General features: G+C 44.8%; 1 protein-coding gene across 3 annotated transcripts; it reads right to left on the bottom strand.

Moving 5' to 3' along the window:
• Nucleotides 1-339,580: 339,580 nt before the first annotated feature.
• On the bottom strand, nt 339,581-1,127,670 carry LOC146860192 (sulfotransferase 1 family member D1-like). Of its 3 annotated transcripts, XM_085644031.1 has the most exons (9): nt 1,126,393-1,126,508; nt 1,107,003-1,107,174; nt 898,788-898,944; nt 794,719-794,847; nt 660,142-660,239; nt 515,372-515,498; nt 464,736-464,830; nt 463,426-463,606; nt 339,581-340,743 (listed from the first exon to the last, which is right to left on the bottom strand). In XM_085644031.1, exons 2-9 carry the CDS (start codon nt 1,107,036-1,107,038, stop codon nt 340,631-340,633), a joined length of 936 nt encoding a protein of 311 aa, XP_085500157.1. In that variant the 5' UTR covers nt 1,107,039-1,107,174; nt 1,126,393-1,126,508; the 3' UTR covers nt 339,581-340,630. The 3 variants fall into 3 exon arrangements, with proteins under 3 accessions (XP_085500157.1, XP_085500159.1, XP_085500158.1); XM_085644033.1 differs by lacking the exons at nt 1,107,003-1,107,174; nt 1,126,393-1,126,508 and adding an exon at nt 1,127,566-1,127,670; XM_085644032.1 differs by lacking the exon at nt 1,107,003-1,107,174 and having other exon boundaries at nt 1,126,393-1,126,517.
• Between the last annotated feature and the right edge of the window lie 25,763 nt (nt 1,127,671-1,153,433).

The raw sequence follows: 1,153,433 nt of genomic DNA, 5'->3' as shown, positions 1-1,153,433 counted from the left end.
GGGTTCCTTTTTTCACATAATCAACATAAGGATCTTTCCGATTTGGGAACCTGCATAATATGGATATGGATTTTGTGTAAATTGATTACATTTGAGTGGGTGAAAAGTATGAGGCCTGTTTGAAACAATATTAGGAGAATCTTATTTTCAATGTCTCTATTGCCATCAGGCAAAACATACACTTCCTGCTCCTGAGGCTTCTTCCCTGCCTTTCTTGTTTCTCCTCACTACTCATTTGCACATTTAAAAACATGTCTTAATGTGAAATTATGCAAAGCCTTTGTGAATAGTTTTCCATATAAAATATGTTGACAGTGGCTAGGGTGAGGTGCCTCCCGCAGTCCCGGCCCATGTAACCAGACATGTTCCTTTTTTCCTCAGCTACCTTCTTACACCATTCTGTGTGTGATCAAGTATAATTGTAAGAGGATTGATAAATGGGCCTTTCTGTAATTTTTAAAAGGTAATTGTTTTTGGTTCTTCGCAATGATATTTGCGTTTGAGCAATTTTAAAGGTTAACCCCTTCCCTGCTCATGACGGAACCGTTCCGTCATGAGCCACGGTTGTCGTGTGCTCATGACGGAACGGTTCCGTCATGACAATCCTGCCGGCGGCCGCTCCGCCTGCGCGGCGCTGTTTCCCCGCCTGTGCGGGGCGACAACGCAAATGGGCGGAGTCATGACGGAACCGTTCCGTCATGAGCACAGCTCAACTGTGGCTCATGACGGAGCGGCTCCGTCATGAGCACAGGCCCGCCGCGCTGCCCCCCTGCCCCCCCCAGCGCTGCAGCGGAATGTCCGCAGCAGCGAAGGGGTTAATGTATTTTTTTCAGTTTCATTGTTGTGCTGATATCATGTTTTTATCTTGATTGATATATTTTGTTTGACTTCATTGTTGCTGCTTTAATGATGGTGAGTGTATGGTATGTTTTGAGCATTTATTGTACAATCCTGCAAGGTTTATTTTGTGGCGGAGGTGGAGGGGGCATAAGCCAGGGTATGGACGTTATATGTTTTCTTTGCCATCCTTTCCTTTTGACTTTCTAGGCCATGTGCTTTACTACCATTTTGTTATAGAGATGTGTGCCTCGTAGGTGGCTGTTTTGTCTTTGTTTTGTCTTTGTTCTCCAGGTCTTCTCCTCCCTTGCCATGTGATCAACCACCACATTGTGAACCGGTGTGTGTGTGTGTATCAATATTATTCATTATTCATTTGAAGACATTTGTTAGGAGCATTGATTATTATGGCCCTTTAGGAGCCTGTGTTATTTTTGTTCATGTTTCTTTTTCTTCTATATATCCTGATATATTTATATCTGCTTGTGATTGATAGTAATAGACTGTAGTGTACTGTTGTTGTTGCTGTCTTCTTTAAATTAATACATTTTTGCCAGCCTCCCCTTGTTCCCACAGGCTTCCCAGGTATTTCTTTCTCATTTTCCAATTGTTATATTTTTTTGCACATGTTCTGGCTCATGGATTAGGCTGTCTGGGCCATTAATATTAATAATATTTTAAATTAATGTAATACATTTTTCCTAGCCTTGCCCAAGCTGCCAAAGGGGTCCCATGTCCCTGGAAGGACACCAGGTTCTATTAGGTAGCTTTTTCTGAAGTAGACGTCGAGCTATGTCTAACACAACTGTTAGTTTAAAGGTGGCTATATCATTGTTTTGTTGAATATGATTGATGACGTGCATTGAAGAGCTCAGAATGGCCAAGTATGACTGTCATCCCTCTTATTTGTTATTGCCTGAAGATGGATCAGACTGAGAAGGAGAGAAATCTATGAATTAGTAGACACCAGTGTCCAATAAATGTTGTGCTAAGTGTCACTGCTCATGCTGCAGACCAACAAAAAGTATAGAAGGTTGCGTCTAAGAGGCTCCTGTCAAGAAAGAAACCAGTGAGGAGAGAAAGTCTGTTGTCACCACTGACATCAAGCCCTCTTCTTTTGTTCAGACAAGGTGCACAACACACCATACCTGATGCACCCTCTTTATGGCAGAAAGATGTTAGAAGGAGGATTACACCTGGATCATTATTGGTACCAAAACAAAAACAGATGCCTCTCAGGGCTGCACTGACTGCAGTCATGACCAAGAGCAGCAAGCGTGAAATTGAATATTCCAGCAAACCGTAAACCTTCTTCAGATGTGACATAAAGTGGACCCCTTAGTCCTGCCATCGAAGACAATGATAATGGGATGTGCCAGAAAGCCTTATTGGTGTTCTGGAAGATTAACTATTGATTGTGTATGTCAAGAGAGGCACAGAGAAGTTGCAGATCACTTCTATTCATTTTTTTCCTTTAGCACTACCAGTATACCTACTGCAGTTGCAGCCAATCCCAATGTAAACTCAATGAAGAGCAAATTAGATGAAAAGCCCTTTAATAGTAGAGGAAGAATTCAATCAGAGAATAGATCTCACCAGAGCGATGTGGAAGGCTCAATGGAGAAAGTATGTGAGGCCTAGACCAATTAACAGTTTAAAAAGTCAAACATTAAAACTTACTAAGAGGACTGAGCAGGTGACCCTATGTTAAGCAGTGTCTTGGTACAAAGGAATTCCTGTTTCTAAAAAACAAGAATACCTCTTAGAGGACTGAAAGTGGCTGGGATGTCAATTACATGTAATTAACAATTTGCTAGCCTTATTTGGATAATTACATGAGATTGACACCCCAGCCACATTCAGTCCTAATTTGCTCTTTATTGGATTATCTTTTCAATTTTTTTCACAAAATATCACTCTTTTTTATCACAGGTCTATTGCTTATTTTCCATTTATCATTCATTGATATACAACTCTCTGGATTATTTCTTCCACAGAGGGGTTCTCAGTCCACATATGAATAATTCAAGATAGTCCTACAAATGTCTTCACACCAAAGACCGACACGTCGACAACTATGCCCATTTTCTATGGGATTCTTTTCATTTCAGGAATTGTTCTTTATGTAATTGACAACAATTTCTTTATTTTTGAAATATAAGAAATGGGTGATAACAGAAGTGTCAATTCGATAAGAAACATAGGAAGACATTGTTAAATCTCGGCCGCCTTGTATGTTACGTGAATTGGATAAATGTACCCTTTGACTTGATACAGTTTTTTTCACATAAATTTGTATTTGAATAAGAGAACACCCGTCTTGTCTTGTTCTGTAAGGTTTTTGTGATTGATTAGTGCTATTACAATAAGAAATTGTTTTTTGAAAGATATTTAAAACAAAATAGGCCACTACTTAGGGCTTATCAAAATTCATCCCTGAAAATATCAAATACATTTAGTAAATGAATTCCTTGTAGGTTCCTTTATCTGATATACGATTGGATTCCAACAGGTGGCGTGGCATGAGCATGAGCATGGAACTAAGTATTATGCCTGGAGACCGGATTGCCTTGTGCGGAGCCCCAAAAGCAAAGCTTCTAGTTGGTGGTGAGCAAATTCATGGGTGCGGAACCTTGCGTGGGCCGCTTCGTTGATTGTGGCATATCTCTCTCATGTGATATGCTGAATGCATGCTCATGGCATGCAGAGTTGAGCACGTACCGATAGTAGTGCCTAATTCTACCTTGTGTGGCACTGCTGAACGTGCACTTGTGTGTGTGACCGGAATTGTCTGCGGCAACCTGCATCAATGCGCACCAGATGTTGTGCCTCATTTCCAGGAAGGTTCGGAATTTGCAACTCTTCTTTGTGTGTGGCCAGAATTGTCAGATGCTGCTCGGAACAACATGCCCCAGACATTGTGCCTCATTTCCAGGAAGGTACTGAGTTTGCGACTCTTAATTGTCTGTGGTCAGAACTGTCTGGTGCTCCTAATATCAACGCACACCAATGTTGTGCCTTACTTCAATGGGAGGTGCAGAGAAGTGCATATGTGCTCCAGGGTGCCCGGATTGCCTGGGTGCTACTTTGAATGATGTGTGTTTGACGAGGTGCCTTCTTCGGTTAGGCTCTCCTGCTTTATTCCCCAGTCATCAATTGTTCCTTTTGTGCCCTCAGTGCGGCAGACCAACTCCCCTCTCCTCACCCAGCCTGACGACTTTGGGGCCGATTCCGATTCCGACTGCAAAACGAACCGACCGACACGGACCCGGACCGAATACCGACCGACACGGACCAGCGCCGTACAACCCGTGCAATACGATGCAACGCGAGTGAATTACAACCGACACGTACGGAATACAAGCCGTACGACCGACCCGGAGGGAAAATATTGATCCGGCCGGAAAACCGACGCGATTTTCACCGACCGACACGAACCCGGAATCAACCCAACCGACCCGTACCCGCGATGTACGATTAGCGCAGTATGATACAATGCGTGTAAAACCAGACCGACTCGCACGGAGACCAAGCCGCACGACCGACACGCACAGACAACCCGGCACACAAGCAATAGAGACCGCCGCGAAAAACGCCTACCAAACACAGAAGACAGGCAGCGTGAACGAGGCGGAGAAGCCCACACAAGACAACAGCAGTGTCCGTTTCCGTCACATGGACGTCTCCTACATGCCTACAAAACACAAAGGAAAAAACACCAAAATAGACCAAACAAGCAATGACTAAGCCAATAAATACCCAACACAAATTAATTGGACAAAGACACACCCAAAACTACAACTATATAAAGGACTACAATCACTACCATCATCCCTTGCAAACAGGAGACACAGACAGCAGCAAACATCAGTACATAGCAACCAAAGACACACTCACAACTCACCCATCACACAACTCACACAACATCAGCACCTCATACAAAAGCACACACACATACACACAGCAAAACCAACACCAAACCAACATCACTTGCACCCTCACACACACATCCCTCACCACCACCACCCATCACCATACCTCCAAAGAAGAATCCAAAGTTCACAGATAGTGAGTTAGAAGTGCTGGTAGATGAGATCATCAGATTAGAGCCACATTTGTTTGGTACATTGGTTCAAAGGACCTCCATCTCACAGAAAACCAATATGTGGGCAAGGATTGTGGACAAGGTGAACGCACAAGCACCAACGTTGCGCACAAAGGACGATATCCAGAACAGGTGGTATGACTTGCACTCTAAACTGTGACCTTCACTGCGCTTTTCGCAGGCCGTTAGCCGTCAGTCCGGGACACTGCAGCACCGCCATCTTGGGGGTAGTGTAGAGGACTCTGGAGAGGCGCCACTTCCGTGTGTGCTCTAGTTGGAGACACAGGAGGCGGGGCCCCTACTTAAGACGAGGGGAACAAGCAGTTCGTTCCTTGACATCGTCTCATCAACCTCGCAGTGGATAGCACGGATTGCCTGCGCAAATTGAGTGTGGGTGCTTTTTTAAGTCAGAGCAGCGCGCGGAATTGGCAGCGCGTTTTTAAACAGAGCGCGCGTTTCTTCGTCTAATTACATTGTCTATTTTAGCATTTACTTGCGTTAACGATCGTCAGAGTAGCACTTACTTGCACTCTAAACTGTGACCTTCACTGCGCTTTTCGCAGGCCGTTAGCCGTCAGTCCGGGAAACTGCAGCACCGCCATCTTGGGGGTAGTGTAGAGGACTCTGGAGAGGCGCCACTTCCGTGTGTGCTCTAGTTGGAGACACAGGAGGCGGGGCCCCTACTTAAAGCTGCTATGACAACGCGCAGCGGTGACGCGCAGCGGAAGCGCCGTCTCAGTGCCGGAGTCACGCCAGAGTCCAGCCCGTCTGTGCCCGTCCGGGCCCAGACGGGCATAGGGCAGGTTACTATGGCGAAACCTAAGGATGCGATTCGTTCTTACGATCGCACAGAACTTATGGCTCTTCGGCATGCATTGCCTAACAGCGAGGACCTTCTTTCGCGACGCTCTTCCCCCCCTTTCATTAGTGAGGTAAGGAGAAATCCTTTGGCCCCTACAGGTAAAAATGACCTGGCGATAGGTCTTTTGAATTGCAGATCCCTCCCGCGTCATGCGACAGAAGTCAATCTGCTTATCCAAGACTCTGCTGCTAACGGAAACGTGGTTGACCCCTAGTTCCAATGCAGACATCGTGGAGGCCCTTCCGCCAGGCTACCTGATTTGTCATGTAGATAGACCAGAAGGGCGAGGAGGTGGCCTCGCCATTATTTACAGGAGTCTGTTTGTTTGCAGGGCACAGAATGGCCAACTCTCGGACTGTGAGAGCTGCCATTTTTCCCTCAGGATATCCCCGACTGTGTCCATATCGGGCCTGCTGATCTACCACCCCCCAGGTGTCGTGGGCAATTTCGTGAGTTCCCTAGTTGAATCAGTTACGACTCTGGCCACATCAACGGCTAATTTTATGGTGCTGGGCGACCTGAATCTCCACTTCAACGAGCCCACTGACCAAACAGCTCTGGATCTCCAGAGCGTTTTAAAAGAGTGTGACCTGAACCTAATTAATTCTGGGCCCACTCACGAAAAAGGACACTTACTCGATCCGATGTTCTCGAACATCCCTCGCCTTACGGCAAAGCCCGCCCTCTCTCTCACTTGGTCAGACCATTTCTTGGTCCCAGCCTGCTGGCTAATTGATCCACTACCGGTACGTACCAAACAGGCCTTCTTGGTGGACCGAGCCTTGTCCAGACTGTCGGTGGAGAAATGGACCTCGAAATTGGAAGATCCGATCCCTCCTTGCGCGTCGGACCCAGTCACGGCCGACTCCAACATTAACAACTGGCTATCCGCCTCCCTTGATACTCTGATTCCGAAAAAGAGAGTCCAAAAGAGGGAGAAACGGGTTGGCTCGGCTCCGTGGTATTCGGTAGAACTACGCACCCTCAGGAAAGGATGCAAAAGGATGGAGAGGCTATGGAGGAAGAACTGGGACGATCATAGGAGAGAAGAATATCGTGCTGCAATGAGGGGCTACAAGTCAGCTGTACGACGTGCGAAAGCCCTTTTCTTTGAAGATCGGATTAAATCCGCCTCTAGCTCCTCCAAGGAAAGTTTTAGAGTGCTCAGAGAACTGCTCAAAGTTCCGGAGCCGGTTGCCATGCATGATAAACAAAAGAGCACGGAACTAGCGGAGTTCTTTCACACGAAAATCGAGAAGATTCTAATCTCTCTTCCCCAGCCCAGGTTATCGCCGGACCACGGCAAACGAACTGGGGGAACTCAGGATAGAGATAGCGCTCCCGGCCTGGACATCTTCGGCCCAGTGTTAGTGAGCGACGTCACCAAAACTCTATCGCTGATTAAAAGTGGCTCCCCCATGGACCCGGTCCCTATGAAGCTCCTTAAACAGGTAACAGCGGCCATTGCAGCCCCCGTGACTGATCTAATGAACGCCTCTTTCACCCAGGGCCTGGTCCCACCCACTTGGAAAATGGCAGTTGTTAGGGCTCTATTAAAAAAATCCAATTTGGATCATACGGTCCTTTCGAATTTTAGACCCATTTCATTGCTGCCGGGCCTTGGCAAAGTCGCTGAGCGACTGGCCAACAAGCAGCTGTCTGCCTTTTTGGAGCTGAATGGTCTTCTCCGGCCATCTCAAACTGGATTTCGCCCGGGTCAGGGCACCGACACAGCTCTAGTGGCGGTCGTGGATGAGGCCAGACGGATCCTAGACTCAGGAGGATCAGTGGCAGTGATCCTCCTGGACCTCAGCGCAGCATTTGACACCGTGAGCCATCAGTTGCTGATACAGCGGCTGGCTGAGGTCGGGGTGTCTGGGATGGCTCTGCAGTGGCTGAGTTCTTTCCTATCGGATCGAACGTACCAGGTCTGGGATGGATTGGAGAGATCTAAATCAATCCCCCTCCAGTGTGGAGTGCCACAGGGCTCCTCGTTGAGCCCTACATTGTTCAATGTTTATATGGCCCCGCTGGAGGATGTAGTCTCCCCCTATAACATCAAAATCGTCAGTTATGCTGACGATACGCAGCTAGTCGTTTCTCTGTCCCATCTGGCCGACAACCCGGACATTTTGAAGTCCTGTCTGGTGGATGTCCACACTTGGATGGGAGAGTCCTCCCTCAAGCTAAACGGCTCAAAGACGGAACTACTGCTGCTGGGGAGTAAAGCTACCCTCCTTCCCCCACTCAGCTGGCCTGGTTGTATGGGTGAACCTCCTGCCCCCAAGGAAGCAATTAAGAGCCTTGGAGTCTGGTTAGAACCGGACCTGTCACTCCGTACCCACGCCAAGAAAACAGCAGGAGTGTGCTATGCCTTACTTAGGTCGGCTCGGAAAATCTTCCCTCTTCTTCCGTTAACATCAAGGAAGTTGCTGATTCAGGGTCTTATAACATCTAGACTTGACTATAGCAATGCTATTTTCTTGGGCGCCCCTGAATCTACCTTCAAGATCCTGCAACAGGTCCAAAACGCGGCGGCAAGGCTGCTCATGGACATCCCGAGGATGCAATCTGCGAAGCCGGCACTAAAGGCACTGCATTGGCTCCCTGTGCGGGAGAGAGTGACTTTTAAGGCACTTTGTACGGCTCATAAAATCCTCTTAGGGAAAGGCCCCCTCATCCTAAAGAATCTTGTTACGGCATACAAAGCAAGCAGAACGCTGCGCTCAGAGAGGCAACACCTCTTACTTGTCCCTAGAGTAAAAAAGGCCCGCACTGGTGGAAGAAGATTCTCCTTTAATACAGCAAAGCTTTGGAACTCGCTCCCGCTTAAACTATGCGCTGAGACCTGTACACTGCGCTTCCGCAAAGGTCTTAAAACCTTTTTATTTCCCGGATAACGTGTCATTGCTGTTCTCCATCTTGGATTGGATGTTTGTCCGGAAGCGCCGGGATGCCCAAGGGTAGCTGCGCGCTATATAAGATTTTAAATAATAATAATGACGTGCGCAGGAGGGTCAAGAAACTCATCGAGAAAGATCACGCCTTGAGTCAGCGCACCGGCGGTGGCCCTCCTGCCAAACCAGTCTACTTCAGGACCTGGGAGGGGAAGGTGCAGGACATCCTACCACCAGAGAGCGTCCATGGCCTAACAGACATCCCAGAGACTGGTGAGTACACAAACAACAAACCCAAGATTGTGTGGCAAGGGGACAGTGAAACCATGCACCCCAAGCAAACCTACACTAACCAATAGATAATCAACCCAAGATGTGTATGCCAGTCACACAAACACAATACCTGCCATCTCATAGTGACTGGGGACTGTGTCATGACATGCACCAACCTACAAACAAATAGAGCAAGCCACTGGCACTAAGCCCAATACATCCAGCAAGACAGTTTGCCACCACAAACACACCACCTCACAGTGCAGCTGACTGTCAGGAAGGAATAGTGGGGATGCAGGTGAAGTGAGTGTAGCCAAAAGCATGATGGGGCCTGTAGTCACAGATAATGCTCCCCTCCTGATTGGCCCATCAAGACCTCTCTAAAACATGCCCACATCACAGGGAGTGGAAAATGACTGACAAGATGGCTGACACTGGCTCCTGCTGTGGGGAGCAGAAGGCCCTGCTAGGGCATGTGCGCAAACAGAAGCAGGAAACCACTGACTGACATCCTGAAAGACAACTTGCACGCCCTACAATGGAAGCACGTGTCATGATGGGAAGGAGCGGTACAAAAGGGGGTGGTGATGGACGAAGCATCAGAACCAATCAAACACTCACACCCAGTCAACAGATCTGGGTTTGATCCATCACCGTTCATTAGCCCACTCTGCCACCCCAGTTCAGACATGGCCATATGCAAATCAGTCTGACCCTGTTCCTTATGGGAACAGTCCAGCCCGAACTGCCAAGCCATGCCTTCCCTGGACCGGAAACAAGCTTCCTAGGACCGGTTTCTGGCATTTCAGCCGTCTTCAGCCAGGCTTGCATGAATCCAGTGGCAAAGTGAGCAAGGGACTCACGTCTGAGCATACCCTGCCAACTTATGGCGAACAAAGTGGTACAAAAGGGGGTGGTGATGGACGGAGCATTAGAACCAATCAAACACTCAAACCCAGTCAACAGATCTGGGTTTTATCCATTGATGGATGGAGCATTAGAAGACTTGCCACTGGATTCAAGCAAGCCTGGCTGAAGACGGCTGTTTCCGGTCCAGGGAAGGCATGGCTTGGCAGTTTGGGCTGGACTGTTCCCATGAGGCAAAGGGTCAGACTGATTTGCATATGGCCATGTCTGAACTGGGGTGGCAAAGTGGGCTAAAGAACGGTGATGGATAAAACCCAGATCTGTTGACTGGATGTGAGTGTTTGATTGGTTCTAATGCTCCGTCCATCACCACCCCCTTTTGTACCATGATGGGAAGGAGGACTGACAGCCCTGGCCATACTAATCAGCATGGGGAGACCCCCCCCCAACACAAACTCCACACAACTCACCGGGTACAATGCTTTGACACACACCTCATTGAAATATCAGCAAAAGATCCCCCGTACTGGGTGCTGCTGTGTGAAGCACAGGGGCTCACTTGGGACTTGTAGCCAAACAAACAAGAGGATTTCACTGTCAGCCATCTTGCCATTGCTGTCACACACCCTCACAGGGAAGCAGAGTCAAGAGGGAGGAAGCATGGGCATGCTGGGAAGGGGGTGTAGTCAAGAGTATGATGGGACTCACAGTCACTGACAACCTTCACCCACCCACATGGCCCAGCAAGATCAACCTGAACCATACTCGCCTCACAGGGAGTGGGAAGGGACTGACAAGATGTCTGACACTGGGCTCTGTTGTGGGGATCACAAGACCTTGCTGGGAAATTGCCAACAACAATATCAAACTCTGTCCGTGACAAGCTGGGAAAAAGCAGTGTACAGGCAGGCATCTGTTTGAAAAGTAGAAAATGTCATGTTTGCGAAACAATGTTGCATGTAGAAACATAAATCACATTGTGTGTCTCTTCCAAACACAGGTCGTGCTGGGCACCCAGTGACAAATGACGAGGATACCCAGTCCCAGACTCTGTTGGACACTGAGCTCTCTGGTCTGACTCTCTCACTGTCCTCTTCGGATGACGACGACCAACCTGGCTCCTCCGGTGAGAGCCATCATGCAGCACCAGCAGCACCAGACACAGGACCCCCGGAAGCTACAGCCAACACCACCAGCAACACCACCCAAGGGGTCCCAGGGTCACCTGTGCGTACCGCCGCTGGTCCTGCCCGTGTGGAGAGGGGTGCTGGGAGGGGTGGGAGGCACAGGGCACGCCTTGCAGAGGGGTCTGGACTGCATGATGACCCCCAACTGGCACGCATCAGAGGCAAAGTGGCATGCCCTTACTGCGGTGCATCGGGAAATACTAAAAGGCCTCCGCCTTATCAACACCAACCTGTCCCCACCCCCCTATGTGCCCACATCTGTCGCAACACCATCTGCCAGCACCACAGGGAGGGAGGAGGACTCTGGTGGAGAGTCCCCTGCAACGCAGAGGCCTGCACATGAGTATCCCCCCCCCCAGAAGAATAGGGGTTGTCCGAAGAAGGACATGTGAGAGGCAGATGTCCCAACACATCCCCCAGGGCCTCTAAACCTGTTCTGGACAATGTTCTTTTGCGCAACCCGTTCACCTTGTCCAGTCGCGCACAGCTCGCCCACATGACATGGAGGGTTCATGGTTGGCCAATGTAGGCGATGACTCTGGACTTTACTCTGGACATTTCATCTACCAGCACTTCCAACTCCAATGTGAACTTTGGATTCCCAAACCACTGTACAGCACCCACCATCCTGTGCACCTCACTCACACATGTTTGTAAATAAACTCACCAGTACACCATACTTGACTCCGTTGTGATTCAAACTTGTCATGTTCAGGGCGAAGTCGATCTGCTACACAACACAGTGCATGCCAAATACTGCAACAATGTGACCAACGTAAGGTCAGTCATGGGGATGTGACACATGTGAGGGAGACACACCCCTATGGCAACACAAAACATACTCACCATGGCCGTGTTACTCATCACACACAATGATGTTGACCTGAAACACATTGGCATGCACAGACACAACACCAAGCACAGTCAGTAGTAAAAAGTCCACAGGTGAGGTAAGCAGATGTCACTCAGATGTGGGAAGACAGACAAGGCACATAACAAAGCGTAGCACAGGTTCATTACACATCAGCAACACGTTTATTCCACAATAGTTGCACGGTAATTCTATGTAACAGTGGACACACGCTCACAATGTGTTGGAGAATGGAAGTCCAGGGATGTGTGGTACATCAGTTGATGAGAATTGTCAACTTTAACACTGGTGTTGGCTTCTGGGTGTTGGGGGTCAGTGTTGACCACACAACAGGCAAAGGACCCTGGGAAGGACAGACAAGATACAGTCAAAAGCACAGACGAACAGGAGAGAAATGCAATACACATGCACAAAACATGTTGCAAAACACCTACACAAACACTAGTTAACAGTACTACCCTATTGTGGAGTACACACCTGCTGAATGGGCACATCACAGCCCTCATCCAGTCAAGTGGCACACAGACACACTCAGACAGCAACAGAGCTTTCTTATATTTCAAAAATAGATTCCTGGCTACCTCCATACATTCACATAACAACCCTGGAAACTCACTTTCAGGTGAAGAATTTGTTGATGAGCTGGGAGCGGACGTCACCATCATCTTCATCATCACTGGCATCTTGGCCCAGGACGGGAGCTTCCACAGGTGCCAGACGTTGGTCATCGTCATCCTCATCCTGGAGGAGAGGCACCTCCTTCCGCACCGCCATGTTGTGTAGCATGCAGCAGACCAGTATTATTTTGCACACCTTTGCAGGCTCATATGGGAGGGCCCCTCCGGTCTTGTCCAGGCAGCGAAAGCGGCTTTTCAGGAGGCCGAATGTCTGCTCAATCACCCTCCTGCTCCGACCATGTGCCTCATTGTAGCGCAGATCGGCTGGTGTTACAGGGTTACTGAGGGGTGTCAGCAACCACGGCATGTTGGGGTATCCAGAGTCACTTACACACACAAAAATGAACAAGTAGATGAGTTTTGTAGGAGTGCGGAATACAACACTGACAAACACACACAATGAGAAACAGTCAGTACAACGACAAGCCAGGCACGCTGAGCTGGCATCTGTGACATCAGCCTTGCAATGTGACTTCTCCTCATAATGTAGGCATCGTGCGCAGAACCAGAGAACAGTGCACACACATGTGTGATCAACATGTCAGCAAGACAGACCACCAGAGCATTGATCGAACGGTAGTGCTTCCTGTTATGGTAGGCCTGCTCATGTGCCTGTGGTGGTATCAGGGCAACATGTGTCCCGTCAATGGATCCAATGACGTTCGGCATCCTCCCCAGTGTATAAAAGGCATCCTTAATTTCAGGGAGTTCATATTGGCTCGGGAACTTGACATACAGGTCGAGGAATTGCAACATCCCCTCCAAGACATCGCGTAGCACCCAACTAAACATCGTTTATGGCATCCCACCAGCAGTAGCCAAAGTGTACTGGAAGGTACCAGTAGGAAAGAAGTGAAGGGTGCCATCACCTTCACCTCTGGGGTCAGTGCTGTAGGGTATGTCCGGCCAGGTAGCAGATGTGGTGCCAACTGCTCCACAAACTCCTCAATCAGTGGCCTGGTGAAGCGGTACCGTCCGATGCTGTCGCGTTCCTGCATGGTTGCAAGGTCTGGGAACGGGTGATGCACAGCTGGTGCCCTGCAGTACAGAGATGCACAAAGGAAGATTGTCAGTACATCCCCCCATGTGGCCATGACCACGATCACTCTCCCATGCTAGTTCATGACATTCCACAATGTACTGAGGTGTGTGCTGTTGGACATCGACACAAATGGCACCTACAAGACCACCACCTCACATCTCAATTCCACATGTCCACATGAGTCCCATGTAGTGCAATGGGCTAATCATCTGGCTGTGTCACCCAACCTATGTGCTGCTGCAACGTTAAAAAAACCCACCCCAGTGACTAATGAGGACTCATGTCTCCCAGGCATCACAGATCTTTGCCATGCAGAAACCCAGGCTCCCTGTATTGCCACATCAACACAGCACTGGACATGGCGTAGCACATACACACCACAAGGCAAGCGTAAGTCCCACAGGTATTGGCCACTGTTGTCCATGCCGGCCCTACATGTACATCTCTTAGACACACACCCCATTAAGGTTGATGCATATACCACATGGATGTGGAATACCACATGGATGTGGAGACTGTCACCCATTGGTAACATGTGATCAGACACATCTGAGACACAACATGCAAACAGACTGTGGGTGCACATCAGTATTGGGGCTACAGGTCTCACGGTGACGTACATGCCATCACCCCCAGGACTCAGAGTGTATGTGACATGCCCCAAACATATCCAACCTGACACTGTGGCCTTCACTCATACCAATTACTGGCCAATTGCACATCACAGTGCTAATGTGCACAACACACAAAGGACTCTCCCCCATGTACAAGATAACAGCCTGGGAGTGGCTGTACAAAGTAACAGACAAAAAAACTGCTGTGGCCCCCTCAAACACCCAGGGAATGCAGCCTCACATGCCATGGGACACTGTGTGGCCAATGCTATAGTGTGGCAGGTGTGTGCAGGTGTCCATGGCCAGTATATGTGTGTTGTATCCGTCTAATAGTCACACTAATGCGGTCCAACGCGGGTGTCAATGCGTATGCATCACACGGGTCATGTCTGAGCCGTGCGCACGCCTTGTCATTGAATGCAATGAGGTCCGACGCGGGTGACAATGCGTACACATTGCACGGGTCATGTCCGAGCCGTGCGTACACCTTTTCATTGAATGCAATGAGGTCCGACGCGGGTGACAAATCGTACGCATTGCACGGGTCATGTTCGAGCCGTGTGTACGCCTTGTCATTGAATGCAATGAGGTCCGACGCGGGTGACAATGCGTACGCATTGCACGGGTCATGTTCGAGCCGTGTGTACGCCTTGTCATTGAATGCAATGAGGTCCGACGTGGGTGACAATGCATACGCCTTGCACGGGTCATGTCCGAGCCGTACGTACGCCTTGTCATTGAATGCAATGAGGTCCGACGCGGGTAACAATGCGTACGCATTGCATGGGTCATGTCCGAGCCGTGCGTACGCCTTGGCCATTGAATCGTATGGAGACGGGTGCATGTGTACATTCAAAATACACGTTTTAAAATCAGTTGAAAGAGCCGGGTGCACCCATTGGCTCGGGACTGTCATGGAGACGGATGCGGATTCAAAACTTGCACGAGTTGTGCACTGGAAAATCAGTTGGATGCCTACAACAGTGTTGCAATTTCAAGTGTTCCATGAAGGTGAAGATTTGAGCGATGCGGAATGCGTGTACGCGTCGTATGCCAGATTCATAGAATGCAACCGTGTTGGACCTATCACTTTGGACACATGGTACAGAGTCTGCCTCTGCAGCACAGATATAAGACTGGCTGGACCCCAGGGAGCTCAATTGCCTGCACTACATGCTACTGGACCACATCCCTGCTACCACTGCTGCTGGGATGGGATGCATCCTCTGGCTCCTGCTATGGCACGTACACTGGAGAGGGCCCCAGCCTTCACTGAGGAGGAGAATCAAGCTCTATTGGACGCCAGGGGAGCAGGTGAGTGTGCTGTCCACTGCCTTCCTAATTAAGCATGTTGTCTGACTAGCAGTACTAGCAGTGTGTACAGCATTGGCAAGCATTATCACTGACTACTTTCATCCCCCAAAGTGTGTAGGGACATGTACTGAATATTTTTCTTGCTGCTAAAGTGCATTTTTGCCAGCTTAAACTATCCATGCATTGTTAACATGTCAGACATGCATGTGAGTTTTCCTTCCCCAGGGTTGCACTACCTGTGTAATTATTTTCCCTTTGTGATGATGACATGTATATCTAATTGTGTGCTGCACAAATCTAGGGCATGTGTGTTAATGTACTTTTCAGTTTGTCCTCCTCACAAGTTGATGCCCACCAGAAGCAGGAGATCTGGCTGACCATCGCCCAGACTGTTCGTTCTGTGGGGGTCTACAAGCACCGCATCCGCAACTGCCAGAAAAGGTGACAGGACCTTCGGGGCTGGACCCGGAGGATAGCTAGAGTCCAGCTGAAGCTGTCACCTCCACGCAGGAGGGGCAAACACTGTGCCCTGACTCCCCACATGCTCCGGATACTGGCGGTGGTCTTTCCTGACCTGTATAGGCAGCTGAAGGCCAGACAGCAGCAGAAAGGGGGTAAGTCCATGCCTGATCTGTGTACTATGTCTGACATGCAAATAGCAGTCTTTTGTCTGGGTCACACTTCCACATTACGTAGGTCTTGTAGTCCCCAAATCAGGTCCCTCATCTGTGTGTTGCACCCTCCTCATCTTTTCCACAGGTGTGGCCTCTACAGTCTTTTGATTGTGTCACTAGGGCACTGTGTCCCTTCAGTCAGCTATGTATCAGGGACCAGTCAGCATCAGTTCCCGTGACTCTGTTGTGTGTGTCATGGGTGGGTCAATTGTTTACACCATGCCTGAGATCTGACATGTGAACTGTGTGTGCCCATGAGATGTGTGCCAATTGCTGGTCTGAATCGCAACATGTTTCTGGGGTATTCAATACAAAACCATGCAGCAGGGTACTCACATTTTTGGGCATCAGGAGTAGGTATGGTAAGTATGCCACAATTGCTTAGCCACCTGACTACTGTCCGGGGCAAAACACTGTTTCACTGAGTCCTGCCCAGTCCTGCCCCCTCAAGGGCATTCAGAAACAGTCTGTAATCCTACTCCTGTGTGTGAAATTGCAGGTTGTGCTTCGTGACATATGCCCTCAGGTGTGTGCCTCTGTGTCATTAGGGTGTGGCTTGTTGCTACGTACAACTGGGGTGTCCATGATTCCGAGGGTCAGCATGACATCTGCAATGTGACTGTGGGAGACAAGACCTGTGTGACATATAGGTGTGTGAGCATCTGACAGCGCACAATGGTGTATGCAACTCTGTCCCTCATGCAGCTGGGTTATTTGCATGGCAGACTGTGATGTGTTAATGTACATGGATTCGTGTTTGCTGAGACTCATATGTCTGATTTTCATGATTTGGGGTCTTCTGGGTCCTGGATATGTTGTTTGCATGGGATGGGCAAGTGTGCCGGTCATCTGCAGAGTCAGATTTGCCCCTGAGCTAGGATTGTGAGTCAGTGCATATTGTTGTTGTCTGGATGCCCTGCCCCTGTGACAGGAGACAGTCTTGATTGACTTACAGGACATCCCAGTGCCATGGCATTGAACTTGCTATGAGTGAGCCTGCGTTCTGTTCAAGTGTGAACCATGAACCCCATTGTGGCCTTGCCCATCAGGACATGAGTACATCATAGTGTGTATTGCTGGCATCATCCCAAGCATGTGAAATGAGTCTCTGCCCATCCCTTCATCCGGACACCTGTGCTGAGTCAGTCGCAAGAGATGTGCTGTGGGTCTAGTCATATACTCCTACATGTTCACTTGCATGTACAACTAATGTGTGGGTGGTGCATGTTGGCACATTGGGGTATTAGCATCCAACATGCAACAGACATATGTGTGCAAGTCAAGGAGGGATATGTGTGCCATGGTTGATGTTGGAAATTACAATTGTCTTATTCTAAACAGTGTTGGCACTTTGGGCTGTGTTCAGCTGAAGATGCCAGGGCTTGCCCTGTGATGTGATGTACTCACTGTGGTGTGTGCAGTCGGTGCAGGTGACTGATGCTGTTCTGTTACTTCCTATTCCTATCCAGATACATCCACCGCCTCAGGAGGGGACAGCTCCACGGAACAGGAGGAGCCACAGAGCCTTACAGGGACAGAAGGAGAGGAGTTAGGTGGACCCAGTGGCACGGAGGGTGATTTCAGCCACACAGAGGAGTCGTCAGCACCATCCCCCCCAGCTGAAGGCCACATCAGCTCTGAGGATGACTCCCCTGTGGAGGCGGGTGTCAGCAGCCACCAAACGGCAGCTAGTGAGGCTGTCTCCGCCGCTGCCACCACCACCACCACCACCCTCTCCCATCGGCTCCCATCCCAGAGGTTCCTGTGGGCTCCCGTGTTCGTGAGCATGTCTTCTTTGTGCCAGGCACCGCACCCCCTGCCCCTGTGTCCCCTGCTGCCCTGAGTGAGGAGTCTGTGGACTTACTTAGACAGATGCATGTGGGGCAGACATGGATGCACACACAGGTCTGTTGACACAAGTGGTGTCATTCATGAAGGGCATTTCCTCGGGCATGTCTGCCCTACAGAGGACCAACCAGTCCGTGGCCTCCTCCCTGACGGCAGTAGTGTCCCTCCTCCCACAGTCCCACATGCCTCCTACCCCTGCAGCACCCACAATTCCTAGCACACTACCTGTCCAAAGCACAGAAACACCCAAACCAAGGGCTAGACGTGCACACACGCAAGTGCAGGGGACTGATTCAACACTCACAGGGGCTGGTTTGCTGACACACACACAGTCATTCACAACCACTCCACAGTCCTCCAAGACCTCTCCCTCCCAGCCCCCTTCCCTTGCCTCACCTGCAACCCCATCCCCCCAGAAGCTCTTCCTCTGTGACCTTGGCCTCTTCCCCACCTACCCAGCAGATCCTGATTACAAGGGGAAGAGGAAGTACCCACACACAGAAAGGAGTGCCCCTCACACCCGGACACCCTCCCCCAGGCGCACACAGACCGAGACGCCCACCCGCAAGTCCCCCCGGCACAAGAAGAGCAAGACCCCCCCATCAGCACGCAGCTCCAAGGCAAAGTCTCCGTCCTCCATCCCCCAGGCTACCACTCCAGAGGTTCCCCCGCCACTCCCTGTCCCGGGTTCCCCCACACACAGATACACCATCCCCAAAATGCTAAGGCCATCCCCCCCTAGCACTTGCTCCTCCACACCTGGTCAGACAGTTGGTGCCACTGATGTGGGGACCGTGTCACCACCCTCTGCCCTGCAGAGCTCACCTGTCTCCCATTCCGCTTCCATGGATGTAGGCACTGCTTTGGAGTCCACGCCCACCCCGTCTGACTTCGGCACTGCAGTGGTGAGCCAATCCACTCCATCTGACCTGCCCACTGGAGTTGTGCCGGCACCCACCCCATCTGACTTGTGCCCCACAGTTGTGACAGCACCCATCACTTCAGTCATCTCCACTGCAGTTGCAAGTGTCTCGCCTGCATCCCCCACCTCTTCACTGCCTCCTTCTGCTGCGCCCTGATCCTGATCCTGTTCCTGTGGTGCCTGGCCTGCCCCCAGTGCAGGCAAGCAAGGTGTGACAGTTGTCACTCTAGTTCACTCCTTGGCAATTTGATATGGACTGGCCATTGGCCTTTTGGTTGCACAGACGTTTCGAATTTCATATACTGAATTTGTGATTCTAGTTCACTCCTTGCCCTTTGGACATAAACTGGCCATTGGACTTTTGTTGGAACAGACGTTTCACTTTTCATATGCTGAATAAAGCTTTTTACTTTGTCCCTGTGAACTTGATTTAGCTGTACATCATGTTGAGGTTGTTTTAGATGCCCTTGCACCTGTAATGCTTGGTTTACAATGTTGCATACTGATGTGTTGATGTGAGGTACTCCCTGTGGTCCATGAGATATGTATCCTATTCTGGTGGGTATCCATGTCATCCTTTGCAGCTACCTGGGTGTGCCTGGATCAACCATTTGTGTACATCTCTCTGTGAGCATTTGATTGCCATAGTCACATCTGTGGCTTGCACCCCTGCACATATGATGTGCTTCCCATTGTCCAAATTTTCACTTCCACATACTTCGTGCTCATCACTACTGGCCCAACAGGTGTGGGCAACATTGTAATAGGAGAAACTGGGTCCTCTGTGCAACTTGCTAGACATATGTTTGGGGTATGTGCAGCTGCCTTAGGGGTGACTCCCGTACCCAGGCTGTTGTGACCAGAGCCTTCATTGTGCGGTAACTGATGGCTGACTGACCAAGTGTTCTGCAGACATGAGTGGGACTTGCGGTGAATATGTTTGGCACAGCTGGGCTCCCACAGGAGTTGTGTCCCCTCAAGTTAGTGTGTTGTCCAGTGACATGGCCTGGGCCCATGGTGTGTGTTGTATGTGCATGTGTGTGTGCCCACATCCCTGTTCATACACAGACAGTGTTCCCTTGATATGTTCCTGTTGTTGATGCTTGCTGAGTGGTACTGGGTTCATCCCACTACTTTTCCAATGGGCTACCAGATGTGTGGGTGCATGACTCACTACTGTTAATTGGTGTATCATCATTGTGATTTGTCAGTCCTGAGTGTTGATGATGTTGTCAGACACAGATGGGACACAGTGAGGGTTCCTCAAGGCACTTGTTTGTTCGCAATATCATGTAGTTGTCCCTAGGTAGTAGTTTTCAGTGATTGGGACATTTGTATGTGTGTGTGATTGCACCCACTTGTCGGGTTCCTTCACGGCAGCGATGCTGGCAGGTGTCAGCATGGGTGCCTTGTGTTCCTCCTTGGCCTCTGCATAGTTCTGGGACAGTGGCAGGGATTGTGAAGGTCACATGCGCTTTGAGGTCATGGCCATGTACCGCATACTGTGCAGTGTGTCTGTCATTCCCCAGGGTTGTAAACAGTCCTTGTGTGATGTGTTTGTGCACCTTAGTTCCTGCCAACATTCCTGTGTTTCTCATGTGGGCATGTGCAATGTCACCTGTCCATGTGGGCTTCACAGATACACATTTTTGCAGTTCAGGTGTGTGGTGTTGATGGTGGACTGGTATGAATGTTTGCATGGATGGTCCCCTAGCTCCTGTTTGTCCATAGATGAGGAGCCATGCTGAGTGATTTGTGTTTGTGTATGTGTGATGTACATTTGTGGCACAGGACACATGTCTGGGTTTCCCAGTTTGTACGACATCTGCCTTTGTCATCACAGTGGAGGTGTCATGCATGCTTGTGTCACACCAATGTCTTGTCCCTGGGGATTGTGATGTTGTGTGTCAGTCTCTTGCTGTGTTAGTTGGTGTTCATTGCAGCTAGTGTCACATGTGTCTGTTGTGCTCCCTTTCATCTCCCAATGCCTGATTGCCCACTGAGGGTGTCCCAATGATGGTTTACTTTTGTATGGCACTGTGTCCACATCTGTGTGACTGTGGTTCAGCCCCTCTCATGAGTTGTGTAGTTGCCTGTGGATACTATGACACACACACACACATGTTGTGTCCGATGTGCAGTGTGAGTTTGCCTGTTTGTGTTTGTGCATCTGCACCAGTGCATTGGTATTGCTGTTGTGGGCCGTTGTCTGGATGCTGTTTGTGTGATTTTGCATGCTGTCCCTGTGAGTCATTTCACATCATTGTGCACATTCATCCTGGTTGTTGGGTGCCATTACTGGCATGGAATGTGAGTTAGTGAGCTGACACCTACAGTCTACACATGTTGTTTTGGTTGGTGTGTCTATTTTCGAGATGTGTGCATGCTTGGTGATGGTCACTTCTGCTGTTGTGTCATTATATGCTGTGTGCATTGTCATTGCCCATGTGTGGTGCTTGTCTGCACATGGCCGAGAGTGTTATGTTTTCACAGCACTGTTTGCCTTAACACATCTCTGTGTGTATGGGACAAAACCACTATTTTCCCCCAGAAGTGCTTGATGTTTTGGGAGCAGGGATCATACAGGCTGTTTGTTATTTGCAGCTTTGACCATGATGACACTTACCTTTTGGTCACTGTCTTGAGGGGGGTTTGGTCCCCATCACCACAATGCTCCACATCTGCTGCATTTTGTGAGCTCCCACTTGACTTCTGTTCTACACAGTGAGGGGGTGTTCTTTTTACATTGCCACAGTGCTATGGTGATGCTTGCCTTGTGTATGTCACACTCATGTGTTGGTCACAGATTTGCTGTTACTTACATTGTATGCTCGTAGCCATATTCACTGTTGTGGGAATTTGTCACAGACTACACACTGTTGTCATGATGTCGTGGGGGATGTATTTTACGGACATACCTGATGTTTGCGTATGCTGGATGTGTTGCGCATCACCCCATCCTATGGCTGGGGTGGCAGGGGTGATGGGAAACATAAGCCCTGTGAGTGGGGGCGGCAGGGGTGATGGGCAACAGGCCCCCTATGGGTGTGGGTGGCAGGCGTGATGGGCAACATAAGCCCTGTGAGTGGGGGTGGCAGGGGTGATGGGCAACAGGTCCCCTGTGAGGGGGGTGGCAGGGGTGATGGGCAACATGAGCCCTGTCAGTGGGGGTGGCAGGGGTGATGGACAACAGGTCCCCTGTGAGTGGGGGTGGCAGGGGTGATGGGCAACAGGTCCCCTGTGAGTAGGGGTGGCAGGGGTGATGGGCAACATGAGCCCTGTTAGTGGGGGTGGCAGGGGTGATGGACAACAGGTCCCCTGTGAGTGGGGGTGGCAGGGGTAATGGGCAACAGGCACCCTATGGGTGTGGGTGGCAGGGGTGATGGGCAACATAAGCCCTGTGAGTATGGGTGATGGGCAACATAAGCCCTGTGAGTGGGGTGGCAGGGGTGATGGGAAACATAAGCCCTGTGAGTGGGGGTGGCAGGGGTGATGGGCAACAGGTCCCCTGTGAGTGGGGGTGGCAGGGGTGATGGGCAAAAGGTCCCCTGTGAGTGGGGGTGGCAGGGGTGATGGGCAACAGGCCCCCAGTGAGTGGGGGTGGCAGGGGTGATGGGCAACATGAGCCCTGTGAGTGGGGGTGGCAGGGGTTATGGGCAACATAAGCCCTGTGAGTGGGGGTGGCAGGGGTGATGGGCAACATAAGCCCTGTGAGTGGGAGTGGCAGGGGTGATGGGCAACATGAGCCCTGTGAGTGGGGGTGGCATGGGTTATGGGCAACATGAGCCCTGTGAGTGGGGGTGGCAGGGGTGATGGGCAACATAAGCCCTGTGAGTGGGAGTGGCAGGGGTAATGGGAAGCATAAGCCCTGTGAGTGGGGTGGCAGGGGTGATGGGAAACATAAGCCCTGTGAGTGGGGGTGGCAGGTGTGATGGGAAACATAAGCCCTGTGAGTGGGGGTGGCAGGGGTGATAGGAAATATAAGCCCTGTGAGTGGGGGTGGCAGGGGTGATGGGCAATAGGTCCCCTGTGAGTGGGGGTGGCAGGGGTGATGGGCAACAGGTCCCCTGTGAGTGGGGTGGCAGGGGTGATGGGCAACAGGTCCCCTGTGAGTGGGGATGGCAGGGGTGATGGGCAACATGAGCCCTGTGAGTGGGGGTGGCAGGGGTGATGGGCAACATAGCCCTGTGAGTTGGGGTGGCATGGGTGATGGGAAACATAAGCCCTGTGAGTGGGTGGCAGGGGTGATGGGAAACATAAGCCCTGTGAGTGGGGTGGCAGGGATGATGGGAAACATAAGCCCTGTGAGTGGGGGTGGCAGGGGTGATGGGCAACAGGTCCCCTGTGAGTGGGGTGGCAGGGGTGATGGGCAACAAGCCCCTATGGTTGTGGGTGACAGGGGTGAGGGGCAACATAAGCCCTGTCAGTGGGGGTGGCAGGGGTGATGGGCAACAGGCCCCCTATGGGTGAGGGTGTTAGTGGTGCTGGCCATGCAACCCCTATGGTGGGCTGTTGTTAGTGGCCAGGATATGTATCCCCTGTGTGTGTGTGCCATTTTGTGGGTACGTGTCGTTTGTTTATGTGGTAGGTGTCTGACTTACCTTCTGCGCCGTCGGCGTCGGTTCCTGATCCGGTCATAGATGTAGAGTACTGGTATGACCTGCGGAATGGGATTCATGATGTGTTTGTGTCGTACACGCTGCTTGTTGCTCCGTCTTGTACCCGCTGCAAGCTGTTCCGTCTCGTAGCCGTGTATTGATTTGTGGCGCGATTCATAGCTGATATAATTGTTTTCTGGATGCTGTGACGTGCCGTACGTGACGACCAGTCCGGAGCATAGGAAGCACGCATCGTACCTGTGATGCCGGAAACTGCTATGGATACTGCTTCCGGGCGACACGGTTCCTCTTTGGGAGTTACGGCTCAGACGGAGAATGGGTCTTGATTCACAGCCTACGTGTCGGTCGTGTTTTTGGCAGTTATGCGCATCGTACTTCCTATACAGGACAGACCGGCTCCGGGTACGTGTCCGTCGCAGGGTAAGGCTACGGACAGCTGTCCGACCGGCCATCGGAATCGGCCCCTTTGTTTTGCCAGGTAGCATTGCCAGGACCAGGCCGGTGTGGTGAGAGTAATTGCCTGGGCTAAGGAACACTCCAGAAAGCAATTGGAAGTGGGTCAAGAGACTGTATGACTCCCCATATGATTTGCAGATTTGGGCTGGTGCCAGAAGGCACAGTCTGGAATCCTTTGTTTCGACAACTATCGCCTTCAACCCATTTCTGCTCTGCATACCGTGGATAAACTTCTATAGTAGTGGCCAAACCCCTATTTGTTGACTGCTCCCTATTTAAGCCCTGCTACCTAACCCAACCTTCTTCTTTGGGATCCTGACTAAGAGTGACTTTGGCCTCTATCAGCATATTATCGGTGGTAGGTTTTCTTTATCTTCAGCCCGTGCGTGTAAGGTAGTCAAAGTTAGCTGAATGGGAGGGCTTGGACCACGGGGTCTGCATGTGTAGAATCAACTGGCCTGCCGGATATCAGTTGCATCACATTACTGTGCTGTGTGCATGTTTATGCCAGTGCGCTCTATGTGGACCTGTCTGATGTCAATGGCACCACATATCAGTGCTGAGTAAGTGTTTGGAAGTGACTGCCTGTTATTAATTACACCCTGCACAACAGTGTAGCTTTACACCTTGATTCGCTGCCACAAAATACTACATTTTGCATTGGTTTTTACTGGTGTGCATATTACTGATGCCATATTAACATGTTTGGGCCTAGTACTGATAGTGATATTTTCGAGTGTGATTTCTGCTCAGAAAACACGGTGTGTTAGTTAATGTGTTTGTTGAATACAAACTTTATTTATATATACCACATATGAAGTAGCCCAGGCAGTTAACTCTGCGGTAAAAAATCTCCGCGAACATGCAGAAATTCCGCGAACACGCGGAATTGCTTGTTCGCTATGATTTTTTCCTGTTCACAGTTGGTGTTTGCGTGCTCAGGGAGAAATATCTCGCGAACACGCATTTTGAGAACGCGAACAAGAAAAAATTTCGCGAAGTCGCGGAAAGCAGAATTTTGGGCAATTTCGCGTTCTCCGCGGAACGCGAAATTACAGAAATTCCGCAAATTCCGCGAGCGGAACGGAATTTACCGCCCAGGCCTAGAATTAAGGCACTCTGCGGAGGAACACATGGTCCGTTGTTTCTGCTATTGGGATGCGAATAGGGATTTTTTTTCCGTTTGTGCCTTCGTCTTTAGTTTTGGCACTCACCCATGATAGTGAAGAGTCTCAGGCCACTTGTGAGCATGCACAAGACTTTTCACACCGCTAGCTAACTCCCGTGAGACTTTGTGCTCACTCGGTATGCCTCTGGCCGCGACGGAGCCAATCTAGTGCCTATCGTAAACAGTGAGGTCAAGCAGCTTTTCTGCTTAAGAAGCAGCTGCGAGGATTTTGGAGTGGATTTTCTTCTCAAAGTGGCCATTCGATTTTTTTGTGCAAGAAGTCTTTTTTAAAGTTTTTTTTTAGACAGGAAGGAATTGCCCCAGAGACTCGAACTTACTGTTCCTGTCCAGAAGGCTCCTCCCAGTGCTATGTCCCTCTCATGGTCACTTTTCGTTGGGATTTGGAGCTGGGAGGATCACTCTGCTTGTCTGCTGCATCCATACCATTGGATTTAAGGACATTGTATTTGAGATTTCACAAGTAGGTTGAAAAAGGGTGGTGTTTATTTAATTGGGGGCATGCACCTGGATTTATTTGTACTTTTATTTGATTTTTAAAATGTAGTGTGGTGGGTGGCTTGCAGTTTTAGTAGGGGCCTAGTTATTTTTCACATGTAGGCTATCTTCTTTTGTAAAGGTAAAATTTTGCACAGTTCTGTACATTTTCTTCTCCATTTTATTTAATAAGTTTGCAATATTGATTGATTTAATTCACAATTTGGCCTAGTCTGCCAAGGGCCTTCCAGCCATAGGCCCAGTATTAGTCATGGGTTCATGAAACTACTGTTTCTGTGGTGTCTGATGAATTGAAACATCATTTAGACAATGGTTGGCAGTGGATTAAATTACAAAATGTGTTTTTGGGGCATTTCAAGTTTGTTTCTGTAGACAGTATATAGGTGGGGTAATTATATTTGATGACTTTGGAGGATGTAGGTTGTTGTAAGATTCCTTAGTCCAGTTAATTTTCTTTTTTGGTATTGCTGAATTAATGTTCTTTTTTCTGTGTTACCAATCTATGGCTCCTTTGGCTGGCCACTGTGTGAGTGTGCATGCCACAGGCCACAATTTGTCTTTGTCTTCCATGTCATGTGGCCTGGGGCCTTTTTGTATAGTTAGTGCCCATAGGCCTGCATGTCTTCTTGGTTCCCCATGCCTTCTTGCTCGCTGTTGTGACCATATGGATGGCCGCCATTTTTTTGTAGGCAGCCAGGGTGCCTTTACTACAGCCCTGCATGTGTTCTTTGAATGTGGTCATTCCTCCTTGCTTGTTGTTGTGATCATGTGGCTGGTGACCATTTTATGTAGGCAACAATGTGTTCTTTGTTTGTGGCACAGCCTCCTAGCTTGCTGTTTGACCATGTGGTCAGTGTGCTTTTGCCACAGGCCTGCATGTTGTCTTTGTCCCCCATGCCTTCTTGCTTGTTGTTGTGAACCTATGACCAATGTTGCTGTCAGCCATTTGGGGTTGGCACTGCAGCCAGTGTGCTTTTGCCACAGGCCTTGCAGTCTTCTCTTTTTGTTCCAAGTGCTTAGCCATTAAGTGCATACAGCCAGTGTGGCCCTTTGCCATAGGCTTGCATGGTTGGTTGAGATAGCAGTATACTAAATTAGATGGTAAACAGATTTTCCCGAGCAACCAACAAATATATGAATAAGGGTGTGTCCAAGTCTTATTGTTTTCAGGTCGATTTATTTCTCCAATCCACAACTATCAACAGTCTTCAATAGCCAGCCATCAACAGTCTTCAATAGCCATAGCCAACACATATTTGGTCAGATTGATTTATAAGCACCACTAACTTAATTTGGGCTATAAATTAAATATATACCGTAAGTCCATGTTTGAATAAAATCTTATTGCATTATTCCTAAAGGTGGGCCGACAACTCCGTACAACCCACAGAATGTGCAGAGATTTTCCCCTTACGCCTTCCACGATGTAGGCGGAGAAACATGGAAATCTCCACACACGCGGGCGGAACGGAGATGGCCTCCCGCCAGCAGTATTAAAACTTTACAAAACATTCTAATAACAATTTAAATCACCTTACCTTATTGGCGGCGTCCTTGGGCTTCCTTCCGTCTCCATTGCGACTTCTTCTGGAAAACTTTACATGCACGAGCACCCCCGCATGAGCGGTTTCCCAGAAGAAGACGCGATGGAGACGGAGGGAAGCTCAAGGACGCCGCCAATAAGGTAAGGTGATTTAAATTGTTATTATAATGTTTTGTAAAGCGTAGCTATGCAGAGAGTGTGGAGATTGGTTCCATCTCAGTGCCTCTCCACTTAGACACCCTACGCGTCTTACACACACCGGGTGCATAGGTGTCTTTTGGTGTCAGGTCGCGTGGTCGATTACAATGTAAGCTGGTGAAGAACTGCTGCTGCCGTGTAGAGGACAAGTGTCTGAAGAGATCCAAGTCTGGATCTAGGATGGAAGGAACCTGATAGCAGAGGGGACAAAGTCTGGGTCACTTGCCAGTGACCGAGGGCAGGATGGACCAATGCCCAGAGATGTCGAGTGCTTCAGGTTAGTTGACGGGTGACTTGACTCTTCAGCCACGGGGTCCAGGAGGCTTCGACGAAGTCCACGAGCTGGATTCGAGCTGTCCCGTGACGTATGTCGAGTGCTGCAGTGTCGGCTACCAGAATGGACCCAACAAGCCTTGGCAACAACAAGTCTCGTGGAAAGAGAAGAAGGACGTCGGTGCAGACCAGCAAGGTCTGAGGGACTAACCCAGTGAAGGTAAGTCGGGGCATGTCTGGAGCAACCAGGAAAGCCCAAGCAGAAGAGGAGTTGCCTTTGTGGATACCCACTAGCCAACGGGCTAGCGATCGCAAAGGATCCTGGAGCGGTTGCACTGGAACCTGGCCCAAGGGTCACTCGTGGAGTGGAGGCCAGAGATCTTTGGTGCAGTCAGTGCACAAGGCTGGCGCTACTCGGAGCCCAAAGCAGAACTTCTGGAATACACAAGAAGCCAATGTACCAGCAATAGTACGCAGTGTCCAGGGGTCACGGTTCCTCGTCACCCATGATTGCCACGGGCCTCAGCTTTGCTGTGGACTCAGAGTAGCCTGGGGGAAGTCAGGAAATCCACCTCTGGGAATGCAGAGACCTCAGCGTCCAACGGGAGCTTCGGAATTGCAGACTGGACAGTTGCTTCTTTGATGCCTGCCAAGCAGGGGAGTCATTCTTCAGTCTTCTAGTCAGGATAGTGACAAGGTAGCTGCGTGAGCGCTCTGCGCGCATTTGCTCTCACCTTCGTGATTTTTAACAATTTTTGTGTTTAATCTGTTTGTATACCTGCTTTTAGACAGCGCCCTTCACTTGCACCATAATTGGCCCCGCACTGCCGTTTTGGCGGATTTGGCTCTGGGGTGGGTGACCTGTCCGTTTTGGCCGCCATTTTGGAGTGGGGTGTGTGGATAGAGGTGTCTCTACCCTCCAGCGCTTCAGTGCGCAGGAGCAGCCTGGGAACACCTACTTAAGGCGAGTCCCTCCTGAAACCGCCCCTGACAAGGTAGCTGCGTGAGCGCTCTGCGCGCATTTGCTCTCACCTTCGTGATTTTTAACAATTTTTGTGTTTAATTTGTTTGTATACCTGCTCTTAGACAGCGCCCTTCACTTGCACCATAATTGGCCCCGCACTGCCGCTTTGGCGGATTTGGCTCTGGGGTGGGTGACCTGTCCATTTTGGCCGCCATTTTGGAGTGGGGTGTGTGGATAGAGGTGTCTCTACCCTCCAGCACTTCAGTGCGCAGGAGCAGCCTGGGAACACCTACTTAAAGCTCCTCCCCTAGCGCAGCGGGATCGCGCAGCGGGATCGCGCAGCGGGCGTGTCCTCGCGTGGCCGGAGTCGTGCCAGAGTCCTGCCCGTCTGCGCCCGTCCGCGCTAAGGACGCGCTGGACGTCGCGGCACTCTGTGTAAGGACTATCATACCATCCTGGGTCCACCATGCTGACGTACTCGCGGGATTGCCTGTTTGCCATCGGTCAGGTAAGCCGCTGTTGCACCCTTCCACCGGTACACCCATTGCGTGGCCCATATCATTGCCCTTGTAATGGGTGGGCTCTCGACTCTCCGCATCCTCTCCCAAGGTTTATTTCCTCGGAGACCCGCCGTACTACAGACACTCCTACTACTCTGAAGATCCTGAATTTAAACGTCAGGTCTGTGCTGAAACACTATCAGCATATCTATGACCTCATTGAGGAGGAAGCTCCAGACGTATTTTCCATGACGGAAACATGGCTACAGGACGCTGATACCGCTATTACCAATCTAGCCTGCCCACCCGGCTATTCTATGTACACCTTGAATAGGCTGTCTAGGGGTGGAGGTATCGCGTTAGTGGTAAAATCTATCTACCCTTGCGTCTGGGGTGCCCTAAACATCTCCGGGTGTGAAAGTGTCATGTTCAAGGTCTCTGTCAGCCCTGAGTTTACCCTGTCCGGGATGGTCGTCTATCGCCCACCCGGCAGTGATGTGGCGTTTAGAAATGCTTTCCCTGACACTGTTGGCCCTTTGGTTGCCGACTATAACAACTTTTCTATCATGGGTGACCTAAACCTACATTTCGATACCCTCTCTGCGTTCCATCTCTTCTGACTTGGAGGCCTTTCAACTTCCCCAGATGGTTTCCCAGCCTACCCATCTGGGGGGGCATATTTTGGATCCCCTGTTTACCAATCTGTTGGGGATTCAAATTGCCTCTGTCTCCCCGGTGGAATGGACAGACCACTTTTTGGTGTCCATCCTCTGCCCGGTCTCGGCCACTCCTTCCATCTCTACGGCTAGACGGGTTCAGAAGAGGGCTTGGAAAAAGCTTCGGCTAGAGGACTTTCATCGTCTTCTATTAGAGGAGCCGCTGGGCCCTTTGACGGATGTGGAAAGGGGGTATGACCTCTTCTGCTCATGGATAACTAGGGCCTTGGACTCTCTGATACCCATCGTTTCAACTAAAATCAATCCCAGAGAGTCGAGTCCCTGGTACGATGGCACTCTCCGGGCCCTAAAGGGTGCCTGTAGACGAGCAGAGAGGGCTTGGAGGAAAACCTATGGGGCTGATCTAAAAGCTGCATACGCCAAGTCCGTTAAGCTCTACCATCGAGCTATCTGCCGAGCCCGTGCGGCTTTTTATGCCACCGTATTCCGGAACAGTCCGAATCCGTCAAAAGCTATCTTTAAGGCCGTAAAAGATCTCACAGCGAAGCGGACTACCTCTACGACCGTGAGCTCCCTTTCCCATTGTGAATCCCTTGCATCTTACTTCTTGGGGAAGGTCCAAGCTATATATAGGACATTCCCTAGCATAGGGTTCACTGAGGAAAGTATAAATGGGGTCCACCATCAGACTACACTGCTTGTTTTCCCCCCCCTCACCTTGGATGGTTTTGACAAACTTGCGTTGCAAGTCAAATCTGGGTCGCCATCCGATCCAGTAAGGCCTGCTCTCTTCCGAGACCAAGCTTTTATGGGGCGTACAGCCGTATGCTCCCTTGTCAACCTCTCCTTGGAAACGGGAACTGTTCCATCTAAGTGGAAACAAGCTGTGGTGTCCCCGATCATTAAAAAGCCCACCCTGGACCCTTCCAAGCCTGAAAGCTATCGCCCCATCTCGTTGTTACCCTGGCCTGCCAAGATCACGGAGGCCCACGTCAACCTGGCCCTGTCTGAACATCTGACTCGGACCAATGCCCTTGACCCCACACAAAACGGATTCCGTGCTGGGCACAGTACGGAAACTGCGCTACTTGTGATGGTGGAACATCTCCGGGCAAGGTTGGATGCTGGTCAAACGGCGGCGCTTATTTTGTTAGATCTTAGCGCCGCCTTTGATACGGTAGACCACAGCATCCTCCTGCGTCGGCTCGAGGAAACTGGCATTGGCGGTCAGGTGTTGCAATGGTTCCGCTCCTTTTTAGATGACCGCTCCTTCTGTGTTGCCATCCCTCCCTTCAAGTCCAACTACCAACCACTGGCCATGGGGGTTCCGCAAGGGTCCTCGCTGAGTCCCACGTTGTTCAATCTTTACGTGAGACCGCTGGCTGATGTCGCTAGACAGTGGGGCCTTACTTTGGTCTCATATGCTGACGACACTCAGCTGGCGGTTACTCTCAGTGGGGATGCGGAGATTGAGGCCCCCAGGTTTCAGTCCGGACTGAAGGCGGTGGCTAGCTGGCTGACAGGCAATTGCCTTCAGCTTAACGCCACTAAAACAGAGGTGATGGTCGTCGGGAAGGGAGTGGAGCTGTGGGGTGACCACTGGTGGCCCTCAGAGTTGGGACCTACTCCGATCCCGGTATCGGAAGTGAAAAATCTGGGGGTATGGCTGGATGCGGGCCTCTCCTTTGTAGGCCATACTAAAAGAACCGCGGCCTGTTGTTTCGGTCTCCTGAGGGGCTTGAGACCTGTTCTCAAGTTCTTTGACGCCCCGACCAGGCAGCTGGTGATCCAGGCTACTATCATCTCTCGCCTGGATTACGCCAGCTCTCTCCTGGCCGGGGCTAACCAGGCTGAACTAACCCGTTTACAACGGGTTCAGAATGCTGCGGCGAGGGCGATTGTTGGCTTGCCCAGATTCTGCTCAGTGACAGGTGTTCTTCGCTCCCTACACTGGCTTCCGGTCAGGAAGCGCATCCTCTTCAAGGTTTTGTGCCTTGCTTTTAAAATCTTGAGAGGTACAGGCCCGGAAATCCTGTCGAGTTGTCTGTCTTTGTATGTCCCTGCCCGTAGCCTTCGCTCTCAGGGTCTGGCCCTTGCGGTGGTTCCCAGATTCAGGCTTAGCCGCATGGGAGGCCGCTCGTTTAGGGTAATGGCTGCGTCAGCATGGAACTCCTTGCCTGTTGAAATCCGCTTGCTGGAGGACCTTCTGACCTTTCGGAGGGCTATAAAAACCTTCTTGTTTTAGCTGTTTCTTAGTTTCTGTTTTTAGCCTGTGGTTGTGTTACGTGCTACCTTGTCTCTGCGCCAGGACGCTCCTTGGCTGGAGTATCTGTGCGCACAATAAATAGTCGTAACATAACATAACATAACATAGAACATCGAAGGTCCAGGATATGTGTTGCAGAGTTTCTTCCAGGGTAATCTAAAGTCGCAAGGACTGGGATCCCATACTTATACAAAGTTTGGGGGTTGGACATACACTAGGGACCCACCTATGGGTGGGTTTGGAAAGAGGGGTGGTTACACCCATTTCCTTTGTCCAGTTTCACGCCAGAGCAGGGGCAGGTAGCCCCTGCAACCGTTTTGAACTGGACGATACACAGGGACACCAAGTGTGCCCCCAGTGCAGGACTTCAAAGCACCAGAGAGTGCTCCCGCCCAGCCCCAATACACAACCGCCTGTCTGGGGTGGTGGTCACAACTCCCTGGGACAGGAAACCTATTGTCCAGGCCTCCCCTGCCGGAGTTTCGGTCAGCAGCAGGAGGCCAGATCGTGTCTGTGGCAGAGGCATCCATTTTGTGATGCCAGGGCTCTAGAAGTCCTACCGGGTTAGACCAGTGGGAACATGTCTCTTCCTCTAGAAGGGGGGAATGCTACCCCTGCTGCCAGAACTGGAAGGGGGTAGTATTCCAAAGCATTTGACACCAAACACAACATGTTTCCGTGCAGCCATCCCAAAGTTAGCATTTACTGCGAGGTTATAATGCACTTAAGAGTATATGGTCAGACTGCACCACAAACAGTATCAGAGGAGGTACTCCGAACACTGCAGAGGGGCTCTGCTCATACAGGGGAACCCTCTCACATAAAAACCAAGCACTCTCCCTTCAGGATTGTTAAGGTCTGCCATAGAAGTGACTTATAGGTTTTATATGTGTGTGCACTGGTAGTGATATAGGTAGCCTATACCACTGTAAGGGGTGCAAGCACACTCTTACCCAGGCTGCAGTAGCAGACCAGTGGTGCCATTTTGGAGTGCTTCCCAGGGGTGGCATAATACATGCTTCAGCCCCTGGTAGGCCTCTGAGGTACCTATGCCCTATGTACATAGTATACCATATACTAGGGGCGTATAAGGTACTCCAGAATCCAATTAGATATGTACCTAATGTACATGCAACCATTTTAGAGAGGAAGCAGATAGACTGGGGCCCTGAATATCAGGATCCCAGTCCAACTAAGTCATAAACCAACAAAACACCAGGCAAAAGTGGGGGCAACTATATAGTCAGATACTGCCTTCCTACTACCACCCTCCCCCGACCCCTATTCAATGGCAGCCAGCATGCGGCTGTGCTTCTAGCGCACCAAAGGCAAGCCCGCCTGCGCTCGTATGTGAACCAACTGCAACCAGCACCAGGGAACCTGGTCCCCTTACCCTCCTCTGCGATGACTCCAGCACCCTCCACGCTCTCAACCCCGGCACAGCAGCAACTGAAAGCTCTCGATGCCAAGCAACACCCAAGGCCCGATCTCCTACCAAAACTGCCACTGCACCTTCATCCACCAGCAGATCCCAGCAGCAGCCCCCAGCCTACCAGATGCCATTACACACAAACCACTGAAATGCATTCTCCTCTGGGGTAGCTCGGATAATATCTATATTTCCAGAGGGACGAGACAGGGGTGTTCCTGTTCACCAAAATTGTTTGTCCTATATATAGATCCTCTGATAGAAAGACAGCTGGGGTGTCAAGATATCAAGCCTATCACCACCAATGGCTTTGAGACTAAATTGCTAGCCTATGCAGATGATATAGCTATTTTAACCAGTGACCCGATTAGCGCTATCAGAGCAGCAACCTTGATTGCCAGGGAATTTGGGCAGAAATCAGGATATCTGCTGAATGAAAGTAATACTCTTATAGTTTGCACAAATAACATCAATATGAGTGATCCTAGGTGTACGGAGAGCGCCGTCTATCTTGGGGTGCGAATTAGTCCAGCAGTCAATACAATAGCAAAGATCAATTTTGACCATGTAGTGAAGACAATCTCCGCAGATCTTAAAAGGATTGATGGTATGCATTTATCTATTATTGGGAGGGGAAATGTTCTAAAAATGACCATGCTCCCTAAATTTTTTTATCTGTTTCGGTCTATCCCCCTCATGATTGATGAGTATATTATGAAAACACTTGAGGGCACATTTGCAAACTTCATCTGGCAGTACGGGAAAGTTAGGCCCTCCCTGAAGTATCTGACACTTCCTCAGGCAAGGGGAGGGTTGGCGCTTCCGAATATTAGATTTTATCAATGGGCATGCCTTCTGTGCCAGATGGCGGTACTACTTGTCCCGGTCAGTAGGGAAGCTGATGATGAAGCATGCTACGACACCCTCCCGTCGATCTTCGAGCTTATGGTGGGTAGAGAGGCCAGAGGGTTGCTGCTGAGTAAAATAGATGGGTGTTATTATAAGAAGGTGCGGTTTAAGGTCATGCTTAGTGCATGGGAAGTATGGAAGAAAGTACAAAAAGCTATGCTAATTCCAAAAATATACTATTATACACCACTATGGAGATCACATGCTTTACCACATGTATTCTATGACATGATGGGTAGGTTATGGGAACAACTCGGTTTAAAAATGATCGGTGACATATATGAAGGAGATCAGATACTCCTATTCGGCGCTGTAGAACAGAAGTATGGGATTCCAGTTGGTCAGGGTTTTAAATATGTTCAAATTCAGAAATATTTAGCGGGTCGTAGGCCATTGGTATCTCCCGGGGGTAAAATCTATCTAATAGAGCAAATTGCAGGGAGTGGCAGAAGGATCAAGAATATCAATGGTACCCTGTTACAAAGCACACAGGACGATTTGGAGAAAACCAAATCTATGTGGGCATTAAAATTGAATGATCCAGATGCTGATGTGTATAAGGCGCTGCAACTAGCGGATACAATTTTTCGCTCTACCAACCTAAAGGCACAACATTATAAGACCTTATTTAACGTCTATTTTACTCCCCCCAAACTATTTAAGTGGGGTAAAAGAGAGGATGATATGTGCCCAAGGTGCAGGGAAGGACCAGCTATCCTGATCCACATGCTCCATGACTGCGAGAAGGTTACGATCAATTAAAAAAGAGATGGTAAGGTTTTGGGAGGGGCTGCTAGGGTATAAGATCAACCTATTCCCTACCCTAATGATACTGGGTCACGAAAATAGTTTGGGCTTAGAAAACAAGGAAGAATACTTCTTATTTTTGTGCGTAGCTGTCCTCAGGCTACCCCCAGCATCGGGGTGGAAGGATGCTGAACCTCCCACCTTCCAAATGTGGTTAGGCCGCCTCTTAGGGGTTCATACCAGGAGTCTACACTATACTTAAGATGAGGAAGGGAGGCGAGGAAGATGGGGCTGATAATATGGGCTCCCTTAGCGAGGTGGAGAGATAGTGTTTACCGTCCAGCCACCAGCAGGAGAGAGGGAGTGGGGTAGATGTTTAGCTGGAATTGATACAGTATCCGAATTATGAGACGTATTGGTGTCTACAATCTAAGGCAGCAACCGTGATTTGACAACTCGCTGTATATATCTTCCCCATGTAAAGTATTCCATTCTTTTTAGTATTATGCCTTTTTAAATGGATTTTAAGGTCGTATGAATTGCCACATTTGTCAAGTGACACCAAGAGGCGATATATATATATTTATGAATTGTAATGTATTATTGTATATTGGTTCTTGGGTTTATAAAATAAGAAAAATAAGAAAATAAAAAAAGGAATTACCTGCTCTGAGGACACCAGACAAACCTAACAGTAGTCAAATTGACTTCTGGGTTTTGGAGAGCATTATCCCTTGTTAATTTCTCAATTTCTCATGGATACCTTTTTAATTTAGCAAATTTCATTAGTCCCCCAGGTTATTATCAGTATGATGAGACTCTCATATCCTGTGTGGGGTCAAAACACCGTCAACACCAACTGAAGACAGACCTCTCAACTAACCATGCCCTGGGAACAGTCCATGATGTGGCAAGCTTTTTTCAATACTATTGGCTGTCTTATGTAAATACCAATATACCTTTTATGTTCGTGCATTTGTCACTTCTCTTTCTTTGTTTGGTTATGATTTTTGTCACTTGGGGTCTTATAAGAAGCTCTCTTGCCACTCACCCGATTGTTCTATTCTGGTTTGTTTGAGCATTCTTATGTATATCTCAAAATAAATTACATTCAGGCGAATTTAAATGTGAAATAAAGTATAAAAAAAAAAGAAATGCATCCTCCTCATTGTGTGCTCCCTACAATGGCATGCCATCGAAATTTGGAACCTCCTCAAACCCTATATGCCCGATGTCGCCTTCCTAACAGAGACCTGGACCATCGCCAACTCCACACCTGATCTCGCCACCACCATTCCAAATAGATACAAGATCCTGAGAAAAGACCATCCCACCTGCCCAGGAGGAGACCTCGCCATCGTCCACAGAAGCTCCATTCGCATGACAACCACCAACCCAGATAATGCCACGACCCCCATGGAACATATTTACTTCCAGATCCAGACCAACCCCAAACGACTGACCCCGCTCTCCTTTCACCGATATCATCGCCAACCTCATCTCATCTCATGCCTTCCCCTCGTCAGACTACATTCTACTCTGAGACCTAAACTTCCACCTGGACAACCATGACGACCCCAACACCACAGCCCTCTTAGAAAACTTTACCAACATAGGACTGAAGCAACTTGTCACCGCCCCCACGCACACAGCAGGATACACACTTGACCCTGTTTTCACAGGAAGAAACAGCATCTCCTCCAGCCACACCACAGAACTGCACTGGACAGCCAGACCACCACTGCATCCACTTCTCCTTTAGAAAACCCACTGTACAAAAACACGCACACCGCCTCCCCCGCAGTAGCTGGAACAAAGTTACCAAAGAACATCTCACCTTCGCCCTCACCAACACTCCACCCCAGCAACGGCAGGTGCCAACACTGCGGCAAGCAACCCCACTGCAGGATCACCAACTGTGTTGACACACTCGCACCCCCTTCAGAAAGCTACAGGACAACACAACAAGAAAGGAAGCTGGTTCACCAGGGCACTCCAAACATCCTAGAGCTCCTGCCGCAGACCTGAAAAGACAATGAGAAACAGCAAAACCCCTGAGACACCCACCACCTACAGAACAGCCACCACAGCACCCCGACTCATCAAATCCAAAAAGAAGAACTTCCTCCAAGACAGAATTCTCTTTAATGCCCACAGCTCCAAGGAACTCTTCTCCATCATATAGGAATTTGCCAAACCCGGCAGTGAAACAACAGATGCCCCACCCTCCCAAGACCTCTGCAACAGACTCAGCTCCTTCTTTCACCTCAAGATTAAGAAGCTTTACAACAAATTTGACAACCAAGACCTCTGCACTGCCCCAGGCCCCACCCCCAACGACAACATCTAACACTTAGACCCTGCTCACGACAGAAGACACCTTAGAGAACATGAAAAGCATCCACTCCAGAACACCCTCAGACCCCTGCCCACCCCACATCTTCCACAGGGCCACCACAGCCATTGCAGCAGAGCTACATCAGTCGATCAACTGCTCCCTTGAGACCACCTCATTCTCCATTGACTGGGACCTATCATCAGCCTTCCATACTCTCTCCCACCACACAATAGCCACGAGACTCCACAGTGCAGGCACCTGAGGAAAGGCCGTTGACTGGATACACTAATTCCTCACAGGCAGAACACAGAGAGTCAGACTCCCGTCCTACCTCTCAGAACCAACAGAGACCAAATGCACAGTACCAAGGAACCCAATATTACCAGATACAACTTCCAAGAAGGGATGAAAGCCATCGCAACCTGGATGAAGAACAGCTGCCTGAAACTGAACTCAGAGAAAACAGAAGTCCTCATCCATGGCTTCACCTCTTCAGCCTGCCCTCAAAACCCACCCACCCCAACAGACCATGCACTTAACCTCAGCATCATACTGGACTCATCATTCACTATGGACCACCAGATCCTCAGTCTGCTTCAACACCCTCCGCATACTCTGAGAAACATTCAAATGGATCCCCTCCAAATCCAGAAAAATGGTCACTCATGCCCTCATCACCAGCAGACTGGGCTACAGCAAATACCTCTATTCCAGACCAAAAACTCCTACTCAAGCTCCAGACCATACAGAACGCCACAGCCAGACTTATCCACAATATCCCCCGGCACAACCACATCACCCAACACCTCCTGAATCTCCACTGACTCCCCGTCAAAAGAAGAATACTGCTCACACATGCATACAAGGCTCTCCACAACATCGGACCAGAATATCTCAACAAGCGTCTCTCTTTCCACTCCCCCAAGAGAAACCGCTGATCAGCCGGCCTCTCCCTGGCCACCGTCCCACACGTCTACAGGACCAGAGTTAATAAAAGGTCCTACTCCTACCTCACAGCCACGACCTGGAACAAATTCCCCTCCACCTCTAGCAAAGCCCTATACTGCTCCAGGTCACGAAAGACCTCAAGACCTGTCTCTTCATATAACCCCAAACAAACTGCACCCCCGCGCCTTGAAAGCCTAACGGGTGAGAAGTGCACTTTACAAACCCCTGATTGATTGATTGATGGATTGAATGAGTTCAGACCCAGCCATATGCAAATCAGTATTGACCCTGTTCCTCCTGGGAACAGTCCAGCCTGAACTGCCAAGCCAGGTCTTCCCTGGACCGGAATCAACCATCCTGGGACCGGTTTGAGGGTAACAACCCTTATTAGCCAGGCAGTTGGAAGGCTATGCCCAGACTTGGGTCCCTTGCTCACTTTGCCACTAGATTCAAGCTAGCCTGGCTGATGAGGGGTGTTATACTGAAACCGGTCCAGGGAAGGCCTGGCTTGGCAGTTTGGGCTAGACTATTCACATGAGGAACAGCGTCAAGACAGATTTACATATGACTGGATCAGACTAGGGTGGCGAAGTGAGCTAAATAACGATGATGGATTAAATCCAGATCTGTGACTTGGGTTGAGCATCTGAAAAGTTTCAGCACTTTGTCCATAGCTCCTTGTGCTACCAGTAAAAAAGTACTTCTTTCCAGTATGGGACATTTGTACGGGTAGCAAAGAGAGGGAAAACACATTACAGTATGCAGCATTTGCCACACAAATGTTCGTTGAGGTAAGCCAGGTACAAATTATGGTACTGGAGGCCAAACGACCCATATGAAAAAAGACCACACAATCGAGTGGGAGGTGCTCATTAAACAACTTGCTGAATGTGTTTGTGGTGGTGAGGAGAGCTGGGAACATGAGCAACAAGTACAAGTTGAATCATGGTGGAAATTTATAATGAGTAAGACCAGGGTGACATCTTCCCACAAAGTAGCCCTTTCCCCAGCAGTGTGCCAGCAGATTCAACCACCTCTGTGACTTCACATTAGCACAAGATTTGAAGTGAGATGGAGACACCATGGCATACAGTGGCTGCCTCACCACGATGCACATTGAGTTTACCACCACCAACTACTTCTTTAAAGACACTAGTGTCAATGACCCCAGAAAAGAAGAAAATCCAAGCTACTATTACGGGCATGTTTAGGTAGGATGCACCCTATGAGCGGAACCACCCAACCACAATTTTGTACAATGAGAAGCTGACAAAAATGTTAGTGCTGGACCTCATTCCTTTTTTGTGGAAGGAGTGGGGCTTTTTGAATTTGTGGCAGCCATTAACCCAAAATGGAAGGTACAGAGTCTGACCTATTTTGCTAGAGTTGCTGTTCCAGCACTGCATCACAATGTGCTGCAGTTGGTTGGACAAGCTTTGCAGCAAAGTGTTGTTCTGACCATCTACCTGACGACAGACATGTGGACCAGTGGTCAGGTGACTGATTACATAAGTATTACTGCACACTCGATCTCTTTTACGGGGGTCAAGCAAAATATATCTGCAGGTCTTGGCCCTAAAGAAAGTTTTTAGACTGTTCAGTGGCATGCAACAGTGGCCATGTTCACCATGGAGAAATCAAATACAGCTGTAAACATCTTGGAGGAATTTAACAGCAAGGTATGTGAGTGGTTCTGACTCAGAGGTCACAGATTTGGATCTGTTGTCATGCACAATGGCAGCAACATAGTCAAGGCCATGTCAGATGGAGGCTCTTTCAGGGTCTTGTGGTTGGTCTATTGCATCAACCTGGTGGTGCAAGACTTCCTCAAAAAGAAGACATAGTCAGCAACATACTGACCACCTGCAGAAGAATCTGCACTCATTTCAGCCATTCATTTAAAGCCCAGAAGCAGTTGTGGATAATTCAGCGTAATAACAGAGCACCAGTTATAGCCCTGATACAAGAGGTGCCAACACATTGGAACTCAACCTTTTACATGTTGCATCCTCTGAGCAGTACAAACAGATCAATGACTATGTCATTCAAAGAGGAGGGAATGCAGTCAGAAAGCCATGATAATGGATGCTACTCCCATTTGAGATTTTCAGTTAGCAAGGAGGACAGTATGATGGGCCAAGCTCTCCCATTGTTGCATCTCCAGCAGTACCAGGTAAAGAAGATGTCTAAAAGGCTGGACCCCGCATGTGTGAATAAAAACAAAGAAGACCATACCTTGGTAGAGACCTTAATCCTTTGCTTGGCTTGTAATACATGGGTGCACCATGGCATCAGAGCATGCAAAGAGTACAACTGTGCCACACTATTTGATCCACTGTACAAAATAAATTCTGCCCATTTTCATTCCTTTTTTGAAAGGTGTGTTTCAAAATGGTATATTGTGGAGCAGGGTGGAGACTTTGAAGAAGAATGGCTGGAACCTCGAGTCCTACCTGCAGCTCTAGGCGGCCTCCTTCAACTTCCAGAAAGAGCAGTCTTGTCTCACAGCAGCTAACAACACCATCAGACAGAACACCAGCAAGAACTGCAATAGAGGGACTGGACCCAACCTCTGCATTGTTGTTGGCTTCAATAGGCAGGGCTCAAGTCTAGTGCAAAGTTATAGCAAAACAGGTTGAGCAAGTAACAGCACTAATCACCATCCACAGTATGTTCCAGGAGTATCTGGATGATCCAAAATAGGTCTATGTGGAATAAAAACCGTAATGTATTGGTATGGGAAAATGCTGGCAATAAAGTATCTGGTTTGTCCTGTCAACAGTGTATTTGCAGAATGTGTGTTCAGTGCAGCTGGTGTGGTTGTTACAATTAGAAGTACCTCAAAACATGGAGAGATTGACTATGATCAAAATGAACCAACATTTTATACCACACAATTACACTGTTCCTGAAACACCAGCACAGTAGGAGGAGGAGAGTGATTGGTCCAAAATTGAGTCAAATGTGTTGGTTGACTAACTTCTGGGTAAACCACCTGAGTTTGAGGATGAACTCTATTTCCCAGACTAAGTATGCCATAGCCTATATAGAACTTTTTAATTATTTCTAATTGAACTTAGTTCCATCTTTGCAACAAAAACAGCTAGTGGAACTTTACTATTTTTGTGTTAGATTTATGGAGACCCACATTTTAGTCACATATATTTTGGATTGCCATTGGACAAGTGTGCAATGAAGAAGCGTTCACAATTGATTCATGATATTGGGCACAATGCCTGCCCCCTCACTTGCCTATTGCCTATCCCTTTTTGCATCACTTAGCACTAGACGGTCTGCTCCAGAAGATTGTTTATTATCTACAAGTCTGCCTGGCTTACCAAATTCCAATGTGTTGCATGTATCATAGATGAAACCTAATACCTAAACTACCTGTGCTTGGATTGGAAAAGGTAACTTCAACCATTACAATGGTGAGTGACTGATTGTGTGTGTGATGAAGATTGATTATTCATGTGGTCGCAGACCGGGAGGGAGGGTGTTGAACTGTGATGTAGACACTTGCCTGACATGATTGTTTTGCAATATTTGGGGCCTGTGTGGTGGGTGATAACTGTTTCCCTAGAGGTAATTGGCCTACACAAACTCAGCGAAAATTATTTAACCTGTATGGTCCTCTCCTATGATCCTTCTGGTTTTTTTATCATATAGGATGGCTGCCCCAGACAGTCATTTGATTTATAAGACTGGCAATTTCCAATCTGTTGCTTGCATTAAAGGGGAGATAGTGTACCTACCTCCATGTTTGTATTGGAACAGGTAACCATTACACAAATAAAGGATCAGAATATCAAGTAATTGTGTGTGATGATTGATTTGGAGGCTGCCAGTGAAGGAGGCTGAGTTGAACTTTAATATAGGAAATTTGTTGAGATGACTCTTAAATATAGTTTCTGTTTTACAACCCACTGGACTTCATTTAGTCTCCTGCACAAATGAAAAGCACAATCTGAGCTCAACAACACTCCTGCTTACCTAACAGACCAGTCCAAACAGGCACCAAAAAGTGGACATTTCCGAGGAGAATGCAGATGTACCACCTAATTTTGCAATACAGTATAATTATTCTTTTAACAATTATATTAGGAGATTTGGGTGGGCGGGTTCAATTCTCAACCTAGAAGACAGAACATTTAGATATCTGATAACTTGGGGGCAGAAGGACTATTTGGAATGCATTTATCTGTACACTGTCATACTCATTCCTTGTTTCCTACCGCAACAGATTGATGGCAAATGATGTGCTACTGTTCATTGCCCAGATGAATGTTGTCCTTAAGTAGTGTTTGTCTTTGTCAAACCTTTCCTAAAATTACTCTTCCGATCAATTCATCAAACACCTAAACCTCTTCCATCAGGCTATGTGATTTATTGGGGTGTGGCTTCATTTGCACCATAAATGTATCACACAATTAGTGGGGCGGATGTGGTGAAAACAACACCAACTTACTGCAGGATCTTCTAAGCAATAGCCCACAATGTCCCCATTTACCCACCCGTGCATGAAAAGTGATCCATATTTTAGATATAGAATGAAGAAAACATCAGTTGTCAGCATCATCATTCAGGCCTTGTGTTGCGTAACCATAAACACCTAACCTAACCTTGTTCATGCCAGACTTTTATTCAATTTTTTGTAGCTCGAGGATTTTGCAAATAATATTACTAGCTCCCCATTAGCCAAAACTTACTAGTATTGCTATTTTTTGTATATTAGCACTCTCATGCTCTCTTGTTGTGTCATCATGTGGTACTCAGGTGTCATTTCTTTGCTTTGCGATGAAGAATCAATCATTCAAATTGATCCTACAGTTGCAGATTACCTGGGTTGAACTGGAAGTGTGACCTCTCTTGTGAAGTTGTGATGCCTTCCCTCTTATTGTTTCATCTATAGTCAGGTAGGAAAAACTAGTATGGATGTAACTGAACTAGTTAACTTAGTAAGATCATAACTCTCTAGTTCGCTGTAGACAATATACTATAGGTCATCATGGCAGCATACCTCCTAATGCTCAAGATAGTTAGAGAAGTATAACTCTATAACTAAGCGCTACTCTCTCTTTTACAAGCACACAAACAGGCAGCAGTGCAAAGTAAAAGAAAAACAAACTACTTAAGGCATAAATTTAGATTAAATAAAATAGTTTCCCTCTTTATTTTTATACAAAGAAACCCACCCTCTCCACCCACACGACATGCCCACCCTTCTCCCCAAACAGTTCTGACCCAAGCCCCAAAGGCCCAAAACTCAAAATGTCCAAGGGAAGTCACTCCAGTCCCAACTCTCTTCCCAAGCTTTCCACTCGGCCCCAATAAACAAGTGCCTCCCACCTAAACCAAAAATTTAAAAAGAGCAAGAAGAGGGCATTATGGATGTAAGTCCGGAGCTGGTCCAGGCTCTGCTCCATTGTGGTAAAGCCGGCCCTTGTTGTCAGCATGGGAGGGTTTCGTAGCAGTTGGCTGATGGTGGCGCCAGGGATGGGATGGCCAGACCGGCTGCACTGGAGCCCGGCTGAGGGGCATTCGTTTCCTCCTCCTCTTCTTCCTTTTCCAGGACCATCAGCTGCCGGTACTATTGCTGGATATGCTTCAGCCTCTGCCTCTGCAAACAGGCTGCTGTCTCAATGTATTGGTATGGGAAGATGCTGGCAATAAAGTATCTGTTTATTGGGTGGTCCGGCAGCTGTATTGAGAAAAACAAAAAAGAAAAATTGTAAATAACGCTTTGTGCAAACAATTGTTTTAAATTACTGGGTGACACAATAGCAGTATATTGCTGGTCCACTAAGGCCATTGGAATTTGATGTGATTATGATTAGGAGAGTCACAAGGCCACTTTAATGTTTTATCCACACATACCTTGCATTAAAAAGCACTGACTGTATGGGAGAAAAGTATTAAAAAGCAGAATACCACCGGATTAAAAACCGTGATCGGATTATTTGTTTTCTTCTAAAGGATTTTAACGTAACTATAAACAGACACTTTGAGATAAAAAATAAATCACCTCTCATTAATGAGTATGGCATTATGCACTATATTGAGTACAAGTTGTGTGTTGTACCAAAATAATGAAGCCATGCGCATTGATAGCCAGCGCGTTGGCTAATTTGCCACTGTCTGCAGCTGGGGCAGCTGTAGTTGACAATTATCTATTGTTAATTCCAAATGCATTTCTTTTTCTTCCCGGACTCCAAAGAGGCAGTTGGGTAATAAATAAGGTACTTCATCACGCACCTCATGTATTAAATGCAGATATTAATATTATCTTGTCTGTTGTAAGTATAAATTGGGGAAAATGTATCTGATGGACTGCACTACAATGAAAGGAACTGGCGATATAGATTGTATTCCACACATTCGTCACCGTGTATCCCATACACTAACGTTGGTATCAAATTGTGTATTTACTCCCACCATACTCAGTGACCTCACCGACCAACACATATTATTTCCAACAAATTAATTTGTGGATTAGTAAGCAAGGAACGGAAAGTGGACTTACTCTACTGCAGGGTAGGGGAGAGTCATTAGACAGTTAGGGTAGAGCTTTTTTGATATGGAATAGAGGGGCCACTACACTGATCATCGTTCCGTCATCTTTGGCTTATTCAGTCACTGTACAAGCTTAAAATAAATCAGTTATGGGAAACCATGACATATATTCTTGAATCACTTCACTTCACGTAGTTATAAAATGAAATGTGGCACATGCCATGAATGTTTTTCCTATTTGGTAGGCTGGGATGAAAGAGCTTAGGAAAAATTAAAGGAGTGAAGTACTAAGAAGTGACTGGGTGGGTGAAGTTAAACTACACACCTTGTGTGTTTGGTTTGCCGTGCTTTGAAAACATTGTAAATGCTGCATTATCTGAAGCAGAAGTACATTGCACAGTCAACACTGCAGTCATGAATTGACTCATACAGCACTTCGGTCATAGGTGGCAAATATGCCATTAGCGGGGAGAGGGGATGATGAATGATGGATGGCATGCATCTGGCTCACTTAACACATATAGTGAATCAAGGGAGTAGAGCAAAGAATATAAAATACCTCCTACTTAGGTCCAGAGCTTTGAATGATAGCCCTACATAAACAAAGTAGGCAAAGTAGGTGAACAACATGCTTCTCATGAGAAGAGCTGCCTTGCTTATTCATTCACACAATCCAGTTATTCACCCATCCTTTCATTCTAATTCACTCATAGCCACAATGATTAAGCTTTATTTTATGTCATCCAGTCTTTCACCAAACTTTTCAATCCATTATCCACCTACTCAATAGCCACCCTTTCTCTAAACCATCCTTTCCCCATCCATCCCTTTACCCAGCCATGCCCCCCTTTACCCACCCACCTTTTCACTCACATACCATTTACTTTCTTTTAACCTTCTATTCTTTTATGCTTCCTCGAAGCCGTTAACGCTCATTATGTGAGCTTCTGATGAGTTGCAGATGGAAGAGGCCTTAATAATTCAACCACCACTGCAGCTGGTAAAGCTGGAGAAGTTCACTTCATGGTAATGTGCGGATGACGATTCCCTGGTGTTAGCTAGTGAGTATAGTAATTCCTGGAAAAAATACTTTATTTGATTTAAGAAAGAATGTAATCATAAACGCAGAACATACACATCACACATATACCAAAAAAAAAAAAAAAAAAGATGATAAAAATGGCCAAGAATTATATGAAAGTTCAAATTTATAATACTAGTGTACTTGAGCCTGTCATCTAAATCCTCATAATAGATAACACCAACATTCCAATTCCCAAAGATTCTACCCTGAGACATCCATAACAATCATAAAACCCAACATTAGGGAAGTAGTAATAATAAATATTAGGACTTACAGGGCGCAGCAGAGATTTCTACAGTGACGTTGGTGGTTTGCACCTGCTGACCAGCTTCTCCCGGACCATCAACAACATCCCTCTTCTTGCCCATGGGTGATAATGTAAGAAATTAAGGGGCATATGTACAAGGAGTTAATGCCGCCTTAGCGTCACTTTTCTGACAGTTTTGCAGCGGGATTTTTATCGCCGTATGTACAGGCTGTCGCTAACTTCTGTTAGCGGCAGTTTTCTGGAAAAAACGTCCATTCTAAAGATCACCCCTTCTGTTAGCGATAATGACATGCAAGGGAGGCGTTCCCGTGCAAAAACAGCAGCTAACCCCACTTCGCTATATTTACAAGGGGATTCCTGAAGTTTGGAGGACCCAAAAAACTGCCTCTAACTACAGTTAGAGGCAGTTTCTTAAGACCAGGTAATAACTGGTCTTAAAAATGGAGGGCCTCTTTTAAGAAGGTTGTGGTGCTGGACAGTGCTGCAAGCAATGTTGCTCCTCTGCTCTGCAACAAAACTACAGGGAAAGGAATGTGCACCTTCAATAAGATAGTGCACATTCCTGGGCCTCAATCATGAAAAGTATTGCAGCTCTGCGACAAGACAGCGTTGCAACACTTTTCACTACACACTTCTTGCGACACCACGGTGTGCTGTATTCACTGGACAGTGCTCCATGACGCAAGTAATGACAGATACGTCTGGAATCCAGACGTATCTGTCGGCGCCAAAGTCACGCATTGCTGCAGTCATGTCACAAGCATGAAGCAACTCCAGCAATGCATGGGGCCAGCCTATCCCTGTGGCACTGCACCACCCTTACGCCTGCCATTAGGCAGTTGTAAGGTACTGATGCAGTGCCGTCCTACAATTATCGCAGTGATTATCGCAGTGAAATCTGAGGGTTTTCACTGTGCCACGCCGACGAGGCCTTGTCGTGTGGGAACGCACACCCTGCGTACATCATACCTAATGCAGGTATGATGTGGCACAGGGCTTCACAATATCACGCATATGTCTACATGCATCACTTTGCAAATACTGCACAATGTGGTGCTAGTTTTGCCTGGTACGCGTTTGGCGGAGTGGTGGTGCTGAGGGAGTTGACGAGACGTTCTTCGGTGGCCTTGATCCAGCTGTGAGGGGGGCGATGATGGCAGTGGTGTATGGTGCCATGGATGTATACAATGAGGGTCTGTCCAGGAGAGTACGGTGGTGTGGCTGTAGTTGAAGTTCCCACTGGCGAAGGAGATGTGCTCACCCATGTGTCCTGCTATTTGGCTTGCTTTGGTGACTAGCTGCTTGAGTCTGATGTTGGAGAGCTTCCACTGGAGGGGGTGGTGTTCTGGTCACTGGGGTTGTCCAGGTTGAACTTGAGTGAGTTCACTGTGTAGGATGTCGTTGGTGGATGGGAGAGTCTGGGGTGCAATGAGGTCTACAATGGTATCGGAAAATGGGGGTCCATGGCCTGGGGGGCCTGTAGATGAGGGTGCCGCAGAGGATGGGGCTTGGGTTGGTCCGGACCTGGAAGTTGAGGTGTTCCAAGGTCACTGTTGGGTCATTAGAGTGCATGGTCAGTTGGAGTGTGCTTCTGTAGGTGATGGCAATGCCGCCTCCTGGACAGTCGGCGTGGTCCTTGTGGGTGATTTAGTAGCTGTCAGTGATGGCGATCTCAATGTCCGGTCCAGAGCAGAGGTTGGTCCTGGCAGGTGATGTGGCATCCAGGGTTGATAGCGAGGAGGGTGCTGGCGTCGTAGCGGTGGAGTGTCCGAGAGGAAGGGTCCTTGGTTCAGAGCGTGGTCCAGGGGCAGACGGACACAGGCGGGTTTGCCTATGGCTTGCCTTTAGCACAGGAGTCGTCCATTACAACGCAAGCATTACATCGTAATGCCTTTACAATGCAACTCCAACAAAGCAGGTGCCTTTACATCTCATTCCATTACAACGCATTGTGAGGTCAGTAATGGCGTATTTGTTAAGTTTTAGGCTGGGTATGGGTTTCGGGTGTCAGAGATTGAATTTGGGGTGTATTATGTGGCAAAATGTGAAATTTGGTGTGTTTTTTGGGGTCAATTATGAAAATTGGGGTGTGCATTTGGGTCAAATATTAAAATTGTGGTGTGCATTTGGGTCAAATATGATTTTTAGGGTGTGGTTTGGGGGCTCAAAGATGAATTTTAGGGTTCAGGGTGTGCTTTGGGGTGCAAGGGTTAGTTTTAGGGTTGCACTGACTGAAGTGGGTACAGTAATTTTTACAAACCCCCGCTAACCAACACCTTACCTGCTGTTGCTATATGCCTAGTATTAGTATGCATTGTAATGGAATGGGATGTAATGTTATGTGTTGTAACTTCATATATCCTTTGGCACACCAGTGGTACGCCTGCTGCGCATGGGCGCACAGCGGCTGCCATTGAGAAGTGATGTGGGGGGACTGGACAGCTGGGAGGTGAAAAACGCTTGAAAGGACACTGGACGGGGCGGGATGCGGGGGTGTCTGTGTGAGCGGATGTTGTGAATATTTAAATGACAGAAATCTTACCTCGAGTTCCCGTGTCTTCATTGCTCCTGCTCTCCTGAGTCTGCTTCCAGGAACAGGAAGTAGGCAGCCAGGCTCCCTCCCCTAAGCCAATCACAACGCTGCAATGCAGCATTGGGATTGGTCATTGGCTCCAGGACAAGGGGCCAGCCAGGGGCTGGAGGGGTAGGCATGTTCTCCATGCAGGCTGTAATGAAGCCTGCATTGCAAACAGGACAGTGCATATGACTGCTTTGGACGGCCTGAGCGGGCTGACCAAACAGTCATTGCGCACTTGAGTGGGCATACCACTTCACCCCTGCCCTGCTCCGTGAGTGGAGCAGTCCTACCCACCCTCCCATCCGCAAAGGAAACATAGCATGATTACATCAGGTAGTTATCATCATGTCATGATTTTTCCTCTTCATGCACTGCTTGAAAGCAGTGGGATGACGCTCTTCCTCCATAGCGGATGAGCAGCCTCTGGGAGTGCGTCATCTACAGGGGCTAACCCTGGGCGACTCGGCCTCTGGGCCACCTCCGCTATGCGTCTCACCTTCTCCTTACATGGACATTGACAACATGGCGCAATCGCTGCACTCTCTCTAAGTCTGTGACTCAGCCAGCAGGAGCCTTAGCCAGGTGGGATTGCACACGCCTGAGTCCAGCAGTCACCGCCAAGTCTGCTGGTGAACCTCCCGATGCAGCAGAGCCCCTCAGGCATAAATTTGCAGCCCTCCCACCACACAAGTTTGGTACAGCTCAGGGGCCTCACCCTCCACAGCATACGGCCAGAGCAACATCATCCATTCTGTGATGCAGAGAGGCGCAGCCCACCGTTGATAATCCACTCCATGCACCCCGGTGTAGTGGTGGATCGTAGTATGTGATTCAGACCTCCCTACATTGGTGTGCAGGAGCGCCTCTACCATTGACAGTTCCAAGGGGCTCAAGGCAGTTTTCTCACACAGGTCAGCAACATGTCTCCATGCAACCTGCCAGACTTCACCACCAGCTACAGGCGATTGCCGCGCCTCAATGTCTGCCGCCACGGCTAATCGACGCCATAGCATCTCTGCATCACACTCCAGGCTCCAGACCCAGGCCAGCCAGGCATCCAAGCTCCAGACGCAGGTCCAGCGAAGCATTCAGGTACTCATCCTGGTAATCCTGGATGTTGGGTGTCTTGAGGGGGTAGTTGATCTGTGCTGCACTTGGCCCTGGCTGCTCCATTCTGCATGTCATTGTTTCATTTGCCTATTTTCGTATTGGAGTTCGGCTGATAGGCTATATTTTCCAATAGAGGCAAAAAAAACTCATGTTTGGCTGAATAACGTGCGTTCTTTTGCCACTAATGGGCCTTTCGTTGGTTTTCACACGTTAACGCTGGAATTCGTATTGCCATCATGCTAATGTTAGCGGCTGTTTTTGCTGCCCATCCCTAAAGCTATTGCCATGTAGCGACATCTTGTACAGACGTCACTAACATGGCAATAGTTTTCAGATGTAGGCAGCAGTAAGAAAACTGCTGCTGACTAGCTTAGCGGTAGTTCTCACCAGTCCTTGTACATATGGCCCTAAGAAGGAAAAAAAATAGATCAGAGATTCAGTTAATAATCTCACCATTTTTTTTTATGACAAGCAAATGCAGTCACATTGTACTTCTCAAAAACAGATCGCCTATAATACTACTAATTTGGACTCAAGGCTTTCGATTATCATTGAGTTGCCCATACCAATCCTGAAATCCCTATTCCAAATTTCATTAACAAAAACTACATTTGGAACTAATGCATTGCAGTGAATGATTTTTGATTCTATTCCCATTTCTCAACCCCCTTGATGGACAAACTAACCCTCCCTTTTTTGCAATCTATAGATGCACAGTACATATAGCTGTGAAATAAATATCTTGGTACTGTACAAGTTACATAAATAAAGTCACAGAGAGAATGCACTACTCACTAATTCACTATTGTGACAGGAGAACAATCTGCAATGGCTTCTTAATTAACCACTGGGCGGTATGCCAAATCTGTCTGACATGCTGCACGCCCGTCCCCAGCACTGACAATGCTCCCACAGGGGGTATCGGCCACCGGTAGCTTCCAACATTGAGGGGAGGTGGTGCAGCACAAAAAAAGCCTCCTCCTCCTCATCAAAGATCGCCTAGTGCTGCACACCATGGTGGTGGTACTGCCCGCTACGTAGCCTCCCTGCCTCTGCCATGGTGCTGGGTGAGTTCAGAAAATAAAAGGTAAAGGAAAGAAGTAAGATGAAAAAGTAAGTGGGAATAAACCAAAAGTCACAAAATACACAAAGAAAATTCCCAAAAATGTAAAATACATAAACACAAAGACACACACCAATATAGAAAAGACAATGAGGAGTATAAGGTTTAAAGGGGGAGGTTTACAGAGATTAAGATTTAGGTACGCCACCATAACAGAGAGCAGAAAAACAAGATGGCCGTGCCCATGCAGAGTGTGTGGTGCCATCCGTGTGAGATTTAGAATTTGAGATCGCACTTGAGAACCACGTGGTGCTATTCTCATGCCCTTTGGAACGCGAGGACGCACTCCACATTCCCATCCCAATGCGAACAGGCATGCCAGAAGTCCACGTATCGCAGCAGTGTTTTTTTGCAACTTCGTGGAGTTCTGTGTAACGCAAATCTACAATCTCTGCCCAGGCCTAGTTTGAAGTTTCTTTTGTGGTGCTCAGTGTTATTTTGGGAGACTGCTGTGCCAATTCTTCACACATTGCTACTGTTATAAGCTTGACTGCTCAGTGCCAAGCTACCCAAGGGTGAGTGCAGGTTATACATTGAGTGTAATCACCCGCACCTGATGGGAGTGGTAGGTTCTGCCTGGCTAGCGACTCGCCTTAAACAACCAAAACATGCCATTTCCAAAACATCAAGGCCTGGATGTACACAAATTTGCGTTTGTGACTCACTATTAGGAAAGGCCGTGCTAAGGGCGTCCCTTCCTAATAGTGACTCTAACACCAATGTACTACTATTATGCGACCGCACTTGCAGTTTACCACCTATTTCAAGTAGGTGGTAAACCATTCGCAAACGGGACCCCTTCCCCTTTGTGAATGGGTGTAACAATATTTTTTAAGAGCAGGCAGTGGTCCAAGGGAGCACTGCCTGCCCTTAAAAGGTAAACCTTTAAGGTAAATGGGCTGCATTAAAAAAAAACTACTTTATTGAAAAAACAGTCGCAGACATGGTAGTCTGTTGACACCAGCAGTCCACCATCCCTGTGAGTGCTAGCCATTCCCAATGAGGTCGCAAATTGCGTTTGCCTTGTGAATATTGATGAGGCATGCAATATGTGACCCCATTGGGAATCGCAAACAGTGTCTGAGAAACTGTTGTACATTCAGTTTAGCGAGTCGCAAATTGCGAGTCACAATTCTGCTCAATTTGCGAATCGTTAATCTGAAAGGTCGTATATCTGGCCCAATAACCCCAAAAATTATAAAGCTCCAGAAGACATGATGAATCCCTCAGATGAAGTCTCTGAGTATGAAGATGAACTTTACCTTTTGGAATAAAAAGTAATACGCTAGTAACATAAAACAATTTTTGGCTGTAAAAAAAAAAAGTTTTATTTTTATATTTGGTGTACTAATGTAAATAAACTTAAATGAATCAGTGTCCAATGCACAGACATAAAACCAAGGAGGGCATGGCCATTTTGGTCTGGTGATTGAGTGGTGAAAGGTATTGATGAAAGAAAATGAATTCAACCTTACTGTTTCTGTTAATGTTAACTGAATTTATAAAAGCGCACGAATTCCCGGAGGTGTCTTGGTGCTAGGCTAAACCATAGGCTTTGCAATGAGCAACAGATAGTATGCGTGCAATGTATACCTCCATTTCCTAAAGGAACAAGGTGCATTCCCTGCCTAACCTTTCATTCCCATGTTGTCTGTCAGTGATTACTGCACTATTTATGTATGTCTCTTCCATGGGAAAAGACACCAATAATACACTTGGAAGAAGTAATCTCCACCAATTAATACCAAATGATGATTTATGCAATGGATAGAAAGGGCTTAAGTAAACTTGGTATTTAATGTTTGGGTGATCTTTCTTGATGAACACATCCATGTGTTTCAAATAGTGTTACTTGATTGTAACTGGACTCTAGTATATTCGTTCATCGGATGCTTCTAAATTCATCTTAACTCAAAACAAAATCTACCTTTACTAGAAAAAAGTAAATGTCCTTTTCTTCTCAAGACTGGTTTGTCTCTGAAATAATTAGAATCTACAATTCCTCCCAACAACATCCAGAAGAAGAACTCATTCATACCCACTCTATGGGGAAAAGTCTCAAAGAGGCCTACCACGATGGCCTGGAAAGAAGTGATTTATTTAGAATAATGCAGAGTAGCTGCTTGAGTGGCAAATCCAAAGCGATTATAATGTTGAGGACACGATGGGCATAGCTAAACGTTTATATTATTTTGATGATCAATCAATCAGTATACATGCAGCTAATTGTCTAGTTGTCTGGTTGTCTGGGTTCAGTTAGCAGTATGACTGCTGCTGCTTTGCACTTTAACTCCTCACACAACATGTTACTCTATAGGCCTTCTATCCTGCATGGAACCACCATGAAGCTTGTGCTCTGCAGTTCAGTCCAGATAAATACAGTTGCACCAATTGTATACAATTTAATTTATTTGTGTTATAAATATTCTTTAACTGTTTGTGACATCCCTATTTTGAATTCTTTCCTAGGTAACTGTTACTTAGGGGGTCATTATGATGGCGGAAGGACCGCCACCCATGGGCCGGTGGTGTCAGCCCTTCAGCCATCACATAGCAATTTACCCACCGCCAAATTAGGATGGCGTTGGGTACCGCAGCAGACGCAAAGTCCGTCTGCCGCTTCACCGCCAAAGGCAATCGCACCGATTGTCTGGCGGACAGAGCAGGGCCACTAATATGGTGGCAGTGCATAGCAGGCACCGCCAACCAAATTAGGATGTGGGTTAAAAAAGGTTTGGGGGTTTGTTGCGGGCCCCCCTTGTTTGGGGGGTGCCGCTGAACTAGCGGGTACCCATGGAACCCCCCTGCATTTCCATGCACCAAGTGGCAGGCACTGCGTTGTGCCTGCCACGTAGTGCAGGGAAATACATTGCAATCACTTTTAACATTGCGGACGGTGCTGCAGCCAGCAGCACCACCCACAATGTTAAAAGCCCTAGATGCGCCCACCAGTATAGCGGGCGCATCCTAATCACAGTGGTGGGACTGCCGCATGTCTGGCGGGCGGTCCCAAACACCGCTAGGATGACCGGTTGACCTAGTCCGCCCGCCATCGTAATCAGCCCCTAAGATAGGAGTCTGTGGGTTGCTAAAGATTATTTGAATAGATTAACATAATTGTCATCTTCCTTCCATGACAGGTATGTTGTGCTCTTGGAGTTTCTCCTCTACCTATACATTGATTGAACCTCTCACCATCTTCCCCCATTTGTGAGATCTATAGTGCTGTAATCTATTTCCACCATCAACACATCTCATACCTGATGAGTTGGTGTGATAAAGCAAATGTAACCCAAACATCCCCTTCAACCTGGCCATGGGATAGCATGGCTTATAAATTAACAAGTTCATGGGGTGACCATTTCAACAGACACCAACATGATTGGAAATATGACTGGTGGTCGCCAGTAGGTAGTTATAGTTAGGACCTTGTTTCTATTCAAAAAGCGTTTTTTCTTTTTCCAATATCTTTGTTGCTGTTTGACGAATCGTCACAAACTTTTCAAAACTAATGGTTCACTCAGGTCAGCTCCTGTCTTGAAATTTTCGGGGTGATTTGTCAAGTGGGGCCGAGAAAAAAGGGGGGTCCTAAAATGCGTTTTTCCATGTTAATTTCCAGTGGAAATTTAGACACAGCTACAGCCCAAACTGCTGAACGGAATTACACCAAATTTTGCAAAAATGTACCTCTTGGTTCAGAAAGCAAATTTTTTTTTAAATGGTTTACATCCATCCAGTAGTTCCTGAGAAATTAAAAAAATTAAAATATTGATATCTGAGGTTTGTGAACCGTCCCGAGTACGAGCTTCATTTTGATTGGCTGTCAACACTCCAAACCAGGAAGTGTTGGCAGCTATCTTGTGAATCGGTAAAACCGAGTCAGAAGAAAAAAGGTTAGAAAACAAGAAAAGAAAAGGGGGCATGATGAAACACCCTGACCCCTTAGGCCTGTTTAGCACCCCCAGGGTAAAAATAAAGCATTTTTTGAAATATTTTTGGTTGAATTCGGGGGCAATGTTTTATTAGAGTGCGGGGGCTGTGGGCCCCCACAGCCCCGGGGACTGCCACCTCCCCGGGGCTTTATTTATTTTGTGCAGGAGGCACTTGCCCCCCCGCAGCCCCAGGCACCCGCACCTCCTCAGGGCTTGAAAAAAATGCGCTGGAGGCTCCTGCCCCCATGCTGCCATAGGGACTGCCAACCCAGGGCATTTCTCATTAATAGCAGGTGGGCGTTGCAGGCCCCCCCAAACCCTGGCGGCTGCCACCTCCCCGGGCCTTAAATTTAAATTATAAAGTGCGGGGGGACTCCTGCAAACATTGCAGTTTGCCATGCAGGGCAGGAGCATAGCTCCCTCCCTGCCATAGCAAATACTGCTTTGCTTCATGGAAGCAAGAGTAGGAAACCTGCTCTTGCTTCCATGAAGTAAAGCAGATTGCTTTTGGACAAGGGTAGCTGCATGTCAGTAGCTCACCTTGTCCAAAAGCAATGCCGGCTCCTGCCGGAGGCGGGGTGCCAGCTGAGATCGCAGGTGCATTGGGGCCCCCCCGTGGTCCCCAACGTGAGACCAGGCCCCAGGGGATGGGCTCCCCAGGGCCAAAATGGCGCAGGAGGGGGGCCATTTTAAAAGGATAAAAGGAATGGCCCTGCCCCGGAGGATGGGATCCCCTGGACAAAGTCAGCCTGGAGAGGGGGAGCCACATGGCACCCCTCCCCTTTAAAAAAAAGAGAGGTCTAGCTCCGGGGGATGGGCCGTAGTTGGCCTTTTCATTAAAAAATAAATGGCTCAGGCCCCGGGAAATGGTGTCCCCGGGGCCAAAAAGGGTTAAGGAAAGGGGGGCCACACAGCCCCCTTCCTAAAATTAAAAAGAAAGAAACTGGCAAGTTCCTGGAGGCCCAGCCCCCTCCCTGAACCATTCTAAAAACGCAGCTCCTGGCACATTCTGGGTTGGGGTATTACGTCCCCTTCCATCCTAAGAGTCCTTAGGGGCCAACTAGACCACCAGGTACCTCCAGTAAGCTCCACACAGTGGGATTGCTGAGCGGTGGTCCGAGGTCACGCCCCTTTTTGCACCACTCTGCAAACACACCTCTTGGCTCACTGTTGGTGGGGTGATGAAGTTCCCTTGAGTCCTGAGGAGTTCAGGACTAAAGTGGGCTTCATCCCCCAAGCAGCAGTGCACCAGGAGGCATGTTTGCAGAGTGGTGTAAAAAGGGGGTGTGGCCTCTGACCACTCTCAGCAATCCAGTTGTGTGGGGCTTACTGGAGGTAACAGGAGAGCTAGTTGGCCCCCAGTGACCCTCGGGAGGCAAGGGGACAACATCCTCCAACCAAGAGCATGCCAGGAGGTACGTTTGCAGAGTGCTGCAGAAAGGGGGCGTAGCCTGTGTCCACCTCTCAGCAATCCCCCTATCTGGGGCTTACTGGAGGTATCAGGCAGGCTAGTTGTCCCCTAAGGACTTCCCTGCAGCAAAGGGGACATAACTCTCCAATCCAAGAGTGTGCCAGGAGCACGTTTGCAGACTGGTTGGCAAAGGGGGCGTGACGTGCTTTGAGACCTTACCAAATTGAGCAACAACAACATGAATTTAAAATTTACCATGCAGCATAGCCAATATATCATAGAATTCTTTGACCTCAGGCTCACAGTACAGGAAGGGAAATTATCAACAGACCTATACCCCAAATCCACCGCTGGGAACTCTACACTCCACACGGCCAGTTGCCATCCCCCAAATTTCAGATGGAGTATCCCCTATGGGGAACTCCTCAGAGCTAAAGGTAACTGTAGCTCCGAAACCACATACAAGAGAACAAAAGGAAAAATGATAAACAGATTCAAAGAAAGGGGTTACTTCACCAAGATGTAACGTAAGGGAGTTAAAAAGGCTGATGGCATTAAAAGGGAGATGGTCCTATTTCAACCACCTAAACCCAAAAAAGGAGGTGATAGCAACGCTACTCCTATTAGGTTAATACCCACCTATAACACACAAGCAGTGGGTCTTAAAAAGATTCTGTGGAAAAGTTGGAACATACTCACCCAAGATCCCCCCCTAGGAAGCAAATTAAGTCATGTACCTGCGGTGATCTATAGAAAAAGCCTATCGCTCAAAGACTTTTTATGTAGCAGCCACCTTAATCCACACAAAAAACTATCTGGCTTGAAAGGTGAAGGGGTTTCCACAAATGCAAGAAATGTAAGGCGTGTAGCCATTGTGAGAATGTCAAGGAAACCAGACTAAAAAGAACTGGTAAAGTGTGGAAAATCCCAAGACCTATTAACTGTGGAACAGATTTCGTGGTTTACATAATCACCTGTCCTTACAACAAGTAGAATATCAGATCTACAACCTTTCCAGTAAAGAAACGCATCCTGGAGCACTGGAGAGCTATAACGAACGGAAATGTTTTGTTTTTCTGTATGGGAAGCTCATGATCTGTTTTCTTATTGTTTTTTATGTTGAAATAATGTCACAAATTGAGCATCATTGCTGGAGTATGATTTAGAACGCAAAACAAGGACATGGCTAAGAACTTGAGTAACCATTGACGCAAGAGGAGGGTGGATGGAACAAGTATATCTAAGCCTATGTACTAGTTTATGATAACGGATGTCACTAGCACTGATACTAACATTGCCTTTATCTGTTTTAACAGAATTTCAGGGGACAAGGAGCCTGACTGTAGGATAGACACAACTTACTACAAGACGCAGAAACAAGTTCTCATTATGATATACCACCTTCCCCTTCTTTTTATGAAGTCCATCACACACACTGGGTTATATTTATTTATTTAGTTACCAAACCAGGATGCTATAGTCTTATTTTGTATGACTGATTATAGATACCGTACCTTGATCAATCATTGCGAATTAATGAGGTACTATACCTCCACTGTGATACTACCATATGTGACTACAATGCAGACCGGGGTCCAGGTAATTTTGGGTACTTCACCCATCATCCACGCACTAGAACCACATCAGCCCCTCCAAAGGGGATATTTCAAATAACTGTGCACTGTTTGGTGTGAACCATGTCCTGGGGTCTTTCTTACCTGCCTTAGTTGACAATAATGATACTCTAGAAGGAGACCACCATGGCATCACAATGTAATGTTCAGGCTGAATATTCTGAAAACTCTGAATCAGTAATTTAACATCAGAATGCGGGTAGATCGTTACATGTAAATCACACCCATAATGATGAACATGAATGTATTGGTAGCACAATAATATTTTGATTATATGAAGCTCTATGGCAATGAAAGATGAATTGTTGTGTATTATCTCCCCAAAAGGGCAATTTTTATTTTTATTTTGTATTCTCTATTTGTACGAAGTCCCATACAGTCTTTTCACTATTTCAATGTTGCACACGCTGCGTCATGCATGATGCAATGGTTATATGTACTCCTGAACTTTGAATCTGGTCATGTGACCAAGACCCCGTGAGAAGTCAAAACGTGCCATTAAACCACAAAACCTTGTGAAAACTACTCTGGAGTGGCTGGTTTTTCTCACCGTCATCCATGTGGGGTGCAACTTTTGTGATATATATATATATTTATATATATATGTATGTATGTATGTATGTATGTATGTATACATATATATATTCACTGAAAAAACCATAGGTTTCAGGGTTGTTATAGTTAGCTGGACTTTTCACTTGTACAAAACCATAGAAATTCCCCCGTTATAGTTAGTTCAGCTAACTATAACTCGCGCGCCCGCAATGCACTGCTGATGATGTCACATATTACATCACTCATGACATGGTCAGTGACATCACTCATGACATCACTGATGACATCTCAAATGACATCACTGATGACATCACTGATGACATCATCCAGTGAATGTGTGTTTTTCTGAAAATTAAATAAGTTTTATATATGTATATCGCAAGGTCGATGGAAGAATAAATGGGTATATAAGTGTCTAAATGGATGATTTGTTTTTGAAAAATTGATTGTGTAACTGACTGATTAAGTGTATCATAGTGAATACATGGCTTAGTGAGTAATGTTTAAATATGTAAATATCTGTATCAGTCTCTCACTTTGTGTATAAGTGGCTGCATGGGTTGGTGAGTAGCTACATGGGTGTCTATATAGGTTATTAGTTGGTTTTTTGAGTATCAGTCTGAGTGTCTGCATGTTTCGGTGGGGGGTATTACGTAGTGCATAGGTGCATGAATGAGTGACTCACTGTTTGTATGTGTTGAAGACAGCATGTGTGCAGGACTGTATGGGTGGATGAGTGTGTGTATGGGTGTGTTAGTGAGTGAATGACTGTCTCAATAGTGTCTTTATGAGTAACTACATATTTTTTAAACTAGTATATGTGACTATTGGTGTATATAAGTGAGTATATGTGAGAGTGAGAGATTGAAAGAGTTCCTGTATGAATAAGTATGTGTTTCTATAAGTGATTGTTTAAAAGACTAAGTATGTGTAAGTTACCGTAGAAGTAAGTGTGGTGGTGTGTGTATAACTGTATATGCAAGTAAATGTATGTTTGATTCTTTATTAGCAGGAGTGACTATGTATGTGAGTAACTCTATGGATGAGTGGCATTGTGTAACAGGATGTATAGGTGTATGAGTACATATGATGAGTGAGTACATGTATGAGTGACTGTATAGGACTGTTGGTGAATGAGTGGATGTGTATGTGGATCTTAGAATTACTGAAGAGGTTGTTGTAACTGGGATTGGTATGTCCATTGTTTTGAAAATTTTAGTCTCTATTTTTGAATATGTGTATCAAAGGTTATATTAGGGTGAGAGGCGGTCTGCCACTCTATCACAAGGATGATGTCATCAGTGATGTCATTTGAGATGTCATCAGTGATGTCATGAGTGATGTCACTGACCATGTCATGAGTGATGTAATATGTGACATCATCAGCAGTGCATTGCGGGCGCACGAGTTATAGTTAGCTGAACTAACTATAACGGGGGAATTTCAATGGTTTTGTACAAGTGAAAAGTCCAGCTAACTATAACACCCCTGAAACCTATGGTTTTTTCAGTGAATTTCTGAGGTTTTTTAAATGCTAATTCCTAACTATAACGTGCCTGAAACCTATGGTTTTTTCTGTGAATTTCAAAGGTTTTTTAAATGCTAATTTCTAACTATGCCTACAGAGATAGGACATGTGAAGAAAGAAGAAAAAATGCACAGAAAGAAAAAAAAGAAGTGCAGAAAGAAGCAACAGAAGTCCTCAAAGACGAAGAAAAGTGCAGGAAGAAGGATAACGTGCAGAAAGAACAAAAAGAAGAGCAGAAAGAAGCCTTGTTGCAAAATCATCCTGTACCCTAAACTGTTTCAGACGGATACTGGTGGTAACTGAGTCTGACTAACCAGTCCTAGAGCCAGTGCTATGTTAAAAGACACTTAGAATACAGTGAAAACACCTACATACACTAGGGAACATTATGCGTTGGGGTCCCCCTGTGATTAGAATGACCTCCTCTGTAAGCCCCTAGTATATAATAGGGCAGGGAGATTAAAACTACCTCTTAAAACAGGCCACAGGGCGTTTTTGCACACGTTAACTCAGGCCCCGTCCCCTCCCTTCACCACTGTGTAAACACGCCCTGTGTCCATTTTTAGTTGGGAGATTAAGTTCATTTGAATCCTGAGGGTCCCTAGGGTCCAACTAGCCCACTAGGTACCTCCAGTAAGTACCACAGAGCTGCGTTGCAAAGAGGTGTAAAAAGTGGCACGGCCTGGACCACCTCTCTGCAATGCAGCTCAGTGGCGCTTACTGGAAGCACTTGGTGGGCTAGTTAGCCCCCAGGGGCCCTCAGTATTGAAGGGAAATTATATCCCCAATTTAAAATGTGCCATAGTGCGTGTTTGCACACATCACCTCAGGCCCCGTCCCCTCCCTTCACCACTGTGTAAACGCACCCTGTGGCTGTTCTAAGTTGAGAGATTAAGTCCCCTTGAATCCTAAGGGTCCCTAGGGTCAAACTAGACCACTAGGTACCTCCAGTAAGCACCACAGAGCTGCGTTGCAGAGAGGTGTAAAAAGGGGCTTGGCCTCCGAACACCTGTCTGCAGCGCAGCTCCCTGGCGCATACTGGAGATGCCTGTTGGGCTAGTTGGCCCTCAGGGACCCTCAGTATTGAAGAGGAATTAATTCCCCAACTTACAATTCACCAGGGGGCACGTTTGCAGAGTGCTGCAAGGAGGGGGCGTGGCCTCCGGCACGATGCCAGTCTTTAATTTATTTTAATTTTTTAAGAAGGGGGGCTGTGTGGTTCCCCTTCTTATTCTAATTTATTGGCCCTGATGACCCGATCCCCCAGGGCCTGTCTCTTAATTATATTTTTTTGACCCCAATCCCCAGGGCCGGCCACTGTTTTTTATTATTTTAAAAATATATATATTTATAGACAAACCTAGGACATGCTGGACAAACCGTACGTACCTATCACCATGACGATTTGCGTGATATTCATTAAAAGGCGACTATGCATACAATGAATCCACCTGGAATGTATTTACACCACAAGTGAAGCTCTGACATGTCTGATGCCCTACCTTTCCTAATCCCGGTAGACACCCTTGTCGTTTATTTATAAAAACATGGGTAGCTATTGACGGGCACATTTAATACACATGCACACCAAGCCATTCAAAGGGGATTCAACAAAAATTCGACCAATACTATGCAAGAAACCCCCCTCACGGTTAATAAAACACACATCCACTGCCGGATGTGTAATACTTTTTATTTTACTCTCTGGAAAGGGGACGAACATCACTTGAGAGTCACAGGGCGCTCCTGGCAGAGCCCAATGCTGTGTTACACCCACCATTGCCTGCTGAGTGCCACACACCTCTGTGTTGTATTCCACTAGCTAGTGCATATGCTATGACACTCTCTAGCCCATGTGCACTGTAACATCACCCCGTGAATATGTCATGCCACACTTGTCTTTGCACGGGTTATATTGCCCCATCTAACGTGCCTTCCTCGATGCCTATGTTATAACGCACAGTGCTATGCCATACATATTACAATCTGGGATCCATATCTTTGTCACAATGCATATGCAACGTTACACTTCCCAGCACATATTTTATATTACAACTTTAGAGACTAGTTAGGTTACACAACACTGCCCTGTGCATATTACACTCCAAGGCTCATATCGCATAGCACGCGCTAGTGCCTGTGCTATCTCGCGCTCTCCAATGAATCTGTAATTGGGCACAATGTATTGCATATTATATTTCACGCCCGGTTCATCTCATATCACACTTTTTGGTGCATAGTTTATACCATACACTATATCTAGTTTTCATTTTCAATCGTGCTCTCAGGACTATGTTCTATATAACACTGTGTTCACCTACCCTTTTCACGGGCATTACATTTTGCGATAGGGGGTGGAGGGTCAGGGGGTGTTTCTGCCAAGTGAGCCCGGAGTCACAGTCACAAACGTCCTCTTCTTCCTGAATAAAAGTGAGATTATGCTGCATACTTGTTCATATTTTAAGTAGTTCGCACAGACACACGTTTTAAAAACAATAAAGTTCCTAATACCCGCCTTCTCTGAACAGTTAGCTTGCTGCCCCATCCCCCTCCTCCCTATCCTCTGTTGTGTGAATCCATGGACTAGCCTCCTCCCTCCTGCCATGCATGGTCTGATGTGCTGCCACTGCCCTCAATTTAGTATGATGTACCAGTCCACTCCTCCTGCCCTCCAATGCCCAATTCTATGCCCCATCATTGACCTCCTGCTTAAACTCTGTGCTTAGCTTGCTGCCCCTATTCTCCTTCCCCCTGCCCTCCCATGTCTTTGTGCATGCCCCTGCTCCATCCTTTTTGCCCACCATGTTCCATGGACCTGCCACTCCTGTCTACTCTGAGTGTTGTGTTGAGCTGCCACTCCCCTCCCACCTGCCTAGCATTGTCAGATGACTGTAACCTGTCCCTGCCACCTCCACCCTGCCTGTCCACATGCCATGCCCCTATCCTCTTCCTCCTGTCCTACATGGTCCATTGTACTGCCACACCCTTCTGCCCTCCCTGGTCTGTTGTGCTGCAACGGCTCCTCCTGCCTGCGCCGTGCGGTCTGTTGCGAGGCCCCTTCCCTTGAACTTTCTTGTCTGTGCACAGGTCCTGACCCTCCCTTCTATCCTCCATCGTCCTTTGTGCATGCCCCTGCACCCTCCTTCTTGCCCATCATAGCCATTGTGGTGCCACTAACCCTCCCACTTGCCATGCATGGTCTTCTGTGCTGCCATGGCCCCTCCCACCTTCCCTGTGTGGTCAGTTAGCTGCCCCTGACCCCCTCCCACCTTCCCTCCATGGTCTGTGTGTATGCCATCACAGTCTCACTGTTGCTCTTCATGGTGTGTCTTGCTTCTAGTGCCCATCCTGCCTGACCTCCATGGCTATCTTGCTGCTCCTGCCCTGCCTCCTTGCCCCCAGCCCTCTGTTTACATTTGCAGACCCCTACTCCCTCCCTCCTGGCTTGTCTGTTCCATTGTAATGCCCCTGATCCGTCCCTCCTGCCCTTTATGGTCTGTTATGCTGCAGCTTTCTCTCCTGTCTGTCCATTATGGTCAGCTAGCTACCATTGCCTCTTGCCCCTCTGTTCTCTGTTGTCCATGGGCATGGTCCTGTCCCCTCCCTCTTGCTTTCTATGGATTGTTGTGCTGCACTCCCGTCCCGCATGCCCTATGTGGTGTTTTGTGCTGCTGCAAACCCTGATGCCTGCCCTGCAGGGTCAGTTTGGTGCACCTCTCCATTTCCCTCCTGTCCTCTGTTATCCAAGTCCATGTCCCTACCCCATTTCCTTCCATGATCCAATGTACCATACTTGCGAACATTTTGAACTTGGTAAGAGGGAGATTTCTGAAAAAAAACTGGGGTATAGATTTTCCCCTTTGAGTTACATTGAAAAAGAGGAGATTGTAGACAGGAGACAGATCAAATAAAGACCATTTGAGCTTAAAAACATTGGAGGTTTCCTGGCTGAAACGGGTCTGTTGGCATGTATGGTTGTATGACCACTGCCTCTTCCTTCTGCCCACAATGGTCTATTATATTGCCACAGCCTCTCTTGCCAGTCCTGTATTGTTGGTTTGTTGCCCCTGCCCCCCTTTCCACTGCCCTCCATAGTCTGTTGTGCTGCCACGGCCCTTCCTGCCTGCTCAGTGTGGTTAAATTGTTGCCTTTGCACCCTCCTACCTGCCTTCAATTTTCAGAGTCCGTGCCCCTGGCCTCTGCCTCTCAACAGTATCCTAATGAACAACTAGATTGCTAACATTCTATATTTATTACAAAAGTGTGGAACGCCTGACATCATCTTGATGTAATCAAAACTGTAATACCTAGAGCATTTCCTTTAGAAATTACATATATGAGAGGGTCTTATTGGCATCATAATTATGGTTAGTGCTCTAAAAGACTAAAATAAGGACATATATTCTGAGTTTTCAAATTGCGGCAAAGCACTTTTAAATTATTTGTTATCTTTATGTGTTTTTATCCAGTTGACCGCTTGATTAAATGTTGCACTTAGGGGAGAGGATGTGGTGTTACTTCCAGAACTGCAGACTTTGCAACTAGGGAACCAGGTTGGAGTTTCTGCTTCAGCTCGACATTCTGTGATTCTGGTCAAATCACTTAGTCTCCCCATGTCTACAACCAAAATGAATTTGTTCTTGTGTGATGTAACCAATGCTCATGTAAAGCACCCCAATACCTGACAAGTCTGCACTATATAACACTGCAAAAACACAAAATATTAAGTGTTTTGCACACTTCTGTCATTGGGCTATATTTGGGCTATATCTGGGTGATTTTGGGCTACATTTGGGCTCTTTTGTCTCCGGTGGCCATCTTGGGAGATTTATTTGTTATGAAGTTTCCTAATTTCCTCATGTACTGCAGTCTCCTCAGTAGGAAATGCTTTCAGTTTTTTACTTTGATTCCATTATGAAGGTATTCAGATATGTCACACATTTGCTATAAATTCTGAATGTTAGCACTCTAGTTGCTCATTAGATCACTGTAGTAAAACTACTGTTCACCATGGAAGTCTGCTCCTGGTATTAAAAGTGCATGTATCAGTCTGCATGTCAAAATTTTTAAATGAAATAGAAGAGGATTTGAGAAGTCACTCAAAATGTGCCCTCATTTTCTTTCTTCCGCATTAATCATAATTTCTATGGCAAAATGAACCCCCTCATTGTGTTCCTTTTTAAATAAATGTTTTAAGTGTTACCAGTTTATTCCAATCAAGATGGCTTCAGGTGTGCCATACTTTTGTCATAATGAAGACAGTAAGCGCTCTAGTTGTTTTTAAGAACACTCTGGGACATTCTGTCATTGGGCTATACTTGGGCTACATCTGGGTGATTTTGGGCTACATTTGGGCTCTTTTGTCTCCGGTGGCCATCTTGGGAGATTTATTTGTTATGAAGTTTCCTAATTTCCTCATGTACTGCAGTCTCCTCAGTAGGAAATGCTTTCAGTTTTTTACTTTGATTCCATCATGAAGGTATTCAGATATGTCACACATTTGCCATAAATTCAGAATGTTAGCACTCTTTTTGCTCATTAGATCACTTTAGTAAAGCTATTGCTCACCAGGGAAAACTGCTGCTGGCATTGAAAGTGCATGTTTCAGTCTGCATGTCAGAATTTTTTAATGAAATAGAAGAGGATTTGAGAAGTCACTCAAAATGTGCTCTAATTTTTCTTTCTGCAGCACTAATCATACTTTTTATGGAAAAATGAACCCCCTCATTTTGTTCCTTTTTAAATTAAATGTTTTAAGAGTTACCACTTAAATCCAAGCAAGATGGCTTCAGGTGTGCCATACGTTTATCATAAGTAGGACTGTTAGCGCTCTTGTTGTTCTTTGGAACACTCTGGGAAGCTGCAGTAGAACACAAAGGAATCAACTGACAGTCTCTGCCCTTGTTGGATGTACATGTTTTACTGAGAATGTCAGACTTCATTCTCACATGACTGAGAAAGATAATGTGAATTTACAAAAAATAAGCTCTCAGTTTAGCTTATAGATCACCTTCCAAACCTCTGTGGGAAAAGCATGAGAAAATATTTTTATCTCAATCATGATATCCCAGCAGAAGGCTTTTTCACATGGTGAAATCACCTTAGAACATACCACAATTCCTAAAATGAGTATGGTACCATCAACAAATGATTTATAATGTAACTAAAGTCTTAAAACCTTCTATTAACTGCAATGCTTTTTAATGAGGTGCTATCATGTATATTGGTCCCAAGATGGCTGCCAACACTTCTTGGATGAAGTGCTGACAGCCAATCAGATCTCAGGATGAGATGTGTGGTTAGGCTCCGCCCACATATATATATGATTTTACTTTTGATTTTCTCAGGAACTACTGAATAGATTGACACCAGACCTGCAAAAGGCACTTCCCTGACCTGAGGACTACCTCTCTGCCAAATTTCAAGTAATTCTGTTCAGCCGTTCGGGCTGTACCTTGGACTAAAGGTCCCTATGGAAAATTGCATGGGGAAAACGCATTTTGGGACCCCCCTTTTTCTCGGCCCCCACTTGACGAATCACCCCGAGACTTTCAGGGTAGTAGCGGAGCGGAGCACCCCACCTATTTTGAAAATTTTGCGAGGATTCGTCAACCGACGCCGAAGTTATTCCAAATAGAATGTTGCGGATTTCCTATGGAAACACGGTCCTAACTATAACTATCTACTGGCGACCGCCAGTAGATAATATATATCTATTACCTACTGGCGGTCGCCAGTAAATATTATTGATGCACACGCTTGAAACATATGTACAAAGTAGGAAAAAAATATCCAATAGAGACTTCAGTTCTTCTTATTTATTCACAAAGGATTCTTCCACTCCCAACGCGTTTCTTCGTTTGAAGGGTTTACCCCATATGACTTCCTCAGGGCTGGAAGCAACATAAATATCAATTGTAGTGGATTATAATAGTAGTGGGCAACAGACAGATACAAATTGTGTACTAGTGCAGAGGAATCACAGGTGCATACAGGTGCTCCATATGTATACAGAATGTGAAAATTATAGATTCATCGGCATATAAGATAATCTATGACCAAAATAAACACATTGTGAAAAATAAAACCACAATTGAGTTTTTGTGACAACATAATTTGTAACCAATAATTCATTCACTCACCACCCTAATGAGTTACATGCTTTGTGCAGCTAATAAATGAAAACATAAATAAATCTGTACCTCTGTTTCTGAAGTATTTGAAACCTGTAGTGGTACAAATTGTACTAAATTATTAAATTAATAACTGCGTCACACATGAGGCAAGGTAAAACCAAAACGCTAATGAAATAGCTAAAGCACAAATGACAATACCTTCCAAAATCTTGTATAACTGTAGAAAATATCCTCCAATATCAGAATCGTACGGAATATTTATGAATCCGCCAAAGTGTATATGGCCCGAAAACACAAACCACCTAAAAAACATTAAATATCAAGATTTCGTCACTTGACTGGTCAAGAACGCAAATTTAGGCAGCATGAAAAATCGCATCCCAAACGCTTACCCTATTAACGGCTATGCCGCGTCGAATATCAAATCACTAGCAAACGAGTACGTTTCAACAAATCGTCACCGGTGTACGTAGAACCTACAAACAAAAAAATCTTGTGGTTATTAAAGTCCCTACAGTACTCCGGACCCAAAACCAATTTATAACTATGGACAACAACCTTGACCCGACTCACCTCAAAACGCTCTGGAAACCCGAGTGCAGGTAACGAGTGCTTCCGTCAAGCAACTACTTCCGTATAAATAAAAGGAGTAAAAACAAAAGAAGTGACTAGCTCCAAGCCCATGATCATGAGTGCCATGTTTAAATTTCATTATCATACATATATCTTTTTGAATTTAACTAAAATACTGACAATACATGCCACGCAACCATTGTATAAATCACAATCAGTAATTTAAAAATATATCCAGGCCCCAAATATAAATTAAGGATTACATTACTACAAAACCGATTGACTTCGGGCAGAAGTAAAAAACCCGAATTACGATAACAAATACTCCAGCCAAGACGCTGCTCCCGTAAAGATACGGAAGTAAAATAAAGAAAGTAGCTGATTCTACAACTATAATTATAAGCGCAATCCTAACAAGGCAATGTGACATATATGACTTCCTCGAAAATACCACAAGTGTAACGCTCTAAGCCAATATCAAAAACCGATGTAACATAAATAACTATCAAGGAAGCCTGAAACGTGACATTCTAAACCAAACTTAAATATGTCCGTAAAGAGTCAGATCATTTTTGCTGCAATGTAACAGTACAAATAAATAATGAAGTGTCATAAGCATAATAGTATATCGTAATTACGGTAGATTCAGTTAGATAAAATGCTACACCTCAATGGACAACATAGACACTACACTAAACCAGATCCATTAACCCCTTCGCTGCCAGGCCTTTCCCCCTCCTGTGCCACGCCCTTTTTTGGCTATTTGGGGTAGTACGCGCTGAGGCCCCTGTAACTTTTTGACCACATAAGGTATCCACGCCTAATTTGCGTCCTTTTCTTCCAACATCATGGGGATTCTGAGGGTACTCAGGGTTTGTGGATTCCCCTGGAGGGGTCACAGAAATGAGCCAAAATACCGCAAAATTTAGTTTTTGGGGGGGAAAATAGGAAAAATGGGCTGCAAATGAAAGCAAAACGTAGTGCGCCTCAACAGGCAAGGGTCCTAAACGTAGTGCGCCTCACTACGTTTTGGGCCCTTGCCTGTCGCGGGTACTTGGGCCTACCACACGAGTGAGGCACCGTTTTTATCGGGAGACCCGCGGGAACGCTGGGTGGTAGGAAATTTGTGTCAGCCCGGTGATGCCACAACTTTCCCACACAAAAATGTGTGAAAAAGGTGATTTTTTTCAGCTAAATTTGAGGTTTGCAGGGCATTCTGGGTAAGGAAACGTTGGGGTATCCATGCAGGCCATACCTCCCTGGAATCCCCCGGGTATCTAGATTTCAGAAATGTGTGGGTTTGGTAGGTTTCCCTTGGTGGCCGCCAAGCCCGGGGCCAAAAACTCATAGGACCCCCTTTGCAAAACCAGGTTGTTTTGTGATAGGTAATTTTGATGTCTCCTCAATAGGTTTTGGGCCCTTGCCTGACGCGGGCACTAGGCCTACCCACGCAAGTGAGGTACCATTTTTCTCTGAAGACTTTGGGGAACGCATGGTGGGTGGAATTTTGTGGACCCACGCAGATTTTAGAACTTTCCACCACAGAAATGTGAGGAAAATGTGTTATTTTGGACACATTTTTAGGTTTGCAATGGATTCTGGGTAACAGAACCTGGTGAGAGCCAGTGAAGTCACCCCATCCAGGATTCCCCACGGTGTCTAGTTTTAAAGAATGTAAAAGTTTGCTAGGTTTGCCTACGTGCCAACTGCGCTAGGGCCCAAAATCCACAGGTATGCACATTGTTAAAAAAAATTCGGAGCCCAGTGGGCTTTCTGCCGCCCTGGGGGGAATCGGGAAAGGGGGTTTCATCCTGATATGCCCCTAAAGGGGCAGAAAGACTGTGGCTATTTTTTGTGGGGGTGGGGGCATTGGTATGACCATTTTGGGCAGCCCCCACCCCCATGCATAAAAAAAGCCTGCGTACTCGCTGGCGCCTAGTGGGCTTTCTGCCCCCCCAGGGGGCAGATCAGGGGCCACTGCCACCATCTGCCCTCCGGGGGGGGGGGGGCAGAAAGACTGGAATTTCTCTGGGGGTGGGGTGGGGTATTGTCATGCCCATTTTGGGGAGCCCCTACCCCTACACTAATAAAACAAAAAAAAAACATGGTTTCTAGTGGGCATTCTGCGCCCCAGGGCATTGGCGTGCCCGTTTCTGGCAGCCCACACCCTAAAAACAAGTGCGCTAAAAAAAATCCCTGGTGTATAGTGGGCTTTCTGCCCCCGAAGGGGCAGATTAGGGGCCAATGCACCATCTGCCCCCCGGGGGGCAGAAAGACTGTGATAATTGGGGGTGGGGTGGGGGCATGGGCCTGCCCGTTTTGGGCAGCCCCCACCCCTATGGTTTTTTTTTTTACAATTCCCTGGTGTCTAGTGGTCTTTTTGCCACCCCGGGGGCGCAGATTGGGGGCCAATGCCCCATCTGCCCCCCAGGGTGGGCAGAAAGGATGTAATGGTGGTGGGTGGGGGCATTAGCGTGCCCGTTTCGGGCAGCCCCCACCCTAAAACAAATCCCTGGTGTATAGTGGGCTTTCTGCCCCCGTTGGGTCAGATTAGGGGCCAACGCCCCATCTGCCCCCCGGGGGGCAGAAAGACTGTGATTATTGGGGGATGGGGGCATGGGCCTGCCCGTTTTGGGCAGCCCCCACCCCTATTGTTGTTTTTTATAAAATTCCCTGGTGTCTAGTGGGCTTTTTGCCCCCCCCGGGGGGGCAGATTGGGGGCTGCTGCCCCCATCTGCCCCCCAGGGGGGGCAAAAAGACAAAATAATGCCCAAATTAATTGGGGGGAGCAAAGGCACTTGCCCAAGGGGCCGCTCCCCCCTCCCTGGTGTCTAGTGGGGGGATCCCTGCTTGGGGATCGTCCTCCTGTGGCGATCCCCAAGCAGGGATCCACTGGGGAGGGGTACCATTGGAAAGGGGAGATTCTCCCCTTTCCAACAATACCTCTCCCGTATTTCTACGTGCTCATGGGGCTGAGATAGCCCCCTGAGCACGTAGAAAGTGAAACTGAAATGAGCCTCTTGGCTCATTTCAGTCTTAATTATGACCGGGAGCTGCAATACTTTTTAGGAGATTAGTATCTGTGGATATTTGTAGTAGAATTTTCATCAGGTTTGGTAGCCTGGTTTATAATACATGATGGTTTTACTTGTTCATTGGTATGCTAATGATTATTGAGTCTATGGGGGTACTATCTGTTTTTGAATTCCTCCATTACGACAGATTATTTTTCCTTACAGTAATACACCTTCGATTGTGTTAGACGGCCTGGGCATTTCTATATTCAACTCTGTCACACACAGTTGTATGGTTCTGTGATTTTTTGTGTGGTAAGTACTTCTATCATCCTGTCAATATTTAATGGATCTGGTTTAGTGTAGTTTCTATGTTGTCCATTGAGGTGTAGCGTTTTATCTAACTGAATCTACCGTAATTACGATATACTATTATGCTTATGACACTTCATTATTTATTTGTACTGTTACATTGCAGCAAAAATGATCTGACTCTTTACGGACATATTCAAGTTTGGTTTAGAATGTCACGTTTCAGGCTTCCTTGATAGTTATTTGTGTTACATCGTTTTAAATATTGGCTTAGAGCGTTACACTTGTGGTATTTTCGAGGAAGTCATACATGTCACATTGCCTTGTTATGATTGCGCTTATAATTATAGTTGTAGAATCAGCTACTTTTTTTATTTTACTTCTGTATCTTTACGGGAGAAGCGTCTTGGCTGGAGTATTTGTTATCGTCATTCGGGTTTTTTACTTCTGCCCGAAGTCAATCGGTTTTGTAGTAATGTAATCCTTAATTTATATTTGGAGCCTGGATATATTTTTAAATTACTGATTGTGATTTATACAATGGTTGCGTGGCATGTATTGTCAGTATTTTAGTTAAATTCAAATAGATATATGTATGATAATGAAATTTAAACATGGCGCTCATGATCATGGGCTTGGAGCTAGTCACTTCTTTTGTTTTTACTCCTTTTATTTATACGGAAGTAGTTGCTTGACGGAAGCACTCGTTACCTGCACTCGGGTTTCCAGAGCGTTTTGAGGTGAGTCGGGTCAAGGTTGTTGTCCATAGTTATAAATTGGTTTTGGGTCCGGAGTACTGTAGGGACTTTAATAACCACAATATTTTTTTGTTTGTAGGTTCTACGTACACCGGTGACGATTTGTTGAAACGTACTCGTTTGCTAGTGATTTGATATTCGACGCAGCATAGCCGTTAATAGGGTAAGCGTTTGGGATGCGATTTTTCATGCTGCCTAAATTTGCGTGAAATCTTGATATTTAATGTTTTTTAGGTGGTTTGTGTTTTCGGGCCATATACACTTTGGCCAATTCATAAAGATTGCGTACGATCCTGATATTGGAGGATATTTTCTACAGTTATACAAGATTTTGGAAGGTATTGTTATTTGTACTTTAGATATTTCATTAGCGTTTTGGTTTTACCTTGCCTCATAATTTAGTACAATTTGTACCACTACAGGTTTCAAATACTTCAGAAACAGACGTTCAGATTTATTTATGTTTTCTTTTATTAGCTGCACAAAGCATGTAACTCACTAGGGTGGTGAGTGAATGAATTATTGGTTACAAATTATGTTGTCACAAAAACTCAATTGTGGTTTTATTTTTCACAATGTGTTTATTTTGGTCATAGATTATCTTGTATGCCGATGGATCTATAATTTTCACATTCTGTATACATATGGAGCACCTGTATGCACCTGTGATTCCTCTACACTAGTACACAATGTTGGGGCATGTATCTGTTTGTTGCCCACTACTATTATAATCCTCTACAATTGATATTTATATTGCTCCCAGCCCTGAGGAAGTCGTATGGTGTAAACCCTTCAAACGACGAAATGCGTTGGGAGTGGAAGAATCCTTTGTGAATAAATAAGAAGAACTGAAGTCTCTATTGGATAATTTTTTCCTACTTTGTACATATGTTTCAAGCGTGTGCATCAATAATATTTACTGTTTATATCAATCCAAGATTGAGTTTGTAGGGATTTTGGGTGGTGTTCCCTATATTGATAGCACCGCTGTGGATTTTTCATTTTTTATTTCTCTGACAATTTCTCTAATAATTTATGTGTAATCTTGTTTGTAGCGCCATATAGCCTTTCACACCCATCAAATTACTGGCGGTCACCAGTAGGTACTTATAGTTAGAGCCTAGTTTCCATAGGAAAAGCATTTTTTGATTTGCTAATAACATTGGCGTTGTTTGACGAATCTTTGCGAAATTCTCCCCATAAAAAGTTTATCTAGGTCAGCTCCTATCCTGAAAGTTTTGGGGTGATTTGTCAAGCGGGGGCTGAGAAAAAAGGGGGGTCCCGAAACACATTTTCCCAATGTTAATTTCCATAGGAAATTTTGAGACGGGCTACAGCCCAAACTACTGAACGGAATTTCCCCAAATTTGGCAAAAAGGTAGAGCTTGGTTCAGAAAACAAACTTTTTTTCAAATGGTGTAAATCCGTTCATTAGTTGCTGAGAAATTAAAAAAATAAGAGTAAAAAAATCAATTTCCTATAGGAAACTTTGGGCAAGGCTACAGCCGATACTACTGAACGGCATTACCCCAAATTTGGCAAAAAGGTAGTGCTTGGATCAGAAAGCGACCTTTTTTTAAAATGGTGTATATCTATTCAGTAGTTGCTGAGAAATTCTAAAAAATAAAAGTTTCGATATCTATGGTGGAGTCGCGACCACTCTTGACCACAAGCTTTATTCTAATTGGCTGTCAACACTCCAAACCAGGAAGTGTTGGCAGCCATCTTGTGACTCAGTAGAACCGAGTCACAAGAAAACAGAAAAACAAAGGTGAAAAAAAAGGGTGCAGGGTAGAAACACCCTGACCCCCTAGGCCTGCTCAGGGGGTCCCACAAGGACCCCCAGGGCCAAAAAAACAATTCTTTTTTTTAAAAATCGGTCAAATATGCACTGGGGTCGCGAATCCACCCAAGAAAATAAAAAGAAACGAAGCATGGGCTCCCGCACTTCGTTGTATTTAAGCCCCCAGATGGACCAGGTCCTGGGGGCACTGAAAAAAATGTGAGGGGGCCCTAATCCCCCCACACTGCCCTGGGCACCGCCACATCCCAGGGGCAAGATTTATGAGTTGCGGGGGGCACGCAGCCCCCCCACAACCCCAGGGACCGCCACCTCCCCGGGACACTGTATATTTAAATTTGGGGGTCAGTTACAGGCCCCCAAGCCCCAGGGACCACCACCTCCCCGGGGCTTTGCACTTCTAGGGAGGGGGGCAGCGCGGTCCCCCTCGTGGAGCCCATTGTGGCCTTGGGGACCACCACCCCCCAGGGCCGACTCTTGCAGTGTCCCGGGGTGCCCACCCCCGGGACACAAAGAGTTTGCAATGGCAGGGTGGGAGCCTGTCATAGCAAACACTGTTTTGGATTTTGTAAGCAAGAGCAGGTTTCCTGCTCTGCCTTACAAAATCCAAACCACATTGCTTTTCCACAAGGGGAGCTACATGTCAGAGCTCCCCATGTGGAAAAGCAATGCAACCCCTCCAAGGTCCCCAACGGAAAGGCCAGGCCTCAGGGGATGGGGTGTCTGGGGCCATGAGTGCTCTGCCTCCCTCAATTAGAAAAAAAAAAGAGGCACAGCCCCGGAGGATTGGGTCCCCGGGGCTAATACAGGCCTCAGGAGGGGGGCCACGCAGCCCCCTCCTACATAAAAAAAAAAGTATGGCCATGCTCGGGAGGATGGGGTCCCCGGGGCCAAAATAGGCCTCACTAGGAGGGCCACGCGGCCCCCTTCCTTTTTACATTTTTTTTTTTTTAAAGGGGTCAGGCCCTGGGCGATGAGGTCCCCAGGGGCCAAAAAAAGGAAAGAGAAGTGGGGCACACAGGCCCCCTTCTTAAAAAAAATTGTAAAATTCCAGCATTGTGGCTAGGCCCCTCCCCCTCCCTGCAGCACTCAGCAAACGCGCCCCCTGGCACGTTGTAAGTTGGGGTATTAATTCCCGTTGAATACTGAGGGCCCCTGGGGGAAAACTAGCCCACCAGGTAACTCCAGTATGCGCCAGGGAGCTGTGTTGCAGAGAGGTGTTCAGAGGCCACGCCCCTTTTTACACCTCTCTGCAATGCAGCTCTGTGGCGCTTACTGGAGGTACCTGGTGGGCTAGTTGGCCCTCAGGGACCCTCAGTACTCAAGGGGAATTAATCCCCCAATTTACAACGCACCAGGGGGCGTGTTTGCACAGTGATGCAGGGAGGGAGCGGGGCCTAACATAGCAAGTGTGCAAACGCACCCCCTAGCACATTGTAAATTGGGGGATTAAGTCCCCTTGAATCCTGGAGGTCCCTGGGGACCAACTAGCCCACCAGGTATGTCCAGTAAGCGCCACAAAGTTGCATTGCAGAGGGATGTATAAAAAGGGGCGTGGCCTCTGACCACCTCTGTGGCTCTGTGGCGGTTACTGGAGGTACCTGGTGGGCTAGTTGGCCCCCAGGGACCCTCAGGATTCAAGGGGAATAATCCCCCAAATTAAAACCCGCCAGGGGGACACGTTTGCACAGTGGTGAAGGGAGGGGGCGGGGCCTGATGTGACATGTGTGAACTTATGCACTCTCCTTGCAGCACTCTAATCATCCAGTCACTACCCATGCACTCATGCAATGACCCATTCACTAACTCATGCACTGCTACAATACCCTAAGCAGTACCCATGCAGTCCAGCCATCGCCCTGTCACTACCCATGCACTCCTCCAATCTCCCAGTGAGCACCATGTACTTATCCAATCACTCCGCCAAAACCCAGGCACTTATAAATTCACCATGCACTGTCCTTGATGTACTCTAATCATCCAATCAGTACCCATGTACTTATGCAATGACCCAGGCACTAACACATGCACTGTTACAATCTTCTGAGCAATATCCATGCAGTCCAGCCATCGCCCTGTCAGTACCCATGCACTCTTTCAATCACCCAGCCAGCACCATGTACTTATCCAATCACTCCACCAAAACCTGAGCACTTATAAATTCACCATGCACTCTCTTTGCAGTACTCTAGTCTTCCAGTCAGTACCCATGTACTCATGGAATGACTCAGGCACTAACACATGCACTGCTACAATCCCCTGTGCACTACCCATGCAGACCTCTAACCTAGTACACAGTACGGATTCACTCCTCCAATTACCCAGGTTGTATCCATGCACTCTAGAAATCCCTCTGTCACTACCAATGCACTCTACAAATCACCCATCCAGCTTCATGTACTTATCCAATCACTCCGCCAAAACCCAAGCAGTTATAAAATCACCATGCACTGTCCTTTCAGCACTCTAATCATCTAGTCACTACCCATGTACTCATGTAATGACCCAGGTACTAACTCATGGCAAATACAGAGGAGGTCATGCTAATTACAGGGGTACCCCAACGCATAGTGTTTCCTAGTGTATGTAGGTATTTTCACTGTGTTCTAAGTGTCTTTTAGCATAGCACTGGCTCCGGTCCTAGTTAGTCCGAGTCAATTACCACCAGTACCCGTCACTAAAAAGTTGAGGACACAGGAGAACTTTCTGCTCCTCTGTTGGTTCTTTCTGCACATCTCTTGCTTCTTCCTGCACTTATCTTAGTCTTTCTGGACTTCTGTTGCCTCTTTCTGCATTTGTCTTGCTTCTTTCTGCACTTTTCTTCCTCTTTCTTCACATGTCCTAACTTTATAGGAAAAGTTAGAAATTAGCATTTAAAAAACCATTGAAATTCACTGAAAAAAACATAGGTTTCAGGCACGTTACAGTTAGAAATTAGCATTTAAAAAAACATTGATATTCACTGAAAAAAAAAACATAGGTTCCAGGCACGTTATGTTAGAAATTAGCATTTAAAAAACCTTAGAAATTCACTGAAAAAAACATAGGTTCCAGGCACGTTATAGTTAGAAATTAGCATTTAAAAAACCTTTGAAATTCACTGAAAAAAACATAGGTTTCAGGGACGTTATACTTAGTTGGACATTTCACTTGTACAAAACCATAGAAATTCCCCCTTTATAGTTAGTTCAGCTAACTTTAACTCGCGCCCCCACAATGCACTGCTGATGACGTCACATATTACATCATTCATGACATGGTCAGTCACATCACTGATGACATCACTGATGACATCTCAAATGACATCACTGATGACATCATCCAGTGACTGTGTGTTTCTGTAAAGTTTAAATATGTTTTATATATATGCCAAGGTGTATTGAAGAATGAGTGGGTGTATAAGTGTCTGGATGAAGGATTTAGTAGATGCGTGACTGACTGTATAAGTGAGTGATTAAATGTGTCTTACTGAATGCATGGGTTAGTAACTAAACTGTCTGAATGTGTGTGTCAGTATGTCTGTTGTTCTGTAAGCTGCTGCATGTGTTGGTCAGTAGCTATATGAGTGCTTTTATGGGTTATTGATTGGTTGCCTGAGTGTTTGTATGGGAGACTGAGTGTGTGTGGGTGGGAGGTGTGTGACTCTGTGCATAGATGTCTGAGTGGTTCATTCACCACTATATACAATATATATATGGATAGATAGATAGATAGATAGATAGATAGATAGATAGATAGATAGATAGATAGATAGATAGATAGATAGATAGATAGATAGATAGATAGATAGATAGATAGATAGATAGATAGATAGATAGATAGATAGATAGATAGATAGATAGATAGATAGATAGATAGATAGATAGATAGATAGATAGATAGATAGATAGATAGATAGATAGATAGATAGATAACCAACACTTTGATTTGTGGGTTACAGGCTAACCAGACAACACTAAATACAACTCACCACTCTACCATGCACTTTGTACTGACAAATAATATCATTTGAGAAGTTATAAGTGTTGTTGTGAAACTTATGATTTCACATGATATAAGTGATATAGTATGCAATGTGGTAAACAGTGCATGAAAAAGGCATGAGTTTTAGTTAATGCAGTGTGGCAAGTGAGGTGACAAGACTGTGTTTGGAGGTGTGTTACTTTTAGCAATTTGAAGGAGGTGCGTGAATTATAAATTTAGGTTATAATTATAACTTTACAATGTTCACTGTTTGTGTGTTGTAAGTTGGGTTTGTCTAGAAAGATTACATAAGATATTTCTAACTATAAATTATCCTTAACCTTTCTTTTTTGAGGTTAATGGTTTTTATTTTTAAATACATTTTAAATAAAAATGTGCTTCAATCAGTGTACAGTGTCATTGATTGAAGTGTCATAAAATGTAGTGTAGTACAGTTCAGTGAAAGAGAGTGTCATAGAATATAGTATTGTAGAGTGGAACAGAGTGGAGTTGAGTAGAGTTGAGTGATGTAGCATATAGCGAAGTCAAGTGTTATACAGTGGAGTAGCGTGGTGTGGCGTATCGTGGAGTAGAGTAACTTAGATTGGAGTGGTGTATTGTACCGAGTAGTGGCGTGTTGAACAGTAAAGCTGAGTGTTGTATGATCGAGTGTCGTCGACTTCAGAGTCATAATATGGAATGTGGTAGAGTGGAGTGGCATAGAGTAGAACAGAATGTTGTAGAGTATAGTGGCATAAAATGGAGTTCCGTAGAGTATTCTGTAGTTCAGTGTTGTTGAGTGTAGTGTCGTGCAGTATACTGGAGAAGCATATCGTGCAGTGTAATATACAGGGGAGCATCAATATTTTTATGAACACACTGCATGGTAAAATGGCATGTTAAAATAATTGTTATCTGGTTAGCAAGCTGAAAAGATTGTGTAATGGGGTCCTCTATTCATAAGAATTTGAAAGTGGTAAATCAGTTGTAAATGAAAGTTATAACTATAGAATTTGTAAAGTTTGTTTAGTTTGATCTTGGTTTGTATAGGGATAAATACATTTTCCTAACTATAACTAAGCTTTAACCTCTTTTTTTAATGGAATTTCGAAGATTTTAAACATTTTTATAACATTGAATTTCAAATCATAGAATCCAGTGTTACAAGTGAAGAGTTGTTATGTGGAGTGTCATAAAGAAAAGTGGGAGAGAGTCTTGCAAAGTCCATTGTTGTAGACTGGAGTATTGTAGATTGGAATCGAGTAGAGTAGAGAAGAATGTAGTAGCATATCATATAGTGTGATTAATTGCTATATTGTGTATTAGCATGGTGTCTAATATAGGGGAGTCAAGTATCGTAGACTGGAGCAGTGACTTTTACAGTGAAAGGATCTGTCAAACAGTAGAGAAAGGGTGTTGTAAACTGTCATAGAGTGGAATAAAGTGTTTTAGAGTGGTAACCATGTTTGATGTATAGAATAATACAAAGCACATCAGTAAGGGTCAATCATTTTATTTGGAATAAAGAACTCTTATGTATAAATTATATATTCTTGTCATTAAATTATGCATTAATTCTGGTAGGATATATCCATGGTTACAACAAAAATATAGCTTAGTATCACTCTATTGTGAAGAGCCAATTTAACAACTTTCAGGGAACACATGTTGTGCTACAGACTACAGAAAAAATCAAGCGAGCATTCACTTGAAAAACTGGGTGCACAATCAATGTGAGTTCTGAAAAGTCGAATCCAATTTCAACATGATAAATCACATATGTCCAAAATAGTTATAAATAATGCTTCAACCAAAGATTAACTTTTAATACAACAAAAGTCCTGTGCACACATTTTAAAATAGATGTAAGTGAGTATCTTTTTCAAGGAACATAATATAACAGCAGAAATGGACAAGGTAGACACAAGTTTTTCGGTTTCTTCCAAGTTGAAATATATTTGAACCTTCTTTTTCAGAAGGAGAACATCAAAGAAAAAACCAGCCGACACGTGTTTGGTCAAGCGGGCAATGTACCCGTGACCCTTCAGGGCTGAAAATGAATCAAGAGTATAATATTCGTGAGGCCGGTGATACTTCCAACCCGACCAGATCGGGTTCTATGTTCTATGTTAAAGGCAGGGCCAGTAGTGGCTTGCTGTTTCTGGGACACCACGGAATGACGGGCGGGTTCAGAAAGATAAGTGGTAATAGGTGCAAATAGTGCAAAAGATAGTGAATGACTGAATAAACAAATGAACAAAACATTTGTAAAACATATGACATGACATATGTGGTTTAAATATAGATCAATATACAGAGCTGATACAATTTCCCCATACAATGTATGAGCTAAACAAACAATCTGATATGTTCATGGAAAATAATGTAGTTCATGACAATACTGCGCCAGATGTATATATCATAACAATAATGCACTGGGTATGTGTGTGCTCCAGCGTGTGCTGCGGCAAAAGGAATATGCTTAAAGAGAATATGTCTTCCTAATGAGTGCTCTACCTGCCTGTTGTGACAAAGAAAAGAACGATGATAAGAATGATAATAAGAAGTGCTGATTTGTTAAGTGTGATGATATGAATGTCTGGTGCATGTAACTCTTCAAAGCCGGCTAGTTTACAAAAACCAGCTCAAGTCCAATTTGTCATTAAGACAATGCGGCATCATTGTGTTAAGCTTCCTGATCCAAAACACTTCTCTTTGGAAAGGTTTTTTGCTAAGGTTAATGCCTTCTTTAAGTGTGAGTTTTTCCACAATTAAGACAGAACTTTGGAGAAGTTATTCCCTTTTTCCAACCAATGAACTACTGAATTGGAATTTGTGTTTTTGTTTCTGATCATGCATTTGTGTTCTCTGATACTTATTTTAATTTTTTGCTCAGTATTTCAACATAAAGGTAAACACACGGACATTTGATACAATAAATAACATTGGCTGTGTTACAATCTGAAGAATGATTTAAAACAATTTTAACTCCAGTTCTTGGGTGTGTAATAAAATTCTGTTGTATGACATTATTGCAATGTACGCAATTCCTGCATCTTTTCATCCTACTATGTTTCGTGGTATCGGACACACTTTTTTTGGCTAAAAGTTCTTTGAGATTTTGGCTTCTTGTGTAACCAAACAGTGGTGGTTGATTGAATGATACACCAAAGTCAGGTTCCTGTGTTAGTAGTTCCCATCTTTTTACAATAATTTTTTTAATGCTTTTGGATTTAGTGGAAAACTTGGAGACAAACACTATACGATAGGTAGGAATTTTTCGTTTAGTTGTGAGAAGAGTACTGCGATCAATTCCTTGTATCCGATCCTCTGCACATTGAATGATGGCTGGCGGGTAACGACGTTGTGAAAATCTAGTCTGGATCCTAGTAAGTTTTTTCTTGAATTTATGTTTGGTGGATGATATTCTTTTAGATCAAATCATATGAGAATAGGATAAACTTTGAATGAGTTTCGGCGAATGAAAGCTTTGAAACAATAAAGGTGCCAATTCCGATCCGGTAAAAACCGGGTACGAACCGTCGGACGGAGCCTTTTCTCCGTCCGACTCGTACCCGGTGCGAAATCCATCCGAAAATGCAAGTACGATTCATACGGAAACACCATTTCCGTACGATTCGAACAAAACACCGACCGAACAGAAACTAAACACAATTCCGATCCTGAAAGGAGCCGACGTGACGTCGGTACGCATCCAGCCTACGTTTCACGAACCAGGAAGTACGATTCGAACCGACGTCATCCCGCACGGAAAATATTTACCGGCTGCCAAAAACTGCCGGGAATTCAGGACGACACACGCAAGGAGCAGCTGGACGCGACGAACAGACATGGACCCGAACCTACGTGCCATCCCTGCCCTCCTAGCAGTCCACCTGGCGTACAGGAACCGACGCAGACGCCGCAGAAGGTCAGCACAACAACCAGGGGCAAAGGGGGGGGCAGGGGCAGGACACACAACACCAACACATGGTACCAAATCACACATGGCCTGGACATACCTGACCATCAGGGCCTGGTCACTTCCAGGGGGTGGGGGCGAGGCCAGCAACGCAAGCGTCCGCCACAACGGAAGTGGATGGTCACGCGAACCGGTACGTACCCTACCCAGGCCGCAAGAGCGTGGGTACGGAACGTACCACGCGTCCCCCTACGTCACTCCAACAATAGCGGTACGGCCCGTACCCACGTCAGAAAGGCCTTGGTACAGCTCGTACCAGCATTGCTGGGGTCATGTAGGGGTACGCGTGGTACGACCCGTAGCCACGCCCCCAAGGCCTGTGTACGGTGCGGACCCCACGGCCCCGCAACAATGGTGGGACGCACCGTACCCACCCACCAAAGGCATGGGTACGGCCCGTACCCAGGCACGCAGAGCATGGGCAGGGGTATGTACGGACCGTACCCCCACCCGTGGAAGTACGGCCCGTACCCCCACCCGTGCATGTACGCCCCGAACCCCCACTCGTGTATGTACGCCCCGAACCCCCACCCGTGTATGTACGCCCCGAACCGCCACCCGTGTATGTACGCACCCAAGCGCCACCCGTGTATGTACGCCCCGAACCCCCACCCCACCCTGGTATGTACGCCCCGAACCCCCAGCCGTGTATGTACGCACCAAACCCCCACCCGTGTATGTACGCACCAAACCACCACACCAGCCGTGTATGTACGCACCAAACCCCCACCCCAGCCGTGTATGTACGCACCAAACCCCCACCCGTGTATGTACGCACCAAACCACCACACCAGCCGTGTATGTACACACCAAACCCCCACCCCAGCCGTGTATGTACGCACCGAACCACCACCCGTGTATGTACGCACCGAACCCCCACCCCAGCAGAGTATGTACGCCCCGAACCCCCACCCGTGTATGTACGGACCGAACCCCCACCCCAGCCGTGTATGTACGCACCAAACCACCACCCGTGTATGTACGCCCCCGAACCCCCCCCAGCCGTGTATGTACGCACCGAACCACCAGCCGTGTATGTACGCACCAAACCCCCACCCCAGCCGTGTATGTACGCACCAAACCACCACCCGTGTATGTACGCACCTAACACCCACCCCAGCAGAGTATGTACGCCCCGAACCCCCACCCGTGTATGTACGGACCGAACCCCCACCCCAGCAGAGTATGTACTCCCCGAACCCCCACCCGTGTATGTACGGACCGAACCCCCACCCGTGTATGTACGCACCCAACCCCCACCCCAGCCGTGTATGTACGCACCGAACCACCAGCCGTGTATGTACGCACCAAACCCCCACCCGTGTATGTACGCACCTAACACCCACCCCAGCCGTGTATGTACGCACCGAACCACCACCCGTGTATGTACGCACCGAACCCCCACCCCAGCAGAGTATGTACGCCCCGAACCCCCACCCGTGTATGTACGGACCGAACCCCCACCCCAGCCGTGTATGTACGCACCAAACCACCACCCGTGTATGTACACCCCCGAACCCCCCCCAGCCGTGTATGTACGCACCGAACCACCAGCCGTGTATGTACGCACCAAACCCCCACCCCAGCCGTGTATGTACGCACCAAACCACCACCCGTGTATGTACGCACCTAACACCCACCCCAGCAGAGTATGTACGCCCCGAACCCCCACCCGTGTATGTACGGACCGAACCCCCACCCCAGCAGAGTATGTACGCCCCGAACCCCCACCCGTGTATGTACGGACCGAACCCCCACCCGTGCATGTACGCACCGAACCTGCTATAAGAATGGGGTGTGCAAAACACCCCCAGCAGTGCCCAGACACAGGAGGGGTGGGTGCAGGGTCCTCCCAGCAGTGCCCAGACACAGGAGGGGTGTGTGCCTATCACTCCCAGCAGTGCCCAGACACAGGAGGGGTGTGTACCTATCACTCCCAGCAGTGCCCAGACATCGGACAATATACCCCATCAACAAGTTCAGTGACCTACAAGGGTGATACCCCAGATGCAGGCGGAGCCATCGCTGAGCCAGCATGGCTATATTGAAAGGCAACCCTCACACATCCAGGAAATGTAGACACAGCACAGCACAGCATTTGGGAGACACCCTGCAGGAAAAATGGCCTGGGCCACAGAGGATGGAACACACCTTGGGACAATGTCACCATACATTGAGAGCAAACATGACCAAATACCATTTGCAGAGACCTTTGTGATGGCACGCAGATGGCAGGGTACACCCCATGAGCAGCACACTCCAACATTTCACAGACCCCTAACACATTATCACCACCCCAACGCAGGGAGCACCAGCACCAACAGCAAGTCCAGGAAAGCATCAGTGTGCAAAACAAAAAGAAAAGGCTTTATTCAGCAGGAAAATATATCAGAGAAAATGTCCACTATGTACAAGGGCCATGGGCCAGCCCAGCAGCAATGTCCGGGGGGGGGGTACACATCGGGACGTGTGTCCCCTAGCTTGCCTGCACAGTTCACAAGTCCATTTCATCCACAGAAGAGGGGGCATCAGGGGGGAGGGTGGAAACAGGCACCGCAGGGACAGGAGGGGAAAGGGTAGGTGTTGTGGGTGCAGGGAGGGATGAATCTGCCACAGGGGGGGTGCCAGCGCCAAAGGTGGAGGACAGAATGGCGCTGCACACGTCGGCAAGTTCCCCCAGCGACTCCCCCGTACCCAAACCAACCACAGGCCCCAAGGAGGGGGGGGGGCAAAGGGATGGGTCGCAGCGCCACTGGGGGAGGGTGTGGACAGGGTGGGGGACTCAACTCCCCTGGCCGGGTCCCGCCTCCACCGCTTGCGGGGTGGTGTCATCCTGGGGCTGGGGGGCACACTCGCAGTGGATGATGCTGTCACTGACTGTTGGCCAGGAGAGCTAAGGGGAGTGGATTTGGAGGGAGTGGGTTGTGTGGAATGCGGACTCCCACTGTGGCTGCGTGTTCTACGTTTCCCCCCCGACCCAGTGGGTGTGCCTTCCTCACCCTGTGTGTGCGTGACAGGAGGTGTGCGCTTCGACTTCCCTGGTGGTGTGGTGCCTGTGTCTGTTGGGGTGCGTGCACGCTGACGTCTGGATGTGCGTGGGACAGGCACGGGAGTGGGAATTGTGGATGGGGCAGGGGTAGGGGGTGTTACGCAGCGCTGCAGGAGATCCAGTGCTGCAGTCAGTGTGGAGTCTATGGACCTCAGCAACTGCCGTTGGTCAGACTGCGCAGCCGACATGCCCTCCATGTATGCCTCCATCTGGGTCAGCACCTGGGTGTGGGCATGGAGGACATTTAGCATCGCAGTCTGACCAACCTGCAACTGCCTCAGGATGTCCACAGACTCCGCACTCACCGCAGCAGTGGTGACAGGGGCAGGGGGTGCGGTGCCTGGCAGGAAGGAGACATGTGGGGACCGAGCACGGAGGGAAGGGCCACGAGCATGTGGGAGGCCGGTGATGGAACCTGAGGTGGCGGGGGGATGTGGAGGGCTGCCATCAGCTGGGGGGGCAGACTCCGCCACCTCTGGGAGCTCAGCCTCGGACCCGTCTGCGTCATAGTCTGTGTTGGCAGTCAACAGGTCCTCCGCCTCACTCCCTTCGGCCTCCGTGCCACTCCATGTGCCAGACAGGACAGCACTGCTGGTACTGGTGCTCAATCTCTCCTCCCGGTCCGTGCTAGTGTCTCCTTCCGTGTCCCCCGGCGATGCTGTGGGCAAGGTGAAGAGACAGGAGAAAATCAGACACCTGTACACTTATGTCACATGAGTCAAATATACATAGGTCACATTGCATAGCCTGAAAAGCAACAGGAGTAACACCTACAAAACAATGTACACATGTAGGCCATGGAACACACAGTTTTTCTACCCACCATGCCACTGAGACACAATGGAGATCATGACACAACAGCAAATCACTGCACCTGAAATTTTAGAGAGGAGTCAGCCTCTGGGGACAAATGTGCACAGCACCTGCACCACACTGCGTCGTCAAAAAGGGATGAGCATGAATCATATCCATTTACTCTTGCCGCATGCTGCAAAGGCAATACATGAAACCAGGCCACACATGACAGGGTCACTGCACCTTGAGCGTATGTCCAGTCAAACATCACACACAGGCTAAACCCAGCAAGGAGGATGAAGCTTCTGACATGTAGGCCTTGTACGCACAAACCACCCACACCTGAGACAATCTCATTGAGACGGAGGAAGTATGTACACCTCTTACTCTGGGATGGAAACACATGGCCTCCACTAATTCATGACTGTACACACACAGCCCCTGGTGGCCATGTCCACACATCATTGACAGGCAAACATCATCAGATTGTCTCAACAACACACACAGGTAATGCCCACTGTGAGTATGCACAAGCAAAATGGGTCCCCCTGTACAGTGGACACATGTAGCAACCTGTAGGTCCTAACAGTTGAGCCCAGGGTACAATGCCACCCTACGCAACCCATGGCAAAGACACAGTGAATGGCCATATTGTTGGATGACGCACATGATACCTAGGAAGAGGTGCCCCAGGGCACAGTAGTGCCCACACTCCTCCATGGTCCAGGATGGACATGACTGCAAATTAAGCAACCGTCCCTGCACTTAGCAGGCCTCCCACTCAGGCACATCATGTCAGAGGGCACACAATTGGACATGCATGCTGGAAGGCTGTACATTTTGGAGACACACCCCTATGTCGTGATTCACAATCAGTGCCAAGTGACATGGACACCACAATGACTGAAATTGGCCATGGCACACGCAAGGTCCCCATACCTGTGGCACATCACCCCCACACATGATGCTGATAGCATAGGGCACCTGCATGAACTGCCTGCCTAAATAACCGTGTGCAAGAGTGGCGACAGACCAGGGAACACATTGCAAGGAGGGGAAGGGAGGGAGTGAGAACAGCACTGTGCTACTTTGTGGAGAAGTTGACGCACTGCACAATCAAACCCTGGCAGTGTATCCATGCAACTGCACACTTACATTGGCTGGGGACACACAACTGACACACATGTACCTACCCCCTTCCTGCTGCTGCCTCTCCTGTAGGCGCCTGTCCATATCGGGGAAGACCACCGCCAGCACACGCTTCTGGATGTGGGTCAGACGACGGCGCCCACGGTTCTTACGGCTCTCAGGTGAGTCCCCCAGCAGGAGCCGTGCAATCCTCCTCGTCCAGCACCGGATGTCCTGCCAGCGTTTCCTCACCTGAGACAGGCTCCGCCTCCGACCCTCTGTACCCCTCACGGCACTGACGGCTTCCCTCCAGATCTCCCCCTTGGCAATGGCGCCTACCTGTGAGGATGCAAAAGAGAGAATACATTAATCCACATGAGCAAAGACACAGAGACACACATATAGAACAATCCTCATTATGAACAGGCCATGGTATGCATGCAACTAATTGCACCTTTGTCATAGGGACATTATCCACTGTGGAAGGCCAAATGCACTACGTGCCAGTGGAAGCACACGGGTGGCATGAGGGGTACCACACACTCACTGACCAGGGATCACACTGTGCCTCACAGGCTACACCAGGATTATGTACAGCACCTCACAGCAGTCACCTGCCCCAGCACACTGATGCTACCTCAGCAGAGTACACAGACACACACAAGTACAGGACAATCACATGGCATTGCCAACTGCGGGTACACACCTCACTCTGCCCATGTGCCAGTAGACGGGGGTGTCACAGGTGTGGGGCTGGCTCAGCACGGCATGCACTCAGCACTGCTCCCTGCTCACATCCGATGGCCAGGCCATATCCATCCCTCATGCTGCTTGTGTGCAACACTCCCCATATGCACTCACCCACATGACAGGGGACTAACACACACACCAATGTGCAGGGGACGAACACGGCCTTTGGACACTCACAGCACAGGTACACTGAACAAACACACATCCATGGGTACTGACACCTGTCACACTGGGGGGAACACAGGATCACATCAGGACTGTGGAAACAACATCCCCAGGAGGAGTATGCAGGCAGAATGTGGCATGCACCTTGCATTCATTGTCACAGTAGGCACTATGCAAGTGAGGAGTGCACACAGGAAACACAGCATGCTCTGCATGGGTGACATGAGGCCTTCCACACCCTGGGACCCACTCCAAACAACAGTGCATGTCTGTCACACATGGACACAATGCCAGAAGTCACTGTCACACAAAAGGGGCACAGTCTAAGCTAGTGGAGTCTGCACTCACCTGAACCCCTGGTCGACCATACAGGCTCTGGAACTGTGGGAGGATCACATCTATCAGGGCAAGGTTCTCCTCCTGGGTGAATGGCTGTGACCTCTCCACAGTCCTGGACATGGTGCCAGAGGAATCACTATCAGCAGCAGTGGTCATGGATGAATGGATGTGCAGGCAAGTGCTCTCTCATGGGACCTGGCTGCCTTATATATGCCTGGCTGGCCTGTTCATGTATAGGAGTACAGATTGATTGGTCAGTCACATTAGCATCCTACGTTTCATCCAATCCCTTCAAACCTACCCCAGTGTGTGGCTTTGCATGGTTTCAGTTTTGATAATGATGTCAAGTCAACATCCACATTGCAACAATGTAGATTCTTTCAAACTGACTTCTGCTGTGCACCTGGTGCTCAAATTCAAAAATTTAACTCAGTCTCCATGGCAACCATCAGGCATTTAGGCCCTTATACTTGTCCCTCATGTGTCCCCTATGTGTTTTCATACATTTACACACAGGTACGGTGCGTTCCACGCCCTAGGGCACCCCACAAGCAGTGATACCGACCGTACATGCGCTTGTACGGTCCGGATCACAATATGGGCGCTGGCGTATGCGTACGCCACAGTAGTACGGACTGTACACGCGCTTGTGCGGTCCGGATCACAATATGGACGCTGGCGTATGCGTACGCCACAGTAGTACGGACTGTACACGCGCTTGTGCGGTCCGGATCACAATATGGGCGCTGGCGTATGCGTACGCCACAGTAGTACGGACCGTACAAGCGCGTGTACAGTCCGTACTACTGTGGCGTACGCATACGCCAGCGCCCTTATTGTGATCCGGACCGCACAAGCGCGTGTACAGTCCGTACTACTGTGGCGTACGCATACGCCAGCGCCCATATTGTGATCCGGACCGCACAAGCGCGTGTACAGTCCGTACTACTGTGGCGTACGCATACGCCAGCGCCCATATTGTGATCCGGACCGCACAAGCGCGTGTACAGTCCGTACTACTGTGGCGTACGCATACGCCAGCGCCCATATTGTGATCCGGACCGTACAAGCGCGTGTACAGTCCGTACTACTGTGGCGTACGCATACGCCAGCGCCCATATTGTGATCCGGACCGCACAAGCGCGTGTACAGTCCGTACTACTGTGGCGTACGCATACGCCAGCGGCAATATTGGCCCAGGGACCCTATACACGCGCTCCGAGCGTATGTACGGTGCGTATAACAACTGTCAGTGGTGACAGGCGGCACACAGACAGGAATGGAGCGGACAGGTATTGCCAAGGGTGGACACAAATGCATTGTCTGTGCAATACCACCTGTGTGTGACACAGGTGTGTCAGGATGTGATGTGGCACTTTACCCCTGAGGTGTGGGCAAAGCACATGTACGATGAGCTGTGTACACATGTCGTGTGTGATGGTGCGCATTGTACCACACATCCCCTGCACTCCTTTGACATGTGTGCATGTCGTACACACTAGTGGAGCCATGAGTCACTTGCATGTCCCAGTCACGGACACCCGCACCTGTCCCCTGATGCCAGGTACACGGAATATTACATATGACACGTGTATGGCTGCGTTGCATGCTGCAACCATGTCATGTGTGTGGCATGTCTTTCCATGATTTTGCTGTAGGTGTGTGGTTCAATGCGTCAGCAGTTGCTGCTGCCAACATGTGTCTGTGTGTCGATGGGCATGGCACACTGTTCCGCACACCAGCCCACATATGTGATTTGCCATGAGGTGTGTATGTATCCAACTACACGGAGTATCAACACAAGTACATATCCACATGCTCCCTATGTATGTTCTGTCTCGACATGTACTCCTCAAAGGCAATGTGTGTGGCCTGTCCTATTCCTATGACATGTGACCAGTGCATATCGCATCCAACTACCTGTCTGTACCATACGCATACTACTTCTGCACATGTGTGGATGTCTGTGAATCCTGTGATGCGTGTGCATGTTCACTTACACTGGCCCACAGCTAGTCTCATGCCATGTCATCGTGATCTTGCCCCCCTCCGTTAGTGGCTGTCCCTTGGTAGGAGTGTAACCTGACTGGCGTACGTGTCCAGGAACTGTGGCACAGACCTGACTCACAACGTGGCATATGTGTATTGGCTGTGTAACATGTGCTCAGTGCATTGACGATGTTGTTGTACAGTGCTCACTCTTAGGTGTTCCTTCCATTTCACTGCAGGGCTCCGCCTCTCCCTCGACGTATGCCAGACATTGCTGCCCTGCATGAACGGGACTGTATACGCCGCTACAGATTCAGCCAACGGTTGATTGATGAGTTGACTGGCCGGCTGGAAGCACAACTCCTCCCGCGCCACAGGTATCCAAGTGCACTGACACCCAAGTTGAAGGTGATGGCAGCCCTACATTTCCTTGCCACGGGTACGTTCCAACATACCATTGCTGATGTCGGGGGCATGTCCCAGACGATGTTCAGCCGTGTTCTGCATGATTTCTTAGAGGCCATGTTGGTTCACCTGGATGAGTACATTAAATTCCCAAATCGTGAGCAGTTGACAGATGTCAAGCGTGAGTTCTATGCCCTGGGAGGGATGCCCCATGTCATTGGGTCCATAGATGGGACACATGTTGCGTTGGTACCACCACAGGCACAGGAGGTGGTGTATAGGAATCGCAAACATTATCACTCCATTAATGCCCTTGTGGTGTGTCTGTCCAACATGGTGATTTCACATGTCTGTGTTCGCTTTCCAGGATCAGCACACGATGCCTTCATCATGAGGCGTAGCAGGGTGCCAGAAATGATGCTGCAGCTGCGGAACGAGCGAGCATGTATTGTTGGTGGGTAGACTCTGGCAGTTCAGTGTTTGGCGTCATCTTCCAATCTCACTGCCTGTGCTGACACACTTCTGTCCATGATGTTTCCTTGTAGGGGACGCTGGCTATCCCAACATGCCATGGCTGATGACGCCTGTCCGCAACCCCAGCACGGCTGCCGAGCACCGCTACAACAACGCACATGGGCGGACCAGGAGAGTCATTGAGATGACGTTTGGACTTCTGAAGAGCCGATTCCGGTGCCTCCACAAGACCGGCGGAGCACTCCCATATGCCCCGGTGAAGGTGTGCAAGATCATCATCGTCTGCTGCATGCTGCACAACATGGCAGTGGAGGAAGCTGTTCCACTCATACTGGATCAAGATGACCAGGACCATCCACCCGTGGAGGATGAAGGGCTTGGTGACGGGGCAAGTGATGTGGAGGAGGAGGAGGCTGTGGAGGACATGCGGAGTCGGCTCATACGCAACTTCTTTGCTTAGTGGTGAGTTCCAGTGTCTGAGTGTGCACGCATTGGGCCGTGTGTGGCATGTGTTGCAATGTGTGTGTCCATCTGCATGTCTGCCAAGTGAGTCAGTGGTGTGTATTGAAGTGTCACTCAAGTGATGGCGCAATGGAAGGATGTTGTCTGAGGGTCATCATTGTCACCTGTCATGTTAACAACATGATACGTGTTAAGTACATGCTTGCGGATGTGCTCCTTTGTGCTGAATCCTTGTGTGTCTCTCTTCCACAGGTCCATGTGCATGCTGTCTGCTGGTGGCATTGTTGTGCTCCTGCTACTCCTCATGAACACAGCGACATGTGCTGATTCAGCGTCACATGCACGGGCAAGTGTTGAAATCTCCTCAGGGTAAGGGATGCCTCACGTCGTTTTGGGTGTGTGAATTGTTTGTAGTCTGTGTGCACTTCTCCGGTTCATGTGTGTTCCATTTGCATACATGGTGATCCTACATGGGGAACATGACATGGGGCAGGCTTCACCTGGAGCCATGCTCAGACTTGGTGACTGTCATGTGGCAGGGGATTGGGGATTGTGATGAGGCCATCATTGTGTGTAACACTGGCCTCGGAAACATACAGGTTGCACCGGGTTGACATGGTGTGTGATTGCCCCATCAGGGCCTCAATGGTGTATAGCGGCCTCTCCGTGGCAGCAGGGGGTGTTTAGCTGTTATCCGTCACTTGTGTGCCAGGTCAATGGGATGCCAGCATCTGTGTTGCAATGGGGGGTGCCAGTGTTGCTCCCACATGTACATCCACATGACCTGTGTATGTGTTGACAGAGTATCATTGTCATTCCAACACACATGACTAATAAATTTGTCCCTCTGTCTCCAAGGTGCCTCTTCCCTGTCAATGGTGCCCTGTTGCCACTGTGCGTGCCGCAGGTCTGGCATAGTTTTCATAGGTGGTGCATATGTGTCTATGTGTAGAGTGACAAGATGCTAGGGGTTTGTCAGGGAGTGGGAACTGTATTATGCACAAGATGCACAGTTCCATCCACCTCAAGGCAAGAGAGACCATCCCCCAGGGCAACTACAACATCCGTGTCGAATCCTACCCTGCAGTCTACGGACATGTGCCTCACGACTCCCAAGGTACTTGTCCATATCCGGAGTGCATCTGCACAGCTCTGCTACTGCGTCGGGCAACCAGGCCACATCAACGTCCTAACGGGATGGGGGGAATGTTTCACAGCCAGCTGCAGGATGACCTTCTAGATCCACGCCCACACTCATGATGCAGCCCACAACCCCAACACAACCATGTGGCACAGTGATCCTAAACTGCATTCTGGCATCTCCATGCATCCAACCTTGGCCTAGCCACCATTCTCAACATCCGCCTGACGCAAGCATGCTGCACATTGTAGGGACACATGTCTAGACATACCTGGGAGCGGCAAGCCAGGTCACTCAACATGATCCCTGACCTCTGCGCATGACTGTTGCTCCCCTGAATGTGTCTGTAGCCACAGTTGTGCGGGAACCACTCAGCTGGTTGGGCCCAGCACAGGTGAGTTTGGTACTCCATGTCTGTATCAGATGAGACATTGGGACCCATGTGTGTCCTGGGCAAGACTGCGACCCCACGGTTTGGATGGTTGGAGTTAATTCTGAGATCAGGCATGCTTTGACTGTACGACACACACATGTATTGTAATAATGTAGAATCACGGCATCATCTTGTAAGTGTGATTAATTTATTTGTGGTGGGGTACGGGTTTGTGGGGATGACAAGAGGTGCACAGCGGGAGTGTAGAATCCAAAGTTCACTGGGGGAGTTGGTATCCTTGTCGTAGCAAAATGTCAGAGTCCATGCCACAGTCTTCGTCAACATAGGTCAGACAGTGACCAGCAAGTCCATGTGGCAGAGAATGTCATGTGCTGCTATTGGGCCAGAAGGCCAGGTGCCAGGCCAGGTGACCTGGGAGATGGTGATGTTCTGCTGACTCTCACAGTCTTTTTCGTGGACGACCCACCTTCCTGCGGGGACCCTCGGAAGCAGTCCGTGACGATGTCTGTGACGCTCCGTCGGATGAATCCTCCTCCTCCTGATCCCTCCCTGTGTCTGGTAATGGCCTTCGCCTGGTGCCACAGGGAGGGTTGCCCATGTTGTCGGCAATCCGACGGAGTACACCGGTCATTTGGGTTTGCACCGCCACGAGCTCAGCCTGTCTATCCTCCATCCTTCCTTGGTGTTGCAGTTGACAGGCATGTTGCTGGGACTGCAGGGTCTTCATCTCCTGGAGGGTCCCCTTGATGTCATTGAGGGTGGACGCAATCTGGTCCATGCCCCTGGTGTCATGCCGGTATGTATCCAGGATGTTGCTGACCTGGGACACTACCGGGTCCTGAGCTGCCTGGTCAGGTTCGCGCCTCCGCCGTCCTCCACTCCCGCCACCCCTGCCCACGTGCACCTGGCCTGCCGTTGTGGGTGCATCGGGTCTCCGGGACCCCTGAGGGATGGCATCTGCGTTGCCGCCTGCCTCCTCCTGGGTGCCCGGAGGACCGTGTCCCTCCTGGGCAGACTGGCTGGGTGGTCGTGTGCGGGCAGGGCTCCTGGACGTCTCCTGGGATGTGGCAGGAATGGGGGTGGTGGTTGGCACAGTTGTACCTGACGCAGGTGCTGCAGGTGGTTGGACACCAGAGGGGCCAGGTTGGTCTGGGTCATCCACGGAGTGGTGAGAGTCATCGCTGGCGGTGGGGTCATCATCCCGCGGAGCCTGGTCCTGTGTGACTTCCCCCCCAGTGTTGGGGGGTGTTCGTCGACGTTGACCTGTGTGTGAGAGAGACAATGTTAACAGTGTCACATGTGGCATCCATGTTGCATGCATTTCTGATTTGGCACTCTTCCTCTGGGTAGTTGGATCTGTCCTGCATTCCTCTCACAGTGCACTTGTGCATGGCTATGTCCCTTGGCCACAGCTGTCAGGGCTTTACGCATGTGTGAGACACAATCTTAGTTGATGCATCTATTTGGGTACACAGTCAGCAGTGTGGTGTGCGGGCGTAGCGAGCCATGCAGAGGCGCCTTACGTGTTGCACTGTACGTGGCCAAATGGTGTTTTGGCAAGGCAATTTGATGTTGCAGGTAGGGGACTGAAGCATTTGTGACAGGGTTCTTACCGACACGGTGGGTGGGTATACTGGGTGTGTGGTTAGGTCTGTGCCTGCAGCACGGATGGACTCGTGCACAGATTGACACATGGACCGGTCTTCATCTACGGAAGGGGGGGTTGAGGCACTGCCAGACCTGGTCTGCATGCACACAGTCCACCGGCTGACGAGTGGACATGGCCACACCACCCAAGGGTGATTTAGTCTCCCTGTGTCTCCCTTCCTCCCTCCCTCTGTCACCCTCCTCCCTCCCTCTGTCGGTCTCCCTCTGTCACCCTACTCCCTCCCTCTGTCTGTCTCCCTGTGTCCCCCCTCTGTCTCCTTCCCTCTCATTCCCCCTCTCCCTCCCTCTCTTTGTCACTCTCTGTCACCTCAGGCCAGCTTCCTGGGCACACACAGTTAGCCGGTCTTTGAATGGCCATTGGCTTGTTCATGTGAGTTAGTCCCTGTTCTCCGGGCACCCATTGGGCAGTGTGTCTGAGTGTAGGCTGCTGCTGTGGCGGTGTGTGCTGAGACTCTATCAGAGCGATGCATCTTCATTGTCTGCTGTTATGTGCAAATTGTGCCTTCAGACCCATGGCATCCTGCATGGCAGCCATCATTTGCAGGCAAGACAGTACTGTGTGGGTACACACAGTTTGTATGGCTGTGCCCTGGGCCATATGGGCTGAGGGCATTGTTGTGTGCTTGTGAGTTGCTCAATGTTAGTTTTGCTGCCCCCACTCCCAGCATCGACCACATCCTGTGTTGTGTTGGTGTTTTGTGTGGCCTGTGACTTGGCATGGCCCTGATTGATGCATGGGGCATGGAGGCGCCAGTGGCATGTGTGTGTTTGTGGAGTGTTGTTGTGTCCGGTGGTGGCTTGGGGGGGGTGGCATGCATGATTGATTGTGTATGGCATCCCCCCCATGTGAGGTGAGTTGTTTGTGTACTCACCAGGGTCTGGGAGTCCTGGCAGTCCGTGTAGTCCCTCCACCGCCAGCGTGGACATCACCTTCTCCTCCCAGGGATGGTATTGTACCGGTCTGGGGGGCGGCCCTCCTCCAGTGATGTTCCCCTGGTTGTGATTGTCAGTCATCTTCCTCTTGACCGTCCTCCGCAGATCGTACCACCTGGATTGGCACTCGTGCCTGGTCCTTCTGGTTGTCCCAACAGCATTCACAGAATCGACGATCCTCTGCCACATGGCGGTTTTTTCGGATATGCTGGTCTGTCTGACCAATGTCCCAAAGAGCTGTGGCTCGACTCTGAGGATTTCGTCGACAAGGATCTCCAGCTCCTCCTTTGTGAACTTTGGATTCTTGGTGGTGGACATGGCGTGGGGTGTGGTTGTGGGGGTGTGGGTGTGGATGGCTGTGGGTGTGTGGGTGTGGTAGTGGAGGTGTGTGTGTGAATGTGATGAGGGGGTGTTTGTGTAGGTGGTTGTGTGAAGGTATGCAAGTGTGAGGTTCAAGTATGGTGGTGTGGGTCGTCTGTGGGCTCTGGCAGCAGTGGGTCTGTTGCAAAGGCTCATGGTTTGTGTGTGTGGTCCATTTTTATTGGTCCATTTGTGGGTGTGGCTGTGTTTGAAATTTGTGTGGGTGTGTTATGAGGAGTGATTGAGTTTTGGGCCTCTGTTTGGCAGTTTGGCAGTTGCAGGTGAGTGTATGTGATGTTTGTGGGGTTGTTGGGCCTGTTTGGTGGTGTGGGGAAACTCTACTTGACTCTCCTTGTGTAAATATGGTTTGTCCGGGTTCAGTACGTGTTTTTTTGGCGTCAGTACGGTCCGTACATGCAATGGTGGGGGTGCGGTCCGTACATTCCCTGGTGGGGTGGTGGTTCGGTGCGTACATACACGGCTGGGGTGGGTGTTTGGTGCGTACATACACGGGTGGTGGTTCGGTGCGTACATACACGGCTGGGGGGGGTTCGGGGGCGTACATACACGGGTGGTGGTTCGGTGCGTACATACACGGCTGGGGGGGGGTTCGGGGGCGTACATACACGGGTGGGTGTTTGGTGCGTACATACACGGCTGGTAGTTCGGTGCGTACATACACGGCTGGGGGGGGGTTCGGGGGCGTACATACACGGCTGGTGGTTCGGTGCGTACATACACGGCTGGGGTGGGGGTTTGGTGCGTACATACACGGCTGGTGGTTCGGTGCGTACATACACGGCTGGGGGGGGTTCGGGGGCGTACATACACGGCTGGTGGTTCGGTGCGTACATACACGGCTGGGGGGGGGGGTTCGGGGGCGTACATACACGGGTGGGTGTTTGGTGCGTACATACACGGCTGGTGGTTCGGTGCGTACATACACGGCTGGGGTGGGGGTTTGGTGCGTACATACACGGCTGTTGGTTCGGTGCGTACATACACGGCTGGGGGGGTTCGGGGGCGTACATACACGGCTGGTGGTTAGGTGCGTACATACACGGCTGGGGGGGGTTCGGGGGCGTACATACACGGCTGGTGGTTAGGTGCGTACATACACGGCTGGGGTGGGGGTTTGGTGCGTACATACACGGCTGGGGTGGGGGTTTGGTGCGTACATACACGGCTGGGGTGGGTGTTTGGTGCGTACATACACGGGTGGTGGTTCGGTGCGTACATACACGGCTGGGGGGGGGTTCGGGGGCGTACATACACGGGTGGGTGTTTGGTGCGTACATACACGGCTGGTGGTTCGGTGCGTACATACACGGCTGGGGGGGGTTCGGGGGCGTACATACACGGGTGGGTGTTTGGTGCGTACATACACGGCTGGTGGTTCGGTGCGTACATACACGGCTGGGGGGGGTTCGGGGGCGTACATACACGGGTGGTGGTTCGGTGCGTACATACACGGCTGGGGGGGGTTCGGGGGCGTACATACACGGCTGGTGGTTCGGTGCGTACATACACGGCTGGGGGGGGTTCGGGGGCGTACATACACGGGTGGGGGTTTGGTGCGTACATACACGGCTGGTGGTTCGGTGCGTACATACACGGCTGGGGGGGGTTCGGGGGCGTACATACACGGCTGGTGGTTCGGTGCGTACATACACGGCTGGGGGGGGGTTCGGGGGCGTACATACACGGGTGGGTGTTTGGTGCGTACATACACGGCTGGTGGTTCGGTGCGTACATACACGGCTGGGGTGGGGGTTTGGTGCGTACATACACGGCTGTTGGTTCGGTGCGTACATACACGGCTGGGGGGGGTTCGGGGGCGTACATACACGGCTGGTGGTTAGGTGCGTACATACACGGCTGGGGGGGGGTTCGGGGGCGTACATACACGGCTGGTGGTTAGGTGCGTACATACACGGCTGGGGTGGGGGTTTGGTGCGTACATACACGGCTGGGGTGGGGGTTTGGTGCGTACATACACGGCTGGGGTGGGTGTTTGGTGCGTACATACACGGGTGGTGGTTCGGTGCGTACATACACGGCTGGGGGGGGGTTCGGGGGCGTACATACACGGGTGGGTGTTTGGTGCGTACATACACGGCTGGTGGTTCGGTGCGTACATACACGGCTGGGGGGGGTTCGGGGGCGTACATACACGGGTGGGTGTTTGGTGCGTACATACACGGCTGGTGGTTCGGTGCGTACATACACGGCTGGGGGGGGTTCGGGGGCGTACATACACGGGTGGTGGTTCGGTGCGTACATACACGGCTGGGGGGGGTTCGGGGGCGTACATACACGGCTGGTGGTTCGGTGCGTACATACACGGCTGGGGGGGGTTCGGGGGCGTACATACACGGGTGGGTGTTTGGTGCGTACATACACGGCTGGTGGTTCGGTGCGTACATACACGGCTGGGGGGGGGTTCGGGGGCGTACATACACGGCTGGTGGTTCGGTGCGTACATACACGGCTGGGGGGGGGTTTGGTGCGTACATACACGGCTGGTGGTTCGGTGCGTACATACACGGCTGGGGGGGGTTCGGGGGCGTACATACACGGCTGGTGGTTCGGTGCGTACATACACGGCTGGGGGGGGGTTCGGGGGCGTACATACACGGGTGGGTGTTTGGTGCGTACATACACGGGTGGGGGTTCGGGGCGTACATACTCTGCTGGGGTGGGGGTTCGGTCCGTACATACACGGGTGGGGGTTCGGGGCGTACATACGCGGGCGGGGGGTGGTGGGGTGTTCGGCGCGTATGCGGGCACATGTCTCCATGGTTGCTATGGGAGTTCGGTTCGGACGGTGTTTTTTGCGTACGGTTGTGAAATGGGGAGGACGGGAGGGATCGTACTTGCGCAGTCGGACTTTATTTTTCCGCACGGTGGGTTTCTCGCCCGGGGACGTGTCGGTGACTTTTCCCGACCCGAGGACGTGTGGGGAAATCTTCCCAATGCGATTCGTATGGACTTTTTTCCGTTCGAATCGTACTTGGCAGTTTGTACGCTACTTTGACGATTCGGACGGAAAAAAATCCGGATACGAGTCGGACGGGGAATTTTTTTACCGGATCGGAATTGGCACCAAAGTGTTATTGCGTTCAGTGGGTTTGATGAATACGCTGGTATGAATTGTGCGATCAGAATTTTCCAACAGGACATCCAAGAAGGGTAAACTCGTTGAACTGATGTTAGATGTAAATTAAATTCTGTTATTACGGGTGCTTAAAATGTCAATCTGTTCTTAGAGGTATTCTTCAGTGCTAGACCAGATCAAAGAGATGTCATCAGTGTAACGACAAATGTAATCAAGTGTTTACTCCAATTAGGGTTTTCAAAAATGTGTTTTTCTTCAAATGCAGCCATAAAGATATTGGCGTAAGTAGGTGCCCCCCCGAAACCCATGAATGTACCACTTATTTCGAGAAAAATATCTTCTTGATAATGGAAATAACTGTGCTGAAGACAAAATTGTAACAATTCCATAAGAACAACTTTGTGGGCAAGTATTTCAGGTTGATTCAGTAACACCCATTCAATGGCTTCAAGACCTTCCTGCAAGGGAATAGAGGTGTACAATGAAGTAACATCGATGAAACACAACAAAAATTCAGCGGTGTTGGATAAGTCTAGATGGTGCAAGCGAGATAGAAAATCGGTGGTATCTCGTATGTACGATTTCCATGTACGTACTATTGGTTGAAGAAATTGATCAATGTAAACGCCCAATGGTTCAAATAGCAAGCCACATCGGTCTGAAGGGTGGATCAGTGGGATGTTTGTGGATCTTGGGCAGTATGTATATATGTGGCCGTTTGGGTGTGGGTGAATCAGAAAGCTTTTTGTTTTTCCAGAGATCCAGTCCATGTCTTGTGCTCTGTCTAGAATGGTCTTCAGAACGCAAAGTATTTCTATAGTGGGATCCTGGTACAGTTTAAGATAGGTGTTTTCATCCGCTAGATGTTCCTGAACTTTTCTATGATAGTACGACGAGTCCATCATCACTAAGGCTCCACCTTTATCTGCTGGCTGAATGTCAATGCCTCATTGTTGGCTAAATCTTTCAAAATGTTTTCTTCTTTTTTGGATAAATATTTACCTTTATGTTGATGGTATTCCAGTTTGTTGAGGTCCTGTTTTACAGAGGATTCAGTTTGATACAGGTGGTACAAAGGTACTCTTGGACTTAAATTCTAGGAACTCGTGGTTTTCTTTAGTAATAGGATGCGTCAACACATTATCAAAAAAATGTCGTAGACGTAATGTTCGCATAAAGCGATATAGTGCAACGTCTGTCTCATGAAAAGAGGTCTTGTAGGTAGGTACAAAAGTTGTTCCTTTGTTTAAAATTTGTGTTTGTTGGATACTGAGCATTTGAGAAGAGATGTTTATGATTATTGTCTTACTGATACTATGCGGTGGACTTCCCATCTCCAGAAGATGTTGTTGAGTCATAAAAGGGTGATAGGGGCTCTTCTTAAAGAACAACGATTATCCACCTCAAAACCTATCTCTCCTGTGTTGGACATCTATACAGCCTGAGGGGTTAGTGCGGCCCTGTATGGTGCTGAGCTATGGGGTTTGCAGAACACTGACCTGCTAGCATGTTCAGAGAGTAAGTTTCTGAAAAGACTTGTTGTCCCTCCCCTATAGTACCCCGTCCTTACCTCTATTCATGGATATGGGCTGCCGCTCTATTAGTGATCAGGCCAGGCTTCGCCCCTTGCTCCTCTGGGCTCGCCTATGGAGAGTCCCTGAATTAGTGAGTTATACAGATGGTCTGAGGGAGATTTTATCGCTGCCCGGCTGGTCAAAAATTGGGTGGTTAAGGGATGTCAAATTTTTGCTGGGGGAATTGGGTCTCTGGGAGTCATGGTATTCCAGGTCTGCCCCTCCCAAATCCGCCTTGAAGAAGATTTTTTGGAATTGGGTAGTGGGTAGGAACAACTCTAACCCAAATTTATGTAGATCTTCCAGTGAATTCTTCTCGGTTAAGGATGTGTCGTTTCGGGAACCCTATCTCGACATAATTTCAAAATCCAGAGACAGGGCCTTGTATATCAAATTTAGATTTGGTGTACTACCAGTGGGAGAATTGACTGCCCGCTGGAAAATCCCGGCTCAAACTAGTCCCTTGTGTGTTTTCTGTTCGCAGAGGACTGAGTCGGTTGCCCATCTATTGTTTGAGTGCCCTGCCTACAAAGCGCCTAGATCTAGGTGGTTAAAACCATTATGTAAGGAGTTGGGTACTAGGCACTATAGGGTAGCCTTGAGAATATTGAAATCAGATACACGGCCCCTAATTGTGTGTGGCATGGCAAAGTTTTTAAGTTGGGCCTGGGTGATCAGATCAAGAAGGCTCAAATTAATTGTTTAATTGTAGGATTTTAAATGTGTGTGTTCAAGGTAACTTATTAATGTCATTCGTTTATGGTATATTTTATCGACTGTATTGTTTTGTTATGGCTTCGTTTTTTTGTTTGTCTTTTCACCATATTGTCTGTATTGCTTTTTAACCCCTTCGCCGCGGCACGAATTCTGCCGCGGCACTGGGGGGGGGGGGTTTGGGGGCAGTGCGGCGCCGCCGTGCTCGTGACGGAACCACTCCGTCATGAGTCACGGGCGAGCTGTGCTCATGACGGAGTGGTTCCATCACGACCCTGCCCACTGCGCTAATCGCCCACACAGGCAGGGAATTAGCGCCGCGTGGGCGGAGCGGCCGCCAACGGCCACAGCATGACGGAACCACTCCGTCATGAGCACACGGCGCCCGTGGCTCATGACGGAGTGGTTCCGTCATGAGCAAGGAACGGGTTAAGATAAGATTTTATCGAAATAAAGCCTATTGACTGACTGATTATTGTTTCTGACTCCGCAGATTTTGTCGTGATTTCTCTTTAGTTCTTTCTTTTTCCCTGATTTCCCTGCTGTTACTTCTGGTGGATGCGGGAGTTGTTGGCCCTTGGACAAAAAACATTCTGTGGAATCTGTTGCATGAATTAAAAATGACCTCACTACTAGTTTTGCTGGTGCTTGCTGGTTCACTTCTAGCTCCATTGACATTTAGAGGCAGTCCGGTTGACTGTATCTCTTGGTCTGATACCACGCTTTCCTCAGATGAAGCTTTGGGATTTTTGTAGGTTCTGCGCTGTGCGCACATCTCTGCCCATGTATAAACTACATTTAGGCGATAATCAATGCTATCCCTTTTAAATTTGTAGAGTTTGCGCTCTTGAAGATCTTTACCATAATTTTCTAATTTGAAGTTGATTTGTTCTAATGTATTTGCCCAATCTTCTGAATCAATACGTCTCGATAAGTCCTGTTTAATATTATAAAATTCTTCTCCGAGTTCCTTAATCGTTTTAGAAAGTTCTTCAACTATCAGTAAGATCAAATCAAGGGAACATTTGTTCAACACTGTAAACCAGCGATCCATGAAAGATTTATTGAACTGAAAGCGAAACAGCATTGGTTTAATAGGTAAACGGAGTCCTCGAGGTATTCTTTTGTGTTTGTGATACTGGATGAGTGTTGATGCGTGCAGTCTTTGATTTAACTCTCTCCGACAAATGAATTCAAGATGTTTCAACTGTTGAGTGATTATCCCTTTTTGAGTGTCAAACGTTTTGGTAGCTGTAATTAAAGCATATATTTCAGTGGCTTCTTCTGCTGTGTATGCCTTGGTTTCTGCACGATTTTCAGTGGTGTTGGCAATGCTTTCAAACATAGATAAGTGGGTGCAACCGCCAGGAGGCAGTTAAAGTGACTTAAACAGAAATTGTGTGTATGCGGTGCACACCTATGGTTATATAGTTTGAAACAATGTGACTATAATGAAAAATGTTTGACTGATTCTGGAAATTGCCAGTCCCACATATAACTAGATACAGAAAAAATCAAGCGAGCATTCACTTGAAAAACTGCATGCACAATCAATGTGAGTTCTGAAAAGTCTAATCCAAATACAACATGATAAATCATGTATGTCCAAAATAGTTATAAATAATGCTTCAACCAAAGATTCACTTTTGTTCAATGTTTTTTCTTATTGTATGATGCCAATAAATCAATAGAACAAAGGAACACAAAAGTGCATCAAATTGGATACCTTAAGTTGCTTATTTCCTTTTAACTGTACACAGGTCCATTCATAGCAGGTACATTGTTCAAAATTATAAGATTACAATGCTTGTAATTCACAAACACTTCTAGATAGCCCGAGTTCTAAATAGCCCAATGCATTTCGGGACCTACAGTCCCTTCCTCAGGGGCCACTGCAATACAAAAACCAAAAAACATATGCAAATGAGGGTAACATGCATAAATTACATTATCAAAATATTCATTGATTCACTTGCATATCATTATCCCAAAAACGTGGGACAACGAAAAAGGATTACAATCACAATGTTGTATAACATGTAATGAATAGGTATTATGGATAGAAGAGTTGCTGTCACCAAATTAGAAACAAAGTAACACCAGGTAAAGATTCTTCAGACGTCTTTCACGTATAGTTTTGTTTTCGCCACTCAGTAGGAGTACTGACTGATTGGTGTTTCCACTTTTTAATTTTCTAGGTTTTTGTTGAGTTGTTCATTTTTACAGGTAAATTTAGTTCCCACTCTCTTTTTGGATTTTACTGTTTATTTTTTAGGCAACAGTGTGGAGGATTTCTATGCCATTCTTTGTCTCTCGGGTTTCTTCATTCCAGCTCACGTGTCTCTGTTCACTTCGAAGGTAGTTCACTCAGTATGTTAGCAGGTGTTTCTTTTCTTCTGTTTCTAATGTTCACGCGCCATTACCATTTTAGTAAGTACAGATCACGACTCACCAATTCTCACTTTGTTTCTAATTTGGTGACGGTAACTCTTCTATCCATAATACCTATTCATGACATGTTATACAACATTGTGATTGTAATCCTTTTTGGTTGTCCCACGTTTTTGGGATAATGATATGCAAGTGAATCAATGAATATTTTGATAATGTCATTTATGCATGTTACACTCATTTGCATATGTTTTTTGTTTTTTGTATTGCAGTGGCACCTGAGGAAGGGACTCTAGTTATTGAAATGCATTGGGCTATTTAGAACTCGGGCTATCTAGAAGTGTTTGTTAATTACAAGCATTGTAATCTTATAAGTTTGAACAATGTACTGTTGTGTGCAGATTTAGATTCCGTCTATAGGTTTCCCGATTTATGCCCTTATATAGGTACAATTCACATTGCCCTTATTTGGACATAAAAATCCGGCCCTTATTTGGACATAGTAATCCGGCCCTTATTTAGACATTGTCTGTACAAACCAAATACAGGCATGGCCACCTATATCTGTCCATCCACGTCACAACGAATTCTTGGAAAACCAGACCCTTAAGCCTTTAGGAATTTTCCTCAGCTTGAATATTGATTTCTCCAAGAACTCATTAAGTATGCATGAACATCTATTCCTTAGGGGTTCATTCATGATGTTCCTCTGCCTGACTTTTACGTCAATACTGGCATTCCTAGACACCTTCAAGGTATAAATATACCAGCACTTGCCCTGGCAAATTGCGGTTCCCGGAGGATTCGATCCAACCCAGACTACGCGGTTCACCACGGCAAGTTCGGAAGGAGATCAAGTTCCAGCCTGATGTACTGACCTGAAGCTGCCATCCTCCTCGCAGAGAATCCAGCTCCAGTGCTCTCTGACTTCCCTTGCAGGGGGTTTGACTATTGGGTCCAGAAAAGAGATTCCAACCTCTCTCATTCTAAGGTATGACTAGAACTTAGAGAAACATTTGGCAACTCTTGGCTAAACTAAAATAAAGCTAGCTATACTTTAGGCATAGCACCTACTTCAAACCTCGTACTGCACTTAGGTTAGGTACACTGGGGTAGAACAATTTAGAAGCATCAGATGAGTATCACATTTTAGCTTATGTTATTTATGTATGTATTTTGATTAATATATGTCATGGCTACAAACCATGCTATTTCAGTGTTATTTTATCTTACTGCTAACCTCGTACATATTGTACTTCACAGTCTGTCTTACGATTGTAGCGATTCATATCTCTTGCATGAGAAATAAGACTGTTCAATAAATCCTTTTATTGAAACGCCCCTCTCTCTATTTCTGTGCAACTCTCTAGAAACTAAGCATGCACGATTGACTGAGTGAAACTGTTATCTATTGTTTCCACGATTCTGAGACTGTTCCGATTTTAAAAGGAAACAAATATGTCATGTTTATGCGGTTGTCAGAGACTAATCCCTTCTTGTATATTCGAGAAGTTTCTAGTGACCTCTGAGTTGGCTGGCACACACAAGTAATTAAGTTTAATATACTCTATAGACACATACTGACCTTAGTCCTATGTCACATTTATAGTGTATGTTATTCCAATGTGCAGAGCCTATCAGGGATACAGGAACTACACTACAGTACCTGCTATGAATGGACCTGTGTACAGTTAAAATGAAATAAGCAACTTGATGTATCCAATTTGATGCACTTTTGTGTTCCTTTGTTCTATTGATTTATTGGCATCATACAATAACAAAAAACAATGAACAAAAGTTAATCTTTGATTGAAGCATTATTTATAACTATTTTGGACATATATGATTTATCATGTTGAAATTGGATTAGACTTTTCAGAACTCACATTGATTGTGCACGCAGTTTTTCAAGTGAATGCTTGCTTGATTTTTTCTGTATCTAGTTATATCTGGGACAGGCAGCTCGCAAATATTGCGTAGCACATTGAAACTCAATTTCCATAATCAGACAAACATTTTTCATTATAGTCACATCGTTCAAACTATCTAACCATGGGTGTTCACCGCATACACACAATTTCTGTTTAAGTGCTGCAGACTACGCCACTTCTTCAGGGCTGAAATGAAATAATAAAGTATTTTCATTTTAGAATTGAATTCATTTGAGTTACACTAAATAGTTAACATAAATGTACCTGTACATCATTTATTCATGTTAATTTGAAAAATATTTCTTGAACAAAATAAAATATATTATAGTCACTCTACACAAAATATAAATCACAATTTTCTTGGCCGAGCGTTGAAATTTATTGAAAAGATCCAATAAAAATAAGCATTGGAATGGCAGAAACACAATAGACATGATTCTGTCATAGAAATCACTGAATACAATCTATTGTTGGTTTCACTCACCTAGCTACATATGTCTGTTGTGTATCACTTGAAAAGGTTTCTTAATAAACATCAATTAATAAGTTGTGTGTGGATAGGTTGGTTGTATGTATAGTTCAAAGTGGTGTCCCAGGTACACTTAACTAATAAAACACAAAAGGTTCTATTTCAATACTAATTGTTTTTTTTTTATTTAAAGAGTTTTATTTAGTGCTGGCAAGAGCTGGGAATAACAGAACACTTTTTCATACATTGTCATGGAAGTGTTAACAAACATAGAGTATAAAATGAAAGCTTGTTGAGAGTCAAATCAAATCATTTCCTAGAGATAAACAATACAGATGATAGACAATGTGAGGAAGAGACTCTTGTTGAGGGATAGGTGTTCGAGCTTTAAGTATTTAGGTGTCAATTGATGAGAAGATCTTTTAATTGTCTTTTGAAGGTTATGAAGGAGGGGTTTGTTCGAATATGTACTGGAGGGAGTTCCAGAGCATTTCCTGAGAAAGAGACTGCAAGGGCTTAGATCTCTTGGCTGGCCTACGTTTGTGAGTTTGGATAGAAGGTAGGCTGGTTTACCGGTGTGGAGGACTTTGTTGATGAGAAAGGCAATTTTGAAATAGCAATGGGCTTCGATCGGGAGCCAAGGAGCGGGAGATGTGTTTGTGTCTTTTCACTCTAGTAATCATCCTTGCTGCTGCATTTAGAGTGGCTTTTAAGGGAGCCAAATGTGATTTTGCAGTGCCAGTGAGGGTGGCATTTGCTTAGTCCAGTCTTGAGAGAACCATCACTTGGGAGCTACCTTTAGATCATTCAGAGGGATGAAAGGCTTTATTTTGTGTAGGAGTTTTAGATTGTAGAATGGATCCATGCTGAGACTCATGTCCAGGGTTATGCCCAGCAATTTGACATTTACAAGCGTCAATTGTGTTTAGCCATTTTTGGACTTGGATTGTTTGACTATTGTTGGGTAGGAGAAGGATTTCTGTCTTGTCTTGGTTGAGTATGAGGTTATTGTGGGATAGCCAGTTTTGGACTTCTGTGAGAGTGGAATTTAATCATCGTAAGTCTTCTCTGGAGGATATTTCTATGTAGTGCTGAGTGCTGTCTGCATAGAAGTGGTATGGGATGTTAGCTTGTTTGAGTATTGTATTGTAAGTGCATTGATATAGTGCCTACTACCCCTGCTAAGGCGTCAAAGTGCTTTTTCGGCAAGTAGCATGCTATTCCTGAACCCATAAAGGATTAGCAGTGAATTATTATAGTGAAACATGAAATTAATTTGAGCGGTGGATATGTTAGTCTGGTATTTGGATTGAGAAGGTTGGTGGAGGGATAGAAGAGGGAAAAGGTTTGCATTTATATTGCGCTTGCTACCTCTGATGAGATGTTGAAGCTCTTTTAGGCATATAGCAAGCTACTCTGGAACCAAAAAAGAATTAGTGATGAATTAGTCTTGGGGAATCTGAAATGAATTTGAGTGGTGGACATGTTAGTCTGTTATTTGAATTGAAAAGGATAGTGGAGGGATAGAATAGGGAACGGTCTAGAAAGTTTTATTTTTTACGTCTAAACACACCTTTACCACTTTAAAAAAAATCTACAGATAATAAACGCTGCATTAAAATCTGGGCTTTGCCCCCAACAGTGTTATACCCCTGGGCCAGCCTTCTTTCCATCTCGATATCAGAACCACCCCCAAATCAGTAAGCTAATGGGCATTTTGGAAACTGTGAAACCAGGGGGAATGGTTATTAATGCAGGTCTCCAAATGGGACTAAGTTGTGTATTCTTAGACATTCATTTTCTGTCTTTGGTTATCTTACAATATTAGACGAATTTGGCTTAGAGTTTGTAGAAGTGTGTGGTAACAAAACTTGATTGGAACCCAACACATACTCTTTGGATATTATGTCTTTGAAGACTGAGCCCAGTCTTTTGGTTCACTTATCCAAATGTAGTGAGAAAGTAAAGATCCTGGAAACAAGGAATAATTGTAGTTTTGGTTCTTCAGCTTCACCAAACTGATCTTGTGCTAATAGGAAGCTAACTGTATAAACGTTTTTATGGTTGCAAACAGTCTAAACAGCTTTGTATGCCCACAGAAATGTTTTTTGCTATTTACTAAACCCATTTTAGGAATCAGTAATATTTTAACAGCTTATAAAATGGGTTTAGACTGCATATCGATTCAGTACCTTGAAGGGTATATTGGGAGTGCCCCTTTCAAAAGCCCAATTCATGAGTTCAGTCCTGTTTACTTTAAGGAAAATGGGCCAATAAAAAGAATTTAAAAAAATCTTAATTTGAAAAGCTAGAAGAGACATGGTGGTCTGTTGACTCTTGCAAATCATTATGATTGTAATTGCGTCCAATCAAATCGAGTCGCTATTTGTGACTTACCACATGAATATTAATTGTGATTCATTCAGAATTGGAATTTGTACATAGTTTGGGTCCACACAGGTAGGAAAAACACGGTCACAAATTGAGACTACTTTATGCATGTAATAGTACACCAGACTCTTAGTTATCCCAATACCTCTTTGCCCCTTTATCTTTTGATAGGAAGTTTGAGACCGGCTTCCTAACACATTTGAGTAGAAAGGACAAGCATAGTTTTAAAATAAGGAATGTTTAGAATGTTATATTTTATGGCTGAAACTGATTGCAGGTGATGACTATCTAGTACACCACGTTCCCAGAATAATGAATCACCATGTGTAGGAAAGGGTAATTTCTGCATGGTTGGCCCCTAACTTATTGCCAGCTACCTTATGCAATTTGACTGAGTGTGGCCTGGGTCCCTGCCAATCAGGTTCCCAGGGCATGTGTTCTTTCCCTAACCTCTATCATTGTTTTCACAATTGGCACAACTCTGGCCTACCTGCAGGTCTCTTATAAGGAATACCTATGGTAAGAGGGTATGGTAGCCAGAGAAAGGCCTCTGAGGGCTACAGCATGTAGTATGTCACCCTCAGAGATCTCTTACCACAAACAGGCAGCATTGTCATTGTAACCTGCGTATTGTGGTGCATCTAAAAGTGAAGAGTCGACATAGCACACATCCCTGTGTGCCATGCCTACCCAGCACTGCACTAGAGGCCTAGGTAAGTCATTCTTAAGGCAGGTTGCCCTATATCTCATGTGAGGACCTATCTCCAAGAGCAGACAGGTCCCTATAATATCTAAGGCAATTCTTAGATGTTATAAGTGCCCAGTAAAGCCACCCTGATTATATGTTCTGGAACTGGTCATTGTGAGTTTCCTAGCACCATAATGGCTTTACTGAATCCTGGGATGTTTGTTATTAAACATCTCAGAATAATAAACCTGCACTGATTCCACTGCCAGATTTATTTATTAATCCATTCACTCAGGGATCCCTTCTAGAGGGGACCCCTGAAACAAACCAACCACTGGTGGGTTCCTGACTGGTGAACACACAAGTTTCTGAATCCCTGAGGTGGGACCCTTTGCTCTCTGGGCCCAGAAACAAAGCCTCTCTTGGGCAGAGGTGTTCTCACCTCCCCAGGTCAGGTAGAGCCATCTGTGGCAGGGGATCTTCAAAGACTTTGCTGCCTTTACAACCTGACCCCCCTCCCGCCTCTCCTGCTATCAACTACTACATACAATACTTTTGGCATAGATTTATGGCTAATAAATGCAATGTTAGGAAAACCAAAAGAAAATATGAATGGGGCATTCACTTTGGATAAACATTAATGCACCAGCACCACCCCAAAACCATTTTAGTCTTCACATCCGAGTTCCTGTGAGGGAAAACTAAGGGATCCGGTTCATAGGGAATGAAACTCAGTGCCAAATATTTAAATTGTGGCAAAAAAAAAAATAATAATTCAAGCACACATCCTTGACCATTATTCAAAAGTCTACTGTCCCCAGCTATGATATTTGCAAAGTTCTACCACCTCTTTTCTTTACAGCTGTAGAAAGATGAAGTGGTACTCAACAGGTTAAGATTTGCAGGGTTTTGCAATAAGACATTGTCAACATTATATGCACCGAATCAAGAGTTAAGTGTTCTCTCATCTTATTTTAATGTCACTTTTTCCATTAACAGATAGTGAGTGTTGGAATACACTGGCAGTAGAATGTAAAACAAGCATTGGCAAAGCCAAAAGGTCTTGCTTATGCGAGAGGCAGTGCAATTTTTTTTGCTTTGGTCTACAGTAGTGTAGGTATAAGCAAGGGTGGTTTAAATGTGGTAGATTGGAATTGAGTGGGATGTCACACGGTCACAGAGAACAGAACGTGCATTTTGCATGCAAGGGCATAAGCTGAAAGGTGAATCTCTCTCATTGTCGGCCTGAGTTCCTTTTGGTGCCCCTTGAAAGGCCCAATTTAGCCAATTTCTGCATGTGAACTACGTGGGACTAGGGACACTCTCAGTTGAGGGTAAGCCTCCGCCTGAACATCCTTTGCATACAGTCCGAGGCCCTCTCCTGCAGTCTGCTCAATAGAAGTAGCAGTGACTGTTGCCAGCTATAGGGTGCCCTCATGTTCTCCACTAATGTACGAGTAATGTTTACAGTCCCAGTTTTTCCGTTGCATGCCAGTACTTGTGGTACAGATTTTACCTCGCTTTAAAAAATTTCAGAAATTCACAAAAAACAAGGGTAAAATTCACATTTCAAATAGGTCTTCTAATAAAAAATATTAAAATGGTAATTTCAAAGGAGTGTACAACGAGATATGTTTAATTATCTGATTCCCTCCGACTAACCAGTCGAATTTTATCTGAACTGCCGGATAGCACTTGAGCCCGCCAAGGTGTTTTCTACTGACTATGGTGTGGATAGGTCACCAATGATGAAACATGCCACAAGTGGGTGAGGTTACTTATCCACACCTTGTGGATACCTGCAGATGACTAAGGACCCTATAAGTGCTTATGAGAACTCAAGCACCATTTCATGGGATATATTTTGGGGGGAAGGCTGTGATTGTGTGATATCCTCTTACTCTCTCTAGGTGGTTATGTTTTAAAAAACAAAATTAAAAAAAACTAGAAATTGACTGAAAAACAACATTGGTTAAAGTGCTGTTTTAAATGAGCAGTGGAATGAGGCAAACTAACTTCACATATTACATCATTCATGGCTGAATGAGCCATAAACTAACCTCAGATATTGCATCATTTGTGGCATGTTAAATTATATCATTTATGACATCTCTCATAACTTGGACTCTATGCCTAGTCTCTGGCAAGGCCCTGTTCCAACCCTTGGCAAGCATCAAACCTCCATTGCACACCTTCCTTAATTACACGTATCACAAGTTTGACAGATGCCTATGGACAGGGTCCGCACCAACCCCTCCACAGCTGTCTATCCCATCACTATGCACAGACTTTGGACTATACACAGTGGAGGGTGCCTGGAAGACCTAGTGACACCGCAGATTCTGCATTCAATGTACAATAGGAGTTGAGCGGTAGGCTCGCAATATAGCCAGACTCTGCATCAAAACCCCCAACAGCCTACTCACTCAGACTTCAGCCCTTCACATCAATAGTTGACCTAAGGGTCTATTCTTCAACAATGTTCAGCGGCCATCTTTCCGCAAGTAAGACATCTAACCTACCCCTACCAAATCCAAACTTTGGGTAGCTAAAAGTAACAGGTTAATGGCATGCTTCAAAAGACCTTGACTTTTGAAATAGTAAATTTTTTTTGCATCCTTTAAAAAGCTTACAGCCAAGCTTACAAGAGCAAAAATTTCAATTTAGGTTGCTGTATTACTCCTCATTTATAACGCCTACAGTACACTGTCCAACTCATCGGTTTATCTCATGCATAATATCAACAAAGTAATTTAAATATAACCAGATGTCCTCAATGATATAATTTAACATGTCAATGGTGATATATAAGAGGTCATAAGCAGCGCATGATGAGTGCACAACTTTGTTCACTGAACTGTAACTGGCGTATATCAGTGTTTTTTCGGTTTTTGAACATTAGTTCAAGTCTCATTCCAACACAACTAACTACAATGTAATTTTAATATTTTTTAAAGTGAACATGCACACACACACACACACACACACACACAGACACACACACACACTCACACACACAGTACCTATCTGCCAGAAACTTTTGGGGAGGGTGGTGACCTACTAACTTATTGAACACAATCTCCTTAGGTCAAAACTCAGTTCTGGTCAACCACTGATCGCTGTGACATAAGGAGCAGGTAATCCCCAGAGAAATGCATTTTATGTTTAAACAGTACCAGCAATTTCAAAGTTGAAAAAACACATTAAAATCCCGAAACAAATTTAGGCAAAGAGAACAATTTAATTAGCAAAAAGACATCTGGATCTATCAGAACAGGTTAGGTAGAAACCAGAGCGGATTCTTTGAAGCTGTAATGCAAAAAGTTCCAGTTTGTGGTTATCTGGACCCTCTGCACAATTTCAAGCCAACTGCAGTGGAGGTGAGATACACCTCAGTCATTCCAGCCAAAAGAATTTAACTTTGGTCTTAGTCTTTAACTGCTGGGAAAGCTTCTCCTGGTCAGTCCTGCAGCTCCTAGAGTCTCAAGGCAGTTTTCGGAGCACTAAGTTCCTAACTAGCCAGGTCTATTGTAGGGTCCAGCCGTCTGTGGGCAGCTGGGCCCTCCTGGATTGAGGAGTTCTTCTGCTCTTTGTGTCTATGAAGCAGCAAGGATAGGGCCAACCATTTTACCTGTAGCACAGGTGGCAATAGGAGGTAGGAGACTTCTTTCTTCCAGCTTGACCTACTTCAGGTGAAGTTTTCCCAGGCCCAAGAATGCTTGGAGGATGAGGTGGTCGAGATGCCAGATGTATCCTATGCACGAGCAGAGATTGGGAGAAATGTTATCCCGCATCCTGTTTTCTTGCAGTCACTTCCAGACTCTTTTGACCTTACTAAAGAATAACCCTGGAGCTCCACTTTCAATGTGTAGAAACGTTTGCAATCAGGCAGGTCCTGATTCCGCTCCTTGGCCACTTTCTTATATAGATATGCTTTCCTTTCACAATAAGGTGTAAACTGGTCCTCTCATCTACTATGACCAGAACTAGGCTGTCTAGAAGGGTCTTAAAAATATATCTGAGTTGCCCTCTCTGGCATTTCAAAGTCAAAAGATGTAGTTCTAAAGGTGCCCTTTCTTCTGCCAACTGTTCCTGTCCACTACGATATAGCTAATGCCTGCCATGTGGTATGAATTTTACACCCATCTGCTCTTCCTGGGCTCAAAGTCAGACTATTGTCCTCAGAGGCAGATTTGTTAAGTCTTCCAACTGAGGATGTATATTCCAGCACTGGAGATGTGATGAGTGACAGAACTGGTCAGTTCTTGCTCAGACAGCCTAAAATGCATTTGTATAGTTATTTGTCTGCTCAACTTTTAAATTATAGTCTGATTTAACAGTGCAAATTTCGAAGCTTTTATGTAGCATTTTCCGAGTCAGAGTTGGGCAATTATTTTAATGCTTTGTAGGCCTGTTCAGGAAAGGTCTAGCAAAATCTACACAGTGAAATAGCTTTTGGATTTTACTTCACTGAGAGCACTAACCTCAAAATGTAGTGTCTCCCAATGTATGCATTGGAACCGTACTCTGGGTTCTTACAAGGCACGCTTTAGGGAAGTGACTTATGAATATATAAAATAGTCTTTTATGACATGGCACAGATACTTTTCTCAGCCATGTGTGACTGTGGTGCATTCAGACCAGAACCTAGACAAAGCATAGTTGTACTCTTAGCATTGATACTTTTATCATGTGTTGGTGCTGTAAATACACACTGAAACATGGACATTTAACTTCCACATGTATTTTCTGTGCCATCCACAATGGTCTTACAGAACAGTTACAAAGACTGATTTGGTTAAGCTAATTTTACTGCTCTCATTTTAGGGCTCGAGCACACACATACTGTGGCAAGAATCATCTCCCTTTTTTTGGGATGTTCTACGCACCATTCATTAAACAAAATTAGCAATTATCCGTACAACAAACCTACAAATGTTCATTAAAATCTAAACTGCACTTCATTTAATCTATTCCACTCTAAACTCAACATCAGCTATAGACAAGCCCACAGAAAATACATCTGCAACAATTAAAGACACTTGTAACGAACAGATACAGGAGTTTATTAGCCTACTCCAAATGTGTTTATATTATTTACATATCATACAAAAAACTGACAAGCCTTCACAGTTACAGGGAAGCACCTATCTGGAACACCAACAGTGGAAATAAACTTAGCATTTACCTGTATTAATGGTTTTGTAACTTAAAAAAACTTCTAGATTGTGCACAAAGTTGCCATCTACAAGTTGGGTTCGAAAGTGTTATGGTACAAACCATGTTCTACTCTTAGTGGGTATCGGCATTGGAAGAGCCCAACTAGGATGATGACTGTAAGTCCAATGTCCAAATTATGTAACCACCATTTTAGATTTCCTTTTTTGTTCTTCCGCTACCCTCAATAGGGAGGCACAAGGGTCATATGAACCTAAAAGATCTTCAAGCTGCAAAACCATTAGTACAGTTTCTTATGCAGCATAAAGTGACTTCTAGATTTCCATTCTGTGCACAGATTGTGCAGCAGTGTTTCCTCCCCTGAGGAGGGAGGATAGTTTGAAGGGGTGGAAGATACATACACAATGGTGTCTTGTGAAAGTGTGCTCTGAAGACCATGTAGCTGCATTGCAGATATGTTGAAATAGATACACTGCCCATAAAGGAAAGTGAAGCTTCCTGCTATCTTGTGGAGTGAGCTTTGGGTGTTATTTAAATGTATTGATATCTCCTGCAGCCATTATTCAATTGACTGTAAGGTACATGTTCCAATTACAACTTTGGTTATTGCTGTTCCTAGCGCGTGTGGTATATGTGACACAAAGACTTCTGTGGGCTTCTGATATGAATTTGTTGCATCAGTGCCCTCCTCATGTCAAACGTTTCTTTCTGCCTAATTATTTGGATGGAGACCAACATTTTATTGATGTTCAATTCCATTAATTCATTACAGCTTGACACACTAGCAAATTAAAAAAACAGAATAAAAAAATATTGCAGCAAAACAAATGGGGGTAGGCATTTTAGTGTATCAGTCTCCCCTAGAAGCTAAGAGGTTGCTACACTGTGTAGTCATATCTCAATGTGTTCCATATGCTGCCTCCTAATATCCTTTTCAACAAATCTGCCTCCCAAATATATCAAAACTATATTTTAATTAAAGAGGAAAAGGTAACTAATTAATAGTTCTATCTTTTTTAGGTCAACAGCCCCGTCCACTGTCAACCATTCACAGACAATTTCTCTGTTTTTAATGTGAATTATTTTAATGTGAATTTTTTATTTGTTGTTTGAAATAATGAAGTGAATACAAAAAATGATACCAATTGGTTAAGAAAATAACTGTTTTGAAATATACTGGTGACTATACGAATTGGCACTTTATAAAACAGCACTTGTAGGATTTCAAGACAAATTGGTTTTTGTTTGTGTTTTTATAAGGGTTTTAAATAAATAATTGGAAATTGAGTACATTATTGATCATTGAGTAATTATTGTTACACATCGCAGCAACTTGTAATTTCATCTAAAAGGTTTCTTCATTTCTGTCTTTAGTGACAATATTAGTAGGTTTTGGCCTGTGATACCACAAGTACTTATACAACCTGATCCAAACCGTGGGTGGTTCTTTGTAAACCATTCACAGTAAGTCATTGTGATCTACCAGCCTCATGCCACCTAATCATTATCATTATTAAAGTTATCATGTGTCTCCAGGATCAAAAATACTCTCTGCAAAGAAAAGGTTCATTGTAGTCCATTGTTCCATTATGTCAAAACAGAGTCCATCAACCATGTCCACTTTTCACACTTACACAGCAAACAATGGTGCCCCATTATCCTCACACCATCCTGATCATTATCATTATTCAGTCATCATGCATCCCCAAGGATCAAAGTGCTACACACAGAGAAAGTGAAGCATGTACCATTATTCCAGCAAGCCAAGCCAGTATTCATCACATGTCCCCACAGCAGAAAGTTCTAAATGCAAAAAGTGCATCTTGCTCCATTGGATTTTATGGACCAAGTCTATATCATCACCACATCCCTTTCGGCATTCCATAACTATACCCCTTTATTGGTCCATCATAACTGATCCACAGGGCAGGAAGTTGATCCAGGCTGATAAGAGAAAGTGCCTCATGCATTATTAAATATGCAGGTATGCTCTTATTCCTTTCAAAATAAGTCATGATCCTTATGGATTGCTGGTTGCTTCTTTCGATAACTTTAGAAACCATCCAAATACCCATTTTGATTCACCTTTTAAGCATTTTAAATGGTTGCCAAGCAAATCCGCACAATTAGGTTCCGAAATATTGGTCGAAGTGATAGGCGCCTCAAGGGTTTTAGTGCTTTGCATTAAGCCTGGGCGGAGTTCGCATATCTGTACTAAGCGGAATTCCGCAAAGTTGTAGACAAACTCTACGAGCTATGCGGAGTTCTGCGAGTACGCGAAGTTGCTTGTTCTGCCTGTTCGAGCTGCGTTTTTGACGTTTGGGAACGCGTTTTGCGTGTTCAGAAACGCCTATTGCGTGCTCGGGGGGGAAATATCGCACAAACTTCATCACGCGGTCGCCCAGGGGCGCGGCCATCTTGTTTTTCATGTTTGCTATGATTCTGGGACTGTTATTCTATCCTCCCTATAACTTTTCAATCCGTTGTTTCTTAAAAAAAAATTCTTATCTTTTTTATCCCTCTCTATTCCCTCTCTGTTCCTGAGTGTATATTTTGTGTTTTATTCTACTTTCTGTGTGTTTTTCAGTGCGTTTTTAACTGTTTTTCTATTACTCGCCCGGAATGGGAGGAGGCTGGGCATTGTTTTCCGAGGTGGAGGTGGCCGCACTGTTTTCTTTTGTCCAGCACCACCTTGCCTTAACCCTGGCAGCAGGTAGCGTCACCGGCGGTGGGCGAGGGTGCACCGGCAGTGATTTGCTGCTCTGGGGTCCGACCAACCCATAACCAAATGATGCACCAGTGGTCAGACATTCTGGACCAGTACCTGCTGGACCTGCTAGGTGTTGAAGCCCCGGGCTTGGTGAGTAGCTAATTATATTACTATTGTGTTCTTCTGTTCTGTGTTAATGCCAATATTATATTTTTCCTAAATAGCAAGAATGCTGCTTCTGCTTACATGTGCAGGTAACTTATGTTTAAAAATCTTATATTATGTGATTGTTATTCTTCCAGGCAGGTGCTTGGCGCTACTTTTGGTACTTGTTTGCAACTTTGTGCTCGCTTGGGCTAGTTATGTAAGAGAGGTTAGAGAATTTAAGTTAGGTAATGCAGATAGGAAAGACTTCAGTTCTTTCCTTTGTCCTGTCAGGCTGTCCTGTTACTAAGATAGTGGTAGTAGTTTGTTAGTTAGTTAGTTATTATAATTTGGTAATTTAGCAGCCTGTGTGATGCGTCCTCTCACATGACTTCTATCCTAGTAGAAACTTTTGTAGTTCAGAAAGTGAGTAAATAGCAACCAACCAATTTGGTGTATGCAATATGCATGCGTCCATCTAGGCATTTAATAAGAATAAATGCAGACTTAGTGAATTGGCCCATCAAAGGGGGTTGGAGTTGAGACTGAGAGATGATTGCGAATGAGATCGGAATTTAGAGGCAAATATAATTATTTTGCAAATCATTCTAAAGTCTTTGGAATAGGCAGGCTAGGTAGGTTTAAGATTCAGGAATCAGAATGGAACTGTGTAATAATATTGATACGATGGTCCGCGACTGCGTTACTAGTCTACTACTAGGCGATCGGATTTAGGATAGGTCAATGTTATTGCAATTGCAGTTTCCTTTCTAAAAACCTTTTTAGAGCGATTATTTAATATTTATTTATTTAACAAAAATCGTTTTTTGTCTCTTTAATCATGTCTTACATGATCAGCACCCAGGGGCAAGAAGAAGAAGACTGGTTTTGCTAAGGCGGGAGCGGAAGCCGGAGGGGCATACCAGGGGCAGGCAGCAGCCTCAGACGCAGATGGCTCTGCTGGGCCGAGTAAGTCCTCCTGCTGTTATATTCATATATATTTCCCTATCTTTTACTGCTATATTATTTCAATTTCCTAATTTAAATTTTTCCCTTATCCTCTCAAACAATCTGTTTTTAAATTCTTGTTTTTGCTTCAATACCTACTAACATTATTTCTAGTGTCTGTTTTATTTTTACATCAAATCAAACTGCCTCTGACTCTGCATCAGTCTGTCTGTAGCTTGCTTTCTTCTGGTTTTCCACTCAGATTTCCCTCTCCCCTTATAGATTTTGTGGATTGCCTAGTGGTGGTACTGTAAGACTCAGATAACCCATTGGTCCTACCACTGTAATTATAGACCCATTTCTTTACTGCCGGGTCCAGCCAAGATGCTGGAAAAGGCTGTCCAGCGACAACTGGCTAAATTTACGGAGATCAATAACATTTTACCTGACATGCAATCTGGCTTTCAAGCAGGCTTTAGCACAGAGACGGCCCTTGTACAGGTGGCCGAATCAGTGAGGTCAGCAGTAGATTCTGGGGCATCAGCCATGCTGGTGCTCCTGGATCTATCTGCCGCGTTTGATACGGTTGATCACGATATTTTGGTTGAACGCCTTCATGACTTCGGCATTAGGGGAACCGCCCTTGAGTCGGTGAGGTCATATCTACACAAGCGGACTCAAAGGGTGGCTGTACAACCTTATCAGTCGGAGCAGTACGCTTGTGGTGTGGCTTGCCTCAAGGATCAGCGTTAAGCCCACTGTTGTTCAACATCTACTTGGCCCCCCTGTTTTCACTCATTGCCAAGTGGGGGGTCATGGCAATATCTTATGCCGATGACACCCAGCTGGTGTTCCCTTTTAAAGATCAGTCGGCTGAGTCCTTCGAAAGCTTTAAGAGCTGTCTCACAGATGTTGCAGTTTGGATGAACAATCATAAATTAAAATTAAACGCTGAAAAAACAGAGGTGATGTTTTTTGGGATCAACAAGCCTCCTGACCCGGACCTATGGTGGCCGCAGGTAATGGGGACACCACCCACCCCAACAGTCGTGGTTAAAAATCTAGGAGTACAATGGGAGGCTGACCTGTCTTTCTCCTCTCAAATCCAGCAAGTAAGAACCTCCTGCATTGGAAAATTAAGGTACATGAGAAAAATTTTACATCTGCTAAGAGATATCTGCCGATGTACCGTAGTTCATGCAATTATGAAGTCCAAGTTGGACTATGCGAATGGCCTTTATCTGGGCCTACCTGCCTACATGGTTAAGAGACTGCAATTGGTTCAAAACGCGGCAGCCCGATTGCCCATGCGACAACATATCTCCCCGCACATTAAGGAACTTCACTGGCTTCTAGTAGCCAATAGAATTAAATATAAGGCCCTAACCTTAGTTTTTCAATCGTTCCATGGTCTCTGTCCCAGATATTTGAAACAACGATTATCTGTCTACAAACAATCTCTCCTATTGCGGTCCAACAATCAGAATCGGCTGGCCACCCCACGAATCAGGAAGGAACGTTGGGGGGGCAGATCTATTGTGGCAAGAGTGGCTAAACTCTGGAATTCCTTGCCGCCTACCTTGCGGCAAATTTATTCAGAATGCCTATTCAGGAAGGCAGTTAGGACATGGCTTTTTAACTTGGATGAATCCGGTGAGATGAATGATATCTGACCTTTTTAAATGTGCTGTCACTTGTCGTTATAGCGCCGGGACACCTACTTGGGGAGGTAGCTGTTTTGCGCTTTGTAAATGGCTGTATTAATATTAGTACTAGTTAGGACTCCTTACTACTACTAGTACTAGTAGCGCTAATCTGCTGTGAAGATTGCATGCCCAAGTAAGGTATTCTACGCAGGTTTGTTGAGATGAGAAGGCTTTCTATTACTGTCTCATGCTCAATCAGTATATGATGGTCACTCACGTTGGACACCCCAAAGGAGTGTATTTTACTTTTTCTAATCCAGGCCTAGTACTTTTTTTATTAGCAGCAGTTGATGGCGAACACTGAACAACTGATCACCGTGCACCATGGCTGGAAGGTAGTATGTCACTGACCATGTCATGAATGATGTAATATCTGACATCAGCAGCAGTGCATGGCGGGTGCGCAAGTTATAGTTAGTTCAACTAGCTATAACGGGGGAATTTCTATGGTTTTGTACGAGTGAAATGTCCAACTAACTATAACGTCCCTGAAACCCATGTTTTTTTCAGTCAATTTCTAAGGTTATTTAAATGCTAATTTCTAACTATAATGGGCCTGAAACCTATAGTTTTTTCAGTGAATTTCAAAGGTTTTTTAATGCTAATTCCTAACTATAATGTCTCTGAAACCTATGGTTTTTTCAGTCAATTTCAAAAGTTTTTTAAATGCAAATTTCTAAGTATAATGATCTTTCTACGTATTTTTTTTACTACATTTCTTGAGTTTTTTAATGATTAATTTCTAAATTTAATATTTATTAAACAATATTATATACTTTTCTGAAAATTGCAATAAAAAAAATGAAACTATTATTCTATAATTATTTACTTTTATTTTTTATTTTAATATAATTATGTAATGTCCTTTGTCTTTTAAAATATAGTTTTATTTTTAAAAACATTTTTGGAGTCACACACCCAACGCGCACCAAACTCGGCGGGTGCGCGTATTTTAGCCGCCATATTGGAAAAGTCTTGAAGGATCCGCGTACAGTCTGCGACGGGTGCGTGGCTTCGTGTTACGTCATATACGTATAACATCACGTGATGTGCGCGATAGGTATGCGATAGGTGCGCGACTCCTGCTCCTGCGTATTCGCGTAATGTGCGCATTACGGTATGCGACGTCTGCATGGTGGCGGGACCCACTTGACGTCATATACGTGCTGGGACACGCTGGGTGCACGACTCCCGTAAAACTTTTTATATTGTAAAACTATATGTATGTAACTTTAATGTACATATCAGGGCAAGAGATTATCTAAATTATTCATAAAATTAATATATTTCTACTTGTAATAAACTTATATTATTCTTATTTATATTTTCTTGGAGTTGCGTCGGGTGCGTTCTCCATGTGCGCTGGGTCCGCGACTCCCATGTGACCTTAAAAAAAGAGATTTGATTAGTTCCTAATATTTCCCACTGTAACAGTTGAATGACCCCACCTATTTTAATCATTCTTGTTGGAGCAGCTTAAGAAAAACATCTCTTCTCCTGCCAGTTGCAATGGCATCTCAGCAGCAGGAAGTTCACCTTTCTTCAGATGAAGAAGTGTTGGAGGAGGCACCACCAAAGAAGAGACCGGAGTCAGTTGTATGGAAGTTTTTTACTTTTCCTGCTGGAGAGAAAAAAGTAAACGCAAGAAAAGTGACGTGCAAGCTGTGTGACAGGGTGCTGTCAAGAGGCAGCGATAAGAAATATTCATGCGGCACAGCTAGCATGTACAAGCATCTGCGCACGATGCATCCCCGCAATCTTGCTCGGGAAGAACTAAGATGAGCAGCAGAAAATCCTGCACCAGGTGTTGCAAGCACCTCAGGAGTTTCGTCATCTATGACTCCTTTCAACAATAGGCCTGAATTCGCCTTCCTGGTGCAGCACTACATTAAGTGCAAGAAGGTCATCTGTTATGGAGAGCAGTCGTGGATGCTGTTTGTGCTGCCCAGAGAAACCACCATTGTTAAAAAAATTATTGTTTTTTTGTTGGTGGAATGATAATTAATTCCAAAAGTTGACTGTTTACTTTGTTCCTTTTTATGTTCAGTTTTTAAAAAAACACCAAAAAACCTCAAAATTTTTTTAAAAACCCAAAAAATATATAAAAGAAAAAAGAAGAAAAAAATAGTTCTTCTCAGAACTACCATATCTGGTTACAAAAAGAAAAATAATTGCATGGTAATGGTTGAAAGTTTGCTTGAGTATATCTGTAGAGCATGATTGACTGAAAGAATGCATTAGTAGTGAATGGTGATTATATGAATGCATCACTAGTGCCTGCATGATTGCACAAGAGTATTTATAACGTATGAGGAGGATATTAGATTGGAGGTGCTTAGGGGACTGCATACATGGTTCACATTTGATTGTAGCACTTCCTGTCTTAGTGTTTGAGTGATTGTACAAATACATGGATTGTGACTGGATACTTACAGTGCTGCAAGTTGAGAGCATGGTGAGTTTATAAGTGTTTGTGTTTTGGTGCAGTAATTAGATAAGGACAGGATGATTGAAGGAATGGACGGAGAGTGACAGTGCAATTATTGTACTGCATGGCTAGTACTTGGGTAATTGCAGAAGTAAATCAGTATTTTGGAGCTGGTTAGGCGACAGCATAGATTGTGGACCTTTGAATGTAGTACTGCATGTTTTAATGCTTGAGTCACCATTCAAGTACATAGATAGTGAGTGGATACTTAGAGTGCTGCACGTTCAGAGCAGGTTGAGTCTGTAAGAGCTAAGGTATTGGTGGTGTAATAGGATAAGTAGATAGTGCTGGATTGGTGTTAGGAGAAGTACATGGGACAGACAAGAGGATTCCTAGACTGCATGAGCACTAACTGGGTACTTACAAAAGTGTATCAATAGTATGTACCTGGTTAGAGGTCTATATGCATTGTGCACAGAATATTGTAGGTGTACTTGTATAAGTGGCTAGGTCATTCTATAAGTACTTGACTAGTAATTGTAATGCTTACAGTGCTGCAAAGAGCGGAGTGATAGGATAAGTAGATAATTGTGGGCAAGCGATTGGAAAAGTGCATGGGACTGACAGAAGGATTCCTAGGCTGCATGGGTACTACCTGGGTACTTACAGGAGTGAACCAATAGTAGGTAGCTGGTTAGAGGTCTGTCTGCATTGTGCACAGAATATTGTAGGTGTATTTGTGTTAGTGGCTAGGCCATTCTATAAGTACATGACTAGTAATTCGAATGATTACAGTGCTGCAAACAGAGTGCATGGTAAATTTATAAGTGCTTAGGTATTGGAGAAGTGATAACATAAGTAGATAATGCTGGAGGGGTGATTGCAGAAGTGCACGGGACAGACAAGAGGATTCCTAGATTTCACGGGTACTAACTGGGTATTTAGAAGAGTGTATCAATAGTATGTAGCTGGTTAGAGATCTGTATGCATAGTTCACAGAATATTGTACATGTACTTGTGTTAGTGGCTAGGCCATTCTATAAGTACATGACAAGTAACTAGAATGATTACAGTGCTGCAAACAGAGTGCCTGGTGAAATAATACATTCTTAGAAATTGGTGGAGTGATAGGATAAGTAGATAGTGGTGGATAAGTGATTGGAGAAGTGCATGGTACTGACAGGAGGATTCCTAGGCTGCATGGGTACTACCTGGGTATTTACAGGAGTGTACTAATAGTATGTAGCTGGTTAGAGCTCTGTATGCATACTGCACAGAATATAGTAGGCGTACTTGATAGTGGCTAGGGGCTAGGCCATCCTATAAGAACATGACTAGTAACTGCAATAATTACAGTGCTGCAAACAGAGTACGTGTTGAATTTATAAGTCCTTTGGTATTGGCAGAGGGATTGGATAAGTAGATAGTGCTGGATGGGTGATTGGAGAAGTGCATGGGACTGACAGGAGAATTCCTAGGTTGCATGGGTACTAACAGGGTATTTACAGGAGTGTACCAATAGTATGTTTCTGGTTAGAGATCTGTATGCATACTGCACAGATTATTGTCGGTGTACTTGTGTTAGTGGCTAGGCCATTGCATAAGTACATGACTAGTATAATGATTACAGTGCTGCAAACAGAGTACCTGGTGAAATTATAAATGCTTAGAAATTGGTGGCGTGATAGGATAAGTAGATAGTGGTGGATAAGTGATTGGAGAAGTGCATGATACTGACAGGAGGATTCCTAGGCTGCATGGGTACTATCTGGGTACTAGGCCTGGGCCAAAATTCCGTTCGGTTCGTGGAAATTGCGATAATTTGGCATTTTCGCGTTCCGCGGAAAGCGCGAAAATGTCAAAATTTCCGCATTCCGCAGCTTAGCGATAATTTGTTTCTTGCTCACGCTGTAATATAATACATTCTCGCATGCGCGCGATCGCCTTACCTGAATCCCCGCGTTCGCCAACAAGTTTTCCCGATCCGGTCGCGTTCTCCACGAGATGTTGGATTGTTGGTAGCCATTTGCGCTGTCTTGCGACAGTTCGTGCCCGCAGTAACGTCATGCGCCGCGCGATCACGTCTTTCTTTCTTCTCGCGATCATGCACCGCGAGACAAGTGAAAATAAGAAGGCCGCGCCCGCGAGCAACCGCATGGGTAAGTTGGCGAGCCGCGACCACGCAGAAAATACCGCGAACGGGCGATAAAAACTTCCGCATCTTCGCGATATTTCCGCGTGTTTGCGGAGATCTTTAACATTTTCGCGATAATTTGCAAAAGTGAATTTCGCAAATTCCGCCCACCCCTAGTATTTACAGGAGTGTACCAATGGTATGTAGCAGGTTAGAGGTCTGCATGCATTGTGCACAGAATATTGTAGATGTATTTGTGTTAGTGGCTAGGCAATCCTATAAGTACATGATCAGTAGTTGGAATGCTTATAGTGCTGCAAAGTGCAGGGTGAGTTTAGAAGTGCTTGTGTTTTGTCACAGTGATTAGATAAGAACATGGTTCTGTCAGGATGATTGCAGGAGTGGACAGGAGTGATAGTGTGATTGGGGCACTGCTTAGCTACTACCTGGGTTTTTGCAGGAATTAATCAGTGGTCTGCAGGGAGTTAGGTGACTGCATAGATTGTGCACATTTGACTGTAGCACTGCGTGTCTTAATGCCTAAGTCATTGTACAAGTGCATGAATAGTGACTGGATACTTAGGGGCAGATTTATAACTTCTGGCGCATCTCTGCTAATCAGCAGGGATGCGCCAGAACAGTTGCGGGACGCCAAACCACCCGTGCGCCACCACTGATGCGACGCATTTACAATGCGGCGCACCGTGGCACACGGTTGGCCAGATGCGTGTCGCATCCCCTGGCAGAATGGCGGCGCATTGCTGGAGTCGCGTCGCAAGTGCGACGCAGCTCCAGCAAGGCTCAGGGTGCCCCTATGCCTAACATGCTGCATCAATCCTTACGCCTGCTTCAAGCAGGCGCAGGGTTTTGACGCAGCATGTCCGTAAAAGACACTGAGTGAAATCTTGTAGATTTCACTCAGCCACTTTTCCGAGGCGTTCCTGCGCCGGAACGCCCCCCCCGTGCCGGAACGCCCACATGTGGCGCAGGGTTTTACAACGTGACGCATCTCCCAGATGCGTCACGTTGTAAATACCCCGCAGCATGGCGCTGGATTTGCGCCGCCGCTGCTTCACATAAGTGACGCAACGGCGGCGCACATGTGGTGCACGGGGCTTGTAAATCTGCCCCTCAGAGTGCTAGTAGTTGACAGCAGGGTGAGTTTATAAATGCTTGTGTTTTGGTCGGGCGATTTGACAATGACATGGCCCTAGCATAATAATTAGACTATTGCAAAGAGACTACCTGACAGAGGTATTGAATTAGTACATGCTACTAATAGATGACCAAAAACTGCATTATGAGTAACAGAGTGATCGGTGGACTGTATGGTTAGTACCTGAGGTATTTAAGACATGAATGAGCACTGAGTATGTGGTTAAAGGTGTGCATGGATAGTGCACAGGTGAATGTAGTAGTGGATAGATAGTGGTTGGATTACTTAATCTTACCTTTGGAGTAGTAGATATATTAGTAGATACATTTTTTTTTCAGTTGTTTTTTATATTTTACATTTTAAAAACTTTCGAACTTTAGAATTAGGGTCTGTAAAAGAGAAGAAAAATACAGTTATAATATATAAGGTTATAATTTTAAGAACACAACATAAGTTTATCATTATATAAATTATTTAGTTTGCCTTTTTTGCTGTTGTCAGAATATATTGAATTTCACTATAGATAGTGATTTCAATGTTACTCATCACATAACAGCGGGCAAAAAAAGCAATCAATAAGATTGTTTAAAAAAAAACAAATCTGTGCCAAAAATATTTTCAACATAGTCAAGTATCTCTGTACATTGCGTAAAAAAAATATCCTCAATAATATTGGATATAATACAAGGTTCAAATATATAAAATGCTGCGTTGCAAGAGAATTTTGTCACTATAATATAAAAGAACAGAAACAATAATTCAATTAGCTATTCACCTTAACTTGCATATACTCTAAATTATGTTCTTTAAAACATTTTGGGGCCGATTCCCATCCTGTATTTTTTTTTCCCGTACGACTCGTATCCGTATTTTTTTCCGTACGAATTGTACAAGTCACGTCCGACCCGTGAAGTACGATTCGTATGGGAAAAAGTACATACGGATCGGCCCAATCCGTACGAATTGTAGCGAGAAAAGTTTTACGAGACGGACCCGGACACTTTTCCGTATGAATCGTAAAAACACAGTCCAAGCGTACAAGTACAATCCGGACCGGCTTACCGATTTACGATTTGTACGGAAAACGTCCGTCCCGTACATGGGGAATGACTTGTACAAATGCAATGTCTGTGTATGCACCGTACAGTAGCAATGTCAGTGTATGCACCGTACCTAGCGATGGCGGTGTACGCACCATACATAGCGATGGTGGTGTACGCACCATACATAGCGATGGTGGTGTACGCACCGTACATAGCAATGTCGGTGTACGCACCGTACATAAGCGATGTCGCTGTACGCACCGTATATAGCGATGGCGGTGTACGCACCATACATAGCGATGTCGGTGTAAGCACCGTACATAAGCGATGTCGGTGTACGCACCGTACATAGCGATGGCAGTGTACGCACCGTACATCAGCGATGGCGGTGTACGCACCGTACATAGCACTGGCGGCGTACGCCCCGTACATGCACAACGCATGGGGCCGTGTGTCTGTACGACACGTACCCCTGTACCGTACTGAACCACGGACACTGGAAAACAGCACAAGGAGGGTCTATTCAACTCGCACAACACCACAAAACACGTCTACATTGCACAAAAAATCGAAAGGACTCACATGGACACATCCAAACAGGCAAACAGAGGGGCAAACTCACAACCACCTCTTATGACACACCCACCAAAAATTCAAACTGAGCCACACCCACAAATGGACCAATAAAAAGGGCCCACACACACAAACCATGAGCCTTTGCAATAGACTCACTGCAGCTACAGAGCACACAGCAACAACTGCACCCATGCACCTTACCATATAAACCTTCACACAACCTCCTTCACACATACCCCCTCTACACATTCACACCCACACATTCAGACCCACACACCCACAACCATCCACACCACCACCCCACACCATGCCCACAGACAAGAATCCAAAGTTCACAAGGGAGGAGCTGGAGATCCTTGTCAAAGAAGTCATCATAGTCGAGCCACAGCTGTTTGGAACATTGGTCAGACAGACCAGCATAGCTGAAAAATCACACCTGTGGCAGAGGATTGTCGATAGGGTGAATGCTGTTGCACCCATCAGAAGGACCATGAATGAATGCCAAGCCAGGTTGTACGATCTGCCGAGGGCGGTCAAGTGCAAAATGAATGAGGACTACGCCCAGAGCAACATCACTGGAGGTGGTGCGCCCCGCAGACCAGTACATTACCATCCCTGGGAGGAGAAGGTGATGGCCATGCTTCCGCCGGTGGGAGTACATGGACTCCAAGGAGTTGCAGAGCCTGGTGAGTACACAAACAACTTACGTAACATGGGGGTAATGCCATCCACACCCCAACTACACCAAATGCACCCAACTACCCCCAAGCCATCACGGCCAGAACCACACTCAAAAACGACGCTAATGCCAATAACATGTGTATGCCCCATTGAGAAAGCAAGGCCATGCTACGTCCCATTCTACATGAAGCACCATCCAAAGAATGGATGTCTGGTATGCTGGGAGGGTGGGTGGCACAAAACACATTGTTGAACTCCAAATTAGACACAATTGCCCTCATCCCATATGGCCCAGCCACATACCCATGCACCATGCGCAATGCACAGGGATTGGGAAAGTACTGACAAGATAGCTCACACTCGGCCTGGGTGTAGGCAGTACAAGGCCCTCTTGTGACCAGTGCAAACACAAACACCAAGACAACAAGGTCAGATATCTAGGACAGGAACTCACACTCACTGTCATGGCAGCATGCTCCATGGGGGACAGCTACATCACCTGGGACCCCCACTGCCAAATCACACTACACCTACCAGCAGGCCCTGTCCCACACACCCCTTAACCAAGCAGACACCACCAGGACAGGTAATGGATTTGCCCACTGTCACAATGGACATGCAACACAACAAGACCAATACATAGCCGAAGAAGCATCCAAGACACAAATCGACATGTCAAAGACTCAGAAGAACATATCAATCTGTCCCCCGCAACATACCCATCCACAAGTGAACATTGAGGAGAATGCTAGGCACATACAATTACCTGGAGGAACAGTGCCAACTTCAATGTGTATGAAACATGCATGTTGCATGAAACAGCATTAACATTGTCTGTCTCTCACACACAGGGCAACGTGATGAATATCCCCCCAACAATGGGTGGAAGAATCACAGTCACAGGCTCGGGAGGAACCTGATCCCACTGGCAGCGACGCCTCTCAACACTCCGCGGATGACCCCGACCGACCTGGACCCTCTGGTGTCCAAGCCCCTGCAGAACCTGGTTCAGGACCATCTGTGCCAACCACCACCCCCATCCCTGCCACATCCCAGGAGACACCGAGGAGCCCTGCCCGCAGTGAACAACTGAGCCAGTGTGACCCGGTGCGGCGGGCACCCAGGAGGAGGCAGACAACACCGACACTGCCATCCCTCAGGGGTCCCGTAGACCCGATGTGCCCACAACGGCAGGCCAGGCTCGTGTGGGCAGGGGTGGTGGGAGTGGAGGACGGCGGAGGCGAGAACCTGACCAGCCAGCTGAAGGGACCGGTATGTCACACATCCACAACATCATGGAGGCATACCGGCGTGACACCAGGGAGTTCAGCCAAGTAGTGCTGACCCTCACAGAGATCAAGAACCAGCAGGCCGAGCAACACGCCAGTCAACAAGAACACCAAGGACGGATGGAGGCAAGACTGGCTGAGCTCCTGGTGGTGCAAAGGGACATAAGCCATTCACTCCATCGGATCGCCGACAACATGGGCAACCCTCCCTGTGCCACCAGGCGAAGACTACCACCAGCCACAGGGAGGGAGGAGATGGCCTCAAGATGCTGAGGGGGGGCTTGCAATACTGCTCAGACAGACCAATTTGGAAGAGTATCATGAAGGTGTAGAGGTCATGGGTCATGTTGATGTGCCCGGGGAGGGAGTCCCAGGTCTGTTTTGTGAGGTGGGAGAACTATCTCCTGCATGCAGTTTTTATGTGGATGTGATGAATGGTGGCCAGGCAAGGTGGGCTGCATGGAGTTGGGCCAACGTGGTGTTGGATGACAGACATCCAAGGTCAGTGTTGGGTCTGGGGTTCTGGACTGCCTCCTGAGTGTGGTTGAGGAGTCTGAAGGTGAGCCTGCAGCACACATTGAGCCATTGTACCTATCTCAGGTGGACGGTGATGGGGCTGGGGTGGGGGATGTTGCAGATGAGGTGTGCGGATGCACCCAGGATGTGGACAACTTCTCCTGCAGTTGTGCTGTTGTTCTCCGTAGAGGCCGGTGCTGTAGTTAAGCCGGTTGGTGTCGTGGACCAGGGGGACGGTCTGTCTTGCCTTGGAGTGTATTCTTCTGTAGGTCATTTGCAGCATGTGGGGGGTGTTGTAGCATGACGTACAGATGGTGGTGAGTTGCATGCTAATTGTCAGCGATGTGTCCATGATGAACACCAGCTTGCATGCGTGGCCACTGGGTGCTGGTGTGGTGCACAGACCAGTGGGACACAAGGAGTTGAGCCAGCTGTAAGGGGACAATCCTCAAGTGCTGACTACTGTCCTGTCCAAGTCCATCCTCAGGTGGCTGATGTTCAGCCATTCCTCAACGAATCTCATGCCTTCTTGAAGTTTTGATCTGACAATGGCTGGGTTTTTGGTGAGTTGGAGGAGCATCTGGGTGTCAATGGCATACGAGATGATGATGAGGTCGTGTGCGCATGTGATGGTGGAGAGGGGGGTCATGGAGACATTGAAGATCGTAATGCTGAGAGAAGAGCCCTGTGGCATGGGCCAGATGACCCCAGTGTACTACATGTTTCAGGGTGGAGGCAAACTCCCTGGGCCTTGCTGGTGAGTGACTTTCTGATTTAACTCTGGGCCCTCCTCTGGATACCAGTGTAGGAGATGTGTGAGCTGACAGTGTGATAGCACATGGTGTAGAATGCCATTGAGAGGTCAAGGGTGGTGGCCTCACCATTGTTGAGCATGGCAAAGTTGTCGTTGGTGGTGGCAATGCAGTGGTGTGATTACTGTGGAAGATGGTCTGGTGCCGGTTGCCTGGAGAAGGTTGCATGGAGGAAAATTGTCATTTGCTTGTTGAGTGTCTTCCTGATGACATTTCCTGGGTAGGGAAGCAGGGTGATGTACCAGGAGATCCTGCGGTACTGCCGTCCGTTGTCTAAGAAGGGCCTGGGTCTCTGCATGCCTCCTGCACCCATGGAATGTGGCAAACTCAAAGAAGACATTCAGGACGCGCTGGACGTGAGCTTCAAGGATGTGGAATGATGTGGTTTAGATGTTGTGTGGGAAGGGGCCTGATGGAGAGCCAGAGTGTATGTTGCAATGAGCCAGGTTGTGTCATTGCTGCTGATGGGAGTCCATAACCTGATGGGGTTTGTCCTGCGGATAATAGTGCTGTCTGCGTCTGTGTGCCAAGGCTGTTGTGTATGCCCATGAGCTTGCAGTGGTACAAAGTTGCAAGGGATGTGATCTGCCATGGAAAGCTGAGGTGTCTTAGATGGAGATCTGCTGTCAGCCCACTCACAATGCTGATGAGCTCCTTGATGTCGTGTGTTTGGGTGTCTCAGCACTATCTGAAGGATCTCCACTTGTCCTTGCTGATGATATGGTGATGGCTGTGTGTGGTGTTTTCCAGGGCTGTAAGGCAAATGATGGCTCTTTGTGTTGCAAGGTTTGCGCAAGAGTCCGGCTAAGTCTGTAGGAGTCCTGTAGGTCTGCCTTGTCCCAGGTGCCTGAACTATTGTTGTGCTTCACAGGAAAGTCAGTCAATGTGGCAAGATTGTTGGATCAGTTGCTGATCCAATGCGTGAGGTTGCAGGATGTGGTGGTGGTGTTGTTTTGAGTGTCCCACACAGCTTGTCTGTGGTGAATTACATCAAGCATCTTTGGGGGATCGGTAGCGGGGTGTGGGGCAGTGTGTTGCTCGTTGGAGACATGGAGTCAAATGTTGATGGACCAATGATGGATGGTGGTGTTGTTCCCCTCCAGCAAGAAGTTTCTGGCACACAGCCACATGTAGCCCGTGGAGGTTAGGGCGTGCGTGCAGATGTACGTGTTGATGGCTTAGCGGAATAGTGGATGTAGTCCTGCAGATCTGTAGAGGAGTGTTACACTGAGGGTTGCCATGGAATTGCTGCAAACCCGGATTTGTGACTCTGAGGGTGTACTTGTGAATAAATAGCAATTCATCCCCCGGGACTGGTGTTGCCGTGCCTGCGGGTGGTCTTGTATCCGTGTGAGATGGCAATGAAGACGCCATGTGCTGAGGATGCTTTTGTCCAGGTTACTGTCATGAAGGGGATGTGTGGGGCTGTCGTGTTGAGGAGGTAACTGAGTCCAATGGCGTGCTGGTGGACGGAGCGAGTGTGGAGTAGGAGGCACATTACCTGGTTGTTCTGACAGGGTCTTGTAGGCTGGGCAGCGCTGTGTAGGCAGTTCGAGTAGCACACTCAGCATGCAAAGGTGTCGTGTGTGTGCTTAGGGGGAATAACTCGATTTTCCCGGCTCCATTTTCATTGAGAATCGCAGAGTGATCTTCATTATCATAAGAGACAGGACGATTGCCTGTATTCCTTCACCACATCGAACTTTTTACCATTCAGAAGACAGGAGTCGATTCCCTTCACTGGGAAACCCACTATGGAAGAATTCTTGCAGTACACCATTGTTACTGCACGCACACCCGCCCTCTGAATCACCACGGGCCCTAGTAGGCTGTCCCCATTTTCCTTGTCCTGATGAAGACCCGCATTGACTAAGACAGTAATGCCCTCCTGGGTTGAAACGTCGACATATCCCCTGGACCAGCTGAAAGACTCTGTATAAAGACTCATTTATTCAGTCTACAGAACTATTCAAACAGCCGTTGTATTCTGGCCTTTTATCCAGGAAATGTCAATATCACGAAAGTCACTTTGTATATATTACGCACCTCACTACAGCACTGAGCACCACTCTTCACTTTGTCACAAATTACAGTTTACCTTTTATAGTGACAGCCATACAAATTGAATGTGGGGATTTATAAATGACGTAATTTATAAAACTTTTCAAATACCCCCTCTTTTGGTCTCTATGTGTGTTGCTTATGAGAATTTGTCCTTTACGAGAATTAACCTATGATTGATTCAATGTTTTAAGAAATAGTACACACCCGACAGAACCATTGTTTGTTTTGTATATGATCGCCCAGGTTCTGAGGGATACTGGGTTACCCCATTGTTACTATAATTAGGGGTTGCCTGATAGCAGGAGGATGATTGTCACGATGACATTGCTTGGAGAGTGGCTGCAGCATGAGCCTGTTGTGTGACGTGGGTCATGCAAAGACTAGAGGGTCGTGCACTGTGCATGTTGCAGGCGCATACCTACCTGCCTTTGGCACGGCGCTGGGGCTACAGTGGCACAGAAAAGCTGCTGCCTGCATTTCGAATGGGTGGAGGGAGAAGGGCCGTGCATTTCGGAGGCGTGGGGGTTGCAGAATCAGGGCACTCGGTGGGGCGGTGCCGCAGGTGAGGCAGCAGCAGGCGGAAATTAGACAAAAAGTAGCACACACAGACAAGGTCTGAAAGGCACAGTGCAACAGGGGTATGTAAAGGTATGTAAAGGAAGGAGTGTCAGGTCACTCATGGGCCACTACGCGAAAATGTATGAACAATCACCATAAATTACAGCCACTGGATCAGGCAACAAAATGTGGAGCTGCGCAAAGGAGACACACCATCAGCAGGCGTTGACTAACCCTGGGCGTAGTTCGCGAAGTGCACTTCGCAAAGCTACGCAAAGTGCACTTCGCACTACACGAGCTACGCGTAGCACTTCGCGAACTGCGTAGTACCTTGTTCGCACTGTGCCAGTTGTCGTTTTCAATGATTGCACAGTGCGGAAAAGCAACCGGCACTGTGCAATCAATGAAAATGGCATCTTGCACAGTGCGAGCTGTAGTTTTCTGCTGCTCGAGTAGATTTTTACTCGAGCGGCAGCTTTCTCAACGCAAACTGGTAGTTTCTTATCGCGAGCGGTCGCGAGCATACGCGACCACTCGCAATGAGAAACCTGACCTCCTTGCGTTGGGAATCTCGCCGGGAGGTTTATTTTCCATTCTCTCGATCGCCAACTTGATGTTGCTGATCGCAAACAAGGAAAAAGTCTCGCCGGGATGTCATTTTGCTTGCTCGCGGTCGCCAACTTGACGTTGAGGACCGCGAGCAAGTAAAAAATGACCGCAGCACTACGCAACACTACGCTATGCGTGTTCGCACTGTGCTACGTGCAATTCACGTAGTGCGAAGTAGCGCGAACTTCGCAAACTACGCGAGCGTAGCGTAGTGCTTTGCCCAGGCTTAGCATTGACGTCCCGTTGTGGGCAGCAAGCTGCACAAATACATACCCACCAAGGTACTTCATGTACAATAGAGATCATTTGCCATAAAGCACTGCATGCATGTTGCCAAAGTACACATACACACAGATGCTCAATCTTTGACAATTATGCCATAGATGACGCATGCAAACTGTCAAGAGAGCTGCAGTGACAGAGATTAGGTACTTTGGATTGTGCTGAACACCTTTATTCCACATACACACACAAAGGGATATGCATCCATATTCACAGACTCACAGGTCAGTTGACAGAACATGTGGGACATACGCTGGACACCCCCTTCACAACACGGATGATGTCAGTCCCAATGAACTGGCACACAAGTTAAGCCAAACACATCCTGCTGCACACGGAGAGGCTGCAATTCCCCATGGAGCCTGTTGTTGTGATGTCCCCCACTATGTCCACCCGTAGCATCTGCCATGTTTTAGAGGCAAGGTTTACACACATTGATGCCTTCATCAGACACCACACTCCACTACAGATGACTGTCAAGAAGGGTGACTATCACGTCATGAGAGTGATGCTACATGTTATATGCTCCATGGTGAGAAGACATGTATGCATGGTACCACAACATGCACAGAAGCAGTCCCCACACATTCCAAACCCGTACCACCACAAAAAATCCTTGCTGCCGACCTTACCAAGACTGACCTTTCCACATGTCCGTGCATGGAACGCTGATTCAGCACACGTTGCAATCCTCATGAGGAATAGCAGGAGGACAACGATGACACGAGCAGACAACAGGCGCTAAATACCTGGAAATGACAGACACACAAGAAGTCACCTAAAACAATTCTCACCGCACACATGGACATTTACCAAACATGAACAATGTTTGACACATGCAAATTTCAAAGAATGTCTCTCTGCAAAACTGTGTGGCATGACATCATCACCTTAGTACACGTACGTGTACGCACTAGTAGTACATGTACGGGTACATGTACTACTAGTGCGTACATGTACGTGTACTAAGGTAGCACACGTACGGGTACGCACTAGTAGTACACATACCCGTACGTGTACTACCTTAGTACACGTACCTGTACGCAGTAGTAGTACACGTACGGGTACGTGTACTACTAGTGCATAAACGTACGTGTACTAAGGTAGTACACGTACAGGTATGCACTGTATTACTAGTGCATGCACCGTATGTGTACTACTAGTGCGTACAGGTACGTGTACTACCTTAGTACACGTACGTGTACGCACTAGTAGTACAAGTACCCGTACGTGTATTACTAGTGCGTACCTGTACGTGTACTACCTTAGTACACGTACCTGTACGCACTAGTAGTACACGTATGGGTACGTGTACTACTAGCACGTACACATACGTGTACGCACTAGTAGTACACGTACCTGTCAAACGCACTGTACAACTGGTGCCGTAGGGGTAAGTGTGAAACGCACTGTACACCCGCTATTATTGCGTGTGTACACTTCGTTTCACCATTGTACTTGTGCCGTAAGGGTATGTGTGAAATGCACCATACACCTGCTATCATTGCGTGTGTACGCTTTGTTTCACCACTGTACTTGTGCCGTAGGGGTACGTGTGAAATGCACCGTGCACCCACTATCATCACATGAGTACGCTTCGTTTCACCATTGTACTTGTGCTGTAGGGGTACGTGTGAAATGCGCCCTACAACCACTATCATCGCGTGTGTACGCTTCGTTTCACCCTTGTACTTGTGCCATAGGGGTACGTGTGACACGCACCGTACACCCGCTATTATCGCGAGTGTACGCTTCGTTTCACCATTATACTTGTGCCATAGGGGTACGTGTGAAACGCACCCTACCTGTGTGTGGATTTAAAAATTACATAGGGGACACATAAGGGACAAGTATTAGGCCCTAAATGCATGCTGGTTGTCATGGAGTTTTCAGTTGGAAAGTGTCGATCATGAGTCCTGGAATAGTCAGTTGGTCACAAAATAGAATGTTGCAAAGTGGTTCTTGACTTGACATGATGCTCAAAATTTGAACGATGCGAATGCTGTCATTGGTGTATGTTTAAAGTCATTGGTGTATGTTTAAAGGGATTGGAGTAAACGTAGGATGCTAATGAGTCTGACCAATCACTATGTACTCCTCTAAATGAATGCCCCTCAGCAAGAGAGATATAAGGCAGCCAGAACTCATGAGAGGGCACTTGCCTGCACAACTTTTCAGTCGACAACATTGCTGCTGTCTCTTCTTCCTCTGGACCATGTCGCGTACTGTGGAGAGGGCTCAGCCATTCACCCAGGAGGATAATCAGGCCTTGCTGGACGCCCTCCTCCCACAGTACCCCAGCCTGTATGGGAGACCAGGGGAACAGGTGAGTGCTGAGTCCACTACCTTTGCCTAGGCACCTGTTGTGTGACTGTCAATATTGTGTCCAGGTGGGACAGACATGCTATGTTGTTTAGAGTGGGTCCCAGGGTGGGGGACATGCTGATGTCTCTCATGCAGAGCCTGATGTAGTTCCTGTGTGCACTCCTCACTTGCATTGTGCTTACTCTGACTTTCACTGCATAGTGCATGACACATTCAGCCAGTGAAATCCTTGGTGTTTTTTTTTCCTATTGTCCTGAGGTGATTCAGTGCTCCCCCCGGTGTGACAGGTGACTGTACCCACAGATGTGTATGAGTTGAGTGGACCTGTTGTGAGAGTGTCCAAATGATGTGTATGACCTTATGGACATTGATGTGTGTGAATCTTCCTTTATATGTGGGTGAGTGTCTATGTGAAGTGTTGCACCACAGCTGCATGGAGGTGGCAACATATCTACCCATCTGATGTGACAAGTAAGCCGTGCTATGTGTCTGACTTGCATAGCTAGCATGACACCTGTGACACCCCACTGGCAAGTGGCACATGTGCAGAGTGAGCGTTGTATCTGCTGTTGTCTATGACAGGCGAGTGATCTGTGCTTGGGTGTGTCTGTCTAGTATGCTGAGGGTGCGTCAGTGGAGTGGGACATGTGATTGCTTGGCACGTGCTGGCCATCAGCCTGCTGTTGCATGTGCTGCACAGTGTGTGGCATGATCAGTGAGTGTGTCGCAACCCTCATGCCAACCAGTTGACTTTCAATGCCATGTAGTGCATTGGGGCTTGCACACAGGCCAATTTCTTATTGTGTATGATGTAATTCCTGTCTGCATCCTATGCCCTGTTCAACATTTCTAAGAGGTTCAAATGTGTGTCTCGGGGACATGGAGCAGGTATATTGATGGTGTGTCACTTTGTCATCCTGACAAGTAACCGCCTACGAGAAGGGGGGGATTTGGAACCACATCGTCAGGGCCGTGAGATCTGAGGGGGAGCGTCGTCGCCAGCTGCCACAGATCCGCAAGAGGTGGCAGGACATCCGGTGCTGGACCTGGCGGATCACCCGGTTCCAGCTGGGGCTCGACAGTCCTCGCCCCCACGGCGGACGCCGATGGCTGACCCCCCAAATGAGACGTGTCCTGGCGGTGGTCTTCCCAGACCTCGATAGGCAGTTACAGTAGAGACTGTAGCAAGGAGGGGGTAGGTACATGGCTGTTTGTCATGTTATGTGTAGCAAGCTTTTGTAAGTGCTCTGTAGCCTGGATACACTCCCAGAGTTGATATGTCCAGTGAATTTTCTGTTCCCCAATGTCACCTGTTGCTCTTTTTCATCCCTTCCCCGCATTGACATGTGTCCCCTGGTCTGTGTGTAATCACATTTGCACATGGTCATCTAGGGTACCAGTAAATCTAAGTGCACATTGCTTTCTGAATCATGTGGGAGGGTGGTCTGTGACTCGTGTTGGTGCCTTGCCTGTGCCATGACCTGTTCACTATGTTGGGGGTCCATAGTTGTTGTCACTGATGCTGATTCTCCACATAGGAGTGTGAGGTTTCAACTGGACACCCTTGCAGCATGCATGACCAATGTTGTCAACTCTGACATGATGGGCATGAGTGTGAGATATGCATAGTGCCATGACGGTTGAACATGGTACAGTCAGCTCATTCCAGGACCACGGAGCAGTGTGCCCACTACAGTCCCCTGAGACACCCTGGCCTCCTAATCATGTGTGTCATCCAACACTGTGCACTTTCTCTGTGTGTTCTGCATAGGTCTGCCTCTGTGGCATTGTTCCCTGGCCTAGCTTGTATTTTGCTAATATGTGCTACGTGTGTCCACTGGACAGGGATACACCATTTTGCTTGTGCATACTCACACTGGGCAGTGCCTGTGTGGCTATTCACAACAATGTGTTGATGGTTGTTTGTCACAAATATGTGTTTGCAGCCCCACAAGGTGATGTTGTGTAAACGAAGCTATTTTTCAAGCACAGTTGTTGTAACCCTGAATAAGAGGTGTCAGTTCTTGATCTGTATCAATCACATTGACTCAGGTATTGAGGGGGGGGTGCGGGAGAGGCATACATGTGCAACCCTGATATTTCATTGCCAGGTCTAACTTGTGTGTGAGAATTGCCTGTACTAAAATACACTGTGCAGTGCCCCTGTGATGGTGGCCAGATGTTCGTGCTTTGCAGCCTGTGTCATTTTTTTACCAACATGAATCCTGATCATACATTTTTTGCACCTGTGTGTAGTTCTGATGCAACGCATTTTGGACTTTGTGTGCTGACATCTGTGTGTACATTCTGGCTTGGCATGAGGGTGTCCCCACACTACCAGCCAATTGCAGGCCCATTAGCTTATGCATTGTCCTGGGTGTGGACATGTGAGCCACTCCAGATGACAGGCAGTAGGTCATATGTGTAGCCAACTGAGTAATCAGGTGACGGATGGCCTGGTGACACCTGACATAATTAAAGTTGTTACTCTTACAAAATTGTACCTTGGCACTCACAGCACTTGTCAACAGTTGTTCATGTTTTAAATGTGGAAATTGGATGATTTGTGTTAAGTACACTGATGTGCCTGCATGAAAAAAGTCTACCAAGGAAGCGCACACCAAACAACATTTCAACTTTCATGGAACACATTGGCACCTATTCAAAGAAGCCACTGTTCAAATTAAATGGTGTTGCAGATTCTCCATATACATGTTCCCACAGTGGTCTTGATTTTGTGAGACTCCTTTGTTGTTGGTGATACAAACTAACGAGTCTCAAGACATCAATACCTCCGTGGGCCCATGTATATGTACTTTCTGCAACACCATTTATTTCTAACAGTGGCTTCTCAGAAAAGGTGCCAGCTTCTTCAATGACAGTGTACATGTACTTTTGTGTGCACTGCCTTGTGCGACATATTACATGCAGCCACATGAGTGTTCTTTTCACGGAATGGCCAATTGGCACATTCAAAACATGTAGATTGTGTAAAGTATTGTGAGTCCAAAGGTACCAACATTTGTTCGTTTTGTGTTCCAAAGGACTTACAGGTTTCTGAGTATGGTGACACCTTGAATATTGAGGTGTGTTAGTTTACCTTGAGTGCATCACTACTGTTTCTTTCAGGCTAAACAAGAGGTGTCATGACTTCATTGTATTGCTGTGCTCACCGGTTCACAGACACTAGCTTCTCAGTGTATTTCTCATGCAAGTTGTGGCCTTTTGTGTATGTATTTTCCTGGTGTCAAAGTGGCATGGTGGGTCTAACAACTGGGCAGTACAGGGCTTACATATGTGCAGAGTAAGCTAGCTGTTACTCATGATGCATTGCCTGATATGCACTGTGACCAATTGTTCTTGTGCTCATGTGTCAGATGTATACAGGTGACTGATGCATTTTGGTTTCTTCTCCTTGTCCACAGCATCATCATCCGCAAGCGAGGGAGACACCTGCATGGACCTTGAGGAGGGACCCAGCGACAGTGCCGCCAGTGCTGTGGAGTCAGCAGGAGCCAGTGGCACCGAGGGCGAGGACCTGTCTGGAGGCGAGAGCATCTACGACGCCGACGGGTCCGAGGCTGAACTCCCTGAGGAGGCGGAGGATGCCCCAACAACTGGCAACATCCCACCATCTGTACTCACTTCCTCCATTGACATCTCCGCCCTCCCAGTTGCTCCCATTCCTTCTGTCCTTGCAGGGTCCCACCGTGTCTCCTTCGGACCAGGCACCGCACCCCCTGCCCCTGTCACCCCTGCTGCCCTCAGTGAAGAGTTTGTGGACACACTGCGCCAGTTGCAGGTTGGTCAGGCATCAGTACTGCATGTCCTCCATGGACACACTAAACTGCTCACACAGTTGGTGTTGTTCGTGGAGGGCATGTCACCAATGATGTCTGAGCAACGCAGGATTCTACGGTCCATGGACTCTTCACTGACGGAAGCAGTTTCTCTCCTGCGGCGCCCAGTCCCTCCCTACCCCGGACCCATTCACACTGCCCTCTCCCATGCCTGCCCAACGCACACACAGACAGTCATGGGCACGCACCCCAACAGACACATCCGGCACACCCCCAAGTAAGGCACAGCGCACACCTCCTGGCACGCACACTCAAGGGGATGTAGGCACACCCACAGGGTCTGGGGGCAAATGACAGACACGCAGCCACAGTCAGAGTCTGCAGTCCTCACAACCCAGTCCCTCCAAAACCACTCCACTCAGCTTCCCTGCCAAACTGTCACCCAAAGAGCTCTACATGGGTGGGCTGGCCCTCACCCCCACTGTGACACCACCCCGCAGGCGGGCGAGGAAGTCCCCGGGCACAGGGAGTTGAGTCCACCCCCATGTCCACCCCCTCCTCCAAGAGCGCTGCACCCCATCCCTCGGCCACCCCCCTCCGTTGGCCCTGGGGTCTCTTCAGGTGCAGGGATTACTCTGGACGCCCTGGCAGCAATGTGCAGCGCCGAGTTCACCTCCACCTTTGGCACTGCCCCACCCCCTGGAGACGTCCAGCCCTGCACCCACCACACCTACCCAACCCCCTCCTGTCCCTGTGGTGCCTGGTCCTGCCACAGATGAGGCCCCCCCGGTCGACAAACCTTAAGGTTACTTTGTGCAGGCAAGGTAGGGGTGGACACAGTCCCCTGCGTCCACCCATGGACTATAACAAAGGACTGGCCATTGGCCTTTGTAGATAGTGTCTTCTTAATTTATTATTTTTGTGTGCTGAATAAAGCCTTTTCTTTTACTTTCAACACTATTGCATTTCAGGTACTTGATGTTGGTGATGAGGCTCCTGGAGTTGTTGTTCTGGTAATGTGTTAGGGTTCTGAGAAATGTTTTTGTATGATGGTCAAGAGGTGGACCATGGTATCTGTGTGCCATCACCATGTCTCTGCAAAGAATCATTGGTAGCGTGTGTTCCCTTTCTTTGGATACATTGTCCCAAGGAGTGTTCCTTCCACTGTGGCACCTGACATCTTCCCTACAAACAGTTGCACAATTGTTGTGCTGACCTGTGTCAACATTTCCTTTGTTGGTGACGGATCCCTTCAACAAAGGCCATGACTGCTCACCGATGTCTCCTGCTGAATCGTCTGTGCCATCCTTGCTAGTCACTGTACTTGTGTGTTGGGTATGTAGGAATGCCTTCAGGGACAAATTGGCCCTTTTCAGCACTATGCATGTGTGTAATCACTGCCTACCACACAAATGGTACTTGTTATGCAGGGTATTTGGGCACCTGACTCACAATTGTGGGCATTGTATCTGGTGGAATTGAACCCTATTCCTTCCATGAGAGACAACATCTTGGAGGCTGGACCAGCACCTGGACATTCCTATCAGTCCTGGGATGTGCGTGACAGTGTGTGTTCCCTTTGGCTATCTTAGTTTTGTATGCAGTTACATGACTATACAGTCTGTTGGCAGGAAATCTGGGTGTGTATTGTGCTGCATCCGCCATGGGTGGGTATGCATGTGTTATATGTCCTCACACCCACATGTGGTGTGTCATGCAGTGTGAAAGACATCCATCCTCCTGGGAGTGGGACACTGCTGGGAGTCCTCTGCACACACCCCTCATATGTCTGGATGCTGCTGGTAGTGATATGCACCCACCCCTCATATGTCTGGCCACTGCTGGTAGTGATATGCACCCACCCCTCTTAGGTCTGGACGCTGCTGGGAATCATATACGCCCACCTCTTATAGGTCTGGATGCTGCTGGTAGTGATATGCACCCACCCCTCATGGGTCTGGACGCTGCTGGTAGTGATATGCACACACCCCTCATATGTCTGTCCACTGCTGGTAGTGATATGCACCAACCCCTCATAGGTCTGGATGCTGCTGGGTGTCATATGCACCCACCCCTCATATGTCTGGACGCTGCTGGGAGTCCTCTGCACCGACCCCTCATATGTCTGGAGGCTGCTGGTAGTGATATGCACCCACCCCGCATATGTCTGGATGCTGCTGGTAGTGATATGCACCCACCCCTCATAGGTCTGGGCGCTGCTGGGAGTCCTCTGCACCCACCCCTCATATGTCTGGACGCTGCTGGTAGTGATATGCACCCACCCCTCATATGTCTGGATGCTGCTGATAGTGATATGCACCCACCCCGCATATGTCTGTCCACTGCTGGGAGTCCTCTGCACCCACCCCTCATATGTCTGCACACTGCTGGTAGTGATATGCACCCACCTTGCATATGTCTGTCCACTGCTGGGAGTCCTCTGCACCCACCCCTCATATGTCTGGACACTGCTGGTAGTGATATGCACCCACCCCGCAAATGTCTGTCCACTGCTGGGAGTCCTCTGCACCCACCCCTCATATGTCTGGACACTGCTGGTAGTGATATGCACCCACCCCTCATATGTCTGTCCACTGCTGGGAGTCCTCTGCACCCACCCCTCATATGTCTGGACACCGCTGGTAGTGATATGCACCCACCCCTCATAGGTCTGGACGCTGCTGGTAGTGATATGTACCCACCCCTCATAGGTCTGGAAGCTGCTGGTAGTGATATGCACCCACCCCTCATATGTCTGGACACTGCTGGTAGTGATGTGCACCCACCGAGCATATGTCTGTCCACTGCTGGGAGTCCTCTGCACCCACCCCTCATATGTCTGGACACTGCTTGTAGTGATATGCACCCACCCCTCATATGTCTGTCCACTGCTGGGAGTCCTCTGCACCCACCACTCATATGTCTGGACACTGCTGGTAGTGATATGCACACACCCCTCATATGTCTGTCCACTGCTGGTAGTGATATGCACCCACCCCTCATAGGTCTGGATGCTGCTGGGAGTCCTCTGCACCCACCCCTCATATGTCTGGAAGCTGCTGGGAGTCCTCTGCACCCACCCCTCATATGTCTGGGCGCTGCTGGTAGTGATATGCACCCACCCCGCATATGTCTGGACGCTGCTGGTAGTGATATGTACCCACCCCTCATAGGTCTGGACGCTGCTGGGAGTCCTCTGCACCCACCCCTCATATGTCTGGACGCTGCTGGTAGTGATATGCACCCACCCCTCATATTTCTGGACGCTGCTGATAGTGATATGCACCCACCCCACATATGTCTGTCCACTGGTGGGAGTCCTCTGCACCCACCTCTCATATGTCTGGACACTGCTGGTAGTGATATGCACCCACCCCTCATGTCTGTCCACTGCTGGGAGTCCTCTGCACCCACCCCTCATATGTCTGGACACTGCTGGTAGTGATATGCACCCACCTCGCAATTGTCTGTCCACTGCTAGGAGTCCTCTGCACCCACCCCTCATATGTCTGGACACTGCTGGTAGTGATATGCACCCACCCCTTATACGTCTGTCCACTGCTGGGAGTCCTCTGCACCCACCCCTCATATATCTGGACACTGCTGGTAGTGATATGCACCCACCCCTCATATGTCTGTCCACTGCTGGTAGTGATATTCACCCATCCCTCATAGGTCTGGACGCTGCTGGGAGTCATAGGCACCCACCCCTAATATGTCTGGGCGCTGCTGGTAGTGATATGCACCCACCCCTCATATGTCTGGACGCTGCTGATAGTGATATGCACCCACCCCTCATATGTCTGTCCACTGCTGGTAGTGATATTCACCCACCCTTCATAGGTCTGGATGCTGCTGGGAGTCATATGCACCCACCCCTCATATGTCTGGACGCTGCTGGTAGTGATATGCACCCACCCCTCATATGTCTGGATGCTGCTGATAGTGATATGCACCCACCCCCATATGTCTGTCCACTGCTGGGAGCCCTCTGCACCCACCCCTCATATTTTTGGACACTGCTGGTAGTGATATGCACCCACCCCTCATATGTCTGTCCACTGCTGGGAGTCCTCTGCACCCACCCCTCATATGTCTGGACACTGCTGGTAGTGATATGCACACACCCCTCAAATGTCTGTCCACTGCTGGTAGTGTTATGCACCCACCCGCATATGTCTGGATGCTGCTGGTAGTGATATGCACCCACCCCTCATATGTCTGGACGCTGCTGGGAGTCATATGCACCCACCCCTCATATGTCTGGACACTGCTGGTAGTGATATGCACCCACCTGCATATGTCTGGACGCTGCTGGGAGTCCTCTGCACCCACCCCTCATATGTCTGGACACTGCTGGTAGTGATATGCACCCACCCCTCATACGTTTGTCCACTGCTGGGAGTCCTCTGCACCCACCCCTCATATATCTGGACACTGCTGGTAGTGATATGCACCCACCCCTCATATGTCTGTCCACTGCTGGAAGTGATATTCACCCACCCCTCATAGGTCTGGACGCTGCTGGGAGTCATAGGCACCCACCCCTCATATGTCGAGGCGCTGCTGGTAGTGATATGCACCCACCCCTCATATGTCTGGACGCTGCTGATAGTGATATGCACCCACACCTCATATGTCTGGACGCTGCTGGTAGTGATCTGCACCCACCCCGCATATGTCTGGATGCTGCTGGTAGTGATATGCACCCACCCCTCATAGGTCTGGACGCTGCTGGGAGTCATATGCACCCACCCCTCATATGTCTGGACACTGCTGGTAGTGATATGCACCCACCTGCATATGTCTGGACGCTACTGGGAGTCCTCTTCACCCACCCCTCATATGTCTGGACGCTGCTGGTAGTGATATGCACCCACCCCTCATATGTCTGGACGCTGCTGGTAGTCATATGCACCCACCAACGCACACCCTTGGGGCTGTACACTGCTGGCCTGGACCTACACACACACCAATATGAAGGTAACAAGCTGGGCCAGTCCTCTAGGCCTACATTCCTGGCGTGTGTACGCATCCTATCCCAAATTTACTGCTTCCGTAATGGGGTACGTGTGGTACGCACCGTACCAATGCATTCATGCGTGGGTACGGTCCGTACCTGAGTTGTCATGGTGCCATAGGGGTACGTGTGGTACGCACCGTACCCACGCATTGATGCGTGGGTACGGGCCATACCTGAGTTGTAATGGTGCCGTAGGGGTACGTGTGGTACGCACCGTACCTAGGGTACGGTCCGTACCTGAGTTGTCATGGTGCTGTAAGGGTACGTGTGGTATGCACTGTATCCACGCATTCATGTGTGGGTACTGTCCGTACCTAAGTTGTAATGGTGCCGTAAGGGTACGTGTGGTACGCACCGTACCCAGGGTACGGTCCGTACCTGAGTTGTCATGGTGCCGTAGGGGTACGTGTGGTACGCACCGTACCCACGCATTCATGCGTGGGTACGGTCCATACCTGAGTTGTCATAGTGCCGTAGGGGTCTGTGTGGTACGCACCGTACCCACGCATTCATGCATGGGTATGGTCCGCACCTGAGTTGTAATGGTGCCGTAGGGGTATGTGTGGTACACACCGTACCAGGGTACGGTCCGTACCTGAGTTGTCATGGTGCCGTAGGGGTACATGTGGTACGCACCGTATCCACGCATTCATGCTGGTCCGGAAACTGCTGCCTGAATACATCCGGACGTCGCGTACAAGCTGTTCTGGATCAGAATCGTAGGTATTTTTTCCACGTACGGTCTTTTGTACGATTCGTACGGAAATAGGCTTTCTGTACGAATCGTACTTCCTAGTTTGTAGGGACCGTTTACCGGGTGCGAGTCGTACGGGGAAAACGCTCCGTTCGATGATTCGTAGGACCTTTTTACACCCACCCCTCATATGTCTGGACACTGCTGGTAGTGATATGCACCCACCCCTCATAGGTCTGGACGCTGCTGGTAGTGATATGTACCCACCCCTCATAGGTCTGGAAGCTGCTGGTAGTGATATGCACCCACCGAGCATATGTCTGTCCACTGCTGGGGGTCCTCTGCACCCACCCCTCATATGTCTGGACACTGCTGGTAGTGATATGCACCCACCCTCATATGTCTGTCCACTGCTGGGAGTCCTCTGCACCCACCACTCATATGTCTGGACACTGCTGGTAGTGATATGCACACACCCCTCATATGTCTGTCCACTGCTGGTAGTGATATGCACCCACCCCTCATAGGTCTGGATGCTGCTGGGAGTCCTCTGCACCCACCCCTCATATGTCTGGAAGCTGCTGGGAGTCCTCTGCACCCACCCCTCATATGTCTGGGCGCTGCTGGTAGTGATATGCACCCACCCCGCATATGTCTGGACGCTGCTGGTAGTGATATGTACCCACCCCTCATAGGTCTGGACGCTGCTGGGAGTCCTCTGCACCCACCCCTCATATGTCTGGACGCTGCTGGTAGTGATATGCATCCACCCCTGATATTTCTGGACGCTGCTGATAGTGATATGCACCCACCCCACATATGTCTGTCCACTGGTGGGAGTCCTCTGTACCCACCCCTCATATGTCTGGACACTGCTGGTAGTGATATGCACCCACCCCTCATATGTCTGTCCACTGCTGGGAGTCCTCTGCACCCACCCCTCATATGTCTGGACACTGCTGGTAGTGATATGCACCCACCCGCAATTGTCTGTCCACTGCTGGGAGTCCTCTGCACCCACCCCTCATATGTCTGGACACTGCTGGTAGTGATATGCACCCACCCCTCATACGTCTGTCCACTGCTGGGAGTCATATGCACCCACCCACACAACCCCTTGGGGCTGTACACTGCTGGCCTGAACCTGCACACACACCAATATGAACGTAACATGCTGGGCCAGTCCTCTAGTCCCACATTCCTGGCGTGTGTACGCAACCTATCCCAAATTTACTGCTGCCGTAATGGGGTACGTGAGGTACGCACCGTACCCATGCATTCATGCATAGGTACGGTCCGTACCTGAGTTGTCATGGTGCTGTAGGGGTACGTGTGGTATGCACCGTACTCACGCATTCATGCGTGGGTACGGTCCGTACCTGAGCTGTCATGGTGCCGTAGGGGTATGTGTGGTACGCACCATACCCACGCATTCATGCGTGGGTATGGTCCGTACCTAAGTTGTAATGATGCCGTAGGGGTACTTGTGGTATGCACCGTACCCAGGGTACGGTCCGTACCTGAGTTGTCATTGTGCCATAGGGGTACATGTAGTATGCACTGTACCCACGCATTCGTGCTTGGGTACGGTCCGTACCTGAGTTGCAATGGTGCCGTAGGGGTACGTGTGGTACGCACCGTACCCAGGATACGGTCCATACCTGAGTTGTCATGGTGCCATAGGGGTACGTGTGGAACGCACCGTACCCACGCATTCATGCGGGGGTACGTTCTGTACCTGAGTTGGCATGGTGCCGTAGGGGTATGTGTGGTACGCACCGTACCCACGCATTCATGCGTGGGTACGGTCTGTACCTGAGTTGGCATGGTGCCGTAGGGGTACGTGTGGTACGCACTGTACCCACGCATTCATGTGGTAGTACGGTCCGTACCTGAGTTGTAATGGTGCAGTAGGGGTACGTGTGGTACGCACCGTACCCTGGGTACGGTCCGTACCTGAGTTGTCATGGTGCCGTAGGGGTACGTGTGGTACGCACCGTACCCAGGATACTGTCCGTACCTGAGTTGTCATGGTGCCATAGGGGTACGTGTGGTACGCACCGTACCCACGCATTCATGCGGGGGTATATTCTGTACCTGAGTTGGCATGGTGCCGTAGGGGTATGTGTGGTATGCACCGTACCCACGCATTCATGCGTGGGTACGGTCCGTACCTGAGTTGGCATGGTGCCGTAGGGGTACGTGTGGTACGCACTGTACCCACGCATTCATGTGGTAGTACGGTCCGTACCTGAGTTGTAATGGTGTGGTAGGGGTACGTGTGGTACGCACCGTACTCAGGGTACGGTCCGTACCTGAGTTGTCATGGTGCTGTAGGGGTACGTGTGGTAGGCACCGTACCCACGCATTCATGCGTGGGTACGGTCCGTACCTGAGTTGTCATGGTGCCGTAGGGGTACGTGTGGTACACACCATACCCACGCATTCATGTGTGGGTACGGTCCGTGCCACTGTTGTAATGGTGCCGTAGGGGTATGTGTGGTACGCACCGTACACGTCCACTTCCGTTGTTGCGGTATGCAGGGGTTGCTGGACACATCCCCCAAAGTGACCAGACCCTGGTGGTAATGTATGGCCTCCATATAATAGGTTTGGGTTTGGTTATGGGGTATGTTTCGTGCTCCTCACCCCCACCCTGGCCCCTGGGTGTTGTTCTCACCTTCTGCGGCGTGTGTGTTGGGTGCGATGCACCAGGTCGTAGGCCAAGAGGACTGGGATGACACGTACAATGGGGTTCATGGTGTGTACGTCGCGTACCGGGGCTCCGTTGCGTAGCGGTTCGTGTCGAACTCTGCTTTTCCGGCTGTGTTTGACTCCCGTAGAAAAAGAGCCATACGGAGTGATGTAGGGATGAATCGTACTTGCTGGGCCAGAAACCGCTGCCTGAATACGTCCGGATGTCGCGTACAAGCTGTTCCGGATCAAAATCGTAGGTATTTTTTCCACGTACGGTCTTTTGTACGATTCGTACAGAATTAGGCTTTCTGTACGAATCGTACTTCCTAGGTTGTAGGGACAGTTTACCGGGTGCGAGTCGTATGGGGAAAATGCTCCGTACGACAATTCGTAGGGCCTTTTTACAGGATCAGAATCAGCCCCTTGGTGGCAGAATAGTCCTGAAACCTGCTTAATTCACATCAATATCTTTCCTCTAGGACAAATGATAATCCTGAAATCCTTTATACCGAAATTGTCAAAAGTAATCTCATTAATACATATTAACATATTCCTAATAGGCCGAATTATGTTCTTAGAGCTTTGGCTTTAAAAATATTAGGTATGAATTAGGTAATTCGTTAGGCAAACAATATCTAAAAACCAAATGAGCATCATTACAATATGTCCATCCTTTACTGCATTTTAAATAGAAAGTGTAATGTCCAGATGTTGTAGAAGGTCCATCGTGGAAAATAATTGCTACTGCTCCAAAAGTTCTTCCTGATATTGATAGTTGACTTGCTACAAAAAATGATTTTCTTCCATCTACTCTACAACGTTGTATCATTAAAATGATATATTGTCCAAATCTCTGTATAAATAATGTTGATAACATTTCTGATTTGCATTGGCTACACTCCATGTTTTGATTAGCTGATTTAACTAATTTGTTGAAAGACACTGGTTTACAATCTGGTATTGTCAAATATATGAATCTTTCAGTGTCTATGTTAGTGGTAGAAGTAAATGTACAATTTTCACATTCATGCTCCCATCTATAATGAAGTCCAAACAGAGATTCAATTTCTATTCCTTCATCTTCCAATACTGCATTCTATGTACATTGTGAAGAACCAGAACATATATCCAGAAGATTTCGAATATCAGAAACACTTTGCATTTTACTTTTATCAGTTGTCAATTTTTCAAAAATAGAATGCAGCAAGGAACAAGCCATTTTTCTCGATTCTCCATAATATGCTGGTGGAGATTTTCTAGAAAAAATACAACATTCACCACTACATTAGCATAGCAGTTGATACCTGAACTATTTTCTAACTGATATCCTACAATCCCTTCAATAGTGTCCTTTTAGTTTTTGTTTTGAATCTCAACATTATCTTGAACTTTTTTCTTCTTTTCATCTTCACTACAGATAATCTCATATCTTCGTTTTTGACCTACTACACTCTTTTCATATACAGGATATTCACCTAAATTGGGAGCATACAGTCTTCTTAACCGATTATACTCTATTACACAATTTGCATCTGCACTAATCTTTCCCTCATCAAAATCAATCAAATGCAATCCAGATAAAGTTCTGACTCGGGACAAAGCACCATATGCTATACCCTCTTTAAATACAGTACTTCCAATGTTTACCAAAGCACTGTCTACACTTAAACCTTGAGATTTATGAATAGTCCCCGAATATGCCAATGAAGAGGAAACTGTTTTCTACGAACATGCAAATCTTTAGCAAGTAAAAAATGAAAAGAACGGCAAGCAATTTGTTTTACTTCATCAATCTGATCAAATTTGATTTTCAAAAATTAAATTTCAACTTTTTTTTTATAAGAAACGAAATCAACAATTTTTCCCTTTGCTCCATTTACTCAACCTTTTTCCACATCCAAATTACACCGTAAAATAACCCGACAGTTTACACATAAATATGAATTATTTTCTAAACCAGCAGTATTAGATATAGATTTTTGCAAAGAATCCAATTTTGTTCTTAATTTTTCCATCATATAATAGTAATTCTCAAGCTCTATCTTATCAATGGCTTCCATTGGTATTATTTGTTCATTTTCAAGCTTTAAAAGTTCTTCATTGAATGTAGAACACTCTCGCAGTATTGGCATTAGGCAGATTATAGATTTATTTTCTGCAATTTTTTTGTATATTTTTTCAGGAACTATATTTTCATTTGGAAAAAAGTGTGTAAGTAGCCGACTTTGCAAAGCTTGTTTGTTTGCCATGTTCTGTCAATACTCCAATTCTTACATCTTGAAGAATGGTTCCTTAATCTTCATCACTTGCCTGTTGCATATTTTTTATAAGTTCTTTGTATTCAAAATATGACCAAATGTTAACGTTTCCAACACTTCCCAAAGACTTTCTGGTGTCTTCATGCACACGTGTTTTAAATACTGGTTGCCTTTTCACAGGAGTAAGTTGTAGCAGATCACCAAAAACTATCATATGTCCTCCAAATAAGACATCGTATTCTGTTTTTAAATTTTTCTGCATTCTTAAATGTACAAAGGCGAGCATTAAGTTTGAGACCATGCTCACCTCATCAATAATCAGAAGTTTCATTTTCTTTAGCACTCTTGAAACTTCATAACAAGCTTCTCCAGATAGCTTGTGCTATTCCAATTTATTTTCATGCTCCACAGGTAGCATTAGTAAACAATGTAATGTAATTCCTTTAATGTTGTGTGCTGCAAACCCTGTTAGAGCAGTTACAACACAAGACAAATGTGAGCCAGTTGTTTTCTGTAGGTAACTGGTCAAAACTTTAATTATGAAACTTTTTCCTGTACCAGCTTGACAACTGACATACATTCGGATAGGTTGAAATGATGTGAATGTGCATTCTTTTTTTTCATGAAGAAAACCATGGTTGATCTGTTCTTTCACTTTCTGATATATTTCTTTCTGTTCAATATTCAGTTGTTCTTCCAAGTTTCCTAAATCCATAATGTCTTCTTGAGCTTGATGCATTGCTGTTTCCACTTCAGTCATAGCAATTGCTGCTTCATTTTCAAGAATTGGTTGTCCTAGTGGATCTTGACTCAGTGAAGCAGAACTTTGACTGTCTTAAGAACTGTCTCTAGCAATCTCAGCTGCAATAGTAGCTTCTTGATCAATTTCTTCATTCAATATTTTGAGATAATTTGCAAAAACTGTGCATTCAATGCTATCTTTACATGCATTGAAAGAATCTTCATAGCACAGAAAATCTCCAAGTAATTCCAGTTCCGTACGCTAAGGCTTGAAGAGTTGCAAAAGTGCAAAATAGTAAAAATCTCTTTTATCAGGAGGATCACAACTCAGTTTCCTGTGATTAATCAGATTTCCTTTACTATGTTTCACCAAACATCCTTCTGAACCAATCACTGCATATTTTTCTTCATTTATGTTCTCTGTAGTATTTCTCATAAAACTGTAATATTGCAGCACTTCATAGAGGCATATGTTCTCAAGATGAGGACTACTATTTGGATAGTATGTATCCAACATGTTTGTTTTAACAATTTCTCTGCTTTCTGGTTCATTTAATGCTAAATTTTAGATTTCTTGTATAGATTTAAGTACTCGATTTTGAATTGCAGCAAGACCTAGACTAACCCAAATAATTCCTCTTGACTTTGAATATGAACTTGCAGAGGACAACCGATCTGAGCAATCATACGCTCCAATCTCTCGATGGGACATCATCTTCAAACAAAAGCTGTACAATTTCTTATTAAGACTCTTTTTTGGGGAAATATCTTCCCACATTTTTTTCAACTTCTGCTGACATGAAACTGTTTACTCTTCCTTTGGATATTACTGGACGTGGAAATCCAAAACGACATTTGGTATAAAACTTTTCCTTCAACTTGTCTTTCCATCGACAGTATTTGCCACATCGATGAGTTTGAAACCGTAACACTTGTTGCCTTAAGGTGTTTTCTTCCCATGTTTTTGGTATAATACATGTAACATACACTTCAATAAAAGATAAAACAGTATCATCCAAATCAGTTCCCAATTTGGGTGCATCCTTGATCCATAAAAGCATATGTATATGAGGAGCACCTCTAGCTTCATACTCCTTTCTCCAAAAGAAATCAATTACTTCTCCAAGAGGAGGATTCTTTTTATTGCAGATAAAAGACATCATAGCTTCAAACCTATGATTGAAATATCTGCATACATTTACAGCATCCAAAGAACACAATTTTCCAGGAGTCTTGAATTCAATGTTTTTAACATTTGAATTTGCTTCCTGATAAATCATCCCATGCGTATTCAGCGCAGCTTAGAGTAACAAACCACGTAGGAGTTCCGAAGTTCCTTAGCATGCATTTAAGTTCTCCATGACGACGATACCAATACTCATTAGTACCACGCTGACATGCCATCAAATTAATCAGTTGAGATTCTAAAAGATCATCTCTCTGATGTACTTTATCCATAAATTCCTTTGCAGAAACATTTTGAAGATGTACTCCTGTTTTTAATATGTGGTTGACTACATATGAAAGTCCAGACAAGTCACTCTCAAACAAAATATGAAATATATATGGGATACATTGTCGAAATCTTGGATCGTCAGCATACAATCTCGTTGTCCAATATTCTGATGCAGGAATCTGTACTGATCATTAGTCATATCGTCCATCTTTTCCAGTTGGGAACAGGTGGGGAAAACAACGAGCTCCCAAACTTTTTTCCATACACTCATGGGAGTCCCCTTTGCTTTCTTCATTTGGAATAATTCAATAGTATTCCCCATCACTTCTTTCGAATGTAAAGTATGTACACTATAATGTTTATAAATTTCTTCAGTTTTGGACATTTCCACTTTCTCAATTTGACCCCTTGACATTTCACTATCATCTCCAAAAAGTATTTCTTCTTCCTCCACATGCACATTTTTGTAGTAATCATTGTTTTTTATAAGATACAATGTTGCCTTCTGCACTTTCCTGACATACACTAATTCCTGCAAGATTTTCTTACTCTTAGTAGGAACACCATTAACTAGAATAATTAGTGGTTCACTTTCTTCTTTATCTACACGAATATTTTCTATATTTTTCTTTGAATCTGGAGGTAAATATTAGGCCTGGGCGGTAAATTCCGTTCCGCTCGCGTAATTTGCGTAATTTGCGTAATTTTGCGTTCCGCGGAGAACGCGAAAATGCTCAAAAGTCTGCTTTCCGCGATTTCGCGAAATTTTTGCTTGTTCGCGTTCTGAAAATGCGTGTTCGCGAGATATTTCTCCCCGAGCACGCAAACAGCAATTGTGAACAGGAAAAAAGCATCGCGAACAAGCAATTCCGCGTGTTCGCGAAATTTCTGCGTGTTCGCGGAGATTTTTTACCGTTTCGCGGAGATTTGCGTAATGCAATCCCGCAAATTCCGCCCACCCCTAGTAAATATACAACTCTTCCTTTTAATCCTCTCTGTAAATCTGTGGGAGGCAATTTACCTGTTTTAGGCTCGATACGAACAATAGCCTGAAACGGGTGCACAGATTGAATCAGAATATACTCATACGTCTTTAAATCTATCAGTTCTGGAGGAATAGCTACCAACTCTAGATTATTATGGACAGCTCTAACTTGCATTTTATTATCATCTAATTTGTTATAACAATATTTACAAATACATTGATCAGTACCCAAATCAAAGCAATCCTCTACAAACAAATAATTTGCAAATTCCTTCCACTTATATTTATTTTCTCTTTCACTTTTTAAATACAGATCAACCTTCCTAGTCTGATTTTTATAGTGAGTTCGTCGACAACAAATACAAGTACAATTTGGCCTTTCACACGAGATTGTACACATTTGACTGTAGCAGTGCGTGTCTTAATGCCCGAGTCATTGTACAAGTGCATGGATAGTGACTGGATAGTTAGAGTGCTGGTAGTTGACAGCAGGGTGAGTTTATAAGTGCTTGTGTTTTGGCAGAGTGATTAGATAAGGACATGATTCTGTCCGGATAAATGCAGGAGTGGACAGAGAGTGACAGTGTGATTGGGGCACTGCATGAGTACTACTTGGGTTATTGCAGGAGTGAAACAGTAGTCTGCAGGGGGTTAGGGGACTGGATAGATTCTGCACATTTGACTGTAGCACTGCGTGTCTTAATGCCTGAGTCATTGTACAAGTGCATGGATAGGGATAGTTAGAGTGCTGGTAGTTGACAGCAGGGTGAGTTTATTAGTGCTTGTGTTTTGGCAGAGTGATTAGATAAGGACATGATTCTGTTAGGATGACTGCAGGAGTGGGCAGAGAGTGACAGTGTGATTGGGGCACTGCACGAGTACTACTTGGGTTATTGCAGGAGTGAATCAATAGTCTGCAGGGGGTTAGGGGACTGGATAGATTGTGCACATTTGACTGTAGCACAGCCTGTCTTAGTGCCTGAGTCATTGTACAAGTGCATGGATAGGGACTGTGTGAGATATTGGCCTGATATATGCTGTCCACGAGTTATATTGGGCACCTTGTATCAGTCCAAACAACCCCTTATGGTTATAGGTTAAAGATAACCTTTATTGAAAGCTATCCTAGTGGTAGCTATGGAGAGCAGCCTTCAGGCTAAGTCTTGAAGGAATGTAAAGCAGCTCGTTTTACCAGTCTATAATCTCTTGGATGACCAAATGAAAGGCAAACCACACCAGGTATATATTCAAAATATATGTATTTAAGATAATACACACCTCTCTAGTCTCTTTATGAGGCTGGAGTTCGAAGAACTTAAGTTACAAGTCAGTATTCAACAGTAAAAGCACAAATACACGTCTGAGCCCTAGGGGCGTACCAAACCATATACTAATAAAGTGGTATAAGAACCACGAATGAACTAGACACAAGACCTGGAGCCTTTAGAAGTGCTTGGGCCCCAAGGAACAACCCAAGGTAGTGACATAGGGGACCCACGGCGGACACCTGCAGTGTTAGAACACAGGCGTGAATCGCTGTGAACTTCTATGGGGAAAGTCACGGTTGGAAAATTACAAGTTAAGGACACTTATAGGACTTAGAGGTGTCTAGGGCCAAAACCCACGGGAGCACCGGAGTACTTGTGTTACCTCACCAAGGGAAGCCGGATGCATAGGTGTCTTTTGGTGTCGGGTTGCGCCGTAGTTTTCAATGGAAGCTGGCAAAGACGTGCTGCTGCCATGAAGAGGAGAAGTGTCCGAAGAGATCCAAGCCTGGATCGAAGATGGAAGGAACCTGAAAGCAGAGAGGACAGAGTCTGGGTCACTTACCAGTGACAAGGGGCACGATAGCCCAATGCCCACAGATGTCGGGTGCTTCAGATGAGTTGACGGTGTCTTGACTCTTCAACCACGAGGTCCAGAAGGCGTCGATGAAGACCAGGAGCTGGATTTGATCTGTCCCACAAAGTCTGTCGAGTGCTGCGGTGTCGGCGACCAGAATGGACCCAACAAGCCTTTGTAACGGCAAGTCAAGTGGAAATAGTAGAAAGACGTCGGTGCAGTCCAGCAAGGTCTGGGGGACTCACCCAGCAAGGGTAAGTCAGGGCACATCTGGAGCAACCAGGAAAGCCCAAGCAGAAAAGGAGTTACCTTCGTGGGGACCCACTAGCCAACAGGCTAGCGATCGTGAAGGAGCCTCAAGCAGTCGCACTGGAAACTAGCCCTCGGGTCACTCGTGGAGTGGAGGCCATAGATCTTCGGTGAAGTCGGTGCTCACGGCTGGGGCTACTCAAAGCCCAAAGCAAAACTACCAGGAAGATGATGTACTGGTAAAAGTTCACGGTGTCTAGGGGTCACGGTTCCACATCACCCATGATAGCCACGGGCTTCAGCTTTGCTGTGGACTCAGGGTATCCTCATGGAAGTCTGGAAATCCACCTCTGGTGATGCAAAGACTTCAGCATCCGGCAGGAGCTTTAGAGTTGCAGACCGGACAGTTGCTTCTTTGGTGCCTGCCAAGAAGGGGAGTCACTCCTTGACCCCAAGGGAGATTTCTTCAGTCTTGTAGTCAAAATAGAAAGGCGAAGGTCCAGGATATATGTTGCAGAGTTTCATCCAGGGTAATCTAAAGTCTCAAGGACTGAGTTCCTATACTTATACTAAGATTGGGGTTGGACATACTCTGGGGGCCCACCCATAGGAGGGTTTGGAAAGAGGGGTGGTTACACCCATTTCCTTTGTCCAGTTTCGCACCAGAGCAGGGGCAGGTGGCCCCTGCAACCGGTTTGAACTGGATTACGCACAGGGACACCAAGTGTGCCCCCAGTGCAGAACTTCAAAGCACCAGAGAAAGCTCCTGCCCAGCCCCAATACACATCTGCCTGTCTGGGGAGGTGGTTACACCTCCCTGTGGCAGGAAACCTATTGTCCAGGCCTCCCCTGCCGGAGTTTCGGTCAGCAGCGGGAGGCCAGACCCGTGTCTGTGGCAGTGGCATCCATTTTGTGATGCCAGGGCTTTAGAAAGTCTTTACCGGTTAGACCAGTGTGTACATTTCTCTCCCTCTAGAAGGGTTGAATGCTACCCCCACCACCAGAACTGGCAGGGGGGTAGTATTCCAAAGTGTTTGACACCAAACACGACATGTTTCTGTGCAGCCAGTCCAAAGTTAGTATTTACCGCGAGGTTATAATGCACTTAAGAGTATATGGTCAGGCTGCACCACAAACAGCATCAGAGGAGGTACTCCGAACGCTGCAGAGGGGCTCTGCTCATGCAACAGCACCCTCTCACATAAAAATCAAGCACTCTGCCTTCAGGATTGTTAAGGCCTGCCATAGGAGTGACTTATAGGTTTTATATGTGTGTGCAATAGTAGTGATATAGGTAGCCTACACCACAGCAAGGGGTTCATGCAACACCTTACCCAGGCTGCAGTAGCAGACCTGTGGTGCCATTTTGGAGTGCTTCCCAGGGGTGGCATAATACATACTTCAGCCCCTGGTAGGCCTCTGAGGTACCTATGCACTAGGTACATAGTATACCATATACTAGGGGCTTTTAAGGCACTCCAGAATCCAATTAGAAACGTACCTAATGTACATGGAAACCATTTTAGAGAGGAAGCAGCTAGGCTGGGGTCCTGAGTAGCAGGGCCACAGCCAGACTAAGGTTGAAAAACAGTGAAACACCAGCAAATGTGGGGGTACCCATGTGAAGCATATCCTACTTTCCTACACAACCCCCCCCCCCAAATGCAGGGACATTAAACTAACCTTGACTAGTTGAGTCTTCATGTTCTAAGTGGAAATATCTGGAGAGTCCATCTGCATTGGCATGGTTACTCCCAGGTCTATGTTCCACTGTAAAGTCCATCCCCTATAGGTAAATGGACCACCTATGCAGTTTGGGGTTTTCACCCTTCATTTGTTTTAGCCATAAGAGGGGCTTATGGTCTGTCTGAACAAGGAAGTAAGTACCAAACAAGTATGGCCTAAACTTCTTCAGAGCAAAGGCCTCCCTCTCAATGGCTGACCAACGTTTCTCTCTAAGGGTCAGCCTCCTGCTTATGAAAGCTACTGGCTGATCCTGACCTTCATCATTCAATTGTGACAGTACAGCCCCTACCCCCAATTCAGATGCATGTTTGGACAATGAACTTCTAGGAGTAATCAGGACTCTGTAGAATGGGAGCAGTGCACATGGCCTGCTTCAGGTCATCAAATGCCTTTTGACAGCTAGTTGTCCACTGAACCTTTTTGGGCATTTTCTTAGAAGTCAAGTCATTCAGGGGTGTCACTATTGATCAATACGCCTTGACAAATCTCCTATAGAACCCAGTCAGGCCTAAGAAGGCTCTCACCTGAGTCTGGGTGGTTGGAGCAACCCAGTCCATGATGGTCTGGATTTTACTCTGCAGAGGTTGAACCTGGCCTCCACCTACAAGGTGGCCCAGGTACACAACCTGACTCTGCCCTATCTGGCACTTGGTGGCCTTGATAGTGAGGCCTGCCTTTTGCAGGGCCTCCAAAACATTCCTTAGGTGGACCAGGTGATCCTCCCAGATGGAGCTATAGACAGCAATATCATCTAGATGAGCTGCACTGTAGGCTTCCAGACCTGTGAGAACTGTATTCACCAATCTTTGGAAAGTGGCAGGTGCGTTCTTCAAACCAAAGGGCATCTCCACTAATTTGTAATGCCCACTTGGGGTCGAAAATGCTGTCTTTGGCTATGCATCATCAGCTAGTCTGATCTGACAGTAGCCAGCTGTCAAGTCAAATGTGCTAAAGTACTTGGCTGAAGCCAAAGTATCTATAAGCTCATCTGCCCTTGGAATTGGATGGGCATCAGTCCTAATGACTGCATTGAGACCCCTGTAGTCCACACAAAACTAACCCTGGGCGTAGTTCGCGAAGTAGCACTTCGCGAAGCTACGCAAAGTGCAGTTCGCACTACGCGAGCTACTCGTAGCACTTTGCGAACTGCGTTGTACCTTGTTCGCACTGTGCCAGATGTCGTTTTCAATGATTGCACAGTGCGGACAAGCAACCGGCACTGTGCAATCATTGAAAATGGCATCTTGCACAGTGCGAGCTGTAGTTTTCTGCTGCTCGAGTAGATTTTTACTCGAGCAGCAGCTTTCTCAGCGCGAACTGGTAGTTTCTCATCGCGAGCGGTCGTGAGCATACGCGACCACTCGCAATGAGAAACCTGACCTCCTCGCGTTGGGAATCTCGCCGGGAGGTTTATTTTCCATGCTCGCGATCGCCAACTTGATGTTGCTGATCGCGAACAAGGAAAAAGTCTCGCCGGGATGTCATTCTGCTTGCTCGCGGTCGTGAACTTGACGTTGAGGACCGCGAGCAAGCAAAAAATGACCGCAGCACTACGCAACACTATGCTACGCGTGTTCGCACTGTGCTACGTGCAGTTCGCGTAGTGCGAAGTAGCGCGAACTTCGCAAACTACACGAGCGTAGCGTAGTGCTTTGCCCAGGCTTAGACAAAACCTCATCCCTCTTTTCCCACCACTGGTGTGAGGTTTTGGCACAAGGACCACTGGACTAGCCCAAGGGCTATCTGAGGGTTCAATAACTCCCAAATCCAACATTATCCAAATCCATCTTATTTTTAATAGGCAGACTGTCCCCAGTGTCCACTTCATGAGTGCACCAGGGAGTCTGACTTGGAGTCAGAGAAAACATGTTTCTGAACTGATTGAGCACCTGTCTGCAATCAGTTTGCTGCTGGGCAGTGAGGCTGCCTGCCAAGGCCACGCCATCAACTGACCCATCATCAGGATTCTGTGAGAGGAGGTCAGGGAGTGGGTCACTCTCTTCCTCCTGTCCCTCATCAGTAGCCATGAGCAAGTCCATGTCAGCCCTGTCTACATATGGCTATAGTCTGCTGACATGGAGAACCCTGTGGGGACTCCTGGGAGTTCCTAGGTCTACAAAGTAAGTAACCTCTCCCTTCTGTTCAACATTAGTGTGGGGGCCACTCCACTTGTCTTGGAGAGCTGCTGGGGCCACAGGCTCCAACACCCACACTTTCTGTCCTGGCTGGTAAACAGTCAGTACAGCCTTTTGGTCATGTCGGGATTTTGTAGTTCCTGGCTAGCCTCAAGGTTTTTAGTTGACTTTTTCATGTACTGAGCCATCCTGGAGCGGAGACCAGGTACGTAGTCCACTATGCCTTGCTTTGGGGGCTTAAGAGGTAACTCTCATCCTTCCTTCACCAAACACAATGGACCCCTGACAGGGTGACCAAGCAAAAGTTAAAAGGGGCGGAAGCCAAACCCCTTTTGTGACACCTCCCTGTATGCAAACAAAAGGAAGGGCAAGAGAATGTCCCATATTTGCCTGAGCTTTTCTGGGAGCCCTTTAATCATGCCCTTTAAGGTTTTTTTGAGCCTTTCAACCAAAACATTGCATTGTGGGTGCTAGGGTGTGGTGAACGCGTGATCGCGGCTCGCAAACTTACCCATGCGGTTGCTCACGGGCGCGGCCATCTTGTATTCACTTGTCCTGCCCTCTCGCGATGCTTACTTCCTGTTCCGGGTCGCGAAATGCATGTTCGCGCCCGTTCGCGGTACATATTTCCTGTTGGCGACCGCTTTTACGTGATCGCGTTGCTTTTTGCTTGATCGGGAAGAAAATATCACGCGAACTTGCGCACGTGGTCATCTTGTTTTTCACTCTATTGCATGGTTCTGGGGCCTGATTTTGAATCCTCCCTACATCTTTTCAATCCTTTGTTTAAAGCCACTTTTGTTTTATCTTTCTTATTTATTATTTGTCTAACTATTTTCCTGCCTCTATATTTTTGGTTTTTGTCTACTTTTTTTGTTTTTTAGCTACTTTTTCTCTCTTTCTATTGCCTGCTATTTATTTCCTTTTCTTCTTTAATTTTATTACCTTTTCTTTCCCGCCCCGTCCCAGAACCATGTCTAAGGGTAGGGCTGGTCGTCGTCGCAGCCAGAGCCACGACCGCCTTCCTTGCGGAAGGCGGTGCCCACAAGGGGAGCAGGCACGGGCCTTATTTGGGGAGGTGGAGTTGGCTGCACACATTTTCTTTGTGCAGCGCCACCTCCCCTCAACCCTGGTAGCAGGTGGCAGACCTGGGTCCGGGTACGGCCTCCGGGAGCGTCAGCAGCGGTGGGGGAAGGTGCGCCGGGCAGTGTCGCGCTTCTCCGGGGTCCGGCGCACCCAGGCGCAGCTGACGCACCGGTGGTCCGACATCCTGGACCGTGAGCAGGACATGCTGGACCTGCTAGGAGTGGAGGTCCCGGGGCTTGGTGAGTAACTATTTAATTATTACTACTTTGTGTCTATTCTTCTGCTCTGTGTTATATATTGCGAATATCTTTTTTTTCTTCCAACCAGCTAGAATGTTGCTGCTTACATTCCAGGTTAATTACGTTTAAAAGTCTTCTGTGATTATGACACAGGTGCTCTTCTGCGCTACTACTAATCTTACTTGTTTGCAACTTTGCATTTGCGCTCTCTTAGCGTGATTCTGTATGAGTTTATTTTAGAGAAATTAAGTTACGTAAGTCCACTCCTTACTTTGTCCTGTCACTAAGAGATAGGGGTGGATTGATACTTAGGTTTAGGTACTTTGTATGAGTTTCTAATTTGTTAGTGGTATGCGTGATGCCCCCTCAGTTACGTGCGTGCTGCTAGTATGGCAGTCTTTATTAGAACCTTTTCTAGTTTGTTCAATGAGTGGTGGTAATTGGCTTAGCACTAGCAGACCATCAGCATCAATCAATCAACCCAAAATTTGGTGTATACATCAAATGTAGTCATGTGTCCTCCATTTGACCATATGCATTGTCGAGGAATAAAAGAAGTGGAAATGCATACTTAATGTACAATTGGCATGCCTGGAATAGGTGGGCTAGGTCGGGTGGTACGTCGTACTTAGGCTTAGTTTTAACTTAGTATTCTGGAATCAGAATGGAAGACTGGATTACTGTTGATAAATAGGGGTGGGTGGAATTTGCGAAATCCACTTTCGCAAATTATCGTGAAAATGTTAAAAATTATCGCAAACACGCGGAAATATCGCAAAGATGCGGAAGTTTTTTTTCCCGCATGTTCGGGAGATTTTCTGCATGGTTGCGGCTCGCCAACTTACCCATTTGGTTGCTCGCGGGCGCGGCCATCTTGTTTTCAGTTGTCTCGCGGTGCATGATCGCGAGGAGAAAGACGTGATCGCGCGATGCATGATGTCACTGCGGGCGCGAACTGTCGCAATTGGCTAAAAACAATACAACATCTCATGGAGAACGCGACCGGATCAAGAAAACTTGTCGGCGAACGCAGGGATTCAGGTAAGGCGATCGCGCGCGCGCGAGAATGTATTATTTTACAGCACGAGCAAGAAACAAATTATCGCCAAGCTGCGGAATGCGGAAATTTTGTCATTTTCGCGCTTTCCGCGGAATGCGAAAATGTCAAATTATCGCAATTTCCGCGAACAGAACGAAATTTTAGCCCAGGCCTATTGGTAAATAGTAACTTAAGTAGTCGATCCGCGAATCCCCGATACTACTTGTTGACCAGCTGAGATCGGTCAATTTAGTTATTGCAATTGTTGTTTACATAAGTGTTTTTTGACCGTTCTTTAAAAATATTGTATTTGTTTGACACCATCCATCAATGTTTGTCTCTTTCTTATATCTTTCCTGTTCATCAGCACCCAGGGGCAGACAGACAGGGAGTGGGCAGTCGGCGGGACAACAGTTCGAACACCACCACCAGGAGGACACCAATGAGGGCTCCTCTGCTGGCCCCAGTAAGTCTTCTTGTTTTTAATAGTATTTCTTATTCCATAACTTTTACTGCACCATATTTTTCACCAACTATTGTTTCAGTTTCCCAATGCTATTTTTTACCAACAATTATCCTTCGATCTGTACGGTTTCAAAAATCTTGTTATCCCTGCCTCTGCTATGATGACTCTCAGTACTACTACTACTACCAGTCTGTCTGTACTGTAGTAGCTAAGCTTGCCCAGTTGGTCAGTGCCACTCTTTATGTGAAAGGTTGTAATAAAACTCAGATTCACCAGTAGCTCTAGCCATTGAGTCCAGTCCTTTGGGTCATCCTCTTGTACTACTTCTAGTCTTATTGATCTTGAGTCTTTGTTAAACTTGAGGCTTTGACAATTCACAGCAACAAATGCCCAACCAGATTTATTACTATTTTGATATGATAGCCTATAGGACATACTACTACAGTTGTAGGGATCTTGCACATACAGACCTTTGCACAAGAAAATAGGATGTTGGTGATGGTAGGTTGGACCTTCCTCACACACCTCAATCAGAAATTCAGAACCCACCCCAATCCCTTCTCGACTATAGTACTGTCTTGTCATGACTATTAGGTCTCCGAACCCTCCCCCCAAGATACCCAACAAGTAGACAACCCATAACATAACACACCCAACCTCTCAGTCGTTGAAGCAATGCACATGCACACACTTACTTTAATTTGCTCACACGTGTAAGTTAGTCCACACCAAATACCACCAAGTCTATGTAAGTTCAACATGTTTTTTTTTAATTGAGAAGCTCTGTACATTGTTCTATTATAAAATGAAGCACCAACCGTAACATTAAAACAATAAACATTGTTACACTTACTTACAGTTGGGCATTAAATCATAACTGAACAGTGGTGGAAGGCAGCACCACCATCCCCTATGAATTTAGTTTATATAAATTTATAAATGAAGATCTGAGTGAAGGGACCCCTCACCTTAGAAGAACCTAGTACTGGTAGTTGTTGCATCATTCATAAGCTCTGCAAAGCTCTGGTTCGTAGAAGGGAATCTTCCGTCTGTAATGCGAAAAATTAAATGGTGCGCGTTAGTATATTGCAACTTGCAAGCATTTCTCAGCCGTGCCAAAAAGTGTAGCATTTATGGATAAGCAATATGGACTAACAGTACACCAGTACTTCATAAAAAAGTGGCTTGTTAATGTTTTTGTTGACCGCTTGTACGCAGCGCGTAGACAGTAGCAGTGTGAGGCAGGTCATGTGGGCTCAAAGGTGTCTTATACAAAAAGATGCAAGGTAACGTCACATGTGCAAAAATAAAAGACACAAAGGTAAAATGGTTGCATGGCTCGGGCTAACTAAGCAAAGGCTAGAATGACCATATATAACTATTAAGGTCTACTCTTTTACTACCTGATTTGTAATAGTGATGTATGTTATTATACTATTAACTCATATTTCAACCTTGCTACTGATCAATAGGGGGAGGTGTATATGACGCCTTATAAATGTGTAATGTTTTCTAGGCGCACTACCGATCACCATTGCCGGGGCCTGCTAAGGCGACACGGAGGGAGAGGATGCGGCAGTTGCTGCAGATACCAACGATGGAGCAGTAGGGGGAGTGGCAGCACCAGTGGCGGGCAGTGGTAAGTTAGATTCATAGTCCTTAACTATTGTTGAACTTGACAGTACACTCACTGCAAAGGTGTACTGTATGTATACTGTACTGTTGAGACTTAGGGCCCCATTAGGATGGCGGGTGTATTGCCCCCGCCGGGCCGGCGGTATTCACTGCCGACACCGCAGGGGCAAACCTCCTGCCATCCCTGTAGAAAAGAGTCAGACCCCCCACATGTTGACCAGGCGGAAAAGGGTTCAATATGGTGGTGGTGTCTCTCTGAACACACCGCCAGCCATATCATCTGCATTTTGGAATGTCTTTGCGTGGCGGCATTGCCGTCCGCCACGTAAAGGCATGCAGACATTGCAGAATATGCTTGGGGCCCCCATGGAGGGTACCTATGCTATCGTACCCCCCCTGCCTTTCAAAGCAAACCATGACAGGCTCCGTCATGTTGTGCTTGGAAAAGCAGCACAACATGTATTTTTAGCATTGCTTTCGATACCGCCAACCAGAATGTAAAAAAAACAGGATGCGCCCGCAACTGTGCCGGGCGCATCCTCCTAATTAATTGTCCCCACTGGACCCCCACCCTTTTTAGCGTGAGGATGGCAGGCGGACAAAGTCCGCCCACCATCTGATGTCCTAAGTAAGTATGAGTTGTTGTGAATGTTTGAAGAGTGAACTAGAAGACTAGAATCCCTTTAATTGGCATAGGAGTGGGAGTATTGAGTAACCAATGGCCTCATCTATCTGATTTCAACTCCGCTTTGAAAGTGTTATGGAGAAGAGCACCTGGTGCACTGTTCAACTAAAAAGTGAAAGACGGGTGGAAGGAAGAAGGACGGGCGAGATTTAAAATGTTATGTACTACTGTGCTTTATATTATAGTGCTACTCTACCATGCCGCTATGTGTATAAATAATTAACTTGTCTCACTGTTTTTCTAAGAGTATATTTTACAATTGTCTTGTTTTTTTCTTTTTGATACACAGCTACTCCTAAACTCAATCGAAAGGAGTTGGCCGCCAAGGCACGGCACCGGAAGCTGGAGGCAATCCAGCGTGAATACCGGCGGCTGTTGGTCTTGGCAGAGGAGGAGGAGGAGACTGCAGCAGCACTTGAAGCCTCCTCCAGTGCCCCGGGCCCCAGCCGCCGCCCTCCAGTGGTACGGCGCCACCGTCTGGCGGCTGCCCGCCGCCACCGCAGTGCCATCTCTGGTGCCCCCCCCCACTGTGGCTGCAACTGCCGCGCCCTCAGACGCCACGTCGCCCGTTTAAAGGGGCAGATGCGTGTCCTCCTTCAGTCCCGCCCCACACCTTAGTCCCTGTCTTCAAGTTCTGCCCCTTTTTTAATTCTTGTTTGGGTGGGTGGGAACTGGTTTGGGCATTCGGTTTTTGGACTACTATTTTCTTTCCTATGGACATTGGTTGGGGTTAGGGAGGGGGGCGGGTCAGCTTTTGTGGGTTTTTAGTTTATTTTTGTTAGGGTAAATTAAATATATTTTTCTATGGTACATGCAATGTTGTTAATGTTTTGTAGGTGGGGTTACTGTTTTACATCACACTGTATCCTTGCAGGTACAGGGCCGCCCATAGCCTGTGTTTGATTTAAATAATTGGCTGACTGTGTAAGACACAAACAGATAGATGCGACACACCTCACTGATTGACTTGTCCTACTAGTGCTTTCAGTCTGTCCTCTAGTCTATGCATTCTTTATCTGGACTGGTGTGTGAAATTGAATTCATTGAAAACATGTCCATGATTAATTCTGCCTCCCCCAAACTTCTCTCTTTCCTGTGCTTGATGTTTATGTTTAACTTCGGCACAGCAATGGCTGCATGGTGAAGATGGTTTCCTTTTTCTAACATGCCATGATTGGGGTGGTGGTGGTAGTATAGTAGTAGTAGTAGGCACTGGCAGGGCGGCAGCATTTGCAAAAAAAGAAAAGGAGACAGTCAATCGCCTTTGAGAGACTGTTAGAGGAGTAGTAGAATGAAGTACAGTACAGAACTTACCGAGCAACAATAATATGCTAAAATATTTTACAAAACATAATGGTGGTTGGGATAGCTTACTAGACAGAGTTACAAACTATAGTTGTGTCGACTCGAGTCACTTGACTAGGCCTACAGCCTAACAGTTAGTTCTGTGTATGAGGAATGACAACAAACAAATCCAATCAACGCCGGCAATTAATGCTGAGGTATATGTTCCTTTGTTAAATAAAATAACCTCTAAAATATCCTACTCATGGGTGGGCAAGCAGAAGAAGATCATCGCTCTCCCTTGAAATTGAAGTACTGTTGCTTTCGCCACATCTGCCCCAGCAAGTGTGTGATTAAGTATTGGTGTACATTTAATTTAGTCACACCGACAATAAGTCACGCAGCCCGGGGGAAGAGGATTAGGGTTTGTTGAATGGATGGGAATGGGGTTTTGGGTAAGGTTTGACATTGAAAAACAGTATGCATGGACAAACAAACAACAATCTTTGAAGACTAACATATCCATATGTTAAGGGAGAAAAAGGAAATGCATGCATGATGATGAGAGACCCGGATTACATACACTTCTTGTTCTGTTGCTCCGGCCTTAATACTTTTACAGATAGCAAATAGAAATTTTAAATATTGGTAGGGAAGAATCGTAAACAGAGAGCAAACCTAATGATGATAATAACAACAACAAGAACACACTGTTGCAAAGATTGTATACAAAAAAATTATTCAAATTATTTAAAGGAGATAAAAGTTGATACTGTTACTGTGTTATCCTGGTAAAAAATGTGGAATGGATTTGCATCTCGGCATTCCTCTTGGTCCTCTCGTCCATCAATCTTGGGTGTGTCGCCACTCGCCACTGCCCGACTGGAAAAAAAATGTCGATTTATTGGTAAGGTAAGTGTGCAGTGTAATGTTTTCCAAAGTATAGGGCAAGGCCGGCCTGTAATTGTAGATGGAAAACCAAAGGGGATATTGAGAAACAAAGTTGAAACAAATGCACAAGTTATGGTGTAGTAACACTTTCTGAGGTGGCATGTGTACATCATCCCTACTCTAGTCTGTTTCTAACATTGACCTTCAACAATAACAGGAGAGAGCAGGCCCACAGTGACAGGCCTGACGGCACGTTGCTTAGCAGTAGCACATCCTACGTTAGATTTTAGAGTGTTTTTTTTAATTTTTTTTAAAGAGTTGGACAAAGGCAATGCACATTATCCATTCCAAACATAGCATTTTACAGTTTAAGTTAGTAAATCAATGCACCGCAGTCATGCCACCGCTACCCTCTATTCCACTTCTACACAGACATTTGGGTCTGCTGTGGTTGTTGTTGACGTGTTTACCTTTAGGCTTTTAAGTTTTTATTTTATGCCACTCATGAAACGTCCTCCTGACTACGTCATCATCTCCGATACTTTTACTGACTGACTGTGAAGATCGGCCTGCAGTAGAAGTAAAATTTTTATTACACAACAAGAGTAGAAATATTATTGACTTGAGTCAGTCTTTAGTGTGTACGGAAAAATAGATCACTAGTACACTTTGACTTCACTTTGTGCACAACAAACAAACAACGAAAACACAAACACCAATCGCTCAGTCAGGTGTCCAATGCATGCCATTAATTGTCATTACCTGTTCCTTCTCATCTTAAGTTAACGGGCCGTCTATTTTGCCATCATCATCATGGACATGGACGGTGCTGTTGTCTCAATCATACTCATTGCGCAGATTGAGTGAGTCCCCTTCCTGTATTTAATTAAAAGCAATGTATCACCAAGCTGCAGGAGAAGTACACATTTCTTATTTGCAAGAAGGGGAAAATTGAATTCACCTTGAGTTAAGTTTAGTATGTTCTGTAGAAAGATGATTAGTGCACAATTACATAACTTCATGCACAACAGACACAACAAAATCATTCAGTCTGCGACTCTGCATCCAATGCATGGCATCAATCATTACCTGTTCCATCTTATTTTCAGTTAATAATGGGCAGTCTCTCTCGGCTCTGAAAGGAGGATAACTATAGTAGTCATCTGATTCATGCTCCACTTCTTTTGGCAGGACTTGGAAAGTTTGAATTTGTTCTTCTAGTATTTACCATCATCCAATCATCATTCATGAGGGCAATGGATTTGGGCGGGATATTCAGTATGATGGAGCGGAGGAGCTGGATTCGGAGGACTGTACTGTCAAATTACAGACACCTGAAACATGTATATGAAATAAGAAGAGTAGAAGACGGTGGTAATGGATTTGTTGTGATTCACAAGTTTGTAACCGGAACGACAGACAATTTGTGTGTCTGTCGTTCCCCAAAGGGGGAAAACAGGGAGGAAGACAGTAAGTGCAAGCCTAATTGTCAGGGAAGTATAGCTCGTCCTCAAACTCTGCGGGTTCAGCCATTAGTAGGTAATCATCATGTGACACACTACTTCCGTTACCTGAGCCGCTGTCCTCATCTTCCTCCCTTGCTTCATGTATTGTGTAATTCGGTGGTATGAAGTGCTGATTCATTTTGATCATTGTTAACCTCTCCACGTTTTTGGGCGAGAGACTGGTCCTTCTCAATGTTACAATGGAACCAGCAGCACTGAAAACACGTTCGGAAGAGACACTTGCGACAGGGCAAGCCAGATAGCTTATCGCCAGCCTGCTGAGCAGTGGCTATTCAGACCTTTTCCTATACCAATACTGCAATGGGTTTTGATCAATGTACACCTCTGTTGGGTCGTCCAGATAGGCCTGGACCATCCGCTCAATGTTCAGGGGTGCTGCTGGTAAGCTTTCGTGCTCTTTTCTCTGTGCATCAGCACTGTGCTTATTAATGCCTAACTGTACATACCAATCGTCTAACGATTGTACTGGGCCTAATGATCCAGTTATTGTTGCTGTTGTCGATAGTGATGGTGAGTGTTGTGATCCAAACGCACTGCCCTCAGCCGACGAAGTTGCACTTGATCCTGCATGCCCTGCTGCAGTACTTCTTGTGGGTTGATCTTGCGGGCTTTTAATTAGCAGCCGTTCATTTTCCAACTTACTGGCTGCTTCAGCTATACAAGTTTTGTAGCGAGCAACATCAATCTCGGAAAAAGCAAAGAATGTCTTCAGTCCAAATTTTGCACGTGGATCCAGAATTGTGGCACAAATGTAATGTTCTTGTGACAACATTTTATTTTGTATCCTTACATTTTCAGCTAAGCGATGGGCTAAGCTCTCCACCAAGTGATAGGCTTCCCTTTTGTCCTCTACACCTTTGTATGATTCAGATACATTCTTCAGCTGATGCTCTAGCATTTGCAATAATGGGATAGCTTGGCCCATTGTACAGTCCTCCTTGCTGACTTCATGTGTGAAGACCTCAAAAGGACAAATCATCTCAGTCAGGCTCCATTGCTTCATCTCAAGGTTCATGCCTTTAACAGTAGCATCCCCTCTTCTTTTCCAGACATATTCATGGAGTGACCTGTACTGCTCATACAGACGATCAAGCATGTAATACGTTGAGTTCCAACGTGTTGCCACCTCCTGGATGAGTGCCTTGACTGGCATCCTATGTTCACATTGGATGATCCTCAGCTGCTTCCGAGCTTTAAAAGAATGGCTGAAATGAGTGCATATTCTTCGGCAGATGGCCAGTAAATTGCTGAATATGGGTTCTTTTTTCAGAAAGTCTTGAACTATAATGTTTATGCAGTGCGCCAAACACGGAGCCCTGGAATAGGAACCAAGTTCCATGGCCTTAAGTACATTACTGCCATTGTCTGTGGCAACAAAACCAAAACTAAGCCCTCTTGGCCGCAGCCATTCCAAAACCTTGCTGCGAACCTCGTTTAAAATGTTTTCAGCCGTATGAGATTTCTCCATGGCGCAGATGGCTACAGTTGCATGTTTCCGAGTACCTTTAAAAATCACAGCTGTGTCAACAGCACCTCATGCAGATAGCTGATCTCTAACCCCCACAAAAGAGACCCAGTGTGCAGTGATGCACATGTAATCTGTGGCTTGGCAACTGGTCCACAAGTCTGTTGTCAGGTGGATATTGTGAACAGCACTCTGCTGCAAAGCTTGTCCAACCAATTCCAGCACATCATGATGTAGTGCCGGAACAGCAATTCTTGCGGAATAGGACCGGCTGGGAACCTTTCATTTAGGGCAGATGGCTGACACAAATTCAAGGAAACCCACCCCTTCCACAAATGAAAAAGGAAGAAGGTCCAGCGCTAACATTTTAGCCAGCTTCGCATTGTACAACCTTGCCGTTGGGTGGTTGTGTTGGAACTGCCCCTCCAACCTAAACATGCTCTCAATGGTAGGCTGGATTACTTTCCTTTGTGGTGCTGTTTTCATTAACCCACTTAGGCTCAACGACACAGTTTGTCTCATTGCGGTACTCGGTCGCCTTGGTGTCTCAGCCTGACTCTGAGTACGGCTCTTCCTGCGGTGCCACTCAGATGTTACTGAGGAGGATGTGGGCGGTAACTCTGCACTACTGGGGACAGGGCTAGAAATGCCTGCCTCTTCTTCACCTTCCACCGCAATAATATCGCTCCCTGATTCTTCCTGACCAACTTCAATGGGTTGAGTTTTTCTACTTTCTTTTAACTGAAGTAGGTGATTCTCACACACGATAATGTGGTGTATTCTGAGATGACTTGCTTGGCCCCCGGTACCATAGTTTGTACCAAGCTTACCCCGCCGAACACCTTGCAGACAAATTGAGCAGATAGCAACGTTCTCCTCCTTGGTGCTAACAGAAAAGAAGTCCCAAACTGGGGAGGAGAACTTTCTCGCACTGCTGGATGTGCCACTTTCAAAACCAGATGAACTGGAGGGTGTGCTTGAAATGTGACCCTGTGCACCTAGACTGTGACTTTTACTACCACTACCTACTGAGATGGTTGAGCTGGATGTAGGTCCCTGCCGGGCCTTGGAAAATATGGCAGCTGGAGGTAGTGGTGGTGTAACCTGTGTTGGAGTTATCCGAGCTACATCCCGCTCAGTAGCAGCCTTTCTGGATAGGGTGAGAATGTTGGTCTCCAATCCCTTTGGGGCGGAAGTAATGTGCGTGATGACTGGCTCGTCTTCATCAACATCAGCATCACCCTCCTCTTCTACATCTACCTCCATAACTCTAAGTTTTTCTGGGACCTTCCTTTTCAGAAGCATTGTCTTGTGGCGTATATCACTCTCAGACTGAGCTGGTGGGTGCCAAGTGGCATCACGATCATCAGAAGCGGGGCTTGAAGAAGAAGATGATGGACTAAGCCTCCTTTTCCTTGCTGGTGGTCTGGAAGACAATAGATCTTCTGAAACAGTGGTTTGACTTTGCTCCACTTTGTCTGCAGGAAGCTTGATTTCCTGAAATGCCCCTACGTTAGGAGCAACAACTACTATGGTGGGCTGTTGCACCTGCTGCTGTTCTTGTTGCGGCTGCTGCTGTTCTTGTTGCGGCCGCTGCTGTTCTTGTTGCGGCCGCTGCGCCTGCTGCTGTTCTTGTTGCGGCCACTGCTGTTCTTGTTGCGGCCGCTGCTGTTCTTGTTGGGGCCGCTGCTGTTCTTGTTGTGGCTGCTTCTGTTCTTGTTGCGGCTGCTGCTGTTCTTGTTGCGGCTGCTGTTCTTGTTGCGGCTGCTGCTGTTCTGCTGCACACTTATCTGCTGAGTTTGCGCCTGTGTTGATTGTGTACTATTTTGCGATAATGACATTTCTTCAACATCGCTGCTCGTTAGTAGACTGGCTACCTCTGCGACACTAAAGCCCTTGGGCCTAGGTTGGTGGGGTTGAACCGCTGGTGCTGAGGTGCTGGTCCCAGCTTCGTTCCCGGACAACGCTTCTGCAGGCGTAACTTTTTTGGTGCCTAAAAAAAACATTGTCCGGCACACCACCAGTCGTCGTTAATGGCACTTCCTTTTTCTGTTCCTTCTTCTCACCGGCAACTTTCTTGGTACTGGACCTGGTACCTTTCTTTGGAGCCATCTTCTTCAGATGTCAGGCAGGATGCAGATGCACAACAAGTTCTGGTCACACGTGGACATGATGCGCAGCAGGACTTCTGTCTGACTGGCAGTACAACGGGTAGCCGGGTGATGCTGATGGCACCTCCTCCTCTGGCATTTTGTGCACCTAAAAGCAAATAAGCCAGGAGAAAAACATCAGTGAAAAGTTGCATTTGTTGTTGTGGTTCAGTTACTTACTACTGTACTAGTGCAAACAAAAGATATAGTCTAGCCATTTATGACTTGTTTTGAACAAGGGCTATGTTATAATACTGTGTACAGTCAGTCACACACTACACTCTCAGGAAGGATAGGAAAGTTAATAAGAACCACCAAAATTAAAATGTAATGGAAGTGGGGTGGACCCTATTTGCCATTAAATTATTTGAGCATCTCAGCATCCATGGAGCTGCTGCTGGCAAAGGGGGTGGATGGATGGAAGCAGTAAGCCAATAGGAAAATCATGCAGGCCTATATGGCAAAAGCAGGACACTAGTAACTCCCAACACAAAAAAAGGCCAACAGCCACATGGACACTCACAAATCACAAACAAGCAGGGGCCCTGGCAAACACCAGGAGCTGACAAAAGGCCTATAAAAGCCAGGTAAAGGATGCATGCTAAAGCACAGTGCTCTGCCTTTTTAATGCAACAAAATGCAAATACGAACATTCACAGGCCCCAAAAAGGTCTGCAGGGTGCATGCATTGCACACCAACACACACCAGACACACACAACAAAAGCATGTCTTTAAGACAACCAACATCAGAAAGCCCACCCCAAAAAAACACACTTCCCCAACTCAATCCAATGACATCCATGCCCTAAATGATGTCTAAATTCAACAGACCAAAGAGAAAACACTTGATTAATAAAGCGGTGGCTACCTGCTCTGATCCTACTGGATGAAAGCAGGCCTGTTGGCAGACAAGGCCAGGCAAGTTTGCAGGCCTAGGCTTCAAAATGCCCACCAGCCACATGGCCAGGCCCAACAACATCAGAAAGCCCATCCCAAAAAAAACACTTCCCTAACTCAATCCAATGCCATCCATGCCCTAAATGATGTCTAAATTCAATAGACCACACAGAAAACACTTCATTAATAAAGCTGTGGCTACCTGCTCTGATCCTACTGGATGAAAGCAGGCCTGTTGGCAGACAAGGCCAGGCAAGCTTGCAAGCCTAGGCTTCAAAATGGCCACCAGCCACATGGCCAGGCCCAACAACATCAGAAAGCCCACCCCAAAAAAACGCACTTCCCCAACTCAATCCAATGCCATCCATGCCCTAAATGATGTCTAAATTCAATAGACCACACAGAAAACACTTGATTAATAAAGCTGTGGCTACCTGCTCTGATCCTACTGGATGAAAGCAGGCCTGTTGGCATACAAGGCCAGGCGAACTTGCAGGCCTAGGCTTCAAAATGGCCACCAGCCGCATGGCCAGGCCCAACAACATCAGAAAGCCCACCCCAAAAAAAAACACTTCCCCAACTCAATCCAATGCCATCCATGCCCTAAATGATGTCTAAATTCAACAGACCACACAGAAAACACTTGATTAATAAAGCGGTGGCTACCTGCTCTGATCCTACTGGATGAAAGCAGGCCTGTTGGCAGACAAGGCCAGGCAAGCTTGCAGGCCTAGGCTTCAAAATGGCCACCAGCCACATGGCCAGGCCCAACAACATCAGAAAGCCCACCCCAAAAAAACACATTTCCCAACGAATTCCAATGCCATCCAGGCCCTAAATGATGCTTGAAAATGAAATACATTAAAAAAAACACCAAAGGAACAGTTGCTTAATCATGCACACACCCATGAGGCCATGACTAGCTCGGGCATACTACTGACTACTACTACCCACAACAGTTTTTAAAAAAAGGAATGATGATAGTTACCAAAAATACATTGTAGTTACAACAACTGCAATGCCCACAATCAAACACAACAACCAATTACTTGTAAAATATCCAAATAAAAAATCCTCAAATCCAATTGCAATGATGCAGCAGACTAAAAGAGTGATCTTTCCAGCTCAAAATCCAAAGGCAGAATGAGCAGGAGATGGACAAAGCACTGGGAGGAGCCTGCTGGACAGGAGCAGGAAGTTGGAGATTCTGTGGCACTTCCTCCCTCTCCCCACCTTTTTAAAAAAGGACTCCTTGCACAAAAAAAGACAGCCAAATGTCAATCTGAGGAGCTGTTTTCATCCAAAATCATCATTTGCAGAAGGTTTCATGCTGCTAGAGCTGAAATTCTTCTCCAAATAGAAAATTTTACATGTTCGAGTTCTCGAGCTTCACATTACTTCCGCTGGATATCGATGGGGTGTCCAAAATGACTAGATCGCGTTCTCTCGCTCCCTGTCGCGTTGGATATGACATGTTCGGGGTCTCTTTCTCCTTTTCGCATTCGATTAGACGTGCCCGCGTCCTCACGCTCTCGCTCGCGGTGGAGAATGACTTGTTCGAGATCGCAATCTTCTCATACTCTCGCGGTGCATGATCGCGAGAAGAAAGACGTGATCGTGTGACAAATGACGTGATCGCGCGACAAATGACATTAATGCGGGCGCGAACAGGTTGCAAGACAGCGCAAAATGGTTACCAACAACCCAACATCTCGTGGAGAACGCGACAGGGTCGGGAAAACTTGTCGGCGAACGCGTGGATTCAGGTAAGGCGATCGCGCGCATGCGAGAATGTATTTTTATACAGCGCGAGCAAGAAACAAATTACGGCTAAGTTGTGGATTGCGGAAATTTTAACATTTTCGCGCTTTCCGCAGAACGTGAAAATGCCAAATTATCGCAATTTCCGCGAGCGGAATGGAATTTTGGCCCAGGCCTACCAACATGTCAATCCCCACCACAGTTAGGGGTATCAGGGGGCCTTTGTAGTGCCACCTGATTTGCCACTGGCTTGGAAGGTTACACAGGAGCGACAAAACTCCTTTGTGTCTTCAGAATTGTGGGGCCACTGAAAGTGAGGGACCAGTCTGTCCCAAGTCTTGTTCTGGCCCAGATGACCTGCTAAAGGGATTTCATGGGATAGGGTCAATAGGAAGCCCCTGAACTTCAGAGGTATAAACAACCTCCTGGTGGCACCAGGCTTGGGGTCTCTACACTCTGAATACAGGAGTCCTTCATCCCAATACACCTTATGGGGACCACTAGCATTCCCTTAGCCTCAGCAGCAGCTTGCTGTCTGAGGGGTTTAAGGGAGGGGCAGCTCTGTTGCTCCTGGCTCAGATCTGCCTTGGAAGGCCCCCCTGTCCCCAGGAACTCGACTTGATCAGGCTCAAGCTCCTCTGGGACAGTTCCTTCTTCAGGACTGTGGTCATCTCCCTCAAGAGACTGATCCTCCGTCTGAGTCAGGGGGAAGGCTCTGCCGTAACCCTTCTGCTCCTCCTCTTGGATGGCACTTGGTCCATTGTTCCAGAATCCAAGGCCTGTTCAGTTTTAGACATTTTGACCTGTGACTTGGTCACAGCAAACACATCTGCAGGGATGCCCAGCATTTCTGCATGAGTCCCAAGCTCTACTTCTGCCCAAGCTGAAGTCTCTAGATCATTGCCAAGCAAGCATTCGACTGGTAGGTCTGCACTCAACACAACCTTCTTAAGGCCAGTTATCCCTCCCTAGGAGAAGATAGCAACTGCCAGAGAATGGTCTGTTCTGACGTTTCTAGCATTGGTCACTTGGTACATTTCACCAAGTATAATCTTCCCAGCGTGCACAAGATCTTGTCCCTGAATGCCAAAGCCTGTACTCCATTGATCAAAGGTTGTTGCCTGTACTTGCCCAAGTTACTGGACTCACAGAGGGGTCATATCCATGCTCCCATCACAGACAAGAACAGCCTGAGTGATTTCTCTGACTAGGCCAGAGCTCAACTCAGTACCCAGGGTCAACCCTACTAAACCCTTGGCTCGTGTACTCCCACCACCAATTGTAACTGCACTAGGGAGAGCAGGTGCCTTAGGGGCATTGGTGGGGGCTGGAGTATTCTATTTGGACTTGGTGCAATCACTGGTACAGTGTGTCTTTTGCTTACAGACTTTGCACCATGGTTTCTTTTGGCCCTTCCCTTTGTTAGACTGTGAATCCCCACCTGAAGAAGATTTGTGGGGCCCTTGTGAAGACTTCTGGTCTTTACCCTTCTCCCCACCCTTGTCAGAGTTCTCGGAATCTTGCTTCTTAGGGTCACCACCTTGGTTCTGTACCTTCTACCTCACCCTGGTTCTGACCCATTTGTCTGCCTTCTTTCCCAATTCTTGGGGAGAGGTCAGATCAAAGTCTACCAGGTATTGGTGCAACAGCTGATTGGGGGACCCTCTATACTTTACCGGCCCTCTCCAAGGCAGTTTTCCATTTGTGGATGTCATCCCCACTCTGGTAGGGAGGGACAATCTTACTTAGGTTTCTATGGTCATAAGACCTCTCCCTATCTCTAGGGAAGTTGCTGCCGCCAAGGGACTCTATCCCTCCTTTTTTCTAGCTTTGTAGAGCTCTAGGGCTTCCTTATCTAGGGCCATCTGCTGCTGTCTGAGGTGAAGCTGAGCTTGCTCATACTTCAGCAGTCTCTCTCTCTCCTCTCCTGGGAGGTTTCCCTCTCTCTGTGAGAAGAAATAGAGGTCCCTACAGATGAGGTAGACTGGAAAGACTCCCTTGAGAGAGATCTATCCCTTCTAACCCAACTTTCAACTCTTCCTTGAGGGACAAAGAGAGGAGCATTGTACTCTTCCTCATCATCCTCATCCAGTGGAGCTGGGTTTCCCAGATCCTGATCATTGTAATCAGTCTGGTCAGCAGCAGAGGTTGGGCCAGGGGGATTCCACCCCTAGGTCCACCCTCAACTGCAGCCCCACCCACTCTGCCTACCCCTTGAGGCCCACTAGGCCCTGAGAGACCATCCAGCCTGAGTATCTCCAAGAGATGCTGGGTGGTTGGGTTGTTGCCTGTCTTCAACTTCCTAATAGAACATAAGGCCCTAAGTTGAGCAAAGGTGATATCCTCATACTTATAGGGGAGAAGCTCACTGGCTTCTGGCAGGGACCCACTGGTTCCTGGCTGATTATACATTACTAGTGTGGTGTGGTGTATTGCACTACCTACACTAGTGTGGCCTACTAAACTCTCTTGAGTTGTAAAAAGGTGTGCTAAGCCCTAAACACACAATCTAACTTCAGTAGAACTTACTGTATACTAAGCTTGATATTATATGTAAATAAGGTACCTTTAGTGGTTTTCAGTTGATCAATTCAATTGAGATTATCTGGTAAAGCAATAGCAAGCTGGAATCCCACACACTGCACACCAATGTGAGATGTTGGCCTGATATATGCAGTCCACTAGTTATAGTGGGCACCTTGTATCAGTCCCAAACAACCCCTTATAATGATAGGTTAAAGACAACCTTTATTGAAAGCTATCCTAGTAGTAGCTATGGAGAGCAGACTTCAGGCTAAGTCTTGAAGGAATGCAAAGCAGCTTGTTTTACCAGTCTATAATCTCTAGAATGACGAAATGAAAGGACAACCACACCAGGTATATATTCAAAATATATGTATTTAACATAAAACACACCCCTCTAGTCTCTTTATGAGGCTGGAGTTCGAAGTACTTAAGTTACAAGTCAGTATTCAACAGTAAAAGCACAAATACATGTTTGAGCCCTAGAGGCATACAAAACCATATACCAATAAAGTGGTATAAGAACCACGACTGAACTAGACACAAGGCCTAGAGCCTTTAGAAGTGCTTGGGCCCCAAGGAACCACCCAAGGTAGTGACGCAGGGGACCCACGGGGCGCGAATTGCCGTTATCTTATATGGGGAAAGTCGCGGTTGGAAAATTACAAGTTAAGGACACTTAGAGGATGACTGGAAGTAAACCCTTTTAGACTTAGAGGTAACTAGGGCCAACACCCACGGGAGCACCGGAGTACTCGTGCTACCTCACCCAGGGATGCCAGGTGTGTAGGTATCTTTTGGTGTCGGGTCGCGGCGTCGTTTTCAATGGAAGCTGGCAAAGGAGTGCTGCTGCCGAGAAGAGGAGAAGTGTCCGAAGAGATCCAAGCCTGGATCAAAGATGGAAGGAACCTGAAAGCAGAGGGGACAGAGTCTGGGTCACTTACCAGTGACCAGGGGCACGATAGTCCAATGCCCACAAATGTCGGGTGTTTCATGTGAGTTGACAGGTGTCTTGACTCTTCAGCCACAAGGTCCAGGAGGCGTCGACGACAACCAGGAGCTGGATTCGTGCTGTCCCACAAAGTCTGTCGAGTACTGTGGTGTCAGCAACCAGAATTGACACAGCAAGCCTTGGCAATGGCAAGTTAAGTGGAAATAGAAGAAAGACATTGGTGCAGACCAGCAAGGTCTGGAGGACTCACCCAGTGAGGGTAAATCAGGGCACATATGGAGCAACCAGGAAAGCCCAAGCAGAAAAGGAGTCGCCTTTGTGGGGACCCACTAGCCAACGGGATAACGATCGCGAAGGAGCCTCAAGCAGTCGCTCTGGAAACTGGCCCACGGAGACCAGAGATCGTTGGTGCAGTCGGTCGTCAAGGCTGGGGCTACTCAAAGCCCAAAGCACAACTTCGAGGAAGACCAGGAAGATGATGTACCGGCAAAAGTTCATGGTGTCAAGGGGTCACAGTTCTACGTCACCCACGATTGCCACGGGCCTCAGCTTTGCTGTGGACTTAGGGTAACCTCGGGGAAGTCTGGAAATCCACGTCTGGTGATGCAGAGACTTCACCGTCCAGCAGGAGCTTCAGTGTTGCAGACCGGACAGTTGCTTCTTTGGTGCCTGCCAAGCAGGGATGTCACTCCTTGACCCCAAGGGAGATTTCTTCAGTGTTCTAGTCAAAATAGAAAGTCGAAGGTCCAGTATATATGTTGCAGAGTTTCGTCCAGGGAAATCTAAAGTCTCAAGGACTGGGTTCCTATACTTATACTAAGATAGGGGGATGGACATACTCTGGGGACCCACTGGGAGGGTTTGGAAAGAGGGGTGGTTACACCCATTTTCTTTGTCCAGTTTCATGCCAGAGCAGGGGCAGGTAGCCCCTGCAACTGGTTTGAACTGGACTATGCACAGGGACACCAAGTGTCTGGGGAGGTGGTTTCACCTCCCTGTGACAGGAAACCTATTGTCCAGGCCTCCCATGCCGGAGTTTCGGTCAGCAGCAGGAGGCCAGACCCGTGTCTGTGGCAGTGGCATCCATTTTGTGATGCCAGGGATTTAGAAAGTCTTTACCAGTTAGACCAGTGTGTACATGTCTCTCCCTCTAGAAGGGTGGAATGCTACCCCTGCCATCAGAACTGGTGGGGGGGTAGTTTTCCAAAGTGTTTGACACCAAACACGACATATTTCTGTGCAGCCAGTCCAAAGTTAGCATTTACAGCGCGGTTATAAAGCACTTAAGAGTACATGGTCAGGCTTCACCACAAACAGCATCAGAGGAGGTACTCCAAATGCTGCAGAGGGGCTCTGCTCATGCCGGGGTGCCCTCTCACATAAAAACCAAGCACTCTGCCTTCAGGATTGTTAAGGCCTGCCATAGGAGTGACTTATAGGTTTTATATGTGTGTGCAATGGTAGTGATATAGGTAGCCTATACCACAGCAAGGGGTGTATGCACCACCTTAACCAGGCTGCAGTAGCAGACCTGTGGTGTCATTTTGGCATGCTTCCCAGGGGTGGCATAATACATGCTGCAGCCCCTGGTAGGCCTCTGAGGTACCTATGCCCTGGGTACATAGTATACCATATACTAGGGACTTATAAGGCACTCCAGAATCCAATTAGAGATGTACCTAACATACATGGAAACCATTTTAGAGAGGAAACAGCTAGACTGGCATCCTGATTGGCAGGGCTACAGCCAGACTAAGGTTGAAAAAGAGTGAAACACCAACAAAATGTGGGGGTACCCATGTGAAGCAGATCCTACTCTCCTACAGACTGGATAGTTAGAGTGCTGGTAGTTGACAGCAGGGTGAGTTTATAAGCGCTTGTGTTTCAGCACAGTGATCAGATAAGGACATGGTTATGTTAGGATAATTGCAGGAGTGGACAGAGAGTGACACTGTGATTGCGGCACTGCATGAGTGAATCAGTACTCTGCAGTCAGGTTAGGGAACCACATAGATTGTGCACATTTGACAGTAGCAGTGCGTGGCTTACTCCCTGAGTCATTGTACAAGTGCAAGGATAGTTACTGGATAGTTAGAGTGCTGGTAGTTGACAGCAGGGTGAGTTAATAAGTGCTTGTGTTTTGGAAGAGTGATTAGATAAGGACATAGTTCTGTCAGGATGATTGCAAGAGTGGACAGAGAGTGACAGTGTGATTGGGGCTCTGCATGAGTACTACCTAGATTATTAAAAGAGTGAATCAGTAATCTGCAGGGGGTTAGGGGACTAGATAGATTGTGCACATTTGACTGTAGCATAGCGTATCCTAATGCCTGAGTCATTGTACGAGTGCATGGATAGGGACTGGATAGTTAGAGTGCTGGTAGTTCACAGCAGGGTGAGTTTATAAGTGTTTGTGTTTTGGCAGAGTGATTAGATAAGGACATGATTCTGTCAGGATGAATGCAGGAGTGGACAGAGAGTGACAGTATGATTGGGGCACTGCATGAGCACTACTTGGGTTATTGCAGGAGTGAATCAGTAGTCTGCAGGGGGTTAGGGGACTGGATAGATTCTGCACATTTGACTGTAGCACTGCGCGTCTTAGTGCCTGAGTCATTGTACAAGTGCATGGATAGGGACTAAATAGTTAGGGCCCGATTCACAGAATTAACTTAAGACAAAATCCTAAACTTACTACTTTTGGTATTCACAGAATGCACTTACTACTTTTGGTATTCACAGAATGCACTTACTACTTTTGGTATTCACAGAATGGATTTACGACTACTAACTTTACGTCCGCACTCGGGCCGGAAATTCCGGCCCGGAGGCAGAGCTTCCGGCCCGGAGGCGGGGCTTCCGGGCCGGAGGTGGGGATTCCGGCCAGTGGCGGAGATTTAGCCATGGCCAAAATCTCCACCTCTGGACCGGAAGCTCCGCCTCCGGGCCGGAATTTCCGGCCCGAGTGCGGACGTAAAGTTAGTAGTCGTAAATCCATTCTGTGAATAGCAAAAGTAGTAAGTTTATTCTGTGAATCGCAAAAGTAGTAAGTTCATTCTGTGAATACCAAAATGGTACTAAGTTTAGGATTTTGTCTTAAGTTTGTTCTGTGAATCGGGCCCTTAGAGTGCTGGTAGTAGACACAGGGTGAGTTTATAAGTGATTGTGTTTCAGCACAGTGATTAGATAAAGACATGGTTCTGTTAGGATAATTGCAGGAGTGGACAGAGAGTGACGGTGTGATTGGGGCTCTGCATCAGTACTAACTAGATTATTACAAGAGTGAATCAGCAATCTGCACGGGGTTAGGGTACTAGATAGATTGTGCACATTTGACTGTATCACTGCATGTCTTAATGCCTGAGTCATTGTACAAGTGCATGGATAGGGACTGGATAGTTAGAATGCTGGTAGTTGACACAGGGTGAGTTTATAAGTGATTGATAAGGACATGGTTCTGTTAGGATAATTGCAGGAGTAGACAGAGAGTGACAGTGTGATTGGGGCACTGCATGAATGAATCAGTACTCTGCAGGGGGTTAGGGAACTACATAGATTGTACACATTTAACTGTAGCAGTGCATGTCTTAATGCCTGAGTCACTGTACAAGTGCATGGATAGTGACTGGATAGTTAGAGTGCTGGCAGTTGATAGCAGGGTAAGTTTATAAGTGCTTATGTTTCATCACAGTCATCAGATAAGGACATTGTTTCTGTTATGATAATTGCAGGAGTGGACAGAGAGTGACAGTGTAATTGGGGCACGGCATGAGTGAATCAGTACTCTGCAGGGGGTTAGGGAACCACATAAATTGTGCACATTTGACTGTAGCAGTGCGTGTCTTAATGCCTGAGTCATTGTACCGGTGCATGGATAGTGACTGGATAGTTAGAGTGCTGGTAGTTGACAGCAGGGTGAGTTTATAAGTGCTTGTGTTTCGGCACAGTGATTAGATAAGGACATGGGGCCCGATTCACAGAACAAACTTAAGACAAAATCCTAAACTTACTTCTTTTGGTATTCACAGAAGTTAGGATTTTGTCTTAAGTTTATCTAAAGACGAACTTCAGACAGACCTAAGACAGACCTAAGACAGACTTAAGACATACTTAAGTTAGGATTTTGTCTTAAGTTTGTCTTACGACAAACCTAAGACAGACTTAAGACAGACTTAAGACAGTCTTAAGTTTGTCTTAAGTCTGTCTTAAGTCTTTCTTAAGTTTGTCTTAAGACAAACTTAAGACAAAATCCTAACTTCTGTGAATACCAAAAGTAGTAATTTTAGGATTTTGTTTTAAGTTAGCTCTGTGAATCGGCCCTGTAGTCAGGATGATTGCATGAGTGGACAGAGAGTAACAGTGTGATTGCTAGACTGCATGGCTAATACCTGGATTTTTGCAGGAATGAATCAGTACTCTGCTGGGAGTTAGGGGACTTCATACATTGTGCACATTTGACTGAAGCACTGCGTGTCTTAATGCCTAACTACGAGATTGGACAACATAGAAGCAGTAAAACACTTCTCATGTACTTTTAAAATCACATATTCACTACCTTTGCAGTCCTCTAATCTGTTAGGCACCTCCCATTAATTCAGTAAATATACATACAACTATATAAATACAATCTAAACAAATACATAAGTCATAACATACTTTCTACTTAAGTATATAACTACTACATGCCAGAAAGAATAACATGTACTGGTTTTCTTTTGAGCTACACATTGCACATTAAATCAATCTAAAAAAAATGCAACATCATCAAACTGTACCTCTCAACAGACTTAATAAAGAAGAGTAATAAACAACATCTTTTTTTATGAGGATTTGTAAAACTGCACAAACTGCACAAACTAATAACAGAATCGTAATTATTAACACCTTTTATGATCATCTTGGAAACAGCACAGTTATACCTCATTTTATCAAACTATCTATAATAATGTAATACTATTAAACTATACCTTTTTACAGAGTCAACAGATTTATTTCAAAGGCGAGTTATATATTTTTTAGGTTTATTTAAAATAGAATTGACATTTTTATGAAACGGTGTTGTTTGAAATAAATTATTAAATGTACAGATGTATATAGGGATCATTTATATTGTATTTGAAGTTTGATTAACAAATAGTATGTACAGTAATGTATATATATTTGAAAGTGTGTTGAACGGTGTAGTTAAATGATGCCTATTATGTATTATTAATTGGTTAAATATGCATTAAGAATGTGTATTTTGTAAAATGTTTATGTAAGGTGTACAGAAACAGACAGGAAAGGTGCAGAAAGAGGGAAGAGGGGTGCAAAAAGAGGCAAGAAAAGTGCCGTAAGAGAGAAGAGGTGTGCAGAAAAGGCAAGTGAACTGCAGAAAGAAGCAAGTGAGGTGCATAAAGAAGCAACAGAGGTGCAGGAAGATGCAAGAGAAGTGAAGAATGAAGCAAGAGAAGTGCAGAAGAAGCAAGTGAGGTGCAGAAAGAAGCAAGAACAGTGTAGAATGAATCAACAGAGGTGCAAAAAGAGGCAAGAGGGTTACAGAATGAGGTAGGAGGAATGCAGAAAGAAGCAACAGAGGCACAGAAAGAGGCAAGAGTGGTACAGAATGAGGGAAGAGAGGTGTAGAAAGAGGTAAGAAAGTTTCACAAAGAAAGAAGAGGGGTGCAGAAAGAAACCAGAGGGGTGCTGAAAGAAGCATGCTAGGTGCAGAAAGAGGCATGGGAGGTACAGAAACAGTCAAATGAAGTGTAGAAAGAAGCAACATGGGTGAAGAAAGCGACAAGACGGTAGCAGAAAGAGGGAAGAGGAGTGCAGAAAAAAGCAACAGAGATGCAGAAAAGGGGAAAAGGGTGGAGAAAGTGGCAAGAGGGGTAAAGAAAGAAGCAAGAGAGGTGCAGAAAGAAACAAAAGAAGTGCAGAAAGAAGCAACAGAGGTACAGAAAGAGGGAAGAGGGGTACAGAAAGAGGCACCAGGGTTGCAGAAAGAAGGGACAGAGGTGCAGAAAGAAGCAAGAGATGTGGAGAAAGAAGCAACAGAGGTGCAGAAAGAAGAATGAGGGGTGGAAAAAGAGGCAAGAGAAGTGCAGAAAGAAGCAACATAGATGCAGAAAGAGGGAAGAGGGGTGGCGAAAGAGGCAAGAGGGAGAAAGAAAAAAACAAGAGAGCTGCAGGAAGAAGGAATATAGGTGCAGAAAGAGGCAGCAGGGGTGCAGAGAGAGGGAACAGATGTGCAGAAAGAGGCAAGAGGGTGCAAAAAGAGGGAAAAGTACAGAAAGAGGCACAAGGGGTACAGAAAGAAACAAGAGAGGTGAGAAAGAAGCAACAGATGTGCAGAAAGAGGGAAGAGGGATGGACAAAGAGGCAAGAGGGTTGCAGAAAGAAGCAAGAGAGGTGCAGAAAGTAACAAAAGAAGTACAGAAAGAAGGAACAGAAGTGCAGAAAGAGGCAAGAGGAGTGCAGAAAGAGAAGAGGGGTGCAGAATGAGGTACATGGGGTACAAAAAGAAGCAAGAGAGGTACAGAAAGACACAAGCTAAGTGCAGAAAGAAGCAACAGAGATGCAGAAAGAGGGAAAGGGGTGGAGAAAGAGGCAAGCGAAGTGAAGAAAAGCAACAGACATGCAGAAAGGGGGAAGAGGGGTGCAGATAGAGGCAAGAGGGTGATGGAGCAAGTAAAGCAAAATTTTGTATTCCTCCTCTATTTTGCATGAAAATACTAATTACTTAATCGATTCATATTATAATTTAAATTAACTGGGTGATGTGTTATACTAAGCAACATTTTGCATTTTTTTTGGCAAACACAAATTACACGCGGGACTCATTGCTATTTGCATGACAGAATAACTCTAATAACTAATTGTGGTACGCTTATTAACAGTAGTACGTGTGGTGATAGAATATTGCTTGATTTATGTTGCTTTGGTGACGTTTGCGTTCCCGTTTGGACTGAATGGTGAGTTTTATTGCTTTAAATGTTGCTATAAGCTAGGAAAATACTGATACATAAAGGGATTAGTGAGGGTTTAACATTTGAATCTTAATTTCTGTGTATTAATTATTCTTTTTTGTTTGTTTTGCTTCAGTTGGCATTTGGGCCTACCAAACCATGGGGCATATCAACAAGGGCTGGCGATGCAATTATCGCCGCTTTACCGTCCGTTTTTGGGCAAAAAGCGGCGATAATTATATCGCATTATTTACAAGGACACGCTATCGCGTGTTTCCTTGAATCAGCTCCTGTTTAGTTCATGCCTTGCTTTGCATCTCTAATGAGATGCAAAGTAGGCGTTCCCTGCAAAAACTAAGGGAAAATTATCTCTAACTGCCCTACTCCGTATTTACAATACGGCCCAGGACACCCATAGCGATGTAAAATACAGCGTTAACCGCTGCTATCGCCGGTATTTTAAGTCTGCTATTTTTCATGACTACCCTATCTATGACATGGGAGGTGGATTCAGTGGCTGAATCCACATCTCCCTATCATCAATGTTTCTTCTATCGCTGTGGGAATATCACTGGTTTAACAGCGATATTCCCACATAACGCCGCTTTTGATGTAAAATGTATCGCCCTGGAGTAACGCATTGTTAATAACGTGTTATCCAGGCGATAAATTACAGCAATAGGCGGCGATAAATATAAAAGCGCTAAACGCGCTTTGCGATATTTTTCGCCGTCTGTTGCTGATATGCCCCCTAGACATTCAAAATGGAGTTCAGAAGTGGCCACCGTCTCGTGAGCGCGATGTCTACTGCGCAGAATCGGATGGCTCCGTATATCTCCAGGTACCCTCAAGTCAGAGCACAGTGTTCCTGGTCAAGGATAGGAACATGGAGGACTGCCAAACTTCACTTAGTAAAAATCAATGCGAGAAACAATGAACTTCCACAACCAGGAAAACAACAATGTTGCATGGTTATGTCATGAACCGAGGAAGTGACCGAGCACTTCTTCGGAAACCAAAGTCTCTGGGAAAGTTGGATCCTGTTAAAATTTTCCTCAAATCGACCAATCAGACTTTAGTATTGGCAAAGAAATGTTTCATGTGATCCAGAATTTTATTATAAAAAGGGTAGTAGAATAGGGAAGAGTTTTTCGCACACCCCTACCGACCCCACAGGCGATGACAGATGAGCTAGATGCTTGCACGATTCCTAGTCCTTTGGAGATCTTTGGGACTGTGACGTGCTGAGCAAAGAACTTTTCCGGACTTTGAGTCTTGGCCTGTTTATTTTGGGACAATTGAGCAGAGAAATAGGTTTATTGAATTAGAAAAGACTCCCATAGGAAGAATAGGTAACTATAACATGTCATGCGATTTGTGCTGTTTGATTAAATTTCAAATTTGATTGACCAAAATGCTAATTATAAAATTGCAAATAAGATTTGAATAAATAAAAATTGATTAACAGAAATTATGAGTTTTTGATTCTTCCATTAGGAGGTTAGAGGATTCTGAAGCTTGAATGTGTTTTAGCTGGTTCTAAATCACCATCAACCAGTCCAACTAATTGGTCCGTCGACCAAGTGGTGGAGTGCCTTGATTTTAAGGTTAGGATCCTATAGGTGGTGATACAAATATGTATATTCTGTAATATAATTTTTCTTCCCTACAGGTAATAAGGTACGCCCCCGCATGTCCAGCGGATTCCTCATCTTCCTGTGTACAGATACGAGTGAGACATATGAGTGTTGGTGTTATGGACCCCACCAATGAATGCGTGTGTGAATGAGTAAGTGTGGTGAAGGATCTGTGACACAGAGAGGATATATAAATTTGACCCTTTTCTCGCGCTGGTAGCAGATTGATGGTTTTATTGCATTGGTTTGGTGATTGTTGCTTATGGATTTTGATTTCTGATTATTGATTATTGATTGCGGATGTTTGATTGATCATTGATTTATGTGTTAACATTCTATGTTGAGTCGCATCGCGTTCAATGTTGTTTTGAAGACTTCTGGAATGTAGGAAGTCGGATGCCCTGTAGGTATACGGGGAAAACGTGTGGCAAGTGAAGTCACATGGTGTATTGTCTGTTGCCCTGTAGGTACACGGGGAAAACGTGTGACGATTGGAGTCGCATGACGCATTGTCTGGGTTCGAATTGATAACATCGTCGTGTGTTATCGTTAGGGACATTTCCGTGTGAAAGTGGTATATGGGTGGCGAAGGCCACCTGTGAAATTTTGTTCTTAAATAACAGGAGTCAATTGTGAGCTCTGATTACACTTATCACTAGAAAGGTAATAGGTGTTCCCTAAGCTTGTAAGCAGGGTAAAGTAGAGTGAAGTACTACTTTATCAACAAATGAAATAATGCAGTGGAAGGGCAGAGGTAAGCGCTGCTCTCGAGAAATACAGGATTCTGTGCGAATGGACTAAATTTTCCGTATGAATGTGTGTAATTGAAATAACATTTGGCTTAATTGTGAAACTCTGGTCTTAATTCTCAGGAGCAGTGTAGTCTCCAACAGGTGTTTTATCTCCAGAAAAACGGTTAGATAATGCTTGTTAGAAGGGTAAGGTAGCGGGAAGTGCTACTTTATCGGCGAATGAAATAATTCCGTGGTAGGGCAGAGGTAAGCGCTGTTCTCGAGAAATACGGAATTCTTGTGAGAAAGGTCAGAACTATCTCTTTTGTTAGCGAAGCGTACAATGGTGGTGTTTTTATGTCGTTACTAATAGATGTTGAGTAAGAGAGAGCGTAAGAGAAATTTTGTCAGCAAATTTTGTAAAGGAGGGGTCAGCAGAAGCAGGAGTAGCAAGACAAGCTGACGTCAGAAAGACCACGCTGGGATTGTCCAGCCATTAAGAGACATAGACGGTCTGGATTGGTGCGTTAGTGAACACCGCGCTAAGAGTGGAGAATTACAGGGTGACGTAGACGCTCCGGATTGGTGCGTTAGTGTGAGTCGCGCTGGGATTGGAGATCTGCAAAGGTGACATAGACGCTCCAGATTTGAGCGTTAGTGTGAGTCATGCTACGATTGGATAAGACAACAGAATAGTCGTAGAAGAAATTTAGCGATACTGAGAAGAGAAAATGATGTATTACGATCCACCAGAAAAGGAGAAAAAGTCCTGGTTTGGAAAGATTAAGAACTTATTCAAAAAAGATAAACCGATTGTGACTAGAGAGGGACAGTTGCTTCCTCCACCGAAATCGCCCGCATCCTTCATGGTTGCGAAATATGGGTATCATACATGTATTTGGCTAGATATTTAGGCAAAGTATACAAAAGAAGATGGAGTTTTAGCGTTTCCAGAACATGGTTCCATTAATTTAGCGGTATTAAGGAATTTAAGAGAAAGAATGATGCGATTAGAACCGAGACCTAGACCTACTCAGTTTGAAGCATTGACAGAATGGGAAGATGAGATGTATGAAAGAGAACAACAGCGGAGTGGCGGAAGGTATGAATGCATGTTTGGTAGACCGTGTGGACAGGAGAATCATGATGACAGAATGAGGAGATGGCAAAGTGCAAATATGGCTGATGGGGTGTTCCCTATGAGAAATGCTGAAGAGACTAGTAATAGAAAATGTACAGAGAAGAAAAACAATACAGGGTCAGAAGGTTACAAGTATGGTGTGCATGAGTCGGAGAATGATGTACTTGAGGACATGTTTTATAAAAATCCTCCCCCGTATCAACCAAATTCCACATTGTTGACACCAAGTGCCCCAGTAAAAGAGACACCACAAAATATAAAATTTGAGTCAATGCCACCTGAGGTAGGGAGAAATAATCCCTTTAGAGAATCAGAAAATACACAAACTGGCAAAATGACAAATGAAAACTCAGCTGAATTAGCCACAACTATTTAAGAGTTAACTGAAAAGATTAAGGAATTGACTACAAATATGGAAGCTGTAACTGTTCCTGTAACAAAAGGACCAGTGATGCCTATTTTCGATAAGCAAAAGGATAGTGAACATTGTCTAACAATCCCTTACAACAGTAATAAACAAACCGAAATTGAAAAAAGAGATTCAAGAGAAAATCCATGGGGACAAGTGGTAGGAACTTCTGGATTAAGCACTCCTAAAAATTTGACAGTGAATCAGAGCCTAGCGAATAAAGCAATAATGACAACAGAATCAGTACCAGGGACACCAAAGAGTTTAGAACAAACAAGAAATTAACCAAATCCTGTAGGTCCTTCGTCTGAGGAACTAAGTGAATGGTTAAGGAGCTTACTGCAAAAAAGATGCTGAACCTCGATCCTTTAAATGTGGCAAAATTAAAAATAGTTTTGGAAGAATTAATAGTAGTAACTATTCGCACAGAAAAATTGAAAGCAAATCAGGATGAAGAGCTAATGTTTCTATTTAAAAATATAACATGGAGAGTCAGAAATTTACATGAAAAAATGGAAGAAGTAGCGAGTGAAATGGGTATCGATTTTGAAAAAATAAAGTCATTAACGAAACCATGCAGAGTAGATTTTGCTGAAAAAGATATCGAGAACCTTAATACTGCAGGAAGAATAACTCAAATTAAAGAGTTAATTGTTTTACTGAGAAAATGGGGCGATGTAGATAAATGGAAAAGTAGATGGTTTCGAAAAAGGGACGATGCAACAGACAAAACGTTCGCAGATTTCCCAGTAAGAGAAAAAGAAAAGGTGGTAACTGAGTGTCCCATTAGGGAGATTCCAGGAGGAGGTTATGTGCATGTCCCCTGGACCAGACAAGACATTTTATCATTTAGAAATGACTTTCCTTGCTTGCGCGAGAAGCCAGTTGAATGGTACAGGCAGGTAGACAGGTTTATCAAATTATCAAAAGTACTATGGATTGATTTGAATAGTTTATTCGACATAATTGTGCCAGCAGATCTATGGGCAGAACGTAAAATTACAATAGGTTGGCCTACTCAAGAATACCATAGGGATCCAAAAACAGGTGCTCCTGATCCAGAAGTAATGAGAAAATACGAACAGGTAGTTACCTTCCTGAAAAATAAAGTACCTCCAAAAGAAACTGATTGGGTAAAGATTGATAGAACGTACAAAGAAATAACAAAATCTGTACATGCCTATTATGAAAGATTGTTATTGGCTTTTAAACAATACAGTGGTGATGAGAATATTAGTGAGAAAGATTTGAGTCATTTTGTATATCGCTTTGTGTATGGGTTGCGCCCTGAAGTAAGTGAAATGATTAAACAGCATACAGTGGATTGGCAAAATAAAAAGATAGATGGAGTATTGAGACATGCAAAATATTTTAGCGATGAGATTGAAGCCAAGCAACGTAAGTTAAAAGAAAAAGCCATGTGGGCTCAAGTAAAAGTGGCAAAGACAGGAAGCCCAACTGATTGAGCAGGCAAATGGCATGAGCATGAAACAAAGACCCAATATTGGGAAAGGAAAAGGACAGATTAGTATAGAAGAAGCCAAAAAGAAGTGGCCATGTCATAACTGCGGAAAGGTAGAGCATTGGAAATGCAAGTGTAAATTTCCCCCAAGTGCTAATGGTGATAATGCATCATTGAATCCACAGATGCAGAATGAGGTGAGTTGTTAACCACAGCGACAGCAGCAGGTTGTTACCCAACAGTGTCAGGTGCCAAAACCGCCTTTTCCACAGAGTGTAAATCCTCAGAGATACAGTAATGAGACAGGATTCTACAAGGAAGAACAGGTAACGAAGCTGCCGCGCGCTAGTGCTGTTTCGCAGTATTGGCTACAACGCGATGAGAGTGAGTCAGAAGATAGCTATTGACGGTGCCGAGGAGAGGAAGAAGAGTGCGCACTTGGCACAACTCTGGAAGTAGACAAGACAGGCCCTTTTGTGGATGGAAAGATAAATGACCAAAGCATTACTTTCCTAGTAGATACTGGTGCTACTCGTTCAACTGTTAGATCAGCTGATGTTAAAAATCTTCCTCTCTCGGATGAGAAAAATCCAAGTAGTTGGAGTAGCCAACAGACAAATAAAAATGTATCTTACTGAAACAGTTATGGTCAAAATAGGGAAATTTTCCGAAATGCACCGTTTTGTTGTGTGCGATACCAGCCCTGTAAACTTGTTAGGAAGGGACTTGCTGTGCAAGATGAACTGCAAAATTTTCTGCACTCCTGATGGCATAGCCTTTGAGACTCCTGATGAGGATGTACTGTACAAAATGACTACAGCTAATATGGAACCTGAAATTACTGAGGCATTTGCTGTATTTGACCCCGAAGAATTGCCTCAGGGATTGAAGAAAACAGTGAAAACGGAGGTATGGAATTTCACGGGAGAAGATGTGGGATTAATGAAAAATGTATACCCCGTAAAAATTTCTGTAAAGGAAGGAGTAAGTTACCAAAATATTCCACAGTACAAATTGACAGCCGAGATAATTGCAGGAGTTACTCCTATAATAGACAGAATGATTGAACAAGGTATTTTGAGAGAAATAATGAGCAGTACATGTAATTCGCCAATTATGGGTCTGACAAAGCCTAATGGAACTTTCAGGATAGTACAGGCGCGGACTTTGTTGAATCCACTCGTTTTAGCTGTCATCACCACCGAGAAGCTGCCAATAACTGCGTGGGGAGAGCGACTGGCGCGGACAACACGGGAGGTTGCCACTAACTGGGACTGCGAGGACCAGGGTGCATTGGGCTGTAATTAGTGAACGCACCTGATCCTCTTCCCGGACACACCTCCCACTGCCTCCCTCACCATAAAACGCCTCACGGCCCCCGCTTCGCGGGGGCCGCTCGCAGGCGCGGACTTTGTTGAATCCACTCGTTTTAGCTGTCATCACCACCGAGAAGCTGCCGATAACTGCGTGGGGAGAGCGACTGGCGCGGACAACACGGGAGGCTGCCACTAACTGGGACTGCGAGGACCAGGGTGCATTGGGCTGTAATTAGTGAACGCACCTGATCCTCTTCCCGGACACACCTCCCACTGCCTCCCTCGCCATAAAATGCCTCGCGGCCCCCGCTTCGCGGGCGCCGCTCGCAGGCGCGGACTTTGTTGAATCCACTCGTTTTAGCTGTCATCACCACCGAGAAGCTGCCGATAACTGCGTGGGGAGAGCGACTGGCGCGGACAACACGGGAGGCTGCCACTAACTGGGACTGCGAGGACCAGGGTGCATTGGGCTGTAATTAGTGAACGCACCTGATCCTCTTCCCGGACACACCTCCTCCCGCTATTACACTGACTCCATCCCACGCGTGAGCGGGACGCGTGCGGGGCGTAGTCCGGGGCGAAGCCCGGGCAAAGGGCGGGCTCGTCTGAGCTCATCAGAGATCGGCAGAGGACGAGACGGGCACTGCTCTTGGCTGTTGTGGTACGTGGGTACATATTTGTCCTCTGCTGCCTGTGACTGCTTGTGCTGTATTTGCTCCATTGCTCTATTGGCCCCACACGTTTATTGTCCCTCTCTCCTGACACTGTGCCTGGCGTGTTGGGTATGGCAACTGGAGGTGTAGGAAAGGGGAGGAAGTCCCTTACTGGGTCTAGTGTTGTTGGTACGCTTGATAACTTCATTACGAGAGCCTCCTCGGTTTTACAAAGAGAAATCGAGCTAACCGAAAAAAGACTTTCTCTTGATCAAGTGTTTACTAAAAGGTCGTCCTTGGGAAAGATATCAACAGTGTTGTCACCAACCAACACCCGCACTCTCAGTGATTTGGCTAATACTCAGGGAAGACCATCGACAACTTCAGCCCTGATTCATAACAACAATAGCTCCACCGAGTGCGATGAGTCTGCTGACCAGGTTCTATCTTCCCCTCTGAACACTGTGGGGTTCACTAGATCTGGCCAACCAATTCGTTCAGTAGATACTAACACTACCACAAAAAAAAATAGTGTGAGACGAAAGCGGAGTGCCATAGTTCTGTCTAACAAAAGATCGCTATATGCCAAGCGGTCGAAACTTGGAGTAACGCACTGTGCAGTCAACACTGAATCGGTTAATTTGGTATCTAAAAGCACGGAGTGCAACCTATCCATGGAAGTTGGAGGAGACTTTTGGTCAAAACTTGAGCAGTTATTTACTGTCACATGTCTTCCACTGCATAATAGACTTGCTGAAATAGAAAAAAGACTCTCAGATTTCAAACTGCGGTTTGTTGATGCCCAGAGGAAAATTGAGGAGGGGATCCAAATCAACATCAACCCCTCCCCTACTGTAATAAGCTCTGTTGAACCAACTGTACCTGCAACAAAATCCCCTGTCGAGAGATCTGGAGTTGTAATAGACACTAATATGCAGTGTGATAGCTTTGGTACCACCATTCATTCAACCTCTGACAGCCTTGGGCTACCAACTGTTACTGCAAATGCTGAGAGTAGGGGTAATACTGCTACCACTAACACACCTCTTGAAGTAAGCACTAAAAATCCCCCACCCGAAACACTCACCTGTCCAAATTATGACACCCAAATGAAACCCAAGTTGACTAGGTTGGACCTTCCCCCCGCATCAGTCCCGTTTGTGGTGGTACTTACAGGTGTTCCTACTCTGGATAAGGGTACAAAGGAGGATTTTAGCATGCTCAAGAACAAGTGTATTCATTGGCTGAACTGTTATAAACCCCTTCCAACTGGGTGTAAGAGTGAAATTCTCTTTGCAAGACGGCTGGACTGGGTGGGCCACAGAACAAAAGATATACAGGGTGATTGCGTTGTAATCAATTTTAGGAACACCAGAACAGTTGGTTACATTTGTAACACGCAGTCACGTACCCTAGGAAATGTTGAAACATCTATTAAAGCCCTCCCGCTAACCTATTTCTACCCTGGTCCACTTACAATAGGCTGTGAAGCCCCTAGGAGACAAGTGGTGATGGGACCGGGCTGGGAACAGGTGGGCTCTACCTCTCGCTGGCCAAAGGAAACACAAGTTGACATGCAATTCTGCCCACCAGCTCTTGAATCCCTTTTTCATTTCAATAACTATAGTGTGTTAGATCAGGTGGACTGACGTCTGGCTCCTAGTGTTTCTCCTATTTTGACTGGGCCCCAGAAAGAGCCAAATAATATCAAGCTAGATAGGGGGATTAACTGCGTTTTGCCTGAGCCCCCTCTTCTTGCCCATACATTCACTCCCAAGGTAGTTTGTCACACGGAAGGTTCCGCCGTATACTTGGAAGACCCTCCCGCATTGCCTTTGTTGGGGGGGCCAGCACAGGAAAACGGAAGGGCATACGAGGGTAACGTTTGCAGCTCCCCTACATCCTTTCCTGTCAGACAGGAGCCTAAGGCTGACGTCAATCTCATTTCTTGGAATGTAGCAGGCCTGAAGAGTAAACAGACTGATGAAGACTGGGGCAGCTTTATAGATACATTTGATATCTGCATGCTACAAGAGACTTGGGCCTTGGAAAATTATCAACGAGTTGGGTTTGCCTCCTTTGGTATATGTGCTTCCTCTAGTGGCAGGGGGAGGCCTTCTGGAGGTCTTAGCACCTGGGTTGCAATACACCTTGGTGTCATGGCCAGGCAACTTCAAACGGGATCTGATGACATTTTATGTGTTTTATTAGAATTACCTGGGAACAAACACCTAGTTCTTTTAAATGTTTATTCAAGACCCTCTCCAGGAGGTGGTGAATCTAAGGTTATCTCAGCTCTGAATGATTTTATTTTGTCTTTAAACCCAGGATACTCTGTTATAGTAGGAGGCGATTTTAATTGTCAATATGAACCACTTAGCCTTCTTGCACAAAATGACCCTGTGGCGGAAGATTCATATTTGAACATTCCTGAAGCCATTATCACTCCGGTTAGAGCCTGGACCCCACTAGTGCTGCAAATTTATTCTTTTTCCCTTTGCCTATCGTTGAGGGCTTGCAATGGCAGATTTAAATCTGACCAGCCTGGACATACTACCTTCAACAGAGTTGGGCATCAGTCGATTTTGGATTATATCCTGATTGACACAAAATCCTGGGACAAAGTCTTAGACTTTAGGGTGATCGCCCGTGGCGATAGTGACCACAATGCTTTCACTCTAAAACTCAAACCTGATCAGTGGGGACTTGCAACCTATGATAATGGGATGCTCTCTCCCAAGCAACCTCTTATTCTCCATAATAATAAGCATAGAGTTAGATGGCCAAGTATTTTTACGTGTCCTGTGAAATTGGCAGAAATGTACAGTTTGGCAGTTCCATGTCTCTCTGAAATGGCTGAAGTTGTGTTAAATAACTCCTCTATTGAAACCTTATCTAGCCCTGTTACCATCTATACCAAGTTAGCCACGAGACTCTTAGATGTTTTCTCTAGATTGGTGGCCCCTAAGGCCCAGGTGGCGAACAAACATCCTTGGTATACTTCCGAGTGTAGGAAGTTAAAATCTGAGTTGATTTTGGCTATAAAAGCTAAAGACAAAACTACAACAAAATTAGCACGGGAACAATATAAAAAACAGATTGTCAGGGCAAAGAAATCATGGGAAGATGATAAGTGGGAGGAGTTGAGACTATCACTACAGCATAAGGATTTTAGGACTTTTTGGGCCATTGTTAGCAATGGCAAGAAAGATCCCGATATCATCATTGGCTCTAATATAGCTCCTGCAGTATGGGAAGGGCACTTTGGGGGCCTATATTCTATAGCAAATTCTGATCCATCCTCTTTAAGTGATTTCTTTTCTAACCCAACTCTTTGTGCTGAATCTATTCCACAAATCACGATCCTGGAGGTCGAAAATGCCATTTCTACGCATATTCCCAATAAAGCGCCGGGTTTGGACAAAATCCTAGGTGACCTTTTTAGGTCCGAACCCGCGATATGGGCGCCCTACCTATGTGTTCTTTTTAATTCCATTCTCTGTGGGGCAGTACCACCATTAACATGGCGAGGGGCGGAGATAGTGCCTATCCACAAAAAAGGTTGTCCCTTACAGCCCTCGAATTATCGCCCGATAAGCTTAATTGATACGACCCAAAAATTATTCGGGCGCATAATTCTGAATAGATTACAGGCTTGGGAAGAAGAAAACAACATCCTAAGCACTTTGCAGGCTGGTTTTAGGAAGGGCACCTCAACTCTGGACCAGATCTTTCATCTCCAGGTCTTATTCTGGAAGTCTGTGAATGTAGAGGGTGGCAGCCTCTACCTCATATTTGTTGATTTAAGATCTGCATTCGATCTGGTCCCTAGAGAAAAGCTTTGGGCTGTGCTTCAGTCGCTAAATGTTCCCTTATATCTTCTAGAGGTCCTGAAAAATCTACATACGTCCAACTTTGCCCAGGTTAGGTGCGGAAAGTACGGGGAACTTTCCGAACGCTTTCCAGTTAGACGTGGAGTACGACAAGGATGTGTGCTAGCGCCCACCTTGTTTTGCCTTTACATCAATGGGCTCATAAACCATCTACTAGCTCTAAAAGACACTGATGTTCCCAGGCTTGCCTCGGGCAAGGTACCAGCGTTAATGTTTGCTGACGACACCTTGTTGTTGTCACGCACTCCTATGGGAATTCAGCGTATTTTAGACGGCTTTGTAGATTTTTGCAGTGACCGGGGTCTTGAGATTAATCTTGCAAAAACAAACTTCATGATCCTTAATCCTCCTAAACGTACTCGCCCCAACCCTGTTCTAAACGCTATTCCTTTGGAACGGGTGAAAACGTTTACTTATTTAGGGATCATACTGCAAGAAGACCTGGGCTGGGGAGGCCAGGTCATTAATTCCACGCTTAGGTTGACTCAAACCACAGGGGGCATGGCCAGACTATTTAAAGGTTCAGCTTTCAAACCAGCTCTACCAGTAGTTGAAATTTTTAAAACACAGGCCAGACCGGCTGCGATTTATGGACCCGAACTATGGGGCCATTCCAAAATAGGTAGTCTATCGAGGGTAGAAAATTCCTTTATAAGGAAATTGTTAAGTTTACCCCCTAGTACACCGTTAGTCCCCATTAGATTTGATTTGGGACTGCTTCCAATTGAAGAAGTGGTGGTGGCCCGACCTGTGCAATACTGGAAGAGACTTTGGTCCAATCCGGACCTGGAAGTCTACAGAGATGATTTTTTGGAGCTCTGGCCAGTAATTAAACACATGAATGTCCCTTGGTTAATTTATGTCAGGGATATTTGCCGCAAGATTGGTCGTCAGGAACTCTGGGAAACTCCAGGAATTTCTTACCCAGTTGTTTCTAAAACCAATCTTGCCGAGGAAATCAGGCATTTTAATCTGCTTCGTTTGCACATGAATCCAAATGTAGGTAGGCTGACGGAGCAGTTTCTTTTGGTCAAACCGAATTATGTAAGGGAGTCTTTTCTGGATGTGATTTTCCCCCCTGCTGCTAGGAAGTTATATGTCCAGTTTAGAATAGGTACCCTACCACTAAGATCATTTACTTCTAAATGGGACATTAACAAAAGTATTCTATGCCCTGCATGTGGCTACAAACAGGAGGATGAAAAACATGTTTTTTTTTTCTGCCCAACATATCGTGCGCACAGAAATCGCTGGGTAAAATTAATTTGTAAGAATCTTGGTTTCCGTGATTTAAAATACGACACCTATCCTGCAATTGTATTTGCTGTCTCACGTTTCTTAAATGCTGTATGGTTACAGCGGAGGAAATTTGCTACCAATTGTTAATTTTCTGGTTATTTTAATTCAATTGATTTTTGTATTCTGCTTTGGTGGCTGAAATGTGTTGTGCCTTGTACATAATATTGTTATGTATTGTCGCTTTTATGGCCTTTGCGGTCAAGACCTGAGAAAAGTTAATAAAATTGTGGTATCATGTTGTCCCATTGTACCAAATCCTTCTGTGATTCTATATCAAATTCCTCATGATGCAGAATGGTACACAGTGATTGACTTGTGTCATGCTTTCTTTTCCATTCCATTGCACCCTGATAGCCAACACATTTTTGCATTTTGGTTTGGCGAACAAACTTTGGCATGGTGCCGAATCCCACAGGGATATAGAGAAAGTCCATCAACATTTAATCAGATTTTGAAGAAATCCCTAGAAGATTTAGAAATGCCCGAAAGTTTGGTACTAGTCCAGTATATCGATGACCTATTGGTGGCATCGAGGACTCGAGAAGCTTGTGTAGTGGATACGGTTGCATTGCTGAATCATTTACCAGATGGAGGACTTAAAGTATCCCCATCAAAATTACAATTCTGTCAAAAGGAAGTACAGTATTTAGGCCATAAAATTGAAAAAGGGCTAAGAAAAGTGACTGCAGATAGAATCAGGATAATCAAAGGAATGAGAGCCCCAGTGACTCAGAGAGGGGGAACTACCTTTACAACGCAACTTTTACAACGCTATGCTATTACAACGCATTTTTTACAACGCAAAAACTTTTACAACGCATGCTTTTACAACGCGTGCCATTATATGGTAAGTACTTTTACAACGCATATACCTTTACAACGCATTATTTGAAAATGCCTTTACAACGCATGCATTTATAATGCATGCATTTACAACGCAAGATGTTATATGGTAAGTACTTTTACAACGCATATACTATTACAACGCATTTTTTTTTCTTGGTTTTTCCTTTAAAATAAATATTTATCTAGTTTAAATATTTTTAATAAAGCAATTGAAATTTTAAAAAAGTGAGTAGTTTATCAAAATATTAATACTTGAGTATTTTGTCTAGTAGAAATGTTTGGTAGGATAGCAGTTAAATTAATACTTGAGTATTTTAATATTTATATAATATTTTGTCTAGTAGGAATGTTTTTGTTGGATAGTTAAATTACTATTAGAGTTTTTAAATATTTAAACTTGATACTTAATAATTACTAAATTTAATACTAGAGTATTTCTCTAAATTGAATGAGTTTCTTTAACTTTAATTTTAAATATATTACAGTGATTAGTGAGTATTTTTTAAAATAAATAAATCATTTAGAAGTATTCTAAATTTAAAGAGTATTTAATATTTTATTTTAAAAAAATATGAGTGAGTAACTAAATTTTAATACTAGAGTATTTTATAAAATATTACAAGAGTGTTTAAAAAAAATTTAAGTCATCACATATGAAAATACTACAGTATTTATAAGTTCAAAAAAAAGTGAACTTTATTTTAAAAGAAATGGAAGAGTATTTTTGGTTTAATTATTATAAAAATAAGATAAAATATTTTTTTTTTAATCAAAAAAAAAACTTTAAATATTAAAAGAGTAATAATTTAATCAATTTAAAAATAATAATAGTTTGAAAATTGAAAAAAAATTAATTACTTACTTTTTAAAAAAAAATCCCATGCTTTTCCATTGAAGTCTATGAGCGAATTTGTCCTTTATTTATTTTGGCAGCCTCAGAATATACAATCCGCGGAACAAGAAAAGAAGGTTCAGAAAGTGAAGAAAGAGAAAGTTTTGAAGGGAAAAGAAAATAGAGTCGAGGTAAGGAACATATTTAGTAAATTTACATTTATTTAATTACAATTTTGGAGTTTAAATAACTATTTTAAAAATAATGACAGCAAACAATTTTTGTTTTAACATTTTTAATTTATTGAAAAATCATGAAAAAAATAAACATATTTTTCTTAAATTTTGCAATGTAAGTAACATTTTTATAACAAAATATAAATATTTTATTTACATATATAAACATTTATTTACAGATTATTTAAAGAAAGTAGTCCGCTATAAATTGAGATGCACGCGATGACGTAAGGACGTGAGCGTCGACGTAATACGCCATTTTGCAGAGCATCGGAGGAGGAAGCAGCAGGAAGCTGATCTGCGTCCAGGTAGGAAATATTTTCAGTTGAAATTATAGATTAAACCTTTAAAAGGGATACATATATAGTCAGGAATGAATAAGGGGAGGTTGCGTGAAAACTAATTGATGTCTTAAATGTTGTTAAACATGTCCACATTAATGTCATTAATGCATGCCTATGTCGGGTCGCAAAAAGTTATTTATTTAGTTATAAAAAGTATGTAACTCTTTAAAAATTAAAAGTTACTGTTCAGACAGTTGATTTGTTTATTTACGAAGTAAAAAACGTACTGTCGATCTTCATTTCAAAGTTCAAAAAATGTGCGTACTTTCAAATTTTGAAAATTCAAGATTGTCATACAAATGAGGATTTAGCTGCAAAGTGCATTTCGGAATATGGTTTGATTTGTGTATTCTACATCTGTTTGAGATTTGGTGATTGGTTTTGACGGTAATTAAATAGAAATTTTTCGGAAATTTTATTAATGGAGTTCCGATTTTGAAAAAAATTTCAAATACTATGGGATAGTACATTTGTAAACATTGGTATTTTTTGGTGGAAATGAAGATTTGTTTTAAAAAAAAAATAACCCGACTTGTTTGTTTGAAAATTTTTTGGGAAAATATCTTGATATGCCAAATGAATTTTTAAAATTAGTAAAATGTAAAGCAAAGCAGGAAAGTAAGTAAATTCATTGTTTTAAAAAGAAAGAATGTTAGAAAGATTTTCCAGGTAGTCTATAGCCACACACAACGAAAATTGTTGTAGAATTGCCAATAGTCTCTCAGACATTTCCCTTGTTTTGACTGTTACTCGTGGGTTTAGACTACCTGCGAGTGTTTGTGCTATTCTCATTTCTTGGAAACTTTGCTCCTTCTTCAAAGTTTCCAAAAATGAGTAGAAGTTAGGATGTGGTTTACCAATTGTATGGTTGAAGGAGTTATGCCATCCCTCAATGGCATTGTTTGTTTTGGCTTCTCCCTCTAAACAGCTCGTGTAGCAGTTCCACCACTCCACATGGAATCGTGGCTTCCTCCTGCGACCCGATCTGCTTAGGTGTCCAATCCATGTGTCTTCAAAATAATTTAGAATGGGTGCCAATTTTTCTTCGTTACTCGTATAATAAACAGATTCTATAATTGCAGTGTAGTACTCGTCCACACTATCGGGAGGAACAAAACAAAGTGCAGTTAATTTTTTTAGTTCAAATTGTAGTTTGCTATCCCGAGAATATTCTGCAACTAGGGATGTTTTCTGTAATTTACGCCAAAATGCCTGCGAAAAATGGAAAAAACATCCCTGAATTTGGGTATCCGTGTACGTTTTATTGATCACATTGATCATGCTCAATTCGAAATCAATAATTATTTTTCGAGGACTTGCAGATGTTTTACTTTTAATCACTGTTAAAAGTTCAGTGTATGTTGCAGAAGTCTTATCAGGTAGCAAACTATACACTAAGGGAATTACACTATTGTTAATTTTAGCATGTATAGTGTAAATTTGAGTGAAAGGATGGGGTGTACTTTTAAACGTCCCATCCATCATCCAAATTTCACTACTTTCTAACTTAGCAAGGTTACGTGGGGTACTAAAAATTAGAATACGTTTCTGAGGGTTTTCGTTGTCATGCAGAAGGAAAGGTTCATCAGAAAAAGAAATAGAAAGATCATGAGGAATTCTAATGTCAGAGAAAGTATGTGGTGTAGACAATTGAATGTTACTTGCCTGCTTTTGTCTCTGAATAATTCTTCTCAAATTGGGTATTATAGGCATGTTACTAGCAACATGACTGGGGACATGCTGTGCAACCTCTCTTAAAATTGATCCTGTAGAATCATTGGAGGTGCTTGCAATAGCTTTCATCTCATTTATTGTCTCTCTGATTTCTACATCCATTGCAGAGGCAGAGTGGTTATGTTCTGTGGTTTTCACAACCAAATTATCAACAGTAACCGCTCTGCCACTGCAATGGGTAGTGTAGTATTGCACGCACCTCCAATGATTTCTAGTTAAACTTATTCTTTCCTTACTATATATGTATCCACCATGGTTTAACAAATTTTTGCCATTCCTAGATTTAATGAAGTTGGCAGCTCCCAGGCTAGACATTATCTGAAAAAAGGAGAAAAGACAAAAAAATTAGCCTTACAAAATTTAAAGATTTTCTTAACACATAACATTTACACCATCCATTAATTTCCCTACTGCTGCACCTTCCTAGAGTTAGAATAGTAAATTGTTACCCCAACACTATCCAACAATTTCCATACTGCTGCACCTTCCAGGAGTTAGAATAGTAAATTGTTACCCCTAGACTATCCAACACATTCCCTACTGATGCACCTTCCTGGAGTTACAATAGTAAATTCATACCCCTACACTATCCAACTCATTCCCTACTGATGCATCTAAATGGAGTTAGAATAGTAAATTGATACCCCTACACTATCCAACACTTTCCCTACTGATGCACCTTCCTGGAGTTAGAATAGTAAATTGCACCCCTTCACCATCCAACACTTTCCCTACTGCTGCACCTTCCTGGTGTTAGAATAGTAAATTGTTACCCCTACATTATCCAACACTTTCCCTACTGATGCACCTTCCTGGAGTTAGAATAGTAAATTGTTACCCCAACACTATCCAACACATTCCCTACTGATGCACCTTCCTGGAGTTAGAATAGTAAATTGTTACCCCAACACTATCCAACACATTCCCTACTGCTGCACCTTCCTGGAGTTAGAATAGTAAATTGTTACCCCAACACTATCCAACACATTCCCTACTGCTGCACCTTCCTGGAGTTACAATAGTAAATTGCACCCCTTCACCATACAACACTTTCCCTACTGATGCACCTTCCTGGAGTTAGAATAGTAAATTGTTACCCCTACATTATCCAACACTTTCCCTACTGATGCACCTTCCTAGAGTTAGAATAGTTATTTGTTACCCCAACACTATCCAACACTTTCCCTACTGATGCACCTTCCTTGAGTTAGAATAGTAAATTGATACCCCTACACTATCCAACACTTTCCCTACTGATGCACCTTCCTGGAGTTAGAATAGTAAATTGCACCCCTTCACCATCCAACACTTTCCCTACTGATGCACCTTCCTGGAGTTAGAATAGTAAATTGTTACCCCAACACTATCCAACACATTCCCTACTGCTGCACCTTCCTGGAGTTACAATAGTAAATTGCACCCCTTCACCATACAACACTTTCCCTACTGATGCACCTTCCTGGAGTTAGAATAGTAAATTGTTACCCCTACATTATCCAACACTTTCCCTACTGATGCACCTTCCTGGAGTTAGAATAGTAAATTGTTACCCCAACACTATCCAACACATTCCCTACTGCTGCACCTTCCTGGAGTTAGAATAGTAAATTGCACCCCTTCACCATCCAACACTTTCCCTACTGATGCACCTTCCTGGAGTTAGAATAGTAAATTGCACCCCTTCACCATCCAACACTTTCCCTACTGCTGCACCTTCCTGGTGTTAGAATAGTAAATTGTGACCCCTACATTATCCAACACTTTCACTACTGCTGCACCTTCCTGGAGTTAGAATAGTAAATTGTTACCCCTACATTATCCAACACTTTCCCTACTGATGCACCTTCCTGGAGTTAGAATAGTAAATTGTTACCCCTACATTATCCAACACTTTCCCTACTGATGCACCTTCCAGGAGTTAGAATAGTAAATTGTTACCCCAACACTATCCAACACATTCCCTACTGCTGCACCTTCCTGGAGTTACAATAGTAAATTGCACCCCTTCACCATACAACACTTTCCCTACTGATGCACCTTCCTGGAGTTAGAATAGTAAATTGTTACCCCTACATTATCCAACACTTTCCCTACTGATGCACCTTCCTGGAGTTAGAATAGTTATTTGTTACCCCAACACTATCCAACACTTTCCCTACTGATGCACCTTCCTTGAGTTAGAATAGTAAATTGTTACCCATACAGGATGGTACATTTTTAAAACTGCTGCACCTTAGAATGTTGGTTAAAAATACCTTTTTCTTTCAAATTTGCTTTTCTTGTTGACTCTTGTTCAGTGGGATTGGTGTGTAGGCTGCAGTAGACACTTAAGAGTTGATTTGTTGTCGAATGGAAAAATAAGTGTCTGGAAAAGTGATAAAAGAAAAAAATGAGAAAACAGAACGATGTTGAGAAATGCGTTTTTAGAAATTTTTCTTCAAAAATTGCACATTTGATATAAGTTGCAGCACATAACACTTTCCGTAATGCTACACCATCCTTTAGTCATGAAAAAAAATTCTGTAATGTGGAAATGTAACCATAATTGTATTGGTTTTTTTGGGAAAACTTTAGCAATGTGATAGTTAGTCTAATATATTGAAGGTTAAGAAACCATGCTGTAAATAAATACCTTGTTTTGTAGCACTTGCTTTTATGGATGAGGTGGCTGAAGATGACTTAGTTTGTTGGCTCAAGATTTTATTTGCGATTCAAAATTGTTATCTTTTGAAAAAAAAGAGGATAAAAAAAAAATTAAAGGTGGATTGTAATGTTAAATCTGAGTATCTTTAAAATATTACTGACATACAATATAACTATTACTACATGAGACTGTCCTAGTCAATGCACCTTACTGTAGTTGAAATAGAGATATGTTCCCCTACTCTACACAACAATATCACTAATGTTGCACCTTCCTAGAGAAGAAATTGTATATTGTTTCTCTAAACTATCCATTACTTTTCTAATTTGGTACGTTAGAGGAAGAATAATTACAAAAGGAAGAATTAATAATGTATAGTAATACAAATACGGAAAAGGTAACATACCTTTTCCAGTTGTTTTTTGTTTTCGTGCCTTTAAGCTAATGCTTGCAGGTGGTTAAAGTTTTTTTGGGGAAGAGATGTTCACTTTAGGAAAAAAAAAAAAAAAAATTATTGTTCCTTTGCCAACGTTGGTTAGAAAAAAAATACAATATATAATCCATTTGAGATATGAAAAAGGAGTATGAGTAACAATTGGTGAAAGTAAACATACTACACATTTGAAGCATTTTTCAAAAAAAAAAAAAAAGGTAATTTCGATTTTATTACTAAAATACTAAAATGCTGAACATTCATGGACTTAGAATAAAAATAGTTGCCCTAGTAAAATGAAACGCTTTTTCAGATGTGGTACCTAACTGAAGTCTTATTAGTAATTGTTACTCCAGCATCATGGTAATTTTTCGTTTATTATGTGGTGAGATTGAGTTTTAAAAAAAAACACCTCTGCCATACATCATTGTAGGTAATTTTTACAAATACATTTTACAAGTAAAATCATTACACATAAATAACATTTACCTTATCAATTGTGTTTGTCAGTCGTTAAAGTGGTGGGGATGCCCAAATAGGTTCAGCTATTGTGGAATCTCAAAATCTTCCGAGTTTCTGCTTTTGGAAAATAAAATACTTGTTTTAAGTTTCTGTTTAATTTTAGTGATAATACATTGCAAACAGTACATTAGTAAAGTTATTATTATTTATTTAAATTTAATTTTTTTTCCGGTTATGAAAATATATTTTCCTCAAAACCAACGTTTAAAAATATAATAATGACTTACTAGTAGTTGTTCTGTTGTTATGCTTTCACGAGTAAATTCCGTGCTCTCTCTGAGGAGGTCACAGTGCAGGTGACAGAGGGTCAGCTTATCACGTCTGGTCTCTCTGCTAGTTGATAATCAACTGAGTGCAAAATGGTGTCTTCCTTGTATTTATAAGTTTTACTCTGTGTCACTATTAATTTTTTTAAAAACTGCGTTCGTTGTGTTTTTTTAAATGCTTTGTTTTACTGTGGAAAATGATAATTTAAAAATGCTTTTTAAAAAATATTGTTTGGATTCATTTGCTCCGTTTTGGCATCCATTTTGAAACATGTCTTTTGGTATTGTTTAGATAGAAACTGTGGTAGGACAAGTTTTACAAGTGAGATCGTTAAAATGGCGCCTATGTGTATGTGTGTTTTACTCTGTTTACTTATTTTCCGATTTTTTCATGATAAAAATTGTGTTAATACTGTTCTTTTAACTATCGTTCTTTTTTATAATCTTTGAAATGTGTGAAAACGGAATTTAATTGGGGATTTTGAGTATTAATTTTAATACTCGAGTATTAATTTTAATACTCGAGTATTAATTTGGTTAAGCATTTCAGTTGATTTACGCTCAGTTGTTCTCCACATTTTAATACACTTCCCCACCCTAAAACCCCTAATTTCCCTGCATCCCGTGCCAGATTTTATTGTACTTTTAATTTAAAAAAAAAAAAAATCGCGTTGTAATGGTATGCGTTGTAATATATTTCGTTGTAACAGCACTTTTCAGTATTTAAATAGGTTTTGCGTTGTAAGAGAATTCGTTGTAAAGTAATGCGTTGTAGTAGTACTAGCGTTGTAAAAAATGCGTTGTAAAGGTATGCGTTGTAATAGCGTGCGTTGTAACGTCATACATCCCTCAGAGAGAGGTGAGAATGTTTCTTGGAATGGTTGGATATTGCCGTCAGTGGATTAGTGATTGCAAAACCTCTGGTATGCTTGACAAAAAGTGATGTAAAAGACCCCGTTGAATTAAACAAAGAGGAGTTGAAGGCTTTTAAACAATTGGGAGATGGTTTGTGTGAAGCCCCAGCTCTTGGCATGCCTGACTATGAGAAATAATTTGACTCTATTGCAGCGAAAGAAATGGATATGCACTTACTGTACTAGTACAGAACCATGGAAAACCGAGAAGACCAATTGCATATTTTTCAGCTATGCTAGATCCTGTAGCTGTGGCATTGCCTGGTTGTTTGAAAGCTGTAGCAGCTACTTGTAAGAGTCTGGAACAGAGTGAAGGAATTGTATTGGGATATCCTGTGAGAGTGTTTGTGCCTCATGATGTGGCAATACTTTTAACTAGGAGCCGCACTCAGTTTATGACACATAGTCGTTTAACTAAATATGAGAAAGTCATATTAGGTGCACCAAATGTGACCCATGTGAGGTGTCTGCATGTGAACCCTTCAACACTGTTACCTAATGCTGAGAATGTGGAAGTCAGGGATGATGTGGATCATGACTGTTTGGAAGTACTTGATTTTTGTACCAAGCGACGCCCTGATATAAAAGATATACCTTTAACAGAATGTGACTATGTGATGTTTGTGGACGGGTCATGCATGAGAACGGACAAGGGAATTTTGGGTGCAGCATACGCAGTGTGTACTGGAGCAGCTGTACTGGAAGCATCCTGTCTCAAAGGAGTGAAATCGGCCCAGGTTGCTGAACTATTTGCATTGACAAGAGCATGCAAGTTGGGAAAGAATCTGAGAGTGAGTGTGATTACCGATAGTCAGTATGGCTTTGGTGTGGTGCATGACTTTGGGCAAATTTGGTCCCAAAGAGGATTTTTGACATAAAGTGGAACTCCTATAAGGAATGCTGAAGTGGTTGGAAAGTTGCTTGAGGTGATACAGCTGCCTAAGCAATTGGCAGTAGTAAAATGTGCTGCACACTCCAAGTCTGTTGATTATATATCAGCAGGGAACGAGTTTGCTAATGACATGGCACAATATTGTGCACGAAAATATAATTCGGGTAATAGAGGCAGGGAAAAGGAAATTAATTCATGTCCCTTACTTTTTACTAACACTGTAAACACATGGGAAGAAGTGAGGCAGTTACAAGAAGAAGCAGGAGATGAGGAAAGGAAACAGTTGATAAAAGCACCACGAGAGACAGATCATGTGTGGGTTCATCGGGATGGAAGACCAGTCATGCCTGATAGCATGGTTTCTACCATGGCACGGATGTAACATGGACAAGCACATGTAGGAAGAGACTTTTAAGCAGACATGGTATAATGCCAAGTTTAGACTTGTAGCTGAAAGCCTATGTCAGAGATGCCTTATATGTCAGCAATACAATCCTGGAAGAAAAACAGTGGTAAGTCTAGGAACAATCGGACGAGAAGGAGGACCTTTCACAAGACTGCCGATTGACTTCATTGAAATGCCCCCCTGCAATAGGTTGAGGTATGTTCTAGGTGTATTTTGTTTGTTTTCTCGATGGGTGGAAGCATACCCAACTAGAAGAAGTGATGGAATTACAGTAGCAAAGCAACTATTGAGAGAGTTCATTCCCAGATTTGGTTTTCCAGTCACGTTCGAATCAGATAGAGGAAAACATTTTCATAATAAAATCATGAAACTGATTTGTGAAGCATTGAATGTACAACAGAAACTGCATTGTGCTTATTGCCCAGAGGCTTCTGGTGTGGTGGAACAAGTAAATGGCACCATTAAAAAGAGATTGGGAAAAATGTGTTTAGCCACAGGTTTGAAATGGCATGATGGCTTGCCTCTAGTAATCATGACTATTAGATCTATCCCTGATAGGAATACTGGATTGAGTCCCCATGAAATAGTAATGGGGAGGGCAATGAGACATGTTCTCATTCCTGTCAACAAACTATTGCCTATATCTGATGACTTGGTGTTGGATTATTGCAAGGGATTGGCTGATTCCATTCATTCTGTGTTTCATCAGGTTGGATCGGATGCAACCACTCTTGAAAATAAGCCAGCTCATGATCTAAGCCCAGTTGACTGGGTGAGAATAAAAGTGCATAGAAGAAGAAATTATCTGGTCCCAAGGTGGGGTAAATCACATCAGGTGATCCTGACCACGACGACAGCTGTGAAATGTGCAGGAGTGAAAAATTGGATTCATGCTAGCCATACCTTGCGAATTCCAAATCCAGTGGATAACAGTGAAGAAGAATACTTTGAAGAATAAGATACCAGTTCTGATTCAGAAGAAACAAGAACAAGACCAACTCCTGAAAGGGGGGAGTTAGAATCAAGTCCAGTTGTAGCACCAGAGAATCTACGGTTAGGAAGGAGATTGTACATTTCTGACACTAGCTCAGAGACAGATACTGAACCAGTACAAGTACATGAAAGAATAAACGAAAACAGTGAAGAGACCATCAAAGCAATTCTTGATAAAGAAGCTCTGCATGAAAAAACAAGAGAAATTCCACCTGAAATCGCAGAGGTAGATGGTGAGGTACCAGATACAGAGAGAGAGGGAAAGATTGTTGCGGAAGACCTCCGAGGAGGTGTAGGGAAACCATACAGCCAGGTAGAAGAAGGGACAGTTAGTCAGCAGGAACATTGTGTGGGAGAAACACGAAGAGGGACAGAAGTAGATAAGAAAAAGGAAGTAGTGGAAAGAAAGGCTACTGAAATTAAAAGTCAAGGTGGAACGGAATCTGAGGACAGTGACGACGCAGTACAGGAAGGGCGAGTTCTGAGAAAAAGAGCATGGAGAACTGAGAGAAGTGAAAAAGGAAATAAGTTGGAAAGGCCAGCAAAGGAACGAGTTTTCCAAACAAGATAAAGAGATTGAGATACCGATTGACAAGGGTAAAGTCATCCAGAGCTCAAAAAGTGAATGAGGTGTCTAGCCAAGAGAAATCAAAAGACGTTGAACAGACACCGTCAGAGGAAAGACAACGGACTAGGAAACCTAACCAGAAGTATAAGTCACCAGAATGGTCATATGTGGCACTTCCTGAAGTACAAGAGGAAGCAGACAGCCAAGGGGCTCTAGGGGTGACTATACCAGAAGTGGTTGAGGAAGACGAAGAATCGGAAATCCTGAGAGTTATCTTGTCCGACATCGGAGAAGAGACGGATGTTCAGGAAATTCTGAATCAAGATTGTGAGAGCAAAGTGAAAGACGAACAAATGCCAAATTGAGGAAACAAAAGTGTTCCAGAAGAGAATTTTGAAAATACTAAACAAGAGACATATCCAAAAAGAACCAAGTAGTCGCTTAGAGCCTTGGGTTTAGACAAAACTAGTTGTGTGTAGATGAGGCTAAGTCAAAAGACACTGTTCATTTTCTGAAATGGCAAACACAGAAAGTAGAAAATCTACGTGTGTGTTCCTTCGAAGATGGTGCAAGGTGTGTTGCTGTTGTACAGGATTACTAATGCTTCTGTCAAGTGCGTTAGCTTTAATAGTATCATTTAAAGTAACATTTGAGACAATAGAAGGTCATACTGAAAATAAAACTGGTGTAGAGAAGATTCATGATATTAATCCAACTAGAGGAATTGATAGAACTTATTTACACAAAGATAGGTCCATTACTGATTTTTCTAACAATGTTTTTTTCAAAATTATTGTATGAATATGTCAAAACAATGGATGTAAGAGACTGCTATGTCTGCATGCAGTTGCCTGCATCAGTGTCTGAGGGAGTGACCTACCACCACCTTCCAGTAACATATGGAATAACATGTAGCGTATTAGCAAGTTTGTTTTATAAAACAGGGAAACTAGAATATTATTTTTCTGATGTAGATAACATTTTTTCACAAGTACCCGTAGTTCCTGAACTAAATAGAGAAAAACCTGGTAAAGTTTTAGGTGAATTTTTCCTAGAAACTAGAGAATTAACTTTATTTTTAGTATTTAGAAATAATCTCACTTGTAGTTAGAAGAAGGAAGAAAATACTTTTCTAGATATGGTAGAAGAAAGGAGAATCAAAATGAAAAAGAAGATACCTGAGAGAAAAGAAGAAAAGACAGTCTGGGATGTTGAAAGAGAAAAACATTTGAAAGGAGAAACTATTCCAGCTATGGCTTTAGATTGGCCTCAGAATGGGAAATTGTGTATTAGAAGAAATCAAATTGTGTATGATAATTACTTCATAGGTGCGAGTGACTGTAACGATACTTATAGAATCATGGGTGGATGGGGATTTAAGGGAGGAAATGATCCGTTATTCCCTGGATTATATTTTATCTGCGGGAACAAAGCATATTATTGTTTACCTGACCATTGGTATGGCACATGTTACCTAGGCCTGGTTTTCCCAAAGATATTCCATGTAGGAAGGGGAAAAGATGGTGCACATGAGATAGGTAGACAACTAACACGTAGAAGGAGAGAAACTTGGGCAGAAATTGTAGGGGATATTTTGGAGCACTGATACCAGCCGTTGCAATATCTCTGAATGCACACAAAATTAGAAAATTGTCTACAGTAGTGGATCGCTTATCAACAAACACTGCTGTAGGATTTTTATTGGTAAATACAGAGATGGTTGCCATGCGAGCCATGGTGATGCAAAATCGACTTGCCCTTGATATTATTTGGGCCAAAGAGGGTGGAGTCTGTGGAATGCTGAAGGTTCAACATTTTTGTACTTATATTCCTGACAAAAGTCAAGATTTGAAGACATATACAAAGAATATAACTGATTTGCACGAGGAGATTGTTCCACTGGAGGTTGAAAGTGTTTGGGAGAAGATTGGAAAAGGGTTTTCTACTATTAGGAACTTTTTACTAAAATTAGGTAGTACATTTATTGGTAAGATTTTAATTCCAGTAACATGTGTGATATTTTTAGTATTAATTCTGAGACTAGGATGTTTATGTAGTAAAAGAAGAAAATTACAAAATAATATAAAAAGACAAGCTGCTAAGAAAAGAGAGAAAGAAAGAAAGGAAAGAGAAATGTAAGATATAGAATTAGAAGAATGGAAAGAGAATGTGCATAAAAAGACAAGAGACGATGAAACAGGGGAAACCATCATGTGACCTAACAAAACTTAAGAGAACTAAATTCATTTCTATTACAAATTTCATCAAAATTTAAGGGGATTTGTGGTTGATATTAAAAATCACCAAATGGGGTATTGATGGAGCAGGTAAAGCAAAATGTTGTATACTTCCTCTAGTTTGCATGAAAATGCTAATTACTGAATCGATTTATATGATAATTTGAATTAACTGGGTGATGTGTTATACTAACCAACATTTTGCTTTTTTTTGGTAAACACAAATTACACGCGGGACTCATTGCTATTTGTATGGCTGAATAACTCAAATAACTAATTGTGGTACGCTTATTAACAGTAGTACATGTGGTGATAGAATATTGCATGATTTATGTTGCTTTGGTGACGTTTGCATTCCCGTTTGGACCGAATGGTGAGTTTTATTGCTTTAAATGTTGCTATAAGCTAGGACAATACCGATACATAAAGGGATTAGTGAGGGTTTAACATTTGAATCTTCATTTCTTTGTATTAATTATTCTTTTGTGTTTGTTTTGCTTAAGTTGGCATTTGGGTCTACCAAACCATGACATTCAAAATGGAGTTCAGAAGTGGCCACCGTCTCGTGAGCGTGATGTCTACTGCGCAGAATTGGATGGCTCCGTAGATCTCCAGGCACCCTCAAGTCAGAGCACAGTGTTCCTGGTCAAGGATAGGAACATGGAGGACTGCCAAACTTCACTTAGTAAAAATCAATGCGAGAAACAATGAACTTCCACAACCAGGAAAACAACAATGTTGCATGGTTATGTCATGAACCGAGGAAGAGACCCAGCACTTCTTCGGGAACCAAAGTTTCTGGGAAAGTTGGACGATGTTAAAATTGTCCTCAAATCGACCGATCAGACTTTAGCATTGCCATAGAAATGTTTCGTGTTATCTAGAATTTTATTATAAAAAGGGTAGTAGAATAGGGAGGAGTTTTTCGCACACCCCTACCGACCCCACAGGCAATGACAGATGAGCTGGGTGCTTGCACGATTCCTGGTCCTTTGGAGATCTTTGGGACTGTGATGTGCTGAGCAAAGAACTTTTCCAGACTTGGAGTCTTGGCCTGTTTATTTTGGGACAATTGAGTAGAGAAATCGGTTCATGCAGAGCCAATTGAATTAGAAAAGACCCCGATAGAAAGAATAGGTAAATATAAAATGTCATGCGATTTGTGCTGTTTGACTAAATTTTGAATTTGATTGACCGAAATGCTAATTATAAAATTGCAAATAAGATTTAGATAAATAATAATTGATTAACAGAAATTATGAGTTTGTGATTCTTCCATTAGGAGGTTAGAGGATTCTGAAGCTTGAATGTGTTTTAGCTGGTTCTAAATCACCATCAACCAGTCCAACTAATTGGTCCGTCGACCAAGTGGTGGAGTGCCTTGATGTTAAGGTTAGGATCCTATAGGTGGTGATGCAAATATGTATATTCTGTAATGCTAATTACTGAATCGATTTATATGATAATTTGAATTAACTGGGTGATGTGTTATACTAACCAACATTTTGCTTTTTTTTGGTAAACACAAATTACACGCGGGACTCATTGCTATTTGTATTCTGTAATATAATTTTTCTTCCCTATAGGTAATAAAGTACTCCCCCGCTTGTCCAGCGCATCATTCCTCCTGTGTGCAGACCTGTGTAAGAAATGTATGAGTGTTGGTATTATGGGCCCCACCTATGAATGCGTGTGTGAATGAGTTAGCGTGATGACAGGTCTGTGACGCAGGGAGGATCTGTAAATTTCACCCCCCCTGTTTTGCACTGGATCAAGGGGTACAGAGAGTAGAAGAGATGTGCAGAAAGAGGCAACAGAAGTGTAGAAAGAGACAAGAGAGGTGCAGAGAGAAGCAAGTGTCTTGCACACCCTTAGTACCAATTTGACACCCACATTTAGCAATAAGTAACAGGTGACCATTCTAGGTTGACCAACGACCTTCCACCACGCTGTAACAATTGTCACTGCATTTTTGGTAACGTTTGATCCATTTGAGCTAGAAACAAGGTTATTTTTGTTCAAATCTGCAGATTAGGCAGCAGATGATGACTTATGTGGCTAATGCTGAAAGGGTATAATTGTGCAAACGTTGGTGCAGCCAAACAATCGCATAATTCCAGTGGCCCTGCTCATACCTCTGTCTAGGTCCAGAAATGCTCCTCAGTGATTCCTTCTTTTGTTTGTCTCATGGAGTTCATAGTTTAGCTTCTATGGAAACGAGGAAGAATAAACCTGAGGTTACCACTCCATAACACAGACTACCATACCACATAATTACTCTCTATAACACATAATCCCAATCTACATAATTCCTATGAAATAAATACCACTTACTTTCACTGCGCAATTTACCACATAATTCCACTACACATAACTTACATCCACTCCACTCTGAAAAACATTATGAAAAAACACTTACATTTATATTGCCAATACCTCTAGCTCGCGCAAATGCAAAACCTATTACATTGCAAAAACTTTGTTACCAATTATTCGCATTTGCAGGATGGTGGACAAAGGGTGCTGGGCCTCCGACCAGCGCTCAGGAATTCCACAACGTAGGATTTACAGGAGGTACCAGGAGGGCTTCTCGACCTCCAAAGTCCCTCAGGACTAAATTGAACTTTGTCCCCCCATCCCGTTGTCTGCCAGGAGGCGCATTTGCAGAGTGGTGGAGAAAGGAGGGCATGTCCTCCGAAGAGGTCTTGGCAATCCCACTGTGTGGGACTTTCTGAAGGGAACAAGATGAGTAGTTGGCCCCCAAGGGCATTCTTGGGGGCCAACTGCTCCTCCCTTTACCTCCAGTAAGTCCCACACAGCAGGATTGCTAAATTGTCATAGCAGGTCACGCCCTCTTTCCACACCACTCTGAAAACACACTTCCTGGCTCGTTCCTGGGTGGGGATTAAAGTCCCCTTCGCTGCTGCAGTTCCTTATGGGCCAACTAGCCTACCTGATTCCTCCAGTATGTCCCAGATAGTTTAGTCCTCTTGAATACTGAGGGTCCCCTTTTTACACCACTCTGCAAACACGCTTCGTGGAGCACTGCTGTTTGGGGGATGAAGTCCACTTTGGTCCTGAGGTCCTCAGGACACAAGAGGACCTCATCACCCCACCAGCATTGTGCTACAAGGCGCGTTTGCAGAGTGGTGTAAAAAGGGGTGTGGCCTCAGACCACCTCTCAGCAATCCAGCTGTGTGGCACGTACTGGAGGTACATGGTGGGCTAATTGGCCCCCTGGGACCCTCAATATTCAAGGGGACTTAATTCCTCAACTTAGAACACGCCAGGAGGGGCGTTTGTAGTGTGGTGGAGAAAGGAGGCGTGGCCTGTGGCCAGCTTTCAGCAATCCCACTATCTGGGCAATACTGGAGGTATCAGGAAGGCTATTTGGCCCCTAAGGACCCGCAGCAGCGAAGGGGACTATAATCCCCACCAGGGGGCTTGTTTGAAGAGTGGTGTAGGGAAGGGACAGGGCCTCTGCCAAGATACCGGCTTTTTTTTTTTTAGAAGGGGTTTGTGTGGCCTCCCTTCTTTCAATGTTTTTTGGGTCTTGGGGACCCGATCCCCTAGGGCCTGCCCCATAAAAATAAACAGGAAGGGGGCCCCCCTGATGCAAATTTCAGCCCCGTGGACCCCATCCTCTGAGTCATGGCCAGCTTTCCTATTTTTTATAAAATAATTTTGGAGGGGGGCTGTGTGGCCCTCCTCCTAAGGCCACTACTGGTCCCGGGGACCCCATCCCCGGGGACCTTACCAGCGTGCATTTTTTTTTCAGGAGGGGGCCACATGGCCCCCTACTATGGCCTATTATGGCCCCGGGGACCCCATCCCCCGGGGCCTGGCCAGCCTGCATTTTTTTCTGGAGGGGGCCATGTGGCCCCCCCTTTTGAGGCTGATTATGGCCCCAGGGACCCTATCCCTGGGGCCTGGCCAGCCTGCATTTTTTTTCAGGAGGGGGCTGTGTGGCCCCCCCTCCAAAGGCCAATTATGGCCCCGGGGACCCCATCCCCGGGACAGGCCTTCCTATTGTTTAAAATATATATATATTTTCCTGGAAGGGTGGGCACATGGCTCCCCTCCCCTGGGCCACTATTGGCCCCAGGGAGCCCACCCCCCTGGGCCTGGTCTCTTTTTTAAATATTTGTAATAACGGGATGGAGGCCGCATGGCACCTCTCCTGGCCCTGGCCACTTCTGGCCCCGGAGACCCCATCTGCTGGGGCTGGCCATAAAGTTGGGGACTGCGGGGGAGCCCCAATTGCCCCACGGTCCCAGCAAGCTCACGGCATCCTGCGGGAGCCGGCATTGCTTTTGGACAAGGGGAGCTGTTAACTTGCAGCTCCCCTTGCCCAAAAGCAATCTGCTTTGCTTCGTTGAAGCGAGTGCAGGTTTCCCCCTCCCAGCGTATGCAAAGTCCCGGGGAGGTGGTGGTCCCCGGGGGTCTGCAACGGATCCCCCTATATAAACAATTAGTTCCCAGGGGAGGTGGTGGTCCCCGGGGTGTGTGGGGGGGCTCGAGACCCCCTACATTTTTATTTTTTGAATCAGAGCCCCGGGAAGGTGGCGGTCCTCGGGTCTGCAGGGGGCTGCGTGCCCCCCACAAATCATGAATAAAGCCCCGGGGAGGTGGCGGTCCCTGCGTCTGCGGGGGCCCCCACAGGCCCCCACTAGATAATTGGGCATTGCCCCAGGACCTAGCCCACCCGGGGGCTGATGTAGAACGAAGCGCGGTAGCCCGCGCTACGTTTAAAAAAAAAATTCTCGTCGGATTCGCTCACCCAGCGTGAATTAAGCCAATTTTTTTCACAAGATGGCTGCTAACACATTCTGGTTTGGAGTGTTGGCTGCCAATCAGAATAAAACTCGTGCCCGGTAAGAGTATTTTTCTTTTTTTAATTTCTCTGGAACTACTGAAAGGATTTACACCATTTAAAAAAAAGAGTGCTTTCTGAACCAAGAGCCCGTTCAGCAGTTCGGGCTGTAGCCTGTTCCAAAATTCCTATGGAAATTAACATGGAAAAAACGTGTTTTGGGATCTCCATTTTTTCTCAGCCCCCACTTGAAGAATCACCCCAAACTTTCAAAACAGGAGCTGACCGTAGCGGGTCATTATTTCAAAAAATGTCACAAAGATTCGTCAACCGGGGCCAAAGATATTGGCAAATCAAAAACGCCTTTCCTATGGATAATAGGTCCTAACTATAACTACCTACTGGCGACCACCAGTATTTAAAATATATATATATACTTAGAGCAAAAGAAGATCCTTGCCCTGCCTTGAGTTACTGTTGATTTCACCACATCTGCCCCAGCAAGTGTTTGATCAGTTATTTGTGTACATTTTATTTAGTCACACCTAAATATAAATCACACAGCCCGGAGGAAGAGGGTTCAGGTATGGTGAATGGTTGGGAAGGGGTATTAGAGGAAAAGGTTTGACAACGACAAACACTACTCATGAATAACACACAATCTTGGCAGACTACCATCATAAATCTGTTAATGGAGAAAAAGGAACTGCATGTATGATGATGACTTGATGAGTAGTACTAGACTAGTAGTACAGGGCAGCAGTATATTATTAATTATTATTATTATTAAGCAATTGCCTTGCCTGTCTTCCCCCAGAAAGACCAAAGTTACATATATTTTATGTTCTGTTGTACCAGGCTTCCTTTTAAAGCTAGCAAAGAAAATTACAAAATGTCTGTAGGAGTAAAATATAAGCAAACATAATGAACAAGAACAAACACAGTGGTAATGATTAAAGAGAAAAAATGAATCAAATGAAATGATGATACTGTAACTATGTAATGGACAAATTGGGAGTTGCATCTCAGCATTCCTCTTGGTCCTTCCTTCCATGCACGCTCCGTCCGTCAATCTTGGGTGCCTGCCTGGTGGATGTGGTAAGGTAAGGGAGTTCTTTTTCCCAGTATAGCACAGGGTAAAGGCCGGCCTGTAAGTGTAGATTGAAAAACAACAACAATTGCAATGCAATCGGTCTTGCATTAGTAAAAGTTAGAGTTATTGCATTGAATATGGCAATATGGCAATATTGTTCCTTTTACAATAGCTTCAGAGGCCCCTATAACTGTCACTGAAGCATGTTTTACACTACAACTGTGAAAAAACAGAACATGTGACTTAGCAAGACTGTCAACAATTTAGAAGCCTGCTTTTATTTTTACCACATTCAAAACAGACTGCTTATTGTGTTGTTGATGAAGGAAACAGAATACATTTGTCACTAACACATGGCATTGTGATTGGGTACACATATGAAAGGGGGGATGAAAATTTAACTTTGGAGATGTTGTCAGCCGGGCTGGCTGCTTTGAAGCAGGTTTGTTAACGGTGCCCCCTTGCCTTGCATGCCGCCTGCTCTGAATGCCCCAGGGTTGAGTTGTAATGCAGTTAGGCACTGGCGCCGCTGTGAGCTTGGCTTCCTGCCCCATTTTTGTAGTGATGCACCTTTAAGTATGGAGCTGAAGTGATGGCAGAGACATGGCATGCCATAAAAGTGCGCTGCCGGCGTTAGTGTAGGAGTGTGTACAGCTTGGTCCGCTATTCACTGTGCTTAAGCCAGAAGCATAACTTGACAGGCTTTAGGCGGTGGCACTGAGTTAATTGCATTTTAAGAACTTAGATTGGAGCTTGGCGTCCATGAAGTGTGTGTTGTGGAGATGTAGAAGTGAAAGTGCGAAGTCTATGAACCGTGTATTGTGCTGAGCCACGAAAAAACTGCATGGTGCAGTGAGGGGAAGGGCTACTTTGACACGCCCCTACAAGTCCCAACCATAACATATTGGCTGTGGGGCGGAAGAGATTTGTGAAATCGGAAGACGAAAATGAACCGAAAGTATGGTTAAAATGTTACACTTTATTTAAATGGCTAATAAGCGTTTTGTTTTTTAAAAGGTTACAAGGCTAACAAAGATTGTCTGCTGTGACAAGTGAGCAGTGCTAAAGGAGATAGTTTCAAGGGAACTGGTTGAGGATGGAGGAGAGACTGGGACAGGAGAGGAAGTCCCAATAACAATGAACAGCGGGAGGGGGTATTTGGATAACGGCGGAAGAAACAGCTTTTGAATGAGCGCATTCAGAAAGGCAATAAATCGGTTTGCCAGTATGAAATAAAGAATTGTAAATACATGGTAATAGGTTGTGGAGGAAAGCAGCGGCGTTTATAAACAATTAGAGGTGATCTTAAAGTGAAAGCAGTGTTGTTTATAAATAAAGACGCGAGGTTATGGCAAGTGTGTCGCTTACCTCAGCCGTGCCATATATTTCAGTTTAAAGCAGCGCCGTAGAGAGCAAGACAGGGAAATATAACAGAAAGGGGGTCAGGCTGCCTGACGGAGGAAAGGTGTTTAGTGCACATGTGTAAGATAGCCATCAGCTGCGTTTGAGACAAATAGTGCAAATTCACCCAGCAAATCCCACGACAAATGAGCATTTGCAATGCAATAAGACTTGTTTTTACGCGAGACCTATTGCATTGGAAACGGGAGTGTGGGTGTGCAAAAAGGCACAAACGGGAGTAGGAGGGGGTGGGGGTGAGAAGTCACCAACTGTAGGAGTGGCGGGGGGACACAGGGAAGAAAGTAGTGTTGGAGTAAAGGGGCCAATAGCCAGGGAAGGATACAAATGACAACATGGCCGTCAGGAGGAGGGACTAATAAGCCTAAAGCCAATCAGAAGGAAGCATTTAGGATGTAAGCCAATCAAAAAGATGGGTGGAGAGAGGGCAGAGCTTTTACGAAACTTCCACGCTATAGTGTATACTGCATGCCTCGCAAAACGAGCAGCTCATCATGGGCCGCAACGCTCGACGAGACCGAAAAAGGATATTGAAAAATCAAGGAGAAAAGTAATGTTACACTTCATAAATTAAGGAGGAATGCAATAAGAAATCTTTCAGAGGCATCATGGCAAAATCATGTCTACTCTGTTTCCAGCATTAACCTACAACAATAACAGGAGCAGGCCCTCCCACCCAACCTCCACTTAGCTTAGATTTTGAGCCAGACAGCACTGAACACACATACATAGCAACTTAGTATTTTCCAAATTAAGCAACTAAATCAATGCACCACTGTCAGTCATACCACTACACTCTCCTCCACCACTACACAGACATATTGGTCTGGTGTTGTTGTTGTTGTTTACCTTTTAGGCCACTTCCTGAAACAAACCAAGTTATTCCATCAATCATCTCCGATCCTACTGACTGACTGCGAGCATGGCATGGTCATCATGGTGTCCAACTCTGTAGTGTACTGAGTAAGTCCAGAATCAAAAATGCAATGGATCGGCCTGCAGTAGTACAATTTTGTTATTGAACAACAAGAAGGGAAACATTGACTTGAGTCACTTTTTTGTGTGTAGATTAAATACTTGTAGAAATCATGCACAGCATCACAAATAACAACCACTCAGAGTCAGCGTGCAATGCATGCCATCATTTACCTTTTCTTACGGGACAGTCCCTCTAGGCTCATAAAGGAGGACAGCTATAGTCAGGTTCTTTGGAGGGACTCGACGAGGCAGGCACACATTTCACATTTCTTGTACTATTTTCCATCCAATGTCTGGCTTGAGGGAAATGGATTTAGGCGAGTCAGGACTGGGGCAGCACTCGGAGGAGTGCACTTACTTCTTCACTGACTGCACACAGGTGCAACTCCAATCCGGCAATAAAAGCGTAAGGCGGTGGTGATGGATTTGTTGTGATTCGAACCAGAAAGACAGTGATACCACAAATAATAAAAGCATATTATAAATATTCCTAAGCTGTATCTTTTTGGGGGGCTTTTTTGGGGCAGCAAAGCATGAAAGAAAGTAACAAGTTGAAAGCCTAGTTGTCAGAGAAGTAGAGCTTGTCCTCAAACTCTGGTGGTTTACCCAGAAGTAGGTCATATAACCCACTACATCCATGACCTGAGTCACCGTCATCATCTTCCTGCTGTCCTATTTCAGGTATGGTGTAATCCAGTGGTATAAAGTTCTGATTCATTTTGATCATGGTTAATCTCTCCACGTATTGGGATGAGAGGCTGGTCCTTCTCACTGTCAGAACAGCATCAGCAGCACTGAAAACACTCTCAGAAGAGACACTTGTGACAGGGTAAGCCAGATAGTTTATCACCAGCCTGCTGAGCATTTTCCCATACCAATACTGCAATGCGTTTTGATCAATGTAGATCTCTGTTGGGTCATCCAGATAGGCCTGGACCATCTGCTCAATACTCATGGGTACTCCACTTTGCTTGGCCTCTTTTGCCCGTGCATCAGGGATTTAACAAGCCCTTTCTGTAGAAACCATTCCTGTGCCGATTTTGGAGCTAATGCTCCTGTTCTTGTTGGTGTTGATGTTGTTCTTGGTATTGTTGGTGGTTTTGGCTGCTGTGAGCCTACCGCACTGCCCTCAGGCTCTGAAGTTGAACTTGAAGCCAGCTGCTCTGCAGTACTTATGGTACCTGGAGTAGCCGTTCTTTTTCTAAGCGACTGGCTTCCACAGCTTTCTAAGTTTTGTAGTTGGCAACATCACCTACTGCACAAATAATGAAAGTGTGCAGTAATGGTTTGTACCGTGGATCCAGAATTGTGGCACAAATGTAATGGTTGGATGACACAATGCCCCTTTGCAACCTTGTATTTTCAGATAAGGGAAGGGTTAAGCTCTCCACCAACTCATCTGCTTCTTTTTTTCTCCACTCCTGCGTACATTGCAGACACCCCCTTCAGCTGGTCCTGTAGCATGGGCAACAATGGGATAGCTTGGCCCATAGGACAGTCCTCCTTGCCGACTTAACGCGTGAAGAGCTCAAAAGGATGTAGCATCTCTGTCAGGCATTTAACTAGGCCCCATTGGTACATCTCAAGAATCATGCCTTTCATAGTAGCATCCCCTCTTTGCTTGACATATTCATTGCTTGGTCTGTACTGCTCAAAAAGACGTTAAAGCATGTAATAAGTTGAGTTCCAATGTGTTGGCATCTTCTGGATGAGTGCTTTATCTGGCAATCTATTATCACGTTGAATGATCCTCAGTTGCTTCAGGGCTTTAAAAGCGTAACAGAAATGTGTGCAGATTCTACTGCAGGTGGTCAGTAAGTTGCTGACTCAGTCTTTTTTTTCAGAAAGTCTTGAACAATGATGTTAATGCAGTGCGCTAAACAAGGGACCCTTGGCCACCATCGGCCATGGCCTTAACTATATTACTGCCATTGTCCATGACAACAAAACCAATGGTAAGTCTTCTTGGTCGCAGCCATTCAAAGAACTTCCTGTCAAAGTCTTCCAAAATGTTTGCAGCAGTATGAGATTTCTCCATGGCGAACATGGCTACAGTTGCATGTTTCCGACTGGCATTACAAATCTCAGCAGTGTCAACAACACCTGCTGCAGATATCGTTTCTCTAACCCCCACAAAAGAGATCCAGTGTGCAGTGATGCACATCTAATCAGTTGCTTGGTAACTGTCCCACATGTCTGTTGTCAGGTGGATTATGTGAACAGCCCTCTGCTGCAAAGCTTGTCCAAGCAATTCCAGCATGTCGTGATGTAGTGCTGGAACAGCAACTCTGGTGAAAAAGAACGAGCTGGGAACCTTCCATTTTTGGCAGATGGCTGTCACAAATTCAAGAAAATCCACCTCTCACACAAAAGAAAAAGGGGGGAGGTCCAAGGCTAACATTTTAGCCAGATTCGCATTGTACAAACATGCTGTTGGGTGGTTGTGTAAGTACTGCCACTCCGACCTAATCATGCTAAAAATGGTAGCCTGGGTTTTTTTCTTTCTGGTGCCACTGATGCAGGTTACTTCTTGACGCCAGATGTTGTTAGTCTCACAGCACGTTTTTATGTTGCGGTACTCTCTTGCCTGGGACCCCTCGGTGTCTCAGCCTGACTCTTGTGCCATTGCGATGTTGCTGATGAGGATGTGGGCGGTACCACTGCACTGCTGGGGACAGGGATACTTTGTGTACCAGTGAAAATGTGTTCCTCTTGTTCACCTTCCACCATGATCAAATCTTCTACTTCTTCATCCCCACCAACAAAAATGGATGCAGTTTTTTGGCCACTAAGGTGTGCCTCCCACTGAATCAAGTGGTATTTTTTCAGATCGGTTGTTTGGCCTCCGGTACAATAGTTTGTACCAGGCTTCACCCGACTAAGACCTTGTCCACAAATGGAGCATATAGCAATGTTCACCTCCTTCCTGCTAACCGGAAAAAAGTCCCAAAAAGTCCCTCCTCTTCTACATCTACCTCCATAACTCTAAGGCTTTCTGGAATCCTCCTTTTCCCTAGTCTTGTCTTGTGGGTATGGTGTGTCTCCAACCCAGACGAAGGCGGGTTCTAAGAGGTGTCTAGATCATCTGAAAGTGGGCTTGGAGAAGAAGTTGATGGACTAACCCTTCTTTTCCTTGCTGGGGATCCGAAAGACAATGGATATTCTGAAAGAGTGGCTTGCTCTTCTTCTTCCTCTGAGGTAAGCTCGATCTCCTGAACTTCCCCTACTTTGGGAGAAACAACTATTATTGGGGGTAGTTGTGGCTGTTTTTGGACACTTATCTGAGTTCCCTGCATTGATTGGGTCCTACTTTGCAATAACGATAAGTCAATGTTAACATCACTGCTCGTTGGAGTTGGACTCGTGATTAAACTGGCTGCCTCTGCAACAGACATGGGTTTGGCCTAGGTTTGTGGGGTGGGTCCACTGATACGGGGGTGCTGCTCCCAGCTTGCTCTATGGACACCGCTTCTGAAGGCACAATTTATGGTTTCCCCAAAAAGGTCTTGGCAGACATAAATGGCAGTGCCTTCTTTTCAATGCCAACTATCTTGGTATTGGGCCTGGTACCTTTCTTTGGGGCCATCTTGAAGATGTCAGCAGCACTCACTGGCACAAGTTGAAGAGATGTCTGTGGTCACACGTCACATCACGTCATGTGCAGCACAAATTCTGTCTGGCAGCTCAATGGGTGATGACGTCTCCTTCTCTTTTGTGCACCTAAAATCAAAGAAGCAAGGAGAACATCAGCGAAAAACATGGTATTCATTTCGTGGTTCAATTACTACTAGTACAAACAAAAAAATATAATTTATAACTTAGTTTTTGGTCACACTTGTTAGTGTTATTAATATTATTACATATATTACCTCCGTTATTAAATAAACATAACAATAAAGTGTAGACATTTGTGAGACTTTGACAAAAACATGGGCTTTTATGGTTGGTGTACTAGTGTACAGTACACTCAGGAAGGTTAGGAAAGAAGAAGAACAAAAAAAATACAAATGTAATGGACCCGGTTTGGCATTGTGCATCATGTGGGATTCAGCATTCAGGGAGCTGCAGCTGACAATGGATAGAAGCAATAAGCCAAGAGGAACAAAGGAAAGACATGCAGACCCAATGCAGAAGCAGAATAGCTGCCTTCACAACATAGCCGCCAGCCACATAGCCAGGCCGCAACAACAAGAAATAGAAGACAGACAAGGCAGGCCTATGGCAAAAGCACACTGGCTGCATACGCAAAATGGCCGCCAGCCATATGGCCAGTCACTCCTATATGGACACAGACTTTACAAAATGACCCGCAGCCACACGAGGAGGCTCAGCCAAGGCAAATGCTGGCTGTTGGACTTGGCCCTTTTTGCAGGGTCATCCCTAAACTTTTTGCCGTCCTCCTGTATTTTTTCTGACCTGCTGTTGGCTGTTTTATGACTCTGGGCACTTTACCACTGCTGATCAGTGCTAAAGTGCATATGCTCTCCCTATTGTAAATTGATGTATGAATTGGTGACTCCATAATTGACTGATTTGGTTTACTTGTCAGACCCTAGTACAGTGCACTGAGTGTGCTCAGGGCGTGTAAATCCAAATGCTGCTAGTGGACTTGCAGCACTGGTTGTGCCACCCACAGAAATAGCCCTGTAAAATGTGTCTAAGGTCTGCCATTGCAGAGTCTGCATGCAGTCTGGTACTGTCATGCTGACTGGGAAAGTGCACCCACTTGCCAGTCCCTAAACCTATGGGGTACCCTGACTAGAGGCAAGGGTCCCTATTTGTCACAAGTACCTACCTCTGCCAACTAGAGACCCCCAAATCTAACATTGGTGGCAGCGGTGGGATTCTGGACTTGCATTTGTGACTTATGTACAGTGATTGATGAACACTACTTAGTGAGTGCAGACCATAACGCAACCACATGCTTTTTGGTAGGTTTCTTTTTGGGATTTTCTATTTTTGCCAAGAACTGCCAAGTAACCACCATGAGTAAAGCAGCATCCATAGCATCTGTTGATTTGTATTGGGAGGACAGAGAGAGATGTAGGATGCATGAAATGGAGCTGGCCAAGCTCAAGTGGAATGGAGAACTGGAGTTGGAGAATAGGAAACTGGCCCTAGAAGAAAAGAAAATGCAAATGGAGCATGATTTGATAATGAGGAAGTTTGATATGGAGCTCGAGAGGCTTGAGGCCATGAGTGTCTCAGCCCAGCAACAAGAAATGGGTGTAGCTCAGAGAGTGAGCTTTGCTGAGTTGGAGGTGGAATCCAGCTCAGATGGTGGCAGCAATATTCAGTTATTTAGTGCTGGGAGAGTAGTACACACACCCAGAGACATGGCACCTGACTTGATGGAGGGGGTTAACATACACCAGGAGGTTCAAGGACATGAGGTAGCTCCAGTAGTGCGCAGTGTCCCTGAGGGGAATAGGGTAACTGGCTCAGGGGTTCATGGTCCTAGTGGTGGGAGGGACACTCTACTGACTCTAGATGAGAGGTGCAGGGAGAGGGGTTTCCCCAAAGTTGAAGTCCTGGTATGTGAGTGTGAAGACCACCCAGAAGAGTGTGGGTTGTGTGACAGAGACAGTCAGATACTGTCTTGCCACTCTCAGGAGAGTGGTGTGGAGTATGTGTGTGAGGCACTGGATGGCGAGGTGAAGGATAGTTTGGTTAACCCTTGTAGGGAGCTGTGTGATCCAATTGTGGGAGAGCATATTTTAAGTCCCTGTTTTCCAGAGCTATGCCAACACCTGTTGGAGAGTGAGTTCTCTGATCCCAGGGAGCTCACATTGGAGGCAGACCTTTTGGTGGATTCCAGAGGGTCTGGAGAGGTATTGGGGAGTGACCCTGTGGGGAGTGGCTCAGGTATCTTCCAACCCAGAGTGGTGGAAGTGGTGCAGAGTAGCCCAGCTAGGTCCCATTGTAGTGGGAGGGGTGTAGGGGCTCACGTCCTGTCTCAGTGGAGAAGGAGTGAGTGTGGGCCTGCGTGTCCCCAGGTGCCCAAAACCCAGTCTCAGAGCCTGGATGGTTCTTTAAGGGAACACCAGGCGGGGAGCCTAGGCTGTCCTGATGGGCCGCCCGTTGAGGGGGATCTCCTAGTGTCTGGTGAGCAGGGAGTGTCTGTAATCAGACCTCCATCAGTTCTGTTGTCTGGCAGTGCCGCTCCAGTTGGGAGGGTACAGAGGTCCAGACTGAGGGGTGAGAGGGGGAAACACAACACAGGAGTTATGTGTTACCCTCAGGGTGGGCATGCGTGCTCCCAAGGATGTCCTGGAGCACCAGGCAAGTGTTCAACTGCATGGGTTGGTCCCTGGGTTGGAGAGCCAGGTTCAGCTGTTGTCTGACCTGGAGGGAGGGACAACTGTAAACAGTATCCTGACCGGTTTGTCTTCTGGGGTTACCACTCCTGATGGGAGGATGCAGTACTCTGGAAGGGGGTGCAGAGGGAGGGAGTCCTTGCCTCTGACCCCGGTGCAGCCTGAGGGTTTAGACCCTATGTTGGAGAGCCAGGTTCAGGTGTTGTCTGACCTGGAGGGAGGGACATCTGTAATCAGTGTCCCTACCAGTCGGTCTTCTTGGTGTACCACTCCAGGTGGGAGGGTACAGCCATCTGGAAGGGGGTGTAGAGGGAGGGAGTCCTCGCCTCTGACCCCGGTTCAACTAGAGGGTTTAGACACTAGGTTGGAGGGCCAGGTTCAGGATGTCCCCTCTGACCTGGAATCCCAGTTGCAAGATAGAACCCCTGAGCTGGTGGGCGAATTGTGCAGGACACCTGCTACAGGCACCCTGATAATTATGGAAGGGGGTACCGCTCCAGGTGGGAGGGTACAGAGCCCCAAGGAGGAGGGCCGGGTGTGGGAGAGGCCACCCCAGTCTCTGGTCCAGCCGCCGGGTACAGGCCTGGGGCTGGTGGGACAGTGTCAGGAGGTCACACCTTACCTGACAGGAGGGAGAGTGGACAAAGGGTGCCAAGCATCTGGGGCTACTGCCCCCTGCTCTCGGATGCCACAGAGGTTTGGGAGCCCTGAGAGGCATAAGGCCTGGGTCTCATCCCTGCCTACTGTCAGTGACCATTGGGGCATTTTGCTGTTTGTCTGTTGGGACACACCTGTGAGCAAGTTAAGGTTAGGTGCTGCACAGGTGGTGTCCACATGTGAGGAGAAGGGTTCCCCATGGATTAGCTTGGTGGGCCCTGAGAGTATGGACATAGGGATTCCAATAGGTTCAGATTGGCGTAGAACTGGAGTCTGCCCCTGCAGTTGCGGGCCAGGTCCTTGTTCTATCGCCCAAAGCAGGGAAGTCCATCAAGGCAGTGATTGGTCTGCCCTGCGTTTTGGCTGGAAGGGGGTTGTGTTGGACTTGGCCCTTTTTGCAGGGTCATCCCTAAACTTTTTGCCTTCCTCCTGTATTTTTTCTGACCTGTTGTTAGCTGTTTTATGACTCTGGGCACTTTACCACTGCTGATCAGTGCTAAAGTGCATATGCTCTCCCTATTGTAAATTGATGTATGAATTGGTGACTCCATAATTGACTGATTTGGTTTACATGTCAGACCCTAGTACAGTGCACTGAGTGTGCCCAGGGCATGTAAATCCAAATGCTGCTAGTGGACTTGCAGCACTGGTTATGCCACCCACAGAAACAGCCCTGTAAAATGTGTCTAAGGTCTGGCATTGCAGAGCCTGCGTGCAGTCTGGTACTGTCATGCTGACTGGGCAAGTGTACCCACTTGCCAGTCCCTAAACCTTCCCTTTTCTTCATATCAGACACCCCTATGGTAGGCCCAAGGGCAGGGTGCATTGTACGTATAAGGTAGGACATGCCCTGGTGTGTGTGGCATGTCCTAATAGTGATTTACAGCCATTTTCGTTTTTCACTATCACAAGGCTATCTGTTCTCCATAGGCCACAATGGGCTGTTAGATTATTCCATGTTTATAATCTTAACTGACTCAGGGAACATGGTAGAAATGCGAGTTTAGTATGCCTGAACTCAGAATGATAAAATACATCTTTTAGTGAAGGTGGTTTTAACATTCTGTGTTTGAAAATACCACTTTTAGAAAGTAGGTATTTTCTTGCCTAACCTTTTCAAACCTGCCTCTGCTAGACTGTGTACTCCTTTGTCTGGAGTTTGAGTGACAGGGCTGGGGAATTCCAGGAGACAGGGTGAGGTGTCCCAGTGGTGAATAGAGAGATCTGCATCCAGATGGGTGAGAGCAGTTGCACCTGGGACTTGAATAGGGCTGTGCCTGCCTTCCACAATGCTGGCTCCACCTCCTGGGGAGCAGCTGATGTCTCTGCCCTGCACAGTGAATGAAGAGAAGGAACCCTGTCAACAAAGTGCTCCAGGGCTGTACTTGCCTTCCACAATGCTGGCTCCACCTCCTGTGGGGCGCCTGATGTTTCTGCCCTGCACTGTGAAAGGAAAGGAGAAGTCTGGTTAACAGAGTGCTCAGGAATTGGTTTGGACTGGGCAAAGGTCCCTCTCCCCTCAGAGAACAAAGGATTTTGGGGTATAAGTAGTGGGACCCTGATCCCAAGAATTTAGATCACTTTTGGAACAAGAAGAAACCTTTACTGAGGAGCGGAACCTGAAGAAACTGAGGAGAGACTATCCCTAAGCTGAAGTGCTGCTTGGGGGATTGGCCTGCAGTGGTTTGCCTGACTGCCAAAGGAAGGAGAAGAGACTTTGTGTGCTTATTTCAACTTGTAAGGATCCCTAAGGGCTTGGAACAGAGATTGCCTCCTGCTGAAGTCGCAGGGACAACAGACTTCAACCCCCAGCTCCCCAGAGTTCTTTGGAAGTGCCTGCTGCTGTTTTGGGCCTTCTGAGGGACTGCGTGTCGCAAGGAGCTGGAAGCGCGACTCAACAAAGCCGAAGCGTGGCGCCGTCGCTGCTGCTGCCGTCGACTTCTGAACAAGGGTGTTGCCACTGGAGTTGTCGCACTGCACCGCATCGAGAGAAGCGTCTTGCAATGAAGAAGAAGCGTGTCATCGTCGCTGCTGCCTGACGTTGCACTTCTGAAGAAGGGTGTCGCCGCTGAAGTTGTCACACTGCACCGCATCGAGAGAAGAGTCTCGCATTAGGAAGAAGCATGTCGCCATCGCTGTTGCTGCCGTCACACTTCTGAACAAGGGTGTCGCCGCTGGACCTGTCGCATTGCACCGCATTGAGGAATGCGCCTCGCATCCCAAGAAAAGCGTGCCGCCGTCGGAGCTGCTGCCGTCGCATTTCTGAACAAGGATGTCGCCGCTGTAGTTGTCGCATTGTGCAGAAGCTTCACGCAAACTGGGAGAAGAGTGTTGCAGCTGAAGCTGTTGCCATCGCACTTCTGAACAAGGGTGTCGCCGCTGCAGTCCACGCATCGAACCAAGAACTTCTCGCATCCCCAGAGAAGCGTGCCACCTCTGGAAGATCTTCACGTCTTTATTTCTTTGCACCAGAACTTTGCCGCATTTCCATCGCTGCAACATTGCTTGTCGTGGAAGCGCAACGCATCGTAAGGTACATTGACGCAAAGTGTCGCATTTTAAGAACTGAACTGAACTAAGCTAAAAACTACCATGCTAAAGTAATAGTATTGTGTATTTTTACCGTTTATGGTCTTGTGGTAAATCTATATAAAGTATACTTATTTTTTATATAAAACCTGTGTGGTGTCCATTTGTAGTGTTGTCACTGGATTACTGACTGCTCGTGCCAAGCTACCAAGGGGGTGAGCAGGGGTTATTGTAGGAGTGTACCCCCTTACCCTGACTAGAGGCAAGGCTCCCTATTTGTCACAAGTACCTATCTGTGCCAACTAGAGACCCCCAAATCTAACACTGGCCCACTATTGCAAACACACTCACACACTGGCCAGACTAAGGAGGCATGCTAAACAACACAGCTTTAATACAACATTGCCAAAAACATAAATCCACAGGGCTAAAAAAGGTTTGCATGCAAGTTACACAACAACCACACACATCCAACAAAGGCATTTATGTAAGACACATGAAAAAAGTGAAATGCAAAAAAAAACCATTTTGCATTTCTAGCCAATGCCATTCATGTCCTAAATGATGTTTAAATTCAACAGACACCACATAAACAGTTGTTTCATGCACCCATGAGTAGCTCTGGGTCTACTGGCTTAAAGGCCTATTGACAGACTACTGGACTAGGGAATTAAATAAATATTGCAAATTGATTTCAAAAGGTGGAGAAAATGTAGTGAACTGTGCAACATGTTTCCTTTATAAAATAAGAAAAATATCTTACAAAGAAACAACTAGGCCCCTACTGAAGCTACAGGCCACCCACCACAATACATTTAAAAAAACAATGAAAAGTACACAAAGTTAGGTGCAATGCCCAATCAAACAAACAACACACATTTTCCAAGTTACTTGTGAAACCTCAAATCCATTGATATATGATGCAGCAGACAAAAAGAGGGAACCTTCCAGATCCAAATCCAAATGAAAAGTGAACAGGAGATGGACAAAGCACTGGGAGGAGCCTGCTGGACAGGAACAGGAAGTTGGAGACTCTGGGGCACTTCCTTCCTCTTAAAAAATGAAAAAGGTTTCCTTGCACAAAAGTACAGCCAGATTTCATTCTGAAGAGTTTTTTAAAATCATTTTTTAAAGTGTAGCACTTACTTGTGGCTGGTCTAGGTCTCTTTTTAATGAAGTTAAGTGTTATTTCACCTAACCAGAGAAGACCAAACGCTGCCATCTCAGAAGCCAGACTGCAAAGGGAAAGGTGTTTCATCTGAATCTAGGAGAACTGAAACTGGCATTGTAAGAGTACTTGTGTATTCAGATCTCCGTGTAAAGACACTGTGCTATCTGCATGATGAAGGAGAGCCATGGGTGACACAGCCACTAGAATCAGTCATGTGGGATGTCTTGAACTTCTCCAAGACTATAGAAAACAACACTACTGGAGGAAATGTTTCTTGATGCAAAGGACTAGCAATTGGTATTTTCTGCTTTTGTGAATAGGTCTATCTGTGGTGTATGAGTGTTAGAATATGTTTTTTTTCCAGATCTTGTTACAGTTGCCTGCTTAGCTCAGCTGCGCAAATCTTTACTGCTCCTGGGAGATGTTCTGCTATCAACTTTATTTCTTGCATTTGTGTACTTGCAGATTGACTGTTACTTTGTAGAGTGAGTAAAAGATCCCTTCCCCCCTCCACGACCCCTGTTCAAGTAACACATAGCAGTTATGTTGTCTGTTATAATTTTCAGCTTTTTCCCTTGAACTTGGCTCTAGACTGCTTTCAGTGCTAGGTAAATGTAACTGGTGTGTTTGAGTGGCTTCTGGACACACCATGTCGTTCTTCGCTTCAGTTGTCCCATGTGTACTCCCCCAGCCTACATTGACATGTCTGTTGAGATGACATGGGATAGAAGAGTAGGGAAAGTCCTTACCTTCAGCATATTGCCCTGGCTCCATTTCAACTCCTTCCTGACCTTGCTTGTAACATCAACTAAATCCTCCCATTTTCCGAATGATGGACAGTACTGGCTTTTAAACCATTTCTTAAAAGGTTTCCTGTGTTATCTTGTGTTTGGAATCAAGGTAATACAAGATGCCATCATACCCAATAGTTTTATCACTGTATTCACTGCCATAGATTAATACATCTGGTAGGGGCAAACTTGTTCTTACAATGCTTGCACTATTGAAAGTAGAGTATATCTATGCCTTCGGTTTATAGAGTTCTGCCCCCAAAAATGTTTCTCACCTTTGGTGTAGGGCAAGATTTTTTTTCCAGTTTCCGGAGAAACCAGGAGGTGAAGTAAACTCACCACATGGATATCTGCTTTGCATGCGTTGAAATCGCTTGCCTTTACCAGCCATCCAAATAAGGATACAAATGAGCTGGTCTTTTTGAGTAAGCTGCAAACGCTATGTTGAACAATCTCAGTACAGACAATGCTGAAAATCAACAATTTGAAGTGTTAGTTTAGCCTCATCATCACATACTTGAGGTATCTTCTCTGTGAAGCATATATCAGGATGTGGAAGTTGGTGTTCTTTAAATCTATGGTCCCCAGATAGTCACTCTACTAATAATACTGTGAGTTCTTAAAGATCTTGCATCGGGAACCTTTGGGTTTTGACAAACTTGTTAACAAACTGAAGGTCCAGCACTAACTACAAAGTTCACTGTTTCGGGATCAGAAAATAAACTGAGTAAACCCCAATGTTTGTCTCCTTTATGGGCAATCTCTTTGTTGCCTATTTTTTGTAGTAATGCTTGGACCTGCAACTGGAGTTCTTGTTACTGATCCTTTTTGCATCTGTTGTTTTGGTGATATTGTAAGTTTTTTTGTTCAGGAATTCTGTACAATACCCATATCTAACAATGAATAACACCTATTTGTCTGATCTAATGGAATCTGAAGTGCTTAGAAAGTCCTTTTATTGTATGATGGTGAGGGGTTCTATGTAGATACTGAAGAGTGTAGGTGAGACGACTGAGACTGGGAAACAACCCAGGATATGGTAAAAGTATCAGAGATGAAGTTGTTTATCTGTATTGTTGGAAAGGGTTATTTAGGTATGAGGTGAACCATGTCAAAACCACGCCATCTGCTCCGATTCTTTTCTGGAGGGAATCTAAAAGCAGCTTGTGATTGGCCGTGTCAAAGGCTGCTGATAGGTCAAGGAGTAGGAGATGGCAGCATTTATTTGTATCCAGAGTTTTGTGTAAGTCATCTACTATTTTTAGGAAGGCTGTTTCCATGCTACAGCCTTTCCTAACATCTGATTGGAGTGGGTCAAGAATATTGGTAATGTCAATCTGTTGGTTGAGTTGGGAGAAAACGCATTTCTGAAAATTTTAACCAGGAAAGGGAGGTTGGCCTGAAGTTGTTGAGGTCATCTGTGTCAGCACCTGTTTTTGTTTAGTAATGGGGTGACTACTCTAAGTTTGAGGCAATTGAATTTAACACTTAGGGCCATATGTAGGTAGGCTAACATTTACCACTTCATAAATACCGAATTTTACCGATTCGGTATTTATGAAGTGGTAAATGATATGTAGGTAATGAGTCGGTAATTATTACCGATTCGGTAAAATTCGGTAATTACCGACTCGGTATTTACCAAATCGGTAATGAGGCATACCTTCCCATTGATGGGAAGGTATGCCTCATTACCGATTCGGTAAATACCGATTCGGTAATGGGGGGAACACATGCAAGGGTGACAGGGTGTCACAATGACACCCTGTTGCACCCCTGAAACGGCCATGTGTGCACATGTGGCACACATACATGCCCTAAGGGCATGTATGTCTGCCACATTGCACACTTGTAGGCGCTTTGTAATGCATTTCCACATCCATTCTTCATTTACCACCAACTATTAGTTGGTGGTAAATACCGACTCTAAACATCACCCACACACTCCCCCTACATCTCATTTCTGTATTCGGAATTTACCGAATCGGTAAAATTACCGATTCGGTAATTTTACCGATTCGGTAAATTCTGAATACAGAAATTGTCCCCCTACATACCAAAAGCCTAAATACCGGTCGGTAACGGTATAATTACCGAAAATCGGCCGTTACCGACCGGTATTTGGCTACCTACATGAGGCCCTTAGGGAGCTATTTATTATCATGGTCCATTGCATAGAGGTGTTAGGGCTTGGTTGAGACTCTTCACTAGATAGCCAGGAGAGGGTCTGCTAGGTGAGAGGTGGGCTGGGCTTCTGAAATCATCACTCAGTTGTCCTTCTCCATAAGCGAGTTGAATTTCTTCCAGCTCCAGGGAGTTGTGAGGGCTTCTGTGATTTTAAAGTAATCTAAAGTCTCATGTAAAAAGGCTACCCCTTGTGAGGAGTAGTAAAGTTAGGACTCCTAACTTTACTACTCCTAAACTGAGAAAAATCCTAACTTTAAGACTTTCGGTATTCACAGAAGGCATTTAGGAGTCTTAAAGTTAGGACTCCTAACTTCTGTGAATACCGAAATGAGTAAGTGCCTTCTGTGAATACCAAAATGAGTAAGTGCCTTCTGTGAATACCAATGTGGTTTTTGTTTCTGCACTCCTCTCTGAGCTGGTGAACATGAGTTATGGACAGCTTTGTTCTCCAGAGTCTTTCGGCAGCTCTAAGTTGTCTTCTTTCAGTGTTCAGGTCTGTGTTGCACCAATAACTTGAGGTGGTGTTTTGGATTTTTTCTATCTTCCCACGAGCTAACTGGTCAAGGATGGCTGAGGTAGTTGTGTGATTGTGTGCACTCTAGTTGCTCATCAGAACACTGTAGTAAACTGCTGATCACCAGGGACTTAACTGGCAGTCTGCTGCTGGTGTAGAAAGTGTGTAAGACTGTTTGTGCTCTAGTTGTTCTTTAGAACACTCTGTGAGACTCAGAGAACACACATGAATCAACTGAAAGGCTGCTCCTGTAGGAAGTCAATGTTTTACTGAGAATGTAAGACTTTATTCTCATATGGTTGAGAAGCATAGTGTGAATTTATAGACCATGTGCTCTCATTTCAGTTTCTGGAGCAGCTTCTATAATGTCTATAGGAAAATCATGAGAACACAGTTTTCTCTCAAACATGAATAATGTACTCCCAGCAAAATGCTTCTTCACAAGGTAAAATCACCTTAGATCTCACCACAATTCCCAAAATTGCTATGGTATTATTGTGTCCCCAGGGCCCAAGGCTACGGGGCCGGGACATGCGGCTGGCCCTTGTGGTGTAGTGAGGTGTGTAAAGCAGGACGCATACACAAGGTTGGTCTCAAGTGCTGGACTGCCATAGCAGAGCCCTACACATTGATTATTGTCATGGTCAAATGATGGTGGGTGCAACCAAAGAGGAGTGGAGAAGCAGGGTCGTCAGCAGGAATAACCCTGCGTGTCTGACCCCATTACATTCCTCCATTATTATAACAAGAATAAACCATAAAACAAACATGTCTAACCATCTACATGGTGATATTTCCCATTAGCAAAATTGTTTAGCCCGGTCCCAACCAGGCGATTGCCCTATAGGCGGGAAATGTACTTTATTATACTGGAAACTAAACAGGCACAGATAGTGAGTCAAAAGCAATAGGAGGTTCTCATCTCTGCTCACACTTGCCACTTTTTGATCAGTCAATCAATCAATCAGGAGCTTGCATAGCATGGTTCAGTCCCTCATGAAGTAATGGAACTGTTGAGACGGTGTTGTGTTTTGCTGGTTGTGGTGCCTCGGGAGAGCTTGCACGGGTGGGAAATGACGTCCATCACCTTTCTTCCAAAACAGAGAGTGCTCAGTGCTACCTTGGTGGCCATGTGAGGCGTTAGCTGGTAGTCTTTCAGAAAACTGTAGACGGCTTCCTCAATACACTGCTACTTGGCTTGTGCAATGCGGATAGTCTTTGTGTTGGTTTGCATGAACGATTTGACCTTCCCATTGAGTCCAATGGGGGAATCAGGCGGCGTTTGGTCCATCTGGACTTGAAGTAGCTAATCAGCTCCTGGTCATTAAATGGATTGCTATTGTCATTGCGCAGCTCTTGAATCAGACCGTGGGTTGCCATTAGTTTTTCTAGTCCTGGGATGGTTTCCTCAGCTGAGGTGGTTTGGAATATTTCTACCTCAGTGTAGCGAGTAGCCATCAATGATAATGAGGAAATGATTGCCGTCTGGCAAGCTGGCAAAATCTACACTGATGCATTGCTTGAGGTGGTAGGGAGACGGTTCAGTCATGATGGGCGGAAGAAGGTCACCTCCACCGGTGACTTGCCAGAGTCTGCACCGTTGGACGGTCCTTTCAACTTTCTTGCTGAGGTTGGGGGACAACGCCTTACTTCTTAGTCTGCTACTAGTCTTGATGACCCCTTGGTGTGATCCATGGGTGAAGTCTACCATCCATTGGGTCAGTTTGGTGAGCACCCCTAGTTGAGGTCCGTGAAGCAGACATCCATAAGCTCAGAATGTGACCTCCTCCTTCACATAGCATAGTGATATGAGTGTGTTCTGGGCTTCTGCCATTCTTAGGGTCGAAGTTGCTATAACCCTGTCCTACCACTCTCACCGGGTGGCTGTTATAGCTTGTTGGAGGGAGTCATCAGCTTGTGTAGCTATGATCATTCTGCACCTCTGTTACTTCTCTCAACACTTCTTTTGCTTCTTTCTACACCTCTCTTGCTTGTTTATGCACCCCTATTGCCTCTTTCTGCACCCTTCTTCCCTCTTTCTGCACTTCCCTAACCTCTTTCTGCACCCCTGTACCCTATTTATGCACCTCTCTTGCCTGTTTCTGCAAGCTTCTTGGCTCTTTCTACAGTTTTCTTGTATGCTTCTTTTTCTTGTATGACACTTCTTTGGGAAGTTTTTGCCAAGATTCATCAAACTACGCCAAAGATAGGCAAATCAAAAATGATTTTTCTATAGAAATATGGTTTTGACTACGAATACCCACTGGCAACCACCAGTAAGTAAAAAAATATATATATATATATAAATATACATATTTATATACAATCTCAGATCCAAGGATGTTCATAAGATCTTAGCTGATAATTGGAATTTTTTTAAATCTGATACCATCATAGGTGGCAGCATAAGTGATAGACCAATGATTACATACAGAAGAGGCAGAAGCCTTAAATACATTCTGGTCAAAGGTGACATTACAGAAATCCACAATAGAAACTTACTAATCTTAAAGGTTTCTATCCCTGTGGACACTGCAGGGCATGTAAATCCAGTCATATGGTTAAGGAATTTGAGGTATTGGGGTAAAAAAAGAATAAGATCATAACACAGTTCCTAACATGCAATACCAACTATGTCATCTATGTTCTTGAATGTCCGTGCAGACTCAGATATGTAGAGAGCACAACCTGTATGGTCAAGAAGCGCATCCAAGAACATTTAAGAGCTATCATGAATGTAGACTTGCATTATCCCATCGCACAACACTTTCAGGAGAAACATCAATCACATAACTCAGTCCTAAGATGTTTTGCCATTGAGCAGGTTAATCTAGGTAAGAGAGGAGGCAATAGGGAATTAGCCCTTAGAAAAAAAGAATGCAAATCGATAATTGATTTGGAAACAAGATTCCCGGGGGGACACAACCTCGATGAGGAATTAGCAACGCATTTACATGATGATTGAATTGTCTTTTCTCCAGTATTATGTTCTATTTGATTGTGTATACTTATCTGCAATTATCAACAGTAATGTAATGTTAACTACTGTTTGAGTTGTATATTGATTTTAATTATTTCCTTTCCTATTGTCTAGGAGGAAAGGAAGGGACCCATCACTTTTCAAGACACTTCACGGGTTCCCTACCCTTTTCTTCACCAGGATTGCCAGCTGCACTTTCAATAAGATCAGAATTATTATTTTAAAACACGGAATCACTAGACTTATAATTTTTTGTAGTAAAGCCTTATTGTCACTTTTTTAAGGAGAAAAACTTGCAAATATTCACTGCCACTTGGCATTTATAGAAATTCCCTAACAATGTAGTACTGTGGCACGAGATACTAACGGGCACTAGTCCGCATGGATATTTCAATTCACTGAACTCTTGCCATTAGTCTACAAGTTTTGAAGAGAAACGCAACATTTGTTTATATTTACCTGTATAAGAATACGCTAACTATATTGCGTTCATACAAGGTTGTTGAACATGTAATAGTATTGTGTTTCAGTGCAATCGGGGCACTTGTCTACGAGGCATTGGATTGACATTGTTCATTTAAGATGGATGCACTAGAAAGCTGTATGTTTAAATTCTCACCGTAACATGTGGTCATTATTTTAATAATATAAAGGACCAATTAGGCAGATTGATGTAGCTATTGGCGGTTTAGATGTATTGAAACTACTAAACTGTATATCTCTGTACCTCCTTTAAAATGACCGCCATTGTAAACACATATTGTAGAGGATTGCCAAACAGAAGTCTATGTTTATTATTTATATATGCACGTTCTTGCAAAGCTAAAATATCGTGTGAGCAAGACAATTTTGGTGTCAAAACGCATAGCGGTTTTTAAGGAATTAAAGACATATAGTTTAAACGAGCTGACTTCTGAGAGTGCGTTATCTTTCGATGTTTGGACATTAAAACGGAACCGGCTTTGGGTTTTGCCAGTGAACGCACCACCTGACTAAGGGACTGATCCCGTAAGGACCCGACTTTGTTTGTTTTTATATATATATATATATATTCCCACAAATGACACACAGTCTTGCCGAACTCTTTCTTTGACGGGTGCTTCCTACGTGCAAGTGGCGTGCACGTTTAAATGAACCAACAAAACGGTCCCCACCTCCAGGAAGGGTTGACAATATGGACATTGAGGAGCCAAAAAACAAAAATCATGCACAGCATAACAGTGCTATCAGCCAGGTATGATCCCTTTTCCCATTATTAAATGGAAGGTTATGCCAAACTAAGAACATTGTGAATAACTTACTACGAGAGTATATTTATATATAAGAGATGTACACTCAAAGATGGCGGCCAAAACAATTAGGAAGGACTATGGAGAGAGTGTAGTCCTTCCTTGCTGAACGCTATGCAGGAGGAGCCTAATGAGGTTTTTAAAGACACTAGAATATCTGTATCCACTTTGTTCTCCGAAAGCATTTGAGAAAGTCGATAGACGAAACGCGTCATGCTGGGTGAAATAAAGGATTGTGTAACCCGTGAGTGCTCCGTGTGTGTTCCTGGAGGTGGGGACCGTTTTGTTGGTTCATTTAAACGTGCACGCCACTTGCACGTAGGAAGCACCCGTCAAAGAAAGAGTTCGGCAAGACTGTGTGGCATTTGTGGGAACCTAAATTTTCTCTTGCCTGAACCGCCGCAGTCAAGCGTATCAAGTACCTGCCAGCAGAAAGCTGGTTCATGACAACATGGAGAAGCGGAGATTACTATAATTGGCGCTTTCAGGCACAAGATTACCGTCATGGCAGAAAAGCGGCTGACGAAGGGTTGACAATATGGACATTGAGGCGCCAAAAAACAAAAATCATGCACAGCATAACAGTGCTATCAGCGAGGTATGATCCCTTTTCCCATTATTAAATGGAAGGTTATGCCAAACTAAGAACATTGTGAATAACTTACTACGAGAGTATATTTATATATAAGAGATGTACACTCAAAGATGGCGGCCAAAACAATTAGGAAGGACTATGGAGAGAGTGTAGTCCTTCCTTGCTGAACGCTATGCAGGAGGAGCCTAATGAGGTTTTTAAAGACACTAGAATACCTGTATCCACTTTGTTCTCCGAAAGCATTTGAGAAAGTCGATAGACGAAACGCGTCATGCTGGGTGAAATAAAGGATTGTGTAACCCGTGAGTGCTCCGTGTGTGTTCCTGGAGGTGGGGACCGTTTTGTTGGTTCATTTAAACGTGCACGCCACTTGCACGTAGGAAGCACCCGTCAAAGAAAGAGTTCGGCAAGACTGTGTGGCATTTGTGGGAACCTAAATTTTCTCTTGCCTGAACCGCCGCAGTCGAGCGTATCAAGTACCTGCCAGCAGAAAGCTGGTTCATGACAACATGGAGAAGCGGAGATTACTATAATTGGCGCTTTCAGGCACAAGATTACCGTCATGGCAGAAAAGCGGCTGACGAAGGGTTGACAATATGGACATTGAGGCGCCAAAAAACAAAAATCATGCACAGCATAACAGTGCTATCAGCGAGGTATGATCCCTTTTCCCATTATTAAATGGAAGGTTATGCCAAACTAAGAACATTGTGAATAACTTACTACGAGAGTATATTTATATATAAGAGATGTACACTCAAAGATGGCGGCCAAAACAATTAGGAAGGACTATGGAGAGAGTGTAGTCCTTCCTTGCTGAACGCTATGCAGGAGGAGCCGAATGAGGTTTTTAAAGACACTAGAATACCTGTATCCACTTTGTTCTCCGAAAGCATTTGAGAAAGTCGATAGACGAAACGCGGCATGCTGGGTGAAATAAAGGATTGTGTAACCCGTGAGTGCTCCGTGTGTGTTCCTGGAGGTGGGGACCGTTTTGTTGGTTCATTTTAAACGTGCACGCCACTTGCACGTAGGAAGCACCCGTCAAAGAAAGAGTTCGGCAAGACTGTGTGGCATTTGTGGGAACCTAAATTTTCTCTTGCCTGAACCGCCGCAGTCAAGCGTATCAAGTACCTGCCAGCAGAAAGCTGGTTCATGACAACATGGAGAAGCGGAGATTACTATAATTGGCGCTTTCAGGCACAAGATTACCGTCATGGCAGAAAAGCGGCTGACGAAGGGTTGACAATATGGACATTGAGGCGCCAAAAAACAAAAATCATGCACAGCATAACAGTGCTATCAGCGAGGTATGATCCCTTTTCCCATTATTAAATGGAAGGTTATGCCAAACTAAGAACATTGTGAATAACTTACTACGAGAGTATATTTATATATAAGAGATGTACACTCAAAGATGGCGGCCAAAACAATTAGGAAGGACTATGGAGAGAGTGTAGTCCTTCCTTGCTGAACGCTATGCAGGAGGAGCCGAATGAGGTTTTTAAAGACACTAGAATACCTGTATCCACTTTGTTCTCCGAAAGCATTTGAGAAAGTCGATAGACGAAACGCGGCATGCTGGGTGAAATAAAGGATTGTGTAACCCGTGAGTGCTCCGTGTGTGTTCCTGGAGGTGGGGACCGTTTTGTTGGTTCATTTTAAACGTGCACGCCACTTGCACGTAGGAAGCACCCGTCAAAGAAAGAGTTCGGCAAGACTGTGTGGCATTTGTGGGAACCTAAATTTTCTCTTGCCTGAACCGCCGCAGTCAAGCGTATCAAGTACCTGCCAGCAGAAAGCTGGTTCATGACAACATGGAGAAGCGGAGATTACTATAATTGGCGCTTTCAGGCACAAGATTACCGTCATGGCAGAAAAGCGGCTGACGAAGGGTTGACAATATGGACATTGAGGCGCCAAAAAACAAAAATCATGCACAGCATAACAGTGCTATCAGCGAGGTATGATCCCTTTTCCCATTATTAAATGGAAGGTTATGCCAAACTAAGAACATTGTGAATAACTTACTACAAGAGTATATTTATATATAAGAGATGTACACTCAAAGATGGCGGCCAAAACAATTAGGAAGGACTATGGAGAGAGTGTAGTCCTTCCTTGCTGAACGCTATGCAGGAGGAGCCTAATGAGGTTTTTAAAGACACTAGAATACCTGTATCCACTTTGTTCTCCGAAAGCATTTGAGAAAGTCGATAGACGAAACGCGTCATGCTGGGTGGAATAAAGGATTGTGTAACCCGTGAGTGCTCCGTGTGTGTTCCTGGAGGTGGGGACCGTTTTGTTGGTTCATTTAAACGTGCACGCCACTTGCACGTAGGAAGCACCCGTCAAAGAAAGAGTTCGGCAAGACTGTGTGGCATTTGTGGGAACCTAAATTTTCTCTTGCCTGAACCGCCGCAGTCGAGCGTATCAAGTACCTGCCAGCAGAAAGCTGGTTCATGACAACATGGAGAAGCGGAGATTACTATAATTGGCGCTTTCAGGCACAAGATTACCGTCATGGCAGAAAAGCGGCTGACGAAGGGTTGACAATATGGACATTGAGGCGCCAAAAAACAAAAATCATGCACACCATAACAGTGCTATCAGCGAGGTATGATCCCTTTTCCCATTATTAAATGGAAGGTTATGCCAAACTAAGAACATTGTGAATAACTTACTACGAGAGTATATTTATATATAAGAGATGTACACTCAAAGATGGCGGCCAAAACAATTAGGAAGGACTATGGAGAGAGTGTAGTCCTTCCTTGCTGAACGCTATGCAGGAGGAGCCTAATGAGGTTTTTAAAGACACTAGAATACCTGTATCCACTTTGTTCTCCGAAAGCATTTGAGAAAGTCGATAGACGAAACGCGTCATGCTGGGTGAAATAAAGGATTGTGTAACCCGTGAGTGCTCCGTGTGTGTTCCTGGAGGTGGGGACCGTTTTGTTGGTTCATATATATATATATATATATATATATATATTATATACTGGCGGTCGCCAGTAGATAGTTATAGTTAGGACCGTGTTTCCATAGGAAATCCGCAACATTCTATTTGGAATAACTTTGGCGCCGGTTGACGAATCCTCACAAAATTTTCAAAATAGGTGGGGCGCTCCGCTCCGCTCCTACCCTGAAAGTCTCGGGGGGATTCGTCAAGCGGGGGCTGAGAAAAAGGGGGGTCCCAAAACACATTTTCCCCATGCAATTTTCCATAGGGACCTTTAGTCCAAGGTACAGCCCGAACGGCTGAACAGAATTACTTGAAATTTGGCGAAGAGGTAGTCCTCAGGTCAGGCATGTGCCTTTTGCATATATGGTGTCAATCTGTTCAGTAGTTTTTGAGAAAATCAAAAGTAAAATCACATACATATCTGGGCGGAGCCTAACCACACATCTCATCGTGAGATCTGATTGGCTGTCAGAAGAAGTGTTGGCAGCCATCTTGGAACCAATATACATGATAGCACCTCATTAAAAAGCATTGCAGTTAATAGAAGGTTTTAAGATTTTAGTTACATTATAAATCATTTGTTGATGGTACCATACTCATTTTAGGAATTGTGGTGTGTTCTAAGGTGATTTTACCATGTGAAAAAGCCTTCTACTGTGATATCACGAACCATGTTTGAGAGAAAACTATTTTCTCATACTTTTCCCACAGAGGTTTGGAAGGTGATCGATAAGCTAAACTGAGAGCATATTTTCTGTAAATTCACATTATCTTTCTCAGTCATGTAAGAATGAAGTCTGACATTCTCAGTAAAACATGTACATCCAACAAGGGCAGAGACTGTCAGTTGATTCCTTTGTGTTCTACTGCAGCTTCCCAGAGTGCTCTAAAGAACAACTACAGCGCTAACAGTCTTACTTATGACAAAAGTATGGCACACCTGAAGCCATCTTGATTGGAATAAAGTAGTAACACTTAAAACATTTAATTTACAAAGGAACAAAATGAGGGGGTTCATTTTGCCATATAAATTATGATTAGTGCTGCAGAAAGAAAAACTAGGGCACATTTTGACTTCTGAAATCCTCTTTAAATTTCTTAAAAACATTCTGACATGCAGACTGAAACATGCACTTTGAATACCAGCAGCAGACTTGCCTGGTGAGCAGTAGCTTTACTACAGTGATCTGATGAGCAACTAGAGTGCTAACATTCAGAATTTATGGAAAATGTGTGACACATCTGAATGCCTTCTTAATGGAATCAAAGTAAAAAACTGAAAGTATTTCCTACTGAGGAGACTGCAGTAAATGAGGAAATTAGGAAACTTCATAACAAATAAATCTCCCAAGATGGCCACCAGAGACAAAAGCCCAAATGTAGCCCAAATATCACCCAGATGTAGCCCAAGTATAGCACAATGACAGAATGTCCCTGAGTTGTCTTAAGAACAACTAGAGCGCTTACTGTCTTACTTACAGTATGGCACACCTGAAACCATCTTGATTGGAATAAACTGGTAACACTTAAAACATTTAATTTAAAAAGGAACACAATGAGGTGGTTAATTTTGCCATAGAAATTATGATTAGTACTGAAGAAAGAAAAATTAGGGCACATTTTGAGTGACTTCTCAAATCCGCTTCTATTTCATTAAAAAATTCTGATATGCAGACTGAAACATGCACTTCTAATACTAGCAGCAGACTTCCGTGGTGAGCAGTAGCTTTACTACAGTGATCTAATCAGCAACTAGAGTGCTAACATTCAGAATTTATGGCAAATGTGTGACATATCTGAATACCTTCTTGATGGAAGAGCCCAAATATAGCCCAAATATCACCCAGATGTAGCCCAAATGTAGCCCAATGACAGAAGTGTGCAAAACACTTATTTTTTGTGTATTTGCAGTTTTATATAGTGCAGACTTGTCAGGTATTGGAGTGCTTTACATCAACATTGGTTACATCACACAAGATCAAATTCATTTTGGTTGTAGACATGGGGAGATTAAGTGATTTGACCAGAATCACAGAATGTTGAGCTGAATCATAAACTCCAACCGGGTTCCCCAGTTGCAAAGTCCGCAGCTCTGGAAGTAACACCACACCCTCTCCCCTTGGATGCAACATTTAATCAAGTGGTCAACTGGATAAAACAACTAAGATTACAAATAATTTAAAAGTTCTTTGTCGCTATTTGAAAACTCAGAAAATATGTCCTCATTTTAGTTTTTTAGAGCACTAACCATAATTTTGATGCAAATAAGACCCTCTCATATATGTAATTTCTAAAGGAAATGCTCTAGGCATTACAGTTTTGATTACATCAAGATGACACAAGGCATTCCACACTTTTGTAATAAATATAGAATGTTAGCAATCTAGTTGTTCATTGGGATACTGTTGAGAGGCAGAGGCCAGGGGCACGGACTCTGAAAATTGAAGGCAGGTAGGAGAGTGCAGAGGCAACAATTTGACCACACTAGGCAGGCAGGAAGGGCAGGGGCAGCAGACTATGGATGGCAGTGGAAAGGGGGGCAGGGGCAACAAACCAACAATACAGGACTGGCAAGAGAGGCTGTGGCAATATAATAGACCATTGTAGGCAGAAGGAAGAGGCAGTGGTCATACAACCATACATGCCAACAGACCCGTTTCAGCCAGGAAACGTCCAATGTTTTTAAGCTCAAATGGGCTTTACTTGATCTGTTTCCTGTCTACAATCTTCTCTTTGTCGCTATTTGAAAACTCAGAAAATATGTCCTCATAAGTAATCGATTCGTTCTCCCGTATCGATTACTTATTTATCATATATGTAATTTCTAAAGGAAATGCTCTAGGTATTACAGTGTTGATTACATCAAAATGACGTCAGGCGTTCCACACTTTTGTAATAAATATAGAATGTTAGCAATCTAGTTGTTCATTGGGATACTGTTGAGAGGCAGAGGCCAGGGGCACGGACTCTGAAAATTGAAGGCAGGTAGGAGAGTGCAGAGGCAACAATTTGACCACACTGGGCAGGCAGGAAAAGCAGTGGCAGCACAACAGACTATGGAGAGCAGTGGAAAGGGGGGCAGGGGTAACAAACCAACAATACAGGACTGGCAAGAGAGGCTGTGGCAATATAATATACCATTGTGGGAAGAAGGAAGAGGCAGTGGTAGTACAACCATACATGCCAACAGCCAGGAAACGTCCAATGTTTTTAAGCTCAAATAGACTTTATTTGATCTGTCTCCTGTCTACAATCTCCTCTTTATTCAATGTAACTCAAAGGGGAAAATCAATACCCCAGTTTTATTTCAAAATCTCCCTCTTACCAAGTTCAAAATGTTCGCAAGTATGGTACATTGGATCATGGTAGGCAGGAGGAATTGGGGTAGGGACATGGACTCAGATAACAGAGGACAGGAGGGTCATTGAGAGGTGCACCAAACTGACCCTACAGGGCAGGCATCAGGGTTTGCAGCAGCACAATACACCACACAGGGCATGCGGGACGGGAGTGCAGCACAACAATCCATAGAAAGCAATAGGGAGGGGACAGGACCATGCACATGGACAACAGACAACAGAGGGGAAAGAGGCAATGGTAGCTAGCTGACCATAATGGACAGACAGGAGAGAAAGCTGCAGCATAACAGACCATAAAGGGCAGGTGGGACGGATCAGGGGCATTAAAATGGAACCGACAAGCCAGGAGGGAGGGAATAGGGGTCTGCACATGGAAGCAAAGGGCTGGGGGCAAGGGGGCAGGGCAGGAGCAGCAAGATGACCATGGAGGTCAGGCAGGATGGGCACTAGAATCAAGACACACCATGGAGAGCAACAGTGAGTCTATGATGGCATACACACAGACCATGGAGGGAAGGTGGGAGGGGGTCAGGAGCAGCTAGCTGAACACACAGGGAAGGTGGGAGGGGCCATGGCAGCACAGAAGACCATGCATGGCAAGCGGGAGGGTTAGTGGCAGCACAATGGCTATGATGGGCAAGAAGGAGGGTGCAGGGGCATGCACAAAAGATCATGGAGGATAGAAGGGAGGGTCAGGACCTGGGCACAGACAAGAGAGTTCAGGGGAAGGGGCCTCACAACAGACCGCGCGGGGCAGGCAGGAGGAGCAGTTGCAGCACAACAGACCAGGGAGGGCCGAAGGATGTGGCAGTAAAATGGACCATGGAGGACAGGAGGAAGGGGATAGGGGCATGGCATGTGGACAGGCAGGGTGGAGGTGGCAGGGACAGGTTACAGTCATCTGACAATGCTAGGCAGGTGGTAGGGGAGTGGCAGCTCAACAGAACACTCAGAGTAGATAGGAGTGGCAGGACCATGGAACATGGTGGTCAAAAAGGATGGAGCAGGGGCATGCACAAAGACATCGGAGGGCAGGGGGAAGGAGAATAGGGGCAGCAAGCAAAGCACAGAGGCTAAGCAGGAGGTCAATGATGGGCCATAGAATTGGGCAATGGAGTGCAGGATGAGTGGACTGGTACATCATGCTAAATGCAGGGCAGTGGCAGCACATCAGACCATGCATGGTAGGAGGGAGGAGGCTAGTCCATGGATTCAGACAACAGAGGATAGAGAGGAGGTGGATCGGGCAGCAAGCTAACTGTTCATAGAAGGTGGGTATTAGGAACTTTATTGTTTTTAAAATGTGTGTCTGTGCGAACTACTTAAAATATGAACAAGTATGCAGCATAATATCACTTTTATTCAGGAAGAAGAGGACGTTTGGGACTGTGACTCCGGGTTAACTTGGCAGAAACATCCCCTGACCCTCCACCCCCCATCGCAAAATGTAATGCCCGTGAAAAGGGTAGGTGGACGCAGTGTTATATAGAACATAGTCCTGAGAGCACGATTGAAAATGAAAACTAGATATAGTATATGGTATAAACTATGCACCAAAAAGTGTGATATAAGATGAACCGGGGCGTGAAATATAATATGCAATACATTGTGCGCAATGACAGATTCATTAGAGAGCGCGAGATAGCACAGGCACTAGCGCTTGCTATGTGATATGCGCCTTGGAGTGTAATATGCACAGGGCAGTGTTGTGTAACCTAAGTAGTCTCTAAAGTTGTAATATAAAATATGTGCTGGGTAGTGTAACATTGCATATGCACTGTGACAAAGATATGGATCCCAGATTGTAATATGTATGGCATAGCGCTGTGCTTTATAACATAGGCATCGAGGAAGGCACGTTAGATGGGGTAATATAACCCGTGCGAAGGCAAGTGTGGCATGACATATTCACGGGGTGGTGTTACAGTGCACATGGGCTAGAGAGTGTCATAGCATACGCACTAGCTGGTGGAATACAACACAGAGGTGTGTGGCACTCGGCGGGCACTGGTGGGTGTAACACAGCATTGGGCTCAGCCAGGAACACGCTGTGACTCTCAAGTGAGGTTTGTCTCCTTTCCAGAGAGTAAAATAAAAAGAATTACTCATCCGGCGGTGGATGTGTGTTTTATTAACCGTGAGGGGGGTTCTTGCATAGATTGGTCGAATTTTTGTCGAATCCCCTTTGAATGGCTTGGTGTGCATGTGTATTAAATGTGCCCATCAATAGCTACCCATGTTTGTATAAATAAACGACAAGGGTGTCTACTTGGAGAGTACCCACCAGCGGGGGCGCCGGGATTAGGCACGGTAGGGTGTCAGACATGTCAGAGCTTCACTAGCGGTGTGAATACATTCTACGTGAATTCATTGTATGCATAGTCGCCTTTTAATGAATATCACGCAAATCGTCATGGTGATAGGTACATACGGTTTGTCCAGCATGTCCTAGGTGTTTCTATAAATATATATATATTTTTAAAAATAAAAAACAAAGGCCGGCCCCGGGGGATGGGGTCCCCGGGGCCATAAGTGGCCTGAGGAGGGGGCAACACAGCCCCCCTCCTAAAGAATAAAAAAATAAACAAAAAGGCCATGACCTGGGGGTTGGGGTCCCCGGGGCCGATTAAGGCCTTGGGAGGGCCAAATTAATTTTTTTTTTCAACAAATAAATTTAGGGTGCAGGCCCTGGGGGCTGGGGTCCCCAGGGCTAATAAATTAGAAAAAGAAAGGGGGCCACACAGCCCTCCTTCTTAAAAAAAAAAAAAAAAAAAGACCGGCATCGCGCCGGAGGCCACGCCCCCTCCTTGCAGCACTCTGCAAACGCGCCCCCCGGCCAGTTGTAAGTTGAGGAATTAATTCCCCTTCAATACTGAGTGTCCCGGAGGGCCACCTAGCCCAACAGGTATCTCCAGTGTGCGCCAGGGAGCTGCGTTGCAGACAGGTGTTCTGAGGCCATGCCCCTTTTTACACCTCCATGCAACGCAGCTCTGTGGCGCTTACTGGAGGTACCTAGTGGGCTAGTTTGACCCTAGGGACCCTTAGGATTCAAGGGGACTTAATCTCTCAACTCAGAACGCCCACAGGCCCTGTGGCGCGTTTTTAAGTTGGGGAAATAATTCCCTTTCAATCCTGAGGGACCCTGGGGTCCAACTAGCCCACCAGGTGCTTCCAGTAAGTACCACTGCTCTGCGTTGCAGAGAGGTGGTGCAGGCCGTGCCACTTTTTACACCTCTCTGCAACGCAGCTCTGTGGCGCTTACTGGAGGCACCTGGTGGTCTAGTTGGACCCTAGGGACCCTCAGGATTCAAGGGGACTTAATCTCCCAACTTAAAACGGCTACAGGGCGTGTTTACACAGTGGGGAAGGGAGGGGACGGGACATGAGGTGACGTGTTCAAACACGCCCTGTGGTGCGTTTTAAGAGGTGGTTTTAATCCCCTGCCCTATTATATACAGGGGGCTTACAGAGGAGGTCATGCTAATCACAGGGGGACCCCAACACATAGTGTGCCCTAGTGTATGTAGGTGTTTTCACTGTATTCTAAGTGTCTTTTAACATAGCACTGGCTCTAGGACTGGTTAGTCAGACTCAGTTACCACCAGTATCTGTCTGAAAAAGTTGAGGCTACAGGATGATTTTGCAACAAGGCTTGTTTCTGCTCTCCTGTTTGTTCTTTCTGCACGTTATACTTCTTCCTGCACTTTTCTTCGTCTTTGAGGACTTCTGTTGCTTCTTTCTGCAATTCTTTTTTTTCTTTCTGTGCGTTTTTCCTTCTTTCTTCACATGTCCTATCTCTGTAGGCATAGCTAGAAATTAGCATTTAAAAAACCTTTGAAATTCACTGAAAAAAAACATAGGTTTCAGGCACGTTATAGCTAGGAATTAGCATTTAAAAAACCTTAGAAATTCACTGAAAAAAACATAGGTTTCAGGGGCGTTATAGTTAGCTGGACTTTTCACTCGCACAGAACCATAGAAATTCCCCCGTTATAGTTAGTTCAGCTAACTATAACTTGCGCGCCCGCAATGCACTGCTGATGACGTCACATATTACATCACTCATGACATGGTCAGTGACATCACTCATGACATCACTGATGACATCATCCTTGCGATAGAGTGGCAGACCTCCTCTCCCCCTCATATAACCTTTGATACACACATTCAAAAATAGAAATTAAAATTTTCAAAACAATGGACATACCAATACCAGTTACAACAACCTAGTCAGTAATTGTAAGATCCACATCCACTCATTCACCAACAGTCCTATACAGTCACTCATACATGTAAATGTAAATGTGCAGATATTTATAAAGCACAAATCACCAACCGGTCTCTAAGCGCTTGCTTAGGGAACCCGTCCTGGTATTCCCCTGTGAGATAACCCAGCAGGGTATCCACAAGGTGAAAGCCAGGCATCCCGCCGCGAGGGGCCATTGTGGAGATTAAGCAAGCTATTGCCCAGAGTCGCAGAGTGTGAACCCATGAATCGAGTATGCACTGGAGCGAGAATTATCGAGTCCATGGACAATTTATGGACTCAAGACCCAGCCGAGCTGGGAATTGAACCCTGGTCCTGGGCTGACCTCTGCTTCCAGGTCTGCCTACTCTAACCAGTGAGCCACACTTCTCCACATGATGTACTCACTCATCATATGTACTCATACACCTAAACATCCTGTTACACAACGCCACTCATCCATAAAGTTACTCACACACATAGTCACTCATGCTAATAAAGAATCAAACATCTGTTTACCTGCATATACAGTTATACACACACCACCACACTTACTTCTACAGAAATCTACACATACTTAGTCTTTTTAACAATCACTTATAGAAACACATACTTATTCGTACAGGAACTCTTTCAATCTCTCACTCTCACATATACTCACTTATATACACCAATAGTCACATATACTAGTTTAAAACATATGTAGTTACTCATAGAGACACTATTGAGACAGTAATTCACTCACTAACACACCCATGCACACACTCATCCACCCATACAGTCCTGCACACATGCTGTCTTCAACACATACAAACAGTGAGTCACTCATTCATGCACCTATGCACTACATAATACCCCCCACCGAACCATACAGACATCAGACACTTATACTGATACTCAAAAAACCAACTAATAACCTATATAGACACTCATGTAGCTGCTCACCAACCCATGCAGCCACTTATACACAAAGTGAGAGACTGATACAGATATTTACATATTTAAACATTACTCACTAAGCCATGTATTCACTAAGATACACTTAATCAGTCAGTTATACAATCAATTTTTCAAAAACAAATCATCCATTTAGACACTTATATACCCATTTATTCTTCCATCGACCTTGAGATATACATATATTAAACATATGTAATTTTCAGAAAAACACACATTCACTGGATGATGTCATCAGTGATGTCATCAGTGATGTCATTTGAGATGTCATCAGTGATGTCATGAGTGATGTCACTGACCATGTCATGAGTGATGTAACATGTGACGTCATCAGCAGTGCATTGCGGGCGCACGAGTTATAGTTAGCTGAACTAACTATAACGGGGGAATTTCTATGGTTTTGTACGAGTGAAAAGTCCAGCTAACTATAACGCCCCTGAAACCTATGGTTTTTTCAGTGAATATATATATATATATATATATATATATATATATATATATATGTGCACAGGATGGATCCCTTTGTGACGCCGGCGCTCAGTTTTTCGCGCGGTGCAAAATCCATACGACAGGATCCAGTCGTTTAATATTTCAAAGTGGGTTTCTAGTCCTTTGGCTTTTGGACTAGAAAAGGATTGCACTCACTCGTAGTAATTTAATGGAAAGGTCTTTATTTAATGGAAAGGTCTTTATTCTTGCCAAAAACCCAACGCGTTTCACCTCTTCACGGAGGCTTGATCACGGGATATCCGTGATCAAGCCTCCGTGAAGAGGTGAAACGCGTTGGGTTTTTGGCAAGAATAAAGACCTTTCCATTAAATTACTACGAGTGAGTGCAATCCTTTTCTAGTCCAAAAGCCAAAGGACTAGAAACCCACTTTGAAATATATATATATATATATATATATATATATATATATATATATATATATATATATATTACACACGCACCTTTCCGAAAGTCACGAAAAGAAATCCAGGACACCCAAGGCTGCTGTTCACCAAGTTTTTAATCCAGGCAAGTGATAGCCTTCACCAACGCGTTTCGCAATAAGCTTGTTCACGGTGTGATTACAATACAAACTCGTTCTCTTTACATATACAATTTCAGTGGCATCGAGATGGGACTGATCACCAATATGCTACGAGAATGTGGGCTCCATTTTGTAATGGTTTTAAACGAATCAATTTTACCCACTCGGGCGCTAGCCTTTGTTGTGTTATTTACACGGAATGGTATGATGAAAAATTAAGGTATAAATACTCCACTGTGACAGAATTCAATGTATGAAAGGTTAACAAAATGCCACATAATACATCGTAATACTTGAATTAAATAAACAAGACACCAGTTTAGTAAACCTGATTTTGAAAAACGCTAGGCATAATCCACCTGAGTTTCGACAATTAAGCCCAAGTGGGCAGTATCATGTTTTACATACATTCATTGAGTTGGAGATATACCCATTATGAAATAATCCAGAATTTTGGCCCTGTGGGCAACACACATTAAATCATATGTCGATATTTAAGAAGAAATACTGTGCAAAATTTCATGCCATTCCTTGACGTACAGTCAACTCCCAATTTGATGTTATTTCCAAGAATACTGGAATGTAGAGAACGAGAAAAAGGAAGGGAGACTTTAAGGATTATCAATCTGGCAGAACTCTGACCTTTCATAAAAAATATGATCATTTATTCCAAGAGAGTGGCACTACAAAACGTGGCACAATTTCCCAAGCACCATCCACGGGTGGAACAACAGAGGAAAGTGATGTTTCAGACAGTAATGTCTCCGATTTATCGGCGGAAACCTTAGGCCAACCGATACCAACCAGTAATGTGGGCCAAAGTAACTTCCTATAACAGTTCCAGATGATAACACGAGCAAAGCAAAATCAGCCACATGGAAATCAGGATTTTCGGCGTGGTCGAGGACGAGGATCACGAGGGAAAATGAGAGGACGCGGAGGAATCGCAGGAACAAAGAAGCCAGAACAAGGCGAAGAAAAAGGAGAAGCAAGCAAATCAGTGGCCTGGTCAACCCGTGCCAAGAGGGGAGCAAAATGACGGTCGTAAATCTATCAGAACGTAAGTTATCTCCCCTTGACATCAAATTGCTTTCTCTGGGCCTTTCCTTTTGTCCTTCAAGACATTTTGACTATGTGCAAACTCGTATTGACGTTTTCTGCTTCCTGAGAAAACTTAAGCTAAAAAAGTGGTTTTCCACCAAATCACCTTTAATCCCTGGGAGCAGTGACACAAGGGGTTCTCAGGAACTTTGTATTTCTGATGTGGATGTATTACATACTTTAACAGAGCTGAGAGACAATGTAATGCATCAAGATGATGTTGGTATTGATCTGGATAGACTGCAAGTACCATTACACTCACGGGAGTCAAGTAAATTTAAGCCTAAATCTACTTTCACACCGTATATACATTGTGATGCTATTGATGTTTTTGAAAGAAATGTAACACAAGATCTCAAAAAATTGAGATATGAGATGGTGGGCAGAGCACGCAAAAATCTAAGTGTTTACCACTTTAAAGCCATACAAGAATTGAAAGATGATCAATCTATCGTTATTAGATGCTCTGACAAGGGTGGTAACGTTGTAGTTTGGAGCAAAAAGGATTACCTGAGTGAAGGATTATGCCAACTTAATGACCCATTATGTTACAGTTTAAGCAGCTACTCAGAGGTTTTGCAATCTTACTCGAACTACAATGAAATGCTGGTTAATTGGAAAGACCAAGGGTTACTAGAATGGGATGAATTTCAAGCGCTATATTGCAAACATCCTAAATTGCCCATTTTGTATTTGCTCCCTAAGCTGCACAAAAACAGTAAGAAACCTCCCGGGAGACCTATTGTCTCTTCGATGGGCTCACAACTAGAAACAACTTCGAAATTTATTGATCACTATCTAAGACCTTTTGTTATGGCACTACCTGCCTACATTAAGGATACCACTCATTTTTTAACATTAATTGATGGGGTGGTTTGGGAAGAAGATATGTTACTGGTTACACTAGATGTAACCAGTCTCTATACCAGTATTCCCCATGACCTGGGGCTCCAGGCTTTGAGACACTTCCTAAGAGCTAGACACATCTCATTATTAATGCATACACAAATGGTGATTGAAATGACGCAACATTGTCTGACAAACAACTTTTTCCTCTTCAATGATGCGATTTACAGACAAATTCAAGGGACTGCGATGGGCACCTGCTTTGCCCCCAGCTATGCGAATCTTTTCATGGGCTGGTGGGAGGAGCAGGTGTCCCAGGAGTGGGACTCAAAAGGAGACAATATTATAACATGGGCCAGGTTTATCGATGACATTTTCCTAATTTGGAAAGGCGATATACCATCCGCCAATCGTTTTATTGAGACACTCAATGACAATGAACTGAATCTCAAATTCACATCTCTGATGAGCAAAACTCATATTGTTTTTCTGGATGTGGAAATTGAGGTTAAAGATTCAACTCTTGTCACTAAATTACATCGTAAAGCCACTGCTGGCAATAGTCTCCTGTATGCCCAGAGTGCTCACCCTTCTAGTCTAATTCAAAGCATCCCATATGGAGAACTAATACAGGCAAAAAGCAATTGTAGCACAGAGGTTGAGTATGAAAGAGAGAAGTTGGTCATGTACAATCGTTTCCGTGAACGTGGGTACAGTCATAAAGTGATTAAACAAGCTGAAAATAAGGCCGATTTATTGATGAGAACTGAACTGTTGAGACCCAAACCGTTAGGAGAAGAACAGAATGAGTTTGTCAGATTTATTACCACCTTCTCCAACAGCGCCTTTAAAATCAGGAAACTGTTTAATCACAACTGGCACATTTTATTAAGTGATGCAGCCTTGAAAAAATGTCTCAATGTTACCCCGCAGATAACATTTCGTAGAAATAAATCTCTACGAGATGAATTATGCAAAAATGTTATCTCCTCTACCAATGTGGTTAGCAGTGTGAACTCCACTGGCTTTACAACATGCAAACATTGTAAGGCTTGCGCAAATAGCAGAGATTGTAAATCCCTAATTCTGCCAAACATCAATAGAGAGTATCAAATCAGAGGTAGCTTCTCTTGTGAAACGGACTATTGTGTCTATTGCCTGCGCTGCCCTTGTGGCAAAATGTACATTGGTAGTTCCATACATCGCGCTAAGAAAAGAATTCTGGAACACCTACGTGCCATAAAGAAAAATGACGTGCAATATCCAGTAGCACGTCATTTCTTTAAAGAACACAACCAGAATGCCAAATTGTTGTCCTTTGCAGTATTTTATACTATCCCTAGAGCTGTTAGAGGAGGTGACAGGCAGCGTGAATTAAGAAGGATGGAATCGAGATTCATAATTGACTTTGAGACACTTATACCTACAGGATTAAATTCGAGTGAAGAGCTGTCTGTGCACTTGTGAAGTAACGAATATTTTGACATTTTCTACATAGAGCTTGCTTTCGTTTTTATAAATTGTTTTATATGTAGATTTATGAGAGATTTTAACTGAAATAGGGATATATTGTCATTACGCTAATGAGTTGAACAAATTCAGTAATATGTCCCTCTTTATTCTCTCTCTCACTTTTTTTACAGTTGTTTCCCTTCACTTCCCTTCCTTTTTCTCGTTCTCTACATTCCAGTATTCTTGGAAATAACATCAAATTGGGAGTTGACTGTACGTCAAGGAATGGCATGAAATTTTGCACAGTATTTCTTCTTAAATATCGACATATGATTTAATGTGTGTTGCCCACAGGGCCAAAATTCTGGATTATTTCATAATGGGTATATCTCCAACTCAATGAATGTATGTAAAACATGATACTGCCCACTTGGGCTTAATTGTCGAAACTCAGGTGGATTATGCCTAGCGTTTTTCAAAATCAGGTTTACTAAACTGGTGTCTTGTTTATTTAATTCAAGTATTACGATGTATTATGTGGCATTTTGTTAACCTTTCATACATTGAATTCTGTCACAGTGGAGTATTTATACCTTAATTTTTCATCATACCATTCCGTGTAAATAACACAACAAAGGCTAGCGCCCGAGTGGGTAAAATTGATTCGTTTAAAACCATTACAAAATGGAGCCCACATTCTCGTAGCATATTGGTGATCAGTCCCATCTCGATGCCACTGAAATTGTATATGTAAAGAGAACGAGTTTGTATTGTAATCACACCGTGAACAAGCTTATTGCGAAACGCGTTGGTGAAGGCTATCACTTGCCTGGATTAAAAACTTGGTGAACAGCAGCCTTGGGTGTCCTGGATTTCTTTTCGTGACTTTCGGAAAGGTGCGTGTGTAATGTTTAGGGCCACCGGAGCCCATCCAGGACCGCCGTAATCTGAAGCCCCGCACTTCCGGGATTCGTGTTTGTATATATATATATATATATATATTACCTACTGGCGGTCGCCAGTAGGTAGTTATAGTTAGGACCCCTTTTCCATAGGAAAACCTCAACATTCTATTTTGAATAACTTTGGCGCCGGTCGACGAATCCTCGCGAATTTTTTAAAATAGGTGGGGAGCTACGCTCCGCTCCTACCTTGAAAGTCTCGGGGGGATTCGTCAAGCGGGGGCTGAGATAAAAGGGGGGTCCCAAAACGCGTTTTTCCCATGCATTTTTCCATAGGACCTTTAGACACAGCTCCAGCCCGAACGGCTGAACAGAATTACTTGAAATTTGGCAGAGAGGTAGTCCTCAGGTCAAGGAAGTGCCTTTTGTAGGTTTGGTGTAAATCTGTTCAGTAGATTCTGAGTAAATAGCATTTAAATCAATATATTTATCTGTGGCAGCTTACGGTGCGCTTACCGTACGCGCACGGCGGCGTGCGCGAGCGCGATTCTGATTGGCTCTTAGATCTTAGTAAACATTCGGATCGGCCGAAACCAGGAAGCGACGTCCGCCATTTTGTCTCTCGCACTGAGAGATATTTCAAAATATGAAGCCCAAAAACATGAAAAGGGGCTGTTTTGACAACTTCCACCCACACAGCCATGTTCATGGAGTCCCCAAAGATCCCCCAAGTACAAAAACGGGATTTTTATTATTTCGATAATTTCGCCGATTACGCTTACCGTACGCGTACGGTAAAAAAAATGAAATAAAAAAGACACTATCCACACTCACCCCACCCCCTGTGCTTTTGGTGGCCGCATGCCACCAAATGTACAGGGCTTATTAGAGGTGATAAAAAACTAAATATTTCCAACATTGAATTATAAATTAGAAATAAAAAAAACACTATCCACACTGACCCCACCCCCTGTGCTTTTGGTGGCCGAAGGCCACCAAATGTACAGGGCTTATGAAAGATGATAAAAACCGTGCACGGAACGAACTGCGTTAAGTGGGCGCGCACGCCTCGAATGGCGTAAAGTAACTTAGCATTTAAAAAAACGTACAAATTCACTGAAAAAACCATAGGTTTCACACACGTTATAGTTAGGAATTAGCATTTAAAAAACCTTGCAAATTCACTGAAAAAACCATAGGTTTCACACATGTTATAGTTAGCGGAAATTTTACTGATAAAAAACCAGTGAAATTGCCCCGTTATAGTTAGTGCTGGCAACTATAACTCACGCGACCGCAATCTTCTGCTGATGACATATGTGTCTTTATGAAAAAAAAATATTTGTAATATATGTATAGCTAAAAATGTATGGAAGATGACATGGGCAAATAAGTGTCTAAATACAGTATTAGCATCAGCAGAGGATTGCGGTCGCGTGAGTTATAGTTGCCAGCACTAACTATAACGGGGCAATTTCACTGGTTTTTTATCAGTAAAATTTCCGCTAACTATAACATGTGTGAAACCTATGGTTTTTTCAGTGAATTTGCAAGGTTTTTTAAATGCTAATTCCTAACTATAACGTGTGTGAAACCTATGGTTTTTTCAGTGAATATATATATATATATATAGGCTTTCCTGTTTTCAGTTAATATTTTTGGTAAATTCTGGTGGGGTTTTTTTCAATACCTTAAAAAACAGTGATTATCATTGGTTACACATTTTTGTGCCATTAAAACAACAGAAACAGTGTTTTTCCGGTGTTTATGGAATTTTAATTTACTTTTAATTATTGCTTGCTTTCTGCACTGATAGTGCATGTGTATAGGTAGCGTGTGCACAGGGTATATGAGGACCAAATACATTTTTACTGCACCAGAATGGACTACTAAGTCAATAGCATTCTTCATTAACTCTGAAGATTGTAAGGATGCTTTCAGCATACCATCTAGAAAGTGACAAGGATCTCTTACAGAGAAGCACTTCAGCTCAGGTATCGATTTTGACAGGCCATCATACAACTTGCTCATATATGTAGCTGAATTACTTCAAATACAAACAATATCACTCCAATCTTTATTGAATTTTGTAGGAACCTTTTTCAGCAGAATTCCAAGTGACACTGTGTTCCATGTTTACCAAACGCCTGGTTTCATGTTTTTACAACTATCTCAGATGCTTGGTGACAACGGGACATATTATCAAGGGGCGACAATAATATTATCGCCGCTTTAGAGCCCGTTTTTGGGCGCAAAGCGGCGGTAATATTATCGCATTATCACCAAGGGCACGCTAGCGTGTGATTCCTTGACGTATCGCCCCTTTTTCACATGCCTCGCATCGATAATGAAATGCAAAAGAGGCGTGGCTATGAAAAGCAACATGGGATAATATCAAAAAGGCAGCTTCGCGATATCATCAAGGAGGGTTAGCGATAAATAAAATCACGTTAAGTATGCCTTAACGCAGGAATTTAACATCTGTTAAATTCCTGACTAAGGCATACCTAACATGGGGGGTGGATTGTGTGGCTAAGACCACAGGCCCTATCATATAGGATATCGCCGTTTTCCACCATGGAAAACAGCGATATCTCAACTATCTCTGGAATTTGTATCGCCTCGGCGATGCGCGTTGTTGATAACGCGCTAACCGGGCGATAAATTCCAGAGATAACCGGCGATAAATATGCAAGTGCTAAGCGTGCTTTGCGATATTTGTCGCCGGCCCTTGATAATATGCCCCAACATTCTTTCACATATACCTGTCTACATCTTGCATAAATGAAATTGGGGTGTTTGGCAATTCACTTACAATCAATACTGACTCACTGCACTAGAAAAGGGGTCAGATGTATCAAAGGATTTCACCTATTCCCTGTCTGTGGGTAAATGTGATGCTACATATTAGGAAAGATTCTAATGAAACCAGGCATTTTAACTATCAGTGAAGTCAAATGTGTATATATATATATATTCACTGAAAAAACCATAGGTTTCACACATGTTATAGTTAGCTGGACATTTTACTGGAAAAAAAACAATGAAATTCCCCCGTTATAGTTACTGCAGGCAACTATAACTCACGCGACCGCAATCCTCTGCTGATGCTAATACTGTATTTAGACACTTATTTGCCCATGTCTTCTTCCATTAAATTTTAGCTTTACATATATTACAAATATTTTCTTTTCATAAAGACACATATGTCATCAGCAGTAGATTGCGGTCGCGTGAGTTATAGTTGCCTGCAGTAACTATAACGGGGGAATTTCATTGGTTTTTTATCAGTAAAATGTCCAGCTAACTATAACATGTGTGAAACCTATGGTTTTTTCAGTGAATTTGCAAGGTTTTTTAAATGCTAAGTTACTTTACGCCATTTGTGGCGTGCGCGCCCAGTTAACGCAGTTCGTTCCGTGCGCGCACGGTGAGCACGCGGTGCGCTTTGCGCACCGCGCGCCCACTTTTACGCAGTTAGTGCCGTGCACGCACAGTGGTCACGCGGTGCGCTGCACGCACCGCGTGCCCACGTTAAGCGGGATGGGCCATGTACGCACGATGCGCTTCGCGCACCGTGCGCACATGGGGGACATATTTTGCGCATCTTTGTGAAATGTATTCTTCGGCAACCATTTGCACACGGGGTGGGGAGAATGTGGATAGTTTTTTTTTTTAAATAATTTTTTACCGTGCGCGTACGGTAAGCGTAATCGGCGATTTTCCGAAAAAAAAATTTTTTTTTTTTTAGGGCTTGGGGGTGGTTTGGGGACCCCTGTATCAATGCTGGGTGGTTAGGATCTCATGAAACTGCCTCTTTACATATATTTGGGGTACGTTTTTGCTGCCCAACTCAGGAAGCGAGAGAGAAAATGGCGGCCGCCGCTTCCTGGTTTCGACCGATTCGAATGTTTACTAAGATCGAAGGGCCAATCAGAATCGCGCTCGCGCACACCACCGTACGCGCACGGTAAGCGCACGGTAAGCGCACCGTAAGCTGCCACAGATATATATATTGATTTAAAGGCTATTTTCTCAGAATCTACTGAACAGATTTACACCAAACCTACAAAAGGCACTTCCTTGACCTGGGGACTACCTCTCTGCCAAATTTCATTAAATTCTGTTCAGCCGTTCGGGCTGTAGCCCTGTCTAAAGGTCCTATGGAAAAATGCATGGGAAAAACGTGTTTTGGGACCCCCCTTTTATCTCAGCCCCCGCTTGACGAATCCCCCCGAGACTTTCAGGGTAGGAGCGGAGCGTAGCGCCCCACCTATTTTGAAAAATTCGCGAGGATTCGTCGACCGGCGCCAAAGTTATTCAAAATAGAATGTTGCGGATTTCCTATGGAAACGTGGTCCTAACTATAACTACCTACTGGCGACCGCCAGTAGGCAATATATATATATATATATATATATATATATATATTCACAGAAAAAACCATAGGTTTCAGGGGTGTTATAGTTAGCTGCCCATTTCACTCGTACAAAACCATAGAAATTCCTCCGTTATAGTTAGTTCTGCTAACTATAACTCACATCCCGCAATGCACTGCTGATGATGTCACATATTGTATCATTCATGACATGGTCAGTGACATCACTGAAGACATCTCAAATGACATCTCTGATGACATCACTGATGACATCATCCATTGAATGTGGTTTAGTTTGAAATCTAAATATTATATATATACCAATCTGTATTGAAGATTGAGTGGATATATAACTGTCTGGATGGAGGATTTAGTAGCTGTCTGACTGTCTTTTTAAGTGAGTAATTAAAAGTGTCTCACTTAATACATGGATTAGTAACTAAACTATGTGAATGTGTGCAGCACTGTCTCTGTTGTTGTATAACTTGCTGCCTCAGTTGGTCACTAACTACATGAGTGTGTATATTAGTTATTGATTAGTTGGGTGAGTATTTGTATGGGGCACTGAGTTTGTGTGTGGTTGGATGGGGTGTGTGTAACTCTATGCATAGATGCGTGAATGGTTGATTGACTAGGTGTATGGGTTTAAGAGTGCATGTGGAAACAGTTGTTTGGGTGACTGAGTGTATTTATTTGTGTGTTGGTGAGCGAATATATGTTTTAGTTGTACATCTTCAACAAAGTAAAAAAATAAAAGGCATTGTATGTGGGAGTTGGTGTATATAAATAAGTTTGTGTAAGAGTGATTGTGAGAGTAAATATATGAATGAGTGTATAATTGTAATTGTGCTTTTTTAACATATTAACGATGAGTTCCTATGTGTTTGAATAAATGAGGGGTCATTGGATAATTGTGTAAGTGAGTAAATTTGGGTGCGATACATTTTTTTCATTAGTGAGTAGGATGACTGCATAACCGACTAAGATGACTGCTGATGTGTCAATGTCTATATATGTGTATAAGTGCATTTGATAGTGTTCTATTAATTAATGATTGCATGTATAGATGATTCTGTTGTTGAATGGGTAGTTGTGTGTGTAGACTTAGGAATCAGTGAGTGGGTATGTAGTAACTGGTACTGGTGTGTCAATGGTTTCAAATATGGTACTCTGTATTTTACAGTGAGTGATGAAAGGTTATACTAGTGTATGATGTGGTGTATCGGATTGTCAAGTGGATGATGTCATCAGTGATGTCATTTGAGATGTCATCAGTGATGTCATCAGTGATGTCACTGACCATGTCATGAATGATGCAATATGTGACATCATCAGCAGTGCGGGCGCATGAGTTATAGTTAGCAGAACTAACTACAACGGAGGAATTTCTATGGTTTTGTACGAGTGAAATGGGCAGCTAACAATAACACCCCTGAAACCTATGGTTTTTTCTGTGAATTTCTAAGGTTTTTTAAATGCTAATTTCTAACTATAATGTCTCTGAAACCTATGTTTTTTTTCAGTGAATTTCAAAGGTTTTTTAAATGCTAACTTTTAAGTGTGATAGTAGTTATATCTATTTTTTGTACGGATTTTCTACAGTTTTTTATTTATAAATATTTTATTCATTAAATAACATTATATATTTTTCTGAAAATTGCAAAAAAAACATGTTTTAATTAAAACTGAAATATTGATTAATTTTCGTGTTTTCATTTTTTATTTTAATATATTTATATCATTTTCTTTAAAAATAAAAATCCAATTTTTTTCGCAGTCGCGCACTCAAAGTGTACACATCACGGTGGGTGCGTGCATTCTAGCCGCAATTTTAGAAAAGTCATGAAGGATCCGTGTATGGAGTGCGACGGCTGCATGTTTTTCAGTTACTTCATATACATTTAATATCACGTGATATGCGCGATTGGTATGTGACCAGTCTGCGACTCCAGCTCCCGCGCATTCTCGACACATGCGCATTACAGTACGAGATGTTTGCACGCTTGCGGGTCCCGTGTGACATCATGTACGTGCTGGGGCGCGCTGGGTGTGCGACTCCCTCAAAAAAAATGGATGTTCCAAAATGATATGTATGTGTCTTTAATATACATATTAAGGCAAGAGATTATGTAAGATATTTATCAAAATAATATATTTGTACTTATAAGAAACTTATATTATTTTTAAATATATTTTTGCGAAGTCGGGTGCGTGCGTCGTGAGTGCAGAAAACCAGGTCAGCAGAGCTGCTGTAAAGCCAGAGAACCAGGTCAGCAGAGCTGCTCTAGAGCCTAAGAACTAGGTCAGCAGAGCTGCTCTAGAGTCTGAGAACCAGGTCAGCAGAGCTGCTGCAGAGCCAGAGAAACCAGGTCAGCAGAGCTGCTTTAGAGGGAGAGAACCAGGTCAGCAGAGCTGCTTTAGAGCCAGAGAACCAGGCCAGCAGAGCTGCTTTAGAGCCAGAGAACCAGGTTAGCAGAGCTGCTTTAGAGCCAGAGAACCAGGTCAGCAGAGCTACTCTAGAGCCAGAGAACCAAATCAGCAGAGCTGCTTTAGAGCCATAGAACCAGGTCAGCAGAGCTGCTTTAGAGCCAGACAACCAGGTCAGTTGAGCTGGTCTAGAGCCTAAGAACCAGGTCAACAGAGCTGCTCTAGAGCCAGAGAACCAGGTCAGCAGAGCTGCTGCAGAGCCAGAGAAACCAGGTCAGTAGAGCTGCTTTAGAGGGAGAGAACCATGTCAGCAGAGCTTCTATAGAGCCAGTGAACCATGTCAGCAGAACTGCTTCAGAGCCATAGAACTGGGTCAACTGAGCTGCTTTAGAGCCAGAGAACCAAGTCTGCAGAGCTGTTGTAGACCCAGAGAACTAGATCAGCAGAGCTGCTGTGTAGCATAAGAACTAGGTCAGCAGAGCTGCTCCAGAGCCAGAGAACCAGGTCAGCAGACCTGCTGTAGAGTCAGAGAAACCAGGTCAGCAGAACTGCTTTAGAGAGAGAGAACCAGGTCAGCAGAGATGCTTTAGAGCCAGAGAACCAGTTCAGCAGAGCTGCTCTAGCTGACACTGACTGACTGACATTGACTGATTGACACTGACTGACACTGATTGACACTGACTGACACTGACTGACTGACACTGATTGACTGACACTGACTGACTGACACTGATTGACTGACACTGACTGACACTGATTGACTGACACTGACAGACTGACTGACACTGACTGACTGACATTGACTGACATTGACTGACACCGACTGACTACTCTCTACTACTCTACTACTGACTCTCTACTACTCTACTACTCTCTCTCTACTACTCACTCTCTACTACTCACTCTCTACTACTCTCTACTACTCACTCTCTACTACTCTACTACTCTCTACTACTCACTCTCCACTACTCACTCTCAACTACTCACTTTCTACTACTCTACTACTCACTCTCTACTACTCATTCGCTACTACTCTCTTCTGCTCACTCTCTACTACTCACTCTCTGCTACTCACTCTCTACTACTCACGCTCTACTACTCTCTACTACTCACTCTCTACTACTCTCTACTATTCACCCTCTACTACTCACTCTCTACTACTTACTCTCTACTACTCTACTACTAACTCTCTACTACTCACTCGCTACTACTCTCTACTACTCACTCTCTACTACTCACTCTCTACTACTCACGCTCTACTACTCTCTACTACTCACTCTCTACTACTCACTCTACTACTTTCTACTACTCTCTACCACTCACTCTCTACTACTCACTCTCTACTACTCACTCTACTAATTCCTACTACTCTATCACTCACTCTCTACTACTGTACTACTCACTCTCTACTACTCTCTACTACTCACTCGCTACTACTCTCTACTACTCACTCTCTACTACACTCTCTACTACTCTCTCTCTACTACTCACTCTCTACTATTCACTCTCTACTACTCACTCTCTACTACTCTCTATTACTCACTCTACTACTCTCTGCTGCTCTCTAGCACTCACTCTCTACTACTCTACTACTCTCTCTCTACTACTCACTCTCTACTAGTCTCTCTCTACTACTCTCTACTACTCACTCTCTACTACTCACTCTACTACTTTCTACTACTCACTCTCTACTACTTTCTCTCTACTACTCACTCTCTACTATTCACTCTCTACTACTCACTCTCTTCTACTCGCTCTCTACTACTCACTCTCCACTACTCACTCTCTACTACTCGCTCTCTACTACTCTCTACTACTCTCTACTACTCACTCTCTACTACTCTCTACTAATCTCTCTGCTACTCACTCTCTACTACTCTACTACTTACTCTCTACTACTCTCTCTCTACTACTCACTCTCTACTACTCACTCTACTACTCTATACTACTCACTCTGTACTACTCTCTACTACTCACTCTGTACTACTCACTCTCTACTACTCACTCTCTACTACTCTCTACTGCTCACTCTCCAATACTGATTCTCTACTACTCGCTCTCAACTGCTCTCTACTACTCACTCTACTACTCACTCTCTACTACTCTACTACTCTCTCTACTTCTCACTCTCTACCACTCTCTCTACTACTCATTCTCTACTACTCACTCTCTACTACACACTCTCTACTACTTGCTCTCTGCTACTCACTCTCTACTACTCTCTAGTACTCACTCTAATACTCACTCTCTACTACTCACTCTCTACTACTCCACTACTCTCTACTACTCACTCTCTACTACTCACGCTCTACTACTCTACTACTCTCTACTACGCTCTCTCTACTACTCACTCTCTACTACTCACTCTCTACTACTCTCTCTACCACTCTCTACTACTCACTCTCTACTACTCTCTAATACTCACTCTCTACTACTCTCTCTCTACTACTCTCTACTACTCACTCTGCTACTCACTCTCTACTACTCTCTACCTCTCACTCTCTACTACTCACTCTCTACTACTCTCTACTACTCACTCTCTACTCCTCTCTACTACTTTCTACTACTCACTCTACTACTCACTCTCTACTACTCTCAACTACTCACTCTCTAATACTCACTCTTTACTACTCACTCTCTACTACTCACTCTACTCCTGTCTACTACTCACTCTCTACTCTCTATTACTCGCTCTCTACTCTCTACCTCTCTACCTCTCTCTCTACTACTCTCTACCTCTCTACCTCTACCTCTTTACCTCTACACCTCTACCTATACACCTCTACCTCTCTACCTCTCTGTACATGCACACATATGTACATATATATATGCATATATATATATGCATATGCATTTATATATATATGTGTATATATATATACATATCCGACAAAGCAAGGTTACCCTTTAGAGGACGTCCTCCCAGAATGTTGAACTTCAACCATTGAGGACCACAGCCAAATCAGGTTTGAAACTTTAATCAGGTACATGGGCTCTACGCGTTTCAAACTGGTCGTTCTTGATCACGAGCCCAGGACAAATGTGGCTTTAATAGAAACACTTGCTGATTCAATCAATGTAGTCCCGCCCCAGTGGGCATGTCTTTACCTCCGATAGGAGTGCCGCTTAGCTTCTTGCCGCTTGGCATTCTGGTCACAGCAGTTTCCACCAAGCACAACAATGTCCTGCAATAAAATTATAATAAATCCAAGTGGAGTGATTCAAAGTTCAAAGAAACTGATAGCGCTGCAATACATTGTGTCCCAAAGTTGAGCTCTCTGTTCCAACGCTGCGCCTCTGTTTGAAGCACCGCAGATCCACTATTCAGTGGCGGGCCGTCCTCGCGACCGGGTATGGCCGCTAACATCCGACAAAGCAAGGTTACCCTTTAGAGGACGTCCTCCCAGAAAGTTGAACTTCAACCATTGAGGACCACTGCCAAATCAGGTTTGAAACTTTAATCAGGTACATGGGCTCTACGCGTTTCAAACTGGTCGTTCTTGATCACGAGCCCAGGACAAATGTGGCTTTAATAGAAACACTTGCTGATTCAATCAATGTAGTCCCGCCCCAGTGGGCATGTCTTTACCTCCGATAGGAGTGCCGCTTAGCTTCTTGCCGCTTGGCATTCTGGTCACAGCAGTTTCCACCAAGCACAACAATGTCCTGCAATAAAATTATAATAAATCCAAGTGGAGTGATTCAAAGTTCAAAGAAACTGATAGCGCTGCAATACATTGTCTCCCAAAGTTGAGCTCTCTGTTCCAACGCTGCGCCTCTGTTTGAAGCACCGCAGATCCACTATTCAGTGGCGGGCCGTCCTCGCGACCGGGTATGGCCGCTAATATCCGACAAAGCAAGGTTACCCTTTAGAGGACGTCCTCCCAGAAAGTTGAACTTCAACCATTGAGGACCACAGCCAAATCAGGTTTGAAACTTTAATCAGGTACATGGGCTCTACGCGTTTCAAACTGGTCGTTCTTGATCACGAGCCCAGGACAAATGTGGCTTTAATAGAAACACTTGCTGATTCAATCAATGTAGTCCCGCCCCAGTGGGCATGTCTTTACCTCCGATAGGAGTGCCGCTTAGCTTCTTGCCGCTTGGCATTCTGGTCACAGCAGTTTCCACCAAGCACAACAATATCCTGCAATAAAATTATAATAAATCCAAGTGGAGTGATTCAAAGTTCAAAGAAACTGATAGCGCTGCAATACATTGTCTCCCAAAGTTGAGCTCTCTGTTCCAACGCTGCGCCTCTGTTTGAAGCACCGCAGATCCACTATTCAGTGGCGGGCCGTCCTCGCGACCGGGTATGGCCGCTAACATCCGACAAAGCAAGGTTACCCTTTAGAGGACGTCCTCCCAGAAAGTTGAACTTCAACCATTGAGGACCACAGCCAAATCAGGTTTGAAACTTTAATCAGGTACATGGGCTCTACGCGTTTCAAACTGGTCGTTCTTGATCACGAGCCCAGGACAAATGTGGCTTTAATAGAAACACTTGCTGATTCAATCAATGTAGTCCCGCCCCAGTGGGCATGTCTTTACCTCCGATAGGAGTGCCGCTTAGCTTCTTGCCGCTTGGCATTCTGGTCACAGCAGTTTCCACCAAGCACAACAATGTCCTGCAATAAAATTATAATAAATCCAAGTGGAGTGATTCAAAGTTCAAAGAAACTGATAGCGCTGCAATACATTGTCTCCCAAAGTTGAGCTCTCTGTTCCAACGCTGCGCCTCTGTTTGAAGCACCGCAGATCCACTATTCAGTGGCGGGCCGTCCTCGCGACCGGGTATGGCCGCTAACATCCGACAAAGCAAGGTTACCCTTTAGAGGACGTCCTCCCAGAAAGTTGAACTTCAACCATTGAGGACCACAGCCAAATCAGGTTTGAAACTTTAATCAGGTACATGGGCTCTACGCGTTTCAAACTGGTCGTTCTTGATCACGAGCCCAGGACAAATGTGGCTTTAATAGAAACACTTGCTGATTCAATCAATGTAGTCCCGCCCCAGTGGGCATGTCTTTACCTCCGATAGGAGTGCCGCTTAGCTTCTTGCCGCTTGGCATTCTGGTCACAGCAGTTTCCACCAAGCACAACAATGTCCTGCAATAAAATTATAATAAATCCAAGTGGAGTGATTTTTTGCTTTTAGGTGCACAAAAGACAGAGGTGTGTCATCATCATCCACTGTTGTGGTGCCAGACATTGAGCCTCATGCAGAGGAAGAAGAGGAAGCCACTCCTTTAGAAGTTGCATTGGCTTTTAAATCCCCAGCAAGGAAAAGGAGGGTTAGTACATCAAGTTCTTCACCAAGCCCCCCTTCTGATGATCTAGATGTCACTTGGAAGCCACAAACTGAGTCTGAGAGGGAAACACATCACAAGAGCAGGCATGGGAAAAGGAAGGTTCCAGAAAGCCTTACACTTATGGATGTTGATGTAGAAGAGCAGGTTGATGATGATGATGATGATGAGCCAGTCATCACAAACATCACTCCCGGGCCTGAGGAGATGGAGAGCAACATTTTTACATTATCCAAAATGGATGCGAGGGATGTAGCACGCATACCTCCAACACAGGTAACACCAACACAACCTCCAGCTTCCATATTTACATTAGCAAAGGGCCGGCAGTGTCCTACATCCAGCACAACAAGCACCACCTCAGCAGAAGTAGGTAGTGGTCCTGCACAGAGTCAAATTCAACACACACCCTCCAGTTCATCCGGCATTGGAAGTGGGAGTGGCACCTCCAGCAGGAGACAAAAGTTAAGCTCCCCAGTGTGGGACTTCTTTACGGTTAGCCCAAAGGAGGAGAACATTGCTGTATGCTCCGTTTGTCATTCCTGTGTTAGCCGTGGAAAGCTTGGTACAAACTATGGTACCGGAGGCCAAATGACCCATCTGAAAAAACACCACGCAATCCAGTGGGAGGAGCACCTTAGGCTCACCAAAACTGGAACCATTGCTGTGGGGCATAAACGAGTAGAAAGTCCGCTCACGGTGGAACAGGAAGAAGAGGGAGACATTCTCTGTGCTAGTGGTACACAAAGTAGCCCTGTCCCCAGCACTGCAGTGGTAACGCCCACATCCTCAGCCACATCTCATTGGCACAAGAGTAAGAGCCAGCCTGAGACACCAAGGAGTACTGCTGGCCCAAAAAGTGCGACGTCGACCACAGGAAGGAATACCATGCAGCCTACCATTCTTAGCATGTTTAGTAGGCCGGAGGGGCAGTACGAACGCAATCACCCAATAGCACGTTTGTACAATGCTAAGCTGGCAAAAATGTTAGCACTGGACCTTCTCCCTTTTTCTTTTGTTGAAGGGGTGGGTTTTCTTGAGTTTGTGACCACCATCTGCCCAAAATGGAAAGTTCCCAGCCGCTACTATTTTGCAAGAGTTGCTGTTCCAGCACTACATCACGACGTGCTGGAATTGCTTGGAAAAGCCTTAAAAAAGAGTGCTGTTCAGAGTATACACCTGACAACAGACATGTGGACCAGTTGCCAAGCCACTGATTACATGTGCATCACTGCACACTGGGTCTCTTTTGCGGGTGTTAAAGATAAGATATCTGACGGCGTTGTTGACACCGCTGAGATTTTTAAAGACACTCGCAAACATGCAACTGTAGCCATGTTTGCATAGGAGAAATCTCATACTGCTGCTAACATTTTGGATGAGTTTAACAGCAAGGTGTTTCAGTGGCTGCGACCAAGAGGTCTTACCATTGGTTTTGTTGCCACGGACAATGGCAGTAATGTAGTTCGGGCCATGAAAGATGGTGGCTATTTCAGGGTGCCATGTTTGGCACACTGCATTAACATTGTTGTGCAAGACTTTCTGAAAAATGAAAGCAAAGTCAGCAGCTTACTGACCACCTGCAGAAGAATATGCACACATTTCAACCATTCTTTTAAAGCCCGGAAGGAGCTGAGGGTGATTCAACGTGAGCATAAAATGCCAGTCAAAGCACTCATCCAAGAGGTGCCAACACGTTGGAACTCAACGTATTACATGCTTGAGCGTCTGTTTGAGCAGTACATACCACTTAATGCTTATGTCATGAAAAGGTCAGGGGATCCTACAGTGAAAGGCATGAGAGTTGAGATGGCCCAATGGGACCTTGTCAAAAGCCTGACAGAGATGCTACTTCCTTTTGAGGTCTTCACCCGTGAAGTGAGCCGGGAGGACTGTACTATGGGCCAAGCTATCCCATTGTTGTACATGCTAGAGCAAGAGCTGAAGGAGGTGGCAGAAATGTACGCAGGTGTGGATGACAAAGTAGACGCACATTCTTTGGCAGACACTTTATCCGCTCGCTTATCTCACACTACAAGGATTCAAAATAACATTCTGTCAGATCCACATTACATTACTGCCTCAATTTTGGATACACGTTACAAATTATTGCTGCGCAGTAATGAAGTAATTCCTTTTTCAGAAGTGAATGTTGCCCAGTACAAAACTTTGATAGCTGAGGAAGCCACTGAGTTTGAAAACGAAAGGATCTTCAGTAAAGGCCCGCCCCTCCAGGGCAGAAAAAGTACTGCAGGGCACCCAGAACGAAGTTCTACTTCAGAAGCCAAGAGCAGTGCGTTTGCCTCCCATCAGTCAACACTGCCAGCAGCAATAACATCAGCAGCACCAACAGGATCATCAGGCACATTTACAAAAACGGCAGGTGATTGGTTTCTACGGAAAGGGTATTGCACATCAATGACTGATGCAAAGGCAAAAGAGGCCCAGGAAATCGGAGCACCCCTGAACATTGAGCGGATGGTTCAGGCCTATCTAGATGACACAACAGAGGTCTACATGGAGCAAAGCCCATTGGTGTATTGGTATGGGAAAAGAAGCCAATGGCCAGTGCTCAGCAGGCTGGCGATAAAGTATGTGGCTTGCCCTGTTGCAAGTGTCTCTTCAGAGCGTGTTTTCAGTGCTGCTGGTGCCATTGTTACTGTCAAAAGGACCAGTCTCTCGCCCAAAAGTGTTGAGAGGTTAACCATGATCAAAATGAATCAACACTTTATACCACCGGAGTACAAAATACGTGAATCACAGGAGGAAGAGGAGAGTGACTTTGATGACATAAGTAGTGGATTGTTAGACGTACTGCTGTCCGAACCACCAGAGTTTGAGGACGAGCTCCTCTTCCCTGACAACTAGGCTTTCAAATTGTTCTCCCTTCCTTTATTTGTGTGTGACTGTGTGTATCTGTTTTTCTGGTTCAAAATCTACATTCACAACAAAGCCATCAACAGTCTCCTCTTTTTATTTCCCTATTGGAGTTGCACGTCTGTGCATAACTGTCCACTCCACTCCTCAGGGTCCTGCTCCATGTGCCTTACTCTCCCTAAGTACATTTCAAGCAAGTCAGACATTGGATGGAGATGGAGAATAGTACAATACAGGTTGCCTCTAACAGTCCCTCCATAAGAAGTGAAACGTGACTCCACCTATATTCCATTTTGTTTCCAATCCGAAAGAAACTCATCACTGACTGGCAGAAGGCTAGGCAGGCATCAGATCAGACAGCCAAAGAGAACACCAAGACAGGTAATGAGTGATTATTGTGAATGATGGTGGCATGCATTGCATTGGATGCTGGCTGACTACGAAGAATTGTGCATGCCATGAAGTAGAACTAGTTTATCGACAAAGTAAAAGTGACTCAGGTGTGGTGACAGTTAATGTTTCCTTGTTGTTTAATAATGACCACATTGTACTCCTACCACTGCAGGTGCCGGCAAATATCCGTTGCAATTTGGTAATATGGAATATATTATAAACTTAATCAGTCACTACAGACTGAGTTGGTGTTGGAGAATACGTACCACACGCTCACCATCATTGAGGATGCTGAGCATACTATCTTTGCACACAGTCAGTTGGATTGGAGAAAATTTATGGAATAACTGCGTTTCATGGGCTGACATAAAAGGTAAAAAGTTTGAACAAGAACCACAGCAGACCTAGGCTAGATGTCCGTGTAGTGGTGTGGACTGGAGTAGAGTGTAGTGGTATGACGGACAGTGGCGCATTGATTTAGTCACTTCATTGGGAAAATTCTAGGTTGCTGCAGTGCATTTGACATTTCTCTGGCTCGGTCAAAATGTAAGTAAGGGGTAGGGTGCCTGGCCTGTGCCGCGGTTCTCCTGTTCTGTGGCTGTGCTGGCTCCTGAATCCTGTCCCGTTGTTGTTGTACCTTAATGCTGTAGAGTAGACACACTATGTAGCCTATCCAAGCTGCCTCAGTCTGAAAGTGTTCTCTCCAGAGTGTTGTCTTGCACTCCACTGTAATTGAGTTTATTGTTGTAAAGGCTGTAATTTTTCAATACCCCGTTTGTTTTTCCATCTACACTTATAGGCCGGCCTTTACCCTGTGCTACAGTGGGAGAAACGACTCACACGTACCTTACCAATCCGCATCAGGCAGGCAGTGATACCCAAGATTGATGTGCGGAGTGTCCATGGAAGGGAGGACCAAGAAGAATGACGAGAATGATGCAACTCCTCATTTGGACCAGGATAATACAGTAACTTTAGTATCATCATTCGTCTTTACATTTATTTGCTTGCTTTTTTCTCTTTAATCATTACGACTGTGTGTTGTGGTTTGTTTGTTAATTGATCCAACTTTTTTTTAGTTTCCTTAGCTAGCTTGAAAAATAAAAGTAAGCCCGGTACAGCATGTAATTGGGTTCGGTCTGAGCTCTGAGGGCGTCAGACAGGCAAGGCAAATTTCAATTTCGTCCCTGACTGTACTGTCTCATTGGGTCATAGTAGTTATAGTACAACTCATTATCATTAACCATCAAGTTATCCTCCTCAGCATGCATGCATTTGCTTTCTCTCACTTCATACTTTGATTTCTTTGATAATGGATCATGGTCGTCTTACAAGATTGTGTTTTACTTTTGTTGTGTCCATGCATATTGTCTGTTTTTCTTTCTCAAACCTTTCCCAAAACCCCACTTCCCATCCAATCATCAATCCCTAACCCTCTTCCCCCGGGCTGTGTGATTTATATTGAGGTGTGATGTGATGACTATGTACACCAATTGATCACACGCTTGCTGGGGCAGATGTGGTGGAAGCAACACTAATTGAATTTCAACTAAGGCAGGGCAAGGATCTTCTTCTGCTTGACCACCCATGCTGTAGTTTACTTTGTGTTCTGTTCCACTCCTCCTCCCAGAGTCTCAGTCAAGTGACTTTCTCTTTCTTTTTTCAAACGCTATTGCCAGTGTCTACTACTACCACCACTATAATGGCATCTACTCCGTCAATTTGGGAAACCAACCATGCAGCCATCAGTGTGCCGAACTTCATCATCAATCACAGGTAAGATAAGTTTGGTGGGAGGTATGGACTAGGAGGAGAGACTGACAGTACTATTATGACAATTAAAAATAACTCAGTGAGGGGTACTGCATCTATCGGTTTGTGTGTTACAAAATCGGCAGATCTTTTAAATCAAACACTGGCTGTGGGCATGCAGCAGCACGGAAACAAAGTAAACAACCATGTAACTTACATTGAATTCGGAAAACTGTAACCCACCACAAAAAACATTAACATCGTATAAATAAATAGTAAGTATATTTTTAATGTCCCCTAACAAAAATAAACTATCCCGCTCTGACCTAACCCACCCCCCTCCCTAACCCCAACGAAACGAAACGAAAGTCCAAAGTCCCAATGTCCGTAGAAATCCCCAACGCCCACAAACCCACCCACCAACAAAAGGAATTAAAAAAGGGGCAAACGACAAGGTCCTCTATTGTCGGCGGGCCTTAAGATGTTTGTCCACCAGGATCTTTACCCGCTCCTCCATGTTCTCCTCCCAGCGGGCCATCCGGCGGAGCAGCTGGCGGCGAAATGCCCTAAAGTTGCTTCCAGGGTTGGGGGCAGCAGTGCTGGAAATAGAGGCGCGGCGGCGGGCGAATGCCGGACCACGGCGCCGTGAAAGTGGAGGCCGGGCCTGACTGGGGCCCGGGGCATTGGAGGAGGCTGCAGCTGCAGCCGCCTCCTCCTCCTCCTCCTCCTGAGCCACCAGCCGGCGATAATGCTCGCAGATGGCCTCCAGTTTCCGGCGCCGGGCCCTAGCGGCCAACTCCTTCCTTGATGGTTTAGTGGAAGGAGTATCATCTATATCAAGAAAGAAAAAGAACATGGTGGAGCCAATACTCTTAGCAAAACAGGAACACTAAAATCATTCAACACATAGTGTCACAGTATCACTAGCAAGCACAGTTCATAACATTTGGGATTTGGTGCTGGGGTAAGTATCTCTAATCCTACTTCCTTGGACTCTAACATTTGTGACCGTTTCAGACATTATTTATAAATATAATCGTACTATGTATGTACTCCGGTACACCAGTCGTGCTGTTCTTAGCTGTAGTTTAACCTAATTACATAACCTTGTTGTAGGCGGCATGCCAGGTCCATCAGCTAAGCTTGCACCCAAGAGAAACAGATATGAGCCACATGATGCAGACTCACGTTAGTTTTATTTACTACTACTGTCTGCAGGTGGGGAAGCTCATCTTTTTGTCTGACGCCTTACGGCCGTTGGTACTGGTCATACTCTGTCACATAAGGGCAAATGGCATGCACAATTTCACTTACACCCTGCCATGGGTACTACAAAAAGGCTGATTATTTATTTATCGGATCCAACGATCATTGCTTATATTCATATTATAGATGCTGCTAGTGCTAATACGATATACGACATCAGGTCGGTAGCGGTCGGTGGTGGGAGTGCTGCCGGTCGGTGACGTGGGAAGGTGCAGGGTGGGGATAGTAAACGATGGATTAAGGACATTCACAGGTAATTAAAGAATACATAAAAAAAAAACATTGCTGCACACAATAGCACACACTGCATCGCATTCGGCGGTGCAGTGCGCACCTTGAAAATAGTTTTATTTATTTTTATGTTGATTACCTGTATTTGGCCGTAACAGTAATACAGTTTACTCGCCAGTGCCACCCACCCGTCCCCTCCCCATGTCACCGCCCGCCAACAATCCCACCACCAACCGCTACTGCAGAGGGTACTTTGCTTTCATTGATTGTGTAACCAATATACATAAACATTAAACAACAGATAGGCCACCCTTTGCAGGCTGGCTGCCGCAATCGAAAATACATTAATAATAATAGGTAGGGAGTGGTCCCCAGAGTGGGAGGAAGGGGTTTCCGCTTGATAATATATGACGTGCTTGCAAACTACTGCAAGTGTACTGTATGCTCATAATACTACCTTGATTCCTCTAGGCTTTGCTACTGTCGCGCAGTTTCTGTAACATCTTCTTCAAAGTAAGAATCTCCAGTGACACTTTCCACCTATACTGTCTCTTGGTGATAGTACATCCAGGCATACATCCATTAAAGTAAACGCCTATCCTTTTGTATATATCTCTTAACAAACCTTAGTTGGTTTCACCAACAAACACCCATGCTTCTGCTCCTTCCTTCCTTGCCTTGGCTTTGAGTTTGAACCAAAAACACCGCTGATTCTTGCTATCTATTACTATCCACCCATACTGTGTTGCCCACCCAGGCAGGCATTCATTCACCTTCCACCCATCCTTCAACAACCCATGCATCTGATCTTATTACTATCAGACTCCTATACATGCTTCCAACAACATATCCTTCTCTGCCGGTCAGTCATATTGTTTATCTCGCCCGTCCTTCCACCATTAGTGCTTTCCCTCTATGTTCAACACATCCATGAAGGTCATCTGATCTGAGTTTGTCTTCTCCATAAAACATTCACAGCTGATTTTGGAGTCAAATAGAAGAGGCCATTGGTTACTCTACTCACGCTGGTAATGCTACGTAAAGGGTGTCTTCTTCAACCGTTGTATAAAGTCGCACAGTACAGTGAAATAGTGAACACAGTTCCATCTAGCTGTAATGTCAAGAAGTAATGAATATAACTTACCGCCGCCGGCCACTGCTGCTGGATCCCCCCTGGGCCCTGTGTCTCCTGCAGGTGCCGCCAGTTCGCCTGCCCCCTCCGGAATGGCCGCATCGCTGGCCCCGACGGCACTGGTGGATGGTAGTGTGCCTAGAAAAAAGCATCACAAATTTTTTAGATGCCTGTAAACCTCCCCCTATTTTAAGTGTTCACTTGGAACATTGAAAAAAAAGTTAATGCGATGCAACATACATCAGCACTAGACAGTAAGTACAGTCAGTAGACAGACACTAGTAGGATATGGTTCCACTTCCTAGGGTCATCTAGTCCTACTCTACTCTTTTGAAAGTTAGCCTGAGCCATGAATAACCCTTTTAGATTCATCATGTCGACTACTACTCTTTTGGTGCATATTATACCTGCCAGCTTATTGACATGTGCAGTAGATGCCTTTAAGGCCGCTTGACTGTTGCGTACAAGTGAAGAGGTCGAAAAAAAAACAACATATTCACTTTGTTTAGTTTATATTGCTTAGCCATCACACATGCATGTTACACTTTTTGGCATGACTGCAAAATGCTAGCATCATTCACCAGTATACTATCTAACGGCTAACTCGCAGCGTTTTTCTCATATATCATAGGCGGAAGATTCCCTACTACAAACCAGAGATTTACAGAGCATATTGGATGCAAGATGATGTAACCAGTATTTCTACGTTCTACGGTGAGGGATCTTCCAGAATTATAAAGATCTTGGCTCTTGTTCTTGTTGTCAATCATGCACTTGTAAATGTTTACTGTTTTAATGTTAAGCTTTTTGCTGGCTTATTGACTATGGCTGTCGTAAATTAAATTTCATATTAACGATGTACAGAGTTTGATACTTGTTTCAAATAAACCTTTTGAACTTACACATAGACTCTGTGGTATTTGGTGTGGTGGAGTGGACTTACACAAGTGTGTGAGCAAAATGGTGTTTGTTATTATGTTCTGGGTTGTCTCTGTCTCAGTCATCATCAACATTGTGTATCGTCTTCGTGGGGGGGTCGGGAGTGGGACCCTAATGTGAGACACTATAGCTAGTCTATTAGGGGATCCTGGGTTCTTCGGACTGAGGTGTGATCAGTAAGATCCAACCTCCCATCAGCACCATCCTATTTTGTTGTGCATAGTTCTGTATGTGGCTCTGCAGAATCCTAGACAATAGTAGTATCATGTACTATCCGATCAAAAATACTAGTCAAATATCTGGTTGGGCATTTTGTTTGTGGTAATTGTCAAAGCCTCAACATTGAGAAGACTTGAAGAGGACAACCCAAAGGACAGGACCCAGTGGCTAGAGCAATTGGTCAATCAGAGTTTTATTGTTGCAAAGAAAACCTTCTATTAAAGAGTGGGCAACTGTGCAAGCTTCGCTACACACAGAGTAATAATAGTAATAGTAGTAGTAGTATTAGTAGCACAGAGAGTCATAGCAGAGGGAGTTAGAAGCAACTTCGAGGCAGGGATAAACAGAATTAGTAAACAGATAGTCAAGGTCAAAGAAGTAAGCTTTTGTAAAAAAGAGATTCAGAAAGTGGAACCATAATTTAGAGTTTGGGAAAAAAAAGATGCAGTAACATAACATTTAGGGAAATATAAATGTCAATCTAACCAATGGAGGACTTACTGGGGCCAGCTGCAGGAGCCTCAGTAGAGGAGAGGTCCTGGGGTTCCCCCGCCGACTCCGACCCCGTCTTCTTGCCCCTGGGTGGTGCTGATGATCATGTAAAATATAATAAAGAAAGAGACCAACATTAAGGAGTGCTGTGAGAAAAATAATAAACCATTTGGAAAAACAATAAGTCAAAGAACATTTTAGGAAACAACAAGTGCAATAAAATAGACCTATCTAATCAGATGGATCGACTACTGGCTGCTTCCTAGTGCATTTACGGATCGTCTACTTATTTATGAACACTCCAGTGTTCCTTGATCATTCTGATTCCAAATACTAACAAAGCCTAGTAAGTACCACCTGACCTACACCACCTATTCCAGACGGGCCAATTGTTCACTAAGTCTGCACTTCAATTTTTTTCAGCCATCAAATGCATAGATGAGATGGAGGACACATGCATAGTTGCATACATTAGTGCATACAGACAACAAATTGTGGGTTGGTTGCATAATGCTGATCTAGTTCTGCTACTGACTGACCATGCTAAGCCTACCACTCACTAAACAAAGTACAAAAGGTTCGACGGAGGACTGGGGTAAGCAGCACTCAGTGACAGAGGATGCGTCACGCAGACCGCATAAAACAATTAGTAACTACTACTAACAAACTAAACCTAGTATCCAATATCCATCCACCACTATTTCACAGTAGGACAATGGAAGGACTAGAGTCTCTCTAGCAAATCGCATTACCTAACTTCAGTTCTGTAAAGTAAACTCTTACATAATCAGCATCAGCACAAGCTAGCGCAAACTACGTTGCAAACAAGTAAGAGTACCACCGTGCACCTGGGTCCTTAAATCAAAGAACATTTTGCTTTTTGGAACGTAATTTACCAGCAACGCTTGGCACGCAGCAGTAATCTTGTTGTTCATCTAATTTAATATACACAATCAGTTACTCACCAAGCCCGATGACCTCGACACCTAGCAGGTCCAACAGGTCCTGCTCCCGGTCCAGGATGTCGGACCACCGGTGAGCTAGCTGGTTGTGGGTGCGCCGGATCCCAGTGCACCGGAACACGGCCCGGCGCACCTTCGCCCACCGACGGTGCCGCTCCTGGGTAGCGTACCCGGAGCCGGGCCTGCCGCCTGCTGCCAAGGTCAAGGGGAGGAGGCGCTGGATGAAGAAAACAAGAGCCGCCACCTCCTCCTCCCCAAACAGTTGCCGGGCCTGCACCCCTGCAGGACGCATTCTGCCGCAAGGCAGGCGGCGCTTCTCTGCGCCTGCAGGTCCCTTGCCCTTGGGACTTGGTGTGCCCTTGGCCATGGTTCTGGGGTGGGTGGGAGGCGGAAAAGAAAAGTCCGAAGGGGAAAAAAAGTTAGGGGGAAGAAGATAGAAAGAACTTTATAAAAGTAACAAAAACACAGTAAAAGTAGAAATAAAATGCAAAATATAAACTGAGGCAAACAGAGAGATAGATAATAACTAAAAAAAGTCAGGAAAAAGGCTTTAAAGACAAAGGATTGCTATGATAAAGGGAGGATACAAAAGTAGGCCCAGAAGCATGGCATAGAGTGAAAAACAAGATGGCCACGCCCATTCGCGACCGCGTGGGTAAGTTCGCACGATATTTCTCGCGAACATGTACTATTTATCGCGAACACAGAACAGGAAATAAGGCATCGCGAGCGGGCGGGACTATAGAAAAACAAGATGGCCGCGCCCATTGGCGACCGCATGGGTAAGATCGCGAGATATATCCCCCGAGCATGCAAACAGTTCCCCGAACATGCTTACCGCGCTCGCTAACAAGAAAAAGCCATTGCGAACAGGTTGCCACAAGCAACTACGCAAGCTCGCGAAGCTTCGCGAAGGTCGTGTAGTGCAATGACATCTTCGCGAAGCTTCGCGAAGCGCGACTACGCGAACTACGCCCAGGGTTACTAATTTCCTCATTAACTGCAGTCTCCTCAGTAGGCATACTGTCAGTTTTTTTACTTTGATTCAATGAAGAAGGCATTCAGATGTGTCACACATTTGCCATAAATTCAGAATGTTAGCACTCTAGTTGCTCATTAGATCACTGTAGTAAAGCTACTGCTCACCAGGGAAGTCTGCTGCTGGTATTGAAAGTGCATGTTTCAGACTGCATGTCAGAATTCTTTAATGAAATAGAAGAGGATTTGAGAAGTCACTCAAAATGTGCCCTAATTTTTCTTTCTGCAGCACTAATCATACATTCTATGGCAAAATGAACCCTCTCATTTTGTTCCTTTTTACATTAAATGTTTTAAATGTTACCACTTTATTCCAATCAAGATGGCTTCAGGTGTGCCATACCTTTGTCATAAGTAAGACTGTTAGCTCTCTAGCTGTTCTTTGGAACACTCTGGGAAGCTGCAGTAGAACACAAAGGAATCAACTGACAGTCTCTGCCCTTGTTGGATGTACATGTTTTACTGAGAATGTCAGACTTCATTCTCACATGACTGAGAAAGATAATGTGAATTTACAGAAAATATGCTCTCAGTTTAGCTTATAGATCACCTTCCAAACCTTTGTGGGAAAAGCATGTGAAAATAGTTTTCTCTCAAAGATGATTCATGATATCCCAGCAGAAGGCTTTTTCACATGGTAAAATCACCTTAGAACATACCACAATTCCTAAAATGAGTATGGTACCATCAACAAATGATTTATAATGTGACTAAAGTCTTAAAACCTTCTATTAACTGCAATGCTTTTTAATGAGGTGCTTTCATGTATATTGGTCCCAAAATGGCTGCCAACACTTCTTGGATGAAGTGCTGACAGCCAATCAGATCTCACAATGAGATGTGTGGTTGGGCTCCACCCAGATATGTATATAATTTTACTTTTGATTTTCTCAGGAACTACTGAACGGATTTACACCATATATGCAAAAGGCACATGCCTGACCTGAGGACTACCTCTTTGCCAAATTTCAAGTATTTCTGTTCAGCCGTTCGGGCTGTACCTTCGACTAAAGGTCCTATAGGAAAATGCATGGGGAAAACGCGTTTTGGGCCCCCCCTTTTTTCTCAGCCCCCGCTTGACGAATCACCCCGAGAATTTCAGGGTAGGAGCTGAGCAGAGCGCCCCATTAGTTTTGAAAATTTTACGAACATAAGTCAACCGGCGCCAAAGTTATTCAAAATAGAATTTTCAGATTTCCTATGGGAACTCGGTCCTAACTATAACTATCTACTATCTATCTAGCGACCGCCAGTAGATTATATATATATAATCTACTGGCGGTCGCTAGATAGATAGTAGATAGTTATAGTTAGGACCGAGTTCCCATAGGAAATCTGAAAATTCTATTTTGAATAACTTTGGCGCCGGTTGACTTATGTTCGTAAAATTTTATATATATATATATATCACTGAAAAAACCACATGTTTCAGGTATGTTGTAGTTATGCTGACATTTCACTCGTACAAATCCAGAAAAATTCTGCAGTTATAGTTAGTTCAGCTAACTATAACTCGTGCCCCTGCAATGCACTGCTGATGACGTCACATATTACATCACTCATGACATGGTCAGTGACATCACTGATGACATAATGGGTGCAAAAAGAGGCAAGAGCAGTGCAGAAAGAACCAACAGATGTGCAGAAGGAGATAAGAGGGGTGCAGAAAGAGGCAAGAGGGGTGTAGAAATGTGCAAGAGAGATGCAGAAAGAGGCACGAGGGGTGCAGAAAAAAGTGAAGAGAGTTGCAGAAAGAGGCAAAAGAGGTGCAGAAAGAGGCAATAGAGGTGCACAAAGAGGGGAGAAGGGTGCAGCCAAAATATGTGCTGAAAGAGACAAGAGAAGAGAGGAAAGAGGCAACAGTGGTGTAGAAGGAGACAAGAGAGCTGCAAAAAGAGGCAAGAAAGTTGCCGAAAGAGGGAAGAAGTGTGTGGAAAGAGGCAAGAGGGATGCAGAAAGAAGCAAGAGAGGTGCAGAAAAAAACTAGAGAAGTATAGAAACAAGCAACAGAGGTGAAGAAAGAGGCAAGAGGGGTACAGAAAGAGGCAAGAGCAGTGCAGAAAGAACCAACAGAGAGAAGAAGATAGTTTTAGGGGTGAAGAAAGAGTCAAGAGGAGTGCAGAAACGTGCTAGAACAGGACAGTAATTTGCAAGAGAGGTGCAGGAAGTAGCAAGAGCAGTGCAGAAAGAAGTAGCAGTGGTGCAGAAACAGACAAGAGGGGTGGAGAAAGAGGTACGAGAAGTCCAGAAGTCCAAAAAGAATCAACAGAGGTCCAGAAGGAGACAAGAGAACTGCAGAAAGAGGCAAGAAGGTTGCAGAAAGAGACCAGAGGGATGCAAAAAAAAGGAACAGGGTGCAGAAAGAGGCAAGAAAGGTGCAGAAAGGGGAAAGAAGGATGCAGAAAGAGGCAAGAGGGATGCATAAAGAAACAAAAAAGTTGCAGAAAGAAGCAAGAGAGGTTCTAAGAGGCAAGAGGGGTGCAGAAAAAGGTAAGAGAAGTGCAGAAAGAAACAACAGAGGTGCAGAAGGAGGCAAGAGAACTGCAGAAAGAGGCAAGAGTGCAGAGAAAAGAAAGAGAGGTGCAGAAAGAAGCAAGAGAAGTGCAGAAAGAACCAACAGAGGTACAGAAACAGACAAGAGGGGTGCAGAAAGAGGCAAGAGAAGGGCAGAAAGAAGCAACAGAGGTGCAGAAGGAGACAAGAGAACTTCAGAGAACTTCAGAAAGTTGTAGCCATGTTACAATCATTCATTAAAGATATCAGTGACTTTTTAAGGAAACTAAAAGAAATAGAATGGGATCAAGACTATCTCTTTATAGTGCTGGACATAACATCTCTCTAAACAAGTATTCACTTTAACCCCTTCTGTGCGTCAGACGGCTGAGGGCTGCCCGACGCACCAGTGCTCATGTGCATGGGACGGCCCCCGGCTATCCCACATGGCACAGGGAATCCCTCTGGTGCGGGCACCAGAGGGATTCACTTTACCCCTCAACAGCCTCGGTAGCTGGGCAAGAGCTTCCCCAGCTCCCAAGGCTGCCTGCATGATTTCCCTGAAATGACGATCAGCGCGTTTGTTGCGCTGACGTAATTTCAGTGAAACCGAAACTGAATGTTTCGCTTTCTACGTGCTCAGGGGTCTATCTCAGCCCCCTGAGCACATAGAAAGTCAGGAGAGGTATCGTGAGAAAGGGGAGAATCTCTCCTTTCTAATGGTCCCCTTCCTAGTGGGTCCCTGCTTGGGGATTGCCCCAGGAGGGCGATCCCCAAGCTGGGATCCACCCACTAGGCACCAGGGAGGGGGTGCAGCCCTTTGGGCAAGGGCCTTTGTTCCCCCCATTTTTGTAGGGCCATATTCAGTTTTTCTGCCCCCCGGGTGGGAAAAGGCTCACTATATACCAGGGATTTCTTTCTACGGTGCAATAGGGGTGGAGGCATTGACATGCCCATATTGACACACTAGATACCAGGGATTTTGTATTGTTGATCATAATTAGGGGTTGGGGCTGCCCAATATGGGCATGCCAATGCCCCCACCCCCATGCCGCAACATGACAGTCTTTGCGCACCCCTGGGGGAGAGATGGGGGCAGTAACCCCCAATCTGCTCCCCCGGGGGGGGGCAGAAAGCCCACTAGAAACAAAGGATTTTGTTTTAACTGCAAATTAGGGGTGGGGGCTGCCCGATATGGGCATGCTAATGCCCCCATCACAACATTAAAGTCTTTCTGCCGCCCCTGGGGAGCATACAGGGGCAGTAGTCTCCAATCTGCCCCCCTGGGGGGCACACAGCCCACAAGACACCAGGGTGTTCCCCCCAATGAATTTAGGGGTGTTAGTTGCCCAAGATGGGCATGCCAATACACATACCCCTCCCCCCAAAATTCCGGTCATTCTGCCCCCCCCGGGGGGACAGAAATCCCCCTAGATGTCAGATTCATTTTTTATAGGCCCAGGGTGGGGCCTGCCCAGAATGGGCATTCAAATGCCCCCACACTACCCCCCAAAGAAAACAAAAGACTTTCTGCCCCCTCAGGAGGCAGATGGGGGCAATAGGCCCAATCTGGCCCCCTGTGGGGGCAGAAATCTCACTAAGCTCCTCGGATTTTTTTGAATAAGGAGGGGTGGGGGCTGCGCAGAATGTGTATTTCAATGCCCCCACCCCCCACAACAAATGCTACAGTCTCTCTGCCCACCTGGGAGGCAGGTGGGGAAATAGCACCTCATCTGCACCCCCCGGGGGAAGCAGAAAGCCCACTAGCCACCAGGGATTTTTCCCCCAAAATTGGGGGTGGGGCTGCCAAGAATAGGCATTCCAATGCCCCCACCCACCCCAAAAAACACGCCACAGAATTTTTCCACCTCCCAGTAGGCTGATGGGGGCAGTAGCCCACTATGCAACAGCGATTATGCTGGCTTTTTTATACACAGGGGTGGGGGCTGACCAGAATGGGCATCCCAATGCCTCTGAACCCCCAAAAGAATAGCCGCAGTCTTTCTGCCCCCCTTGGGGGCATATCGGGGCAATAGCCCCCAATTTCCCCCCTCCTCAGGGCGGCGGAAAGCCCACTAGGCACTGACTTTTTTCCGGAATGTGCCTACCTGTGGATTTTGGGTCCTAGCGCAGCCGGCAGCTAGGGAAACATAGAACACCTATATATTTTTGAAAACTAGACACTGAGGGGAATCAAGAATAGGGGGACTTGTGTGGCTCTCACTGGGTTCTATTACCCAGAATCACTTGAAACCTCAAACTTAGTTAACAAAAACACATTTGCCTCACATTTCTGCGATAGAAGGTTTTGGGATCTACATGGATCCACAAAATTCCACCCACTACGCAGTCCCCAAAGTCTTCTGAGTGCAATGGTACCTCACTTGTGTGGGTAGGCCTTGTGCCCGCAACAGGAAACTGCCCAAAACTCAACGTGGACACACCACATTTTCACAGTGAAAACTGACCTTTTTTCGCAAAGTGCCTAGGTTCAGATTTTGAACCCTAGCTCTGCAGGCACCTAGGGAAACCTAGAAAACCTATACATTTTTGAAAACTAGACACAAAGGAGAATACAGGATGGGGTAAATTGTCTGGCTCTCACCAGGTTATGTTACCCAGAATCCCTTGCAAACCTCAAATTTTGTCCAAAATAACAATTTTTCCTCGCATTTCTGTGGTGGAAAGTTCTGAAATCTGAGTGGATTCACAAAACTCCACCCACCCCTCATTTCCCAAAGTCTTCAGAGAAAAATGGTACCTCACTTGTGTGGGTAGGCCTAGTGCCCGTGTCAGGAAACGGACTAAAAAGCAAAGAGGGCACACCACTATTTTCACAGAGAAAACGGACCCCTTTTTTGCAAAGTGCCTTGCTCTAGATTTTGAACCCGAGCTCTACAGGCACCTAAGGAAACCTAGCAAACCTATACATTTTTGAAAACTAGACACAAAGGAGAATACAGGATGGGGTAACTTGTCTGGCTCACACCAGGTCCTGTTACCCAGAATCTCTTGCAAACCTCAAACTTTTTTTTTTTAAACACATTTTCCTCATATTTCTGTGGTGGAAATTTCTGGAATCTGTGTGGATCCACAAAATTCCACACACCCAGCATTCCTCAAAGTGTTCAGAGAAAAATGATACCTCACTTGTGTGGATAGGCCTAGTGCCAGCGACAGAAAAATGGCCCAAAACGCAATGTGGACAAGACACATTTTCACAGTGAAAATGAACCCTTTTTGTGCAAATTGCCTTACTCTAGATTTTGAACCCTAGCTCTGCAGGCACCTAGGGAAACTTAGCAAACCTATACATTTTTTAAAATTAGACACACAGGGGAATACAGGATGGGGTAACTTGTTTGGCTCTCACCAGGTTCTATTTTCCAGAATCCCTTGCAAACCTTTTTAAAAAAAACACATTTTCCTCACATTTCTGTGGTGGAACGTTCTGGAATTTGTGTGGATCCACAAAATTCCACACACCCAGCATTCCCCAAAGTCTTCTGAGAAAAATGGTACCTCACTTGTGTGGGAAGGCCTAGTGCCCGTGACAGGAAACGGCCCAAAACGTAACGTGGACACACCACATTTTCACAGTGAAAACTGACCCTTTTTATGCAAAGTGCCTCGCTGTAGATTTTGAACCCTAGCACTGCCAGAACCTAGGTAAACCTAGCAAACCTAGACATTTTTTAAAACTAGATACCCAGGGAAATCCAGGATGGGGTGACTTGTCTGGCTGTCACCAGGTTCTGTTAGCCAGAATCCCTTGCAAACCTCAAAATTTGTTAAAATAAACACATTTTCTTCACATTTCTGTGGTGGAAAGTTCTGAAATCTGTGTGGATCCACAAAATTCTACCCAACCCACATTCCCCAAAGTCTTCTTAGAAAAATGGTACCTTACTTGTGTTGGTGGGTCAAGAACGCGACATGCAAGGCCCCAATACCTATTGAGGCTACATCAAAATTACCTATCACAAAACAACCTGGTTTTGCAAGGGGCTTCCCAGGAGTTTTTGGCCCCAGGCTCGGCGGTCACCTAGGGAAACCTACCAAACCCACACATTCCAGAAAACTAGACACCAGGGGGAGTCCAGCAAGGTAAGGGGAGCATGGGTCCCCCAAAATTGCCCTACCCAGAATCCACTGCAAACCTCAAATTTTGCTGAAAAAATATTTTTTTCTCAAATTTCTGAGTGGAAAAGTTCTGGAATCTGCGGGATCCACAAATTTCCTACCACCCAGTGTTACCCCAGGGCTCCTGATAAAAATGGTACATCACTCGTGTGGGTGGGTCAAGTAGCCGTGACAGGCAAAGGTCCAAAATCTATTAAGGCGACATAAAATGACATATCACAAAACAACCCGGTTTTGCAAGGGGGGTCCCATGAGTTTTTGACCCCGGCGGCAATCTAGAGAAACCTAACAAACCCACACATTTCTGACAACTAGATACCCGGATGAGTCCAGCAAGGTATGGCTTGTGTAGGTCCCCCAACATTTATGCCGGGTCTGGTGGCTCAGTGGACTAATGCGTCTGCTGCAGGGGCCTGTGTTCGACCTCATGGTCACAGGTTCAAATCCCGGCGGGTCCACTCAGCCTTTCATCCATCTGAGGTCAATAAAATGAGTACCATTGAGTTGGGTAACAATAAACATCTGTTATTCAGCGCCAAGATACCCGTAGTGGTGAACGTGCGCTTTACAAATACAAGTGTTATGTTATTTGCCTACCCAGAATCCCCTGCAAACCTCAAATTTGTTGGAAAAATCAATTTTTTCTCACATTTCTGTGTGGGAAAGTTGTAGGATCACCGGGCTGACGCAAATTTCCTACCACCCAGCGTTTCCCCAGGTCTCCTGATAAAAATGGCACCTCAATTGTGTGAGTAGGCATAGTGGCTGCAACAGGAAATAGCCTAAATCATTCTGTGGAAACTTTACAATTACCTATATTAAAACTACCTGGTTTTCGGGGAGAGAACCTTGTTTTTTGGCCCTGGGCTTGCCACCATCTAGGGAAACCTACCAAAGCCACACATTTCTAAAAACTAGACACACTGGGGAGTCCAAAGAGGTATTGCTTGCGTTGATCCACCAAAGTTTCCGTACCCAGAATCCCCTGCAAATCTCAAATTGAGCTATACAAACACATTTTTCACATATTTTTGTATGGAATCACCATGCCGGCACAAATGTCCTACCCTACAGCATTTTCCTTAGTGTCCTGAGTAAAATGATACCTCGCTTGTGGTGTGCCCATGTTGTGTTTTGAGCCATTTCCTGTCGCGGGTACTAGGCCTACCCACACAAGTGAGGAACCATGTTTCTTGGAAGATTTTGGGGAATGCGGGGTGGGTGGGTTTTTTGTGGATCGATGCAGATTCCAGAGCTTTCCACCACAGAAATATGAGGAAAATGTGTTTTTTTTTACAAATTTTGAGGTTTGCGGGGGATTCTGGGTAATAGAACCTGGTGCGAGCCAGACAAGTCACTCCATCCTGGATTCCTCAGGGTGCCTAGTTTAAAAAAATATATAGGTTTACTAGGTTTCCCTAGGTGCCAGCAGAGCTAGGGTTCAAAATCTACAGCCTAGCACTTTGTAAAAAAAGGGTCAGTTTTCACAGTGAAAGTGTGGTGTGCCTACGTTGCGGTTTGGGCCGTTTCCTGTCATGGGCACTACACCTACCCACACAAGTGAGGTACCATTTTTATTAGGAGACTTAGGGTTACACAAAATTGTAGAGCAACTGTCATTACCTATTGTCTTTTAATGCATTTCTGCCTTCCAAATGTAAGACAATGTGTAAAAAAGAAGTCACTTTGAAAAATGACCTGTAATTCACATGCTGGTATGGGTACCTACAATTTTGGAGATGTGCAAACAGCTACTGTTTATAAACTCTAAGGGGCATATTAACAAGGAACAGTGAAAATTAACGCTAAGGGCGCTTAGCGTTAATTTTTTTAAAGCCCGCTATTGCTGGATAATATCGCCTGGTTATCGCGTTATTAACTACGCTAACCGCCTAGGCGATAAAAAATCCAGCGATAGTGGCATTTTGGGAGGTTATCGCTGGTAATGCAGCGATAAAACTACAAGGATAGGGATATCCTTATTGATAGCCCATGGTGGACTTAGCCATGTAATCCACCTCCCATTGGATTACATGGCTAAATCTGAAAATTAGCAGACGTAAAAAAGCAGCGTTAATCGTGGTTAGCGCTGCTTTTTTGTCTCTAACAGGGTTAGCGTGAAGCTTGATAATAGGAGAAATGTCACTTATCGACATTTCTCCTATTATTTTGCTCTGGAACGCCCACTTTGCATCTCATTAGAGATGCAAAGGGAAGCGTAGTGTAAAAGGGTGCTAACATGCGATTTTGCATGTTAGCACCCTGTTGTTGATAGGGCGATATTTTTATCTCTGCTTCTTTGGCTTTTAAAGCCAAAAAAGCGGAGATAAAGCCCTTGTTAATATGCCCCTATATTTTGTTCCCATTTCAGAAATACATAGGTGACTTCCATACCGATTTTTCCCTGTTTATATTTTCCCAAATTAATTGCTATATACCCGGTACACAATAAAAAAAACATTGCAAAACGCTGCTCAGTTATTGGCTCTCGGTTGCTCGTTTTCTTGGTAAACCTACAAGTCCTATATATCCCCACAATCAGAAGGTTGCAGCGATGTAATGGTATATTGATTTCAAATACCTGTCATACTTAGTAGAAGTTACAGGTGAAACGTTGGCACAAATGCAAGGTTTTTTAAACTCATTTTCAAGTTTTTTCTATTTTCAACTGTTAGTTTCCATACAAAAACCTTGAAGGATCTGCACAAATGACCCCTTGCTGAATTCAAAATTAACGTTTTGTTTTTAGAAATGTATAGCTTTTTAGGATCCATCATTTCTTTCATACCCATTTTTACCATTAACTGGAAGGAGATAAAAAGCACAAAAAATAGCAAAAATAGACTATCTTCCAGAAAAAGGCCAAAACTGTGTAAAAAATGTTGGTTTTCTGACAAAAGTGTGCTTGTCTCTGAAAGCTAAGACAAAGGTGATTTTAGCACCACAACCACTTTGTCAATACCATTTGCAGGGGAAAAACCAGACGCTTTCATCTGTAGCCCTTTTTCCCATTTTTCCCCCAAAAAAACAAAATTTAGCTGTATTTTGGCTAATTCCTTGGTCCCCTCGAGGGTAATCAACAAACCTTGGGTACCTTTAAAATTCCCATGGTGTTGGAAGAAAAGGACGCACATTTGGCGTGGATACCTTATGTGGTCAAAAGGTTACAGGGGCCTAAGTGCAAACTACCCCAAACAGCTAAAAAAAGGCTTAGCACGGGGGGAGGCCTAGCAGCGAAGGGGTTAAAGATGGGATTGCAGCGGTCAAGTAATATCTTGATCAAAGATTAATTCTTTTGTAGGAACACAACAGTTTGATCACTGATATGATTGAACTGTGTTTAAAGAACAGCTATTTCCTTTTTAAAAAGGATGTGTACCAGCAATTGAGCGGTGTGGCTATAGGGGCATGTTTCTCCACCAGCTATGCATGTCTTCATATAGGCTGGTGGGAGGAGCATATCCTCAAGGTACAGCATAAAATCACTTGGGATACCCATGTTAAACATTGGTTGGGATACATCGAGTATGTATGTTTAATGTGGAAGGGCACTAAAGAGGAAGCACAAGTATTTGCATCCTCTATTAATAACAATGATTTGAATTTTCACGGCTCAAATCTGTGACCAAAGCATTGAATTATTGGATGTGCATGGTTACTTAAACAATGGTGAGAGTCACACTAAACGTAATCGGAAAATCACAGTAGGGAATTTGGTTCTCCACACTAGCAGTGCACATGCGAGGCACCTGATATGTAGCATTCCCTACGGGGAATTTTCAAGAATACGTCGTATCTACAGCTCTGATACAGATCTCGAGCAATTTCAACAGGAAGCAGTTCAACGCTTTGTCACCTGTGGGTACAAATATACTGAATTATAGAATGCCCTTACCAAGGCAAAATCACATACTAGAGAGGTTTGTCTAATACCTAAAGCAGATAGTATCAAACCCACCACATCCCTCCACAGTCTAGCTGAGGAAAATACACTGTAAATTAGAATGATCACGTCATTTAGTAGGCAAGTGAAACAAATAAGACATATCATCAACTCCTACTGGCCAATTGCCCTTACTGAGATCACATTCAATCAAATTCTCCCAGAGCAACCGTCAATTACATTCAGACAAGCACTTTCAATGGGGGACACACTAGTAAAGAGGAGCCCGGAATTTATTCCAGCACAAACATGGTTATCCAACAAGACAGGGTTTTTTAAATGTAACTCGTGTTGAGCCTGTAAATTTGGAGTAAACACCACTGAATACAGAACAGCGTTCAGCCCGAAACCCGTCTAGATTAAGGGAATTACACGTGCCGCACAGATCATGCAGTTTACATTTTAGAATGTACATGTGGGCTCAAATACGTAAGTAGTACTAAACTTCAAGTATTCTGTAGAATTTTACAACATCTGAGAGCAGTGGTCAATTCAGATCCCAATTACCCTGTGGCCCAATATTTTAAATTAGTACACCACAACAATCTGAATGCGCTCAAATATTTTGTTATCGGGGCAGTCCCAACAGCAAGATGAGGGGGAAATACAGAAAAACGTCTACAATAGTTGGAGTGGCAGTTTATTCTTGAATTGGACACCAAAATGCCACAGGGTTTAAACACCAGTGAGGACCTACAAAATGTCCTCTAATGCCTACCTTATAAACCTCATGGTTTACACTGATGATCTATTAACTGCCACACCACCCCATGTTTATTTGTGCCACTTAAAGACCGGTATGAAGTAGTCCCAGTCCTCTCTTCATTGGGATGCGGGAGTAGGAAGATTTGTTATTGTCCAAGAAATACTACTAATGTTTTCTGAATGATCAATGTTCATGGAACTGTGAAATAAGACAAACTATGCTTGGCGTTTTTAAAAAGTTTAAATGCATTGACACTTCATTATTACCATTCAGGTTTAATTGTGATCTTTTGGCCAGCTTTACGGTTAGACATGTTGTGTCATTGCGGTGGACAACATTATAGCACTTTTCAATTACAGCATTTTAGGGTTAATGAAAATACTCAAAGCACCAGCACTTTACAGAAATATTCAATTATATTTCGATAATACAGATTGTTTAATGTATAAAGTACATGCTACCAACAGGGGTTCTTCTGTTGGCAATATTTATAGCACTTGTACTTTAAAACTTAAATGAACTATATCGATTACACAATTTATTTAGTGTTTTGTATAGATGCTAGTATCTCGGATTTTGCCGTTGTTAACATCTAAGCACTAGCACTTTACAGCAAGATTGATATATATACATCAACAATACAAATGATTTTAAATATCATGTTCACGGTAGTAGGTCAAGTTCGTTTTGATGACGTAATAGGTCTTATTATATATTTGCAATTTGAATTTTATTCATCAAAATAAAGAGATCTACTGTTTTATGTAAATAAAATACATACATATTAATGTTAAATATATGAATTTGCGATCAGAAGCATGCACTAACAGTCTGTTGTCTAAATCTATGCAAATTGCTCTATTGTTTCGAGCACTAGTGGTGGTTGTTCACTATTTAAATGTCAGAATTTTGGGCGGCGTGTTATCTGATTAAGACCATGCCCCTGCGGTCGAAATGTGTCATGGCAGGCACGGGCCTGGAATAGACTGTATGCCGAAAAATTTAAATAAAGCACTTTTGAATTTGCATCAAATACGTCTGATGGTCCATACCTGGAAAGTTTCATTGGGAGAGCGGTAGGCCAGGATTGTGTTTGTTTATATATATAGAGAGATATATAGGTATATCTCTCTCTATATCTATATACAGAGAGAGAGCGATATATAGATATATCTATATATAGATTCACTGAATAAACCACAGGTTTAATAGTTAGTTGGACATTTCACTCGTACAAAACCATAGAAATTCCCGGTTATAGTTAGTTCAGCTAACTATAACTCGCGCCCCCGCAATTCACTGCTGATGACGTCACATATTACATCATTCATGACAAGGTCAGTGACATCACTGATGACATCACTGATGACATCTCAAATGACATCACTGATGACTGTGTGTTTCTATAAAGTTTAAATATGTATTACATATATGCCAAGGTGTATTGAAGAATGAGTGGGTGTGTAAGTGTCTAGATGGAGGATTTAGTAGGTGCGTCACTGACTGTTAAAGTAAGTTATTACATGTGTCTTATTGAATGCATGGGTTAGTGACTAAACTGTATGAATGTCTGTATCAGTATGTCTGCTGTTGTATAAGCTGCTCCATGGGTTGGTTAGCAGCTACATGAGTGTCTATATGGGTTATTGATTGGTTGCCAGAGTATTTGTATGGGTGCCTGAGTGTGTGTGCGGGTGTGTGGGAGGTGTGTGACTCTGTACATACATGTTTGAGTGATTGAGTCACTGGCTGTATGGGTCCAATAGTGCGTGTAGAAACAGCTGTATGGGTGGGTCAGTGTGTGTATGGGTGTGTTACTAAGTGAATGGATATCTCAGTGGTACATGTCCACATAACTACATATGTAAAAGGCAGTGTATGTGAGAGTTGGAGTATATAAATGACTATATGTAAGAGTCAATGATTGTGAGAGTGGCTTACTTGTATCAGTGATTGTATAAGAGAGTAATTATTTGTTTGTTTCTGTTTGAATAAGTGATCTGTTGTGTGTATAACTCTATAGTTCAGTAAATGGAAGTGTGATTGATTTTTTGCATGACTGACTAGGTGTGTGAGTAACTCCATGAAAGATTGGCGCTGTGTGAGTGTCTGTTTAGGTGTATGAGTGCATATGATAGTGTTGCATTGATGAGTGACTGTATGTATGAGTGATTGTATGGGTGAATGAGTGGATGTGTGTGTAGACCTAGGAATCAGTGAGTGCATATGTAGTAACTGGTATTGGTGTGTCAATGGTTTCGAAAATGGTAGTCTGTATTTTACAGTGGGTGTATCAAAGGTTATATTAGAGTGTGAGGAGGTGCATCAGATTTTCACGTGGATGATATCATCAGTGATGTCATTTGATATGTCACCAGTGATGTCATCAGTGATGTCACTGACCATGTCATGAATGATGTAATATGTGACGTCATCAGCAGTGCATTGCGGGGGCGTGAGTTATAGTTAGCTGAACTTACTATAACGGGGGAAATTCTATGGTTTTGTACGAGTGAAATGTCCAACTAACTATAACGTCTCTAAAACCTATGGTTTTTTCAGTGAATTTCTAAGGTTTTTTAAATGCTAATTTCAAACTATAACGTGCTTGAAATCTATGGTTTTGTTCAGTGAATTTCAATGGTTTTTAATTGCTAATTTGTACCTATAACGTGCCTGAAACCTATGATTGTTTCAGTGAATTTCAATGGTTTTTTAAATGCTAGTTTCTAACTATGCCTACAAAGTTAGGACATGTGAAGAAAGAGGAAGAAAAGCGCAGAAAAAAGCAAGACAAATGCAGAAAGAGACAAAAAAAGTCCAGAAAGACGAAGAAAACTGCAGGAAGAAGCACGAGATGTGCAGAAAGAACCAACAGAGAAGCAGAAAGTCCTCCTGTGTCCCCAACTTTTTAGTGACGGGTACTGGTGGTAACTGACTCTGATTAACCAGGACCGGAGCCAGTGCTATGCTAGAAGACACTTGCAATACAGTAAAAACACCTACATACACTAGGGAACACTATGTTTTGGGGTACCCCTGTAATTAGCATGACCTCCTCTGCATTTGCCATGAGTCAGTGCCTGGGTCATTGCATGAGTACATGGGTAGTGACTGGATGATTAGAGTGCTGCAAGGACAGTGCATGGTGATTTCATAACTGCTTTGGTTTTGGCGGAGTGATTGGAAATGTACATGATGCTGGATGGCTGATTTGAGGAGTGCATGGGTAGTGACAGAGCGATTCCTGGAGTGCATGGGTACAACCTGGATAATTGGAGGAGTGAATCACTACTATGTAGGTGGTTAGAGGTCTGCATGGGTAGTGCACGGGGGATTGTAGCAGTGCATGTGTTAGTGCCTGGGTCATTCCATGAGTGCATAGGTACTGACTGGAAGATTAGAGTACTGCAAGGACAGAGCATGGTGAGTTTATAAGTGCCTGGGTTTTGGCGGAGTGATTAGATAAGTACATGGTGCTCGATGGGTGATTGGAGGAGTGCATGGGTACTAACAGGGCGATGGCTGGACTGCATGGGTAGTGCGCAGAGGATTGTAGAAGTGCATGTGTTAGTACCTGGGTCATTGCATAAGTACATGGGTAATGATTGGATGATTAGAGTACTGCAAGGACAGAGCATGGTGAATTTATAAGTGCCTGGGTTTTGGCGGAGTGATTAGATAAGTACATGGTGCTCGCTGGGTGATCGGAGGAGTGCATGGGTAGAGACAGGGTGATGTCTGGACTACATGGGTACTGCTCAGGGTATTGTCGCAGTGCATGAGTTAGTGCATGAGTCGTTGCATGAGTGCATGGGTAGTGACTGGATGATTAGAGTGCTGGAAGGAAAGGGCATGGTGAATTTATAAGTGTTTGGGTTTTGGCGGAGTGATTGCATAAGTACACACATGTCATATCAGGCCCCGCCCCCTCCCTGCAATACTGTGGAAACGCACCCCCTTGTGTGTTGTAAATTGGAAGATTAAGTCCCCTTGAGTCCTGAGGGTCCCTGGGGGCCAACTAGCCCACCAGCTACCTCCAGTAAGCACCACAGAGCTGTGTTGCAGAGCAGTGTAAAAAGGGGCGTGACCTCTCAACACCTCTCTGCAGCAGCTGCCTGGCACATACAGGAGGTACCTGGTAGGCTAGTTTGCCCCCAGGGACCCTCAGGATTGAAGGGGACTTAATGCCCCAATTTACAATGTTCCAGGGGCTGGGTTTGCACACTTGCTATGTCAGGGCCCGCCCCCTCCCTTCACCACTGTGCAAACGCGTCCCCTGGCGCGCTTTAAGTTGGGGGATTAATTCCCCTTGAGTCCTGATGGTTCCTGTGGGCCAACCAGCCCACCAGGTACATCCAGTAAGCGCCACAGAGCTGCGTTGCAGAGAAGTGTAAAAAGGGGTGTGGCCTCTGAACACCTCTCTGCAATGCAGCTCCCTGGCGCACACTGGAGGTACCTGGTGGGCTAGTTGGCCCCCAGGGACCCTCAAGATTCAAGAGGACTTAATCCCCCAACTTAAAATGCGCCACAGGGCGCGTTTGCACACGTGTCACATCAGGCCACGCCCCCTCCCTGCACCACTGTGCAAATGCACCCCCTGGTGCGTTGTAAATTGGGGGATTAAGTCCCCTTGAGTCCTGAGGGTCCCTGGGAGCCAACTAGCCCACCAGGTACCTCCAGTAAGCGCCAGGGAGCTGCGTTGCAGAGAGGTGTTGAGAGGCCATGCCCCTTTTTACACCTCTCTGCAATGCAGCTCTGTGGTGCTTACTGGAGGTAACTGGTGGGCAAATGCTACTTTTAGAAAGTTGGCATTTTCATTCCTATTCATTCGGTGCCTGCAGCCTATATCTTGAGTCACATGACCAGTTGGTAGCTAGTTTTTGGGTTTTCCTTCAGAGAGTCACACAAAAGGTGTACTGTGTGTTGGCAAGATGTGCCACCTTGACAGGATGGGAGGGGTAGAGCTGTGCACAGCCCACTTACAGTACTTCAAAGACACTGCTTCAGCCTTCATACAAAGAATTTAACTCTAGACTTTTCTTCCCCCATACATTTTGGGACCGGGGCAGGGAGGAATGAAATTCCAGCACCCTCTGTGGGAGAAAACTCTATATGTTTCTTCCACTTCAAGGCTGGCTCCAGATATCACATTAGGACCCTCAGACTCACTCTTTAGTTCACTTCTGAATAACCCAGGGCATAGTTTGCGAAGTAGCGCTACGCGTAGCTACGTGAAGTGCACTTCGCGAGCTTCACATAGCTTTGCAAACTGCGTAGTGCACTGTGCAAGATGCTGTTTGCACTGATTGCACAGTGCCGGATGCTTGTCCACACTGTGCAATCAGTGCAAACTGCATTTTGCACAGTGCAAGCCGTCATTTTCTGCCGCTCGAGTAGATTTCTACTCGAGCGGCAGCTTTCTCAACGCGGACTGGTAGTTTCTCATCGCGAGCGGTCGCGAGCATACGGGACAACTCGCAATGAGAAACCTGACCTCCCCGCGTTGAGAAGCTCGCCGGGAGGTTTATTTTCCATGCTCGCGATCGGCAACTTGATGTCTCTGAAGATATCATGTTTAATGATTTTGATTGCATTTCTATATTTTTCAAATTCAGTGTTTCAATTTCATTAATTATCTTTTTTTTTAAAATACATTATTATCACAATTTTTTAAACTTATTTTTTCAATTCATTCTTTTAAAAATTAAAAAATATTATTTGAAAATGGGTTTTTCAAACATATTTTTTTATATTTTTCAAAATATTTTTTTTACTTTATGTTCAAAACTGTATTTTATAAAAAAAATTCAATGTTTGTGGATCCGCGCACCCTTGGCACAGCGTTCTCGATCTCTACGCGATAGCATCCGTGCATGGTATGCGTCCGGTACGTGGTTAGTGCGCGATTCCAATGCGACCGGTACGCGACTCCCAGCCTATACGTGACATGTTCGATGTACGTAACGCGACGTTTACGCGCTTCTGCGATGCGTTATCTGCGTCTATGACGCGGTGGGTGCTAAGTATTTAACATTTAAAAAAACATATGTATGTATTTCATGTGAATATTAATTGAAGACAAACTCTAAACTAGTCTTAAAACTATTATATTTTTACATCTAATCCTATAATCTTTTTTTATTCAATTTCGCGGATGTGCGCTGGGTGCGTGCTGCGTACGCGCAGGGTGCGCGGATCCCATGTGACCTGCAAAAAAAGAGATTTGATTGGTTCATTACACTTCCTCCTCTAACTATTGAAAGACCCCACCCATTTCAATCATTCTTCTTTGACCTTCTTTGGAGCACCATCTCTTTGGAGAGAAGAAGATTTTTTAGACTAAGTTTACACTTAGCTCTAACTTTTTTCAACCAAAAATGGCTTCAGGGCAGCAGGCATCACCTGCATCACATCATACTTCTGAGGATGGATTTTTGCCGGAGGCACCACCCAAAGAACATTTTTCTTCAGTGGTGTGATTTTTTTTTACTTTTCCCGAGGGGCAGAATAAGACCAATGCCACCTTGGTCACGTGCAAGATTTGCAAAATAGTCCTGTCGCGAGGGGATCCTAACAAGAAATACTCTTGCGGCACGGCAAGTATGATGAAGCACATGAGGACCCTTCATCCAAACAATCTTGCACGAGAAGAGTGCCAACGGATGAGAAACACTCCTGCTCCTGCGCCATCCACCTCATTGCAGCTGAGCACATCAAGAGTGCATCCATCAGCCCAAACCCTGGACATCCGTCCTCAATTTCAATTTTCAAAATTGCTCTGCACTAAGTGCAATGCGACTTTGTGCTACGGTGAGCAGTCGATCGATCTGATCTGCCGCCACCAAGAAAGTCACACTTGCTAGTTTTTACATTTTTTTTTATTGTTCCCTGAAGTTCATTGTTTGGTTTCTCCTGTTTTTGTTTTTTTTTCAGAAAAAACAATTTTTTTAAAAAATTGTTCAGAAAACCCCCAAAAAATTATAAAAGAAGAAAGAAGAAAAAAAAAAGTTCTTGTAAGAACTAACTTTCCTGGTTTAAAAAAAGAGCTTCATTTCTTTGTTAGTGTTAGTTTATATGAATGTATGTGTAGTACGTAATTGACTGAATGAATGCATTAGTAGCGTATGGTGAATGTATAAGTGCAGAAGTATGAGGAAGTGCTGCAGCATCACACAGTAACCTCTTTAACTGCAGTGTGCTGTAGTACTTCCGAAGCACAGGGATGCAACATATGTACATAAATATGTTGCAAATCTATGCTTCTGTCTGCACGGCTGCTTAAACTGCAGCTATGTGGTGACACAGGCACCCTTGCACCGTAGTGCAAGGATATCTGTGTCATGTGCTGTTTGTTTTTCTGCAGGAAGACACACCTTCCTGCACAAAAACAATGAGAAAATGCATTTTTCTCCTTAAATGTATGCTGAACATTTGAGCATGCATTGAAGATATAAAAATGTGGAGAAATGAAAACAATTCTCCTTGTTGTGCTTTCCTACACCAATTTTAGAATGGTGCACCATTCACACACATATCGAGATTTATGATTTCTGATAAATCTAGACATGTGTCTTGTTCTATGAGTATTCAGTGCAATCATGCACAACAACACTTATAGAACACCCTATCAACGCAAAGTGGGCTGCATGATGAGGTTGTATTTACATGGAGTATAAAAAGTGCACAGAGTGCCTTTTCCTCTCTTTGTAAATATGAAACAGTATCTTACACAATAACTATGTTACAAAAAGTGACATATTTCCATTTTTAAAATTCCTTGCGAATGATAAAAGTAAGCACAGAGTTTTGTCTGCAAAGATGTTCAAAGAAGAATGATTGAAATAATTGCGGTCCTTCACTAGCTAAAATAGGAAATAATATGAACCCCTCAAATCTCTTTTTTTGCAGGTCACATGATATCTGATTATGGTCATATTTCAAATCTACATAGGTATAAACAGAGTGTTTTGGGAAATATGTTTCCAGTTTGTAGCTTCTTGCAGACCTTCTAATTCTGCATATTGAGACTTAGTTAAACTTACCTTCACAGTAATAGGAATAAAAAATGGTACACATTTTTTTCACATTTTCATTCAAATCTAAATTCTTAAAAATAACTTATTTTAAAATTTGGATCTGTGAAAGAAAAGAAAAAAAAATATAACATGTAATAATACATTTTTTACAACACAACATAATTTCCGCAAAGTAATTTGTTTGCCTTTTTTGCTGTTCTCAGAATATATTGAATTTCACTAGAAATAGTGATTTCAATCGTACTCATCACTTAACAGCAGGCAAAAAAAAACCAATCAGAAAGATTGTTTAAAAAAAACCAACATACTATTGTCAGTATAATACCAGAAAATACAAATCATACATATATGAAATGCTTAAAGATTACAAAATTTTATAACCTTAACTTATAAAAACTGTAAATGTTGCCGCATTAAAATAATCACCGAATAAATGACCACCAAAAAGACCATAATTCAAAAATATACCTTTCCTTGAGGCCAAATGGTATTTTTGCACTTCTTCTTTATGTAAATTGTCCAATGGTAGTCCTATTAAATTATAATAATAAATTCCTTAGAGAGTGAATTATCTTCCTAAAACTTTGGCTTTACAAATATTAGGTATGAATTTGGTAATTCACTAGGCAAACGTTGTTTGAAAACCAACTGGGCATCATTACAAAGTGTCCAGCCTTTGTCACATTTTAGATAGGCAGTGTAATGTCCAGATGTGGTGGAAGGACCATCATGGGAAATTATAGCAATTGCTACAAAAGTCCTTCCTTATATTGATAGTTGTGCTGCTACAAATTGCTTTATTAAAGTATCCAATTTTATTCCATCAGCTGTACAACGTTGCATCATTAAAATTATGTATTTTCCATATTTTGTTAAGACTAATGTGGATAACATTTCTGATTTACATTGGCTACACTCCATGTTTTGATTTGCACCTTTAACTAATTTATTGAAAGACACTGATTTACAGTCTGGTAATGTTAAATACAGAAATTTCTCAGTGTCTACATTGGTGCTACATGTATACATGCAATTTTCACAATCATGTTCCCATTTTTATGAAAGGCCAAAAATATTTCTATTTCTACACCTTCATTTTCAAAAATGGTAAGCATATACATTAAACATTACTGAGCATCTTGTTGGATATTTTGTGCAAATTGTGTAGAACCAGAACACAAATCCAAAAGATTACGAACATCTGAAACAGATTGTATTTTACTTCTATCTGTTGTCAATTTTTCATAAACAGAATGCAACAGAGAACAAAATCTTTTTTGTCGATTCTCCATGATTTGTACTTGCAAACCTTCAAGATAAAAAACCACATTGACCACTACATTAGCATAGCAGTTGACACCAGAACTATTTTCAAACTGATAACCAACAATCTCTCTAACAGTGTCCAATTTCTTTTTACCTGCAATCACGACATTATCTTGTTCTTTTCTTTTCTTGATACCTTCAGAACAGATATTCTCTAACCTTCTTTTTCGACCAACCATACGCTTTTCATATACAGGATATTGACCTAAATTTGGAGCATACACCCTTCTTAACCTATTATACTCTTTTACACAGTTTGCATCTGCAGTAACCTTTGTCTAATCAAAATCAATCAAAAACAAACCAGATAATGTTCTGACTCGCGACAAAGCAACATATGCCATACCCTCTTTAAATACGGTAGATCCAATGTTCACCAATGCACTGTCTACACTTAATCCTTGCGATTTATGAATAGTCACTGCATGTGCCAGAGAAAATGGAAATTGTTTCCTACAGACATATAAATCTTTAACAAGCAAAAAACGAACTGAACAACGACCAATTTCTATAACTTCATCAATCTGATCAAATTTAATTTTTAAAAATATAAATTCCTTCTTTTTTGTGATAATTCACAAAATCCACCACTTTGCCCATTGCACCATTAACCAAACCTTTCTCAACATCCAAATTACGCCTTAAAATTACCCGACAGTTTACACACGCATACAGTGTCTTTTCCAAACCAGCAGTTTTAGATATTTTTTTTTCTAAACAATCCAGTTTTGATCTCAACTTACCCGTCAAAATAATAGTGATGTAGTATTTTATCGATGGCTTCCATTTTTACAATTTCTTCATTTTCCAATTTTTATAATTCTTCGTTGAATATTGAACACTCATGCAGTGTTGGCATTAAGCAAATCACTGACTTATTTTTAGCAATTTCCACGTACACTTCTGTAGGAACTGCATTTTCATTTGGAAAGACATTGCAAAGTAATCGACTCTCCAAAGCTTCTTTCCCTTGTTTTGAAATAATTCCAATTCTTATATCTTGAAGAATACTTCCATATTCAGCATCATTTGCCTGTCGCATATTTGGTGTCAGTTCTTTGTATTCAAAATTACTCCAAATGTTCGCATTAGCAACACTGCCAAAAGACTTTCTGGTATCTTCATGGGCAAGTGTTTTAAATACCGGTTGTCCTTTTACCGATGTCAGTTGCAGTAGATCTCCAAAAACTATGACGTGTTTTCCTCCAAATAACACGTTATACTCTGTTTTAAGAATTTGCTGCATTCTTAAATGCACAAAGGCAAGCATCAAGTTTGAAACCATGCTCACCTCATCAATAATGAGAAGTTTAATTTTCTTCATGACTCTTGAAACTTCACAACAAGCTTCTCCAGATAGCTTGTGGTATTCCAATTTGTTCTCATGCGCTACTGGCAGCATTAGTAAACGATGTAAAGTAATTCCTTTAACCCCTTCCCCGCTCATGACGGAACCGCTCCGTCATGAGCCACGGTTGCCGTGTGCTCATGACGGAACGGTTCCGTCATGACACGCCCGTTGGCGGCCGCTCCGCCTACGCGGCGCTGTTTCCCCGCCTGTGCGGGGGGACAACGCAAATGGGCGGAGTCATGACGGAACCGTTCCGTCATGAGCACAGGTCAACCGTGGCTCATGACGGAGCGGCTCCGTCATGAGCACAGGCCCGCCGCGCTGCCCCCCTGCCCCCCCCAGCGCTGCAGCGGAATGTCCGCAGCAGCGAAGGGGTTAATGTTATGTGCTGCCAACCCATTTGGAGCAGTGACAACACAAGACAAATGCGACTCAGTTGTTTTTTGCAGATAACTTGTAATTACTTTAATTAAGAAACTCTTTCCTGTTCCAGCTTGACCACTCACATACATTCGGATAGGTTGAAATGATGTACATGAGCACACTCTCTTTTCATGAAGTAATCCATGATCAATCTGCTCTTTCACTTATTTGTTTCTGTTCAACATTTAGTTACTCTTCCAAGTTTCCTAACTGTATTGCATCTTCTTGTGCTTGATACATTGCTGTTTCCACCTCATTCATTGCAATCGCTGCTTCATTTTCAACAATTGGTTGTCCTACTGGATCTTGACTCAGTGCAGCAGAACTTTGACTGTCTTGAGAACTGTCTCTAGCAATCTCAGCTGCAATTATAGCTTCTTGATCAATTTCATCATTCAACATTTTGACATAATTTGCGAAAGCACTGCATTGTATGCTATCTTTACAAGCATTAAATGAATCTTCATAGCTGGGAAAATCTCCAAGTAATTCCAGTTCAGAACGCCATGGTTTAAACATTTGCAAAAGGGCTAAATAGGAAAATTCCCTTTTGTCACCAGTGTCGCAACTCAGTTTTCTGTGATTAATTAAATTTCCTTTCCTTTGTTTCACCAGACATCCTTCAAGTTCAGACCCAATCACTCCATATGTTCCATCGTTGATGTTCTCTGTAATATTCCGTTTAAAAGTGTAGTTTTGCAGCACTTCATAGAGACACATGTTCTCAAGATGATGACTTCTATTTGGATAGTATGTGTCCAACATATTGGTTTTCAAAATATCTGTACTTTCAGGATCATTTTCTGCTAAATATTCAATTTATTGAACAGATTTCAGTACCCGATTTCGCATTCCTGCAAGAGCTAGACTCACCCAAATGATTCTTCTACTTTTGGAATATAGACTTGCAGATGATAACCGATCTGAACATTCATATGCTCCAATTTCACGATGCGATAACATCTTCAAACTGAAACTGTATAATTTCTTACTTAGAGTCTTCTCGTGAGAAATCTCTTCCCACATTTCTTTCAATTCAGTCTTTTCTGATTTAGTAATGTAAGACGTTACATATCGAGCAATAGCAATGGAATTGTCCGCAACATACTGAATATCCATGTTAGCGTTCCACATGGATAAAATAACTGGATTGTAGTCATTTATGTATTTTGATTCTTCACTTCTTCTTAAGTTGTAGGTGTTTTTCTGAGACTTTCTTGTGATGGTATGTCGTACAGCTGACATAAAACTGTTCACTCTTCCTTTGGATAATACAGGACGTGGAAATCCAAAACGACACGACATTTGGTATCGAACTTATCCTTTGACTTGTACTTTCGTCGAGAGTATTTTCCACACCTGTGGCTTTAAAATCGTAAGGCTTGTTGTTTTAAGTTTTTCTCTTCTCTGCTATTTGGAAGAGCACATGTAGCATAATATTCAATGAAAGACAAAACAGTTTCATCTGAATCTGTTCCACATTTGGGGGCGTCCTTGACCCATAACAACATATGTATGTGAGGAGAACCTCTTGCTTGATACTCCTTTCTCTAAAAGAAATCCACTACTTCTCCAATAGGAGGATTCTTTTTATTGCAGATGAAAGACATCATAGCTTCAAATCTATGATTCAAATATCTGCATACATTGACAGGATCCAAAGAGCACAATTCTCCAGGTGTCTTGTATTCAATATTTTTTATATTGGAATTTGCCTCTCGAAGAAATTCAAGTAAATCATCCCAAGCATACTCAGCACAGCTTAGTGTAACGAACCATGTAGGAGTTCCCAAGTTCCGTAGCATACATTTCAGTTCTCCATGTCGACGGTACCAATATTCATTAGACCCACACTGACATGCCATCAGATTAATCAACTGAGATTCTAAATGATCATCTCTCTGATGCACTTTATCCATACAATCCTTTGCAGTTACATTTTGAAGATGCATTCCAGTTTTTAAAATGTGATTTACTGCATATGAAAGTCCAGACAAGTCACTTTCAAACAGAAGATGAAACATATAAGGGATATATTGTCGAAATCTTGGATCTTCTGCATATAATCTTGTTGTCCGATATTCAGATGCAGGAATCTGCACAGGACGTTCATCATATCGTCCACCTTTTCCTGTTGGAAACAACTGCGGGAAACAACGAGCTTCCAAGCTCTCTTCCCATACACTCATGGGACTTCCTGTTGCTTTTTTCATTTGAAACAACTCAATCGTATTCCCCATCACCTCTTTGGAATGAAGTGGATGTACACTGTAATGTTCATAGATCTCTTCACATCTGGACATGTCCACTTTTTCAATTTGTCTACTTAATGTTTCACTATCTTCTTCTAAATCTATTTCTTCTTCTCCAACAAACACATTTCTATAGTACTCATTATTTTTTAATAGATACAATGATGCCTTTTGCACTTTTCTAACATCCACTAACTCTTGCCAGATTTTCTTATTCTTAGTAGGAACACCATTAACTAGAATGACTAGTGGCTCATTTTCTGCATGATCTACACCAATAGTTTCAATATTTTTCCTTAAATCTAATGGTAAATACACAACTCTTCCTTTCAATCCTCTGTGCAACTCTGATGGAGGTAATTTACTTGCTTTGGGCTCCATACGAACAATAGCCTGAAACGGGTGAACACATTGTATCAAAATAGACTCATACGTATTTAAATCTATCAGCTCTGGAGGAATAGCAACCAACTCTAGATTATTATGAACAGCTCTAGCAGGCATTTTATTCTCATCTACTTTGTTATAACAATATTTGCAAATACGCTGCTCACATCCCAAATCAAAACAATCCTCTACAAACAAATAAGTTGCAAATTCCATCCACTTATCATTATCTTCTATTTCACTTTTTAAATACAGATTGACACCCCTAGTCTGATTTTTATAGTGACTGCGCTGACAACAAATACAAGAAACATTTGGTCTTTCACCTGAAATTACCTTAAACTTTGTGATTTCATCCTCAAATTTTTCTGTAATTACAAGTTCTACATCGTCTTCAACATTTTGTTCTACTAATGTGTCAGTTTCTTCACTCTCTTGCTGTGGCCCAAAGTAACAAAACTCAATATCCTCACAGACCTGCTTCACATCTGAAACTGACCCACGTAAAAGAGCACTGTTCAACTCACATAACTTTAGTGCTGGACTTTTTGCATAATACAACCTTCTCACTAACTCCCGCATTTGAGTATGATGTACTGCCAGCATTCTGAAATGGTGAAAAACACTTTCACAAACTTTCCTAGAAAGACAAGCCAGAGAATGACCTTGCAAACCAGTATGTTTTCTCACTCTGCAAGGGTCTAGTCCTTGCAACAGCTTAATCTTTTGTTTTACACTTTTTTTAGTATAGGCTCGTAAAAAACTACATAATTTTTCAATAGATTCCTGTCGTACACTACAAACACTACTGCAATCCCAAGTGTACACAGGGTTTTTAGCACGTCTCCCTAAAACTTCATCAGCTATCACTTCTTCTGCATTTCTTTCTCCATGGGACAACCATCACTAACCTCATAACCTCTATCACTGGTGTCAACTGCATACAATAATTTTTGACTCAGTGAATAACTCTCTTCATTAAAAAAAGGCTCTGAACTAGAACTGTGTTTCCATTCTCCCCAAAAAACATCACAACATTTTTTTTTTTTATTAATAACTCTTTTGCTCCTACTTTTGGCCTTCATTACATATATTGGTTTATCTAGTGATCAAATTCCGTTTAACACTATAATAAACAGTTTCCTTTTTACTTAAAAAGCCTTTTCCACAATGCTTTCAATATGCTTCTTCTTTTTATAAAATAAAGCTCTCTTTTTATATTTCTGAACATCTTTCAGCAATTTATGCACTACTCTCTTGTAAAATATTTTTTGCGTAATTCCTTATACTGATTTTGTCTTCTTTTACAGTACTTTATCTCCTTTGACTGAACATTTGCTTTTTTACTTTTCCTCTTATTTTGAATTTTTTTCTTACTTGAAAAATTCTCTGAAGTTGCAGCATTATCTACATTCTATTTGCTCCTACAAACATTTTTAATAAATTGCTTTGTGATCTTACCAGAAGATTTTTTCCTTTTAGCCACATTATCTTGTTCATTCAATACTTGTGGTTGATGTTTCTTCAAATAATCCTCCTGTCTCTGTTCTTTTTTTTTTCTTTTTTTTTCTAGCATAATTTCTCTATTTTAACGTTGGAAAACAGTATCTGCAAAAAAGAATCACAAATAAATGTATATTAATAACTTTCAAATTTACAGTATTCCATTACTGTACAAACACATTTTATATAAAAACTGACTAAGAAACTATAGCCCTGAACCACAACTGTGACGATGGTTAAAACACTACATACATAGTGCATACTACTTTGAAGCAGTTCATGCCCTAAAGCCTACCTCACTAAAAGACTACATGCTAACTGACTGAATGATTACAGTACTAAAAGGAGACAGACTGGGTGAGTAACAGGGTGTTTGCTAGAAGTGTATGAATACTAACTGGGGAATTGAAGGTGTGAAAGACAACTGTGTAGCTGATTAGAGGACTGAATGCATAGTGGATAGGCATTTAAAGCAGTCCGTGTGCTAAGGCCTGGCTCACTGCATGAGTACTTGGGTACTGACTGAATGATTAGACTACAGCAAGGAGAGTGCCTGGGTGAATTTATAAGTGGTAGGCTTTTGGCGCAGGGAATGGATTAGTACTTGGTACTGAATAGGTCACTAGAAGAGTGCAAAGGGAGTGACAGGATGTTCGCTGGACTATATGGAGACTGACTAGGGAATTGAAAGTGTGAAAGACAAGTGTCTAGGTGGTTAGAGGACTGCATGCATATTGCATAGGGGTTTGAAGCAGTCCATGTGCTAAGGCCTGGCTCAGTGCATGAATACTTAGGCAGTGACTGAATCATTAGAGTACTGGAAAGAGAGTGTCTTGGTGAATTTATAAGTGTTTGGGTTTTGGCACAGTGAATGGATTAGTACATGGTGCGGAATGGGTCACTAGAGGACTGCAAAGGGATTGACAGGGTGTTTCCTGAAAGTGTATGGATACTGACTAGGGAATTGAAGGTGTGAAACCAACTGTGTAGGTGGTTAGAGAACTACATGCATACTGCATAGACATTTGAAGCAGTCTATTTGGTAATGAATGGTTCACAACATAAGTACTTAGAAACTGACTAAATCATCAGACTACTTCTAGGACAGTGCCTGGGTAAAACTTGTAAATTTTCAGTTCTGGTGCAGTGAAGACAATACTACATGGTACTGCACTTTAGTGTCAAAGCATGACTCATTTTATCAATGCATAAGCAAACACTGGCTTCTAATGCTACTAAAACTTGACAACATGTCAGGTTTTAAAACACTTATCTGCCACCAAATACACAATGTTACCAAATGCTTCTCTCACAGTGGTTCCCAAATGCACACAGACTCACAGTGTGATTCTAGACAACAACCACTATCCCTAGGAGTTTACCAAAACTCATTCACTACAGTGGAAGTGGTAAGGGAATTGCACACAATCTACATATCTCACGACTACACTTTAGTGTCAATACCTGACTCATTTCATGAAAGCATAAGCCATAACTGTCTTCTAATGCTACTAAAACTTGACAACATGACATGTTTTAAAACAGTTATCTGTCAGCAAATACACAATGTTAAGAAACACTTCTCTCACAGTGGTTCCCAAATGCACACAGACTCACAGTGTGATTCTAGACAAGCACCACTATCTCTAGGAGTTTACCAAAACTCATTCACTACAGTGGAAGTGGTAAGGGAACTGCACACAATCTACATATTTCATGACTGCACTTTACTGTCAATGCCTGACTCATTTAATGAAATAATAAGCCATAACTGTCTTCTAATGCTACTAAAACTTGACAACATCACATGTTTAAAAACAGTTATCTGTCAGCAAATACACGATGTTACCAAACACTTCTCTCACAGTGCTTACCAAATGCACACAGACTCACAGTGTGATTCTAGCCAAGCACCACTATCCCTAGGAGTTTACCAAAACTCATTCACTATTGTGGAAGTGGTAAGGGAACTGCACACAATCTACATATTTCACGACTGCACTTTAGTGTCAATGCCTGACTCGTTTATTCAACGCATAAGCAATGACTGGCTTCTAATGCTACTAAAACTTGACAACATGACAGGTTTTAAAATAGTTATCTGTCAGCAAATACACGATGTTACAAAATGCTTCTCTCACAGTGGTTCCCAAATGCACACAGACTCACAGTGTGATTCTACACAAACACCACTATCCCTAGGAGTTTACCAAAACTCATTTACTACAGTGGAAGTGGTAAGGGAACTGCACACAATCTACATATTTCACGACTACACTTTAGTGTCAATACCTGACTCATTTAATGAAAGCATAAGCCATAACTGTCTTCTAATGCTACTAAAACTTGACAACATGACATGTTTTAAAACAGTTATCTGTCAGCAAATACACGATGTTACCAAACACTTCTCTCACAGTGGTTCCCAAATGCACACAGACTCACAGTGTGATTCTAGACAAGCACCACTATCCCTAGGAGTTTACCAAAACTCATTCACTACAGTGGAAGTGGTAAGGGAACTGCACACATCTACATATTTCACGACTGCACTTTACTGTCAATGCCTGACTCATTTAATCAACGCATAAGCAAAGACTGGCTTCTAATGCTACTAAAACTTGACAACATGACAGGTTTTAAAACAGTTATCTGTCAGCAAATACACGATGTTACCAAACGCTTCTCTCACAGTGGTTCCCAAATGCACACAGACTCACAGTGTGATTCTAGACAAGCACCACTATCCCTAGGAGTTTAACAAAACTCATTCACTACAGTGGAAGTGGTAAGGGAACTGCACACAATCTACATATTTCACGATTGCACTTTAGTGTCAATGCCTGACTCATTCAATCAACGCATAAGCAATGACTGGCTTCTAATGCTACTAAAACTTGACAACATGACAGGTTTTAAAATAGTTATCTGTCAGCAAATACACGATGTTACCAAATGCTTCTCTCACAGTGTTTCCCAAATGCACACAGACTCACAGTGTGATTCTACACAAACAACACTATCCCTAGGAGTTTACCAAAACGCATTCACTACAGTGGAACTGGTAAGGGAACTGCACACAATGTACATATTTCCAGACTGCACTTTTCTGTCAAAGCCTGACTCATTTAATCAACGCATAAGCAAAGACTGGTTTCTAATACTACTGAAACTTGACAACATGACATGTTTTAAAACAGTTATCTGTCAGCAAATACACGATGTTACCAAACACTTCTCTCACATTGGTTCCCAAATGCACACAGACTCACAGTGTGATTATAGACAACAACCACTATCCCTAGGAGTTTACCAAAACGTATTTACTACTATGGAATTGGTAAGGGAACTGCACACAATGTGCATATTTCAAAAGTGCACTTTTGTGTCAAAGCCTAACTCATTTAATCAACGCATAAGCAAAGACTGGCTTCTAATGCTACTAAAACTTGACAACATGACACGTTTTAAAAGAGTTATCTGTCAGCAAATACAAGATGTTACTAAATGCTTCTCTCACAGTGGTTACCAAATGCACACAGGCTCTCTGTGTGATTCTACTAGACAAACAACAGTATCCCTTGCACTATACCAAAACACATTTCTTCATCTACAAGGAGTTCTACATTTTAGTGCTGAAACATAACTCATTTCACAAATTCATAAACAATGACTGGTTTCTAATTCTACCAAAATATAAAAACTGCATAGTTATCTGTCTACAAACACATGAAAAAAAAAATCCTTATCACAAAATGGTTTCTACATGCACACACACTGTCAATAAGATTGTAGAGAAAAAAAGTACTCCCTACACTTTAGCAGAAGAAATACATTAGTCTGATTAAAATTAAAATAGTCTACATACATCCCCTCACAACTAAATAACTCACCTTTCAAGATGTTTTGTAGATTAAGAAGTATATCAGTCACACACCAGATATCAGTCACACACCAGATTTTCTTATACAGAATCTCTGCACTGTGCACCTGTCAGCAGAACCAAAGAATGGCAAAGTTTCCCTCTCATTTTCCACACATATACATGTAAATATCAAATCACATTCCTTCCCACATAAATTCAAAAGCAAACACACATTTCTATTGGTTAAACATTTCAACCCTTTCCAAATGACATAAACTTCAACCCTTCCCCCAATCTGCGTTCTGCCCGTTAACATAGAAACAGGTCATGGAACACTGTACTGAGCACATAGGTCACAAGTTCAGCACACACAATGTTGCTAATCAAGACAGCAAGTGTGCTTGACTTCTCAACATATCAGCTTATCATATATAATGTTCCTTACAATCAGTTTTTGTTAACCAATAAGAATCATGCGTTTAAAAAACAGAAATATGAACCCTACCTTTCAGTGTAGAAGGTTGTCAAACAACCAATGATTTCTTGTCTTTTTTCAAAATTGCATCTTAGCCACCATTTTAGAAACATCTTACTTTCCAAACTGCCATTTCATTTACAGAGACCATCTGAGTGAATCCAGACCTCCTTACAAGATGCTTAGAGTGTGGATTGTGGGACACAGCTACATTTTCTGGAGCCAAAAGTATGCAGAAAACAAAGGCATTCACAAAGACCACAGAGAGGGTTAAAGTGGCACCAATTGATGCCATTGGTGAAATCCTTCATGCAAATCCAACACCCTGACCTCATAATAGTGCACTGTGGTGGCAATGACCTAGGCACTTTGACTTGGGTAGGTCTGGAAATGCTTATGAAGGACACCTTTGAGGAACTGATTTCACATTTCCCTAAAACTGCCTTTATGTATTCTAACATATGTCAAAGGCAGAAATGGAACTGGTCTGATCATTTTTGTCCACAGATTGAGAAAGCTAGGAAACATGTGAATAAATCTGTTTCTGCTTTTCTCCGAGACTACAGAATGGGGTCCATTTACAATAACAATCTGCGCTTTCATATGCAAGAGATGTATAGGAGAGATGGAGTACACTTTACTGATGAAGGAAACAGAGTCTTCTTCAACAACTTTAGACTCTGTATAGGTACTTATTTATAAGTACCAAAAACTCTCAATGAACACAACGGCTCTTTTTAGAGCCACTCAAGAACAAAACACTTAAGCTTGATCTTTATCTCCCAACAATTTCATTTTTTTTCCCTTGGATCCGCGAACCCACCGCGAGAGAATCCGTGCATCCAACGCGATAGGATTTTGCCGTTTTTTTTTTTTAAAAAAGGGGGCCCCAAGGGGGTCCTTCTGGGACCCCCTAACCACCTCTAGAGGGTCAGAGTATTTCCACTCTGCCCCCTTTATATGTTTTACACACTTTTTCCCCTTGCTTCTTCAGCCTCGCTTCTACCGAGGCAGAAAATGGCCGCCAACAGTTCCTGGTTTCGAATGTGAGAGACACTTGACAGCCAATTAGCATTCAGTGCGCGATCGGGAGGGTGCGCGCTCGGTTCAGGGAGGGTGCTCGTACGGTGCGTGTACGGTCCGCGGATCCTCAGCGGCCATAGATATTTATATACTTTTAACTCTAATTTTCTCAGGAACTACTGAACGGATTCACACCATTTATGCAAAAGGCACGAGTCTGAACTGAGGAATACCTCTTTGCCAAATTTGGTGTCATTCCGCTCAGCGGTTCGGGCTGTATAGGAAATTGCATGGGGAAAACGCGTTTTGGGACCCCCCTTTTTTCTCGGCCCCCGCTTGACGAATCACTACAAAACTTTCAGGGTAGGAGCGGAGCGGAGCTGGCCAAAAGTTTGGAAAATTTCACGAGGATTCGTCAACCGGCGCCAGACTTATTGGGAATAGAATATTGCGGATTTCCTATGGAAAATAGGTCCTAACTATAACTACCTACTGGTGACTGCCAGTAGGTAATATATATATGTATATGTATGTGTATATATGTGTATATATATTTATGTATATGGCATAGTGGAATAATAATTAACTTTGATTTGGCTTGCTTCAGTGTGTTTCCTTGCGGCAGCATCGAACACCGGTGGTGTTGGAAATACAGCACTCTGCCGCGCACTGTGTTTAAATGACAAAAAGGTTCTCCAGAAAATGTCAGAAAGAAACCTCCAGCACTCCGATGCAGTTTAAATTATTTATTAGAAATGCGGCAGTAGTTCTAACACCAACGCGGTTCTGTGTGAGCCCACACCTTGGTCACTACACAAACCATGAAACCAACAGCTTTTTTTTTATATGCTTTATATTACTTGTTACATTTTAATCACAGGTAAACATAAATGTAGGACTTCCACCTTAACTGCGGTAACAGTGGCCATTTTGGAGTGGTTACATTCATTATTTTTTTCTACAATGTGTCATACATTACTATATCACAATCTAATATTTATGCCTGTACAATTAAATTAATTTGCCATATGCAGTTAAATATTATCTACTGCCATGGTCTAGCAGTCTAACACAATATTTTGCTTATCGTGTAACAGGAGATTGTATTCACGGTCTCCTCCTTACTAGTACGTTTGTGTTGCGTATAACTGCACATTAACAGATATTTATGTTTACCTGTGATTGTTATGTAACAAGTAACGTAAAGCATATTAATAAAGCTGTTGATTTCATGGTCAGTGTCATGACAGCAGTGCTACAGCTGCATTTCCATAAATAATTTCAACAGCACCGGAGTGCTTGAGGGTTCTTTCAGATGTTTTATGGGGAACCGTTTTGATGGCATGGCATGGCATGGCACTGAAAGGTCAGTCAATTTCCGAATTCCAGCTCAGCTGATTCCTCCCCTTCATGTGAGGGATACTCTACACAGAGACAGGCAGCTTGCTGACACTAACCCACAGGAAATGGGGAGTTAGACCACCCAATAGTGATTTGGCAGAGCCACACACAACAGACATTGTTAGGCTTGAATGTGCTGGGTAAGAGTACATTATGGACCTTATGTATGAACACATGCTCGCAGAGACACAGAATGGGCAAAACCCTTTGATATATCTGGCCCATTACAGCACTGGTACTCAAGCAATGTTCTCTGTAATAAGCACAATGGTTGAACTATTCAACTTTTTCACCATTCTCATAATGCTAATCATATTATTGTGTTTCCTTCTATTGATTACATCAGCACACGTATTTTACTCAAGAATCACAACGCTTCAATAAATAATTAAATGCATTACTGTGTATTTCTAGTGTATCTCTTTGGATATGCACTACTAACTAAGCAAAAGGGTTCTAGATCTGTTACCATGATTTCTTTGGGTAGTCAGGGTTGTCATGATCTGAGGTTGCACATTCATTTGTTACCCTGTAAGGTTAGGAGTACAGATGGTACACTGTGAGCTAGCCAGACTATAGGCCAACATGTCCTGAGGAATGCTCAGAATCAGTCACACACTAGTCCAACGATTATGTTGTCGAACAAATGCAGTTTTACTTGAGAAAGTATAAGCCATATAACGATTCCACTAACCATTGTTTTTTATCTTCTTTCTTAAGCACCTAAGGGCAAGAGGGCATCTGGGGCCAGGCCGGCTGCCACCAACACCACAGCTAGTGTGACTTGTTCAATCACCACAAGCGCTGTGGCCAATAGTTCTGATACCCCCCTGTAAGTAATTAATACTCCCCTCAACTAAATTATTAACTTGTGTATACTTACTATTTCTTCATGTCGGATGTTGTTTGTTATCCCTGCTTTACCCTGTCTTTATTCTATATTTTCTGTTTCTACAGCTGACTTTCTCCTGTCTGTACCTTTTATCTGCTCCCTTTTTCATAAGCTTCCCCTTGCCCCACATCTTGTTGTGTAGTTCTAAGAGTGGAAAAGATTGTGGGTAATGTAAAGAGGATCGCACAGAGAGGCCTTAGTAATACTCTAGTCACGAAACATGTTGATGGTTGTTTTCTTGATTAAACTGTCAAAAAGTACAGGGGCAGAGACAGAGTGATCATCATATTCAGGAGGACCCCGATGTTGTCTTATAATAGGAGTTTCTGTGACAGTGCAGCATGGCAGGAATGTCCACAACCAATACCACATGTCTTTTGCCTTCAAATCTTCCCCTTATCTATTTGTAGCCTTACCTTATGCCCTTCCTTATTCCTGACTCCTCCTAATCCCGACTCCTGACGATCCATCAATTAGGGGAAAACATTCTTGTTTGACTCAATGGCTACCCGTTTTTTAAAATGTTGTCAAGCAGTAAGTAACACAAATTTCCCAAATGGATTACTGTCAGAAGAAGATACTTATAGAAAGCTAACCTAACTGTAGTGAGGTATTGCTTTTGTACATTGTCCAAAACAAATACTTAGGTGGCTATCTGGTATCTAAAATGGGTGCATTATGTTTTTCACCAGGCGCACAGACCACCCGCAGTACTGTCTTAGTAGGCACGTCGGTGGAGGTGCAGGTTGCTCAGGAAGAGGGAGAAGTACCTGTGGTGGTAAGAACAAGTGGTAAGTCACATTGCTTTCTTATTGACAATACTGTATTGGTTCGGTGAGGCAGAGATCACGCTCATCACCTGGAGTACAATCTGCAATGCAAGCCACAGACCTAAGACACGGTGTGTTTCCCAGTGCCTGCTCCATCGCCGACTAGTCCTTTACTTCATCATTCTGGCTTTTTGTACCAGTCTACTTAAAGAAGTAAATTCTATCTCGACATGTGATGTCTGAGACACATTTCTCTGCCAAAGTGAAATTTTATTTCATGTTTTCCATTACGGATTGATGGTTCCAATATTTTTCCTCCCATCCATCAATGTAACGAAGAAGCAAAGCAGTTGTCCAGGATCAGTGTAACACCGAACCATTCCATAGCTAAACCTCCCTCTAGCCCTATCCTTATAACTTACCTCCCTTTGAGATAATGTTCCCCACTCCCAAATGTTGGTATTATTATTTCTTGAGAATAATCTTTGCTAGAGGCCTGGGTGTAATGTGAGACCTAGGGCCTTATTTAGAGTTTTGCAGATGGGGTACTCAGTATCAAATAAAATAATGCACTCACTGCACTAGTCATCATATTCTTCAATGCAATGTCTACCGTAATACAGTGAATGGGATATCTATTTTCCACCACGTGTGTCCCATTTGTCAGACCTTATCAGCCTAAGCCTACAACTTAAGATTGGACTTAGGATAGTGGAATGGAGGAGGGAATTGGAGAAGAGGAGCAGGGTCATTGGATTTATAAGTTCATAACAAGTTGCAGCTGGCCTGCCCCAAAAACATGCTGGAGAGTAAGCAGACACCCCAGATGGCTCTGTTAATTTTGCATAATCTTATATTAATTGTGCTGAATATGAAATATACACATTTCTGTCTCTCTCTCTATATATATATATATAAATATATATATATATTCACTGAAAAAACCATAGGTTTCAGGGGCGTTATAGTTAGCTGGACTTTTCACTCGTACAAAACCATTGAAATTCCCCCGTTATAGTTAGTTCAGCTAACTATAACTTGCGCGCCCGCAATGCACTCCTGATGACGTCACATATTACATCACTCATGACATGGTCAGTGACATCACTCATGACATCACTGATGACATCTCAAATGACATCACTGATGACATCACTGATGACATCATCCAGTGGATGTGTGTTTTTCTGAAAATTACATATGTTTTATATATGTATATCTCAAGGTCGATGAAAGAATAAATGGATATATAAGTGTCTAAATGGATGATTTGTTTTTGAAAAATTGATTGTATAACTGACTGATTAAGTGTATCTTAGTGAATACATGGCTTAGTGAGTAATGTTTAAATATGTAAATATCTATATCAGTCTCTCACTTTGTGTATAAGTGGCTGCATGGGTTGGTGAGTAGCTACATGAGTGTCTATATAGGTTATTAGTTGGTGTTTTGAGTATCAGTATGAGTGTCTGAGTGTCTGTATGGTTCGGTGAGGGGTATTACGTAGTGCATAGGTGCATGAATGAGTGACTCACTGTTTGTATGTGTTGATGAAAGCATGTGTGCAGGACTGTATGGGTGGATGAATGTGTGCATGGGTGTGTTAGTGAGTAAATGACTGTCTCAATAGTGTCTTTATGAGTAACTACATATGTTTTAAACTAGTATATGTGACTATTGGTGTATATAAGTGAGTATATGTGAGAGTGAGAGATTGGAAGAGTTCCTGTATGAATAGGTATGTGTTTCTATAAGTGTTTGTTTAAAAGACTAAGGGGCATATTATCAAGCCAGGCGATAAAATTATCGCCGCTTTAGCGGCAGAAAACTGACGCTAAAACAGCGATAATGGGCTTGATAATATGCTCTATGGAATTCCAATTGAAGCCCATGTTAGATGTCCTACCTGGGCTTCAATTGGAATTCCATAGAGCATATTATCAAGCCCATTATCGCCGTTTTAGCGGAAGTTTTCTGCCGCTAAAGCGGCGATAATTTTATCTCCTGGCTTGATAATATGCCCCTCTGTATGTGTAAGTTTCTGTAGAAGTAAGTGTGGTGGTGTGTGTATAACTGTATATGCAAGTAAATGGATGTTCGACTCTTTATTAGCATGAGTGACTATGTGTGTGAGTAACTCTATGGATGAGTGGCATTGTGTAACAGGATGTATAGGTGTATGAGTACATATGATGAGTGAGTACATGTATGAGTGACTGTATAGGACTGTTGGTGAATGAGTGGATGTGTATGTGGATCTTAGAATTACTGAATAGGTTGTTGTAACTGGTATTGGTATGTCCAATGTGTGTATCAAAGTTTATATTAGGGGGAGAGGAGGTCTGCCACACTATCACAAGGATGATGTCATCAGTGATGTCATTTGAGATGTCATCAGTGATGTCATGAGTGATGTCACTGACCATGTCATGAGTGATGTAATATGTGACGTCATCAGCAGTGCATTGCGGGCGCGCGAGTTATAGTTAGGTGAACTAACTATAACGGGGGAATTTCAATGGTTTTGTACGAGTGAAAAGTCCACCTAACTATAACGCCCCTGAAACCTATGGTTTTTTCAGTGAATTTCTAAGGTTTTTTAAATGCTAATTCCTAACTATAACGTGCCTGAAACCTATGGCTTTTTCAGTGAATTGTAAAGGTTTTTTAAATGCTAATTTCTAACCATGCCTACAGAGATAGGACATGTGAAGAATGAAGAAAAAACGCACAGAAAGAAAAAAAAGAAATGCAGAAAGAAGCAACAGCAGTCCTCAAAGACGAAGAAAAGTGCAGGAAGAAGGATAACGTGCAGAAAGAACAAACAGAAGAGCAGAAAGAAGCCTTGTTGCAAAATCATCCTGTACCCTCAACTTTTTCAGACGGATACTGGTGGTAACTGAGTCTGACTAACCAGTCCTAGAGCCAGTGCTATGTTAAAAGACAATCAGAATACAGTGAAAACACCTACATACACTAGGGAACACTATGCATTGGAGTCCCCTTGTGATTAGCATGATCACCTCTGTAAGCCCCTAGTATATAATAGGGCATCGGATTAAAACTACCTTTTAAAACGCACCACAGGGCGTGTTTGCACACGTCACCTCAGGCCCCGTCCCCTCCCTTCCCCACTGTGTAAACACGCCTTTTGGCCATTTTAAGTTGGGAGATTATGTCCCCTTGAATCCTGAGGGTTCCTAGGGTCCAACTGGACCACTAGGTACCTCCAGTAAGCGCCACAGAGCTGCGAAGCAGAGAAAAGTAAAAAGGGGCATGGCCTGGAACACCTCTCTGCAACGCAGTGCAGTGGCGCTTACTGGAAGCACCTGGTGAGCTAGTTGGCCCCCAGGGTCCCTCAGGATTGAAGGGAAATTATTTCCCCAACTTGAAACGCGCCACAGGGCGTGTTTGCACACGTTAACTCAGGCCCCGTCCCCTCCCTTCACCACTGTGTAAACAAGCCCTGTGGCCAATTTTAGTTGGGAGATTAAGTTCATTTGAATCCTGAGGGTCCCTAGGGTGCAACTAGCCCACTAGGTACCTCCAGTAAGCGCCACAGAGCTGCGTTGCAGAGAGGTGTAAAAAGTGGCACGGCCTGGACCACCTCTCTGCAGCGCAGCTCAGTGGCGCTTACTGGAAGCACCTGGTGGGCTAGTTAGCCCCCAGGGGCCCTCAGGATTGAAGGGGAATTATTTCCCCAATTTAAAGCTCGCCATAGGGCGTGTTTGCACACGTCACCTCAGGCCCCTCCCCTCCCTTCCCCACTGTGCAAACACGCCCTGTGGCCGTTTTTTAAGTTGGGAGATTAAGTCCCCTTGAATCCTGAGGGTCCCTAGGGTCAAACTAGCCCACTAGGTACCTCCAGTAAGTGCCACAGAGCTGCGTTGCATAGAGGTGTAAATAGGGGCGTGGCCTCACAACACCTGTCTACAACGCAGCTCCCTGGCGCATACTGGAGATACCTGTTGGGCTAGATGGCCCTCAGGGACCCTCAGTATTGAAGGGGAATTAATTCCCCAACTTACAACTGGCCAGGGGGCGCGTTTGCAGAGTGCTGCAAGGAGTGGGCATGGCCTCCGGAGCGATGCCGGTCTTTTATTTATTTTATTTCTTTAAGACGGAGGCTGTGTGGCCCCCCTTCTTTTTCTAATTTATTGGCCCTGGGGACACCATCCCCCAGGGCCTGCACCCTAATTTTTTTTGTTGAAAAAAAAATAATTTGGCCCTCCCAAGGCCCTAATCGTCCTCGGGGACCCCAACCCCCGGGTCATGGCCTTTTTTTTTTTTATTCTTTAGGAGGGGGGCTGCGTTGCTCCCCTCCTCAGGCCACTTATGGCCCCGGGGACCCCATCCCCCGGGGCCGGCCTTTGTTTTTTATTAATTTAAAAATATATATATTTATAGAAACACCTAGGACATGCTGGACAAACCGTATGTACCTATCACCATGACGATTTGCGTGATATTCATTAAAAGGCGACTATGCATACAATGAATCCACGTGGAATGTATTTACACCGCTAGTGAAGCTCTGACGTGTCTGACGCCCTACCGTGCATAATCCCGGCTCCCCCGCCGGTGAGTACTCTCCAAGTAGACACCCTTGTCGTTTATTTATACAAACATGGGTAGCTATTGACGGGCACATTTAATACACACGCACACCAAGCCATTCAAAGGGGATTCAACAAAAATTCTACCAAATTATGCAAGAAACCCCCCTCACGGTTAATAAAACACACATCCACCGCCGGATGTGTAATACTTTTTATTTTACTATCTGGAAAGGAGACGAACCTCACTTGAGTCACAGCGTGCTCCTGGCTGAGCCCAATGCTGTGTTACACCCACCAGTGCCCGCCGAGTGCCACACACCTCTGTGTTGTATTCCACCAGCTAGTTTGTATGCTATGACACTCTCTAGCCCATGTGCACTGTAACACCACCCTGTGAATATGTCATGCCACACTTGCCTTTGCACGGGTTATATTGCCCCATCTAACGTGCCTTCCTCGATGCCTATGTTATAACGCACAGCGCTATGTCATGCATATTACAATCTGGGATCCATCTCTTTGTCACAGTGCATATGCAACGTTACACTCCCCGGTACATATTTTATATTACAACTTTATAGACTAGTTAGGTTACACAACACTGCCCTGTGCATATTACACTCCAAGGCACATATCGCATAGCACACGCTAGTGCCTGTGCTATCTCGCGCTCTCCAATGAATCTTTAATTGCGCACAATGTATTGCATATTATATTTCACGCCCGGTTCATCTTATATCACACTTTTTGGTGCAAAGTTTATACCATATACTATATCTAGTTTTCATTTTCAATCGTGCTCTCAGGACTATGTTCTATATAACACTGCGTCCACCTACCCTTTTCACGGGCATTACATTTTGCGATGGGGTGGAAGGTCAGGGGTTGTTTCTGCCAAGTGAGCCCGGAGTCACAGTCACAAACGTCCTCTTCTTCCTGAATAAAAGTGAGATTATGCTGCATACTTGTTCTTATTTTAAGTAGTTTGCACAGACACACATTTTAAAAACAATAAAGTTCCTAATACCCACCTTCTCTGAAAAGTTAGCTTGCTGCCCCATCCACCTCCTCCCTATCCTCTGTTGTATGAATCCATGGACTAGCCTCCTCCCTCCTGCCATGCATGGTCTGATGTGCTGCCACTGCCCTCCATTTAGCATGATGTACCAGTCCACTCCTCCTTCCCTCCATTGCCCAATTCTATGGCCCAAAATTGACCTCCTGCTTAGCCTCTGTGCTTAGCTTGCTGCCCCTATTCTCCTTCCCCCTGCCCTCCGATGTCTTTGTGCATGCCCCTGCTCCATCCGTTTTGCCCACCATGTTCCATGGACCTGCCACTCCTATCTACTCTGAGTGTTCTGTTGAGCTGCCACTCCCCTCCCACCTGCCTAGCATTGTCAGATGGCTGTAACCTGTCCCTGCCACCTCCACCCTGCCTGTCCATATGCCATGCCCCTATCCCCTTCCTCCTGTCCTCCATGGTCTTTTTTACTGCCACACCCTTGACCATTGTGCATGCCCCTGCACCTTCCTTCTTGCCCATCATAGCCATTGTGCTGCCACTAACCCTCCCGCTTTCCATGCATGGTCTTCTGTGCTGCCATGGCCCCTCTCACCTTCCCTGTGTGGTCAGCTAGCTGCCCCTGACCCCCTCCCACCTTCCCTCCATGGTCTGTGTGTATGCTATCATAGTCTCACTGCTGCTCTCCTTGGTGTGTCTTGTTTCTAGTGCCCATCCTGCCTGACCTCCATGGTCATCTTGCTGCTCCTGCCCTGCCCCCTTGCCCCCAGCCCTCTGTTTCCATGTGCAGACCCCTATTCCCTCCCTCCTGGCTTGTCTGTTCCATTGTAATGCCCCTGAACTGTCCCTCCTGCCCTTTATGGTCTGTTATGCTGCAGCTTTCTCTCCTGTCTGTCCTTTATGGTCAGCTAGCTACCATTGCCTCTTTCCCCTCTGCTCTCTGTTGTCCATGTGCATGGTCCTGTCCCCTCCCTATTGCTTTCTATGGATTGTTGTGCTGTATTCCCGTCCCGCATGCCCTGTGTGGTGTATTGTGCTGCTGCAAACCCTGATGCCTGCCCTGTAGGGTCAGTTTGGCGCACCTCTCCATGTCCCTCCTGTCCTCTGTTATCCGAGTCCATGTCCCTACCCCAATTCCTCCTGCCTACCATGATCCAATGTACCATACTTGTGAACAGTTTGAACTTGGTAAGAGGGAGATTTTGAAAAAAAACTGGGGTATTGAGTTTCCCCTTTGAGTTACATTGAATAAAGAGGAGATTGTAGACAGGAGACAGATCAAATAAAGTCCATTTGAGCTTAAAAACATTGGACGTTTCCTGGCTGTTGGCATGTATGGTTGTACTACCACTGCCTCTTCCTTCTTCCCACAATGGTCTATTATATTGCCACAGCCTCTCTTGCCAGTCCTGTATTGTTGGTTTGTTGCCCCTGCCCCCCTTTCCACTGCTCTCCATAGTCTGTTGTGCTGCCACTGCTTTTCCTGCCTGCCCAGTGTGGTCAAATTGTTGCCTCTGTACTCTCCTACCTGCCTTCAATTTTCAGAGTCCGTGCCCCTGGCCTCTGCCTCTCAACAGTATCCCAATGAACAACTAGATTGCTAACATTCTATATTTATTACAAAAGTTTGGAACGCCTGACGTCATTTTGATGTAATCAAAACTGTAATACCTAGAGCATTTCCTTTAGAAATTACATATATGATAAATAAGTAATCGATACGGGAGAACGAATCGATTACTTATGAGGACATATTTTCTGAGTTTTCAAAAAGCGACAAAGAACCTTTAAATTATTTGTAATCTTTATGTTTTTTTATTCAGCTGACCACTTGATTAAATGTTGCACCTAGGGGAAAGGATGTGGTGTTACTTCCAGAGCTGCAGACTTTGCAACTGGGGAACCAGGTTGGAGAATCTGCTTCAGCTCAACATGCTGTGATTCTGGTTAAATCACTTAATCTCCCCATGTCTACAACCAAAATGAATTTGATCTTGTGTGATGTAACCAATGCTCATGTAAAGCACTCCAATACCTGACAAGTCTGCACTATATAAAACAGCAAATACACAAAAAATAAGTGTTTTGCACACTTCTGTCATTGGGCTACATGTGGGCTACATCTGGGTGATATTTGTGCTGCATTTGGGCTCTTTTGTCTCTGGTGGCCATCTTGGGAGATTTATTTGTTATGAAGTTTCCTAATTTCCTCATTTACTGCAGTCTCCTCAGTAGGAAATGCTTTCAGTTTTTTACTTTGATTCTATCAAGAAGGTATTCAGATATGTCACATATTTGCCATAAATTCTGAATGTTAGCACTCTAGTTGCTCATTAGATCACTGTAGTAAAGCTACTGCTCACCACGGAAGTCTGCTGCTGGTATTAAAAGTGCATGTTTCAGTCTGCATATCAGAATTTTTTAATGAAATAGAAGAGGATTTGAGAAGTCACTCAAAATGTGCCCTAATTTTTCTTTCTTCAGCACTAATCATAATTTCTATGGCAAAATGAACCCCCTCATTGTGTTCCTTTTTAAATTAAATGTTTTAAGTGTTACCAGTTTATTCCAATCAAGATGGCTTCAGGTGTGCCATACGTTTGTCATAAGTAAGACAGTAAGTGCTCTAGTTGTTCTTAAGATCACTCTGGGACATTCTGTCATTGGGCTATACTTGGGCTACATCTGGGTGATATTTGGGCTACATTTGGGCTCTTTTGTCTCTGGTGGCCATCTTGGGAGATTTATTTGTTAAGAAGTTAACTAATTTCCTCATTTACTGCAGTCTCCTCAGTTGGAAATACTTTCAGTTTTTTACTTTGGTTCCATCAAGAAGGCATTCAGATGTGTCACACATTTGCCATACATTCTGAATGTTAGCACTCTAGTTGCTTATTAGATCACTGTAGTAAAGCTACTGCTCACCAGGGAAGTCTGCTGCTGGTATTCAAAGTGCATGTTTCAGTCTGCAAGTCAGAATGTTTTTATGAAATAGAAGAGGATTTGAAAAGTCAAAATGTGCCATCATAATTTCTATGGCAAAATGAACCCCCTCAATTTGTTCCTTTGTAAATTAAATGTTTTAAGTGTTACCACTTTATTTCAATCAAGATGGCTTCAGGTGTGCCATACTTTTGTCAATTTCAATTTCAATTTCAATAATCTTTATTCGGATAAAAAAAATATCCATAAAAGATACACATCATAAAACAACCATACAATCCATTAAAAGAATTCAAATCAATTATGCACGTACTGTGTAAAATCAGTAATATTAAAACCTCTTTGTACAAACAGGTTAAAAAACGGGACAATCAATTGCAGTAAACCTTTATATGCGACTATCATACATTGAAAAATATAGAATGTATCTGTAAGCAGCCAATAAATCCTACACAATTATCCACTGCCTACTTCAATGGGCCTCTCCTCTGGTCGTTCTTAATTTCACTGCCAATCGCAGAAAGTGCACAGTGCTAAATAAAACAAAAGGGTCGGTGGACATTTTAAGGAACAGAAGGGCCACTTTGGCCTGTCTGATTTTAGCTCGTCTTAAGACAGTTTTTAGGAACCGGGACCTTGGAAGTGCATAAAAGGGACACAGTAGGACGAAATGTAGGGTGTCTTGCGGAGATCGTAGATCGCAGCCGCAGCACCCTTTTATCCTAACATCGCTTACAAAACCAGCAGGGACTGACAGGATGTAGTGCAAGAGGTTAAACCTAAATCTAGTCATCAGGAATCTGTCCTGTCTATTATATATATTAGACAGGTAGAATTCCATCCCTAGAGAGGTTTTTGTGAGCTGATAATCACTAACACTACGTTTCCGCCCTTCTCTGTCCTCTCTGGCCCTGACTGTGTATCGTAGATAATCTGCCTTTATAAGGCCCAGATCCTTTTTAGCCAATGTGGATGGATTATTAAAAAAATTTACGTGGCCCAATATATCTAGTACATCCCTTACGTATTTAAACCAGGGTATTTGCAAGCCCTTATCCCCCCTCATGCAATCCTCCAAAATTTGACTGGTTAGCAGTGCCTCGGGATTTGTCCAGATTTTGACCCAACAGATTATCGGGTTGAGCTGTACCCTGTCACTGAGGTGGGGAATGCCCAGTTCCTCGTGGACAATATATGAGGGGATACATTGGGGCACTTGCAGGAGTCTCCATAAAAACTTGTTTTCTTCCACTTGGATTTTTTGGCCGTCTGTAAAGCCCCACACCTCACTCCCATACAGTGTCTTTGCGCAGCAAACTGACCTATATAGCTTTACTATTTCATTAGGCGACCAACGGCCAAGTCTGCTTGCATAGTTCGTGATTGACCCTACAGCTCTCGGGTATTTTCTGCATTTGTGCTTTACAAGGGGTTTAAAGGTGAGATCCTTATCAAACATGATTCCCAAATAATTAAAAGTTTTTACCTTCTTAAGTTTATGGGTGCCTATAGAGAAGGTACAGTTCTTTAGAGGCATTTTGCCTACTTCCATGACGTAAGACTTTGAAAGGTTGGGAACTAAGTCTAAATCTGCCATGAAGCGTACGAATCCGCTGATGAGGATCTGCAGGCTCCTTCCTGTGCGCGCCAGGAGTACCGCGTCATCTGCATAAAGGAGGACTGGTATACTTCTCCTCCCAATGCAGGGACAATCGGCCTCCAGATCTCCAAGTGCCTTGTCAAGCCCATTGATATAGAGCGTAAACAGGAAAGGGGCAAGGATGCACCCTTGTCTCACCCCTCCACTGCACCCAAAGTCCTCTGTGACTTCCCCCCTCTCGCTAAATCTGACCCGTGCCGTGGTATTTAGATGAAGTGTTCGTAAGATGTGGATCAGGCCCGGATCAATGCCCAAAGCATCCAGGATCTCACACAACTTTCTTCTGTTTACGCAGTCGAATGCTGCTGAGAGATCCATAAATGCCAAGTAAACAGTGCCTTCCCTGGCCACAGTATACTTCGCTACCAGATGGTACAGGTTAAGGCATTGGTCAGTAGTGGAACGCCCGTTTCTAAACCCGTACTGTACGTCCGTGATAGTGTTATACTCATCGGCTCAGATCAATAGACGATTTAAAACGACTCTCCCCAGAATTTTCGCCGTAATGTCTATGAGGGAGATTGGGCGATAACACTGTGGGTCGTTTCTATTGCCCTTTTTAAATATTGGCACAATGGTAGCCGTGGACCAGGATCTGGGCATACCTGCTTCAATGGCTGTATTACTATTAAGCACCCTGGTCAGTATCGGGGCCCAGAGATCTACCTGTCTTTTAAAGAGGTCAGGGGGTATCCCATCTGGCCCTGGAGCCAATAATGAAATAGAAGAGGATTTGAGAAGTCACTCAAAATGTGCCCTAATTTTTCTTTCTACAGTCAAAAGTAGGACTGTTAGCACTCTAGTTGTTCTTCAGAACACTCTGGGAAGCTGCAGTAGATCACAAAGGAATCAACTGACAGTCTCTGCCCTTGTTGGATGTACATGTTTTACTGAGAATGTCAGACTTCATTCTCACATGACTGAGAAAGATAATGTGAATTTACAGAAAATATGCTCTCAGTTTAGCTTATAGATCACCTTCCAAACCTCTGTGGGAAAAGCATGAGAAAATAGTTTTCTCTCAAACATGATTCATGATATCACAGCAGAAGGCTTTTTCACACGGTAAAATCACCTTAGAACACTCTACAATTCCTAAAATGAGTACGTTACCATCAACAAATGATGTATAATGTAACTAAAGTCTTAAAACCTTCTATTAACTGCAATGCTTTTTAATGAGGTGCTATCATGTATATTGGTCCCAAGATGGCTGCCAACACTTCTTGGATGAAGTACTGACAGCCAATCAGATCTCACGATGAGATGTGCGGTTAGGCTACGCCCAGATATATCTATCTTTTTAACTCTAATTTTCTCAGGAACTACTGAATGGATTTACACCATTTTTGCAAAAGGCACGAATCTGAACTGAGGACTACCTCTTTGCCAAATTTGGTGTCATTCCGTTGAGCAGTTCGGGCTGTAGCTACGTCAACAGGTCCTATGGGAAAATGCATGGGGAAAATGCGTTTTGGGACCCCCCTTTTTTCTCGGCCCCTGCTTGACGAATCACTGTGAAATTTTCAGGACAGGAGCGGACGGGAGCTGGCCAAAAGTTTGGAAAATTTCACAAAGATTCGTCAATCGGCGCCAACGTTATTCCAAATAGAATGTTGCGGATTTCCTATGGAAAATAGGTCCTAACTATAACTACCTACTGGTGACTGCCAGTAGGTAATATATATAAATATATATATCACAGGAACCGATAAGAAATTTGAAGAAGGCAATGACGCTGCCTCAGCTCCAAAGACCACACGGACACGGACCTCCAGTTAAGTGCTATTTATTTTGCTGGCAGTGTCGTCTTGACGTTTCGGCTCCCAAGAGCCTTGCTCACATGACAACGTGAAATTTCAAAATGATCCAATAAATAGTGAAGGTAGACAGTTCAGAGTTCAGGCTGAGGTCATGTGACTATGAAGATCATAGAACTAAACAACATACTGCAATACAACCTCAGCACTGACTGTGCAAACTAAGCAAATAATAATTTCAGTGCATAACTAAGCAATTTTCATGGCAATGGTGTTTTTGGTAGTGCAAAATCATTCAATAAATATACCGAACATTAAATATATATAAATAAATATATAAATAAATATATCAGTTTAAAATCCACATCTACATTTTTATCAATAAAATATTGTAAAAAAAACCTTTCAATGTCTAAATTGCCATGGCATTAATGGAATGGACATGCTCAGGGGACTTGATAACAGACCACCATGATTCAAGATAATATAATATTCTCCCTATACTGTAAATCTGATGAGTTATGCCCAATCTGCCATAGCAAATTCACATTTGTGTGTACTCATACTGGCGGCTTGAATGCCCTTGGCTACAATATGCCAGATAGTAAGGGATAACATAGAAATCTCTTAAAACCATTTTAAAAGCAGGACTGTATAAAAACTGAAATAATTGCAAAAACAATAATGCACAACTTGATGACTAAACTCACTCATTGCTAACAGTCATCAATAAACATCTGTTTGTTCTGTCTCACCAAACCCTTGTGAAGGGAGGTTACTGTCACTACAGATATGTGCCCAAAAAAAAGGAATATTATTCCCTTCAGATCTAATTGTAGATTAAGGAATAGTGCAAGAGGTGAGTGAGGAATAAAAAAGTGTAAATGATAAAATTACCGTGTCTAAAAACATATACATTATTACTAGTGAAAACTATAAAAGATATTATTGTAAAATACCTTAAAAAACCCAATGTATAAAGTGACGTATAATAGTTAACTGGGTTTCATCACTGGAAACTGGATGTTGAGTTCGATTATTGATACCCTACTCATACTGTAAACTCAAAAGAATTCGTTTGACTAAAGAAGAATCCCGTCACTTGGGTTAGAGCTCAGCTATGGTAAACAAGTGTAGAGGTCCTCCGTAACATTGAGACCTTTCGGGGTTTTCGTATCGAGTTGCAAAATGTAACGAGTCTCAAGTTTTCGGAGTTTGGCTTCTCTGTTGCCTCCCCGTCTGCTAGCATTGACAGCGTCAATAACAAAGAATTTGAGGAGGCGAATGTCACTGTGGTGTATGTCTCTAAAATGTCTGGCGACAGGGTAGTTATTATCCTGATTGGATATGGCCCTTAAATGTTGTAATATCCGTTTGTGGACGGCCAATTTAGTGCTGCCGACATATCTTAGAGAGCAGGGGCATTCAAGTATGCAAACAGCATACTCTGTTTTGCATGTCAGCAATTTTGTAATCTGATGATCTATATTGCTGAACCCATCCTGGTATGTCTTTGTATTGACCCCATGTGTGCAGGATTTGCAAATTTTACATTTGTAGAAGCCAGTGTTAGTTTGAAGCCAAGTAGATTTTTCAATTACTTCTGGGTTAGTGTTCACTAAATGGTCCCTCATTGACATAGCTTTGCTAAACGTTAAAGAAATTTGTGCAGGTAATGAAGGCCCTATTATGGGATCATTTAAAACAATAGGCTAATTGCGGTTAATGATTCTAAAAATGTCCTTGTGCTGTTTGCTGTAGCCTGTGATGATTTAAAAATTTGTTCTTCACACCTTGGGAAATATCAGAGACGGTTGGACCTTGAGTTACCTGTTCACTAGAGGCCATATACGTGTATGTACTTAGTAGTTCCTGCCTCGTATGCTTCATAGATTTAGATATGGCATTATCAACGCTATGTCGAGAGTAGCCCCTTTGAATAAATCTCAACTTACTAGCTACCTGTGCACTTTCTAGATCCACTGAGTTACTACAAACTCTTCTGATTCGGAGCATTTCTCCATATGGGATACTGGCTATTAAGTGTGCTGGATGAGCACTGCCCGAATGTAAAACAGTATTCCCAGCTGTTTTCTTACAGAACAACCTAGTTTCAACCAGATTATTCTTAATGTAGACTTCAGGATCTAAGAATGTAACCGATGTTTGGCTCATACTGGCAGTAAAGGCTAGATTAAGGTCATTAACATTAATATTAGAAATGAATTCATTCGCTTGTTCTTCACTACCCTTCCAAATGATGAACAAATCGTCAATGAAACGATACCAAGTAACCACATATGTATATATATATATAGATCCCAAAGGATACAATGAGTCACAAAGAAATTAAATATCCAAGAAAGAAGTGACTCAAACAGATAGATTCACCAAGAACAAAAATATATTTCCACTACAACATTTCAGCTTTCGCCTTCCTCAGGTAGTACAAGATGGTTTGCTCTGTGGCTGCACAGATGACACAGCTGAATTTTCAAAAAGCATCATGAGTGAAGATTCCATTTGGAATGTGGAATCAATGCAGTCCTGAGAGCTCTTGAGATATATAGTAATCAGGTTGTGTTGTCAGTAATGTTCAGTCCATCTGGATGCAGTGATTTTAAACGGTACATCCAGAAGTTTTCCCTGGAGTCCAGTAGTTCTTCCTTTGAAACATGTTCCACGGGGAAAATCTTAAAATCTGATAGTGAATGATTCACAAGGTTAAAATGATTGGCTACAGGCTGGTCAATTTTCTTATTAATTATTGCCGATTTGTGGTTCCTGAATCGTGTACGGATGTCATTCACTGTTTGGCCTACATATTGTTTTTTACAGCTTTGCCGTTGGCACTGAATCACATAAATAATGCATGTTGAGCGACATCTAAGATGCTGCCTTATTGCATAGGTCCTTATAGTAACAGAACTAGTTACAGATGATGTTTGCAAAAGATATTCACATGTGATGCACCTTTTAGAATCAAAGCAATGAACCCCTGTATTTGTTACAGCTTGCTTGAGTTCAGCTCTCACAATAAGAGATCGCAAATTTGGAGCTCTGCGGTAAGCGATGACTCGCGGTTTTGGAAAAACCTTTTGCAATTTTTCACAAGTGGACAGTAAGGGAAATGTTTTTTGCATTCTATTTCTGTAGTTGGGAGCTGATGGATGATAGTCAACTACAAATGGAGTTCTGTCACTTTTGTTTCTGTCGTTGGTGTTCCAAATAAGTGCTTCTCTGGGTAATTGCAAAGACTTGTCAATTTGTTGCTGTATGATATGCAGAGGATAGCCTTGTCTTTTAAATAATGTAGAAAGCTCCTGTAGATGGTCTTTACAGGTTTCCTCATTGCTGCAGATGCGTCTTATTCTGATTGCTTGGCTGTAGATCACGGGTACTCATAGTACGGCCCGCGGGCCGCCAGCAGCCCGGCAAGCCTTCCTTGGCAGCCCGCGGACCTTGCAGACATCCATTTAAATAGTGTTAGCAAACACTGCCGGCTGCAGCAGCCCGGACTCTGAGACTCTGCTCTGTGGGGGCCGGGGGATTCCAGTGATTGTCAAAGTGGAGATGCAGGGGCCTAAGAGGTGAAATACAACAAAGCTTTATTAACATGTAAATGGTCTTTTAAAGAACTGTGAAGTACTCGGTGCGGCTGTTTGTGCATGCTGGGAAGCTGTCTCAGTGCGGCTGTGTGTGCACGCTGGGAAGCTGTCTCAGCCCGGGCTGAGGGCTGACACACACACAGGGTGAGATGACAGAGGGTGACGGGAAAGGGAGGGATACAGAGGCTGACAGAGGGTGACAGAGAGAGAGAGACAGAAAGGCGCAGTCTGGGGGAGACAGAGGGAGGAAGACAGAGGGAGGGAGGCAGAAGGAGGGATAGGAAGGGAGAGACAGGGAGACAGAGGGAGGGAGACGGAGGGAGAGGGAGACAGAGGGAGAGAGTCAGAGGGAGAGAGTCAGAGGGAGAGAGACAGAGGGGGAGGGAGGGAGAGAGACAGGGAGAGAGACGGGGAGAGATAGAGGGAGACCGAGAGAGAGATGGAGGGAGGGAGACGGAGGGAGGGAGACGGAGGGAGGGAGACGGAGGGAGGGAGAGGGAGGGAGATAGAGAGGAAGGGAGGGAGATGGAGGGAGGGAGATGGAGAGGGAGGGAGGGAGACGGAGGGAGGGAGGGAGATAGAGAGGGAGGGAGGGAGACGAAGGGAGGGAGACGGAGAGAGGAAGGGAGGGAGATGGAGGGAGACGGAGGGAGATGGAGGGAGAGGGACAGAGGGAGAGGGAGGGAGACAGAGAGGGAGACGGAGGGTGACAGAGGGAGGGAGACAGAGGGAGAGGGAGGGAGAGAGACAGGGAGAGAGACAGGGAGAGATAGAGGAAGGGAGATGGAGAGAGAGACGGCGGGAGGGAGATGGAGGGAGGGAGGGAGACAGAGGGAGAGACAGAGGGAGAGGGAGGGTGAGACAGGGAGAGGGACAGGGAGAGATAGAGGAAGGGAGACAGAGAGAGAGAGACGGAGGGAGAGGAAGGGAGGGAGACAGAGGTAGGAAGGGGGAGGGAGGGAGACAGAGGGAGGGAGAGGGAGGGAGACAGAGGGAGACAGAGGGAGACAGAGGGAGACAGAGGGAGTGAGGGAGGGAGACAGAGGGAGGGAAGGAGGGAGGGAGGGGGAGGGAGGGGGAGGGAGGGAGGGAGAGGGAGGGAGACGGGCGGAGGGAGGGAGACAGACAGAGGGAGGGAGGGAGACGGACAGAGGGAGGGAGGGAGACGGACGGAGGGAGGGAGACGGAGGGAGGGAGACAGAGGGAGGGAGACAGAGGGAGGAGGGTGACAGATGGAGGGAGACAGAGGGAGGAGGGCGACAGAGGGGGAGTCAGAGAGGGAGGAGGGCGGCAGAGGGGGAGACAGAGAGGGAGGAGGGCGAAAGAGGAGGAGACAGAGAGGGAGGAGGGAGACAGAGGGGGAGACAGAGAGGGAGGAGAGAGACAGGGGGAGAGAGACAAGGGGAGAGAGACAGGGGGAGAGAGACGGGGAGAGAGACAGGGGGAGGAAGGGGGAGGGAGGGGGAGAGAGGGAAAGGGAGGGAGAGGGATGGATGGTGAGAGAGGGAGACAGGGAGAGAGAGAGAGGGAGGGGGAGGGAGGGTGAGAGAGGGAGACAGGGGGAGAGAGAGGGAGGGAAGGGGAGGGAGGGTGAGAGAGGGTGAGAGAGGGAGAGAGAGAGAGGGGGAGGGAGGGTGAAAGAGAGTGAGAGAGGGAGAGAGAGAGAGGGGTAGGGAGGGAGAGGGGGAGGGAGGAAGAGGGGGAGAGAGAGATGTGTGTATGCTGGGTCTGGTGGCTCAGTGGACGAAGGCATCTGCTGCAGGCACCTGTGTTCAACCTTACGGTCACAATTGTTGTTTTCTTTAGCCCTGCCCCTCCCCCTCTGACCCCGCCCCCACTGGTGCGGCCCTCTGCCACAAACCACACTGTAAATGTGGCCCCTGAGAGAAAGTTTGTGAGTACCCATGCTGTAGATGATGCTCAGTTTAGTGTGGTGTGGGTGACATGAAGTCCAGTTTAGATACAAATGAGCATCTGTAGGCTTGTGGTACAGATGAGTTGTAATTTTGTGTTCATGAATGGTGAGTAGCACATACAGAAAAGGGAGATGAGGCTTCTGCTTAGTATTGCTGCTGGTAAATGTGATGGTAGGATGGATATTGTTAATATAAGCTGTAAATTGTTCCAAAGTTCTACTTCCTGCATTCCATATTATAAATATGTGATCAATGTATCGTAGCCATACCAGTGGTTTGATGCTAGAAGTAGCAAGTATACAGTTCTCTAGTATGCCAATGAAGATATTTGCATAGGATGGAGCCATCCGAGTGCCCATGGAAGTCCCTTGTATCTGCAGATACTGTTTACCATTGAATGTAAAATTGTTGGATTTAAGGATAACTTTTGCAAAGTTGGTAAGCACATGTGTTGATGGCTTTTTCAGTTATTTTATTAAGAGCTTCAGATAATGCCATAAGCCCATCCTCATGTGGTATATTGGTGTATAATGATGTAACATCAAATGTAGCCAGAAGAGTATCATCATCAAATGTGTAGGTTTGGTTTAATTTTTCAATAATCTGAAGGAAGTGACTGGTATCTTTAACAAATGATGGAAGTTCCTGTACAATGGGCTGGAGGTGCAGCTCGACAAATAAAGATAGTCTCTCAGTGGCTGTGTCATTGCCAGAGAGGATGGGAAGGCCAGGATTGTTCATTTTGTGAATTCTGGGAAGCATACAAAATCTCCCAGGTCTTGGTTTGGAATGAACAAGTATATCTGCTGTTGTTTCATAAATGAGGTTTAACCCCTTCAGTGCCACGGCCTTTCCCCCTCCTGTGCCGGGCGTTGCACTAGTGGGTGGGGTTCATGACGAGATAGTCTCGTCATGGGCACAGCGCAACCGTGCTCCATGACGAGACTATCTCGTCATGGGCACTGAAGAGGTTAAGCTCCTGTATCTTACAACCATGTTCTTAATTTCTTTGTTCAAGTCTTCTGTGGGATCAGTTTCTAATGGTTTGTAAGTGTTGGATCGAAACGCTGTTGACACCATAAAACACCTTATGCATTACTTGAAATACTATTATTGACCATGTAAAGGTGTTCCTTGCGATTTGTTTTCTGTATTAAGAATTTTTTCTAGAACAAAATGTGAGTGTTTCCTGAGCTCCTTAAATGTTTCCTAACTGTTTGCTTCTGTTTTTGTAGTAGGATGCGGCTTGTGTCCCACCTTCTGTATTTTTGTTTGTACACAATTGTTAAAAAAATTGGTAAACATTAAATATCAGACCTCTGTCCGGCTGGACAAGTTTATTCAATATAGAACTGAATGGGTCTTTATTCATTTATGCGCATATATCCCTGTTTCCCTAGGGACCACTGTAGCTTTAAATAATTGAATCCCAAGGTCCCTGGCTGACTTAACTTGGGCTCCCTTGTTGTCTCAAAATATGTTGTGCGCAATCGCATGGTTGCAAGGGCTCTAAACTAAATTCCCCTTTTTCTGAAGTGGGTCAATTCCCTACCTCCGTCTACCTTATTCTTCCCCCTTGTTACCCTTCCTCTACACAACGTACTCTGAATTGCTATGTCTGAAAACGCACCTCTATTTTCAGATGATTACATTAAAAAATCTTAGAAGACCCGTCGCTCTTTACCAGTTCAGATGAGGCCATGGAGAATGTCCACACTCAATCCCCACTAACTTTATAATCCAACTTCTAGAGCTGTGTCTGACTAGGAACTTCTTCCTATTTGAAGACCAGTTTTACCAACAAGTAAAGGGTACTTCCATGGGGGCCGTTTTTGCCCCCAACTTGGCCATACTGTACATGGACGCACTTGAGACCAACTATATTTTATCCCCCACCAACCTTTTTCACACCGGCATTAAAAAATGGAAGAGGTACATAGACGACATTTTCATTGTCTGGCAGGATACTGACACCACCTTACAGTCATTCCTCCACTGGCTTAATAAGAATTGTGGCGGTCTGAGATTTACACTGACCCACGACAAAATATTTATCCCATTTCTCGACCTCAATTTTATGCACAAAGATGGGGCACTTATCACCAGTCTATTCCGTAAACCAACTGAGCGGAATACTTTACTTCATTATGACAGTCACCACCGCCGGGTACTCCGTGACTCGCTACCATATTCTCAGTTCCTGCGTATCAGGAGGAACTGTTCCATGAAGGAGAACTACTTCCATGAGGCGAAGATTCTGTGTAGCAAGCTGACCAGCAGAGGATACCCTTGCAGGCTTGTGCGTAATGCTATGAAAAGAGCATGGTATTGTCCCCGCGAGGTCTTACTGGAAGCAAAAACCAATTCATGTTCAAATCGCCTGGTATGCGTCACTACCTTTTCACCTATTCCTAACATTGTACGTAAAACCATTCTAAAGAACTGGTCCATTCTAAATGCAGGCACTCTTAACCTTGAACGCCCTATGTTTGCGTTCAAGAAGAAAAAAAGCATCAAAGACCACCTTGTTCGTGCGGCTTTACCCAGCAAAAAACCACCAAGTACCTTGAACGATCACTGGGGGTTACCACCGCTTACGGGCCATGCCAAATGTGGAAATTGCATTGTATGTGGTCTCACGACTGAATGCAAAGAATTCTGTTTTGAAAAGATAAAAATTGAACTTAAATCATTCACAAACTGTAATACATATAATGTGTGTATGCAATTTTGTGCCCTTGTAACAGGATATACATCGGACAAACCACCCAAAAAATACGCATCCGAATATGTCAACACCGGAGCAGAATAAGATGTAAGACACCCAATGCCCCCCTGGTGGAACATTTCTCAGAGACTGCACATTCCAAGGATGATATTCGTTGGACTCTCATAAGTGTGTTCAAACTCCCGCCAAGAGGGGGTGGCATCTCCAAGTTGCTAAATAAGGAAGAACTGAAATGGATTTTGAAAACCAACAGTCTGCACGCAGGGCTAAATCGCCAAGAGGACTGGACAAATCCCATCTAGATCTCCTCAATCAACTGTAGATTAAGAATAATTGTTCAATTGTCATGATTACCATTTGTCACTCTCTAATTTGAAACTCACTGCTGCTTCTATGGCTCTCTTAATTCTATACTAAGGTCTGTCACTGCTCTCTCCCTTCATTTTCACGCAATATGGCCGCTAACCATACCCCGTGGAATTCACCTCACTCAGGCCACTCCACTTCAACATGGCCCCCGTAATCACCCCCGTCCCTCTTCACTTTCACTTATTCAAGGCCGATCATATGACCTTCCCGGCCAATCGCTGGTCACTCCCTCGCATTTAGCCAGAGCCGGAGCACTGCTCCTCCTCCCGCATCGATGGAAGCTGACCCACGGCACAGCTCCTTGGAAATCATTGAACTAGGTAAGAGTGCCGCAATTCAAATGGGCGCTCCTGACCCCCAACTCCCCTGCCCTCCTTGACCCTCTTTAATTCATTTTAGGCTATTACACCGCAAGAGCACACATCTGTGCCTCTCATCTCGCCCCCCTATCCGTGCCTCAAGCACCGAAAGGATTGCACCCAACGAAGTGAGTTAATTACGTAACATTGCTCACACCCCGGACCAATCGCTACTTGTTTTACACCTCTTACTTCTTCCCCAGACGGTTCTATGAGCACATGGCTGTGGCTCCGAAAGTGCCTCCATTCCCCGCCTCTGCCGCCGGTAAGCCCTCTTCCCCTTCATAGGTATTCACTGGTCACTTTAAAAAGGCTCTCCGCGTACAACTGGTTCACTTTCACCCCTTAGGAGTACCACGTGGTTTAACCTGACTTGTTCTCCTGGAACTTGATCCTATAACTGGATGTTAACAAGTAAGAGCCCTTCTTTAATGCCACTGCCCACCCTCTATCATGCCGTTCGCCTGTTTCCCAAGTATGTCCACGGTTTGCCACCATGTATTCCTGGTTATCTCTTAAGCAATTGCCTACCATTTTTAAACCATTTGCCTTCTCTTGTCACTGCGCCGGTTCACCACCATATATCCCTTGGTATCTTTCAGGCTTTTGCCTACCGTTTTAAGTCCTTATCTTCCCATGTCACTGCGCCGTTATGAGCCTTGATACAGCATGGTATTAAAACCTCACTGGACCACAATGTACCGATATGGACATTTACCTGAATGTTGTTTTCAGAAATACTGACAGTTGAATATTTTTCTCTTGTTGTATTCATCTTTTGTGACCTCCATGTCATTGCGGCGAAAATGCCCGCACTATTATGCCACTATGACTTTACTCCACACGTGCCAACCGAAGAACATGTTGTCTGCATGGTGCAGCTTATGTTTGCTCTTACTAACATTTCATTGTTCTTGTGTACACACACCTCTAATTCCTTGTTTTTGAATTTTCTCTCCACTTTCTTTCCCCAAATTGTAATTTATTACAGTTATCTAAGGCAATAATATTCAGGCATGCTTAATTAATTGTCCTGATGATGATCCAGGCATTGTTCACCTGGGTCGAAACGCCGTCGACACCATAAAACATCTTATACATTACTTGAAATACTGTTATTGACCATGTAAAGGTGTTCCTTGCGATGTGTTTTTTGTATTAAGATTTTTTTCAATAACAAACCGTGAGCGTTGCCTGAGCTCTTTAAATGTTCCCTAACTGTTTGTCTCTGTTTTTGTAGGAGGCAGGTTTGTGTCCCACCTTCTGTATTTTTGTTGGTACACAATTTTAAAAAAAATTGGTAAATATTAAATATCAGACCTCTGTCCAGCTGGACAAGGTTAATCAATATAGAACTGATTGGGTCTATATTCATTTATGCGCATATATCCCTGTTTCCCTAAGGACTACTGTAGCTTTAAATAATACGATACATTGATGACATATTTATAATATGGAATGCAGGAAGTAGAAAATTGGAACCATTTACAGCTTATATCAACAATATCCATCCTACCATCAAATTTACCAGCAGCAATACTAAACAGAAGCCTCATCTCCCTTTTCTGGATGTGCTACTCACCATTCATGAACACAAAATTATAACTGATCTGTACCACAAGCCTACAGATGCTCATTTGTATCTAAATTGGACTTCATGTCACCCACACCACACTAAACTGAGCATCATCTACAGCCAAGCACTCAGAATAAGATGCATCTGCAGCAATGAGGAAACCTGTAAAGACCATCTACAGGAGCTTGCTACATTATTTAAAAGGCGAGGCAATCCTCTGCATATCATACAGCAACAAATCGACAAGTCTTTGCAATTACCCAGAGAAGAACTTATTTGGAATACCAATGGCAGAAACAAAAGTGACAGAACTCCATTTGTAGTTGACTATCATCCATCAGCTCCCAACTACAGAAATAGAATGCAAAAAACATTTCCCTTACTGTCCACTTGTGAAAAATTGCAAAAGGTTTTTCCAAAACCGCCAGTCATTGCTTACCGCAGAGCTCCAAATTTACGATCTCTTATTGTGAGAGCTGAACTCAAGCAAGCTGTAACAAATGTGGGGGTTCAGTGCTGTGACTCTAAAAGGTGCATCACATGTGAATATCTTTTACAAACATCATCTGTAACTAGTTCTGTTACTAGAAGGACCTATGCAATAAGGCAGCATCTTACATGTCGCTCAACATGCCTTATTTATGTGATTCAGTGCCAACGACAAAGCTGTAAAAAACAATATGTAGGCCAAACAGTGAATTACCTCTGTGCACGATTCAGGAACCACAAATCGGCAATAATTAATAAGAAAATTGACAAGCCTGTAGCCAATCATTTTAACCTTGTGTATCATTCCCTATCAGATTTGAAGGCTTTCCCCGTGGAACATGTTTCAAAGGAAGAACTACTGGACTCCAGGGATGTACCGTTTAAAATCACTGCATCCAGATGGACTGAACATTACTGACAACAAAACCTGATTACTGCATATCTCAAGAGCTCTCAGGACTGCATTGATTTCACATTCCAAATGTAATCTTCACTCATGATGCTTTTGAAAATTCAGCTGTGTCATCTCTGCAGCCACAGAGCAAACCATCTTGTACTACCTGAGGAAGGCGGAAGCTGAAACATTGTAGTGGAAATATATTTTTGTTCTTGGTGAATCTATCTTTTTTAGTCACTTCTTTCTTGGAGATATATATCTCATAGAAACGCACTCCACAGTGTTCAGGAGAAATCCTTTTATTGGTAAAATGCCTCCAGACGCTGTCGATCTTCCCAGCTATAACGTCGATGTAACCTGACGCGTTTCGAAGTCTAAATGCTTCCTCCTCAGAGGCTCGATGAACAGTCATGCATTGATTGGCACACCTCCTTTATATAAATACCACGCCCTCAGATGGGCAAAGAATTCTGGGTCTTGTAGTGTGCATAAACTTCAAAACCTGTATGGGCGCATTATTATTAACACTGGCAGTTCAAATTCAAAAGCCCTCCATGGGCCTCAGCGCCCAGAAGCATTATAAATCCACGAACAGTGTTTCGCTATTGAGGCCAGGTAAATACCGAGCCCGACGGCCCCCAACCGTCACGGGGTGGTGCGTCTCTCGCTGCAAGGGCTGCCACGTTTTAACATCAAGCTCAATGAGTAAGTTCACCTACTCATTTTGGTGTTCACAGAAGGCACTTACTCATCAATGAGTAAGTGCCTTCTGTGAACACCAAAATGAGTAAGTACCTTCTGTGAACACCAAAATGAGTAAGTACCTTCTGTGAATACCAAAATGAGTAAATGGTAGCACATTTAGGATTTTGTCTTAAGTTAGTTCTGTGAATCGGGCCCATTATCTTTGATGTGATTTTAGATTCTTTAAAACTTAATGAATGCCCATGGCGATTTATTGTTTTATTTGTTATTAATGGTGAATTATGTACCTATTTTATGTGCTTTTATGACCAGTAAATTTGTTGAATAAAGATTATTAAGTGGCTTGCAAAGGCTACTACCAATATCTAGAGTTATTTTGGAAGCCAATATCTAGATTTTGGATGACAACATGTGCGATGGATGATTGATGTATGCAATAACTGCTAAGATTAAAGAAGAATCCGGTGTTATTGAACTGAACATAATGATAATCAGTATTTATCTTGCATTATGGCATAATTTTGTACATACGTACTTGCAATTTGAACCTCTTTATTTGTTCCCACTCAGTCCCAGTAACCATTTTCCTACATTGTTTAACAAGCACAAATTTAATGCAGAATATTTAAACAAAGAAGATTTTTTTGCAGTAATATTAGTGTTCCTGATGAGTACCCAATGAAATATGTCTTAATATCGCCTATCAGTACATGCATAAAAAATTAGATTGTTGCAGTCATTCTGTGGAATCACAGAACAATGCTTGGGATCATAGAACCATAGTAGGCAGGGACAGAGTCATCCTACCACCTGAGTACCCATGAGCCAGGGACCGACTAGCTATAGTGTCTCACTTGCCCTCCTACACACTCAGAGAGGGAACAAGTGATTAAACATGCCAGAACACAGCACGCCCGACCTTTTCAGGAATAGCGGTTGCAGGAAACACCCTTTCGCTCTCACACTCGTACTAGTCCACAATAAGATCTGCCAGAGACATGAGCAAAGTTTAAAATGTTTATTTTAACTATTGTGCTCTAGTATGCAGTATACATGCCACAAAAAGTAAGACAATTCCTAATACAAATACGGTCAGTATAGCAAGTAGTCCGTAAATCATAAACAGAGCTTTCATTATATTCAACAGTGTAGCTTAACCTCACTCCCCATTCTACACAAGGAAAATGATTATACATTAGAAGATCTCTGGGTGTTAGCATACACAGATGAAAGGTCTACATCTCAGGTGCTATCATGATCATTTTCCATGGAAAGGTCCCTCTCCAAGTGTGTGTTACCTATCTTTGCATACATATGTTACAAAAGTATGTGTTCCCAAACAATAGTTGCATTTGCAAGCTTTATCTTAGTGCTATGCCTGAGCAGAACAGATTAACAAAGGGCATTGTTATTCGACCTTGTCTACATGTTCAGATTAAATGCCAGGAAAGAACAGAACGCAAAAACAACAGTGTGTTCTGTGTGAAAGTACAGTGTGGCACAAAGCAAAATGGGTTTGAGAGTAATGGTTGCAAAGCAAAGGACTGTCTGCAACATGCTCATGCTAACATAGGAAAAACGACAATGGACCTGTATGGGACTTATGACAAGATTATGTGTCGATACAAGTGCAAAATCACAGTTAAGGGTCTGTAATAGCAGAAGCTTTCCTACAGTTTTCTGTCAACACACTTCAATTATTTGATGTTCAATCCTTTGATCTATAATGGCTAAAAAATAACATAATTCACTTCTCATGCTCATTGCAACTTTGATATATCAGTTGAAACTGCTGGTGTAAAAGTGGCATATACAGAAGGAATGTGAGATTGTAGAGGTGACATGTGCCAAATAGCAATTAGTTTGATACTAGAAGACTCATTCTCCATACTTGTTTGAACATTCTCCAGAGAATATTTCTTTTGAATTGCATCATCCTTTATCAGATTTTAACAAGTGATATCAAGACAAGTATGCACCAACAGCCATGACCCACACAGGTACAAAGCAAAGCAACAGTTATGGATTTCGATTTCTATGTGGCTAACTGCTCCTCAGATCTCCATACGGAAAGACAGCGAGCTCCCTTCCATTTTCTTTGCATAATCTTCGTCAAATTTCTCATTCTGGGCCACAGTGAAGTGATTCTTCCAGTCACCAGCAATCCCTGTAAAGACAGACATAAAGATTATGTTAGTTCCTTTTAACCGTTCTGTCACATATATTTTAGAGCAGACCACGAGTAAGGGTGAACAGGGCTTTTATTTCGAGTTATCATTGCTTTTTTGATGTGCCAATGACCAGTACCTCCTTGAAGCATGTGATTAAATTAACCACCAATGTAGGTGAACCAATGTTGGCTCAAAGAGAACGACAATAGCATGAATATGGCACCTATATGTCTGCTTGGTTTTCCTGCTTCATGTATAGGTGTGTAATATTGCTGTCACAAAATGTCTGTTCCAGTTCTTGAATCTCTATGTCCTGCTGCTGTACTCCATCCTGTCAGGGGTGATTGATCTGACATCTGATACAAGACCCTGACAAGCCTTCCACTCCATAGGCTAAGGGCCCAACATTGGCTGAATGCCTGGAGTTTGTGTAATTGGAAACTGTTGAATAAAGCCACCCTTTGGTAACACTTTGGAATACGTAATGCCCCTTTATTGTGTACCTATGCGGGCGGCAGTGCCTGAACTGTTAGCTTCTTACTACAGGGGAGGTATGTTTGAGTAGACTGCTGGGCCAGGAATCTTCAAGGGAGAGTTCAACACAGTGAACAACCAGCGCATTGCTGCAGAGTAAGTCAATAAATAAAATTCCAGCAAAGGAACACTTGTAACAGAAAAATGTAAACAATTTATTATATCGGATTAGACAGAACACACACACACGCACACACACATATTTATATTTGCTTAACATGTTAGACAATCCAGAAATGTAATTCCCTGCAAATCACCCACAAATGCCACCTGCAGATGGCACTCTAGTCTACGCCTTTTGGTGAACTTGGTTTTGGTGTAGCACTTAGAAGACACCTGTTTAAGTTAGTGTACTGAAAGATTATATGTACTAAAAAGATGGAACAGTGGTGATTTGTGCTCTACACAGGATTTTGTAGAATGATGGGTCTGTCTGAAGAACAGTTTTTAACAATTGGTCTCATTTTCTGCTCAACAGTGAGGCAGGAGCCGAGGCAAACTCAGTGGTGGAACAGCAAGCCGCTTATATTAAGACATTATCTGAGAAAAAAAGGCTGGGTTCATATAAATTTGGCCTCAAGCCCAGTAGCACTAAAAGTATTACTAAATGAACAAGTTACTTACCGTTGGTAATGCTCTTTCTGGTAGATACCCTTTCGATCTGAAGATCCCTGACCACTCGAATATTTTCTTGGAATCCGAGGCCAGAGCGTTACCAAAAGTAACTAACTTGTCATTCCAATAGAGAATTCTAGCTGCAGATTCCTCACCTTTTGAATAGATACCTAAGCATTACCTATGTGGAAGTGAGTCTGTGGATCAAATCAAACCAGAAAATCCTGTAACATTGAGTAGTCAAAATGCCCCAGACCATCTAGACGGTCCAGACATTGGTGCTTTGTGAACGTATGGAGGGAAGCCCAAGGAGCCGCCCAGGACAGGCTCTCTGAATGCCAACACAACGGTAGCAGCTTTTTCCCTGGAAGAATGAGTGCGCTGTCTTTCTGGGGCTTGTATTTTAGCCTATGTGTAGCAGATCTTATTGCAGAGCATGTTTCTGCAGGAGATGGTTCTCTTCTGCACAACCTTTCCTTTTTTGCACTCCAGAGAACCCCACAAAGAGCTCATCATCCACCAAGTAAAATTGATGTAAAAGACCAGTGCTCTCTTGGGGTCGTAGCAATGGAGACTTTCCTCCTCTTTAAAATGGTCAGGTGGAGCAAAGAACACCGGCACATTGATGTTCTGACTAAAGTGGAATGGCTTCATAACTTAAGGCAATAAAGATGCTCATGCCTGCAAAACCAGCTTGTCTGGGAAGAAGGTAGTGTACAGTGGGTGGACACATAGCGCTTGAAACTCACTCACGGACACACCGATGTTATGGTGATTAGGAGCATGGTTTTTAGGGTGAGAAGCCACAAGGACCACTTTGAGGTCCCACTGTGGCATGACAGAGGGAGAGTGAGGAAACCAATGTTGTAAACCTTTCAAAAAAAGCAAATAACAACTGGAAAACTAAACAATGAGGACTGACCCAGCAACCACAAAAAATCTGAGAGTGGAAAGGTATCATTTAACTATGCCCAGACCAAAGCCTTGATGCAGGAGGGATAAAACAAATAACATAAACAATCTATACCTTGTCTGGAATGGGTCTATCTTCCCAGTATAGCAACAAACCACAAATTAGTCCCAATCAACAAGAAGCACATACAGGGTCCGATTCACAGAACTAACTTAAGACAAAATCCTAAACTTACTACTTTTGGTATTTACAGAAGTTAGGATTTTGTCTTAACCCCTTCAGTGCCCATGACGAGATGGTCTCGTCATGGGCCGCGGTTGCGCTGTGCCCATGACGAGACCATCTCGTCATGAACCCCGCCCGCTAATAGAAAGCCCGGCACAGGGCGGGGAAAGGGCGGGGCACGCAAAAGGTTAAGTTAGTTAAGACAAACTTAAGACAGACTCAAGACAGACTTAAGACAGACTTAAGAAAGACTTAAGACATATTTAAGACAAACTTAAGACAAAATACTAACTTAAGTCTGTCTTAAGGCTGTCTTAAGTTTGTCTTAAGTCTGTCTTAAGTCTGTCTTAAGTTTGTCTTAAGTCTGTCTTAAGTCTGTCTTAAGTCTGTCTTAAGTTTGTCTTAAGACAAACTTAAGACAAAATCCTAACTTCTGTGAATACCAAAAGTAGTAAGTTTAGGATTTTGTCTTAAGTTAGTTCTGTGAATCGGGCCCACAGTTTTTGTTGAGTGTGATCTGGATGCCTAAATGACATCAACCATCTCTGGAGGAAGGTGGGAGAGGTTCTGCTATCACGACTCAACTTCCTCGCATGAAGGTGGAGATTGCGAACATCCAGGTACAGAATCCTGCCCTTTTGCTGAGACATCGGGTCCATCTGAAGGGGCAGCCTGAGTAGAGGACAAATGCTCAAGACCAGGCGTTCTGTATGCCATCCTCTTCATGCCCAATCAAGAGCCACGAGTATGACTTGGGCTCAGTCGGTCTGATCTTCTTGAGAACTTGGGGCAGGAATATCAGTGAAGAGTAATGGAGATAACATGCATTTCCTAGTAAGATACGGTTTGGAAACTTGAGCATGCAGAAAGCTGACATTGTGCATTCTCTGTGGTGGCAAAGAGATCAAGCCAAAGTTCTCTCCATTTGCAGAAGAGACCTTGCGCTACCTCCTGGTCTACCTGCCACTCATGATCTGATAGGACCCAACACCTGAGCTTATTTGGCTTGTCATTCAATGATCCTTTCCGGTGGTTCACCACAATAAAACATTTATGGTGGTCAAGTCATTTCTGGAGGTGCAGGGTCTGTTACCTCAACCCTCCCTGCTTGCCACATGGCGGTGTTGTTGTCAGTGGGCACTTGTACCAGCCTTCGCTTCATTGATGGAAGGAAGGCTCTCATTGTCAAGAGGATGCCCTCAGCTCCAGAAGATTGATATGAAGCCGGAAAACAGAGGCCTCTGATCTCCACCTCTTCTAACCAAGATGCAATATATCAGTCACCACCATCAGCTCTGGGTGGAAAAGGGAGAGGGGTCAGCCACTCACCCAATTGTTGTCAAGTAACTAGTACTGCAGATATTTTGTGGTCTACTCTGAAATCTGAATACGGTTAGAGAGGTTCCCCTAGATGTTGGGCCCACTGAGACTTCAGATGCCACTGCAGATCCCGCAAATGACACCTGGCATGCTTAACCAGCAAGATGCAAGAAATCATCTGTCCCAGCAGCCTCAGAGTCGACCTCACTAAAATACAGGACTGAGGCTGAAAGACCGGGTTCATAGCTCAAATGCCCTGGACTCTCTTCCTTAGAGGGATAGGCACAAAACAAAACAGTGTCCGGATTTGCTCAGATGAAATGAAGCATCTGAGAAGCAGTCCGATGTAGCTTTTTCACATTGAAAGCGAATTTCAAGGATGACATGCCCGCCTTCAACAGTCAGTCATCAAGGTAGAGGAGGACTGGCACCCCTGACCCACAATGATGTAGTGCCACCTCTATGTCAAATGAAAAAGATCCCCTTGGGTTTCTTTATGAAGCATACGTCGAATCACTCAACTTCACTCAATAGAACTAAATGTCTGCACCAAACAGAGTCCGAAAATACAATATAAAGAAAATATAAAATATATCCTTTATTTATGTCATAAAATCATTAAAAACATATTATCCACATAACAATTGGGAGAACCTAAAGATCCTAAGGGAAGTAAATGGACAACGATATATTGTATATCAAAGGCACTGAAGATACATGAACCTAGATGGTAATGTTCATAGATGGATATGCAGTGAGCATTTAGTTTTCTTCTTCTGTTCAAGTCCAAAGATGTTACCAATGCCTTCGTGAGCCCAAGACTCCTTTGTTATAACAAATCGTTGTATGAATTCTTCCTACTGGTCTATAAAAAGAAAATTTCGGTGGTATTTTATAATTCCCCACCTTCTTCAGTATAGCAAAATACTTATAGTAAATCTCCCAAAAAAGCTGTATCTAAAAACAATATAAAAAAAATAAATAAAGAAAAATAAAAAATAAAAAGATAAACATATAAAATATTTGTACATAAACAGCATTACAAGTCATAATTTCAACTTCATATATGTTTTCCTATTGCATGTCATAATCTCAATTATTAGTGTCGAGCTAACCATTTCTCAAAGATAAAAAACCTAAAATCAATACTTCCAAATATTGTACTCTCGGTCTCAAAATTAATGCTGCACATTTTAGTTCATAGCCAACTTGCTCTCATTCATACCCACACATTTGTCATACATATATTGTTTTCCATTCCCATGAAGGCTACCCACCTGTATTAGGGTAGATCGGAGGCTCAGATATCTCTTGTCACGATATGGTCAGAGTGTCAGCGGTAGGATATACCCAACCCACTAACCTGAGCCGGCCAGCAGGAACGAGGAGAGCGTTGCCTATCCCTTCCTTCTTTCTCAAGCTCATGCCCACTGCGACCAGAAGGCCTACGCAATGTACGGGACCAGGCGGGGGAAAACAAGGGGGAAAAAAGGAAACATAAAGTGGTAGAGGTCGAGGTAGTCGTCTATGGCTGGTCACGACTGGCTCAAAAAGGGGTTCCCAGGTAGTGCCCTATGGACGAGAAAATAGTCATGCGTTAAAGGGGAGGCCCTAAGCTGACCATCTGCATGCCCGAGCCCTCTGACCCGGTACTCACAGTTGTTCCAGCCTGGAATCAGGCAGCAATGGCGACTTCTCCCTCTCCCAAGGCGAGAAGTCGGGATATTAGGTTCTGGCTGGGCTTGTGCTCTCTTCAATCTCAGCACACTGTGAAGAGTCGAAAACTCATCAGGATGGGTGCTGCCTTGTGGCAAATAAATGCTGGAGAGGTGAGAGGACAAGGGAGGGTTACTAATTGGCCCCCTACAATCTTGCCTCTCGCCTCGTGGGAACGTGACTGCGTTTTGCAGTGAGTGCGGATTCCCCCAGCGCTTCACGCTGTTCCTTCACAGCGAGTGTGTGCACTGTTCAGGGGAGGACCGGTGCTGGTTCAAAAAGCGCCCGCCCACCTCTCACGGCGATGCGCCCAGTTGTCGAGAAGCCTCAAGGCTTCTCCGTAGCGCTCGACCGTTGTTACGTCACAGCGGGAGCGTGTGCAAGGGAAGGGACACTGCCCTTCGGTTCCGCGTCTCTGTGCGGTGTTCGTAGGGGAATTCCTGTCGGAAATGAGAAGTCCAGCGAACGTCCCGTCGGCTCCTCCTGTGTTCCGGACGCGGGGAAGAATCAAGCTGAGAACGAATGACCGTTCGGTGAAGTACTCCGTCGAACAGGAGTAAGTAGCAAAGTCGGCTTCTGCGGGAAGAGCTTTCTCGTCCGAGCTCACACAAGGGAAAAATTGTCAAGCGCCTCCTAGTGGGGGAGGCGGCCTTTTATACTTCCTGGATGGACGCGAGTTCGTCCTGCGTGCCCCAGGGTTTTCTGGGTGATGTAGTTTTTGGGCCAGTGTCGGGTGATCGCGACAGAACCCCCTCTCGAGGACTGCCGTCTCGGCGGTCGACCCGGCTTCCCAGGATGTGTAGTATGGAAGGCTTCCAATAGGTCAGGGCAGTGGAGATTGTGTGCAGGTTCCCAGGTTCTGTCTTCCACCCCAAAGCCCTTCCAATCCACTAAATATTGGACCCTCCCTCTTACGATATGGGAATCCAGGAGTTCCTGTACTTCGTACTCCTCCTGGCCGTCTATGTCTACTGGGTGCGGTCTCACTGGGAGCCTCATGTCTACTGGGCAGGGTTGTAGCAATGATACATGGAATACAGGATGTATACGCCAGGCCACGGGTAGGGAAAGTTTCATAGCTACCGGATTCACTATTCTTTCGATACTGTATGGTCCGATGTATCTGGGCTTAAGCTTATCTACCCCCTTCAACTGGAGGTTACGCGTCGATAACCATACCTTGTCCCCAACTTTGTACTGAGGTTCCTCCTCCCTCCTTCTGTCTGCGCACCGTTTGTGAGCGGCCTGGGCAGAAGCCAAATTTAGTTTGGCCTCAATCATCACCGCATGCAGGTGAGCGTGATGTTCTTGAATGCTTGGAAGTTTGAATTGCGCGGGCCAGTCAAAAGGGAGCATGTTGGGATGATAGCCGTAGAGGCAAAAGAAAGGCGAACACCCCAATGTGAAATGGTCCACGTTGTTATAGGCGAATTCCGCCATCCAGAGTAAAGGGTACCAATGCATGGGATTTTGCAACGTGACGCATCGCAAATATTGCTCAAGGGTCTGATTTAAGCGTTCCGTTTTTCTGTCGGTTTGCGGATGGAAGCTCGTGGATGTTCGTGTATCAATGGAGAGGGTCTCGCAGAGTGCCTTCCAGAAACTGGATGTGAATTGTGACCCCCTATCTGTGATCAGGATACTCGGGATAACATGCGCCTTTACGATGTGTTGGAGAAACACGAGAGCCAGTTCAGCGGAGGAAGGGAGTTTCTTCAGCGGAATGAAGTGCCCCATCTTTGTCAAGTGATCCACCAGTACCAGTACTACGGTATATCCTTCACATGGGGGCATTTCGACGATGAAGTCCATCGAGATGGTATGCCATGGTCGTGGGGGAATAGGGATTGGTCGTAACAACCCCACGGGTCTTGTATGAAGCGCCTTGCCTTGAGCGCATACTGAACAGGTTTTCACGTAGTCATGGGTGTCTTTTCTCAAGGTAGGCCACCAGAAGGATCGTTCGAGGCCCGAGATTGTTTTGTAGATGCCTACATGACCTCCCAGAGGGGAATCGTGTGTCCAGGTGAGTACCTGTTGTTGGAGAAGAGGGTCTGGCACATATAAGGCGTGGGAGTGATACAAAAAATCATCCTTTTCATGTCGTCGATCGGGTTGTTCGTGAATCCAGGTTTGTGCATCCACTTCCGCCACTGCTACTTTCAGGTCTTCGAGGAAGTCTCGTGGGGCGATCGGGGCGATTACCATTACAGACACCTGCTTGTCAGAGATGATCAACGGAGGTACCCCTTCTTCCGTCCTTGCGTAGCTTTCTGCCTCTTCGGTTCTTGATAACGCATCGGCCTTCCCATGTTGTGGTCCAGGGCGGTATTTGATAACGAAATCATAATCGGAAAAAAAGAGAGACCATCGCAACTGTCTGTGCGTCAGGGCCTTTGCTGTCTTCAGGAAGAGTAAATTCCGGTGGTCAGTGTAAATCTCGACCGTGTGGCGTGCGCCCAGGAGGTAATGTCTCCATTCCTCACAGGCCTTTTAGATCGCCAGCAACTCCTTGTCAGTGACAGTATAGTTGGTTTCACAAGGGGAGAGTTTCTTAGAGTAATATGCTACGGGATGGAGTTGCCCAGTTTCCGGATGTCTTTGTGATAGGACTCCTCCTATGGCATACTGTGAAGCGTCGGTCTCGACTACAAACGGAAGTTGAGTATCCAGATGTCGTAGAATCGGAGCTTGTGTGAATTTGTCCTTCAGGGCCTGGAAGGCTTGGTTGGCTTCCGTTCCCCACAGAAAGGGGGTGTTTTTCCGTAAGAGACCAGATATGGGTTTGATAATTCTTGAGCAGTCTCTGATGAATCGCCGATAGTAATTAGCGAACCCCAAGAATCTCTGTACCGCTTTTACAGTACGGGGGCCTTCCAGTCTGTAATAGCATTAACCTTGCCTTGATCCATCTGAAAACAATGAGCGTTTATGATGTACCCCAGAAAGGCAACCTCTTCCACGTGAAATAAACATTTCTCGATTTTTGCGAATAAGGAATGTTGCTGTAGCCTGTCCAGCACCGCTTTAACATGCATCTCATGGTCCTCTGGTGTGGTGGAATAGACCAGGATATCGTCTATGTACACCACACAGAACGTTTCCAGGAACCCTCTCAGTACTTCATCCATGAAGAATTGAAAGGCCGCTGGGGCGTTACAAAGCCCAAACGGCATCACCAGATATTCATAGAGGCCAAATTTTGTTCTAAAGGCTGTCTTCCACTCATCCCCGCTTTTCACACGTACCAAGTGATAGGCTCCCCTTAAGTCCAATTTAGTGAACCATTGTGCGCCCTTAAGTTGGTCTAGCAGCCCAGGAATCAACGGTAGGGGGTACCTATTCTTGATCGTAATTCGATTGAGCGCCCTGAAGTCGATACATGGCCGAAGTTCATCGCAATCCTTCTTCGGTATAAAAAAAAGCGGGGACGAAGCGGGGGATGAGGAGTGCCTGATGAAGCCCGAGGCCAGGTTCTCGGTAAGATACTGTTGGAGGTACTTCGTTTCGGGTTCTGTGAGAGCGTACACTCTACTACAAGGAATGGTGGCTCCTGGAATGAGGTCAATTTGACAGTCGTAGGAGCGATGCGGGGGGAGTCGACTAGCTTTTTGCTTGTCAAATACTGAAAGGTATTCTTGGTAAACTTCAGGTACGGTGATGGTACAGCAGAATCCTGTCTCTGCACACCCGGACGCCAGAAGGCTCGCTTGTGAGTTGTCTGTCTCTCCTAGACGAATAACTTGGTCCGTGCAATGTTCCACACAATATTCGGATTGCAAGGAGACGGATCGTGCCGCCCACTGAATAACAGGATAATGTAAGGTGAGCCAGGGCATGCCCAATATGAGCTGAAAATGAGGCGCATCAATCAGATCAAAGCTGAGGTATTCGTAGTGGTTACTACCGACTTTCATGAGAAGAGACCGTGTCTGATAGAGGACGGGTCCAGAGGACAGTGCAGTACCGTCTACCGCCTTGACTTCTTCCGGGTGCGGCTTCTTCTCTTGTGGAACTCAGATGGTTTTGGCATATTGAATGTCCATGTAATTCCCTGTCGCACCGGAATCCAACATGGCCGGCACGTCCAGGGGGGTATCAGAGTATATCCATAGGGTAACTCCTACGTTGAGATGCGCTACCGCAGGTTGGATAGTGTTAGCGACTGCAGGGGAGATCACGGCCTGTTTCCCACCCGGTCTAGGGATCTCTTCCAGACTCGGGCTTCCTAGTTTTCCGACATCTCCTCTTGCTGCACTGAGGAAACCTGCATTCTCACGTTACCCGTTTTCTCTGAGAGGCGGGTCCTGGAACGGCACTCTCTTATGAAGTGCCCACTCTTTCCACAGTAGAGACATAGTTTCATGTTCCAACGTCTTTCTCGTTCTTCGGAAGTCAAGGGTCCTTTTATACCCCTGATCTGCATAGGCTTGGAAGTATCCTGGGTTTTAGGGGGTTCAACCTGGGTTACCTTAGAACGAACGTACGGGAAATGGCCTTCCCCTCTGGATCGATCACCTTTCCGTTCCAACAGTCGATGTTCCAATTGGACCGTGAGCGCGATGAATTCCTCGCACGTAGGAGGGAGTTGGACCACTTGAGAGAGAACGTCTTTTAACTCCGCTCTCAATCCCTGATAAAAAAGGGAGGTGCGTTTTTCCTGTGGCCAGTCTGTCTCCACCACCAGGCGGTTGAACGAGGTGATGTATGTAAGGAGATCTTGTGCTCCCTGCTTCAGAGACATCAATTCCCGATCCAGCATCAACATATGTGATTTCCGATCGAATAGCTTCCTCATTTCTGCGCAAAAATCCAAAAACTGATGTAGCACTGGGTCATTTCTTTCCATTAGGGGTATGGTCCAACTGGATGCATTTCCTCCCATGTAGGACATCATGAACGCTGTTTTAGCCGCTTCATCCTGGAAAACAGCAGGCTTACAGAGGAAGTGCAACCGGCATTGGTTTAGGAAAGTCTCGAATTTCTTCGGTTTTCCGTATAACCTTTCGGGGGGTGCCAGAGGTATACTAGTGTTCTGTAGCACATGTACCGTAGGGACAGAATCAGTGACAGGAGCTGCGCTCCAAAGGGAAAATACTCCATTGCCTTTTAACTGGCCTGATGGTTGCGCAATACCAGGAGGGGGAAGCGTCCATTCTTTAATGTACGGTCCCCTAGCTTCAGGTCTCCCTTGGCGGGATAATCCTGCTACTTCTCGGCGAAGGGTACCTAGCTCGTTGTTGAGGTCTCTGATTTCTGCGCGGGAGGACTGTACCTCTATTTGAATTGCCGTTAGGCTCTCCACAAGGGAGGTGAGGACAACGTTTGTATCCATCGTTCAGGCTGGGATACAATCTTGGGCTTGACAATCTGTCACGATATGTTCAGAGTGTCAGCGGTAGGATATACCCAACCCACTAACCTGAGCCGGCTAGCAGGAACGAGGAGAGCGTTGCCTATCCCTTCCTTTCCTCTCCAGCTCACGCCCACTGCGACCAGAAGGCCTACGCAATGTACGGGACCAGGCGGGGGAAAACAAGGGGAAAAAAAGGAAACATAAAGTGGTAGAGGTCGAGGTAGTCGTCTAGGGCTGGTCACGACTGGCTCAAAAAGGGGTTCCCAGGTAGTGCCCTATAGACGAGAAAATAGTCAAGCGTTAAAGGGGAGGCCCTAAGCTGACCATCCGCATGCCCTAGCCCTCTGACTCGGTACTCACACTTGTTCCAGCCTGGAATCAGGCAGCAATGGCGACTTCTCCCTCTCCCAAGGCGAGAAGTCAGGTTCTTAGGTTCTGGTTGGGCTTGTGCGCTCTTCAATCTCAGCACACTGTGAAGAGTCGAAAACCCATCAGGACGGGTGCTGCCTTGTGGCTAATAAATGCTGGAGAGGTGAGAGGACAAGTGGGGGTTACTTATGGCCCCCTACAATCCAGCATCTTGCCTCTCGCCTCGTGGGAACGTGACTGCGTTTTGCAGTGAGTGCGGATTCCCCCCAGCGCTTCACGCTGTTCCTTCACAGCGAGTGTGTGCACTGTTCAGGGGAGGACCGGTGCTGGTTCAAAAAGCGCCCACCCGCCTCTCACGGTGGTGCGCCCAGTTGTCAAGAAGCCTCAGGGCTTCTCCGTAGCGCTCGACTGTTGTTACGTCACAGCGGGAGCGTGTGCAAGGGAAGGGACACTGCCCTTCGGTTCCGTGTATCCGCGCGGTGTTCGTTGGGGAATTCCTGTCAGAAATGAGAAGTCCGGCGAACGTCCCGTCGGCTCCTCCGTGTGTTCCGGACGCGGGGAAGAATCAAGCTGAGAATGAATGACGGTCCGGTGAAGTACTCCGTCGAACAGGAGTAAGTAGCAAAGTCGGCTTCTGCGGGAAGAGCTTTCTCGTCCGAGCTCACACAAGGGAAAAATTGTCAAGTGCCTCCTAGTGGGGGAGGCGGCCTTTTATACTTCCTGGATGGACGCAAGTTCGTCCTGCGCGCCCCAGGGTTTTTTGGGTGATGTAGTTTTTGGGCCAGTGTCGGGTGATCGCGACATCTCTCCTTACCAGTAAACGCTTCTGAACACAGAATATACCTTGCAAATTTTTCTCTGTGTGGGGGGACACAGTCTCCTCCCTAGAAGAATATATACATATATATTCTATAATTATTCTATATAAAAGAGGTATAATAATAAAAGTTTTATATGTCTCCCCCCTCCATCTTTGTACCTTTCATAGGGTCTTCGAGGGTGTCAATGACATATGAATCAACCGATTAAGGATAATTAATGCGGGGCCCAGCCTCATCCGCTAAACTGCAAAGTAGACAATCAATAGTTAGCCCTTATTAAATCTAACATCGCGTATGGTAATTTAATAGCAAAGGGAATACCTTATATAAATATCTAACAATTAATACCTGATATTAAAATCCAAACTTATATGCCCACAGAAGCTATGGTCATCAATTGGAAACTAGTATGTCCACAATAATACGTCATAGATTGTTTTTAATGTTCTTCATGCGAATTGCCTGTTGGAAAAATCATAATCACTCAATTAGTTTAAATAGGGAAGGACTTGGTATGTTGGCCTAATAGCGGTCATGAGACTTATTCTCTAAAAACATAAACATAAATAGATACCACCGTTTTCATCGTTCGGACATCTGAATCCCGATATTGTTAAAGGTCTGGACCAGATCTCAATCCCCTTATGCAAAAATATCTTATAAGAGACGAAGGGCCAAACCTTAGCATTCTCATATATCAGCATGAGTGTATTCAGACGTTACAAACTGCCTAGCCAGATACAATAAACTAAGATCTAAATATGGGCAAACTATAACTCAATTCATATTGTTTAAGCTGAGACAACTCAACGTCCCTATCGCGAGCCTAGTGAACACATGCATCCATATAAACAGAAACTTACCGGTACTGAAAAGTCTCACGGCCTGCTTCTATTCTCCGTGCGGGGCTCCGGTGAAACTGACCGTGTTCTGCTGCCATTTATAGAGAGCTCGTTGCTTCCGCTAACAAGCGAGTTCATCAAGATTGAAAGAGGACTAGTCCACTTCGACTAATCCGCCATCTTTGAATGGGTTATGTTGTTCTAATATACTATGACCAATAGGTCATATAAAGAGAAAACGGACTCGTCGCCTGAAGCGAATCCGCCATTTTGGAGCAGTTTGATCTGTTTGACGCGTATTGATAAATATACTTGCCAGTATCGTAAACGCCAATCTAGCATATGCGTTTCTGATAATTAGTGTAATTTTTTTATATGTATAGAAACCCCAGCTATACCCAAGTGGTTATATGTAGGAAGAGTATGGAATTCTGTATTAATATATGTATTTGTATGGTATGGTCACCTCTCAATTCTAAATGAGTGACACATATTTTCTGAATCGCAATTTTAGATATATGGTCTAACATCACATGATCTGTTTTGCCCATCATATTGAAAACCGCTATGAGTCGATATGGTCAATTATTCATCTCAATCAAACCAATTTGCGGTTTTTCTGATTCCCATATTTTACATAAAGGATTACAGTATCATATAATCTTGGGAATCGTATTAAGAAAAAAAAATTTAATACAAAAACTAAATTTCGAAAGTTACACAAGGAGCGAGGCATGTCATTACTGTGTTATCTTAAAAGTTTTTCCCATTCTTCACGGGAGTTCAAACCCTGTCTAATAGTATTAAAGATACAAATGTACCATTGTTCTCTTGCCTTTCTCTTCCATATTGCCTCCTCTTTTATTCATAGTAACTTTTTCTAAAATAAACCAACCAAAATCGTTTTCTTTATGTCCGTGTTCTAAAAAATGAACAACTAGAGGAGAATTGATCTTTTTTGCTTTTATTGATGATCTATGCTCCAGGAGGCGAATTCGCAATTCCCGACCTGTCTCTCCAATATATGCTTGTCCGCATGGACATTTAAGCAAATATATGATATTTCTACTGCGGCAGTTGTTAAGGGTATGAGCCACAATAGTTCTACCATTATGTTGTATCTCTTTTGCCACAATACATTGTGCACATAATGAACAGTTGCCACATTTTATGTTGCCAGTTAGTTTTACATCATCAATGGTCCTCTGTTTTTGATGTATTTCCTCTCTGTATGTATGAACCAATTGATTCTGGAGATTGGTGTTTCGTTTGTAAGCAAAAATAGATCTCTCTAATGTCACAGTCTCATCATTATTTAATATGCTCCAATGTCTATTAATTACATTTTTTATCTTGTTGCTGATCTCATAAAATTGGCTCACAAAGACTACTTTAGTCATTTTTTCTTTATTTTTAGGGCTCTCAAACATGGCCTCTCTGTTATAAAAACGGGCTCTTTTAAATGGGTGGGATATAAGTTTTCTGGGATAGCCTCTATCCCCTAATTTCTTTTTTAGGACTTGTGAGTGTTTGTAGAAATCGTCTAATTCAGTACAGTTTCTCCTCAGCAGGAGGAACTGGCTGAATGGAATATTGTCCTTCTGGGATCTGGGGTGGAAACTGGAATAATGAAGTAAAGTGTTTTTATCCATAGGTTTAGTGTACAATTCTACTTCCAGTTTACCATCCCTTACTCCAATAGTGATGTCTAGATAGTTAACACTCACCCTACTATAATGTAGTGCCACCTCTACCATCACTTTTATGAACACTCATTGGTGAGACGAAAAGGAAGCACCGCAGGCTGAAAATGCTCCTGCCCCAACACAAACTGCAGGTAGCACTGATGGGTCTGCATGATGGGTGTATGCAAATAAGCATCCTGCAGGTCTAAAACCCCCATCCTGTCTCCAGGGTAGAGGGCAGACCAATCCTGGCCAGTGTGAGCATTTTTCATTTCTCATTCCAGGCGAAGGTGTTGAGAATGCACAAATCTAAAGGCGATCGAAGGCATCTGTCCTTTTTAGGCACCGGAAAGTAGCAGGAATAACAATCTACTTCAGATACTGGCATGATCTCAATAGGCTATTTGGGAAAAGGGCTTAACCTTCCCGCCACAAAACTGAGAGATGGTCCTCCATCAGTCACTGGGGGGACTGAATGGCTTGGGCTAACATCTTCAGGGACCCCTGGAAGTACTTTAGCCTCCAAAACCCAAAAGGTATTAGAATTGCACCACAGCAGGTCAATGGTACTTACTGATCAAAGTGATAGGCTGGTGGACAGGAAGGCTTATTTCCTGAATGTCTCCTCCTGTTTTGGCTCCTGATTGGGGCAGGTGTAATAGGGAACATGTTAGGGTTAAGCCTACCTGTAGACATGTGGACCAACAAAAATGCAGAAGAGGAGAGTAGATATAGTAATTCAGGGTTGTCCAAGAAGGGGCAGTGGCAATTTGACAGTAGGCCAGTTCCAGGACTAGGTTTAGCCCATGCCCTCAATAAACTATCTGTAAGGGCCTCATTAAAGTCAAGGGAGGCTAAGTAGATATCTGCTCTGGCTGATGGACTTCAGTAAGAACTATGGTCCCGAAATCCCGGGTAGGGAGCTGGAGGTCTACATCTTTTGCTGCCTTACACATTACCATGGTGTACAAAGCACTCTCCTCAGTGGTTGGACCAGGAGGAGCAGAAATTCAGGGAAGGTATTAAGGCCACTGGCCTCCTGCAGGTCAAGATAAAAATTCTCCTTGTGACAGAGTTGGCCAATCTCATCACCCGCATCATAATCACTGTCTGACTCCTTGTCTGATAGGAAATCCAGGGTGCGCGTTCTCCTTGCTGGAGGAAGATCTAGGCAGCAGGGACTCTAAGTTGGCCGAGCGTGGCATCAGTCGTGTACACCCGGCGCCAAGTCAGTATCAGAGACGACAATTGGGGCCCAGATGGAGTCCCTATTGATGTTTATAAAGCTGTGCCTGACATGTGGGGCCCTCTGTTAGCCAATGTATTTAATGCTGCTATAGGCGCTGGGGTCCCACCTACATGGGAGGAATCTATTATTATACCTATTTATAAAAAAGGTGACAGAGGGGATGTAAAGAACTATCGCCCTATTTCCCTATTAGATTCCTCAGTTAAAATAATGAGTAGGGTTCTATTGTTAAGGCTGGAACAATGGGCCGAAGATAAAGGGATTCTGGCCAGTACGCAGTATGGCTTCAGGAAGGGGCGTGGAACCGTGGACCAGTGTTTAAATTTAAACCTTCGTATAGGGAAGTACACGCAGGCCAAAACGGGGTCCCTCTATCTATGTTTTGCGGATCTGAGTAGTGCCTTTGATATGGTAGATCACTCAATTCTTTGGACCAAACTGTTAGAAATGGGCGCGCCAGAAGGTATAGTGGTTTTTCTCGCCCAATTATATTCTAATCTCCGCACTTGTATTCGATATGGTCCCTCAGGGGAGTGCACAACACAGTTTAGGATTCGCCGGGGAATTAGACAAGGATGTGTTCTTGCCCCACTTCTTTTTACGCTTTTTATCAATGAAGTAGATGCTGTTTTAAAGGGAGTGACTGCAGATGCCCCTAAGACTGATGACCTTGACGTACCGGTACTGTTATATGCTGACGATGCCGTGTTATTGGCAAGGACTCCACTAGGGCTCCAACGTTTGATGGATAGTTTTTCTATCTTCATTGGAAATAGAAAACTACTCATCAACAAAACTAAAACTTTTATTATGACCTGTGGGGCAGGGGCTAGAAGATCCCAATCTTATTTTTTAGAAGGGGTCAAGGTCCAACAAGTAGATAAATTCTGCTATCTGGGAATTACTTATGCTAAGGATTGCAGATGGACCCATGAAATCACCAATGTACGGACAAAGATGGTGAAAAGTGCCCATGGTGTTTTCAAGTTTGCCGCAAAACCAGGGGAAAGGCGCATCTGGGATATGTTACAAATGTATAAAGCTCGTAGCTTGTCTACTGTCCTCTATGGTGCTGGGGTTTGGGGATATTCCCCGACCAGTATTTTACATCTAGAGGAAAATCTTTTCCTCAAAAGGTTGTTATGCCTGCCCAAATCCGCCCCTAATGAATTAATCCATAGAGAGTTAGGGATCTATCATTTATCTGATTTGATTTCCTTAAATTATATAAACAATGGGGTGACCCTGTGTCCCTCAGAACCTGGGTATGAATGATATGGAAAACAATGGTTCTGTCGGGTATAACCAAACAATTGCTTTGTTTTCAGTTATGAATGAATCAAAAAGAAAGTGGAAAAAAAAATCTTTTTAAGAATAATTACATTCAAAGGACCACATGAAGCAAACAACAAAAATACGGCACAAATCACAAAGACCTTCGATTGGCAGGGTGGTAAAATGTTCTTTTATATATAAATTACTTCATTTATATAAACACCCATAACAGTCTTCTTGCAAATTATGGCTGCCAAAGTTATAAACATTACGGTGAATTGGTGAATAAGTGACAAAGTGATCAAAGTGACAGGATTGATGTGCAATATATACAAAGTGAATACAAAAGTTTCTATGTACAAGATAAAAGTCGGCCAGTATTTGAAAGAGTACAATGACGCCGTTTCCCGGGGATTTCTGATTCTATGGGAAAGCGAGTCTCGGACTGGTCCTAGGTACTGTCGACGTTTCGACCCTGTATGTGCGATCTTATATCGTCACCTGGGTCTTCATCAGGACTTAAATATTAGCAGTGGCAACCTATAAAGGCAAGTAAAGCACGTGTCAACAACTATTTATAAAAAAGTCACACGTATATGGTCCCGAAAAGGCCAAACGAGGCCCTGACTCACCTAGCCAAAAGGTCTAGGAAGACCCAATGTTCAAATTGTGTAGATCCGGTATATTCATCCAGCGGAGTATCTAGAAATTAATTGAAAAGGACGGTAAATGGATGACATCATCAACCCATCACCATTGATTGAAGAGCTCGTCTCCCAAATATGGGATGTGAACTGACAGCGTGGGCGCATTAAGTCTCAGCATGATAATTAAATACAGTAGTATTCTAACGGTAAAACTAGTCAGGCGATGGAACAGACATGACTATGGAGCTCTTAGGTGCGAGTCATTCTGGATATAAAACGTTGTGACGGTGAGATTGACAGCTTGTTAAGAATCAATTGCGACCAGGGACCCCACGTGAAATTCGTCCGGAGAAAGGGTGGCGCAACACGCTCGTATGCAAGATCTAATGTGACAGGCTTGAGTATTCTAATAGCGTAGAGAAAGGTCGGTATGCTCAACTGAGAACTCACTTATGAGCGAGAATGATTGACGGTGCGTAAACCGATGATTCGGTTGGGAGCAGGAGCAGTTGGAAGACTCTGACTGCGTCTACAAGGGAAGCCACACGGGCAAACTTAATTAAAACTGCCACGGGGCAAGAGAGGGGAGGAAAATTATTCCGTCGCGTTAATCAGAAGACTTACTTTGGAGGAGAGTCACAGACTTCTATCTCCAGGGCGGTGCTAGTTCCCGCGTCTCTGTCCACCTTTCGTTGCTGTTGGAAACCAGCGAGAGGCAGATCAGCCGGTATATACGGACAACCCAGTCCCTCCCTGTTGTGACGTAGAACGTATAGAAACGCTTGCGCGGTTGCTCAGCAACTAGTGAGGCGTACTGGTAAATTGAGCGAGCCCGCTAATGGGGAGCTCTTTGCTGACGTCAAATATGTTTACTGGCTATTGACATTCAGCAATAAAATAACGGCCGTCAGAGAGGAAAACAATTCCCAATTACGTTCCCGTGCAATTGGTGCATCCCATTTATATCAAACAAAATGTGGACACAAACCAAAATGAAGCCTTGTCACATTATAAAACATGCCAAAAATAACTGGTCCCGTGTAGAGATGTGTTGCATTACTCGTGGGATATTATTGAACATTATACACAATTCTTTTCTTTGCAAATAAAATTGGAACATTAAAACAATGGGTTACATGAAATGTAATGTTTGAAAAGCAGTACACAGGGCCCTGTATACAGCAAACTTCTAAAAACATCCATATCAAACCAAATCCTTAAGTTATATCAAACCAGAAAAGACACAATAATTTATCAAGAGATAATATCACATCTCAGCAGAGTCCTGTGGATGTACAATCAGGTTACAAAGGACATGGTGAATTCTTGTACAGGGAGCAAATGGAAATTATACATTGTGTAAAGCAATTTAAGCAATAGACAAGCTATGAACAGAATTGGGTCACAATGGCATCATGAATTTAGAACCTGAATAAATCAAAGTGGTAACCAGTAGTAACTTATGGATAAGATGTGAAAAATCAACATGACACGCGGAAAGTGAGCCTTTCAATGAAGTTTAAACAACATGACATATAAGATCGTAGATTTGAACTGAATTAGGCTAAAACTCAAATGCACCACATAGCCTGCTTTAAGGTAACGAAAATTCAATGCCCAAAAACCTTGGAGTGGTTAGAGAGAAAAAAGAACTGTTACAACCCATGATTCCAGTTGACCCATCTGTCTAAAGATTTCCTCTAAATCATTCAAAACTACTGTACTGTATCAAGGGATTGTATCCATCTGCATTCTTTTCTTTTTAGATAGAGTGTGAAAAAAGAACTGTTACAACCCTTGGTTACAGTTGACCCATCTGTCTAGAGGTTTCCTCAAACTCATTCAAACCCTGTTGTACTGTATCAAGGGAATGTATCCATCTACATTCCTTTCTTTTTAGATTGAATGTGATTGAACCGCCTCTTGGAGCCAGAGTGACCTTTTCCAGCACACACCATTTGATATCCTCAGGCTGGTGGTTATGTGTGAGATAATGGTCGACCATGGGGGCCCCTTGTGTCTTACATCTGATGCGGCTCATATGTTGGAGCACCCTCACTTTTACCTTTTGTGTGGTTTGGCCTACATACAAAAAACCACAAGGACAAATTATTGCGTAGATTACGTTGCAACTGTTACAATTTGTGAAACCGTATAATTTGTAGGTTCTGTTGTGATAGGTGAATGAGGGACCTTCCAATGTCAAAGGACAGGCTTTACATTGGCCACATTTGAAATGGCCCATGAGGGGAGGCAAACCCAGGTAATCTCTGAGTCCGGGGGTTTTAGGTGGTTCCAGATATGCCTTGACAACATTGTCTTTCACATTTCTACCTCGTTTGAAGGCAAATAGAGGTTCCCCAGTGGTAGGAAGCTCACTCGAAACCAGGTTCCAATATTTTTTCATGATCTTCTTCATGGCATTACTTTTACTATTGAATGTGGTGACACATACAATACTCTCATTTTTGGTTGTTCTCTCCTTTACTTGCAGTAGTTGGTCTCTCGGGCAATACCAAGCGCGTTTACGTGCACGTTTCAATAAGCCGATGGGATAACCTCTTTCCTTGAGGCGAGTGGTAAGAATGTCAGTTTCTTTAAAGAAATCGGTTCGTCGTGTACAATTTCTTCTTAGTCTCAGGTATTGGCCGTACGGAAGATTGTCCCAAAGGCTGCGCGGATGGTGGGAATCGTATTTAAGGAGTGTATTCCTTTCTGTAGGTTTGCGATATAGATTGCAAATTAACCGTCCATCATCTACTTCAAATGTGAGATCAAGAAAATCGATAGATTTGTTACTCTGTGCCTTGGTAAATTGAATATCAATTGATCTCGTGTTCAACCAGTTGTAGAATTGTTCAAGTTCATCAACAGTACCCGTCCAGATCATTATGACGTCATCTATGTACCGTTTCCAGGCCGTAATCTGATTGATGAATGGATTTAAATGGCTGTAGAGATGTTCCTCTTCATATGAATCCATAAAGATATTCGCCAGGCTTGGCGCATAGGTAGCGCCCATCGCGACGCCTTTACATTGGTAATAGAACTGCTTCCTGAATACAAAGTAATTATGTTTCATTGCAATTTCTAGAAGGCCTTCTACAGCCATTTAAATCCATTCATCAATCAGATTACGGCCTGGAAACGGTACATAGATGACGTCATAATGATCTGGACGGGTACTGTTGATGAACTTGAACAATTCTACAACTGGTTGAACACGAGATCAATTGATATTCAATTTACCAAGGCACAGAGTAAAAATCTATCGATTTTCTTGATCTCATATTTGAAGTAGATGATGGACGGTTAATTTGCAATCTATATCGCAAACCTACAGAAAGGAATACACTCCTTAAATACGATTCCCACCATCCGCGCAGCCTTTGGGACAATCTTCCGTACGGCCAATACCTGAGACTAAGAAGAAATTGTACACGACGAACCGATTTCTTTAAAGAAACTGACATTCTTACCACTCGCCTCAAGGAAAGAGGTTATCCCATCGGCATATTGAAACGTGCACGTAAACGCGCTTGGTATTGCCCGAGAGACCAACTACTGCAAGTAAAGGAGAGAACAACCAAAAATGAGAGTATTGTATGTGTCACCACATTCAATAGTAAAAGTAATGCCATGAAGAAGATCATGAAAAAATATTGGAACCTGGTTTCGAGTGAGCTTCCTACCACTGGGGAACCTCTATTTGCCTTCAAACGAGGTAGAAATGTGAAAGACAATGTTGTCAAGGCATATCTGGAACCACCTAAAACCCCCGGACTCAGAGATTACCTGGGTTTGCCTCCCCTCATGGGCCATTTCAAATGTGGCCAATGTAAAGCCTGTCCTTTGACATTGGAAGGTCCCTCATTCACCTATCACAACAGAACCTACAAATTATACGGTTTCACAAATTGTAACAGTTGCAAAGTAATCTACGCAATAATTTGTCCTTGTGGTTTTTTGTATGTAGGCCAAACCACACAAAAGGTAAAAGTGAGGGTGCTCCAACATATGAGCCGCATCAGATGTAAGACACAAGGGGCCCCCATGGTCGACCATTATCTCACACATAACCACCAGCCTGAGGATATCAAATGGTGTGTGCTGGAAAAGGTCACTCTGGCTCCAAGAGGCGGTTCAATCACATTCAATCTAAAAAGAAAGGAATGTAGATGGATACATTCCCTTGATACAGTACAACAGGGTTTGAATGAGTTTGAGGAAACCTCTAGACAGATGGGTCAACTGTAACCAAGGGTTGTAACAGTTCTTTTTTCACACTCTATCTAAAAAGAAAAGAATGCAGATGGATACAATCCCTTGATACAGTACAGTAGTTTTGAATGATTTAGAGGAAATATTTAGACAGATGGGTCAACTGGAATCATGGGTTGTAACAGTTCTTTTTTCTCTCTAACCACTCCAAGGTTTTTGGGCATTGAACTTTCGTTACCTTAAAGCAGGCTATGTGGTGCATTTGAGTTTTAGCCTAATTCAGTTCAAATCTACGATCTTAAATGTCATGTTGTTTAAACTTCATTGAAAGGCTCACTTTCCGCGTGTCATGTTGATTTTTCACATCTTATCCATAAGTTACTACTGGTTACCACTTTGATTTATTCAGGTTCTAAATTCATGATGCCATTGTGACCCAATTCTGTTCATAGCTTGTCTATTGCTTAAATTGCTTTACACAATGTATAATTTCCATTTGCTCCCTGTACAAGAATTCACCATGTCCTTTGTAACCTGATTGTACATCCACAGGACTCTGCTGAGATGTGATATTATCTCTTGATAAATTATTGTGTCTTTTCTGGTTTGATATAACTTAAGGATTTGGTTTGATATGGATGTTTTTAGAAGTTTGCTGTATACAGGGCCCTGTGTACTGCTTTTCAAACATTACATTTCATGTAACCCATTGTTTTAATGTTCCAATTTTATTTGCAAAGAAAAGAATTGTGTACAATGTTCAATATGTCCCACGAGTAATGCAACACATCTCTACACGGGACCAGTTATTTTTGGCATGTTTTATAATGTGACAAGGCTTCATTTTGGTTTGTGTCCACATTTTGTTTGATATAAATGGGATGCACCAATTGCACGGGAACGTAATTGGGAATTGTTTTCCTCTCTGACGGCCGTTATTTTATTGCTGAATGTCAATAGCCAGTAAACATATTTGACGTCAGCAAAGAGCTCCCCATTAGCGGGCTCGCTCAATTTACCAGTACGCCTCACTAGTTGCTGAGCAACCGCGCAAGCGTTTCTATACGTTCTACGTCACAACAGGGAGGGACTGGGTTGTCCGTATATACCGGCTGATCTGCCTCTCGCTGGTTTCCAACAGCAACGAAAGGTGGACAGAGACGCGGGAACTAGCACCTCCCTGGAGATAGAAGTCTGTGACTCTCCTCCAAAGTAAGTCTTCTGATTAACGCGACGGAATAATTTTCCTCCCCGCTCTTGCCCCGTGGCAGTTTTAATTAAGTTTGCCCGTGTGGCTTCCCTTGTAGACGCAGTCAGAGTCTTCCAACTGCTCCTGCTCCCAACCGAATCATCGGTTTACGCACCGTCAATCATTCTCGCTCATAAGTGAGTTCTCAGGTGAGCATACCGACCTTTCTCTACGCTATTAGAATACCCAAGCCTGCCACATTAGATCTTGCATACGAGCGTGTTGCGCCACCCTTTCTCCGGACGAATTTCACGTGGGGTCCCTGGTCGCAATTGATTCTTAACAAGCTGTCAATCTCACCGTCACAACGTTTTATATCCAGAATGACTCGCACCTAAGAGCTCCATAGTCATGTCTGTTCCATCGCCTGACTAGTTTTACCGTTAGAATACTACTGTATTTAATTATCATGCTGAGACTTAATGCGCCCACGCTGTCAGTTCACATCCCATATTTGGGAGACGAGCTCTTCAATCAATGGTGATGGGTTGATGATGTCATCCATTTACCATCATTTTCAATTAATTTCTAGATACTCCTCTGGATGAATATACCGGATCTACACAATTTGAACATTGGGTCTTCCTAGACCTTTTGGCTAGGTGAGTCATGGCCTCGTTTGGCCTATTCGGGACCATATACGTGTGACTTTTTTATAAATAGTTGTTGACACGTGCTTTACTTGCCTTTATAGGTTGCCACTGCTAATATTTAAGTCCTGATGAAGACCCAGGTGACGATATAAGATCGCACATACAGGGTCGAAACCTCGAAAGTACCTAGGACCAGTCCGAGACTCGCTTTCCCATAGAATCAGAAATCCCCGGGAAACGGCGTCATTGTACTCTTTCAAATACTGGCCGACTTTTATCTTGTACATAGAAACTTTTGTATTCACTTTGTATATATTGCACATCAATCCTGTCACTTTGATCACTTTGTCACTTATTCACCAATTCACCGTAATGTTTATAACTTTGGCAGCCATAATTTGCAAGAAGACTGTTATGGGTGTTTATATAAATGAAGTAATTTATATATAAAAGAACATTTTACCACCCTGCCAATCGAAGGTCTTTGTGATTTGTGCCGTATTTTTGTTGTTTGCTTCATGTGGTCCTTTGAATGTAATTATTCTTAAAAAATTATTTTTTTTCCACTTTCTTTTTGATTCATTCATAACTGAAAACAAAGCAATTGTTTGGTTATACCCGACAGAAGCATTGTTTTCCATTGATTTCCTTAAAGCCATTGATGTTGTGGCGATCTGTTTGGTTGAAGGACGAGACCCCCTTAAATAGGGCAGTAATAACGGATTGTCTTTCACTTGATAAGTATCTCAACATTCCTTGGCTAATATATGTTGTCTCTAGTTTTAGAGATATCTATGGATTAAGGATTGTCTTGCTGCCTCAGCTCTCTCTAAAGCTGAGATGAAGAATATCTTTATGACATACTGGGGGGAGAGACGGAAGGTGAGGGCTGATCTTTTAATTACCAGCACTTTTTATAATAAACATGTGGAGGGAGACGGGTTTCAATCATATCTCAGTAATGTTACCAGAGCTTCCCACCGGTTTGTGTTGACAAGACTAAGACTTGGTATCGTGCACAACTTGGTAGCCTTCCCCTCTCTTAATTCACACCCAGTCGGACCCTGTCCCTGTGATGGCATTTCTGCACAAAGCACTTTGCATCTACTTTTAATATGTAAATTGTACCATTACTTGCGAATTTACCTTTTAAAACCAATTTTTGTGAAATATGGTGTACGTACTGTGCACGATTCCATGAAATTGCTTTTTAATATGCGTGAAGTAGATATCTGCTTTTTTACTGCTACCTACCTTTTTAAATGTATCCAAACAAGGAAAAGTTTGACGTTTTAATTATTTATATGACTGACCTGTACCTTTGTATTCTGTATGATGTTTTGTGTTTATAAACTGTTTTTGCTTTTATGGTCATTGATGCAATGTACCGAATAAAGCTTTATGAATTGAATTGAATTGACAGTAGGCCAGTTCCAGGGCTAGGTTTAGCCCATGCCCTCAATAAACTATCTGTAAGGGCCTCATTAAAGTCAAAGGAGGCGAAGTAGATATCTGCTCTGGCTGATGGACTTCAGTAAGAACTATGGTCCCGAAATCCCGGGTAGGGAGCTGGAGGTCTACATCTTTTGCTGCCTTACACATTACCATGGTGTACAAAGCACTCTTCTCAGTGGTTGGACCAGGAGGAGCAGAAATTCAGGGAAGGTATTAAGGCCACTGGCCTCCTGCAGGTCAAGATAAAAATTCTCCTTGTGACAGAGTTGGCCAATCTCATCACCCGCATCATAATCACTGTCTGACTCCTTGCCTGATAGGAAATGCAGGGTGCGCGTTCACCTTGCTGGAGGAAGATCTAGACAGCGGGGACTCTAAGTTGGCCGAGCGTGGCATCAGTCGTGTACACCCGGCACCAAGTCAGTATCAGAGACGGCAATTGGGGCCTCACCCTCCATCATTAATAGTGTCTGCATCAATGTTGAAGAAGCAGGAAATGGTATGTACAATGGCGAGGGAGGCAGAATCGAGAGTGGAGCCCAAGATGGCCCCATGGGAGGTTCAAAGTGTTCAACTGGCACCCAGGGCAAAGTTGACAGTGGTCAAAATCCAGGTTTAGAATCTTTCAGGTTTGTAGGGGCTCACAGGCATGCCAAAGGGAGTAGCCAAGGATTGAAAGAGTAAGACCATTGCTTAACAGAACTCCTTGATCTGCTTAAGAAACTCGGTCTGTGCTAGAACAAGTTGCAAAATAGACTCTGAAGTTGAACAGCTAACTTTGAGAGCGAGATTGAGATGTATAGCGCCATCCTTGCACCTTCTCAGAGGAGTGTGAGTGGTGGGAATGGGTCAAGTCGCGCTTAGATTCCTTATGTTTTTCTTTGGCTTACCATTAAATTTTAATTGAACTTAGAACGACCTATGGACCCACTCCTGCAACTTCTGGATCTTGACAGGACTGAACTAGCAATTTGGAACAGTCTTATCGTGGCCTCTTCCAGTGCTTGGTTGTTAGACCGGGCATCCTTAACGTGGAGTCTCACAAAACATTTTGCCTTCAGACCTCCAGATTTTGCTGATTTCATTGCTGCTGGCCTTTGGACTCTGGCACTTTACCACTGCAACCCAATGTTAGAGTGCTTGTGCTCTCTACTTTAAAACTTGGTGACATTAGCTAATAACCAATTGGCATATTTAGTTTACTTAAAAGTTTATAGTAAAGTGTATTACATGTACCAAGGGCCTGTAACTTAAATGCTACTACCTTTTGCCAGTCCCGAATTGTCTTTTTTTAATAAATATGAGTCACCCCTAAGGTAGGCCCAAGACAGTACGAAGGGTAGGGTGCAGTGTGTTTAAAAAGCTGGACATGTACTTTTAAGTTTTACATGTCCTGGTAGTGAAAAAAGCTTCAATTTATTTTTTATCGCGGCAAGATTTATGTCTCCCATAGGATAACATTGAACTTGCCGTTTTATGAGTGTAATTTCAAAATGGGAAGAGACAGGTGGTTCATGATTGGTTTCTATGGAATGCTAATTTTAAATCATAACTTATGATGATGATTTTAAATTACAATTCTGAAAATGCCACTTTTAGAAAGTTGGCATTTTCTTGCCTTAGCCCTTTGGTGTAGCCCATCTCTAATCACATGACTGGGTGTAGTTGGCAGTTGAGCTTTGTGTATTCCTCATAGACAGCTACATACAATGGAATCTGAGGTGTAACTTAATGGGCCATCACTGGCAGGATGGGAGGGAGGAGATGGGCCCAACCTTACTGATACCTGAATAGACTGTGTCTTATCTCCACACCAAGGGCTGCATACCCCCTGTAGTTTGTCTTGTGCTAGGGCAGAGATGGCAGGGCATCTGTGCACTTCAAGGGCATTCCTCAAGAGGTTTCTCCCCACTTCATAGGCACAACTGTGTATAAAAGAGGACCTCAGACACCACCACTTCAGTACATTGCTGTGTCTGTGAGTATTCTGCCAGGGAGCAGGCCTGCTGTACTTCTACAAGGAGTGCCACTCTGCTGGAATATGGATCTAAAGGCACTGCTCCATTGTTGTGTTTACCTGCTGCCAGTTGCCCCCTTGCCTGGCTGAAAATGGTTAGACCTGCATAACTTGAACCCACCATCCAAAGTTACTCCAAGGGCTAGTTAGCTAACCGTCTGATCTCAAGGCTAAGGGACATAACAGGCTTCCAGCAACCATGCATCTACATCTGGACTCTTCCAACTGTGAATCTACCCTACCAACTAGTGCCAACACAATTGGAAGTGGGCTTAAGGTACTTTGTTAGCCTCTGTGTATCCAGCAGAACAACACATCACCTCTGCTGTGCAGTGCAATCCCGAGCAGAACCAACACATCTCCCATGCAGCGTGACTCCTCGCAAAGACTCACATTGCTGCTGCAGGCCGCATCACCTGTGGAACCACCACTGTACAATGCATCCTCGGCGCAGGCCCTTCCATCTCTTGTCACAGGCAGCACCGACAACAACGCCTGACTCCGAATTGCAGCCTTGCAGGTTTTTGGAACTAACGCATTGTCCTGACTATGCGCCGCATGGCTGATGCCTGACTTCACATCGCAAGTACAACCAACAGGATATTTGACATCAACGCAGCAGAACTCACACCGCAGCTTCACCGCATCTTGGAATTGAAGCATTGCATCGGCTGCATGACACATTTTCGATGCGGATCCCTGCAACATTTTACAACCAGACTTTAGGCACTCTGTTCAGCGTGCCAAACTGGGTAGCTGTAACTGACCCGTGTTCCAATGCGGTAGGCCTGAATTTGAGACTTTGTCCCAGTCTGACTTGATGAGATATCCACAGTTTCTTTATTTTATTTATTTATTTAATGAGTTTTATATAGCGCTGGCTAGACCCGTAGGTATCAGAGCGCTTTACATTTGGTTACACAATGTTACAGAAAATGTTGACAATTACACATTACATCAAAAATAAGCAACAACAATGAAAGAGGAAAGAAATGTGAGAGAAGTAGGGAGGAGGGGGAAGGGGGAAGTGTGAAGGGGGAGGATGAGGGAGAAGACGAAGGGAAGTCTGCCCAAAGACCGACTGGCTAGATGATGTCCAAGGAGGGAATCCATAGCCTGTCTCCCCTTTAGCTAAACAAGGTAGCTCCATCGGGCATCAGTCAAATAGCTAGGTCTCAACTGAAGAGGGAAAGTTCACATAAGAAAGTCCAGTGGATAAACAGGGTGGGAACTATGAGCAAGGACGGGTGAGGGTAGGGGTCAATAGCTAGAAAGAAGAGAAGAGTAGTGCGGTAGGGGGTAGGGTGAAGGGGGAGGATAGAGATAAGGTCAGGAGACACGCAGGAGAGTTTGCCCAAGGACCGGCTGGGTAGGTGATGGCCAAGGAGGGAATCCATAGCCCATCATCCCTTTAGCTCGTGAGGTAGTTCCACCGGCATCAGTCAAAATGGCTGGGTCTCAGTTGTCGATGGAGAGTTCACAGAGTCAATGACTGAGGCGACCATCTTGAGGTGAGGCGGGGGGGTGAGTCATTGATGAACGAATTCAGAGGATCCCCACAATTTTCTATAATCCGGATGAAAGGGGGTGCAAACTAAGCAGAGGATCGGCATGATGAACAGAGCCAGGGTCCGCATGTTATCGCTTTATGTTTTTTTGCGCTATTTTCTCTACAAAACTTTCCCACTTGTTGTTTTGCTTATGTTTTATTTATTAAATTAAGCTCTATTTTATAACTTAATGTAGGATCTTTGTTTGTGGTGTTTTCACTCTTTTACTGTTTGAAGTGTTGCACAAATACTTTACACATTGCCTCTAAGTTAAGCCCGACTGCTCTGTGCCAAGCTACCATGCGGTTGAACACAGGTTAACTTTTGGTTTGCTTGTTCCTTACCCTGAATAGGTTTGTTGTTTCTGCTTGACCAGGGCTCACACCCCAGTCAATTAGTAACCCAATTTCAAACATTGGTGAAGTAGAGTTTTGCCTTGCACTTGTGCATGGCCTTCGGGTTCATCAACGCACAGTCACTGATGGCTTTAGAGTTGTAGCTCGACCCAAGGCACTCCAGGCAAATCTGATGAGGATCTGTCACAGACATTTGTTTGTGATAGTACTTATGGGCTTAACACTTCTAATTATTTGGAGGTGACATGTCCCTTGAAAACTGTAAAACAATTTTTGATCAAGGAAAGGGTCTCAAAGAGATGAGATATAGCTCCTGATCCAAGTCTATTGGTGCAGGAAGGAAATCAACTGACATAAATGTATGGGTGTGGTACCTATATAGGCTCCGCACATAATTTCCAGAGTGGAATGGCGTTATAGTAGGACCACAATGACGATTTTTACTGATGTGCAGAGGTACTGCTGAAATGTTTGTGTAGCTAGTTTGACACCTGGCAAATATTCAAAAGATGAGGAATCTGCAGCTAGAAGTCTCTATCAAAACTCACAGTTCAGCTGACCACAAGTGGAACAATCATACAATGCCTCTACTAACTTGGAAGTTCAGACTGAATCTTAGAATTTAATGGGGGAATGTTCAAAACCAGGGACTTTTTCATATCACTTACCACCTCTGACTAATTAGCCACTGAATCTCACTATCTGAGTAGAACATGGATAAATAAACTTAGAGTTTCTCTGAGTAGTATCTGAAGGAAAGATACATTTTTCCTTATATATCAGGTACTAAAAATTCAGTCTGGATGCGGGTACAAACAACTCATAGCCTTCACATTTCAGTGGTATGTAAGGATTGCCACCACACTGCCTGTCCTTTGTTAAGTGACAATACTTAGCCAGTACCTGAAGGAAAAGTAAAGCTACAACTAATGGAAGTTGTGGTCACTTCAGAGAGTAGCTTCTACCCCATGGACTGTCCCGTGAAGTCACCTACACCACCTGACTATAGGATCTAGTATCTCCCCATAACATATTAAAACCTACTTGTGTCTCAACTATTAATCAAGCTATCTTTCAGCCAGTGTCTAAATTGGGGGTTACATTATGCCTACTCCTAAGATTGCACTGAAGGTCCTAGGAGGGAACCCAGAACCTCCAAGTATCAGGGGGGTCACACAGACTAAAAGAAGCCAGGGTCTACAAGCACTGAGTTTCCCAGAACTCCACATTTGTGCACACGCCAGCATATTCTCAGCAGGCTACAGATAAACAGCCATGGCTCCCAGGAAGGTTGAAGTGCCATGCTGTTATTGCGCAGCCACCGGCAAAGTACTGGAAGCTTTGTGTACAGCCTGGTATTGACTGTTATTTGGGCCTGGTAGGGAGATGTAGCCCTCTTCCTATCAATTGGCAGCCTCCCATATATTCAACAGAGATCAAGATCTATAACCTATACCCAGTATTGTAACCTACGGGTCATGTGTGAAGGGAGATTTATGTGGACATACATGAAAAAAGCAATCAAAACCAATATAGCACTTCAGTATATGGATTGTACAGAGCAAGACATTGGGCACCAAGACTACGGCATATGCTTACGAGGCTATGAGTCCAGAATTGCAATAAACAAGAGTATGTTGGAAGCACACACGTTTTTGAAGGTCAGTAAGAACAAAGAAGTATTCACATTACATTGGTACCAATATAATGAAAATGAGCAGCAAGAGTACATGTAGGGATCATAAGAGTGTCAAGCATAAGAATGGTAAGGTCAAAATAACATAGAAACATTTATGTAAAAATATATACATTAATTCTGGGGTTCTCATTAATACAGTTGTATGCCTTCAGGCATACAATCTCAACAATTATTGGCTCATACAATACTACACCTCTTTTAAGAGAATTTCTTCTCCAACGAATATTTTGAGGTACAAAAATGTAAAAAAAATAATGGCATGACCATTGTGTTTTTACATAAATTAAAGCATCTGCTTGTAATTGCAATATGTCTGATTGTACCAAGCTTCTGAGTAATTTCATAACATTGTAAAAGAGAAAGCCTCAGGCCAAGGCATGTCGAATATCATGGCGCTCCAAGTAAATGTGCTGCAGTCTGATAATTTGGAGTTACAGGTATTTCATCTTTTTTTAAAAGAGCCCTCGTCATGGGTTCCAAACAAAGCTTTCCAGTGATGGCCACTTATTCCACTATAAAGCCCCTCTTTACCTCATCTTGTGGTGAACCTCATCCATTTCCCTCTCTTCATATTTCCTTATCTAAAGTTCTCTCTGTCTTTCTATTTTACTCTAAAACCTTACCTAGCTCTGTACCACTCTCTCTAAGTATCTTTTCCACTTTTCATCTGCCTACATAACTTATCTCTCTTTACATTACATCTCACCCTACCTCGCCTACCTCTTGCTACTTCAGCTTGATATTCACCTCCCATCTTCCTCTGCCTTACTTTTCTCACCTTACCACTCTTTTTAACTCTCTAGTTTTGTCTCTTCTCCTACCCCTTTCCATTTCTCTTGCTCAAAAGGACTGGAGGTTAATGTCTACTTTGAGAAGTGTACACATAGAAAGAGGAGCGGTAGGACAAAGTAGGTAGTTTTCCCTCTTCTCCTGCCCCTTCCCATTTCTCTTGCTCAACAGGACTGGAGGTCACCGTCTACTTTGAGAAGTGTACACATAGAAAGAGGAGAGGTACGACAGAGTAGGGGGACAAAACCATGGGCCTGATTTAGACTTCAGAAGATGGGTTCTTCTACAACAACGGTGATGGATATCCCGCCTGCTGAAATATAAATCCTATAGGATACTATGGGATTTATATTTTGGCGGACAGGATATCCTTCACCATTGTGATGGAGTAATCCATCCACCATCACCTAAATCAGGCCCTAAGTTGTAAATTTTAATTTTCGCTTGATGAAATGTCATTTGTGAAGGGAGATTTATTTGAGATTAAGAACATTCAGCAATTATTGTTACAATACCAGGAGCGGGACCATGCTGGCAACCTAGATGGCTGCTCAGAGCTGATCACTAGTGATACACCTTCCTCACACCAGTTGCAGGGTCCCTGCCATGGCGGCATCATTTAGCTACTGAGGTGGGGGTGCCTGGTAACTGGGCAAGCCATGTGGGGGGCCAGCTAAATTGCTGGGCTGAGGGAGGGTGAGAGTAGTGAGTGCAGCCTGGAAGAGTGGTAGCATCAAAGGCCTGGCCATGAGAGGGGCTGCCGGTTAGCGCAGGCTGCCCTCCTGCCCCTTCCACAATCACAGGTGCAGCCACTCCACCACCTCTGAGTGGTGCTTGACTGGATCAAGCTGCCACAATCGGGAATGCAGTGAGGCAGTCACTAAGGCACCCAACAAGATTAGGGTCTGCGAGTGTGTCGTCTGATCCAGCTGGATCCTTCCTGCCTTCTTCATGATGAGCCAAGACCAGCTGGTGTGCTTCTGGCATTGGCTCGCCCCCCCTTCCCACAGCACAAAGTATTGCAAGATGCACTGGTGCAGGGTACTTGGTATGGGCCCCAGTTTTACCACTAGCACATCTAACAAGAGAAAGGAGCTAAAGACCTCAAATGTAGGGAAGGGGGTGCTGTTGCAGTGTAAGATATTGCACACAGACCCGCTTGCACCACATATCCTTTCCTACACCGTGTCCAATACAGTAGTAGACCAATTTTGTGGCCTGACAGGACCTTACGCCATAGCATCTTTGGAAATTTGTGTGGGATGTAAACAAACAAGAATCACAACCACACATTAGTTTAGTTGGCATGTCTGAGGCCGTCTTGAGTTTTGAAGTATGATGTTATATACCCATCAATCAATTTTGCGAATAGGCACCTACCAGGTGTGAGCTCACCCATGTTTCATGTCACTTGTTCCTATATGTTGCCAGAAACCTCTCCATTGGAATTATTAAATTGCCTTATTAAGTCATTGAATAAACTGACCAAAATGTATTTTGTCCTTTATCTGTGCTCTCTGTAGGGGCACTCTCTCACCCCTATTCACCATTGTCAACGCCTCTCTCACTCAAAGTGTCTTTCCAGATAGGACAGATCCTCCCACTCCTTAAGAAACCTACACTGTACCATGCAGGCCTCGCCAACTACCAGCCTATCACTCAACTACCATTCATCAGCAAGATCATCGGAAAGCAGTTAATGTTCAACTCCATGATCATATTCATGCTAGCCACCTCCTGTCAGACTACCAGTCCGTTTTAGATTATGTTGTAGCATGGTGTATGCTACCATACACGTCATAGACGATACACTCGGTTGAAGATGTCCCCTGCGTCCTAATATTGCTAGAACTATTTAGTTCCAATGGTCGTTCTCTGAGCAGTAAGTCACTTGATTATTCTCATTTAAGCTTGCGTTTCTTCTGAATTTAAGTTCACTTTCTTAGTTTAGGCTTGAGATTAAATATGTGCATATGTTATTAGTGTTGGTCTAATTTAGGCTATGATACAAAAAAATAATAAACCTGACATTGGAAGTTTGTAGCACAAATCAGTAAGATGTTATTAACTGCTATATTCTAAGAGAACATTGTAGAAGCAATTATAGTAATTTTACTGATGACAAGTATTAATGATCACAAAGACGCTGCAGTCTTGGGAGCCATGACCTTTACACGCTCTGCATCACACATTGCCCATATTGACTGAAAGCAGGTGAGCTCAGGGGGATGGGCCTGCACCTCTTCACGACCCACAGACATGTTGGCCAAAGAACATCTGCCACATACTGACTCCAAGCGATAAGCTAGATACAATACTGAACGCCATAGCGAGGTCTCTTGTGTCACTGGAATCCAAAATAGACAAAGTAGTTGCTGATCTCATACTCCTGCATGCTGATAACAGGAAGTTAGTGAACTGGGGGAAAGCCATGGAATACACCCTCTCTGAACTTCAGCCGTTAATAGACTCAACTGCCAAACAACAGTCCACAAAGAATGCCAGAATTAGCTTCTTGGATGATAGGATTGAAGATGCTGAGGGCCACTTGAGGCGGAACAAAATCTGCTTGATCTAGCTACTGGAGGGTGCAGAGGGACAAGATGTGGCTTCATTTGTAGAACAATAGATCAAGGACTTACTGCCTGACACCTCACTATCCCCCTTCTTCATGATCAAGCGAGCGCACTGAAACCCTTCCCGGGGATGGTGCCGGGAATGGAGGCCCACCCATTCATTTTCAAGTTATTGCACTACAGAGATAGTATGCAATACTACGCGAGACAAGGAAAATAAAAGACATCAAGATAAAAAACACATGAGTAATGTTCTTCCTGGGTTACATGTTGCGACTACGCCAAGGAGGATCCATTCTGCAAGTGAAGCAAAAGCTCTGCCACCTGAATATCCAGTACTTGCTGTTGTTCCCAGCAAAGTTCCGCATGGTAGCGGATTGGAAGACGAGATTTTTTGACTCGCCACAGGACACATGGGACTGGCTAGAAACAACTGGTTGTTTCTCCGGACCCCGTCCCTCTGGAGATACCAACACATGGAACAATGCTTTGATGGGCCTAACAGGTGCTGTAACAAGGCGTCATCACAGGGACTGTCAGCAGCACTAGACGTAGAACAAATCATAAGTGAGCGCCGGGAAGAAGTGAACAAAGCGGAATGCATTGCGGCTGAATCGAATGAATCGGAGTTGTCGGGGAGGTATGCGGCACAGGCCCTCTCATCAGAGGATGACCACTGGTCAGTGGGAAAACCTCACTAACACTACCAGGCATTACCCCACAGACCTTAGGTGCTATGGCATGAGGCACACCCTGTATGTCGGGTCTTGCGACCCTCAGCAGTGATCCTGACATTCTAATAGCTGCCATGGTAAATGTGTTGCATAATTAGGAAGCCCGAGACGAGTAACATGTACACATGCAGACATTGCATACATCAGTCATTAGCCAACAATTACATTGTATATACAAGCTTACTTAACACAAAAGTAAAAACTATGGGATGTCCCCCATGGCTGACTCTTCAAGGCTTCAACCTCCCCCGATACTTCCCTTTCCTCATTCAGGGATTTGTTTAGTTTAGCGGAATTACTGCTTGAGTTTGGACAGCTTCAACCATTGATGGAGTTCTCCCTTTTGGTATTCCCAAGTTGCCAGGTTGGCTGCTATGTTATGTACCAAGTTGTATGGGCCTAAATGGAGGATACGAATCTTATCAACCAATGTCGTTTAAACTCACAGACGTGCGCCCAGACCCTGTGTCACGCAATACTCCCCATGACGCAGTGACATGACAGCACAAAAGATTCTGGAATTTTAGGGGGCTGCGGACACCCTCCGGATGATATGCAGCGTACTCTTATCTTAAGAGACACCATGTTCGCATTGCCCTGCTACACTAGACACATTTAATACACTCTGTAACAGCCAGACTACAGAGCAAGTGATGGGGCAAGGTATATGCTATGAACTTATCATCATACGATGAGGCATACTGATTTGGATCTGTCCTAACACTCCCTCCCGGTCAGAAGAATTAGTGACTGGTAAGGAAGGTCAGATACGTGTTCACAAAGGGCAGGTTAGATGGATAACATATTCTGTTTGGAAATATTTATGCTCCAAATACAGAACAGATCTCTTTCCTGGACTCGCTCTCTCCAGTACTAGCTGGCGTGGCTGATAGGGGGCAACTTCAATAGCGTCTTGAACACAGAGCTAGATAGATCTTCCCTCCGCTCAACAGTGAAGCATCCTCCAATGCAGCAATCCTGAGAAATTGGGCACACTGCTGCGAACTGGAAGATGTGTGGAGACACTGCAACCCCAGATCACAGATATACTCATTTTACTCCATGCCACACACACTATATATCCGCTTAGACAGATTTCTGTGCACTCCCTCCCTGCTTCCCTCCGTAGAGGGCACAGACTACTTAGGACTCACCTGTTCCATCATAACCCACACTATGTCACCCTAACATGGTGAAAACAGGGCCCCACTGGCCGTTATAGCCAACAATGCCGGGGGGTGCCAACTTTTGAGGCTGCCTTGGCATAACCATAGGTTAATTTTTTTGAGAGGAACTCAGGCATGGCTACATCAACACTAGTGGAAGTGGGATGCACTAAAAGCCATGATACGAGGGAAATGCTTGGGAATGGGAGGCAGCATACGGTGACAAGTGGAGTCAGATCAATTAGAAATGGAATGTGCTCTGCTACAGCTTGAAAGCCATACAACGATGTCACCCACACACACCCTGTCACTGTCACAAATGCAAAAGAAACACTTAGCGCTTACGGAACGCCTTAGATGCAACTAGACAGCGGATTCAGCAAAAAACATATGTTCATGCTGCCTGTTTAGGGTCCCTCATCGCTTGGCTGATTAAGCGAGACAGACCAGCGAGCCCTATTACAGACATCATGTCCCCTAGCGGCGAAACAACATAGACACAGCATTTAAATACACCACGAATCGACCCTGCACTTCACATCGCTATACCAACCCACACTGGTGACAATAGAACCTGACATACATCACTTTCTCGATAGTCTAGTAATCCCCCGTCTAACACAAGAACAACGCCTGGAATTAGATGCACCTATTACGTTAGAAGTACAGGAAGCAATATGCACATTGGCCTCTGGTAGAGTACCTGGCCCTTATGGCTTCCCGCCTGATTTCTACAAAGCGTATGCTGACTTGCTAGCCCCATAGCTACTCTGGGTCTACAAGGAGGCATTACAAAACACGTGCCTCCCAATTTCACTTACCAAAGCAACATTGACCACCCTCCCAAAACCAGACAGGGACCTCACGCAGTTGGGCTTGTACCGCCCCCTAGGTTGCGGGCATAGTCCGTGGGGGTGGGAGTGTTTCCGAGGTCAGGGGCCACCAAGTGTCATCCCATGTGGTGGGGGTGGATCTAAGGACGAGGACTTCAGTATTTCCGAGTTGAGAGTCAGGCAGCTGCTGCTCATCCAGGATGCGACATCCTTCATTCCTTCCTGGAAACTGTGCCTGGTGATGTTGGTTTCCTTGGTGAGGGAGAGGATAAGCTGGGTATTGTCGGCAGAGGATACTATGCTGAGTTCATGTTTTGTGACAATGGTTGGGAGAGGGGCCATGTAGATATTAAAGAGCGTGGGGCTGAGGGAGGATCCTTGGGATAATCTGCATCTGATCTCTGTGAGTTTGGAGAGGAAGAGCAGGAGTCTTATTCTTTGAATTCTGCCAGAGAGGAAGGAGCAGATGCAGTCTAAGGCAGTTCCCTGTATGCTGGCGTAATGGAGTTTGGTGCCTAGTGTGCGGTGGGAGATGGTGTTGAAAGCTGCTGAGAGGTCTACTAGTACGAGGGCTGCAGTGTGACCTTGATTGAGGAGTGCGATAATGTCATCCGTGGTGGCTAGAGGGGGGTCTTGGTGCTGTGGTTGCTGCGGAATCCGGATTGGGATGAGTTGAGGATGTTATTGGATTCTATGAAGTGGGTTAGCTAGGTATTGACGTTTGTTTTGGTGATTTTGGCAGCAAAGGGGAGGATAGAGATGGGCCTGTAGTTCTTGAGGTCTGTCGGGTCTGCAGAGGGCTTCTTGAGGAGGAGTGTGACTTCAGCGTGTTACCTGTCATCGGGGAACATGCTTGTTTCGAGGGTCCAGTTGACTGTCTGTCGGAGTTCAGAGCAATGGTGGAGGCGGCTCTGTGGAAGGTGTGCAGCAAGCAGGGGTCAGTGGGAGCTCTGGAGTGGATGCACTTCATAGTCTTTGCAGTGTCTTGTGCAGTGACAGAGGTCCAGATGGGGAGGGTCAGCTGGGTGACTTAGCTGGTGGATGGTGTTGGGTCAGTGCCTTGGTCTTGGTCATCAAAGTTGTCATAGAGGGTCCTGATCCTGTAGTGGAAGAAGGAGATGAGTTTGTTGCAGAGGTCCTGGGAGGGCTGGACGTCAGAGGCTTCACTGTGGGGTCTGGTGAATACTTGCGTAATGTTGAATATTTCCTCAGACTTGTGGGAGTTGGAGAGGATTCTGTCCTGAATTAAGTTTCACTTCTTAGATCTGATGAGTTGGTGGGGTTCCATCGTAGTGGCCCTGTAGGTGGTGCGTGGTTTTGGGGTTTTGCTACTCCTCTTTGCTTTTTCCAGTCATTGGCACAAGCACATAGATTCTTGTAGGTCCGTGGTGAACCAGGTGTCTTTTATGTTGTGTTGTCTGTCGGAGTTCTGGAGGGGGCGAGCGTGTTTGCACAGTCGTTGATCCAATTGTGAAAGTCCTTGGCTTCGGAGATGGTGTAGGTCATAGTGGGGAGAGGAGTGTGGATGAAGGCGGAGGTGAGGTGTTCTTTGGTGATCTTGTTACAGTTTCTGTGTGGGAGGCGTGGCATTGGCTTGTGTGTGGTGAGTTTTGAGAAGGAGAAATGGACGCAGTGGTGGTCTGTCCAGAAACATTGTGTGGTTTTACTGAAGCAAATGTTATTTCCTCTGGTGGAGATGGGTTCGAGGGTGTGTTCCGGCATGTGAGTGGGGGTGGTGATGAGTTGCTTCGGTCCGATGTTGGAGAGGTTCTCTAGAAGGGCAGTAGAGTTGGGCTCACTGAGGCAGTCAAGGTGAAAATTCAGGTCTCCAAGCAGTGTGTAGTCTGTGGAGGGAAGGGCGTGGGGTGCGATGTAGTATGCAATGGTGTTTGTGAGCAGGGTCCATGTGGTCTGTAGGTGAGAGTTCCGTGGAGAGTCATTCTGGAGTTGGGCTGGTTTTGGAAATGAATGTGTTCCATGGGGGGCATGGCATCGTTCGACATGAAGGTATTCAGTAGGAAGGAGCTTTTGTGGACAATGGTGAGGCCTCCTACACGGGGGTTGGGGCGGTCTTACCTCAGGATGTTGTACCCATTGGGGATGGCGGTTGCGATGTCGGGAGCGGAACTGGCAATTCGAATGTACGACACTGACCAGGACCTATTGGACGGGAACATCACCAGAGCAGTCACAGCACTGAAGTCGCAGATAGCGTTCTGGAAAACCCTTAACATTTCAGTAGCAGGGAGGGTTGCCTTATTAAAATGATAGTGCTCCCGCACCTGCTGTATCATTTCACTAATCTGACACTTTATTTGCCACCACCCTTTTTCAATACATTTGAGTGTACACTTCGCAACCTTATCTGGAGTGGAACGCGCTGCAGAGTTGCACTCACAAAACTTTACCTGCCTTTGCCCCAAGGGAGCCTAGCTGTTCCAAACATGGAACCATACTACTGGGCATTTCAACTACAGTGGGTAGCTAAGTGGTTGTCGGAACTATACCTGTCGGACATGGCAGGATGCGGTCCTCCATATGCTCTAGACGAGATACTACACATTTTCCAACCGTGTTCCAGACAACACGGGCCCCTCCCTCTGTTGATACTGGTGGCTTACAGATGCTTCTGGCACAGCTTGTTCCTCACAAGACAGACCAAGCTGTACGCACCTGCCATTCCAATATAAGGCATGCCAAGGGGGACTGGCAGAGCCGGGTGCATGAGTTGGCAACATGGCACGCAGCATGAATCCACACAATAGGGCATTTATATAGTAATGGAGCGCTTCTAACATACAAGTTACTGGTACAGGATGAGGGAGTGCCACCAGTACTTTTCCTTATTCACACCTCTTGTGTAGGCATGCTGCGCCGCCACTGGGTAAACTTTGCAGTCATCGCAGAAAGGGAACTAAATGGCTGGATTCAAGGTAACCAGGTGAGTACTTATGAGGGGCTGTACATCCTGACTCATTCTGTACAAGAGAAATTATGCCAGTATCTGGTGGACCGTAAGCTGTCTGGTCCCAGGGAACTGGGGAGACAGCTGATGAGTGGATAAGAACTAGGGTTTACAATCAACACCTGGGGTGATCAGATGAAAGGAGGACAGATTCCCCCCCAAGGGAAAGCCCAGGGAAAACATATTAAAAATTCAAAGAGTCTTCACAAGACCCACAAAAGCTTGCACAAGGAAAGGGGATGAGCCACTCCATCTTCAAGTGGAGGGGATTTCATGGAAAGTCTTTTGACCTTACAAAGGCAGAAAAGCTGTTTGATCCCATAGAGGTGGAGAGGTGTTATGGTATGTTATGTTAGTTCGTTTTTATATAGCGCTAAATCACCGGCAGGTCTCTACGCGCTTTTAGAGAGGGAGAGGCCAGGGCTAGTTGGCGGTCCCATAAATAGCAGCAGAGGGAGGGGATACTTAAACGATATTCAAGGCTTCCTTAAAGAGGACAGTCTTGAGTTGCTTCCTGAATGGGAGGAGTGCAGGTTCCATGCGAAGGTGATCCGGCAGCTGATTCCAAAGCTGTTTGAGTAGGACAGAGAAGGCTCTGCCCCCTTTGGATACAGTGTTGCAATGTGGGATATACAGGCGGCAGGCCTGTGATGATTGCAGTGTTCGGCCTGGAACATAGTTCTTGAGGGGGTCTTTGATTTAGGTAGTGGCATTTCCATAAATTGCATTATGGGCAATACAGAGGCCCTTAAACGTCGCTCTCTGTTTAATGGGAAGCCAGTGTAGCTTACATAGAAGAGGGGTGGCGTGAGCACTTCTGGGGAGCCTAAATCTAACCCTGGCTGCGTCGTTCAGCACCACTTGTAGCTTATGAATGAGGCTCAGGGGGAGGCCGATGTAAAGGGAATTCCCGTACTCCAGTCAGGAGACAATTGTGGCTGACACAATCATCTGAAGTGATGTCGTTGAGAGGATAGGGACAAGTTTCTGCAGCTGTCTCATGAGCCCTATACAGGTTCCAACCACTGTGGTGACTTGGTTGGCCATGGACAGTTGGGAGTCTATTTTAATGCCCAGACTTTTCAAGACTGGTGCTGGTATGGGAGTGTTGCCCAGGTCTTAGGCCAGAAGAGATCGTTACAGGGGTTGTTTTGTGTTGGGATCACAAGGATTTCAGTTTTGTCTGGGTTGTTTTTTTAGTGAATTGGTTGTCATTCAATTCACTATAAATCTAAGGATGTTTTGAGTCAACTCCTGGGTGTGGGTGGAGTAGTCGATCCTAAGGATGAGTTGAGTGTCATCCACGTAATTGAAGATATGGCAGGCCATGCGGGCTAGGGCTGCCACCAGGGGCTGTAAGTGCATGGGGAACTCCGCAAGTGAGAAAACCCCTGTCTGATACCTGCTTCCCCAGCTGCGTCCTCTGTGACCGACCTGACAGGAATGATTCTAGCCATTTGTGTGCTCCTCCACATATGCTCAAGTTCGTGATGGGGTCAGTAGTTGTTTATGACTGATCGTGTCGAATGCCGCTGGTAGATCTAATAAAATCAGGGCACTCTGTATTTTGTTGTCAGTAATTTAAATACGGAAAGACTAAGGCCCACATGCATCAAAGCAAAAACCGGTCGCAAACGGGCAGATTCTCAGAATCTGCCCCTTTGCGACTGGTAGTTTTGCATTTGGGATGCATCATCCCAAATGCAAAAATCGCAATTTAAGTAATCTCTAGATTGCTATTACTTAAATTGCGATTGCATTTAAGGAATCTCAAATTGAGATTCCTTAAATGCAATGCATTAAAGTAAAAATATTAGCGATTTCGGGGAGAAAATTACCATGAAGTTGAACTTCATGGTAATTTGCAAAAACTTTGAAAAATGCACTAAAGTGCATTTTTCAAAGTTCCATTTTACACACACACATGTCCTTGGGGCATGTGTGTGTGCAAGATGTACACATATGCAAATTTAAGGGGTGCAACAGGGTGTCCTTTTGACACCCTGGCACCCTTGAAATTGATGAAACACCCTTGAAATTGATGAAATTGAGAAACTCTTCCCATTCATTCCTATGGGCCTCTAGGCCCATAGGAATAAATGGGGAAGTACTCCTTAATTGTGACTCGCAATTTGCGAGTCGCAATTAAGGAATGTTTATAAATCGCTATTTTGTAAGCGATTTCTACATGCATAGCCTTTTGCTATTCCTTATTAGCAAATTCTTATTTTTCGCTAATAAGGAATCGCAAATGGCATTGTTGATGCATGTGCCAGTAAGTGGAGATACAATACCGGCTGCATTGCATTATGGACATTGTGGTATTTAAATAGTGATAATAGATGAGTCCACACTAGGTCCTTTCCCAAAGTTGATGAATTGTGTCTTTAAAAGCTGATTTGCATATGATTAAGACCGGTATCGATGCTGAAACGCGTTATACTAAATGGATCCACGAATCCAATTTCGCAAGAATACAGTGGGGTGGGAATGGCGAGTTTACTTCGGACTTTCCCGTGGAAAGGGGTGTCCGACAAGGCTGCTCCATGGCTCCCTTACTCTTCTCATTATTTATTAATGGGATTGTTAGGCGAATGTTGGAAGCAAGCGTAGACGCACCCTCGTTAGCGGACGCCAGGGTTCCGATCCTGATGTTCGCTGACGATACTCTTATCTTGTCAAAAACCCCTGCAGGGCTGCAACGTGCATTAAATATTTTTGATACCTTTTGCACAGAGCACGGGCTTGAGGTAAACGTGGGGAAAACAAAATTAATGGCCTTTACCCCAAACCGTAGAATCTATCCCAAGGTAACCCTAAATAATTGTAAGTTAGACACCGTTAAGGAGTTTACATATTTGGGGGTACAGATAGCAGAGAGCGCTGGCTGGTCGCATCATTTGGAAAAAGTGGTCATAAAACATCAACAAGTTTCAGGTGCTTTGAGGGGTGAACACCGCAAATCAAAAACAAAGCCGATTAAACCCGCACTTATAGTGTACGATGCCAAGGTCTTAGGTGCCAGTTTATATGGTGCGGAGTTATGGGCCTGGGACAATCTTGCGGCCTTACAGATATCTGAGAACAAGTTCCTCAGAGGGATAACAGGACTTCCTCAGAGCACCCCCCTAATACCATTGTTCCTGGAGTTGGGTAAACGCCCAATTACTGATAGAGCGCGATTGCGCCCTGTTCTCTACTGGAGGCGTCTTTGGACAACTCCAGAGATTAGACAATATGCAGAGGGTTTTCTCTGGATAATTAAGGAAGACATTTTTCACAAGATAACTTGGCTTAAAAATCTAAGGGCAATGCTAATTGATCTGGGGTTTTCCAATCTTTGGAATAACCCAGCGGGTGAAGAGTTCCCAAGCAAAGAAGACCTCAAATTACGTTATTGGGATTGGGTGGGTGGCAATTTGCTGAACGACGTTAGGTCCGACTCTATGGCTGGTCGTTTTTGGAGACAAAAATTTTTCCTATCCTAGAAAACTATTGGGATACTATCACGGTACCAATGGATAGGAAGCTAGTCTTCCAGCTAAGATCCGGATCTATTCCCTTAAAAAAACTAACGTCACGTTGGCATAAGTCGACCAACAGGTTATGTCCAGCCTGTGGTAATGCAGAGGAGAGTGTAGGTCACTTTCTATTCGTATGCAAAGCCTACTCATTACCCAGGAGACTATGGCTCACCCCTGTATGTAAAAACCTGGGGACACGTGATAGCACAGTGGCTTTAAGAATTGTGTGTACAACAACCCATGAATCGATAGTCATTGGGGTAGCCAAATACTTGGGTTGGGCCTGGGCCATCAGGCAACGTTTAATGGGGGGGACCAGTTAATCAGGTTTTTCTTTTATTTTTTTGGCTAAAAATGTAAAATTACTTGTCAAATGTAAACATTTCTATGCTAATACTGTATGAGCTGCACAGAACGCCTATATGAATTTATATTTGTAAATATCTTGTTTTTTAACCTCTAATGTTTTTATGCTGTGCTATATGAATTTATATTTGTAAATATCTTGTTTTTTAATCTCTAAATGTTTTTATGCTGTGCTTTTATGAGAAATATCTCGAATAAAGCTTGTACAACCTCTAAATGGATCTGTTGCCAAATAAAGCAATTTGAATCAAGGCCGGATGGAGGGCCTGTTTGCACACTGATTCGTGTGTTTGTCTTTAGGATATGTAACACAGTGATGGCCACTTACAGGCCCCAGCTTGAGAGGCTGGGCATCCTATTTGCATCATATTTCTGGTGGGGTTTGGGCAAAAAGGATGCCCACCGGTGGAACTTGAATGCTGCATGGAATAATTAGAGGAAGGGACACAGATACGGAGGCCTACCCGTTATTTTATGAGATGTTTAAAGACCACCAGAGTTTTTAGGGATATTAAAACATACCGGTTGTGTATATTAACATTTGCGCAATGTATCCAGGAAAGAAAATGTGAAGTACTTGAATTATGGAACAGCAGTGTACTGCTTTGGACTACACAAATATTATTGTATAATTAGCCCTATATGAAATTGATTTCTCCGAGGCTGCAAGATTATGTTTATTTAAATGCAGCCTGAAGATGCAAACACATTTTTGAAAACTTTTGAAACACGGAAAGACTAAGTGGAGATACATTACCAGCTGCATTGCATTATGGACAATGTGGTTTTGAACAGTGATACTAGATGAGTCCACGTTAAGTCCTTTTCCACTGTTGATGAATGGTGTCTTTAAAAGATGAGCAAAACCAAAGGGGATGATGGACAGAGTATTGAACATTGCAAGCACTCACCCCCAGCCAACTAATCTGGGTTTAATTCATCATCATTCTTTAGCTCACTCCGCCACCCCAGTTCAGACATGGCCATATGCAAATCAGTCTGACCCTGTGCCTCATGGGAACAGTCCAATCCGAACTGCCAAGCCATGTCTTCCCTGGACCGGAAACAAGCATCCTGGGACCGGTTTCGGGCTCACAGCCCTCGTCAGCCAGGCTATCTTGAATCCAGTGGCAAAGTGAGCAAGGGACCCACGTCTGGGCATACCCTGCCAACTTAGGGCGAACAAAGCAAAACCAAAGGGGATGAACAATCCTTCCCCACTGTTGATGAATGGTGTCTTTAAAAGCTTAACAACCAACTGTTCCTGATTTGCATATGATTAAGACCTGTATCGAGGTTGAAACGCATTATGATAAATGGACCTGTTGCCAAAGAAAGCAATTTGAATCAAGACACACTGGAGGATAAGTGTGTTTGTCTTTTGCGTGTATAGTATTTCAGAAACATGTAGGTCTAACTTGCTCTGTGGCCAGTTCACTCCTTATTAAAGCTTGCAGATTTCTCTCATGTTCAGGATTGTAAGCGGTAATAAATCTGTACGGCTGACTTTATGTGTGCTTTTTCTTTTTGATCAACTGAGGCGAATTGAAAGGGGAACTCTCGCTCCTTTGCGTACTCTCTATAATGCAGTGCAAAGTGTGCCACCTGAATATCCTCTCTGTTTGAAGCGTTCCCTGATTTGTGTCTCCACTGCATCACAATGCTCCATAGTAGTACATATGCGTCTAGGTCTATAGAATTTCCCAAGGGAATGCCCTTGATTAAGGGGATGGGGTGAAAACTCTCTGCATGAAAGATTGTATTCAAGCTGTGGGTTTTCTGTATGTTATGTTATGTTATGTTACATAAATTTGTAGCGCGCACAGATACTCATGAGTGTCCCGGTGCGATGCCTAGGGTAATATGGAAAATGAATTTCAAGCAAAAAAATGTTTTTTCAGTTTCCTCTTAAAAGCCATTCGGTCCTGAATAATTAGCAGGGCAAGAGGAAGGGCATTCCAAGCAACAGCAGCCTTCAAAGCAAAAGAGCTGCCCCCTAACCTCTGATTCTTAAAACGAGGAACCTGAGCAAAGGGTGGGGACATGGATCGCAGGGATCGCAGAGGAACATAAAAGGAGAAACCTCTCTGCAAATAAAGAAGACCGCAGCCATGAAGAGCACGATGGGCCAGAACCAATGCTTTAAATTTAACCCTAATCACCACGGGGAGCCAATGGAGTAATCGCAACCGATGGTGAACACTGTTCCTAGCCGAAATGCCCAATAAGTGTCTGGCCGCCGTATTCTGAACCACCTGTACCTTCTTCAACAGGTAGCCCGGAATACCAACATAAAGGGCATTGGCATAATCCAGCCACAACAGAATCAGAGCACAAGTGACCGTTTCCCTCGCGGCCTGAGGTAAAAGAGGAAAAAAAAATCTAAGGGTTTTAAGAAGGCCGAAGCAACAACCAGCCAACTTCTTAATGTGTGTCGAAAAAGAGAGGCTCTCATCAAACCATACCCCCAGATTTTTAACAGGCTTCCCTGTGGAGGTGGGCAAGGGAAACTCAGGAGGCCAAAGCTGCTGTCGGTAGTAAGAAGGGAATTTACCAATTAGAAGGATCTCGGACTTCTCTTCATTGCACTTAAGCTGCGCATCCACCAACCATTTAAAAATAGAAGATAGACAATATTGAACCAATAGACCAGAGTATGCATTTTTGTCCCAGGTAAAGAGCAGCTGGGTGTCGTCAGCATAGGCCATCACCTTGGCCCCCAACTCCTCATCCAGATATATCAGTGGAGTGACATAGATATTAAAAAGAAGGGGGCTAAGGGAAGATCCCTGGGGGACTTCAGTTGTCATTGACTGAGGAGAGGAGGAGGATGGTGGCAGCCAAATCTCCTCGACCCGCCCCTCCAAGAAGGACCTGAGCCAACCCCAAACGGCACTCGATACACCAATCCCGGCCAATCGTGCTAGGAGAAGTGAGTGCGGGACCGTGTCGAACGCTGACGAAAGGTCCAGCAAAATTAATGGAGCTCTCCTGCCGGCGTCCAAACACTCACGGATGGCCTCCGACACCTCAACCAGGAGTGATTCTGAGCTGTGAGACACTCCGAAACTCTGATTGGGCAGGATGCAGGAGCGCCTCCCTTTCCACAAATTAAGTAAGCTGTTTGTTAACCACCTTCTTACATACCTTAGCCAAAGCAGGTAGGAGGGAGATAGGCCGGTAATTTCCTGGGCTATGGGGGTTTAATGACGGCTTTTTTAGAAGTGGCAAGATTTTAGCCTGCTTTCAAACCTATGGTACAACCGCTTTCCGAAGAGACATGTTAATAATGGTATTCACTTCTGTGTTCGTGATCTCTGCCACTACTGCCAGTAACCTGACAGGAAAGGGGTCCGAGGGCGAACCATACTTTAAACCCTTGAGAATTTTAAGGGATTCCAGTGGATTGACTGGCCTAAATACAGACAATGAATGGGCAGGATAAGCAGATTGAAACACCGAAAATGCGCCAATGCTGGAGTCACAGTATATGTTGGTTTCCAATTTATCTCCATTCACCTGAATAAGTACATCCATCGGGTCATCGCACCCGGTAAGCTACTGGAATGATCCGGGCCTACCATAATCCCTTGCCCACACCCAGCATCGACACTTGCTGCACTCCTTAAGCACTCAGTCCATATAAACTACATACAGTTGACTCACAAGGGGGGAGGGAGGATAAGAACACAGTTTAAGTAGTGAACTAAAAATGTGATCATAAGCTTGCACAACCAGAAATATTAATGCCTTATATGAAAAGTTATGCTTTGACATGGCTGGATTACAAATCACAATGTATATGCAACAAAATCGATGCAATCTTTTTTTTTAGAAGAACCTAAGCAAAATTGCTTTATTGTGTGATCAATTGTCCTTCCCAGCAAGCACCTGCTCATCCCACCAGCTCATATGCAAATTAGCATAGCTGGGGCAAAGCAGGTACCCATAGCTGTGCTTCTTAACTGCTGGAAGAGTTCATTTTTAAGTAAGAAAATATTTGAATTCAAGCACTATTGCATAATTTCCAGTAGCATGTTATTAGTGCTGCATGTTTTTTAGGTCTCATCCTTAGTTAGTGTTGTGTTGCTTTTAAGCCATCATGATGTCTAATGCTTGTGTATAATGTGACTATATCAAGGCTCATTAGGATCATATTATTTTCCCACCAAATATCAAAGATACTTTGTAAAAATCAATTTGTATCCCTGATATATGTTGGAAGTGTCGTTACAGTAAGATTTAGGAAATAGTCAATATATTTTGACACATTCTCAAAGAGACTGTTTTGTGCAGCCATATTTGGTCATACCAAGGGTATAGTAGAGTTGTTATTTGCTTTCAGTATCATATAGAACACCGGCATTTTTGGATGGTCTTGCTTTAAGAAAGTAAATTCATTCAAGCTTAACAGTCATAGGTTCCTCCATGTATTCAATTTGTCAGTATATTCTTCTTTAACTGACTGGTACTCTTCCATATTTATACGTTTATAACAGTCTGAGTCACTAAGTTGTTGATGGGCCTCCATTAGCTACATCTCCCTATCTCATAAGACAACCCCTTTGTCCGATGGTTTCACTATAATGTCAGCTATGTTCCTTATTTTTTGACAGTTTTAAAGAATGATTGCTCTATTATAGCTTGGATATGTTTTCTTTTCTTACATGTTGCATTGATGTTGTGCAAGTCCCCTATCATATTCTCAGAAAATTTGTCAACATTATCTTTAAGGGTTTGTGGAATAAATCTCAAACTTGGTTGAAATGGTGTTGCTACTTCCACTTGAGTATCAATCCTCCTTAATTCATTCTTCTTTCAAGATTTTACAGAATCTTGAGTTCTATTTCCTATGCCTTTGGCCTCCAACGTTGCGAGGTTTTCCAATAAGTTTTTATCTGAAACTTGCAGATTAGTTATAGTACCTACTTCCGATGTTTTCTCAATCCCTGTGTTCCCCATAAGTTCTCTGGTCCATGGAACTTTGTGAGCTTCAACTTTCTTGTGAATTTATAGAGATTTATTCTACTTTATGGGTAATCAAAGTGGTTTTTTGATGGTAGGATAGTCCAAGTTCTAAAATATCTGTATCCTCTTAGGTGAGAGGGGTCCTAGCTAGATTCTCAATCGCTTGGTGTAATCCTCTTACATTCGTTACTTTCAATTCAATCTTGTCTTTCTTTTAGATGTTTCTCCTTGCTGTTCTTTTTTACCCCTGGTGGTCGCCAGTAGGAAGTTATAGTTAGGTCCTTGTTTCCATTTAAAAAGTGTTTTTTCTTCTGCCAATATCTTTGGCATCTTTTGATGAATCTTTGCAAAAATTTTTAAATGAATGGCCTACCCACTTCAGCTGGTGTGTTGAAAAGTTTGGGGTGATTAATCAAGTGGTTGCTGAGAAAAAGGGAGGGTTATTAAACGCATTTTCTCCTTGTTAATTCCCATAGGAAACTTTAGACATGGGTACAGCCCGTACTTCTGAACGGAATTACACTAAATCTGGCAAAAAGGTAGCTCTTGGTTTAGAAAACACTCTTTTTGTTAAATGGTGTAAATTTGCTCCTGCCACCCCCACAAACCTCGAGGACCGCCACCTCCCCGGTGCTATTTTCATTAAAATGCCAGAGGCCACGTGTACCCCACTGCCCCTGCGACTTCCACCTCCCCATGGCTACATATTAAATAGACTGCATGGAGGGGCTATAGTCCTCTCACACAGCCCCGGGGACTGTTACCTCCCCAGGGCTACATTACAACTAGGGGTGGGCGGAATTTGTAAAATTGACTTTCGCAAAATTTCGCGAAACGGCCAAAAATCTCTGCGAACACGCAAAATTTCACGTGCTCATGGAGGTTTTGGGCTGATTAATGCGTTACTGAATTTGAGATTCAAATCGGGCACCTGCTTTATTTATATCTGTAAGTGCTTCCTGTTGTGGTTTAATTTTTGTGACAGGAGCATCGTGCCAGAATGAATACTGCCCTGCATATTTACCGAAGAAGATGCCACCATTTTGTGCAATACCTCTACTCAACTGGAGTACTTTCTACTGGCTAATCAGTAAGTGCTACCTTGTTGAGTAAATGTATAGTGCTTTTCCTAAACTACAGCTGCGTAAAGGGCCAGAAGAGTTGTCTAGCGACCATGTGTGTCTGTAACGTTGCCACCGCGCCGACGAGCGCCGGTATCCCTCGAGTGAGCTGTCCATCATAGTGGGGGAAAGGGCGGGAAGACGTTGTACACCGCTGGTGTGTGGCCCGGTGCCAAACGGGTGGGGCTTCCATGCAGTTCACATCCCTCTTGTTTATAAAGGGCCAGAGACAAATCAGATCAGCAGATTAGGAGACAGAACCTCCTGGTGTCAGGAACTACACGGGGATTGCGCTCGAGAAACTCATGGATGCACAGAGCTCCATCAAGGATTACAGCAAATTGTTGACGGTAGATATGGGAAGACAGCACACCTGCCTAGCCTCGACCGTGCTCTCGATTGTTTTGTGCTGATTAATGCATTACTGATTTTGAGCTTCTTCAACTCGGGCACCTGCTTTATTTATATCTGTAAGTGCTTCCTGTTGCGGTTTAGTGACAGGAGCATCGTGCCAGAATGAATCCTACCCTGCATATTTACCCAAGAAGATGCCACCGTTTTGTGCAATACCTCTACTCAACTGGAGTACTTTCTACTGGATAATCAGTAAGTGCTACCTCATTGTGTAAATGTATAGTGCTTTTCCTACACTACAGCTGCGTTAAGGGCCAGAAGAGTTGTCTACAGTGACCATGTGTGTCTGTAACGTTGCCACCGCGCCGACGGGCACCGGGGTCCCTCGAGTAAGCTGTCCATCAAAGTGGGGGAAAGGGCGGGAAGACGTTGCACACTACTGGTGTGTGGGCTGGAGCCAAACAGGCTAGGCTTCCATGCAGTTCACATGAATCTTGTTTATAATGGGCCAGAGACCGATCCGAGCAGCAGATGAGGAGACAGAACCTCCTGGTGTCAGGAACTACACGGGGACTGCGCTCGAGAAACTCATAGGTGCACAGAGCTCCATCAAGGATTACAGCAAATTGGTGACGGTAGATATGGGGAGAAAGCACACCTGCCTAGCCTCGACCGTGCTGTGTTCTGATTAATGCATTACTGAATTTGAGCTTCAACTCGGACACCTACTTTATTTATATCTGTAAGTGCTTCCTGTTGAGGTTTAGTGTCAGGAGCATCGTGCCAGAATGAATCCTGCCCTGCATATTTCCGTTCCGACATTTTCGCGCGTAACGCGAAAATGCGGAAATTTCACAAGGTCTGCGAGCGGAATGGAATTTGTCGCCCACCCTTAATTACAACATGTGTAGGGGGACTCCTGCCCCCACACAGCCCAGGGGACCGCCACATACCCGGGGCACAAATCAAGTAGTGGAGGGGGTCTGTTGAGGACCCCAGGGGACCACCATCTTCCAGGCTACAGAGAAGATGGGAGGGGGGCCACGCAACCCCCCTCCAGGAGCCCTCCATGGCCTGGGGGACTGCCACACCCCCAGGGTCATCTCCAGCAATGTCCCGGGGTGCCCACCCCAGGGACATTGCAGTTGGCTATGGCATAGCAGGTGCACTGCTCCCACCATGCCATAGTAAACTCTTCTTGACTTCATGAAGCAAAGCAGAATTTCTTTTGGGCAGAGGGAGCTGCATATTTTTTTTAAAAAAGAATAGAAATGGCCATGCCCCGGGGAATGAGGTCACTGGGGCCAAAATTGGCCTCAGGAGGGGGTTCCCTCTCCTTTTTTGCAAAAAAGAATGGGTCAGGCCCTGGGGAATGGGGTCCCCAGGGCCCAAAAAGGATCAAGGGAAGAGAGGCCAAAAAGCTCCCCCTTCCTAAAATAGAAGAAAAAACACCTCCTCTCTGCACTACTCTGCAAACGCATCTCCTGGCGCACTCTGGGTTGGGGGATGAAGTCACCTCGCTGCTGAGGGTCCCTAGGGACCAACTAGCCCACCTTTCACATCCTGTAAGCCCAAACAGAGTGGTTGCTGAGAGGTAGTCGGAGGCTAGGCCCTTTTTTCACCACTCTGCAAATGCCATCTCAGCGCACTGCTGGTGGGGTGATGAGGTCCCTTAGCATTTTGAGGGCCTCAGGACTAAAGTGGACTTCATCCCCAAAGTAGCAGTGCACCAGGGGTGGTGGAGTCGTGGAGAAAGGGGGCGTGGCCACAGACCATCTCTAAGCAATCAAGCTGTATGGGCTTACTAGAGATACCAGGAGGGCTAGTTGGCCCACAGGGACTCTCCAGAGGCTAGGGGATTTCATCACCCAACCAAGAGTTCATTAGGAGGCACATTTGAAGAGTGGTGGAGAAAAGGGGGCATGGCCTGCGACCACCTCTCAGCAATCTCACTATGTGATGCTTACTGAAGGTAACAGGAGGGGAAGATGGCTCACAAGGATGTCCTTGGGGCCAACTGCCTCTCTTGTTATCTCCAGTTCACCCGACACAGTGGGTTTGCTAGGTCTTCGGAGTCCATGCCACCCTTTCTCCACCACTCTGTAAACGTGGCTTCTGATGCACTACTGGTTGGGGGATGAATTCTACTTTACTCAAGAGGGACCATGGGGGCCAAGAGGCCCTCCTGGTACCACATGTAAGTCCTAAGCAGCGTAATTCCTGAGAGCTGGTTGGAGGCCCAGCCCTTTTTCTCTATCACTCTGCAAACGTGACTGCTAGTTACAAAACCTTAAAAATTCACTGAAAAAAACACAGGTTTCTGGTACATTATAGTTAGAAATTAGCCTTTAAAAAACCTTAGAAATTCACTGACAAAACCACAGGTTTCAGGGATGTTATAGTTAGAAATTAGCATAAAAAATGTTTAGAAATTCACTGAAAAAAAACACAGATCACAGTAACATTATAGTTAGACTGACATTTCACTCATACAAACCCTGTGAAATTCGGCTGTTATAATTAGCTAATTAAACTATAACTTGTGACCCCGCAATACTGTGACCCCACAATACACTGCTGATGACATCACATATTACATCACTCATTGCATGGTCAATTACCCCACTGATTACATTACTGATGACATCTCAAATTACATAAATGATGATATCATCCAGTGAATGTTTCTAAAAAGTTTAAGAATTGTGTATATATATATATATATATTACCTACTGGCGATAGCCAGTAGGTAGTTATAGTTAGGACCACGTTTCCATAGGAAAACCTCAACATTCTATTTTGAATAACTTTGGCGCCGGTCGACGAATCCTCGCGAATTTCTCAAAATAGGTGGGGCGCTACGCTCCGCTCCTACCCTGAAAGTCTCGGGGGGATTCGTCAAGCGGGGGCTGAGATAAAAGGGGGGTCCCAAAACGCGTTTTTCCCATGCATTTTTCCATAGGACCTTTAGAACGAGCTACAGCCCGAATGGCTGAACAGAATTACTCAAAATTTGGCAGAGAGGTAGTCCCTAGGTCAAGGAAGTGCCTTTTGTAGGTTTGGTGTAAATCTGTTCAGTAGATTCTGAGAAAATAGCCTTTAAATCAATATATATATCTGAGCCAGCTTACGGTACGCTTACCGTACGCTTACGGTAAGCGTACGGTGGCGTGCGCGAGCGCGATTCTGATTGGCTCTTAGATCTTAGTAAACATTCGAATCGGCCGAAACCAGGAAGCGGCGGCCGCCATTTTGTCTCTCGCACTGAGAGAGATTTTTAAAATCGGAAGCCAAAAAACATGTAAAGGGGCTGTTTTGACAACTCCCTCCCACATAGTCATGTTGAGGGAGTCCCCAAACATCCCCCAAGTGCAAAAACGGTTTTATTTTTTTTTCGGCAATTTCGCGGGGTACGCTTACCGTACGCTTACGGTAAGCGTACGGTAAAAAAATAAAAATAAAAAAAACACTATCCACACTTACCCCACCCCCTGTGCTTTTGGTGGCCGAAGGCCACCAAATGTGCTGGGCTTATTACAATGGAAAAAAACACTATCCACACTTACCCCACCCCCTGTGCTTTTGGTGGCCGTAGGCCACCAAATGTACAGGGCTTATTATAAGGGAAAAAAACTTAGCATTTAAAAAACCGTACTAATTCACTGAAAAAACCATAGGTTTCACACACGTTATAGTTAGGAATTAGCATTTAAAAAACCTTGCAAATTCACTGAAAAAACCATAGGTTTCACACATGTTATAGTTAGTGGAAATTTTACTGATAAAAAACCAATGAAATTGCCCCGTTATAGTTAGCGCAGGCAACTATAACTCACGCGACCGCAATCCTCTGCTGATGACATATGTGTCTTTATGAAAAAAAAATATTTGTAATATATGTATAGCTAAAAATGTATGGAAGAAGGCATGGGCAAATAAGTGTCTAAATACAGTATTAGCATCAGCAGAGGATTGCGGTCGCGTGAGTTATAGTTGCCTGCGCTAACTATAACGGGGCAATTTCATTGGTTTTTTATCAGTAAAATTTCCACTAACTATAACATGTGTGAAACCTATGGTTTTTTCAGTGAATATATATATATATATATAGTATATGTATATATATATATATATATTCAAAAACAGATTCGCGGGTCTCTATGCCACTGATGGCAGCGGGCTGGATCGAGGGCGCGAATCCTCAAAAATCACAGAAAGTTTCTAGTCGATGATAACAAAGAAAGAAGTTCCAGCCCATATCCATATACGCAAAAAGATTTATTCTGGCATGTAGCAAGTCAAACGCCCGACGCGTTTCGGTGCAGCCGCACCTTGATCACGGCTAATGCGTCGGGCGTTTGACTTGCTACATGCCAGAATAAATCTTTTTGCGTATATGGATTTGGGCTCGAACTTCTTTATTTGTTATCATCGATGAGAAACTTTCTGTGATATATATATATATACATATATATATATATATCTATATATATATATTCACTTAAAAAACCATAGGTTTCACACATGTTAAAGTTAGGTGGATATTTCACTCGTAAAAAACCAATGAAATTCCCCCGTTATAGTTAGTTCAGATAACTATAACTCGCGCGCCCGCAATCCTGCTCATGACGTCACATATTACATCACTCATGACATGGACAGTGGCATCACTCATGACATCACTGATGACATCATCCTTGTGATAGAGTGGCGGTCGCGCGAGATATAGTTATCTGAACTAACTATAACGGGGGAATTTCATTGGTTTTTTACGAGTGAAATATCCACCTAACTATAACATGTGTGAAACCTATGGTTTTTTAAGTGAATTTGCAAGGTTTTTTAAATGCTAATTCCTAATTATAACGTGTGTGAAACCTATGTTTTTTTCAGTGAATTTGTACGTTTTTTTACATGCTAAGTTATGTATGTATTATTATTTTTTTATATATTTATTTTACAATAAACTACGTATTAACATTTTTTTTTTTTTTTGGTTTTTCACCCCCGCGATTTTTTTAAAAATAATTATTTTTTCTGCCTTCGGGGTCCTTCAGGGACCCCCTGACAAAGGCTAGGGGGTCAGGAACTCTCTACCCTGCCCCCTTTTCACGTTCGCCACCTTCCTTTTTCACTCTCGCACTGAAAACAAACAAAATGGCAGCCGACACTTCCTGATTTCGACCGATTCGAACGTTGACTAACATGTAACCACCAATCAGAATTACGCTCACGCACATTAGGGTGCTCGCACGGTGCGCGCACGGTGCGCACACGGTGCGCGGCTATAGATATGTATGTGCTTTTAACTGCAATTTTCTCAGGAACTACTGAACAGATTGACTCCATATATGCAAAAGGCACTTCCCTGACCTGAGGACTACCTCTCTGCCAAATTTCAAGTAATTCTGTTCAGCCGTTCGGGTTGTACCTTCGACTAAAGGTCCTATGGGAAAATGCATGGGGAAAACGTGTTTTGGGCTCCCCCTTTTTTCTCGGCCCCCGCTTGACAAATCCCCCCGAGACTTTCAGGGTAAGAGCTGAGCGGAGCGCCCCATTAGTTTTGAAAATTTCGTGAAGATTCGTCAACCGGCGCCAAAGTTATTCAAAATAGAATTTTCAGATTTCCTATGGAAACACGGTCCTAACTATAACTATCTACTGGCGACCGCCAGTAGATAATATATATATATATACACATACACACACAGCAAAGTATGTTGAAAAATGAATGGGTGTAGGAGTGTCTGTAATGATGATTCAGTGGATATGTGACTAACTGTGTAAGTGAGTGATTATACGTGTCTCAGTGAATGTATGGGTGAATGACTCATCTGTATGAATGTCTGTATCAGGATCTGCATCAGTGGCTGCATGGGTTGGTGAGTAGCTACATGAGTGTCTATATGGGTTAATGATTGGTTTTCAGAGCCCCTGTATGGGTGTCTGAGTGGGTGAGTGAGGGGGTGAGTGACTCCCTGCATGGATGTGTGAATCACTGGGTGTATGGGTTCATGAGTGCATGTGGAAGGGACTGTATGGGTGACTGCATATGGCTATGTCAGTGAGTGAATAGATCTCTCTGTGGTATATGGGTGAGTAACCACATATGTGTGAGGTAGTATATGTGAGTGTTGGAGTATATAAGTGGCTGTATGTGTGAGTGAGTGATTGTAAGAGTGGCTATATGAGTGAGTGTGTGCTTGTGTCAGTGACTCTATAGGAGTGTTAGTATGTGTTAGTATATGTATGAAGAAGTGAGGTAGTGTGTGTATAACTGTATAGGTGAGTAAGTGGTTGTGTGATTGACTGTTTGAGTGAGGGACTAGGTGTGTGAGTAGCTCAATGGGTGACCGAGCATGTGTGAGTGTCTATCTATCTATCTATCTATCTATCTATCTATCTATCTATCTATCTATCTATCTATCTATCTATCTATCTATCTATCTATCTATCTATCTATCTATCTATCTATCTATCTATCTATCTATCTATCTATCTATCTATCTATCTATCTATCTATTTCCATGAAGCCTCTGAACACAGCCCTGTTTTAATCACTGCTTCACCAGGACCAACAGAAGGACGGCACACAGAAATCCTTTTGACGAGGCGAATTATTAAGCTTCAAAAGCTACCATGAGTCATGGAGCAAGTAACCAGCAAGGTGCATATTCATCCATATACAGACCTACACGTTTCGGCCATAGCCTTCTACTGGGTCATAGAAAATAGTGCAGTGTGTCAATTTAAAGGGATATCAGTACCCTTCCTACCACCAATTAAAAACATCCATAATGTTAGAGGGTATACAATCAATTTTTTCACATTGTTATCAAAATAAAGCGTATTTTTGCAGAGAGTTGTTACAGACAAGAACGGTGAATCAAGCCTAATCCTTCTGACCTACACAGACTCTAAGAGACAAAATTCACTGAGTTCATAAGTTTCAAGGTTTTAAGAGAGATGATTTTAGCGCTTGGTCTTGTTTGGCAGTTATTGTTACAACTGGCTATACTGCTCATAATATTTAAATCACAGGTTTTGGATGACAAATTTGGACAATATATTTTCTATTTTCAAAGAGGAGAGGACCGAAGTTGGTCACAACATACCAATTCTATTGTTACTCAAACAATTTCATTAAGATCTCATATGGATGTTGTAATATACATACATATGAATACAAAGTGCAAAGTGTTTTTCATAACATATATTACCCCATAAAATACTAAGATCAAAGAAATTGTAAAGTGCAAGTGCAGACTGCAATGTATTATCCCAGTAAAATACCAAAGATCAAAAAAAGCAACATGCGAAAGCAGGTATTCCAGTACTAGTTTCCAGATCAAATTAAATGTTGGATATAAAGTGACAAATGCTTAATCTATCCTAATTGTAAATTAGAAGGTGCCAAGATCCACTCCTCTGCCCACTCCTCCAATACAACAATATCTGAATAGTATTTACTACACGAAAGTCACAAATGGAACTATATAGAAAAAGAATAAATGGAAAAGTTCTGTAAAATACCAAAATTGGAAAAGTGCTAAGTGCTGCCATTGTATAACCTCCCATATTGCACAAATGTTCAAGCAATGTAAATTCCATTATTGCACACAAGTGTATAAATATAAAGTGCATCCTGTTATTTCCTGTAAAGTACAAAAAACAGCAAATCCGTTATTGCACAACAGTGTATAAAGATAAAGTGCAACGTGTTATTTTCTGTAAAGTACAGAAGTCAACAAATTGTGACTCTGTTCCTAAGTCCTCTCCTCAATTGCAAATGTGAGGTTGAAGTGCCATATGAAATTATTATCCCATACCTGAAACAGTGGCTCATGCTCATAAAGAAAAAAATCTTTTGATAACATTAAATTAATTAAAATCCATGTTCAAAATGACATAATATTATAGATCAAGCAAGCACTTTAAGGCAATTCAAACGTCCTACTCTAGTAACCTGTTGAGAGTCCTATCATGAATAATAAAAAACAATCATTGAAAAATCCTACAGAAATGTATACAGTTGGCCATAAGCATTCAGGGCCCATTGATTTTCCGTTGCCAATATAATTATCCATCTTGATTCCGCCTCAGGGCCAATTCTCTATCTCCTCCCCTGATTTTAATCAGGATATGTTCAATACCAGAGTAGAAAAGGTTGTTTTCCAAGTTGCCGTCATACTCTTTCCAAATGTGTTTGGCCATCACATATGTGAAATCCTTGTTGACGATGGCCCTCAGATGTTGGAGAACACATAATTTTAATTTATTCGCAGTACTGCCCACAGATTGTTTGCCGCAGCCACATTCTAGAAGATAAACTACATGGGTGGTCTTGCAGGTTATCCTTTCCTTGATAGATTTCTTAATACCTTGGATAGTTGTTACATCTACCCTGTTGCAGGCATAGTTTCATGCTTTACATTTGGGGCATTTCACAAAACCCTTGTGTATTAACCAATTGATTTTTTTTGTGAGTTTTTGTTGGTGAAATAATTCTGGGTTAGCAAATTCCCCAAGGAGGCTACCTTTCTGTATGTGATGTTTACATGTTCTGAAATATGACGTTTGAGTTTCAAGATCTTTCTTTAAAACATTCCAATGATTGGTAATCACTTGTTTAACAGTTTTATTTGAACTATTAAAATCGGCGATGAAGCTGGTTGTTTCTGTGTTTGATTCAGTCGGTGTCACTATATTTTGGGCAACAACAGTTTGTCTCTCCTTTGTTTAGTGGCTCTCTTAAGTGCATATTCCAGAACAGTTATAGGATATCCTCTTCTTCGAAATCTGTTATACATCACATCAATCTGTCTCTCATATTCATTCTCCTCTGAGCAATTCCTACATGCTCACAGGAATTTTCCGTATGGAATGCTCCATTTCAGAGCTTTTGGGTGTGTAATATTAGATGATAAAATGCTGTTGCATGCTGTGGTTTTGCAGAATAGGGTGGTACACATTCTTTCCTCTTCAATATAGATCCGTATATCAAGATAGTCAATCGAGCTCTATATGTATGGGTAAATCGTAGATTTAGGGAGTTGTTATTCATTGATGTTAAGAAATCATTTAGATCACTTTCCTCGCCTTCCCATATAAGGAAGAGATCATCGATATAACGGACCTACAACACCACCCTCTCCAAGCTCATGCTGTTATTCTCTGACCACAGACATTCTGTCTTCCAAAAGCCCATTGTTAAATTTGCATACATAGGAGCGAATGAGGTGCCCACGGCAGTTCCTTGTTTTTGCCTATAAAATTTGCCATGAAAGATAAAAATATTGTTTTGTTAGGCAAAAGGACATCATCTCTTGGAACATTTTCGTATGACTGAGTAGGCTCTAGAACTGTGATCTCATGAAATGTTCACATGCCATCAGTCCATCCTCATGGACAATTGCGGTATAGAGAGAGACCACATCCACTGTAGCCAAGATGCATCCAGGTTTCCAAGTGGTGTCATTAATACGTTTCAGAAAATCCATGGAGTCTCGTATGTTGGAGGGTAGATCAGCTACATATGGAAATAGGAAGATATCCACAAATCTGGAGGTGTTCTCCAAAAGGGAACCACATGGGCTAATGATGTGGGCGACCTGGAGGGTTCTCTAGGCTTTTGTGCACTTTGGGCAGCATATAAAGAGTCTGTATGATGGGATGTTTCACCTTCAGATATTGCAATTCATCCTCATCGATTAGACCATCATTCTATACTTGTAATTTGGTATGAAAAGTTGACATGATCTGGTTGACGGGGTTATTTTTTAATCTATCATAGTTGGTAGAGTCCCCCAGCTGTCTCCTGATTTCCTATTTATATTTGATACGGTCCATCACAACAATGTTCCTGCATGTTGGAATGTCTGTAGTTCCTGTTTTTATTTATTTATTGATATATATATATATATATATATATATATATATATATATATATATATATATATATATATATATATATATATGTATATATACATATACATATATATATATATATATGTATATATATATATACTATATATATATATATATATATATATATATATATATATATATATATATATATATATATATATATATATATTATCTACTGGCGGTCGCGAGTAGATAGTTATAGTTAGGACCGTGTTTCCATAGGAAATCTGAAAATTCTATTTTGAATAACTTTAGCAACGGTTGACGAATCCTCGCGAAATTTTCAAAACTAATGGGGCGCTCCGCTCAGCTCCTACCCTGAAAGTCTCGGGGTGATTCGTCAAGCGGGGGCCGAGAAAAAAGGGGGGTCCCAAAACACGTTTTCCCCATGCATTTTCCCATAGGACCTTTAGTCGAAGGTACAGCCCGAACGGCTGAACAGAATTACTTGAAATTTGGCAGAGAGGTAGTCCTCAGGTCAGGGAAGTGCCTTTTGCATATATGGAGTCAATCTGTTCAGTAGATCTTGAGAAAATTGAATTTAAAAGCAAATACATATCTATAGCCGCGCACCGTTCGCGCACCGTGCGCGCACCCTAACGTGCGCGAGCGTACTTCTGATTGGTGGTTACATGTCAGTCAACGTTCGAATTGGTCGAAATCAGGAAGTGTCGGCCGCCATTTTGTTTGTTGTGGGTGCGAGAGTGAAAAAGAGAGGTGGCGAACGTGAAAAGGGGGTAGGGTAGAGAGTTCTAGGGTAGAGAGTTCCTGACCCCCTAGCCTTTGTCAGGGGGTCCCTAAAGGACCCCGAAGGGTGAAAAAACATTTTTATTTTTTTTATCGCGGGGTGCGCGCACGGTGAAAAACCATAAAAAACCTTAGGTTTCAGGCACGTTATAGTTAGGAATTAGCATTTAAAAAACCTTGCAAATTCACTTAAAAAACCAAAGGTTTCACACATGTTATAGTTAGGTGGACATTTCACTCGTAAAAAACCAATGAAATTCCACCGTTATAGTTAGTTCAGGTAACTATAACTCGCGCGACCGCCACTCTATCACAAGGATGATGTCATCAGTGATGTCATGAGTGATGCCACTGACCATGTCATGAGTGATGAAATATGTGACGTCATGAGCACTGGATTGCGGGCGCGCGAGTTATAGTTATCTGAACTAACTATAGCGGTGGAATTTCATTGGTTTTTTACGAGTGAAATGTCCACCTAACTATAACATGTGTGAGTCCTATGGTATTTTAAGTGAATATATATATATATATATATATATATATATATATATATATATATATTCCCAAACAGTTTGCGGTATACTGGCGTGCTGCCAGATCGCTGGTGGTGCTCAAAGGGTAGCGCACCGCTAGCGCTAGAAATTTAGAAAAAAATCTCCAAAACCTTTTATGATAAAGGAGCCGGCACTCGTTGTCATGGGGTTTTCCCTGTTTATTGGGTCAGTCACATCGGACACAGGAACAAGCACAAGAGGGATATATATATATATCCAACAAAAGGCTCCCAAGTGCATGCATGCACAAGCAGGGACACGGACTCAAAATATAACTGGTGCCAGATTCAAATATATTTCAGTGAATATGAACGGTGCTGTCTCTGACGCGTTTCAGACAAAAGACGGTGTCCTTGATCACATGACAGCCAAACATCAGAAACAAGAATTTAAAGGAAAAGTGGCGCTTACAGTGACGCAGTCGGCACTAATAGGCATAGAAAAAATACTGTGCATTCCTGCATTTGCTAACAGAGCAAACTAATTGATCTACATTGCATAAAACATACCCAATTACTTTTTACTATATGCACATATATAGGTTCATACAGCCATCGGCTTCTTTTTCTGCCATCCTTGATTCAACTGGCTATAAACACATATATATACATATTGGGCTATTTTTTCACGTTGTTATCGTTCTATCGTACATGGTTATATTTGTAAAGTGCGTAATGCGAATTTTAAACTCCTATATCACATACATACTGCAATTATAACGATAGGTAAAAATGGATATATTTAAAAAAAACTTTTCATATAAATATGTGCAAAATACAGTATGGCAGAAAAGTTCATTAAATGTGCAAATATGCTGATTGTATAGACAATGTTTTCAAATATGCTGATTCGTAAACATGTATCTTGATACAAATTTCTATAATTGCTCAAACATTTCATATAAATATGTGCAAAATGCAGTATGCTTAAATAGTTTTTCAGATGTGCAAATATGCTGATTGTGCAAATAATGTTTCTACAATGTGCAAATACACTGATTGGGCTACATGTATCATGATACAAATTTCTGTAGTTGTTCTGTGACAAAAAGTGCTAGTGCCGGTCTGAGCCCTGAAACGTATAAAGTGCATAATCGTGCACAATTCTATATTTGTGTAAATTGTGCAAAATAAATGGTTAAAAAGTAGAGATCATATGGCGGAAGTTCATGGTTATATCTTGTAATATACGCACTTACAAACTCCTAGTGGACCAACTATCATATATATGTCTTACAGGTATAAATACCATAAAAATTTTCTCTTACGTTTACATTAGAGCAGATGCAAGCTTTGTATGTCCACAAAGGAGATAGTGACAAAGGAGCCACCTTATACTGTTCTGTCTCCTGGCAATATGTTATTGTTTTATATGATATAAGATGTTAATATCCTGTCGTAATATATATAGTCCTAGTTAGTATGGGGGTATTAATAAATCGCAGCCTCTTATTTTAGTATCGTAAATGGGGTCTCGCAGATGTTGTTCATAAGTGACACATTTCTCACAAAACTTTGTGTAGATCTTCTCCAATGTTCAGACCCATAGGGGTCTTTGTGTCCAGCCCAACAATATATCTTGATTCGAGCAGGCGCAACTTTTTCTCCCCGTTTCCTCCCCGTTTATTTTGTGCCACTGCATCAATAACAAAATATTTTAAGCAATTCAAGTTGTTATTATGAATCGCTTTAAAATGTCTGGCAACCGGGTAGGGTGGGTCGGAGTTTACTATCGCATGTGCATGTTGTAAAATACGAACATACACTTGCAACTTAGTGCTGCCCACGTAGCATAAGTTACAGCTACACTTTAACACATAAACTGGGTAGTCGGTTCTACAAGTGAAGAGTTCTCTGAGTGTTATAGGTCTATCTGAAAAAGGTGTCAAGTAGGTGGTAGTATTAATGCCAAACATACAGGCCCGGCAGATACTGCATTTAAAAAATCCCTTTCTAGGAGGCAACCAATTGTCCACTTGTTGGTTTCTGGACTATTTCTGACTAGGTCATTGCGCATCGCGTTGGCTCTTCTAAACGTAACTGTAGGAGTTTTTGGGAGGACCTTTTTGAGTGTTGGGTCAGTGAGGACAATGGGCCATTACTTTTTATTGATGGCTTTTACGCATTTTGCCTGTTTGCTATATCTTGTGATCAGTCTCAATTCTGTTCTATCCTTGCAAGGGATTTCACTTGGATCTGTTATTACTGTATCCAATTTTCTATTTGGATCAAGTAAAGCTAGTTGATCTGAGGTTCCGTGAGAATCGTAATGACACTTTTTTGGTCTGTTTGAATATGGACGAGTTTGGTATCTACGAACCGCAAATGACGAGTTTAGTGGGTGTACGCGTTTTCGCTATGCTACTATGTACGGTTAGTCTCATTCCTGGGTACGTCCATCTGAACCCTCGGGTTCCATTTTAGATGCGACATCCATTTTGTCTCTTGCCCTCAAGTAGCCAGTGAACGGACATTGTCCGCTTTGTGACCCTGGGATTCCCAAGCTTTCGCGGAGGACACGTGTTCCTTTGAAGGTGTCTTTATGATGAGGGGGATGACACTGCAAAGGCAGATGGCTCCGCTCGAGGCTCATCTTGCCGTGCTAGTCTATTGTTTCAGTCATGCATGCATTAGGCACGAGTCCTTTGATCCTGCAATCAAGTTTCCGATATTGCTCTCTACACTCTTTTCCAATCTGTTGTGCATCCTTGTTTTTCCTTTGCATCTGTTTCTGTCCCTTCTCCTAATTCGTTTACAGTCGGAATGGAATGTGCTTAATGTGGGGATAATGTGCTTTTACAGTTGGGAACCGGCAATGCTGCTGTAATTATGTTCCGGGCTTCTGAAACATGAATGCGACCCTTTTGAAGTTTACTGTGGGAACTGAGTTGTAACCTTTTGTTCGCCATGTTGTGCAATGACGAAAATGTGTATAAAAGGAGCGATCCACTTTAGCAATTTGAAGCAGTCTCTCAGAACCTACACGTTGTGTACTTCTTGCGATTTCTGTATCCCTGCAGTAAATAAACGCTGATCTTTGACGCCGCAGGAAGTGTCCCGTGTCTCTGTGTTTTGTACGCCGGAACAGGTAACCCACGAAGGTTTCAGGTGTTGTCCCCTGGCACCGCTGGGCCTTAGAATAGCCCAGTCCTTCAGTTGGCGCCCAACGTTGGGCGACATCAGCGGTACCGGTCCAAAGCCCGACGATCGTGAGGAACTTCGTGTGAAATCTCCGAGGGAAGGCGCACCCCGCTTCATCGATCCAGTTGTCGAAAAGTGGTCCGAAGACTTTTCCCGCGAAGATTCCTGCCTCCTGACGTCTGCGACGGACTGATGCCCTGACTGTCGACCTGTTTTGGCGCCTGGCGTAGTCCTTTGTACGGCGAGACGATAGACGGGCCTTCCTGGTGACGCCATTGCTCTTTCAGTTAAGTATTTGTGGGTTGCTAACCCTGGTTGTTTGCATGGTTCCATTGCATTTGTGGTTCTTAGTTGTTGGTTCTTAGTTGTTGGTTCTTAGTTGTTGGGTTTTATTTGAAAATTGCAATTGCCAAAAACCGAGGGTCTTTGATTTTTTTGCGAGGACATCATAATTCGATAGCCCTTGAAGTTTGTAAACTCGGTTAGTGTGCACGATGCCTGGCCGTAGTACTTTGTTTGGTTTCCTTAAATGTTGTAGTACGGACTCCTGACTGGAGGATTCATGTCCGATACCTCCAGTTGGAACTCCAATTTATGAGCTCTATAGTCGCCACGGAGTAGGTCCTATCGTATATAATGAATATTGGATTTGTTACACTAGAAATGATGGTGTTCTTAGTTGGCCACCACATGGTAGTTTTGAAACTGCAATATTAGATAATCTTGAAGCTAAATTGTTGAAAAAGAAGGCTAGGCCGGCCATGTTTGATTCCTTTCGGTTATGGCGTAAAGAGGCCAAGCAGAAAGAAATCAAACAGATTAAGAAAAATAAGAGAGAAGGTGTTATTACGGTGATGCAAAATGCAGAACAGTATCAGCGAGACAAAGACGAGAAGGAGCAGGAAGTTTGTGCTAGACTTCATCATATGGCGGTGGATAAATGTTATCCGGTTTTACCGTCTAGTCCTGATAAGACGGGAGAAGAAGCGGTAGAAGATCCCATATTGTCTTATCTATTGAAATCACCACCTCCCTATGCACCAGATACTGTGGGTCCTGTGATTCCTCCTGTTCCTCAACCTGTTGTTCTGGCGGCTGCTGGTCAGCCTGTCGTTCCTCCTGTTCTTCCGAATCCCCTTGTGCCGCAAATTGTTCATCCTCCTTTACCCACTCTTTTTCCTACTGCTCCTTTGCCAGCATCTCATCAGCCCAATCTTACTACTACTCCTGTTATCCCGACTACTGCTACTGTTTCTACGTTTACTCCTAATGTTGTTGCTCCTGTGCTTCCTTCTTCTTCCCCTTCTGTTCGTAGTCGCATATTTAATGCTGTCGCTAATCTCTATTCTACACTGTTCGGACCGATACTCGGGTCCGATCTTTCTGATGTCGCTCAGAGGCGCAGTCAAATTCCTGATGGTAGAGAACGTGAGTCATTAGTGAAAATGGCGCGTAAATGGATCAGGCATCCTGCAAAGTACACTTCGCGTATCATTTTCGAGACATTTTCTCAGTTTAATGAGCCCACACAAAGATTTGTGTTTGAGGAAATGTGTAAATCTTTGAGAGAAGAGTGGGATAATGAGGAGGTAGACAATGTACCGCCCGAGATCACTGAGCTTCAGAATCAATTTTCGACTGGTATGATTGTGGGTGGTAATGTCCGACGTGCTTTAGAGCGTCTGTTATCTTTTCGATCTACAGTACAACCTCGAGCATTGTTTAAGGACGAAACTGAGGAGTGGACGGCACAACCTGGTCAGTATCCTATGCGGGAAGTTCCCCCAGTATGGATGCCAGGTGATCCTGCTGCTAATCCTATTGTTCTACCACACTTTCAGAGAGTTTGGATACACCTCCCGTGGAAGCGATCGTAAGTTTTGCAGGTAAAGCAAACTTTGCCCGACCCCCGCAAAAATCCGGCAGGTTATTATAAGGAGTTATCCCAATTAGTGGATGCTACTGTTATGAACCTTGCCGATATCGACATGTTGTTTGGTAACGTAGTACCTCAACCGATTTGGGCGAAAATCCGTCAAGAGAATCACGCAGCTGAGTTAGGTGGTGATTGGGCTGCTCTTGCGGCGGCTGACGGACGGCAAGTTGGTGGGGCTAAGCCTGAACAGCTCATTGAGAATCTACCCCAGAGGATAATTACACTTATGAAGACACTTATGCCAGCAATAAGAGTTAATTGGGACAAACTGTCTGCGTGCAAACAAAAGAAGGGCGAGAGTGTCTCCGATTTCTTTACGAGATTTGAGGAGGCATTTATCGATCATAGTGGTCAGGATATGAGCTCTGAGGGAGGTCAGCGATTGTTTGTTGATAAATTTGTATCTAATTTGTTGCCTGAACTGAGCAACAAATTGAAGAATTCTGAAAGTTCGTGGGCCGTTTCTACCACTGCTCAGATATTAGCCACGGCCCAATACTACGAAAATAGAGAGAAAGAAGAAAGCGAACGCGCAGATAAGAAAACGAAGGATCTTAAAACTAAGGTCTTATTGCAGCAAGCGTATCCTCCGCGCTCGAATCAAAATGACTCGCAACAGCCAAATCGATTACAATCACAGTTTTCTAGATCACAGTCGCGTACTGACTCCTCTACACCTCGATCTATGTTGGGGTATAATCAATGTGCATATTGTAGGGGTGAGGCCATCTGAAGTTTAATTGTCCAGTTTTGCGTGACCGAAACAATGGTGTTTCGGCTCGAGGAGGTCGTAGTGGTCCTCAACAAGCGTCACGTGGTAGAGGTCGCGGTGTTACTCAGAATCAGAATGAGCGTTTTGCCACTTCATCAGACTCGCAAAATTGCTTTGATCGGCGTGATTCATCGTCTGGTAGATCTGCGCAGTATCATGTGGACGACTATTGTGTCGAGCATGATGTTGATACTGACGGTAATTACTAGGACAGCCATAGACAAAGAGAGGGAGTAGTATCAGTTCCGGTTGATCAGAGAGGGCCTTATGTCGTAGTTGCCACATTGGGCGTAGTTGAGCCTTTTCTGTTGGACACTGGTGCAGCGAAAAGTTCCATCATGCATTCGAAACTCCCTGGCGCGCCTTTGTCTGGCTTAACGAATGTTTCCGTTGGATTCTCTGGCGCCCCAGTTAGCAATCCTGTTTCTAGCCCTCTGCCCCTTACAATTGGGTCTCGTGAGTTAGAAGCTCCTTTGATTTTGACCACTGGTTGTGGTGAGAATCTTTTGGGCCTGGATTTGTTGAAGCGGTTATATGCGACTTTGTACTGTTCTCCTGCGGGAGTGGAGCTTACGTTGGGTCGGAAAGTGATCTCTCCTATGTATTTGTTGACTGATAAGCTCCCACCGGAATCGAGTTCTCTTCCTGAGTCTTTATGGGCGACAGGTCCCAATGACGTGGGCCTGCTGGATATACCACCTTATGTTGTTCAATTGAAATCCAACGTGCGACTGCCACGCATTCCCCAGTATCGTATCTCTCTCGATGGAGAACGAGCACTATTAGCGATCATTTATGATTTGATCGATAAAGATGTCATCGAAGAAACTCGGGGTAACATATGTAATAGTCCTGTGTTACCTATTTTGAAGCGAACTGATCCATCCAAGCCTCCTGTGTATCGTTTTGTTATTGATTTAAGAGAGGTAAATAAAATTGTTATTCCACAGTTTCCCGTGGTGCCTGACATTACAGCTTTGCTGACTCTGATTCCAGCTTCTGCATCATGGTTCTCGGTAATTGATCTGAAGAATGCTTTCTTTAGCATTCCGATTGCTGAGGAAAGCAGAGATCTATTCGGTTTCTCATTAGGTGGTCGCAGCTTCAGGTTCAAACGCGCACCTCAGGGCTACTGTGAGAGTCCATCGATCTACAGCCAAGCTCTTAAGAGTCAACTTGATGCGTTTGTGTTACCGGCTGGTGCGGCCTTGATTCAGTACGTTGATGATCTGTTGGTAGCTGCTGACACTGAACAGATTTGCAAAACTGCTACAGTATCATTGTTACAGCATCTATGTGACTTACATCACAAAGTGTCACCTTCTAAATTGCAATATTGTTGTCAAGAAGTAACCTATCTAGGTCACTTATTGTCAAAGGCGGGAAGAAGGTTGACCCCAGAAAGAATTGCAGCGATCGCTCGAATGACTGTGCCAACAACTCAGAGAGATGTGCGTGCCTTTCTAGGTATCACGTCATACTGCAAACAGTGGATTCCGAACTTTTCACTGTTAGCGAAGCCATTGATAGCTCTCACGTGCAAGGATGTTTCCACTCCTTTGCCATGGACGGAAGAATGTCAGAAAAGTTTTTCTGAACTGCGTGATGCGTTGTGTTCGGCTCCTGTGTTAGGTACTCCTGGTTACAGTAAGCCATTTACAATATACGTTCACGAGAGAGAAGGTTGTGCGTTGAGTGTTTTGACACAACAATTTGGTGGTAAGCAGCGTCCATGTGCGTATTTTTCCTCGACCTTAGACCCGGTAGCTAGAGCGTTGCCAAGTTGCTTGAGGGCGACAGCGGCAGCTGCGGTGTCTATTCGACAATCCGCAGGTCTGGTCATGGATAATATGCTCATAGTGATGGTTCCGCATGCAGTTGACACTCTCCTGAATCGGACAAAAACTCAACATCTGACGAGTGCAAGGTTGTCCGGGTATGAGTTGACACTTTTGGCAAGTCATATACAGATCAAGCGTTGTAATGTGCTAAATCCGGCGACATTGTTGCCGACTAATATGGAATCAGATGATGTACCACCACATTATTGTTATTTACGAACTGAGGAAGAAACAAAGGGTTGTGTGGACCTGAAAAACACTCCATTGACAGACCCCGATGGCACTTTGTATGTTGATGGTTCATGTTTTAAGTTGCCGAATGGCGATGTGACGACTGCGTATGCTGTAGTGACATTGAGCACGGTTGTGGAAACTGCGAGATTGAGTCAGAATTCAGCGCAAGCGGCAGAGTTGATTGCGTTGACAAGAGCGTGTGTTTTGTCTAAGGGAAAGCGAGTGAATGTGTTTACCGATAGTCAGTATGCGTTTGGTGTTGCACATAGTTTTGGTCGATTGTGGAGAGAAAGAGGATTTATGACATCGCATGGTACGAAGAGCCAACACGGACAGCTCGTGAACGATCTTTTGGATGCACTTACATTGCCTAAACAGGTGGCGATCATTAAATGTAGTGCGCATCGAAAGGTTACGGATGATGTTGGTCGTGGTAATGCATTTGCGGACGAGATTGCTAAGGAAACGGCCAAGAATCTTGCAACCCGAATGTATGTTACGAGTTCAGTGAGATGGCCGACGGAGACTGGTATGTGTGAAGACACTATTGAGAGCGTGAAAGCAATTCAAAATGAGGCCACTGAAACTGAAAAGACCAAGTGGAAAGAAAGCACGGGAAGGTTGGACATGCATGGATGTTGGGTTGACTTGTCGGAATGTCGGAGGTGGATGTTACCGGATGCATATGTGCTAGCCTTTGTGACTATGGCTCACGGTTTGTCACATATTAGCGCGAAAGGTATATGTAAGTTTTTGTCCCCTGTATGGAAGAATGATGGTATTGCTAAATGTGCTGAGAGGGTGGTTAAGAATTGTATGGTGTGTTTGATGCATAATCCTGGCAAGGGCACCCCCACTCCACCCGGTCATTTTGCTCCTCCTGCCTGTCCCTTTGAGGTTATCCAACTGGACTTCATCCATATGGAGAGATGCAATAATCTAAAGTACGTTTTAGTTGTGGTTTGTGCGTTCTCCAGATGGGTCGAGGCCTATCCTCTTAAGGATAATACTGCCCTGTCCACAGCGAAAGTCCTACTGAAGGAATACTTTCCTCGGTATGGAATGCCACGGATTGTGTGGTCAGATAACGGAAGTGAGTTTGTGGGAAGCGTGATGCAGAGTGTGTGTAAGGGCCTTGGAATTCGACAGAAATTCCATAGCGCCAATCATCCCCAGGCAGCGGGTTTGGTTGAAGGGTACAATGGTACTCTGAAGCTGAAACTTGCGAAGATACAAGCTACGACTGGTTTGTCATGGCCTGATGCCTTGCCTCTGGCTCTCTTATCGACCAGGGTGACTGTGCACTGTCGAGTAGGGCTCAGCCCATATGAGATTGTGTTCGGCCGCCCTGCAACCATTTGGGGAGTCCCGAGGCCTAAGGCCTTTGATAGTCTTGAGTATCCAATGTTAATTGATTATCTTCATGATCTGACTGCTAAACTGAGGTTAATTCATCAACAGGTCTTTGAAGCTTTACCGGCACAGACAGAGGGTCCTGGACATCGGCACCAACCGGGTGACTGGGTTGTTACCCGTAATTTTGGCAGAAAACGCAACTTGGAGCCGAGATTTGTGGGTCCCTTCCAAGTATTGTTGGCTACAAGGACTGCAGTTCAGTTGGAAGGCAGAAAGAACTGGGTGCACGCCACCCATACCAAAAAGGTTCCGATCCCTTCACCAGCAGACAATTGGGTGAGAACTGGTATTGCAGCAACGGAAACCGAGACCCCTCTATGCTTTGTGCCGTTTAGTGATGCTCAACCTGTAGGAGACAATTCATTGCAGCCAGACACATCTGTTGAGTCGTCAGTTTTGGAGAACTCAAGGTCTGAATTGTCATCTGATCGACTGAACACTGTTTCACCAGCTGAACAATTATTTGAAGAGCAGACACGACCTGGAAGAAGTCGATATTTTCTTCGTTCACACGACAAAGACTAATAAAAATTTTCATATATTTTCCTTTACTGTTGCCACGAACATTACGAACAATTGCATCCTTTATTGATTTTCGAGTTCCTTTCATGGGTGTTTTTCACAGCTAAGAGGTTTTTTTATTAAGGTGGGTGTTTGTTTAAGAAAACCTATCATCCGGGTTAACCGTAGGGCCGTGCGGGTACTTCCTTCTGTTTAGCAGGTTCCTGACACTAGGTCAGTTACTTTTTGTCGATTCCTGGGAACTCCTGGGAATTGATAATCGCTACTCAGAACGAAGTGCGTCAAGGACGTCACGGACGGTTTTTAGAGGATGGCATTCTCTAAGCTGTTGGAAGTAGAAAGGATGTCGGCGCAAAGATCAAAATTGCATAAGATTGTACGAACAAAATGTTTTTTGTTTCAGGTATTCCTGCTGTTTCTGACTGTTTCTATGCTATTGGTGGGTGGAGTGTATTTTGGAATACAGTCGTTATTGCCTTCCATTTCACCTACTTTTTCTCCTAAACTAAGTTCTATTAGCACTGTTTCTCCACATTCCTTTCATCCCCTGCCCCAACATGAACAGGTTAGACGTGCAGAATTCATGAATAACTCTTTCGTTCAACTCCTACATCAGCATCAGTTGGTGATGAATACTACCAACTGTTGGGTGTGTGGGTTAATGCCACATACCATGGACAGGGGTATTCCGTATTTGGTTCTTCGTTATAGTTCCCAAGGGTCAGCTCGAGCATTCCAAACTATGTTCCGTAGTGCACTAGATTCTTACCCCAGTCGAGAGCCGCGCTCTGCAAGCTTCGGTCCTGGTCCGTACCACAAGCCTTTGGCGATAGCGATTGCTGATTTAGATAGAGATATTTTTGATGCATCGCTTATTCCAGATGAAGAGGTGCAAGCATATAAGGATCTGAGTGAGGCTGAGTATAGTATGTCAGTGGGTGATAGACAGCTTAAGAGCTCGTCTCCAATATGGATCGTACCCCACCTCGGTAATTTCTGCTTGAAAGGTCTTGGTCGAAATCCGAGAGCTCAACTTGGGAAGAGTGCTTGTACCGATACGTATGTTCTACCGATGCTCTCTTCCCCTGTTTTCTTGACTGCCAAGGGTACCTATTTCGTATGTTATGAACGTGCATATACATGGTTGCCCCGTGACTTTTCGGGTACCTGTTATATTGCGAATCTTTTGCCACCGACTTTTACGGTTGCCTCAGACTATCACAAAACTAGAGTTGCGAGAGGCGTTATTAGCGAAGAGGATACTGCCGGTCAAGAAGCAGGAGATTTCTTTAAGGGTTTCTTGCCGTTTTGGGGACCTATGGTTAATAGTAGGAGCCTAAGACAGTTGACCCGTGTGGTAGAATCAACTGCTAACATAACTGCGAGTGCTCTTGGTAATTTACCAGCAGAACTTCAGGCGGATAGACTCATGACGTTGCAGAACCGTATGGTTCTAGATGTTGTTCTTGCAGATAGAGGTGGTGTGTGCAAAGTGATCTATTCGAGCTGTTGCATTTTCATTCCTGACAACGCTCCAACTGTTTACCAAGCCATCTCGAAGTTACATAAGATCTCCGAGTCCATACACGTGGACGAAGGTGGTTGGACACTTCTAGGATGGTTTTGGGGCCTGATATCAACTTGGGGTTGGAAGATTCTGATGATCGTAGGGGTTGTTGTAACGTTTCTGTTCACGTGTTGTCTTTGTGTGCAGTGTGGTCCTGCCTTATGTGGTCTTTGTGCTACAACGTGTATAAGACGGCCATCTGTTACCAAGGAGACATTGATGGATAGAATGATGTTCCAGCAACAACTGAACGATTTGATGAATATCGAAATCGATTCTGATCTCGACTAGTGCTTGCCTACATGAGGGCAAAAGGAGCGTCTGAGGTTCCCTGAGAATCGTAATGACACTTTTTTGGTCTGTTTGAATATGGACGAGTTTGGTATCTACGAACCGCAAATGACGAGTTTTGTGGGTGTACGCGTTTTCGCTACGCTACTATGTACGGTTCGTCTTATTCCTGGGTATGTCCATCTGAACCCTCGGGTTCCATTTTAGATGCGGCATCCATTTTGTCTCTTGCCCTCAAGTAGCCAGCGAACGGACACTGTCCGCTTTGTGACCCTGGGATTCCCAAGCTTTCGCGGAGGACACGTGTTCCTTTGAAGGTGTCTTTATGATGAGGGGGATGACACTGCAAAGGCAGATGGCTCCGCTCGAGGCTCATCTTGCCGTGCTAGTCTATTGTTTCAGTCATGCATGCATTAGGCACGAGTCCTTTGATCCTGCAATCAAGTTTCCGATATTGCTCTCTACACTCTTTTCCAATCTGTTGTGCCTCCTTGTTTTTCCTTTGCATCTGTTTCTGTCCCTTCTCCTAATTCGTTTACAGTCGGAATGGAATGTGCTTAATGTGGGGATAATGTGCTTTTACAGTTGGGAACCGGCAATGCTGCTGTAATTATGTTCCGGGCTTCTGAAACATGAATGCGACCCTTTTGAAGTTTACTGTGGGAACTGAGTTGTAACCTTTTGTTCGCCATGTTGTGCAATGACGAAAATGTGTATAAAAGGAGCGATCCACTTTAGCAATTTGAAGCAGTCTCTCAGAACCTACACGTTGTGTACTTCTTGCGATTTCTGTATCCCTGCAGTAAATAAACGCTGATCTTTGACGCCGCAGGAAGTGTCCCGTGTCTCTGTGTTTTGTACGCCGGAACAGGTAACCCACGAAGGTTTCAGGTGTTGTCCCCTGGCACCGCTGGGCCTTAGAATAGTCCAGTCCTTCAGATCTTTGACATTTGCCTTCCTCATGGCCACATCTAAATTCTTGCCATAAGTCTTTTTTTGGCCTCCATTTGATGTGTTCTGGCTTTTGGTGTACTTCATGCCCTATGTATGAGAAGGAACTCACAATACAGAATGCTTGATATCGTGTGCTGCGGGTGAAAGCTACCTGCATGCAACACCATGTTGCCCGAAGTGGGCTTCCTATTTAGGAAAGTTTCCACCCTACAATGTACTACTTGGGCCATGATGTCAAGAAATTTGGCACTTGTCGCATTTATGTTAGCAGTGAACTGTAGATTGAGACTGTTATCATTGATTAGCTCCACAAACCTAGTGGCCTGCTCCTCTGTCCCACGCCATACCACAAAAATATCATCAATATACCACCAGTAATTTACTACATACATAGACCACAGTGAGGCATATTGTGACTTGAGGATATGCTCCTCCCACCAGCCTACATGAAGACATGCGTAGCTGGGGTAGAAGCATGCCCCCATAGCCACTCCTCTCAATTGTTGAAATACTACATTATCAAACATAAACACATTATTGTATAGACACCAATGTTTCATTTTGATTAACATTTGACTATGGCAGTACATTTCAATTGGTCTCTTGCCCAAAAAGTGTTCAACAGATTTTAATCCATCTGTGTGGGCAATGCTTGTATATAAAGCAGTAATATCCAAAGAGAAATATGTACTCATAAGATTACTCCAAGTTACTAAGTTGGAACAAGAAATTGGTGGTATCCTTGATGTATGTAGGTAAGTTTGTCACAAATTCTTGGAGGTGAACGTCTATATATTTGGATGTATTCCCAAAGGCAGTTCATCTTTGTGCAACATTGGTATAAAATATATGTTTGGTAAGACCGGAATGTCTTTGTTTAAAAACATAAATTAATCCCTTGAGATAAGGCCTTCCTTCATCCAGCTGCTCAGTTCGTCGTTATAGTTCTTTTGTATCACCCTCACTTGTGCCATATTTATTCTGCTGTAGCATGCTCCATTACTAAGGTGTTGATATGCTTCCTTTACGTAGTCTTTCTTATCCCATAGCACACTACATAACCCCCTTTGTCTGACTTGTTAATGACAATGGTAGTGTTCTTTTTCAATTTGTTCATTAATTCTGCATATTTTTTCATTTGTTGTCTGGGTGAAATATGTTGTGCCATGGTTCTACGTTGCAATTTTTTCAGCTCTTCTGTGATGTGATCATGATAAATATCGATCGCATCTCGTGGCATAGTGGGGACAAGAGATGAAACTGGTTTAAATGGGCTATGTATATATATATAAATATATATATATATATATTATTTTGAATAACTTTGGCGCCGGTTGAAGAATCCTCGCGAAATTTTCAAAACAAGTGGGGCGCTCCGTTCAGCTCCTACCCTGAAAGTCTCGGGGTGATTCGTCAAGCAGGGGCCGAGAAAAAGGGGGGGGCCCAAAACGCGTTTTCCCTATGCATTTTTCCATAGGACCTTTAGTCGAAGGTACAGCCCGAACGGCTGAACAGAATTACGTGAAATTTGGCAAAGAGGTAGTCCTCAGGTCAGGCATGTGCCTTTTGCATATATGGTGTAAATCTGTTCAATAGTTCCTGTGAAAATCAAAAGTAAAATCATATACATATCTGGGCGGAGACTAACCACACATCTCATTGTGAGATCTGATTGGCTGTCAGCAATTCATCCAAGAAGTGTTGGCAGCCATCTTGGGACCAATATACATGATAACAACTCATTAAAAATCATTGCAGTTAATAGAAGGTTTTAAGACTTTTGTTACATTATAAATCATTTGTTGATGGTACCATACTCATTTTAGGAATTGTGGTATGTTCTAAGGTGATTTTACCATGTGAAAAAGCCTTCTGCTGGGAAATCATGAATCATGTTTGAGAGAAAACTATTTTCACATGCTTTTCCCACAGAGGTTTGGAAGGTGATCTATAAGCTAAACTGAGAGCATATTTTCTGTAAATTCACATTATCTTTCTCCTTCATGTGAGAATGAAGTCTGACATTCTCAGTAAAACATGTACATGATCATCCAACAAGGGCAGAGACTGTCAGTTGATTCCTTTGTGTTCTACTACAGCTTCCCAGAGTGTTCCAAAGAACAACTAGAGCGCTAACAGTCTTACTTATGACAAAGGTATGGCACACCCGAAGCCATCTTGATTGGAATAAAGTGGTAACATTTAAAACATTTAATTTAAAAAGGAACAAAATGAGAGGGTTCATTTTGCCATAGAATGTATGATTAGTGCTGCAGAAAGAAAAATTAGGGCACATTTTGAGTGAATTCTCAAATCTTCTTCTATTTCATTAAAGAATTCTGACATGCAGACTGAAACATGCACTTTCAATACCAGCAGCAGACTTCCCTGGTGAGCAGTAGCTTTACTACAGTGATCTAATGAGCGACTAGAGTGCTAACATTCTGAATTTATGGCAAATGTGTGACACATCTGAATGCCTTCTTCATTGAATCAAAGTAAAAAACTGACAGTATGCCTACTGAGGAGACTGCAGTAAATGAGGAAATTAGGAATCTTCATAACAAGGTTCCCAAGATGGACACCAGAGACAAAAGAGCCCAAATGTAGCACAAATATCACCGAGATGTAGCCCAAGTATAGCCCAATGACAGAAATCCCAGAGTGTTTTAAAGAACAACTAGAGCGCTAACAGTCTTACTTATGACAAAGGTACGGCACACCTGAAGCCATCTTGATTGGAATAAAGTGGTAACATTTAAAACATTTAATTTGCAAAGGAACAAAATGAGGGGGTTCATTTTGCCATAGAAATTATGATTAGTGCTGCAGAAAGAAAACTTAGGGCACATTTTGACCTCTCAAATCCTCTTCTATTTCATTATAAAGTTCTGACATGCAGACTGAAACATGCACTTTGAATACCAGCAGCAGACTTCCATGGTGAGCAGTAGCTTTGCTACAGTGATCTAATGAGGAACTAGAGTGCTACCATTCAGAATTTATGGCAAATGTGTCACATCTGAATGCCTTCTTGATGGAACCAAAGTAAACAAGCATTGAACATGCAATATGTCTCGCCCTCGTTTAAGTTAAAGCAATTCTGTTTATAATTAGGTGGCTTTTTAGCTTTGCTTTTATTAGTGTTTTTCAAAATTTCATATACATACCATGCATATGTATGCATATATGTATATGTATATGTTTGCATGAATTTATATTTATATAGATATGCAGATTATATGTTTATATATGTATATATACACATACATATATAAATGCATATGCATATATATGCATATATATATGTGCATATGTGTGCATGTACAGAGAGGTAGAGAGGTAGACGTGTATAGGTAGAGGTGTAGAGGTAGAGAGGTAGAGGTAGAGAGGTAGAGAGTAGTAGAGAGAGCGGTAGAGAGGTAGAGAGTAGAGAGCGAGTAATAGAGAGTAGAGAGTGAGTAGTAGAGAGTAGTAGAGAAAGTATCAGAGAGTGAGTAGTAGAGAGTAGTAGAGTGAGTAGTAGAGAGTGAGTAGTAGAGAGTGAGTATTAGAGAGTGAGTAGTAGAGAGTAGTAGAGAGTGAGTAGTAGAGTGAGTAGTACAAAGTAGTAGAGAGTAGTAGAGAGTAGTAGAGAGTGAGTAGTAGAGAGTGAGTAGTAGAGAGTAGTAGAGAGTGAGTAGCAGAGTGAGTAGTAGAGAGTAGTAGAGAGAGAGTAGTAGAGAGTGAGTAGTAGAGAGTAGTAGAAAGTGAGTAGTAGAGAGTGGTAGAGAGAGTAGTAGAGAGTGGGTAGTAAAGAGTAGTAGAGAGTGAGTAGTAGAGAGTAGTAGAGAGTGAGTAGTAGAGAGTGAGTAGTAGAGAGAGAGTAGTAGAGAGTAGTAGAGTAGTAGAGCGTGAGTAGTAGAGAGTGAGTAGTAGAGAGTAGTGGAGTAGTAGAGAGTGAGTAGTAGAGAGTAGTAGAGAGTGGGTATTAGAGTGAGTACTAGAGAGTAGTAGAGAGCGAGTAGCAGAGAGTGAGTAGTAGAGAGATTAGTAGAGAGTGAGAAGTAGAGAGAGTAGTAGAACAGTAGAGAGTGAGAAGTAGAGAGAGTAGTAGAGTAGTAGAGAGTGAGTAGTAGAGTGAGTAGTAGAGAGTAGTTGAGAGTGAGTAGTAGAGAATCAGTAGTGGAGAGTGAGCAGTAGAGAGTAGTAGAGAGTGAGTAGTAGGGAGTGAGTAGTACAGAGTGAGTATTAGAGAGTAGTACAGAGTGAGTAGTATAGAGTATTAGAGAGTGAGTAGTAGAGTGTGAGTAGTAGAGAGAGAATAGTAGAGAGTGAGTAGTAGAGTAGTAGAGAGTGAGTGGTAGAGAGTAGGAGAGAGTAGTAGAGTGAGTAGTAGAGAATAGTAGAGAGTGAGTAGTAGAGCGAGTAGTAGAGAGTAGTAGAGAGTGAGTAGTAGAGAGTGAGTAGCAGAGAGAGTAGTAGAGAGTAGTAGAGAGTGATTAGTAGAGAGTGAGTAGTAGAGAGTAGTAGAAAGTGAGTAGTAGAGAGTGAGTAGTGGAGAGTGAGTAGTAGAGAGCGAGTAGTAGAAAGTGAGTAGTAGAGAGTGAATAGTAGAGAGTGAGTAGTAGAGAGAGAGTAGTAGAGAGTGAGTAGTAGAGAGAGAGTAGTAGAGAGTGAGTAGTAGAGAGAGAGTAGTAGAGTAGTAGAGAGTGAGTGCTAGAGAGCAGCAGAGAGTAGTAGAGTGAGTAGTAGAGAGTAGTAGTAGAGAGTAGTAGAGAGAGAGAGTAGTAGAGAGTGTAGTAGAGAGTGAGTAGTAGAGAGTAGTAGCGAGTGAGTAGTAGAGAGTGGTAGAGAGTGAGTAGTAGAGTAGTAGAGAGTGAGTGGTAGAGAGTTGTAGAAAGTAGTAGAGTGAGTAGTAGAGAGTGAGTAGTAGAGAGTGAATAGTAGAGAGTAGTGCAGAGTGAGTAGTATAGAGTAGTAGAGAGTGAGTAGTAGAGAGAGAGTAGTAGAGAGTGAGTAGTAGAGTAGTAGAGAGTGAGTGGTAGAGAGTAGGAGAGAGTAGTAGAGTGAGTAGTAGAGAATAGTAGAGTGAGTAGTAGAGTGAGTAGTAGAGAGTAGTAGAGTAGTAGAGAGTGAGTAGTAGAGAGTGAGTAGCAGAGAGAGTAGTAGAGAGTGAGTAGCAGAGAGAGTAGTAGAGAGTAGTAGAGAGTGAGTAGTAGAGAGTGAGTAGTAGAGAGTAGTAGAGAGCGAGTAGTAGAGAGTGAGTAGTGGAGAGTGAGTAGTAGAGAGCGAGTAGTAGAGAGTGAGTAGTAGAGAGTGAATAGTAGAGAGTAGGTAGTAGAGAGTGAGTAGTAGAGAGAGAGTAGTAGAGTAGTAGAGAAAGAGTAGTAGAGTAGTAGAGAGTGAGTGCTAGAGAGCAGCAGAGAGTAGTAGAGTGAGTAGTAGAGAGTAGTAGCAGAGAGTAGTAGAGAGAGAGAGTAGTAGAGAGTGTAGTAGAGAGTGAGTATTAGAGAGTAGTAGCGAGTGAGTAGTAGAGAGTGGTAGAGAGTGAGTAGTAGAGTAGTAGAGAGTGAGTGGTAGAGAGTTGTAGAAAGTAGTAGAGTGAGTAGTAGAGAGTGAGTAGTAGGGAGTGAATAGTAGAGAGTAGTAGAGAGTGAGTAGTAGAGAGTAGTAGAGCATGAGTAGTAGAGAGTGAGTAGTAGAGAGTAGTGGCGAGTGAGTAGTAGAGAATGAGTAGTGGAGTAGTAGAGAGTGAGTAGCAGAGAGTGAGTAGTTGAGAGTGAGTAGTAGAGAGTGAGTAGTAGAGAGTAGTAGAGTAGTAAAGAGTAGTAGAGAGTGAGTAGTAGAGAGTGAGTAGTAGAGAGAGAGTAGTAGAGAGTAGTAGAGTGTCAGTAGTAGAGTAGTAGAGAGTAGTCAGTCAGTGTCAGTGTCAGTCAATGTCAGTCAATGTCAGTCAGTCAGTGTCAGTCAGTCTGTCAGTGTCAGTCAATCAGTGTCAGTCAGTGTCAGTCAATCAGTGTCAGTCAGTCAGTGTCAGTCAATCAGGGTCAGTCAGTCAGTGTCAGTCAATCAGTGTCAGTCAGTGTCAGTCAGTCAGTGTCAGCTAGAGCAGCTCTGCTGACCTGGTTCTCTGGCTCTAAAACAGCTCTGCTGACCTGGTTCTCTCTCTCTAAAGCAGCTCTGCTGACCTGGTTTCTCTGGCTCTGCAGCAGGTCTGCTGACCTGGTTCTCTGGCTCTAGAGCAGCTCTGCTGACCTAGTTCTTATGCTACACAGCAGCTCTGCTGATCTAGTTCTCTGGCTCTACAACAGCTCTGCAGAACTGGTTCTCTGGCTCTAAAGCAGCTCCGTTGACCCAGTTCTATGGCTCTGAAGCAGTTCTGCTGACATGGTTCTCTGGCTCTATAGAAGCTCTGCTGACCTGCTTCTCTCCCTCTAAAGCAGCTCTACTGACCTGGTTTCTCTGGCTCTGCAGCAGCTCTGCTGACCTGGTTCTCTGGCTCTAAAGCAGCTCTGTGGACCTGGTTCTTAGGCTCTAGAGCAGCTCTACTGACCTGGTTCTCTGGCTCTAAAGCAGCTCTGCTGACCTGGTTCTATGGCTCTAAAGCAGCTCTGCTGATTTGGTTCTCTGGCTCTAGAGTAGCTCTGCTGACCTGGTTCTCTGGCTCTAAAGCAGCTCTGCTAACCTGGTTCTCTGACTCTAAGGCAGCTCTGCTGACCTGGTTCTCTGGCTCTAAAGCAGCTCTGCTGACCTGGTTCTCTCCCTCTAAAGCAGCTCTGCTGACCTGGTTTCTCTGGCTCTACAGCAGCACTGCTGACCTGGTTCTCTGGCTCTAGAGCAGCTCTGCTGACCTAGTTCTTAGGCTCTAGAGCAGCTCTGCTGACCTGGTCCTCTGGCTCTACAGCAGCTCTGCTGACCTGGTTTTCTGCACTCACGGCGCACGCACCCGACTTCGAGAAAATATATTTAAAAATAATATAAGTTTCTTATAAGTACAAATATATTATTTTGATGAATATCTTACATAATCTATTGCCTTAATATGTATATTAAAGACACATACATATCATTTTGGAACATAGATTTTTTTTGCGGGAGTCGCGCACCCAGCGCGCCCCAGCACGTATATGATGTCACGCGGGACCCGCAAGCGCGCAAACATCTTGTACCGTAATGCGCATGTGTCGCGAATGCGTGGGAGCAGGAGTCGCAGACTGGTCACATACCAATCGCGCATATCACGTGATATTAAATGTATATGATGTAACTGAAAAACACGCAGCCGTCGCACACCATACGTGGATCCTTCATGACTTTTCTAAAATGGCGGCTAGAATGCACGCACCCACCGTGATGTGTACACTTTGAGTGCGCGACTGCGAAAATTATTATTTTTTTTTTAAAGAAAATGATATAAATATATTAAAATAAAAAATGAAAACAAGAAAATTAATCAATATTTCAGTTTTAATTAAAAAATGTTTTTTTGCAATTTTCAGAAAAATATATGTTATTTAATGAATACAATATTTATAAATAAACAGTTAAAAAACTGTAGAAATTCAGTACAAAAAAATAGATATAACTACTATCACACTTAAAAGTTAGCATTTAAAAAACCTTTGAAATTCACTGAAAAAAAACATAGGTTTCAGAGACGTTATAGTTAGAAATTAGCATTTAAAAAACCTTAGAAATTCACAGAAAAAACCATAGGTTTCAGGGGTGTTATAGTTAGCTGCCCATTTCACTCGTACAAAACCATAGAAATTCCTCCGTTATAGTTAGTTCTGCTAACTATAACTCACGCGCCCGCAATGCACTGATGATGATGTCACATATTGCATCATTCATGACATGGTCAGTGACATCACTGATGACATCACTGATCTGCAAACGCGACTACTAGTTAAAGGAACATTTGCAATGCAATAGGAGCTATTGGCGTTGTAAATGTAAAAGTTTTTCACTAAAGTTTTTTGGAGTGGAGTAGATGTACGTTGTGTGTAGTGGAATTATGTGGTATGTTGTGTAGTGAAATTATGTGGATAGAAAATATATGGTATTTAGTTATAGGAATTCTGTAGAGTGGGATTATGTGTTATGGAGGGTAACTATGTGGAATGTTGGTCTGTGTTAGGGATAGGTAACCTCAGGTTTAGTCTTCCTTGTTTCCATAGAAGCTAACCTATAAATTCAATGAGTCACAAAAAAAGAAGGAACCACTGAGGAGCACTGCTGGACCTAGTCAGAGGTATGAGCAAAACCACTGGATTTATGTGACCTGATTTTCGCATACTTTTTAATTTTCCGCATTTGCAGCATAATCCATCATCTGCAGCATAATCTAGATTTGAACACAAAAATTTGTTTCTAGCTCAAACGGCTCAAATCTTACAAAAAATGCAGCGACAAGGGTTACAGCGCGGTGTAAAGCCCTTTGCAATGCTGGAATGGTCAACTGTTACTTATTGCTAAATGCGGGTGTTGAATTGGTAAAAATGGTGCGCAAACCACTCTTACTTCTTTATGTGCCTCTCTTGCTTCTTTCTGCATTTCTCTTGCTTCTTTCTGCATCTTTCTTCCTCTTTCTGCACATCTCTTCCGTTTTCTGCACCTCCCGTCTTTCTGTACCTCTCTGGTTTCTTTTTGCACCTCTCTTGCTTCTTTCTGCAACTCTCTTGCTTCTTTCTGCACTTCACTTGCCTCGTTCTGCACTTCTCTTGCCTCGTTCTGCACCCTCTTTCCTCTTTCTGCACCTCTCTCGACTCTTTCTGTGCCTCTCTTGCCTCTTTCAGCACCTTTCTTGCTTATTTCTGCATCCATCTTGACTCTTTCTGCACCGCTGTTGCCTCTTTCTATTTTTTCTTGCCTGTTTCTGAACTTCTCTTGCCTATTTCTGCAGATTCTTTCTGCACTTCTCATGCGTCTTTCCGTACTTCTGTTGCTTCTTTCTGCACCTTTCTTGCTTTTTTTCTGTACCTCTCTTGTTTCTTTCTTCTGCACCTCTCTTGCCTCTTTCTGCACCTCTGTTGCTTCTTTCTGTACTTCTCTTTCCTCTTTCTGTGCCCTCTTCTCTCTTTCTGCACATATCTTGACTCTTTGTGCACCTCTCTTGCCTCTTTCTGCACTTCTCTTGCCTGTTTCTGCACCTCGCTTGCTTCTTTCTGCATTTCCCTTACTTCTTTCTGCACCTTTCTTGCTTATTTCTGCACCCCTCTTGTCTCTTTCTGCACCTCTGTTACCTCTTTCAGCACTTCTCTTGCTTCTTTCTGAACCTCTCTTACTTCGTTTTGCACCTTTCTTCCTCTTTCTGCACTTCTCTTGCCTATTTCTGCACCTCGCTTGCTTCTTTTTGCATTTCCCTTACTTCTTTCTGCACCTTTCTGTGAGTAGTTGGCCTGGTATATGCTGTCCACTAGTGATAGTGGGCACCCTGTACCAGCCCAAAGAACCCCTTATTGATTATAGGTTAAAGACAACCTTTATTGAAAGCTGTCATAGTGGTAGCTATGGAGAGCAGCCTACAGGCTAAGTCTTGAAGGAATGTAAAGCAGCTTGTTTTACCAGTCTATCATCTCTTGAGTGCCTAAATGAAAGACAATCACACCAGGTATATATATAAAATATATGCATTTATTTCAAAACACACCCTCCTAGACTCTTTATGAGGCTAGAGGTCATAACACATAAGTTACACTTCAAATAGGACAGTAATAAGTACAAATACACATCAAGGCCTAGAGCCTGTAGAATCGCTGGGACCCAAAGGGACCACCCAAGGTAGTGGCACAGGGGACCAACGGGGGCCGTGTGCATTGTGTGAACACAGCTGCGAGCTCCCGTTAGCTTCTATGGGGAAAGTCGTGGTTAGATTTTTAAAGATTAGGGACACTTAGAATTGAGTCAGGGCCAAACCCTTTGGGACTTAGGAAGATCTAGGGTTAACACCCACGGGAGCACCGGAGTACTCATGTTACCTCACCCAGGGAAGCCGGGTGCATAGGTGTCAAATGGTGTTGTGTGGCGCCGTCAATTTCAATGTGAGCTGGCGAAGAAGGGCTGCTGCCAGGAAGATACGAAGTGTCCGAAGAGATCCAAGCCTGGATCGAAGATGAGAAGAACCTGAAAGCAGAGGGGACAGAGTCTGGGTAATTAGCCAGTGACCAGGAAGGCGATAAGCAGATGCCCACCGATGTTGGGTGATTTCAGGTGAAAAAGGTGAAGCTTGACTCTTCAGCCACGAGGACCAGGAGGTGTCAAGGATGAACAGGCCGTACAAAAGGGGGTGGTGATGGACGGAGCATCAGAACCAATCAAACACTCACACCCAGTCAACAGATCTGGGTTTGATCCATCACCGTTCTTTAGCCCACTCTGCCACCCCAGTTCAGACATGGCCATATGCAAATCAGTCTGACCCTGTGCCTCATGGGAACAGTCCAGCCCGAACTGCCAAGCCATGCCTTCCCTGGACCGGAAACAAGCTTCCTAGGACCGGTTTCTGGCATTTCAGCCGTCTTCAGCCAGACTTGCTTGAATCCAGTGGCAAAGTGAGCAAGGGACTCACGTCTGAGCATACCCTGCCAACTTATGGCGAACAAAGCGGTACAAAAGGGGGTGGTGATGGACGGAGCATCAGAACCAATCAAACACTCACACCCAGTCAACAGATCTGGGTTTGATCCATCACCGTTCTTTAGCCCACTCTGCCACCCCAGTTCAGACATGGCCATATGCAAATCAGTCTGACCCTGTGCCTCATGGGAACAGTCCAGCCCGAACTGCCAAGCCATGCCTTCCCTGGACCGGAAACAAGCTTCCTAGGACCGGTTTCTGGCATTTCAGCCGTCTTCAGCCAGACTTGCTTGAATCCAGTGGCAAAGTGAGCAAGGGACTCACGTCTGAGCATACCCTGCCAACTTATGGCGAACAAAGCGGTACAAAAGGGGGTGGTGATGGACGGAGCATCAGAACCAATCAAACACTCACACCCAGTCAACAGATCTGGGTTTGATCCATCACCGTTCTTTAGCCCACTCTGCCACCCCAGTTCAGACATGGCCATATGCAAATCAGTCTGACCCTGTGCCTCATGGGAACAGTCCAGCCCGAACTGCCAAGCCATGCCTTCCCTGGACCGGAAACAAGCTTCCTAGGACCGGTTTCTGGCATTTCAGCCGTCTTCAGCCAGACTTGCTTGAATCCAGGATGAACAGGAGCAGGATTTCAGCTGTATCACAAAGGATGACGAGTGCTTCAGTGATAGTGCCTGGATTGGACACAACAAGCCTTGGCAACAGCAACCCATGCAGAAACGAGAAAGATGATTCGGTGCAGACCAGCAAGGTCTGGGGACTCACCACTTGGTAGGGAGTCAGGGCATGTCTGGAGCAACCAGGAAAGCCCAAGGAAATTCAAAGCTACCCCCTCAGGGACCCACCAGTCGATGGACCAGGGATCATGAAGGGACCTCAAGACGAAACACAAAATGGCGGCCCACGGGTCACTCATGGTGACTAGGCAAACAATCTTCGGTGGATTCTGTGTTCGAAGAGGGGGCTACAAGTCAGCTCAAGCATGACTTCAGGAGATGTTGAGAAGTCAATGCACTTGCAAAAGTGCACAGTGACCAGGAGATCCGGTTCCACGCTACTCACGAGGGCTGCGTGTCTCAGCTTTGATGGGGACTCGAGTCGACTTCTGAGATGTCTGGAAATTCTCTTCCTGAACTGCAAATACTTCAGAGTCCAGCAGGAGCTTCGGAAATGCAGACCGGCAAATTGCTTTGTTGGTGCCTGCCAAGCAGGGGAGTCACTCCTTGACCCCAAGGGAGATTTCTTCAGTCCTCTTGTCTTGAGTAGAGCGTTAAAGTTCCAGGATTCAGCTTCAGAGTTTCGTTCAGGGATATCTAAAGTTCTGGTTACAGAGGTTCTTTATTTATACCTCAGGAAGGGGTTGGACTAGCTCTGGGGTCCCACCTATGGGAGGGTTTGGAAAGAGCGTGGCTAAACCCATTTCCTATGTCCAGTTTCACGCCAGAGCAGGGGCTGGAAGCCCCTGAACCGGTTTGAGCTGCACTATGCACAGGGACACGAAATGTGCCCCCAGTGCAGGACATCAAAGCACTAAGAGAGTGCTCCCACCCAGCCCCAATACACATAAGCCTGTCTGGGAGGTGGTTACACCTCGGTGTGACAGGAAACCTAGTGTGCAGGCCTCCCCTGCCGGAGTTTCGGACAGCAGCAGGAGGCCAGACCAATGTCTGTGACTGCAGCATCCATTTTGTGATGCCAGGGCTCTATTAAGTTTCTACCGGGTATTCCAGTGGGTACATGTCTCTCCCTCTAGAAGGGTGGAATTCTACCCCTGCTGCCAGAATGGCAGGGGGTAGGATTCCCAAGTGTTTGACATCAAACACGACATGTTTTCCAGCAGCCATCCCCAAGCTAGCATTTACAGTGAGGTTATAATGCACTTAAGAGTACATGGCCAGGCTGCACTACAAACAGAATCAGAGAATGGACTCCGAAAGCTGCAGAGGGGCTCTGCTCATGCAGGGGCACCCTTTCACATAAGAACCAAGCACTCTGCCTTCAGGATTGATAAGGCCTGCCATAGGAGTGACTTATAGGTTTATATGTGTGTATATATGTAGTGATACAGGTAACCTATATCACAGTAGGGAGTGCATGCACCACATTACACAGTAGCAGACCTGTGGTGTAATTTTGGGTGGCTTTCCAGGGGTGGCATAATACATGCTTCAGCCCCTGGTGGGCCTCTGGGGTACCTATGCCCTGGGTACATAGTGTACCATATACTAGGGACTCACAAGGGTACCTCAGGAACCAATCTGTTGTGTACCTTAAGTACCTGCAATCAATTTAGAGAAGAAGCAGCTAGGCTGGGGCCCTGAATAGCAGGGTCCCAGCCAGACTAATGTCGAAAAACAGAGAAACACCAGTAAAAAGTGGGGGTAAACATGTGAAGCAGATCCTACTCTCCTACACAACCCCCCCCCAAACGCAGGGACATTAAACTAACCTTGACCATTTGAGTCTTCATGTTCTAAGTGGAAATATCTGGAGAGTCCATCTGCATTGGCATGAATACTCCCAGGTCTATGTTCCAACGTATAGTCCATTCCCTGTATGAAAATGGACCAACTGAGAAGTTTGGGTTTTTCACCCTTCATCTGTTTTAGCCATAAGAGGGGCTTATGGTCTGTCTGAACAATGAAGTGAGTACCAAACAATTATGGCCTGAACTTCTTCAGAGCCCAAACCACAGCAAAGGCCTCCCTCTCAATGGCTGACCAACGTTTCTCTCTGGGGGTCAACCTTCAGCTTATGAAAGCTACTGGTTGATCCTGACCTTCATCATTCATCTGTGACAGTACAGCCCCTACCCCCAACTCAGATGCATCTGTTTGGACAATGAACCTTTTGGAGTAGTCAGGACTTTGCAGAATGGGAGCAGTGCACATGGCCTGCTTCAGGTCATCAAACGCCTTTTGACAGCTAACTGTCCACTGAACCTTTTTGGGCATTTTCTTAGAGGTTAAGTCATCCAGTGATCCATACCCCTTGACAGATCTTCTATATTACCCAGTCAGGCCTAAGAAGGCTCCCACCAGAGTCTGGGTAGTGGGAGCAACCCAGTCCATTACGGTCTGGATTTTGCTCTGCAATGGTAGAACCTGGCCTCCACCTACAAGGTGGCCCAGGTACACAACCTGACTCTGCCCTATCTGGCACTTAGTAGCCTTGATAGTTAGGCCTGCGTTTCGCAAGGCCACCAAAACATTCCTCAGGTGGACCATGTGATCCTCCCAGGTGGAGCTAAAGACAGCAATATCATCTAGATATGCTACACTATAGTCTTCCAGGCCTGTAAGGACTTGATTCACCAACCTTTGGAAAGTGGCAGGTGCATTCGTCAAACCAAAGGGCATTACCACAAATTGATAGTGCCCAGTAGGTGTAGAAAATGCTGTATTTGGCTTTACATCATCAGCTAGTCTGATCTGCCAGTAGCCAGCTGTCGGGTCAAATGTGCTTAGAAACTTGGCTGAGGCAAAAGTATCTATCAGCTCATCTTCCCTTTGGATGGGATGGGCATCAGTCCTAGTGACTGCACTGAGACCCCTATATTCCACATAAAACCTTATCTCTTGCCATCTTTGGTGTGAGTTCTAGGTACCAGGACTACTGGACTAGCCTTAGGGCTATCTGAGGGTTCAATAACTCCCAAATCCAACATCGTTTGGACTTCTGTCCTTATACAGTCCCTGACATGGTCAGGCTGCCTGTAGATCTTACTCTTCACAGGCAGACTGTCCCCAGTGTCCACTTCATGATTGCACCAGGTAGTCTGACTTGGAGTCAGAGAAAACATATGTCTGAACTGGTTATGAAGTGTTCTGCAGTCAGTTTGTCGCTGGGCAGTGAGGCTGCCTGCCAAGGCTCCACCATCAACTGACCCATCATCAGGGTTCTGAGAAAGCAGGTCAGGGAGTGGGTCACGCTCTTCCACCTGTCCTTCATCAGTAGGCATGAGCAAGCCCATGTCTACCCTGTCAACATGTGTTTTAAGTCTGTTGACATAAAGTACCCTGTGGGGACTCCTAGGGGTTCCAAGGTCTACCAAGTAGGTGACTTCCACTTTCTGTTCAACAATTGTATGGGGGCCACTCCATTTGTCCTGCAGGGCTGCTGGGGCCACAGGCTTCAACACCCACACTTTCTGTCCTGGCTGATAAACAGCCAGTACAGCCTTTTGGACATGACAGGCTTTTTGTAATTCCTGGCTAGCCTCAAGGTTTTTGGTTGCCTTTTTCATGTGCTCAGCCATCCTGGAGCAGAGACCAAGTACATAGTCCACTATGTGCTGTTTAGGGGGTTTGAGAGGTAACTCCCATCCCTCCTTCACCAGACACAACGGACCCCTAACAGGATGGCCAAACAAAAGTTCATAAGGGCTGTAACCAACCCCCTTTTGTGACACCTCCCTGTAGGCAACAAAAGGCATGGCAAAACGATGTCCCATATGCGCCTAAGCTTCTCTGGGAGACCTTTAATCATACTCTTTAAGGTTTTGTTGAAACTTTCAACTAAATCATTGCATTGTGGGTGATAGGGTGTGGTGAACTTGTAGTTCACTCCACACTCCTTCCACATAGCAGTCAAGTAACTAGAAATGAAGTTTGCAACCCTGTCAGATACTACCTCCTTAGGAAAGCCTACTTTTGAGAATACACCCAAGAGAGTTCTTGCCACTACAGGTGCTGTAGTGCTCCTTAGGGGAATTGCTTCTGGGTACCTGGTGGCATGGTCAACCACCACCAGTATAAACCTGTGCCCAGAGGCTGTCTGAGGATCCATGGGACCAACAATGTCAATCCCAACCCTCTCAAAGGGAACCCCCGCCACAGGTAGTGGTATCAGGGGGGCCTTTGTTGTTCCACCTGCCTTGCCACTGGCTTGGCAGGTCACACAGGAGCGACAAAACTCCTTAGTGTCTTCAGACATGTGGGGCCAGTGAAAGTGAGGGACAATTCTGTCCCAAGTCTTCTTCTGGCCCATGTGTCCTGCTAGGGGAATATCATGTGTCAATAGGAAGCCCCTAAACTTAACCCCTTCGATGTGCATGACGGAACGGTTCCATCATGTGCATCCATTGTTATTTTGCTCAACACGCCACCCCAGTTCAGACATAGCCATATGCAAATCAGTCTTGACCCTGTGCCTCATGGGAACAGCCCAGACCGAACTGCCAGGCCATGTCTTCCCTGGACAGGAATCAAGCATCCTAGGACCGGTTTCGGGGTATGCCCAGATGTGGGTCCCGTGCTCACTACGCCACTGGAGTCAAGCTATCCTGGCTGAAGAGGGGTGAAACCCCGAAACTGGTCCTAGGATGCTTGATTCCGGTCCAGGGAAGACATGGCTTGGCAGTTCGGGCTGGACTGTTCCCATGAGGCACAGGGTAAAGACTGATTTGCATATGGCCATGTCTGAACTGGGGTGGTGTGGTGAGAAAAATAACGATGGTTTAAACCCAGATCTGTGACTGGGGGTGAATGTTTTGCCAATGTGCAACATTCCGTCCATCATTTTGTGTGTTTTACTGTCTGCCCTATGTGGGATGGGTATGCCCAGACGTGGGTCCCGTGCTTACTACGCCACTGAAGTCAAGCTATCCTGGCTGAAGAGGGGTGAAACCCCAAAACCGGTCCTAGGATGCTTGAGTGCGGTCGAGGGAAGACATGGCTTGGCAGTTGGGGCTGGACTGTTCACATGAGGCACAGGGCCAAGACTGATTTGCATATGGCCATGTCTGAACTGGGGTTGCGTGGTGAGCAAAATAACGATGGATTAAACCCAGATCTGTGACTTGGGGTAAATGCTTTCCAATGTGCAATATTCCGTCCATCATCTTATGTGTTTTGAGGATCCATGGGACCAACAATGTCAATCCCAACCCTCTCAAAGGGAACCCCCACCACAGGTAGTGGTATCAGGGGGGCCTTCGTGGTTCCACCTGCCTTGCTACTTGCGAGGCAGGTCATACAGGAGCGACACAACTACTTAGTGTCTTCAGACATGTGGGGCCAGTGAAAGTGAGGGACAATTCTGGCCCAAGTCTTGTTCTGGCCCAGGTGTCCTGCTAAGGGAATATCATGAGCTAGTGTCAATAGGAAGCCCCTAAACTTGAGAGGTATAACCAACCTCCTGGATGCACCAGGATTGGGGTCTCTACACTCTGAATAAAGGAGTCCATCATCCCAATACATTTTATGGGTGCCACTAGCATTCCCAGCAGCCTCATCAGCAGCTTGCTTTCTAAGGGGTTCAAGAGAGGGGCAGGTTTTCTGCTCCCGGCTCAGAACTGACCCCAGAACTCAACCTGGTCAGGTTCAAGCTCCTCTGGGCCAGTTCCTTCTTCAGGCTCAAGATAATCTCCCTCAGGAGGCTGATCTGTATTCTGAGTCAGATGGGAAGGCACTGCCTTAACCCTACTGCTCTTCCTCTTGGGAGGCACCTGGTCCATTCTTCCAGAATCCAGGGCCTCTCCAGTGTTAGTCGTTTTGGCCTGTGACCAAGTCACAGCAAAGACATGAGCAGGCATTCCTAACATTTCTGCATGTGTCCTGGGCTCCACTTCAGCCCAAGCTGAAGTTTCCAGATCATTGCCAAGCAAGCATTGGACTGGTAGGTCTGTACTGACCACAACCCTATTAAGTCAGTTAGCCCTCCCCAGGAGAAGTTAACAACTGCCAGAGAATGGTCTGTTCTGACATTGCTAGCATTGGTCACTTGGTACATATAATCTGCCCAGGATCCACAAGATCTTTTGTCACCATTGTGACACTTGCTCCTGTGTCCCTGAAAGCCAAAGCCTCTTTTACATTAATTAAAGGATGCTGTCTGAAATTTGCCCAAATTACTGGGACTCACAAAGGAGGCCATTTCCATGCCTGAGTTGGAACTCTGACTAGGCCAGAGTCCATCTCAGAACCCAGCATCAAACCCTACTACACCCTTATTCTGAACATTACCGCCACCAATTGTAGCTGTAATGGGGGGAACAGTTGCCTTAGAGGCAATGGTGGCTGGAGTTGAGTCTTTGAACTTGGTGCAGTCACTTGTCAGGTGAGTTTTCTGCTTACAGATTTTGCACCATGGTTTCTTTTGGCCTTTTTCCTTGTTAGACTGTGAATCCCCACTGGAAGAAGATTTTTGAGGACCTTGTGAAGACTTCTGGTCTTTACCCTTCTCCCCACCCTTGTCAGAGTTTTTAGGATCTTGCTTCTTTGGTTCACCACCTTAGTACTGCACCTTCTGCCTCACCCTGGTTCAGACCCACTTGTCTGCTTTCTTTACCAATTCTTGGGGAGAGGTCAGTTCTGAGACCACCAGGTACTGGTGCAACAGCTGATTTTGACAGTTATTAAGGATCTGCTCCCTCATAATCAAATTGTACAATCCTTGGAAGTCATGCACTTTACTGCCAAGTAACCAACCCTCCAGAGCCTTAGTAGCACAATCTACAAAGTCTACCCAGTTCAAGAGATTACAGACTGGTAAAACAATCTGCTTTACATTCCTTCAAGACTTAGCCTGAAGGCTGCTCCCCACAGCTACCACTAGGATTGCTTTCAAATAAGGTTGTCTTTAACCTATCACCTCTAAGGGGTTGTTTGGACTGGTGAAAGGTGCCCACTATAACTAGTGGATAGCATATACCAGGCCAACTTCTCACAAGACCAATGCAGAAAGAACTAACAGAGGTGCAGAAAGAGGCAAGAGGGGTGCAGAAAGAGGTAGGAGAGGTGCAGAAAGAGGGAAGAGGCATACAGAAAGAGGCAAGAGGGGTGCGAAAATAAGCAAATGAGGTGCAGAAAAGGCAACAGAGGTTGAGAAAGAGGCAAGAGAGGTGCAGAATCAGGCAAGAGAAGTGTAGAAAGAGGCAAGTGAGGTGCAGAAAGAGGCATGAGTACGCAGAAAATGGCATGAGAATTGCAGAAAGAGGCAAGAGGGGCACAAAAAAGGAAGATGGGTGCAGAAAGAAGCAAGTGAGGTAAAGAAAGGGGCAAGATAGGTGCGGAAAGAGACAAGGGAGGTGCAGAAACAGGCAAGAGAAGGCAGAAAGAGGCAAGAGAATTGCTGAAAGAAGCAAGAGGGGTGCAAAAAAGGAAGAAGGGTGCAGAAAGAGGCAAGAGAATTGCTGAAAGAAGCAAGAGAGGTACAGAAACAGGCAGGAAAGGTGCAGAAAGAGGCAAGAGGGGTACAGAAATAAGCAAGTGAGGTATAGAAAAAAGCAAGAGAAGTGCAGATAGAGGCAAGTGAGGTACAGAATGAGGCAAGCTGAGGTTCTGTAGCGATCCGAACCCGTGTATTCGGTATCATAGTACTGACACGATTTTGGTACCAATGAACCGTAAATGATCCATTTAATGCATGACAGTGTTTTCGCTGCGCTACGAGCATGAATTCACTGAGAAATAGGGCATTCTGTTGTAAAATCATGGCATCCATTTTAGATACGGCACCCATTTTGTTTCTTGCCCTCACATAGTCAATGGACGAGCAATGACCCCGGCAGAATCACCTTGTTAAGGACACGTAAGCTCGAGCCTGAGAAAGCTGACGCTGCGTGACTAGGCAGAATCAAGCTGCCTCCCCTGCCTGAGGCCAGCCCTACTATACTGGTTCTCGTGTCCATTGTCCTGATTGAGAGGCCGAAGACGGTAGCCATGCCCGTTTATGATCCATAAACACCTCTTATCCTACTTTTCTATCCCTTACTACACCTGGCTCTGCTCCTCTCCTTCTGGGCTTTTACAATGGGGAGGATACGATTTTTAGGATGGGGAGGATCGGTCAAAGAATGGAAAACTAACAAAGAGACTTGATCGAATACTGAAAACCTACGACTAATTATTGTTTGGTGTATGTTTATTGTCTGTTTGGGATACCGGGTTGGGCATGAAAGATATTCGTGTAATGTTGCCTGAAGACATATTTTGTGTATTTAAGGAGCAACCCACTTTTTACAATTCGAACAGTCTCGTAGATTCTGCCTTTGTGTGGTTCCTATGACTTCTGTGTCCCTGCAGTAAATAAATCTTGGTCTCTGACGCCACCATCGAGAAGCCCGCGTCTCTGTTTATTTGTGCACCAAGACAGGAAGGAACTCAGGGGTCTTTGGGTGTTGTTTCCCTGACACCTCTGGACTCTTAAAAGTCCAGAACCTCAAATTGGCGCCCAACGTGGGGCGACGTCATCCGGTACCGGTCCAAAGCCTGAAAATTTCGAGGAGCTTCGTGTGAAGATTCCGGAGGGAGGTACCCCGCTTCATCGATCCCTGTATGTCGTAAAAGTGGCCCGACGATCTCTTCCACGAGGGTTCCCGTTCCGAGATGGCTACAGAGGACCGCTGCCCTGACTGTCGCCCTGTCTTGGACCCGAGGTGCAGACCTTAGTACGGCGAGACGTAGACGGGTTCTCCTTGGTGACGTCTTCCACATTTCAGTTAAGTATTAAGTGGGTTGCGCTCAGTTTGGTTGTTCTTTGTTGCTCTTGTTTTGCTCTCTGGATACGTTTGTTTTTGAATTCGTAGATTATCATTGGTTGCTCTTGTTAAGATAATCTTTGTTTTGGTATTGGTTCATTTGGTAGGCCTAAGTTCTTTGCGCATTTTGGTTGGAATCTGTCCTTAGTTTATAATGACTAACAGTAGTGATTGTTTCCTGTCCTGGTTAAGTTGCAACGGGGATTCCCGGTTGGAGGATCCGTGTTCGGTTCCTCCGATTGGAACTCCTACATATGAGCTCTATTGTAAACACGGTGTAGGTCCTATCGCTTATAATGAAGTATGGGTCCGTTACACCAGGAAAGATGGTGTCCTTAGTTGGCCACCGCATGGTAGCTTTGAAATTGAAATTCTAGACAATCTAGAAATGAAGTTGTTCAAAAAGAAAGCCCGGCCGGCAATGTTTGATTCTTTTCGCGTGTGGCGTAAAGAAGCTAAACAGAGAGAAATTAGGAAGATAAAGAAGGAACAAAAAGAGAAAGGGTTGACATTAATGGAGTCTGCTAGACAGTTGCATGTCAACGAGACTGAGAAAGCAATAGAGATGGCGAATAGAAAACATAATTTGGCGATTGACAAGTGCTACCCTGTCTTGCCATCTTGCCCTGCTAAGCCGATAGAGGACTCTGAAAAGGATCCTCTGTTGTCTTATCTGTTGAGATCACCTCCACCGTATGCACAGGGTATTACAGCACCACAGTTACTACCTGTTGTGCAGCCAGCTGCTGGTCAGCCTAGAATAGGTGCTCCACTTCCTTTGATTCAAGCTCCTGTCCTTCCTGTGGTTAATGTTCCCTCGGCACCCCCTCTTCCTGGGTTGCCTATTCCGCCTTTGCCTGTCGTTTCGCAAACTGCTTTACCTGCTACTCCCACCCTTACCATTTCATCTGCTCCAGCTTCCCCGTTCCCGAACTCTGTAAACATTCTGACTCCGCTTTCTGTTCGTCGGAAAATAACCGACTCTGTAACTAATATCTTAACTCCTCTCTACAGGTCTTTAATTGGGACCCCCATTTCTGACTCTACACAGAGACGTAGCCAGTTTCCTGGTCCCCAGGAACGAGAAATATTAGATTCGACAGCTCTTAGGTGGATGTCGAAAGCTGCGAAATATGATGCACGAAGAGTGTCAGATACATTTATGCAATGGAATGAACCAACTCAGCGTTATGTCTTTGACGTGATGTGTTCTCTTGTGCGTGAGGAATGGGACGATGATGACTCAGATTCCGTCCCCTCTGATTTGATAAATATTCAGCAAAAGTTCGCCGCAGGAATGGTGATAGGTCCAGAAGTAAGGGAAGCGATAGAACTGATTTTAGCTTATAGGGATGATTCTCCTCTTCGAGCACCAAGGGACTCTGATGGTTCTCCGATTACTAGGAAGAAGCGAGGTCAGTATCCGATGAGGGAAGTTCCGCCGATATGGCGCGATGCAGTTCAAGCTGATGCGGCTAATGGTATTGCAGCTGCTCCAGCACATTTCCATAGAGTGTGGATACACATCCCTTGGAAGCGGGCCGAAGTATTAGCAGTAAAACAGGCGTTGCTGGACCCGCGTAAAAATCCTGCTGGTTATTATAAAGAGTTAACGCAGACAGTTCAAGCGTGCGTCATGAATTTGGCAGACATTGAAATGCTATTTGGCAATGTAGTGCCACAGCCTATATGGGCCAAGATTCGGCAAAAGAACCACCCAGTCGCCTTAGGAGGTGATTGGCCAGCTATTATAGCGGCAGACGCGCAACAAGTTGGTGGTGCTAAACCTGAGCCTCTGATTGCTGCTTTACCTGGCAGAATAATTAATCTGATGAAAACGCTGATGCCAGCGTTACGGGTCAATTGGGATAAACTATCAGCATGCAAGCAAAAGAAGGACGAAAGCGTCTCTGACTTCTTCACTAGATTTGAAGAGACCTTCGTAGACCACAGTGGGCAAGATATGAGTACTGAGGGAGGTCAGAGGTTGTTTGTCGACAAGTTTGTGTTCAATTTACTGCCTGAGCTTAGTAACAAGTTAAAGGATTCTGAGAGTGCATGGGCAGTGTCGACGACAGCACAGATACTTGCAACTGCTCAGTATTACGAGAATAGGGAGAAAGAAGAGAAGGAAAAGTCAGAAAAGAAGACAAAAGATTTGAAAACTAAAGTTCTTTTGCAACAGGCATACCCGCCTCGCTCAATTCAGTCAGACTCACAGCAGCGACCCCAGTTTCAGCAACAGCCACAATTCCAGCAAGGGACGTCCCAAAGATTTAATTACGGTTTTCCCCGACAACAGTTAGCATGGAATCAGTGTGCCTATTGTAAAAAGGAGGGCCATTATAAGAACGAGTGTCCAGTACTGCACACACAAACCAGTGGGGTCCCAGCTCAGAGAGGTAGTGGTGGGTTTATGGAAGCTCCTAGAGGTAGAGGACGTGGCACAATGACTCCACAGGCTGATCGCCCATCAAATTATTTCGATCAGCGAAATGTACAATCTACGCAACTAGGTAGATCTCCACAGTATCATGTTGAGGAATACTATGAAAATAATGAAGAGATTCAGAAAAGCGAATACTAGGACAGCCACAGGCAAAGAGAGGGAGTAGTATCAGTTCCAGTTGATCAGAGTGGACCTTATGTCGCAGTAGTTACATCAGGCGTGGTCGAACCGTTTCTGTTGGATACTGGTGCGGCAAAAAGTTCAATTATGCATACGAAACTCCCTGGCGCACCTTTGTCTGGCTTAACAAACACTTCAGTAGGTTTCTCAGGCACCCCTGTTCACAATCCTGTTTCTAGTACTTTGTCAATTTCTGTTGGGCCATGCGAACTAGAAGCACTCCTTATTCTAACAACCGGTTGTAATGAGAATCTGCTTGGTTTAGATCTGTTGAAACGCCTGCATGCGACACTGTACTGTTCTCCTTCGGGAGTACAGCTCACATTGGGCAAGAGAGTCATTTCTCCAATGTACATGTCAATGAATAAGCTCCCACCGGAGCTGCGTTCTCTCCCTGATACTCTTTGGGCGACTGGTCCTAATGATGTAGGTCTTTTGGAAATTCCCCCTTATGTGGTGAGTCTGAAAGCGAATGTTAGATTCCAACGAATCCCACAGTATCGGATTTCGAATGAAGGTGAACGTGCACTTTTGCTGATCGTGAAAGACTTAATACAGAAAGATGTGATAGAGGAAACTAGAGGAAATGTCTGCAATAGTCCTGTTCTGCCGATTTTGAAACGCACTGACCCTTCCAAACCTCCAATCTACAGGTTTGTGATTGACCTCAGAGAGGTTAACAAAATAGTGATTCCACAGTTTCCTGTGGTGCCAGATATCACTGCATTATTGACGTTGATTCCTGCCTCAGCCTCATGGTTTACAGTGATAGACTTGAAGAATGCCTTTTTCAGCATCCCGATAGCCGAGGAAAGTAGAGACATTTTTGGTTTCTCCTTAGGTGGTCGCAGTTTCAGGTTCAAGCGCGCTCCACAAGGTTATTGTGAGAGCCCTTCAATTTACAGCCAAGCATTAAAAAGTCAATTAGATGCTCTTGTACTTCCTCCTTTTGTTGCTCTGATCCAATACGTAGATGATCTTTTACTGGCTGCTGATGACAAGGAAACTTGCAAAACAGCTACAATTTCTTTATTACGTCATTTGTCAGACTTACATCACAAGGTTTCACCTTCTAAACTGCAATATTGTTGCCAAGAAGTGACCTACTTAGGTCATCTTTTGTCAAAGGAGGGAAGAAGGTTGACCCCAGAGAGAATCAAAGCAATTTCGCAGATGACTGTACCAAGCACACAGAGAGAAGTGAGTGTGTTTTGGGGTATTAAGTCATACTGCAGGCAATGGATCCCAAATTTTTCTCTCATGGCAAAACCATTGGTAGCCCTGACTGGAAAAGGTGTTCCGAGCCCTTTGCCATGGTCTGATGAATGTCAACAGAGCTTCTCCGACTTACGTGATGCGCTGTGTTCAGCTCCCGTGTTGGGTACTCCTGACTACAGTAAGCCGTTTACTTTATATGTCCATGAAAGAGAAGGTTGTGCGTTGAGTGTTTTAATGCAACAATTTGGTGACAAACAGCGACCTTGTGCATATTTTTCATCCACATTAGATCCGGTAGCCAGAGCATTGCCAAGTTGTTTGAGAGCTACAGCAGCAGCTGCAGTGTCTTTTCGACAGTCTGCTGGACTAGTCATGAACAATATGTTAGTAGTCATGGTTCCACATGCTGTGGATACACTCATGAATCGAACGAAAACTCAGCACCTCACCAGTGCTAGACTATCAGGCTATGAGCTGACGCTTTTGGCAAGTCACATTCAGATCAAGCGATGCAACATATTGAATCCAGCAACGCTGTTGCCGACTACTCAAGAGTCGCGTGATTCAGAGCCCCATGATTGTTGTTTTAGAACTGAGGAAGAGACAAAAGGTAGGATTGATTTAAAAGATACTCCGTTACTAGATCCAGATGGCACTTTGTACGTCGATGGGTCATGTTTTAAACTACAGAATGGTGATGTGACGGCCGCGTATGCAGTTACGACTTTGAGTACGATTGTTGAGACCGCAAGAGTAAGTCAGAATTCTGCCCAAGCTGCAGAATTAATTGCATTAACAAGAGCGTGTGTTTTAGCTGAGGGAAAGAGAGTGAATGTGTTTACTGATAGCCAATACGCCTTCGGCGTAGCACATAGTTTTGGACGTCTGTGGAAAGAAAGAGGTTTTCTCACGTCCCATGGGACTAAGATCCAACATGGACAGTTAGTCAACGACCTGTTGGAATCTCTGACCCTACCGAATGAAGTTGCGATTGTGAAGTGCAGTGCACATCGAAAGATTACGGATGATGTTGGCCGTGGGAATGCGTTTGCTGATGAGGTCGCCAAAGAGACGGCCAAGAACATGATGAGTCGAATGTACGTTGCAACGTCTGCGAGATGGATTGCTGAATCAGGAATGTGTGAGAATACGATTGAAAGTGTGAAGGCAATCCAGAATGAAGCAACTAAAAATGAGAAGAATGAATGGAAGGAGAAAATGGAAAAATGGATTCAAGTGGATGTTGGGTTGATTTGTCTGAGCAGCAGCGTTGGATGTTACCTGATGCGTATGTACTTGCGGTAGTCACGATGGCGCATGGAGCGGCGCACATTAGTTCGAAAAGGATCTGTAAAATGTTAGCTCCAGTATGGAAGAACGATGGAATTACTAAGTGTGCGGAAAGAGTGGTGAAAAATTGCATGATATGCCTGATGCATAATCCTGGCAAGGGAACCCCAACCCCAGCTGGTCACTTTGCTCCCCCTTCTTGTCCCTTTGAAGTGATTCAGTTGGATTTTATCCACATGGACAGGTGTAATAATCTTAAATATGTCCTAGTGGTAGTCTGTGCCTTTTCAAGATGGATTGAGGCGTATCCGTTAAGGGATAACACTGCTATGTCTACTGCCAAAATCCTCCTCAAAGAGTACTTCCCCAGGTATGGTATGCCACGGATTGTTTGGTCGGACAATGGAAGTGAGTTTGTAGGGAAAGTTATGAAGAGTGTGTGTGCGGGTCTGGGAATCACCCAGAAATTCCACAGTGCGAATCATCCACAGTCAGCAGGTTTGGTTGAAGGGTACAATGGTACCTTGAAGCTGAAACTTGCTAAAATTCAAGCTTCCACTGGTCTATCTTGGCCAGACGCACTGCCTTTAGCTTTACTGTCCACCAGAGCGACTGTACACTCTCGAGTAGGGCTTAGCCCATATGAGATTGTGTTTGGTCGTCCTGCTAATGTGTGGGGAGTCCCTAGGCCAAAGGAATTCAAACAGATCGAATATCCAATGTTGATTGATTACCTTTTTGACCTGACTGCTAAATTGAGCCTCATTCATCAACAGGTATTTGAATCCTTGCCTAAACTGCCAGAGAGTCCAGGCCACACATTGAAACCCGGTGATCAAGTTGTGGTGCGGAATTTTGAACGAACCCGGAACCTCCAGCCAAGATTCGTGGTCCCGTTTCAAGTGTTCCTGGCCACAAGAACTGCTGTACGCCTAGCTGGAAGGAAGAATTGGGTACACGCTAGCCATACGAAGCGTGTCCCTCTCCCACTCCCCTACGACAACTGGGTTAGACAGGGATTTGGTGTATCCGAGACAGAACCTGTTCCTAGGCTCATCCCCTTCAGTGATGCAGAGTACATAACGGACAAACGAACTGAAACGCAGAACTCTGATACCCCACCAGGAACTGTTCCTTCGAACCCTGAACAGAGTGTTGTACAAGGTGAACATTTGTCACCTGTGGATTCGAACATTACTGTACCTGTAGATCAATTGTTTCAAGATCAGACGAGACCAGAAAAATTTAGATACAATCTACGTTCTCATTTTAGAAAACAATAGCATTTCATAATTACCTTTCTATTTAAAAAAACTCTTTCACATTTCCATTCAGTCAGGAAGTTTGCTCTATAATTTTTTTTTTTTTTTTTTTTTTTGTGTTGTTCTCTCACCTTGCCATCTGGGTTACCGTAGGGTCGTAACGTGTGCCTTGTTTTAACTTGCAGGGAACCAGACACAAGGTCGGTTTCTTCTGTTTATTTTGGGAACTCCCAGGGTAGACAGAGGCAATTTTTAACAGGTACAAACCATCCGTTGCGAACGGTTGTAGAAGATGGAGCTTCCTGAACTGCGACGGGCTAACGTCATAGATGCTCGCAAGACAAAACTGTATGAAATATTGTATAGCAAATGTTTCCTAATGCAATGTGCTCTGACATTTCTGATTGTTTTAATAACTCTGGTAGGCGGAATTATTTTTGGTATTCAACTGATCTTTGCACCTGTTACATCTACAGTATCTCCCCATGTTTCTGTTTCTCCGACTGTTGTTTCTTTTCATTCTTTCCATCCTTTTCCTGCACATGAGCAAGCTCGACGCTCTGAGTTTATAAATAACACTTTCATTCAGCTCTTGCACCAACACCAACTAGTGGTAAACACAACGAACTGCTGGGTGTGTGGCTTGATACCACATACCATGGACAAGGGTATCCCTTATCTGGTTCTGCCCTTTAGTTATAATGGATCATTCTGGGCATTTCAGACCATGTTCGTCTATGCTCTAGAGACCTATCCCCCGCGACCTCCACGTTCCACTAGGTATAACTCCGCTAATAGAGCCTTGGTAAAGGGAATTACTGACATGGTTAGAGACGTCAATAACACTCCGTTTATTCCCAAGGATGAATTGCGAGTTTGCATGGGTTGGAATGTTACGGAATATGGCATTACTTTGGGTGAGAACAAACGTAAAAGCTCGACTCCGATCTGGGTCGTACCCCACCAAGGTCAGGTCTGTTTGCAAGGAAATGGGAGGAATCCGAAAGCTCGACTAGGGAAGAGTGACTGTACCGAAACATACGTTTTCCCGTCACAGTCTTCCCCTGCATTCTTAGCTGCTAAGGGCACCTATTTTGTTTGCAAAGACAGAGCATATACATGGCTGCCTGCTGACTTCTCAGGCTCATGTTATATCGCTCAACTGTTGCCTCCGACATACACTGCTGCACCGGATTATCACAAAACTAGAGTTGTGAGAGGTGTTTTCAATAAGGAAGACACTGCTGGCCAAGAAGCAGGAGACTTCTTCAAAGGTTTCCTTCCGTTCTGGGGGCCTATGGCCAACAGTAGAAACTTACGTCAACTAACACGGGTAGTTGAATCCACTATTACCGAAACTACGGGTGCCCGTAGTAACCTGACAGCTGAGCTTCAAGCGGATCACCTCATGACGTTACAGAATCGTATGGTCCTTGATGTATTACTTGCAGATCGAGGTGGGGTATGTAAGATGATCCAATCGAGTTGCTGTGTTTTTATCCCAGATAATGCGCCAACGGTATATAAGGCCATTTCTAAGTTACACAAAATCTCTGACTCTATCCATGTAGAGGAAGGTGACTGGTCACTAATGGGATGGTTCTGGAATCTGTTATCTGCGTGGGGATGGAAGGTTCTGATAGTCACTGGTGTTGCGTTGGTATTTTTATTCTCGTGCTGTCTCATTGTTCAGTGTGGTCCTGCCTTATGTGGCCTTTGTGTTTCAACATGCGTAAGAAGACCACCTGTTTTTGGAGATACGCCATGAGATAGAATAATGTTCCAGCAACATATCAGTGACCTGATGAACATAGAGATGGACTCTGACATAGAGTAAGTTATTGCCTATGTAAGGGCAAAAGGACGGTCTGAGGTTCTGTAGCGATCCGAACTCGTGTATTCGGTATCGTAGTACTGACACGATTTTGGTACCAATGAACCGTAAATGATCCATTTAATGCATGACAGTGTTTTCGCTGCGCTACGAGCATGAATTCACTGAGAAATAGGGCATTCTGTTGTAAAATCATGGCATCCATTTTAGATACGGCACCCATTTTGTTTCTTGCCCTCACATAGTCAATGGACGAGCAATGACCCCGGCAGAATCACCTTGTTAAGGACACGTAAGCTCGAGCCCGAGAAAGCTGACGCTGCGTGACTAGGCAGAATCAAGCTGCCTCCCCTGCCTGAGGCCAGCCCTGCTATACTGGTTCTCGTGTCCATTGTCCTGATTGAGAGGACGAAGACGGTAGCCATGCCCGTTTATGATCCATAAACACCTCTTATCCTACTTTTCTATCCCTTACACCTGGCTCTGCTCCTCTCCTTCTGGGCTTTTACAATGGGGAGGATACGATTTTTATGATGGGGAGGATCGGTCAAAGAATGGAAAACTGACAAAGAGACTTGATCGAATACTGAAAACCTACGACTAATTATTGTTTGGTGTATGTTTATTGTCTGTTTGGGATACCGGGTTGGGCATGAAAGATATTCGTGTAATGTTGCCTGAAGACATATTTTGTGTATTTAAGGAGCAACCCACTTTTTACAATTCGAACAGTCTCGTAGATTCTGCCTTTGTGTGGTTCCTATGACTTCTGTGTCCCTGCAGTAAATAAATCTTGGTCTCTGACGCCACCATCGAGAAGCCCGCGTCTCTGTTTATTTGTGCACCAAGACAGGAAGGAACTCAGGGGTCTTTGGGTGTTGTTTCCCTGACACCTCTGGACTCTTAAAAGTCCAGAACCTCAAAGCGATCTGCAGAAAATGGCAAGAGAACCACAGAAAGAGGCAAGAGGGATGCAAAAAAGAGAAGGGTGTGGAAAGAAGCAAGTGAGATGCAGAAAGAAGAAAGAAAAGTATAGAAAGAAGAAAGAAACATGCAGAAAGTGGCAAGCGGGATGCAGAAAGAGACAAGAGAGCTGCAGAAATGGGGAAGACAAGTGCAGAAAGAGACAACATTGGTACAGAAAGAAACAAGAGAGGTGCAGAAAGAAGCAAGAAAAGCACAGAATGAAGCTAAAGGGGTGCAGAACGAGGCAAGAGAAGTGCGGAAAGAAGTAACAGAGTTGCAAAAGGAGGCAAGAGAACTCCAGAAAGAGGCAAGAGAGTTACAGAAACAAGCAAATGAGGTGCAGAAAGAGGGAACAGGTGTGCAGACAGAGGCAATAGAGGTGCAGAAAGAGGGAACAGGTGTGCAGAAAAAGGCAAGAGGGGTGCCAAAATTAGCATGAGAGGTGCAGAAAGAAGCAAGAGCAGTGCAAACAAACCACAGAGGTGCAGAAAAAGGCAAGAAGCGTGCAGGAAGATGCAAGAGAAGTGCAGAAAGAAGGAACAGGGCTACACATGGAGGCAAGGTGGGTTCAGAAAGAGGGAAGGGAGCTGTAGAAAGAGGCAAGAGAGTTGCACAAAGAGGGAAGAAGGGTGCAGAAAGAGGTAAGAGGGGTTAAGAAAGAAGCAACAGAGGTGCAGAAAGAAGCAACAGAGGTGCAGAAGGAGGCAAGAGGGGTACATAAAGAGGCAAGAGAATTGCAGAAAGAAGCAACAGAGGTGCAGAAAGATGCAAAAGATGTGCAAAAAGAGGCAAGAGAAGTATAGAGACATGCAGGAGAGGTGCAGAAAGAGGGAACAGGGGTGCAGAAAGAGGCAAGAGGGGTGCAGAAAGAAGCAAGTGAGGTGCAGAAAGAGGCAAGCGGGGTGCAGAAAGAAGCAATTGAGGTGCAGAAAGAGGCAACAGAGGTACGGAAAGAGGCAAGAGAGGTACAGGAAGAGGGAAGAGAAGTGCAGATTGAAGCAACAGACGTTCAGAAAGAGGCAAGAGAAGTGCAGAAAGAGGCAACAGAGCTGTAAAAACAGGCAGGAGAGGTGCAGAAAGAGGAAACAGGGGTGCAGAAAGAGACGGGAGGGGTTCAAAAACAAGCAAGTGAGGTGCAGAAAGAGGCAACAGAGGTGTGGAAAGAGGGAAGAGAGGTGCAGCAAGAGGCAAGAGAAGTGCAGAAAGAAGCAACAGACATGCAGAAAGAGGCAAGAGAAGTGCAGAAAGAGGCAACAGAGGTGCAGACAGAGGCAGGAGAGATGCAGAAAGAGGCAAGAGAGGTACAGAAAGAGGGAACAGAGGTGCACAAAGAGGCAAGACAGGTACAGAAACAGGCAAGAAAAGCGCAGAAAGAGGCAAGAGAAGTTCTGCAAGAGGCAACATAAGTGTAGAAAGAAGCAAGAAAAGTGATGAAAGAGACAGGAGAGTTGCAGAAAGAAACAAGAGAGGTGCTGAAAAAGGCAAGTGAGATGCAGAAGGAGGCAAGAGAACTGCAGAAACAGGCAAGAGAGGTGCAGAAACAGGCAAGTGAGGTACATATAGAGGCAACAGAACTACAGACAGAGGCAAGAGGGGTGCATAAAGAGGGTAGAGGGGTACAGAAATAGGCAAGAGGGATGCAGAAATTTGCAACAGAGGCGCAGAAAGAAGCAATAGTAGTGCAGAAATAACCAGCAGAGGTGCAGAAAGAGGCAAGAGGGGTACAGTAAGAAGCAAGAGAAGTACAGAATGAAGCAAAAGAGAGCAGAAAGAGGCAAGATAGGTGCACAAAGAGCCAGAGGGGTACAGAAAGAGGCAGTAGGTGTGCAGGGAGAAGTGCAGAAAGAAGCAACAGAGGTGCAGAAACAGGCAAGAGAGATGCAGAAACAGGCAGGAAAAGTGCAGAAAGAGGCAGGATAATTACCGAAAAAAGCAACAGAGGGGTAGAAAGAAGCAAGTGAAGTGCAGAAAGAAACAAGTAAGGTGTAGAAAGAGGCAAGAGAGCTGTAGAAAATGGCAAGAGAGCTGCAGAAAGAAGCAAGAGGGATGCAAAAAAGAAAAGAAGGGTGCAGAAAGAAGCAGGAGATGTGCAGAAAGAAGCAACAGGGGTGCATAAAGAGGGAAGGGAACTGTAGAAAGAGGCAAGGGAGTTGCATAAACAGACACAAGATATGCAGAAAGAGGGAACAGGGGTGCAGATAGAGACAAGAGAGGTGTAGAAAGGGATAAGAGGGGTGCAGAAAAAGGCAAGAGATGCTGAGAAAATTGCAAGGGAGGTGGAGAAAGAAGCGAGAGAAGTGCAGAAAGAAGCAACAGAGGTGCATAAAGAGGCAAGAGGGTGCAGAAAGAGGCAAGAGAAGTACCGAAAGAGGCTAGAGAGGTGCAGAAACAGGCAGGAGAGGTGCAGAAAGAGGGAACATGGGTACCGAAAGAAGCAAGAGAGGTGCAGAAAGAGGGAAGAAGGGTGCAGAAAGAGGCTAGAGGGGTCAGAAAGAAGCAAGTGAGGTACAGAAAGAGGCAACAAAGGTGCAGAAAGAGGCAAGAGAGGTACAGAAAGTAGAAGAGATGAACAGAAAGAGGCAAAAGAAGTACAGAAAAAGTAAGAAATGTGCAGAAAGAAGCAACAAAAATGCAGTAACAGGCAAGAGAGCCGCAGAAAGAAGCAAGAGTGGTTTGCACACCATTAGTTCCAATTTAATACCTACATTTAGCAATAACTAACAGGTGACCATTTTAGGTTTGCAAAGGGTTTTCCACCACACTAACACTTTTTGCTGCATTTTTGGTAACTTTTGAGCCGTTTGAGCTAGAAACAAGATTTCTTTGTTCAATTCTGCAGATTATGCAGCAGATGATGGATTATGTGGAAAATGTATAATTGTGCTTAAGTCAGTACAGCCAAACAGTTGCATAATTCCTGTGGCCCTGCTCATACCTCTGAATAGGTCCACAAGTGCTCCTAAGTGGTTCCTTCTTTTTTTTGTCTCGTTGAAATTATAGTTTAGCTTCTATGGAAACATCGAAGACTAAACCTGAGGTTACCACTCTATAACATAGACTACCATCCCACATAATTACTCTCCATAACACATAATCTATACTCTACTAAGTACCACACACTTTCTATTCACATAATTTCACTGCACAACATACCACATAATTCCACTACACACAACCTACATCCACTCCACTCCAAAAAACATTAGTAAAAAACTTTTACATTTACACCAATAGCTCTAACTTTCCCAAATGCAAAACCTATTACATTGCAAATGCCTCTTTAGCTAGTAGTCATGTTTCAGAGAGGTGGAGAAAGGGGGCTGGGCCTCTGACCAGCACTCAAGAATCACACTGCGTAGGACTTACAGGAGGTACCAGGAGCACTTTTGGCCCCCAAAGTCCCTCAGGAGTAAAGTCAACTTCATCCCCCAACCAGTAGTGTGCCAGGAGGCACGTTTGCAGAGTGGTAGAAAAAGTGGTGTGTGACCTCTTAAGACCTCTTAGGAATTCCACTCTATGGGACTTACAGGAGATAACAGGAAGGGCAGTTGGCCCCCAAGAACATCCTTGGGGGCTAACTACCCCTCCTATTACCTACAGTAAGTCCACACAGCAGGAATGCTAAGTTCTTATAGCAGGCCATGCCCCCTTTGCCCACCACTCTGCAAACACACTCCCTGGGGACCTCTTGGATGGGGATTGAAGTCCTCTTCACTGCTGGGGGTTTTTAGGGGCCAACTAGCTTACCTGTTACCTCCAGTAGGCCCCACACAGTGGGATTGTTGAGAGGTGGACACAGGCCATGCCCCCTTTCTCCAGCACTCTGTAACCATGCTTCCTGGCATGCTCTCGGTTGGGGGATGAAGTCCACTTATCACCTGAGGGTCCCTGGTGGCCACCTCGCCCCCCTGTTACCTCCAATAAGCCCCATACAGCTTTATTGCTGTCAGTAGTCTGAGGCCACCCCAGCTTTTTACACCACTCTGCAAACGTGCCTCCTAGTGCACTGCTGCTTGGGGTATAAAGTCCACTTTAGTCCTGACGTCCTCAGGACCCAACCACCAGTGCGCCAAGAAGTGCGTTTGCAGAGTGTTGCAAAAAGGGGCATGACTTCAGACTACCTCTGCTCATTTCCACTTTGTGGGGCTTGCTGGAGGTACCTGGTGGGCTAGTTGGCCCCCAAGGACCCTTAGGATCGAAGGGGACTCAATCCCCCAACCCAGGAGCGCGCCACAAGGTGCGTTTGCACAGTGGAACAGGTAGAGGACTGGCCTTCCATCGAGTTGCCTTTTTAAAAAAAAAATGTTTTGGGAACGGGGCTGTGTGGCCCCCCTTCCCCAGGGCAGACCCATTTTTCATTTAAAATAAAATAAAATACAAAGGTGGGGGTGGGCCCCCCTCCTGCTGCCGATTCCAACCCCCCTTCCCCCGGGGTAAGCCTATGCATATACAAATATTTTAAAGGGGAGGGGTCATGCGGCCCCCTCCTCAGACCAATTTAGGCCCCGGGGAGCCCATTCCCCAGTGCTCTACCAATTTGTTATTTTTTTTATTTTTCGTTTTAAGTGACGGGAGCTAAGGGGCCCCCCTCCCAGGCCATTTTTGGCCCCAGGGACCCCATCCCCCGGGGCTCGGCCATTTAAAAAAAAAAGTGTATGTCTTTTTCAGGGAGGGGGACCGTGTGGCACTGGGATCCCCATCACCCGGGGCTTGTGCATTTTTAAAAAAAAAACAATTTCAGGGAGGGGGACAAGTGGCCCCCCTCCCGAGCCACTTTCAGCTCCAGGGACCCCATATCCCGTGCATGGCCATCTTCAAAGAGACCACGGGGAGCCTGAAGACCCTTGCGGTCCAGGCCGGCTCCTGCCTCCTGCAGGGGCCGGCTTTGCCTTTTATCCCCAGTAAGCTGCTAGGATGCAGCACCCTGGTGGTAAAAAGCAAAGTGCACTCGCTTTGAACAAGCAAGAGCATAGTGCTCTCGCTTGTTCAAAGCGAGTACACTGTTTGCTATGGCAGGGTGGGAGCAAACTGCAATGTCCCAGGGGTCGTCATCCTGGGACACTGATGAAGCCGAGCCTGGGGTGTGGCGGTCCCCAGTGCCAAGGATGGCTCCTGGAGGTGGGCCGTATGCCCCCCCTCTTCATGTTTAAAGCCCCGGGGAGGTGGTGATCCCTGAGGCCGGGGGTCCTCAATGGACCCTCGCCCTTAATTTATGTTTGCCCTGGGGAAGTGCTGGTCCCTGAGACAGTCTGGGGATGGGCAAGAGTCTCCCCCACAATTCTTTATTTAAATTGAAACCCCGGGAAGGTGGCGGTCTGCGGGGCTTCGGGAGGCCCATGAGGCCCCCCTGCCCATAATAAAAGTAATGCCCCAGAGAGGTGGTGGTCCCAAGGGCAGTGGGGGTGCTGGAGCCCCCTCACACATTTTAGAATTATAGCCCCTAGGGAGGTGGCGGTCCAGGGGATTTGGGGGGGCCCGTGAGGCCCCTATTCCCATAATAAAAGTAACGCCCCGGGGAGGTTGCAGTCCCATGGGCCCCCGTATAATAATGAAGGATTGTCCCCAGGACCTAGCCCACCCGTGGTCTTTGAAAAAATAAAGTGCAGGGACCACGTTTCGTTTTTTTTTTGTCGACGGGATTCGTGTAGGGTCCACAAATCCAGCAGAAATCAATAAAAAATAATGCTTTATTTAGTCCTTGGGGTCCCTGTGTGACCCCTTGAGCAGGCCTAGGGAGTCAGGGTGTTTCCACCCTGCCCCCTTTTCTTCATTTTTAGCCTTTTTTCTTGTGACTCTGTTCAACCGAGTCACAAGATGGTTGCCAACATTTTTTGATTTGGAGTGTTGGCAGCCAATTAGAATAAAGCTCGTGCTCGGGAGGTTTCGCGGATCCCCCGCGATCACCATATATATAAAGATTTTAAATATGAATATTTCGAGAACTATTGAACAGATTTACACCATTTTTTTAAAAAGCACGCTTTCTGAACCAAGAACTACCTTTTTGCCAACTTAGGTGTAATTCCGTTCAGCCGTTCTGGCTGTAGCTTTCTCCAAACTGTCCTATGGAAATTAACATGGAGAAAAAGCATTTTGGGACCCCTTTTTTTCGCCCCCCAATTGACGAATCACCCCGAAACTTTCAAGACAGAAGCTGACCGGAGCCCCCATTAGTTTTGAACATTTTGCAATGATTCGTCAATCGGTGCTAAAGATTAGGCCTCGGCGGGGAACTTCACTCCGTTCGCGGAGTTAGCAGAGTTTTCTGTGTAGCTCGCGGAGTGCAGAAAACTCCACTTCGCGATGTGCAGTGGAGATTTTCCCCGCTCACGATCGCGAACGGTAAGTTCGCGAGCGTGAGTGCGAGCTGCCGCTCCGGTAGAATTTCTACCCGAGCAGCAGGAATATCAGCACAAACTGCAGTTCACACTGCACTCCGCTACTCGTGGAACTTCGCTGAGTTTTTTTCTGACTACGTGGAGTTCTGCGTAGCAAAACTACGCCCAGGCCTGCTAAAAGATATTGGCAAATCAAAAAGCTCTTTAGCTATGGGAACTAGGTCCTAATTATAACAACCTACTGGCGATGGCCAGTCACCGGGAACAGAGTGATAATATCAATTATTTCAAAGAAGATGTCATGAGTGACGTAATATCAAGTGTAATTAGCAGTTCATAGAGAGAGCGCACATTATAGTTAACTTAGGGCACGAGGTATAGTTACTTGAGATAACTCTAACTGTAACTGGTGAATTTCAGTAGTTTTTACAGTTTAAAACCGAACACTTTACCTAACTATAAATTAATTTGACCTTTGTTTTTTTAATGAATTTCTATTTTTTTTAACGTAAAGTAATATTTAATTGCCATATGTTAATCCAACATAACCATTCACATGGTTGGCTGCAGGGCCTGGCCAACAGCCAGGCCTTGTAGCCAACCCCATGCATGCAGCCAATGCCACGCTGCGCAGGGCATTCGGTTGTGCAGGGCAGTGGTTGGCCACAGGCTGACTTCTGGTCAAGCCCCAGTATGCAGCCAACCCCACGCTGTGCATGGCCAAAGTCAGGACATGTGGCCAACCCCTGCAGGCAGCCAACCCCACGCTGCCCAAGGCCTCTGGCCATGCGCAATGGGAGTGTTGGCCATAAGGGCCCAGGAGCTTTGATTTAAAAGAGGAGTAGGGCCTGCAGGCACCCTCCCTCAACATATAATGGCACTGGGAACCTATCCCCCAGGGCCATTAATTAAAATTAAGGGAAAGAGGACATGCTGCCTCCCCCCTGCCAATTTTGGCCTTGGTTGCCCCATCCCTCAGGCCTAGCATATTTATTAGGAGGAGTGGAGCACAGGATACCCATTACAAGAGGCCTGGCAACATCTGTGAAGGAGCCTTTCGGCCACCCTTCCCTGAGCAACTTTTGGCCACGGGATCCCAATCACCTAGGGCCCAGCTCAACTTTTAGGGGGGAGGGCACACTGCCCCCCTTCCAGCTCCAATTTTAGTCCCGGGAACCCATCACCTGGGGCCCAGACGCATATGTGAAGGGTTCTAGTGGCCCCCCTCTGCTTCGGCCCCTTTTGGCGCAGGGCTCCCATACCCCGGGCATAGCCACGCGTGGAAAGGGAGAGGGAGCACGCAGCCTCCCCCTGCAGGTTGATTTTGGCCCTGGAGACCCCAGCCAACAAAGGGTGTGTGCCGTGGTTCCTACTCAGGGCACCCAACAAACTTGCTTTTGGGGCCATGGTGGGAAACCCATGGCCTCAAGGTCCAAGCTGACTCCCTGCATCCAGTGGGAGCTGGCATTGCTTCCGCCAGCAGGGCACAATGGCTCATGAGCACCAAAATTCTGTCAGGTTAATGCTGGTTGAAAATGATTTTCCATGCCCTATTATGTTATGTGGGCAGTTCACAAAGCTTGTCTCACAGAAGAATGTACCAGACTCCTAAGAGGTTCAACAGTCCCTATTTCCAGTTTTTGGGCCTTATAAAGCAATTGATCAATAGTTTGTAAGTGAAAATCAGAGTTCAGGTATGATGCTCAATCCACAAGTGGTCATGATCAACGGTGATTACAAAACCATAAGCAAACCCCTCTTAATTTAAAGACCCCAATCCATTTCAGTTTACAAACTTCATACAAATAATCACTCTCAGTTCCCAACTGAGTAACCCTGGGCGTAGTGGGCGTAGTGGGGCTACGTGGAGCATCGCCTAGTGTGGCCAAATCTACGCACACTCCCACGCTCCGCGTAGCCCCACTACGCGCCGCCTGCCTCCCGCCCGCCCTCATTTTAAAATAATTTAAAGTATTTTAAAGTAAGAGAAAATGCCTTACCTGCGGTGTGGCGTCCCAGGGCTCCCTCTTCCTTGTTCAGCGGCAACTTCTTCTCACAAATGCGCATGCGTGGACGCCCGCGAATGCGCATTTCTTGTGATAAATGCACATGCGTAGGCGTCCGCGCATGCGCATTTGTGAGAAGAAGTTGCCGCTGAACCAGGAAGAGGGAGCCCGGGACGTCTCACCGCAGGTAAGGCATTTTACTTACTTTAAAATACTTTAAATTATTTTAAAATGAGGGCGGGCGGAAGGCCGGTGGCGGGCAGCTCTGCTCCGCTGTGGCGTGTGCGTAGCGCTGCCTGCTACGCCTACTTCGTGAACCGCGAAGCAGGCAGCACTACGTACACTCCGCGGGCGGAGCGGAGCACTACGCCCACCATTACAACTGAGCACTGAAATTAGTGGTACTCAGAGCAGGGTGAGGCCCAGTGACACAACTTGCATCCAGATCCTGCAGATAAAGGCTGTGGGCTAGGGTGAGAGGGATCAGGAAGAGTGCAGTGCCAAAAGACATGCATGTCACCCAGAGCCAGTTCAGCCAAAAGCTATGCATCACAAGCTTTGGTGGCAGAGAGATTAAGAGGCCATTTGGCATGGTCAAAGAAGGCCATAGAGTCCAGGGAACAGTCAGAAGGGCATGGCCAAAGGTCATGTCCAGTATCCACAGAGTGCAAGGCTTGACCTATCCTTGTACCCTGTGCCAGTCCCCATGCCAAAAGGACATTGCAAATGCCAAATGGGCCTTGGGTACAGTGTAAGATCATGTAAAGCGAGGGTAAGAAAACTGTTCCTTTGCCCTACTTTAAGTGTGGGTTAATTTGTTGGACAACAGCATGCATATAATACATTACCTGTATAATCCTCAATACTTTGTTACCAGCATTATGTTGTGTTATGATTCAATTGTTTATGTGGTTGCCGATCTAAGGGCCACATATACAACTGACAGATGTTGTGTGTTCTATTTGCTATTTTTTGCGGCTCACAATTAGGAAGTCGCAAAATGCGATGTACCAATGTGTCTCAGACACATTTAGTGAATCCTAATGGGTTTGCAATTGACCTACCTAATCAATGTTCACAACGTAGGTCACAATTTATGAGCTAATGGGAATCAATTAAAGCACAGGGATGGAGGCCATGACTATGTTTGCTTTTAAGTAAAGCAACTTTTGGAATGCAGCCTGTTTTTCTTAAAGAAAAAAGGGATTCATTTCAAAAAGAGTCTGCAGCAGTTGTAAATGGCCCGATTCTCCGTTTGCAACCACTAAACCTGTTTTACATGGGATCCCATGTGCCTGCCCATTTGAATAACGTGCATTTGGTTATGAGTTTAAATGTATTTGAGAACTACATTGTTTATCATTACTGTCTGCAATACTTACAGTCATGGACTGCAGCCATATTCAAGAGCAACTGGTCGCAGAGTCATGCTGATTCCAGTACCAGCTACAAAGCACGTGGCAACAATACCACATACTTGCTTGACAGACTAACATCAAATAGTGTCCTAAAGTTAAGGATTGCTATATATCATGATCCTCTAATATATTCAGTCACTGTTGGTTCCTCAAAATTATTATAAATACTAAAAATTTAATCTGAACTGACCATCTAATTGGCCAACAAAAGCAGTCATTTTTTACTGTAGGAACATTTACAAGGGAAAATTGCTGAGCTGTGTTAGATTATTGTTAGTACAATCCATTGCGAAGTAAAACTGGAACATACTTCGGAGCAGTGGTTACTGGTGACCTTAAAAAGTTGTGGGGCATAATGCTTGGCTCGAATTGCAGTAACCAGGCCTCACAATTGCTCAGCATTTTGGTTGGTTTGGTTGGGGGGTGGGGTGAGGTTCACTCTCACTTCTTTGCACTCGATCTTTCTCTTTTCTCATTCTTAATGAATTAGATTAACTCACCCTGATTTGCACTTTTACTTACACTGACTGATTCTGCATCACTGGCTCACTCTGTCTCACTCTGATCCACTCAGTTTCACTCTTCCTCACTTAGCCTCACTGATTCTGACTCAGTCCCACTCACTCTGACTCACTCAGTCCCATTCTGATACACTTGGGGCCTCATTTGGAAGGAATTGGCGTAGGGTTGCGCTGCAAATCTTCTCGCTGCACTGCCCTACGCCAATGTAGAAAGGGCAGGAATGCACCATATTTATGAAAAACGGTGCATTCCTGTCCTTCCCCCCTGCGCTGGTGCATAATTTGCTGCCTAGAGCCAACAGAGGCACCCTTGCACCATGGAGCAAGGGTGCCTTCGTTGAAGGAAGGATTGTTTTTGTGCAGGAGGGATTCCTACCTGTATAAAAACAATCCCGAGAGGCATTTTCCTCATTCTATTCAAAACAAATGGAAAGAGAAAAAAAAACTAGGAGAAATTCGAACATTTCTCCTTGTTACGCCTGCTCTGGGGAGGTGTAAGGTTTTAGGGCTGCCCCAGGTTTAGGTGATTTTGTAAATCTAGGGCAGCATCATAATCCATGGGTGTTCTGTGGGAACACCCACCGCAGCACCCATGAAACACCCTCCTGATGCTGAGTGAGGCAACACTTTACTTTGCGAAGCCTTTTCTTACTCCATACTATGAGGCCATGCAAAGTCCCACAGGATGGCTTTGCGTTGCCCCGTAGATGTGATAGAGAGGCTTGTGCCACATGAGCGCAAAAAAAGTGATGCTCTTGAGGCAAGGGCTTTGTGTAAATAAACCTCTAGGTCCCCTTCATTCCAAATCCTTCAGTATCACTCACTCATACTCAATCTAACTTATTCACTACCTCAGACTCATTCAATATCAGTTTGACTCACTCAATATCACTCTGACTCACTCAGTTTCGTTCTGACTCTGACTGAGTCAGCCTCACTCTTTCTCAGTCTCCCTCATTCTCCATCAGCTCTACTTTGCCCCACTCATTCTCACTTATTCAATCTTACTCTGTACTCAACGGTTCCAACAATGAAATTCACCCCAGGGACATGGTCAACAAGTGCAAACAGGGGACATGACTCCATGATCCACTCACCCCTTCTAAAAATGATACACACACCAGTGACCTGGATACTTCGTACGTGGATTTACTCACTTCCATATGTAGTCATAGACGACTCTATACAGCTTCTACAAAGCGCATTTAATGCAACCTTACCTAATGTAACCTAAGGTAGTATCAATTAACGCTGATAGTCCCTACAGTGCTAAACGTGTGAATTATGTTAGCGTAGACTCGACACTACGAGGCCTGGTCTAATGTTTTGGAAGTAGCAACTAGTCACAGACTGTGAGGGTGCTAAAGTGAAGAGATCCACCCCCGCCACAACTGAGAATGGTGAGGTTATTTGAACCCACTGAGAGATGAGCCTAACAGTTGGTGGGAACCATAATGGGTGCACAAGTGTTAGCAAAGATGAGAGGGTAATGGTCAAAGGTAGACAGGGCCTCAATGGGCAACCTTTGGGAGTCAGAATTCTGTGGGACCCTCACTATATACACCCACTCCTGCAGAACGATGATTACAGCAAGCAGTGCTGTAATATTAGAGGGCTTTAAAAACACCCACATGAAGCTTCACAATAGGAGGCCTCTGAGGTCAAAGTATTTACCCCAACTCTGTGTTTAAACTGGATTTTGCTTCAATACATAATGCTTTACTGCTTTTAGTAGAGTTCTTGCAGCCACAATCAGTTTGGTAAAGCAGTGGTCCTCATTTCACCAACTTCAGAAGGATGATGAGTTTGTTTCCTGCAATTGGTACACCATTCATCACTGGCATTAGTCCACTGAGTTATCCTCTGATCTATCATCCCAGGGCAGAGAAGGAGTTATCGTGGAGCTGGCATGTGAATTCAGAAGGCATTGCTGCCTGTCCCTCTCACCTGCTGCTGCCTCGCAGATCTGGCACTCACCCGCTGTCAGGTTTAATTAAGTAAGTCTCCCACCCCTCTCCCCCAGTAAATGGCTTTGATTTTTTGGTCATACTTACTCTATAACTTATTCATTCTCACGCTCTCTGACTTTCTCCTTCGAAGACCCTCACTGTCACTCACATGAACAGACATGATGACACATACAGACGCTCTGTCTCACAGACACACTCGTACAGAGACAAACACTCTCACCCATATTGCAGACTACAGCTAACAAGTTTTCTATTGCTTACCTTATTTCCAGCGCTGATCTCATTTGCACAACTGCTTTTTTCTGCTTCCGGCACTGGGGGACAGTGAAACCTCGCACCTGCGCAGTCATAGGTACCAGAATTTCAGCCTCTGCTTGTTCACCCCACCCTTTTCCAACTCGTATAATTTGGGAAGGTTAGGGGTGACAGGCTGATTGACATGTTGGGTGGGGCATTGCAGGGCCTAAGCCTGCAGCGCCTTTGGCTTCCTTTAAATGAGACGCCGCAGTATCTCACATCTAGGGGAGGCACTGAGGTGTGCCTGGGCCCCAAGCCCAGGGATGGAATTTCTCCAGCCCTGGTGGTATCTCTCTGATAGCTGATGCAGGCATCTTTGTGCGCCTGTGCCAGCCCTCAGACTAGGGTGACCAACTGGCATTGGTGCAAATTCAGGACAGTGAGTGTAAAAATTTAGGACAAAGGGTCAAAATTCAGTACACAAATTCAGGTCAGGAGGTCAAAATTCAGGACAAAACTTCAGGACAATAGGTAAGTTTTACAGACACGTCAGAGGAGGTCGCGCAATAGTATATAAGTAAGTCCAGCCATATCCAAACATATTCAACCATTTGCAAACCTATCCATCATGTATCCTTCCATCTATCATTTCACTCATCTATCCCTTCATCCATCTTTTCAATCATCCATCCATTATCCATCCATGCACCCACCCTTTCACCCTATCCATCTGTACACTCATCCATCCACTCTTCTACCCATCCATCCATTCACTCATCCATCCAGCCATTTACCCTTTCACCCATTAAGCCATCCTTTCACTTACTCATCCATCCACCCAGTCACTCATCCTTCCACCCATCCACCCTTTCAGTCATCCATCCATCCTCCCTTTTTCTCTTCATTGACCCTTTCACTTAGCCATCCTTCCTTCCATCCATCCACCCATCCATCTACTCATCCACTCATGAATCCATCCATTGACCCTATCACTCATCCATCCTTTCTCTCATCCATTTATCCTTTCAACCCTTCATCCTTTTGTCCACCTACCCTCCCTTTCACTCACTCATCCATCCTTACATCCACCCTGTCACTCATCCGTCCATCCATTCACCCTTGCACTTATCAATTCATTAATCCATCCATCATTTCACTCATCCATCCACCCACTCACTCATTATCCACCTTTTCACTCATCCATCCTTTCACTCATCCATCCACCCTTTTACCCATCCAGCTACCCTTCGACCCATACATCCAGCTTTACCTTTTCTCTCATCCATCCTTCCACTCACTCATCAATCCATCCATCCTCTCTCATTATCCATCTATTCAATCTTTCATTCATCCATTCACCCTTTCACTGATTCATCCAGCCATCCACCCATCCCTTCACTTACTCACTTGCTCACCTTTTCATATTAATTTTGAGCTGAGCCTTTTTGAGAAGAGGCCCATCAAGAACTTCACCCTCGCTGCAGGAGCCATTCCAGGACTGGGACAGAAACCACCCAGGGCGGAGACAGGATCCACCACAGGAGGGGGACAGGAGCCATCACAGGCGGGGGGGGGACAGGAGCCACCACATGGGGGGACAGGAGCCATCACTGGGGGGGAGGGGCAGGAGCCATCACAGGAGGGGGAACAGGATCCACCAGGGTGGGCACAGGGTTGTGCATGCAGTATTCTAGTATCATCTTGGTCTCTTCCAGGGTGGGGTAGGGCTCCTCACCCCCTCCTGGACAAGACAACGAGATGACAGGCTCTCTTTCTAAAATGTTAGTTTTTCCATCCCCCACTGTGATGTACAATACTTAAAGGAGATACTCTAAGAGAACTGATTTAACTGATTGTTATCCATACTTTGTTAATCAGTGTGGGTGCGATTGTGCCATTTCTTTATTTTATTACATTATAGACTGCATGTTTGAAGAACCGAGGTTTGCTTACAATTTAGTAACAGTAATTGAGCTCTGTGAAGAGAACCAAGTGCTGCCTCGGTGTAATCAGGGCCGGTTCTACGATTTTTGGGGCCCTGGGCAGAAAGGGAATGTGTGAGGCCCCTCTAAATTGCAGAGACATGACGCATTCAGGGCTGTTTGCATCTAAATAGATGCCCCTGCGCCTGAAGCTGCAGCCCCTCCCTCTCAGTCACCTTCAGGCACCTCTTAACAGCTTATCAAGTGCTGAAGGTGTGAGGGTTACCATCCCGCTGTGCCTTTCCAATGCTGCTGGGTATCTGAGCTTTGGTACTGCATCGGAGTCTGTTACACCCGACCTCAACAGCATCGGAGTCAAGAAGGGAGGTGGGTGGAAGCTGTGCCGGCTTTCAGATGGTGCGATCGGTGCCCGGTTAAAATTATGGACAAATGGCGTCCGTTAACGAATCCTTCACGGACAACGGACAGACGGCCGAAATTACGGACGGTCCGTGAAATTTACGGACGGTTGGTCACCCTACCTCAGACAGAGACCGTTTCTGGACAGAAGGAGCTTCCCATTTGTAGGTCGAGCCTAGAGTCAGTGCGCATGAGCTGCTATGAGAGGCTTGCTGTAATCCCTCAGGGATTCTGAAAACGCCCACCACATTTTTATTGGTTGCTTAGTCTGCCTATAAAAGTTACATATCTATCATTGGTGGATAGTGTGCATTTGTCCTACATTGTGGCTGTTTTGTTAACGTTAACGTTAACGTCCTGGCGACTGGCCCTTCTACCGGGATCCTTTCACTGGTGGCTATATAATTTCACCTCAGCATTCCCATTTGGGCCGCTCATCGGAGTCCCACTAGGTTACAGATAAATAATATTAGGCAAACGCACTTCTCTGCACATGCGCCCCAGCTCCCGTTGTTCTCTTGCACCATGGGCTTCTCTGTGAATCCACGCTCCATGATGCTGTGTTTCTGTGTTGCCCTCTCTTACCCCCTGTGGTTCTCTGTCCCCTATCGCACATCTGCTTACTCTACTCAAGAAAAGAGAAGAAATGTGTGTACAGATATGTGTAGTGCAGCACGAATTCATAACTAAGTATGCTGTGACATCTTCCATCTACGGGGTAACTATGCACATACGTGTGAGTGCAAGCTTTTTTTGAAGAGACTTACTGTTCTGTTGTGCAGGCCTCGACTTCCCCCAGTGTTGGTACATTATGGTTTGTGAAGCCGTCACTTGTATTCACACATAAGGATGTTACAGATGGCACTTTGGTTTGTATAACGTGGGCTCTTTAAACTCTAATGTTCCTCTGTTGCTGCTTGGCTGGCTGGCTGAGGTAGCGTACATGCAGTGCAACATTACCCTTCTACAGTTTGACACCAGCTTGTGAAATGACGTCTGGCCCCACCAGGAATGCTATTGGTATAAATTTACTAATGGCACGTTCATGATTCAGTGCTATCAGGTTGAAGGGGACAGGATGTGGTCTCATGGCTAGACTGTACAAAAGGGGGTGGTGATGGACGGAGCATCAGAACCAATCAAACACTCACACCCAGTCAACAGATCTGGGTTTGATCCATCACCGTTCTTTAGCCCACTCTGCCACCCCAGTTCAGACATGGCCATATTCAAATCAGTCTGACCCTGTGCCTTATGGGAACAGTCCAGCCCGAACTGCCAAGCCATGCCTTCCCTGGACCGGAAACAAGCTTCCTAGGAATGGTTTCTGGCATTTCAGCTGTCTTCAGCCAGGCTTGCTTGAATCCAGTGGCAAAGTGAGCAAGGGACTCACGTCTGAGCATACCCAACTTATGGCGAACAAAGCGGTACAAAAGGGGGTGGTGATGGACGGAGCATCAGAACCAATCAAACACTCACACCCAGTCAACAGATCTGGTTTTGATCCATCACCGTTCTTTCGCCCACTCTGCCAGCCCCAGTTCAGACATGGCCATATGCAAATCAGTCTGACCCTGTGCCTTATGGGAACAGTCCAGCCCGAACTGCCAAGCCATGCCTTCCCTGGACCAGAAACAAGCTTCCTAGGACCGGTTTCTGGCATTTCAGCCGTCTTCAGCCAGGCTTGCTTGAATCCAGTGGCAAAGTGAGCAAGGGACTCACGTCTGAGCATACCCTGCCAACTTATGGCGAACAAAGCGGTACAAAAGGGGGTGGTGATAGACTGCCAACCTTGGAGCTAGGAAACCAAGGTTCGAGCCGCGGGGTCGACTTAACATCATGTGATTCTGGGCAAATCACCTAATCTCCCTGTGCCTACCCAAAAATAATAATGTGTCTTGGTGTGACGTAACTGGTGCTCATGTAAAGCGCTCCAATACCTTCGGGTTGAGCTTGCGCTATATAAATCTGCTAATGGCTACAGTAATTAATATTTCACCCCTACCCTTTCTTTTCGGAACTATCTGTGAAAAAGTTGACATTTTAGTCACTTTTTAGCGATTGATAAATGCAACGTTTGGCCTCAATTTCATTTTCTTTTTAACTGAGAGAACCAGTACAATCACACTTTATGCTATCAGGCACTTGTATAGTGCGCCATTGGCACTAGTGCAACATCATGGCACTCTAACTGTAGGACCGATAACAAGAAAACCTGTGTGCTCAGTTAGACTGATGTTTGGTAGTAGTAGGAGAATGACCAACTCGTCAAGAGTTGGTGGAGTGTGTTAAGTCCTAATAGAGGCTGGTTCTGTCCTGGTGAATGCGGCACTGCTCATGTGTTTGTTGCTGTGCAGTGTGCATGTGAGAGAGCTCGGGTGTGCTTTGTATTCTTTACCTTGGGTATGCCCAGGCTCTCTTGGTTCAGTGGCTTATATGAAACAGAAATATTACACTGCAGCCATTTGCTGACGGGTTTCCAATAAGCCAGGAGCAGGGCTTTAAGTGGGATGAAAAAACTTGGGGGCTCTCATAGGGGCGTGGCGGATGTAATTAAAGGTGTAGCTTTAAACACTTAAGGTAAGAATCTGTACTTAACATAGTGTGCCACCCTGGCATTTTAATGCTTTTGTCCATACATTATAACACCTACAACAAGCCAGGACAATTGGCTTTGTCAATGGTTGTAAGTTTCATAGCAGAAATTAACAAAAACTATGGCTTCATTGTATATAATATTGAAAATGCTTTCTTCTTGTGGGCAACGTTATGGTGTAAGGCTAAAGCTGCTGACCTTGGAGCTGAGAGAGCAGGTTCAAGCCTGACATCGGCTCAACAGCCCATGATTTAAAAAATGAATATATCATTGTGTGTTGTAACTGGTGCTTATGTAAAGCATACCAATATCTTCGGCTGAGTTTGTGCTATATAAAATTGAAAAAAGTGTCTCTTTGAAGTTACATAAAATGCATTGAAGGGTGGTACTACTGCAGGTAAGTTATTTATTTTTATTTGCCTTGAGGGTGAGGGCAAAAATGAAGAGCCCGATAGCGACCCGTTTCAGCACCTACTTTCAAAAACTGCCGGTGCCGAGCACCTGCAGGACCCGGCCCACTTAAAGCTCTGGCCATGAGCATTAGGAATGCTGTGTTTGATAAATTAAACAGGCATGTTGTAAAACTGGTTCTTCCGCTTACCGTTAGATGAAACTGCGACATAGAACAAAATCTTTTATTATTATAAAATAAACACGCTCACTCTGTCCTTTGTAGGTTAAGAGAATTTCTCCCGTGTCTTTTCCCTTAAAACTCACCCTGTGGCAGGTTTTCTGCTGACTCCTATGTGTGGTCTTGTTTGGCTGCGCCATACATGGTCTCACTAATGAACTGGCTTTTTAGGTCTAGCCTAGAGTCAGCCTAGCTCTGGCTAAACACTTATTAGGTCCCAAAGTGGAGAACTATTGGCTATTCCAATGCTTGTTTCTTTTGTGGGCCAGAAAACAAAGGAGGCGTAGCCCCTGAGCCAAATAAAAGATAATTCAGATAATTCAAAACCCCCTCCTCTTTACATAAATGTTGATGTCTGGTCTCGATGTTTATGGACAGATGTACAAAAACAAAACAAAGGACCCAGCCACTTGCTATGTGGAGTAGATGGTTTCCTTGTTCCTTTACTTAGGGGAAAAACATAACGTGTTTTGTAAAAGCCTCACCCACCAGGGTTACCCCTTGGTGGCATGCTTCATTAAAGGGTCCTTCCCGTTCCGCTGTGGAACGGGGCGTGCTGCTACCACATAAATTAAGCGGGAGCAGTGAGTGTGGTGACTATGTGAGGCAGGTGAATCTGCTCGGGAGGAGTGAGGTAAAGGAAGATGGGTGTTTAAAAATACCTGTTTGTTCCCCTGTTTTTTAACCATACCGTCTGGGGGTCAGAATAAAGGTAGCATCACCCACCAGCCATCTATTCCACGTGGCAAGTAGCTGGGTCCTTCGTTTTGTTTTTGTACATTAGGCCTTGGAGGGTGGCCCCAGCCTGGATATCCTCTAACCCCCCCCCCTTTTTTTGTGTATACTTGTATGGACAGATATAAACATGTTTGACACTATTGCACTTGAAAATAATTGGTTCTACGTTTTCCCACTCTGCAGACCAAAAACAGCTTCTTTAAATAAAATACAAGATGTAGAGATACTGTCAGCAATAGCAGAATAACCAAAAGGCCTAGCCATAGCCCATTACCTGTGGGTCTTGCAGGCAAGGGTCAAAGTTCATCTTTCACGAAATTCAATGAAAAACCTTGATCAAGGAACAGTGTGGTTCTCTATAAAAAACATTCCAAACTACAATATATTAAAACCTTACAAATGCCAAAGGCCATGCCTTTAGTAAACTACGTTCAGAGTGTTACCAGCTGTCTGGCGCACTTTCAGTGAAAAGTATTTTCAAGAGCAGGAGGGAACCCTCTGTATGGCAAGCCAGCTTATGTTGGACTAGGGGACAACTACAGCGTCATTTCCCACCACTCTATTACATGCACAATTCAATGCATACATTACAGTGGCTATAACAGTTCCATACCTTTTCGCATGAAGGGTGAAATATTTTGATCCAAGATGTCCTTTGATAGTGTCTTATAGTTGGTCATTGGATTGTCTCTCATTACTTGGAATGAGGCATGATGGACAATCTTCTTCAGAACCTCCTCATCAATGTCCTTCTCCAGGAACGTCAGCAACTTTCGGATTTCACTCTCTAGGTCCTGAGAAGATGAGTTTCAGATGTAAATGAGTAAAATTACATAGATGGGACAAAGCAAAACAAGGTGATGCTCAACTATCAGGATGCCTACAGAAGAATGAGTTTAGGAGGATATTTTTCAAGCGGGATGCACATGCCATGATGTAGCCATTACAACTCACACTGAGGCTCTATTTGCATCAATGCCCTTCACAGTTTTAATATTTAGTCACTAATATATGCATTGTCGACAGATAATAACTGTCAGGACCAGTCTGCAAATTGCCTTCCTGCAGAAACACCAAAATATGAAATTTGGGACCCGATCCAAATTTGCTTCTTCATAATGAGTTTGTGGTCAATTCCAAACCTCATTTCAATGTATTTGTTATTGCTTTTATTTCCCTCACCCACCATCCAAACACTTAGCACAGTTTTTTTCATGACCTAACTGAACTGCCTCTAGAGTTTTCATCGCCTCTCATAAGTATTATCACATGCCCTTCTGTTCTACTATGCCATCATCACTAGACTATGTTCTGCTTATCCTCTCTGTTTATTTCCTGGATGTGCTTAAATGCTAGTTAACGAGTTAACCTGAATCTACTGTGTCTGTCTCACTTGAATTATGGTCTTACGACAATAAAGTGTAATGCATAAGAGGGAACCTCAGTGACAATGATCCCACCTCTATTAGCATGTGATAGTTTCAGAATTATTGGGAATGCATATCAATAGAAATGTTTCGGTATTGACTACATTTATCAAAAGAATAAATTGGTGTAATTTCCACTGTTTATTCTGAAATTGTTACGTAAATATCAATTGAAGAAAACAGCTATGAGAATTAAAGTATATTTAGACCCAGAGCAGCACGGCTTGCTTAATCTGATAAGGTGCCAGAATCACTATTACACTGCACTTTGTCTGTGCCCATCATGTGCACTTTATGACAAACCCGCACTTCCAAGTAACATACCCCGATTTATTCGATCCTACAAGTGGATTTACTCTAAATAAAGTGATCTAATTTAGGATGAGTATAATGGGAATCTTAAAATACAGTCTGAGTAAATTCCTTTCAAGATAGGGTTCCCTAGCCATGATTGCATCAAAGTGAGCTAGTCCAAGCTCGATCACTTCACACCTACCTCTTTCATGTCCTCGTAGAAGAGGTAGAGAACACGGAGCTCGTTCCTTTTTGACCACCAGCCCTTCACATGCTCGTACCAGGATCCGAAGGCGACTGCGAAGCAGATTAACAGGGTCAACAATACATTATTAAGGCACGTGAGTAAAATGGAAGGTGTGTGTCAGTGAATTGAATTAAACTCCCCCATCACATTCCCACGTGTCCCCAGCTCCAGCTTCCTCCCTCTCTTAGCACCTGGTTATAACGAGTCTGGCACAAATATAATTATGAATCATTCAACAATTTGAGCACAGTTGAGCACGTGTAAAAGTCATGGTTGATGCAAAAAATGATTGTCGAAAGGAAAATGACAGCAACGCAAAAAGAAAAATGCACTTCAGCAATCAATACGTCAGCATAAGCCAAATACACAAATTAAACACTTTTTCATTCGTAACAACTTTTTACCCTGACACCAATAAACTATTGTTATTATTATTACTATTGTTATTTAGACTTGTAGAGCGTGTAGCTGCCCTGGGGCTTCCCAGCGCTAAGAGAGGTTTGCAGACCGAGTCTAGAGGAGAATTAGAAATGCAAAAACAGCCAGGTTTTTATTGATTTCCGGAATTCTAGTTCCTTGTCCAGGGTCCGACAGTCCCTAGGTAGGAAATTCCAGAGTTTGGGAGCAAGATGAGGGAAGGATCCCCCCCACCTCACTTTCTTGATGGATGTTGGTTTAAGAAGTCTTTCTATGCTCGATCGCAGGTTTCTATTTGGGACATATAGGGATTCCAGATTTCTTGATTTTCCTGGGGCCCTTACTGTGTAGAGCTCTATGCATTATAATCAATTCCTTAAAGTTGATTCTGGCCTCCACCAGGAGCCAATATAGCCCTTTAAGGTGCTTTTTGGTGGGTTCCCGAGCTGGGCCCTTGAACAGTAGTCTGGCTGTCACATTCTGGACCACCTGGAGTCTATTGGTCACATATTTTGGCGCACCCAGAAATAGCGAGTTTCCATAATCCAGGCGTGATGTGACCAGGGAGTGGACTACCTAAACTGTGTTGGGGTACGATCCAAGATTTTCTGAAGACTTCTATGTAGTCCAAAACATGTACCAACGACTTTCTTAGCTGGCGTCGTCATTGAGAGGTCCTTTTCTAGCCAGAAGCCTAAATTCTTAATGTGGTCCTTAGGCGTAGGTATATATATATATATATATTATATATATATATATATATATATATATATATATATATATATATATTACCTACTGGCGGTCGCCAGTAGGTAGTTATAGTTAGGACCCTGTTTCCATAGGAAAACCGCAACATTCTATTTGGAATAACTTTGGCGCCGGTCGACGAATCCTCGCGAAATTTTCAAAATAGGTGGGGCGCTACGCTCCGCTCCTACCCTGAAAGTCTCGGGGGGATTCGTCAAGCGGGGGCTGAGAAAAAAGGGGGGTCCCAAAACGCGTTTTTCCCATGCATTTTTCCATAGGACCTTTAGATACAGCTACAGCCCGAACGGCTGAACAGAGTTACTTGAAATTTGGCAGAGAGGTAGTCCTCTGGTCAAGGAAGTGCCTTTTGTAGGTCTTGTGTAAATCTGTTCAGTAGTTCCTGAGAAAATAGCATTTAAATCAATATATATATCTGTGGCAGCTTACGGTGCGCTTACCGTGCGCTTACGGTAAGCTTACCGTACGCGTACGGTGCCGTGCGCGAGCGCGAATCTGATTGGCTGTTAGATCTTAGTAAACATTCGAATCGGTCGAAACCAGGAAGCGGCGGCCGCCATTTTCTCTCTCGCACTCTGAGGGGGGGTTGCAAAACAAAGGCCAAAAACATGTAAAGGGGCTGTTTAGACAGCTCCTAAGCACCTAGCCATGATGAAGGAGTCCTCAAAGATCCCCCAAGGCCAAAAAGGCAATTTTTTTTTTTTTTAAATTTCGCCGATTACGCCTACCGTACGCGTACGGTAAAAATTTCTTTAAAAAAAATAAATATCCATACTCTCTCCACCCCGTGTGCAAATGGTGGCCGGAGGGCCCCATTTGTGCATGGCATATAAATATAAAAGAAAATATAAAAAATTACCTTTCACAACGAAGCGCATAATATGTCCTCCATGTGCGGACGGTGCGCGAAGCGCATCGTGCGTACATGGCCCATGTAGCGTAATGTGGGCACGCGGTGCGCGTAGCGCACCGCGTGCCCACCGTGCGTGCACGGCACTAACTGCGTAAAGTGGGCGCGCGGTGCGCGAAGCGCACCGCGTGCTCACTGTGCGCGCACGGTGCGCAAAGCGCACCGTGCGCGCACGGAACGAACTGCGTTAAGTGGGCACGCACGCCACAAATGGCGTAAAGTAACTTAGCATTTAAAAAAACGTACAAATTCACTGAAAAAACCATAGGTTTCACACACGTTATAGTTAGGAATTAGCATTTAAAAAACCTTGCAAATTCAGTGAAAAAACCATAGGTTTCACACATGTTATAGTTAGCTGGACATTTTACTGATAAAAAACCATTGAAATTCCCCCGTTATAGTTAGTGCAGGCAACTATAACTCACGCGACCGCAATCCTCTGCTGATGACATATGTGTCTTTATGAAAAAAAAATATTTGTAATATATGTATAGCTAAAATTTAATGGAAGAAGACATGGGCAAATAAGTGTCTAAATACAGTATTAGCATCAGCAGAGGATTGCGGTCGCGTGAGTTATAGTTGCCTGCACTAACTATAACGGGGGAATTTCAATGGTTTTTTATCAGTAAAATGTCCAGCTAACTATAACATGTGTGAAACCTATGGTTTTTTCACTGAATTTGCAAGGTTTTTTAAATGCTAATTCCTAACTATAACGTGTGTGAAACCTATGGTTTTTTCAGTGAATATATATATATATATGTATAGCTTTTGAATTTTCAAGTACACCTTCTTGGTAATTGTTTTTTGCATTAGCAATATATGACTACGTTAAAAATGATGAGACAAACAGTAACTTTTCCATGTTTACTACTAAGGTAATTAGCACTAGCACTTTAAATTGAGGGTTTGTCAATGCATGTGGTCAGGTGATCAAGGCTGCTTGGACGGCCGAAACGCGTCCTGGACATCGAAATTGGGAAATAAATACAGCAAACTGTTCTGGTATAACAGTGGTCTGTGCCCGTAATTTTCCTTCAGGAAAAAGAATTGCGAGTTGCTTCAAGTTTTAACCGGTGAATGGCTGTTGCCGGTTCACAGACCCCCTCCTGGATAGAGGCTTTGCCATAACCAGCTGACTGCCTACGAGGTCGCCGAGCGGATACCGCCACGGGCTCGTGGTGAGTGACGGCGGGGACCCCTGGGGCACTACGTGTAGTCCGGAAAAGGAGACAGGCTCAGCCCCTCGGAAACAAACCAACCAAGGAATCAAGGAATCAAGACGACACGATCCGGCTGTGATGTGAGGCGAGAAAAGGTGCTCCCTCGTATGACTGTGTGGCTGCCCGGTGGAACGGGAACCCAACGGAGGTTGCATCGCAAGAAGCTCGCTTCCGCACGCCGGTAAGAGGAACTGTGTGTCACTGATATTAAAGTTTCCGAGTCGGAGGTATACCCGCATTAGGGGGAAGCAGACGCGGGAGATTAGGCTTTTTTCTCTCGCCTGCGTGATAAGGCCCCCACTGTGTAGTCAACAGTTTGCATTAAACCCGTAATTTAAGATGTCGGCTGACGCGCGCAGAGCCCGAGAGCTTGCTGCCGATGAAATATTCTCTGATGCCTTAGAAGGGGAGGCAATTCAACGAACAGTGGTACAGAAGGAGAATAGTAATGAGCCAACTGCGCTGAGAGAACAATTTAAATTGTTGGAACAACAAAAGAGGCGAGAAACAGCGAAATGGTGGGAGGCTCGCTCCCTAAAGAGATATCTGGACGTTGGCAGGATTCCAAGGGGGCTACGCATCATGTTAGCCCCAAGCTATGAAATGCCCAATCCCCAGATGATGGTTGAATGGGGTGAATGCAACTTGGAATCCTCGAGGCGTTTAGTCCAGATCCTCGTAAAATATGCGGAAATAGATGGGGCGGAATTGATAATAAAAATAGATGCCCAAGAGTCGTATATCAAACAACAAGGCAATGACCCCCAACAAGAAAGTAAATGGAGGGAAGAAATGAACAACCGGCTTGACAAAGAAGAGGAAAAAATAAAAGCGCGAAAAATCTGGAAATTTAAACGAGATCGCGACGATTATGCCAACGGCCAGATTTTCACTTTTTCACGGCGTTATGACTCACTGAGAGTTGCGATCGCCAACAAAAGACAGGATGTGGGAAAAGGGAAGCAAAAAGAACAAACAGAGCCTTCCTCACCGTATAGCTCGGCGTTGGAGAGTGAATCCGACAATGAAGGTGTGAGGAACACCATGGGTATTAAGCTGACGGTGGGGGAAGAGCTGGACATTTTAAAACAGGGGAAAAGGGAGACACTGAGGCCAAGACCACAAAACACAACGGCACCACAAAATGCCAAAGGAGACGGGCCAGGCGCAGGGCGAATAAACAGCAGCGAGCCAAAGAAACGAGGCCGTGGACGCGCCCGGAGATATTAGAAAATGAGATTAGGGATTGCAAAGCCCATGAGGTCAGAACTATTATCAATCTAGGGCAAACTGAACTGACCAAAGCGGAAAATCAATTACTAAGTCTGGGCTTAAGCTTTTGCCCTGAATCTAATTTTAAATACACTCAAACAAGAGCGGATGTGTATTTATTTATTAGAAAATTGAAACTCAAAAAATTCCACATGATTAAACCCTCAAAGCAAATGGATAATGGAATGCAGAGTACAACCAATCCCACCGGTCTCCAAGTTTCTGACCTGGCCCTATTCTCGGATATACACCATCTTGCAACAGCGGGGGATAGTGTGGAAACAGGTGAACTGTCCCCGCTGGTGAATCAAATCAAACCATATACACCCTTCAAGCCTAAGTCCACATTTATCCCTATTTCCACCCATGATGGCTTAAACACTTTCAGTGAGCATGTGGCAGTTCAACTAAAGAAATTGACATATGTCAGCAATAAAGTAAGAAAAAGAAAGTACTATCATCAACAAGGAAAATTCACGCAGTTGATCTCTAAACTACAGAAGTCGGACCTAGTTATCCGTAATTCAGACAAAGGAGGGAACATAGTTCTTTGGCCGACAGCAGAATATCTCAAGGAAGCCTACAGGCAGTTGGATGATGTGGCATGTTACAGCAAGAGTTTGCCACTTAAATACAAAAATGCACAAGAGACATTGTTCAAGGACTTACTGGCATGGAAAAGCCTGGGTCTTTTAAGTTGGGAAGAATTCAAGTTTATTAAAAAAGAACATCCACTAGTACCATACATCTACTTTATCCCAAAAGTGCTTAAAAGCTTGACGGACCCTCCGGGACGACCGATTATTGCTGCCTGTGATGGCCCTCTCGAGAACCTATCACGATATATTGATTACTTTTTACAAGATCACATGAAAAAGTTACATTCATATATTCAGGACACAGGAGATTTCCTCAAAAAAATAAATAACCTGAGATGGAAAGAAAGTTACCTGTTAGTCACATTGGACGTATGTTCCCTCTACACCTGTATTAAACACAAGGATGGACTAAGAGCAGTGGAATTTTACTTGAGTACAAGATAAATGGAATATGCGGACCACTCCAGAATGTTATTGAACATGCTATCCTTTTGCTTAGAAAACAATTTCTTTTTGTTTAATGGGCAATTTTATCAACAAATACGAGGAGTAGCAATGGGGGCCAGCTTCTCCCCCAGCTATGCCTGTTTATTCATGGGCTGGTGGGAGGAGCTGGTGGTCAGACAGCAATATAAAAATTTCTTTGCTCAAAATGTGATTTTATGGTTCCGCTTTATCGATGATCTTTTTATCATTTGGCAAGGTACAAAGGATAGTGTAATCAACTTTGTCAAAGATATTAACTGCAATGATCTTAATCTTTCTTTTACCTCTAACATCAGTGATGACTCAGTGACATTTTTAGATGTACAGGTTTTAATATCCAACAATATTTTAACTACTACCCTTTTTAGAAAACCTACGGCTGGCAATACACTTCTTCATGCCTCCAGCTCACACCCACCCCATCTAATAAATAGTATACCCTATGGGGAGATGCTCCGCATCCGTCGTATCTGTAGTAATCCTGAGGATGCGGAACACAAATTAAGGGAAAGTATGACTAGGTTTTTAGCAAGAGGGTATAGTTATGAGGTATTGGAAGCCGCCAAGAAAAAGGCCCAATTAAAACCCAGGGAAGAGCTTTTAGAATACAGAAAAAGAGAGGCTTCTGACCCTAACAAAGAACCTGTGCGTCTCATTTTAACATATTCCAAACAAGAAAAAGAATTGAGGAGCATTATGAGAAAGAGCTGGCATCTAATTCGTGAAGATCCGGTGATTGGTTGCCTTATGCCCTCAAATCCTCCAATCAGCTTCCGTAAGTCCAGAAGCATGGGGAATATGTTAACGGACAATAGCCAAGAAAGTTTTAAAAAACAGACATGGCTACCTACAAGAAAAGGTTTTTTTAAATGCTCATCCTGCAAGGCTTGCCAGTTTGGTACAAACACAAAAACATATTGCACGGCTTTTTCAGAAATTCCAAGGGAAATTAAGCAACATCTGACGTGCAAATTAGACTTCTGTGTCTATGTGTTGCAATGCGACTGTCCCTTAAAATACATAGGCAGTACCAAACTGGCAGTTCACAAACGAATCTTGCAGCATATTAGAGCTATTGTTAACAAGGACCAAAATTACCCTGTAGCCAGACACTTCGAAAAAATGCACGAAAGTAACCCCAAATGTCTTAGGTACTTTGCAATTGAATCAGTTCCCCAGAAGCGAATGGGTGGAAATAGAGAGGCCACCCTACGTCGCCTGGAAACACAGTATATATTAGAATTCGATTCCAAATGGCCGGGGGGTCTCAATGCAACAGAAGACCTTTACACCTTTTTATGAGTCCAAACAGTGTATCTGGCAACAATATACTGATACAGGGTGCTTGTTTCTCCCTGGGAATGTCACGTATCCATTTGAAGGTTTTTGGGCTTGTTTTTTATGAACATATATATTTTTAATGATTGGTTTTAAAGGCAGGGTAGGTTTTTATTTACCTGGTGTCTTTTTTATTGATCATTTTAAATATGTCACAAGCCATCTTTTAGCTCATTATCTTACTATTGCATTTTTTAATAACTAATGTCAATTGTTTACTGCACTTTATCTGTCTATGTCTCTTACCTCAATTCGCAAAATTTGCACCCCTAAGCATCAGTCACTTTATGTCCTTTTAACACAGTTGAATTTATGCACTTTATTTGATTAACTAGATGTTAAACAAAGTGTTGGACCATTGTGGAAATGTATATAGATTAATAATTTTTTGTCTTCTTTCTTTATTCTCTAACACGGTTAAGTAAGCACCATATATAGTAATCATGTGTCAGGAAAAAATTATTTGTCATTAATTACCAACTAGGGGAAATGTTTAGAAAAAACTGAACTTTACAAATAGTGGCATTTAAGCTTTTGAATTTTCAAGTACACCTTCTTGGTAATTGTTTTTTGCATTAGCAATATATGACTATGTTAAAAATTACGAGACAAACAGTAACTTTTCCATGTTTACTACTAAGGTAATTAACACTTGCACTTTAAATTGAGGGTTTGTCAATGCGTGTGGTCAGGTGATCAAGGCTGCTTGGACAGCCGAAACGCGTCCTGGACATCGAAATTGGGAAATAAATAAAGCAAACTGTTCTGGTATAACAGTGGTCTGTGCCCGTAATTATCCTTCAGGAAAAAGAATTGCGAGTTGCTTCATATGTATATATATATATATATAAAACCGTGAAACTTTCAGGATAGGAGCGGACCGGAGCTGGCCAAAAGTTTTGAAAATTTCGCGAAGATTCGTCAATCGGCGCCAAAGTTATTCCAAATAGAATGTTGCGGATTTCCTATGGAAAATAGGTCCTAACCCTATCTACCTACTGGCGACAGGTAATATATACATATATATATATATATATATATATATATATGCTTGCTCCCATGCACCTTTCAAAAACGGATCACTCGCTGGCGGGTGCTGCTCACACGGTGGTGCCCCGTGTAAAATATCTCGCTCCAAGGTTTTCCTCTCTCCCGTCCGGGAAGAAGATAGCAGCACTCACGGGTTAGGTTGGTTACCAGTTTTTATTTAGCGCTTCACAAACGCGTTTCGGGTCTTCCCTTCGTCAGTGTGTTATATGACAGATACAGCGCGGCGCCATTTTATATACAAAAAATGCATCACGTTATCCATTACGGGCAGTAGAAAGCAAGGAAGGACTGTTTCCCACCGAGTTACTGTGGGCGCCATCTTTGAATATACACATATTGTGTTCACACTGATTTGTCAAATAAAGTTATATACAATATTTACAGTATTTACAACAAAATTGTCGTCAAAATTCATTCTTTATGAAGTGTGCTTCCTCGTAAATCAATTCCAAACGAAATTAAAATCTCGCCGTGGATCGGCATTGGTGGCTCCATAGAACCACCTTTTCCCTCGTGCAATTGCGAGAGAAAGAAAATCACAGAACTATAAAACGAAACCTGACAAAAGCCCAAGAGAAAACTCTGAGAGAACTACAAAGGGATCTGGCAGTAGTCTATAAACCCTCTGATAAAGGGGGCAACATTGTCCTGATACCGAGGGAACAATATGTGAGGGAAGCCCTACGTCAACTGACTGACACACATAATTATGAACTGACAACCAAGAAGAGATATGAGGAGAGTATCAACGAGTACCATCAAATGATTAAGAAATGGCAGGACAAATCGATGCTAACTATGGAAGAGTTTTCATTTCTAAGAGCCATCAATCCTATAATTCCAACGTACTACTATTTGCCCAAGGTCCACAAGGACAGAGTGAATCCACCCGGCAGACCCATAGTCTCATCATTGGGCAGTCTAACTGAAAAGATGTCTGTATTTGTGGACCATTTTCTATTTCAGTTTGTCCTACAATTGTCCTCTTACATAAGAGACACTAAAGATTTCATTTCATGCATTGAAAAAGTTAGATGGGAGTCATCATTTGTCCTTATAACACTGGACATCACAGGACTATACACATGCATAGACCACAAACAGGGACTGGAGGCGGTGGAATATTTCCTGAACAAAAGGGCGATCAAATTCCTTGAACATAGCAAGATGCTTATTGAACTTATACGGTTCTGCCTACACAATAACATTTTTCTTTTCCAAGGTGACCTCTACAGGCAGGTGTCGGGGACCGCGATGGGTACCTGCTTCGCCCCCAGCTACGCGAACTTGTTCGTGGGCTGGTGGGAGGAGCAGGTGGTCAGGTCCCCCACCAATGCCGCATGGACAGCCAATATAGTGACCTGGCATAGGTACATTGACGACCTTTTTATAGTCTGGAGAGGGTCTGCCAATAGTGCCAAAGACTATATAGCCCACTTGAATAACAACAACCTTAGTCTTCACTTCACAGGCGAGATCAGTTCGGTGGCAGTGAACTATCTCGACCTGGAAGTGAGGATTCAAGAGAATAAGATCACTACGGCTCTATATAGAAAGCCGACTGCAGGCAACAGCACTTTACACGCAACCAGTGGCCACCCAGAAAAATTGAAGAGAAGCATCCCATATGGGGAACTATTGCGTCTGAAACGCAATTGCTCAAGGGATTGCGACTTCAGAAATGCAGCCAGAGAGAGTATGGATAGATTCGCTGCTAGAGGCTATGACTTGAAGTTACTAGATAACACCCTAGAAAAGGTCAATAAGATACCAAGAAGAAAACTGTTGGAGGCCAACACAAAGGAAGAAAAGAAGGATGAGGGCAAATTCCGCATAATTACGACCTTTTCTGAGGATGCAGATTCCTTAAGACGCATTTTCAGAAAAAACTGGCACATTTTGAAAACTGACCAGATTATTGGGAAGGATATTCCACCCGTCCCATTAATGACTTTTAGAAAGGCGAGATCACTAAAAGACAAATTGGTCCACAGCCATCTAGAAAACCCCACAGTGAAACAAGGGGCATTTGGGGAACTAAGGGGATTTTTCCCGTGTGGGAAATGCAAAGCCTGTGCATTCAGCAAAAGAACCCTTAATTATGAAATTAAGGGTATGAAAGAAAGACAAACCATCAAAAAAATTATCACGTGCCAAACCACGCATGTAGTCTACTGTCTGACATGTCCCTGCAAGCTTAAATACATAGGGATCACGATACACAGTGTCAAAATTAGAATTCTAGAGCACATGCGTGCTATCACAAACAGGGACATGAGCTACCCAGTTGCCAGACACTTTGCCATAAAACACCAAAGCAACAGGAACCTACTTCAATTTTTTGGGCTTGATCATGTGCCCCTTCACACCAGAGGAGGGGACAGGGTACTCAAATTGAGGAGATTAGAGTCGAGATTTATCATCGATCTACAAACAAAAAGCCCGAAAGGTTTAAACAGTAATGAAGAATTAACGGTACACCTGGGGGTATAGGTGACAAATTATGATAAAATAGATGAAACTGTATACACCTCTTAATGAAAGGTACACACATCATGCGGGCTAGCCGATACACGGCCAGATTCACGAAAGTGAGGAGGGAAAAGGTGGTTCTATGGAGCCACCAATGCCGATCCACGGCGAGATTTTAATTTCGTTTGGAATTGATTTACGAGGAAGCACACTTCATAAAGAATGAATTTTGACGACAATTTTGTTGTAAATACTGTAAATATTGTATATAACTTTATTTGACAAATCAGTGTGAACACAATATGTGTATATTCAAAGATGGCGCCCACAGTAACTCGGTGGGAAACAGTCCTTCCTTGCTTTCTACTGCCCGTAATGGATAACGTGATGCATTTTTTGTATATAAAATGGCGCCGCGCTGTATCTGTCATATAACACACTGACGAAGGGAAGACCCGAAACGCGTTTGTGAAGCGCTAAATAAAAACTGGTAACCAACCTAACCCGTGAGTGCTGCTATCTTCTTCCCGGACGGGAGAGAGGAAAACCTTGGAGCGAGATATATATATATATATATATATATATATATATTTTTTTTTATATATATATATATATACACGCTATACATGTTTGTATCCGCCAGATGAAATTGAAATTAATTAACTCTATTACCACCGTCAGTGTTACGACCAGAGAAACTCCTCAGGATCTGGGCGATGCAAAAAGGGGTCCACCTCTTGACATCCCCAACTATATATATATAGCCCTGTTTTCATTTTTCTCACTCTTTCCTTTTTTAAAAAAAAAAATACGGCGAAGGTAGATGAAGAATGCAGTTCTACTGCTTACATCTCCGGCGGCCTCCAATTTACATGTCCCAAAATCCTTTTTATCTCAAGGAAGTGAGGTCATGCTGTGTTGTCAAGGTTAGAGATGTAGTAAAGTATTAACTTGACACATGGTGTACAATGTGGTTGCAAGTATGCTTCCTGTGACTGACAGGGAAGTGCAGTAGGAACAAGATGCATTTTGAATGATGAATATACGTTACATATATTTGTTTGTGGTCTATATCTGTTCATGGCTCTACTGGTCTTGAGGTAACACTACTCAAAGTGAAGAATTGCACACATTGAAATCTTCAAACAAATGTATTTAAGATTCAAATGCTTCTGATCGATCTCTAAATTCTGCCTAACACTAATCCGACCCTTCATAACCAATTTGAAATAGTCCATGTACTGCACTCCCGACTTATTTTGAGCCGGTGGTTTTCGGTGCTTGGCACCAGCACTTACTTAATTGACAGCACCGGCACTTATGACAGTCTGCCACATGGTGGACTGTTGGTCTGATTTAGAGTGAGCACAGTTGTTTACTAATTCAATATACATTAAAAATGACTATTACCTGCCACCCATGCTAATCTTATAGCTTTGGGGACCTGAAATAGTCTGAATTGTCACACATTTAGGAGTGTGATGGTCAGTAGCTGGTTTGGTTCTATCATCGGTAGCGCTAGCAGAGGCAGTTGTTGGTGTAGGCTGAAGTGGCTTGATGAGCACTGACAATTCACTTCTTTACAAATTAAGCACTGAGTCCCATTAACCAATGAATTCTTCCTACCTCACACTTTGTGATATTCTGCTTTTAGGTCAGAGTGAAATTACCAAGAAAAGGTGCTGCTGCCTCAAAGTTTGGTAATCCCTTGAAAATTATTAAATTATTCAACGATGCTGTCAAGACCAGTGACCATAGGATCTGGAACCTGGGTAGGGTTGCCAAGTGTCCTTGTGTTTCCTTTGGTACTGGGGTTCCTGCTGCCTGCTCTACTTCTTCTTGTTTGAGGACCACTCCTCCTCGCTTACAAGATTATGTTCGCTAAGTATTTCATTATTGTTTTGTTTGTTTCTTTTTATTCTCTGTATTGCTTCATGTTTATGCTATAAGGGGGAAGGTATGTGGTATTCTGCTTTTATGTCTCTCCTTTCTGTGCCTTGTATTGTGCAATCTCCTTTTCTGAGGTTACTAGGTTGTGTTTTAATGTGGAACTCTCCCCTGTGAGAGAGAATGTTATTATTGGAAAGCTGTTGTCAGTTTGCTTGAACAGTTGGTGGCTGAGGTCCCTTGCATGAGATGTACAATAAACTTATGCTGTTTCTTCAACTACTTTTGGTTTCCTGTCTGCTATTTATCCTGAGGAGAACACCGCATTTTGGCGATGAGTGAACCCACTTTCATCAAACAGGGACCTCAACACAACTCAGCTTAACTATCCAACTCAGCCACTTCCGCAGATTTATTTCGTGCTTGAAGATATAAGATTGCTTTTACCTTAAATACTTCGTGAGGCTCATCAGGTGTGCTGCCCTCGACTAACGTCTTCCTTGCTTCATTCAACGTGAGGACTCTTCATAGATGACAGGAGCAGCCTCCCTGCTCCTGTCTTCCTGAGGAGCGCGTTGGTGTACTGTACCCTGGAGTCTCACAGTAGGGTTTTGTTTTCCTGTTTCTGTCATCTGCTCCACTGGTTTCACAACGCGTTGCCGTGCGCTGCTTTAGGCCTCCTCGCATCTGCCTGGCCTCACCTGGAGCCCTACATTTGTCTAGCTTTGCCTGAAGGCCTACAGTTGCCTGACCTTGCCTGGAGGCCTACGCTTGCCTCTCTTCCCGTAGGCCTACATTTGCCTGACTTTGCCTGGAGGCCTAAGCTTGCCTGTTTTGCCTGGAGGCCTGTTGGAGCAAGCCCATTTGTTGATTCTCTGCACTTACATGCACTTCTTTAATTTCATATTTTCACATCTGCGCTGATGTGCAAAGCTTTATTATTTTCTTTATTTGTTTAGTTTTGTTTCTCGCAAAGTACGTCAGGCTCGCATAATGTTCTCCTCTTAATGTTGGCTTGAGGTCTGTTGCCTGACCTTGCCTGGAGGCTTGTTGGAGCAAGCTCATTGCTTCATTGTCAGGGTCATTTAATACTCCTACACCTGTGCTGATGTGCACAGCTGTAATTCTTTCTGTGAAGTTTAACATTGCTACTTCTGCGCTGATGTGCATAGCTGCATTAGCACACAGCTGTTATTTAATATTTCTAAACCAGAGCCGATGTGCACAGCTTTCTATTATCCCAACGCTGATGTGCACAGCTGCAATTCCTAATATTGACTTTATTATTGCTACCTTATGTGCACAGCTGCGATTTATTGTAGGTATTCACATGCACAGCTGTAGTTCCCTATGTTTACTTCCACACACAGCTGTTTGCTTAACGTTTATCTCATTTATTTTCTTGTCTTTCTAAAAATATTCACAATTGCTTGCGTCTGTGTGAAACTCTCTCCTTAATTCTTAAACATGCAGAATGTCACTGCTGCTCCATTTGTTCTAGCTGCACCTGGTGATCCTTTAATTCCGTGGATCAAATGGAAAAAAGTCTTTGCCAATTATGCTAGGGTCTGGGGCACTTCCCAAAGTGCGAAAAGGAAACCCTCTTTGTTTATGCATTGTCTGGGTTCGGAGGGTCAGAAAGCCTTTGAACATCTCCCTGATCTTCGGGACAGTGAAGCTGCCGTTTTAAATGAATATGAAATATGTTTTAGAAAGATGAACATACATTATCTTCCCAGAGTACGTATGGTTCTTGAGCGTTATCATTTTGGTTAGAGAATGCAAAGAAAAGAGGAAAATGTAGAGCAAAATATTACCATTTTAAGAAAACTAGCTTCTACTTCTTGTTTTGTGCAACCTTGGAGGAGAGGTTGAGAGATCAACTTATGCTTGGTTGTTTTATTGATAAAGCCAAGGACAGTTTAAGGCAAAAAGATAATCCCTCCTTACAAGAAGTTATTACTATTTTGAAGTTACATGAGCATTCTAAAGCTTGTGTTGACACCATTAGAAAGGAGTGCTCAAAAAACGGTGCTGTTGAGAAAGATGAAAAAGATGTTAAAGAGGTATCAAACCTCCCTCTAAGAGTAGATCTGATAGGCCTTCAGTCTCAGCCAAACCTTCTAAAAGTTTTTCACCTTCTAGTGACACTTTGTTTCAAGGTAAATGTTTTAGGTGTGGCAATCCTGGGCACATGGCCAACTTTAAAGACTGTCCTTGTTTTAACGTCTCCTGTTCCAATTCTGGCAAGAAAGGCCATTTTTCGCCTTGCTGTAGATCCAAGAGGGAGCACAAGAAAGTTAGGAAAGTTGATGTTTATGAGCAGAATGGTGAGGTTGATGAGATTTGTCAAGTTGATTCAAGGAAAAAGGGGCCTTTTCAGAATGTATTGATAAATGATTAGTCTGTAGAAATGCTATTTGCCTCTGGTGCCAAAATCACAAAATCCCGCTCATTCCTAAGAGTTTTTATGATCAACAGCTATGTAACAAGGTCAAATTAGTCAAGCCAGTCATCAAACCCAGAGGAGAAGTTATTGATCTTTTGGGGTATTTCTAGGGCACGATTGAATTCAAAGGCAGGATTGCTCTTGGGAAAATGTATATCTCTATGAGAGGGCATTCTTTGATCAGTTTGTTCCACCAGCGGGATCTTTACGGGTACCTAGATCCAAATCAAACAACCTCTGTGTGTTTAAAGGATGTGCCAGCTGTTAAAGCTGTAAATGATGTGGCTGATGTCTGGATTGCGAAATATCCAGAAGTCTTTAGCAAGGAATTAGGCTGCCTCAAGAACTATGTTCACCACATAAAGACCAAACCAGGAGCTGTACCCAAAGTAGCAAACTTCAGGGGTGTTCCTTTACTAGTGAAAGATAGCATGAAAAATAAATTAGATAAGCTTATCAAAAATGGAATCATTCAAGAGGTAGAGGCTACTGAGTGGATTTCTCCAGTCGTTATGGCTCGCAAGGCCAATGGGGAGGCTAGATTATGCATATATTTGAGGGAGTTAAATAAAGAAGTCATCGTGGACCATTATCCTCTCCCCAATATCACTGAAATGTTGTTCTCTTTGGCTGGAGTTAAACACTCTTCCACATTGGACCTTTCATTAGCGTAACATTAGGTCAAGCTTTATCAAACTTCACAAGATGTTACCACCTTCATCACGCCTTTTGGTACCTTCAAGTGTCTCAGGATGCCTTTTGGACTTATCTCAGCGGCTCTGTTTTTCAGAGGGTGATGGAGAGAGTTCTCAGTGGTATTGCTGGGATGAAAGTATATCAAGACAAAATCCTTATCCATGGTGTTAAGCTTGAAGCACATGATAAAAGGTTAACTCTCGTTTTAGAAAGGCTCATTTCTGCTGGTCTCACTCTGAAGTCTGAAAAATGCAAATTTAATGTTGGGGAAATTGAGTACCTGGGTCATTTAATTTCTGGGTCTGGTATTAAACCCAAACCCTCTTTGGTACAAGCCATTAAGGACAAAGAGGAATTGGTAAAGTTCCTAGGTATGGCAGAATTTTATAATAAGTTTGTTCCCAATTTCTCACAAAAAAACAAAGTTTTCCGTAGCTTGCTAAAAAGAGTTGTGAGTTTGTGCGGTGTCATGCCTGTAGTGAAGAGTTTGATGTCATCAAACAGTGTTTCAATGATGCCCCTTCCTTATCTACCTTTAATCCGTTGTAAGAAACATATCTCATGATGGATGCTAGTTCAAAAGGTTTGGGTGCTGTTTTAGTACAGACAGCTTGTGGATCAGAAAAGACCATTCTTTTAATTTCCAGAGCCTTGAGAGGTGCTGAGTGTAATTATTCTGTAGTGGAGAAAGAAGCTCCGGGAGTCCACTGGGCCATTTGCAAGCTAAAGTAGTTTTTGGGGGGGAGGGAATTGTTTCATGTTGTTTCTGGTAACAAACCTCTTAGAGGTGTTTTCTGAAAGAAAGGGGTTAATTTTGTCTCGCACAGGATTAGGATGTGGGTTGTTGCCTTGCAAGAGTTTCAATTTGATGTTTCTTATCTTCCCGGCTCTTAAAACATTTTGGCAGACTGTCTCTCCAGGCTTTGTAATCAAAATTATATGGCTGATATGGCAGAGGAGTCTGCGTTCTTTTCTGATGAGGAGTTTGAAGAAGAGGTGAAGGTGAATGTTTGTATTATCACTGAGGGTTTCTTTTCAGAGGAAGTGTGGAGAGAAAACGTTGATCAGGATAATGTCTTGTAACTTGTGTTGGCAAAGGTTTGTGATGGCTGGGGCAACAAGCATGACTGTGATGAAAATGGTAAAGGCTTTTGGAATGTCAAAGATTAGTTAACCTTGGTGAGTGGTATCTTGATGCAAGGTAGTAAGTTGGTAGTTCCTGACGCGTTGAAAGATTAGGTGGTGGACAATGCCCATGTGAGTCACATGGGAATAGCAAAAACCAAAGAAAGGGTTAAAGAAGCTTAGTGGTGGCCAGCAATGGATGTTTTCATAGAAAGGGTTGTTAGCAATTGCTCCCAGTGTGCTGGGAGTGACTAAGTGCTGAAGTGCAGGACGCAACCAATGATCGTCCGGGAACAGTCTTCTGGTCCTTGGGTTGATCTTGGAATTGAGATTTTGGGACATGTGAAGTTAAGGTCTCAGGATCGATTTGTTTTGGTTTCTATGGACTTATATTCTAGGGTGGCCTGAAATTAAAATTGTCAATTCTGTTGAATTTCAGGTTGTGGTGGAATTTTTGGAAGAGCTCTTTGAGTGTGAAGGCTTTATTGTCTGACAACGGAGTTCAGATTACTTTGCATTTCTTTCAGGAATTTTTGGAGGAGGGGTATAAAACATAAAAAGGCTGCCTTATTTCACCCAGAGTGCAATGATGCTGTGAAAAGGTTTGTCAAAGTGTTGAAAGATGCTATGCAGCTAGCAGTTGTTTCTGGTGATAATTGGGAATGGCCATCGAAAGAAAGGTTAGTGAATATAGGTTTACACCCCGTTCATCCATGGGAGTGGCTCCTTTAAGAATATTTAAGGGTAGGTCAGCCATTACTAATATAATTCCATCTTGGGTGGCCTCCTGCAGGAAAATGTCTAACTGGGGGTGTGAAGATACTGTTGGCTAGAGGGAAAATGAGTTGGGGGAGGAAGGATTTGTTTGATGTGAGGAAGGCTGCTAAGAAAACTTCCATAGGTGTTGGTGACTGGGTCAGAGTGAAATTACCAAGAAAAGGTGCTGCTGCCTCAAAATTTGGTAATCCCTTGAAAATTATTAAATTATTCAATTATTCAACGATGCTGTCAAGACCAGATAGGATCTGGAACCTATGGTTGTCAAGTGTCCTCCTTGTGTTTCCTTTGGTACTGGGGTTCCTGCTGGCTGCTCGACTTCTCAAGCGCCCAGGTGGTGTTCTTCTCATTTGAGGACCACTACTCGTCGCTTACAAGATTGTGTTCGCTAAGTATTTCATTGTTGTTTTGTTTGTTTGTTTTTCTTTCTATGTATTGCTTCATGTTTATACTATAAGGGGGAAGGTATGTGGTATTCTGCTATTATGTCTCTCCGTTCTGTGCCTTGTATTGCGCAGTCTCCTTTTCTGAGGTTCCTAGGTTGTATTCTATTGTGGAACTCTCCCTCTTGAGAGAGAATGTTATTATTGGAAAGCTTTTGTCAGTTCGCTTGGACTGTTGGTGGCTGAGGTCCCTTGCATGAGATGTACAATAAACTTATGCTGTTTCTTCAACTACTTTTGGTCTCCTGCCTGCTATTTATCCTGAGCAGAACACCTCACACGTGCAGCCACTAGATAAAATATATATTGCCCTTGCACAAAGAGTAGCCAAATGAAGCAATCTGTTTTATTACACTACCCACATAAACCTTTGTAAATACCTTGTAAAACATCTATCCTGTTCAAAAGTGCAAATATCAGTCCTTTCCAAACCGTTTTCATGGCATTCCATAACCTTCAATACACGCACTATCCTGATGTTGCTCCTCACATGCATACCTTGTGCAATGGCTTACATCCCTGTGCTTGGCAAATTCACCACCTTATACATCCCCTCTTCCAAAATCACTTGTTAAGCGCACGTTCACCCAGGAGAGCAACTTGGTGATGAATAACAGATGTTTGTTGTTACAGGATTCAATAGCACTCATTTTGTCAACCTCAGAAGGCTGAAAGGCTGAGTTGCTGGGATTTGAACCTGTAGCTATGAGGTTCAACACAGGCCGCTACAGTAGATGCATTACTTCCCTAAGCCACCAGAGCCAGCATGGGTTCTCTCCAGTGCAACATATTCCATGCTTCACGGTTTATCAATCGCAAGACTTGCAATTTTACTAAAACTTAGTGAGCTTGCTATGGTTCCTAGAAATCTTAGTTCTGTTTCCTCCTAAGGTCAATGGACCATTAGTCTAATAGTTGGTGGTGATATTAATAATCCTTAATCACCAAACTAATAGATAATGACCATCCTCTTGCTACCAGAAACTGATCCAGCGGTAATTTCACGGTAATTTCTTAATGCAAATCCTCATTTACCGCTAGTTTACCGCTGTAAAGGTGGTGGACCCTTGCCACCATGTATTACCTTCAGGAGACTTTACATAAACATGATCAATCAAAAATACAATTAATATTTAAATGAATAAAGAGAGTTGTGAGTATTTTTAAAGGTTTTTATTTTCTAGTTAAAAGTTAAAGTTCTCTGACCCTTTATTCATTAGTCAAATATTCAGGTTACAGAATTGAAAATCGGAACAATATAATTAATACAAAACATATTATAGGCTGGATACAAAGGAGGAAAATCCCTAATTCTATGTCAGTCACAACTCAATGAATAATTAATAATTGGCAACAATCTCCCACAAAGAGAAATAAATGCATAAGACAAATAAATAATTTTCAAAACTAGTTAATTAGTCAAAGCATCTAAATCTAAACCTGTTCTATCAGCTGTACTCTCTGCCCTGGTCTGTTCAATCTGCCTCTCTGTGTTTCCCAGGGAGAGGCTGCCCCCCCTTCACAAGACCACAGAGGAATGTGCTCTGCCTTGCCAAAAATATGACGTGCAAGGACACTCTGAAAAAATATGAGCAAGAACCCCCACCTCCCTCTGTCTCTCCTCGGACGCAATCTCCTCCCAGGCTGCACCCGTGACGTTCACGCACCTAACCCATATGATGTCTATGTCAGATCTGCTTCTCCTCTCCTCCCTCTAAGACTTCTAAGGCTCTAAAGCTGACACGCCCCCTAAGGGGGTCATTATTTATGCTCTAATTCTTGGCTGAGTACACTAATAATGTTGCAGTTTAAGTAGAAACTCGCACTGTGATTGGTTAGCATAGATGACATGAGGGTCTCACCATCCTGTTCTCATTGCAAATCCAACTCATACCAGTTCGGACAACAGGGACTTAGTGCTAATAACAATATACATAACATGTATCAGTAAGAACATTTCTTGCAACAAAATGTATCACTCAATTTCCTGTCTCTTTTTCACATATCACACAGGAATAACACTTTCCCACAAACACGGGTATATCGGCACGATAACAAAATGTACAGTTCACTGTGGCCTTGACCCATGTGTCTTCTCTTGAGGCACGTGGCAGTTCATTGTAGCTGGTTCTGCACATGTGTCTCTCATTCAGCACAATTCTCAGAAATACTGGATTCCCAAGCAGCCCTTTTATGGTAGGCCCAAATACAAAACAAACACAAAAGAGTATTAATTATAAAATACACCCCATTATGTTTACCTCCCCCTATACTAGTACCCTGTATTAGTTATTACCTAGTAAAAGCTATTAGTTTAAAGCAGCTTTTCTATTATCTGTGCATATCATGCAAAAATTGCAATGTACAACATAGCATAAACATGCACTAGTGCAAATTTCCAAAGCGCAAACAGTTAATACATTAACATGCTCTAATGTTTTAGCCCCACGTGTAGTGTTGGTGCATGGTTGATTAATTAATACATTTTATAAAAAGATGTGTTATGAACTGAATATGTATTGTCTAAATATGCAATAAAGCCAAAGCCTCTTGAGATGGGAACAGGGAGTGTAATTTACAGGGAAAAGAAGCTGGGAGGAGAGCTGGGAGGAGAGAACACACATTCCATTCTTATCTTCAAAGTTAAAGAGGAACATGAAATCACGAGTTTTTCTACACTGCAGAAACACATGTTAATTCAGCACAAGCATTTTAGACTGAAAGCATTTTGACCAGGCCTCATTTTCTGTCTTTCAATTGGCATGCACCAAAAGTGCCCCTTTTAAAAAGCATTTGACTAGGCCTCATTTCATATTTCATGTGCTATGTGTTTTCACTTGCACCAAAATCTGTGTGCCATTTTAAATGCAGGCTGTCTGAAACACAAAACAGAGCGATGCTTTATAAAATCTAGCTCTATCAAACTGCACCCCCACCATTTTTAGGTCTCACCTAGCCGTAGCTTGCACTATTTCTCTGAAATATGCTGTATTCAGGATATAGCCATTAAGCTCCGCCACCTTTAGGCCCATCTTTTTAACTGGCTTCTGTTACTATCCTGTATAAATGATGGCTTTTCTTTGCTTAATTGGCTTAATAGTCCCTCCTTAGTACCACATGTACTCTCATTGTAACCTCCCATAATGACTGCCTTGTTACTTGTCCTGTTTCTTGTTATGTTATTTATTAGTTTTGCTGCACTCTTTTCTCCTTTTTGCTTCTTTAACCTCAGAAACTGCACGCATCGACACTTGCTCCCTCTCGTGGGCTACAGTTGACTCTTCCTCACAGTTCGCTATCTTTCTTCGGCTGCAGCTGCCTCCTTCCTCAGTTTTAATAATGGCGGCTGCACGACTTTTATAGTGCTGCTCGCCAAAATCCTTTTTTTCAATTACATTTTTTTACAAGCGTGGCATGCCAAGTTTAATATTCATGGCGGATACTCCCCTCACTTTTTTTTCTTTACTCACATTTGAAGTTCAATAATGGCGACCGCGTGACTTCCTTATAGCAAAGCTTGTCAAAATAATATAAAAAAATGTATATTAGTTTATTAAGTGCTGCATGCCAGGCTTTTTTTTTTTTTATGGGCGCCCGTGTCGCAACGCACAGACGTCACAAACAGCTGCTTCGGGATGCTAGATAATGTCTGTTTAGTGAGTGTGTGCAGCTCTCATGTCACACCTTGTGTCGCATTACGTATAGCACGTTAGGGAGGGGGGTAGTGTGGCACAGTCTGTGTTACTTAGTGAGACAAAAGCAGCAAGCACCTTGCAGATGATGGGCTCAAGCTCCTTTGGTCACATTTACCTTGCCATCAACATCACAAATGAAGAGGTAAGTGAACAAAGCTATATTCGCTTTCCTGTTTCTTTAAGACTTGTGCCCTGTTTATCTCAAATTTGAAGTGCACAGCTGTCACCAATCTAAATCCACCTAACCTGTACCATGGAAATTTATGTGACTATAATACTGGTTCAGTAACATGATTCCGTCATCAGATGATGGCCACTGATCTTCAGCTTTGCCTAACTGCCTCTTTGACCAACTTCATTTTTCTACAGCATGCACCATGATGGGATCAGTTACAGTTTATTTTCGGCTGCCATTGCCCCAGCCCTTTAACTCCCCTCCTCCCTCATGTGAGACGTCTTGAATTTCTAATACTTGTTAACTGTTATTGTGACTACATGGTTCCTTCCCGCAGTCTCTCTTTCTCACTGATGACAGGGCCAGTTGCACTCTCCCTTGGAACCTACCACGAGAACACTATGCAGCTCACCTGCCGCATCTTTATCTTCCCTCCGTGAGGTTGGGCACTGCTTCCTTTTTTCCTGCAGGTGTTCTCTGACCGGGAGTTTACCCAAACAGGCTCATATCCATACCTCATTATGGGTAAGGAACAAATGTACTCCTCTTTGCATAACGCAATGACCTCATATGATCCTTCTGAGCTAATGCAATCTCCCCTTTGTTCTCATCCTATTTATGCAGGGATCCGCACTCAAGGCTGATATTACAATCCTGCATACAATCCCCAACCAGAATTTCACCCAACATGGCCCCCATCAACCTCACATGAATGGGTAAGTGATTAATTACTAGACCTCTCCATACTATCAATTAAGTTTATAATACCTTTCTCTGAATAAGCTAACCTTCTAATTCAACAAGGCTCAGCTTGACAAGTTGACATCCATGCCCCGCCTTAAATAATTCAGCATTGGTCACCCAGTGGTCTTAAAGAAAGCATAACACCACCTGAACTTCATCACCAGTGTGTACCTCATTCGTTGCATGTTTTCCTTATAAATATCATGATTCCAGATTAGCAATGACTATATTTCTCCTCAGCTCCCCAGGTTCATTCTTGTACTAATGAGACGCAGATATCTGAGAAAGGGTTGAAACGCTGTTCACAGCAACAAAAGAGTGAATTAACACTGGGATTTTATCCACTGTGTTTGAAATAAATGTGAATCAATATGGCTGTCTTTCAAAGTAATAACCAATATACCATGTCTGTATATTTACATTGTCACCCCTCTGCTCTTATTTTTGGTTTTGGTTCTCATTTGGGGCTCGTGCATAATATCTCTTCACCACTCATCTTACTGTTGATTTTGTGACTCAGGATTTGTTAATTTATGAAAAATGAAACTTTGACTCAGCAGATTCGCATTTATTTTGAATACTGGTTTGTGTTGTTAAGATTAAACCGGAACAGAACTTCTTTTCTGTAAAAATATTATTGATTTCTGTAGTATTAAATCTATCCAGGATTTACTGTATTATATTCTGTTTTTGGAAAATGAGTTCCATGTGAATACTTGTTCCAATGTACATGCAATCTACATGTCAACATAAGCCAAGCACATAAAATAAACAGTGAAGCAAAAAATAACTATCGAGCCGCTATTAAGTCATACCATAGGTTGATTCGGAAAGCAAGAGCTAATTATATTGCCGGCAAAATTTTGCCGCCCAAAATGATTTTCTCCCTTCTTAGACAAATGCAACATTCTAATGTGAAAGCGGACCACCCTGTCTCGTCTAACGCTCAGTGCGATAAACTTGCAGATTTTTTTATGCAAAAGGTGGAGACCATTTATAATAATCTCCCAACTGACAGCCCGCACGTAGTGAGTATTAACATTGCTCCAGTACCTAAAGGGGAGGATCGGTTGGTTACCCCTGCATCAACATTGTTTTTTTTTCCTCCTCTTACGATAGCTGCGATGGAATCATTATGCCGTAAGATTAAATCAGGTTCTCCAGTCGATCCTTTGAGACCTGACCAACTGAGCTTGGTCTTTCCATCTGTGCTCCGAGTGGTCAGGGATTTGATTAATTTATCGCTGTCTTTGGCTTCTTTGCCCGCATCATGGAAACATGCAAAAGTGATTCCTCTATTAAAAAAGGCATCTCTGGAGCCTTCAGATCCTGGAAATGTTCGTCCGATCTCTCAACTTCCTTTTTTAGCCTTAGTCACCGAATCCTATGTAAATTCTACTCTGGCGGAATTTGTAGAGAAGAATAAAACCCTTGAACCCTCACAAAATGGTTTCCATCCCCACCACAGTACCGAGTCGGCTCTGTTGGCCGGGATTGAGGATATTCATGGTAATTTGGATGTCGGGAACTCGGTGGCCTTCTATCTATTGGGATTTAAGTGCCGCTTTTGATACTGTTTCGCATGATATCCTTTTGGGTAGACTCCACGATATTGGGGTCAGGGGTTCGGCGCTCTCTTGGCTTGGCTCCTTCTTGGAAAATAGGACCTTTCAAGTTGTAGTCCCTCCATAACATTCGCAGGTGCATGCTATTAAGCACAGAGTTCCGCAGGGCTCAATATTGAGCCCAGCACTGTTCAACATCTATGTTCAACCCCTAGCAGTGGTTGCTAAAAGTAGAGGGTTGTCGTTGATATCTTACGCCGATGACACCCAGTTAGTCATTGCTTTTTCAAAGAATTGTAGAAACAACCTCCTCAAATTTAAAGAGGATTTATTAGCAATCTCAGACTGGATGACAACCAACTGCTTGCAGCTTAATGCTGCCAAATCAGAAATTCTTGTGCTAGGTAAAGATAGTGCTTTATGGTCAGAACAGTGGTGGCCGGACTAACTTAAGCCAGCGCCACTGCCTAAAGAGGCGATCAAGAATCTAGGCTTCTGGATAGACAGGGATCTTTCTTTCCATACACAGTCCAAAGTCCTTGCAGGGGTCTGTTTTGGACTCCTGAGGGGGTTGAAGCCCCTGCTTGGATATTTTGAACCAGATATCCGCTAAAGTATTCTCCAGGCCACAATTCCGACCAGGTTGGATTACGGCAATTCCCTTTATTTGGGGGACAATAAATTGTGTATTTCTCGCCTCCAACGCATTCAAAATGTGGCTGCTCGGGAATTGCTGTCACTTCCTAAGTCTTGCTCGGTTTCTAATCTTTTACCCAAACTGCACTGGTTGCCTATAGCCAAAAGAATTCAGTTTAAGTCCTTGTGTCTGGCTCATAAAATTCTGATGCAACAAGGCCCTCCTATCTTGGGTGATATGCTTGTTCAGTATACCCCGAATCGGCTCCTTCGCTCCGCTAACTCGGGCCTTGTCTGCACTCCTCGTTTTAAAAGAGTCAGAGCTGGTGGACGTTCTTTTAAAGTCCAGGCAGCCCTTCTGTGGAATTCCCTCCCGACTTCTATTAGAGGTTTGCAGAATCATCTGATATTTCGCAAGGCCTTGAAGACCTGGCTTTTCCCTGAGTAATTCTGGTTTGTGTTAGTTTGGAGTAGTCTCTGCACTTGTTCTTGTGGGTAGCGCTGGGACGCCCCATCACTGGGGCAGCTATGCGCTGTATAAATCATCAAATAATAATATAATATAAGTCCAACGTAGGTAAAATGTCACACCTTCATGGTCCCACACACATACAAATATAAAGTTAGAGCTGTCGATACACAGATGATTATATTGGTCCCACCCTCTTGCAGCGCCATTCAGGAATACAAAAAGTGCTAACAAATACTACATAAAGGTGATTCCTTTCACAACCCGACAAACATGAGGGGTGTGCAGTTCCTAAAGGTGCAGGGGAAAGAAGGTCTTTTCTAAAAAGTGCCCTCACTCACCCCAAAGGATGTCATGCTTCATCATTGTGCCTGCTCCTCGTCGGGCCGGCGCTGCAATGCCCGACTGGCACCCATGAAGGGGCTCTTTGGCAGAGATCTTTTTGGTGAGGAAGCCATAGGGTGAGTGCGGGTGTGTGGGCTAGGTAGTGCGGTGACTGTGAAGGTTAAAATAGGTCTAGGGCAGCCCAACCTAATGTCTTTATTCTCAGGGGGCACTAGCCTAATTAAGAAAAGTGAGAGCCCCAGCTAGATGTGATGATCTTATAGGGCTAGTGTGGTGCATAGGGTCAACATGTTTCATGTCAATTTTGCCCTTAACAGGTCTGGCGGCACTTCATCAGGACCAAAAGGGGTGATTAAAAGGTACTTTAGCACTACCTAACTAGTAACCAGATGCAGTTGAGCACCCCGGGTCACTTGATCCCGAAGAGGAAGACCTAAGGGAGAAGGAGAGGGAGAAATAAAAACAAGAAAACCACGGTCTAGTTAAGATGTTGGTTAGAACATAATCATTATGCTAATAATGTCAGTAAGTACAAAAGTGGCTATGCAGTGCATCCGATTTTCATATTCGTACATTCACAGCCAGTGATTGGGGTGGCAGTGTAACTTACAACTTTGACTATAACAGTACTCGCAGTGGATAGGGTACTCGCAGAGGCTAGAGTTGTGAGGAAGACTAGGGTAAACAAATTTATCATCATACAATGTGACATTGTGTCATAGGCATTGTCATAAGGTCACCTGGCGCACATCAAGAGTAACTATGACTAGTACACAGACACAGGCATTCATGCGGTATATGCAAAGCGGTAGACAATATCTGGGATTGTGGCGCGTGATGCTAGACAGGCAATATGACACCAGAGTGAAAGTCCGTCAAAGAAAAAACGGTCCCACTGTGGGTGTGCTAGTAATTAAAGTGTAGATGGGCCCATGGGGCCGAGACTGGACGTGCCGAAGGCCACACAGTATGTGAGTGGGAACTCACCCCAAAAGATAAAGGCTTGTGCTGCTGGGGATAGCAGAGCACGTTGTTGCTCTGATGGCTAGGAGGCAGCGCAATGGGGTCCCAAGGGGATCGGTGCACGAGCAGCTGTCCCCTTGGGAAATTTCGCGCGGTGGAACAGTCCACACAGCACGTGAGGGCTCTAGGCAGGCAGGGGGCGGGGCTTAGCAGCATGAGCAGAGCAGGCAGCAGTTAGGGAAAACTGTGTTTTTTTCTCTGAGGAGATTGTGAGGCTGTTGTTTTTGTGACCCACCCACCCTCCCTATAAGAATACAATAAATAAAAAAATAAAAATAATAATAATAATAAAAAAATAAAAAAATAATAATAATTAAAAATATATATATATATTTATTTATAAATAAATAAAGTCACGTTAGGTCAAGTAGCATTTTCCTGGTTCACTGATTTTCCTTTGGGGCGTTTTTTCTTGGGGGTTGGATGGTCTGGAGCGGGCTTATCCTTCTCTCTGGGGTGGGGGAGGGGCGTTGGAAAGGTTGATTGGGATTGTACATTTCATGGGGTATTTTTGATGAGAAGTCTTGTGGGGAATATTTGGTTGGATAGCAAAAAGTTTCAAGAGTAATGACAATGGGGTTTTTGTTCCAAGAATGTTTACTGTAGCAAGATTCTAATTTATGTTGCCTGGCCTAATAAAGTGACCTTTTATGCTTAGTGCAAATATTTGGTGTGGTTGTTCTTATTGTGCGACTAGCGTCTGTCCTACCATGGCTCCGGGCCCCATAATGCATGCTTCCAGGTCTGCCGTCTAAGAGGATTCCCACGTGTCATGCTGGTGCGTGGTGCACTAGACTGTTAAACATAGGCGGCCATGTTGGATGAAGATTTTATTAGCAACAGTCCCTGAACAGGAGCGAAGCCGGTGGAGAAGGCATGCATCCTTTTAAGCGATGAGTGAGCAAAGACCCATAATGGTGGCCAGCATTATGAAAATATGTTTATAAGTAAATAAATATAAACCTATTTGTCAGAGTCATATTGAGAATAAGTGAAAAAGTGTTATTAATGCGGATCGTATTATGGGCATACTAATAGCATCGGTCTCTTGGCACAAGGCCATTTGGGAAAGGGTGAAAAGACGCTTGTAGATGTGGGAAGTGACGTATTATAGGGTATAATGAACAAGCTGGTTGTATGTGTGTAAGAGTATCTGGACCCACAGGGTGGGTGCAAACAGCTTAATATTCGTGGGGAGATCTGGTGATGTAGCCTTGCCCATTAAGACAATTAATTACTAATCCCCAGAGTGTTGCCTATTTAAGGAAGGGTCATCTATAGGTGGGTTCAAGGTTGGAAAAGGCATGACATCTTAACAGGATTAGAAGAACAGAAAATAAAGTTTATCATCATTCAAGCCCTGTGTGTGTGAGGAAAGTTTAAGTACCCAGCTCTGTTCTTTCTAAAAAAAAGTGCCTCTTTAGATATTTGTGGGAATGCTTCCAAAATGGTCCAATTTAAATCATTAGTAGTGTGGTTGAGTTCAACAAAATGAGCACACATCTTTGTGTTAGTTTTTCTGCACCTCATATTACTTTTGTGTTCTGTTATTCTAGTTTTTATAGGGTGAGTAGTCATGCCTACCTATTTCAGCCGGTAAGGTCACGTGATGAGATAAACACAATTGCGGGTATTGCAGTTTGTGTGTTTGTTTTGTCGCCACGTTAGAGTATTCGTTAGTGTGATTGTTTTTGTTGACTTTGTCAGAGGACAAATTACACAATGTCGGCAAAGAAAATGCCCCATCACCAAGGGTAGGTTCCACAGGAGATTTTGTGTTGGAGCTGTCTTTTCCTTGGGTCTGGTGCTTATAAGCAGGTCTTTCAGATTTGCTGTGTGTTTAAATGCAAACTTTGGTGTACTAGGGGCATAGTCACCTACATGGAGAATGTTCCAGTGTTTTTCCATAATCATGTTTGATTCTGGTGTGAAGATCGTTACACATGGCATCTGATCAGTATGCCTGTGGGTTGTGTTTCAAGCAGTGCTTCTCTGTTGCTATTGCAAGCTCTTTTCTAAGCAGTTTTTATTTTGGTCGCTGGATATTGTCGTTGGACTAGGTGATTTGTCATTTCTGATGCCTGTGATTTAAAATCCTCCAAGTTACTGCAATTGCATCTTATTTGTAAGAACTGCCCGTAGGGAAGATTTTACCTCAGGGCCTTTGGGTGGAAGCTGCTGAACAACAATGGGCTGTGGCTAGCAGTTGTTTTTTTGTAAGTGATAGTTTCCAATCTGTTTTTCTTCCGTCTGATCATTAGGTCTAAGAATGGTGGTTCAAGGTCAGAGGTGTTTGCCGTAAACCTGAGGTAGGGATTAAGGCTCTTAACCCAGGAAAGAAATGCGGGGATACGATTGGTATCACCCTTCCAGAACACCAGTATGTCGTCAATGTAGCGACGCGACAGGGGGATGTTATGAATGAAAAGGTTTGTGTCTGTGAGCACATATCTTGCCTCAGTTTGACATGTAGAGACATTCCAGGCTAGGGCGAAAGGTGTTGCCCATTGAAGTCCCCTGGGTCTGATGGTAAATCTGGTCCTCAACCTGTAAAAAATCTCTGTCAAAGCAATGTGTGTGCACTCCATAATAAAGCTTATGGGGGTAGGAGATGTCCATGTGGTATTTCTCAGGGTTTCCTCTATGACCTCAAGAGTTTTTAGTTGAGTAGTGTTTGTATAGAGGGCTTCAATGTCAAGGGTTACCTGAAGGAAGGGTAGTGTCGTTTTGATCAATAGTTGGAAAAATTGTCAAAAAATGTAGACAGTGGTTCTTAGGCTACCATGGAGGTTGGTGTACCCCCTTGTGAGTCTTGCGCAGTGTATAAAGCCCAACATTTGCTGGAATGGCACAAGAAAGGACACCAATATAGGTTCAGTGGCACAGTGTATATTTAAAAACAGACCTTCATTCAGGAACACTCCTGTCCTATTCTGCTCCATAGCAGCGGCTCCTCCACTATAGTGGAGGATCATTGCCCCCCTGCCAGCAGCAGCAGCTGTAAACTTTAAAAATAAAATGATAATCAACCTTGTTTGTTATCATTTCATTTTTCTCCTACTACTGTAGTGTCTTGATGACAGGCACTGAGGGGGAGTTGTGGGCACTGCTATCACTGCGCATGATGGTTTGTCCTGCCGTCTCAAGCCGGACAAACTGTCATGCACTCTGAAGCTGTACCCAAAGCGAGCTTCTTGGCCGGGTTGGAGACAGCAAACGCAGGCTCCCAGTGTCCCTAGCAGTGCAAATCGATGGCGCTCATGCCAATACTGATGCTGCTCTCATGCTGTGAGAGCAGTGCCAGGATTGGCTGTAGGGCAGTTTGGGAGCCTGTGCCTGCAGTGGATCCAGAAGAGTGGCAATGCGGCGGGATTCAGGTAAGTTGTTTTTAAAATGTGTTTTTTGTTTTGGCCCTCCGCCACTTTGCCCCAACAGCAGCTGCTGCTCAGTGCCATAATATAGGCCTTCTCAGCCCCCGTGGTATGGGGGACCTGAGTTCCAGGGGGCCCCCTCAGCACAGTATGCTGGCCTGAGAGCTTCTGACTGAGTCTGAAGAGAGGGCTCTCCAGGTAGCTGACAGGGGACCCCCATCAAGGTTTGTAACGCTAGTGATTCTGCCTGAATCTCTCAATTCTAATCTCAATGTTATATTCGCTGCTGGTCTCTGTAGGGAACAGATCTCCTCTATATTACTTTAAACTATAGCTGTAGATACATGAGATTCTTTGGTACCTACATACTTAAGGAGAGTAATGCAATCTATGTCTTCAGCCCATGTGGGAATCTGTATGATTTCTACATAAATGATTCTCATCAGAATTGTCTTTTGTTGCAAACACTAGATAGAAATCTAAAGCTTTACTCGACTCATACTTAACAGTGACAAATTCATGAGATTGAAATGAACTGGTTGAAAATTTCTAATGAAAATGTTAAATAAGCATTAGTCAATATTACAGGGTTTAAGTATTAAAGTTGATTTCACAATGTCATTTTTCAAAGGTTTAAGGTGTAATTTTTTAATATGTACATTTTCCATGCGAAGGAAAAAATTTGCATACCCTCATCCTCCAGGTCACTCTGTTTCTTAAAAAAAAAGATTTCTGCACCACTCCCCCATTCTATTTCTAAGTAAAAAACAAGAATTGCATGATTCAGATTTAAGTCACCCCCAACAGTATGTGCAGTAGATCTTACTGGCTCACAGGCAATTTTCACTTTGGTACGGGCTTGCTTGCCCCACCAAGTACCATGAACAGGCATGCACTCTACAATGAGTGGTAGCACACTAAAGGCAGTCCTCAGGCCTCCTCCACCTTGGGCCATGTGTGGGAGCAGGGAGACCGCAGTCCTGGTTTGGCGTGGTCCCAACTGGACTGATGGAGAGTGTCTCAGGCCATGGGGTACTGGCATTGGACCCACAACGGTGCGCAGTGGTCTTGAACATACACCCCAATAGCAATATATAAAACTCAACAGAATCCTGAGGGGATTACAGGCCAAATCATTCCTACATATGATTACCTTGAAGAAGATCTCTTACTAAGATGAGAGAAAGAATTGATCAATATCTCAATTAATCTAATAGAGATATTGATCATTAATGCTGAGATCAAAGTTACTAAAGTGCAAAACGAGCTTAAGGATGTTGAAAAGGAAATTAAATAGATGAATCTACCTGATCCCACATAAGAATTTTGAGATACTAAAGGAGGTGTTAAAGAAACACCAAGAGGAGATAAAAATGTGAATAGCAAGAAAATTAAAAAAGAGATTAACATAATTACGTGGAGGGTAGGGTATTCACATTTTCAAGCAGGTTTGATTATCTAATACATAAAAAAATAACAGGAAATGCGGAGATCCAAACAGAGACAGCTAGCTAGTGTACCTCCAGTGATAGATAAAGCACCTCACACCCAGGGTAAAGCACTGCAGACTTGGGTAATTACCGTTTTTTTGGAAGGTAAATGTATGCCCGGGACAAACAGAAAGACTAGATGGTCCAGGATCAGAAAGAAATAGAGATCCCTGACACAAATAATATGAAAATGCATGTGAATGTTGTAAATTCAACTGACAAAGTATTGACACAATAGATTAATAAAGTGCTAAAAAAAGGTCTAGGTTTTTTTCCATATGCAAATTTGAATTTTGAACTAGTTAATAAAGATGTTTCCAAATTTGTGTGTAGACTAAAACTTAAAAAACACTTTGCTACCCATCACCAAACCCAATAAGAGTATATCCAAATTCAGCAATTTCAGGACAGCTGTCCATCAGATTTTATGAAAATTCAACATATTTGACTCAGTCTCCTCACAAGTAAATGGGGCACTCAAGATAACACTGTGCATTGGTATTTACCTTTTACTTGACTATACCCTTCCACCAAATCAGCTGAATATACATAGAAAAAGGTGATCAACTAAACAGTCAAACATGCATAGAACGAGCCCTGATGAAGTGCTCTGAGAATTTTCCTAATGTCATTTGGAACCCTTTCCAGTCGAGGAAGATCAGGTGGCTCTTCCTCATCCTGAGCACCATAATACATCTGGACATTAACCTTGAAAAAACTGATTAACTTTGTTTACTTTCCATTTACCAAGGTTTTGTGCACCTATATTCCTAGCCACCATTTCTGCATCATACACCCTGATAGGGCTTTCTGACGTTCTGGGGTTTAAGCCCCACGTGAGCTGATCACTAATTTGGCAGTACACAATTTCTGCTTTTTCACCCCTACATGTGCCAATCACTTGACAAACTGCAGAGTTGCGGTTTCCACCTGGAATCACTGTGAGAGTCTGGAAGGTCTTTGGAATCCTGGGTCCTCACAAGTTACTCTTCAGGAGTCTGCTCTTCTGGGCATCCATAGCTATCAAGGGACCTGTTGTATTTCATCTTTCCTAGCCAATCTCCCCTCCTGCAAGGTAAGCAGATTCCTCCTTCTTTCAGCTGGTACGCAAGCATATAGGTGCTTCAGGAGAGGTACACATCTTCTCAAACAGATCCAGACTACAGGGGATGTCCGCTCACCTCCGGGACATTAGCTGTTAGGCAGATACCAGCACTAGTTGGACAGCACCACTCTGAATATTCTGAGGACCATACTCTTCCGAGGACTTTGAACTGGAACGAGTGGGGTCTCACATTTGTATACACAACTAGTAATTGTGGAATGTGACCCCACAGTATGAAACTGTAGACCTGGTTTAGGGTAGTTATCCTTACGTGTGTCCTTTCCAGGCTAATCTGCGTATATAGTCCTTGTGTAACATGAGGCTTCTTACAGGGCCATCTCCAACCGGGACCACCCACAACAGAGACACAAAGAGGTGTGAGGTTCCTCTGCCTGACTGTGTTAGCAGACTAAATAAAGGAGTAATCAGGTAAAGACTAAAGGGCAGGTCTCTCCTAAAGGTTTACCCCCTTTCACAATAGTCTACAACTCCATGCCTCACAGCTACCATCTAAAAAAATGGATGTGTTCATACTTACTGATAAGCTGCTTCTTACTAACTAAGAGGCCAAATAGAATAACTAAAGGAAACCTGTCTCTTCTTTCCTCACTTGAGTAGCTAGGGCTTGCCCCAATCTTCAGGAATGTCAGCAATACACATTTACGGTCTAGGAGCAGAGTCCCTGCTTTCATTTTGTGAAAAGTCAGGCCAATGGCACCCAAAATGAATACAACTGGCCTCCATTACTGTGGCTCATTCGCATAAAACATGCATGTTGTTAGCAAAAAGGACTGGGGAGCATAGAAGCAGAACTTTACATACATGAGCATGGAGGCCTCCAGTCTAGTGATCCAGATAAAAAGGTCTGGTCACATTATGAGCTCTTAAAGCACGCTGTGCTATCATCACTGCTCTACATACTACACCACTGAGAGGAGCAGTAGCCTGTTTTCACCAACTGAGGGCATGCTTGGTGAACCCTTCTAGGTCACAGGACAGGTTCAAAACCCACTCATAGTCATGAACAGATATAGCCCTCTGCACACAATAGACTAACGTGATGCCAGGGTCCAAAATCAAAACTTCAGGATTCTAGATACTTGCAGTCAGGCACTTAGGCAGGAGAACACACCCTTATACCATTCAGTGGACATTACCATCCTAATACTTGGTAATTCTTTAAGTTAATGCATGAGTTCCAGGCATCCAAATTTCTAAAAACAGATACAACAAACAAAGCAGTATTTCTTTAAACAATGATAATAATACAAATCGAGATATTAGGCAATATAAAATAAATGCGGCAATAACTGCACTCACAAAAGAAACATCTCAATAAAAAAGAAGACTGCAGCAAGGACAGAATAGCACATAAATGACCTTGTACCATAATAACAATTAAAAGTATAAAACACAAAGTGACAAAAATAATCAGACATTATACATAATTAAATATAGATACAAGCATATAAAAGACATCTAAGTTTCTGATTAGCCAATAAATGTCAATGTTTAATTTCTTAACTTGATTAACATCCGAGCCATCATCAGGAAAATATGTGCGCGTTCAATTCCATTTGTTACAAATGCAAACTCGAGAAACACCATACTATCCACTTCATTTGAATATTATGTAGCTTGTTAAGCAAACAACCATTCTACATGGAAGTCATTTTGGGGACGCAACTGCACCGCTTGGCTTGTGTCTTGCGACCCCTAGCACTGGTTTTGTGACCCCAGGCCTTTGGGGTGGGAAAAGCAGAACCAGGCACAGACCAATAAACAGTACAGATCCCACTGGAAGATTACACTTTAAGTGGAAAGCACATGCTTTATAATACAAATAAAGCTTTATAATACAAAATAAATGTAAACACCTTAATAAATACAAATTGTTTTTAAAACTGTTGAAAGAGTCCATTGTTGTGAATATGTGAAAAAATATGTTTCTGAACAGAACTGTCACTCCTGTGCTCTGCAAGTGCGATAGTTCCTCAAAAGCGATGATTTCAAATATTATTAATAAAAAGGAGAAAATCGAGCCAACAACATAGTTCATATGCAATTTTTAGTCCCTATAAATTAGTACAAGTCTGCCTGGCTACTATTGTGTTTTTTTAATCTATTTTTTGTACATCTCCCTGTAACTTTCTATACATGGTCTGTTTGAGATATAAACTAGGCGTCAGTGATGCAATTATAATGATTTCATCAGGATAAATGTCTGGTGGCATCATTTATTGAGATTTAGGTCAAAAGTCGCATGATGTCACTTACTGTGATGTCATTAAAAAGTGTTGGAGGTCGCTTCCGCTACCCCAGGCATTTTGGTGAATCGGCTTTCATGACATTTAAATCAGGACACCAACAAATAACACCCAAAAAGAGGTTTTAGGGTGCCCGGGAAAGATTAAGCATCCATTTGAGATTTATACTATAGATATAACTGAACTGAAGATGAAAACTTCCATCATATCAATTATCAATCCAACAAATTCTATGTAATGTTACTGGAGTTGAATTTGTCAATGTAAAGTATAAAATGCATGGCGCCATAAACTGCCCACCACCAGTCATGAGTGTCACGTGTCAAACAATTAAGTACATTTCTTCAGTCGGACAAGAAGGGATTTCAAAACCTTTAATGGATAGAAAAACAGAATCAAATTCAGAAGACAGCAACACAGAGAAGCAACTACTGCTGTACATTTCCGAGCTATGGTGTCTGCTGTTACAGAGTTAGAGCCTCATTAGGAGTGCCCAGGTATTCAGGTCTTCTAATATTCCTGGGGAGATACCGATACCTCAAGGAGCAATATGTCTGCAGGTTGGTATCACAAGCTGATTCGTAACTGAGGAGGTAGGAAGGAAAATAACTTGAAGTGTTGGAATCCGCACATCCGATTACTCGATACTGTGTCTCTTTCTGACCTCCCCAGGGCAACATTTAAATGTGAAAAACAAACCTGGAGTGTGGTATAGTTGCACTACTTGTAACTCCTGTTTGTGTTCGAATCATTATTATTGGAGTATTCATTATGGAGCACCAATATATGCACTGTAGACAGCATAAATATGTGGTAAACAAGGCACACAGCTTTGTTCTGGAGTAACATAATTTTGGCTCCATCCTTTACATCTAGCAGAGCCACATATATATTTACATTTGGCTTTATGTACTCATGTGATGAAATAATAGTAATGAGAAAAGGTACACCAAAGATATAGAAAGTGCATCTATTGTGTGCTTTGAGATATATGTGTGTATATGTTAACGCTTTTCCTTTTCAGAAACATCTGGATTGCTGATACTAATCTTCCATAGGTTGAGATTGTGAGGTGGTGTGCTAAAATACATTTAATGCAGTGCATTCGCCAGAGATTAGTGGGAGTGAATTATGTGTGTTTAATGATTTCTTTAACAATTGTGACCAGTTGTCGTTTTTGTTTAAAATTACTCACATCAGTTATTGTGCCACATAGAAGAGTACAGTACAATATAGCTTGATTCATAATTAAAGATTTTATTTATTGGATTACATGAAAGTTGTAGAATTAAAATGTTTTAAAGAGAAATGTTGTTAGCATAATTTTGGACGTTAAGCTCACAGTCGAGACATTTAATACTAACGTGAAAGTTGTTTTTCTGCATGTTTTTCTCTTTTGCATGTGCAGACGAAAGGCATTCATTAGTTAGTGAAAAGCACATTATATTTCAGAGATAGAGAGGTGATGAAGAGCTGGCAAGGTAAATGGTTTTTAAAAAGTACAAAGGGAGTGTTACCAATTGGTACAATCAGGCAAACCCAATGACGCTTTTGAAGCAGAAACTGGAATATGAGAGTTGTGTTTGAGGCACCAAGTTCTTTTCTGGGAATTGGAAAACATATTATGATGTGTATGAGGTCATGTTTTCTTGAATGTTCTTTTTGCATTTTAATTAGTGAACCCACCTTGGGTTTATTCAGATTCCCTTATGACTTGGAGAGGTACCGACCTCTCTCAACATCTCTGATTGTATGGCTTCATACTATACACAACTCCTTACTTATAGAACTTCAACAGAGATGCTAACACTGTTCTTGCTGTCTTGACTCAATAGGGTTTCTCCTATCCTTAGGGTAGGGTGGGGTTTAGTAGATGCAAGTTTTTTACATGTGTGGGGAGAAGGATCGAACTATTCGTCCGGTTATCTAGTACATTTTATATTTTCTATCACCACTACTGAGATACTTATATACTCTTTGTTGTTGAGGACCAACATTGTAAGACACTTTGGTCTTCTGTGATAATTTCGTACTTCTAAAGCATTTTTTTGAGATTATTTATATTAGTCTGGCTTGCAGTTTGCAATAAACCTTTTAAATTCAAGTTACGGACTCACACTCTTATTGCGTTGTCCTAATGATCACACTGTACTTTGAGATTTAAAATTGATGTTAATCCCTTTTCCTCTCAGGCTATATAAAGGTCTATTGACCAGAGTAGAAGTTAAAGAAACAGCCCAGGCCGTTGTTGGATGGTAGCATACCTGGGATGGTTAGTATCTGAATAGAGAGGTTAGAATTTTTTTATTTTTAATTAAACTAGATCCAATCACAGTCCCTAGCGTCCATGTTCTGAATTGGAGAATTGGTGTTGGTGATGTTCCAGTGGTTTGAGAGCGAGCTGTAACAGCGTAGGGGTGAGCATCAATAGGGCTGTGTCTTAACGGCTTATGATTGGCTCACTGTGTTTGTGGCAAATGTGATGTGTCTCGTGGAGATTGAGTGATACAATGTGCTTATGCTTTAGATGATGTGTGAGTGTGGGGCTTATTGTAGAGAAGTTGTTAACAGGTCCGACATGGCCAAACTGATATTAAAAAGTGTAGAAGATACTATATTGTAATTATCTGCTGAGGTTTTGTGGAGGTTGTTGTGAGATGTCTTAGACAGTCCAATTGAGATAGGGACGTTTATCTTTTGTGTATAAGTGAGCTATGATTAGTGTTGCCGACCTTTTTGCAAAGAGGAAAGCTGCACTGATCAGAGTGATTTCCTACAGGATGAGCTTTTATTTGAACATGTGATGGTGTTACTTTTGCATGACTGATTTCTGTAGATTCTTTAGGAAAACAGACAATAGTTATTTGTTGTTATTGTTTTGTATTTAGTTGCGAGCGTGTTGCTGAAAAGACTGCATTTGTTAAAATTGGAAAGGAGGGTGAGCTACTGTGAAGAGTGAGATTGTCTTAACAGTGTGTTGTACTGGGATAGGTCAGCTGGTGTGAATTTGTGCTGTTATTGGCTGTCTATATCACCCGTGCTGTTATTGATTAATGATTTGTAATGAGATTTTGTGAAAACATTGATTTTTGTGTTGAAACGAACACATTTTGATAGAAAATGAAACTTTTAAAGTTGTACAAGATTTGTTTAGAGTAGATGTCCAGTTACCTCTTAGAGGTAGAGGAGAAGCACCACCCGAAGACACTGCAGGTCATTATATGGCGATAAATGTAGGGTTACACACATGTATTTGTGTGTAAAGGAGGTGCACTGACGTTTCTACGTTCTGGTACATTAAATCTGATATTTATTGTAAATTTGAGGAGAATTCTATATGAGGTGAATCCATAGCCTGTACCCACACAATTTACAGTGCTTAACACTTCAAAGCGTTTGGCTCATGCAGGAGAAAAAGAGAGATATCAGGGTCAAGTGAAACAGGCAATGCATACTAATGCAGATGCATGGAGGCCCAGAGCAGAAAAGGTGGAGAACACACATGATAGAAAAGTGATATTAAAGAGAAAGAAGGATAAAACAAGAGAATCTAGATAGAAAGATGAAAACAGAGATAGCGATAGTTTTTTAGATGTATTAATGTCTGAGCGACCTCCTCAGAATAACGGCATTAGAATGGAGAGAGGAGGAGAAGAGATTGCAGGTGGGAGTACTGCATTTCCTAGTGTGTGAGTAATTACAAGTCCTGGAATGATAGGAATTTCTCCTGGGCAGAAGTACCAGAGCATGAGGGGGACCATTACAGTGAACCAAAACATGGTAGAAGGAAATTCAAGGACTTGCGTTCCTGAGACCACCACGGGCTGTACAGTCCCAAATGCACTTACAGTTCCTGTTACCATTTGACCAGTGATTTCTGTATATAAACCTTGTTCCGGTGGAAACGGGATTCAAAATGTATCTATACTCGAACAACAGTCAGAGAGTAGGAAAATTCAATCCTTTAATTCCGATTAGCACAGGTTCTCCTTGTGGTGCAAGTGCAGGCCTTGCTGTGCGTCAAACTGGATTTGGACCTTTAAAGTAATTCTCAGGATTCCTGGGGTAACCAGATCTGGGTTCACTTACCTGGAAACTGACTTAAATATGCCTAGCAGTACATCTGAAGAAAAGGTTGTATCTAAAGCTCCTAAGGTACATCCTGATCTTAATGTCCAGGAATTGTAAGACTTTAGAAAGCCCTTAATGCTAGATCGAATGAGAGTGGGAGTACGGAAGTGAGTCAGGGAACTCTTCAGGCCACTTTGAAAGAAAACTTGGTGGATGTGGGAAAATTAAATTTGGAATTGGATGAAATGATAAGTGGTTGTCTTGCATTGGATCGAATAGAAACATCTCATCAGAGTGAACTTTTGTTCATATGTAAGGATGCTACTAGGAAAGTAAGACTAGCCCATGATAAAGTACCTGAATTGGCTCAGAAATGTGAGAGAGATTTTGACAAAGGCTTTACAGAGGAGCCACTGACTCGCTTTTAGTGATCAGGAAATAGATCATATGAGAATACCAGGAATCAATATGCAAATTCAGGAATTAATCCACAGCATACGAATTTGGAAAGAATTAAAGAAGTGGGAAGTTAAATGGTCAAAAAGAACAACTCCCTAAAAAATGATGGGAGAGCCGCCTCCTCCTGAGTGGGGGGAGGAACGGGAGCTACAAGCTTTCCTTTATGGGAGGTACCTTCCGGAAGTTACATATATGTTTATTGGAGTAGAAGAGATCTTGCGTCATTTGCCAATAAATTTCCCAAATTAAGAGAGAAGTCTGTGGAATGGTACAAACAAGTTGAGTTGGTTGTGAAAATTTGGAAGGTTTTGTGGACTGATCTGAATACCTCGTTTGAAACTGAGGTCCCAAGTGAGTTGTGGACGGCATGTAAAATAGCCATAGTGAGACCAGAGAGAGAGCTGACAAGAAAGGCTGTGACTAATGGTCCTTCAGCTATAGTGATGAGGAAGTATGATCAGGTGATGACGTGCTTGAAGTTAAAGGTGCCACCCCAAGATATTGACTGGGACAAGATTGATTAAACGACCCTAGAACTAAAATAGGCGATTCATTCATACTCTGAGAGATTTTTAAATGCATTCAAACAGTATACTGGGATGGAAACATTGGAGCCTAAGGAAATGGGACATTTTATGCCCCAGTTTGTAGCAGGATTGACGCCTCAGATTACTGTGATGGTTCAACAGCATTTGATTTGTTGGCATAGTAAATCAGTGGATAAGAATTTGTGGAATGCTAAATACTGCAATGATGAGATTGAAATGAGACAGAAGAAGTTAAAGGGTAAGTTAATGTTGGTAAAAATGAACCCTACTTGGATAAGAATGTAAGATCCACTGTTTGCAGGGAATGCCCCTTTAATTCAGGAAGTTGATCAACTGGGAGCTCCGGCAATGGGGGGATTGAGGTGGATTTCAGTCACAAGGTAGAGGTCTGGGTGTCCCTATTGATCTGAGTACTAGAGTTGATGTAGCAACATTGAAGAAGACTAATAATGCATGCAACTACTGCAATCGGTTGGGGCATTGAAAGCGAGAATGTTGTCTTAATGCCTCAAATCAGGGTCAAAATCCACGGTTTGTACCATCTCAGAACAGTAATTCCATGCAACACCAAAATGTACCCAGAACTAGATCTCAGAGTTTAAATGTGCCACAAGCCCCAGTGATGCAGGTTCCCCAACCTCCAATGCCACAGCAAGCTGCTGTGGCATTTCTTCGAGCCAGGTCCTGAATATGAGTCAGAATGCTTTCTAGAATTATAATCCTTACCAACAATTTCCCATGTTTGAGACAAGTAAAAATTTGGGAAGTGATTAGTCTTCCTGAGGGGGAGGAAGATTGCATGCATGCTACAGTCTTGGAGGTAGACCACAATGGCCTATTTATAAAGGCTGAGGTAAATGGCTATGATGTATCATTTTTGGTTGATACTGGTGTGACCCATTCTACTTTGTCATCAATGGAAGTCCCAAACCTAACCTTCTGGGAAGAACTATCCAAGTTGGTGGAGTTGCTAATTAACAAATAAAGAATTTCGTTACTGAGGATGTCCCTGTAAAGATAGGGAGTTTTGATGATAATCATCAACTCATGTATTGTGATTAAAGTCCTGTGAGTTTGTTAGGATGCGATTTGCTGTGCAAACTGAATTGCACCATCTATTGTATCCTGAAAGGAATAGAGCTACAAACTCATGATGAGGACATTTCTGTGAACTTGGCAAATCAGAATTTAATTATTGGAATGTTTCCAATAATGATGACAAAAGACTTGCCTTTAGATCTTAGAACTTCAGTGAAACCAGACGTTTTTGATTTTTCGGGAAAGGACATTGGTCTCATTAAAGATGTTCAGCCTGTCTGTATAACGATGAATCCGAATGAGGAATATCCCAGAACACCGCAGTATAATTTGACCTCGGAAACGATTGTTGGAATAACTCCAGTGATCAAGACAATGATTCAACAAGGTATACCAAAAGAAATCCTGGGAAATACTTGTAGCTCACCCATTATGGGCTTACAGAAGCCTAGCAGAAAATACTGCATAGTGTAGGACCTTCAAAAGTTTAATAATGTTGTGATCCTTTGTGGGCCCATGGTACCGAATCGAATATTGTTTCAAATTCCATGTGAGGCAGAGTGCTTTAATGTTATTGTTTTCTGCCAGATGCTCTTTCCTTCCATTGGATGAGGGACAGTCAGTTCCTGTTTACATTTTGGCTTGGGAACCGTGTTTTGGCATAGCGCAGAGTCCCACAATGATAAACAGAGAGCCCTTCCATCTTTAACCAGACTCTTAAAAATAATTTGGAGACTCTTGTCATACCTTGTAACTCTATCTTAGTCCAGTATATTGACAGCCTGTTGGTTGCATCAAATATGTGGGAAGCCTGCCAAAATGACACTATTTCATTGCTCAAACACATAGCTGAAAATGGACATAAGGTATCCCCTAATAAGTTGCGGAATTGTTTGAGAAAAGTCATTTGTCTTGGTCATCATATCGAGAAAGGTGCGAGAAGGTTGTCACAAGAGAGAATCTTGGCAATCATGCAAGTGAATCTGCAACAACCCAGGGCTACTGTCATCAGCTGATACCCACATTTTTCCTTTTGGCCAAGCCTTTACATAGGCTGACCCTCAAGGGTGTGTCCAATCCGATGCCTTGGGACAATGACTGTTTGGCTACACTCCTAGAGTTGAGAGAAAGTCTCTGTTGCCCCCTGCACTAGGAATGCATTATTAGAACAAAGCGTTGCCGCTTTTCTGCAGTGAAAGAAAGAGCTGCACTCTTTCAGCGCTAACACAAAATCATGGGTGAGCTCAAAGACTAGTTGCCTCTTTCTCGGCCACGTTAGATTCAGTGACTGCAGTGCTTCCTGGCTGCCTTAAAGCAGTGGTGGCAACAAGTGTCAGCATCAAAAGGTGTGAGAGTATAATAATGGCTCATCCTTTGACTGTGAATGTTCCTCATTATGTCAAAGTTTTGTTAACTAGAACAAAGACACAGCACCTTACTAATAGTTGCCTGACCCGGGATGAGCAAATCATACTGGTGACCAAGAATCTATCCCTAAAGAGCTGTTCAATTTTGAATCCTGCCACTTTACTACCCCTTCCTGATAAAGGCAATGATGATGGTGAAGTGTAGCATGACTGTCTCGATGTCACTGAACTATTCACCAAGCAGATACCAGATATACAAGATGAACCGCTACTTGAATCTGATTATGTACTGTTTGTGGACAGCTTGTGTTTACGAGATCCCGAAGGAAATTTGAGAGCTGCTTATGCAGCCTGTACCGTTTTAGGAGTAGTGTAAGCTGCTTGGCATCAAGGAGTAGTCCCCGTACAAGTTACTGAATTAATTGCTCTTACCCGAGCACATCACGTTTCAGATCGATCACAGGTGACTATCAACAGCGGTCAGTACAGGTAAGTGCGGTGGGGCGGAGCGGGCGGTTCGAGGGGATGTCAACAGATGACAGAATAGGATTTGCTTATATATTTAATTTTCCCTATTCCATCATCTGTAGACGTCTTACCCACTGCGCTTACCAGCAGGGAACCCTGCTGGTGACTACATTTACAGATAGTCAGTCTGCCTTTGGTGTGGGGCTCCACTTGGGACTTTTATGGCGAGCAGTGAGAAAACTGTTGGAGGCCTTGCAATTGCCTGCACAAGATGTGGTTGTAAAATGTTCTGTACATTGCAAGGGCATTGACTCTGTTACAGTCGGCAACTGATATGCAGACGAAGTCGCAAGGTACTCTGCTTACAATGATTGTACATTCAATAAAGAGTATGGAAATGAAGGTACAGACAAGATCAATTAAAACCTTTTTCTCACACCAGCTGATACTTGGGAGGAAGTTAAGAGGTTGCAGGAAGAGGTGTCAGAAGCAGAACAGCAGAGTTGGGAAAATGCGGGTTGAGTTAAAAGATGAGGATGAAAAATGGGTTTCATGAGATGGCAGACTTGTGTTGCCAAATCGTTTATTGGAACCAAAGACAAGATATTACCATGGTCAGGCTCATTTAGGGAGGGATTCCATGGTCAGATTGTTTTGTCAAACATGGTTTAATCCAAAGTTCGGATTGATGGTGGAAACGTTATGTCACAGATGTGTTGTTTGTCACCAGAACTATGTATTAAAAAAACCTGCAGTGACAGTGAGTCACATAAGGGAGTAAGGTGGTCCTTTTAGCAGGATGCAGGTGGATTTCATTGCGATGCCTGTGTGCAAGGGGTGGTGGAGATATGTGCTGGTTGTTGTGTGCCTCTTTTCAAGATAGGTGAGGTATATTCTACAGGAAGGTATGATAGTCTCACAGTAGCAAAGTTGTTGTTGAGGGAGTTAATACTAAGGTTCGGCTTCTCGACATCTTTGGAATCGGACAGAGGCACACACTTCAATAACCAAGTGCTGAGGATGCTGTGTACTGCCTTGCAAGATGAACAAATACTGCATCGTAGTTACCAACCTGAGGCTTCAGGTCTGTTGGGGCAGGTCAATAGGACAATAAAATAAAGACTTGGCAAAGTATGTTCTTTTATGCCTATGAAATAGCCAGAAGTTATGCCGTTGGTATTGATGAGTCTGCGCAGCACACCTGATCATAGGACAGGACTGCCTCCCCAAGAAATCATCATGGGAAGGGCAATGAGATTGCCAGCAGTACCTGCAAATGCTCTGGTAAACATTACTGATGAGCTAGATTACTGCAAAGGATTGGCTGTCGTGGTGTGTTCTGTGTCTCATCAGTTTGAAGCTGCTACAGCCCCACCACATCAGGAGCAGTGCCACAGCCTAAGCCCCGGAGACTGGGTGGGGGAGAAGAAGCGCATACGGAAGTCGTGCTTGGAGGCTCGTTGGGCAGGGGCCATAAAAGGTTATATTGGTAACTATAACTGCTGTGAAGTGTGGAGGTCTCCCCATTTGCATCAATGCTACCCATACTCACATGGTTCCATGTCCCCTTGATGAAATAACAGCACCTCTCCCAGAAGAGCCAGTGGTGGTAGAGAGATCACAGGAGCAGGTTAGTCAAGCTGTAGAGGAACAGTCAGAAACTAAAATAGCACTTGATTAGCCCAAGGAAGATTCTGAAGAGTTGAATGACAAAAATGGTGAAGAGGAGGCTAATCCATCAGTCATAACCGAGATAGAATTGGAACCTGACAAAGGGCCTCTTGCTAAAGTACCATGAGGGACAGTAGAAGGGCATTGGCTGAGAAGGCAAGAGAAAGGGAGAGTGGTCCCGCAGGCAGAAAGTGATTTCCCATATGTCCCAGAGGATATAGAGGATTCAGATCTGAGTGAAGGAGTAGAAAAGACAACACTCAAGAGGTCGAAGCAAGCAAGAGTCCCCTGTCAGAGGTAATTATCCCCTGAATCAACATACTTTCTTCCAAATGACAAGGAGATTGAGTTCTGGGAATTTTGGTATGACTGTTAAAGTTCAAGTGAAACTTCGGGAACTTGACTCCCAGTTTGGTCTGACCCTTGAGGTTCCTTTGTTGTCAAGACCGAGTGCCTTGAGACATCTTATTTTAGATGTGGCTGAATTTACCTTTTTGGATGCAAATGAGTGTCCTGTGCTGAATTGAAGCATTTTATATTGGGACTAATAGTGAATGAGTTTAAACCATTAATTATTAAAGGCATTTCATAGATTTTGTGGGGCAAAAAGAAGATTCATTAAGACTGTACATAATTTTGTTGCACAAACATTTGAACTTGGTTTTGCTATTTGCAAAGGTGTAAACCGACAGAGAAGTCTCTACAACACCTACATTCCACCCAAGTTTTAGATTCCAAAGAAGTAATGAAAACTGATCCTAATACCCGTAGGCGTAGGTACATGTTAGTTGGCACACAGATAGCATATTTGTAGCATTAGTTGTAGTGCTTATATAGTTATGTTCAACTACAGATAGCTCAGTGGAATATAAGTCTACTGTTGCCCCTACCACGCCACATTCTTCTGATAGTAACATGCAGTTGTGGGGAGTTAGGACATTGCACACAGATGTATTGAGAGGTGATTATACTATTGATTTTTCGAGTGCAGCAAGCTCATACAATTGAATTGACAAGAGCCCTAGTTTATCACCCTCCAAATAGTGGAAAAAAGGGCTTTTGCACTGACCTTTCTGAAAGATTGGCCCCTTTTATATTGCAATCAACTAAATTTTTATTGGTTGGGGACTTTAATCATCATTTGGAAGTTCTTTCCAATGGCGATTCAGCAAGCTTGCTTGCAAGTATGGAATCCTTTGAGCTCATCTCTAGAGTTACCAGCCCTACCCATCGGGCCGGCCACACTTTGGACACTATTTTCTCCAACATGTTGGATCTGAGAGTGGATCCCCCGATGGTAGTGGACTGGACAGACCATTTCGCACTTCGCTTCCGTTGGAATGCGCTGAGGACGCCTAAACGACCTAAGCAGCGCATGGAACCACGTAGAGCATGGAAAAGTGTAACGGCCTCCTCTTTCAGCTGTAACTACTTCCTTCCATCTTTTGGTGAGATTGATTGCGATGTAGCCCTAGAGAGAGTTGAAGCCTCTATTATTGAGGATCTTGATGTGACTGCACCAGTAAAACTGATACGAATCTCGTCTATAACAGCACCCGCGCTATGGTATACTGCAGCCTTAAAAAAGGAGAAGGCTAGCACTAGATCCTTAGAAAGGAGATGGAGAAAATCTAAATCAGTAGCTGATAGAGACAGTTATCGTGAAGCTCACAGAACCTATCTAAATAACTGTAATAAGGCTAGAAGAGCTCACCTAGGTACTCGGATTATGGAGGCCAAGGACTCTTCGCAGGAACTCTTTAAGATTTTGAGAGAATTTACCTGCCCGCGGACAAATGATTCGCTCCCGCCAGCTACGCAGGAGTTCTGTAATGCATTAGCGGCACACTTTACCGATAAAATTGACAAGATTTATCGTACTTTTGAGGGAAACAAAAATTTAAATGATAGTCTGGCCCTTAGGCCAGCTCTTTGTTTACCCAGACTAGACGACTTTCCTATCATCACAGTTGCTAAGGTGGGGGCTCTGCTGGCTAAAACCAAGTCAGGATCATTCTTGGATCCTGTGCCACCTAGGGTCATGAAGGAATTGGCTCCTATCCTTGCAGAATCCTCGGCAGTCATCTGCAACATGTCGTCGGACCTTGTCCCTATACATGGAAAAGATTTGCAGCATCTAGTAAACCCTACACTAACCTACAACTAGGGAAAACCCTATTTAAATCAAGGTAGCAAGAAAGGTGTAAGCATCAGAACCTCTGTAGACGTTCTTTAAGTGAGGAGTCATGTATAGCATGAAGCCACACAATCAGAGATGTCAAGAGAGATCTGGACCTCTCCAAGCCTAAAGGGAATCTGACTAAACCCAAGGTGGGTTTACTAATTGAAATGCACAAAGAACATTAGAGAAAACATGACCTTATACACATCTTTCCAATTCCCAGAAAATAACACTACATCTTAATTCCAATTCTGCCTGCAAAGCATCCTTGGGTTCCACCTTTCGCCTCATAGTACCAACTGGTAATGCTCCCTTTGTTCTTCATTAAAAGCATTTGATCTTGCCAGCTCTTCCTCAAATCTCTATCTCTGGAATGCAATGCGCTTTTCACTAACTAATGAGTGCCTATGGTCTGCACCTGCCAAGAGAACAACACGCAGATGAACAAAGTTCACGTTAGTATTAACTGCCTCGACTGTAAGCTTAGGGCCCTCAATCAAGCTAATTTAACATTTCCCTTCAAAAAACATTTTAGTTCTTCAACTTACATGTAGGGGCTCACTATGATGTTGGGTGGAAAGCCTCCTCCCCACAATTGAAATGTTTCCGACCGAGCCGGAGCCTTTCCAACCAACTCGATCGCTTTACAGTCAGACCTCCCAATTATGATGTTCACAGTTGGAACGTGACTAGGCCGTTCTTTCCGACTCGGATTGGAACTGCACTGTAACCCCCTATGGACGGCGTTTCTGCCGTCGGGTTTACAATGTCATTTTCCAACAGCTTTTATGCGTTGGCCTTTCTGACACAGAATAGCTGTCAGAAAGTGACTTTGTGGTCCCCTGGCAGGGCCCCCTTCCCCCTGCAGACTATGGTGACCTAAGGTACCCCCTGTTAAACTCTACACTGTGTGGCAGGCACCATTGGGTGCCTGCCCCAGGGTGCAGGTTTGCACACACACACATCCCATTTCCCCATAGGAGCCTCTGTTACAGCCGGTTAGGTTATCAGGCATAACACGAGCTCCCTTAGGAAACAATGGGAATCCAACCAAACAATGTTCGGTCTCATCGTAATCCAGTGGTCGGAACCGTCGACCGCAAGTCTGTCGGTCCCGAGACGGTGTCAGGCGGAGGCTTTCCACCCCACATAGTAATGAGCCCTATAATCCAATAGACTAAATAATCAATGATGAATCAAGCTATATCATACTGTACTCTTCTATGTGGCACGATAACTGATGCATGTCATTTTAAACAAAATTGACAAATGGTCACCAGTTATAAAGAAAGCATTAAACACACATGATTCATTCTCACTAATCCCAGGTGACTGCACTGCATTAAATGCATTTTAGGGCACCATTTTACAATCTAATCCTCTCGAAGATTAGTATCAGCAATCCAGATGTTTCTGAAAAAGAAAAATGTTAACACATACTCACCTATATGTCAAAACACACAATAGATGCACTTTCTATATGTTAGGTGCACCATATTAGTATTATTGCGTCACATGAGTACATCAGGTCAAATGTAAATATATGTGTGGCCTAGCTAAACCTAAAGGATAGGGCCAAAACTATGCTACTCCACTCCCCCCTCTGATGGCTATCAGCCAACACAGATTGCAATCAGATCATTATCAGACTAATCAAAACCAAGTAGTCTTGAGCATCTTTTGTCCAGACTTCTCTAGGCACTTCATGTCATCATAATATCTGTTCTGAACTTCTTCTAACTCTACATCAGCTCTGTTTCTCTTGACTCCCCATCTCACTTGTGCATGCTGATATCCCTTAATGATAAGATAAAGGAATATTGCACAAAGAGTGATTATCAAAAGGATTTTCAAAATTGCTCCCAAAATTCAACTTCCCAAGATCCCAAACCATCTGCCTATCGAAGCAAACCCATTTCCAACAGCTTCCCAAACACCTGTAGTTTCCAACTCTCTCAAATATTTTGTCAACCCGGATATATTCTTAATATATTTCTCCAGGTCTTTACTTTTATCAGGAATATACGTACAGCATTGCTGAACTTTCAACATTCATTCTGTTCTGGATTTCTCATCCCATACAGGATCAATTAAAATGGTCCACATGATAAATCTTTGGGAAAACTATGCCAAAATAAAAGGTACCATGGCCTCCATGTGACAATTTGAATTATTCATTTTGTCCACAAATAAAATAGACTCCAGGAATCACAGGATCCTGTCCCTCCAGGAAACGAGAAGTTTTCCTTCTTGCTTTAAAAGTGTGTTCACATTCACTCTCCCCTAGAAACAATGGATCTCTATAACTCTGTTCAACATGTATACACAGCTTTCCTTTGTGTTTCCAATCTAAAACTCAAGTTAGTAGATTTTCTTTTCCCTGACGTTCAATTTCTTTACTACTCCACTTATGATTTTCAAGATTGTGATCTGTTTTATTTTAAGATTTTAGGTTTTACCATCTGTACTTCACCAAATCCTAAAGTGTATTTTCCACATCTGGCATCAAACAAGTCAAATTATGCTGTTGTGCATATGCAGTGTCTAATGATATAAGGGATACATAATTTATGCCTGTAATCTTGGCACCTTTAAAATAAATATTTGTATTCAAATGCTTGATAAGAGGAACTTGTCGAAGAACTACATTATAATTCAAAAAATACTATTGGAAACTGCCTTACCCATAAAACATACTTAATAGGAGACTACAAGAAATACCATATGTCAGAGGGAGATGGCGATAAGTAATTTCCTATGAAGAAGAAGGAGGTAACTGAGTAAAACACAGTAACTTCTAACATTCATCATGTCTAAATACTCATAGATCAGTCTAAAATAAACATTCAAGGTATTTATTTTTATTTATTTTGGTCACTTATATCGCGCACGAATCATCCCCAAGGGGCTCTCTCGGCGCTGGAGAAAGAGATCAGCGGTCAAAAAAGAGGGAGAGAGCAATTTAAAAATGCCATGTTTTGAGCATTTTTTTAAATAAAGCCAAGTTCGAACATTGGCGGATTGATTCAGGAAGGCTGTTCCGTAGCTTGGGGGCCAAGTAAGAGAAAGCACGGCCCCCATCCTTACCTTCCTAATTTTATAATCAAACAATGTTTTGCTATCATAGATCTAAGCTGCCTTGTGGGCTGATACCATTTAAGTTTATCCGTGAGATAAACTGGCCCCAGTCCATGTATGGACCTGAAGACCAGACACAGCATTTTAAACATGGCCCGTTTCCTTACTGGCAGCCAATGTAATTGGCGTAGAAGCGGCAGAGAGGGAGTTCGCGCAGGTTTATCAAGAGCAAGGCGGGCAGCGGTATTTTGCACTACCTGCAATTTGGAAAGAAGGTCCTCCCTGATTCTGACCAGTAAGGAGTTGCCATAATCCAGGCGACTCATTAACAGTGCCTGGATGAGGGGCTTTCTAGCACTCAGCTGATACCTTTTAAGTAGCGGCCGAACACGAGATACCTTCCATATACTTGGGAACGTAGATGTCGCGAAACAATTAGTTCAAGTACTTTTTCTTATATTTTGTATCACCACTACTGAGATACGTATATGCACTTTGTTGATGAGGACTAATATTGTAACACACTCTGGGCTTCCTTTGATAATTCTGTACTTCTGTAGGAAGTTTTTGAAATTGATTTATATTAGTCTGGCTTTTAGTTTGTAGTAAATCTTTTAACTTCAATGTACTGACTCAGACCCTTATTGTGTGGTCCTAATAATCACTCTGAATTTTGAAATTGATGTTAATCCATTTTCCTCTAAGGCTACTATAAAGATCTATTGAAAAGAATTGAAGTGGAAGAGATGGCCCAGAGCGTTCTCAGTTTCAGACTTTGCCAAAAGGGGGGACACCTTTTAAGACTGATATTTAAATTCAGATATATGCTTAGACAACCTCATAAGTATGCAATATGAATAAATACCTTCTCTTTCTAGAAAACCAAGAAAAATATGAAATGTGGCATACCGTTTCCTGCCATAAAGTCCTCCAAATATTGTGCAAAGGTCCCAGCATCTGGGTGCAGTAGGTTTGCCCGTCTGAAATGGTAAGAAGAGACTGCCACATCCTTGGCATTCCGTGCTACATAGATAATCTGGCAAAGGAAATAAAGGAGACTGTAGGCAACTAGATATTCAAGTACAGGTTAAGACAGAGTGCATTTAGCCTACATCTAGATAAAAGCATCAAGGCCATTCTGAGTTTTAAATGTGGTGCAGTAGGTGTGAGAAATTGGTGTGCTTTTATTTTCCGCCTTCACTTAGTCCAAACATTCTAATATAATCTTTGCTTTTTCACTAGTTATATTATCAATTTTAAGGCATTGGTCTTTCTCGGTGTTAGAAAGGGGGGTCTCTAGTTCGCAGTGGTTAGTACCCTGTCCAAGTAGGGACCCTTATTCTCATCAGGGTAAGCGGGTTACACAGCGAAGCTAACCCCTGCTCATCCCATTGGTAGCTAGGCATGACCGGTAAGGCTTATCTCAGAGGCAATGTGTAAAGCATTTGTACATACACACACACACAAACTAACACAGCAAAAACAATAAAAATGGACACCACACCAGTTAACAAAATAAACAATATGTATCTCACTCAAACAAGACCGTAAACAACAAACATCCAATACAACAAGTAAAGATATCACTTTTAAAAGGTTCAAAACATTTCAGTTCATAGGAAACTATGGACACGTATATTTTTTGACAAATTACCAGGGCTACGTCAAAATCAAAGACAAAAACAGGTGCAGAGAAGATGAGGTGCTGGTAAAACAAAGCTATTTGTTGAATCCTTACTTATACAGGGGGTGGTCCAATGATTCCTTACTACCGGGGCAGATTGATTCTTTACTGCTGTGCAGGGTAAGTGATGCGTTGTTTTCCTGCTGACCGGGTGGGTGATGCTTCTGTTTCTTACTGACAGGGGAGATGATGCATCCTGACATGCAGCCTCGATTCCTTACGGTTGGGCTACGTCAACGGAGAGCTTGGCACACATGCAATGCGTTGAAAATCAAGACTCACTGGGGTCGATACGGCGACTGCAAAATAGGCACTGAGTCAATTTTCCACTTCTGAGCAGGTGATGCGTCAACTTCTTCAGCCGAACAGCAGGACCTGTGTCAGAGATAGAGCAGATACCCCAGACGTCGATGACATGGTGTTCAGGACTCAGGCTGTGGAAATCTTTTCAGCCGCACAGTTGGCACAGCCTCGATTTTTCAGCTGCACCGCAGCAATGCCTTGGTTTTTCAAACTCACAGCAGGAAAAACAGGTGCTGAAGGTCGATGCATGGATTTTGGGTTTCTTTGCAGCAGAACCAACTCCAAGGGCCTAGAAGTCAAATTGGCAACACTTGGCAGGTGAGAACTCCCAGCAGAGTATTTCAGGGGCTACAGATGAAGTCTTTGATGCCACTGAGACTTCTTAAGAGGAGGCAAGCACACATTGGCACTTGGAGAAATATGGCAAGCAGGATACAGAAGGCAAAGTCCAGTCCTTTCACTGCCCAAAATAGAAACAGCTAGCAGCAGGCCAGCACAACACAGCATCAAGCAGAGTGGCAGTTCCCCTCCTACAGCTTCTTCAGCTCTTTTTCTTGAACTAATCTCCTCTTAGTCCAGAAGTGTTCGAATTTTAGAGTGTCCGTGGTCCAATACTTATACCCCTTTCTGTATTTACCTGACCTGGCTCCAGACACACTACAGGGGGGGTAGAGACAGTTTAATATGAGGACAGACACAGCCCTATTCAGGTGTCAATGACAACTCCTCTCAAAGCTCTAGCTTAGAAAGACCCATCAGCCTGGTGATAGGCCATCAGGATATGAAGGGCACACCTCAGCTCCCATTGTGTGACTGTCTAGAGTGAATGCACAAACATCCCAACTGTCACCCTCCCTCAGACGTGGCAACTGTCACCCTCCCTCAGATGTGGCATAGGCACAAAATGTCAAAGCAAGAGAATGCTCACTTTCTAAAAGCCTGGCTGATGAAGGGTGTTACTCAGAAACCGGTCCCATAATCCCAGAACCACTGACAAATTCCTTTTTTCCAGTAGCGTCTCTACATTGTTCCACGTCTTGTTGTCCACGTGTTTTTTCCGCAGTTCACCCACCTGCAGTAAGTTCTTTTTACATCAGTTACAGTCTTCTTCGCTTGTGTTTTCATTTTTTGCACTCAGCACACATATTCCTGACATGCATATATAATCACTTTTTTCTATGACAGAGATCCAGCCAGCGTTCACGTTTTTACATACATAAAGTCTATAGCTAGCAGGAACCATCAAAGCTCCTTTCTATCAGTAAGCAGTTGTATTAATAAAGCGTTCTACACTAACCACTATATCTAGCATGCAGTCTCTTTATTATATACACCAGGCATGTTTCTGTTCATCATGTTTTTCAATTTTTGTTTTCATTTGCGCACCAGTTTTCCGTCTTTCTTTCTCACGTTTTTCCTCACCACGCGTTGATCATTGCTATGGGCTAGAAGCGTACAGGAATCATTGCACTCTCTGGTCACGGATCCTGCATCTTGTACATTGTTGTCGTATTATGATTATTTAATTCATTCATTGATGATATTTTCCAAAATGTATTTTCATTTATCTTTACAGAGGCCCCTGAAGAAGGGGTTCATCTTAATCCCGAAATGCATTGGGCAGAACTTTGACACTTTACGCATTTTGTTTGCTGTTAGCTTAAACGCTTGGTTTTGATTTATTGATGTATTTTAATATGCAATTGTCATAGATCTTTCTATCGCAACATGTATGAAAAACTTTAATTTTGTTCTTCATTGATGATTAACAACTTTTTGTTGGATATGTGATTAATTATTTGCAGCTAAATATATTGTCGATTAACAGAGTTTCATTTTTTGTTAGGTCTTCCAGATTAACTGGTTGAAACATTTATACATTATATTCAGCTGTGCATCCAGTATACTGGTGGCAGTCCACCAGATGTTTGTTGTCTTGCCACAGGTTGACTACCTTCTTTCTGAGTTGCATGCTATTCTTTGTTCATTTTTATGATCAATGATCATCGAGTCGGTCAATAGGAGTGCGCTAACTACTTCATATTTCTTAAGGCAGCCACAAGATTCATACACTGTTCTTTCCCATAACATGCACCTGTCCATGTCTTTCTTCCATTGCTTCACCGTTGGTGCCTCTTGTGCCCCCCATGCTCTTGCTATAGTGCGCTTAGCTACTATCATACCCAGCGTCGCCCAAGTTTTCTCTTTTCTAGTCAGGTTCGTTAGTTCCCAAATGTTTAGAAGGCACCTTCTAGCCTCTGGCTCCAGGTTTGTTCCGGGTGTTTCTTCCATGCAATGGAGCACTTCTATCTAGTATCTTCTAATGTGTACACATTCCCAAATTATGTGTATAAACGTAACCTACTGGTTACATTGCCTCCCACACCCATGATCCAACATGTAGCCCATTTTAGCCAGTGCTGGGCATGAAAGGTATGTTTTGTGTAGTATTTTGAGTTCTACCAGTCAAAGTTTTGAAGAGATTGACACCTCTTTGGTGGAGGCCAGGTCCTCCTGCCAACCTTCTTCCTCCAAGTCTGATATATCAGAGTTGCATGAGGGGATCAGGTGCGCTATTGACTAAGGGCCATATGTATCAAAAACGAGTTTTGCAATTCTCAAATTGCGATTTTTAGCAAATCGCAACTAAAGAATTGCAAAATGCAATGTATGTAGGATTGTCTAAAAACTTTGTGAATCCTACATATTCCTTATTTGCGAATCACAAATTGAGATTCGCAAATAAGGAATACCTTCCCATTCATTCCTATGGGCTAGGAGGCCCATAGGAATGAATGGGAAGACATTCTCAATTTGCGACTACCAATTAGAGAATCGCAAATTGAGAATGCAATTTCAAGGTCGCAAGGGTGCCAAAAGGACACCCTGTTGCACCCCTGAAATATGCATGTGTGCACATTTTGCGCACATACATGCCCAAAGGTGCTACATATGGCACTTATAAAAAATCAAAAAAGGGCTTTTTTAAAGAAAATCGCAAATTACCATCAACTTGAAGTTGGTGGTAATTTGCAATTCCTTAAGGCCAAATAGCAAATTTCTGGTGCTTACAGAATTGCATTTAAGGAATCTCAATTTGCAATTCCTTAATTGCATTTGCAAAATTTAGAATCGCAAATTTTGCAAATCTCTATTTTGAATACATCCCAAAAGGCTTTTTCCCATTCGCAAAATTCTGAGAATCTGCCCGTTTGCAAATGGGAAAAAGGCTTGATACATATGGCCCTAACTTCTGATAGGTCAGGGAGATCGCTTTTTGGGCATATATTTGTCAAGAATTCTATCTTTCAATGGGGAGGGTTCTGAGGGCCCTTCTCCCTTAGGGATGTTTGCTTGCAGAGCGTGTCTGTAGGTATTTAAACCTCTCTGTGTTTGCTAATTCGAGCTCTTGTAGCAGTTTTAAAAAGGGAATTACTCACCCTCGTCTCCACATGTCCCCCACTTGAGATATTCCAATCATGTCCCAGTTGTCAAAACCCTTTGCTGTCCTCGTGAACCCAGTTATTCCGAGTCTCACAAAGGGGTGGCTTGAGTTATTTTCCTAGCCCATCCCAGGCTCGTATGAACTGTGTGCCACACTTGGAGTGCCAAGTGGTCCTGTTAGCCGTAGTCTTGTTGGTTTGGAATAAAGTGCCGTGGTATAACTCCCCTAGGCAGGAGCCACTTATCCATTCTATGTCAAGGGTCGTTGTGGGGCCAATATAAGCAGTGATTAATGGCTGTCAACTGTGCTGCTCAGTAGTATTTTCTGATGTCAGAGAGTTCTATGCCTCCATATATACCACCCCCTCACCAGCTTTTGGAACACTATCTGGGGTGACTTACCTACCCAGAGGAGCTTTCTCTGCTCACTTTTTATGGCTTTGAAATAAGTGGTCGGGCCTGGATTTGGTGAGTTATTCAAGACATATAAGAAGCGTGGTAAGGACATCATTTTGAATAATGCAGCTCGGCCCAATAATGACAGAGGGAGAGCTTCCCAGTGTCTTACATTGCTATTTAATCACAGCAACTGTGGTAGGAGGTTGTGGATGTGATATAACATTGGGTCATTGGTGATATATATACCAAGGTATTTAAATCCCTCTGGGGCTCTTGCCACCTTGTATCCTTTGGGTGGGGGGGGACTCCCGCCTCAATACAAAAATCACTGACTTGGTCCAGTTGATTGTGTAACCCGAATATTTACTAAGGTTTGTGAATGTTTAGGACTCGATGCTTTGGGCGACGCCAGATATAACAGTATATATCATCTGTGTAAAAGGAGATACAGTCCTCCTATCCCTCCGACCATCTCAGTCCCCTTATCAATGGGTCATTATTAAGGGTGGGCGTAGTTCGCGAAGTAGCACTTCGCGAAGCTACGCAAAGTGAAGTTCGCACTACGCGAGCTACGCGTAGCACTTCGCGAACTGCGAAGTAACATGTTCGCACTGTGCAAGATGTTGTTTTCAATGATTGCACAGTGCGGACAAGCAACCGGCACTGTGCAATCATTGAAAATGGCATCTTGCACAGTGCGAGCTGTAGTTTTCTGCTGCTCGAGTAGATTTTTACTCGAGCTGCAGCTTTCTCAACGCGAACTGGTAGTTTCTCATCGCGAGCGGTCGCGAGCATACGCGACCCCTCGCAATGAGAAACCTGACCTTCTCGCGTTGGGAATCTCGCCGGGAGGTTTATTTTCCATGCTCGCGATCGCGAACAAGGAAAAAGTCTCGCCAGGATGTCATTTTGCTTGCTCGCGGTCGCCAACTTGACGTTGAGGACCGCGAGCAAGCAAAAAATGACCGCAGCACTACGCAACACTACGCTACGCGTGTTCGCACTGTGCTACGTGCAGTTCGCGTAGCGCGAAGTAGCGCGAACTTCGCAAACTACGCGAGCGTAGCGTAGTGCTTCGCCCAGGCCTAGTCATTATGACTCCACAATGCCAGTGGTTCCAACGTCAAGTCAAAGAGCAACGAGGACAGGGGGCAAGTCTGAGAGCCAAGACTGGGGATTTTTTTTTGTGTACTACTACCTGTGCCAGCGGGTCAGTATATAAAAGTTTTATCCAGCTCATCCAAATGATTGTGTCTAGGGACATCACCTTTGGTCTTCCCTCAGCGTATCTATTCCCCCCATTACCCTGTGCAGTCAGCGGAGGTTTAGTGAGGTTTAGTGATGTGCTTCTAGTCGGCATGAAGCCTGATTGATCAGGGTGGACCAATTTTGAGTTAACCAATACCCTACATTTGGCCAGTAACTTTGCTAAGATCTTGACCTCTGCATTTATGTATGTCTACTAAAGTGGCGAGTTTCTGGTCTCTGGGGAGATAACCCAGTTCGCAACTCCCTGAGTACATTGCTTTGAAGTATGAGGCTAGTTTGCTGTGTGTTCATTTGTACAATTTTATGGGGAGGCTATTGGGAACCATCGCTTTCCCGGACTGTAGGGCCCCTAATGGCTTGTGCCACTTCTTCCTTTGTGAATTCACTTTCGAGTAATGTCAAGTCATTGGCTGATAAGGTTGGGAGAGCCATATCTGACAACAGGGCCCTTGATTCCCATTCTGGGAGGGTGGTTTTGGATTCATATATTTGTCTATAGTGCTTGGCGAAGTCGTCCGCTATCTCTTGCGGGTCACTTAACGTTTCTCCTGTCTCTGCGATAAGTTCTGTTACTGAAAAGTTTGCATAGTCCCGTTTGTTGAGCCAAGTGAGTCATTTTCCTGCCTTATCCCCTACTTCATATAATCTGCTGAGAGTGTCCCGGCCGAGTGCTTTTGCTGCCATCTGTAGCCAAATTGGTATAATCTTTCCTTTTCATATCTAGTTTGTGTCTGGTCTCTTCCTTCCCATTTCCCCTCATCTCCCCCTCTAGCTGTAGGATTTCTTCCTCTAGCATGACAAGTTTTGCATTTTGTTTCTTTACGTGCCCTTGTTATTTGGGAGATTGCCTGGCCCCGCACTACTGTATTGGGGGCCTCCCAGAGAGTCTGGGCTGACCCCATGAGCCTTCATTCTCCTGAAAGTAAAGCTCTATTGTGTGTGCAACCTTTTACTTTACTGAAGGGATTCTGAGCTGCCATGGGTTTATTGGAGCTATTCTCCCCACTTGCTGTTCTGCCAGTACCATGTGGGCCCATACTGGGGAATGATCCTAGATACCCCAAGCTAGGTGTCGCATCTCTCTAATCTGTCCTACCTGGTCGGCTGGAGTAAGGATTTAGTCTATCCTGGAGAGACTGATGTGGGCCCCTGAATGGAATGTGAACTGTGTCTTGTTGGGATGGTGGATGCGCCATGCATCCAACAATCCCATAGCTCCCAGAAAGTTGGTAAGATGCAATTGTGAGGATTGTGTGTCTCGAGGGGGTGTCGGTCGAGTCACCCCAACACAACAGAGTTAAATACCCCTCCTATCAAAAGCCAACCCTCAGGGAAATTCAGCAATATGTTTCCCAGATCCTTGAACACTAGTGCTTGTGGCCCGGAGGGACGTACGTCGATACTATGGTCAGTGCACAACCCTCCCACCTCCCTGATGCTGCGGCGTACCTACCCAGTATATCCGTCCAGGTACGATCAATCGACATGGGGAAGTTCTTTCTCGTCATGATCCCCACTCCTCTTGATCCAGTGGAAAATGCAGAGTTTTCCCACAAGTTGATATCCCCACCTAGATAGTGCCCTACAAGTGTTGCCTATTAAGTGTTTCTCCTGCAATAACACCACCTTGGGGAGTGTCTTTTTATAAACTGAAGCACAAACACTCTTTTAAGCTTGTCCCCAAGGCCATTGACATTCCAAGACAGCAGTGCAAGCCTATTTTCTACTGATGGGCCCATTGTTGTACATACTGGTTTCCCCCTCCACTATAGCTACCCCAGCGGTGCTGGGGTGTTCACTCCTATACCTCAGCGTGATCATAGATCGGAAGAGGCCATGAGGTTCTGCATCAATCACTGTACTACTCCAACTTCCCATGTTGTCCTCTGAAGTTCTGTCATCTAATCTATGTTCTAAACCTAACAATAAGAAACAATCCCCCTCCCTGCTCCACTGCACTCTGGGCTTAGAACTGCCCATGTCCCAACTATGCAGAATGCCTGTCGCCCTAAACCCAAACCCTTTATGAGTTACGAGGGGGTGGATTAACTTCTCTTTTACCTACCACCCTTACACATTCCGTACATACAATTCAGCTCCGCTATTTTGAACATTATGGATATAGTCACTTAGCCGATCTCCAGCAGCAGTCTCTTTTGGTGATACAATACCAGTGTGGCCTTCAGGTGTCCTCTTTATCCCTCTGGGTTTTCATCATTGGTTAACTGAACTGGTCTCTCATCTCAACATGTTAGTTTTGTAGACAGTTGCTCTCTCCACTGTCTGGAGTTACTCCCTTTTAGAGCCTACCACCTGTCCAGCTATTCCTGCACCGACTCCAGAGTGTCGAAGAACCAGGTCTTTCCCTCAGCTTCGATATGTAGTTTTGCAGGGAATAACAACCAGTATTTTAGACCCTTATCTCTAAGCAGTTCCTTGATCTCCAGAAAGGAGCGCCTCTGTGTTTGGACATTTACCATGAAGTCTGGAAAAAAGGTTATCTAATTGTTTTCGTATTTGACTGATGGGGCCGTAAGGGCAGTTTGCAATACAATGTCTCAGTCTCTAATTTTTAGGAGTCTCGCCAACAGTGGTCGCGTGGGTGCCCCTGGTTTTGGCCTACCTCCCGGGATCCTATGAGCTCTTTCCACCGTGAAGAAATTAGGCAATCTCTTTGGTTGTAGGTGTTTCGTAATTAGGTTTTTGACAGAGAGGTCAACAGAGGGTCTCCCTGTCCTCTCGGGAATCCCAATTATTCTAAGATTGTTGCGGCGTGACCGTCCTACATTGTAATCTAACTCACTTGCAGGTCTTATGCTGGTGGCCTGCAGGTCTTTAATTTGTTGTTGCATCTTTTTGGCGCTGTGGTGGTAATCGCTTCAATAGTTTTTACTTTCTCGCTCATCTTATGGTGATCCGCTCTGATGAGTGCTACCTCCATCGTAATCAAATCCATTCTGCTTTCAAGCGATGTGCATACTCCCCAATAGCTTCCATGATGTCCTTTAACGTAGGATTACCTCGTTCTGATCCTATCCCCGCCATTGTATCTACTTTGGCTGCCGCTTCTGTGTCTACACATTTTTGCATTGCGTATCTATCCAGCTTGGTATGGTGCCTACCTTTTGTGCCCCTGGTTCCAGATATCTTTGCCAATGTTACTGTGGTGAACAAGGACGAGGTGAACCTCCAGTGAGTAGCTTCAGGGCTCACTAGGATACAGCTCACCTCCTGCTTATGGGGTGTGACTTCCCACCAGGCCAGTCGAGGTTCTCCCAAGAGGCCTTTATGGGTGTTGGGCAATGTTCAATGGGTCTCCCCCACTTCCCCCACTGTGTTCTCGCTTCCTTTAGGCGTCTAGCTGGGGGCTCGCTCATTGTTTGCTGGCTATGATGGTGTAGTCTGTTTCGGCTGTTTGCACCCTGGCACTAGTGTGTGATATACCGGGTATGTGATAGGGCCTCTTTCACCGCTAGGCTTTTCTAAGTGTACTGTTTGTTATCTCCAAGAGGAGTGAAGCCTCAGAGGCATGGGCACAGGTTCCGGTTTCTAGCCGCACCAGCCTCCCTTCCTTCCACCGAACTCCAGACCTGCAACCAGGTCAATTTGGGCCCTATACTGAGACAGTCGCTTTGGCCTCCTTCGTTGTTGGTGCTGCCCTTGCTCGGGTTTAATAGAGCCTTTGATTTCCAGGCCCCAAGGCCCTCCTCTAGCCAGCCGCCAAGTCGGCCGATCAAGTTGGCAGCCCACCGTCTCCTCCCTCGAAGTTGTACGGCCATACCCGTTCTCCCTCCGGTATGGCACACCTCAGATTTTTGTCCCGGTTACTCCAGGGCTGCTGAACGGGTGCCACAATCGCTGTATGTGGCATTACTTTACCCACGCTGCGGCTCCCATGGGCCCTTTTTGGAGTGCGGCTCTTCGTGACCTGGCTCACACATCTAGCCCACGGCTTCAGGCAGTCCCAGGCCGCAGGCCGCTTCCTCTCCATGATCTGCTCGGCCAGGGAGCATGCCAGCATGGCGATCCCACTGCTATTGTCTCAGGATCATTTATCGTCTGGGCTGAGGTATGTTACGGATGATTGGTGATGATTGATTGATGGTAGAGGCTATAGAGTCTCGGAGCCTCTCGAGTGTGCATCCAACTTACTTGGTGCTAAGCCACGCCCCCCAATCTGTGTTTGTTAAGAGTGACTACTCTCTGTGAGGGTCTCAAGACACTGGGGAGGTGGGGGAGAACTGCAAGCTCTGATGGGCGCTGAGGTTCAGTTGAAGAGCCAGGTCTTGACATCCTTTCTGATTTGGGTGTGCCACAGGGATAACCTCAATAGAAAACTAAAATGATCCTTTCCTGGTGCAGCGGGCATCATTAAGTAATGTGAGGGGGAGGGCTGGTCAGCTGGGAGGCGGGAAGGAGGAAAAGGAAAATGCGGCGCTGGAAGGGAGCTGGGTCACGGGGGTCGAGCTAGGGTATAGCGCAAAAGAGGGTAAAAATGTTTTAAAAAAAAGCAAAAATGGGGAAAAGATAAAAAGATAAAAGAGACTGCAAAGAAGGCAGAAGGGAAAAATGCAGAAAGGACAACAACAGCGGCAGACCAGCAGGAGAGCAAAGATGATCCCCACTAGTGCACCAGGGGTGAGGCACAGGTGGGAGCCTGCGGGTGGAGGAGTGCCTCAAACACCAGCCAGCAAGGGTCAGTCGACCTGCAAGGGACAGGAGATACCAGGGGGAGCTGTGTAGGGAGGAAAGCAGTTCACTGACAAGGTTATGTTACTTGGTATATGTAGAGCGCACATACGCTAGATAGGTTTCTTGGCACTTCGGTAATAGGGACGTGTAATGCTATCCAGGTGTTTGTCATATGCTTGTTTAAAGAGCCATGTTTTTAGGAGTTGCCTGAATCTCGCATAGTTGGGTGGCTAGAGGGAGCAGAGTGAGATCACTGCTCCTATTTAGGATTCTATGGGGAGATCCTCATCGACATAGACCCCAAGGCTTTTTTGAGATTTCTTGGGCATAGGGGGAGAGCCCCTCTCAGGGCGCAAGAAGGAAGGATTCCATAGGTTGAGTTTGTTTTTTGCAATAACAATATCTATCAGAATTTAGTTTTAGCCTGTTGTTGTTCATCCAGTCGTGGATATATATCATTGTGTTTTAGAAGACTTCCTTGGATTCTGAGGTGTTACTAGCAGCGAATAATTGCTGCATACTGTCAGTGCAATTATAAATTCTTACATTCATTTTCTTCACGGAATGCACTAGGGGTTAGATGTACAGGTTAAAATGATTGGGGCACAGAAAGGATCCCTGAGGCACACCACAATTCAGTTGAACCTTAGACAAGCTGAAAAGAGATAGCTGGGCCAGTTCAGAGCTTCCCCTGAGGAAGGCTTTAATCAAGTTGAGGGGTGTGCCCTGCAGGCTCACGGTTTCGACACAGTCGATCAGGAGATCATGTCGAAGGCCGCTGATAGGCCCAGGAGGACCAGTGCCTGGAGGAAGCTTCTGTCTACTTCTTCTCTCATGTTATCTACTACAGAGAGGATGACCGTTCCAATTAAGTGGGCAAGCCAAAAGCCTGACTGTTGAGGGTCAAGGAATTTGGAATCCTCTAAGAAGGAGCAGAGATGCTAAGGGACGTGGACCTCTAATACCTTTGCTAGATAGGGGAGTGAAGAGTTGTGTCTTTACTCCCTATAGTTGTGTTGTGTCTCTGGTGAAGGCCAAATGGCCTTCACCAGATTTCCTTTGAAGTGGGATCACTACGGCCTACTTGAAGAGTCATGATACATGATCAATAACTACTGTTAAGGACACTTTAGGGAACATATCTGAGATGAAAAACTGAAAGAAAATTGAAGGAACATATCCAAGAGTAAAAACTGAAGGACAGCAATAGACAGAAGGGGCAGATGTACAACAGGAAAATAAGGTGGCAGAGATTACAGATGCCAAACCATGTGATTGGGACAAACAGATTACAGATAATGGAATAATTTGGCTGCATATGTAAAGCACTGGGTAGTAAAAGAAAGAAGACTGTCCACGCTCTCTTACGCCATGTGCCTCCTTCCCGCTCCTTACCTCCTTCTCCATTCAGCATCTCACAGGATGCTAGACATGATTAGGTGAAATTGCACTTTACCGCATTTTAACAGTAGTAAAGTGCCTGTGCTTGCCCTATAAATCACCTGCTGTACATTAGAAATTTGCATTTGGCCTAGTTAACATCTCTATGAGTCCATTGTATATGGTGCTTTAGGTGAGCCTATCACATGGAAAGTTAAATGTCATATGTGCAGTGTATTGCACCACCCACATATATGACAAAAATGTATTTTTACCAGCAGCACCACTTTGCTCTAGCTAGGCTGCAGTTTAAATGTGCTGCATTGACACATGGCTAGAAAACCTATATTTGCAATGTAGAAATAGCCTATTTTTATATCACCATGAGTCACCCTTAAAGTGTGCCGCATAAGCCCACAATGCAAGATGCTATAGAATAGGGCACAGTACATATTGGGGTTAGTTTGCCCTCACAATGAAATGAATTAAAGCAAAAACGTCTTCACTTGGCAGACCCGGCTAAACCTTTCTTTAATAGCCTTAGTTTGGATTAAAATCTTTACTTTCCAACGAAGCTAACAAAAAAGTGCTTCAAAGCTATTTGCTGCTTAGTTTTTAAAATCTGACTTAATGGCGAAGACAGAGTTAAGAAAAGTACCTTTGTAAAAAATTACTTTAGGCTTCCTGAGCCACAACTGCCTGGAGACCAGTACGGCTATTCATACCTCCAGAGCTGGAGTACACATCATTGGCTGGGGGACGTAATAACCCTGGGTCACAGAACAATGGCTTGTCTCTGTACCCAGGAATTGCCAATTGACCACTTAGCAGAAATAAGCTATCTGGGAGTGGACAAGAACAGTTGGTTGAACAAAGGGCAGCTTTAGCACTACCTCTTCTGACCTGGAGATGGCATAATGGGCTTCTTCAAATCATTCCCAGGACCCTTCTACACAGGCCACATCCAGTCACAGTAGAAGGGAAAGCCAGTTCTGTGATACATCACACTGACAGAGCTGCAATACTTATCTTTGGCTGGAAGAGGCAACTAGTGTGGGTCAGAGGAGAAGAACATGCCTCTGGGCCCATAAACGGTCAATAAATGTTAACTGCTAACCACTTAGCAAGAATTAGCTCTCCAGGTGTGGACAGAACAGTTGGCAGAACAAAGGGCAGTTTTTAGCATCATCTCTTTTGGCGTGTGGACCCAAATATGAATTATTATTGGAATCCGGGGATCCTGACTGAGAGATAACAGGAACCCAGTGGCTCTGGCCTAAGCAAACTTAATGATTTGAACCTCAAAAAAATACACACAAATGTATAAATAAGCATTTATCAAACCAATACACAAATGAATAGATAGTTAATTTAATTTACAAACAAATTTTAAAAAGTCAACATTTTTATTTTAATGGGAGGGGTGGAGCTTTTCTGAATTAGATTGAGTTTACCTATAGTCCATAATATATTCTGTTTGGTGTACTTGCACTGCTTCCACAATCAATGTGAGGATACCAGCTTCATTTTTAGCCTCCAATTTGAAACGTCTTTCCACTTCCAAAACGTTTTTAATTTTTCAATTTAACATTTTGCTTCCTTGTGTATATATACTTTATTAATCTGATAATATTATTTTACTTTCTAAGCAGCCATGGACAACCTGAAAATGTTTTTCGGGCCCCCAGGGGTCTGCTGACCACAGGTGAAGAAAAACTGTGCTAAACAGTTCAATTCCAGCCACAGTCGGAAGGGAAAACAGGTCATGACCCTGTCAATTAGGGTGACCAAGAAGTTGAAGAAAGGACTGCCTGGTGGCAGCTGGGTCCTGCCATCTTGAAACATGGGCTCCTGAGTAATTTTGCATTAAGGCAAAGAGAAAGTGTGGCAAAATGATGACTGCAAGAAAATTATTAGGAATGGGTGATAGAATTCCTCTTATAATGGGCAATTGCACAGGATAATCAAGAAGGAAAAATCTGACAACATTTCCAAGCCTGGCGAGGTAGGGACTTTGTTGTATTATTCCCCCAAGACCCAGGAATGACTTCAGTTCCAAATTCTAGAACTCACTTCACCTCTTGTTATGACTTTACAATCGTTCATGTTCCTTGGGGACCTCATCTTTTATTCTGGAAGATGCTTCTGATGCAACTTCTAAGACGAACTAAAAGTGTTAAGCCTCTACCAACATGTTGAAGGTGCCACTCCATGTGTCGGGCCACTTACTTGACCCTATCTTCACCAACTTTCCTCATATTAGGATAAAGAGGCCTCTACTGGAGTCTTTACATGGATAGATCATTTTTTATTCATCTTCAATATTCTCTTTTTTCAAACTAATAATGCTCCCACACATAATCTAAATACACAATAATGGACCGGAACCTCCATGGATAGCTGGAACTCAGAGCCCCACAATTTCCCTCTGCTTCCTTGAATTGAACTGTCTACTGCCATCGGTACCTTTAACATTCGACTTACGAAAGCAGCTAATACCCTTACCCTATTAATGACACACTCCACATTATGGTGTACCCCCAAGCTAATTGGTATACAGAGGGCCTCAGGCAAATTAAACATCAATGCAAACAACTTGAGCGGCGCTGGCATAGCTAATCTGACATTCATGATAAATGTCCCTTTAAACCAGCACTCTGTAATAATAACCAGCACCTGAGACAGACCAGGTGCCTCTTGCTGCCTTCAGGAAAGTGCCAATTTCACTATGGAAATGTTCACCACTGTAAATGAATTTACCACTCCCTCTACCTCTCTCTGCTCCATCACCCTATCCCAAGACCCCCTGCTCTAAATACATTGGTTACTTCTAGGAAACATCATGAAAATGTATCTCAATTTCTCCCCACAACCCACTCCAGACTCTTTGGACTTCATTAGGATGCCCTCCTATACATTTTTGACAGCAGTCATCCCGAGCCCATCCTGGCCCTGCTACAATGGAAGAGGCCACAAGGACCACACATTTAGTTAAATCTGGCTCTCATGATCCCTGTCCTCCCTACATCTTTTCTCTCAGTGATGAACCTACGGCTCCACATTCACCACTTAACGTCCCTCTACTTACTGCTGTGTGCGACACTGGATTGAACGATGCCATGGTTTTGCTGTTAGTTAAAAATCTGTTTCCTGATATTATGACCTTGGCCAACTACAGAACAATTTCCCTTCTTCCTTATCTAGTCAATGTTTTGGAAAAAAACTAGTCACCTTCTTCTCGATCTCTTAGAATCTGGCTATGGAGCCAATCATAGGGCACGATTCACAAAGGTAAACTGTGACGAAAGTCTAACTTTACGACTTTGGGTATTCACAAACGCATTTATGAGTAGTAAAGTTAGACTTTTGTCTCAATTTTGGTCTTAGTTGAAATTAAGACCAAAACTTTAGTTTAACTGAGACAAAAGCCTAACTTTACTACTCGTAAATTCCCTCTTTAGATTCCCAAAAGTCATAAAGTTAGACTTTTGTCTCAGTTTACCATGGATAAGGGTGCTACTGTTCTTCTTATCCTTCTAGATCTTTCTGCGGAGTTTGATACAGTAATGCATGCCATTTTACTCATGTGCCTTTACAACACAGGTATGTGTCATTCTGCTCTTTATTGGTTTATCTCTTTTCTCTCTCACCAGACCCAATTTCTATGTCTCCCACCCTTTCAATCTGATGCTTCCAATCTTTTGTGCAGGGTACCCCATGGATCTTCACTGAGCCCCATATTGTTTATTGACACAGCTGGTATTATCTCTTACTCTGATGACATTCTGCTCTCTTGGAAGACGCAGGAATTACCCAGGTGAATTTCAGGTGCATCATCGCTGTGTTTGCTGACTGGATGAGCTGTCATTGCCTAAAGATAGACAGTAAGGAAACCGAGATTGTTCTATTTTGTAAAGATTCCTCTCCCTTGTGGCTCCCCAATCACAGCCCTCCCGCTCAGCTCTTGCAAGTTGCCAGAAACCTGGACATCATTGTTGATGATCAACTTTTTATGGCCACCCAGGTTTGGGTGGTGTCTGCCTGTGCTTTAATACTCTCAAAATGTTTAAATAGCTACTCCTGAATACATAGGAAACAGTGACCAAAGCACTCATTACCAGTATACTGGACGACAGAAATGCCCTCAATGTTGGCATTTGGGCACACCTTACCAAGAAACCTCAAGTGACACAGAACACAGCCACCAGGTTTGTTATCAATCTGCATACTCATACCTCCATCGTAGTCTAGTTCAGTATGCCTGCCTGTCCATAAGTGTTCTCTCTACAACCTTCTTACGCATACCTATCAAACACTTCTCAACTGTGGACCTTTTTTTTCTTTTGCAGTTGCATACACTTCTAGGTTTCTTCCAGATAACTTCATTCTGCATTTCATGTGTTGGCTTGCAAGCCTCGCATCCAGCATACTAGAGCAGAAAGATGCTCCTTTTTCTTTAAATCCTTTCCTTTCCCCAACTATTTTCTCTGACCAGGGGGTAGCATTCAGTTCTCCTGTTTTCAAAATTAATCTTTTCCTTTCCTCTGCTAATGTCCCTACGCTACTCCCTCCACCCTAGCCCCGACAGAAGGTTGCACTCCCATTTACCACCGGCTCAGAGCACTTTTCCCTACCGAATCAGTTTGCGTATGGACTACAGGCTACTTCATAGTTTTGTTAATAAGTGAAGTGAGGCTACATTGGGTAGAAACTTTGGATTAGTTCTAAGGACCACCATGTCCTTGTGCAACTGAATAAATTGTTCATTGATGGGGAGGGCTTTTAACTCCCTGTTGCACCAGAGTGAGGTTATGGCTATTAGAAACACATTGGGCAGACCAATATTCCAAATGAGACCTTCGTTAAGGATCTACATTGGTGCTGTACATATTCTTGGGGGGATCATCCTTTTGAGTTACTCCATAAACGCCTTAACTACAGGAAGTCCTCCATCTATGCCACTGCAGAAACTAGCTGAAGGCATATAAAGGGTTATGCAAGACCTACCATCTGAAGGTGTAAAAGATAACAGATGATGTCTTGAACTTTTGAATTTGAAGGAGTATAGTTGGTTTGGAGATGCAGTAGTGGACACATCTCTTCCTTTTTGCTGAGTAACAATCACATGTAGTGGGCCTACTTGACTTGCACAAAATAGTAATACATTCCTCAGGGAAGTTTAGGTAGCAAAACTTTAAGTCCGCACGCATCATATCTCAAGGTTGAGCTGCTGGTACCTGAGTGCCCAATTTCGCTGCATTTTTCAGTGAGGAGGTTCGACTTGATCAATAGCTTTTCGTGGGGCCAGAGGGACATCACAAGGAGCATTGAATACCTGGGATTTCTGGCAAAGTTGTGGCCACTAAGATGAGGTTAAAAAAAATGGGGATGGATCCTATTAAGGATAATGGGGTTAGGAAGCCCAACAAAATTTCTCAAATTGTAGGCTTCTCTACGGATCATGGATTATACATTCAGTTATACATATTCAACATGCAGACTTTATTCACCATGTCGTATAATCCTACATTTTTTGTAAAATAATTGTTTTCACGTTTAGACAATCATACCAAGAAAGGTGGGATAACAGGAAACAATAAACATGATAAAACATTCAGGGAAGCACTATTAAAACATAATATTCACTATGTTGTAACAAACAGCAAAATGCCAATGTTACTCTTGAAATATACACCAATGTTCTCTGTTTGACTAAAAATGCACCAATACAATATATGTAGTCCCAGCACTGGGTATATTTAAATCTCCTGGTATGGGATAATATTGTCCATCATGAATTACAACATTTGTACAGAGCTCAACTGTGATGGCTTATGGATCTTAAGTATGCCTATGAATTCTGATCTCCTTGTAGGACAATAAAAGTACAATGAGCTCTTGCTCTGTTCCAATAGTATTTTTCAAAGCATAAGTCAAGGACTGATTTTTGCCTGTTGTTCTGAAGGTTGGCATGATATGCAGTGGTATCATCCGGCAGGGATAGCATAGCCTGGTATGGTTCCAGATATGGATCACCCTGAGGGTCGAAAGTCGTCCAACGGGTCATCCCCTTCCCCAGGCCCAGTAAGCAGGTCTTAGTCCCTATTAATGGCTACCTGATGCTTGGTTCTAAGGAATTGCAAATTAGTTGCCATGGAAACTGGACTTGTGGAAAGGCATATCAGGAAAGGGTGTGATCCAGTGTCCATACTTATATTGGAATAAAAAGAAATAAATGGATTGACATGGTATGGTATTGATATAGTATGGTAGCGATTTTTGAAGTGCATGGGAGACATTATGGATAGATAACATTATCCTAACTATCACTTTCACTTTTTGTTGAACTGATTCTAACGGTGCTCGCAGGATCTGCAGAACCCTCATGAAGTTACATGTGGGCGCACTGAGCACCACACTGGATCTGTAAATCTTGACATATAAGCTTCACTGACTGAAGGTGGCTTATGTGGACATCGTGGTGTGAAACCACTTCTACACACAGCTGTGTCCATAAACAAAGCTGTGCATCAAAAGGGCAGCCCCCCCAGAACAAATATTACCTATTACTAGCCCAGCACACTTTTCCTTAAAGTGGTCCTTCTAACTTAAGCTCTGAACTGTGAATTGTCCCCTACTATACACATAGTCATCTGAAAGGCTGAGCCACTTTAACATGTAGCTTTCTTCATTACCAAAGTTTGGCATGAAGACTCCGTTCCTCTACAACACATACATATACTGGTAAGTGAAGTCACAGATGTGCACTAAACAAAGCTCTGCATCAAAAGGCCTGTCCCTCAGTACGTGCATCAAGTAAAACTAGGTACAGCCACTTCTACATACAGCTGCCCCTATAAGCAAAGCTCAGAACAAAGTGACTAGTCCTACAGACACATGGATTGTTGAAAGACCAAACCACTTTCATATGCAGCTTTCCTGCTGAAGAGAGCTGAGGTTGAGGACTGTAGTCTCACCCCACAAATACCATATACTGGTAGGTGATGCAACTTGTACACACAGCTTTCTCACTAAACAAAGCTCTGCATGAAAAGGCCAGTCTCACAGTGCACACATCTCCTGGTACTAGACCCAGCCACATCTACATACAGCGGCCCCCCCTATGCATTGCTCATAACAACGTACAAAGTGACTACTCCTCTACTAGACACACCATCGGTTGAAAAAGCCAAGCTACTTCACATACAAATTCCACCATAAGCAGAGCTCAGTTTGAAGACTCCAGTCCCCTACCACACATACCATGTACTGGTAGGTCACACCACACATACACACAGCTCACTCCCTAAACAAAGGCCTGCATAAAAAGGCCAATCACCTGGCACACACATTAACTATGACTAGGCCAAGCCACTTCCACATACACAGATCCCCCTATGCAAGCTCAGAATGAAGTGACTGGTCACATGATAGACACATTACCTAGTGAAAGACTGAGCCACTTTAAGATGCAAATTTCACCCTGAGCAGAGCTGAGATTGCAGACTGTAGTCTCACATCACACATACATATATTGGTGGGTGAATCCACGTGTACACACAGCTATCTCATAGCTTTGTATGAAAAGGCAAGCACCCCACTCTACACTTCACCTAGTACTGAGCCCAGAAACGTCTACATACAGTAGTGCCTCGAGGGCAACATCCTCACTACACACTTTGGGCCACATGCATCAAGCAAAATACTGGTCACAAACGGACCGATTCACAGAATCGGCCCCTTTGCGAACGGTATTTTGCCATTTAGGATGCATCAACCCAAAAGCAATTCGCAAAATAGGTAATCACAAATTTTGCGATGACCTATTTTGTGAATGCAGTTAGGGAATCGCAAATTGTGATTCCCTAAATGTGATGCATTCGCAAATTGCGTTTTTTTCGCAATGCGGAATTGCAAATTACCATCAACTTCAAGTTTATGGTAATTTGCAATTCCTTTTAAAAATGCAAAGAATGCATTTTTCAAACTGCATTGTGGTACATACACATGCCCTTTGGGCATGTGTGTGCACTACATGTGCATACTTACCTTTTTTGGGGGTGCACTAGGGTCGCCTTTTGGCAACCTTGCACCCTTGAAATTGCATGCGCAATTTGCAAGTACCTATTTGGTACTTGCAAATGGCGAATGCAATCCCATTAATTCCTATAGGTCTGTAGTCCCATAGGAATGAATGGGAACCTATTCCTTAATAGTGAATCGCAATTTGCGATCCGCTATTAAGGAATATGCAACTTTTTTTGCGAAACCTACATGCATAGGTAATTGCGACTCCTTAATAGCGATTCCTTAATAATCTGTATTAAGGACTCGCAATTCCTACCTTTGTTCATGTGCCCCTTTATCCGTTAAAAAGATTAGCCACTTTTACATGCATGTTTCTACCTGAGCAAAATTTATCATGAAAAGTCCAGTTCTCTAACATAAATACCATTTACTGGTAGGTGATGTCATTTGTACACACAACTTTGTCCGGAAAAAGAGCTCTGCATCGAAAGCTATTACCCTCTACAAGTATCAAGTACAACTAGCCTCAGCCACTTCTACATGCAATGATTTGCCTAAGCAAAGCTCAGAACATATTGATTAGGTTCCTACGAGATACGTTATCTGGTAAAAGGCCGAACCCCTCTTACATCCAAATTTCATTCTGTACCGAGTTCATATCAGAGTGACTAGTCCTCTAACAACCACATCATCTGTTGAAAGACCAAGCAATTTTCACATGCTCCTTTGACCCTGAGCAGAGCTGAGGTTGAAGTCTGTAGTCTGACACCGCACATACTAGATATTGTTAGGTGATGCAACTTGTACACACAGTTCTCTCTCCCTAAACACAGTTCTGCATGAAAATCAGACCCCCAGTACACAAATCACCTAATACTAGGCCCAGCCACTTCTACATACAGCTGGCCACCTAAGCAAAGCTCAGAACACAGTGATTAGTCTCTTACTAGAAACATTATCTAGACTGAGTCACTTTCATATACATCTTTCACACTGAGCACAGCTGAGTTTGAAGACTGTAGTCCCACACAACACATACCACATTCTGGCAAGTCAAGCTACTTGTAAACACAGCTGTCTCTATAAACAAACCTCTGTTTGAAAAGGCCGGTCCACCAATACACATATCACCAAATACTAGGCCCAGCCACTTCTACATACTCCTGACGCCCAAATCTCCAGTCAACTACGTATAGAATAACAATATACATTGTTTTTCAAGTTGATTGTGTATGTACTCTTCAATATACATATACATTGAGTTGATGGTGAAGACACTAGTCACTGGCTACACCAAAGCACAAACAACATACTTTATTCACGGTCTGTAGTGTTATGGATAAATAAACATATTGTTATAAGTTATCGTATATATAATATTCATAGTTAGTAGAAATATACTGTTTTGAACACTTATTTATTTACAATGTGTAATCCTTATTCTGTAGGTATTCAACATCTTTCCCAATGCCTACAAAAGAACAGTAAAAGATGAATACAAAACATGGAAACTATTGTAAATGGAGAGACAGTACAACTGAAACCTTGTAGAAAGAAGGCAACACAAAAAAACATAATATCGGTGGGAGCATGTAAAGATTTCTGAGAAAAGTAATTTGGAAAAGTACAGCTATATATAAACCTGTGAGAAAGAAAGATGGTGTGCCAAATTGAAACTAGCAATAGAGAATATTGGAAGCAAGAAACATGAAGATTCCACTTTGAGGAACAAAAATTTCAGGAGCTTTGACAAAAGTTATTTAACACAAGATTGGTAACTAAAATTATGAAATCACTGAAGTTAGTGAAGTGTAGTGCATGTTATCCACATGTTTAAAAGAAATGAGGACAAGAGATGCAGATAAATAAGACCAAGTTTTGCAGCATCTTTGAATTGAAGTGGAAACACACTTCAATAAGTAAGGCTTTCTTTAATGAAGACAGCTAGTATCAAACCAATAGATTATTGTGTGCTGTAGATACAGCACTACCAAAGGAAAGATTAGTACTTGGAAATACAGATGACTTAACGAGGGATGGAATTTTGCATCAACATACTCTTGCTCCAGGCTATGAGGGGTAGTGCAGTAGTACCTGTAACATCATTCAAAATCAATTGACAAGCTTAGAGAATTTGTGGGAAAGTTTATAGAGGATCTTTAAAAAATGATAATATTGCAAACTCTTGACCACTGTAGAGTGAGAAAACAAAGCACCTAAAACTACAAAGACATTGATTGGCTTGCCTCGCTAAAAAGGTATGTGATAGAACTTTCCATCCTTTTAGAATGTTGTCTGTGCAGTCTTGGAAGAAGATTGTATTTTGTAAAAAGTCCAGCTTGCATTTAGAAGCTTTGAGTAGAGCTCTTTTACATAGTACTGTGTCCAAGATTACAAATATATCTAAAGAACTTCAAATTACTCCTATCAATCAATCAGGGTTTGTAAAGTGCAGCTACTCACCCATGAGGGTCTCAAAGTTCTGGGGGGAGGAGGGGTGCAGTGGATCGGACTAAGTGCTGAGTTCATCCGAAGAGCCAGGTCTTGAGGTTCCTTCAGCGTAAGCAATGGTGATTTCCAGAGGTTGCTGGGCAGGGTGTTCCATGTCTTGGATGAGAGGTAGGAGAAGGAGATTCTTCTGGCTCTGGTCTTGGTGATTCATGGGACGGTGGCCAGGGAAAGGTGGCCAGAGCAGAGGTGTCTGTTGGGTAAGTGAAATATGAGGCGGTGATTCAGGTATGCAGGTGGAGCATTGTGAAGGATCTTGTATGCGTGGGTAAGGAGTTTAAAGGGTATTCTTCTGTCAAATGGGAGGCAGTGGAGGTTGCAGAGGTGTTGAGTGATGTGGCTGCGATGGGGGATGTTGAGGATTAGTCTTGCTCTGATGTTCTGCACATTCTGGAGTCTTAGGTGGACTTTCTGGGAGATGCCAGTGTAGAGTGCAATGCCGTAGTCGAGTCTGGTGCTGATGATGGCATGGGTGACTTTCTTTCTGGATTCAGTGGGGATCTATCTGTAGGTCTTTCGAAGCAGGCGGAGTGTGTTGTAGCAGGCCAAGGAGGCGGTTTTTATCTGGCAGTCCATTGTGAGCAAGGAACCCATTATGATGCTTAGATTTCGTGCGTGGCTTGTGGGGGTAGAGGACTTCCTAGAGCAAGTTGCCACCAGGGGTCATTCCAATTAGAGGGGGAGGCTCCCAGGATGAGGACTTCTTTCTTGTACGAGTTGAACTTCAGGCAGCTATCCTTCATCCAGGCGGCGACGGCTTTCATTCCTTCATGGAAGTTGTTCCTGCCGACAATGGTTTTTTAGTGAGGGAGAGGGTCAGCTGGGTGTCATCGGCATAGGAAATTATGTTGAGCTCGTGGCTCCTGACAATGGCTGCGAGGGGGCCTTGTAGATGTTAAGAGAGGAAACCTGGGGTGCTCCGCAGCTGATCTCTGTCGGTTTCGAGAGGTACAGTAGGAGTGTAACCCATTGTGCTCTGCTGGTGAAGAAGGAGCAGGTCCAGTTGATTGCTCTGCCTTAGATATCAGTGCTGTGGAGTCTTGTGACTAGGGTGCAGTGGGAGACGGTGTCAAACGCCGCCAAGAGGTCCAGTAGGATGAGGGACGTGGTTTTGCCATGGTCAAGGAGTTAGCGGATATCCTCGGTGGCATTGAGGAGGGCTGCTTTGGTGCTATGATTGTTTCAAAATCCAGATTGGGAGATGTCCAGGACATGGTTGGTTTCAATAAAGTGGTGAGCTGGGGGTTGGTGGCTTTTATGACAACTTTGGCTGTGAAGGGTGCAGGGAGATGAGCCTGAGGTTCTTGCGGTCCATCTGGTCCACGGAGGGTTTCTCCAGGAGTTGGGTTTATCTCAGTTTGTTTCCAGTCATCGGGGAAGGTGGCAGTCTCGAGGGAGCAGTTGATAGTTTGGCATAGCTCAGGTGCCATTGCGGTGGTGGCACTGTGGAAGATGCAGTGCGGGCAGGGGTCCGAAGGTGCTCTGGAGTGGATGCTTTTTATGGTTTTGTCCTTGCTGAGTGGGGACCAGCTGTGCAGTCAGTCAGGGGGTGGTATTGTGGTGGTTTCTGGTGCAATGTGGTGGTCCTGGGTGTCAAAGTTGTCCTAGATAGTCTTGATCTTGTGGTAGAAGAAGGTGCCAAGTCTGTTGCAGAGGTTTTGGGAGGGTGGGGTGCCTGTTGACTAGCTGTTGGGTTTTGTACACTCCTTGATAATGCTGAAAAGTTCTTTGCTATTGTGTGGGTTGTTGGTGATTCTGTCTTGGAGGGCCTTTGTTCGCGTGGTTTTGATGATGAGGTGGTGAGTGCAGTGGTGGCTGCTTTGAGGCAGTGTGGGCTTCCAGGATTGTGTTGTTCCTCCATGTCTTATCGAGCCGTCTACAGGTGCATCTGAACTCTTGAAAGACTGGGTGATCCAGCTTGCTTTCTTGATGTGTTGCTTGGCAGTGGCTTTCTTGAGGGGGCATGGATGTCAGCGCTGTTTGCGATCCATTGGTGGAGGTTTCGTGCTGTGGTGTTGATGTCTGAGGATGATGGTGGTGATGTGTTTTTGAGGAAGGTGGTGAGTTGATCTTCTCAGAGAGTGACAGTTATGGCATTAGGTTAGAGAAGTTCTGGAATGAAGTAAGGCATTTTAAAGCTACAGCTGCTGAAATTTCAAACAAGATATGTGTATATTGCTGTCACACCCACTACAAAGCACAAATAGATACATATAAAAATAGATATCTGTGGAAACACCGAGGAAGATGACCTTACTCAGTGGTTTAAACATACCCTCTATTTAATAGAAGAGGAACAATTTGATTTATGTCTAAAACAAATAGTGTGTAAGTACTGCATAACTAAACTTAATGATAATAAAATACCTTGTAGATGTATTCACATTAACTTACAAATGTTCTCAATTGCTCCTGAATTAAAGGATCAAAACGTCTATGAAAGGAATTTGATTGAAACTTTGCATCCTTTTTAAGCCATAGTCTGCAGACAAAAAAGTGCAAAATTACCTCAAAATTAATTATGTGAAAGGTATTAAAGGAAAATGTGTATCTTCCTCTAGATATTAAACAGAATATTCAAACTCTAGGTGTTGAGCGGGAAGCAGAGGAACTGTTAGTGGTTCTAGTAAATGATATGCCGACAAAGAATAAAAAGAGTTTGCAGGAATTGTTTGGTATAGACTGAGTTAAATATGCAATAGAATACATTAAAACAGAATACAGCTTTGATAAAGATGTGAATGAACAGCAGCATGTAGAGGGGTTTGTTTTTTCTGGAGGGGTATAAATCATATTTCACTAAAGGGACACCCAAATGGGGGTTTGTTGACTTTGGACTCTCTTTCCTTAAGCTGTAGGCTCAAGCCCATGGCAGTTAATTCAGCCAATTTGCAAGTATTCGTGCTAACTGCCCCTGCCATGGGTAATCATATTTTGTTAAATTTTATGATGCAACAACTGGTCCTTCCTTGTAACACACTCTCCACTTATAAGGATCAATTGTTGAATGTGGATACATGTAGCAATGTAAAAGTGGGATTTATTTCAGTGGGAGAGTTCAATACTCATCCCTGCCCTCACTCCTTTCCACCATGATCAAGTGCATATTAAAGATTTATTGCATCTGGAACACAGTCAAGCAGGTTACTGTCTGAATACATTTCTTTTAGAATTTATTTTAGAATGTGCCATGACACAAATGTGCTGAAGTGCAGATGGTAGTTCTGTCCCTACGTTTAGGGGACGAGGCTTGCAATCCACGATAAATTTTATTTTTGCAGGATCCTTTAGATCGTTTTGACAAGAGTCTCTAGTTTTAGTGATCAGAATTGCATCTTAGTTAGTTTCACCAAATTGTATATTCGAGCCCCGGAACAAGTGTTTTTAGCCAATTGGAGGGTGTAGCCATTGATTAGGGATGAAGGCTGAGGTAGACGAAGTTGTTCCTGGGGATTTTTTGAAAGGCCTTTTGATTGCTGAGTGAAGAGAATTTGATCTGTGTGTGCTGGACTCATGTGAAGATAACGTTTTACTGAATACTTATTCCATGATTGGGGCAGATGTTAAAGCCAGGCTATCACTCCCCTCTAAACCAGTAGCAAATAGTAATCCCTGCTGGTTTGACAAAGATTGCTCAGAAGCTCATAGAAGCTCGGAGCTCAGCCCAAAGATAGCTGTCAAATAGCCAATAGATGCACTGCTTACAAGAAGGAGTTAGAATCAAGGAAGCCTGGGCTGATCTCATGGAGGTCTCTGTTAGGGCCGATAGCAGTAAATACTGGAAGGATGTTAGTCTACCTTTTGATGATAACAGAGCCCACGCCGCTTCCTCACATTTCCTTCGGGAAAAGTGAATTAAGCATTTTGAGGTAATCTAAAACTCTCTTTACAGTGGTGTTCAAGATGAGCCATCTTTCTTAACTAGGCATCAATGCAATCTTACATTTAATGTTGATGAGTTCATTCTCGCAATAGGATGGATGACTGGTCATAAGGCTCCTGGACCAGACGGGATCCCTGCTGACTTGTTTAAGATGCCACCTGAGCTCTGGGTCCTGATTCTAACTTGTATGGTAAATTGGAAGTACGTCGAGTCCTCCCACATTGCTGGTACCAGTCTGTCATTATCCCACTATACATAAAGGGCTCCAGAGACCAGCCGAGCTGTTATAGATCAATGTCTCCGAATGATTCAATTGTCAAGGTGATGGGCAGGGTTATTTTGGAGAGGGCAGTGTCATGGGCGGAGGACGGCTTCATTCTTTCAGATGTATGATATGGATTTCACCCAGGTTTAGGGATGTGTGACCTATGCCAAAACCTTTTTGCATTAATTAACGAGTATACTGTGGTCAAACTATGGTCACTGTTTATTGCATTTATGAATCTGTCCTCTGACTTTGACAGAGTAAACAGATCCAAGTTATGCCCATCTAGCTGTACATGGGATTGGACATAGATATTGGTTATTTCCTCAGGGAGCTGCACAGGGATATGATGGGGGTTGTCAAATATAACTGAGATGGACCCTGTATTAGTTCCTTCCCCTTAAAGAGTGGGATAAAACAGGGATGTATATTGTCCCCTTTTATGATCACCTTGTATGTGAATGACTTGGGGGCCAGGCTGGATTGTCCTTGACCAGGTGCCCATAAGATCTCCGCTTTTTTATATGTGAATGACACTGTTTTATTGGTGAGAACTGCCCTGGGTCAGTCTTCAGACATTGCTTGATGGTTTTGTTACAGCCTCGACCTCTCTACCAACTATAGTAAATCTCAGGTGATGGTTGTGGGCCCTAGGCAGACAAAGTCAAGATCATTTCATGTTCAGGACCACAAGCTGATAAGGGTTCAGACTAGGGGTGGGCAGTGAACTCCCCTCCGCCGGTGGAGTTCACAGAGTTTTTCCCACTCCTCTTGGAGCACAGCAAAAACTCCACCAATCACCAGCAGAGTGGAGTTTATCAGCATGCTCAGTGCTCACCCCTACCGGTTGCATAGTTTCTGCAAACTAGTTAACTGTTAGTGAATCCCAGCGTTCACCAGGGAAACTGTGGGGTTATTTAAAGTGTGCTGGAGCATTATTACCTTGATGATCCGCAGTTAACTCTTTGACTCTTCACTGGAATGGCCCTTCCAGTCAGCTCATCATATCCCGGACGAGAGAGGACGGGACAAGCATCTTGCACTACTCCTGCGTCACATTACCTTTCACTGAAAATAAAAAAAGTGAGGGGTATTCTTCCACTTATAAGTGTAAAAAAACATAAAAGCATGGTTGATGGTGTCCTAACGAAGACACCCTATCTTTCCCCAGCCTCGTGTAGGTGAAACCCACAGCTCACTAATATAACACCGACCTTTCATATGGCAGATGCTGCAAACTCCTCTGTTAATTTGTACTGGGAGTTATTAACAGACAACTTTTGTATAGTGCCTCGATACGTAGTTTTCCGTTTCTAAGCGCTGTGAAAACAGTCCTGATGACACTATGCATTGGTATAGTATTTACTGATCCCACAGAATTGGAATGTTGAAGGAGACATGCCAGCATTCCAAATAGTTACTTGTGATAGCTATAGAGGGCAGAGGCGAATGTATAAAAACTGAGCCATCTAGTCAGCCAGGACCCAATTTAAAAGCGAGCATAGCGGATAAAACCTCAAACAAATGCATTTTGTCCTTTTGAAGCACATGGTCCCTAAAATGACTGTGTGTTGGTTGTTGGTGGTGGGGTACTCATGGGGGTATATTCACAAGAATGTGTGATAACTATCGCAAGAGTAGCGTAACGCAACTTTCAATATCGCAGCCCATCGAGGGAAAATAACCCTGTGTCAACGTGGAATTGACAACAAGGCAACAGATAACGCGTCAAATGTCAGCGTAAAAATCAACGCCACATCGCAAAAATGTGAAACGCGAAAATTCATGCGATGAGGCCAATCAGTGTACAAAAAGTAGCGAAAACCAGCCACAGGCCTGCAAATCACACGCATCTTGCGGGAAAATGCACCATAAAATGCCACAGAAACAACACACCAGAAACAAGCCTAAGCACGGAGCAACATCGATGCACCCTGACCCAGCGCAGAGGACACGCGAACCCCACAACCCCCACAGACCACAAGCAAGGAACAACAGGCTCGGGGAAGACCAAGGAGAAAAGGGAAAGGAAGACGGGGTGCAGATCGCAGGAAAACAAAACCAGCATCACGGAGTTGACAGAACACTACCAGCAACTGACCCACAAGCAGACTACTGTGAATGCAGCCGGAGTGTCAAGGAGGCCAACGGAGGAGGCCAAGAGGCGCCGGCATGATGTGACAACCTAAACCAGGTACAAGGCCGCTGCCAACAGGAAGGCAACAACGGCGACAGGAGGTGGCAGTCCAGTACCACAGGAGGAGCTGGAGGAAATCCAGGCCACAGTCATCAGTGTGGAGACGGTGCAAGGAGTAGGGAGTATGGACACAGCTCGAGAGGACCTGACAACATCAACAGGGAAAGTAACGGACAGGGACTGGGTGGAAGGGGGAGATGGGCACAATGACATACATGCACAGTGAGGCGTAGCACACTTCACACCCACAATTACCCAGGATCATGTCACTCATCCCCTTGGCACACTGCAGCACACACACATAGCAAGAACAGCACACCCACATCGACGACAACGTGGTACAATGCACATAGCCGACACTGCAGAACAGAGGACACAACTGGCTCCTCACATGCATGCCTACTACATCTGACAGAGCAGGAAACTGTGAAATGGAAATGTACATGTAAGACCTCACATCCGTCATGTAGTCCAAATCTACACTGACCCACAGAAGAATCCAGCACCTCACAAACAGTCACAATGTACATTGTGATACAGACTGCATGTAAACCAGAACAATGCTCCAACATACATGTCAACACAATGTCAACATGCATCTCCCCTTCACATTTCAGAGGGGCACACAACACCTCAAGCAAAGCACAGAAGACAACACATCTGTGATGTCGGAGAGGACCACCACACCGTCGACACCAATGCCCTACAACAGCCCACCCACCACCAGGACCAGGGTAGACATGCTACTCAGTGGAGAACACAGCCCCTGCAACAGACCACCCAGCAGGAAGGACCCGCAAGCACAGCTGGTGCATGACACTTCACCTGCCCAAACATGGCACCCCATTGCCATGTGTCAGTGTGCCAAAAGGAGGTGGCCCAACAGGTGGGGGTGGTCGCCGAACCAGAACACATACGTTGGTGTCTATCACCCTCAGGGACCACCCACACCCCACAAAGGAGACCAACACTGCCATAGAGACACATGAAGATGCACATTCACAGTACAGAACCACGCCCAGGGGCGCGCAAATTTCAGTCACACACCCACCTTGGCGCGGCGTACGATGGTCCTGGCCACTCTCCTTATGAATTGAGTGGGTGATGACAAAGCTACATGTCCAAGCTCCAACCCGCTGCCTGCGGTGACATGTCTGCATCCGATGTACACAGCACAATGTATTGGCCTAGGGCCCAGGGCCCTCATGCATACAACGAGACCGCAGGGACACACGTAGACATTATGTTGTACTGGCTACAGGCACATGCGCCCGCCCCTTTATTGGCAGGGCCACATGTACAGTGATGCCTGTGCTGGATGTGTGTGGGGTGAGTGCAAGCCAGCCCGCACAGAGTGCTTAGTGCTGGCAATCACTTGAACAGTGCAACGGAAACTGAAACCACCTGCATGACGGAGTCAACTGCAGAGCAACATGTGGGGAGCTGGTGAAAGTGCTGAGGTAACACAACATGCAAACAGAAGTGTCCATGAGTTGCAGTGCACTGAGATAGGGGCACTACAGCTGAGCACGCCCATATGAAGGATGAATTGGTCCCTTCGAGACATTCCTGATGCAGATGCAGTGGAGTATGTTAGACCTGCATCATCTTCCTCATCAGCGTCCCAGGTCTCCCACACTGCTTGAGGTGACATTGCTGCGCAACCTCTCAACAACACAAAACACAATCAGTAACATACGATGGTTTGCGGTGTACTGAGTCAGTGGCACCTGGATTGTTGAGCAAGGTATCCGACTGATGATGGCATCCACGATAGATGTGAGCAACTCCGTAAGTCCGTCAGGACCACCGTCTCGACTCTGGCAGATTGTGGTTGGAGCTGGTCCTTGCGGTGGTGGCGTGTGCCACCTGCGTTGATGCGACGTCTGGGACGGTTAAGCCTCGATTTGATGTGTGAGCCCTGGTGGCACGCAATTGAGGCCAGAGGCAGCAGACTGCACAGGGCCACAGACACATGGCGTTGATGACCCTCAGGCCATCGCCTCAGAGGCCACCCAATATCTCAGAAGAAGGGGTCCCGGACCTGACCAGCACAGAGTTTGTGGCCCCGGATGCACAGTGGCCAGCACAGGCACCCTGCCATGGCACGGTGATTTGTGGTGCACTGAGGTAGGTCCACGCGCAGGGGGCGGGTCCTCATCGATGTCCAAGGTGAATAAGGCGTAAGCTTGCGGGTGAGAGGAAGGTGTCCTTCAGGGCATGATGCGGAAAGTCTGATGTCATCAGACAGCAGCAAATGGAGGAGTGGAAAGCGCCTGCCTCGTTTTCACCACCAATTCAGTATCAGCTACATGAGTAGTTCACAGACTCAGATGCCACAAATGTACGACCAGAGAGTGTCCATGAATTTCAGGTAACAGACTTAGTGGCACAGGTGCTAAGCGGGGATGCAGTCTGCGATGATGCCGGTACACTGACATGAACTCCTCCATTGCCAAATCAAGACTGTGACCTACTGGACCGCTTTGTAGGCCGGAGGCAGCGGTCAGCAGTGGCCCACAGCCATGTGTTGCTGGCTGGCGAGGCACAGAGTTATTGACACCAGGGCAGTTGTCGGTAGTGTTCGAACACCTCTGTAACAATGATCCTGTTCCCTCCGGACTGCATCCTCTTACGCCTCTATGTGCGTGCGTTGACATGTATTCTGCCTTTTGAATCACTGATGTTCAGTTCCATATATGTGACCCACACGTGCGCAGCATAGGCCAAGGGCACTAGTCCGCGTAGGCCCACAGACATGTGTGGTTGTGATGCCATGCACAAACTTGCTGGCACCACATCGAAGGGGGTATAGTAACTTGTCCTATGCCTTAAATGGTGTTCACTGCCATGGTGAAATCAAGACTTCCAAATGTGTGACCTACCTGACTGTGGTGTAGGCCTGAGGCAGCAGTCAGCACGGCCCATTCACCGAGTGTCACCGGCATAGGTTGGATTGCCCCACCGGCCTGCGTAGTTCAGGTTCAGTAGCACCACATATTCGGACACCGCCGTGTTTGTGACCCGGCTTTTGTCCGGACTGAGCCGCATCTTCCACTTACTCCTCTCCATGCGACCACTGGTGCGCACTCTGCCTTTCGTGATTTGCGCCTAGGTACTGGATGTGGGACCTACTGGTCCGCAGGATAGTCCTGGTCCCTCATCCACGTATTGCCGGCTGGCGTTGAACAGGGTAAATGGCACCACGTGTCGCCGGCTGGCGTTGAATAGGGTTAGTGGCACCACGTGTCGCAAGAAGCCCATATGGAACTATGCCTCACTGATCGGGTGGGGCCTGGTGCTGTTGCCGCTGGCCCGGATTTGGGGCCACTGCCATTCATGACTCAGGACAAAGTTTCACATATGGGACCTACTGGCAACTCTGCTCAAGAGGACAGCATCAGACTCATGGCGGGGTGAGAGGAGCCGCCCTGGCAGAGACGTTAGGCTTTCCAGAAGAGGACCACCCCAGGGCTACGTGCTTCTTATTCACACCCCTACGCGGGCGTGGCATACGTCGGGCCATTCCACTCCAGTCACGCTTAGGGAGGGGCATAACAGGCAAGATTTCCGCGAGGTCTCACACTGGCTGTGGTGACATGGTTGTGTCCACTGTCCACTACACTCCATACACCAGAGGTGCATGTCGCCATGGATATGGGTGTGTGCTGCATACTGCGGTCTGTCCATTACATCTCCACCACTCTTGGCATTGTGTTCTTTCCCAATCATGGTACTACTGCATCCTTCACACATACCTGTTTGCCACCTCTCCCCACATTCAGCTGTTGTGTGGCTGAGGTGCCATGCCGTTGATGGCTCATGTTCACGGCTTGGCCAGGTAACCATTGTGAGTTGTTCTGTGGTGTCTGGTGGGTGGGCATGTTGTTGTGCATGTCGTTGTGATTTTGTGACGTGTGCTTTGCCAGAGTTGTGATTTGCATGGTTGTGGAGTTGAGGTGAGTGGGGTGTTCATTCAGAACTTGCCAAGGGGCTATGCATTTCCCTTGTTGACATCCTGGGTATGCTGATTGATGATGGACAGTCGAAGGATGAAGGAATCATTCACACTGGCTGTGTATTTGAAGGCGACATTGTTGGAGGTTCTACGGTGTTCTGTTGTTGCCTGCACATTGGGGTGGGATGTGTGCTTCTGTTGCGCTGATTGTTTGCTGTGTCACCAGGGGGCACAGGTAGGACATGTGTGCTGTGGGTGGCCCCCAACACGTGCGTGCATCCTGCTATGGCATATGGTCCTTGCTTGGTCTCCAGCGTGACCAGCGCATTGAGTTGGATGTATGGGGACTGGGGTACCAGGGTGATGGTGATGTCCAGGAGAGGTGTGGGGGACTTGGATGTGGCTGGCTGTGAGACTCCTCCAACTCAGGCGGGTGTTGGTTGGGGGGAGCTAGGGGCCAACAGGTGCAGCCAAGCCAGCAGCTTGGTGTGGGGTGGGATGTTGGTTGTCCACTGTGTTGGTGCTGTAGGCTTGCTAGGCGATGCCTGTGTTGGACGGTGACTTTGTCAGAGGTTGGGTCTGTGCGGCTGGTATGTTTCCTGGGGGTCCGCTGTCTTTGTCTGAGCTGCGTCTGTGGTGGTCGGGGGGGATCCGGGTGTGGGTTGTGGTCCTGGGGTGGTGTCTGTGGGTGTTGTGGCCCTCTTGGGTGTTCGGGCCGCATGATGGGTGGGTCCATGGCATCTGTTGCCCTTCAGGTGTGGCTCTGGCCTGGGCTCCCTTTTTTGGTGCAGGCTGCAGTCCGACTTTACACCAGGTCAGAGCAGGTGTAGATTTCCTGGTGCTTTCGCACCTTATCGCCTGTTTTGTGTTTTTATCGCAGATCTGGCTGGTCGTTAAGAATGTTGAGGTGTGATGTTGTCGTGGCTTTGGGCACAGGAACGCCCACTCTGCATCTCATTAGTGATAGTTGCGTGGGCCCCTGTTGCGATGTTTTTTGCGGTTGCTATCGCAGGTAAACTGGTGCTGTGGACTGTTAGCACCAGCTTGTGAATGGGGTGGTAAATTTATCACAATTTTGGCTGCGATACAGTGCAGTTAATTCAGCGATAGATCCTTGTGAATATGCCCCATGGTGTTAGCTAGTCGGATAAAACCCCTAGCACATTCACTCATCGCCCGTCTCAGGGTCACACATTCGTGGTCCTTTTCCATCAATGTACCGGTGCATGTCTGAATGCTGGAGATCAGAAAGTCAGAATCCTCAAAAAGAAACAGAAAATAAAGCCACCCTGAGCAACCACAAACAGAATGGCAAGACTACAGTTATACAACAACCAAAAGAGGCACTGCCCACGAAAGAGTAATCAACACAAACTAATAGATTGACAAGCCTACAGAGCCACAACCACATATTCCTTCAAAACACAGGCCACATACACACAACCTGTAGAAAGAATCCACAAACACACAGCACATAGATATTCAAGCAAACACCAGAAATACAGTACACAGTAGCAGTGGTCCAGAAAACCCCCAGCAAACACAGTAAGTATAGAGCACATATCTCACAGAAGCACAGCCTACCTACACAGCAGTCCAGAAAACTACAAGAGAAAACAGAAATACAAGTCTGCACAAAACAGCACATAGAAGCACAAGTTCACAGCAACACGAGCACACATAAAAACAAGCTGAAACATGAGCCATTAGAAGCACAAGCTACAGAAACACAGTCCAAACAAGAACTCACTGAAAGAAAAAGCACACAAAATCACAGCCGGGTTTGTGAAGTGCACTACTCACCCGTGAGGGTCTCAAGGTGCTGGGGGAGGAAGTGAGCAGCTCCATTGGGGTCAACCAAAGAGCCAGGTCTTGAGGTCCTTTCTGAACTGGTGCAGTGCCGGGCTCCATCGGAGGTAAAAGGGGGGTTTATTCCAGGACTTGGCTGCTGGGTACAAGAAGGATCTTCTGCCTGCTCTCTTCCTGTAATAATGTGGGACGGTGGCTAGGTAGCGGTCGGCTGAGCGGAGGTTTCTCTTGGGGGCGTGGAAGGAGATTCTGTTGTATAGGGATTGGGGTCCGATGTTGTGAAGGGCCTTGTAGGTGTGTGTGAGCAGCTTGAACTTTATCCTTTTTTCAAAAAGAAGCCAGTGGAGGTTGTGGAGGTATTAGGTGATGTGGTCATGTCGTGGGATATCAAGGATAAATCTGGCTGCAGCGTTCTGGACGGTCTGGAGTTTGCAAAGGAGTTTTTTGCTGATTCTGGCATAGAGGGCATTGCTGTAGTCCAGTCTTCTGGTGATGAGTGTGTAGGTGACAGTTTTCTTGGAGTCAGGGGGGATCCACTTGAACGTCTTCCAAAGTACAAAGAGGGGGTTGAAGCATGCGGAGGATATGGCATTGATCTGGTGAATGAAGAGTTGAGTATGATGCCAAGGTTGCATATGTGATCCATTGCCGTGGGTAGGTTTCCAGGTGTCCAATGCAGAGGGAGTGAAGCCAAGGATGAGGACTTCTGTTTTCTCCGAGTTGAGCTACAGGCATGTGTTGTTCATCCAGGTCGAGACGGCTTCCATCCCTTTTTGGAAGTTGCGCCTGGTGGTGTCCTGTTCCATGTTGAGGGAGAGGATGAGCTGGGTGTCATCGGCATAAGAGATGATGCTAATCCCGTGGTTTCTGACAATGGTTACGAGGGGGGCCATGTAGATTTTGAAGAGCGTGGGGCTGAGGGAGGATCCTTGAGGAACTCTGCATCTGATCTCTGTCGGTTCTGAGAAGACAAACAGTTGTCTTATTCTCTGTGTTCTGCCTAAGAGGAAGGATCGTATCCATTCTAGAGCTTTTTCTTGGATGCCGAAGTCGTGGAGTCTGGTGGCTAGTGTGCAGCGGGAGAGGGTGTTTAAGGCTGATGATCAGTCCAAGAGGATTAGGACTGCCATGTGGCTGTGGTCGAGTAGGATGTGGATGTGGTCAGTGGAGGTGAGGAGGGTGATCTCGGTGCTGTGGTTGCTATGGAATCCGGATGTAGAGGCATCTAGTATTACGTGTGCTAGCTGTGTGTTGACTGCCTTTTTGATGACTTTGGCAGTGAAGGGAAGCAGTGAGATAAGCCTGAAGTTTTTAAGGTCCGTTGGGTCTGCGGAGGACTTCTTTAGGAGGGGGATTATTTTGGTGCATTTCCAGGTGACGGGGAATATGGCGGTCTCAATGGAGCAGTTGATAGTTCGGATTAAGTTGGGTTCGATGGCAGTGGTGGCCTTCTTGAAGATGGACAGGGGTCAGAAGATGTCTTCTGTGGTGAGAGGGGTCCAGGAGAGAAGGGTCTATTAGGTGGTGATGTTGGGGCTGGGAGTTGAGGCTGTGCCGTGGTCTTGGTCATCAAAGTTGTCGTAGAGCGTCTTGATCTTGAGGTGAAAGAAGGAGCTGAGTTTGTCACAGAGGTCTTGGGAGGGGTATATTGGTTGTTTCATTGTTGACTTTGGCAAATTCCTGTATGATAGCAAATAGTCCTTTGATGATTTGATGAGTTGGTAGTGTGCTGTGATGGTCATTTTGTGGGCAGAGTGTGCTTCCAGGGTTTTATTGTTTCTCCACGTCTTCTCCAGTCGACAGTAGGTCTGTTTGGATTCTCGGAGATTTGTGGTGAACTAGTTGGCTTTCTAGTTGTGTCATTTTTGTGGTGTTCAGGAGGGGGGAGGGTGTTAGCGCAGTTAGCGATCCATTGGTGGAGGTTGCCAGCTGCTGAATTGGCATCTATCGTAGTTTAGGTGGAGTGCAGGTGAGGGTGGCAGTGAGGTGTTCTTCTGGGACCTTTTTCCAGCTTTTGCTTGGGAGGTGGCACTTTTGCTTGTGTGCGGAGGGTTTCATAAAGGTGGAATGAATGCAGTGGTGGTCTGTCTAGAGCAGTTCCGTGGTGTGGCTGAAATGAATATTGTTTCCTCTAGCGAAGATGGGGTTGATTGTGTGTCATGCTGTGTGAGTGGGGTGGAGATTAGTTTGCATGAAAGCAAATGATCCCAAGTCAAAAGAAACACCTTAAAACAAGTCCAAAAAACATCACAGAACCATGGACCATAGAAATACAAGTCCACGGGGCAGCCAATGGAAATAATGCCCATCAACAGAAGTTACGTGGTCAGTTTTTATATGGCACACCGGCCAGCATGTTTTCAAACCAAGACATGCCTACTGAGACTTGTCTGATATTGATTAAAAGTGCCACGACAAACTACATGTCTCAAAATACAAAGTAGCTGAAGTAGGGTGTGTTGTGAGGCTTACCTGCCGACACTCTATGGCCTTACCACTAGGCTTTCCTGCCTGCCAGTCTATGGTTTTTCATCTTTACTAATAGAGTGGGGAGGTTGGACCTTCCTTTCCTTCTCGGTGATCATGGGCTTCAGACTATCCCTGACTCTATGGTCTCCTCCCAGTGGCCCTCTGCAGCTCGCCTTGATTTTGTGCATGTTTCTAGCTCTGTCACTGTTTACGAAGCTGCAGTCATAGTGGTCGCCGATCTCTGTCATCGCACTCTGCTGCATCCTGCCAGCTCCTCCACCCGGCACCTGTCCGCTGGCTCGATGTACCTCAGTGGAGATCCAACCTTCGGGCCATAGACACCAGTGACCTGTATTTATGGCTCCTAGCTGCAAAAGGTCTTTTGAGTGTTGTAAGTGGGGCTTTACTGGTGGAGAAGGGGACATCTGCAATGTTCACAACTGGTCTTGCTATAGGAAGCTAACAGGCGGCGAAGCTCAGTAAAGATGCTTGTGTGATTTTCAGCACTATTACTTTCTTGTGTTTGCTGGTGGCTTAATTCCTTTATTCTCATGTATTGATGCTATTAGGCTAGTGGGATACTGACTCCACCTGGACACAGAACTCAGCGGAATCTCACTGAGTTTTTCGCTAACTCCGCGGGTTCTGCCAAGGCCTAGTTCAGACTTAAGCATACTTAGGTGTGTTTTTTGATGACCAATCCACCTTGGCCCCTTTGATAAGATCTAAAAGATTATCCCTGCCCCACTCTATATGAGCAATGTTCTCCTTCTCCTCCAGACATGGTAGCAAGTCTCTGGGTGCTTTCATGAAAATGTACCTGGCTAAATCGTTCTCTTTGGCCACATTTGGCAGTGATGTCTCGGGATATATAGACTTAACTAAGCTTCAAAGTGGAGGAGAATGGATTCTGTAGACATCTTTGAGCAGCACCAATATTTACCCCCGTCTTTATGGCTCAACATAAGATACATACAGATAGTAACTGAATCAGATGTTCAACCCTATCTGCTTAACATGTCCAATATTTACCATTGGTCTCGTTTTACCAGATTCTGGTTTAATCAGTTTCACTGGTTGCTGGCTTTTCCTAAGCCTGAGACCTGGAATGTGCCATTGAGGCCTTATTTGTTTGTTTGTAGATTTATATAGCAAGTCCTATCACCCGTGAGGTTATCCAGGCGCTGTCCATGGGCATGGGGAGATTATGTGATTTGCTCAGAATCACAGGATGTGGCGCCAATGCAGAGAATCTAACCCAGACTCCAGCTCCCGATTCGGCAGCTATGGCTGCTGCTCCACATCTTCTCCTTGCACATGTGATCATTTCTCTGCCCAGGACCATATGCATTTTATGTTTTTCTGTGGTTTTTATGATGTCACACTTAGTAATCTTTGAATTTGTCCAGGTCAAGCACAGTCTTATGCACCTTCAGTTACTACCATATGTTTAAATAATGTTTTCTGGCTGCCCCATTGGGGTTGCGGAAGACGCTTGATAAGGGTTTAGGGCTGGCCTGATACATTATGCAGTATGCACTTTATTATTTTCTGATATTTTTTATTAACATCTTACGTCTGCTGGGCTAGTTGGCGCTGAATGTAATGCACTTTATTTTCGTGTTGCTTTCATGTTAGTATTTTGGGGCTCTGCTAAGTATGTGCTGTGTTGGCCACACGCTTGGATGGCTTATTTTTTTCCCAACTTTTTTTATCCTGTCCATTTAATTTTTTTATGTATAGTCCAGGATTGAACTGGTGATCTTTTGCCTGAAGTATTAGCCTGTACTGAGTTTTAAAAAAATGTAGTCTTAATAATGCTGATAGATTCTGTTTTTAATGACTGATTGATGTATATAATTCTGTTATTACGCACTGTTATAGTCTAACTCAGACCCGAAAAAGATAGTTTGATGATGTCATTTTGATTCCAACTGTGTATCTTTTTAACGCCATAGTCAGAAGGCAGACAAAAAGTGCAAACTTACTGTAAAGTGAATTAGTGAAGTTCTAAAATAAATATTTGTATATCTTGTGTTGCTTGAGAAGCAGAGGAACCTTTAGTGGTTCTAGTAAATGGTGTGCTGAAAAAGAATAAAAATATTTTGCAAGAATTGTTTAGACAGGACAAAGTTAAACATGCAATTTTATACCTTAAAAGAGAGAACAGATTTGATAAAGATGTGAATGAACAGCAGCATGTACATTTAATGGGGATACTAGCTTTTTAAAGTCTACAGACCATGGACAGTTTGAAAGAGTGGCCTCAGCAAAAGTTGAAGAGATATATGAGCACTACAGTATTCATCCTCTTCATTCTAGGGATGTAATGGGAGATGCTTTGGAATTATAACAAATGAAACACGTGAAAGGTGTACTCATTAGTGTGTGGGAAAAGAACATAGAAGCTCACTGCGTTCCACATTTCTTTCTAACTGAAGAATGAAGTCGTTATATGATCAGCCAGTTCAGATTCCACATATTCAGAAGATCCCAGATTTATACAAAATATTCCCTCTGTTTCACCTTCTGATTGAAAGTGAACTGTCCGTTTTGTAATATGCTGGTGCACATATTGTAAAAACAGGAGCACATTGTAAAAATATGAGTGCAAGAGATTTTGTTTAAAAAATTAATAGAAAAGATGAGAATCTTGAGAGCAATCTCAAGAATCTCATGGCTTGCCAACATTGTACTAAAGAGTAAGCTTGGTAAGGAGCTGAGAGACCACACAGAATTTAGGGGTGGGTGGAATATAGGCCTTGCAGTCACATTTTGAACAACCTGCAGGGGATTTAGGACTGATTTTTTTGGACCCAGGTATAGACTATTGCAATAGTCTAGGCGTGAGATGAAAAGAGATTGAACAATCAATTAACAAACTTGTACAGAAAAGAATCCCATGATGGATTTCAGGCTTCTCAATATGCCAACGCAGTGGCCTTCTAGAGTTTTAACCTGGGTTTCAAGGAATAGTGAGTTGTCCAATTATACAATGAGGCTTATTACCACTGACATAAGTTTGGGAAGAGATCCTAGCATTTCTTACCATAATTGATCTCCCCATAGGTGAGTGTGTCTTCCCAGCAGAAGGATCTCTGTCTTGCTGGCATTGAATGTAAAGCAATTTCCATGCATCTACTCAGCAACAGCTGTTAGACACTTTTCAAAATGTACGCTGTCACCATCTGACTCCAAGGACAAAGAACTAATTAACTGGGTATCATTGGTGTAGGACACCAATGAAATTCCAAAGGATTTTACTACGTCAGCTAGGGGTCTGACCTAGACATTGAAAAGAGTGGGGATTAGCGCAGAGCCCAGTGGAACACCATGTGCTAGTGATCTGTGGGAGGGTGTGAATGGAGGGGAGATTACATGGTTTGGTTTGGTAGTGTGGTGAGACAGGTGACAAGACTGTGTATGGAGGTGCACACATTATAATACTTTGAAGGTGGTATGTTAGAATAGATGTGTGTTATAACTATGACTTGTGGTAATTTGAAAGTGGTGTGTAAATCATATATTTAAGTTATAACTACAACTTTAGAATTTCAAATGTTCGTGTAGTTTAAGTTGGGTTTGTATACAAAGTGGATATCATTTTTTCCTAACTATAACTTAATTTTAACCTTTAGTTCCTTAATGGAATTTCAATGGTTTTTAAAATTGTAATCTTTTTCTATAATCGTACAGTCTTCTGTTGTTGAGTGGAGTGTCATTATGTGAAGTGTGGGATAGTGTGTCAAGTGTAATCTCGTATAGTATAGTGTTGTAGAGAGGAGTGGAGTAGAGTAGAATGAGGAACACTGGAGTGGAATAAACTGGAGAGGCATAGAGTGGAGAGGCGTAGGGTGGAGTGACATAGAGTGGAGTGGCGTACAGCAGAGTGGCATACAGTGAAGTTGTGTGTTAGCTACCATGGTATTGTTCAAAAGGCCTAGAATCTTTTACATGGAATATTGAAGGCTTATCCCACAGTACACACATCACATATTAGTAGGGCTAGTGCTGGTACATACAGCTGTTCCACTGATCAAATCTTATAACTAGGTGACTATTCCTGCACAAGACATCTGTGAAAAGGCCAAGCATCTCCACCATACAACTTTCTCTCTGAATATGCAAGTGCCCAACAAACCAGGGCATATACCGTACATTGGTAGGTGAAGTCACTTCTGCACAATGGTTTTTCCCTAAACAAAGCTGTGCATCTAAAAGGCAGTCCCCTAGTACAGGTATTACCTATTACTAGCCCCTGGCACTTTTGCATTAAGTGGTCCTCCTAACCTAAGCTCTGAACTGTGACTTGTCTCCTACTAGACGTATTATTATCTAAAAAGCTGAGTCACTTTTACATGTAAATTTCTTCATTGCCAGTTTAGCATGAAGACTCCAGTCCCCCACCACACATACATATACTGATAAGTGAAGTCACAAATGTGTCCTAAAGAAAGCTCTGCATCAAAAGAGCCAGTCTCCCTATACATGCATCAAGTAAAACTAGGCCCAGCCACTTCTACATACAGCTGTCCTATTAAGCAAAGCTCAGAACAAAGTGACTAGTTCTCTAAAAGACATACTTCTTGAGACACCAAGACACTTCCATGAGCTGAGTTTGAAGACTGTAGTCTCCCCCTACACGTACCATATAATGGTTGGTGATGCAATTTTTACAATCAATCAATCAATCAAAGCATTTATATAGCGCACTACTCACCCAGAGGGTCTCAAGGCGCTAGGGGAGGGGGGTCCGCTACTGCTCGAACAGCCAGGTCTGTAGTTGCTTCCTGAAGGCGAGGTGGTCCTGGGTCAGGCGGAGGTGGGTCGGGAGGGAGTTCCATGTCTTGGCGGCGAGGTAGGAGAAGGACCGTCCCCCTGTGGTGGCTCTTCAGATGTGGGGGACGGCGGCGAGGGCGTGGCAGGTCGATCGAAGCTGGCGTTTGGGGGCGTAGAAGTTGAGGCAGCTGTTGAGGTATCCTGGGCCTTGGTTGTGTAGGGCTTTGTGTGCGTGGGTGAGGAGACAGAAGGTGATTCTCTTGTTGACCGGGAGCCAGTGCAGGTCTCTCAGGTGTCCGGAGATGTGGCTGCGACGGGGGAAGTCCAGGATGAGTCGTGCTGAGGCGTTCTGGATCCGCTGGAGTCTCTTCTGGAGTTTGGCGGTGGTTCCGGCGTAGAGGGAGTTGCCGTAGTCCAGACGGCTGGTGACGAGGGCCTGGGTGACCATCTTCCTGGTCTCGGTGGGGATCCACCGGAAGATCTTACGTAGCATGCGCAGGATGTTGAAGCACGACGAGGAGACGGCGTTGACTTGTCTGGTCATGGAGAGGGAGGAGTCCAGGATGAAGCCCAGGTTGCGTGCGTGGTCTGTTGGTTTGGGTGCGCTGCCTAGGGCGGGGGGCCACCAGGAGTCGTCCCAGGTGGAGGGTGAGGATCCCAGGATGAGGACTTCCGTCTTGTCCGAGTTCAGTTTCAGGCGGCTGTTCTTCATCCATTCGGCTACCTCTTTCATCCCTTCGTGAAGGTTGGCTCTGGTGGTGGCGGGGTCGTTGGTGAGGGAGAGGATCAGCTGGGTGTCATCGGCGTAGGAGATGATGTTGAGGTTGTGCTGGCGTGCGATGTCTGCGAGGGGGCTCATGTAGACGTTGAAGAGGGATGGACTGAGCGAGGAGCCTTGAGGAACGCCGCAGATGACTTCGGTGGCTTCAGATCTGAACGGGGGGAGGCGGACTCTCTGTGTCCTTCCGGCGAGGAAGGAGATGATCCACTCCAGTGCCTTCTCCTGGATTCCGACGTTGCTGAGTCGCTGCACTAGTGTACGGTGGCAGACAGTGTCGAAGGCCGCGGTGAGGTCTAGGAGGATGAGGGCTGCTGTTTCTCCGTTGTCGAGCAGGGCTCGGATGTCATCGGTGGCTGCGATCAGGGCGGTCTCGGTGCTGTGGTTGGCCCGGAAGCCAGACTGCGAGAGGTTGAGGGAGCCGTTCGTCTCGAGGAAGGCGGCCAGCTGCTTGTTGACGGTCTTCTCGATAACTTTTGCAGGGAACGGGAGCAGCGAGATGGGGCGGTAGTTCTTGAGGTCGGTGGGGTCGGCTGATGGCTTCTTTAGTAGAGCGCTGAGTTCGGCGTGCTTCCAGCTCTCCGGGAAGGTAGCGGTGTCGAAGGAGGTGTTGATGATGTCCCGCAGGTGGGGTGCGATGACAGCGTCGGCCTTGTTGAAGACGTGGTGAGGGCAGGGGTCGGTCGGAGCTCCGGAGTGGATGGAGTTCATCGTGCGGACGGTGTCTTCGGTGCTGATCAGGGTCCAGGCGCGGAGGGTGGTGGTGGGGGGGCGGTGGTTCGGTCGTGGCGTGCGTCGGTTGAGTGCTGAAGCTGTTGTGTATGTCCGCGATCTTGTTGTGGAAGTAGGAGGCGAGGGAGTTGCAGAGGTCTTGCGAAGGGGTGATGTCGTTGTTTCCGGCGTTGGGGTTGGAGAGCTCTTTAACGATGTTGAAGAGTTCCTTGCTGTTGTGTGCGTTGTTGTCCAGTCGTTCCTTGAATGCAGTTTTCTTGGTGGCGTGGATAAGTTGGTGGTGTTTTCGGGTGGTGAGCTTGAGGGCAGTCATGTTGTCCGGTGTAGGGTCTCTGCGCCAGGTTCTCTCGAGGGCTCGGCAGTTCTTCTTGGAGCTCTTGAGTTCGTCGGTGAACCATGGGGCTTTCTTGCTGCCGGGTCTGCTAGGTGGGGTCCTCAGGGCGGGGCGAGGTCGTCTGCGCAGTCGCTGATCCACTTCGTGAGGTTGGTGGCCGCTTGGCTGGGGTTCGTTGCGCTGGTGGGTGGGTTCTTGCTCAGGGAAGTCGTGAGCTGGTCGGCTGTGATCTTGTTCCAGCTTCTGCGTGCAACCTGTTGCTGGTGGTGGTGGATCGTGGTCCTTCTGAAGCTGAAGTGGACGCAGCTGTGGTCCGTCCAGTGGAGTCCGGTGGCGTGGATGAAGGTGATGTCCTTGCTGGACACATAGATTTCTCCCTAAACACAGCTCTGCAAAAAAAGGACACTCGCCCAGCACACATATTACCTATTACAAGACCTAGCCACGTCTACATACAGCTGAACCCTAAGCAAACCTTATAACAAAGCAAGGACAATGTGACTACTCCTCTAACAGACACTTTATCGGTTGAAAGATCGAGCCACCCTTCACATACAGCTTCTACCCTATACAGAGCTCAGTTTAAAGACTCCAGTCCCCTACCACGCATACCATGTACTGGTAGGTCAAGCCACACATACACTCAACTCTCTCCTTCAACAAAGGCAAAGCTTAGGGGTGTGGCTAGCGGCCGATGGAAATGGTCGCTTGCTGAAGCGGCTACGCAGCCCTCGCCGACAAATCCGATCATATATCCATAATACGCCCCGGAGATTTCCCCAAAACAACAGGGAACGTTCCATACACCAGTCCCCGTCTGAGCTTTCACTTCAAAGGCAAAATAGCGGGGATTTGTAGCCTGGCGCAATGTCTGACTCTGAACGGCCCCGGAGTCATCATAATGGCGGCCGAGAACAAGCAGCTCCGGCGGCCTAAGAACATAAACTGGACACAGTCTATGACTGCTGCGGACCCTGCGATCCTCTTTCAGTTGGCGCTGGAGTGGGTTCACCGAGTGCGGAGGTGGGATGAGCAGACTGCGGCGAGAAACAACCACACACGACTCTCCCGTTGGGGAGCTGACCGAACCGAGGTCCCTGGCTTAGAGGCCTCCCTGGGGGACTACAGAGCTGCATCGAGTAGCTCTGACCCTCTGGCAACCTGAGGTGAGGAGCTGTGAGCTGAGGGTGGCGGCGAAAGGAAACACACGCGGTGCTTGCCCCGCTGCCTGAACTGCGTGCTGAGCAGCCGGGGCGGCGAACGGAAATCGAGCCCCCGGCCCTGCGGCCTGCTGCCAAAGATACCGTTCGGAAGCGCACTCTTTTGGAGTGGATCCCCAGGGATGCCGCAAAAGACACGTTCACGCTGGCAACTGCACCCGACCTTGGCCCTGCTTCCTCCCCGGTGTCCTAGGCGACAAAAAGTGCAGCGCTAGGTCCGGGCGAGAAACAAACTGTCAGACAGTCGCGCGGCACAAATCGACATAACCCCAGCAGGGTATCCACAGTAGCAAGCCTTACCCCCACAGAGGCACCACATCAGACACGCTCTCGCCTGCAAAATGCACCTGGCCCTGAACCGGCTTCCTCCCCGGTGTCCTGGATGGTGGGAAGCACAGCACTAGGCCCGGGTGAGACACAAACTGCCGTACAACTGCGCGGCCCTAAGCGACACGGCCCCCAGCAGGGTACCGATACTGATAAGCCTTACCCCCACAGAAGCGACTGTGGGGGCGTGACGAGCTGAGTAGACCCTTGGTACCCAGATTGGCAACTGCTCCAACATCCGCAACTGGGATCTGAGGCTCACATGACACCCTCGAAGCCCGGTGAAATGGCGGTGAAAGTTCAGTCAACTCAGGCAATCAACAAATACGGGGCATGGGCCACTGAGAGAGACTAACGCAAGAGTCCCTGCTCATCCCCTGGCCCACAGGATCCACCTGGAATGCCGACAGGCCGGCAAGGGATTGCCCTTCCCACGCGCAGGTGGCAGCCACTACAGGTGCGATCCCCCAGAAAACCTCCTGGCTAACAACAGAGGCCCAAAAACGCAAGTTCAAAAGCAACTGGCTAAGTTTGCCTGGACGAAGCAGGGTGAGAAAACACGTATGGCTACAGGAGACGACCCTAAAACATCCCAACCTCGGCCCATGGCTAAAACTCTTACCCTAGAGGATGTCATGGAAGCCATAGCAGGGGTGCGAACATCCCTGGAATCGCGCATTGACTCCGTAAACATAGAGGTGACTCTTCTAAGAGCAGATTTGAGAAAGATGGACTCTCGTGTTTGAGAAGTTGAGACTACCACGGCAACCCTGGTGACTGATACCTCTGCCCTCCAAGATCAGGTCGCACAATTACAGCACCAGCAGAAAAGGATGGAAGAGCTCCTCGACGATTATGAAGGGAGGTGTAGTAAGGAGATCGTTCACAAAGTAGAAGTTGATAAGACTGGTTTATTGTTACTCAGATGCTGCGCAGCAGCCAGCTCCCTCGACCCTTCAATTACAAAATCCAGTACAGTTTTGAACGTCAACATTCCATTTAGAATTCTTGGGACCAGAACATCATGGCTCAAGAATTCTAAAGCACAGTACAACACTACAGGAGGGCTAGACGGAATAACATCCATATCCTTGGGGTACCTGAACGAATGGAAGGACCAGCAGCTGACCTCTTCGTGAAGGAGCTTATCCTCAATAAACTCCAACCCAAACGTCTCTCAAGCTATTTTTCCATCAATCGAGCTCATAGGGTTCCCGGTGGGAGCCCTAAACCCGGAGCTCCTCCATTGCCGATGATCGCAAAAGTATTTAATTTTCGGTATAGAGATGTTATCCTACAAACTGCAAGAGCCGGACCTCCACTGAAAATAGATAATGAAAATATCACATTCTTCCCGGACTACACGGTCAAGGTACAAGCACAAAGACGCAGCTTCACCGCAGTTAAGAAAGCCCTCCGTGATAACAATATCAAATACTCCAAGCTATTTCTGGCCAAACTCCGAGTGGAGTCCGAAGGTAAGACTTGGTTCTTCTAGTCCCCAGAGGAGGCCTGGGATTGGATCGAAGGCTGGCGCCGAGTGGGCAAACACTCAGATGGACGAAACAATGGTGGCCCTACTTGTAGCCAGCAGACACCTCCCACTACAAAAGAGAAACAGTCGGAGGGAGACCCGAAAGACATGCATTAACTCAAGCTGCAAGGTCCTATGAATCTTACATAGGAATCAGATCCACACCTACTAAATCGATAACTCTTAATCTCATATAAAGACCCCATGAGACTACATTAAACTAAATATCAACTGGGGGACTTACGAAACCCATCAAACTTCCACTGTTTTGACACTATCAAAATAAGTTACTGCTGTACTGGGCAGTATTACAAGTTGTTTAACTGTGTTACACTAATATCATGATGGACGGGGAGGGCTGGAGGTGGTTAGCCAGGCACCTTACGAATGGGAGGGAGGGCGACCGGCACTCTGCCTTGTTGGGGACTGGATAGTTCAGATTCCACTGGCAGGGGGGCTGGGTGGGAGGCTCAAGGCGGGAGAAGGGGGATTAGTTGGGGTTTTGATTGTTTGGTTTTTTGCTGCACGATACACACAACTCAGTGGGAAATGTTTGACTCACCATAGCACACAACAACATCTGTTGACAATCAAAAGATGTAGAATAGAGGGGTTCCCAAATACAACATGGTCACATACTGCTCTTCACCACCGGGTCTATTGCCAGGGCCGTGACTATTGGCTAGCAGCTCCATACTCACTGTCTTGGAATATTGGACATGGTTGACTCTACAGATATAAAACCATCTATACTGACGTGGAACGTCAATGGACTAGGTAGCAAGATAAAGAGGGGGATAGTTCTGCAATACCTTAAAAGACATTCACCAGATCTAATATTACTGCAAGAAACCCACCTAGTGGGTAATAGCTGCAAAGCACTCCACCGATGGGGATACAGACTTGTGGCCCAAGCAGGTTTTACGTCTGGCTCTAGAGGCACCGGTATCCTCATATACGCAAAAACCTAGCCCTCACTCACACCCGTATCTGGGCCGACCCGCAGTGCAGATTCGCAGTTCTTGAGGCCACTTAGGAGGTAAAACAACTAAACATAATTTCAGCTTATCTCCCACCAGCCGTGGGCAAACTGGCACTACAAGAACAAAGCAAAATCCTCATAGATCTTCCCTCGGGCACGCTCGTTCTAGGTGGAGTCTTCAACATGACTATGAATGATATGATTGACGGACAACCCCACGGAACCTCTCCTGGACACCACACTTCCCTAGTGAACTTTACCCAAGCTATGGGACTCACAGACTTATGGCACACGTTGAACCCAGATGGAACTCAATTCGTACACTATTTTAATGCACATGACAGCATGTCCCGCATTGACTATATTTTCACCTTCCTCCCAGATGTAGGGAACTTCCAAAATCCCCAGGGACTCCCAAGGGGAATCTCCGACTATTCTACCCTCAGGGTAGAACTCACCTTCCATCGACGCCTGGCCCATGGCCCCATAATTATCAATCCATGGCTCCTCACTATTCCTGACATTAAAGAAGATCTAGCCGGACAAACAGGTCACTACTTTACTGAAAATCTAGGTTCTGTAGACTCAGCAAATACAATATGGGAGGCTTATAAGGCGGTCATCAAGGGTCGTGTGCTAGGTTTAAACATAGGATACCTCCGGAACCACAGCGCACAACTAACCCGGCTAGAGAGCGACATGCTTCTTTTGGAAACAGAGCACAATACCTCTCCCACTGACGACACAGCCCACAAACTCCGTAATAAACAATTGGAGTACAAAGAGCTAGCACGAGAAAAAGCCCAAGTCAGGCTACTTCAAACTCGACACAGGGTCCGTGAACCTGGTGAACAGGCAGGGAAAATGTTGGCCTGGCTAGAAAAACGAGATCAAGAGTCGCAATGGGTCCCAGAAACCATACTAGAAGATGGGAGGCGGGTGACGGACCTCCAAGAGGTAGCTGATACGTTTGCAAATCACCTGGAAGACATATATACCTCTAAAACCTCATACTCCTTCGAGGAATCTCACCAGCTCTTAGATGAAATGGCTCTGCCAAAACTATCAGATGCTGACAAAGACGCCTTAGACGCCGAGATTATGGCGGACGAGGTTTGCAAAGCTATCTTTGCTATAAATTCTGGGAAAGCGATGGGACCCAATGGGATCCCTATTAAATTCCTCAAAGGGATGGCTCTTAAGGTAGCTCCACACCTTAAAAACATGTATGATGAGAGTAGATTAAAGATTAGCTAACATAGTGGTCATCTGTAAACTAGGTAAACCAGCAGCACAATGTTGTTCATATAGGCCTATTTCATTAATTAGTTCAGAAGCCAAGGTGCTGGCCAACCTTCTGGCATCCCGACTCATAGCTGTGCTCCCCTCTTTGGTCCATGAAGACCAATCAGGATTCATACCAGGTCGGAATACCGCCCTCAATATTCGACGGGTTCAAAACGTCCAGGGTAGACAACCCTATCTGCGTGAAGATGCGGTCATACTGTCATTAGACGCCATCATGGCTTTCGACTCGATAGAGTGGCCTTATCTTTTTGAGGTACTGGCTCGGCTAGGCTTTGGCCCCAAATTTTAGATGATGGGTGGCACTACTATACAAAGACTAACTGCGACTGGTCAGGGTGAACAATCACACCTCCCGCACATTTGCCTTGCAAAGAGGCACCAGACAAGGCTGTCCTTTATCCCCCTTATTGTTTGCTCTTACCTTGGAACCGTTAGCCCACTGGATTAGGCACGATGTTTCAATACGGGGACTAAAATGGAGTGAGGATATAGAATACAAAATATCACGATATGCAGATTATATCCTTATATATGTGGCATCCCCCCGAACTTCCCTTAACAGTTTATTTAATATCATCACAAACTTCGGCAAATATGCAGGCTACTCTATCAACTGGTCCAAATCAGTATTAAATGTGCTCGATGGCCCTCCACCTCATCTGCCTTGTGGATACTCAATCCAGTGTGCCTCGGCAGGTTTTAAATACTTGGGCATCTTCATCACATCCGACCCCTAACTGTTCTATGAACACAATCTCCTAGGCCCCCTACAGGAGGACGTGCAACACTGGGGGTCGCTGCCCCTGTTCCTCCTTGGCAGAGCGGCTCTGTTTAAAATGCTTGCACTTCCCCGATTCTTATATGTCCTTCAGAACAGCCTATTCCCCATAGCAGATAGCTATTTCACCACCCGTACCTTATTATGGGACGGGAAATCAACACGTATCGCCCTCCAGAAACTCACCAAGGGATGGTATGACGGAGGAATAGCCCTTCCTGATCTCCGCCTTTACTACTGGGCCTCCCCACTGGTACCTGTCAACCACTGGATCCATGGACCCCCCACAAACCCAGCCTTTCACTTAGGGAAATACCAGACAGGCCGAGAAGGATATATGGGCGCTTTCTATAGCAAAGTCCGCAATAGCCGATACTTAGGACCCATGTCACATACAGTGGCGGTTTGGCATAAAGCCAAAAAACGCCTGGGTTGGGCGGATAAATTCACCAAGGCTACACCGCTTTGGTGCTTGCAACGATTAGGTTTGCTCTGCTTTCATAAAGGATTTGACAGATGGGAAGCTATTGGAATCACCAATTGGGGGGACCTGATTGCCAAAGAGAAAATTCTCACATTCAAAGAACTGCAAACCAAATACACACTTGCACAAGGAGAGATCTTTCAATACCTACAGATTAGACACGACATTCTTACCAATATCCCCGACCTCCCTTCCCCACCAGACTCCTCCCCTTTAGAGGACCGACTACTTACCGAACCACTTCTGACTATAGCCATCTCATGCACCTACCGCAAACTTTGCAACAATTTACCTGACACCTTTCAAGCTCTAAGAAATCGCTGGGAGGCAGACTTAGGGGAACTGGGCGATGAAGCCTGGCAGACCGCTTGAATTTCCCCCAGAGAAACAGCCGTGAACCACTGCTTCCGCCTCATACAATTAAAAATACTTCATAGAACCTACCTCTCTGGCATCCTCCTGGTGAAAATAGGTAGCCGGAGCGATGCGTTATGCTTGAGGGGATGCGGACAAGACGGCTCCTTTTATCACATCCTCCGGGATTGTCCCTGTATACGCCCGTTTTGGGTTAGAACCACCACAAAGATGAAAGACACCTTGGGCAAACACAGTCAACTGTCTCCAAAAATGGGGATCCTAAACATATGAGAGCCCACAGACCTAACGCAAATCGAGCAGCAATGGGTGGCGTTGGGATACTTATTGGTTAAACGAGCCGTGGCAATGTCCTGGGGTTCCAGAAAATTGCCGCTTACGATTGGTTGGGTAGCAGAAATGGACAAATGCATGATTGCAGAGAAAGAGGTTTACAAAAGAAGGGGCTGCCCTAAGAGGTCGGATAAAAAATGGGGCGGATGAAATGCCTTTAGGGGAGAAATATGTACTTCTCCCACAGAAAATATGGCAATGAGACGGACCGAAATTGAGAACCCATAGTTCCCTAATCTGTAATTTGTTCAACACCAATTTACTGTGCTGCATAAGTAAATATACCCCTCAAATGTACTGTATTAATGATTTTGTGCTTTAACTTTAATATAAAAGTTTATTTAAAAAAAAACAAAGTCAAAGCTGAGAACAAATTGATTCGTTTCCTATGAGATACATTACCTGTTGAAAGTCTGAGTCCAAGTTATATCCAACTTTCATTCTGTACAGGGTCCATCTTGTACACACAAATGTCTCAATAAACAAAGCTCTACATCAAAAGCCTAGTCCTCCTCTGCACGCATCACTGTTACTAGGCCCAGCCACTTCTACATTCAGGTGTCCCCCTTAGCAAAGCTCAAAACAAAGGGACTAGTCTCCTACTAGACACCCTGTCTGTTCAAAGGCTGAGCTACTTTCACATACAGTTTAGACATAGAGCACAGCTGAGTTTGAAGATTGTAGTCCCACATAACACATAGCAAATACTGGTAGGTGAAGCTACTTGTACACACAGCTGTCTCTATAAACAATCCTCTGTTTGAAATTGCCAGTCTGCCACTACATACATTACCTAATACTAGGCCCAGTCACTTCTACTTACTCCTGCCGTCTCCATTCCACAACATAATTAAGAACAATATACATGGTTTTTCAAATTGTATATATATTCTTCAATTTAGATTGATTTGGTAATGAAGACACTAATCTCTGACAGCACCAAAGGACAAACAACATACTATATTGACAGTATGTAGTATTATAAATAAGTAACACATTTTTATAAGCTTTTATTGCAATTATAAAATTTATAATTAGTAGAAATATAATGCTTTGAACACTTATTTCTTCCCAATGTGTAATCCTTGTTCTGTAGGTGTTCAACATCTTTCACAATGCCTACGAAACAACAGAACAAGAAGAAGACAAAACATGGATACTATTGCAAATAAAGAGATAGTACAAGTGAAACCAGTGTAGAAAGAAGGCAACAAAAAAAACCATAATACCTGTAAGAGCACCCACAGATTTCTTACAAAAGAGTTTAGGAAAAGTACAGTGAGAAAGAAATATGGGTGTGCCATATTGAAACTAGGCCACCATAAAGCATGTGCAGTGGATAATATTGTGAGCAAGAAACATAAACATTCTACTGTGAGCAACAAGATATTTAAGGAGCTTTGACAAAAGTTATTTTCCACAAGAGAGGCAACTAATATTATGAAATCGCTGAAGTTAGAGAAGAGAAGATCAGGTTAGTCAAAAGCTTAAAAAAGAAATGTGGACAAAAGATGCAGATGAGTAAGACCAACTTTTGCAGCGTCTTTGAAGTGGAGTGGAACACTCTTACAAAAGTAAGGTTTTCTTTAAAGAAGACATCTTCTATGAAAGCAATAGATTATTGTTTGCTGTGGATACAGATGGTCAATCCTATTACGTAAAACAAGGTACAGCACTACCAAAGGAAAGATTAGTACCTAGAAATACAGATAAAGTAATGAGGGATGACATTTTGTAGTGAAGTACTCCTCCTCCAGAGTATGAGTGGCAGTGCAGCAGTAACTGTATTTGTGGAAAGGTTTTATAGAGGAACTTTAAAACTGAAAATGAGAATATTGCAAACTCATGATCACTGTCATCACTGTAGAGTGAGAAAACCTTTAAATGGGGAGCTAGAAAAATGGATTTAGGCCTAGATCTCTGTACTGGGGTGAATGTATGACATTGTTCTGCATTCTGTCCATCAATTTTTCGTTTTGCATTTGTCACCCCAAGTGGGACGGGTATGCCCAGACGTGGGTCCTGTGCTCTCCATGCCACTGGAGTCAAACTATCCTGGCTGATGAGGGGTGAAACCCAGAAACCGGGTCCTAGGATGCTTGTTTCCAGTCCAGGGAGGACCTGTCCTGGCAGTTCAGGCTGGAATGTTCTGATTGGACACAGGACCATGACTTATTTGCATATGGCTGGGTTCAAACTGGAATGGCTTGCGGAGCAAAAAACTATGGTTTTAGGCCCATATCTCTATACTGGGGTGAATGCATGGCATTGTTCTGCATTCTGTCCATCTATTGTTCTTTGTGCATCTATATGATATGGCGCATTCCTGCCCACTTCCCTAGCACTAGTGCACAATTGGCTGCCTGCTTTAACACAGACACCCTTGCACAATGGTGCAAGGGTAACAATGATGCACGGGTATTTAAATTGTGGGGATGATTATTTTTGTGCAAGAAAGGACACCTTCCTGCACAACAATAATACAATTAGTTGATGTCCTCTTTTTATGTGTGCTGCAGAATGCAGCACACATTGAAAGAAGAAAAAAGGAGGCAAAACAATCTTATTTCTTATCGTTGCATCTCCCTTGCACCTCATGTGGAGAGGAAGAAGGTTTAGACCAAATCCTAGGTTTACAAATCCTTATAAATATGGAAATGCAGCAAAATCCATGGGTGGTGCATGGGAACACCCATGGCAACACCCACAGAACACCCATTTAAGTCAGAAGGCAACGCATCGCAACGTTTTGTGTTGCCTTTCACCATATTCACATGGCCATGAAAAGCAATGCACGGTGGCTTGTGAATATGACTCTAGACTGTGCTCCACCATATCATCAAAAAAACGGATGCCCAGGGATGCTGGGGCTTTGTATATATGCCTGACAGTTAATGCCAAATGTCCTAAGAACACATACAACATTGAGAAAAGTGTGACTTCAAAATTTCTCAATGACTACAACACTGTCATCTTGTCTAAGTGGAATGCCAATACGGACATTCAGTTTGTGGCAGACAATTCTGCTTCTGTTGCTTGATATGTTCCCTTTTATATTAAAAAGTCAAAAAAAGAGAAATGAAAGGAGCGTGGGAAGAGAATTCTGCAGGGCATTCTTTAAAAAAGAAGTTGTACAGCTTCAGTTTAAAGATGAATTCCCAGAGAGAGGTTAGTTTTTATGACAAATCAAGTCCTTCTAACTTATATGGTAAGCAGCAGTGGTTCGTGCAGGTAAGCGCTGTGGGACGGGATGTGGGAGGGGGTTGTTGACAGACACAGACAACGGAATAGGATTTATTTGTTTATTTAATTTTCCCTATTCCATCATCTGTTGACTTTCCCCCTCCTACCAGCACAGCACGCACTGCCCCAGCACCTTACCTGTACGGACCGCCACTGATAGTAAGTACAAATCAATCAACTGGATTAGTTTGGACCTTGCTTCTACTCGTAACAGAGTACTGATGTCCTTTGATGAGAATGAATACCATGCTCTCTCAGATCCTGACAGCACAGACATTGTGAAAACAAGTATTCTGTATAGTTATTACCCAAATCGAAATGTCCATTTAGGAAATCTCTGTCTGTATGAATGAGTTCAGGTCTGACTCTTCACATATGGAAACTATGTGGAAGAAAACATTAAGAGTGGCATGTTCTATTTGGCTCTGTAATGGCTGGTCAGTTAAACACAATAAATCAAGTCTAATCAACCACCTTGAACTGTCCTGCCAAAGTGCTGATAAGAGAGAGTTATTTTATTTGGCTCTTCTCCAGCTTCTTCTTGGCACCATGAAGAAGAACTGTTAGGTAATTATGACTACTATTAAGATGCTTTCATTGCAGTTCAAGACCAGATTGAAAGTTCAGCGTTTCCTATTTATTTGAAAATGCTGAATAAAATTCAACAAGAGGAGACTTTATCAGTTGAGTTTACAAAGGATAGTTCATAAAGGAGCCAGAGTTCAGGAACTCATAGTCAAGATCTACTTTGGGAAGCCCATTACTGAGAATAATACAGCCATCTCAATGACTGAGGTGTAGGTTGTCATGAACCAGGTCAAGATCAAAACTATAGACTTAGAAGTGATGGTAGGTCAAATAAATGAAGAGCAACTAGAGATGTTCCAGGAGACAACTGCGTCAGTTGATCATGGTATTTGGCATAATAATTGTTAATATACATGCACCACATCCAAGCTCACACTTGTATACCTCACGGGACAAGCAGGAATTGGGAAAGGTTTCCTTTTAAAAGTGCTTACTGAATATGTCCACAAAAAAAATAGTTGCAATATTTCTTGTTTCGTAACAGCACCCAACGGACTTGCTGTGCACAATATTAAAAATATTACTTTGCATCTACTTCTGGTGTTGCCAATGGAACATGAAAACAAACTAGAGTGCCAAATGCCTGTCATGAAGTATCAAGATTTCTGATGAAATTGATTGTAGATGAGGTAAGTGATGGAGCAAGGATTCGAGAAAAAGAAACTTGCTCGGATCAACCTCTCATTAACAGACTCTCACAAATAGAATTCATAGATAAATGAAAATTAACATACATAGAACATTCATACACGGGGAAAAAAAACTTTTTGCTTGCTTAAATAACAAAGAATAATTCGCTATGTGGTTAAAATTAGGCCTGGATGAAAATGACGTTCCGCTCGCGGAAATTGCGATAATTTGACATTTCCGCGTTCCGCGGAGAGCGCATAAATGTTAAAATTTCCACAATCCGCATCTTACTGGAATTTTTTTTCTTGCTCACGCTGTAAAAAAATACATTCTCGCGTGCGCGCGTTCGCCTTACCTGAATCCCCGCGTTCGCCGACAAGTTTTCCCGATCCGGTCGCATTCTCCACGAGATGTTCGATTGTTGGTAGCCATTTGCGCTGTCGCGCGACAGTTCGCACCCGCAGTAACGTCATTCATCGCGCGATCACGTCATTCGTCGCGCGATCACGTCTTCCTTCTTGCGATCATGCACCGCGAGACAAGACAAACTAGATGGCCGCTCCCGTGAGCAACCGCATGGGTAAGTTGGTGAGCCGCGATCACGCAGAAAATACCGCAAACGGGCGGGAAAAAAACTTCTGCGTCTTCGCGATATTTCCGTGTGTTTGCGGAGATTTTTAACATTTTCGCAATAGTTTGCAAAAATGAATTTCGCAAATTCCGCCCACCCCTAGTTAAAATCCCACTTGAAACCGAAAATTGCTTTGCGCATGTACGAACTTGTTCTGTGCAAGTAACCACATGATTAGCCATGTGAGAGGTAAACTCTCTCGCATGTGCAAAGAGTTGCTAACTGTAGGTCCCGAAGTACCGCATGTCTAGCATATGCTTGCCCGAATCTTAAAAGAAGTTTTTTTGCGGCTAACGCCTTGCTTAACAAAGAAGAAATAACACGGGATACAGTAGAAAGGGGAGGTAAACAGTGATAATAAAATATTTGAGATATTAACATCTGTTTATGATTCTTTCGTCAATAGTGAACGTTTTGGGCCTGATGTGCTAAGCCGAAAAAAAAGATGGCGGGTGAAACGAATGAAAGTTTAGTCTGCGCATTGAAGACCCGGAGTGACTCGCCGACCAGGACATTGATCGTCTGCCAAAACCCAAGGATGAGAGCTTAGGAAAAGATCCTCAACTGAAGAAATTATATAAAATTTGTTTCTATCTATTGTGTGAGATGTATGGGAACAGGAAGAGTCATGAGAAGTGAATAAATTCAGTTAGAAAGGTTTACTAAACAAAGTATTAGTTAAAGATTTTACGGTGACCGCATGAGGTGATGATAACTCCCCTGCCCCGGCCCAATCATAGTTCAGGATACACAGACATTTGCAACCTTTGCGGGTGGGACATGCAAAATTAAAGGGTATAATTTGAGTAACTTAAGGTTAAGAAAAGAGAGATGATGAGAGCTGAGCTGCTGCTAAGAAGAATCGTGAGGAATAGGCGAGAACTGCTACTGAGAAGAACAGACTGGGAAGATTTAATACTGAAAGACAGCCTGATTAGATTGAATATTTGAGGAAGAATATCAAAGAGGGAGAGAGTGTAAGAGAGGGATGCGCTCCGGTGTGTCGGGTTTGTAGAAAAGTATAGAAAGTATAATCCTATCCTGCACCTGTCCTAAAGTCTTTGTCTCCTGACTCTTAATCAGGTGACCTCCATCAATCTTATTGGCCAGGGGTTGTGTTTCCTGTTTCATTTTGGTAACTATCACTCTTCCTTAAATTTAGAATATTTGCTGCAAAGTACAGATTAATGTGTCTTTTGTCTCTTCGTCTATCACTCTTAATGCATTAGAGTTTGTTGAAAGAGTCTGTATTTTGAATGAAATTTGATAAACGGATTTTTCTCTCCCATGAAAGTTGATGGCGTTTGCACTGTTATTCTATAAAAATGAGCGTTCATTTTGATTGAATTATTAGATAAAAATTATTGAATCCTACCTGGAGTCTGTGATTATTTACTTCAAAGTTATAAGATAATTTTAATGAATTTTGTTAATATCACCATCAACTACTCGACTAATGGTCCATTGACCAAAGGACGAGTATTGATCTGTGAAGATTAGTTAGACATAGACTAAATTCAGATCGAAGGAAAATAAAACTTGACCCCCAGCAAAACAGTCAGGAAATCCAAATGCATATATGGACCCATTGTATTATCGATTAGTTCGATTAGTTTGGTGATTATTGATCATTGACTATTGACTATTGCTATGACAATTTGACTATAGGTTTTAACATGAAGAGTTAGTGTCGCGTTTTATGTTGTCTGGAAGCACAGGTACAGAGATACCTGAGAATCCCAGGAACGAAATTCGGAAGAGTGTGATAAATTGAAGTCACACTGCAGAAGGTTACTCGTCTGTTGTCGTAATACTGAGAAGTTACGGAGGGCTGGCAGTATTACAGTAGGGACTATATTGTATAAAAGTAGAGTGTGATTGATAGCAGAGGGCACTCCTGTGAAACTTTGGCCTTACCCGAAAGAGGAGGAACCCGAGAGGAGTAACAGGTCCTAAACGAGCTTGAGTGAAGAGTAAACAGGGGTTTTTAGTTGCAGTGACAGGAAGGAATTTTCTTTTGTGGCGCATGCAGAAACAATCTTTGGTTTAGTGGAGCAGACAGAGTAGCGCTGTTTTTACGTTGTTACTAACAAGAATTTTTATAACGAAAAGACAAAAACAGACATTGTTGTATTACCTTGTGAAGGGAGGGTCTAGTTGCAGGAGCTGTACTGACATCACAGAAAGCCGCGCTGGTATTGGTCGAAGCAGCTGGCATGAGAACACTGCAGATTGTAAAGGGAGGGTCAGTAGAAGGAGTAATACTGATATCACAAGAGCCATGCTGGCATTGGTCAGACAAGAGGGTGTGTTGAAAGGTCTGATTGGTCATCAGATTGGTAGTGAGCTGGTATTGGGTGAAGACGAAAATATGTAGTAAACTCTGATTAGTTTGTTAGTGTGAGTCGTGCACGCACTGGACAAGAGCTGAATAATACGTTTAGTGAAAATACGGAGCAGTTTCGAATTGTTGAGTGAGTTAAATAAGAGAACAAAGAAAAATGAAGTTGATTAACAAAATCAAGAATTTCTTTAAGAAGGATAAGCGCGTGATGATTAGGGAGGGAATTCTTATGCCACCTCCTAATACACCGGCTTCCTATATGATGATGGAAAGTGGATATCATACATGTATATGGTTGGAAAATTGGGTAGAGTATACGAAGGATGATGGTGTTTTAGCTTTTCCAGAACATGGTACTTTTAATGTAAGAGTTCTTCAGAATTTGAGAAACCGGGTGAATTCCTTGGAACCAAATCCTAGGTTAACACAGCATGAGGCTTTGGAAGAATGGGAAGTTGAGGCATTTGAGCGCGAGAAATATAGAGGAGGTATGAGAAACAATAGAGGATTTTAATCCAGATACCCATTATATACACGAGGAGATCAGATGAAGAGATGGAGCAGGGCTGCAGTAACCGAGGGTTTTTATCCAGTATTAGTGGCTGATGATCAAGAAGGGAGTAAATGTAAGGAGAAAACGAAACATATGGGTACAACAGGGATAGGGTGTAACGAATCTGATGATGAGATATTAGAGGACATTTGGATAAAGAGACCTCTGCCTTATCAGGAAAGTGCTAGAGATACCACTCGAAGTGCCCCGATGATGGGAACTCCATTGGTTCCACAAGTCCTATATGGTCCAACAGTAATTCGAGCATCGCAGGAAAAAGAAAGAGAGGCATTAAATAAAACCGAAGGAGGTAATTCAGAAGATGAATCAGTTAGGCTTCAATGCAGAAGCACTGACAGTACCTGTAACAATTGGTCCTGTGATTACATTGTATGGAGACAAACGAGGTACACCAAAATCCCAAACAGTAGCATCTTCGCTGAATAGGGCCAGAGAAGAGGTAGTTATGATAGATGATCAAATTAGTGAATGTGAGTCGAATGTTTCAATAATAGATCAACCAAATATTGAGGCTGTGACAGAAACCCCAAAAAGAATTTCGCCCACAATTGTGATCAGAAAAGTACCAACTGTCACTCCGGTGATAGAGGGTTTCGCTGGATTTTCCCTTGAAGATCTAGAGGAATGGGCAAAAGGCGTACAAAAGAAGAAACCTGAAAATATAGATGCAAGTAAATTAAGGGTGGATTTGGAAGAAATGATCATTGGTACAATAGGTCTTGATAGATTGGGTTCATATGAAGATGAAGAGTTCTTATTTCGATGTAAGAGTATAACCTGGAGGGCAAAGAATTTGTATGAAAAGATAGCGGAAGTAGCCTTAGAATTTGGAATAGACATAGAAAAATCAAAAGTACTGCAGAAGCACTATGGAACAGACTCTACTGAAAAGGAGTTAGATAGCTTGAATGCATCAGGAAGGAGATTGCAAATAAAGGAATTGATACACCTTTTAAAGAAATGGGGAGATGTAGATCGATGGAGAAGCAGATGGACTAAGAAAAGAGAGGAGGTGATTGCTAAACAGTTATCTGCATTTTCAATGAGAGAAGTAGAACAGGTTGAGAAGATGTGTCCGATGAGAGAAGTTCCAGGTGGTGGATATGTTCATGTTCCATGGAGCAGACAGGATATTTTGTCTTTTACAAATGACTTCCCAAGGTTGAGAGATAAACCGATTGAATGGTACAAACAGGTGGAGAGATTTGTCAAGGTATCAAAGGTTTTGTTAAAAGATTTATATGGTTTGTTTGATATAGTGGTACCAACAGATTTATGGACGGAATGTAAGATTACAGTTGATTGGCCCCCCCTAAAGAATATCCTAGAGTTGCGAGAACAGGAGCACCTTCAGAGGAAGTAATGAAAAAGTACAATCAGGTGATTACTTTTCTGAAAGGGAAAATTCCCCCTAAGGAAACAGATTGGGTTAAAATAGACAGAACAACGCGAGAACCTAAAGAGTCAGTGCATGCCTATTATGAAATATTACTGCAGGTGTTTAAACAGTATAGTGGATTTGTGAATATCGGTGATAAAGATATGAGACATTTTATATATAGATTTGTCTATGGATTAAGATCAGAAATAAGTCAGATGATTCAGCAGCATATGCGTTGTTGGCAAAGCAAGCCGATCAATGGCATTCTGAAGTATTCCAAATACTGCAGTGATGACACTGATGCAAAGCATAAAAAGTTAAAAGACAAAACAATGTGGGCTCAAGTGAAGATGGCAGACTGTCAAAAAAAAAATCAAATTCCCATTTGACAATCAGATGAATGAACAGAAAAAGAGTGGTCAAGTTTTGAATGAGAACAACGGAAAGTAAGAATGAGTAGAGAGGAAGCAAGATAGCAATATCCTTGCCATGGGTGTGGAAAGCTTATACTTTGGAATAATGAGTTTAGAAACCTTCAACAGAATAAAGGGGAAAATCACATTTTAAATCCACAGATGCAGAATGGGGTGGTTGTGAACCAACAACAACAGCAGCAGATAGTTACTCCTCATTTACAGGTGCCTCAAGCCTCTTTGCCCAACAATGTGAATGGTCAGGTGCAGAGATACAGTGTGAACACCGGATTCTGAGGAAAAAGTGGTAAGAATACACAGACGGTTCAGCAATTTTGGATGCAGAGTGATGCCGAAGAGTTGGGAATGGCGCAATGACCGTGCGTGAGGAGGGAGGAGGAGCGCGTGCTTGGCGCATCCTTGGCAGTAGTTGAGGGAAATGATATTACTTTCTTAGTGGACACTGGTGCTACCCATTCTACTGTGAGAACAGCAGAAATCCCAAACCTGCCCCTCTCTGGAGAAACTATCCAAGTTGTAGGAGTATCAAATAAGCAGATTAGGAGGACCCCGATCACGAAACCAATAGAAGTGAATATTGGAAATTTCAGAGACATTTATCGATTTGTGGTATGTACTTCAAGTCCAGTAAACCTATTAGGTAGGAACTTATTGTGCAAAATGAATTGCACCATCTTCTGTACGCCTGATGGTGTAGCTTTTCAAACACCGAATGAGGCTGTAAGATTCAAAATGATGCTAGCTAAACATGGAACAGAAGTGGATGAGATGTTTTCCCTTCTTACTAAAGAGACTTGCCTGATGAGCTAAGAGATACAGTCAGATCAGATGTCTGGGATTTTACAAGAAAAGAAATAGGTCTAATGGCTGAAGTAGACCCTGTCAAAGTTATGGTAAACAAAGGTGCAGTATATCCAAACACCCCACAATACAAATTGAACCCTGAAGTGAAGGCAGGAGTAGCCCAAGTAATTGATCAGATGATTGAACAAGGAATATTAAAAGAAATATTAGGCAGTCCTTGTAATTCGCCAGTCATGGGACTCAAAAAGCCTAGAGGAAAATATAGAATAGTACAAGATTTGAGGAAAACTAATAAAATAGTAATACCTTGTTGTCCTGTAGTACCAAATCCAGCAATGATTCTTTATCAGATACCATGGTATGCTCATTGGTATACAGTGATTGATTTGTGCCACGCATTCTTCTCAATTTTATTGCACCCGGATAGCCAATATCTTTTTGCTTTCTGGTTTGAGGATCGTGTTTTGGCATGGCATGGTGCCGAGTTCTTCAAGGGTACTTAGAAAGTCCATTGATATTAAATCAAATTTAGAAAAAGTGGTTAGAGATATTGGTGATGCCAGGAAATTCCATTTTGATTCATTATATTGATGACCTATTGGTGGCATCAAAGACAAGAGAAGCTTGTGTCACTGACACAATAGCTTTACTGAACCATTTGGCAGAAGGAGGACACAAGGTATCCCCACATAAATTACAATTTTGCAAATAAGAAGTTCAATATCGTGGATATAAGATAGAGAAGGGAGTCAGGAAACTGACATCAGAAAGAATAAAAGTGATTCGACAAATGTGCATGCCTAAAACTAAGAAAGAAGTATGAATGTTTTTGGGAGTAGTTGGATATTGTCGCCAATGGATAAGTGGATTTTCATTACTGGCCAAAACTTTAATAAGGTTGACACCAAAAGTGTTGACAGATCCGGTTGAGTGGGATGATGAAAGTGAAGAGGCATTCATAAAACTGAAAAGTTGTTTGTGTCAGGCCCCAGCTTTAGGAATGCCAGACTACACAAAAGAATTTGCACTTTTTTGCTGTGAAAGAGAATGGTGTGCACTCTCAGTGTTAACCCAGAGACATGGATTGTCTCGACGTCCTATAGCATACTTTTCTGATACCGTTGACCCAGCGGCTGCAGCATTACCTGGCTGTTTAAAAGCAGTAGCTGCTACTTGTATGAGCTTGGAGCAAAGTGAATTGATTGTAATGGGACATCCCGTCAAAGTGTATGTGCCACATTCGGTTGAGATCCTTTTAACAAGGACTCGTACGCGGCATTTGACCCCTAGTCGGCTGACTAAGTATGAAAGAGTAATTTTGGGTACTGAAAATGTGAGTGTGATAAGATGTACCATGGTGAATCCAGCAACCTTGTTGACTGACTTTTTTTGTGAAGAAGTGAAGGAAGAAGTGGATCATGATTTTCAGAGATGTGAACCAAGCCCAGGCTTGACCTCCTTGACGTTCCCGTAGAAGAATCAGATTATGTACTGTTTGTTGATGGGTCATGTTTGAGGAGAGAAAATGGAGAACTGATGTCTGCCTATGCTGTATGCACTGTGTCAGGAATTATAGAAGCTTTCTGTCTAAAAGGAGTCAAGTCCGCCCAAATTGCTGAGTTGTTTGCATTGGTGAGGGCATGCAAAACTGGGAAGAAATTGAGAGTAACTATATTTACAGACAGTCAATATGGTTTCGGGGTTATACATGATTTTGGCCAATTGTGGCTACACAGGGGATTTCTGACTTCTTCGGGATCTGCTATACGAAATGGCACAGATGTTAAAGAAGCATTACAATTGCCAAAAGAAATTGCAGTGGTCAAATGTGCCGCACATAAATCAGGAAATGACTATGTGACACTGGGTAATCGGTACGCAGACCAAGTAGCACAATTTTGTGAAAGGAATACAAGTCATTGAACAGAGGGATGGAAAAACATGTTACCAATTGCCAACAAATGTTTTTGAAACATGGGATGAAGTTAGACAATTACAGGATGAGGCAGACATGAAAGAGAAGGAATGATGGATCAAAACAGGATGCACAAGAAGGGCTGATGATGAGGTATGGGTGTGTCCAGATGGTAGACCAATAATGGCAGACAGTTTGTTGTCACATATTGCTAGGGTGTATCATGGGGTTGCACACGTCGGGAGGGATGCATGATCAGACAGTTCAGACAAATGTGGTTCAATCCCAAATTCAGGATAGTTGCAGAGATCCTCTGCCAAAGGTGTTTGACTTGGCAATTGCAAAACCCAGGAAGGAAAACAGTGGTTAGTTGGGGAAAAATTAGGAAGGACCATTCACAAGATTGCAATTAGACTTCATCGAGTTGCCGCCTTGCAATGAGTTGAAGTATGTCCTTTTCATTGTTTGTCTGGTTTCTCCATGGGTGGAAGCCTATCCAACGAAAATAAATGACAGCCTAACAGTTGCTAAACTACTGTTAAGAGAGCTTATCCCGAGGTTCGGATTTCCAATCACTTTAGAATCAGACAGAGGATCTAATTTTAATGAGATAATTAAACTAATTTGCGAAGCTTTCAAAATTGAGCAGAAGTTACATTGTGCCTACCGACCAGAAGCTTCTGGAGTGGTCGAACAGCTCAATGGCACAATAAAATCCCAGTTAGGAAAAGTGTGTGCATCCACTTCACTGAAATGGCCTGATGCTTTGCCCATTGTATTTATGAGCCTTAGAAGCATTCCTGATCGACGAACAGGATTGAGTCCTCATGAAATACTCATGGGAAGAGCAATGGGACAAGCATTTATACCTGGAAACAAATTAATGAATATCACTGATGATTTAATATTGGACTATTGCAAAGGACTGGCTGATCTGGTATGTTCTGTGACTCACCAGGTTGGAGAAGATCCAAACGCCGCACAGCCAAATCATGCTCATGATTTGTATCCTGGAGACTGAGTCGTGATAAAGAAGCATACGAGGAAATCATGCTTAAAACCCAGGTGGAAAGGAACCACATCAAGTCATATTGGTCACAACAACAGCAGCAAAGTGTGCTGGGATTCCAAATTGGATCCACACAAGTCATAGTCAAAGAGTCCCAAGTCCACCTGATCGACCAAAGCAGCAACTGGTAGAACAAAGGAAAGAACCAGAAGCTGAGAGTTGTGAAGTCGAGGAGATGAGAGAATCAGACTCTGAAGAACGCATTGATGATGAACAAGTACTAGTCATGTAGAGTGGGCACCAGTTACTGGTACTGAAGAGACTGCTGTAAAGACCAGAAGAGAGCTTGAATCTGAAAGACCAGAACAAAGTGAACAAAATCCAGAAGAATTTGTTCCAGAAATCACTAATTCAGCCCAGCCAGAAATAGAAGAAAAACACATTGCAGGGGATTTGGATCAGGTTTAGTTACAAAAAGAAAAAGAAGAAAAGACTATTAATGAAAATTCAAATATAGCTCAGTAGGGAAAAGGGAATAATTTGCTGAAGAAAATTTAGACCAGAGTCAAACGACAGAAGAACAAGAACAGACAAAAAAAGAAGAGAAGGTAGGGAATTTAGAGCAAAGTGAACAAAAAGAAAGAGAAAATAAAAGACCACTTGAAATAGGTGAAAAAGGAGAAAGTACAGTACAAACAAAGAGAGTTAGAAAAGAAGATTGCTGGCCAAGTGGAGTGAGAAGACTGAGATACATTCTAAGAAGAAGACCAGAGAAAAGATTAGAACAAGTAGATGAGGTATCAAGTCAGGCAGAACAAGACCAAACAAGAAGAAAAACATTAAGGTCATCAAAAAGAGTAAAGGTTCCAAATAGAAAGTATAAAGCTCCGGAGTGGAACTACATCATTCTTGAAGATTTTGAAAATCCTGATCTAAATGAAGAACCAAGAAGTGGTAGATTTGAAGGGACTGATGAATGGGAATTAAGACCACTTTAAATTATTAAATACATTCAACAAGGTCCCTGAACGAAAGGCAAAGTCGGAAAAGTTTTGAAGTGACTCACCATCCGAAATCTAACCTACAACAACAATGTGTTAAATGTTGTCTATGTAGTATTACTATATTAATATTGATGTGGTTTTTATTAACGGTTGTAATACCTGTTCTAATACTAACTAATAATAAGAATAACACAAATATAAGTGAGAAAGTGATTGTGATTAATAAGAAGACTACTATTACAGAATTAACTCACGTGGATAAAAGCATGTATTATCATGATAAATCAAATAGTGATTTGTCATCAAATTTATTTACTAAACTTCTCTACCACTATGTGGAAACAATGGATGTGAGTGATTGTTATGTTTGCATGAAACTACCAATGTCTGTCTCGGAGGTTGTGACCTATCACCACCTTCCATTAACTTATGGTGTGTCTTTTAGTGTTGTAACTAGTTTGTTCTATGTTACTGGTAAGTTACAATATTTTTATAGTAATATGTATTTGGTCTTTTCCTGAAGTTCCCATTAGAAGAAATATGAATCCAGTACCTAGTGCTAGAAATGCAGAGTTTATGGGGGAATTCTTTCTAACCACGAACCCCATATACATAACATATGCGCATAGAAATAATTTAACATGCCTTCTGCGAGATGAAGAAAAAGTTTTTTGAATTAAGTGGATGACAGAAGGCGGGATTTTCAAAGGAAAGCGGTTGAGCAAAAGTCCCACATACCTCCATGGGTTGCTCTAGAAGGGGAATATAAGAAAGGCAAGGCTCATGCTCCAATGTCCCTGGACTTGGCAAACATGGGGAAATTCTGTCTTCATAGAATAACAACTGAATATAACAGTGTATTCATTGGTTCTAGTGAGTGTGAACATACCTTCCTAATAATGGGGGGATGGGGACTAAAAGAAGGAACTGATCCTGTATTTCCAGGAATTTATTATGTATGCGGGAAAAATGCCTATTACAGGTTACCTGCAAGAGGGTATGGCAGTTGTTATATTACCATCGTATTCCCGAAGGTGTATCACATTACTAAGAACAATGAAATGAGTGACATAAGCAGAGGACTAACAAGAAATAGAAGAGCAAGTTTTTCTGAAATAGTAGGTGATATATTTGGTGCATTGATATCATCAGTTGGAGTCACATTAAATTCTCATAAGATACGTCTATTGTCCACTGTTGTTGACAATTTATCAACTGATACTGCTGGAGGACTCCTAATGATTAATACTGAAATGGAAGCGATCAGATCTATGGTTTTGCAAAATAGACTTGCCCTTGATATTCTTTTGGCAAAAGAGGGTGGAGTCTGTGGCATGTTGAAAGTTCAACACCTCTGTACATATATCCCAGATAAAAGTAAAGGTATTGAGGGATATATCAAGAATATTTCATAGATTCATAATGATTTGACCCAACTAGAGTTTGACGGTGCATGGGAAAGATTTAGTAAAGGTCTGTCAAAATTAAGTAGCTGGTTTTCTACTTTTGGAAATAGTTTATAGGGAAAGTAGTAATCCCTATGATTTCAATAGCATTAGTGATATTAATGACAGTAATGACCTATAAATATTATATGGAAAATTGAAAACAAAGTCAATGATTGAAATGAAGAACAAAAGAATGGGAAGAAAGAGAAAAAAGGGAAAGAAATCGAATTGGAAGAAATGAAAGACAATCGGTATTGTAGAATGAAAGGGATGAATATAAAGAAGAGAAATAAAGAAGATATAAGATCAAATGTAGACACTAAGATATAATGTTAATCTTGGCAATTGGTAATGATGGGTATTTTATGATGGCTCTAAAATGCCATCCGAGGGGGGATTGATGGAGCAAGGATTCGAGAAAAAGAAGCTTGCTCGGATCAACCTCTCTTTAACCCCTTCAGCGCGGCGCGGATTTCCGCGCCACGCTGAAGATTCCGTGCGCGGGCGGGGCCATGACGGAACGGTTCCGTCATAAGCACAGCCCAACCGACGTGCATGACGGAACCGTTCCGTCAAGCGCGTCGAAGGGGTTAAAAGACACTAACAAATAGAAATCATAGATAAATGAAAATTAACATACATACAAAATTCATACACAGGAACAAAAGGCTTTTTGCTTGCTTAAATAACAAAGAATAATTTGCTACATGATTAAAATCCCGCATGAAACCGAAAATTGCTTTGCGCATGTACAAACCTGTCCTGTGCAAGCAACCACATGATTAACCATGTGAGAGGAAAACTCTCTTGCATGCGCAAAGAGTTGCTAACTGTAGGCCTCGAAGTACCGCATGTCTGGCATATGCTAGCCCGACTCTTAAAAGACGTGTTTTTTTGCTGCTAATGCCTTGCTTAACAAGGAAGAAATAACACAGATAGAGTAGAAGGGAGAGCTAAACAGTGATAATAACATATTTGAGAAATTAACATCTGTTTATGATTCTTTCGCAATAGTGAACGTTTTGGGCCTGATGTGCTAAGCCGAAAGAAAGATGGCAGGTGAAACGTAGTGAAAGTTGAGTCTGCGCATTGAAGACCCAGAGTGACCCGCTGACCGGGACATTGATCGCCTACATAAACCCAAGGACGAGAGCTTGAGAAAAGATCCTCAACTGAAGAAATTATATAAAATTTGAATCTATCTATTTGTGAGATGTATGGGAACAGGAAGAGTCATGAAAAGTGAATAAATTAAGTGGGAAGGGTTTACTAAACAAAGAATTAGTTAAGGATTTTGGGATGACTGCAAGAGGTGATGACAACTCCCCCGCCCCAGCCCAATCATAGTTCAGGATTCACAGACAGTTACAACCTATGAGGGTGGGACATGCACAATTTAAGGGTATAATTTGAATAACTTAAGGTTAGGAAAAGAGAAATGATGAGAGCTGAGCTGCTGCTAAGAAGAATCGTTGATGCTGAGTGAGAAATAGGTGAGAACTGCTACTGAGAAGAACAGACTGGGAAGATTCAATACTGAAAAACAGCCTGATTAGATTGAAGATTTGCGGAAGAATATCGAGGAGGGAGAGTGTGAAAGAGAGGGATACGCTCCGGTTCATTGGGTTACTAGAGAAGTATAGTAAGTATAATCCTATCCTGCACCTGTCCTAAAGTCTTTATCTCCTGACTCTTAATCAGGTGACCTCCATCAATCTTATTGGCCAGGGGTTGTGTTTTTGCTGTTACATTTTGGTAACTATCACTCTTCCTTAAGTTTTGAATATTTGCTGCAAAGTACAGATTATTGGGTCTTTTGTCTCTTCGTCTAGCACTCATAATGCATTTGAGTTCGCTGAAAGAGTCTGTATTTTGAATGAAATTTGATAAATGAATTTTTCTTTCCCATGAAAGTTGATGGAGTTTTCACTGTGAATCTATACAAATATTGAATCTTACCTGCAGTCTGTGATTATTTACTTGTCAAGTTATAAGATAATTTTAATGAATTTTGTTAATATCACCATCAACTACTCGACTATTGGTCCATTGACCAAAGGAAGAGTATTGATATGTGAAGATTAGTTAGACATAGACTAAATTCAGATCAAAGGAAAATAAAACCTGACCCCCAGCGAAACAGTCAGGAAATCCAAATTCTTATATGGGCCCATTGTAAGTGATATTTTGAAGTGTGAAAAGTTTATCCTGGCCTTTCACTGGATCATAAGCTTGATCACCTTTATTCACCTATTTATTCTTTATTCAAGAAGTTCTCAGGACAGACTGCTGTACTCTCATTGGTGGCTAGCATGTTCTAGAGTTTGGGATCTACTTCAGCTGACCCCCGTGTCAGCCAGTGTTCAATAAACTGCTCAGTGAGCGAGAAATTCATTAGGAACTATTGAAAATGTTAATATTTGTTGAATTTCCACTCACTAGGAATATGACGCAGGCTACAGAAATGGAGTAAGGAGCTATTTTGAAAGACATTAGAATAGGAATAGTTACAAAGTAAACAAAATTGGCTCTTCAGAATCCCACTTTAACCACTCTTTTTCCTAATCATAAGTCTGCTGCAGCGGTAATGGAAGATCTTCAAAACAAAAACATTCAGACAAATTGTATGACTTATGGCAACTTTGGATGAGTCTTCACGTTTTAATACAGAAATTTTAAGATTTGAGAAACAGGACATTATTAACCTTCTATGCCAAGATGGAGCATCAAGGTATGAGTTTACCATTCTGTCAATTACTGCTTAAGATGTTCAGAGGAAATAGAGAAATCATTGTCTCGAACAACAGGTTTAGAGAAAGATCTTTAAGTCTGTAAAAATTATAGAATCATTCTGAATCGTGAATTGAATGCCAAGGAGGGTTTAGTGAATGCTGCGACAGAAATGAGTTAGTCTTCATCACATATCCTAATAAAAGTGAGTATGAATATCACCTTCTACAATTTGATCATATACATGAGCAGTAACACATATAGCAATAACAAACACCTATGTTTAGTGTACTCATAAGTGTCAAAGACAAAGCCTAGATCAGCACTAAGAGTGTAGGGTAAAAGGTATTCAAAGAGGGAAGAGTTATGTTGTACTATTATGTGTACCTTGCAGATTTTGAAGAGAGCAAGGTAAGAGCAGACAGCTCAAGTGTCAGGAAGCTAAACTGATTAAGAAGTCTATATGCTCCTCATCTGGGTCTATATCACATCTATGAAACGTAAACTTAGAAAAGTCACTGCGGAAGCAGATTTGTCAAAACAAGAGGGTTTATCAACAAAGGCATTGAAAAAGCTGAAAGTTGAGCATGTACCCAAAATGTTTGGACATCAGTTATCCAATATATCTGGAGTGAACTGGTATTGCATATAGTTCTTAATGTCATTTTGGTGCTATCACCAATCATTGAAAGAATTAAGGGAAACAGAGATAAGACATTGTGTGGAGCACTCTTAATTTAGTAATGACTGCATGAAGTAAAAAAGATGCTTATCACTCAACGACAAGTATATGCAATTGTGTTGACACTTACTGGTGTCATACAATTTACACTCAATTCAAGAATTTCTGATGGTGTAGTTAGACATCCTCAAAATTGAGCATCCACCCATAAATGAAATATTTGGAGAAAGCTACTCATGGCCACATGAATGTGGGAATAGTCAATATGCTATTACTACTGACATCCAGTCAGAGCAAATTGTGTATCAAACCACACTACATTGAAAAACAATGTCACTTGACAAATTAATAAAGAAAGTTGTGCAAACTAATATATGCCCAGACTTCGGAACAGAAGTACTATCAAGTCTCATTGTTGACAATAGCAGCAGATATGTCATTTTAATGCAACAAACGTGTAGATCAGATGGCACTGAAATTAAAACTGAAATGTTATCCTTCAAAGCAGGCCCAATTTCTCTATGAGGGAAAGTGTGCACTACAGTCGCAGTCATTTTCCAGTGGTGAGAGAACATTAGGTCAGTTCACAACATAGTCTGTTTGAAAATATGGAGTGTCCCTGTGTTTGCTTGCTTTTCTCCTAATAGCAATCAGTTCAATCTGTTCAGAAAGCCAGCCATGACAGTAAGAGTAAGAATAATTGTCTGAAGAACCAGGTCTTTACATTTCTGTGAAACAGAGTTTCTGAAGGTTGCATTCTGAGTTCCAGAGGGAGGAGGTTTCCACATCTTTGTCACAAGACAACTAAAGTAGCTGCCACTTAAACGAGCTCTGCATGTTTGGGTATCATAAGATGAGTTGTTTCAGAAGATCTAAGACAGCGATTTGGCAGATAAAGTTTGATCAGGGAAAACAGAAATCAAGGCCTTTCAAATGAATGATTCTGTGACAAAAGCATGAGGCTTTAAAAGCCACTTATGCTCCAATAGGAAGCCAATGAAGCTTAGCAAGGCCAGTGCTCAAGAAAGATTGCCTTGGAATTATTAGAAGCATACAGGCCACAGTGTTCTGCACCCTCTGTAGTATTCTTATTCTGACTTTAGAAGCTCCAGTATAAAGAACATTGCAGTAGTCCAGGAGAGACACTACGAGCACCTGGATAATAACTGTTGTCTTAGTTGAATCTGGAAAAAGCTTTAAGATTTTACGAAGCATCTTCAAGATGCCAAAACAGGAGCCAGACAGAGTAGAAATCGAAGGACAATGATGAGTCAAACCATGACCCAAGATTTTGTATCTTAGGTTTAGGAGCAGGAACCAACCCCAATTCTGTGGGCCACCAGATAGTGGACCAGATAGATGGTTGCTTACCAACCACAAGGACCTCAGTCTTTCCAGCATTTAGTCAGAGGCAGCTGGAGTCCATCCATTTTGCCAGGTCCACCAGGCATGATTTAAACTTAAAGGCAGCATTGCCTTTATCCTGTGTCAGAGTGATAATCAGCTGAGTTTCACTAGCATAAGATAAATAACCATGTAAGTCACCTAAGCATACACAATCCAATTAATATCTCTCAGTCTTGTCTTTGTCAGACTTCAAATTTTCAGTGATTGATTACAGTCCAAACATAAGTGGTATACCGTTCTCATTTAATTCTTCCCAATACATCATTGTTCACAAATGCAGCAGTCGACACATGTTTTATCCATCTGGACTTTTTCAAGGCTGCAAAATCACATATGACAAATATTTTTTACCAATTTATGTACATATTTCTTAACTCTATTAAGTAGTGCCACCACCTTGTGGGTTTGCCATCACCTGTTTACCATGTGTGACACCCTGATGTGACTACATAATATATAGTATACCATATTTGGAAGGGGATGTACTATAAAAGTCAACCTTAAACATGATTAATCGTTATGGGTTTCTGTAATAGTCTAGTACAGATACAAATCAATGTGTACAGTTCACATTTATATCGATCAATATTTTCTAAGTGGTTCATCCACGGGAACCCACAATTACAATCACGTCATTCCTGTAACAAGTAATGCACAGATAATCCTAGCCTAGGTGGTTGTGCATACGTCCAAGAAGTCTTCTGACCTGATTTAGATCTCAACATTAGCTTTGCTGTTATTCTTGAGTTAGTAAAATAAAGGAATTCTGAGGAGATGCTCCCATGGAATATCATATCAAAGTATACAAAAACAGACACCCAAACGATTACAAATCTCGACATTTTCAAGTAAAGGTTTGGTCAAAACTACATCATGGTATGTGTACATGTTCGGTAAATGAGGGCTCGTACACTTACCTCCCTTTTTTAGGCTAATTTTGACTCATTTTTACGATTGTAGTGGCCTGATTTTCTTGCAATTCCAAACCTCTTAGTGTGTTTCAAGAAAGTCACGATCTATCAGTATGTCAAATGGCAGGACTCTGATAAGCCTGCTGTGAAAGCAAAAGGATAATATAATGGATAGCTCGAGGACTCACCTATAGCTTGTATTGAAGTAGAAAGAAGGGAAAAGTAGCTTCCTTATCAGTTCCTATTGTCAAATGCGAACCCAAAGAAACACCGTCTACACATGGAAGTCCCGGTTTCCCTGATCCATGCCCTAGAGTAATTAAAGGTAAAGGAAATGGATGGTGGACTATTCCTTGATCCTTTGTTGGAATGCGGTCGCCATATTGACTTAGTCAATAGATAAGGATGTCTCTTGTAGTAAGACTGTCCTTAATGAGTGAGTAGAGCACAAAAGGTTAGAAATAATTTACCAGAACGCAATGAAAAATACTTCGAAAAATACCATAGTAATGGTGTGGTCTACTATCCTATGTCATTAATTCTTTTTGGCGATCTCTACATGCCGCACACACCAGAGAGTCCCAACCTCTCTCTCACGTGCACATGTAATGTACGAAGTGCTGTTCAAAGGTGGCTAAATAGTCAACAGTTTATGTTAAAGTATTGGTTTGGAGAAATGTCATAGTGATGGTGTGGTTTGCTATCCTATATCGTTTATTCTTTTTAGTGTTCTCTATATGCCACACACACCAGAGGGTCTCAACCTCTCTCTCGCATGTACAAATAACATAAGAAGTAATGTTCGAATGCAGTGGAACAATCAGCACTTTATGCTTAAAGGATGGCCGCCATATTGGTTTAGTCAATAAATGACAGTACCATGTGTAGTTTTAGTTAAGAGTAAAGGAATAGGGTCTACAAAATCATGTCTGTTAATGCAAAAATTGCTGAGATCAATTTTAACCTCGTTAAAGTGGGCGCACAAGAGTTTTAAAACCACTGTGGGGAGATGGTAGCAAGGATGCTGATGTTGTGATTCTTAGTTTGTCAAGAGCATATGAATCAGATGCGTAAAGTACGGGAATGCATCGTGGAGAATGTACCTCATATCTCTACATCCTAACACCATATACAATTACGTATTTGTCACACTCTATCATGTTCTCTATGAGTGCACTCATTAGCACACTCAAGTCTAAAGAAACACGTGTAGTTCCTTGTCAATATTCATACCCTGTTCCACTGCCCTCAATTTGGTAATCCAATCACTTTCCATCTGTCTCAATCCAAACGATTTATCACCTTTCCCTTGCTAGGGGATGTGTCACATCAATGCCATGGAAGGTGAGATTTATCAAATCATTTGTTCTATTCATTGTGCTGAAATGTGTGACAATTGGATGGTGTACAGTGATGTTTCTGATTGCTCTCACATGTTATAGGATTATTTCTTTAAGTGACCTTATCCTGCTGCAAATATAAATCCAGTCACAAGTATGTTTGAAACTGTAAACAACATATTTTGTATTACAGTTGATGAAGCTGTGAATGACCTACATTTTGCATGTCTTGTACATAAATGACATAGTTTTTTCCAAGGCAAAACAACATACACAACAAGAGCCACATTTGTAAAAACCTTTCGAAAGAGAGGGTAACCAAGTATTCCTTATTTGTGGTGGTATGTAACTTGGACACAGATGCTGTCTCAAAGTCTTCCATGTGCCATTATTGGTTTGGTCCCAACAACCTCTTTCAGCGTGTCATCCTGAGTTAGTAGGTGCAAATGTTTCCTTAAAATTCTATAAATGTCTGTATTGAGTGCTGAGTAGGGTGTAATGAATGTGATCTTTCTCCTATTTGCTTTTTTTTCTCAGTTGTAGCTATTAGTAGGTTCTCCCACTTGACCTTGCTAACCTTATGTCGTGCAGTTGTGAGTGTATCCTTGGTTTAGCATCTTTCTGTAAATCTATGCTCCACCATAATTAATTCCTGAGTCAATAACACTTCATCACTTCAAATTCTTTTGACTCTTAACATCTCTCCATAAGGGATTGCCTTTATTGGTTATGGAGGGTGGGCGCTGGTAGCGTGTAGAACTGAATTGCCCGCTGAAGGTTTTCTATATGGAAGTGTTTTCAATTTATTGCCCTTTACCTGAATAGTTAAATCAAGAAAGTGCATTTCAGATGTACTTTATTCCTTTGTGAAAGTAATGTTGTATGTATTATCATTCAGATACATATAGAATTTATCCGAGTGCCGGACCAGAATAGAATGACATCATCAATATTGCATCCTCAGTATAGTATGGTTTACAACAATTCTCCAGGACCCTTTCTCCACATGTGTATCAATTTAAATAGACCCATATACAGGTTTGCAAATGAAGGTGAACATTTGCCTCCCATAGCTACACCTCAAATTTGGCTCAACCATTCGCCATTGTGTGTAAATACATTGTTATTTAGAACTATCATAATTAGATCCAATAACATGTTTGTGTGCTTAAACAGTTTGGCTGGTCGTGTTTCAAAGAAATGATGTATAGCTTTCATGCCTAGGTCCATTGGTATACATGTGTAGAATGAGCATACATCCAGTGTGACTAGTTGGTGTCCATCTACCTATTCTACATCAGCAATCTTGCTTAATAGATCAAAGATGTCTTTTAGGTGTGATGGTAGGTTTACTACCAGGGGTTGTAGGTACAGATCAATATATTCTGATAGTCTGTCCCAAAGTGATCCAATACCTGAAATGATAGGTCTGCCTGGTGGGAAACCTTGTCCCTTGTGGATTTTAGGTAAGACATTGATGCAGCGCAAAAACCCAAGTAACGGGGAAAGCAAAACCTGTACCGATATCCTCCCTGCGTCACAGACCCGGCATCACACAAATTCATTCACACATGCAGTCATTGGTGGGGCCCATAACACCAACACTCACATTATTCTTTCTCTGGTCTGCACGCACAGGAGGGATGAGTGGTTCAAGCGTGGACATGTAGGGGGAATACCTTATAACCTATAGGGAGAAAGTTATATTACAAATCTATACATTAATAGCCATTCGCCTACAGATCTCAATCCTAAACATCAAGGCACTCCTCCCACATGGTCAATGGACCAAATAGTTGGATTGGTTGATGGTGATTTAGAACCAGCTAAAACACATTTCAAGATTTTGATCTTACCTTTCTTAATAACCACAAACTCATTTCTTGTTAATCAATATCTGTTTATCTAGATCTTCATGAAGGGTTACATTCGCATTTGGGAAGTTCATATCAAATTTCATGTAAATCGCAGAACATCATATTTACCTAATCTGGCTATCTGGAGTCCTCTAAGTCATTGGCTCTGCATAATCAAATTTGCCGTCAGTCGTCCGAAAGCAGACCAAAGTTCAAAGTTCTTTGCTCAGCACGCTACAGTCCCAAAAGATCGGCAAAGGACCAGAGACGTGCAAGCATCTATCAGTGCCCGTAGAATTAGGAAAAGTTAGCAGTCATCAGATAATCGGGCAGCATCCGGACCTTCTAGGATTCAGGAAACACAGCAGTTGCCCTAAGTCACATCGATTCCTCTCAATTCTACCATGCATTTTTATAATAAAATCATAGCAAGCAGATACATTTTAATATTTTAGCACAGTCGTGATTGGCTGGTTGAGATCGTCCGATGGAAGCTTTTGAGATTTTAGTACAGTTCGAGGGGTGAGGTCATGAGTTCGTGTAAAAGTCAGTCTGTTCCGGTTTATTGTAAAGTCGATTGTTTTCTGTCTTGACCGTCTTCCCACTGTGTCCTTGTTCAGGTACATGAGGGACAAAGGTTGTGACGAGACTTAGGAGATTTCTTGCGCCTGCGCAGCTCACTCCGTGCCTCCTGGGACAGTGGCCACTTTGTCGTGTAGCGTCAGTGGCCATCTTTGATTTAGGCCCAAATGCCAACTTAAGCGAAACAAACACAAAAAGTAATTAATGCATGGAAATAATGAATCTAATGTTAACCCCTTACTAATCCCTCTATGTGTTTGTATTTATCTAGCATATAGCGACATTTAAAGCAATTATATTCACCTTTTCGATCCTCCTCATGGGCAACATTACAGAAACATTACAAAAGCAACATATATCATGCGGTATTCTATTACCACATATACTACTGTTAATATGCGTACAGTTATTAGTTATAAGGGTTTATTTAGCCATGCAAATGCAATTCCCACGTATAATTGGGATATTAGTAAGGTTGATTTAATCTACATGCAAACTCGTTTAATATTATAATTAATAGATTATATAATTAGTATCTTCATGCAGGATAGGGGAGGTATAGAAAATGTTGTACTACCCGCTCCATCAATCCCCCTTTGGTGATTTTATCACCACACCATTAAAATTTTGTATCAATTTGTCATGAAAGTGAAATTAATTCTTTGTTTTTAATTCACTTCTCTGTTTCCCCAATTTCTTCTCTTCCAGCTGTTTTATACATACTTTCTTTCATCTCTTCTAATTCTACTTCTTCGAATTCCCTCTCTTGTCTCTTATTCTGTCTTCTTTTAAAATTTTCCTTTTTTAATTTTTTCAGTATTTTCTTTCTTTTACGACATAAACATCCTAGCCTTAAAATTAATACTATAAAAATCACACATGTTAATGGAAATAGGATCCTACCTATAAAGGTACCACCTAAGTTTAATAAGAAATCTTTAATAGAAGAAAATTTCTTTCCAATCTTTTCCCAAATACTTTCAGCCTCCAGTGGTGCAATTTCCTCATGCAAATCAGTTATAATTTTAATGTTGATTTTCAGATCTTTACTTTCGTCAGGAATTTAAGTACAACAATGTTGAACTTTCAGCATTCCACAGACTCCACCCTCTTTTGCCAATAATATATCAAGGGCAAGTTGATTTTGCATTACCATAGCACGCATGGCAACCATTTCAGTATTTACTAATAAAAATGCTACAGCGGTGCTTGTTGACAAGTGATGCACTACTGTTGATAGTTTTCTAATTTTGTGTGCATTCAGAGATATTCCCACTGCCGGTATCAATGCTCCAAAAATATCTCCTACAATTTCTGACCAAGATTCTCTCTTTCTACGTGCTAGATGACTACCTAATTTATGTACACCATCTTCTCCTCCTCCCATGTGGAATATCTTTGGGAAAACCAGACCTACATAACATGTGCCATACCCATGGTCTGGCAATCGATATTATGCCTTTTTCCTGTAGATAAAATATAACCCAGGAAAAACTGGATCATTCCCTCCTTTAAATCCCCATCCACCCATGATTCGGTAAGTATCATGGCATTCACTGTTCCCTACAAAGTAATTATCATATGCAGTTTGATTCCTTTTAATACATAACTTTCCTTTCTGAGGCCAATCTAAAGCCATAGTTGGACTAGCTTCTCCTTTCAAATGCTTTTCCATTTCAACATCCCAAACGGTCTTTTCTTCTGTTCCCTCATGTACTTTCCTTTGCATTTTTAATCTCCTTTCTTCAACCATATCTAAAAACGTCTTTTCCTCTTTCGTTAAACTGCAAGTCAAATTGTTTCTAAATATAGATTCTAATGTTAGTTGTTTAGTTTCTAAGAAAATATCACCTAACACCTTTGCAGGCTTTACTTTATTCAACTTGTTAATCGCAGGTACTTGTGAAAATATGTTATCTACATCTGAAAAATAATATTCTAACTTCCCTATTTTGTAAAACAGACTAGCTATTACACTACATGTTATTCCATATGTTACTGGGAGGTGATGGTAGGTCACTCCCTCCGATACAGATGCAGGTAGCTGCATACAAACGTAGCAGTCCCTTACATCCATTGTCTTTACATATTCGTACAAAAGTTTCAAAAATACATTGTTAGAGAAATCATTTATAGACCTGTCTTTATGTAGATAGTTTCTATCAATTTTAGTCGGATATACCTTCTGAACCTTTTCTATATTAGTTTTATTTTCACTATGTCTTCTATTGTCTCTAAGGTAATCTTAAATGAGATCATCAAAGCTAACACACTCCATAGAAGTATCAGTAATCCTGTACAACAACAACACATTTTAAACCATCGTTTTAGAAATACACATTTAGCTTTTCTACGTTCTGTGTTTGCCATTTTTGTAAAATGATCAGTGTCTTTTGACTTAGCCTCTTCTACTTCACAACTAGTTTGTTTAACCCAAGGCTCTAAACACCTACTTGGTTCTAACAGTTATGTCTTTTCCTGTATTTTATTGTTTTTCCATTAGCAGCACTTTTATCTTGTTCAGTTTGGCATTTGATCGTCTTTCACTTTCCTCTCATAATCTTGATACAGAACTTCCTGAACATCCGTTTCTTCTCCAATATTGGACAAGATAACTCTCAGGATTTCTGATTCTTCGTCTTCCTCAACCATTTCTAGTACAGTCACCTCTGGGTTTTCTTGGCTATCCGACACTCCTTTTATTTCAGGTAGCGCCACATACGACCATTCTGGCGACTTATACTTCTGGTTAGGTTTCCTCGTTCTTTTGCCTTCCTCCACTGTAGTTCCTTTCTCGGTCTTTGATTTTTCTTGACTAGATACTTAATTTACTTGTTCTGCTCTGGGTGAATCCACTCGTGTCAGCCGATATCTCAGTCTCTTTATCTTGTTTGGCCAAATTTCATCTCTTGCTGACCTTTTCAGTTTACTTCCTTTATCATTCTTTTCAGCTCTCCATGCTCTCTTTCTCATGACTCGACCTTCTGGTACATCTCCTTCACTATCCTCTGATTCTGTTTCAACTTGACTTTTGCTTTCAACAGTTCTTCTTTCCACCACTTCTTTTGTTTTCCCTATTTCTGTCCCTCCTCGTGTTTCTTGGACAATATCTTCCTGCTGACTAACTGTTCCTTCCTCTAACTGGATGTTAGAATTCCCTACGACTGCTCGGGGGTCTTCCGCAGAAATCTTTACCCCACTTTCTGTATCTGGCACCTGTTCATCTACTTTTATTATTTCAGGTGGAATTTCTCTCAGCTTTTCATCAGGAATTTCTTTATCAATAATTTCTTTGATTGTCCCTTCACTGCTTTTCTCTTTTCCGGAGCGTACCGGTATCTGTTCAGTCTCTGAGTCTGAGCTGGTATCAGAAATCTGCAACCTCCTTCTCAAGGGAATATTCTCCGGGACAAATGTCAAGTTTGGCTCTGTCTCCCCCCGTTTCAGAATTTTCTCCTTTTCTTACTTCTTCAGCATCCGATTCAGAACTACTTTCTGACTGTTCATAATATTCTCGTTCTTTATTATCCACTGGATTTGGGATTCTCAATGTGTGACTAGCATGGATCCAGTTCTTAATCCCAGCACACTTCACAGCTGTTGTTGTAGTCAAAATCACTTGTCGTGGTTTTCCCCAACGTGGGACCAAACAGTTCCTCCTTCTGTGTACTTTAATTCTTACCCAGTCTCCTGGGTTCAGATCATGAGCTTGCTTCTTTTCAAGGGTGGTGGCATTCGATCCAACCTGATGAAACACAGAATGAACTGCGTCAGCCAGCCCCTTACAGTAATCCAACACCAAGTCATCAGTTATAGGCAACAGCTTGTTGACTGGTATGAATACATGGCGCATTGCTCTTCCCATGATAATTTCATGGGGACTCTGTAATTGATTTAATAGTCATAAGTACCAGAGGCAAGACATCATGCCATTTCAAACCTGTGGCTAAACACATTTTTCCTAATCTGTTTTTGGTGGTACCATTTACTTGTTCCACCACACCAGAAGCCTCTGGGCGATAGGCTCAATGTAGTTTCTGTTGTACATTCAATGCTTCACAAATCAGTTTCACGATCTCATTATGGAAATGCTTTCCTCTATCTGACTCAATTGCGACTGGGAACCCGAATCTGGGAATGAACTCTCTCAACAGTAACGTAGCTACTGTGATTCCATCACTCCTTCTTGTGGGGTATGCTTCTACCCATCTAGAAAACAAGCAGACCATTACCAGAACATACCTTAACCTATTACAGGGCGGCATCTCAATGAAATCAATCTGCATTCTGGTGAAAGGCCCTCCTTCTCGACCTGTTGTTCCTAGACTTACTACTGTTTTCCTTCCAGGATTGAACTGCTGACATATAAGGCATCTTTGACAAAAACTCTCAGCTACAAGTCTACAGGTCATTGTACCAAGTCTGCTTAAAGGACCTAATCATCGCCTCTCTCCCTATGTGTGCTGTCCATGATACATCCGTGCCATGGCAGACACCATGCTATCAGGCATGACTGGTCTTCCAACCTGATAGACCCACACATGATCTGTTTCCCTTGGTGCACATCCTGCTTTTACCCACTGTCTCATTTCCTCCTTTCCAGCTTCTTCCTGCAATTGCCTCACTTCCTCCCATGTACTTACAATGTTAGTAAACAATAGAGGCCAAGAATTCATTTCCCTCTCTTTTGCCCTGTTGACCGAATTTTGATTACGTGCACAATATTGAGCCATATCGTTGGCATATCTGTTTCCGACCGCGATGTAATGGTCGGTTTGTGCATGGACAGCACACTTTATAACAGCCAATTGCTTAGGCAGCTGTATCGCCTCAAGCAATTTCCCAACTACTTCAGCATTCTTTATGGGAGTTCCACTTGAAGTCAAAAATCCTCTCTGCAGCCATATCTGACCAAAATCATGCACAACACCGAAGCCGTACTGACTATCGGTAATCAGAGTCACTCTCACATTCTTTCCCAACTTGCATGCTCTAGTCAACGCTATAAGTTCAGCAACCTGGGCTGATTTTACTCCCTTCAGGTAAGATGCTTCCATTACAGCTGCAACGGTGCATACTGCATATGCTGCACTCAGATTTCCTTCGTCTGTTCTCAAGCATGACCCATCTACGAACATCACAAAATCACTCTCAGACAAAGGTACATCTTTTATATCAGGACGTGGTTTGGTGCAGAAATCCAGTACATCCAAACAATCATGATCCACTTCGTCCCTGACTTCAACATTCTCAGCATCAGGCAATAGCGTTGAGGGATTCACATTCAGACATCTCACAAGGCTCACATTCGTTGCACCTAATATGACATTCTCATACTTAGTCAGCCGACTATGTGTCATGAACTGAGTGCAGCTCCTCGTTAAAAGGATTGCCACATCATGAGGTAAAAACACTCGCACAGGATATCCCATCACAATTCCCTCACTCTGTTCCAGACTCTTACAAGTAGCAGCCACTGCTTTCAAACAACCTGGTAATGCTACAGCTACAGGGTCTAGCATATCTGAACAATATGCAATTGGTCTTCTCAATTTTCCATGTTTCTGTATTAATACAGAGAGTGCACATCCATTCCTCTCACTGCAGTACAGCTCGAACGCCTTCTCATAATCAGGCATTCCTAATGCTGGCGCTTCACACAAACCGTCTCTCATTTGTTTAAAGGCTGTCAATTCTTCCTCACTTAATTCAATGGGGTCTCTCACATCACTTCTCGTCAGGCGTACCAAAGGTTTTGCAATCAGCAAAAAGTTACTTATCCAATGTCGACAATATCCAACCATTACAAGAAACATTCTCACTTCTCTTTGCGTCATTGGGGCTCTCATTCCTTTTATTATCCTGATTCTGTCTGTTGTTATCTTCCTCATTCCCCTTTCAATTTTATGGCCTAAATAGTGTACTTCCTTTTGACAAATTGCAATTTCGATGGTGACACTAAGTCCTCCATCTGCCAAATGATTTAGCAATGCTATGCTGTCCATCACACAAGCTTCTCGATTTTTCGACGCCACAAGTAGGTTGTCGATATACTGAACTAACACTGAGTTCTCAGGCATTTCTAGATCTTCCAAAGACTTCTTCAATATCTGATTAAATATTGAGGGGCTGTCTGTATACCCTTGTGGGATTCGGCACCATGCCAAAATACGTTCACCAAAACGGAACGCAAAAATTTGCTGGCTATCATGATGCAACGGGGTGGAAAAGAAAGCGTGACATAACTCAATTACTGTATACCATTCTGCATCATGAGGAATCTGATACAAAATCACAGATGGATTTGGTACAATGGGACAGCATCACACAACAATTTTGTTTATCTTTCTCAGATCTTGCACTATTCTGAACTTTCCATTAGGCTTTTTCAGGCCCATTATCTGTGAATTACAGGGACTACTCATTATTTCTCTCAAAATTCCTTGTTTAATCATTTTCTCGATTATAGGGGTAAATCCTTCAATTATCTCAGGTGTCAATTGAGGAACATTTGGGTAGCTTATTCCTTCCTTCACTGTTACTTTTACGGGATCCACATTTTTCATCAATCCTACATCTTCTCCGGTGAAATCCCAAACCTCTGCTTTTACTGTCTGTTTCAGTTCTTTTGGTAATTCGTCAGGGTTGAATACAGCATAGGCCTCAGTAATTTCAGTTTCCATATTAGCCATAGTCATCTTATAGAGTACATCTTCCTCAGGGGTCTCAAATGCTATACCATCAGGGGTACAGAATATAGTGCAATTCATTTTGCACAATAAGTCTCTTCCTATCAAATTTACAGGACTTGAATCGCACACAAGGTGGTGCATTTCAGAAAATTTCCCTATACTGACTTTTACTGGTTCTGTGAGATACGTTCTAATCTGTCTGTTGGATACTCCAACTACTTGGATTGTTTCGTCCGAGAGAGGAAGATTCTTAACATCAGCTGACCTAACAGTTGATCGAGTAGCACCAGTATCTACTAGGAAAGTAATATTTTCATCATTTACCTTTCCATCCACAAAAAGTCCTGTCTGGTCTACTTCTAGAGTTGCGCCAAGAACGCACTCTTCTTCCTCCCCTCGGCACCGTCAATAATTTTCTTCTGACTCACTCTCATCGCGTTGTAGCCAATACTGCGAAACAGAGCTAGCGCGCGGCAGCTTAGTTACCTGTTCTTCGTTGTAGAATCCTGTCTCATTACTGTATTTCTGTGGAAAAGGCGGTTTTGGCGCCTGATTCTGTTGGGTAACAACCTGCTGCTGTAGCTGCGGTTGACCACTCAACTCATTCTGCACCTGCTGATTCAATGATGCATTATCACCATTAGTATTCGGGGGAAATTTACACTCGGATTTCCAGTGCCCTATTCTTCCGCATTTATGACATGGCCATTTCTTTTTGGCTTCTTCTATATTAAATTGTCCCTTTCCTTTTCCAGTATTACATTTAGGTTTTGGTCCGCCACTATTTGCTTGTTCAATCAACTGTGCTTCCTGTCTTTCTGCCACTTTTACCTGTGCCCACATAACTTTTTCCTTTAATTTACGCTGCTTGGCTTCAATTTCATCACTAAAGTATTTTGAATGTCTCATTACTTCATCTCTTTTCTTGTTTTGCCAATCCACAGTATGCTGCTTAATCATTTCACCAATTTCTGGACGTAGACCATATACAAATCTGGATACAAAATGACTCAAATCCTTCTCACTTAAATTTTCATCAACACTAAACTGCTTGAATGCAAGTATTAATCTTTTCATAATACGCGTGCACTGACTCCTTAGTTTCCTGATGAGTTTGGTCAATTTTTACCCAATCAGTTTCTTTGGGAGGTACTTTGTTTTTCAGAAAAGTGATTACTTGTTCACATTTTTTCATCGCCTCAGGATCAGGGGCACCTGTCTTTGGATCTCTAGGATATTCTTTTGTAGGCCAATCTATTACAATTTTGCACTCTGTCCATAGATTATGTCAAATAGACTATTTAAATCAATCCACAAAACCTTTGATAATTTTACAAACCTATCTACTTGTCTATACCACTCGACTGGCTTTTCTTTAGTCATGGGAAATCATTGGTAAATGACAAAATATTTTGCCTGGTACATATCCTCCACCTGGAATTTCTCTCATAGGGCATTCTGTTACTACTTTTCCTTCTCTCTCATTGGGAAGGCTGCAAATGTTTTTTCTGAAGCATCATCTCGTTTTCGGTACCACCTACTCCTCCATTTATCCACATCTCCCCATTTTCTTAACAAAATAATTATATCTTTAATCTGAATTATTCGTCCTGTGGTGTTCAAATTTTCAATATCTTTCTCAGTAAAGTCTACTCGATATGGTTTTTGCAAAGCTTTTACCTTCTCGATATCTACACCCATTTCATTAGCCATTTCCTCTAGTCTTTGGTGCAGATTCTTTGCTCTCCAAGTTATACTTTTGCACAAAAATAGTAATTCTTCATCCTGATAGGTTTTTAACTTCTCTGTGGGGATAGTCCCTACTATTAATTTTTCCAGAACCATCCTTAGCTTAACCACATCTATAGATTGGGATTCTCTTTCTTTTCTCTGTAAACTCCTCAACCATTTACTTAATTCTTCTGACGTAGGACCTACTGGTTTTTCCTCATTACCTCATTCTGAGTCTTTTGGAGTCCCCGATATAGATTCTGTTGTCATTATTAGTCTTTCTACTAAACCTGGATTTGCTGTCAAAATTTTAGGCATAGTCTGTTCTAATGTACTTACTGTTTTTCTTCAAGGGTTCTCATCTGAACTTTTCCTTGGTTTCTCAATCAGTTTATTACTGTTGTAAGGGACCATCAAACAATGCTCACTATCCTTCTGTTTGTCAAAAATAGGCATCACAGGGCCTACAGTCACGGCTTCTAAGTTTTTAGTCAATTCCCTAATCTTTTCAGTTAACTCTAAAGTGGGTTTTGCTAGTGCTGCCGAATTTTCACTACTCACTTTACCATCCTGTTTTTTCTCTATTTCTCTGAAAGAATTATTTCTCCTTATTTCTTGAGGTACTGGTTCAATTTTAATGTTTCGCAAAGTCTCTCTCATTGGGGCACTTGGTGTTAACATGTCAGATTCTGGTTGATACGGGGGTGGATTTTTATAAAACATGTCGTCGAGAACATCATCGTCCAATTCATTCACTCAATACCCTCCTGACTCTATATTATGTCTCTTTTCCGTACATTTTCTACCACTAACTTCTTCAACATTTCTCACAGGAAACAAACCATCAGTTGTATTTGCACTTCACCATCTCCTCATTCTGTCATCATGTTTCTCCTGTCCATGTGATCTACCAAACATGTACCTATACCTTCTGCCAATCCTCTGTCTTTCTCTGTCTTGCATCTCATCTTCCCGTTCCTTCAATGCTTCAAACTGTGTTGGTCTAGGTCTCGGTTCTAGATTCATCATTTTCTCTCTCAAATTTCTCAAAACCGCTAAATTGAACAAACCATGCTCCATAATCTTTTGCATACTTTGCCCAATTGTCCAACCAAATGTATGTATGATATCCATATTTCGCAACCATGAAGGATGCGGGCGACTTCGGTGGGGGAAGCAATTTTCCTTCCATAGTCACAATCGGTTTATCCTTTTTAAATAAGTTCTTAATCTTTCCAAACCAGAACTTTTTCTCTTTTTCTGATGGATCGTAATACATCATGTCTATTCTGTGTATCGCTAGTTTTCTCCTACGACTATTCTGATGTTTTAACCAATCGTAGCGCGACTCACACTAATGCACCAATCTATGTCACTTCTGTACTTCTCCTATCCCAGTGCAACTCACACTAACGCAACAATCAGGAGCGTCTACGTCACTCTGCAATTCTCCACTCCTAGCGTGGCATACACTAATGCACCAATCAGAAGCGTCTACGTTTCACACTGACTAGCCAATCCCAGTGCGGTCTTTCTGACGTCAGCTTTTTTTCTCGCTACTCCTGCTTCTGCTGACCCCTCCTTTACAAAATTATCTCGGTAAGCTCTTAATGCTCTTTTAACTTACAAATCTGTTTGTAACGACATAAAACTTCCACCATTATCTGTTTCGCTAACCTTGAACAGTTAATGACCTTCCTTACAAGAATTCCGTCTTTCCCGAGAGCAGCGCTTACCTCTGCCCTACTACGGAATCGTTACTTCAGTTGATAAAGTAGCACATCCCTCTACCTTATGTTGTACTTTAGAATTTGGGACCGCGTAGGAGACAGGGCCCTACCCCTGTCTATCCCGGTAATAGTGAACCGCGAATGGTTAATGCGGTATGTACAAGTGCTTTGTGTAACGTTTTAGCTATGAATGCACTGTGTATACGCTATTTCACATCACTGCGTGGGTTCCATTTTGTATCGGTGGCCATCTTATGGTTGCCCTCACATAGGCTATATAGCATGAAGCTAAAACGGGCCTTTTAGAGCACATGTGCCTTTCCTTGACTTTTCTGTGACCTGGGCAGCTTGACTCCGCTGCCCCAGGTCAAACTGGTCTCACGAGTTCCCCGTCCTCTGGCCGCCTGTGATTAGCATCAGGGCTTGACACACCATAAAGTCTTTTCATCCTACACAAGCCCCCAGCTAATCTCTTTCGCACCTGGCTGTTCCTGCTTTATGGCTTGTTTCCCAAAACAGGAGATGCTCCTGTTTATTGGGGCCTATCGATATCTGATGTGGGATCTGAGCTTTACTGTGTAAATAATTACGGGCTGGCTTAACTGGAATGTGGGATGGTCATCATGACTCTGCCTTTTCGTTTGTAATGTATACTTGTAATAGCCATATCGTAAACCTAGGAATGTATGCCTGAAGCAGGAAATTCTGTATTTAAGGAGAAGCCCGTTTCTGTGATTTTCAGCAGTCTCCTGAGAACATACACGCTGTTGTTCTTCTAGGACGCCTGTAATTGGTCTGCAGCCAATAAACTGATCTTTGACTTCACCCAGAAGACTCTGTTTTTCTGTAGGTCTGAAACAAGAAGAACCCCGAAGTCATAGGGTGTGTTCCCCTGCACCGCTGGGCTTAAAATACCCAGTACTTCAGTTGGCGCCCAACGTGGGGCTCGATTTCAGCGGTACCGGTCCAAGCCAGAGGTTCGTGAGGAGCTTCGTGTGGAAATTCTGGAGGAAGGCCGCCACTTCATCGACCCCTGCATGTCGACGTGGTCCGAAGGTCTTTTCTGCGAGGTTCTCCGCGTCCCGACGGCTACGAAGGACTGCTGCCCTGATTAATCGCCCTGTTTTGGACCCTTGACGATTTTGGTAGAGCGAAACAATCGAGAGAGTCTTCTGGTGACGCCATCGATCATCAATATTCAGTTAAGTATAAGTGGAGCGTCTCCCAGTTTGAATTTGGTATCCTTCGGGACCATTTCGATTTGGTGCTTGCAAGTCCCAAAGCCAGAGGACTCGTGTATTCACGAGACTATCGTATTCGATAATCCTTTGACGTTTTGAAACTAGACTAGTGAGCGAAGATGCCTGGTTCTAGTGTATTTTGTAGATTGTTTTGTTTGGGTTGTGGAAGGGATTTCCAGTTAGAGGATTCATGTCCGGTTCCTCCAATTGGAACTCCAACTTATGAGCTTTATGTAAAACATGGCGTGGGCCCCATTGCATATAATGAAATATGGATCCGGTACACCAGAAAGGACGGTGTTTTAAAATGGCCCCAAAATGGTAGTTTCGATACAGATATCTTAGATAATTTGGAAGTTAAATTGTTTAAAAAGAAAGCCCGGCCGGCGATGTTTGATTCTTTCCGCCTATGGCGAAAGGAAGCCAAACAGAAGGAAATAAAGCTAGCGAAAAGGGATAAGAGAGAAAGAGGTCAGTGATGCAAGCAGCTGTGCAATTTAAAGATAATGAGGAGGAACAAATGAAGGAACAGTTACATAGACAGCGCAAACTAGGGATTGATAAATGTTACCCTGTTTTGTCACCCCTTGTGCAAGATGAGACAAAAGAGAAAGAGAAAGATTCCCTAATGTCCCATTTGTTAAGTTCGCCACCCCCATATGCGCAAAATGCCACCGCACCTCCACAGCTTGTAAATGCGCAGCCTCTAGTAAATATGCCGCAAGCCTTCCCGCAGCTGCCAGCTCCTCTTCAACTGGCTCCTATCCCTGCAGTGCAGCCCTCTCAAGGGCCGCCAGTTTCGCTACCTGTTACCCCCGCGCTTCCTGCGACTTTGCCTAGCGCGCCAGCGGTTTCCCCTGGCGCTCCTTCTTACACTACCCCGGTACCTGTATCTGAGTCTGTTTTTCTTCCCTCTGTCTCTCCCCCTGTTTTCGCCTCAACTTCTCCTTCAGCACGACAACGACTAGCTAATGTAGTAACTAGTTTAATGTCGCCTCTTTTTGGGTCATCTAGTGCGACTCCTGGTTTACAGCGTAAGCAATTGCGTAGTCAGCTACCTGGTCCCGAAGAGAAAGAGGTGTTAGATCATCTGGCGCGTAGGTGGATTGGTTTCCCTTCATGCTATGATGTGGAATCGGTTGTTAATGTTTTTCACCAATGGGATGCCCCGAAACAGAGGTATGTCTTTGATAAAATGTGTGAATTCCTCTGTGAGGAATTGGAGGATAAGGGTGCAAACCCAAACCCACAGGAATTGTGTCGAGTGCGATTTGATTTCGGAACAGGTGTAATTGTGGGCCCCAATGTAGATAAAGCAGTTGCGACTTTACTGTCCCTCAGAAATGGCGATTGTCAGCAATCATTGTTTGACCAGGATTTCCCTGTAGGTAAGGAGGTAAAAGCGCGCCAATATCCGATGCGTGAGGTTCCTCCAGTTTGGAGACCTGCTGATCCGAATGCTAATCCAGCTGTTCCAGCACATTTTCAGCGTGTTTGGGTACATGTCCCGTGGAAGCGATCTGAGGTGTTAGCACTTAAGCAGACATTTCCTGATCCCCGTAAAAACCCTGCAGGATATTATAAGGAGTTATCACAAACTGCAGAATCATGTGTCATGAATCTAGCCGACATAGATATGCTGTTTGGGAATGTGGTTCCACAGCCTTTATGGGGATCCATTCGTAATGTAGATCACGCTGCAGAACTAGGTGACACATGGGCTAATATCGTTGCTGCAGACGCTAGACAAGTTGGTGGTGCAAAACCTGAGCCTTTGGTAGCAGACCTCCCTGGTAGAATTATTGCCTACATGAAAACTATAATGCCTGCGATGCGCGTAAATTGGGACAAACTGTCCACATGTAAGCAGAAGAAAGATGAGACAGTGTCCGATTTCTTTACCAGGTTTGAGGAAACGTTTATCGACCACAGTGGTCAAGACATGAGTACTGAAGGTGGCCAACGGTTATTCGTTGATAAATTTGTGCAGAATCTACTTCCCGAGTTGTGTAAGAAACTTAAAGACTCAGAAAGTTCTTGGGCTGTTTCCTCTTCAGCGCAAATACTGGCTACTGCACAGTATTATGAGAATAGAGACAAAGATGAGAAGGATAGAACAGATAAGAAAACGAAAGAACTAAAGACAAAGGTCCTTTTGCAGCAGGCCTATCCGCCACGTGGAGGGCAGAATAATTATAGGCAAACACAAGGTGTCTATCACCAGCCCCAACAGTTTCAGAATAATCAGCAAATGAATGGGTATTATCAACCATGAATCCCTGTAGGTCCCAACCAATGTTCATATTGCAAAGAGGAAGGTCATTTCAAATATAGTTGCCCTAAATTAATGCAGCGTAACAGTAATGCATATGGCGCAAGAGGTAGAGGTGGTCAGCAAGCTCCTAGAGGCAGAGGGCGTGGAAATGTTCTTCAGAACGCGCGTCCTCTTCCGCCTCAAAATACCATGAATAGCTTTGATCAGCAAGCCAACGCGACTGGTAATACAGCTCAGTACTACAGTAATGATTATTATGCAGAAGACGACAATGTAGAAGATGATGATTACTAGGACAGCCGTAGACAGAGAGAGGGATTTGTTTCAGTGCCAGTGGATCAGAGCGGACCTTATGTTAAAGTAATTACAGCAAATGTAACGGAGCCCTTTCTGCTGGATACTGGTGCTGCAAAGAGTTCAATCTTGCGTTCAAAACTCCCTGGCGCGCCTTTGTCTGGCGAAATGAATGTCTCAGTAGGTTTTTCTGGCGCCCCAGTTAGGAACCCGATTTCTAGTCCTATGTCGCTTTCTGTTGGACCTTGTGAGCTGAAAGCACCCCTCATTCTAACGACAGGTTGTGGTGAAAACTTGCTAGGCTTAGATTTGCTAAAAAGATTGCATGCCACTCTGTATTGTTCTCCTTCAGGAGTACAACTTACATTAGGCAAGAAAGTGATTTCCCTGATGTATTTGTCTAAAAATGCAATGCCACCCGAATTGTCATCCCTTCCGGATGCCCTTTGGGCTACTGGTCCCAATGATGTGGGTCTTTTGGAAATACCACCATATGTGGTCACTTTAAAAGCCAATGTCAGATTGCCACGTATTCCCCAGTATAAGATCTCCAATGAAGGTCAGAAAGCGTTGTTAGCAATTGTCAACGATTTGATTAAGAAGGGCGTAATTGAAGAGACAAGAGGCAACGTTTGCAATAGTCCTGTTTTACCTGTCTTAAAACGAACGGACCCTTCACAGCCACCTGTTTACAGATTTGTGATTGATCTTAGAGAGGTTAATAAGATTGTTGTACCACAGTTTCCAGTTGTCCCTGATATAACTGCCTTGTTAACCATGATTCCAGCCTCCGCTGCATGGTTCTCAGTGATCGATCTAAAGAATGCTTTCTTTAGCATCCCAATTGCAGAGGAGAGCAGAGACATTTTTGGCTTCAGTTTAGGAGGCCAAAGCTTCCGCTTTAAACGCGCTCCCCAGGGCTACTGTGAGAGTCCATCAATTTACAGTCAGGCTTTAAAAGCGCAGCTTGATGCACTGGTTTTACCTAGTGGCGCTATCCTTATTCAGTACGTTGACGATTTACTGATCGCCGCGGATACTGAAAAGATTTGCAAAAACGCTACCTTGTCATTGTTGCGTCATTTGTCTGCCTCCCATCACAAAGTGTCTCTCTCTAAGCTGCAATATTGTCGACAAGAAGTGACCTACTTAGGTCATCTCTTATCGAAGGAGGGAAGGAAACTGACCCCAGAAAGAATTCAAGCCATTGCACAGTTGAGTGTGCCAAGAACACAGAGAGAAGTGCGTGCTTTCTTGGGCATTACTTCATACTGTAGGCATTGGATTCCTAGTTTTTCCTTGTTGGCAAAACCTTTGTTAGCATTAACATGTAAAGACACACCGAATCCTATTCCATGGTCTGAAGAGTGTCAGAAAAGTTTTTGGGAATTGCGTAATGCATTGTGTTCAGCTCCTGTGTTGGGTACCCCTGACTACAGCAAGCCTTTTACATTGTATGTTCATGAGAAAGATGGTTGCGCATTATCAGTGTTAACACAGCCTTTTGGCGACAGACCGCGTCCATGCGCATATTTTTCATCAACCTTGGACCCTGTAGCGAGGGCATTGCCAAGTTGTTTGAGAGCCACAGCCGCTGCAGCTATGTCTATTTGACAGTCTGCTGGACTAGTAATGGATAATACATTGATTGTCATGGTTCCACATGCTGTGGACACATTGTTAAACAGGACCAAGACACAACACTTAACTAGTGCGCGATTATCTGGTTATGAGCTGACACTGTTAGCAAATCACATACACATAAAGAGATGTAACACGTTGAATCCAGCTACACTATTACCAATTCCAGCAGACCTAGATGAGATAGAGCAACATGATTGTCTGTTCAGAACAGAGAAAGAGACGAAAGGAAGAGTAGATCTCCAAGATACTCCCCTGACTGAGTGTGATGGTACTTTATGGGTGGATGGTTCGTGTTTCAAGCTTCCGAATGGTGATACGACTGCTGCATATGCTATCACGACTTTGCACACGATTGTGGAAACTGCGCGTGTGCCACAAAATTCGGCTCAAGCAGCAGAATTGATTGCCCTTACGAGAGCATGCGTGTTGTCTGAAGGAATGAGAGTGAATATATATACAGACAGCCAGTACGCCTTTGGCGTGGCTCATAGTTTTGGGCGATTGTGGAAGGAACGTGGGTTCCTGACTTCGCATGGAGCTAAAATTCAGAATGGCAAGTTGGTGAATGATCTCCTTGAGTCACTGACCCTACCGTTACAAGTTGCGATTATGAAATGCAGTGCGCACAAGAAAATCACTGACGATGTTGGTCGTGGTAATGCGTTTGCTGATGAAGTCGCGAAAGAAATAGCAAAAGATGTGAAGACTCGAATGTATGTTGCAGGCCCTGCCAGATGGGTTGGTGATGTTGGAATGTGTGAGAACACAATAGAGAGTGTAAAGTCCCTTCAAGCTGAAGCCACAGAGAAAGAGTTAAGCAAGTGGAGAGAAAGTATGGGTAAGTTGGATGAGAATGGTTGTTGGATTGATTTGTCAGAACATAGGCGATGGTTGTTACCTGATGCATATGTGCTTCCAGTGGTTACTATGGCACATGGAATGGCACACATCAGTACGAAAGGAATCTGTAAGTTGTTGGCTCCAGTATGGCAGAATGCTGGAATTCCTAAGTGTGCAGAGAATGTGGTCAAGAATTGTATGGTATGCTTGAAGTACAACCCTGGAAGGGGAACCCCAACTCCAGCTGGTCATTTTGCGCCTCCATCATATCCATTTGAAGTTTTGCAGTTGGATTTTATCCACATGGAAAGATGCAACAACCTGAAATATGTATTGGTGGTTGTTTGCGCTTTCTCAAAATGAATAGAGGCCTACCCTCTAAAAGATAACACTGCTCTATCCACAGCCAAAGCCCTTGTGAAGGAATTTTTCCCTAGGTTTGGAATGCCAAGAATGGTGTGGACCGATAGATTCCCCGTTGGCCGGGGGGTAAGACAGGGTTGTGTGTTGGCACCAACCCTGTTTTGCCTCTTCGTCAACGGGGTAATCGCCCATCTGAATGCCACTGACTATACTGACGCCCCCAAATTAAATGGCAGCAGGGTGCCCGCAATTATGTTTGCGGACGACACCCTGCTGCTATCCAAAACCCCTATGGGTATACAGAGGATCCTTGATTCCTTCGTGGCCTTCTGTACTGATAGGGGGCTGGAAATTAATGCGGCAAAAACCAAATTCATGGTTTTGAATCCGAGCCAAAAATTGCGGCCAAATCCGCAATTGGGAGCTGTATGGCTCGAGAGAGTAGCCACCTTTGAATACCTTGGTGTGACTCTCAACGAAACCATGACTTGGGGATCTCATCAGAGTAGGGCTAACCTCAAACTCATACAAACCACTGGGGGCATCACCCGGATGATGACTGGTTCATCATACCGTCCATTGGGGGCACTAATCCAGATATATAAGGCACAGGCTAGGGGAGCGATAATGTATGGGGCGGAACTATGGGGTCACACATCTTGCCGGAGTCTGTCACTAACGGAAAACAAGTTTATAAGACAGATAGCCGCACTCCCGCCCAGCACCCCGCTCCTCCCCCTGAGGCTTGATTTGGGTTTACGACCGTTAGCTGATGAAATAAGCCTGAGACCCATAGCCTTCTGGCGTAGGCTGTGGAGTAGCAATGATCTTGCAGAATATCGGGCGGAACTGGTCGAACTTCTGAGTCACCCAAAAGTGCTCAATATCCCTTGGGTCAAAAACATCCTAGCCACTTGCATGGAAATAGGGCTCCCTGATTTATGGACTGAGCCGGCGAATGCCGCACTAAACATCTCTAAAAAGTCCCTGGCTAATGTATACCACGAACACAAATTAGCCAGGGCCCAAGCTACCCAGGCAGAAGGGTCCTTATCCTCCGTGTTTCTGCAAAGCAAGGATCTCTATAGGTTTGAGAAGGTACTGGATCCTATTTCCCCTGTACTGGCCCGAAAGCTGTTTCTCCAATGGAGATACGGCACACTGCCCTTCCGGTCTTTTACAAGCACCTGGTCATCGGCTCCCACCACAAAGCAGTGTCCGGTTTGTGATGCTACGGAGGAAACTGACTTGCATGTGGCTTTCTTCTGCCCAGCCTATGAGGTAGCACGAAAATACTGGCTCCTCCCGCTGATAAGGAATATGGGCTGCAGGGAATATGCACCAATGTACAGGATTTTAAAATCTGATGTCTCTGGCCCAACTGTCTTCGCATTAACAACATTTCTTACCAATGTTTGGCATACGCGTAACCGTATTTTAAAGGCGTTGGGTCCCTCTTAAAAAAAAAAAAATGTTTTTTTTTTCTCTTTATATATAGTTTGTATAGCATTTTTAGCTCATGCATTCCAATGGTTTTATCTTTTTATGAAATGACTTATCTGTGATTGTATATGTGTATTGTGTATTTTTTATGGCCAAATGGCCGAAATAAAGATTGGTTACAGATAATGGAAGTGAGTTTGTGGGTCAAGTGATGAAGAATGTGTGTGAGGGACTAGGTATAAGGCAGAAGTTTCACGCTGCAAACCACCCCCAATCAGCTGGATTAGTAGAGCGCTACAATGGCGCTCTCAAACTTAAACTGGCCAAAATCCAAGCGAGCTCAGGTCTTAAATGGCCTGACGCTCTGCCTCTAGCACTCCTATCCACCAGAATGACCGTACACTCACGAGTGGGACTTAGTCCCTACGAGGTCATTTTTGGCCGCCCGGCCAATGTATGGGGTGTGCCAAGACCGATGAAATTCAGTGAAATCGAGCATCCGGTACTGTTTGATTATTTGCACGAATTGACAGCTAAACTGCGTGTTTTACACCAACAGGTGCATGATACTCTCCCCCGGCTTCTGAAGCTCCTGGACACCCTATCGAACCAGGCACGTGGATCCTCGTGAAGAATTTTCAGAGGAAAACTAATGAGGAGCCCCGCTGGATTGGCCCTCACCTCGTGCTGCTGTCGACAAGATCAGCTGTTCGAGTGAAGGGGAAGAAAAATTGGATCCACGGCGCCCACATCAAAAGGATCCCTTTGCCTCTGCCGTATGACCAGTGGGTCCAGGAGGGTATCGCAGACTCTGAAGCAGACACTGTACCTCGTTTTGTGCCATTCAGTGATGCACGCATAAAAGGCACAGCTTCAGCGCAGGAAAGTGACGATATTTTGCAAGAAGCTGTGCCACCGTCAGCTCGATTGGACACTACAGAGCCTGAACTCTTGTTTCAAGATCAAACAGTGCCTGGCCGTTTTCGTTACAGTCTGAGGCCAAGGCCCACGGACAAATACATATTCTTTTTCTTTTACCTTTTTATTTTTTGATAACCAGAGCTCTCCCATCTGAAGGACTTTCTTGATTTTTGTTTTTCGAACCACCATCCGGGTTCGGCCGCAGGGTCGCGGTGCCAAGACTTTGGGGTACAGGCCGAAGACGTTAGGTCGACGGTTCTGGTTGGTCTAGGGCGTTCCCTGGACTGACAGGCGTACTCCTTAGCAGAAGATACTCACGCGCCGCGAGCGGCACGATTAGAGGATGGAGTTTTGTAAGATGGAGAGACTCACTGAGGAAATGAACTTTGAAGCAAGAATATGTAAAATAATGAAAACCAAACGTTTTGTATTATTATGCCTATTTGTATTATGTAGTATGGTAGTGTATACTGTAGGATTTGTATTCTTCTCCTCTCAAGAGCCCATTGCACCCACTGTACAGCCTGCACCTCCTCCTACTATCTCCTCACACTCTTTTCACCCTCTGCCTGAACATGAACAAGTTAGACGATCAGAGTTTGTGCATAATTCATTTATTCAGCTCCTGCACCAGCACCAACTAGTCATGAATACAACAAATTGTGGGGTGTGTGGTTTAATGCCACATACCATTAATAAGGGTATTCCCTATCTGGTGCTGCCGTATAGTTACAATGGATCGTCATGGGCATTCCAGACCATGTTTCTCTATGCACTAGATGCGGACTCCCCGCGACAACCGCGTTCCATCAGACCTAGCACCAATAACAAAGCTTTAGTGAAAGGAGTTGCCGATATGAGTAGAGATATCGATGCATACTCATCCATTCCCAAAGAAGAGCTGAGAGCTTATGTAGGGTGGAAAGCGACGGGGTATAGTATTAGTCTGGGTGAAAGACAGCGGAAAATCTCATCCCCAATCTGGGTCATACCCCACATAGGTCGGTTCTGTTTGCAAGGTAATGGTCAGAATCCTAGAGCTCAACTGGGAAGAAGTGACTGTACTGAAACGTACACTTTTCCGTCACAGTTTTCCCCTGCGTTTTGGGCTGCCAAGGGTACATATTTTATTTGCAATGACCGAGCATATACATGGTTGCCCCCTGACTTCTCGGGCACATGTTATATTGCAAATCTGCTACCGCCAACATTTACTGCCGCCTCCGACTATCACAAGACCAGAGTTGTGAGAGGCGTGATTAGTAAGGAGGATACTGCCGGTCAGGAAGCGGGAGACTTCTTTTTGGGTTTCCTGCCGTTTTGGGGACCTATGGTTAATAGTAGGAACCTGAGACAGCTGACTCGTGTGGTTGAGTCCACTGTTAATGTTACAGCTGGTGCCCTTGGTAATTTGACAGCTGAGCTCCAAGCGGATCGCCTCATGACTTTGCAGAACCGCATGGTTCTAGACGTCATACTTGCAGACCGTGGTGGGGTATGTAAGGTTATCCAATCCAGTTGTTGCATTTTCATACCAAACAACGCTCCAACAGTTTATCAAGCCATCTCCAAACTACATAAAATATCTGAGTCCATACACGTGGATAAAGGAGATTGGTCACTGGTGGGGTGGTTCTGGGAACTGATATCTGCCTGGGGTTGGAAAGTTCTGATGGTCATTGGAATGATCTTAGCCATCCTTTTCCTGTTCTGTCTGTGCATACAGTGTGCTCCTGCGATATGTGGCCTCTGTGCTACATTATGTGTAAGGAAACCTGTATCGAGGGACGAGCTAAGTAATAGGATGATGCTACAGCAACATCTCCATGACTTCGTGAATATTGACCTAGACTCAGATTGAAATGAGTGTAGTTATTGCCTATGTAAGGGCAAAAGGAGGGTCTGTTGTACTTTAGAATTTGGGACCGCGTAGGAGACAGGGCCCTACCCCTGTCTATCCCGGTAATAGTGAACCGCGAATGGTCAATGCGGTATGTACAAGTGCTTTGTGTAACGTTTTAGCTATGAATGCACTGTGTATACGCTATTTCACATCACTGCGTGGGTTCCATTTTGTATCGGTGGCCATCTTATGGTTGCCCTCACATAGGCTATATAGCATGAAGCTAAAACGGGCCTTTTAGAGCACATGTGCCTTTCCTTGACTTTTCTGTGACCTGGGCAGCTTGACTCCGCTGCCCCAGGTCAAACTGGTCTCACGAGTTCCCCGTCCTCTGGCCGCCTGTGATTAGCATCAGGGCTTGACACACCATAAAGTCTTTTCATCCTACACAAGCCCCCAGCTAATCTCTTTCGCACCTGGCTGTTCCTGCTTTATGGCTTGTTTCCCAAAACAGGAGATGCTCATGTTTATTGGGGCCTATCGATATCTGATGTGGGATCTGAGCTTTACTGTGTAAATAATTACGGGCTGGCTTAACTGGAATGTGGGATGGTCATCATGACTCTGCCTTTTCGTTTGTAATGTATACTTGTAATAGCCATATCGTAAACCTAGGAATGTATGCCTGAAGCAGGAAATTCTGTATTTAAGGAGAAGCCCGTTTCTGTGATTTTCAGCAGTCTCCTGAGAACATACACGCTGTTGTACTTCTAGGACGCCTGTAATTGGTCTGCAGCCAATAAACTGATCTTTGACTTCACCCAGAAGACTCTGTGTTTCTGTAGGTCTGAAACAGGAAGAACCCCGAAGTCATAGGGTGTGTTCCCCTGCACCGCTGGGCTTAAAATACCCAGTACTTCACTTACCCTTCTTACAAGCATTAGCTAACTGTTTCTCCAGAATTAAGACACCTAGGGGCCGATTCCGATCCTGGATAAACCGGATACGAACCGTCGGACAGGGCGTTTTCTCCGTCCGACTCGTACCCGGTAAAAGTACCTTACAAACATGCAAGTACGATTCGTACGCAAACACCATTTGCGTACGAATCGTAAAAAACACTGACCGAACAAAAAATACCCACAATTCTGATCCGGGACACCGCGGACGTGACGTCCGGACGGAGTCAGGCAGCGTTTCACGAACCAGCAAGTACAATTCCTACCGACGTCACTCCGCACGGACAATATTTTATGGGAGTCAAAATCTTCTGGGAAATCAGGACGACGCGCACAAGGAGCACCTGTACGCGAAGGACAGCCATGGACCCCAACCTACGTGTCATCCCGGTCCTCATTGCAGTCCACCTGGTGTACAGGAACCGACGCAGATGCCGCAGAAGGTCAGAACAACACCCAGGGTCAAAGGGGGGGCAGGGGCAGGAAACATAACCCCCACCCAAGTCCAAAATAAAACATGCCCTGTACATACCTGACCCCCAGGGCCTGGTCACTTCGGGGGTGGGGGCGTCTCCACCAAGGCCTGCGTCTGCCACAACGGAAGTCAACATGGACGCGAACCGGCAACACAACAATTGTGGTACGCACCGTACCCACGCCTTAAGAGCGTGGGTACGGGTCGTACCACGCCCACCCCTACGTCACCCCAACAATGGCTGTACGGCCCGTACCCACGTCCCAAAGGCATGGGTACGGGCCATACCGCCAATCTTGGGGTGACGTAGGCGTGGGTACGGTGCGTACCCCTACGGCACCCCAACAATGGTGGTGGTACGGCCCGTACAACCCGTACACCTACGTCACCGCCACAATGGTGGCACGGCCCATACCCACGTCCCACAGGCATGGGTACGGCCCGTACCACCATTGCAGTGGTGATGTAGGGGTACGCTTGGTACGAGCCGTACCCACGTGCTAAAGGCATGGGTACGGTGCGTACCCCTACGTCACCCCAACAATGGTGGTATGGCCCGTACCCACGCCCCCAGAGCGTGGGTACGGCCCGTACCACGCGTACCCCTATGTCACCGCCACAATGGTGGAATGGCCCGTACCCACGTCCCACAGGCATGGGTACGGCCCGTACCACCATTGCAGTGGTGATGTAGGGGTATGCTTGGGACGAGCCGTACCCACGTCCTAAAGGCATGGGTATGGTACGTACCCCTACGGCACCCCAACAATGGGGGTACGACCCGTACCCATGCCTCAAGGACGTGGGTACGGCTCGTACCAAGCGTACCCCTACATCACCACTGCAATGGTGGTACGGGCCATACCCAGGCCGTAGGACGTGGGTACGGGTCGTACCACGCCAGTGGACAGACACATAGGGGTGTGTGGCCATCAGCCCCAGCAGTGCCCAGACATAGGAGGGGTGGGTGCAGAGTCCCCCCAGCAGTGCCCAGACATAGGAGGGGTGGGTGCAGAGTCCCCCCAGCAGTGCCCAGACATAGGAGGGGTGGGTGCAGAGTCCTCCCAGCAGTGCCCAGACATAGGAGGGGTGGGTGCAGAGTCTCCCCAGCAGTGCCCAGACATATGAGGGGTGGGTGCAGAGTCCCCCCAGCAGTGCCCAGACATATGACACATGCATACCCACCCCTGGTGCTGGCAGCACAATACACACAATGAGAGCATGCAACAAGACTGTATACTCATGTGCCACCCTACTAAACTAAGAGACCCAAAGGGAACACACACTGTCACGCACATTCCAGGACTGATAGGAATGTACAGGTGCTGGGGCAGCCAACAAGTTGTTGCCCCCATGGAAGGAAAAGGGTGGAGTACCCACAGATACAATGCCCACAATTGTCAGTCAGGTGACCAAAGACCCTGCAGAACACGTAACACATGTGTGCGAGGCTAGGAGTACACACATGCATAGGGCGTAAAAGGGAACATGTCCACATGAAGTCATGTCAGTATACTCCATACACTAGTACAGTGACCACCAAGGATGCCACAAATGATGCAGGTGGAGACATTGCTGAGCAGGCATGGCCAAAGGTGAAGGGATCCGTCACACACCCAGGATATGTAGACACAGCTCAGCACAACAATTGGGAAACAGCCTGCAGGGAAGATGTCAGGGTCCACAGAGGAAGGAACACACCTTGGGACAATATCACCATACAGTAAGAGCACACATGACCAAAGATTATTTGCAGAGCCCTTGTGATGGCACACAGATACCAGGGTCCACCCCATGAGCAGCACATTACAACATTTCCCAGACACCTAACACATTATCACCACCCCAAATCATGGAGCAGCACCACTAACAGCAAGTCCAGGAAAGCATTAGTGTGCAAAAGAAAAACAAAATGCTTTATTCAGCATTCAAAATAAATTGTTTTAAATGTCCACTATTTACAAGGCCCATGGGCCAGGCCATCAGCAAAGTCCTGGGGGGGTACACATCGGGACGTGTGTCCCCTAGCTTGCCTGCATAGTTCACATGTCCATTTCATCCACAGAAGGGGGGGCATCATGTGGGGGGGAAAGACCAGGCACCACAGGGACAGGAGGGGCAAGGGTAGGTGTTGTGGGTGCAGGGACGGACGACTCCACCACAGGGGGTGGGGCAGCGCCAAAGGTGGATTCCAGCACGGCACTACACACTACTCGCCCAGCGTCTCCCCTGCACCCGAATGAACCACAGGCCCCAAGGAGGGGGGGGTCGGAGGGATGGGTTGCAGCGCTCCTGGGGGAGGGTGTGGACAGGGGGGGACTCTACTCCCGTGGCCGGGCACTGCCTCCACCGCTTGCGGGGTGGTGCCACACTGGGGCTGAGGGACACACTGGCCACCAAGGACTCATTCGGTGACAGTTGGCCAGGAGAGCTAAGGGGAGTGGTTTTGGAGGAAGTGGGTCTTGAGGAATGTGGACTCCCACTCTGGCTGCATACCTGCCGTTTGCCCCCAGACCCAGTGGGTGTGCCTACTTCGCCCCTGTGTGTGCATGACTGGAGGAGTGCGCTTTGCCTTCCCTGGTGGTGTGCTGCCTGTGTCTGGTGGGGTGCGTGCATGGGGACGTCTGGGTGTGTGTGGGACAGGCATGGGAGTAGGAAGTGTGGATGGTGAAGGGGTGGGGGGGGACGGAGCGCTGCTGGAGATCCACTGCTGCAGCCAGTGAGGAATCTATGGACTTCAGCAACATCCGTTGATCAGACATCACTGCTGACATGCCCTCTATGTACGACAGCATCTGTGTCAGCAGTGTGGTGTGGCCATGGAGGACAGTAAGCATCGATGCCTGACCAACCTGCAACTGCCGCAGAATGTCCACAGACTCGGCATTGATGGCAGCAGGGGAGACAGGGGCAGGGGGTGCGGTGCCTGGCACGAAGGAGACCTGTTGGCGCCTAGCACGGTGGGAAGGGACCCGAGCGGGTGGGAGGCGGGTGATGGGAATGGAGGGGGCGGCGACAGATGGAGTGCTGCTCTCAGCTCTGGGAGCAGCATCCGCCCTCTCAGGGAGCTCAGCCTCGGATCCGTCAGCGTCATAGTCGGTGGTGGGACTGGACAGGTCCTCCGCCGCACTCCCCTCCGCCTCCATGCCACTCGCTGAGCCAGACTCGCCAGCACTGGTGGCACCGCTGCTGGATCCCTCCTCAATTTCCGTGCCAGTGTCTTCCTCGGTTTCCCCCGACGATGCTGTGGGCAAGGTGAAGAGACAGGAAATAATCAGACACCTGTATACATATGACACATGATTCAAAACGACATAGGCCACAGTGCATAGCATGAAAAGCAACATGAGTAACATCTACAATACTATGCACATATGTAGGCCCTGCACCACACAGTTGGTTGACCCACCATGCCACAGAGAAACAATGGAGAGCATGACACAACAGCAAAGAACTTGATATCAAATTAGACAGAGGAGCTAGTCTCTGGGGACAGTCGAGTACAGCATCTGGACCACACACCGTAGCCAAAAAAGGGATGAGCAGGAACCATGTCTTGTAACTTTTGGCACATGCTGCTTAGCAAATACATTAAACCCTGCCCAACATGACTGGGTCACTGCATGTTGAGTGTATGTTCAGACAATCATCACACACAGGTCAGACCTGGCAAGAACACATACGGTTTGGACATGTAGGCCTTTCCCGCACAAACCCCCCCCTACCTGAGACAATGTGAGTGACACAGAGGAAGTAGTTACACCTCTTACTCAGGGATTACTAAAATGCCCTTCAATAAATCCTGAATGTACACGAACTAACCCTTGTGCGCCTGTCCACACATAAAATTGACAAACAACCATCATCAGATAGTTGTACCAAAACCCACTGGCACCGGCCACTGTGAGTATGCACAAGCCAAATTGGGTCACCCTGTACAGTGGACACATGTAGCACACTTTACGTATATACACATTAGGCCAGGGTACAATGCCACAGAGCCCAACCTATGCTGAAGACACAGTGAATGTCCACATTGTTGGATGACACACATGATACCTAGGAAAAGGTGCCCCAGGGGACTGTAGTGGCCACACTCCTCCATGGTCCGGGATGGATATGACAGCAACAGAAGCAAACGTCCCTGCACTATGCATATTTCCCACTCATGCACATCATGTCTGAGGCCACAACATTGGTCATGCATGCTGTAAGGCAGTACACTTTTCAGACACACTCCTATGTCGGGGCTCAGCATCAGTGCCAACTAACATGGACCCCACATTGACTGAACTGGCCAGGGCACAGGCAAGGTCCCAACACATGTTACACACCACCCCCACACAAGATGCTGCAAGCATTGGGCACTTGGATTAACTGGCAGCCTAGATAACCTTGTGCAAGAGTGACTACACACAGACCAGGGAACACATGTCAAGGAGGGGAAGGGAGGAAGAACAGCACCGGTTGACTTGGGGGAACAGGATATGTACTGCACATATGAACCCTGGCAGTGTACCCATGCAACTGCGCACTTCCAAAAGCTGGTGACACACAACAAACACACATGTACCTACCCCTTCCTGCTGCTGCTTCTCCGCTAGGCGCCTATCCAAGCCAGGGAAGACCACCGCCAGGATCAGCACACGATGCCTACATTATGAGGCGTAGCAGGGTGCCTGAAATGATGCTGCAGCTGCGCAACGAACGAGCATGTCTTGTTGGTGGGTATACTCTGTTACTCCTGTATTTAGCGTCATCTTTCTGTCTTACTGCTTCTCCTGACCCACTTCTGTCCATGATGTTTCCATGTAGGGGACTCTGGCTATCCCAACATGCCATGGCTGATCACACCTCTCCGCAACCCCAGAACGGATGGCGATCACTGGTACAACAATGCCCATGGGCAGACCAGGCGAGTGATAGAAAGGACCTTTGGCCTCCTGAAGAGCCGATTCCGGTGCCTCGACAAGACCGGCGGCGCACTCCCATATGCACCGGTGAAGGTCTGCAAAATCTTCCTCGTGTGCTGCATGCTGCACAACATGGCAGTTGAGAAAGCTGTGCCACTCATCCTGGATCCGGATGAGCAGGAACATCCACCCGTGGAGGACGAGGGGCTTGGTGACGAGGCAAGTGATGTTGAGGAGGAGGAGGAAGAGGACATCCGGAGTCGGCTCATACACAACTTCTTTGCTTAGTGGTGAGTTGCAGTGTCTGAGTGTGCACGCATTGAGCCTTGTGTGGCATGTGTTGCAATGTGTGGGTCCATCTGCATGTCTGGCAAGTGAGTCAGAGGTGTGTTTGGATGTGTCACTCGAGTGATGGTGTAATAACAGTATGTCTTACCTGAGACACTATTTTCACCTAGCATGTTGACAACCTTATACGTGTCGAGTACATGCCCATGCATGCGGATGTGCTTCTTTTGGCTCACTTCTTGTGTGTCTCTCATCCCCAGGTATTTGCGCATGCTGTCTGCTGGTGGCATTGTTGTGCTCCTGCTATTCCTCATGAATACAGCAACGTGTGCTGAATCAGCGTAACATGCACGGACATGTCGAAAAATCACCTTAGGGTAAGGGATGCACCACAGCTTTTTGGGTGTGCTATGTGTTTGGAATGTGTGTGCACTGCTCCTGTTCATGTTTGGTTACTTAGCATACATGTAGAATCACCATGGGTCACATGACATGGAGCTGGATTCACCTGAATTGATAGTCACACTTGGTGACAGTCATCTGTAATGTGATTGTGAATTGTGATGAAGGCATCAATGTGTGTAACACTGCCCTCGGAAACATACGGGATGCACCAGGTTGACATAGTGTGGGACATCCCCATTAGTGGTTCAATGGTGAATTGCAGCCTCTCCGTGAGCAGCACGGGGTGTTTGCCTCAAACCTGTCACTTGTGTGCCAGTTCTATGGGTTTCCTGCATCTGTGGTGCAAAGGGGGGTGCCAGTGTAGGTTCCACATGTTCATCCACATGACCTGTACATCTGTTAATATAGATGCATTTGCCTTCCGGCAAACATGACTAATAAAGGTGTCCCTCAGCCTCCAAGGTGCCTCATCTCTGTCAATGAAGGTCTCTTGCCACTGTGCATGCGGCATGTCTGGCATAGTTGTCACAGATTGTGCATATGAGTCTATGTGTAGAGTAGCAAGATGCAAGCTGTTTGTCAGGGATTATGTTATGTATTGTGCACAATGTACATGGCTGTGTAGGTATTTTGCCATCTCAGTCCCCACAACGGCCACTTTGCTGCATGTGCATCCATTGTCTGTGTGTGTGCCATGTTGAACCAGACACTCCTCCCTTCTCATACACCTTTTGCAGTAGTCCTTTCTGACATGCTTGTGTTAGTGTGCAACTTGTGGCATGGTTTCCAGGACATGGCGCCTGCTGCTGCAGGCCCTGCAGCAAGGGCACACAGAGTTTCTAGATTTGCCCTCACACACATGCCTCTAAGACGCACCCCCCTTCCTCCCTCCGCCCATTCATTTTGGTGTAATCTGCTTGTGTGTGACACAGTTGCGGTGGCAAAGGCTGGACCGTCTGCACATGCTACGTGCACATTGCTTGTGCCTCATGTCCTTGCATATGCCACATCATGCTACACCATGATGTTGAGGCCACCCACCAAGCAATGTCCATCCAATACATCTGTTGCATGCACTCAGGCATGCACTCATCGCCCACACAACACCTTTGCATAATGAGTGTGCAACTCCAACTGCCTACACAGCACTGGCACGCCTTCCAGGCCCTGTCACACCAACCAGGTCATGTCCCTCCTACTCCCCACCGGCTCTGTACCCCAACATGGCCATGTGAGTGGTACTCCAGGCCTCTGCATGTAGTATGGTGTCGTTGTGGGACACATGGCACAGGTATCATGTCTCAGCGTGTCAGTCTACAATGTGTCCAGGATACCCCTCTACACCATGACATGCGCACTGCATCTCATCATCATCTGGTGTCCCATTGACAGGCAGGTGCTCCTCACCCTCCCCAAAGACGCAGTCCTTGCCAGTTCCCATATTGAATAATGCATGGTATCCATTGGCAGATGGCTGCACGTTGGCCACCTGATTCTGGACTTGTACACGACTGAGGTGTTCATCTGCGGATTGTCCCCTTACAGCTGGGTCAACTGCTTGTGTCCCACCCGCAAGGGCCCTGCACAGGCACACAGTGTCCACACACACGAGCTGGTGTGCATCATGGAATGCTTGCTCACATGTGCTATGCTGATCACCAGCATCTGTACCTCAGGCCTCAGCACACTCTGCATTATGCACAAGGTCGACTGTTCGATCCACCTCAAGGCAAGACAGACCATCCCCCAGGTCAACTTCGACATCCATGTCCAATCCTACCCTGCACTCTAGGGAGAAGTACCTTACAACTCCCATGACACTTGTCCACATCCAGGATGCATCTGCACAGCTCTGCTTCAACATCCGGCAACCCAGCCACATCACCGTCCAACAGGGATAGCGGCAATGGATCACAGTCATCTGCAGGATGACCTTCACAATCCACGGCCACACTCAGGATGCAGCCCACGACCACGCCCCCAACACAACCATTTAGCACTGTCATCCAAGACCCCATTGTGCCATCTCCATGCATCCAACCTTGGCCTGGCCACCATTCTCCACATCCATCTGACTCCTGCTTGCAGGACATAGTTCTTCCACCTGGCTACACATACCTGGGACTCCCACCCCAGGACACTCCACATGATCCCTGACCTCTGCGCATGACTGTTGCTCTTCGAAATAGGTCTGTCCGCACAGTTGTGCAGGCACCCCCTCAGCTGGTTGGGCCCATCACGGGTGAGTATGGTGCTCCATGTCTGTATTGGATGATACATTGTGACCCATGTGTGTCCTGTGCCAGACTCAGACCCCAGGATATGCATGGTTGGAGTTACTTCAAAACTCAGGCATGGTTCGACTTGCCAACACACACATGTAATGGAATAATGCTAAATGACGGCATCATCTCGTGATTTCTAATATTTTTATTGGTGGTGGGGTACGTGTTTGGGGGGATGCAATTAGGTGCTGTACCGGGGGAATAGAATCCAAAGTTCACAGGGGGAGATGGTATCCTTGCCACTGGAAGTCATCAGAGTCCATGCCACAGTCTTTGTCAACATTGGTCAGACAGTGACCAGCAAGTCCATGTGGCAGAGAATGTCATTGGATGAGGTGCTGCTGTTGCGCCAGAGGGCCAGGTGCCAGGCCAGGTGACCTGGGAGATGGTGATGGTCCGCTGACTCTCACGGTCTTTTGCGTGGACGACCCACCTTCCTCCGGGGACCCTCAGATGCAGGCCTTGACGATGCTGGGGACGCTCCGTCAGATGAATCCTCCTCCTCTTCCCTCCCTGTGTCTGGTGCTGGTCTACGCCTGGTGGCACAGGGAGGGTTTGCCAGGCTTTGGGTGATCTGACGGAGTGATTGGCTCACGTCCCTGTGCACCGCCAGGAGCTCAGCCAGTCTTGCCTCCATCCGTCCTTGGTGTTGTTGATGACTGGCATGATGCTCGACCTGCAGGTTCTTAATCTCATCGAGGGTCCCCTGCATCTCGGAGTGTCTTGACACGACCTGGTCGATGCCTCTGGTGTCACGCCGGTATGTGTCCAGGATGTTGCGGACGTGTGACATAACCGGTCTCTCAGCTGTCTGGTCAGGTTCGCGCCTCCGCCGTCCTCCACTCCCACCACCCCTGCCCACGTGAGCCTGGCCTGCCCTTGTGGGCACGTCGGGTCTCCGGGACCCCTGAGGGATGGCATTTGCGGGGTCGCCTGCCTCCTCCTGGGTGCCCGGGGTCCCTCGTCCCTCCTGGTCAGACTGGCTGCGTTGTGTGCGAGCAGGGCTCCTGTGTGTATCCTGGGATGTGGCAGGAATGGGTGTGGTGGTTGGCACAGTTGTACCTGACGCAGGTGCTGCAGGTGCTTGGGCACCAGAGGGGCCAGGTTGGTCGGGGTCATCCACGGTGTGGTGAGAGTCGTCGCTGCCGATGGGATCATCGTCACGCCGAGCCTGGTCCTGTGTTTCTTCCCCCCAGTGTTGGGGGGAGATCGACGACGTTGCCCTGTGTGTGAGAGAGAGACAATGTTAATGGTGTTACATGCGTCATCCATGTTTCATACATATTCAAGTTGGCACAGTTGCTCTAGGTAGTTGGATATGTCTAGCATTCCTCTCACAGTGCACTTGTGGATGGGTATGTTGCGGGAGTCAGATTGATATGTACTCCTGGTTATTTGGCCTGTCTAATGAGTGTTGGGATGCTTATTTGGCTATGGATTGGTCTTGTTGTGTCACATATCCATTGTGGGAGTGCCAATTTGCGTTGGCTGCCCCGGGGGTGTGTGCTTGTGTAAGGGGGGGGGGGGGTGACCGGGCATGCTGTTGGGTGTGGTGTGATTTGTCATTGGGTCGGCCAGGTGATGTGTCTATCCCCTCATGGTGCCTGCTGGCATGACAGTGAATGTGAGTTCCTGTGGTAGGTAGGTGGCATGTGGAGTTGGTGTTTGAGTGTACAGTGGTCGCAGGTTTGCCTTGTGCTGTCTACAGCAGGGCCAAGTGTCATCTACCTTGTCTGTACTTGGCAAGTCCCTGTGCATTGTGCATGGTGCATGGGTATGTCCCTTGGCCATGGCTGTCAACACTTTTCCTATGTGTGACACACTCTTTGTTGTTGCATCAGTTTTGAACGCAGTGAGCAGTGTAGCAAGCGTGCGTAGCGAGCGCTGCAGAACCGACTTACGTGTTGCACTGTACGCGGCCAAATGTTGCTTTGTCATGTCTATTGGAGAATGCAGGTAGGAAACTTATGCATTTGTGACTGGGTTCTAACAAACACAGTGAGTGGGTATACTGGGTGTGAGGTTAGGTTTGTGCCTGCAGCGAGGATCGACTCGTGCACAGTTTGACACATGGGCCAGTGCTTTCCAAATGAATGAGGGGTGTCTGTCTCCCTCCCTCTCTCTCCCTCTCCCTCCCTCTGTCTGTCTCCCTCTGTCACCCTCTGTCTCCCTTCCTCTCTCTCCCTCTCCCTCCCTCTGTCTGTCTCCCTCTGTCTCCCTCCCTCTCTCTCCCTCTCCCTCCATCTGTCTGTCACCCTCTGTCGCCCTCTGTCTCCCTCCCTCTGTCTCCCTCTCCCTCCGTCTGTCTGTCACCCTCTGTCGCCCTCTGTCACCCTCTGTCGCCCTCTGTCTCCCTCCCTCTCTCTCCCTCTCCCTCCCTCTGTCTGTCTCCCTCTGTCACCCTCTGTCTCCCTCCCTCTCTTTCCCTCCGTCTGTCTGTCACCCTCTGTCGTCCTCTGTCGCCCTCTGTCGCCCTCTGTCTCCCTCCCTCTGTCTCCCTCTCCCTCCCTCTGTCTGTCTCCCTCTGTCGCCCTCTGTCTCCCTCCCTCTCTCTCCCTCTCCCTCCCTCTGTCTGTCTCCCTCTGTCGCCCTCTGTCTCCCTCCCTCTCTCTCCCTCTCCCTCCATCTGTCTGTCACCCTCTGTCGCCCTCTGTCGCCCTCTGTCTCCCTCCCTCTCTCTCCCTCTCCCTCCCTCTGTCTGTCTTCCTCTGTCGCCCTCTGTCTCCCTCCCTCTCTCTCCCTCTCCCTCCGTCTGTCTGTCACCCTCTGTCGCCCTCTGTCGCCCTCTGTCGCCCTCTGTCTCCCTCCCTCTCTCTCCCTCCCCCTCCCTCTGTCTGTCTCCCTCTGTCGCCCTCTGTCTCCCTCCGTCTGTCTGTCACCCTCTGTCGCCCTCTGTCGCCCTCTGTCTCCCTCCATCTCTCTCCCTCTCCCTCCCTCTGTCTGTCTCCCTCTGTTGCCCTCTGTCTCCCTCCCTCTCTCTCCCTCCCCCTCCCTCTGTCTGTCTCCCTCTGTCTCCCTCCCTCTCTCTCCCTCTCCCTCCGTCTGTCTGTCACCCTCTGTCACCCTCTGTCACCCTCTGTCTCCCTCCCTCTCTCTCCCTCTCCCTCCGTCTGTCTGTCACCCTCTGTCACCTCAGCACAGCTTCCTGGGCACACACACTTTGCAGGTCTTTCAAAGGCCATTGGCTTGTTCATGTGGCTTTGTTTAGAAACTCCCGGACCCCATTGGGCCGAGTGTCTCTGAGTCTGCGCTGCAGCGGCGGTGTGTGCTGACACTCTTTCACAGTGTTGCCTCTTCATTAGCTGCTGTTATGTGCGAATTGGGCCTTTATACCCATGTCATCCTGCGATGCGGCCGCCATTTGCAGGCGACACAGTACAGTGTCGGGACACACTGTTTGTATAGCTCTGCCCTAGGCCATATGGGCTGAGGGCATTGGTGTCTGCTTCTGAGTTGCACAATGTGATTTTGGAGGCCCCCCCCTCCCGGCATCACGGACATCCTGTCTTGTGTTGGTGTTTTGTGTGGCCTGTGACTTGGCATGGCCTTGCTTGGTGCATGGGGCATGGAGCCGATAGCGGCATGTGTGTGTTGTTGGAATGTGGTTGCGTCCGGTGATGGATTTTGGGTATTTGCAGGCATTATCGGGAGTTGGGTTGTGGATGCGGTTCCCCCCATGTGGGTTGATTTGTTTGTGTACTCACCAGGCTCGGCGAGTCCTTCTACTCCGTGTACTCCCACCGGCGGCAGCGTGCGCATCACCTTCTCCTCCCAGGGATGGTAGTGTACCGGTCTGCGGGGCGGCCCACCTCCAGTGATGTTCCTCTGGTTGTATTCGTCGGTCATTTTGCGGCGGACCGTCCTCCGCAGATCGTACCACCTGGCTTGGCATTCATGCCCGGTCCTTCTGATGGTCGCAACAGCATTCACCCTCTCGATGATCCTCTGCCACATGGCTGATTTTTCTGATACGCTGGTCTGTCTGACCAATGTTCCAAAGAGCTGTGGCTCGACTCTGATGATTTTGTTGACAAGGATCTCCAGCTCCGCTGTTGTGAACTTTGGATTCCTGTCTGTGGGCATGGTGTGGGGTGTGGGTGTGGATGGTTGTGAGTGTGTGTGTGTGGTTGTGAAGGTGTGTGTGTGAATGTGATGAGGGGGTGTTTGTGAAGGTGGTTGTGTGAAGGTGTGAAAGTGTAAGGTGTAGTAAAGGTTCAAGTCTGGTGCTGTGGGTTGTCTGTGGGGTCTGGCAGCAGTGGGTCTGTTGCAAAGGCTCATGGTTTGTGTGTGTGGGCCCTTTTTTTTGGTCCATTTGTGGGTGTGGCTGTGTTTGAACTTTGGGTGGGTGTGTTATAAGGGGTGGTTGTGTTTTGGGCCTCTGTTTACCTGTTTGGCTGTTGCAGGTCAGTGTATTGGCTGTATTTGGGCTTGTTGGACGTGTTTTGTGGTGTTGTGCGATTCGAATTGACTCTCCTTGTGGTGTTTTGCAGTGTCCTGGTTCAGTACGTGTGTTTTTCGTGTGTGCGGTGCGTACATCGGCCATGTTGTTGTACAGTGCTCACATTTGCTATGGCTTGGTACGACTCGTACATGCGCACGGCTGGGTGAGGGTGCTGGTGTAGGGGCCTTGGGTAGGGTGCGTACAGGCACGGGCAGGGTGTGGGGGCCTGGGGGTACATGCCGTACATACGTGAACCGAGGGTACGACGTGTACATAGGGGGGCTGGGGGTACGGAGCGTACATACGGGGTGCTGGGGGTACGGTGTGTGCCCCCACCCCCGTATGGAGGGTGCGTACCCCCAGCCTCCGTATGTAAGCACCGTCCCTCAGCACATACCCCCACCCCCCGTATGTACGCACAGTACCCCCAGCCCCCATATGTATGCGCCGTACACCCGGCCCCCCTCATATGTACGCGCCGTACCCCCAGCCCTCCCTATGGACGGAGCGTACCCCTCCCTCCCCCTAGGTACGGAGCGTACCACCACCCCCGTAGGTATGTCGTAAATAAAGAATTACGCACTCATAATTTCTATAATATAAATATGATCATGCATAAAGCAAGAGGCTGAGTCTGTGGTATCAGGTTCAAAAGGGCTTTATTCCAATAACTCAAGTTATAGGGAGAATAGTTCCATCACCACAAGGGATCAGGAAGGGTCTTCTGGTCTTAATTCTCAGAGTACAGTATATATACATTCAATATTACACGTAAGCAGGAGCGCTTCAGGCAGAGCAAGAGAGAATGAGATAAGAGCATGTGGGTGTGTAAGTAGGCGTGAAGGTGGGCGTCCATGTGGGCGTCCACTTGATGATCATAGGTGAATGTCATAGGTGGGTGGATGCCTGGAGGGGGTTGCGTGATCAGCTGGAATTTTACTGGAACTTTGCCTTACTTGTGCTCAACTCAAGCATGACGTGTAACTGACGTGGGGAAGGGCTGCTGTGCAATCGGGGAGTCTGGAAGTGAGGCCTTCAGTGTCAGGACGACCAGCACATCTTGTATTATCTGATATCTAAAGTCTGGAGCAGGGACTGATTTGTGACATAGGTTGCCCATCACCAAGAACCAATGTGGCATCTATTTCTTCATTTACTGCGTAGGCCTTACATGGGGGCTATGGGCTTTTTACTGACGTGAGCTTTGCAATCACACAAAAAGAGACAGAAAGGCTAGGCTCTCTCCTTTGCAGATAGGTCGTGTTTATTCCTCCTTCTCCAGGCAGGAATGTGGTTCAGTAGGAGTAAGCAGATAACCGTGCTCAATACTGTCTCGGCACCTCGGACAGGGCCCCTTTGGCTGAGGCCCAAGTGTGCAAGGCCAAGGATACGCAGCTGCAGCTCTTAGAGCGTCTGAGGCCTGAAACCTCTTTTCGGCTCTGGCTGAGCCACAAACATGGATTTTCATGAAAATGCAGGAAAACATGATGCAAAACGTGTAGGCCTCAGTGCAGATTTGTCGTTTCTCTCATGGGAGACTGGATGATGGCAGGCCACGTTATAGCATAAGCATCATGATAGACAGGCCATGGAGGGGAAATGCATGGGTTACATGCATGTGTACATGAAGCGTTGGGGGGGCACATAGGGGACACAATTTTTATTTCCTTATACCCTCCTTGTCCCCTAGTGGGCCCTTCATGTCACATCTATTCTCATGAGACAGTCGATCTGTTCTTGCAGCATTATTTTTCCATTTTCAATGCTTTGTAAATGGGGATGTGGAACACATGCAGTAGCACACAGGCCGCAAATGGCCGGGCCACACTGCAGACATAGGCAACAACTGAATATCATTAGTAGTATTAACCCACAGACGGTCAACACTTTCCATCCCCATGCCGATATTACTCCCCAGAGCCAACTGGACCAAGTCCACGTGCCTGGGTCTTGATGTATGCTTTGGGCAATCTTGTGGAGCCTTGTTATTGCTTTGTATACAGACGGTGCGTTATTAGGGATGAAAACGCAACAGCTGGAGCCGATGACCCTACAAGCTCCGCCCCTATCCGCCAGGATGACGTCAAGAACAAGACGATTCTGAAGAACGACCATTCTCATAGCAGACTGTTCCTGGGTCAAGTTCCCCAGGGCTGATGCAGTCTCATTTGCAACTGTTTCTAGAATCCTTGTTAGCCTGCGGATAAGTTTACTATTCTGGACGGGACCTATGAAGAAAAACAATCCTTTGTTGAAATCTGTATATTGCTCCCAAGCTGTCTCAGTTTGGTCAATGCCGGAGGCATCGAGCCCTCGTCTGTGTCTGATAAGTGCTAGTTGGAGATCTTGATGATAATTCGATGGGGCCAAGAAAACGGGTGGTAAAAGAAATGATATGTAGCACGTCCCACCCCAGTCTAAGGGCAGTTGCACATAGGCTGTCTGGCCACAAATAAAGTAGGTGTGTCGTTATGCTCTGAAATAGGACTTTCCTTTGTCTTTAAACACTATTACAGTACTACACTCGCTGTGCCCCAAATGTACTGAGCCTTCTTTTCTGACACACAAGTTCCCTTTTACTGGCAGAACTGTAAGTGAGGATGGACCTAAATTGTGTATGGGTTTGACATTCAACACTATAAAGTCGAGGGTCGCATTTCCTTGCAGATACTCTTCATTTTCTAGATCTGTACCTTTCCTTTGGGGAAGACCTTCTTCATCTGGGAAACATGCTTCATTCATGACTTTATTCAAGTTACCCCATACCCAGTCGCCCCTACACTCCTTGTCTTGACATTCTTTGGCATCACCGTTGATGGATGTCATTAAGGCAAACCATGCTCCGCAAGATCCATTATGGGAGAACGGAAAAGGGAAAAGAGGCAACACTCCCTTCACCTTCTGATACGGGGGAAGTCGGCCACAGACCCAGCAGTCTGTAGCATTGCTAGTCTGATGTGAATGGTGCAGCATCTGAATAAAGGTATTGTTGCGTAAGGCAAGTCGATATGATAGCTCATGGGATGGCAGATCACTAAATGTGTGCTTTATGGTATCATTAGTGGAGGAGTGTAAGAGTGAGGCAATAGGAGGAAAAATAGCATGTAGTATTAAGCTGATACATATTATCGTAATGCACAGAAGAGATAGAAAAATCAAAGTCACTATACATCTACCACGTAATATTTTACAGTATTTGCTTTTCATCTTGCTCTTTTCATCATTATTAGTGTCCGAGATCTTATGCAAGCCAGAATACATGTTCAACCGCTTCACCACCTAGTGGACTTAATTGATCAAACGGGTTCTGACTTTTTAGATCTAAGTTTAGCTTTGTACTCCTGCTGGGGAGTCTCCTCTAGTAAAGGGGGCTCAAAGTCTGAAAAGTTTGTGTCCTTTTTAAAAGAATCGTTATTCCCGAAGTAGCGTTTACAATGATGAAGATGCACCCATCCTTTCCGTCCTTCAACTTTAACGGCTGTCCTCGTTGTTAATAACACTAACTTCGGCGCCTTCCACCTCGGCTCAAGAGGGCTCGATCTATCAAAGTTCCTTATTAGGACATAATCCCCAGGAGCGATGGAGTGTTCCTTGACCTGGGTGTTGTCAGGGAAGGCAGCAGCAACCTGCGAACGACAAGAGAGTAGTGCAGACATCAAGGAAGCCAGGTAATCTGTCAGCATGTTACTATCAACATCAGTAATCTTTTTAGGCATTGGAGTGCCCCACATATTCGGTGGTCTACCAAAGACCACTTCATAGGGAGATAAGCCTGTTCTAGAATGGGCTACCATTCGCATGTAAAAGAGGGCAACCGGCAGGGCTACCATCCAATCTACACCTTTGTCTGCGCAAATCTTTGCTAGTTTTATCTTTAAGGTCTGATTGTGTCTTTCTACAAGGCCTGCTGCCTCAGGATGTCGTACACAATGGAACTTCCAGGTATACCCTAACAGAAGGGACACCTGTTTCATGAGTTCAGAGGAGAAAGGCTGACCGTTGTCGGAATATACGACACACGGTAATCCATAACGTGGGAAAAACTCTCGCACCAATTGTCTGGCGGTAGTTACAGCAGTATAATCAGAAACTGGATAAGCTTATGTCCACCTTGTCAGTGAACATACTACTACCAGGACATATTTGTAACCTCTACATCTGTCCATTTGGATATAATCCATCTGGAGGACTTCAAAAGGGTGGTCAGGTGGATGGAATCCACCTTGTTCCATCGGAATGCCTTTACCTGGATTGAATTGGCAACAGATCATACATGTTCTGACCTTTTGTTTCGCTGCTGCACGCAGGTGCTTGTTGAACCATATATTCTGTAAGCTGTCTAGCATTGCTTTCTCTCCTAAGTGTGCAGGACTATGTGCGGTATTTATGATCACTTGTACCATTGAATCAGGAAGAAACCATGTTGCTTTGCCCTTAGTCATCCAACCCTGATCAGTCAGTACCCCTCCTTGTTCCGACAATTTCTTTAATTCGTCTAGAGTAGCATGTGTCTGTATGTCTTGTACATCCCTGGAAGGATCCCTGACTGTCATGGCTTTGGTCATTGATGGTATCTGTGAGTTTGTCATGTCTAGTGGGGTCTGAGCTGTCTGTTTAGCAGTTCGGTCTGCCAGATCATTGCCTTGAGAAATGGTATCTGTGGCTTTAGTATGTGCTTTGCATTTCAGGATAGCTATGGCTGTTGGTAAATGTATCGCTTCCAGAAGGGCTTGAATAAGGGGGCCATGCTGTATCTTGGCCCCGTGAGAGGTCAAGAAACCTCTTTCTCTCCACAGTACTCCGAAGTCATGGACTACCCCGAATGCGTATTGTGAATCGGTGTAAATGTTTACTCTCAAGTGCGTAGCTCTTATGCACGCTTGTGTCAGGGCGATGAGCTCTGCTGCTTGTGCTGACAGTATGTCTATTCTTTTAGTCTCTATGATTTCAGTAGCAGTGGTCACTGCATACGCTGCCACTAATTCTCCCGCCCCCGTCCTCATGCATGAGCCGTCAACATAGAGTGTTAGGTCAGGGTCTGGGAGTGCAACGTCTGTCAAGTCTTGTCTTGGCTTAGTCACGGTATGTGTTACTTCAACACAGTCATGTGGGGAAACGTTTTCTGTACTGGAGGGCAAAAGAGTAGCAGGATTCAGTATGTTGCATCGTCTGATCTCTATGTGTGGTTGAAATAACGTCAGCTCATAACCTGTCAGTCTCGCTACAGTCAGGTGTTGGGTTTGTGTTCGGTTCAAGAGAACCTCTACTGCGTGCGGTACTTGTACTGTCAGGGGGTGGCCCAGCACTATCGAGTCACTTTGTCTTATGGCTAAGGCCGTTGCTGCAACAGATTTTAGGCACGCAGGCAAAGCCTGTGCTACTGGGTCCAATGTGCTAGAAAAATAAGCACAGGGCTTGTGTTTTCCTGCATGATCTTGTGTTAGGACAGATAGTGCTGTTCCATCCCGCTCTGTCACAAAAAGCATAAAAGATTTGTTGTAATCAGGGATTGCTAAAACTGGTGCTTGACATAAAGCTCTTTTTAATTCTTCAAATGCTACAGTGTGTTCCTGTGTCCAAGGGAGGACATTAGTAGAAGCTGCCTCCTGTGTCGTCAACTGTATTAGGGGCTTGGCTATGCAAGCATACTGGGGGATCCACTGCCTGCAATATGAAGTGAGGCCAATGAATGCACGTACCTCCTTTTGTGTCTTGGGCTGTGAACGGCCAGAAATCAATTGAATACGTTCTGGTGTCAGTCGCCTATCCTCCTTGGATAGCAAGTGCCCAAGGTACGCCACTTGCTGTTCACAGAATTGTAGCTTCGAAGGGGACACTTTGTGCCCCTTGTCAGCCAGGAAGTGTAAAACCGTGAGTGATGCATCTTCACAGTCAGTTTCCGATCTTGCAGTGATGAGAATGTCATCTACATACTGTATCAGTGCTGTAGTGGTAGGCATATGAATACTGTCTAGTTGTCGTTTGAGTGCCTGACTGTAGATGCTAGGACTTTCCGTGAAGCCCTGTGGTGCTCTTGTGAATCTGAAGCTGCGGCCTTTTAAACTGAAACCAAAAAGATATTGGCTGTCTGGATGTATTGGGATACTGAAAAATGCGTTCTTCAGATCGATGACTGTAAAGAACGTAGCCTTCGCATCAATAGCAGTCAATAATGAAGAGATGTCCGGGACCACAGGGTACTGTGGCACCACACATTTGTTTAATTCTCGCAGGTCCACAACTAATCTATAGACGGGTGATGTATTGGGATCAGATCGTTTAAGAATAGGAAGAACAGGTGAGTTGCATATGTTTGAATCTGTGTCTACCACCACCCCTTGTGCAATGAGTTCATCGATTATTCTCAGTAACCCTACTTCAGCCTCAGGTGGGATTTTGTATTGTCTAATCCGTGGCAGCACTACTCCTTCCTTGAGGGTGACCTGGTGTGGCGTAATGTTCATGAAACCTACGTCAGTCGGGCCTTGTGCCCATAGGAGCTGTGGTACATTTTGGAGCCTGATGTCAATATCTTTCATTACAAAATGTCCTTTGAAATCACGTAAATACAGTCGCACTCCTTCTGGCGAGCAACAGATAATTGCTCCCAGTTCTTTTAATGTCTTTACACCAAGTAAGTTTTCTGGACATGATTTAGTAAGCAGTAAGTCTGTTGTATGTATTAGTGGACCAACTCCTAAAGAGACTGGTTCTGAAACCTCATTAATAATAGGCTTTCCTGAAAAGCCCAGGGATATGTTCTTTGAGCCCGAGAGGGGTGCCCCTGGTACCTCGGAATGACTGATGGTAGTTCTACTCGCCCCAGTGTCAATCAAAAACTTTTTATCTTGTCCTAGTAAACGTGCATGTACATAGGGACCCTCTTGGTCCACAGGAACTGGAATAAGGGGCAAGTCGAATTCCCTCTCTGGGCTGCTTCATGAATATGCTTGGTATTCTGGATAGTTAGTTTGAGCGTGCTCATACATTTGTGCTGTGGCGTGGGCTGGTGCAGGTGCATGGACAGGCGGTGGCGGCGGTGGAAACGTATCTGATGTCTGACATGTGTTATTTTCCTTGGGAGGATAAGGACGGGGCTTTGTTTTACCTATAGCTATATTGTGTTTCAGGACTGTACATTCATTTACGAAGTGGCCTGGCTTCTTGCAATAATTACAGGTCCCACTAGTTTGTTTCGTGCTATTCTTGTTCGTGTTTGTGTTTGCCGGTGTCGATTGGGCCACCAGCATCTTCATCTTTGTGTCTCTCATGCGTCTCTTTTCCTGGTCGTGTTCTTCTCTAATTCTGTTCTGGTGATATTGTAACATCTGTAACATTTGGGAAGGGCTGTTTGCTTGCCAAGTACTCTCAACCTTCAGTACCCTATACTTTACCTCTGGTAGGGAATTTTCCACTAGTTTGCTCACGAAAAGATGGGGATATGAATCGCTACCGGGCTTAAGGCCACTATTGATAGTGAAACATTTCTCAAACCTAGAGTAAAAATCGCTAGTGTCCTCGTCTGGTTTCTGTTTACAGGCTGAAATAGCATCCCAGTCTTCCTTCTTAGTAACTAATAATCTAGGCAAAACTTGTACAAGGAGTTCAGGTAAGTCTTTAGCTCGGGGACCCAGACCAACCCCCGGGCCTCTTTCTTCTTCCTCTGTTTCCAACAGATCCCAGCTAATCTTTTTCTCTCCCACCTCCCAGTCCTTTCCTTTAAGCTTCTCGTAAATACCAGCAGGCAATAGTACTTTTAATAACTTTAGAATGTCAGCATATGTATATTCTCCTAAGCGGAGAATGTCTTTTAGTTCTCGGTGAAAACCCCCCGGGTCTTTATCATGGGAGGGCAACATTTTTTTCATTTCCAGTATCTCTAATTTTGACAAGGGGGTGTAGACATACACCCGTTGTAGCTCATTGTTTGCATCCTTTACAGGATGAACCTCTCGTAGGGGGTTCAGCTTGTCGTATAACTGTCCCTTATCCTGTGGTGGAGCGGGAAGCAGGGACCTAGTAACGTATACTATATATTTGTGTCGCTGATCCAGGATGACATTAATCAATTCAGTACCCATGTTCATCCACCTGTCTAGTATTATGTCGTCCAGCAACTTATACAATAGACCAGGACCAGAATATTGACTCTCATACAACGTAATCAAATGTTGGACCATGTAAACACCAGCTATGCGCTGTTCATTTGGTGGGAGGCTCAAGAACGTCTGTGCTACGATATCATTATTATATGTATCGTATTGGGATACCCACAGGGTGGCTGACCGTGCTAATTCATTTTCGGTCGGGGTGAGGGGCTGATCGTTACCTAACCATTTATTCACCGCTTTTTCGGTGATTTGGAACAAACTTTCAAGGGAATATCTTTCTTTTATAGCCGTTCCCTGTTTACGGTGATTGAGGCCCTTGGGCCTCTCGAACCGCCGGGCATGGCCCACATACAGTACTCTGTCTTTGTCCAACGCTTCATCATCAGAGGGTGACTCAGTCTGTTCGTTCGGTCCTGCTTTGTGTGAGGCTATTATTGCCTTTCGGATTTTGGTCAACATGTTGTCTGTCTGTCCTGATTTATCATGCTGACCGGCATCTATGTGATCACTCCAACCAATATAACAACGGTCTACATCCCCGTCACCTTCGTCTTTTTCCCTGATCAGACAGTTAATTAGGAAGCGAAGGATATAGTTCTTAATAATTACTTTTCTGTTTTGTATGGCTTCTGCTATGCACTCAGGACCTTCCCCTGTTCTTATGAATGTGTACATTTTTTTTAGGTGTTTATCCATATCTGGTAATTTTTCCAAATCTGCGACTGCTCGTCTAAGCCTTAGTGAAAACACGAGCATTCTGCCCTTTCCTGGATCTGGATCATATATACATTCGGAGATGTCTACTTTTACCGACGGCCCCCCTCCTGATGTTGTCCTGGATCCTCCCTCCCCGCCGTCCTCGAGCTCCTGGAGCTGGTCTTGCGTTGGGGGGGCAGGGAAAGATCCGTCCACGTATGCTGGTGGGGATTCCTCTAGGTAGGTGTTAATAAACGTTTCGGATGCTGTTGGTTTTATTTTTCGGGGTACTTGCGGTGGCACTCTAATGGGTCTTTCTACTGGGGCCACTCTTGCTAGTTCCTCTGAAAGGACGGGATAAATACCAGCAATGACAGTATTTCTTTCTCTTTCAGTCTGCTCTCTTTTTACCCGTTCCCCTTCCTCCTGTAATTTCTTTTCTTTGGCTTTTTCAGACTCCTGTTTACTTCTCTCTGCTTTGTGGAACTCTTTCTCTGTTCTTCTATGTGACTCCTTGCGCCAAAACTCAATGGCATCCTTCTGAGCAGGTCTACATTTTCTCTTCCATATCTCTTCCTCTACCTTCATAATGCATTCCGCATCCCACGTTCCCGTGATAGGCCATCTATACTTTGTCTCTAAATCCTTCGTGTAATCCACCCATAGTTCTAAAAACAACACGGCATCTAAACCATGCTTACAGTACATGAAATGTCCAGGTGTGTCTCTAGGCGGAATGTTAACTGGTTCCTCTAGTACACCTTTTCTGGTACATATCTTACGCAGTTTCGAAAACAACGGCATGTTGGAATGTAACCGAAAACAAAAATCACAATGACCCAAAAACAAAAATCACAATGAAACAAACTTACATAAAAACCTGACACATTCAAACCTAACTGAACCTGACTAAGACAATAACATTCATACAGTGAAATCGGTGCACCTGAATACTTGGATTACTTTAATTCTTTAATACTTGATGCATGCTCTTGAATACTAGAAAACATACCGGTCTCACAAGTGAGACACGTCTTTACCGTGTTCATTAAATGAACCCGTCTTTATGCAACCCCCATGAAAAACTCACCGGGAAGCAGAACTTGAAGGCCTCGGAAACTTGACGCTGCGCAGGGAATGGCGTATCTTTGGTGGATCTCTAGAAACCTCGGACACAGCTCTCTCGCAGGGTGGGCTCTGGGTTGGGACGATCCGCAATCCTCACCGCCTCGTATGGATGCCTGGTCGCAGTCCGTCTCCTTCGTTGGCCTGAGGGAGTTGGCAGGAAAACCCGCGACGTGTACACTTGAAGTCCGTCACGGCTGTAGAAGGGGGCAGAACTGGACCTTCATCTCCGGCGCGTGGGGAAGGAGATTTGTCCCTGTTCGGGCGCCATTAATGTCATAAATAAAGTATTACGCACTCATAATTTCTATAATATCAATATGATCATGCATAAAGCAAGAGGCTGAGTCTGTGGTATCAGGTTCAAAAGGGCTTTATTCCAATAACTCGAGTTATAGGGAGAATAGTTCCATCACCACAAGGGATCAGGAAGGGTCTTCTGATCAGAATTCTCAGAGTACAGTACATATACATTCAATATTACACATAAGCAGGAGCGCTTCAGGCAGAGCAAGAGAGAATGAGATAAGAGCATGTGGGTGTGTAAGTAGGCGTGAAGGTGGGCGTCCATGTGGGCGTCCACTTGATGATCATAGGTGAATGTCATAGGTGGGTGGATGCCTGGAGGGGGTTGCGTGATCAGCTGGAATTTTACTGGAACTTTGCCTTACTTGTGCTCAACTCGAGCATGACGTGTAACTGACGTGGGGAAGGGCTGCTGTGCAATCGGGGAGTCTGGAAGTGAGGCCTTCAGTGTCAGGACGACCAGCACATCTTGTATTATCTGATATCTAAAGTCTGGAGCAGGGACTGATTTGTGACATAGGTTGCCCATCATCAAGAACCAATGTGGCATCTATTTCTCCATTTACTGCGTAGGCCTTACATGGGGGCTATGGGCTTTTTACTGACGTGAGCTTTGCAATCACACAAAAAGAGACAGAAAGGCTAGGCTCTCTCCTTTGCAGACGTGTCGTGTTTATTCCTCCTTCTCCAGGCAGGAATGTGGTTCAGTAGGAGTAAGCAGATAACCGTGCTCAATACTGTCTCGGCACCTCGGACAGGGCCCCTTTGGCTGAGGCCCAAGTGTGCAAGGCCAAGGATACGCAGCTGCAGCTCTTAGAGCGTCTGAGGCCTGAAACCTCTTTTCGGCTCTGGCTGAGCCACAAACATGGATTTTCATGAAAATGCAGGAAAACATGATGCAAAACGTGTAGGCCTCAGTGCAGATTTGTCGTTTCTCTCATGGGAGACTGGATGATGGCAGGCCACGTTATAGCATAAGCATTATGATAGACAGGCCATGGAGGGGAAATGCATGGGTTACATGCATGTGTACATGAAGCGTTGGGGGGGCACATAGGGGACACAATTTTTATTTCCTCAGGTACACTGTTGACCCCCCACCATACATAGGGGGGGTACGCCTCGTACCTACGGGGTGGGGGTACGCTTCGTACCTATGGGGTGGGGGTACGCTCCGTACCTGCGGGGTGGTGGTACGCTCTGTACCTACGGGGTGGGGTGGGGGTACGCTCCGTACCTACGGGGTGGGGTGGGGGTACGGCACGGACATGGGGGGGTGCTGGGGTACGGCACGTACGAGGGGGGTGTGCTGGGGGGGTGTTCAGTGCGTATGCAGGCATTTATTTGGACGTCTCCATAGTTGCAATGGGAGTTCGCACCGTACGGTGCTTTTTACATACGGTTGTGCATTCGGACGGACGGGACGGGACGGATCGTACTTGTGTGCTCGGACTTCAGTTTCCCGATTCATAGGTAAAACTGTCCGGGGACGTGTCGGACACTTTTTCCGACCTGAGGACGTGTCGGGGTATTTTCCCAATGCGATTCGTATGGATTTTTTCACATACGAATCGTACTTGCCAGTTTGTACGGGACTTGTACGATTCGTACGGGAAAAAAAACGGATACGATTCGTACGGGGGAAATGTTTTATGGATCGGAATCGGCCCCTTAGTTGGAGACGCTTTGCTCCTGAGAAATAAAACCAGAGTTTCGCAATTAACCCAAATGCTATTTCATCCACGCACTTTCATACAGAAAATGTAGTTAATTCACACAGAATTCTGTCTTTCCCGAGAGCACCGAACAGTCTGCCCTACTACAGAATTATGACATTCGTTAACAAAGTAGCACTTCCCTCTACCTTATCCTTCTAGCAAGCTTAGAGAACACCTATTACCTTTCCAGTGATAAGCGTAATTAGAGTACCTTTTGGACTCCTAGTACCTAAGACCAAAATTTCACAGGTGACCTTCGCTACCATACACTTCTCTCATACAGAAATGTACCTAATAGCAACACACGACGATGTTACCGAATCGAACCCAGACAATGCGTCGTGCAACTCCAATCGTCACACGTTTTCCCCGTGTACCTACAGGGCAACAACAATTCCGTCTTTCCCGAGAGCAGCGCTTACCTCTGCTCTACTATGGAACCGTTACAAACTTCCGACTTCCTACATCCCAGAAGCTGTCAAACAGCATAGAACTCGGCGTGACTCAACATAGAGTGTTAATACATAAACCAATACTTTTCCACAATCCATAATCAATAAGCTATTTACAAGCAATAATCACCAAACCAAAACAATAAAACCATCATCTTGCTACCAGAAAAACTGATGCAACGCAAAAACCCAAGTAACGGGGAAAGCAAAACCCGTACCGATATCCTCCCTGCCTCACAGACCCAGCATCACACTAATTCATTCACACATCCAGTCATTGGTGTGGCTCATAACACCAACACTCACACTATTCTTTCTCTGGTCTACACGCACAGGAGGGATGAGTGGTTCAAGCGCTGGACATGTAGGGGGAATACCTTATAACCTATAGGGAGAAAGTTATATTACAAATCTATACATTAATACCCTTAAGCCTACAGATCTCAATCCTAAACATTTCATGTAAATCGCAGAACATCATATTTACCTAATCTGGCTATCTGGAGTCCTCTAAGTCATTGGCTCTGCATAATCAAATTTGCAGTCAGTCGTCCGAAAGCAGACCAAAGTTCAAAGTTCTTTGCTCAGCACGCTACAGTCCCAAAAGATCGGCAAAGGACCAGAGACATGCAAGCATCTATCAGTGTCCGTAGAATTAGGAAAAGTTCGCAGTCATCAGATAATCGGGCAGCATCCGGACCTTCTAGGATTCAGGAAACACAGCAGTTGCCCTAAGTAGCATCGATCCCTCTCTATTCTACCATGCATTTTTATAATAAAATCAAAGCAAGAAGATACATTTTAATATTTTAGCACAGTCATGATTGGCTGGTTGAGATCGTCCGATGGAAGCTTTTGAGATTTTAGTACAGTTCGAGGGGTGAGGTCATGAGTTCGTGTAAAAGTCAGTCTGTTCCGGTTTATTGTATAGTCGAATGTTTTCTGTCTTGGCCGTCTTCCCACTGTGTCCTTGTTCGGGTACATGAGGGGCAAATGTTGTGATGAGACTTAGGAGATTTCTTGCGCCTGCGCAGCTCACTCTTCGCCTCCTGGGACAGTGGCCACTTCGTCGTGGAGCGTCAGCGGCCATCTTTGATTTAGGCCCAAATGCCAACTTAAGCGAAACAAACACAAAAAGTTATTAATACATGGAAATAATTAATTTAATGTTAACCCCTTACTAATCCCTCTATGTGTTTGTATTTATCTAGCGTATAGCGACATTTAAAGCAATTATATTCACCTTTTCGATCCTCCTCATGGGCAATATTACAGAAACATTACAAAAGCAACATATATCATGCGGTATTCTATTACCACATATGCTACTGTTAATTTGCGTACAGTTATTAGTTATAAGGGTTTAATTAGCCATGTAAATGCAATTCCCATGTATAATTCGGATATTAGTAATGTTGATTTAATATACATGCAAACTCATTTAATAATATTATAATTAATAGATTATATAATTACTATCTTCATGCATGATAGGGGAGGTTTACAAAATGTTGTTCTTACCTCTCCATCAACATAAACACCGGGATATGTAGAGTTGTTATTGAGTAGATAATTGTATTATGAGTCTGAGATAAGACATAGGTCTCTCCAGTGTCTAAGTCTGTTTTCCACTTTTGATTGGTTGCCCTCAAAGGATTGCCTTCCAGTTTTTTCATAAGCTGTAGTATCAGAGAGTTGTCTGTCAATCTCAACTAAATATTCATGCTTATACATGAGCACCACATTACTCCCTTTTTCAGACTCTCTGATACCTAGAGACTCATTACTTAAAGTATCAAGAGCTTTTTTCCCTCTATCATGATATTATGTTTAATACCCTTGGATATTAATAGGTATTTGTCCTCCAAATCATAGAGGTCTTGGTTGACCTTCACTTGAAATGTATCTATTTGGTTTTCCTCAGGTGGACAGGGAGTGAATTTGGATTTATTTTTGACACCACTGTAACCTTCGAGATATGTGTTTATATCTAAATTAGCCAAGAGTGTCTGTGTGGAAGGGCAGTCTGCCTGGTCCTCCAGGGACAATAGTATTTGTAGGTACCTGATATCCCCAAAGTAGTACTATTATGAACACTCTGGGATTGCTCGGAAGTAGGTCTATGTGGCTATTTGCCCTGAAAATATGTGTGAAATTTTAGTTTTCTTGTGCATTTGAAACAATTTACACGTAAGGACAGAAACCTAGGACCTTTATTACTGCATTATCCAATTTATGGTTAGACAAGTTTAGAATATTGATATTGTTGGCCATCTGATTAGTTTTAGGCTGATTATCATTACTCTTCATTATCTCTGATTCCGAGAGATTGATCTGGTAGTGACACCCACCTATTCCTGTTTTCCGCCTCTTTGTTTTCTTGAGGAAAATTCTTTTTTTTATTGCTGCTTGTTCCCTTTGCAGAATCTTTACAGTTCTAAAAAAAGGGATCTGAAGATGTTGTAGTTGCTGATATCTCAGCAGTGGTCCACTCCCCACTTGCTATGCTGCTGACACTTATAATGTCAGAAGAACTGATTGATGCAGTTGTATGTGTAAGGTGTTCTGAAGCCTCCATTGGTGTGTATGTTTTAATGTTGTCAATTTTTCTGGCAAAGGTGTACACTCTACCATTCATATATTCTCTTTCATCCCGTCTAATTTTCTGCATCTTTTTTATCCTTTATGTATAGTTGGTATTTATAGAATACCTCGTTGAGGATATTATAGTTTTTTCCCTTGCTTCTGTTAAATTCAAATCTCTGATTTCATTCTTAAGTGTTGCAATGTCAAAAAATAGTTTATTTCTTTTAATTTCTATGTCCCTAAATAATATGTCCATCATTCCTGTGGATGAGGCCATAGCAACTTTTCCCACTCTTTCAGTGAGTCATATCAAGATCTTCAAATGTCTTGCCTTTGTGAGACTCCAAATTTTCAGTGGTTGATTACAGTCCAAACATAAGTGGTATAAAGTTATTATTTAATTCAGGCACACTTCCTAATACATCATTGTTCACAAATTCAGCAGCCAACATGTATTTTGTCCTCCTGGAAATTTTCAAGACTTCAAAATCATGTATGACAATTATTTGTACCAATTTATGCATGTTTTTCTTAACACTATTAAGTAGTGCCACCACCTTGTGGGTGTTCCATCACCTGTTCATCATGTGCGATACCCTGATGTGAATATATAATAAAAAGTATACCTCATGTGGAATGACATGTATTATAAAAGTCAACAAAAAGACTGGTACTGTTGACACTATGATCGATCAATATTGTGTAACTAGTTCATCAACGGGAATGCCCAATTATTTGGACTGTATTCAACCACTAAAAAGTTGGAGTCTAACAAAGACAACACTAAGAGATATTAATTGGACTGTGTGTGCTTTGGTGCCTTATGTGGTTATTTATATTATTCTGCACTACATTGTAGTGTGGTGCACTTGCCCCTAAGGTGGCTGGGTGTTAGCACCACAACAGCACCACCTAGCTGAACAGATATTATACTGTATTTCCTTTCTCACTGCAGAAAACTGGGGGCAGATGTGCAGACATTAGGCATTGCCACCACATTGTAGGTCTGCATCATCAGCGTAAGGTACCATCCTCACCCAATGACACTCAACTACATCCGCCAGGGACCACTTGTAGACACAAAATTGGGTCGGGCTCAAAGCTGAACCCTGAGGCCCTCCATGCTGTAAGGGGCGAGTCTCAGATGTGAAGGATTTCTGGAAGACCTGGTAGGTAGGGTCATGGAGGAAGTCTGTAATCCAGTCAAGTATACACATTCCCTCATCCCAGGATCCAAAGTCGATCAAGTAGAAGGCCACAGGACATAGTATTGAATGCAGCACTCAAATCTAGCAAAATCAGGGCAGCAGTCTTGCCCTCATCAGCAGACAATCTAAGGGATTCAGAGGCTAAAAGAAGAGCAGATCCGATATGAACATAGATCTAAACCCTGATTGGGTCTCATGAAGATTATTTTCTTCAATAGACTTTGTCAGGTGGACGTTGAAATATTTTTCACCTCAGCAAAAAATGGAAGTAGTGAGATTGGTCTCAGAATTTCCAGGAAGGTAGGGGAAATGTAGGTTTCTTTGGACACAATGTAATGACAATTGCCTTACAGTCAAACCAAAATTACCTTGGAAATTATCAAAACCATAACTAATTTTCCTCCAACCAAAGTTCTAGAGAAAGTAGCAATAACTGAATTAGAGGTGAGGTATCAAAATGTATTTGCTATCTTTTTGATAGATGCCATCACTCATCATGCGGCCTACCAAGGGTGACGACCATATTAGGCATTGTGATGTTCAGTGGGGTTATGCCTCTGTTGTGCTCTTATTTTGACTAACAAATAATTTTAAGAAGTAGGGAGTGAAAATGGTGTATGACTGATAGTGATGTGTAAGTTCTGATATTTATACATTAAAGTGTTGTATGCACAGAGTTCATGTTTTTATTAAAAAATAAATATTATTTTTTACCCCTGTAGTTCAAGGGTGACAATCATTTATTAATATTGATCCTAATGTTGTGCACATTTGCATTCTTGTATTGGTAATGAAAATCTACTTACTGTGAGAGCAATAAAGAAAACATTTTTCCCATTCGATGTATGTTTACTTAGCAATGCAGCACCTTCAAATCACTATATGTCCCATATCTCTGTAACAAGTCTTGTCCCCTTACTCTCCATACTACATTAATCATGACTTGCCACTCTATCATGCATTGTGTTCTCGCAATCATGTGATTTCAGATGTCATGAGTGCTGTTATCAATGCTGTGATTTCACATGCTATAACCTATGCATGGGCATAGCTAGGAAAGGGACAAATTATAATTCATGTGGTATGGCAAAAGGTGCGTGACTTAAGCATAAATGTGAGTTATCACTATGACTTGTAGTAATTTTAAAGTGGTGCGTAAATCATAAATTTAAGGTACAACTATAACTTTAGAATTTCTAAAGTTTGTGTAGTTGAAGTTGGGTTTGTATACAAAAAAGAAATAAAGTTTTCCTAACTATAACTTATCCCTAACCTTTGGTTCTTTCATGGAATTTCAATGGTTTTTAAAATTGTACTACTTTTTTTTTAATTAATACTACAGTTTACTGTTTTCAAATGGAGTGCCCTTAACTGGAGTGTGGTACAACACTGTGCACGATAGTGTTGAAAAGTGTAATGTCATACAGTATAGTGTCGTAGAGTAGAGTGGAGCAGAGTGGAATGAGGTACACTGGAGTGGAATATATTGGAGTGTCATAGCGTGGAGTGGCATAAGGGGGAGTGGCATGGAGTAGAGTGGATTACAGCCAAATGGTGTACAGTGGAGTAATGGACAAAGGAAGAGCATATAGTAGACTTGCTTGCAGTGGAGTGGTGTACAGTGGAGTGGAGTGGTATAGAATGGGATACCATACAGTGGAGTGTGGTACAGTGGAGATGTACACAGTGGAATAGTGTGGTAGGATTGGCATACAGTGTACTGGCATGCAGTGGTGTGCCATTGACTGGAGTGTTGTCCAGTGTAGCAGCAGACATTGGAATATTGTATACTGGGATGGGGTACAATGCTGTAGCAACAGTGGAGTGTGGTAGAGTTGAGTGGCATGCAATGGAATAATATAGAGTTGAGTGGCATAGGGTGGAGTGGTGTACAGTGGAGAGGTGGAGAGGTGTAGAGTGGAACAGCAGAGAGTGGAGTGAGGCACAGTGTGGTGGCATAAAGTTGAATAGCATAGTGCAGTGGCGTACAGTGGAGTAGCATAGAGTGAAGAGGTATATCATGGAGTAGCTTGCATGGAGTAGTCTTGAGTGGAATAACATTGAGTTTAGTGGCATTAAGTCTAGTGAAGTTGAGTGACATATAGTGGAGTAGCAGAGTGTACAGTGCCATACAGTGGAATAGCATAGAGTGTAGTGACGTACAGTGTAATGGCATTAGTTGAGTGGTGTAGAATGCAGTGTTATACTGTATAGTAGCATTTAGCGGATTTTGGCAGAATAGAGTGGTATAAACTGCAGTTGAGTAGAGTGGAGTGCTGTAGCATGGGGTGAGTCAACGGCGTAGGGTAGAATAGAGTAAAGTGAAGTGGTTTACCATGAAGTTATGCAGAGTGGAATGGCAAGGAGAAGAGTAGAGTGGAGTTTTCTAGAGTAGAGTTGGGTACAGTATAAAAGCATGGAGAGGACTACAGTGGTGGGGTGTGCCGTGAATTCGCACAGACTGGAGTGTAATAGAACAGAGTGCCGTACAGTATAATAGCATATGGTGGTGTACAGTGGAGTGGCATGGAGTAAAGCTCAGTGGCATACAGTGGATTACTGTACAGTGTATGGGTATATGGTGGAGTGACATACATTGGAGTGGTGTAGAGTGGAATAGAGTGCAGTGGCATAAAGGGAAGTGTCATAGAGTGGAGTGGCATAGAGTGGAGTGTTTTGATTGAAACAGACATGGTATGAATGTGTCTTAAGCAAATATATAATAATTTTCTAGTTTTAACACTGTTTTCCTAGTGTTTTACAGTGCTTTAAAGATCCATCCATCACATGAATAACACCACCAACAGCATCTTCTGCCAGCCCTGCTAGGATACAATAACCGTCTCCAGTAGAACCATTACCATGGAGACTACCAGCATTCCTGGCATGAGCTGGCAGCCTTAAAGGTGCACTCAGATTTTAACACCTCATCTTTGCATAACACAACAATAACTTACACAAATGTGAAAACAGAAAGGAAACTTAGCAACAAACTATACTTAAACAATGTCAAAAAACGACAACTAACAGCATGACCTACATGAGAAAAATATTTCAGTGTATCACATAATCATTAAACCTCCCAGGTACTCCCCTGCACATTGACGAGGGGGCTTTGCACAACACATCATAAGAGTTCTTGTCATTTCATGAGTGGAGATGATTAGGGCCCCTCCTGTGTACTTGACAAGCCTGGACATACTCCACGTACCACCTGTGTCCACAATCACATTTGTCACTATGGCAACAATTGAAAAAGAGTCCATTAAGCCAGACATCCCCTTCCTCCCTTATTTTGGTTTTCTTACACTTACCTGATCCCCTTCATTCCATTTTTTTAGCTTTAACTGACATCTTCACATCATATCTCTGTTTGTACTTCTGCTGATAAGACCTAAGTCTGTCCCTCCTCCACTCACCATCATCATTACATTTACTTCTGACAGGCAAGTAAACCGGATTCAACTTGGAGTTAGCCATCCAGCCATTTAGAACTTCAAAAGGAGACCTTTGCGTAATAGGATTAAGTGCAGTACGATGGGCCCACCATATCTCTCTCAATCCACTCTTCATTGACACAAGGGTTTCTTAAGCTCTTTGTGCACAACTCTTGACCACCCTTTTCATTCTTTCTGTGAGGCCATTTGCCTGTGGTGCATAAACAGCCGTCTTCTGATGCACAATGCCCAAGTCCTTGAGAAACATTTGCATCTCCTGGGACACAAATTACATTCCATTGTCAGTCACTAAATTCTTCCTCAGCCTCACTCATGAAAACAACCTTAAGAAATTCTAGTACAGTCCAGGTGTTGGCCATATGCACACATGTAGTTTCTACCCACTTGGAGGTGTTGTGTACTAAAAGAAGCACAAACCTCTCAGTTGCAGGCATCAAATCAAAAGGGCCCATAATATCCAATCCCACTTTAGACCAGATGTCTTTCGGAACAGCAACCGGGGAAAAGGGAGCACAATTAGTGACATGAGACTTGTCATTAGTTGCACAAAGATGACACTCCTTGACCACCTTCTCAATCATGTGATTCATACAGAAAAAGAAATAAACGACAGACTAGGGTCCAGCTCCACCAATCCACATGTACCAAAGAAATATAATGCAGTGGTGCAACACTCTTCCTGCACCCATCGTTCAGGGGTGCGACTTGCAGCCAAAATGTTTCAAAGAAAGTTGGAAGGTGCACTCTTAGCCAAGTCAAACATGTGAGTGATTTGTTCTGGAAATACTTCTTTTATTAACACAATCCTTAAAACACGGCACACAGCCAACGCGTTTCGTTCCCAAACGTGCCAAAGGAAGGGAACCTCGTCAGGGCTCTTAGGATATATAATCAATCGGTGTGGGGCGGATATAGTATTTCAACAAAGCACATCTAAAAGGTACAATACACCTGGACAAAACATAAATAGACGTCTTGTGAAGATATTTACGTATAGTAGCGATGAGTAGTAACCCTATCCGTCTTTTCGCTAGTAACAATGCTATAGTGCATATGTTTTTCTTCATAGACCGCAGGTGTTTCACTAGACCCAGGAGACAGGTTTGTATTGTACATTCCATTGTACTCGCCAACATTTTACCTAATATAGATACAACTTCCTCTCAAAATTCCCTAACGTTTACACATTCCCATGCTGGATTAACAAAATTAGCATTGTTAGTCCCACATCGTTTACATCGCGCATCATCTCTTAATCCGCATTTTTGCAGCTTCAAGGGAGTATGGTATGTCTGGTGTAAGTAATTGTAGTGTATTATTCTCAGGTTTCTGTTAGGAGTTAGCATTTCACTTAATGAACAGCAAGCATACCACTCAGCCTCGTCTAACGGTGTTTCCAGATGCACATTCCATCTTTCTTTAGCTTTTACAGTATTCCCTGCTATATCTTCTTGCAATCATTTGTATAATTTTGAGACTAAATGCGCATTGGCTGGTAATGATCATTTGAAGAGCTGATAGTATTTGTAACCCTGCGGGAAAGTTCTAATATAACTGCTTGATTGCCCCTCTCAATCTATGGTAGATAAATTTAAATAGTAGCGTCAGATTGCTAATATAACTGAGATTGGTGTTCACTAAAAACATGCCATTGGTGTATAGATATCCCATTGTGTCTAACCCTACTTGTAGTAATATGTTCACACCTGTTTCTTCTTGTGTCACCAAGATAGCCTGATGATGTCTCAATGACGATGCCGGTGCGTATAGTGGGAATTTGTGTGCTAATTTACCCAAGTGTCGCCATGCTAAATTAGTTGTACGTATAGTATTTATTTAATTTCTGGCTATATGTCGGCGATGGTGTGTGAGGATACTACTGAGCGGTATAGGGTGTGCATCCCCATCTTCTACCGCTACATGGGTCACATATGGTACCGGATGAAACCAATAATGTGCATATTGCGCCTGTCCGCAGAGATAATATAATAAGAGGTCTGGTACCGCAAATCCCCCTTTGGTGTAGGGTAGTGTTAACGTTTGAAGTTCAAGACGTGCTTATTTACCAGCTCATATCAAATGCGTTAGCAGTGATTTTAGTCTCTGAAACACTAGCGCTGGGGGTGCTATGGGAATATTATTAAATAAATACAGAAATTTTGGAAGTATCACCATTTAAACTATGGCTATCCTGTCCACCAGTGATAGTGGAAAGCGAATTCATCGCTGTTTTTGATCTTCTAGTTTTGTTACCGCCGTGCTATAATTTGCCTGTATTACTGTGGCTGGGTCTTGATGGTACCAGATCCCTAGGTATTTAACAGGTGTGTCCGGCCACTCCAGTGGGTATTCTGTGATGTGGGGCTTGGTTATTTCCGTTAATGGAATAATAATAGATTTACTCCAATGTATCTGTAGCCCCGAATGTCTACCAAATTTAATATATACCCGAAGGAGAGTTGATAAGTTCACTGTGGGTTCCCTCACATATAGAACCATATCATCTGCGTATAAGGAGATATTTAAGGGACGTTGTGGGAATTGCAGGGCTGTGGCTTTGTGTTGTTTTTTTAATTTTGCATGCTAGCGGCTCTAGCGCGATTGCGAACAAAAGTGGTGATAGTGGGCATCCTTGTCTTGTGCCACGAGTGATTTGTATTGGGTCCGATATATGCTTGTTCACCTTTATGCGTGCAACTGGTTTGGTATATAGGATTTATATCCATTGCATAAGGCCCAGCGGCATACCCATTTTAGAGAGCACCGTGAAGAGATATTTCTATTCGACTGAGTCAAAAGCTTTGGCAGCATCGAGGAGTACCGCCTCAAGCTCTGGATTTAGTTGGTGTGATAAAGCAAAAAGAGTACATATATTGTGTGAGGTGGATCTTGTCAGGATGAAGACTGATTGATCGGGTAATGTTATATTTGTCATGAGGGGTTGCAAACTCTGTGCTATTATTTTCGCTAATTGTTTTGCATCGGTATTTATCAGTGATAATGGGCGATACGATATGCATAGATCTGGTACTTTATCTGGTTTTAGTAGTGCTATTAGCAGTGCCTCGCCTAATGAAGGAGGGAGCATTTGCTTATCATATGCATCTTCATACATGCCTACCAGATATGGGTATATTACGTCCTGGTATTCTTTATAAAATTCACTGGTGAAGCTGTCTGGCCCTGGGGCTTTCCCATTGGGTAAGGACTTAATAGCAGCTAGTATCTCCTCTTTCATGATTGGCTGCGCTAGGAGTTCCCTCTGGCTGTCCGAGAGCCATGCTATAGCTATATCTTCCAAATATTCCATGATTTCACCAGCATTAGCCGTGTCTCTAGATGTATACATTTCACTATATGTGTCCATGAAGGCTCCTAATATGCCAGCAGTACTATATAGTGTTTTACCTTGGTTATCCTTTATTTTAAGGACTGTGTGTGATGGACGGTCTGTGTATATTTTGCTACTATATGCCATGCTCTGCCCCCTTCGCCATATGCTCTTGCAGTGTGTCTAGTATTTATATATTTCAGTTCGCTTTCACCATAGTCTTGATACTCCGATATCATGACCCTAATGGTGGCAAGGATAGTGGTATCATGCATGCGATCATAGTCTTGCTCTAGGTCTTTTAGCATTTTATCGCATCGAGTGAGGTGCTGTCGTATATCTTTCAGTCTCCCTGCTTTTGTGCTTATGCAGATACCGCGTATTGCGGCCTTAAAGGCCTCCCAGAGCAGGCTTGCATCTTCCACTAAGTGGTTCTTTAGAGAATAGTGTTCCTCTATAGCCTCTCTAATTGTTTCTTTATATAATGGATCAAGCAGTGCTTTGGCATTGAAACGCCATACATAGGGTGGTGGAGTATAATTGGGGAGTGCGAGTGTAAACCGGATTGGATTATGGTCCGATATTGTTTTCGGTAAGTGTGTGATGTCCTGTACCCATGTGCTGCCCATCTGTCGCCAGTCAGTAGTCAATGCGGGGCAGGCTGTTATGAACTGTGGAGTTTGTGTGCTTACTAACTGCTGTGTGTATCGCTCACGCCACACATACACCATTTGAAATTCAGACATGCCATCCTGTACAGCTTTTGCCGCCTTCTTATGTGGCTCTTTCATATTACCGGATCTGTCTAATTTTTCCTTGAGTGATGCATTTAAGTCCCTCCCCCAGATCAGGTCTATATCTGACAGTTCTCTTAATGCTCTCCGTATATACTGAAAAAACTCGGAGACATCCGTATTAGGGCCGTATACATTAACAAGTCCTACATGATGCCCACGTAAATGCCCCTTCATTATGACATAGCTCCCTTGATTGTCAGTGATTGTGTGTTCCACCTGAAACTGTACCCCTTTGTTAATCAACAGTAACATGCCCCTTGAGTAAGATGAATATGATGAGGCCAAGACTACTTCTGCCCATCGTCTACGTTTCGTACACTTGTCACATTTAGGCAGATGAGCTATTTCGACCTGATGTCTATCCAAGAAGACAAACATCTGCCTTATTTTCTTTGGGTGATTTGGACCCCGTATGTTTCAAGTTAACAATCAGATCTGCATCAACCTTTTATTGTCATTCACAGTAAACTTTGTGTGTTATCCCTGTCTGTAGGCCTTGATGCGGTAACTGTGTGCATATGTTGCTCACGTTTCGGTATCCAGTATTGATGTTAGTTGTCAGTACTGTTGGTACTGAGAAACGCACTAGTTTGCCTGAAGAACAAAAATTACCCCTTGTCCCCCACCAATCTAGCATCCCAATCATGGCAAAGACATACCCATAAAAAACATACTTTTAACATTAGAACTGTGTTGGGGCGCACCCTCATGGGGGCAGCTAGGTGCCCACTTACTCATCCACAGTGTGGATGTGGCCAGAATCTTATGTTTGCCGTTTGGCCTATAACGTATTAGGTTGAACAGTTATACAATGAAGATTTTCATAGTGTTCGTTTTACCCTCAGTGTAAAATGTGCAAGTATCTAGTATTATTTAGTAGGTAACATTAGTGCAGTATATTGCAATGTTCATAACCAATACCATACACCTTGCTGGTAACGACCATTCCCCACCCAACAGTGTCTGTTTGACTTAGTATGACAGTACATGGTGCTGGAGTCTCGTGCACTGTTCATAACAAGCAATCCAGTGTCCCATTGTTCGTGTTAAGGTGCAAATGTACCATCCATAGCAGCCATAGAGTCATAGCGTTGCTCCTACCTTATGAGGGCTGGGGCCATCTTCCTGATACTTTACCCTGCTAGTGATTCTGGGTACTGTTTGTTCTCGCTGCAGCAGTAGTCTGCATCATTTCTTAAGACTAGTCCTCTTCTGGGTGCTGAAACGAGCGTACTTGGTCCGGGGATTTTCTTCTCGGTGAAACTTTCTTGAGATATTCCTGCACAGCCTTCGGTGTTGTAAAAGTTTTTGTGTGGCCCTCATGTACAATCTTCAATCATGCCGGATACAGCATTGAGTACTCTAATTCCAATTCACGTAGCTTCTTCTTTACTATCAGAAATGTCCTCCATGCTGTTTGTACTGTGACGGTAAAGTCTGTTTATCTCGTGCCAGGCTCAGAATCGTATCTCGATCTCTATAATTCAGGATACAAGCAATAATGGGTCGCGGAGGAGTTCCTGGAGGGGGTTTGGCTGCCAGCGTTCTGTGGGCACGTTCAACGATTAGCAAGGGTGAAAGATTTTCTGCGCCAAACACGTCATGGAGCATAGTTTCTACAAAGTAGTCGCGGAGGAGTTCCTGGAGGGAATTTGGCTGCCAGCGTTCTGTGGGCATGTTCAACGATTAGCAAAGGTGAAAGATTTTCTGCGCCAAACACGTCATGGAGCATTGTTTCTACAAAGTTTTCTAATCGTCCAGTGTTTGTGCTTTCAGGTTTGCCCATAATGCGTATATTGTTGCGGCGAGATCTCGCCTCAAAATCTTCATTCTTGCTTTTGATACTCTTTAGTACTTTCTCCATGTCTGCACATTTCTTCACTGTGTTGCTCAATTCATCTTCCATAACTGACAGTCTCAAATCTGCTGCGTCGAGTCGTTCCCCCTGTTTGTCAAGTTTAGCTGCCATGTTGTCCACTCTAATAGTTAAGTTATCAATTTTGCCAACTATGTTTTGCAGACGTGTTTGGACAGCTTGCAGTGTGGCTTCCATAGCTATATCTTTAGTAGATGCAGTGACTAACTCCTTGTTCAAGTGAGCAGAAGTGGATTTAGCCATGCGACGGTTATCAAAGGACAGCTTTGGTTGCTGTTTGTCCGGTTTGCCCATTGCTGTATAGGGGTGGTAGCCCAGAGCTGGGGAGAAGCACTTCTTTTACAGGTGCACTTCTCTTATGCACTTGGTCGCCCCAGGATCCGCTTTTAGGAGTGTGTAGAGATTTGAGCACTGAGTCACGTATTCTGCGCCAGCATTGATATCGTCTATACCATTGAATTATTCAGTCTGTCCATCTGTGTGTGCTCCAGGTATCATTATTTTGCACATAGCGTTGGTTATAGCAGTGTATGCCCAGCGCATGAACGTGATGCATTTGTTATCTTACTGGAGTGTGAGTTGGTTTTGGCGTTCTACCATCTGCTACTTTGAGTTACGCTGTAGGTCCTATTACGGTATGGTCGGGTCGGCAAATCCTCTTCACGTATGTCCGTGATATTGCGCTATCTCTGTTGTCTTCTGGTGTAGCTTTGCACAGTTGTAGACTTGCCTGGACAATAAATTTTACAACAGCACCCGCCCCTTAAGCTCTTGCGGTTATCTGTTTTCATGCTCTCACTGGATTATATGTGTGGAAAGTTGTGCTGGCCGTCGTGTGTGAAAGCGCTCATCTGCTACCCAATATACGATTTAACAAAATGGCCGCTGTGAAGGCCAGAGCATCTCCGCCGGTTAGGACGTCTCCTGCAGTGTCCTGTGTCGTATCAGGCACAGACGCTGTGCTCAGCGCTCGCTAAGTACCAGTGTCAAGCAGTATGTGCAGAGTGCCATTAAATTACTATTTGTGTCTTCGATCTGTGCGCGCGTTGTGTTTTCACCAGGTAATTACTATGGTATGGTGCAGACCGCTATTATGCCCAGTGCAGTGTCACTTATCTGATAGGCGGCCTGTTTTTCCACCGCCGCTTTTCTGGGAGACAACGCCATTCTCGTGGGGTGCATGTATTTCCTTCACCGCTCCCGGGAGCTGGCAGGTACTACGGCGCTGCTTCGGGTTACGGGTCTGTGCATGCCGCCATCTTGTTGTGGCTGGTGTGCTCCGGGACTCAGACAGCTCACTTGAGTTTTCGCAGGTCTCAGCGCATCAGCACTCAAAGCGAGTTTACATTCCAGTAGCTGGGATGTTCCTACGCCTGTTCTGATCTGTTTTTAGCCGTTATTGAGGCCAAATACGCATCTTTTGGACAGATTTGTGTTCCGGCTGGTGAAGCAGCACCAGGGTGCAGCCATTTCGCAGTGCGCCCTCTAGCGGCCCCCATCTCCATTTTCAATTGAAGGTTCATCAATACTGTCATAGATGTTCCTTCCCTCAATGCCAAGGTTGTGCAGGACTATGGCTTGTTTCCTGAAAGCGGAACCCCCCCCTCCTATAGCTACAATATAGGACTCAAATAATTTCTTCCACCTCTTCCATGGCAATAATGGTTCACCTTTCTCTGAAAGAAAGGGAGGGGTTGTGACATGCTTGTGGTGTCACGTTGTCTGCTCTCCTGACAGTTAGATGATCTATAAAACAGCATCAATGACAAAATTACAAAGAGAGATAATGTCCATAAACCCCCACCACATGTGCACCTCACTGTGTTTCCTTCAATACAGACTTTGTAACTGACAAAACTCTTGCCCGTAACTGAGTATGTAACTGACAACTGACAAATGAGCTCCTGCTGAAATGATGACTCCATGAATGTGGACTAGGCTTTATGAAGCAACCAGAAGAAAATGGTTACGCATCGCTATATGCATGATGTCATCTCGGCGGCCGCAACAAAGGTCTGAGTTAGTGTGTGTGAACAAGCTTGAGCCAGGAAACAATGGAAGACTTCAGGGCCAAGCGTGAGAATCTAGTGTGTGATGGCACCCAAAGCCCAAACTGCTAGAACAGCTCCAAATCTCGGACTCAGGCCAAATTCCAAGAAATCACTTTCCAGTAAGACCATAAGAGAGCAGGGTATGCTCACCTCTCCGTACTGGCTGTTGATGAACAAATGTGTGTTCATCCACTTTTCTCTCGTTATTTCTTTTAGTTGTTCAGTTCTGTGGGTTCATCAGGGGAGTTGTTGGTGTGAGTCGCCTGTATTCAATCAGGCACTTGTTGCCAGTAATAAGACGTCTGATCCGTTACAACACCACCAACAGAATCTTTTGCCAGCAGTGCCAGGATAAAATAACCATCTCCAGTAGAACCATTACCATGGAGACTAACAACATTCCTGGCATGAGCTGGCAGCCTTAAAGGTGCACTCAGATTATAACAAGGTGTTCTGAGTATATCTTTTAGTTTGCCTCACATATATGACATTAATAAATAAACTATATAGTAAATCTTAACTTTAATAAATGCTTACCACAGTAGCAGTAAGAAAAAAAGTCTAAAGAAGATGAAGAATGGAGTGTAGGACAGGTTGAAGAAACAGTGATATCATTATAAGTAATGGGTGTTTTTCAAATTTTATTTTGAATGCTGCTTTCACATATGTCTCTATGGGCCAGATGTACGACCAGCCAATTAGCGAGTCGCAAATTGCGGTGCATTTGCGACTCGCAATTTGCAACTCGCAAATTGGGATGCACAACAGTGTCTGAGACACTGTTTGTGATTCCCAATGGGGTCGCAAATTGCATGCCTCATGCATATTAATGAGGCAAGCGCAATTTGCGATCCCATTGGGAATGGCTGGCACTCCCAGGAATGGTGGCCTGCTTGGGTCAGCAGACCACCATGTCTGGGACTGCTTTTAAAAAAAGCAGATTTTTTTTTTATGTAGTCCTTTTTCCTTAAAGGAAAACAGGATACATTTAAAAAATAAAAATGAACATTTTCAGTTTCATTTTTTAGGGCAGGCAGTGGTCCCTGGGACCACTGCCTGCGCTCAAAAAATATTTTGAGAGCCACTCACAAAGGAGGAAGGCTCCCCTGGAGAGCCCTTCCCATTTGCAAGTGGTTTGCCACCCTTCTGTGAAGTGTGGTAAACTGTGACTGTTTTGCAACTGCAATTGTGGTCACAACCAGTCATACATAGTTTAAGGAGTCGCTGTTAGGAAGGTTTGCCCTTGGAATGCCCCTTCCTAATAGCGAGTCGCTAATCTTACTTCGCGAGTCGCAAATCAATTTGTGATTTGCAAAATAGGATTAGTGCATGGGCCATAGGTTTTTTGCGGGCGCAAACGTGTCTAAAACCAATTTGCGCCTGCAAAAAACCTTAGTACATCTGGCCCCAAATGTATTTACTGCAAATGGGGACACTAGTAAATATGTGTTAAAACAAATAGGTCGATGGTGTTGGACGTGGTATCATATGCACATATGCCCTAACACATTCACTAAGACACAATCACACCCCCTCACACTCAGTCAAATTTGAATATAAATTCACATCCAAACACTGTCACACATACACCAAACAAAACACGTAAATTTACATGTCCTCATAAATATATGCACACATATTCAGAAGTACAACTATACACACATACTCTTACACACTGAGTCAGACCTACACATATAATTTGGAAGCACACAGATACTATAAACATACACAGCCAAATATTCACACAGATACACACACAAACATGCACTTGGTAATCACAATTGCATGCACACATGCCCATACTCTCATTTACACACATACATACAGAGCCTCATACAGTGACTTTTTCACATACACACTGAGATACACATGCACTCAAACCACTACAGTCATGCACTTACAGTCACTCATAGGCATGCATAAATGCCGTGAGACATACATATCCTCCTGGAGGTATGCACAGATATGCACTTATACTCTCACACACAACATGCGAGTCTGCCGTAACCACACAGATACGCAGGTCCTGAAACAATCATAGCGATACATTTGTACTAGACATGGAGATTCATAGCTACAAGCATACATAAATGCCTTGACACAGTCAGACAAATGCACTCACACTCTGAAGACACTCACTCGCTTAGTCATATACTCAGACACCTATCCAGTGACTCTGGGGCACCCACGAAAACACACAACCACACACATAACCAGACTAATACATTTGCACACAGTCATGCACATGTATGACTGAATTTAGAAATATATCCCCTGACACATGTAGTCACAATCTGTACATACTCACTAATATTCTCACATACCCATCGGTAACTATGTCACACCCACACAAACACACTTCTCAACATATAACCAGACTAATTCCTCTGCACACATTTAGGCAGATGTACAACTGCACCCAGACATACATACTGTGACGTGCACTCAGATTCTGCACACATTCACTCACTGATGTACACATGCCCAGGTGGTGAGTCTGTCACACCCAAACGGACATGCAAGTACAGAAACAACCACTATTATCCATTTCCACTCAATAATTCAGATACACGATTCAGCGTCCTTCGTCGCTGTACTCTAGGTCCCAAACAATTTGACAATGTCTTACATCCACTATATGTTGTGTATCCATGGTTTCTTTATGTATTTTGCTAATAAAATAAAAATAAATATTTAAAAAATAATAATTCAGATGCACAAACGCACCCAAACATCCTTAATCCCAAACATTCAGTCAGATACTTGCACTCATCCTCTGATCACACTCCCTCCGTCAGTCATATACTCACACACCTAACCAGTGGCTCTGTCATACCCACACACACATGCATATGCGCACATGACCAAAGTCACCCACCTCTATTCAGTCTCCCAGATGCACAACTGCACCCAGACTTACCCACTCTGTCACTCTGAGTCAAACACATGCACTCACAATCTGAAGACACTCACTCACTTCATCATCTACAAATGACTTTCACACACAAAACCACATGTACACACATAACTAGAGTTTTCCATTTGCGCTCAGTAACAAAGTAGTACATCTGTGCCCAGACATACATACACTGACATAGTCAGTCAGAAACATGGACTCACAGTCTTTACCCACTCACTCACTCATATGTACACGCACCGAACCAAGGACTCTGTCACATCCACACAGATATGTAAGTATTCAAACAACCACAGACATCCCCTCGCTCTCAAAGACATAAAGGCATAAGTGGTTGCAAATACGTACAGTTTTCATAATTACTGATCCACTTATCCACTCACTGTACACACAGTAAATCTTCCTTACACATATACATAAAAACACCATGCCTTAAACAAATGTTCTTTCTCTCGCTAACCAACTTAATGTTGGGGAGCGTGAGCGAGGTGAAAAACTCTACTCCACTAAGTGGAGTGGAGTTTTTTGGAACTCTGCATGCTCAGTGGAGCATAAAGTGCAGAAAACTCTGCGAACTGAGCTGAGATCACCGCATGGGCTTAGTTAGGAATGGTAAAATATCTTTCTTTCATTTTAAAAAAGACCCTAGAAATTAACTGCAAAATAAAAAAGGTTAAATGGGTGTTATAGATAGGTTAAAATGTCAGTGATAATGTAATGTTTCAATTGGAAAAGTACACAGAAATTCAACAGTTATAGTTATTATTGCTCACAATAACTTGGACTCTGCCCTGCCCTGCTTATAACCTCGCATATAACATCACTCATGACGTACTTTGATATAATTGAAAAATTAGCTTCACCAGAGTCCTCAAATATGCTGTATTCTAATCAGTGTCTGAGCTTGCTATTTCTCTTAAATATGTAACTCTAGACAAACCAATCAGGGATCTAAAGGTGGAAAACATTTAAAATTAAGTCCTTCTCCTCCGGGTGTTGACTACAATGAGCTGCCCAAAATGTGTAAAACATACAATGGTGATGTAGCACAAAGTTATGTTGCGGCAGACACAGACATTAAACATCTCTGTGCTGTTTATGCAATGTTCACGTTCAATTCCAATTGTGCAACAGGTTATCATACAACTGTCACCCGTTACAGAAGAGTAGGTTTATAAGCTGTCCCTTCATATAGGATCACATCAGTTCTGCAATTTGGGCATTTCATTGACTCCCTGTTCACCAGAAAGTGTTATTCAAATCTATAAGGGAAAAAGTACCCCCTGCTGTAAATTATAAGGATATTACAAGTCACCAAGGAGTTCTATAATCATATAGAGGAATAAGGCCAAAGGCTGAGTTTCTTTATAGGGGTAATGAGAGTCTGAGGTGACTTGCAATATTCTTATGTACAGCAGGGGGTACTTTATCCCAAATAATATATGGTCACATCATCAACTTTCCCACAAACTACTTAAAACCTTGGTGCATGGTTCATTCATATGAAAGAGAGAGCACAGTTGCAAAATTAGAGCCTCTAGTGAAAAAGTAAACAGATCCAGTAAAAAAAGGCTGATGTAGCTCTGAATGAGTAGAAACATGTAGAACGTTTCTAACTTTCTATAATTATCTGAGGAGAACATAAAATAAACACGTTTTTTCTGCTTGCCACTGTAAGCTAGAAAAAAAGTGCAGAAGATTGAAAAGCATCTTTCACTTTTGTTGCTATAAATAACAGTTCCATAACCTGACCTACCTTTGACCTTGGCTGCAGGCTCTGACAGAAGGCATTGTAACATCAAAACCCTGCTGTAATAACTTATTGCAGTTGAGTTTTGATGTCTTTTTTTATACAATCAGTGACTGTGTGTGTCGCAAGTCGATGATTAAAAAGAAATGAGATGAACGTTTATACAGGTATTGCAGAATCTCAAGTATTATAACGTGATTGCACCCAGAGCTACCAATTAAGCCACCCCTGATTTTCTAGTAACCCATTTAAATGGCATCCCCTGGCCACGAGCAGTGCGTGACACATCTGTCTCTTCACATGGTTCCCAAACTGTGAACAGTCACTTCGGAGATTGCACTTTTTCTGGAGCAGTATCCAGAATTTGGAATAGTCTCCCTTAATATCTGTGCACCCAATCTAGTTTGGGGAGGTTTTGAAATATCTGAATACATAGGTCTTTAACCAGCATCTCCTCTCTGGAAACAATGTATAGTATTTGGTGGCCAGTGTTGTTTTTATCTGGCGTATTCCTCTGTGCCAAGATGTTTAATAGTTGAATCTTTTATAAATGATTCGTCTAATAGTAAAAACGTGTCTGTTCCCCTTTGAGACTCATTTCACCAACACAATTAGCTTAACTAAAAATGAAAGTGTTATTCCAAAATAGTTGAATTATAATTTCATATAATTGAAAAAGTACATAATTGTTTACTGTAGATTATGGTCACACCCAAAACCCATGCAGGAATGCTACCTTGAAACATTACCTTACACTTGTTCTCCCAGAAGGACTTTGGAAGGTGTGTTATGGGCAGATGAGTCCGAAGTAATCTAGGTGACGGCATTTGAGAAAGCAGTTCAGTACCTGCCAATGAGAGATTTAGAAGGATTAAAATAACCGTACAATGATTCGCACTATGCTATGAAATTCAGCAATATGACATGCAAAAAGTGCAGAATATCCAGAATTGTACCACTTTTGAAAACCCATCCTACATCTGCTCTTTGTTCTTTTCATTGCATACCACTCATTCGTAGCGAGCAGTGCAAGACACTTACGGGTGACAGTGCACTTTACAAGAGTACTAGCAAAGCATACAACCCTGTGTTGGACCATGTAATTTTGATCCAGCGGAAGGTTTGGGAAAAATGTATTTCCACTTACTCACTGTCTTCTATACATTATCTAATCATTTCCTCTTCAGGCCCCTATCATCTGCATTTAGCAAACTTTAGTTCCTCCGATGAATCTTTTATGTGAGCTAGCAGGGACTTAGATATAAAGAGAACATGTGGCACATTCTTACGAGGACCCGAAATAAGAAGATGCCCAATTCATGATGACGATTAAAAACTTTAAAAAAACAGTAGTCAAATAAACATTTCGACAAGATGTTCCACACCGAGACTGATACAAAATGATACAATTTCTCAAGCATATCATTTATCTAATCCTCAATTTCAATGGTCAAGAAACACAAATCACATATAAGCTTTTGTTTGTTAAAATCATTCAGTACAATTAGCCACACAATGTCATACAGATTCAGTAAATAGACATTTCTACTGATCACCTAGGGAATATACATACAGATAAAGAGAGATATGGAAAATCAAGTTCGGCATTTAGGTTATACAAACCAAATATGCAGAGTTGAAACACAAGGAATCACAGGAATGAGTGCATAACTCTCCAGCCAAAGAGTTATACCTGCTCACTTTACCAGCCAGTAAAGAACAGGTAGACTCAGTTCAGAAAGTTCAGTTCATATTAGTTTGGCATAGGGAACAAGAGTCAAAGTTCAGTCCGACTGCATGCCAGGAAATTGAAAATGATAGCCAGCAGCCCGACTCCTCCTCTAAGGGGGCAATTGTACTTCCAAAGGTTCTCAGTTTATGCCCACAAAGTGTCACTTCCATAGTACATTATGATTTCCATTGCTTGTCCACGGTGGATTGCTCATGGTGTGATCAATACCTCACTAAGAAATCCAGAAGCATTAAGTAATCCTTTTTGCATATTCATCAAATGTAATAACTTTATATTTTCATCCTTTACTCGGAATTGAGAACATTCATTTGTTCACCAACTGTGTGTTCCTAGACGCTCTCTCTGAGTTTGCAATTGTATTGATAGATTTCTGTCAAAAGTGTTGCTAAGCCAGAAAAGAACACATTGTTCATAGGCATAAACAAGAAACTGTCAGGAAAGTTCTCATAGCATCTGAAATGACTACTTCAGCAAGATTCTGTTTTCAAAACAAGAAAAAAAGCATTTGAGGCCTACACATAAAATGGTTAAATCATTTCCACGTTATCATTTCTTAGTAAACTTTACTCATAACAGTTTTCCCCATCAGCTACATATCAATTTTATGTATACTTATAAGGACATTTCACACATTTTTATTTTTTCAAGCAGATTACTATGCATCACATTTGTTATTCACGTTTCTTTTCGCATACTACTAGAATAAAACAGAAAATCCTATTACTGTTAAATTAAGAATAACCAAGAATTTGAATCGTCTTTAAGCGCTTCATTATGTAAGCATTCTTTTTGCTCCTCAAGTTAGGTAATCAGCAGCACATTTTCTAGGTTATCTATGTTTATTTTCTTAATCACATGAGTACATTAAAGCAAATAACTGTTTGTCTCTTTCTTTATTAACGTCTTTTCACAATTTTCAGTTTTTCAGAACACTTCTGCATGCTTTTACGATGCAGGAAAAGATCTCATGTTACTCGTCATTTTGCACATTTCATTAAAATTAGTATTGTAATCTCGTTTAATAGTGAAAATTGATAAGAGGAGATCGTCTTTAAACTTTTAACGCTTGATCAATATTTATCTTCAAGGATACCTGCTAGCTTCTACTCATAAAATGGATGACTTGCTCAATGTTGTTAGAGCTGGCTTCCAGCTATTCCAAGGTAATTAAACATAAAAATGACAGCATACTTTGATGTTCTATAGTTGTGGGATGATGCTATGCTCTTGAATGCAGTGATGGTTGCTAAAATGGAATTAGTGAAGAAGTTGAGTTCTGACCCAGCCCACTGTATGACGTGGCTGTGACTGGGATATCTGCTATGTGTAACTTATTTAAGAGGGTTTCTACAACTCATATATGGATGTGTGAGCCATCTTTTTGAGACTTAACATTGGTGATAAGTAATGTGCTGCTACAGCATGAACAAGCTGAAGAGGCTGTGCACCAATACCCCAATGTTATTGATGGAGCAGGGTTTCGCGAAAATAAAACCTGCTCGGATTGAACCCTCAGTAACATTCATTAACAGTGTGCTGTGAAAAATATTATTAAAGAAATGCTAAAATAAGGGGAAATGCTTTTGCGCATGCGTGTACTAATGCACGGAACAAGGCCGCAAGTGCTTTGATAAAAGGACTAATGCTGCTTTAATGCACGTTAATAATGATTGCTAGAAATAACACGGGTTGTGCATGGGTTAGTGCAATGCTTGGATGGTGTGCAATGAAATTATATTACATGAAAATAAAAAATGTTTGTGTCTGTTTTCTGTAGAAAAGCAAGCATGGGCCTACTTTCCTGCATGCCGGTCTGGGGTTAATATTCGGTAAAGAAAATAAAAATGACCAAAGTGGACTTTGAATGAGAAGAGAGAACGCAAAGGCATGAAAATGACCTTTGTAGTGTGCTGACTGACTGCCAAGCATTGGAATTTTTTTTTCTCGATATCAGTGGAAGCGAGCAACTTCCTACACGAGATGGCAAACAATGGAAGCGCAGAGACTTGCAACATGTAGTGAACTGCAGGAAATATTTACTATGATTGTGTTCAAAGTTGTTTCCTGGGAAGAATCTGTCGTAATGCTGAATGTTTAAGACAGAACATCTCCATCCCTAGCCAATGAGAGACAGAGTTAGTTCTCATATTGAAACATATGTGGGTTGGACATTTAGGTTTTAGGGTCTAATTGAAAGTCTCCGGTGGGTGTGGTTAGGGTCGGTTAGCTGTTTCCAGATAAAGGCCTACCTGTTTCCTGACTTAATCTTTGCCACTCAACTCTTCTTGAGCGGCCTTACTGCCCTTCTTGGCCAGAGGGTAGTTTTCCCTGTTTTTTGGGTTAGTGTAGATAATATCCTGAATTAGCATATTTATTTGCAAATGTATTTTGTCTCTGAAACGTTTCTCTCTTCGCCTATCCACTCCTTCAATGCATTGTTTATTTGACATGAGTTTGATTTTATGCATTGTTAATATTTTCTTTCTGTGATAATCTGTTTTTCATTGTATGACTGTATTTAATGAGCATTCATTTCACTTTATTTACGATAAATATTATAAATTACACACTGAGTCTGTTAATATTTAGTAGTATACAAGTATATAATTACTGCTATCAACTTTTCAACTATAGGTTAGTCGACACAAAATATATACATATTATCAAGAGAAATGCAGGTTATGTTGTGTACTTTGGTAAATCAACCATAAACTTGCGAACATATAAACTTGCAGGTGTGCTGACATTGGTGGTGGCATGCCTACTCGTGCACATGATCAGTCACCTGCACAGTGCATCATCATTTTGGCGTCAGAGAGAGATATGTCTTTGTGCAGACGATTGGTATATATGTGCTGATGAGGCAAGGGGGAAATTATGACATCCTCACGCATCTCCAGGCAATGTGCACACTTGCCTGTACGTGAGATGCAGTCCTGTGACCACTAAGTGGGGAAGCATCTAGTGAGTCTGCATTCCAGACACACATGCAATGTCACAACAAAGTGACCATGTAGGCCGCTAGCTAAAAGATGCACATCCAAAAATGCACACAAACAGCAGACTTGACTCAAAGTGCAATGGAATACAATTTGCAGGGGGGTATGCCTACAACCCCACAGTACGTGGACAATGCAGATTAGGAATGTGTCACACAATTATGTACTGCATGGCTTGTATGTGAGACATACTCACAGAACCTAAACGTGCCTGTAAAGCAGAATGACAACCAAAGTATGACAAAAAGCAAGGATAGCAAAGTTGCAACAATTAAAGAGAAAGTCAGAAATATCACCCTCAGCCCTTAGGTCTAATTACACTCCTCCACCCCCAAGTCTACAAATCTGCCATACAGAAAACAGCATTCCACATCAGTCCTGATGTGAGTTGCCCATCATATGCAATTAAACTTAACTGTTTGGTAACTCAAATCTGTCAGTGAACTATTTTGCAGTCAGATGGTTATAACCCACACGCTAAGCCAGCCATAGATAACCAGAACCAGGAAAGCATGTATCATCCACGTCAGCAGCTGTGTGGCACATACACAAACACACATCACCCTGCCATTTGCATCTCTTCTGAGGGTGGCAGTGAAAAGGCCTGAGCACCATAAATAGGCATCATGAAATGCACATACATCAAATCACAGACCACTCACACACCACACGTGGGGTCAACCTTGAGGGTACTGGGTGTTGCCACTGTCAGTTTAGACAGCAGCAACCACAATAGAAACTCACTATGCACCATACTCACAATGGGTAAGCCAACAGGAGGGCAGTAATCAATGCATGCAGGATAAAAAAGTATGGATGACATGCACACAAAAAACAATGACAATAGACAAAGCTACCTGGATGCACATGTGTACTACATAGTGCTGCACATGTTAAAACTCCAAGTAGGCTCTCATTGCTAATGTGCACAAAGGGGACCCTCCTCACACATAACTCATCTTGCACAAAACACATGTGCATTATCCAGCAAAGCAGCGTGTCAATGAGCCACACTGACAAGGCAAGTGACAGTGCATGATGAATAGCATGCCTGCAGGTACAACATCTTAACATGGTGCCGGTCACCTCACTGAGGTGGCTGAGTGTGGACCACATCCTTAAAGGAGCAGGTCACACTCTGACACATCCTTGCGTACATACAACCCCTGACCTATACAATACATTTGATGACAAACAATGCAACTCTGACCAAGAGCCACCCAGCTTGTGACATCTCAGCATTATAAATGCAAAGAACTGTAAGGCTCACTGGCTGAAAGGTATAACAGGCAGTAAAACTAAAGCTACAAGTACCACAATCACACAATGCAGTGCACACACCTACAAATCTTAGCTCATCAACATTGACAAATATGTGGAACAAACTGTATCACTCACACAAAAGAACATAGGACACAACATGTGCTGTTTGTGGGTACAAATATGACAAGCATCATTCGTCATAGCTGTAAACTGTGAGATGACAATGTACAGCAACAACATCACATAGGTTATGTCCTCAAAATAATCACTATCCCGCAACAAATAGGCATCTTCCAATAAACAGTCAGAATGTACACTGTCCTGCAGTCTGCTTCTAATCTCATACAATGCATGATCCTACATGAAACACACAGTTAATATTTATCTCCCTTATCACATTGCAGAGGGAGAGACACCACCTGCTGGACAGCAGACTGGACCATCCTGCACTGATGACGATTACACCACCATTAATCAGGATGAACTGCAAATTCTGATCAATTCACTCATCAGCCCACCTCCAGGATCAGGGCAACCCAACAGCATTTTGGCAACCCCACCCCCTGCACAAACCAACCAGCAGCAAGCACCTCTCACCACATCTGGCTCCCAGGACCTCAAGGACCCACATCTGGCCTTCCAACGCCATGTGCTAGAGGTCCAGCGGGAGATGGCTGATCAGGTGCGGGTGGGGTTTGAGATGCTGGCGGCCAAACTTGATGCCATATGTGGGTGTCTGAGTCCCATCCGGGACCACATACAGAAGCTCACAGACACCCACAGCCCGCTCTCCAACGGTCCATGGCTGACATTGCTGGAGTCATGATTCTGAGACAACACCAACTGTCAGGTCAGAGTGGCTCCAGCAATCTCAGCCAGGATTTGTCCAACATTCGTAAGAGCATGGAGCGGATGCAGGCACAACAATTGGCTGCCAGGGCTGAACAGCAGCACGATGTTGCTGAAATCTATCATGCCCTGCAGCTGCTCATCACTGCATTGCTGCCCCAAGGTCTGGTATCAATAAATGCTGCTGCTGCTTCTACATCCTCAGCTCTGTCCCCTGATGTGTCAGTGCCTCACAGTCCTGCACCAACTATACCAGCACCCACATGTGAGGCACGTGACACATCAGAGGACAAAGATGAGGATGACAGTGCATTATTGCAAAAGAGCCTGTTTCTTCTTGGTTCTGGGCCTAGTATCATGCCACGGAAGATCACCTTCCACAGTCTTCCACTGTCCACCGAAACTCACCTAAGACCTCCACATGGACAGCCAAATCATATTTTTCTTACCAATGACACTGCAATCAGCCTGCGGACTGAACTGTACTTCCTCCCTTGGACCTCTTACCAACAAAGGACTCTGTCTTGCCCTTTAACAGGCATCCATGCAATGTGTGGTTGTATGGCAAAGCACTGGTCCAAACTTCATTCTGTTAATGTACATTAAAAACTTGAACTCACACTGTTGTGTGTTGTCTATGACCAATCAAGTATAGAAGTCTGTAAAATGTGTATGGACAATGAATCCACCAGAAGGTACCCCAAGGGAAATTCGAGCAATGTACATGTTTTACCTGGCACAGATAGGCAGTGAGATGCCTGTGTATGTGTCAACTATCTGTGCCCTTATTGCAAAAGAAATACAATCTAGCTATATCACAACCTATACCCACGTCCAATATGGAAATTGGCATGTGTGCTAAAATGTCAAAGTTTGTAGCAAAACCAAAGGGGATGATGGACGGAGTGTTGAACATTGCAAGCACTCACCCCCAGTCAACTGATCTGGGTTTAATCCATCATCATTCTTTAGCTCACTCCGCCATCCCAGTTCAGACATGGCCATATGCAAATCCGTCTGACCCTGTGCCTCAGGGGAACAGTCCAGCCCGAACTGCCAAGCCATGTCTTCCCTGGACCTGAAACAAGCATCCTGTGACCGGTTTCTGGCTAATCAGCCGTCATCAGCCAGGCTAGCTTGAATCCAGTGGCAAAGAGAGCAAGGGACCCACGTCTGGGCATACCCTGCCAACTTAGGGCGAACAAAGCAAAACCAAAGGGAATGATGGACAGAGTGTTGAACATTGCAAGCACTCACCCCCAGTCAACTGATCTTTATGCAGCAGGCCACAAGTAGTGTCCCACTTAACACCTGCAAACAATTTTCTCTTGGCATATCTACTCACACTCTATGTGGTGGACAACACCTGTTGTGATGGTGTACATTCCATGTCACATCCCAAGATGGTGCACACCATATTCACATTGCTGAAGACATGTAAGGGCACATGTCTACCATACACATATGGAACCACATTGATGGCATCAGTGAAGTTGAGTTGCCAATAGGAACCCACACCAAAGTGCAAGGCGTCAGTTAGCCCCTTCCCGTGGACAAACAATGCACAACAAATTTTTACCCCTCTCATGCTGTGATCACTCTGAGCGTATTGGGCAATGTGTCTAGGGATGCGTGGTGCACTGCACTTAGCATATAGTCAGATGCAAGGTCAACATTTCAAGGGGGCATTACTACGAGACAATGCCAGAGGAACAGTTGGGACACGTGTCTATGACACTGTCACTACAGGAACCAATGCAACATTTACCCCCTTGTGTGCAGCAGAACAGTGTACATGCAACAAAACGTTACCTTTGACAAAATCACATTTTGAAATATTAAGTGAGTCATGAAACGCATTGATGAGAAGTGAAGTCACTATACCTAACTGTACTACTCATAAATGCCATTTGTGAATAACGTAAAATGTAAACTCATTACTTACTCTCAGATTACTTATCTGAATCAGGATGACTGTTGTGCCATGTGCCGTACACAATGAACACACACATTTACTAAATCATGCATGTGCCTGAGTTTGAGACTCCATACACAGGAACATATAATTCAGAGGAAGCTGACACACTGGCAATATGCAGAAAGTGTGCAAAGCTCTGTGCAATGTAGATGGACACCAGTAGCAACTGATATGGATGTGTGTGACGGAATCTGTGTTACCCTGCGCATACATCCATCTCAATGATGGATAACATTAGCAAAATATATATACTCTCAATGCCATGTCCCTAGGTTGTGTTGTAAATGTGCAACACTGTGCTGTACAACTCTGTGAGTCACACTTAAGATGAAGAACGTGACAAACACAGTCCCCAGACTAGGCCCTAAATACTACTCGCCACCCTGCCATCCATGCAAGTTCACTGTGCTCGCATCTAAGGTATCCTGACACAATACATCATGCTAAGTAACATGTCATGACCAGACTTACACATTCCATGGGTTGTCCAGTGATGCTATGAGTTGCATACAAGCCAAAAAGCCACACTCCGCAACATCATCTCTGACAGACGTGCAAGCAGAAATACAAATTTTAAAACTTTAATTTCAACTGCAAATATAATTAACAACCCTAAACTAACACTGAGCAATAGAACTACTACTACAATCTAATCAAACTCGAAAAATTGGACGTACCTAAACTATCTACCCTAACTAATCCTAAACACACAACAACATATCTTAGACACTAACCCCCTTTCCACCCTTCAGGCACACCACGAGACAGGACAAAGACATATAAGCTATACACAAACTAACTACACATGTAACCTACACAAAGATAGATTTTTTTGTATATTTTTGTATTTTATTATTCAAAAAATACATCAAACACCCATCCAAAGGTAAAGGAAACTTATCCCCAAATACGGCATAATAATAAATATCTAAAACCTACCTTAAAAGCTAACACTAACTATAACCTACGCTAAAACTACACTGCCTAACAATTAAACGAACTAACCTAACACTACCTAATAACAGATCTTAAAACATTGGGGCAAGGGTGAAGAGGGGAATGGGGTCCAACATCTCCAGGCATCATGTCAGTCCAAAATGTTTTTTAAGGTCCGTTAAATGTCTGTTCATATTAGCTATTTCCCGCTGCATCTCTGCCAGTAACACATTGTTTTCATGAATCACCCTCCTGTCCCTAACTGTAAATGGCACCACCTGATCACCAGGTGCAGGTGGGGTTGTTCCTTGGGGGTGTTTGGCTGTAGGGGGATGTGACACCTGTCCAGGCTGGGATCCACCACTGATGCCAGAGGGGCCTGGGATGGGCTGTGTGCCAGTTGCCGTAATCTCGGGCACCGCCTTCAATGTCCCTTTCTTGCGTTCTTCCTGGTGCCTCTTGGCCATGTTGCGGTAACCCTTTGCCACCTTCTTCACATGCTTAAAGCGGTCCTTCCTCACCTGAAAGGCATTTTGTTCCGCTGGTGTCATATTGTCTGTAAAATATCAACAATGGAAATTTTGAGTCTGTTAAAGTTCTGCAAAAACATCTGTAATACAAGATCACTTAAACATGGAAGCCTACACTCCAGCGTAACTATGTGAAGTCAGAGAGTGACCTGGACAACGAAATGTTGAAGCATGGATCAGTGACTACATGCTTGGGACACTGACATGACAGTGCATGGCATGGTACATGTACTGTCACAAACAAATGGGACTGACAGGGTCAAATGATGGTGCCATGACATACCCGGGCTGAGGGTGACATGTACAAGCAAACGGAGGAAGGAGGCATTATTCCTCCGTGTGCAGCACCACCCTCATCCTCTCCTGTGACACAGTGCTGCATGATATGTGCAATGCCCATGTGCAGGCCTGTGTGTCCCCCAGCAACTGTGTGCAGTTCATCAAGTCATCGCCAACACAGGCACTCTTGCACAAAAGTGCATGGGTGTCTGTGTGCTGGGGGCCTGGTAAATGTTTTGGAAGTTTACCCAACCTGCGCTGGAGATATCAGGGGACAGCCCTACTCACACTTTCAACTATGCTGCATCATGCAGCACACATGTAAACACATTGTATGGATGAACACTGAGTTATAGAGTTATACATGATGCAGTGTCCCGCTCTCCAAAACTCCTACACAATATGTGAAATGTTGCCGCAGACAGGGGGAAAAATCGTTTTCTCAAAATTCTCAATCCCTCATGCATGTCTTGTATCCACTAAGCTCACTTCTTAGTGAATCAATATAAGCATACCTTTACAACGCAAAAAGTCACAATGCATTCCCCATTGTAACGGCACCCCTCAGTCTCAATGATATGCACCTTACTTACTATGTGTATCACAGACTGGGGATGGGCAAGGTTACAACAGTGAGACCAGTGCATTGCTCATATGTCACTTAATGATTTGGGCACACTTCTGACTTCAACAGTACATCATCACACTGTAGGCAAGGGACATGTGATACACACCCATACTGCATACTACAACGATCATTTGACCCAGACATCCAAGACATTGCACCATGCCAATATATTTTGTCCCAACTCACCAATGGCGTGTGGGTCCTCGAAGCTGTCGATGTCCCCCTGTGTGAATGGTGGCCGGCCATCTGTGAGACAAGAAAAAATATATGTGTTGGAATCAGATATTAAATCATATGTGTCATATTCCTCATACCAATCATCACCATAACAGAAAATGCTACGCAACTGTAGTGTTGCGTTTCATGGTGGATCCATGATTTGGTCCACTGTGACTGCCATTCACAAGAGAACAGTGAATGCTGGGTCGGGACAAACCAGACTGTAATGCTAGCTAACATGCACATGCTAGTGGTGTGAGACATCCACAAGGCAGCATTACTACATGCATCATGATGTTATACATGCTCTTTTTACAATGGCATTGCTGCCGCTCGCACAAGGCAGTGTCACAGAGCTTGTTGGTGTCTGACAATCTGGTCATGTCCAATTTCCTTTGGCCATTTGTCCCTATAAAATACAAAGTCACACATCAACTATGTTCACAGGGCAGCGTAGGTAATGTAACACAATTCATGAGGAAACACACTGCTCACATGAACAGTTCCTTGGATAGTGCATGTACAGTCACCCCTGCCATACACAAACAATATTCTGCATGCACACACTTTTTGTGCAGGTGTGCCAGCTATGGCACAACAGTGATCAGTGTTGCTCCTTTGCAGTGCACACACTAGCACCCTATGCTTGTCAATATGAAGCAGCGTTGAGTCTCGGATGTGCCAATGTTATGCGTGAGTGCATTACATCTCCCACCAACCTTTTTTCACAGTGACACCAGTGTCACAGACGTCCTAATTTATTTTAGTTACAGCAATCACAATGAAATGTAGAGTTTGTACTTACCACCCTGTATGCCAGTCATGACTCCCGTGTAGTCCAAGAGAAAAAGCTTCACAGGCCAGCAGATCCTGCCAGCGGTGCTTCCACTGGTGCGCGGTACGGTCCACTCCAAAGAACTGGAGCATCTGCACTCGTGCATGCTCCCACCTCATCTTCCGCACACTGACGTTGTATCCTTGAAGGATACGGCCTCCCCTCTCCAACATTAAGGGCAGGTAGAATTTAATCATCCAGAAGAAGCCCCCCAGTGCCCCCTCGGAAATCCTGCCCTCCTTGCCCACACCTGGCATCTCCCTGCACACCTGAGCTCCCGCAGCCAAAAATTATAACCCTCTAATATATCACCAAGAGCTACTAAGAAAGTTAACTAACCCAGACAAACACCTGACAAATCTGAGTTCAAGAAACAAAAAACCACACAAAATAAGTACACAACACTTCACAGACCCTATCAACAGGACACAGCAACACTCTCAAAATCTCAACACTGCAGCACACACCACCAAACACCTCCAACACTCTCCACAATCACCAGCAATGTGCCCAAAAGAGAAGGTGAAAGTGCAAGACAGGACTCCAGTAGACAGGAAGCATGCAGACATCATTTCCTGTCTCAATGCAGCCCGTTTTAGAGAAAGCGGTAAAATCTGCACGCAATTAGGCTCATGAGTAACATTTAGCATTGTATAATGTGTTGAGCGATGTATTTTTCCACCAGGCAAGGAAAAAAAACATTGTGTTATTGTTGTAGCGGCAAAATCTTCATGCTCACAGCAAATTCATACACAGATGTACAGTCTTAGAGCTAAATTCATTTCAGACACCTATGACAACATGAAATGCTTGATTGGCACACAAATGACACCCTAAATATTCACAACACATGACACCCTAAATTGCAACTTTCACCCCAGCTGACCCCATAATTGAATATTTCACTACAATAAAAACAATCAATCAGGGGAATTGTAAGTGTGCTACTCACCCGTGGGGGTCACGAGGCACTGGGGTGGTGGTGCGCAGATCTGTTGGCGAAAGAGCTAGCTCTTGAGGGGCTTCATGAACATGTTCATGGAGGGAGCATGTCTGATGCCTGTTGCTAGCTTGGGCCAGGTCTTGGCTGCAATGTTACAGAAGGATCTTCTGCATGCTCAGGATCTGTGGATGCAAGGGTTTTTGGCCAGTGATAGTTTTGAAAATTGTTGTTGTCTTTTGGGTATGTATAAGTTGATTCTGTAATTGAGGTATTTGTGTCCATTGTTGTGTATGCATTTGTAGGCATGAGATGAGGATGTTGGAGCTGACTGTTTTCTCCTCTGTGAGCCAGTGGAGTAATTGTAGGTGTTGACTGATGTGTATGTGCCAGGGAATGATGAGGACAAGTCTGGCGGTGGTGTTCTGTATTGTCTGTAGTTTGCAGGGTGTGGACTGGCTGATGCATAGTACAGGCTGCAAAGGTGAGGAGTGAGATGGTCCGGTAGTTCTTGAGGCCGGTGGGGTCAGCTGTGTGCTTCTTGAGCAGGGCCATTACTTCTGCATGCTTCCATTTGTCTGAGCAGGTGCATGTTTTGAAGGTGGTGATGTTGCGTACTGGTTTGTGTGCATTGGCAGATGCGGCTCTGTGGTAGTTGTGAGGGGTCCAGGTGTGTGGGCCACCGAGTGGATGACTTTCATGGAGTAGGCAGTGTCTTCATCCGTGCCTGGTGTCCATTTGGAGAAGGTGGTCTGTTTGGTGTCTCAGGGCTGCGGGTTGTCTGGATGCTGCGATCGGTGTGTGGTCAAGCAATTTGTCTTGGTGGTTTATGAAATTGAGGCGGCAGTGGGTTCAAAGGTAATAGTAGATGACACCCTCAAAAACATCTTTGACCCCATTTTGCGCCCATTTTTCCTCTTTGACCCCATTTTTCATAGTGAGGTACTTATGCAGGACAGTAAAATGCAGACATGGTATGTGTGTAGTGTATTTTTATTGACAAAAACCGTGTTTGGGGTCATTTTGCAGTGACATACATTTGATGGGGACTGTCACAATGTGACGTGGTCAGTTGAAGAAATTGTTTATTATTCGGTTCCTTCGGTCAGTTCCTACGGCATTAACTGTGGTGTGTGCTCCATCTGCCTCATCTTCATCTTCATCCTGGCCATTGTCCGGTGCAGCAGGCACTTCGATCCATGGAGCATTGGTGCACACACATATATTGTGCAATACACAACATGCTAGGATGATTTTGTTCATCATTTTGGGGTCTGTACAGCAGTCTGCCACCTGTGATATCCAGGCTATGGAAACGTGACTTTAGCACGCCAAATGTGCACTCCACAATTGACCGGGTGCGTCTGTGGGCCGCATTATACTGACTCTGTGCCTGGGTGGTGGGGTATCGGAGGGATGTCATCATCCACGGGCATAGTGCATATCCTTGATCATCTGTAACATGTGATGGAGAGATGTGTTCATTAGCGGGTATGCAGGCTGTGTTGTTAGTGTGGATGGTTTTGTGCTGTGTGATTTGCGCTATATTGGATTTCATGTTAGCCATGTGTCGCTTCTGACTGTTTACCAGCATCAATGCTAATTGTTTTGCCTCACAGTTGATCCTCTGTCCCCTGAGCCATTTTGATTGTGTACGCTGCACGGTTGCATCTCTGACACTACTACTGTGCTACAATGTGAAGGCCATCTGTGCATAACCGCAGACATAACACACACACCAAAAGGCACCCTGGCTCTTCTAGCATCTAGCCATTGCACTCATCCTCCGTCCTCAAACTCAATGGCATGATAACTTTCAAATGGCAATAGGGCACACCAGGCACAGATCACGTTCAGTTCTGATGCTGCCGCAAGACCTGCCCGACCGCACTACTCAGGCTGTTTCGTGTTCAGAGCTGCCACAGAGCAACACTAAGCAGCTCCCTCCCCTGCAGGGACCACTGAGGGCAGGAACACTTCACCCACACCATCAACATCATCAGACGCCACACCATCCACTCCATGGTCTACATACATATTCCTGAGCAGAGGGTCTAAATCACATACCATGAATACACAAAATCCATTACAATCTGTGAAATGTATGCAACATAGAGCTTGCAAGAAAGCCCACCTCGGTCACATACAAACTCAAAGATGGCAGATGCATCTTCTGACACATGCAGAAGAACTGGTATGAGATTGAGGATACCATTAAACATCACCACCTACAAGGACACAAAGCTCATAATCTCCATCAACAATACTCCCACACACCACACCTGGCTTTCTTGGAGGGTTTGCTGTCAGTTGCAACATGAATGATGACCAGCTGGGTGTGCTATACGCAGAGGAGACATGAGTCCTCATCCTCATAATGAAATCATCAGCATGTGGCATCATCTGGTAGGAAGGCAGCTTCAGCAGCCCTCCCAGCCTAGGTATGTAGGCACCGTATGTGACTCCTCCCTCTCCATGAACCAATAGGTCTACACAGTGGCCTGCAGCTGCTTCAACTGCCTCTGCATCTTACATGCAACCTTCAAATGGATCCCCCCATTGTCAGGTAAGACAGTCACCCACACAGTCATTGGCATCATGCTGGACTATGGAAACTCACTATACACCCACATTGGCAGGACTGCACTCAGCTTTGTCCCGACTGCCCAGCACAACCCCGACACACTGTGCCTTGTGTACATACTTTTATTATGGATCAAGTTCCTCCATCAAACATACTTGGTTTCCACCTCTCCCCACATTTGGAAATGTGTGGGCGGAGGGGCTAAGCCTTTGGGGATGGTTAGTCTACATAGCTAGCCACAGTTCCTACCGTTCCTTGTGTTGTTCTGTCTGGTAAGTGCAAAAAGAACAATTGATGGGCAGAATGCAGTACAATGTCATACATTCACCCCAGTGCAGCGATCTGGGCCAAAATCCATTGTTTGTTTGCTCGCCATTCCAGTTTGGACCCAGCCATATGCAAATCAGTCTTGACCCTGCACCCAATGGGAACAGTCTAGCCCGAACTGCCAGGCCAGGTCCTCCCTGGACTGGAAACAAGCATCCTGGGACCGGTTTTGGGCTACCAGCCCTCATCAGCCAGCATAGCTTGATTCCAGTGGCATGGAGAGCACGTGACCCACGTCTGGACATACCCGTCCCACTCAGGGTGGCAAATGCAAAAAGAACAATTGATGGACAGAATGCAGAACAATGTCATACATTCACCCCAGTGCAGCAATCTGGGTCTAAATCCATCGTTTTTCTGAGGCACAGGGTCAAAACTGATTTGCATATGGCTGGGTCTACACTCGGGTGGCATGGTGAGCAAAAGAACAATGGATTTAACCCAGATCTCTTGACTGGGGGTAAATGTATGATTTATTCAGCATTCCGTACATCATTTGTTTGCGTAGCACTTTTCACCCTAAGTGGGATGGGTATGCCCAGACGTGGGTCCCTTGCTCACTGTGCCACTGGATTCAAGCTAGCCTGGCTGATGAAGGGAAATACCCAGAAACCGGTGCCAGAATGCTTTTTTCTAGTCCAGGGAGGACCTGGCTTGGCATTCTGTCTGGACTGTTCCCATGAGGCACAGGGTCAAGACTGATTTGCATATGGCTGGGTCTAAACTGGGGTGGCATGGTGAGTAAAAGAACGATGGATTTAACCCATATCTCTTGACTGGGGATGAATGTATGATTTATTCAGCATTCCGTCCATCATTTGTTTGCGTGTCTGGTAAGTGGGCATGTTGATTGACGTGTTGTATGAGAAATTATGACATGTACATTCTAACAATTGGGAGTTGCATGTATGTGCAGTTGAGGCGTGTGGTGTGTTAAGTTGGTACTTACCGACAAGAACTACATTTCCGTATGTGCCATCCTGGAAGCGCTGGCTTATGATGGACTGTTGGAAGATGTAGGAATCATGCACAGTCCCAGGAAACTTGGCTATGACATTGATGAACAGTCCCCGGTGGTCCACTATTGCCTGCACATTCATGGAATGTGTGTGCGTTCTGTTGCGGTATATGTGTGCACTGTCCGCAGGGGGCACAAATAGGACATGTATGCAGTCACTTGCCCCCAAGACCTGTGGGAATCCGGCTATGGCATGGAAGCCTTGCTTGGTCGCAATCTGTTCCTGCACAGTGTTGGGGAAGTGAAGGTGCTGGGGTATCAGGCTGAGTATGCCATCCAAGACAGTAGGGAGGAAGATTGAAAAGGCTGTCTGTGATACTCCACCGACTCTGGCCGTTGATGGTTGAAGGGTCCCAGAGGCCAACATGTGCAGCACAGCCAGCAGCGTTGTCTGCGGAGGAATGTTTGTTCTCCGCTGTGTTGGTGCCGTCAGCCCTTGGGCTATCAGATTTAGGATGTGTTGGATGGATGTCCTCTTGAGCCTGTAGTGGGCAATGACATCCTCTGGCGTTAGGTCTGGGAGGCTGACATGTCTGCGCAGGGCCCGCAGTCTTCTTCAGCACTGCCTCGGTGGTGGTCCTGGGGGAGGTGGCAGTGGCGGTGGTGGTTGTTGCCTTCATGGTGCTCCAAGCAGAATGAATAGTACCTCTATGGCATCAGTGGCTCTTCAGATGGGTCTCTGTGCTACTCTCCCTTATATACCTCTCTTTTTCACCATTTTTAGACCTGCTTTTTCCTGGTCTTAAGTTACTGCTGCTGAAGGGCCTTAGCATTTTTTTTTTTATCGCTTCGCGGGTCCGGGCCATCATTGATAATAGTGCGATGTGGTCTTAGTGAACGCCTAATTGCATATCATTAGCGAAAACTATCGCTGGCATACATGGCGATAGGAAAATCGTCCGAGATCACCAGAAAGCTGTTGCCAACGCATGCTAGTGACAGCTTGATGATAGGGCGATAAATTAACGTTGCATTAGCGGCACAAAAGTGACGCTAAAGCGCCGATAAATTGCTTGATTATGTGCCCCAATCTCTTTTACTAGTGGAGCAGACAAAGTAGCATTGTTTTATGTTGTTTCTAACAAACATTTAGTAGAGAAAAACCTAGAAATACATTGCTGTATTATTTTGTAAAGGGAGGGTCAGTAGCAGGAGTAATACTGATGTCACAAAAAGCTGTGCTGACATTGGTCAGGCAGTGGGCACGTAGTGAGCCGTGATTGGTTGGTTGCTGTGAGCTGCATTGCTACTGGTTAGAACAGTGAATACGTAGTGTGCAGTGATTGATTGGTTGGTGTGAGTCGCTCTGGTATTAGACGAGCGCTAGCAAATTGAATAAGCAGAATTACAGAAGGATTTTGTTTTCGTTTGCTGAGATATTTAGCGTAAAAGAGTTGAAAAATGAAGATGGTAAAAAGAATGAAAGATTGCTTTAAAAAAGACAAGCCGATAGTTACTAGAGAGGGACTTCCTGTACCTCCTCCGAGAACACCTGCTTCTTTCAAGATGTTGGAACGTGGGTATCATACATGTACATAGAATTGGATGAGTTATACAGAAGATAATGGAGTTTTAGATTTTCCAGAACGTGGTACATTTAACGTAAGGATTTTGGAGAACTTGAGAGGACGAATGAATTAATTGAAACCAAATCCTAGACCTATGCAGTATGAAGCGCTTGAGGAATGCGAACATGAGCCATATAAACGAGACAGAGACAGGAATGGAAGTAAATACAGGAATATAATATTGAGGTATTCTGAGGCTAGATTGGAGGATCAAATGAAAAGATGGAGGAGAGATATAAATGCAGACGGATTTTATCCAGTAATAGTTGCTAAAGATCAGGCTGGAGTCAAATGTAAAGAGAAAAAGAATAACCTAGAGACTTCAGAACTAGATATAGACCCAAATTAAATTGATGATGAGTTAATGGATGAAATATTGTTAAAAAGACCTCGAACATATCAGGAAAGTTCAGGGGAAACAATTCCAAATGCACCATTAATTGAAATACAAGTTCCTCAGGTTCCACAAACTCCACAAACTCCACAAGCTCCACAGGTGACACCAGTTCCGGTAGCTTTGCAAGTTTCATCAGGTACTCGAGTGTTGCAGGAGAATGAGATTGAAATATTGAATTAGGTGAGAGAGGAGTTAAATCAGAGAATTAGTCAGATAAGTCTGAATACAGAAGTATTATCGGTACCAGTAACGATTGGTCCTATAGTTCCATTGTATGGTGAGAGTCAGAGTATATCGAGAGTACATGCATTGACAATTCCCATGAATAATTCTAGGAAGGTTAGTGGATTGGAACAAGTTGAGATGAGTACTTAATTGATTGCTCTTCCAGTTAGTGAAAACGTGACTGAAACACCCAAGAGAAGTGTATTGATGGATACTCGAAAAATAGTGCAGACTGTCAGAGGAACAACTCCAGTGTCAGGGAGTTCAGTGCGTCCTTCGCTAGAGGAGTTAGATGACTGGATAGGAGGAATGGAAAATATTAAGTCACAATTGAGCATGGATGTAGGTAGATTGAGAGTGGATCTGGAAGAAATGATTATTGGTACAATAAGTGCAGAGAGATTGAGTGAGTACCACGATGAAGAGTTGTTATTTTTGTGTAAGAATATTACGTGGAAAGCAAAGAATCTACATGAAAGGTTGGCAGAGGCTGAACAAGAATATGAAGTAGACATAGAGAAATCTAAATTTCTGCAAAAAATGTATAGACTGGATTTTACTGATAAAGATTTAGAGAGTTTGAATACATCTGGTAAACGATTGCAAATAAAAGAATGAATGAATACCTTGAAGAAATGGGGTGATTTAGAAATGTGGAAAGGTAGATGGGCGAAAAACAAGTAAGAAATGCTTGCAAATAGAAATACGTCTTTGTTTCCATTAAGAGAAACAGGACAGGCTGAAATGGTATGTCCTATGAGAGAAGCTCCAGGTGGTGGATATGTTCACGTTCCTTGGTCAAGATAAGCCAAATTATCCTTTCCTGTCGAGTGGTACAAACAGGTAGAGAGGTTTGTAAAGGTTTCAAAAGTTTTGTTGAAAGATTTCAATGGTTTTTTTGAGATTGTAGTTCCAGCTGACTTATGGATTGAGTGTAAAATTACTGTTGATTGGCCTAAAGAAGAATATCCTAGAGATGTGAAAACAGGAGCACCTCCAGAAGAAGTGATAAAAAATCTAATCAAGAAATCACTTTTCTGAAAAGTAAAATTTCTCCAAAAGAAACAGATTGGGTTAAAATAGGACCACACAGGAACCTAAAGAATCAGTACATGCTTATTATGAAAGGTTGTTACAGGTGTTTAAACAGTATAGTGGTTTTGAGAGTATAGGTGACAAAAATATGGGACATTTTGTATATAGGTTTGTTTTTGGATTAAAACCCGAAATTAGTAACATGATTCAGCAACATTTAATTTGTTGGAAGAGAAAAACAGTTGATGAGATTCTGAGATATGCCAAATATTGTACTGATGATATTGAGACAAGGCATAAAAAGCTAAAAGGGAAAATGATGTGGGGACAGGTGAAAGTGGCAGAACAGAAAGATGGGAATAATGGTTCTCAAACAGATTTAAAAATGAAAGGACAAAATCAAAATGGTCAGGTAGTAAATGGAGGTAGAGGTAGAGGTAACATGAATAGGGAGGAATTGAAAAAGAAATATCCTTGTCATGCGTGCAGAAAGTTTGGACATTGGAGGAATGAGTGTAGATCTTTACTGAAAAATATTGGAATGAATCAACATTTCAATCCGCAAATGAAGAATGAGGTGGTTGTGAATCAACAACAGCAACAACAGCAGCAGGTAGTTACACCACAGACAACAGGTACAGGTGCCTCAAGCCCCTATGCCAAATAATGTGAATGATCAAGTACAGAGCTACAGTGCGAATACTGAATTTCACACAGGTGAACAAGTTGGTAATAATCAAAATGTACAAGTGGTTTCGCAATATTTGTTGCAATGTTCAGAGCATGACTCAGACTCATCTCAATGACAGTGCCTGAAGGGGGAGGAAGAGTGCATGCGTGGCACACCTCTAGAGGTAGATCAGTCAGGTTCTTTTGTTGATGGGAAAAGTGGAAGGTAATGATTTTACATTCCTTGTGGACACTTGTGCTACCTGTTCTACTGTGAGAGCAGCAGAAATTCCAAACCTACCCCTCTCGGGAGAAACTATCCATGTTGGGGGAGTCTCAAATAAATATATTAGGACTCCAATAACAAGACCAATAGAAGTTCATATTGGAAAATTCAGAGACATGCATCGGTTTGTGGTATGTGATACAAGTCCGGTAAACTTTGTAGGAAGGGACTTGCTATGTAAAATGAATTGCACCATCTATTGTACGCCAGATGGTACTGCTTTTCAAACACCAGATGAGGATGTTGCTTTAAAAATGATGTTAGCGAAGCAAGGGACAGACGTGAATGACTTGTATTCATTGCTTACAGTAGAAGATTTACCTGCAGTAAGGTTTGTGTATGGGATTTTACAGGAAAAGACATTGGTTTGATGAAGGGTGTGGATCCTATTAAAGTTACAGTTAAACTAGGCACAATATATCCAAACATACCTCAGTACAGGATGAGTCCTAAGATCACAGCAGGAGCGATTCCTGTAATTGATCAAATGTTTGAGCAAGGTATTCTAAAAACATACCAAGTAGTCCTTGTAATTCACCATTTATGGGGATTAAGAAACCAAGAGGTAAATACAGAATAGTACAAGATTTGAGAAAGATTAATAAAATTGCAGTACCTTTCTGTCCAATAGTGCCAAACCTAGCAGTGATTCTTTATCAAATTCCTTGTGACACAGAATGGTACACAGTGATTGATCTGTGTCGAGCATTTTTCTCAATACCTTTACATCCAGATAGTCAATATCTTTTTGCTTTCCGGTTCGGAGACTGTGTTTGGACATGGTGCCGAGTTCCTCATGGGTACACGGAGAGCCCTTCAATTTTTAATCAGATTTTGAAAAATGTTTGGAGTCGTTGATCATGCCAGAAAATTCAGTGTTAGTGCAATACATTGATGACCTCCCAGTGGCATAAAAAAAACGAGAGGCCTGTGTAACAGATACAATTGGCCTACTGAATAATTTAGCAGAAGGTGGGCATAAAGTGTCACCAGCAAAATTACAGTTTTGTCAAAAAGAGGTTCAATATTTGAGAGCCAACATTGAGAAAGGAGTTAGAAAATTAAAGCAAGACCAAATCAAAGTGATTTTGCAGATGGGTCCTCCTAAGACTCAAAAGGAAGTCTGAATGTTTTTGGGAATGGTTGGATACTGTACACAGTGGATCAGTGTGTTTTCACTGATTGAAAACCTTTACAGAGGTAGACTCATAAAGATGTGTTTGATCTGATTGAGTTGGATGAGGAGTGTATGAAAGCTTTTATTGAATTGCGAGGTAGTCTATGTCAAGCACCTGCAGTGGGAATGCCAGATTATACAAAAGATTTTGCATTGTTCTGTTGTGAGAGAGATGGGTGTGCACATTCAGTTTTAACACAATAACATGGAATCACACATCGACCAGTGGCATATTTGTCTGCTACTTTGAATTCAGTGGCTGCAGCATTACCAGGCTGTTTAAAAACAGTGGCTGCTACTTGTGTGAGTCTAGAGCAGAGTGAAGCAAATGTTATGGGACATCAAGTGAAAGTATATGTGCCACACTCTGTTAAGATCCTATTAACAAGAAATCGGACTCAGCATATGACGTATAGTCGGCTGACTAGATATGAAAGAGTAGTTTTCGGTGCTGAAAATGTGACAGTAAAAAGGTGCAAGACACTAAACCTAGAATCGTTGTTGCTGATTGTGAGGGAGTGAAGGATGAAGCAGATCATGATTGTTTGGATGTGACAGAATTGTGCACGAAACCGAGACCTGACATTAAAGATACACCACTAGAGGAATCAGGGTTTGTTTGTTAATGGATTCTGTCTGAGATTAAAAAAGTTTCTTGAGTGCTGCTTATGCATCCTGTCTAAAGAGGATAAATTCTGCTCAAATTTCTGAACTGATTGTTTTGACTAGACCATGTATAATTGGCAAAAATCTGAGCGTAACCATATTCACTGATAGTCAATATGGTTTTGGGGTGGTGCATGATTTTGGCCAGTTGTGGATGTAACAAGGATTTTTGACTTCTTCAGGATCCCCAAACCGGAAGAGTAAAAATCTGAAGGATTTATTGAATGCATTACAAATGCCCAAAAAGATTGCTGTAGTAAAATGTTTAGCACACAAGTCAGGAAATAATTATGTGACAAATTGAAACAGATATGCAGACCAAGTGCCTCATTTCTGTGCACAAAATTCAATTTCAATCAACAGAGGGATGGAGACAAAAGATACAAATTGCCACTTGATGTTTTCTTCTTTGGAAACATGGGAAGACATTATACAGTTGCAAGAGGAAGCAAATGAGGAATAAAAAGAAATCTGGATAAAATCAGGTTGTGAAAAGAGAGCAGAAGATGAAGTGTGGGTGTGTGTTGATTAAGGGTGGGCGGACAACTCCGTTCCGCCCATGGAATGTGCGGAGATTTGCCCTTCCGCGATAATAGGCGGAGAAACAGGGCAAATCTCCGCACACTCGGGGCATAACGGAAGTTGGCTGCCCGCAGTATTAAATACATTAAAAAATCATTTTTTAAATAACCTTACCTTATTGGCGGCATCCCCGGGCTTCCATCCTCCTCCAGCGCGTCTTCTTCTGGGAACTGCGCATGTGCGGGAACCCGCCAATGCGCATTCCTCAGCAGGAATGCACATGCGTGGGCTCCCGCGCATGCAAAGTTCCCAGAAGAAGACGCGCTGGAGGAGGATGGAAGCCCGGGGACACCGCTGACAAGGTACGGTTATTTAAAAGACGATTTTTTAATGTATTTAATACTGCGGGCGGGAGGAAGGCGGGATGTGCGTAACGGAACTATGCGGAGAGTGCGAGGATTAGTTCCATCTCCGTGCCTCTCCGCGTAGGTCCCTTACCCACATTACGCCCACCCTTAATGTTGATGGAAGTCAGTAATGCTGGATAGTTTACTCTCTCAGATGACAAGGATGTACCATGGAATTGCACATGTTGGAAGAGATGCTATGACCAGACTCTGCTATGCTATGTGCAGTCATGGCACAATCCAAAATTCAGGGTCATTGCAGAGAGTCTATACTAGAGGTGTAGAGTCTGCCAGCAGCAAAATCCAGGTAGAAAGACAGTTGTTAGTTGGGGTCAAATTGGAAAAACAGCAGGGCCATTTACCAGGTTTACCAGGTTGCAGTAAGATTTTATCGAACTTCCCCCTTGTAATGGACTGAAATGCGTGTTGGTTTTTGTTTGTTTGTTTTCTCGTTGGGTTGTTGCTAAATTACTTTTAAGAGAGATAGTTTCTAGGTTTGGATTTCCACTCTCTTTAGAAACAGATAGCGAACTCATTTTAATAATGAAATAATTCGGATGATTTGGGAAACATTACAAATTGAGCAAAAGCTGCATTGTGCCTATCGACCAGAAGCATCAAGAGTGGTCGAGAAATTAATGGCACTATTAAGTCCAGATTGTCAAAAGTGAAATGGCCCTGGTATTGATGAGTCTTAAAAGCATTCCTGATGAAAAAGACTGGATTAAGTTCTCATAAAGTTTTGATGGCGAGAGCAATGAGACAAGCAATTGTGCCAGCAAACAAACTGATGAATATTACTGATGATCTAGTGCTTGATTCACTTACACTTTATGCCTCTCTTCTTTACCACCCTCTTTTTTTTCTTTTTTTTTAAATATTTTCTTCTTCAAATCTTTTGGAACTTTCAAAATAGTCTTCATTCAATTTTATTGCACTTTAATGAAGACTATTTTGAAAGTTTCAAAAGATTTTAAGAAGAAGAAAATATTTTAAAAAAAGAAGAAAGATGGGGGTAAAGAAGAGAGGCATAAAGTGTAAGGATACAATACTCTAGAAGTTTTTTAGATACGTTTTTCAAGTTTTTAGAATGTTAGTTTTTTTTAGATTTTTTATTTTTTTTATATAGTGTCTAAAATGGCAAAGGTAACAGAGACTAGATATAAAAATCATAGTTTTAAACGTAGATGTATTATTGCTTGCTTATGTAGTGTCTTCTTACTAATGTTGGTGTGGTTAACACTGATTGTTATTGTACCTGTTCTAATGGTGACTAATCACAAAAATAATACTAATGATGTGGGAAGTGAGAGATTCTATTACTAAAGATAATTCAAACACTAATATAGAAATGATAGAAGATGAAAGTATTTATCATCATGATAAATCAATTAATGACTTTTCGTTAAATGTTTTTACTAAATTGTTGTTAACACAATGAACGCGAGAGATTGTAATGTGTATGCAATTACCATTGTCTGTCTCTTAGGGGGTAATATATCATCTCCTACCTTTAACTTATGGTGTGTTATGTAGTGTTTTAACAAGTCTGTTCTATGAGAGGGAAGGATTAGAATATTATTACTCTAATTTTGATTTATTATTTTCTGAAATTCCTGTTAGGAGAGATCTGAAAATGGTTTATGGTCCTGTTTATGCAGCATACATGGGAGATTTTTTCATTAGTAACAAACCAATAGATACAATACATGCACATATAAATGATCTAACTTGTAAATGACGACATGAAGAAATAGAATTTATGAATATGGTAGAAGATAGAAGAAAAGATTTCAAAAAGAAAGGTCTCATGTACCTCCATGGGCTTTCAGAGAGGGTGATTACAAAAAGGGTGAGACTTATGCTGCCATGACTCTAGATTTTCAACATAGCTTTGTGTGTTTAGAGAAAAGACTGAACTTACTAGTTATTTCATTGGCTCTAGTGAATGTGAGCATAATTTCTTGATAAAAGGAAGTTGGGGACTGAAAGGAGGAAATGATCCTGTTTCCCCAGGAATTTATAATGTGTGTGGTAAGAATGCCTATTATAGATTGCCTGCATGTTGGTATGGATGTTGTTATTTGGGCATAGTATTTCCAAAAGTGTACCATGTAGATAAGAATAATACAGTTAATGAAATAAAAAAGGGACTAACACGTAATAAAAGAGGAGCGAGTTATTCTGAAATAATGGAAGATATTTTTAGAGCCTTCAGTTGGAGTCATTCTGAATTGTCCACAGTGGTTGATCGTTTATCAAAAGATACTGCTGGTGGGTTCTTGATTATCGATACTGAAATGGTTGCAATTAGATCAATGGTTTTGTAAAATCGAGTTGCCCTATATATTTTTTTTTTGCAAAAGAGGGTGGAGTCTGTAGCATGTTGAAAATACAACAGTGCTGTACTTATATCCCTGATAAAAGTAAAAATCTAGAGGGGTATTTTAAACATATTACAGAACTGAATTGAAGATTATTGGTGCATGGGAGAAACTTGGTAAGAGTTTTTCCTCAGTGGGAAATTATGTTTCTACTCTAGAGAGTAGCCTATTGGGGAAAATATTTATACCTATTACTTCAGTAGTTATAATGATATTAATGATTATTCTGATTTATAAATGTTGCAAATGCAAATGTAGAAAGAAAGGGACATCAGATCTTAAACATAGAGCTAGAAAGATAAAAAGAAAAGAGATAGAATTAGAGGACATGAGAGGAAATTACTGCGAGATCATGAAAGACTTAGACGGAAGAGTGGTAAAACGAGAAAGAAGCACAGCATTTTAAATAAGTGGCAAATTGTATTTGTTGGGTATTTTAAGATGGCTCAAAAACGCCATCAAAGGGGGGATTGATGGAGCAGGGTTTTGCTAAAATAAAACCTGCTCAGAGTGAACCCTCAGTAACATTCATTAACAGTGTTCTGTGAAAAATCATATTAAAGAAACGCTAAAATAAGGGGAAATGCTTTTGCGCATGTCTGTACTAATGCATGGAACTAGGCTGCAAGTGCTTTGATAAAAAGACTAATGCTGCTTTAATGCACGTTAATAATGATTGCTAGAAATAACACGGGTTGTGCATGGGTTTGTACAATGCTGGGATTGTGTGCAATGAAATTACGTTACATGAAAATAATAAATGTTTGTGTTTGTTTTCTGTAGAAAAGCAAGCATGGGCCTACTTACCTGCATGCCAGTCTGGGGTTAATATTCGGTAGAGAAAATAAAACTGACCAAAGTGGACTTTGAATGAGAAGAGAGAACGCAAAGGCATGAAAATAATCTTTGTTGACTCACGTCGGAAAAGAAATGTTGATCTCAGTGGAAGCGAGCAACTTCCTACACGAGATGGCAGAGGCAAACAATGGAAGTGCAGAGACTTGCTACATGTAGTGAACTGCAGGAAATATTTACTATGATTGTGTTCAAAGTTGTTTCCTGGGAAAAATCTGTTGTAATGAACTGGTCATGATGAGAGAGGCGTGACAGAACACCCCCAACCCTAGCCAATGAGAGACAGAGTTAGTTCTCATATTGAAACATATGTGGGTTGGACATTTAGGTTTTAGGGTATAATTGAAAGTCCCCAGTGGGTGTGGTTAGGGTCGGTTGGTGTTTAGGTACTGGGAGATCATCACTGTCGTCTGTTAGCTGTTTTCAGATAGAGGCCTACCTGTTTCCTGATTCCTGACTTAATCTTTGCCACTCGACTCTTCTTGAGCGGCCTTACTGACCTTCTTGGCCAGAGGGTAGTTTTTCCTGTTTTTTGGTTTAGTATAGATACTCCTTCAATGCATTTTTTATTTGACATGGGTTTGATTTTATACATTGCTAATATTTTTTCTCCATGCTAATCTTTCTTTTGCATTGAGTGACTGTACTTAATGAGCATTCATTTCACTTTATTTACGATAAGTATCATAAATTACACACCAAGTCTGTTATTATTTAGTAGTATAGATAAGTACATTATTATTGCTATCAACTTTTCAACTATAGGTTAGTCGGCACAAAGTTTATACATATTATAAAGAGAAATGTAGTTTCTGTTGTGTACTATGGTTAATCAAGTATAAACTTGCATCACACTGAATTCCAGCATGAAGGGATTAGTTGGGTAGTGTAAATGGGCCTTTGTTTATGAAAAATTATCAATTTCTGATAGCTGGATCATTATGATATTCTTCTACTCTGCAAATCACTCTTTCGAGTGGCATCTGCATTTCAAGACTTAATAAGGCATTTCTACCTTTCTAGGATTTGATTTACTTCCTGTTCGGTCAGCTTCATCCATGCAGACCCTCGTGCTGAACAACGGTCATGTGGGACACAGTGTTGTCACATCAGCGCGATGAAAGAGATTGTTGCAGAGAAGAGTATAGCCAATGCGTACGTACAGGCATCACCTGGCAACAGCAGTCAACAGAGCCTGGTTCTGTGGAGAACGCTTCAGCATTGCTAGGTAACATCACGTCCACGCCACAGGGAAGGATTGGGTGCTCAGAACACACCAGGAAGCAGAGAAGCCTCCCTTCAGGAATCTCAGCAATGATGAGGTGCTGCTTGGCTACCAAGCCGCTTGTGTAAGTGAGGCTGTGTGAGGATTATGTCCTGCAGCCTTGCTTTTGAAGAATTACAGCAATCAAGCAGTAATTACTGATGGCGTAGAGCCACAGGTGCTGGTTAACAGCGGTGATCTTGTTTCGATAATGTTTCAGAACATTGTGTGAGGAGCAAAAATACATTCACGCTGGGTGATGGGAGAGACTGGCAACTGAAGTACTGCAGAGGGACAGATTTACCCGGTATCACTTTGGATACAGCTGTCTGTCTGGTATTGAGGTTGAATACCCATGACTCTCATTCAAATTTGCCACATGTTGTATTGTCTTAGTTTTCTGTGAATTCTTTTGTGCTATTGTTGATATATTGCTTTATTTAGTTGTTCATCATGCAACGTATTCCTACACCACCATTTTTCCTAAATCCGGCTGGCAATCCCTCCATACAATGGGAAAATGGAGAAAGGTCTTCAGCAAATATGCAAGGGTCTGTGGCACCTTGCTTAATGCTGGGAGTAAAATGTTGTTATTAATGCATTGTTTAGGGCCTGAAGGTAGGAGGTATGTGAACATCTCCCTAATCTATCTGAAAGTGATTGAGACGACCTGAATAAATAAGAAATGTGTTTAAAGAAACTGGACTTACATTATCTTCCCACAGTAGGCACTTTACCAGAGTGCTATCACTTCGGGAAGAGACTGCAACGCTAAGGGGAACAATATATCACAGAACTATGTAAATTGGCTTTCACGTGCAGTTTTGGCTCTTCTATAGAAAAACGTTTGAAGGACCAATTTATGTTGTTATGTGCACTCTATAATGCCCGGGAAAAATGTGTCAGAAAGATTATTCGTATCTACAAGAGGTCTGTGTTTACAGCATGCACAGATGCATCTTATCAGTGATAATGGGGAAAGTACCACCCTCAAAGTGGTGCAAGATAAATCACTATGTGATAAGTCCACATTATGGGCCTCATTACGATGGCCTGTGGACCGCCACCCGCAGGCCATCGGCAGCAATCCGTCCGACATCCAGCCCATCGGCCCGACCGCTGGAGAGGAGAAACTGCCACCTCTCACAGCATCCAAGATCTCGTTGAGGTTGCTGTCAGAATCTTATCCCTACAATGGAGGTGGTGCCTGTGCAGGCACTGCCTAGGGATTAGGATGTCCTTTTCTGATTGCCTTTTCATGGTTGTCCTACACCTATGAAAAGGCAGACAGAAACAGACTTTGGGGGTCCCAGGCAGCGTCCACATGGGCCACTACTAAGTGGCCTGGGGGCACATATAGTGCCCCAACACACATCCATGCACCATGGCACACGGTGCATGATTGTGCAGAAGTTTTTTTTTTCCTGGGCCACAGCACATGCTGCAGTAGTAAAATCACTTTCTGACTGCAGTGCTGGTGGTCTTATCTAAATTTGGTGTGTGGGACCCATTGTCGGACGGTCTCCTGCCAGATCCAATGGCAGTCGGAGGTCCGACCCACCACCATTGTAATCAGGGCCTATATTCCAAGGTGGCTGCATCTACAAAATCTCTTCAGGGCAAATGCTTCCAATGTGGCAACTTGGGTCATTTGGCCAATCACATACTTTGTCCGGGGTGGAAGGCTGTTTGCAAAAACTGTGGGTGAAAGGGGCACTTTGTGAAGTATTTCATGTCAACAAGAGACTCTAAGAAAGTAAGAGAAATTTAGCATAATAATGATGATTTTTTTGAGGTTGTTACTATCCTTCAAGTAAAAGAGCGTTCCTCGGAGGGCCCTTTTGAGGTGGTTTGGGTTCATGATAAACCTGTTAAAATGCTCATTGATTCTGGTGCCAAGGTGGCGCTCATGTCAAAAAGATTTTGTAGTCAACATTTAAAAGGGGACTGTTAAAATTATTATTGAGACCTGACATAAGGCCTAAGGGGTACGGTAGAAAACCCATTAAGTTGGTAGTGCATTTTATAGGAACAATTGAGTTTAAGTACAGGATTATTCCAGGAAAGATATATGTCTCCATGAAATGGGATTTACTCATCAACTGGTTTCATCTTGATCCCACTGAGAATCCTTCTGTCAGAGTCGAGGACATTCCTACTATAAAACGTGTCAAAAGTGTCTTCGGGGATGTGGTGAAGGAATATCCTGATGTATTTGCGAACAAGTTAGGGTGTTTTAAGATTATGCACATCAAACCAAATATGCAAACAAGATGGTTAAATTGGAGAACATTCCTTTGGCACCTTCAAAGTTTTGAAGATACCCTTATGGGTTAATATCTGCTGCCTTAGTGTTTACAGAGGGCAATGGAGAAGATTGTTAAGGGGATTGAAGATATGAAGGTCTACCCAGATGATGTGTTGGTGTTCGGGGCTCACCTTGAGGAACACAATAGCAGGTTACCTGATGTGTTGGCAACTTTGCAAGATAGTGGACTGACATTGAAATCAGAAAAATGTAAGTTCAATGTGACTAAAATTGTATACATAGGTCACTTGGTTACAGTGTCTGGTATTAGACCAAAAGCTGGATTGGTGGAAGCCATCAAAAACCTGCATTTGCCTCAGAATGAGGAGGAGCTGGTAAACTTTCTTGTGCTACAGTTTGCCAAAAAAACTGAATGTATGAGAAACTTGCTGATGACAGGCAAGGAGTTTGCCTGGTGTAAGTTGTGTGAGAATGAGTTTGAAAGGGTAAAATATTATTTAGATGAGGCTCCAAATTAAGGAAGCTTTGAACCAAATGATGAAATCTTCATGATAACCGATGCCTGCACAAAAGAATTAGGGGCTGTCTTTATTCAAAGATTAAAGGGGCAGGATAGGGCTATATTGGTTGTATCATGAGGGTTGAGAGGAGAGGAGCTCAACTACTTGGTGGTCGATAAAAAAGTGCTGGGAGCCTTCTGGGAAGGTATATAGTTAAAGAAATTCCTCCAGGGCGCAAGTTTAAGATCAAGACAGGTCACAAGCCTCGAAGGGACGCATTTTCAAAGAAGAGTATGGATTTTGTTTCTGACAAAATTCGCAAGTGGGTTGTTTCCCACCAGGAGTTTGAATTTGATACATTGTATGCACCTGGTACCGGCAACTTACTGGCAGACTGTTTTTCAAGGATGTGTGATACTAATGATGAGGTTCCAGAGGAGGGAGATTCTATGGTGGTGAAGAGGAAGTGAAAGTTTGTCTAATTACTGACGTCCACCAAAATATAAATCCCATAGGATGTTTAGACAGAATATCCCATCTGCCGAGATCTAAATCAGGCCCCAAGTCATGGGGTGGATCGCCTCAACAGAGGCCACTGAAAAAAGCTACAACTTGCGTAACAGTGATACTATTAAGACACCTGAAAGGTATTAGGATAGTGAAACACGTTCAGCTTGTACCTTTCAGAATACATCCTAAAAACCCTCAGAGAGAGGAAGACAGTCAGAGCACAGATCAGAGGAGTATGTGAAACAGAAGAAGGACTCACAATGCTCTATGGACCACATATTAAACAAGCATTGGCATAGCCAATAAGTCTCGCTTTTGGGACCTTATAGGTGTTTAGCCATGCAACAGCTTGTGTTGGAACAAGGATATTGTGCTGCATAACTAAATACTTATAAGGTCCCAAAAGCGAGACCTATTGGCTATGCCAATTCTTGTTGTTTGTAATTAATGCTATTTCAGCCGTTTGAGAGCACGCCGAAACAGGGATTTGCTGAGGATCACATACTTTGATAAGTCTCGATTAGAACATATGCTTAGTGGGACCAGACTACCACAACACCACTTCCATACCATAAAACTAACCAAATGTGAGCTTTGCAGCTAATTGCATCTATGAATACACAAGTAAACATCAATTGAAATCTGACTAAAAAACACAAAATAGTTTAACATATTGACAGCATATAGTCAGGCAAAACAGTTCAGTTGCCTTCAGAACTATAAACGCAAAAAAGACACACTGCATATGTGATACTGGTACTTAGAAGATGAGATGTCTAAAAGCGCCTACCATAAACCCTTCTGCTACTGATCATTTCTTGTCGGCGGCACAAACAGCGGGACCAGGTTGCGGAGTAGAGAGCCGGGGGGAGTGCCGAACAGCGGACCAGCTGTAGCTCTGGAGCAAATGAGGCGGGAGGAGGGAGAGTGCAGACGGGGAGGAAGATGCTAGCTTGTGAGAGAGGAGAGCCACAGCTAATCTCTTGCCTCCACCTACTTCACGTCTGTTCCAGAGGGGCATCCCTGTCCCTTTGCGCAAGGAGGACTGGACAAGACCAGCGAGGGTGTCTGCACAGACAGCTTGTGAGCAACGGACTGCCAGCACTGCACAGGCTCCTAGTGGCGCTCTTAGGAAGTTCTAGGGGGGAAGGAAGTGCAGTGCAACAGGAGAGGGTGGCAAAGAGTGGTGCTCTGATAACGGTGCCCTAAAAGCATGCCTTGAATATTGCGAACACTGTTTCTGAGTGGGGAGTGGGCTGTGACCATGTTGGACAGAGCGGCAGAAGTCACAATAGTTCGCCGGAGCCTGATGGATTGTCTAGTGGCAGTAACATTGGATGAATATGTCCAGCTAGAAACACCAGACATGAGAGCAAGTGTCCATCACATAGATTTTATGGGATGCAGATCTAATTGGAGGGGGATGTACCAAGATACATCATTGTTCTGTTTTGGGAGAACTTGTCATTCAGCTATGATATTCTCATGGCCGAAAAGAATTGGCCACCTTAATTTTTGATGGATTGCCCTGAGGGAGAAGTAGTAATTTTACTTGCTTTTTCTGACCTTGTCTCAAATGCAGTTAAACATTCATATGCAAAGCAGTGGGTTTTAACACTAGCTACTGCATTATACCACAACCATGTGAAGTGGGATTATGGTTCCCCTTATCATGTTATACCAGTGAGGTCAATCCCACTGTCTCAAAGAAAATTAAATATTAAACAAGAGGCTAAAAAAAGTTTGAGATATACCCACACAACTTGAATACCAAGGTGTAATAGAAAGTTGCACCTCCCCTATAAATAATCCTTTGATTCCAGCGACGAAACCAGACCATTCATATTGTCTAGTATTATATTACAGATACCTGAACACAGCTACACATGCATTTGCAGTACAAAACGCACATAGCCTGAGCAACATAGTGCAAAATAAATACAAAACAACTCGAGACATCTCAAATGCATTTTACTCCCAAAACATAGCACCGGAAAGCAGGTATTTGATCAACATATTTAACATGCTTGGGTCTCAAAAGCAGTTCTGTCATTTACCTCAATGGTATAAGAACAGGCTGGTGTTGTTTTCAGCTCTGGTTACAGAACATTTGCAAAAATATGATGACCAGACATTCTCCTTTGTCGATGACATATACTTGACTGATGATGATCTCTTAATTCACTTGGCCAGAATTGATCACAAAGTATTGGGATTTGCTCACATGGGCTACAAATTCAATCTCAAAAAATCAAAAAAAGCTCACATCTGTGTCTTATTTTTGGGATATGAGCTATCAAGTGAAGGCAAAAGCCTAAAGACACATTTTCTTGAGAAGTGTGCGCTTTTACAACCACCAAACACCCTAAAGAAATTCCAATCAATTCTGGGTTTTCTGAATTTTGACAGAACTTACATGCCAGATTATGTAGAGGGGGTAAAGCCTTTCTACGACTTGATACATCCAATACTTTCAAACACATAGAACTGAACACACACAAATCTTACGTTCAGTACAAGCTGACATGCTATCGTCAAAACATTTACACACACATGTAAACACAACAAACCTGCTAATCCCTATCATTGCTGGTGCATCAGGATGTACCTATATTACACTCAATGAAGGTAACCTTGCACCCATTGCAGATAAATAGCATTTATAAACCAATACTTAAATGCATTTTGCACCAACATAAAATATCTGATGGCGATACAGACTGCTCTAGCGAGGGAAAGATCTTTGGCTCAGGGAAAACAAATTATTGTTGCGACTCCTATTCCAGCCCTAGAGGCTGTAATGGAGGCCAGCATCCCTAATGCCAAGGCTTGACATTCAAGATGGATGCAGTGGGCTAACTCTCCTACTGCCACAGACGTAAACTACAGATTTGACTCTACACTACAAGACCAAGCATACCTGCATTCCGAAAATGAATACCCTCTGCCTAATAAAGTCATGCCTCTTGATCAGTATGGTTACATCATCGATACTGATGGATCTGCACAGCCTGACGTAGGGACAAAACACCAATACTCAGCAGCATGCGCCGCTGTCAAGGGTAAAATAGAAGATAGTGAATTCCCCCCTCACTAGACCTACACAGAGTCACTAGGTAAGTACACAGTGCAGCTGGCAGAATTCAGGGCTCTAATTCTGTCACAGGAGAATACGGATCCCGGATTCCGCACACTAATTGTGTGTGATTCGTATTATTTTGTCCAGTCTTATAACGAGCGCTTATATTACTGGAGCCAGAATGGATTCAGAGATTCCAAAGGGTACACAATAAAGCACAAAGTGCTTTGAGGACAGGTGGCAAAACTCAAAGTGTGTTTGCCACAGACTCATGTTATACACACACTAAGTCATCAGCGTGTAGGAATACACGTTGAAGGGAATTCCATGGAGGACGAAGCCACAAAAGCAAAGGTGCAAACTGCTGCAGTCATTTACTTGTTCAAGTATGATGACAGAACGAGGGGGGCGTGGCTGAGCAGAGCTGCAAGATGGCTGCTCGATAAAGTTGCTCTGCCGGCCGAGAACACCATCTGTCAGCTATCCAGCCACAGACTACCTATCCTGACACTAAACTTCAAGGATTACATGTATTAGTCGAAGCAGTACTCACAGCCGCATTTTGGGCTGGGGTGCGACTTCACTCACTGGAGAAAACCGAGTTGATATCGGAGGGCAAACCCCGGCCGGAGACCGCAACATGGCGTCGGACCGGAGAGGACATTGGCAGTAAAGACTCACCGGGATTGCGTTGGCTGAGCTCCGGTGCCAATCGGGGAATGTTAATGGCTGCGGACCTACTGAGACGTATTTGCTGACATCTGCAGGGAAAGCCAATGTCGCCGTGTGAAGTGAGCCAGTAGCCGAGTCCACCCACGAGGCCCGCTGACTGAGGTCAGGTGAGTGTGCGCCCGCTGTGACCCCTGCCCACGATCTCTTGAGGATACGGGGTAGCTGCGGCGACTCACTGCGGAGCGAGATAGGAGTGATTGGGGCGGCTCAGCGAGTCCGACCGACCACAGAATGGAAGCGGCGACCCTGCGGATTGGCCGCTTTGGTGATTTGGGGTTCCGCAGCACATAGCTTGCGGTATGCGGAGTCCCCCCACAGTGGCAGTCGGGGCCTCCGGACTAGCACTCCAGTCTGGCCTTGAGGTTAAAGCGGGCCCAGGATCACACTACACAGCTGGGGAGGCAAGACAGCGGGACGGTCTCATGCTTGGAGCGCATGAGACACTAGGACAGCTGCTGAGGCCCATTTACCCAAGGCAGCCATAGCGCAAACTACAACGATACCACAGGGCCTCCCACTGATGTCCTAAATAGTCGTGCACTGCTGAGGCCTAGAGGAGGTGAGAGCATGCGATTTACATTAAGGCCTGACACCAGCTGCAATATCACAAGACCTAAGATAAGACTCGGAGTGGATAGGGCCCGGGAGCAGTGTTACAGTGGCCACTATCCCTTGCCTGACTGGGTTACATGACCCGGGACCTTTGAAGTCACAGTGCTGGATGGGAAGGGTCCCTACTTTAACAGCTAAATAATTGCCCTTCACAATCAGTATGCTGTGTGGTGCACTTGCTAATTCGCAGCTTAACCATGCACCTTCTACCTTTGTGGCACCACAGTTGAATCCACGAATACATCTGTACAATTAAACACTGAGCCCAAGGCGACCAGGCCCTGACTCACACGCAGCTTTTGGAGTCTCTGTGGAGTGAGGACACATGTTAGCCGGCACCCTCAGAGACCTGGCATGCTTCCGTTCAGAATAGTTGTCAAACCAATAACTGTCTCCCCTTTGGGCGACGCTGCTTTCTGTCGTCTGGCAGTGGCGATCTTGAATAGGGCCACTGTGTCTGCAAGACCTGCATTCATCTTCTGGCACTTTTAAAGACACCCTCATACACTGTGGTAAGGTGTCACAGGAAGAAAGCAACCATGGGAAAACAGACAACAAGCAAGCCAAAATTACTTTTGAGAAACGTACCACAAGGCTGCAAGACATCGACTCGACGCCTCTCACTGTGGTGCCCGAAACACAGCTGGAACCTGAACAAGAAGAAGATATCAAAACCATGCTACAAGAGGTGAAAGGTAGCCTGAGGGTGATAGACTCTAAACTAGACTCCCTAGCGCTGAGGATGGACCATGTTTAACAAAGAGTGGACAAACACAAAACCAGAATCGACACCTTAGAAACAAGAGTCTCAGATTCAGATGATGGCCAAGTGGAGACACAGGAAAGATTACTTTGCATGGACAAAGTGTTGGAAGTAATAAAGGCACACAACGAAGACCTTGAAGCGAGGTCAAAAAGGAATAATATATGCATAACGAGCATTCCAGAGTCCACACATATAACAAGTATGGAGCAATACGTTGAGGGACTCCTAAGAGATCTGTTCGGCTCTGATCTGTCTGCTATGTTCTTGGTGGTACATGCACACCAAACCCTGGGGCCTAGGCCCCCCGCCCGGCGCTCAGCCGCAACCAATTCTGGCTCGTCTGCTGAATTACAGGGACAGATATAATGTCTTGAGGATGGCCCGAGAGAAAGGGGACAGACAACATCAGGGCAATAACATTGCGTTTCATCCAGACTTCACACAAGCAGTCCAAGCCGCACGACGGGAATTTATCCCAGCCAAAAAACTATTTGCAGAAAACCAGCACAAAGTGCTCAATGCTGTACCCCGTGAAGCTCAGAGTACAGACTGGGGGCACACCTATGATCTTCACTGAAGCTAGTGCTGCTCTGAAATTTTCCAAACAGTCGGCGAGAACGCAACACAGCAGAGACACGGCGGTTGCAGCGTCTCCGACAGTGCTTAATTTGTAATATATTAAATGCAGGTGCTCAAAATATTTTTAGGAACCCCCCCTCCACTTTCCCGGCTATGCCAACTTCCTCCTCAGGCTCCACCCACTTCCTTTATTGGTTCCGCCCACATCCACAAGCCTCAATACTTCATAGCCACCTCCTCACATCTTGGGTTCCACAAGAAGCTGAAGAACTGGCTGTTCACATAAGCAACTCTGGGACCTCACACCTACACAGCTGCCCAAGTGCTTGGATACCCTCTCGGGTGATTAGTGTGATACACAAATCAATATATCATAACATAATGTAACATATGGAAAGCCTCTGACAACAATTTAAAAGTGAACTCAAATTAGAGAATGCGTGTAATTCTCAAAGTGCATCTTTAAGAAAGGTCATTAGAAGACTTGAGGCAGCTTTGCAAACTAAAGAGAATGTGCTTGTACTCTGCTGTTTAAAAGAAAGAAAGGGATGAAGGAAGAAATACATTAAAGAAGGCAGTAACAAATGCAGGCAGGAAGGGGAGTACTGGAGTGAGGTCATATATGAGTAACGGATGAAAGAAGGAGGAAAGAAGAAAAGAATGTGAAAGGAAGAAATGAAGGTATAGAGGGAGAAAGGAAGTGAATGATGTGTGATGGATAAATAGAAAGAAGAAAAGAAAGGAGCAAGATAAGCATATGGAAGAGTTGATGATAAGAAAGGAGACAACTCATAGACAGCAGCCGCCGATACTGGAACCCAAACGAAAGGGAACCCCCGACACACCCAGTGATACACACCATTTTGCACATGGGAGTGAGATGACATCTGGTCACATGGCTCTACAAAGCTGTACGGGAACTAATTCTTCCCTTCCTACAGCTCTTACGTCAAAAATGGGAAACAGAAATAGAAAGGGTAGTCAATGACAAAGAATGGAATACAGCCTTAGAATACCCCAAAAAAGTCTCCAGGAATGCATGGTTTTGGAACATACAGATCAATATCCTCCACAGAGCTTATCTCACGCCACATTGTCTTCATCAGTTCTACCCACACACACACTTTGCATGCCCCCGATGTCAAACCCCCGAAGCGGACTTCAAACACATGTTCTGGGACTGCCCCACCATTCAAAACTACTGGGACAGGGTCCATCGGGCGCTAAGGTCAACGACCAGCATCACGACTATGTCTACATGGGAAGCATGTGCTCTCGGGATCTTCTGCAGGTGGAAGACCGAAAAAGTACAGTGCCGTTTCATGTCTCAGGCCCTCCTATTAGCGAAAAGGGGAATAGCCATGCACTGGCAGTCCTCAACGGGACCCCCAGAAGCAGCCTGGATAGGAGCTATGAAAAAATGGGGAAAGGCAGAGGAAGAGGTACTCAGGGAAGAAGAGGTAAAGGGACTCCGTAAGCATCCTATCTCATTAGAATGGGCGCAAATATTGCATACGTTCACACATGAAACAAACCCGCTGGAGACACCCGCAGACTCCCAACCCCAGACCCCGCCGGTATCTCCGGCTAGCTCCAACGCAGCAACACCACAAGAGAACCCACCAATCCAGAGGCAACCCTGGGTAGACGACATGCCTGGAATCCCCCCTAGACTGTACTGGAGCACCCTGTGACTGAGGCTCACACCCCCAACCCTCCCTCCATTTACGTACTTACATACCTCTACACCTCACAAAAGAAACGATACCATCGACAATATCGATCCTATTGATTTTAGGTCCGATGGCTCCCCCTTCTTTTCCCCACAGTTTACCCCAATTGTTGAAAGTTCGCTTTGGCGGACATAACTTCGCCGTCAGTTTGTTGGCAACACATTTAGACAAGAATAGGCATGTTTACTTTGGGAAGTCTACACATCAGCGAAAAATTCAAACACGCCCATCGGCGACAAATACTACCCAAACATGAGATAGTGTCGCTGACAAGCTCAGAACAATGAGAAGACTATTCCCTAACAGTCTTTCAACATGGACTAAATAGTGATAACATTGTGAAATAGAAAAATATGTGTTGATGATCGCAAGTACTTCACGCCCATTTGTAATTGTGTTTCAATACTTTGAAATGATGTACGATGTCATGAAGCAATAAGAAATGTAAAAGCCCAATAAACAAATTCAAACAAAAAAGAAAGGAGGAAATTAAAGAAGAGGTGAAGGAAGGAGGAGGAAAAAAAGAAAGTAAGAAAAGAATAGAGAAAGAACAAATAAATGCACCAAGGGAGGAAGGATGGGGAATGAATGAGGGTGTAAGTAAGCAAGAATGGAATGAGGGTGTAAGTAAGCAAGAATGGAATGAGGGTGTAAGTAAGCAAGAATGGAATGAGGGTGTAAGTAATCAAGAAGCAATACGGGAAAGAAGGCATGGCAGGAGGTGCAGAGGAAGAGAAAAAGGGAAAAGAAAAAGATGGGACGAAGGAAAGAAAGGAGGTCAGGGGAATGGATATGAGTATGAAAGGTACGGGTTTAGGGAGGTACAGAGAGAATAATGACAGTGTAATATTGCAAAGAAATTGAAAAACAAAAGATTGAAATACATTTTTGTCCTTAACATACTATGTATGTTTGTAAAGCACATATTCACCAAAGGGAGCCTTGACACTGAATTTAAAATGTTGTTATCCAGCTCATAGGCACAAGTTTTATCAACCTCCAAAATAAGAAAGACTGAGTTGGCACACCAAGATTTAAATTTATGATCCTGAGGACAAACACTGATTCCTGGAGTATATACAAAGAAATGCGCAAGAAGGAAAAACATAAAAGGGAGAGTGAGGAAGGATGAGAGGTCTGAAGGCAAAGATAGATACAGTAGACAAAGAATGTGAAGAGAAGTGAGGAAAGCAGAGATTGGGAGTACAAGACTGGTGTGGAACATGAGAATGAAAAAAGGAAAGAGGAAAAGGGGAAGAAGAACAGACAGCGGGAGTGTGTGAAAAGAGAGTGCAAGCGAAAGATAAGAAGGTAAAAAATAATAAGCAGTTAATGAGGGGAGGTGGCGATTAACAGGAAACGTGGACGTAGGGCAGAAAGTGAAAGAAGAATGGAGAGAAGGGAAGGAGTAAGGTGTGAAGGGTAGGAAGAAAAGCAGATACTGAGGAACAGCAAGAAAAGAGTACACCTCTGCTTTATTAAAAATAGTGTAATTAATTATGTAAAGTTGAAGGGTGACAGGGCTGTATCGTTCTTGGACTGCCTCATGAATGCATAGCTGTGCTTTCCAAGACATACAATAGTGATTTAGGACACCATACCACTGAGTGGCAAGCTTCGGGGAGGTACCATTTGGGCATTGATTGTGAGAGCATGTGCCATGTGTTAGTTCTAAGGCTTTCAGAGTGTATGTGACCATGGAGCTCCCCCCCACCTCCTTAAGCTTGGTGCATGTGCCGCCAAAAGAGATTGATGCATCGGGCGCCAGGAGCGCTAAAGCCAGTGCTGACAACATGTTCACTTACAAAACTCTTTAATTCAACCACTCACATTGACTTGAGTATTGAAAAATACATCACAAATTAACTAACTTCATGTGAAGATAGAAAGAATGCCATATTTTTAAATGACGGCTTCCTTTTATAATTTTCCACTTCAGGCTTGTTTGCACAGGTGTGCCTGTGTAGTGTATCCTAAACATTCTACATTTTAACCAGTGTGCACCGAATCCTTTGCACAACATGAATGACTCTTTAGTCCTCAAGAGGCCACAGTGGTCAAAGAACCAAAAAGTATTTCATGACTCTTTCAATTCAGCTCCTAAATGGTAATTATTTTTTCAAACAGGTAACCTTTTCCATCTTATAATTAGACAATTACATACAGTGTAGTGGGTCAGGGGTTGTATTTTATCATAAGTGCTTTGAATTATGGAGACGGACAATGGTTTCCGCAGCTTACTATTGCTCATTTTGCTTTTGGACACTTTAATCAACAGGCATGGATGTTTGTATCAATATGTTTCAGCAGCTGTGTTCATTCATCTAGTAATTGAGTTTAGAGGAAATGAAACTAAAGGACACACTTGCAGAGATAATGGTCACACAAATGCCAAGAAATCACATATGCCAGTGTTAGCCCAATCGCGATCTAAACAGCTATGCTAATGTGCAATGCTCTTTCATAGGGTAGCTATCTCCTTTCACAACAAAATGTATTCAACATTCTTCCAGCATTGCAGACCCGTGGTCGCATCCTTAATGTATTGAAAAAATAAAAAAGGTAAAAAGTGAGGCCATTGCAATATGGGTATGCACTTCAAACCTTTGCAAGCCACCAAAGGAAACATTTTAATCACCGACCAACACAAACTGACTTAGACTGAGTGCAGAGCAGCACGTGCACACCGTAGTTAGTGGTGGGCCATGAGCACTTTGAATGCACAATTAGAGACAGCTCCAGGTCAGTGCTGATAAAAATGCATGCTTCCCACTCTTTTAATTTCAGAAAGGCAGGGCAGAAAAATAATACTTCCACAGATTTAATTTTCATAGTATCCTGCTATCAAACCAAACTATGAGACTCAAGCGCAGCTTCTGGCAACCATCATCCGGATTTTACAAGGCAATAAATTAGGGTGACCAGATTTTCAGGAGGAAAACCGGGACAGGCACAGACATAGAAATAGGACTAAATGTCCTATTACATCTCAGGGCATTAAAGGTGATGCCAACAACTATAACCACCTCCCTCCGAATCCCTTCTCCAAATTCAGAGAATGATTGGAATAAATATCTCAAAGGCTTATCGGCAAGCCCCTCTGCTCTCCCTTTCTTCATTTCTCTCCAACAAGGGCACGTAGGGGCATATTATCAAGAAACGGTGTTAACATTATCGCCACTTTAGCGTCAGAAAACTGACGCTAGAGCGGCGATAATGGGCCTGATAATATGCGTTAGAGAATTCTAATAGAAGCCCATGTTCTGGTGTCAACATGGGCTTCTATTGGAATTCTCTGCGGCATATTGTCAAGCCCATTATCGGCGCTTTAGCGGCAGTTTTCTGATGCTAAAGCAGCGATAATGTTAACGCTGTGCTTGATAATGTGCCCCGTAGTCCTTTGGGTGACCTAAGAAATCCCAGAAGATGCAACTCCCTGCTGCAGAGTTGACATCCTGTCCTGGACTGATTGTCACAGACATCCAGAGCCAAACGATCCATCCATGAGACCCAAGACCGTTTGACCACCATCATCCCCGAATACTACATGTTGGAAAAATCTGACATTTTAAAAATTGCATTTAAATCATTAACGACGTCTGTTGAACAATGTTTTTTTCGTTCTTTTCCAGCATATACATACCGTCAGAATAATTGCCAAATACATTATGATTCAATAATCTTGAGTAAAACGATATACATTTTAATTATTAATTTTAAAAAAACGAATGGAAAAGGATGAAGAAGAAATACATCACAATTCTTTGCAACCATGTCGGGGACGTCTGGTCACCCAGGTGAGGTTTATATTATGGCCACAGAAGGTGAGTACCCAGTCACGGTCCTTCTTCAGTGTTTCAGAGCATGCTGTCTTACAATAGCTTCCAGGAGAGATCTGAATTATAGAGTGCTCTCTGGTGCTCTCTCGATGTAGAAACAAATTAATGGGGTCCCCAGCAGCGTGTGATGAGGGGCCCCAGAGTCTCGCATATGTCATACATATTCAGTAAATGGCTGAGGTCAACTTAGACTGTGAAAATCGAGACTGATACACCCCTCTTCTGCCTCCACCGTGCAGTATCATATGGTGTGCATACTGCATGTTTACGTGAAAAGGAAAACTGGGTATATTTAAAAACAACACCCAACATTGAGGCGATGTCATTTCATTTTAACCGTGACGCTGAATGAGGACCGAGTGCAGGGCAAAAGATATGAAGTGGATGGACAGCGGTGGCCCTGACGATAAATCTAAAGCACAGTAAATCTAATATATCAAAATTATACCTGTATTAGCGGCATCGGTGTTCGTATATTTTCTCTCATGCTGGACATGCAAAAATATTTATGAGCAGTCCTGCACACTTCTAGCCTGCCATGCCACAGCTCAGCTAAATACCCGCCTTCAGCCATTCTTTAATGGAAATAAATTAATGTTCTGTGAAAAGCAGGCACAATCTGCTCACAACGTGACATCACTAACGTGATGACCACGCTCTTTCACTTTCAGTATGTAGACCAGGGTGGGACTTCCTATGAAACATACCAGGCAGCAGCCACAGAACAGGAGAGCAGGAAATTATTTAATTAATTACCGGGCCATCCATCTGCCGGAGAAGAAAAATAACATAGACCCGGCCGGGTGAAATAAGTGCTGAGCACCGGAAAGCTCCGGCACAAATTAAGCACTGGTCTCCAAGTAGCCAGCTAAGTGATAATGACTAATGTTTTGTATAGGTCTGGCTGTTCCGTCGAGGTGCGGTACACAGCCCGCAGAGGTATGACCGGCAGTGCCTTCCCTCATCACTTGTCTTCTGAGTGTTCTGTTTTGATAGATAATGCAATTTTGGTAGTCAAAATGCTCAGCCACCCTATTGATACTGCGACAGGGCAGTACGCCGGCGAACCCATGCCCCTCTGGGATGACTCCCTTCAGCCCTGAGTTCCAAGGGCCTATGTTTGCTGTGGGTTGTTTATTTTGGGATGCATAACCTGATTGGGGGGTTGGAGTGGGTAGGGGGTGGGACGGGGTTGTTCTTGTTATTTGTTGTTTAACTTGTCACAGGAATGCTATTGTTTATTATTATTGGATGCAGTATGGTTTAGACCTATTATTGTGGCTGGGCGTCATGGGTAGCACAGCACATTCCCTAAAACAGAGATGCACACACTATAGAGATTTCCTGCTGGAGATATTGAGACCCAAGATGCGTGATATGACTCTTTGGGGCTGGGCGCCCTCACGCGCCCACAGCACTATTATAGAGGGCCTTTAAATGTCAAAGCTCACTTGCCTGACCTGGAATGTACGTGGTCTGAATGACCATCGAAAAATACGCTTGATACAGTCATATCTAGCTAGACAGGCAGTGGACATATGTCTCCTACAGGAGACCCACCTAAGGGATACTGCACGCTCCCGATTAGCCAGCCATAAATGGAGTGAGATCCACACAGCTAACTATTCAAACTACTCCCATGGGGTGGCAATCCTGATAAGGAGAGGAGTGTCCTGGCAGATACAACAGACGCTCTATGACACAGATGGGCGCTATATAATCCTAAGAGGCCTATTGTTTCACCAGCCAATCATTGTTGTAAACACATATGGCCCGAATTTAGATGATCCCACATTCTTCCTACAAGTCTGACATAAAGTGCCATCCCTAGGGGATGCTGCAATACTCTGGGGCGGCAATTTCAACATTGTGTTGTCACTGTCGATGGACAGGGCAGGTACGTCATGCACACACCACCCTCAGGCCGCAGCGGCCGTAAACGGTATAATATCAGACCACTGCCTAATCGATTTGTGGTGCACGCTTCATCCCACCGACCGTGCAGGAACGTGCTTCATACAGCAACATCAGGCATGGTCCAGACTTGATTTTTGGTTATTGACCAGAGATTTACATAACTGGGCTCAGGAGGTCTCCCACCATGCACGCACACTCTCGGATCATGCTCCAGTGGCCTTGACTCTTTAGGTACTGCAAACCTACCAACAGCCATTCAAGTGGCACCTTCCCCCAATGCGCTACTAGATGCGGCCTTTCATGAGAATATTAGGACACACATTCTTGAATACTTTGAGCATAACACTGGGTCGGTTGATACGGTGGGTGCGTTGTGGGTGGTGTTCAAAGTTTTGATACAGGGGCACTGTATTGCAGGACAGTCCAGGATGCTGCAAGACATTTGGGGCAGTCTGGTGAGACTGGAGAGGGAGCTACATGCCCTGGAGACACTACTATAACACGCCAACCCCGTGATGCTGGCAGACATACGCACTAAATTAACGTCCTTTGAAGAGGAGGTTGAGCGCGAAACTAAATTTTAACAAAAGCATGCCACAGCGCCCCGATACGGAAAGGGAGACAGGCCAGGCAAAACGCTCACTAACCTCCTGGACATTTAAAGGGTCCGCATTTATCATCGAACTTGCAGCCGCTGATGGCGTTGTGCCCCGCCGGACATTCTTGCTACCATGAAAGACTTTTATGCACAGCTCTACACCTCACGAACCAGCCCCCCCAACTCTGTCCTGCAGGAATATTTCGATTCAATAGAGCTCTTGTGGCTTGGCAGGGCCCACCGAGAGTATATGGAGGTGCCATTTACAGTAGAGGACATTACACGTATGATTGGCTGTATGCCAGTGGACAAAACTCCAGGGGCGGATGGCCATAATGCCAAAATTCTATAAAAATACTCTATACTATTGGTGCTGCGGCTGTTGACCGTCTACTAGGAGGCCGTGCTGTCGGGGGGGTCCTGCCTAGTTCGATGCGTCCACTCTCATTGATAAACCTGGACACAAAAATCTTTGCCAAACTCCTGGCCACCCGCCTCCAACCACTGCTCCTCCTGATTGTACGACCGGACCAGTCCAGTTTTATACCGGGGAGGTCCACCTCCCACAACCTCAGGACGTTGTATGCGCTTATGCACTACCTGGCCCCGCATGCTCACACGATCGCCGCACTTTTAGACATCACTAAGGCTTTCGACTCCTTAGAATGGGGATTTCCGTTTCTACTCCTTTAGCGGCTGGGGTTAAGCCCCCTCTTCATCCAACAGATACAGCTGCTCTATACTTTGCCCACTACGCGTCTCAGAGTAAATCGCCTGATTTCAGAACTGATATCTATCACGAGGGGCACCAGACAGGGCTGCCCCTTGTCCCCTTTATTATTCACCATAGCTATGGAACCTCTGGCGGCCAGAATTAGACAACATCACACTAACTGATGTATCGGATTTACCACAAGTGGCCTCACTGTGTCTATGTATGCAGACTATATCACTTTATATATGATCAACACAAAGATAATTTTGCTCCTATGACGCGCGAGCTGGTGCGCTAATGGGAACTCTCTGGAGTGATCATTTGGAACAAATCAGTCATTATTCCCCTGACAACCGGGACCCAACCGTTTGACACTGAATACCTATTGACTGGGCAACAGGACCGATGCGATATCTGGAGATATGGGTCAGCAATGACCTACAAGAAATTTGGATGGCAAATTACGGCAGAACGATGGACTGGATTGAGGAGAGGGTGTGCCGCTGGAAAACACTCCCTCTTTCCCTGGTTGGCCGCATAGCAGTGGCCAAAATGGTAATCTTACCCAAGCTACTTTATCTATTTGTCAATATCCCGATTCCTCTCACGATGCAGTTTTTAAAGAAATTGAGGTCCCTAATGCTAGACCTAATATGGGCCGGGGGACAGCCTAGAATATCCTGGGAAGTGCTCACACTGCCACAAGCTCAGGGTGGACTTGCTGCTCCTTACTTCGCTCTCTACTCTTATAGCGCACAGGTGCAGTTCCTACAGCACTGGGTACACCCAGCGACTTTTCAGCCCCATGCAGCCATTGAACTAGATAGGGCAGCACCACTTCCCCTAACCACTGCCGTCTATCAACCGTACAAATGCCCCCAAAATGAAGTTGACACTCTAGAAGCACTATGTTGGGCGTGGGGGAAACTGTGCAAACATGCCAACACTACCATGCTTCATGCTCCTTCCATGCCGTTGGCAAATAACCCATTGATACCTCCACTTATGGACAGCAAGGCACATGAGCGTGCGCACCTACATCATATACGGGTGGGCAAGGACCTATTCCCAGGGGACAATTTTCTAACGTTGAAGCAAATGTGCGACCCTGCACTTCCCTTGGCAGTTGACACACCATTATATTACCAATTGCGGGCCTCCTGCAGAATCAAATTTTGCAAATTTCCGAACCCACCCTCTACACTACCCGCACTCGAAAACGTTCTCACAGTGGAGTCGGCTGCAAGCTGATCACTTGAATATATACTCTATTACACAGCGCAACTTTCCAATAACTGTCCCAGTGGCCCGCGCTGTGTGGGATGCGGATCTAGTGGTGGCGCTCACGGACGAGCAGTGGGATTTCAGCTGCGGTGAACTAGAGCTCCTATCCCCCAAATATCGCCTTAGTCTGATCCACTTCAAATATATTCACCGACTATACCGCACTCCGGTGCAACTTCATCGGATGGTACTGAGAGCTGACGACCGCTGCTGGCAATGCGGGACCCCCAGGTGACGTTCCTGCACTTGGCATGGCAATGCCGACCTATAGCTAATTTTTGGCTAAAAACATTGCACCACATTAAAAAAATATCGGTCAGGAACTACCCTGCATTCCGCTGGTGGCACTGCTAGAAGTAATTACAGACATCCCGACACAACTGAGGAAACTATCAGCTATGCTTCTACTCATGGCTAAGCGACAGGTGGCTTTGAAGTGGGGTGCCACTGCTCCACCGACAACTAGGGGGTGGATGTGGAATGTTACATACTGCAAGCCCCAACTGGAAGGTTTCTGGGAGTTAATGCCATTACAATCCCGCCCGAGACATATGGGACCCAGACGTGAGATGGTTGAGCACGGTGAATGTTGATAATCCTTAATGTAAACATTACTGTGTAGAGCTGCCTGGAATATGTTGGAATGCGAGGGAGAGTGCCCCACACTATGGTACTAACATCCGTACACGGGTTTGGGAGTTACCTGTCAGACAATATCATGCCTAAAAATTGCTGGATCACATTACCTTGTGAATGCCTACTATGCTGATAACCCTGTTTCACTGACCTTTTGGTCAACAAGCAATGTACTGCTGCCTTGTTATGTTGTTGTTGTAATTTATACGAAATGCCAATAAAAAAAATAAAAAATAAAAAGTATAAAGACAGAATGAGACAGCATGGTGGTTATCAACGCTCCGAGCGCCAACACCTACCTCGAGAAAGGCTTTCCCGCACAATACTCCTACCAGTGAAGTGTGCAAAACATTCTGTTTGCTCATATTCCTGGAGTGGGTGATACTAAATTTGAATCGCAGGTTAGGATTGTTGCTAGCAGCACATGAGGGCCTAGCATCTGCAGGGGTGGCATCTACAATTGTACTTTTGCAGCAACGCTATTAGTGGCCTGGTATACACAAACAGCCTAAGGTTTTTGTCCTTAAATAAGACATCTACCAGCAGAAGAAGGGTTCCACAATGGCACGTCCATTAAAGACACCTCTTTTGATCTCTGATAAGTCTCTCGCTTGTCTGTATCTAGACCACTGAGAACCCTTACAATCAGATGGGGCATACAAAAACATCTACATTGCAGTGGTTTCGTGCTTTAGATTTGTACGGGTTTGGCCACAGCAATCGACTGAGGACTGAATTGTTATAAAAGATTTGCTAGCCTTTATAGAGATATACACAGTAGCCACATTCTATTCAAACCAGGGTCCGGCTTTCGCCTCAAAGGTAACCCTGGGTGTAGTTTGCGTAGTAGCGCTATGCGTAGCTACAAGAAGTGCACTTTGCACTACGCACGCTACGCGTAGCTACGCGAACTGCATAGTGCTGTAGGGAAATGCTGTTCGCACTGATTGCACACTGCCGGATGCTTGTCCGCACTGTGCAATCATTGCAAACTGCATCTTGCACAGTGCAAGCGGTTGTTTCTGTCGTTCGAGTAGATTTGTACTCGAGTGGCAGCTTTCTCAACACGGACTGGTAGTTTCACATCGCGAGCGGTCGCGAGCATATGCGACCACTCGCAATGAGAAACCTGACCTCCCCACGTTGAGAATCTCACCGGGAGGTTTATTTTCCATGCTCGCGATCGGCAACTTGATGTTGCTGATCGCGAATGAGGACAAGGTCTCGCCGGGATGTTGATTTTGCTCGCTCGCGGTTGCCAACTTGACGTTGAGGACCGTGAGCAAGCAAAAAATGCCCGCTACATGTTTTTGCACTGTGCTACGTACAATTTGCGTAGTGCGTAGTAGCGCAAACTACGCATGCTTCGCGAGCGTAGCGTAGTACTACACCCAGGGTTACTCAAAGGCCTACAGAGACACCATGGGAAAATTGAGTGTGGCCGTGTGGTATTCCTCCCCCTATCATCCCAAGGGAAATGTGATAGTCGAGAGGAAGAACCAGAACTTCAAATAGTCTTTGAGAGTGAAGGGTTCCCTAAACAATCTGACTATAGCATTCCTGGGTGATGCTATGAGGACCTGTTTCGGGTTAAGATGTGGGTACACGACCTCGAGCGTCTCAGTACAGTAACAGCTGAAACATTATTTGACTTCAATAAAATATTGATGATTTACAGGATCTCGACAGAGCAACGTCCATCAGAAACGTTACACCACTGTAGAGGTGAAGCAAGCACCAGCAACTCCTGTTTGGATCCCTAAGATTGGTGAACTGGTCAGGGAGAGGTTTGTGGACAAAAAAGAATTCAGATCCTCTTATAGAGTGCCTGTACCTGTCCAGGTACAAGAACTGTACATTAATCGCCCTATGCAGGTTGCAAGAACAAGAGATTTGTGTCAATAGATCTCATCAAACCACAGTGAAGCTTCTTCTTCCCTCCACACTGAAGTATCACTTCTTTCTGATACTGCAACAAACTCCTTCCTAATGTCATGGACAGAAACACAGATTTCTATTTAAAAACAGACAAACATGGCATCCACATAAACATACCACCACAGGAGTCTACTCCCAGTTCTACACAGCTTACAGAGCTGCCAAAAATAGATCGAACGGCCTCTGCCTACTTCATTGACTATGATGACTTTTCTTCGGATTCTTCTGACCCACCACCACTACTGCCCAGTGGTAGATTGGATTGGCATTTCGATTACAATTTTGTTACTTTGCCTATTCCTTTGGATTGGTTTCATGACAGCCTTTTTCTTTATTCGGAATGGACACTATCTCCCAGAACGCTCTGCTGCTGAACTGGTCAACCTGGTTTTGAAACCCCATTCTTCATCGCACAAAGTAAGAAGATACCTTTCCCTGGTGACCTGTTCTGTGTCTTGATGGAATTGTTCGGGATGGTTCACTGACAGAATTTCGACACCATGAATATCACAATACAAAAAAATTGCAAACAAAATATCGATGACAAAAACATCTTTATAAACGTATCTTTATAATGGTAAGTACAAAAGTATCAGAAAAAAATGTTGATGTCATTCATATTGTTGTACTAACTGTTGTTTTAAATATACATAAAAGAAATTACCAAATATTAAATAAATTAAATAATAAAAGTAATATAAAAAAATAAAATACATTTAATATATATTTTAAAAAGTCAAGTCAAGAATAACTTTATTTTGGCTCAGAGAACCAAATATAATAAATTAACTCAATTTTAAAAAGTTAACCACACTGATATAATAATTAATATATATATCTACTTACTTTAAAAAAATGTTGAATAATTTATATCATCATGTTAAAATTATTAAATAATGTAATATTAAAATATATATTTATACGTATACTAATATAATAACTATTTTTTAACAAGCCATTCTAATTAAATTTAAAAAATAAATAACTTTTCACATATGAAAACATCAATAATTAAAATGATATAATTTAAAAAAACTAAAAGACAATAGCATAAATTATACCAATATCAAATAACATATAAAATTAAATACATATATTATATTCCCACTGCAATTTATTTAAAACTACTTAGGGGCCGATTCCGATCCTGGAAAAACAATTTGCGTACGACTCGTATCCGTATATTTTCACGTACGAATCGTACAAGTACCGTACAAACTGCGAAGTACGATTCGTACGTGAAAAATACATACAAATTGCGTCGGGAAAATGGTCCGAGAGGAAGCCATACATTTTTACGTCCGAATAGCGTCGGGGAAAGTGTCCGATAGGGAGCCGGACATTTTTACTTGCAAATCGTAAAACAGAAGTCCGAGCGCGCAAATACGATCCGTACCGCCCGTCTGAATACACAACCGCATGTCAAAGGCCCCGTACGGAGTGAACGCTGTAGCCTACATGTACACGGGTAAACTTGTGCCCGGATACGAGTCGTACAGCCCCCCTCACCCCGCACATGTCAGCACCGTACCCCCATATGTCAGCACCGTACCCCCCTCCACACCATACCCCAACACCGTAGCACAGCCCCGCACCTGTACATGCCGCACCCCAGGCCCATCTCCCAGCCCCGTACCTGTACGCACCGTACCCCAACACCGTAGCCCAGCCCCATACCTGTACGCACCGTACCCCAACACCGTAGCACAGCCCCGCACCTGTACGCACCATACCCCAACACCCTAGCACAACCCCGCACCTGTACGCACCATACCCCAACACCGTAGCACAGCCCCGCACCTGTACGCACCGTACCCCAACACCATAGCAAATCCCTGCACCAGTATACACCATACCCCAACACCGTAGCACAGCCCCGCACCTGTACGCACCGTAACCCAACACCGTAGCACAGCCCCGCACCTGTACGCACCGTACCCCAACACCGTAGCCCAGCCCCGTACCTGTACGCACCGTACCCCACACCGTAGCCCAGCCCCATACCTGTACGCACCGTACCACAACACCGTAGCAGAGGCTCGCACCTGTACGCACCGTACCCCAACACCGTAGCACAGCCCCGCACCTGTACGCACCGTACCCCAACACCATAGCACAGCCCCACACCTGTACGCACCGTACCCCAACACCGTAGCACAGCCCCCCACCTGTACGCGACGCACCCCAGGCTCGTACCCCAGCCCCGTACCTGTACGCACCGTACCCCAACACCGTACCCCAGCACCCTCACCCAGCATCGCATATGTACGGACCTTACTTACGCGAAAAAGACTCGTACAGAACCAGGACACTGTAAAACAGCACAAGGAGGGTCAATTCGACTCGCACAACACCACAAAACACGTTAACATGACAAAATACATCTCTATGACTGACCTGACACATCCAAACAGGCAAACAGAGGCCCTAAATCACAACCACCTTTTATAACACACCCACCACAAATTCAAACCCAACCACACCCACAAATGGACCAATAAAAAGGGCCCACACACACAACCCATGAGCCTTTGCAACAGACCCACTGCTGACAGACCCCACAGACAAACAACTGCACATTACTTACACCTTAACTACACCTTAACTTACCCACCTTCACACAAGCTCATTCATAAACACCCCCTCTTCAAATTCACACACACACCGTCACATTCACACCCACACACCCACAACCATCCACACGCACACCCCACACCATGCCCACAGACAAGAATCCAAAGTTCACAAGGGCGGAGCTGGACCTCCTCGTCAACGAAGTCATCAGAGTCGAGCCACAGCTGTTTGGAACATTGGTCAGACAGACCAGAATAGCCCAAAAAACAAGCCTGTGGCAGAGGATTGTCGATAAGGTGAATGCTGTTGCGCCCATCCGAAGGACTAGGCATGAATGCCAAGCCAGGTGGTATGATCTGCGAAGGGCAGTCAAGAGGAAAATGAACGAGGAATACGCCCAGAGTAACATCACTGGAGGCGGGCTGCCCCGCAGACCCGTACATTACCATTCCTGGGAGGAGAAGGTGATGGCCATGCTTCCGCCAGTGGGAGTACACGGAGTCGAAGGAGTCGCAGAGCCTGGTGAGTACACAGACAACTCACGTAACATGGGGGGAATGCCATCCACACCACAAATACACAAAATGCACGCAACTTCCCCGAAGCCCTCACCGCACACAACCACATTCAAAAACCACGCTCATGCCACTAACGTCTCCATGCCCCATTCACAAATAAAGGCAATGCCATGTCCCAGGCCACACCAACCACAAACCCAAGACTGGATGTCCGGGATGCTGGGAGGGTGGGGCTCACACAACACATTGTGCAACTCCGAAGCAGACACCCATGCCCTCAGCCCATATGGCCTAGGTACATACCCATGCACCATGCCCAATGCACAGGGACTGGCAAAGTATTGACAAGGTAGCTGACACTTGGCCCTGCTGTATGCAGCACAAGGCATTTCTGTGACCACTGTACACTCAAACACCAACTACACAAGCTCAGATATCTAGCACAGGCACTCAAACTCACTGTCATGCCAGCATGCACCATGAGGGGACAGACACATCACCTGGGAGACCCAATGACAAATCACACTACACCCAACAGCAGGCCCGGTCACACACCCCCTCTCACACAAGCACACACCCCCGGGGCAGGCAACGGATTTACCCACTCTCACAATGGACATGTGACACAACACAAATCCATCGCCAAATAAGCAGCCGAGCCAAAATTCTACTGGTCAAACACTCAGGAGAACATACCAATCTGTCCCCCGCAACATACCCATCCCCAAGTGGACATTGAGAGGAATGCTAGGCACATCCAACTACCTGGAGGATCTGTGACAACTTGAATATGTATGAAACATGGATGTGGCATGAAACAGCATTAACATTGTCTCTCTCTCACACACAGGGCAATGTCATCGACCTCCCCCCAACAATGGGGGGGGGACAATCACAGTCCCAGGCTCAGCGTGAAGATGATCCCACCGGCAGCGACGACTCTCACCACTCCGTGGATGACCCCGACCAACCTGGCCCCTCTGGTTCCCAAGCCTCTGGAGCACCTGCGTCAGGTACATCTGTGCCAACCACCACCCCCATTCCTGCCACATCCCAGGAGACACCCAGGAGCCCTGCTCGCACTGAACAACAGAGCCAGTCTGACCAGGAGGGACAAGGTTCTCCAGGCACCCAGGAGGAGGCAGACAACCCCGCAAATGCCATCCCTCAGGCGTCCCGAAGACCCGATGTGCCCACAACGGCAGGCCAGGCTCGTGTGGGCAGGGGTGGTGGGAGTGGAGGCAGGCGGAGGCGCGAACCTGACCAGCCAGCTGAGGGAACCGGTATGTCACACATACGCCACATCCTGGACACATACCGGCATGACACCAGGGGCATCAGCCAGGTAGTGTCGAGCCTCACAGAGATGAAGGGGACCCTCGACGAGATGAAGAACCTGCATGCCGAGCAACATGCCAGTCAACAACAACACCAAGGACGGATGGAGGCAAGACTGGCTGAGCTCCTGGCGGTGCAAACAGACATGAGCCGTTCACTCAGTCGGATCGCCGACAACATGGGCAACCCTCCCTGTGCCACCATGCGAAGACCACCAACAGCCACAGGGAGAAAGGAGAATTCGTCCGACGGAGCATCACAAGCATCGTCAAGGACTGCATCTGAGGATCCCCACAGGAAGGTGGGTTGTCCACGGAAAAGACCGTGAGAGTCAGCGGACCATCCACTTCTCCCAGGTCACCTGGCCTGGCACCTGGCCCTCTGGCGCAACAGCAGCACCTCACCCAATGACATTCTCTGCCACATGGACTTGCTGGTCACAGTCTGACCAATGATGACCAACACTGTGGTCTGGACTCTGATGACTCCAACTGACAAGGATGCCATCTCCCCCTGTGAACTTTGGATTCTATGCACCCGGTAGAGCACCTTAGTACATCTACCAAAAGACTTACCCCACCAAAAATAAAAAAATAAATTATCATGAGATGTTGCTGTCATTTGGCATTAGTCCACAACATATGTGTGTGTAAATGTTAAACTATGCCTGAGTGTTGAACTAACTCCAACCATCCATACCCTGGGATCTGAGTCTGGTACAGGACACACATGGGTCACAATTTATCAATCAATGCAGACATGGAGCACAATACTCACCTGTGATGGCCTCAAGCTGCTGAGGGGTTGCTTGCAATACTGTGAGGACAGATCTATTTGGAAGAGTATCATTAAGGCGTAGAGGTCATGCCTCATTTGGAGGTTCCCGGGGAGGGAGTCCCAGGTATGTGTTCCCAGGTGGGAGAACTATGTCCTGCATGCTGGAGTATGGGGGATCTGAAGAATGGTGGCCAGGTCAAGGTTGTATGCACGGAGATGGCACTACGGGTTCTCGGATGACAGTGGTACAAGGTTGGTGTTGGGTCGGGGTTGTGGCCTGCCTCCTGAGTGTGGGTGGGGAGTCTGAAGGTCATCCTGCAGCACACAGTGATCCATTGCAGCTATCTCTGCTGGACAGTGATGTGGCTGGGGCGCGGGATGTTGCAGCTGAGGTGTGCAGATGCAGCCTGGATGTGGACAAGTGTCCTGGGAGTTTGGATGTGGCTGCCCCGTAGAGGGCAGGGCAGTATTTGACACGGATGTTGTCGTGGACCTGGGGGATGGTCCGTCTTTCCTTGGAGTGGATCTATCTGGAGATCATGTGCATAATGCAGAGGGTGTTGCAGTCTGAGGCACAGATGCTGGTGATTACCATGGCAAATGTGAGCAAGCAATCCATAATGCACACCATCTTGTGTACATGGACACTGGGTGCTTGTGTGGGGCTTCTGCGGGTGGGACACAAGCAGTTGACCCAGCTGTAAGGGGACAATCCTCAGATGTTGACCTCAGTCCTGTACAAGTCCAGCCTCAGGTGGCTGCTGTTCTGCCATTCATCAATGGATCTCATGCAATCTAGAATATTGGAACTGGCAATGTCTGCATCCTTGGTGAGGGTGAGGAGCACCTGGCTGTCAATGGCATACGAGTTGATGATGAGGTTGTGTACACCTGTGATGGTGGAGAGGGGGGTCCTGGACACACCGTAGATTGACACGCTGAGAGATGATACCTGTGCCATGTGCCTCACAACGACAGCATACTACATGCAGAAGCCTTGAGTCCCACTTCCATGGCCTTGCTGGGGTACAGAGCCGGTGGGGAGTAGGAGGGACATGACCTGGTGGGTGTGACAGGGCCTGGAAGGTGTGGCAGCGCTGTGTAGGCAGTCGGAGTTGCACACTCATCATGCAAAGGTATTGTGTGTGCGCTTAGTGTATGCCTGAGAGCTGGCGGCAGATGCGTGGATGGACATTGCTTGGAGGGTGGCTGCAACATCAGACTGTAGTGTGATGTGGGTCATGCAAGGACATGAGGCTCATGCAATGTGCACGTTGCATGTGCAGACGGTCCAGCCTTTGGCACCGCGTGGCCGCAACTGTAGCACAGACAAGCTGATGACAGCCAAATGAATGGGTTGATGGAGGAAGGGAGGAGCATCTTTGATGTGTGTGTGTTGCCAAATCAGGAAACTTCGTGTGCCCTTGCTGCAGTGGCTGCAACAGCAGGCGGCATGTCCTGGGAACTATGCCACAATTTCCACACAAAGACTAGGATGTCAGAAAGGACTACTGCAACAGGTGTATGTCAAGGAAGGAGTGACCAGTTTTCAATGGCACACCCAGAGACACAGGATGCACAATCCCCAAAGATGACTGACACCGGATCATGAAACTGAAGGCCAAGCTGCGCACAGGAAACACACCCCAGAAGGTGTTGACGGCCTGTTGTGGGGACCAACATACCAAAACACATACACAGCCATGGACTTCATGCACAATAGAGAATCAAATACATGTAGAACAGCATGCAGGTTGCTAATCTACACATAGACTCATATGCACAATCCTTGACAACCATGCCAGAGATGGCGCTTGCACAGTGGCAAGAGACCTGCATTGACAGAGATGAGGCACCTTGGAGGCTGAGGAACACCTTTATTACTCAGGCTCACACCTATGGAAATGCATCAATATTAACAGACTCACAGGTCTTTTGGATTAACATGTGGGACCTACACTGGACACCCCCTTCGCACCACAGAGGCTGTAAATCCATGGGAGTGGCACACAAGTGAAGGGGGTGAGCCAACCATCCCCTGCTGCACACGGAGAGGCTGCAATTCCCCATTGAGCATCTTATGGGGATTTCCCGCAATATGTCCACCCATGGCCTCCCGTATGTTTCCGAGGGAAGTTGTACACACATTGATGCCTTCCTCACAAACTACAATCCCATAACAGATGACTGTCACAAAGTGTGACTATCAATTCATGTGAGTCATGCTACATGTCATGTGCCCCATGGTGAGTCGACATGTATGCATAGTAACAAAACCTGCACAGGAGCAGTGCCCACACATTACAAACAACTACCACACCCAAAAAGCCTTGCTGCAATCCTTACCCAAAGGAGACTTTTCATCATGTCCGGGCATGTAACGCTGATTCAGCACACGTTGCATTACTCATGAGGAATAGCAGGAGCACAACGATGCCACGAGGAGACAGCATGCGCAACTACCTGGGGATGAGAGACACACAAGAAGTCAGGAAAAACATAGTCATCCGCATGCATGGTCATGTACTCTACATGAATAAGGTTGACACCATGCTAGTTGTCAATTGAGTGTGTCAGCTAAAATGTGTGGAATGACATCAGCACTCGAGTGACACATCAGCACACACCTCAAAGTGACTTAGCATGCAGTCAGCTGGACACACACATTGCAACACATGCCACATAAGGCTCCAAGCGTGCACACTCAGACCCAGGGACTCACCATTATGAGAAGAAGTTGCGTATGAGCTGACTCCGGATGTCCTCCTCCTCCTCCTCCTCCTCCTCCTCTTCCTCCTCACTTGCCTTGTGACCAAGGCCATCAACCTCCACGGGTGGATGTTTCTGCTCATCGGGATCCAGGATGAGTGGCACAGCTTTCTCCACTGCCATGTTGTGCAGCATGCAGCACACGAGAAAGATTTTGCAGACCTTCACCAGTGCATATGGGAGGGACTCGCCGGTCTTGTGGAGGCAACGGAATCGGCTCTTCAGGAGGCCAAACGTCCTCTCAATCACTCGCCTGGTCTGCCCATGGGCGTTGTTGTAACAGTGATCTGCAGCTGTTCTCGGGTTGCAGAGAGGCGTCACCAGCCATGGCATGTTGGGATAGCCAGAGTCCCCTACATGGAAACATCATGCAAAGAAGTGGGTCAGGAGATGCCGTCACATACTAAGATACCGCTGAATACTGGACAAACAGAGTCTACCCACCAACAAGACATGCTCGTTCGTTGTGCAGCTGCAGCATCATTTCTGGCACCCTGCTACGCCTCATGATGTAGGCATCGTGTGCTGACCCTGGAAAACGTGCATAGACATGGGAAATCAGCATGTTAGCAAGACACACCACAAGGGCATTAATGGAGTGGTAATGTTTACGGTTACGAAAGGCTACCTCCTGTGCCTGTGGTGGTACCAAAGCCACATGTGTCCCATCAATGGACCCAATTACATGGGGCATCCCTCCCAGGGCATAGAACTCACCCTTGATACCTGTCAACTGCTCAGGAGTTGGAAAATGGATGAATTCATCCACGTGCTCCAACATGGCTTCTAAAACATCATACAGGACACGGCTGAACATGGTCTGGGACATGCCACCCACATCAGCTATGGTCAACTGAAACGTACCGGTGGCAAAGAAATGTAGGGCTGACATCACCTTCATCTTGGGGGTCAGTGCAGTCGGATAACTGTGTCGCAGTTGGAGTTGTGGTGCCAGCCTGTTTGTCAGGTCCACATTTAACTGTTGGGGAAATCTGTAGCGGCGTATGCAGTCTTGTTCCCTCATGGCAGCCAAGTCTGGCATTGGTCGGGGGAGAGGTGGTGCCCTGTAGAAATTTGGAAGGAATAACGAAGATTGAGTACATTAATACACCAATGTCAATGAACTGAGCACATGTTCAACAGCTAATACACATATGCTACATACAGAGTCTGGTCTGTGCAATACATCCTGCACACGTATGCCAGCCAGTTGATACTCCTACCAAGAGCCAGCTACAAACGTGGATTGTCAAGGTCTACATGACATGCCATGAAAGTAGCTGTGGGCCAGTGTGAGTGAACAGCCAGACACATTACAGGAGTGACATACATCCACATATGTGCCGAAGAAGGATGTCATCTCATACAGACAGCTGCCGGCAAGCTAGATGCACAGGTCACATGTCATGGAAAAAGGACAGACCACACACCTTGCCATGAAAGGGTACATGTCAAAAATGATCACACAGACATTGAGACTACGCAGATATGTCCTAAGCTCGCAAGTCCCTGTCCGATGCATACAGACACACGTTACGTGTTATTCCACATGTGTCCTGGTGTGCGTAATAGTGTGACATGGGCATCTACACACAGACACATGTTGGATGCAGCTACAGCAGATGCCGTTGACGGAACACCAACAGCAAGATCATGGGAACATATGACACACACATGACATAGTCACATCGGGGCACGCTGGTAGTGAGATGTCAGGTGTCATCATCCGTGTACCTGGCATCAGGGGACAGTTGCAGGTGTTGGTGACTGTGCCATGCCAGTGATGCAATGCTTGACAAGTTTGAATTACATGCACACAAGTAAAAGGTGTGAAGGGGAAGTGCGCCACATAGTGCCCCATCACACATGACATGTGTACACAGGTCATCATACAACTATTGGGTTAAAACATGAGGAGACATGTGCCAGCTCACTGCCTGACACACCTAGGCCCTACACATGAAGCACTGCACTGACAATGACTTGATGTCCATCCTTGTGCGAGTCAGACACCTCCATTCCTTTCCTGTGCGCCTCCTATCACCAGTGTAAGCTGTGAAATGCACCGTACACACGCTCTGAGGGCGTGTGTACGGTCATATCACTATATGGGGTTTGGGTAGGAGTACACGTGTGTGTACGGACCGTACACACGTACGTGTACACACTGGTCCTATCCCTAAGGGAGTGTTGCCGTAGGCGTACGCCATAGAGATACGGCTCGTACATGCGTATGTAGGGCCCGTTGCACTATGGTAGTGTTGCCGTAGGCGTACGCCATAGTGCTACGGGCCGTACCCACATGAGTACGGCCCGTAGCACTATGGTAGTGTTGTCGTAGGCGTAACCCATAGTGCTACGAGCGGTACCCTCGTGTGTACGGCCTGTAGCACTATGGCGTACGCCTACGGCAACACTACCATAGTGCTAAGGGCCGTACACACGCGTGTACGGCCCATAGCACTATGGCGTACGCCTACGGCAACACTGCCATAGTGCTACGGGCCGTACACACGCGGGTACGGCCCGTAGCACTATGGCGTACGCCTACGCCAACACTACTATAGTGCTACGGGTCCTACACACACGTGTACGGCCTGTTGCAGTATGGCGTACGCCTACGGCAACACTACCATAGTGCTACGGGCCGTACTCACGCGGGTACGGCCCATAGAACTATGGCGTACGCCTACGGCAACACTGCCATAGTGCTACGGGCCATACACACGCGGGTACGGCCAGTAGCACTATGGCGTACGCCTACGGCAACACTACCATAGTGCTACGGGCCGTACACATGCGTGTACGGCCCGTAGCACTAGAGTAGTGGTGCCCTAGGGGTACGTGTGAAACGCACTGTACCTGTGTGGGGATTTGAAATTTACAATGGGGACACATAAGGGACAAGTATTAGGGCCTACATGCATGCTGGTTGTCATGGATACCCAGTTTGAAGTTCAAATTTTTCCATCATGTGGCCTGGAAAAAGCAGTTGGCCACAATATACATTGTTGCAAAGTGGTTGTTGAGTTGACATGATGCTGCAAATTTGAAAAAATGCTAATGCTGTCACTGGTGTATGTTTATAGGGATTGGAGGAAACGTATAATGCAAAGGAGTCTGACCAATCACTCTGCGCTCCTGTTACTGAAATAGGCCAGCAAGGCAGATATAAGTCAGGCAGAACCCATGAGAGAGCACTTGCCTACACAACCTTTGATTCGACACCACTGCTGCTGCTTGTGATTCCTCTGGCACCATGTCGCGGTCTGTGGAGAGGGCCCAGCCATTCACACAGGAAGAGAATGAGGCGTTGCTGGACGTCATCCTCCCACAGTTCCCCAGCCTGTATGGTAGACCAGGGGTGCAGGTGAGTGCTGACTCCGCTACCTTTGACTGTGCCCCTTCTTTTTGTGACTGGCACTTCTGGCATTGTGTCCAGGTGTGACAGACATGAAATGTTGTTTAGAGTGGGTCCCGGGGGGGGAATGGCTCATGTCTGTCATGCAGAGCATGATGTGGTTCATGTGTGCACTCCTCACTTGCATTGTGCTTACTGTGACATTCACTGCATGCTGCATGGCACATTCAGCATAGCTAATCCTCTTGGCCCTTCTTGTTCTATAGTCCTGAGGTGATTCAGTGTTCCCCCCGTGTGACAGGTGACTGTACCCACAGATGTGTGTGAGTTGATTGGAGCTGTGGTGAGAGTGTCCAAATGATCTGGACATTGATGTGTGTGAATGTTCCTTGTCATGTGGGTGAGTGTCTATGTGGAGTGTTGCACCACAGCTGCATGGAGGAGGCAACAGCTTGACCCATCTGATGTGAGAAGTGATCTGTGCTGTGTGTCTGACTTGCTGGGCTAGCCCCACGCCTGTGACACCCCCCAGGCAAGTGGCACATGTGCAGAGTGAGGTTTGTATCGGCTGTTGCCACTGGCAGGTGAATGATCTGTGCCTATGTGTGTGTCTGTGTAGTCTGCTGTTGTTGGGTCAGTGGCCTGGGTCATGTGACTGCTTGGAGGTGCTGGCCATCAGCTTTGTGTTGCTTGTGATGTCCAGTGTGTGCCATGATCAGGGAGTGTGTCGCACCCCTCATGCCACCTGTGTACTTTCAATGCCATGTAGTGCATTGGGGCTTCCACAGATCCTAATGTCCCTATGACAAAGGTGCTATTCGTTGGCAGCATACTATGCCCTGTTCAACATATCAAAGATGTTCAAATGTGTGTCTCTGTGACATGGAGCAGGTGTAGTCATGTTGTCTCACTTTGTCATCCTCACAGGTAACCGCCTACGAGAAGGGGGAGATATGGAAGCGGGCCGTCAGGGCCGTGAGATCTGTGGAGGGTCACAGTCGGCACCTGGCACAGGTGAGGAAACGCTGGCAGGACATCCGGTGCTGGACCAGGAGGATCGCCCGGGTCCTGCTGGGGGACTTACCAGAAGGCAAGAACCGCGGGCGCCGGCGCCTGACCCACCAAATGAAGCGTGTCCTGGCGGTGGTCTTCCCTGACATGGATAGGCGGTTACAGGCGATGCAGCAGCAGCAAGGGGGTAGGTACATGTGTGTTTGTTGTGTGTCACCAGCTTTGGGAAGTACCCAGTCGCATGGATACACTGGCAGGGTTAATATGTGCATTGCATTTCCTGTTCCACAAAGTCATCCGCTGCTGTTCTTCCTCCTTTCCCCTCCTTGACATGTGTTCCCTGGTCTGTGTGTAATCACTATTGCACATGGTCATCTAGGCTCGCGGTTAATCCAAGTGCACATTGCTGTCTGCATCATGTGGGGGTGGGGTCGGACACATGTGTTGTTACCTTGCCTGTGCCCTGTCCTGTTCAGTCATTTGGGGGTCCATATCAGTTGGCACTGATGCTGAGTCTCAACATAGGAGTGTGAGTGTTCAAATGAACAGACTTGCAGCATGCATGACCGATGTTGTGGCCTCAGACATGATGTGCATGAGTGGGAGATATGCATAGTGCCGGGACGGTAGCTCATGTTACAGTCAGATAATTCCAGGCCCATGGAGCAGTGTGCCCACTTCAGTACCCTAAGACACCCTTGCCTCGGTATCATGTGTGTCATCCAACACTGTGCCCAATCTCAATGTGTTCAGCATAGTTTTCCCTCTGTGGCATTGTTCCCTGGCCTCATTTGTATTTATCTAAAGTGTGCTACATGTGCCCATTGTACAGCTGACCCCATTTTGCTTCTGCATCCTCACACTGGCCAGTGCCTGTGTGTCTATGTCCAACAATCTGTTGAGGTTTTGTGTCACAAATATGTGTTGGCAGCCTCACGAGGTGATGTGGAGTACATTTAGGATTTCCTGATGCACTTTTTAGTAAACCTAGATTGAGAGGTGTCACTTTTTGAGCTGTCTCAATCACATTGTCTCAGGTATGGGTTGTTTTTGCGGGCAAGGACTACATGTCCATACCTTAGGTCTCCTTGCCAGGTCTGACCAGTGTGTGATGATTGTCTGGACAGGCACTTAACGTGCAGTGACCCAGGCATGTTGTGCAGGGTGTCATGTTTGTGCTTTGCAGCATGTGTCACAAGTTAAAAAACATGTTTCCTGCTCATCCATTATTGGCACGGGTGTGTGCTCCAGATGCTATGTGGTTTGGTCTGTGTGTGCTGACATCTGTGTGGACATTCTTCGTTCACATCAGGGTGTCTCCTCAGTGCAGGTGCTCCTTATTAAAACACAATTTCAGGGCCATTTGCTAATGCATTGTCCTGTGTCTGGACATGTGTGCCACTCCACATGACAGGTAGTGTGTCAGATGTGTTGCTAACTGTGTCATCATGGTACGGATGGCCATGTGACAGGTGGCATGTTTTAAGTTGTTATTCAAGAAGTTATGTGCCCTGGCACTCACTACACTTGTCTACATGTCCCAATAGTTTATATGCTTCACTTTGATTTTTGTGAAGGACAATGATGTGCCTGCATGACAGAGGTCTCCCAAGGGAGTGCGCAAGTACCACTTTTACACTTTTGTGGATCACGCTGGCACAATTAGAACATGGGCACATTTCAGGCCAAAAGTTGTTTAGGATTTATATATATCCATGTTCCCACAGTGTGTTAGCATTTGGGTTAGTCCTTGGTTGTTGCTGAAGGCAACTTACTGGTGTCAAGTCATCCAGACCACCGTGGTGCCATGTATGTGTACTTCCTGATACCACATTTCTTCTTAACATTGGCTTCTTGCCATTAGGCGGGCAGCTCATACAATGACTGTATAAATGTAGTTTTGTGTGCACCTCCTTGCGTGACTTCTGATATTCATGCACATGTGTGTTCTGTTCCACAGGTGGGACATTCACACATTCCAAATATGTCAATTGTGTAAAGTTTTGTGCTTCCCAATGGATCAGATAGTATTACATTTGCTTTTCTACAGTACTCACAGGTCTATGAGTGTGGAGACCCCTTCAGTATTGGCGTCTGTTATTTGGCATTGGGTGCACCAATACTATTTCGTTCACAGTGACCAGGAGGTGGCATGCCGTCATGGTCTGCCTGTGCTCCACTGTTCACAGACACTAGCTTCTCTGTATAATTGGATATCCAGTTATTTGCTGTGGTGTCCTGATTTTCATTATTTCAGGGGGCATGTTGGGTGAACCAACTGGGGAGTGCAGGGCTTACATATATGCTGGGCATTCTAGATGTTCCTCATAATGCTTTTCATGATATGCACTGTGACCTATTTAGTTTGGACTCATGTGTCAGATGTACACAGGTGACTGATTATTTCCTGTCTCTTCACCTTGCCAACAGCATCATCGGGAGACACCGAGGGAGACACCTGCATGGACGTGGAGGAGGGATCCAGCACCAGTGCCACCACACCTGGCGAGTCGGCAGCATCAAGTGGCACGGAGGGCGAGGGGAGTCGGCGGAGGACCTGGGTAGTACCACCACCGACTACGATGCAGACGGGTCCGAGGCTGAACTCCCTGAGGGGGCGGAGGCTGCTCCAACAGCTGGCAGCAGCACTGCAACTGTCACCGCCCCCTCCACTCCCATCACCGCCCTCCCACTTGCTCGGGTACCTTCTGTCCGTGTAGGGCAACAACGTGTCTCCTTCGTGTCAGGCACCGCACCCCCTGCCCCTATCTCCCCTGCTGCACTCACTGCCGAGTCTGTGGACATTCAGCGGCAGTTGCAGGTTGGGCAGACATCGATCCTGACTGTCCTCCATGGCCACACCAGACTGCTGACACAGATGGTGTCGTACATGGAGGGCATGTCATCAGCGATGTCTGACCAACGGATGTTGCTGAGGTCCATGAACTCGTCACTGACGACAGCAGTGAGTCTCCTGCAGCGCTTCGTCCCCCCACCTACCCCTGCGCCATCCACACTTTCCACTCCCATTCCTGTCCCAAGCACACACACACCTTCCCAGTCAGGCACCACACCAGACACAGGCAGCACACCAACAGGGAAGGGCAAGCGCACACCTCCTGTCACGCACACTCAGGGGGAAGAAGGCACACCCACTGGGTCTAGGGCACACAGGCGGACACGCAGCCACAGTAGGAGTCCGCATGCCTCACTCCCCAGTCCCTCTGATGTCACTCCCCTCAGCTCCCCTGCCCCACAGTCTGAGAAGGAGACCTACTTGGCTGTGCTGGGCCTCAGCCCCACTGTTTCACCTGCGTGCAAACGGGCAAGGCACTCCACTGGTAGGGGAGTAGAGTCCCCCCCTGTCCACCTCCTCCCCCAGTAGCGCTGCAACCCATCCCTCCGACCCCCCCCTCATTGGGGCCTGTGGTTCCTTCGGGTGCAGGGGAGACACTGCAAGATCTTGCGGACGTGTGCAGCGCAGTACTGACCTCCACCTTTAGCGCTGCCCCACCCCCAGTGGTGGAGTTGTCCGTCCTTGCACCCCCAACACCTGCCCTACCCCCTCCTGTCCCTGCGGTGCCTGGTCCTTCCCCACATGATGCCCCCACCCCAGTCGATCAGCCAGAGGTATCTGATGTGCAGGCAAGCTAGGGGAGACGCATGGCCATGTGTCCCCCCCTAGGACTTCGTGTCTGGACTGGCCTATGGCCTTTGTAAATAGTGTCCTTTTCTACTTTTTGTTTTCATGCTGAATAAAGCATTTTGTTTTTCCTTTGCACACAATTGCTTTTCATTTATTGATGTTGGTGCTGATGCTCCATGAGTTGGGGTGGTGATCATGTGCTGGGTATCTGGGAAATGTAGTAGTCTGCTGCTCATGGGGTGGACCCTGGTATCTGCGTGGCATCACAAGGTCTCTGCAATGATTCTTTGGTCGTGTATGCTCTTTGTGTTTTGAGACATTGTCCCAAGGAGTGTTCCTTCCTCTGTGGCACCTGACATCTTCCCTGCAGGGAGTTGCACCATTGTTGTGCTGACCTGTGTCTACATTCCCTTGGTGGCTGATGGATCCCTTCAACTATGTCCATGCCTGCTCAGCACTGTGTCCGGCTGCGTCGTCTGTGCCATCCTTGGTAGTCACTGTACTTGTGTATAGAGTATGTTGCCATGCCTCCATGGGGAAATGGTCCCTTTTCCGCACTATGCATGTGTGTACTCCCAGCCTAGCACACATATGGTACTTGTTCTGCAGGGTATTTGGTCACCTGACTGACAATTGTGGGCATTGTATCTGTGGGAAGTCCACCCTATTCCTTCCATGGGAGACAACAACTTGGTGGCTGTGCCAGCACCTGTACATTCCTATCAGTCCTGGAATGTGCGTGACAGTGTGTGTTCCCTTTGGCTCTCTTAGTTTAGTGGGTTTCACATGACTATACAGTCTTGTGACATGATCTCAGTGTGTGTATTGTGCAGCCTCCGCAAGGGGTGGGTATGCATGTGTCATTTGTCATCGCACCCACATGTGGTGTGTCATGCAGTGGGGGAATGACATTCATCCTCATGGGAGTGGGACACTGCTGTCAGTGATGTGTTGATATGGCACTCTCAACATAGTCGCACATTGGGGATGCGTTCATGGACCCATGGAGTTGTGGTCATCTGAGGATGATGCACCCACCCCTCATATGTCTGGGCACTGCTGGGAGTGACATGCACCCACCCCTCATATGTCTGGGCACTGCTGGGAGTTATATGCACCCACCCCTCATATGTCTGGGCACTGCTGGGAGTTCTCTGCACCCACCCCTCATATGTCTGGGCACTGCTGGGAGGCCTCTGCACCCACCCCTCATATGTCTGGGCACTGCTGGGAGTGATATGCACCCACCCCTCATATGTCTGGGCACTGTTGGGAGTCCTCTGCACCCACCCCTCATATGTCTGGGCACTGCTGGGAGTGATATGCACCCACCCCTCAAATGTCTGGGCACTGCTGGGAGTCCTCTGCACCCATCCCCTCATATGTCTGGGCACTGCTGGGAGGCCTCTGCACCCACCCCTCATATGTCTGGGCACTGCTGGGAGTACTCTGCACCCACCCCTCATATGTCTGGGCACTGCTGGGAGTGATATGCACCCACACCTCATATGTCTGGGCACTGCTGGAAGTGATATGCACCCACCCCTCATATGTCTGTGCACTGCTGGGAGTGATATGCACCCACCCCTCATATGTCTGGGCACTGCTGGGAGTGATTTGCACCCACTCCTCATATGTCTGGGCACTGCTGGGAGTCCTCTGCACCCACCCCTCATATGTCTGGGCACTGCTGGGAGTCCTCTGCACCCACCCCTCATATGTCTGGGCACTGCTGGGAGTGATATGCACCCACCCCTCATATGTCTGGGCACTGCTGGGAGTCCTCTGCACCCACCCCTCATATGTCTGAGCACTGCTGGGAGGCCTCTGCACCCACCCCTCATATGTCTGGGCACTGCTGGGAGTCCTCTGCACCCACCCCTCATATGTCTGGGCACTGCTGGGAGTCCTCTGCACCCACCCCTCATATGTCTGGGCACTGCTGGGAGTCCTCTGCACCCACCCCTCATATGTCTGGGCACTGCTGGGAGTGACATGCAACCACCCCTCATATGTCTGGGCACTGCTGGGAGTGATATGCATCCACCCCTCATATGTCTGGGCACTGCTGGGAGGCCTCTGTACCCACCCCTCATATATCTGGGCACTGCTGGGAGTCCTCTGCACCCACCCCTCATATGTCTGGGCACAGCTGGGAGTGATATGCACCCTCCCCATGTCTCTGTCCACTGCTGGGAGTCCTCTGCAGCCACCCACCTATCCACCCACCGGCCCCCTTGGTGCAGTACACTGCTGTCCTGTGCATACACACACACCAATATACTGCTTATATGCTGCAACAGGCCCTATGCCAACATTCGTGGCATGTGTACGCCTTGTATCCATTCTGTACTGATGCTGTAGGGGTACAGGTGGGACGGACCCTAACCCCGCATTCATAGGGTGTACGCGCCGTACCCACGCTGTGGGGGCGTGGGTACGGGCCGCACCACCAGTGGAGTGGTGATGGAGGGGTACGCGCCGTACCCACGCTGTGGGGGCATGGGTACGGGCCGGACCACCATTGGGGTGGTGATGGAGGGGTACGCGCCGTACCCACGCTGTGAGGGCATGGGTACGGCGCGTACCCCTCCATCACCACAATAATGGTGGTACGGGCCGTACCCACGTCCCCACAGCGTGGGTACGGCGCATACACCTCCATCACCACCCCAATGGTGGTACGGGCTGTACCCACGCTCTGGTGGGCGTGGGTACGGCCCGTACCACCAGTGGAATGGTGATGGAGGGGTACGTGCCATACCCACGCTGTGAGGGCGTGGGTATGGCGCGTACCCCTCCATCACCACTCCACTGGTGGTACGGGCCATACCCACGCCCCCACAGCGTGGGTACGGCGCGTACTCCTCCATCACCACCCCAATGGGGGTATTGGCCATACCCACGCCCCCACAGCATGGGTACGGCGCGTACATCTCCATCACCACTACAATGGTGGTACGGCCCGTACCCACGCCCCCCCAGAGTGTGGGTACGGCCCGTACCACCATTGTAGTGGTGACGGGTACGCGTCCACGTCCACTTCCGTTGTGGCGGTACGTGGGATTGGTGGACACGCCCCCCGAAGTGACCAGACCATGGGGGTAAGTTATGTGCAGGATATATATGTTTTAACTTGGGGGGGTTATGATTCCTGCCCCTCGCCCCCCCCCACCCCTTTGCCCCTGGGTGTTGTTCTGACCTTCTGAGGCGTCTGCGTCGGTTTTGGTGCACCAGGTCGTAGGCTAGGAGGGCCGGGATGACATGCAGGATGAGGTCCATGGCTGTCCGTCGTGTACCGGTGCTCCTTGTTCGCGTCGTCCTCAATTTCCTGGCAGTTTTTGGCTCCCGTAAAAAATACTACTTGCGGAGTGACGTAGGCACGAATCGTACTTGCTGGTCCGTAAAACGCTGCCTGAGTCGGTCCGGACGTCACGTACACGATGTCCCGAATCGGAATTGTGGGTATTTTTTCGACCGCAGGTAATTTTGTACGATTTATACGGAAATGGTATTTCTGTACAAATCGTACTTGCTGCTTTGTAAGGTGGATTTCCCAGGTACAAGTCGTATGGAGAATACGCTCCGTACGACCTTTCGTACCCGGGTTTTACAGGATCGGAATCGGCACCTTAATGTATTATAATACATATATTAAAAAACGTCAAATTCCCAGTTTACACAACTTAAAAATTAAAAAACTTGGTAAAATTTACAAATCTTCCTACAATAAATAATAAAAATATTTATTACACACAGGTTTTATTTACTGTAACCATTTGAGCCACTGCAATAGAAGGGAAACTGTTGCAGTACAGATGGGTAACATTTACTACTCCCACTCCAATCAAAACAACAGCAGGGAAAGTGCTGGATTGCAGGACAGTAACATTTATTATTCACACTCCGTTAAGAGCTACAGTAAGGAAAGTGTTGGATAGCGGAGGGGTAAAATTTACTATTCCCACTCCAGCAAGCACAACGGTAGGAAAAGTGTTAGATTGTGAAGAGGTTACATTTACTATTCCCACCCCAATAAGTGCAACAGTGGGGAAAGTGTTAAATAGCAGAGGGATAGAATTTACTATTCCCACTCCAGCAAGTTCAACAGTAGGGAAAGTGTTTGATTGAGGAGAGGTCAAATATACTATTACCACCCAAATTCGTACAACAACAAAAGGCAACAAAACATGTTAAACAAAATAAAATCTCTTCAAAAATGAAATTAGAAACATATAAATATATTGAAACAATATAAAAATGTATTTGTTTTAAAACAAATAAAAAAATAAAAACCAATTGCAATTTTAAAATATGTGCATACAAATAAACCTTTTTAGTTAAAAACTATTTCTTAACAAAAAAATAATTAGTACTTACATTTAGTTTACTTATTTGCCACCATATAACCTCACAAAACTCTCAACCTGCACCAAAAATGTACATTAAAAAATATGTACACTATTAATAAAAATATTTAACAACAAACCAACTATCATTAATTATTTGTTAATTATGATTATTATACTTCCCACAAGATACCCCCACAAAAGACAAATACACTCATAAAAGTTATCAACAATAAATTATTAATTAATAATAATGAAGTTATATATTAAAAAAGGATGTATTAATTACTTTAAATTATTTACTTTCCCTTAAAGAACAACAACCCACATTCACAATCTAAAACAAATAATTTAATAGCACAATTACATAATACATTATCAATTAAACAAATACAATTTTTTCAAAACTGAATATATATTCATAAAAATTAAATAACTTCCTACCCTTTACCCCATATACCCCATAGCCTAACATCAACCTAGAAAAAATGTATTACATAATTAAAACAATTAATTGTCAATTACATATTTTATAGTATTTAACAACTACTTATTAATCACTATAAAATAATTTACTCCTTACCCTTTACCCCTATTAACCCCACTACCCACACCTAAAAAATAATTAAACAATTAATTATCAAATAACCAATTAATTTTAATTACTAAATACTTAATGAATGAAAAATAAATTACTTTCGACCTTTTACCTCTACAACCCCATAGCCAAAAAAAATAATTAAATAATTAATATAATTAATAATAATTTACAAAAAAAAATTATTCATGAGAAATACAGTACTTCTCCACATTTACCCCAAGGGTTAGATTGACTATTCTAACTCCATTCAGCTAATATTGGAAAGGTGCTCATGCATGAGAGGGAGGTTTAGGTGTGCTGTTTAAACTCCACTTCACCTACCATTGGAGAAGATGCATATATTTGGGGGTTAGATTGTCTATTCTTGCTCCAATCCAATATATAAACAAGAAAAACAAGTATTTTGGAGGTGTATGTAGGGGGTAGATTTTCTCTATAGTGGTGGGGTAGGATTTACTATTCTAACTCCAATCCATCTAATATTGAGTAAGGGCATATATTTTGGGAGATGGCAAATTTACTTTTCTAAATCCAATTAACACTGGAAAAAGTGCATGTACATGGAGGTGTCAGATATACTGTTGCAACTCTAATCCAACTATCACTGGAGTAAGTCCATGTATTTAGGGGTCTGATTTAGTACCGGAATTATAATCTGTGGACGGCCCATTTCTCCACCAGGGTGATGGAGTAAATTAGTCTGCTGCCCTGGTGGAGGTTCCGTCCGTCTGATTTAGAAATAACTACCAAGAAGGCGGTCATTTCTTAAAGCATTGCCAGGAACTGCCCTCACAGTAGTTCTTGGCTATGCGTTTTGCAGTATGGTGCAGGGCTTAATCAGCATAACAAAGCCCATCAACAAACTGTTTTTTTCTTCTTTTCAAAAATAAAATCATGAAACAGGATTTTCTTTTTGAAAACAAAAAAGAAAATGCTCCCTTCACCATAAGAGTCTTCCACCAAGGTGAGCAAGTTTTTAGCAGTTTTCACTATCGCGTACCAAATGGGTTTTCCTGGTTATGATGTCAGGCAGTGAAAACTGACCTCTAATTCCGCCCATCTAAATTAAATGAGCGGAATTAGAGGTCTGCGTTTAATCAGAGTAGTCTCTGCTGTGATTAAAGCGAAAGTCCGCCTGCATCTAAATTCGGCAGGCAAATCATTTTGTTGGTGGTAAGCGTGCTCCGTCACTGTCCTTACTCATGTTTCCCACCAACATATAAACTTGGGCCCTATCTTTTCTAAGTTCAATTCAACTAACACTGGAGAAGGTGTATATATTTGGGGAGTCAGACTGACTATCCTAACGCCAATGCAACAAATCCAACTTTATCATTAAAGAGGATTTATCATTACCATTCCATAGGTACTAAACATGACAATTCTACCTTCTCTCAATTTTGAATTGCAGCTCATTAAATGTAAAAAGGAATCTACAATGTCAACCTATGACATCCCAAAAATAAATATTAATTTGGGATATTCACTACCAGGACATGCAAAACTGAAAAATACACGTCCTTCCTTTTAGTTACATAGCATCCTAACCTATGGGCTCACTAGGGCCTACCTTAGGGGTCACTTATAAGTAATAAAATGGGAGTTTAAGGCCTGGCAAGTGGTTTTATCTGCCAAACTTACATAGCAGTATAAACTGTGAATATTGATTCTGCAGGGTCAGGACAGAGATATGTTTAAGAGGTACTTGAGTTGGTGACACAAGCAGTGCCTAATTCCTACTAGTGTTACAACAAACAAATGATGGACGGAATGCTGACAATGCAGACATTCTCCCCCAGTCAAGAGATCTGGGTTAAATCCATCGTTCTTTTGCCCACTACGCCACCCCAGTTTAGACATGGCCATATGCAAATCAGTCTTGACCCTGTGCCTCATGGGAACAGTCCAGCCCGAACTGCCAAGCCATGTCTTCCCTGGACCGGAAACAAGCATCCTAGGACCGGTTTCTGGCTATGAGCCGTCATCAGCCAGGATAGCTTGACTCCAGTGGCGTAGTGAGCACGGGTCCCACGTCTGGGAATACCCATCCCACTTAGGGCGAAAAGCGTTACAACAAACAAATGATGGACGGAATGCTGACAATGCAGACATTCTCCCCCAGTCAAGAGATCTGGGTTAAATCCATCGTTCTTTTGCCCACTACGCCACCCCAGTTTAGACATGGCCATATGCAAATCAGTCTTGACCCTGTGCCTCATGGGAACAGTCCAGCCCGAACTGCCAAGCCATGTCTTCCCTGGACCGGAAACAAGCATCCTAGGACCGGTTTCTGGCTATGAGCCGTCATCAGCCAGGATAGCTTGACTCCAGTGGCGTAGTGAGCACGGGTCCCACGTCTGGGAATACCCATCCCACTTAGGGCGAAAAGCGTTACAACAAACAAATGATGGACGGAATGCTGACAATGCAGACATTCTCCCCCAGTCAAGAGATCTGGGTTAAATCCATCGTTCTTTTGCCCACTACGCCACCCCAGTTTAGACATGGCCATATGCAAATCAGTCTTGACCCTGTGCCTCATGGGAACAGTCCAGCCCGAACTGCCAAGCCATGTCTTCCCTGGACCGGAAACAAGCATCCTAGGACCGGTTTCTGGCTATGAGCCGTCATCAGCCAGGATAGCTTGACTCCAGTGGCGTAGTGAGCACGGGTCCCACGTCTGGGAATACCCATCCCACTTAGGGCGAAAAGCGTTACAACAAACAAATGATGGATGGAATGCTGACAATGCAGACATTCTCCCCCAGTCAAGAGATCTGGGTTAAATCCATCGTTCTTTTGCCCACTACGCCACCCCAGTTTAGACATGGCCATATGCAAATCAGTCTTGACCCTGTGCCTCATGGGAACAGTCCAGCCCGAACTGCCAAGCCATGTCTTCCCTGGACCGGAAACAAGCATCCTAGGACCGGTTTCTGGCTATGAGCCATCATCAGCCAGGATAGCTTGACTCCAGTGGCGTAGTGAGCACGGGTCCCACGTCTGGGAATACCCATCCCACTTAGGGCGAAAAGCGTTACAACAAACAAATGATGGACGGAATGCTGACAATGCAGACATTCTCCCCCAGTCAAGAGATCTGGGTTAAATCCATCGTTCTTTTGCCCACTACGCCACCCCAGTTTAGACATGGCCATATGCAAATCAGTCTTGACCCTGTGCCTCATGGGAACAGTCCAGCCCGAACTGCCAAGCCATGTCTTCCCTGGACCGGAAACAAGCATCCTTTGACCGGTTTCTGGCTATGAGCCGTCATCAGCCAGGATAGCTTGACTCCAGTGGCGTAGTGAGCACGGGTCCCACGTCTGGGAATACCCATCCCACTTAGGGCGAAAAGCGTTACAACAAACAAATGATGGACGGAATGCTGACAATGCAGACATTCTCCCCCAGTCAAGAGATCTGGGTTAAATCCATCGTTCTTTTGCCCACTACGCCACCCCAGTTTAGACATGGCCATATGCAAATCAGTCTTGACCCTGTGCCTCATGGGAACAGTCCAGCCCGAACTGCCAAGCCATGTCTTCCCTGGACCGGAAACAAGCATCCTAGGACCGGTTTCTGGCTATGAGCCGTCATCAGCCAGGATAGCTTGACTCCAGTGGCGTAGTGAGCACGGGTCCCACGTCTGGGAATACCCATCCCACTTAGGGCGAAAAGCGTTACAACAAACAAATGATGGACGGAATGCTGACAATGCAGACATTCTCCCCCAGTCAAGAGATCTGGGTTAAATCCATCGTTCTTTTGCCCACTACGCCACCCCAGTTTAGACATGGCCATATGCAAATCAGTCTTGACCCTGTGCCTCATGGGAACAGTCCAGCCCGAACTGCCAAGCCATGTCTTCCCTGGACCGGAAACAAGCATCCTAGGACCGGTTTCTGGCTATGAGCCGTCATCAGCCAGGATAGCTTGACTCCAGTGGCGTAGTGAGCACGGGTCCCACGTCTGGGAATACCCATCCCACTTAGGGCGAAAAGCGTTACAACAAACTAGTAGCATTTAATTTACAGGCCCTGGGTGCATGCAGTGCACTGTACTAGGGACTTATAAGTAAATTAAATGTGCCTGAAAGTCCTAAAGCGGACCAAACATGAGGTCAGAGAAAGAGGAGTAGTAAGGCAAAATGTTTGGTGTGACCCTTAAGAGATGGCCATTGTCCAACAAACACCCTCTACTCTGTCATTCAAAAATGCTTACAAAATATGACTCATTAAAAAATTAAAACTTTCAGCAAATGAAAAGACCAGTCATCACAGGGAATGAAACAGACAACTGTTACAAGTTATAGTTAACAGAAAAAAGCTCATTGAAAGCACAGTAATCATAACAATGAAAATAAACTACCACACGTCAGTTTAAATGCTCTGCAGAGCCTGTGGGGAGAAAATATGCATGGAGTGGGGAAGCAGGTGTGAGTGACAGAGCCACCTCTGAAAATATGGCATAACTAAAACACATAAATTGGCACATTTCTAGATATTCATTTAAATAGTAATTATGTTAATTAAATCTATGTATGTAAAATGATGTGTACAAAAGCATATTAATCTTTATTATTGATTCATAAACTATAAACCCGAAAAACTATTTCACAAAGCTCATTCACAAGGTAGAATGTATATCCTGCTATAATATACTAACAATCAAGTGGAAGACCATCTAGTGGGTTAACAATATGGATATACATCTTACTCAACTATATTGTTCAAGAAATTGATTGCAGTCATCAAGATATAAAACACCCATTACTGCTGTTCAAAACATGCAAGCAACTAATGAATTTGCATATTTACAATGGATGTGATACAACCATGACAGCCTCTTCAATCTTGGCCTGCCTTGATGATAGGTCTCATATGGTTAGCAATTGCATAAATGACACAAAAAAAACTTTGTGATCGCTGGCAATTTTATTGCCATATAGGAACAGAGGGACGATAGTACAGTAAGCGAAAAAGAAGAAACGGTATCGGGTATCCATATCCATGCTTTGGCGGGCAGTCAAAAGAAACGTAACTCTTATTTGGGGGTCAGCTAGCTTCACTAAAATCTACCCATGACCTCTGGGCTTGTTCCAGATCCAATTTATTTAAACAGAACAATTAAAATAACGGTGCTATCAAAAGCTTAAAGGATTATATAATGCTAGATCAATCAAGCTTGAGCATCATAATTAATATAAAAACTTAAATATATATGGACAGTGATTATGATCTCTAATGCTATCCTTGAGGTGAGCCATTGTATGACTACACCTGTGAACACTGAAAACACTAATAACATCTATACTTCAACGAATTACAGGCGAATAAAATAGGCTGAGGCAGAATTTAGCCCGAATCTGCCCACGATAGATCGGGATATAATTTCTCTATTGAAATCCCTTCAGCCATATCAAATTATACACCTACATGCTATTGTAGGAGATCACTTCTTAGAAAAAGGAGACAGAAATGATCTGGCTAACTATGGTCTAATATGCCTCCAAAGCAATAGTCCAAAATTATTAACAACAAACTGTTTGGCAATCAATACATTGAAAACGAAATTAATGATGTTTTGTCCCCACGAAAGGGCCAAGAAAAAATTATGGTGGACAATACAAGCCTTAAACAAGCACAAACATTTACCAACCTGGGAATACATCTGACACACAATGTGAAATGGAAGAAGCACATAACTAAAAGCTGTAACCATATTGTAGATTCTGCAGGGAGAAGGACACAGACACTTGCTCTCCCCCACTCTAAAAGTATATAAGCTCCAGGGCCAGGATATCCTCTATGAACCTGAGATTTGGGGCAACTCTAATGTATCGATGCTAACAAGCCATGAGAAAGCCTTCCTAAAACATCTTCTAAGGCCAGCTTGAAGTTAGCCAAAATAAGACCTGCTGTATATTGACTTTCAGTGTTTAGCACATCTAAACTAGAATAAAAGACAAAGGGCCAGATGTAGGTGGCCAAATAGCGATCGGTAACGCTGAAATTAGAAGAATTTGGCTGCGAGCAATGTAGGTGAGTTTAAACCTACTAGCAAAATAAGGAATCACAAAATTGCGATTCCTTATTTTGCTCTTGCATTTAAGGAATCGGGAATTGCGATTCCTTAAAAGCAATGTAAGTAGCACAAAAGTAAGTGCACTTTAACCTTAAGGAATCACTAATTACCACCAACTTCAAGTTGGTGGTAATTAGCGATTTACTTTAAAAAAGGACCTTTTTGCTTTTTTTAAAGTGCCATGTGGCACACATTCATGCCCTTAGGGCATGTATGTGTGCCACATGTGCACACATGCACATTTCAGAGGTGCAACAGGGTGTCCTTTTGACACCCTGGCACCCTTGAAATAGTGCCCGCTTTTTGCCATTCTTTAATACCGAATCGCTAATAGCGAATATCTTCCCATTCAGCCCTATGGGCAACGGAATGAATGGGTAGGTATTCCTTATTAGCTAATCTCAATTTGCGATTCGTTATTAAGGAATGTTAAGGAATCGCTAATATTTTAGAGATTCCTACCTACATTCAATTTTGCGAGTCCTTAATAGCGAATTGGTAAAATTCACTATTAAGTATTCGTAAATTTGATTTTACCTACATCTGGCCCAAAAGCACTTCAAGATACTCTGGCCCTTTCAGATGGTAGTTCGTTTGGATGGCTTTACCATGTACATACCTTACTAGGACTAATAAATATGACTGCCCTTTTACTGACCCTGAGCGCATCACTCAAATGTTTGCTACAGTGATTAAATGTGCCTGTAAAAAAGTGGGGTTCAAACCAAGGTTTTTTCCCCCATAGAACCATGTTCTTTTAACCGGAGTTTACTACATACTGCATAATAGCTTTTTAAAAGTGTATGACAGGGTTTAATTTATTTGTATTATTGTGCTACGTTTTATGAGCATTGTCACGCAGTTCTACAATACTAACTTCAATACATCTAACAATGGGGAAAGTGCAAATATTTGAGGAGTCAGAGTTACTATTCAATCTCCAGCTATCCAAACACTGAGGTAAGAGCATATAACTAGGGCTGGGGCATGCCATATTTGATAATATAATTGGGTTCCAATGAACACAAGGCTAAAAGCATCTACTTAGGAATATGACAATTAATTAAAAATAAATACTAGGGATAAGTAATATGAAAATAATATTTAATACATGTTGTTTTGATTTTCAAATAATATACTATTTATTCTATTAAAATCATTGCATAACTTCAACTTACAAATATTTAAAAAAAAATGCAAATTATGACATTATTAAAATGAATTAACAATTATGCAACAATATTTAAAAAATCTAACCATGTTAAAATTTAAAACACTATCCACCTTATGCCCCAGCAAACCCGAGGCCCCATGAGAATTATTAATAAAATAATTAAAAACTTTAATTTAAATAATCAAATAAAAAAATAAGCAATAAGAAAAACACAGCTGATATAACACTGATCACAAAATACCCCAATAAAACCAAACATGTTGAACTTACAATTTTATATAATATTTTAAATTAATACTAAACATCTAACTTTGAAAGCAAAATAAGAAAAATCTAGGGGGGCGATAACGATGTCGGTCGGAAGTGCCTCTGCAGTCCTGTCGGAGGCGGTCGGTCTAACCGATCTTGTTTCTGGTGCGGTTGCTCCAACCTCTGCATTATGATGCCCAAAAACCCATTGCCTACCGAACAAAAAGGTTTCTCTGACTCAGACAGCAAAGCTCTTGGATACGCCAAATTGAGCATTAGGAGCAACTTCTGACCCCACCGCCCCATAAAGATGCGTATTTCCGACGCCCTGTCTCTGTTGGTCCAACCACCTCATCAAAGCAGGTAGAAGGGGAGTATTTTCAAGTCTAAATTTCATCACAACACACTTCCTGCTGTTATGTACCTCTATATAGGCCTAAATAGGTAAAGGACCTTTCATCTACATTTGACCTACCATGCTCTGAATAACGGATCTAGTACTGACCTTTTACCCAGTCATGTGCTGAATACATGTCAATTGGTTTCCTTGAAACTAGCTTCCTTTATTATGCATGAGGATTCTTGGAAAAGTCCCCGGCACATGACGTACATAACAGGATAAACATACTCTGTATAAATTCATGGTCATCTTCATCCTAGGGCGAAAGAACTATTTTGCATAATTGCAGGTATTGATTTAGGCTCATTTACATAATCCTACTCCTAACTCATCGATTGTGTTAGGAACGCCAAGGCTATCTTTATGGTATAAAAGAACCATAACTTCACTAGATCAACAGAGGAGAAGCTTCCACGCTGACACAAGACACTGACGTCCCGGCCTGCAGAAGCTCTAGCATGCAGCGGGGTGTCCAACTGAAGACCAAGACGGGTTCTTTCATTCTCCCCCATCAGGTAATGAGAGTGGCTCTTTCCTAGGGGATTCTTGGCTTTACACCCACATACATGCTAGGTACACTTAGGAACATTTAAGTAGGGTCCGCATCGTAGAGTACGCTTGATTATTGTTATGTTTAAATATGCCTGCATATATTCACTGTTTTAGCACCATGGTAGAATTCTACTTTCTATTTACTCTGTTTGTGCTTGTAATATTATACATTTGCTCAGTCTAATGATTGTTGCAGCAAACATGTTTTATACTAGAATTATGTTTTATACTAAATACTTATTGAAAACGTACCCACCGTTTATTCTGTATACCTCTCTGAGACGAGGTGAGCATGATTAACTGAGTGAAAAGTACTGCACTGTTTCCACGATCCCTGAAGGATCATGGGTTGTCATGTTCGATAGTTTCCACAAAATATTTGCTCACTGGTAAGGTTAGGGGGCTTATGGTGGCACTGTAACCTAGCTAATTTCATGGCTAGCATACTCTTTGGGGGTGTCTGTAATCAGTCTTGACACCAATCCCTTAGTTTAAGTTGAAGGAAGGGACCCGATTAGGGCCACCCGGGTCACTCGAGACCAATTCTCAGCCTTCCTCACAAATGAAGAGTCGGTCAAACAGTAGAGAATATAAACCAAAGATATTTCTTAGAAGTACACTCGAGTGGAGTCCTGTCTGACCAGCCTCCTTAGATTGCTGCAGAGGGACTGACTTCTGCCAACATGGTAACATATAAAGTGCATCTTCAGAACCACTAAAGACACGCCCAGTTAGTAGCGGGTGAACAAAGGAGATAGAGAGTTGCAATCCTGGGACCGGGTACATGCTATCTCAGCTTCAAGGTTACTCTGCCTGCGCCCGCCACTCTAAGGGTGGGAGCAGGCCTATCTAGTGAGAAAGGCATGTGATGACAAAAAAACAGACTATTCAGTAGTACAGCGAAGCTCAACCTTCGACAAATACAAAAGAAATTGCAGCTGCTTTTTGCTGAGGCAGACAGAGACAAAAGTTAATTTTGATCATGGCTCAAAATGGTGACAGAATACAAAATAGTGCAGCGAATGCTAACTTATGTCAGACAATGCATAGAGAACTCGGCTAAAAACATTTTTATTCCAACAGACCCTCCTTTTAGCAGGAGCTAAAGCATTTTGTTACTGCCGAAAACCAAATACCCCGATACAGAAGATATATAGTGCCACTATAGGCTAATATATGCATTATCAATATTCAAAAATACTCTCATCAATTAACATAAGACAATTGGCATCCTGCATCATCGTGACAGTAGCATTAGTAACAGTCAGTGCTACTTTTCTTTTAGGCATCAGTGGGTGTTCACACAATAAGCACAACAAGCAGGGAGGCAGTGTGTGCAAAGAAAACAGGTGATGATAATACCAGCAATTACCACTAGGAGTGTAAGAATCTTCCAACCCCAGGACATTAATATACCCCAGAACCATCCAGAGAATGTCCAAATACCATTTTCTTGGTGTTTATCAAATGAGAGCCTATGCAACTTCTGTGTGGCAGCATATACATTGGGGGCGTGGTCTGGGATGTACAAACAACAGCTACTGCCAATAATGTGACAGGCCCCTCCCCGATCAGCAAGGATGACGTCTAACACCATACGGTTTTGTAAAATGATGAGCCTCGTAGCCTGAAGCTCAGCAGTAATATTGGTCAGAATCCCTGCTGTTGTACTAATAACCCCTTCTACAACGCTTGTAAGCCAACGAATATTAAGACTGTTAGACATGGGGCACCAAAAAGGTACTATTCCCTTCATGGCATCTTTAAACTGTTGCAAAGTGGTCTCTGTCTGATCTATATCTTCTGTGTTAATGACCCTTCTAACTTGGGCGAGTGTAGACTCCGACACTAAAGCCGATGGTCTTTGTGGTAATTTGTTGGAGCTATATACACGGGGGTAGGAGAAAAGAGAGATAACACCAGCCCGACCATCCCTGCGGGAGCCAGACATAACCTTGGGATCCACAAACAAAATAGACATTAGGGGGTGGCATTAAGGGTGGAATATCAGTCATTCTCAGCATATATGTGGAGTTGCATCTGCTCTCACCCACTTTTATTTTCCTAGCCCCCGGGACACAGAAACTAGCTGTTTTGTTGACCACTGACACTGGTATTGGCTTATCCTCAGTAACATTACGAGCCTGGAAAGACTGGAAATATTCTGACGTGTTGAGCCCCAGAAAATCAGCTATTTCCATTCAAGACCACATTCCATATCTCACTCCTTTGTATGCGTGCATGCAAGAACTTAAGAACAATCTACCAAATGGCTCTTGACTTGTGGAATCACCGGGGGAGTCCTATGCTGGAAACATACATTCTGTATCATGGTGTGAGGATCAGTACGTGTTCTCTCTAGAGTATCAAATTGGGGGTGGGGACGCACCATACTGAGCCATGCAAACCAAACCTCATAACTGATAATATAGGACAAAGGCATGGACAGTAAGTTCTCACTTTTATGGGTCACTGGGGGAAGTAGTACGCACACCCAACAATTAGTTGTGTTTGACACATTATGAACCTGATGCATCATTTGTATAAACGCATTATCCTTATAAGACTTTCGGTGCTCTCCTTTATGAGGGGCCAAGGTAAAAAACATGTGTTCAGGGGGGGCAGGTGTTGTCCCAATCAAAGAGCGTACAGGATACTTTTCCTCCAAGAACCACGATATCCCTAATACAAACATTAATGCAATTGCAATTATTGCTGCAAAATCTATTTTACTTTTTGAGGCCTAACCCCGCTCTGGGCGTGGAAGTGCAAATGGCTGTTCTTCCTCAGTAATGGGCTGACCAAATGGATACATAGTGGAACCAGGAAAAAAGGAATGCAATAAAACTGATGGCAAAGACAATTGTTCCCAGTGTCCGTTAGAGCCTCACTGGTAGACTCCAATTGTTCATCAACGTTGGCGCTCTTGAGCACCGGCGGCGGAGCTGTTCGATCCTAGCTCTTGAAGGAATCCCACGTCGTCCAGGATACCGTACTCCCCTCCAGGGTAGCACATTTGGTCTATCCTGTCCAATGTATAAGTCCCTAGTATATGGTATACTATGTACCCAGGGCATAGTTACCCCAGAAGCCTACCAGAGACTGAAGCATGTATTATGCCACCCCTGGGAAGCCCTCCAAAATGACGCCACAGGTCTGCTACTGCAGCCTGGATAAGGTGGTGCATGCACCCCTTACAGAGATATAGGTTCACTATATCTCACCTATCACTGCACATAGAAACCTATCAGTCACCCCTATGGCAGGCCTTATCAATCCTGAAGGCAGGGTGCTTGGTTTTGTGTGAGAGGGTGCCCATTCATGAGCAGAGCCCCTCTGCAGCCTTTGGAATCTCTTCTCCGGGGTTGTCTGTGATGCAGCCTGACCATATACTCTTAAGTGCATGATAACCAAACGGTAAATGCTAACTTTGGACTGGCTGCACGGAAACATGTCATGTTTGGTGTCAAACACCTTGGAATCATACCTCCACACCAGTAACTGGTATGGGAGTATGATCCCATCCTTCTAGAGGGAGAGACATGACAGCACCGGTATACACGGTACCAGCTTAAAAGAGCCCTGGCATCACAAAAATGGATGCTGCAGCCACAGACATGAGTCTGGCCTCCTGCTGCTGACTGAAACTCCAGCAGGGGAGGCCTGGACAATAGGTTTCCTGTCACAGAAAGATGTTACCACCTCCCAGACAGGCCTTGGTGGATTAGGGCTGGGTGGGAGCACTCCAGGTGTGCTTTGAAGTCCTGCACTGGGGGCACATTTGGTGTCCCTGTGCATAGTCCAGCTCAAACCAGTTGCAGGGGCTACCAGCCCCTGCTCTGGCACGAAAATCGACAAAGGAAATGGGTGTAGCCAACCCTCTTTCCAAACCCTCCTATAGGTGGGTTCCCTGAATTAGTCCAACCCCTTTCTTGGGTATAAAGCAGGAACCTCTGTAACCAGAACTTTAGATATCCCTGGACGAAACTCTGAAACTGAATCCTGGAACTTCGACAATCTGTTCAACGCCAGATGACTGAAGAATCTCCCTTGGAGTGAAGGAGTTACTCTCCTGCTTGGCAGGCACCAAAGAAGCATCTGTCCTGTCTGCATCTCCGAAGCTCCCGCTGGACGCTGAAGTCTTTGCAACACCAGAGGTGGATTTCCAGACTTCCCAGATGCCAAACCGAGTACCCAGCAAAGCTGAGACTCGTAGCCCTCATGGGTACCGTGGAACCGGGACCCCTGGACACCGTGCACATTTGCAAGTTCATCAGCTTCTCGACGTCCCTTTAGGCTGTGCATTGGGTTACTTGTAGCCCAGACCCCGAGCAGAGAATCCACCGAAGATTGTTGGCCTACCCACTCCGAGTGACCCGTGGGCTGCCATTTTGTGATTCCTCTCGAGGTCCCTTCGTGATCCCTGGTCCGTCGACTGGTAGGTCCCTGTGAAGGTAACTCTGACTTTCCTTGGGCTTTCCTGGTTGCTCCAGACGTGCCCTCACTCCTCCTTGCTGGGGGAGTCCATCGGACCTTGCTGGTAAACCGAAGCATCCTTCTCCTTTCTGCGTGGGTTGCTGTTACCAAGGCTTGTTGTGTCCAATTCGGGCACCGACGCTGCAGCACTCTACATCCTTTGTGGGACAGCTTGAATCCAGCTCCTGGCTGTACTCGACACCTCTTGGTCGGTGGGCAAGTGACCCAGACTCTGTCCCCTCTGTTTTCAGGTTTTTCACATCTCCGATCCAGGTTTGGATCTATTCGGACACTTAGGGTCCATTAGGATGTAGGGCAGTGGGACCACTGCCGCGCTGGCAGTGCGGAAAAATGCCATTTTCCGCTCGCTAGCAGCGGACATCACGTCCGCCATATTAGTATGGTAAAACATAGGCCAATTCCCGACCGCCGCGGTGCGACTAGCATCGCCATCAAAGTGCGCCCACCACCGTGGTGGTAGGAGCCAATGGAGACCCTCCGCCGTGTGGAATGACGTCCGCCCCGGTCCACAAATTAGGATGGCTCAAGCAAGCAGACGCACCGCAGCGAAGACACCGCCCAACCAGAGACGGCGGAAACTCGACAGCGGAACGCGAAACCAGAGTCCCGATCCACACCACCCGGACACGACCGCAATGGACCCAGCTCTACACGACTTTCCGGTGCTGTACCTGCTACATCACCAGGAACTCATGGACCGCCGCGGATGCCGCCGCAGGTACGCAATAACACAACACACAACCCACGGCCTGACACAGGGTCCAAATCTACATCAGACAGTCAAGGGGGGATAGGGACACATCCCCAAGGCCATCCACACATCACCCACCTGCCACAAATTCACTCCGCTGCATCCTGGACACACAGCTACCGCCACCATGCAGCAATGTCCCGGTCACGTCACCGCAGCGGCGAACACAAGCAAATACATGCGCAATGCAGAAGTCAGGGCCAGTGCACAAATACCACAGGGCTACACCCACACACTAGCACACCCCATGAAGGCACATGCCATGTGCCCCCCCGTGCACCTCATGCACAACAACAAGCCAGGGCAATACATACCCTGCACCACACAACCAACAATCATGGAGACACACAATGCAGGAGTGGCTGCACAGGAACACACAACACACAGCACAGTAGCACAGGGCCAGTGAAGCACACACTACACCACACTCAGGGAAAAGGCAATGAGGACAAGAAACAAATGAACACATGCAAGGAAGCAACATCCAAATGGACACACAGCCTGCACAGTCACACATACATATCACAGACTGACACACACACACATACACACCCCACATGCCAACAGCAATGGAGCACAACAAATAGGGAAACCAAAGTGGGCTGCACACAAATAGAAGGCCATGGAGACACACAACAAGCATGTGTACATCTCATCAACCCAAGGTACAGAGCACAACACCCTCACACCATCAAATCACACATGGCTGGCACAGTCAGTGAAATCAAACCACAGACAGCTCAGTGCAACCACACAAGGAGACAGCAAGGCAAACCATGTATAGGCACAAGGATGAAAGGATGAAAGGAAGGCCCTGAACTCAAACTGGGAACAGCCACACATACATATAACTACTTCACAGGAATACACAAGCAGCACTAAACACAGGGACCATCTACACACCTCAGGACTGACAAACACCAATAAGAATCTACACACATACCCCCCTCACACCAGCAGCACACCTCACCAGTGCCAAACACACTGAAGGCTGGCAATACTTGACAGGCAATACACACACAAACAACCACACACCCTGGGCTCAGCCACAAACATCACACACACAGGGATGCCACCACAAATGTGCAAACAAATACAACAGACAAACACATAACCCAACTGAAACACACACAGAGCCATAACAACAACAGATATGCCCTGTGCAGCTAAACTGGGGAAAGGCAATGGGAGCATAGACACAACAGGAGTGCACAACCTCATCACTCAGGAACAATGCACAGACAACATTCCACAACACACACAAGTGCACCATCACAGAACAACACAGCCACAACAAACAAACAATAGATGCACAGGCAGAACAATCACATAGCAAACATAGCACGACATCAGGGGATGCACAACAGGCAATCACAAGGCAACATACACACAGCACAGCAAGCACAACAAGATGTGTGTGCACACCAAGCATACCAGACACACACAGACATCAGTGACAGAACAGCAACCCACACATCACCCTACAGCACAGCACAAAGACAACAGCACACCCAGGAAGTGAAGCAATGACACAAACAACACACATACATCCAACCCAACACCCAATAGATGCACAAGTCTGGGACACAAAGGTGGAAACAACTTGACCACAGGACTGGGCAGCACACACAGTTGAACTTTATAGAAGCAACCATGACTGACAAACAGCACCAGAACATCACACATGACCCATTTGGGAAATGTACTGAGTGACACATTGACCCTGGACAAAGAACTGCACCACAAAGCACAGTGGCACAAATGAAGTCATGGGGAGGCACACCCACATACAAACCAAGGAGACAGCTCACACCAAAGTGAAGTGTACTGCATGTCAGTAGGGGACATGGCAGGAGTGTACCATACACAAAGAGAGGGAGTGCAGACCAACAATGGGTAGGCAGCTGAAGCACAGATAGGGGATGGCATGACAACACATACAACATGCCACACTGGAGGCAAGAAGGCACCATGGGACAGCAAGACATGTGAAAACACAACCACAATACCAGTGTAGATCAGCAGGTCTGCACAGACCCCACAAACAGCCACCAGACACAGGGATGTGCAACAAAACACAACACTGAATTGCCAGTAACACCCTCTGCATACTCACAAGTGACAAAAATAACAAGTAGGAGTCAGACAGAAGGACACACCAACACACTGCACAGTGCACAACATACAACTCACACATGGGCATACAACCACATCCACTTGGATGAACAATCAAAACAACAGGCACACAACTCCTGGGTGACACATGTGTGTAGTTGACATTGCAGAGGCATGCACACGTCAACACTCCCCACAAACTCTCCCCCTTCACACTGCACAATACCTGGCCATCCAAGAGCACACATGGAAAGTAAGCCATGGGACTAGGATGACTGGCCATCACAAGATGACCACACACATACACCACTGGGCACACATATAGGAAGAACACACACATGATGACCCTGGACAGCCTGACTGAAATACCGTGTGCAGAAACTCACCCTGTGCTGGCAGTGCCCCCCAACCTGACATGTGTACAATAGAGCCAACGTGAACTAATCAAGTAAATGACTACTGCTAAAATTGACACTATTGCCACCACAAGTATCTGGGCCAAGAAGAACTGAAGCCCATGTCACCCCTGAAAAAAAGAGAGCAAGTGAGCCCAAACATTGACCATGTTGAAGTGCCACACAGACCATGTGGCACAGTAAACCATTTACACACAGCAAAATAACTTTATTCAGTAAGGACACTGACAAAATAGACAACTGGAGCAACTGTTTTTATTCACAAATTGCACAGCTAGGCACCATGAGAAGAGAAGAGTAAGGCACAAAGTGCAGAGCATGTCCATGAGAAGCTGCACAGGCAAGGGCAAAACAGCAGTGAACAACAAGGCCAGTGGCCAGGGCAGAGTGCAGAGCATGTCCATGAGAAGCTGCACAGGCAAGGGCAAAACAGCAGTGAACAACAAGGCCAGTGGCCAGGGCAGGGTGCAGAGCATGTCCATGAGAAGCTGCACAGGCAAGGGAAAACAGCAGTGGACAACAAGGCCAGTGGCCAGGCCAGGGTGCAGAGTATGTCCATGAGAAGCTGCACAGGCAAGGGTCCAACACAGCAGTGAACAACAAGGCCAGTGGCCAGGGCAGGGTGCAGAGCATGTCCATGAGAAGCTGCACAGGCAAGGGTCCAACACAGCAGTGAACAACAAGACCAGTGGCCAGGGCAGGGTGCAGAGTATGTCCATGAGAAGCTGCACAGGCAAGGGTCCAACACAGCAGTGAACAACAAGGCCAGTGGCCAGGGCAGAGTGCAGAGAATGTTCATGAGAAGCTGCACAGGCAAGGGTCCAACACAGCAGTGAACAACAAGGCCAGTGGGCAGGGCAGAGTGCAGAGCATGTCCCTGAGAAGTTGCACAGGGAATGTGTGCGACTGTACCTTTCCATGACCAGCAACAAAGTCAGGGGGCAACAATGTGCAGTACAGGCCCTCCTGTGTGAGACACAGGTGTTTAAGGGTGACTACCACTCAGACTTGGCTGTCAGGCAGACTGGGAGCTGGCTGTGCGTCGAGGACTGTCGGGGCACTTAAAGGGGGAGAGAGCGGAACAGCTGAGGTACAGCGATCAGTGTCTTGGCAGGCTGGAAGGCTGCTTGGACCAGATGGTGTAGTGGCACGTGGAGGTGGAGTCATGCAGACGGGAGTCACGGTGTGGCTGGGAGATTGTGGAGGGGTGCCCTTCCACTTCTTGGGGATCCTAAATGGCTTGACTGACTGTGGATCAATGGGAAGTGGTGTGGGCAGAACAGGCACACTCACCTCCACTGCTGCAGCAGGTGCAGGCGCTGGCAGCCCCTCTGGTGATGTGCTGGACCCAGCGGGACGCTTTGCCTTGCTTCGCCTCTGCCCCCCCTTCCACTGTTTACTAGGTGTCACCCCTACAGTCCCCTCCAGCCCCTGCTTCCCTGGGCTTGGAATGGGAGTTGAGGTGGTTGGTGATACTGCATTTGAGCCCTTCCCAGGTGTACCCGTAGCATGCACCACCTCCTTGGTGGGCACAGACACTGTACGATCATCATTGTGCGATGCCTTATGGGCAGGAGAGTCCTTGGATGGGGATGCCACTGAGGCATGTGTGCCTGAGGTCTGCTGCTTTACTAATTGTCCCCTGGTGTCGCCTGACGGGCTTTTCACCCTGCGCTCTGGGGTGCCTTTGGTCTTCTGTGGGGATGGTGTCTGCGCACGGGACTGCTTGGGTTGTTGCTGCTGTGTGCTCCGTGTGCTGTATCGTGACTTTGATGTATGTGGACCGTGGTCACTATCGTCAGATGTGGCCACTGCCAGGGGGGTGAACAAAGGGACCGGAGCTGGACTGTGAGAATGTGCCTGTTGCAGGGCAGACGTCACTGTTGATGACAAAGCCTGGACTGTGCGGTGCATCCCACCCACGTCGGAATGTATGCCCTCCATGAAGGCAACCACCTGGGCCATTTAGGAGACCTGTCTGGCCTACACACAGCTGGCGCAAAAGGTCCACAGACTCAGCACTGATGGCAGCAGGGGGGACAGGGGCAGGGGCAGCAGTGCCAGGGGTGAAGGACACTCTTCCCCTCTTACTGAGGCAGACACGGGCAGCACCAGAGGAAGTGGCTGGGAGGGTGGGCAATGGCCGCTGTGTGGTGGAAGTCAATGCAGAGTCCCCGTTCCCTGTGCCCTCCAACATGGATGCATCCCCGCTGGCATCGGATGATGTGGTGCTTTGCGTCTCAGGTTGGGACTCCTCCAGCAGACTCCTGTCCCCTTCTGATGCGCTGGTGACATCTGTGTCACTGGGCTCCTGGGCAGCTCTGGTGCTAGTTTCACCCCCCCACTGGTGTCCGTCTCCTGTCCCTCCGTAACCACAGGTGATGCTGCATGGGAGAGAGAGAGCTGTAGGGTCAGGTCAGTGGCAAAAACAGAACAAACATATTCAAGCAATGCATGACAAAAGTTGAGCAAATCTACATGTTGCACACCACCCTGTGCAATCACATTGTGCCAACTCACTACATAGACTCAAGCAGTGCATGGAAATTGGAAACTCAGTCATGAGTGAGCCATGTGATGACCACACAGCACAATACACTGCTTGTGGCTCTGTTCAAACAGACACACAAATAGTTCTGAGCACACCTAGGGACACGATGGGGGCACACAACTTGTTGCCAATGACAGAACTGGATGAGGGGACAACACAGACCCAGACTACAACATGATAGTCCACAATGGACATTAGCCCATGCCACCCACCATGTCATACCTTGGGGACAAGAGAATGCTCCACATTGCTGTAAGATATCCAGCCCTCCCCAATATGGGTGCATGCAATGGATGCATTGATGTACGCACGGTCAGATTGGGCACACTGCTGTTCCCTCCCATTGGATTCCCAAGACAACACCAATGCAGAAGAAACCTGAAGAGCACAACTCAGAATGTAATGTGAAGGCACAGCTTCCAAATCAACTTTGTAAGTACAGGTAGGGCAAATGCATGCCACATGCACCCAGGCCAGCAGCCACTTACATGCCACAGCATCTCACCACCAACATCACAGAGGCCAGCGCTGGCACAGGCTCTGTACACATGCAGCCACTCCCATCCAAAGTCAGACTCCCCAAATGCTCACCCCTGTCTTGCTGCTGATGCTCCTTCAAACGTGCATCCAGCTCAGGCTGTGTCAACGCCAAGATGCACCACATTAGTGGTGTCATGCTGCGCCATACCAGACGCCCAGTGTGAGGAAGCAGCCCCAGGGTCATCTCTGCCACATTCTTTGCCAGCCGGCTGATGTCATCCCATCTCTTGTGGCAGTGGGTGCGCCATCGGTGTGAGACCCCCAGGGCTCACACCTTCGCTGCAATGGCCCTCCACATGGCCTTACGCTGGTGTACCTTGAGCTGCAGGCATGGAAGACATGAGGGAGAAATGATCATTTATACAGTGCCATGTAACGACATCTATCAGTTTGGCAGAAAGATACAACCAAATCACATATCCAATGATAGATTAATCAGAGACTACAGAACAGCCCACACGTGACCCCTGCATGGGAAAAGCTGATGTTAAAGCATGCAGGTGTGAGGGGGAACACAGTTTCTGCACATCTCACACACATGCAGGATGCCAGCACTGAAACCTGCCTGCCCACATCTCCAGTCAATTGTTGGGTTGAGCAACACATACATCACATATCAACCTGTGTTGGGGGGGGTGACCCACTGTGTCCAAGTCTGCGTAGCCCTCAATGTCCCTGCCCTGTGAATAGATAACTGTGTCATGGATGTCACTTTGAGGGACATGATCTCACAAATACAAAATGCCCTTCACAAGGGCGGTTGTGTGCAATCTGCAGTGCTGAGATGGGCCACAGCTGGAGTGCAATGTGAAAAGACTTATGTCATACTCTGTAAGTGAAGTGATGTGTCCTTGTCTTTGTAGACGGGGACTGTGCAGGCCAGCTGGGTTAACACTGAGATGGACTACAGGGGCACACATAGCCACCCAGCCAAGCAATCACTGTCCTGACTACAGCATGAACAACTTTCTGTGTCACTGTATGGCTGACAACACAACACAGGTCACTCATACTTACATGTGCAGGGAGTGAAAGCTTTGGCATTGGGTACACACCCTCCCACTGGAGACAACATGTCAGGCAGTGCATTACACTACCCCACACTCCCAGGCACATACTGCATCAGTCCACTACATGTGTGGCCCCCCTGCCCTACCACAAGACTGTTTAAGACTCACCATGACATTTGGGGCACCATATAACCTTGGGTACTGTGTGAGCACCTCGTCCACCAGGACCTCCAGCGCCTCGCTTGTGAAGGGACTGGCACGGATCTTCTCTGTCCTTGCCATCACTGTGGACATGAGACAACAGCAGGGGATTTTGGTGTTGAGGGTCCCCAGGCAGCAGTCCCTGGAGGCAGCAGCAGGTGAGGGGTCTCAGGCAGCAGTCCCTGAAGGCAGCAGCAGGTAAGGGGTGTCAGGCAGCAGTCCCTGGAGGCAGCAGCAGGTGAGGGGTCTCAAGCAGCAGTCCCTGGAGGCAGAAGCAGGTAAGGGGTGTCAGGCAGCAGTCCCTGGAGGCAGAAGCAGGTGAGGGGTCTCAGGCAGCAGTCCCTGGAGGCAGCAGCAGGTGAGGGGTGTCAGGCAGCAGGCTCTGTGAACAGTGGCAATGTGAGGCTCACTCCCACATATATAGCCCCCTGAGGTCGTTTCAAAGGTGCCAAGCTGCAGCAATTGGTGGTCCATGTCTGCCTCTTTCAAATGCATTCAATGACCGCCTCCACGGTGGCGGAGCATGCCTACCGCCATCTTCAAAATTGCATCATGGCACCGCTATCGAGCTTCCCATTGGCTCTAGGGCGAGCTCCATGGTGGTGTAACACCGCTGGGGTCCCGGGTTGCGCTACCGCAATGGTGCATCTTTCAAATGCAGCCAATGACCGCCTCCGCAGTGGCGGAGCACGCCTACCGCCATCTTCAAAATTGCATCATGCCACCGCTATCGAGCTTCCCATTGGCTCTAGGGCGAGCTCCATGGTGGTGTAACACCACTGGGGCCCGGGGTGCGCTACCACGATGGTGCTTCTTTCAAATGCATCCAATGACCGCCTCCACGGTGGCGGAGCACGCCTTCCGCGATCTTCAAGATTGCATCATGCCACCACTATCGAGCTTCCCATTAGCTCTAAGGCGAGCTCCATGGCGGTGTAACACTGCTGGGGCACGGGGTGCGCTACTGCGATTTTAGTGGGGGAGCATGCCAATCGCCATTTGCACATTTCTCCATGCCTATGAGTACTGCACTGGTGTGAATGGGGGTACTGGTGACACACCGTCGGTGCCAGGCGGTAGCTACCACTATATGGGTGCCATGCATTGACACAACGCAGTGCCATTCTGGCGGCAGAGCATGCCAACTGCCATTTGCACATGTCTCCATGTCTATGAGTACTGCACTGGTGTGAATGGAGGTGCTGGTGACACACCGCCAGTGCCAGGCAGTAGCTACCGTGATATGGGTGCCATGCATTGACACAAGGCACCGCCATTCCGGCGGCGGAGCATGCCAACTGCCAGTTGCACATGTCTCTATGCCTATGAGTACTGCACTGGTGTGAATGGGGGTGCTGGTGACACACCGCCGGTGCCAGGCAGTAGCTACCGCGATATGGGTGCCATGCATTGACACGAGGCACCGCCATTCTGGCGGCAGAGCACGCCAACCGCCATTTCCACATGTCTCCATGCCTATGAGTACTGCACTGGTGTGAATGGGGGTGCTGGGGACACACCACCGGTGTTAGGCGGTAGGTTCCGCGATATGGGTGCCGTGCAATGGAGATGTCCATCTGTCACACATCAACAGTGCATAGTGCCAACATGTTCAATGGCACATCATTGTGCACACGATGCCAATGTTCAATTTACTCCACTGATGGCTAAACATGCCATGTTTGTGTGTGTGTAACGTACATTTGTCTGTACCCACTCACATGTCACTTGAGGATTTGATGTTGGTGTAGGCAGGACAGTGTAGTCCTGGACTGTACAATGTGTACATATGTCAATGAGTTGAGGTTGAATGACAATCATAGCAATGCTCGTTTCGATGAATGTTGATCTAATTAGCATTGCCTCTCATGTCTGCTCATGAACACATTCATCATTCCAGCGCCGACTGTGGTCATTGTGTGGTGGATATGTGCCAGGTTGTAATGACGCATCAAGGTGTGACCGGTACAGCAGCTAGGTAGGAGACAGTGGTTTTGATTAGTTACACATATGCTGGATGCTAGACTCCCAGGCGTGCACATGTGTACTGTGGCCATATCCCTATGTGCATTCACATAGCCAAAGGTGGTGTTTGAGGTACTTGTCTTGTGTAAGTTGACACGTGTGCCCTTTGTGTAGCTGAAGGTGCCCCTCCATGTAAGCTGGTCTGTTCGTCACTCTAGATGTCAGTCATTGTTGTCGTTGTGTCATCCGGAACATGATATGCTGTGCACATCTCTTGGTGTATTGTATTGACATGTGTGCTGGAGGACATAGAGGATGTTGCGATCATACGCAAATGCCGCCTGGACAGAGCCACCCTGAAAACCCTTTGTGATCTGTTGGAGCCCCACCTGCAGCCAAGCAGGACATATCCAACAGCTTTCACCCCTACTTATAAGGTGATGGCAGTCCTGCATTTTTTTGCAACAGGATCGTTTCAGGAGACTGTGGCCAGAGCTGGTGGGATGTCACAACCGATGTTCAGCATGGTGCTGCGTGATGTACTGTCCACCATGATGCTATACAAGGACAGATACATCCATTTCCCCAGGGGTGTTGAATTGCCATCTGTGAAGGGAGACTCCTATCCCCTTGGACACATCCCCAATATTGTTGGGGCCATTGATTGCACCCATGTCACTCTTGTGCCACCACAGGCAAGTGAGCATATTTACCGCAATTGCAAGCATTACCACTCCATCAATGTGCAGGTGGTGTGCCTGGCAGATATGACCATCTCGCAGGTGTGTGCCAATTTCCCAGGCTCGGCCCACGACTCCTACATCCTGAGGAACAGCATAGTGCCCCAGCTGATGGCTAATCTTCTTCCAGAGCGTGCATGGATTGTGGGTGAGTATGCTTAGTCGTGTGGAGTGCTGTGTGTGTGACCTGCTCCCCTGAGACTCTGCGACATTGCAATGTCTATTTGTGTTTGTCATACCTAGGTGACTTTGCATATCCCAACCGTCCCTGGTTGCTGAGCCCACTGCGGAATCCCAGGTCCCCAGCTGAAGTCCGCTACAATGAGGCCCATGGGAGGACACGTCGTGTGGTGGAGCGCACTTTTGGCCTGCTCAAGTCACGTTTCCGGTGCCTGGACAAGACCGGAGGTGCACTGGCATACTCGCCCGGGAAGGTGTGTCAAATTGTTGTTGCATGCTGCATGCTCCACAACCTAGCCATTCGCAGGGAGATTCCCCTGCTCCTGGATGATGGTGAGGACCCAAGGCCCAAGCCTGCAAACCAAGCTGTGTCCAGTGATGAGGACAGTGGAGAGGAGGAAGGTGTTGACCTGCGTGAACAGCTCATCACCCGCTCCTTCACTTAACGGTGGGTGGCAATATGCAACATACCCTTTGTCTGATGTGATTGCTGTTGTCGTAAAGGGGCATGTGAGAATTGTAGCATCAGCCAGTTGTAGACTCAGTGGTCGTTAGAAATGTTTCTAGGACATGTCATTTAGGAACATCAACGGGACGTGTATGTTGACACTTGGTGTCCATTGTGACATGTGCATGTTGGATTATCCTGGTGTTAGGGCTTGTGTGATGTCTGTGATACCACACCCTGACCAGTCACAGTTGTTCTGTTGTGTTTCCCTGGGTGCCTTCCACTTCTCCTTGCCTACATACAGCCCATGGTCCGGGTACATTGTGATCATGTTGAAGACTGTACACCCTGCAATAAAGACGGAGCAGACACAACATGTGTGTGAGGATATTTTATTTACTATGGTGAGATGCAAGGGGTTGTACATTTCCATTGGTGAGGGAGTGAGTTGACAGTCATGGTAGATGAGATGGTCGAGAAGTCACCACTGTGGTGACCCAGTCCAACAGGCAGATGCCATTCACAAGGCAGTGTGGGGAAGGACACTCCAAAGAGTCAATGCAGTTGTGGAGAGGGTTGCCATCATGGCTGGCTCCGTGACTTGCGTCTGGTAGGTGCTTTGCCTCCAGATACTCCCAGGGTCTTCTTGGGATGGCCACTTTGTCGTTTGGCAGGGGGGGGCCTGCTGCATGGCCAGTGGGGTCTGAGGACTCACCCCTCTCTCTGGGCGCAGGGGAGGATGGTGAACTGTCAGTGTGCAGCCCACCAGAGGGAGGCAGAGGTGTTGTCTGGGGTGCATGCCTGTCCCTCAGTACGGCCACTTGCTGGCCCAAGAAGTCCACGATTTGACCCATGCGTCTGTCGATGGACCTCATCAGCAGGATGAGCTCGTGCAACAGATCGTCCGACCGGCCAGTTCGTCCCTGGGCCAGTTCGTATGCCCCCAGGACTCTGGTGATGTGTTCCAGGGAGTGGGTCCCAGCCTCCTGGTGTCCCTGGGTGACCCTGCCTCTCCCACCTGCCCTGCTGCCACAGACCTGTTGCCTCACCACTGTGGGCACCTGCATCCACTCCCTACCCTCCTCCATGGGTAGTGTGCGGGGCATCCTCTGGGACAGGGAGGGTGTTGCCGGCAGCACTGGTGGTGGTGGTGGTGATGGTGGTGGTGGCTGTGGCTGCACAGGCCATGACAGCAGGGGTCTGCTGTGGAGTTGTTGTTGCCGCAGATGTGGTGGGGGGGAAGCTGGGATCCTGGGACCTGTTGCTCCCTGGCACACCAGATGGGCCGGCCTCGAGCTCATCTTCCACAGAATCCTGGGAGTCAACATCCGAGAGTCCTTGTACCGGGGGTGGAGACTGGCTCTGCAAGTTGCTGGTTTTGTCCTCTGCCGTGAGATCTTTGTCACCGTTGGGTCAGATGAGAAATGGTAATCGCAGTGCAACCGGCAAGCTTTAGGTTAGCTGTGTGTCATCCACATTTTGTACACTGCACAATTGACATATCATCACATTGTTGACTGTGTGCAGTACTGTGCTCCCTGACATGATACAGTGGTACAAGCATTACTTGTCCATGGTGCGAGGTGTCAGGGCATACCATGCGAACCGTGTCCAATTGAGGTTTAATGGGACTTGTTGCCATCTAGAGCCTGGCACAACATGTGTTTAATCGTGGACTCATGGTTTAGGTGTCTGACCTAGCAGACGTCACATCTGGCCATGGACTGGCCATTGTTATCTCCTGCATCCCTTTGTCCTGTCATGTGCATATCTTGATTTGTGCCACCACACATGCTTTCATATTTTAAGAATCGTCCTTGTTGCACTTGCCCCATGTGCATTGGTGTTACACTTTGGTGGTTGTTGTGACAGTGTCCTTGGCTTACCTGTGTGCACACTGTGCTTGGCAATGGGGTAGGTATGGCCCTTTGTGCAATGTGAGTGCTGGTGTTGTCATATGGCACCATATAATTTGGGGAAAATATGTGGGTGCACGTACTGGCTACCTACCTGTGAGTTTGTTTGTTGTACTGCAATGTCTTCCAACTGCTCCTGGGTGGGGTGGGGGAGGGATCCATCTTGCTAGGCTGTGAGACAGGGGGCATGGTGGGAGTAGTGGTGCCGGCCCCCCACACCCAGGCACCCTCATTGTGAAGATGGCTACCTACCTGTGAGTTTGTTTGTTGTACTGCAATGGCTTCCAACTGCTGTGGGGTGGGGGAGGGATCCATCTTGCTAGGCTGTGAGACAGGGGGCATGGTGGGAGTAGTGGTGCAGGCCCCCCAACCCCAGACACCTCATTGTGAGATGGCTACCTACCTGTAAGTTTGTTTGTTGTACTGCAATGGCTTCCAACTGCTCCTGGGTGTGGTGGGGGAGTGCTCCATCCTTATGAAATAACTGGCCTCAAAAAGGATGTGGTAAGTGCAGACCTCCCTGTTGAATGCTTGCTTGGCAATGATCTGGAAACTTTAGCTTTGGCTCAAGTGGAGATCAAGTGGAGCTCAGTACACATGCAGAAATGCTAGGGATCCCTGCACATGTATTTGCTGTGACTAGGTCACAGGCCAAAATGTCTAAAACTGAACAGACCCTGGATTCTGGAAGAATGGACCAGGTGCCTCCCAAGAGGAGGAGCAGTAGGGTTAAGGCAGTGCCTTCATCCCCTGACTCAGAATACAGATCAGCCTCCTGAGGGAGATGATCTTGTACCTGAAGAAGGAACTGTCCCAGAGGAGCTTGAACCTGACCAGGTTGAGTTATTGGGGACAGGGGGCCTTTCCAGGGCAGATCTGAGCCAGGAGCAGCAAAACTGCCCCTCTCTTGAACCCCTCAGAAAGCAAGCTGCTGATGAGGCTGCTGGGAATGCCAGTGGCACCCATAACATTTATTGGGATGATGGACTCCTATATTCAGAGAGTAGAGACCCCAAGCCTGGTGCTTCCAGGAGGACGGTAATAACTTTGAAGTTTAGGGGCTTCCTACTGATGCTAGCCCATGATATTCCCCTAGCAGGACACTTGGGCCAAAACAAGACTTGGGACAGAATTGTTCGTCACCTTCATTGGTCCCACATGTCTGAAGACACTAAGGAGTTTTGTCGCTCCTGTGTAACCTGTTAAGCCAGTGGGAAGGCAGGTGGAACCACAAAGCCCCCCCTGATACCACTACCTGTGATGGGGGTTCCCTTTGAGAGGGTTGGGATTGACATTCTTGGTCCCATGGATCCTCAAACAGCATCTAGGCACATATTTATCCTGGTGGTGGTGGACAATGCCATTAGGTACCCAGAAGCCATTCCCAATAGGGCCACTACAGCACCTGTGGTGGCACGGGCCCTCTTGAGTATATTCTCAAGAGTGGGTTTTCCTAAGGAGGTAGTATCTGACAAGGGTGCAAACTTCATGTCAAGTTACTTGCCTGCAATGTGGAAGGAGTGTAGAGTGAATTATAAATTCACCACACCCTATCACCCACAATGCAATGGCTTAGTTGAAAGGTTCAACAAAACCTTAAAGGGCATTATCAAAGCTCTCCCATAAAAGCTTAGGCACAGATGGGGCATCCTTTTGCCCTGCCTTTTATTTGCCTACAGGGAGGTGCCTCAGAGGGGGGTTGGTTGCAGCCCTTTTAAACTTTTGTTTGGCCATCCTGTTAGAGGTACTTTGTGTCTGGTGAAGGAGGGATGGGAGTTACCTCTCAAACACCCTAAACAGGACATAGTGGACTATGTACTTGGTCTCTGCTCCAGGATGGCTGAGTATATGAAAAGGCCTACTAAAAACCTTAAGGCTAGCCAAAATTGCAAAAGGCCTGGCATGACCAAAGGGCTGTGCTAACTGTTTACCAGCCAGGGCAGAAGGTATGAGTGTTGGAGCCTGTGACCCCAGCAGCCCTCCGAGATAAATGGAGTGGCCACCATACAATTGTTGAACAGAAAGGGGAGGTTACCTGCTTGGTAGACCTTGGAACCCCCAGGAGTCCACATCGGGTACTTCATGTCCACAGACCAAAACCATATGTTGACAGGCCAGACATGGGCTTGCTCATGGCAAATGATGAGGGACAGGAGGAAGAGAGTGATCAACTCCCTAACCTGCTCTCTCAGAACCCTGATGATGGATCAGTAGATGGTGTAGCCTTGACAGGCAGCCTCACTGTCCAGCAGCAAACTGACTGCAGGGAAGTTCTTAGCCAGTTCAGACATATGTTTTCTCAGACTACCTGGTGCACTCATGAAGTGGACACTGGGGACAGTCTGCCTGTGAAGAATAAGATCTACAGGCAACCTGATCATGTCAGGGACTGTATAAGGACAGAAGTCCAAAAGATGTTGGATTTGGGAGTCATTGAACCCTCAGATAGCCCTTGGGCTAGTCCAGTAGTCCTGGTACCTGAACCTCACACCAAAGATGGAAAGAGAGAGATAAGGTTTTGTGTGGATTACAGGGGTCTCAATGCAGTCACTAGGACTGATGCCCATCCCATCACAAGGGCAGATGAGCTGATAGATACTTTGGCCTCAGCCAAGTTTCGCAGCACATTTGACTTGACAGCTGGCTACTGGCAGATCAGACTAGCTGATGATGCAATGCCAAAGTTAGCATTTTCTACCCCGAGTTGACACTATCAATTTGTGGTAATGCCCTTTGGTTTGAAGAATGCACCTGCCACTTTCCAAAGGTTGGTGAATCAAGTCCTTACAGGCCTGAAAGACTATAGTGCAGCATATCTAGATAATATTGTTGTTTTTAGCTCCACCTGGGAGGATTACCTAGTCCACCTAAGGAATGTTTCAGAGGCCCTGCAAAAGGCAGGCCTAACTATCAAGGCTACTAAGTGCCAGTTAGGGCAGAGTCAGGTTGTGTACCTGGGCCACCTTGTAGGTGGAGGCCAGGTTCAACCATTACAGAGCATAATCCAGACCATAATGGACTGGGTTGCTCCCACTACCCAGACTCAGGTGAGAGCTTTCTGAGGCCTGACTGGGAATCTGTAAAAGGTTATGGATCCATTGTGACTCCATTGAATGACCTTACTTCAAAGAGAATGCCCGAAAAGGTTCAGTGGACAGCTAGCTGTCAAAAGGCATTTGGTGACCTGAAGCAGGCCATGTGCACTGCTCCCATTCTGCAAAGTCCTGATTACTCCAAAAGGTTAATTGTGCAAACAGATGCATCTGAGTTGGGGGTAGGGGCTGTACTGTCACAGTTGAATGATGAAGGTCAGGATCAGCCAGTAGCTTTCATAAGCAGAAGGCTGACCCCAGAGAGAAACGTTGGTCAGCCATTGAGAGGGAGGCCTTTGCTGTGGTTTGGGCTCTGAAGCAGTTGAGGCCATACTTGTTTGGTACGCACTCCATTGTTCAGACAGACCATAAGCCCCTCTTATGGCTAAAACAGATGAAGGGTGAAAACCCCAAACTTTTAAGGTGGTCCATTTCCCTACAGGGGATGGACTATACAGTGGAACATAGACCTGGGAGTAACCATGCCAATGCAGATGGACTCTCCAGATATTTCCACTTAGAACATGAAGACTCAACTGGTCAAGGTTAGTTTAATGTCCCTGCGTTGGTGGGGGTTGTGTAGGAAAGTAGGATCTACTTCTTATGGTTACCCCCACTTTTTGCTGCTGTAACACTGTTTAGTCTGGCTGGGGCCCTGCTATTCAGGACCCCAGCCTAGCTGCTTCCTCTCTAAATTGATTCCTACTACCTTAGGTACACCACAGATTGGATTCTGGGGTGCCCTTACAAGTCCCTAGTATATGGTATACTATGTACCCAGGGCATAGGTACCAAAGAGGCTTACCAGGGGCTGAAGCATGTATTATGCCACCCCTGGGAAGCCCTCCAAAATGAAACCACAGGTCTGCTACTGCAGCCTGGATAAGGTGATGCATGCACCCCTTACAGAGATATAGGTTCACTATATCTCACCTATCACTGCACATAGAAACCTATCAGTCACCCCTATGGCAGGCCTTATCAATCCTGAAGGCAGGGTGCTTGGTTTTGTGTGAGAGGGTGCCCATGCATGAGCAGAGCCCCTCTGCAGCCTTCGGAATCTCTTCTCCAGGGTTGTCTGTGATAAAGCCTGACCATACACTCTTAAGTGCATTATAACCAAAAGGTAAATGCTACCTTGGACTGGCAGCACGGAAACATGTCGTGATTGGTGTCAAACACCTTGGAGTCATACCTCCACACCAGTAACTGGTGTGGGAGTATGATCCCACCCTTCTAGAGGAAGAGACATGACAGAACCGGTATACCTGGTACCAGCTTAAAAGAGCCCTGGCATCACAAAATGGATGCTGCAGCCACAGACACAAGTCTGGCCTCCTCCCAGACAGGCCTTAGTGGATTAGGGCTGGGTGGGAGCACTCCAGGAGTGATTTGAAGTTCTGCACTGGGGGAACATTTGGTGTCCCTGTGCATAGTCAAGCTCAAACCAGTTAGCCCCTGCTCTGGTGCGAAACTGGACAAAGGAAATGGGTGTAGCCACCCCTCTTTCCAAACCCTCCCATAGGTGGGTTCCCTGAGTTAGTTCAACCCCTTCCTTGGGTATAAAGAAGGAACCTCTTTAATCAGAACTTTAGATATCCCTGGACGAAACTCTAAAACTGAATCCTGGAACTTCGACGATCTGTTGAATGCCAGATGACTGAAGAGCCTCCCTTGGAGTAGAGGAGTTATTTCAGTGCTTGGCAGGCACCAAAGATGCATCTGTCCGGTCTGCATATCCGAAGCTCCCGCTAGATGCCGAAGACTTTGCAACACCAGAGGTGGATTTCCAGACTTTCCAGAGGCAGATTCGAGTCCCCAGCAAAGCTGAAACCTGTAGCCATCGTGGGCACCGTGGAACCGGAACCTCTGGACACCGTGCACATTTGCAAGTGCATCAGCTTCTCGACGTCTCTTGAGACTGTGCTTTGGGTTACTTGTAGCCCAGACCCGAGCAGAGAATCCACCCAAGGTTGTCGGCCTACCCACTCAGAGTAACCCATGGGCTGCCATTTTGTGATTCCTCTCTAGGTCCCTTTGCGATCCCTGGTCCGTCGACTGGTGGGTCCCTGTGAAGTTAACTATGACTTTCCTTGGGCTTCCCTGGTTGCTCTTGATATGCCATCACTTCTCCTCACTGGGGGAGTCCCTCGGACCTTGCTAGTCCACACCGAAGTATCTTTCTCCTTTCTGCATGGGTTGCTGTTGCCAAGGCTTGTTGTGTACGATCCGGGCACCGATACTGCAGCACTCGAAATCCTTTGTGGTACAGCTCGAATCCAGCTCCTGGTTGTCCTCGACACCTCCTGGTCCTCGTGACTGAAGAGACAATAGTCCGAAGAAATATTCCCCTTTTTGGCACCTATGCAGATAATCACACGAACTCATACAGATATCAAACTCAATCAATCACCAGAACAAGACACCAGAATTTGAACCCTAGTCCCAAAATGTTATAAAAAATTCTATTTTATTAAAAACGTTACACAATAAAAATTGTAAAACAATTACAGAATAAAAATTATAAGACAGTTACATAACAGTACACACAACATATGACATTGTACCTGTTGTGCAATAAGCAAGCAAAAAAGAGATCACAAATAAAAAACAATTCAAAGCATAGGGAGAACACAAGTAAGAAAAAATGCTTTCTAATCCAGAATACAAAGGAAGACACTAGACCCAAATCAACTGTTCTCCGCAGTGTTGATACTGCTAGCTAATTTCATCGAGAACAGATGTCACTCCAGTCTACAGTCTGCCTTTTGGACTTGCGTCGACGCGTTTTGGTGGAATACTAAAATTATAGGACCACCTTCTTCAGGACAATTTATTCAATCTCCCAAGATACAGATAATCTTATAAGTTTCATTTAGTACATCCAAGAGGTCCGTATTAGTAGACTTCTTGCCTTTTAACTAAAAAGCAGAATGCGCTGAATTCAGCGGGAACGTAAAGGAACAGGCCTTTTGACACACGCTGCTCCCGGGATGATGTAGAGGTATCCATGTGCTTGGAACCGGAAATCTTAGAATCTTTAAAAATAAAGCGACATCGAGATTGTCCAAATACATCGAGGATCATTGCAACGGGTCCTCAGTAAGAATACAGGACCAGTCTTAACCTATAGATGTGCTGTAGATGTTACAACACTCATTTTGAACATAAAGATCGGCTCATATACCCTCGCAACCCGATCGTAATTAAATATCAAAAGGCAGGAAGGCAGACCAAAAGAGTTATTAACAGAAGTTTAAATGATTGCCATTATAATTTACATTAACTTTTATTTAAGTATTAATTATTTGCAAAAATTAAAAGCCATTGTTATTTGTAATATCAATACATCTAAGTCACGTAAATACAACACATATTGCGTTACAAATGCTATAGGTATTGGGGGAATCCGGCAAGATGGTGACCGACGCTTCGGTCGAGTGAGCTGGGTTGAACTCTCCCTGCGCCGGTGCTCTCCCACTGATACCGCTACTTAGAGGACGGACCCTTGGCAGCAGGATGCTCATCTCATTGATTACCTGCGTTTAGGGGGTGATATTGCTCGTAGCTCCTTGGCGATGATCTAGCTCGCAGCTGCACCCCTGCTGATTTCGCACAGAAGCAACAGAAGCAACTGGTGTCTCGGAGCTGCCGGTGTCTTCTGCCTCTCCGCTCAGCGTTTTTTCACTGTTTCTGCCCCTGTGGTCTTCGGTAATCCTCAGGTGACCTGTGGGAAAATGCCGCCTAAATCGATTGGCAAGACTTCTGCCAGGAGCAACAAGCCCCGTAGTGTTCTGCCTGCAACTGGTATTGATACTTCGGGAGTTCCCGGGGGGGCCACAAAGATGCAGAAATCTCCCCCCGAAAATGGCCTAACAGATTTCATGAAGACATCTGCTGGTAAGACCGCCGCTGCCGCTGCCTCTGCAAACGCTGCTAAGGTTACTGCCCACTTGTTTACAAAACGCCCCTTGAAGAGCTTGGTGCAAAGTGTACCCAAAATTGCCAGCACTGGGCTTCCCCCGGAGGTGTCCTCTAACCCTCCCCTGATTGGCATCCAACCGAATCACTCTCTCGGCCAGGAGTGTGGGGGGGTACAAACCCTCAACGCAGCTTCTGAGATAACGGTGGATAATCATCCTGCAGGATGCATTATGGGACTTGCAGTCCCCACTATCCCTATTACTCCCGCTTCCCTTGCCGGCAGGGCTATTGAGGTGCCAGATGTCACCTCGAGGTTGACTGCCCGACGGGGGCTAGTGGGGGAGGCCCAGCAATTAAGACCATGGGAAGAACTGAGCCCAATCAATCAGTCAATCATGATAACGATGCGCTGGATAACTTTTTCTCTCTCTCAGACACATCATTAACCTCCGATGACGATGACATTACTAGCAGAGACTGGGCTGAGTATGAGGCTGGGTCTGCTAGCCAGGGTGAGATCGATGATTGTTTGATGGGTGGATATATGAACTCGGCTCTACTTGATGGCACAGTTCGGAGAATCAAGCCTTCAAGCAGACTGGCAATGTCTGTAAGCTCCGCACCAGTTAACATCATCCCTGACCCTCGGGTGGAGAATCTGGCCTGGGACTACTCGTTTTCAACCGCACAACCACCAGTAGATGGCAGTGATGGGAGGGAGGGGCTCTCAGCTATTGCTAACTCTTCAGATCTGATTAAACCGATTACTTTGGAAACGATTTATGACACAATGCTTTCACACAGGGCTGAGTCAAAACTTGAGAATGCCAGAACGCAGGGGGCTTGCCGCAAGCTACAAAACGCAATTAGACGCATAAGCAAGACATGTTCTGAAATTGGCACGAGAGTAGGGGAGACAGAATCTCGCATATCTATCCTGGAGGACGAAGTAGCAACACAGAGAGGAGTAGTCAACGAGTTAAGGACTCAAAAAGAAGATGTCTCATGGAAATTATCCGAATTGGAAAACCGGATGAGACGGAATAACCTACGGGTTTTGGATATTCCAGAGGGGGCAGAAGGAGGTGATACGAGACAATTTGTCATCCAGTTGTTTGTAGAGGCTTTCCCCGAACTCTCCCACTGGGATTGGGAGGTTGAGATTCAGAGAGCCCACCGCTTTCCCTTCCACAGCAAACCGCAAGCTGCTCGTCCTGGACTAGAGACTCCCTACCCCCGTGCCATTCTGATTTCCTTAAACAATTTTCTTGCACGAGAGGCTGTCTATGATCTAGCTAGACCTAACCAGAAGATATCTGCCAAAGGGGTCAATTTTTTTGTTAGGCCTGACTTTTGCCATGAGACAGTTGTCCGGAGGTGGCAACTCCGCCAACTCATACCTCTCTTTCAAGCCAAGGGGGGTCAAGCATTTCTTCTTAATCCTGCAAAGTTAAAAATTGTGTATCAGGGCCAGAATAAGTTTTTTTTTTCTGAAGTTCAGGCCAAAGATTATCTACACTCTTTTAAGGCTGGCTCTTGAAGTAGGAATGGCACAAGTTGGGCATATAAATAGGCTCTCTCAGTAGGCTGTCCATTTTTTTTTTTTTGTGTTATGTTGATGGTTCTGGGGGAGCACCGCAGGGAGCGTCACCAGCTTCCAATCACAGGGACCAGGTCCCATTGCCATAGGGAAGGGTGGGTGTGGGGGGGTGGGGGCCCGTAGGGAGGCCGTGTGGGGTAGGGGTGGGAGGGTCAAGGGGGGGTATTTCATTAAAAAATTTGTTCCACAGTACACTCTCAGATTTTTATTTTTTTCTCTTCGTCTTTGTTTATCAGTTATTTTTATGAAAAGGTTTAAACTCAGTGGTAACTTATTACACGGTGGATTATGGCTAATACCAGGATAAGTATAGGCACATAGAATGTCTGTGGCCTCAACAACTATGATAAGCGTAAGAAGATCCAGGCTGAATTGAAAACTATTAATCCTGATATTATTTGTATGCAGGAGACGCATATCTCCTGGTCTTATAGGCAGAAACTAGCTGATTTAGGGTACACTATACTTGCTACCTCTAAACAATCTGATACGACGCGAGGGGTGGCAATCTTAGCTCGACCCTCTCTAGTTCTTTCGGGGCGTTCTTTGGTAGATAACCACGGCCGGTGGGCAATCCTTGAATGTTTAGTCGGGGAGACAAGATTTACCCTTTGTACCATATACGGCTCTAATACAGATGAACCGGACATCTTTAACTACTGAAATGGGGAACTTGCTCTCTGGCCTACTCCGCTAATACTCTGTGGAGATTTGAATATTCATTTATCTGGTGACTGGGCTTGCTCCTCTTCGTATGTCTATAAGGGTCGTAAACCCAAAGTTTTTCAAGCTCTTCATAGTTTAATTGATGATTATGGGTTGGCAGATGTCTGGAATATGATTCATCCGCAAGATCCTGGGTATACTTTTTACTCTCCACCTCATAGTAAGCTATTTCGGTTAGACTATTTTTTTGTACCTGCTGCTTTGGCTTCCAGCACTCAAATTCAAATTTTTCCGAGATTAATGTCTGATCATGCCCTCTTAGTCATTTCCCTTCATAATGTTGCTATTTCTAGAGGTGTTAAGGCCTTCTCCTTTGATAGGAAACTGCTATATGATCCTCTTTTTGTCGATCATATGAAAAATGGATTCAGAGGTTTTTTTGGTGTAATCGCGGCTCTGCCTCCCCTGCGGGTGTATGGGATGCTTTTAAGGCCTGTTTTCGGGGTGAGGTTCTTAGTTATGGTTTATTTGCTCAAAAATCACTTAAACAAAAAATGTGAGAGCTTTTCTCTCATCTTCGGAATGCTGAATTGGACCTTGCCACTCAGCTACGGGCAGCAGTGGATCCTGAGGAAACCCTAGTAAAGCTTGGCCAGTGCAAGGCTAATATTAACCTTATATGGGCCCAGGAGATCGCACTTAAACACCACCTTTACCGTAGACGGCTCCATGAATTCGGTGAATCCTCAGGGAGATTCTTAGCCCAAAGAATACGTGCCAAAAATCAGGCTTCAAAGATTCATGCTATCTATGATGCTCAAGGTTCGCTAGTTCATGATCCTCAGACTATTCTGAAGGTGTTCCACCTTTTTTACTCCGAGTTATATAGCCAACCAAACATCGGTGACCTTCCTTTGGATCTGGGGCTCCCTGCACTGACTTGGGAACAGCTAGACCCGGCAGATGTAGAGAAAATGGAAATGCCGTTTACTTCTGAGGAAATTGATCAGGCATTATTTAAAATGCCTTCGGGTAAGGCTGTTGGGCCAGATACCCTCCCTATGGAGGTTTATTAGGTATTTTTTCAAGAACTGCGAGAGGACATGTTGAATACTTTTGAGGCGGCTAGGCAGGAATCCCCTCCTCAATCTTGGGATGATGCGCACATTGTTATATTTCCTAAAAAGGGGAAGCCTCCTGACCAGCCGGGATCCTATCGTCCCATCTCGCTGGTTAACTGCGATGGTAAATTGTATGCCAAACTTCTTGCTAATCGAATTGCCCCGCTTGTTGCTGGATTGGTTTCATTGCAGCAGCATGGGTTTGTTCCTGGCCGGGGTACAGTTGACCATGTTGGCCGGGTTGTTGCTCTTCTCGACGTCGCGCAGGTGGAGTCCAGGTCCCTGGGTCTCGTCCTGCTCGACGCCGAGAAGGCTTTTGACCGGGTTGCGTGGAGTTTTCTCTGGGAGATAATGGTGCGTATGGGGTTTAGGGGCGGTTTTATCCGCGCTCTTCAGGTTTTCTATCAGGCTCCTACCGCGAAGATATGTGCAATGGGAATCAAATCGGAGGTGGTTCAGATCTGCAGGGGGACCCGTCAGGGTTGTCCCTGCTCTCCTCTTCTTTTTGCATTTTATATTAATCCCTTTGTGAAAATGCTGGAATTAAATACCAAGATCCCGCCTTTTGTTGTTCAGAACTTGCCCTATAATGTTTTTGCTTCTGCGGACGATATTACCGTGGTTACCTCTAACCTTGATACTGCCTTGCCGATTATTGAACAGCTTGCCGACTAGTTTGGTAGATATTCTGGCTATAAGTTAAATTCTGCCAAGACCCAATGCCTCTGTACACATCCAGCTACAGCATCTGATTCTAGGGTAGTGGAGGAAGTGGTGTACCTTGGTATCAAAATTAGATCTAATTTGAACGACATGATCTCAATTAACTGGAATGATATTTTGGATAAAACTAAGTCCACCTTGGATTCTTGGCAGAGTCTCCATCTTACTCTTGTGGGCAGATCTAACCTGCTAAAAATGGTTATTTTACCAAGAGTTCTTTACTTCTTTCGTGCTGTCCCCTTATTAGTCAAAAAGCCTCAGATTCGCCAGCTTCAGACAGTATGTGAAAAATATTTGTGGGCTCCTGGAAAGATTCGAAGAGCCTCTCGTTTGATGACGCTACCATTTGCTCGTGGTGGATGGGCTATCCCTGATTTTGCGTTATATCAAATGTCATGTTTACTTTTGAAGATGCGTATCCTTCTTACAGGGGAAGAAGTTGGTAATCCCGCAGAAGCCCCTTCTATCTATCAGATGGCTCTTGGTTGTTTCGCTAAGAATTGTCTGCAAACTGAAATAGATGGCAGTTATTACAAACGCACTCGTTTCAAAATTATTGCCTCTGCTTTTTCTGTTTGGAAAAGCCTCAAAAAGATGTTTCATATTCCCAAATATACAGTCTATACTCATCTCGCTGCACCTCATTTGTTACCTCCAATTTTTGTTGATTCAATAGCACGCCAATGGCACATCAAAGGGATTATGCGGCTAGGGGCTTTCGTTTCTACAGAGGGTGTCTTTCTCTCTTTTGATGAGCTTAAAAAGAAATTTGATTTAGTTAACACTCAATTTTTTTAATTCCTTCAGATTCGGGATTTTTTGCAGAAACACACTTCTCACCTTGTTTCTATCCGTATTATAGATGCTGTAAGCTCTCAATTACGAATAGGCTCTATCTACCATATATTATTGGATTCTAGATTAGATGATCTCGATAAAACAAATGCGAGGTGGAGGACTCGGCTTTTATCTTCTTCTATTCATATTGAAGATTCTATCAGCATTGCTCATAAGATTTTTTATTCTGCTTCGTTAAAAGCCCAGCACTTTAAAACTGTATTTAATATATACTACACTCGTGCGGTCATTATGAAATGGGGCAATTCCTCACATGCTTCAAAATCTGGGGAATGTTTCCGTTGTCAAGCTGGCAATGCTGATATAGTACACATTTTTTTTTCTTGCCCCTCTCTACGTCTTCTTTTTAATCAAATTGAAAGTTTTTTGTTTCACATTTTAGGCAAACCAATAGCTGTTTCTCAAGCATGATTTTATTAGGGATTGATGGGGTTTCATTTGGGTTACAACCTTTCTGTAAATTCCGATATTTTATGTTCACTATTGCGGCTGTAACGCAACTTTCTATTGCTACTGCCTGGTTACAACCTGAGGCCCCGAGCTTCGATCTATGGCGGGCCAAATTATTGAATCTCTACAATCTAGAAATTAGTATGTACTTGCTGAAAAAACCGCGTAAAAAGAAATTTGGTATGGCTATTTGGCAACCATTAATTGATTATTTTTCTGATTAGTTTTTTCCTTTTCCTTTAGTCGCTGTTGGAAAAGTTAATTGTATTGTATGTGTTCTTTGTTTTTGTATATATGTACATGTGGAACTTCAAATAAAAAAAAACAAATGCTATAGGTGTCACATTTGCAACAGTTAAAACTATTGACATTGTACATGAGAAAGCTAGTAATTTCAATATTTTCTATACCAACACATAAATAAAAAATTTGTCAATTTACAATACAAAAAGCTCAAACTTTCCTAATGCGAGATCTATTGCATTGCAAATGCTTGTTTAGTATATGGTTTGGTCCACCCCTAGGGCCTAATGTGTATTTGTGCTACTTTACTGTAATATTTGAAGTGTAACTTATGTGCTTTTGCCTGTAGCCTCATAAAGAGACTAGAGGGTGTGATTAGTAAAACATACATATATTTTATATATATATACCTGGTGTGGTCTCCTTTCATTGAGCCACTCAAGAGAATATAGACTGGTAAAACAAGCTGTTTTACATTCCTTCAAGACTTAGCCTGAAGGCTGCTCTCCATAGCTACCACTCGGATAGCTTTCAATAAAGGTTGTCTTTAACCTATCATCAATAAGGGGTTGTTTGGACTGGTGCAAGGTGCCTACTATAACTAGTGGACAGCATATACCACGCCAACTTCTTACACCATAGGCAAGGTACACCCTGACTTGCACAGTCCATCCTTACTAATCTGACTTCTCCTTTGGTGCACTGTTCCTCTGATGGGGGCACACATTGTACCTAGCTACTCCAGGCACAAAGGGTTCAGCAAAAAAGGGCTCAGACACAGAGGGGCCAGGAGAAAGGTGTTCTTGAAATGCCTTAATCTCCGGTCGCATTTAGTACCTCATTGTTCTCCGCCTCTGTTTGGGTCCACGTGAGCTTGACATTCGAAAAGGGGATGAAACGTGGGACTTGCTCCCACTCCGAGTCCCCGATTCCTTCGTTGACCCACTGATAGTTGGGTAAGGGGAGAGGCACTCTGCGACAATGCTTACAATGAATCCAGTTCTTTCGGCTGGTGACTTATACTGCCATGCAGGTGGCAAGGAGCACCTGGACTGGCCCCTTCCACCTCGGCTTCAGGTTTTTCTTTCTTTGAAAATTCCAGATCAATATAAAATCACCAGGCCGAATGTTATGTCATGGCCCCTCAGGTACTGGCGGGAGAGAGTCCTGGATCTGTTGGTGAATAGAATGCAAACTTTTAGTCAACTCTTACAGATAGTCCACTAACAGAGGATATAACATTTCTGAAAACCAACAAGGATGCGGGATGCCCCAGACATTTGCCGGGCCCCCGAACATGACCTCGTAGGGTGACAGTCCTGTCCTGGAATGAGCTGTGGTTCTTGTGGACAATGGTTAAGCATCTGGCCACTAAAACCCTGTGCTCTCCTGAATCTTTGCCAATTTCAGTTTGAGAGTACCATTCTACTTCTCAACAAAACCTGCTGATTGGGGGTGATTCGCAGCATGAACTTTTTGTCTGATATGTAGTCCCTCACAAACCAACTGAATGACTCTTGCGTTAAAGTAACTTCCATTATCACTCCAAATCAATCGGGGCAAGCCGAAGCGAGGAAATAATTCCTTCAGGAGTACTTTTGCAGTCGTTGTGGCTGTATTTTCTTTTGTGGGATAGGCCTCAACCCATTTTCTGAATACACAAGCAACCACTAACACTTATTTCAAATTGTTGACTCAATCCATTTCTATGTAATCTATCTGAAGGACCTCAAAAGGGAAAGTGGGAGGTGCAAAATTACCAGGTGGCATAGGGGTACCTTTTCCCGGATTGTGCATCATGCACACCATACAATATTTGACCATATGGGAGGTGGTCTTCAGGATATTATTATTTTTCCATACAGGGTCTAACAACTTACAAATACCTTTAGCACTGCAATCAGCTGGCACATGCCCCATGGTGACTACGGGAAGAACATATGCATCTGGTAGCATCCATCTCTGTTTCCCTGACTTATCAGCCCAACACCCCTCCTCATCCACACGTAATGTGCTTTCCTGCCATAAAAATAATTCCTCAATCGTTGCCTGACTTTGCATCTCCTTGACATTTTCCAGCGTAACCTCAAACATGGTGACCTCGGCCACCCACCTAGCAGGACCTGCTACAAACATCTTCGTTCGGGCCGTCTCCTTAGCTATCTGGTCTGTAAAGGCATTCACCTTGCCCACATTGTCAGTAATTGTCTTGTTGGCCCTGCACTTTACTACGGCTAATTTCTTGGGGAGTGTCAAAACCGACAAAAGCCGATGTATAAGGGGACCATGCTGGATCTGCATCCCATGGGAAGTGAGAAACCTCCCACTGCCCAGAGCTGCTCAAAATTATGGGCGACTCTGAAGGCATACTGGCTGTCATTATAGATAATAACAGCCAGTCCCTCACTGAACTCACATGCTCGAATAAGGGCAATGAGCTCTTCTGCTTGGGCCGACTGATAGGGAACTTGTGATGTCTCAACTACCATGTACAGTGTTGTGATTATGTATGCAGCAGTCTTAGTGCCATCTGGTAACTTTAAACAAGAGCTATCGGCATATAGCTCCCTTGCGTGTCAGATAAGAGAACATCAGTCAGGTCTACCTGTCCTTTTGTCTCTTCCTCCGTCAGGAAGCTGCAATCATGTATGTCAATTTCCACACTCTCAGACGGGAGGGGTAGCAACGTGACTGGGTTCAGAGTGGCACATGTTTTGATTGTGACATGTGGTGCAGAAAGTTAGCTCATAACCGGTGAGACGTGCACTGGTGAGGTGCTGCTTTTTGGTCTTATTCAAGAGGGTATCCACAGCATGGGGCACCATGACTTTGAGGTCAGTATCAAGTATGAGCCCAGCCGATTGCCTTATAAAGATGGCCACAGCCACAACCGCTCTTAGACAGCTGAGGAGGGCTCTTGCGACAGGGTCAAGAAGAGCAGAAAAATAAGCACACAGCAGTTGCTTACCTCCAAAGCCCTGTGTTAAAACAGAGAGCCCACAAGCAGCCCTCTCGTGTATGTACAGCATGAACTGCTTCATGTAGTCAGGCGTACCAAGCAAAGGTGCAGAGCAAAGCACAATTTTTAAATGCCCGAAAGAATGTGACATTCAGGCGTTCAAGGCAAGGGTTCATGCACATATTTAGTAGTTAATACCAGCAGAGGCTTTGTTAGTAACGAGTAGTTAGGGATCCATTGGCAACAATAGGAAGTAATGCCAATAAAAGCGCGCACCTCCCTCTGAGTTTTAGGGATAGGCATTTTAACAATGGCACTGATGCACTCAGGGGTCAATCTCCTAACCTCTTTCAACAGTAGGTGACCTAAATAGGTGACCTCCTGTCGACAATATTGAAATTTGGAAAGGGACACTTTATGTCCGTGGTGTGCCAAATGCAACAGCAATTTAACTGTACTGTCTCTGCAACCCTTTTCAGTGTCAGAAGCGATGAGAAGGTCATTTACATATTGGAGCAGGACATTACCTGAGGGAAGCGTGAGGGTGTCCAATTGGGCTTTTAAAGCTTGGCTAAATATACTAGAGCTCTCAGTATAGCCCTGAGGAGCTCGACAGAATTAAAAGCCTCTGCCAGCTAGTGTAAAACCGAACAAGTGCCTGCTGTCTGGATGGATCGGAATACTGAAGAATGTATTTTTCAGATTAATGGCAGAAAAGAATTTCGCAGAGGAAAGAATCATCATCAAAGGGCAGTAATGTCAGGGACCACCGAAAATTGGGGAACCACTATTTTATTAATTTTGCGCAAGGCAATCACAAAATGATAAACAACTGGAAGATCATCAGAGGGCCCTCTTGAGAATAGGAAGAATAGAGCTATTACACACATTCACAGTTGTCTCCTCGACAACTCCTGACTTAATCAAGTCTTGTAGCAACAAAGCTCTATCCCCTGCCTGCGGTATCTTGTAATGAGGAATACGAGGCAAAATAGCATTATCTTTAACTTTGATGGAAACTGGGGGTATCTGTAATAGTCCTGCGTCTGTGTCACCCATTGCCCACAACGTGGGTGGCACTTCCTTAAATTTATCAGGGAGGGGTGCATCTTTGGACAGGAACTGCTTAGTGCTGACCACATTCAGGCCCATTGTCATATAAACACCTTCCAGGGAACGATAAATGGTCGCATGCAACTTCTTTAATAAATGTCAGTGAAATTGCTCCCACTCTCTCGTAGCTCCCCCATTAAGTGAGGCCTGCCCCTGTACTCTCGAGTGTTTGGTGCTCGAGGCCCACCTCCACCCTCAGGTTTCCCTGCGCCTCATCCCTGGTGGTCCAGAGGACCTCTATTTCCTTTCTCTAGCTCTGTTTTTCACTCATTTTTCACTCAATTCACACTCGTTTTTCTACCCTCTTTTTCTTCTCTTTTCTGCACGTTTCTCAATTTATGCTCCTTTCTGCTCTATTTCCTTTTTCCTTTACTCCTCCTTTTCCCTCCTTTCCTACCCGCTTTCCCTTCCGCTGCTGCCCCCGCGGCCCCTCGCCTCCGCACAACCAGGGAGACCGGCCCAATCCAGCTCCCCTCCCTGCTCCCGCCTCCCAGCTGTCCAGCCCTCTCCGACCCCTACTTAATGGTGGCCACTGCGGGGACAGGCAAGCAGAACCACTGACCCATTGTCAGTGAAAGTGCGCCCCCTTGCTTGCAGCTCCACCATTAAGTGAGGCCTGCCTCTGCACTCTCGAGTGTTTGGACCTCGAGGCCCTCCTCCACCCACAGGTAATTAATGGCGGCCCCTGCGCAGTGGGCGCACCAAAGGCAAGCCTGTCTGTGCCAGTCCGTGACCCGACCGTGACAAGCGCCAGGAATCCTGGACCTCCGCACCGCCAATGCTACGACCCAGCAGCACTCCACACATTCAACCCAGGTCGCAACAACAACTGCATGCTGGCCTCACCAGCCGACACCAACGGACCCCTCAGATATCACCACTGCCAACTACCCTAAAGCACCGTTAGGAACACGGACCCAGCACAATCCGACCGCAAGAACACACCCATACCGAAGGCCTTGCAATGCATCCTCCTCAATGCCCGATCCCTCCACAAACACACCACCGAAATCTGGGAGCTCCTCGACAGCACCACCCCGTACATACCGTTCTTCACCGAAACCTGGACCAACACCACCTCGGGTCCAGACATCGCCATCGCCATTCCCCAAGGATACAGATCTCCAGGAAGAACCACCCCACCCGCCCAGGAGGAGGAGTCGCCATCGTCCACAAATCCACCCTCTGCCTGAGCACACACCCCGACGAAACCACAGACCTGATGAAACACCTTCACTTCAAGATACTGACCAGCCCTATCACCACCCTCCGAGGAACCCTCATCTAACAACCCCTGTGCCACGCGGAAAGTTCACTAACTCCATCATGGATATCATCTCCAGCATGCAATTGCATCCACCAACTACACCCTGCTGGGAGACCTCAACTTCTACTTCGACAACCAATTGGACCCCAACACCACATCCCTCCTGGACAACCTCCACAACATTGGACTCTGCCAAATTATGACCGAACCAACGCACTCAGCAGGACACACCCTTGACCCCCACTTCACAACAGGAAACTCCATCACCTTCAGCCACACCACCGAACTCCTGTGGACTGACCACCGATGCGTCCACTTCACCTTCAGAACACCCACCATCCACAGACACCAGCACCTGCTCTCACGAAGAAACTGGACCAGAATCACTGACGACCAGCTCACCTGCTCACTCAGCAACTCCACCCCAAACATCGCAGGAAGCGAAGACCCCAACACCGCAGCCCAAACCCTGCACAGATGGATCTCCGACAGCGTCAACACCATTGCCTCCCACAAGAAAAACAACAACACCCACGCCAAGAAAGCCAGATTGTTTACCACCGAACTTCAAGAGTCCAGACGCACTTGCCGCTGCTTTGAAAAGGCTTGCAGGAACACCAGAACGACAGAAGCACACGACTTCAGAGCCGCTACCAACGCCCACCACCAACTCATCAGAAAAACAAGAAAAAAAGCGATTGAAGACAGAATCTCCACACACGTCCACAACAGCAAAGAACTCTTCAACATCATCAAGGAGTTCGCCCAACCCACCAGCGAATCGTTGGACATTCCTCCCTCACAAGACCTCTGAGACAAACTCAGCACCTTCTTTCACCACAAAATCAAGAGCATCTAAGACAACTACAACGAAGACAACCAACATACTGAAAACCTGCTAACCACCCCCACGCCCTGAAGCCAGCTATCGACAACTGGACAGCCCTCACCACCGTAGACACAATGAAGACAATGAAGTCAATCCACTCCTGGGCCCCCACGGACCCCTGCCCCCACCACATCTTCAACTGAGCTGTCGACACCGTCGCACGAATACACCGCTACAACATCAGCCGCTCCCTGGCATCCGCCGACTGGAAACACGCCGAGGTCAACCCCCTCCTGAAGAAACCCTTGGCGGACCCCACCGGCCTCAAAAACTACAGACCCATCTCCCTGCTCCCGTTCCCAGCAAAAGTCATCGAGAAAGCCATCAACAGCCAACCCACCACATTCATCGAAGAGCACAACATCCTTTACTCCTCCCAATCCGGCATCTGTAAAAACCACAGTACGGAAACTGCCCTCTTCACCACTACAGACGACATCCGCACCCTACTGGTCAAAGGAGAAACAGTAGCCCTCATCCTCCTCGACCTCTCAGCGGCATTTGACACAATCTCTCACCGCACCCTAATACGCAGATTTCTCGACGCAGGGATCCAGGACAAGGCTCTCGAATGGATCCGCTCCTTCCTCTACGGCAGAATGCAGCGGGTCAGACTCCCCCTTTCCTCTCGGACCCTACACCAACCACCTGTGAAGTCCCTCAGGGGTCCTCCCTCAGCCCTACGCTTTTCAACGTCTACATGGCTCCAGTCACCCCATTGTCAGAACCTACAGACTCAACATCGTTTCATACTCAGATGACACCCAACTCATCCTCTCCCCATCCCATGAACCCAACACCACCAGACACAACTTTTGAGAAGGCATGGAAGCCGTCACCAAATGGATGAAAAACAGCTGCCTACAACTAAACACAAACAAGACAGACGTACTCATCATGGGCCCAAACCCCGATGCCTGGAACGACACCTGGTGGCCCCCGCCCTCGGAAACCAGCCCACCCCCACCGACCACGCACGCAACCTAGGAATCATCCTGGACTCCGAGCTCAAAATGGACCGCCAGATCAGCTCCATCTCGTCCTCCTGCTTCCACACTCTCCGCCTCCTACGTAAGACCTTCAAATTGATCCCCCTCGAACACATAAAGACAGTCACTCACACCCTGGTCACCAGCAGACTCGACTACGGCAATGCACTCTATGCCGGAATAAACATAAACCTCACCTGCAAGCTACAGAACATCCAGAACACCGCCGCAATACTGATCCTCAACCTGCCGAGACACTGCCACATCTCCCAGCACCTGCGCACACTCCACTGGCTCCCCATCAAGGCCATAGTCACCTTCAAGATGCTCACCCATGCAGACAAGGCCCTCCACGACATCGGACCAGCATACCTGAATAGCCAACTCAATTTCCACACACCCCAAAGGACCCTACGATCAGCCCAGCTCTCCTACGCCATGGTCCCCCGCACCAGAAAGACCACATCGGGAGGCCGCTCCTTCTCCTTCCTCGCGGCCAGAGCCTGGAATGCCCTTCCGCTCCACCTCCGACAGACAACATTGCTTCCCATCCTTGCAAGAAACCTCAAAACCTGGCTCTTTGACAGACCCCCCTCCTTGATGGACTGTAACCTGCACTCCCCGCTACCCCCAGCTGCTTGAAACCCTTCCGGGTGAGTAGTCGCGCTTAACAAACACCTGATTGATTTGATTGATTGATCAAATTTTATCCACAATTAGATGTCAACAAAAATGGCGATTCCACGGTAAAAGGACCTATAGTCAATGTAAGAGGCTTGGAAATGGGGATCACAACTGGTACACCAGAAAATCCTACCGTAACATTATTATGGCCAGACAGAGCAGCCCCAGGGACCAGTGAAATAGAGATAGAGCTATTCAATGCACCTGTATCCACCAAAACTTCCTGAGCTGAGCCATGCAAATCTGCAGTAACATAAGGAACCGCGCTGATCTACAGGTATCTGAACTAGTCCCTGGCTGTCCTAGCTGTGAGACAGTCCCATCACCTCATCCATGTCATAGTCATCATGATAATACTGTCCACCCCTATTGTCATCAAAGTAGTTACTGTTGGGACGATCCTGTGAGGCTGCACTATGCTGAGCTCTGTCCTGTCCACCAGCTCCACGACCCTGTCCACAAGAACCTCGTCCTCTAGGGACTGCGACTTTCTGCAACAACACCTGACACTTGCTAAACCAATGTCCCTCCTCTTTACAATATTCACACTGATTCGGCCCTACAGGCATAGTATTCCAGATTGTATGCGGAAGCTGCCTGTCCGAACCACTACATCCTCTACCATTCCCCCTGGAACCCTGCCCCAACAACACCTTTGTCCTCAGTTTCTTATGCTTTTTCTCTACCTTCTCCAAGTGCTCTCCGAGGCCTGTAACCTAGTCGCAATCTCAGGGAGCAGGTTCGTAACAAATCTATCAACGAACAATCAGACACCTGCCTCCACCGTCAAATCCTGTCCGCTAACATTCCAAAACAACCCCTTCAAACCAAGTGAAAAATCAGAAACACTCTCATCTTTCTTCTGACGGCGTGCTGCTAACTTGTCCCAATCTACCCTTCTTAGTGGAATAAGAGAGTGCATATACGTAATAATTCAACCAGGCACAGCTTGTATCTCAGCCTTAGGCTTCTCCCCAGGCTTCCTCTTCTGGTCCCACGCTTTAATCTGATCCCAGGTACCACCCAATTCCACAACATGGTCCTGTGTGTGCAGCTGCCTCCAAATATCAACGGGCACCAGTAAACCCAAGAAAATTTCAATATCTGCAAGCGTCATCACTGTCGATGAAGCGGCTCAGTCAATTCCTTAAAATATGCAGTAGGATTTTTCCTAGGGTCAGGTAGCTGAGTCTTAAGGGCCAAAGCCTCTCTCCTTTTTCACAGAGAGTAAACTCATTGTTCTTGGAAAAGGACCTCTACCCTCAGTCTAATAACAGTATTGTGCTGATCCTGTAGTTCAGGGTGTTATATGTAATGGGCTTCCCTCATCGGAAACTGGGATACTGTCTTCGGGCTCTTTTCAAGCAGCCTACTTCGATGTCATATCAGCAGCATATACGGGATCACTAATATCATGAATAATATGGGGTGCTACATCATTGAAACACTTTACTCACAGTCCAAGCAAAGTAGCGACATTTGATTAAGGGTATGATGCTACACAAATGGCTCATAATCTTTCATCACACTCCGCGCATCTTCCACACCGTAAATGGGGTTTCGAGCCCACTGGCCGGCCTGACATCTGATCTATCAATGTCCGCCCCAATCCCTCCCTAGCTGTCGTCCAGTCTCCGACTCCTAATCAGAAATACAGGCGTTCCACCACTTAATAACGTCGGGGATGGAAGAACAGGGTGGGAGTAGCAAAGGAAGTAGCAGGCACCATCCGTAGGTGTGAGGGCTGGTGAGAGAGCTGCCAAAACAATAGGTGTAGCAGGGAGACTGGCATTCATCGTAGCCGCAGAAGGAGAAAGCAAAGGCAAAGAAAGGGCAGGAGGCGCTGTGGATAAAATAGCTCGATTAATAGTAGAAGAAACAGCAGAGACAAAAGAAACGGATGTCTGAGGATGTGGGATGGCAGGGTATATTTTCTGCGGGCATATGGAGGTGGAGGTCGAGTATCTAACAATTCCTCCACAAATGTGTCATTTTCTTCTTGGGCAACGTAAAACTTTTCACATTGTAATTGAAATCTCCTGTCAGCACATTCTATTCCTTTTTCTATTTTCTCTCTATCATATGCTACAGCTTTCTGAGTCACTGTCTGTAATCTCCCCTTCCAGGCCTCTTTCTCTGCTTTCATTTGTCTCTGTTTAGCCTTTTTTTGCCATGTTCTGAGGGAATCAAACATCGACTGCCTACTCCTTTTCGCAAACTATTTTTCCTGTAGAAAATTAATTTTCTGTTCATCAAAAGTACCCGTCAGCGGCCACTGAAACTTGGCATTGTCCCTCATATATTTGTGCCATAAAGTACTAAACATAATAGGGCCAAGGCCATGTTTTACGTACATGTCAAAATTTGGAGTGCCTTCTGGAGGCGCTGGCTGACTTTCTTCCAATCGAGCATCAGAAGAACAACAACAACAGCCCAAACACAACACTTTACTAAGACACAGCATTTTTCAAAAGAAAACAGGTTCACTCTTTATGCTGAGCAGATATTTCCAAATATCTTTACCAAAGTCGGTCCTCAGACTTCATCAAATACAAATCAAAATGGTACCATGTTCATAAAGAACTCAAACAAATTCAAGCGCTTGTCTAATGACGGTCCTCAGACTGTGTCAAATACAAATTGAAATGGCACCATCCACAAAGAACCAAAGCAAACTCATCTGGTGCACACAGGTCAAACGAGTTTATACTCCACTGCCGACTCTTCGAACCAAAAGGTCAAATCCAAGGGTTTCGCAGTTCAGGACCCCAGTCGGGATGATCACTGGACGAGGCACCGCCCGGCTAGACAGACGGAGCAGCTGTGAGTTCAAGACTCTGTAGTGCAGGGATCCCTGGTCCGCCCGTCTGACCCAACATGGCCCGACTTCCTCAAACGTCTGCGGGCAAGGATGGGTAACCCGATGGAGTCCCTGTTCAGGTGCCAAATGAAGGAAGTGACCCGATTAGGGCCACGCGGGTCACTCGCGACCACCTCTCAGCCTTCCTCACATATGAAGAGTCGGTCAGACAGTAGAGAATACAAACCAAAGATATTTATTAGAAGTACACTCAAGTGGAGTCTGGTCTGACCAGACTCCTTAGATTGCTGCAGAGGGTCTTACTTCTGCCAACATGTAACACATAATATACATCTTCAGAACCACTAAAGACACACCCAGACTGGAAATTTCCAGTTGGTAGCTGCTGGACAAAGGAGATACAGAAGGAAGAGTTGCAATCCTGGGACCGGGTACATATTATCTCAGCGTCAATGTTACTCTGCCTGCACCCGCCACTCTAAAGGTGGGAGCACGCCTATCTAGTGAGAAAGGTATGTGATGACAAAAAAATAGTCTATTCATTAGTACAGCGAAGCTCAACCTTGGAGAAAAACAAAAATAATATTGCAGCTGCTTTCTGCTGAGGCAGACAGACATAGACAGAAGTTAATTTCGATCATGGCTCAAAATGGCGGCTGAATACGAAATGGTGCAACGAATGCTAACTTAAGTCGTACAATGCATCGAGAACTTGGCTCAAAGCATTTTTATTCCAACAATGTTGTCTAAACTCACAGATCCTATTTATTTTTGGGAACTACACAACATTACAATCTCCGCTGTGCAGCTATGGAATCCATCGCGCCTGTCATCCCTCTACTATACATCATAGATGAATATGAAAATCTAAACCGATGCAGACATTCAAGATGGTAAGAAACACACCAAGCCCTACATGTGAACGTAACTACCAAGCGAAAGTCAGTAGAGTTTAAAGTGTCCCGTAGCATGTTGAGCATGGCAAAAGAAGGAATGCCATCATCAGGTATCTACAGTCTGACTGGGAACTGGCCAACAGCATATATTTAAACACTACATTAAATGATGTCAAAAGATAGGGCAGATCTGTCAAGTGTCTATACAATACATCCACCCAATTGGATGGAAAAGCTAGGCCTATGTTGTTTTTAATATGACTACTTTCTAAATCTGATGCACTAGACAGGAGACATCCTTCATATTGCATGCAATACATCGCATGCCATAACAACATAGTCGTTACAACGATTGCGTTGTTACATCACAAACCATTACAACTCAAGTCGTTACATTGACTTGCTTATGGGGGCAGAGGGCGTTGGGTTTAAAATCTAACACCTTCCCTACTGTTGCACAGACTGGAGTTGGAACAGTAAATTATACTATTCCAACATCCAGCGCCCCCTACAGCAAGTTGTTGTAACAACTTGCGTTGTAATGGTATGCGATGTATTGCATGCGATTTAACATCGGATATTCCTTGTTGACAAATCAATGCATTACTTTAAACACTAAATGGATTTATATAGTCCAACCTGGTCTGCCACTCCCCCATCAGTCCAATTGCACAGTCCCACATCCCGTGTGCTGCTGAGTACAGCAGTGTTGGGGCAGGCATCCACCAGAGCCTCTGCCCTCCATGATCTCAGACTCACTGCAGGGAATGTAGCCACGTCACTATAGGGAGTCAAAACCAGCCTGGGATGTTGTATGTGTCAGGAATAACACAATTTGAAGGATCTAGAACATATGCAGAGGAGGATTCAGACATATGAATTGCTACCATACAATCTATGTCATGCACCCAGGTCTGCATGCATGCATACCTCACTCCATGTGGCATTGGGCCACAACTATCTTGGGGCCTAGTATGCTATGTCATGCCAGGTTTACATGACCCTGATGAACCTGTGGCATTCCCCCACCACTGTTCACTGAGGCCAAGCATGAAATGAGCTAGGAGCCCTACGTGTCCAGTCAGTATATGGTCTCAGAATGTCCCTCTCGGAGGCACATTTTTCAAAAAGGTCTAGAGTAATAAAGAGTCCATATGGAGCAGGCTACAATTCTGCAGACACATAAAGGACGGTTCATGATACAAAACTTTGGGAAAAGAAGACGCACATCTCTAAACTAAGACAAGTTCTGACATACCAAAGAAAGAGACAGGGAATTATGTTTGCTAGGATATGGGTCAATGCATGTACCTGCACAGGAGTCACAAGACATTTCAACCTTTCAAACAAATCTCTTAATTTCAGCTCATTATCATGCCTTAGGAACAAATTGGGATGGATAAACCATCCTTCATTAAGCAGGCAATGCAGATCCAGACAGCTGGCCATAACAAACATTCATCATTGAGTCAAGTATATCACAACTGGAGCATATGGTACAATATAAAACAACTGTAAAAACATGATAACCATAGCAAGATAGACGAGCACAGATGGATCATGGGCATTTAGAAGGTCAGCATTCCTCATACCTCACAGTCCAGAAATGGGGGGTGAGACCGTGACCTCTAGTAATATAGCCATTGGTAACAGTTGACATTGTAGCATATGTGAATTTTAAGAGACCCCCCTCCATGTGATTGAAGGAGGAGATTTCAGGCAGTCAGTCTGCCTCGCATGACAGAGCAGCTGGTCTATCTAGCCATGTCAGGACCACCACTGTAAGGTCCATGACCGCGTGTCTGTGAGCCTGACCCTTCAAAGTCCCTCATCCATCCAGTGGCTCTTCCTGTGTATCCTGTGAGTCCTGTAACAAGCTGTCCTACAGCTTAGCTATTGTAATCCTGTGGAGGCACACAACTTACTCCGTGTGCAGTGCAGTTGCCTCCATTAGAGAATCGCTGCCCCCAAATATTGCAGTGTATGGAGTGCTGTGGCCGAACAATGCATGCAAATGGCCTGGCGTGTTATGAACATTTATAAACCATCCTTTTGTTGGATACCTTTTAAAACATTATCTGCATGAATATCCCTCGATGCATCCCCTCAAATGGAAGGAGGTGGAACTAACCCCTCACTGTGTCAAGTACATCTGTAACTCTGGACTACAGGTTTACAGCATACAGCCATACCAAGAACATGTACATCCAATCCAAATTAGGTACATGATATTGTGTGCACAGAGGGCAGGACACAAACTTTCAGGGTAGGGCAGCTGAGATGAAACATGCACTGTGCTAGATGTCGAATTGAAAGGACTGGAGTTTGGCATCACAAGATACTGTACATTGGTAGTGCACAGTGCATTCCCACTCCTCGGCCGTAAGGGCTCATACTGTATCAGTGTCTCATAGCCAGTGAGTGGTTGCCAGTATCTCATTCTTCATGTGCGCAAAGACATTAACAAATAAGACCACCAGTCTCCGACCTCCACCCATGAGGAGCAGTGTGGACTTAGGGGGTGATGCTCCAGTTCAGTATCTGTGACTCTCCACAGGTGTCCCATCTCACCTATCAGTGTGCCATGTGCCAATAAATGGCCCCCTGGAATTTCAGGATCTTTCTGCAACTGGCAAAAGGTAATGGGCTCCCGGACCCTGAATAGCTCCACCACTGAGGTCAATCCTGTGTCAGTCCTTCCCAACAATGCTTCTATGGAACAGTGATAGAAAGTGCAGACTAACAGACAGAGAGTACGGGATCATGTCCGTCAGTAGCCTCAGCCTCTTTTAGCTCAAATAAGCCACTTTCACCAGGCTGTCAGCTCCACAGGGGAGCTGCGTTCCAGGGAGCCAGCAACATTGATCCCACCATCTACTGTGCCCTGCATTTTGGGAACATACCCCCTTTGTACAACAGCCTCCCAGCCAAATATGACACCGGCCATTGCAGTGGTGCTGCCACAAAACGTTTCATTAAAAAATGCACACCCTGGACACCCTTCACACCACAGATGCAGCCTCTGCAGAGCCACGCTTTTCATGCCACGATTGCAGATCAACCCACGCAGCATGGTGTCCAACTCCCTTGAGGTGGCACGAGGCACAGCAACCTCTAGGTGCTGGGAAAAATAGTAGATGCAGGGGAGCATTACCATCTTGGAAAGTGAAATACATCCTTAGGTTGTAACTGGGAGAGTGCTACAAAAAACCCATCTGTCGACATAAGGAGGATATTGCCCTAGTCAGTTTTACAAAATGAGATTGTTTGCATCATGACAATTACAGATCCCTAAGTACAAAAACACACGAAGCTCATCCATCACCCTCTGCTCACCCGCCATCACCTCTTGTGGAATTACTCCACACGGAGCGGAAAAACACAACACGTGGCCCAGTTATCACCCAAACTCGACACACTCTGGAAAATCTGATAGTCTCTCATAAATATCTGGAATTTCCCTGCAGAAAACAGATTATAGAGCAGTATGTTGTCTGTATCAATAGCTACTACATGTACCTCATTACCCAATTGAACTCACCATGCTTACCACCCCTGACAAAGTTGCTGGGTTAGCGGCTACATTGCGAGGGCAAAGAGCAGTGGGAAAAGCGGACAGCCATGACGAGTTCCCCTGCTCAATCTAAAAGATGGTGACATGTCTACTAAAAATATTGATTTGGGCAGTTGGCTCTGTAGGAAAAAGACATATGCGTTGTTGCAGCTACCTTGTAATGTCCAGTTGTGACATAATGGCAAACAGGTATTCACAATCATCTAAATGGAATGCCTATACTAAGTCCAGCACTAAACAGGCCACCTAGGGACACCTCCCCTGGAGCAGCTACAGCACCCTATTTTGTCCCCAAATATTAAGTGTTGTAGATCTATCAGGAATATAAACCTTTTGTACCCCATGCACAAGATGCAGAATGTGTACCAGCAGCTGATGTGCCATTACAGTACCAAGGTTTTTAAATCCATTGCTACCATGGACAATGGATTGTAGGATGTCAGTTTGGTCAGGTCACTGTTTGGTTTGGTTATGATCACAACAAAGACTTCCGCATGGATTGCGGTTGTCTCCAATCATTCAAGGTGGCCAGAGAGAGTACAGTCACCTGGGAGCAAGTATAAACTTATAGGCCTTGTCGAGCTTGGATGGAAGGCCGTCCAACTCTTAGGTTGTCAACGTGGCATTGCGCATTATAACATTATGACTCTGTGTATCTCTGGTACCAGGCTATGGGTTGTTGATCACTACACATGCTGCCAGATCAAATACAGCTAGATTCAATCCAGTCAGGAATTAGGAAATATCTACCTCGAGCACAGACTATGGAGGAATGTATATGCCACAACATTACACCATGAAGGATTTATGGATGGCTGTCTGATTAGTGTGCAACTAGTGCAGGTGATCCCTAAGCATAGTCATGTGCTGGGTTGTTGTTATGCCATGGATGAGGCAGGCCAGGACTTGCCCTGACTTATCTCCCTCTGTGTGTATCTCAGCTTGTTATATTTCAAAGTAAAAGCAACACAGTTGCTCAATTAGATGGGTGTGGCATGTATGAGCATCTGTCAGCGTGGGTAACATCCCGGGCTGCAACTGGACCGCAATCTCCTGCTGACCTAGCGGTGCTTCTGTTTCCATCAAAGCCCTTTGGATATCGGTCCTTGTCCCCACCAAGCCACAACCACTCAGTACCGCTTTCAGTGCTTCCCACTGCAACAACCTAGAAGTGGCAGCATCTCAGTTGTCAGTGAAATAATTGAGGATGTAATCCCTCAGTAATGATCAAAATGCATGGGGCAATATCAACATAGGCTGTAGGCACCATGAGTGGACTGGGGGTCGCTGCACACTACACCCAATGTGTATGTGTACAGGGTTATGTCCTGAGAATGTTCTTCACATGTATTCAGCATCTAGCACAACATTCAGATTGTGCACTGCAGAGTAGCAGGAGTACTCCTGAGTCTCAGGATGTAGGTTCCACCAACAGCGTAGGAGGGACCAGTGTGCAGGCCCTTGTGTAAAGCACGCTGCCAACACTGGAGAGGATGGCGATGCAGAATTAAGTCTGGGTTGTCCACATTCTGTACGGAAACACTGCCCAGTAATATTGGCAAACATCAAGGAGCCCCTCTACAAAGACATATTGCCCTCAGGCTCCATGGCAGTGTCTGATGGGCTAAATGGGATCCAGTGTGCGGATGCACACAAGGGCTACCCTTGCCAAACCAGAGTAGAGGATGCCAAAATAAGGGCTCTGCAAGCACTTCCGGAACTGGGTCTAAAGCTCCTGTGTCACATGGATCTCTTGTAACAGTGCATTTTTTTTCCCAACGCATCCTGATATATCATTTCTATCGGTGTCTCTTCCTTTTCGTTCCCATACCTCTGACATTCAAAGTCATAATGCAATAAGAATCCATGTGTGTGCAGTGTACTGGGACATGTGGGGAGGCATTTCAGGAGTAGTCTGCCCCCAGGTGGGCCACCAACACACATCCAAGAGGTTTTCCTTAGGCAGCCATGGGTCCTAATTGATGACCATTCCAGTCAATGGATCTGCATCAGGAAAGAAAACTTGACCCCTCAATCCTCCATCCCAGGGCAATGTCCTAGGGGAAGACTGAGCAATCAGTGACAACATCAACTTAGAAATTGAAAAATAACAGTCATGTGCACACACAACTCAGCCAAGGCATGCAGAGGGGAGGGAACGTGTTCTGTGATGGCAGTAGGTTTTGCATATGCCCGTGGTCTCTTAGCGGACCTTTTCAAGATTCTGTAATGAACAATCAGTGACAGACAGCAAGCAGCAGCTAACACAAATTACATCATCAACTTTCATTTGGCTACTGTTTTTGCTTACATATATCTACCTATCCTCTCCGTGTGTACCTTTCCACATTACCGCTTAGCATGCAAAATCTCTACCTGTGCTGATCTGACCCCTCTCCCATCCACCTCAAACTGCATGCTTATCTTTCAAACTATCCTTAATCCACAAGCTCTTTACAATCACACTCTGGTGCTGCCATCATTAAAACCATCTCTTGCCGCCCAGCTCTACCCTTGAACTCTTCCACCCAGATTCTCACATTCTTATTCTGGTGCTGCTCCTCATTACATCCACACTTACATTCCACACACCACTCTTCACCTCTTGTACACACCTATCCCATGCATGCTACACACACAATATACTGTACTCATCAGCTCCTCAGCAGCCGATAACCATATCATGTCAAATGTTTAACTCTCATCCCCATATCTCCCCTTTCCAATGACTTTGGGACACATTTTTTTCACAGGGTCCACCATTACATCCAACTCTTACAGTCACACTTAAAACCTTGCCACATCTCTCATCCAGACGCGTACATTGATCAATGAATCTGTCCTTATTCATTAGCCTCTCATAATTCACTCACCCTACTCTGCTGAAGGGCGACTAATAGTCACTTGACAAACTAGTGCATCCACATATTCAAACATACCATTAATCTACTGGCCAACACCTCACATCTCCCCATCCAGCATCCTAACTTACACAACTGGTGTATCCCCTTGATATACACCTATCCACTTTGTTTCACCAAAAAACCTTAACCTTTCTCACTGTGTTTCTCTTACATCCACATCTCAGTTCCATGCTCCATACCTCTATTAACTTCTGCATATTAACAACTGCCTTTCTCAATGAATCTACCCTATTACATCCATCTCTCATCAAAGTGCCACAGACTTCAGATCTCATTTCCTGCTAGTGTCTAACCTTGTCTAGATGGTTCTACCTCAATCACATCTACCGATTCCTGGCATACCTCAACCAAGCCTTAATCAATTTTTCAAGGTCCTACACTTTGATATCCACACCCCAGCATTTACATTAATTCCCATGTTAATAATGAGGATACTCTATGTACCCAATACATGCACTGCCATTGACCTTAAATCCCACCTTCCACTCTTATCTATATTGTTACCTGTTCTGCCCCTATTACATCTGAGTCTCCCCTCCATGTTCAAAATGGCAACACAACTTACTCTCACCTCTAACCTTGTTTAGCTAGGTCAGCCCCTCCAAAATTAACCTCTCAAACAACATGTGGGGCTATGCTTCTCATTTCAACACCCACCTCCTCCCTTGTCTGTCAATTTAATGCATGGGTGAAACACATTCTCCTGTAGCACCAGCACAGCAGAAAGACCCACAACACTTCTGGGGACTCACATTCCACTTGGCTAACCACATGTAGCACAGGGCAATCCACTAGCATTAATAACCCTCCAAGTTCAACTCTGTCTGATCTGGGCCAGCATCAAGCATATCTCAAACTCCTCCATTGTTTTCAATACACAAATGACTACATTCACACCTATTATATGCTCAACTACAAATGATGTGTGGCTAAAATAGTATAGTCATAGCTTGTACAAACAAAATATTTGTCAGTGAAAAAGTGTGAAAAAAAACAAATCTCATCCATTCTCCACTCTTCTCCCTTTGCCCTCATCCCTGGTGAGCAGGGCCCATTGTGCTACGATGCCATAATGGCTGTCAGATGTCAGTTGTGTGGGCATACCATAGGATTCCCCGATGTTCATTCAGGCAAGGGAAGGTGTCGGTCACATCCATAGCACACTCAAGTAATGTGACTATATGCTGTAATGATGACGATGCATTGTGTACGCCAAGTGAGGAGTGACAGCAAGGCAAGTCTGTCTGGAAAAAATACTCAAATTGAACATTCTCGTTCCAGTCTGTAAACTAAAAGGATGTTTGTGCCAAACATATTGACCTCTCAGCCCATTCCTAAGGAATTCAGGTGAGGGGTGTTATGCGTTCATTGCGCATCACCCTGCTGCACCGCGGCTACAAAACCCAAGAGAGAGGGCTATCCACCTGTAGTTTGTAACAATGACAGCCCATTAATGTCAGTGCTCTTTTGCTGGGCTCTGTCATCATTAGTATTTCTGAGGTCCTGGGCAGCTGTCCATGGGCAGCGTCAGCCCGGACTGGCACATCGCATCCCCTCTACACCACTCCTGTTACCAACAACTGAGGTCAGTCTGCTTGCATGAACGGAGCCAAGAAGGAGATTGTTGCTGTGCATTGTCATGCTGAAAAGGTATACCTTCAGATATGCCACATTAGTGGGCTAGAAGGGGCATTGGATGACCAAGAACAGACAAATGTTGCTCACTCATAATGTGCTAACAGGAATTGACATAGCCTGGCATTTCCAAGGCAGGTCTGTCAGTAAAAAAATACTCAAATTAAACATTCTCATTCCAGTCTGTAAACTCAAAGAATGTTTGTGCCAAACATATTGACCTCTCAGCCCATTCCTAAGGAATTCAGGTGAGGGGTGTTATGCGTTAATTGCGCATCACCCCTGCTGCACCTTTGCTACAAAACCCAAGGGAGAGGGCTATCCACCTGTAGTTTGTAACACTGACAGACCATTAATGTCAGTGCTCTTTTGCTGGGCTCTGTAATCACTAGTATTTCTGAGGCCCTAGGCAGCTGTCCATAGGCAGCGGTAGCCCGGACTGGCACATGGCATCCACTCTACACCACTCCTGTTACCAACAACTGAGGTCAGTCTGCTTGCATGAACGGAGCCAAGAAGGAGATTGTTGCTGTGCATTGTCATGCTGAAAAGGTATACCTTCAGATAAGCCACATTAGTGGGCTACAAGGGGCATTGGATGACCAAGAACAGACAAATGTTACTCACTCATAATGTACTAACAGGAATTGACATAGCCTGGCATTTCCAACAGGTCTATTTGATGTACATAAAAAAATACCCTTAGAAAAGATTAGCATTTGGCTAAATGTAAGAAACATAAATAACACACTTAGACCATGCAGCACCCACCAGTGTCCCTAAACAAGTAGATAACATATCTTGGCCACAACCAACACAATCCACTCCTGTCAGTATCGTGACAACTAATCACTATGGAGCTAGGTCTTATGTGTGTCACATAACTGTTATGACTATCACAGCCTTTGGCAAATACAAACTGTCTGCCATCTTAGGTACAACATTAGGCATGTCATATCCTATCTCAGAATCATCATATGCCTGAATCAACAATGTTTAGAACTTGTGCCTATATGTGAAATGCAGTAGCAAGTTGCTCATTTGGGTGGAAAAGGTAGACACATACCCGTGATACACATACCTATACCATCACACAAACAAGCCTTGCCAAACTAACATACACAATAGGCTTCATCAAAGCAACAACATAAAGCTTGTCACAATGCAAAAAAACAAGTATAATAAACCACAAAACCACAACCCAAAAGTACTACGCATTATGTCTTGGTCACTAGTAGCTTTTTACACATCGTCTATGGCCATGCAGACTCGCTCAACTTCACTTATCTCACAAATACTCATTGAAGAGAGTGGACAACAAATGAATACTAACATTAGCCTTGGATAAGCCATACAACCAATATCCTGCTGCTTACCATACTGTGGCCTGGTGCATCATGTTCCTGGGTGTATGAGCAAACGCAGGGCCATGTGTACCCCAATACAGAATCCAAAGGAATATCACATAAGAATGATGTGGCCTATGTCCAGTTCACAGATTAACAAAATGCCCAGACTCTCACACTCTAACGGTGGCATAAGGACAGACTAATATGTACATAACAAGGCTAGGTACTGCACAACTCTACAATCACAGCATGTCATCACTAGCATTCTAATTGTGTGACAACCATTCATGTACCGTACGCTGTGTATACATCTAACTAACGCAAACAACATTTGCTTCTCTGTAAGGACAGTTAAACACTGTAACTTACTGAGACATGTCCTGGACACAAACACCATCCACATGATGTACCCAAATAATATCAGGACATAATGAATTACATCTAATTTTAAATGCACTGGAGAATACAGACCACAGACACCTTGCCTAGCAGGAACATATGTAGAAAGGGGAATCCTGGAAGGCAACAGGGTCAGGACACTGTCAGAACAATACCTATCTCACACTACCCATAGGCACAGGAAATGTATTATATGGGTCAACTGCCTTGAAAGATTATTGGCCTACAGTGGCATCCACCTGTGGAAATGTTGTCATTGCAACTACTTAACCAGATCTATTGAAGGTACAGACATTCGTCCACCACTATAAAGTCACTTACATCAATTGTAACACTACTCTATAAACATATGTGTGCCCAAAGTCACTACCATAGGGGCAGAATCCATATGTATCCAGGTTCATTGATGAGACAGTTGTCTTTCAGCCCATTACATACATATGCAGCATGCTTCTCAAAAATGTTGTCCTTTGCCACACTTGCACTATGTTGACATCTGTAAGCAGAAACTATGAGGAAGTCTGATTTCAAAAGCAAAGATCTGTGACTTCATGTCACACTCCTTGACAAAACGAATGTAGACATTGACACCCAGCCAATGCTGTCACAGGAATGCATACCATATCCTAAACGATTGCTCATACACCATTGACCATATGCAATCCATGCTATACTACCATCATTGTGTATTTACATCAATAATTTTATGTACACTTCCACTCACTGTCAGGTAGCCATGGGCCCAGATGAGCTGGTTATGCTTGGTGGGGGTAGGAGTGGTTGCTATTACTGCAGCTTCAATCAGGGTCTCTTATACACACACTCTTCCCAACCGGCCCAAACAGCCCACCAGGAACTCTGCCTTCCTGACAGTGAGGGGAATGTTATGGCAAGATGGTTGACACTGGTGCATGGTGTTTGGAGCACAAGGCCTTGATGAGAGATGTGGTCACGTCAATCACCAGTCCCCAGTGTCAGCCATATTGCTAGTTCATTTCTACTCACTGTCAGGTAGCCATAGGCCCAGATGAACTTGTTCTGCTGGGTGGGTGAAGAGTGGTTGCTATTACTCCAACTCCCATCAAACTCTGCCATACAAAGACTCTTTCCACCCAGGCAACAGTCCACCAGGATCTATGGTTGCCTGGCAGTGAGTGGAGGTGGACTATCAAGATGGCTGACACTGCTGACTGGTGTTTGACTGGACAACAACTCCCATCAAGGCCTACTATTGGCCTGTTGGACTCAATGTGCCACCCACTAAAGTAGCCTACCAAAATATGTTGCAGGCATGTAATTCCAGCCTGTACTACAGTCTCAAACTGCTGTTTCGACCTGGTAGAATAAACCTTTTGAAAAGCCTAAACATTCTTTTTTAATACTCAAACTCGCCTCTAAGACAGTAACAAAGTGCTTATAGGTCAGGGAGCATTCCATTTAAAAAGTAAGAATTGTGTGTTTAATTGTATGTGTCCTAGCAGTGAAAAAATAGTTTTTCACTACTGTAAGGACTATGTGCCCCATCCACTAACACATAGGGCTCGATTACGATGTCGGGCAGACTTGAACCCGCCTGTCACCGTTGCTGCCTCGGGACGGACCGACCTACAGTAGACGGTCCAGACAACGCTAATACGATGCAACTGCACATGGTGAGGTTGCATACCCCCGTTTCTCTATGGGAGCTTGTGTTACGGCCATAAACCAGCCATTACACAAGCTCCCATAGAGAAATGGGTGATTATGTTAATCCCTGCACCCTGGTGCAGGCACCTAAAGGTGCCTGCAACAAGGTGTAGGGATCAACAAGGGGTTACCATAGGTGCCCATCAGCCCCCAACAGGAGCCCATAAAGAGAAGGGGGCCCTGTAGGGCTCCCTAAGCACACTTTCCAACAGGATTCCCATGTCTGAAATCGTGCGTCGTAATCCGTAACGCCATCCACATGGATTACGGGCCGGCTTACAACTGGCCAACAGGCTCCTTGAGTTCGTCGGAATCCAGCCGGAATGACCGGCCAGTTTCAATTCTGACCGGCTGTATTGTAATCAGCCAGTTTGAATTGAAACCGACAATTTCATCGGAAAACCTCCAACCTAAGGTTGGAGGCTTTGTGACCTAGATCGTAATAGGCCCCTTAGTTATTTTATGACATTTAATAAGTACCAAATTAGATTGGAAGTAGATAAAGATATGCTGTTTAGACGCAAACAGATTGTCATTTAATGGTAAAGTCAGATTTTAAGTCATGATTCTGAGAATGCCACTGATAAAAAGTTACATTTTCTTGTACTAACGATTTGTGGTCCTTCTACCAGTATCCTGGGTCACACACCTGTGATGGGCTCTGCTGCTGGGGTTTGTGTATTGCTTCCAGGCAGTAATGCAAAAGGGGCTTTGATGTGGACAGGATACGCCATCCAGGTAAGATGAATGAGAGGGGCTGTACCCAGCCCCACTCACATTTCAGAGGGCTGTGCTTCCTGCACACACAAACAAATCTAGGTCTGCCCAGTCTTTTGTCACCCCAGACAGTTTTGAGCCTAACCAGGGAGTGGGAAAGAACATTCCGGAAACAGATGTGGAAGTTAGGATAGGGAATCCCAACACACAAAACCTGGTAATATTGTATAACTATTGGACCTCCATGGCCACTCATCCCAACCTATGAACATTACAGAAGGACTGCCCTGCTGATGAGGACTGCCTTGCTGTCTGAGAAAGAAGACGGGACCCTCAACGCAGGCTTACACAACGGACTGCAAAGGTCAGTTGGCTGACCATCTGTGTGAGCTACAGGCTTCAGAGGACTCCCTGCAAGTTCCTGCAACTGCTCAGCTGACCTCAGCTGACCTGCTGCACTGGACCTGCACCTGACCTATCTAAGGAGTTCTGGCCTCTGCTGGAGTGAATTCCTTTATGACCACGAATGGGCTCCTTCACCCTGAGACTCTGCCGCCAGCAATAACCGCCAATGCGATCTGCTCTTTGTGCTACAGCAGCCACCAGTGACAACCAGCAAAGCACGATCTGCACTTCATATTCCAGCAAAGACAGCCTGCGGAGACCATCAATGAGAAATTCCAGCAACAACCATTCGAGACGCCCAACAGCTCATCGCGCTGTTGCGACATCAACCCATGCCATTCGACTTGTTCTTTGTGCTATAGCAATGACCATCTGCGACACTCATTCTGTTCCTTCTGGCCTCCTCCACTGTGAATGGCACTCTTTGTAAAGGACTTGAAGAAGGTCACTCCGCAGGACTAACCTGGTCCCTGTGTCCAACCTGCGCTCCATTGCGGTGGGCATGAACTTACGACATTTTCCTGGTCGATCAAGTGCACGTAGTGCTTTATGCTATGAGCCTCTATATATTCACTTAAAAACTTTCAAATGTAACAATTCCAGTTGTAATTAATGGAGTTTTGTTGTTCTAGTATAATTTTATTTATTAAAATGTTCTTTATTTTTAAAAATTGGTTTCAAATTTTTCTTGTGTTGTCACTTTATTACTGTTTGTGTGCTACATAAATAGTTTTCCCATTGCCTTTAAATTTAAACCACCAGAGGGTTAGGCACGGGTTAATTTTGTGAATTTATTGGTTCAATCCGACAAGGATTGTGGTTATTGCATGAGTGGGGCTATCACACCACTCAACCAATAACCCAATTTCTTACAAACTCCTAAAAAACAGCCAGTCTTTTTGTGTTCATGTGTCTAGCTGGTCCCTGTGATTTGGCATCATGGTACTGTGTCTCAGGTGCAACGTCCCATGTGTGTCTAAAATAGTTTCAAGGTATGGCAAATGAATCAGTTGAACCTTGTGATAAACTATAACAATGGTTTATAGCAGGATGTTTGCTCTTGGTGTCCTGTATTGTGAAACAGTGAGTTTTCATCTTTGTTTGCAGCGCTTGGATGATCTGACATACGTTTCCAAGATGAACATCTACAAGGCAATTATGTGAACGCAAGAGATGCAGGAGAAAAGATGTACAGTTACAACTCTGTTAACACACTCAAACATCATAACCCACATGCATGTAACAGTCTACACAAATTTCACAAAATTGTGGCCCATGTACTATATCGTCTGGTTGTTGGGCTTACCTGGTGGCATTGCTCTCCCCACAGCCAATTCTAACATAACAACACGTTTGTAAACAGCATCTCTCTGGCATTTTTGCACATCCCCATTGTTAAGTATTAAATCGATAATCTCACTCGTCCACGTGGCCCCTGTAAAAAGTTCAAAGAAACATAAGGAGGATGCAGTACATATTTTCTTAAAATTGGAATTATGCGCATCAATTGACAATGACAGTGAAATTACACTCTGACTAGCTAATGAATGCCTTCAGTAGACTGTCAGCGTGTCAAAATTCAAAGCCAGTCCTAGGTATAAAATTAGTTAAACAATGCTTTAATCAACAAAAAGTGTCAGTACATTGTAAACATTTCCCTTTGGTAATATTTTAGATGCACAAAAGGCATATACAAATAATAGCAAAAACCTATCCTTTCAATGAGTCAAAAAGCTCCGATATAACAAACACACTTGACAAGGCAAAGATTTGGTTGCATAAACAAATAATTAACATTCTCAAAGTGAAAATACGGTCAGGCAGCCACTGACCATTGACAGGGATATAACTTAGATATTCCCATAGTGTTGAGCAGTCAACACTGAGGGGAGCGCAAATCATTGACTGCATGTACCATGGTGCAAAGGAGCAAACATTTCTCGGATATGATGTAGTCTCTGGTCACACCCTTTTCCCGGCACAAACCGATTTTTATGACCTCCCCTATAATTTCTCACATATTTCTAATATCCCTTTATTCCGGCCCATTGATTACACTTTATCCAGCCCGCGCCGTGGAGTGTGACTGGAGCCGGAGGGTATGGCCGGGGTGAGGAGAGTAAGGTCCAGGTGTGGAGATTCCGGCCCGACTGTGGACGTAAAGATATGACTCGTAAATGACCTCGGTGAATACCAAAAGTCGTAAAGTTAGACTTTTATCTCAGGTTGCCTTTGTGAATCAGGCCCCTTGTTTAGACCTGTAGGCCCTTAGACTTTAGGTTTCAAACTTAAACTTGTGGTAATCACACTGACACATATGTTTAATCAACACACTGGTTTATTGGCTTCCAACTCTACAGCTCCCTGGAGAATAACTATCCCCAGTCCCAACTGTCAAACCACACATAAACATTCTATCAAGGAATGCTCTGTGTCATAATAGATGACATAGAGTTGAACACATCCATAGAGTTGAGCAGCAAACTACAACATCTCTTTTCTTTACCACAAATAGATCCAAATGTATATAACATACAGAGTTTATCCTGCTAAGACATCATTAGGAAAATAAGTATATGTAACAACTGTATTATATCGCTAAAGAAACATACAAAGAATATACAAGGTTATACAAAAAAGAACCAGCAGCAAATAATAAATTGTAAGATCAAAAAGAAAAAACTACTAAGAAAATGTATAATGCACATAAGATCTAATTCAACCAAAACACATGTTCTCACAAAATTGAATTCAACCTAACACAATCTACTACCATGTAAAACGTTTTGGAGGAGTAACCTTCCTGTTAATTTCACGTGGTTCTTTAGGCTGCTCTGGATTCTTAATGCTAGTTTCCTCCTGTTGACCAGTCATTTTCCTCAAAATATGTTCATGTACTTTATAAACACTAGACATGTTCCCCCAATCCTTTTTGCTAACTCTTTTTGCATAACACGTCACAGCATCTACTTTTGCAGGTGGCCCAAATTTAGACAATTCTACTGTTGCTTCATTGTTTTTCCTAAAACTCTCTTGTTCTCTCTTGCACTTAACTTTACATTCAGCCTCAACAGCAGGTGAAACATGCAAACCCCACTTTTTCATCCAAGTAGGACACATTTTAAAAGTTGTCACTCTCACCCTCAGAATTTCAAATGGGCTCTACTTATACACATGATTAAGCGTGGTGCGATGCTCCCACACCATCCTTTGAATAGCTCTTACAACCTCCATCCTGTGGGTTACAACCCACTGTATACATTCAACTAACATGCTGTTCATGCACTCTAAAACTATTCGCTTGAGGGTGGTACAATGCTTTTCTACAATGTAAAGTTATGATTGTTTGAAGAATTCATTTGTTTATTTTGACACAAATTGGACACTATTACCTCACACAATTTCTTTAGGAAATCCTTCCTTTGTAAAGATATTTTAAAATAATGTTATGACACCCTCTGTGCTAGAATCAGTTAATCAGACAATCAATAAAACTTTACTTGATCAAATATGCGACCACATAAGCTCAGAGAAAAGACATTTTATATACAGCTGAATATAAAAACTTAAGACATACTATTAGATACCATTTAAAATCATAAAATCTCACAGCACCAGTATAAATTCATAATACAAATGTTTTTCTCTGACTCAGCAATATATATATCAAAAGAATGGTAAAAATATAATCAAACATCAGATCAAAACAAATCATGAGACCTCACAACGCCAATTTAACTTCAGGATGAGTACCTTTGTCTCAGAGCCTGAATTATAATATTTAAAACAGCAAAACAGATCACTGGGGACTTTAAGAGCTGCAGGAAAGTCAAGCCTTCAAGATTTGAATAAAAAAGACTTCTTTTTAAGGATTGGTAATGAGTATCTGAATCTATAGGCTACGTAAATTGGGCAGAATAACATAACATAAAGTGCTTAGTAGTTTGGCAGGAAATCACTTCACAATGGCAAGGTGGAAAGCAGATGAACCATGAACCGGTGGTTGGGAATGCCCCTAAATGATGATTCATATGAAAAATTGAAAGATAAAATCTATATTAGGGAGTTCTAATCCACAAAAGATAGGGCTCCATGCCAGAACACGTGGAAAGAGCAAGGGGCATATGTATCAAACCCTTTTCCCGTTCGCAAACGGGCCGATTCTCATAATCGGCCCGTTTGTGAACGGGAAAAGGGCTTTTGGGATGTATCATGCCAAAAGGACATTGCAAATTAGAGAATCGCAAAATTTGCGATTCTCTATTTTGTGATTACATTTAAGGAATCGCAAATTGCGATTCCTTAAATGCAATGTATGAAGCCTAGAAAAATTGCAATTTGGCCGTAAGAAATCGCAAATTACCACCAACTTCAAGTTGGTGTTAATTTGCGATTTCATTGAAAAATGCACTTTTTGGCATTTTGGCATTTTTCAAAGTGCCATGTGACGCACAGACATGCCCTTAGGGCATGTATGTGCGCCACATGTGCATACATACATATTTCAGGGGTGCAACAGTGTGTCCGAATCGCAAAATGAGAATGTCTTCCCATTCATTCCAATGGGCCTCCTAGCCCATATGAATGAATGGGAAGGTTTTCCTTAATTGCGATTAGCAATTTGCTAATCGCAATTAAGGAATGCCAAGCAATCGCAAAACATTTGCGAATTTTTTTTACATCCCGTTTTGCAATTCTCAAATAGCGATTCTCTAAAAATCGCTATTTGAGAATTGCAAAAACGGAACTTGATACATATGCCCCCTAGGTACTGTTGGACTGTTATCATGTCATTGAGTTTTTCCATTCTTAGCTTTTCCTTGCATTCTAAGAACTGTGACTTAATCTATGCCTTGGTAAGACTGGTAATGTTTCCTGTGTTTGCCCATAGATTGCCAGCTCCAAATCTTGTAGGGATAATTTGACATAATTTAATCATGAAATGGACTGTGCATTGCTTTGTATATTCAGTATTCCATAATATCCGGAGATAGCCATATTTTGACCCACAGTATTATAGGAGCTAGTCTCATCATATCTTCCAGGTAACCTAGACCCATTTCATTATATGTGATCAGGCCAGTAATGGATCTAGGGAGTACTAAAAGCTTGGACAGAAATTTATTCTCCATTGTCCGTAAAGACTACACGGGGCGTACCTCCATACTCCCGCTCCATATGTGACCACTGACAGACACTTGCTTTGATATCACATCACTATTTCTTTCGGGGTTTCTGTCCCAATTTTTTTTACCAATTCTGTAAAATACCTCACAAGCTGCTTCGGTAAGTTGGACTTCTGATTTACCAGACTTTCCCAGGTCAGGTTAGCTGTAAATAAAATAGATGTTTTCATTATTGGCGTTCCTCCCACCAAAAACCTCCTAGAGAGGTACATAAGCATGGTCAAAACCCATATTGGAGCTTTTTAAATTTGGCACTCTCATTTGCGCAGGCTTCCAGTTTCCCCAGTATCACTCTCCTAAAACTACATGCAGTAGAATCGATGAGAAAAATGGGCTGGTAATTTGCTGGGTCGTTTTTTTTCGCCTTCAGTATAAATGAGAATTGTCACCTATTCCTACCTAAAGTCAACCGGTCGACTCATGACAAGAGCTCTAAAGGGATTTGTTAAAAATGGTGCCCAGAGTTCAAGATTATACTTAAAAAGCTCAACAGTAACTGCATCTGGGCCTGAAACGTTTCCCGAAGCTGTGCTCGTAATAGTTTTTCGGACATCCTCAATTGAAATTGAATTACTAAGAGTCACCAAATCCTTGCAATTAAATACAGCATCTTGCAAAACCACAAGAGACTCCTCCCCTGGCTCAGCAGTGGATATTTTAGAGAAATAGGAAGCCCAGTCTTGCTCTAAAAAAAGACAGTTAGTTCCTGAGGGTGATTAACCAGTGTAAAAAAGACGATTTACTGTCTTCTTGAAAGCCTTGTTATCTTTGGTTGAGGCCACGCGTTTCAGATCTTCCAATGCCTGGGTTCATATCTCTTGTACTCTCTTGGTTTCATTTTCCAAGCGTAACAGTGTAACTACTCCTCGCTTCTCTAACTTCCACAGGATCACAGGGCACTTTATTAGTTACTTCACTCAGGACTTTGAGAGCCTTAGTACAGTCTTTATTAAACTAGGAGTTTACTGAACTAGGAGTTTACTGAGTGGGCCTTCAATAGTTTAACCATGGTTAACAACCTTACAATGAAAGTGCAGATGTTCTCAAACTTATCCCAAATTAGTTAAGATTAGTATCAAACAGAAGTTCCCACCATTTACTATAGCAATCATCCACTACCACAGCATATTTATACTTATTGGTCAAAATGTGAAATTGCCAAATAAAATCCACAGCAAGTTTCATCCATGGCCCATCTGGAAATCCACTACCTGACATGGAGGTTTTGATTACCTTATCACAAGGGCAGTATGTCATAGATATTTCATTGTCCATTGACTGCCATAAAAATCTTTCAGAATCTTCCTTTTTGTGATAGTCTGCCCCAAATGACCTTCATGCCCTAATTGAACAATGTGTCCCCTCAACCTCTCTGGTACAATGATCTGTCACCTCACATAATCATATTTCCTTCCTCTAATGTCAGCTCATCAGAAATTTTTGCAAATGGCTGTATTTTTGTGGTTAGATTATTTTCTTTCGCCATCCCTGTACAATGGCCCCGATTCATAGAACTAACTTAAGACAAAATCCTAAACTTACTACCATTTTTTTATTCACAGAAGGCACTTCCTCATTTTGGTATTCACAGAAGACACTTACTCATTTCGGTATTCACAGAAGTTAGGAGTCCTAACTTTAGGACTCCTAAGTGCCTTCTGTGAATACTGAAAGTCTTAAAATTAGGATTTTTCTCAGTTTAGGAGTAGTAAAGTTAGGACTCCTAATTTTACTACTCCTAAACTGAGAAAAATCCTAATTTTAAGACTTTCGGTATTCACAGAAGGCATTTAGGAGTCCTAAAGGTAGGAGTCCTAACTTTACTACTACTAAACTGAGAAAAATCTAATTTCAAGACTTTCGGTATTCACAGAAGGCATTTAGGAGTCCTAAAGTTAGGACTCCTAACTTCTGTGAATACCGAAATGAGTAGGTGCCTTCTTTGAATACCAAAATGAGTAAGTGCTGTCTGTGAATACCAAAATGGTAGTAAGTTTAGGATTTTGTCTTAAGTTAGTTCTGTGAATCGGGCCCAATATGTTTACCTACAATACTAAGCACTTTATCTGACCTCAACTCGTCAATCCATTCTTTTTTTAAAACCCTATATGAGATCTGCTGCAACCAAACACTCCTCATCATCATCAGGCAAACACTGATGACTCCCCTACTGTGTCAGCGGAGACTTGAACAAATAATCTGCACAAATGCTCCCCCTGGATGTGTTATACTTTGAAATTGTATTGGAGGAGTCCAGCCACCCTGCAAAGTACATGGAGGGGCCCCCCTCCAGAGTCGGTCAGGAGCTCTCAGGCCAGAGTACTGTGCTGATGGGGCACCCTAGATCTTGGGGACCCCCCCAGCACTGCTGGGGCTATGGAGGCCTAAGTTACGCCACTGCACTCTGCTACCAATTTTTGTTGTATCTCAAAGCTTTCACACTCAGACTGAGATAGTGAGTAGGTACCCATTGCTGTTTCATGGTTTAGGAAGACTCAAGAGAATTAAAGTGCCACTTCTTATCAATGAGAACATGCGCCCTGTTGCGCAACAACATCAAAGAATTACCATTCATGTGCAGGAAGCTGTTGAGAAAGAACTAGAGACACTGTTGAAGCATGACATAATTGAACGCTCAACTGATCCTACGCCATGGGTTTCACCCATAGTGGTAGTGCCAAAAAAGGACAGTGGACGTGCCATGCGCATTTGCATTTACAGGTCCCAGGCCAATAAAGCAATCAAGAGAGAAAGACATCCTGGTTCTCACATTGTGTACATGATCATGCAATTGAATGAAGCCAAAGTCTTCTCCAGTCTCAATTTGAACAAGGGATACCACCAACTCGAGCTAGAAGAGAATTCCATGTACATTCATGCTTTTTTAGCTCATAATGCTTTGTTCAGATACAAAAGACTACGTTTTGGAATGTCTTCAGTTGCAGAAATATTTCAACCTGTCACACATGCTTTTAGTTACAGTGATAACATTTTGGGACACAACAAAGCTCTACAAAGGTGTGCCAGTTGCTTGCTGATGCAGGTCTCACACTGAATGCAGCAAAGTGTGAGTTTCACAAAAATAAACTGAGGTTCTTTGGGCACATATTTTCGGAGGGAGGAATGACTCCTGACCTGGATAAGGTGTAAGCAATGTCATCTACTTGCCCCCTACAAGATGTAAGTATGCAATCCTTCTTAGGCATGGGCAGTTATTTCTCAAGGTGCAATTGTGACTTTGCTACAGTGAGTGTCCCATTAAGAGACTTGATCAAGTGAAATGTCCCATTCCAGTGAATCCCTGAATGTGATCACAGTTTCAAAAGAATAAAATATATGATTGAAAATGCAACTGAAATGGCCTACTTTGACCCCAAATTCCATACTGAGAACACAGTAGATGCGAGCCTGGTGGGGCTGAGAGTTACTCTTGCTCAACATAATAGTCATACGAATGCTAAGAGACACATTGTGGCCTGTGCTAGTCGTAGTATGTCTGAACTGAACGTGCCTACTCTCAGCCAGAGAAGGAGCGTCTGTCTGTGGTGTGGCCCTGAGAACATTTTCAAGTGATTTCGTATGGAAAACATTTCATCATGCTCACCATCTTTGGAAACCCAAAGGCAAAGATGCCTCCTTGCATTGAGAGGTGGGGATTGCAACTGCAAGAATATAATTACTAAATTGTACATAAGCTGGGAAAATATAATTGCTCTGCTGATTACTTTTCACGAGTGCCTCTAACGCACCATAGTTCAACATCCAAAGTGACTCGGGAGTATGTTAACTTTATTATGAAGTCTAGTACACCAGCAGCTCTATCAGTTGAACAGATTATCGCTCCCACCAACACAGACAAGAACATGCTCTTACTCAAAGACCCCATTTCAACTCTTTTGTGGAAGAAAAGTTTGTGACGATTAGCTGATGATGTTGAATTTCAGAAATGTAAAAATCTAGAAGGTGAATTATCCATCACTCAAGAAAAAATTGTGTTGAGAGGCTCGAGAATTGTCACACCTGAGAGCCTAAGACAAAAAGTCATTGAGGTCACTCATAAAGAAGATTTGACATTGCAGCCTCCAAAAGAGCCCTGAGGGTTCAAGTGTGGTTCCCTCGCTTCGATGAACAAGTCGAGAAAGAACTGAAAGTGTGTCATCTCTGTAATTGCCTATCCCCCACAATGACAAAGCATCCATTACCTTTGCCTGACCTTCCTGCACATACCTGGGAGAGAGTGGCAATTGATTTCTTTGGACCCCTGGAGAAAGGACATCCTCTCATGATGACCCAAATGAATACTTATGTTTTCCTTTGGTGGAAGACCTATCCTCGACAACCCATGACAAAGTCATCCAGTGCCTTGATAACATCTTCTTTGCAACTTGGGGTATACCAGCTATTCTCAAAACAGACAATGGTCCACCATTTAATAGCAAGAAGTTCAAAGAGTTTCTGAGTAGACTCAACATCAAGCATTAAAAGAGCACACCTCTCTGGCCTCAGGCCAATGGTGTTGTCGAACAATTTAGTGGGTACCCTTAAAAGAATAATTCAGTGAGCATCGCTGGGAAAATTGATCTGAAACAAGCCATGTGTCAAGTTCTTACTGCCTAACAGACAACCCCTCAGTTCACCACTTGTGAGAGACCTGCCACCATGTTATTTGAGAGATGCATAGAAACTAAGCTATCACAGTGGACATTAGACCAATCAACAAATGCTGACAAGGTTCGTGTCATGGACACTTCTCAAAAATGCAAAATGATAACCTATGCTGATCAGTGCTGATGTCCCCATGAAACAGTCTTCAATAGAGGAAACTTGGTGCGGGTCAAACAGAAATGGAAGCAGAAAACAGACCTTCTGCTTGGTATTGACCCACTGGAAGTTGTAAAGACCAAAGGACACATGGGGACTTCAAGGCGTCCCGGAAAGTCCATCTCAAGGGATTTTCCACACTTTAGACATTTGAAACGGGTGTTAACTCACTCCTGAGACCATGAGTAAGGTAAATTTACCTGAATGTCAAGGTCAATTTCCTGGGCTAATATTCCATGTACCACTCAACTACCTTATACTACTCAATCTGGCCGACGAGTGCAAGCATCCAGACGACTCATTGAGGAAATATGATGTTGATTTTGTTTGTACTTTTTATTTAAAAAAAGAGAGATATAAAGTCTTGATGTTATGAGGATTAGGCCCCTAGCAGTCCTGAGAGGACTTCAGACAGGAATAACATAAGCTGCTGGGAGGTGTTAAGGTGTGGCAATTAAAATCATGATGTAATGAGTACCATAGGGGAGTGTGTGATTGCATGCTGAAGAAGATACCTGCCACAGAGCTCTATGTGTGGCGTGTTTCATTTGCGTGCTCCAGGGCTGGGCAGGACGCAGCAGTGTATATTTAACATTGTGTGTTTTACATGAAGTATTGCTGATGGTGTTTACTCTTATGAGCGGGTCACATTCTGGAATAGAACAGTTGCTGGCACTAGGTTGCAAGGATGTCAGTTGCATCCGGTGTGCTTGGTGATCGGTTCCTCTCTTGTCGTGGACAATTTACATTGGGAAAAATGTCTTCACCTCACCTGGCTCATTACCACAAATTGGCAACGAGGAGACCATGGTGCTGTCTGACTCACCGACCAAGCTATGGCAACAACTGATGCTAGACCCGTGACTTAGCACTATAATAGCCAAAGACACACAATTGATGGATGGAATGCAGAACAAATCTAAACGTTCACCCCCAGTCAAGAGATCTGGGTTAAATCCATAATTCTCTTGCTCACCATGCCACCCCAGTTTAGACCTGGCCATATGCAAATCAGTCTTATATGGTTGGGTTCGAACTGGAATGGCATGGTGAGCAAAAAAACGATGGATTTAGGCCCAGATCTCTGTACTAAGATGAATGTATGACATTGTTCTGCATTCTGTCCATCAACTGTTGCTTTTGCATTTGTCACCCCGAGTGGGACGGGTATGACCAGACGTGGGTCCCGTCCCCTCCATGCCACTGGAATCAAGCTATCCTTGCTGAAGAGGTGTGAAACCCCGGAAATGGTCCTAGGATGCTTGTTTACAGTGCAAGGAGGACCTGGCTTGGCAGTTCGGGCTGGACTGTTCCTATGAGGCCCAGGGTCAAGACTGATTTGCATATGGCTGGGTTCAAACTGGAATGGCATGGTGAGCAAAAACACGATGGATTTAGGCCCGGATCTCTGTACTGGGGTGAATGTATGACATTGTTCTGCATTCTGTCCATCAACTGTTGCTTTTGCATTTGTCACCCCGAGTGGGACGGATATGACCAGACGTGGGTCCCGTCCCCTCCATGCCACTGGAATCAAGCTATCCTGGCTGAAGAGGGGTGAAACCCCGAAACCGGTCCTAGGATGCTTGTTTCCAGTCCAGGGAGGACCTGGTTTGGCAGTTCGGGCGGGACTGTTCCCATGAGGCACAGGGTCAAGACTGATTTGCATATGGCTGGGTTCAAACTGGAATGGCATGGTGAGCAAAAAAACGATGGATTTAGGCCCAGATCTCTGTACTGGGGTGAATGTACGACATTGTTCTGCATTCTGTCCATCAACTATTGTTTTTGTATTAGCACAGTACTAGCCCTGTGCTCAGGCACAGTACCAACACTGTGCTCAACCTGAAACATAGCTGGTAAGCTGCTGTCTTAACAGGCACACGTCCTGTAATAACAATTTTTGCACCCATTTGAAGCTTGGTGCGAACTGCAATATACGGTAGGCCGACAAGCTTCACTTTCGCTGTTGACGTGCGCAGACCAGACACTCTTCCACGTGTACACAGAACAAGCTGGAGTGCGCTAGTCAACCATTCTTCGGTGCACTTGGAAAAACACGTGTCCCAATGTTGACGCACTCCACCTATTACATACGCTGCAGTACAATTGATGACCATGTTAGCCACGTGTTTACATTCAACAACATAGCGATGTGGACGCAAACACTTTTGGGTCATTTTCTGAATTTCTTTGTCTAATTTATTAGCACATTGCAGAACAAAGTGGATTAGAGCAGCATTTGGGCTATTTTAAATATTTTCAGTGTGATTTGTCCATAGTTGAGCTGTCATCAACACATACTGGTAAAATTGTGCAGCCTTTGCAAAAAGCACCAGACACTTGTTTAATTGTAGATTTTAGTGCCATATCTGTAGGTATTTTACACTTTTTAAATATTTGCCTTAAAAATGTGTGTGGCACTAATAACGTCAGTTAGTCGTGGCTTCAGTACATCAATTTGTTCAGCCACCTCCTTTTTTAGAACAACCATGAAAGCCCCAATCAAATTGAAACTATGGTTACAAATGGTTGAAAATTATATGGTAGCCATTGATGATGTGAACCTATAGACTTTTTCTCAGTGAAATTACTCTCCCTCCCTCGCAGCTCCACCATTAAGTGAGGCCTTCCACCGAGCCTCTGCACTCACGACTGTTGGTGTTTGAGGCCCTCCTCCACCCGCAGGTTTTTCCTGTGCCTCATCCCTTGTGGTCCAGTGGACCTCTGTCCCCTTCCTCTCGCTCCACTCTCCTCTACGTTTTCACTCATTTTTTACCCTCTTTTTAATCTTTCTTTCTGCACTTTTCTCCTTTCTGCTCTCTTTTGCTTTCTGCATATCCCTCTTTTATTTATCCCTTTTTCCTCCTTATTCCTATTTCCCACTCATTTTCCCCACCGCTGCTGCCCCCGCAGCCCCTCCCCCCCAGCACGACCGGCTCAATCCAGCTCCCCTCCCAGCTCGCCCCTCGCAGCTGTCCAACCCACCCCGACCCCTACTTAATGGCTGTCGCTGCGAGGACAGGGGAGTAAGACCACTGACTCCTTGTCAGTGAAATTGCTCTCCCTCCCTCATAGCTCCACCGTTAAGTGAGGCCTTCCCCCGAGCCCCTGCACTCACTAGTGTTGGTGTTCGAGCCCTCCTCCACCCGCAGGTTTTTCCTGCGCCTCATCCCTGGTGGTCCAGTGGACCTCTGTCTCCTTTCTCTTGCTCCGCTCTCCTCTCCGTTTTTCACTCATTTGTTCACCCTTTTTTTAATCTTTCTTTCGGCAGTTTTCTGCTCTCTTTTGCTTTCTGCTTATCAGCCTTTTTTTATCCCTTTTTCCTCCTTATTCTTCCTCCGTGCCCATTTTCCACGCCGCTGCTGCCCCCGTGGCCCCTCCATCCAGCGCTATCGGCCCAATCCAGCTCCGCTCCCGCCTCCAAGCTGTCCAGCCCTCCCTGACCCCTACTTGATGGTGGCCGATGCATGGCCGCGCCAAAGGCAAGCCTGTCTCCGCCTGTCTGCCACCTGACCACGACCAGCACCAGGAACCCTGGACCTCTGCCCCGCCAACGCTACGACCCAGCGACACTCCACACACTCAACCCTGGCCGCAACAATAACTGCAAGCTAACCTCACCAGCCGACACCCACGGACCCTTCAGCTGTCACTGCTACCGGCACACCTGCAGCACTGCCATATACACGGATCCAGCACAACCCGCCCACAAGAACACAACTGAACCGAAGACCCTGCATTGCATCCTCCTCAAAGTCCGATCCCACCACAAACACTCCACCGAAATCTGGGACCTCCTCAACAGCACCACCCTGGATGTAGCATTCTTCACCGAGACCTGGAGCAACACCACTTCGGGGCCGGACATCACCATCACCATTCCCCCAAGGATACAAGATCTCCAGGAAGGACCTCACCACCCGCCTTGGAGGAGGAATCGCCATCGTCCACAAATCCACCCTCCACCTGAGCACACTCCCCGACGAGCACACAGACCTGATGGAACACTTTCACTTCAAGATTCTGGCCAGCCTCACCTCCACCTTCAGAGGAACACTGATCTACCGACCCCCTGGACCCTGCAGACCATTCGCCAACTCCATCACGGATATCATCTCCCCGCAGGCCATCGCATCCACCAACTACACCCTACTGGCAGACCTCAACTTCCACCTCGACATCCAACTGGACCCCAAAACCGCACCCCTCCTGTACAACCTCCACAACGTTGGACTTCGCCAGATCGTGACCGAGCCCACGCACTCAGCAGGAAACACCCTCGACCCCCTTCTTCACAATAGGAAACTCCATCCCTTTCAGCCATACCACCGAATTCCCATGGACAGACCACTTCACCTTCAAAACACCCACCATCCACAGACACCAGCACCTGCCCCCACGAAGAAACTGGACCAAAATCACGGACGACCAGCTCACCTTCTCACTCAACAATTCCACCCCAACCATTACGGAAAACGATGACCCCCAACACCGCAGCCCGAACCCAGCATAGATGGATCTCGGACAGCGCCAACACCATAGCCCCCCTCAAGAAAACACCCGTGCCAAGAATGCTAGATGGTTTACCACTGAACTTCGAGAGTCCAGACGCACCTGCCGCCACATCCAAAAGGCCTGGAGGAACACCACAGAAGCCCACAACAACTTCAGAACGGCCACCAACGCCCACCACCAACTCATCAGAGAAACAAGGAAAAAAGCGATTGAAGACAGAATCTCCACCCACGTGCACAACAGCTAGGAACTCTTCAACATCATCAAGAAGTTCGCCCAACCCACTAGCGAGTCCACTGACATCCCTCACTCACAAGACCTCTGCGACAAACTCAGCACCTTTTTCCACATCAAAATCAAGAGCATGTATGACAACTTCAACAAAGACAACCAACACACTGAACCCTCACCATCCACCCCGACACCCGCAAACCAGCGATTGACAACTGGACAGCCCTTACCACCAAAGATACACTGAAGACAATGAAGTCAATCCACTCAGGGGCCCCCACGGACCCGTGCCCCCACCACATCTTCCACAGAGCCACCAACACCATCATACCCATGCTCTGCCACACCATCAACCACTCCCTGGCGACCACCTCATTCCTCGACGACAGGAAACATGCCAAGGTCAACCGCACCCTGAAGAAATCCTCGGTGGACCCCACCGACCTCAAAAACTACAGACCCATCTCACTGCTCCCTTTCCCAGCGAAAGTCATATAGAAAGCCATCAACAGTCAACTTGCCACATTCATCGAAGAGCACAACATTCTCGACTCCTCCCAATCCGGAATCAGAAGAAACCACAATTCGGAAACTGCCCTCCTCACCGCAACAGATGACATCCGCACACTACTGGACATAGGAAAAACAGTAGCCCCCATCCTCCTCGACCTCTCAGCGGCATTCAACACAGTGTCTCACCGCACCTTAATACGCAGACTCCATGACGCAGGAATCCAGGACAAGGCCCTCGACTGGATCCGCTCCTTCTTCTCTGGCAGAACGCAGCAGGTCAGACTTCCCCCTTTCCTCTCGGACCCTACACCTACCACCTGTGGAATCCCCCAGGGCTCCTCCCTTAGCCCGACACTCTTCAACGTCTACATGGCTCCACTCGCCCCCATTGTCAGAACCTATGGACTCAACATTGTGTTATAGTCAGACGACACCCAACTCATCCTCTCCCTATCCAACAAACCCAACACTGACAGACACAACTTTCAAGAAGTCATGGAAGCCGTCGCTAAATAGATGAAAAACATCTGCATCAACTAAACACCAACAAAACAGAAGTACTCATCATGGACCCAAACCCAGACGCCTGGAGAGACACCTAGTGGCCCCCCACCCTCAGAAACCCACCAAACCCCACGTACCACGCACGCAACCTGGGAATCATCCTGGACTGCGAGCTCAAAGTGGACCGCCAGATCAACTCCATCTCGTCTTCCTGCAGCCACACCCTCCGACTTCTACGTAAGACCTTCAAATGGATCCCCCTCGAAAACAGACCATCACTCACGCCCTGGTCACCAGCAGACCCGACTATGGCATCGCACTCTATGCCGGAATAAACAAAAACCCCACCGGCAAGCTACAGAACATCCAGAACACCGCCGCAAGACTGGTCCTCAACCTGCCAAGTCACTGCCACATCTCCCAGCACCGGCGCACACTCCACTGGCTCCCCGTCGATGTGAGAATCACCTTCAAGATACTCACCCACACACAAAAGGCCCTTCGTGGAACCGGACAAGTATACCTGAACTGCCGACCCAAATTCTACACACCTCAAAGGATCCTACGATCAGCTAACTCTCCTACACCGTGGACCCCCGCACCAGAAAGACCAGATCGGGAGGCCGCTCCTTCTCCTTGCTCGCGGCCAAAACCTGGAATGCCCTTCCTCTCCACCTCAGACAGACATCGCTTCCCATCTGCGCAAGAAACCTCAAAACCTGGCTCTTCGAAAGACCCCCTCCTTGATGGAATGGATCCTGCACCCCCCCCTACTGCTAGCACCTTGAGACCCTTACAGGTGAGTAGTCGTGCTTAACAAATCTCTGATTAATTGATGTATATCTGCTCACAAGTTAGCACTATTGTTTGGCCAGGCAATGCAAGACGTTTTGATAATTTACCAGCTTCACAGGGCAGCTCAGGGTACAATATTTGGGATATATACACCAAAGCAATTGAGAGACTATATACGCAATATTCTGAGGAGCATAGCATTATGTGTGAGTAACACAAATTTATTCAAGTGACAACAACACATGGAGGAAAATATTGAGGAATATGTCTCGGTGTTAGCTTTAACTTGTGAATTTGTGGCCAATGTGGACATGTATATTCATGCCCACTTTGTTTTTAATTGCTATTACAGGAAGATACAAGAAAGGTTTTTGAGCTGTAGAAATACGCCATTGTCAGAAGTTTAATACTTGGCAAAAGGGATTGAACGTTCAGTGGTTTCTTCCAAAGTTTTGCATGCTGATTTTACTTTTAATGCAGTTACAGCCAATGATTCTAATGATCTTGACAAAACTATATGCACATTGAATGCACATGCTAAGTTTAATAAGTCTGTGGGGAAGAACGTGGGTTATTCATCTTACAGATGTGTGTCAAAGATGCAAACAGTAACCAAAAGTGCCCTTTTATTGGAAATTTTTGCCTAGCTTGCAAGAAAATAGTCTCCATCTAGATTGTGTGCAAGAATGGAAGAAGTGTTGTAAAATCAATGTTATTTATGAGACGTGTGCGGAGAAATTGAGTTACATCACATTAATTGAGTTGTCATTTTGTTGCATTGTCAGAGGACATAAAAGGTCCCTTATGTACAGCAAACGTTAGCAATGTACATCACCAAACTGGGGTGGTGTGGTGAGCAAAAGAATGATGGATTCAACCCAGATCCTTGTGACTGGGTGTGAATGTTTGCATTGTACAGCATTCCATCCATCAATTGTTTATTTTTTAATATGTCGCTCTAAGTGGGAAGGGTATGCCCAGACATGGGTCCAGTGCTCGCGACACCATTGGATTCTAGCTAGCCTAGCTATGAACTGACACCGATCCCAGGATGCTCGTTTCTGGTCCAGGGAGGACATGGCTTGGCAGTACGGGCTGGACTGTTCTCACAAGGAACAGGGTCAAGACTGACTTGCATATGGCTGGGTCCAAATGGGGGTGGTGTGGTGAGCAAAAGAATGATGGATTTAACCCAGATCCTTGTGACTGGAGGTGAATATTTGCATTGTCCAGCATTCTGTCCATCATTTGTTTCTTTTGCATATGTCACCCTAAGTGGGACAGGTCTGCCAAGACGTGGGCCCCGTGCTCGCTACACCACTGGATTTAAGCTAGCCTATGTGATGCCCTGAAACCGGTCGCAGGCTGCTTGTTTCTGGTCCAGGGAGAACCTGGCTTGGCAGTTCGGGCTGGACTGTTCCCACAAGGAACAGGGTCAACACTGATTTGCATATGGCTGGGTCCAAACTGAGGTGGTGTGGTGAGCAAAAGAATGATGGATTTTACCTAGATCCTTGTGATTGGGGGTGAATGTTTGCATTGACCAGCATTCCGTCCATCAATTGTTTCTTTTGCATATGTCGTCCTAAATGGGAAGGGTATGCCCAGACGTGGGTCCCATGCTCGCTACACCACTGGATTCAAGCTAGCCTGGCTGATGCCCTGAAACCAGTGCCAGGATGCTTATTTCCGGTCCAGGGAGGGCCTGGCTTGGCAGTTCGGGTTCGACTGTTCCCACAAGGAACAGGGTCAAGACTGATTTGCATATGGCTGGGTCCAAAAAACTGGGGTGGTGAGCAAAGGACGGATGGATTTAACCCAGATCCTTGTGACTGGGGGTGAATGTTTGCACTGTCCATCTTTCTGTCCATCAATTGTTTCTTTTGCAAATGTCACCCTAAGTGGGAAGGGTATGCCCAGACGTGTGTCCTGTGTTCCCTACACCACTGGATTCAAGGTAGCTTGGCTGATGAAGGGTGATGCCCTGAAACCGGTCCCAGGATCCTTGTTTCTGGTCCAGGGAGGTCCTGGCTTTGCAGTTTGGGCTGGACTGATCCCACAAGGAACTGGATCAAGACTGGTTTCCATATGGCTGGGTCCAAACTGGGGTGGTCTGGTGAGCAAAAGAATGATGGATTAAACCCAGATCCTTGTGACTGGGGGTGAATCTTTGCATTGTCCAGCATTCCACCCGTCAATTGTTTCTTTTGCATGTGTCGCCCTAGGTGGGATGGGTTTGCCCAGACCTGTGTCCCATGCTCGCTACACCACTGGATTCAAGCTAGCCTGGCTGATGAACAGTGATGCCCTCAAACCGGTCCCAGGATACTTGTTTCTGGTCCAGGTACGAGCTGGTTGGTAGTTTCGGCTGACAAGGAACAGGGTCAAGACTGATTTGCATATGGCTGGGTCCAAACTGGGGTGGTGTGGTGAGCAAAAAATTGATGAATTCCACCCAGATCCTTGTGACTGGGGGTGAATGTTTGCATTGTCCCTCATTCCGTCCATTAATTGTTTCTTTTACATAAATCTCCAAGTTATGGAAGACACTGGCTCTCCTATTACTATTTTCAGAGATACTATTTTTTACAAGAATTATGGAAACTGGTTTAGCTTAATGCCTATGGATAGCAGTCCAAATGCATTCAGGGAGAAAGATATTGATGTGTTGGGCTATTTTGTATCTGAAATTGAGTGTTTTGGTAGAATTATTTCTAAAAAGGTGTATGTAGCAATCAAAGGTAAGGACATTGCGAGGTGGAGAGACTTAGCCAAAATGGGTCTTTATCTCATACCGAGTGCGGCAAACCTCATAGTGTTGGGAGAATTACCTGTGGCTTGCCTGGAATGTGGGCCTTGGGATGCAAGTGTGGGTCATCTTTTAACAACTTGCTATAAATAGGAACATCATCATTGATTGTCATCCCTTGCCAAAGATACATGACATATTAGCCAATTTGGGGAGGGCAAAAGTGCTTTCAATAATTGATCTATGCTCATCATATCACCAGGTGCCCTTAGTAAAAGAGTGTCAAGAGCTAACTGCATTTTAACTCCATTTGGTGTTTACAACAATGTAAGTCAACTGTTTGGACCTGCGTTAGCAGCTAGTTTTTTTTCAAAGGCTGATGGAAAATCTTTTTGGGGTTGTCAATGGGTCCAGACATACCAAAATGTCATCCTGGATTTTTCCAGAGAGTCTGGAAAAACACAATGCTATTTTAAGAAACTAAATCTAGCTAAAACTGGAATGACTCTGAGGCTTGACAAATTTAAGTTTAGCACTAATGATTTGGAATATCTAGGACACACTATTTTGGTTGAGGGAATCAAACCAAAATGTTGTCTTATTAAAGTGTTTAGATATGCTAATCCTCCCAAGAATAAATGCCCTTTGGTTCTGTTCCGGTTTGGCAGAGTATTATCCCTGGTTTGTGCATGGTTTTGCCAAAACTGTGAATTAGGAGACTTACTCTGAAAGGGAGCTAACTTTGAGTGGTCGTCCACATTAGATGAAGCGTTTAATAATATCAAATAAATGATTGAGGAAGCTTCAGCATTTAATGCTTTTTGGGCAGGTTGCAAGTGCTCTAACATGGTAGATGCCATTCTCCAGGCCCGTTGCTACCATTAGGCAAGGCTAGGCGGCCGCCTAGGACGGCAAAAGGGTGAGGGCGGCAAAAAACTAAACATGCATGCATGCGTGTAATACAGTCCCAGGGTACAGAAGGATCCCTTCAGGACTCAGTGCCCCATTTTGTCGAGGTCAATAATTATCTGTGTTGTTTGGCAGAGTCAGGGGCCCCTCATCACAATCTGTAGGGAGTAGGGGCTGGGCATCTTTTTCTGTCACACCACTGAACGGAGGCCAGACAGCGAGAACCATGTGGATTCCGGCAATGGGGACTCTTTTTCTGTTGATCCCGTCTGCGCCCTGAACAGTGTGCCGACAGCGGGACACAAGAAAAGTGCTGCATATGTTCTCACATGCGTTCAGTATGTGCTGTACCATGAGCTGCAGTCTGGGGGTCGGGAAAGTGATAATGGGATACACCGCCCCCCTGTCCCCCCATCCCACCGTCACTCACATTCAAAGGGCCTCACTTGGAGCACACATGCATTTTTCCAACCTAGATGGAACGAGGGCCTAAAAACATCACTAGGCCGCAGCCTTACCGCACCACAGGGACTGCTGGACCATGCCTGGCTCTTAGAAAACATGTCTCAAGTTGAGTGCTGCCTGCTCTTTGCACCTTTACAGATGTTACACTGCCCTCTGCTGGTAGTGTCTGCCACTGTGAGCCTGTATTACTGTCTTCTGGCCTCTGTACTCTGGTAATGTTTCTTCAGCTGTGCTTCCCCCGTTACTGTCACCTGTCCCTGTGTTAACATTACTGTCGCCATGGGGGCCCACCAGCTCTTCGGGATATTTAATGCAGATTGAAAACCATGCAGCAGAAACGTGTACATAATATGTTGGCACAAAACTCGAAAACCGGTCTGTTTAATTAAAAAACGCAGACATCACTTTTAAAACTACAGATCTCACATGTGGGGGCCTCGTGGTGGTCTCCTTCTTGGAGCAAGCTTTTGGAGATGGTTACAGAGCATGAAAAAACTGACAAGGAGTTTTTTTTCCAGGCTAAGTTAAAATACATCGAGGCTGGTAAAAGGAAGCGCTTGTGTCGTTTGAATGGCATATTAGTATTCTGTCGCACTTTGCACAAGCATTTGCAATGCACTAGGTCTCGCATTTACGTGAGTTTGAGTTATTGGCATTGTAAATGACAATGCCTTTTATTTATGTTTTGGTTTTTAAAACAGAAATAAAAGGCATCATCATTTACAATGCCAATAGCTTAAACTTGCGTAAATGCGAGACCTATTGCATTGCAAATGCTTGAGATCACATGGGGTCTTCCACCTGTTAAGTACCAAGAGTCCTGTGTGCCTCTGTTATTATTGTACAGCTGGTACCGGGCCCGCCCCGAAAAAGATTATCCTGGCATTGCTTGATATCTTGTCTAGGATTAAGCTTGCTCTGTCTCGAGAATCTCGCCCCATAAAGCAGCATACTATGGTTTGGTTTGATTCTGCGTGGGTCTGTGTTTCTGCCTGTGTTGGGTGTGATTGGAGGTGGTAGAGACCAGTAGCCCTACTGTTCTCTCAGCTCAAGCCCATGATAGCATAACTGAGTTCATACCCCTCGGACCAGGCAATAACTTACACAGCTGCAACAATTGACACAGATGACTTACTTTAATACGGATTTGACAGTCCAGACTAGATAGAGAGGCACCAAGCAGGACTCTATTCCCCAACACCTGGATGACGGGGGAGAGAATGATGGTAGTAAAAGGGAGGTGGGAGCATTTTTCAATTCTCGTCTAGGGTAGAGCTGTCTAGCAGATTGCTTGTAACGCATGGTGTTAAGTGATTCGGAGGAAGTGAGCTAGAAACTCATATAGTGTGTGGCAGCATTGATCGATGCTGTAGATGCGAATGCTTTACAAATAACAGAGGCAGAATGGAACAAAGCATGTAGGATGATGAGAAACTACCACAGGTCAAGACATTTATCATTCATGGGTGGCTGGAGAGTAGAAATCTAACAGGTGATCTTAAAGTGTTTTCAAAAGTGTCCGAGGAACTCCCCATCGTAAACAACATGATCATGCATCATGAGTTGTTTGTGCCTCCAGAATTAAGAAGGACTCTGATCCTGTTAGCTCATCAGTTAGAGTTAGGCATTAGCAGAATAATTTAAATGCCCGAAACAACAGTATTGGTGGCCATATTTGGATGCCTAGGTCAGATCTGTTGTTGTTAAGAGTGTCTGTTTTCAGACAAACATTGGGAGATGATGAGTTTCTCATTACAACCTGTTCCCTTCGTCACCTTGGGATAAGGTTGCAATTATTTTTTTGGTCCCTTTTTGGATCTTCCAGCTGACATAAGGTATCTTATCATGTTAGGTCATTACCATTCCGAATGGCTCAACTATTCTTTTGTTAGCATGCCCAGTACTGAGCCCACGATGAAGTTTAAAGATATGTTTTCTCTTTAGAAGGGTCTCCAAAAGAGAACGTTACGAATAACGGTACTCACTTCGTGTCTAACAAAATGTGCAGGTTTTTCAAACTGCATGATGTAAAGCATATAAAGGTCACCCATTTTATTCCCAACTCTAGAATGTCTTGTTGAGAGGGCAAAAGCCAAAAGCCAAAAGCTCTTGCAGAGATTAAACATATTAGCTTTGCCAATGCTTGCAGGATACAAAAGATGAAAAGATGAATGCCAAGCAGCAGTGCTTGCAAGCTTCCTGCAAGCCTGATCAAAAAATCTACAAGTGTGACACGTGTGGAAACTGCAAGTCACTAATTCAGTTTTCACTCTGTTTTCTTTCTAACCTTCAAATGCCATTTCTTGACAATTATCAACCCACAATGCATCAAATTACTGGTACTTCCAAAGACACTTCCGAAGTGTTAGGAATCAAAGTGAGAACAACTGATGGGGGGAAAGGGTTCAGAATTAACGCATCAGTTGATTAAAATGTTGTTCCAAAAGGATATTACCTCTAGAAGTCCTGTAACATGTTTGAGAGACCACCAAGAGCCAAAAAGACATTTTTCAGGGCAAACCAGTCAAGCCCAAAACAGCCCTTTCCCTTTGTGCTGAGTAAACCTTAATTTAAATCTGTCCTCTTGTGTGGTTGCATAGGCCAGGGGCACAAACACTTCCATCTTACATATTTACATTTAGGGTCTAATTTTGATCTTGTTCTGAAGGGCTCCAAACGGGTTTAGCTAAACGCAAATCCGATTTGGAGCCTCTGTTTCCGAACAAATCGTCCCCCTATCCGTACGACCTGATACAATGCAAAGAGGCCGTCCGCGTCAACCCTGAATCAGTCCATCCGAGTCATTTGAAGCCGAATCGTGCAGCTCAGAGGGGCCGGTTACTGAACGAGCGAGTACTATGCCCGAGTCTGACAGCTGTAGCGACTTGGTTTTGCTGGGACGAAACAGCTGAGGGAATCGGACTTTGGGGAGGCCTAGGCAGGCCCACCTTCACCTGGGGCCCTCTGAATTGGGCCTGTGGGGGTACCCATGGGTCCCCCTTTCCATGCATGCACAGTGATGTGGGCACTATGGGGTGCCCGCCACAGGGTGTAGGCTTTTCCCCACCAACCCCTTTTTTGCAATGTGAGTCTGTGTTCACATTGGGTTCACAGGCTCCCATTGAATTCAATGGGAGTCCAAGCGAACCGAGTCTGTAAGCACACAGATGCATCATACTCGTTCATTTGGACTCCTGCTGCGCAATTCGTTCGGAAAGCCTTCCGGAACCAGAGGGCTTACCTAACAAGATCGAAATCGACCCCTTAAAGTTGACACCTTTTGAAACAGTGACCTTTGTAACACATTTTGCTTTCACATCAGTGTACTCAGAAAATAATTACTAATGTGTACATTTCTTTGTAGTATCATTATCATCTCTTAGAACACTCTGTACGAGGTCCCTGGTACTCTGCGCAAAGGATGTCATGGATTGTTGTCTGTTAGGCTACAGCATTGGATGGGTAGAATAAACAAGATGCACCCGTACCAGAGCTCAGGCACTAAATGCATGAATTTAGTTTAATATGTAAACTGCATGAACCCTTGCTTAGGCAGAAGAGCATTAGGACAGGATTGTAATAGTCACTCTGTGCCTGAATATTAGCCTAGCTGATTCCATCCCTATCCTGAGAAGGATGATGGCCTGCTCTACATCAGACCTGGCTGTCAGATGATACACGCACACAGGTAAATGGGGAGTTAAACCACTCAATTGGATCTGGCAGAATTGCCCACCAATGCTCAATAGGCTAGACAGAGCTAGATAGGAGTACCATTATATGTATTCATATGATCTAATGCAATTGTACAGTGGTAGAATTATCCATCTTGTTTATCATTCTTGTCATGCTGGTGACATTGGTCTGCTTCATGCTATTAATCATTGCAGCGCATATATTTTATACAAGATTACAGTTGCCTCAATAAATATTTTAAACAATTCTTATGTACCTCTTTGGGCATGCTTGAGTTACAATCGAAAGGGCAAGATTTGTTTCCATGATCTCCTTGGGGTAATTAGGGTTGTCATGTTCTAAGGTTCCAGTTTAGGGGCCCAGATGGCGCACTGTGAGCTAGTCAGGAATATGGAATATTCTGATGGTGTGTGCGGACTTAGACCCGCAGCTTTTACTGAGAAAGTAGGAACACATTCTTACTGAGAAAATAGGAACCGTACGACATGGGGCCACCAGTGTTCTAGTGTGGGTACTTATTTAATGGGTCTCCTGAGTTTATTCTTAAGATTGCCCAAAGACCCTACTCAACAGTTAATCTATGGTATTACGGATACATCCTCCTCAGCTAAATAGGACTCCCCTATTTCTGCCTGTAGGTTGTTCAAGCTTGAACCTTTAAAAGGATCACCATAGTTGCTTTCTCTGAATTTCATAAATCAACATGGCACACCCAGTAAACATACTAGTAAATAGTAGATGTTCTGTCACACAAATGTTACTGTATCACAGCACTGGGATCCACCCATAGTGCACCCCTAAATATCCCTGTACCATGTGGTAGGCACGGCATGGTACCTGCCACGTAGTGGAAAGATATGAACAGTGTCCCCTTTTTTTGCATTGAAGCGGGTGCTTCAGCCAGCAGCATCCGCTGAAATGCTAAATATATAGGCATTGTGACCGCCGTGGTGGCGGTTGCATTGTAATGCCCACTGTGGGACCACCAAAAGCATGTTGGGCGGTCCCGTTTCCAATACAGTGGCGGGCTGACATAAGTCCACCCGCTATCGTAATCAGCCCCATAGTGTGCAAAAAATATAAAACCACATTAGTAATATCAAAAGGCTTTTTCTGCTAAAACATAGCACCTGAAAGCAGGTATTTGACAGCATTTACCACCTTAGGGTCACAAAAACTATTCTGCCATTTGGAACAAGGGCATAAGAACATCCCAGGTTTGTTTTCAGTCCGTCCGTGTAACAGAAGTATTACTAAGAGAGAACAATGAAGCATTGTCCTATGTCAATAAATGATAGCTTACGGATGATTACAGACGCCAATCTGGTAAAAGTAGATTGCATAATCCTGAGATTTCCTATGGTCGGATACAAATTCAGTTTGAAAAAATGCCTGTGTCAGTAATCTGTTCTCAGAAAAGTGTGCACTTTAATAGCCACGAACCTCAATAAAATGCTACTATTGTATTAGGGTTGCTTTTAGGGTTTCTAAATTTTGTAGAACATACAGGTATCTATTCAGTCAAAATATGGAGGACCTTATTCCGATGTTGGATGACTGGAGTCGTCCGACATCGGTCAGGAACTGCAACCAAAAATCCTCGGTCGTCGGTTACAGACCTGCAAGTAGCATGCGACCGAACCCTGTTCGGTGGCATGCCTATACCTTTCAATGAGAGCATGCATTCTGAATAGAACTTTTTTGTGCTGGAAAGACCAGCACAAAAATGCAGTGGGAAACTGCCATCGTACTCCCTCGACCTGAAAGAGCCAGCCGGGGGAGTACTGAAGGGTTTCCAGATAGCAGACGGGCTCTCTGAACCCGTCATAAGCCATCCGGAAAACCGAGTCGGATTAAATTAGTGTTATGTATTTTAGTTTCTTTTTTAAATGTATGAGATGTATTTCATTGTATAATTATTGTTTATGGTTTTTAATATATGTTTTAAATTTTTAGTAGCTATTAATTTCATATTCATAACATTTTGTGTTTTTTAGTTCTGTAGGGGGTTGTGGGTTTATAGGGGAATATGGTGGGTAGTGATTTAATTATAATAAATGAGTGAATATTTTTTATTAATATTTATTTAATTGAGATTTTATAATGTTAATTGAGTTTATAGGGGTATAAGGTGAGAAGTTATTTATTTTTGATTAATTATTCATATTAATTAATTAATTGATAATTAATTATAGGGATTGTGTTATTAATTGTAGGTGCAGTTGTGAGGTTTACAGAGGTAAAGGGTGGGAAGTAATTTATTTTTAATTAAGTAATAATTAGCTGATAATTAATAATATAATTGATAATTAATTTTCGTAATTTTTAAATTATATGTTTGGAGATGTGGGTAGTCGTTTATCTTTAATTAATTATTACTTAGTTATTAATTAATATTAATTCATTAATAGATAATAAATTACAGTAATTGTGTAAATAATATTTGGTCTGGGTTCTGGGGTTTATAGGGGTAAAGGGTGGGATGCAATTTATTGTAATTAAGTAATAATTAGTTGATAATTAATAATAAATAACTGCTAGTTAATTCTGTTAATTGTTTATTTATATTTTGGGTGGGAATTTATTTTTTTAAATTAATTTTTAATTACCTGCTAATTAATATTAATTAAATAATCAGGGTAATTGTTTAATTATGTGTTTTGTGTGTGGGCTGTGGGGATTATAGGGGTAAAAGATGGGAAGTAAATATTTATGTGTTTTAATGTTTTTTTATTAATAATATTTGTTTGATCGTTAATTAGTTATGTTAATTATCCAAATAATAGTTTTTTTTTATGTTAGATATGGGTTGTGAGATTTGTGGTGTTATAGGGTAGGCAGAAAATAAACTACATTAAGTCAATAATTAATGTTTTTGTTAATGAATAATTTCTAAATAAAAATTGATTACATTTCTCAGACTCAAACAAAGCAATGCCACTGCTGTCGACACGGCACTCGCTGTGCAAACAGTTGAGCAACCACTCACGGTGGCGGACATCCCGACATTGCGCATCTTGGGTAAACTAGCAGTGCCTAGTACACCTAGGCCTACTCAACAAATTCTACATGATGAGGGTATTGAGAGTTCATGCCGAATCCCAAGCCCTTTCAAGCCGCACTCCACCTTTACCCCAATGATGCCGAGGGATGCGATTGACATATACAGTGATGTCATCATTGATGAGCTCAAGGTGCCACACCTCAAAACCAGGAGGCGTGCTACCGGAAAACGCATGCAGAGTCTCAAATACAATGAACTTATGAAAAAACTACAAAGCAATAATGAATTCATCACCAACAAGGCGGATAAAGGAGGGAACATTGTGCCGTGGCCACGCAATTTGTATCTAGAAGAAGCTAACAGACATCTGAGCGATAACCTTTGTATAGGCCCTCTAACCACAATGAAATGGCTAGCAGTAATAAGGAACTCAGGAAACACCTCAACGAGTTCGGATCTCAGGGCCAGTTGAGCAAAGAAGAATGTGCATTCCTTAACATTGAGACCCAAGTCCTCCCTATCCTTTACTTCCTGCTGAAAGTGCACAAAAACGTGACCCCCATTCCTGGTCGACCCATCATCTTGGCCAGAAAAAGCATCTGCGAAAATATTTCCAAGTATGTGGATTTTTTTCTCCAAGATCTTGTATCCAGCCAGACAACCTACCTCAGAGACACCAATGATTTCTTGCTCAAAGTAAAAGACATACCATGGCACGAGGACTATTTGCTAATTTCCATGGACATTACATCGCTGTATACCAGCATACGTCACCATGATGGTCTAGCTGCATGCAAATACTCTTGGGTAAAAGACCCATCAATTGTCACAAACACAACAAACTCATTTTGTTTCTAATTGACTGGTGTCTCACACATAATTTTTTCATGTTCAATAGGAATGTATACCAGCAACTCAGGGGCGTGGCCATGGGAGCCTGCTTCTCGCCCAGCTATGCATGTTTACATGTTGGCTGGTGGGAGGGGCGGGTTCTCAAGGTCAAGCACCAGACAGCTTTCAATAACAACATTGTGGTGCCGATCACGATCCGGCAAAAAATTCCCCCGTGCGACTCGTATCGGGTCTTTTTACCGTACGAATCGTACAAATGCCGTACGAACTGGCAATCACGATTCGCATGGTAAAAAGTCCATACGACCCGCACCGGGAATCATTCCCCACACGTCCTCGGGTCGGAAAACGTGTCCGACACGTCCTCGGACGATTTACCTTACAAACGTAAAAATCCAAGTCCGACCGAGGAATCACGATCCATCCCGTGCGTCCGAGCCTACAACCGTATGGAAAAAACACTGTCCGCACCGAACACCAATAGCAACCATGGAGACATGTGCCCGCATACGCGCCCAACACTCCCCCCAGCCCCCGTACGTCCGACACGTACCCCCCGTATATGTATACCCCCACCCGTCTATGTACACCCCAGTACGTTCCAGTCGTACCCCCACCCCAGTACGTGTCGTACCACCGTCCATGTAAACCCCCCCACCCCTGTACGTGTCGTACCACCGTCTATGTACACCCCAGTACGTTCCAGTTGCACCCCCACCCCAGTACGTGTCGTACCCCCCGTCTACCTACACCCCAGTACGTACGAGCCACACCCCCACCCCAGTACGTGTCACAGCCCCGTCTACCTACACCCCAGTACGTTCCAGTCGTACCCCCACCCCAGTACGTGTCGTACCACCGTCAATGTACACCCCCCCACCCCTGTACGTGTCGTACCACCGTCAATGTACACCCCCCCACCCCTGTACGTGTCGTACCACCGTCTATGTACACCCCCCCACCCCTGTACGTGTCGTACCACCGTCAATGTACACCCCCCCACCCCTGTACGTGTCGTACCACCGTCCATGTACACCCCAGTACGTTCCAGTCGTACCCCCACCCCAGTACGTGTCGTACCACCGTCAATGTACACCCCCCCACCCCTGTACGTGTCGTACCACCGTCAATGTACACCCCCCCACCCCTGTACGTGTCGTACCACCGTCTATGTACACCCCCCCACCCCTGTACGTGTCGTACCACCGTCAATGTACACCCCCCCACCCCTGTACGTGTCGTACCACCGTCCATGTACACCCCAGTACGTTCCAGTCGTACCCCCACCCCAGTACGTGTCGTACCACCGTCAATGTACACCCCCCCACCCCTGTACGTGTCGTACCACCGTCCATGTACACCCCAGTACGTTCCAGTCGTACCCCCACCCCAGTACGTGTCGTACCACCGTCAATGTACACCCCCCCACCCCTGTACGTGTCGTACCACCGTCCATGTACACCCCAGTACGTTCCAGTCGTACCCCCACCCCAGTACGTGTCGTACCACCGTCAATGTACACCCCCCCACCCCTGTACGTGTCGTACCACCGTCAATGTACACCCCCCCACCCCTGTACGTGTCGTACCACCGTCAATGTACACCCCCCCACCCCTGTACGTGTCGTACCACCGTCCATGTACACCCCAGTACGTTCCAGTCGTACCCCCACCCCAGTACGTGTCGTACCACCGTCAATGTACACCCCCCCACCCCTGTACGTGTCGTACCACCGTCAATGTACACCCCCCCACCCCTGTACGTGTCGTACCACCGTCAATGTACACCCCCCCACCCCTGTACGTGTCGTACCACCGTCCATGTACACCCCCCCACCCCTGTACGTGTCGTACCACCGTCCATGTACACCCCAGTACGTTCCAGTCGTACCCCCACCCCAGTACGTGTCGTACCACCGTCAATGTACACCCCCCCACCCCTGTACGTGTCGTACCACCGTCCATGTACACCCCAGTACGTTCCAGTCGTACCCCCACCCCAGTACGTGTCGTACCACCGTCAATGTACACCCCCCCACCCCTGTACGTGTCGTACCACCGTCCATGTACACCCCAGTACGTTCCAGTCGTACCCCCACCCCAGTACGTTCCTGGCGCACCCCCAACACAACCTCCTAAGTACGGAGCGCACCCCATGCCCCAACATCACAACCGCATGTACGAGTCGTGCAAAGCCACACACAAGGACCAAATCGTACAACCAAATGGCCCATGTACACACCGTACACACGCTCAAAACGCACGTACACAACAAGGACAAAACCAAAAAACTCAACAATACACCATTCGAAAGGCACACAGCCACTAAACATGGCCAACAACCACTAAAATAACACAATCACTGACCTGCAACTGTCAAAAACAAACAGAGGCCCAATACACCACCACTCCTTATAACACACCCACCCAAAATTCAAACACTGCCACACCCACCCATGGACCAATAAAAAGGGCCCACACACACAAACCATGAGCCTTTGCAACAGACCCACTGCTGCCAGACACCACAGAACCAGACTACAAGCAACACCACATCTTACACTTGCACACCTTCACACGACCACCCTCACAAACACCCTCTCATCACATTCACACACACACACAACCATCCACACCCCCCCCCCAACATCCACACACCCCCACACCCACACCATCCCCACCCACACCCCTCACCATGCCCACTACCAAGAATCCAAAGTTCAGTCACCGAGAGTTGGAGGTCCTTGTTGATCAAATCCTCAGAGTCGAGCCACAGATCTTTGGAACATTGGTCAGAAGCACCAGCCAGGCAGCCAAAACAGCCATGTGGCAGACCATCGTCGATGCTGTGAATGCTGTTGCGGACACCAGGAGGACCAAGCAGGATTGCCAGAACAGGTGGTACGATCTGCGGAGGAGGGTCAGAGCCAAGAGACAGGAGGAACACGACCAGGCCAACGCCACCGGAGGAGGGCCCTCCCGCAGACCCGTACAGTACCATCCCTGGGAGGAGAGGGTGATGGCCATACTGCCGGTGGAGGCAGTTGAAGGAGTAGAAGGACTCCGAGACCCGGGTGAGTACACAAACAACGCACCTCACATGGGGGGAACTGCAACCACAAACAAAATTACTAACAGGCACGCAACCACCACAAGCCATCGCATTACTCAACCACACTCCATGAGCAGGCACATGCCACTGCTGCCACCATGCCCCATGCACCCAGCTGGACAATGTCAAGTCACAGGCCACAGAAGACAACAACACATGACACGGTAACCCGGATGGCGGGAGTGTGGGCACCAAGAATCACATAGTGCGACTCCAAAGCAGACAACAATGCCCTCTGCCCATATGGCCTAGGTCACAGCCAGACAAACACTGTGCCCCAACACAGGAATGACTTGCCAGCAAATGGCGGATGCCTTGCATCAACACATGGGGGTGAAGGCACTGTTTTGCACATGCCAGCAGCTAATGAACAGCCAACAGTGTGAAAGAGTGGCAGCACACACCACCACAGCAGCAGCGCACAGACACACAGCAGACAAAATGGGTGCCTGGAGATCAGAAACAAACTCACATCAACAGGCCAAGGGCCACTCAAAGATCTGCTAACAGTGTGTGCCCAGGAAGCTGGGCCAAGGTGACAGAGGGTGACACACGGAGGGAGGGAGAGGGGGACACAGAGGGAGGGAGAGGGGGACTGAGAGGGAGGGAGACACAGGAAGATGGACAGAGGGAGGAGGCTGACACACAGAGGGAGGGAGAGGGGGACACAGAGGGAGGGAGAGGGGGACAGAGAGGGAGGGAGAGGGGGACAGAGAGGGAGGGAGAGGGGGACAGAGAGGGAGGGAGACACAGGAAGATGGACAGAGGGAGGAGGCTGACACACAGAGGGAGGGAGAGGGGGACACAGAGGGAGGGAGACACAGGAAGATGGACAGAGGGAGGAGGCTGACACACAGAGGGAGGGAGAGGGGGACAGAGAGGGAGGGAGACACAGGAAGATGGACAGAGGGAGGAGGCTGACACACAGAGGGAGGGAGAGGGGGACACAGAGGGAGGGAGAGGGGGACACAGAGGGAGGGAGAGGGGGACACAGAGGGAGGGAGAGGGGGACAGAGAGGGAGGGAGAGGGGGACAGAGAAGGAGGGAGACACAGGGAGAGCAAATCAGTCCTTTGGTGTGTGGGAATGTCTGCTCGTCAGCAGGTGGACTGCGTGCATGTAGACAAGGGTGCCCAGTGCCAGAACCCCCCCTCTTCATCATGGCAAAACGCAGGGCCATGTTACAACCTGTACACGAGCACAAGGACAGCCACCTGCATCATATGAGTGTGTGGATCCACTCCATGTGCACATGTACAGTGCTACAAGGAAGGCGCAAGTGCATGGCTCGCCACACATGCACACTCCACTGCTGACTGCAGTCACACTTGACGCAGCCAGTAAGACTGTGCCACACATAGTTAAAGGGGCCAAATTGGTGCCCAAGGGACACACACATGCACAAGTGCACTGTGAGTGGAATGCAAGACAGATCCTAATTCCAAGAGGAAATGTGCCAACTTTGTAACGGATGCAACATGGATGTTGCATGGATCAAAAGTAACATTGTCTCTCTCACACACAGGTCAACGTCGTGCTGCACCCCCCAACACTGGGGGGGAACACTCACAGGACCCGGATCTGCAGGAGACCGATCCCACCGGCAGCGACCACTCTCACCACTCTGCGGACGACCCCGACCGACCTGGCCCCTCTGGTGTCCAACCACCTGCAGCACCTGCGTCAGGTACAACCGTGCCAACCACCACCCCCACTCCTGCCACATCCCAGGAGACACCCAGGATCCCTGCCCCAACACCACAATGCAGCCAGGCTCGCCAGGAGGGACACGGTGTCCCGGGCACCCAGGAGGAGGCAGGCGACAACGCCAATGCCACCCCTCAGGGGTCCCGGAGACCCCATGTGCCCACAAGTGCAGGCCAGACGCAAGTGGGCAGGGGTGGTGGGAGTGGAGAGCGGCGGAGGCGCGAGCCTGACCAGTTGGCTGGGGATCCGGTATTTTCACATGTCCGTAACATCCTGGACTCATACCGGCAGGACACCACGGGCATGGCCCAGGTTGTGTCCGTCCTCGAGGGGATCAAGGTCCAGCAGGCCCAGCAACATGCGGAGCTAATAGCCTGTCTACAGCTACACCAACGGAGGATGGAGGACAGACAGGCTGAGCAAGTGACGGCGTCCCAGGGGATTCACGCTGAACTCCGTCGGATGGCCGACACCATGGCCGACCCTCCCTGTGCCAGAAGGCGGAGAACATCACCACCCACAGGGAGGGATCATGAGGAGGAGGAGGAAACATCCGACGGAGCATCCCAGACGTCGTCACGGCCTGCTGCTGAGGTTCCCCGCAGGAAGCCGGGTCGTCCACGGAAAGGACCGTGAGGGTGGCTGCTACATCACCATCTCCCAGGACACCTGGCCTGGCACCTGGCCCACTGGAGCAACAGCATCACAGCATCAAGAGACATTCTCTGCCACATGGCCCTGCTGGTCACTGGCTGACCAATGTTGACAAAGACTGTGGCATGGACTCTGAGGATTTCCAATGGCAAGGACACCAACTCCCCTACTGAACTTTGGATTCCCTAATCCCGGAAAGGCCCTCACTTGGCCCCCCCCCCCCAATAATAAATCACACTATTAAGAGTAGATGCCTGCTGGTAGCATTATTACCTAACATGTGTCTTGTACAGTCTAAACATGCCTGAGTCATCTGTTCACTTCAACCATCCACACCCTGGGGCCTGAGTCTGGCACAGGACACATGGGTCACAGTTTTCTAGGCAAGACAGACATGGAGCACCATACACACCCGTGATGGTCAGAACCAGCTGAGGGGGTGGCCGAACAACCGTGCTGACAGACACATTGAGTACAGCAACAGTCATGCGCAGAGGTCAGGGATCCTGGCCCGTGTCCTGGGGGGCACCCAGGTACGTGTAGACAGGTGGCAGAACCATGTCCTGCAAGCTTCAGTCCGGTGGATGCAGAGAATGGGGTCATGGATAACGTTGGATGCATGGGGATGGCACATGTCACAATACCCACACAGTCATGGACATCATGCCCATTACACAGTCTCAGCACACACACACAGCTTGCATCTTGCCACTCGACACATTGACACATAGCCACAATCAGGGAATACCATGCCAGACATGCAGGATGCACCGTGCCAACACACCAGCATTGACTGAGAAGAGGCACCTTGGAGGCATAGGGACACCTTTAATAGTCATGTGTTTGGGATTGCAGAGGCAACTTGAAGTACACATGAACACATCATGTGGAGTACCATGTGGCTCCAACACTGGCACCCCCCTTCTGCAGCACAAATGCGTGATAGCCATGGAACTGGCACACAAGTGTCGGATAATAGCTAAATACCCACAGCTGCTCACGGAGAGCCTGCCATACACCATACATCCGCTGATGTGGAAGTCCCACGCCATGTCAAGACAATGTTAACCGGATGTGTCCGAGGGCAGTGTCACACACATTGATGCCTTCATCACAATCCACCATCCCATCACTGATGACTGACAACCAGGCAGCCCATCTATTCAGGTGTACCCAGCTGCATGTCGTGTCCCATGGGGATGCCACATGTCTGCAGAGGACCCAAACCCCGACCGGGGCAGTGTGCACACATCGTGAACAACTGCCACACCCAATACACCCCAGATGCATCCCTTACCCCATGGAGACTTCCAAACGTGTCCGTGCCTGTAACGCTGAGTCAGCCCACGATGCCATGTCCATGAGGAATAGCAGTGCCACAACAATGCAACCAGCAAACGGCATGCGCAGGTACCTGGGGAAGAGAGACACACAAGAACTCAGCCACAAGAAGCACAGCCACTTGCATGTGCATGTACTCGACACATGTATGTATGACAACATGCTATGTCACAATTATGTCTGGGGAAATACTACCATCACTGCCACCATCACTCCAGTGACACACCCACACACACCTCTGACCCACGTGCCATACATGCAGGTGGAGACACACATCACAACGCATGCCACACGGGGATCAATGCGTGCACACTCAGACCCTGGTACTCACCACTAAGCAAAGAAGTCGCGTATGAGCCGAGTCCGGATGTCCTCTTGCGGCTCCACATCCTCCACATCACTAGCCCCATTGCCAAGCCCTTCGTCCTCCACGGGTGGATGGTCCTCGTCATCTTGATCCAGGATGAGGGGCACAGCTCTTTCAACTGCCATGTTGTGCAGCATGCAGCAGACCATGAAGATCTTGCAGACCTTCGCCGGGGCATATGGGAGTGCGCCGCCGGTCTTGTGGAGGCACCGGAATCGGCTCTTCAGCATGCCAAACGTCCTCTCTATCACTCGCCTTGTCCGGCCATGGGCGGTGTTGTAGCGGAGCTGGGCCGGCGTGATGGGGTTGCGGAGAGGTGTCAGCAGCCAAGGCATGTTGGGATAGCCAGCGTCCCCTAAATGGAAAGCACATGGATATCGTTAGAACAGGCGAAGCGGTAGTGCTGCTCGGCCAAACAGAATACAGGACAGACAGACTGTACCCACCAACAACACATGCACGTTCGTTGCGCAGCTGCATCATCATATCAGGCATCCCGCTACGCCTCATGATGTAGGCATCGTGTGCTGATCCTGGAAAACGAGCACAGACATGTGAAATCACCATGTTGGACAGACACACCACAAGGGCATTGATGGAGTGGTAGTGCTTCCGATTGCGGTACGCCACCTCCCGTGCGTGTGGTGGTACCAAACCTACATGTGTCCCATCTATGGACCCAATGACATGGGGCATCCCTCCCAGGGCATAGAATCCACGCTTGACCTCAGTCATCTGTTCAGGGGTTGGGAACTTGATGAAGTCATCCAGGTGAATCAACATGGCCTCCAAGAAATCATGCAGCACACCGCTGAACATGCTCTGGGACATGCCACCAACATGAGCTATGGTATATTGGAAGGTACCCGTGGCAAGGAAATGTAGGGCAGCCATTACCTTCAGCTGGGGTGTCAGTGCCGTAGGATACCTGTGCTGCGGTTGCAGGTGTGGTGCCAGTCTCGCCGTCAGCTCCAGAATCAACGGTTGGGTGAAGCGGTAGAGCCGGATGCTGTCATTCTCCTGCATGGTGGCCAAGTCTGGAATTCTTCGGGCAACAGGAGGCGCTCTGCAGTAATTTGGAAGTGACAAGGAAGAGTGAGTGCACTACGAGAACAACTCATGTCTACTGAGCACATGTAAATCTGCCAATACACACATGCCACATAGGGAGTCAGGCATGTGCTACATGCCCAGGACACGTATGGATGCAAGGTGACACTCCTTCCAAGACCCAGCCACACACGGTGATTGAGAACCTCCCCATGCCACGCCATGGGAATAGCTGTGTCCCAGTGCAAGTGAACAGCCCGACGCAAGACAGAAGTGACATACACCCACACATCAGCAGAAGTAGGATGCCGATTGCAGAGACTGGTAGCGGAACACTGGAGCCACAGGTCACATGACATTACACTAGTCCAGCCCACACACCTTGCCATGAAGGTGCACATGTCATGACTCACCACACATTCCTTGTGAGTTTGCTGACATGGCCTTGTCACGCTACTCCGTGTCCCATGCATACATGTGCACCTCACATCAGATACCACATGTGGCATGGTGTGCGGAACAGTGTGCAATGATAATCTACACACAGACACATGTTGGTTGCTGCAACGGCTGCAGCTTTTGAGGGTGCTACAACATCAACCTGATGTAAATCCCGGACACATAAATGACATAGTCACATTGTGCACTGTGGGTAGTGACAAGTCAGGTTTCATGACCCCTGTACCGGCCATCATGGGACACTTCCGTGTGTTGGTGTCCGTGCCATGCCAGTGACGCTCACCCCAAGTGCGCAGTACGACATGCACACATGTCAAAGGAGTCAAGGGCATGCCTGGCACACATTGCACCCTCACACAGTACACCTGTACACATCTCATCATACATCTGGTGCCTTCTCCACTCAGGAGGCATGTTCCACATCACAGCCTGTCACACCTGTGCCCCACACATGTAGTAATGCACAGACGATGCCTAGATGTCCATTCCTGGACAAGTATGTCCATCCATGGACAAGTATGTCCGCCCTATTCCTACCTGTGTGTCGACTATCACCACAGTGATGTGTACAAACCGGCGTACTGCTGCTAAGAGGGCCTGTGTATGTTCCCCAATCACTGTGGGAGTGCTGCCGTATGTGTACCCATCGTGATGGCGAGTGTACAGGCATTTGTACGGTCCGTACCACAACGAGTACGCATACGCGTGCAGACCCATAGTGATAGTGAGCGTACATGCGAGTGTACGGCCCTCTCACTATGGGTCTGCACGCGTATGCGTACTCGTTGTGGTACGGACCGTACAAATGCCTGTACGCTCACTATCACTATGGTTCTGCACGCGTATGCGTACTCGTTGTGGTACGGACCGTACAAATGCCTGTACGCTCACTATCACTATGGTTCTGCACGCGTATGCGTACACGTAGTGGTACGGACCGTACAAATGCCTGTACGCTCACGATCACTATGGTTCTGCACGCGTATGCGTACACGTAGTGGTACGGACCGTACACTCGCATGTACGCTCACTATCACTACGGGTACACAGACCCATAGTGATAGTGAGCGTACAGGCATTTGTACGGTCCGTACCACTACGTGTACGCATACGCGTGCAGACCCATAGTGATAGTGAGCGTACATGCGTGTGTACGGTCCGTACCACTACGTGTACGCATACGCGTGCAGAACCATAGTGATAGTGAGCGTACATGCGTGTGTACGGTCCGTACCACTACGTGTACGCATACGCGTGCAGACCCATAGTGATTTTGAACGTAGGCATGCATGTACGGGCCGTTGCCATGCTTTTGGGGTGCCCTAGGGCCCGGAAACGCACCGTACCTGTGTGTGATTCTCCTAATTACATAGGGGACAAGTATTAAGGCCTACATGCATGCTGGTTGTCATGGCGACCAGGTTCAAATTTCGATTTTGTTCTGGAAGGTGCACAGCAGAAGTCAGTTGGAATTCTTCTACTTTGTTGCAATGTGTTTGTGGGGCTGACATCATGCAGGAGAATGAAACCGATAGAGAACCCACAGACTGCTAGGTTTGAAGGGATTGGTGGAAACATAGGATGCAAATGTGAGTGACCAATCACTCTGTACTCCTGTGCATGAGACTGGGCAGAAGGCCACATATAAGGCAGCCAGGTCCCATGAGGGATTACTTGCCTGCACATCTTTGCATTTGTCGACCAAGCTGCTGCTACTGATTCCCTGGAAACATGTCAAGGGCTGTGGAGAGGACACAGCCATTCACCCTGGAGGAGAACATGGCTCTGCTGGATGTGATCCTCCCACAGTACCCCATGCTGTATGGGCGACCAGGGTATCAGGTGAGTGCATAGGCCACTGCCACAGACTGTCCCTATGTTGTGACTGTGTCTTCAGGCATTGTGACCCGGTGTGACACACATGCCATGTACTGTCGGGGGGGTACCAGGGGGGGGGTGCCTGATGTCTCCCAGCAGTGCCCTGAGACAGGAGGGGTGTGTGCAGAGTCCTCCCAGCAGTGCCCTGAGACAGGAGGTGTGTGTGCAGAGTCCACCCAGCAGTGCCCTGAGACAGGAGGGGTGGGGACCTATCACTAACAGCAGTGCCCTGAGACAGGAGGGGTGGCTGTGGAGTCCTCCCAGCAGTGCCCTGAGACAGGAGGGGTGGGGACCTATCACTAACAGCAGTGCCCTGAGACAGGAGGGGTGGGTGTGGAGTCCTCCCAGCAGTGCCCTGAGACAGGAGGGGTGGGGACCTATCACTAACAGCAGTGCCCTGAGACAGGAGGGGTGGGTGTGGAGTCCTCCCAGCAGTGCCCTGAGACAGGAGGGGTGGGTGTGATGCACAGTGTGAGCCTTGATCATTGATTGTGACATTGCCATCATTCCACCTGAGTACCCACTATGGCACGTACTGCCTTTTCCCTCACCAGAGGATGATGTCCCTATGACAGAGGTGCAATGCGTTGGCTGCATTACATGCCATGTAGTAACCAGCTATTATGTTCACATATGTCTCTCTGTGACATGTGGCTGGTGTATTGATGTGGTGTCACTTGTACTTCCTCACAGGTAGGCGCCTCTGCCAAGGAGCAGATCTGGCTGACCGCCGTCAGTGCCGTGAGGCGTGTGGATGGTCGGAGGCGGAGCCTGTCCCAGGTGAGGAAACGCTGGCAGGATATCCGGTGCTGGACGCGGAGGATTGCACGGCTCCTGCTGGGGGACTCACCTGAGAGCCACAAGAACCGCGGCCGCCGCCGTCTGACCCACCTCCACAGGCGTGTGCTGCCGGTGGTCTTTCCAGACCTGGAGAGGCGCTTACAGGCGATGCAGCAGGCGGAAGGGGGTAGGTACATGTGCGTTTGTTGTGTGTCACCGGCATTTGTAAGGGCACAGTGGCATTAATTCACTGGCAGGGTTTAAAGGTGCTGTGCCCATCCAGTTTGCCCAAGTGTGGCGCTGCGCCCCTGCCACCCTTCCCCTCCTTGCAATGTGTTCCCTGGTCTGTGTGTAGTCACTCCTTCACAAGGTAATGTAGGCTGGCGCTTTGTCCACGAGAACAATGACTGTAGCATCATGGGTGGTAGTGGTGGGTAACAGGTTGTGGGACCTTGCCTGTGAACTGTCAAGTTCACTGCATGTGGGTTCCATGTCAGTTGGCACTGATGCTGGCTCCAGACATGGGAGTTGGTCTCTCATGTGTCATGCCTTACAGCGCGCATGTCCTATGTAGTGGCCTGTGACATGATGTGCATGAGTGTGCGCTACGCATAGTGCAGGGATGGTGACGTGTGTAGCAGTCATTCCCATTCAGCCATTCAGTAGCATGTAGTTGCGTGCCCAATACTGTCCCCTGGGGCACCTTATCCTCAGTGTTGTTTGTGTCATCATCAACGTGGACACTCTCACTGTCTACAGCGTAGGTTGTGCTCTGTGCCATTGTCCCCTGTCACCATGTATATAGACGTGCTATTATGTACAGGTGTCCACTGTGCAGCCTGACCTGATTGTCCCTCTTCATACTCACAGTTGCCAGTGCCTGTGTGTCTTGTTATACTCATCTGAGGATGGGCACTGGTACCTCATTATTTGTACAGCCGCACCTTTGCTAATTTGCGTCCAATCTTGCCTTTTGCCTGCCACTGTGTTTATCACCCAGACTATGAGATGTTGGTGCCACCTGTGTCTCAGCAATTAGCATCGTGTGGGGGTTACTTGGGGCGGGCAATGCCTATGTGTCAAATCCTGATTCCTAATTGCTGGGTCTGGACAGTGTGTGATGTTACTGGACACACACGCAAGGTGCAGTGACCGAGTTATGTTGGGCATGTTAGCAGCATTACCTATGCAGCATGTGTCTCAAGTTCATGGATATTGTCCCTGGTCATAGGTATTTTCACAAACGCTGTGTGGTGCAGAGGCAGTGCAGGATTGTCCCCAGGGCCTGGGTGCTATGTCAGACTCCGTTTCCTGTCATCAGCTATTGTCTCATGCTCTCCATGGTATTTCAGTGGCATGGTGGCTCAAACAAGTGTGTATCATGCCCTACATCGGTACCTTGTTTTGCAGATGTTAGGGATCTGCCTCTTCAGGCTATGCAATGTTGACTATGTAGATTGGACTCATGTGACAGATGTGTACAGGTGTCTGATTAATTTCTGTCTCTCCACCCTGCCCACAGCATCGTCGGGGGACACAGAGGGAGACATGGACACGGACCAGGCGGAGGGACCGAGCACCAGTGGCAGCCGTGACATCGGGGCTGGCACATCGAGTGGGACAGAGGCGGAGGATAGTGTGGCCGAGGACCTGTCGACTGGCACATCAGACTACGAAGCTGACAGGTCCGAGGAGGATGTCTCAGGGTTGGCGGAGGCTGCACCAGCAGCTGACAGTGGAACAACACCTGCCACCGCCCCCTCAGTTCCCACCAACCGCCTCCCACTTGCTCGTGTCCCTTCCCAGCGTGCCCGGTCACCGCATGTCTCCTTCCTGCCAGGCACCGCACCCCCTGCCCCTGTCTCCACTGCTGCCGCCAATGCTGAGTCTATGGACATCCAGCGGCAAATGCAGGTTGGTCAGGCTGCGATCCTGAATGTCCTCCATTCCCACGGGAAAACCCTCAGCAACATCGAGGCATTCTTGGAGGGCATTCATTCTTTGCAGGCTGACCAACGCAACTTGCTGAGGTCCCTAGACTCCACACTGACTGCAGCAGTGGGTCTCCTGCAGCGCGACCTCCCCCCACCTACCCCTGCCCCATCCACACTTCCCACTTCCATGCCTGTCCCACGTACACCCAGACGTCGGCATGCACCCACCACAACAGACACAGGCACCACACCAGCAGGGAAGGTCCACCGCACTCCTCCTGACACGCACACACAGGGTGAGATAGGCACACCCACTGGGTCGGGGGGCAAACGTGTGACACGCAGCCAGAGTGGGAGTCCGCATTCCACACAATCCACTCCCTCCAAATCCCCTCCCCTCAGCTCTCCTGGCCACATCTCCCCCAAGGACTCCTTCATGGCCGCTCTGTCCCTGAGCCCCACAGTTACGCCACCACGCAAGCGGTCAAGGAAGTCCTCGGTCAGGGTGGTTGAGTCTCCCCCCCTGTCTCCACCCTCCCCCGGTGGCGCTGCAACCCATCCCTCTGAACCCCCCCCCTCCTTGGGGCCTGAGGTCACTTCGGGTGCAGGGGACTCCCTGGAGGACCTTGCTAAGGTGTGTAGTGCCATCCTGGCCTCCGCCTTTGGCCATGACACACCCCCTGTGGTTGAGTCCTCCATCCCTGCACCCACAACGCCGCCCCTTTGCCCTGATGTCCCTGCGGTGCCTGTTGCTTCCCCCCCCCCTGATGCCCTCACCAGTATGGAAGACGATGGCATTTGACTGTGCAGGCAAGGTAGGGGACACACATCCCACTGTGTCCCCCATGCAGCTGGGAATAATTGACTGCCCTATGGCCTTTGTTGACTTTGAACTGCCGTTGATCCACGGACATTGTGCTCATGCTGATTAAAGCTTTATTTTTTTTTTCATTATCACACTCCTGCTATGGTGGTATTGGTGTTGGTGGGGCTGCTACATTGTTTTGGGTGGTGTTTAAGGCTTTGGGTGTGTGGGATTTGTAGTAGTGTTCTGCTCTTTGGGGCCACCCTAGGATCTGTGTGCCATCACAAGGTGTTGGCTAACTTCCTTAGGTCATGTCAGCAGTTACTGCATGGTTCAATTGTCCCAGGGTGTATTCCTTCCTCTGTGTACCCAGTTTCTTCCCTGCAGGGTGTTCCCAATGTTTAGCGCAGAGCTGTGTCTACATGAGCTGTGTGTGTGACGGAGCCCTTCTACTTTGGCCATGCATGCATGGCCATGTCTCCACCTGCAACAATCGTGGCATCCTTGGTGATCACTGTACTTGTGTGTGGAGTCAGTTGACATGAGTTCATGGGGACATGTTCCCTTGTAGGCAGTATGGATGTGGGTAATTGTGGCATCACACACATGTGTTACACCCCTCCTGGGTGTGGACACTGCTGGGAGGACTCTGCACACACCCCTCCTGTGTCTGGCCACTGCTGGGAGGACTCTGCACACACCCCTCCTGTCTCAGGGCACTGCTGGGAGGACTCTGCACCCACCCCTCCTGTCTCAGGGCACTGCTGGGAGGACTCTGCACACACCCCTCCTGTCTCAGGGCACTGCTGGGAGTGTTAGGCACACACCCCTCCTGTCTCAGGGCACTGCTGGGAGTGTTAGGCACCCACCCCTCCTGTGTCAGGGCACTGCTGGGTGGAGTCTGCACACACACCTCCGATTTCTGGATATGTGCGCTTGGCACATACACGGTGGGGTTACGCACACTGCATTAGAGGTGAGGGTACGAGTCTACTGACACTGGTGTGGTGGGGGTACGCTCCGTGCGTCCGCGGGTGGGGGTACGGGTCGTACTTACACTGGTGTGGTGGGGGTACGCTCCGTGCGTCCGCGGGTGGGGGTATGGGTCGTACTTACACTGTTGGGCTGGGGGTACGCTCCGTGCGTCCGCGGGTGGGGGTACGGGTCGTACTTACACTGTTGGGCTGGGGGTACGCTCCGTGCGTCCGCGGGTGGGGGTACGGGTCGTACTTACACTGTTGGGCTGGGGGTACGCTCCGTGCGTCCGCGGGTGGGGGTACGGGTCGTACTTACACTGTTGGGCTGGGGGTACGCTCCGTGCGTCCGCGGGTGGGGGTACGGGTCGTACTTACACTGTTGGGCTGGGGGTACGCTCCGTGCGTCCGCGGGTGGGGGTACGGGTCGTACTTACACTGTTGGGCTGGGGGTACGCTCCGTACGTCCGCGGGTGGGGGTACGGGTCGTACTTACACTGTTGGGCTGGGGGTACGCTCCGTACGTCCGCGGGTGGGGGTACGGGTCGTACTTACACTGTTGGGCTGGGGGTACGCTCCGTGCGTCCGCGGGTGGGGGTACGGGTCGTACTTACACTGTTGGGCTGGGGGTACGCTCCGTGCGTCCGCGGGTGGGGGTACGGGTCGTACTTACACTGTTGGGCTGGGGGTACGCTCCGTACGTCCGCGGGTGGGGGTACGGGTCGTACTTACACTGTTGGGCTGGGGGTACGCTCCGTGCGTCCGCGGGTGGGGGTACGGGTCGTACTTACACTGTTGGGCTGGGGGTACGCTCCGTGCGTCCGCGGGTGGGGGTACGGGTCGTACTTACACTGTTGGGCTGGGGGTACGCTCCGTGCGTCCGCGGGTGGGGGTACGGGTCGTAGTTACACTGTTGGGCTGGGGGTACGCTCCGTGCGTCCGCGGGTGGGGGTACGGGTCGTACTTACACTGTTGGGCTGGGGGTACGCTCCGTACGTCCGCGGGTGGGGGTACGGGTCGTACTTACACTGTTGGGCTGGGGGTACGCTCCGTGCGTCCGCGGGTGGGGGTACGGGTCGTACTTACACTGTTGGGCTGGGGGTACGCTCCGTGCGTCCGCGGGTGGGGGTACGGGTCGTACTTACACTGTTGGGCTGGGGGTACGCTCCGTACGTCCGCGGGTGGGGGTACGGGTCGTACTTACACTGTTGGGCTGGGGGTACGCTCCGTGCGTCCGCGGGTGGGGGTACGGGTCGTACTTACACTGTTGGGCTGGGGGTACGCTCCGTACGTCCGCGGGTGGGGGTACGGGTCGTACTTACACTGTTGGGCTGGGGGTACGCTCCGTGCGTCCGCGGGTGGGGGTACGGGTCGTACTTACACTGTTGGGCTGGGGGTACGCTCCGTACGTCCGCGGGTGGGGGTACGGGTCGTACTTGCACTGTTGGGCTGGGGGGTACGCTCCTTGCATACGGGGTGGGGGTAGGGTCCGTACATATCCGTCCCCATGCTATGTGATGTTTGTGCGGCCCGTACCCAGGCCTTTGCCACGTGGGTGCGATCCGTCCCGCCATTGTTGGGGTGACGTGTGTGGGCGTGGTCCGACTCGTACCCACGCTCTTCAGGCGTGGGTACGGGACGTACCTGTCTGGTTGTGTTGCCGGTTCGCGTGGTGACGGACTTCCGTTGTGGCGGTCGCTGGCTTATCAGGACACGCCCCCACCCCCTCGTGGTGACCAGGGCATGGGAGTCAGGTATGTCCAGGCCATGTGTAGTGTGTCACTCATGTGGTTGTTTTGTGGCCTGCCCTGGTCGTGCCACCCCCACCCCACCCCACTTTCCCCCCTCCCTTAGTTATTCTGACCTTCTGCGGCGTCTGCGTCGTAACCTGTAGAGGAGGTGTACTGCTATGAGGGCAGGGATGACTCGTAGGTTCGGGTCCATGTCTGTCCGTCGCGTACTGGTACTCCTTGCTCGCGTCGTCCTGTCGCGTACGGGTCCTCCTTGATCGCGTCGTCCTGTCGCGTACGGGTCCTCCTTGGTGGCGTCGTCCTGTGTGTCCGTCACGTACTGGTCCTCCTTGTTCGCGTCGCCGTCTGTCCGTCGCGTACTGGTGGTCCTTGTTCGCGTCGTCCTGATTTCCCGGCAGTTTTTGGCTGCCGCAAAATATTCACCGTGCGGGGTGACGTCGGTGCGAATCGTGATTCCTGGGTCGTGAATGGCTGGCTGCGTGCGTCCCGACGTCAGGTCGGCGCTTTCCCGGATCGCATTGGTAGGTGTTTTTTGTTCGGTCGGTCTTTTTTACGATTCGTACGGTAATGGTGTACCCGTGCGAATCGTAATTCCATGTTTGTATATTTTGACGACCGGGTACGCGTCGGACGGAGAATATGCTCCGTCCGACGGTTCGTACCCGGTTTTTGCCGGATCGTGATCGGCACCTGTGTCTTGGCTGCGTTACATAGACGATGTCTTTTTGATTTGGCGAGGTGATGTTAACAGTGCTAGAATTTTCCTTAGTGAGATCAATGCCAATGATGTTAATTTGGAATTCAATGCTAACATAGTGCCACCTCTACAGAATTCTTGGACGTCAATCTGTACATCGCCAATGGCGCTTTGCATTCCATGCTTCATCGTAAGATTACCGCAGGAAACTCCACACTTCACGCCTCCAGCTTTCACGCTAGGCACCTCATAACCAGCATTCCCTATGGGGAGATGTTACGATTGGCCAGAATTTGCAGTACCCATGAAGATCTCCTTGAGTGCCAGGGGGAAGCAGCCAAAAGATTCAAGGCACGCGGTTACTCAGCGGATGTCATACTTAAAGCCAGTGTCAGAGCCAATGCCATCTCTAGGGAGGAATTGTTAGTGGTCCCATCCACCCCTGAGGTCACCAGTGCGACCAACATACTAAGTGAGCCAAATAGCCTAGTCACCCCGAGATTGATTATAACGCACAACATTGAGGAAAGAGCTATCAGAGCAGCCATCAACAAGCATTGAGGTATCATTAAATCAGACCCTGCACTAGGACTTGTAGTAGCCCACAAACCTGACATCTTATATAGAAGAGCTTTTTCCATGAGGGATGCACTAGTCAGAAACAGTCTGGAGATTGCCACGTCACAGAATTGGCTAGCAGACAGAAAGGGTTTTGTCAAATGCCAGAGTTGCAGGGCATGTAAGTTTGGTAAGAACATCACGAAGGTAGACTGAGCCTTTAGACACGCGCCACTTACCATCAGACATAGACTCACCTGCAGAACGGAATTTGCGGTGTACATGCTCGAATGTAACTGCGGGCTGCGTTACATCGGGAGCACTAAATTGCAAGTGCACCTGCGAATTCTCCCGCACCTCAGAGCGATAGTCAACAATGACCCAGCCTACACCGTAGCCAGGCATTTTAAGGAGATGCATTATAACAATCTAGAGCACCTCCATTATTCAGTCATTGATTGTGTCCCACCACTTAGACGGGGTGGCAACAGGGAGAAGCTTTTGAGGCAATTGGAGAGTAGATATATTCTGCAATTTAACACCATACCTGTAACATAGCATTGCATTCACACCCTTAGTGATCATACCATCGCATTGTAACTGTTTATTAATGTTATAACCTGTATATATTTCACTGTTTATATCAGGCTTTACCTGTGCACTCTCAGTATTCACATATAGTTGGGTTTCCTGTCATCAGGCTATGTGCAACCACGAAGAGATTACCCAGTATTCATACTGTCATTTTGGTTGTCTATAGTCGGTCTTTAAGCATATGCACTACAGGCTTGTAACTAATGCTGCGGCAGGAATGGCAACACATGTATTTAGACCATGTTTGCGTATGATTATGAATTAGAATGTCACATTTTCACATTACGGTATGCTATACACCCATTTTTTATTGCAAGGGATACTTTGAACAAGCACTGGCAGACTCTAGAATATTTCCTGCGCTTTCACACATTTTTTCTTAGTACATTCTATGCATTTTTATGTCACTCAAATGCTCTTGAGGAGGTACAAACACCACACTTAAATATTTTGGCTTATATGCGCACTCACGCCTTCCTCAACATGTATATACACGCCCATGTGCACATTTCACCCTCACTCACACTTTCAACTTTTGTTGTATTAAGTGGCAGCTTTGTTTTGCATTTATGCAGTTATTTAGTTTGTTTGCATCTTTACTGTACCGGGGCTAGATGCGCACATCTTATCACTAGCCTTTGTTCACATGCAGCGCTTTCACTTTGTGCTTCATGAGATGCGCCGAAAGCAGGGAGTTACGGACACACACACTGTTGGGCTATGACTCACATTTCTAGTTGTGAGCAAGCGGTAACACTAACATGATTGCTTATAAGGAGCATGCTTTCCGTTTTAATGTATACCGGGGCTAGACGCGCACATCTTATCACTAGCCTTTGTTCACATGCAGCGTTTTCACTTTATGCTTCATGAGACGCGCTGAGAGCAGGGAGTTACGGACACACACTCTGTTGTGTGCTAGGTCTCGCGTTTCTAGTTGTGGGCAATTGGTAACACTAACATGATTGCTTACGAGGGGCATACTTTCCGTTTTAATGTGTATTTACACGATCGGTTGGCTGCATCTGGGGACGCCATATGCTCTTGTACCAGCTTCCACGATGCATATGTGGGAGGACTTAGGCAATCACCGGCTTCATCAGATAGTTGGCAGTTTTATAGTCTGTTTACACTGGCGTTACTAACTGAAGTAAAACATGATGTCACACATGTGCTTTACTGCGTCTTGCCCACAGTCACATGATGCAAAACTACTCAGTCATTGCAACGAACATAGTAAAAATACTGCCACTCACACATATATATAAATACCACTCATTCACCAGTACAGCACTATGTGATCAAGGCCGCATGTCTGGCGGCCGAAACGCATCATTTGGACACTTGATGCTTGAATAAATCATCATTTAACTCTCAACTTTGCCTTTGGAGTCTGTTTCCTGGTGTTGCGCCTTTCCTCGGATGGTGGTAACCCTGGGATCCTGCTGAAAAATATTTATTTGTTCACTTTTTTTTTTAATTGAATATAATACTTGTAGGTATTTGTAATATATATTCAACATTATGATATGTTTACTTTAAAAAAACTATTAACTATGTTTTTTATTAAACATATTTAAATATCTTTTTTCTATTTAAAAAAAATATTTTTATTTTGTTGATGATATTATGTTTGTTTTTAATTCTGAACTGACTGGAGTTGGAATAGTGAATTTTACCCTTCCGCAATCCAACACTGCCCCTATTGATGCACTGACTGGAGTGGGATTAGTACAAATTATCCCTCCACCATCCAACGCTTTCCCTACTGTTGCACTCACTTCAGTGGGAATAGTTATTTTTACCCCTGTGCTCTCCAACACTTGCCCTACTGTTGCACTCACTGGAGTGGAAATAGTACATTTCACCCCTCCGCTATCTCACGCTTTCCCTACGAAAGGGCTCATTGGAGTCGGAATAGTAATTTTTACCCCTCCGCTTTCCAACACTTTCCCTACTGTTGAACTAACTGGAGTGGGAATATTACAATTTACCCATCTGCTCTTTAACTGTTTAATTGGTGTTGTATTGGCTGGAATGGGTGCAGTAAATATTTTCTATGAGTAATTTATCTCTTTTACTACTGTTGCATTTATTAGAGGGAGATTTGTAAATGTTATTTTTATCCAGTATTAATATTTATGTGTTGTGATGAATGGTAGTGGTAAATTGTTTATGTATTTACTTTAATAGTTTGTGTTGGTTTAAATTGTAGTGGGAATAGTATGTCTATTAAAAGTTATAATTAATTTTCCATTGTTATAATGTATGGTCTATTTATTTTAAATTATATCATTTTGAATTATTAATATTTGTTGGAAAATTATTTTACTAATTTTAAAGCTATTTATATAGTTTAATGTTTTAATTTAATCAGAATGTTGTTTTATAGATTCTATGTTGTTGGTATATGTATATATATATATATATATTTATTTGTTAAATTTTTACATAATTTCAAAATTTTAAAATACTTTAAAATTTTTAGTTTAATAATTGTTTTAAAGTAAATATATATATATATATATATATATATATATATATATATATATATATATATATATATATATATATATATATATATATACAGAACCAAAAGTTCAGACAAGTTATTAACAAATTGAGTAATGCAGATAACTGTGTGGTGCAACTCTCTGATAAGGGAGGTAATGTAGTCTTGTGGGACAAACAGATGTATATGAGGGAAGCGTATTTGCATTTTAATGATAAAACGTGTTATTCCAGGATTGGTCGAGCAGATTATGAGAGAGTGAAAGTGAGTTTCCACACACAATTGGTTGAGTGGAGAAATGAAGATTTATTGAATTGGGATGAATGGAAATATCTAAGTAAGGAAAATCCCCAAATCCCTGCTTTTTACCTGATCCCAAAGATTCATAAAGATAAGAAAAAAACCACCAGGGAGACCAATAGTGGCAGCTAATGAGAGTCTCTTTGAGAATACCTCAATATATATTGACAAGTTCCTGCAACCCATTGTTAGAAACTTAGCCTCATATGTGAAGGACACTACAGAATTCCTCAAAATCATCTTCAACGTCATCTGGGAGGATGATATGTTGATGATGAGCCTTGTCGTAACTTCGCTTTATACAAGCATCAGCCATGGGGATGGTTTGAAGGCTGTACAGCACTTCTTGAGAACAAGAGCCATTAAGTTTTATAAGCACAATGAGATGCTGTTGAAAATGATGGAATGGTGCCTGAGTTATAACATCTTCTGGTTCAATGGAGAACTGTTTCAACAACTACAGGGCACTTCGATGGGCACCTGCTTCGCCCCCAGCTTTGCTAATTTACATATGGGAGGAGCAGGTGCTCAATGGACCAGAGTTCAAGGCAATTGTTGAACCCATTATATTATGGGTAAGATATATAGATGACATCTTGGTACTGTGGAAAGGCAGTGAAACATCAGCCAAAGCGTTTGTAAAAAGTATCTATAATAATAAGCTGAATTTGCATTTCACAAGTGCAATAAGTAATAAAGAGCTAAACTTCCTTGATGTCCATTTAACAGTCAAAGAGTCCAAAATTACATCTTCAGTCTATAGAAAGCCAACGGCGGGCAACATGCTAACAGCTTTCATCCCCATAGCCTTTAACAAAGTATACCCTATGGGGAGTTGCTCAGGGCGAGGCGTATCTGTGGTAAAGAGGAAGATTATCTACAAGCAGAAAAAGAGATGTGTTCCCACCTGCAACCGAGAGGTTATGCGTTAGAAACACTGCAACATGCACACAGAAAAGTTATCCAGAAAACAAGAGAAGATCTTCTATTTGTACAGAGGCAAAGCGATAAGGAAGAGGTTGAGCAGAAAGATGTAAGGTTTATAACCACATATAATGAGAAGCATGGGCTACTCAGGAAGGCATTGACCAAACATTGGCACCTTATCACCAATTTTCCAATAATAGGCGAAGATTTTGCAAAACGACCACAAGTCACCTACAGGAAGGCAAAATCAATGAGGGACTTTTTAGTCAAGAGTGAGGTTGTCACAACGGTGCCAACGTGGCTTAAACCACAACCAGGCTTTAAAAAGTGCATTAAATGGAAAGCCTGTGAAAATGTAAGAACCTGACCACTCTAGAAACACCATTAGGGAAGAAATTATTGATCAAGCAAAACCTTAACTGTAAAACTGAGTTTACAGTTTATGCTTTGAGCGGCCCCTGTTCTAAAAAGTATATTGGTAGCACTATCCTTCCAGTTCATAAACGTATACTCCAACATTTGAGAGCCATTAAAAATAGTGATGCAAGCTATCCAGTTGCACGTCATTACCAACAAAAACATGGTGGTGAGCACAAATTGTTAACATACAGTGTGATAGACAGTCTGCCGAAAAAGAAAAGAGATGAGGACCGGGAAAAGGAACTCAGGAGACTTGAGTCCTTATATATCCTGGAAATGGACAGCAAAGAGCCACATGGCTTAAATATTGATGAAGAAATGTATATCCATATCCATCTCTAGGTTCTCAAACAGCCTTCTCTGAACTTAGTACAAATGTTTTTAGAATTATTTTTAGAGTACGTAGTGTTGCTTTTAAAGAGATCACAGGAAGGGTGTTAACCTGTGTTTCTTCTGTTTTTCCTTTTTTTCATTTATAGGACTACCTCTTTTTATACATTCTGTCCAGGGTGTGTAGAAGCAGTACGTGAAGAAGATTTCTATTCTTCATTGAAAATCGGGTGTGAGCCCACAGGGGCAGGAAGTGGAATGTAAAGAAATATTGTTATTTATATTTTGAGGACACCGATGTGATAAATTTGCCCACAGGGGCGAAATTTATTAATAATGAATGCTGAAAAGCAATCTTAGCATACTATTGCTGAAATTAGAACAGGCCACAAATCATTAACAATGATTTTCCACTGTGATTGCCAATTTTGTGATATAAATGAGAGTGATCATTTATTATTGAAAAAATTACTTGTTTATGGACTAGAAGCTGAAAAAAGAATTTGCGTGCAATGTACATAGTCTTTTTCAAGCATGTTAAAAGATGTCCGCCAATCGTATGAGGTAGTCCTATATTTGTTGTCATGAACTTTATGCAAACACTAGTATGAACAAAGTGTATAAAAAAATGCCCCAAAATGCGTTGGTGTTTTATTGACTCTGCTGGCCAAATAAACACGTTTTGTTGACAAGAGCAATTCCAGAGTGCCATGGTTTCTTGGGATTACAGGAGACGATTTAGTGGATTTATGAGTAGCACGTGGCGGAGCGCTGCATACACGGCACCACTGTCGATAAGACTGCCCGGAGGAAACACGCCGACCACAGGAGCTATATATATATATATACATATATATATATATATATATATATATATATATATATATATATATATATATATATATATATATATATATATATATATATATATATATATCTACTGGCGGTCGCCAGTAGATAGTTATAGTTAGGACCGTGTTTCCATAGGAAATCTCAAAACTCTATTTTGAATAACTTTGGCGCCGGTTGACGAATCCTCGCGAAATATTCAAAACTAATGGGGCGCTCCGCTCAGCTCCTACCCTGAAAGTCTCGGGGTGATTCGTCAAGTGGGGGCCGAGAAAAAAGGGGGGTCCCAAAACGCGTTTTCCCCATGCATTTTTCCATAGGACCTTTAGACACAGCTACAGCCCGAACGGCTGAACAGAATTACTTGAAATTTGGCAGAGAGGTAGCCATAAGGTCAAGGAAGTGCCTTTTGCAGGTCTGGTGTAAATCTGTTCAGTATTTCCTGAGAAAATAGCATTTAAAAGCATATCAATATCTATACGCGCGCACCGTGCGCGCACTGTGCGCGCACCCTGCCGTGCACGAGCGGAATTCTGATTGGTTGTTAGATGTCGGTAAACATTCGAATCGGTCGAAACCAGGAAGTGTCGGCCGCCATTTTGTCTCTCGCAGTCTGAGGGGGTGAAAAAAAAAGGTGGAGAACGTGACAAGGGGGCAGAGTGGACAGTTCCTGACCCCCTAGCCTTGGTCAGGGGGTCACAGACGGACCCCCAACGGAGAAAAAAACTTTTTTTTTTTTTTTTTAAATCGCGAGGTGCGCGCACCCTGCGTGCACGGCACGCACCGCGAACCGTGGGTGCTCGGTGCGCGCAGGGTGCGCGCACCTCGCGATTTAAAAAAAAAAATTTTAAAATCACGGTGCACGCACGGTGAAAAACCTGTAAAAATAAAATATTAATAAATACATAACTTAGCATTTAAAAAAACGTACAAATTCACTGAAAAAACCATAGGTCTCACACACGTTATAGTTACGAATTAGCATTTAAAAAACCTTGCAAATTCACTTAAAAAACCATAGGTTTCACACATGTTATAGTTAGCTGGACATTTCACTCGTAAAAAAACCAATGAAATTCCCCCGTTATAGTTACTGCAGGCAACTATAACTCACGCGACCGCAATCCTCTGCTGATGACGTCAGATATTACATCACTGATGACATATCTGTCTTTATGAAAAATAAATATTTGTAATATATGTATAGCTAAAGATTAATGGAAGAAGACATGGGTAAATAAGTGTCTAAATACAGTGATGTAATATCTGACGTCATCAGCAGAGGATTGCGGTCGCGTGAGTTATAGTTGCCTGCAATAACTTTCGCGCCGGTTTGACAAATCTTTCCTAAATTTTCAAAACTTTTGGTCAGCTCCGGTCCGCTCCTATCCTGAAAGTCTCGGGGTGATTCGTCAAGCGGGGGCCGAGAGAAAAGGGGGTCCCAAAACGTGTTTTCTCCATGCAATTTTCCATAGGAACCTTTAGTCGCAGCTACAGCCCGAACTGCTGAACGGAATTACACCAAATTTGGCAAAAAGGTAGCCCTTGGTTCAGAGTCATGCCTTTTGGTTAAATGGTGTAAATCCATTCAGTAGTTCCTGAGAAAATCAAAAGTAAAATCACATATATATCTGGGCGGAGCCTAACCACACATCTCACCGTGAGATCTGATTGGCTGTCAGCACTTCCTCCAAGAAATGTTGGCAGCCATCTTGCGACCAATATACACGATAGCACCTCATTATAAATCATTTGTTGATGGTACCATACTCATTTTAGGAATTGTGGTGTGTTCTAAGGTGATTTTACCGTGTGAAAAAGCCTTCTGCTGGGATATCATGAATCATGTTTGAGAGAAAACTATTTGCTCATGCTTTTCCCACAGAGGTTTGGAAGGTAATCTATAAGCTAAACTGAGATCATATTTTCTGTAAATTCACATTATCTTTCTCAGTCATGTGAGAATGAAGTCTAACATTCTCAGTAAAACATGTACATCCAACAAGGGCAGAGACTGTCAGTTGATTCCTTTGTGTTCTACTGCAGCTTCACAGAGTGTTCTAAAGAACAACTAGAGAGCTAACAGTCCTACTTATGACAAACGTATTGCACACCTGAAGCCATCTTGATTGGAATAAAGTGGTAACTCTTAAAACATTTAATTTAAACAGGAACAAAATGAGGGGATTCATTTTGCCATAGAAAGTATGATTAGTGCTGTAGAAAGAAAAATTAGGGCACATTTTGAGTGACTTCTCAAATCCTCTCCTATTTCATTACAAGATTCTGACATGCAGACTGAAACATGCACTTTCAATACCAGCAGCAGACTTCCCTGGTGAGCAGTAGCTTTACTACATTGATCTAATGAGCAACTAGAGTGCTAACATTCTGAATTTCTGGCAAATGTGTGACACATCTGAATGCCTTCTTGATGGAATCAAAGTAAAAAACTCAAAGCATTTCCTACTGAGGAGACTGTAGTAAATGAGGAAATTAGGTAACTTCATTACAAATAAGTCTCCCAAGATGGCCACCAGAGACAAAAGAGCCCAAATGTAGCACAAATATCATCCAGATATAGCCCAAGTATAGCCCAATGACAAAATATCCCAGAGTGTTACTAGAGCGCTAACAGTCTTACTTATGACAAAAGTATGGCACACCTGAAGCCATCTTGATTGGAATAAAGTGGTAACACTTAAAACATTTAATTTGCAAAGGAACACAATGATGGGGTTCATTTTGCCATAGAAATTATGATTAGTGCTGCAGAAAGAAAAATTAGGGCACATTTTGACTTCTCAAATCCTCTTCTATTTCATAAAACAATTCTGACATGCAGATTGAAAAATGCACTTTGAATACCAGCAGCATACTTCCCTGGTGAACAGTAGCTTTACTACAGTGATCTAATGAGCAACTAGAGTGCTAACATTCAGAATTTATGGCAAATGTGTGACACATCAGAATGTCTTCTTGATGGAACCCAAAGTAAAAAACTGAAAGTATTTCCTACTGAGGAGATTGCAGTAAATGAGGAAATTAGGAAACTTCATAACAAATAAGTCACCAGAGACAAAAGAGCCCAAATGTAGCACAAATATCACCCACATGTAGCCAAGTATAGCCCAATGACAGAATGTCCCAGAGTGTTCTTAAAAACAACTAGAGCGCTTACTGTCTTACTTATGACAAAAGTATGGCACACCTGAAGCCATCTTGATTGGAATAAAGTGGTAACACTTAAAACATTTAATTTGCAAAGGAACACAATGAGGGGGTTCATTTTGCCATAGAAATTATGATTAGTGCTGAAGAAAGAAAAATTAGGGCACATTTTGAGTGACTTCTCAAATCCTCTTCTATTTCATTAAATAATTCTGACATGCAGACTGAAACATGCACATTTAATACCAGCCACAGACTTCCGTGGTGAGCAGTAGCTTTACTACAGTGATCTAATGAGCAACTAGAATGCTAACATTCAGAATTTATGGCAAATGTGTGACATATCTGAATACCTTCTTGATGGAATCAAAGTAAAAAACTGAAAGCATTTCCAACTGAGGAGACTGCAGTAAATGAGGAAATTAGGAAACTTCATAACAAATAAATCTCCCAAGATGGCCACCAGAGACAAAAGTGCCCAAATGTAGCACAAATATCACCCAGATGTAGCCCACACGTAGCCCAATGACAGAAGTGTGCAAAACTCTTTTTATTTTTTGTGTTTTCGCAGTTTTATATAGTGCAGACTTGTCAGGTATTGCAGTGCTTTACAGGAGCATTGGTTACATCACACAAGAACAAATTCATTTTGGTTGTAGATATGGGGAGATTAAGTGATTGGACCAGAATCACAGAATGTCGAGCTGAAGCAGAAACTCCAACCTGGTTCCCCAGTTGCAAAGTCTGCAGCTCTGGAAGTAACACCACATCCTCTCCCCTAAGTGCAACATTTAATCAAGTGGTCAACTGGATAAAAAACATAAAGATAACAAATAATTTAAAAGTGCTTTGTCGCTATTTGAAAACTCAGAAAATATGTCCTCATTTTAGTTTTTTAGAGCACTAACCATAATTTTGATGCAAATAAGACCCTCTCATATATGTAATTTCTAAAGGAAATGCTCTAGGTATTACAGTTTTGATTACATCAAGAGGACGTCAGGCGTTCCACACTTTTGTAATAAGTATAGAATGTTAGCAATCTAGTTGTTCATTAGGATACTCTTGAGAGGCAGAGATCAGGGGCACGGATTTTGAAAATTGAAGGCAGGTAGGAGGGTGCAGAGGCAACAAATTGACCACACTGGGCAGGCAGGAAGGGCAGTGGCAGTACAAGAGACAATGCAGGGCAGTGGAAATGGGGGCAGGGGCAACAAACCAACAATACAGGACAGGCAAGAGAGGCTGTGGCAATATAATAGACCATTGCGGGCAGAAGGAAGAGGCAGTGGTAGTACAACCATACATGCCAACAGACCCGATTCAGCCAGGAAACGTCCAATGTTTTTAAGCTCAAATGGGCTGTATTTGATCTGTCTCCTGTTTACAATCTCCTCTTTGTCAATGTAACTCAAAGGGGTAAATCAATACCCCAGTTTTTTTCAAAATCTCCCTTACCAAGTTCAAAATGTTCGCAAGTATGGTACATTGGATCATGGAAGGCAGGAGGAATTGGGGTAGGGACATGGCCTCGGATAACAGAGGACAGGAGGGACATGGAGACGTGCTCAAACTGACCCTACAGGGCAGGCATCAGGGATTGCAGCAGCACAATACACCACACAGGGCATGTGGGATGGGAGTACAGCACAACAATCCATAGAAAGCAATAGGGAGGGGACAGGACCATGCACATGGACAACAGAGAATAGAGGGGAAAGAGGCAATGGTAACTAGCTGACCATAATAAACAGACAGGAGAGAAAGCTCCCTACACTACCCAAACACCACTGCACTAACATAAACCCTAAATCTACCCCCAGCATGACCCCCTACACTACACAAACACCACTGCACTACCCTAAACCCTAAAACACTACCCCTACACTACACAAACACCATTGCACTACCCTAAACTTTAAATCTACTCTCAGCACGACCCCTTACACTACCCAAACACCACTGCACTACCCTAAACCCTAAAACACTACCCCCAGCATGACACCCTACACTACTCAAATACCACTGCGCTACCCTAAACCCTAAACCACGTCCCCCGGCATGACCCCCTACACTACCCAAACACCACTGCACTACCATAAACCCTACATCTACCCCCAGAACGACCCCCTACACTACACAAACACCACTGCACTACACTAAACCCTAAAATACTACCCTCACACTACACAAACACCATTGCACTACCCTAAACCTTAAATCTACCCTCAGCACGACCCCTTACACTATCCAAACACCACTGCACTACCCTAAACCCTAAAACACTACCCCCAGCATGACCCCCTACACTACCCAAACACCACTGCGCTACCCTAAACCCTAAAACACTACCCCCGGCACGACCCCCTACACTACCCAAACACCACTGCGCTACCCTAAACCCTAAAACACTACCCCCGGCATGACCCCCTACACTACCCAAACCCCACTGCGCTACCCTAATCCCTAAAACACTACCCCCGGCACGACCCCCTACACTACCCAAATACCACTGCGCTACCCTAAACACTAATACACTACCCCGGCACGACCCTCTACACTACCCAAACACCACTGCGCTACCCTAAACCCTAAAACACTACCCCCAGCACTACCCCCTACACTACACAAACACCATTGCACTACCCTAAACCTTAAATCTACCCCCAGCACGACCCCTTACACTACCCAAACACTACTGAGCTACCGTAAAACCTGAAACACTACCCCCAGCATGACCCCATACACTACCCAAACACCACTGTGCTACCCTAAACCCTAATACACTACCCCCGGCATGACCCCCTACACTACCCAAACACCACTGCGCTACCCTAAACACTAAAACACTACCCCCGGCATGACCCCCTACACTACCCAAACACCACTGCGCTACCCTAAAGCCTAAAACACTACCCCCAGCATGACCCGCTACACTACTCAAACACCACTGCACCACCCTAAACCCTAAAACACTACCCCCAGCATGACCCCCTACACTACCCAAAAACCACTGTGCTACCCTAAACCCTAAAACACAACCCCAGCATGACCCCCTACACTACCCAAACACAACTGCGCTACCCTAAACCCTAAAACATTACTCCCAGCACAACCCCCTACACTACCCAAACACCACTGCGCTACCCTAAACACTACCCCAGCACGACCCCCTACACTGCCCAAACACCTCTGCACTACCCTAAACCCTAAAACACTACCCGAGCACGACCCCCTACAGTACCCGAACACCACTGCACTACCCTAAACCCTAAATCTACCCCCAGCATGACCCCCTACACTACTAAAACACCACTGTACTACCCTAAACCTTAAAACACAACCCCCTACACTACACAAACACCACTGCACTACCCTTTACCCTAATACACTACCCCAGCATGAACGCGCAAACACTACACAAACAACACTGCGCTACCCTAAACCCTAAATCTACCCCCAGCATGACCCCCTACACTACCCAAACACCACTGCACTACACTAAACCTTAAAACACTACCCCTACACTACACAAACACCAATGCACTACCCTAAACCCTAAAACACTACCCCCAGCACAACCCCCTACACTACACAAACACCACTGCACTACCCTAAACCCTAAATCTATGCCTAGCACTACCCCCTACACTACCCAAACACCACTGCACTACCCTATTCCTAAAACACTAACCCAGCACGTCCCCCTACACTACACAAACACCACTGCACTACCCTAAACCCTAAATCCACCCCCAGCACGACCCCCTACTCTACACAAACACCACTGCACTACCCTTAACCCTAAATCTACTCCCAGCACAACCCCCTACACTACACAAACACCACTGCACTACCCTAAACCTAAAACCCTACCCCCAGCATGACCCCCTACACTACACAAACACCACTGCACTACCCTAAACCCTAAAACCCTACCCCAGCACAACCCCCTATACTACACAAACAGCATTGCACTACCCTCAACCTTAAATATACCCCCAGCACAACCCCCTACACTACCCAAACACCACTGCACTACCCTAAACTCTAAAACACTACCCCCTACACTTTACAAAAACCACTGCACTACCCTAAACCCTAAAATACTACCCCCAGCATGACCCCTACACTACCCAAATACCACTGCGCTATCCTAAACTCTAAAACACTGACCCCAGCACGACCCCCTACACTACCCAAACACCACTGTACTACCCTAAACCCTAAAACACTACCCCCAGAACGACCCCCTACACTACACAAATACCACTGCACTACCCTAAACCCTAAAACGCTACCCCAGCACGACCCCCTAAATGATGAGGAATTTGTGCAGTGCCTCGTTTCGTATCCTCCTTTACAAAGATGTCTGTTTGCAGTTTCACGGTTTCGCTTTTAGCACAGTTTGTTTCTGTGCCTCTAGACTGAGGAAAAGTATTTCACTAGAGCGATGTCACATAATTGAGCCCTCCATTCAGACCTATGAAAGTGCCTCAGTCGTTTTTCAAAGGTTTGTCACGGATATTTCTGCAGGCAGTTTGTGCACATGTAGACATTATTCAGAACATGCTAAGCAGTAGCACAGTTGAACTCTGATAGATCGCTCGCCACTCAAACGGTAAGGTGGGTGTAAAAAGGGGCGTTGCCTCGGACCACCTCTCTGCAACGCAGCTCTGTGGCGCTTACTGGAGGTACCTGGTTGGCTAGTTGGCCTGCAGGGACCCTCAGGACTCAAAGGGACTTAATCCCCCAATTTACAACACACCAGGGGGCGCGTTTAGACATGTTATAGTTTGAAATTAGCATTTAAAAAACCTTTGAAATTCACTGAAAAAACCAAAGGTTTCAGGGACATTATAGTTAGAAATTAGCATTTGGTTGGCTAGTTGGCCGTCAGGGACCCTCAGGATTCAAGGGGACTTAATCCTCAAACTTACAACGCACCAGCGGGCGCGTTTGCATAGTGGTGCAGGGAGGGGGCGGGGCCTGATAAAAACAAGTGTGCAAACGCGCCCCCAGGCACGTTGTAAATTGGGGGATTAAGTCCCCTTGAATCCTGAGGGTCCCTGGGGCCAACTAACCCACCAGGTACCTCCAGTAAGTGCCACAGAGCTGCATTGCAGAGAGGTGTAAAAAGGGACATAGCCTCAGAACACCTCTGCAACACAGCTCTGTGGTGCTTACTGGAGGTACCTGGTGGGCTAGTTGGCCCGCAGGGACCCTCAGGACTCAAAGGGACTTAATCCCCCAATTTACAACACACCAGGGGGCGCGTTTAGACATGTTATAGTTTGAAATTAGCATATAAAAAACCTTTGAAATTCACTGAAAAAACCATAGGTTTCAGGGACATTATAGTTAGAAATTAGCATTTAAAAAACCTTTGAAATTCACTGAAAAAACCATAGGTTTCAGACACGTTATAGTTAGGAATTAGCATTTAAAAAACCTTAGAGATTCACTGAAAAAACCATAGGTTTCAGGGACGTTATAGTTAGCTGGACATTTCACTCGTACAAAACCATAGAAATTCCTCCATTATAGTTATTTCTGCTAACTATAATTCGCGCGCCTGCAATGCACTGCTGATGATGTCACATATTACATCATTCATGACATGGTCAGCGACATCACTGATGACATCACTGATGACATCTCAAATGACATCAATGATGACATCACTGATGACATCATCCATGTGACAAGCTAATACACCTCATCACACACTAGTATAACCTTTGATCACTCACTATACAATACAGAGTACCATTTTTTAAACCATTTACATACCAATACCAGTTACTACATACCCACTCACTGATTCCTAGGTCTACACACACAACTACCCATTCACCCACATAATTACTCATATGTGCAGTCACTAATCAACAGAACACTATCAAATGCACTCATACACCTATATAGACATTGACACATCAGCAGTCATCCTAGTTGGTTATGCAGTCATCCTACTCACTCATGCAAAGAATCATCCCACTTACATTTACTCACATACACAGTTATACACACCTCGTTTATTCATACAAAAAGTAACTCATACTTACTATGTTATAAAATCACTATTACATGTATACACTAATCCATACAGTCACACTAACAATTGCTAACTCTTACTAATAGTTATTTATATACACCAACGGTCACATACACTGCTTTTTATTTTTGTACTTTAGTACAGATGTACCACTGAGACATATATTCACTCATCAACATACCCATAAACACACTCACTCACCTAAACAACTGTTTCCACATGCACTCTTAAACCCATACACCTAGTCAATGAACCACGTATACATCTATGCACAGAGTCACACATCTCCCACTCAACCAGACATACACTCAGTCTCCCATACAAATACACAGCCAACTATAAGTGATATAGACACTCATGTAGCTAGTGACCAACTGATGCAGCAGATTACACAACAACAGACAGAGTGATACAGACATTCACACAGTTTAGTCACTAACCCATGTATTTAGTGAGACACTTTTAATTACTCACTTAAACAGTCAACCACACAGCTACTAAATCCTCTATCCAGACATTTATATATCCACTCATTCTTCAATGCAGATTGCTATATATATAATACATATTTAAATATCAAACAAAACAACATTCACTGGATGATGTCATCAGTGATGTCATTTGAGATGTCATCAGTGATGTCATCAGTGATGTCACTGACCATGTCATGAATGATGTAATATGTGACATCATCAGCAGTGCATTGCGGGCGTGCGAGTTATAGTTAGCAGAACTAACTATAATGGAGGAAGTTCTATGGTTTTGTACAAGTGAAATGTCCAGCTAACTATAACGTCCCTGAAACCTTTTCAGTGAATAATATATATATATATATATATATATATATATATATATATATATATATATATATAATATATTACCTACTGGCAGTTGCCAGTAGGTAGTTATAGTTAGGACCACGTTTCCATATGAAATCCGCAACATTCTATTTTGAATAACTTTGGCGCCGGTCGACGAATCCTCGCGAATTTTTCAAAATAGGTGGGGCGCTACGCTCCGCTCCTTCCCTGAAAGTCTCGGGGGGATTCGTCAAGCGGGGGCTGAGATAAAAGGGGGGTCCCAAAACGCGTTTTTCCCATGCATTTTTCCATAGGACCTTTAGATAGGGCTACAGCCCGAACGGCTGAACAGAATTACTAGAAATTTGGCAGAGAGGTAGTCCTCAGGTCAAGGAAGTGCCTTTTGTAGGTTTGGTGTAAATCTGTTCAGTAGATTCTGAGAAAATAGCCTTTAAATCAATATATATATCTGAGCCAGCTTACGGTGCGCTTACGGTACGCTTACCGTACGCGTACGGTGGCGTGCGCGAGCGCGATTCTGATTGGCTCTTAGATCTTAGTAAACATTCGAATCGGCCGAAACCAGGAAGCGGCGGCCGCCATTTTCTCTCTCGCACTGAGAGTGATGTTTAAAATCTAAAGCACAAAAACATGTAAAGGGGCTGTTTAGACAGCTCCCACACACATAGCAATGTTGAGGGAGTCCCCAAAGATCCCCCAAGGCCAAAAACGGAATTTTTATTTTTTCGCCAATTTCGCCGATTACGCTTACCGTACGCGTACGGTAAAAAATTATAAAAAAAAAAAAATTATCCACACTCTCCCCACCCCGTGTGCAATTGGTGCCCAAAGGGCACCAATTGTGCATAGCTTATTAAAGATGAGTTAAACTAAAATATTTTTAAAAAAAATAATAAAAAAAAAAAATTATCCACACTCTCTCCACCCCGTGTGCAAATGGTGCCCGAAGGGCACCATTTGTGCATGGCTTATAACATATACGAAAAATTAAAATATTACCTTTCAAAACGAAGTGCATCATATGTCCTCCATGTGCGCACAGTGCGCGAAGCGCATCGTGCGTACATGGCCCATCTAGTGTAACGTGGGCACACGGTCCGCATAGCGCACCGCGTGCCCACCGTGCGTGCACGGCACTAACTGCGTAAAGTGGGCGCGCGGTGCGCGAAGCGCACCGCTTGCTCACTGTGCGCGCACGGAACGAACTGCATTAAGTGGGCGCGCACGCCACGAATGGCGTAAAGTAACTTAGCATTTAAAAAAACGTACAAATTCACTGAAAAAACCATAGGTTTAACACACGTTATAGTTAGGAATTAGCATTTAAAAAACCTTGCAAATTCACTGAAAAAACCATAGGTTTCACACATGTTATAGTTAGCGGAAATTTTACTGATAAAAAACCAATTAAATTCCCCCGTTATAGTTAGTGCAGGCAACTATAACTCACGCAACCGCAATCTTCTGCTGATGACATATGTGTCTTTATGAAAAAAAAATATTTGTAATATATGTATAGCTAAAAATGTATGGAAGAAGACATGGGCAAATAAGTGTCTAAATACAGTATTAGCATCAGCAGAGGATTGCGGTCGCATGAGTTATAGTTGCCTGCACTAACTATAACAGGGGAATTTCATTGGTTTTTTATCAGTAAAATTTCCGCTAACTATAACATGTGTGAAACCTATGGTTTTTTCAGTGAATTTGCAAGGTTTTTTAAATGCTAATTCCTAACTATAACTAGGCCTGGGCGGTAAATTCCGTTCCGTTCGCGGAATTTGCGGAATTTGGGTAATTTCGCGTTCCGCGGAGAACGCGGAATTGCCCAAAAATCTGCGTTTCGCGACTTCGCGAAATTTTTTGCTTGTCCGCGTTCTCAATATGCGTGTTCGCGAGATATTTCACCGCAAGCACGCAGACAGCGATCGCGAACAGGAAAAAAGTATCGCGAACAAGCAATTCCGCGTGTTCGCGGAATTTCCGCGTGTTCGCGGAGATTTTTTACCGTTTCGCGAAGATTTGCGTAACGCGATTACGCAAATTCCGCCCACCCCTAACTATAACGTGTGTGAAACCTATGGTTTTTTCAGTGAATATATATATAGATATATATAAAACATTTTAAAATGTTGTTATTGGTTATATTTGTTAAAATGCATATTCAATTTATATTTACTTTTTTAAATTAATTGTATTACATAATATATTTAATATTCATTATTTTATTTCATTAAAAAACTATATTTTGTACAACTATATTTATGACATCGATCATTTGTTCCGATATTTTTGTATTTATTATTAAGAATATAGAATGTTGGTATTTCTGACATCGATATCGATAACTCGATATTGTGGTATGGGGATATTTTAGGAGTTGACGCTCTGTCAGTGACCAAAACATACATACCAGATTATGCACAACAGGTAAAACAGTTTTATGAACTGAGTCATCCAAACTTCTCAATCACACATTGGACGCCAGAAAACACAAATATCTTACATGCAGTACAAGCTGACCTGCTAGCTGCAAAAACACTTACACACATGTGTAAACTAGGGGTGGGCGGAATTTGCAAAAGTGACTTTCGCAAATGATCGCGAAAATGTTACAAATCTCCGCAAACACGCGGAAATATTGCGAAGATGCGGAAGTTTTTTTCCCGCCCGTTCGCGGTATTTTCTGCATGGTCGCGGCTCGCCAACTTACCCATGCGGTTGCTTGCGGGAGCGGCCATCTTGTTTTCACTCTTCTCGCGGTGCATGATCGCGGGAAGAAAGAAGTGATAGCGCGACCAATGACATTACTGCGGGCGCGAGCTGTCGCGACACAGCGCAAATGGCTACCAACAATCCAACATCTTGTGGAGAACGCGACCGGATCGGGAAAACTTATCGGCGAACGCGGGGATTCAGGTAAGGCGATCGCGCGCGCGCGAGAATGTATTATTTTACAGCGCGAGCAAGAAACAAATTATTGCTAAGCTGCGGATTGTGGAAATTTTGACATTTTCGCGCTCTCCGCGGAACGCGAAAATGTCAAATTATTGCAATTTCCGCGAGCGGAACGGAAATTTAGCCCAGGCCTAGTGTAAACACAACAAACTTGGCAGACTGTGTAATTGCAGGGAGCACAGGATGCCCATATATCACTTTCAGCAAGTGTGACACTGTACCAATAGCATATAAATCACATCTATACACCAATGCTGAAAAGCAATTTGCTCCTCCGGAATTTCTTTGACAGAGGTACAGATCGCTGTGGTGAGAGAAAGATCATTGGCTCAGGAAAATGCATAATTGTTGTGGCTCCCATCCCAGCCTTAGAGGCTGTCACAAAGGCTAGTGTTTCTAACGCAAAAGCCTTTTCATCCTAGGTGGATACAGTGGCTCCACACTGCAAACACAAGCATACCTACAATATGAATAAAAATATGCACATACCACAGAACAAGGATTGTCAAAATCCTATTACTGTTGAAGAAAGTTGTTGACACCATAAATAAGTCCATTTCTGGCAAAGCCCTGGGCCCACATGGCGTCCCTGTGAACTTGTTTAAGTCTAACTTCTCTTTGTGGGCACCAATGTTAACTAATGTGTTCAAATCTGTGATCGTTGACCGAATCCCTGATACCTGATCGACTGCTATATTGGTCACAATTTCTGAGAAGAGGGATATGTCCCGATCAACTTGTTACCACCCAATCTCCTAAATTGATTCTAGTGTCAACATTTTGGGTTGTTTGTCATATCTTATTGGCCTGCCTGGAAGATTGAGCATTCCAAATAACACCATATCAGAGGTGTAAATTGGTTTTAGTCCTGCCCTTGGGACGATAAAGCAATGCTTGTACCTTTATATAATCTTGGGACAGTGTACGAAGGCCAAGATTGAGACTATATATTCGGCATTGATAGATCTTTTAAGTACATTTGATCTTGTGAATTGCGATAAACTGTGTAATATATTGAAAGGGATGGATGTGGAACCTGGAACTTTTATTATTGATAAGCTGGCTCCATCAAGACCTCTCTGTAATGGTGCGATACGAATCCACAGGTACATTTTCCCCATCCATTGAGTCTATCCAGGGCATTAGAGAGCGCTGCATCCTGGCCCCCTCCCTTTTTTTGAGCTATGTAAATGGGATAAGCTCTTTCCTGGTTGAAAATTAAAAGGATTTAACGACAATGGGGCATAAGGTGGTGCCCATCTTGCTGAATGAGGATGACGCCATATTTATTTTCCACGCAGTTAATGATATCCAATCCCTGTTAGACCTTTTTTTTAATATATAGGCGTTGTGAACCTCCAAGTTAATTTTTCGTCCTTTCGAGTGACAAGTGAGTGACTAAATACTAGGAAGATAACTTTTACAATGGGAGACCATGTTTTAGGGGAAGTGAAACATGTTATCTACTTGGGGATTCCTTTTAATAAAACATTGAGGGGCATATTATCAAGGAAAGCGTTAAAATTATCGCCGGTTTAGCGGCAGAAAACAGTCGCTAAAGCAGCGATAATGGGCTTGATAATTTGCCCTGGAGAATTCCAATAGAAGCCCATGTTCACACCAGAACATGAACTTCTATTGGAATTCTCAAGTGCATATTATCAAACCCATTATCGCCGCTTTAGCGGTAGTTTTCTGCCGCTAAACCAGCGATAATTTTTAACGCCGTCCTTGATAATATGCCCCTGAGTTGGTTGTCTTTTTTGATGGCAAGACTTCAATCTTTTATCAGAAACTTATCAACTATTTTTAGATTCACCGATAAGTTAAAACACAAACCATTTAACAAAATGCTGTTTCTTTACAAGGGCAAATGAATCTCGGTTGGCACATACTGTGCTGGATTGTGGGACTATAGTAAAGCCAGTCCGCTGCAAAGAGCAAAAAACTGTTTTATTCAGAGACTGCTTTCAGTCCCACCCAGTACATCAAATGTAATTTGTGATGAGCAATTGGGGCTGACTGTCATTGAAGACCTAATTGGCCTGGCCCCGCTATTGCTCTGGGCAAAACTCTGGGTTTGGTTTTGAGGTTCTTTAATTTTGACTCCATTTTACATTCACCGCCATTTTGTGTTGCCTTTACACAGGCTGCTCGATTCACAAAGTGTCTCTGCCCCTTGGACTGCAACGTGTCAAAAACCCCCTCCGTCCTTGTCTTGAAACCCATCTCAGACACCAGCCGGCCTAAACTAATCCTTGTCTGGACTACCTAATCTCAATATCAACTATCTGTTAGCCTTTAGTATTTTTCTCATGCCGTATCTTATCTTCTGGCCTTCGCTATTCTCTACTTGTATTCTCTCATTTCACAACTGTCCTCCAAAGCATACAAATGTCCTGCCACCTGCAAGTTGAATTGTAGACCCAACCACTAATTAACTTTGTGGGGAGGGGTGACAAAAACAGTTGAAAGAGAGGTTTATTTGGGTTACTTGATATCTTGTTTTTAAACTTTTCTCATTGGTTATATCTGTTTTCAAACTCTTCCCATTGGCTACACATGTATGCATTGGGTGTGTTCTTGGTGAATCTATGTGCTATAAAAGATTGTGCGCCATGGAGTAAAGTGGCAGTCTCCTAAGAACATACCAGGTGTACTTCTGGGACAACTGTACTTAGCTGCAGCTAATAAACCTGATCTTCTACGCTCAACAGAGTGTCCTGTGTCTCTGTTCAACAAAGCAGGTGATCTCAGGAGATTAAGGCGTACCCTGCGCCGCCAGGCCTAATTCAGCCTGGTTCTTCAAATGGTGCTCTCTGTGAGGCGGCTTCAGAGGTAGCGGTTTTGCCTGAAGGTCGTGAGGAACGCCGCAAGAAAATTCTGGAGGAATCGCGAACCACGTCAAGCGACCCCTGCATTTCAAAGTGGTCCGAAGGTCTTTTTCAGCGCGGTTTCTCCTTCCTGACGGCTGCTGTCAACTGCAGCCCTGACTGCCGCCTTGCTTTGGCCCCCTTTTTGGCGTAAGAAGACACTAAGTTAAGTATTGGTGGGTAGCTCCCACAATTTTGTTTGATTTGGGTCTTTGATTCGGCTATTGCAAAAGCCGAAACCGAGGGGTGAGTACAGTTTGTGCTATATTATTTGATTTAACCCCTTGATGTTTGTGAACAGTCCAGTGAAATAACGATGCCTGGTCTGACTAAGTTTAGAAAGTTTTGTTGTTTTGGTTGTGAAAGGGATTCCCGGCTGGAGGACTCTTGTCCAATTCCTCCGGTTGGAACTCCCACTTCTGAGATTTATTCTAAACATGGTGTTGGCCCCATTGCCTTTAATGAGGCATGGATCCGATACACGAAGCTTTGAGCCTGACATATTAGATAATTTGGAAGCAATTTTGTTTAAAAGAAAAGCCCGGCCGGCAATGTTTGATTCTTTCCGCCTTTGGCGCAAGGAAGCCAAACAGAAAGAAATAAGACAAGCAAAAAGAGATAGGAAGGAAAAGGGCATGACTATTATACAGGCTGCCCAGCAGTTTAAAGATAATGAGAATGATTATACAATTGAGGTTTTAGATAGACAACATCGTATGGCAGGACATATAGCAGTCTGTTGGGCTGTTTTTTTTTTGCAGTCTTTTGGAACACTATTAAGAAGCGTTTCTTGTAAAATGACTTGCAACTACTATTTACAAATGGTTTGGTTTAAGTACAGTCTGTGGGCTGTCCTTTGTTTCTGTCTTAAGTGTTGATCTGTGGGTTAAAATGTGTGTTTCTGTGGGTTAAATGTATGTGTCCTGAGTGTTTGAACCCTTTCTGTTTATGTCTGAAATGAGCTCAATGTGTGTTTGTGGTTTTTCTTGATGTTTTCAGTCTGTTAAGCAAAATGTCAGTTAACTAATATTAAGTAGAAATAAAATAAAAATCCGGAAATGAACCATGTGATATGCTAAATAGCCATATGTTGCTATATAATTTATAGAGTAAGCACCTATGCACATGTACAAACTGTTAAATGCTTAAAAAATAAAATTAAAATTCACATTCACTAGGAATACAATGGCCTCAAAAACGAAATTGTGTGTTTTGTAGAAAAATAAACTTATAGTATTTTTTACTTACATACATTGTATTAGATTTTAACAGGCAAACACTTCAGCTGAAGTAAATTTTTGCTGAACTCAAACGCAACACGCATTGCGTGCTCATGTTACAACACTGAGAGACAAGCTTTTATTGTCGCTAAGCAAGCAGCTCTAATAGACAGGAATGTTTATTCAGCCAGGACTTCGCCCTCAGTTGAACACGGGTGAAACTTTGCATTTCAAAATGTTGTTTTAAAAAGGTTCCAAAACTAAGGATCATTATTTTGAATTACAGGAAGACATTTCAATTAACGGTTTTCCTCTCTTTAAGCATTTTTGTAAGAATATTCTTGGTTCTGTTGCTAAATAATAATAATTGTCCTTTAAAAAAAAAGAAAAAAAAAAGTGGCGCAAAAATGTGTCATGTTTCACGCTTCTGTGCTTAAACTTAGAAATTAATGTGTCTAAAAAATGATAGGCAAGGGATGCAGCTTGCTTTTATATGTGAAATTATCAAAAATGATTGGGTTTATCAAAAATAATTATTAATTATGAAAAAGAATTATTAAAAATAAGTGCTTCTAAATTCGTTTTTTACTATTTATAAAGCTTAATGCTCATACTGTGACCTCCTAGCATTATAATTTAATATAAGTTGTATTGTACTGCATAGTGAGGACATTTGTATATGGAATTTCACTTGGCGCAGGCTTAAAAAACTCATATTTCTAAAGGATTTGCAAGAGATATGTCTAATATCCAATATCTGCAATCTGTAAAGAACATTCTGAGGATGATTAATATGTAGCACAATTATAGGATATTTATTTTTAAGTGCCCCAAATATCAAAGTCGAAATTGGGTAAAATAGACTATTTAACAGCATTCTTGCCCTTTACATTAGCTTTAAAGTGCCTTAGGCTTCTGTAAATGCATACATTTAGGTATAATACAAATTTGCAGGTTGTTCCCATTTGGGGTTGCTTTTAATGTCTCAGTGAGCCAATGTGCCCAGTGCAGAGGTTTGAGTTTAATATCAAGATTGAAGGTTCTAACTCTAGTTGGACCTACTGAGACGTTCATTCATTTAAGGTTGATGAACTAAGTACCGTTGCATAGGGTAGTAACAAACATTTGTTCTAAAACTAGTATGTTATGTTATTATGTTCTGTGAGTTATTCACAGTAAATGTTTTAATAATTTAAGAATAGAATTCAATTGTAGCCTCTAACAGAAGTAATATATATAACATGTGTTTTTAAATAGGGTTAATTATTGCAGGTTAAAAAGAGTTAGGAAGGCTTTTTGTCTTTGACAGCTTCAGGGTGAGGAAAGAGAGACACGCGAGGTAGATTTTGACCTCGAGGTCAGTAAGGTGGGAGTTAGAAGTGAGTGTAAACAGATGGAGAAACCATTGCTTGGAAAAGCTTCTCTGACAAGAAGACATTAATGCTTGCACACTATAGGAACCTTGAAAAGTGGTGGGGGCCAGGAGTGCTCGCAGTGGCTGGTTCCGCGCTGAGGTGCTATTTTTAGCTTTTCTGATAAGATAGGACAGCCGAGAATCGTTACGGAGCCCTGTCTGTTCACATATTGTTAAAAAAAAAAAAAAGGGGTGCTGAGAAGAAAATGATACATTGGTATTTCTGCTTTTGAAAAATAATGTCCACGTAGTTGCCTTCATTTAACAAATGTGGCATTAGCCTCAGACAAAGAATAAGATGAAGCTCTTTCTTAGAATTTTGTGGGCTACATGCCTAGGTAAAAACGATCAGCAAATTAAGATTCATTTTTCACAGGAGGAATTGTGGCGCAAGGGAACACAGAGTGTCTGTGAAAATGTTTTCCTTTTAGACAGTTAAAATCAAGGTGGCTTAACATGCTTACATGTTTTAGTCATTGTAAAGTTGACAAGATGGTTACAGTTAAGTACCACTAGGTTTGTATTTTTTTTATTTTTTTTGTGTTTTGTTAATGTGTGTTATGCTTTGTCTCCTGATTAAAAGTTATAGTTGATATTTTTGTGTGGTATGTGAAGTGTTTTTCTTTTGTGTGTTGTGTATTTTTTTTGCATCTGTTCACAGATCTTTCATGAATTGTTCTGGGTGGTTCGAGGGCTGACAAGACTACAGTTGGACACGTGAGTTGTTTTGACGAAGATGTCAGTTGTGAAGGAATAATGGTGAAATGAGCGCCCTGAATGGCTATAGGCAGGAAATCAGGGTGAGAGAAGACTAGAAAGGACTGAGAATGTTACAGTAGGTGAAGAGGAGTAGTGAAAAAAGCAGGGGTTAACAGCCAACGAAACAGCGATGGTCCATATCATGAGGTGGTGGAACGAGTCTTCCATATGTCCCTGTGGGACCTAATCAATGTGCAAATTGCAAAAAGGAGGGTGCTGTCAGCTGTGTGTTGAAACAGATGTGTTTTTGCATAACTTCTTTGGAAAGAAATGTTTGTGTTTATTTTTGTGCATTTTGTCTTTCTATGAATTGTTCCTGCTGGTCCTGTGTGTCAGATGCGACACAGTCAGTTATTTTGACAGCCGGTCTCCAGCTGTCAAAAGAGGGGAGTAAGGAAATGGAATATTATTTTTGAGCCTGACAAATTAAGCAGGCCAGAATATTAGTTGCTGGGGTGCAGGTTCATTGTGCATAAAGTACATGACATAGTGTTGTGCGTCACCGTTCATTTACATATGATATTGAAATTTGTCTATGCTTTCTGTGCTTGGTATACAGCAAGTATACCTGATGGCTTGGCATGTGTGTTTTTATTTTATGCACGTTTTTTTTTTGTTTTTGCGTTGTGTTTACGCTTTTGCTTTTAATACTGTTACAAGCTCCCCTGTGTTGTGAGGGGATGGTCATGACGATGCCCATCGCTGCGCAACAGTTGGTTGGACGTATTCTGATACTAAATTCCACAGATAATGATATTTCATGCTGTGAACATGAGAGACAACACTTCACCAGTGCATGTCTATTTGGCTGTAATGGTATTGAAGGAAAATAAAAAGAGATATACAGGATCAAAGTGTGTCACCTGCAGTTTGTCACGTTACTGTCCCCTTCCCTTAAGGAACAGGCAGCCCTAGATTTATGTATCCTGATTGGACGTAAGGATACATTATAGATCTGTGACTCTTGTACATGGTGACCTAATTTCTATATTACATTAGTCAGATTTTGTTCTGCTTCCTAAGTAGTGTATGGCTTTGTTCCTTAAAGGAAACCAGGTTTCATTTTTCTCTGAAGAAGGAACTGGAACATTAGCTGAGATTACCGTATATGGTGTAGCGGCCAGCGGTAGAGTTAAAATTTGTGTACTATTTTGACTTTTGTGTATCACCCATACTCTTGGTATTGTGTCACAAACTTGACTATCACCCGAGTAATTTCTTGTTCTTCCTATAGATTTTTCTTTTGCCACTTCTCCCCTGATTGATGTCGCATGTGCCTAGTTATTGGGGATTTTAGCTGTGTCCTAGTCCCATTTCCCTTTTCCGTATTCCTTTCACCAGTCAGCCCTTTTATTATTGTTGGAGTATTGTTCAGGTTTACACTTCCAGACTGCAGTAATGTACCAGGGTCCCCCATATTATGTATAATTCCCTTTTTGTATGACCAGACTGGTTTTCAAGAATTTTCTTTAGGCCTACTTCGATGTTTTCCAGTCTGACTGTCAGGATAGTGATGGACTGGTTAACTGACTCAATACTATAGTAAGACAAGTTTTCCACCTCAATAGGAGATACCTTACATTTATTTTTTTGAACATGACAAATTTTCAATGACTATTTTTAATTTGGTCTTTTACCCTTTTGTTCCTGCTTCTTAATTTTCGGTGGGATCAGATGTGTTCTGAATCATGGAAATACCAGGACTCTCTAGTTCTTGTCTTTTGTTTCCACATTTGATTATTAGCCTGTGTATTGCATAGTGCACCTGATGCACAGTTATTAAAGGGAGGTATCTACATGTCCCTAATTATCTGTATCAGGTGAGTTCTCTTTTGAGGTGTTCTAGATAAGGAATTTAGGAACACCTAGACGTAATCATTAAAAAATATTTTTTTTTACCCCATTAGACAATGCCACCATGTGTGAGGACATCCATTTAGATAGAATTCCCATGTAACTATCTACCCTTAGATGGCAGAGGATAATGAAGGGTACCCAATTGAAGAGACTAGAAGTACTGCCTTTGAGAATGACAGTGTATTCTAGATCAGAGTTGTCCCATGGCATATGGTCACTCCCTCGCAGATTGCAGGCCACCTGCTTGCAGTCCCATTTTTAAATACAATGAACTGTTTTTGTAATAAATTGAAGGAAACTAACAACTGTGTCACATTTCCTACGTCACTAGATTCTGCGGGTATCAAGTCATAATAACCTGCAGAACACTGATTTAAGCCTAATTCGCATCAGTGACAGCTATAGATGAAAGACGGACGTCTTGGCCCTACAGTCCCAGCACCCAGAAAGTAGCAAGGCTGGACAGCGATCGCCAGCGCGCCATCAATTATATCTCCAAAGCATCGTACTTGCTCCATCACAGGGCGTTGGACATCACAAAACCAGAGTTTCAGTGTAAAAGAGCAAAAGAGAAGGATTCCTGTTGTTGATGGCAGAGCTGGTTTGAGGCTTCAGTTTTCTACCTGTCATGTGCTGGTAACCTCTGACAGTGTGCAGTCCCTTGAGCCCCTTGGTCTGAGTTTTGGCCACCCCCCTCTCTTTTCTTTGCTCCAACGGAAGGGCAGTGCACCGGAGGATCCAAGATTGGCAAAAGGCACTACATTGTGGTACCCATGATGAAAGCAAAAATTAAATGAAAGAGCAGCCCGAGCATCCTCTGACACTGAATAGCGAGTGTTAGAGCGTGAAAGTGTTGCTGAGCGTGAAAGTCTGTTGCTCTTTCCGATTAATAGTACTTGGGTCTGCATGAGATGATCTGTGCCTACGACCAATGAAGAGCACAATATCTGTAGTGTCTGCCGCAGAGGAGAGACACTGGTGCACTGCATTGAGACATTGAGACTTTCGAGTGAGCTGTGAGTGTTTGCCAGGAGGGCACTCCAACGGATAGTGAGAAGCACTATTTTCATGGAAGGCCTGAATCAAGAGGCCCAATGCGACAATGGAAGCAGATTTGATGGACGATAGAAGCCTACCAGAGAGGCTTAGAATGGACTTTGGGTATAGTTGTGGTTGCACAAGTGTTTCCAGTGCCACTGTAAGAAGTGGGTGTTGGATATGTTCATCCAAAATGGTCCTGAAGTAGTGTTCTGTCTCTACTCTGATAAAGGATATTCCCATTTCACCTAGCAATGAATTAGGATTTGCCTGCGTAATGGCAAAAGGAGGGTCTGAGGTTCTTTAATTTCGACTCCATTTTATATTCACCGCCATTTTGTGTTGCCTTTATACAGGCTGCTCGATTCACAAAGTGTCTCTGCCCCTTGGACTGCAACGTGTCAAAAACCCACTCCGTCCTTGTCTTGAAACCCATCTCAGACACCAGCCGGCCTAATCTAATCCTTGTCTGGACTACCTAATCTCTATGTCAACTATCTGTTAGCCTTTAGTATTTTTCTCATGCCGTATCTTATCTTCTGGCCTTCGCTATTCTCTACTTGTATTCTCTCATTTCACAACTGTCCTCCAAAGCATACAAATGTCCTGCCACCTGCAAGTTGAATTGTAGACCCAACCACTAATTAACTTTGTGGGGAGGGGTGACAAAAACAGTTGGAAGAGAGGTTTATTTGGGTTACTTGATATCTTGTTTTTAAACTTTTCTCATTGGTTATATCTTGTTTTCAAACTCTTCCCATTGGCTAAACATGTATGCATTGGGTGTGTTCTTGGTGAATCTATGTGCTATAAAAGATTGTGCGCCATGGAGTAAAGTGGCAGTCTCCTAAGAACATACCAGGTGTACTTCTGGGACAACTGTACTTAGCTGCAGCTAATAAACCTGATCTTCTACGCTCAACAGAGTGTCCTGTGTCTCTGTTCAACAAAGCAAGTGAACTCAGGAGATTAAGGCGTACCCTGCGCCGCCAGGCCTAATTCAGCCTGGTTCTTCAGTTTGGTACACCCGAACTTACTGTCATCAGATCTTTGGTTATTGACTACCATTCATTGGATAAAGTGAAACAGATTCCTTGGTTGTCTTATATTAAAAACACTTTTTATTTATTAGAACTGTATGACAATCCATCTTGTATCAGACGCAACCATAAATTACTTGTGATTATTTTTTATCAGGCTCATTGTCGAAATATCCACCTAGACTTTTCCCAGGCCAAAGTAACTGTGATTAGGTGTGTTTCTGTTTCCACAACTTACTGCTTAGAGCCAGTGGCAGCTGGTGACATTTGAAAGTGGTGAGGCTTAAACACTTACTTTATATAGCGAGCAATGTGAACAAGTTCAATGGACAAACCTGGTGTCCAGGGTGAGTCCCTCTCCCAAGCAAGAAATGTAAAATAGATATGAAAGTAGTGATAAAGCAAGGCTTATAAAGCAGTCGTAATGTATAGTCTTAAAATATTAAACACAGTAAAAACTGCCCCATATCTTTCTGTATTAATATGTTCAACAGTTACTGTAATTTATCAATTGTGCAGCATCACAACTTTAGCCCTTTAAAATGCATGCTTTCCCAGTGTCTTGCACTGCATACAGCATTAACTTTGGAAAAATATACTCTAACCAGACTACGAAAAACACCCACAGCTGCAGGCTGCATGTGCAGACAGGTCTTTAAGTGGGATGAAAAAAGTCGGGGTTCTCTCTGAAGGAACATGTCAAATAAATTTCTGTTTTTCCCATAGTGTGCCACCTCACCATTATTTTGGATTCTCTCTCAAGATTCAAGTAATTGAATCCAGATGAATGACACAACAACTGACATACAACTATAGCCTGTCAGTACGATTGGCTTTATCAATGGGTGTTAGCTGTTTAAGATAAATGAGTAACAACAATTTGTTATAAATAATTAAAATTGGAAATGTATCAATTATGAAACTGTGAGTCAGTGAATTAAATAGCATTGAGGCCTGTGGAAGTAGTTTTGGCCTTCAGTTATGTGTGCTTTATGGTAGATGTGTATCCTCTTTTTTTCTGCATAGGTTGTTCATCTGCACATCTTCAACCACCTCTCTTTGCTCTTCGGCATCTTCTTTTCACTCTTTCCCAATTCCACTTCCTCGCATCTCTGCCACCTCACCACCTCCAAACATGCACTGTACTCCCTCAAATGTAAGCACTTTAATTTCTCTTACTTTTGTCTTCCAAATATTTTGACATCTGTGTACCCCTTCACACACATATCCACAGAATTTCAATTGCAAATGAAATACATTGTTCTGTGTGCTATGCAGAGAGGCCAATCCACTGACACTAATTTGGTTCGGCTTCAGCCATAGCTCCTGCGCGCTCAATCAAAGCCCCTTATAAACACTTGGAAGGGCTCAAGCCTCACAGTATGCACAGAATAAAATACAGATAAACAACAAAATTATAAAACAGCTAACTCTTGGGGAATGTAAGATTAAGTAAAGCATATGAAATAAGAGAGGAACTAAATCTCTGAAATGCATTCCCTTAACGCTTTTAACATTCATTGTTTGCAAGTCAATCCTTGTTTTTGGCATCAGTGTTATCTTAAGGGCATGAAGACACAGGCAGTTTTATTGTCATACATCAGAAAAATGTCCACTGTAAGCACATATTTCTTGCCTTGCTTCACTCTGATATTTGGATCAAGTTTGCAAGGGAACAAGAACCCTACTCTTTATTGAGATTCATTTTGCAGGGCAACAAATACAGCATTTCCACTTCTAATGGAGCCAGCGATGTGTAGCTTGGGCCTGGTGTGTCACAGTGGGGGAGGTGAGCGTGATGAGGGGTCTCAGCACAATATCCATAACACAACATTAGACAAAAGTGTGGAATATTTGCGTTTGAATGAAAGAGGTCTGAAATAACGCAGGGATGAAGTCTCCCACACCCGAAACCGTGACGCTAGTTGCACCACTGGCAATAGCAATAAAGGGCTTTAAAAGAGAAAGCCCTGCGTCCTGCATCACAGTTATGAAAGTTGATTTACTGCCTGACTTCCATCTCCTGCTACAGAGCGAGGCGTGGCAGGCAGCCTGAAACAGACTTAAATACATCAATTTCTTTAGAGATACGACTGTATTTCAAAATAAATTGATCTATTTCATATGTTTTTGTATATATGTGTAGGAATCTCAGAGGGGTGCAGCCCTTCAGCCCTAATGGAGAAACCGCCCCTGCTTAGAGCCCTATATCTGCTGGGTAGAGAAACCAACTTATCGATATTGGCTGAGCAGGGTCCTTACGCCCTGTTATTGTGACAGTATCCCAACCCAGCCATTATTTTATATTGTACATTGTATTCAGAAACAAGATGTGCCTTTTTAGCCGCAGCCAAATCTAAAGAACTCAAAAAGAAGGGATAACATTTTGCAGTCTCTGACCTACCCAGATTTGTGCTATTACGTTTTTAATTTTGTAAGATTTGCCTGTACTATTAGGAAAAAATATCCAAACTACAGTACTGTGTTCCCGTTTGTATATTCTGCCCTAGGACTTTTAAAGTTTTTAAGAAGTTGGTGTAAAACATCTTTTTATATTTTGTAGCTTTGTTGCATATGACAACACTTGATGTTTTGCTTTTATAGTCTTTTGGCCAAACAAAGTTAGTTTTAAACATTTTTTTTTAACAAGAATATCCTCTTCCCACTGAAATAATGGCTCTAGATCAGTATGACTTTAAAGTTTACACTGATGGTTCTGACCAGACTGCAGTCGGAACGAAACATCGATTCCTAGTTAATTGCGCAGCGATAAAGGGTAAAATGTGGGATGGAAAATTCCAGCCTCTAAAAACATATACACAAATACTGGCTGATTGCACTGCACAGCTGGCTGAACGGAAAGCTGTAATTCTGGCACTAACAAATATGGATCATGAGTTCCCCACACTTATAGTGTGTGATTCATATTACTGTGTCCAGTCTTACAGTGAGCAATTACATTACACTATTGAAGCCAGAACGGATTCATAGACTCAAAATGTTACACTATCAAGCATAAAATGCTTTGGAGAGAAGTGGGAAATATAAAAAAAAATTGCAATAGGCTCATGTTATTCACATACTGAGCCACTAAAGTGTTTAAATACATGCTGCAGGGATTTCAATGGCTGATGAAACTGCAAAGGCATCAGTGCTGAGACACGTTACTGTACGAGAATAGATGGAGACATATTGGTAGCTTTCAAATCTTCATTCACTGGTGCTCACTTACCTCAGACATATCCAGAAAAATACTACTACCTACTGGGTGGGCAGAATATTCCATTTGCTTGTTTTCTGGGAGTGGGAGTAATATCAGATTTGAACCGCTCGTCAGAATTATTTTTAGCTGCACATGAAGGGTGGATACTGCTTCCTCAGGCGTGGCAGCTATATATTCACTGCTACAGCAATAATACTGGTAGCCAGGTCAATGCAAATAGACTAAAGACTAAGGGGCTTATTACGATGGCGGGTGGACTTACTTCTGCTCTCCACCATATCAGAAATCGGTACCGCCCAACAGGCTATCGTCGGTCCTGTAAGAAGCATTATGATGTGACTGCCACCACGGCAGTTGCGATGCCTATATTTTGAATTGTGGTGGGTGCTGCTGGCTGCAGCACCACCACAATGCAAAATAGGTAGACCTGACATATCACTGCACTACGTGGCAGGCACCATGCAGTGCCTGCCACTGGAAGGGGCTCACTACAGGCCCCCAAAGTCCCTTCCCGCCTGCCTTTTCATGGCAGGTTGCCTGCATTGAAAAGGCAGACAGAAAGAAACATCATAATCTCTTTGGGGGTGCCTGATAGGCACCACCACCTTTGGATATGGTTCCCTTTCGATGCAGCGGTGATCTCAAGGAGCCTGTCGGATTCGTGGCTGTCAGTCTATCTGACTACCTGCCCGCCATCACAATGTGGAGGGTGGAAAACATTGGTATGATGGCGGTGAGACCACCATCGACAGGCTGTCGGTGGTGGCCTCACCATCATCGTAATCAGCATCCATGTCCTTAAAATAGGCCTGGGCAGAGTCTGAAGAGTTTCACCCGGCAGAATTCCGCGGAGTTACCAAAAATCTCTGCCAAATACCACAGAGGTCCACAAGCGGGCGTTGTGAAAGTCCTCAGTCCCCCTGTGATCTAATGCACCTACTGCAGAGATATCTGTGTGTCTTGAAGTTCACAGGTCCAAATATCTGCACCAGAGCACAGCCTTTGATCTTATAACAGTAAGCAAAATGTGCCCAGTCAGGGGTTTCTTAGTTCTTACAAATATAGCCATCATTGGCGATGTTCTAAAAGAAACTACACGGCTCCAAGAAGAACCAGGTAAAAATTTCTCACTGTGAAACAGAGCCAGGGACAGCACATGCTACTGGCTGGCAGGTGTAGCAGGAGGCACATGTGAAGATTTATAAACACCCCATCTTTCTGCACCCCCTCCATCACTCGCTTCAGTTCAAAAGCATTTCACTATCAGGTTTGTGCCAGCGCGTGTCACTGCAATCAAAATTATTCAGATCAATAGATATGGGTAATCATTGACAGAGCATGCAGAAATTAATTTAGTTTAGAACTTTGGGGTTGGAAACCAACAAGGGAGTGCCGGTAGGGCAGTGAAGTTATTATTGCTGATTATACAGACTGGAAGAGACCCAGGGAAACAGCAGTACTATATCATGAGGATTAAAAGGGACACAAGCAGAACTTACCTGACAATAGTTTTCTCGAGACAAAAACTCCAAAGCCTGCTTTCTGGACTCAAATGCTCTCTGTATTACTAACATCGTCATGTCTCTTTCTGCAGAACAATGCTTGGGGTAAAAGCATACGTTTGCCGTTTACCAACTTTGACCGGCGATAGCAAGTTCCTTTACTGCGAATTACTGAAGTATTTTCTGTTTTATATTTAATTTAACACTAAGCACATTTCTGGCTGTAGAATGTAATGCCACCACATGCTGATTGCTGAGGGCAATGATTTTTCCCTTCTATAACTAAATGCCAGTAGGGGTGGAGGAGCGAACGACAGACATGCGTACATGCTCTTATATATGTTAACCTTGTATTTAATGTACCAAGATGTACTACATACTATTTCTCTTTCCTAAGTTGCAGTGTACCTTTCAGCAACATTTGATTTTTGCAGCGCTTGTTATTAATTACCTACCTTCGTCACTGCCTTCTGAGATGGGCCCAGCTAGCTGTTTGAGGGCTTTCAAAACGGCAACAGAAGTTGAACCACTAATTTCACACATTGCCCACTGGAATTAACGTCATTGGACTTGAGTAGTGGACTAAAAAAAGAGCAACTTATGATGAGTGGGGAGTGGCAAACCTCCTCAAACTCCACCAGCGGAGCGGAGTTTGCCACCCACCCCTACCTTAAATGGACATCTGTCGGCAAACTGAGGTTTCCACAATAGCACATCCACCGCAGACACCCCTCTTAATTTCTAACTAGTCTCTTACCTGCATTTATTTGGACCACTGCGGGCCGTTATAAAGTGATCGCTTTTTTAAATAGCTACTACTAGCAGTGGAATCCGCTTTTGATTCTTGTGAGTTATAGCCACAGCGACTAGATTTCCAAATCTTCATTGCGACATATGCAGCAGCTCCATTCCGTTCGGACCGAGGACCCACGATTGCCTCTAAAGCTTACCAGAATACCATGGCAACATTGGGTGTAACTGTGCAGTACTCCTTCCCATACCATCCTGATAGAAAGTCTGTTGTGGAGAGGAATAACCGTGACTTAAATCAGTCTTTAAAAGCGAGAGTATTAGGTTCAGGTCATAGTTGGGTCCATCACTTATATGGGGTTCGGACAGCTTTAAATAATCGGCTAAGAAGATCCTTGTGTGGTCAGATTTCCTATGAAATCTTGTTTAGGGTCCCGATATGTGTACCTGACCTAGACAACCCTGTCCCAGTGATGGTGGAAACACCTTTTGATATCAGTGAACATGTGTCTGTCTTGCAGGAACTGAATGACTACTGTGTGGACAACAACAATGAACCGAAGAAACATTCAGCCACTGGGGAAGTGGGGCCTTAACCAGCAACTCCTGAATAGTTTCCAAAGATTGGAGATCTAGTCTAAGAAAAAATTATGGATGGAAAATAAGTTGGCCCATCATTCAGAGCACCTGTGCCAGAATTGCTGGTTGAAGGATCAAATATTGTACTTTTGCTGCTTCTTGCTGGTTGTAAAAACTAAAGGTTTGTGTAAATCAATCTGATTAAACTGCACCATTTAGCCAGTTCTAAGTAGTAGGCCAAAATGGATCCTGAGTAGTTACCTGTTACCTCTCACTACCATGCAGGAAATCCCGTTACAAGTTTTACCCACCATTGAATTTGCTGCCCCCCAGATGGGAACATCTGGTACTGAAGTTATGCTACTTCCAGCCACATGAACTAACAACATTCAAGCTTCATGCACAGCCCCGCAAAATTAACTGACAAATATCAGCAACAAAGTTGTTTACTATGTGCCACCATTCGAGTCAACTATACTGCCTGATGTCGCTGTTTTTGCAGAAACTGCTTCTGGCTATTTCATGGATTTTTATGACTTTTCCTCAGATTTGTCTGATCCACTGCTGCATGGAACTCGTGCTTTTATTATTTGGCTCAAAACAATATAATTCTTTCCACCCAAGATTTACATTTGGATCATACTGCCATTGCTTTTTCTTTCAATTTGGACTGGCTTTGTAACAGTTTTATTTTTGCTCTTTAATGGACACAATCTCCCAGAACTCTCTGCAGTTGTCATGAGTGGTCAGACCATCTCTTGGTCACTCTCCGGTACTGTATCCATGTATGGACATGCGTCGTATTTCTGTACTTGGACATTTGTGGTGCCTAGGTACTTGCCTACTGGTTGCAGAATGACTGACACAAAAGAACATTTGCAGCAAATATACTGGTGCGAAAAATGACTAATTGCGATGAGCATGGTGTGATTATAAAATGTTGTATGGTGCCAATACTCTCCATATATAACTCATTATGTGCTTACATTCAGGACTTAATTACTAGCTACACACTGCACGACTGCCATTATTTACTTACTGTTCATTTTAGATGCAGCCAATGGTGCCTCTTACGGCCACAAGATCCCACAAGACTTGCAGCTCCTGGGCGCCATGTTGGGTGATTCTGCATATAAATATGGTCAACAAATGTCACTACCCCTGGGCAGCAGCACTGGACCACAGAACCACGCTAGGGTGAATGTGCTCTCAGAGCTTCATACGAGGGCAAAGTTCTTTGTTCTTAGACAGTTTGGAATTGGACAAAGTAAGCAATGGTCTTCGAATGCTTTGACCAGTAGTTGTTGCATATGGAAGCAACAGTGAGGTGGGGGTGAGGTGTGCTCGAACTTAGATGACCCATGAGACCTTATAAGAAAGCACACTTCAAACTTTGGTAAAACCTATAGCTGGCATAAACAAAAGTGTACTATTGGATTACTTGAACTGTGGGACTAAACATAAAAGGATTGTCATATAAACATTGCGCTTTAGCCACAAACCTTGTTGGGAACCAAAACCTTTCTACAGTGGCACATTGAAACCTAACAGTGAAGGATAACTGTTTTACTGATTGTTGCACTAAACTGCGCACCCTGAATCCTTATACTGAATGAAGCATTCAAGTAATATGGACAGTTGAGGAATGTTCAGCATAAACATTTTAAACATTTGAATGAATGTATGAAAGTTAATGAATGAAAGTACACCACATTTTTACTTTCCTCACCGGTAAAGGATGTCAGTAAGATACTAGCATTAGTTTATAAGATGCTCCCGTGGATAGGATCCAGCATTAACCATCATGCCTTGCTGTTCAATGTCTCATTCTCTTCAATATACTCCCAAAAACCCTTCCCCTCATCTGGCCACTCTGACCCTCTGGTAGAATATATAGTTGGTGCTGCCAGAAAGGTGGACATTGCAGGGTACTGCTCCTGAGGAACTCAGGGGGTCATTACGATGAGGAACGGACTTCAGTCCGTACGCCATCATATCATATTTGTGACTGCCCTCCTACAAGGCAGCGATCCCACCGAGCAAATTACGATGCGACCGCCACTGAGGCGATCGCATTGCCCATGTTTTGCATTGTGGCGGGAGCTGCACCCTGCAAAACACACACCGAACACATATCCCTGCACCATGTGGCAGGCACCATGACCCCACCAAAAGCCTCCTGAACAATCAGTGGCCAATACTTAGGCTCACCATTTAACCTTAAATGCACAAGTAACTATTGGAATCAGAACTGAGGAGGTAGGCCTGATTATTGACTCCAGAGCCACCAGAAGTTTTATTTGCACTGATTATTACGCCATGTTTAGGGTATACCAATCGTGCAAAAAGAATGACCCAAAACTGTACGGCCACGGATGGGACTCTTCTAACTTTAGTTCTCATCACCCATCACTCAAGTCTCATAAACTTAAGTTGTCATCAAGGTAACAGTGTACACCGAGAACAAATCAGGTTTGATCTGATAGTGGCTCCACATTTTGGAAATTATACTTGGTAGGCCTTGGCTCACTACCCATAATCTGTGCATAGATTGGGCTGAGAGAAGTATAACATTTGACTCTGACAGGATTTAGCAAGCATGTCTTTCCTTTTAACAGACCAGTAAAGCAGGCTCAGATCCAAGCCACCTCAATGCCTCTGCTATGGAGAGCCAATTGGGCTCAAATCACAGTCATTTAAGTGGTACTACAGCAGAACAAAACGCCAAACTACCTACCAGGTATGAGGAGTTCCTCGATGTATTTAGCACCTCTAATGTTGGGGCTCTGTATCCCCACAGGACCTATGATTGTCAATTGTATCTAATGCTGAGGGCCAAGATCCAATGCAGCAGAATTGTTCTAACTAAGCCAGAAAAACAGTATTTGCGGGACGATTCAGATAAGTACCTGCAAAATGGCCTTATCTGTCCCTCAAAGCCACCTGCTGCATCATCTCTCTTTTAGTCCCAAAGGCTGACAGAAAGCTGAGGCCGTGCATTGATTATACGACATTAAATAACATTACCATCAAGACCAAATACACATTACTACTCATTCTCATCCACTTAGATCAGGTACGCTCTGCTTCTATTTATACCAAGCTGGACCCGTGAGGTGCATACCATCTAGTGCGTGTCCGACCTGACGATGAGTGGCAAACTGCATTCTGTACTTAGTGTGGGTTATTTGAGTACTGTGTGATGCCCTTTGGACTTTGAAACACCCCAGTGGCATTCCAATTGTTAACCATGTTTTGGATACGTTCATCATCACCTGAATTGATGAAATCTTTATTTATTCATCATCTCCGGAAGAGCATAGTGGGCATGTATGGTTTATTTTACCTACCCTTAGACAGCATCGGTTGTTTTGTAAACTCACTATCTGTGAGTTCCAAGTTACTTGAGTGGAATTTTTGGGCTTCATCTTCACACCACAAGGAATCACCATGGCCGAAGGAAAAGTGCAAGCTATCAAAGACAGGCCAGTACCCCAAACTGTCAAAGACATTCAGTGTTTTTTAGGTTTTACAAGCTTTTACCATAGAGGTATAGATCATTTTTTTATCCAAAGCCACTCCCTTAGCAAGATTGCTCCCAAAAAAGATTAGCCATTCAGTGGACTCCAGTAACCACCCAGGCCTTTTTGCTTCTAAAGGACGCCTTCATCATATCCCCAGTTTTATGGCACCAGGATACAACACAACCTTTTATGCTTTTATAGAGGAAGAGGTGCTTCTGACAGTGCCGTAGGAGCAATCCAGTCTCAAAGAGATGCGAATACTGGACAGTTACACCCTGTGGTGTCCCTCTCCAAAAAAATTATCCCAGCAGAACTGAATTACACTATAGCAGAGAAGGAAATACTAGCAATTGGCTTGGCATTTAAGGAATGGCACCACTATATACTAGGGTCTAAGCATCCAATCACAATATTCACTGATCACCACAAGTGCAATTCTTGTTGTGTGTCCGCAACTTGGAACTCAGACAACTTGACTGGGCTTTGTTTTTTTGTGGAGTTTGATTTTGTTATCACTTTCCAACCAAGAAGCTCTAACAACAAGGCAGATGCCCTTTTCAGAGAGGACAATGCATTACTAAAGACAGAAACACAGCTGGTACTGATGGTTTCCCAATACCAAATCATTGGTGTAACCCTCACAAATACCTTTTTTGACATGGTCAGAGCTCCATACCTTTACCAAGGATGATTCAAGGGCAACTGCGATAACAAACGAGGAGCATAAAAGACGGCTTTCCTTTTCAAGGAAATATGCTCTATATACCCACCAAAAGACTGCAACATCAAGTCTTGCAATGGTGTCACGATTATGCACTAGCCGGTCATCAAGGCCAAACCAGAAGACTTGAACAGGGTAATAGAAATTTCTGGTGGCCAAGTTGGTGAATGCAAACCATGCAATATGTGCTAAATTGTGATGTGTGCCACTGGAATCAAGCTATCCTGGCTGAAGAGGGGTGAAACCCCGAAACTGGTCCTAGGATGTTTGTTTCCAGTCCAGGGAGGTCCTGACTTGGCAGTTCGGGTTGGACTGTTCCCAGGAGGCACAGGGTCAAGACTGATTTGCATATGGCTGGGTTCAAACTGGAATGGCATGGTGAGCAAAAAAACAGTGGATTTAGGCCCAGATCTCTGCACTAGGGTGAATGTATGACATTGTTCTGCATTCTGTCCATCAATAGTTGTTTTTGCATTTGTCACCCCGAGTGGGACGGGTATGCTCAGACGTTAGTCTCGTGCTCTCCATGCCACTGGAATCAAGCTATCCTGGCTGAAGAGGGGTGAAACCCCGAAACCAGTCCCAGGATGCTTGTTTCCAGTCCATGGAGAACCTGGCTTGGCAGTTCGGGCTGGACTGTTCCGAGGAGGCACAGGGTCAAGACCAATTTGCATATGGCTGGGTTCAAACTGGAATGGCATGGTGAGCAAACAAAAGATGGATTTAGGCCCAGATCTCTGTACTGGGGTGAATGTATGACATTGTTCTGCATTCTGTCCATCAATAGTTCTTTTTGCATTTGTCACCCCGAGTGGGACGGGTATGCTCAAACGTGAGTACCGTGCTCTCCATGCCACTGGAATCAAGCTATCCTGGCTGAAGAGGGGTGAAACCCCGAAACCGGTCCTAAGATGCTTGTTTCCAGTTCAGGGAGGACCTGGCTTGGCAGTTCGGGCTGGACTGTTCCGAGGAGGCACAGGGTCAAGACTGATTTGCATATGGCTGGGTTCAAACTGGAATGGCATGCTGAGCAAAAAAACGATGGATTTAGGCCCAGATCTCTGTACTGGGGTGAATGTATGACATTGTTCTGCATTCTGTCCATCAATAGTTCTTTTTGCATTTGTCACCCCGAGTGGGACGGGTATGCTCAGACGTGAGTCCCATGCTCTCCATGCCACTGGAATCAAGCTATCCTGGCTGAAGAGGGGTAAAACCCCGAAACCGGTCCTAGGATGCTTGTTTCCAGTCCAAGGAGGACTTGGCTTGCCAGTTTGGGCTGGACTGTTCCCAGGAGGCACAGGGTCAAGATCGATTTGCATATGGCTGGGTTCAAACTGGAATGGCATGGTGAGCACAAAAACATATGATTTAGGCCCAGATCTATGTTCTTGGGTGAATGTATGAGATTGTTCTGCATTCTGTCCATCAATAGTTCTTTTTGCAACAGGACGAAGACAGACAGATCCAAGAAGCAGGGTGTATTGCATTCATTCCTCACTCCACTGTGAGTTTTTGAGGATATTTCACTTGATTTGATTACTTCTCTTCCAAAGGACCAGGGCAAAGACTCCATAATAGTGGAAGTAGATCGACTATCAAAGATGGTGCACGACATGGCTTGTTCAGGAAACCCAATAGCTGCAAAATTTTTCAACCTACTCCTTATCCACATCGTATGTATCCACCTTCCAAATCAAAAGCCATCTCTCAACCAGCTGTTATCCCAAAATAGATGGACAATTAGGACCTAAGCAGTACCTTTGATGTTACTTGTCAAATTCGTCAGCTTCTTGGGTATCACTTTTTTGGGAAGCTGAGTTTGGATACAATATCCTGCGACACTCATCATTACAATTTTTAGATAACGATAGGCACCATCCCCACTATCTACCCCTCAAGAAAACATTCCCAACATTTGTGATAGATCGCAAAACTGTCATCCAAATTGTGCACTAACATGCGTACCGCTGCAACAAGATTTAAAAGGTTTGCAGGACAGAAAAGGCAGCCAGCTCCGGTCTTCTACAAAGAGGATTGAGTATGGTTTGCCACCAAGCACCTCTATTTAAGCAGTCACATATGTTTCAGCCGTGATTCATAAGGCCATTTCCAGTGATTGAAGTGATTTGAGGTGAGATGAGTGCTGCTCGTCCTTCCGCGATATATAAAAGTACACCCGGTGTTTCATTCTTCATTTCTAAAAGCAGTGTCTTCCACTGCACGCTTCCATTCACCAGCTATCATGGTGGGCAATCACCTAGAATGTGAACTATAGGCTATCAAAGGGGTGAAATGATGCTAGAGCAAGCTGTGATACAGAATCTCCTGGAAAGGATATGTCCCGGAGGAGGACTCCTGGGAGTCCTTGAACTTCATTCACGTTCCTTGGCTTCTCCGGCACTTTCATGACACTCACCCTGTGTGTTCTCTCAGCCCTCAATATGGTCTTTGAGGGGGGATGATGTCATGAATGGTCAGCCCATCTCTTGAGTGCTTTCTGGTGCTGCATCCATGCATGGACATGCAGAGTATTTATGTCCTTGGACATTTGCGGTGCCTATGTACTCGCCTACTGGTTGCAAAATTAATGAAACAAAAGACTATTCACAGCGAACGTACTGATGCCAAAAGTAAGTAACTCAGACATTTGTGGTGCCTCGGTACTTGCTTAATAGTTGCACAATGAGTGACACAAAAGATTATTTGCAGCAAAAATACTGGTACCAAAAATGACTAATTGCAATGAGCAAAAGGTGATTATAACATGCTGCAGGGTGCTAAGAATCTCCATTGTATAACTCATTATGTGCTTAAATTCAGGACTTGTTAACTGGCTGTGCACAACGAGACCGCCATTATGTGCCTGTGCTGACATTTCCTTTTAATTTTAGGTGCATCCTATGTTGCAGCCGCAAGATCCCACAAGAATTGCAGCTCCTGGCCACTATGTTTAGTGAGGCAGCGTATAAAGATGGGCCACACCCATCAATGAGTGATTGTGATCAGAGCTACTCCTGGACACAGCAATGGACCGCAGAACCACGGTAGGGCAAACACATTCTCATCGCTTCATTCGAGGGCGTAGTTCTTAGAAACTTTGGAATTGGGGAAAATAAGCAACACTCTTAGTGCACTTTGACAAGTAGTTGTTGCATTTGGGAGCATCAGTCAGGTGTGCGTAAGGTGCACTCAAACTTAGATGACGCATGAGACCTAATTTAGAACAGCACACTTTGAACTTTGGTAAAACCGATGGCTAGCACAAACAAGCGCGTACTCTATGATTACTTGAACTGTGGCACAAAGCATAAAAGTATTGTTTTATAAACATTGCACTTTAGCAACAAACTTTGTTTGGAACCAAAAGCTTTGTACAGTGGCATATTGAACCCTAACAAGGATAACTGTTCTCCTAATTGCTGCACTAAACTGTGAAACCTGAATCCTGATATTGATTGAAGCATTCAAGCAATATGGGCAGCACAGGAATGTTCAGCATAAACAATTTGGAACTTTGAATGAATGTCTGAGATTTAACGAATGCAAGTATACCACATCTTTAAATCCCTCACAGGTAAGGCTTGTCAGTAACATACTTGTATTAGTTAATAAGCTGCACCAGTGGACAGGATCCAGCATTAATCATTGTGCCTTGCTGCTTTCAGTCTCCCTCGTTGCAGTACCCTCTCAAAAACTCTTCCCCTCATCCTTCTACTCCTCTTCTCTGGTGTAATATAAATTCACGTAGCTGGTGCTGACAGAAGATAGGAATTGGAGGGTACTGCTCCTGAGGAACAAGGCCCTGACAGCAGTTGGTCTGTAGTTGAGGTGTTAAAGCCTCATTTGTCATCACACAAAATGCAAAGAGAACTGTCTTTGTGTTACAACGGTTCCAGTACTTGATGTAATTGGTTTGGGATATTTGGACTGACAGAAACTTTACAAATACCTTTTGTTTTTTTTTTACTAAACACTTCAAGATGTTATTACTCCTCGTACCACCTCTAATGATTGGGACTTGAATACCATAAAGTGTATACTTGCTGAGCTACAACATTATGCTGTATTTGAGAAAAAAGATATGTGTAGCATGATGTCTAATTATGATGAAATGTGTTGTTGTCATCATTATGTGAATCACTTCTTAAACATGGCTAGTACTCCACATGCAGTATTTAATTATACACAGTGAATGAATGAATATTAGATTTCTAAAGTGCGAACTTAGCCGAGAGGCGTCAAGGAGCTGCAGGATGGACTGTCATGCAGAATGAAAAGAAGAGCTCAAACTGACATCTCTGTAAAAAGCCAGGTCTTAAGAGCCTTGCTGAAAAGAGTGAGACATTTGTCCAGCCAGATCACCAGGGTGGGAGTTCCCACAATGGTAACATTATACTACATCACCAAAAAGTTTGTAGAAACAACCCTGTAGACCCAGCGTCTTAACATTATAAACTTGTTCCTTACCTGGCAAAGAAAAATATGTTAATGGATACCAAATTGATATATTCAGCATCTTTTATTTCCCAATTGTCAATGCAAGGGTTTAGCCTTTTTTGAGACAATGGTGACTTAAAATATGTTTAGGGAATAAAAGAGTGGTCTTAGCAATGAGGCTTTGTTTAGAGTATGTGCAATACCAAGACAAATATTATTCCTGAACAAAACAGTGCAGCAAGCACCTTGGTGGGGCATAACCAAGAAAATTAACTGAAACACATAAAACATTCCCACGTTTGCACATTTGGACAATTGGTAACAATTCACAAATCACACGGAGGAAGAACTCGACATGCTTATGTGCAATTCTTCACATTCTTGTCCTGAGGGGAGGTTAGTGAGACCATTATACACCAATGGGTGTCATGCACATTTTCTGAACAACAATAAGGGCTTTCGAATAAACAGACCTGACCCTAGTTATCTGCAGACACAACACTCAGGGTGGAAAAAATGTTCAGCGGGGAAAAGTTATGCCTTGAGTGGGTATGACACACCATGTTAGATGAAGTGAAAACACACTTGTCTCTCCTTTTCAATGGCATAGATTTTCAGGATTTCTGTTAGGTCCTAGAAAGTCACATCATAAATGTTTCTTGTATGAAGTTTACAATGAGCTTTGGAAAGTTTTTCACTGGGAATCTTCTGAACTGATACATGAAGTTGACAGAGTTAATTTGGTGAATATGTTAGGAGTTAAATGTAATGGTATGACTACATTATGTAGTAGAATATATGCTCTGAGTAGCATTGTGTCATCAGCTATCGACATAATATAGAGTGATATGTCCCTTTTATAACATGAACAGAGCAAGCTCCGATCTATTATGTAATTGAGCTGGACATTAGAAATTCTGTGCAGTGGCCATGTATCATGGTGGTATTTGAACCATTGTTTTCTGCTCTATGGTTGGTAATTTGACCAAGGACCAGAAAACAACAACTAAAAAAGTATCGACATATGCCATATTATAAATAGAGCATTTTGAAAAGTTACCATTCACTGTGGCAGAAATAACGTCAGCAGATTGATAATCCATAGCTTTATAACTCTACCAATACCAACATTCCACTTCACAAGCTGTTTCAAACATTTTTAGCCTTCCAGACATGAGGCATTAGGGGAGAAATTTGTACATGACCAATGCGCCCTACCTTTAGAGTACAGGTATAGAAGTGAAGAAACAGATATTTCTCAATGGTACAGACTGTGAGAACACTTTGGGCCATTCATTAGTTTGTAGGGAGTAAACACGTCATGGGGCTTGTAAGGGGTCCAAGGAGAACTTAATCTGTTATCTCAAAGGTTCTTTAACTGCTGTAATTCATCCAACATTTAGATTGCCTTTCTATTGGAAGGTATTTAATATTGAACGACCAATGTTGCAGTGGGAGGAGACCGTGAGTGCCCTATGTGGCTACAGTTTCCAGGACTGTTACCTGGTGTGGCAATGATTCATTTGCACCAGCCCACAAAGATAGAGGAGCAACAATTTGGCCTTGAAATTCTATTTCTGCTGTTAATTTTGATAGTTTAAGCTGAATGAAAGCCTTATTGTTTCTAAAAGATATTTTGTTATTATCTGCAAGAGGAGAGTTTGATCTACAAGTTGCAAGGTCTTCTGTTGAGATACAATGGTTACTACGCACCAACCTCCCATACCATTTTGGAGAACTGTGCACCGCATATTTAATGCATCTAATACTGTGGGAGTAGTACAATTTTTAAGGAGATTTTGTCTGGGTTCGTCAGTGCGTTCCAGATTATCTTTGAAGTAATTTGATCTTTTATACACTCCATTGTGTCTTTTTATGTTTGGAGGTTTGCCACTCGTCTTAATTCTGACATTTAGCAATTTGGTTCTATTTTTGCTACCCCGCAATGGATGTGCCACCTCTCGGCTAAATGAGAATGGCACTTCCTCATGTACTGCTGCCTGGGATAGAATGATATAGTATTTTGCCGCACCCTTGATTCAGGAACTGAATAAGAATTGGTCTCTGTCTTTTCGACCTATATGGATACAGTGTGTCCAACCCTTGTTCCGTTGCATATTGTGCACCTTCGAGTGTGCACTGGATGTAAGCCTGGTTAAACAACTGGTCCTATCTCCAGATGTAGAGTTGCTGATAGGTCAGTTAAGAATCCACCTGCACAGATGTCCTGGGAGAATAACTTTGTTACAGAATGCATATTATAAGCCTTTCACGGATGCGGAACATGTCTCTTCATCATTGAGAACACTACTGGCTGCCACACCGACAGTGGCGGCTGTGTGGGTTGGACATTACCATGTTTGTTCTTTGGACCTTGTCTGTGGGGTGCCAACAGAAACATCATCTGGAGATGCTGGGGACAATAGTGCTCCCATTGGCTCTCAGAACTTTTGAACAATCATGAAGTACTTTTTTAATTTGTCATCTTTTTAAAATCGCAAAATGTTACCTTTTTTTATGCAGGAATAAATTGCACATTCGGTTGGCTTTTTAGCAATTTGGCTTTCTTCAGGCTTTTTATTATTAAAGTGATACGTATATCATTAGGCCTTAAGCTTTAAACTATATATTGTGTTTAAGGACATATTTTTATATTTAGCCTAAATGTTTAGTCACTTTACAGACATGAAGTGAGTGTTGTGTGGTTGCATAGGCCCTGGGCACAAACACTTTCATTTTACATATTCATACTTAATGCTGCCATCTTTTTAAACAGTAACCTTTGTAACACATTTTGCTTGCACATCAGTGTACTCAGAAATTGCCTACATATACATTTCTTCGTAAGCTCATTTTTATCTCTTAGAATACTCTGTACAAGGTCCCCAGTACTCTGCGCAAACAATGTAATTGATTGTTGTCTGTTAGGCGACAGCCCTGGGTGGGTAGAATAAACAAGATGTGGTTGGACTGGAGCTCAGGCACTGAATGTATGGGTTTAGTTTAACATATGAGCCATACGAGCCCTTTGGTTAGGCAAAGGAGACTTTTGACAGGATTGTCGTGGTTACTTTGAATCTGGATTTTAGCCCAGTTGGATTACATCCCTAACCTGAGAAGGATTATGGCCTGTCTACATCAGACCTGGCGTAAATTATACAGGCACACAGGTAAATGGGGAGTTAGACCACTGGATGGGATCTTGAAGATTAACAACACATCTATGCTCAATAGGATAGGCAGAGATATATAGGAGTTTTATGTATTCATATAATCTGATGCAATTGTACAATGGGTGAAATATTCATCCTGTTTACCATTCTTCTCATGCTGATGACATTGGTCTCCTTCCATCTATTAATCATTACAGCGCATATATTTTTCACATGAATTCAGTTGCCTCAATAAATATTTGAAACGCCACTTGTGTATTTCTTGTGTGCCTCTTTGGGCATGCCTGAGCTACACACGAAAGCGCAAGATCTGTATCCACGATTTACTTGGGGGAATTTGAGCTGTCATGTTCTGAGGCTGCAGACACCATCCAGTGCCATGCCAGTTTAGGGGCCTAGATGGCGCACTGTGAGCTAGCCGGGAATTAGGTCAAGATTTTCTGATGGTATGTGTGGACTCAGAACCGCATAGTTGTGTTGCCTATGTTGCCCACTGTCTTACTGAGAAAGTAGTATCTGTACGATAAGCTCAAGATAAATTAACTTAGATAAGACTGCAGCAGATACAATATTATGCCTAAAAAGCATATATGATAGAATTCTACCAATACTCTGGGTCAGCATGGATGAAATGTTCATTAAGCAACCAAGTTTGATATTTCCCATGCTTACATTGCCCTATATACTTCTATTACAGAAAATCGAAATGCTAAACCTTTTTGTTGGACCACATTTAATGTCTTAAAACGGTAACAGGTTTCAATTCTTCTAGTTGCAAGTTTAAAAAAAATATCTTTTCTTTTATTAGAGCAGGAATAAGAGCACCATTACAAAATAAATAAAAAAAATTAGAAAGTAGAAGAAACCAAATATCATAACATGAAAAATACATTATACAGAGTATCAAAAGAGATAAGGGTTATCATTCATTGCTGAATACTTAATAAAAACGAGTTCAAAAATATATGAATAAAATGCAAAACATATTAATCAGTGCCCCACATTATACCCTATTCTCATAGTCTAACTCAATATTTTATTATTTCCAGCATTACAAAAAAATTTATTCCCTCTGCAGCATTCAGGGAAGATAAATAAAGTGTACTAACTAGTAGCAACTAATACCTAATAAATATTCCAACACCAATACAAGAACTACTCCTCTCTGTCATATTGGTACCAAAATTAAAAGTGCCTATAAAATAGTAGCAAATGTTTTATTAAAGTGCTTGAATTGAATCACAAAAACAGTGATATCCAATTGCAATATAATCATCTCATTTATAAAATAAGAAGAGAAAGTTGCCCAGAAGGCCCTAAATCTTACGGTGGTTCCTATAAGTTTCACATAGTCCTCCTCAAAACTGTTAGTCCTGCACATTTTATTAACCCAATGTCCAATCGTTGGCTGTTTGTTTGTTTTCTAATTTTGCATAATAAGTGACTGTGCGATGCTATAGATATTACTATAAAATACTGCTGATATTTTCACAGGCTATTTACCTCTCCTGACGAACCAAATAAAACCAGCATACAGGATAGAGCAATTGTTACAGACAAACAGCAAGTAATAGAAATAAGAACATCCTTCCAAATTGCTAGAAGTTAATAAACTCAAAGAATATATGAACCCAGCCTCTTTCATCCTGCTTTTTACATCTAAAACATTGATTCGATTTGTTGGAACATTTTATGCCGTTTCAATTGGGTGTAATATTCCATCCATCTGGATAGAAAATTCATTCTTTTGAAATTAGCACTTTGCAACGCTTTATGGCTTATCTCACTAAGCTTCTGCCATTCTCTAGTAATAAATTTACACTTTGTCTCAGAATACATTTTCTGAAGCCATTCCCTAATAATCTCTCTATTAGCCTTCTAGTGTAACAAATGATACCAAATTCCAACACCCACCATTTTGTTCGCCATCTGCCTAGTGATCTGTGGTGCGGATTTGCTCAGTGGACTATAATTGTTTTTGAGAAAATTCGCTACCTGGTGGAAACTCATATAAAGGACGGTACTTTGGCTACTTAATTTGCAATCATATTGTTTCTTATGTAATTAATCTATCATGATTGTAAAAATCCCCAAGCCGATCAACAACAAATTCTTGCCATGGTTGATACAATCCTTTAGACAGCATTAAACGAACTGCTGCACAATCTTGAAGCAAAGTACCAGCCTGGTACGCTTGAATATCTCGAGATTTAAAAACCAACTGAATTCTCATTGATAACGTCAATAAAACCTTATATCTTGTTCTTTTTGGAAGTTTTGCTCAATCAATCAATCAACGGCATTTGTATAGCGCACTACTCACACGGAGGGTCTCAAGGCGCTGGGGGGGGAATGTTACTGCTCGAACAGCCAGGTCTTGAGTTGCTTCCTGAAGGCGAGATGGTCCTGGGTTGTCCGGAGGTGGATGAGGAGGGAGTTCCATGTCTTGGCCGCCAGGTAGGAGAAGGATCTTCCTCCGGCGGTGGCTCTGTGGATGCGTGGGACGGTGGCGAGAGCGAGGCTGGCGGAGCGGAGCTGGCGGGTGGGCTGGTGGAAGGTCAGGCGGTCATTGAGGTACTTGGGGCCCAGGTCGTGGAGGGCCTTGTGTGCGTGGGTGAGGAGTCTGAACGTGATCCTTTTGTTGACTGGGAGCCAGTGGAGGTCTCTCAGATGTCCGGAGATGTGGCTGTGACGAGGGATGTCCAGGACGCGTCGTGCTGAGGCGTTCTGGATCCGTTGGAGTTTCTTCTGGAGTTTGGTGGTGGTGCCGGCATAGAGGGTGTTCCCGTAGTCCAGCCGGCTGGTGACGAGGGCCTGGGTGACCGTCTTCCTGGTCTCGGGGGGATCCACCGGAAGATCTTTCGAAGCATGCGTAGGGTGTTGAAGCACCAAGACGAGACGGCGTTGACTTGTCTGGACATTGAGAGGGAGGAGTCCAGGATGAAGCCCAGGTTGCGTGCGTGGCCTGTATGCTTGGGGGTGGCGCCCAGGGCAGGGGGCCACCAGGAGTCGTCCCAGGCAGAGGGTGATGACCCCAGGATGAGAACCTCCGTCTTGTCTGAGTTCAGTTTCAGGCGGCTGTTCTTCATCCATTCGGAGACGTCTTTCATCCCTTCGTGTAGGCTGGCTCTGGCGGTGTCCAGGTCGTTGGTGAGGGAGAGGATCAGCTGGGTGTCGTCGGCGTAGGTGATGATCTTGAGGTTGTGTTGGCGTGCGATGGCAGCGAGGGGGTTCATGTAGACATTGAAGAGGGTGGGGCTGAGCGATGACCCCTGGGGGACGCCGCAGACGACTTCAGTGGCCGATGACCGGAACGGGGAGAGACGGACTCTCTGGCTTCTTCCAGCGAGGAATGAGGTGATCCACTCTATGGCCTTCCCCTGGATTCCGGTGTTGTTCAGGCGTTGTATCAGGGTGCGGTGGCAGACAATGTCGAATGCTGCGGAGAGGTCCAGGAGGATGAGGGCCGCTGTTTCCCCATTGTCCAGTAGGGATCTGATGTCGTCTGTGGCTGCGATGAGGGCAGTCTCCGTGCTGTGGTTGGCTCGGAAGCCGGACTGCGTGTGGTCGAGGGAACAGTTGGTCTCAAGGAAGGCGGCTAGCTGTCTGTTGACGGTCTTCTCGATGACTTTGGCAGGAAACGGAAGGAGCGAGATGGGGCGGAAGTTCTTGAGGTCGGTGGGGTCTGCTGTAGGTTTCTTCAGCAGGGCGCTGATCTCGGCGTGTTTCCAGCAATCCGGGAAGGTGGCGGTGTTGAAGGAGGCGTTGATGATGTCGCGGAGGTGGGGTGCGATGATGTGTCGGCCGAGTTGAAGATGTGGTGTGGACAGGGGTCCGTGGGCGATCCGGAGTGGATGGTGTTCATCGTGCGAGTTGTGTCTTCGGTGCTGACTGGGGTCCAGGTGCGGAGGGTGGCGGTGGGGGGCGTCGGTTCTGTGGTGGGGTTCGTGGTTGGAGGGCCAAAGCTGTTGTGTATGTCGGCTATCTTGTCGTGGAAGAAGGCTGCGAGAGAGTCGCAGAGGTCTTGCGAGGGAGTGATGTCGTTGTTTCCGGAGTCGGGGTTGGAGAGCTCTTTGACGATGGTGAAGAGTTCTTTGCTGTTGTGGGTGTTGTTGTCCAGTCGTTCCTTGAAGGCTGTCTTCTTTGTGGCGCGGATCAGTTGGTGGTGCTTGCGGGTGGCGTGTTTGAGGGCAGTCATGTTGTCTGTGGTCTGGTTGGTCCCCCCAACACAGGCATTTTCGTTGCGGATGGCACCGACGTGTACCCACTGTAGGGGGTGCCCTTGCACAAGACGTACCCATTCAGTCAATGGGAGCCCATGTAAGCGTCATACGACCGGCTCCCATTGACTTCTATGGGAGTCCGACCCAACCGAGTCCGGCAGCATATGTCCGCATTGTACTCGCTCGGTCGGACTGCAGGACTCCGGCTCGGTCGGAAAACACTCCGGATCTGGCTCGGTCAGAGTGCTTTCCGACCCGGATCGGAATTGGCACCTAAATAGTAATTGAAATGTATTAATTTGCAAATATACATTGTTACACAACTTTAAAAAAGCACTCGCCCTTTTATTTAATATTTAGTAAACTTGCTTAAAAGTTATGTATTTAATACATTTTTAAATGCTTTAACTTTTTTTAAAGAAATTTTATTTTAATTTGTTTCAAATTAAGGTTATTATTTAACAACAACTTATTAATAACTGTGTCTGATTTTTTTAGCTGTTAAACTATATGTAATTTTAAATGTTGGCCTAATTTGATTTATTTAACATTAGTGCCTACGGGGTGTTATTTTAACTCCCGGACTCAACTGTTTTTTTGTTTTTTTATGGGAGAGTGTTGCAGTACCAGGGCTTAGCCATCAGTTGAGTTAGATTTACTCCACTGCTGGGCTTCAGCACGTTCAATCCTGTTTTGACACAGCAGTAGCTTTAAAAGGGTATTTTGTGAATTGGAATTGGAATACTCTTTTATGGATTTGTGTTTAGTATTTGCATGTCCCTACCAGACTCATCCTTAAATTTCCCCAAAATCATCCCCTTCAATAGTAATTATTCTCTATTTTCCCACTACTGCCCCTGGTCTCTTCCACATTTACCACTAATTTGTATACCCTTGTATGGTGGAGATATCTGCACAGAAAAAGTAGAAAATGTAGACGAGGTGGAGATCTCCATAGATTTGCAGATTGAATTTGCAATTGTAGTATGTGTGAAGCATTAAGGCAGTGCTAATTAATGTACTACAAAATATAGTTTGTAAATATGTATAGATCAATAGAAGGAGGGGAGGAATCAATCTTTTTAAGGCAAAAGTGAGCAGACGTTTTTTAAGGTATGATGCTCAAAAGTGAGGGGCAACTATTACACAGTTTCGTAAGTCTATCTAAATCACATTCCTCTAAAGTCACATTTTTGTGCCAACAACTGCCACTAAATTATTTCTAACATTATGCAGGTCCTGCGGAACTTCATGCAAAGGGAACAGTGAAATGCAACAAACATAAATAATGCCATAGGCACATATAATGACCATCAATAAATAATGTATGCAGTCTGGCATTTGCAATGAAAACAACTAAATTATTTAATAGTCATGTAAACATAAATATAGGGTTACTTGACATCCTCAGTATCAAGATTAATCATGCCAATAAATAAATTCTGTTTTAAAATGTTCTACATTGTAAACTGTTACTCTTTGTGGAAAAATAAAGTAGTTCAATAAATGTAATTTCAAGTTTCATTTGTAGTCTTCAGGTCACTCAAAAGTATGTCTCCTTGTATGCTTTCCCTGAGCTTTTGCACATTAAGGTTTTTCTTTTTGCAAACAATATGGCCCAGATATCTAGTAGGGCTGTCAGTTCAAGATTGTCGCCATAATTAGTTGTTTCCATTCAGTAATTGCACAACTTTGGAGAAGCCTCCCGTTTTGTCTTTAAATCTTAAATGAGTTCAACCTTCAATGTGAGGATAAAATATAAGCATCAAAACTGTCTTTGTACTTGTGGAACATTCACTTACGTCTTTCTTACAAGTATTGTGCTCTTTAGCCATGTGCATGTGAAAGCGTGTCTATTCTGGAAAAAATGGATTGCTTAACTGCTTTACAATCTAAAAATACCTTGCACACTGGGTGAAAAAAATCTAATGAGGTCCTTTTGCAAATGTTAAGAAAATAAACTCAGTACTTTCTTTTTATTCTCTTCTGGTAAAGGCATCGCTGCTACAATGACGTTTGTGGCATCTCACCTCTTCTCAACTAGTGATGACAGACCATTAAAACTGACAGCTGTAGAAATTAAAATTAACTTCTGCTTCAGAGGAAATTGTCTTAGAATACAGGTTTTTGTCAGGAAACAAACTTAGTCAACTTGCTCGAAAGTAAGAGAGCTTTAGTCAAGTTATTCTCCATCTGACTTTTTCTCCAATCAGCCTTACCAGAGCAATCTCCTTCATAATAATATTAGTTTCAAATTACGCAGGTTGCAGTTTTTTCTTGATGCACAACAGAGGCATGGTCAGGCTTTGAAGCCTGCGCTAGGTTGAATTTTACTGTGGCCTCATAAATAAAGCATTGACAGACCAAAGGTCTTTTTATGTCAATGGGACGTAGACATTTCAAAGGTTCATACTGCAGTAACAGATTTTCTGCTTAACATATAAATATCCTCGTGCTCAGTGTTATTAAATGAATCTAGAAATACATCTAGGAGCATTCAAAAAAATTTTAGCATCACATTTTTAAACACCTCTTATTGTAATGGCGCAGTAGCATCCTCTCGGCATTCTAAAATCTAAGAACAGTAGATGCCTAAATATATAGGTCGTTGGGGAATGACAGCCAGGTATTTGAAATATGGAAGAAGATTCTGTGCATTTGTAGAGTGCTACTTACTCCTCAGTCGCAAAGCTTACAACATTTTCAGAATCATTTGTTGATCTCATATGTAATTTCGACAGTTGTTATTTAATTATAATCAGTGATGGCATCAATAATGTAATTTATCATGTCATGAGTGGTGTTAAATGTGAGGTCTTAAGCAGTGCGTGATTGGGGAGCACAACTTATAGTTAGTTAGCTAAACTATAACTGCTGAAGTTCATTGCTTTTGTTTTTTTGTTTTAGCTTTAGCTCATGTCTCATTCCAACACCTAAGGATAATGTCACCTTTTAACCATTAGTTTTTCAGTGAATTTCAGTTTTTTTGTTAAACAAAAGGTAAGTTCTTAGCACCTCGCCCAATACAATATCGCTTTAACCTTTGCTTTTTTCAGTGAATATACATATGTCTAATAGAACTTTACTATTTTAGAATTAGGGAGCTGTTGAGAAGATGGGTAGGCTGAGTAAACAGATGTGGAAAGAGGATGCTTTACTTATGCAGACCTCTATCCCTATTTTTAGTCTCTTTAAATATATATTATGCCTCAAATTACTAAAACCTCATACCTCCTCTCACAGTTGTAACCTGCTGGTTTCAGTCTTTAAATTCAACACTCCTATCTCAAAAAAATGACGTCCAGGAATGTCCAAGGGACCCCTTCCCCTTTGAGAGGGATTTACCACCTACTTGAAGCTGCTGGTAAACTGCAAGTGTTTTGCGGCCGCGGTTGCAAAACATTAGCACATAGCTATAGCACATAGCATGTTGACTCGCTATTAGGAATGGACACCCCTTCCTAATAGCGAGAGTCACAAATGCTATTTTGCTAATCAGCGACTCGCAAAATAGCATTTGTACATTCTATTACCCTTTTTTGCGGCCGCAAACAGGAGGATCTCCCGTTTGCAGCCGCAAAAAAGGGTTGTCCATCTGGCCCTAAGACTCTAACTTCCCTCTCATTAGATAGCAGCAATTTATTCACTGCACTGCATTTCACTGTGGACCTGTAATGGCTGCCTTAACATGCTGTCCATGCTCCAGAAGCAAAACAATGGATGGAGCACCTCCCCAATATGTCCTTTGGGGTCAGGCTTACCCTGCCCTTCTTTATGATTTGTTCATTCATTTTCAGAATGCAGGGACCATGTCCCAGAGTCTTGGATTGGCTGCTAACAAATATTGTTTATTTTGTGGTCCACCAATAGGGATTGACTAATCCCCTTAAGAATGGCCAACTAAAGCATATCTGGAAACCAACAACCCAGATATACCTAACATTTTAACCCCTGCATGCCCAACCCGAACACCTCTTTAAAAGCTTTAAAGGATTAACACCAAATCACAAAAAAGCATATTTTCTGAGTAAAGTTCTAACTTCTTCCCAAATCTAGTGTGATTCAATTCGATCATTTTTCCTGTATCTAAGAGCAAATTTTCCTCCCTTCATCTTGTTCCCCACTTGAAAGATTAGCACAAAACATTCCATGAAGCCATGAAGGAGCGGGTGCAGATGAACATTGTTTTGGAATGTTTCATGCAGATACGCCAAACAGTACCACATTTGCTAGAGAAACAATAAACACTTTTCGTATGGAAACTCTGAACAAACTATAACTACAGAGTGGCAACTGCCACTGTCTAAAAAGGTGTAAAAACATACATGTGATGTAATGACTCCTGATGAAGCTAGTTTGATATATTGACTCCCAACATAAGGATGCGAAAGTAAAGGTAGCACGCCCTTTACCCAAGTTGATGACACCGGTTCTACCCAAATCAGTGTTCCTTCACCTCCGGCCTGCCACAAGTATTCTGTCACCTCTGGCCTGCCACAAGTCATCTTACAGCCTTCCTACTACTACCCCGTTGCCGATTCCCCACATGCACAGAGGTAGCGCTGGCTTTTTCCTCATGTGTCCTCCTTGCCATCCTTTCAGCTGTAGGCATCACTGCTTCCAGAAGCCCTAGCTGCTACTTGACTGCCGGCAGGAACGCCGCGCTCATCTCTAAATGTTCGGACCCAATCCCCGCTGTGATACTGGCCCATGGCTGGTACCGGGCACCGGAGGGGTGATGTGTTTATCCCTGGGGGAGTTGTTGAGTGCAGCTTTGTCATCTTTGTCAGGTTTGAAGGAGCACGCCGCTCGATGGTCCAGAGCATCTCGCTTGAGGGTAAGCAATGCCGCTGGAGGTGCGGTAAAAAAAAAAGTCCCGTGCCTAATGAGACTCCAAGGCGTCGTGCGGAGCCTGAGCATCGCGCAGGATGCTTCAGAGCAACACGTCGAGATCAGGTGAATGCTTTGGATTGATGCGTGTGTGGGCATTGCTCGTCTGAGGTCCGTGTGACTCCTCCGGCTGCCGCCTCCTTCTGCCCGTGTCAAGTGTGGTGAAAGTTTTTGCTTATAGCTACAGTTCTTTCCACTTTCCTGCCCTAGCACGCTAGGTTGCCCCTGAGTTCAGTTGACTACAAGATGGGCGCCCATTATGTGCACCTCTATTAGTGTCTTGGTGAGGCTATCATCCATCTTGGCCCCCTCCCTCGGAAGTTGATTCCTTGAGCACTAGATACGGCATGCCCTGGAATAAGAAATAGGACTGGTCCATTCCCAGCTGGTGGCGGCCATCTTGGAGTGGGTTCTTCCTCATGTATCCCACACAGTGGCTCTCTTAGTTTGCTCCATCACCGCAGAGTGGGAGATGGCTACTTCCTCTATGGGCTTTCAAGAAACACCCAGCCTGAACTCCTTACCTGCTGAAGTTGTAAATTCCAGGGTTGTATGAGAACGACAGCTCCCATAGTGGACACCGACCAGACAATGTTCATTTCCCCCACCCGCCACCCTCATCCGACTCACCCATCAGGACATGGAACCTGTGAATCTTGCCAATGACCGTAGAGACGTAACTTTTTTTGGCCGATGCCCGGTGGAGCTACTTTGTAAGCTATAGAGGAGATGAGCTGTTGACTTCCCCTTCAGCTGTCACCAACCCAGCTGGACATTGGGCAGACTCAACATGCTCTACATGCGAAGAACTTCGATGCTCGTCCGATTTTCCTATCATGGCTGTCTTTAGATACCCATGACACAGAGCCACCATTTTATTATTTCTTGTCCTCTCCCTCGGTCCATTGAACTTCCTCCTGCGGACCCTCAAACATTGATCCTCAGCTGGATTGCCTTATCTCCTCCCCCCCCCAGGCCCGAACTCTCCTATCACCTATCTCATCTCCCCCCCTCCCTCTCTCTACCCCCTTGGATGTTTTATTTCTCAGTTCACTCTGTAGTTAAGTAAAATACAATCGTTTTTCGCGTAATCGTTGTGTAAATGGAACCCTGAGTGAATGTACTATTTGCATAGTTACAACTCTAACCACTTGCATATGTAGTAGTTCTTTGTACTTAATATCACTATTTTGTGATTCTGAGCTTTCCCGTTTGTATCTCTCCCCTGAGTGACTCTACAACGTATACATTTCCTTTTCTGCTATCTTTATCTCTTCCTTGTGGGACTCTTCAACTCGCTGACTCCCCCCCCTTTGTTCTCCCTGACCCCTGCCTTTCGTGGATCCTGTCTTTTTCTGGATCGCTAATTTACCCTGGTATTGAATGTGTTTTCTTTCTGTAATTAATGTGATTTTTTTCTTTTGCCGTTTGTTCCCTCTCTGTTGACCTGCCAGTTGCGACCCATCTCCTAGCCCCCTGTCCCTTGTTGCCCTTTGACTAAGCACTCCTTCTCGCCTTGTTGTGGAAAGATCCAATATTCATACTCTGGGGTCTCAGTGAACCCTTTGAGAGAGTCCACAGCGTCAAGGGAGCCACGCACAGTTGAGGTATGGTATGGCACCCTTGCCAAAGCACCCCCTCTCCCCTTGTTGGGGAAGGATCCAGTAGGTAGGCCTTGGAGTCTCAGAGACCCTCTGAGACAGTCCACAGAGTCAAGGGATCACAGCTTACTGGATTTTGGACGCAGCTATTACTCATCTACTGGTTTGTGCCCCCGTCACCCTCCCCCTCCTCTTTCATGCTATGTCTCTCACCCTTCCCTCCTCTTTCCCTCCTTCATTCTCTGTCTACTTCCCCTGCTCCTACCCCTTCTCCCCTGAATCTCTCCCCTTGCCTGCTTGTTCCCTTACGTATATGTCCTTATTGTTTGTCTCAACCCAACATGTAACTATGTAGCTATGCTCTAAATCTGTGTAACCTTTGTAACGATGTAACCTTCAACTATGGTCTGATACTCATGTAAAGTGCTCTGATACCCCCAGGTCTAGCCAGTGCTATATAAAACCTTTCAAGTAAATAAAGGGTAAATCTTCCATATGTAAATATGTTTATTTCACTTCGAGTTATGTGGGGATTCTACCTAAAATATATATATGTCATTATTTCGGTCCAATACACTGAATCTTTTATAGTGCTATTACACTTATTTGTACATACGTCCTTTTCCTGTCACTTATATCTCACTGACCTTTGTATTAAAGATATGGTGCAAGTGTATTTTTCTATGTAATTCATGTGTGGTACAGTAGAACCGTACAAACGTACAAATTAGTAAAAACATTAGTATTTTCATGATTTATTTTGCTATGTGGCAGTTTAATAAACAGAACTTTTAACATCACTCTACTAATTTCCATGCACCAATGCGTTATGTATCCATGCAAACACAATTTTTAAAAAAATTGAACAATATGCAAATGGCCCATACCTGATTTTTGACACTTACAGGAATAATATAAATAAGGAAACTTTAAGGATTGAAAAACAAAGTTAAATCCTCAGTAATTTGAAACCTGCCATTTAACCTTTATTTCTGCTTTCATGGCTGTATTTGTAAATGTTGCTTCAATCATTATCATTTGGATTCTGCAATCTTGAAAAGGATAGGTGAGGGTAATGTTGATTTAGTCTGACTATTTTAGAGTCAGGCTAAGCCAGCATTTCGTTTCCTTCAAATCTTTATCATAGGCTATAAAAACAGAGGCTTTTGTGTCAGGAAATCACCACAGTGTTTACAAATGGTGTTCAAACCTCCATAATAAAAAAACACGGGACATAGCAAAAGCCCCTAAATGGGGGAAGAATTATTTCGCAGATTTAGGGTACGAAGAAATGATTTACCAGATTTAGGGTACGAAGCGATAAAAACGTCATCTGGGTAGAACTGGAACTGGTCGACCCTCTCCCAGTTGTCTGCATATGTGCTGACCACGGGTAAACCACGAACTGCCCTCAAAGCTTTACGATGGATTTCCATTGTAGGCAGAAAAAAGGCTATCTGTCAAGGAAAGAGAAACAAGATGATTTTCAGTCCTCAGTGCAATATTAAAATTATTTTTATTACAGTTCAATAGAGCAAGTCTCTAATGAGGATGGGGACATCTCTGGAAACAAGAAGGAAGCCGAGCAACAACTGAACAACAGCGCAGATGAAGATTTCCAAACTGTTACCGATTTCAAACAATAACTAATGTGACTCAATCTTAAACCTACTCATCACCATCTATACTCATCAATTCTTCAACAGTCTCTTATAAAAGGTACTGGTTTTAGATTTGACCTATGTGTAGGGCAGTGTGCACATGCCCCCAAACCCTCTCCTCAACCCAGCCGTCCCTGACAACAACTATGGCCTCACCAATCAAGGAGAACATTCCGACCCTATTTACATATGCAAGTACCAAGGCCACAAAAAGTAGTCCATACAGTGTATAGAATTAGTAACCTTAAAAGTAATTCAAGGTAGTAATATTCGATTTTTCTTCCTTTATTTTCCGATCTTTTCCTATCAAAGAGGGGAGACACACTAGCACCCGACACATGTTTTGTCTTATGGACTTTTTCAAGGCTGCAAACAACGTATGTACATATATAAACAAACAATACAGTCAGAAGTCAGAGATAACATATACATGTAAAAATATACTTGTACATATGACATATCATCTGTGTACACTGACAACCTTACATTTCTATTTGATAGTGATTACATAGCTACGTTTGTGCTAGACAGAAACAGAGACAGACACCCAAATCGGTTATTTGTGATTCTGGATACCAATATCCAAGTATATGACATGCTCCTTAGTGCGGACCCAAGAAAGGTAAAAACTAGAAAGTGTCAATGATACATTAAAAGTTCGTTTCACTTCCAAAAGATGGAGTGAAGCATGGCGAGTGTATCGCCCTCCATTTTGCCACCATCTGTGGCAAGCATGCATAAAAAGTGGAACACCAGTCAGACACTCCGACAAAATATATTACTTCTTACCCAAATGCAATGGGAAGTAAAAGCGAGCCGGGAAAATCAGAAAAAACGGGTCCCAGAGCGATCTGAACTAGTTCCTACCATATGTCTGGGAGATTTTCTAAAAAGGACAATAGTGTGAAAAACACGATTATTTAACTATTCCTACTTCGACTCATATGTCAAAGTGAAATAGATCATGCATAGCCCTCACCATAGCGCAATAAGATTATAAAAGGGACGATTGCTGAACAATAGATTCACTAATTAAACCTTTATTCAAACCACCAATAACAAAATGATAGCACAGAACACATCTAATGTAATGGTATAACAACACCTCCATATATAAACATCATACTATGTCCGATTTAAAAATACTTTTATGGTTACTAACCTATACACTGTGGGGACTACTTTTGTGTGCCTCAGTACCTGCGTATGTACATTGGTATCTCCCTAGAGAGCCTTTTCTCTAGAGTGTGCGCCCTCCGAGTGGCTGATGAGTTTATTACCTTGAGAGCACCATAACGCATTATTCGTTCACCTAATTCTCTTCTGGAAAATATCCCGAATAGATTTGCATTCGCTTAAGGCAGAGCCACTGTTCTTTGTTTGTTTTGTGTCAAACATTCCAACCCGACTTTCAAGCCAGTGTATATGCTGTCACAAAAGTTAACATTTGGCTCCATGGGGAAAAAGTTTGCAAAATGATATGATAATCAGTTTCATGTAGCTAGTCATTACTTATTTAATGTTTGTTTCCTTTGTGCCAGCAGCATTTTATTTACACATTTTATCATGTAATCCACAGTGGTGCCCAAAGAACGTTGGCATATAAACCTCTGGTTAGCTAATGTATTTAAGATTGAGTTACAAGTGAGGTAGGAAAGGAGAAACAGCCAGAGCCTTCACATCTTACAAGAGTGTTCCCTAAGACACTGGTCAGAACAGTAAAAATATTATGCTTGTTCAGATCCCCTCTCTATTATAATTTTTATCTTAAAGCTCTACTGTTGCAGCAAGTTTGAATTTGATGCTTTAGCAGCAGGAAACTGCCGCTAAAGCGGCGATAATGAGCTTGATAATATGCCCTTGAGAATTCCCATAGAAGCCCAGGTTCTGGTGTGAACACCGGCTTCTATGGGAATTCACAAGGGCATATTATCAAGCCCATTATCACCGCTTTAGCGGCAGTTTCCTGCCGCTAAAGTGGCGATAATGTTATCACCGTTCCTTGATAATATGGCCCTTGGTTCAAAGCACCTACGATGGAATGTGAAGGACAGGTTATTATAGCACGACAGAACACTACTTAGTGTGTTATTGAAATAGATGTATCGTTTTGTGAAGAGAGCAGGGACATCATAGTCACAGTAACAAACCTATTTCATTGTTCACAACCTCACAACCACACTGCACTAAGAAGCATAATCACTTTTAAGTAAAAGTAGTCATTACTACAGGAATATCCGTTTTTCGATTCATTTAAAACAACTACATAGAATATTATAAAAACAGCCTTGGTTTTGGTCTTCCTCTGGGACTCAGCTTTATTGGTTTCAGGCAAGTTGTAGGATCTGTGTAGTGCGAAGTGTGCTGGCAGTAGGTGAGACTGTCTCTGTCAGAATCTCGTCTGAATACTGAATGAAGGACCTCTCCTGACAAGTGGTCAAGTGGCAGTCCTTATATACTATATCATATCAGACATCAGAATTTCTGATATAAGTTTAGGAATGTCTTATATAGATAATGTGCATCAAGGTGTGCATCCCATACATTTTCCTTTGAAAATCTAAGGTAAAAACCACGTCAATTCAGACTACACTGTTTTGGCTAAGTTTTGTATTTGTTCTTATTCAACAATGACATGGTGAAAAGCAGACACTTGTCCCACACTGTTGTCGCATTGGTTGTGAAATCTATTTCATTAGTAGAATTACATGACACTTCACAGTTCTTAGAAAGATACGGTCAGACAACAGCTGCGTCAAATGGAAGACATGACAATGATTCTGCATAAATCATCAATGATGGCCACTTTTACTGTCTACGTTTGAGAAGATGGCGCCTCCATTACCTAATATGGAGCCAGAGCCGACATAAAATAGAGTCGGACCTAAGGGGCTTTATGTCACCAAAAAGGAAGAAAAGACCATCACATGACACCAAATCTAAGATTCTTAATAGTAGAACACTAGTGCCACTGGGAATAATTAAAGGTCCATTCAATCAATTTATCAGTGTTTTTGAAAAGCGCACAACTCACACGATAGGATCTCAAGGTGCTGTCAGGGGTGTAACTCCGTTTGGGTCATTCAAAGAGCCAGGTCTTGAGGTTTCTCCTGAATTGGTCCAGTGTCTGGCTTCACCAGAGGTGGAGGGGGCGCTCATTCCATGTCTTGGCTGCAAGGTAGGAGAAGGACCTTCCACCTGCTCTGTTCCTGTAGAAGCGTCGGACAGTGACTAGGGAGAGATTGACTGATTGTATGTTTCTCTTGGGTGTGTGGAAGGTGAGACGGTTGTTGAGAAATTGATGTCCGTTGTTTTGGAGAGCCGTGTATGCATGCGTGAGCAGCTTGAAAGTTATCCTTCTTTTGACGGTGAGCCAGTGGAGGTCGTGAAGGTGTTGGGTGATGTGCTTGTGTCTTGGGATATTGAGGATTAGTCTGGCTGTGGCATTCTGGACTGTCTGGAGTTTGCGGAGGAGTTTCTTATTGAACCCAGCATAGATGGCGCTCCCATAATTGAGTCTGCTGGTGATGAGAGAGTGAACATTTTCCTGGAGTCGGCGGGTATCTATTTAGATGTTTTACATAGTATGCGGAGGGTGTTGAATCATGCGGAGGAGACGGTGTTGATCTGGCAATTCATTGTGAGCGTTAAGTCCAGTACGATGCCAAGGTCATGTGCATGGTCTATCGGGTTGGTGGGTTTCTGAGGGTGGGGGACCAGCAGGTGTTGTCCCATGCTGAGGGGGTGGGGGCGAGGATGAGGACTTCTATTTTCTCTGACTTGAGTTTCAGGCAGCTGTCCTTCATCCAGGTTGCGTAGACTTTCATCCCTTCTTGGAAGGTGTGCCTGGTGATGTTGGATTCCTTGGTGAGGGAGAGGATGAGTTGGGTATCATCATCGTAGGAGACGATGTTGAGCCCATGGTTTCTGGCAATGGCTGCGAAGGGGGCCATGTAGACATTGAAGAGGGTGGGGCTGAGGCAGGATCTTCGGGGTATTCTGCATCTGGTCTCTGTTGGTTCAGAGAGGAAGGACAGGAGTCTTATTCTCTGTGTTCTGCCTGTGAGAAATAGGCGTATCCAGTCTAGGGCCTTTTCTTGGATGCCGGCGTCATGGAGTCTGGTGGCTAGTGTGCGGTGGGAGACAGTGTCAAGGCTGCTGAAAGGTCTAGGAGGATGAGGGCTGCTGTTTGGCCTTGGTCAAGGAGAGGTGTATGTCATCGATGGTGGTTAGGAGGGCGGTCCTGGTGCTGTGGTTGTTGCAGAATCTAGATTGGGAGGTGCCTAGGATGTTGTTGTCTTCGATGAAGTATGTTAGCTGGGTGTTCACAGCCTTCTCGATGATCTTGGCTGCGAAGGGAAGCAGCAAAATGGGCCTGAAATTCTTGAGGTCCGTTGGGTCTGCAGAGGGTTTCCTTATGAGTGGGTTGACTTCGGCATGCTATCAGTCATCGGGTAAAGTGGTGGTCTCAAGGGTGCAGGTGATTGTCCAGCATAGCTCAGGTGCTTTGGCTGTGCCAGCCCTGTGGAAGATGTGTGGGGGGCAGGCAGTTCAAGGTGCACTGGAGTGGCTGCTCTTCATGGTCTTTAAGGTGTCTTCTGTTGTGAGTGGGATCCATGTAAGTAGGGTCTCTTGGGTAGCATCGCTGGGGGCAGGGGCCAGAGTGGTGCAGAGGTCTTGGTCGTCGAAGTTGTCATAGAGTGTCTTGATCTTGAGGTAAAAGAAGGCGTTGAGTCTGTTGCAGAGATCTTGGGAGGGAGGGGCGTCTGTTGTTTTGCTTTTGGGTTTGGCAAATAACTGAATAATGGAGAAGAGTTCCTTAGTGTTGTGGGTGTTGGAGAGGATTCTGTCTTGGAAGAAATTGTTCTTTGTTGATGTGATGAGTTGGCAGTGTGCCGTGGTGGCAGTTTTGTAGGTGGTGCATGTTTCCGGAGTTTTGCAGTTTCTCCACGTCTTTTCCAGCCACCAGCAGGAGCCTCGGATTCTTGGAGTGACATGGTGAACCAGTTTGCTTCCTTGTTGTGTCATCTTCTGGTCTTCTGAAGGGGGCAAGTGTGTTGGTACAGTTGGCGATCCATCATGGAGGTTGCTAGCCACGGTGTCTGTCGTGGTGGGGTGCAGATGAAGGCGGAGGTGAGTTCTTCCTCAGAGACTTTGTTCCAGAGTGCGTGAGGGGCAGCACACATGCTTGTGAGCGGTGGGTTTTCTAAGAGAGAAATGGATGCAGTGGTGGTCTGTCTAGAGCTGATTTGTGGTGTGGCTGGAGGAGATGCTGTTTCTTCCTGCAAAGACGGGGTTGAGTGTGTGTCCAGCTGTGTGTCCAACTGTGTGAGTTGGGGTGGAGAACAGTTGCTTCAGACCTATGTTGGTGAGGTTCTCTAGAGGACGGTAGTGTTAGTGTTGTCATACTTGTCCAGGTGGAAGTTCAGGTCTCCGAGTAGTATGTAGTCTGTTGAGGCAAGTCCGTGGGGGTGCAATGAAGTCAGCGATGGTGTTGGTGAACGGGGTGCGGGGGCTGGGCGATCTGTAGATGAGGACCAACCCCAGAGCATTGTTCTGGGTTTGGTCTGGGTCTGGAAGTAAATGTGCTCCATGGAGGATGAGATGTCATCCGAGTCGGTGGTTGTCATGTAGAGGGAGTGTTTGTGGATGATGGAGAAGCCTCCTCCTGTGCGGGTGGGGCGGTCATTCCTCATGATCTTCTGTCCATCACGAATGGCGGCTGCAATTGCGGGTCCGGAGCTGGCATTGGTTCGGGTATTTGTGAGGAAGAGCGTGTGTGTGTTGAGGAGGTCCCGGATTTCTATGGGTGTCGGTGTAGGGAGCGTACATTGAGGAGGATACATTTCAGTGGTTTCAGTGCACTGGTGTCCGGTGGGCTAGGGGTTGCTGCAGGGGTCTGGAGGGGGGTGAAGGTGCAGCAACAGTGTCGGCAGGAGATCGGGCCTTGGGTGTTGCTCGATGTCGAGAGCAGGAGGTTGTTGCGGCCGGGGTTTAGAGCATGGAGAGAGCTGGGGTGGTAGTGCCGGGGGTTCGGAGGACCTTGGTCCCAGGCGCTGGTTGTGGTCAGATCGCGGACAGGTGCAGACGGGCTTGCCTTGGGCGCACCGGCAATGCGTCCGTGCAGCAGGTTCCATTAAATAGGGGTCGGGAAGAGGACGATCAGCCAGAAGGGGTGAGTGTCATGCTGGGGGAGAGGTTGTGAAGGCAGTAGCCACGGGAAGCGCTGGTAGAGGGAGTGGGTTGGAGGAAGGGGAATGAGGCAATAAAGACAGAAAGAAGAAATTAAAAAAGAAAATGGGCAAAGGAATAAGAAGCCAAAACGAGAAAGAAATAAGCAAAGAGCAAAAAAGAGAAAGAAAGAGGCAAAGGGCACAAAAAGAGAAAGAAAAAGGCATAGAGGGCACAGAGCAGAGCAGAATAGCAGAAGAGCAGGCTGCTCTTCCACTAGACCTCCAGGGATGAGGCACAGACAGGAGACTGCGGGTGGAGGAGGGACTTGAACACCTACCAGAGGAGCTCGGCTGGAGCTTCAGGGCAGATCCTTAACAGTAGAGCTGCGTGGGGGGAGAGCAGTGACTCTGACCAGGAGGTCAGAGGTCTTGCTCTTCTTGCTACGCAGAAGCCACAATTAAGTAGGGGTCGGGTGAGGGCGATCAGCTAGGAGGCAGGAGCAACATGCTTGGGGCAGGGGCCAGGGGGCAGCAGGGAGCGCGGGAAGAGGGAGCAGGGATGGAGGAAGGGAAAAGAGGCAATAGGGAGAGAAAGGGGAAAAGAAAAAAGGGGCATAGAGTAAAGAGGCAAAATAGAAAAGGAGAAAATGAATAAGAAGCAAAAACAAGAAAACAAGCAGCAAAGAGCAAAAAAGAGAACAAATGAAGCAAAGAGCAACCCTTAACAGTGGAGCTGCACGGGGAAGAGCAGTGACTTTGACCAGGAGGTCATTGGTTCTCCTTTCTCCCTCTTGATAATTTATATGTTCAAGTCATTGTGCACTAAAGTAGTATAGCATTAAGATGGTTCACTGAGGCTGCCTAAACTGTGCCGTTGTTTCAGCTCAAATGACTTTTTGAGCTATGGCCCATATGGGGTGAATCACACTGCTAGCTGCTAAACAATGCAGAGTAAATTAAGTTAAAAGTTAAGTATTAAACTATGCATGATTTCCCATTTACTATCTTCACCCATGGTAACAGTTTTAGTAAAATTGTAAACTTTGAGGCTGTATGAAGATTTTGTTATTGTTATTGTTAATTTTGGCTTGTAGAGCGCTCAATACCTGCATGTCTCTAAGCGCTTCAAGAAGATCCACGCAAGTTCCAGGGGAGCGATGTATCACAGAGGGGATTGTTATGCCCAGGCTTCTGTAAATAATAGGGTCTTAAGTTTCTTCCTAAAAGGAAGGATGCAGCTTTCAGAGCCTGTTCTAGAGTTGCGGCATAAGAACTGAGAAGGCTCAGCCGCCTTTAGTGGCGTAATTGAATTGTGGGCATTTTAGAAGGCCCTGCGTGGAGGACCTTAATGAGCGGCATGGGGCATATTTCTCCAGGCTTTCCTTGATGTAGTTAGGTGCCTGTCCAAATAGAGCCTTGTGTTTAATACAGAGGCCTTTAAATTTGGCCCTCTGCTTGAAGGGCAGCCAGTGCAGTTGTTGTAGTAAGGGCGAAGCCCGAGTGTGCCTAGGTAGCTTGAAGATTATCCTGGCGGCATCATTCATCACCACCTGGAGTTTGCCCAGCAATGAGTCCGGTAATCCGATGTAGAGCGAGTTCCCATAGTCAAGCCGGGACAGAATCAGGGCGGCCACCACTGTCCTCAAGGTTGAGAAGGAGAGAATGGGGGAGAGTCTTCTCAGCTGCCTGAGTAAGTTCACACGGGTACCGAACACGGTGGAGACTTGATTGGTGAGGGAAAGTTTGGAATCTATTTTGATTCCCAAACTTTTTACCACCGGAGCTGGGGTTGGGGTAGCACGCAGCTCGTGCAGCCAGTAGTGGGAGTTCCACGGGATACTATCATTGGTGACGGCCAGCACCTCCGTTTTGTATCACATATCGTAGTATGTCTTTCACCCGGGTGTGGGCCTGTGGGGTGTTATCAATTTGTAGAATGATTTGCTTGTCGTCCGCATAGTTGAATACCTGGCAATCCATCAAAGCAAGATCCTTGATCAAGGGTCTGAGGTAAATGTTAAACAGGAGAGGGGACAAAGCCGACCCCTGCGGGACTCCGCAGGGGATGGACCCCCTCTCTGACACCCAGTCGCCCATCTGAATTTTAGGAGTTCGGTCTGTCAGGAAAGAAGTAATCCATTGGAGGATAGATCCTCCTATACCAATGTCTTTTATTCTTTCCAGGAGTTGGAAATGGTTGACTGTGTCGAACGCTGCCAACAGGTCGAGGAGAATTAGGACACATGGCTTGTTGTTGGCTGCTGTGAGCCTGATTTCATCAAGTACAGACAGCATCACCAATTCCATACTATGGTGAACTCTGAAGCCAGCCTGCCTCTCTCCAAGTAAGTGGTGGTCCTCCATGAACTTGGATAGGGTTTGCAGGACATGTTGTTCCAGGATTTTGGCCATAAAAGGGAGTTGGGATATGGGTCTGTAATTTTTCATATTGGAAGTGTCAGCTCCTCTCTTCTTGAGAAAGGGAATTACTCTTGCTTCTTTAAAATACCTGGGGACCTTGCCAGTTTCCAGCGAGAGGTTCATCATAGCGAGGATTTCTCCCTCAATTGCTGGAAGAGCAAGTTTAAAGATCAGCGGGTGAGCCAGATTTAATTTTGGTAGCAATGCGTCAGAGAGTTTCTAGGTCGAGAGTTTGGAAAGCGGAGATTAGTTCTACCTCATTTCCCCATGTCTCCACCTCTTCATTGAATTGTTGGGGGAATTGTTGACATCAGCCAGGACGTTTTGAACTTTATCGGAAAAGAAGGATAAGAATTTATTACATTGTTCCTGGCTGGACGGCGCATCCAGTGATTGTTTTTGTCTCAGTTCCTTGAGTACTTTGATTGTTTATTTTTGTTTGTTAGTTGCTATCAGGATTATATTTTCATAATATTCGGCTTTCCTACTAAGAAGCGCTTTTTTATAGGTGGAGACTTTTGCCCTGTAATCTACGAGGACCTGTGGCTCATAGGCTTTACGCCACTGTCTTTCGTGGAGTCGGAGCGTACGTTTTGGAGCCCAGAGCTCCTCCGTGAACCAAGGTGCGCCCTTACCCTTGTTTCCGGTTTTTATTTTCTTGACTGGGCTAATTTATTAATGGCAGATAATATCTGGTTAGAGATGGATTCAGACCACTCTTCAATATCGGCTGTCTCTGGCCTCCTGACAGGATTTTTTTGAAGGATGCTCTCTAAGCTGGGACCCTCGATTTTGTTCCAGCTTCGCATTAGTTTCCAGGTGGCTGGTGGGTGAAAGTTCTGTCTAGGTAGGGGGAGTGAGAGATTAATAAAGTGGTGGTCGGACCACTCGCAGGGAGTAGTATCCACTCTGTTCACAGATGGGAAAGTTGTCTAGGGTGTGTCCCTTCTCATGCATAGGGGTCATGACTAATTGTTTAAACCCAAGGGTGGTGAGCGTGTCCTCTAGTTGTTGGGCTATTGTTGCACATTCATTTTGCTGCTAGGCAGTTTGGTTCATTTGCGCAAAATTGTAATCTTTTATGAATTGTGTCAATATGGAAGTTTTAATGGTAATATATATTACGTGTGTATTTACCTCAAATTATCTGATGCCGCTAAAGGATTTAATCCCTTCGATGCTCATGACGAAGCAGTTACGTCATGATCATTGGTTGATATGTGCTCATGACGGAACCGCTCCGTCATGAGCACAGCCCATGGGGGAAGCGCTGGAGCTCCCACCCTGGGTTACTGATCTTGCCCCCAAAGAAGGGGATGGCAGCGAAAGAGTTTCCGCTGCCACCCCCGACCCTCCCACGAATTCCCATGATGTCAGCGTGCACAGCGCGCGCCGACATCATCAGGAAGCGCTGGACGCGCTGGAAACCATTTGTTTCCAGCGCGTCAGGGAGGAGGAGGAGGGTAAGTTTCTGCTGCTTCGGTGGGCTGGGGGGGGGCACATTGTGGCACATTGAGGCATCGGGGGAGAGGAAACAGTGTTTCCTCTCCACTGATGTCTCAATGCAAGGCATTCCTGGTGCACGATCGCGCACAGAGTCGCAATCGTGCACCAGAATGCTCCACCAGACACCAGCGATGTGTATTTTGATGCAAAGGAAGCGACCCCTTGGGAAAGGGTCGCTTCCTAAGGGGTACATTTTATTTTAGACTTTTCTTCCCCCCTGGGGACGTATCGGCCGATTTTTGGCTGTTTCTAGACCCAGGGGGAGCAGAAAAGCCCACTAGGGGGAATTGGGTTTTTTTGCAAATTGGAAGCAACCCCTTGGGCAAGGGTCGCTTCCTGGGGCCCAATTTATTTTAAAAGTATATTCTGCCCCCACTGGGGGCAGATCGTCTTTGTTTATTTGGCCTTTCTGTCCCCGGGGGGGGGCAGAAAACCCCACTAGACACCAGGGAGTGTTTTACATTTTAAATGGAAGCGACCCCTTGGGCAAGGGTCGCTTCCTTATGGGCCTAAATAATTTTAAAGACTTTTCTGCTCCCTCCCCCACCCCCCGGGGACAGATCACCTGCATTTTATGACATTTCTGGCTCTGGGGGGGCAGAAAAGCCCACTAGAGCCAGGGATTTAAAAATAAATAAATTGGTCGCTTCCAGGGGACATATATATTTTTTTGTGTATCTGCCCGTTTATTTGGCCTTTCTGCCCCCATTTGGGTAGTGACATAGCGTGTTATAATGTTAATTGTTTTATTTCTTCTGAATTGCCATTGTAATGCTTTATTTCTACCTTTTGTTCTAGTTCAAGGCTTTTGCTCCTTAGACTGTTCCAGGTTGCGATTTCGTTACTGGTGGTTCGCCTGTTTGTGTAGTTGCATGTGTTTGGTAAGAGACTTTTTTTTGTACAATGTAAATGTTTTTCATTTCTCTGCATGAATGTGTTTTTTGCAAATGGTGCAATAATTGCAGTATGTTTGGCTTCTATTTTTTGAGTGTCAAAAACTTTTTGCATTTGTGCTCGATGTGTATTTTGTTGTTTTGTAAGTAATTGTTTTTTTTTCTTTCTAGTGGGATATCGTTTTTGCTATCTCTCTGCAGAGTAGGTGCTTGTGAGTGTAGCGGTCTCTTGCAAGTGAATCATATTGTTTTTGAGTATATAGATCTTTGTGATAAAGGCACACATTTCTTTACTTACTTATTTTGCACAGTGTTGGTTGGTGTTGACTTGTTTGTGCAGTCTCCTTTCTTAGTACGGATAATGGCTAGCCGCAGGATTACTGCTCAGCAGGTTGTTGGTATGCTTTTTGAGTCTTCCTCTGACCATGGTTCAGAGACTGACTGATTCTGAGGCAGAGGTGGGAGGGGAAGATTCAGGCAGGGAGTTTTCTCTCCACATGGCATCATCGGATGATGAAGCTCCTCTCAGAGCGGATGAAGCTACTCTCAGTGCGGATGAAGTGCCTGTGTTAGAAGAGGACATTGATGTGCCGATAGTGAGCCTAGAGGCATCTGGGCTGCAGCCTGGGGCTGCAAGGCATCCCGTTGGTATAGTGTGGCAAGAGGCATCTGTGTTGCAGCCTGGGGCTGCAAGGCTTCTAGTTGGAAGTGATGACCTCTGGGTTGGCCGAGACATGGTGCAGCCAGCATTGCCAGACTTTACTGGTGTTCCAAGGTGTAGAGTGAATACAGAAAACTTTTTGCCGTTACATTTTTTTCAGTTGTTTATGGACGATGTGTTTTTGGCAGAGATTGTTGAGCAGACTAATTTGGATGCCGAACAGTTTTTGAGGGACAACAGTGCCAGCCTTAAGCCCCATTCTAGAGCTACCCGGTGGACTTCCACAAATCTGGAAGAGATGAAGAAGTTCTTGGGTTTAACTTTTTTGATGGGCTTGCTAAGGAAGCCATCAATGTCTTCATATTGATCTACTAGTCCCTTGATGGCAACGACTATATTTCCGTTAGTCATGAGTCGTGATAGGTATTTGCTTCTGCTTCGGATGCTGCATTTTGTCGATAATGGTTTAGCGCTACCTCGAGATCACCCTGAGTGTGACCGTCTTTTTAAGATTCAGCCTGTCATTGATCACTTTGTAGATCCAAGGAAAGAAATAGCAGTGGATGAGTCTTTGATCTTGTTCAAGGGCCGCTTGGGTTTTAGGCAATACATTCCTAGTAAGAGGGCACACTATAGAATTAAGCTGTATATGCTGTGTGACAGTAGGACTGGATTTGTCTCTAATTTCAGGGTGTACACTGGTAAGGAATCCAGGACTAACCCCCCTGGTTGTCCGTCCACTTTTGGAGTGACTGAGAACGTTGTGTGGGAACTTGGTAGAGGACTTTTTAACAAAGGTCACCATTTATATGTAGATAACTTCTACACTGGAGTGCGATTGTTCAGGGAATTGGCCAAAGTGTACCAACTCTATATTTTGTCGTTAACTAAACACGCATGGGAGTACATGGTGATATCTCTCTTATGGATCCCAACAAGTTAATCTTACCCACAATGTCCTGCAAACCTCAAAATGTGACTGTGACATGTTCCTTGCATTATTTTGCTCAAATTTTCACGCTGCAGAAAATAACACCAAATTTCCAACCCCCTAGCATTTCTCCAAGTATCCCAATAGAAATGGTACCTCACTTGTATGGGTGGGCCAAGTACCCGTGGCAGGGAAGGGCCCAAAACCTATTGATGTGACATCAAAATTACCTATCACAAACCAACCTGGTTTTGCAAGGGGGTCCCATGAGTTTTTGGCCCGGGGCTGGGCAGCCATCTAGGGAAACCTACCAAACCCACACATTTATGGAAACTAGATACCCGGGGGAGTCCAGTGAGGTATGGCTTGCATGGGTCCCCCAACATTCTCCTACCCAGAAACCCCTGCAAACCTCAAATTTCACTGAAAAAATTACTTTTTTCTCAAATTTCTGTGTGGGAAAGTTCTGGAATCTGCGTGGATCCACTAATTTCCTCCCACCCAGCGTTCCCCCAGGTCTCCCAATAAAAATGGTACCTCACTTGCGTGGGTGGGTCAAGGACCCACAACAGGCAAGGGCCCAAAACCTATTGAGGCGACATCAAAATTACCTATCACAAACCAACCTGGTTTTGCAAGGGGGGTCCCATGAGTTTTTGGCCCTGGGCTCGGCGGCCATCTAGGGAAACCTACCAAACCCACACATTTCTGAAAACTAGACACCCGGGTGAGACCATCGAGGTATAGCTTGCGTGGGTCCCCCAACATTCTCCTACCCAGAATCCCCTGCAAACCGCAAATTTCGCTGAAAAAACAACCTTTTTCTCAAATTTCTGTGTGGGAAAGTTCTGGAATCTGCGTGGATCCACAAATTTCCTCCCGCCCAGCATTCCCCCAGGTTTCCCAATAAAAATGGTACCTTACCTGTGTGGGTAGGCATAGTGGCTGCAACAGGAAATGGCCCAAATCGTACTGTGGAGACTTCAAAATGACCTATAAGGAAACTACCTATTTTTTGGGGGGGGGTCACCTGAGATTTTGGCCCCAGGATTGGCGGTCATCTTGGGAAAGTACCAAACCCAAACATTTCTGAAAACTAGACACTCGGGGGAGTCTAATGAGGTATGGCTTGTGTGGATCCCCCAACGTTTTCCTACCCAGAATGCCATGCAAACCTCAAATTTAGCTGAAAAAAACACATTTTCCACATATTTTTGTGTGTAATCACCGTGCTGGCAAAATGTCCTACCCCACAGTGTTCTCCTTAGTGTCCTAAGTGAAATGATACCTCACTTGTGTGGCTGTCCAATGCAGAATTGGCTAAAAACGTATTTTAAAACAAATGTAGCGCTTAGAATTCTCGGTGCTATATCCTTATTCCCTATGCTTTGGACTCTTCCCAGTCACAGGTCCTTGCCCCACCCACAAAAGTGACGTATCATTTTACTCGGGAGATTCAGGTTTCCTGTCACAGGGAGATGTAACCACCTCACAGACAGGCTGATGTGTATTGTGGCTGGGTGGAAGCACTCTCAGAGTGCTTTGAAGTCCTGCACTAGGGGCACATTTGGTGTCCCTGTGCATAGTACAGCTCAAACCGGTTCAGGGGCTTCTAGCCCCTGCTCTAGTGCGAAACTGGACAAAGGAAATGGGCGTAGCCACCCCACTTTCCAAACCCTCCCGTAGGTGGGTCCCCTGAGTTAGTCCAACCCCTTTATTAGGTACAAGTAAGGAACCACTGGCAACAGGACTTTATATATCCCTGGACGAAACTCTGCAACTGAATCCTGGAACTTTGACGCTCTACTCAAGATTAGAGGACTGAAGAAATCTCCCTTGGGGTCAAGGAGTGACTCCCATGCTTGGCAGGCACCAACGAAGCAATTGCCGGTCTGCATCTCCGAAGCTCCCGACGGACTACGAAGTATCTGAGGATTTCCAGACTTCTCAGAGGCCGACCTGAGTCCCCAGCAAAGCTGAGACCCGCAGCCCTCGTGAGTAACGTGGAACCGGAACTCCTGGTCACCATGCACATTTGCAAGTGCATTAACTTCTCGACGTCCCTTGAAGTCGTGCTTTGGGTTACAGGTAGCCCACACCTCGAATAGAAAATCCACCGAAGATTGTTGGCCTAGTCACCCCGAGTGACCCGTGGAACGCCATTTTGTGATTCCTCTGCTTTCTGGTTCTTCTCGACTTAGATCCAGGCTTGGATCTCTTTGGACACTTCGCATCTTCCCAGGCAGCAGCACTTCTTTGCCAGCTCCCATTGAAAATGACGACGCGACCCAACACCATTTGACACCTATGCACCCAGCTTCCCTGGGTGAGGTAACTCGAGTACTCTGGTGCTCCCATGAGTGTTGCCCCTAGAGCTTCCTAAGTCCAAAAGGGTTTGGTCCTAGCTCATCTATAAGTGTCCCTAATCTTTAAAAATCTATCCGCGACTTTGCCCATGGAAGCTAACGGGAGCTCGTGGCTGTGTTCTCACACTGCACACGGCCCATGTGGGTCCCCTGTGTCACTACCATGGGTGGTTCCTTGGGGTCCCAGTGATTCTACAGGCTCTAGGCCTTGTGTCTAGTTAAGTCGTGGCTCTTATACCACTATTTTAGTATATGGTTTGGCTCGTCCCTAGGGCCTGATGTGTATTTGTGCTATTTTACTGTAATATTTGAAGTGTAACTTATGTGTTTGGACCTCTAGCCTCATAAAGAGACTAGTAGGGTGTGTTTAGAAATAAATACATATATTTTATATATATATACCTGGTGTCGTTCCCTTTCATTTGGTCATTCAAGAGATTATAGACTGGTAAAACAAGCTGCTTTACATTCCTTCAAGACTTAGCCTGAAGGCTGCTCTCCATAGCTACCACTAGGATAGCTTTCAATAAAGTTTGTCTTTAACCTATCATCAATAAGGGGTTGTTTGGAGTGGTGTAAGGTGTCCACTATAACTAGTGGACAATATAACAGGCCAACTTCTCACATTGGTGTGCAGTGTGTGGGATTCCAGCTTGCTATTGTTTTAACAGATAATCTCAATTGAATTGACTAACTGAAAACCACTACAGGTACCCATGGTACATATAATAGAAGCTTTAGAGTACAGTAAGTTCTACTGAACTTAGAGTTGTGTGTCAAGGGCTTAGCACACTCTTACTACAACTCAAGAGAGTTAGTAGGCCACACTAGAGTAGGTAGTGCATACACCACACCTCACTAGTAATGTCTTCAAGGCCAGGAACAAGTGGGTCCCTGCCAGAAGCCAATGGGCTTCTACCACAAAGTATGATAACCTCCCATTCTTGGAATTGAGAGCATTATGCAGTACAAGGAGACTGAAGACAGGCAAAAGTCCAACCACCCAACACCTCATAGAGGTACTCAGGCTGGATGATCTCAGAAGACCTATAGGGTCTGAAGGGGTAGGCAGAGTGGGTGGGGCAGCAAATGAGGAAGGGTCTAGGGGTGAAATTCCCCATGACCTGACCTCTAATGCTGACCAGGAAGATGACAATGATCTTGACCTGGGAAATCCAGCTCCCCTGGAAGATGAGGAGGAGGGCCACAATGGTCCTCTCTTTGTCTCTCATGGAAGAGTTGGTGGTGGGCCTAGAAGGTCCAGATCTCCCTCAGTGGAGTCTTCCCATTCTGGTTCATCTATAGGGACCTCTATCTCTGCTCATAGGAGGGAAACCTCCCAGGAGAGGAGAGAGAGACTGCTGAAGTATGAAGAAGCACAGCTTAAAATCAAAAAGCAGCAGATAGCCCTAGAAAGGGAGTCCCTAGAGGTCTACAGAGCTAGAAAAAAGATGGAAATATAGTCCCATGGTGGCAGCAACATCCCTAGTGATAGGGAAAGGTCTCGTGACCATAGAAACCTAAATAAGATTGTCCCTCCCTACCAGAGTGGGGATGACATCCACAAATTGATTGCTGCAATGGAAAGGGCCTGTAAAGTACAAAGGGTCCCCCAGAAGCAGTGGGCAGCAATATTATGGCTCTCCATTGCTGACAAACGTAGAGATAAGCTCCTCACTGTTAGAGAGGAGGATGCTGATATTTATGCCAGTCTGAAAAGTGCATTGGTTGAAGTGTTTGGCTTAACCACTAAACAATATAGGTTAAAGTTCAGAGATACCCAAAAGGCACAAAATCAAGACTAGGTGGGCTTTGTAGATTGTGCTACTAAGGCTCTGGAGGGTTGGTTACTTGGCAGCAAAGTGCATGACTTTCAAGGATTGTATAATGTGATTATGAGGGAGCAGATCCTTAATAATTGTCAAAATCAGCTGTTGCACCAGTACCTGGTTGACTCAGATCTGACCTCTCCCCAAAAATTGGGAAAGAAGGCAGACAAATGGGTCAGAACCAGGGTGAGATAGAAGGTACAGAACCAAGGTTGTAACCCAAAGAAGCAAGATCCTAAAAACTCTGACAAGGCTGGGGAGAAGGGTAAAGACTAGAAGTCTTCACAAAGTCCCCAAAAATCTTCCTCGGGTAGGGATTCACAGTCTAACAAGGGAAAAGGCCAAAAGAAACCATGGTGCAAGATCTGTAAGCAGAAAACGTACTGGACTAGTGATTGTACCAAGTCCAAAGACTCAACTCCAGCCACCATTGCCCCTAAGGCAACTGTTCCCCCTAGTGAAGCTACAATTGGTGGTGGTAATACTCAGAATAAGGGTGTAGTAGGGTTAACCCTGGGATCTGAGATGGACTCTGGCCTAGTCAGAGTTCCAACTCAGGCTGTCCTGGTCTGTGATGGAGGCATGGATATGTCCTCCTTTGTGAGTCCCAGTGACTTGGGCAAATAAAGACAGCAGCCTTTGATTAATGTAAAAGAGGCTTTGGCATTCAGGGACACAGGAGCAAGTGTCACAATGGTGAAAAAAGATCTGGTGGATCCTGGGCAGATTATACTTGGTGAAATGTATCAAGTGACCAATGCTAGCAATGTCAGAACAGACCATTCTCTGGCAGTTGTTAACTTCTCCTGGGCAGGGGTAACTGGCCTTAAGAAAGTTGTGGTGAGTGCAGACCTACCAGTCGAATGATTGCTTGGCTTGGGCTGAAGTGGAGCTCAGGACACATGCAGAAATGCTAGGGATCCTTGCTCATGTCTTTGCTGTGACTATGTCACAGGCCAAAATGTCTAACACTGGACAGGCCCTGGATTCTGGAAGAATGGACCAGGTGCCTCCCAAGTGGAGGAGCAGTAGGGTTAAGGCAGTGCCTTCCCCCCTGACTCAGAATACAGATCAGCCCCCTGAGGGGGATGATCTTGAGCCTGAAGAAGGAACTGTCCCCGAGGAGCTTGTAGCTGACCAGGTTGAGTTCTTGAAGACAGGGGGCCCTTCCAGGTCAGATATGAGCCAGGAGCAGAAAATCTGCTCCTCTCTTGAACCCCTCAGAAAGCAAGCGGCTGATGAGGCTGCTGGGAATGCTAGTGACACCCATAAATTCTATTGGGATTATGGACTCCTTTATTCAGAGTGTAGAGACCCCAAGCCTGGTGCTTCCAGGAGGTTGGTAATACCTCTAAAGTTTAGGGGCTTCCTATTGACACTAGCCCATGATATTCCCTTAGCAGGACACTTGGGCCAAAACAAAACTTGGGACAGAATTATTCCTCACTTCCATTGGGCCCTTATGTCTGAAGACACTAAGGAGTTTTGTCGCTCCTGTGCGACCTGCCAGGCCAGTGGCAAGGCAGGTGGAACCACAAAGGCCCCCCTGATCCCACTACCTGTGGTGGGGGTTCCCTTTGAGAGGGTGGGGATTGACATTGTTAGCCCCATGGATCCTCAAACAGCATCTGGGCACAGATTTATACTGGTGGTGGTGGACCATGCCACTAGTTACCCAGAAACCATTCCCCTTAGGACCACTACAGCACCTGTGGTGACAAGGGCCCTCTTGGGTGTATTCTCAAGAGAGAGTGGGCTTTCCTAAGGAGGTAGTATCTGACAGGGGTGCAAACTTCATGTCATGTTACTTGACTGCAATGTGGAAGGAGTGTGGAGTGAATTACAAATTCACCACACCCTATCACCCACAATGCAATGGTTTAGTTGAAAGATTCAACAAAACCTTAAAGGGCATGATCAAAGGTCTCCCAGAAAAGCTTAGGCACAGATGGGACATCCTTTTGTCCTGCCTTTTGTTTGCCTACAGGGAGGTGCCACAAAAGAGGGTTGTTACAACAAACAAATGATGGACGGAATGCTGACAATGCAGACATTCTCCCCCAGTCAAGAGATCTGGGTTAAATCCATTGTTCTTTTGCCCACTACGCCACCCCAGTTCAGACATGGCCATATGCAAATCAGTCTTGACCCTGTGCCTCATGGGAACAGTCCAGCCCGAACTGCCAAGCCATGTCTTCCCTGGACCGGAATCAAGCATCCTAGGACCGGTTTCTGGCTATCAGCCGTCATCAGCCAGGATAGCTTGACTCCAGTGGCGTAGTGAGCACGGGACCCACGTCTGGGCATACCCATCCCACATAGGGCGAAAAGCGTTACAACAAACAAATGATGGACGGAATACTGACAATGCAGACATTCTCCCCCAGTCAAGAGATCTGGGTTAAATCCATCGTTCTTTTGCCCACTACGCCACCCCAGTTCAGACATGGCCATATGCAAATCAGTCTTGACCCTGTGCCTTGGTTACAGCCCTTTTGAACTTTTGTTTGGCGATCCTGTTAGGGGTCCTTTGTGTCTGGTGAAGGAGGGATGGGAGTTACCTCTCAAACCCCCTAAACAGGACATAGTGGACTATGTACTTGGTCTCCGCTCCAGGATGGCTGAGTATATGAAAAAGGCAACCAAAAATCTTGAGGCAAGCCAGGAATTGCAAAAGGCGTGGCAAGAGCCAAAAGGCTGTGTTGACTGTTTACCAGTTAGGGCAGAAAGTGTGGGTGTTGGAGCCTGTGGCCGTAGCAGCCCTCCAGGACAAATGGAGTGGTCCCCATACAATTGTTGAACAGAAAGGGGAGGTCACCTACTTGGTAGACCTTTGATCCCCTAGGAGTCCCCAAAGGGTACTTCATGTCAACAGATAAAAACCATATGTTGACACAGCAGACATGGGCTTGCTCATGGCTACTGATGAAGGACAGGCGGAAGAGAGTGACCTACTCCCTGACCTGCTTTCTCAAAACCCTGATGATGGATCAGTAGATTGTGTAGCCGTGGCAGGCAGCCTCACTGTCCAGCAACAAACAGACTGCAGAAACATTCTCAGCCAGTTTAGACATATGTTTTCTCTGACTCCAAATCAGACCACCTGGTGCACTCATGAAGTGGACAATGGGGACAGTCTGCCTGTGAAGAATAAGATCTACATGCAAACATATCATGTCAGGGACTGTATAAGGACAGAAGTCCAAAAGATGTTGGATTTGGGAGTCATTGAACACTCAGATAGCCCCTTGGCTAGTCCAGTACTACTTGTGCCTAAACCTCACACCAAAGATGGCAAGAGAGAGATTAGGTTTTGTGTGCACTACAGGGGTCTCAATGCAGTCACTGGGACAGATGCCCATCCCATCTCAAGGGCAGATGAGCTAATAGATACTTTGGCCTCAGCCAAGTTTCTAAGCACATTTGACTTGACAGCTGGCTACTGGCAGATCAGACTAGCTGATGATGCAAAGTCAAAAACAGCATTTTATACTCACAGTGGGCACTATTAATCTGTGGTAATGCCCTTTGGTTTGAAAGAAGCACCTGCCACTTTCTAAAGGTTGGTGAATCAAGCCCTTACAGACCTTGAAGACTATAGTGCAGCATATCTAGATAATATTGCTGTCTTTAGCTCCACCTGGGAGGATCACCTGGTCCACCTGAGGAATGTTTTGGAGGCCCTGCAAAAAGCAGGCCTAACTATCAAGGCTACTAAGTGCCAGATAGAGAAGAGTCAGGTTGTGTACCTGAGCCACCTTGTAGGTGGAGACCAGGTTCAACCTTTGCAGAGCAAAATCCAGACCATAATGGACTGGGTTGCTCCCACTATCCAGACTCAGGTGAGAGCCTTCTTAAGCCTGACTGGGTACTACAGAAGATTTGTCACGGCGTATGGATTAATAGTGACACCCCTGAATGACTTATCCTCTAAGAAAATGCCCAAAAAGGTTCAGTGGACAGTTAGCTGTCAAAAAGCATTTAATGGCCTGAAACAGGCCATGTGCACTGCTCCCATTCTGTCCTGATTACTCCAAAAAGTTCATTGTGCAGACAGATGCATCTGAGTTGGGGGTAGGGGCTGTACTGTCACAGTTGAATGATGAAGGCCAGTAGCTTTCATAAGCAGAAGGCTGACCCCAGAGAGAAACGTTAGTCAGCCATTGAGAGGGAGGCTCTGAAGATGTTGAGGCCATACTTGTTTGGTACTCACTTAATTGTTCAGACAGACCATAAACCCCTCTTATGGCTAAAACAGATGAAGGGTGAAAACCCCAAATTTGTCAGGTGGTCGATTTCCCTACAGGGAATGGACTATACAGTGGAACATAGACCTGGGAGTAACCATGCCAATGCAGATGGACTCTCCAGATATATCCACTTAGAACATAAAGACTCAACTGGACAAGGTTAGTTTAATGTCCCTGTGTTTGGGGGGGTTGTGTAGGAGAGTAGGATCTGCTTCACATGGTTACCTCCACTTTTTGCTGCTGTAACACTGTTTTTTGACTTTAGTCTGGCTGGGACCCTGCTATTCAGGACCCCAGCCTAGCTGCTTCCTCTCTAAATTGATTCCATGTACCTTAGGTACATCACAGATTGGATTCTGAGGTGCCCTCATAAAGCCCCAGGTATATGGTATACTATGTACCCAGGGCATAGGTACCCCAGAGGCCTACCAGGGGCTGAAGCATGTATTATGCCACCCCTGGAAAGCCCACCAAAATGACACCACAGGTCTGCTACTGCAGCCTGGGTAAGGTGGTGCATGCATCCCTTACAGAGATATAGGCTCACTATATCTCACCTATCAGTGCACATAGAAACCTATCACCCCTATGGCAGGCCTTATCAATCCTGAAGGCAGGGTGCTTGGTTATACGTGAGAGGGTGCCCAGGCATGACCTGAGCCCCTCTGCAGCCTTCGGAATCTCTCCTTCGGGGTTGTCAGTAGTGCAGCCTGACCATATACTCTTAAGTGCATTATAACTAAAACGGTTAATGCTAACTTTGGACTGGCTGCACGGAAACATGTTGTGTTTGGTGTTAAATACCTTGGAATCATACCCCCACATCAATAACTGGTGTGAGAATATGATCCCACCCTTCTAGAGGGAGAGACATGACAGCACTGGTATACCCGGTACCAACCTAAAAGAGCCCTGGCATCACAAAATGGATGCTGCAGCCACAGACACGGGTCTGGTCTCCTGATGCTGACCAAAACTCCGGCATGGGAGGCCTGGACAATAGGTTTCCTGTCACAGGGAGGTGTTATCACCTCCCAGACAGGCTGATGTGTATTGGGGCTGGGTGGGAGCACTCTCAGAGTGCTTTGAAGTCCTGCACTGGGGGCACATTTGGTGTCCCTGTGCATAGTCCAGCTCAAACCGGTTCAGGGGCTTCCAGCCCCTGCTCTGGCATGAAACTGGATAAAGGAAATGGGTGTAGCCACCCTTCTTTCCAAACCCTCACATTGGTGGGTCCCCCGATTTAGTCCAACCCGTTTATTAGGTATAAGTAAGGAACCCCTGGCAACAGAACTATAGATATCCCTGGACAAAACTCTGCAACTCAATCCTGGAACTTCGACGCTCTACTCTAGATTAGAGGACTGAAGAAATCTCCCTTGGGGTCAAGGAGTGACTTCCCTGCTTGGCAGGCACCAACGAAGCAATTGCCGGTCTGCATTTCCGGAGCTCCTGACGGACTCCGAAGTATCTTCACCCCAAGAAAAGGATTTCCAGACTTCTCAGAGGCCGAACCGAGTCCCCAGCAAAGCTGAGACCCGCAGCGCTCGTGAGTAACTTGCAACCAGAACTCCTGGTCACCGTGCACATTTGCAAGTGCATTGACTTCTCGACGTCCCTTGAAGTCGTGCTTTGGGTTACGTGTAGCCCACACTCCAAGCAGAGAATCCAGCGAAGATTGTTGGCCTTGTCACCCTTTGTTACGCGCGGGCCGCCATTTTGTGATTCCTCTTAAGGTCCCTTCATGATCCCTGGTCCGTCGACTGGTGGGTCCCTGTGAAGGTGACTCTGACTTTCTTTGGGCTTCCCTGGTTGTTCCAGACGTGCCCTCACTCCTCCTTGCTGGATGAGTCCCTCAGACCTTGCTGGTTTGCACCGAAGCATTTTTCTCCTTTCTGCGTGGGTTGCTGTTGCCAAGGCTTGTTGTTTCCAATCTGGGCACTGACGCTGCAGCACTCAACATCCTTTGTGGGACAGCTCGAATCCAGCTCCTGGTCATCCTCAACGCCTCCTGGCTAAAGAGTCAAGCTTCACCTTCTTCACCTGAAACACCTGACATCAGTGGGCATTCGTCTATCGTGCCCCTGGTCATTGGCAAGTGACCTAGACTCTGTCCCCTCTGCTCTCAGGTTCTTCTCGACTTTGATCCAGGCTTGGATCTCTTTGGACACTTCGCATCTTCCCGGCAGCAGCACTTCTTTGCCAGCTCCCATTGAAAAGTACTCCGGTGCTCCTGTATGTGTTGACCCTAGAACTTCCTCTTACCAAAAGGGTTTGGTCCTAGCTCATCTCTAAGTGTCCTTAATCTTTAAAAACCTAACCGCGACTTTCCCCATAGAAGCTAACGGGAGCTCGCGGCTGTGTCTCTACCTTGGGTGGTTCCTTGGGGTCCCAGCGATTCTACAGGCTCTAGGCCTTGTCTCTAGTTAAGTCGTGGCCCTTATACCACTATTTTAGTATATGGTTTGGGCCGCCCCTAGGGCCTGACGTGTATTTGTGCTATTTTACTGTAATATTTGAAGTGTAACTTATGTGTTTGGACCTCTAGCCTCATAAAGAGACTAGTAGGGTGTGTTTAGAAATAAATACATATATTTTATATATATACCTGGTGTGGTTCCCTTTCATTTAGTCATTCAAGAGATTATAGACTGGTAAAACAAGCTGCTTTACATTCCTTCAAGACTTAACCTGAAGGCTGCTCTCCATAGCTACCACTAGGATAGCTTTCAATAAAGGTTGTCTTTAACCTATCATCAATAAGGGGTTGTTTGGACTGGTGCAAAGTGCCCACTATAAATAGTGGACAGCATATTCCAGGCCAACTGCTCACATTTCCCTAGATGGCCACCGAGCCCCGGGCCAAAAACTCATGGGACCCCCCTTGCAAAACCATGTTGGTTTGTGATAGGTAATTTTGATGTTGCCTCAATAGGTTTAGGGCCCTTGCCTGTCACGGGTCCTTGACCCACCCACTCATGTGAGGTACAATTTTTCTCTGCAAACTTTTGGGAATGCGGGGTGGGTGGAAATTTGTGGATCCACGCAGATTCCAGAACTTTCCACCACAGAAATGTGAGGAAAATGTGTTTTTTTTTACAATTGTTTAGGTTTGCAAGGCATTCTGGGTATTAGATCCTGGTGAGAGCCAGTCAAGTCACCCCATCCTGGATTACTCTGGGAATCTAGTTTTGAGAAATGTATAGGTTTGCTCGGTTTCCCTAGGTGCCAGCAAAGCTAGTGTTAAAAAACTACAGCTAGGCACTTTGCCAAAAAAGGGTCATTTTTCACTGTGAAATTGTGTTGTCTCCATGTTGCGTTTTGAACTGTTTGCTGTCGCGGGCACTAGGCCTACCCACGCAAGTGAGGTACCATTTTTCTTTGACGATGTTGGGTAAAGCGGGGTGGGTGGAAATTTGTGGATCCACGCAGATTCCAGAACTTTCCACCACAGGAATGTGAGGAAAATGTGTTTGATTGACAATATTTTAGGTTTGCAAGGGATTCTGGGTAACAGAACCTGGTGAGAGCCAGACAAGTCACCCCATCATGGATTTCCCTGGGGGAAACATCGTTTACATCGCTTTCGGTACAACGCGATGCTGTTACATCGCGGTCGTTACCACGACTGCGATGTTACTACGCTATGCCATTACAACGCAAGTCTTTACATCGACTTGCGCTAGATGGCGTGCTAACATTACAAATAGTGTAGTTTACTATCCCAACACCTTCCCTACTGTTAAGTGGACTGGAGTTGGAATAGTAAATTACGCTTTTCTAATGTTAGCACGCCATCTAGCGCAAGTCGCTGTAAAGACTTGCGTTGTAATGGCATAGCGTAGTAACATCGCAGTCGTGGTAACGACCGCGATGTAACTGCACGCGTTGTAATGACTCGCGTAGTTACGTCATACATCCTTTCCTTGGGTGTCTAGTTTCAAAAAATGTATAGGTTTGCTTGGTTTCCCGAGGTGCCGGCAGAGCTAGTGTTCAAAAACTACAGCTAGGCACTTTGCCAAAAAAGGGTCATTTTTCACTGTGAAATTATGGTGTCTCCATGTTGCGTTTTGCGCCATTTCCTGTCGCGGGCACTAGGCCTACCCACACAAGTGAGTTACCATTTTTCACGGAAGACTTTGGGGAACACGGGGTGGGTGGAAATTTGTGGATCCATGCAGATTCCAGAACTTTCCAACACGGAAATTTGAGGAAAATGTGTTTCTTTTGACAATTGTTTAGGTTTGCAAGAGATTCTGGGTAACAGAACCAAGTGGGAGCCAGCCATGTCACCCCATCCTGGATTTACCTGCGTGTATAATTTTCAAAACTTTATAGGTTTGCTAGGTTTCCCTAGGTACCGGCAGAGCTATGATCAAAAAAACTACAGCTAGGCACTTTTCCAAAAAAGGGTCATTTTTTCACTGTGAAATTGTGGTGTTTCCACGTTAAGTTTTGCGCCATTTCCTGTCGCGGGCACTAGGCCTACCCACAGAAGTGAGGTACCATTTCTCTCAAAAGACTTTGGGGAACACGGGGTGGGTAGAAATTTGTGGATCCACGCAGATTCCAGGACTTTCCACCACAGAAATGTGAGGAAAATGTGAGTTTTTTTGACAATTGTTTAGCATTGCAAGGGATTCTGTGTAACAGAACCTGGTGGGAGCCAGTCAAGTCTCCCCATCCTGGATTTCCCTAGGTGTCTAGTTTTCAAAAATGTATAGGTTTGCTAGGCTTCCCTTGGTGGCGGCAGAGCTACGGTTCAAAGACTACAGCTAGGCACTTTTCCAAAAATGGGTCATTTTTCACTGTGAAATTGTGGTGTCTCCACGTTGCGTTTTGCGCCGTTTCCTGTCGCGGGCACTAGGCCTACCCACACAAGTGAGTTACCATTTTTCACGGAAGACTTTGGGGAACACGGGGTGGGTGGAAATTTGTGGATCCACGCAGATTCCAGAACTTTCCACCACAGAAATGTGAGGAATATGTGGTTTTCTTGACAATTTGTTAGGTTTGCAAGGGATTCTGGGTAACAGAACCTAGTGGGAGCCAGTCAAGTCACCCCATCCTGGATTCCCCTGGGTGTTTAGTTTTCAAAAATGTATAGGTTTGCTAGGTGTGCCTAGGTGCCGGCAGAGCTAGGGTTCAAAAACTACAGCTAGGCACTTCGCCAAAAAAGGGTCATTTTTCACTGTGAAATTGTGGTGTGTCCACGTTGCATTTTGCGCCGTTTGCTGTCGCGGGCACTAGGCCTACCCACGCAAGTGAGGTACCATTTTTATTGGAAGGCTTTGGGGAACACGGGGTGGGTGGAAATATGTTGATCCACTCAGATTCCAGAACATTCCACCACAGAAATGTGAGGAAAATGTGTTTTTTTTTTTTTAAAATGTAGGTTTGCAAGGGATTCTGGGTAACAGAACCTGGTGAGAGCCAGTCAAGTCACCCCATCCTGGATTTCCCTGGGTGTCTATTTTTCAAAAATGTATAGGTTTGCTAGGTTTCCCTAGGTGCTGGCAGAGCTAGGGTTCAAAATCTACAGCTAGGCACTTTGCCAAAAAAGGGTCATTTTTCACTTGGAAATTGTGGTGTCTCCACATTGCGTTTTGCGCCGTTTCCTGTCACGGGCACTAGGCTTACCCACACAAGTGAGGTACCATTTTTCTTGGAAGACGTTGGGGCACGTGGGGTGGGTAGAAATTTGTTGATCCACGCAGATTCCAGAACATTCCATGACATAAATTTGAGAAAAATGTGTTTTTGTCAAAAACTTTTTAGGTTTGTAAGGGATTCTTGGTAACAGAACCTGGTGAGAGCCAGTGAACTCACCCCATTCTGGATTCCCCTCGGTGTCTAGTTTTCAAAAATGTATAGATTTGCTAGGTTTCCCTAGGTGCCGGCAGAGCTAGGGTTCAAAAACGACAGCTAGGCACTTTGCAAAAAAAGGGAAATTTTTCATTGTGAAAATGTGGTGTGTTCACGCTGCGCTTTGAGCCGTTTCCTGTCATGCGCACTATGCCTACCCACACAATTGAGGTACCATTTTTATCCGGAGACTTAGGGTAATTCAGATTTGTAAAGCAACTGTTATTTCCTATTGACTTTCAATGCATTTCTGCCTTCCAAATGAAAGACAATGTGTAAAAAAGAAGTCATTTTGAAAAATAACCAATAATTCTCATGATAGTATGAGTATTCCCAATTTCGGAAATGTGCAAATATCTACTGTTTCTAAACTCTATATTTTGTTCCCATTTTAGAAATACATAGGTGTCTTTCATACCAATTTTTCCATGTATACATTTTCCCAGAATAATTGCTATATACCCGGTACATAATAAAAACCCACTGCAAGTTGCTGCTCAGTTTTTGGCTCTGGGTTCGTCGGGTTCGTGGTGAACCTACAAGTCCTATATATCCCCACAACCAGTAAGGTCCAGCGGATGTAACGGTATATTGCTTTCAAAGAGCTGTCATAATTAGAAGAAGTTACATGTGAAAACGTTGACACAAAAGGCTGTTTTTTTCAACGAATTTTCAATTTTTCCTATATTTAACTGTTAGTTTCTATAAAGAAACCTTGAAGGATCCACACAAATGACCCTTTGCTGAATTCTGAATTCTGTCTAGCAAAAATAGGCTATGTCCCAGAAAATTACCAAAACTGTGTATAAAATTTTGGTTTTCTGACAAAAGTCTGTAATTCCCCAAAAGCTGGGAAAATTGTGATTTCAGCCACACAAACCCCTTTTAGGTCTCGCCTGGCGTAGGCTGCCCAGACGTGCGCAGTCTCGCTGGTGAGATTTAATGAGTTAGAGTAGATTTCACTAGCGGGGTTTAAGCCCACACCTCTTTTCCATTGGCTGGTGTCACCGTTTATGCTAAACGGTGGCCAGCCATTAGAAAAGAGCTTCCAGTGACGTACAGTTTTCTCTTTTAGAGCCGTCCCAGTTGGACTGGCTGCCCCGACTTACAGCTGGCGTAAAAGGTTTTTTATCTTTATGGGGCCAAACACATGGCCCCATAAAGATAAGAAACCTTTTAGCAGGCGAGGCCTGGGACGGCAGTAAGGGCTTAAGGGGCGTCGTGAGTGTGACAGCGGATGCCAGAAACGTGCAGACAGCGTTCCTCTTTCCTGTCCGGACTCAGGACCCCTGGCAGGCACCAACATTCACTCTAGGTTACCATTGCCATCAACATACCAAGGCAAGACTTTACACTGTCGGTGAGACCCCAACAGTGGTGGTAACTTTCTAAGAACGCTACAGACTTTTTAGACGGTCCCTTGAATGACTTGCACATCTGTTCGGCTGCTGCTGCACTCCCTTCTGTAAGGCGGGAAGAAGGGGGGAGCACATTGGAAACGTTCCAGATATATACAGAGTAGCTAGGCCTCGGGATGTCTTGGGAACATGGCCCTGGCATAGGACAGCTCCTTCTAAGCGTTTTCTTTGTACCCAGGGCAGCTGAGCGCTGCGAAGGGAGGAGGGGGAAGGGCTTATGGGAGCTGTCGGGATCAGGGAAGGAGAGCGTTTCTGTACTGTTTGGGAATGTATGTCTCCCCCTCCCGGCCCTTTCTGGTGCCCTCGCCCATCACCCTCCCAAGCAGTGGTGCAGGGACCCTGCACTTCATGTTAGCGCCCACATCCCACCACTAGAGTACAACCCCCAGCCCCACCTCCCTCCCAGAGCTGTGCTTCAGGCAACTCAGAGGCAGTGCATGCCTGCACTGCATGCTAGCACCTACACACTTCCCCAGGTGCTAGCCAGACCCTGTAGAGGCCAGACATGCAGTGCGCCCCGCTCCCCACCCCCCTGCCACTGCTAGTCCAAGCACCAGGCCCCCATCCAGCACCCATTAATGGTAGAGCGTTAGGTAGTGTGGACTCTACAGTCCCTCCCAGTGCCCGACTGTCTCCTCGTAGACCCCCACACCCCTCGCCCTGCCATTGCTCTCGCCGCCCCTAGGGAAAAGCTGCAACCGTTTAGTGCTTGGAGCGGAGTGCCTTGCCTTGCAGCGCTAGGCTGACTCCAGCAGGCTGATATTTCTGCAGCCATGGAGGTGAGGCCTTGGGTCTGCCCCTGGACTAGATGGCCATGCTGTTCTTTGCCCTCCCTCCCCTGTCTCCTGTGAGCAGCCGCATGCCCCTGCCCACCCATCTGTGCCAAGCGCTGCCCTGTGCAGCAGGCAGGAGGTTACAAGGAAGCGTGCTGGCAGCCCCTCCCCTTAAAGATGCAGGCGCCACTGAGGCACTCTCAGATATCCCTCATTTCTGCACCTCACTCCTGGGTCCTGCTGCTCTGAACGAGCTGCCTGTCTGCACCGGAGACTGAGCCCTCCGCCCCGCCCCCTGGACCCTGCTGCAGGTGCCTGCCTCGAGGGAGGCAGGAGGGATGCTGCAGACAGCCCGCCCCCTGCCCAGGAGGGGATGAGGGGAGATGGAGGGCCAGCAGCAGTGAGGCAGGTATGGGGCCCACCTTGCCTCCCCCTTAGCCCTGCACCTGACAGGCTGCAGCGGACTCGAGGGGAGACGTCTTTCAGTTGGCAGCATCCGCGAGCGCTACGTCTTGCCCTGGGCACGGGCATCCCCGTGGAGGGTGCAGCCCTGCTGAAGGTAAAGGGGGGACGTCTGCTGGGGGTGGCAGGATACCAGGTGCGTGGCATGGCACTCACGGGCAGGAGGAGCCCCCCTGGCTGGACAGCTATCAGGGCAGGGGCTAGGGGGCTGGGTCACACCCTGCAAGGATCCAGGAATCATATGCAGACATGCCACCCTCCTGGCGGGAGAATCCAGATTTTTAATATAAATGCATGCATACATATATGCATGCATATGCATGTTATGTACATAAAAGTTTGAAAGACACTAATAAAAGCAAAGCTAAAAAGCCACCTAATTACAAACAGAATTGCTTTAACTGAAACGAGGGCGAGACCTATTGCATTTTCAATGCTTGTCTGATACCATTTGCAGGGAAAAACCCAGACACTTTTATTTGCAGCACTTTTTTCCCATTTTCCCAAAAAAAACTAAATGTAGCTGTAATTTGGGTAATTTCTGGGTCCCCTCCAGGGTAATCCACAAACCCTGGGTATATTTAGAATCCCCAGGATGTTGGAAGAAAAGGACGCAAATTTGGCGTGGATACCTTATGTGGTCAAAAGGTTACAGAAGCCTAAGCGCGAACTACCTCAAATAGCCAAAAAAAGGCTTAGCACAGGGGGGGGGAAAGCCTAGCAGCTAAGGGGTTAAATATATGATTGTAATATTATTAATTTTGATACAATTGTGATCATCACTTTGTACATACTGCTTTAACATTACTGATCCAAATCTTAATAAAAGAATTGAATTGAATTGAAGTTAAAAGAACATTATGTAGGAAAAACACAGTAAGGACAAAAATAATTGTAGTTGTATATTATTTGGAAAACAGTCTAGGGGCAGAAGGAACCTAGAAAAGGTAATTTGCAGAAAGATTTGAGGCTGTGAATCAGTCACTGTAGTGTATATGAGAAAGGAGAAATTAGCAAAGTGCTATGAATTTACAGATTGGGATCACAGTGCTTATTATCACATTACACACTGTGCTTCACGTCCCCTAACTACATCTTGTTTTGATCAACATGTTTCAACCAATTATGGAACCCTTTTAAAGGAACTTATCAAGATACAAAATGAGTGTTCCTAGGTTTATTTCGAGTAAATTGACAAACAGTGCCTAATTTTACTGGCCCTGATTCAGCACTTCAGCAAGCTGAAAAAAGAGAAAGTATCATTGAGTGTCTGGTAAGACATACTACTCCATAGTTTAAAGACTCACTGTTTTAATCTGACAGGTGTGGAACAGGGAATCAATGACAAAGGAACAGTCAGACTTCTGAGTTTTAGTCTGTGCTGGGATGTTGGAAATACTCCACTCCCACACCGGAAGAGGTTGGTGGTAACGGGGTCTTTCCAGACACACAGTGGTAGCTTGGCTCGAGTGGTCAGGAGTCAGGCACCGTGCTAAGCATACGGCATACCCATACAATAACCATGCGTGCATCCGTTCCAAAAACGACTCTACACCGTAAAAATTATGAAAATAACTTGCTTTATCTTCTTTTTCTCTTAGTTGCTGATTAGATAAATAATACACAATCACAATATACAAAGCTTTTTAAATAGTGCAGGTCAAATAAATACTGTCTTAATGATTCAATAAATAGGGGTGATCATAAATAAGGAAGGCATAAATATAAGTGCAATACATACAGGCAATTAAATATTCTGAGGCAATAAATACTGCAAACCAATAAATATTGTGCAACAATAAATACTGTGGAACAATAAATACAGTGAAGCAATAAATAGGTTAAATACAATAAATACAGTGCCCTCAATAAATAATTAAAAGCTGACAGTGACATTCATATAATCAGATCACATTTGAGATTACTCTGGGCTGATTTGGCCCAGGCACAGCTTGTGGGGATGTGGAAGGCTTGAGGGTGTCTACTCCCTGGCTTGGACAAGGCTGAGGCCTAAACTGAGATAGATCAAGGGGGGAATACCAGAGACCTGGCTCTCTCACTCTACACAACCCCTCTAAATTAGTCTCAGCTCACCCTGGCACAGTCCAGCTGGTTCCAGCACCTCTCTAACCCCTAGAGTAGTCTCTTAGGATTCCACAGGGCCTTTGGCGCCCTCTATTCCACTTACTGCCCTTTTTCTGAAGCTCCGACGCCGCTGGAGTCGTGTCGACGCCGTGAGGCGGTTCCGGTTCGATGTCGGCGGCCTCGGCACAATGTCAGTTCTTGACGACGCCGGTAGGCGGTTCCGGTTCGATGTCGGCGGCCTCGGCTCGATCTCGACCTCCGATTCGATGACGTCGGGCAGACTTGGCTCGATGTCGACTTCGGGCGGCTCCGGTCCGATGGCGACCTCAGTTTCGATGACGTCGGCCGGCCTTGGCTCGATGTCGACTTCCGGCGGCTCCGGAGTGCGATCCCCACTCCCGACCTCCGGTGCTCCTCTCCTCAGGTTCCGGCGACTCCGGAGTGCGACCTCCACTCCCGACCTCCGGCACGATTCTCTCAGGTTCCGACGACTCCGGAGTGCGATCTCCACTCCCGACCTCCGGCACGCTTCACCTCGGTCTCCGGCGACTCCGGAGGGCGGACTTCACTCCCCCGTCGACGCCGCTCACTCGACCTCGGGTGACTTCCTCCTCGACCTCTGGTACTTCTCCGACCTCCGTCGGCGCCCTCTCTCGACCTCTGGCGGCTCCGGGTACGACGTCTGCTTTTCCAGTCAGCGCCGCTTCTCCACCTCGGGCTCCAGGTCTCCAGGCTACTCAACGTCGGACTCCAGGGAAACCAGTTTCCAGGTCAGGATCTTGCTGTTCTTGGATTCTAAGGCCTGTTCCTGCTGTCCAGGTCCTTAAGATGGTTTTTCTTGCTTCTTCCCACACAGGGCTCCAGGCTGGGCTCAGTCAGTAGGGACTAGTATCAAGGGTGGGTTTATGGACCCCACTCCAGGCACAAGTTTCCACCCCTGCTGCCTCACTCCTTCCTCCTTCAGGTTTCTGCTGCTCACTCTTCACCAGTCAGGTGCCAACTGCCAGCTCCAACTGCCAACTCTCTGTCTTAGCTTCCCAACATTCTAAACCGCCTCCAACTGTCACAGGGCTCCAGAATGTTGCAAAAGGTTCTAGTAGGTTCCAGTGGGTGCTGGTGATGTCACAGGTGGCCACCATTTTGTGCTCCAGGCCCTCAGACAGAAGTTTCAGGGGTAGATAAAATGGCTCCCTGAATCTGCAGCAACACTAAAAAGTCTGGTGGTTCCCAAAAAGGAAAAATTCAAACAGGGTTTGAGGCAAAAGTGGGACAAAATAAATAATGATGAGGAGGGACCACCCAAAGGGCTGACAGGTCTAACACGCGTCCCCCCCAGCTGAAAGTGGGGAGAGCTACCCAACCCCTTGGGAGTTCTCATCACTAAGGCGGAAATACCTTGAGAGACCGTCTGCATTGGCGTGGTCCACTCCATGCCGATGTTCCACCTGAAAGTCCATTCCCTGTAGGGAAATAGACCACCTCAACAACTTGGGATTCTCCCCCTTCATTTGCATCAGCCAACGAAGGGGTCTGTGGTCGGTCTGAACCAGGAAGTGCGAGCCAAACAGGTATGGCCGCAACTTCTTCAGAGCCCATACCACTGCAAAGGCTTCACGCTCTATTGCACTCCACTTCTGTTCCCTGGGAAGTAGTCTCCGGGATAGGAAGACCACGGGTTGATCCAGACCCTCTTCATTGAGTTGCGATAACACTGCCCCAATGCCATGTTCTGATGCATCCGTCTGGACAATGAACTCCTTGGAAAAGTCTGGGGCCCTTAAGACCGGGGCCTCGCACATGGCTTTCTTCACTCTCACAAAGGCCTGCTGACAAGCCTCCGTCCAGACTACCCGTCGAGGTTGTTTCTTGGACGTGAGCTCCGTGAGGGGGGCTACGATGGTACCGTACCCCTTCACGAAGCGGCGGTAGTATCCCGTGAGGCCCAGAAAAGCTCGGACCTCAGTCTGAGTCTTGGGGGGTTCCCAGGCCATAATGGCCTCGATCTTCGCCTGGAGGGGTTGCACCGCTCCCCTACCCACCAAGTGTCCAAGGTACACTACCGACCCCTGCCCGATCTGGCACTTGCTGGCCTTGATCGTCAATCCAGCTTGTCTCAGGGCCTGGAGAACAGCTTGCAGGTGACGCAAGTGATCCTCCCAGCTGTTACTGAAGACGGCTATGTCATCCAGATAAGCAGCAGAGAAACTCTCCATTCCGGTGAGGATCTGGTTTACCAGGCGCTGAAACGTGGCAGGTGCGTTCTTGAGCCCAAAGGGCATCACACAGAACTGGTAGTGGCCATTGGGCGTGGAGAAGGCTGACCTTTCCCTTGCTCCATCAGTCAAAGAGATCTGCCAGTACCCAGAAGTAAGGTCAAAGGTACTTAGATATTGGGCAGCTCCCAGCCGGTCAATCAATTCATCCGCCCTAGGGATCGGATGAGCATCAGTTTTGGTCACTGAATTCAGTCCCCGGTAGTCCACACAGAACCTCAGTTCCGGTTGGGCACCCGGTGGTGCAGCTTTTGGTACTAACACCACCGGACTGGACCAGGGGCTGCTAGAAGGTTCGATCACTCCTAGCTCCAGGATCTTAGTGACTTCACTATGAATGCTGGCCTTCACCTTGTCTGACATCCGGTAGATCTTGGACTTCACAGGTGGGCTGTCTCCTGTGTCCACGTCATGGACGCACAGGTGAGTCCTACCCGGGACAAGGGAGAACAACGAAGAGTACTGCCCCAGGACCTGGCGGCAGTCCTCCTGCTGTTCAGGAGTTAGAGATGGGGAGAGAATCACTCCCTCCACCGACCCATCCTTCTCTTGAGACGCAAACAAATCAGGGAGAGGCTCGCTTTCCACGTCCTCTCCTCCGTCAGTCACCATCATCAAGATGACTTCGGGCCTCTCGTGGTGGGGTTTGAGGCGGTTGGCATGCAGCACCCGCAGGGGCTGACGAGGGGTCTTCAGATCCACCAAGTAGGTAGCCTTACCCTTCTTCTCCAACACCTCAAAGGGTCCTGACCAGCGATCCTGGAGGGCGCTAAGCTCTCCTGGTTCGATCACCCACACCTTCTGGCCAGGCTCCAACTCCACCGGGTGAGCATTGTGGTCATACCACGCCTTCATCACTGCTTGGCTGGCTTCCAAGTTGTCAGAAGCTTGCTTCCACAACTTAGCCATTTGGCTCCGGAAGGCCAGCATGTAGCTCACCACATCCTGGGGAAGCTTTCTGGGAGTTCTTTCCCATCCGTCTCTCACCAGGTTGAGAGGTCCACGTACAGGGTGCCCATACAGAAGCTCGAAGGGGCTGAAGCCCACTCCCTTCTGTGGCACTTCCCTGTAAGAAAAGAGTAAACAGGGTAGGAGGACGTCCCATTTCCTCCGCAGGCTTTCAGGCAGACTTCTGATCATGCCTTTCAAGGTTTTGTTAAACCTCTCCACCAGACCATTGGTCTGGGGGTGGTAAGGAGTTGTGAACCGGTAGGTCACTCCACACTCCTTCCACATCGCCCGCATGTACGCTGACATGAAGTTGGTCCCCCTGTCGGACACAACTTCCTTGGGAAAACCCACTCGGGTAAAGATTCCCATCAGGGCCCTAGCCACAACAGGTGCTGTTATGGTCCTCAGAGGTATTGCCTCTGGGTACCGTGTGGCATGATCCACCAGAACCAGGATAAACCTGTGACCAGCTGATGTTGGCGGATCTAACGGACCCACAATGTCGATGCCCACCCTTTCAAAGGGGGTGCTAACGACAGGAAGTGGTTCCAGGGGAGCTTTCAGCTTCACCCCTGTTTTCCCACTGGCTTGGCAAGACACACATGTTCGGCAGTAGGTATCGGACGACACTTTCATCTGAGGCCAATAAAACTGTGGGACAAGACGGGCGAAGGTCTTGTCTTGCCCCAGGTGTCCTGCCAATGGTATCTCGTGAGCCAACTCCAGAAGGAAGGCTCGATAACGTTGAGGGACTACCAAGGCTCGTGACGATCCGTGTAGGGGTGCCTTGGGTTCACTGTAGAGGAGGCCATCCTCCCAGTAAACACTGTAGTTCCCTTCAACGTTCCCTGCTGCCTGGGCTTCGGCCTGTCGCCTCAGCCCCTCAAGGGTAGGGCACTCCCTCTGGCCCTGGCAGAATTCCTCCCTGGACGGGCCTCCCTCCACGTGCCACTCGGCCGGGATGGGTAGGTCCTCCAGTTTGGTAACGTCCCCCACCGCAGACTCCTGGTCCACCACCTTCGGTGGCCTATCCGTCCTACGGGGTGTGGACGCCGAGGCAGGCTCCTCCTGTCCTCGGTTCTTCCCTTGACTGGCAGCTGGCTGGGCCTTTGTTCCAGGCTCCAGCCGAAACGAACTCCCTCTCCGGGTAGTCGCGGACCCTGTGCTCACACAGGCCCAGTCAGGTGTACCCAGCATCTCAGTGTGAGTCCGGTATTCCACCTCCTTCCAAGCGTTGTGCTCCATGTCATTCCCCAGTAGACAATCGACTGGCACGGCAGGGCTTACGGCAACTCGAAGTGAACCTGCAACCCCCCCCCCCATTCAAAGGGAACCTCGGCCACCGGATAGTGGCCTGTTCTGCCGTCAGCCATCGCGGCTGGGTGGAGTACATCGGGAATTACCTGCTCTGGAGACACCAGTTGACTACGTAACATAGTCATACTGGCTCCTGTGTCTCTCAGAGCCTCCCCTCTTTGGCCGTTGATGGTGACCCACTGCCCATACTTTACAGTATTGGCGGGCACCTGGATCTTAGGAACCATCTCCCGTTCTCCCAGGGACACTAAAGTGACACCCGCCCACTCCCTTCCCTTAGTTAAGGGCATCTCCTCCCCGAGCACTACACTAGCTACTCCGGGGGTCTTTCCTCCAATGGGAGGGGGTGGTCGTTTCAGGCACTTCGGATCTCCTTTATAGTGTCCAACGCCACTGCACTCGTAGCAATGGACAACCCTTGGCTGCTGACTCTGGCCAGGATTAGGGTTTCTGGGTGGGTTAGCCCTTGGGGTGAATCCTGTTCCCTTCCCTTGGAAGTTATTTTGGGGGCCTTTGGAGAACTCCTTTTTCTTTTCCCCTCCCTCTTTCTTCTGGGGGGCGCCCTGTCCGGCCTTTTGAGTATCCCCTCCAGTCCCCCTTGTGGACACCCGGGTACTAGCCCAAATGTCCGCCTCCTCAGCAAGCTTCCGGGGACTGGTCAGCTTGCTATCCACCAGGTGTTGACGCAGTTCAGGGAAACATTTCTCAAGCAGGTGTTCCTTCAGTACTAGGTCAAACAACCCCTCGTAGTTCCTCACTTCACTGCCCTGAATCCAACCCTCTAGTGCCTTCTTCGCATAGTCCAGGAAGTCCACCCAATTCTGTGTGCCCAGTTTGTGACTACCCCTGAACTTCTGTCTGTACTTTTCGGGTGTTAGTCCAAACTTTCTTATGAGCGCCAGTTTCATGGTGGGGTAGTGGGTCTGCTCATCCTCCTCGAGGGCCAATAAAGCATCCCTACCAGCTGGAGGCATGTACTTGTACAATCCCGCTCCCCAGTACTTCTCTGGAACCCCATGGGCCCTTAACGAGACCTCATAGGCCGCTAGCCACTTGGCAATATCGTCGCCCACCCCATAGCTAGCTACTATGTCCTTTGGCAGGTAGGGTTTGGGTTCCCTGGTGTACTCTCGTTCTTCGCTGCCACCGTTAGGTACAGGGTGTGCCCCGATTCTCAGGATCTGAAGATCTATCTCTTTCAGCCTTATCTCATGAGCCATCCTCTGTTCCTCTTTCCCTTTCTCCAGCCTTGCTAAGTCCCATGTGAGCTGTCTTTTCTCCCTCCGGTCTGTTAACTCCACTTCAGACAAGCCACCGCTAGAGGCACTGCTGCCCTTCCTGGAAAGTGTCCTGGGCCCCGCTGACAGGTTCCCCACCTCAGGTTGGTACAAACCAGCTCCCTCACTGTCGGGCTCTCTATCCCTGTCCTCCTCCTCAGCCTTGCTTTCTCGGCGTGCCTCCCCCCAAGCCCTTAAGCTGGTTTGGAGTGCACTCTTCTTTGCTCCTGGGGGACAATACACCCCCTCCCGCTGGCAAAACTCCCTGAGTTGGGCCACAGTGTACGTTTCTAAATTCTCCAGTACAAACTCCATCTTGCCCACTCAGGTCAGAGGACAGTTATTTGCAGTAACAATGCAGGGGGGTACCTTTAATAATACCTCCTCCCACCACCAGAGTTAATTTGGAAAAAACAAAAACCCACAATTAGGAAGGCCGCTTTGAGAAAACTCCCGGTGTAGGCCTATGGACTACCCACAGTTATTGTTGAGTATACGTAGGCACAGCTCTATCCCACCACTGAACACCAATTAATGTTGGAAATACTCCACTCCCACACCAGAAGAGGTTGGTGGTAACGGGGTCTTTCCAGACACACAGTGGTAGCTTGGCTCGAGTGGTCAGGAGTCAGGCACCGTGCTAAGCATACGGCATACCCATACAATAACCATGCGTGCATCCGTTCCAAAAACGACACTACACCGTAAAAATTATGAAAATAACTTGCTTTATCTTCTTTTTCTCTTAGTTGCTGATTAGATAAATAATACACAATCACAATATACAAAGCTTTTTAAATAGTGCAGGTCAAATAAATACTGTCTTAATGATTCAATAAATAGGGGTGATCATAAATAAGGAAGGCACAAATATAAGTGCAATACATACAGGCAATTAAATATTCTGAGGCAATAAATACTGCAAACCAATAAATATTGTGCAACAATAAATACTGTGGAACAATAAATACAGTGAAGCAATAAATAGGTTAAATACAATAAATACAGTGCCCTCAATAAATAATTAAAAGCTGACAGTGACACTCATATAATCAGATCACATTTGAGATTACTCTGGGCTGATTTGGCCCAGGCACAGCTTGTGGGGATGTGGAAGGCTTGAGGGTGTCTACTCCCTGGCTTGGACAAGGCTGAGGCCTAAACTGAGGTAGATCAAGGGGGGAATACCAGAGACCTGGCTCTCTCACTCTACACAACCCCTCTAAATTAGTCTCAGCTCACCCTGGCACAGTCCAGCTGGTTCCAGCACCTCTCTAACCCCTAGAGTAGTCTCTTAGGATTCCACAGGGCCTTTGGCGCCCTCTATTCCACTTACTGCCCTTTTTCTGAAGCTCCGACGCCGCTGGAGTCGTGTCGACGCCGTGAGGCGGTTCCGGTTCGATGTCGGCGGCCTCGGCACAATGTCAGTTCTTGACGACGCCGGTAGGCGGTTCCGGTTCGATGTCGGCGGCCTCGGCTCGATCTCGACCTCCGATTCGATGACGTCGGGCAGACTTGGCTCGATGTCGACTTCGGGCGGCTCCGGTCCGATGGCGACCTCAGTTTCGATGATGTCGGCCGGCCTTGGCTCGATGTCGACTTCCGGCGGCTCCGGAGTGCGATCCCCACTCCCGACCTCCGGTGCTCCTCTCCTCAGGTTCCGGCGACTCCGGAGTGCGACCTCCACTCCCGACCTCCGGCACGATTCTCTCAGGTTCCGGCGACTCCGGAGTGCGATCTCCACTCCCGACCTCCGGCACGCTTCACCTCGGTCTCCGGCGACTCCGGAGGGCGGACTTCACTCCCCCGTCGACGCCGCTCACTCGACCTCGGGTGACTTCCTCCTCGACCTCTGGTACTTCTCCGACCTCCGTCGGCGCCCTCACTCGACCTCTGGCGGCTCCGGGTACGACGTCTGCTTTTCCAGTCAGCGCCGCTTCTCCACCTCGGGCTCCAGGTCTCCAGGCTACTCGACGTCGGACTCCAGGGAAACCAGTTTCCAGGTCAGGATCTTGCTGTTCTTGGATTCTAAGGCCTGTTCCTGCTGTCCAGGTCCTTAAGATGGTTTTTCTTGCTTCTTCCCACACAGGGCTCCAGGCTGGGCTCAGTCAGTAGGGACTAGTATCAAGGGTGGGTTTATGGACCCCACTCCAGGCACAAGGTTCCACCCCTGCTGCCTCACTCCTTCCTCCTTCAGGTTTCTGCTGCTCACTCTTCACCAGTCAGGTGCCAACTGCCAGCTCCAACTGCCAACTCTCTGTCTTAGCTTCCCAACATTCTAAACCGCCTCCAACTGTCACAGGGCTCCAGAATGTTGCAGAAGGTTCTAGTAGGTTCCAGTGGGTGCTGGTGATGTCACAGGTGGCCACCATTTTGTGCTCCAGGCCCTCAGACAGAAGTTTCAGGGGTAGATAAAATGGCTCCCTGAATCTGCAGCAACACTAAAAAGTCTGGTGGTTCCCAAAAAGGAAAAATTCAAACAGGGTTTGAGGCAAAAGTGGGACAAAATAAATAATGATGAGGAGGGACCACCCAAAGGGCTGACAGGTCTAACACGGAGCATCTATCCTATGCCGTAAAACAGTTTTGAACTTCAGACCCGACTAGCGTTGACCAACAGTCAGCACCACCAGTCTCACCATTTTCCTAAACAACAGTGACATGCACCATCTCACAGTGTCTGACTGGGGGTTTGACTTGTTCTGATGAAGAAGTCATGTGCTCCTGCAGACTGAAAATAGACACAGTCAGAAGGAACCAGCATGATTACTGCACGTTTGTGGGAGCAAGAACTAAAGTATATTTGGGGTTGGAGAGTGTGCAAAGGATGGAAATGCGAGCTGCTGTGTAGTGTAGTTCCTATATCCCTAATAGGCTCTGCGCATTGGAATAACATACACTCTAGATTTGACATAGGCCTAAGGTCAGTATGTCTCTATCGAGTATATTAAACTTAATTACTTGTGTGTGCCAGCTAACTCAGAGGCCACAAGAAACTTCTCGAAATTACAAGAAGTGATTAGTCTCTGACAACAGCATAAACATGACAACTTTGTTTCCCTTTAGAATCGGAACAGTCTCAGAATCGTGGAAACAATAGATAACAGTTTCACTCAGTCAATCATGCATGCTTCGTTTCTACAGAGTTGCACAGAAATAGAGAGACGGGCATTTCAATAAAAGGGTTTATTGAACAGTCTTATTTCTCGTGCAAGAGATATGAATTGCTACAATCGTAAGACAGACTGCGAAGTACAATATGTACGAGGTTAGCAGTAAGATAAAATAGTACTGCAATAGCATGGTTTGTAGCTATGACATATATTTATCAACATACATACATAAATAACATATGCTAAAATGTGATACTCATCTGATGCTTCTAACTTTTTCTACCCCAGTGTACCTGACCTAAGTGTAGTACGAGGTTTGAAGTAGGTGCTATTTCTAAAGTATAGCTAGCTATATTTTAGTTTAGCCAAGAGTTGCCAAAAGTTTCTCTAAGTTCTAGTCAGCTCCAGACCTGAGAATGAGAGAGGTTGGAATCTCTTTTCTGGACTCGATAGTCTAACCCCCGCAAGGGAAGTCAGAGAGCACTGGAGCTGGATTCTCTGCGAGGAGGATGACAGCGTCTGGTCAGTGCATCAGGCTGGAACTCGATCTCCTTCCGAACTTGCCGTGGCAAACTGCGTAGTCTAGATTGGATCGAATCCTCCGGGAACCGCAATTTGCCAAGACAAGTGCTGGTATATTTATACTTTGAAGGTGTCTAGGAATGCCAGTATTGACGTAAAAGTCGGGCAGAGGAACGTTATGAATGAACCCCTAAGGAATAGATGTTCATGCATATTTAATGAGTTCATGGAGAAATCAATTTTCAAGCTGGGGGAAATTCCTTAATGCTTAAGGATCTGGTTTTCCAAGAAATCGTTGTGACATGGATGGACGGATGTAGGTGGCCATGCCTGTATTTGGTTTGTAGGGACAATGTCTACATAAGGGCCGGATTTCTATGTCCAAAAAAGGGCAATGTAAATTGTACCTATATAAGGGCATAAATCGGGATACCTATAAACGGAATCTAAAGCTACACACAACAGCTGGGCAGTGAAGCAGTGAGACTATGCTACATGTGACGCCTGTTGAGGTTGCAGAGGATGGTAGTACAACATAGATCCTCATTACGATGTTGGTCAGAAAGCATTCTGACCGACTCGTTCTCGGAATGGTTTCCGACCAAATTAGATTCGAGGAGTCCGACTGACCGATTACGATGTTTTCGAACACAGTTTGGTCAGACTCCCATTGACTTCAATGGAAGCCTGTGTTCCGACCAACAGGAGAAGGAGGTGACTGCGGAAAACCTTGCACCCTGTGGTTGGCATCCCATGATGCCTACTATACTGTGCATGGTTGGAAAGGGAGGTCCCTCTGGGTGAAGGGGGGCCTGCTACTGGCCACCAATGTCAGATTACGACAGCCGAACCGTGATGGAGAAAAGGTTGAAAAGGTTGTCCAAATCCGACATCGTAATGGCTCGGTCGAAAATGCTGTACGTAGAGCCATACGAGTCTGCTTCAACCTACTCGGTTTCTCAGAATGTCATTTGGACGTGAGTCGGAACCGAGTCGGAAAGTCCAAATGTTTTCCAACCATCGTAATGGGTCAGTCAGAAATGTTTCCGAGTCGGTCGGAAAAAGGCTTCCGACACGGAGTTGGACAAACCGAATGAGGCCCATAGTTGTTTAAGTAGATGACTGAGGACCATAATCATCTGAAAGTGTTGAACATTAAGATTTGCACAGTAATTCTGGATTGAGATGCAGAATGAAGAAACAAATATGATTTTTCATGATTTTACTCAATAATTTCAGAATAAGACTTGTTGAATGTGGAGTGGATAATATGACTACCCTAAGTGGCTACCCCGCAGCCAGTTTTTCTTTCTGGTGGTCTGCTCTACTGGTTAACTCACTTTATCAGGCTCTGATACAATTATCTTCCTTGGAACATTACATGAAGGACATATTATCATCGCATCATTTCACCTCCTTTTTGCCTCACCAACAATTGCCCAATCATCCTTAATAACTGATGTATTGACACATCGTCTGTAGATAAAGCAGAACTCTCAGTCCTTCTCGCTATAACTCGCACCTGCTAATTCCCATACAGATTCATATCTAATGTACTTTATCAGATCGCCTAGAGTCTGAAGAGTTTAATTATTAAGAAGAGTTCTTGATTCTGAAGTAGAATAATCTACAATTTTCATGATTTTATTCCAGTTAAACACAACCCGTCATGTTTGTTTTTCACATGCTATCTAAATCATAACAGGAGTTATAATGGAGCTAATTTAGGCAAAAAGAGTTTAAATCTGTCATGCTTTAAATGGTGATTAGCACAGATTGGTTGGTAGGGTTTCAGGTGTAGTCCAGTCATGCTGACAGATATTCATGAATTGTTAGTTGTAACTGTATCTTCATAGGCCCATTCCTCAAGCCAAATCTGATTCAAATCTGTAGTAGCTGAGTCAGACAGATTAAGTAAGGCATAGTGTTGTAGCCCAAATGTTGGTCAGTTGGGAATGATATGTCAAGTGGGAGACAGTTTTACTCAAGACAATGTTCTGCCTACCCCTGGAAACTTTTTCAAGCCTACCAGACAAGGTTCACTGGAATGCAAAACAAAAGACTGTCTAATTGTCCAAAATATACCAACCGTTTCCCACTTCACTTGGAGTTTGGTGTGATCGGGCAGGACATTGAATGCAAGGCATCCTTTCTTAAATATTACCATGCTATTCAGCAAGCCACCCCAGACACCCTAAAAGAGACGCTCTTGCAAATTTCTGCATCCCTCGTGCCTATGTGTGCACCTCTCTTGCCTCTTTCTGCTCCTCTCTTGCCTCTTTCTGCACCTCTCTTGTCTCTTTCTGTACCTCTGTTGATTCGTTCTGCACTTTTCTTGCCTCTTTCTGCACCCCTCTTCCTCTTACTGCACCTCTGTTGCTTCTTTCTGCACATCTCTTTAAAATTTCTGCACCCCTCTTCCCTCTTTCTGTACCTCTTTTGCCTCCTTCTACACCTCTGTTGGTTCTTTCTGAACTGCTATTGCTTTCTGTACCTCTTTTGTCTGTTTCTGCACTTCTCTTGCCTCCTTCTGCACATCTGTTGCGTCTGTCTGCACTTCTCTTGCCTCTTGTTGTACCCCTCTTGCTTCTTTCTGCACCCCTTTTAAATATTTATGCACCCCTCTTTCTACACCACTCTTACCCCTTTCTTCACCTCTGTTGCTTCTTTCTGCAGTTCTCTTGCTTCTTCCTGCACTTCTGTTGCTTCTTTCTGCACTCCTTTTGCCTCTTTTTCCACCCTTCTTCTTTCTTTCTTCACCTCTCTTGCCTCTTTCTGCACCCCTGTTTCCTTCTTCTGCACCTCTCACGCCTGTTTCTGCAACTTTCTTGCATCCTTCTGCAGTTATCTTGTCTCCTTCTGCACCTCTGCTGCTTCTTTCTGTATTTCTTTTACCTCTTTCTGTACCCCTCTTGCCTCCTTTTGCACCTCTGTTGGTTCTTTCTGCACTGGTCACTGTTCGGATGGGATGACCCTAATGTGTCAATATATTATATTCTGTTGTTTTCTCTTCAATGGGGGCTGATTTGGCCCACAAGGGGGTGCATCAGCCTCACAAATAAGGGTAAATATGGGTTCCTTTTTATGTATATGTGCTTGGTCTTTTTGGCAATCCCCCGGCACATAATTTGAGGTTGGGGCATTAGCTCTCTTATTCATAGGGTGATTTTCACTTCCTGGGGGGAGCAGATGGAAGGGAAATATGCCAGCCATTTCATTTGCACTGCTGCCTTGGGGCCAATGATTAGCTGTTGTGTTATTTACATTTTATTTCCACCCAGCAGAGCCTACATCACAGGCAGTGCTTAAGCCCTCTTTAGCTACTAATCAGTTATTCAGCTATTCACATTTTGCTATGGCAAAAGTATTCAGAAGTGATGGTGGATGGGCTGATACATGTACCAATGCTGTAGTGGATGAAAGCAAAATGTGCATGGCTTCATAATTGAGCAGTGACTTAAGTGGATTCAGCTGCTGACCAATGAAATATGCCACGCAGGGTAGAATTGTCATGTAAACGGCACAATAATTGATAAATGGCTAAAGTGTGCTAACCCATATCCCTAATATTTGCAGTGCTGGGCATAAGAAATAATCAGTGCCTGGCGTTGACTGCCACATTCACCTCTGCTTATGTGGATAGAGGCAGAGGGCCACATTGTGGAAATGGTGAATTTCATTGTGCGTCTTCCACATTCTGTTCTTTCAGCAGTCTCACAAAGAAGTTTCCCCTGGCATCAAGAAGAAATGTAGCATAATGTGCTTTTGTCTTATTGTGTGTGTTGCAACATGAACTCATTTTTATCTTAGCTTTTTTCTCATTCTTGTTGGGGAAGTTGGATCTTTGAAGAAATTCTTTGGGCCTGATTCCGATCTTGGCAGATAGGGTTACTCAACCACAAACGTGATGTATATCCCGTCTGCAATACTAAAAGCCAATTTTATCATAGGGAACTTGTAACACAGCGGGCAGGATATCCCTCATGTTTGTGACAAAGAAACCCATTTGCCAAGATAACAATCAGGCCCTTTGTGTCAGATGAGTGTAAGTTTGAGACTGTTGTTATGATCCTGCTTTACTACACTCACTGCATTACATTACAGTCTATCGGTTCATAGCACACTACCTTCCCTTGCACAAAGAAAAACAGCATTCATTACTACAAGTATCTCTGCATTCTACTAAGATCATAAAGAGTTAGTTAGAAAACAGTGATGGAGTCTTGTTGGAGAAGTGCTTCAGTGGCTTTAACTCAGTAATGGAGGAGAGCTCCAAGACAGAAGAGCATATTTACAAGCCCCTTTCGCCAATACAACGTCACTTTCAGTGAAGTTGTCTTGGCAATAGGAGCCTCACCTTATATACAAGGCAGCGTAAAGCCACTTAACGTGGCTTAACACTGCATTGTACATAAGGCACCGTTTCACGCTGTATTTAGCGTGAAAGTGGAGGGCAATGGATATTGCGGTGGGCGTTCCACCGCAACAACCATTGATTTTGATGCTGCCTACTTAAAGCGCCAAAATCAGCATAAAGGAGGCAGCACCATAATTAAGACCAGGGAAAACCTGGTTTGAAACTGGCGAAATAAGGAGAAATGCCTTTTTCTTCTCATTTTTGCTGTTTCCATGTGTGCTGCCTTGTGCAGCACACATAGAAAGGGCAAATCGCCTATGATTGTATATGTGCAGGAAGGGACACCTCCTGCACATAAACAATCTTCCCCTCAACACACACACCCTTGTACTATGGTGCTGTGCTTATAGGTCCTAGGAATCCCTAGGACCTGCGCCTTTTGGATGACCTAAACTGAGGGCTTGGTGTCCAAACCAATTCCGGACACCCCATAGAATATGTTAGACGTAAGACCAGCTAGCTCTACAGTGTCACTACCACCCCCTGTATTTTACAGAGGTGTAGGTAGTTTCTGGCAACAACTGAACATGACAACCCCGATTCCTCAGGTATCGTGGAAAACCGTACAGTACTTTTCGCTCAGTCACTCCGGCTTTCTTATTCTCAGAAAATACACAGGATGTCGGTTTGGACAATCCAATAACTATTTATTGGTCCTGCGTCAGTCTTCTGTAAAACAAATTTGCTGGGACAATTAGGAGACAGAAGTATACGAAAGAAATTGCAAGTAGTAAGAAAGTAAATAGCAGATACATTTCTACCATAGTGCTAATAAGATGAACATATACAGTTCAGATAAAATAGTAGCACTTGCATACTCCTATATTGCCCTCCCTACGTATTTGCCTAAATGTACCTAGCCTAGATGTGTAGGTTTAGCATGTATAAGAGTGCAAATATATATGTATATAGCCAAGAATCCCATAATGAAGAACCAACCCCCTCACCGGATGGTAGAGAATGAAGGACCCTGTCTCTTTTCGGAGGATGACACCCCGCAAGAGATGTTAGACCGCTGCATGTCGAAGATTCAGCATGCAGGACCCAGTGTCAGCGTGGAAGGAATTCTCCTCTAATTTGAAAGGGGGAATAAGGGTATTATATACTAGAGAGGTCACTCCAGGGTTTCTTCTATAATCAATATGTTTTGAAAACAATCATAAATGTTTTTGTAAAACAATGCGATCATGCACAGTGGGCTGTTGGTCAAGGATGAAAAAAGTGGAGCCCTTATACAGAATAAATATACAGTGCCTGAGGGCCTGTTTATATATGTCAGGTACGGGGAGTATGATGCAATACTAAGAGCCTGGTGTTGAAGAGACTGGAGCAAACTAATAGGTAAAAGGCCACCTGTTCAGCATCGTTATTGTCGTGTGAATGGGACAACGTATGTAAAAGGGGGCCTACACGATAGGACTAGCCTAGAGGACATGAGAGTGCATGGGTACCTATGTTGGTGTTAGTCAGCTAAATATAGCACCAGTGCAGGGAGAAACGCAGGGCAGTACCATATTCTAGTAAATATGGTGCAGCCCTGGATTTCTAAAGACACGAAGCGTGTTGTTAGCCTTTTTTTTGGCCAAACGTCACGCTTTGCCACTTTATTGTAAATATGCCCCAGATTCTGATACTGAGACAGCATCTGAGAAGGTCATGGAGCATGATCTGGGAGTGATTTTCAGTCGGAGTTCATTTTGATGGTGACTCATCCTCCAGTGGTTCGGAGAAACATGGCCTTGGTAGTCGGGATGTCCCTTCACAAGCATTAACTTTTATCGAAGAGCTAGTGAGAGAGTGCAGGCACAGTTATGTGCACAGGCACAGTACTCACAAGGCAGACTCCTAATTTTAGTTTAGCCAGTAATTCCTTCATTCACTGGAGATGCTCAATATGATGTCAATGCAGCCAATGTTTTACCTATCTTTTTTTGGGATGCATGCTTCCTTGAGGAAATTGTGCTGCAAACAAATTTGTACGCCAGTTCTGAGGAAGCATGGAAGCACTCTGATGCCTCTCTCTGGGGCACACATGTGGGCTCCCACTTCACTTTCGGAGTTGAAATATTTCTAGGCCTAACTCTGACGATGGGAATTGTGCACAAACCAACTGTACAGCCCTACTGGTCTACTCACACGGTTTGGGTAACATTCTGTTTTGCGCCAGTCATGAGCAGAGACATGGGAGGCTCTGGTGGACTTCTTAAGGGACCCTCCTCAACAATCCCTACCAGGTATACCACAGGGTTCACCTGCTTCTGCCCCCTCCCTTTAGCTGCATTAATAGAGCTGCCTGTATGCAATTAATCTCAACCTCCAATGTGAAGATTAAACGTTAACTATGCCTCCATTTTGACATGGGTAAAGGACTTATTACTGTCTTGAATTGTTCTATGGACAATGAAAATAATATCTGGGGAAGCCATTGGGAAGGGAGGGAAGGGCGGTAAATTGGAGATTTGACAGTTTAGTGGCTGTAGACTTCTTCGTATTATCCTAATATATCTTTCAAACTGCATTATGACAACTGCTTGTTAATGTATAAATCACAATCAAATCTGTTTAAACCATGAGCAGAGACATGGTTTGATTTTGCAGCATATGCTGCATTTAAATGACAATTCTGCTGCATTGTACCGTTCCACCCGAATTCGACATGCTGTGGAACATTTGTCTGCCAAGTTTCCAGAGATGTATACTCCTGGAATGAATATAGCAGTGGTAGAGTCCTCGATCTTGTACAAAGGGAGACTGCTGTTCAGGCAGAATACCTAGTAAAAGAGCTTGTTATGGCATAAAATGTATATTTTGTGGGGGCGTGGCTTGAGGCGTCAAGATGGCGGTCGCACTCTAAGAGTGCTCTGGACCCCCTCTGTCATCCGCCTTCATCTGCCCGTTACCTGCTGTTTTTGAAACCGGTCCGTCAGCTGTGCTCCGGTCCCGCTCTTCGGCCGCCCGGGGCCCCTGCTGATGTGATGTGGACTTCTCCATTCTGGGGCCCGGCCCGGCTAGGATGGCGGCCTCCTCGGCGACGTGGTAGAGCACCAGACAGTCCAAGACCCGGTGCTCCTGCTGGGCTGCCCGGGCCCCTCTGGAGCGGTGAGTGCACCCGCCTGCTTCCTGGCGCAGCTTGAGGCCTGGCTGCGTGCCTCGCCAGGGGTAGCGGCGCTGAGGTGGTGCTGCGGCGGCAGCATGGGGCCTGCTTCCCGCGTGCTGGGGGCCGGGAGTGGCTCGGCCGCTTGCTGACTCAGTTTGGCTGCCTGTGCATATCGGCCACTTTGCGGGGTGCCCACGGCATCTGGGGGTGCTGCCAAACTCGGCTGTCATTGTCGAGCAGCGGTGAACTGGAATTAGGCGTCTCCCTCCCCTGGCTGTCCCGGGCCCCTCCGGCCGTGCACTGGGCCTGGCCTGGCCTTCCAAACTAAAACCAGCAAAGGATCGCGGCCCGACCTGCCGAGACCCGCTTGAGGCCGTATGGAGCGGCGCCCTCCCCGGGGGCCTTGTTGTCAGCTGCAGCTTCTTTTTGCCCCGGACCTGGGCCCTCATGTGGATTTGGGCCGCTGCAGCAATACGGCCTCGTTCCGGCCCCCAGAGCGGCCGGCCTTGAAGCGGTAGAGACCCCCTCTGGGCCCCCTCTAATGGCAAACTGTTGGTGAGTGGGGTGCGGGTCAAGGGGCAGTCGGAGGGTGGAGGGGTGTGCGAGAAGTGGTGTGGTCATTGCGCCCCTCTTCGCCGCTCCTTTACGTTACTCACGCCCTTGCATTTGCTCGCCAGAGTGAGAGACTCGCCCCGTGGCCCCCCTGCTGTCATTGACTCACCCCAGCTTATTTCTTCTCATTTTTGCTGCTTCCATGTGTGCTGCCTTGTGCAGCACACATAGAAAGGGCAAATCGCCTATGAATGTATATGTGCAGGAAGGGACACCTCCTGCACATAAACAATCTTCCCCTCAACACACACACCCTTGCACTATGGTGCTGTGCTTATAGGTCCTAGGAATCCCTAGGACCTGCGCCTTTTGGATGACCTAAACTGAGGGCTTGGTGTCCAAACCAATTCCGGACACCCCATAGAATATGTTAGACGTAAGACCAGCTAGCTCTACAGTGCCACTACCACCCCCTGTATTTTACAGAGGTGTAGGTAGTTTCTGGCAACAATTGAACATGACAACCCCTATTCCTCAGGTATCGTGGAAAACCGTACAGTACTTTTCACTCAGTCACTCCGGCTTTCTTATTCTCAGAAAATACACAGGATGTCGGTTTGGACGATCCAATAACTATTTATTGGTCCTGCGTCAGTCTTCTGTAAAACAAATTTGCTGGGACAATTAGGAGACAGAAGTATACTAAAGAAATCGCAAGTACTAAGAAAGTAAATAGCAGATACATTTCTACCATAGTGCTAATAAGATGAACATATACAGTTCAGATAAAATAGTAGCACTTGCATACTCCTATATTGCCCTCCCTACGTATTTGCCTAAATGTACCTAGCCTAGATATGTAGGTTTAGCATGTATAAGAGTGCAAATATATATGTATATAGCCAAGAATCCCATAATGAAGAACCAACCCCCTCACCGGATGGTAGAGAATGAAGGACCCTGTCTCTTTTCGGAGGATGACACCCCCCAAGAGATGTTAGACAGCTGCATGTCGAAGATTCAGCATGCAGGACCCAGTGTCAGCGTGGAAGGAATTCTCCTCTAATTTGAAAGGGGGAATAAGGGTATTATATACTAGAGAGGTCACTCCAGGGTTTCTTCTATAATCAATATGTTTTGAAAACAATCATAAATGTTTTTCTAAAACAATGCGATCATGCACAGTGGGCTGTTGGTCATGGATGAAAAAAGTAGAGCCCTTATACAGAATAAATATACAGTGCCTGAGGGCATGTTTATATATGTCAGGTACAGGGAGTATGATGCAATACTAAGAGCCTGGTGTCGAAGAGACAGGAGCAAACTAATAGGTAAAAGGCCACCTGTTCAGCATCGTTATTGTCGTGTGAATGGGACAATGTATGTAAAAGGGGGCCTACACGATAGGACTAGCCTTGCATTTGCTCGCCAGAGTGAGAGACTCACCAGAGTGAGAGATTCGCCCCGTGGCCCCCCTGCTGTCATTGACTCACCCCAGCTACTAACAGCCAGCTGGGGTGCTAGTCATGCCTACCAATTGGGTGCGACCCCTGTGCGCTTGATCATCTGTGTGTGCGAGCTGACTCTGGGTGACGGACCCTGCCAAGACTCCACTTCCTGCTGGTGAGGAGTACAGTGTACTCTCTGTCCTGGGACCCCCATCTCTGCCTGGTGCTGCCTCGTGTATGGTGGGCCTCTGTCTGTCCGTCACTAGCCGTTGGACTGGGAGAGTTGCTGGTGATTGCAGCACGTCTCTGGTCCTGCGGCGGACTCCCAGGCATTCCAGACTTCACCCGGCCTCTCTGTTTGCTGCGGTTGTGAGGTGGCAACGCCCAGTGTCCTGGGCAGGCGACCTCCCTTCCTTCGGCTGCGTTTTCTGAGTCCAAGAGGGGACGGGGTTGCCGGAGACAGCGGTGTGGCGATTTGGCTCTGGGGCCCTCCTGTGACCGAAGAGGTGACGCGGCGGAGAACAGACTGTTGGGGCGTGGCTACCGGGCCTGGTAGCCGGGTGTAAAATTGGTGTCCGGCCCGCTCGGGCTCCCCCCTCCTCATCTCTCCGTCCGGACCTGTGAGACCTACTCCAGACGTATCCGGCCTTCTCCACCTACCGACCACCGTCTCAAGTGGCGGGGTGATGCTGTGTGGCTCCCCCTCCTCAGGTGGCCCCCCTGCTGCTTCCTCCCTCCTGGATGATGACGGAGGGCTCTCCTGCGGCCTTCGCCGTCCACCTTTTGATTGCTTCGCCCTGTGCCATTTGAGTGGGCTTAACGATAACCTTGTCGCTCTCGTGACCCGTGGAGCTCTCTCCGACTCGGTGGCTGTACTGTGCAGATTCCCAAGCCCACGGTCGGGCCCTTGAACTGAGGTCCGCGTATCTCCTCTCCGACCCCTGCAGTACCAGTGGCCCTACCCATCTGAAGACTATGGGAAAGGATAAAGCATCCAAAGCGACGGTTTCCCCTACAGAAACCAAAATGGACCGCTTCACCACCCCTGGGCACGAAATGTCTGGACAGGCCACTGGCGCTCCCCTCGTCCCGGGCACTGACCTAGCGACCATCATGCAGGCCATAATTAACTTGCAAGCATCAGTGGAGGACAAGATAGGGGAGGTCAAGGTGGATGTGTCTCTGCTCCGGCAGGACCTCCGTAATGCTACGGCCAGAATATCCAAGGCTGAATCCCGAATCTCCACAGCAGAAGATGAAATCCATCAGCTTAAAAATCAGGTGGCCAACCTCAGCTCCCACACCAAGGAACTCCATCGACATGCAGAAGACGCTGAAAATTGTGCATGGCGCAACAACCTCTGACTGGTGGGATTTTCCGGAGGGGGCCGAGAAGAACCAGTCGGCCGCCTTCGTGGAGGCTTGGTTCACCTCCTGGATGCGGAAGGACTCTCTCTCCGCCTGGTTTGTGATAGAGAGGGCGCACTGGTCCCTTGCCCCCAGGCCACCGGTCGGGGCCACTCCTCGTCCTATTATCCTGAAGATTCTCAACTTCAAGGACCGGGACACCATCCTGCGTGAGGTACGCTCTCTGGGTCCCCTAAAATTCCAAAACCACACCCTAATGGTGTTCCCGGACTACACCAGAGAAGTGCAAGACCAGAGTCGCTCGTACATCGAGGTCAAGAAGAAATTACGCTCCCTGTGCCTCCAATATCAGCTGCAGTTTCCGGCACGTCTGCTGGTTGTTTTCCAGAACAAGACACACTTCTTTGAGTCTACTCAAGCGGCCTGGACTTGGTTAACAGAGGAACAACACCTCAGACCGCTGCATAGTCCAACCCCCAAGGCGCCGAACACCCTGCCCCTGCGGCCCCGGTCTCCAGGGCGCCGGCGCCGATGACACATGCACTCCCGTAGGGTGCTCCGGTCTCAGGAGGCATCCCAGAGATCTTCCAGCCTAACAGCACAGAGACTCTGAGACTCTTCAAGGCCCTCAAACTCTCCTCCCCATTTCAAACAGCAATCCTCTGGAGGCCCGCCTGTGGATTTGCCGCTGTCGAACCAGCCGGGGTCCCCGGAGGCGATTACCGACCTCTCCCATAGTCCGACCATCTGATAGACTGGCGGGTATCTGCTGCACCTGGAGGCGACCGGGGGCCTGCCCCGATTTGATGGGGGGCTGGAGCTATGGCAGACTGTTTGACCTGAATCTTCGTCTTTCTGCCAGGACACTGCACATCTGTTCATATGGAGGGGTCCATCCACGCATCTCAACCAGAGCGTTTTAGATTGGTTTCTAACTCTTTAGGGGGGTCGACAGATTCTTCTGCTCTCGAAGTATAGGGTGGGTGAGCGGAGGGGGAGGGGGTTGGGTTTGTTTTACCCACAGTTTGTTTTTGTTCTTGTTTTTCACACCAGTACTCACACGCCATCCTGCCACAATTCCTTCAGGGTAGCCTCAAACCTCTTCCTGATACCTGGTTTGACGTGCCAGCTACCCCTCCCGGGAACACAACTTACGGTACGGCTTCCTTCCATCTCTATGACTACCTACCGCCATGACTGACGCACCAGCACCAAGGGCCTGCCTTCACCTATTATCCTGGAATGTCAATGGCCTTCTGGACCGCTTCAAACGTATGGCCGTACTGCGGCATGCACAACGCCTCGGGTAGAGGTACTCCTGCTTCAGGAAACGCACTTGTTGGGAAATCAGGTTTGGCATTCTGGGTTCAGCAGGGGCTCCCGTGGGGTAGCAATCCTGCTGAAGCGTTCCCTCCCCTTCGCAACTTCCAAGGTCATTCACGACCCGCAGGGCACGTCAGTGGCCCTCTGCAGCTCTTTGTATGGTAACCCCTTGAACTTAGTATCCATATACTCGCTCCCTTCATTGCTTGTAACGACCTTGGCCAACTCAATCGACCTTGTGTCCTCCCTGCCCTCAGGCCCCACTTTCATTGGAGGGGACTTTAATGCGGTTTCCTCTCCTGCCCTGGACACGTCCGCCCCTCCGTCCCACAGTAGAGCCGCGCAGGTGAAACAATTACTGACCTAGTCTGAATCACTGGGGCTTTGCGATGCATGGCGTATCTGGCATCCAGAGACCAAGCAGTTCACTCACACCTCGGCAGCCCACCACACGCATGAACGCATCAACGCTATTTTTGTACCCTCAACAGACTGTGCCGCGATTCAAGATATACGTATTCTTCCTAGGGGCCTATCGGACCACTCGCCGGTCCTACTCAGCACGGGACCCCCTCCTACCTCAATGCGCCAGACGTGGAGGATGATTGCGTGGTTCCTCCAAGATAAGGAGTTCCGGAAGGTAGTGGGGCAGGAACTGAAGCAATACTACTAGGCCAACAACGGGTCTGTGTCCTCTCCGGGTACCCTGTGGGAGGCGAGCAAGGCCACAATCTGTAGTGTCGCTAAGGGCCAGCTTAAGAGTCAGCGGCAGGAGCAACTGCAACAGATTTCCTCCCGCGAGGCGCAGGCGCTGCGCCTCGAACAAAACTTGTCGGTGGCGGCAGACGTGTCCGGAGAGAGACGTCTTGCTCACCTTTGCGCAGAGATTAGCCAACTCTCCTTGGATGCAGCTAAACTGCTCTGGCGGTCGTCAGTCGCCAGGGTATATGGCTTGGGTGACAAGAAAGGCTCCCTCCTTTACAGGTTAGCCACCTATCCAGCGGTGAGTCGCATCATTCCTGAAATAATTGCTCCAGATGGCTCAGTGCACCACTCTCCTACAGAGATGGCCCGCGCCTTTGCCTCTTATTACCGTCAGCTATTTGCAGCCCAATCCCCGACACTTTCGCTCACGGGCTTGCTAGAAAGCGGGAGCGTTCGCGACTGGACCCCACAGTCCAGGCGGATCTCAATCGTCCTATCACTCGCGAAGAGATCGGTGAGGCAATAACCCTCACATGCTGCGGCAAAACACCGGGTCCCGACGGCCTCCCCCAAGAATACTATGCTTTATATCGCGAGACCCTCATTCCATACCTTGATGGATTGTTTGCCGAAGTGGTTGACAAAGGGTCCTTCCCGCCTGAGACAGATCTGGCCACCATTGTGGTTCTTCCCAAATCCCAGCTACCCCCTCCACGATGTGCGGACTACCGCCCCATCTCCCTTATTAATACGGATTAAAAAGGTTTTGCTGCAATCCTGGCTCAGAGGCTCTGACCACACCTGTCCGTCCTGGTTCACCCAGATCAGTGCGGGTTCATGCCCTCTCGTGGTACCCAGCATTGCCTCCGGCGATTGCACCTGGCCCTGGCCCACCACCACTTGCTGACCCCATACTTGGTGGTCCTCTTAGTGGACATCGAGAAAGCCTTCAACTCGGAGAATTGGGGGTTTATGGACGCCGTTCTCAAAGCAACGGGCTTCGGTCCACACTTCCGGAACCTGGTCCGTGTCCTTTACGCCCATCCAAGAGCTCGTGTTTTAGTCAACGGGGTTCTGTCCGAGCCCTTTCCAGTCCGCCGAGGAATGCGACAGGGGTGCCCTCTCTCTCCATTACTCTTTGCCCTGGTGAAGGAGCCCATGGCGGCTTTGATAAGGTCTGAGAGGGGTGTGCGAGGTTGGGAATGGGCCGATGTAGAGGCCGAGAAGATCGCCCTCTACGTGGATGATGTTCTTATTTATTTGGCGGACCCCGCCCGGCCTGGGCCTCATTGCCTCCAGATTCTCCAGTCCTTTGAACGGGCTTCTGGTCTCCGGCTGAACCCCGACAAGTCAGTCCTGGTGCCTCTCCATCTCTCCAGAGATTGTTACGATTGGCAGTCCAACATACCAATCCGGCGCCAGTCGCTTAAACACCTGGGGATATGGGTGACCCTGCTCCCCGACTTGGGATGGGCTCTTAACGTTACTCCTTTGGTTCAAAAATCCAAGTCGGACCTTCAGAAATGGCAGACACTACCTCTGAACCTCATGGGGAGAATCACCCTGTTTAAAATGATGATTCTTACCAGGTTCCTCTACGTCCTTCAAAATACCCCCCTCTGCTTCCCAAGGACCTGATTCAGTGAGCTAGATAGTATGATCTCTAAATTTTTATGGGGGAAGGGGAGGGCTCGCCTGGCCCTAAACACTTGCAGGATACCATCATTTGACGGGGGTCTGGGGATGACCCACTTATATATTTATATCATGGCCTCGCGTTTACTCTCCATTCATGATTGGCTTAACGGGGGTGGTCCGATCCCGCATACAGGATTGAGTTGCACACAATGACGCTGACTGACATCCAATCCATGCTCTATGGGGACCCCATTCCATCCCAATTACCGGATGTGACGCGTTCCGTGCTCCTCGCCTCGCAGGCTGCGCTGCGGCACACTCGGTGGACACACAAGCTGACCTGGTGCACCCAACTCTGGCACGGCACCTGGCTTCAGGAGGTGAGTGGTTTGCAAGGCTTTCGCTCCTGGGACCTTATAGGAATCTCCCAGTTGGGCGATGTATGGGCGAGTGACAATATGCGCTCATTTGCGGACCTGCAGGCACGGTATTCCCTACACCAATCCCAACTCTACAAATATTTGCAGCTGCGCAATGCCCTCCATGTACACCTCCCTGGGGGCACGCGGATCCCTGAGCACAGCCCGCCTGAGGTGCAGATCTGGGGACCTGGGAAAGGGGGGAGTCTCCCGCATCTATCGCACACTAATCAATAATACCCCGACCACGCTAGACCGACTCCGCCATCAATGGGAGCAAAATGGGTGGGCACTCTGGACGAGGTGGACTGGCGTGATGCCCTTATGGTCCCTAGGACTGTCACCGCTTCCGCCAGACTTCGCTTGGTCCAAATGTACTATTTGCACGCAGCTTACCTGTCCCCAGCACGCCTTCATTGGGCTGGGCTTCGCCCATCCCCCGCATGCACCAGGTGCGTGCATGATCCTGCTGACTTCTTCCACATGGTATGGGCCTGTCCCAAGTTGGCGCGGTTCTGGTGTGACATAGAAGAAGAACATACGGAGGTAATGGGTTGGGAGGTCCCCCACGATCCTTGACACGCACTTCTGGGGAATACGGATGGGCTGGATGGGTCCAGGAATGAACAACTATTTCTCACTACTGCAATGGCCGTGGCCATACGGGACATAGCCGCCTCCTGGATATGTCCGGACCCTCCGACGCTGGCGGAGAGGGGCTGACTGGTGCGCCGCGCAGGAGAAAACACTATATGTGGCATGTGGTTGTCCCATGAAATACCGTAGGGTGTGGGGAAAGTGGTTGGGGGGGTTGGTTTGGATTTATATGAAGTGTCTCCCTATATTATTTCGTACCCTGCCAGATTCGTACATCGGGAAAGTCTTACCATGTTGTATATATCTATGCCTTTTCTGCATTGCAATCCGTGGCTGTATTGTGTGTGAAAACAATAAAAATGTGTTTATCAAAAAAAATGTTATATGTTGTACAAGAGCTCTATGATTAGGTGTACAGTCTGAGAGTGTACACAGGGAAGGACTTAGCAATAAATCGTGCAGGTTTTCTTCCCATGTTAGGAGTTAGTGAGAAGATTGTATAGAAGCTTGACCAATTTCTCCTTTATAAAGGTCCTAATGTTATCTATCTTAGGGTTATACCCTAAGTCTAAAGGTTTTGATCCAAAAACCCTATAACACACGGGTTTAGTTCAATGTGCTATGAATGCAAAAGGCATATCTGGTTTACTACAGAACTGCACTCTGCCCTGTTTCATTGGGGAGAAGTGCTTTCTGGTAAACAAAACAGTCCCTTTCTCAGGGACACACTGGTGATTGGGTAACCCACCTTTTTTGCTTACATATATTACACTCAAGAATCTGTACTAATAATGCCACAATGTCTGTTGAGCAACATTCATTGCTGAATCCTCCTACTAAGTACATGCTTTGTGAACACAAGACATAAAGAGCATATTGCTATGACCATGGTCACTAAACAATGTAAACACAATTAACTTTTTTACCATATTTCTCAGAACTGTTTCCTATCTCCTACACCCAATTTAGGCACTGGTCTGAGAGCATAAAGTAAGCTAACTTCGCCTGCTGGGGATCATTTTGGATCATCGTCCTGCATACCTGCAACACAGCGTGCTTATGTGTTATCAGAGCAGGATACGTAGAATGGAAGGAGAGAGCTCTCTGTCTGAGGAGATCAGCTAAACTTGGCTTCTGTGTAGATGTCCAATCTCAGTCCAGAAAGGGACTGCAACCATCAGTCTGAAATCTGACATTTCTTAAAAGCTCTGGTGTGAAAGTCTCTCCAATCTGAATGGTCAGTTCTCATTGTTTATGCAATAAACTGACCACTGCACATTCTAACTGATTGTGAATGACAAGTGAGGCAGAAATAAAGTGGAAAACCCCAGTAAGAACCAGTATGAAATACGTGTCACCTCTGTACATATATCTTCATTATATCTCATATGTGTGCCAGACAGCCTTGAGATGTAAGTATTTAGGGCAACTTGGTCAGATTCATGCCTCCTATTTTGCTGATAGAATAAGAAACAAACGTTATTGTTCAAGCTGAATGTGCCTTTGTGTCATGATAACATTTAAAGCTGATAAAAGGGATTAACTAAAGTCAAGCAAACACTAAGTACATTTAAACATGGAGACGGTTCAGGACTCTATATTAAAAACCATTGTGTAGAGAACTTCTACATAGGGGTCAAGCTTTTTAGTGAACTGTAAAAAGCTGACACTGTGACATTAGAAAGCACTGCAAAGGATTTGCTCCAGAGCTTGTTTGCAAGAAGCTTCGAAAAGGCAAAAGCAGTGTGGTGCATTGCAACAAACTGTGCGCTGTCAATGTCTCAAACAGGTGGGAGTTTATGTGCCCGCTACACTCCACAATGAGAGCACTTCTCCTGCCATGGTTTGCGGACAGTTGGCAGAAGGCCACATACCCACCTCTACATTGATCACAACAAGTACATGGGTTGTGTGAATAAAATGAAAAGGTTCTTTAATCATATAATATGAGTCATAAATCCTGCACCTGGTATAAGAAGTTGGATACTCACCTAATTTAGTTGGCAATATACAATGAGTATGTTGTCTATGGGCAGGCCACCACAGGAAGACTGATGCACTTTTTTGACTTTCATTTGCCTGTTATTGAAATCCTTACTGCTGTAGAAGCAGTATGCTCTACTTTGTTGAGGAAGTTGCAAAGCTGCAGATTTGGCACTTTTCCAACCAAATGATTCAAAGGAGCTGGTCATGCAGAGATTGATAGACATTACTGTCCACAGTGCCCATCCAGCCTGGCCTAGCCCTTCCTGTCCTGGCCAACTTGATTTACTTTGTACCACACAAAGGTGAAGTTCTAGGAAATTAATTGAAGTGGAACACATAGATTAGGAGTTACCATCCGTCCCAAATGACTGCTCACGGATATATAACCTTCCATGGTCCATTACTTGAGTAGCTACATAGCTTTAGAAATGTGTTAATCTAATCTTGAAAGAAGGACCCCAAGATTTTTTCTTTCTAAATTAGATTTTAGCCACGATGTCTCCAGCACATTGTTCTTGCTTTTGGATTCTTGCCACCTTCCTCCTGCATCAAAAATGTGGCAGAAGTTCTGTTCAGCAATTTGCATGTGCATTTGTCAGCACACTGCAGATAACGGTCAACAGGATAAGCACCATGTTTTGACTGAGTACTCTGTTCACTAAACCTTAAGGCACTTAGGGGTATATTTATAAAGGGATAGCGCCACCAGAACTTCACTTTTAGTGATGTTTTGGTGGTACTATGTCCTTCTCCTTATTTACAAAGCGGCACTAAGCCGCCTTGTAAATACGACCCATTTACATGCATCACTTTGCATGAAAGGGACGTGTCATGTGTGCTGCTGTGGGCATTCCACTGCAACACCCATTCCATTTTAACGTTGCCCCAGATTTACAAGAATTTGTAAATCTGAGGCACCACTAAAACCTAATGCCATGCAACAGCAGGTGTTAAAATGGCGCAACGAGGAGAAATAATGTTGTATCTTGCCCTTTAAGTTTGATGCATCTGTAAGGATGTTAGGTGCTTCACTAGATCACTGGAGGCCACTTGAGAGGAGATACCGAGACATCGTGTACCATGGCCTGCTGGCTCTCCGGTGGGTGTTAATAAAGACACACTTCACAACGTTATCATGGTGTCAACTCCCTTATTACTGGTGATGATTTAAGAAAATGACACCCACCGAAAGAACCCAGCATCTGAAGCTGATGACGGCAATTCCAATATATGTTTTGTGACGAGATTTCATCGACAAGAAGGTCAGTTTATTGTAATTTTAAAAGAAACCTCTAATGCTGTGAGGCGACGTCCATCGTTTGCTTGTTCGTCGATACTTTGCCAATGATTAATAGAAGCAGTGTACATGTCTATGCAAAATACATTGGTGGTTAACGTTGCAACGGTTAAAGATTATGAGGTGAGCATTCTTTGAACTCACCTCGAGATTGCCCGTGCCTTCATTCCTCATAGATTGCGGAGTTTTCAAGAGAGGACTGTGGAAACGTCACAACGCGAACGGAGTGTTCACTGAGGTTTGTTAAGACGTGAAGACGTGAGCTGAGTGCGCGCTGACATGGCAATAACTCCGATGCATCCAGGAAAAGAAAGGAAAAAGAAACTAGAATGCTCATTGTAGTGCAGAGAGCATTACCCATGGAGAAATCTCATGCTGTGTGTGACGGAGAAGTCTTCTCACAAACCGCTTCATGAGCATTCAACATTGAGTCGGTTCCTTAATAGAAGACGAACAAAACGGCCACAGCAGCAACGATGAAGTAACTTAATTTAAAAAAAAGAGAAGGAATATCTTTCAACAAGCTTTTAAAAGAATTTAATATTTCTACGGCCGAAAGCTCATTTTAGGATGGAGTTTCATCACGTTCTTCGGTAGAGAACTGCAAGATGGTAATTATTTTAATTAATTATTTTATCTTTTTAAGTTAGATTTTATTTTACCGTTTTTATGTTAATCACTTGTATTAATTTATTGTGTTAGCTTGTTAAGTTGTTTTTACTTTCAAGCATGGCTTCTGGTGGAATGTGTTAGCCTCCACAATTCTTGTGTGAGCGTGGGGAACCTACTCTTCCTTTGAACAAGTGGAAACCTCTATTTGCTTCATATTTAATTGCAATTGGGATTGAAACATTTTCAGCAGCTAGGAAACAAGCTGTCCTTTTGCACAACCTTGGAATTGAAGGGAGGAACATTTATGATAGCTTAGATCCTGTGCCTATTGGCAGAGGAGTTGGTGAACCTGGAGATGTTTATGAGGTCGGTGTTACTTCTTCAGACACACTTTGGCACTAGTATAAATGTTGCAATAGAGAGACATACATTTTTCATGCGGGTACAAGCAAAAGGAGAGAAAGGTGGGAACTACGAAGCAGCACTTAAATCCTTAGTTCACACTTGCTGGTTTGAACAGCTGACTGATTCACTCATACGTGATCCACTAGTCCGCTGCACAAATGACAGTAGAATTCAGGAGCACTTACTAGCCAAAAATCCAAACTTAAAAGAAGCTATTAATATTGTTGAGAGTGTAGCATATACATCGAGCTGGGTGAAGGAAATGCAAAGTGCCATTACACCCAGTGATCCAGTTGCTGCAATAAATCTCAACGAGGATGGAAATATGGATCCAAATTTGCAATCAACATCTACTCGAAAGATCACTGGGAAACAAGAAAAAATGACTAGTAAAAATTAAAAACCCAAGTGGAATGCTTATGCAAGTAGAGATGTGAAAATGAGATGCCCTAAATGTGGCAGTCAAAGTCATGGTCCCAATTATCCAAATTGTTATGCCAAAAGTGCTATTTGAAGGAACTGTGGAAAGAAACGGCATTATGCACGCATGTGCAGGAATGTTAAAGTCAGTTTCATAGATGAGGATGCAAATTACCCTCAACAAATCATCCACCATATAATTAATATGCATAGTGATGTTGTTCAGGATGTAAAAAGTGAAGATTCTGATGTTGTAATAATGCCAAAATGTGACATCCACATTGGACATTGACCTGTTACTGTCCTGGCTGATTCAGGTTCTCCCTATACACTAACAAGTGACAACATTTGGGATTGTACTTTTGGCAAAGGTGACATCACTGTGTTACCTCCTGATATTAATGCAGTTAGGTATGTTGGCCAGAGTATTGATTTGATTTGGCTATTCTATTCAAACCATCTCATTCAAGGAAAGAGACACTGTTGGAAAAGTTTACATTGCCAAAAGAGGTGACAATCTTTGATGGCGCCACCAGAGAGAGCTGGGTATGATTTTGAATCCAAACGCTTGTGAACAAGTAATGTTAGTCATGCAGAATAGTGACAAACTGGGGTTGCTAATAGGATTCAAACATAAAATAATTTTAAAGGCAAAAGCTCAACCAGTAGTTCATAAAGTGAGGAAGGTACCCAATCTCATGTTAGAAAAGTTACAAGAGGAGCTCAACAGACTGCTAGATCTTAGGGTCATTGAAGAGATAGAAGCCTTTGAATGGTTGGGTCCGATTGTTTTGGTGCCCAAGGATAATGGTACAAAGATTAGGATGTGTGTTGACTTGAGGAGTCTTAACAACTGCATCTGGGTGGACGGACAACCCCTACCTAATATTAATGAAGCCCTTGCTAAATTGTGTGGTGCCTCTGTTTTCAGCATGATGGATTTATCATCAGCTTATCATCAGTGTAGGAGAGCAGGATCTGCTTAACATGTTAACCCCAACTTTTTGCTGGTGTTTCACTGTTTTTCGACTTTAGTCTGGCTGAGACCCTGCTATTCAGGGCCCCAGCATAGCTGCTGCCTCTCTAAAATGATTCCATGTACTTAAGGTACAGTTCAGATTGGATCTGAGGGGCCCTTAGAAGTCCCTAGTATATGGTATACTATGTACCCAGGGCATAGGTACCCAAGTAGCCTACCAGGGGCTGAAGAATGTATTATGCCACCCCTGGAAAGCCACCCAAAATGACACCACAGGTCTGCTACTGTAGCCTGGGTAAGGTGGTACATGCACCCCTTACTGAGATATAGGTTGACTATATCTCACCATATACTGCACGTACAAACCTATCAGTCACCCGTATGGCAGGCCTTATCAATCCTGAAGGCAGGGTGCTTGATTATATTTGAGGGGGTGCCCAGGCATGAGCTGAGCCCCTCTGCAGCCTTCGGAATCTCTTCTCCGGGGTTGTCAGTAGTGCAGCCTGACCATATACTCTTAAGTGCATTATAACCAAACGGTAAATGCTAACTTTGGACTGGCTGCACGGAAACATGTTGTTTTTGGTGTTCAACACCTTGGAATCATACCCCCACACCAGTAACTGGTGTGGGAGTATGATCCCACCCTTCTAGAGGGAGAGACATGACAACACTGGTATACCCAGTAGAAACTTAATAGAGCCCTGGCATCACAAAATGGATGCTGCAGCCACAGACACGGGTCTGGCCTCCTGCTGCTGACCGAAACTTCAGCTGGGGAGGCCTGGACAATAGGTTTCCTGTCACAGGGAGGTGTAACCACCTCCCAGACAGGCTGATGTGTATTGGGGCTGGGTGGGAGCACTCTGAGTGCTTTGAAGTCCTGCACTGGGGGCACATTTGGTGTCCCTGTGCATAGTCCAGCTCAGACCAGTCCAGGGGCTTCCAGCCCCTGCTCTGGCATGAAACTGGACAAAGGAAATGGGTGTAGCCACCCTTCTTCCCAAACCCTCCCATAGGTGGGTCCCCAAAGATAGTCCAACCCCTTCCTTAGGTATAAGTAAGGAACCTCTGTAACCAAAACATTAAATTACCCTGGACAAAACTCTGAAGCTGAATCCTGGACCTTCAACGCTCTGCTAAAGACCAGAGGACTGAAGAAATCTCCCTTGGGGTCAAGGAGTGACTCCCCTGCTTGGCAGGCACCAACGAAGCAATTTGACAGTCTGCATTATTGAAGCTCCCGTCGGACTCCGAAGTATTTGCAGCCCAGGAAGAAGATTTCCAGACATCTCAGAGGCTGACCCGAGGCCCCAGCAAAGCTGAGACCTACAGCCCCCGTGAGTAGCGTGGGACCAGAACATCTGATCACCGTGCAATTCTGCAAGCGCATTGACTTCTCGACGTCTCTTGAAGTTGTGCTTGGGATGACTTGTAGCCCCCACCTCGAGCACTGAATCCACTGAAGATTGTTTGCCTGGTCATTCCAAGTGACCCGTGGGCTGCCATTTTGTGTTTCATCTTGAGGTTCCTTCGCGATCCCTAGTCCGCTGACTGGTGACTCCCTGAGGGGGTAACTTTCAATTTCCTTGGGCTTTCCTGGTTGCTCCTGATGTGTCCCGACTCCCTACCAAGTGGTGAGTCCCACAGACCTTGCTGGTCTGCACCGAAGCATCTTTTTCGTTTCTGCGTGGGTTGCTGTTGCCAAGGCTTGTTGTGTCCAATCTGGGCACCTATGCTGCAGCACTTGACATCCTTTATCCTTGCCCATACTCCCCGCATCTACCAAAGCAGAAGTGGAGGACAATCTTTCTCCCAAACTGCAGCAAACACCTGGAACAGCCTCCCTTCGGACCTCAGGATCATCACGCCACTTCCTGAATTCCGAATGGCCTTCAAGATCTGGCTGTTCAAATAAGCCTCTGGGGCCTGCAAGCACCTGGATACCCTATCAGGTGATTAGCCATTGATTGATTGATACCTCTGCTCTCTGATGTCACTCACCAATCATTATCAAGTTGAGAGATTGTCATCCCGGTACACCTTTGCACACATGATGACTTAATGATAACCTATTGAAAAATTAGCAGATTAAGCTAAAAATTGCAAACACACAAACCACAGCACAGAGTCACAAATCTTAGTCTTATGTGATACGTTGAAATCAGTGATACGTGGGGAATTAATCTCACAATCGTCACAGTATAACTGGGAAAGGCATGACAAGAGAGGAGAGTCAGAGGATAGGGTGCTGAAGCTAAAAGATGCACACAAGCTGTCTTGTACCCATAGAGTACGACATCAGCTTTTATTAGCCAGACAGCAACAGACAGCCTTAGATATAGATCAAGTGGACACACCCTTTTTCATTTGTGAAAATTATACTTCAAATGAGGGAACAAAGCCAGTAAATTGCTAGCATGTAAGTTGCGAGCCAAACAACAGATACGGGATATAGAGTAACTGACCACAAAGACAGGGGACAATGAAGAGAAAGCTAACCTATTCCGACAATTTTATGAGGATGCATATATCTCACAACTAGCACACACTATACAGCCTTACTTATAGGACATCACATTACCATATCAGTTGGCTACTGGACTGGAGGTGGATATGTCACTGATGGGGGTTACCTCGAAGATCGCTAGACTCTACCTTGGGAAGACCCAAGGCCCAGATGGCTTCACTGCAGCTTAATACAAGATATTCTGCCCACTCTTAGCCCCGATTTTAATACGCCTGTATAATACCTTTACTACCACTGACACTCTAACCACAATTACGAGCGAGATGATTATCACTGTAATTTCCAAGACAGGCAAAGACCTTTCACATTGTGCATCATATCGCCCTATATCCTAGCTAAATATCCATCTGAAAATCTTCAGGGGCATAGTGGTGTGCTGCCTTGGACCATATATCCAGGGACTAATGGATCTGGACCAAAAGAGTTTTTAGCCCTGAAAACGGATTTAGCGATAACACCAAACGTATATTTCACCTTATTGATAAGGCAAGAATCAGTCAGAACCCTACCTTCTTGCTCTCTATCGATGCTGAAACGACTTTTGACCGGATCCCCTGGCCTGTCTTGGCGGTAATGCTGGATAAGATCAGTCTCAGCCTTAGATTCAAAACCTGGATATTGACTAGCTACTCTGCCCCGGGGTCTAAAGTTAGGGTAAATGGTCTTCTGTCACACCCATTAGCTGTGAACACAGAAATGAGAGAGCGATGCCCATTGTGCCTGTTCCTGTTTGCCCTGTACATAGAGGTATTTGCTGAGAGGATATGATTAAACCCACAAATAAAAGGGGTACGTTTTAGGTGTATAGCATAATGTAGCTCTGTAAATCGAATATGTGATGGTTATGTTGTCGCGATCCCATGAGTTCCATCCCAGCCCTCCTTACCGACCTAGAACAGTTAGGCCAAGCCTTAGGATTTAAACTGAATTCCCTTAAGTCACAGACATGACAGATACCTTACAAAGCCTAGTCCCTTTAATGCAGTTGCGTAACATTAGCCCCCACAGCCCAGCAGTGCAGGTGGGCCCCCTCAGCCTAATTGCAGTGTTGTCGTTCAGTTTAAAAGCAGCTCAGCTCAAATCAAATCAAGCGTGGAGGCACCAAGGTAGAGTAATACTGTATCAAGTTTGAGATCGAATAAGGTGGCTGATCGAGCAGAAGGACTGGAATGGAGGCAACAGAAAGGTACGGAAGGCAAATGTCATTGCGTGCAACAAGGAGGAGATATAAAGATGGAAAGGTGAGAAGTGGCTCTGGGCTAAGATGTGTGTTACACTAACCGGACCCCCCCTGTATTCCTGTGTACACACTCAACAGACGCATTGCAGTAAACTATTAGCTGAATAATCTGCTTTCTCCAGTATGTCAAAGAGTGGCACCTCACTTATAAATATATACCTACAATTTAATTTGCATCATTGCAGTTTTAGATGTACATATGCATTTATGATGTAAAACAAACAATTTGTATATAAAATGTCACTTTGTAAATATATTCGTCAACACCAGAATTTACTGTTCCAACCAGATACAGTGATAAGATTTAGGCCTGAGTGTTTCTGGTTGGTGTTAGATTTGATAAGCGGGTTAAGAACAAGAAGCCAGCAGTGGCCCCTCCGCTATGGCAGAGGAGGGATGCCCCACCTGCCAGCAGCAAAATAAAATTATAAATAAATCTTGGGTGTGGGGCCCGGGTGATGACAGGCTGTTGGCGGAGTGGTTGCACTGCTACTCAGTGTGCATGACAGTTTTACCAGCAAAACCATCATGAGCACTGAAGTTCTCTCCAACCCGAGCGGTGTTGCCGGGTTGGAGAGAGAAGGCACAGGCTCCCAGTCTAATTGGGAGCACAAATCATTGGTGCACAGGCTAATCTTGATACTGCTCTCAGCAGCATTAAAGCAGTGTCAGGATTGGCTACAGTGCACTCTGGGAGCCTTTGCCGACAGAAGAGAGGGTCGCGATGCGGCAATGCAGTGATGGGGCTGGTAAGTGTTTTTTTGCTCTCGTCCATCCTCGCTCCCCCTCGCCACTCTATCAACAGACTGGCCACTTTTGCAAGGGGCCCTCTAAAAACAAAAGTGTGAATCTGACAGCAAAGGAGGACTTCAGTGTTCATTATAGATTCAGCCAGTACCTGGTGAATCCAAGCTCACTTGGAGTGTCAAAAAAAAGTTTCAGGAACTCAGACCTCTTCTAATGATAATGTTTTAGCTCAGTGTTTAAGGTGTCCTTTGCAACCCTCTGCATAATATAACGGCCACGGGTGTGTCCAACCACCAGTCAAGATGGCCGCACATTGAAACAGCTCCGCAACAACTCTTGAAATGATCTCAATATCCGCCATCATCCGGAACTTCTAAAAGGTGTAGAAAGACATCCTAATAACTGTGAAAACACAGGGGATGAGGATCCTCCCTCCTGTGTGTGGGCACTGCACCGAGGAGAACGTTCCCGCCGGCATTGGTATGGGCTGCACATGGCTACGAAGGTCTGGCTGACTAGAGGGCAGAGTGAAACGGCTGAATTCGATCTGCTTCCAGGACCGGGAGGCAGGGGGCTGAGGGACGGATGCTGCCTCTGCACTGGAGGAGAGCTCCCGGTGCTGAGAAGACTGAGGTGAGAGAAAGCCGAACAGTGGGCTCAACCGGACCCAGCTCCAACAATAAGGCCGCCTGTACAGAGGGTGAGGGCTGGCGCTTCCTTCCGATGGCCATCCCTGTCCACCCTGCTGCCGCAAATTGTCGTTGCTGCCTGCAGCTCCCCCGAGAAATTGAGGGGATGGCCTGAAAGCAGCCTTCCCGCGTGGACAGTGGTAGGCTAGAAAGAGGGCAAATTGACCTGGCCCTGGGACTTGTGGACTACAGCTCAGACACAGAGGCGCCCGTGGATCAGAGAGGAGGCCTGTTGAGGGAGACATCAAAACTGCTTTGGGTGGCTCTGGGCAGCGGCGGCTTCGTTATGAACTGGGATGGCCTACTGGGCCATAGAAGTGGTGGGAATAGGGCAGCTGCTCTGCTGAGGTGAGTTCCGGAGACATATCTGGGGGAGAGCGGATGATCCCTACCCACCCCCCACCTGTGTCCAACCTCTCCTGAGCCAGTTGCGGGAGATGTCTCTGATCTGCTCTATCAGGGCCTGACCTCGTGATAGTGATGCATCCAGTTGCTGACCTGACTGAGGCCTACACCCCTGGGCAGAGGGTAAGGGGCAATTGACTGCCCAGGGACGCCTGGACTAACACTCGGAGGTAAAAACTGACTGGGGTCCTAAGAGATCCATGTTGGCCGCCCTGCCCCCTAGACCGAGGGCGGCACAGGAACCTAGGGGAGGTTGGGGCCCGCAGGAGACCAGGAAGCATATATCGTGGGGCAGCGACCTCCCGCCGTCCTTTTCCTCACGTTTGGCTCAGGTTGGATTGGGTGGCTCGCACAGAAGGGGCAAAAATAAAGAATGGGTCCCTCAAGCCAGGGTCCCTGCGGAAAGAAGCAGATGTGCAGCCTAATCCATTCTGAGTGGACAGTCGCTGCGGAATCCTCCAGTAAATATCGACACAGCGGGGGCTGACGAAGCTGGGAGACCAAGAGAAATGGTCAGAAACCGTGGGGCCAGGACGCAGCAAACAAATAACCTTGATAAATATACCATACCAATGGCGGCCTGGGTAGGTGCGCTTCCTCGGGAGAAGGCAGATGTGGGATCCTCGCAACCTTCTCAGGGCATATCTCAGAAACATAACGGAGAAAATGAAAACAGCGGAGTACCAGATAAACAGTCTCCAATCGAAGGCAAAACACCTTGAGGAACAGGCACAGACTTCAACAAAAGACAGCGCCACCCTCATGGCAAAATTAGCCACTCAGGAGGGTACATCGAGATGAAATAATATCAGAGTGGTGAGGATCCCGGAGGGGAAGGAAGGGCCTAGCACAGACTTGATTTTGGAGGACCCAAACCTGAACACGCTGCGCCCCAAGAGACTCTCAAAATTCTTTATCATGGAGCGTACGGATAGAGCGTTGGGCCCTCGGCCCAAACCGGGTGCCTCACCACGTACAATCATCGCAAGAATCCTTAATTTCAGAGAACGGGACGCAATCCTCCAGGCAGCACGCACTCTCTATATAGACAATGCGCCTATAAGATTCTATCCAGACCTCACCCTACAAGTGCCAAGACAAAGGAAAAGTTTTGAAACAGTAAAAAGAGCCCTCAAAGACAAAGAGTTCAAGTACATGATGCTGTACCCAGCTAAACTAAAGATAATTAGTGAGGGCAAAACATGGCACTTTGAAACCCTGGAGGCAGCCTGGGAGTGGGTGGAGGGTTGGAGACCGGCATATCAGAAAGGACCTAATAACAAAGAGCCCGAAGGATGGAGGAGAACAGTAGCTACAGAGAAGAGAACCACCCTGATAATGTCCCAACCGTGGATGAATGATCGTGGTCGTGAGACCAAAATGTTTGCTATTATTTGCCACATTATCACCCTAATTGTTTAAAAGAATGTGAATCCCACTTGGGCCTTGCAATATACGAACCCTGGGGACCAGGGGCTTTTGTGGTCTGGGGGGGGAAGGGATCCATCCCGGAACCAATTCAGTAAACGTTGAAACGAACTGCACCAAGATCATAGGTAAAGGAGATCAATGTACTAACTACTTTAGGAAACCTCATCATTGACTGGAGAATGGCCTGTTCCTACACTTATAATTGTTAAAGTTTATATGGTGCGACAGGCACTCTGCAAGTTGGGGGGGTGGGCATGTTGCAGCTCATGACGCAGGGTAGCAGGGTGGGGGGAGGAGGGGCGAACTTGAAAAGTTGTGTTCTTTGAAAGTTAATATGTTTTGTTTCGTAATGCATCATTATGGAAGAACCAGATTGAGGCAGGGCTATGCTATCTAGGTACTGGCCTAATCAAAATTATTGTGATAAGGGCAATTAGCTCCAATGTAATTACCGGTCCAATATTTACACTGTACACACTGGGATGAATCAACCCATACCGAGAAAACTGCACATATGGTCCTGAAATGTCAACGGACTGGGGAATAGGATTAAGGGCACATTGGTCCTAAAACACATAAAAAGACATTCTCCTGACGTTATACTATTACAAGAGACACATCTCAAGGATACTAACTACAGGGCACTTGATAGGTTTTGTTATGTGCTGATAGCCCACTCAGGATATACAACAGACTCCTGAGGAGTGGGCATGCTGCTGAAGAAATCAACCTCATACACAATATAACACACGTGGAATGACACACTGGGAAGAATTGTGGCAGTGATGGGCGTATGGGAGGCCGAAACCCTGAACCTATGCTCCCTCTACATCCCTCCAAAATTGCAATCGGGAACAGTCTCAGACTTGGGCCGCACTCTCGTCGCCCTACGGATGGGCACACTGGTGCTTCTGGAGGACCCGATCTCGAACATGCTGTGCACAACACATAAAAAGACATTCCGCTGACGTTATACTAATACAAGAAACACATCTCAAGGGCACTAACTACAGTGCACTGGATAGGTTTTGTTATGTGCTGATACCCCACTCAGTATATACGATAGACTCCCGAGGAGTGGGCATACTGTTGAAGAAATCAACTCCGTACCCAATACAACACACGTGGAATGACACACTGGGAAGATTTGTGGCAGTGATGGGTGCATGGGAGGGCAAAACCCTGAACCTATGTTCCCTCTACATCCCACCAAAATTGCAATCGGGAACAATCTCAGATTTGGGCCGCTCTCTCCTCACCCTACAGATGGGCACACTACTGCTAGGGGAAGACGTTAATGATGCAATGGATGCGGCCATGGACAGATTGAGAAGGGCTACCCAATATGGGAAGGGAGGGATGGTATCGTCCTTCGTGGGGGCCATGGGAATGGTAGACCTATGGTGGCAACACAATCCTACAATTAAACAATTTGCTCATTTTCCCATAGCACACAACTGCTCCACCCAACTTGACTACTTGCTGACACATGCGGCTACGGCAAATCGCTTCCGTGACACAACGATACATGCAAGAGGTATATCTGGCCACTCCCCAGTGGGAGTACACCTAACAGGACCCTCAATACCAGTACATCAGTCCCCTGAATAGATGACTGGTACATTAAAGAGAGAGACATACAAGAAAAGATTATAAAGAGCACAGCCCAATACTTCGAAGATAACCAGGGGACGGTCAATTCTCCTTGCATACTATGGGAAGCATATAAAGCAGTACTGTGAGGCCAAGTCCTGGCTCTCATTGGGGGGAAATGGAAGGAAGAATGACAACAAATTGAGGGACTGGGACAGAAGTTCTACAGATACTGGAACAGGTCAGGGTGAACAACTCTGAGACATTGCTTCATCAGATGCACCTTATATATGACGCACTTCGATCCCTGCGTTACAACAAACAAATGATGGACAGAATGCTGACAATGCAGACATTCTCCCCCAGTCAAGAGATCTGGGTTAAATCCTTCGATCCCTATCACCTGGAGATATGCAGTTCCTCTTCTATCGTGCCAAAGAGACCAAAGTCTTGAATAAGAAGAGTGAGGTAGGAAGGGGATCCTTCCTGTCAGAACTAAGGTCCTCACACACCCAGCCAGCTAGGTGTCATGCTTCATCATATGGACCTGTTCCTCATCGGGTCGGCGCTGCAATACCCGACGGGCACCCATATAGGGGCACTTTAGCAGAGATCTTTTGTTCCTTGCTGTATGATGATGTGAGTGTGAGGGCCCTAGAATATAGAAGGTGTAGATTTAACAAAAATGTGACTAAAGTAGGTAGGAAAGTCCAAATAAGACTTTTATTAAGGCTGGCTACCCACCTCATTAGAGTGGCAGCTCCCTGAAGTGATGGTTCAGTTAAGCTATGTTTGACTCTAAACGGTCAACATGTTTCATGCCTGCTGGTCAGTATGATCCGTGGCAATTCTTCAGGACCTAGTAAGTGATTCTATCTACACACAAGTGGTGGGGGTGGATACTACCTACCACATGTTCACACTACGAGTAATTTCCTGCAGTGTCATGATGTGACCTCTCCTTGGTAAATGTATCACTTCATCGGTGTCCGGTGGAGTATCTGGACACATTGGTCATGGTGTCCAATTCGCTGAAGGGAGTCGACCGAGTCCCCATACCCCTTTACCGCCGGCACCAGAAAGAGCACTTCGATCCCTGGCAGAGAACAGAGCAAGAGCATATGCCCTGGCGACCAGCCACCGTCTCTACAATGTTGCGGCTAAAATGGGCAAACTCCTGGCCTGGTTGGAGCAACGTGATAGAGCAAAGTCATGGGTGCTGGTGATCAAGGATGGTAAGGGGGAAACATGCAGGACAAGTACAGAAATAGTGGAGGCATTTGCCACCTATTAAGAAACCATTTATGCTCCCCCAGACCCTGAAACGGTAATGGACAGTACCAACATTTTGAATACCCTGGATCTTCAAACACTGACTGAAGAAGATCAAGATGACTTAGAACTAGATTTGATGGAAGAGGAAGTGATTGGGGCACTGAGGGGACTCCAGTCAAGAAACGCGACAGGGCCTAATGGGCGCCCCCTCGAACTATTTAAAATATATGTGACCAGGGTGGCGAAACTAATGTTAGACATGTTTTTGAAAGCACGTGAAGAGGGACAGCTGCCCATTGACCAAAGATTAGCAGTCATAGTTGCTGTTCATAAGACAGTCAAACCCTCTCTTCAGGGGAGCTCATATTGTCCGATCTACCTCCTAAATGTGGAAGTTAAGCTACTGCCTAAAATTCTGGCTACAAGACACAGAAACGTAGTAACAAAAATTCTTCATCCAGACCAGTACAGCTTTATGCCACATCGTAGCACCCACTTAAATATGCTGCGTCTCTACGGGGTCCTTAGCCAGGCCAAACCTTCCCCCACACACCAGGCAGTGGTAATGGCGTTAGATGCGTCAATGGCATTTGATAGCATACAGTGGAAATATCTGTTTGATGTACTCCCTAAGATGGGATTTGGGTCTAACTTCTGCAAGTAGGTGCTGGTCTTATATCAGGATCCTTTGGCCTAAGTGAGAGTAAATGGTGCCCTCTTCCTAATTATATTTGCGCTAGCCCTGGAGCCACTTGCTGTATGGCTCCGAGGTGATCGACTAGTCAAAGGAATTCCCATGCCCGGAGGGTGGGAGGAGCGCATAGCTCTCTATGCACACGACATTCTTTTATATGTCACCCATCCATACCGGTCAGTAAGCAGGCTACTCCAAATATTCACAGAGTTTGGTAGCCACTCTGGATACAAAATTAATTGGTCCAAATCGCAGATATACCCACTCTCGGGGGTGATGACCAGACTCCCAATGGATTTTGAAGCCCCAATCGTGGAGGACCGCTTCCACTATCTGGGCATTCGGATAACCAGAAATCCAAATACATTTCTCAAATTAAACCTAGACCCTCAATTGGAAAGACTCCATGAAGACGTGAATTATTTGCATACACTTCCACTCACGCAGCCCGGAAGAGCCGTGCTTTTCAAAACGATGACCCACCCATGTCTCTTGTATACATGGCAAAACACATCTTTTCCCATGCCCCAGACATATTCAATAGAGCAGGAAGTCAGAATGATCCTATGGAAGGGCACGGCACCCAGAATACCGCTCCACAAGCTGCAAAGAGGAGTATATGATGGGGGGCTGGGGAAGCCTGACGCCAGACTATACTACTGGGCAACACAACTCACAGTTATTAATGACTGGGTATATACAGATCAGCAGGAACCAGCCTATAGAATTGACAGATATGTGATGGGAAATGGAAACTATGGGGTCTATTAGGATGGAGGTTGGAAAATCACTCTGGAGTATTTCATGAACACTCACTGGACTTGAATGTATATAATACTTTCATGTAAATATTAATTTGGATTTTTGATTCTTACTTGCCAGCCTCAAAAACTGTCATGTAATTGCAGCTCCCCATTAACCCAAACGGACAGTTTGATGTGAACTATATACGTTGAGAAGTAGACAAATTTGCTTTCAATGACCTAAAAATAACAGAATTGGCCATTTGTATATAGAAGAATAGGATCTCTGATACAACATCGTCTCTTATAACATGGAACCACAAAAATAGCGAGTTAAAATTATGGTATATAAAAATATCGACACACAATACACAAAAAATAAATAACGAAAACACTGATAAAACAATATCTTTAAAAAATATTTTGATGACAAAAATATCGACAACAAAAATAAAGAACACAAAAATATTGATAACATTAAAATAAATTGAAAAACATCAGAAACAGCGATATAAACAAGATCGACAACACAAACATCTATAAAATACATATATACTATTGTGGAAATAACATTTATACATAAAAATATGCTATTTACAAATAAATAATAAAATAACATATACCAAATATTTTAAACAACCAATAAAAATAGTAAAAAAATTAATAACATTAAATACAACAAGTACACTAAAAATCCAAACACAAACATAATTATAAATTTAAACTACACCAACACAAACCAATAGAAAACTCTAACTAATTAAATAAACACTATAAAAGCAATCAATAAATTAACACAAAATGTACCGTATAACGGACAAACATAGAGGAAGAGCAAACCTTTGTGAGAGAGAACATAGAACGGAAAACAACTACACAAACTTTGTCCACCTGCCATAGGCCCAGGAAATGGGACTGCCCGCTATGTATGCGGCAGTCCCCCTTTAGGCATTAGGATGCCCCCGCCATATTGGCGGGCGCATCCCGCATTCCTGACATTGCGGCGGGCGGTGCTTTCAGCAGCACCCTCCTCAATGTCAGAAAGGCATGTTGTGCATTTGCATGCACAACGTGGCAGGCACCGCGCGGTGCTTGCCACCTTGTGTATGCAAATGCAGGGGGGTACCATAGGTACCCCCATGTGCATCTCCCACCCCGCCAACATCCTGGGGGCCCACAACCAGAGACGTTTTAATGCAGGGGCAAAGTGGGCTCTGGCCCAGGGCCCCAGCCTTTCAGGGGGCCCCCTGACAGAGTCAGCTCCTTTCTCCAGAGTTTTGCCCTAATGACCTTGAATATTTCTTAAACGGATTGTTTTAAATACTGTTTTCCTTTAATTTATGTTTTATGTGCCTGATGTGTGAGAGTCTAGTACAGCCATTTTGCTGCGAATGTTGGGTTTATGTTTCATGCAGTATACAGAAAAAAAGTTTCTTTTAGATCAAAACAAGGCCTAACGTATAAGAAATGGGAGGGCGTCACAGAGATTATTTGCAGTAATATTGGTGAGCTGCTGTGTGTTACAATATTGAAAACACACATACCTATCCCTGAATATTAGATGTAAACACATTTAGGGCCTAATTTATGAGAAGTGATGCATCGCTGTGTGAAAACAGGGATGCGTCACTTCTTAGTGCACCCTCCTTGCGACATGACGGATGCGTCATATTTACTGTATGTCGCATCATGTCGCATGGAGTTAAAGATACGTCAGTATTTCTGGCGTATCTGTAGGCGCAAAATTGATGCATTGCTGGGGTGTGTCTGAAAATAGACACAAGTCCAGCAATGTGTCCTTTCACATGGGGGAAGCCCCATGTGAAAGGGCCTGCATCAGTCTTACACCTGCTGTGAGGCAGGTGTAAGATATTGACGCAATGGCCTCCTAGAAGTGGCGCACTGAGTTTTCATAGATTTCAATGTGCCACTTCTACGAGGCTTTTTGCGGGGGAACACCCACCCTGCATACATTATACCTGGCGCAGGTATAATGTGGTGCAGGGGTTTACAAAGTGACGCATCTGCCTAGATGCGTCACTTTGCCAATAGGGCACAACATGGCACATTTTTGTCGCTGCAGGTGAGTCACAAAAAGTGACACACCGGCTTCATAAAAGTGAAACAAGGCCTCATAAATAAGGCCCTTAGAACTTGGACGAGTGTTCCTTTGCACTGTCAGGGACCTAATGAAATTAAATAAAATAATGTATTTAATAAAGTGCGCAGCCACTCAGACTAGAGTGTCCTGGCACATGCCAGCGGGAGGAAAACGTGCGTAGAAGACCCATCAGTTATTAAAAAGCCAGGTTTTTAAGTTCTTCCTGAAAGAGAGTAGGTCTGTGGTTAGTCTGAGAGACTCAGGGAGTCTATTCCATAATTTTGCACCTAGAAAGCTGAGGGATCTGCCTTCAGTGCGGGCACGGCATATTTTAGGCACGATGGCCAGGTAGGCATTGGAAGATCTTAGGGGTCTAGATGTTGTGCAGTGATTAACGCGCTTATTTAGATAGCCGGCTCCTAAGCCGTGGAAAGCTTAAAAGAAGATGGTCATCGCTTTGAAGTTGATCCGTTCTTTTATGCGGAGCCAGTGTAGAGACTTAAGAATAGGGTTCATACTAGGTCTGGGTTTAGGTCTCAGGATGGCTCTGGCCGCGTTTTGTACTACTTGTAGGCGCTGGAAAAGGGCTTTGGGAAGTCCGAGGTACAAGCTGTTGACATAGTCAAGCTTTGATGTCACCAGAGCCTGCACCACGATCTTTCTACTCTCATGCGGTAACAGTGGCAGGAATTTTTTTAGCATCCGGAGTATGCCAAAGCAAGCGCCAGTTAGAGTTTGGATTGGAAAGCGCATGGAGAGTGTCTTGTCTATGACAATTCCTACGTTTTTGACTTTCTCCTTTTCCGTGGGCGGGGGCAGCAGATCTTTTGGCCACCAAGAGCTCCAGTCAGGCGTTTCTGGATTACCAAAGAAAATAACTTCAGTTTTGTCAGGATTGCACTTCAGCTGATTGATCTTAAGCCAGTTAAAAACCTTTGTGAGGCAAGACCTGATCATTGCACCATCAAAGTCAGTTCCTTTTTCACATGTAAAAATCAGCTTAGTGTCATCAGCATAGGAACCAATTTTGGCGTTCTCTTCTTCTACCAGAAATGCAAGGGGGGTAGATATATATTAAAAAGGGTAGGACTGAGAATGGAGCCCTGAGGGACACCTACATTCATGGCCGGAACTGGGGATGAGAAAGGTGGGAGCCAGATGTCCTGAGATCTATTTGCCAAGAAGGATGACATCCATGTTAAGGCGCCCTCCCAGGTCGATGTCAGCAAGTCTCTCCAGGAGCCTCTCATGTGGGACCATATCGAAGGCCGCCGACGGATCGAGCACTATCAGAACAGCCTTGCCTCCCTGGTCCAGCTTACCCTTGAGAAATTCAGTCACATCCAGGAGAGCGGACTCCGTACTGTAGTTAGCCCTAAAACCGGATTGGGACTCATGAAGGAGCTTCCCATCATCAATGTGTTTTTGGAGGACCTTGTTTACATGCTTTTCTAATACTTTGGAGAGGGCCAGAAGAAGGGAGATTGGCCTGTAGTTGGCAGGGTCTGTCAGTTTGGCGTTAGCCTTTTTCATCAGTGGAAGAATCTTAGCATTCTTCCATAATCTCGGCATGTTGCCTGAGGGGAGGGAAGCATTAAAGAGCTGGTTTACCGTGGGGTTTATGGTGGGAGCTAATAGGTTCAAGATATTCGCTGGACATGGGTCGGTAGGAGAGCCAGACTTAATGCTTTGGAGAAGGGTCAGTGACTCTTCAAGCTAAAACTCAGGGAAACTAGTAAAGATGGAGGATCCAAGAGGTGAAAGTTGCTATTGGAACTAAGGTAGAAGGTCAGTTCTTCCTCTGAGATGTTACTGAAGGCTTGTTAGATCACAGAGATCTTTTTGTGGAAGAATTGAGCTATTTGCCTAAACCATTCTTCCGTACATGGCCCTTCCTTTGTGCCTGCTTTCGGGACAGTAAAGGATTTAACTATGCTAAAGATTTCCTTACTCTTATTTTGGGCATTTTCTATTTTGGTTTGAAAGAAGTTTTTCTTGGCTGCCTTCACAAGAATATAATGAGCTTTTAAGGTGTCTTTATACACCTTCCTGTCCTCAGGTAGATAGGATTTACGCCATTTCCGTTCCATTTTTCTACAATTTCTTTTGCTAGATCTGAGGGAACTGTTAAACCACGGAGCTGGTGAGGCCGACCTCTTTGAGGAGCGGGAAACAACTGGTACCACTGTACCAATGTTGGTACGGAGCTATGAATCTATTGAGAGGGTTTCCGAGTCGGGGCAGCCAGACAGCTCCAGTGAGGAACAACCGAGGGCATCTGCTAACATCGGGATGGATATTTTATGGAACGTCCTGTAATTAGGGACTCTCTGCCCTGTGTTAGCCCGAGGGGCTGTGGCAGAGTTGGGAATGACACATTTTAATAGGAGGTGGTCAGACCAGGTAATGGGAAGAGGAAGGCTTGCTTATATGTCAACGTTGTGAAAGATTTGGTTTATGGTATGGCCCTTCCCATGGGTGGCCGAAGAAATAGATGAAAACATGTTGCAGGTCTGCAGCGTCCCCAACAAGGAAATTGTTTGAGGGTCTTTTCCATTGTCCATAAACATATTGAATTCTCCCAGAATAAGGCAGTTGTTGCATTTTAAGGCCAGGGAGGTGGTGGCTGTATTAGGCATAGTAATAACACTTCCAATTGCACCGAGAGGTCTGTAAATCAGAAAAACAGCTATGCTATGATGGGGGGATAAGGTACAGCAGAAGCCTAAGGACTCTGCACCCTCGATGTTTTCCATTGGTATGGGAGAGCAGTCTAGTTTTTAATTGTAAATTATGGTGACACCGCCCCCCTTCCCACTTTGTCGGTCTCTTCTAAAGATTTTATAACCCGTAGGGATGGCCAAGGTGATAGTAGGGTTGGAGGCTACAGACAGCCAGGTCTCAGTGAGAAATAAAAGATCAGGCTGTTCGTCTAAAAGTAGGTCATAAATGTGTGGTTCATGCTCTTGCGTAGAACGACAATTTAAAAGGGTGGCCTTTAAGTCCTCTGTTTTCTTATTGTTTTTACACTAATTGTTGCGTGGGAGGATCTTGGATGCGAGTTTCCTAGGCTGGAGGAGAGACCAGTTGCACTTATTAAATCGAAAGTCTACCTCCAAGCTCGGATCAGCGGCTGTACACTGACATAATGTAGCCGCCAAAGGCTAAGCAGTTTTTCCCTATTGTAATACAGTGGAAGAAACTCACCGGAGGGGAACTCGGCAGCATGGCCAGAGCCAGACGCCTCCGGGATGCTGACGGGCACAGTGGGCCTTGCCTTTGGCACACCAGCGGCGCACCGAAGGCACATGTCCGTTTGCATCGGGAATATATAGGCTAATGCCTTTGATGAAACTGGACCGCTAATACAGCTGAGGAAGCGGAAAATACGTGGGCGGAAGTGAGGAGCCCGAAACCAGCCCCAGCCCTCCGCACAATCGGCGTATCAGCCACGGCGGACCAGGACTGGAGAAAAAGCGAGATGCGAATCAGAGCAGCTAAGGAGGTGCAGGCAATCAGAATCAAGTAAAGTGCAAGTGCGCGCAGGTAGAAGAAATTGTTAAAAAGCACAGAGTAATTAAGACACAATATACAATTTAAAATGTATTAAAAACCTAGTAGCAGGGCTGGAAACACTAAATCTTACCGCTGTCAGCTGCACGCGTCTGTTTGCCTATGATGCAAACTGGACCGCTAATGCAGCTGAGGAAGCAGAAACTGCGTGGGAAACAGGGGCTCAAATTGGATCATAAATTTAAAGCTGTTCTGAACAGGGGCCCCCAAAATATGTTTGGCCCAGGGCCCCCAAAATCCTTAAGATGTCCCTGCCCACAACAGGTCCCCAACTTCAAACTCCGCATGCTGCCGCCACAGAAAGGCTGCCTCCCGCCTGCATCCTGATATGGATGGCCATATTAAACCCCTGTTCCACCCGGTTGACTCGTCGACCGGGCGGAGTAGTGGCGGACGGTCTTCCCATCCGAGCCGCGGTACCCCTGCCTTACTAATATGGCGGGGGGAAATGGGTGGTGGGGTGGTTTCCTCTTTCTACTTTCTATGTGTGCTGCAGAATGCAGCACGCATTGAAAGAGTTAAAAACGAGGAGAAATAAACATATTCCTCCTTGTCATTCCTCACCTCAGATGGCTTATGGATTTGGTGCTTTGCCAGGTTTACATAATTTTGTGGGTTTACATAATTTTGTAAACCTACTGCCATACACATGGAATGCCTCCTGGGTGCAGAGTAAGGTGAAAAAGCAATTTGCACTGTGTTGCCTTACTCAAGATTTATGAGGCCACTCAAGGCCACACAGGTTGGCTTTGCGAGGCTTCATTAATTGAACACAAGCCCTACATCACGCATGTACCACTTTACATGGTGCAAAAGTGATGTAGGGCTCTCATAAATAAGCCTGCTAATGCTTCAATATGTTAGTGAGAGGTAGCAGTGTTGAACAAATGAAAGACTGAGTGATATGATCAAAGAAAAAAGGTATTAAAATAATGCTAAGCTACAGAGCTAAAGACTTGGAAAATGGGATTGAAAAATGTGGAAGATAAAATGACCATTAACAAGTTTCATCCATGCATTGCAAATGAAAGGCACCGCTATTGCTCACTATCATCTTTGATATGCTCATATCCCTATGACTGCGCCCTGGGATACCAATGTGTCACCAAGCAGTTTTCCTTTATAGCCCCATTTTGTAAATCAATAACACCAAATATGTTTTATGCACCCTGCTGTTTTCCTGACCGCAGAAAATGTTGATATCTTTGAACGTATCTGTATCACTGAAAATCCTCCTGATGGCCTGGAAGTAGGTTGCAAGGGTGAGGTGCTTGAAAATGGAAGGTGGTAGCGTGATCGAACATGGGGACCCCATTGCAGTACCTTGCAGGGGGACACCTAATGTTTTGTTATGCCACTGCTTTAATGCAGACACAGCAGCATATTAACAGAGTATAAAAATATGTCCCATTCTTGATAAAATAATCTTGCATAACTATAGTGATTAAGTTACAATGACATACCGAGAGCTAAAGAGCTGGCAGATGAGAGATCTGACATGGCTGGGCCCTATCGAGGCAATCAAAATTAACCTATACGTAAAATTTTACATATCATAAATGGTGATTGTGCAGCCCCCTGGGCATACTAGAGAAAATACAACAATCTATTGAAAATGTATATGAACGAGTAGGAGACATCGTATTGCCAAACGACAAGCATATCCAACAGTGATCGGATTGGGGATTTCCTATTTACAACATTACTAAACTGAAACACTACTCCGATATATGATAGAGTGGCATTGCCCTACTTCAGGGAAACATTGGTGCTTTATGGATCAAGCTGTTGTGGGCACTCATATATGGAATGTATCCTGGCAAACGAGAAAGTATAGACCCAAGGGTGTATACATCTCTCCAATACAAAGCATGGTACAGGGTGGCAATTACTGGGGGCTTGCCAACGAACCCATCACCAGTGACTCTTGAAAGAGGTAATCCTGAGTCCTCACCAGCTGTGAAAGGATTAGTATATGTAGACGGGCAGATTGCCAACCGTAAGAGGATGAAGGACTTTTACAGCAGGAAGGGCTCAGACAGGACAATGGCCTCCTAAAGAAGGAACATGTGTACCCCTCACAGGTAAGAAGGCTGCTCCTGAGAAGTGGATCATTTCAAAACATGATGACATTTTTTACTTTCAGAGATCAACACATTTCTGGGGAAGGCGAACTACTATCATAGATCACCAGTACAACAGTGGTGAGATGTGAAATTAGAGTGTCTCCTGTGAAATAAACAGTGGGAGGTCATGCAAACTAGAACACTGATCTCTGCAACTAGCAGCACTGGTAAAGAAGCCCTATTAAAAATAGTGCGTTATTGGTATTTTACGCCACGATGGGTCTACAAATGGTACCCAACAGAATGGCTAACTGCTGGAAGGAATTTGGAAACATGGGTACTCTCACCCAGATATTGTGAAACTGTCCTAAACTACATCGCTACTGGGTAATTAGTACTTACTGAATGAATGAATGAGGGATTTGTATTAAAACGTCCTTTGTCTTGCATGTACTCACCCAAATTATTATGTGGAAAACACGCCATAGCTCGGGACCATTACTGAAATACGAACACGTGTGGACCTCGGAATGGAATTGCTAATACTACAATATCTCATACATGTGAATCGGAAAGTAGAGGAGGGTGAAATAGGGGAGGGTGACGCAGATGTGATTTCCTTTGCTAATCAGCTGTTCATGCCTTTAAATTCATAGCCATCAGATGGCTGCTTGGTATCTTGTAAGAGGGTATTATGTGGAAATGTATGATATTGCACCTTTGTATTTCCAATCCTAAGATATGAACCATTTAAATATACTTACCCTTTAGTACTTCTAGTGCTTGTGACACAAACGGTCCTAAAATGCAAAGTGGAGCCATTGGCAATAGGAGCAGCTGCGGTATCTGGGCCTGAGATTGTCAGCCTCCAGGAAAACAGACATTTTGTACAGCTAGACACCTGGGGGAGTCCAGGTTGGTGTGCCTCGTGTGGATCCTACAAAGTTTTCTGAACCAGAAGCTCTTAGAAACCTGAAACTTTGCAGGAAAAAAGAAATGCTTCTCTCAGTGACAATGCAGACGCGACCTACGAAGGAGATCAGTTATGGACCTGGAAAAGCCTCCGCAGTTAAGTGGTTAAAGGCCTGGGGGTGGCTGTGATGTTGTGGGACCTTCAGCTGAATAAAGCAGTGACTGGTATTGCAAAACCTAAAGGGGGGAATTAGTGAAAGTTTATTTTAAGACACAACCCAGGCCTTCCAGGGACAAAAAAAGAAAAGAAAAAAGGCAAAGCTGCCTGCCGTAAATCTCGCGAGCAGTTATAACCAGGCACTTATATATAAAGGTGCACACCATGTGCTATACAAACCAGGCGCTCAGCACCATTGGGTTAAAAGGGCTTTAGCACCTTCACCCCTGTGGTGTGTCTGGGATGTTGCAGTTTCCTGGACAGGCACAATTATTCAGCTCCTGTGTCCTGGGCTGTGCTGGAGTTGGGCGTCTTAATAACAGTCTCAGACACCGTATTTCTTAGGTCTTCTAGGTGATGGAGTGCATAAAAAAGTATTGAAACTGTGATCCTAAGTGCAAAGGGGTCTTGGCCAGAGATATGGCTGAAAAAAAACAAATATTCTGCAAATATTTTGTTGGCCTTTTACCTCCATGTAAATTAATGTGACACACACATGTTTTTGTGAAATATATAAATGCATGTTAAAGTAACCAGTGCAAAAATTATTCTCTGATGTTATAAAACCTCAGTTGGCTAATGTGATCACTGCAGATGACTGTATCTAGACACACAACTCAATCCTACTGGGCGCACCAGGGAATAGTGATGTGTATTATAAGTGATTTTAGGTACCAGCCGTGACTGAAAGCACTGTCAATATGCAGGCTATTATTTTAAAATTATATTATACATTGTCTAAGATAGGCTATAGTAAAGTGTGCTATACAAAGCCGATTTGTGGGAATAAAGCCTCCGATTTGCAAAATGAGGGGATTGCAACCACTAAATGGATTTTTTAATGAACTAAACCCATTTTGCGACTGGTAACATGTTACCAAACCGCAAAATGTAGTAAGTAAAGCATAATGAATTGCTTTTCGGAAGGGGTGTTTTTAAGGCGTGCCTTCTACTGATTTGTTATGGTATGTATCAATGTTTTGCAGCTGAAATCCGGAGAAAAACATTGAAAAATGACAGACTCCTGAGCTGAGATGGTAATAAATTAGCAAATGTGAATTTAAAAAAGTGCTACCACCAGCTATCAAACAAAGTTACAAAAAAAGTTTCTATTTCAAATGCAGCCCTTCCTTTTTAATAAAAACAGGCTGCATTTAAAAATAAGTTTACTTCACTTAAATGTTATCACAGGCATGGTGATCTGCTGACCCTTGCAGGCCACTATCCATTTTTGTGATGTCCACCAAGTGAGCTGTAATTTGCTCACTGCTTTAGGGATATTGATGAGGTTGGCCAGATTGTGACCTACTGTGATTTACAATTTTGTAAACAGACCTATCACTACACAGGTTAACTGGCAAAATTATTTTTCTGTCATAAAAAGTTGGTGCGCAATTTTCAACTACTTAGGCCCTTCGAGTTTAAGCTGAAACAAATCTGTTAGAATATATATCTTTGTAGTAACACACATTGCACTCCAGAACTCATCTCTTTCATTACCTCTCAAAAAGAATAAACCTTTGTCACTATACAGCCTCAAATGCCCATATCATCTAAAGCTGTAATTGGCTCCCATGCAGACTTTAAATTTGCTAATTAACCAATTGCACACAGTTACTTTTATTTCAGGTAGCGGGCACACTGGCGAGAAGGCTTGTTGCTTCTTTTGCTGTCTGCCTCCACTGTAACTTCACAGAACAGGAAACCACCGCCCTTCACTTTCAGCTAGAGGCACCTTAAGGTCAGCGTTATATGTTCTGCAATGGTGTTTTTCTAAGTATGCCAACAGTTATTGTAAAATTAAAAAAGATTGGGAATGTCGCTCGTCATAGATCCTGCCCACTTCAGCCACTGAGGTGATCCAAAAGTCATTTACAGGCAGAGGAGGCTTTGGTTTTTTTCTTCATTGTTTCTCATGTCATGGCTCTCCGCCTAATCAAGCTTTTGCAATGTGCCCATAGGCTCTATTGGAAATTGTATGGAGAGGAGTTTTGTGTGGAATTCTGTTCAGCTCAATTATTAGAGGCCCGGTGCTCCTTCTTCAGGATTTAATGGCTGTGGGAACAACAACCATATTTAACTGCCGGTAAACTCAGCAGGTTAAATCACTGCAACTTATTTATCACAATTATTTTTTTTCCTCTAAATTCACACAGAGGCATAACATTATTAGGAGCATAACTCTGGTCCTGATGCATTACATCACAAAACTCCCCATATAGTGCCAAACATGCACTGTTCAATCTTTTGCACGTTACAGAATAGTGTGCTGCCCTTTCACAAAGGCACTTTGGCGTCTCACTTGGAGCATGAACTACTGTATAAATACAAATAAAATATAACACAACATACTTGAACCCTTCAGAACTGCGAGTCCCTAATAATGACACTACAGAGCAAGGCATATAGGTATTGACTTAACCTATCCCTGCCTTTTCAAAACACTCATATTTTACATAGCCCATGATTCAAAGTTGTTTTTTAAATTCCAACCATGGTACAGGGGACTGTTTGCACAAATGTCGGAATTCTGAGTTGTGCATTAGTTACCATATTCTGTAATTTTTACCTGTCAAATTTCCCCATAAAAAGACTGAGGCAATACATCAGGATAAAATGCATAGACATAAATACAAAACATGCAGAAATCGGTGTAGGAAACACTGATTCCACTTGTTAGGCTCGATTCTGAGGTAGGGAACTCAGGAGCGGTTAAGTATATTACCAATAAATTCCCCCACACTAAGTCGGCGAAGAATACCAATTGCACTATAGCCCAAAAACGAATACATACTACATAACTTGAAATCATGGCCTTAGTCTCCAAATCCGTCTTTTTATGCATCTATCATGGTATCATCCATACAGACACATAGGAATCATTATAAGGCTCTCTGCTTTACACATAGAGCCAATTATGAAAAAATCCTTATGCTGCACACGTGTTTGCCTAAACAATCCAAGTCCAAGTCTAAACAATCTCTTCTTTGTGGCTCATCAAGCCTACTATCAATCCCCTGATTTACAAAGATTTGAGGGAGGGAGGGAGATGTGCCTTCATCTATTTGGAATGCACTCAGTCTTGGCCTGCCCAAAGTACATGACCAGTCTATGTTTAGAAAGGCTCTAAGAATGAATCTGTTCGATTGATTATCTTCATATCTTTCTCATGTCAGTCAGTTCAGTGCCAAGATTACTTAGGACATTTATTGTGTTTTATAAGTAACAACTCAGCTCATATTTTGCATATTTAAGTTTTCAAAATATTTAGTGGGTGACCTTGGATCTTAAACACAGAGCAGGTTACAAATTTAGAAGAAGTTGAGCAGAACTGATGGATTGCGGCTCTTGTCCTCTCACAGGAGCATGTGTCACCTGCCTGACCTAGCTCAACTATGTGAATCATGAACATATAATTCATGTCTAGGCAGAGGCATACCTCTTCCACCTAAAGCAAACGCCACTTCGATCAAGTTCTCCGAGTGCACTGTAAAATAGATGCAGAATTTTCTTTAATGTGTGGCTTTTGTGGTTTTTCACCACAATGGTGTTTATGCCGATGCAATACACTTACGACTCCTGTTGTGTTGGCACTGCAACACTTTGTCCTGCCTCCTTAAACTACTATAGTTTTGTCAACAAAATGTGTGTAAAACCTTGCTCTGCTGTCAAACTTATCCTGGGTCTGTCAAAACCAGCATGATCCTGAGATAGTCGATAAGAGGCTCCAATGCAAAAGTGTTGCATAATGAAAACAGTACTTTGTACACTACTTGTTCCAGTGACAATCAGGTAACCATGATGTCTGCCTGATGTCTTTTTTGTTATTCAGTCAAGGTTGCCCCTTTCTCTCTCCAGGCCAGGCTAATCCCTATAATTAGTGAGGACATTTAGAAACAACCATATTTAAGACTATGGTCATTCATCTCAAAGGAATTTTGGAGAAATGTATAACAAATGTTGCATTTTACAGTGCCCATTGTCTTTGCAGGATTTAAAACAAGCATTGGCAAAGCCAATAGGTCTCATCTACGAGAGCTATTGGCTTTGTCAGTATTTTGCAGCCCTGTTGTACAGCGGCATGACTGAAAGTAACATTAACTTCCTGCAGTCTAAATAAGTTTGAGTATCATCAAAAGGTATGTGAGATGGGTCAGCAGGATGGATGTCTGTGGTAGGCATTTGTACGGAAGCTGTGAGCCACTGGTTCAAAATCCTCAGACTTTTGTGTTCCTAAAGATAACAAAATGAGAATGATTGAGAATAGTAAAGCTGATAAACTGCTTTGCATAGCATTATCACCTTATGTTTTGGCATCATGTGTTACTATTATCTAACACAATCACACTCGCTCTATGAATGTCAAAAGGTGAAAGGCAGACTACACCAAATCTGGAATCAACCTGTAACAAGTACGCTTCGCACAAATGTGCAGTGAATATAAGTTGCTTAACACAACAAAATGTCTCCCCTATTAATACGTGTAATAGATTTGACACCAGATAACGCACAAAGTGGAACCATGTTTTCAGACCTGGACTTTAATTTAAAAATACAATGTATTCTGGAAGATGTAGTCTGAATTTCACTTTGATTGGGCTAAAGGAACATGAAATGATATGGAGGCTCTTGGCAACCCCAGCAGAAGATGCATAGGCATTGCTAATATTAGTAGGAGGGAAAACAAAAGCTATTGATTAGCTGGAAAATGTGCCTTCTTGATTTGAGATGTTCAACATTTCCTTGCCCTGCCTCCTCAGTCAGTCACTCTTCACCTGGATTAGTAGTGGCTAATCTAGAGAGGAAGAGGTCACGTGCTTTACCCCAGATCCCGACTGTATGGTTTGGCTGATACACACATGGAAATTCCACTCTCTTAATACCACAAAGAGTTCGGGTGTCTCTACAGTGCCTGCGGTGGCGGTCCTTCTGCCATCCAACAGATTTTTCCCACCGCCAGATTAGGAGGGTGATGGGAACTTGACAGCGTCCGCAGTGGACGCAATGATCATCTGCCGCCAGTAATCTGGCGGACAGTGCATGGTGCCTAAAATGGTGGCAGTGCCTGCCACGTTATGCATTGCAAGGCACAACATGCCTCTTTAGCACCCGCCGCAATGTTAGAGATGCTGGATGTGACCTCCTGGGTTGTGGCTGCATCCTAATCAGCGGAGCGGGACCGCTGCACCCCTGGCAGCCGGTCCCAGTACCGCTAGGGTGGCGGACAGACTGAAGTCCGCCCGCAGTCCTAATGGGGCCCAAAGTTCGATTCTCGGCAACGGCTCAACATCCTGTTATTCTGAGGAAATTCCTTTATCTCCTCTGCCCAAATGAAAATAAAAGTAATGTGACACTGTGTAACTGGTGCTCACGTAAAGCGCTCCAATGCCTTCCGGTCAAACTTGTGCTATATAAAAATGGAAGACTAATACCTCAATCACAGTGCGAACAGTGGAAGGACACTAAATAAGATAAATCAATCTAGACTTGGTCCACGCTCCACATAAAGAAAAGGTGCTACCGAATTAGAAGTTAGCATGATGCCATGAATGATGGGAATGGGTGGGCCCCTTTTTAGAGGGTTTTTTTAAGACACATCAGATCATGGCCAAGCAACAGTGCATACGTGCTATCTGCAGGGGAAGCCTAAAATGCTAACTGAACAGGCTGACCAGCCATACCCCACTAACAAGACATTATTCAATACAGAAAACTTCTTCAAAGGAGAAGGTAGTTCAATCAGCAGTAATTCCTGTGTCTAATGCTTAATGAAAAAACTCTGCACCCCTCCTACACAACCATGCGTGAGGCAGATAAGTAAATTACATACTAGCTCGCAATGTGTAAAAAAAAACAAGCCTTTGCAGTGCAATACTTCTCACATTTGCGAGAGTTAAAGCTTTTGGCATTGTAATTGACAGTGTCTTTTACCCATGTGTTTTGGTTTGGTTGTGGAGTAGATGTATGTGGTTTGGAGTGGAATTATGTGGGTTGAAATGGAATTGCTAGTTGTGGAATTGTGTTAGGTGGAAATGTGTGGTCTGTAGTGTATTTCTGTCGTGGAATTGTGTGGCATTGTGACTAGATAGGGGTGAGAGCTGAACAGGATAGACAGAAAGGAAGATAGAGAGGGATAGGTAGTTTTTGCAGAAAGTGGTGGATGAAGTCCAGACAAAGGAGCAGAAACAGTGTATGAGAAAGAGTGAAAAAGGGGAGAGCAGGCCACTGGTTTATAAAATGGGAGTTCCTGTGTATGCAGAAGACACCCCAAGAACAGGAGGAGAGCATAGGTTTGAGGGATGGAAATGTTGAAAAAGCATGGCAAAGAAAATGTGCTCAAAGACCTGAAGTTTAGCAATATGGAAGAGGCGGGAAGAGTGTGTGAGAGCAAGAGAGAGGTGTGTGAGAGAGAGAGAGTGAGAGACGAGTCGGAGCGGTACCGGAGGGGTGAGATGTGACCTAGTACACAGTGCAAGGATGTACAGGAAGGTAGCATGTGTGAGCAGGCAGTATAGAGAGAGGGTACAGGGAGTGTGAGGAAGGGATGAATAGAAGCAGTGGAATTGAGAGATGAGAGGGCGTAGTGGAAGTGTGAGGGAGAGATGAGAGGTGCGCTATGTGTATGGTGAAGAGATGACTGTGTTGGTGGAAGTGTGAGGTTGAGATGAGTTGTATTGGAATTGTTTATTGTGGAATTGTGTAGTGTGGAATTGTGTAGTGAGTAGTTGTTTAGTGAAAATATGTGGCATGTCGTGCTTTGGAATTCTGTCGATAGTAATTAAACTGTAGTGGAATTATATAGAGTGAGATTGTGTGTTATCGAGTTAATTATGTGGAATGTATTGGGTGTTGTTAAGTTCAATTATGTGGCGTTCTGTTAATTTTGTGGCATGATGTGGAAATTTGTGGTGTGTAGGCACTGCCGGATGGGCTAGTATGACACTTCACTCTGTTAGCAAGCTTTCTGAAGTTTTTATACATTTCTTTGAGCTCCGTAATCTGCTTTTAATTTAAAATTAAATAGAAAGTGCCACTGCTCATGATGTGTTGCTGCAGAATAACACAAAAAATGTATGAGCAGCCTCTTCAAGCCTAGGGCACCACTGTTGTGTAGTTTCCACTAGTCAGCGTTTGTGCATGACATAAACCTTAGGATGGTTCCAGACTGATTCGGTGTATCCCCGCAGGATATGTTGTCACCTAGACCAGATAGTTCACAGTGCCACCATAAGCCCCCCTAACCTAGAAAGAGTGCAAACAATTCCGGCTACTACTGTACATGACAACCCTGTTCCCTCAGGAACCCTGGTGATTGATCTCGAACCTTTCCCTCATAAACTCGTGCTCTCTTTTGCTCAGAGAAATATACAGAGAATACACAGAGGGATGTTTTCAATGTTTATTAAACCAACAGGATTCTTGTATAGAATATACATGCTGCAATGATCAATAGACAGAAGCAGATGAAAGTTATAAGAAGTATCGGGACAGTAAACAATACAAAAAGTTCCACTATTGTGCTGAAACTACATATATATTCAAGCATATGAAATAATATAAGAATCTGGTGTACTCCTACTATGCAGACCCTAACTTGCATGTCTATGGTGTATGTGTATGTTCTGACTAGAATCTCCTTCCTGGGTGATCCAAGCCCATTACCTGGTGGGTAAGAGTGTAGCACTCTCTCTTGGTCATGAGATAGACACCCCTCACAGAATTGTTAGTCAGCTGCTGGGCAAAAGCATCAGCCTTTAGGGACCTCTCAATGTCATACGAAGTACCTCCTCTAACTACACCGAGAAACAGATGTTTATTTATAGAAAAAGGCATCCTTACCTTGGACTGAGATTGTGATCAGGCTGCCATATTACCATGCTACAGATAGCTGTGTCTCCATATGAGCGAAAATACCAAACACAATTGCACAACGTACGTGTAGGTTTTGTACATATTGCCAAGGCATTACGATAGTGTGCTTGTGAAACTTACTTGTGTAAGCAAAGTCGGTGTTTCTAGGAAACTAAATGAAAGTGTCACAAATGCAAATGTGTGTCAAAAGTTGATGTGACAATTGAAGGCAACTTTAAGAAAGCCCAGTGCTCATGTAAAATGGCAACGTTTCCTTCTAGGCCTAACTGGGACACATGACATCCCTCCCAGCATATTTACCTCAAAGCTTCAGAGAAATCTTAAAGTTTAAAAGTTGCCTCTACGGATTATTACTTTAAAAGAAAAATATTACCCTTCTTCAAAAGAAGCCACTTGGTAGACAACATATCCTGGAGTAGGCTTTGTGAAAAAGTATTAATACTTTGGCCAACTTAAATACACCCGACCAACATGCTGCAATAATAGATAAACCACAGCGGCCGTAAGACGGATTCCATGCAAAGTAAGAATTTAAAACTTAAACGCTGTGGTAGTGGTCCATTTGGAACATATTAAAGCATTATGTTTCTTTACTTTGAATGATGTCTTTCCTGTTAAGAGCAACAAAAAATCAAAGAAACCATGGCCAATAAATAAACAACAGAAAGAACCTGCTCTTTTAAACAAAATACAAAAAGAAAGCTTAGTAGCTAGTTTAGGCTATAGAGGATATTTAAATATGCCAAAAAGGGTGATTATAGTGAGCACTTACAAAGGGAAATGGTATGACTCTCTTGTATTAGGATTTTTTGTGTTGTAAATTTCACTGCATTTCCTTTTTTGGCTCACACATCAGACCTTTGGTTTCCTCCTCGAATCTCACAATTAACCCTCGCTTTCCGATCATGTCCTAATTTATAAGTCATTTCCCTGATCCCAAGGAAAAAACAAAAACGCCATGACTTTACTCTTCTCACTTGCCACTTTTCAAGTAAAACCTTCAATGGCACACTTTAGTTCCCTTTGATTTTCACCCCATGCCATATTTGTAGAAACCTGCATCACTCTCCAGTTTCTTCGAGACTCAGTTTTGCACTCTTACCTTCCACAAGTGTAGGCTGTTAGGGTCAGTCAGGGTTCCGGTCAAAACATTCTACCGAGTCTGCCCTGCTGTTTACAGCAGAGACCCTTCGTATGGCCATCGACCAGGGAAAGAAGGCTGTTTTAATCCTACTTGACCTGTTGGCAGCCTTCGATACGGTCTCACATTACATCTTAATAGACCGGTTGGCTGCCGCAGGAGTAGGTGGGGTGGTTTTGGCTTGGCTTAGAAATTTCCTTAGCGACAGACGCCAAATCACAGTGCTGGGTCATTATCAATCTGAAGCTAAGGTCCTCAGCTCTGGAGTCCCCCAGGGATCGAGTCTAAGCCCTATACTTTTTAATTTGTATATGGTTCCCCTGGTAAAACTGATCGCATCTTTTCAGATCAGTACAATCTCATATGCTGACGACACTCAGCTCTTCCTAGTACTGGACAGTGAGCGGTCTGGCGCTGAGGAAAATCTTAAGGAGTGCTTGGCAGCAACATTTAATTGGATGACTAATAATCACCTTAAATGTAATGCCGGAAAAACTGAAATCCTGCCATTTGGAAAGCAAAACTTGTTTTCCCCGAAAATCTGTTGGCCTGATGATGCAGAAGCCCCTCCTAACACCATTACATCTGCCCGAAATTTGGGCATTAAGTTTGATAACCAACTATCCTTTAAACAACAAGCGGTTGCCGTAGCTGGCACATGCTTCCATATAATAAAAGCTTTAAGGAAGTTTTTTGATCTTCTTCCATTGCCAGCTAGGAAAACGGTTGCAGTGGCCCGAATCACTTCCAGGTTAGACTACTGTAATAGCTTGTATGCTGGAGCTAATAAATCTGTACTTTACAGATTACAAATGGTCCAACATGCAGCGGCCCGCTTAGTACTACGTTGGCCCCGCAAGTCATCAGCCTCTGCAGCACTTAATGCGCTCCATTGGCTACCAATTGGTAAAAGGATTCTTTTTAAGATCCTGTTAATTACCTTCAGGGCTTTTCAACATCAAGGACTAAAATATCTATGTAATGGTTTTAGACGATATTACCCGACACGTTGCCTAAGGTCTGTGGGTCAGAATCTGCTCATAATCCCCAGATTTAAGTTAGCAACCAAAGGCGGCAAATCCCTCTTTGTGTTGGGTGCCAAGGCTTGGAATAAGCTCCCCCTTTCTTTACGATCCCTGTCTCATGAAACTCAGTTTAGGAAGGCAGTAAAAACCTGGGTGTTCTCTCTGACCGATGCAGCTTGTACAGCGCTGGTGTAAATATGTAGTGTTTAGCGTGAATTGTCTCCTTTCCTTCCAACCCCTCCATCTGGGTTAGGTGAGCGCCAAGATACTCCCTGGAGTGATAGAAGCGCTATAAAAGTACTCCTTACATTACATTACATTACATTATGCTTTTATAAATCTGCAAATGTCCTAAATACCTTTATCACTCACCTCAAACCCCTACCATACAAGAAAAAGACAATAGGTGAGACATCTTTCTCTTTTCAAGCAGCCAAACTATGGAATTCATTACCCCCAAACAGAAGATCCATGGATAACTATTTTATTTTCAGACGACTACTCTAGAGTTGGCTCTTTCCTACATAACCACCATACTCAAACACTAATGTACGGCATATCTCTGTGTAAGTAAATATTTATAATTGATTATATGTATGTCTTTAGATATGTGTATTTCTTTTTACAAATATGCATAATCACTATTGTTTTTAAAATATATATTTTTTACGTCTGTTTAACAAATGTATATATCACTTATCGTTATAGGTATATATATATTCACTGAAAAAACCATAGGTTTCAGGCCTGATATAGTTAGGAATTAGCATTTAAAAAACATTTTGTTCTTTTGTTTAAATAAAATGTTTTATATGTAAATCCATACATGACTAAGATTCTTATTTGTCCAACCTCACAAGCATCTTCCTATTAAGAACTGTACCACATTTGCCAATTTTTTACGTTCTGGATTCCCTAACATGACTGTCACATTTGTTTGTGGGGGTAGAAGTGATGGCGGACAAGGAGCTGCTGCTGGGGGGGTGTCAGAGCAGTGTTGGGTGTCACACCTGCATGATCGCTGACTCCAATGCATCTGTTCTCAGAGACTTGCAAGCCGGCGGGCTGGCTCATAGATAAAGAGCTGCAAGCCGACTGGCTGGCTCATAGAGGGAGAGCCGTGAACAGTCAGTTTGCAGAGGGAGAGCTGCGGGTCAGCTCGCAGAGGAACAGCTGTAGGCCGACAGGTATACAGAAAGGTGCGGGCCGTCGGCTTCCAAAGGGATAGCTGAGGAACAGTGATGTGGGGAGAGGAGCGTGAAGGGGGTATCTCACAGAGAGAGACCTGCAGTATATTTCCAGTCTTGCCTTCACAGACACAACTGCGGCCCGAGAAGTCGCACCCGAAGAGCTGCGAGCCGACCGATGGTTTGGAGAGGGAGACTTGCGGGCCCAAGAAAGTTGATGGGGGTATGCTGGTGATGTGGGAAGAGGATACGTTACCTGCTGATGTGGGGAGAGGCAGTGTGAAAGGGGTATATCGCACAGACAGAGCTCCGGTATGTTTTCAGAGTTGCCTCGGACAGATGCGAGCTGACGGACTGAATCAAAAAATGTGGCTTTTCAATGCTCATTTAGTGTGACTTATCAACAGTTCACACCCAGGCTTGCAGAGGGACAGCTGCAGCCCGTGGGCTCGACTCACAGAGGGAGAACTATGGGCCATCCGCTCCCAAAGGAACAGCAGTGTACTAGCTCACAGAGGTAGAGGCACAGCAGCATACTAGCTTGCAAAGGTAGAGAGCTGTGAGCCGACGGACTGGCTTCTAAAGGCATAGCTGCGAAGTGGTGATGTGGGGAGAGGGAGTGTAAAACGGGAATCTTGCACAGACAGAGCTCCGGTATATTTTTAGTATTGCCTTGCACAGGTAGAACTATGGAGAGATACGAGCTGACGGACTGAATCACAAAATGGCTGCCAACACTTCCTAATCTCAACAGTTCACAGCCAATGAGCCGCAAGCTTGTGCTCGTAATGCCTCAACCAATCAGATGTCAGAATTTTCAAATATTGATATCTGTACAATATGATATTTCTCAAAAACTACTGAACGGATTTACCCCATTTAAACAAAAGCGTGCTTTCTGGACCACGAACTTTCTCCCTGCCAAATGTGGTGCGTCCGCTCGCAAAGAGGCACAGCAGCGTAGTAGCTCACAAAGGTAGAAAGCTACGAGCCAACGGACTGCCTTCTAAAGGCATAGCTGCAAGCTGGTGATGTGGGCAGATGGAGCGTGAAAGGGATATCTCGCACAGACAGAGCTCCGGTATATTAAATTAGCCCCGGCACCTTTGTTTTATATTTTCACTCGTTGCAAGGCACAAGATGGCTGCTAACACTTCCTGGTTTGAAGTGTTAGCAGCCAATGAGAGGACACTTCCTGGTTTGAAGAGTTAGCAGCCAATCAGAGGCAAGCTCGTGCTCGGGAGTTAGGCTCCGCTGAGATATGATATATATATATATATATATATATATATATATATATATATATATATATATATATATATATATATATATATATATATATATATATATATATATATATATATATATATATATATATATATATATATATATATATATATATATATATAAAACCAGGTTGCCCAAGGAGAGGATATCACGCATAAAGGGGTAGCACACACAGCCAACGGCAGCAGGATTGTCAGCCAGCCCAGCAGACCTCACAGCGTGACTGCCAAACGCGTTTCGAGGACATACTCCTCTTGATCACTGGCTCATTCCAAATAGGTAGAGAGAAGCGAAATTAAGTGGAAACACCTTTATTGAATGTGCAGACCCGCCCATGTGGGCGTTAGCAAAACAGGGCATGATGGTCTTTGTAGTGCCGCCCATCGTCGCTGAGTCCAAAGTTCCATACAAAACCCGGTTGGGAATCGTTCTCTCTTTAGGAATGTTCACTAAAAATGTCTTACCCCAGTGGGCATGAGGACTGGAAGGGCCGTTTGCAACCCTGCCAATGTGAAACCGCCAGCTAGGCCCCCTTCATTCCAGGCAGCGCTTGTCAAATCCTAGCGCCATGGAGCCGCAAGTCAGCAGCAGGACATCCTCGCGGCCAGGCTAGCCGCTCTATACAAAAAAACCAGGTTGCCCAAGGAGAGGATATCACGCATAAAGGGGTAGCACACACAGTCACCGGCAGCAGGATTGTCAGCCAGCCCAGCAGACCTCACAGCGCGACTGCCAAACGCGTTTCGAGGACATACTCCTCTTGATCACTGGCTCATTCCAAATAGGTAGAGAGAAGCGAAATTAAGTGGAAACACCTTTATTGAATGTGCAGACCCGCCCATGTGGGCGTTAGCAAAACAGGGCATGATGGTCTTTGTAGTGCCGCCCATCGTCGCTGAGTCCAAAGTTCCATACAAAACCCGGTTGGGAATCGTTCTCTCTTTAGGAATATTCACTAAAAATGTCTTACCCCAGTGGGCATGAGGACTGGAAGGGCCGTTTGCCACCCTGCCAATGTGAAACCGCCAGCTAGGCCCCCTTCATTCCAGGCAGCGCTTGTCAAATCCTAGCGCCATGGAGCCGCAAGTCAGCAGCAGGACATCCTCGCGGCCAGGCTAGCCGCTCTATACAAAAAAAACAGGTTGCCCAAGGAGAGGATATCACGCATAAAGGGGTAGCACACACAGCCACCGGCAGCAGGATTGTCAGCCAGCCCAGCAGACCTCACAGCGTTACTGCCAAACGCGTTTCGAGGACATACTCCTCTTGATCACTGGCTCATTCCAAATAGGTAGAGAGAAGCGAAATTAAGTGGAAACACCTTTATTGAATGTGCAGACCCGCCCATGTGGGCGTTAGCAAAACAGGGCATGATGGTCTTTGTAGTGCCGCCCATCGTCGCTGAGTCCAAAGTTCCATACAAAACCCGGTTGGGAATCGTTCTCTCTTTAGGAATGTTCACTAAAAATGTCTTACCCCAGTGGGCATGAGGACTGGAAGGGCCGTTTGCAACCCTGCCAATGTGAAACCGCCAGCTAGGCCCCCTTCATTCCAGGCAGCGCTTGTCAAATTCTAGCGCCATGGAGCCGCAAGTCAGCAGCAGGACATCCTCGCGGCCAGGCTAGCCGCTCTATACAAAAAAAACAGGTTGCCCAAGGAGAGGATATCACGCATAAAGGGGTAGCACACACAGCCACCGGCAGCAGGATTGTCAGCCAGCCCAGCAGACCTCACAGCGTGACTGCCAAACGCGTTTCGAGGACATACTCCTCTTGATCACTGGCTCATTCCAAATAGGTAGAGAGAAGCGAAATTAAGTGGAAACACCTTTATTGAATGTGCAGACCCGCCCATGTGGGCGTTAGCAAAACAGGGCATGATGGTCTTTGTAGTGCCGCCCATCGTCGCTGAGTCCAAAGTTCCATACAAAACCCGGTTGGGAATCGTTCTCTCTTTAGGAATATTCACTAAAAATGTCTTACCCCAGTGGGCATGAGGACTGGAAGGGCCGTTTGCAACCCTGCCAATGTGAAACCGCCAGCTAGGCCCCCTTCATTCCAGGCAGCGCTTGTCAAATCCTAGCGAGTATGTCCTCGAAACGCTGTGAGGTCTGCTGGGCTGGCTGACAATCCTGCTGCCGGTGGCTGTGTGTGCTACCCCTTTATGCGTGATATCCTCTCCTTGGGCAACCTGTTTTTTTTGTATAGAGCGGCTAGCCTGGGCGGCACTACAAAGACCATCATGCCCTGTTTTGCTAACGCCCACATGGGCGGGTCTGCACATTCAATAAAGGTGTTTAGCCCTGGTGGGCTAGTTAGCCTCCAGGGGCCCTCAGGATTGAAGGGGAATTATTTCCCCAACTTAAAACGCGCCACAGGGCGTATTTGCACATGTCACCTAAGGCCCCGTCCCCTCCCTTCACCACTGTGTAAACGCGCCCTGTGGCCGTTCTAAGTTGAGAGATTAAGGCCCCTTGAATCCTAAGGGTTCCTAGGGTCAAACTAGCCCACTAGGTACCTCCAGTAAGCGCCACAGAGCTGCATTGCATAGGGGCGTGGCCTCAGAACACCTGTCTGCAACGCAGCTCCCTGGCGCATACTGGAGATACCTGTTGGGCTAGTTGGCCCTCAGGGACCCTCAGTATTGAAGGGGAATTAATTCCCCAACTTACAACTGGCCAGGGGGCACGTTTGCAGAGTGCTGCAAGGAGGGGGCGTGGCCTCCGGTGCGATGCCGGTCTTTTATTTATTTTATTTTTTTAGAAGGAGGGCTGTGTGGCCCCCCTTCTTTTTCTAATTTATTGGCCCTGGGGACCCCATCCCCCAGGGCCTGCACCCTAATTCTTTTTGTTGAAAAAAAATAAATTTGGAAGGGGGCCGCGTGGCCCCCCTCCCAAGGCCTTAATCGGCCCCGGGGACCCCAACCCCTGGGTCGTGGCCTATTTTTTTTTTAATTCTTTGGGAGGGGGGCTGCGCTGCCCCCCTCCTCAGGCCACTTATGACCCTAGGGACCCCATCCCCCGGGGCCGGCCTTTGTTTTTTTTTTTTTTTTTTTTAAACATATTGATAGAAACACCTAGGACATGCTGGACAAACCGTATGTACCTATCACCATGACGATTTGCGTGATATTCATTAAAAGGCGACTATGCATACAATGAATCCACGTGGAATGTATTTACACCGATAGTGAAAGTCTGACGCCCTACCGTGGCTAATCCCGGCGCCCCCGCCGGTGGGTACTCTCCAAGTAGACACCCTTGTCATTTATTTATACAAACATGAGTAGCTATTGACTGGCACATTTAATACGCAAGCACACCAAGCCAACAAAAATTCAACCAAACTATGCAAGAAACCCCCCTCACGGTTAATAAAACACACATCCACCGCCGGATGTGTAATACTTTTTATTTTACTCTCTGGAAAGGAGACGAACCTCGCTTGAGAGTCACAGCGTGCTCCTGGCTGAGCCAATGCTGTGTTACACCCACCAGTGCCCGCCGAGTGCCACACACCTCTGTGTTGTATTCCACCAGCTAGTGCGTATGCTATGACCCTCTCTAGCCCATGTACACTGTAACACCACCCCGTGAATATGTCATGCCACACTTGCCTTCGCACGGGTTATATTGCCCCATCTAACGTGCCTTCCTCGATGCCTATGTTAGAACGCACAGCGCTATGCCATACATATTACAATCTGGGATCCATATCTTTGTCACAGTGCATATGCAACGTTACACTCCCCAGCACATATTTTATATTACAATTTTAGAGACTAGTTAGGTTACACAACACGGCCCTGTGCATATTACACTCCAAGGCACATATCGCATAGCACGCGCTAGTGCCTGTGCTATCTCGCGCTCTCCAATGAATCTGTCATTGCGCACAATGTATTGCATATTATATTTCACGCCCCGGTTCATCTTATATCACACTTTTTGGTGCATAGTTTATACCATATACTACATCTAGTTTTCATTTTCGTGCTCTCAGGACTATGTTCTATATAACACTGCGACCACCTACCCTTTTCACGGGCATTACATTTTGCGATGGGGGGGATGGAGGGTCAGGGGGTGTTTCTGCCAAGTGAGCCCGGAGTCACAGTCACAAACGCCCTCTTATTCCTGAATAAAAGTGAGATTATGCTGCATACTTGTTCATATTTAAAGTAGTTCGCACAGACACACATTTTAAAAACAATAAAGTTCCTAATACCCACCTTCTCTGAACAGTTAGCTTGCTGCCCTATCCACCTCCTCCCTATCCTCTGTTGTCTGAATCCATGGACTAGCCTCCTCCCTCCTGCCATGCATGGTCTGATGTGCTGCCACTGCCCTCCATTTAGCATGATGTACCAGTCCACTCCTCCTGCCCTCCATTGCCCAATTCTATGGCCCATCATTGACCTCCTGCTTAGCCTCTGTGCTTAGCTTGCTACCCCTATTCTCCTTCCCCCTGCTCTCCGATGTCTTTGTGCATGCCCCTGCTCCATCCTTTTTGCCCACCATGTTCCATGGACCTGCCACTGCTATCTACTCTGAGTGTTCTGTTGAGCTGCCACTCCCCTCCCACCTGCCTAGCATTGTCAGATGACTGTAACCTGTCCCTGCCACCTCCACCCTGCCTGTCCACATGCCATGCCCCTATCCCCTTCCTCCTGTCCTCCATGGTCCATTTTGCTGCCACACCCTTCTGCCCTCCCTGGTCTGTTGTGCTGCAACTGCTCCTCCTGCCTGCCCTGCGCGGTCTGTTGTGAGACCCCTTCCCCTGAACTCTCTTGTCTGTGCCCAGGTCCTGACCCTCCCTTATATCCTCCATGGTCCTTTGTGCATGCCCCTGCACCCGCCTTCTTGCCCATCATAGCCATTGTGCTGCCACTAACCCTCCCGCTTGCCATGCATGGTCTTCTGTGCTGCCATGGCCCCTCCCGCCTTCCCTGTGTGGTCAGCTAGCTGCCCCTGACCCCCTCCCACCTTCCCTCCATGGTCTGTGTGTATGCCATCATGGGCTCACTGTTGCTCTCCATGGTGTGTCTTGTTTCTAGTGCCCATCCTGCCTGACCTCCATGGTCATATTGCTGCTCCTGCCCTGCCCCCTTGCCCCCAGCCCTCTGTTTCCATGTGCAGACCCCTATTTCCTCCCTCCTGGCTTGTCTGTTCCATTGTAATGCTCCTGATCCGTCCCTCCTGCCCTTTATGGTCTGTTATGCTGCAGCTTTCTCTCCTGTCTGTCCATTATGGTCAGCTAGCTACCATTGCCTCTTTCCCCTCTGTTCTCTGTTATCCATGTGCATGGTCCTGTCCCCTCCCTATTGCTTTCTATGGATTGTTGTGCTGCACTCCCGTCCAGCATGCCCTGTGTGGTGTACTGTGCTGCTGCAAACCATGATGCCTGCACTGTAGGGGCAGTTTGGTGCACCTCTCCATGTCCCTCCTGTCCTCTGTTATCCGAGTCCATGTCCCTACCCCAATTCCTCCTGCCTACCATGATCCAATGTTCCATACTTGCGAACATTTTGAACTTGGTAAGAGGGAGATTTTGAAAAAAACTGGGGTATTGATTTTCCCCTTTGAGTTACATTGAAAAAGAGGAGATTGTAGACAGGAGACAGATCAAATAGAGCCCATTTAAAAACATTGGATGTTTCCTGGCTGAAACGGGTCTGTTGGCATGTAGGGTTGTACTACCACTGCCTCTTCCTTCTGCCCACAATGGTCTATTATATTGCCACAGCCTCTCTTGCCAGTCCTGTATTGTTGGTTTGTTGTCCCTGCCCCCCTTTCCACTGCCCTCCATAGTGTGTTGTGCTGCCACTGCCTTTCCTGTCTGCCCAGTGTGGTCAAATTGTTGCCTCTGCACTCTCCTACCTGCCTTCAATTTTCAGAGTCCGTGCCCCTGGCCTCTACCTCTCAACAGTATCCCAATGAACAACTAGATTGCTAACATTCTATATTTATTACAAAAGTGTGGAACGCCTGACGTCATCTTGATGTAATCAAAACTGTAATACCTAGAGCATTTCCTTTAGAAATTACATATATGAGAGGGTCTTATTTGCATCAAAATTATGGTTAGTGCTCTAAAAAACTAAAATGAAGACTTATTTTCTAAGTTTTCAAATAGCGACACAGAACTTTTAAATTATTTGTAATCTTTATGTTTTTTTATCCAGTTGACCACTTGATTAAATGTTGCACTTAGGGGAGAAGATGTGGTGTTACTTCCAGAGCTGCAGACTTTGCAACAGGTTGGAGTTTCTGCTTCAGCTCAACATTCTGTGATTCTGGTCAAATCACTTAATCTCCCCATGTCTACAACCAAAATGAATTTGTTCTTGTGTGATGTAACCAATGTTAATGTAAAGCACTCCAATACCTGCCAAGTCTGCACTATATAAAACTGCGAATACACAAAAAATAAGTGTTTTGCACACCTCTGTCATTGGGCTACATGTGGGCTACATCTGGGTGATATTTGTGCTGCATTTGGGCTCTTTTGTCTCTGGTGGCCATCTTGGGAGATTTATTTGTTATGACGTTTCCTAATTTCCTCATTTACTGCAGTCTCCTAAGAAGGAAATGCTTTCAGTTTTTTACTTTGAATCCATCAAGAAGGTATTCAGATATGTCACACATTTGCCATAAATTCTGAATGTTATCACTCTAGTTGCTCATTAGATCACTGTAGTAAAGCTACTGCTCACCACGGAAGTCTGCTGTTGGTATTAAAAGTGCATGTTTCAGTCTGCATATCAGAATTTTTTAATGAAATACAAGAGGATTTGAGAAGTCACTCAAAATGTGCCCTAATTTTTCTTTCTTCAGCACTAATCATAATTTATATGGCAAAATGAACCCCCTCTTTGTGTTCCTTTTTAAATTAAATGTTTTAAATGTTACTAGTTTATTCCAATCAAGATGGCTTCAGGTGTGCCATACTTTTGTCATAAGTAAGACAGTAAGCGCTCTAGTTGTTCTTAAGAACACTCTGGGACATTCTGTCATTGGGCTATACTTGGGCTACATCTGGGTGATATTTGGGCTACATTTGGGCTCTTTTGTCTCTGGTGGCCATCTTGGGAGATTTATTTGTTATGAAGTTTCCTAATTTCCTCATTTATTGCAGTCTCCTCAGTAGGAAATACTTCCAGTTTTTTACTTTGGTTCCATCAAGTAGGCATTCAGATGTGTCACACATTTGCCATAAATTCTGAATGTTAGCACTCTAGTTGCTCATTAGATCACTGTAGTAAAGCTACTGCTCACCAGGGAAGTCTGCTGCTGGAATTCAAAGTGCATGTTTCAGTCTGCATGTCAGAATTTTTTTATGAAATAGAAGAGGATTTGAGAAGTCAAAATGTGCCCTAATTTTTCTTTCTGCAGCACTAATCATACTTTCTACGGCAAAATGAACCCCCTCATTTTGTTCCTTTGTAAATTAAATGTTTTAAGTGTTACCACTTTATTCCAATCAAGATGGCTTCAGGTGTGCCAAAGTTTTGTCACAAGTAAGACTGTTAGCGCTCTAGTTGTTCGTTAGAACACTCTGGGACATTCTGTCATTGGGCTATACTTGGGCTACATCTGCGTGATATTTGGGCTACATTTGGGCTCTTTTGTCTTTGGTGGCCATCTTGGGAGATTTATTTGTTATGAAGTTTCCTAATTTCCTCATTTACTGCAGTCTCCTCAGTAGGAAATACTTTCAGTTTTTTACTTTGGTTCCATCAAGAAGACATTCAGATGTGTCACACATTTGCCAGAAATTCTGAATGTTAGCACTCTAGTTGCTCATTAGATCACTGTAGTAAAGCTACTGCTCACCAGGGAAGTCTGCTGCTGGTATTCAAAGTGCATGTTTCAGTCTGCATGTCAGAATTTTTTTATGAAATAGAAGAGGATTTGAGAAGTCACTCAAAATATGCCCTACTTTTTCTTTCTGTAGCACTAATCATACTTTCTATGGCAAAATGAACCCCCGCATTTTGTTCCTTTTTAAATTAAATGGTTTAAAAGTTACCACTTTATTCCAATCAAGATGGCTTCAGGTGTGCAATACGTTTGTCATAAGTAGGACTGTTCGCGCTCTAGTTGTTCTTTAGAATACTCTGGGAAGCTGCAGTAGAACACAAAGGAATCAACTGACAGTCTCTGCCCTTGTTGGATGTACATGTTTTACTGAGAATTTCAGACTTCATTCTCACATGACTGAGAAAGATAATGTGAATTTACAGAAAATATGCTCTCAGTTTAGCTTATAGTTCACCTTCCAAACCTCTGTGGGAAAAGCATGTGAAAATATTTTTCTCTCAAACATGATTCATGATATCACAGCAGAAGGCTTTTTCACATGGTAAAATCACCTTAGAACACACCACAATTCCTAAAATGAGTATGGTACCATCAACAAATGATTTATAATGTAACTAAAGTCTTAAAACCTTCTATTAACTGCAATGCTTTTTAATGAGGTGCTATCATGTATATTGGTCCCAAGATGGCTGCCAACACTTCTTGGATGAAGTACTGACAGCCAATTAGATCTCACGATGAGATGTGTGGTTAGGCTCCGCCCAGATATATCTATCTTTTTAACTCTAATTTTCTCAGGAACTACTGAACGGATTTACACCATTTGAGCAAAAGGCACGAGTCTGAACTGAGGACTACCTCTTTGCCTAATTTGGTGTAATTCCGTTCAGCAGTTCGGGCTGTAGCTGCGTCAACAGGTCCTATGGGAAAATGCATGGGGAAAATGTGTTTTGGGGCCCCCCTTTTTTCTCGGCCCCCGCTTGACGAATCACTGTGAAATTCTCAGGATAGGAGCGGACCGGAGCTGGCCAAAAGTTTGGAAAATTTCGCGAACATTTGTCAATCGGCGCCAACGTTATTCCAAATAGAATGTTGCAGATTTCCTATGGAAAATAGATCCTAACTATAACTACCTACTGGCGACTGCCAGTAGGTAATATATATATATATATATATATATATATATATATAGAGATAGATAGATAGATAGATAGATAGATAGATAGATAGATAGATAGATAGATAGATAGATAGATAGATAGATAGATAGATAGATAGATAGATAGATAGATAGATAGATAGATAGATAGATAGATAGATAGATAGATAGATAGATAGATAGATGCATGGTTTTGTGAATAGGTACATGAATGTCTATATAAGTTATTGATTGGTTGTCGGAGTGTCTGAGAATCTGTATGGGTGCCTGAGTGTTTGTGTGGGTGGGATGTGTGTGTCTCTGTGCATAGATGTGTCAGTGGGTGATTCACTGGGTGCATGGTTTCAACACTAGGTCTGTAATGGACTGTATGGGTGGGTGAATATCTGTATGGTTGTTAGTGTGTGAATATATATTTCATTAGTACATGTGTAATTTACTACATATGTGAACGGCAGTATATATGTATGTTGGAGTACAGAAATGACTATAACTGAGTGTGTGTGATAGTGTGAGCGGCTGTATGGATGAGTGTGTGCTTGTATCATTGATTGTATAAGACCATAAGAATGTGCGAGTATTAGTATGAGTAATTGAGCTTGTGTGTGTAAAACTGTATACGTGAGTAAATGGCAGTGTGATTAATTATTTGCATGACTGAGTATGTGTGTGAGTAACTCTATGGATGAGTAGTGGTGTGGGAGTGTCTATATATGTGTATGAGTGCATATGATAGTCCTGTACTGAGTGACCATAAGTATGAGTGACTGTACGGGTGAGTGAGTGGATGGGTGTTTAGACCTAAGACTCTGTGATGGGGTATGTACTTATTGGTGTTGGAGTGTCTATGGTTTTGAGAGTGGCAGTATGTAATTTAGAGTGGGTGTATCAAAGGTTATATTAGATTGTAACAAGATGCATCAAATGATCACATGAATGACGTCATCAGTGATGTCATCAGTGATGTCATTTGAGATTTCATCAGTGATGTCATCAGTGATGTCACTGACCATGTCATGAGTGATGTAATATATGTGACGTCATCAGCAGTGCATTGCGGGGGCGTGAGTTATAGTTAGCTGAACTAACTATAACGGGGGAATTTCTAGGGTTTTGTATGAGGGAAATGTCCAGATAACTATAACACCCCTGAAACCTATGGTTTTTTAGTGAATTTCTAATGTTTTTTAAATGCTAATTCCTAACTATAACGTGTCTGAAACCTATGGTTTTTTCAGTGAATTTCAAAGGTTTTTTAAATGCTAATTCCTAACTATAACATACCTGAAACCTATGGTTTTTTAAGTGAATTTCAAAGGTTTTTTAAATGCTAATTCCTATCTATAACTTATCTCTAAAGCTATGATGTTTAATGATTTTCATAGGATTTCTACATTTTTCTATTTCAGTGTGTCAATTCCTTTAACTATGTTTCTTTTTATATTGATTTTTCAACATTTTTTGAAACTTTTTTTCAATTAAATATTTTAAAAATAAAAAAATAATATTTGTTTTTAATGTTTTTTTAAAAGGAAATGTAAATTAAAAAAATATATTTTTTATATTTTGTTAAAATATTTTTTAAACTATATTTTTAATAATTTATTATTATTTTTTGTAAATTTTTTTGGATTCGCGCACCCTATGTGCACCTTTCTCGATCCCTGCAGGAAAGCATCCGTGTACGGTATGCGTTGGGTACGTATTTTCGTGCGCGATTGCTATATGACGGGTACGCGACTCCAAGCCCATACGCGAGACGTACGAAGCACGTTACGCGACACTTGCGCGCTTCCGCGATATGTCATATGCATGTTTAACGCGGTAGGTGCGCGAATCCCGCAAAATATTTTAAATGTCATAAAACATATATATGTATTTCACGTGAATATTAATTGAAGACATAATCTAAACTACTAATGAAATTAATATATTTTTACTTCTAATCCTATATTCCTTTTAAATGCAATTTCGCGCTCGGTGCATGCTGCCTATGCGCACGGTGCGCGGATCTCATGTGACCTGAAAAAAAGAGATTTGATTTGTTCATTACACTTCCTATTCTAATTATTGAAAGACTCCACCCATTTCAATCATTCTTCTTTGACCTTCTTTGGAGGAGCATCTCTCTGCAAAGAAGAACTTTTTTTGGACTAAGTTTACACTTAGCTCAAACGTTTTTTTCAAAACAATGGCTTCAGGGCAGCAGGCATCTCCAGCATCTGCTCATTCATCTGAGGATGAATTTTTGGAAGAACCACCACGCCCACAAAGATACTCATCAGTGGTGTGGAAATTTTTCACTTTTCCTGAGAGGCAAACCAAAACTAATGCCACCTTAGTGACCTGTAAGATCTGCCAGCGAGTGCTCTCCCGTGGGGATCCCAACAAAAAATATTCCTGCGGTACAGCAAGTATGATGAAGCATCTGAGGACCCTCTCTGGTCAACCTTGCTCGAGAGGAATGCCGAAGAATGCGAGTTCTTCCAGCTTCATCAGACGCATCGCAGCCAAGTACTTCAAGGGTGGATCCATCCTTGCAAAACTTGGACATCCGTCCACAGTTTGCAACCCTAAAAGTGCTCTGCATAAAATGCAACGCTGTACTATGCTATGGAGAGCAGTCGATTGACCTTATCTGTCGAAAGCAAGAGAACCATCATTGCTATTTTTTTTTTTCCTGAAGTTCATTGTTTTGTTCCTCCAGTTCTGTTTTTTCCTTTTTTTTTCAAAAAAAACCCCAAATTTAAAAATTGTTCAAAAAACGAAGAAAAAAAATATAAAAGAAAAAAGACAAAAAAAAAAGTTCTTCTAAGAACTAACTTTCCTGGTTTAAAAAAAGAGCTATATTTGTTTGTTAGTGTGTGAAAGTATAGATGAATGTATGTGTAGTACGTAATTAACTGAACGAATGCATTAGTAGCGTATGGTGAATGTATAAGTGCAGAACTATGAGGAAGTGCTGCAGCATCACACAGTAACCTCTTTAACTGCAGTGTGCTGTAGGACTTCCGAAGCACAGGGATGCAACATATGTACATAAATATGTTGCAAATCTATGCTTCTCTCTGCACGCTGCTTAAACTGCAGCCATATGGTGACACAGGCACCCTCGCACCATGGTGCAAGGATATCTGTGTCATGTGGTGTTTCTTTTTGTGCAGGAAGACACACCTTCCTGCACAAAAACAATCAGAAAACGCATTTTTCTCCTTCAATGTATGCTGAACATTTTAGCATGCATTGAAGGTTAAAAAATGAGGAGAAATGAAAATAATTCTCCTTGTTGTGCTTTCCTACACCAATTGGAGAATGGTGCAGCATTCACACACATGTCGAGATTTATAATTTCTGATAAATCTGGAGATGTGTCTTGCTCTATGAGTGTTCAGTGCAATCACGCACAACAACACTTATAGAATGCCCTTTCAACGCAAAGTGGTGTGTATGATGAGGTTGTATTTACATGGAGAAGAAAAGGTACACAGAGTGCCTTTTCCTCTCTTTGTAAATGTGAAAGAGTGTCTTGCGCAATAATTATGTTACAAAAAGTGACATATTTCTGTTTGGAAAATTGCTTGCGAATGATAGAAGGTAAGCACAGAGTTTTGTCTGCAAAGAAGAATGATTGAAATGATTGCGGTCCTTCAATAGGTACAATGGGAAATATTATGAACCACTCAATTTGTTTTTTTGCAGGTCACATGATATCCTATGACAGGGAAATTCAAAAACTACATAGGTATAAACAGGGTATTTTGAAAAAACGTATTCAAACTTTGTAGCTTCTTGCAGATCTGCCCATTGTACATATTAATACTTAGTTAAACTTACCTTCACAGTAATACAAATAAAAAATAGTACAAATTTTTTTCAGATTTTTTTGTAAAGTAATTTGGGGTAAATTGTTTATTTTAGAATTAGGAACTGTGAAAGAAAAGAAAAAATAGTTATAACATGTAATAATACATTTTTAGAACACAGCATAATTTAAACAAAGGAATTTGTTTGCCTTTTTTGCTGTTCTCAGAATATATTGAATTTCACTAGAAATAGTGATTTCAATCGTACTCATCACATAACAGCGGGAAAAAAAAAAAAATCAAAAAGATTGTTTAAAAAAAAACAACATGCTACTCTCAGTAAAATACCAGAAAATACAAATCACACGTATATGAAATGCTTATGGCTAACAACATTTTATAACTTTAACTTATAAAAACTGTAAATGTTGTCGCTTTAAAATATTCACCGAGTCAATGAGCACGAAAAAGTCCATAATTCAAACATATACCTTTCCTTGAGGCCAAATGGTATTTTTGCACTCCTTTTTATGTAAATTGTCCAATGGTAATCCTATTAAATTATAATAATAAATTCCTCAGAGAGTGAATTATCTTCCTAAAACTTTGGCTTCAAAAATATTAGGTAGGAATTTGGTAATTCACTAGGCAAACGTTGTTTGAAAATCAACTGGGCATCATTACAAAGTGTCCAGCCTTTGTCACATTTTAGATAGGCAGTGTAATGTCCAGATGTGGTGGAAGGTCCATCATGGAAAATTATTGCAATTGCTACAAAAGTCCTTCCTGATATTGATAGTTGTGCTGCTACAAATTGTTTTATTAAAGTATCCAATTTTCTTCCGTCAGCTGTACAACGTAGCATCATTAAAATTATGTATTTTCCATATTTTGTTAAGAATAATGTGGATAACATTTCTGATTTATATTGGCTACACTCCATGTTTTGAATTGCACCTTTCACTAATTTATTGAAAGACACTGATTTACAGTCTGGTAATGTTAAATACAGAAATCTCTCAGTGTCTACATTGGTGCTACATGTATACATGCAATTTTCACAATAATGTTCCCATTTGTAAGAAAGGCCAAAAATATTTTCCATTTCTACACATTCATTTTCAAAAATGGTAAGTATATACATTAAAAATTCCTGAGCATCTTGTTGGATATTTTGTGTAAATTGTGTAGAACCAGAACACACATCCAAAAGACTACGAACATCTGAAACAGATTGTATTTTACTTCTATCTGTTGTCAATTTTTCATAAACAGAATGCAACAGAGAACAAAATCTTTTTTGCCGATTCTCCATAATTTGTTCTTGCAAACCTTCAAGATAAAAAACATTGACCACTACATTAGCATAGCAGTTGACACCAGAACTATTTTCAAACTGATAACCAACAATCTCTCCAACAGTGTCCAATTTCTTTTTACCTGCAATCACAACATTATCTTGTTCTTTTCTTTTCTTGACACCTTCAGAACAGATATTCTCTAACCTTCTTTTTCGACCAACCACACGCTTTTCAAATACAGGATATTGACCTAAATTTGGAGCATACACCCTTCTTAACCTATTATACTCTTTTACACAGTTTACATCTGCAGTAACCTTTGTCTCATCAAAATCAATCAAAAACAAACCAGCTAATGTTCTGGCTCGCGACAAAGCAACATATGCCATACCCACTTTAAATACGGCAGATCCAATGTTCACCAATGCACTGTCTACACTTAATCCTTGCGATTTATGAATAGTCACTGCATATGCCAGAGAAAATGGAAATTGTTTCCTACGGACATATAAATCTTTAACAAGCAAAAAACGAACTGAACAACGACCAATTTCTTTAACTTCATCAATCTGATCAAATTTAATTTTTAAAAATTAAATTCCTTCTTTTTTCTGATAATTCACAAAATCCACCACTTTGCCCATTGCACCATTAACTAAACCTTTCTCTACATCCAAATGACGCCTTAAAATTACCCGACAGTTTACACACGCATACAGTGTCTTTTCCAAACCAGCAGTTTTAGATATTTTTTTTTCTAAACAATCCAGTTTTGATCTCAATTTACCCATCAAAATAATAGTGATTCCTTCATGCAGTATTTTATCGATGGCTTACATTTTTACAATTTCTTCATTTTCCAATTTTAATAAATCTTCGTTGAATATTGAACACTCACGCAGTGTTGGCATTAAGCAAATCACTGACTTATTTTTAGCAATTTCGACGTACACTTTTGCAGGAACTGCATTTTCATTTGGAAAGACATTGCAAAGTAATCGACTCTCCATAGCTTCTTTCCCTTGTTTTGAAAGAATTCCAATTCTTATATCTTGAAGAATACTTCCATATTCAGCATCATTTGCCTGTCGCATATTTGTTGTCAGTTCTTTGTATTCAAAATTACTCCAAATGTCCACATTACCAAAACTGCCAAGAGACTTTCTGATATCTTCATGGGTAAGTGTTTTAAATACCAGTTGTCCTTTTACCGGTGTCAGTTGCAGTAGATCTCCAAAAACTATGACGTGTTTTCCTCCAAATAACACGTCATAATCTGTTTTAAGAATTTGCTGCATTCTTAAATGCACAAAGGCAAGCATCAAGTTTGAAACCATGCTCACCTCATCAATAATGAGAAGCTTCATTTTCTTCAGGACTCTTGAAACTTCACAACAAGCTTCTCCAGATAGCTTGTGGTATTCCAATTTGTTCTCATGCTCTACTGGTAGCATTAGTAAACGATGTAAAGTAATTCCTTTAATGTTATGTGCTGCCAACCCAGTTGGAGCAGTGACAACACAAGCCAAATGCGACTCAGTTGTTCTCTGCAGATAACTTGTAATTACTTTAATTAAGAAACTTTTTCCTGTTACAGCTTGAACACTCACATACATTCGGATAGGTTGAAATGATGTACATGAGCACCCTTTCTTTTCATGAAGTAATCCATGGTCAATCTGCTCTTTCACTTGTTGATATATTTGTTTCTGTTCAACATTTAGGTGCCGATTCCGATCCTGTAAAAAGGCCCTACGAATCGTCGTACGGAGCGTTTTCTCAGTCCGACTCGTACCCGGTAAACTGTCCGTACAACCTTGGAAGTACGATTCGTACAGAAAGCCTATTTCCGTACGAATCGTACATAAGACCGTATGGGTAATAAAACCCTACGAATCGGATCCAGAACAGCCTGTACGCGATGTCCCTACGTATGTAAGAAGCGTTTTGCGGCCCAGCAAGTACGATCCATCCCTACGGCACTCCGTACGGCTCTTTTTTTACGGGAGCCAATAACAGCCGTAAAAGCTGAGTCCCCAGGGGTACGAGTCGTACAGGCCCCCCCGTATGTACACACCGTACCCCCGTATGTATGCACCGTAACCCCGTATGTATGCACCGCACCCCCGTATGTACGCACCGTACACCCCCGTATGTACGCATCGTACCCCCGTATGTATGTACCATACCCCCGTATGTATGCACTGTACCCCCCGTATGTACGCACCGTACCCCCCGTATGTACACACCGTACCCACATACGGGGATAAGGTGCGTACATACGGGGGGTACGGTGCGTACATACGCGGGTGGGGTGGGGGGGCCTGTACGACTCATACCCTGGGAACAACTTTCCCAGGCTACGAGTTGTACAAACTTCGCTTCGTAGCGGGTAGAGTCATTCCCCGTGTACGGGACGTTTTCCGTACGATTCGTAAATTGGATAGCCGGTCCGGATTGTACTTGTATGCTCGGACTGTATTTTTACGAATCGTACGGAAAAGTGTCCGGGTACGTCTCGTACAAGTTTTCCCGCTACGATTCATACGGATCGGGCCGATCCGTATGTACTTTTTCCCGTACGAACCGTACTTCACGGGTCGGACGTGACTTGTGCGATTCGTACGGAAAAAAATAAGGATACGAGTCGTACGGAATTTTTTTTTAACGGATCGGAATCGGCACCTTAGTTATTCTTCCAAGTTTCCTAACTGTATCACATCTCCTTGAGCTTGATACATTGCTGTTTCCACCTCATTCATGGCAATTGCTGCTTCATTTTCAACAATTGGTTGTCCTAGTGGATCTTGACTCAGTGCAGGAGAACTTTGACTGTCTTGAGAACTGTCTCTAGCAATCTCAGCTGCAATTGTAGTTTCTTGATCAATTTCATCATTCAACATTTTCACATAATTTGCAAAAGCACTGCATTGTATACTATCTTTACAAGCATTAAATTAATCTTCATAGCTCTGAAGATCTCCAAGTAATTCCAGTTCTGAACGCCATGGTTTGAACATTTGTAAAAGGGCTAAATAGTAAAATTCCCTTTTATCAGCAGTGTCATAACTCAGTTTCCTGTGATTAATTAAATGTCCTTTCCTTTGTTTCACCAAACATCCTTCGGAACCAATCACTGCATATTTTCCATCATTGATGTTCTCTGTAGTATTCCATTTAAAAGTGTAGTTTTGCAGCACTTCATAGAGACACATGTTCTCAAGATGATGACTTCTGTTTGGGTAATATGTGTCCAACATATTCGTTTTCAAAATATCTGTACTTTCTGGTTCTTTTTCTGCTAAATATTCAATTTCTTGAACAGATTTCAGTACCCGATTTCGCATCGCTGCAAGACCTAGACTCACCCAAATGATTCTTCTACTTTTGGAGTATAGACTTGCAGATGATAACCGATCTGAGCATTCATATGCTCCAATTTCACGATGCGATAACATCTTCAAACTGAAACTGTATAATTTCTTACTTAGAGTCTTCTTGTGAGAAATCTCTTCCCACATTTCTTTCAATTCCGTCTTTTCTGATTTAGTAATGTAGGACGTTACATATCGAGCAACAGCAATGGAATTGTCCGCAACATACTGAATATCCATGTTAGCGTTCCACATGGATAAAATAACTGGATTGTAGTCATTTATGTATTTTGACTCTTCGCTTCTTCTTAAGTTGTAGGTATTTTTTGGAGACTTTTCTTGTGATGGTATGTCGCATAGCTGACATAAAACTGTTCACTCTTCCTTCGGATAATACAGGACGTGGAAATGCAAAACAACATTTGGTATAGAACTTATCCTTTGACTTGTACTTTCGTCTACAGTATTTTCCACACCTATGGCTTTGGAATCGTAAGACTTGTTGTTTTAAGTTTTTATCTTCTCTGCTACTGAGTACGGCACATGTGGCATAATCTTCAATGAAAGACAAAACAGTATCATCTGAATCTGTTCCAAATTTGGGGGCGTCCTTGATCCATAACAACATATGTATATGAGGAGCACCTCTTGCTTGATACTCCTTTCTCCAAAAAAAATCCACAACTTCTCCAAGAAGAGGATTTTTTTATTGAAGATGAAAGACATCATAGCTTCCAATCTATGATTGAAATATCTGCATACATTAACAGGATCCAAAGAGCACAATTCTCCAGGTGTCTTGTATTCAATATTTTTTATATTGGAATTTGCCTCTCGAAGAAATTCAAGTAAATCATGCCAAGCATACTCAGCACAGCTTAGTGTAACAAACCATGTAGGAGTTCCTAAGTTCCATAGCATACATTTCAGTTCTCCATGACGACGATACCAATATTCATTAGTCCCACGCTGACATGCCATCAGATTAATCAACTGAGATTCTAAATGATCATCTCTCTGATGCACTTTATCCATAAAATCCTTAGCAGTTACATTTTGCAGATGCATTCCAGTTTTTAAAATGTGATTTACTGCATATGAAAGTCCAGACAAGTCACTTTCAAAAAGAAGATAAGGGATACATTGTCGAAATCTTGGATCTTCTGCATATAATCTTGTTTTCCGATATTCAGATGCAGGAATCTGTACAGGACGTTCATCATATCATCCACCTTTTCCTGTTGGAAACAACTACGGGAAAAAACGAGCTTCCAAGCTCTCTTCCCATACACTCATGGGACTTCCTCTTGCTTTTTTCATTTAGAACAACTCAATCGTATTCCCCATCACCTCTTTGGAATGAAGTGGATGTACACTGTAATGTTCATAGATTTCTTCACATCTGAACATGTCCACTTTTTCAATTTGTCCACTTAATGTTTCAGCATCTTCTACTAAATCTATTTCTTCTTCTCCTACAAACACATTTCTATAGTACTCATTATTTTTTATCAGATACAATGATGCCTTTTGTACTTTTCTAACATCCACTAACTCTTGCCAGATTTTCTTATTCTTAGTAGGAACACCATTAACTAGAATGACTAGTGGTTAATTTTCTGCATGGTCTACACCAATAGTTTCAAAATGTTTCCTTAAATCTAATGGTAAATACACAACTCTTCCTTTCAGTCCTCTTTGCAACTCTGATGGAGGTAATTTACCTGTACTGCCAACATCCTGAAATGGTGAAAAACACTTTGACAAACTTTCCTAGAAAGATAAGCCAGAGAATGACCTTGCATACCAGTATTCTTTCTCACTCTGCAAGGGTCTAGTCCTTGCAACACCTTAATCTTTTGTTTAACACTTTTTTTACTATATGCTCGTAAAAAACTACATAATTTATCAATAGATTCTTGTCGTACACTACAAATACTACTGCAATCCCAAGTGTACACAGGGTGTTTAGGATGTCTCCCTAGAACTTCATCAGCTATCACTTCTTCTACATTTCTTTCAACCATTTTCTCTTTCTCAACTGGACAACCATCTCTAACCTCATAACCTCGACCACTGGTGTCAACTGCATGCAATAAATTATTGCCCTGTAAATACCTCTCTTCATTAAAGAAAGGCTATGAACTGGAACTGTGTTTCCATTCTCCCCAAAAAAATAACAAAAATGTGTTCTATTAATTACTCTTATCCTCCTACTTCTGGCCTTCATTAAATGGATTGGTTTATCTAGTGATTGAATTCTGTTTAATACTAAACTAAATAGTTTCCTTTTTACTTCAAAAGCATTTTCAACAATGGTTTCAATATGCTTCTTCTTTTTATAAAATAGAGCTCTCTTTTTATATTTCTTCACATCTTTCAGCAAATTATGTACTACACTCTTGTAAAATATTTTTTTGCGTATTTCCTTATACTTATTTTGCCTTCTTTTATCATACTTCGTCTCCTTTGACTGTCCATTTGCTTTTTTGCTTTTCCTATTATTTTGAATATTTTTTCTAGTTGAAGCATTCTCACAGGTTTCAGTGTTCTGTACATTCTGTCTGGTCCTACAAACATTTTTATTAAATTGATTTGTGATCTTACCAGAAGATTTTTTCTTTTTAGCCACATTATGTTGTTCATTCAATACTTGTGGCTGATTTTTCTTCAAATAACTCTCCTTTCTCTGTTCTTTTCTTTTTCTATTTTTTTCTGGCATGATTTCTCTATTTTTATGGTGAAAAACAGTAGCTGTAAAAAATAATCACAAATAAATGTATATTAATAACTTTAAAATTTATACTTTTCTATTACTATACAAACACATTTTCTATAAATACTGACTTAGAAATGATAGCCCTGAAGCACTAGTGTGACGATGGTTAAAATACTACATGCATAGTGCATACTACTTTGAAGCAGTTCATGCCCTAAAACCTGCCTCACTGAAAGACTACATGCTTACTGACTGAATGATTACAGTACTATAAGGAGAGACACTGGGTGAGTGACAGGGTGTTTGCTAGAAGTGTATGGATACTGACTGGGATATTGATGGTGTGAAAGACAAGTGTGTAGGTGATTACAGACCTACATGCATAGTAGATAGGCTTTTGAATCAATCCATGTGCTAAGGCCTGCCTCACTCCAATAGTACTTAAATTCTGACTGAATGTTTTGAGTATTGCAAGGAGAGTGCCAGGATAAATTTACAAGTATTTGTTTTTTGGCGCAGTAAATACATTAGTACATGGTGCTGAATGAGTCACTGGAGATGTATAAGGGGAGTGAAAGGGTGTTTGCAGGAACTGTATGAATACTGACTGGGGTATTGAAGGTGTGAAAGACAAGTGTGTAGGTGGCTAGAGACCTGCATGCATAATGGATAGACGTTTGAAACAGTCCATGGAGTAACACCTGGATCACTGCAAAACTACCTGGGTACTCACTGAATCATTAGAGTAATGCAAGGAGAGTGCCTGGGTGAATCTTTTTAAGTTTTTGGGTTTTGGCGCAGTGAATAGATTAGTACATAGTGCCAAATGAGTCAGTGGAAGTGTGCAGTTGAAGGGACAGGGTGTTTATTGGAGTTTATAGATACTGACTGGGAAATTGAAGGTCTGAAAGACAATTGTGTTGGTAGTTAGAGGCCTCCATGCATAGTGGAAACATGTTTGAATCAATTCATGTGCTAAGGCCTGCCTCACTCCATCAGTACTTGGGTACTGACTGAATGATTAGACTATTGCAAGAACAGTGCCTGGGTGAATTTATAAGTGTTTCAGTTTTGGCGCAGTGAATGCATTACTACATGGTGCTGAATAAGTAACTGAAAGAGTGCAAGGGGAGTGACAGGGTGTTTGCTGGAAGCACATGGATACTGACTGGGGAATTCAAGCTGTTAAAGACAAGTGTATAGTAGGTTAGAAGCCTGCATGCATACTGGATAGACCTTTGAAGCAGTCCATGTGGTAATGCATCGTTCACTGCATGACTACCTGCATAGTGACTGAATCATAAAACTACTGCTAGGAGACTGCCAGGGTGGAACTTTTAAGTTTTTCGGTTTATGTGCAGTGAATAGATTAGTACATGGTACTGAATCAGTCACTGGAGGAGTGCAAGATGAGTGACAGAGTGTTTATTGAAGTATATAGATACTGACTAGTTAATTGAAGAACTGAAAGACAAGTGTGCAGGTGACTAGAGGCCTCCATGCATAGTGCATAGACGTTTAAACAGTCCATGAGCTAAGACCTTGGACACTGCATGATTACCTGGGTACTGACTGAATCATTACACTACTGTAAGGAGAGTGCCTAGGTTAATCTTTTTAAGTTTTTGTGTTTTGGTGCAGTGAATAGATTACTACATAGTGCCAGATGAGTCACTAGAGGTGTGCAAGTGTAATAAAAGAGTGTTTAATGCAGTTTATAGATACTGACTAGTTAATTGAAGAAGTAAAAGACAAGTGTGTAGGTGACTAGAGGCCTGCATGCATACTGGACAGACGTTTAAAGCACTAGATGGGCAAAGGCGTAGGTCACTGCATGAGTACCTGGGTACTGACTGAATCATTAGAGTACTGCAAGAAGAGTGCCTGGATGAATCTTTTAAGTTTTTGGGTTTTGGCGCCGTGAATAGATTAGTACATGGTGCTGGATGAGTCACTGGAGGTGTGCAAGGGGAGTGACAGAGTGTTTATTGGACTATATAGATACTGACTGGGCAATTGAAGGTGTGAAAGACAATTGTGTAGGTGGTTAGAGGCCTGCATGCATAGTGGATAGGCGTTTGAATCAATCCATTTGCTAAGGCCGGGTTCACTACATAAGTACCTGGGTACTGACTGAATGATTAGAGTCCTACAAGGAGAGTGCCTCGGAGAATTTATAAGTGGTTGGGTTTTAGTGCAGTCAATGGATTAGTACATGGTGCTGAATGGGTCACTAGAGGAGTGCAAGGCCAGTGACAGGGTGTTTCCTGGAAGTGTATGGATATTGACTGGGGAATTGAAGGTGTGAAAGACAAGTGTGTAGATGGTTAGAGGACTGCATGCATAGTGGATACGCGTTTGAATCAATTCATGTGCTAATGCCTGACTCACTCCATTACTACTTGGATATTAACTGAATGTTTACAGTATTGCAAGGAGAGTTCCTGGGTGAATACATAAGCAATGACTGGCTTCTAATTCTACCAAAACTTGAGAACAGGAAAGGTTTTTAAGCAGTTATGTGTATGCAAAGATATGAAGTACCCAAATGCTTCTGTCACACTGGTTCCCAAATGCACACAGACACACAGTGTGATTCTAGACAAGCAACACTATCCCTTGGACTTTACCAAAACTCATTCACTACTCTGGAAGGGGTAAGGGGACTGCACACAATCTACATATTTCAATACTGGCATCTAATGCTACTAAAACTTGACAACATGACAGGTTTTAAAACAGTTATCTGTCAGCAAATACACGATGTTACCAAATGCTTCTGTCACAATGGTTGGCCCAACGCAGACAGACTCACAGTGTGATTCTAGACAAGCAACACTATCCCCTGTACTTTACCAAAACACATTCACTACTCTGGAAGGAGTAAGGGGACTGCACACAATATACATATTTCAGTACTGTACTTTAGTGTCAAAGTCTGACTCATGTTATCAATGCATAAGCAAAGACTGGCTTCTAATGCTACTAAAACTTGACAACATGACAGCTTTTAAAACGGTTATCTGTCAGCAAATACACGATGTTACCAAATGCTTCTTCCACAATGGTTACCCAAATGCACACAGACTCACAGTGTGATTCTAGACAAGCAACACTATCCCTTGGACTTTACCAAAACACATTCACTACTCTGGAAGGAGTAAGGGGACTGCACACATTCTACATATTTCAGTACTGCACACTACTATGAAAGCCTGACTCTGTATTTCAGTACTGTACTTTAGTGTCAAAGTCTGACTCACGTTATCAATGCATAAGCAAAGACTGGCTTCTAATGCTACTAAAACTTGACAACATGACAGCTTTTAAAACGGTTATCTGTCAGCAAATACACGATGTTACCAAATGCTTCTCTCACAATGGTTACCCAAATGCACACAGACTCACAGTGTGATTCTAGACAAGCAACACTATCCCCTGTACTTTACCAAAACACATTCACTACTCTGGAAGGAGTAAGGCGACTGCACACAATATACATATTTCAGTACTGTACTTTAGTGTCAAAGTCTGACTCATGTTATCAATGCATAAGCAAAGACTGGCTTCTAATGCTACTAAAACTTGACAACATGACAGCTTTTAAAACGGTTATCTGTCAGCAAATACATGATGTTACCAAATGCTTCTCTCACAATGGTTACCCAAATGCACACAGACTCACAGTGTGATTCTAGACAAGCAACAGTATCCCTAGGAGTTTACCAAAACACATTCACTACTGTGGAAGGGGTAACGGGACTGCACACAATCTACATATTTCAGTACTGCACTTTGGTGTCAAAGCCTGACTCATTGTATCAATGCATAAGCAAAGACTGGCATCTAATGCTACTAAAACTTGACAACATGACAGGTTTTAAAACACTTATCTGTCAGCAAATACACGATGTTACCAAATGCTTCTCTCACAATGCTTACCCAAATGCACACAGACTCACAGTGTGATTCTAGACAAGCAACACTATCCCTAGGACTTTACCAAAAGTCATTCACTACTCTGGAAGGGGTAAGGTGACTGCACACATTCTACATATTTCAGTACTGCACACTACTATGAAAGCCTGACTCATTTTGCAATTGCATAAGCAATAACGGACCTCTAATGCTACTCTAACTTGACAACAAACCAAATTTTAAAGCAGTAATCTGCAAGCAAATACATGATGTTACCAAATGCTTTTCTCACAATAATTGCCCAAATGCACACAGACTCCCAGTGCGATTGTAGACAGCCAACTATCCCTTGTACAAAATATATTCACTAGTCTAAAAGATGTAAAGTGACTGCACGCATTGCAGAAAATGTTCTACTACACATTAGTACCAAAATGTTTCTCTCAAAATGATTCCTAAATGCACACAGACTCACTGTGTGATTCTAGACAAGCAACACTATCCCTAGGACTTTACCAAAAGTCATTCACTACTCTGGAAGGGGTAAGGTGACTGCACACATTCTACATATTTCAGTACTGCACACTACTATGAAAGCCTGACTCATTTTGCAATTGCATAAGCAATGATTGGCCTCTAATGCAGACATCTTCTACTACACATTAGTACCAAAATGTTTCTCTCAAAATGATTCCTAAATGCACACAGACTCACTGTGTGATTCTAGACAAAAAACACTATCCCTTGCACTGTACCAAAACACATTTCTTAATCTAGAAGAAGTACTACATTTTAGTATAGAAACATGACTCATTTTGCAAATACATAAACAATGACTGGTTTCTAATTCTACCAAAACATGAAAACAGCACAGTTATCTGACTGCAAACACATGAAAAACACAAATGCTTATCACAGAATGGTTTCTACATGCACACACACTGTCAATAAGATTGTAGACAAAAAAAAGTGCTCCCTGCACTTTAGCAGGAGAAACACATTAGTCTGATTAAAATCAAAATGGACCACATACATCCCCTCACAATTAAATAACTCACCTTTCAAGTTGTTTTGTAGATTAAGAAGTATGTCAGTCACACACCAGATTTTCTTATACAGAATCTCTGCACTGTGCACCTGTCAGCAAAACCAAAGAATGGCAAAGTTTCCCTCTCATTTTGCACACATATACATGTAAACATCAAATCACATTCCTTCCCACATTAATTAAAAATCCAACACACATTTCTATTGGTTAAACATTTCAACCCTTTCCAATGACATAAATTTGAACCCTACCCCCAATCTGCCTTCTGCCTGTTACCATAGAAACAGGTCATGAGTTCAGCACACAATGTTGCTAATCAAAACAGCAAGTGTGCTTGACTTTTCAACATATCAGCTTATCATATATATATATATATCTATATATATATATATATGTATATATATATATAGTTAAAACCATAGGTTTGAGGGGTGTTATTGTTAGTTGGACATTTCACTCGTACAAAACCAGTGAAATTCCCCCGTTATAGTTAGTTCAGCTAACTATAACTCACGCCCCCGCAATGCACTGCTGATGACATCACATATTACATCACTAATGACATGGTCAGCGACATCACTGATGACATCACTGATGAAATCTCAAATGACATCACTGATGACATCAGCCATGTGATAATTTCATGCATCTTCTTACTCCCTAATATAACTTTTGATACACCCACTCTAAATTACAGATGCCATTCTCAAAACCTTAGACACTCCAACACCAATAACTACATACCCACTCACTCACTGAATTTCTAAGGTTTTTTTAAATGCTAATTTCAAACTATTACATGCCTGAAACCTATGTTTTTTTTAGTGAATTTCAAAGGTTTTTTAAATGCTAATTTCTAACTATAATGTGCCTGAAACCTATGGTTTTTTAAGTGAATTTCTAAGGTTTTTTTAAATGCTAGTATCTAACAATGCCTACAGAGGTAGGACATGTGAAGAAAGAAGAAAATATGCACAGAAAGAAGCAAAAGACATGCAGAAAGAAGCAACAGAAGTCCACAAAGACAAAGAAAAGTGCAGGAAGAAGCAAGACGTGTAGAAAGAACCAACAGAAGACCAGATGGAGGCCTTGTTGCAAAATCATCCTGTGCCCACAACTTTTTCAGACGGGTACTGGTGGTAACTGACTCTGACTAACCAGGCCTAAGGCCAGTGCTATGCTAAAAGACAGAGGGTCATTATGATAGCGGGTGGATCGCCACCGCCCGTATGGTGGTGGCTATCCGCCCGCCAAAACCTACCGCCCGCATGACTTTTCCCCCCGCCACATTACGATGGCGGGGGTACCCTGGTGTTTTCCGCCAGTAGACAATCTGCCCGATTGCCTACCGGGCGGAAAAGCCCAGTAATATGGTGGCGGTGCCTTGCAGGCACCGCCATCCATATTATGATCATTGCGGTGAACTGCCTTTCCATGGTGGAGACTCCGCCATGGAAAGGCAGGTGATTTTGTCTTTGGGGGCCTGTTGCGGGCCCCCAGGGTGTTCAGGGGGGTGGGGGTTGCACAGGGGGGGTACCTATGGTACCCCCTGCATTGTCATGGACATGGTGGCAGGCACCTCCAGGTGCCTATCACCTTGTGCATGACAATGCACATGGTGCATTCTCAGCATTGTAGCGGGCGGTGCTGTGAGCACCGCCCACCACAATGCTGGGAATAGAGGATGCTACTGCCACGGTGGCGTTGGCATCCTAATTGCAGGTGCGGGACCGCAGCACCACTGGTGGCCAGTCCAAGCACCGCTAGGGTGGCGGGCAGACTAGAATACAGTGAAAACACCTACATGCACTAGGGAACACTATGCATTGGGGTACCCCTGTGATTAGCATGAACTCCTCTGTAAGGCCCTAATACATAATAGGGCAGGGGAATTAAAACTACTTCTAAGTCAGAGGTTCAGAAATATGCTACTTTAAGTAGAAGTCGTGTTTGCAGAGTGATGGAGAAAGGGTGCTGGGCGTCCAACCAATTCTCAGGAATTCCGCTGCGAAGGACTTACATGAGGTACCAGGAGGGATTCTTGGCCCCCAAACTCCCTCAGGACTAAATTGGACTTCATCCCACATCCCCGTAGTCTGCCACGAGGCACGTTTGCAGAGTGGTAGAGAAAGGGGGCCATGGCCTCCGAAGACGTCTTAGCAATCCTACTGTGTGGGACCTACTGGAGGTAACAAGAGGCGTAGTTGGCCCCCAAGGACATCCTTGCGGGCCAACTTCCCAAACTATTACCTCCAGTCAGTCCAACACAGCAGCATTGGTAAGTACTCGTACCAGGCCACGCCCACTTTGCCCACCACTCTACAAACGCGCTCCCTGGCACGCTCTTGGATGGGGTTTGAAGTCCCTTTTACTGCTGGGGGTACTTTAGGGGCCAACTAGCCTACCTTTTACCTCCAGTAAGCCCCATGCAGTAGGATTGGTGAGAGGTAGACACACCATGCCCCCTTTCTCCACCACTCTGCAAACACGCCCCCTGGCGCATTGTAAGTTGGGGGATTAAGTCCCCTTGAATCCTGAGGGTCCCTGGGATCCAACTACCCACCAGGTACCTCCAGTAAGCGCCACAGAGCTGTGTTGCAGAGAGGTGTAAAAAGGGGCGTGGCCTGGACCACCTCTCTGCAACGCAGACCTGTGGCACTTACGAGAGGTACCTGGTGGGCCTGTTGGCCCCCAGGGGCCCTCAGGATTGAAGGGGAATGAATTCCCCAACTTAAAACTTGCCACAGGGAGTGTTTGCACACATGTCACCTCAGGCCCCGCCCCCTCCCTTCACCACTGTGCAAACACGCCCCATGGCACGTTTTAAGTTGGGGGATCAAGTCCTCTTGATTCCTGAGGGTCCCTGGGGTCCAACTAGCCCACCAAGTACCTCCAGTAAGTGCCACAGAGCTGCGTTGCAGAGAGATGTAAAAAGGGGCGTGGCCTGGACCACCTCTCTGCAAAGCAGCCCTGTGGCGCCTACTGGAGGTACCTGGTGGGCTAGTTGGCCCCCAGGGACCCCCAGTATTGAAGGGGAATTAATTCCCCAGAGGGTTGCGTGTTTTTAAAATTATTTTTTGGGGAAGAGGAGCTGTGTGGCCCCCCCTTCTTTTTACTTTTTTTGTACTCTAAGGACCCCATCCCCCAGGACCTGTCCCCCATTTAAAAAAATATATATATGAACAGGAAGGGGGCCGCGTGGGACCCCCTCCCGTGGCCAAATCAGGCCCCAGGGACTCCATCCCCCGGGGCATGGCCACATTTTTTTTTTTGTTTTATGGAGGGGGGCTGCGTGACCCCCTCCTGAGGCCTCTATTGGTGCCGGGGACCCCATCCCCCAGGGCCGGCCTTTACTCTTTTTTTAAAAAAAACTCCCCTGCTCATGCTTCAATGAAGCAAAGCAGTTTGCAATGACAGGGTGGGAGCCGCGCTGCTCCACCCTGTCATTGCAAACAGCAGTGTCCCGGGGGTGGGCACCCCGGGACACTGCAGTAGCCGGCCCTGGGGGGTGGCGGTCCCCAGGCCCCCCTCCCTACCAGTGCACAGCCCCATGGAGGTGGTGGTCCCCGGGGCTCGGGGGTCTGTAACAGACCCTCGCATTTGAATATTAGTGCCCCGGGGAGGTGTGGGGGGCTCGGTGTATTTTTTTTTTTTAAACCCCGGGGGTTGGCAGTCCACGGGGCAGCGGGGGGCCATGTGCCCCCTGCAAAGTAATTAATAAAAGCCCCGGGGTGGCGGTCCCCGGGGCTTGGGGGGGCCTTGGAGGCCCCACACACCTTTAAAAAGAAGCCCCGGGGGTGGCAGTCCCCGGGGCAGTGTGGGGGGGATTGGACCCCCCCCACACATTTTTTCCACTGCCCCCGGGACCTGGCCTACCCGGGGGCTTCAATACAACAAAGCGCGGGAGCCGGCGCTTCGCTTTTTTTCTCTCAGCCGGATTTGCGCACCCAGCGCGAATTCGGACGATTTATTTTTTTCTTAAATGCTTTTTGGGCCCTGGGGGTCCTTGTGGGGTCCCCTGAGCAGGCCTAGAGGGTCAGGGTGTTTCTATCCTGCCCCTTTTCTTGTTTTTCGCATTTCTTTTTCTCTCTTCTTGTGACTCGGTTCTACCGAGTCACAAGATGGCTGCCAACACTTCCTGGTTTGGAGTGTTGACAGCCAATTAGAATAAAGCTCGTGGCCGGGAGGGTCCGCGGATCCACCGTGCCTCTATATATCGAAACTTTTATTTTTTTATTTTCTCATGGATTTACACCATTTAACAAAAAGAGTTCTTTCTGAAACAAGGGCTACCTTTTTGCCAAATTTGGTGTAATTCCGTTCTGCAGTTCGGGCTGGAGCCGTGTCTACAGTTTCCTATGGAAAATAACATGGAAAAAACAGTTTTGGGACCCCCATTTTTTCTCGGCCTCTGCTTGGGATTTCACCCCGAAACTTTCAGGATAGGAGCTAACCGGAGCGAACCACAAGTTTTGAAAATTTTGCAACGATTTGTCAACTGGCGCCAAAGTTATTGGGGAAACAAAAAACGCTTTTCCTATGGAACTTAGGTCCTAACTATAACTATCTACTGGCGACCGCCAGTAGATAATATATATATCAACACAATTACAATTGCTTTACTCTTTATACTCCTTAGCGTAAGCATTACATCCACCTAAATGGGATGAGCAAAATAAGACTTGCACACACTGGCAACCCAAAACATGACCTCAAATTGTTTCTCTTGCTGTTAAAACTGAGCTTTGCAGTTCAGTACAACATGCAAGATGCATGTCAAATGCCCGTATACACACTCATGCCACGTAATGAGGTAGAGCCTACTATTTAAGAGTAAGAAAGTTGCCTGAAAGTTAACTTTATTGTTGCCCTCCCTAGTTTGAATTTGTAGGTAAATTCAACGGCAAATAAAAATGAGGAAGAAATATAGCACTGGGCAGCCAAGATGTACCTTGCATCATGCCAGGGAGAAGAATCCTGAATGTATGTAGTGCTGGCAGAATGCCTGTGTGTATAGTCCAGGTTGGTGTTTTCATGTGCTTCTGACAAGGAAAATACCTGGTCTTGACTTGGAATTCCCAATGAAGTGGAGGAACAGAGCAGTGAGATTTATGGGTATGAGAGATGAGGCATAATGGCCTCAAAATCCTGTGATTCTAGGCAAATCACCTAATCTCTTTGTGCCTTAAAAATGTGAAATGTTATCTGGTGCTCGTGTTAAGCGCTAAATAAATCTACAAAAAAAGAAACACGAATTCGCAGAAATACAGAGAGATGATGATGGAGAATTATGGGTCTGTGATTCCCTTCAATGACAAGACATACAATACTTCTGAATATAGTGCTGCTGCCTCAGCTTCTGCGTATGTATATTAACAATCCAATACTACTCACACGCATATGCTGGTGGCAGCCAGCCAATAAAGTACATCTAAAATGTGGAGAGTGAGCTGGGGACATGCTCATGGTGCCTTACCACAGGGTTTGGGTGGGCAGGCAGCACTGGCATTGTCAGCCGTGTTAAGCACTATATAAATCTGCAAAAAATTAAAAAACACAGATTTGTAGAAATACAGAGAGATGGTTAAATAAAATTATGGGTCAGTAATTTCCGTCAATGAAGGAAAAAACAACACTTCTCAATACAGTGCTGCTGCCTCAGTTTCTGTATATGTTTATTAACATTGCAATGCTGCTGACACACATATACTTTGGGCAGCAAATAAAGATAATGTAAACAAGGAAGAGTGAGCTGGGGACAAACTCATGGTGCCTTGCCACAGGGTTGGCGCGGGGCAGGCGAATTCGCAGAAATACAGAGAGATGATGATGGAGAATTATGGGTCTGTGATTCCCTTCAATGACAAGACATACAATACTTCTGAATATAGTGCTGCTGCCTCAGATTCTGTGTATGTATATTAACAATCCAATACTGATCACACGCATATGCTGGTGGCAGCCAGCCAATAAAGTACATCTAAAATGTGGAGAGTGAGCTGGGGACATGCTCATGGTGCCTTACCACAGGGTTTGGGTGGGCAGGCAGCACTGGCAGTGTGGGTAGTGTAAAGTGCTATATAAATCTGCCAAAGATTTATAAAATAAGGATTCACAGAAATACAGAGAGATGGTGAAGGAGAATTATGCGTCTGTGACTTCTGTCAATGACGGGACATACAACACTTCTCAATATAGTGCTGCTGCCTCAGCTTCTGTGTATGTATATTAATACTCCAATACTGCTCACACGCATATGCTTTGAGCAGCCAATAAAGTTAATGTACACAATGAAGAATGAACTGGGGACACACTCACGGTGCCTTACCACAGGGTTTGGGCACGGCATTTACGTTGGTGGCAGCGAGTGCTAATTTTTGGTGTCTTTCTGCTGTCACGCTGCTACTTGTGGCGGTAGACAGAGAGCAGCGAACATTACATTGAATATAGTCTTGTCTCACCCTCTTTCCAGACTTCAACAGCATATAAATGCAGTAGCATGCACAAAGTGGGCCTGATGCAGCTTGTGAGGGGGAGAGAGGGGAGTGCATGGACCTGTACTCCTCAGAGCTGCATTTGTGTAACAACTCCTGCATGCCCCCGATGTCAGAACCCAAGGATTATTAGCAGCTGATGAAACCAGACCTTAAGCAATTGCTAGAGCTTGGTAGCTTCCAGGCACTTGTCTGGGATGAAAGGGGTCCATGGCTGGTATCAAGACTCCCCGTGCCAGGTGCTCCCCGGGACCATGGTTATGCATCACAAGTGCAGCTCGGGTTGTGCGCCCTGAGACTGCGCACACGATGCAGGACACACTGCATGCATGGAAGCACTGCAAGGCAGAATTTGTATTCAATGATAGGAAGTGTATTTCTTGCAATCCTGGTGAAGGAGGCAGCAGAAGGGTGCTGTGCTGATAAAAGAAAGACGCACAGCCATCAAGCTGAAAGAAGTGCTGCCGCCATGCACATTTCTTTTATCAACACGGTGCCCTATTCACGGCCCCCGAGCAATGGAGAATGAACAGAGCTGATTCTCAGTGAAACAAACAGGAACACATGAGCAGGTGGGGGCAGGCAAGAAGTAACATGGGAGGAGGTGGCAGCTACTAGAGCCCAAGGGCAAATAGTAACACGCATTGAGCAATGGAAACGCTATTGAAATATTTTTTTAAGTTCTAGAACAGAAAGTAATATAGAAAAAGCAGAAGGCTACAAGTCCGGTGGTTATACAGCGCGGAAGTAAAAGGAGAGACCAGAAAGCCAAATTACCCAAAGAATTTTGCAAGAAAAACAACTAGTCAAATAAAAAGCGATTGGAGGAGTCAATGCCCACAAAGTACATACAACAGATCATCCCCTGACAGCGCAAGTGCTGTCTAGGCAAGACCTAATCAGGAGCGATTTAGGGCAAAGGTCATGTCAAAAATCCAGAAAAACATTCTTTGTATCTAACACTGGTATGCATGTTCACACGGAGTACTTGTGCAAGATCAAGCAATGAGAATGACAAACCAACACTGCTAAAGGACCGAGAGGTAGGCATTGCCAACCAACTAGATTTTTCTCTTTCAATTCCCTGATTTTCCACTGGGGCTGACGGTCAAACAGAGTACACATTACTTTAGGTAGAGTCTCAAATTCAACTGTACATCAGGAAAAAGGTTTTGAAGATAGCGCACATTTCTAGACAACTCAGCACATGTGCTGCAATTTGCACAAGATATGCCCTTCAGAGCCATTGTGGTCTTGCACCCTCATAAAATGCTAAATTAAACACTGAAGACGAACAGCCAAAGCCTGGCAGTTAATTTTGCTATCACGAACCAAGCATCCCATAATTAAAAGAGGCATGCATCATAATCTTTGTTTTGCAACGTGTTTCATAAAAATAAAGGATGCATCTGAATGAAATAGAAATGCCCTCTCTTAATGCATTTTTTTTCTGGTCACCAGCAAGCATGGTAGCTCTCTCATAAGGCCTCAAACATGCCAAGTGCTTTATAACCCGCAATATGAAATACATGATCAATAAATCATCAGTCTGGATTGTTAAGCATGGATAATCACCTGTGAGGGTATACAGGTGCTGAGAGTACGGCAGCATATAGCTAGTTGAACATCCAGGTCTTTAGTCCTTTTCTGTATTCTATCAAGAATGATGAGGTCCATAGGTGAAGTGGGAGGTCGTTCCAGGCCTTCACAGTGAGGTAGGAGAAGGAGCAACCTCCACTTTTGCTATGGAGGAAAGTGGGGGGGTGTGGGCGATGCAGAGTGAGGCTAAGTGCAGGTGTCTGAAGGGAAGGTGGAAGTTCAGTTGATGGTTGATGTACGCTGTTCCATGGTTGTGGAGGATTTTGAAGGTGTGAGTCAACATCTTGAACTGGTATCTCATCTGAATGGGGAGCCAGCGAAGCTTCTTGAGGTTGGGGGTGATGTGGGTCTGTTTAGGGAGGTCTAGGATGAGTCTGGCCGCTGAGTTCCTTATTATTTGCGGTCTCCTACAGAGAGTTTGTTGCTGTATTCAAGTCGGCTGGTGATCAGGGCTTGTGTGATGATGCGTCTGATTTCGATGGGGAGCCACTTGAAAATCTTACGGAGGGTGAGGAAGCAGGCAGATGAGACGGTGTTGATCTGTGTTTTCATGTCGTGCTTACTGTCCAGGATGATGCCAAGGTTGTGGGCATGGTCAGTATGAATGAGTAAGGGCCCTAATTTGGGGGGCCCATGGTGTCGTTCCATGGTGAGGTGTTGTTTCCGGAGATCAGCACTTCCATCTTGTCTGTGTTGAGTTGTAGGCAGTTGTCTCTCTTTCAGTCGACGATGTTCGTCACGCATTTGCGGAAGTTGGTCAGTGTGGTGGAGGGGTCGTCTGATAGCGATAGGACAAGCTGGGTATTGTCAGCATAGAATATGATATTCAGTTCATGCGATCGGAAGACGTTGGCCATGGGAGTCATGTTGTTGTTGAACAGGGGAGAGCTGAGGGACGAACCTTGAAGGAAGCCACAGATGATGTTCTTAGGTTCCGAGGTGAAGTGCGGAAGAAGGATTCTCTGGGTTCTACCTATGAGGAAGGATGTGATCTACATAAGGTGTTACCTTGGATTCCAATGTTGTGAAGACTTTTGTTCATGGTGTGGTGTAATACTGTGCTGAACGCTGCTGTGAGGTCGGGAAGGATCAGGGATGTCTTGATCGAGGAGGGATCTGATGTCTTCTGTAGCTCCAATCAGCGTGGTTTCATGCTTTGGTTGGTGCTGAATCCGGATTGGGAAGTATCCAAAAGATAGTTGTTCTCCAGGCGTTCTGTGAGGTGGCAGTTAATGGCCTTCTCGAGGGCTTTGGTGGGAAAGGGAAGCAGAGAGATTGGGCGGAAGTTCTTGAGTTTGTTGGGGTCAGTGGATGGTTTCTTGAGCAGGGGCTTGACCTCTGACTGCCTCCATTACATAAAAAATTACCCTCTCTTTGCAGGTATATTAAAACCTTGCTTTTTCCTATGACAAATGTATAATTTTGAGTCTTAAATGCCTTCTGATGTTAGAGAGGTGATAACACGAGTGCATGCGCAGTAGGGTATTAAACACAAATTGAGTCCAACCTGGTATTAGAGCCATTTTACTCTAACACAACTGGCAGTGTTGACAGGGGCTCTGGGGGTGGAGGATGGCGGGCTGGTGATGGGATGGCCTGCCATAATACATGTGTCATCGTGATTAAAGTTGTGTGTGGACACAAGCCTGTGTGAACCTAGGCTTGTGCTAAGAGCAATATTTATTTGTAATGTTATAGGGTTCCTGTGATAGGAGGAGATAGTAGGACCAGATGCTCCTGTAAAAGGCTCCTTCGGGTCAGGTTGAATTTCTGCTATATAAAAATGCCCCAAAAATGACACAATAGTAATTCAAGCACAGTACAAGCAGCGGACGGACAGCAATTAAAGTAAATTAATCTGTACTTTGTTCATGTGCCATACACAAAGACAAAGAAGTGACGCAGAAAGAGACACCTGGTAAATGCAGGCGAATAGAAGCCAACAAGAAGGATTGAAATGTATGCCAATTAATAGTAAGTAATGGGTGGGCCAAAAGCACCTTTTTTAGAGTTTCTTTTTTAGACACAACATGTCGTACCAAAGCAACAACGCACGCACCCTGTAAGCAGGCAAGACCTAAAAACAACATTTATATTTTAGCAGATTTTATACTTTGCGCTGGGGCCTCAGAACAGAACTGAAAGCATTGTTGTTATTACAACATATGCTATTAAGACCTACTCTTTCTGTGCAGGATGTTCCATGTGTTTGGAGTTTTAAGGAATACTTATATCCTTTGCATGCTAGAACACAATTTGCTGCACAGTTGTTTCAAATTAACTACCTTTCTTGCCAAATATTTAAGCCTGGTGGCTTCCTGCATGGCTGTAGCTCTGCCATCTCATGTGGAAAAAACTGCTAAAAACAAAGATGTTCTTTTAGTTTAGAATAGCACAGATTCCTGGCAGAGTAATTAACAAGCTGTAATATTTCCAACTGATTAGCACTCACTTATTTAATCTCAGGAAGACTCGAAGATACATTAGAAATCAAACCTGAGACTTGCTGGTCACACTTCCCCAAAGCAGGTCTGTCAACCCACTGGTATCTACCCTGCCTTGTTTCCCACGTCCATGTGTTTGTTATGTGCTGCTCCAGTCCAGGTGTTTTCTTTAAACGCTCGTACTTGTAGTCTTGTTTATACCATTATAAAATAAGAATACAAGTCCCAGAATTCAAAGAAAAAAAGCTACCCTGGAGTAGCATATCACACATGGACCTGGGAAACTTGACAGCTATGAGTATCAATATTATGAGACCCACACATGTATGTGGCCTCAAACAAGCTTATGTTGCAAAGTCCTGATGAGCAGACTGCAAATGCTCCTTTGGTCAACAGTTCTGTCTTTCTAAAGATTAAGTTAAGAATATTTTATGAGCTCATTGTCATTCTACAGAAGAAACTTTTGGAGAATTGACCTAAAGAGTCCTCATCTTGAAACAACATTGCTAAAACTGGTTCCAATGTGCTTTGTACTGAAATCTGTACAAGCTGATTTTTAGCTCTCAAATCCCTAACTCCCCTTTTATAGATCTGTCAGTAGCCTATACTCATTGTCAAATCTACTGAAACGTTTTTTGTAATTGTATAGAATTCGACCAATGTTTAAAATGCACAATTAATTCCTTTAGTTTCTGGAATTGACTCTAAGGATACCTCTGTCTCATTTCTGAAAGTGTTAGTCCCACCTCCATTGGTTGACCTTTTAGACCCGCCTCCACCCATCTCCCTCTCCAAAGTTCGGGACTAGTTGCGGCCCTAAGCTGTCTCGTAGTTATCCTGTGCTCGTTCAACACAGCAGGAATTAACTGGATTTGTTTTATCAACTGCTATTTTACAATAAAAAACATGAAGCTCATAAATGATCCACCAGTTAATAAAGTACCTTGTGAGATTAGCTTGCTCTCAGCACATATTCCAAATTTACTCGGGTTCTGCAGGGACAGTGAGCAGCCCTGGCGCTGCAGATCACAAGAACATGATAACAGGCAGGCTTAGAGACATAGGACCATATTTATGGCAAGTCCATTGCAGCAAGTTACCTTGCTGAGCTGCAATGTGTGACAGGGAAAGGGCATGAATGTGCTGTATTTAAGTCAATATGGCGATTTCTGCCTTTACCCCTGCGCATGCACCCTTTTGGCTGCTGAGTGCAAATGCAGGCACCCTTGAACTGTGGTGCAGCGGTACCTGCGTTGTAAAGAGGATTGTTTTTGAGCAGGAAGAGGCACCTTCCTATACAAATATAATCTCCTGAGGTTTTGTACTCTTTCTATGTGCGCTGAAGAATGCAGTACACAAAGAAAGAGGAAAGAATTAAGAGAATTAAACATATTTTTCCTCATTACACCCCACCAGGGGAGGTGTAGTTTTTTTTAAAGATTCCCAGGTGTACCACTACTGGTAAATCTGAGAATGCGTGAAAATCCATTGATGTTGCGTGGGAACACCCATGCAGTGCCCATGAAAACGCCTTCCTGGTGCAAAGTAATGCAACGTGGCGATTTGCGCTGCGTAGCAATACTCAAGATTTATGTATCCATTCAGGGCCACACAAGTCTCATTGCACTGCATTGCATGATCCAAGAGCGACGTAAAGGGGCTCCTAAAAATGCCCCGGAGTTCCTGGGTGTGAGTGGAGGGCCGCAGAGGAGGTGCCCATCAATTTGCTGGGGCGTAGACCGTTGAGGAACAATAATGGTTGGGTTCTCAAAACAAAGAGGGAGGTAGGTCTGTAGGTTTTAAAACCACCTCAGGCAAAGGGGAACGGAGAAGTAAAAGAAAGACCTAACACAGCCTGGATCTGCACTAAAACCATCCACCAAATGTTTTTTATGTGCTACATAAACAATCATGAAACTCATGCTTTCCGGTTATTGTTACGTGCACATGCCAATGACCGGCACCAAGGTGCCCCTTGTTTTGATTAAACAGTGCATTGGATTGTTCCATTGGTCATGTTGTGTATTTAGTTTGTATGGCGAATGTGTAACTGTGAGCATTATTCTGTCTTGATAACAAAGCATCTTTTTAACAAAAATAATAGAGTGTGCAAGCCGCTGATTTCTACGTCGCAAAGAAAGTTGTGCAGAATGTCTCACTGTGCAGTGAATGGTAAAGAATGGTGTGAGTCTTCTCCTCGCTAGGGGGAGCGCAGACTTTCAGAGGCAGCTAAAACAGCACTGCCTATAATGAACAGAAACTATCAGATACATCATATAGGCCCACAGTGATTTCTTTGGAATTTACCTCCGCAGTTATGACTCATTTGAAAAATGTTTTTCCACCCAAACAAATGATTATTGGTCTCGCTTGAATATGCGGCATGAGAGTATTCGTTACAGTTTGATATATGTACCACCGATAAAAGACTGAAACCCAAGTAAAATACATCTGGAGGGGAAGGTGAAAGGAAATCCTGGTATATTGTGAATTAATAAGGGTTACTGAGTTTACTCGACTGCTGCAGTCCCTGAGCGGGAAGGAGAACCAAAAGCATTCGTGGAATATTCTGGAATACCAAACCCATTTTGCAACATAAAGCATGATAAGCAAGTCCAGTCTTTTGCAGTGGTTTTAGAGGGTCGGTAATAAGGTGTCGCCAGCAGTAAAATCATTTTAAAAAATAGAGCCAAATTCTGCATGTTTACTTTACCAGCTACCTTGGTAGCAGCAAGACTGTCGCTCAGCCTTCTAACAGGTTGGGGAGGTCACAGTGCGGAATAACATCTGGCTTTGAGATCATGCACCCCAATTACCCCCCTTTTAACTTAGTCTCTCCCAGTCATATTTTGTTAAAACTTGCGTTTCTGAAACCTAAATCAGGAGCAACCTTACATTCAGGGCACAAGTCCTAAAAAAAGAAGTGGGGGCAGTGGCGTAGCAAGGTCAGGTGGTACCCGGTGCGGGAAATTTTATTCCCCCCCTCTTGACACAATGGTAAAACACATATTTTTGCCATTTTGTCACCTCAGTTAGTGATGACACCGGGGAGGCCCTCACCCACCGCACCTTCCTTCCTACGCCACTGAGTGGGGGGACTAACCAGGTTAGGCAGTATGCAAGTGAAATCATGACACGTGCCATCACAGCGCAGGATGTCAGGACGTGTAACATTGCACGGGAAATAACAAGTGACCCTACTGGATGTGACATCACAAGAAATGACATCATATATTAAGACCTCATGCATGTTTATCAGGTATATCATGAGAACATTTAAGCGCATTTTGAGATTTTATAAATGAGATTTGGCGTCGGGGTTGTGGCAAAAAAGTGGCTCAATCCCGATGCAAAATGTGGGCCTCAACTAATATAATCATTTTTTTAAACCCTGTCACAAATAAATTGGCAAAAAGGAGAAGCATGACCGTTGATCTGTTCTGCTTAATTGGTTGCAAAGTGAGCATTTAAAAATATTTTATGAGTTAAGGCATCTGCTGTAAAAGGTGCCTAGTAAATCTCAGGGAATAATAATAATGGTGAGATAACTCTCAAGTGAACACGTCTGTTGCAGAGATCTGTGTTTTGTGAAGTCCCAGATTTGTATCAAAGTAGCATGGTGGGTTAATGTGTCTCCTGCAAAGCACATCCCGTAACATGCAGATGACAGATTACGTCTTCTTCACTGTTCTCTTCCACAGCCTCTTCACTGCTCTCCTCCACGGCCACTTTACTGCTCTCCCCCATGGCCTTTTCACTGCTCTCCTCCACAGCCTCTGCACTGCTCTCCCTTGTGGCCTCTTCACTGCTCTTCTCCACAGCCTATTTACCGCTTTCCTCCACTGCCTCTTCAATGCTCTCCCCTGTAGCCTCTTCACTGCTCTCCCCCACAACCTCTTTACTGCTCTCCTCTGCGGCCTCTTCATTGCTCTCCCCATGGCCTCTTCACTGCACTCCTGCGCGACCTCTTCACTGCTGTCCCCCGCGGCCTCTTTACTGCTCTCCACCATGGCCCCTTCACTGTTCTCCTCCACTGCGTTTTCACTGATTTCCCGCAGCCTCTTCACTGCTCTCCTCCACAGCCTCTTCACTTTTTTATTATATTTAGATAGTAAAGTGGGTCATTGCTTTTAATACAGAGATCCTTTTGTTACCTGCAGTTCATAAATTGCAATCCGTATAATATAACACAGTGTGCTATGAAAGACATGTGACTCCTACACCTTGTAACCCTGTCTCATGTAACTCATCTTGTACATTGATTTATACATGTACATGATTTACTGTCGAAGTATAATGTGTATGTTGTGTAAAGAGCTCTGACACCCTGCATTGGGTTGCCTAGCGCTATAAAAGAAATAAAATAGTGCCATTGAAATTGTTGTGAAAATACTGGAACAGATCAACACACATGACATTCTTACAGTGTATGCATCTCTTATATTCAAGGACTGTACAAAGGCAAAAGCACGCCTTTCTTAAAACCTGTGAAGAGATTACAAGCTGTGTGCCTTTGTTTTCCCTCCATGGCATTTACATTTAAGGGGTAGATTCCGATCTCGCTCGTAAGGGCTCTGAATGCGATCCGGCCAGAAAAAGTATGAGCCGTGCGTGTGTTTCCCGACCAACTCGTACAGCTGTACGAGCGTGCAAGTACGATGCGAGACACGCGAAATCACGACCGAATCGTTTTGGAGTCTGAACCGCTCTGTACATCTCATCCGTAAGCAAACCGTGCCGTGCAATGGAGATGATTCCCGACCGAGTCAGTACAATGTACGATTCGGGCAGCCAAATCGAGTCAGAGCCTCCGACTTGTAAACGCTCTGGGAAGCGGACTTAGCGGTTTGTGCCGGACCCCCTTCACTGATAGTGGTATGAGTCGAACACAGGGGGGGAGCCATGGGTCCCCCCTACACATGCATGTATGTTGCGGGTGGCACAGACGTGTCCCCACTACAGGGGGCGACCTTGTGCGCAACGTACCGTTTTTGTCAATGGCAGCCCATGTACACATCATACAACAGACTCCCATTGACTTCAATAGGACTCCGAGCGACCCGTGTCTGTCAGTGCTCGTTCGCATCCAGGGGTCCGTGCTGGACCCCCTTCACCCATAGTGGTACGAGTCAAACACAGGGGGGGAGCCAAGGGTCCCCCCTACACATGCATGTACGTTGTGGGTGGAACAGACGCATCCCCACTACAGGGGGCGACCTTGTGTACAACGTACCATTTTCGTCAATGGCAGCCCATGTACACGTCGTACAACAGACTCCCATTGACTTCAATGTGGCTCCGAGTGACCCGTGTCCGTCAGTGCTTGTTCGCATCTTACTTGGGCGCTCGGAGCCCGGGAGAAAGAGTCGGTCGGAAAGCCCTCTGGATCCGAGTCGGATGGAGCCTTCTCCCAGAGAGGTCGGAATCGGCCCCTAGGTGTGAGGTTCCAGGCTGCCTCCAGTCAGGCTAGTCAATAAAAAGGAGGCCTGATGGCCCCTTAATTTCGTCCAATCTGGAGGTGAATAAAACTCCCTCGCTGCCTGCATGTTGCTGCTGGGAATGGAAACCAGACAAAGTACAGGCGCTGCTGAACATGTCCCTGCGTCTGAAAATTACACCGGGCCAGGTTCAGCATATTTCTGTGGGACCCAAGTTCTTGGCAGGGGGAACGGAGTCCACCCTGAGAAAATATTGGGTGGACTCCATGTACCTGCATTTACCCCCGACTTGTGCCCTGCTTACATTTGCACATTGTACCAGTGACGGACTGGGAACTGAAACCAACCCTAGCAAATAGCTCGATCGACCGGTGGTGAGGCCGTTTGGGGGGTGCTTGTGGAAGAAAGCTTGGTGCCACTTTTGTTGCTGAGGACGATATTGCAGGTATGCTGCAAAACCACCCCCCCTTATAAAAACTTTCCCCAGGGATCTAAAATCATCTCCAACCTGGCAGCCCACCGGGGAAATACCCGTGCCCGCTATGGTCAGTCCGGCAAATAGGGATTCCTGCGGGACTCAGAATGGGTTTAGGCTACATGTGAATTGAACTGGTCGTGCTGCCAGGGGACTTAGGCATTGAGTCGGCTTTAGGGAGGATAGATTGCAGTGGTCACAGACTCTGGGGACACCGTTTGCATAGGTGGGCACATAAGACACCTAATGAGCCCGGGAACAGTTTTATGCTGGTGCCACCCTGTAATGAAGGGTTTTCTGGGAAGTATGCATGTGGTGATGTCTAGAGGAGTTATCGTATTTTGTTGACATATGCATACAAAAGTTGTAGTTGAACATAAGCAGTTGTAGCAGATGAGAAGGAGCAGCAGAAAGGCTGGTTTTCAGGATGTTTCAGCTCTTAAGGCAGGCTGGCTACACTACTAGGCTGGCAGATTAGCTCGGGGGAATAAGAATGGAGAATCAGCAAAATTCAAGGGACAAAGACATAAGGTCTTCTGATGGTAACAAACTAAGTTGTGCTGGATGTGAACGAATGGATGGATGGTTGCAATTTGTTAATGTTGAAGGGTTGTTATTTGGTGTGGGGAGGTAGTAAATGGTTAGGTTTGAATAATGTACAAGTATTACTGTTAGTCTGTATGACAAAGCACCAGGGGTCGTTAGAGGTTAATGTTATGCGCATCTGTTTAATGAATGCAACCCGTTTCACGCAACTAATGCGTAAGAGTGCACCGTCTTGCTCCAGCTTGTAAGTATCAAAATCATAGTTCCAAGCCATGTTACTTTCGCTTGATTAACTTCTCTCTCTCATAAACTTGCAAAACAACTTCATTAGTAAATTTCCATTTGAAGGGGGAAATACACCCTATCCTAGTGCTACGTATCCATGGCGCGGTGCTGGCAAGGTAGAGAGTACAATCCCTATCCCTGGAATGTGGTCTAAGCCACCCAATCTTGACAAAACAATCCCCAGCACAAGCTAAATCTCTGTTATATCATAAATTATATCCACAGTCGTGTCCGTTTATGTCTTATTCTTTTCATTGGAGATCCACCAATCTCAGCTTCCAGCATGTGTTTCGTCGCTTGTCGGGTATCAGATCCTGTAACTTCTTCAGGGCTAAGAGAATATGTATAACAAATAATCTTTGCTATAACACTGTCACTTATCCTGTCTTCATTTATATCACCCTCGTGACTTCAGTGTAATTCTCTAACAATTTCACATATTCAAACCCATAATCTGACATCGGTCGTGGAAACCCATGCATAATGGTAGCAACTCTTTGTGCTTGATCATCTCAAAATTTCTACATCTTTCCAGATGACAGTATCATAATAGACATAATTCTGGTACATTATGAATCATTTGTGATTATCCTCATTGAGACTTTCCCATTATGTCGTGCATCAATCCTCTTGATGCTCCCTGCCACTCAAGCCAGTATCTCCATGAAGTGTGCTCCCTACACCATGCCCATTTATTTTGTAGCAACAAATGAGAGAAATACCTCAATGTACAATAAGTCATGCCTAAATCAAAATTTCAAAAAAGAGAGAATTCATGTGAGGGATATAATACATTACTTCATCTGTCATGGCTATTTAAAAAATTTGGAGACCATCTGAAAATTGGTAAAATACCTACTTTACTTCCAGTTCTCAATCAAACCCAAAGGCAACCATATTTGTTGCTTCTATGTCGTGTTATCTCCCGCTATGTCAATATTCCTACAAAAAGCAGTAGGCCCTCTGCTATAAAATATTCTTATTCACGTCTCTTGGCATAAAAATACAAAACGTCATTGAAGTAAATCTGTGACAGTCACGGTTAAATTGTATAACAATGTATAAATCCTTAACCCAATATCTATCATGCTTGTCTGCCTAGCTTCCCTACAGCCACAAACATCCAAAGTGTAATCAGCCAGTGTGCTCCCACACTACAAAGTTCATCTGTCCATCAAATGATCCTGATCTGTTAACATAAGAAAATAAAGTACAGTACGAGCCGAAGTTAGAAGGAAATAACCAACAGAGTCGCTATGGTCGGACCCGCCGCCCGTTAGCCTGATACATTACTCACTGCAGGCGTGTCCACACTGCTGACAGAAGCGAGTACGTGCTGTGTCTTTGTTCAGTATATAGAGAGAAATGGTCGAGGTAGTAGTTTTTTTAACAGAAAAATTTAGAGAGACAAAATACGAGAAAACATAATAATAGTTCACCACTAGGAAAACGATTCAAAATTCAGAGAACAGAAATTTAATTTCTATAGGTAATAGCAGCATTAAATGTGATTGTCAATTAAAGCATTAATGGGTAGCAATACATTAATTCCAAATCCATTGGTAGTGCATACAATATTTACAGTGCTCTCAACGTGAGAAGAAAGAGGGATGGGGCAATGGTATTCAATTGGTAGCTGAGGGACAGGGTAAAGGTGAAGAGACAAGGACACAATTGCAGTTATGTACACGGTTACCTTTACAGCCTAATACAGGTCAGTTTCTTCCCATATATTCAATACTCATAGAAACATTTCTGATTAGATTCTTCCAATCTATGAGTTTGTAGGTGAAATGGTCTACGTTTCGACCCCAACAGGATGGAGGGTGAGTGGTGTCCTCACTACGGGGCCTTCATCAGGACAATAGTACAGGCGAGCACCTAGAGATAATTAATATTGGGTCAGTGCGAAGTAAGTATCAGTGGTGAACGGTCTATTAGGTGAAGAAATTATCACCTACTTGCATAAGGAAGGACGGGCAACATACGATCCTTAATGGGCTCTCAGGGTGGCTCCTGGGAATCTAGCGGGAGACATGTTGATTACTAAAAGCATGTCTGAGCGGAAATGTTCCAACATATTTGTAAGCAAAAGAAGGGTGATGCACTCACTTCCACAATTTTCTTAACATGCGGGGTAGTCAATTCCGCCTGCACGTATAAGTTCCCCAAAATGTCATGAGGGGCGGGGTAACAACACTTGAGTTTAAATGCAATGGGAGTGGAGAACGGGTTGATACACCATTTTACCTTTGGGATTGTTTGAGATTGAATTCAAGAAGGAAGTAGCAATGAAGGTATGTGAGCTGATGGGTGTGAGGTGGGGGTTGAGGTTATGGGTAATGAATTTAGTGATTAGGTAGGCATTTTTCAGTATTGTGGGGGAGTAAGTATGGGGACATAAGGGTGGAAGGGTTGAGAGCTCTGTGCAAAGTTCATGAAGCGGGAACCTTCAGGGTGGTGTGTTTAGAGGGAAAGCGCAGGGATGGGGTGATTCTAAAATCTGACATGGATCCGTTGTTGTAAATAGCGTACAGTGTGAATCAGAGTAGCTTGAAGGCATAGATTAATTGCTTTGTTCTTTTATTTGTAGCTAAACCCCTGAAGAAGGGCTATACAAAGCCCGAAATGCATTGGGTAATCAATGAGTTGCATCTGAGAATGTTTTACGTTTATGCACGTGCCCAGGAAAAGGCTCGGATGGGCATACCTGAGGCATATGAAGCAGCTGAAATTGTAATTGTCTCATGTGTGTGAATCAAACCAGCAAGAAAATAAATGAAGTTGGATCAACGTTCTGGAATACACTTTTGAAGTTTATTCGAATTTGGGGAAGTTGATGACAAAGAAAGTTTAAATTTATACGTCAAAGCTGTGCACCTGGTTCAGGAGTGGAACTTTGCTCCGTTTACTGTTTGAACTAATTTCAGCGTGAAAAGGGCAGATCACGCTCGCCAGGGAGCACGCAAAAAGAAAATAAAGGATAACGTTCACAAGCCAAGATTACGTTGAAAAAAGAGGTGTGCACTGTAACGTTTGTAATGTTTACCCCATAAGGGATAGCCATGATCTGGTGACTAGGATGAGCACTTTTGGCATTTAATACTGCGTTGCAGGCATTCGGCTTACGATGTAGTTTCCTATGTATTTTTCCATCCCTTATATATAGTTCAACATCAAGAAAAGTTACTTTATTCTTGCTCTTTTCTGAAGTAAATTTGACATTGTATGGGTTATTGTTCAGATGTTCAATAAACTCATCAAGTATTTCAACTGGACCGGTCCACACCAATAGGCAATCATCAATGAAACGCCCCCAGTATAGGATTGAGTCGTTCCACCTGGAGCATTAGGAACTGTGTAGCACCACATAGAGTATTGCCAGGTATTCTGCGGGAACTTGCCATGTGCTAACTTTGGACCCGGGCAGTGTGCGCAGCATCTATCTTAACTCCCTAATCTTTTGTACTAACTGCGCAATATGTGTGCAGGCGATTACTTGACTCCACACTACAAGATGGAGCCTAACGCAGAACCTTTATTTATGGGTCCTTCTACTCTTTCTATTTCCACATGACACCGCGGTTAGTTCTATTTGAATTACGTTCGGGAGCACACGTGAATGAGCACACAGCGTGTACTCCCTTCCGTGAGCAGTTTGGACACGACTGAGGTGAGTAATGTATCATGCTTAAAGGCAGGGGGTCTGACCAGAGTGACTCTGTTGGTTATTTCCTTTTAACTTAGGCTCGTACTTTACTTTAATTTCTTATGTTAGCAGATCAGGATCATTTGATGGACAGATGAATTTTGTGGGAGCATACTGGCTGATTACACTTTGGATGCTTGTGGCCATAGTGAAACTTGTCGGACACGCATGATAGATATTGAGGTTAGGATTTATACATTGTTAAACAATTTAGCCATGGCTGTCACAGATTTACTTCAGTGACGGTTTTGTGTTTTTATACCGAGAGACGTGAATTAGAATATTTTATATCATATAATCTACTTTTTGTGTGAATATTGACGTAACGGGAGATAACACAACAGAGAAGTGACAGAAATGGTAGCCTTTGGGTTGGATTGAATACTGGAAGTAAAGTAGGTATTTTACAGATTTTCATATGGGCTCCGTATTTTACAATAGCCATGATAGATGAATGATATCCCTTACATGGGGGGGCAGAACTTACCTGACTCCAAGATGGCCGTGAGTTAGTGCAGCTCCCTTGATCACCACCATTAATCCAGCATAATCCTCACACAACATAGATTTATATTCTAACAGAGAGATGTCCTTGACTCGCTATAACTAAGCACCTTCTATTGCGCCAACCGCGAGTCAAATCGATGCAGGGGAACGGAACTTTCCAGTGGAGTCGCATATCTACCACAACATGGGGTGAGGCCTTCCATCGGCCCAGATTGCCGATATAGGCCACATCGGACAGTGCGACCTGGAGGGCGTCCTTCTCGGAAGACGAGGTGGACCTCGGTCTTGATGTGCGACACGTAGCTGAAGGTAAGCCGCGACTGAGAGCGAGAAACATGTGCAGTGGTTGGAGCAGCAAAACAACGAGAGGGGATGTAGTCCCATGGGGGCACTCCCTGAGGTGAGGCCTTCCAGCGATCCAGATCACGGGTACAAGCCACGTCGGAATAGCGGGACCTGGAGGGTGTCCCCGTCGGGAGATGCATTGAGCTCCAGCATAGATGCGCGAAGCAGACCTGATCGAGAGCTGCAGCAGGCCATGAGAGACGTGTGCCGTGGCCGGAGCCGCAAAACAGAGAGAGGTGAGGCGGATCTGGGAGGTGGATTCCGTGGGGTGTGGCTGCCAACCTGCATGCCATTGAAGATTGGTCGATAGTGAGAACCCCTGCATCTATGTGCAATACAGGACCCCTGTGAAGCAGACCCCCACCAAGCCAACATTAACAGCAGACCATATGTCCAGACCGGGGGTCTTGTGAGGTGGCCTCACGTTATGGACTGCGCCGACACCCAGGCTGTTAGAAGGCGACCTCAGAGGGGCCCGGAGGGGGCCCTGACTGTCCTGAGACCCACCCTCAAGGTATCGTAGCCGGGCACTGGCGGGAGATTCCGCAGGGGAGGAATCTCGTATCTAGGATTGTACACTCGGCACCACATGACAAAGAGACACCTCACCGAGGGTTCTTAGGATTCAAGCTTTATCAAATCGAAGTGGTAGGATCTTTATGATCAGCAAGGCAGATATTTACAAGCAGAGCGTGGGCTCACAGAGTCTTGGCGGGGGTAGGAGGTAGCGGGACAGTCTTTTGGGGGATATGGATCAAATGCAGGAGCGTACCCGGCGCACAGCTCACAATCCTCGAGCTGGGGGATACGCTTGTCATCGTGGGGTCCGGCGGGACCAAAGAGAGTCTGGGGGCGCCGCGAGTCACTCAGCAGGCTCAAGCACAAGTTCGGAGGTCTTACGATCTTCAGGGAGCCGCGAGTCACTCAGCAGGGCTCAAGCACAAGTTCGGAGGTCTTACGATCTTCAGGGAGCCGCGAGTCACTCAGCAGGGCTCAAGCACAAGTTCGGAGGTCTTACGATCTTCAGGGAGCCGCGAGTCACTCAGCAGGCTCAGGTACCAGTTCGGAGGTCTTACGATCTTCGGGGAGCCGCGAGTCACTCAGCAGGGCTCAAGCACAAGTTCGGAGGTCTTACGATCTTCAGGGAGCCGCGAGTCACTCAGCAGGCTCAGGTACCAGTTCGGAGGTCTTACGATCTTCGGGGAGCCGCGAGTCACTCAGCAGGGCTCAGATGTTCCAAGGCGAATCTGCCGGACAGTCCCAGAGCACCCCTTGTTATAGGTCGACCCCTCTTTGATGTCCGGAGTCTGTGCAGGCAGGGGTCTTGTCACCTGGGGGTCGCTTGTCGAGGTTTCCTGCCATTGTCTTTTGATCCTTTCAGGGCCGGGTCGGGAGGAGTCCCAGACACCCAGCAGGCGTGGAGCCAGCCCTCAGGGAGGCCGGAGGGCCGATCGAAACCCATCGTCCCAGGGGAGTTCAGAGGTGCGATAGAAACTGCTCCTCCCTCTCTCATCCCCTGGAAGCGTGATGTCCTCCAGCCGGAGTGGCGCCTCTAGGCCCGGGTTGTGCTGGGGCCGGGCGGCCATCTTGGTGCACGAAGTGGGCACGCGTGCCCGGGGTGGCCGAAAGGAGAGAGGCCATGGACGGGGAGGCCCGGGTCGCGTGTGTGTGTTCTGGTGGGAAGGATCGGCTGGGCCGTGTGCTTGGGGTCCCTGGTACCAGGTTAGGTAGTGCGAGGACAGGAAGAGCCATGCTACGAGGCCGGGTCTAACACAGGCCTAAATTGCAGCACTGGAAGAGATCTAACACTACTCAAGTGATTGCAAGCCACGGTGCGGCCCAGGCTCATGGGGCTGGGGAACAAGAACAGTCCATGGAAAGGGCAAACACAGAGACTGACCAGTGTATCAATGCTTCTCAAGCGGGGGACGCCTCAAGAGCGTGGAAATACCACATCAGAGAGGCCAACAATAGGAGTGCAACATCTGTTGACCACACGTGAAGTACTGCTGCTGCTCTAGCAATGCCGTGGTGTGGGCACAGGGGTTGCCTCAGGGACTCAGGACTGCACTTAACCCGCAGTGGGTCTGGGCACCCCTCCTGTGTTACCTAGAGCCACTAAAACACCCTGTGGTTCACTTATGCTTTGGATATATTACCACATCATAGGCAAGACAGAGAGGCTCCAGCCCAAACTGCAATTTAAACTGCGCAAGACACCCAAATCTAGAGACCCTGCGCATACGGAACAAGATGCTGCCTGAGATGATCCAGAAGCTGAAGCAGATATAGATGTAAAACTTGCGCTCCGCACTATACAACAAAGTCTATCGAAAATAAACAGTAAGATAGATGCTCTGTCGTTCCGCATGGACCGCATGTTAGTGCATGGAGACTGACTCGATATGGCAGAGCAGCGGGTGTCTGATCTGGAGGATGTGGTGCGTGCGGACTCAGAGAGAGACAAAGAGAGAGAAAAGATCCTGCGTGTGCTGCAGCTCAAGGCCAAAGATCTCGAAGCACGATCGAGGAGGAACAATGTTCGCATTCTTGGTGTTTCTAAATCATCCAACACCGGCAACATGAAGCAGTATGTAGAGCAACTTCTTTTCACTCTGCTGGGACGGAGCACTTTTTCAGAGATATTCATCATAGAATGCGCACATCGCTAGCTGGCCCCCAAACCGGTCCCAGGGGGCAACTCTTTGGCCAATCATTGCGTGAATATTGAACTACAGAGATCGAGACGCGGCCCTGCAAAAAGTGCTTGAATTGGTATCTCTTCAGTATGAGGGATCAGAAATATCTCTCTTCCCTGATTTCACACTACAGGTGCAGGAAGCAAGGCAGCTCTTGAATCCTGCAAAAAAGAAGCTCCGTGAAATTAACCTGGAGTACAGCATGCTTTATCCAGCGATGTTATGGCTCAAAATGGATGGTAAGGTTCTCTTTTTCTCACAGATCCCAAAGCCGTTATGCGTGCCATTAAAGACAAAGACCAGCAGCTTAAACGACGGGGGTTGCCAACCACCTCACAGTCACATGCAGAGGATTCCCCAGGTAATCGGGATGAAAGAGAACTTGAAGAATAACAACACGGACTATTCTACAATGCCTTACTCTCACCGCAACATGAGACACTAAAGGTAATTGTTGCAACGGACCACACTGAGGTAGTACACAAAGCCAAATCCCAGTAAGGACTAAATACAGTATTTTAAGTGGTCCGAATTGATGCTCCTGAATCCCCGAAACTGACTGTCTGATGCAGGTGCGGTTCTGTTGGAATGGATAAACTGGTCAATTTGCATCTCGCAGTATTATTTGCTTATTTTGGTTGTAGAGGTACTTGTTCACGGGGTGGCGTAGAGAGGTAACACAGATGATAATATCTACCCCAAGTGTATCACACAATTGTCTTTGCTTTTTTGGGGGTTTTTTATTTATTTTTGGGGAAGCGGGAGGGACGGGGGAAATGTATACTTCCACGATTGTTGGAGGGTATCATGGCATGGGTGGGAATGTTTGTTTGTTACGTGACAATCACTGTTTAGATTTTGAGTCCATATGTTGTTTCCACACAGTCTGTACCGCAAGCATAGAGGCCCGTCTTATTCAGGCGTTGCACGTAATGTATGGCCACTGAGGATGCGAAGCTGCAGACACTTCAACTGATGACATGGAATGTATGTGGCCTCAATGATAACAGGAAGGTTAGAAAAATAGGCGCCTACTTAAAGAGACACTCCGTGTTCACTGCATTTTTACAGGAGACACATCTCACCCCAATACGTAGCAAGGAGATACACTGGAGGTTGCAGGGAACATGCTATTCAGCTGACTTCACGTCTCACACCAGAGGGGTTCGACTATGGATTGACAAAAAGCCATGGGTGGAAATGACAGGCCTAATTAATGACCGACAAGGCAGCTTTGCAGTGGCCCTCTGCAAAAAGGAAGAGATTTGAAATTCATACTAGTGGAAGTATATGGCCGGAACCATGCCGACCCCCAATTCTATCACTCACTCGCTGACAAACTGGTACAATGGAGGGGTATCCCACAGGTCGGGGCGGGGGACTTCAATTGTATACTAGATTCCACCTTGGATAGGTCTTGTGGTCCACCCAGACGACCGGCGGCTGCTGCAGTGGCCATACAGGATATCATGCACACAGAAGGACTCATCAACATTTGGAGACACAGATCCCCTACTTTGCGGGGTTACACACACTATTCCTCTGTCTTTGACATCCACACCCGATAGACTTCTGGCTAATATCTGGGGGACTAGACGCAAGGGTGCTCACCTGCGCACATCTCCCGAGTATCTACTCAGACCACTCCCCAGTACGGCTAGTGCTCCATTATAATGCACCACGAATCCCAGCGTTCACTTGGCAGTTCCCTCCTTATTCATTGCTAGATACAGTATTCAAAGAAGGGTCAGCAACTGCGATAGAAAACTTCTTTTCTAACAATATAGGATCCGGAATATCTTTCATAACAATTTGGAAAACGTTTAAAGTATTTATTAGGGGGGTAATGATCTCTACACATGCGGGAGTACTGCGCTCCATTCGGGCAGACTGGACCTCCTAGAAAGGGACATAGGGCACGTGGAACAGGACCTGATTGAGAGTGGGACTGCCCAAAATACTGCGAGCCTTAAACAAAAATTGAGTACCAGGACACTGCCAAGGATGAAATCAAACACATGGGGAAATATGCTACGGCTCGCAGCTACGGAGAGCGGGATCAACCAGGTGCTACACTGGCAGGCTTACTGAGGCCCAACAGAGAGCTGGATCGAATGGTGGGTATGACAGACGAGAATGGGGTACTTCTGGACACCCTGGAGGAGATTGTAACACACTTCCGCTCCTATTATCAGGGGTTGTACAATACCCAAATCCCAACTGACGACAATTCCCTGGAAGAATATCTGTCATATATTAAAATTCCTTGGCTAGTAACGGAACACAGGGAGCACCTAATGGGACCACTGACAACCGATGAGATACGTGACGCGCCCGGAAGGATGGCGGCCTGTAAGGCCCTGGGAGGAGATGGGCTTATCGTAGCCTTCTACAAAGCCTTCAAAGATATACTAACCCCTATCTCAAACTGCTCTATGAGGAAATGGTAGAGTCTGCTATTTTGTCACCATACATGCGAGAGGCTGTTATAGTCACATTGCTTAAACCAGGAAAATTGCCCAATAATTGCTCCTCGTACAGGCCCTTATCCCTGCTCAACGTAGATGCATAGATTTATGCTAAAATCTTAGCAAACAGGCTGGCCCCACTAATACCAGGTATAATTCGACCTGAACAAGCAGGGTTTGTTCACAGCCGTAACCGATCTCTAAACCTCAAAACGCTGTTTGGTGTGGTGCAGAGGCTGAACCCAGAGAACAAGGCTGCTGCACTATTTCTTGATGCTGAGAAAGCTTTTGACTCGGTGGAGTGTGTAGTGTAGTTCATATTTCCCTTATAGGCTCTGCACATTGGAATAAAATACACTATAGTTGTGGAATAGGACTGAGGTCAGTATGCCTCTATCAAGTACATTAAACTTAATTACTTTGTGTGCCAGCTAACTCAGAGGACACTAGAAACTCCTTAAATAAACAAGAAGGGAGTAGTTTCTGGCAACCGCATAAACATGACAACTTTGTTTCTCTTAGAATCAGGACATGTCTCAGAATCGTGGAAACAACAGAAAACAGTTTCACTCAGTCAGTCGTGCATGCTTAGTTTCTTCAGAGTTATACAGAAATAGATAGACGGGCGTTTCAATAAAAAGGATTTATTGAACAGTCTTGTTTCTCGTGTAAGAGATATGAGCTGTTATAATCGCAAGGCAGTATGCGAGATATAATACGTACACCGCAAGCAGTAAGAAGAAATAATACTGCAACAGCATTGTCTTCTAGCTATGACATATATTTATGTACACATAAATAAATAACATAGGTTAAAAAGTGGATACTCGTTTGATGCTTCTAAATAGTTCTACCCCAGTGTACCTAACTTAAGTGTAGTACAAGGTAAGAAGTAGGTGCTGTATTCTATAGTATGGTAAGCAATAGTTTTGCATGTGCCAAGAGTCCCTCTAGGTTCTAGTCAGCTCCATACCTTAGAATGAGAGAGGTGGGAATCTCTTTCTGGGTCTCAAACTCTAATACCCCACGAAGGGAGTCAGAACACTGGAAGCTGGATTCTCTGCTAGCAGGAATGACAGCGTCTGGTCAGTGCGTCAGGCGGGGACTCGAATTCTTCCGAACTTGCTGTGGTGAGCCGTAGCAAGCTGTGCAGCAGGGCCGTGGTAAGGGAAGGTATATTTATACCTGGGAAGTGCTTAGGAATGTTAGCATTGACGTAAAGTTGGGCAGAGGAAGACGTCATGAATGAACCCCTAAGGAATAGTAGTTCATGCATAATAGATGAGTTCTTGGAGAAATCAATAAGCCTAGCTAGGGAAAGTCCCAATGGCTTAAGGGTCTGGTTTCTAAGAACTCGTTGTGACGTTGGGATAGACGGATGTAGGTGACCATGCCGGTATTTGGATAGCATGGCTAATGCCTAAATAAGGAATGGGATTCTATGCCTAAATAAGGGCAATACAAATTGTGCCTATATAAGGACATGATTTAGGAAAACCTATATACGGACATCTAAATCGAAACACAACAAGTGGGGCTTAGTGTTCGCGGTGTTGTGCAGCATTGGGGTCGGCGACATATTCCGTAGACTAACATTGGTGCTATACGCGTCGCCCACTGCCAGAGTACGGATAGGGGATGCAATCTCACAACCTTTCGCTGTCACACGAGGCACCTGGCAGGGCTGTCCGCTCTCCCCGCTCCTGTACGCGATTGTGGCAGAGCCACTAGCTTGTGCCATTCATGAGTTTCACACACGCAGAGGACTAGGATTTCCCAAGTACACGCTCAATATTTCCGCATATGCGGACGACACCTCACTTTACATTTACGATCCAGAGGTCAATTTATCCCCTATATTGAGAGAGGTGATCCAGTTCGGTGGTTATTCTGGGCTTCGCATCAACTGGGATAAATCTATCATATTCCCACTCCTGTCACCACAAAACCCATTATGGAGCTCCCACTGCGCTGGACCATGGAAGCAGTGCAATATTTGGGAATACAATTTCACACAGACCTGGCAGTGGTGATCTGGAAAAATTATGGAAGGGCAACGGAGCGACTAACTGAGAATGTAGATAAATGGATACGACTCCCGCTTTCATTAATAGGGAGAATCGTCATTATGAAAATGGTGATTCTGCAAAGATTCTTATTCCTGTTTCAGAATATACCCATTCTCCTACCCAAACACCTATATAAGAGCTGGCGCACAGAACTGATATGGCTTGCATGGGTCAGAAAACAGCCCCGCAGAAGGTGGGTGTCTACCCTATGACCTGGGAGGGTTGGGAGCCCCGGACCTAGAAAAGTATTACAGAGCTGCCAATAGCACATTTGCTCGTTATTGGATACATGGTCCTTTGGACATACCCTTTTTATTATCTAGAATGAAACGAAGCAGATCTGCTCTTATTACCCCTGCTTCTCACACAGCAGACATCCTGGAGCCTACAAGTCTTTGACTCTCTGGCAGTCATGGTGCTGGCCTGGCAGACATTATTGTAAATGCAGGCAGGACCATTCTTGTTCTCTCCAGAAATGCCAATTCAATGGGGGTTATGGTTCAGGGGCAAGATGGGCACTACAAACTATGAGAATCACGAAAATGGGGGCTTTTTGTCAAAGATGGATTACTGGTATCCTTGGAAGCCTTGCTGCGTCCAAATGTAAAGCCGGCAGGCAGGCACAGCACTATTTCATTATTTCAGAGCGCAACACATGTGGCGTGCCCTTTAAATGTTGTTGTTAAATGTTGTAGACTTGTAAAGCGCACAGCTGCCCCCAGCAACGGGGCGTCCCGGCGCTGTAGACCGCTGGGGAACCCGTCCTGGCTATCCCTGTTAGATGGTCCCTTTCTGGGTATCTCCAAGGTGTAACCAGGCATCCCCGGCGTCTGTGGGGGGCCGTTGTAGAGATGAGGCAAGCTTAATGCCCAGAGTTGCCGAGTATGTTCCTGGTTAGAGTAGGTACCAAGGCGAGAATTATCGAGTCCGTTTTGACCCTGGTCCACGGCCGCGTCGGGAATTGAACCCTGGTCCCTGGCCGATTCTCTGCTTACGGGTCTGCCGCCTCTAACCTGTGAGCCACACCTCTAGGCGATGACATGGTAAAATCACAGGCTATGGCTACATTCACAACACTCATTAAGATCGAGGAACCCCTAAAACTGATAACAAAATTCTACATGCGCTTACAGGACACTCGTAAATCCGAAGTTCTTAGAGTGAGACAAGACTGGCAGCGAGATCTAGGCACTCCATTGAGCGATAAGGAGTGGGAATACTGTTGTTCCCGAACCCGCTCAGTCTCTCTCAATGGACGGCATAGACTCATTCACTATCTGTTCCCGCACAGAGCACACTGCACCCCTGAACGCCTGTTTAGACATGGGCTAGCAGAGACCTCCTGCTGTCCAAGATGTGGGGAGGAAGAGGCGGGAGTCTGGCATCTGGTGTGGCAATGCTCCGGAATACAGGCATTCTGGGGCAAAGTATTTCAGCAAATGGGAATTATCATCATTGCAGATTTGGAGCCAGATCCCAAGATGGCGCTCCTGGGGTGGGATCTCCCAGTGGGCAAAGCGGTGCGACCATTGCTCGCTATCGGACTTTTCCTGGCTAAGCGCTGTGTTGCATTGTGCTGGGCAGCCCACTACCACAGATTAAAGAATGGCAGGTCGATATGGTGTACTACAATACACAAGCCAATGTATATAACGAGTTACTCCCTCCCAGGAGCCGACCTGGGAATTACTGGGGACCATCCCAAGCATACCTTTAAAATAAAGCTACGGACAGTCTCAGATACACAATCCGATACCATTGGGGCACCGGCTCAGGAGACAGGAAAAATAAAAATAAAGAAATGTTGCGAATGAGAACATAATATGACTGACTGCCCTGAGGTATGAGAGTAGGGCCCTCTGTAGGGAAATGGCCAGTAGAGCAAACTAGTTAACTTGCGGTGATCGCAATCATTCTTCCACGATGTTACTGTATCTCTGGTATTTAATGCTTGACTTACATCATTGTTTATTTTCTCCGAAATGTACCTGGATGCCAAATTGCGGTACTACTGTGCGTTTTGTAAGTTGTATTATGTTTTTATGATGAAAACAATAAAATATGAGTTAAATCGGTCATAAAATATGCGAAATTCGTTTGTTCAAATCAGGGATTTAGTTAGACATTTTTGAGAAATATCTTCCAACTTTCAGAAAGAATGGACACATTTATCTAGTTAAATATTATTTTAGCATGCTTGATACAGAAAAAAGGTTTAAGATTCAGGACTCAGAGGGGGACTGTGGCTCTGTCTAAATGTAGATTTCCTTACCTGCACCACTTCAGTGGACGGATGATGTGTGCTACCACTTATAAATGTGCCTGTATTGCACTTTTCGCCGTGTTGGAAAACTTTTTTTCCAGGAGGCCTGAATTGGTCATTGTGACAAGCCAACAATGCCATGACAGATGCCACAGGAATCCATTTATTTATTTCCATTTCTTTAGTATACATCTATAGCACACTGTTGCGAGTGGGCATTAAGACATTTTGCATTAAAAACAACGAGGTCACACACTGAGAATGTTAGCAAGGATAACATGTATTAGATTAAATACAGGAGAATAAGACTGGTAATTGTAAGTAGCGGGCAGTGGAAAAAAGGAATAGTGAGAAAAGAAGGGGCAAAAGTAACAGAATTGGCTTGAGAGGGGAGTTCGAATGTAATGGCAGTCATGCACAGGAGAGAAAATATTAATTCGTTCATCCTAGCCCAGGGGTGATAGTTCAGGTGGTGTACGAGCTAAATAAAGAAAGCCTCAAACCAGATATATTTTGAGACATTTCTGAATGAGAGGAGTGTAGGTTGATAGTGACGTTCGTTGGCAGGGAGTTCCAGGCAGATGTTTCAGCTCCTGAGAAGAACCACTTTTGGTCAATTGATGTCTTGAATCTAAGAACATCAATTCTGAGGTTATTTCTACTTCGAATAGTCCTTTAACCTAATGAGAGCAGCAGAAGAACAATAGATTTGATAGGTTTTTAGTATGAAAGGCCATATAAATGATTCATCATACTTTAAAAATGATCCTGTCTCTATAGAATGGAGGAAATTGTAATGGTGGACATAGCGCGCGATGCTCATGAATATATGTGATCTTAGTCATCGCGCGGTTAGCGCGATGACATCTTAGGAATGTTGATGGGTTTCTGTAATCTGTGTTTATTTGAATACGGGCCTGACACATGGATCGTTCCCTGGTCGTGATTCGAAGTCGGTAGCCGGTTGCCATTCGTTCACTGTCCTCAGTGGACGCTCCGTGTGTCGGGTGGAGTTGTTACGAATAAAACTTGGATAACTGATTTAAGAAGATCTCCTGATTCATTATCTTATCAGAAATGCTTCCATATTTCATTGTGAATCACTAGCGTGGTCACAGACTGGAGTATGGCTTTTAGCTAGGGCAGGTAGTTTTGAGGAGCACTGCTTGTTTAGAGTTGCTGAAGTCCAGGCAGGCGATCACAAAGGAGTGGAATGCAGTTTGGAGTTGGTGTTTGGGGATGACATCTCTTACTTTTTTGAGGATGTGGAGGCAATATTGTTAATGTGGGGAATAAAGACAACATAATCTAGTGTGAAACCAGAGATTTCAATGATGGCTCAATAGTGGAAATGAAGCCTTCAAGTTTTAAGGGTTTTCACAAGATTAGAGTTTACACACTTTTCCGTGAGTGGGAGAAAAGTAGAAACTCGGATTTCTTAGGTATAAGAGGGCAAACTTTAGTATAGTATGGTATAGTGAATTTGAGATCAAGGTAGTGGAACTGACATTTATTTGTAAATAAAAACATTTCTTAAAGCCAATAAACCCTTCACAGGTTACCACAGTAAGTAATGATTTTGGTACTGATTTCCCCCTCTGCCTGACAAACCCTACAGGCAGCATGTCTGCCCCATTATAATCATTGTTAGGCACTTTTAGGAGGGATTATATTTCATTTTGTTAATTGAAGTTATGTACATACCTGTAATGTTTATGTTTGTATGCGTTATGGTTGCCTTGTGGGAAAACGTATAATCAGTCGATAATTATCGTGTTGTTCCCTTATAGGTATTTCCCGTCTTGAATTATATATGTTGGTTATTAAGAAATGAATGTTGAAGTATACATTCCACATTTAATTATACCAATATACATTGCAATATGATATTCATGTCTGCTTGAATATAGTTATGATATTTCATAGGAGTAGAATACTCTGTTTTTGTGTTTGTTTTAAATAGTGAACAAAGTTTCATGAAAGCTGAGAACCTTACTTCTTGTTTATTGTTTTTAAACAAAGGGCACAGTTCCACTTAGGTGAAAGGTACCACGGGCTTTTAAGCTAATCGTTTATTTTGAAAGGTTCCACAATGATCAGATGTGTTACATAAGCTAAGAACAGAGCGTAAACAGATAGAGAGGAACTTTGTGCCAGAATATCGAGGCAGAGATCAAAGGAAATTGCATGACCCTTCTTTACAGGAGGCTACCCAGAGGTGCATTTAGTACTCGCTTAGTGGTTTTACCACATTACTTCCCAGTGCAGGGGAGAATAGCAGATGAATGAAAGGTATTTAATATAGCGCTCAACTACTCAATAAGAGTGTCCCGGTGCTGTGGGAGCAAGGCAGGTTCTGAGGCGCAATTAATTCCTGATAGCCAAGTTTTGAGATGTTTTTTTAAAGTAGCCAGGTCAGTTATGGCTCTCAGTGACGCTGCTAATCTGTTCTACAGTTGTGCCCCCAAAAACCCGAAAGACCTGCCACCCATGCCGGCCAAGTGGACTTTAGGGGTGCGGACGAGGTCGGACGAAGAGGATCTTAAAGTCTACGTTGGAATGCAGCAATTTACGCGCTTGTTGAGGTAGCCGGCTCCTAAGCCATGAAGGGCTTCAAATAATATCAACAGAGCTCTGAACTTGATACTCTCCTTCATTCGCAAACAGTGTAGGGTTTTAAGGATGGGAGTCATATGGGACCTGAGTTTGGGTCTGAGAATCGCCCTGGCCGCGACAATTAGCACCACTTGCAACTGCGAATGAGATAGCCTTGTAGGCTATCTCATTCAGGTACAAAGTATGCTGAAACAGGAACCTACCACTTCTTGCACCTGGGACCTCATAGAGATTGTACAATCAATGAACATACCCAGATTTTTGACCAGCGTTTGTGCTAAAAGAGGACGAAATAGCAACTCCGGCTACCATAAACTCCAGCTGCTCACTACTGGCTGGCCAAAGAAGACCATCTCAGAATAATCCGGATTGCATTTCAACTGATTTACTTTGAGCCAATTAAACACCTTCATGAGACAGGATCCGATATTGTCACCGCCTAAGTCGGTGCCTTTTTCACAGGTGAAAATCAGTTGAGTATCGTCAGTGTAGGATATAATCTTGGCACCGTAATCCTCTACTGAAGGTACAAGGGGAGACTTATATAGATTGAAGAGAGTGAGACTTAGTATGGAGCCCTGGGGTACTCCTACCATCATGCTAGGCATGGGAGATGAAAAAGGAGGTATCCAGATTTCCTGATATATGTCCTTCAAGAAAGAAGTCATCCAGGCCAGAGCCGTCCCGCCTATGCCCAGGGGCCTCAATCTCATGTGGGACCATGTAGAAAGCTGCCGACAGGTCACCTAATATCAGAAAAGCCCTACCACCCTGATCCAGTTTTACCTTAATGTGCTCTATCACTTCCAATAGGGCAGACTCTGTGCTATGATTTGCCCTGAAACCTGATTGGAACATATGCAGCAAATTGTGGCTTTCAAGATATTCTGAGATCTTTTTGTTAACAAGTTTCTCCAAAACTTTAGAGAGGGCCGGGAGCAGGGAGATAGGCCTATAATTAGTCAGATCATTCTGATCGGCGGATGTTTTTTTTCAAGAGTCGTAAGATTTTTGCCTGCTTCCAAATATGCGGTAATATTCTGGTGGAGAGGGATAAATTAAGCACCTCATTAACTATGGAATTAATAGTAGGAGCTAAAGAAACTAATAGCTCAGGTGGACAAGCATCTTTTGGTGAGCCAGATTTGAGGCTTTTAAGGTTTAAGGTAAGCAAGTGACTCTCCTAGTTGTAATATAGGGAGCTCTGATAATTTAGGAGGCTACAGAAGGCCAGACTTCTCATTCAGAGGTTGATACAAGACCTGGTCCTCCGCAGTAATTTTATAAAAAGACTGTTGAATTGTGGCGATTTTATTATGGAAGGTTAGAGACACATGCTTGGTCTAATCAGCTGAATGCAGAGAGCCTTAGGGGAGGTAAATGATTTTACAATATTGAAAATTTCCTTTCCCTTATTATGAGCCATTTCAATCTTTGCCTGCAAATAGTTTTTCTTGACCTCTTTCACCTGAGAATAATAGGATTTTAAGGCGGCTTTATAAATCTTCCCGTCTTCAGGTGAATACAATTTCCGCCATTTCCTTTCAAGACCCCGACAAGTACTTTTGCTAGTTCTTAGAGATTCATTAAACAATGGGGTGGGGGGGTTGGCCCTTTTTAAGCTGCTAGAGGTCAACGGTTGGCCATGTCTAAGTTGGAAATGAACTCAGAATCGAGTGCAGGGGCATCAATTTCAGTGTTTGCAGATAGCGCCAGGCCGAAGACTTCTAGAGCCTCCGCCAATGCTGGCAGGGATATTTTGTGTAGGCCTCTCAAATTATGGCCTGTCCTTGTTGCTTTGGGTAAAGAGTCTATGCTTAAGCTAGGTATTTAAAAACTGATCAAAATCTGATTAGAGGGATCCGACCTTATAATAGGGGATGGGGGATCTACCACCAGGTCCAGGTTGCTAAATATTTGGTCAAGAGTGTGGCCCTTGTTGTGTGTGGGAGAGAAATGTATGGCCAAGATAGCCATGTTTCTGTGAGAAATAAGAGATCTGGGCTGTCAACTGACAAGAGGTCACGAATTTGTGCCTTTTGTTTTTGCAGCAAGCGTGTGTTAATAAGTATTGCTTTAAAAGATTTCCTGTGTTTGTTTGTACTGTATCCCTCAAGGCTTAAGACAAGCAGCTTACAAGGCACCTCTGAGATCTGGGGAAAGGTCCAATTAAAAATAAGGCAGTAAAAGTTAGCCCAAGTGTCTGCTTCAGCCATTAAGCACTGGCATGACTTGGTGGCACTCAAATTAAGCAGTAAATCACGCTTGTACTGACCAGTGTGTCCATTGCGCGTCCGCTCTGACATAGCTTTTAAGTAGGTGGTACCGCAAAACTAGAGTGGGCTTCACCCCGGAAGTAGTCGTGCAGAAGGGAGGCCCAGAACTCCCTGCCCTCTGCACAAACGGCACTGCAGCCACAGCGGAACGGGCAGTAAGACAACTATGTACCAGTAAGTAAGTAGAAATGAAAACAAAATTAAAATATTAAAATGAAGCTGTTTAAAAACAATTAAGAATGACCCGCTTCCCGAGATAAGTGCAACGAGAAACCGGACGGCGTGCGCACCAGCCCGGAAGTAGCAGGGCTAAAGTTAGGCCGAGAACTCCTTCCAGTCCTCCACACAAATGGCACTGCAGCCACGGCGGAACGGCACAGGTAGACTACAGCGAACCGGCAAGTAAGTAAAAATTAAAAGAAACCTAATATATTAAAATTAAGCTGTTCAAATCAATTAAGAATGACCCGCTCCCCCAGATAAGAGCAATGAGAAACAGGATGGCTTCAGCAAACCCTATTTTGTAAGTAGGTTAGATAGGCATCAGGACACGTCTTCAGGTTACAAGATAGATTTATTAAGATAGCACAGCAGAGCAATACACCTCGCCAGCTGACCAGACCATCAACTGCCAAGACTGTAACTTTCACATACCAGTTAGAACACTCATAGGTACTATGGGAGGTTGAGAAGGTAGAAACACAAAGGAGGGACTACTGACACCAAGTAGCCATAATGAAGTAAGCACAAATATACAACACCCTACCTCTGTCCGCTGCGCTTCCGCTCTGACATAGCGTTTAAGTAGGCGGTGGCTGCAAAAATGGAGTGCCCAACACCTCGGAAATAGCCGGGCAGAAGTGAGGCCCAGAACTCCTCCCTGCCCTCCGCACAAACGGCAGAACAGGGCAGCAAGACAGATGCTGCTATTTAACTAACTTGTCTCTATTGTGCAGGCAAGGTATGTCAGCCATCTTTGAAACTCAAATTAGGCCCTTTCATTGGTGCTAAGATTAGCTTAGTTAGCTAAAGAGAGGAAGGTGGGATTGTAAAATTGATAAAGAGAAAGCTTTTATTTTACTAATATGTTGCAATATCATTTGCCATTCACACTTTTGATGAATTCCATTGCATTAATTATGTTGATTTTCATAAGACTTACTATTCATATTGCATGCACTAGGATAGGGGCTTGATTTAAAAAAATAATCCTTTGAAATGTATCCCTGCTTTCCCAGTGAATGTGCCTTTCCATGATGAAAAAGTGTTTGAGTTCCACTAATTAACCCTGCGAAATCTCATAGGTTTGATCAATACATGAAACAGATGTGATTTAAATATTGCTCAGTGGGTTCCGGGGTGGTTGCAGCTCAGTTGGCTTTCTGTCTCGGATTCGCATATTCACAAAGTCCTTATTGCCAACAGGGCTAGAGAGTGTATTTCTGGGCCGTATCACACTTGGCCTGAGATGGTAATAGTGACAAGCCAGTAATTAAAAAGAGGCATTGTTAGTTTATTAGGAAAAGTAATGTCAAATGCAATATGTCTGATCTGTTTAATTGTACAAATAGGTGTGACGAAGGCTGTAGGCATGTTGTATTTATTGTGAAAAGAATATGTTAAAACCAATAGGCCTTTAAGTGTGGTTTGTTATTATATTGTGTTAAAGCCTGTAAACAGGCATTTTGTTACATACAATCTCATAAGTTATTTCCGTCAGCAAGGAGTTCGGCTCTGGTTACCAATTTTGACAAATAGTGGCGGTAGAATATTTGAACTATGATAAACCCTATTAGGCCCTTTCTGGACGTTTTGTACATTATTGTGACAACTGTAATGTTGTACGTATTTGTAATTATATGACTGTATGCCTAATGGTTGTTTATGGGAACAAGCACTACGTTTTTCAGGTTACAAGTCAATAATAAAGTCCATAGGCCAGACTGGTTCATTGAAAAAAGTTATTTCATATAACATCCATCTGTTTATTATTTATCAAAAATTATGATAAAGGCAGTATGGCTGATTTCTTTTTTTTTTATTATTATACATTAAAACCAATTGGCCTTTTAGAATAGATTATAATTACACTATGTTAAATTTTGGGGACAATTTAGTTTATGCAGCATGATGCATAACTCTTACGATTACGCCATCACACCTTGACTTATAAACAAGATTTCCGTCCTGTCAAAAATCCTACAATGGTAACAATGAGATCATTCCGAAAGTGTGCAGGCACCGATAAATTCAAGTCAAGAGCTAATAAAAATGTGAGCTGATTTTTTTTTACCCAAGCTGACTGTTTGAGTAACTTTTCTAGCGCAAAATGAAACTTTCTTTTAACTGGGAAAGCACCATAGACAGTGATGCTTCTACTGGACATAAAATATGAAGTCTATTTCCAAGTCCTGAAGTCTACTTCTTGTTCTTTGTTCAAATCTGATCATTCTAGATTTGGATCTAGAAGGAAATCAACACTCATCCTTTGTCTGTAACCACTGCTGTATCATCCATCCTTAAAATATTGGCCTTTTATTGGGAAAAACTAGTAAGTTCCATGCAGTACTTTGCAAAATGTTTAATGTTTTAAGGTGGGGCAGCCACCACAGATTTTTATTTTCCTTTTTGTGGATTTTTTAAAATGGTGTTTACTGTGGGTGTGCAGGCGGGCCCATGTGGGATCAAGGGATAAGTACATAGGGACAATGGACATTTTAGGATGATAGAGACCTCGGATTATATATTTTGTTTCTATGAATTTGGTTCAGATTTGTTATCCTACTTTTAGTGTTTGAGGTCTAGACTGCTGTAGGTCAATGATGCATTTTTTAATATCATTTAACATTTTCACTGCTGCTATGCTAGAGATATTCTTTAAATTATTTAAAGGTTGGTGGATAGCCTTGAAGTCATGACAAATTCAGGATTTTTTTTACCTACATACCTCTTTTGGTGGATCGAAATAAAATAGACACCCAGGAAACTGAATATAAGTCTAGCATGTTTAAAGCAAAACTATAACTAACAGCAAAAATATTCAAAGCGTGATTCGCAATGTCAACGTGCCAGCACTTCGCCATCTGAGCTGTTGGAGAATAATAACGCAAAATTCAGGAAAGGAAAGAACATAAAATTAAATCAATACTCTAGGTCTTATCGCATTCATCCCACAAGAAGAGCCTGTGTACCTTCCCTTTGATAGGAATTAATGGAGTATTACATATGCTAACAGTTTGTATCAAAAACATTGCTTAATGATATCCACAATCAATAGTCGGATTCTTGTTTCAGCTTCGTGCTTTAGAAAATACTGTGGATTTCAAGGCAACTTTTTCATATGATTGATTTTTATCTTTACTGGTTCAAAAGATAAGATGCCCACCACATTGTTGGCCCTGTGGACCACAGCAGGGATGGAACCTGACTGATCAAGCAACTCAGGCAGATCTTTAGACATTTCAGGATTATGTGCAAAAGGATTACAATTTCTTTGACATAGCAGTGCAAGGACTCTGTCTTTTCTTGCTGTGTGGCACACTGAGGTAGACGCTGTCACGTGTACAAACACAGTACAGTTCAATTTACACAAAATATCATGACTGGATAGGTTAGCAGGTTAGGTAAAGCTTAAAATGAAAGCCTGCTTGTCTGTGATGGGACCAAGAGATATTGAAACAGGTTGGAAAGTGGTGTGGGATTCATTAATTTGAAATACCAAGTGCATGTTTGGACAAGCCTGAGAGAAAAGGTGAAGGAAATTCAGTGGTATAAATGGCAGAACAGCTTGTGCCAGTATCAATTAGGCAAAGATTGGGATTCCTTTTATCACACAATCAACATAAGGATCTTTCTTATTTATAGGAATCTGCACCTCTCTGCTGCCCACATATCAGTGTAAATTGATTACATTTGAGTAGGTGAAAAGTATGAGGCCTGTTTGAAACAATATTAGGAGAATCTTTTTTTCAATGTCCCTATTGCCCTCAGCCAAAACATAAACTTCCTGCTCCTGAGGCTTCTTCCCAGCCTTTCTTGTTTCCCCTCACTTCTCATTTGCACATTTAAAAACTTGTCTCAATGTGAAATTATGCAACGCCTTTGGTGATAGTTTTCAATATAAAATATGTTGGCAGTGGCTAGGATGAGGTGCCTCACGCAGTCCAGGCCCATGTAACAAGACATTTTACTTTGTTCTCAGCTACCTTCTTACCCATGTGCTTGCCTACCATTCTGTGTGTGAGTGTGTATAATTGTAAAATGATTGATAAATGGACCTTACTGTAATTTTTAAAAGTTAATTGTTGTTGGTTGTTTGTACTGATATTTGTGTTTGTGCATTTTTAAAAGTTATAGTATTTTTTTCAGTTTTATTGTTGTACTGATATTATGTTTTTATCTTGGTTGATATATTTTGTTTGGCTTCATTGTTGCTGCTTTAATGAGGGTGTGTGTAGGGTATAAGCCCACTGAAGAGTGCAGATATATTTTGAGCAAATATTTTACAATCCTGCAAGGATTTTTTTGTGGCGGAGGTGGAGGGGGCATAAGCCAGGGTATGGTGGTTAAGCTTTCTTTGCCATCCATTCCTTTTGCCTTTCCAGGCCATGTGTTTGGCTACCATTTTGTGACAAAGATGTGTGCCTCGTAGGTGGCTGTTTTGTCTTTCATTTGTCTTTGTTCTCCAGACCTTCGCATTCCTTGCCATGTGATCAACCACCACTTTGTGAAACCGGGCTGTATGTATGTGTGTGTCTCGGTATTATTCATAAATCATTTTAAGACATTTGTTAGGAGCATTGATTATTATGGCCCTTTAGGAGCCTGTGTTACGTTTGTTAATGTTTCTTTTTCTTCTATATTTCCTGATACGTTTATTTCTGCTTGTGGTTGCTAGTAACAGACTGTAGTGTATTGTTAGTGTTGCTGTCATCATTTAAATTAATACATTTTGGCCAGCCTCCCCTAGTTCCCTTAGGCTTCCCAGGTATTTATTTCTCATTTTCCAATTTTTATATTTTCTTAGCACTTGTTCTGCCTCATAGATTAGGCCGTCTGGGCCATGATTATTAATAATAATATTTTTAATTAAAGTAGTACATTTTTCCTAGCCTTGCCTAAGCTGTCAAATGGGTCGCATGTCCTGGTAAAGGACACCAAGTTTTATTAGGTAGCTTTTTCTGAAGTAGACATAGAGCCATGTCTAACATAACTGTTAGTTTAATGTGGGTATATCATTGTTTTGTTGAATATGATTGATGACATGTATTGAACAGCCCAGAATGGCCAAGTATGACTGTCATCCCTCTTATTTGTTTTTTTTTGCCTGCAGGTGGGTCAGACTGAGAAGAAGAGAAATCTATGAATTAGCTGACACCAGAGTCCAGGGAATGTTGTGCTAAGTGCCACTGCTAATTCTGCCAACTAACAAAAACTAAAGACGGTTGCATCTAAGAGGCGCCTGTCAAGAAAGCAACAGGTGAAGAGAGAAAATCTGTTGTCACCACTGACATCAAGCCCTCATTTTTTTTTCTGACAAGGTGCACAACACACCGTACTTGAATCACCCTCTTCTTGGCAGAAAGATGTTAGAACCAAATAAAAACAGATGCCTCTCAGGACTGCACTGACTGCAGTCATGACCGAAAGCAGCAATCGTGAAACTGAATTTTCCAGAAAACCATAAACCTTCTTCAGATGTAGGTGACATGGAGTGGGCCCCTTAGTCCTGCCATGGGAGACAATGATAACGGAATGTGCCAGAAAGCCTCGTTGGTGCTCAGGAAAATCAACTAGTGATTGTGTATGTCAAGGAGGGCACAGAGAAACTGCAGATCACTTCTGTTCTATTTTCTCCTTTAGCACTACCAGCATCCCTACTGCAGTTGCAGCCAATCCCAAGGAATAGCAAAAGCAGTAAACTAACTTCACCACTCAAACTTCTAGCTTTAGCTCCATAAGGAAGCTCCCCTCCCTGATTTGGGACTTCTGTACTTAGGCCACATGAGGACTACATTGCATACTTTAGAGTTTACTGCAGATCAGTGTGTCAGTTGATGCGAGGTGGACATTATGGTACCTGGATGCCAAATGACCCAAAGAAAAAGCCAGCATTCAATCCTGTGAGAACACCTCCTACAACAAAGGTAGCTGCTGCGAAGAGAGAATAATCCAAACAGATAGAAGAAGGTGGTGATGATGAAGAAGATTTTCCCATCATGTGAATCAGCCCTGATGCTCCCAGTGTGCATTCATTATACATATGAACCTCAGCTTGGCAGTGGCACAAGCAGAAGAGTAAAGTCATGAAAAACCTAAAGTGTCCAAGAAGCCTACCTCGTTTTGGGAAGAGGTGTGGCGCCAGGGCGACTGACTCCGGAATCTGGGGATCACGGTTCGATCCCCAGCGCCCAGCACCATGTGACTCTGGGCAATAGCTTGCTTAATCTTCCCGATGGCCCCCAGCGCCTAGAGACCCTTACGGGTGATTGTTCGTGCTTTACAAATGTGGATTATTATTATTATTCCCTGTGGTTATGTTTGATGGGAATGTCACCAAAAATTAACAAAATACCCCACTATCCAGTCTTTGATCAGCAAGGAGTCACCATGCCAGCGAACCAAGTAGCTATTCATTTTATACAACGGGAAGCCAGCCAAACGTTCATTGCTTGTCCTCCATCATTTTTGTTTGGTGTAAAGGATTTTCTAGAATTCATGGAGACCCTCTGTCCAAAATGGAAGGCTGAAAGCCAGACCTATTTTCAACTGTTCGTGTGCCACAGCTGCACCATCACGAGATGGATTTGGTTGGTAACACAATAAAGGAAAGTGCTGTGCAGTTGATCTATCTCACTGCGAACATATGGGGTAGCTGTCAAACTACAGACTACATGTATATCACTGAACACTGAGTTTCATTCAACTGCGTAAGAAAAGGCCTCCCACCAGGGGCGTAACACAGGCCCCTCGCATCCCCCGTAGTGCGGGGGGGCCAGAGCTGCAGAGGCCCCCTCAGCACTGTACTCATGCCAGAGAGCTCCGGATGAAAACCAGAGCAGGGGCCCCTCTGTGTACCTTGCAGGGGGGCCCCTTCAATGTTCGTTACGCCACTGCTTCCCACTAGTGTCAATGTTGGTGCTTTTCAAGAAATGTATCTGCATGCAGAAGGTACAATGTTCTCCATGGGCAAAGCATATGCAGCTGCCAACAACCTGGAAGACTTCAATATGATAATCTATGAAAGGCTTCAACCCAGATGCGTGTGCACTGGGTTCATTATCAGAGACAATGGCAGTAATATTTAAGTCATGGCAGATGGAGGATACTACTGAGTGCTATATTTAGCACCTCATATCAACCTAATTATGCAGGAGTGCCTCAAAAAAAGGTCACAGGATTTACACTAATTTCAGCCACTCCCTCAAAGCTGGGAAGCAGTTGAGGATCATTCAGCATGCTAATAGAGTCCCCATAAAAGCCCTCGCACAGGAGGTTCCAAAATTATGGACCCCCACCTTGTAAATGCTACAACAACTGTTTGAACAGTATAGGTCTTTCAATTATTACATACTACAAAGAAGAGGTTAGGACCTGCCAAATACATGATGATGGAGGTTGACAAATGGACACTAGTAGCGTGTTTGACTCAAAGTTTAGTCCCTTTGCAGATCCTGATAGGAAAGTCCGCAAGGAGGAGCATGCCAGGAGTCAAGTCATCCCATTGTTGCACATGCTGCAGAAGCATTTGTTCAAGGTAGAAGAAATGTAATTGAAGAAGCAGCTGATTTGATCAACAGTGTAATCATTTATTGTGATTAAAAATCTCAAATTAAAAAAGGGATTGGGTCCTCCAAGGAGCATATCTGTGCCACTGTACTAGATCCATACCACAAAAGAGGGCTGTCCACTTTTATTCCTTTTTTAGCACTGGATGTCTCCTTTTGTAACATTGGATCACTAAGTAAGTGGGTGTATTTGAAGATGAAATACTTCAATTATGAGAGTAAAGATGAACTGAAGTGCTGTCTTGATCCTCTAGAGAGCGCGGTGGTGGCTCCATGTCTAGGAGCATGTAACTGCGGAAGTTATCCCCTATCCTTTCAGAGCCCATGATGCGCTCAATAGTAACTGCCACTATCATTTCCAGAATTGACTATGGGAATGCCCTCTATCTTGGCCTACCGAAAACCCTTACTAATAGGCTTCAGATTCTAATGAATGATGCTGCCCGACTGATTTTTAGACTCCCTAGGAGGTCTAGAGCCACTCCTCTACTACAAAACCTACATTGGCTTCCAATAAAAGAGAGAGTGGAATTCAAGAGTCTGTTTATATCCCATAAGGTCATCTATGGTAAGGCTCCGGCCTATATCAAGGAGCGCCTACAACTGTACTGCCCGATGAGATCACTTCGGTCCTCGGACCTGCAGTTGTTGACTTGCTCTTGGTACAGGCTAGTGACGAAGGGAGGCAGAGCCTTCTCGGTATTGGTTCCCCAGCTGTGGAACAACTTGCCTGGAGGGCTACGTGAGGAAGGAAACCTCTTAAAATTTCGAAAGAGCCTGAAAACGCTACTGTTCAGGAGAAGCCTGAGCATGGCTTAATCCAATGCGATCTTTTGTTCTGACCTGTTGTGTTATTGTCCTATTCCATCTTTCCGGGCGCTTAGAGGCCTGCAGGTGATTAGGCGCGGTATAAAATTAAAATAACAATAACAACAATAACAATAACAATAACATCTCCAGCATCAGGATCTACCAATGGTGATACAATCACCATTCAAAGACACGCCTTATAGTAAAGGAACAACACCAACAGCATCACTCCAGCCAACTCCTGCTATGGATTAGTTTATGGTCAATGTTAAAGTGCTTAAATCAAGCACACAGGCCCAGGAAACCTTAACAAATAAGACAATAGCAAAGACTGTACAGGACAACTTGCATGACCAAGCAGAATTCTAATTGGATTACTCTATTGGTATGATAAAAAGGAACAGTGCCAGAACTCATCAGGTTGGCAATAAAGTATCTAGCTCATCCAGCAACCAGTGTAATCTCAGAGCAGGTTTTTAGTGCTGCTGGTACAATGGTTCAGTCAGAAGGGACAGTCTCTCTCCTCAAAACATGGAGCGATTGACACTGGTCAAAATGAATCATTTTGTTAGGCCTGGAACGTTTTTGGGACTGTTTGCCTAAACGTTTTGCTTTTTACTCATGGATTCTCTTTTAGTGGGCTACATTCCAAACTGTAGAGTTTAGTGGCAATAGGGTTGTGGGCACAATTCCACTTTAAATGTATGTTAGGAATAGGTACTTACCTAATGTTTTTAAAATGCCTCAAGCCTGCCATTGCAGGCCTGGAGAGGAACACTTGCACTTATGTGGTTTTTAAACATGTGTCAAGCCTGCCTTTGCAGGCCTGTGTGTGTGTGTGTAATTGCACTTATGCTCAGGTTGACTTTTCTAAACCATTGGCCAATACTGAGGGGACTTTTAACTACCAATGGGGCACCCCTGGAGTAAGTCTTAAGGGGTGAAGCAAGTGGTAGGTGAAAGGCAGGGCAGGTACACATATGTTCCATGCCCAGACAGTGAAGAATACCCATGAATATATTTCACTACCTATGTGGTTTCCTCTTCCCATAGGTTAAAATGAGGAAATTGTTGAAATTCCTTCAAGCTGCAATAATGACTTCCAGTGGAGCAATCTTATAATGTTTCCTATCATTGGATTCACAAAGACAACCCCTCTCCTGTGGTAAAGAGGGAATTGTCATTAATAGCTTAACAATGCCACTTCTAGAAAGTGTGTTTTCTCTGCTCTAAAACTCTTTGTGTGCCGTTTAGCTTGAGTCCAGCTCATACCGGATGATGGAGGAGCACATCTGTGCATTCCCCAAAGACAGCTATAAGCAATGGGTATGCAACAAGAATGACAGACCTCTGCCATTTGAGGGTCTGGCTGGATAGATTGGAGGAAGAGGTTTTGACACTATGCCTTTGGGAGCTAGGTCATAGCCCCAATAAAAATTAAGATCTGCATTCCATGGCCTCATGGGAGGCAGGACTGAAAATTGGGGGGAGACATATGTGGTTCAAAGAGAAGCCCTTTGAACCACCCCCCAACTTCAAAGGCATATTACAGTATAATTACTGATGCCATACTTCAGCAGGGTAGAGATACACTTGTGGGGACTTGGGACCAAAGATACTGGGACTATGTGGTACACACTGCCAGAGGAATATGTTGTGCACAAGGAGGAATACTGCCATTGGACTGGACCGTGCACCCTTCCTGAATAGTGGCTGGCCTGGGTTGACTATGGGCTTCTGTGTGGCACCTTGAAGTGTGCTCTCCAAGGGCTTGTTGACTTGCCCCCTGTTCTCTTGTTGAGGTCGCAGGGACATCAAAGACCTCCAGACAAACACCCACACCATCTACTTGTGACTGCTGGATCCCAACTGGTGGCGCGGCATGAGCATGGAACTAAGTATTGTGCCTTGAGACCGGATTGCCTTGTGCGGATCCACAAAAGTAAAGCGTCTTGTGGGTGGTGAGCAAATTCATGAGTGCAGAACCTTGCGTGGGCCTCTTCGTTGATCGTGGCACATCTCTCTCATGTGACACACCGAATGCATGCTCATTGCGTGCGGAGGTGAGGGTGTACCAGTAGCAGTGCCTACCTCTACCTTTTGCGGCACTGCTGAACATGCGCCTGTGTGTGTGACTGGAATTGTCTGGTGCGACCTGTGTCAATGCACACCAGATGTTGTGCCTCATTTCTAGGGAAGTACAGAATTTGCAACTCTTCTTTGTGTGTGACCAGAATTGTCAGATGCCGCTCAGATCGACACACGCCAGACATTGTGCCTCATTTCTGGGAAGGTACTGAGTTTGCGACTCTTTATTGTCTGTGGCCAGAACTGTCTGGTGCTACTCATATCAACGCACACCAGATGTTGTGCCTTACTTCAATGGGAGGTACAGAGAAGTGGATTTGTGCTCCAGGGTACCCGGATTGCCTGGGTGCTACTTTGAACTTTGTGTTTTTGATAGGATGCCTTCTTCTTTCAAGAGGCTCCTCTGCTTTAATACCCAGTCATCAATTGTTCCTTTTGTGCCCTCAGTGCGGCGGACCAACTCCCCTCTCCTCACCCGGCCTGACGACTTCATGTTGCCAGGCAGTACTTCCCGCACTGGGACTCGGTGGTGAGAGTAATTGACTGGGCTAAGGAATGCTTTAGAGAAAAAATTGGAAGTGGGTCAAAAGACTGTGTGACTCTCCCTGTGCTTTGCAGAACTGGGCTGGTGCCAGAAGACACAGTCTGGAATCCTTTGATTGAACGACTATGGCCCTCAGCTCATTTCTGCTCTGCATACTGTGGGTGAACTTCCAGAGTAGTGGCCAAACACCCATTTGTCGACTGCTGCCTAATTAGCCATGCTACCTACCCCCACCTTCTTCCGTGGGACCCTGACTTAAAGTGACTCTTGCCTCGATCAGCCTAGTATCGGGGTAGGTTTTCTTTATCTTCAACCCGTAGGTGTAAGGTAGTCAGAGTTAGCTGAATGGTAGTGGAGGACTTGGACCATGGTGTCTGCATGTGTATAATCAACTGGCCTGCCGGATATCAGTTGCAACACATTACGGTGCTGTGTGCATGTTGTGCCAGTACGCTCCATATGGACCTGGCTGAGTGAGTATGTGGGAGTGACTGCCTGTTGTTAATTATACAACACAGAAGTGTAGCTTTACACCTTGATTTCCTGCCAAAAGAATACTACATTTTGCATTGGTTTTTACTGGTGTGGCCTTGGCCCACGGTGCTGTTTATATGTGCTGTAATTATCTGTGTAGACACATTTCTGATATCGTTGTGAACTGGGGTGCACCCTACAACTGTGTGGTATTTAATGATAATAATTGCCAGTATGGGCCTTGTTCTGACAATGTTTCCACTGCATAAGGGTGGTGGGGGGTAAAATAGGATATTTCCCAAGTGTGCATATAACTGATGTCATTTTAACACTTTTGGGCCTAGTACTGATAGTGATATTTGCAAGTGTGATATAATGCCAGAAAACATGGTGTGTTAGTTAATGTGTTTGTTGAATACACACTTTATTTACATACACCACGTATGATGTAGCCTGGGCGGTAAACTCTGCTCTGCTCGCAGAGTTTGTGGAATTCAGGCACTCCGCGGAGGAATACGAGGTTCGTGATTTCTGCCATTCGGATGCGAATGGGGATTTTTTTCTCGTTTGTGCCTCTGAGTTTTGTTTTGGCGCTCAACCGTGAGCACCAAGAGTCTCAGGCAACTTGTGAGCATGCACAAGACTGTTCACACTGCTAACAAGCTCCTGTGAGACCTCATAGGCTTCTGACCGCGACCACGCCAATCTAGTGCCTATTCCAAATCATACGGTCAAGCAGATTTTCTGCTTGTGATGCAGCTGAGAGGCTTTTTTGTGGATTTTCTTATCAAACTGGTCGTTGGAGGTTTTTTTGTGCAAGAAGCCTTTTTTGAAAACTTTTTTTCAAACAGGAAGGAAGTGCTCCAGAGACTCCAACTTAATGTCCCTGTCCAGCAGGCTCCTCATAGTGCTTTGTCCCGCTCCTGGTCACTTTTCATTGGGATTTGGAGCTGTAAGGATCACTCTGCTCATCTGCTACATATATACCATTGGATTTAAGGACTTTGTATTTAAAATTTCACAAGTAAGTTGAAAAGCTTGTGAATAAAGGTGTTGTTTGTTTGATTGGGGGCATGCACCTGGATATATTTGTACTTTTCTTCGATTTTTAAAATTTATTGTGGTGAGTGCAATAACTGTTGGGGTCTAGTTGGTTTTTTTGCATGTAGTTTATCTTCTTATGAAAAGGAAACATTTTGCACAATTCAGTACATTTTCGTCTCCATGTTTTCTGATAAGTTTGCAATATTGATTGATTTAATTCACAATTTGGCCTAGTCTGCCAATGGGCCTTCCAGCCAGTAGGCCCAGTATTAGTTATGGGTGCATGAAACACCTGTTTCTGTGGTGCCTGATGAATTGAAACATAATTTAGGCAATCGATGGCATTGGATTAAATTACAAAAGGTGTTTTTCTGGGGCATTTCAAGTTTTTCTGCTAACAGTGTATAGGTGGGGTAATTATATTTGATGCCTTTGGATGATGTAGGTTGTTGTAAAACTCCTTAGTCCAGTTAATTTTCTTTTTTGGCATTGCTGAATTAATACTCTTGTTTTCTCTGCTGCCAATTGTCTGGCCAGTGTGTGAGTGTGCTTGGCACAGGCCACCATTTGCATTGCTTCCCATGCCATTTGGCCAGGGGCCGTTTTGTGTAGTCAGTGCTCATCGACCTGCATGTCTTCTTTGTTCCCCATGCCTTCTGGCTGGTGGTCATTTTGTGTAGGCAGCCAGTGTGCTTTTCCTAAAGGCCTGCATGTCTTCCTTGTTCCCCATGCCTTCTTGCTTTTTGTTGTGACCATCCATGTGGCTGATTTAATACTCTTTTTTTCTCTGCTGCCAATCGATGCCTCCTTTGTCTGGCCAGTGTGTGAGTGTGCTTGCCACAGGCTACCATTTGCATTGCTTCCCAAGCCATGTGGCCAGGGGCCGTTTTGTGTAGTCAGTGCCCATCGACCTGCATGTCTTCTTTATTCCCCATGCCATCTGGCTGGTGGTCATTTTGTGTGGGCTGCCAGTATGCCTTTGCCATAGCCCTGCATGTGTTCTTTGTTTGTGGTCATTCCTCCTTACTTGCTGTTGTGATCATGTGACTGATGACCATTTTGTGTCGGTAACTATGTGTTCTTTATTTGTGGCAATGTCTCCTAGCTTGCTGTTTGACCATGTGGTAGGTGGCCATTTTGTGTAGGCAACCAGTGTGTTTTTGCCACAGGCCTGCATGTTGTCTTTGTCCCCCATGCCTTCTTGTTTGTTGTTGCGAACTTGTGACCAATGTGGCTGGCAGCCATTTGTGTTGACACTGCAGTCAGTGTGCTTTTGCCATAGGCCTGCATGTCTTCTCTTTGTTCCACATGCTCAGTGTTGTTGTTGACCGTGTGGCACTGGCTGGCAGTCATTTTGTGCATCAAGCCAGTGAAGCCCTTTGTCATAGGCTTACATGGTTGAGATAGCAGTATAATAAATTAGATGCTTGCGGATAATTTCACTTCTTTATAATTATTTTAATTTGTTTTTTTATTTTAGGCTTTTTTTTATTTGTTATTTAAATTTTTTGTTGTAATTGTAATTATTTTAAAATGTTCTGCTTTTATAAAACATATGATTTTCCAATTGTGATTTCTTTTTTTAATTTTGTTATTTTTAAAAAAAATATATATATTTTAATGTACATTTTTTTAATTTGAATTTTTCAAATCCTTTTTTTTCCCGTTTTCCTTCTATCTGACATCAACCACATGTATGCTATAGGTGCACAACAGCACTCATTGTCTAAGGATTATTCCATTGTCACCTTCAACTCCCTGAGTGGCACATCCCAACGTGATTAAGCAAGCAGTTACATCTGTATGTTGTTATTGCTTTTTCTTATCCTTCCTCAGTTTACGACATAAAAGTTTATGTTGATGTGGTTTTACAGATGAATAGTTACACTGTAATGCTAATTATTTATCATAAAAGAAGTGACCACGCTAAATTATATTGTTTGTTTGTACTAATATTGAACTCCAACAATGCCACGTTTCATTTATGTTCTTCTTGCTTGTTTGCTTTTAGGTGCACAAGAGAAGAGACATCCCACACAGTACTGCCAGACAGAAGGCCTGTGCACGACATGGCCTGTGACTGACTACACAATGCAGGCCTCTCTTCAGCTTGTGAAGCTAAGTGCCACTGCCAAATGACAGCTTCAAGACAGCCCCAAAGAAAGGCTCTGCCAAGAAAGTGGCCAGTGGGGAGGTGAAGAAGCAGATTTCCACCACAATCTTTTTCAGAAAACATGTACCTGCCGCACTGGCCTTCGGCGAGCAATGAAGTATTAAGGTAACCCCCTAAATTGATATTTGTAGGTCTGGGCAAAGGGGGAAAGTAGCACTAATGGAAAAAAGATACCCACTTTACCTGCATTTCTTCTGCAATGCCTATCAAGTGTGATTGGTTCTATTCCTCATGTCAAATAGTACTACATAAAAATGGTATTTAATGGAATCAAGTTTCTTGTATTTTTTTATACAAAATATCTCATGTTTCGTGTTTGTTGAGTACGAAAACAACACATATATTTAGAAAGTCAACAAATACAATTTAACAATTCTTTCCGTGTATTGTGGTAGGTCTGTTGTATCAAAGATAGAGATATACTTTTTCATTTCTATAAAAAAATGGTCCAAGAATCCAAGAGCTCCTGCCGATGACTTGAAAAGACATTGAGAAACGGGAAAATCCTTGATGCATGCACCGCCTACAGAACAGCCACCACAGCACCCCAACTGATCAAATCCAAAAAGAAGAACTTCCTCCAAGACAGAATTCTCCACAATGCCCACAACTCCAAGGAACACTTCTCCGTCATACAGGAATTTGCCAAACCCAGCAGTGAAACAACAGACGTCCCACCCTCCCAAAACCTCTACAACAGACTCAGCTCTTTCCTTCACCTCAAGATTAAGAGGCTCTACGACAAATTCAACAACCAAGACCTCTGCCCTGCCTCATCACCCACCCCCATGACCCCAGCTAACAGACCCTACTCACTTGGAACCCGCTCACGACAGAAGACAACCTAAAGACCATAAAGAGCGTCCACTCAGGAGCACCCTCAGACCCCTGTCCACCCCACATCTTACACAGGGCCGCAACAGCCATCGTGTCCGAGCCACGTCAGAATCAGCCGATCAACTGCTCCCTCAAGACCGCCACATTCCCCAGTGACTGGGACCTATCAGCAGCCTTTGACACCATCTCCCACCACACACTAGCCACCAGAATCCACAACACCAGCATCTGAGGAAAGGCCCTAGACTTGACACACTCATTTGTCATAGGCAGAACACAGAGAGTCAGACTCCCGTCCTACCGCTCAGAACTGACAGAGATCAGATCTGGAGTACCCTAAGGATCCTTCCTCAGCCACACCCTCCTAAACATCTACATTGCCCCCTCGCAACCATCGTCAGAAACCTTTGGCTCAATATCGTCTCTATGCCGACGACACCCAGCTCATCCTCTCCCTCGCTGTATCCTGGGCCTGCTTCAACACCCTCAACATACATTCAAATGGATCCCCTCCGAATCCAGAAAAACGGTCAAGCACACCCCATCACCAACAGACTGGACTACAGCAAATCCCTCAATGCCGTAATCAACAAAAAACTCCTCTGCAAGCTCCAGGCCATCCATAACGCCACAGCCAGACTAATCCTCAACGTCCCCCTGCACAACCACATCACCCAACACCTCCGCAATCTCCACTGGCTCCCTGTCAAAAGAAGAATAACATTCAAACTGCTCATGCATGCATACAAAGCTCTCCACAACATCGGACCACAGTACCTCAACAACTGTCTCTCCTTCCATGCCCCCAAGAGCAACCTCTAATCAGTCGACCTCTCCCTGGCCACCATCCCATGCGTCTACAAGACCAGAGTAGATGGAAGGTCCTTCTCCTACCTCGCAGGCAAGACCTGTAACGACCTCCCCCTCCACCTCTGGCAAAGCCCTACACTGCTCCAGTTCAGGAAAGACCTCAAGACCTGGCTCTTCAGATGACCCCAATGGAGCTGCACACCCCCCTGCACCTTGAGACCCTAACAGGTGAGAAGTGCGCTACACAAACCCCTAATTGATTGATTGAGTTCAGACCCAGCCATATGCAAATCAGTATTGACCCTGTTCCTCCTGGGAACAGTCCACCCTGAACTGCCAAGCCAGGTCTTTCCTGGACCGAAAACAAGCATCCTGGACCGGTTTTAGGAGAACACCCCTTTTGAGCCAGGCAGTTGGCAGTGTATGCCAAGACTTGGGTCCCTTGCTCACTTTGCCACTAGATTCAAGCTAGCCTGGCTGATGGGGGGTGTTACCCCGAAACCGGTCCAGGGAAGGCCTGGCTTGGAAGTTTGGGCTGGACTGTTCACAAGAGGAACAGGGTCAAGCCTGATTCTGTGTCTAAACTGGGATGGCGAAGTGAGCTGAAAAACGATGATGGATTCAACCCAGATCTGTGACAGGGGGTGAGTGTCTGAAAATTTTCAGCACTTTGTCCATCATCTCCTTGTGCTGACAGTAAAAAAGTATTCCTTTTCAGTAAGGGACTTGTTTACGGGAAGCAAAGAGGGGGAGCACATTGCAGTATGCAGCGTTTGCCACACGAATGTTCGCTGAAGTAAGCCAAGTACAAATTATGGTACTGGAGGCAAAACAAACCATATGAAAAAATAGCACACAATCAAGTGTGAGGTGCTCCTTAAACAAATTGCTGAACGTGGTTGTTGTGGTGAGAAGAGCTGGGGAACATGAGCTAAAAGTACAAGTTGAATAATAGTGCACATTGATGATGACAAAGAATAGGGTGACATCTTCCCACAAAGTAGCCCTTTCCCAGCAGGGTGCCAGCAGATTCACCCACCCCTGCGACTTCACAATGGCACAAGATTGAGAGTGAGAGGGAGACACCATGGCATACAGTGGCTGCCCCACCATGACGCGCATTGGGTTTACCACCGCCAACTACTTCTTGAAAGACACGAGTGTCAGTTACCCCAGAAAAGAAGAAAATCCAAGCTACTATTACGGGCATGTTTAGGTAGGAGCGAAACCACCAAACCGCACATTTGTACAATGGGAAGCTGGCAAAAATGTTAGCGCTGTACCTCCTCCTTTTTTGTGGAAGGAGTGGGGCTTTTAGAATTTGTGGCAGCCATCTGGCTAAAATGGAAGATACAGAGTCTGACCTATTTTACCAGATTTGCTGTTTCAGCACTGCATCACGATGTGCTGCAGTTGGTTGGAAAAGCTTTGCAGCAAAGTGTTGTTCACACCATCTACCTGACGACAGACATGTGGACCAGTGATCAGGTAACTGATTACATGTGCATGACTGCACGCTGGATCTCCTATACGGAGGTAAAGCAAAATAAATCTGCAGGTCTTGGCCCTAAAGAAAGTTTTAAGAGTGTTCTGTGACATGCAACAGTGGCCATGTTCACCATGGAATAATCAAATACAGCTGTAAACATCTTGGAGGAATTTAACAGCAAGGTATCTGAGTTGTTGTGACTGAGAGGTCATCGATTTGTATTTGTTGTCATGGACAATGGCAGTAACATAGTCAATGCCATGTCAGATGGAGGCTATTTCAGGGCCCTGTGTTTGGCCCATTGCATCAACCTAGTGGTGCAAGACTTCCTCAAAAAAGAAGACATAGTCAGCAACATACGGACCACCTGCAGAAGAATCTGCACTAATTTCAGCCATTTTTTTAAAGCCCGTAAGCAGTTGTGGATTATTCAGAGTAATAATAGAGCACCAGTTATAGCCCTGATACAGGTGCCAACACATTGGAACTCAACCTTTTACATGCTGCCTCCTCTGTTTGAGCAGTACAAACAGATCAATGACTGTAATTCAAAGAGGAGCGGATGCAGTCAGAAAGCTATGACAATGGATGCTACCCCCTTTAGAGATTTTTACACTGGAAGTTAGCAAGGAGGACAGTAAAATGGGTTAAGCTCTCCCATTGTTACATCTACAGCAGCACCAGGTAAAGAAGATGGTTGAAAGGCTCAATCCCGCACCTGTGAATGAAAATACAGAAGAGCATGCCTTGGTTGAGACCTTAATCCTTCACTTGGCTTGTAATACAAGGCTGCACCATTGCATCAGAGCATCCAAAGAGTACAACAGTGCCACACTACTTGATCCACTCTACAAAAAAATTCTGCCCATTTTCATTTCTTTTTCTGAAGGGGATGTTTTTTAATAGTAGATTGTTGAGTTAGCCAGAGACTTGAAAGAAGAATGGCTGGAGCTTTGAGTCCCACCCGCAGTTCTAGGGTGCCTCCTTCAACTTCCAGAGAAGTCTCACAGAATCCAACAACATCATCAAACAGACCACCAGCAACTACTTCAACAGAGAGACTGGACCCAACCTCTGTATTGTTGTTGGTTTCAATAGGCTAAAGTCTAGTGCAGAGGTGATAGCAAAGCAGGTTGAGCAAGTGACAGCCCCAATCACCATCCACAGGATGTTCCAGGAGTATCTAGATTATCCAAAAGAGGTCTATGGGGTTCAAAATCCATTGATGTGTTGGTATGGGGAAATGCTGGCAATAAAGTATCTGGCTTGTCCTGTCACCAGTGTGTCTGCTGAACGTGTGTTCAGTGCAGCTGTTGTGGTTGTTAAAGTGAGAAGGACCAATCTCTCACCTCAAAACATGGGGAGATTGACTATGATCGAAATGACAGTATATAGAAGACCTGACTGTGCTTGAACACCAACCCTTTTCAGGGATCCCAGGGGCAGTGTAATAATATCTCTGCTCAGATGCTGGCTTCTGAAAAATGCCTGGCACATCCGGATTCAGGTGTCAAATTCTCACTGTGTGTCAATCTACCACAATGCAAATCCTCTTGTGAGTGTAATCAAAAAGGAAAAAATAGGTGAAAGGTCAGAAAGTACCTCACGTAAGCATCACCAAGGAGGCGGCTGGGATCCTTAAAAGGGTTGGTGTTGAAGCACAGTCAGGTGTTTTATATATTGTGATATAATGAGTGGAGGGCGACCTGATTGATCATTCCCTCTTATGCTCCTTATTGTGTATGGTATGCTCAAAATGAACCAACATTTTATACCACACACTTACACTGTTCCTGAAACAGCAGCACAGTAGGAGGAGGTGGGTGATTGGACTGCAAATTAATCAAATGTGTTGGTTGACCAACTTCTGGTTGAACCACCTGAGTTTGAGGATGAACGCTATTTCCCGGCCTAAGTATGCCTGTGCCCCTACAGAACTTTTTAATAATTTCTCATTGAACTTAGTTCCATTGTTATAAGAAGTTGGCCTGGTATATGCTGTCCACTAGTTATAGTGGGCACCCTGCACCAGTCCAAACAACCCTTTATTGCTGATAGGTTAAAGATAACCTTTATTGAAACCGATCCTAGTGGTAGCTATGGAGAGCAGCCTTCAGGCTAAGTCTTTGAAGGAATGTAAAGCAGCTTGTTTTACCAGTCTATAATCTCTTGAATGGCTAAATGAAAGACAACCACACCAGGTATATATATATATATATATATATATATATATATATATATATATATATATATATATATATATATATATATATATATATATATATATATATATATATATATATATATATATATATATATATATATATATATATATATATATATATATATATATATATATATATATATATATATATATATATATATATATATATATATATATATATATATATATATATATATATATATATATATATATTCACTGAAAAAACCATAGGTTTCACACACGTTATAGTTAGGAATTAGCATTTAAAAAACCTTGCAAATTCACTGAAAAAACCATAGGTTTCACACATGTTATAGTTAGCGGAAATTTTACTGATAAAAAACCAATGAAATTGCCCCGTTATAGTTAGTGCTGGCAACTATAACTCACGCGACCGCAATCCTCTGCTGATGCTAATACTGTATTTAGACACTTATTTGCCCATGTCTTCTTCCATACATTTTTAGCTATACATATATTACAAATATTTTTTTTTCATAAAGACACATATGTCATCAGCAGAAGATTGCGGTCGCGTGAGTTATAGTTGCCAGCACTAACTATAACGGGGCAATTTCATTGGTTTTTTATCAGTAAAATTTCCGCTAACTATAACATGTGTGAAACCTATGGTTTTTTCAGTGAATTTGCAAGGTTTTTTAAATGCTAATTCCTAACTATAACGTGTGTGAAACCTATGGTTTTTTCAGTGAATTTGTACGGTTTTTTAAATGCTAAGTGACTTTACGCCATTCGTGGCGTGCGCGCCCACTTAACGCAGTTCGTTCCGTGCGCGCACGGTGCGCTTCGCGCACCGTGCGCGCACAGTGAGCACGCGGTGCGCTTCGCGCACCGCGCACCCACTTTACGCAGTTAGTGCCGTGCCCACGTTACGCTAGATGGGCCATGTACGCACGATGCGCTTCGCGCACCGTGCGCACATGGAGGACATATTATGCGCTTCCTTGTGATAGGTAATCTGTTGAAATTTTTTGGGAAAATTTTCTGTGCTCTGATAAGCCATGCACAAATGGTGGCCTTCGGACACCATTTGCACAAGGGGTGGAGAAAGTGTGGATAGTGTTTTTTTTATTTTTATTTTTTTACCGTACGCTTACGGTAAGCGTACGGTAAGCGTACCCCGCGAAATTGCCGAAAAAAAAATAATGCCGTTTTTGCTCTGGGGATGTTTGGGGACTCCCTCAACATGACTATGTGAGAGGGAGTTGTCAAAACATCCCCGTAACATGTTTTTGGCCATCATGTTTGATACATAACACTCAGTGCGGTAGACAAAATGGCGGACGCCGCTTCCTGGTTTCTGCCGATTCGAATGTTTACTAAGATCTAAGAGCCAATCAGAATCGCGCTCGCGCACGCCACCGTACGCTTACCGTAAGCGTACGGTAAGCGTACCGTAAGCGGGCTCAGATATATATATTGATTTAAAGGCTATTTTCTCAGAATCTACTGAACAGATTTACACCAAACCTACAAAAGGCACTTCCTTGACCTAGGGACTACCTCTCTGCCAAATTTCTAGTAATTCTGTTCAGCCGTTCGGGCTGTAGCTCGTTCTAAGGAAAAATGCATGGGAAAAACGCGTTTTGGGACCCCCCTTTTATCTCAGCCCCCGCTTGACGAATCCCCCCGAGACTTTCAGGGTAGGAGCGGAGCGTAGCGCCCCACCTATTTTGAGAAATTCGCGAGGATTCGTCGACCGGCGCCAAAGTTATTCAAAATAGAATGTTGAGGTTTTCCTATGGAAACGTGGTCCTAACTATAACTACCTACTGGCGACCGCCAGTAGGTAATATATATATATATATATATATATATATATATATATATATATATATATATATATCCACAAACACAAACGCTTCTTCTGGACAGCTGGCCCCTCGGAAAGTGGCGTACACGCCGGCGAAGCAACCGGCAAATAATATATCCAAAGTTCAAAGATACGTGCGCTCTCAGGTCAGTAAACGACACATCCAGGTTGTGATAGTGACCAGGTTTATTCCATAATGCGTTTCGACTGCGTCCACAGCCTTGCTCACATATTTATTTCCAAACACACCCGACTAGTCTCTTTATGAGGCTAAAGGTCCAAACACATAAGTTACACTTCAAATATTACAGTAAAATAGCACAAATACACTTCAGGCCCCAGGGGCGAGCCAAACCATAACTAAAATAGTGGTATAAGAACCACGACTTAACTAGACACAAGGCCTAGAGCCTGTAGAATCGCTGGGACCCCAAGGAACGACCCAAGGTAGTGACACAGGGGACCCACGGGGGCCATGTGCAGTGTGAGAACAAAGCTGCGAGCTCCCGTTAGCTTCTATGGGGAAAGTCGCAGTTAGATTTTTAAAGATTAGGGACACTTAGAGATGAGCTAGGACCAAACCCTTTTGGACTACTCGAGCTACCTCACCCAGGGAAGCCGGGTGCATAGGTGTCAAATTGTGTCGGGTCACGTCGTTGTTTTCAATGGGAGCTGGCGAAGAAGTGCTGCTGCCGGGAAGATGCGAAGTTTCCAAAGAGATCGAAGCCTGAAACGAAGATGAGAAGAACCTGAAAGCAGAGGGGACAGAGTCTGGGTCACTAGCCAGTGACCAGGGGCAGGATAGACGAATGCCCACCGATGTCGGGTGATTTCAGGTAAAGAAGGTGAAGCTTGATTCTTCAGCCACAAGGACCAGGAGACGTCGAGGACAACCATGAGCTGGATTTGACCTGTCCCACAAAGGATGTCGAGTGCTGCAGTGTCGGTGCCCAGTTTGGACACAAAAAGCCTTGGCAACAGCAACACATTCAGAAAAGAGAAAGATGCTTCGGTGCAGACCAGCAAGGTCTGAGGGACTCACCACGTGGTGGGGAGTCAGGGCACGACTGGAGCAACCAGGTAAGTCCAAGGAAAATCAAAGTTGCCTTCACAGGGACCCACCAGTCAATGGACCAGGGATCGCGAAGGAGCCTTGAGTAGAAATGCAAAAAGTGGGCTCACTGAACACTCATGGAGTGTAGGCCCACAATCTTTGGTGCAGATGGTGCTTGGGGTGTGGGCTACAAGTAACCCAAAGCACAACTTCTAGAGACATCAGGAAGTCAATGCACTTCCAAATGTACACAGTGACCAGGAGTTCCGGTGACACGTTACTCACGAAGGCTGCGGTTCTCAGCTTTGCTGGGGACTCAGGTCGGCCTCTGAGAAGTCTGGAAATCCTCTTCCTGGGCTGCAGATACTTCAGAGTCCGGCGGGAGAAGACTGGCAAAATGTATGTTGGTGCCTGCCAAGCAGGGGAGTCACTCCTTGACCCCAAGAGAGATTTCTTCAGTCCTCTAGTTGCAGAGTTTCGTCCAGTGATATCTAAAGTCCTGTTGCCAGGGGTTCCTTACTAATACCTAAGAAAGGGGTTGGACTAACTCAGGGGACCCACTTATGGGAGGGTTTGGAAAGAGGGTGGCTACACCCATTTCCTTTGCCCAGTTTTGCGCCAGAGCAGGGGCTGGACTATGCACAGGGACACCAAATGTGCCCCCAGTGCAGGACTTCAAAGCACTCTGAGATTGCTCCCACCCAGTCTCAATATACATCAGCCTGTCTGGGAGGTGGTTACACCTCCCTGTGACAGGAAACCTATTGTCCAGGCCTCCTCTGCTGGAGTTTAAGTCAGCAGTAGGATGCCAGACCCGTGTCTGTGGCTGCAGCATCCATTTTGTGATGCCAGGGCTCAGTTAAGTTGGTCCCGGGTTGTTCTGCTTGGGTTTTCGGATCAGATAGAACCCGCTCATCAGAGCCTCACTAACCCAGCCAGAACGTTACCCCCTCCCTAGAACCTATTTACAATCCTACAACCACATATATCTATCACCTAAGGACAGGGGATTCCTACTATGCATACCAAGATCTCATAAGTGGCGGCCTCGCGGTCCCATACGAACCCAGACCTCTCTGCCCATACGACAGTATCACAAGTGGCGGCCTCGCGGTCCCATACGAACCCAGACCTCTCTACCCAGATGGCAGTCTCAGCACAATCGGCGGCCTCGCGATCCCATACGGATCCAGACCTCTCTGCCCATACGACAGTATCACAAGTGGCGGCCTCGCGGTCCCATACGAACCCAAACCTCTCTGCCCATACGACAGTATCACAAGTGGCGGCCTCGCGGTCCCATACGAACCCAGACCTCTCTACCCAGACGGCAGTCTCAGCACAATCGGCGGCCTCGCGATCCCATACGGATCCAGACCTCTCTGCCCATACGACAGTATCACAAGTGGCGGCCTCGCGGTCCCATACGAACCCAGACCTCTCTACCCAGACGGCAGTCTCAATACAATCGACGGCCTCGCGATCCCATACGGATCCAGACCTCTCTGCCCATACGACAGTATCACAAGTGGCGGCCTCGCGGTCCCATACGAACCCAGACCTCTCTGCCCATACGACAGTATCACAAGTGGCGGCCTCGCGGTCCCATACGAACCCAGACCTCTCTACCCAGACGGCAGTCTCAGCACAATTGGCGGCCTCGCGATCCCCTACGAATCCAGACCTCTCTACCTAGACGGCAGTCTCATACGATAGTTCATCCTATGATCACCATAACATACAAAAAGGGAATCAGTCTCACTATTCATCAGATCACACAAGGATTGCCAGTTCGGGCATAGCCTGTTCTCAGGTTTGAGGGGCTCCTCTTTCCCTTATTCAGTTACCACTTACCTGATCAGGGTTAACATCTGTTCATGTAGCCGCAGCTGACTAGAAGAATAGGCTACCCTCTTATACAAGAACACACAGCATATGTTGGTTCACTACAAACTGGATACTTTATTACTCATTGCACATACAATCACATAACATTACGATATAACACATAACCTGCAAAGAAAAGTGAAAGATTAAGTTGTACACTCTAATAAGAAAGGGTCGACATCACCTTAGTAGTATGTAGCCTGCACTCAGTGGTCATCTATGCTCCCTTCTCGTCTGTGCCTCGGCTCGCCTGGAATCACCCTTCTCCGAGTCACTGGGACCTCTTCCTTATCGGCTACTCTCTCCTCTCTGGTTATTCTGTTAGGAAAGCATCTGTCTCTCAGTTCTTCTCCGCCTTCAAGATGGCGTCTGTCTTCCCTGGAATAAGTAGTAGCTCTACTGCTAACGGCTAGATGCCGCCTACGGACTGAACATGTAACTGCCTCAAACTTTCACTAATATAGAAGTGCATTTCCTCATGGAAAATTCCGGCCCGTAACCTGCCGCCCACCAAATTCTTGTACCTCCCCGTACCAAGGACACGTTCCCAGCCGGCCGGCCTGATGTAGTGTCTTCGGCATGAAGAAAAATACAATCCTTCGATAAGGGCCGGCCTGAACCGGTTCTCTCCAAGCGAATAACACCTCATAACTAAAACATTGCATTTGACCTAGAAGAATCCCAAGCTGCCGGAGCAGAAAGAAAGATGGAGTCCCTCCCGTTTGAGGCCTACCAGGCCGCAATTCAGCACTGCTCCATGAAATACCCTCACTACAGGACAGGTTATCCCTAATACTAACGAATCTATCCCCTAGGCTATGTGTGCAAGCCCTGATCTATGGGGAAGAGCACAGGATCATGTCGAAGTGCCTAGTAAATAGGCTCCATTCACTACTCTAACCCTTAGGCTTGAATGGTAAGAGACTGAAGTCATATTCAATCACTTGTTAACACAAGAAGGCCAGGAAAATCGAGCAGAACACGGGTATACCAGTGATGTCATGTCTCTCCCTCTAGAAGGGTGGGATCATTCTCCCACACCAGTTACTGGTGTAGCAGTTACTGTTATGGGGTATGATTCCAAGGTGTTTGACACCAAACACAACATGTTTCCATGCAGCCAGTCCAAAGTTAGCATTTATTGTTGGGTTATAATGCACTTAAGAGTATATGGTCAGGCTGCACCACTGACAACCCCGGAGGATAGATTCCGAAGGCTGCACAGGGGCTCGGCTCATGCCTGGGCACCCTCTCACATATAACCAAGCACCCTGCCTTCAGGATTGATAAGGCCTGCCATAGGGGTGACTGATAGGTTTCTATGTGCAGTGATAGGTGAGGTATGGTGAGCCTATACCTCAGTAAGGGGTGCATGCACCACCTTACCCAGGCTGCAGTAGCAGACCTGTGGTGTCATTTTGGAGGGCTTTCCAGGGGTGGCATAATACATGCTTCAGCCCCTGGTAGGCCTCTTGGGTACCTATGCCCTGGGTACATAGTAAACCATATACTAGGGACTCACAAGTGTACCCCAGAATCCAATCTGGAGTGTACCTAAAGTACATGGAATCAATTTAGAGAGGAAGCAGCTAGGCTAGGGTCCTGAATAGCAGGGCTCCAGCCAGACTAAAGTCGCAAAAATAGTGTTACAGCAGCAAAAAGTGGGGGTCACCATAAGAGGCAGACCTACTCTCGAACAATTGTTGCAAAAAAAAAAAGCTAGTGGAATATTATTATTTTTGTGTCAGATTTATGCTGATCCACTTTTTTAGTCATATATATTGTGGGTTGCTGTTGGACCAGTGTGCATTGAAGAAGCCTCCACAATTCATTCATGATATTGGGGAGAATGCCTGTCCCCCTCTCACGCCTATTGCCCATCTCTTTTTGCATCACTTAGCACGGTCTGCCCCAGAAGATTGTTCATTATCTACAAGACTGCCTGGCAATACCAAATTCCAATGTTTTGCCTGCATCAATGATGACTACCTATTGCCAAACCTACCCGTGCTTGGACTGGAAAAGGGAACCACAACCATTGCAATGGTGAGTAACTGATTGTGTAAGTGATGATGATTGAGGATTCATGTGGTCGCAGACAGGGAGGGAGGGTTTTGAGCTTTAATGTGAGACCTTGCCTGACATGATTGATTTGCAATGTTTGGGTCCAGTGTGATGGGTGATAAGTTTTTTCCCCAGAGGTAATTGGCCCACACAAGCTTAGCGAAAAGTAATTAACCTGTTTTGTCCACTCCTATGATCCTTCTTTTTTTTCATCATCAACTATGGCTGCCCCAGAAAGTTGTTTGATTTACAATTTTGCCAATTTCCAAACTGTTGCTTGCATTAAAGGGGAGATTGTGTACCTACCACATTGTTTGGATTGGAACAGGTAACCATTGCACCAATAAGTGATCATATTATCAAGTAATTGTGAGTGATTATTAATGTGGAGGCTGCCAGTAAAGGAGGGTGGGTTGAAGTGTAATACGGGAAATATGGTAGGATGAGTATTGATTTGCAATGTTTGCTGCCTGAGTGGTTGTTGCAGGGATTCTGCTCATGCACAGAACTATGCGCAGGAAACCAGGACCTCAGTGTATTGTTGTGTACAAAAAAGCCACCTCAGTGCCCAGAACCCCAATCCGACTAGCAATGGTGCCTCATTCGTTCTCCCTACTACAGCGAAGCTACCAATGATTAGACAACCTAGAACATGCGACTTAGTAATATCTCAGGAATAGTGAGAAACAAGAACACTCTTTCGTTCACACTCATACCTGTCCACAACTTGAGTAATAAAAGACACTGTATAGTTTAAATTTTTTATTTTTAACTACCGTGCTCTAAGGTGCAGTACTCTAGCCAATATGTGCAGCATAATGCATAAAAACAGTATATTCAGCATTGTTACAATTCCATAAAGCACAAAAGAGGAAATCATATTATAAAGACAGTGGAAACAGGACTATAGCGCCTTTTACCACCCTCCCCGTGCTCATGAGCTAGTTTTAGAATAATTATAGAAGCCTCTGGGCTTTGTCAGTGAGACCACATACCTACGAGATCAGATGCAATGAATTACATCCCACGATCAGCACAGCTCTTCTATGTTGGAAAGCTTTTCTCTAAGTGCCTTCTCTTGCATGTAATGCGATATTTAAAAGCACCCGAGTTTCAGTTGGGCTGCTGTGCTTCATGTTATGTTTATGTGTGTGGTACTGACCAAAGTGAATCAACTTCATACATTGTTATTCAACCTTGAACACGCTGTGCAGACAGAGAGCACGGTGCCCAGCTAGATATGTGAAAGGTATACAGTTCTCATGTGAAGCAGCGCCAGCAAAGTATTTTACGAGAACAGAGCCATGTAGTGTTGTGTGCAAAAGCGGCAGAAGGGCAGCCAAGCATATACTACTCATGCTAACTTAGCAATGTCTGTAGTTAACCCAATTTCCTCATAACACCCTCCCCTTGGTCAGGCCAACAGACAGTGGACTCAATAGAACACAGAGTTCAAGTCAGAGTGAGCAAGAATCAAGAGCAGCAGTCATATTTAGGCAAAGAGTCAAATGGGGCACAAATTTGAGTGTAAAAAATCAATTTGAGAAACTAAAAAAGAAAAATCATTACAAAAAATATCCGGCAGATGATGGAAGTCATCCAGGTTAATCCATTAAGGTGTATGAGCAGTAAGTTGCAACAGCCTCCGAGAGGAAGTCATTGATATTGTCAGAAAAGAGAGTAGCCATCCATTTCAGCAAAGAGAATGAACATACATGTTCAACAGCAATGGGAGCTTCTAGCACATCAGTGGACAACTCCAAGCGCAGCCACGCAGGCCATAATCCCAACACCGGAAAATTCCGGCTCATGCGCCACTAGGACTCATTAGCAGGTCGTAACCCGGGGCAGGAGACACCGTATTGGAGAGGCAAAGATACAATGCCCATTCAAACAAATATTCCAGGCAGTGGAAGACTGGTTGCACGCAAGTGGAATAACCAAAATGAAAGGACAATCAATAAGCCACGCTCAGAGTGGCTAGTGGCAAAGTACCGTAGCATTCAAGCATACGACTACGAAGCAGCAGCAGCCAGTCTTGGCTGTTTGGGGCCACAGAGGGAGCAGCCATCCTTGAGCAGGCAAATCAACAGCAGAACCCCAGCAGCTAATGCAAGTATTAGTGGGCAGCCGCCGAAGATGCTGGAAAAAATAGAATGGATAAATGCTGGTATCACACCAAATGTAGTTTGAAAGGAGGTCACAAGGCAAGAGCCCACAGCTTTAAAAAACTGCTCAATGCCTGTAGTGTTAGAAGCATTGAAGATACTGTGAATCAGTGCATCGAAATGTAGTGCGAGGTCAGTATTAGGAGGCGACTGTACCTCTGTGCGAGTGTTAGCCACGTGAAGGACGAATGTCTCACGGGCAGATGTGAGAGCAACTTCTTTTTGGGACAATAATGCTCTCATTCTGCTCAATTTATTGAACTCACCTTCAGGGTCAGAATGGAAGGCCAAATCAAGATGTCAAGCCTCCCATGTGGGGGTGGAAAAAGCACATTTTTTTTACAGCAAACCACACGTTGTGAAACTGTTACAATGTAGGGTATGCCAGCAAGCAAGCCGCAGTAATCTTCATTATTTAAAAGCAAATAGCTACTGTCTGCTAGCAGGGTAAACATAGGTGTGATAGCTGGTACTGGACGTCCCTTCAAAACACACACCAAATTTGGTGCTGTTAAGTTACATGTGCCATGCAACTGTATATTCTTGCACACAAGAGAATAATCAGGTGAGGAATCACAATATTCCCCTGTGAGGTACACCTCTTTGTCATCTCGTAAGCATCTGTATGGGAATGGTAAAGACCACACCTCACGAAGAAATGCACTACCTAAAGCTTCATAGCGGCCCAATGCTTAATGTTTCACACATGAACTAAATTTAAACAAGGAAAATGGCAGAGTTATTACCCCATTGATGAGCCACACTGTTGAATTAGTTTCAGCAACAGAAAATGGCAAAGGTTCTAATTTTTCAATATGTAACAGAGTGTATGTGGAATCCTTCATGGACATAAACTGTTGTTTATCTGTCAAGTTAAATGGTGAAAATAACGATGACGTGTTTGTGTAATGCCATGGAACTTTCCCAATCTCCAAAGTTTGCAATGTCAATGCAAACTGCATAATTGAACGCAATTGATTTTGACCATCATACAAAACAGACACTTAGGTGCCAATTACGATCCGGTAAAAAAAATTCCCGTACGACTCGTATCCGGTCTTTTTACCGTACGAATCGTACAAGTGCCGTACAAACTGGCAATCACGATTCGCATGGTATAAAGCCCATACGAGTCGCATTGGGAATAATTCCCCACACGTCCTCGGGTCGGAAAAAGTGTCCGACACGTCCTCGGACGATTTACCGTACAAACGTGAAAAGCGAAGTCCGACCGGGGAATCACGATCCGTCCAGGGCGTCCGAATGTACAACCGTATGGTTAAAAGACCGTCCGCACCGAACTCCAATAGCAACCATGGAGACGTCCAAGCAGGTGCCCGGTACATGCCGTACCCCCCCCCCAGCCCCCGCATGTACGCGCCGTACCCCCCCCCAGCCCCCGCATGTACGCGCCGTACCCCTCCCAGCCCCCGCATGTAAGCACCGTACCCCCCGTGTATGTACACCCGAGTACGTGTCGAACCCCCCCGTGTATGTACACCCAAGTACGTGTCGAACTGTACGTGTCGAACCCCCCCATGTATGTACGCCCGAGTACGTGTCGAACCCCCGTGTATGTACACCCGAGTATGTGTCGAACTGTACGTGTCGAACCCCCCCGTGTATGTACGCCCGAGTACATGTCGAACCCCCGTGTATGTACACCCGAGTACGTGTCGAACTGTACGTGTCGAACCCCCCCCGTGTATGTACACCCGAGTACGTGTCGAACCCCCCGTGTATGTACACCCGAGTACGTGTCGAACTCGGGTGTACATACACGGGGGGTTTGACACGTACTCGGGTGTACATACACAGGGGGTACGGCGCTTACATGCGGGGGCTGGGGGGGCACAGCGCGTACATGCGGGGGCTGGGGGGGGGGTACGGCGCATACATGCGGGGGCTGGGGGGGGTACGGCGCGTACATGCGGGGGCTGGGGGGGGTACGGCGCGTACATGCGGGGGCTGGGGGGGGTACGGCGCTTACCGGACCCCCTACCCTGGTCGTTTCGCGCCGTACTTCGCTTTTCCGGCACTTTTTGGGTGCCGTAAAAATATTGCCGTCCGGACTGCTGTCGGTTCGAATCGTACTTCCTGGGTCGTGAAACGCGGCCTGAGAGCGTCCCGACGTCACGTCGGCGCATTCCCCGGATCCCATTTGTATGTATCTTTTCGTCGGTCGGTGTTTTGTACGACTCGTACGGAAATGGTGTTTCCGTGCGAATCGTACTTGCATGTTTGTAAAGTTTTGCGACCGGGTACGAGTCGGACGGAAAAAAGCCTCCGTCCGACGGTTCGTACCCAGTTTTTGCCGGATCGTAATTGGCACCTTAATATCCACAACAGATGAAACAATATTGTCTAATGTGTAAATAAGGGAAGAAAGAGTGTTAATACTATTATCAACAACAGCAAGCACTTTTTCTAAATTAGCTTGGTTTATTGCCCTTAGACGCGAAGCAGCTTCAATTTGGGACAGCTTCCAGATTTAATTATAAATTGCATAAAGACATCTTTTTGATCTAGGACCAGCAGGCCCTTTAATAAAATCTGTCAAGTCAATGTCACTTGACAACAATGACAAATGGCGTTTTACTGACGTAAGGGTCGAGTGTTGCAACCAATTTAGACATAATTTACCAACTGAATAGGTAGTAACTAAATGGGAGTCTGAAAACCGTGGATCAGGTCTATCCTGAGTGTATCCTGGGGCCTTGCCTAGAAAATGGCACTGGCAAGAATCTGAACTTGTTTATCAAACCAACCAACCTAGGGGGTCCAGGCTAGAGATATTAAAAGTATTATTGGTAAGCAATAATTACAAATCATCAATGGCTAAATCAGTATGATTATTCCAGTTCTCATAATGAGCTAGTGTAGGTATTTTAGGTGCATTCATTTGTTTTGCAGTGCCTAAACCTAAACAGGTTGTTTGATAAATCGAACCTTTCTAGAATAGGATTTGTATTGGGATAAGGCACGCACAGTGCAAAGCTTCAGAGCCTTGCACCTGCCAGAATTTAGAACCCCAAACAGACTTAAGATCTACTGTATCCTTCCACAGCTCATAACCACCCACTGCCAATTGATCAATAAATAATTTGGAATACACTAATTTAGTGTGGGTGAGCATGACTTTAGAATTGAACGTGGTATTCATTTTAAAATGAAATTAATCCGGATTGGATATATTAAAATCAGTAAAATATACACATTTTTTCAAAAGAGTTTTTGAACTGCCTTCAATGGGAGTCGGGCAATGTTCACATTGAGTGTAATTAAAAACATTTGTAAATGGATTAGCTTTATGCAGGTAATGATGGCCATAATGCTGGTAAGAAAATTAATCAGCATAATTTGCAGTATTTAAATACAAATCCAAAGCATCAAATGCAGCATAATGCTTTAAATCAGAAAATAAAGATTGAACGGTTTGTACATCCCAATCATCAGAGCATCTGTTATGTTTCACTACATCCCCCATAGAAACACGAAGTACATTTGGAACATTAACCAACTCGGTGGGTCCATGAATTTGGAAGTTTTTTGCATCCCACACTATTCCATCCACAACTGGCCAGGCAGAGATGTTGACAATAGTCTGGTCCCTTTTCAAGATGTGAGAAGAGGAGTGCGGTGCCATAGTTCCATCAATTACTTTTACTGCAGAGCGTTCAGTGAGGTAGTGACCATTTATTAAAAGGAAGAAAAACGTCACAAATCCAATCGACATGAACAAAAAAATGGCGATGAGCACCAACCAAATGTATGTTCAAGGAGGAACCAAATAATTTATTTTAAACTAGATGACAAAAATAGAAAATTTGGATGGGGGACGCGATGATGTGGAGTTTGTGTCAAAAGAAAAGCGTGACTGGTTAAGGGTGTTGTCTTGTAAACCAGGCAATGAATCTGTAGTGGGATACGCATATTCAGTTTTTTCATGAAGACTAAGCCAGAGGGTTTAGCAATGGATCAGTAACAGCGGTCATCTCTATGGCAGTGTCAGGCCTTATGTTGTTGGAATTAGCCAAAACAAAATTCCTGGATATTGTTGGAAAGGAAGCAGCAGGTGTCATACTATGTAGAATCGGCCAGGCATTGTAGTTTGACATTGTCCACTGAGATGTATCTGTTGTCTTTGCGACCAGGAAGTGGTGGTAAGATGACTGTACGAGTACGCTTTACGCCAAGCACTGGGACAGGTGCACGATAAGAGGGGCCAAACTTTTTCTTGTTCTCTACCTTCTCACGGACCAGGTCTCCGATCTTGGGTAGCCAGCCGACTACTGGAATCTGCAGCGCCACTTCAGCGGCGGAGAGTAAATGTTCCTTTGCAAGACTGTCTTGAGCCTCTTGTAGTTCCTGTAACACATCAGAATGCTTATCTATGTCAAAGGATGCGATTGTTGCCGCCATGTCTAGACCGTCAAGGTCTGGAAGAAACATTTTCATGCCAAAGAGCATTTCGTATGGGGTCCGCCGACGCAGAGATTTTCTAGGGAGATTATTTAATGCACGTTGTACGCTATACAAATAGGTGAACCAGTTCCTGCCAGTACCTATAACTCTAGCTGTCAAGGATTGCTTTAAGTCATGGTTCATTCGCTCCACAACTGAGTTGCCCTCAGGCCTGTATAGAGACAAAAATTTGGCATGCACTCCCAGAGACCTCATGGCATCCTTGTACGCCTTAGAGGGGAACGCGGGACCCTGATCAGAATGAAAGGTGCCACATGCAAAAATTCCCTCAAAGACACGCAAATCCCTGATGACAGTTCGTGCGTCAGCACTGCTATGTGGACAAACTCAAAGAAAACGTGTGCACGAATCAACAAAAACGGAGCGCAGTGATCTAAATAAACACAACTGAATGGTTTATTAGAAATGTACAGCTGTGTTTGTGGTGGGCATGCTATGATTGAAGGTTTAATCTGTTGACAAATGTCACAAGAAAGCACATAATTACAGGTTTGTTTATATAACCCATGCCACAAGTAATGTTGCTGCAAGATAGAGACAGTCACCGAAACGCCAGCATGAGCCGAGGCCATGCCTTCGTGCACGGCTGTTATCAATGCTACTCTGCCGTCCTCGTTGGGAATTAACCTGTCACCAACGTCATTAATTCTCACATAGGGAACTTTATTGGGACTTAAATGATGAGTATTTCGAATGGAAACCCTGTGGGTACTTACTTCCCTTCTCTATAGCAGCTATAGCTGCCAAGATGTCATCATCAATCTTAGTCATGGATCTTGTAAGTGCTGCAACAGAATATGTGGCTACTGCTGTTTTAGCTGCTTCATCAGCCAAACTGTTACCGACCGCGTGTACTCCTACGCGCTGGTGGCCGAGAGTATGAATTACATGTGTGAGAGGCAGATGTTCTTTAAGCTGTGCGACTCGAACCCAAAGCATTTTATGCTTAATTGCGCTGCCTTTAGAATTACTATAGTCATTCTGAGACCAAAAGAATAAGTTGTCATTAAAAAACTGAACAAAGCAGTATGAGTCACTTACTTTCAAGGTAGTCACATTAGGATCAGCAAACTCCAGTGCTAGCACCAGAGCATGCAGCTCTGCTAACTGGGAGTTACAGTCCCCAAGTGCCTGCGTGTGCACGACACTGGACTTGAACTCACCGTTCACTATGGTACCTGCCACTATAGCGCATGCTGCAGAGTAAGAATGTTTTGATCCGGTCGCCGGTTGAACAGAGCCGTTGGTATAAATGATACAATGGTAGTCCTCGAGCGGACACATTGACAGAGGAGCAGGATGAACAAATCCATACTGCAAGAACTCCTGAGTTTGCAATGAGGAGTCAAAGATATAGGTGACATCAGATGATGTCAGCGAAGTAGCCCAGTGTATCCAACGCAAATGTAAAGCTTTTGAGTTTGGTACACTGGCTTTCGTCACAGCTTCAAGAGCAGGATATGGTGTTACAACCATCATGCGCTTTCCTTGCTCCAGTTTACGTTCCTTCAGGATCGTAATCTGGACTGAGGTTAATACTTTTTCAACAGTGACAAAACGCAGTTCAGCCGAAGTGTACAAATGTGACTTGTAATAATAGGTACTGTGTCACCTTCATAAATGTCAAGTATGTGAAACCCACTGCCCCTGGCACAATTCTCATCAGGGGCGGCTGGTATATAGGGGCAAGATGGGCGTCGCCCTGCCACCCTGTGGGGGTAAAAGAAATGTGAGGTGGAACACCGAGCAGCTGGCTGCTCGGTGAACAACCATGTGTAAATATGGGTTTTTCCTTGAGGGGGTGGGGAGAATGTACATTAGTTCTGCACATGCCTCCCGGCCGGGCGAAGATTTCTTCGACCTACTGCAAGAAAGCAGGGCAGTGACTACAAACTGATGGGCGCTGCCTGTGTATCACTGCAGGAATCGTGTTTGAGTTTGGGTGTTAATCGCATGGCCCAGGAAGGAGTCGGAAGCCCTCCATTAATTTCAATGGCTAGGGGCAGGGCGGTCCAGCTGAGACCTAGGGAGCAACAGTTTCTTTTTTAAATGATTGGTGGGCTGGGGTTTGGGGGAGGAGTCGAAATCCAGCAGTTTTCCGTTCCAGTCTTAGGTACATTCCACGCGTCACTGTCTGCAGTCCAAATCATAAGGAGCCCGGCGCAAGTCGAGAACGTTCCGTTGGTGAGTTTAAAACTATGTTATTGAAAACCATTTGCGTTTCTGTGTTGCTTCCCTAGCTGTACCCACTGTTTTGGTTCTGTCCGCACCTGCCTTGTTGATGCTTTGGAAATAATAATCTAGGACATCGACATGCCAGAATCAAAAGGGCCCCAAATTAACCAGTGAGGATTTTTACACACAGTCAGGCTAGCAGGGTGTGCGAGGTGGAGAGCTGAGCACGGGAGGCAAGGAGGGTGGTGTGTCAGACCAGATTTACAACACTCCCCTCTCCCTGCTGGAAACAACCGTCTGCACGCACAAGACTGCAGTGTGCTGAGCACGAGAGCTCTGGATGGGCACGCCGTGGTGACAGGGGTGAAGGGCACTTCAGCGGTGAGGAGTAGAAACAGAGCTCTGGGCAGTCATCTGAATAATTAAGGTAGGGCAGGGCCGTCCTGGGTAAGAGAAAAGCTCTCCCAGATTAGGTTCAAATCTCCCCGGGGAAAAGGCAGCGCCCATGGAAGTAGGACAAAACTGGCCAGAGGTCGGGGCAGGGAGTGCTCTCTGGGGATTAGCGTAGAGCACAAAGGTGACTGGTGCAGAGCCCCCTAAAAGGCTTGGTGTTCTCATAGAGTAGGAGCAGAGCAAAACACCTCTGGAGCCGAGACAGAGCCTGTAGAGTCAGCAAGGGCTCTCTGGGGGGCGGGGCACGGTATTATTCTATGGGGGCAGGTACACATCTCACGAAGCAGAGCAGTACTCTCGAGTGGTAGGAGCATGTCTCTTTAGCGTTCCGGCAAAGCTGCCATGTATTCATGACTGGCGTCTAAAGAGCATGGCCGGCTCTAGGGCAGACAGATGCTGAAGTGTGAGAGGATTCGAAAGGGCCTCAGAGTTGATTTCTGGGAGCGAGGAACTATGCCTGAAAAGGGAAATGGGGAGCGATACTAGTTTAGGTAAGGAGAGGCGCGAGGGATCAAGGGTCAAGAGAAAGGGCAGAAAGAAAGGAATGTGAACAGGGGAAAGAATGCTCCACGTTTCCCAGCCAGTGCACTGTGAATTAAGCACTTGTGCTGAGTCCGTGTGGAACTTCAGGGTAACAGGCTCACCCCCGCCCCCTAACCCCCACCCCTTTAAATCCAGCTCCTAAAGCAGGCTGGTTCAGCCTTTCATCCTTCCTAAAATAAAATGAGTATTCCGAGTTTACTAATTTGAATGCATTTTATTGATAGCAAGCGCAATGGCAAGCTCTATAATAGAGCTATATTATTAGGACAACGTTTCCCACGCCCACACTTTCTAACTGGCCCACTTCTCTAACACTCTGAACCTCTACACTTTATACATTAACATCATCCACATTTCGACTGCCACCAGACACTCCCTGGCTCCTCCGTTCACAACTTTCTCTCAGGCAGATAACCAGCACAACACAGGCAGAAGGATCACACAGAACAGGCAGCTACAGGCACTGAACAGAAAGGCGGTCTGCTGAGCAGACAGGTAACAGGCACTGAGAAACCCTGCAGCTGGCAGATACAACAAGCATATCGTAGCATATCACTGGCACGGCCACAAGCAGCTACAGATCAGGCAGTTAACAGACACACTGCAGAGAGATGGAAGGTGCCTCAAGCCGGTCAATTAAGGAACAGTACAAAAATGTCACAGGTAGCGCGTAGACATGCACGCAACCAACTGCGACCAGTGCCAGGGCACCGGGTGCTGATTTCGGGGGGCACAGTGTGTGCAAGTGTATTATAGGTTTAAAAACACCTGCTGCTTTCATGTGGCTTCTGCCTGTCTGCCTTCCTCCACCCAGGATCTGGCTTTATGGTCAGAGCTGCTGTCTAGGGAACTAGTTTTGGGTCTCGGCGTCTGCTCAAAATACTGTGATTATGGGCAAATCACTTAATCACCCCATACCTACAAACAATGTGTGTGAGTGTGATCTTATGTGATGTAAACAGTGCTCATGTAAAGTGCCCTGCTTCATGCTATATATAAAAACTGCAGAAACATGCACTTAAAGATAAGAACAAAGCCTTAACATTAGGAAAGACAAAGAGATGCCCATTTACTGGCTGATTTATGCAAATTGAAACAAGAAAACCTGGATAAATCAATGCTTTCCAGTGTAAATTGTGTTATCTTATGCACATATTTTATATCACTAAAACTATGTTTCCTCACACTTGTGCTTTAAAAAAATGCTGTATTTTGATCTCTTTTTTAAAAAAAATATGTGGCGTAAAAGCCACCATTTCAATCTATTATGTTTCAAAATTTTCTTGCAGGATAGCATCCCCTGCACCCTCCTTTTGAACTTCGGGCTCGCTCGCTCGCTCTTTCTACTCGGGTACAAAACATTTCGCCTCACCACTTTGAAAATCCACCAGCCGCCACTGATTCTCATCACCAGGTTTGTGTGGTTATCACGAGTTAATAAGTATTTATATTCAAGAAGATCAGACTGCAAGGACTGCAGAATAGCTGAATGTTCCGGAAGCCAGCTGGCTTTTGTAAAAATAGGTTGTATCAAGGCATACAGCGGCTTGATACACTGGGCATAATCGGGAATATAAATTCGTCCGAAGTTTAAAAATCCCAGCAAAGATTGCAATTTTTTCAGGGTTGTAGGAGAGCGTAAACGTGCGCATTTCTCCAAGAAGTGAGGCACCAGGCCTCTACCTTCATTATTGAGCTCATAGCCCAGGCACAACACTGTGTACTCTGCAATGTGTGATTTTGCAAAGTTAAATTTGTAACCATAGTCCGCAAACAAAACTATGATGCGGTCCACGTGACAAAGATGCGGCCATAATTCGTCGTCCATGAGATTAATATCATCAACATACGAGTACGCATCAGGGTCTATGTCGTCTAACAGAGAGACAACACGTGCGGTCCAAAGTGAATGCTGTCCATTGACTACTTATAGAGGACAGATTGTGGCTAAAAAAGCCATTGGAAATGTCAAGTGTAGTTTTATATTTTTTACGCACAAGACTGTTTACAAGACGGGAGCTATGGGTATTCTGAACTGCACAGTTACGACAATGAGAGTTCAAATGTTGGTAATCCAAAACTAAGTGGTACAACCCATCTGGTTTGGTTACTGTAAAATGAGGGGTATTCTTCTGTAAAGAAGGGTTAAAGTGTGCGCACTACCGGGTAGAACCTGATTTCGTAGCTGTACCGTGCTCCGAGGTATCACTCACAGAACTGGAGTGGGAAAAGTATCAATAGTAAAGCATCCCCATGCTGAAATGCATTGGGATTATTCTACATGGGACCACATTATGTGTTTTTTCAACCTAAATTCATTCTAGAACATTAAGTACACGAACATTGATCTATTAAGTTACATGAATTGTGAAGCAACAATTTCATTAAAAGATATTGTTTCTTAATGGACTATAAGCTTCTTTGATTATAAACGTCACTTTCAATAAGAGAAACCTTTGTTATAAGGACTTTCTAACCAGTGCCCGGGGGACATACCCCATGTTCCTGGAGATGCTTTACTTTGGTTATTCATCTGTGACACACATGTCTCAATCACTGCTTGATACTCAAATTGTTCAAGAATTTCAGAAGCGGGAGATTTTGCTTCCCGCCGGAGGGGATATTGGGGTTGTGGCTGTGGCATAGACCGCAATGGTATCTCATGAGGCGGAGAGGTCTTATCCCAGCCCATCTGAGTACGGTACAGAGCTGGTGAAAGCACCAAAGCCCACTCTTTCGCAAAAGTCATTGCTTGCTCTTTGGCTACGTTGTGTGAAAAACTAGGGAGGATTACCACCTCCACCCGTGGAGCGGCTAAAACAAAAGGCGGGGGCCAGTCTGCCTCAGCTAACAAGATATCATAAGAAGAAGTCAGATTTTGCCAAAAAATCCCTTTAACAATACGTTGTATATCACCTTCAATTAGAAATACAATTTCATATAATCTGTCAGGGGGAGCCACTCGGGTGTCAGCAGTTTCTACTGTGAGGAAAGTGTCAGTTGCTGTAGCCTCCAGAAATGGACGCAGTGCTTGCCATAATATTGTAACCTCCGCTGAGCTGTCTAGCAGCGTTACTGCCCAAGTTAGATTCCGAAGGCGGGTTCTCACCATCTGTGGCCTATCTCGCTGTTAAAGCAGCAACTTTCTTTTTCTGAAACGGGGGCCTCTGACAAGGAAACTCGTCCTGTTTTCCTTTATTGTCAGTCTGACGAGGTTGCTCACGTCCTCCTTAGAGGCACCTAACATCATCGTGACAATACCCTGCCAAAATCAAACAAGTTTTCCACATGCCTTTTTAATCTTGGCACTTTTCTTGACACCGAATAAAGTTGGGTGGTGTTATCAAGTAGCCATTTTTATCACACTTTACTTCTGTTTTGCACTGCATTTCACACCTTTCTCAGCACCACTATATGTTGAGATTCTTTCTCTGGAAGGTTGCAAACTTATTGCATATGCACAGTGATGGTTCACCTAAAATAGGGTGCATTGCATTGAGTTGATCCACCTTACTCCCAGATGATTATGTTCCGCCAAAGCGGTGGGCTTATGGGATTTATTTCAACCTAGTGGGCTGAATTTATCTTCTTTTCTTTTACTCCCAGTTTCTTCACATATTGACCAGTATGGTAAATCATCCTTATTCTGTGGACGCTTGCCCATAACCGAATTAACCATGATGTTCCAGCTAGTTGCGCCGCAACCCCAGGTGCTCCCACCTGAAGATTGCAGGAAACGTATTGTACTAGAGCCCTATGCACCTCAATTAACGAGGTATGTAAGACACGCAATTTGTCTATTGTGGCTACTAGATAACGTGGATGTGGTGTGTACCCGGCCAAAACTGGCCAAGTGGCCCCTGGAATCGACAAAGGGCCTAAACGGATCGGAGTCACTGTGTGGGGGAGGGCGCCATTAAACCAAATACGATGTTGCCATGCCGAAATCGGAACTCCGAGTGTTGTATATGGCTGATGTAAAACATGTATATCAGTGGGAGTGTATGCATGGAACAAACCATCATCTCCATTCACTGCCAGAAAGGTTACCCAAGAATAAAATACCTCAAAGTGGAAAGCCGGATTGGCTCCAACCACAAAGATAAGTGTGATGCCTGCGTATGCGGTCAAATGACGACGGAGTGGTGTGTGGCTATGCGTCGCAATATCGACCTCAGCCATAAGGACTAGAAAAAGGAAAACAATTTAAAAGTGTCGCAGCGCAACAGGTTCGTAATTCACATTAATGAGAAAATCATTTTATAATATCAAGCTTGAAAAGACCTCTAAAGTATCAATGTAGGTAGGTTGTGCTGTCACCACTGTTTACCGGAAAATAGGAGTGAGAGTATTGTGGAAAAGTAGAAGCACTACTAAAGCGTCTCATAAATAAGTATCAGACCAAACGTTAGGGGCGCCATGTTGCAGGGATTCCGCTCATGCACAGAACTATGCACAGGAAACCAGGACGTTGGTGTATTGTTGTGTACACAAAAAGCCACCTCAGTGCCCAGAACCCCAATCCGACTAGCAATAGTGTATCATTCATTCTCTGTACTACAGCGAAGCTACCAATGATTGGACAACCTAGAACATGCGACTTAGTAAACTCTCAGGAATAGTGGGAAACAAGAACACTCTTTCGTTCACACCCATACCTGTCCACAACTTCAGTAATCAAAAACACTGTATAGTTTAGAATGTTTATTTTTAGCTAATGTGCTCTAAGGTGCAGTACTCTAACCAATACGAGCAGCATAATGCACAAGAACAATATAATCAGCATTGTTACAATTCCATAAAGCACAAAAGAGGAAATCACATTACAATGACAGGGAAACAGGACTATAGCGCCTTTTACCACCCTCCTCGTTCTCATGGGCTAGTTTTACAATAATTATAGAAGACCTCTGGGCTTTGTCAGCGATACCCCATACCTACGAGATCAGATGCAATAAATTACATCCCAGCACAGCTCTTCTATGTTGGAACGCTTTTCTCCAAGTGCCTTCTCAAGCATGTAATGCCACATTAAAAAGCACCCTTGTTTCAGTTGGGCCGCTGTGCTTCATGTTATGTCTATGTGCGTGGGACTGACCAAAGTGAATCAACAGCATACATTGTTATTCGACCTCGAACACGCTGTGCAGACAGAGAGCACGGTGCCCAGCTAGATATGTGAAAGGTAGACAGTTCTCATGTGAAGCAGCGTCACGCGAACAGAGGCATGTAGTGTTGTGTGCAAAAGCGGCAGAATGGCAGCCAAGCATAAACTACTTATGCTAACTTAGCAATGTCTATAGTTAACCCCATTTCCTCACTATATGATGGGCGATCAATTTTTTTCCTAGAGGTGATTGACCATTTTACACTTAGCCAGATTTAATTGCAGGGTTTTCTCCTTTTATCTGGTTCTTCAGCGACCAGGACAGTCACTTCAGTTAACAAACAAATGCCTATGCAAAATACTGCATCTGTTTATCTGTACTCTGTCATACCGATTCCTTGATTCCTTCCACAACAGATTGATGGCAAATGATGTGCTGCTGTTCATTAACCAGATGAGTGTTGTCCTTGTGTAGGGGTTGTCTTTGTCAAACCTTTCCCGAAACCACTCTTCCCATTCATTCATCAAACCCCTAAACCTCTTACCCCAGGCAGTGTGATTTATTGAGGTGTTGCTTCATTTACACCATCAATGGATCACACAATTGATTGGGTGGATGTGGTGAAAGCAACACCAACTTATTGCAGGATCTTCAAAGCCCACACTGGCCCCATTTACCCACCCGTGCATGAAAAGTGATCCATATTTTTAGATATAGAATGAAGAATATGTAACCTAAGCTTGTTCATGCCAGACTTTGAGTCCATTTTTCATAACTCGAGGATTTTGCAAATAATACTACTAGCTACCCATTAGCCAAAACTTACTAGCATTGCTATTTTTTGCATATTTGCACTCTCAGGCCCTCAAATTGTGTCATCATGTAGTACTCAGGTGTCAATTCTTTGTAAAGATTTGATAAAATATAACCCATTAGCTCAGTCTTTTTATTTCAATTTAGTTGCCTGCGATGGATAATCAATCATTCAGATTAATCCTACAGTTGCAACTCACCTGGGTGGAACTGGAAGTGGTCCTCACTTGTGAAGTTGTGATGCCTTCCCTCTTATTGTTTCATCTATATTCAGGTCAGACAACTAGTATGGATGAAACTGAAATAGTTAACTTGTTAAGAAAGTAACTCTCTAGTTTGTTGTAAACAATATACTATAGGTCATCATTGCAGCATACCCCCTAATGGTCAAGATAATTAGAGAAGTATAACTCTATAACTAAGTGCTACACTCTCTCTTACAAGCACATAAATTGGCTGCGAAAAACTAGCTGAAGACTGCAGTGTAGAGTAAAAGTAAAACAAACTACTTCTGGCATAAATTTAGATTAAATAAAATAGTTTCCTCTATACAAAGTGACCCACCCTCCCACCCACACAACATGCCGACGCTTCTCCCCAAATAGTTCTGACCCAAGCCCCAAAGACCCCAAACTCAAAATGTCCAGTCTCAACTCCCTTTCCAAGCTCTCCACCCAGCCCCATCAAAAAAGTGTCTCCCAAATAAACAAAAAATGAAAAAAAGAGTAAGAAGCGGGCATTATAGATGTGAGTCCGGAGCTGGTCCAGGCTCTGCTTCATCGTGGTGAGCTGGCCCTTTATGATGTCCAGCTGCTGCAGGATTTGGTGCAGCAATGGCTTGTTGTCAGCGTTTGAGGGGGTGGCAGCAGTTGGCTGATGGTGGCACCGGGGATGGAACGGCCAGACCTGCTGCACTGGAGACCGGCTGAGGGGCATTTGTTTCCTCCTCCTCCTCCTCCTCCTCTTCCTGCTCCTCCTCCTCCTCCTGCTCCTCCTCCTCCTCATCCTCTTCCCCCTCCTCCTCCTCATCCTCCTCCCCCTCTTCCTCTTCCAGTACCATCAACTACCGGTACTATTGCTAGATACGCTCCAACCTCTGCCACCGCAAACAGGCTGCTGTCTCCTGCCTGTTGGGTGATCCGGCAGCTATATTGAGAAAAACAAAAAAGACAAATTGTAAATAATGCTCTGTGCAAACAATTGTTTTAAATTATTGGGTGGCACGGTAGCAGTACATTGCTGGTCTCCTAGGGCCATTAGAATTTGAATATGATTAGGAGAGTCAAAAGGCCAATATCATGTTTGACCCACACATATCTTGCATTGAAAAGCACTGACTGTGTGGGAGAAAAGTATTAAGCAGAATAACACCGGATGAAAAAACAGTGATCTGATAATTTTTTTTCTTCTGTAGGCTTTTCAAGTAACTTTAAACAGACACTTTGAGTTGAAAAATAAATCATACCTAGTGTGTTTGGTTTCCAATGCTTTAAAAACTTAGTGAATGATGCAATATCTGAAGCAGACGTTCATTGCACAGTCAACACTACAGTCATAACACATATAGTGAGTCAAGGGAGTAGAGCAAAAAATACAAAATACCCCCACTTAGAACCATAGCCTTGAATGATAACCCTACATAAACCAAGTAAGCAAAGTAGGCGAACAGCATGCTCCTCATGAGAAGAGCTGCCCTGCTTATTCATTCAAACAATCCAAATATTCATTCATCCTTTCATTCTAATTCACCCATAGCCACCATGATTAAGCTTTACTTTCTGTCATCCAGTCTTTCACCAACATTTCAAAACCATTATCCACCTATTCAATAGCCAACCATCTACCCTTTTACCCGCCATGCCCCCTTTCACCCACCCACCCTTTCACTCATATACCATTTACTTTCTTTTAACCTACTGTTCTTTCATGCGTTCTTCAAGCCATCAATGCTAATTATGTGAGCTTTTCCTGAGTTGCAGATAGAAGAGGCCTTAATAACACAACCACCACTGCAGCTAGTAAAGCTGGATGGGTTCACTTCATGGTCACGTGCTGATGACAATGCCCTGGTACTAGCTAGTGAGTATAGTACTTGAAATATATTATGTGATTTACCAGTGCCAGTTCTCTGCTGCCACTTCTCCACTCCAACTGACCCTTCTCCTCTTGTAGAGACACTAGAACTGGCATCACCGGTGTTCTGTGTGGCTAGAATAAAACATTATACTTATTTTAGATGCTGGATACACCACCCCAAATACAAGTGCAATACAGCTCTACAGTTCAGTTACGCACTGCAGTATCTTCTAAAGCTCACTCTAGGCCTTTGATTGGTTTACAAAGTTAGACAAGCCAGGGGTGGAATAATGGTCATTGAAAGCATTTGGCATTGGTTAGCAAATGCAATGGGAGCGGGACCTCATACTTTTTCCCAGCCATGCTGCACTGTCATAGGAAACTGCTGATATACTGTAAATATGAATGAAGACAGCAGCTGCACACTGCATTGTGGGAGTGGCCTGTAAGGACCATGGCCACTCTCTCATAAACTCAACTGTGTTAGAGCATGAGCAGGAAAAAAAGCCTTCTCAACAAACATACATGGTAATGTTTATTTATAATACTAGCTTACGTGGGCCTGCAATCTGAATCTTCATAATAGACAGCACCAACATTCGAATTTCCCAAGATTCTACCCTAAGACAGCCATAACAATCATAAAACCCAATGTTAGGGAAATAACAATTATAAATAATAGGACTCTCTGCAGTGACGCTGGTGGTTGGCGCCAGCTGACCAGCTTCTTCCGGACCATCAACAACATCCCTCTTCTTGCCCGTGGGTGATGATGCAAGAAATTAAATAGGAAAAAAAATAGATTAGAGATTCAGTTAATAATCTCCACAAATGTTTCTACGACAAGCAAATATCGTCACATTGTACTTATCAGAAACAGATCGCCTATAGTACTACTAGTTTGGACTCAATGCTATTGACTATCATTGAGTTGCCCATACTAATCCTGAAATCCCTATTCCAAATTCCCCTAACAAAAACTACATTTGGAACTAATGCATTGCAGTGAATCATCTTTGATTCTATTCCAATTTCTCAACCCCCTTGATGGACGAATTCAGTCTCCCTTTTTTGCAATCTATACATGCATACTACACGTCAATGTGAAATAAATAACTTGAAACTGTACGAGCTACATAAACAAAGTCACAGAGAGAATGAGCTACTCGCTAATTCACTATTGTGACAGGAGAACAGTCTGCAATGGCTTCTTAATTAATCAGCCAAAGCGAGCCCCAATAATGAGTAGGATTAGGTAGAGCTGAGTACATGCCTAGCAGAAACTAGAAACTGGATCACACAATTAATAACAGCATAACTAAATGTAACTTACCTCTGAGTGTGAGCAGCATACTATTAAAATCTTATTTTTTTAGCATTGTAGAACACAAACACAACAAATAATTAATATTCTCCGAACCCCGGAATCTTCTTGACGCCTATTACGTCGAGCAGCTGCTGGGTGGGGCACCGAATCTTGTCTGGCATGCTGTATACACAGGCGCACCGGCCCCCAGCACTGACAATGCTGCCATTGGGCCTGCCACCTGCTTCCAACATGAAGGGGAGGTGGCGCAGCAGAAAAAAGCCTATACTGCCTCCTCCTCCTCACCAAAGATCACCTGGTGCTGCACACAAGGGTGGTGATGCTGCCCGCAACATAGCCTCCCTGCCTCTGCCGTGGTGCAGGGTAAGTTCAGAAAAAAGGTACAGGAAAGAAGTAAGATAAAGAAGTTATGTTATGTTATGTTATGTTATGCACTTTTGTATTGCGCACAGCTGCCCCAGCTAAGGGGCGTCCTGGCGCATGGCAGGCAATGTGCAACAGATAGCAGAAACACAACACAGATAAAAAGATCTATTTAAAAAAGAAACGTTTTCAGAGCTTTGCGAAAGGCCAAGAGGTCAGTCAGTAGCCGCAGGTCCACTGGGAGGGAATTCCAGAGTTCAGCCGCCCTCACCCTAAAAGAGCGACCACCAGCCCGACACAACCTGTATCGGGGGACCACCGCGAGCGCTTGGCTTCCCGATCTCAAAGCGCGGGAAGGAACATACCACGACAGGAGGTCAGCAAGAATTGGCGGACCTACTCCCCTCAAGATCTTAAACGCCAAACACAACAAAAGTCTAAAAGAGCCCGAAAAAAAATCCCCATAATTCAAAATACATAAACACAAAGACACACACTAATATAAAAAAGAAAAATGAGGGGTATAAAGTTTAAAAGGGGAGGATTACAGAGATTAAGAATTAGGCACGGCACCACAAGAGAGGAAAAAAACAAGATGGCCGTGCCCATGCAGACTGCATGGTGCCAGTTGTGTGAGATTTAGAATGCGAGAACTCACTTGAGAACTGCATGGTGCTGTTGGTGTGCCATTTGTAGCTCGAGGACACACTCCGCACTCCCATCCCAATGCGAACAGGCATGCCAGAACTCCACATAGAGCAGCAGAGTTTTTTTGCGACTTTGTGGAGTTCTGTGTAGCTCAAACCCACAAACTCTGCCCAGGCCCAGTTTGAAGTCTCTTTTTTTTGTGGAGTTAGCGCGAACTAGACCCAAAGGTGTCAGAGCGCTTTACATGAGCACCAGTTACATTACAGATAGATACATTTTTTTGTTTTGTTAGGCACAGGGAGATTAAGTGATTTGCCCAGAATCACAGACTGGTGAGCCTCCCTGCCAAGACTCGAACCCGGTTTCCCAGCTCCAAAGTCGACCACCCTAGCCGTTAGGCCACATTCTGTCCCCTTTTGTGATGCCCAGTGTATTTATTGTGTGAGTCTGCTGTGCCAATGCTTTACACATTGCTTCTGTGATAAGCTTAACTTCTCAGTGTCAAGCCACACATGGGTGAGTGTAATCACCCGCCCCTGAAGGGAGTGGTAGGTTCTACCCAGCTAGGGCCTTGCCTTAGCCAACCAAAACATGCCAATTCCAACACATTTAGGCCCAGATGTACGATTGTTTTTTGCAGTCGCAAAAGCGAAATCAACCAGTTTGCGACAGCAAAAAGCGGTGGTGGTATATACAAACACAATTTTTCATGTCACTGACTCACAAGATAGCGTTTGTGATACGCTATTAAGAAGGGGCGTGCCAAGGGCGTGCCTTCCTAATAGCAACTCTAACACACATGTATTATTGTTTTGTGACCGCATTTGCGATCGCAAAGCAAACACAGTTTACCATCTACTTCAAATAGGTGGTAAACCATTCACAAAGGGGAAGGAGTTCCAAGGGGACTCGCTCCCCTTTGAGAATGGGTGTAAAAATATTTGTTAAGAGCATGCAGTGGCCCTAGGGACCTCTGCCTGCCTTAAAAAGCAGTCACAGACATGGTGGTCTGCTGACTCTAGCAGGCCACCATCCCTGTGAGTGATAGTTATTCCCAATGGGGTTGCAAATTGCGCTTGCCTCATGAATATTGATGAGGCATGCAATTTGTGACCCCATTGGGAATCACAAAGAGTGACTAAGACACGTGTACATTCAATTAAGCGAGTCGTAAATTGTGAGCTGCAATTCTGCGCAATTTGTGACTCGCTAGACTGAAAGGTCGTACATCTGGCCCAATAGCCCCCAAAATTATAAAGCTCCAGAAGACATGATGAATCCCTCAGATGAAGTCTCTGAGTATGAAGATGAACTTTACTTTCTGGAAGAAAAAGTAATATGCTAGTTACAGAAAACAATTGTCTGCTGTAAAAAAAAAAAAAAATTCTTTTTCTAATTGGTGTATTAATGTAAATAAACTTAAATGGATAAGGGTGCAAGGCATAGTTATAAAATCAAGCATTTCTATAGACTGTAGCTTACGTCACTCTTCCTTTAAATTCCAGATGTCCCTATATTATTAGGTCCTGAAGAGACCCTGCATCCTTGGAAGGGTCAAAACGCCGTTGACATATATAAAAAAAACAAATTATCGTATCAGCACTGATTACTGAGTACAGTGTCTGAAAATATGTGAGAATTGTAAATGGTTGTTTTCTGAATGATGGAAACCAAGCTGTAAATTTCACAAATGTCACTAGTCCGTTTTTTGGTTCCATTGTACACTGGGGACACTAAGCACTACCTGTTGTATATATTTGCAAAATCTTTTGAAAATTTGATATAAACTGTAAATACTCAGTCACACTGTACTCGGCCTCCTTTCTGTCTGAAATCCACGTGACCCATTGTTATTGCCATTGCGCATTGTAGTACCAATATAGTACACTATTGTTCTTGACAAGAACCTTTGTTTCTTGACATACATAAAATCAAGCAGGGCATGGCTCTTTTGGTCTGGTGATTGAGTGTCGAAAGGTGTCGATGAAAGAATATGAATTCAACCTTAGTATAAACCATAGACCATGCAATGAGCAACAGATGGTATGCGTGCAATGGATGTCTTCATTTCCTAAAGGAACAAGGTGCATTCCATGCCTAACCTTTCATTTCCATGTTGTCTGCCAGTGATGACTGCGCTATTTATGTATGTCTCTTCCATGGGAAAAGACACCAATACCACATTTGGAAGAAGTAATCTCCATTAATGAATACCAAATGATGATTTATGCAATGGATAGAAAGGGCTTAGGTACATTTGGTATTTAATGTTTGGGTGACCATTCTGAATGAACATGTCTCTCAAGGAGTGTTACTTGATTGTAACTGCACTCTAGTATCTTCTTTCATCGGATGCCTCTAAATTTATCTTAACTCGAAACAAAATCTACCTTTACTAGAAAAAGTACATTTCCTTTTCTTCTCAAGACTGCTTTGTCTCTGGAAGAAATACAATCTACAATTTCTGTCATCAACATCAAGAAGAAGAACTCATCCATACCTACTCTATGGGGAAAAGTCTCAAAGAGGCCTACCGCAATGGACTGGAGAGAAGTGATTTATTTGGAATAATGCAGAGTAGTTGCTTGAGTGGCAAATCCGAAGTGATTATAATGTTGTGGACATGATAGGCATAGCTAAACGTTTATATTGTTTTGACGATCAATCAATCAGTATACATGCAGCAAATTGTCTGGTTGTCTGGGTTCAGTTAGCAAAATGCCAGCTGCTGCTCTGCACTCTAACTCCTCACACAATATGTTTCTCTACAGGCCTTCTTTCCTGCATGGAACCACTGTGAAGCTCGTGCTCTGCAGTTCAGCCCAGTTCCCAAGACAGGCAATGCTAGATGAATACAGTTGCACCAATTGTATACAATTTTATTTATTCGTATTATAAATATTTTTGAACTGTGTGTATGTCATCACTATTTTGAATTCTATCCTAGGTAACTATTACTAAGTTAGGAGTCTGTGTGTTGCTAAAGATTATTTGAATAGATTAACGTAGTTGTCCTCTTCCTTCCATGACAGATATGTCATGCTCTTGGAGTTTCTCCTTCCCATACATTTATAGAACTCCTCACCATCTTCCCACATTTGTGAGATCTTTAGTGCTAACATCTATTACCACCATCAACAGATCTCATACTTGATGGTCTTATGTTATAAAAGAAAATGTACCCAAACAGACCCTTTAACCTGGCCATGGGATAGCATGGTTTATACATGAACACATTCAGGGGGTGACAATTTCAAAATATACCAACACGATTGAAAATATGACTGTACTGCAAAGTGTTATATAGTAGCTGCTTTTGCAATTTTCATATTTGTTTTGTCTGCTTTTGCGACTTTGCACACAATTGTGAGATGTTATTGCACATTTGCACATACCTAGCCGGTACTTGCACTTGCAAATAATCTATGGCTATACAAAAAAGATAGTGGTCTTCAACTTTGCTGCTACTGCAACTTTGCACAAATTTGTAAGCTACTATTGCGTATTTTCACTGTTCCCATAAGAATTTGCACTTGCAAGGAACATGCTGCACTAAGAGAGGCAATTGTCTAGTGAGACACTAGAATCCAATAATGGCAAGGTGCACATGCAAAGTGAACATGTTATGAAATTACACACTACTCTGTGTGCCATAGTGACTGGTTAGTAGTAGGGATATATATGTGTCTTCAACAATAACAACATCTACTGATGCACTAGCACTTCCAAGCATTTTCCGTGCACGGCAACAAGGAATAGTACAATGAAGCCAGTTTGGACAATAATAGGGGAGAGCAACGGGGTCCTGTTTGTTTATCCCCATAGACTCTTACACACCTGCTGGACATACGATATATGAATTGCATTGAGCACTTAGGGTTTGCAGGTGAGAGGAAAAGGGAACAACACACTTCCCAAATAAGAAGAAAAAATATGTGATATTGCCCAGAGGGGCCATTCAATAGCACTTGCCAAGCAGAATAGCAACCAGCACCTATGAAGTTTCGCGCATGTGGGGAGGACATAATGCGAACTCCTGTTTGCTTATTCTGATGGTAATCCATCTAGCACTTGTGATGCAATGGGAGAATGAGGAATCTATCAAAATAGAAAAACACTTACCTGATCACAACCTTGCCAGCCACAGAGTGAGGACATGGGGAAGGTAACACCACCAGTATTACCCAGAAGAGAGCACTGGAAAGAATTGAAGAGACACACACGGGCTCGTGATTGTGTCTAACTGTGGTACAACAAAGTTCAGTTGACAACAGAAAATGAAAAGCCAATTGCACTAAAAGAAACAAAACGAAATAACAAAAAGTGTAAAAACCAAAAAGAAACAAAAAATGTTAATGTAACAATTTCTGTGCAGTACGTTATGTAGTCTTTAAGAAATGAACTTTGTGAACTGGTGGAGTATGTTGTTTATGTCCATGGGGTCATGTGATGTCACGATATACATATATATATTCATACATACATACATGCATGTATGTATGTATGAATACATATATATTTATATATATACATAAATATACATTTATATATGTGTAAATAAAGATAGATGGATAGATAGATAGATAGATAGATAGATAGATAGATAGATAGATAGATAGATAGATAGATAGATAGATAGATAGATAGATAGATAGATAGATAGACAGACAGACAGACAGACAGACAGACAGACAGACAGACAGACAGACAGACAGACAGACAGACAGACAGACAGACAGACAGACAGACAGACAAGACAGACAGACAGATTGTAGTTTTGTGCAGTAGACTGGAGAAGCATCTCGTACAGTGTATTATGCAGAAGAGTATAATTTTTTGTGTGAACACATTGTATGGTAGAATGGTAAGTTATAGTAAGTGTTGTCTGGTTAGCAAGCTGAAAATAGGGTGTAACAATGTCCTCTATTTATAAGAATTTGAAAGTGGTAAATCGGTTGTAAATTAAAGTTATAACTTTAACTTTAGAATTTTGAAAGTTTGTTTAGTTTGAACTTGGTTTGTATAGGGAAAATACATTTTCCTAACTATAACTAAGCTTTAACCTTTGTTTTTTTATTGAATTTCAAAGATTTTTAACATTTTTCTAAAGCTGTGTTTCAAATCATAGAATCCAGTGTCACAAGTCGAGAGATGTTATGTGGAGTGTAATAAAGAACAGTAGAGGAGAGTCTTGTAAAGTCCATTGTCACACACAGGAGTATTGTAAATTTGGAATCAAGTAGAGTAGATTAGAATGTAGTAGCATATCGTGCAGTGTAATTAAGTGCTGAATTGTGTAGTAGCATGGTGTCGAACAGAGTGGAGTCAAGTATCGTAGACTGGAGCAGTGACTTGTACAGTGAAATGGCATGCCGAACATTAGAGAAGGGTGTTGTAAACTGTCATAGAGTGGAATAGAGTGTTTTAGAGTGGTAAAAATATTTGGTTGATGCATAGAATAATCCAAAGCACATCAGTACGGTACACTCATTTTATTTGTAATACTCTATCTTGTCACTAATTTATGCAATAATTCTGGAAGCACATATCCATGGTTAGAACACAAAATGAGCCAATTTGACAACTTTCAGCCACCACATGTTTTGCTGCAGACTAAGCCACTTCTTCAGGGCTAAAATGAAATAATAAACGTATTTTTATTTTAGAATTAAATTAATTTGAGGTCAACTAAACAGTTAACATATTTATACCTGTACATCATTTATTCATGTTAATTGTGAAAAATATTTCTTGGAGCCAATAAAATATAATACAGTCACTTTACCCAAAACACCTTTATACAAAATATAAAAATATAAATCACAATTTTCTTTGCTGATCGTTGAAATTTATTAAGTTCCAATAAAAATTAGCATTGGCATGGTATCAGCACAAAAAGCATGACTCTCATAGACATCACTGAATAACATCTATTGCTGGTTTCACTCACCTAGCTACATATGTCTGTAGTGTATCACCGGAAAAGGTTTCTCAATAAACATCAATTAATAAGTTGTGTGTGCATAAGTTGATTGTATGTAGAGTTCAAAGTGGTATTCCAGGTACTCTGTATAAATAGAACACATTGGGGCCGATTCCGATCCGGGTCGGAAGGGCACCGAACGCGATCCGCCCGGAAAAACTACGAGCTGCACGCGTGTGTTCCGCCCGACTCGTACAGCTGTACGAGCGAGCCAGTACAATGCGAGCTACATGAAATTCACTGACCGAGTCGTTTCTGGGTCCGAACCTCTCCGTACATCTCGGTCGTAAGCTAACCGTTGCGTGCAATGGATGCGATTCATGACTGAGCCAGTACGATGCACGCGTCGGACAGCCTGTGCGAGCCGGAGTGTCTGGCTCGCAAAAGCTCCCAGAGTCAGACTTTGGGGGTCCGCGTCGGACCCCCTGACACCTGCAGCCGTACAACTCGCACACAGGGGGAGACACATGGGTCTCCCCCACACAGGCATGTATGGCGTGGATGTAACCGATGCGTAACCACTGTAGGGGCGCACTTGTTCGAGACGTACCCATTCAGTCAATGGGAGCGCATGTATGTGTCATACAACTGGCTCCCATTGACTTCTATGGGAGTCCTACCAAACCGAGTCCGACAGCATACGTGCACATCGTACTCGCTCGGTCAGTCTGTAGGAGTCCGGATCGGTCGGAAAACACTCGGATCTGACTCGGTCGGAGTGCTTTCCGACCCGGATCGGAATCGGTACCAAAATGTTCTATTTAATGCTATTTTTATTTAAAGAGTTTTATTTAGTGCTGGCAAGACCTGGGATTAACAGAGCACTTTTTCAGACATTGTCATGGAAATGTTAACAAACAGAGTATAAAAACAAAGCTTGTTGGGAGTCAAATCAAAGTGCTTCCAAGAGATAAACGATACAGATGATTTACAATTTGAGGAAGAGACCCTTGTTGAGTGGTAGGCATGGGAGCCTTAGGGATTCAGGTGTCGATTGATGAGAATATCTTTTAATTGTCTTTTGAAGCTTATGAAGGAGGGGTTTGTCTAAATATGTACTGGGAGGCAGTTCCAGAGCATTGCCGGAGAGAAAGCCTGCTAAGGCTTTTTGTTTATGTTTTTGGGTGGGATAAAAAGTAGGGTATTGGTGCTTTTTAGATCTCTTGTCTGGCCTGCTTTTGTGAGTTGTGATGCAAGGCAGGCTGGATTACCAATGTAGAGTATTTTGGGGTTGAGACAGGCAGTTTTGAAACAGCAGTGGGCTTCCATCGGGAGCCATTTAAGATTATTCAAGAAGGGGGAGATGTGTTTGTGTCTTTTCACTCCAGTAATCATTCTTGCTGCTACATTTAGAGTGGCTTTTAATGGGGGCAAATGTGACTTGGTGGTGCCAGTGAGGGTGGCATTTCCCTAGTCCAGTCTTGAGAGAACCATCACTTGAGGGTGACTTTTAGATCATTCAGAGGAATAAAATGCTCCATTTTGTGTAGGAGTTTAAGATTGTGGAATGCATTCTACGCTGTATTCTTTATGTGTGGGTTCATGCTGAGACTCGTGTCCAGGGTTATGCCTAGCAGTTTGACATTTAAAAGCATCAATTGTGTTTAGCCATTATTGGACATGGATGGTCTGACTATTGGTGGATAGGAGAAGGATTTCTGTCTTGTCTTGGCTGAGTTTGAGATTATTGTGGGATAGCCAGTTTTGGAGTTCTGTGAGAGTGGAATTTAATCATTGCAAGTCTTCTCTGGAGGATATTTCTATGTAGAGCTGAGTGCTGTCTGCATAGAAGTGGCATGGGATGTTAGCTTGTTTGGATCACTGACATAATAACGATTACCAAAATATCCCCATACACAATTATCAACACATAAATATCGATGTAAAAAATATACACATCCTACCTTTATAACGTAAAGTATAAAAATATCAAAAAAATATTATTGATGTAAAAAATATTTATATTTAAAAATAATGTTAAATAGATTAAATAATAAAATGTATTTAAGAAAAATATTTAGATGTAATGTACATTTTATCAAATATAATAAATAAATGTAATAAAAAATGAAACATACATATATAAAATATAATATATATGTATATTTACTTTAACACAATTCATAAACTAATACATTTTTTTTAAATTCTTTTTTTATAAATATATAATAATTACAAATACACTCCAATTACTGCAACGGTAGTAAAAGTGTTGGATAGTGGAGGGGTGAAAATGACTATTCCCACTCTAATTACTGCAACAGTAGGGAAAGTGTTGGATAGCAGAGGGGTAACAATTACTATTCCCACTCCAGTGAGTACAACAGTAGGAAAAGTGTTGGATAGTGGAGGGGTAAAAATTACTATTCCCACTCAAATTACTGCAACAGTAGGGAAAGTGTTGGATAGCAGAGGGGTACAAATTACTATACCCACTACAATAACATTAACAGTAGAGAATGTGTTGTTGGATAGCGGAGGGGTAAAAATTACTATTCCCACTCCAGTGAGTGCAACAGTAGAGGAAGTGTTGGATAGCGGCGGGAAGGATTTTACTAATCCCACTCCAGTGAGTGCAATAGTAGGGAAATAACCTGCAGACATTATTTTATTTTATTGTACAAACAATAAGTATATTTAATAGAAATTAATTATAATCAAAAACATCATTGTTACATAAAATTAATATTATTTATTTCCTACCCCAAAACACCACACAATTCACAACACACATCTAAATTTCTATAAAAAAAGTGTACCTTCATAATTAACATACTTAATTATCAAATAAACAAATATAATTAATTAAAAACAAATTAAAACCGAAGAAAATACTTTACTCGCCAAACATTACCCCAATAAAACCAAAATCCACACACAAAATAAAAGTAAACAATTACCATAAATATTTATCAATTAATGAATGAATAATAATGGGCAATTAATTATTAATTAATGAAACCTAAAATACTTTCCAGCCTCTACTCCAATAAACACCACAACCCTCACCTAAAAATCATTACACAATTTCCATTACTAATTTTACATTATTAAATTAATATCAATTAACAACAACTTATTGACTAATTTAAAATAATTTACTTACCACCCTTTACCACTATAAACCCCACAAATCACATCTCAAATTAATTACACAATTCCCATATTCCATTTTTAATTAATTACCAATAATTAACATTTAATTATTAATTAATTATAAATAAATTACTTCCCACCCTATTCCCCTATAAACCCAACCACCCATTCCTAGGTGAAGGACGGCAAGGATGCCGAGGAGCACGACGGCGAACGGCCAGGCAGAGTAGGAGGCAGCCACACAGGTAAGTGCCTTCTTTTTTATTTTTGTATTAATTTGGGAGGGGGAGGGGTGTATTTCCACAGAGTTTTTTCAAACTCTGTGGAAATACAAGTAGAGGCACTATGCCTGCTGCGCCAACCCTTAATCACAACAGTCCTGGAACCTACCCGGGAGGACATTGCTGCCCTGTAAGACCTGCCTGAGCTTGCTGGATCACAAGTTGAGGATGGGCCCACCAGGGAGGAGTTCTGTAAAGTACAGAAGGGGTGCCCATCTCTGGAGGGCATGAGGTGGGAAGCTGAGGCCTAGGCGGCTGGTGATACCTATGGAGATCACCTGATCCATTGGAAGAAAGAACTCCTATATAGTGAGCCTAAGGTTCCTGAGCCTGGGGCCCCTTCATGTGTTGGTGGACCCCCAGTACAAAGTCTTCCTACTGAGACTGGGTCTTGATATACCCTTGGGAGTACATTTGTGGCAGAACAAGACTGTTGCCAGGCTTAACACCCACTTCTATTGGTCCTGGATGAAGACAGCCTCAGATGCATTCTGTCTGCCATTCCCCACTTGACAGGCCTGTGAGAAAACCAGGAAAAAACTCAAGGTTCCCCTTACCTGCCATTGGCACCCACTTTGAAAAGATGGGTACCAACATTGTTGGGCCACGGGACCCGAAACTGGCTGGGCAACATGTTTATCCTGATTTTGGTGGACCATGCTACCAAATATGCAGAAGCTATGCTTCTGAAATCTGCACCTCCACTTCTGTAGCCAATGCTATGAAGGAGATTCTTACCCAAGGACGTGGTGCCTGACAGGGGCAACATATTCTGCCTACATGAAATCCATGTATGATGAGAGTGGGGTCACCAACAAGTTCTCCTCACCCTCTTACTCTCAAATAAATGTGTTTGTTGACAGAATCAAAAAGACCCTGAAAGGCATGATTATGGGCCCAAAAGAGACCATGAGGTGTAAATGGGATGTCCTCTTACCTTGACTGCCCTTGCCTACAGGTACCTCAGAAGGGGATTGGTTTCAGCCCCTTTGAGATCCTCTATGGTCATCCTGTTAGGGGATGTAGTGTGTTGCAGGAGCAGTGGGGGTGAGCTTTCAAGAAGCCCTCTCCCCCAGCATGTATTTAGCTACATAGTGGCCCTCAGGAACAGTGGCAGCTGGTGACAATTGAAAGTGGTGAAGCGTAAAATAATTGTTTTACTGCACTGCGGCGAGCGAGCTTTGCAAGCGAGCCAAAACAACTTAGGGAGGGTTTTAGGGGTTCCCCCCATGAAAAATTTGAAAAAAAGAGTTGACAACTGGTGCATTTTCATGCAAATCTGAGAAAAGCAGGAAGGTTAATAAAGCAATTGTGAATCTGTTCTAACAAAGACAGTGACCAGCGGAAAAAAAAAACTATTTCAACATTAACAATAAATGGTTGACCGGTGAGACGTAATGATCTTGAAAAAGAATTAAGAGACTTCTGGGAGGTCAGAAATAAATTAAGCATACTTTTCTTTTCAACAATTTTTATTTAGGTTTAAACATAGCAGTTGATATAGAGCCATGTTAATCACAATACCTTTTACAAGTGCCACTCCCACCCGGTACATAATAAAAAAGAGGTCGCTGAATGAATGGGGTTGCTTCTGTGAGTTAAGGCAGAATGGCTTGTTGTGCAAAAAAGGCAGGCTCAAATCATGCGGTGACCCAGGAAGGAGGAAATGGTAAGTGCTGGCTGGGCCCAAGGTCACAATTTCAAGATCAACTGAGATGCCCTATGGCCCTGTGGGATGATGGCAAGTAACTGGGCAGAGTGTCAGAGCAGGAACAAGGGGGCCATCATGTGGTGGACTGTGATCCATCAGAGGGCTCGGTGAGTGACTCCAGGAACTTTTCCCAAGTGCTTCTCGCCTTCTCTCTCCAGAAGTCTGTGGTTTTGGCCACCACCCAACTGGTTGGAATGCTTAAAGAGACCCAGCACTCCCGCCTCCCACGTGTTGGTGATTCAGGTGACATCTGAAAGTTTCTGGATCACCTGGGTCCAATATAGCTGCAGCCTGGGGCAGTCACAAAGAATGTGTTTAAAATGCATTGCTGGGGCTTGAGAGCGGTGGCAAGTGTCCGGGACAAAGAGAAAACCTCTATGGATTTTGGTGGGGAAGAGGTAAGTCCTGAGGAGTATGTACAATTGACTCTACTAGGGTATTCAAGTGCCCTGGACCATTCTTTATCACGGAGGCTGTGGTGCATGGTGGAATTTTAAACTGGTAAGCTAAAGCATAAGGAATCAACAAATGCTAGCATGTGAGTGAAATGAGCTAGCCCGACGGCAATAATGGATGTATGTGGTGCTTCTCCCCCCCAAGAAATTTTTAAAAATTGCTGTATTATGATGCAATTTTCAGCACTATTTCTGTGATAAATGGACTAAAATTTCAGTTATTATAGACATTCATAAAAGAAAACTCATAAAATATTTCAGAGAATTTCTCGGTTGCCAAGCAAGTCTGACTTCTAAAGGGGGCTAGGTAACTAAGCAAGACTGCTTTGGCTCTACCCTTTCCAATAGAAAACACATAACATAGGTACATAAATGTCCACAAAGAAACACACTGGTAATTTTGTTCCTGCCGATATTGCAGGCTGGCCACTTCCTTTTCTTCATCAGCTAGTCAATGTTGATTGCCAGTAACCTTCGTAATATTAAATAGTTACAAGTATAAATATCCATTGGAAAAAAACATTTAATATTTAGGAAGTTAGCAAAAGGTTTGTATTAATGAGCAAGGCAATTTTGCTAAACATAAAATTTAGTAAATATATTTGATCCTGCTATGGCGTAAGCATAATGAATGCTAGCAAGCAAGTATAAGGAGAGAGTTTAACCAAAATAAGAGGAGTTTTGGTTGTTCTCCCCCAAGAATTGTTTTGTAACATTGTTACTACGCAAGACTGTTTGGGCTCTTTCCTTTCCAGTATAAAACACATAACATAATTGCATAAACGTCCACAAAGAAACAAACTTGTAGTTTTGCTCCTACCGGAAATGCAGGCTGGCCAATTCCTTTTCTGCATCAGATATTCAACGTTGATTGCCCAGTAATCTTCATGACATTTTAAATAGCTCCAAGTATAAGAAATATAGATTCGAAATAAACATTAAATTTTTAGGAAGTCAGCAAAAGCTTTGCATCTTTGAACAAGGCAATTTTTCACCCAAAGAAAACTGAAATAAATATTGTACTTAAAATAGTTCATATATTGCTCTACAGCCCTTAGGTCAATCAGTACCTTAGAAAAGCACTACATAAAAATAAATTATGAAATGAGGCTAATATGCATTGCTTAAAATATAAGAAATATCCATTAGAAATCTTTCATATATTTTAGAAAGAAACAACAAAAACTTTATATGTATAAGAAGACTAGGTAAAATTGTTTGAGAATACAACTTTTTCGTTTATTTTTAAATATTTTGCATGCCACACTCAGGCCCTTGTGCCTGTCAGTACAGTAGAAAACGGTTACATAAAAATAAATTATGAAAATTAATCTACATTTTAAGAAATATCCCTTCAAAACCAATTTAATATTTGTAAACACAAACAACAGAATTACTTTTAATAATACTATGTAAATCCTTTGCATGCCACTCTCAGGCCCTTTGAGCCTGTCAGCCAGCACAACAGAAAACAGTTAAATAGAAAGAAATTATAAAATATAAATAAATGTACATTTTAAGAAATTTCAAAACCAATATGATATTTTTAAACACATTTTTTTAAATAATAAAATTTAAATATTTTGCATGCAAATCTCATATTCTTGTGCCTGTCAGTACAGTAGAAAACGGTTAAATAAAAATAAATTATGAAAATATCTAAATGTTGTACATTTAAAGAAATATAACCTCAAAACCAATATATGTTTTAAACACTAACAACAAACATATTTTAAATAATAATAAAATATGAAAACAAACATATATAAATTCACAGATACATAAACACACATATATAAATACATTTCAACTGTAGAGGAGTTGTAGGAATATTAAATGCAATGAGGAAGTTGCCAACAGTACTTCCTAATGTTATCAACAAAACAAACCAAGCTATAAACACCTGAAACTATGATCACACATCAGATTCATATTTTCAATTTATATAGAAAGTTTGTTTGTCGATCTTTAATGTGAACGAACTTTAAGATTGTTCTTTTGTTGAATTCTGGTATTTCCTTTATTAGCACTTTTTCCATTGATAGCATCGCAATTGCATTAAGTCTAGCTTGAGTCAATGTGTTCCGCAAAAGGGTTTTTACCCTCTTCAATGTGGAAAAACATCGCTCAGACTCTGCTGTTGTCATGGGTGTAATAATGACAACTCTTAAAAGCTTTATGGTCTCAGAAAAACACTTGTGTAAGTTATTTTCCCACAAAAAGCTAAATAAAGCCATGCCACCATAAGTAGCCTGATGGAAGTCAGGTCTTCCATACAGGACTGACAGTTCTGTACACAGTCTGAGTTTGTCTAGCATGGGATAGGCTTCTGTCATTTCTGTGAGTGCCTCGGCTGGGAAAGATTTGGCATGTCTTTCAAAAATGTCACTTCGCAATAGTGTTGCAATTACAAGATGTTTTGTGAATGTAAAGCGTTCTCTGGTATAGACCACAATAATGTCAGACTTCTTTTGCTTCTTGGGTCAAAGAATTTATTTGCATTCTCCGGTTTACACAATTTAGGGCCACATGTATGAAGATACCATTTTGCAATTTACTAATTGTGAATCACAAGGATTCACAATTAGTAAATCGCAAAACAGAATGAATGAAAGTGTGTTGGAAACTTTCTGCGATTCCTAGGGGGTTGTAAATGAACTACCTCATGAATATTAATTCTGCCACCCAATAGGAATTGCTAAAATCACGGGGATGGTGGCCTGCTGGAGTCAGCAGACCACCATGCCTTTAAATAAAGCATTTATTTTAAAAGGCAGATTGTTTTCCTTAAAGGAAAAGAGGTTGCATTTAAAAAGAAAAATGAAAAGTTTTATTTTCATTTTTTAAGTGCAGGCAGTCGTCCTTAGGATAACTGCCTGATCTTAAAAAATGCTTTACAATTATTCACTACTTGAAGTAGATGGTAAAATACAAATGGTTTGCAACCGCATTCAGGGTCACAAAACTTTCATACATACCGATGTAATCCGGTATTAGTAAGGGATGCTCTAAATGTGCCCCTTTTTAATACCGAATCGGAAACCCATATTGTGATCCGGTAACAGGTTACCGAATCTCAATTTGGATTTGATACATTTGAAAAGCCTTTTTTCTGTATGCGAGCTAAAAAAAGGTACAAACATCTGGCCCCTAGATTCTTGTGGCAGTGCAGAATCCAAACTGTCAATTGATTCCTGTACTTTGGTGATTCTTGTTACAAAGTCTGTAGCAGCTTTCTGGACAAACACAGTGTCAATGTCTCGCTTTTGCAATTGATTATACAAAATGTCTGTGTGGGGCATTATACAATGAAAAACAGAAATAATATAAACTCCCTATCTTCTAATGTTCTAGTAAATCCCTTAGCTTCACATTTAGTATTGGACTCTAAATCACCACTGGATGCAATGGTTTTCATGCATTCAGGAGTATCGTCTCTGTATTCATAAATTATGTTTATTGCTCGAATATTGAAGATCAATGAACTGCAGACCCTCTTGGAAGTCGTCTTGAAACTATTTGTTCAACAATTTCAGTCCTTTTCGGGAAACGTGCAAAAAATGCTGTTATATCACCCACCTCTAAAAAGATAATTTTAAAGATAATTTTAACTCTAGCTATTTTGGAGGAAGTCTGTTCTATAATTAGGTTAAGTTGGTGGGCATAACAATTAATATAATGTGTATTTGGATACACATCAATGATTTTCTTTTGCATCCCACCAGTTGCACCACACACGACGCTGGCACCATCGTAGCTTTGAACAATTACTTTTCCTTTAACACATTGCTCAGGGATACAGATGTTTAATTAATTAAGAATAGCTTAGGCAATTGTTTCTGCAGATGAGTCTCTTAAATGTGTGAAACAATAAAATCTTTCAGCAACCTTGCAATTTCAATCAATGTAGCGAAATACCAGAACTGACTGAATCTTAGTAGAGACATCAGTTCTAACATCAGCTCGAATAGCCACATAATCAGTGCTTCTCAACTGCTGTGTAATATATTCTCTTATTACTTCAAGCATACAGTCCAGCAATTCATTCTGAATAGTTTTAGAAGTACCTTTAAATACTGTGGCTATTTTTAAATGTGTTTCCATAGAACTGTCAATGCTGGAGACAAAATCAACTAGGCCCCTGAACACGCCAGGCTTTAGAGACTCTTCGGTTTCATCATGGCCTCCTAATGCCAATTCAAAGGCACCACAAAAACAGGGCCGGACTGGCCGTAGCGGACACTGGGCAATCCCCAAGTGGGCTGCATGGGTGGGGGCCGGTTTTGGGCCCCTGGGGGCCGTTTTTTGTTACAGGGCCGTTTTTGCAGCACAGCTGAAAAATCGGCCCTGTAACAAAATCGGGCAAAAACCAGCCCTAGCAAAGAGCTTGGCAGCACCCCCAACCTCCGGGGAGGTGAGGGGGGGCGGCCGAGCACTTTGCCAGGGCTGGTTGTGGTTCCCAGTCAGGCCCTGCACAAAAATGAATACAGTCGATCAATTTTGATACAAATTATCAGTTTTTATCTACTTCTGCATTATGTTTTCTTAGTCGCACACGGTATGCTTCATTCAAATGCTGTACAATGTGTGATTTTCCAAAAAGAGATAATTTTAACATATTTGTCAAATGGGACTTACAGGAATCATGTTTTTTTATTTTTCCTGCCTGATGCTTTAGGTCAGTAACTCCTGTTTTTGTACAGGTAACTTCACATCCAAAGAGTAAGCAAGAAAAACAGAATAAAGCCTTTTTAGAAGCGCTACCAGTAAGCCATCCATCCTATCATACCATGTTCTGGTAAACTGGCGTGTGTAACCCTTTCTCATATCTTTTGCAGACTGCTGAATTTTAATTTCAGGTTTATCAGGTCCTAATGTTTTCACTTGCAGTTTATCTGCATGTGTCATGCCCAAAAATGGGTTAAAGAGTAAACTGTCAACTGTGTTTATTATGCCCAGCAATAGATCAGACTGGAAATAGAAAACCTAGCATGTTTTTAAATATTCCCTCGGTTGAAGACACAAAAACTATATTACGCAAAATACTAAAAAAACAATAATATGTATTGTCATGCACACACAAGTATCAGCAATTAGTCATCCATCCTCATTCTGACAGGAATGCAACTGCAGCAGCATGTACCGCTGCCTCCAAGCGGTAGAGCCTTGTAACTATTTGCAGAATTCCTTCTGGGATCCTGTTAATAATTAAAATATGGTGTAAATTTTGAGGCCAGGTGCCATTGCTTGCACAACACCAGTGGTGATTGAACATGTTAATTCAGTGATCTGCCTAGAATTTAAAGGTTGTATTCAAATGATGGGGTCCTTGAATTACTATTATAAGGATAACATGACTATATGTTAGGAAGAAACCTAAAATAAAGTACTTATAAATTTGGACTTGACTTTAGATGCCAAATAACACAAAATGCATTGAAAATTCTCATTGAGCAATACCCTTTAAAAGAGTTCTAGGCAGATCTCTGATATATCTAGTACCTGTTTGTACCAAGCACAGCAAAATAAATGTATATTTTTCCAATTAAGAGTTTGACATTGCAGTTATACCATTTCAAAATTCTTCACATTTTTTAATAGAGCTATTTTATAAACAAGACAGACTATAATTACAGCCTATAGACAGTGCTAATCCTATCAGTGATCCTATTACTAAATTGACAGCAGTCACACTGTCACAACACATTAGATAGATTTTATATATCCTACTCACTGTACATACTCTGTGTGCAGAAAAAATATTGTGGGGAAAAACATAGCCTGAAAAACATCGGTGTAAAAAATATTGTCGACTGAAAAAATAGAATGAAAATAAGCAGTGGCTTAAAAGATGGTAAAATGTCATGCATTATAGAGCAAACGTAAGTGCACTGGGATCAGAGGTAAGGGGCACCCTCCGAAAATAGACAGGAGCATTTTAAATGAGGTAGGGGAAAGGGGCGGGAGACTAGCAATACAGTTTAATAATTCAGGTAAAATTTGCGTTAATGGATAGTTAGGGGATTTTAGAGCAGTACTAAGAAGTAGTAGAGGGCTATTATGAATCAGGGTAGCATTAAAGAGTAGCACATTTTTTAAGCATCAAGGAAGAATAGAATTCATGGGCAGTTTGGGGTTTAAAGGCTTTAGAGATGGGAAGCATTATGGGATAGTAAGGGATTATTTGGCTACAGCTAGATAAATGAAAGAGTGCAGACAATAATAAAAGATATAGAAATTAATATTTTGGGTTTTTTGTCCTAGGTAATAAGAAAAAACACAAAATTATTCCTTTGAAATTTTAACTCGCCCACAACCTCATACTCTCTGCACTATTCTGCTAGGTTAAACCAACAGGCCTCCACACCTAAAGACCACACAGTTGGCACTCATGTACAGTTGAATGTGGACCTTTGCCGTAAATAGAAAACCATGTCCTACCTTGTGGCCTGAGGTCAAGGACCAGGAGGCTGTTGCAGCAGAGCCAGAGCCACCACATGTCCTCTTTCAATATGTCTCAGTACTGATCTTGAATGTGATTATATTACGACCAGTCTTAACTCCACTTACTGCCAGCATACTCGTTGCTTACAATGCAGCTACTCATACAGCATGCAGGGTGGTCAGGGCCCAGGGTTGCTATAGCTTGAATGAATAAAGCATTATAATGCGACACCAGCCCTAGTCTGACGACTAATGAGTGGTACTTGATAGGACTGCCAATGTGAAAAGTGAGCACTCTTCAAAAAATTTTAAAAAGTGTATCTTTTTACCATTTGATAGCTTTGACATTATCAAGTCAAATTATAGCACCACACTGAGAAGACTTTATTAAGGAGGGAGGGGCTGACGGCTGTACCTGAATAAGGCTATGCCTGTCCCCACACAAATAGCTGCATAACCGCCTGTAGTGTGTACAAGAAACAGTTGTAAATCAGCTTACCTAAATAGTTTGGTGCACCTCAGTAAAGACGTCCTGGGGTCTTATGCGCTACTCACGTCTCCTATGCAAGAACAACTTCCTTCTATGTTGGAAGCCTGGGACAATCAAGGTTCACTCTCGCCAGGACGCCCATTTCTGAGGTGCACTGAATAATCCGCGGCTGCTTTATTGGGGCAGCTAACTGTGGAACAGGAGGTGCCTGTTATATGCAGGTGTGCCGGCGCGAACATCGGCAATCCTTTTAAAGACATTTTTGAATGTGAGTGCCGGTGGCGACCCACTTGGGTTTTCTGAACCACCAGTACCAGGAAGCATTGCTTCAGGTGGTTTACCTGAGCATAATTATTATGGGGATTTACTGGTGGTTGCCGCACACCGTCACATCACATGGTCTGCCACTGAAGAGGGCGTTGGCCCGAAACGCTTCTGGCAGGAAACCACAAAAGGACTTTGTTCATGGCGTGTGCCCTTGCTTTGGCGTAATCTCCACCTGGGAGTGCATCCCTCCTAGGGGCAACTCTTTTTGTATTTTGCATAGCGGCCAGCCTAGTCGCGGGATTGCACCACCGCGAAACACTTGCGGGTCCACTTCTGTTTATTGGGGCAGCTAACTGTGGAACAGGAGGTGCTTGTTATATGCAGGGGTGCCGGCGCAAACATCGGCAATCCTTTCAAAGACATTTTTTAATGTGACTGCTGGTAGGGACCCACTTGGGTTTTACTGAACCACCAGTCCCAGAAAGCATTGCTTCAGGTGGTTCCACTGAGCATAATTATTATGGGGATTTGCTGGCGGTTGCCGCACGCCATCACGTCATATGGTCTGCCACTGAAGAGGGCATTGGCCCGAAACGCTTCTGGCAGGAAACCACAAAAGAACTTTGTTCATGGTGTGTGCCCTTGCTTTGGCATAATCTCCACCTGGGAGGGCATCCCACCTAGGGCAACTCTTTTTGTATTTTGTGTGGCGGCCAGCCTGGTCGCGGGATTGCACCACTGCAAAACACTTGCAGGTCCGCGGCTGCTTTATTGGGGCAGCTAACTGTGGAACAGGAGGTGCCTGTTATATGCAGGGGTGCCGGCGCGAACATCGGCAATTCTTTTAAAGACATTTTTGAATGTGAGTGCCGGGGTCAACCCACTTCGGTTTTACTGAGCCACCAGTCCCAGAAAGCATTGCTTCAGGTGGTTCACCTGAGCATAATTATTATGGGGATTTGCTGGCGGTTGCCGCACGCCGTCACGACATATGGTCTGCCACTGAAGAGGGTGTTGGCCCGAAACGCATCTGGCAGGAAACCACAAAAGGACTTTGTTCATGGGGTGTACCCTTGCTTTGGTGTAATCTCCACCTGGGAGTGCATCCTACCTAGGGGCAACTCTTTTTGTATTTTGTATAGCGGCCAGCCTGGTCGCGGGATTGCACCACCACAAAACACTTGCAGGTCCGCGGCTGCTTTATTGGGGCAGCTAACTGTGGAACAGAAGGTGCCTGTTATATGCAGGGGTGCCGGCGCGAACATCGGCAATCCTTTTAAATACAGTTTTTTAATGTGAGAGCCGGCGTCAACACACTTGGGTTTTACTGAACCACCAGTCCCAGAAAGCATTGCTTCAGGTGGTTCACCTGAGCATAATTTTTATGGGGATTTACTGGCGGTTGCCGCACGCCGCCACATCACATGGTCTGCCACTGAAGAGGGCGCTGGCCCGAAACGCTTCTGGCAGGAAATCACAAAAGGACTTTGTTCATGGCGTGTACCCTTGCTTTGGCGTAATCTCCACCTGGGAGTGCATCCCACCTAGGGGCAACTCTTTTTGTATTTTGTATAGCCTCCAGCCTGGTCGAGGGATTGCATCACTGCGAAACAATTGCGGGTCCGCGGCTGCTTTATTGGGTCAGCTAACTGTGGAACAGGAGGTGCTTGTAATATGCAGGGGTGCCGGCCGTGAACATCGGCAATCCTTTTAAAGACATTTTTGAATATGAGTGCCAGCGGCAACCCACTTGGGTTTTACTGAACCACAAGTCCCAGAAAGCATTGCTTCAGGTGGTTGACATGAGCATAATTGTTATGGGGCTTTACTGGCAGTTGCCGCATGCCGTCATGTCACATGGTCGGCCACTGACGAGGGCGTTGGCCCGAAACGCATCTGGCAGGAAACTACAAAAGGACTTTATTCATGGCGTGTATCCTTGCTTTGGCGTAATCTCCACCCGGGAGTACATCCCACCCAGGGGGCAACTCTTTTTATACTTTGTATAGCGGCCAGCCTGGTCGCGTGATTGCACCACCGCGAAACACTTGCGGGTCTGCGGCTGCTTTATTGGGGCAGCTAACTGTGGAACAGAATGTCCCTGTTATATGCAGGGTTGCCGGCGCGAATATTGGCAATCCTTTGAAAGACATAATGTGAGTGCCGGCAGTGACCCACTTGGGTTTTACTGAACCAGCTGTCCCAGAATACATTGCTTCCCGTGGTTCACCTGAGCATAATTATTATGGTGATTTACTGGCGGTTGCCGTATACCGTCACGTCACATGGTCTGCCACTGAAGAGGACGTTGGCCCGAAACGAGTCAGGCAGGAAACCACAAAAGGACTTTGTTCATGGCGTATGCCCTTGCTTTGGCGTAATCTCCACCTGGGAGTGCATCCCACCTAGGGGCAACTCTTTTTGCATTTTGTATTGCGGCCAACCTGGTTGCGGGATTGCACCACTGCGAAGCACTTGCGGGTCCGTGGCTGCTTTATTGGCGCAGCTAACTGTGGAACAGGAGGTGCCTGTTATATGCAGGGGTGCCGGCGCGAACATCGTCAATCCTTTTAAAGAAATGTTTTAATGTGAGTGCCGGCGGCGACCCACTTGGGTTTTACTGAACCACCAGTCCCAGAAAGCATTGTTCAGGTGGTTCACCTGAGCATAATTATTATGGGGATTTACTGGCGGTTGCCGCACGCCATTATGTCACACGTTCTGCCACTGAAGAGGGCGTTGGCCCGAAACGAGTCTGACAGGAAACCACAAAAGGACTTTGGTCATGGCGACTGCCCTTGCTTTGGCGTAATCTCCACCTGGGAGTGCATCCCACCTAGGGGCAACTCTTTTTGCATTAGGTAATCTTACATTTGTATCTGAATTAACATGACTAGAGTGGTGGTAGGTTCTTCCTGCCTTAGGTGTATACCCTAGCCAACCAAAATCCCCGTTTGTAACAGGGGCACATTCAGCAGCGCCTGCACATTGTCTGCTTTCATTCCGAGCAGCAATGAGCAAGGTGGGGTGCAGAAGCTTATCAGATTTCAGCTGGGCCCATAACAAAGGCTGAAGTTAAAGGGCCATCAAGCCTCCTTTTGTTCCAGGGAGCTATGTGGTACCTCACACCTAGATGCAAATGCCTCGACTGAGGAGAAACAGCTGCCCTCATCCTCCTGGACCTCTCAGCCGCCTTAAACACTGTTTTCCATCACACCCTCTGCGCCAAACTCCACAACGCTGGCAATCGCGCCAAAGTCTTGGATGGATCCGCTCCTTCCTTACTGGCCGAATACAAAGAGTCAGACTTCCACCATTCAACTTAAAAACCAACAGAGGTCAGCTGCAGAAGGCTTCAGTGGTCCTCCCTGAGCTCCACCCTCTTCAACATCTGCATGTCCCCACTTGCAGCCATTGTCAGAAACTACAGACTCAACATTGTCTACTATGTCGATAACACCCAACTGATTTTTTCCCTCTCTTAAGGACCCACAGCCGACGAGAGCAACTTCCACAATGGGAGAAAGGCAGTCACCAACTGGATAAAGGGCTGTTGCCTCAAGCTTAAATCAAACAAGACCTAAATCCTCATCCTGGGATACACCCACCAGTCCTGCCACCCCTTCAGCCTGGGACGACTCCTGGTGGCCCAGGTAGAGGGGGATTGCAGCACTTGGAATCTCCCCCACACCCACTGACCTTGTGTGAAACCTTGGCATCTTCAGGACACCTCGCTCTCAATAAAGTAATAAATAAAGGCTGTTTCATCCTCCTATTTCCACACTCTCCATCTACTTCATAAGATCTTCCAGTGGATCCCCACCGAGTACAGGAAAACTGTCACCTATGCACTCGTCAGAACTCTAGCAGGCACCACCCAGAAACTCCAAAAGAAACTGCAGAACATTAAGAACACTTCTGTCAGACTCATCCTGAACATCCCATGCTGCAGCCACATCACCTGCCACCAGGGAGACCTTCACTTGCTACCTATCAACAAAAGAAATACCTTTAAGCTCCTCAAACACGCCTACAAATCCCTCCACAAAGCCGGACCTGCATACCTCAATCACCACTTTTACACTCCCACCAGACATCTCCGCTCTTCCCAACTGGGCCAGGCACCATCCCACGTAACCAGAAGACCACTGCTGGAGAAAGGTCCTTCTCCTAACTCCTAAAACTCCCTGCCTCTGCACCTCAGGCAATCACGGCCATAATTCAGGAGGGATCTCAAGACCTGGCTCTACGACTGAACCGCAGATCCCCTCTCCCCCCGCGCACTCAGCACCTATATACCTCTATTTTTTTTAATTTCTTTTTATAGTGCTACTCCTCCATATGTAGTGTGTCAAAATGCTATAGATCACATGCACACATATATTGCCAATGAATCATGAATGTGTAAATCAATGTGCAGGTTGTTTTCCATAAGTGAGTGAGGGTTACAAGGTGTAAGAGTCACGTTGTTTATAGATCACTGTGCTAAATTAGAAGGATTACAATTTATGAACTGTAAATAACAAAATGAGCTCTGTATTAAAAGCAGTAACCCACTTATCTATCAATATAAAATAAAAATCTGTCATCTGCATTGTACATGATCAGCTTTACATGAGACATATAAACCCTTGCAAGTTTATTTAAATGCACTCATGAGTCACGATACTAGACCTGCTAAATGGACAGTGCAATATGTTAAAACAATTAAAAAGCAGCATATTTAAATAATGCAAACATTGCAAAAATAATTTACAAGTACAATATTTTATATTTTAGACTTACCTTATCAGGCAGCTTCTGTATTAGTTAGTCAGCCGGTTGATGTTGTCAATGCTGGTTGTTGGCTGTGCCTCTTCTGTTGCTGTCTTGTCCAGTTTCAGTTCAGAGCAGCTACTGGTTCGGACGGGCTAAGAGTGAAAGCTCTACTCTGTGCAGCATCCGACTCCACCTCACAGGGTCATGAGTTAAGTCTCATGACTCTGTGGCATAAGAAGAAGTGCTTAAAGCATTTTTCTTTTTTTAAATAAAGTGCAAACTTTCTACAATAATCAGTGCAATAAATATTGTAATAAAAAAAAAAACTATCTTTCCCAACTCGACATAGAGATGGGTGGGATCAGTTATGCTTGACCGCACCCCATCCAGTGATGGCGGTAACTGGACAATGGGTCTGGCAGAGCACCACCCTTGACAAAAGTTTGACTACAGGGGGTCTCTCCCATTTACTTGCTAGTTTTAGCATGATCACAAATAAACTGGACTAACGGATGTGAGATACTCAGGGTGACTCTCCCTCTGGAAACTACTGGTTCCAGGGATACCAAACTCCGGGCGCAGAGAGAAATAAGTCATTGGGATCAGATAGGTCCTGAGGAATGCCGGTGTAACCCAACATTGTGGGCACTTGAAACACGGCAGAAACATGTTGCACTTTGGCAGCAAGGAGGGGTGTAGGAACTCCTAATTCTTTCCTATCGGCAACATCCTTCTCTTTTTTAGCTCTAGCCGGTGGGTCCGGAATAAATTGTTGAGCGGAGACTCTACTGTACTAGTTTTAACCTTCACTGCACTTTTCTTTCAGTGATCCCAGACATTTATCTGTATATTATTCATACCATGGTTGTATTGTCTTCCCCTCCCTTTGCTCCAACTCAGGCGTTGGTCTGCACGCGGGTATATTGAAGCAAGCCCAATGATGAAGCATGTCACAATATTGTGAGTGAGCGCAGTATTTTTTCACGTAGCACATGCCACCATCTTAATATCACTCGCTACTCCTCCTTGTGTGTTACATATTAACCCTTGCAAGTTTATTTAAATGCACTAATAAGTCATGATACTAGACCTGCTAAACGAACTGTGCAATATGTTAAAATAATTAAAAAGCAGCATATTATATAATGCAAACACTGCCAAAATAATGTAAAAGTACAATATTTAATATTTTATACTTACCTTATCAGGGAGCTTCTGTCTTAGTCAGCCGGTTGATGTTGTCACTGCTGGTTGCTGGGTGTGCCTCTTCTGTTGCTGTCCTGTCCAGCTTCAGTTCAGAGCAGCTACTGGTTCAGAGGACCTGAGAGTGAAAGCTCTACTGTGCAGCATACAGCATGTGACTCCACCTCACAGGGTCATAAATTAAGTCTCATGACTCTGTGGCATGCGAAAAATTGCTTAAAGCATTTTTCTTTTTTGAAATAAAGTACAAAGTTACTACAATAATCAGTGCAATGATTATTGTAATAACAAAAAAAAACTACCTTTCCCAACTCGTCATAGAGATGGGTGGCGGCAGTTATGCTTGACCCACCCCATCCAGTGATGACTGGTGAAAGGGTGGGTTGAGGGTGTTGTCATTCCTAGTCCAGCTTGAGGTGAGCCTAAAGTCCAGCCTTGGGCTTACATTGTACATGCCTAAGGCTGCAGTGGAATTATGACGCTGCCTGGCATCATTTATGGGTGGGCCCCAAAAGGGCTTAAACAGGGAATGCCGGGCTGGCACAGCATTACCCTGGTTTGTTTTGTTGTTTTGTGTCACACGTGCAAAGCGTATGTGTCACAAATGAGCCCACAAATGGCCTGCATATGTGCCTGGCCTGCCTGGACTGCCTGACAAAGGGACGCTCGAGTCTGACTCTGAGCATTGCAGGCAGGCAGCAGGACTCGGAAGTCGAGCAAGCACGCTTCTGCATTGGATTTAAAATGGTAAGTAACATTGTTGTTACTTAGCATTTTAATTCATAGCCGTAGTATGGATGCCGGCAGTCCGGCGGTACAAATAGGTAGGGAGCAGCCACGCCACCCTTAAAAGGAAACTGCCACTCCATGGAGGGCCCTGCAAATTTGGTCACCAATGCGGCATTGTAGTGAGACTTGCATGTGAGTTACCCAGCCTTTTTTCATATCTAGGTGATAAGTCTCCTTCCCAGTCCCACCAAATATAAGGCATTTATTAGTTGATTAGTACCAGGTCCAGTGTACCCCCGTATTGCCAAGACCCCTGAGCCCTGCTTATTCGGCCATACATAACGAACTGCTCCACCTGGAGACTCAATTGGTCAACCAGGTCTGGAAAGGGCACCAAAAGACCGTCACCAAAGAATTCACCAAGTGTAAAGATCCCTACCTGGTCCTAATACCTCAGTTCCGGTCTTGTTAAATGTGATGGTCTGCTGAGAGGCTGAGTAATGTTTGTGTTGGTGCTATAGCCACTTTACTGTCCATGTCCATAATCGGTATGTCAATTTCCTCCCATTCTAGGGGAGCAATTGAGAGAGTGGAGCCACTCCCAAATAGTCAAGAATCGTCTCTGGGGTGCCCTGCAGACGAGATTCATACGAAGTCTCAAAAAATGCCCCAAATGTGTCTTGGATGGCATACTGGGAAGAGTGAAATGTCCCAGCTTGGTCTTGAAGAGACATTGTTTGGGACTGGCGTGTCTCCCTGTGAGTTAGCCATCAAAATAGACGCTAAATTTTGTCATTTCCAAGTGAGAGCGTGCAATGTGGAACTTAAAATCAAGAAACCTCAGGAGCTCCGGAGGAGCAACTTCAGTCTCCCGAAGCTGAAGTAGACGAGGACGAAGTATGGGGCTGGTGACTAACTGCTGTTGGATGTCAAGGGACTGACTCTGCGGCAGTGAACTCTCGATGTATGACACGCCATTTACAAATGGTCCGCCGGATACAGTCCCCCACTTGGGAATACCTTAAAGGCATCCCACTCCATAGCTGGAGAAGAAGCAGACCCTTTACTGTGTTAGAAATACTCCACAATGTTATCTACCATTGTGCCTCTGAATGCTCATATGTCTAGTGTCAAGGGCTGTAGTCTCCAGGTAGGGATTAGCGTCCGCACCCTGCCTCAGGCAAAATGAAGCAGGAAAGGATAAAGGTCCGGGACCATTCGGCCCAGATAATCCAGGAAGGAATCGGCTGAGCAAAGGGTGGTCGAGCACATAGAGATCGTAGACCAGAGAGTAAAAATTATAGAGTCTGACCCCTGGGTTGTAGAAGCACCACACGTCTTGCAGTGACTAGTGGGAGAGTCAGGGAGTAGACACTCATTGGGGTACTAGGTAGGGGAGGTTGTGAGTGGTCAATTTGAGTATAAAGGACAGCATTAAACTTGCCTCCAATACTGATGGAAGGTGTGTGTTAGACCTGGCACCATTGGCGTGGGTCTCCCTTTCATTTTTTCACTGTTGCCGCCCATGTTTTTGCTATGTTTTTGCTGGTCTAGATGCTTTGGGCACTTTGCATCTACTATTCAGTGCCAAGTCGAAGTGCTCCCTATTGTAAATTGTTGTATTGGATTAGTGACTCCATGATTGGATTTACTTGTCAGACCCTAGTACAGTGCACCATGTGTGCCCAGGGCCTGTAAATCAAATGCTGCTGGTGGGCTTGCAGCACTGGTTGTGCCACCCTCAGAAGCCAGCTTGTAAAGTATGGCTCAGGCCTGCCTTTGCAGAGCCTGTGTGCAGTCTGGGACTGCTATGTCGACTTGGCAAGCGCACCCACTTGCCAGTCCCTAAACTTTCCCTTTTCTACATATTAGTCACCACTAGGGTAGGCCCAACGGTACGGTGCATTGTATGTAAAAGGTAGGACATGCCCTGATGTGTTTGGCATGTCCTGATAGTGAGTTACAGCCAATTTAGTTTTTCACTATTGCAAGGCTATCTGTTCCCATAAGCCAGAATGGGCAGTTTGATTATAACAGCTTATAATCCTAACTGACCATAGGAACAAGATAGGAAAATAAAGTTTAGTATGCCTGAACTCAGAATGTTAAAATACATCTTTTACTGTGGGTGATTTTTACATTCTATGTTTGAAAATACCACTTTTAGAAAGTAGGTACTTTCTTGGCTAACAATCCAGCATGCCTCTGCTAAGTTTATGTATTCCATGTCTGGTTTGTGAGTGACAGGGGGCTGGAGAGGGCCTTGGCTCCAGCAGTCTGATGGGTCAGGGCTGGGATGAATAGGACCTGCATTTAATAGAGCGTAGGAGGAGGAGATGCCCTTTCACTGACCTGAGCATTCATAGAATAGAGAGTATGGGGAGGAGTTTTCCTTTCAGCTACCTGGGCCAGGTCTGCTTTCAACAATGCTGTCTCCGCCTCCTGCCAGCAAGCTGCACCAGGGCGGACAGAACTGGTTTTGGGTAGGCACAGGCACCCTGTGCCTTCAGAGGACAAAGGATTATGCAGTATAAATATTGGGGCACAGACCCCAGAACTTTAGATCACTTCTGGGAATCAAGACAAACCCTTTGCCAAGGAGAAGAACCAATGAAGCTGAAGGGGGGAGACTGCCCCTGTGCAGTTGCTGTTTGGGGTTGGCCTGCAGTGGTTACTTTATTGGCAAGGGAAGGAGAAAATGAACTTTGTGTATACTTTTAATATCTTGAGGAAGATCTCCAAGGGCTTGAAGCTGAGCATGCCTCCTGTTCTGAAGTGCAGGGACACAAAGACTTCACTACCAGCTCCCCCTAAATTACCTTGCTGGGAATTCTACCTGCAGTGAGGTGCCTGCTGTTGTTTTGGACCCTCTGAAGACTGCGTGTCGCTGGGAGCTGGAAGTGCGATGCACCTAGGACGAAGCATGTCGCCGCCTCAGCAGTTCCCATCACAACACCGAAGAAGCGTGTTGCCGTCACAGCTGTTCGCTGTTACATCACCGACGAGGCGTGTCGAATCACCAGAGAAGCATGTCCCCACTGCAGAGGTCACCGTCGCATCACTGGAGAAGTGTGTAGCAGGGCCTGTCATGGCTCAAGAGTTCACCGAGTCACCGCACGGCGGTCGGGCGTGCTCGCATCACATCCACGTTGTTGCATCCCATCAAAGACGCCATTTTGTTGCATCGTACCGGATTGTCACATTGTCACATTGCATCGAGGTGCCATCTTGTTGCATCATAATAAGAAACCGATGCATCACCTCCCCTGCGCTGCAGTAAGGAACCGACGCATCACCTCCCCCGAAGCAAGGAACTGATGCATCACCTTCCCTGCGACCCATTTGTTTGTTTTGCGAGACGCATCCAAGGTACTTTGAGAGTAAAGTGTCGCATTTACCATCCACATTGAACTAAGCTATTTCTACCATTTTTTATTACAGTATTGAGGATTTGGTCTTGTGTTAAGTCTAGTACAGATTACCTATTTTTCTAAACTGGTGTGGTGTCCATTTGTAGTGTTTACACTGTATTACTGTATGTGTTCACGAATGCTTTACACACTGCCTCTTAGATAAGCCTGTCTGCTCGTGCCATGCTACCAAGGGGGTGAGCAGGGATTATCCCAGAGTGTACCCCTCTTTCCCTGACTAGAGCAAGGGCCCCTACTTGGTCAAAGGTACCTACCTCTGCCAACGAGAGACCCTCATTTCTAACAGTGAACGTAACAGGAGAGTCTGTTTGAAATGCATTCCATAAAGCAAGCCTGGTCAGTTTTAGGGGCAAAGACACTACCAATCACTAAAAGGGAGCTCTTGAGTTTTGCATCCATATGTACAAATCTCTTCTCTGGGTCGATATTTTGTGAGACAAATTGAAAAGGGGTGCCCACCATAACCCACACCAATACTTCCCTACCATATGCAGAGTAGTCGGTGGTGTAGAGTTGACCTCTCCAAATCCTCTGGAGTCTGACCACCTCGGTCTGGGCCAGGTGAGACTCCTCTAACAAAGTGATATCAACCCCTTTTCTACCAAGTAATGTGTGGATTCTGTATCGTTTGGTCAGAGTATGTCGAAAAATGTGATATTACTGTTGAGACATTAGAATGTAAAATTGGTGGAACCGCAGGGGCCATTGCAGGGGAAGGCGGAAATGCATCTATCGAAGGGCCGCCAGACACTGGCTTACCTGGGAGGAGGAGCGGTAGGAGTCGCCAATTCTAGGTAAAGTTGAACTGAACAATGGAAGGCCTAACCAAGAAGACCATGTGGGAATACTAAGGGCAGGGTGCCCAAACCTTTGATCGCTACTTCTTTTCAGGGTGTAGAGCATTTAGGAGACCACATGTATAGTGTGCGCTCTCATTCTGAACAGTGAAGGCAAAGAGAATAAATGAAAGATAACTGTTGGATGATGTAATTTAAGGCAGGGATAAATGACAGCAAAAAGAAGAGCCTGGGATTCTCCCCAATGGGGTCCAGAAGTCCAGGGTGACCAGACCAGACTGGTAACGAAGGGGCCAAAGCATTTCCCTCATCAAAGTAAATCATCTGCTGTTGTCTTGCTTGCGCCCCTCAGATAATACAGAATTTTCCACACGATAGCTCAAACTCACAGGGTGAAGCAGGAGACATAACACAATACAAACAACACCTTTAGAAAAGGGTTTTATTTTACAGAATGCAAGGACTCTCTCTGTTTTAGAATAAGGCTTGGGGTTTTATTTTACACAATGCTCTCTAACAAAAAGGCTTTCCCAGATGCCAAATGCAGAACATTCAAATATATATAGAGATATATATGTTTATATGCAAGCAATAATAACACACTTGGTAAATCTAAGAGCTAAATGCATGTATAATACTGATTAATAAACAAGCAGCAAATAATATGAGATAAGACTCAAGCAAATATACTAGGACGTCCTGCAAGAGATCAGAAAGATATATATATATACATCAAATGATTAAGTTGGATGTGCACCTCAACTCACACACACATAACAAAGAAAACACCTCAAATGATCAAAGTCACTGGCCTAACATCACAATGGCAATAATCAAAGCTCAAGCCCCTCAAATGACCACAGCCACTGGAACCATGCATCACAATGGCACTAGTCAAAACTCAATACTTCACCTGGTACAAACACTGCATCTTAGCCCACTCCTGACCGGGGGAATTACACAGCCGGGGTTCAGAGCCTCAGCAACCAGGGTTCCACGCTCTGAAGTAGACACGTCCGACCTGTTCGGATTCCAAACTCCCAGTTTCTAAGTCAACAACCCTCAGCTTTATAATATCAAAACACACTAGAAGGTTCGAGAGAGCGCCAGAGGAATCTTACCAGAAATGGCCAGGTTCCAAGCAAGCATTCCCTGGCTGAAAGGAGTTCCCACGTTCCCTCTCCCAATCTCGCATGTTCCAGCCTTTATCTCGACGAAGTTCACAAAGCCTTCCGGGTACATTAAACAATCTCTCACAAAAACAATCCTTGAACGTAAATAAACCAAACAACTTGCAAGCGCCTCCGTGCACACAGAAAAAGCTCAAGCAAGGCAGAGTCAGAATTCAGGATGACATGAGGCCATGTCAAAGCCAATAGAATGAATGAATATAGGACTTATAGAGCGCTGAACTTAGCCCAAGGGCGTCAAGGCTCTATTGCGGAACTAATGGCCAGACAAGATAACAGGCTTATTCTGAAATCTGTGAAATAAGCCAGGTCTTCAAGGCTTTATGGAAGAGAGAATATGACACCTGACCAGAAAGCTCTTCCGGAAGGTGGTGTCCACAACTTAGCAGCAGCAATCGCGAAAGCTCTCCCTCCAATTTTGCCTTATTAAACCTCGGTACTGTTAACAGATTCTTATCTGCAGATCGGTGCTGTCTAGCTGGAACATAGCGATGGAATATTGCCTTAATACCATCAGGGCCTACGCCATAAAAGGTGTTATGTGTTAGGCAGAAATTTTGAAGATGATCCTACGGTCCAGAGGAAGCCAGTGTAGCATCCTAAGAGAAGCTGAGACTGAGTGGAATTTCGGAAGACTCATCACCAGCCTGGCCGCAGCATTCTGCACCAGCTGCAAGCGTCGCACCAGACCTTTATTAATGCCCAAACACAGGGCATTACAATAATCCAATCTGGGCATTACCAAGGCAATAACAACCTGTTTGCGTGAGTCAAATGAAAGAAAATGGGAGATTTTCCTGAGGATCCTAATGAGCCCAAAACAAGTGGACACTGTCATACTGACCTGCCGGCTCAAGGAAAGTGAATTGTCCACTATGATCCCTAAACTTTTCCCATGGGTTACAGGGCAGGGATAAGCGCCAAGCGTGTCCGGCCACCAATCGCTGGACCAAATGTCCAGTTTGCTGCCGAAGATCAAGACCTCAGTCTTCTCCCCGTTCAATTTCATAAAATTAGCCACCATCCAGGAGGAGACTGCCTGCATACAATTCCTAAGATTAAGGGCAGAGTCCTTAATATTATGAGTGATGGACACCATTATTTGGGTGTTGTCTGCATAGGACAACACCTCCAACCCGAAGGATCTCACCACCTTAGCAAGCGGGGCCACATAAATATTGAAAACTGTTGGGCTTAGGGAGGAGCACTGAGGAAGACCACATGACAGGGAATTAGAGGGCGAGTAAAATTGGCCAAATTTCACTGTCTGTGCACGGTCACTAAGAAATGAAGCAAGAAGCCCCAGAGCCAATCTACGACCCTATCTCTCTGAGACGCTCAACTACCTCAGAGGAGATAGGGTATCAAAAGCTGCGGTAATAGTAAGAACTTCATAATTCTACTTCATCTCTCAATGTCCTATAGAATCACATACTTTTTCTCTCAATGTACGACACCAAGCACATTCGTGCATCACTGCTCCCCACACTGCACTTCGAGACAAAAAAATACATTCCACACCTCTCTCTCCCTCTCATGCTTTCAAATGCATATCCCATACCTTCTATTCTTGGCAAGGCTGTCCTACTCCTTGACAGCTCCCACTGAAAGACTGCACGTTACAAGAAAGAAACTTTCAAAAGAAACAGGAACATGCAGGACATCATACATTAAGGCTGGGGTAAAATAACACACCAAAGTCAGTTAAAATAATGGTAGTCAAAGGTCATCACAGGGTGTCAGACCACAAGAGTGCCTCTAGCACTACAGCTGTCTGGGGAGTAACTTTAGAAGTTGAGTCCTGCTCCTACAGCATTTTGGAGCAGATGTAATCTGAAGCCTCCAGGGAGGAGCTAGCAGTGACCCCGAGGAGATCCCGGAATGTCACCGGCACCACCAGCACTGATCCTCTATCCTTAGAAGCTTGTTTGAGGAACGCGGTCCTTAAGACAGTGGTGGTGCATGGCCAAATGCTTAGGGCCGCTCCTGCAACTCCTCTCAGTGCACTGGTTCTTTGCATGTTTTGACCCAGTCGCAAGCAGCTGCTGGTTCATCAAAGAAGTGAGTGTGCTGGTCCGCTATTACCTTGAGCCTAACAGAGAAGTGTAAAGCGTACTTAATGCCATATTTTTGAGTTTCCGTTTCACTCAAGTAAAAGAGGCCCTCTGTTTCTGGACCCCGTATGTGTAGTCCGAAAATTCAGGAAACGGTAATTGTTCATTAGAATAGCAGTCGTAGTCCATACAACTCTATTCCATAGGGCCTGTACTTGGGTGTGCAGGTACGTAGTGCAAGGATGGAGTTCTACCAGAGTATTTTCAGAAGTGAAAACTCGCATATTGATCCGTCCCAGTTCTCACCGATTTAGTGCGCTCCGGAGGGGGTTGATGGAGGGCCTGCTTGTAGCCTCTAAGCCTAAAGAGCAATGAGGGGCTGTGGTACAGCACAAGCAACCCTTTTTTGGGAGTAGTCGCTCTTGCCCGTGGGGATTAAATTGGGGCAACCCCCCACACATTTCTCAAACCCCCACATCTAGCAAGAATGTCTCTGGGCCCACTGGTGCCTGATTAACTCATAGAGTAGGGATACCAGTGCGTGCTCTGCCGAGGGCTCAATGCAAGGACAGGCTGGTACCCCCTGCAAGATGGCCTTTGTGTAGCGGTACCTCTCACCTGTCCTCAAGGGCCCAGCTGGGGTGAGAATAATGTGTGGCATCATTCAGCGATCTCTGTTGCGGGCTCAATGCAGGGCCGGGCGCTGCCCAATCTGCCTATATAGAGCACTGTTCACCGCCTTGGACCCCAGGGACTCCAAGCCCTGGCAGCAGAGCACAATGGTAGTCCCACACTGCATCCCATGGTGCCCCCTTGAGTTGTCCTGCTGCTCTGTTGCATACTCTCTGGGCAGCTTCTCATCCCACAGCAATCCAAGGGCTGCCACATTTATCTCCTTCCTCCTCACTCCCAGGTTATGGAGATGGCAGCTTTTCGGGTCACCGCATTCAAAAGCTGAGTGTGGGATGTGGCCTTTGAACCCACTGGGAGCCCAATGTTGCAGCTCTGCAGTGTCTCAGCACCCCTTTATAGCTCCATGTGGGGGGTCTGTCCTGATGATGCCTTCGATTCATGAAAGAGCTAAGAGTTGGGAGACTTACTTCAAGCATCTACCACGTTAGCCCTGTCTGCTGACCCCAGCAGGCCACCATCCCCATGATTTATCAATTCCTAATGGGTCGCAAATAGCTACATATCTCATTAATATTCATGAGGTGGGTCGATTTGCAACACCCTAGGAATTGCTAAATGAAACGTTTGGAGTTTCATTCATTAAGAATAGCGATAACCTAATTGCAATTCGCAGAAAATCACAATAAGGTCATCGCTATGCCTAATGTTGATAGATGTGACCACATGCGACTTACTCTTACAAAGAAATGTACATTCTGTCCCTATCAAAATGTTTTTTTGTACAGAGCACTGCCACGTGGAGGTATTAGGCCCAGGTACGAAATACCATTTTTACATACTCATGTTCTTAAGTTGCCTTCTCTCCCTTAACACATTAATTTGCGTGCACATACAGGATAATATTCTTCAAACTCAGTTTCGCTTACACTACCACTTTGTAGGTACTCTATCAGAACACCTTGAACATTCTGCACAAGACCTATGTTCTTTAACATGCAGGATGTTATTTGGATTTGGCAGCTCTACAACAGAGCTATCACAATAGAATGAACAATAGCATCCTGGAAAGAACTTCAGCATGGTAGCATAGAGGATGTTATTATAAATATAAATGGCAGAGTGGAATAATAAATAACTTTGATTTGAAGAACTGTGGAAGTTATGCCTGGTACATTGGGATGCAACAAATATAAATATAGATATATTGTGAGAAGTTGGCCTGGTATATGCTGTCCACTAGTTATAGTGGGCACCTTGTACCAGTCCAAACAACCCCTTATTGATGATAGGTTAAAGACAACCTTTATTGAAACCTATCCTAGTGGGAGCTATGGTGAGCAGCCTTCAGGCTAAGTCTTGAAGGAATGTAAAGCAGCTTGTTTTACCAGTCTATAATCTCTTGAATGGCTAAATGAAAGATAACCACGCCAGGTACATATATAAAATATATGTATTTATTTCTAAACACACCCTACTAGTCTCTTTATGAGGCTAGAGGTCAAAACACATAAGTTACACTTCAAATATTACAGTAAAATAGCACAAATATATGTCAGGCGCTAGGGGCGAGCCAATCCATATACTAAAATAGAGGTATAAGAACCACGACTTAACTAGACACAAGGCCTAGAGCCTGTAGAATCGCTGAGACCCCAAGGAACCTTGGGTAGTGAGACAGAGGACCCACGGGGGCCATGTGCAGTGTGAGAACACAGCCGCGAGCTCCCGTTAGCTTCTATGGGGAAAGTCGCGGTTAGATTCTTAAAGACACTTAGAAACGAACTAGGACCAAACCCTATAGTTCTAGGGCCAACACGCACGGGAGCACCGGAGTACTCGTGTTACCTCAACCAGGGTGAGGTTCTGGACTTTTTAGAGTCCAGAGGTGTCAGGGAAACAACACCCAAAGACCCCTGAGTTCCTTCCTGTCTTGATGCACAAATAAACAGAGACGCGGGCTTCTCGATGGTGGCGTCAGAGACCAAGATTTATTTACTGCAGGGACACAGAAGTCATAGGAACCACACCAAGGCAGAATCTACGAGACTGTTCGATTTGCAAAAAGTGGGTTGCACCTTAAATACATACAATATGCCTTCAGGCAACATTACACGAATATTTTTCATGCCCAACCCGGTATCCCAAACAGACAATAAACGTACACCAAACAATAATTAGTCGTAGGTTTTCAGTATTCGATCAAGTCCCTTTGTCAGTTTCCCATTCTTTGACCGATCCTCCCCATCATAAAAATCGTATCCTCCCCATTGTAAAAGCCCAGAAGGAGAGGAGCAGAGCCAGGTGTGGGAGATGAAAAAGTAGGATAGGGATGTTTATGGATCATAAACGGGCATGGCTACCGTCTTCGGCTTCTTTGTTCAGGACAGTGGACACGGGAACCAGTATAGCAGGGCTGGCCTCAGGCAGGGGAGGCAGCTTGATTCTGCCTAGTCATGCAGCGTCAGCTAACTCGGGCTCGGGCTTACGTGTCCTTAACAAGGTGATTCTGCCAGGGTCATTTCTCGTCCATTGACTATGTGAGGGCAAGAAACAAAATGGGTGCCGTATCTAAAATGGATGCCATGGCTTTACAACAGAGTGCCCTATTTCTCAGTGAATTCATGCTCGTAGCGCAGCGAAAACACTGTCATATATTAAATGGATCATTCACGGTTCATTGATACAAAAATCGTGTCGGTACTACGATACCGAATACACGGGTTCGGATCGCTGCAGAACCTCAGACCGTCCTTTTGCCCTTACATAGGCAATAACTCACTCTATGTCAGAGTCCATCTCTATGTTCATCAGGTCACTGATATGTTGCTGGAACATCATTCTATCCTGTGGCGTATCTCCAAGAACAGGTGGTCATCTTACGCATGTCGAAACACAAAGGCCACATAAGGCAGGACCACACTGAACAACGAGACAGCACGAGAATAAAAATACCAACGCAACACCAGTGACTATCAGAACCTTCCATCCCCATGCAGATAACAGATTCCAGAACCATCCCATTAGTGACCAGTCACCTTCCTCTACATGAATAGAGTCAGAGATTTTGTGTAACTTAGAAATGGCCTTATATACCGTTGGTGCGTTATCTGGGATAAAAACACAACAACTCGATTGGATCATCTTACATACCCCACCTCGATCTGCAAGTAATACATCAAGGACCATACGGGGTGTCAGAGTTCTGCGTTTCAGTTCGTTTGTCCGTTATGTACTCTGCATCACTGAAGGGGATGAGCCTAGGAACAGGTTCTGTCTCGGATACACCAAATCCCTGTCTAACCCAGTTGTCGTAGGGGAGTGGGAGAGGGACACGCTTCGTATGGCTAGCGTGCACCCAATTCTTCCTTACAGCTAGGCGTACAGCAGTTCTTGTTGCCAGGAGCACTTGGAACGGTCCCACAAATCTTGGCTGGAGGTTCCGGGTTTGTTCAAAATTCCGCACCACCACTTGATCACCGGGTTTCAATGTGTGGCCTGGACTCTCTGGCAGTTTAGGCAAGGATTCAAATACCTGTTGATGAATAAGGCTCAATTTAGCAGTCAGGTCAAAAAGGTAATCAATCAACTTAGGATATTCGATCTGTTTGAATTCCTTTGGCCTAGGGACTCCCCAAACATTAGCAGGACGACCAAACACAATCTCATATGGGCTAAGCCCTACTCGAGAGTGTACAGTCGCTCTGGTGGACAGTAAAGCTAAAGGCAGTGCGTCTGGCCACGATAGACCAGTGGAAGCTTGAATCTTAGCAAGTTTTAGCTTCAAGGTACCATTGTACCCTTCAACCAAGCCTGCTGACTGTGGGTGATTCGCACTGTGGAATTTCTGGGTGATTCCCAGACCCGCACACACACTCTTCATAACTTTCCCTACAAACTCACTTCCATTGTCCGACCAAACAATCCGTGGCATACCATACCTGGGGAAGTACTCTTTGAGGAGGATTTTTGCAGTGGACATAGCAGTGTTATCCTTTAACGGATACGCCTCAATCCATCTTGAAAAAGCACAGACTACCACCAGGACATATTTAAGATTATTACACCTGTCCATGTGGATAAAATCCAACTGAATCACTTCAAAGGGACAAGAAGGGGGAGCAAAGTGATCAACTGGGGTTGGGGTTCCCTTGCCAGGATTATGCATCAGGCATATCATGCAATTTTTCACCACTCTTTCCGCACACTTAGTAATTCCATCGTTCTTCCATACTGGAGCTAACATCTTACATATCCCTTTTGAACTAATGTGCGCCGCTCCATGCGCCATCGTGACTACCGCAAGTACATACGCATCAGGTAACATCCAACGCTGCTGCTCAGACAAATCAACCCAACATCCACTTGAATCCATTCTACCCGTTTTCTCCTTCCATTCATTCTTCTCATTTCTAGTTGCTTCATTCTGGATTGCCTTCACACTTTCAATTGTATTCTCACACATTCCTGATTCAGCAATCCATCTCGCAGACGTTGCAACGTACATTCGACTCATCATGTTCTTGGCCGTCTCTTTGGCGACCTCATCAGCAAACGCATTCCCACGGCCAACATCATCCGTAATTTTTCGATGTGCACTGCACTTCACAATCGCAACTTCATTCGGTAAGGTCAGAGATTCCAACAGGTCATTGACTAACTGTCCATGTTGGATCTTAGTCCCATGGGACGTGAGAAAACCTCTTTCTTTCCACAGACGTCCAAAACTATGTGCTACGCCGAAGGCGTATTGGCTATCGGTAAACACATTCACTCTCTTTCCCTCAGCTAAAACACACGCTCTTGTTAATGCAATTAATTCTGCAGCTTGGGCAGAATTCTGACTTACTCTTGCGTTCTCAACAATCGTGCTCAAAGTCGTAACTGCATACGCGGCCGTCACATCACCATTCTGTAGTTTAAAACATGACCCATCGACGTACAAAGTGCCATCTGGATCTAGTAACGGAGTATCTTTTAAATCAATCCTACCTTTTGTCTCTTCCTCAGTTTTAAAACAACAATCATGGGGTTCTGAATCACTCGACTCTTGAGTAGTCGGCAACAACGTTGCTGGATTCAATATGTTGCATCGCTTGATCTGAATGTGACTTGCCAAAAGCGTCAGCTCATAGCCTGATAGTCTAGCACTGGTGAGGTGCTGAGTTTTCGTTCGATTCATGAGTGTATCCACAGCATGTGGAACCATGACTACTAACATGTTGTTCATGACTAGTCCAGCAGACTGTCGAATAGACACTGCAGCTGCTGCTGTAGCTCTCAAACAACTTGGCAATGCTCTGGCTACCGGATCTAATGTGGATGAGAAATATGCACAAGGTCGCTGTTTGTCACCAAATTGTTGCGTTAAAACACTCAACGCACAACCTTCTCTTTCATGGACATATAAAGTAAACGACTTACTGTAGTCAGGAGTACCCAACACAGGAGCTGAACACAGCGCATCACGTAAGTCGGAGAAGCTCTGTTGACATTCATCAGACCATGGCAAAGGGCTCGGAACACCTTTTCCAGTCAGGGCTACCAATGGTTTTGCCATGAGAGAAAAATTTGGGATCCATTGCCTGCAGTATGACGTAATACCCAAAAACGCACGCACTTCTCTCTGTGTGCTTGGTACAGTCATCTGCGAAATTGCTTTGATTCTCTCTGGGGTCAACCTTCTTCCCTCCTTTGACAAAAGATGACCTAAGTAGGTCACTTCTTGGCAACAATATTGCAGTTTAGAAGGTGAAACCTTGTGATGTAAGTCTGACAAATGACGTAATAAAGAAATTGTAGCTGTTTTGCAAGTTTCCTTGTCATTAGTAGGCAGTAAAAGATCATCTACGTATTGGATCAGGGCAACACCAGGAGGAAGTACAAGAGCATCTAATTGACTTTTTAATGCTTGGCTGTAAATTGAAGGGCTCTCACAATAACCTTGTGGAGCGCGCTTAAACCTGAAACTGCGACCACCTAAGGAGAAACCAAAAATGTCTCTACTTTCCTCGGCTATCGGGATGCTGAAAAAGGCATTCTTCAAGTCTATCACTGTAAACCATGAGGCTGAGGCAGGAATCAACGTCAATAATGCAGTGATATCTGGTACTACAGGAAACTGTGGAATCACTATTTTGTTAACCTCTCTGAGGTCAATCACAAATCTGTAGATTGGAGGTTTGGAAGGGTCAGTGCGTTTCAAAATCGGCAAAACAGGACTATTGCAGACATTTCCTCTAGTTTCCTCTATCACATCTTTCTGTATCAAGTCTTTGACGATTAGTAAAAGTGCACGTTCACCTTCATTCGAAATCCGATACTGTGGGATTCGTGGGAATCTAACATTCGCTTTCAGACTCACCACATAAGGGGGAATTTCCAAAAGACCTAAATCGTTAGGACCAGTTGCCCAAAGAGTATCAGGGAGAGAACGCAGCTCCGGTGGGAGCTTATCCATCGACATGTACATTGGAGAAATGACTCTCTTACCCAATGTGAGCTGTACTCCCGAAGGAGAACAGTACAGTGTCGCATGCAGGCGTTTCAACAGATCTAAACCAAGCAGATTTTCATTACAACCGGTTGTTAGAATAAGGGGTGCTTCCAGTTCGCATGGCCCAACAGAAATTGACAAAGGACCAGAAACAGGATTGTGAACAGGGGTGCCTGAGAAACCTACTGAAGTGTTCGTTAAGCCAGACAAAGGTGCGCCAGGGAGTTTCGCATGCATAATTGAACTTTTTGCCGCACCAGTATCCAACAGAAACGGTTCGACCACGCCTGATGTAACTACTGCGACATAAGGTCCACTCTGATCAACTGGAACTGATACTACTCCCTCTCTTTGCTTGTGGCTGTCCTAGTACTCGCTTTTCTGAATCTCTTCATTATTTTCATAGTAATCCTCAACATGATACTGTGGAGATCTACCTGGTTGCGTAGATTGTACATTTCGCTGATCGAAATAATTTGATGGGCGATCAGCCTGTGGAGTCATTGTACCACGTCCTCTACCTCTAGGAGCTTGCATAAACCCACCACTACCTCTATGAGCTGGGACACCACTGGTTTGTGTGTGCAGTACTGGACACTCGTTCTTATAATGGCCCTCCTTTTTACAATAGGCACACTGATTCCATGCTAACTGTTGTCGGGGAAAACCATAATTAAATCTTTGGGATGTCCCTTGCTGGAATTGTGGCTGTTGCTGAAACTGGGGTCGCTGCTGTGAATCTGACTGAACTGAGCGAGGCGGGTATGCCTGTTGCAAAAGAACTTTAGTTTTTAAATCCTTTGTCTTCTTTTCTGACTTTTCCCTCTCTTCTTTCTCTCTATTCTCGTAATACTGAGCAGTTGCAAGTATCTGTGCTGTCGTCGACACTGCCCATGCACTCTCAGAATCCTTTAACTTGTTACTAAGCTCAGGCAGTAAATTAAACACAAACTTGTCGACAAACAACCTCTGACCTCCTTCAGTACTCATATCTTGCCCAATGTGGTCTACGAAGGTCTCTTCAAATCTAGTGACGAAGTCAGAGAGGCTTTCGTCCTTCTTTTGCTTGCATGCTGATAATTTATCCCAGTTGACCCGTAACGCTGGCATCAGCGTTTTCATCAGATTAATTATTCTGCCAGGTAAAGCAGCAATCAGAGGCTCAGGTTTAGCACCACCAACTTGTTGCGCGTCTGCCGCTACAATAGCTGGCCAATCACCTCCTAAAGCGACTGGGTGGTTCTCTTGCCGAATCTTGGCCCATATAGGCTGTGGCACTACATTGCCAAATAGCATTTCAATGTCTGCCAAATTCATGACACACGCTTGAACCGTCTGCGTTAACTCTTTATAATAACCAGCAGGATTCTTACGCGGGTCCGGCAATGCCTGTTTTACTGCTAACACTTCTCCCCGCTTCCAAGGGATGTGTATCCACACTCTATGGAAATGCGCCGGAGCAGCTGCAATACCATGAGCCGCATCAGCTTGAACTGCTTCGCGCCATATCGGCGGAACTTCCCTCATCGGATACTGACCTCGCTTCTTCCTCGTAATCGGAGAACCATCAGAACCCATTGCAGGCCGAGAAGGAGAATCATCCCTATAAGCTAAAATCAGTTCTAACGCTTCCCTTACTTCTGAACCTATCACCATTCCTGCGGCGAACTTTTGCTGAATATTTATCAAATCAGAGGGGACGGAATCTGAGTCATCATCATCCCATTCCTCACGCAAAAGAGAACACATCACGTCAAAGACATAACGCTGAGTTGGTTCATTCCATTGCATAAATGTATCTGACACTCTTCGTGCATCATACTTCGCAGCTTTCGACATCCACCTGAGAGCTGTCGAATCCAACATTTCTCGTTCCTGAGGACCAGGAAACTGGCTACGTCTCTGTGTAGAGTCAGAAACGGGGGTCCCAATTAAAGACCTGTAGAGAGGAGTTAGGATATTAGTTACAGAGTCGGTTATTTTCCGACGAACAGAAAGCGGAGTCAGAATGTTTACAGAGTTCGGGAACAGGGAAGCTGAAGCAGATGAAATGGTAAGGGTGGGAGTAGCAGGTAAAGCAGTTTGCGAAACGACAGGCAAAGGCGGAATAGGCAACCCAGAAAGAGGGGGTGCCGAGGGAACATTCACCACAGGAAGGACAGGAGCTTGAATCAAAGGAAGTGGAGCAACTATTCCAGGCTGACCAGCAGCTGGCTGCACAACAGGTAGTAACTGTGGTGTTGTATTACCCGTGCATACGGTGGAGGTGATCTCAACAGATAAGACAACAGAGGATCCTTTTCGCAGTCCTCTATCGGCTTAGCAGGACAAGATGGCAAGACAGGGTAGCATTTATCAATCGCCAAATTATGTTTTCTATTCGCTATCTCTATTGCTTTCTCAGTCTCGTTGACATGCAACTGTCTAGGAGACTCCATTAATGTCAACCCTTTCTCTTTCTGTTCCTTCTTCATCTTCCTAATTTCTCTCCGTTTAGCTTCTTTACGCCATACGCGAAAAGAATCAAACATTGCCGGCCGGGCTTTCTTTTTAAACAACTTCATCTCCAGATTATCTAGAATTTCGGTTTCAAACCTACCATGCGGTGGCCAACTAAAGACACCATCTTTCCTGGTGTAACGGACCCATATTTCATTATAAGCGATAGGGCCTACACCGTGTTTACAATAGAGCTCATATGTAGGAGTTCCAATCGGAGGAACCGAACACGGATCCTCCAACCGGGAATCCCCGTTGCAACTTAACCAGGACAGGAAACAATTACTACTGTTAGTCATTATAAACTAAGGACAGATTCCAACCAAAATGCGCAAAGAACTTAGGCCTACCAAATGAACCAATACCAAAACAAAGATTATCTTAACAAGAGCAACCAATGATAATCTACAAATTCAAAAACAAACGTATCCAGAGAACAAAACAAGAGCAACAAAGCACAACCCACTTAATACTTAACTGAAATGTGGAAGACGTCACCAAGGAGAACCCGTCTACATCTCGCCGTACTACGGTCTGCACCTCGGGTCCAAGACAGGGCGACAGTCAGGGCAGCGGTCCTTTGTAGCCGTCTAGGAACGGGAACCCTCGTGGAAGAGATCGTCGGGCCACTTTTACGACATACAGGGATCGATGAAGCGGGGTACCTCCCTCCGGAATCTTCACATGAAGCTCCTCGAAATTTTCAGGCTTTGGACCGGTACCGGATGACGTCGCCCCACGTTGGGCGCCAATTTGAGGTTCTGGACTTTTTAGAGTCCAGAGGTGTCAGGGAAACAACACCCAAAGACCCCTGAGTTCCTTCCTGTCTTGGTGCACAAATAAACAGAGACGCGGGCTTCTCGATGGTGGCGTCAGAGACCAAGATTTATTTACTGCAGGGACACAGAAGTCATAGGAACCACACCAAGGCAGAATCTACGAGACTGTTCGATTTGCAAAAAGTGGGTTGCACCTTAAATACATACAATATGCCTTCAGGCAACATTACACGAATATTTTTCATGCCCAACCCGGTATCCCAAACAGACAATAAACGTACACCAAACAATAATTAGTCGTAGGTTTTCAGTATTCGATCAAGTCCCTTTGTCAGTTTCCCATTCTTTGACCGATCCTCCCCATCATAAAAATCGTATCCTCCCCATTGTAAAAGTCAGCTTCCTCGGGCTCGGGCTTACGTGTCCTTAACAAGGTGATTCTGCCGGGGTCATTTCTCGTCCATTGACTATGTGAGGGCAAGAAACAAAATGGGTGCCGTATCTAAAATGGATGCCATGGCTTTACAACAGAGTGCCCTATTTCTCAGTGAATTCATGCTCGTAGCGCAGCGAAAACACTGTCATATATTAAATGGATCATTTACGGTTCATTGATACAAAAATCGTGTCGGTACTACGATACCGAATACACGGGTTCGGATCGCTGCAGAACCTCAAGGGAAGTCGGGTGCATAAGTGTCAAATGGTGTCGGGTCGCGTCGTCGTTTTTAATGGGAGCTGGCAAAGAAGTGCTGCTGTCGGGAAGATGAGAAGTGTCCGAAGAGATCCAAGCCTGGATCAAAAATGGGTAGAACCTGAAAGCAGAGGAGACAGAGTCTGGGTCACTAGCCAGTGACCAGGGGCACGATAGGTGAATGCCCATGAAGTCGGGTGATTTCAGGTGAAGAAGGTGAAGCTTGACTCTTCAGCCACGAGGACCAGGAGGTGTCGAGGACAACCAGGAGCTGGATTCGAGCTGTCCCACAAAGGATGTCAAGTGCTGCAGCGTTGGTGCCCAGATTGGACACAACAAGTCTTGGCAACAGCAACCCACGCAGAAAGGAGAAAGATGCTTCGGTGCAGAACAGCAAGGTCTGAGGGACTCACCACGTGGTGGGGAGTCAGGGCACATCTGGAGCAATCAGGGAAGCCCAAGGAAAATCAAACTTGCCTTTATAGGGACCCACCAGTCGACGGACCAGGGATCGCGAAGGAGCCTCGAGCAGAAATGCAAGAAGCGGGCTCACGGAACACTCATGGAGTATAGGCCCACAATCTTTGGTGCAGATGGTGCTCGGTGAGGGCTACAAGTAACCCAAAGCACGACTTCGAGAGACGTTGGAAGTCAATGCACTTGCAAATGTGCACGGTGACCAGGAGTTCCAGTTCCATGTTACTCACAAGCGCTGCGGGTCTCAGCTGTGCTGGGGACTCGGGTCGGCCCCTGAGAAGTCTGGAAATCCTGTTCCTGGGCTGCAGATACTTCAGAGTCCGTTTGGAGCTCCGGAGATGCAGACCGAGAAAATGCTTCGTTGGTGCCTGCCAAGCAGGGGAGTCACTCCTTGACCCCAAGGGAGATTTCTTCAGTCCTCTAATCTTGAGTGGAGCGTCATAGTTCCAGGAATCAGATGCAGAGTTTCGTCCAGGGATATCTAAAGTCCTGTTGCCAGGGGCTCCTTACTTATACCTAAGAAAGGGGTTGGAATAACTCAGGGGACCCACCTATGGGAGGGTTTGGAAAGAGGGGTGGCTACACTCATTTTCTTTGTCCAGGTTTGCGCCAGAGCAGGGGCTGGTAGCCCCTGAACTGGTTTGAGCTGGACTATGCACAGGGACACCAAATGTGCCCCCAGTGCAGGACTTCAAAGCACTCTCAGAGTGCACACACCCTGCCTCAATACACGTCAGCCTGTGTGGGAGGTGGTTACACCTCCCTGTGACAGGAAACCTATTGTCCAGGCCTCCCCTGCCGTAGTTTCGGTCAGCAGCAGGAGGCCAGACTTGTGTCTGTGGCTGCAGCATCCATTTTGTGATGCCAGGGCTCAGTGAAGTTGGTACCGGGTATACCGGTGCTGTCATGACGCTCCCTCTAGATGGGTGGGATCATACTCCCACACCAGTTACTAGTGTGGAGGTATGATTCCAAGGTGTTTGACACCAAACACGATATGTTTCCATGCAGCCAGTCCAAAGTTAGCATTTACCGTTGGGTTATAATGTACTTAAGAGTCTATGGTCAGGCTGCACCACTGACAACCCTGGAGAGGAGATTCCGAAGGCTGCAGAGGGGCTCAGCTCATGCCTGGGCACCCTCTCACATATAACCAAGCACCCTGCCTTCAGGATTGATAAGACCTGCCAGAGGGGTGACGGATAGGTTTTTATGTGCAGAGATAGGTGAGGTATAGTAAACCTATACCTCGGTAAGGGGTGCATGCACCACCTTACCCAGGCTGCAGTAGTAGACCGGTTGTGTCATTTTGGGTGGCTTTCCAGGTGTGGCATAATACATGCTTCAGCCCCTGATAGGCCTCTGGGGTACCTATGCCCTGGGTACATAGTATTCCATATACTAGGTACTCACAAGGGTACCTCAGGATCCAATCTGTGGTGTACCTAAAGTACATGCAATCAATTTAGAGAGGAAGCAGCTAGGCTGGGGCCCTGAATAGCAGGGTCCCAGCCATAGTAAAGTCGAAAAACAGTGAAAGACCAGTAAAAAGTGGGGGTAAACATGTGACGCAGATCCTACTCTCCTACACCACCTATGGGAGGGTTTGGAAAGAGGGGTAGCCCCTGAACCAGTTTGACCTGGACTATGCACAGGGACACCAAATGTGCCCCAAGGTGCAGGACTTCAAAGCACTCTGAGAGTGCTCCCACCCAGCCCCAATACACATCAGCCTGTCTGGGCGGTGGTTAACCCTCCCTGTGACAGGAAACCTATTGTCCAGGCCTCCCCTGCCGGAGCTTCGGTCAGCAGCAGGAAGCCAGAACTGTGTCTATGGCTGCAGCATCCATTTTGTGATGCCAGGGCTCAGTTAATTTGGTACCGGGTATACCGGTGCTGTCATGTCTCTCCCTCTAGAAGGGTAGGATCATACTCCCACACCAGTTGCTGGTTTGGGGATATGATTCCAAGGTGTTTGACACCAAACATGACATGTTTCCGTGCAGCCAGTCCAATGTTGGCATTTACCGTTTGGTTATAATGCACTTAAGAGTATATGGTAAGGCTGCACCACAACAACCCCGGAGAAGAGACTCCAAAGGCTGCAGAGGGGCTCAGCTCATGCCTGGGCACCCTCTCAGATATAACCAAGCACCCTGCCTTCAGGATTGATAAGGCCTGCCATAGGGGTGACTGATAGGTTTCTATGTGCAGTGATAGGTGAGGTATAGTGAACCTATACCTCAGTAAGGGGTGCATGCACCACCTTACCCAGGCTGCATTAGCAGACCTGTGGCATCATTTTGGAGGGCTTTCCAGGGGTGGCACAATACATGCTTCAGCCTCTGGTAGGCCTCTGGGGTGCCTATGCCCTGGGTACATAGTATACCATATACTAGGGACTCACAAGGGTACCCCATAATCCAATCTGGAGTGTACCTAAAGTACATGGAATCAATTTAAAAGAAGAAGCAGCTAGGCTGGGGTCCTGAATAGCAGGGCCTCAGCCAGACTAGTCGAAAAACAGTGTTATAGCAGCAAAAAGTGGGGGTAACCATGTGAAGCAGATCCTACTCTCCTACACTCTGTTGGTCCTTTCTTAACTTCTCTTGCCTCTTCCTGTACCACTCTTGCCTTTTTCTGCACCTCTTTTGCTTCTTTCTGCACCTCTCTTGCTTCTTTCTGCACCTCTGTTGCTTCTTTCTGCACCTGTCTTGCCTCTTTCTGCACCCCACTTAACTCTTTATGCACCATTCTTCCTTTTTCCTGCAGTTCTCTTGCCTCTTTATGCACCACTTTTGTTTCTTTCTGCACTTCTCTTGCCTCTTTCTACACCCCTCTTGCCTCTCTCTGTACCTCTATTGGTTCTTTCTGCACTGATCTTGCTTCTGTTTACACCTCTTACTTCTTTTTCTACCCCTCTTCCCGCACCTCTATTGCTTCTGTCTGCACCGCTGTGCCCTCTTTTTGCATCTCTTTTTCATGTTTCCTCATCTCCCTTGCCTCTTTCTGCAGTTCACTGCCGTCTTTGTGAAGCTCTGTTGCTTCTTTCTGCACTTCTATCCCTTCTTTCTGCACCAGTCTTGCCTCTGCCTGCATCCCTGTTCCCTCTTTCTGTACCTCGTTTGCCCGTTTCTGCAACTCTCCTGCCTCTTTCTACAGTTCTCTTGCCTCTTTCTGTACCTCTGTTGCTTCTGTCTGCACTTCTCTTTCCTATTTCTGCACCCCTCTTACCTCTTTCTGCACCTACGTTTGTTCTTTCTGCACTTCTCTTGCCTTTTTCCACACCTCTCTTGCTTCTTTTTATACCCCTCTTGCCTCTTTCTGTACCCCAGTTTCCTCATACTGAAACTTTCTTGCCTCTTTCTGTAGTTATCTTGCCTCCTTCTGCACCTCTGTTGCTTCTTTCTGCACTTTTCATGCCACTTTCTACACCCCTCTTTTCTCTTTCTGCACCTCACTTTCCTCTTTCTGCACCTCTCTTATATGTTTCTGCACTTCTTTTGACTCTTTCTGCATCTCTCTTGTCTGTTTCTGCACTGCTATTGGTTTTTATTTACCTCTCTTGTTTCTTTCTGCAACTCTCTTGTCTCTTTCTTCCTTTTCCTGCTTCTTTCTATACATCTGTTGCTTCACTCAGTACTTCTGTTGCCTCTTTCTGTATATATCTCGCCTTTCTGTACCTCTGTTGTCTCTTTTTGCACCTCTGTTGGTTCTTTCTGAACTGCTCTAACTTCTTTCTGCACTTCTCTTGTTTTTTTCTGCACCTCACTTGCTTCTTTCTTTATCCCTCTTGCCTCTTTCTGCACCCCTCTTGCCTCTTTCTGTACCTCTCTTCCCTCTTTCTGCACCCGTTTCTTCTTTCTGCACCTTTCTTGCCTCTTGCTGCACCTTTGCTGCTTCTTTCTGTACCGTCTTGCCTCTTTCTATGCCCCTCTTGCCTCTTTCTGCAGCTCTGTTGCTACTTTCTGCACTTCTCTTGCCTCTTTGTGTACATCCATTGGTTCTTTCTGCACTGTTCTTGCTTAATTCCACACCTCTCCTGCTTCTTTCTGCACCCCTCTTTCTGCAAATCTCTTGCCTCTCTGCAGTTCTCTTGCCTCCCCTCTGTTGCTTTTTTTCTGCACTTCTCTTGCCTCTTTCTTCACCTCTCTTGTCAGTTTCTGCACTTCGCATGACTCTTTCTACACTTGTCCTGCCTCTTTCTGCACTTTTCTCGCTTTTTTCTGTACCTCTCTAGTTTCTTTCTCTACTTCTCTTGCTTTTCATCACTTCTCTTGCTTCTTTCTATACCTCTGTTGCTTCTTTCAACACTTCTGTTACCTCTTTCTGCACTTCTCTTGCCTGTTTCTACACCTCTCTTGCCTCTATATGCACCTCCGTTGCGTCTTTCTGCACCTCACTTGGTTCTTTCTGCATCCCTCTTGCCTATTTCTGCATCCCTGGTCCCTCTTTTTGTACCTCTCCTGCCTGTTTCTGCATCTCTTGCCTCTTTCTTGCCTCTTTCTGCACCTGTTGCTTATTTCTGCACTTCTTCTGCTGCTTTCTGCACCTCTCTTGCTTCTTTCTGTACCTCTCTTGATTCCTTCTGCACCCCTCTTGCCTCTTTCTGCACCCTTCGTCCCTCTCTTGCTTTTTTTCTGTACCACTCTTGTTTCTTTTTGTAACTCTCGCTTCTTTCATCACTTCTCTTGCATCTTTCTACACCTCTGTTGCTTCTTTCAGCACTTCTGTTACCTCTTTCTGTACTTCTCTTGCCTGCTTCTGCAACTCTCTTTCCTCTGTCTACACCTCCGTTGCCTCTTTCTGTACCTCACTTGGTTCAATCAGCATCCCTCTTGCCTCTTACTGTCTCCATGTTCCCTCTTTCTGCACCGCTCCTGTCTGTTTCTGCATCTCCTGCCTCTTTATGCACCTCTGTTGCTTATTTCTGCTCTTCTTGTGCTTCTTTCTGCACTTCTCTTACTTCTTTCTGTACCTCTCTTGCTTCTTTCTGTACCCATCTTGCCTTTTTCTACACCCTTTGTCCATCTTTCTCCACCCCTCTTGCCTCTTTTGGCACCCTTCTTTTCTCCTTGTGCACCCCTCACCTCTTTCTGCACCCCTTTTGCCTCTTTCTGCACCTATGTTATTTCTTTCTGCACTTCTGTTGCTTCTGTTTGCATTTCTATTGCTTCTTTGTGCACCTCTATCACTTTATTCTGCACCTCTCGTGCTTCTATCTACACCCCTGTTCCCTCTTTCTGCACCCCTTTTGGCTGTTTCTGCAACTCTCTTGCCTCTTTATGTAGGTCTTTTGCCCCCTTCTGCTCCTCTGTTGCTTCTTACTGCACTTCAGTTGCCTCTTTCTGCATCTTTGTTGGTTCTTTCTGCACTTCTATTGGTTCTTTTCGCAACTCTCTTGCCTATTTCTGCATATCTGTTGGTTCAGTCTGCACTGCTCTGTCCTCTTTCTGCACCCCTCTTGCTTCTTTCTGCTCCTCCGTTGGTTCTTTTGGCACTTCTCTTGCTTTCTTCTGCACTTCACTTGCCTCTTTCTGCACCTCTCTTGTCTGTTTCTGCACTTTGCTTGACTCTTTCTGTACCTCATTTGTCTGTTTCTGCACTCCTCTTGCTTTTTTCTTTACCTCTCTTGTTTCTTTCTGCAACTCTCTTGTCTCTTTCATCACTTATCTTGCTTCTTTCTATACCTCTGTTGCTTCATACAGCACTTCTGTTACCTCTTTCTGTACTTCTCGTGCCTGTTTCTGCACCTCTGATGCCTCTTTATGCACCTCTGTTGCCTTTGCCTGCACCTCACTTGCTTCTTTTTGTACTCCTCTTGCCTGTTCCTGCAACCCTCTTGCTTCTTTCTGTACTGCTCTTCCCTCTTTCTGTACCTCTCTTGTCTCTTTCTGCACACCTGTTCCCTCTTTCTGCACCTCTCTTGCCTCTTTCGGCACCTCTGTTGGTACTTTCTGCACAGCTCTTGCTTCTTTCTGTACCTCTCTTGAAAATGTCTGCCCTCCTATTCCCTCTTTCTGCACCCCTTTTGGTGGTTTCTGCAACTCTCTTGCCTCATTCTGCTCCTGTGTTGCTTCTTTCTTCAC

Source organism: Triturus cristatus, chromosome 3_1 (assembly GCF_964204655.1).
Source record: "Triturus cristatus chromosome 3_1, aTriCri1.1, whole genome shotgun sequence".
Taxonomy (NCBI): domain Eukaryota; kingdom Metazoa; phylum Chordata; class Amphibia; order Caudata; family Salamandridae; genus Triturus; species Triturus cristatus.
This window is presented reverse-complemented; position numbering and strand designations above follow the sequence as displayed.

What these genes read in the sequence shown, in the direction of transcription:
- LOC146860192 (XM_085644031.1), bottom strand. Translation starts at nt 1,107,038, where the DNA reads ATGTCCTCACTCTGTGGCTGGCAAGGTTGTGATCAG. An exon ending in GCTGGCAAGGTTGTGATCAG is followed by an intron (nt 898,945 to 1,107,002) that starts GTAAGTGTTTTT and finishes TTTCCTTGACAG; the next exon opens with ATAGCCTTTTTTCTGCCTAC. An exon ending in TCTACGAGGACATGAAAGAG is followed by an intron (nt 463,607 to 464,735) that starts GTAGGTGTGAAG and finishes TCATCTTCTCAG; the next exon opens with GACCTAGAGAGTGAAATCCG.